The sequence below is a fragment of the Odocoileus virginianus genome, unplaced genomic scaffold (assembly GCF_023699985.2).
Source record: "Odocoileus virginianus isolate 20LAN1187 ecotype Illinois unplaced genomic scaffold, Ovbor_1.2 Unplaced_Scaffold_7, whole genome shotgun sequence".
Lineage (NCBI taxonomy): Eukaryota > Metazoa > Chordata > Mammalia > Artiodactyla > Cervidae > Odocoileus > Odocoileus virginianus.
Window position 1 is genome coordinate 427688 of NW_027224269.1, and position 1153433 is coordinate 1581120.

Sequence of the window (1153433 nt, forward strand, 5' to 3'; positions counted from 1 at the left end):
GCGAGGGCAGCCAGAGCCAGAAGGGGGCAATGGCGGCCCCAGAGAGGCATCCTCGATACCAAACTGCAAGCAGGCTTCGTTGCTAACCAAGACTTCTTGGGATTCTGGACGGTCGACATCCGCCAGGAGGGTCGCAGCCAGAGATCAGCTCCCCAGAAGAGACACACAGCACACCTGAGAAGGCGCGCCCGTTGTACACCCAGAAAACCGAGCGGCTGGGACGGGGGAGGGGATAAGCCGCAGCCTTCAACTGGGGGCGACTAGGCTCGCCAAGCACCTGGTCACCTGAGCTGCTCGGACCTGGGACAGGCGCAAAACGCAGGCCCAACCAAGTCTGCGCCTTTGTGGAGTACCCGAGAACCTGAACCTGAGCGGCTTAGACCTGGGGAGTGCATGCAAACCAGGGCATTAGACAGTTCCTGGCAGAGCAACCTAGAGTCTGAGCAGTGTTGACAGGGACAGTGTTGAGCGGGGGCAAACCCAGTGTGGCTGAATCACTGTGAGCACTCCCCACACACGCCAGTGATGTTTGTTTGCAGTGTTCCTCCCTCCCCACAGCACGACTGAACAAGTGAGCCTAAAAAAGTGACCACCACCACGCCCCTTGTGTGAGCAGAAATTAGACACTGAAGAGACCAGCAAAGAGAAGAAGCTAAAACAGAGGGAACCGCTTTGGATGTGATAGGTGCAATAGATTAAAACCCTGTAGTTAGCACCGACTACATAGGAAGGGGCTTATAGACCTTGAAGTACAAGCCGGACCAAGGAACTATCTGAAAATGAACTGACCACACACTGTCCGCAACAGCTCCAGAGAAAGTCTTAGATATATTTTTACTATTATCATTTTTTAAATTAAAAAAAATTATTTTATTTTATTTTTAATTTCTAAGTCCTCATTACTCCTTCAATTTCCCCTTTTTTCCTTTGTTTTATTTAAAAAAAACTCTTTAAATTTATTTATATTAGTTGGAGTCTAATTACTTTACAATATTGTAGTGGGTTTTGGCATACATTGATATGAATCAGCCATGGATTTACATGTGTTCCCCATCCTGAACCCCCCTCCCACCTCCCTGCCCCCATCCCTCTGGGTCATCCTAGTGCACCAGCCCTGAGCACTTGTCTCATGCATCAAACCTGGACTGGCGATCTGTTTCACAATTGATAATATACATGTTTCAATGGTATTCTCTCAGATCATCCCACCCTCACCTTCTCCCACAGAGTCCAAAAGTCTGTTCTATACATCTGTGACTCTTTTTCTGTCTTGCATATAGGGTTATTGTTACCATCTTTCTAAATTCCATATATATGCATTAGTATACTGTATTGGTGTTTTTCTTTCTGGCTTACTTCACTCTGTATAATGGGCTCCAGTTTTATCCACCTCATTAGAACTGATTCAAATGTATTCTTTTTCATGGCTGAGTAATATTCCATTGTGTGTATGTACCACAGCTTTCTTACCCATTCGTCTACTGATGGGCATCTAGGTTGCTTCCACGTCCTGGCTATTATAAACAGTGCTGCGATGAACATTGGGGTACACATGTCTCTTTCAGTTCTGGTTTCCTCGGTGTGTATGCCCAGGAGTGGGATTGCTGGGTCATATGGCAGTTCTGTTTCCAGTTTTTTAAGGAATCTCCCACACTGTTCTCCATAGTGGCTGTACTAGTTTGCATTCCCACCAACAGTGTAAGAGGGTTCCCTTTTCTCCACACTCTTTCCAGCATTTATTGCTTGTAGACTTTTGGATAGCAGCCATTCTGACTAGCGTGAAATGGTACCTCATTGTGGTTTTGATTTGCATTTCTCTGATAATGAGTGATGTTGAGCATCTTTTCATGTGTTTGTTAGCCATCTGTATGTCTTCCTTGGAGAAATGTCTGTTTAGTTCTTTGGCCCATTTTTTGATTGGGTCACTTATTTTTCTGGAATTGAGCTGCAGGAGTTGCTTGTATATTTTTGAGATTAATTCTTTGTCAGTTGCTTCATTTGCTATTATTTTCTCCCATTCTGAAGGCTGTCTTTTCACCTTGCTTATAGTTTCCTTTGTTGTGCAAAAACTTTTAAGTTAATTAGGTCCCATTTGTTTATTTTTGCTTTTATTCCCAATATTCTGGGAGGTGGGTCATAGAGGATCTTGCTGTGATTCATGTCAGAGAGTGTTTTGCCTATGTTCTCCTCTAGGAGTTTTATAGTTTCTGGTCTTACATTTAGATCTTTAATCCATTTTGAGTTTATTTTTGTGTATGGTGTTAGAAAGTGTCCTAGTTTCATTGTTTTACAAGTGGTTGACCAGTTTTCCCAGCACCACTTGTTAAAGAGGTTGTCTTTTCTCCATTGTATATTCTTGCCTCCTTTGTTGAAGATAAGGTGTCCATAGGTATGTGGATTAATCTCTGGGCTTTCTATTTTGTTCCATTGATCTATATTTCTGTCTTTGTGCCAGTACCATACTGTCTTGATGACTGTGGCTTTATAGTAGAGCCTGAAGTCAGGCAGGTTGATTCCTCCAGTTCCATTCTTCTTTCTCAAGATTGCTTTGGTTATTCGAGGTTTTTTGTATTGTCAACAGATGCCCCGGCCCCTGCCCAGAGCCTAGAGAAAGAATGAAGGCAAGCAGGAACTAATGGGACAGGTGCACTCCATGTCCTTGCCAGGGCCTGGGACAGTGCCACACTGGGATCACAGAATTCAAACCTCAAATAACCCGCTAGGTTACTGTCACCTTGTTCAATGGCTGAGGAGGCCCAAGGGATAAAGAGATAGCCCATGAATGCAGGGAATCTGACCACATGCACCTCCATCCTCACTTCTATCCCTGTACTTAGAAGGGGGTCACTGTTTACTGGATGGGAGGGCAGGGGAGGCAGAGGAGCAGAGCCATGGGTATGAACCTCAGCAGGGTTTCAGCACCTTGCAGAGAGCCTCCAATTCCATGTGGCTGCGAGGACAAGAAAAGGTCCCAGAGGCACCCAGGCCAGAGCCTCCCAGGCCTTCCCTTCCCTGAGCCCAGCAGAGCCACAGTTCTCACAGGCCCATGAGGCCCCATGTGATCTGGCTCCTGCCCTGGTGGCCTGCTCTCCTCACCCCTGGATTCACCCCTGGTAGCTATGAAGGCCATCCTTTCATCCTTAGAACACTTCCAGTGTGTTCCTACCTCAGAGCCTTTGTAAGGTGTGAGGAAAACATTGTGTCCCATCAGATTCAGGTGCTGGGATCTCAATCCCAAGTACCTCAGTGTGACCTTACAGACTGACAGAGGTCAAGTGATCTCATTAGGATGGACCCTCCTCTAACAGGATGGCTGTCCCCACACAAAGGACAGATTTAGAGACAGACAGGCACACAGGAGAACTCAGGTGAAGAGGAAGGCGGAGTTCTTCAAACCCAGACACACCCACCATGTCCAGCAATGCCCCCAGAAATGATGGGGGAGAGATGGGACAGACTCTCTCCACAGCCCTCACGAGAACCAATGTCAGTTGACACCTCGACCTCGGCTGCCAGCCTCCTGAACCAACATAGTTCATAGTTTGAGCCACTCGGCTGGATCCTAACACAACTGCCAGCAAATGAAGACAGAGGGTCAGCTCTGTACGGGCATCTCTCCTCAGGGGCAAGGCGGGGAGTGGGGTCATGACTTCTCCAATACCAGCACCTCAGGCACACTCCTCCACATCTGCACGTCTTCATGTCTCTGTTCTCACCATTACACGGTTCTGTTTACCCGTCCCAGTGATGGGGGTTCCACAAGTTACTGACTCTTCCCTCCTGATAGAAGGGAAGGGAAAACTCATTCTGCCAATACAGCCACTCGACATGACCACACACTCACTGACTTAAGAGCCATACAGGAGGAGGCCCGGGGCACAGGGCACACACCCAAGGTCCTGACACATGCAGCAAATGGCCTTCTGCAAAGGCGCCCCTGTGTCCACTCCCCCAACCACAGGAAAGGGTGCCATGTCCTCATGCACTGGCTGGCCCCAAACATCATCATTCAGCTGAACCTTTGCCTACCTGCTGGGTGACAAAGGGTCACTCTCTTCAGTGGGTCTGGGTTAATTAACATAGAGCCTGGTTGACCCCTGGGGCATGGCCATTGCTATGTCTTCTACTGGGGTATGTGACTGGATTACAGGCTTGCCCAGTTTCCACCATTCAGTGTCTCAACCAATCCAACCCCTTCCTCCTGGGTGCCTCCAAATCTCACCTGTGTGGGTGAAATCCCTGAGCAAGAAGGGGTTGCAAGAGCTCCTACCTTTCGAAGCAGAGGGTGCCTGCTTGGTGGCCAGAAAAGAAAACCCTCTTCCGCCTGCTTGTCTGGGCATCTTCACCTGCACAAGGACCAGAGGAACAGGGAGAAAATCACCTGTGACAAGACAACAGTGTTGGACACCAAGCCACCACGGTTTTCTCCTTGGCAGGGGCCTCAGACCATGGGGACCTAGGAGGGCCCAACCAATGAGAAACACATGTCCAGGTTCCCTCAGGGTGGGTTCTGCTCATCACAGCAGCTGGCCTATCCTCACATGGCTGGGACAGGGACCCCACAATGCCTCAGCCTGCAGCATAGAAACCCATCCCCCAGGAGTGATGGTGATTTACAGCCCAGGAAACTGCAAGGAACAAGAGAAAATGACTCCTCCCCTCACACTGCCACTCTGGAAGGATCCAGGGGCTGCCACAGTCAGTGGGCTTCCCTCCATGGACTCATGGTTGGGCCCTACCAGGAGGGGAACCGCGGACAAGGAGCTAATCCCTGCAGGGTCAGGGCCTGGTGGGGGCAGCTTGCAAGGGCAGGTGGGGCTCACATGAGGTCACAGCCAAGGGGCAGAACAATCTTGCCTCTGGACCACTGGCTCCTCTTTCCCTGACAACCTACTGTCCTCCTTCCAGGCACGACTGTAACATCCCTTTCTCCGTCCGCCCGAGTGTCAGGTGCCCTCATCTGGGAACTCTGGGGCGCCCTGCATCTTCCCGCTGCCTTCCTCTCCCCCTCTTCCACCCAGGCTGTGACTGCTGTGCACGAGTCTGGACCCCCGAGGGTCGTCAAGTATCAGGAAGGCAAGTTTGGTGTCTCACTGTTTCCCATTAGCTGGGTACCCACCCAAATGTTGCCGTGGGAATGTTGAGTCAGAGCAGTGCTTTCTTTTCCAGCGTGCAGCTGGCTCTCTCCTTGCAGAAGCCTCCCGGACACGAGTTGAGGGGAAGAGGCTGCCTTCTGGATTTGAGGCCTCAGCACTGCAGGGACCCAAGAGATCACCAGACCCAACTCCCTCATGCTGGTACCCCGCTCCTTGCCTGAAGAGTGGTTACTAGCTGCCTCCAAACATCCCAGAACCTCCTGGTATTGGTTTCAGATCATGAGGGAGGGTCCTGTGAATGGTGAGTGGGCTGCTGCTATTCCTCCTGAATCCTAGTTTTGAACAAGACCTTGCCCAGTAAACTGGACACCTATGACGTGTGGCTGCTGATGGGCACAGCTGTGAGGACCTGCTCCGTGGCATTTCTCTGCACCCATCCCTTACCTGCTGCTGGTCCCAGCTCTCCTCACGTGCCCACATCTGTGGACCGAGTCACTGGGAGTGCTACCTCACACCCCACCTGGGTCTCTGAGGCTTGATGAGGGTTCCACTATGCTCCTGCTGTGTGTTTGCAGGCAGCACTGACCTGGGGCAGGCTCGACCCAGATTCTCAGGTTCCCTCGTGTCCTCCTTGGCCGATGTGGTTTCCTCTCTGAAATGCGTGTTGCCCACCTCTCCACTGAGCTGTGTGTCTTTTCTGTGCCGAGTTGTGGGCACTTCTTTTGGGGTCTGGGCGCTCATCCTGTCCTGGTTGTTTGTGTTTCAGATTCGTCCTCTTCTGTTTGCAGGTTAGTGACGGACTCAGTTTTCACTTGGTCTCTTGGAGCCTTAAGTGTCCCAGAGGTCAGCACATGTCCCTCAGGCCCTCCCTCTGGGGGCTGCAGTCCACTCCCAGGCTTGGCACCTGGGGGGAGCAGTCCTCGAGGAGACACTGCCTTGACGTCCAGCACTCTGCCCACGAGAGAGGGCTCTTTCACGTCCATGTCAGTCCCTCAGTCCCTGCCTAGCTTTAGTTCTGGGTCTTGGACTCCTGCATGCAGGACAAGCCCAGGGGCAGCTGTGTAGCTCTGGGAGGTCAGCCAGACCTACTTCCCCTCTGTCCCCAGGGCAGCTCCCGTTGACCACACCCCTCTCCATATGGCCCAGATGGAGGGGCCAGCCTGAGAACTGGATGCATTTCTGATTTCATCTCAGTTCCGCTGCAGTTCATTGAGAGGATGCGGCACACATGGGACCTGCGGACACGGGTGGCCACTTGCTGCTGCTGCTCGGGTGCTGCCTGCCCAGGGGATGGGGTCCCACCCAGAGGGACCTTGGGAGCTTCTGTGAGCCTCTGGTGCTGCCCCACTCACATTCATATCACAGGCCTTTATATCGCATCTGACCCGGGAGTGGGGGATGCTGGTTTGCACATCTCCATCACTCCTGAGCTCTGGAGTCTATGTGGTCTTCATTGTCTTCCATCTGTGCAGGTTGGCCACGACCCAGGCACCAGGCACCCCAGCACTGGAGGGGGCTTCCAGACACCAGGCTGCAGCCCACTGAACGGGTCCAGCTGTTTAATTTTCGAGATTGAGGAGCAGGGAGGGTGGCCTGGAGTGTGCATAGCCATTCCATACCCATGGTGAGAGGACTTCAGTGAGTGGACTCTCATGCTCTGGGCGGGAGCCCTGTCCGGCTCCCCTGTGAGAACTCGCGTGCCCACCGTGGTGACTTAGCCGAGCACAGAGAGGGTGTGAGGAGTCAGGAGCAGAGGCCGCCCATGAGGTGCCATCAGAGGTGGGAAGGTTCTCCAGTTCATGATGGGGCGAGTATCCCCCCGTCTTTTTCTATGCATTTCTCTTTTACTCACTGGAGTTCACACAGGGTTTCCATTTGGCCTTACCATCTTTCCCTCACATCACATGTTCCCCCAGGTTCTGAAGGAGTTCTGACAGGTTCTGACAGACGTCTCACTAAGCCCTGTACCTGGCTCTGGAGGATACTGCATTCCAGGCTCTCCCAGCTCAAGAATGACTGACAAATCCTCAGGACTTGCCCTGTGTCCCTTGCCCCTTGATCCCTTCTGGTCAGAAACCCCAGTCCAGGGGGTCCTCCTGAAGTGGCTACAGAATCAGATTTAACTGGGTCTCTCACATCAGTGTCAAGTTGACCCTGTGTCTGGCAACCTCCACCCCTCTGGAGGTCCCACCTCCCCATGTGGGGTCACCAACACAGAGTCCGAGGTCCCTTTGGGAGGGACTGGAGTTGTTCCTGTGTCTGTCTGCTGTGGTGTGGCAGTGTCCTTCCCCCAGGGATCCAGCCCACTCCTGTTCCTCAGTTCCAGGTCTGAGAACTGGCTTGGGGGCTGAACCTGGGTGAGGGACCTTGACCCGTTTACTGGGGTGGCTGCCCTTGACCTCATTGTCATTTTGGACTGTACCTTAGTTGCCCATCCATCAAGCCCCCAGGAGGCCATGTTGTACTGACCACCTGCCCCATTCTGTGGGTTTGGCCTCCTGGGCGGTGGCAGCACTCGTCATGGCCCCTGGCTCCTGGCCACTCAGTGCAACCCTGTGACCTCTGCTGCAGTCCCTGGGCAGTGGGGATGAGGGGTGGGATGTTTTCCATCTCCTCTATCACCAGGCATGGTGAGCCTGACCTGTGTTGTGAGGTGACTTTGCTCTGCTTGGTGGCTGGGCAGTAGGTGACCAGCTCTCCCCATGGTTCCTGGGCTCTCCTGATGGTAGTGCTGTGCGTTCCTGCAGCAGATCAGGGGTGGCCAGCTCCCCTGCTTCTTGGGATGGAGGGCACCTGTGATGAAGGAATCCAGTCCCATTTGCTCCCTTGGGGGTGGGGGACACCAGCTCTTTATGGGGTGGGTGGTTGGGCTGCTGCCACAGGTTTAGAAGTTCAGAGACGTCTGGGGAGTCCCAGTATTCAGGAGCCTGCCTCCTGGTCTCTCTGGCCCTCGTGTCAGGGATGCAAATTTTCCCAAGAGGACCTCTGATGCTAGCGGGTCAGGCCTGCCTTGGCGGAACGTTCAGTGTCTTTGAGGTTCAGCCACTCCTGTCGAATCCTGGGCTAATGTTTGTCCATTGCCTGAGGTTTTGTCAGCTACCAGGGAGACCCTGGGCGCCCCCTTGGTTCTCACTGTTCTTCACCCTGAGCTGCTCATGCCCCTGCAGACAGCAAAGCAAAGAAGTCACTTCCCTCTATTCCTCCCACGATCCACACACCTGGATCTTCTCACCTGCCAGGGAATTCCTCTCCCCCTGCCAGCCCAGCAAAAGTTCTAGCAGCTGGGCTGTGGCCTTGAGCCCAGGGCTGAGTGCATAGGATGGGTCCTCATAATCAGGGAGTCAGGGGATGTCAACTCCGTACCAAGGCCCCATCTCACCACCTCTCTTCAGACCACTCCAAGGCCAGCCTTCTCAGGATGGGTCCTTCGTGAGGCTGTTCCCATGAAGCAGGGGATGGGGGGGGGGAGTTGGTGCCAGAGGCTGGCTGGGGACTCACCACCAAGGGGACAGGGAGCAGGCAGGAGTAGGCAGGGCATCCCTTCACCTGTGATGTTGATCTGACAGTTCCTGCCAGCCTGTTGGGGAGTACAGAGCACACACAGGCATTGGAGGTATCCACAGTGGGCCCCGGTGATTGGGCCCTCACAGTGCCTAAGGCCTCATGATAGCTATTGACCAAGTGGGGGAACTGACACCAGGAATTGGTGCCTGAGCGGTGGCTGTGTGTACACACAGGATGCCAAGTGCCTTTGCCTGGGTGGCACCATGCTCTGCCCTGCACTGCAGCCTGGTGGGAGGGGCTCTTGGTGTCTTTTGCATCAGACAACTGCTGGGTTGGGCAGGAGAACTACATCCAGTGCTCTGGTCACCTGGCCATTTGCTAGCCCTGGTATAAGCACAGCCTGATGGGAGAGGGCCAGTCTGGGTGCCAGACCTCACAGGCAAAGCACACTCAAGTCCAAGGACACCCAACCTACAAGAGGTTCCTCCACCATGCAGGACATCAGGTGTCCACTCACCCCTGCATCACTTAGGGCTGGGGGGTGGGGAGGCTGGACCGCATCTTCCAGGCAGACCTGTGAAGGGCAGAGCCTGAAACGAGGCAGAGGTTAGGGAGCATGAAGAGTGGGGAACCAACCACTGACTCACATCAAAGGACCACGGAGGGCTTTTTAGACCGGAGGGCCATCTGGGCTGGGTCTTGTAATGAAGAGGGTCTCCTAGGCTGTGAAACAGGGAAAGGGCCCCCAGAAGGGTCAGACATATCGAGGGAACTGAGCCCAGGTGTGTAGCTGGAGCAGCCGAGTTTGTGGAGGGCCCCCAGCCCGACACCATCAGTTCAGGTCCCCAGAGGGAGCTTTGGCAAAGGATTTCTGGAGACTTTGATGTACTGTGAAGTTTCATCCATTGCCTGCAGAGGCAAGTCTGCATGCAGGTATGTGCAACGCTACCCAGGTAGGCTGGGCAGCCTCTGGTCCTCCACAGAGGCAGTGGAGGAGGAAGCAGACACTCTGCTTTGCCATCTCAAACCTGGATCGGTCCCCAGTACCACCACTGCTGGAGTGTGAGTCTCAGCAAATCACTCCCTCTCTGAGTCTCCATTTCTTTATCTGAAGGATGAGCACAGTGTGAAATTTCCCCATTAGGAGTAATCCTATTTGTCAGTGTATCTGATGGGAATGAGGAGGTCATGGGATGATTCACACGAAAGTAATCTGTAAACCAGAAAGCACCTACTACGAATAGTGGTTGAAAAGGCATCTCTTTTCCCAAGAGAGCTTTCCCCAGAATGAGTGGGAATGCAGGCTTGTACCTTGAAGCCTGCAGCTGGGAGACAGGGAGACAGTGAAGAGCCTCCAATTAGGAAAGGAGGAGAACATGGACACCATTGGCCCCCAGTCTCAAAGGTCCTATAGGATGTGGCCTGGGTTGGGACTTGAGGGCCATTGGTGGATTTTGAGCAAAGATGTATATAGTGACACCTGGGGACAGAAGGCAGTGTGACCTGAGTCAAACTGACTTTGTGAACTAGGGGCTGTAGGAGGACCAGGAATCCATAAAGCTGGGAGCCTCTTCCCTGAACTGTGCAGGAGTCAACACCTGCCTGCTGCCTCAGGTCCATGGTCTGCTGCCCACCATTCCATCACTTAGAACACTTCAGCAGCCAAGTGTTTTCACCAGATTGACCTAAACCCATTTTGTAGTAAAACCAAAGAAGGATGATACCAAGAAGCTATTTATAGTATCCTGAATTTTCTCTACGTATCCCACTTGGTAAGAACAGTCACATGGTTCACTGCAGCCATGTCAGTGTGTTTGCTAGCCCCTGCCTGGGTGTTGACGATCTCTGTGTCCCCATTAATGATTTCTAAATCCATAAACCCTGTGGCCCCCAGGGCTTTTGGACAAAGCATTAGGCACAAGTGATCCTTGCCGCAATAGAGCCAACACTTTCAGAGGACTGACAGAGGCCCAGGGGTACTGGATGTGTTACCTTCTCCAAGCTTTTGGCCTGCAGGGATGCCCTTCCTGGGACAGGCAGGAATGAGGGCCAGCCCCAGGTCAACCTGGGTGACTACACACCCCACCATCTGCCAAATTGCATCAGGATGTGAAATCTTTTGGTGCCAACTCTGGCCTTCTGTGGTAAAAATGGGAGGAACCTAGAGCTAAAAGATGAAGGACCCTTGGCAAGCACATGTATTCACTAATTTGCAATTCTGGAACCTGTCCACTGTCTTGTTTCAGGACATCTGGAGCCCTGTGCAGTCTCCCACTACAGCCCCACAAAACCTGGGTTCACCCGCACAATTCTGGGGTGTTAACATGATTCAGGAGTCTCTGGTTTTGAGATACAGGCCATGAAACCGGAAGCTCATCAGCATTAGGCTCAGCTGGTTGACTTGCTTTCATAACACACTTCTCAAGCACCGATAGGAAATGCAGGTAGAGGAGATGGCGGAAAGGGCATTGTGCTGCTGCTGGTGCTGCTTGCCCTGCTGGGCGGCCCCCTCTGTCTCAGAGAAGCCTGTGTGTTAACTTTGGACAGGATGGAAAGCTACCTTCAGGGAGTGGCACCCGGGTCTCACTTGCAACATGCTTGGTAGCTAATCATGTTCTTAGGATTAACCTGGACGCTAAATTGCAAAGTCCATGTTTTCCCTGAGCAAAATTGTGGTTTTCTGTCAGTGCATGATCTGGAAGCTGTCTCTTGCTTTCCCACACCAGCTTCTGTGCCCCGGTGACCCTCCAGGTACCCCGGTTACCCATGAGGGTGTATGGCCATCAGCCTCACAGAGCAGGGCTGAGCAGCCCAGATCAGTGTCCTTGCCTGGGTTTGTCCTTGGCATTGTGGCGTCGTGGCTCAGAGCCTGGGGTTTAAGATCTTGTGCCAGTGATGACCCTTTTCCAGCCTCAGTTTTCACATCTGTATGCTGGGTGCAGTAATAGTACACAGTTGCTAGGACAGCAGGAAGGGTTCTATGAGTTGAAAGGCTGGGATAAATTTGGTGCACAAAGATATTATGGGGAAGAGAAACAGAAAAAATATGCTAGGGTCTTTCATCTGCTTTTGGGACCTACTACTGACTGACAAGGGCAGAAAAAAGTGTTCCATGCCACCTTGCCTCCAGCCTGCTATATTGTCCCTCTGGAGTTCTGGGGACTGTTTTTAAACAGCTTGCTGTTTACATAGCAACATTGCCAGGAGAAATATCAATAACCTCAGATATGCAGATGACACCATCCTTATGGCAGAAAGTGAAGAGAAACTGGAGCTTCTTGATGAAAGTGAAAGAAAAGAGTGAAAAAGCTGGCTTAAAACTCAACATTCAGAAAACTAAGATCATGGCATCTGGTCCCATCATTTCATGGCAAATAGATGGGGAAACAATGGAAACAGTGACAGATTTTATTTTGGGGGGCTCCAAAATCACTGCAGATGGTGACTGCAGCCATGAAATTAAGACACTTGCTCCTTGGAAGAAAAGCTATGACCAATCTAGACAGCATATTAAAAAGCAGAGACATTATTTTGCCAACAAAGGTCCGTCTAGTCAAAGCTATGGTTTTTCCAGTCATCATGTATGGATTGAGAGTCAGACCATAAAGAAAGCTGAGCACCAAAGAATTGATGCTTTCGAACTGTGGTGTTGGAGAAGATTCTTGAGAGTCCCTTGGACTGCAAGGAGATCAAACCAGTCAATCCTGAAGGAAATCAGTCCTGAATATTCACTGGAAGGACTGATGCTGAAGTTGAAACTCCAATACTTTGGCCACCTGATGCAAAGAACTGACTCATTGGAAAAGATCCTGATGCTGGGAAAGATTGAAGGCAAGAGGAGAAGGGGGTGACAGAGGATGAGATGGTTGGATGGCATCACTGACTCGATGGACATGAGTTTGAGCAAGCTCCAGGAGTTGGTGATGGACAGGGAAGCCTGGTGTGCTGCAGTCCATGGGGTCACAAAGAGTCAGACACAGCTGAGCAACTGAACTGACTGACTCTTGGCATAGAAGACAAGTGAGACTGGAAATGGGAATCCAGAGATCCTCTGCTCATAGTTAGAAGCACCCCATGCTACAGGCTGTGGCTTCAGAACCAGAAACATTTCACTGGCCCAGCTGGCACCATCGCTGCATCTGTGCCCCGGGGAGGCTGGAGTTCGCGGGTAGGCCAGGGTCTGGAACTCCACTGGCTGGAGCAGAGCCTGCTTCCCACAGTCCTTGCTTATTGAGTACCTGCTGGATGCTGGGAGCAGACCCTTAAGTCATCTATTTGTAGGAATTCACATTTCCTGATGAGGTGAGGGAAGTTTAGCAGTGGGTCAGGACCACCTGGGGAGCTAAGATTTGAAATTACATCTGTTTGAAGGCAGAGCCCCCATCAGAGCCCACCCCATGTGCCATCACTCAGAGAGGTGGGGTACAGGCGGCCAGCTGGAAGCAAACAGGCAATCAGGGACAGTCACATTTGGCAGTGGGTGGTTTCTGCCCAGGGTACACAGTTAAGGCTAGGACTGGGAGTTTCAACTTTTTGCTCCTGTCTGGGGTTCAAAGGCAACACTTGGCCTCCAAAATTCAACAGAGAGAAATGCCAGCTTTGAGAACTTTTGCAAGCTGCATTTTGCCTGTGAACACACATGCTCTTTAGTGAGAATCCTCTCTGGTATGCATTCCACCCAAGTGCCTTTTTGTGTCTTTGTTTTTTGGTCCCTTAGAGATTCTTAGAGAAGTTTCCAATATTGATAGACTTTTAAATGATGTTGCAGAAATGTCATATTGCACCACTTGCACAACGGATAATGTCGGCTGCTTCCCCAGTGCCCCATTTCTTCAAGTAAAATGCAGATAACAGCATGCAGTGTATAAGGAAATCATGTCCTGATGAAGACAATTTAAATTCTTGATATTTTTAGTATTCTTACTGCCATAGAAAATGAAGGCATTCTTTTTCTCACCAAGCCAGTTGTTCCCCTTGCTACCTTTCTGGCATAAACTACTAACTACAGGAGGACACCTGGCTGACGAGGCATGTGGTAATTTGCTGTATGGCTGAAGAGTTCTTGCACACTTCAGTTTTTCCCCTGAAAAGTGCCCCATTTCAAGCTGTCTTTAGCTGTTCCTTCTGTGGATGGACCCATTTGCACCTGAAGTGTGATGCATGGCACACCTATGAGAGGGGCCGCATAGGAATGTCAACCCAGGCCTCACGCTGCTTCCCAGTTCCACTTTTCTTGGAGAAGTGCAGAGGGAGCAGGGGTTGCTCTGGCCATCCATCTGTGGGCTCCCCTTTGCAAGAAACACCCAGTTGTCAGCGGCTGAGAGTGCAGGTATGCAATGCCCCTAGACTGTCCTGGGGCTGCCCTGCAACCCTTCCCTTCACGCAGGAAGCCCCCAACTGTGAGAATCCTCCCTCCTTGAGGGCTCCTTATTTCCCTTCCCTGAGGCTCTTTGTAAAGCTCAATCTGAGGGAATAAGTAGAAATCCTCCCTAAATGGAAGTGGAACGAGGAAAACCAGGAGGAAGGGGGTGACCAAATAGAACCTCCTCGTTCCCATGCATGCAGGGCAAATGGGGGGAAAAGCAGTCATACCTCACTCGTGCAATATGTGATTAAGCTTTTCTGTTTGTCTGAAGTGTGTGCCTTCGTCTATAATCAGCAGTCCAGAAATGTTTTGGCACCAGGGGCCGGTTTTGTTGGAGACAATTTTTCCATCGATGGTGGGGGGTGGAGTGGAAGGTGGGGGGAGTGATGATTTCAGGATGATTCAAGGGTTACATTTACTGTGCACTTTATTTCTATTATTATTATTACATCAGCTTCACCTCAGATCATCAGGTATTAGATCCCAAGGTTGGGGACCCCTGGTCTTTATGTTGTTGTAAGGAAGTGAATCACCAATGAAGCCAGTGCTTGGGCGGCCCCTGATGGAGGCTTTTAGAAATTCTCCACTTCCTGACACAGTTACTAGTGTTGCATGATCCAAGCCTGTCTGTGCATCCAGAACTGAGCTGGCCAAATCAATGAATGGCAGGATTAAAAGGTCTGGGCTTGAGCAGAAAGGAAGGAAGAAGAAAGGAGAGGAAGGGGAGAGAACGGAAAGGAAGGGAAAATTCATTCAGGATGCTGCAAGGTGTCCAGAGACTGGGACTGGGACCAACCTGTTCTGTGATGACCCGATCATTTCCCCTTATACAGGCCTTGGTGAAGCATGTGACTTAGGACAGTAAGTTGCTCAGCCATGTCCAACTCTTTGCGACCCCATGAACTATACAGTATACAGTCCATGGAATTTTCCAGGCCAGAATATTGGAGTGGGTAGCCATTCCCTTCTCCAGGGGATCTTCCCAATCCAGGGATCGAACCCATATCTCCCTCATTGCAGGCAGATTCTTTACCGACTGAGTCACCAGGGATATTTTGGCTTATTCTGCCTTTGGCTGTTGGATGTGCTGCATGAACATGTGTGTGTTAAGTTGCTTCAGTCGTGTCTGATTCTTTGTGACCCCATGGACTGTAGCCTGCCAGGCTCCTCTGTCCGTGGGGTTTCTCCAGGCAAGGATATTGGAGTGGGTTACCATGCTTCCCTCCAGGGGATCTTCCCAACCCAGGGATGGAACCCACATCTCCTGCATCTCCATTAAAGGTGGATTCTTTACCCACTGAGCCACCTGGGAAGCCCAAACCCAACCCATAAAAGACAATGCATGTGTCTGGTTAGTTAATTTGAGCTTGAAATTTAGTTAATTTAATTTGGTAGTGTACCAATAATTCTTTCTTTTTTTAAATTATTTCTTTAATATTCCAGAAATGTATTTAAGATGTGCTTGTATAAACTATTTTAGATAGAAAGATTTGGGGCTGTGTGCTTTGGATGCCCTTATGAAATCTCATGAGTTACAAAGTAGTGCCAATCTTGAGACAGCCAAGCTCTAATTTTATGTTTCCACCTAAATATTTTAGTTTATAGTGAAACTAAGTTCAGTTCAGTTGCTCAGTCGTGTCCAACTCTTTGTGAAACTAAGTCACTCCCTTAAAAACTGCTCAATGAATTGGAGCTACTGTATGACTGCAGCTGATATGGAGGAGGGCATTTCACATTTTGGTCTGTTGGGGTGTTTAAGTACTTAAAAAATTAGTTTTGAAATTTAAGTCATGAGAATTATTAAAATCTAGGGTGTCTACAGCAATGAAGGCTGCTTTGTGTTCCTGAAATAGGATTATGTGTTTAACAGTGTCGGTCTTCAGCATTTGCTTTCACTTCTCCTCCACTATCATCTCCCTTTACTTCTGCATTTCATTTTTCAAAGCTCTTCCACATCTGCTTGAGTTTTGTTAGGGTCTCCCTCGGAAGGAATCTGACCTTGCAGTCAAAGGCCTATTCATTACATAAATGAATAATGTTGTATTCATCTTGTATTGTTTCACAAGTTACCACAAATTTAGTGACTTAAAACGACACACATTGACTTCCCTGGCAGGTCAGGAGACATCGGTTTGATCCTAGATCTGGGAGGATCCCACATGTTGCAGAGCAACTAAGGTCATACACCACAACTACTGAACCTGTGCTTCAGAGCCTTGGAGCCACACTACTGAGCCCATACATCCTAGAGCCTGTGCTCCACAACAAGAGAAGCCAAGACAATGGGAAACCCACATACCACAACTAGAAAGTAGCCCCCAATTTCTACAACTAGGAAAAGCCCACGCAGCAACAAAGACCCAGCAGAGCCATACATAAAATTTAAAATAAACAAATAAATTTTAAAAATTTAAAAACACCCCACATTTATTAGTTCACAGTTTCTATGGATCTGGAGTCCAGGCACAGCTTAGCTGGATCCTCTGCTCAGGGTCTCACAAGGCTACATTCCCTTGTGGAGTGCAGAGCCCTCTGTCAGGCTCACGTGGTTGTTGGCCAAATCTATTTCCCTGTGATCCTATGACTGAGTTCTTTTGACTTCTTAATGAATGTTGCCTGGAAGCAGCCCTCAGGTGGCAATTTTCTAAATAGATACTGGGGTCCTCTGGTTGGCTCAGAGCTTCCTGAAACATTAGGGGCCAGACTTTGGGGAGGGAAAAGGCAGCCACCAATGCAAGGGCTACAAGGAGATCAAACCAGTCAATCCCAAAGGAAATCAGTCCTGAATATTCATTGGAAGGACTGATGCTGAAGCTGAAACTCCAATACTTTGACCACCTGATGTGAAGAACTGACTCATTGGAAAAGACCCTGATGCTGGGAAAGATTGAAGGCAGGAGGAGAAGGGGACAACAGAGGATGAGATGGTTGGATGGCATCACCAACTCTATGGACATGAGTTTGAGTAAGCTCCGGGAGTTGGTGATGGACAGAGAGGCCTGGCATGCTGCAGTCCATGGGGTTGCGAAGAGTTGGACACAACTGAGCAACTGAACTGAATGCAAGTGTAATCTCAGCATGTGGAGGGACAGCTGAGACACCACCTCAAGCCTGGCAGCTTCAGCACTTGGCTGAGCTGGCCCATCCCAAAGGATTCAGCATGGTCTGGTGTGGTGAGTGCAGGTGGAAGCTGGCCCTTCCTGGGCAGGGCAGGCAGGGAATGCCAGCCAGGCTGCAGTGTGAACAGCCACCCTGCGGGGACCTGAAGAAACAGCAAAGCAGGTGCTGCGGCAATGGTAGCAGGTCTCCTGCGATGACTGCACTGTGGCTACCAACAGATTAGGTTCCTTATCATGGAAGTTCACCCTGCGCCTCCACTTTCTGGCTGTGTGATAGCGTGAGTGATTTAGCCCCTCTGAATTGCAATTTCTGGATCTGTGAAATGGGAATGATAGTAGCATCTAGCTCACAGTGTTCATGTGAAGAGAAAATTAGCACATGGTCTAGGTATATGAAACCCTCAATAACAATACTAACATGTATGGATTATTGTGTGCAAGAAAAGATCTCCAATCTGCCTGGCATTCTGCTAGGTTCTTATACTAGGAGAGGTGAGTCAGAGACAGAGAGGATTGTGATATCCTTCTCAACCCTAAGCCCCAGGCAGACACTGAATGATTTTTGCCATCAAAGAGTTGTGACAGTCACTTCTCCCACCTCCTACCTGGTCCCCATCTCCTGTTTCCCCTCCGGCCACACCAACCACCAACCACTGTGCCATTGGCTCACACTGTCAGCATGCTCTCCACAGTGAATGGTCCCTCACTTCCTTCAAGTTTTTGTTCAAATGAGACTTTACTATTGAGGCTTTGCCTGGTCACCCCATAGAAAATAACGTGAAACTCCCCATGCCCCACCCCCCATATTATTTGGTCATTTATTGTCCACAAGGTCCACCAGGGTAGGGACTTAGAACTCACAAGCCGCCAGCAGTGCTCGGGATACATATCTGGTGTACTTAATAAGTGTTGAGCAAATGCATAGGATAGGAATCCTTTTAGATGGAGCAAGGTGGGCTCTTAAAGGACACCATGGAAGGAGAATGGCATTCGGGCTGATCTGCAAGGAAAAGTATGACTTTATAGACAGAAGAAGGAAGGGAAGGACTTCTAGGTGAAAAGCATTGCACGAGCAAAGGCAAAGAGGCGGGAAACTGCTGGTTGAGGACAGTGGTTGCAACGGAAATCTTTGAGGACACCTGGAAAGACTCCTTGTGCTCCTGTCCTAAAGGGGCAGTGGGCGAGACTCTCGGCCAGGTGGGCGGGGCCACCGCTCCCCGCGAGGAGGTCGGCCATGTGGGCGGGGCCGCGGGGCGGGGCGGGCGCTTCGCTAGAGTCAGGGCCCCGCCCACTGTGGCCCGGATCTCGCGCAGGCGTACTCGCGCTCGGCCCGGGCTCGGCTTGTGCGGCGGCTTATAGCCATTTCTCGCCGCTTTCCCGAGTTTCCGATGAGGGACAGGAGGCGGGAGCGGCCCGGCCCTGCCGAAACCTGTAGCCGTCGCCCTGGAGCGGCTGCTCTGGGGCAGAAATGCCACCACCCAGCCGTTCCCTGCTATGGCTTGGCCTGGTGCTGGGTGCTGTCTGTGCCTCCCGCGAACCCCCGGCGCCAGGCAACGCCACAGGTGCGTCCTTCGTCCCTATTGCGGGGCTCCGTCTCTCGTTCCCTGGCTAGGTCCCTCGTTAACTCCCTCGCTCCTTCTCTCCTACCATTCCGTCCATCCTTCCTCCCCTCCCTCCTACCCACCATCGCTTCTCCCATCCTTCGTGCCCTCCCTCCCTGTTCTTACTCTCCTTCCTTCCCTCCCTCCCTCATCCAGGCTTGAGGCCATGGCCAGAGCCTAACCTTGCTTGCCACCCAGGACTGGGGCTTCCTCTGTGCGCCCGCTTCCACTCTCCCTGGCTTGGCTGGCTGGGCTGTCAAGGCTCCTGTGCCAGCCTTAGGCCTCTTGGTACCCTAGCATCTGCTACTGGTGGGGGTTAGGTGTCAGTCCAGGTGATCTCACTGCAGCCCTTCCCCTGTGCAGATCCTCTGAATGTCCTTCTCATCATCGTGGATGACCTACGCCCCTCCCTGGGCTGTTATGGGAACAAGCTCATAAGGTCCCCAAACATCGACCAACTGGCCTCCCGCAGCCTTCTCTTCCAGAATGCCTTTGCCCAGGTATGTCTGGGCACCTCTGGGCGTGCCCCCCTCCCACTGTGCACTGAGGGTTGTGGGATGGCGTCTCTTTATTAAAAGGGAAATGGTGGTTGAGAAAACCTGGTTGTCCACTGGCAAGACAGCTGGTTGCCTTCAAAGGGTACTTCTCCTGGGGTGGAGGGTGTGCCCTGGTCCTATCGTGCTCAGCTTTCTTCCCCACAATGGGGATGGCCTGGTGCTGAGAAAGAAGGGGTACTGCCATGGTAGTCCTACCCCATGTGCTCCCCAAGACCCTGCCCGCTCTGGGGCCCCGAGAGACGCCATTAGGCAGAAGGACACAGTCATCTGCTGGATGGAGGGGCTGAGGCCTTCCGCTCCTCTCGGGAAAGACTTCTTTCTGGCAGGAGGCCCAAATCCAGCTAGTTGGCTTTGAGATCTGCATGACTCAGCCGCCAAGCTGTTAGCTGAGGACCCGGGAGGTTGCCTGGTTACCTTTTAGCTGCCAGACGTTGTTTTCCTCTGAGGACGTGTCCTTTTGCTTCTGCTCCCTACCAGCAAGCCGTGTGCGCCCCGAGCCGCGTGTCCTTCCTCACTGGGAGGAGACCAGACACTACCCGCCTGTATGACTTCAACTCCTACTGGAGGGTGCACGCTGGAAACTTCTCCACCATCCCCCAGTACTTCAAGGAGAACGGCTACGTGACCATGTCGGTTGGAAAAGTCTTTCACCCTGGTACTGCTTGCCCTGCAGAGTCTGGGTTCTCTCTTTTTTCGTGCTTGGGGACTGGAGACCCCTCCTGGGGTTGGAGCTCTCTCTGCAGAGGCCTTTTTGGGCTCGGTGGACACCTTGTCAGTCACTGATGTCTTTGTCCAAAGTAGCACTTCTCACCTTGACTTTGTGTTCTCACCCAAAGTGAGAAATGGTAGAAGAGCTTTTTCTTTCTTTCGGATACTGGTGATGGGAATGAAGGGGGGCCAGCATTGCCTGTGAGTCCAGCTCTGCACCTGACCCCCTGTACCCTTGGCTCCCTGGCAGTAAAGTAAGATCAGGGCAGCTCTGTTGACTTGCCCAGTGAAGAGGCTGCAATTTTGTGGGGGTTGTCTGCCCACTGTCTGTGAGTTAGGTCAGAAAGAGGGGAGTGAGCTGGTACCAGGGTCTCTGACCTTCAACACTTCCTGGTGAACTGGCTCTCTTTAATGCCAAAATGAGAAGGCTGAAGCACATACTTATTTTTTTTTTTTTTACCTTGAAGTAATTCATGGTTATTTTGCAAAAAGTTGGGTGGAAAAGAAGGAAAGTATAAACTAAAGAATATAAATTACTTGTACTTGTGGCACATGGAGAAGAGTTGTATTTTGATGAGTGCATTATTTTTCTGATTTGAGCTTTTCCTGTATATACAGTTATATGCTGTGAGTGTTTTAAGCACATTTTCCCATGTAGTGACTATTCACACCATCATTTTTAATGGCAGCATGGTGGTCTAACAGAGACATGTATAGTAGTTTAGTCCCCCTTGTTTTCAGGTTCCCTCACGTCCATTGGATGAGCATCTCTGGAGGCAGAGTGAACTGCTGATGGACAGTAGCACTGGGGTGCGGGCCGCTGGCTTCTAGTCCCAGCTCTGCCACTGCTTTGTTGTTGTTCCCTCAGCTAGTCGTGTCCATCTTTGCAACCCCATGGACTGCAGCACACAAGGCTTCCCTGTCCATCACCAACTCCTGGAGCTTGCTCAAGCTCATGTCCATTGAATCGGTGATGCCATCCAACCATCTCATCTTCTGTTGTCCCCTTCTCCTCCTGCCTTCAATCCTGCCATTGCTTAGCTGTGCAGTTGACCTCGGGCAAATCATTCATCATCTTTGATTCTCCCATTACTCCTCTGGGAAGCTGGAGTGGCAGCAACCTTGATTCCCTTCCCAGGGGAGCGTGGGGGTGCATTGTGAGCTCAAGCTCTGTCCCATGTAGCACTTATCAGGAGGGGCTGCAAAGTTGGGCCCAGTTTTGAAGGTGAATCTGCCAGGAATCATGTTGCGTGGCCGAAAGGCTGGCAGCACTAGAACTTTCTGCTCCCATCTTGACACCCTCGCCTGAGCACCACTGGAGGGAGAGCCCAAGAAAGGAGACACAGTGGAGGGGAGATGGTGCTTCAGGAAGGAGGCCTCCTTCCTCCCAAGAATGAGCTCATGGGATTGTCTTAGTGGGGATGAATGTAGCACTGCAGCCCTCATGAAGACACATTTTTCAAGAGAGTCTTTGTTCTCAAGAACCGGTTCTGTCAGGGAGGGGCCTGCTCGAGGCTGACTTGGCCTCCTTGACTGAGTGCCTGGCCACCGCCCTGATCCTCTGGCAGGCTGGGGGTAGGGTTTTCTCATGGGTCTCACTTCCCCAGGGAGGAAACTGAGGCTGGGGAGGTCAGGTCACTCGCCCGAGGTTGCACGGGCACGGAGGGCAGTGCTGGGGTTTGGAGCAGGTCTGTGAGCCACATCTTGGTGCCTGTGCTGTTGAGAAGCCCTCTGCCTGCCACGCCTTTGCCTCAGGCCCGCCTTGCCCAGCTCGTCACGGCAGTCCCCTTGTGTGCCCGTGCTGCCCTTGCTCCTCCCCACTGAGCCGATACAGGCTCTCCCTCCCTCCGTCCAGGGCCCTCACTGCCCCCCCTGCCCGGACCCATGTCCCCTCTGTGCCCAGGGCTCCCCGCTTCCACAGTGCTTCTCCTCCCCAGACAGCTGCCGTCCTTCCTGGGTGTTGCACATTGTTATGTTGTTTTCCCAAATAGACTGTGGACTACTGAGCTTGGGTGGGTTTCTGCCTCATGAACGAGCACTGGCCCTGACGTCCTGAGGCAGGGGTTCAAGTCCCATTCCCCTTGCTTCCTGTCTGGTTGGCATCCAACAAGACGCCCCCTTTGTGGAGCCTTCCCTGGCCTAGCCATCCCTGGTTGTGCCCGTGCCTCTGCTGCCTTCCTCGTTGGGTGGGGAGAGGTGCCAGCGAGGGCTCTTTGGGGCCAGGTCCAATGCTCAGGGCTCAGGAAGAAGCCCAGAGGGACAGCTCCTGTGGGGACTTCTTGTCATCTGGCCTAGCTCCTGGTCTCATAGATGAGGCGACTGAGGCCAGAAGAGGGGGTTGGCCCTTCCCCAGTTGTATGCAAAGTGTACATTTTGAGTGGGGAGGGCATTGAGGGACCCGCCATGCTGTATTTAATGACTTTTCCTTTTCCTCCCAAGGGATATCTTCCAATCATAGTGATGATTCTCCATACAGCTGGTCTGTTCCACCTTATCATCCCTCCTCTGAAAAGTATGAAAACACCAAGGTGAGGCTCTGAAAGGGGTACTGTTCTGAAGAGGAACCTCTTATTCTCTGTCTACCAGATTAAAGTTAACTATTGCATGTATTCTATGTTCTTTCTAGCTGGTTCTATGGTGAGCTTTGTGGCTTTGGTTTGTGATCATGACTTGACAGAGACAAGTGTTAGGATCTTTAGCATTAAGTCCAGTGGAGAGGTGGCTGAGGTTTTAGAAGCTGGCTGGGATGTGTCACTCTAGAAACTTCTGCTCTAATGTGTAAGACTTATTTAATGGCTCCTTTGTGCTCCCTCTGGGGAAAGCTCTGTGCAGAGGGTTAGAGGAGATGGTGAGACATGGAAGGGAGAAGACAGACCTGTGCTCTGAGCGCCTCAGCCCAGATGGGGAGAAAGGCTTTCCAACTGTCTGTCTCTCTGTCTTGGGCCTAATGGATGTGTTCTGGTGCTGAGACCTTTGATAGGGGCTTTAAAATTTTAGAGCATTATGAAAAAAAGGAGTCTATAAGGAAACTTAATGATGGTTCAGAGAATTCACCATCCCCCCAATGTATAAATGCAACTAAAACTCACATTTAAGAAATTCAGAACACCAGCTAGAGCACTGAGAAATGACATGTTTCTCAGAGGTTTTTAGAGCCATCATGTGGGAGAAGGGTGTGGACTGGGGGAGATTGGTGGGGTGCAGAAGAATTTTCTAAACTCACGAAAACTTTCATTTCAGAATACAGTGAAAGTCAGGGGGCTCTGACCTTTGGCCAGTGGCTTGAGTGTTAACAGAATAAGGTTGGAAGACTGCATCTCAAGCCTTCTGTTCCCTGAGATCATCTCCCTACTTTTAGTGGCCTCACAAATGCCAGGTCCATGAACCCATCCCTCATATCATTCTCAAAAGTGATGGGTCTGACTGCACCACATTCCCAGGGGTGTTGCAGACCATGTGAACATGGCAGCTGAGTGGGTACTAAGAGGCAGGTGGTGGCTGTCCTGGCCAGGGCGGCATGGACAAGGCAGGCCTGTGAAAGGATGCTCCTCAGTGAGATGTAGCAGCAGCTGCCACTGCCTCTGGGTGTTTGTGAGGTAGAAACCATGGTCCAAACTGAAATTGGCCTTGTGGCCAACGTGTCTGCTTTAGGAAATGAAGAAGTAGGTTCAGTTCCATCCTGTGCATGATGTACATGAGGACCTCAAAATTCTACCAACTATCACTTTATCCAGTTAACTGCAGCCCTGTCACTTAGAAGCTTTAGTCTGTCTTTGAAATTGAAAACATTTTTTTTTTCATTTCCTTAATGACGTTAAGTATCTCTACATGTAATTATTGGCCATCTGTCTATCTTCTTTGGGGAAATATGTATTCAAGTCCTTTGTCTATGTTTTTTATTGTTGAGTTGGAGACAGCTATTTTTTTTATCATTAGTTTACTTGGGTTTCCTTTAATTAATTATGATGTAGAAACAGAAGATACACCACAGGAAGCTAAGTGCTGGTGGACTTCTGGCCTCTGCCTGGAAAATAAGAAGCACTTCTGTGTTTCGGTACTGCTTCCTGTGTGCCTGTCTAGTCTAATACTTAATGTTCTAGAGGTAAAAAAAGCTGAATTGGTTGTGTGAAACTCTCATGGCTTCTGTTTCTTGCATTTAAAAAGCTGATTTTATATGTTTTGTTTTGAAAGACCTGTAGGGGACCAGATGGAGAACTCCATGCCAACCTGCTGTGCCCCGTGGATGTGGTGGATGTGCCTGAGGGCACCCTGCCTGATATGCAGAGCACTGAGCAAGCTATACAGTTGTTGGGAAAGATGAAAACATCGGCCAGTCCTTTCTTCCTGGCTGTGGGGTACCATAAGCCACACATCCCCTTCAGATACCCCAAGGTGAAGAGCTGGCTGAGGACTGATCCAGCACAGCTGTGATAGCTGGGTCATTGTAAAGGTGGCCACATCTGGCCATCCCCAGTCACCAGGGCTGCCTGATGGCACTGGTGTACTCAGTGGTGGGATGCTGGGTTTCAGAGGTTAAGGCTAAGAAGGAGACTTAGGATAGTAATCTAGTTGGAAACGCTGGGTTTTCTCCTTCCTCCACTGGAGGGTTTTTTCCTTGGATACAGTGAGTCATGTAGGGGTGGATGGTGAAATCATCATGGAGAAGGGTGGCAGAGCCGGCCACCCTAGCCCACAGTAAGGGATGGTCCCTGGGACACCCCTCCAGGGGCTGTGCAACCCTAGTCAACTTAACTGCCTTTCCCCTGAGCTTTGAAACACAGGGCCCTGTGTGACTTGTTCGAGCCTCAAATCCTGTGCTTACATGCATATTATTTAGAGTATGTAGTCACTTCTTTTGCAGAATATTTTTCAGTTTTCCCTATCGTGTTTTCCCTGGGCCTAAGCAGCCCATCCTTTTGGTTTCACAAAGCAGGCCCGTCGTTTGCGATGGGAGTGGAGACCAGAGGCTGCTCTCTGATGCTGTGTTTGTCTGCCTTTGACTGGCCTAGGGCATCGGGCCTTCCTTGCAGGACCTGTCAGCCCCCTTGCCAGAGGGGGACTCACTTCTTTGTCCCATGCAGAAGGAGTTAGCCTACCTCTGGGCCTGCTCATGAGGTTTGACCTTGACCCAGCTTTGGGGAACCTGGCTCCTGGGAGTGAGTGTTCTCCCCTCTCCCAAAACTGCTGAGTGACTGTCTAGGCCCGGACTGTCCACAGAAACCCCTGCTTTCCTGCCTCAAGTCTGGGATTTTGATCTGTGCAGGCAGAGGGTACCTGGGTGACCAGCCTCGTCAAAGCCCTGGGCGGTGAGGCTTTCATGAGCCTCTGCTTCCCGGCTGGCAGTGTGGCATAAATGTCAAACAACTCATTGCTGGGGGAATGACTCACATCCTGTGTGACTGCACTGGGGCTGTTCCTGGTGTCCCCCAGAGTATCCCCTTTGCTGTGTCTCATATGCTTTCACTGTTATAATCGTAGCCTGTGAGCTCTCCCAGTGACTGTGAACATGAGAGTGGTTCGGGGAGCTGGCAACAACTCTCCACATGTTTTCTAGTTGGAGGGGAGGTGGTAACAGAAATAGGAGGGCACCGGTCCCTATGAAGGAAGAGAGCTGTCACTGATTGGTTTGCAGGAAACCAGTCGAATGATTTCATTAGCACTGGTGTCTCGTGACAGTGACTTTCAGGCAGGGAGACACCTGTGTCAGTGCATCACAGGTGGAGAGAAGAGGCCCAGCCTGTGCCTTTGCCAGAAGAGTGACATCCTGGTGGCTTTGTGTGCTTTTCCCCCAAGGAATTTCAGAAGCTATATCCCTTGGAGAACGTCAGCCTGGCTCCTGACCCCCAGGTCCCCGCTGGTCTTCCTCTGGTGGCTTACAACCCCTGGATGGACCTCAGGCAGCGGGAGGACGTCCAAGCCTTAAATCTCAGTGTGCCCTATGGCCCTATTCCTGCTGATTTTCAGGTACCAAGTTTCTATGTGTGAAGCATCCTGTGGAGCGCAGGGGTCAGGGGTGGATGTGCTGGGTAGATTGACAAATCTCCCCTTCAGCATCCCCATTCCAAAGAAGGGGGTTGTCAGGAGACTTGGGAACTCACTGGCTGGGGCCCCAGGATGGAGATGAGGCCTGGGTAACCCTCACTAATGGGAAATGCTGTTGAATCCAGGTGACAAGTCTGTCAGGTGGAGGGTGGTTGGTGACTCCTGTGCTAGCTGAAACTCTAGGTTTGCTGGTCCTGGTGAGTCTCCTCTGTGGGAAAGCTGATACGTGCACCCATTGGTATCAGGAGGTGGCTTAGTGATGGGGCCTTGGTGCAGAGGGAGCGGGGCACACACATGGCCAGCGCTGTCCAGCTGCTGTGTCTGGGGTCCATTTGTCATGATGTGGGGATAGAGCAATTCTGGAGTTGGAATCCTTGTGCTGACTTGCCAGCCCCCCTTCCCTGAAGTGCAAAGTGGATGTTGAGGATACACTTTCTGGAATATTCCATATGTGGCCCTGCCCTTCTGTTACCACATGAACATTCCAACGGGCCCTCTATATGGGAAGGCAGACAACAGTGTTTTCACACTGTCTTCCCATTGGAATCGCCAGGTGTGCTTTGTGGGAAATGCAGGTTCTCGGACTCCACTCCCAGCTTCCAGCTCTGAGTCAAAGTGGGGCCAGGACACCGTGCAGCCCACAAATCTTCATGGGGATTCTGATGTAGGTGGCCCAGGAAGACACTGAAAACATGATCTTCTTCCTTCCCATGAAAAAGGCAGGGGCAGAGTCAGGCCAGCAGACACCTTCTGCTCCAGGAGCCACTTGGGCCGAGAGTCTGAGGAGGGTGCGCGGTAGGCAGCTTGTTGGAGAGAACATGGCTATGATCTTCTGCCAGGTGACAAATGACCCAGAGGAGAGGCCTGCTCATGGCCACCCTTAGGGTTGAGTTGTGTGCCTCAGCAAGATCTGTGACAGTCCTGACCCCCAGGGCTTCAGAACGTGACCTTGTTTGGAAGATGTGACATGGGTGAGCTCATGCTGTCATAGACCGGGGCCACATCCGCAGTGACTGGGGTTCTCATAAGAAGAGGAGAGAGACAGCAGAAGGACTCCACGGGTGGTTGGGGCAGAGGCTGGAGCCCCAGAGATTGCAGCCACCACCCTAAGCTAGAACATTCTTCTCCTGGAGCCTTCAGAGAGAGCCCGGCCCTGCCTACACGTTGAGTTCAGACTTCTGGCCTCCACAACTGGGAGACAATCCGTTTCTGTTGTTTTAAGCCACCAAGTATGTCATACTTTGTTAGAGCCCAGGATATGAGTACAGCTTTATGGCATCTTTGGCGTGACTCTCAGAGTTTGGGACGGTAAGCATCTGCCTACAATGTGGGAGACCTGGGTTCGATCCCTGGGTCGGGAAGATCCTCTGGAGAAGAAAATGGTAACCCACTCCAGTATTCATGCCTGGAAAATCCCATGGACAGAGGAGCCTGGTGGGCTACAGTTCGTGGGGTTGCAAAGAGTCAGACACGACTGAGCAACCTCACTTCACTTCACTTCAGAGTTTGGGAGGTTGAGGCATCAGTTTCTGTGTACATGGTCATTTCCTGGGACTCATAAGGATATGTGAAGGAGACAGAAGTGAATAGTAAGAGGCATATCTATCCACTGTGATCTGTGTCCAAAAGTGAAAACTGATTTGCTGACTTGCCCCCAAAAGTGGGAATTTGGCTGTGGCTGTGGAAGGCACTAGTGGTAAAGAACCTGCCTGCCAATACAGGAGACATAAGAGATGCAGGTTCAATCCCTGCGTCAGGAAGATCCCCTGGAGAAGGGAAATGGCAACCCACTCCAGTATTCTTGCCTGGAGAATCCATGGACAGAGGAGCCTGGAGGGTTATAGTCCATAGGGTCACAAAGAGTCAGACACGACTGAGCAACTTAGCACACACACACGCTGAGGCCAGGGTATGGGGAGGGAATGAGTGTTCTATTCTTGTTGAAAAATGTCACCAAGGGCACCAAAGGGCTGGGGCTCAGGAGGGGCGTTCAAACAAGCACTGTATCTGGGTATGCCATACACATTAAATCGTAGTCACTTGCATTACTATTTTTTATCTGCAGCGGAAAATCCGCCAGAGCTACTTTGCCTGTGTATCCTATTTGGATACACAGGTCGGCCACCTCTTGAGTGCTCTGGATGACCTTCAGCTGGCCAGCAGCACGATCGTGGCACTTACCTCCGATCATGGTAAGTGTTTTGAATGGCCCTGGCGAGTCACTCAAAGCATCTGAACTTGTCTGTGAAAACTTCCCTAGCTTGCGTGAAATAGGTGTGTATTCTCTTCCGTGAATCAGGAGTGCCCTGAGTCTGCAGTCTTGGGTGCTTTTGTATTCACCTTGTTAGACCCAGGACTTCTCTCCATGGAGGCCAGGCCTCTCTTGAGTCAAAGAAGTATCTTAGCTGGTGGAAGTGGGTAGGTGGGATGGACCTCATACTAATCTTTCTTTCTTGGTGAACTCAGCAGGAGCCCCCATTTCTCACCGAGAGGGTTGGAGGACTCTTAGTTTGTCTGAGGAGGGTGCAGAACAATGCTGGCAGAGCCCAACATGGCCTTCAGGCCTGATCCCCGCTGTCCTGTCTGCTGGGATCCTGGGGCTCACTACTTTGGGTCTCTAAGGCAGTTTCCCACTTGTTCCAATAATAAAAATATCTTTTTAAAAGGATTCTTTTCTGAGGTGTGTTTGGGGCCAGTGAGCCCCTTTCCCCATGTTCCTATGCCTCAGTTATCCACTCACAGCAGTCTTGTTGGTCTCATCCTCACCCACACCCCCATCCCCAAATTGTTTTGAAGCCAGGCTCAGGTAGTTCAGTTTTCTAAACAGTATCTCTAATAAATTTGGCTCTTTTGAAGTTTGACTATACTACCACTGTCCTACTTAGAAACAGGAAAATAATTCTCTAACATTGTCATATATGAAGTGGGACTGTTTTAGATCATAGCATGTGTTCATTGTGATGAGAACGAAGCACACAGAGCACACTGCCCTTTATCCCACTTGCCCAGAGCTAACTGGTGTTGACAGATAGGCATCCATCCTTCGTCATGCATATACATGGGACTCTATGTCATGAGTGTGTATGTGCATAATGTATAGCTGTAAAATATGGCAAGATCGATTGTGCTTATGTCCTGTTTTGTTCCCTGGTTTGTTTTTTCCACTTAATGTCATAGACAATTCTCCGTGTCATTTCTCACAAGCCTACCTTACACCTTATAAAGACTCGTAAGTTAAGTATGGAGGTGTCATAAGTTTTCACTGTTTCCCTAATGATCTGCCATCACCTTTGGAACCCCCTTCTCAGTGCCCAGTTTCCTCCTCCAGTGCCACCATGGCCCCTGAAGCCCTGTGAAGGCCAGGCCAGCTGGAAACTAGCTTCTGCTCTGAGGCAGTTGCACTTGATGACAAATGGCCCTTCCCAAAGGGCCCTCCTGGGACTGCCTACATCCGAACTACAGAAGCCTTCTTGAACCTGTACATGGCAGCTTGACATTATTTTGTTTATTTTTTAATATGAAATACTTTCTCTCTGTTTTATATTTTTTGTATCAAAAAGGGCACTCAAAGTGATTGGAAATTGCCAGCTAGGGGTATTCAAGCTGTCTTTTGCAAGAAGTATTTTAAAGGAGGCTTCGGAGTTGTTTTTAAATCAAGGTTAAGCATGTGGAACCGGAAGTTATTTTCTTTGGTCTGTGGTGTTTCGTAAAAATTGAAAAAGATACACATGTCTTTTTAAAATGTGGGAAACTGTGCCTCAGTCTCAGAGATCTTGTTTTTGTGGTACACACCCACAAGTGCAAACCTGAGCTTGTGTGATTTGAGTCACAATGACTCCACCTCTTATCTTTCTGTGTGGTAATTCTAGCGGAATTTCTTCTAGATGCTGAGTTTTTGCTTCCTCTGGCTTTTACAACAGGGAATGAAGTGGTGTCTAACTGAAGTGAGCAAGCTGTGAGGTGCTGATTCATATTCTGTCATGCTCTGATTTTTATGAACCAGGATGGGCTCTCGGTGAACATGGAGAATGGGCGAAATACAGTAATTTTGACGTCACTACACGAGTGCCTCTGATGTTCTATGTCCCCGGAAGGACAGCCCCACTTCCGGTGGAAGGCGAGAAGTTTTTCCCTTACCTCGACCCTTTTGATTCCGTCTCAGAAGCGCCAGAGCCAGGTATGGAAATGCAGAAGTGATGCTGCTTGACAGCAGGGGTGCCTTTAGTTGGTACAGAAACCCCCTCACCACCCAGCTCAGGTTTTTCTGCCTAGGGCAGGGGAGCGGTAGAGCCAGAGTTGGTGAGGGTGGCCCCTGTCCATGGGGGGCTCGAAAGGGGGAGGGGCAGAGTAGGGGCCACCCCAAGATGGGGAGAGCCGTCATGGAGGTGACAGCAGTGTGCTCTGGGCTCAGGGCAGGGGGCAGGGGCTTCCCCCTTACAGGTGAGCAGAAGTTCATTACCTGCGCCCTTCTAGCTGGAACTCAGCCCTCTGCAAGGGGACATTAGCTACCTCAGCTCCTCCATCTGGTGTGGCGCCAGGTCTGTCCCATCAATGGCTCTTGTTTAAATTTTTCTTGGTTCTAGCCCATCGTTCTGGCCTTTCTGGATCTTTCCAAGTTTGCTCTCTACTGCCCAGTTTTTTCCTGAACCTTTGATTTCTGTGTGCTGCATGCACTGTCTTCTTTCATGTCATTGATAAAAATGTTAAAACAGTTTGAAGACATGACCATAGCCCTTTATTTGCTGGGATAAATCTTCTGACAGGTTGAGAATCCTTTTTGAAACTTCAGAGGGGAGGTGTTGAGCAGTTTATAAATTGATGTTGCTGCACTGTCATCCCATTTCTTTCCAAATTTTCTCTCAAGCTTGTATGTCTTCTTTGATCATTGGACTTGGATTTCCAACAGCCAGTCTAACGTGCCCAAAGCTGAATATTTGACCTTTGACTTTAAGCCTTTGATACTCTTCCCCTTCTCAGGAAATGGCAGTGGTTACCCAGGCCAGAAAACCATGCTGATAGCAGCCCATCTTTTCTCTTATGGTCTGCACTCAATGAGCAGTCTTTCAGCACTCCTGCCACTCTTCATTCAGAATCTGTCTACACCATTTCTCCCACTTACCGCCACCACCATGCACCACACTGCCACCTTCTCTTGCTAAAACCTCCTGGCTTGTGCCCTTGATTCCTAGAGTTTTTCCTCAGTGAGCCTGATGTTAACAGCTTCAATGAGCCTGTTAAATCCCAAGCAGGTGGTTTCAGAACCCTACTCTGGGGCCTCTTACACTCCTGTCTCAACTCTGAGTGAAAAGTTATTACAATGGCTGGCTGTCACCTGGGCCCCCCGTATCTCCCTGAACTCATGTTTTTCAAACATCCAGGGCAGCTATCTTGTACAATGTTCCACAGTCTGGGTTTGTCTGGCTGCTTCCTGAGAACTAGATTCAGGGTAAACCCTTTGGACACATGCTGCACACTGTGAGGTTGTGGGCTCCACCTGTATCCCACTGGGGACACTTCATGGTGGCCTGTGCCATTATTAGTGATGTCAAGCTGGACTATCTGGTTAAGGTGGTTGTGTTAGACCGACCTTGCCGTTGTAAAGGTATCTTTTAAAAAATAGTCTTTACCTTTATTTTTATTTTACTTACAAACCAAATGTGTTGGAAATAAAATTGAGCCATATAAAGAAAACTCTTAAAGATCCAGAAAGGCTAGAGTTATGGCCCAGAGTCACAGTAAATTTTAACAGGAGTCCCAATAAAGTGGAGGATTTAGCCTTTAAAGATAAATCAGCAACAATGAGATATCATTTCATACCTGTTTGAATGGCTGTTATCAAAGCAGAAAATGGCAGCCAAGGGTGTGGAGAAATAGGAGTTCTTAGACCTTGCCAGTGGCAATGTGAAATGGTCCAGTCCCTGTGGAAAAGAGTTTGGTGGGTCCTCTAAAAGTTAAACATAGAACGATCATGTGACTTGGCAGTTCCACTCTTAGGTATATATCCCACAGAACTGAAACCAGGTACTCCAAGAAAACTATGTAGAAGAGTGTTCATGGCATTATTAGTAGCCCAAAGGTGGGAGCAACCCAAGTGTCCATTGACAGATGAATGGATAAGCAAAATATGGCACATACATACAGTGGGCTATCGTCCAGTCTTAAAAGGGAAGGAAACTGACACATGCTATGACCTGGGTAGACTCTGAAGACGTGATGCTGAGTGAAAGAAGCCAGGCACAAAAGGACAAACACGATGTGATTCCATGTCTGTGAGGGGCCTAGAGCAGTGGACACACAGAGACGAATAGTAGAAGGGCAGTGCCTGGAGCTGGAGGAGTCATTTCACAGGGACGGTTTCAGCTGTGCAAGGTGAAGATAGTTCTGTGCTGGGTGGTGGGCATGGCCGTACAACAGTGGGAATGTCCTGAGTGCCCCCAGCCTGGGCACTAAAAGCTGGTCACAGTGGCAAATTTCATGTTATTTGTATTTTACAACAATAAGAGGGAAATGGATGAGATGCAATTACCCAGAAAGGAGGGATCAGCCAGGCAATGCTGTGAGACTGTCCTCAACAGACTTTCCCCAGCAGTCTGGGCCTTGCCTGAGTCACCCACACACTGGTGGGTCCTACATTTAAATCGTTTCTAAAAGTGCCAGCAAGCTGAGGGCACCTTTATTCTCCCCTGCTGTTGGGTGAGGACCTGAATTGGCTTTGTTCCTAAAGCTCTTGGGCTAAAATAAATGCTGTAAAAGAACACAGGTCAGTGTGTGGGGCTGTAACCTGCTCCACGGGGTGGCTTCCTCTTTCAGGCCAGCAAACTGAGGACCTGGTGGAGCTGCTTTCTCTCTTCCCCACACTCACTGGACTTGCGGGGCTCCGTGTTCCTCCACGCTGCCCCATCCCCTCGTTTCACATGGAGCTGTGCCGAGAAGGCCGGAACCTCCTGAAGCTCTTTGAGGGCCGTGGTGAGGAAGAGGAGCCCCATGTCCGCGGTAATCCCCGGGAGTTGGTTGCCTATAGCCAGTACCCTCGGCCCGCTGACTCTCCTCAGTGGAATTCTGACAAGCCGAGCTTAGAAGATATAAAGGTCATGGGCTATTCCATACGCACGGTAGACTACAGGTATACTGTGTGGGTGGGCTTCAATCCCCAGGAGTTTCTGGCTAATTTTTCAGACATCCATGCAGGGGAACTGTATTTTGTAGCTTCTGATCCTTTGCAGGATCACAATGTGTATAATGATTCTCTGGGTGGAACCCTTCCCCAGTCATTCATGCCTTGAGTTCGCCAACCAGAGAGATCATATATAATGCCAGTGAGAGAAGGGATTAGAGCTGGTTATTTCATGATTACCCATACTATTGGAATCAACCCCAGGGGCAGGGAGTCAAAACCTGCATCAGTAATTTGGCCTAAGAATATGTAACAGCTGCAACTTGATTTTGTCATTGTAATTGGGCTGAACCTTTTCTTTCTTTTTTATTTTTTTTGTAACAGTCATAGCTTATTTATTGAATGAATAAGCACAGAGTGAGCAAGTTGAAATTGTCATAGCTTCAGCTATCAAGAGCATAGTAACTTAACATAGCACTGTACTCAAGAAATATAATACTTCAATTATTTGTGAAATGTAGTACGTTTCAAAATGTAACCACATGTCAAACTAGGATTGATACTATAAATTCCTGGTTCTTTTGTTTATAATTTAATAATATATCTAATTTAGCCTGATACACTCAAAATATTATATCAACATGTACCCTAGGTTTTTTTTTAATGTAAACTTAATAATGTTAGATGCCAATACCTGAAAGTCTAGCTCTAACTTTTCCAAGATTGCAAATCTTCAAATCCAAAAACAAAATATGCATGAGGTGATTACTGTGGAATTTCTATATCAAATAATAAATAATGCTAAGTAAACTAGAGGCATGACATGTATGAGAAATTTAGTTAAAATTTTTCAGAGACTTTCTGGCACAGACAATAATTTGTTAGCAAGTAATATGACCCTTGAACACCAAGGCCATCTTTAAAAGTCATCTTTATTCACAGTGGAAAATAGTTGAAGGCGTAACACTGTATCCCTGAATTGAGACATTTAAAACCATTAGCATTCTTCTTCTCTGGAGATTCTTGGTTGCAAACATGTATTTATCCAGGAGGCAGAAAGGAAATAGTCTACTGTTAGTTGCTATTACGAATAACATTAATTTTAGTAAATTCTAAATTCTTTTGAGGACTGTGAAAGCAATTCATTAATATCATATTAGGTGATTTCTAATTCCCCAGATGGTGGTTCTGTATTCACTAAATAAAGTTACCAGGAAAGGCAGGTAGTAGTAATAAGCTTAGCCTATGTCATCTTAAAAATAATGGGATATTCACAGGTCATGTTCACTACATGTTGATCAGTCATCAGTAGTCATCAGAAGAGTGAAGCACTCTGTTAATAAACAGAGTAGTAGTCCTGTATCAAAGTAACTTTTTGTAATTCTTTACATGTGCTGCTTTGGTGTGTAAAAGGTAAATGTTTGTGAACCAAAATACAGCAAATTAATTTATTGCACTGCATTACATTGTAACCAAAAAGGCAAGATATTATAAGATTACTTCAAATCAGTAAAATTTCAAATACGGATTTTTGTTTTTACTAAGCCTACAGTGGAGGCGTATATGGTGACATAACAGTCTTCTAATTGATTCAGTGACTTCATGTTCTGCCAATAGTTTGTACTTGAGAAGTGAAGGGCCCTGTTCCTCTCTGCTGATCCCATCTCTTTTCTGGAAGCCTCCACTTTTGTGGATGGTGTCCCTCAGCCTTTTCTTTTTCCTTCTCCATCCTCTCTATTGCTCACATCACTTCAATGCAGAATTTTACAATCCAGTCCAGTTTCTCGTGATGTCTTTTCAGGGTGTTTACCTTTATCTCTTACTTTACAGTTATAAAGTTTTTATTTTGAAGCTTTTATTTCGAATTCCTGGTTGACTATCATCTGTACACCTTATTGTTTTTTCTCTGTATTTCTTGAAGCACATTCTAGTATCAGAAAATCTCCAAATTGTCCTCTTGCTGAAGTTGTAAGCTGAACTGTGCTGAAAAGAGCAGAGTGACTCGCATTTTGGCTGTCTCTCACCTGTGTGACCAAAGCCACTGCTGGGTCTGCTCGGGGGCGTTTTGCATGTTGATCTGACTCTGCAGGAAGAACTTCTGTCTTCTCTTTTCTCAGTGAGGGCACAGACTCAGAATGCTTCTTCTCTCCTTAGGTCTTAGCTTTCCTTGGCCTCCCTTTACAAATGTCTCCTTTTAGAAACTCGGCTGCATTTCACATGCAGGGGCATGCTCTTCTAAATCAGCTCACAGGTGATGGTTGCTTTTTGTGTTTTTGACACTGATGCCAGGGTGGAGCCACTTGTGCACGTCTCCAGCATTCATCCAGACGAGCAGCTGCTCTCTGGTTTTCACATATCAAAGCTGACCACATTCCTTATCTTGACCTGGCTTAGGGAAACCACATCTTCGTTGCATCACATAGCTTTTCTCCAATCCTGCTGAACTGGACACATTTTATGAATGGTTCTCTAGTCATTCTTTGTAGAAATCCCTATTTCACTTGAGCCAGGGGGTCTTTCATGCAGTTTACTTGAAACCCAGACCAGTGATCTCAGAAATCTTGAGTGGCCCTAATTCAGAGGCTCAGATACACGAGGGGGCAGCTTCTGCTTCAGGGTGTCTGGGCGGGGGTCTGAGAGCCTGCACTTCTGACCCTGTTTCTCCAAAGAGTGCCCTTTGAGAACTGTTGCCACGTATGTGCTGACCAGTAGCCACTAGGCCCCAGTGACTTTAAATTTTCATGAATGAAATTACAACCAACATTTCAAAAGCAGAATCTCTGTTTCACTTGCCCTATTTCAAGTGCTCAAGAGCCAGTGTGGGTAGGGCACTGGGGCACCGTATGAGACAGATCTACAGCCTTTCTGTGTGGCAGAAAGTGGATTGAACAGAGCTGCCCTAGGTTAGCTCTAAACTGGTTGACCTGATCCACCTGGCTGTTGACAGGTTCCTCCCATGGGCTGATTCTCTCCTGTTTGCCTGCAAAGGCTTGTCCGGCAAGGAGCCACATGTGTTTGGTGTAAGTGCAGGGCAGGGAGTTCCCTCTGCCAACTGACCTCTTCCTCTTCCACCACCATTGCTATCACCCCAGCCCTTCCCACCTCCTTCCCAAGTAGTTTACCTCCCCCCCTCTTTCCTCCCCTGCTCCCCTCAAAATCCATGTGTCTTCCTGAAATCCCTCTTTGATCCTGCCCTTTGAGAACACCGTTAGTGCCTACTTCTGGGTCTACACAGACCTCCGCTGAGCAGTCAGAGTCTTCCCTGACTCCACAAAGCCCCTTTCCTTGGCTGGCCAGTCTGTGAGCTGGTGCCTATCTCTCCTTTGCCAATCCCACCCTCCCGGCCCACCCCTAGGTTGTTCCCTCCCCACTTCACCATCCATCCATACATAATCATCTGCCTCAGCCCGCTTCTATGCCTCTACTTCCAAGAGGATGAGAGCTCTGAACTCTCTCGACTGCATTCTTGGATGAGATGAACGTCACTGAAGAATCTTGTGGGCACCTTACTTTAATAAAAGGGTTTATTTTTCTGATTGTAAAATTAATGTGTTAATTTTAGAAAAAAATGGAGAACAGAAATGTAATAAAAGGTAAGAAAACACATCAGTATTTTACACCAAGATAGTCACTAAATATCTTGCCTTTTGGGGGTATAAATTTTTTACATTGTAATCATACCACGTACTTTATCATGCAGTTTTATATTCCTATTTTCCTATGTGGTTATTACAGATACTTTATATTGGTGGTAGTATATTGTGTAGTTTTATCATAATTTCCTAAACTTTCTTTCAGTTATTGGCAATTTAGTCAATTTCCAGATTTTCAGTATTGTAAATAATGTTGTGATAAGCAACTTTGTGAATAAAATGTTTTTGTGTGTTTCACATTAATCCCTTAGGATGGGCACTTAGTGCCAAGTTGCTGAAAGCATCTCCATTTTAGTCCTCTCCTGCTCCCTTAGGATAGTAAAACTGAAAATAAAGCAAATAAGCATACAGATATTACAGACCATAAAAACAAACAAAAACCCCCACCCTCCCAATAATAGCTGAAAGTAGAATCCTATTTGAGCTTTGAATTCTTTGCTTATTAATGGCCTTGATCATTGTTCTCTGTGTACATTTGTTGGGCATTTGTATCTCTCATGTGAGTTTGCCTTTAAATTTCGGGTTTTGCTTTCTTAAGTAATCAAACAAATTGCTCTTTTCCTATGTGATTTTCCCCCTGTCTTTTCCTATTAAACATGAAACCCATCCCAATCTAGAGATTTAATAAATATTCATATTCCTCTCCTTTTCTTGTGGTTGGTTTTTATACTTAATTTACCCTGTCTCTCTACCCCATGATCAGAAGAGTATATATGCTCCTTTTGTAAAATTGAGAATACATGGGAAATGGTGAAGATGACCAGTAGCCACCTCCAGACACCTGGACACCTACCACATTAAATCCTGTGCTCAGGTGTTTTGGTCTAAGGTAATGTTAGCCTGCTTTTTCACATTGCCGGCAGTTCTTGGTTAACAGTTGTCATGACTGCACCACCCTTCCTACATTATTTTTTTTTTTACAAATATTCCCAACTTCTGTATGCTTTAAAAAACTAGTAAAATGCATATAATGTCCAATTTACCATCTCACACATTGTTAAGTGCACGCACCGTGGATTAAGGACAGTCAGTGTTATGCCACTGTCACCAGCATCCATCCTCAGAACTCTTCCTCTTGCATAAGTGAAACTGTCCCCATTCAACAGTTACTGCCCATTCTTTCCCTCCCACAGCCCCTGGTAGCCACCATTCTACTTTTTGTCTCTGAATTTGATTACTTTGTAAACCTCATATCAGTGAGATCATGCATTTAGTAGCATTTTGTGCCTGGCTTCTTTCGCTTAGAATAATATCTTTAAGGTTCACCCACGTCGTAGCAGGTACCTTAATGTCCTTCCTTTTTAAGGCTGAATACTGTTCCATGGCATGGATAGACTGCATTATGTTTATCCATTCATCCCTGAGGGCACTTGGGGTGTTTTCTGCCTTTTGGCTGCTGCAAATAATACTGCTGTGAATGTGTGTATACAAATACCCAGCCCGTGCTCACCTCTAAGCAGTAAAAATGGTGGGGTGTGCTGAGAGATAAGACTCAGCTGGCTACAGAAGGCAGGATTTCTCCAGACCCTAGCAAGGAGATGGCCCTCCTCCTTCAGGCCAACTTCAGCGATGCCTGCCAGGTGTCCAAGCTATCCCACCTCACTGTGTGAGAACAAGGGGGTACACATTCCCAAATGAGACTCAGCTTCTTCTCCAGTGCCCAAGTCCAACCGGCTATAGCTCCTCCTCTGAGTCTCAGATTCTGGCCTGGGCTCACATTGAGCTGGAAGCCAGCTGCCAATGTTGGCCTCTGCCCATCGTCTCTTTGGGCCTTAGGTACAGCCCCTTGTGGTTGAACCTGCTGTCAACCTCACCCCTCCCACCCTGGGCAGTCTCTCTTCTGTGAATGAGACCTTGAAGCTGAGAGGGCTGTCACTGACAGGGGTGCTCTGGTCACCATATTGTTGTGATGCTCAGAGCCCTCACTTCTGTTGGGGACTTGCCCTCCACATGCTACCAAAGCTCCTTGGGTGTCTCTTCCATGGACTTACTTGCTGGGGCAGAGGCTGCCTCCCTGTCGAGTCTCTGATGTGCTCAAGAGCCCACCCTCAAGGGCTTTTCTTTGAAACAGAGTTTCCTGTCCAAGATGGCTGGGAGCCAATGGCCCTAGTCACCAGACAATGGCCATACTTGGCTCTGAATTCGGGGCTGTGATTCTGGGCCTCTGATGGAGACAAGTCCAAGCTGGAGAAGACAGTTGTGGTTTGGCTTGGCTCTGGATGAGGTACCCACACAGGATCACATGGCACAGGCCGGGCAGGAGGAGCAGAGCCCTGGGAAACAAAGAAGAGGCCTAGTGTACTTGGCACTGGCCAGAGAGCAAGAGTTAGGATGCGAACAAAGGCCAAGGGTTAATAAGGGCTTTTGCTTTTTCCTGCCTGCAATAGGCACTGGAATTTATGCAGGGGAGAGGGTTTGCAGCAGGACCGAGGCTGACATTTACCAAACCCTTGTCCTAATTTATCGTTGTTTCGAGTGTTTTGGACAGAACCTTTTGCGAGTGATTTATATTCAAAACTCATTATTTACTTAACAGGTTTTATCAATTAATCTCTTCCACACTATTGAAAATGTGGCCTTGTATGTGTGTTAAGTGCACCATGAGTTATTGTATGAATAAATCACATAAATTTGCCATTACCAGTGTGTGCAATTCTTATTGCTGCTTCAAGATGGCTTGCTGCTGCCCTTAAATGAATGAGGCCTTCAGCAACTCTCAGTGCCAGAGTCCAGGTGTGCCGTGGGGTGGCTGCAGGAGCTAGGGTCATGGTGAGAGGGGTGAGTTGCACCAGAGTGTTCTAGAAGCACCTTTCTGGGTGGTGATACTTCTGCCAGCTTGCCCTGCAGTTAGAGACTCCCCAGAAAGAAGGAGGAAGCAAGCGAGGTGGCCAGTCAGTGGGTCTCTGTTTAGGGAAACCAGATATGCAATAGTAATGACTTAGAGGAGGGCCAACTTGTTTTCTTGAAGGAAATGGGTGGAATCCTGGGGTCCCAGCTGGAAAAGTCACCACTCAGTACCTTGATTTAAAAGTGCCTTGGTGAGCCTAGCCTTGTCTCTTTCCATCTGGCCTCGTGGATGACTTTAAGTGAAGAATTGGAAGGTCTTTGAGGATGAAAGTGAGGACTCTGGAAGATCCATCATCCCTTTCCAAATGGGTCAGACAGATTGGAAGGACTGGGTGACCCTAAGCAGGTGAAGTATGTCCCATGGATCTATTTGCTGGCTTGTTTACGGTGACCAGGGAATACATGCATGCAGCAAAAAGCTTAAAAAGCACAGATGTGTATGCAGTCTTCATTGTGTGCAATTCATTTTCTCTTCCATCCTGTCCCTAGCCACCCTGCTGTCTCCTGAGACAAGCGTGGTTACAGACTTCCTGTGAAGTGAAATTTGAGAAGGATAAACGTAGTCATAATGAGGCAGGGGAAGGGTGTGGGTGTGAAGAGTGACCTGAGAGAACGGTGTCACACAAAGCTTCAGTGTTTTGGCCAGCAGCTCAGAAGGCTGTCCTGGTGTGACATAGCTGCAGACTACATGAACGAGCATCCAAGAGGAGGGAGGTGATCAGTCCACAGCCAGCCAGCACCTGAAGCATCATATGTAACTGAGGACCTGGAGCAGTCATGAACCCACAGAATACCCAGTGTGTCCTGTTAGGCACAGCTGAAGGAGGAATGCTCAATTTGGGAGAGAAAAGATTTGGCAGCAGGTGGAGGGGGGCAATGGGGAGCAGAACAGGGCACTATGTTAATCTCTGCAGAAGCATCACAGGAAAGGGGATTGGACACGGTTGCTACTGGCCCCAAGGAAAGAAGCCGGAGGGATACAGATGGTTGCTCAGTGAAATGCTGAACTCTCCAACAGCAACCCCGGGTTGGAAAAGCTTGCTTATAGGTGTGGTGAGGTCTCTGTCACCTGAGGTATGTAAGCAACACTTAAGCCAGTGGTTCTCAATGTGGGTTATTCTTCCCTTGGGGACATTTGGCAATGTCTGGGGTCACTTTTTGTTGTCACAAGTTGGGGGAGGGATGCTAACATTGAGTGGTGAGAGGCCAGGGAGGATAGGAAGCATGCACAGGACAAAAGTCAGCTGGCCCATGTGGCAGGAGTGCCAAGATCCAGAGACCCTGGCAGGTTATCATTTGCTGGAGCACAGCTGACTGAAACACTCCTTCTGTCTCTGGAACTTTTATGATTTGGGGAAGACACATTCAATTATTAAAATAGTGTGCTGGCTATATAAGGGGAGTGGCCCTTTGCATATAGCTTTGAAAAAAATCTTTCAAGAGGGCAAGGAGTTTTCAAATACAGATGAACATTTTCAAACAACAACAAAAGGCTTCTATGGTAGTAATTAATTGGATTACTCCTTTCTTCCTGTCCAGAGATTTTCCCATCTCAGCTTCCTCTCTGATAACAAGAGTTATATATATATATACTAGATAATTTATTTTAAAAAATAAGATTGAATTCCTCCCTTATTGCAAAAGTATTTACATACTTATCACAGAAAATATACAAAGCAAAGATAATCTAACACCACAGTGAACTCGACGTAGCCCTTCCTGTGCACAATATATGCAATGATTGGACCTTGTTCTGCATCCTGTTTTTCTCCATATTTTACAACCTGCTTTTCACATTGTATGATCTCTAAGGGCTTCCCCAACCCCAACTTTCTGACATGCAATTCTGACGCATTTCCATGTGAGCACGTGATGCTGTTTCCTGGAGGACAAAGCCTGAAAACTTGGTGTGTCCTTTCTCTCATGACTGCTAATCCATGAGGCTATTTCTACAAAGGTTAACACCAAAACTGCTGCTCTGCCCAGCACTGACCTTCATATTGTCTGTGCTGCCATCTCCAATTATTTGGATGCATAACCACTTCCTTGGGTTTCCTGCTCCTTCTGCACCCCAGTCCAGTTCACACAGTTCTGATCTTTGCAAAATGCAAATCTGATCGTGTCACCATTTGTACATCCCTCACAGGCTTTCCTGGTGGCTCAGTTGGTAAAGAATCCACCTACAGTTCAGGAGACCTGGGTTCGATCCCTGGGTTGGGAGATCCCCTGGAGAAGGGTATGGAAACTCACCCCACTATTCTTGCCTGGGGAATCCCATGTACAGAGGAGCCTGGCAGGGTACAGTCCCTAGGGTTGCAAAGAGTCAGACATGGCTTAGTGACTAAACCACCACCACCACCTCCAAATGTGTCAATGGCTTCCCAGTGAAATGAGGGCAAACAGAAATGATTTAACCTGGCCTTTCTGTAGGCACTTCATGGTTTTGTCCCTACAGACAGGCCTCCAGGTCCTGATGCCTCCTCCTCTGTCTTCAGGGCCAGCTGGACCCTCGCCTCCCAAGAGCCTTCTTCCCTGCTGCTTCTGACCGGGCCAGGTGGCATATCATGCCCACCCAACTCCTTCATAGCCCTCAGCTCACTTGTACTTTCACACTTGCTTTGGGACTGATTTCATTTATATCTGTTTCCCCAGGAAGCTCCATGGGGGCACAGAGTGTCCATTTTTGCACTCTGATCTCCCAGTGCCTAGTACATGGTAATATATACAACAAATATTTGTGGGATAAATGAGTACCTGTGAAGTATTAATGTAATTCTAAATGATTAAAATGTAGAAATGGAATTTCCAGGTCAACGTGTGTGTGGAGGACATTTGTCATGATTTTGGCCACCAGCATCACCATCTTTGGGGCTCTACTTTTGGGTGGAAGGCATAGCCCACTTGCCGTTGCAGAGGCACAAAATGTTGGGTGCCCACCTTCCCTGTGACTCCCTTGTGTCTAGAGAGCAGGTGTGTGACGTCCACCCAGTTAGGCAGACACCCACCCCCCATTTGGCCATGGGAGGTGATGGTGGTGCAGCACACAGGCTCTGCACCCACAGCAGGCAAGTGGTGGCCACCAGTGCCTGACTATTTCATGGTGTGATTTCGGCTCTGGTCATGGCAGCTGCCTGCTCACCTATGTCCCTACCTGAGCCTGAGACTGCAGCCTCCCCTGGGACCCTGTGAGTTACTCCATAGCCTTAAGAAAAAGAAAGCCAACATCTCTTCTGCTTCCAAGCAACCAGGACTCCTCACTCATATAAGGTATGCATGTGACAATCTAGAAGCTGATGCCAAACTGGCCTCCAAAGGAAGGCCCAAATTTGCACTCCCACCAGCAGGGCAGTGCACCAGGCTAATCCCTCTCCTCAGGTACACTTTCTGTCATTTTGCAATGACCTTGTTCTCAGGAAAGGGACATTCCCTATTCATTTCCCTATGCTAAGCCTCTAACCCAGTGCCTAGCACATTTTAGGCACACTCATGTTTGTGAATTCCCATCTCTCAGAATTTTCCACAGTTTATTGTGATCCACACAGTCAAAGGCTTTGGCATAGTCAATAAAGCAGAACTCTCTTGCTTTTTCGATGATCCAACGGATGTTGGCAATTTGATCTTTGGTTCCTCTGCCTTTTCTAAAACCAGCTTGAACATCTGGAAGTTCATGGTTCATGTATTGCTGAAGCCTGGCTTGGAGAATTTTGAGCATTACTTTACTAGTGTGTGAGATGAGTGCAATTGTGTGGTAGTAGTTTGAGCATTCTTTGGCATTGCCTTTCTTTGGGATTGGAATGAAATTAAAAGACACTTACTTCTTGGAAGGAAAGTTATAACCAACCTAGACAGCATATTAAAAAGCAGAGACATTACTTTGCCAACAAAGGTCCGTCTAGTCAAGGCTATGGTTTTTCCAGTGGTCATGTATGGATGTGAGAGTTGGACTATAAAGAAAGCTGAGTGCCGAAGAACAGATGCTTTTGAACTGTGGTGTTGGAGAAGACTCTTGAGAGTCCCTTGGACTGCAAGGAGATCCAACCAGTCCATCCTAAAGATCAGTCCTGGGTGTTCATTGGAAGGACTGATGTTGAAGCTGAAACTCCAATACTTTGGCCACTGATGCGAGGAGCTGACTCATTTGAAAAGACCCTGATGCTGGGAAAGATTGAGGGCAGGAGGAGAAGGGGACAACAGAGGATGAGATGGTTGGATGGCATCACCAACTCAATGGACATGGGTTTGGGTGGACTCTGGGAGTTGGTGATGGACAGGGAGGCCTGGTGTGCTGCAGTTCATGGGTCACAGAGTCGGACACGACTGAGGGACTGAACTGAACTGAACTGATGTTTGTGAAATGAATGAACAAAAGGAATTTTTTAAAAAGACAATTTGAAGAAGACTAAAGGCATCTTGGGGCTCCTCAGGTGGTGCTAGGGGTAAAGGATCCTCTTGCAGTGTGGGAGACGCAGGAGACGCGGGATCAGTCCCTGGGTAGGAAAGGTCCCCCGGGGCAGGAAATAGCAACCCAGTCCAGTATTCTTGCCGGGATAACCTTATGGACAGAGGAGCCCAAAGAGTCCGATAAGACTGAGCAACTGAGCAGGCAGCCACGCACAAAGGCTCCAGTGCATTCAGAGACTAGACTAGGGAGGACGCCCAGGCAGCTCGTTATTCCACGAGGGGGCGCTGAAGCGCAGCCTCTGGGCCAAGGACTAGCAGGTGCCCCAGGGGGCAGGCCTCAGACCCAGGTCCACACACTTCTCCCACCACCTGTAACCCGGTTCTCCGTGGCCCCCCTGCAGGGGCTGCTGCAAGGGCGTCAGCTCCTCTCCTTGGGTCTCCCCACCCAAGAGGTAGATTTCAGCTGAAATGATGTGCAAACAGGCCAGCTCAAAGCTGTGGCACTGCCAGAATATCACACTGTGAAAGGGGAAAGGCTGGTGACCACCCGCTCGGAAAAGTGCCTTTGTATGTACCTGGAAGATTAACGTGTATGTGTGCGTGTGTGTGTTTAAGGATCAAGAGCCGGCCCCTCTATGGCCATATTTTTCATTTCCCTTTATTCTTTGTATTGCTTTCAAATCAAAGGGAAGCTGCGGCAGAGAACCTTTTGCCCCGAGCTGCATATATGAAAATGAACAAGGTTCTGGGAGTCGTGTGTTTCCAATAATGGATCGGCGGTGCAGCCCTTGCTCGGAAATGAAGCGAGACTGTTGCTAGGTTGGAGGTAAGAGGCAAGGGGTGGGGTGGGAGTCCTCATTCCAGTGGTTTTACCTTGCCCACATCCTCCAGCTAGCCCTTTAAGTATCACCAGCTGGTATAATAAGAATCAATTCCGAGGCCAGTCTTCTCTCTATTTAAATGATTTTTTTTTGATGTTTCCATCATCAGGGCTTGATAGTTTAAGAAGATTCACAAAGCCGAGTCCATTTGGAAGAGAACGACTGTAAAACTGGGTCACCAGACGCGTTCCACGTTGGCACGCAAGATGAAATATAACCCTGGTCTGGTCGGAGCTTCACAGCCACAGGCAAGAGCTTTGTTTCCACGTGGCGCACTTGGATTTGTGCCTTTCGGCTGCGATCCTCCCACGCAGCCCGGCCTCGGAGGTGTCTCGCCTACAGCAGTTGCGGAGCCTGCCTCGCGCTCTGGCAGGCGGCGGAGACCGACTGCGGTTCCTCGATCGACCACTGGAGGCCACTGTGGCACCAAGAACGCGCGGAGGGCGCCCAGTTGGCGGAGCGAGAGTCCCTTAGGACGACTGGCACACTCACGCACCGACAGTTCTTGAATTCTAGTTCAGGATATAAAGGATGGTGTTATGAATTAACGAGAAGAAAAGACTCGGCAGATGAAGCGCGGGTCTCGGCTTCCCTGGGGTTGTTTTCTAGCTACTTTCTAACTCATTTTCCCCTCTGGGACTGGGTCTCATCTGTATCCCACGAGATGCAGGCTTTCTGTCTGGTGAAAACGCCCTCCAGAAATGACACAAGGGGAAGAAAAACCGCGGCTGCAGCCTGTAGTATTTTATCCCCCAGTACTTTTGCAAAGCAGGATATTTTACTGTTTCTCCAGTTTTGGCGGCAGGTGCCATCCACCAAGAGGGCTGCAGGAGTAGCGCTGCCTGATAAAATCCAAGATAACTCGCTTAAATATGAATTTCAGATGAACAATGAATACTTGGCTTACTATCAGTACGTCCCACATGTCACATGGGTCATGCTTAACTAAACAATGATTTGTTGTTTATCAGAAATTCCAATTTAACTGGGCATCTGGGATTATGATTTGCCCATTCTGCCCACCCTCCGCTGGCAGGATGACTCAGGTGGGGTAGCAGTGAGCTGCCCTGAGGGGACTTAGAGCGCGGAGTAGTTGGGGCTGAAACCAGGCACTGAGAGTTCTAGTCCAAGCTGGGCAGTGATAAGCACCACGTGTTCATTCAGAGAACATATAGGTCCTTAGACCCACCTAGCAGATGGGAGTCTCAATCAGCAGAAACAACTGGAGGTAGTGTTCGACTTTTCTCTTTTTGTTTACTGCCCTCGATTTAACACCTACACAGAGACACCAGCTTCAGGGGACTTTATTCCGAGCTCAACTGAGCTCAACCATTGATCACCCGGTTATGGCTCTGGGAGGGCCTGTGCACACAGGATGCACTGCTACAGGCCCTGCCCCTGGCATGGGCAACCCACAGTGGAAGAACCAGCACTGATTTAAACCTGGGTGGCCTGAGAAGGAGGTGAAGCCTATCAAGGGGCATTTGCCTGGGATTACAGGAGGCAACAGCAGGCATTTTGAATGTGGGGCTCCTAAGATCACTGGGGTCCCAACATACTCCTGCTCACATCTCCAGACTCTTCACAAGGCTCTCCCATCTGACTGGAGGGGTTCAGGACTCAGTGGGGATGTGCCACCACAGAATTTTTGTCTTCTGGTTTTGGCAAGTAAATCAGATTCCCAAGGAGCACCCTGTCTCTGGTCCCCTCTTTTGGTCAGCTTGAGCCTTTAGATGTCTAACAGAAACCCTGGGAAGGTCCAGAAGAGCCCACACAGATCAGGGTTGATCCCATTCTGCCACATGGAGGCTGAATGACCTTGTGCAAGCTATGCCCCCTCCAACGTGTCACACCCCTCTCCCCATCGCCCAACTCCTGGCAATGTCTGGCCTCTTTTTCCAAGCTCCATGAGATCAGGGACCCTCTTGAAAGTGAGGAATCTGCACACTCCAAGCTGCGACTGCTGGCATAGGAATAGTAAGAGGGAAGGTGGTCTCTGGTCAGAGGATGCTTCTACAAAAAAATAGCTAGGCAATAAAGTTACTCTAAGTATTAAGGTCTATGGCAGTTATTTGAAACATTCCTTCATTGTTTGCCTGGAGGTTAGGGATTGTGTTTCCATCTCTACTTTCCCAGTACTGACACTGAAACCCTGACCCTGACCCTGCCCATGACCCACGGGGTGACCTGGGACAGATCTCCTTCCTGGGCCTGGGTCACCCCATCTGGGGCTGATCCTGGCCAGCTGTCACCCTCAAGAGTCCTGTGAAAAGCCAGCTCTTCTCCCAATAAGAGCTGTGTTTACTATGAGCAGCAACATGATCTCTGGGGTTTATTTTCCTTCTTTCTTTATAAACTAGGCTTGGATGAGTTTAGCCTCAAACCAAACTCACACACACACACACACGTGCACACACACACACACACACACACACACGTTTCCTGACTTCTGGGGCCAGCAGGGTCCAGCGCTGGCCTGACACCAGGTCAGCCTGCAGCTTGAGGGCCACTTCCAGGATGAGCTCCCAGGCCTGGGAGAGGCTTTCTGGCAGAAGAGGTGGGGTCACGGGGTTACCCTGCGAGTCCTCACCTCCAAAGGCCAGCCCCTGATCTGGACAGCCCAATTTCCCACTTTCCTGCCTACCCAGTCTTCAGACATGCTGCTACAGTTTTCTCTCTTCTTACTTGGCTTTGCTATTTTTGAACTTGTTTTGTTCTCATGAATGGATCATTGTACATTTCCCTCACTGGAATATCAGATCCAGAAAACAGAGACCTTGTGGTATCTCCTTTACCATGCCTTCTCACAGTCAGCACTCAAATCAGGGCCCTGAGGGTGCTTGCGGAGTATTGGGTTGGCCAAGAAGTTTGTTTGGGTTTTTCCATAAGATGTAACAGAAAAACCTGAAAAAACTTTCTGGGTATTTGTTGTATCATTGTTTGTTCACTGTCTGAAAGCTTATAAGACAAACCATGGCAGGTGAGAACAGACCTGATTTGAGAGTGAATTCTGACACCCTTACCCCCAACTAGCTGTGTGGCCTTAGGTAAATGCATTAACCTCTCTGAGCCTTAGTCACCTCATGTGTAAAATGGGATGATACATCTGCCTGTCTTACTGGGTTGGTTCCAGGATTTGCTCAGACCACTGACCTGTACAGACTGTCCAAACCCAAAGCCTTAGAGAGGTTCTGCTACTGCAACATCACCCGGCATGTGGACAGTCCTTGACACTGGTTGTGTCAGCTTGGGGGTCGGTGGCCATGCTGACACTTGGACCCTGGTCTCCTAATCTTTGACCCAGGTGGCTTTTGGTTCACTGCTCGTGGTCTCATCAACATGACCTTGACAAACTATGTATATGTATCCACATAGGAGAACAGCCAAATGGTTTTCCCACTGGGAATGGGGAGCCTCAACTGGTGCTGATCAAAGCAGGTCAGACAGGGGGCAGTAAGGGTCCAGAGGCCTAGCCTTGTTTGCTTAGGTATTTCCTCTCATGGAAGGTTCCTGCTGTCCTCATCATCATGTCCCCCTCGACCTGCCACTAGAGCCCTTTCATTTTCTTCATTTTCTCTTGATGTGCTGCAGCTGTGTGTGCTGCGCACCTGCAGCCTGGATGGGGGAGGGGCCAGCTGTTTCCACACCTACCTGCATCTTCCAGGAGTGGCCCAGACCACGTGGGCAGCCTTGTCTCTGGGGGCAGTCAGAAGATTCTTGGCTGGGCCAGGGGTCCCTACACCAGCCCCCTTTCTTTTGCTGCTCTTAACTCCCTAGGGTTTGCCATCTCTGCTGAGTTTATCTTGTGAATCCACTTGCCCAAATCTGTGGCCTTAGAGTCCATAATAAGAAAGAGAAGTTGCAGCATCTGTAAGCACTTGGGCAAATATTTGAACAAGCTCTAGGCTCATGAGTGAGGACTTGAGAAGAACAGGATCAGCTCTGTGACACTAGTTTGTTCTTTTCTTAGCTCTCCTAAAGACCATAGGAGGGAGAACCTTGGAAATAACTCCCTGTGTTTGCTCCTTCCTGAGTTGCTTTTCTCAGCCCATCAGTGTAGAGTACCACATCTTCCTGCCAGGTCTACACTAGAACCCCGCTCTGGATGGGCTGTCAGATCTGGGCTCTGGGTGTGCTAAGTTGCTTAGTTGTGTCAGACTCTCTGTGACCCCCAAGGACTGTAGCCTGCCAGGCTCCTCTGTCCATGGGAGATTCTCCAGGCAAGAATACTGGAGTGGGTTGCCATGCCCTCCTCCAGGGAATCTTCAATCCAGGGGTTGAACCTGCGTCTCTTGCATCTCGTGCATTGGCAGACAGGTTCTTTACCATGAGTGCCATCTGGGCTCTGGGAATGTCACTTCATCACAGTTCAGTGTCCTGGGCATGGGTTATTCAGGGGGAATGCCAGGAAATGGAGTAGGCTTGAATGGGCATGTAAGTGTGTGGTGGGGGTAGGCAGGGTAGGGTGGGGCTGGAAGTCACCATTGATTCCAGTTTCAAGTTGCCAATGAGGCATCAGAGGTGGGGAGAACTAGTCAGACTCTGCCAGCTGCTGCCAAAGTCAGAAAGCATGGCCACGTGTTTCAGAGAGGTTCTGAATGCTGTCTGAAGGGGGATGGTGAACAGTCTCTTCTTGTACACCAGGAGCCTACCGACTGCAAAAGGCTGTCCAGAGTGAAGCTTGAGAAAGTTTCTGAAGATGCGACTGGGCCCAGAGGAAAAGATCAACTCACAGAGTCTACATGGACACAGGAAGAGGTGGGCAAAGTAAACATTTGCCAAATCTTTGTAAGTTGAAACAATGCCATTGAGGAGATGGGGTTGCTCATCTGAGCTCTACATCAAAAAATTTTGTGGATTCACTAAGTCACTTAGCTCTATTTATCTACCCAAATATATATATATATACACACACACACATGTATACATATAATGCATATATGTATATACATATTTGTTTATGTATACATTTTTGTATGTATATTTGCATGTATATAATTGCATAGATATAGCTACAGATTTATGATGTATTTTAAGGATTCGGGGGCTATCAAGTCTGAAATCTGCACGACAGGCCAGCAGGCCAGAAATGCAGGGAAGAATTAATGTTGGAACTCAAGTCTGAAGGCCATCCAGAGCAGAGTTCCTTACTCCTTAGGGGAACTTCAATCTTTTATTCTTAACACCTTCAACTGATTGAATAAGGCCCACCAACATGGGGGGAGGATCTGCTTTATTCAAGGCCTACTGAATTAAATGTTAGTTGCATCTAAATAATACCTTCATAGAAAATGTAAAGTGGTGTTTGACCAAACAACTGGGCATCATAGCCTAGCCAAGTTGACATATAAAATCAATCATTAGAGACGTGATCTGAGAAAACATCTACAGAGGAATAAAGAGAGGATACAGGGAAGGAAAGCAGCCATCAAAGGGTGTGTTATGAAGTCAGTCATCACTGTGAACAATGGGAGCTTAATCCTTCTGGAGTTCTCTAGGTTCTAGAGTAGAACACCTATCTTCAAGTGGTACAGCCCAAGAGGTGGAGGACTAGGTCATTCATATACAGACTCCCACGATTTATGGGTTCAGAGTTGCTTCCAGCCTAGAGTGAATTCATCATCCTTCAGGTCTGCCCCATGGGCAGGTGGAGCAGATGCTAGTGGTCAGAGACAGTGCCAAGGCAAAGTAACTGGCAGCTGGAAGCAGGGCCAGTGTGCATGAGGGCTGAGGAACAAAGAATAGAACCCTGAAAATGTCTGCAACCAGAGAAAATAATAGTCCTAGTCTCAATCACCTTCAGTGAGAGTTTATAACAGTAAGATGAGAAAATAGAAATGAAAGTACTGGAATTTTAGTCTTTATGAATGAGGTACCAATATAATTAATTATTTAATTTAAAATCTAGAAGTTTCAATTTACCTAAATCCATTATTCCTTGAATATTCCATTTAGCCAAGATTTTACTGACAGATGCCATGTCAGGCTAATTCCTATTTATTTTTCTGATCTCAGAGAGAATGTCTTATTTTCTCTGTCCCTTCTGGGTAGGTCAGGTCCCATGTTATACACTCTCAAACCACCCTGTTCTTTTCCTTCAGAGCACTTCCCAGCCTGGAAGAAGGAACCATATCTTTCTCTCTCTCTCTCTCTTTTTTTTTATACTACTGATACCCCCATCACCTAAGAGAGTACCTGAAGCATAGTATGTACTCAATAAATATTTGATAAAAAAAAATGAAAAGGATATAGCAGAAAACTTTTCTTGAAATCCATTATGGATCAGCGATTGTTGTAAAATAAATTCATACAATGACTCAGACCAGGATCAGAAGTTGTCTTCGAAAACTCGCTTTAATGAAGAGACACTAGGACTTCTTATCAACGTGGCAATTGTTGATTAGTAAATGGGTAGTCTTAAAGTTCTCGAGTGAAGTCCAAAGCTTAGAATTCTTAACTCCAAAGAAATTAAAGCCCACAATTTCTTCTGTCTAATTTCTGAGTCTTCTTGGTCTCAGCCACAGGCTTTCTTCAGCAGCTGCTGCCTAGCTGCCTTCCCCTGGAGTGGATATTTTTCCTCGGAAATTGAATTAGCCTCTAGTGTGCTCTGCTTTTAAGAGTGCCACGACTGTGGCCATGCTGGTCTTCTCAGCATACACTGAGTTGGCCACACCATAGTAAAGAATTGGTCTTTGTTCCAAGTGCAGTTCATCCTTTGAAATGTTTTAAGAAGGAGGTCGACACGGTGATTGATATGGATTTTACACAGATCCTTTAGACTACAGAGTGGAGTGTAATTGGAAGGGGAGTTGAGACAGATGGAAGGAAGACCGGTCATCAGACTTGAAGAGGTGAGGCTGGAGTGGATGAGAAGATGGTGGCAGTGGAGATAGAGGAAGTAGAGGAATGGGTTTAAAGATGTTAGGGAGTAAAATCAGCAGTATTGATTTGATGTACAGTATGAAAGAAAGTTATTTTTTTCATGCAATGACTATGCAGTGCTTTTTCTTCCTTCCTTCCCTTCTTTCTTCCTTCTTCCCTCTCTCCCTTTCTTTCTTTCTTTCTTCCTTCCTTTCCTTCCATGCTTTCATTTATTCTTTCATTGAAAAACATTTACTGAATGCTGCCTACATTGACTCTATTCTTCCACAACTGTGCCCTGTACAGCAGGGAGATAGAAAGAAGTATCTGCTCTCAGGAAGCTCTGTCCAGTTGAAGAAGCTTGGGACAGTTTCAAACAACTATGTGGTCATAATAATGTCTACCATGTGCTGATTCCTCTGTACTATGCCAGGCACTTGACATATTCAGTAGGACTTTGGCATTTAGGGGTATATATATTTTATGTGGTTTCAATGATTGTTCCAGAATATGTTGGCATTTGGAACTCTGATGGAGGCACTGGGAGTTTGGTATATGGAAAGGAGGCTAGCCAGGACCCAGCATCTGCAGGTTCACATGGTTTTGCCCTTCTCTACCCATCCCTGCCCACAGAAAAGCTCTAATTAAGGATTCAAAAATGCCCATGAAATTTCCCAGTGATACCTCTTTTTTCTGGGGACTCCATGACTCTATGTTACAGTCATCTTTGAACCCTGATTCTGTGATGGCAAGTCTTCTGGGAGCCATAAGTATTAATCATCACCTCTGACTTTCTACTTGTCCCCAGTGAGAGACCAGGATTGTGAAAACACTCTTGTGTAGGGGGTGACTGTGATTCACTGGGCAGGAGGAGAGGACAGGATCCCCTCCTTTATCCTAAGCACACCCTGCAGATATTTCACTACTGGAAAAAAGAATGAGGAGCTTTCATTCCCACAGGCTCCACATGGACTTGAGACCATTGTTCTGGCCCCCTAACAATAATGGACTCCTTCTTTGAAGTCTGGACCCCAACTGGCCCAGCTGCTGAGACTTCTGGTGCCCTCATCTTTCCCTTAGCCTCCTCTCAGCCCCCCTTTCTCCCTTCCCATCTTAATGCACTGAAACCTTGATATTTAGAAATTGTCTGAGTAATGAACTTTGGTAACAACCAGCCTCGGGTGGAATCAACCCAGTGACCTCAAGGGGAAAGAATTTTTTTAAGTGACTTTTTTCTTTTATGTTTTCAAAGGAACAAGTACTGGACTTTTCATTTCACACATCACAAATTTACATCTTCAAAAGCAGGGAAACGTCAACACCTCGGTAAAATAGAGTGGAAAATCTGTGGACATCTGCTCGCGTGGAGTGGCAGTGATCACAGAACTGTGATCTTCTGGACCAGGGCATGACTAGGCTTCAGGGCCCATGACCTAACTTAGGGCCATCTTCAACCTTCTTAGCTTCGTATAACACACAAGGCCAGGCATCACATTCCCTGAATTAGGCTGCTCGTGAAACCAGAACCTTGTTTCTATAGAAAGTCAACAATGAAGCTGTTGTGTTTGACTGGAGTTAGACAGGCTCGGAGGAGCTCCACTTCCCACGGTGGGGTAACACGTTCAATGGGGCCTTCGTCTCCAATGCAGCCCACGGAGATGGGAGTCAGAGTTCTCAGGTATTTCCTGAGGGCCCCTGTCACAGTTCCCTCTCAACGTGTGCATTCATGGCCAGGTCATTTATCCTGCCTGCCACCTTGGGCTGATGAAAATGTTACTTTGACTTATGGCTTGAGCACTTCCTCAGAAAGTTGTGGACCCCGAGTGAGTTCCACTCTGGACTTTCTTCATGGAAAGGTTTTCATTGTTTATAGTCTGTGAATTTTGGCTGGCGGCCAAGGCCCAAGCCAAGAGGAAGGCATTCTCTGTGGGATTTTGCCTGCGTCCACCACTGTGATAAATACGTTATGTTATTATCAGTATATTTGACTTTCTATAAATGCTTTCTTTGTCTGAGAGGAAATGTGTGTGGTTTGCAAGTTCATACATTGTTCTCTGCTGTTGATTGGTCATCGTAGATTCATTTAATTGTTAGGAGATTACTGCAAAAAAAAAGATTACTGCAAAAAGATTACCTCTTTTTGAGCTCAGATACATCACATGGTGAAGAACACCCAGACCTTTTTGGATTAAGAAAAGCTACTCTTCCAGTAGACCTCTGTTATAATTCCTGGAAGATGAGTCCATTGTGCTAAGACCCAGAAATATAGAAAAGACAAACTTTCTGTGGGGTGAGGCTTGGTAGCAAATAATAGAATTATTATTCACTTTGAGGACAATTGTCTTTTTGGATTGTAACTGAGAGAAGTGGTAGAATCTTTTCTGACAGGCTTTAGGACTAAAAGACATGGTCCTGCCTGGTATGGTTTAGGCATTGTATTGTTGCAGTTGGGGGGGGGGGGTAGACAGTGATGCTGTCTGGGGAAGATCCCTTGAAGGAGGAAATGGCAACCCACTCCAGTCCTCTTGCCTCGAGAATCTCATGGACAGAGGAGTCTGGCAGGCTACAGTCCATAGGATCGCAGAGAGTCGGACATGACTGAAGCAACTTGGCATGCACTGATTCTGTCTAGATACCTACATGCCATCTAGGGGGATGGCTAGTGGTGGCGGGGTTCCTCAAAAGCAGCTTCTTGCTTGGGTCACCCCATTCTAGAGAAGTGATTTTTTGAAAGCTTACTATTACTGGATTCTTATAAAGGGCCCAACTCAGAAATAGCCAAATGAAAGAGATGCATAGAGTAAGGTAATATGGGTGTAGGGTGTGGCATGGACCTTCCATATGCTCTCTGGGCATGTGATCTTCCCAGAACCTACATGTGTTCATCAACTGGGAAGCTACAGATGTGTTTTTTAAATCAGTTTTTTTTTGCATTCTTTTTTTTTTTTTAATACTTTTTGACTGCACTGTGTGCCATGTAGGATGTTAGTTCCCTGACCAGGGATTGAATCCATGCCCCTGCAGTGGAAGCACAGATTCATAGCCACTGAACCCCTAGGGAAGTCTCAAGAAGTGGTTTTTAACCCTTTTTAAGTCATGGACCACTTTGGGAATCTGAAAGACTTTTTTTTTTTTTTACTTTATATCACTACATGCTCATATGCACCTGTGCACACATTTATACATGTAACTTTATGGAATTCCTTGAACTCCTAGAGACCTCTCCTAAAAGGACATGAACCCTAGATGTAGCCTCCAGTTTCTGCAGTCTAGTTCTCAGTCTGAAGCTGTGTCACATCAGGGCACCAGAAGTGAGGACAGACTCATGCAAACTGAAATATCAGCAAGAAGTCAAAGAATCTATAATGGTATTTCCCTCTTTATAATAATCAGTGTTTTTGTGTCTCCTTCTTGGTATCCAGAGACTTTAGAAGCAGAATCATTATTCCAGCACTGAGGGACCTTGCTGCTCTGTTCCTGTCCTGAGCAAAGACCATCTCCTTACCAAGCCCAGATCCAGGAGCTCTGTCTTTCAAATGGTGCTGGATATACATGACAATCTGCACTTCTTTGAACTTGATTTTCCAGGCTTATCAATCCCCTCGATGGACTCATTCTTTCTTTAGAAATTTCCTGTTCCCTGGAACCCTGGAGCCATGTGTGTCCTCCAACTAAAGGATGCCCACAGTCTTAGCTTCAAGATCATAGGTATGGAAGGTTCATGAGAGCTAAGGATGGAGCCCATCCCTTGTGTTCATTGCCTCTAGCTGTCCTAGGTGCTTACAAGAAAACTGGAAGGAGCTCCTGACAATTTGAAGTGGTTTGTGGCCTTCATGTTTCCTTTATGTCTACCTCAGCCCTGAAGTAGAGTTGCACTTGGGACAGGAGAGGACAGCAGCCTGTGTGGTCAGGGAGGCGGTGATCTACCATTTTCCCCAGATGACTGATTCAGAGCATATATATGCCTATTTTAATGTGGTGTGTTTTTACTGCAGACCACATTTCCAGCAACTTTGCCAAAAATCCACCTGCACAGTGTGCCCCACTGGCTTCCATATTTGAAGATCCAAGGGGCCTGCAAAATGAAATAGTTGAGTGCCAACTTTGGGGGTTGCATAGCCTCCTGAAACACTGATATTTGGGTATTCTTTGATATCCAAAAAATATTCATTGACTCTTGTAACCTAAGATGGTATAAGGATGCCTTTCTAAGCCCACACGAAGACTCCCTTGGCCTTTTCTGAACCCTAAAGTGGCAAGGTTATTTTGGCATACAAGGGCACCTGGGAGAATTGGTCTAGTAGCAATGCCTGAGAAGGGAACCACCAGCCCAAGCTTTTATTCATCAGTAGGTGAGCTGGCCATCTGGAAAGATGATGAGTATCTTAGAACAGTTATTACCTCCCTGTCAAAGGCTTGACATTTGAGCTGAGGCCTAATATTTCTAACAATAAGATCAAAATGTTGCAGACTAATGACTGGTCCTGGAGAAGGAGTGTCGCAGCACAGAGCACTTGTCCCTGAGGCACTGCCTTGTATTTTCATTCTGTAGACTAGCCTTACACCTCATAAATCTGTCAGTCTTTTCAAATAAACTTTCTGTTTGTGTTGGGCAAACCATTTCCAGCATTTTATCAGAATGACCTGGCAAACTGGTGAGTCAAGGAAGGTTGTATTCCATGCTGAAATGAGGAGAGAAAATGAGTTTTTATCTTAACTGATCATTTCTTTGCTACCTCTAATGCTTCATACCTATTAAAAAGCTAGTGTCACATTTCCTTCAGATTGGAGAATTTAAGTTGAATCTTCTCATTTGGGTTGCCATCTGGTGTGCTACTAACAGTCTCAGGGAGTAAGAGGCCATCTGTTAATACTTTTTCCAGGAAGCTTTTTATAGAGCAGTGACGTGGCAACTCTTAAAAACACATTGTAATGACTTATAAGATCTTGGCTATCTGTACAAGTTTAGGCTGATATTTTGTTTCTACCAATAGTATTTTTCTTCCATGGAAGAGAGACAGAGGAATCAGTAAATATAGTACATTTTCATGCAAAAAAAAAAATGTTTATCCCTGATATGTGGAGAGCCATAAGGCTACCAAGTTATCAGTCTTATGGTATTTCAAAAGGAGGATTGTAAATATATACACAGAAGTAATAATAATGATGATGATGATACTGATAGTCATTGAACATTCACCATATTCCACCCACTGTGCCAAGTGCTTTATATCCATTGTCTTCTTTTCTCCTTACGAGAACCCTGAGAGGGGGAAGGTCGAAGATGGCAGAGGAATAGGATGGGGAGACTACTTTCTCTCCTACAAATTCATTGAAAGATTATCTGAATGGTGAACAAATACCACAAAACAACTTCTGAATGCTGGTGGAGGACATCAGGCACCCAGCCATTGTCTTCAAAAGGAGGTAAGATAAAATATAAAAGACAAAAAGAGAGACAAAAGAGTTAGGGATGGAGACCCATCCTGGGAAGGGAGTCGTAAAAAGAGAAGTTTCCAAACACCAGGAAACCCTCTCACCAGCAGGTCTGTGGGGAGTTTTGGAATCTCAGAGGGCAACATAACTGGGAGGAAAAAATAAATAAATAAAACCCACAGATTACGTGCCTAACTGCAACTCCCAGCAGAGAAGTAGCCCAGATGCTTGCATCTGCCACCAGCAAGCGGGGGCTGAACAGGGAGGCATGGGCTGCATTGCTTAGGGTAAGGACCAGGCCTGAATGTCCTGAGGACAATCTGAGGGAGCTAATGTGATATAGCAACCCAAACTGTGGGGTAGCCAGAGAGAGAGAGAGAAAAGAGGAAAAAGAGAGAACTTTCCCGTGAAAAGCTCTAACCTAAGGCACTGCCAGCCCGCTCACAGAACAAAGGACTGAGCGAATACCAGAGGAGAGCTAGCTGGCAGCAGACCGGCCCATCCCCCACCTGCCAGAGGCAGGCGGGTGACAGCCAGAGCTGGAAGGCAAGGGGCAAACTCAGCCCCAGAGATGGCATCCTCTACCAAACTGCGAGCAGGCTCCCAGTTGCTAACCAAGTCTTCCTAGGTTCCTGGACAGTCGACACCTGCCAGGAGGGTCACAGTCAGAGATGAGCTCCCCAGAGGTGACACATGGCACACCTGAGACAGCGCTCCCGCTGCGCACCCAGGAAACTGAGTAGCCAGGACAGGGGAGGTGATAAGACACACCGCCCACCTGGGGAGAGTGCGCTCGCCAAGCACCTGGTCACCTGAGCTGCTCGGACCTGGGAAGGGCACAAAACGCAGGCCCAACCGAGTCTGTGCCTTTGTGGAGTACCCGAGAACCTGAACCTGAGCAGCTTAGACCTGGGAAGTGCACGCAACCCAGGGCCCGCCTTAGACAGTTCCCCTGCAGAGCAACCTGGAGCCTGAGCAGTGTAGACTGGGAAAGCACATGCCGTGAACAGGGGCAAACCCAGTGTGGCCCATACACTGCGAGCACTCCCCACACATGCCAGTGATATTTATTTGCAGTGTTCCTCCCTCCCCGCAGCACAACTGAACAAGTGAGCCTAAATAAATGACCACCTTCACCCCCTTGTGTCAGGGCGGAAGTTAGATACTGAAGAGACTTGCAAACAGAGGAAGCCAAAATAAACAAAGAAGAGGGAACCACTTTGGAAGTGACAGGTGCAACAGATTAAAACCCTGTAGTTAGCACTGACTACATTGGAAGGGGCCTATAGACCTTGAGAAGAAGTATAAGCTGGAACAAGGAACTATCTGAAACTGAACTGACCCCACACTGCCCTCAACAGCTCCAGAGAAATTCCTAGATATATTTTACTATTATCATTTTTAAATTTTTTTTTTTTAATTTTTAAGTTCTTTATTACTCCTTTAATTTTCATTTTTAAAACCTACTATTACCTTGCAAAAAAAGACCTATTTTTAAAGCAAATTTCATTTTTTATATAACTTTTCCAATTTTGTTTTGTTTTTTTTTTAATATTGTATTTTTGAAAGTCTAACCTCTACTCTAGATTTTTAATCTTTGCTTTTTGGTATTTGTTATCAATTCTGTACCTTTAAGAATCCAATCTTCAGTACCCATTTTTACTTAGGAGTGTGATTACTGGCTTGATTGCTCTCTCCCCTTTTGACTCTCCTTTTTCTCCCCCAGGTCACCTCTATCTCCTCCCTCCCCCTTCTCTTCTCTACTTAACTCTGTGAATCTCTTTGGGTGTTCCAGGCTGTGGAGAACACTTAGGAACTGATCACAGGCTAGATTGGTCTCTCTCCTTTTGACTCCCCCTCCTCTCCTCCTGGTCACCTCTATCTCCTTCCTCCCTCTTCTCTTCTCTATGGAACTCCGTGAACCTCTCTGAGTGTTCCAGACTGTGGAGAGCAAATAGGGAATTGATTACTGGCTAGATTGCTCTCTCCCCTTTTGATTCCCCCTCTTCTCCTCCTGGTCACCTCTATCTCCCTCCTCCCTCTTCTCTTCTCCATGTAACTCTGTGAACCTCTCCTGGTGACCCCACTGTGGAGAATCTTTTCACCATTAACATTTTATCATCAGTGCTGTATGAATGGAGAAGTCTTTAGGCTACTGTAGGAATAATACTGAAAGCCAGAGGCAGGAGGCTTAAATCCAAAACTTGAGAACACCAGAAAACTCCTGACTCCAGGGAACATTAATTGACAAGAGCTCATCCAAAAGCCTCCATACCTACACTGAAACCAAGCTCCACCCAAGAGCCAACAAGTTTCAGAGCAAGACATACCAAGCTAATTCTCCAACAAAGCAGGAACATAACCCTGAGCACAAAAATACAGGCAGCCAAAAGTCACACCAAACCCATAGACACCTCAAAACTCACTACTGGACACTTCATTGCACTCCAGAGAGAAGAGATCCAGCTCCACCCACCAGAACACTGACACAAGCTTCCCTAACCAGGAAACCTTGACAAGCCACTTGTCCAACCCCACCCACAGGGAGGAACCTCCACAATAAAGAGGAACCACAAACTTCCAGCATACAGAAAAGCCACCCCAAACACAGCAACCTAAACAAGATGAAAAGGCAGAGAAATATTCAGCAGGTAAAGGAACCGATAAAAGCCCAACAAACCAAAGAGGAGGAGATAGGGAGTCTAACTGAAAAACAATTCAGAATAATGATAGTAAAAATGATCCAGTCTTGAAAAAAAAATTGAGTTACAGATAAATAGTCTGGAGACAAGGATTGAGAAGATGGAAGAAAAGTTTAACAAGGACATAGAAGAAATAAAAAGAGTCAATCAACAATGAATAATGTAATAACTGAAATAAAAAGCACTCTGGAGGGAACCAACAGTAGAATAACTGAGGCAGAAGATAGGATAAGTGAGGTGGAAGATAGAATGGTGGAAATAAATGAAGCAGAGAGGCAAAAAAAGAATTAAAAGAAATGAGGACAACCTCAGAGACCTCTGGGACAATGTTAAATGCCCCAACATTCGAATCATAGGAGTCCCAGAAGAAGAAGACAAAAAGAAAGGCCATGAGAAAATACTTGAGGAGATAATAGTTGAAAACTTCCCTAAAATGGGGAAGGGAATAGCCATCCAAATCCAAGAAACCCAGAGAGTTCCAAACAGGATAAACCCAGGGTGAAACACCCCAAGACATATATTTATCAAATTAACAAAGATCAGACACAAACAACAAATATTAAAAGAAGCAAGGGAAAAACAACAAATAACTCACAAGAGGATCCCCATAAGGCTAACAGCAGACCTTTCAATAGAAACTCTTTAAGTCAGAAGGGAATCCAGGACATACTTAAAGTGATAAAAGAGAAAAACCTACAACCCAGATTACTGTATCCAGCAAGGATCTCATTCAAATATGAAGGAGAAATCAAAAGCTTTACAGACAAGCAAAAGCTGAGAGAATTCAGCACCACCAAACCAGCTCTTCAACAAATGCTAAAGGATCTTCTCTAGACAGGAAACACAGAAAAGGTTTATAAACTCGAACCCAAAACAACAAAGTAAATGGCAATGGGATCATACTTATCAATAATTACCTTAAATATAAATGGGTTGAATGCCCCAACCAAAAGACAAAGACTGGCTGAATGGATACAAAAACAAGACCCCTGTATATGTTGTATACCAGAGACCCACCTCAAAACAAGGGACACCTACAGACTGAAAGTGAAGGGCTGGAAAAAGATATTCCATGCAAATAGAGACCAAAAGAAAGCAGAAGTAGCAATACTCATATCAGATAAAATAGACTTTGAAATAATGGCCGTGAAAAGATACAAAGAAGGACACTACATAATGATTGAAGGATCAATCCAAGAAGAAGATATAACAATTATAAATATATATGCACCCAACATAGGAGCACCACAATATGTAAGGCAAATGCTAACAAGTATGCAAAAGGGGAAATTAACAGTAACACAATAATAGTGGGAGACTTTAATACCCCACTCACACCTATGGATAGATCAACTAAACAGAAAATTAGCAAGGAAACACAAACTTTAAATGATACAATGGACCAGTTAGACCTAATTGATATCTATAGGACATTTCACCCCAAAACAATGAATTTCACCTTTTCTCAAGTGCACACGGAACCTTCTCCAGGATAGATCACATCCTGGGCCATAAATCTAGCCTTGGTAAATTCAAAAAAAATTGAAATCATTTCAAGCATCTTTTCTGATCACAATGTGGTAAGATTAGATGTCAACTACAGGAAAAAAAAACTATTAAAAATACAAACATATGGAGGCTAAACAACACACTTCTGAATAACCAACAAATCACAGAAGAAATAAAAAAAAAATCAAAATATGCATAGAAACAAATGAAAATGAAAACACAACAACCCAAAACCTATGGGATTCAGTAAAAGCAGTGCTAAGGGGAAGGTTCATAGCAATACAAGCCTACCTCAAGAAACAGGAGAGAAATCAAATAAATAACCTAACTCTACACCTAAAGCAACTAGAAAAAGAAGAAATGAAGCACCCAGGGTTAGTAGAAGGAAAGAAATCATAAAAATTAGGGCAGAAATAAATGAAAAAGAAACAAAGTCGACCATAGCAAAAATCAACAAAGCTAAAAGCTGGTTCTTTGAGAAGATAAATAAAAGACAAACCCTTAGCCAGACTCATCAAGAAACAGATGGAGAAGAATCAAACCAAAAAAATTAGAAAGGAAAATGGAGAAATCACAACAGACAACACAGAAATACAAAGGATCATAAGAGACTACTATCAGCAACTATATGCCAATAAAATGAACAACTTGGAAGAAATGGACAAATTCTTAGAAAAGTATAACTTTCCAAAACTGAACCAGGAAGAAATAGAAAATCTTAACAGACCCATCACAAGCACAGAAATTGAAACTGTAATCAGAAATCTTCCAACAAACAAAAGCCCAGGACCAGATGGCTTCACAGCTGAATTCTACCAAAAATTTAGAGAAGAACTAACACCTATCCTACTCAAACTCTTCCAGAAAATTGCAGAGGAAAGTAAACTTCCAAACTCATTTTATGAGGCTACCATTACCTGATACCAAAATCAGACAAAGATGCCACAAAAAAGAAAACTACAGGCCAATAACACTGATGAAAATAGATGCAAAAATCCTTAACAAAATGTTAGCAAACAGAATCCAACAACATATTAAAAAGATCATACATCATGACCAAGTGGGCTTTATCCCAGGGATGCAAGGATTCTTCAATATTGCAAATCAATCAATGTGATACACCACATTAACAAATTGAAAGATAAAAACCATATGATTATCTCAGTAGATGCAGAGAAAGCCTTTGACAAAATTCAACATCCATTTATGATAAAATCCCTCCAGAAAGCAGGCATAGAAGGAACATACCTCAACACAATAAAAGCCATATATGATAAACCCACAGCAAACATTATCCTCAATGGTGAAAAATTGAAAGCATTTCCCCTAAAGTCAGGAACAAGACACGGATGCCCTATTCAATACAGTTTTTGAAGTTTTAGCCACAGAAGTCAGAGAAGAAAAAGAAATAAAAGGAATCCAGATTGGAAAAGAAGAAGTAAACTTTCACTGTTTGCAGATGACATGATCGTCTACATAGAAAATCCTAAAGACTCTATCAGAAAATTACTAGAGCTAATCAATGAATACAGTAAAGTTGCAGGATATAAAATTAACACAAAAAAATCCCTTGCATTCCTATATACTAACAATGAGAAAACAGAGAAATTAAGGAAACAATTCCATTCACCATTGCAACGAAAAGAATAAAATATTAGGAATAAACCTACCTACAGAAACAAAAACCTATATATAGAAAACTATAAAACATTGATGAAAGAAATCAAAGAGGACACAAATAGATGGAGAAATTTACCATGTTCGTGGATTGGAAGAATCAACATTATGAAAGTGAGTATACTACCCAAAACAATCTATAGATTCAATGCAATCCTTATAAAGCTACCAACAGTATTTTTCACAGAACTAGAACAAATAATTTCACAATTAGTATGGAAATAGAAAAAAAAACTCGAATAGCCAAAGTAATCTTGAGAAAGAAGAATGGACCTGGAGGAATCATCCTGCCTGACTTCAGGCTATACTACAAAGCTACAGTCATCAAGACAGTATGGTACTGGCACAAAGACAGAAATATAGATCAATGGAAAAATATAGAAAGCCCAGAGATAAATCCACGCACCTATGGACACCTTATCATTGACAAAGAAGGCAAGAATATACAATGGAGAAAAGACAATCTCTTTAACAAGTGGTGTTGGGAAAACTGGTCAGCCACTTGTAAAAGAATGAAACTAAAACACTTTCTAACACCATACACAAAAATAAACTCAAAATGGATTAAAGATCTAAATGTAAGACCAGAAATAATAAAACTCCTAGAGGAAAACATAGGCAAAACACTCTCTGACATAAATCATAGCAGGATCCTCTATGACCCACCTCCCAGAGTAATGGAAATAAAAGCAAAAATAAACAAATGGGACCTAATTAAACTTAAAAGCTTTTGCACAGTGAAGGAAACTATAAGCAAGGTGAAAAGACAGCCTTCAGAATAGGAGAAAATAATAGCAAATGAAGCAACTGACAAAGAATTAATCTCAAAAATATACAAGCCACTCATGCAGCTCAATTCCAGAAAAGTAAGAAACTCAATCAAAAAATGGGCCAAAGGACTAAACAGACATTGCTCCAAAGAAGACATACAGATGGCTAACAAACACATGAAAAGATGCTCAATATCACTCATTATCAGAGAAATGCAAATCAAAACCACAATGAGGTACCATCTCACACTGGTCAGAATGGCTGTTATCAAAAAGTCTACAAACAATAAATGCTGGAGAGGGTGCAGAGAAAAAGGAACCCTCTTACATGTTGGTGGGAATGCAAACTAGTACAGCCACTATGGAGAACAGTGTGGAGATTCCTTAAAAAACTGGAAATAGAACTGTCATATGACCCAGCAATGCCACTGCTGGGCATACACACTGAGGAAACCAATTTGAAAGAGACACGTGTACCCCAGTGTTCATCGCAGTACTGTTTGCAATAGCCAGGACATGGAAGCAACCTAGATGTCCATCATCAGACGAATGGATAAGAAAGCCATGATACGTTTACACAATGGAATATTACTCAGCTATTAAAAAGAATACATTTTAATCAGTTCTAATGCGGAGAATGAAATTGGAGCCTATCATACAGATTGAAGTAAGTCAGAAAGAAAAACACCAATACAGCATGTTAACACATATATATGGAACTTAGAAAGATGGTAAAGATGACCCTATATGCGAGACAGCAAAAGAGACACAAATGTAAAGAACAGACTTTTGGACTCCATGGGAGACGGCAAGCATGGGATGATTTGAGAGAAACATGTATATTATCATATGTGAAATAGATCGCCAGTCCAGGTTTGATGCATGAGACAGGGTGCTCAGAGCTGGTGCACTGGGATGATCCTGAGGGGTTGGATGGGGAGGACGATGGGAGGGAGGGTCAGGATGGGAACACATGTACACCCATGGCTGATTCATGCGAATGTATGGCAAAAACCCCCACAATATTGTAAAGTAATTAGCCTCCAATTAAAATAAATAAAAAAGAAAAAAATACAAGAAAAGATAAAAAAATAAAGAGAAAGGAAAAACACACACACATACACACAAAAGAACCCTGAGAAATAGTTGTTATTACTCTGCAATTTACGAGATGAAAAAGAATTGGTGCTCGGAGACAGTAATGACTGGCCCATGGCACAGAATAACTAGAAATAGCCAGGACTTGAATACGGTTTTCTTATTTTTTCAGGCTCCAAAGTCTGTGCTATTAATTACTAGCTCTTCTTTCTCATTCTCCTGAGACAGTTAGACCAATGTCATTTTTGTAACTGGCTAGATACCAGCAACTCAGCTTTCTATTACAAGAAATAAAGGTTTAGATAAATTTGGTCCAAGACATCTGATGGTTTGGATTAATAACTGTATGGGTCAGCATGGGTTAGGTTTTGATGTAGTTACATATAAGCCTCAAACCTCAGGGGTTTAGCAGAAAAACAGATTTGTTGCCCATGTGCCTTGCTTGATAGCTCACAGGAACTCGGCTCCATCCCTGTACAGGCATCTGTGATCACAGTGGCACTAGTATCTTCTTACTTCCTTGCACATTTCATTGGCCAAATCAAGGACTTTGTCAACCCCAGTGGGAAGTTCAGTTCAGTTCAGTCGCTCAGTCGTGTCTGACTCTTTGCTACCCCATGGACTGCAGCACGCCAGCCTTCCCTGTCCATCACCAACTCACAGAGCTTCCAATGGGAAGATACAACTTAAATTATCCAAAGGTGTTGAGTAACTTCAGTCCTACTACATATGTGACCAGAAGCTTGATTTCTGGCCCTTTGTTCACTGAGTATTTCTCAATTTGAGACTCCAGTAAATAGAACCCGCCTGCCAATGCAGGAGATGCAAGAGACTCGGGTTTGATCCCTGGGTTGGGAAGATCCCCTGGAGGAGGAAATGGCAACCCACTCCAGTATTCTTGCCTGGAGAATCCCATAGACAGAGGAGTCTGGCAGGCTATAGTCCATGGGGTCACAAAGAGTCAGGCATGACTGAGTGACTGAGCACATACAAGGATACATTTGTATTGGTTGGACAACAGTATATTTCCTTTTTCTACCTAATGTCATTAATTGTTCCTTATGGATCACACTTTGTCTGAACCAGCCTCCTTTCTCTTTTGAATCTACATCCTATAAATGTCAGAGGATATCTAAATACACAAAAAGATACCCCAGTATCTTTTTCATCCAGTTGGAGTTTACTTCAAAGGTGGCTTCAAATCATATGATTTAATTTTTTGTTATTAATAATATCACAGTATTTAAATTTCAACTATGTTTAAAATTGTTTGCTCTAGATTCCCAGTATATTCAGAAGAGACTTTCTTTTTGCATTTGAGATAAGCCAGTGGTGGAGATATCAATGTCATGACTAAGTTTATTTATTTATTTTTTATGACTAAGTTTAAAAGACAACTTGAGAGGCAGTTGGGACAAGGCTCAGGTGTCCCTTTGTGTTCATCAGGCCACAGTGTGGGGATGTACACAGGGACACATTTTAGGTAAGTCAGCTTGTCCTTGTTAGACAGTATGACTTCTGGAGGATTGGAACAGTAAGCAGTAATATTTAAAATATCTGGGTTTTTTTTGGCAATGCCACAGGGCATGCATGATCTTATTTCTCTCACCAGGGATCAAGCATGGAGTCTTAACCACTGGACTACCAGGGAAGTCCCTAAAAAATCTGTTTTATATTTTTTTTAATTTTCTTTCACATCTACTGTTTATGTCTTAAATCCTTCAGTGGGGCATTAAAAGCTGTATATATCAATATTTAATATTTATTGATATATATCAATATATATCAATATTTAATATTTAATATAAATAACTTGATGAGTTTGGAGACAAGTATACACCCATGAAACCATTACCACAATCTATATCATAAACATATCTGTTACCTCCAAAAGTTTTCTACCGCCATCTTTATTTATTATTTTTTTATGATAAGAACACTTAACAAAAGATCTATCTTCTTAGCAGATTTTAAGTATATAATATAATACAGTTAGCCTCTGGAACTGTGAGGAATAAATGTTTGTTGTTTAAGACATCCAGTTTATGGTGCTTTGTTATAGCATCCTGAACTAAGACAATCATGTTTTCTTTATCCATTCATCCTAATGGGTGTGAGGTGACACCTCTCTGTGGTATGGATCTACTTTTCCCTGATGATAAGTGATGTTGAACATCTTTTCATGTGCCTCTTGGCCATCTGTATGTCTTCTTTGGAGAAACATCTATGTAAGTTCTTTGCCCAGTTTTTAATTGGATTATTTGTGGGTTTTTTTTTTTTTTTTTTTTGCTCCTGAGTTTTGAGTTTCTTCTATATTTTGGATATTAACCCTTTATCAGATACATGGTTTGCAAATATTTTCTCCCATTCTGTAGGTTGTCTTTTCACTTTATTGTTTCCTTTGCTGTGCAAAGCTTTTTAGTTTGATGTAATCCTACTTGTTTATTTTGCTTTAGTTGCATGGGCTTTTGATGTCTTAGCCAAGAAAATCAGTGCTGAGACCAATGCAAAGAATCTCTTTCCCTGGGTTTTCTTGTAGGAGTTTTACAGTTTCAGGTCTCGTTATTCAGTTGCCAAGTTGTGTCCGACTCTTTGAGACTCCATGGGCTGCAGCATATCAGGCTTCCTTGTCACTTACCATTTCCCAAAGTTTGCCCGAGTTCATGTCCATTGGATTGGTGATGCCATCCAACCATCTCATCCTCTGTTCCGGTCTTACATTTAAGTCTTTAATCCACTTTGACTTTACTTTGGTGTATGGTCCGATAGAAGGGTCTAATTTCATTCTTTTGCATGTAGATATCCATTTTCCCAAGCATCATTTATTAAAGATATTATCCTTTCTCCATGTGTATTCTTAGCACCCTCTGGAAGATCAGTTGACTATGTACTTGTGGATTTATTTCTTGCTTCCTTATTCTGTTTCATTGGTTTATATATCTGTTTTTATGGCCGTGTGACATTGTTTTGATTACTGTAGCTTGTAATATATTATGAAATCAGGAGGTGTGTTGCATCCAGCTTTGTTCCTCTTGCTCATAATTTTTTGGGCTATGTGTAATCTTTGGTGGTTCCATATGAATTTTAGGATTGTTTTTTCTATCTCTATAAAAATTGCTATTAGGATTTTGATAGTGATTGCACTGAATCTGTATATGGCTTTGGGTTATATGGACATTTTAGTCCATGAACATGAGATATTGTCCCATTTATTTGTATCTCCTCTAATTTGTGTCATCAGTATTTTACAGTTTTCAGTGTATAAGCCATTTGCCTCCTTGGATAAGTGTACTCCTAAGTATTATATTCTTTTTTGATTACCAAAGTAGTACAGGTTCATTGCTGAACTTTAGGGAAATATAGCAAAAAAAAAGTTGTAAAAAGGAAAAATCACTAATGATTACTAGTGAGATTCCATTAAAATAATAATCACTTTCAATGTTTGGAAAGAAACATAGTTCTTTTATGTGCTCTTCTAACCACCCCCACCCTCCTAACAAAGCAGTCCCCCTTTTTGTTCGAGAGTGCTGTGCTGTGCTGTGTTTAGTCTCTCAATCGTGTCCAACTCTTTGTGACCCCATGGACTATAGCCAGCCAGGTTCCTCTGTCCATGGGATTCTCCATGCAAGAATACTGGAGTGGGTTGTCATGCCCTCCTTCAGGGGATATTCCCAACCCAGGGATTGAACCCAGGTCTCCTGCATTGCAGGCAGATTCTTTACCAAGTTGAGCTACCAGGGAAGCCCATGTGCTAGAGTACTAACCTGTAATGTTTCTTAAAGATACTTACTGAAATCTGTAGTTGTATATCTATTTGTGTATTTGTATGTTGAATACATCTGCTGCAGCAGTGTCAATCACACAGATCAAGTTTATGGCTGAGTAGTATTCCATTGTACATATATACCATATCTTCTTTATCCATTCATCTGTGATGGACACTTAGGTTGCTTCCATGTCTTGGCTATTGTAAGTAGTGCTGCTGTGAACATTGGGGTGCATATATCTTTTCAAATTAGAGCTTTTGTCTTTTCCAGATATATGCCCAGGAATGGGATTGCTGGATTGTATGACAACTTTAGTTTTTCAAGGAAACCTCCATACTGTTCTCCACAGTGGGGGCACGAATTTACATTCCCAGTAACAGTGTAGGAGGGTTCCTTTTCCTCCACACACGATGCAGCATTTATTATTTGCAAACTTTTTGATGGTGCTTCCCAAGTGGCTCAGTGGTAAAGAATCCGCCTGCCAAGCAGGAGATGCAGGTTTGATCCCTGGGCCAGGAAGACCCCCTGGTAAAGGAAATGGCAACCCACTCCAGTATTCTTGCCTGGGAAATCCCATGGACAGAGGAACCTTGTGGGCTACAGTCCATGGGGTCTCAAAGAGTTGGACATGACTTAGTGACTAAACAACAACAATAGCAACAAACTTTTAGATAATGGCCATTCTGAACAGCATGAGGTGGTGTCTCATTCTGAATTTGACTTGCATTTTTTCTAATAATTAGCAATGTTGGGCATCTTTTCATGTGCCTGTTGGCCATCTGTATGTTTTCTTTGGAGAAATGCTCTGGCAGTGTGGGTTCTTTTGTAGGTCAATATAAATTTTAGGATTATTTGTTCTAGTTCTGTAAAAAAATATCATGGGTATTTTGATAGAGATTGCATCAAATCTGTGGATTTCTTTGTGTAGTATGGACAAACTAAGAATATTGAGTCTTCCAATCCAAAGACATGAGATATCTTTCCATTCCTTTGAATTACCTTCAATTTCCCTCATCAATGTTTTCAGTCCTTCACCTCCTTGGTTAAGTTTATTCCTAGGTATTTTACTGATATTTTATTTTTTGATGCTTTTTTTTTTTTTTCAAAGTAACCATCTTCTTGAGGCAATTGTAAATGGAATTTTTTTTTTTTTGGTTTCTCTGTCTGCTATTTCACTATTAGTGAATAGAAATGCAACAGAGGGCCTTCCCTGGCAGTCCAGTGGTTTAGACCTTGCACTTCCAATGCAGGGGACACAGGTTTGACCGTTGTTAGGGAACTAAGATCTCACATAGTGCTGGGCATGGCAAAAAAAAATGTATCAGATTTCTGAATATTACTCTTGTATCTTGCACTCTTTGCTGAATTTATTAGTTCTAATAGTTTTTGGGTGGAAACTTTAGGATTCTCTCTTTATTCTGTCTGAGTCTTATTTCCTGCTTATTTGTAAGCACTCTTTACATATTTAGGTTATTGATCCTTGTCTTTCACATATGTTACAGTTTTTCACTGAATTTGTTACTTTTCTTATTCTCATTTATGGTCTTGTTGAGGTAAATAAATTTAAAACTTCAGTGTAGTCAAAACTAGCACTCTTTTCCTTTATAGCCTCTACCAAATTATGCTTTAAGAATTATTCCTTCCCCTGGGATTAAATAGTCACCTTAATGCTGTGTAGCTTATTTCCCCCTAACAGTTAACTAGTTCACATTTAACTATTTATTTCATAGGATATTTATAATGGTGTAGAGGCGGAACAATAATTTTCCCTCTACCCTTCTAGATACTTGGCCAAGACTCTTCTGCAATAAAAAAATGGATTAAAAGAAGAAAAACAAGCGATTTTAATTATGTATGCACATGTTTACATACAGGAGTCCTAGAAAGATATGAGTCTCAGAAAGGCAGCCAGGCACTTCAGGCTTATGTACCATCCTGGGCTAAGGAAAGGAACACAGCTCTGGGACTTCAAAGGGGAAGAAGGCCACTCACAGGAAGGTGGGAAGAGGAAATCTATAGTGAATAGAAATTTCCCTGCCATGTAGGAAAGTGTCTCAGATGAAAATAATGATCTCTAGTAATAGCTCTCTTCCTGGCTCAGACTCCTTTCTAATGTAAATGTCTCTTACAAAAGGGTAGCTGCTACTCTGTTTTCAGAACTTTTCATATGTCTGCAGTTTCTGAAATAATCAGCTCAAAATAATCCTCAACAAAGAGTCACATTTTGGGGTGGAATATTCTTCTGCTCTTCAATGGCTTATAGTACAGGATATTGATTCACTTTCTTTTTCCCCATTTTTAACCAATTCTTCCAACCCCGTCCAAACTCCTTACTAGTTTAGATTTCAAATCCCTCTTGCTAAAATCTTAATTTATTCCTAATATTCGAAAAGTTTTACTGTGAATTGCGGGTTTCTTGTAAAATTGTATTTTCCAACTTGCAATTGCAGACATATGGGATATTCTAAATCCTATACATTTGTTTTGTAACCACCTCATTGAATTCTCTTGAGTTCTTATAGTTGATTCTCCTGAATTTCTAAGTAGAGTATGATAACATCTGCAAATATGACCATTTTGTCTCCTTCTTCCCAGTATTACCTTCATTTTTCTTGCTTTGCTATTTGTATATCTGTGAATAATTATACAGAATTGGGATTATACACACACAAACTTTACATACATGGCATATCTTCATTTAATATAGTGTGAACATTTCCTCATTGGTACCTTATTACTTTAAGAAAACCCTGAGTTTAATACTTGCATAAAATTTCTATTGTATGATATACAATATAATTTTAAAACTTTGAGAGGGCTTTTATCAATTTATTTAACTTTTGACTTTGAAATAATTTCATATTTACAAAAATTTGCAAAACAGTACAAAGGATTCTCATATTCCCTCCATCCAGTTTCCTCAAATGTTAGCATCTTACATAATCATAGTAAGAGTATCAAAACCATAAAATTAGCATTGATACAAAAGCAATCTACAGATCTTATACAGATGCTAACAATTGTTACACTAATATTTTCCTTTTTTGGTGTGAACAAATGAACGTGTGTGCATGCTCAGTCATGTCCTTCTCTTTGCAACCCTATGAACTGTAGCCCACCAGGCTCCTCTATCCATGGGATTCTCCAGCAAGAATACTGGAATGAGTTGCTATGCCCTCCTCCAGGGGATCTTCCCGATTCAAGAATCGAACCCCCCCTCTCCTGCATTGCAGAAGATTATTTATCACTGGACCATTGGGGTCACATATCACATGAAGTTTTCATGTCTCCCTCGTCTTCTATAATCTGGAGTGGTCCTTTAATCTTTATTTTCACTGTTTCTGAAACTTTGAAGAGAACTATCCACTTCTTTTGTAGAATGTTGTTGAATTTGGGTTTGTCTGAGGTTTCCTTTATTAAACTCGTATTTTGCATTTGGGGCAAGAATATGCAGAAGTGATATTGTGCCTTTTTAGGGCATCATATCAGGAGGTGGGTGATGGTGATATGTCCCATGCTGATCATGTTAACTTTGATCATTGTTTGCTAGCTTTTTCACTGTAAAGTTACTTCTTTTCCCTTAGTAATTATAAGTATCTTGTGGTAAAATATTTTGAGACTATGTAAATATTCTGTTGCTCATCATACTTTCATGTACTAATTTTAGCATCTTCTTGAAAACTGTGGTGTTTGCCAAATGTTGATTTTCTATTTTCATTATTCTGCCTTTATTTATAAGTTGAAAGAGCTTTTCTTTCTACCTCATTTATTCATTCAATCAAGTATTAATTATTTTATACTTTGGGTTGTACTCCAATACTATTTTATTTTGTTGCTCAGATTGTTCCAATTTTAACCATTGACTCCTGTTTCAGGTTGGCTCTTAAATTCCTTTGGCATGTCTTCATTCTTTTATTCCTTGAACAGTTGCTACTTTCTCATATATAAGATGCTTCAGGCACATCTTGTACATTTACTGCCCCAGTCCATTTCTCCAAGAAGAATGATATTCAGAAATCAAGATCTGGGTACTAGGTGTGGTCATTGCTGTTGGGGTCATTGCATCTAGGTCCTCTCAGTAGACAGAACTAGAAAGTTCACATGTTATACACAGACACACATATATACACATTCAGATGTATATTGTATGTCCTGCTAAGGATATATCTTTATAATCATACTTTATTAAGAATGATTATTAAGAACTCATGTGGATTTTAACATACCCTCTTAACATCTATCAGAATGGTCATATGGTTTAGATTCTGATGTGATGAATATTAATCACAGAATTTTTTAATAAACATCTAAAATAAAACCTACCTGGTCCTAGTAAACTAGTCTTAAAAAATTATTATTTTTCAAGAATTGCTTTGCTGATATTTCTTTTAGAATTTATCCTTTTATGTTCACAAATTAGATTTTTAGTTCTCATTTTTGGTGGTTTGTTAGGTTTGGATATAAAAGTTAAGGTGGTTATATTCGTTTCCAATGGTTGATGTAACAGGTTATCACAAACTGGGTGGCTTGAAACAACAGAAATTTATTGTCCCACAGTTCAGAAGGCCGGAAATCTGAAATGAAGGTGTAGATATGGTTGGTTCCTTCTAGAGGCTCTATGGCGGAATTGGTCCCATGCCTCTTTCTGTTAGCTTCTGGGGGTTGTCAGCGATTCTTGGCATTTCTTGACCTGCAGATGCATTGCTCCACTCTCTGCCTTCATCTCCAGGTGGCTTTCCCCGTGTGCCTCTCTGTGTTCTCTTGTCTTCTCATTTAGGACTCACCCTAAATCCAGAATGGTTTCATCTTGAGATCCTTAACTTATTATAACAGCAAAAACTCTATTTCCAGATAAAATAGTCTGAGGTTCCAAGTGAACATGAATTGGGGTTGGTGTGGGGTGGGTATAGCACTATTCAACCCGCTACAGTGGCCCAGGAAAATTAAGTGGATAAAAACCTTTATTTTATTTTTTTGCAACTTGGAACCAGAGTTTTCTCGTAGCCTAAAAGCTAGGTGTGAGGTTCTTACACACAACATTTCTCACTTTAAATCACTGATGCTTACATTTACTGTAGTCTAATCTTTGGTATTCTTTTGCTGTCTAGACTATTTAGTGCCTCAACCATCTTCATAGCTTTTCCCTTGGTTAATTGTGTTTTATCATTTATAAATCTATAAACCACATGTAATCATATCATTCAAAAGCATTTCTGTTAATCAATGCAGCAGGTTATGTGCATGATATAGAGAGATAAGGTTATAAATATTGGCATCTGGCAATAAGCTGACATCTGGTGTGAAGTACCACCAGATACTTCTTATTAATTGATTTATCTTCATAATTGGTTTATGCATACTACATAAATACCACTTTTATTTTTATTAAAAAATTAACCATACATTTATGATGGCTTTAATATGGATTAAACTCTAATCAGCTCACATCATATTAAAGAGCTGCCATTCTCACCATATGCCATAGAAAGGCAGCCTCAACTGTTAGTCTTGCTAGTGTCCCCAGAGGGGCCATTCAAGCTTGCAAGATGAGTTGAATTTCAATGGGCATATAAAGTCTTCTGCCAGACCTAGGGAATAACCGAAGATGCCAAGAAGATCAAAGAGTGGGGGTCTGGCAGGATCTGCAAGGAGCCTGTGTGACAGATGGGGAGGTAGGAAGGAGAGTCAGTGGGCCAAGGTCATTCTGTGCAGGAGGGGAGTGCAAGCCCCACCTTCTCTTGTTAAGACCACTTGAATGGCCCGAATCTTTTCTGCCCTCAGTTTGGTTTCTATCCAGCCTCGTCTGCAACACCAGTGAGACCTCCTTTACACCCCAACTCCCCCCCAGCGCATCAGGTCGCAGTTTGTAGCCTTAGCTCTGAAGTAGGAAATACAGAAGAGAAAAACCTATGACATTTAGAGGCTCATCTGGTCAGTAGGGGTATTTAATCCAACCTCACCCAAGCCTTTCCAAACACAAGAGAACCAGTCAAGATTGAGAAACTGAGTCATGTGCTTTCTCTGGACACCCACCTCTCCACTTTTTAAATAAATACATGGTAGGTGTTCAATTCATGCTCGGTGAGATTTGCTTTATAGTTCTTGGCACAAAGCTGAGCATGCAGGAATAACTGGCCACCATTTTCTCGAACACCCTACTACCTACCGGTCACCTACCTGAGTTATCTCTCTTAATCCTCACAAGGAAATCAGATGACACCAACCTCTGAAGTTGCTGTGAGCATTACAAGATAGAATCCATGTAAATCACTTACCATAGTGAGTAGCTATTAATAGACTAACTTTATAGATGAGGAAATGGAAGACCAGAAAGGTTAACAACTTGTCCAAAGTCACACAGTTAGGAAATCATAGAATTCGAATGGTAGCATGACTTTATCAGGCTCAAAGCCCAGGCCCACACTGTCTTATGCTAGAGGGAGTTAAGTTAACTGCTTTGAAATAAAGAGCCTCTTTAAAGGCTGTGCATCCAGGAGCACACTGAACTGGTTATTTGGCTGCACAATTTTGCTAGTGGATTTAGTACTTACTTAAAACCACTACAAATTATTATGGTAAAGTTTCACAGTTTCTGGAGAAAAGGCGATTTCATTTTGGCAGAGAGGGAGAAGTAGGGGAGAGGCAAAGAGATGGAGGAGAAGAGAAGCAGAACCTTGCATTGGCTTGCCACATGCCTGTTTTTCAAATTAGATGTTCTTCCATCAGAGTAGTTTGGTGAGTCCATCTAGGCAGATTTCCATTGCTTGGAAAAGACACAAAAGCTTTTGTTCATCATGAAAAAATTTTCTCCTTCCTACCTACAGTAATTGCCAAGAATGAGCTCTGTTACTGTCATTGTAAAGAAGAATGATGGCCTGTCCCTGCCTAATGCCACGTCTTAGAATCAGGACCAGCTTGAGACACTGCAAAAGCAGCAGTCTCCTGTGTGGGTCAGCGGTGCTGTGGTTTGAGTTGCCTTTTAGATCACTTCTCTCCCAGGAAGGTTCAGGATACTTCAGCCACTATAAAGAATTGTGTGCTTTTAATAAGAGCCACACACTCCCTTATTTTTTGGATGCAAAATCTGAACCCTAGAGAGAAGGGAGGATTTGGTTCATGTTATGCAGTAAGGATAGCAGAAACCAGGGCTTCAACCCAGATCTTCTCACTTCGGTGGGGAAATTGAATTTAATCCAGCCTTACTGAGGAATGCTGAAGGAGGCAACTAGTCATATGGGCTAGATTAAGTGTCAGGGGAAACTGGTAAAGAACTGTGAAGAACAAATGTCAAAGGTAGCCTGATAATTATGAAAAAATATATCAGAGTAACTACTGTCGAGGTAACTACTGAGGTAAATTGAGTATGTGTTGCTTACTAAAAGTAGGGTGGTGAATAGTGACTATAGCTTTACTTCCATGTCAACAAATCTGAACATCCACTGTAAGTTGGAGCTGCTTGCTAGCTCCCTGCATGTGTTCAAGGTTTTTGCTCTGCTCAACCATTATGATCAGCTCAGTGTACACTGAGGAACTGGTGTCTTTGCATTTTGACTTTTTTCTCTTCTTTTCCTCCAACACTTCCAGGCCAGCAAACCGCACTGCAGAGGGCCTTTTCACTTCCTGCCTGTTGGCTATTAATGACCCAAGAGTTTTTTTTGTAGGTAGTGAGGGAGTAGTCCTATTGGCAGAAATAAACACAAACTCATCTCCCCCCATTTCCCCGAGCTCTACTGTTCTCTCTGTCCAGTTGTCTGTGAATTGGGAAACAGTATAGCTGTTTGATCAAGGTGCCTGCCATCCCTGGCTGGGTTACTGGACAACCTTCCCCCACAGAAGGATTTTTAGAGGTCGGAACAAGGATATATGGGCACCAATGTATGCGTGGTAGGCTGAAAAATGGCTCCTTGAGACATCAGGCCCTAACTGCAGGGACCTGGAAATGTTACCTTATTTGAAGACAGGGTCTGTGCAGATGTGATGGAGTTATGGATCTTGAGATGAAGACATTATCCTGGATTACCTGAATGGCTCTAAACGTAGTACCATGTATCCTTATCAGAGGCTTGAACAACCTAAAGGAAAGTATTGTGAACCAATCAGGTAGGGAAGACTGGCCAGAGGACCAGTATTTGCAGGGGAAGATCATGGCTTCAGCTTAGGAGAGGACTGATGGAGCTTGAGATGCTTATTAGAGGTCCGGGTAGAGGTGGTGGGTAGGGAACTGAATCTTGGGCAGAGGTCCATCTGTGTGCCATTGAAAAGGTTAGGCACTGATGAAATCACCCGGGGGAGGAAGCGTAGACTGAGGAAAGAGAGCTCAGAAGCAGCCCCTGGAGTACTCTAATAGTGGCTTAGGAAAGCAAAAAAAAAGTGCTTTTAAAAATGCTAAAAATAATCGCATTTAATCTTTATTAAGGACTTCTCTGATGGCTCAGATGGTAAAGAATTTGCTTGCAATGCAGGAGACCTGGGTTCGATCCCTAGGCTAAGAAGATCCCCTGCAGAAGGGAAAGGCTACCCACTCCAGTATTCTGGCCTGGAGAATTCCATGGACAGAGGAGCCTAGCAGGCTATTAGAAATTAATTTGTATAGAGCCCTGTTGTAAAGGTTTTACTTGGTTTTTGTTTAATTAATTTATTTGTTTCTTTTGTTCTTAGTTGAGGCATGTGGCATTCTTTTACTTGCAGCATGTGAACTCTTGGTTGCAGCATGTGGGATCTAGTTCCCCAACCAGGGATGGAACCCAGGCCTCCTGCATTGGGAGTGCGGAGTCTTAGCCTCTGGATCAACAGGGAAGTCCCATGGTTTTTGACTGCTGAAAGCTTTCAAGCCTCACTCATCTTTCTTTCCCTTTGGCCTGGTATCTGAGCAAGTCTGGTGCTCTGTCCTGGTGTGCATGTGTGTTAAGTTGCTTCAGTCATGTCCAACTCTTTGCAACTCCATGGACTGTAGCCCACCAGGCTCCTCTGTCCATGAGATTCTCCAGGCAAGAATACTGGAGTGGGTTGCCATGCCCTTCTCCAGGACTGTCCTGGCACCACTGGGAATTTCAAACCATGAAAGGCCCAGCCGCCCCCTGCCCTGACAAATACCCACTGCAGCTCCACCTCCTCACCACAATAAATACCTGAAGCCATCTACCACCACCTCACTGCTATTTTGCCCTAAACTGAACCTCAACTCTTCACCTTGGGGAATCCAGTAAGGAAATTGTGGTGCCATTACTGAAAGATGGAGGGATGGATGCTTAATCTTCTCCTGTAAATGATAATCTGGCTTGCAATAGAACCTTAACATATTGCCATTGACCTAGATGACCCATATCCACCCTGCTTATCCAGTGCTGTCTCTGACCCCTCTTCCTTTCCTCCTCCTTGTTCTTGCTGCTCCTTAGACAACCTAAGCTCATTTCTGCCTTGCCATTTTTATCATCTGTTCCCTCTGCCTGAAATGCTTCTCCCTCTGGCTCTGTCTTTGTGTGGCTTCCTTCTTCTCTTCATTCATCTCTCAGCTCAAAGGTTATCTGTTGACAGATGCTTTCTCTGGCCACCCTAACTCCAGTGCTATTTTGTCTTTATAGTCACTTTGTTACTCTGTCTTCCAAGTCATTTTCATTATTTGATGATATTCCTATTATGCCTATGTGCTTATTTCTGAGTATCCTTCTTCCTTGATTGAATGTAAGTCCCCTGGATTTTGGACATGTACACACTGCTATATTTAAAATGGAAAACCACAATCACAGAAAACTAACCAAACTGATCACATGGATCACAGCCTTGTCTAACTCAATGAAACTATGAGCCATGCCATGTAGGGCCACCCAAGACAGACAGGTCATGGTGGAGAGTTCTGACAAAACATGGTCCACTGGAGAAGGGAATGGCAAACCACTTCAGTATTCTTGCCTTGAGAACCCCATGAACAGTATGAAAAGGCAAAAAGATATGACACTGAATAACAACAACAATCCATTCTCATCCAAACTCCTCTCCCATCCAAGCTGCCACATAACATTGAGCAGAGTTCCCTGTGCTATACAGTAGGTCCACATTCAGTTCAGTCACTCAGTTGTGTCCAACTCTTTGTGACCCCATGGACTGCAGCATGCCAGGCTTCCCTGTCCTTCACCATCTCCTGGAGCTTGCTCAAGCTCATGTCCATTGAGTCAGTGATACCATCCAACCATCTCATCCTCTGTCGTCCTTCTCTTCCATCTTGTCCATTGTCCATCTCATCCTTCTTCTCCTGCCTTCAATCTTTCCCAGCATCAGCATCTTTTCCAGTGAGTCAGCTCTTCGCATCAGGTGGCCAAAGTATCAGAGCTTCAGCTTCAGCAACAGTCCTTCCAATGAATATTCAGGGTTGATTTCCTTTAGGGTTGACTGGTTTGATCAGTCCCTTTGCTGTGCACCTGAAACTATCACAACATTGTTTTTTTTTTTTTTCCATTTATTTTTATTAGTTGGAGGCTAATTACTTTACATCATTGCAGTAGTTTTTGTCATACATTGAAATGAATTAGCCATGGATTTACATGTATTCCCCATCCCGGTCCCCCCTCCCACCTCCCTCTCCACCCGATCCCTCTGGGTCTTCCCAGTGCACCAGGCCCGAGCACTTGTCTCATGCACCCAACCTGGGCTGGTGATCTGTTTCACCCTAGATAATACACATGTTTCGATGCTGTTCTCTTGAAACATCCCACCCTCACCTTCTCCCAGAGTCCACAAGTCTGTTCTATACATCTGAGTCTCTTTTTCTGTTTTGCATATAGGGTTATCGTTACCATCTTTCTAAATTCCATATATATGTGTTAGTATACTGTAATGGTCTTTATCTTTCTGGCTTACTTTGCTCTGTATAATGGGCTCCAGTTTCATCCATCTCATTAGAACTGATTCAAATGAATTCTTTTTAATGGCTGAGTAATATTCCATGGTGTATATGTACCACAGCTTCCTCATCCATTCGTCTGCTGATGGGCATCTAGGTTGCTTCCATGTCCTGGCTATTATAAACAGTGCTGCGATGAACATTGGGGTGCACGTGTCTCTTTCAGATCTGGTTTCCTTGGTGTGTATGCCCAGAAGTGGGATTGCTGGGTCATATGGCAGTTCTATTTCCAGCTTTTTAAGAAATCTCCACACTGTTTTCCATAGTGGCTGTACTAATTTGCATTCCCACCAACAGTGTAAGAGGGTTCCCTTTTCTCCACACCCTCTCCAGCATTTATTGCTTGTAGACTTTTGGATAGCAGCCATCCTGACTGGCGTATAATGGTACCTCATTGTGGTTTTGGCTATACTACCCATAGCAATCTATAGATTCAATGCAATCCCTATCAAACTACCAACGGTATTTTTCACAGAACTAGAATAAATAATTTCACAACTTGTATGGAAATACAAAAAACCTCGAATAGCCAAAGTAATCCTGAGAAAGAAGAATGGAACTGGAGGAATCAATCTGCCTGACTTCAGACTATACTACAAAGCCACAGTCATCAAGACAGTATGGTACTGGCACAAAGACAGAAATATAGATCAATGGAACAGAATAGAAAGCCCAGAGATAAATCCACGAACCTATGGTCACCTTATCTTTGACAAAGGAGGCAAGGATATACAATGGAAAAAAGACAACCTCTTTAACAAGTGGTGCTGGGAAAACTGGTCAACCACCTGTAAAAGAATGAAACTAGAACACTTTCTAACACCATACACAAAAATAAACTCAAAATGGATTAAAGATCTAAATGTAAGACCAGAAACTATCAAACTCCTAGAGGAGAACATAGGCAAAACACTCTCCGACATAAATCACAGCAGGATCCTCTATGACCCACATCCCAGAATTTTAGAAATAAAAGCAAAAATAAACAAATGGGACCTAATGAAACTTAAAAGCTTTTGCACAACAAAGGAAACTATAAGCAAGGTGAAAAGACAGCCCTCAGATTGGGAGAAAATAATAGCAAACGAAGCAACAGACAAAGGATTAATCTCAAAAATATACAAGCAACTCCTCCAGCTCAACTCCAGAAAAATAAATGACCCAATCAAAAAATGGGCCAAAGAACTAAACAGACATTTCTCCAAGGAAGACATACAGATGGCTAACAAACACATGAAAAGATGCTCAACATCACTCATTACCAGAGAAATGCAAATCAAAACCACAACATTGTTAATTGGCTATACCCCAATACAAAATAAAAAGTTTTTAAAAAAGTAAATCCCACCGGATCAGGGACCATGTTTGTTTCATTCATCATAATAGTCCCAACATCCAACATAGGACTTTGCACACAGTAGAACCTTAAGAAGTATTTCTTAAATTAATAAGGAATTATAAAACTGCAGATTTACTGAAATGAATTTTCTGTATCATATGACATCACATTTTTGGACACAGAGCAATGGAAGGGAAGATGAGTGGTGAACAGAACCCTAAAGAGAGAAAAATAGTAGGAAGTTGGGTGCTTGATGATAATCATTCTGTGAAGTAACAGTATTAGAATGTCCAGGAATCCGTGAAGAACAGAAATCAGTGCTGTAAATGGGACCTAAGGCAGCCATTCTCTGATGTGCTGTGGTCCAACACATTCTGTCTGTCATCATTTTCATACACTCATGTTCAGTCCTATCTCCATCTCTCTCTCCGTCATATTGCTGCATCTAACAGGGAGCTAACTGAGGCCCTGGCAGCTATATATTTATTTGTTCCTGAAAGCACCTGCGTTACTGTGCATGGTATTATTCCAATTCCTCTGCGTCTTCAAAATCTCTCCAGTTTGTGCCAGTCTATCCCTGGGTCGGAAAAATCCCCTGGAGAGGGAAATGGCAACCCACTCCAGTATTCTTGCCTGGAAAATCCCATGGACTGAGGATCCTGATAGGCTACAGTCCATGGGGTCGCAGAGAGTCGGACACAACTGAGCGACTTCACTTTCACTATACTGTGCTGCTGGGTGTCAGCATGCCCAGAAATCTTGGTCACCATCCCTCTCTTGGAGGCATCTGTCTTCTGGAAGCTTCTACCACAACAGAATTCTAGTGTCTATGACAATCTCTGAAATGGTTACCAGGGCATGGCTCAGAGGCTCCAGCCAAGCTGAGAAAGGCAACCCAAAAAGGTGAGTGACAGATGACAGATTGCTGCTGCTGAGTTGGTCCTGAGATCTGGGCCAGCCCCTCGTACTGAGTGAATGAGTATCAGGTGTCCCATCTGCACCAAAGGAATGGTGACACATACGCACACTCATCCATGGGATGTCCAGAGCTGAATGTCTGCCTGCATCAGGCTACCTTCCCATCAACTGCTTGCTCAGGCATGAATAAACAGAGTGGCTGGCCCTGCTCAAAGCAGACAGTTCACGGTGAAGGTGGGAGAGTGCTGGGCTCCCTGTACTGAAATGGACTTCAGGCTACCTACAGAACAGCTACCACACAGTGTCTTGGTGTTCACCATCCATTTAAAGGGACATTTATTTTTTCATTCAGTGTTTATTACATTCACAACTTTTAATCACACATTATTTTATTACCTATTGTGTCCTTGTTATGAGTACATATTTTTATTCTTTTTTATATTGCTGCATAGGCACTTTTTATTACACATAATTTGTAAGCCTATCATTGTGAAGACTGTGCGATATTCTATCTATTCATAGAATTATGGTTTCAACAAAGGACAATATTGTCCCCTAGGGGATATCTGGCACTATCTGGAGATATTATTTTAATTGAAGCATAATTGACACTTAACATTATATTAGTTTTGGTGTATAATATAATGATTCAATATTTGTATACACTGCAAAGTGATCGCCACAATTAGTATAATTACCAGTCATCACCACACAAAGTTATGGCTTTTTTTTCTTTTCTTTTTCTTTGTGAGGAGGACTTTTAAGATTTAATATCTTAGCAACTTTCAAACATGTCAGACAGCATTATTAACTATAGCCACTATGCTGTACATGACATCTCCATGACATCTAATTTATAACAAAGTTTGTACTTAAAAAATCATTTATTTATTTTGAAAATTTGATGTATTTAAAATATTTAAAAAAAACTTTTTTCTGGTTGCACTGCAAGGCATGTGAGATCTTAGTTCCCAGATCAGAGATTGAACCTGTGCCTCTTGTAGTGAAAGCATGGACCACCTGGGAAGTCCTTTAAGTTAGTATCTTTTGAAAAGGGTGAAGGGGGTCAGTTATAAAATAAAATGGCATCACTTTTGGATGAAAACAGTGAGGAGAACCTGGGGCCAGGAAACCCTTACTCCAGAATAGCTTTCCCACTGTCCTAGTGAGAGGGTCTGGGAACCCCTTGGACAGCCCTGTTAAACCACAGGTCTATGGATGAGGTTGTTGGGAGGCAGATTGAAATCTGATAGGGGAAGAGAAGGCAGGGAAGTGGAGGTGTATAGTACCCATTGTTGCTAGGGCCCAGGCTGAATCATTCCCTTTGAGGTTGCTGTCCCCCTTTGCCTTGATGGAAATGAATTGTTATGTTCATCCTATTGGCACAAGCTGCACATTTCCATTTTCAGGGTTGAATAGTAGCACCTTGATGGTGTGATCACTCACCTAGAGCCAGACATCTTGGAGTGTGAAGTCAAGTGGGCCTTAGGAAGCATCGCTATGAACAAAGCTAGTGGAGGTGATGGAATTCCAGCTGAACTATTTCAAATCCTAAAAAAACGATGCTGTGAAAGTGTTGCATTCAATATGCCAGCAAATTTGGAAAACTCAGCAGTGGCCACAGGACTGGAAAGGGTCAGTTTTCATTCCAATCCCAAAGAAAGGCAATGCCAAAACATGTTCAGACTGGAAAGGGTCAGTTTTCATTCCAATCCCAAAGAAAGGCAATGCCAAAACATGTTCAGACTGGAAAGGGTCAGTTTTCATTCCAATCCCAAAGAAAGGCAATGCCAAAACATGTTCCAAACTACCATATAAGGGCACTCATCTCACACGCTAGCAAAGTAATGCTCAAAATTCTCCAAGCCAGGCTTCAACAGTACGTGAACCGTGAACTTCCAGATGTTCAAGCTGGTTTTAGAAAAGGCAGAGGAACCAGAGATCAAATTGCCAACATCTGTTGGATCATCGAAAAAGCAAGAGAGTTCCAGAAAAAACATCTACTTCTGCTTTATTGACTATGCCAAAGCCTTTGACTGTGTGGATCACCACAAATTGTGGAAAATTCTTAAAGAGATGGGAATACCAGACCACCTACCTCCTGAGAAATCTGTACGCAGGTCAAGAAGCAACCATTAGAACTGGACATGGAACAACAGACTGGTTCCAAATCAGGAAAGGAGTAAGTCAAGGCTGAATATTGTCACCCTGCTTATTTAACATGATGCAGAGTACATCATGCTAAATGCTGGGCTGGATGAAACACAAGCTGAAATCAAGATTGCCGGGAGAAATATCAATAATGCCTCAGATATGCAGATGATACCACCCTTATGGCAGAAAGCAAAGAACTAAAGAGCCTCTTGATGAAAGTGAAAGAGGAGAGTGGAAAAGTTGGCTTAAAACTCAACATTCAGAAAACTAAGATCATGGCATCTGGCCCCATCACTTCATGGCAAATAGGTGGGGAAACAATGGAAACAGTGAGAGACTTTATTTCCTTGGGCTCCAAAATCACTGCAGATGGTGACTGCAGCCATGAAATTAAAAGATGCTTGCTCCTTGGAAGAAAAGCTATGACAAACCTAGACAGCATATTAAAAAACAGAGACATTGCCAACAAAGGTCTGTCTAGTCAAAGCTATGGTTTTTCCAGTGGTCATGTATGGATGTGAGAGTTGGACTATAAAGAAAGCTGAGCACTGAAGAATTGATGCTTTTGAACTGTGGTGTTAGAGAAGACCCTTGAGAGCCCTTTGGACTGCAAGCAGATCCAACCAGTCTATTCTAAAGGAAATCAGTCTTGAATGTTCATTGGAAGGACTGATACTGAAGCTGAAACTCCAATACTTTGGCCATCTGATGCAAACAACTGTTTGGAAAAAACCTGATGCTCAGAAAGATTGAAGGCAGGAGGAGAAGAGGACGCCAGAGGATGAGATGGTTGGATGGCATCACTGATGCAATGGACATGAATTTGAGTAGGTTCCAGGAATTGGTGATGGACAGGAAGCCTGGTGTGCTGCAGTCCATGGGGTCGCCAAGAGTCAGACATGACTGAGTGACTGAACTGAACTGAGCTGAACTGAATGCTCTGGTCACAAAGCTGACCAAGTAAAGCAGGCTTTCTGGGGAGTTGAATCAGGCATCAGGTTTTTACTTATTTATTTACGTCTACCCTAGGTCTTTGTTGCTGCATGTGGGCTTTCTCTAGTTACAGTGAATGGGGGCTACTCTCTTGTTGCAATGTTCAGGCTTCTTATTGCTGTGGACTCTCTTGTTGTAGAGCATGGGCTCTAGGGTGTGCAGGCTCAGTAGTAGTGACGTTTATCCTTTATCATATTTTGATTATCAGTACCATTAGGTTTAAATCTATCATTTTCTATTTGTTTTCTATTTGTCCTATTGGTTCTTTGTTTCTCTTTTTCTGCCTTCTTTTTGGATGAACAGAATGTTTTCATATTTCCATTTTATCTCCTTGGCTGGCTTAAAAGCTCTAACTCTTAGTTTTATTATTCAGTGTTTCTTGTAAAGTTTATGATATATATTTTGTGTTTATCACAATATGTTTTCAAGTGATATTATACAGTTTCAAATAAATATGAGGATCATACAGAAGTATCCTTCAATTTCTCCCCTCCTGACCTTAGTGCTATAATTGTCATACATTATAGTTCTACATATATTATAAATCCCCCAGTACAATATTGTTGTTTTTCCTCTTTAAAACAGTCCATTATCTTTTCAACATCTTTGCTTAAATGTATTCATATACCATATAATTTACCTATGCTTGCTTTATCTATATCACTCATTTGGAAAGAACTCACAGTTTCCTGAATACTATCTCATGTACCTAGCTGCTGTCTGTCTTTAGGGTGATCACACACTTAATAAGGGTCGTCATTGACTTGTCTTGAAAGCAGAGATCCGTGACTTGAATCTTGAATTTTGGATATGTATTAGACCAAAAAGTTTAACATTGGAAGACCTCAACGCGAATCTGTTTGTCTAGCGTATCCGCTGAAGCTTTGTCAAGTCCATTCTCTAAGTCAATTTTGTGATACAGCATCAATAATATGAAAAATGCTTAGAACAGTTACCAAATTCCCAGACCTTCTCCGTAGCTGCTTCACACGTTTCTCAGGACCCTGTTTCTGAAGGAGTCATGAAGTGCTTCATTCTCAGATTAATATTAAGTTTAATAATCATGACCTATTTAGTTTCTGTGCTTTCTTAAATAGCTCTAAGGGGCCAAGTCAAGGCACCTCATTTTATTGAGCTTTGCTTTATTGAGCTTCATGGATACTGCGTTTTTTGTTTTTACAAATTGAAGGTTTGTGGCAACTGTGCACTGAGCAAGTCTATCAGCACCATTTTTCCAGCTCTATTTGCTCACTTCTCGTCTCTGTGTCACATTTTGATAATTCTTGCAATATTTCAAATCCTCCGCCAGCAAGAAGATCAGTACATGCTGAAGTCTCAGATGATGGTTAGCATTTTTTAGCAATAAACTATTTTTTAATTAAGGTATTTGCATTATTTTTTTAGACATGATGCTATTCCACACTTAATAGGCTACAGTATAGTGTAAATGTAACTTTTATATGCACTGGGAAACCAAAATATTTGTGTGACTCACTTTATTGTGATATTTGTTTTATTGCAGTGGTTGGGACCAGACCCACAATACCTCTGAGGTCTGCCTGTACAGGCTTGAAGATAATTTGTAGCTAAGTGAGCAGGCTGCTTCATCAAAGCCTCCTTAGTGGGAAAGTGGCTGCTAAAAATCTACCAAAAAAAAATGAATTCTTTCTTTCCATCTGGGAAATACATATACCCCAGTGGGTCTATAAATTCCTTGTCATTATTATTCAGCTTTATCTGAAGCCACTCACTAGCTCCCCTCCCTTCGGATTTTTGCCATCTGGGCTGTCAGCATTTCCTCCAAAAGATTAGCAATCCATTAGTGTTCAGAAAGAATTTATAAATACGTGAGAACTGTGTTTCCCTGGGTTAAATGGGTGACCGTATGTTCCTGTACCTCATCCTTTGGTGCTTCCAGAAGCACCATAATTTCCTGAAATACAACAAGCACATGCAAGCTCAATGAGCAAATAAAATCTTTCTTTGGTGGTTTTCTAGGACTGGTGTAGGAGGAAAAGCCAAATTCGCTGGTAGATGAGTTTGTGAGAGATGCTTTTGTAATGCCCTGAATAGAAGGCTTGAGGCCAAGTGCGTAATTGAGCAAAGCTCACTCCAACACTACTGTGTTAGTAAGAGCACATGATCCCTTCTGAGTGAGTTTACAACTGCAGAGCCATTAGGTGGCCATAGTTCCTCTAAGTGCTAATGGTAATGGAACGTGCCAGCCCACATCTTAGCCACAATGGGGACAGTTGTGTCAGGAACACTGCTCGCTACTCAACATCATATGGACTATCTTTCTGGACAGTGCTGCTCAAGTTAGCAAACAGTCAGCTTGGAAGTTGTTCTTCTGAGACTTGTTAGCTGCTAGTCTTCCAGCCAAATCGCTTTGTCATGTGTGCACAGAGCACTTTAAAAGGGGAAGAGCGCAAGGCACTTGGGAGATTCAACCTGATTATCTTGCTGCCAGTCGTTACAAACCCAAACATTAGTTTGTGCCATATCCAGCTCAAGGTGGCTTATTCTCTTTTTAGCAGAACACAGAGGATGTTCCATGTCACATGTTCGGGGGCAGCCATGACAATCTGCAGGGCCTGGGAGTAGGACACACCCAGACTGTGTCACAGGCCCGTAATTTTCCCAGACACTTCTCCTCCACCCAGAAACCCTGATTTTCCCAAGCTTGCCATCTAGAGTGGAGATCTTTGCAAAAAGCAAGGTGATGGCCCTGTACCCTCTCGGCTTCATGGGATGGAGAAGCATTGCAGGAGCCCAGATGAGACTTGGGTTGGTTCTCAGCAAAGGGCTAAGTAGAAGACTTGGTTTCCAGGTCTCAACCACGGTCACACTTTCTCTTCTTTCTTCCCTTCCTACAGTCCACACTCCTGGTCTGCTGTCTCACTCAGCAAGGAAAGCCTCCATCATGAGTCTAAATCAGTGATGTGAAAGGAGTGAAGAAACCTGCCCTGTGAAGATCTCAGGCAATTTGGAGTCAAGTTTCTTGTTGTGATAAATGACAGAAACATTCCTTCCTAGTAGAAGCATACAAGAGAATTTATTGTAAGGATACTGAGGGAGCTCCCAGAATCAGTACAAGAGCTGCAGGAATCAAGGCAAATCAGGAAACTTCAGGGATTGAAACTAGAGACTTGATAGCCTTGTGTGCTTATATGCTCCTGTAGTCTCTCTCTCTCTCTCTCTCTCTCTCTCTCTCTCTCTCTCTCTCTCTCCCACACACACACACACACACACACACACACATCTCTGCTTATTTCTTCCCAGCTCCAAACTTTGCTGTTGCAGACAAGCTTTCTTGATCTGGCAGAGAACATGGCTTCTGGCATCCCTGGATTTACAAAATCCCAGCTTGGAGACCCTGGAGGAAAGAGAAAACATCTTTGTTCTCTTGTCAGTGTTTAAAAATCCCTAAGGAAGGATTCTGACTTTGAACATAATCCAAGGATTTTAGTTGGCCACAACTTGGCATAACGTGACATGCAGCCAATGAAAATGTGACCATGATCAGAGCTGCAATAGTATAAGCAGATTGTCTAAATCAAAACACGTGATGGATTCAAAATCTTCTCTAGTTTTATTTTTAAGAGAATGGGAATTGAGTTTATGAGCCCTCTGAAGAGCTGGAAACCATGAATTATGAGGTCATTTTGAAGAAGATGCGGATGATTCATGCAGAGGAGAGAAGGCTCTGGTAGGGTTAAGGTAGTGAGGGATATGAAAACTGTGTCTGTGTGATGGAGAGGAATGAGATTTACTGGATGCTATGGAAAGTGGAATTACAGTCAGTCCCTCACACAGGAATGAATTCCATTCTGAGAGCATGTAAGTCCAATTTGTTCCTAGGTCCAACAAAGTCCAACTAGCACAATCCACTATATAGTACTGTACTGTAATAGGTTTATAACACTGTTCACACGAATAATACATAAACAAACTAAAAAAATAGAGTAAACCTGCTAACTCCTCCAGCTCAACTCCAGAAAAATAAATGACCCAATCAAAAAATGGGCCAAAGAACTAAACAGACATTTCTCCAAGGAAGACATACAGATGGCTAACAAACACATGAAAAGATGCTCAACATCACTCATTATCAGAGAAATGCAAATCAAAACCACAATGAGGTACCATTATACGCCAGTCAGGATGGCTGCTATCCAAAAGTCTACAAGCAATAAATGCTGGAGAGGGTGTGGAGAAAAGGGATCCCTCTTACACTGTTGGTGGGAATGCAAATTAGTACAGCCACTATGGAAAACAGTGTGGAGATTTCTTAAAAAGCTGGAAATAGAACTGCCATATGACCCAGCAATCCCACTTCTGGGCATACACACCAAGGAAACCAGATCTGAAAGAGACATGTGCACCCCAATGTTCATCGCAGCACTGTTTATCATAGCCAGGACATGGAAGCAACCTAGATGCCCATCAGCAGACGAATGGATGAGGAAGCTGTGGTACATATACACCATGGAATATTACTCAGCCATTGAAAAGAATTCATTTGAATCAGTTCTAATGAGATGGATGAAACTGGAGCCCATTATACAGAGCAAAGTAAGCCAGAAAGATAAAGACCATTACAGTATACTAACACATATATATGGAATTTAGAAAGATGGTAACGATAACCCTATATGCAAAACAGAAAAAGAGACTCAGATGTATAGAACAGACTTGTGGACTCTGGGAGAAGGCGAGGGTGGGATGTTTCAAGAGAACAGCATCGAAACATGTATATTATCTAGGGTGAAACAGATCACCAGCCCAGGTTGGGTGCATGAGACTTGCTCGGGCCTGGTGCACTGGGAAGACCCAGAGGGATCGGGTGGAGAGGGAGGTGGGAGGGGGGACCGGGATGGGGAATACATGTAAATCCATGGCTAATTCATTTCAATGTATGACAAAAACCACTGCAATGATGTAAATTAATTAGCCTCCAACTAATAAAAATAAATGGAAAAAAAATAAAAATAAAAATAAAAAAATAGAGTAAACCTGCTAAATCTTACAGTATAGTATCTTGAAAAGTACAGTAGTATAATTACACATCAGGCATCAAGTGAACAGGCAAGAAGAGCTACTGACTGGAGGAGGAAGAGGAGGTGGGAGATGGTGGTGCTGGAGGATCACCAGCAATAGGAGATGGAGGGCAAGCTGCAATTTCATTCACACCTGATGTTGATGGCACAGGTTCTGGTTCCTTGCTGGATTCAATTCTATCTACCCTCTTGAAAAAATGATCCAGTGTTTTCTGAGGAGTAGCTCTTTTATCATCATAAATGACGTGGTAGCACTGGATTGCATTCTGATCAGCTGCTGCAAACTTTGTGTACTGTTCTACATTCAGGTGCTTTGCCTCAAAAACTACTAGAGTGGGTTGCCGTGCCTTCTTAGAGCAGTCAACATATGGAGCTGGCAACCTTAGCCTGTAGAGGAAGTTTCAGATCTATTGGCAGGATGATGAGGCCTAGATTCTGAATTTTCACTTCTTTTAAGTAATATCTCTTCTTGAAAGGGTCAGAGTGTGCCTCGCAGGTAATCTCTCCTAGTGGCATCAGCCCCTTCACACTTGGCTGGTTTTGCCCAGAGAGTGGAAGCACTGCACTAATCAGATGTTCTCTATTTTGCCACAGTAGGGAGTAACATAAACACTCTTCAGATTTTCACTGGTGAGAGTATTTTTGTTGTTGTTGTTGTTTTGGTCTTCTCTTTGGAAAATCTCCATGGCTGCACCATTTGGCTATTTGAGGCTTTCACATGCATTGCAAACACCATCTGTTATAACTCAGGATACACACACTTTGTGGAATTAGGAATAGAAGCCTGGGTTACAGCTGGATGTGATTTCCTCTGTAGGACTGACATGGTGAATGGGGCATTTGTGGTTCATCTGAGCTTTTGTGCTCATCAATTCAAGATCTCTTTTGCCTGCTGTGAAGATACTGCCTATTTGATTATAAAACTTGCCTTGGAGAAAACAAGTAGCTGTTTGTTAGTGTATGAGGAAGTCCAACCTGAGAGCTATTTCAAGAGGCCTAAGGAGAGTTCCTTAGTCGAGAAGTCTAGCTCTAGGTGCAGGAGGTGTGGTGCTCTCTGTCTCCTCCATCAATATTCTTCAGAGGGGCCTTGTGGGGCCACCAAGCTGACAGACTCCCCATCTCCCCAGCTGGCCATGATAAGCTCTTGGCCTCTCTATCGCAATCTCACCTCACATGCACATGATCATTGCAGCATTTCGAGCAGGGAAGACTCTACAGGGCAAAGGATTGAGGGCTCCTTTGTTCCTGTACCCCAGGGCCCAGTCATCAAGGTGGCCAAGAGGGTCCTGAGCACCAAGCAGGCAATGTGGGCCAGGAGTGCCTATTTTCTACCAGGCCCTTTGCTACCTGGGGACTAAGGATATGATGAAGCAACACTGAGACACAATCCCACCCCTCCTGAAGTGGACAGACTAGCTGGGGAGATGCACTGTACATAATGCACAAACTGAGACATGCTCGCAAGTTGTGATATGTTCTTGGAATATAATTAATTTGCATGACTGTAGAGAATTGTGGGTGGGATGGGGTACCTACTCAAAACAGATTGCTGTCGCCTGTTAGAAGAGATGATATACAAGCTGAGACCTAAAGGATATGAAGGACATAGCCAGTCAAAACTTGGAAAAAGTACTTCAGACAAGCACCACCCACCCATGCTGGTCCCCCACTGTTATGCCCAGAAATCTTCCTACTAGAGAGAGATGTACCAAGAGGCTGTGAAGATATGCCCTTGACTTTCAGGGAGAGGCTACGGCCCGCGGTGCAGGTGTTTGCATGCTAAGTTGCTTCAGTTGTGTCCAACTCTTTGCAGCCCTGTGGACTGTAGCCTACCAGGCTCCTCTGTCCATAGGATTCTCCAGGCAAGAACACTGGAGTGGGTTGCAGTGCCCTCTTCTAGGGGATCTTCCCAACCCAGGGATGGAACCCGCATCTCTTATGTCTCCTGCATTGGCAGGCAGGTTCTTCACCACTAGCGCCACCTGGAAGCCCCCAAAGTACAGGATTTCAGTTCAAATGCTTAGTAGCCTGTGGGTGGAGATGATGAGGGTTTACAGCTGTGCCTTGCTCTGTGCTGCTTCACAGGCATATTGTCCTGTGGTCTATGAGGTCTCAGCTCAAATGAGGCCAAAGACATTGATATGGGCAGGTGTCTCCCATTAGTTATGTAAACAGGATTGCACTTGGTGCCCCTCAAGGGCTTGATAGCTCTAAGACCTTTAAGGAGTTCAAGGGTCCCTCAGTTTTGCTCTTGATGGTACCTCCACACTGATTATTGGTACAGCAAAATTCATCTGGCCAACAAATTTGGCAATATACCAACATTCACAGGAATGTCACATTGGGGAAATATAAGGAAAAGATTCTATTTATGTGCACCTTGCAGAGTGGTCCAAATAGGAAATTTGGAAGCTATCCAATGGCTAACAAAAAGTATTGGATTAATTTAAAATGGTAGTAATAATAATATTGATACTGACCAGGGTTCTTGGCCTTCTCCAACTAATAGAAATTGACTAGAAGCCAGGCAAGAAATTCAGGCAAGGCTTTATTGGGACTCCTGCTGTAGCAGGGGGAGCCAAAAACAAGTAACAGGTTCCCTTGCTTGCTTCCTGAAGCAGAGTGAGTTGGTTCCTTATATGGGGTGAGGGTAGGGATGTGTCCAGGGGTCAGGCTGGAGGGGTGGCTTAGGGTTTGCCCAACCCTTTGGTGGTGCTGAGTGCAGGGGACATGCACAGTACCCTGCTTTTGCTCCCAATTCTTCAGAAGTGGCAGTTGGGTTGTTTGATCTCTTTGTATCTTATGGTCCATAATTTGCTCCAACTGTGCATGCATGCGTGTGCTAAGTTGCTTCAGCCGTGTCTGACTCTTTGTGGCCCCACAGATTGTAGCATGCCAGGCTCCTCTGTCCACGGAATTCTCCAGGCAAGAATACTTGCCATTTCCTCCTCCAGGGGATCTTCCCGACCTAGAGATTGAACCCATGCCTCTTATGTCTCCTGCATTGGCAGGCAGGTTCTGTACCACTCGTGCCACATGGGCAGCCCCTGCTCACGCTGTACCTGCCTGCAGGTTTTATTTCTTTATAGTTTCTTTGTGTTTTGTTGCTCAAGGAGTTATTTGTCCAGGTTCAAGCACAGAAGTAAAGTGTCTCAATATCAACTAACACGTACTGTGGCGTTACTACCAGCACAGTCTGAAGTGCTTTATGGTGTTAGCTCATTAGGCCTCTAAGCAGCCATGGTGATGGGTACTATGCTATTGTCATCCCTGGTATATAGAGAAGAAGACTAAAGTTCAGAGTGAATCACTTGTGCAAGACCACAGGCCAGGAAGTAACAGAGGTATAATTTCACCCCAGCTCCATCTGACCCCAAAGTCAGTGCTCTTAACTACTTGCAGTGTACCTTTTGTCTCCATCACATCTACGTCACAGACTATTATGTGGTTCTCAAAATGATGTTTGCAACATGTAGAGATGCTTATAACTGCATGTGAAAGAAGCAAGATACGAAATTGTAGATATGACCGATTATAACCATGCCAAGCAAGTAGCACTTATTTATAACCAAAAAGGCAGAAAGGATTATACCAAAGTTAACACTGGTCACTCAGGGATGGAAACATTCAATTTTCCTTTTACCTTCCTCTGTATTTTCCACATTTTCTGTAATGAGAATTTATGGGTTGTGACATAAATGAATGTGTCTGCTATTGAGCTTGTCATTGAACAGGGGAGCAGCAAAGGAAACCCCCTTCCTCTTTTCCCACTGAATTTGTCTCCATTCCATTTGCCTTTGGCCCACAGGGTATAAACCTTGTTTGTTTATAGTAAGCATAGACAAGGAAGAGAAGTGAAGGAGCTGCTTCAAATGTTTGACTTTAACTCCTCACAGGAGGAAGTGATAACTTCTTCCTTGAGTCTTGGAAGAAAAGAGTTTGGTGACAAAAGAATCCTATGGTTTTATAAAGTCAGATGGGAAAAAATAATGCTGTTGCCTTTGCTTGCTCTCCACCTCTTTTCTCCAATGAGAATCTGAAGAGTTGAGAGCTTAAATTGAGATGTACCACCATTTAGATTTGGCGGATGAAATCACATGACTCTAGACTTTCCTGGAAAAGAAAGTTTCCTTTGATTAAAGTCAGAAAGCCCTCAGTCCTTCATCTGTGCAGTGATTTACAGAATGAAAATGAAAGTCAGGTGGGCAATTTTTTTTGGTTCTTTGATGGTTCTTGTTTAAGCACCTAATACCCATTTCAGAACTTTTAACACTCACTTTGTAGGTTGAAATGGCCTCTCGTCTGCTGTGAATCCTAAATTAGCAGGCATGCGGCTAACCAAGATTTGAGTGGGCATGATTACTTTGAGTAAATGTTCTGCCTTCATATTTGATTTCTTATTAAACGGTGTTTCAGAAGCTCTTGCTATACAATGTCCCTATTTATAAGTGTTGTAATTTATTTTTTAAAATTTCAATGTTGCAATGTATGTCTCTGTGCGCATGTGTCTCTGTGTGCACGTGTGTGTGTGCGTGTGTATTAGTTAAGAGGACTCTTTATGTCTAGGAAGTAACATCTTTCTACCATCTCAGTTAAGAATTTTTTCCCCTTGCCAAATGTTATTTTCAGACAGATTGACAAGAGTTACTTTAAAGGTATGAATAATCCTGGCCCTGAAATAAGCAGGGCAATTTCTTGTCTAGAGCAAAAGAGAGGCAAGTTGAAGGATATTGAGTCACCTAAGACCAGGCTGTCAAGATGTGACTAGCTCGAGTGCCTGGATTTTGGTATCTGAAATCTTTTTGTTTGAAATACCGATTCACCATGCAGAAGCTGTCTTTGTGAAATGGATCTCCTGAATGATGGCAGGAACAGCTTTTTCCTAATTATGAGATGCAGCTAGGCTGTCCATGGGATGACAGAGCAGACCTTCATCAGCCAGGACATGTGTGAGGAGAGCAGGGGGTGTCTTTGGGTCACTTGGATAATGAGCACTTTGCTCTGGGCTAATGGAGTGACCCTAAGGCCAGGGCAGGATTTAGATACTTCCGGTCAGGCCCACTGCCATTTGCAGGGCCACTGTGTTGCATCCTTGCTGGGCCCTGTGCTTGGAGCTCACACCCCCAATTTCACCTGGCTCAGGCAAGGGTGGGGCTTTTCTTGTGCTTCCATGGATCCGTCTGGGAAGATCCCTATGAGACCACCTTCTGTGCCCCACAAGATAGAAACGGGCTGGATTTGCCTGAAAAAGGACATGCTGGGTCCATGGCAGAGTGGAGACTGAGCCTCCCTGTCTTGTATCTGTTCTCTGAGTCAAGTGTGAGTGTGCATTTAAGGGCTAGGCAGGCAGCTCCTAGGGCCTTGGCCATGCCAGTGATGGTGGTCAATATCAAATTTCCTGCAGGGACTGACTTTCCACATTCTGATCAGTTAGAGTGAATGTCTGGGCTTCCAGGGCACGTTCCTTTCTCTCCCAGCCTTTTGTCCCAGTGGGAGGGGGCTTTGGCAGCCTTGTGAAGTGCAAAGAACTTTCTCCCCTTCCTGCTTTCCCCCACCCACCCCACCACTGCCAGGATCCTAACGGGCCTCCTGCCATTCTACCTCACTGAGCATCCTCAAGAGTTTCCCATCCGCTCTCAGCATGACAAGTAAGGCTTCCATGTGAGTGCCATGCTTCTCTCTGTTGCCACTTGATTCCAACCTCCTTTTATATTTTTGAGAACAGAGGTGGAAGAGACATCAAGAATTGCTTTAATCTCATGAACACTACCCACCCACCCAGGGCCCTCCTCTCTCAGCAGCAAAATTTCCCCTAGTTCTTCTTTTTACATTTTTACTGTTTCTAGCAAATCCAGAATTCTCTGGTATCAGGGAAAGGTAATTGTAGTAATCACACATTTAATCTGTAATTTAAATTTCTCCTTTGGGGCTTTGCCTTTCTTCTCTGTGAGGTTTTTGTTGTTGTTGTTTGGTGGTTCACTCAAGTCTGATCAGAGAAGGAAATGGCAACCCAGTCCAGTATCCTTTCCTGGGAAATCCCATGGACAGAGGAGCTTGGTGGGCTACAGTCCGTGGGGTTGCAGAGAGCTGGACATGACTGAGTGACTAAAGACCACACGCACCCAAGCTCAATCTTCTTAGCACTGGTTTTGGTCAGGCGATATTTTGGCTATGAAGGATTTCAAGTGGTTGTGTGGTTGAGAAGCGAACATGCAAAGCAATCGGTGATGCTGCCTGAGTCATGATTGACATATTTTTCCCTTTCCTAATTTTAAACCCACAGTTTCAGATTGACAGTGTTAATATTCGTCTGTCTGCTGCCTCCTGGCCTTGTATGAATTGGCTGTGAGGCTGTGTGATGTGGTGTCTGGGCTGCAGATTAGAGGGCCCAGGTTTTCATCTCTAATGCTTTCCTTATGTTTACAGACCTCAACAGTATCTGTGTACAGAGGCACGTACACGGGTGCAGGGAACTTCTGTCTCCCGGGTGACTGGAGGAGGCAGCTGTGAACCACAGAATGATTTCCAAAGTAACAGAGAGACTCAAATGGATGTCACCTGAGTTTTAAAAACTCTCCCATACAAGTGAAGTTTCCATCATTAGATGGCCTAGCTGGGAAGGCAGATGCACAGTTCCAAGGGAAAAGATCCCATAGAGCTCTGGAATGTTAGTGATGGAAGGAGCCATAGCAGAATGTTGAGGCAGCAAACTCTTCAAGACATCACATAGGTGGCCAGTTACAGTTGGGCGGGGCGCTGCTGGGGATACAGTGAGGTGCAGACATCCTCCAGTCCAACCCCCCTCTCTTAGTGAATAGGCCCCTCAGTTCCCCAGAGGATGGCACTTGCTTGAAGTCACACAGCAAGTGTGCAGTAGGGCCAGGCTAGAACACAGCGCCCCTGGTGCTTAGGCCTTTTATGTCTTAACTCTGCTGCTGCTCCTGGCTGTGCTATGGCCATGGTTAAAGTCCCCCAAGTGATCTGAGCATATGCTCCCCATCTCCCCTTCTCTCATCCAAAGAACTCCAGCTTCCTTGCCAGACAGATAGATGGCTCTGGGTACCAGTCACCTGAGGGCGTGCCATAGGTCTGCCCCTTTGTGTGTGTATCTAAGTCCATAGATCTTCAAAAGAAGTGTGTAAAGTCTTCAAAGGAGAGACCAGGAAAGGACCCTGACAGGGCTCACTCAGGACTTCCCTGGTGGCTCAGATGGTAAAGAATTTGCCTGCAATGCAGGAGACCTGGGTTCGATCCCTGGGTTGGGAAGATCCCCTGGAGGAGGGCATGGCAACCCACTCCAGTGTTCTTGCCTGGAGAGTCCCATGGACAGAGGAGCCTGGCTGGCTACAGTCCATGGGGTCACAAAGAGTCGGACATGACTGAGCAACTAAACACAGCACAGGGCTCACTCAAGGACAGTCAGCAAGACTCTTTTCCTATGCTCCCATTGGCCACAGCCCAGCTTAGTGGCCAAGAGGCCACTTTGAGGCACCTGGCCTATTAATGTTAAGTCTTCAGGGTCATACACATGGAAAACACTCTGTAAGTTTGGGCAGAATTGAGCTTATAGGTAAGAGGAGAACTTCAGAGGAAGACAGTACAATTGCTGAATGAAAGGGGCTGGTTACTGCTGAGCTTCTGGACCATGAACTTGTGCCCATGGGCAGGTGGCTTCAGTAACCTGGTTCCAGAAAGCTGGTGCTCCCTACCCTCCCTTTGCCGAGTTGTCTTGAGCATGGATGTGCCCTGTCACATCAGACACTGAGCTGAAGGCTGTGGGGATTAGCAAGCTGCCACGTTAGCACATCTTTCTCTTTTCAGAGCAGAGTGTGCCAGTCATTGTGATGGGCAGCAAGACAGTGTTCATTGTTAATTAATTATTAGTTGTCAATTCTGAGACTTTGTGGAACTAAGAAGATGCAGACTGGTTGTAGAATTCTTGCTTGAAAGATACCACAACAACATTATTTAGAGCAAATGAAACACACTCCATTATCAGAGTTTGCAGAGAGCCTTTCACACTTTGCCTCTGCTGAGAATTCACATCGTCATGCCCTTACCTTAGGGTTGGCTCCTTGCATAATAGAAGGCCAAGAAATGGGATACTTTCATTGTCCATATGTCTCTGAAATGTCTGAAAGATTATTATGTTTTCTAAAGAGAGAAGACCCACAAAAGGATGACTTGGGCCTACTGTCCACTTCTAGTTTGGAAGGGTGACCTTGAGAGGTTCAGGACAAGCTTTTTCAAGAAGGATTTTGTCCTCATCTATACATACACTGGCTAAGCGAACTTTGAAGCTTATGGTGAACTGTCTTGTGAAACGGAACTCTCATCTGACCTGCTGCTGCCATCAAAACACCTGTTTTGTTGATTTGATTTTTCCTATGTTCCCATTTAAGGGAGGTACATTTATAGCAAGTGAAGTGACTTTGTCACTTGGATAAATGGGCTTTGGTGACAAGAGATGGAGTGTCTTAGTGGAATTTAGTCTTGGGCAAAGGTCTTTACGATACAGAGCCCCAGAATTCCTATGGTCTCTTGTCTGGGGCCATTTTAGCAGCTTGTGGGTGACATCTGTAGAATTTCCAGATGCTTGCTTTGCAGTTCAAAGAGGAGATTACTTGGGACTTAAACTCTTAGGCCTGGTTTGACATATAACAAAGTAAGAGATTTACTAGAGCGTTGTGGGAGGAAACATTGAATGGCCATATGTGTGGGGATTTAGAGGTGATTCCTTTCCTTTTAGCTTGCTTTCTTTCTCTGTTATTTCCTGGAAGGTTTGAGAATAAAGCCCATTTCTTGGCCATCACGGCTTTTGACGAGTGATCTCCCTGGCTGGTGGACCAGGGGTCTACATGCTAGAAGTTTTCATGCCTCCAGGGTTGAAAGCCACACTTATAGGCTCTTTCCTCAGCGAAATAGAAAACCCTTGAGACTTGCCACTCAAGTGTGGTCTGGGGATCATGGAATCAGAATCCTCTGGGAGTTTGTCTGAAATGCAGGTTCTTAAGCCCCATCCCAGGGGCACTGAATCAGAATCTGCCTTTGAACAAGATACTGTAGACTCATCCTGTTCTTGAGAAGCCTGGATTTAGTGATTAAGAGTTTGGGACTTTGGTCTTGGACAGGCTTGGGTTCAAATTTTGGATCTGCTACTTATTTAATGAGGTGTTCTTGAGTATATTAATTGCCTGCTATGAGTCTCACCTGTGAAATTGAAACAGGGGTAATAAGAGTACTTGTCCCCTGAGGCATAGGTGATGTCTGCATGATTAATTCCATGTAAAGCACTGAGCATGGGGCCTGGTACAGTGCAAGCCCCCAAACAGGGTGGGGGGGCATGGAACTGTGGTTGAAGAAGAATTGACTGGTCCTTTCTCAGGGGATGTTTGATTTCTAGGAATGAACTCTGCCCTAAGGAGCCTCTGGTCCTTCCAGTTCAGGAGGAGGTAGTGGAACTTCTCTTTCAACCAAGGGCAGAGGAAGGAAGTTTCAAGGCACCAAGCAGAGTGATGAAGGAAAACACCTTGTGATTCCTCCACTGACCAGGCACGGGCCAAGGAGAGACAGAAGTACCGGCAGGCCATAGGCTGCAGGACAAGGGGACTGAGCCTTCACCTCAGCACTGGGGGAAGGGAAGCTCTGCAAAGAGCAGATGACAGCCTGGATTGTTTTCCTAAGACTGGACCCAGTGAGACTCCGAGCTCCCAGTCAAGCTAGAAGATGGGGTCCTGGCTTCAGATATGGTTGATTGAAAATCATTGCTGATCTTGGAGGAACAAGATACCACCCTGAGTCTTGCCCTCTGATGGGAAGGGCCATGTCCGATTGTGTGTTTTGGGGTCACTGTGAGCTTTATACAACTTAGGCAGCCTGTCTGCTGATAGGTGGGGTTGTGCTCCTATCTTGTTCTAGAAAAATGGTATAGATGAACTTATTTGCAAAGCAGAAATAGAGACACAGATGTAGAGAACAAATGTATGGACACCAAGGGGGGAAGTAGAAGGTGGGATAAAATAGGAGATAGGGATCCACACAGTGGTAAAGAACCCGCCTGCTAATGCAGGAGATGCAGGAGACCTGGGTTTGATCCCCTGGGTCAGGAAGATCCCCTGGAGAAAGAAATGGCAACCCACTCCAGTATTCTTGCCTGGAGAATCTCATGGACAGAGGAGCCTGGCAGGCTACAGTCCATGGGGTCACAAAGAGTCAGACACGACTTAGCGACTAAGTAGCAACAACATGGGTGAGTTAGCTGATGACATTTGAATCCCTACTTCCTGTTGTTTCTGAGGATTCACGTCCTTTCCAGGCCTTAGATTTTTTATCTAAAACATAGTTTTTTGAGGGAGGCTTAGGCTATATTGATATTGATTTCTGTCAGTTGCATCCAAAAGATTCCTGAGCAATGGAGGTGGCCATAGATCTATTCTATGACTTCTGGAAAATACTTAAAGAATGAAGCATGTAACTGAATAGCTGAATCTCCAAGGATACCTATGAAGAATAGTGACTGCCTCAGAGTACAGGGGACCCAGGCAAGCATCTTCTTGATCATTAAGTGAAGGTGTTAGATAAACAGGCAACTTAGGCATCCTGCAAATCAAAAGGATAAGCTGTATTTCCTATAGTCTCCTCCGAAAGAATGGAGGGGTCATTATGTTTGAACTCAGCTCTGCCACTTCCTGGTCATGTGGCCCTCAGTAAGCCACTTCCTCTCTGAACCTTGGTTTCCTCATCTGTTAAGTGAATGGTGATAGTACTTCTTTTACAGGAGCTTTCTGCAGTTAAAGGAGGCAGGACACAGGAAAGCATCTAGCATTGTGCCCTCAGCTCTGTAGAAACTCAATGAATATTGATTTTCTTCCATCCATTATTTCCCTGATTGAATGCCATCAAGGAGGCTGTCCTGCCTCTTCTTAAAGAGTGTGTGATGGGGCTATTTATCTGTAGAGGCAAACTTCCAAATTTAATCGACAAGCAGCCATCTTCTTTCAGCTGTCATGTTTGTAATCATTTCCTCTTTTCCTGGTATTTTCCCTGCCCCTCATCACAGAGAATTTCTCATCATGTCTGGATTCCTTTTAAACTTGGAAAAAAGCCTGACGTGGGAATTATTTTTTATGTTGAAGTCTTGCCTCTCCTGGCCAGAGTGATCTTAGAAAGACGACCTTGGTAATGAAGATGTTGTGGATTAAAATCTGCTCTCAAGGTGGGGCTCTCTTGTTCAAGTGTCTGCATGGTGTTTCTCCTTCGCGGAGATGAAGGATAAAAGAAAAATAAAATCACCAGGCATTTTTGTTTAACTATGCTATTGTAGTTTTATAGTAGTTTTATTACCTGAATGTATTTAGATATGAGGATTCTGAGAAGGCTGTGAAATATATTCTTAAGCTTTGGGGGCAGGAGCGTGCTCTGAGCTGGTTACTTGGTGTGTGTCTCAGGAGAATTATCTGCCAGGCTGCAGATTCTGACAGAAGGCGCTCTGCCTTTTATAGTCCTGCTCTCTGAAGGGAGAGGTGGAGGAGGAGAAGATTCTAGAAAGTCTCTTGCAGAAGCCCAGTAGAGCTCTGTGTTGCTTTCAAAAGATGTTTCCAACTCCTTTTTTGCTATTAAAACTACCTGTAAGCCAAGCATACTGCATAAAATGAGGGAAAAGGAAATGAAGTCCGTTAATCTTGCAAGACAGATATTTATTATCTGAAAGCCAAGTGACACCTTCAAATTGTGGCCTCACATTCTGAAGAGCGAAAGGCTGATGCCTGGGGGAGCTTCTCTCTGATAGGGGGCTGCACCTGCCTCCTGAAAGAGGACTTGCCTTAGCCAAATGTCATCTCCACAAATACTGGCCCAAAGTTGCATTTGCTGAAGTTGCTGTTGATTAAAGAGCCATGATAAATGTCACAGCTCTAAGATCAGAGCCCTGAATCTCAGAAGCCAGTCTCTTGTGGGATGTCACAGGAGTGTCACCCACTCCCTTGGAATACTGATCTCTGGTCTGAGCAAGGCAGTGAGTACACAGGGTTTGCAGGAGGTGGTGCCAAGTAGGGGAGGGAGCATTGGAGATGGAGTCTGGCTACTAGCAATCTGTAAATCACAGAGAGTGCACACAGCCTCTGTTTCTCAGCACAGAATCGTGCATTCTGGACTTAAATGAGCTGAATTCAAATCCCAGCTCCACTGCTCATCAACCTTGTGATCTTGTGAAATTTACTCAACCTCTCTGTGCCTTAGTTTCCTCTTCTGTAACAAGAGAATAACAATAGTGTCTACCTCAAAGGATTGTAATACAGAGTCAATGAGTTCATACTTGATTTGGGGCAGTGTCTGGTACAATGTGAGCATCTTATTCACTGTCAAATAAATGTCTTCCTTGTTCTCTAGCTTTTTTCATACCAAGTCTGTTCTCAGCATGTTGCAGATAGAGACACTGAGGTTCAGAGAGATGAAAGGATTGGTCCAAGGTCATCCACCTCATCAAGGCTAGCTCGAGCTCTGAAATACAGGCCTCTGATCCTGTCCTGTGCCCTCCCAGCCCACAGCTGCCACTCTGCAGTCCTCAGTGCGAGGCTGGGCGAGGTAAGCCTGCAGGAAAGGGTCTTGTAAGCGAAGTCACTGTGTTCAACGTTAGGAAATATTAGAACTCTGTGCTTATCACATGCGGCTGTTTGATGAGATTTGGGCCATTGGATAGCAAGACTATTCAGGTACGAACATCTCACAACATATTCCATTTTCTTGAAAGCAGCAGCAGAGTCTACGGAAGTTCTAAGAATGACTTCAGCACTGAGGACTGTTTGTTATGTTTCTGTTACTACACCGAGGATGGGGATGCCTAGGAGGAAAAACTGGGGACAGAAGCAGAGACTCTTGAATGGAGCCTAGCTGCAAAGCCTTGGCTGCTGTGTGGTGGTGGCTGCACTGGGGGAAGGTCCAAGTTCAGAGGGAGAGGGCTCTCTTGGGATGTGGGTTGCAAATCTGAGAAGGACTTATGGTTAGTCTGCATTTGAAGGGCTGAATGGGACATCCAAGACTGCTTGGTTCAATTTCCCCCTACCCCCAGGGAGGCATCCAGCCCCTGAGAGATGGAGCATGGTCTGAGGACCCTTGGCAGTACCTCCATGTTCCTCAAGCAACTCTCACGATGAGTTGGTTCCCCGGGACCCATGGATGAGAGGGTCTAGGCTCCTTGGTAGTTTTAGTTCTTATTGTCATCCGGTCAAGAGTCTTTTAATGTCCTTCCCTAGAACCTTCACAGTTTTGTGAAGAACCTTCACTCCCACAGCCAATCAACCCAGAGATCATGATGCATTAGCATAGAAGCTTAGTGGTGTGGACCAGGCCCCATGTATTCACCCAAGTGCCAGCTTGTTTGGTCTTTGGTTAGCTGGCAGGCCAATCCCAATGATACTCTTTGTGTTCCTTTGAGCCACACATTTTCTTTTCAAAACATCACCACACTGTTTGAGAACAGGCAATAACTCTAAGAGTGGTGAACTCTAACAATGGTTCTGTATGTTTTTGGAAAGTTCTATCTCCTCCCTGGTCTGGGCAGAGAGCAACTAGAAGGACCTGTCATCTCAAAGTTGGCTAACGACTGGGAAAGGCAGCCTGGAAGTTGCTAGAAGGCAGTCTGTGGTGGCGGTTGGGCTGCCCCTCTCTCTGGCCTGTGGCGTGGTGCCAATGCTTCCCAGGGCATGGGACTGGTCCTTGCAAACAGCCAGCAATAGGGCAAAAAGGAGACTCAAGAAGCCTGAAGTGTTGCATCACAAAGGCTGCATCAGCCTGCTTGTCCACTGTTCCCTAGAACTAACTCACCCCTCCTCCACAGGACTCAAGGATGTTTCTGGAAGACAAAGCACATCAAAAGCAGTCCGGAACCCATCCTGTCTTAAGGTAGAAGGGCCCACAGAGACTGGCTTGCTCCAACTTGCAGGCAGAACAGGGGCTGCCTATTGCAGTTTTGCAGGTGGTACTCCTTATCCAAAAAGTTGCCTTCCTTTGGGTTACATGCCTTTTAACTTGGCCTCTCAACCACTTATCCCCCCTCCCTGAGATGTGCACCTTCTCTCAAGATAGGGTCTCTGACAGAACAGACAAGAACAAAATCCAATCCACTCAGGCTTTGAGAAGTCCCAGGGATGCTGGGGAGAGTTGGGACCTCCTTTTAGGTCACTTTTCCAAGAATCAGTTCTCTTTGGCCAAACCCTGGTCCTGCAGGCCTGTGTGCCTGGGTGCAAGGGCCTGGAAGGAGCTTTGCTGAGGGGAGGTCTAGAGGAGGTCACAGGGTGGCAGCTCAGTGAGGGGCCCCTGGGGTGAGAAATAGACCAGCAGCCTCTCTAGGTTTGGTGGCCAGCAGATTCAGAAACAGCACATGGCAGGGACATGCTCCCAAGACAAGAAAGAGGGCTCAGATGGGAATGAGGACAGAAAGTGTTCAGTAGGGAAATACTGTGCTCTTTCTTAACTGGTCAGAGGTCACTTGGTGGATTGAAACCAAATCTGGGCTTTGTACTCAGAGGCCCGAATAACAGTGTATTTATTCTATGGGCTTACATCTTCCATCTGCTACTTACTGTTTGATCTTGGAGAAATTACTTAACCTCTCTGTGCCTCTGTTGCTTCCTTTGTAGAATGGGGTCATCGTGAACACTAAGTGAAGTAATCCATGGAGTGTTCCTAGCGCAGAGTGGGCGCAGAGTCTGAGTTCAATACAACTTAGCTGCTGCTCCTGTCTTTTGTTACTCCCATTAAGCTTCTGTCACTAGTATCAATGTCTGCCATTCAACAACAATCTTGCCTTTGGCCTCTCTGAGTCTTCTCTCGGTTCTGCATCCTTGTTTCCTTCATTCTTCATCTGACATGATTTCCAGCTCATTCCTCATCCAAATAATGCTCTCCTCCCTCCCTCCCTTCTTTTCTTGTCTGTGCCTGCCCATGAGACTAGGTGCTGGACCCAGGGCAGTGAAACCGGCAAACTTGACCGCTGGTGGTGAGGTAACAGGGCAGGGCTCTGGGAATCTTAGGCTCAGACTGAAGCTGTAGTCCTCTTTCTGGGTGGGGGTCTTAGTTCCTGCAGACGAACTCAAAGGTACTGTTACATACATATCCCTCGAGGAGGAGCCAACTCTTGCTTTAATTGCTGTACTATTATTTTTTGATTGCTCCCCCCTCGTTTCTGCTTCCCATCCCTTCCATGGTTAGCAGCTATTTGAATTGGCTGGAGGCTGAGGCCTTTTTCCTACAAGCCAGAAAATGGGGACACAGAAAGGCTTTGGGACCCAGGAGGACCACACAGGGTCCCACTGGATTTCAAAGCCTTCAAATCACCAGAGGAATCATCTAAGAGAGAGTTAACATTTCTTTGTTATCAAAAAAAGCAGGGAAGATCTAGAGGGCATGGAGGGGACCAGTGATTGAAAGCAATGAATAACTTAACTGAGAGGTCCAAAGAGCCAACAACCTTCTTTAGGGAGAAGTGAGTTTCTTAAATCGGAAGAATTCAAGCAGGGCCTGGACTAGCCCCTCACCTCTTTAATATTTATTTATTTGGCTGCACTGGGTCTTAGTTGTGGCATGTGAACTCTTAGTTGTAGCATGTGGGATCTAGTTCCCTGACCAGGGATGGAACCCTGGCCCCTGCATTGGGAGCTCAGAGTCTTAGCCACTGGACTCCCAGGGAAGTCCCTGGACTAGCCCTTGACAATGATGTTGCAGAGGGAATTCAAACATCAGAGGACACAGCACTGGCTGATCTGAAAAGCCCACCTACCTCACCCCTTTCTCCAGACTTCTTGCTGCTCATTGAATAGCTGGTGTTCTTGTGAGTGCAAATGATGTGTGAAGTTAACTTCTGATCTTTTCTGGCACAGTGCAAAGTTGTGCAAGGCTTAAGGAAATACTTAGCTCCACCTAGCAAGCCTTTCCCAAGTCAGTATTGGGGGAAAAAATAACTCCATTAGAAGTGCTAAATGAGGACCATAATGAGATATCCAGAGTCTTGCCAAGTGAATTTAATCGCTTTCTGATCCCAACAGCCACACAATTCAACTCTTTCTTAGCATAATTAAGCAAGTGACAATGAGGATACTATTCTAAGACACGGTAATGAGATGCCGAGGGGCCTGAATTCAGCTGGAGGGGAATTCCTATTAAATATTTATTAGATATGCAAGTTCTTTAATAGCTAGAAAAAATAGAAAAGGAAATTTAGTTAAGTGAGGTCCATTTCCTTTGAAATTAAACTGTTAAAAACAGAAGCTGCCAGGTCACTTGCAGGCATCTTCATCTTTCCGGCCTGAGGGCTTGGTTCTAGTCTGGTCATAAAACTCCTTAGGTGAGAGGGAGCCACAGAAAAGGTGACTAAATTAGGAAATGATGGAGATTGTTGGCTGTGGAGTAAAGGAGGAAGAAGTAATGAGGTAGTGGAGTGGGGTAGGAGTGTGGTGTCCAGACTTGTATTTGAATTTGAGCTTGGAAATCACTAAGGATGTGTGTATACATGTGGGCGTGCATCCGTGTGTGTGTGTGTGAGAGAGAGAAAGAGAGAGGGAGAGAGAGAGAGACAGACAGAGATTGGGAGAGAGAAAGTGCAAGGTCAGATGGAGTGCTTTACGGTTAAGGTTTGATCCCTGGGTTGGGATGATCCCCTGGAGAAGGAAATGGCAACCAGCTCCAGTATTTTTGCCTGGAGAATCACATGGACAGAGGAGCCTGGCAGGCTACAGTCCATAAGGTCGCACAGAGTCAGACACGACTGAAGTGACTTAGCACCGACAGTTAAGTGCAGTTTCCTGCTCTGTAAAATGGGTTTGTTCATATCTACCTCACAAGGTTATTCAGAGGACTAAGAGTGATACTGATTGTGAAAGTGCCTTAGACCTTAGAATCTGGAAAGCTCTGGAAAACATCTGGGTCATTGACTCTGAATCTCTGCAAGAGAATTTCCTGGGGTGCTAGTAAGCTCCTAGCAAGTTCAAGCCCCTTCTCTTGTTGTAGCTCCCAGGAGAAAGATCAAATTGGCTGGAAGACTGGCTGTATGTTGAATTTTTTTTCTACCAAGCAAGAGTTACCCTCGCACACCTGCAAGGATCAAAAATCCCATATTTCTCCTGGGAATGTGACTCAGTGTGCAAATAACATGCGGGCTCCAGGCCCCACCAGGAAGGGGACTGCAATTACCTGCCTCACCTGTATGAGAGGTGGACTAGGGCGGGGCTTTACTCAGGTCAGCCCTTAGGAGGCCTGTGTGAGCATGCGCAGACATGTGTTTCAGATTAGCCTTCGTCTTCGAAACAGATAAGCTCTTTTAGAAAAGTTTATCTTCCTTGTTTTAGGAATAAAGGCTTCTGCTGAGAAGCTTTAGGTCTCTGGAGACGGGAGTCAGAGTGGTGGAAGGACACTGAAGGTCTAGCCAGGTGAGTGTCACATGCCTCTCAGCACCAGAGAGCAGGAGGTCCCAGGAAGCAGATTTTTCTAAATGATGGCAGCTCCCTTGCTTACAGGAGGATCCAGTCCTGACAGGACCCCCGCTGTCTCTCCTCTCTCTACCACTAAACTTCTTGATCTTTAAAACATGGAAAATTAAAAATATACAAAGTAGAATAGTTTGATAAATCACCATACACCCATTATCCAACTTTGACAATTATCAACTCAAAGCCAGTCTTATTACATCTCTGGCCCCATCTATTTCCTCCTTCCTGTATTATTTTAAAGCAAATGTTGGGGTCCTTTAATGGACCGGAACCTGGTGGTACGGAGTCGACGATAAGAAAGTGAAAGAGAGAAAGAGGCTGATATCCCTTGGTTTACACAGAGGACCAATATTGTCCTTGACACAGGGCTTGCATCACTCACCAAGGTACCAGGCACCCTCTCGAGGGGGTCTTAGAAGCCCGGGCAGAAAAGTGAGCACGACGGGTCTCCACGCTCCAGAAAGTCAGCCAGAAAAAAGAGAGAGAGAGAGAGAGAGAGAGAGAGACAAAAAAAGACCCGGGGACCTAAGCTCTAATGGAACAAAGGTGCTTTAATGATTTTCTATGAGTATATATAGGCTGTGGTACAAGAAACTTCTTTCGGGAATGATAGAGATCAGAAAACCAAATGTACAGCAACCGTTACCAAGGGAACAAGGGGTAATGTTAGTCACAAGGTCAGGACACAATCCATATCTCAAGAAAGGGGAACGAGACTAAGCAGTTTTGTCCTAAAGAGAATGTTTACTAAAGGAGACCCAAGCCTGCCTCACACAATGACCTCAGTCCCTGGGAGCAGCGTGCTGTTCCGCTTGAAGAGGGACAAAGGACTCATGAGAGACAGCACGTAGGAATCCTCCCGTCAAACATTCCCCGACAGCAAATCCCAGACTTCATGAATCAAGTAGTCCATAAATACTTCAGTATGTATCTCTAAAAGATATGAAATACTTTTATAACAACCAAAATACCATTATCAAATGTAAATAGTGCAGTAATCTCTTAATATGATCGAGTAGCTCTTCACTGTTCAAATTTCCAGTTATACACACATGTGTGTACATGTATGCATGCATGCACACACACACTACAGTTTGAATCAGGATCCAAATGAACTCTAAATTATCACAATCAGTTAAGGTTAACATGTCTTTTAGAACTTTTTAAAAGTGTGGGAACCCTCTTCTTTTATCCCCCCCTCATAATTTATTTGCTAAAGAAACCAAGATTTTTTTTGTAGAGAGTTTCACAATCTGGACTTAGCTGATTGACTCTCCTCTGCCCTTAGTGTTTCTTATGAATTGGTAGTTGTATTTCCAGACTTGATCTGATGCAAATTTAATTTGGGAGCAGCAAGAATGATGTCATAGATGATGTTGGTCACCCCACACCCTCTCCAGGTACCTCCTTATTTCTTGGTGATGCTAGCAGTTATAATTATTCAATACCTATATCCATTGCTTCATTACCGATTGTGCAGTGGTATTATTCTAATTCTAATGACATCGTTTATTGATTACAATACTTGTTTTTTTTTAAAAATTTTATTGGAATATAGTTGATTTATAATGTTGTGTTAATTTCAGGTGTACAGCAAAGTGATTCAGTTATACATATATTCATTCTTTTTCAGATTCTTTTCTCATATAGGTTATCACAGAATATTGAGTAGAGTTCCCTGTGCTATACAGTAGGTCTTCGTTGGTTATCTATCTTACGTATAGCTACAATATTTCTATAAAGAGAAATTTCCCTCATCTACTATTTGGTTGCCCAGTGGTTTAGTCCATAGAGAAATGTGGAATTAATACCCAATTCTTTCTCTAATTATCAATTTCCAAAAGAATAAATTGACTCCCTTTCACGGCACTAAAGTGACTAAGTAGATTTTTTTTTAAAATAATGAAATTGTGAGTTTAAATATATTTTAAGTCCATTGCAGTCATTATTATTATTTAAAAAATTTTTAATTTTTATCAGAGTACAGTTGATTTACAATGTTGTGTTAGTTTCTTTAAGGGCTTCCCTGATAGCTCAGTTGGTAAAGAATCTGCCTGCAATGCAGGAGACCCCAGTTTGATTCCTGGGTTGGGAAGATCCACTGGAGAAGGGATAGGCTACTACCCACTCCAGTATTCTTGGGCTTCCCTTGTGGCTCAGCTGGTAAAGAATCCTCCTGCAATGTGGGAGACCTGGGTTCGATTTTCCCATATAGGTTATTATAGAATATAATTTCTCTCTGCCACCAACTACATACACAATTACAGTTCCCTGTGCTACATATTAGGTCCTTGTTGTTTATCTATTTTATGTATAGTAGTGTGTATCTGTTAATCCCAAATGCTTACTCCTCCCACCACCTTTCCCCCCTGGTAATCATAAGTTTGCCAATCCATGAAAGTCATTATTTTTTGATATTCAAAGTAGCCCATCTTTGGCCAGTAGAAGCCTCTTTAAGTTGGTTTCCTCGGTCCTTTGGCCCTGATCCCTGTAGCTTTTGATCGTTTCCTTGTTCTCAAATAGGACAATATTCTCCAGATTCATCTTGCACATCTTCTGACCCAGATCTAAAACCAGCCATTTGTCCAGGAAGCCCTTGTTCCTTTTAGTGATAAATGATATTTCAAGACTACAATCTGCATTTTAAGGATGCCCCATTGCTATTGGGTTTGTCATTCTTTCTAGAGCTTTTCAGTAGAAGAGCTAGGAAGTGTATTATTATTATTTTTAATTAATAAAATATTAATTAATAATAATTTAATTAAATAAAAAATAATTTAATTATTTAATTAATTGCTGCATACAGTCTTTCTCTAGTTGCTGTAAGTGGGATCTTCTCTCTAGTTGCTCTGTGAAGACTTCACATTGCTGTGGCTTCTCTGGTTGCAGAGCGCAGGCTCTGGGGCAAGGGCTCAGTGGTTGCAGTGCACTGGCTTAGTTGCCCTGTGGCATGTGGAATCTTCCTGGACCAGGGATTGAACCTGTGTCCCCTGCACTGGCAGGCAGATTCTTAACCACTGGACCACCAGGGAAGTCCAAAAGTGTATCATTTAAAGTAAAATATATCATGAGCTCATAACGATACTTCCAATTCAAATTCAGAACTATAGGGCATTTATGTAACATCTTCTATTAATATCTTACATCCACATCTCCTTTTTTCTATACTAAGAATCCCAGTTTTCAAGGCCACTGGGGATAATACAATTAAAATATAACACAATTACTTTTTCAGTTTATCTCATCATATAAACAAAACTGTCTCAGAATAACAATATTAATGCTACCACCGCAATATGATCTCTATAAATAATTTACACATTTTTCTAATTCTTGTACTTACAGCAAATCTCACTAGGGATCTGCTATCAAATGACTGTGTTTAAAAGTCATTGGAAATAATTTCTCTCTGCCACCAACTACACACACACAATTAGTTTCATCTATTTCATTTTGCTTTCAGTTTGGGAATTTCTATTTTGTGGAGTTGTTAACATTATTTTATGATTATGTGATATGGTTACACGATTCCAAAGTCAAATCTGTAAGCCAACATATATTCAAGTAAATCTAGCTTCTATCCTTGCCCCTTTCATCCTGTTTCCTCTTCACCTTAGAGGCAACCATTTAAAAAAAAATCTTAGGGTTCATCCTTCCATTTTTTAATGTTTTAACCTGAGAATATTCATCTGGATGAGCTTCCCAGGTGGCGCTAGTGATAAAGAATCTGCCTGCCAGTGTAGGAGACGTAAGAGATGCAGGTTCAATCCCTGCATTGGAGAAGATCCTCTGGAGGAGGAAATGGCAACCCACTCCAGTATTCTTGCCTAGAAAACCCCATGGACAGAAGAGCTTGGCCATGGGGTTGCAAAGAGTCAGACACGACTGAGTACACACATGCACACATTCATACACATATATATATATATTTTGGTTACACTGGGCAGCCTGTGGGATCTTAGTTCCCCAACCCCGAATCAACCCAGAACCTTGGCAGTGAGTGTCGAGTCCTGACCACTGGATGGCCAGGGTATTCCCCATATATATGCATCTTTACATCCCTCCTTTCTTGCAAAAAAGATGTGATATGAGCATTTTCTACACCTTGCTTTTTTTCCACTTAAAAATAGATCCTGGAAATCACTTTATAGTATCTTCTCATTTGTTTAACAGCTGTTTGACTCCTTTGTGTGGATGCACCATTGTTTGTTCAACCAATCCTCTATCGAGGAACATTTGGGCTGTTGCCAATCTTTGGTTTTACAAGTTGTTTTGCATCAAATAGCTCTGTGTATATGCATTTTCATATTTTTGCCAGTGTATCTATGGGTTAGATTCTTAGGTTTGGTATTGTCAGGTCAAAAGGTAAACACACACATATTTTTGTTAAATATTGCCACATTTCTTTCCATAGACGGGGTATAATTTTACATCCCTGCCAGCAAGGTCAATAGCATGTACATTCTGTTTAATGGCTGTAATTTATCCTTGCCTGCTTTTTCTGTTGTTGAAAAACCAGTCGCAAGTGTTGATAGTGAAAGACAGGAGAGAAGGAGTGATTCGGCATACAGACTCTGGAGTTGAACCACCTGCATTCCAAATCTTGGCTCTGCTACTTAGTAGCTGTGTGTTCTTGAGCAAATTACTTAACCTCTCTGTGCCTGAATTTTCTTATCTGTGAAATGGGAATGTGAGGAAAACTTCTTGAAAGGGTTGTTCTGGTTGATCGCATTAATGCTTTAAGCAAACAAGTGAAACCCTTTGTGTTCTGTCTGGCCAAATAGATGTTAGTTACAGCTAATATTAGTTTAATACTCCTTGTAAGAACTCTCTGAGGTGGGTATCATCGACTCCCGTGTAGAGCTGAGAAGTCAAGCACAGAAATGAAATCATTTACCCTGGGTCACACAGCTAGAAGGGGGGAACTGAGGCTCAGGCCTGTCTGCCCCCACAATCCATGCTATTGGGCGATGTCACACTGCTGGCTTCCTGTAAAGGGCTGGTCTGGGAGGAGCTGGGGTACAGGGAGCCGGGGATAGTCCAGGCTCCAGCCCGCTTCCAGTGACTGTCTTGGGTACCACCACACCAATCTTCCAGGCCTGCCATGCTCCCTGCCCCTCACTTGGGGGCTCAGTTGGCCACATTTCCGCCATCCCTTGCAGATCCAGGGGGCTGTTGTGAGCAGGCACCCAATGAAGAATGATGACTGAGCTTGGTTTTCCTGGCCCCCACTCCCCTCTGTCTCCTAGCAAGAAGCCATTTTAACCCTTAGTGAGGGGAGAACTTCCTCCCCTTAGGCCTTTGCCCACTTGATTTTCCAAAAGTTAGCCAAACTCTCTAGATTTCAGGCTCCCCTGGTGGCTCAGATGGTAAAGCGTCTGCCTGCAATGCGGGAGACCTGGGTTTGATCCCTGGGTGAGAAAGATCCCCTGGAGAAGGAAATGGCAACCCACTCCAGTACTCTTGCCTGGAAAATTCCATGGACAGAGGAGCCTGGTAGGCTACAGTTCATGGGGTCGCAGAGAGTCAGACACGACTGACTGACTTCACTTTCACTTGTCTTTTCTCTAGATTTCATCTCTCCTCTCGGGTACTCCTACCACACAGCTACCCCATCTCTCCTGACTCTCTTGCCTGGCTTGATCTCAAGGTGACCTGGAGTCTTGCATTCTCAGTAAATACTTTGGCTTTGAGTCCACATGCAAGAGGAAGTGTAGGGGGTGGTGAAATTTTTTCTGTGTGTAATTGACAAACAATGCTCTGGGTGATAGGCAAGTTGTGGCTCCCCACAGGGGTGACGATCTGCTCCTTGCTGCATGGTTTTCAGGCCAGGCAGCCCAACTCTGCTTCGTGGGTGCACCAAGCAAGCCTTTCCCCAGGTATGGGTAACTGAGACAAGACAGGAATTTAATGCATAACTCACTATTTATTATTAAAAATGTTTTGTGGAGGACTTACACAAATCATGAATATACCCACAAATCTCTGTGATCTTTCATCTCCTACCAGAAGCAGGTCCAGATTTGGAAGGCCTGAAGCTTACCAAATTTGTGTGACTCTCTTTAAGAAAAGCAACCTAAATCACAAATTCAAAATTTGGTACAAAAGTCAATGTTTATTTAGAAAGGGAAAATAAATCACATAAATCACAAATTTGGAAAGCTTACAAATACCACAGACATCATAAAATCCAGAAAAGTAACACATTATTTTTTTAAGCAACTGTCTGACATATTCTTTAATCACTTGTGCATATGACAATTTTATAGTATTCTCTGTGGAGAGACTTGGAAGATCATTTTTCTTTCCTCTATCATTATTGGTTGGAATTTGTTTCATATCATTGTTAGTTTAAAAAAACCTTTTTTTCCCCCCTCCCAGCTTCACAACTCTTTGTTGGTAGTTCATCTAATTACAAATTGTTTCTATTGTCAAATTTAGGAAAATCTCTCTTGCTCTCTTTAAATCTATATGTAAGATTTGATTAAAAGTCTGATGCTCTACCGACTGAGCTATCTGGGCTCTCTATATGTAAGATTTGAAAGAATTTTCCAAAGACTAAGCTTCTGACTCGGTGCACTATAGCCCTGATTGTTTTCCACTACTGCCCACTTTTGGTACCAGCTGCTATAGGATGTGTACCCAGACACCATGACTTCCGTACCATTATGTCTTGGCTCCAGGTGAGTCAGCCTAGTGGATGGTACAAACGTTCCACAAGTCATTCCTACAGTGAGATGCTTAGGGATAATGTAACTAGTCATGGAAGTAACTGCAAACCCCATAAATATGTCTTACTAAACTCAAAATTGATCTATCCTAAGTCAACTTCCTCTAGCTCACTCCCCAAAATGTGTGAGGCCATTCCGATGCCACCTGCCACAAGGGGAAATGGAGGTGACATGAAAGTCAGAGGAGAGAAGAGCAGTAGGCTTAACCAGCTGTCATGAAAAATCTTTTGCAAATTTTACAAAACATATGGCCTTGTGAACGCATTGTAATGACCCTGTGCACACCCACTCCTTCCCCATCCTGTCAGTCTCTGGGTCCCTGGAACCTCATACAAGCATGTCAAATTGTTTTTGTTGTTGTTGTTTTAATTTTTTGGCTGCGCCACATGATATGTGGGACCTTAGTTACCTGACCAGGGATTGAACCGATGCATTCTGCAATGGGCGTGTAACCTCTTAAACAGCGGACCTCCAGGGAAATCTTTTTGAATGAATGCTTTCAACTTCTGACCTAAGATGTTTAATGAACCAAGATTTAAAGAAATTAAAAGCTTTCTTCTATCAATGATTTTCTATTAATATCTTGAAGACCTTGGACATTTTATTAGGGATAAATGTTAGCCTCATGCTTCAGGGTGGAGACTAGGGTTCAGTAATTGAGCACACAGGGTGTACAATTCAAAGAGGCACTAGATGCCTCACTCTCATCCTACTAGTCCCAGTCTGGTCACAGGCCTCACCTCTTCTAGAAGGCTCCGTGGGGTAGTGAAAATATTTAGTTAATATTGAAATAGAGTGTGAGTCCTTACCAAGTAGCCAAATGGCAACCTTTTTGCTGAGAGAATCTATAGGAACATAGTGTTCTTTGTATGTAAGGGGCAACATTCTGGATATGAGCACTGGAAATGTATATAGCACACAGAGGACTAACACCATCCATGGCTAAGACTCCAGGCCCAGGCACTAGCCCAATGACAGAATGAAGAGTGCATTTAATCCTCTTACCACAAAGGCGTGAATGAGCTTCTCAGCCTCTGAGTTCAGAGCTCTCCTAGATGGACGGGGAAAAGGCTGTATCCTCCTCTCCAACATGGTGGAAAAGGCGTGAGAGTGCAGAAGGGAGAAGTGAGAAGAAGGTAAGAAGGTTGCTATGTGACAGGGTAGTATTGGGATGGCCTCTGCATTTTACATTCCTGGCTGCAAAGAAGTTGCGATCACCAAGGAGTCAATGCCAAGGTTCCCTCCATAACCTCTGATGATCATGTCACTAGAGGAGGGAAACTTTATGTATGGATTCTCATCTTTTCTGGGTTCCTGTAATTTCTCTTAAATTTTCAAATATGCTAGAACCAACCCAAAGTGCATTTAACTTTTCTTTCCTTGTTAAACAATACAGGGAATTCCCTGGCAGTCTAGTGGTTAGGACTTGGCACTTTCACTGCCATGACCCTGGGTTCAATTCCTGGCTGGGGAACTAAGATCCCACAAGCCTCCTGACATGACAAAATGAAAAATTAATTAAAAAAATACACATTCATTGGATAAAATGTGTTAATAAAGTGTGAAGAAGGAAGAAAAACTACTCATGATTTTATCATGCAGACATAACCATAGGTATTATTATGGTGCATTTTATTTCAGAGTGTTTTGGACACATAGCCACCTGCACACATATGCATGGGATCCAATTGATTTGTATACCACTTGTTTGATTAACTATATTTTGACCATCTCCACATATCATGAGATTAAATGTGATTTTTAGCAGCAATGTACTATTCTTATGTATGGAGGTACCACAATCTAATCTCCTGTTGTTGAAAGTATAGGCTCTTTTCACATTTTAATTTGTTTTTCTAGTAGGTTCCTTAGACTAGATTCCTAGAAGTCGCCATTGATTGTGTCAAAGGTCATGAGCATTTTTAGGGCTCATGAATAAGTAGGTACTCTTATCATTCCCATTATATGGATGAGGAAAATAGAAACAGAGACATTTAACAACTTGCCCCAGGTCACACAGCAAGTAAAAGGCAGAGCCAGGATTCAAATTGAAGTAGTTCGACACCAAAGCAACCACCACATTGTGGAAAGGTATCAACTCTGTATTATAGTGGCTACGGGTATTTTTACCCTCTGTTATTTGTGTCTTAAATTTGGCTGGTGATATTTTTATGTGGAGATTTTAAATACATATCTGTAGGCAAATTTATTAATGTTTTTGCTTTATGCTTCATGTTTATAAAATCTATAATGTCTCCATCCTATGAGCTGGTAAATATTTACCCATTTCTATGGATTGTTTGATAGCTTTCTTTTAAAACTTGACTCTTTAATTGATTAGAATGTTCTTGAATGGAAGAGGTGAGGCAAAAAGTTTTCATTTGTTAGTAGTTATTTGACATTCTGCCACCATTATCAAGTCCTGAGTGTAGAATAGATATGGTAATGATTTCTACTCCATAGGATGATTGTTAGATAAAGTGAAAAAAATTTAAACACACACACACATAAAGTTAAAAAATTAAACACCCAATAGGAATTAATTCTCTTTCTCCAAATTAGTCTGCCCTACTCTGAAAAGTTTTCTATGGCAATCATATATTTACACGCCTCTCTTCTGTACTTCTGTACTTGCTTCCTTGTCTAGAGAAAAGAAGGGTCCTTATCTAGTTTTGCAGTCTTGAGAATTTTATGATTTCTCCTTGAAAAATTTTATGAACAGTTTGAAACAATTTGAATAAAGTTGACTTCTTTGAAAGAGTTATGTGCTTCATAAAGAGTAGGTACTTTTGCTACTTTGTCTGGGGGATGATATTTAAAACATTTATTCATTCATGATGATGGATTCACCTACTGAATTAAGGAAATCAGTGTGTTCCAATTTGTTACCCTAATTATTTTGATGGGAAAAAGATTGACTTTGTATTTATCTGTTTCTTTTTTTTTTTTTTTTGCACTTTTTTTTTTTTAATTTTTATTAGTTGGAGGCTAATTACTTTACATCATTACAGTAGTTTTTGTTATACATTGATATGAATTATCTGTTTCTTCCATTTTGTGAGTATTATACTATGGAGTGAGCACAATTCCAATGGGTATGTCACTTGAATAATCACAAACATGATGGTCTAAATAATGGTGGCATCCTCAATACTTCCCTCTCCTTCAACGCATCACTAAGTTCTGTTGGTTCCACCTCCATAGTATAACCTCTATCCACCTATTTCTCTCCCAACTCACTGTTCCTACCCTGGTCAAGTCACTATCATTGCTTTTGGACCACAGCCCCTGCTGGCCCCCTAGCACTAGTCTTACATGTCACTGTTTAATCTTAAGAGTGTGGTCCTTGGACTACATGCAGAAGAATCACTTGACATATATATATTTTTAATATGAATATCTGGGCCTTGCCCAAGACTTACTAACTGAATCTCTGTGGGTGGAGCCCGGGGGATCGTATTTTAAATAAGCATCCTGAGTTAGTCAATTCCCAAAGAGATCCAAGTCCTTGCCAAGAACCCCTAGATGCCAGTCACCTTGACTTTTCCCTGTAATCTCCCTGCTGGATCTAAGAAAGGGTCTGGCACAGAAGAGATGCTTAGGCTCTCTGGGTGGAATGCCAGACTGGAGGGTACAGATGTGTGCATATTTGAACTAAAGCTTGAGGCAGGGTTCAAGACAGGGATGTTTGATTTGCTTTAATATTTGAGATCTTTCCAACTCTGCCTTTCCTTCTACCTACCATTACTCCTGCCACCCCTTCCTTGCTCCCACACGGCTCTAGATCTGCCTGGCCTGACTGATTCCGGAATCCTTGATTCCCATGTCTTATGTATGGGTTTTTCATTACTGTATAACATACGACCACAAACTGAACAGCTTAAACTGACACATGTTAATTATCTCCTGGTTTCTGTGGATCAGGAGTCTAGGCATAGCTTAGTTGGAGCCTCTGATCAGAGTCTCACAGGCTGAAATCAAGGTCAAGGCTGAGAACTCTTTTAGTGGCTTGACTGGGAAAGAATCAGCTCCCAAGCATCAGGACGTGGGCAGAATTAATTTCCTCATGGCTGTTGAGCTGAGAGCCTGAGCTTTTTGCTGACCATAAGCCAGAGGCCACCTGAAGTTCTTGCTATGTGGTTTCTTCAACATGACTGCTTCCTTTATCAGGGCTTCCCTAGTGGCTAAGATGGTGAAGAATCAGCCTGAAGTACAGGAGACCCAGGTTTGATCCCTGGGTTGGGAAAATCCCCTGGAGAAAGAAATGGCAACCCATTCCAATATTCTTGCCTGGAGAATCCCATGGACAGAGGAGCCTGGTGGGTTATAGTCTATGGGGTCGCAGAGTCAGACACAGCTGAGTGACTAAGACTTTCACTTTCTTTTATCAAGGAGAATCCTCCTTCCAGTCTGGTGAATTGGAGTCTTACATAACAAGATAACTGTGGGAGTGACATCTGATTACCTTTGCCATATTCTGTAGGTTGGAAGCAAGTCATACATACTACCCATGCTCAGAGTGAGCAGAGTAGGCAAAGACATGGACACCAGGAATTGGAAGAAGCATTGGAGGTTACCTTAGAGTTTGTCTGCCACACCCTTGTCATTGCATTGCCATTGGCCCAGGGACTCCTTCAGAGAAGGCTGTCTCTTCTGGCCCCACATCAGCATCAGTGAGATCTTCAGCCATCCTTTGCTGAGCCATTGCCTCTTCACATCCTAAGACTTCTCCTGGGATGTGCAGTCATGGTGGGTCCAGTACCTTAGGCCCGTCTAGGTCTAGCTCCTCTGGGTTGGTGACTGTGTTGTGCTACCAGCTTTGCTTCCTTGAGGCACATTAACCTGGGTGATGTCAGTAGCCTCCCACACAAGGTGATTGGGAAGTGTATGTGGGGAGCCCAGGTTCACGTATATGCATATGTATATCTGTGCCTGCTACTAGTTAAAGCAGTCCTGGGCTCAGGGGCTACTGAGATCTTGTACTTGGGTGTGGTCCAACTGGAAGAGTTCTAAGAAGCTGAGGATTGAGGGGAAGCCTTGATTTCAACTCATGGAGGAACATGGAGCTAATAAAAAGCCAGAGAAGGTAGTCTAGAAGGCTGCCAAACTGGGGCCCCAAGGCCAGCAGAGATGGGGTGCAGAGCCTGATGTGGAGTACTGAGTGGAAAGTGATGGGTGATGTCATAATACACAAAGGACCTGCAGGATGATGGCCCTGTTGCTCAGATATGATGAGTGAATCTTTTAAACATTTAATCTTGCATTTTCACATCAAGTATCTTGACTAAATGAATCGCCTTTAGACACATAGTGTATGTAGGAATCTGATGTTCTGTACAATCTAAGCTTGGGTTCAGGTCGATAGAACTGCCATATGACCCAGAAATCCCACTTCTGGGCATACACACCAAGGAAACCAGATCTGAAAGAGACACGTGCACCCCAATGTTCATCGCAGCACTGTTTATAATAGCCAGGACATGGAAGCAACCTAGATGCCCATCAGCAGACGAATGGATGAGGAAGCTGTGGTACATATACACCATGGAATATTACTCAGCCATTAAAAAGAATTCATTTGAATCAGTTCTAATGAGATGGATGAAACTGGATCCCATTATACAGAGCAAAGTAAGCCAGAAAGATAAAGACCATTACAGTATACTAACACATATATATGGAATTTAGAAAGATGGTAATGATATCCCTATATGCGAAACAGAAAAAGAGACTCAGATGTATAGAACAGACTTGTGGACTCTGGGAGAAGGCGAGGGTGGGATGTTTCAAGAGAACAGCATCGAAACATGTATATTATCTAGGGTGAAACAGATCACCAGCCCAGGTTGGGTGCATGAGACAAGTGCTCGGGCCTGGTGCACTGGAAAGACCCAGAGGGATCGGGTGGAGAGGGAGGTGGGAGGGGGGACTGGGATGGGGAATACATGTAAATCCATGGCTAATTCATTTCAATGTATGACAAAAACTACTGTAATGATGTAAAGTAATTAGCCTCCAACTAATAAAAATAAATGGAAACAAAAAGAAAAAAAAAATGTGGAGTAAAATAGCACTAAAAGCAAATGATCTTGTTTTCTGGAACAAGTGCCTCTTTGAAGGGCCATCCAGCTATCATTCTGTTCAGGCAAAGATTGTTCAACTTGTTCTCTCTTGATAGATCATCTTGCAGAGTCACTGGGTTAAACATTGAGCTTTGCACAGTCTGGATTTTGAAACCTCTTCTACTTTCTCCTTAGTGGGCCTCCAGATAGGCTGGCAGTTGGCCAGATCAGCTACAGAGGGCAGATAGTCTAAAATGCCTGTATGCACTTGAATGTTTCAAAGGTCTTTAAAAGAATCAGTTAACAGTGTGTTAAGCAAAAACAAGCACTTGGGCGCGTCACCAGTGTCTTGTTCTGCAAGCTCTATTAACTGAACTGTGCAGGCCCAGGCTGGGAAACCTGGTTGTGAAACCATGAAGATGCCAAAGAGGTTTTGGCTGCTTATTGGCAGTGATGGGGAGGCTTCCACAACACAATTAGCATCATTTTTAAAGAATAGCCCCTTGGTCTGCAACCTTGAAGGCCCCTGGTCTTCTCATGTGATGCTGTTTGAGCTTCCACTGACCAGTTCAGATGCCTTCCTGAGTGAGAATGACATTTCACCTCAAAAAGTGCTTCCAATCACCAGGCCAGGGAGGGAGTATTCTCCATGTTTGAGTGGAAAGGGATTTCCTGCTGGAATAGAGAAGAAATAGATGCCAGGCAGGCAGAGGGTCCTCCTCCCTCTCCCAAGCCCTATCTCAGTGGAGAGTGGTCTTCTGCATTCAGGTCCTCAACTCAGAATCTGAGAGTCATCCTCGACACTTGCATCTCCCTAGTTTCCTGCGGTCAATCTACCACTCAGCTCTGGAGAGTCTGTCCTCTAAAAAACTTTCCCCTCGTCCACCCTCCTTCCTCCTCTCTGCCCAGCCATCATTGTCTCCTCTCTTCAGGACAAGAGTCCTGGTTTCCCAGTTGGCTCCATTAATCACTTTTAATCTGTTCTCCATTTAGTGGCTCCAGGGACCTCTTAATGCAGATCTGATTGGTCTCTTTTTCTTTGCTTAAAACCTTGCAGTGTCTTTCTATGATCCTTGGGCTACATCTTCAAATCCTCAACACCACAGCCATGGTCCCTTTTGCCTCTGACAACCTCACAGTGGGCCATCTCCCCCTTTACTGTCTGCTGTCCAGTCCCACAGGCTGCCCTGGGATTCGTCATAAGATGTGTCTTCTTTACTGCTTCTGGGCCTGCCTTCTCACGTGACCCTTTTGCCTGAATACCCCTTCTGCTCTTTTTTTATCTAGTTATGGCTCATTGAGCCTTAGAAGTGTTACTCAAGTGTCACTTTGTCCAGGAAGCCTGTGTGATTCTCCTCCGAGATGAGGTTAGTCTTGGCTGCTGTTGGGTCTCCTGGCAGTGAGTGCTGCTGCTTCATAGCACTGATCACCAGGGTAGCTATGTCATTAATTGGACTATTAATTGTGTAATGACAGTGTCTCTCTATAGAGTGTTGGCTGGGAAGACAGAGGACACATTGTCTTGCTTGCTTGATCAGCCTGGCACCAAGAAGAGGACCAGTCACTGGCTGTGTGCTCTTAGGCAAATTACTTAACCTTTCTGAGGTTCTTCACTTGCAAAATCGACTGTTCTCAGGATTCAGTGAAAACATAGTTCACATAATTAGCCCATGATGGACATTCAACAAATATCAGTTTTTTCACTGAACAGAGTCAGAATCCTGGGAATTGGTCACTGGAAATTCTATCAACCTGGTCAAACATTTCAAAATTCATCCTGCTAACAAAATGCAGTGTTCTTTGGACGGGCCAGTGTCACTTGGAGTGCCAGATTAAGAATGTCTCCATCTAGCCTGCCACCCCCCAGAGCACAACTGAGCCATGCATGCATGCATCCATCCATTTCCTGAACAAATATTTGTGGAGTGTCTCCTATGAGCGAGGTATTGGTACTATTAGAGCAACCAATATTGTCTGTGACTTCTTACAGCTTATAGTTAGCTCCCCTCAATGATTTTGATTTCTTTTTCTACTTTGTAAGAAGTTGGCTGTGATGCCTTTTATTTTTGTGTCTTGGGGTTTTTTTGGCCACACCATGCAGCATGCAGGATCTTAGTTCCTTGATCAAGGATCAAACCCGTGTCCCCTGCATTAGAAGCACAGAGTCTTAACCACTGGACCAGTAACAGAGTCTTAACTGTTGGATATTCTTTTCATGTCACCAAATAAATGGCTTGACTCTGGATCTGTCCTGAGACAGCCCTAGCTATGGCTTCTGACATGGTGTGGGGGACACTTTAGCTCTCCTGTTTCAGTCAAAGCCATTTTCTTCCCCAGATAAACTTGCACTGGGATTTTAAAACTCTATCCACAATTCTTCTTCTTTATTTCCTATCTTCATCTTGTGCCCCGTACCCTGGTCCTCTTCTGCAGCACACCCAAGATTGCCTTCTTTCTTATGATGTGTTGGCAGATAGGATGCATGTCTTCATCCTTAGAACAGCAGCTATTTGTGGAATGTTAGGAAGATAAAAGAAAAGATGGGAAATGCAAAGGAGAAAAGGAAAGATATACTGATTTGAATGCAGAGTTCCAAAGAATAGCAAGGAGAGATAAGAAAGACTTCCTCAGTGATCAATGCAAAGAAATAGAGGAAAACAATAGAATGGGAAAGACCAGAGATCTCTTCAAGAAAATTGGAGATACCAAGGGAACATTTCATGCAAAGATGGGCACAATAAAGGACAGAAATGGTATGGACCTAACAGAAGCAGAAGATACTAAGAAGAGGTGGCAAGAATACACAGAAGAACTATACAAAAAAGATCTTCATGACCCAGATAATCACGATGGTGTGATCACTCACCTAGAGCCAGACATCCTGGAATGCAAAGTCAAGTGGGCCTTAGGAAGCATCACTATGAAAAAAGCTAGTGGAGGTGATGGAATTCCAGTTGAGCTATTTCAAATCCTAAAAAATGATGCTATGAAAGTGCTGCACTCAATATGCCAGCAAATTTGGAAAACTCAGCAGTGGCCACAGGACTGGAAAAGGTCAGTTTTCATTCCAATCCCAAAGAAAGGCAATGCCAAAGAATGCTCAAACTACCGCACAATTGCACTCATCTCACACTCTAGCAAAGTAATGCTCAAAATTCTCCAAGCCAGGCTTCAACAGTACATGAACCATGAACTTCCAGATGTTCAAGTTGGATTTAGAAAAGGCAGAGAAACCAGAGATCAAATTGCCAACATCTGTTGGATCATCAAAAAAGCAAGAGAGTTCCAGAAAAATATCTACTTCTGCTTTATTGACTATGCCAAAACCTTTGACTGTGTGGATCACAACAAACTGTGGAAAATTCTTAAAGAGATGGGAATACCAGACCACCTGACCTACCTCCTGGGAAATCTGTATGCAGGTCGAGAAGCAACAGTTAGAACTGGACATGAAACAACAGACTGGTTCCAAATTGGGAAAGGAGTATGTCAAGGCTATATATTGTCACCCTACTTATTTAACTTATATGCAGAGTACATCATGAGAAATGCTGGGCTGGAGGAAGCACAAGCTGGAATCAAGATTGCCAGGAGAAATATCAATAACTTCAGATATGCAGATGACACCACCCTTATGGCAGAAAGCAAAGAAGAACTAAAGAGCCTCTTGATGAAAGTGAAAGAAGAGAATGAAAAAGTTGGCTTAAAATTCAACATTCAGAAAACTAAGATCATGGCATCTGGCCCCATCACTTCATGGCAGGTAGGTGGGGAAACAATGGAAGCAGTGAGAGACTTTATTTCTTTGGGCTCCAAAATCAGTGCAGATGGTGACTGCAGCCATGAAATTAAAAGACGCTTACTTCTTGGAAGAAAAATTATGATCAACCTAGACAACATATTAAAAAGCAAAGACATTACTTTGCCAACAAGTTCCATCTAGTCCAGGTTGTGGTTTTTCCAGTAGTCATGTATGGATCTGAGAGTTGGACCATAAAGAAAGCAGAGTGCCAAAGAACTGATGCTTTTGAACCGTGGTGTTGGAGAAGACTCTTGAGAATCCCTTGGATTGCAAGGAGATCCAACCAGTCCATCCTAAAGGAAATCAGTCCTGAATATTCATTGGAAAGACTGATGCTAAAGCTGAAACTCCAATACTTTGGCCACCTGATGTGAAGAACTGACTCATTTGAAAAGACCCTGATGCTGGGAAAGATTGAAGGTGGGAGGAGAAGGGGACAACAGAGGATGAGATGGTTGGATGGCATCACCGACTCAATGGACATGAATTTGAGTAAGCTCTGGGAGTTGGTGATGGACAGGGAAGCCTGACGTGGCTGCAGTCCATGGGGTCGCAAAGAGTCGGACATGACTGAGTGACTGAACTGAACTGAGGAAGAAAAGGCATCTGATGGGTGGGACATGTCCTCTAGGGTATTGAAAGCTGCTCAGTTTGCTTTCATTCCCTACTTTGTGTCCAAGTGGGCAGCATGGTTTTGTTTCTGAAGTCAGTTGGCATTTCATGGTGATTTGAGTTCCTGACTCTTTGCAACCCCATGGACTATACAGTCCATGGAATTCTCCAGGCCAGAATACTGGAGTGGGTAACCATTCCCTTCTCCAGGGGATCTTCCCAACCCAGGGATCAAACCCAGGTCTCCCACATTGCAGGTGGTATTCTTTACCAGCTGAGCCACAAGGGAAGCCCATTAAAGACACAGAGCTATTGAAATACGAGAGAAGCTGGCAACTCAAGGGAACCCAAGTTCTCTCCCTCGGTAATTTTCAAGAATGCAGATTTACGACATTTTTGGGTGGATATGGATCCCTTGACTATGAAACACACATACAGAAAACTGCTTCACACAACACCTCACACCATCATGTAGATCCAGGCTTGTGTGAGTCACCTTGGGTCCACGTCAGCTGGATGGAACCCCCCTCACCCTGAGTGCCCTGAAATTGTGGACCAGGTGGGTTTGCAAAATCTGTCAGCCATTAGTCCCTTGCAGAATCATCTGACTGTTAGGAAAGGAAGAAACTTGTCAGTACCCCATTTAGTTATTTTGGAAGGAGGTAACAGAGCACCCATGTGTGTGTCTGGGTTGGAGTTCATTGGTTTTGAGGGGGAAACCTTTCCTGTAGGGGAAGAGCCCCATTCCTCCTCTTTTCAGAAATGTGGGGGCCTCTCCTGTGACAGAGTCAGTTTCCCAGCTTCGCCTTTAATGGAGTGAGCAGATTGCAGGAAGAATGCGATGCTGCTCAGTAAATTTAATGACTTTATGAAGATAAATGTTTTCCTTCCGAGGCTCCTTCTTGTCAGAATACATTTAATACCACCATTCCTTTGAGAACTAAATTCCTGTAGCACTTTGCAGCATATTAACATGTTTTTCTCACCACATGAAATTGCACTTCAAGCAAGAAATAATAATGTTTCTGCCTCCCCTTGTACATTTTTATTACTGCCAATGAATAGGAGTAAATTAACTATTATGGCTAACATTATTCACGGGGACAAATTCCTAACTCATTTTACAGAGAATAATAAATAACAGAATGAATAAGATGCCTTTAATTTCACATGTGAATTATCAAAGATTCCTCAGACTAGTGGAAGAGAGGCAGTCTTGTTTATATACAAAATATCAGTACCCAGTCAGTGCTGAGCATCACGATGTGTTTCACCTAAGAGTCACCTGCTTGTGGCTACACACATAACCAGGCTGCCCCAGGTTCCTGAGCTGGGGAAGCCAAATTCCCATCCATCGCTCATCCTCAGCTACCTAACGCACACTCTAATTGTACATTCAAACAACTATATTTAGCTTTTATAAAATCGAGTTCCCATGTCTATCCAGGCATTTATCACTTCATTCCATAGGCAATATCAAGACCGGGAAGATCTGGTTTCCGTTAAGGACATTTCAAGGCAAATTCCACTCAAATGGAAACTGCTGAAGTCCTGACCAGTGGCTCTTTCATTCTGAACTGCCTTCCACAGCCCGAATTCCAGTATGGTGACACAACTTGAACACCTCCTATAGCCTGTTCTAATGGAATTTTTGCTGTACCATAAATTGTCAAGAACCTGAGAGGTACAAGCAAGCAGGATAATAGGGGACAGAACAGCACACACACCCTTCTGGAATATCATTCCACTTAATGGCCTTCCCAGCTCTCTGTGGCTGCACTGCTACATCTGTGCTCTCTTGGCCAGACCACTATTGAGCAGGGACCATATTGGGGTGCAGAATACCAATGTGAGGGATTGCCAATATCTTGGAGAGAATGCATGCTGCCTGGTATCCTGGTTATTGGCCTAAAGGGGCCACAGGCTGAATGTCTACAGGGGTGAGGTGGGCCTGCAGGAAAAGAGGGCAGGCCTGATGGAGAGGAGGGCAGGGTGCAGAGTTCCACCAGCCAGGCAAATGCCAGAAGTAGATGTAGGGAGATGGGAAAAGGCAGGAACACTTGTGTGGGGAGTGTGGACTCGTCCCTTCCATTTGGCCTATGTCATCTTCATGCATACCATGAATTCAGATTTTCCCCTAAAAACATGGACTTTCTGGACCTAAGTGCAGAACTTTGCACTAACTTGATTAAGCTTCTTCTTCAGAGTTTCAGTTTAGCAATTCTTCCTTTCAAATGAGCATGTGTCCTTATACTTTTCAATACATGGGGTTGACCAAAAATTTCGTTCCAGTTTTTCCTTAACTAACATGGTAGAATTCATTACAATTGTGGGTGCATAGGTTATAATTCATTATAATTGTGAATGCACAGTACACTCAACAGCACTGTGATGTATAGAATTGGCCACCTATTCTTTTTGGAAAATTGGAAGCAAATTTTTCCTTTTCTATTCTTTTGGTGTCATTTGTAGTCTTTTGGGAGAAGTACCTGAAGGATTGACAGACTACAACTGTTTCCTCTCTATCTTGGCCAGTTGCCAGGTCAGGAGATAGGAACTTATTTAGAATAACTTGAAGTAAAATGCACATATTTCTGATTATAAAGTCACTGAATAAAATTTGGGAAACACAATAAAATAAGGAAAACGTTAAATCACCAGTGACCCTAAATCCCTGAGGTCCGTTTGTTACCATATTTGTCTGTGTTCTTTCAGTATTGTTCTGTGCACATACAGATGTATACATGCTTGTATAAATGGGTACATTTTTCTAGTTATTCCCATAGGATTCATCTTAGAAATAAGTAGAAATACTGACTCAAACAGTAGAGTTTTTAAGACTTTTTACATCACTTGTCAAATTGCCATTCAGAGAAGTCTTACTGGTTAGTACTTTGACATAATCATCACAATACATTTATCCTTGCCCCCTGTCAATTGTGTGTATTTTCATGCTTAAAATATTTGCCAATGTGATAAACAAAAAAGAAAAAATTGGTGTCTCATTTTCATTTTGCATTTCTCTGATTGCAAGTCTTATTGGGCATTTTAATGTTTACTGTATTATGTATGTGTTGTCATTGTCTATTTGTGTCATGTGTCTCTTTTGTGATTTTTTTCTTATTGATTTATGAGAGCTTTTTGTATATTAAGGATATACAGTCTTGTGTTATTTGTTGGAATATTTAGTTTCTCATTTGCTTCAGATTCTTCTGTAAAATAGGGATGGTTCTATGTATTTTGCAAGGCTGATTTGATGGCTGGCCATCATGAGTAATGTCCCTCACACAATGTCTGGGATGGTGGATGCTCAGCATGGGCTAGCTATTACTGTTGTTGCCATGGATTAAATTTGTAATCCACACTGTATGGGTATGGATATTTGGGCATTTTCCCCACAGCTCAAATCTCTGTGCAGGAAGCTGTGACACTAAAACTGCCAGCAGACAAGCAAAGAGCCCCATCACCTTCTTCCTACAGGGCTCTTCATCAAGGAGGCTGACTTTAAGGGATGACTTCAGCTGGAGGACACAGATCCTGGTGCCAGTATGAGGGTCTGCAGAAGTGGCACAGCATGCCTTCAGAGTAGATGTTGTCACCACTCCTTCTTGACTACTGAGGAAACTCAAGCACAGGGAACTCAGGCACCTCCTCAAAATCACATAGTAGCTGAGGCCAAGTGTATGACATCTCAGAAACCAGTTACGGGAAGTTGCTCTCTGTGCTGAGGATTTCTCAGCCATAAAATGAAGAGGCTTTTGTAGGCAATCTCTGAGACCCTTGGAACTCCAGCAGTCCTTATTTCTGAAGAGAATCCGTGGGTATAGCCTTGATTCATTAGCCATAAAATTCATTGTATTGATTCACAGTTGCCCAAGGGCATTTTGTGTCCTTTGCAACTCTTGGTTCTGTTACTTATGTTGCCAGGGGGTTGGGAGACACAGGAACAAACTTCCTTATTTTTGGGTTTGATTCCTAATAAAAATCCATTCTATAATACAAAGTGCAGATACTACCTCATAGGCTCCTCTAACTCAACACGTCCCAACTGAACTCAGCTTATCTTCTGGCCCCAGAGCTATTCCTTCTGGAAGAGCATTTTGGCTTCCCCTCTCAGCATTTCTCATAGTTTGTAATTATGCCCATCTTGGTGGTGTTATATGCTTGATATCTGTCTTTTCTGGGATTTCTGCCCATCAGAAGGTGAAAAGTGGTCCCTCAGTGTAACTGCATTTTGACCCTGCCTTTATACAGAATGCTCCATGCCATGTTGTACTTGTTGATTTAGTTCTCTGTCTCTGGCCAAAGACTGTGAACTCCTTGAGGACAGGGCATGTTATGGACTGAATGTGTCCCCCCTCACCTCAATTCATATGCTGAAGCCCTAACCCCTAATGTGATAGTATTTGGAGAGATTGCACAGAGGAGGTAATTAGGTTTAGATGAGGTCCTGGGGTGGGGCCCTCATGATGGGGTTAGTGCCCTTATAAGGAGAGACACCAGAGAACTTGCTCTCTCTTTCCAAATGTACACACTGAGGACAGGTAATATGAGCACCCTGTGAGATGGCACTTGTCTATAAGCCAGGAAGAGGACGCTTATCAGAACTGGACTGTGCTAGCCCCCTGATCTTGGAATTCCAGCTTCTAGAACTGTGAGAAAATGGTTTATAGTATTTTGTTGTGACAGCCTGAGCTGGCTGAGACAGGGCACCTTTTCCTTGTCTTTGGCCTCCAGTTCCCAGTACAAAATAGCTGCTCAGTATTTTTTTTAACTGACATCAAAGAGATGCTCAGTAAAAAGTAGGTGCTGAAGGAAGGATTGGCTAGCTGAGAATCCTAGCCATACTTCAGGTAAGAGATGACATCCCTATCCCCCTCAATACCAACAGAGCAGCCATGGTCCCCTCCTCTCAGCATACCTGTCATACACAATGCTGAGAAAGCTTGACTCTGGACTTATTTACCTTCTCCAGGCCCCCACTGTGTAAAAGTGTGAGAACCACTTTCCAATGAGAAAGTGGCCAGGAGCCAAAATTGATAACAAAACATCAGACTATGTCAGACCTCTCACCAGCTTGTTATAGACCACCCTTTCCTACTGTAAGAGCAATCTGAGTCTCCCAGAAAGAAGCCAAGGGTTCTAGAAAGAGACACTCTTGTCAAAGACAGGGTCACCAAAGATCCTCAAAGATCCACTAAAGAGCCTCTTGATGAAAGTGAAAGAGGAGAGTAAAAAAGTTGGCTTAAAGCTCAACATTCAGAAAACTAAGATCATGGCATCCGGTCCCATCACTTCACAGCAAATAGATGGGGAAACAGTGGAAACAGTGTCAGACTTTATTTTTTTGGGGGCTCCAAAATCACTGCAGATGGTGACTGCAGCCATGAAATTAAAAGAGGCTTACTCCTTGGAAGGAAAGTTATGACCAACTTAGCATATTAAAAAGCAGAGACATTATTTTGCCAACAAAGGTCTGTCTAGTCCAGGCTATGGTTTTTCCAGTAGTCATGTATGGATGTGAGAGTTGGACTATGAAGAAAGCTGAGCGCCAAAGAATTGATGCTTTTGAACTGTGGTGTTGGAGAAGACTCTTGAGAGTCCCTTGGACTGCAAGGAGATCCAATCAGTCCATCCTAAAGGAGATCAGTCCTGGGTGTTCATTGGAAGGACTGATGTTGAAGCTGAAACTCCAATACTTTGGCCACCTGATGAGAAGAGCTAACTCATTGGAAAAGACCCTGATGCTGGGAAAGATTGAGGGCAGGAGGAGAAGGGGATGACAAAGGATGAGATGGTTGGATGGTATCATCGACTCAATGGACATGGGTTTGGGTGGACTCCAGGGGTTGATGATGGACAGGGAGGCCTGGCGTGCTGTGATTCATGAGGTTGCAAAGAGACATGATTGAGCGACTGAACTGATCTGAATTGCTTTACACTGTTGTGTTGGTTTCTGTCATATGTCAACATGAATCAATCATAGGTATACATATGTCCCTCCTTCCTGAACCTCCCTCTCACCCCATCCCACCCCTTTAGGTTGTCACAGAGCAGTGGGTTTGAGCTCCCTGTGTCATACAGCAAATACTCACCAACTGTCTATTTTACATATGGTAATATATTTCTTCCCTGGTGGCTCAGAGGTTAAAGCATCTGCCTGCAATGCAGGAGATCCGGGTTTGATCCCTGAGTCAGGAAGATCCCCTGGAGAAGGAAATGGCAACCCATTCCAGTATTCTTGTCTGGAGAATCCCATGGATGGAGGAGCCTGGTGGGCTATAGTCCACGGGGTTGCAGAGTCGGACACGACTGAGCGACTTCACTATCACTATATGTTTCAATGCTAATCTGTATTTGTCCCACCCTCTCCTTCCCCTGGGTGGGGGTTCTTCTTACTCCTGGGTGAGGATGGAAGTTCATGCTCTCCACTTGGTCTTCACTAATTCGCCTCTGGTTGGGTGGGGAAGAAAGGTGCTATTACCACTTGGCACCTGTCATAGGGGGTGGGACTGATTCCTATTCCTATCCAGAGGATGTGAGAATCCTGGCAGGGAGTTGGAGGAGTCCCTCTTTACTGCAGGGTAGGGTTGGAATTCTGGTCACACCTCCCCCAGTGTTCCTACTCCCACCATGTGGGGGTAGCCTTGTGTATTAATCAGGGTTCTCCAGAGGAAAAGCACCAATTGCATGTGTGTGTATCTATATGAGAAGGTTTATTATAAGGAATTGGTTCATATGACTATGGAGGCCAACAAGTCTGCTTTGGGAAAGCCTACTCTTCTTCACCCCTTTTCTCCACAGCTCCTGGGAGCAGCGAGCCAAGCCAGTTTCTTGCACACCGAGGCTGCTGCCAAGGGAGGTCACAGGGCAAGCCTTTGTCCTTTATCCTGTCAGGCAAGAGTAGGAAAATTAAAAGCGAGAAGCTCGTGACATTGAGGGTCAGGCTTGTCTGTGGTTGAGATGAATTACAGTGGTGTGTCCCTGTTGTGTCAGGGCAGTCTCACATGAAATACTCTTTTAGGCTTTGTGAAGAAGGCAGATTGAAAAAAAAAATTAATTTAATATCACTCATCACATCTAAAGGTTTGAATGGAAAATACTTGAGGCCGAAATGCCTATTAAGACTTTAAATATCACTTGGGGCCTGGCAGACATGGCCTTTACCACCAAAAACCCCACAAAGGTTCTTCAGTGTCTCCAGCCTGACTTGGCCACCCTTGGCCTTGATCTTGGCTCAAGGGAGTTGAGTCATTTTCTTAGAAGTTCCCAAGTGAGAAGAGATACTTATAGGATCAACTCTAACCTCTTTAACATGGTGCAAATGGGCCTTGAATGGTCCAACCTTGGCCTCTCTCACTCAATACTCTAGCTAGCAGAACACACTCCTAGTTCAAGAGATTGCCAGTTCTGAGCCTTTCCTCCCATGACCGCTTCTGCCTGGAGCTACCCTCCTTCCTCTGGTGGTTGTCCACCTGCTCAATGGCCGCTCCACCTAGGAATGGTCCATCTTCAGTAGAACTGACTCCCTTGGAGCCCCACACAGAGTTTTCTCCCAGTGTTTCCTCTGCTTTTGTTCCCTCAGGTCCCAAGGGAATGTTCCTTGAGGGTGGGGATTTTCACTGCTTTATCCTTAGAGTTCTAGTGACTGGCATGAGGTGGGGTCATGTGGATGAGGACAGGAGTCTTAGCCTTGGAGATCTGGGAAGGAAAACAAAAGGAATCACAGGTATAGCACCACCATTGTGTCAGTAGTTTTTGCCAGTGCAATTTTCTTTTGCTAAGTGTGATTTCAGACTCTAAAATGTCAACAGCTAAACGTCACTCGAATCAGTGGGATTGACCCACCATGAACAAGACTGGTTGGTTTCCCTCTTTTTCAGAGAAATCTTCCTGGGGAGAGCTGCTTGGGGGACTTAAGTCATTTCCTCGAAGGATCAATAGCTCGCCAATTTTATTCTGTAGAGCAGTGTCAAGCACTTTTAAACTGCTTCCACTAGTGTTATTAGATCTTTCTGAGTCAAATATTTTTTGTAGTACTGCAGTACTGTAGTATGTCCTCTTAATGCAGCCAGACCTTTTCTTTTCCCCTTGAATTTTTTTCTTTGACTCCTGGATTAGTATCAAAAATGCTCTTCCTTTGGCCTGTACTCATCCATACACTTCCTGTTACCAGGGTCCTTTTCATCCTGTAACATCCTGTAACATCTGGACCAGATAGGTCTCTTTCCAGTTGATCTAGTTCAGACTTTTCCCAGCTTTATTGAGATATAGTTGGCATATATTGGGTGAATTTGAAATATACAATTTGATATACTTAGATATTTTATACTTCTGGTAACTCAGTGACATCACATCCCATCATTACCATTCTTTTTGCTATGAGAACATTGAATATCTTCTCATTTAGCAACTTTCAAATATATGAGACAGTACTAGCTACTGTCTTGACCACAGAGCTTCCTCTGTCTGAGAGCTCCTACTTCTCCCCATCCACATGGCAAAATCCTTAGCCAACTTTTTCATCATGCTTCTTAAAGCATCTCTCATCTCCTCATTCTTGCTTCAGCGTTCTTTGTTTGTGGTCCCATATGCCATTCTTTTCCAGTACTGAGCTATTGCTGTCTTTTGAACTGATGCTGAAGCTGAAGTTCCAATACTTTGGCCACCTGATACGAAGAGCTGACTCATTGGAAAAGACCCTGATGCTGGGAAAGATTGAAGATAGGAGAAGAAGGGGGCAGCAGAGGATAAGATGTTTGGATGGCATCCCCAACTAAACGGACATGAGTTTGCGCAAACCCCAGGAGATAGTGAAGGATAGGGAAGCCTGGCATGCTGCAGTTCATGGGTTGCAAAGAGTCAGACAAGACTGAGTGAATGAACAAAAAAGAACCTTTAACATGAGATTTACCCTCCTAACAAAATTCTCAGTGCACAATACAGTATTGTTACCTATAAGCACAATATTGTACAGCAGAGCCCCAGAACGTATTCATCTAGCATCACTGAAAGTTGATACACATTGGATAGATCTGCCATCTTGAAAACTGCTAGTTGATTTGCCTGTCTCATCTTGAATACATCTTGAGTTTCTTGGGGACAAGGGCTATGTTTTATTCACAGCTGTACCCTCAATGCTGGGCAGAATTCGGTACTGGGTAGCTGCTATCATCAGGATTCAACTGGAGAAGCAGAAGCCAATGTGTGTGTGTGTGTGTGTGTGTGTGTGTATCTCAGAACTATACTATATGTTATTATGTTATATACAGTAGTATACAGGGAATTTACTTATGTGGTTGTCCAGGCTGGTTAAGCATGTCTGTAGGGCAGGCAGTCAGGAAGGGGAAATCACAAGCCAGCCGGGGCAGCACAGGCCCTGGCTGAAGCTTGTCATCCTCAGGCTGCAGTCAAGGGGGACAATCCTGGGCAGGTTGAAGCCCTGTGAATAGGAGCTGTTTGAAGTCTCTGCCTCAGGGAAGGCGTAAAGCTTCCTTTAAGAGCTTCCTGGATTAGGCCAGGCCCACCTAGCATAATCTCCCTTGGGTTAATTTACATCTACTCATTATGGAATTTAATCACATCTGAAAATCCCCTTCATGGTTGCACCTATATTAGTGTTTGCTTGACTAACTGGAAACTACACTTGAGCCTAACTAAACTGATGTGCCAAAATGCTGTTAGAGTGTTCAATAGATGATTCTGGAAGTAAAGGAAGACTGGCTGATGTCAGTACAGGGAAACAGAAAGGCTTTGAAGTCATTGCAGCCAGCTAAGAAAATCAGAGTCCATGGAGTCATTGCTGACAGTGCATGGCTGTCTACAGCTCTGTGCTGAGGACCAACTGAAGGCCAGGTTCCTAGTCTCATCTTCGTGGCTTCCAGGGCCAGGCCACATCTAATCAACTTCTCTGCATGCTGTGTGTGCCGCAGGCAGGCCAGACTCAGGCCTGCATCTCCCTATTTCTGCTGCTTTGCTTTTAGTCTGCTGTTTCTCTGTTTGCCTCCTGTCTCTGCCAACCCACACACTCCCTTTGGGTCCTTCAAGGTCTTTGTTTAGAACTGTCTTGACTTCTTCCCAATTAGAGAAGACTGCAGTCCTCAAGGGAGCCCTGGCCTAGGGCTTCAGGCCTCCAGCAGTGCCAGCCCCCAAGCTCTGTCTCGTGTTTCTACGTGGCCTCGCTTTCTCATCCATGTTGAACTGAAGGCTCCACAGATCCTGGCAGCTTTGAATTAACAAAGAGTTTCAAATAAAGCATCCTTATTTCTTAAGCTACTGGATTCTGTAGCCCATGAATCAGAGGAAAGACAATTTTTCTTCTAAATAGGCTTTAATGAATTGGACTTGACCTTTGAGCTCTGTTTTCAACCTTGAGCAGGCAATGAATGTGTAAATTCCAAGGCTTGATTTAATAATAAAAATCACTTCTGTTTGTCTCACATTTTTACAGCTTTCAAAGTATAGCACCTTCTCCTCTCTCACTTGAGCTAGGAGGTGGGGGGGGTGGACTCCCCCATCTTACAGATGAAGAAACAGAATTGGAGTGGTCCAGGCCTCTGTTCAGGATCACTCAGCTTGTTGGAGGAAATCAGGGACTCCAGGCAGGATCTCCTGGCTCCTGGTCCAGTTTTCCTGGAGAGGCATGGGGAGCATGCCAGTGGGGAGACAGCACTGAGCACTGGCTGGTGAATGTAGCTGGGGTTTGAGTTACAGGGCTTTCTGTCGCCCCTGCTCTGTGTCCTCACGTCCCACACCAACCTTCCTGGCAGCAGGGTGTTTTCCCAGTATTAACTGGGACATGGTGACATATCTCCCAATATTTGCCCAAACCAATCTGCCTGTGTTTTGTCACAGCAGTGGCTTGAATGTGCCTGTGGCAACTTTCTTTTCTGTTCTTGGCTCTTGTCATAAATTATTTGACATGTTTTCTTACAAAATAGTTAGACTGGTCTGTAGAAGTTGGATCAGTAAAAGATAAAAATGATGGCTTTGGTCACCAGACTGCTGACGTCACTTCAGGATCGAGGAGCCCTTTTCCACTCTTCATTTTCTTTCCAGTGCTGGGTGTCTGATGATCTGCTTTTGAGTCTGCAGTGATACTTGGGACAAATAATGGGGAAAGGACTGTGGTTCTCTCGGCTGTAGAGTCAGCCCCTGCTGGGTGGCTCATCCTAGGACAGGTTTGTCTCTGTGGCTGTCATTGAGCTTTTCAACCCATGGACGCTCCTTTATTTTCCTTCTGACCTTGCAGAATCCTTGCCAACCTTTCAGCCATGTGTCACCTTCTCTGAGGAACCTGCTCAGATTGCTCAGTCCTTGCTGAGTCACCAGGGGCACCACCTGCCTGCATGGACAATGGATGGAGCCCTTTACTCTCCCTGGGTCTGTTCATGTTCCCACGAGGGAGGCAGGGCTGTCAGCTTCTTGCCCATTGTACAGTCAAGGGGCCTGGGGCCCAGGGAGGTGACATCTTTTCTTTCAAGGTCACAAAGGTGGTGTAAGTGGTAGGATGTGAATGATTTCTGTTCTGCATAGCCCCTTCCCTGCCCTTATCATAGCTGTGTCAGGCCAATCACAAGAGGGCTTGTGGGCATTGATTGCTGTGCTTCTCGTGTCTACCTTGGGTGCTGTGCCCAACACTAGGGTGCCTGCTGGTGAAGTATTTGCTCACAGGCTGAGTGTTTATGGATTTCTTTCCATGAGCTCTTCCCATGTCACTCTCTCATCACCATTAGATGGTTCACTAAGAGCATTTCACACATGGGTGGACTCAGGGCTGCCATTTCCTTCAGAGCTTGAGGGCAACCCCTTCATGTCCTTGGAAGAACATAGACACAGAGTGGGAGGATGAATTTCCAAGGATTACTCAGTCAGGCTGGGATGTGAACCCAGATTCGGGCACTTTCCTCAACACCACCTGCCCTCATAATTAGAGACAATCTCCTCTCCTTTTAATTGCTGTTCGTGTGTGAGTGAGGTCAAAGGGACTAGACTGTATGCTTTGTATTTACTTATTTATTTTTAGTCAATTGCTGATTTATCTATGTAACTTTTTATTTTGTATTGGGGTATAGCCGATTAACAATGCTGTGATAGTTTTAGGTGAACAGCGAAGGGACTCAGCCATGCATATACATGTATCCCTTCTCCCCCAAACTCTCCTCCCCTCCAGCCTGCCACATAACGAACAGCTAAACTGGTAGGCTTTTAAAAAAAGATGGGATCCAGATCACAATTTTCAACCTGGAAATTAGTTATCCAGTGCTGAGTCACTAAGTTCCCCACAACTTAGTGGCTTCACATGACTATGGTGTATTATTTCTCACAGCTCTGCAAGTTGACTGTGTGATTTTTTTGCAGATCTTCCTTGGGCTCCCTCTTGGGGTTGGATTTAACTGGTAGATGGGCCGGGGGCTGGCCACAATGCTGAGGTGAATGATTGTGACTGGTCCCTGGGCCACTTCACGTGTTCTGTTGCTCCTCAGTCATTTATATCAAGTGTCCTAACATGGTGCTGAGCATGTTCTGTGAATGAAAACTTCTGGGCCTAAGCTCAGAAGTCAGTGCCACTTTTACTACATTCTACTGGGCAAAAGAAAGTCACAGGGCTATACCAGGCACAAGGAATGGAGCAAATCAACTTGACTTGTTGATGGGAGGAGGGGCATGTGTTTACAGGAATGAGAGAAATGATTTGTAACCACTTTTTTCCAGAAAATCTACCACAGAGTGTATTCAATGACTGTCAGTGAACCCCTTGGTTAGGGATGTGGGTGGGGGTCAGCAGAGAAAGAGAATTAGTGAAGTGATTGATGAATGAACCAGACAGTGATATGACTAGGCATATGGGAGAAGACAAGAGTTGAGTTGTGACAGATTGGTTGGACCAGATCAGGTGGGCCTAGTGGGCCCCGTGGAAGACCTTAGGCTTTCTTTTGAAGACTGTAGAGTTGAAGGAAGACTTCAAGCAGTTCAGTTCAGTTGCTCAGTCATGTCTGACTCTTTGTGACCCCATGGACTGCAGCATGCCAAGCTTCCCTGTCCATCACCATCTCCTGGAGCTTACTCAAACTCATGTCCATCGAGTCAGTGATGCCATCCAACCATCTCATCCTCTGTCGTCCCTTTCTCCTCCTGCCTTCAATCTTTCCCAGCATCAGGGTCTTTTCTAATGAGTCAGTTCTTTGCATCAAGTGGCCAAAGTATTGGAATTTCAGCTTCAGCATCAGTCCTTCCAATGAATATTCAGGACTGATTTCCTTTTGGATTGACTGGTTTGATCTCCTTGCAGTTCAAGGGACTCTCAAGAGTCTTCTCCAACACCACAGTTCAAAAGTATCAATTCTTCAGTGCTCAGTTTTCTTTATAGTCCAGCTCTCACATCCATACATGACTACTGGAAAACCATAGCTTTGACTAGACGGAACCTTTGTCAGCAAAGTAATGTCTCTGCTTTTTAATATGCTGTCTAGGTTGTTCATAGCTTTTCTTCCAAGGAGCAAGCATCTTTTAATTTCATGACTGCACTCACCATCTGCAGTGATTTTGGAGCCCAAGAAAATAGTGTCTCACTATTTTCATTGTTTCCCCATCTATTTGCCATGAAGTGATGGGACTGGATGCCATGATCTTCACTTTTTGAATGTTGAGTTTTAAGCCAGCTTTTTCACTCTCCTCTTCACTTTCATCAAGAGGCTCTTCAGTTCTTCTTCACTTTCTGCCATAAGGGTGGTATCATCTGCATATCTGAGGTTATTGATATTTCTCCTGGCAATCTTGATTTCAGCTTGTGCTTCATCCACCCAGCATTTCGCATGATGTACTCTGCATATAAGCAGGGTGACAATATACAGCCTTGATGTACTCCTTTCCCAATTTGGAATCAGTCTGTTGTTCCATGTCCAGTTATAACTGTTGCTTCTTGATCTGCATACAGATTTCTCAGAGGCAGATAAAGTGGTCTGGTATTCCCATCTCTAAAAATTTCTCCACAGTTTCTTGTGATCCACACTGTCAAAGGCTTTAGGGCAGTCAGTAAAGCATCAGTTGATATTTTCCTGGAACTCTCTTGATTTTTTGATGATCCAGTGGTTGTTGGCAATTTGATCTCTGGTTCCTCTGCCTTTTCTAAATCCAACTTGAATATCTGGAAGTTCTTGGTTCACATACTGTTGAAACCTCGCTTAGAGAATTTTGACCATTACTTTCTGATCCTGAGTTGTCTTAGCTTCTTCAAGCAGGACATGGACATAATAAGGTCTACATTTTATTTTTGATACATTTGTATTTTATCCAGATGTTCCTGGTAATAGAGTAGGAAGAAGAGTGACAGAGCATAGGGAGCTCAGCTAGGAGGTTGGTATGGTGACCAATAGAGAGGTGGTAAATGTTTGATTTATGGCAGTAGCAGAGGAAAGGGAGAGATGGCTAACTTAGATGATATTAGAGAAGTAGTTCTACTTTGAAAATATTTTGTAAACTTGCACTTGCCCCCAAATCAGACTGGATAATTCATGAGGGATGGTTGACTGGGAGGCAGGAAGTCTGGTCTCTTCACTTGACTCCTCTTCCATACTATTACTGTGAGAGCCTTCTGTCACACCTTTCACTCAGTTATTTCAAAACTCATTCAAGAGGAAGGCATGGTGCAGCCACTTCATACCTTGCCTGCATCTCAGGGTATTCTCTGCACTAATGTTCAGAGAGCGAAAGCCCAGGCCCTGGGTCTGTACAATGTTTTACTCTGTGTTTAATATATGTCTTCATTGATTCCTTTTAGAGAAGAAAAGTGAATTTTACAAGAATAGTGGCTAAAAGTGACTCCATGTTTGTCCTTTCCTGAGGCTTCTGAGGACAATTTATCACAGTCCTGCCAGCCAGACTTGTATCCATGCTGGTGACACAGGAAGGGTGATTGAAAGCCATCTAGTCCAATCCATTTTCTTTTTAAAATTTTGCTTTTTAATTGAAGTATAGTTGATTTACAAGTTGTGTTAGTTTCATGTGTACAGCAAAGTGATTCAGTTATATATATATATATATATATATATATATATATATATATATACATACACATGCATATATATATGTGTGTGTGTGTGTGTGTGTGTGTGTGTATCTATTCTTTTTCAGATTCTTTTCCATTATGGGTTATTACAAGATATTGAATATAGTTCTCTGTGCTATACAGTAGGTCCTTGTTATCTATTTTACATATAATAGTGTGTATCTGCTAATCCCAAACTCCTAATTTATCCCTCTTCCCTCTTCCCCTTCAGTAACCATAAGTTTGTTTTCTATGTCTGTGAGTCTATTTCTGTTTTGTAAATAAGTTCATTTGTATCAAAAATAGATTCCACATATAAGTGATATCATATGATATTTATCTTTCTCTGTCTGACTTACTTCACTTAGTATGATAATCTCTAGGTCCATCCATGTTGCTACAAATGGCATTATTTCATTCTTTTTTATGGTTGAGTAATATTCCATCGTGTGTGTGTGTGTGTGTGTGTGTGTGTGTGTGTGTGTGTGTATACACACCATGTCTTTTTTATCCATTCATCTGTCAATGGACATTTAGGTTGCTTCCATGTCTTGGCTATTGTAAATAGTGCTGCTATGAACACTGGGGTGCATGTATCTTTTCAAATTAGAGTTTTCATCTTTTCCAGATATATGCCCAGGAGTGGGATTGCTGGGTCATATGGTAGTTCTATTTTTATTTTTTTAAGGAACCTCCATACTGTTCTTCATAATGGCTGCACCAATTTACATTCCCATCAACAGTGGAGGAGGGTAGTCCAACCCATTTATTTTTGAGGTTGGGTATACTGGAGAGGAGATTGGACAGTAAACTGGAGGAAGAATGTTGTGTGGGCAGTTCACAGAGGCCCCAGAGCCACACTCTGGGAGGCAAAGCAATGACTCCATGTCTTCCTAAGCAATGAAAAGTTGTCCTCTTCCCTCTGTGCTGCTCCATGCCTAGCACCAGGTCAGAGAATTCAGACATTTATTAAACTGCAGAATGAGCAAAGTCTTCTGGGAGAAAAACCCCCTGTCCAGATGAATGGACTCTAGGTGACCTGGCCTTGAGATGACTCTCACTCTTGAGAATGCCACCTTTGCAGATTTCTGTGAAACAAGCGTTGATGATGGGTGGAAGGAAAGCGGGAAAGTAGGCAAGAAAAATATTTGCATCTGCTACATTTGTCACACAAATCATGAGGCCTTTATATCTAAAGGGAGATCAGAATCCTGTTTACAGAACAACTGTCAAGGAGTGGAATGATTTAAGCACGGAGGCATCTGGTTTATTTTATGTTTGGTGTTTTCCTGTAAGATTTGTAGTCATTGGGAATGATGGGTGCACCAAAGCCTGGGAAAAGAAGAGAAAGCCCCCAGATCTCCAGAGACTACTGAAAGGATGATGGAAAGGCAACAGCGAGGTGCGGTGCTGGCTCTATCTGGATGATGCTGATCATCACTGACATTATGAGCAACTACGGTGCACTGGCCTTTGAGCTCAGCTCTTGATGTGGATGATCTCATTTGGTTTTCTCTACAGCTTGGTTAAGTAGTCCTGTTAGCTTCCCCTTACAGATAAGTAAACTGAGATAGAGAGTGGTGAAATAATTACCCCCAGGACACATCAGTGGAAAGACACAGAACTGGGATTCAGAATTCTGAAGTGAAAGGGATTGTATGCCTCTGTATTCCTAGACAACGCTTCACTAACCCGACCCCTTGGCAGTGTTCAGTAGCAGGGATCTGAGACCTGTTTCTACTACAGAGAAGCTGTGTGATTGAGGGAAGGTAGCTTAACCTCTTTGAGTCTCAGGTACCTCACCACTAAATTGGAGTTAAAAATTCCTGCCCTCCCCCTTTGCAGGATGAGCATAAGACTACAATTAAGCCAATTAAAGGCATTTGGGATTGGCCAAGTACCATATGTGTGGCAACTAGGAGAGCTGATTATTGGCTTAGGACCCTGTGAAATCCTCAAGAGGAGGGGCCAGGCAGGAGCCCAGGAGCTTACAACCCCTACTGGGCACAGCTGGTGTAGAGCAGGGAGCTGCCAGATGCCGGGAGGTCCTTGGAGTCCATGTGGTCTCAGCCCTCATTGTACAGGTGAGACCAACAGAGCCCAAAGAGAGGAGGGACTTTGCTTAAGGTCACATGGCAGATGCTTTTCATTTACCTTTCTCCAATATGTACTATTTCATTTCAGCTTGGCATCGCACAGTTCCTGTCTCACTGAACTCCTTCTTTGCATGATAATCAGTTCCGAAAATTATTACAGTGCAAACTGAAAGATAAATGGTCGTGGCATTTGTTAATACTGTAAACACCATTTGTTGGCAAACGATAAGCTTTATTGATACCCCTAATGTATGTATTAGCAAGAACAATGCACCACAAAATGTTAACATCTGCCAACGCAGTGCAAACAATTACAAGTAACTTTCATTTAATGCAGAAATTATGCAATCACAAAAGGTATGCCTGCAAATTAATGTGACATGGAGCCAGGTTTATGCATTGAGAGGCATAAACAATGATTTTATACAGCAAGCCAGGAAAAGTTCTTTTAAGCATCTTTGTCAAAAATGACTCCCTGACACCATATACAGGGGAAAGTCTGGGAATTGAGATGGTTATTAAATCTGACCTTGATAAGATTTTTATTATGTCAGAAAAAAAAATGGTTCTTAAGAGAGAGAGTTGTCATGGGATTAGAGTCCATCTACAGCAAGACGTTTCCATGGCAACAAATCAAACACCATTTCCTCTGACTCCAGTCTCCTGCTTCAGAAGTATGAACTTAGCATTGAATAATTAGAGTGAGACACAGCAATGTTGTGTAAAGACAAAAAACAGAAGAATCAATCTGGAGGCAGTGAATTATTTTAAAATGGCAATTAACCCCATCACAGTGACTATCTGCAGCTCACGCTGGCCATGACAGGTCCCACGTAGATATTTGGTTTTACAAATTGAAAGCATAATTTTTTTGTCACACACAACCTTTAAAAAAACCAAAGCCAAACCATAATTCTACCCAAATTAATGAAGTCTGAAAGTTATGGTGAAGGCCATAATAGAAATTCAGAGCTGCCTCCAAGTCTGCAGTCGGTGGTAGCATGTGGTACCTTACCTGAATTCTCCCCATGTTGGAGGGATCTGAAAACATACTTGATACTGGTGCGTGGTTAGTGTCCCACAACCAATGAGCTATCTAAATTCATAAGCTCCGATGTCACACTCCTAAAATCTTAGTGGAAAGTTAACCTGATGCACACAAAGCCACTTAGAACTTAGGGAGATACCTATGCCTTTTAGCTTCTTGGTTGGCTTGCTGTATCTTGAACTAATTGCATTAAGGGCATATTGTTCTTCCAAAGAAAATGTATCTCAGGAGCCAATCTGGTAGATGGCATCTGAGGTTCACTGCCAGGCTGCGTTTTTTCCCAGATGTTTTCCATTTCTTCCGGAAATGTTTCCTACCCACAGGGAGAGACGAGAATCTGAGATCTGCATCCAAGTCAGGATGCAAGTTGTAATGAGTGAATTCATCAAAGCAGCACATCCATTCCAACCCCGTCTGTTTCTATAATGGGTCTCGGGGCTGGGAGCTCTAGCTGCTCCTTCAACACCTAAAACTTTCTTATGCTCATTTATAGGTCATACCCAAGTCCTTGCTCTCAGGGACCAACCTCCCTCCAGGCTCCCACCCTGCAGCACCCACCTGCCTCCATCATCTTAGCTGTGTGCAGGCAAGGGGAGTTTTCCTGTAGATTATTTCTACATCCAGAGGAAAGGTTTTGTGTACTCACACATCTAGAAAACCACCAACTCTGATAGGACCAGAAAGGGCCTTGATGAGAAACTTGTGGTCTTGATTCAAAGGCAAAACTCAGCCTGTCTTAAGGCAGTTCTTTACATTTTCCTTGTTTTTCTCTATTTCCAGGATGCTGTGTACTTAGCTCTTTATTGTGCAAACTTGGGCTGGCTGCTCTAGGCTGTGAAGCATGCAAGAGCCCTGGAAACTTACTTCCAAGGATAGGAAGACGGGGTGGGAGGGGTGGAGTGGGGAATCCAGGAGCAGGCCCATTCATTCATTTTTTTCATTCCCAGTTATCATTTTTCTTTCCCAGTTATTCATTCATTGGATAAACACATATTATGCACTCTCAGATAGGTAGTGCCCCAAGGTGTTAATCCAGAGAAGAGGATGAATCATGGAGCCAGGATGCCCAAGCATGGCTTGTTAGCAGCCCCCCATCCCCTGGCTCCATTTGGAGGGTGATGCAGATTCATCCTCATGAAGGAACATTTCCTCCCTCCATGTCTCCTCAGGTGGAAGTGCTGGGCTGGCTTGTCAATGAGGTTACATGTGAGATGAAACAGGAGAGGCATTTCCCAGTTTACATGACTATGAAGACTAGTCCCTCATCCTCCAAAGGGGAAAGGAGCCCTGGCCAAGTAGTTCCTCAGGGTGGTCTATACGGAGCCAGATGGCTACTATTAGTCAATTATTGGACAAATAGAAGCCCCAAAGAGCACAGACATCAGTTTAAATCCTGGTGCTCTCTCTTGCTGGCTGTATGACCCAGGAAGAGTTACTTGCTTCTCTGAGTCTCAGTTGCTACAGTTGTAAAATGGTGTTAATATCTGCCTCACTGGATTGTTGCCAAGAGCATAGGAGATAATATATTAAGGTATTCAGTGTGGGACCATACAGCTCAATACATGTCAATAGAATGCCAGTCAATGAATTGGTTGTCAACTGCATTTTCTGGTTAGACCTTAAAATAAGGATGACTGTGAGTAATTTCTGATGATGAATCTAGCAGAGGCATTATTTCAAAGGCAATGTAAATGGGTAGCTTATAAAAATGCATTGTGCTAGCATGACATCTCAGTCCTTTAAAACATTTTGTGGCTGAAAAAGTTAAGATAAACATTATTCTCATGTTCCCTTTTCAATTCCCTTTATAGCATGAAATCTCTTACATGCAAATTGTAGATACTTTCAAAAATGGGACAGTGACTCACTTAGGTGCTTGACCTCACGCATTTGAAGGACCTTCCAATTTCTTTTATTCCAGAACAACTTAAAAGCCATCTCTGTTAATGCTGCAATAGTTACTCTAGGTCTATTCTAATGCCTTTAATAACAGTTGGCAGTTAGAGAGGTGAAAAATGCAAGTGTCCCCAGACAAATTGTGTGTCGTGGGTCTTGCTGAGGGAACATTTACAAAGGTTGCTTTTTCGTCAAATGGCTCACTGACAAGCATCCTGGCACAGGGTCGATGACTCCCTTGGGGAAGAGGGCACACCTCTGTAGAACACGCTGTTCCCTTGGGGCTACTGTGAGCACTAGGCATCTGAGGGCCCCTTCTTCTGGGTGACAAGCAGCCCTGGTCCTCTGCTGTATGCCAACTCTCAGCACCTAAAGGGCTGGGACATTGGCCTCCATGGACCCTTCCTCACTCACCTTTTAGGGTTCCAAATTCAGCTATGCTGTTACCTGTGCAGTAGCCAATCAAGAAGGAGAAAATGGAAAATTCCTCACACCCCATCCCCATACCTGTCCCGCCCTTGAACCCCAATAACTGCAGTGGTTCCAGCCAAGTTCATGCTCTGCTGGACATGACCACATTCAGAAGTCCCTTTTATGGCCTCCATGTCATAGTCTGGACTTGAAGTCTGTTGTCCGGTCCACCTCCCAGCCAAGCAGAAACAGGAGTGAGCTGTGAGGTGACAGGTTTCCAAGGGCAGGCTGCCAAAAAGTAGGAAGTGACACCTGACAGAACAGGTGGTGACTCAGTAATTGCACAAAGCTTGTTCTTCAATACAACACTGGAAATGCCACCCCTACCACCAAGAGCCTCTTGTTTGGAGTAAAGTGGGCTTCTAGGAAGCCCCTGCAGACAGCACCCAGTGCCCAGCTGGTGAGGGGATAAAGGTTACCAACTTCCTGGCAAGATCAGCAAGCTGACATGCTGGATGGAAGGGAATTGGTAGAAAGAACACTGGGCTTGGCCATTGGCATGAGCACGGAGTTCTTATAAAATGCTGGAAACTGGGGAGCGAGTTCTAGGTCTGTCTCTAATGCACTATGTGACTGTGGATAAGTCCCTTCTCTTTGGGCTGCCAGTTCTCCTTTAGAAAGCCTTTGGGGTTCATACAACTTCACTGCTCATTGCTGACCTCTGACCTCTGGCTATACTTGCTCCTAGGGTTTGCATTGTGTCCTCTATCAATTCATATTTTGAAGTCCTAGCCCCCAATATCTCAGAATGTGACCTTATTTGGAATTAAAATCCTTGTAGTTGTGATCAAGTTCAGATGAAAGGCATCAGGGTGGTCTCTAAGCTAGTATGACCCGTGTCCTAACAAGAAAGCGAATTTGAACATGGAGATAGGCTTGCAATTAGGAAGATGGAATGTGAAGATGAAGGCATGGACCACGATGATCCTCGCTGACACCTTGATCTTAGACATCTGGCATCCAGAACTGAGACATTTCCATGGTTTCAACTACTGAATTTGTGACACTTTGTTAGGACAGTCCAAGACACGAACTCTCCACAGCCTACGATACAGCCTGGATGATCTCCAATGGTCCTGCCGTTCCTGAAGCTCGGAGTCCCCTTTGAGGGTATGTGCTGCTCCTGTCTCCTGAGGGCCCCACACAGGGCTGTGTTTCTTGGTCTAGTATTTGAATTTAGTGTCATTCCAGTCCTGCCCAAGGGTTTCCAGGTGTGTGGCAATTGATGCAATCACTTTACTGTATAGCAGAAATTAACACAACATTGTAAATCAACTATATGTTAATTAAAAAGAAAGCATGTCCAAGAGCGGGCCCGCTGAAGTGCCCTAACATGTTAGCTCTTCCCTAAAGGAGGGGTGTGTGCATGTGTGTATGGTCATGTACAAGTGCACAGTGGGTTGTGAAGGAGAGTGGTTACAGTGCCTGACACACAGTGGGTGTTTAGTTTCTGATGCTGTTAGCAATCCCTCCCCTTGCCCTTCCATAGGTCTTGAAAGCTTCATCTCTCCAGAGAGGGCATATTCATACAGGGTTCAGATGCTGCCTCAGAGTCCTTCTTAACACAGCACTGTCAGCAGATACCCCAATCATTCAGAACCAGGGTAAGGTGAATCCCTTCAACTGTTCCTGATGTAGGCGGATCACTAGGTTGCTCACTAGCCTAAACAATCAGGACTCCTGCTTGGGGACAGTCCAGGGTATCAGGCCTGGACAAACCTCTGGTTTTGCTCAGTCATTGGAGGCCTCTGTGAACCCTTCCCCAACCTGCAGGGAGTGGTTTGTGGGGCATGGGGCTGAAAAACAGGCCCAGGGAACTGTGTGATGAGGCAGGCTGCTCCCCACTGCCCACCCCTCCTACCAGAAGAGCCACCCAGAAAGATGATCTCATCAAATAAAAGAGAAAATAACCCCTCCATTCCTCTTAAATGAGTGTTTATATGATTTGGGGTAACGAGAACAATAATGATTATATTGCTCCAATAATAAAAATTGAGGAGCCTCGTGCATCTGAGCTGACCATATGGGAAGCATCAGGCCTGGCAGCAGGGGCACCAACTAAAGAGCTGCCACGTGGTGAGCACAGTCAGGATGGAGGAGTCCCCCCGCCCATGCCTTCTGGGGACCACCCTGGCTCTGGCCTGTTCTCAGGAGACCTCATGATTTCACTAAGATTTTCTTCAAGCCAACAAAACCAGATAGAGGCTCTTGACCACATCCCCATGCACACCCGTCTTGGCGCAACCCTGGGATGGCCTTTAGAGTCTGGGATGACCTGGGGATGCAGGAAGCCATGGTCAGCAGCTGGCCTCTGCCTCCAACAGGACCAGGCCTGATCTGTTCCTTTCCCAGCAACTGAGGACTCTCACCTGCCTCAGAGCCTGTGCAGGCTGGGGGTGGAGCTTCCTGACAGGACCGCCCCCATGCCCTTCTCACTACTTTCCATCAGAATCTCACTTGTCTACAAGGTCGCAGGTGACATTTCCTCAGGCTACCTATCCTGGCACCATCTCTCACCACCTCCCTATCCCATGTAAACTAAGTTCGCCCTGTGCTTTTTGGAACTCTCTTGAAGAACTCAGCAAGGCCTTTTGGACATTCAGAATTGCTGGGGGCCCAACTCTTCTAGACTGTGAGCAGCTTGGGGACAAACATCCTGCCTCCTGTCTCCAAAGTTCTCCAGGGGCTGAGTTTTCATTTTTGAGCTTGGCTGTTTCAACCCTGGCTCAACGAGGTGGGCTAAAGTGGGGTCCTTGCTGGCCTTGCACTTCCCATCCTGCTGCCTGGTGTGAAGACACCTAGGAAGGAGAGGCCCCAGGGCTTTCTTAGGCCTGGTAATCTCAGCGAGGTCCAAGATGCTATCTGATCTAATAAATAACAGAACTCTAGTTTTAGAAGGGTCTCAGAAAGCAAGGGCTTCCCTGGTGGTTCAGATGGTAAAGAATCTGCCTGCAATTCAGGAGACCTGGGTTCAATCCCTGGGTTGGGAAGATCCCCTGGAGGAGAGCATGGCAACCCACTCCAGTATTCTTGCCTGGAGAATCCCCATGGATAGAGGAGCCTGGTGGGCTACAGTCCATGGGGTCGCAAAGAGTTGGACACAACTGAGCGACTAAGCACAGCAGAAAGCAACCATGTTACTGCTTATGTTTGAAGTAAGGGAACAGAGAGGGGGCTGTGACTTGCCCAGGGTCATAGAGCAAAGCCATGGTAGGAACAGGAAGAAAAGCAGGTCCCCTGATGCTGTGTGCACTATGTGGTGCGTTCTGCCAGATCTCTTAGCCAGCACCCGTGGCCTGGAGGCCTGTACTGGGATATGGGTGTGCCTGGGAAAAAGGGCTTGGCGATTTCTGCATTCTGCGTGTACAGTTTTTAGAAAGCCATTTATTATGATTCGTAATTGATTAATGTAGAATGCCCTTTCAGTATGTGGAGTGAAATTGCTATAAATAATTCACTAGATTCTCCATTTGACTGAGTATGTAAATTGTTAAAGGCGAGATTCGCGAGCAGAATGGCGAAATCCTCCTGGTGGAAATTCTCTGAATGATGGTTGTCTGTGTTGATGAGAGTGTGGTCAAAATGGTCCAGGGATTGTGCAAATGGGAAAAATGCCCTGGGGGTTGCTTTGCCTGTCATTTGCTGACTGACAGGCTCACTCCTCCCTTTCTTCATTCATTTTTTCATCCACGATGCATGTGCTGAGTCTAGGCCAGGACTCCCTGTCCTTTGAAATCCTGCTTCCCCTCTGCCGGGCTATGGAATGGGATTTGTTCCCTCATTTGTTCCCTCAATCACCGCAGTTCCCTCAGAATCATCCCTGTGAAAGGCAAAGTTTTGTCCTCAGAAGTGGCCACAGCAGCGTCATTTGTAAAAATGGTGTATGGCAGTTAACGGCATAGGGCTGTCAAATCACTCAGGGCTCATCACTGATGCAGCAATTTAAACAGCTGACTGTGAAAACAATTAAGAAGCATGTAAAATGCTTATGATCAGTGGGAGAATGCCTTCTACAAAGCAGGGTTGTCTAGACAGCATTCTACCCATGTAAAACTGAGTACCTGTGAACAGAGGCTGGACAGAGGTTACTCAAAATGGAAGTGATGATTTTGTTGTGGGAGGAGTGGTCCTGAATTCTTCTGTGTTCCTAACTCCATGAGATGTCACTTGATTGGCTTTATTTATTCACTTAAAGGGAAACAAAGCCCGCTGTCTGCAGTCAAGGCGCTGTGCTGCAGCTCTGATCTGCTGCCAGCAGATGGAGATGGCCTACTTTCTGTTTTCTGGCAGTCAGGCTATCAGCAGAAAAGGCTTGGTTTCAGCCTGAAGTTCCTGCAGATTCTCTGCATTTTTATTCAAATATCTAACCATGACTGCTCCATCACCCGGGGAGCCCTGGAAGTTATTTCTGATCCTGTTATTTGCCTTCCAGGGAGCAGATCCAGGTTTTATAAGGCCAGAAGCTTATAGAATTTGGGGGACCTCTTTGAGAAAAATAATTCAAAATCCTTAATACAAAATCAAGTGGAAGGTCTTGGAAGGGGGTCCCTGCAAATAAGGACTGTTTTTCTGAATCTTCAGTAGCTTTTCAATCAATCCACCGAAGATCACTGCTTTCCCCCAGTCCATTTGGCCTGGGGAGTAAGCGCACTGCCTGAGGGGACACCACGAGTTTCTTGGGGGGGGGGTGGTCATGTCTTCATTCCCATCATTGTATTTCTTCTTATTAGTACAGCACACAGTGTCTGGTAGATCCTCAGTGATGGGAGGTTTTAGGAAAAGAAGCAGAAACACCATCTAGGAGGAAGTCTGGAGCTCATACCCACTTTGGGGGAAGGGAAAGCTTGAAAATGATGCTTTTCTATTCTTCTGAGGACATGTGCTGGACATGGGTGGCAATGGTCAGAAGGGCTGCTCTCTGTGGGTTGGAATTTTTCCTTCCTACCCATCAACTACCTGGTCCAACTCATGGCTGGGTCCCAGGAGGTCTGGATTATGTACTCTTGTTTATGTACAGTTTAACCCCTGGAAGACCCCTTCAGTGTGAAATAAAGGAAGCATTTCCTTTCAGTTCTCCTATAGGCAGTTATACCCGTGATTCACCTCGATTGCCCTGTCTCATTTCCTTCCTGTATTTTATATACAAGTAAGTCCCAGTCTTCCATAAGACAAGGATTCCAGTGGGCGGCTACTTTGTTCTTACTGTTCTCATCATAGCAATAGGCAGTCCCTTGTTATAGCCATGGCACCTCTTTCTGGCATCATATCACTGCTTATTCTGGCCTATGGTGAGTCAACCAGCATTGGTCTCTGATCCCAATAATTTTTATAAGTTGTCCCTAGGGATAACTATACACTGAATAGGCTTCCCCATTGTCTTGCCTTCCTCACTATATTATTTTGGTTAGCCTAGGCTTCAGTAGTAAATAAACCCACACATCTAATGGCTGGCCACATGAAAGTTTATTTCTTGCTCATGTAACAATCCAGGATGGTCCCAGATTGGCAGGGAGCTCTGTTTCATCTTGCCACTCAGAGGCCCAGGCTGAAGGAGGCTCTGCCTTCTCTATTATGTGATTTTTAGTCTTTGCAAGGTTATCTCCAACTTAATCAGACAGAAGGAAGAAGGCATAGAAGAGTGCAGGTTGGGGGGTTTTAATAGGCAAAGCCTACAATTGGCATACTTTGCTTCTACTTAAATTCCATTGGCTAAATCTCAATCACATGGTCACATATAATTGCAAGAGATGTTGGGAAATGTAGTCTTCTTGTGTATTTGAGAAGAAGAAATAGATTCTGGTGAACAGTCTCTGCCACACCACGTACAGCACAGCAGGTATAAGTTGAACAGTCTAGATTCCTTCCAGACATTAATTTAAAGATATTGGAGTAAAAAGGTCTTTGTTTCTCTCTGAAGCCAAATTAGGGGGAAAAAGAATAAGAAACAAAAATGAAAACTCTGTTTATGCTGAATTGGAAACACCTATAATCCTGGACCACAAAAATAAGACAGTATGTCACATGCAGTGAACATTGGCTTGAAGTAATGGGGACACCAATAGAGGATACATGCCTTTCCAGATCCTGCGGAGAGCTGGCAGAGCACAGAGCTCTCCAAAGTAGACAGTCTACTCTGTGGGCAAATCCAACAGCTCTTTACTTGGAACAATAAGATTGGGGTGCATATTTGGCTACAGGAGCCTCCTGAGCCCTCTTGGATACTTAAAAATGGCAGAGACATTAGTAGAAATGAGTGAGAAAACTCACAGATGTCCCATCTTTGTAGATGTACAGTGTGTGGAGGAAAACTTGGTGGGTATTAAGTAACTCAATGGCAGCCATCTTTTTTTGGTGTGTGTGTGAGCTAAAAACAAAGAAGAGTTAAATCACCTCTTGGTCATTCACTCTCTATCACACACAACACACATCTACATACCACTCCCCCCATCTTCTCCCACAAGACCATAAATTGTAAAGGACTTTACTGGGAATCAGGGGATTTTCTGCTAACCCAGAACATTGTCCTGGCTCCTCCCACACACAATTCCTTTCAAATATCTGCTCTAGGGAGATTTCTGCTCACTTGAGCAGAATTCTGCTCATTTGACCAATAACCAAAAAGGAACCAAGAGATCCATACAAAGTATTACAAAATGGTGGAAAATAAAATAGGACAAAAAGCAAACTAAGCCTACATAGTATGAGCATTTTGATATGGAGCTGATGAAAATTATGAATAAATATTTGTCTAAGAATTCAAATAACGTAACAAAAAGTCCTATGTGAAATAAAACCTCAATGCAGAGGTGTAAGGAATCAGGAAAGGCAGCAACAGGAGATTAAAATTGAGCTGACTGTGTTTAAAGCACAAAGTGGAAAAGAAAACTAAAATCAGAAATTATAGCTGCCTTGCAAATAGACAAAAGGATATGGATGGCAGCCTCAAGACAACTGAGCAAAATGAAGTGGAAAATTTTAAAAGTGATTAGAGAAAAATTGTAGATATGGAAGACAGGCAAAGAGAAACAACATAAGCACAAATGTTTTCTTGAAGAGAAAACCTAGAAAAAATGAGAAAATTTTCAAAGATGTAATTTTTAACTCTTTCTTGATATTAAAGAAGATTTGCGTCTAAAGAGTGACAGGACACAGGGAACCTTAAGGAAAAAAAATTAGCATAGAACCATAGTCTGATAAAATTTCTTGAATTGAAAGATAAAGGGAAAAAAATCCTATGGACACCCAGGTAAAAATGATCAAATTACTTATAACAATAAAATAAAATGCACAAGTTGGCTTTAGACTTATTGAACATTAGATGACAGTGAAGGAATGCATACAGAGTCTTCAGGAGAAGACAATAATACCCAATAATATTTACCAGCTAAATTGCCTTTCAGTTATATTGGCAAAAGGCAAATATTTCCAAATATGCAAGAACCCAGGTGTATAGTTCTCATGAACACTTCTTTGAAGAAACTAGTAAAAGATGAAATTAAACAAACAAACAAACAAAAAAATTAAGGGTAAAAGCTGTGGCAAAAACGCAAGTAAAACTGTGGCTAAAGATTATAACAATAAGGGAATTACCATTAAAGACAAAATGTAAGTGCAGCCAAACATCATAATGGAGAAATACTAAAATAACCAACAAAAGTTAGGAGGTATAAGGAAAGGGAAAGTGATTTTGTACATATAACTTGGCTTTCTTATTTTTCATAATAGAGGCCAAAACTATTTTTAAGAGTGACAATTAAAATTTTAAAAAATATAAGTATATTTAAATAGATAAAGCTAACTACTAAAAGAACTAGAAGAAGTACTAAGATAAATAGCATACACCACAAAATTGAGATGGAGGGGAGGGGAATTTAGAAATAGAGGTATATTCATTTAGTTTATTACTGTTATTGAAGAGTAAATAGATACTAGCTAAATAAATTGAGGGTTACATATATAAAATTATTCTTACAGACTTTCACTAGAATTAGAAAGAGACTATACACCTTTGAAAATAACAGAAGGAAAAAAAAAGAAAAAGAAAATAACAGAAGGAAACACCATACCAAACAAAGCAGAAATTCAGTTTTAAAAGTTGTAACACTTATAGCAAACATATCGACTATGTTATTACACAGAAAAAGTGATTCTCATATTGCATTGACAAAGCAAGGCCCAATTAAGTACTGACTATAGGATACTTACCTAAATGGAATGACTCCGAAAATAGTAGGCAAAGACACATAAGACAAATGAAAGTTAAAGGAGAGCAAGACATCTGAAAATTACTATTATACAAGTATTAGACAAGGTTGAATTCAAGGAAAAACGAGATAAAGAAGGGCAGAATACAATACATAATGAAAGTCTAAAAACAATGAATATCTATGCATTAAGTAATGTCATCAAAAGTTATAAAACAAAATGTAGAGGAATACAAAGAGAATTAGAAACACTTACAGAGTAGGAGTTTTAACTTTAGCTTCATTATTCCATGACAAATAGTCAAAAAATAAGTAATTGGAGAGGACTTCACCAAATTTATAAGGTGTATTATTAAACTCAAGTTTTAAACCTACCTGATTAATGGCTAATCAATAAGGTAGATTGATTCTATATTCTGAAATTAGAGAATATATCTTCTTTTCAAGGGCCCTTGGAATAATCACAAAAACTGATTGTATATTTATAGTTCAGAGGAAGCAGTGATACCAAAAAAGATGCTAGATTGTCTGTTGCTCATTTGGCATCACCCTCAGCCCTTGGATGCAAAAGGACTACATTTCTCAGAATCACCTGCCCTGCAACTATTCCAGGGTAGAGTTGGCCAAATGAGAGACACTCTCCTGAGATTTAGGAGACCAAAGGGAAGCAGAGATCAATTGTCTCTGGAAATAGTCCAATCAGACATAGGGACAAACGAGAGATTCATGGTGGCTGCTTATTGATAGTTTGAGAACTACCACTTCTTTTGCTGCAGGGGAGGAGTTTTTTCAGAGATTCTTGAGAATTTCAGCAGCTTCCAAGTAGGAATTTGAGCAAGGAAAGGCAACCCACTCCAGTATTCTGGCCTGGAGAATTCCAAGGACTGTATAGTCCATGGGGTTGCAAAGAGTCAAACACGACTGAGTGACTTTCACTCACTCACTTCAATGCTTAAGACTTGGATTTCCAGTGTCTGCTTCCTGGAACTTCCAACCGCAGATTTTACTGCTGACCTGCACTACAACTTCCCCCAAATTTAAATAAGCCCAGATTCCTACATTAATTCAAATAATTTAAACTAATCTTTAGTCAAATTTATCAATCTTTTGCATAATGAATCGTTGTTGGCTACCCAGAATTAATTTTTGTTTCATTCAGTAATAGGCCCTGATTTTCATTTGGAATCCACCCCTACCCCTTGTAGTAGTATTGCAATAATAACTCATAAAATCCAAATAATTCCAAATTAAAACAAACTCAGATTTCTAAAGTAACTCTCCTGGGATGTTTCGGTGGCTCTGTTTTTTTATGAGTGAACCCAGATTCATAAACACAAAAGAAAATTAAAATCAGTATGTCATGTGAATATAGATATAAAAATTCTAAGTAAAATACTAGCAAATAGAATTAATATTTGCAGATGTTGTACCTGGAAAACCTGAGAAAAACACTGCAAAGCTATTAAAAAGTAAAAACACTTAGTAAGATGTTTTTGTTCTTTTTTTTTTGCTAAATTGTGTCCAACTCTTTGCGACCCCATGGACCATAGACCACCAGGCTCCTCTGTCCCTGGGATTCTCCAGGCAAGAATACTGGAGTGGGTTGTCATTCCCTTCTCCAAAAAATCTTCATGATGTAGGGCTTGAACTTGGATCTCCTGCATTGCAGGCAGATTCTTTACCACTGAGCCACCAGGGAAGCCTATAAAATTAATGTACAAATATTAATAGCTTTCCTTTACTCAAACAACAGCCAGATTAAAAATATAGAGCAGAAGTTAGCAAACTTTCTTCTGTAAACGGTCAAATAGTAAATATTTTTGACTTTGTGGGTCATATGGCCTCTGTTATGACTACTCAATTCTGCCACTGTAAAGCAAATGCAGCCGTAGACAACATGCAAGTGAATGGGTATGGCTATTTAAACATTATTGTAAGACTTTATTTGCAAAAACAGCAAGTGGGTTGGATTTAGCCTGCAGGCCATAGTTTGGCTATCTCTGATGCATCAAAAGAACAAGGAGAGAAAAGATTACACTAGAAATCATCCAAAAAAGGATATTAAAAAAAAAAGCAAGAATAAACTTAACAAGAAATATGCAATATTTATATGAGAAAAAAATGAGGGACATAGCAGAAGATGGGAATATATGGAAAGACATATCCTGGCATTGTATAGAATGACTCAATAATACAAAGATGTCAAATCGCCCTATGTTAATATATAGATTCAATGCAACTTTTGAGGCATAAAATCATTTTAAATAAACAATATCTTCAATATTTAATAGTGTTTTAGAAAAACCTAGACATGGCAGAAAGTAATAAGAAAAAGCAGGTCTCTGCCAAAAGCAAAACCAAAAGTAAAAAGACATTGGAGGAAAGAATTGGGTGGGCTGAAAGCCAAGTGACAGCAGCAGGATAGAAAGGCAACATCTAGCTTCTCATAGGTCCATAGAAATGGAATGCACTTTCACACACCTGGAGGAAAACAGTTCTGTTAGGCTTATCGCTGAAGAAACACTGCTCAGGTGCTTAAAAGTTCACCTAAGACGCTATATCACTCCCCAAGTTAAAAAGATGTAATGGCAACCAGAAACATCAACCTAAGCTGGTCTTGGAAGAGGAGACACTGTAAGTTCATCCTAGGGAAATAATAATAATAATAGATCCACAGCACTTTAAAAAATAATATATTTATCTATAATTTGGTCTTAGTTGCAACACACAGGATCTTTGTTGTGCTGTGTGGGCTTAGTTGCCTCACAGCATGTGGGATCTTAGTTCCTTGACCAGGGATCAACCTGTGTCCCCTGCATTACAAGGCAGATTCTTAACCATTGGACCACCAGGGAAGTCCCTCAAAAGCACGTTTAAAACATTTTTTTGCAGGCACTTAGTGGTTTAGATACATCAACACACTTAATACCTCATAATAACTCTATGAAATAGCCATTATTATACATCGGGTAGGAAAATGGTGATAGTGAATAAAAGAGTTAAAGGAAAGGTATATAAAGTTTGCGGAGAAGGCAATGGCACCCCACTCCAGTACTCTTGCCTGGAAAATCCCATGGACGGAGGAGCCTGGTAGGCTGCAGTCCATGGGGTCGCGAAGAGTCGGACACGACTGAGTGACTTCACTTTCACTTTTCACTTTCATTATTGGGTGTTAGTTCTAAAAGGTCTTGTAGGTCTTCATAGAACTGTTCAACTTCAGCTTCTTCAGTGTTACTGGTTGGGGCATAGGCTTGGATTACCGTGATATTGAATGGTTTGCCTTGGAAACAAACAGAGATCATTCTGTCATTTTTGAGATTGCATCCAAGTACTGCATTTTGGACTGTTCTATGAAGACCTACAAGACCTTTTAGAACTAACACCCAAAAAGGATGTCCTTTTCATTATAGGGGACTGGAATGCAAAAGTAGGAAGTCAAGAAACACCTGGAGTAACAGGCAAATTTGGCCTTGAAGTACAGAATGAAGCAGGGAAAAGGCTAATAGAGTTTTGCCAAGAGAATGCACTGGTCATAGCAAACACCATCTTCCAACAACACAAGAGAAGACTCTTCTCATGGACATCACCAGCGAAATCAGATTGATTATATTCTTTGCAGCCAAAGAAGGAGAAGCTCTATACAGTCAGCAAAAACAAGACTGGGAGCTGACTGTGGCTCAGATCATGAACTCCTTATTGCCAAATTCAGACTTAAACTGAAGAAAGTAGGGAAAACCACTAGACCATTCAGGTATGACCTAAATCAAATCCCTTATGACTATACAGTAGAAGTGAGAAATAGATTTAAGGGACTAGATCTGATAGACAGAGTGCCTGATGAACTATGGATGGAGGTTTGTGACATTGTACAGGAGACAGGGATCAAGACCATCCCATGGAAAAGAAGTGAAAAAAGGCAAAATGGTTGTCTAAGGAAGCCTTACAAATAGCTGTGAAAAGAAGAGAAGTGAAAAGCAAAGGAGAAAAGGAAAGATATTCCCATTTGAATGCAGAGTTCCAAAGAATAGCAAGGAGAGATAAGAAAGCCTTCCTCAGTGATCAATGCAAAGAAATAGAGGAAAACAACAGAATGGGAAAGACTAGAGATCTCTTCAAGAAAATTAGAGACACCAAGGGAACATTTCATGCAAAGATGGGTTCGATAAAGGACAGAAATGGTATGGACCTAACAGAAGCGGAAGATATTAAGAAGAGGTGGCAAGAATACACAGAAGAACTGTACAAAAAAGATCTTCATGACCCAGATAATCACAATGGTGTGATCACTCACCTAGAGCCAGACATCCTGGAATGTGAAGTTAAGTGGGCCTTAGAAAGCATCACTACAAACAAAGCTAGTGGAGGTGATGGAATTCCAGTTGAGCTATTTCAAATCCTGAAAGACGATGTTGTGAAAGTGCTGCACTCAATATGCCAGCAAATTTGGAAAACTGTGCAATGGCCACAGGACTGGAAAAGGTTAGTTTTCATTCCAATCCCTAATAAAGGCAATCCCAAAGAATGCTCAAACTACTGCACAATTGCACTCATCTCACATGCTAGTAAAGTAATGCTCAAAATTCTCCAAGCCAGGCTTCAGCAATACGTGAGCTGTGAACTTCCAGATGTTCAAGCTGGTTTTAGAAAAGGCAGAGGAACCAGAGATCAAGTTGCCAACATCTGCTGGATCATCGAAAAAACAAGAGAGTTCCAGAAAAACACCTATTTCTCCTTTATTGACTATGCCAAATACTTTGACTGTGTAGATCACAGTAAACTGTGGAAAATTCTGAAAGAGAAGGGCATACCAGACCACCTGACCTGCCTCTTGAAAAACTTATATGCAGGTCAGGAAGCAATAGTTAGAACTGGACATGGAACAACAGACTGGTTCCAAATAGGAAAAGGAGTACGTCAAGGCTGTATATTGTCACCTTGCTTATTTAACTTATATGCAGAGTACATCATGAGAAATGCTGGGCTGGAAGAAGCACAAGCTGGAATCAAGATTGCCTGGAGAAATATCAATAACCTCAGATACGCAGATGACACCACCCTTATGGCAGAAAGTGAAGAGGAACTAAAAAGCCTCTTGATGAAAGTGAAAGAGGAGAGTGAAAAAGTTGGCTTAAAACTCAACATTCAGAAAACGAAGATCATGGCATCCAGTCCCATCACTTCATGGCAAATAGATGGGGAAACAGTGGAAACAGTGTCAGACTTTATTTTTTTGGGCTCCAAAATCACTGCAGATGGTGATTGCAGCCATGAAATTAAAAGATGCTTACTCCTTGGAAGGAAAGTTATGACCAACCTAGATCACATATTAAAAAGCAGAGACATTACTTTGCCAACAAAGGTCCATCTAGTCAAGGCTATAGTTTCTCCAGTAGTCATGTATGGATGTGAGAGTGGGACTGTGAAGAAAGCTGAGCACCAAAAAATTGATGCTTTCGAACTGTGGTGTTGGAGAAGACTCTTGAGAGTCCCTTGGACTGCAAGGAGATCCAACCAGTCCATCCTAAAGGAGATCAGTCCTGGGTGTTCATTGGAAGGACTGATGCTGAAGCTGAAACTCCAATACTTTGGCTACCTGATGCAAAGAGCTGACTCATTTGAAAAGACCCTGATGCTAGGAGGGATTGGGGGCAGGAGGAGAAGGGGACGACAGGATGAGATGGCTGGATGGCATCACCGACTTGATGGACATGAGTTTGAGTAAACTCTGGGAGTTGGTGATGAACAGGGAGGTCTGGCATGCTGCAATTCATGGGGTTGCAAAGAGTCAGACACGACTGAGCGACTGAACTGAACTGAACTGTAGATATTGGGCTTTCCAGGTGGTTCTAGTGGTAAAGAACCTGCTTGCCAATGCAGGAGACATAAGAGACACAGGTTCAATCTCTGGGTTGAACAACCCTCCTCCCTAGAGGAGGGCATGACAACCCACTCCAGTATTCTTGCCTGGAGTGGGAATACCTTGCCTGGGTATTGCCACTCCCAAGGCAACTCCCTTGCCTGGGAGTGAGAATCCCTTCAACAGAGGAGTCTGGTGGGCTATAGTCCATAGGGTTGCCAAGAGTCCGACATGACTGAAGCGGCTTAGCACTCATGCATGCAATGTAGATATCTGATCATGAAGTTGCTTATCTATATTGTTTATATATGAAGGAGGTATGGAGTATGCAAAAGTAGAATCTCAGTCCCGTAGGCCCCCCTGCAAGCAGCTGGGCCCAGGAAAATTTAGGTAGCTTGCTGTAAAGTTGAATCTCCTGTTCAGAGAAGGACATGCAACTGGAAGGCAGCAGCTGAACCCTGGCAGCCCCTGAGGATTCATGCTTGTCTCAAACCAGTCCCTGTTGTGGGGAAAGCAGATGCTAGGGAATACCATGATTGACATGGCCAAGGCTGATTATATCCAGCAGGCTTTAGGCTTCTAAGCCATGCATACTGCAAGAGTAGAGAGGGGTGGATCCCAAATGAAAATTGTGGCCTATTACTGGTTGAAGCAAAAATTAATTCTGGATGGGCCAACAAAAGCTATCTGTTATGCAAAAGACTGACAAATGTGCCTAAGTAAATATTAATCTCTACAAGGAGATCAAACCAGTCAATCTTAAAGGAAATCAGTCCTGAATATTCATTGGAAGGACTGATGCTAAAGCTGAAGCTCCAATACTTTGGCCACCTGATGTGAAGAACTGACTCATTGGAAAAGACCCTGATGCTGGGAAAGATTGAAGGTGGGAGGAGAAGGGGATGACAGAGGATGAGATGGTTGGATGGCATCACCGATGCGATGGACATGAGTTTGAGCAAGCTCTGGGAGTTGGTGATGGACAGGGAGGCCTGGTTTATGGCAGTCCATGGAGTCATGACTAAGCGACTGAACTTAACTAAAATATTAATGAGTTTTACATAGAAAAATATAAGCAAAGTTCATGTATGGATGTGAGAGTATGGACTATAAAGAAAGCTGAGCACTGAAGAATTGATGCTTTTGAACTGTGGTGTTGGAGAAGACTCTTGAGAGTCTCTTGGACTGCAAGGAGATCCAACCAGTCCATCCTAAAGGAAATCAGTCCTGAATACTCATTGGAAGGACTGATGCTGAAGCTGAAGCTCCAATACTTTGGCCACCTGATGCAAAGAGCCAACTCATTGGAAAAGACCCTGATGCTGGGAAAGATTGAAGGCAGGAGGAGAAGGGGACAACAGAGGATGAGATGGTTGGATGGCATCACCGACTCAATGGATGTGAGTTTGAGCAAGCTCTGGGAGTTGGTGATGGACAGGGAAGCCTGGCATGCTGCAGTCCATGGGGTCGCAAAGAGTCAGACACGACTGAGTGACTGAACTGAACTGAACTGATGGTTCTTATCATCATCAGACTGTTGCTAACGCTTTGTTATCTGCTTCCTACCACTAGATGTCACCGCTGTGTCCTCAGTGCCTAGAACAGTGTTTGGCACACAATCTCAATGAATATTTCTTAAATGAAAGGATGTGAACTGACAGTTCATAGAAATGGAAAGCAGATGAATTTTACTTTTAAGTGTGTATATAGAGCTGTTGCATTGTTTCTAATAGTGCTGTGGATTTCCACGGGATAGATGTACTTGAGTTTATTTAACTGGTCCCCTACTGAGGAACATTTATGTTGCTTCCCATAGTGTGCGATTACAGATACTGCTGCATTGTAGGAAGATGGTAATCGTATCAGCAAATATTGTTGGAACAAGTGGATATTCAAATGCAAAAAATCTGAACCTTCACCACTACCTCACCATCATCAGAAACTGACTTGAAATGAATTACAGACTTAAATATCAAACCTAAAACTGAAAAACTTCTCGAAGAAAATGAAGGAGAAAATATTTGTGACTGTGGCTTAGGCAAAAACAATTTTAGGTATGGCATCCAAAGCACAAGCCATAGAAAAACCAAATAATGTGGACTTTGTCAAAATTAAATATTTCAGCTCTTTGGAAGGCACTGTTAATGAATGAAAAGACAAGGCACAGAAAATATTTGCAGAGCACATATCTGACAGAGGCCTTCTATCCAGAATACATAGAGAACTCTCAAAAGTGTATAGTAGGAAGATGAAAGCCCTCTCCTGGTAGCTTGGCATGTTCAGGACTGAAGCTTGTGTTCTAGAGATCTACTGCAAACAGTTACTTCATTCATTCATGCAGCAAACATTTGCTGAGTGTCTACTCTGGGCCAGACTTTATTTAAGCACAGGGGACACAGCAGTACACAAAATGATCATAGAGCACTCATTCTTGTGGGAAGAGGTGGGCAAAAACAAAGGAACAGGTTGGAGCAGTATAGCTGTAATCTAGTTAGACTTAAGTCATCCAGATAATTACATCTTCAGTTAACATTTCCCACTGCCACTGACAAGACAAGAGCCTCAAGTAACATGAGGTTTCCTTTCAGATTGTGGGCATCCCTAGGCATCTGAAGTCAGTCTTTCCTCTGTCCTCATGTATTAGAGGGATTTGATAGTATACACCCCTTGAGTCTAGTCCTCAGAACCACTGTCTGCCAAGCCAAGCAAAATTCAAGCACCTTGAATTTAGGGTACAACATGTGAATCTACTTTAGTGTGGTTAAAAATATTTAAGTGTAACACAGCTCACACACATTCATATTTTGCCAGATTTCTTCCACACTCTACAATCAAGGATGAACATCAGGTCATGGGATTTGGAGCTTGAATCCTTCATTGGAAATTCTTTAATACAGCCTTGCCTGTTCTTGACGTCAGACAGTGCCATTTTAGATTGCTCTCCTAAAGATCAAGGTCCCTTTGGTTTGAGCCTCTTTTACTCATCTTGAGTGTCATTTCTGGAAGTTGAAACATCTCATTATTTGTCTTAGTACTCATCAGGAGCCAGAAGATCCCCAAGGGAAATATGCTACCCTAGGGGAAAATAGATGGTAACGGCCTCTGGTTTTCTATAGGTATTGGCACATGGTACTTGTGTGGTTAAAGTCTGTAGTTCAAACAGCCTTCAGCTACCACTTTAGAAAATTTAGATTTATTCCAATTATTACTAATTACTACATGCACGCCTCCTGAGTCTGGGTATCCAAGAACGGAGAAATCATCCTTCCTGTTGACTTCCACTGCACCCTCAGGAGAATTCAGTCTGATGGACACACAGCAAATACATGTGAAGGCTCCACACTTCAATTAAGCCACTGGTCCAACCCATCTAATCCTTGCAATGGGCAAAGTTTTGACATCCCAGAGGAGACTGGGAGTGGTGATGCAAAAAGAAGCTTTTAAAGATCTCCAGTACCCAGTGAACGCCTACCCTCTCATGGAGCCAGGGTAGCTGTATGCCGTATAGGCTGTTTCACTGGACTTGTGCATCTGTCGGCCTAGGGAACCCACATGCTGTGCTTGTACATCACTGTGATGCAGAGGAACTACCTGATGCTAAAATGACATCTGCTCTCATCACTTCTGGCCCGTTATCATCCCTTCTACTTCTTTATAGGATGTCTTATTGCCTTCCATATTGTTTGATTTTGATAGTTAATTTATTTATAAATTCACTCAGAGCTCACTTCCTTAGTAGTAGGGACTTTTTTCTGCTCACTGATGTCTTTCCACTCTTTAGCATAGTGACTGGCCCATAGTAAATGCTCAGTAAATGTTCTTGAAGGAAGAAAGAATGGAAGGAAGGGAGTGAGCGAGAGAGAAGGAGGGAGGGATGGAGAGAAGGAGGAAGGCAGGGATCTTTTTCATTGTGAGGGTGCTCAATCTCTTCACTTTTGAAGGAGCTGGTTTCACGGACCAAAGGCCAGAATTTGACCCATAGAGTCGCCAAATACCTGCTTGAGCCCCTTGCCTTAGAATTTCTCAGAATCTTCTTCCCTTTGGAGCCAGGCAGTGGCAAGGGATTGCTGCTCCATTGTGCAGATGAGCAAAAACATGTCATATGGTAAAAGAGGACCTCACTCCTTGAGCTTTCTGCAGATGACTCCTCAGTGGCTATGAAGGTGAGAATGTCTATCATTCTAGAAAACTCTCTCTTTCCCATGCTGCATTTCTTCCCTTATTAATTCTCCAATGCTTTGAGTTGGGTCTGCCCCCACTGTGAGCTCTCAGAAGATGTTGACTGACTAGCTAAATTATGCTATTGATGTGGCTTAATTAATACTAATGACTTATCATGAGAATTACAGATATGTACCCGTGTCTAGGAAGTGTCAGTGACAAGAGAATTAAGGTGTCAGTTCTCATAAAACATGAGCAAAAAACTCTTCAGGGTAATTGGAGACAGTTACCTTCTCTCCCAGCAAAAATGCCCTTGAATTGTATTGGCACATCCTTGCAAATCTTGACTCTAATCTTCTTAGGTTTGGAATGAGCATGGTAATATTGAAACTCCACATTCCACACTACCACACAGTTCTCTGTGAAAGGATAACAAGAAGGATATGGATCCAGGTGGCAACAGGACTTGTGTTCATGAGTGTGTTGAGCAGCGCTGTGGAATGGTGAGCAGCACTGTGGAATGGTTAGCAGTGCAACTGAGCAGCCATGGGTAATATATATCCAGACAGAGGAATGTATAGATTAGCATCCTGGGGTTAATTTCACTCTGCAGATAATTAACATGTCCTTATTTTGGAAATAAATGCTTCTGCAGTTAAAAATAAATGTATTTAATTAGTAAAGGCATTTAGTTCTGAAGTGGGAAGTGAATGTACTAATGGAATAAATGGTTGTATAAACACTTTATATTCCTAACCCAAGTTAAATGCATCTCCTTCAAGCTATATATGTGGGAGGCGGATCTTAAGTTGTGAGAACTCATTGCCATCAAGCTTCATGGCATGTGCCTCATGCCAAGTTAAAGGTCAGGATTGCCCAATTTGTCTGAGTCTTTGTTCCAAGTCAGTGACATCGTTCTGGCCTGGTTAAAGGTTGAGTCATCTCATGTGGTCAAGGTCATGTTGCTCTCTCCAGAGATGACCTCCCTCCCCAACTGCCTATTGGGCATGTGCACCCAGCTGACTGCTGAGACTTCCAGTACAAACTGGTCAGGTCAAGTCTCTGCACCCCTGTTGCACCCAAGTCCCTCCAACCACACAACCCCCCACTCCACAGGGCTCTTCCTCCATTCATCATTTCCGGTCCTGGTTCTTTGTAAAGCTTGAGTCACGTCTGACTGGACTTTTGCCTCCCACAGTCAAATCAAGCCCATCTTCCACAGTTCACCATCATCTCCTTGACATCCGGACCTGCTCTCTACCCTGTCACTACTGCTGCAGCTCTGCTAAGTCCATCTCCTAAATGTCTCTTCAGTCATCATCTGTCCACTTTCCCCCTTGTCTTTAGAAATTTTTTTTAAATTTATTTAGGACTGCACGGGGTCTTCATGATTGCATGGGCTTTTCTCAAGTTGCAGTGAGCAGTGGCACTCTCCAGTTACAGTGTGTGGACTTCTCATTGCAGTGGCTTCTCTTATGGAGCACAAGCTCTAGAGCTCAGGCTTACTTGCCCTGAGGCATGTGGGATCTTCCCATTCCAGGGAGGGAACCCGTGTCCCCTGCATTGGCAGGTGGACTCTTAACCACCAGACCAGAAGGAAAGTTCCTCCCCCTGTCCTTAACTACCGTGGTCTCCTCTTTGTCCCTCTGTGCCTAAATCTTGCCTTCTGGTCTGCTCTCCACATGGCTACCAGACCCAGAGCTGATCGTGCCACACCCCTGCCTAAATTCTTTTATAGACTACTCTCCCCCTCCCATCAGGATGAAGCCTCCACCTTATGGTTGAGCCCAATGTCTGACACCTTTCCTGCATGTATCTCCAGACAAACAGCTCCCCACTGTAGCCTGCAGAAATTTCCATGCTCTTCACCATCAGTGCCTTTGCTCAGACCATTGCTTTGTCCTAGGATGATGAGTTCCTTGGGCCTCTAGCCTTGATTCATGGGAGGGACTGTGGGCAAGTGTGGCCATGGATCCCAAAAGAAATTGCTCTTCCCTACCCTATTCCTTCCCCTACAAGAGCAGTGTTTAGCCTCTGGGGACCCCTCCTGTGGATGAGTCTATGAATATGTGGAGGGGGTGCTCTTCTCTTCCTGAAGCCCTCCTTGAACTTGGATTATAAACTGGCCTTTTCTTTTATACTTGCTCCCAGACCCCAGAGTTCCTAAGGGCGGCCCAGGGTGATTATCCTGCAGTGAGGTCTACTTCCTGAGTTGGCTTTGGGCTAAAGGTTTTCCTTCGTACCTCAGATTCTGTCCTGGTGGTGACAGGAGAATGAGGCAGCTCTGCCTGTCTTCACCCCACAGCACAGGAACATTGGATAAGAGAAGCCCTGAGCTCTGCCTCCTCTTTTTCTGTGTGATGGAAATATCCTGAGCCTCCCTGCTGGGAATCCCACGTCATATGCACACAAGCCATTTGCACACACACAGCAGCACACCTTCACAAGGCTGCATGCACACGCAGTCACCCCTCTGCCCTGGACCTGGGCTGGAGACAGCTGCACCCATTGAGGTACAGACCACAGGAAGGTTCCGAAGAACAGTTATCATGCACCTTGCAATCAGAGCTCAGGTGGGCAAGTAAGAGCAGAAGTCTTTGAGATCCAGCAGAATCAGACACTTGCACTACTGGATATTGCCTGCCTCTGGATCAAGGACAAGGCCCAGCCAGGATCCCTGGATCCAGTAGAGTTCATTTATTTTGTAAATATTTATGGAGCACCATGGAGAAGGAAATGACAACCCACTCCAGTATTCTTGCCTAGAGAATTCTGTGGACAGAGGAGCCTGGTGGGCTGCTGTCCATGGGGTCGCACAGAGTCGGACACAACTGAAGTGACTTAGCAGCAGCAGCATGGAGCACAAACTACATACTAGATACTCTTCAATCTAGGCAATAAGGGCAAAACTATGAAAATGACAGGTGTGATCTTCCATGTCACTTATATTCTTGTGGAAATAAGAAACACGAGTCAATTGCCATGTCCTGTCAGTCTGCCTCATAATAGCTCTGAAGTCTACCCATACCACTCCCTTCTGCTGCTGGTCCTTTGGCTCATGGTCTCATCATCCTTATTCATTCAACAAATATTTATTTGGGACCTCAGAGAGCCAGCAGTGTGCAAAACAGATAAATCATGTTTCCTAGACTTAGAGTCTAGTTGAGGGAGACAGACATCAGCAGGTGACTTCACAGGGTAGATCTCAGATAACAGTCTGTCCAGGGAAACTTGAAGACCAGAAGGAGAAGGAGAGCAAGGTCAGTTCTTCAGTGTCAGTTGATGACCAGGAGAGGCTTGCCATGAGCTGAGTCTTGACAGATGAAGGGATGTCCTCTAGGTGAACAGAAAAGTGGGCCCTTTAGGTTCAGGGAGCAGGAGGGGCAAACACACAGGGACAGGGCCCAGTCTGGGGTATTCAGGGGACTGCCAGTACTTCGGTGCAGCTGAAAGATCAAGGTGGCTGATGGGTATGACCACAGCCATGAAAAAGACTGAGCCAGAACTTGGCTGGTTGCCCTGGAGGGATTTACAGGAGGGATTGCTGAATGAGGCCAGCAAGGTGAAGAAAAGTATGCACAGTATGGTCTCAGTTTTGTAAAACAATGACTAACTGACCCAAATGTATTTGAGTCTGCATTTGTGTGTGTGCACATTTATCCAAAATGATTATGTGAGCATGCAGAAACATATGGAAAGATATGGTCCAGCTTGACAGGTGTTACAGAGGATGAGGCAGAAGTGAGTGTGTGACAGCAGAGGGAGAGGAGTAATGCAAAAAGGGAAAGAGATATTAAATAAGTGAATAATGCCATGCATTTACTTATGATAAGTGAATGAGTGGATCATAGACTGTAATGGCAGGAGAGATATGAGTCTGGCTTCCTGAGTTGGGCTGGTACCAATGGTCTAGCCATGAACATGAAGGTCTTTGCCGAGGTCCAGGGACCTAACATTTTGGATAAGTCCAGGCTTCTTCCAGAAGCTGGGAGAAAGCTAAGGCTCACAAACACCTATTGGTAGCCAACAGGAGTCAGTGTTGTGTGACAGCTGACACGTGTTTGCATTGGGGTCATTTTGGATGGGAGTCCTTGCTTTGCCTCTTATGAGCTGAGTGACATTGAGTCAGGAACTCAGCCCCTCAGTGCCCTCCTCCATTGCTTCAGTTATAGATTAGAGATCAAATTATCACCTCCCTTGTGGGTTGTTGTGATGATTCAATGAATAAATGTATGTACATCGTTTCGGATGGTGCCCGGCATATAGTAATCACTCCATAAATGTTACCTGATAACTATGGCAGCAATAATAACTTCAGAGTTGAGAGTGCCTACTCTGAAGAATACTGGAACTTTACATTGCAATTAGACTCAAAAGAAGGGGAAGGAAAATAGTACTGTATGCCAGGTAGTAATACTTCTCCTCATAGAATTTTCAGGACAGTTCTCTTGGGATTATGTCCACTACACAGGTGTGGGCACTGAGGCTCAGTGAGGGGAAGTAACTGGGCTGAAATTACACAGCCAGCAAGTGGAAGTGCTGCCACTGAATCTCAGTTTATCAGATTCTGGGGTCCTCCCTTTATTGACTTCATCCTTATATAAATGGTATCCAAACTCACCAGTTCAGCTCTAAGTCAGGATAGACCTTGACAGTGATGAGGACACTTGAGCTGGAGAATGATTGGCCAATGGGGACTGGGTGCCTTCCTGAGGCATTGGCTATCTCCTCTACTACCCACTTTGGGGACTTGGACTCAAAGCTAGAGCTTCTTTCTCAAAAAAAAAAAAAAAAATCCACTCCAACAGAAGAACATAGCAGTGTGTGGACTGCTTCAGGGATTTGTAACACTCTTGAAGCCTGTCCCTGGACTCAGTTAAGAAATTATTGCTGGGTGGGGAAAGAACCTTGTGGCTTTAGAGGCCTCCCAACCCTTCCCCTTGAGGCTTTCTTCTTTCTAGTCACCTGCCATCAACCAAGTATTTTCAAAGAGGGAGACTTCAGAAGTGATCCAGCCTCCTTTAGTTTATGGGTGTAGAAACTGAGTCCTGTCACATGAGAGGAGTGATGCACACCAGCCTGCATGGACCATTACTGGCATTTTGCAAATGCTGTGCCTGCACAGACTCACTTGATCCTTTTTATGTATTTTTTAAAGGAGTGAACTTTATTTATTTATTTATTTTGACCTCACCACGAGGTATGTGTGATCTCCATTCCTGGACAAGGGATCAAACCATGTCCCCTTCATTGGAAGGTAGATTCTTAACCACTGGATTGACAGGGAAGTCCTTTGCTTAATTGTCCTTAGACTCTGGGTTCCCATCTGGCTCTGCCAATTTACTACCTGTGTGGATAAATGATGAAATCTTCCCAAGCCTTGGTTTTATTCAACTGTAATCTGAGGCTAATTCCCAGGGCCATTGTGAGGATTGAGATACTATGCCTGTCTCTGGGCAGGTGACAGCCTTAAGGTGCTACATCCTGCTCTGTCCCCTGATGACTGGTCCCCTCTCTTGGGATGGGATGTTGCCCACAACAGAGTGAACACATCCAGGCCCACGGTGGAGGGGCCTTTGAGCATCTGATTTGGGAGCAGCACCAGGGATACTCACATTTCTAGATACCCACAGTTCGTGGGACCTTTGGCAAGGTGCATACAGGACGAAAAGGCCCTGTCTTCCAGAGCTTTATCCTGATAGTGGAGCAGGTAGAGGTAGTCATGTAGGGAGCACAGAGGGCAGGGACTGTAGAAAGATTCAGGGAAAGAGCTATGAGACCCCAAAAGGTGGGGCTGGGCAGTGAAGGCCAGAGAGCTTCAGAAATCAGTTGTCAGCCAATCCCCGTATTAAGCAGAATGTATGATGGGAAAATCCCAGTAGAATCAACAGTTCTGTGCTCTAGCCAGTAAAGCTGATGGCAACCCTGATTGTCTTTGAGATGCTGTCCTTCCACAGGCCCAGCCTTCTCTGAGCCACACAGGTGACTTCCAGTGCCCCACCCACTTTGCACTCCCGAGTTGCCTAATGGCTGATTACCCTCTGCCTCGTGGCACAGTCAGGGAAAAGGGCAAGCAGAGCATGGGATTGCAGCCTAGCTGGGCTCTTTGTTGGCAATTTGTGGCTCCTGCTTTGTCACTAGAGGCCCCTGTGTGTCTAGTGGTGTCATGAGGATGGCACTGGTGGAGTAGGGGGGAAAGGCAGCTCCACCTTTCCCACAGCTAGGCTGCTGTGGAGGTGAGAACATTAAGAGCTAAGGAGTTGTGCTCACAATGCGGGCAGAGTCTTCCCCAGCCAGCAGTCCTGATGCTGGGGCCTCCCACGCAGGCCTCGGCGGGGCTCGCCGTGTGACCTCAGCAGGGCTGCCAGATCAGCTCACCCCCCGCCACCCCCTGGTCCTCCCCTCTTGCATCCTGTGCTGAAGTGAAGGCTCTCTGGGAAGCCAAGCTCCCAGCTAGCAGAGGTCATTTTAAAATAACCTGCAGAAGTCCTTTGAAGACATTGCTGTCGTGGCAGATAAAGGAAACTCAGGGGCTACAGCGTGCCTGGATTTTTAAAAAGCATCTGACAGTGTTGGGCTTGGAGATGAATGGGCGACATGGGTAATGGGGAAGGCCGGTAGGTGGTGTGAGGGCTGAATTAAAAATAGCACCTGGCCCTTTTGTAAGTGTGTCTTTGAAGGGTCTCTCCTACGAAATGCCAATGGCTACACTCAGTTTCTCTCAAGCCAGACTCGTCCATGAGCCCATTTATTTCTTGCCAACAGAACTTCAGCCTCTTCAACCAGCTGCAGGGCTGGCTCCATAACTCTGACCTTAGAAAGGGAACCCCGGGCACAGCATTTTGGACTCCCAGCTAAGACTCCCCCTACACAGGGCTCCTGCTTCTGTGTTGCCCTTTGCCTTAACTATTGAATACAGTAGCGCAATAGGGATGCAATATGATGTCAAGCCTACATATAACCATGACCTCCCAAGATCTAATTAACACCTGCCAACTGATGCTCACTGTAGCAGCAAGTCTCAAGGGCCACATGGATTGGGGGCACTGGAAAGACCCCCTCCACGTGATTGCACTTGGTCCTCCAGTATCTCCTGTTTGAGAAGCATGGCTGTCACTGATGGAGTGCTGAACTGGTGGTGGGAGAGCAGGGTTTGGGTTGTGTCCCATCATTTGTTAGGGGTGTGGCCTTGAACATATCACCTCCCTTCTCTCCACCTGGTTTCCTGATCTGTGGGGTGATGACTTCTGTGGTTCCTCTCACTCCGAATCTCTGTGATTCCATCCTGACATTTCTTTCTGGACCTACCTGCATAAGAATCACCTGTGGGTAGAAACAGGCAGATCCCTGGGTCCCTGACCAGGCTCCTGACTCAGCATCTGAGGGCAGAGCTGGGGGACCTACACACCTAACAAATTGCCCAAGGATTCGCGAGCTCTGCAGAATCTGAGAACCACTCTGCCCTTGCAGCAATGCAGTGCTTTGTAACCTTTTGGACAAGGAAATCTTTGTAATGTGTTGTGAAGACCTCCCGGGGTGCTGCACGGCACCTCCTTGTGTAATGTAGAAGTGTATTCACAGGTAGATTGCTAGCTACAGTGGGTTCTGTTGCTTTATTGCCTGTGAAACTGGGGCTTGGCCTCCCTGGCTGGGTGTTGTGGATTAATAGAGTGCCTATCCACTGGGCCATGTCTTCCCTTCTTGCTTCCATCTTTTTCTTCAATTGAAGCATAGTTGATTTACAGTGTTGTGTTAATTACTGCTGTACAACAAAGTGACTCAGTTACACACACACGCACGCACACACACATATACATTCTTTTTCATATTCTTTTCTATATGGCTTATCCCAGGATATTGATTATCGTTCCCTGTGTGATAGAGTAGGACCTTGTTGTCATGCTTCCATCTTTACAGGCCAGCTGTGACCTTTGGTTTCCATGTAGATGTCTACTCATTGTGCACAGAGAAGGGATTTGGGGAAAGGCCTGGGCTGGTAGTGATGTTCTTAGAAAGCCATGGAGAAGGGAGCAAGCTGGAGAATCACCAATGAAAGCTGAGGGTTCCTGGAAGGGGAGCCTCTTCTGATTTACTTCTTTTCTTTGCTTCCTTGCAAGGTACTTGGTGCAAGGTGGGTGCTCACAGTGTGTCTGTTGAATGAGTGACCATATACACCATCATCACCCATACACTCACGCACATACACACTTTTTCATACATTCGAGTTCTTGCTGCATGTCAGATGTTTCCAGGCCCTTTAAGAGCCACCCATGTCCTCCTTGGTGTTTGTGGGTCTCAAGTGAAGTGCCCTCCTTCCCTTCTTCTCCCAGGAAACCCGTGATGCCTTTTCTGGGCATCCCAGGTTGGGGGGTGGGGGGATGAGGGGCTACAGCCATGGGAGCCCACCCTCTTCTCTCACCATCCTCTCACATTCTCTCAACTCAGGGGTGGCAGATGACCCCAAGTTTCCCCTTCCATGCCTCGAGATGCCAGGAGAGAGCAAGTGACTTTTGCTGTTCTTCTATTTCTATTTTTAATTACAAGTAACTGGGGACAGAGTGAAACATTTTAGCAATTTAATCTTAGTGTAAAATCATGTATTTTCACTTCATTAACTAAAAGAGAAATCAAATGGCTTATCAAAGGTTGAGCTTCCATTTGCATACGAGTGAGTCTGAGATTCCTGAAGCAGGATTTGTAACAGCTATAAAAGGCCCTCGGCTGTCTCTGGGGACCACCAGCTTTATCATGCTGACTGCAGCATCATCCAATGACATTTGGACGTGGAGTCGGGCGGGTGCACTGGCGGCAGTCAGCCCTGCCTGCTGGCTGGGCTCCTGAAGCTGGTGGCATCAAATCTCTTTTGAGTCACAGAGAAGCAGGCAGAGGCTCCAGCTGTGTATTAAGTATCTACAGAGACAGAACAAAATCACCCCACAACCTAGTGGCTTCACACCATGAACAATTGTTATCTCACGATTTGTTTGGGTTAGGAATCAGGGTAAAACTTAGCTGGGAGCCACTAACTTGAGGCCTGTCAATGTATGGCAAAAACCACTACAATATTGTAAAGTAATTAGCCTCCAACTAATAAAAATAAATGGGAAAAAATAAGAAAAAAAAAGTTGCCATCATGATTGCTACAGTCACCTCCAGCTTTGACTAAGGGGGCCAGTGATCCTCTTCTCCGCTCACTCACATGGACCTCTCTGAATGGCTGTATCCTGGCAGGGCAGCTGCCTTCCCCAGGAGGAGTGACCCAAGAGAGAGTGAGAGAGTATGAGAACTTAAAGAAAAGAAAACTACTATGGAAACTAGACTGTCAATGATCTAATCTCAGAAGTCACATGCCATCACTTCTGCCACATTCTGCTCTGTTAGAAGTGAGCTGTTGGGTCCAGTCCAAATCTAGGATGAAGGTATTATCCAAGGGGCATGAATACGAGGAGGGACCACTGGACGATATCTAAGAGGCCACCTTCCATGCCACTTACTGCCATTTGCAAGGGGACCTGGGAAAAGAAGTTATCATCAAAGATGGAAGAGTACTTGACACCCTCTTCAGACCTTCCTTACAACAGTCCCCTTCTTTTCTTCTTTTTAGGACTTCTCTTCACCTCCAAAACATCCTCACAGGGTGCCCCATCAATTTATGGTGGGAACAAATAAATCACCTTAAAACTTTTGACCTCATGAGAAACTCAGTTGTGCAGGTAGTGTCTGGTGATGGAAACTGACAGAGGTCTCAGTGTCTCAATATGACAAAGTGTGCAGTAGTCCTTAAAAAGCATAGTCCCTAGAGAAGGGAGGATAGAGGATGGGAGCACCATCAAGGCTGACCAAGAGCCACTATTGGAGTTTTGTGAGAAAGAGGAGAGAAACGGGGTGAGTAGTGACCACAAAGAGCAAGTTTCAGATGGAAAGGTGGAATGATGACTTGGGGTATTTTGTTGCATATGCTATACTATGAATTTTCCTCCTTATCCCCTCTACCCTCTCCAGCCTTCTCCAGGGTGCCTTAGGAAAGTTCTGTCTTACTCCTCAAAGCATTCTGGAGTTGGGTATGTGATTCCTCCACCGAAACACAGGGCTGAGCTTAGCCTCAGAGTAAGTCAGTTTCCTTCCAGTTACAGATTTCTCTGCTTTCAGGATATGTCTTGAGGAGCGAATCTTAGTCACCACTCCACCGCCATGATTTGGCCCAGTCTTGGCAAACCTAGACTAGGTATCATAGACTGGGGAATGTTTGTGGGGTCAGACCATACACTCATATCCACATCTTTCTATGGAACATCTAGCAGGTACCAGAAACAGTGCAAGGCTAGAGGGGAAGCAAACCATAAAAAACAGCTCTTTTCCCCTAGGGGTGGGAGACAGTGGACAGAGGAGCTGAGACACGATGACATAACAAGAGCATGACATAATATAGCAAGTACAGGAAGGGTTAGGAGATGGTGTGAGGGTTGAGCCAGGGGTAGCATGACTTGTGGCTGTGGGTGGGGAGAGTGTGAGATTTCCTGAAGGCTGGACTTGAAGATGTCAAGGGAGCAGGATTCAAACTCAGTGTAGAGACAGATACAAGCATATTATTGTGGGAAGCTGGGATCCTCCATGTGGCTCAGGCTTGGGGTCCACACTTAACTGTGGTGGGGGGCAGAGTAGTGGTGGCAGCATTAGTTGGAACTTCTATCCAGAAAGCTTTGAAAGCCACACAAGGGAACTTCACGAGTCTTCAGAGGGATTCAATAGGTCCATTGTGCTTTGCTCCGGTATATGTCTGGCAGCTGTCTGTTGAGTGGGGTGGCTAGAGGTTTGGTCATGATCGGGGTTAGTGGGACTAGACTCCTGGATCAGGAGATTGGTCAGGGGTATGGACAGGAAGGAGTGGATGTGAGAAGCAAATCAACTACTGACTCCCTGGGGCTTGGTAACAGGTGAGACAGGTGAATTCAGGAGGAAGAAGGAGGCCTAACTGGCAGGATTGAAGCCAAGATTGCTGGGAAAAGGTGACTGCAGATAAACACAGGGAGCGCTAATCAAAAGGCCTGGGGGCTGGCCAGCTTTGTGAGGATCGTGCTGAGGATGCTGTTGGCTGATCTAGCAAATGCAAAACCAGCGATCCAGTTAAATTTGCTTTTCAGATAAACATTAAATAAGCTTTTGGTATGTAGAAGTATAAGCCATACAGTATTTGAGATAAGCATAACTGTCATATATGTATACTCAAAATTTATTCTTCATTTGTCTAAAATTCAGATTCAGCCTCCTGCCTTTTGTCTGCAGCTCTAGCTGAGCAGCCCTGTGACCTGGGGGTCAGGCTTGGCTTCCTGCCATGCCTCTTTCTGGGGAGGAGGTCGAGCAGCAGTGGTTAACTGTGGGCCCTGGAGTTAGAGCAGCTGAGTTTGAATCCGCTATCTGCTGCTTATTATTTGTGTGACCTCAGGAAGTGACTCAACCTCCCTGAAAGCTCATGCAGGAAGTGGGGAGAATGAGTCCTGTCTTGACCACCTACCAGGGCAATTGTGGGGGCCAAATGAGGCAACAGCATGTGGTAGCGCTTTGAAAACCATGTGGCATCTCGAGGCAGTGTGATGGTCCCCGTGTGGGTTGGCTATGGATTGGAGAAGTAGGCTGAAGAAGATGAATACTTTGGCCTCATTAAGAAACCTGCTGGCTGGTGTGGGATTTGGGGCTCTAATTAATTCTAAATATCAAATACTGAGTGGCAGCTTTTTCTTTCTTCTTTCTGGAAGCTGGGGGAGGGGAGGAGAGGGGAGCAGACTGGCACTGTCCACGCACTCCCACCTCTGGGACTTCATCATGTCCGAGGGAGAAATATTCTCCAAATAGCTTGCGCTTCATTTCCCTGAAGCTGTCATGCAGCTGAGACCAGAGCTCCAGGTCCTCCCAGGTACCTGTGTCATTGTCACACTGCCATTCCCCAAATCCATTTCTGCTCCTCAGCTGCCTAACTCTGGCAGGGGGAGGGGCCAGGAGCCTGAATTCAGAGTGCATCTCTCCAAAGGGGTGGGGCCTTGGAGGCAGGCAGGGCTGTCAGAACACAGGGATGAGACAGGCACTCAAATCCATCACAGCCTGGCACTTGAGTAGAATTCCAGGGAAAGGGCATATTTATCAGAAAACAAATAGAGGGGTGGCAGGTATCAGCACAGAAAGTGTGTGTGTAATTGTGATTTTCCTCCAAAGCTTGACAACCAAGTCAGGGTAATGTGAAAGACAGAGCCAGGGCAAATGATGGCAATTCTCATCCCTTTTATTGCTTGAGCTGTGCAGTGGTCATGGCAAAACCAACCACAAAACAAAGCCACAAAACACAGAACTCCACAGCCTGTTGGCAGATGCAAAGATTCCCTGAGTCAAAATCCTAGGACCCTAAACGTGCCCAGACGTGGTCGGATCGCTGTGTGTGTGGAGGGAGGGACCATTTGTTTCTTGCAATAAATTCAGGAATTTTCCCTCTTTTGGCAGTACAATGCTGTCCCTGCTCTTTAGATTAACCTTGAAGTCTGGTACGGGCAGAATTATGATTCCCCACCCCCCAATCTTATGTTGCAGTCCTAATCCCCAGGAGCTCAGATAGTGACTGTATTTGGAAATAGGGCCTCTGAAGCAATGATTAAGATAAAGTGAGGTCAAGGAGAGAGGACTCAAAAGAAACCAAAATTGCCACCACCCTGATCCTGGACATGGATGGATCAAGTCTCCAGAACTGTGAGAAGATAAATGTCTCTAGTTTAAGCCCCCCAGTCTGTGGGCCTTTGCTCTGGCAGCCCAATCGAACTAGTACAGGACTGTCCCTGACGGGCTCTTCCTAGTACGGTCGTTCCCCATTCAGTTATTCAGGGCTTACAGGGATGTACTGGTCAGAACTTTGCAGTGTCTCAAACCACTGGATAAAGCCTGGGCATCTTCTTGGCGCCATAATTCTATTTAAAAATTTCAAGGGAAATGGTTTAGATTTAACCCCCCTATGAGCATATATTATAGCAGAATGTCAAAATTTCACATGAATATTTAAGACATGGTGAATTACCATGAGTTTGATGGCATCACTGACTCAATGGACATGAGTTTGAGCAAGCTCGGGGAGTTGATGATGGACAGGGAAGCCTGGCATGCTGCAGTCCATGGGGTTGCAGAGTCAGACACGACTGAGTGACTGAACTGAACTGAATTACCCTAAACAAACTTGCTGCTTGCTTATGGAAAAGTATTAAGATTTAAATCATGAAAAAGCTTGTAAACCGGTGTTAAATGTTGTTGTTCAGTGGCTCAGTCATATCTGACTCTTCGCAACCCCATTCTGTAGCAAGCCAGGCTTCCCTGTCCTTCACTATCTCCCAGAGTTTGCTCAAACTCATGTCCATTGAGTCAGTGATGTCATCCAATCATCTCATCCTCTGTTGCCCCCTTCTCCTCCTTGCCCTCAATCTTTCCCAGCATCAGGGTATTTTCTAATGAGTCAGCTCTTTGCATCAGGTGACCAAAGTATTGGAGTTTCAGCATCAGTCCTTCCAATGAATATTCAGGGCTGATTTCCTTTAGGATTGACTGGTTTGATTTTGCTGTCCAAGAGTCTTCTCCAACACCACAATTCAAAGCATCAGTTTTTCTTGCCCAGGCTTCTTTATGGTCCTACACTCACATCTTTGGATGACTACTGGAAAAACCATAGCTTTGACTAGTTGGATCTTTGTTGGCAAAGTGATGCCTCTGCTTTTTAATACACTATCTAGGTTTATCATAGCTTTCCTTCCAATGAGCAAACGTCTTTTAATTTCATGGCTACAGTCACCATTCACAGTGATTTTAGAGCCCAAGGGGGGAAAAAAAAACCTGTCACTGCTTCTACTTTTTCCCCTTACATTTGCCATGAAATGATGGGTTTCGATGCCATATTAGTTTTTTGAATGTTGAGTTTTAAGCCAGCTTTTTCACTTTCCTCTTTCACCTCATCAAGAGGCTCTTAGTTCCTTTTCACTTTCTGCCATTAGAGTGGTATCATCTGCGTGGCATGGCTCATAGCTTCATTGAGCTACACAAGCCCCTCCTCGATGACAAGACTGATCCTGAAGGGACAGCGTTAGGTGACTAGGTGATGAGGATCTAATGAAAGGTTTTGATCAGGGAATCTGACCTGGATTGATTCTGTTCTGCAATATTCTAGGTGTGTGCTTGCTTCTTAGACAACATTTAATCAAGACACCAGTAATTTAAAACCCACAACTCCTTTTTTTTTTTTCATATAGCTGTCCAGTTTTCCCAATGCCATTTATTTATTTTTTCATTTATTTTTATTATTTGGAGGCTAATTACTTCACAAAAACCCCACAACTCCTATCTGAGATCAGGAATGGCTAAGGAAGGGTATGAGGGTGGGAGAGGGATTAGGCAGAATGTTTAGCTGTTTATTTGTTTATTGGATTCCTTGTGGGTACCCGTGATGGTTCATTTTATATGTCAACTTGACTGGGCTAAGGGATTTTCAGTTAGCTAGTGAAACATGATTTCTGAGTGTATCCACAAAGGTGTCTCTCTTGGAAGACTAGTATTTGAAGCAGTGGACTTGAGAAAAGACAATCACCCTCAACAATGCATGAGGACATCATCCAATCATTTGAAGGCCTGACTAGAACAAAAACTTGGAGGAAGAATGAATTCAGTCTCTATGCTTGAGCATAGATACATTGAGGAAACATTGAAACATTGAGGAAATGTAGAAATGTTGAGGAAACATGCATCGTTTCCTGTCATTGGAGGTACCTGCTTCCAGTTCTCAGGCTTTTGGACTCAGACCACAACTTCATTGGCTTTTTTTTTTAATGTCAAGATTTTCAATCAGAAATAATCCACTTTACAAATGGATTGTCTTTACTTTTTTCTTTTTTAAAATTAATTTAATTTAATTTTAAAAATAAATTTTAAATATAATTTAAAATTTTTAAAAATAAAAAATAATTAATTTAAAATTAATTAATTTATTTTTTAATTGAAGGATAATTGCTTTACAGAATTTTGCTGTTTTCTGTCAAACCTCAACATGAATCAGCCATAGGTATACATATATCCCCTCCCTTTTGAACCTCCCTCCCATCTCCCTCCCCATCCCACCCCTCTAGGTTGATACAGAGCCCCTGTTTGAGTTTCCTGAGCCACACAGCAAATTCCCATTGGCTATCTATTTTACATATGGTGATGTAAGTTTCCATGTTATGCAAGAGTAACGTCAGCTTCTTGATTCTCAGGCTCTTTGCACTCAGAGTAGATGATACCACCAGGTTTCCTGGATCTTCAGCTTGCAGACAGCAGATCATGGGACTTCTTGGCCTCCTGTAACAGTGTGATACAGCTCTTACTTCATTTATTGATTCTGTTTCTCCAGAGAACTCTAATACAGTGCCCATGGTTGCAGAAGATGGTAAGTTATAGCAGAGTATGGCAAAGACAGATTGGATACTCACCAATTCTGCTTTCTCTCCCTAGACACAGAGGAAGAGTACATTTCTCAGGCACCTTTGTGGTTACCTTGGGGCATATGATCAGGTTCTGGCCAACAGTATGTGGGCAGAAGTGACAGTGTGGCATTTCTAAGCCTGGCCATAAAGTTTCCTGTATGACTGTCCATGTTCTCCTCGCCCCTTGTTTAGAGACTGTGGAAGCTCTCTGTTGAAGACTGCAGCATCACTAGATGGAATTAACCTTGATCTCTGGATCACGATGTGGAAAAGCACCACCAATGAAAACTGCCCAGTCCACATTTGATCTTGATGTCAATGAGGGATTCATCTTTATTGTGTTAAACACCTGAGATTCGGGGGTTGTATGTCACAGCAGCTAGTTCTACCTGTCCTGAGCAATACAGGAACAGAGAGCTTTGATGATTCATCAAATAATTATTGAATGTCCATTATATTCCACCTTCCATGTTAAGTGCTACTGCTGCTGCTCAGTTGTTTCAGTTGTGCCCGACTCTTTGTGACCCTATGGACTGTAGCCCGCCAGGCTCCTCTGTCCATGGGATCCTCTAGGCAAGAATACTGGAGTGGGTTGCCATGCCCTCCTCCAGGGGATCTTTCCAACCAGGGATCAAACCCGTGTCTCTTAAGTCTCCTGCATTGGCAGGCAGGTTCTTTACCACTAGCTCCACCTGGGAAGCCCATGCTAAGTGCTAGGAATGAGCCAATCAGACATGATCCCTGCACTCTGAACGTCCAGTTCCACAACTGCACAGATATAAATAAAATTACAACTGTGGTAAATGATAAAACAGAAAGGTACATGGCTTGGTGAGAATGTATAATAAGGGGGTTTGACCTGTTCTGTGGGGGAGGGGACTAAGGATGACAATGACAGCTGACGTTTCTGAAGGATGTGTAGATTACCGAGGAAAGGAAGAGGGAAGTGCTTTCCAGGCAGAAGGAGCAAATAGCTTGTGTGTCAAACTAAAAGGAGGCCAGAGGGGTTGATTCTTTGGTAATTTTTAGCTAGAGTAACCTGCTCATTAGTCGAAAACTTGCTCATTTGGTTCTTTTAATAGCATCCCTTCCTCATCATTAGGGCTAAGCTGCAGGAATGCCTTCATCCACATTTCTTATTTACCAGAGATTCTAAGACAGAGAGAAACAAATGTGGTGAGAGTGAACTTTCTGAATGGATCCCTTGGCATAATCAGGGTTCCATTTTAATGATAAACAGGAGCTTCTCATTTGAAGTTATTGTAGTTTATCACATCAGAGCCAAGGATTATTGACACTAAAACCTCAACAAGGTGTCACAGTCTGCTTGGGGACCCCTTAATCCATGGGATATTGATACCACTGACCATAACAGCTTCTTCGGAGGGGAAATAAAATAACTGCATGATATTGCTGTGGCACAATAAAAATGGAAGTTGTAAATTTAACAATGTGAAATAGTTTATTTTCTTTTTTATAGAACAGATGTTGTTTGACCTACAAGAAGGAATAATATTATAGGAATTGTGATCAGTCTGAAGGAAAAAAGGGGATGTCTAAAAATAAAATACAAATAGCAGCTGCTTGAATTGTCTTCCTAATATAACAAAGTTGACAGCTCTTATTTTTTCATTTGAGTTGGGATTTGCAAGGGGGCGTTTGGTTGGGAAGACTGTTTCAGGAGGGCATCCACCATGTGTGGCGCATGGCCCCTTCTGGCACGAAGAGGCCTCATAGTCGCAGGATATCTCTGAAGGTCTGGCATTAAACCCTGGAACCAAAAACAATCTCAGATCTGTGAATCAGAGACTCTCAAGAGCCCACATCTTTTGCCATGGTATGCCCTGGCTTTCTTTCTCTTTCTCTTCCCTCCTGACCACTGATTTTGATGACATACTGGCATGTACATTTCCATGTTTGCACATGGCCCCTGTTCTCTACCACCGTCTTATTTATTCTTCAGTAGAGGATCTCAGGGAAGACTGTAAAGAGGAAGAAAATGTAATTATGAAACCACTATAGTTTGAGAACCATGGAGAAACCTTTCAATTTATGGTTTTGTTCCATTGAAACTTGCCTTTTTGTTACAGACAAATAACAGCTATTGGTTTACTCACAAGATGATGCAATCTTGTCTTGTTTTTGTCTCCTCCAGCTGATTCTACTTTAGGAACATCACTTTCGGGCTCTGGCTTGCTCTTGTTCCTGGGATTATCTTGATTGGAACTATCAACATGGAACCACATGGTGAGATTCTGGGTCCTGTCCCTCAGCCCACAGGAACTAGCTATTCCTTGAGGACACAATTCATGACACCCTCAAGCTCCTGTCAGCTAGGTCTTCCTTCACAATGGTTACCCAGACCACGGCTTCCCTGGCTCCCGTAATGATCTGTTCCCTTGAGTCCTGCTACTGGCCTTGGCTTCCTTGGACCTCTTGGTAGCAGCAGTCTCTTGATCCATATCTGAACTTGCTTTTCCTCCTAAACCCTTCCCCCAGCTTCTCACTTCAGCCCTGTGGCATAGAAACACTCAGCCCTGTTTCTTTCCCTTCATCCAACATGTCTTGCTGAATACAGCTCCTAAAATCCCTCTCACATCTGTCTACTTTCCCTCCATTCCCCGCTATCTCTTCCTCAGTTCAGGCCCCCATTGTCTTTTGATGTTGTTCAGTCGCTAAGTCATGTCCAACTCTTTGCGACCCCATGGGCTGCAGCACGCCAGGCTTCTCTGTCCTTCACTATCTCTCAGAGTTTGCTCAAACTCATGTCCATTTAGTTGGCGATGTTATCTAACCTTCTTGTCTCTTACTTGGACTATTTCAACAATCTTCCCATGTCTGGAGAGTATTTCCTCCTTTAATCCATCCTCTGCTCTTTCTGGAAGCCGGAGGGGTTTTTCTAGTATGAAAATCTAACCAGCTACTTCCTTGATTGAAACCTTTCTAGAGCTGTCCATTACTGCAATGATAATTCAAACTTTTAAATGGGGTTTCTTGATCAGGCCTGTTTCTCCAGCATCGTTTCTTGTTTCTTCCTCCTCAGTCAGACTAAACTTGGCTCTCAAAGCAGACTAAACTTCATCAGGTCCCCATAATATGCCTTGTTCTTATTTATCTCAAGGCCTTTGACCATGTGCTTACCTTTGCCTGCAATCTCTATTCCCCTTCATTTGACACCGTGTTGTTCTTTTCTCTGATCTCATCCTAGATGCCACTTCCCCCATCTTAAGTGCTGGCTTAGCACCTTGCCTATCTTAATTAGCATGTTGATCATGATGAATTTTGGGCTTTCCTAGTGGCTCAGATGGTAAAGAATCTGCCTGCAGTGTGAGAGACCTGAGTTCAATCCCTGGGTTGGGAAGATCCTTTGGAGAAGGGAAATGGGTACCCACTCCAGTATTCTTGCCTGGAGAATTCCTTGGACAGAGGAGGCTGGTGGGCTACAGTCCATGGGGCTGCAGAGTCAGACACAACTGAGCAACTTTCACAGTGAATTTTAATTGGGCTATATGTATCTCTTCCTGTTACTTTGTGATCTCTTTGAAGTCCAAGATCACATCTTCTTCCATGCTATATTCATGGTCCCTTACATGATCTCTGCCCACAAGGAGATCACAGAGTTACCTGCTACTTTGGGTACAGCAAATGTTTGTAACATAAATGGAGAAATGACAAATGAGGAGCAACTCCCAGGCATGACAATTGGATGCCCCTGTCCAGTGCCCTGGTGCTTCTTTTTCCTTCCTGTAGTTGATAACATGGGTCCACAGGCAAGCTCTGCGTTACAGAAATTGGGAGGTCTGGTTGCCTTGCTGTTGGCAAAAGGCGTGGGGATCCTTTTGGAAGTTCATATATTTCCACTAGGAAGTCTTGACAAACAGCCTGTGCTCTGCTCTAGTTGACACTAGAGAAGCCCAGCAAGCCATTTTTTAGAAGCCAGAGCAGCTGAAATTCAGATCGCGGTAGAACAGATACCATCCATTTTTATTTTTATACAAATGTGCTGAATTCCATCCCTTTCTCTGGGCTGCCCTGTCACAGGGGAATTCATGATGTTCACTGGCCATTTATTTGTCTCTGGCCTTGCTGTTCCCAGAGGGAGGCACGTCCTTTGGATTGATGGCACAATTGCTGCAAAGGGTACTATTTTAAAGTAATATCAGGAGGCTTCTGTATTCTGTGGCTCAGTTAAACCAGGGAGATGTAACTTTGGTTACAGAGGGGAGGAAGCTTTGATGATTGCCAAGCAAACCCCAAGTAATCCTACAGCCTCCTGCTAGGGTGGAGGGTTGGGACTGGAACAGAGACAGAGGGCGACTCTATTTGTTAGGTCCTGACCATCTTGATGCCACAGGTATTTCCTGAATATCTGTTATGTGTCATTATGTCCTATTCTCAGGAAGCCCCTTAGTCTTTACAATATGCATTTTCAACCCATCTCTCCCTCCCCAAAAGGACAGTTTATTTTCTCTTCCTTCTTCCAGCAGAGTTGGCAACCAAAAGACCCTTCTGAGCACTCTACAATTTGGGACAATCACAATAGGCCCCTAGGGTAGCTGGAACCCAGTAAAGTTGATGGGAAAGTGGCACGGCCAGCTCCCTGGGAATCTGTGAAGGGAATAGCAACATACTGACCCTTTCCACAGCTGCTGGAGATCACATGCTCTCTCTCTGCACCCATGGCCAGGTTCATGGCTCCAGGTGGGATTTCCCTGAGGACTCTGCATGGGCTGCTAAGTAGAAGCTTCCACAGACTGTTGCCCACTTAAAAGTGCTTGCTGACTTGTGCCTGTGTCTGTGAGCAAGAGGGAATCCTAGTAATTCTGAATTCAGACAAATTCAGGTTAAACAGGTTCCTTTCAAATTGTATATGGTTTATGCCAAACAAAACTTGGATTCATTCCTGGAAGAATGATGACTGTTCTCTTCTGTGTCCACTTGTACTATATTTCACCTGATTTATTCTTACCAATGCTCTCTAGCTTTAACCTTTTAGCCTCTTTAGTGGAGTTACAAGACTAGCCTGTATCAAAAAAGGAAGCTGAGTTTCCTGTTTGTTCATGTCTGCACTCATTCATTCACAAATGTTTGTTGAACCCCTTTTATGTGTCAGGCACAGACAGAGAGGTGAAAAGAGTCAAGGTCCCTATCCTCAAAGATCTTGCATTTTTGTGGGGGAAATAGATAATCAATAGTCATAGTAATAAATGTAAAATTGCAGTGATGACAAGTTCTGGTCCAAGGATCAGGAAGGGCTCTCAGAGGAAGTAACCTCATGATCAAATATCTTAGATTCTCCAGGATCTTCCTCTAGGTAGCCAGAGATGCTAGGCCTGGCCTCAAGGACAATTGAATAGAGACAGAGTTCAGTTTTACAGACAACATCACTGCTCTTGGCAAGCAAGGGGAATGGCCATGTGGCGAGTTTGTGAAGTAGCTTATAGCAGGTGTCAGCTTCATTTTAAGTAAACATTCCCCATTTGACTTTCCATCTGATAACAACTTGAGCCAAACTTTTGGGAGTATTTATTCCCTGTGAGAAAGTGAGTATCTATGGTGCTCACTTCTACCCTCAACTGGCAACAACATTCCTAAATGTCCTGGCTTCTAATTTAGCAGGCTTTCAACTTGGCCTCTCCATGGAGGCCATAGGACATAGTGGAAAGAAAAAAAATTTTTAATTAGACAGGTCTAGATTCACATTTTGGTTCTGCAACTTGCAAGTGTGATCTCGGGCAAATTTCTTAACTTCTCTGAGTTTCAGTTTCCTCATATGTTTTTTAAGTGTACAGTTCAATGATTTTTATTGAGTTTACTATGTTGCACCACCATCACTATAACTCAGTTTTAGAACATTATCATCACATTTTCCTCATCTATTAAAGGATATGAATAATACTATTAATATTAATAGGTTTTTATAAGGATTAAATGAGATCTTTATAAAAATAGATACTTCTGTGTCTATAACATAGAAAATGTTTTAAAAGAATGGTATAGAAACATGTATATTATCTAGGGTGAAACAGATCACCAGCCCAGGTTGGATGCATGAGACAAGTGCTCGGACCTGGTGCACTGGGAAGACCCAGAGAGATCGGGTGGAGAGGGAGGTGGGAGGGGGGATCGGGATAGGGAATACATGTATATCCATGGCTGATTCATGTCAATGTATGACAAAAACCACTACAATATTGTGAAGTAATTAGCCTCCAACTAATAAAAATTAAAAAATAAAAATAAAAAAATAAATAAATAAAAGAAAATAAAAAGCAGAGACATTACTTTGCCAACAACAACAACAAAAAAAGAATGGTATAGGTGACTTCAGCAAAATACCAGAATAAGAAAATCTAAAACTCTGCCCCTTCAGAAAAAGAATGAAAAAGTGGCAGTACTATGAGAATCAACTTTGGAAATATGCAAGTTAAATGTTTTCATCAACCCAGGGGAACACTTATTTTTAGAAGTACACAACTGAATCTCAGTAATAGCAGCAAGCTTTATGGTGTTTTCATTGACCCTAGTCCAATCCACAACCACCCACTGCAGAGATAGTCTTGAAATTAACAGCCCATATTCCTGATTCTGGAGGGAGCAGAACAGATTTCAAGGAAAGAATTGTCATTATCTCATCTGTCTGGTGGTTCCTCGGAAGATCTACTCAAAAGCTTTCTGTTCATTTTACCTAACTCAGAAGTCACCCAGTGCTAAAGTTGCTACCCTGGAACATATATCAAAAACACTTACAGGCAAATATTTTTGTCTCTGCTGCTTGAGGCAATTGGTAACAACTGGGACAAACACTAGACTAACCAAAAATGTTTGAGGGAAAGGCTGGGGGTTGAGATGTCTCTAAGTGTTGTATAAAGCTCCAAAAATTGAGATCATTCAGTTTTAGCAAAAGGAAGAAAATTGAACAGAGCCTCAGAGACCTGTGGGCCACCATCAAGTCGACCAACATTTGCATAACAGGAGTCCCAGAAGAAGAGGGGAGAGACAAAGGAGCAAAAAGAACATCTAAGGAAATAATGACTGAAAAAATGCCCAGTTTTTGGAAAAACATTCACCTGTACATCCAAAAAGCTCAACAAATTCTAAGTAGAATAAACTTAAATAAACTGGATGCATTATAATCAAATTGTTGAAAGACAAAGATAAAATCTTGAAAGTGGCAAGAGAGAAGTGACTACTCACATACAAGGGAGCCTCAATAAAATTAATAGTTGATTTCTCACTAGAAACTATGTGGGGTCAGAAGACAGTGGGATGAAATAGTGAAGATGCAAAAAGAAAAGAAGTCTTTCAACCAAGGATTCTATATCCAGGAAAACATTGTTGAAAGAAATTTAATAAGACCTAAATAAATGGAAAAACAGTCATGCTGATGGATTCAGTTCAGTTCAGTTCAGTTCAGTCACTCAGTCATGTCTGACTCTTTGCAACCCCATGAATCGCAGCATGCCAGGCCTCCCTGTCCATCACCAACTCCTGGAGTTTACCCAAACTCATGTCCATTGAGTCGGTGATGCCATCCAGCCATCTCATCCTCTGTCGTCCCCTTCTCCTGCCCCCAATCCCTCCCAGCATCAGGGTCTTTTCCAATGAGTCAACTCTTTGCATGATGGATTAGAAGACATAATAATATGGTTAAAATGGCAATACTCCCCATATTGATATAAAGATTCAATGCAATCTCTACTAAACTTGCATCTATCACAGAAATTGACAAGCTGATCCTAGAATTCATATGGAAACATAAGTGAACATCAATAGCCAAAGCAATATTGTAAGAGAAGAACAAAGTTGGAGAACTCACATTTCCTGATTTCAAAACTTACTACAATGTGTCAGTAATCAAGACAGTGTAGTAGTAAGCATAGAGACAGACATAAAGATCAATGGAAGAGAATCAGGAGTCCAAAAATAAACCCTTACAGTTATGGTCAATTGATATTTGACAAGGATGGCAAGAAAATTCAATGGTGAAAAATAGTCTTTTAAACAAACAGGACAGCTGGATATCCAGTTGGGAAAAGAATAAATGTATCTGTACTTCACACCATATACAAATATTTACTCAAAATCTATCAAAAACCTAAACATAAAAACTAAGCACACTATGAAGAAAGTGAAAAAGTAATCCACATAATGGAAGAAAATATTTGCCAACCATATGCTTATAAGGGATTTGTATCCAGAACAGAATTTGGTAATAAAAAGACAAATAGGCAAACTAGCAAATAGACATATTAATCTTAGTAGACATTTCTTCAAAGGAGATATGAAAATGACCAAGAAATACATGAAAAGATGCTCACATCATTAGGGAAATACAAATCAAAACTACAATGAGATACCACTTAACACTAGGAAGGCTATAATTTTTTTTAAAAAAGGATAGTGCAAGCATTGGCAAGGATGTGGAGAAACTGGAATCCTCATACACTGCTATGGGAGTGTAAAATGATGCAGCCTGTGGAACTCAGTTTGGCAGTTCCTCAAAAAGTTAAACATAAAGTTACCATGCGACTCAGCAATTCAACTCCTAGGTATACATCCAAGAGAAATGAAAACATATGCCTACACAAAACTTGTATGCAAATATTCAGATTACTATTATTCATAATAGTCCAGCTACTCAAATGTTCATACAATGGAATATTATTCAGCCATGAAGGTACTAAGTACTGACACAACTACAACATGGATGAACCCTGAAAGCATTACGCTGAGTGAAAGGAGCCAAACACAAAATCCACATATTGTATGATTCCCATTTACATTAAATATCCACAATAAGTGAATCCATAGAGACAGAAGGTAGATTAGTGCTTGCCAGGGCATGAAAGTATAGGGAGGGGAGTAGGAAGTGATCGCTAGCAGGTGAGGGTTTTTTTGAGGTGGAGTAATGGAAATGTTCTGGAATTGGATTGTGATAATGGCTTACAACATTGTGAACATACGAAAAACCCCACATTGAACTGTGCATTTTAAATGGTGAATGTTATGTTATATGAATTTTATAGACTTTATTTTTAATTTAAATTTTATATTCATGAAAAAACTGAGCAAAGGTACAGAGATTTCCCATATACTCCCTGTCCCCCACCTCCCAAAACATACAACCTCCTCCAATATCAGCATCCTGTACCAGAGATGTATATTTGTTACAATTGATGAACCTACATTGACACATCATAATCACTCAGTCTCAGAGTCTATAGTCTATAGTGGAACCCATATCTCCTATAGTTTATAGTAGGGTTCACTCCAGGTGTACATTCTATGGGTTCCAACAAGTGTTAATGACATGTGCCCATCATTAACAGAGCATAGAGAATGGTTTTACCATGCTACAAATCTGTGCTCTGCTGATTTGTCCCTCCCTATCCTCTAATCCCTGACAATAGCTGTTTTACTATCTACATAGTTTTGTCTTTTCTAGAATGTTATACAGTTGAAACCATAGTATGTCGTCTTTTCAGATAGGCTTCTTTCACTTAGTAAGTCATGTGAATTTTTTCTCAATAAGAAGTTGCCCAGAAAAAGGGGTGGGACAAGTTATAGTAATGCCATGGTGTTGGTGGTACTTATTATTACAAAACTCCTTGAGGAAAAGAAACTAGAAATAATTTTTCACTTAATTGTTGACTTACTACAATATGCATGGAATAATGTATTCAAATATAAATAAGGCAAGATGGCTCAAGGCACTTAGAGTTTAATAGGGGAGAGAGACGCATAAACAGAAAATTAAATTATTAGTTAGTCATTCAGCAAATATTTCTTGGATGCCTCCTGAATGCCATGCCACGTATAGTGTGGCAAGTGTGGTCATGGGATGTCCATCGGGGCATGTGAGCCCAGTGTGGGGGGAGAAGACAGCACTCTGGTCAAATTCACCCAGTGGTGGGGTCAGTGTAAACATGTCACTCTGGGAGGGTTAAGGACATACTGGATGGAGCATGTCTGAAACAGTGGGTCAGGATGGAGAGGGTACATGAGGATACTTAACCCAGAAAAGAGAAGGCTCAGTGAGAACTAATTGCTTTTCACTAAGTATCTGATCCTCAGTAAGCAAGGAGCAGTCTGAAGGGGTCAGGCTCATGGGGCCAAGGTGAGGCACTGGGAATGGGCGTGATGTGTTGTCCTGGTGGACGGGCAAGGATCTGAGGGGCTGTATTATAAGGAAAGGACCAAGGTCAAAGCAGAAAACAAGTCTAAAACAGGGCAACAGCTTCAGGGCCAAGACAGGAAGAGAAGTTGAAATACAAAACCAAACAAGGGTCAAACCCAGCATGGGTGAGGAGAAGGATTTGTGACTAGGGGGAGCAAAGTGACTCCATGATCTGGAGACAAATTACCTTCATTTGAGTTTCATAGCAAGTTCGGCCACTTGCTAGCTTAATGACCTTGAGCAATTCACTTCACTCCTCTGTACCTCAGTTTCTCCAACTGGAGATAGCAATGAAAGAAAGTGAAAGTGTTAGTCCCTCAGTTGTGTCTGACTCTTTGCGACCCCATGTACTGTAGCTTGCCAGGCTCCTCTGTCCATGGAGTTCTCCAGGTAAGAATACTGGAGATAGCTGCCATTCCCTTTTCCAGGGACTGACTCAAGGATTGAACCCACATCTCCTGCATTGCAGGCAGACTGTGCCTGACAGGAAGACACGGCTTGGAGAATGGACCTCAAGGAGAGCCCAGGGGTTGCCATTTAACCATAAATTTCTCTCCTCCTCTCCTAACAGTTCTACCAATAGAACTTTGGAAGTCCAAGCCCCTCTCAGAATATAAATCCATTTCACCAAGTCCTTCTAGAATCTGAAGATTACCGATGAAATTGGAGTTGCAACAGGGGCCACAGGACTGAGTAGGAGGGTCTGTAACTCTGGTGGATTCAGAGGAATGCTTCCCAACCAAGGCTACACAATGGAAACACCTGGAGCTTTTGTACTATATGAATGCCTGGGTCTCACCTCCATAGATTCAGAATTAACCGTTGGTGTGGATTCTGGCCATAGGCCTGTTTTAAAAAACTCCCCAGGTGATTCTATTGTGTAGCCGGGGTTGAGGACCACTCAGCTAAAGACAATGGCAAAGCAAGAGCAAGTGGTCTAGACCAAGTATTCAACCTGGGAAACTTCAGTGGTCTCCATTTCTTTCAATTCCACTTTTAACATATGATATGCATAACACTATCCAGAGCAGTGACCCAACCAGCCTGGATGCATGGGCAGGCAAGCACCACCAAGCTTCAGACACACATGAGCCTCTGACTGTGGATTTATGGGCTTTCCCTGGGCAATGTCTGCTGCAGAGACCCAGGAGCCTTGCTGGGTACTTCCATGCAGATAGTGGTTTACAGGATTAGCTCTTTAAGTGAGTAAATAATGAATTTGTAATGTTAATTTGGAAAAGGATTTGTTTTTCCGAATTCATTTATTTTGGGTTATTTGCCTTTAGAATGTTGGAATGTGTTTACAACAAAGAAGACTAGATCTTAACCCCCTTTTAATTTATTAGGCATATAATTGTTTTGGGTGGTCAAACAAAGCTTGATTATCTGATATGGTATAATGTGGCCATAATCTGATTGCCACAATCTCCACAAATAGTGATGTGATATATGTGTGCAACCATCAGCTACCAATCTTATAAACATGAGCAAATGGACAACAGCAGGATTTTGGCCTCCGATCTACAAAAGCATAAAGCATACCAACTTTCTAAGCCAAGGAAAAAGCAACACATGACTTGCCAAGATTCGCAAAATTGACACTCTGTGCTGTCTATAAAATTATGCTAAGATTAGCCTGCAGTCATCAAAATCTGAGATGATAACCCATCTGAAAATTGCCACTGGTGGCTTTTGGGAAAAAAAAAAATGTTTGCCATATGGCTGAGGGTGCCTTGCCAATTTACTACAAATTTCCCAGTCAAGGATGCAGATGAACCACTGAAGTCTCCTCAACCATCTCAGTAAGAGCTCAGCTTGTCAAGATATGGAATTGCTTAGGACCAGACTACTTCTGTGATGGAATTATCCTTAAGAAGTGTGGCTGTCGTGCACAGCAATTATAATGTGGGGAGCTGAGAGAGCACTTAATCTTAGAGAAGATGTACAGTGTGGGTATGTAGGGTCATGACCTGGCTCCTATTTCTGGATCTGCCCACCTGTGTCTCCATATGTGAATTTGGAACTCCCCTTTCTTCCATCCAGCAACTGTTACAAAGTGCCCACTAAATACAAGGTATTGAAGGTTCAAAGATGAGTGTAATATGGTCATTGTGTTTGAGGAACTCATAGTGCAGCAGTAAGTGTAGGCATATAGATCAATGTAACAGAATAGAGTCTAGAACTTGACACCCTCATATACTGCTCTCCACCACTAATGTTTTACCTTGTGGAGAATGTCACATAAGTGGATATACCTTTAAGATTCATCCACAATGCTTTTCAGATTCATTCAAATTGGCACTTATATCAGTGATTGATTCCTTTCTGTTCCACTGTATGGATGTCTTGCAATTTGTTTAGCTTTTCACTTGCTGAGGGACATTTGTATTGTTTTCACTTTATGACTATTATAAATAAAGCTGCTTTAAGCATCAACACACATGCTTTCGTATGGACTTAAATTCTAATTTTTCTGGGAAAAAATGTCCAAGAGTGCTATAGGTGGGTCATATGGTTCGTACATAATTTGACTTTATTTTAAAAAGCTGCAAAACTGTGTTCCAGAGTAGCCATATCATTTTTGAATTCCTTCCAATAATGTGGAAGAGTTCCAGTTGCTCAGCATGTTCTCTGTCAGTATTTTTTGTTTGAGACATCCTGATAGATATGTAGTGATAACTCATGGCTTTAATTTGCACTTCCCTGATGGCTAGTGATGCTGAACATCTTTCCATGTGCACACTTATCATCCACATATCCTCTTTGGTCAAGTGCTTGTTCAGATCTTTTACCCATTTTCTAATTGAATTGCTTGTTTTCATGTTGTTGAGTTTCTTCCTATGTTCTCAGTGTAAGTCCTTTATCAGGTATGTGATTTGAAAAATACTTCTCCCAGTCTTTAGATTCTTTTCATTTTCCTGCAGGGTCTTTTGCATAGCAAAAGCTTGCATTTTTGATGAAATCCAATTTATCAATTCATCCTTTATCGTGTCATGCCCAAGAACCTATTTCCTAATTTTAGGTTACAGAATTTTTTCCTGTGTTTTCTTCTAAACATATTATAGTATTAAGTTTTACATTTAGATTGATGTTTCATTTAATTTTTTTTTATAAAATGTGGTTTAGGGAGATTGAGATATTTAGATTTTGTGGGAAGCGGGATAGGGTTGTTCATTTTGTTTTGTTTGCCTCTACATGACCAAAGTTTCCAATAACATTTGTTGAAAAGATAACCTTTCCTCTGTCAAAAATCAGTTGAACACATTTGTGACGATCATTTTCTGGACTTTTTTCAGGTCCATTGACCTATGTTTCTATCCCTTTGCCAATATCACAGTCTTGATTGCTGTATTATAGCTATAGAGTTAAGTATATATATATAGTAAGTATATAGATACAGTTCTGACTATTTTAGTTCCTCTTCCTTTTTCATATAAATTCTATAATCAGCTTGCCTATCTCTACAAAAAGTCTTTCTGAGATATTTATTGGAATTGCATTAAATCTGTAAAATAATTTTGGGAGAACACACATTTTTAATATGTAGAGTCTTCCAATCCATGAACATAGTTTGTCTCTCCATCTATTTAGGTTGTCTTATGTTTTTCTATCAGTGTTTATAATTTTCAACATACTATCCTGTACATGTTTTGTCAAATTTATACCTATGTACTTCATTTTTAAGCTGTTATAAATGATATAATTTTAAAATTTGAGCTCCTAAATGTTCATTGCTAGTATGTAGAAATATGTCAGAGTTTTGTGTGTTGACCTTGTATCTTGTGCCTTTGATTAATTTGCCTACTAGTTCTAGGAGGGTTTTTGGGTAGATTCCTTGGAATTTTCTATGTAAGCAATCACATCATCTGCAAATAGGGTCAATTTTAATCCTTCTTTTCAGTCCGCATGCCCTTTAGTTCTTTTTCTTTCTTTATTGCACTAAATCTTTCAGTATGATGTTGGATAGGAGTAGTAGAAGCAGACATTCTTGCCTTATTCCCAACCTTAAGGGGAAATCATTCTGTCTTCCTGGAGAAGGAAATGGTAACCCACTGCAGTATTCTAGCCTGGAGAATTCCATGGACAGAGGAGCCTGGCAGGCTGCAGTCCATGGGGTCGAAGAGTCGAACACAATTGAGTGACTTTCACTTTCATTTCACTTATTACATCTTCTACTGCTGTGCTCTTAACCATAAGTATCTTTATGGTTGCCCTTTGTCAGTTCAGGAAGTTTCTATCACAAATGTATGCTGGAGCTTGTCAAGTGATTCCCTTGCACCTATTGAAAGAATCGTGTCGTTTTTTTCTTTAAGGTGTTAATATTGTGGATTTTATCCAGAGATTATTGAATATTGAACCAACTTTTCGATTTCAGGATAAATCCCACTTGCTTGCAACATTATTACTTTTACATATTGCTGAGTTTGATTTGCTAATATTTTGTTGAGAAACTGCATTCATGAAGAATATTAGGCTGTGCATTTCTCATAATTACTTTCAGCCTCACAAAATGAATTGGAAAGTATTTCCTTCTCTTCTAATTTTGGGAAGAGATTATATAAAATGGGCTTTATATCTTCTATAAGTATTTGGTAGAACTCATCAATGAATCCACCAAGGACTACTGATTTCTTTGGGGGAAGTTTTTAAAATGCAGGTTCAATTTCTTTCATAGATATAGTGCTATTTTAATTATATATTTCATATTTGATGAGTTTTGGTAGACTGTTATTTTCAAGGATTGATTCATTTCATCTAAGTGTTTATGGGGTTCTCAAGTCAAGAATGTTGAAGTGGTTTCCCATTCCTTTCTCCAGTGGACCACATTTTGGAATGTTCAAACTACCACACAATTGACTCATGATATATGCTAGCAAAGTAGTACTCAAAATTCTCCAAGCTAGGCTTCAACAGTACGTGAACCAAGAACTTCCAGATGTTCAAGCTAGATTTAGAAAAGGCAGAGGAACCAGAGATCAAATTGCCAACATCCACTGGATTGTAGAAAAAGCAAGGGAATTCCAGAAAAACATCTACTTCTGCTTCATTGACTACATGAAAGCCTTTGTGTGGATCACAACAAACTGTGGAAAATTCTTAAAGACATACCAGATAGCAAACCACCTCACCTGCCTCCTGCAAAACTTGTATGCGGGTCAAGAAGCAACAGTTAGAATTGGACATGGAACAACAGACTGGTTCCAAATTGGGAAAGGAGTATGTCAAGGCTGTATATTGTCACCCTGCTTATTTAACTTCTATGCAGAGTACATCATGTGAAATGCTGGGCTGGATGACTCACAAGCTGGAATCAAGATTGCCAGGAGAAATATCAATAACCTCAGATACACAGATGACACCACCCTTATGGCAGAAAGCAAAGAGGAACTAAAGAGCCTCTTGATGAAGGTGAAAGAGGAGAGTGAAAAAGCTGGCTTAAAACTCAACATTCAAAAAACTAAGATCATGGCATCCAGTCCCATCACTTCATGGCAAATAGATGGGAAACAGTGGAAACAGTGACAGACTTTGTTTTCTTGGGCTCCAAAATCACTGCAGACAGTGACTGCAGCCATGAAATTAAAAGATGCTTGCTCCTTGGAAGAAAAGTTATGACCAACCTAGACAGCATATTAAAAAGCAGAGATATTACTTTGCCAACAAAGGTCCATCTAGTCAAAGCTGTGGTTTTTCCAGTAGTCATGTATGGATGTGAGAATTGGACTATAAAGAAAGCTGAGCACTGAATAATTGATGCTTTTGAACTGTGGTGTTGGAGAAGACTCTTGAGAGTCCCTTGAACTGCAAGGAGATCCAACCAGTCCATCCTAAAGGAAATCAGTCCTGAATATTCACTGGAAGGACTGATGCTAAAGCTGAAACTCCAATACTTTGGCCACCTGATGCAAAGAACTGATTCATTTGAAAAGACCCTGATGCTGGGAAAGATTGAAGGCGGGAGGAGAAGGGGACAACAGAGGATGAGATGGTTGGATGGCATCACTGACTCAATGGACATGAGTTTGAGTAAACTCCAGGAGTTGGTGATGGACAGGGAAGCCTGGCGTGCTGCAGTCCATGGGATCGCAAAGAGTCGGACACGACTGAGTGACTGAACTGAAATGAACTGAACTGAGGCTCAGTCAGGCCTTCCATGCTCTGGTGTCTTGCTGTCTTTCTGACTTCATTGGCCACCACTCTCTTCCTCACTGCCTCCATTGCAACCGTGCTTGCCTCTGCTGTTCCTCAAATAAGCTGATCCTCCCCTTGCCTCAGGGCCTTAGCAAGTGCTTTTTCCTTTGCATAGAATCCTCTTTCTTCTGGTTTTTCTTCCCCTCCTCCATGAAAGTGAAAGTCGCTCAGTCGTTTCTGACTCTTTGCGACCCCATGGATTATACAGTTCATGGAATTCTCCAGGCCAGAATACTGGAGTGGGTAGCCTTTCTCTTCTCCAAGGGATCTTCCCAACCCAGGGATCAAACCCAGGTCTCCCACACTGCAGGCAAATTCTTTACCATCTGAGCCACAAGGGAAGCCCACCTTCATGGTTTTCCTCAAATGTTACCCTCTTAAGGAGGACTTGCCTGCCCATTGTGTTTAAATTTATAATCCTTCCCTCTCCCAAACCTTTATTTACCTTCTCTGTATTATTCTTTCTAATCGAAGTTTTCACCAACTAACATAGAATGTAATGACTTGTTTACTACATTTAATTGTCTGCCCATACCCCCATTGGAATGTAAACTCTCGAGCAGGCAAGCATCTTCATTTTGATCATCAGTGTATTTCAAGCACAAAAATGCCTGATGCTGAAATGATGCTTGAAATATATTTGTTGAATAATGAATGGGTGAATGAATTCTTTTTACTACTCTTTGATGCCTCAGCAAAAATAAAATTTGTCACTAATAAAAGCTACTATTTATTGAGGGTCTTCCACTCAGATGCTGTGTGTGTTTCATCTTATTTAACTATCCAAATATACCTGAAAGATAGGCTGTATTATCTATATTTTACAGAGGAAGAAGACTGCTACTAGAGAGAATACAAAAGGAGAGAGAGGTTAATAGCAGCAACCGTTTTTTGAACATGTGCTACTAAGTATCAGTTATTATCCCCATAGCTTACCATGCTCTATCTCATTTAATCCTCCTAAAACTCTAGGTGTCATTATTTTTCTCATTTTGCCAATAAGAAAACTGAACCATAGTGATTTTAAATGACATGCCTAGGGTTACACCACTGCTTCAAAGTGACCTTGGGGTTTGAACACCGCCAATAGACTTCAGGGCCTAGGCTCTTCTCTTGTATGCCCTAGTGTAATCTCAATAAATGAGAATCAAAGATAATGATGCTTAGGTTTCTGGCTGGAGCAGTTGGGGAGATGTTGATGTTATTTACAGAGGTGGACGTGGCTTTGAGAGGAATCCATTTGGAGAAAGAAAAAAATCAAGTGTAGTTTGGCCCATTTAAAGATGTTTATGAGATGTTCATGCTGATGTTCATGAGACCTCCCAGGGGAGATGTAAAGACAGCAGTAGACTGGAGACATCAATTTGGAAACCATATGTATAGATCTGGTATTTAAAGCCATAGGGATGGATGTAATCATGGTCCCTTGTGTGTCTGTGGTATGCACACATGTGTTGTAGCTAAAGGCTGCCTGGGAAAGAGAGAATCCATCCCAAATGTATGAATGAAGCTGCCCTTGGAGATGAGTCCAAGCCCAGCTTGCATGGGATCCCTTAGCTACCACGATGCTGAGCTGGAGATGGATTGTCTTTCTGTCAGCATTGAAAAGCACCTCCCCTTCTTTCCAGCCATCTCTCAGAACCTCTAGTTTCAATTATCTGCATTACAGTTCCTGTCAAAACCCAGAGGAAGCCATTGATATTCAAGAGTGCCAGTTTTAGGGAATTCCTCCAATGTTTCAAAGCTGTATCTTTATATCATTCCAGAACTCCAGGAAGCTACAGACCTGGTCTCTATCACTTTGTCCCCCTGTGGAATTGCCTTCACAGAACTATAGCTTAACATTATACATTTGAATTTTCCTGAGGGTCCACATAATAGATAGCATATGTGGACTATTGGTACATTTCTTGGGTAAAAAGTTCTGTTAAATATACCATCCATTATGTGACTCGAGTTCCCTTAAGCAAAGACCTAGGCAACAAATTTTTCTGAAAGTTCTAAAATGAGAAACAGATTGTCTACTAGTTTTTGTGAGCTGCTTGAGGTCCTCTAGGCCATCACCTGTTCACCTTATCTCTCAGGAACCTCAGAGTCTAATTGGTGCTCATTTTAAACAGTTTCTCTTCATCTAAGTCAGGAGTCACAAACTGGGACCCAAATATTGCATATAGATGATTAACATTCAGCTAGCTTTGCATTTAAAAACAATCATATGGCTTTTGGGATGAATATATCTACATGTAGAATATATATACATTTAAGATATCTCTCAATTGTCTTAAACGTATCTTGATTTGCACATCTCTGCGGCCTGCCTGGTGCCTATAGAGTTTGCAACCTCTGACCCAGATCTTTCCATGGCATCATTTTTCCTCCCCTCAATTCCTTATTAATACCTGGCCCTTCTATTTTATAGCTCTTGTTTAAACAATTTTCATTTCATTGTATTGCCACTCAAATATTGTGTTTAGGTTGCCTAAAACCCTTCTGGAGAAGTAGATTGCAAAGGAGAAAGCAAGGGAAGAATAAACTGGGAGTTTGGTATTAACATATATACACTACTATATGTTGTTGTTGTTCAGTCGCTAAGTCATGTCTGACTGTTTGTGACCCCATGGACTGCAGCACTCCAGGCTTCCATGACCTTTACTATATCCCAGAGTTTGCTCAAAATCATGTCCATTTAGTCGATGATGCCATCCAACCATATCATCTTCTATTGCCCCCTTCTCCTCCTGCCCTGTCTTTCCCAGCATCAGGGTCTTTTCCCATGAGTTGGCATATTGAATTGAGTGGCCAAACTATTGGAGCTTCAGCATCAGTCCTTCCAATTACTAATCAGGCTTGTGTTCCTTTAGGATTGACTGGTTTGATCTCCTTGCATTCAAGGGATTCTCAAGAGTCTTCTACTGTGTGTAAAATAGATAATCAACAAAGACCTACTGTATAGCACAGGGAACTCTACTCAGTACTCTAATGACCTATATGAGAAAAGAATCTGAAAAAGAATTGATATATGTATATGTATAACTGAATCACTTTGCTGTACACCTAAAACTAACACAATTTTATAAACCAGCTATGCATGTGCTGTGTGCTTAGTCACTCAGTTGTGCCTGACTCTTTGCAACCTCATGGACTGTAGCCCTCCAGGCTCCTCTGTCCATGGGGATTCTCCAGGCAAGAATACTGGAGTAGGTTGCCATGCCCTCCTCCAGGGATCTTCCCAACCCAGGGATCGAACCCAGGTCTCCCACATTGCAGGTGGATTCTTTACCATCTGAGCTACCAGGGAAGCCCAAGAATACTGGAGTGGGTAGCCTATCCCTTCTCCAGGGGATCTTCCTGACCCAGGAATCAAACTGGGGTCTCCTGCATTGCAGGCGGATTCTTTACCAGGGAAGCCCTAAATCAGCTATACTCCAATATAAAATAAAAATTTAGAAAACTCATACTTTGTGTACATTTCCACATGCATTTGTATTTCCAAGGCTAATTATTTGAGGGGTTGCTTCCATCTCATCACCACATGAAACTGTGTTGGAATTCACATGAAGGCTCAGCCAACAAGCAGTTTCAGAGCTCACAGTGTTCAGGGTTGCCAAAGAACCGAATGAAATGTGGGGGCCCCATTCCTTGGGAGGATGACAGGGATGTGAAAGGGCATTTGTAGTTTAGTATGTGTAGTTTAGTTGAAAGGGCATTTCTCTTAAGGGTCCTATTATGAAACTGGAAGGTAAAGATTAAGATTTATTAGTTAGACTAAGACCCTGTGCCTTCTGAAAGATGGTCAGCTGGTGACAATAGTGGTAGGTCCTGTGTCAAGGTGGGCCATCTCACTTTTGTCCCCTGGACTTTTTTGCAACTGTGTTCAGTGCTAAGCTGGGTATCCAGGTTGGACTGTCTGCTCCTCTTTTCCTCTATGAACATTTTTCTACCTTGTCTTAAAGGGCAAGAACATGGAAGGCTGCCATCAAATTAGTGAACTTTCTGAAGTGGGTAGTAAATAGCCTGTGGATTAGGAGGCTCAAAGAAGGATTTACAATGATTTGTGAGTCATTGATCTCACCTCTTTTCAGTTAACAAGGATCAATCAGGGATTTCTTTACAACATGTGTCCCACCCACTTTACACATGCTTTCGAGGTGGCCAGGTCTGAACCGCTCAGTGGCGGCAGGGATGTTGGGGGCTATGGAGACTAACTTGCACCTAGTGTCTGAATACCTGGCTATTATCATCTCGCTTCTGTTGGAATGCCTCAAATGATAGAGAATTCACTACCTCATGAAGTGCGGATTCCAGGGTTGCACTTCTTTAAATGTTGAGTGTCTCTTCTGTCAAATTAAGATCTAAGTGGTATATTGGAAAGAGCACTGGCCAGCATAGAAGACTGAACTGAAGTCAAGATTCAGTCTCCCCTTGCTTGACTCTTGGAAAATCCCATTGTCTCTCCAAGGCCCAGTTTTACCAGTTTTAGAGAAGAATGATTGTACTTCTTCATGGGATGGGCCTGAGTATTCAAGGAGACCATATAAGTGTATGTCCATTGTTTGGCACGGTAAAGGAGTTCAAAAATAGCTGGTTTCGACTCTGCATTTCCTAATCAGAGGGTGCAGTTTCAATCCTTGGTCAGAGAACTAAGAACCACATGCCACATGGCACAGCCAATAAATAAATAAAACATAAAATCTTTACATGTTGTTTGAGCTTTTCCTCTGGGACTCTGGTGACTACATACAATCCCTTCTCCTTGTGATGTCCCCACTAATAAAACTAAATACACTGACAGAGCACCCACCTGGAACCATCGCCCCACTAGCTGAAACCCTGGTCATCCTGAAAGGCTTTCCTGTGCTGTGAGTTCAGACCCTTCCTTTCTCTGATTGACCTTCTCTGGACTTGATCTACTTTGGCACAGCAACCCGAAAAGCGTGGGGCCCAGCCAGGGTCCCCATATGTCATGCAGAAAATCCTAACCATAGCCAGAGTTTGTCAGGTCCAGCCCCAGGTCTAGCTAGCTTAGGAGCCCATGCTTCCACAGAGCCCCTTTCTCCTTGTTGAAAAGCTCTTCAGTCATATTACAGCCTGATGGCAAAGATGGCCTGCAGCCTCCAGGGAGAGACCACTTGCCAGCCTATCTTTAATTTTAATACTTCAATTATCCTCTAGTGCCTCTTTATGGCTGCCATCACTTTCTGCTAATTTCTTGATTATTCTGCCCAGGCAGTAGTAGAGCCAATCTTCTTCCGAGTTCCCAATTTTCATATCCTTTAACTGTAATTAGCCTTTATCAGACTCTAGATACTTCTCATCAGAATCTAGTCTTTAAATTGCAGACCTATTGGGGAATGAGGGGCTCGGGTTCTAAGCAGCCCTGATATGGAGGCCCTGTGGAAACCTGGCTGATTCTGTGCCAGTCACTCCTTACAAAGGGGGTGAGGTTGGTGGAAATATCTGAGACTAGGGGCCAGGCCACTTTCCTCTGACCTTGGCTGGTTGGGTAGCCTTAGGTCAAAAAATATCTCTCTCTGTGCAACCTTCCTTACCTGTTCTAAGATTTTCTATGAAGACAAAAGTGAATTCACTGATGGAGAAATGCTTTGAAAAGCACAAGTTCTGAATTTATGCCAGGCTTGTATCACCATTAATGATCACCAGGCTTGTATTACCATTAATGATCACCAGCAAGCATCTGATGGGCTGGCTGTGAGTGTGGCTAGGATGTTTGTTCATAGATGGGCCACTAGGCATGAGGCTGGGGCCTCAGGTGGTCTGGATCTACTAATGCTGCTGTGTCTAGGGTTCCAGGCATAGCTTTTTTGGTGAGGGCTTACCCATTCAGCCTTTACAGTATCAAGCCTACCTCGCCAGTATGTTTGAGATCTAATCTTTCCCATCTACACTGTTGTTAACCTGCCCTTGGCTTTACCCAGAGCACAACCACTTCTACTCTATCCAGAACCTGAACTCCAGGGCTTCCCCTCCCATTGTTGGGACCCCATTTCTCTGACTGCTTCATCAGCAGTCAGCACCTTCTCTCTGATTTCCTCATGTCCTGACCCATCCTGTGGCTAACATACATCTCAAAGTTCATGACATATCAAGACACATCCAGAAATGCTGTGTAAGCAAATATTTGGGGCTTCCCTGGCCCAGTCCAGTTGACACTTTAAATTAGCCATCACAAGTCCACCCCTTGTCAACTTGGCACCTATACACATCTTTGTAAGCCATACTTAATCTTCAAATGAAGAAAATATCAAGGTTGTCGTTCTGTCTTCCATGATACAACTATCCTGCACACAAGTGAACACGTGTCAAGTCCTTTCCCAGAAGAGGAGGTAAAGTCCTTGAGTGATGTTTACTGTCCTTCACACACTGTCACTGAAATACTATGATGGAAAATTACAACAGTGGTAACCTGTGCAAGCCAAAGCTTTCATGTGACATCTATGTATTTTGCAGTGCTTTATGCTCTCCCAAAGGTTTTCGCTCACATGTGAAACATCTAGGTCGCTTCAGAATGAGCTAGAATGCCAGCTTCTAGAGAAGGTGTTTAGTGATGTGAATGCCAAATTTTCCTTGCCTTTTGGTAAGCTGGATAAGATCCTATTAGAAAGTTCCTGTAGGAACCAACAGAGGCTGTGCTGAAGATTTTGCAAAGCAGAAGCACAATGCTCCCTGGGGATGGGCTACACTCACCTCAAATCAGACCAATAACAAATGAAATTTATTTCAGTGACCAAACTCAGGGTCTCTGGGTCTCAGGAGGGCTGGTGGGAGATGGGTATACAAACAAATGGACTACAACGTGTAGGTCTGTGTACCCTTTAATTTTCTAACTCTCTGTTTCAATATTATCTTATCAAAGCCGATCCCTTTGTGACTGGCCTTGCTGTTGTCATGTTTTATGTTGTCTTAAACCTAGCTATTATAAAATTCTCAGAGATCAAAAAAGTGGCAGATCCTAATACTGTAGGGAAAAAACGAGCCCCTGGCTCAGATGGTGCATTTGAAAGGGTGTTCTAGGGCCTTAGCTCTTGGAGTTGCACAACTGGGCCTCTAACCCAGCTTTTATGTTAGTGGGGGCCTCGGAGAAGGCAATGGCACCCCACTCCAGTACTTTTGCCTGGGAAATCCCATGGACGGAGGAGCCTGGTAGGCTGCAGTCCATGGGGTCGTGAAGAGTCGGACACGACTGAGAGACTTCACTTTCACTTTTCACTTTCATGCATTGGAGAAGGAAATGGCAGCCCACTCCAGTGTTCTTGCCTGGAGAATCCCAGGGATGGCGGAGCCTGGTGGGCTGCCGTCTATGGGGTCGCACAGAGTCAGACACGACTGAAGCGACTTAGCAGCAGCAGTAGCAGCATCTACCTAGGTTCCTACTAGAAATGTGGCCGGTTTCCCTGTCCAGAGTCTGGTTTGGAGCAGATTATGTGTCTGGGATGTCCATGCCTCAGTTGGCAAGATTAAGGCTAGTGTCAAGTTGCCACAGCAGATCCCTCAGTTTGCAGAGCTGGTAGTCTGCAGTGGTGATCCCTTTGCCTTCGACCCAGAGATTCAGAAGCTCCAGTGGTGTTTTCAGATCTCCAGGTAATTCTGAGCATTCTTGGATCCTGAAAAATGATGCATGTTCCATATTCTTCCCCAGAATCCTTTATTATGCCAAGTGCAACTCTTGGTGCAGCAAAGGGAACATTATCATACAATTATATTTTTCTACGCTCCTTTTGTCATTGGTAACATATACAATTTCTCCTTTAGCCCAGATTTAAACTCTACCTTAATTTACACATTATTGAAAACATTACAAAGCATAAATCAGCTCAATTTTGAAAGTTCCTCTATGATATTTTGAGAGCAACCAAATTCCCCTGCTTGTCTGGACTCTTTCCCACCACCTGCCCCAGCTCATGGCAGGCTAAATAACTGTGGAGAAAAAGCAGATTTTCAGCTGCGGCTCAGATTACTCTGTCACCCTTCCTGCGTGGCAGACAGATCCCTGCTGACATGGAGAATGAAGACAAGAAAATTACTTCATTATAGTGTGTCCTGATCAATTACAAACATCTAGGAGTTGGGTCTGTCCATCTGCTGCTCTGATCTGGCCCTGGACGTAGTTCTGGGTTATGAAAACAAGGGTTGTGTTGCCTTAGCCCCCAGGAATGAGCAACTGAGAGGTTTTCATATTCCCAACTGGGGTTGCTATGCTGTGGCATGTTCCTATTGGAGTCAATGTGTTCAAGCTGGACAGCTTTTAGAAATTGAATTTACCCATTTCTTTCCAAAGATCCAGAGGAGGGAGGGCAAATGGCATGCTCAAGGTCACAACATAAAATGGTGTTGGAGTTAAGTCTATATCACAAAGAATGCATCAGGTCTCAAATATTATACCCTCAAGAGATGGTAGTTGATGTTTAGTTTTACCAGTAAACACTTCCTTTTTCTCCCTTCCAGAGTCCAGGGTCCCCAGGGTCCAGAGTCCAGGGTCCCCAGTAGCACTCACCTCCTTCATAATGTCTGAGAACTCTAAGGATGTAGGAGCCTGGCTTCCTGGTTTATGCCAATTGTCCCCAGGTCATTCTTCATACTGTCAAGCACCTTCTAGCCCTGGATGTATGTTTGTTCACTTAATTTTCACAGCAACCCAGTTATCTTCACGAGAGCTTAGAGAGGTGACATAACTTACCCTAAATCACACAGATATTAGATTATGATATAACTTGGATTAGAAACAGGCAGTCTGTCTTCAGAACCCACCTTTTGAACCACTATGCTACACATGTTCACAATCCCTTACCTAGGAGCCAGGTGTGGTTCAGAGTGTCACATTTCAAATGTTAGAAAGATAATATATTGCACTATTTCATTTATTACCTAATACTAGGGCAGCACCCCATCATCAAACAAGTGATGCTTCTGCAGTAAAATGTGTGAATATTCACAGTATGTGGGATAGATGAAGATTATGAATCTCCCTGGCCTCTAGTTCAAGTTGGGTTTTGCCTTAGCTATGGAGAAACATGCCATGCTTGGATCTACTAAAAACTGGATGATGCAGACAGGCAGCTGAGGACTGGGGTTGCTGTTCTCAGCATAGCTCTCACAGTTTCCTCTCCCATCTGCGCCTACAGCTAGCTGTTTGAGTCAGGGCCACCATCACTTCTCACCTGAGTGTTGCAATATCTTGTCCTCGGACCACAAACCTGACAGTGAGGAGACTTCTAGAAGGTAGGAGACTCACTGGTATCACAAGGGCCTTTCTGGTCTTTGAGCATGTTGAGTCAGTCCCTCATATCCAGGTTTTCCCAAGCTCTATGCTCTTCCCTTAGAGAATCATTCTTCCTATATCCCAGGATGTCAGTTGCCAAGCATGTGTTTCATCACTGGACAAAAAGAGGCCATCAACTTAGCCACTGTCTGATTCAGTTTGCTCTTAGGTCATTGAATTGCATTCACCGGCTTCAAGTGAGATGGGTCTGTACCACAAACAGCTATAGGGTGAAGGGGGCTGGGTCATAGTCGTGTGGCTTGGTGAGTCATGAAACACATCAAAAGGCCCTGGCTGTGTGCAAGAGAAACCTTCACAGAACTCAGTACCTGTGATCTGAGACAGGTGTCCACCACTCTGAATTTAACAACATGGTGGTGTCTTCCTGGATGCTGCCATCTTTGGCCTTCTGAAGTTGAAAGTGTGATTCCTCTTGCTGACAGTATGAGTGGCTTAGGTAAAAATGATTCTTCACATGGGGAGAGCACTGTCCAGAGCACAAAGTGTCTCTTCGTAGCTGCATGTGATTCTCACACCAGCCCTGAGATGGACATAGGCTTTGGCAACCTCCCTGCAGACAGCTCTGGGGTACACTCAGAAATACTGCATTATCCATAGAGCAAAAACATTAAACTGCCACACATGCTAAGTCACTTCAGTCATGTCTTGCTCTTTGTGTCCCTATGGACTATAGGCTCCTCTGTCCATGAGATTCTCCAGGCAAGGATACTGGAGCTGATTGCCATTTCCTCCTCCAGGGGATCATCCTGATCCAGGGATCGAACTTGGGTCTCCTGCATTTCAGGCAGATTCTTTACCACTGAGCCACTGGGGAATCCCTAAACTGCCATACCTAAATTCTTCTATTCTTCAGTTAGTACACTAGTAGTTTAGTACTTAAATTATTTCCTGAAGAAGACCTACTAAATTGGGAAAATTCAAAGTATGGTTGTACAGTGGTTATGTTTTGATGGTAGATGAAATGACGTGTATAGTAAAAGATTATAAATAGATAACAATTATTATTATAGAGATGACAAAAAATAAACATCTAAACTGATAAAGTGAAGTTGTGTGCAAAAATACTCTTATTTCATTTACTTATTTGGTCATATGGTATGGCTTGTGGGATCTTAGTTCCCTGACCAGGGATTGAATCTGGCCCTTGGCAGTGGAAGTGTGGAGTCCTAACCACTGGACCACCAAGGAAGTCCCCCAAAATGCTTCTATTCTATACGGAGTGAAACTAATGAAAACCTAAATACAAAGTCAACAGCCACAAAGAACAAAGTCTTCCTGAGCAGGCTACACAGGAAGAAATAGAAATCTATGGTGAGGAATGTATGTAGAAAGTTGACTTAACATGTGAAGCAGATATAATATAAAAGTATTGCAACATTTAAAGCATTTTATATGTTCAAAAATAAGAGTATAGTTTAAATAAATGCAATTTATTATATCTCAATTATACCACAATTACAAGACATGAAAAGGAAATGATAGCAATGGTCAATAATCCATAGAAGCTCTCTGGGGACACTTCAGTAGGAGCGGACCATTCTAGTAGGAGCAATTAACACATGACACTCCAGCCTTCAAGGCAGCCCAAGGGATGCTTGGACATGAGCCACCCGCCACTTATAAATGACATCCTCTTCAACCCATGGCATTTGAGCTCTCCAGAAATTTTTTCTGAGGACATAGTGAAGTGAAGTGAAGTCACTCAGTCGTGTCCGATTCTGTGACCCCCATGGACTATAGCCCACCAGGCTCCTCCATCCATGGAATTTTCTAGGCAAGAGTACTGGAGTGGGTTGCCATAGTAGTTCATCTAAAGTCTTTGCACTCAACTGTATTGCATTTTTAAAAATTAATTACTTTTTATTTATTTAATTTGGCTGCACTGGGTCTTTATTGCAGTGTTCAGGCTCCCCTAGGTGTGGAGCATGGGCTCTGGAGTATACAGGCTTAGTAGTTGTAGTGTGGGCTTCTCTAGTTGCATATGCGATCTTAGTTCCCCAACTAGGAACTGAACCCGTGTCTCATGCATTGAAAGCCAGATTTTTTATCACTGGACCATCAGGGAAGTCCCACCTATATTGCTTTGATTTGTGGTTTAAGACGTGTGTCAGGGCAGGACTATGACACTGTGTTAGGGCATAAGCTTGTCACAATGTCTTCCTTGCATACTGTAAGTACTCAATCACCATTTTTTTTCTTTTTCTTTTTGCTTGGGAGGAGAGTTGAAATGTTTCAATGTTTGCTCATTTAAAGCCATTCATCTTTTACTTCATAAAATAACAAACTAACCTACCAAGGTTATATCATTTTTAGGGTTAATCAATGTCACTGGAACAGTTTTTAAAATATTCTTCCCCCTGATCACAGGAACATCAACCCTTCCAAATGTTTTCAGTGTTTCCTCAGGCTGATGCCTCAAAATTTACAGTTTATACTATCCTGTCATTTGCTTTTGATGAAATGAATGCAAAAAAATATAATAAAATAAAAAGGATTGCCATATTGTTTTTTTTTTTACTGAAACCAAAGAAATGGACGCCTTTGGCAAGCAGAAATCTATTACTGATGCATTCATTCATTTTGTACTTCTCTTCCCGAGGAGAGTAACTGGGGACCCTGGATTCTGTTCAGACTTCCCCTACCTGTTAATGACTTGTTCCAGAAGTTTGAGCAGCTGAACCATAACAGAAAATACCACAATCCAACCAGGGAGAGGAGTAGCTATTTCCTGTTCTCGTGGAAATCTATTGCTATGGCTTGTTCTCCCGTCACTTTCTCTCTGAGCCTCAGTGTGAAAAGGGGTAAGGAGCCGACTTCAGTGTAAAACTGATTTGGGTTCCAATACCTGCTCCTCCACTTGCTCATTATGTGATTTGAACTGAGTTCTGAATGTCTTGATGTGTCAGTTTCCACCCAAGTACAACGGGGTTCATATTGATAAAGACTCTGTGGGCTTACATGAAATAAATTTGTGTGGAGAACTTGGCCGTGTGCCTGGTGCTAATGTTGGGTGCTCTTGTTGGCAGGACAAAGAAGGTCATGTTGAATTTGTCTAGTCAGGCTTTTTGGCCAATGGATAGGGCTGGACTGTGTAAGCATCTGTGTGGGCAAGTAAGTTTCCAGTAGTGTGAAATTGCTGGGCCAGAGGGTATGTGTTTTAAATTGCTATAGATAAGTGCCACACTGATCCCTAGAAAGATGCCATCTCTTTACCCTTTCACTAACTCTGTATGAGAGGCCTGCTTCCACCTGGCTGCACCAGCCTGGAGTATAACAGAGTCTTGGGTTTTGCTGATCCAGTAAGCAGAAAATGATATTGCATGGCTTTGAGGTACATTTATGTGTTTGTTTGGGAAACTGAGTGTATTTTCTTGGTCCCACATTAAGAGAACCATTCATTCAAGTACTCTGATTGTATTCAGATGCCACTCTACTGGGTTAAGCGTGGGGGATACTAGACCAAGGTTGTCTTTGGAGCAGGGTAGCTGTGTGTTCTTGGGGACCTCAAAGACCTAACAGAACTATTTCCCACCTAGTCAGTCTGAGTGTGTCACAGCCTGCGCCAGCTCTCCTGTCTCTGGTCCTGGGGGAAAGGTGGGCAAGTAAGGGAGAATTTGAAATTACTCAGCTGAGAAGTCTCAGAAATGGACTGAATTCTCATCTCTGCCATTTACTTGACATGGGATTGTGGGCAAACCACCCATGCTTTCTTAACGAAGCCATGAGGGCAGAAAGAGGCTAGGGCATCTCCTTTTGGTGGTCCTCTCTACCTAGGGCTGTAAGATAAAATATATGATGTCTACTTAAATTTGGATTTCAAATAAAGAATGAATAATTTTTTAGTGTAAGTTTGTCCCATATAATATGTTTTATTTCCTTCTTTCTTCCTTTTTTTTTTTTTTTTTGTTAAGTTTGGAAACCCAAGCTATAGCGCCATTTCTATGCATACTTTTTGTATCCTCATTTCAGTCTCTCTAAGCCTCAGTCTTCTCCTCTGGAAAATGGGACTAATGACATGAACTCTGAAGCCCTCACAGGAATCTTGTAAGGGTCAGATGTGTTGATGCACATGACAGTGGCAAATTATAAATGTCAGATGGCCTTACCAGGATTTATATATGGCGTAGTATATACTATAGTATCCAGCAGAGCTGGCATTAGAGAGGGGCTCCTGCAGTGAGAACACCCCTTGCTCCCTTTGTCCTCACCAAACAATATATAGGAAGTGTTTGGGAAAAGTATGGATTATATCTCATGGACTATGGTATGTATCTCCAATACAAACACAATAGAGTTTCATATTTTGCACTAAATAAGCACTTGGGCTTAAATATAACTCTTTCTGTTAAATCGATATTTTTAAAAAATGTCGGCATGGGATAATTATTTTCCCTAAAGAGCACCAGGAATCCATTGCAGCCTCCTTCCTGCTGAACAGTGTAGAGTAATAAAAGGTCTATCACCCTCAGAATGCTTATTACGGTGACAAATCACTAGGAAAAGGGGAAAATGATTTAGTACCTGCTCAACTCCGTTTATTCAGATCCTGCACATTCCAAATCTGAGGCACGCAGTCCTGGTTGGAGGGCAAGTGGGAAGCAATGGTTTTGGTGGAAAGGTACTGGGTCAGTTTTCCACCTGGATATCGTTTTCAAATTGTAGCCGAGCAATTAAATTTTTTATTACCAAAGTTCGATCGCCTCCCTCCTGCCACCTAACTCTCCCCAAATAGCAATTCTCTTGTCTTTTCATCGAAGTGAGCTGTGCTATAACTTTAAGAGCATGAAAGCGAACGTGGGGAGGAGGTCAGTGTGCAGGGCACCCAGCAGGTTTGATGTGTCAGTGGATAAATGATGGGACCACATCTGGAACAGTTTGGTGAATAAATAAAATGTGAAACCTCATATATCACTACCCACCTTCCAATCTGTAAGGGAAAGAGCAAATACATTCTCTAATGACCTTGTAAAGCACATAAAAAGTATTGAATAAACTCTAGAAATTTTGTGGCTCAAAGTGTCCATATTATATAATGAATTGAAGAGTGGGAAAATCCTTGAAATATCAGATGAGCTTTCCTCATAAAGCGCTGCTTTAGTTTATGTGTTATTTACTAGTCCACACTTGCAGAGCGTTGAATAATGTAATTTAGATTTTAACTTGGTGCCATAGAAATATTCTTCCTGCAGAGATGTTCCCAGAGGAGTTTTTATATCTGTACCTAGGGAAGATTCTTCTAGATTTTTATGGCTTTGCCTGCTACGAGATTCTGTCATCTACAGTCCTCATTAATTGGTGCGTATTTCCAGTGCCTTTAGCCTTAGGGAATATTTGGGACAACACAGGTAGAGGAAATTCCATCTGACAAATATTCATCAGAACTGAGGTGCTCCTCAGGACAGGTTTGAAAGGGGGATGAGGCTGGAGGTGACATGTCTTGACTCTGTCAAGGATCCATCACACATACCTGCCTAATACTAGACAGCAACCGGTAAGCACATGGCGTCCTGACCCCTGCCCCAGGAGACCTAGATTCTAGTCTTGATCTTGCCTCTAACTTTCTGCATAACCTCAGACAAGCCTCTTCTCTCCCCACCACTACTTTTTCATCTGTAAAATAAATGAGGGTGGCCCTAGTGCTCGCCAAGGGCCCTCCCAGCTCTGACATTTCTTGACTCTCTGATTTGTCAGGTGGGACAGGCAGCAGCTGTCTGACCAACAGGTAAGTGTGATCATGGTACTGAGAGACATACGGGCAGGTGAAGCCCTTCTGCGATTCTTTCAGTGACCATAAAAGAAAAGACCATCTGAGCCAAATCTTGGGCATCTCTGTCATTTTTAAGTATCATATGCTCCCAGGCAGTCCTGTGGGTAGATCTAGCAATTCAGAGCCACGGTCATCTTTCAGTTAATATTGTTAATGAATGTAGAGTTGCTCTGGAGGATCTGACTGAACTTCACATGTGTTGACCCAGTGCTATTGTCTCACGCCTGGTCTGAGGACGTGGGAGATCAGTTGCCCCTCCTTCTCCTTCCCCAGACCAGGACTTTGGGTCACTTCTCTTGCAGAAAGTGTGCCTGGTTGTGGCTGACCCCTCCAGAAGCCTGGCTCAGGCCCTTGAAGGAGAACCTGTCTTGCTCTCTTTTTCTCTCTCATTCTCTGTCCCACTCCCATTCTTCTCTCTGTCCCATTAGGATGGCTGATCTGGGGGGAAGCTTCTGACTTGCAGGTCTCTTCTGGGCTGTTTAAGAAGGATTTGCTAATGTGATAAGGAAGCCCTTGGTCATGACTCCAAGTGGCTTTCTCTTTTGCACATATTGAACACATCTGCAAATAATCAGTTAAGGATGCAATTAGACAGTTGTTTCTCCAAATGACAGATGGTCCACTCACTCCCATAATTGTAGCAGCAGTTGAGTATTTACAGGTGTATTCTGGACATTTCCCATCAGACTGCTGTAGGAACCACAGATATATCCAGAGAGAAAGTTTGGTGGAAACCTTTAAATGGCCCATCCCTTAATTCCTCTGTTGCTCATATTCTGTGCTTCCAATTGGGAAATTCCTTCCCGAATTGCCCTAAGACTCTGGGCATGTCTCTAGACAGACATCTTAGGATTTGAAAGAGAACCCCATCTACTGGTGAGACAGGACTAATGTGGCTGTCTTCTCACCCAGCACCATCTTAAAAGTGCAATAACCTGTAGCTGTTGAGCCACGTGGAGACTCTTGGTGAGACAGCCAAGTCCAAGTGCTAGCTCTGCTTCTGGCTGTCCATGTGAACTTGGGCAAGGCAAGTGACTTTATCTCCTTGTCTATCTAAAGTGGAGACAGAGTCAGGCAGATTAATTAGGGTGCTGTTTGTAACATGTTGTCTAAAGTGTGAAATTCTCTTCTAGTACTTGACATATGGCCACTCCTTTATAGAAACTGTTACTACATCCTAACTTAATCTGTGGGAATTTCTCTCGTATGAAAATTAGAGTGTTTTCTGTCCAGATGAGGAAATAATGTGTATAAAAGCAGATCTTGCTATAATAGGAATCCACGTGTTGGTTGAATGCATGAACAAAACATTATTTCTTGGATTAAAAATAAATATTGGAAAATGAGGGAAGATGAGAGAGAATGCACATTTTTCACAGTTTTACCTTCCCCCCAAAGGAATGCACCCCATTATCTCCCAGTATGACCAATTGCAGTGTGCACAAACTCAGTGAAAGGGAAGGGAGGGAGCAGTAAGGGGCAGGGTGATGGTGCCAGTGAGAAACATTCTTCAAGTACCAGAGTTAGGTGCATTCTCCCCACTCACTCTCAATGTCCAATCTTGGTGAGCAGGTTTTACAGGGCATAGACTGAAATGTATTTGATGTTACTATTTTTTAAATTTTATTTTATTATAGTTAATTTATAATGTGTTAATTTCTGCTATACGACAAACTTACTCAGATATATGGAATTATATACTAGAGTGGCACAAATACTAGAGTGGATGGTCTTTCCCTTATCCAGGGGATCTTCTTGATGCAGGGTTCAAACTCAGGTCTCCTGAGTAGCAGGCAGAGTCTTTTTTTTTAAGTACCAGCATTATTAAAAAAATTTTTTTCCATTTATTTTTATTAGTTGGAGGCTAATTACTTTACAATATGGTAGTGGTTTTTGTCATACATTGACATGAATCAGCCATGGATTTACATGTATTCCCCATCCCGATCCCCCCTCCCACCTCCCTCTCCACCTGATTCCTCTGGGTCTTCCCAGTGCACCAGGCCAGAGCACTTGTCTCATGCATCCTTACCATCTGAGCCATCAGGATGCCCATAAGATACATTATTTTACATATCCTTTCTCATTACAGCTTCAGTTCAGTTCAGTCACTCAGTTGTGTCCGATTCTTTGTGACCCCATGGACTGCAACACGCCAGGCTTCCCTGTCCATCAGCAACTCCTGGAGCTTGTTCAAACTCATGTCCATCGAATCAGTGATGCCATCCAATCATCTCATTCTCTGTCATCCCCTTCTTCTCCTGCCTTCAATCTTTATTATGGCTTACCACAGGATATTGAATGTAGTTCTCTGTGCTATACAGTAGGCCCTTGTTGTTTATCTATTTTATATACAGTAGTGTGTATCTGTTAATCCCAAACTCCTAATTTATCCCTCCCCCCTTTCCTCTTTGGTAACCATAAGTTTGTTTTCTATGTCTGTGATCTATTTCTGTTTTGTATATAAGTTCATTTGTGTCATATTTTAGATTTCACATAGAAGTGATATCATATGATAATCTCTAGGTCCATCCATGGTGTTAACTGCAAATGGCATTATTTCACTCTTTAAGACTGAGTAGTATTCCATTTTATATATGTACCACATCTTCTTGATCCATTCATCTGTTGATGGACATTTAGTTTGTTTCTATTGATCCGTTGTTTTGAAATCATGCTCTTTGCACAAGTCCAGGGACAATCATTTCTTGCTAGAATGAAGAATCATGTTTGCCTTTTTCTGGCCCACTGAGGGGCAGAACTCAGTCTACACAGGCTAATGACACTGCAGCCCAGGAGATCATGTAGCAAACTTCCTGTGGGGTTACTAAGAAGGGACTGGACTTGTGGCTATGGCTTGGTGTTGATGGATGGCATGATTTTAGCTCCTCCTGCATGAATGCTGCTCCTTCCTTGAGTCAAGTCTGTGAGCGGCATGCTATTACAGAACAGCTCTGAGTTGCGCTGCTCTGGTGATGAGTTTGTGTTAAACTGTTCACCCTTGGCAGTTGGCCTTTCTGGGACCACGAGTGCCATTTATTGTGAGTTAGAAGGTCTTAGTGTCTCCCAGGTGGCACTAGTGGTAAAGAACCTGCCTGCTAATGTAGGAAACACAGGAGGTGCATGTTCGATTCCTGGGTCAGGAATATCCTGTGGAGAAGGAATGGCAATCCACTCTAGTATTCTTGCCTGGAGAATCCCATGAACAGAGGAGCCTGGTGGGCTATGTCCATAGGGTCACAAAGAGTCAGACACAGCTGAAGTGACTTAGCCTGCAGGAGATCTTAACCTGGTTGTGCCCTGGCCCCTCAGTGGCCTGCTAAAGCCTACAGTTTCAGAAAGGTCTTTAAATGTATAAAATACATGAGATTAGAAAAGGAAGCAATAATGCTTAAACACATTTATAAAACGTTTCAAGTGTGTGATACAGTAGCATATGTACTTCTTTATCAAGGATTTTTGAGCAATGACTGTAATTTTAGAGGGGAAATAGCTATCAAATTACATGAGTGATGATTTGATTTGTGGAATTTTTTTGAAGGCATAGCAAAAGATTTAGTGACTTGTTTTTAGATATTCAGAAGAATGCCCTGTAAGATCATAAAGGCTAATGAGCTGCCTCATTCCCAAATCCTGGCAACAGGGATTCTCATTTGTTACACACACACACACACACACACACACACACACACACACACACAAAATACAAGAAAATATAAATATCTAATAAGGAAATTCCAATTCAGTTATTGCAATGCCGACCTAAGAAGAGGGACCAAGGTAAGCCAAGGACCTTTTGCTTTCACGTCCTCTTGGCTTTCAAAATCCTTAGGATATACCAGTGATTTGCAGTGCTCCCTTCCACTGTAGAGCAGTTACCAGAGATCATGAACTCAATTCAGGAGTCCCAGACAGATTGCACATTGCCTATATTTCCAGATGGTTTTCTAAGGCTTACAGTTTATAGGTTCCCCCCCCCAACTCCCTCAGCCCAGAAGAAAGACACCTTTAATCTTAGCACAGCCATTCCTACCACCATCACCATGCGCACCTCCATCACCATGCCTACCACAGTCACCATCCTCATCTCCATCATCATTCCCACCACCATGACCATCCCCACCTCCATCATCATCCCCACCACCAACGCTATCACTGAATCATCTCTGGAATATAAACTGCTGTTATGTTCATCCTCAGGGCCAGACCGTGCTAAGTCTTTCTCCTAGCAGCTTCTAGGTTTACTATTTGGCAGAAAAAAATAGCATCTTCTGGGGCTCCTGGGTTGTCAACACAAGAGGAGAGTACTTTGTGCCCACTCACATTTCTCACTGCAGCCAGGGAATGGACTGAAATATGAACATTCAAATCAAGTCTCTTTTGCTCTCTTCAAAAGTGTGGCTGGGGAAGGAGAAGGATTATGCTCCTGAGAATCATCCATTTTAGGCTCTATTACAGTAGAAACATTGTCCTGGTCAGGGGCCTGTTTCTAAAATATTCCCAGGACTTTAAATTTTGAAACCCAAAAATGTGAAAGAAAGTTTCCTGTTATAGTTGGCCAAGGCAAACACATGGCCAGGCAACCAGAAACTAGAAATCACACGATCACACAGACGGACTCAAGGGGATCATCACAGGCCCTAAATGGAAAATGCTTGCTCATGCAGAATGTGAGAATATTGAAAGCAAATGTGGTACCTTCCCCCAACACCTCCTGACCTCCCTGATTGGGAAGATTTATTAAAGCATCAGGCAGGGAAGAACAAAATTGCCTTTAGGGACCAGCTAATTTCATGTTTTTGTTGCTGGTGAATAAGTCCATCCTAGATATATGTACCCATTGTGTGCTATGGAAGTTTCATTGGTAGAGGAAGAAACACCAGTTCTTTAAAATGTTTAGGAGACTTCTGTGTTAAGTCCACTTTTTTTTGACTCATATTTTATTTTATTTTTTATTATTATTTTTTTCATTTATTTTTAAAGATGGTAACGATAACCCTATATGCAGAACAGAAAAAGAGACGCAGATGTATAGAACAGACTTGTGGACTCTGTGGGAGAAGGCGAGGGTGGGATGATCTGAGAGAATAGCATGGAAATATGTATATTATCAAGTGTGAAACAGATCGCCAGCCCAGGTTGGATGCATGAGACAAGTGCTCAGGGCTGGTGCACCGGCAAGTCCACTTTTTCTCGCTGTGTCTTGGCATCTGAGGTGTCTGAGGAGGTCTCCAGAGTCTAGGGCCTGTTTGAAATGTCCTTGAGAAAGTCTTGCCTGAGAGGACCTGGTCAAGTATTTGTTGTCATCCAGAAAGAGGCCAGTGACAGAGAGGTAATCGTTTCCTATCATGTCAGCAATCAGGCCATTCAAGGAATGACATTCCTCCCTCCCCAAGCCCGACCCCATATCAAACTGTTGCCGCTGGCTGGGTCATTTTGGAGAGCTTTGCTTGACCCACAAAGAAGAGATGTCTATGGGACTGCCACCATCACTCTGTTGGTGAGATTTCTTCTGGTTCTTGCTTATGACAGACTCTCCTATTCTACTTTGCTCAGTTCAAAAGTAAAATTCTTCCTTATTGGTCCTGGACCAGTAAGATATGCCTCACTGGGCCAGACTGTTGGCCTTCCCAGCCCCTGATTTCTTTTGTTTAAAAAAAATAGCCAAATTATTTTTAACTGAAGTATAGTTGATTTACAATGGTGTGTTAGTTTCAGATATACAGAAAAGTGATTCAGTTATTTATATGTGTGTGTATTATTTTTCAGACTCTTTTCCCTTATAGGTTCTTACAGAGTATTGCTTAGAGTTCCCTCTGTTATACAATAGATCCTTGTTGATTATCTATTTTAAATATAATAGTGTGTTATTAGTTAATAGTTAATTATTAGTTATAGTTATTATTAGTTATAGTTAATCCAAAACTCCTAATTTATCCCTTCCCCATGTTCCACTTTGGTACCATAAATTTTTTTTCTATCTGTGGGCCTATTCCTATTTTGTATTAAAGTTCATTTGCATTTTTTTAGATTCTATATACAAGAAATATCATATGGTATTTGTCTTTCTCTGACTTACTTCATTTAGCCTGGTAATTCCTAAATACATCCATGTTGCTGCAAATGGCATTATTTCATTCTTTTCTTGGCTGAGTAGTATTCCATTGTATATATGTACCACTTCTTTATCCATTCATCTGTTGATGGACATTTAGGTTGTTTCCATGTCTTGGCTATTGTAAATAGTGCTGCAGTGAACATTGGGGTGCATGTATCTTTTCAAATTATGATTTTTCTCTGGATATATGCCCAGGAATGGGATTGCAGGATCATATGGTACTTCTGTTTTTAGTTTTTTAAGGACTTTCTATACTATTTTCCATAACCAGCCCCTAATTTCTGACATGAGTACCATGTGGGTCCAGGGTTGCTGAAAATTTATGTAGGTTTTATAATACACCATCCTAGTGGATGCTCTTCCTTTAGTAGATAGCAAAGATTATATATTTCTTAGGATAATTTTCTAACTTAAGTAAGTAAAATGCCTAGTGAAAAGAGTGCCTTTTTTCATATTTACATAAAGGCTAGCAACAGCCTTGGGGTGAATCATCCCCCATAAAGCAACTGTGTATCCATCAAACCATATGACACTAGAATGAAAAGGACTTATGTGCAGGGAAATCGGAGGCCTAGCCGGGAGAAGAGAGGTGCCCAAATTTGCACAGCAGAGCTGGAGTTGGCACCCTAACCTGTCTCCCTGTCCTCTACCCTTTCCACTGTACCCATTCAGTACCTCTCACCGGTGCCTGTACTCTAGCCCTTCACTGTGGTGGATCTGTACCAGGGAAATGTGGATCATAGACTTGACCCCAAACCAGACCTTTTCACGATTTATTTTAAGATTCTGAGCCAGTGCGCTGGTGGAGGGAAGACAGGAGGCTGGCACAGGGTGGAGTCAGACCATATCCTAAGAGCAAAGGGGATGCTTTGAAGAGTTTTATGCACAGGGATGACACTGTCTGGTTGGCCTGTGATTGCTTCTGCTCCTGTTACCTCTTCCATGTGTCACAGTGGAGGAAGCCAGGCTGAGCGTGGACCTGTCCTGAGCTTATTCGATTGTTGGCACCTTCGTCCTCTGAGCCCACTTCCATATGTTGTAACCAACAAATTCCTGACCCACCTGCCATCTGACTTTTTTCCCGTTCCCAGGAGAGGCCACTTGCCTCCACTCCCCCTACTCTGCCCTAATGAGGCAGCTTATAAAAGGCCTCTTTCCCTGTGAATGGATTGTGATTCCTCTTGCACCGCCTCTTCTCCCTGAGCCTTTTCTGCCCTGAATGGAGCTTGATTCTGGCCTCCTTTTCTTCCAACGGCTCCTCTGACTCTGGCCTGTCTCAGACCTGCCTCCAGGTGAAGCCTCTTACAGCACTGATCCCATCTTTATATGCCTTGTGACTTGTCAGCCTGGGCCATTTTGCTCATTGTTCCCACCCCCGAGTAGATTGTTTCAAATTGTAACCTCTGCAGATCAAGACTTTGGCTTTCGGTCCTTGAAAGCTGTGTTTACATCTATTCCCATCTCTAAATGAGTGCTCCCAGGCACAGGCACAGCAGTTCCCAGACTTACATTGACAAATCGCTGCCCAGGCCCCTCTCTGTGTTTCTCTCCTGACTTTGCAGGGGCGCAAAGCACCCTTGATGGGTCCTGAGGCTCTGGCTTGTGAAAGCCTCACTGGCAGCAAGGCTGACTTTGGCCACTTATGTTCTCAGAAGAACGATTTTTAGCCCTTGCTGCTGCTGCTGCTAAGTCGCTTCAGTCGTGTCCGACTCTGTGCAACCCCACAGATGGCAGCCCACCAGGCTCCCCCGTCCCTGGGATTCTCCAGGCAAGAACACTGGAGTGGGTTGCCATTTCCTTCTCCAATGCATGAAAGTGAAAAGTTTAGCCCTTAAAGACCTCTAAATTAGAGTTTAACATTTCCCGTTAATGTACAAAGAATACAAACCATTAAAAGATGCTCATTGTTATCTATTTATATGGTGAAACTTCAGGAATAGATACACCACCCAAGAGGGGAGAAATGGCTTGATGCGTTATGGCACATCCACTTAAGAGAGCACGCTACCTTCAAAATGATGATAGTGATGATGTAGAAAGAGGCAAGCAAGTCCACAGTAAGTGCAAGTGGCAAGCAATGAACTTCTGTGTATGACTATCAGAGCTGGGAAAGGTTGTATGCCTGTGGGCAAGATTTGGAAGATAATATAAAAGGAAAAAATAATTATAACTAAAGTACCCAGTAACCTACAGTTATGAGGTACTTTTATGCACATTATTTTATTGAATGCTCACAACAACACTGGGAGGTCAAGTCCTTTTCTGATTATTCTGCAGCTGCACAGTGCATTTCTAGGAAGTGGCAGGTTCAGGACTCAAAATCTGATTGTCTTCTGGCTATAGAATTCTCTTTTATTCCTTTTGCTGGTGGAATCCCAGGAGAATTATTTTGCTTTTGATTTCTGTAATGTTATTGGCACAACAATAGTCATAATAAGTTTAAACAAATACCTGGAGAAAAAGGAGATCAGGAACATCCTTCATCAAAGAATTCAGTGAGTGTAACCCAGCAACCATGATTAGGAGGACATTTTGTGAACTTTGTTTTTTTGCCCCAAGTTGCATATTTCTTATCCACTCCCTCTCCCCCAATCTATTTATTATAGTGATGAGCAGGGAATCCCTTACTTAAGAGAGAAAGGAAGGAAGGAAAGGAGAAAGGAAAGAAGGAAGAAATGCCAGAGGGAAGGGAAAAAAAGAAGAAAAAAATGTAAGAACTTGTAGCTTACAGGTTTATAACCAGGCTCACTTCCTAGCCATGTGACTTGCTGTAGGTTATATGGGGAGCTGACAATGGAGCTAGGATAGAAAGCACCTATAAAATAAGTGATCTGAAGAAAACCCTAAAGACTATCCTTTTTCAAACTTTAGAAAATAATATTTTATAGAGAAAACATATCAGTGTAAACCACTCAGAAGCCATCTCTATCATGGGGGTATAATGTACAGCACAGTGACTATAGTTAATAATACCATGTTATATTTTAAAGCAGACAGCTCAAAATTCTCCAAGCCAGGCTTCAACATTATGTGATCTGTGAACTTCCAGATGTTCAAGCTGGATTTAGAAAAGGCAGAAGAACCAGAGATAAAATTGCCAACATCCGTTGGATCATTGAAAAAGCAAGAGAGTTCCAGAAAAATATCTACTTCTGCTTTATTGACTATGCCAAAGCCTTTGGCTGTGTGGACCACAACAAACTCTGGAAAATTCTGAAAGAGATGGGAATACCAGACCATCTGACCTGCCTCTTGAGAAATCTGTATGCAGGTCAGGAAGCAACAGTTAGAACTGGACATGGAACAACAGACTGGTTCCAAATTGGGAAAGGAATACATCAAGGCTGTATATTGTCACCCTGCTTATTTAACTTACATGCAGAGTACATCATGAGAAACACAGACTGGATGAATCACAAGCTGGAATCAAGATTGCCAGGAGGAATATCAATAACCTCAGATATGCAGATGACACCACCCTTACGGCAGAAAGTGAAGAAGAACTAAAGAGCCTCTTGATGAAAGTGAAAGAGGAGAGTGAAAAAGTTGGCTTAAAGCTCAACATTCAGAAAACTAAGATCATGGCATCTGGTCCCATCACTTCATGGCAAATAGATGGGGAAACAGTGGAAACAGTGACAGACTTTATTTTGGGGGGCTCCAAAATCACTGCAGATAGTGACTGCAGCCATGAAATTAAGAGAGGCTAGCCTCCAACTAATAAAAATAAATGAAAAAAAAAAAAGAAATTAAAAGACGCTTACTCCTTGGAAGGAAAGTTATGACCAAACCGAACAGCATATTAAAAAGCAGAGACATTACTTTGCCAACAAAGGTCCATCTAGTCAAAGCTATATTTTTTCCAGTAGTCATGTATGGATGTGAGAGTTGGACTATAAAGAAAGCTGGAGCACCAAAAAATTGATGCTTTTGAACTGTGGTATTGGAGAAGACTCTTGAGAGTCCCTTGGACAGCAAGGAGATCCAACCAGTCCATCCTAAAGGAAATCAGTCCTGAATATTCATTGGAAGGACTGATGCTGAAGCTAAAACTCCAATACTTTGGCTCCCTGATGTGAAGAACTGACTCATTTGAAATGACCCTGATGCTGGGAAAGATTGAAGGCGGGAGGAGAAGGGGACAACAGAGGATAAGATGGTTAGATGGTATTACCGACTCAATGGACATGAGTTTGAGTAAACTCCGGGAGTTGGCAATGGACAGAGAGGCCTGGTGTGCTGCAGTCCCTGGGGTCACAAAGAGTCAGACATGACTGAGTGACTGAACTGAACTGAAGACAGTAAATCTTCAAAGTTATCACAAGAAAAAACTATAAATCTGCATGGAGATGGATGCTAACATGTTAGTCATTTTGCAACATATACAAATATTGACTCATTGTGTTTTATGCCTGAAACTAATATAAATATTATATTAATTATACTTCAATAAAAATAAGTTCATGAGTCAAAAATTTATAAATCCTCTCAGCAGCCTGATCAGCTTCCCTGAGAGCTCAGTTGGTAAAGAATCCACCTGCAATGCAGGAGACCCCAGTTCGATTCCTGGGTTGGAAAGATCTGCTGGAGAAGGGATAGGCTACCCACTCCAGTATTCTTGGGCTTCCTTTGTGGCTCAGCTGGTAAAGAATCTGCCTGCAATGCGGGAGACCTGGGTTCGATCCCTGGGTTGGGAAGATCCCCTGGAGAAGGGAAAGGCTACCCACTCCAGTATTCTGGCCTGGACAAATTCCATGGACTGTATAGTCCACGGGATCACAAAAGTCGGACACGACTGAGCGACTTTCACTTTCAGTAGCCTGATACCTAATAACATGTAATAAAATTGAATCCACTTTATTAAAAAGAAGACTGTCTAGATTCGCAATTGGAGACCTCTTTAATTTCATTTAAAAAACCTATTAATTTGCCTAAGTAAACAAAATGCCCAGTAGAAAAGGAGACCTTTTCTTATTTGACTCAGGATCATAGCCCTTTTTGCCCCTGCATAGAATGGCCTCAGATTGCACGATTCTCCGTTTCCTCAACTGCCAGCTGCATAATAGGGTGCAGATGCCAAGCACACAAACTGGTGCTCAGATTATTCCTCTTTCAGAATCCAGTTCTGAAAATTTCTCACTGTGCATTTTTGGGGAATTCATCTTATCTCTCTAAGTCTCAAGTTCATTGTCCCTTAAAAGGTATGGTGATAGAAGAAGATGATGGAATAAAAAGCCTCAGACCTTGTTCCCATACAGAGATGCCAACCTTACAACAATATCTGATCCAAAAAGCCTTTATGAGAATTCCAGAAATCAGTTAAGAAATTGCAGTACCCTCAGGCAAACACGAATACAAGAACAGTCACATTAAAATCGGTGAGAAAATCCACTACATTTTATCAGAGAAAATACCTAACTCATAGCTTCTCCCTTGAAAGGGAAAGAGAAAAGTGCTTCTGATGTTCCAGCTTTTGGGAGAGCTGCCTGAGGGACTGGTTTCTGATTTGTCTGACTCAGAGCAACGATGGAGAACTGGCATGCTTTGGATGTCTGAGAGCTTCTAAGAACAGAGGGCTCAGTGGCTTGTTGCCCCAACATAGAACCTGCAGTACTGCACACAAACGCTAGAGGCAGCAAGGGATTATGAGCTTCTAGAAAGGAAACATGCTAACCTCTCTAACGGGGAAATTTCATACACATGTCCAGATAAGATGCATCCCCAGAAAAGGCTTGAGAGACATATGGAATCTCTCCAGGCTGATGGCTGAAATTCTTCCCGTGTGAAGCCAGTCCGTAAAGACCTGGAGAGGTGGCTGTTTTTTCAAAATGCACAAATCCCAGCAAAAGAAAAAAAAAAAATGAGGCATATAAAGAGACGGGGAAACATAGCCTCATCAAAGAAACACAATAAATCCCCAGAAAATGACCCTAAAGAAAGAGATCTATGAATAACCTAACAAAGGGGTAAAAATAATCATCTTAAGGAAACAATGAACTATAAGAGGACATAGATAGACAATTGAATGAAATCAAGAAAATGATGCATGAACAAAATGAAAAAATCAGCAAAGAGATAGAAATTATCAAAAAAAAAGTAATAAATAGAAATTCTTGAGCCGAAGAATACAATAATTGAACTGAAATTTCACTAGAGGGATTTAATAAAACTTGATCAATCACAAGAAAGAACCAGCAAGCTCAAAGACAAGTCATTTGAAGTTATCAAGTCAGAAGAACAGAATGAAACAGGGATGAAGTGGGAAAAGCCCAAGGAACTTATGTAACACTATCAAATTGGTTAATACATACATTACGGCAGTTCAGGAAGAAGAGAGAAAGAGAAAGGAACAGAAAGCTTATTTGAAATAATGGCTGAATATTTCCCCAAATTTAAAAACAAAATTATTGCAGGAGAATTGCTTTACAATATTGTGCACATTTTTCAAATTTGAAAATGGAAATGCACATCTAAATTCAAAAAGTCAAAGGACTGCAAAGTAGGATGGACACAAAGAGGCCTACACCGAGACACATTATAACCAAACTGTCAAAGTCACAAAGGGATAATCTTGAAAGCAGCAAGACAAAAGCAGCTCATCACGTACGAGGAAGCTCCCATAAGATTGTTAGGGAATTTCTTGACAGAAATATTACAGGCCAGAAGGTAGTGAAGAGGCATTTCAAAATGCTGAAAGGAAAAAAAACGATGCTAGCCATGAATATCATATCCATCAACAGTGCCCCTCAGAAATGAAGGAGAAATAAAGGTATCCATTCTTCCCAGATAAAAGCTGAGAGTCTATTGTACCTAGGACTGCCTTACAAGAAATGCTAAATGAAGTCTTCCAAGTTGAAACAAAAGGATGCAAGCTAGAGAGCAAAAAGCATAGAGAAATATAAAACTCTCTGGTAAAAGTAAATACATTTGTATTTACCTATGTATTTGTATAGGCAAATACATAATCCTGTAATCATATAGTAATGGTGCCTAAACTACCTTTTAATCCTTGTGTAGAATTTAAATTATAAAAGCATAAAATAGCTATAGTAATAAATACATGCTAATGGTGTTGAACAGAAGCAATTTCATAGAGCGTCAACATCATACAATACATTCTGTGACTCTGGTGGATCAGGACAAGATCAAAACTACTTGTAATCAAATCTGAGCACAGGCAGAAGCAAGAGCATTGTCCAAACCACTAAATGGACTGAACATCTCACTATCCTGGGGGACATGAATAACTGCTGCTTAAAAAAAATTTTACAGCCTTAGCCTCATTCTGTTTTTCCCACCTTCTAGATAAATATTATTCTCAGTCATAAAAGTATCCCAGTTTACTGACAGCATCTAATTCACAGCAGAGTCCACTTCTTTGAACCCTTCCCCAAATTACCTAATGAAATCAGAAATGTTATAATGACTGCTATCTGCCTATTTTGTTACACAACACAGATCCCTATGGTATGTGATCACCTCATTGCAAAGAGTCAATAACTCTGATTTCTTTAACTGTGGATGTACTCCTGATCGTCTCTATTAGAGGAAATCAACAGAACTGACCCTGCCAGGGGCAGCAGTCCAGAGGTGTCTCTAATGACAGTGTATTTCATTGAAACCTACCTCTTCCTCAAAGTCTTTCTGGATTTACCCAGTTGGAAAAAAACTCTCCCTGCCCGCCCCCCATCCCACAGCATTGTCGTACGGTACTCCATTGTCACTCTGGTCTCATTCTCCCTGGAATATATTCTGGAAAACATCAGAGCCTTATGGGTGTTAGAATCCCAGGATTTTTGGGTTCAAATTCTAGAACTTGCCTGCACGAGCTGTGACCATGGGCAAGGTACTACATCTGTTAAACCTCACTTGCTATTAAGTGAAGAAAATGATCATGCCTAACTTGTTTGTGTTGTGAGGATTAATGAGATAATGTGCACAAAACATTTCAGCTAGTGCCTGCACATAGTTAATATTAAATGAATTGAAGCTGCTATTATTATGTTTATTTACACAGAATTCTTCATTCCTGAACATTTTTAGACTTCATGGGGGAAAAAACGGGTTAAGGGGACTGAGATCAGGAATCATGCTCAGGGCCTCCTCAGGTTGATCTAAGGCTGTAGAGACTCCCACCAATGGGTTCCTCTCCTCATTAGACAACTTCCATTTGCCCTAATCTCCACAATGGTAGAGGTATTGCCCATGCCTCTGTAATATAGAGCCTTAACTGGCCTTGGCTCTGTGTGGGGTAATTGCAAGGCCAAATGTACTGATCTTGACCTTGCTTAACCCTTCCTTAGCTTCTTTCCTTTCTCCCAGTCTTCCTTACCAGACTCTCAATTCTTTTGTCTCTCTTTATCTCCCCTTTCTTTTCCCTTCTGCTGGTTTCCTCTTTTCTGTTCTCTCTCTTTCATATTATTGTCAGTAGGAATGACCCCTGATTCAGATGCACTGGAACTAAAACTAACACTGATGCTAAAAAGGCATAATGAACTTGCATTACCTAAAATGGTATATGAAGTGTTAGATTTGGGAGAGATAGCTGTGTACAAAGCTGGGGGAAATAAGTCCTCAAAAGTGGTTTAAGCATAATGCCATGGGAGCTCAAAGGAAGGGATGTGAGGTGCAGTTCATGGTCGCTACGTAGAGAAGGCAGTCACTGGACAAGCTGGTAGATGAACAGAAGAGCCCAGAAAGAAGTCTTTGGAAGGCTTTTGCAAGAGTCAAATCAAGAAGTGTTGAAAGACTTAGGGAAGGGAGTGCAGGTAGGAATGGAAAGGAGAAGATAGATAAGAGAGGCTTGAGGTATAGAATCCACAGAACATAGTGAGTATTACTCATGCTGGATGGGCTCGAGCCTAGAAGTGAGCTCTGAGATCAAATGCTATGAGGTCTATACCTTTCATAAGTTGGGTGCCCTTGGGCATGTTACTTCCCCTCTGGTGCCTCAGTTTTCTTATCTGCAAAATGGGGACAATAAGTATCTACTTCGTAAGACTGCTATGAAAACTAGATTTGATGAAACATTCTGCTTTCTTGTCTTTCAATGTGATAATTCTGTCAAAAGTATATTGATATTGTTACCAGGACAACAAAGTTAGTGGCAGTGATTGCAGCAATTGGAAGTCTCAGGCTTCTTGAAACACAGGATCAGTCTGGAAAGTTACTCAATGGAGGTATTCCTTCCTTGCAGGAGACCTTCCTGGAGCATCTTCACCCCAGGGCTGTGGAGGATGTTAAAAATCTTGGAACAGGATTCCAGCAACTGGCCGTACCCAGACTGAGGCCCAAGGAAGGCTTCAGCCTGCAAACAGTTCTGTCTGTGGAAATGAGGGGAGGGTTCATTTCTGCAGCAGCATCTTATGAGAGAGCTCCCTAATCAACCCACCTCCTCAAATTCTCTAACTCTGAGAGGGAAACATTCACACTTAACACTTAAAAAAAAATACCTTTTGAACTATTAAGTGGCAACAGGGCATGTGCCTTCCTTATTCTGAGTTCCTTTTCCTGCATGACTAATTGGGACTTGAGAGAAGCATCAGGCAGCACACCTGTTTCATCTGCTGTGGTGATCTCTGCTCCCCAGAGCATGTGTTCACTGTGCATGAAGAGGAGAAATATGGAAATTGGCATAAGCTTATCATTCCTTTCCCCAAATCAGGTCTAGCCCCAACCTAGGAAAGGATATGCTGAAATTCATTAGTGTTGGTTTATAAGAGGGAGTAGCAAATAGGTTGTTTTAACTTGTTATGGCCTGGGGCTTCCAATGCCTTCCAAATATTGCGAAATATGCACACAAAATAATAATAATTGATAACTAGAACCCACCACCTACATTATGCCATGGAACATTGCCTGTAACTTAGAGGCCCCTATGTTCCCTGACCCTCCACCTCCACCCCAGGAGTAACCTTTCTCCTAAATTGTCTGTCATTCCTTTGCTCTTTTTTATTTTTGTGCTTGTACATACATCTCTAACCAGTGTATTTTTTAACTTTTAGATTTATTTTTTATTAAGGTAACATTCGTTTATAACTATAACAGGCTTCCCAGGTGGCACAGTGGTAAAGAATCTGCCTGCCAATGCAGGAGATGCAAGAGACTCAGGTTCAATCCCTGGGTCAGGAAGATTCCCTGGAGTAGGAAATGGCAATCCACTCCAGTATTCTTGCCTGGAAAATTCCTTGGCTGGCTACAGTTCATGGGGAGGAGGAGCAAATGTGCAAAGGATCTATTGAGGGAATGCCTAGGAAGGGAAAAGGGGAAAGAGTAGAGAGGTGTAAGCAGAGAGAGCCTTCAGACCTCAATGTTGCTCTGAACTCTGTGAAAGGAGAGAAAGGAAGAGAACTGAGTAGGAGGAGTCTCAGACTGGTGAGGTGTTCCTGTACCAACTCCACAGTTAGAGATGTCCTGCCTCTAAACAGGGATGGTCCACCGCTAGTACCCCTGTAATGCTCAGCCATCAGCCATGCTGTCTGCAGCAGGCTATCCTGAAGGGAGGTTGAATGGCACACTTCTATGGTTGCCACAGTCATTGGCTGCACCAATTTATGCTCCCACCAGAGGATGAGAATTCCTATTTCTCTACATTCTTGTTGACAGTGTTGTCAGACTTTCTAATATTTGTCAATGGTTTGTGTGTGAGATGATATGTCCTTGTGCTCTCAATTTGCATTTCTCTGATTATTAATGAGAATAAGCATCTCTACATATGTGAGAGAGATGCTTATGGGTCATTTATATTTAATCTTCTGAAAACTAGCTATTCAGTTCTGTTCCCCTTTTTTAACCTATTGGGTTGTGTGTATTTTTTATGATTGATTTGTAACAGTCTTTTGATATGAAGTACTTGTATGTAATAGCAGTTATAAATATCTATAGATAGATATCGTTAGGTAGATGTTTTTCTACTTTATTTACTGAACCAAATATCTTAATTTTTACGTATTTATTAGTTGATTTCTTTATAATTTGTGCCTTTTGTAACTTGTTTGAAAATTTCCCTATTCTGAGGTTGTAAAGATATCTACCAATATTGTTTTCAAAAGTTTACATTGCTTTACAGTTTGCAAAAACTAAGATCATGGCATCTGGTCCCATTACTTCATGGCAAATAGATGGGGAAAAAAATGACATACTTTATCTTCTTAGTCTTCAAAAATCACTGCAGGTGGTGACTGCAGCCATGAAATTAAAAGATGCTTGCTCCTTGGAAGAAAAGCTATGACAAACCTAGACAGCGTATTAAAAAGCAGAGACATTACTTTGCCAACAAAGGTCCATCTAGTCAAAGCTATGGTTTTTCCAGTAGTCATGTATGGATGTGAGAGTTGGACCATAAAGAAGGCTGAGTGCCAAAGAACTGATGCTTTTGAACTGTGGTGTTGGAGAAGACTCTTGAGAGTCTCCTTGGACTGCAAAGAGATCAAACCAGTCAATCCTAAAGGAAATCAATCCTGAATATTCATTGGAAGGACTGATGCTGAAGCTGAAACTCCAATACTTTGGCCACCTGATACAAAGAGCCAACTCATTAGAAAAGACCCTGATGCTGGGAAAGATTGAAGGCAGGAGGAGAAAAGGATACAGAGGACGAGATGGTTGGATGGTATCACTGACTCAATGGACATGAGTTTGAGCAAGCTCCGGGAGTTGGTGATGGACAAGGAGGCCTGGTGGGTTGCAGTCCATGGGGTCACAAAGAGTTGGACGACTGAGTGACTGAACAACAATGGTTTACAAGCAAGTCTTTATTACTCCACTTGGACTTGATGTTTTAGTATGCTGAGATAAAGATCTAATTTTACATTTTTATATATTTGAATAGCTAATTTATCAGTACTAGTTGTTTAATATTTCTCCCAATGGTCTGCAATGAAAATTCAGTCATATATCATTTTAACCTATGTGTGAGTTGGTTCATGGAATAGCCACTGTGTTCCACTAGTATATTTGCTTATCTTATCACTTCTTGGCCTTTTGGTTAAGATCAGGTGTAGTATATTTCCTTATCCTGGGGCCAATCCTAAACTTATCTTTTATAGTGTAGATTAAAATTTGATCTTGATATCAGGTAAGTCTCCCTACCTTGTTCTTCTTTAGGAGTGCATTGACTATTTTAAGATATTTGCTCTTTTCATATAAAATTTAGAATCAATTTAACTTCTCCTGGGAAAAAAATCGGAAATTTTATTGAAATCACCTTGAATCCATACACATTTGGTCAAAACTGCATTAAATTCTTTGCAAATCTCTTTAATGTCTGGTTTAATAACAGATAGTTAGTTTGTCATAACTGCTTTTGTATTCAGTCTGTTGCATTATATTGTTTTGGCTGAAGTATATATAAAAGAAATCTGACCTCACACAGATACATAGTTGGAAAACTGATGTATATTCTAATAGACTTTTTATGTAAATGTGGATATTCTTTTATATTTCACCAAACTCAAGTTGTAGTTTCTAAAAATTTAAAATGTGTATTCTGAAACCATATTAATGAATCTTTCATATTCAATTATATCCATTGATCTCGCCAACAGTGCACAAGGTTTTCCTTTTCTCCACTGCCTCACTTACACTTGTTACATGTTGTCTTTTTGATGATAACTGTTTGACAGGTGTGAAGTGATATCTCATTGTGGTTTTGATTTGCATTTCCCTGATGATTAGTGATGTTGAACATCTTTTCATGTGCCTGTTGGCCATCTGTATGTCTTCTTTGAAAAAATGTCTATTCAGGTCCTCTGCCCATTTTTTATCAGATTGTTTGTTTTGTTGACATTGATTTGTATGTGTTCTTTATATATTTTGACAATTAACAACTTATCAGACACATCAGTTGCAAATATCTTCTCCCATTCAGTAGGCTACTTTTTGTCTTGTTAAAATCTCAATTAATAAAGGTGGAAGATTACAATACCTAGAGGTGTATATGAATAACATGTTTCATATGTTTCTTTTTCTAATTTTCACACTTTCTTTGCTGGAGTTTTACTAGATACAGTTTAAGATTGTGGCTCTGTAATATCTTCAGTATTCTGTTTAGTTGATTAAGGTAAGAATGATATAATTTAGCTTATAGGCAAGTAGGTAATGTTATTAAAGCTAATTTTACAGACCAGTATTTTTACCCAGATAAAAGTTCACCTTTTAGGGTAAGGGAGAGATAAATTAGGAGGTTGGGATTAACAGATACAAACTGCTCAATACAAAGTAGATAGCAATGACCTACTGTATGGCACAGGGAACTATAATTAATATCCTATAATAAACCATAATGGCTAAGAACATGAAAAAAAAATATATATATATGACTGATTCACTGTGTTGTACACCAGAAACTAAGACAACATTGTAAATCAACTGTACTTCAATAATAATAAAAAGTTCTCATTTTAGACAGAATTTTGCTCACAATGCTGCTCATGCTATGGGATAAGTACTATAACTGCCTCCATTTTATAGATTAGAAGATTAAGGCACAGATATCTTAAATAACTTACTTAAGGTAACATAACTAGTAAGTAGCAGAGCCAAAAGTTGAAGTCAGACAGTCTTGGCTTTGGCATCCACGATTTAACCAGGATGCCTTCTTCACAGCGGGCTTCCCAGGTAGAGCTAGTGGTAAAGAACCTGCCTGCAATGCAGGAGACATGGCTAATTCATTTCAATGTATGACAAAAACCACTGCAATGTTGTAAAGTAATTAGCCTCCAACTAATAAAAATAAATGGAAAAAAAAAAAAGAAACATGGGTTCAGTCCCTGGGTCTGGAAGATCCCCTGGAGGAGGGCATGGCAATCCACTCCAGTATTCTTGCCTGGAGAACCCCATGGACAGAGGAGCCTGGTGGGTTACAGTCCATGGGGTCACAAAGAGTTGGACACAAGTAAAGCAACTGAACATGTTCTTCACAGCTACTTCATCTAGTTCCACAACCTAAGCTGCAGCAAAAATTATATTGGCCTAGAGGAGTTTCAAAGTGCCATTTGCCATACAAAACACTCATTCGTGTTCTTTGAATAAGTTCTGAGGATCTAATATGCAGCATGGTGACTATAGTTCACAATACTGTATTGTGTACATGAGAGTAGCTCCTACCCACTCTCACCAAAAACAAAATTAAAACCCATCACTAAGTACACGAGGTGATGGAGGTGTTAACTAACCGTACTGTGGTATCATTTTGCAATATTCACATGTATCAGATCATCACGTTGTACATCTTACACTTTCACATTATATGCCAATGGTATTTCAATAAAGCTGGGAAGAAAGTAGGATGGAGTAACTTATGGAGAGTAATGATTCGAATTTGAGTTGTTTTCTCAAAGTTCCTCAGAGCTGTGGCAAAATGTTAATAGAGAAATGGCATAAGGAGAGCTGGCCTTCTATTCCTGGGGCTGACAGTATTTACATGCAAGGCTTTTTGGAGATTTCCCAGGTCCACTTGGTTTTCCAACTAGTTGTTTTCATCGCTGATGATTCCATGCAGGCTCTGCAAGAACCAGGACTGTGCCCATTTCCTGGCTGCAGCCCCTTCAACCTGCCACCCACATCCAGGGCCTAACCCCATGGGACTACCTGTAGGTGTTTACTGCCTGGAATGAGGAGTGACTTTTCCTGTGATAGTTCTCTGGTGCTTCTGGCATAGGACAACACCTTTACATAGACCCATAAATTCAGGAAGAAGGCAGCGTCTTAGAGTTCTGAGTTACTTCCTAACTAGGGAAACTGAAGGAAGGATCACAAAATTGCCTACAAAGCAGAGCCTCATGAGTTGCAATTATAATAAAGAGCAATGACTCAGCAGACCACAACCCACACACACAGGCGTAGAGGCCCCTGGCAGGGCTCCTCAGAGGGCGGGCCTGGCTCTGGGACCCACAGGGAAGATCCAAATTGGCCTTAGGATATTTTCTGGTAGATTTTGGCTTGAACCTACTCCATGTGACACCTTTGTTCTGTTTTATATGCAACATAAGGTATAGAAGATGAAGCAGACAAGCCCTAATCTTTCAAGTGTGCCTGTTTCCATATGCCATGACAACCAGCCCAGGAAAACATTTACCCTTTTTCACCCTGTTTCCCAAAGTGTGTGGGTGATTTACCTCTGACAACATTCCTATTGGAGCTTATCCTTTTTCTGGCCAACATGTTTGAAAGCTGCACTGAGTCACTGCCCTGGATCTGGTCCCCTGCAAACACTCTCTGAGATGAATCAAATATCGGTGGACTCTAAGCCATGGATTTTTGCTCCACTGTGCCAGCGTGGTACTTCGGTACTTCACAGATAATAAGGTCAAATCCATTTATCAGCTGATTCTAATGATTTTGGTAGATGCTCATCCTACTAAGCATGAGAAAACTATGTGAGCTATTGTACTCAGGGGAGAAACTAGTGTTCCAAAGAAGTGAGCTTCATACTTCTGGAAACTAGAGATTTTCAGACAAATTTTGCTCCTTTGGGGTTTGCTATTGGAGATGTATTGACAAGAATTGTTTCAATTACACGATACAGGCACTGCACCATGAGACCTGCTTTGTGATAAGTTTTCAAGAATCAGAGGGCTAAGGTTGTAATATGGTGGTAGCTTACTCTCGTTGCCAGAATATTCTTCTGGCAGGGGATTCAGAGCCTCCCTGGGAGTAGATTGGGAATTGGGCTTCAGTGTCAGTGGTTTTCATTTGTGGGAGGGGTTCAAAAGGAAGAAGCTACCAGTTACTGAGCTCCTAGTACATGCCAGGCGCGATGCTAGGCCCCTTATGTGTATAATATTATTCAATTTAGACCTTACATTGACACCGCAAGGTAGATATTGTTTTCCTTATTTAATTACTGCTTTTAAAACAAATGATAATCCATCACAACAGGCTAAATTTATTCTATATATAAATATAGATATAAATAAATATAAAATTATTCTATATTTTTGCTTCCAGTTAATTTTTAAAATATTTATGTATTTATCTGGCTGTGCCAGGTCTTAGTTGTGGCACACAGCATCTTCGATCTTCATTTGGGCAAGCAGGACTTTTACTCACAGCATGTGGGATCTAGTTCCCTGGCCAGGGATCAAACCTGGGCCCCCTGCTTTGGGAGTGCAGAGTCTTAGCCGCTGGACCACTAGGTAAGTCCCTAGTTGATTTTTAAATTGAAGTTTAGTTGATTTACAGTGTTGGGCTAGTTTCTCGTGTACAGCTGATTCAGTTTTACAATATGTGTGTGTGTGTGTGTGTGTGTGTATTTATATCTCTTTTCATATTCTTTTACATTATGGTTTATGATAAGATATTGAATATGCTGTCTCCGTGCTATACAGTAGGATTTGTTGTTTATCTATTTTATATATAGTAGTTTGTATCTGCTAATCCCAAACTCCTAATTTATCCCTCCCTACCCTCTTTCCTGGAGTAATGGACAAATTTGACCTTGGAGTACAGAATGAAGCAGGGCAAAGGCTAAAAGAGTTTTGCTAAGAGAACGCACTGGTCATAGCAAACACCCTTTTCAACAACACAAGAGAAGACTCCACACACGGACATCACCAGATGGTCAATACCAAAATCAGACTGATTATATTCTTTGCAGCTAAAGATGGAGAAGCTCTGTACAGTCAGCAAAAACAAGACTGGAAGCTGACTGTGGCTCAGATCATGAACTCCTTATTGCCAAATTCAGACTTAAATTGAAGAAAGTGGGGGAAACCACTAGACCATTCAGGTACGACCTAAATCAAATCTCCTTATGACTATACAGTGGAAGTGAGAAATAGATTCAAGGGATTAGATCTGATAGACAGAGTGCCTGAAGAACTATGGATGGAGGTTTGTGACATTGTACAGGAGGCAGTGATCAAGACCATCCCCAAGAAAAAGAAATGCAAAAAGGCAAAATGGTTGTCTGAGGAGGCCTTACAAATAGCTATGAAAAGAAGAGAAGTGAAAGGCAAAGGAGAAAAGGAAAGATATACCCATTTGAATGCAGAGTTCCAAAGAATAGCAAGGAGAGATAAGATCAATGTATGGCAAAAACCACTACAATATTGTAAAGTAATTAGCCTCCAACTAATATAAATAAATGAAAAAAAAAAGAAAAAAAAAAGAAAGCCTTCCTCAGTGCAAAGAAATAGAGGAAAACAATAGAATGGGAAAGACTAGAGATCTCTTCAAGAAAATTAGAGATACCAAGGGAATATTTCATGCAAAGATGGGCACAATAAAGGACAGAAATGGTATGGACCTAACAGAAGCAGAAGATATTAAGAAGAGGTGGCAAGAATACACAGAAGAACTATACAAAAAAGATCTTCATGACCCAGATAATCATGATGGTGTGATCACTCACCTAGAGCCAGACATCCTGGAATGTGAAGTCAAGTGGGCTTTAGGAAGCATCACGTTATGAACAAAGCTAGTAGAGGTGATGGAATTCCAGTTAAGCTATTTCAAATCATAGAAGACAATGCTGTGAAAGTGCTGCACTCAATATGCTGGCAAATTTGAAAACTCAGCAGTGGCCACAGGACTGGAAAAGGTCAGTTTTCATTTCAATACCAAAGAAAGGCAGTGCCAAGGAATGCTCAAACTACTGCACAACTGCACTCATCTCACATGCTAGTAAAGCAATGCTCAAAATTCTTCAAGCCAGACTTCAACAGTATGTGAACCGTGAACTTCCAGATGTTCAAGCTGGATTTAGAAAAGGCAGAAGAACCAGAGATCAAATTGCCAACATCTGTTGGATCATCGAAAAAGCAAGAGAGTTCCAGAAAAATATCTACTTCTGCTTTATTGACTATGCCAAAGCCTTTGACTGTGTGGATCACAACAAACTGGAAAATTCTTCAAGAGATGGGAATACCAGACCACCTGACCTGCCTCCTGAGAAATCTGTATGCAGAGTCAAGAAGCAACAGTTAGAACTGGACATGGAACAACAGACTGGTTCCAAATTGGGAAAGGAGTATATCAAGGCTGTATATTGTCACCCTGCTTATTTAACTTATATGCAGAGTACATCATGAGAAATGCCAGGCTGGATGAAACACAAGCTGGAATCAAGATTGCCAGGAGAAATGTCAATAACCTCAGATATGCAGATGACACCACCCTTATGGCAGAAAGTGAAGAACTAAAGAGCCTCTTGATGAAAGTGAAAGAGGAGAGTGAAAAAGTTGGCTTAAAGCTCAACATTCAGAAAACTAAGATCATGGCATCTGGTCCCATCACCTCATGGGAAATAGATAGGGAGACAGTGGAAACAGTGTCAGATTTTATTTTGGGGGGCTCCAAAATCACTGCAGATGGTGACTGCAGCCATGAAATTAAAAGATGCTTACTCCTTGGAAGGAAAGTTATGACCAACCTAGACAGCTTATTAAAAAGCAGAGACATTACTTTGCCAGCAAAGGTCTGTCTAGTCAAAACTGTGGTTTTTCCAGTAGTCATGTATGGATGTGAGAATTGGACTATAAAGAAAGCTGAGCACCGAAGAATTGATGCTTTTGAACTGTGGTGTTGGAGAAGACTCATGAGAGTCCCTTGGACTGCAAGAAGATCCAACCAGTCCATCCTAAAGGAAATCAGTCCTGCATATTCATTGGAAGGACTGATGTTGAAGTTGAAACTCCAATACTTGGCCACCTGATGTGAAGAACTGACTCATTTGAAAAGACCCTGATGCTGGGAAAGGTTGAAGGTGGGAGGAGAAGGGGACAAAAGAGGATGAGATGGTTGGATGGCATCACCGACTCAATGGACATGAGTTTGAGTAAGCTCCAGGAGTTGGTGATGGACAGGGAAGCCTGGCGTGCTGCAGTCCATGGGGTTGCAAAGAGTCGGACATAACTGAGCGACTGAACTGAACTGAACCGAACTGAACCCTCTTTCCCCTTTGATTACCTTAAGTTTGTTATCTATGTCTGTGAACTTATTTTTGTTTTGTAAATAAGTTAATTTGTATCATATTTTGCATCCCATATGCAAATAATATAAGATATTTGTCTTTCTCTTCCTGGGTATACACCTATTAGAATGGCCAAAATGTAAAACATTGATAACACCAAATGCTAGTGAGGATGTGGAGCAATAGGAACTCTCATTCATTGCTGGTGGGAATGCAAAATGCAACTTTGGACGACAATTTGGTACTTTCCTACAAAACTAAATATAATCTTATTTAGCAACCCAGCAGTTTGCTTCTTGGATATTTGGAAGCTTCTGTTCACATGAAAACCTGCACAGGTATGTTTATAACAGCTTTATTCATAATTGCTAAAACTTGGAAGCAACCAGATGTCCTTCAGGAAGTGGATGGATAAACTGGTCCATCCAGGTGATGCAATGTTATTTAGTGCTAAAAAGGAATGAGCTATCAGGACATGAAAAGGCATGGATGAAAACTAAGTGATACAAGATAATTTGAAGAGGCTATATACTGTGTTATTTCGACTATATGACATTATGGAAAAGACAAAACTATGGAGACATTATAAGATCAGTGGTGTCAAGAGTTAGGAGGGAGGGATGAGTAGGAAGATCACAGAAGATTTGCAGCGTAGTGAAACTCTTCTGTATGATACCTATGATAGTGGATATGTGTCATTTTACATTTGTCAAAATACATAGAATATACACCACCAAGAGTGAACCCTAATGCAAACTATGGACTTTGAGTGATAGTGATGTGTCCGCATATGTTCACTGATTGTGGTTTGGGAGTTTAATAGTGTAGGAAGTTGGGAGTGTATGGAGGCAGGGAGTATATAAGAACTCTATGCTTTCTACTTGATTTTGCTCTGACCTGTAAACTGTTCTAAAGTATAAAATGAATTCAAAAAAAGATTACAGTGAAACAATAAATGAGACAGGAGGGCAGGAAATTTAAGAAATCTCCCCATGTTTACACAGTAAGTATTGTTTAGAAGTCAATCTACTGGTAAAGATCATGAAATGGTCTTAATTCATGTAAGGTCTGAGCCTGATGACCTGCGTTCTGGCTTCAACATGGGGAGAAGGGTCTGTGAACTAATCAAGGTTGTTCAAAAAGTTGTGTAAAGATATATGTTCATTGTTCTGGAGAGAATCCACCTAGCTTTCATAAAAATTCCCCAAAAGATAAGAATCACATTGAACTCATGATTTTGGGAATAACTCCATGGATAAAGGCAGGAAGCCAACTTTGGAAACTATTTAGTATAATCAGTTTGAGAGTAATGGTTACAACATGTTCCAACCTGTCTAGGTTAGGAATGCTTAGAAAAGTAGAAGTGTATTATTTCTGTTTGTAGCTGGGGTAGCACACTATAACATGAGAATTTCCTAAGGTTGATATTTTCAGGGCAAATTATATTCTCTGAATATACAACAGCTTCTTATGTGGTCAATGGAGACATTACTTTGAGAAATTCAAGTTAGATTTGTTAGAGAAGAAAAGGATGTTAAAATTCCACATTTCTTAGTGTACACAGGAGACAGTGATTCTGAGAGATGAAGAAGAGCTTGCCCATCAAGCAAGTTAGTAGCTGAGTCAGAAATGAACCAAGGTCTCTCACCTCCCAGGCTAATATTCTTTTCAGAGAGGTAACTTCTCTCACCCATCATATATTATTTCTCTGACCAATTATATCCAAATGCTTATTGGAGATTTCTACTCAGGTACTCCTCTCAGGCAGTTCACACACAGAACACCTAAAATAAAACTCATCATTACCCTTCTGCACCTCTCAACACATCCTCTGTTAACTTCCATCTCCATTCTCCCTTGTCCCCACAATCCCTCAAGCTGCTGTCAAATTTCTCTGCTATCCTTATGTTCCAGTTATTTATTGATGCATAACAAATATCTCAAGATAGTGGCTTAACATAACAACATTTATTTTGCTCATGAGTATGTAGTTTGAGTAGGGTTCTGCTCTACTCGGCCTCAGCCAAATGCCTCAAAACCTAGAGGCTGAAATCATCGGAGGGCCTATTCACTTATTCACAGTATCTTGCAGTTGCCCACAAGTAGCCTTTCCATGTGACCACATGGCTTCCTCACATCATGCTGGCTGAGTTCCAAGAGCAAGCATCCCAAGAAAGGGATGGAATGGGCAGGTGGAAGTCATACTCCCTTTTAGGACCTGGTCTACATTGTGAAGGCAGGAACAAAAGCCTGACAGGTTCAGAAAGAGGAGAAATACACTCCACCTTTCAGTAGGAGAGCAGCAGTGTCCTGCAGGAGCATGTAGTCCAAAAATATTGGTAAATTATCTTGAGATCATTCTTCAAGGCACTAGTCTCTGAGAACTACTTCCTATATTGGGATTTGGAGACTACTTGTTTAGTTTTCCAGAGTTCAAAAACAAAAGTGTGCGGTGTTAGTATTACAGAATGGCAGTGCTAATCTGATTTCCTCATTTTTCTCCATAAGATCTAATGATAAACCCACTAGAACGTCAAAAAATCCCTCATACACTGTAACATCTAAGTTACATAGTACCAGTACCATATAATCATACCAGTATCACACCATATGTTACCAGTACCATATTATAATCACTTCTACCAGGTGGAGTAGAGTAGAAGAAAAGTTTGATTATACATACATCTAAAGTCTCTTATAGCCCTGAGATTCTCGAATTTGTGAAGTGAGAAAATGGCTTTTGGTCCATCAATTTTCACAATTTTAGTTCAATCAGAAAAACACTCTATTGAATCCAGTGTGTTAAAGTAGGTATCAATCTCACTCTAGGTGCTCAGAGTCTTTCAGATTTCTTTCAGATTGGAAAATAACTATCTATACTGCTGCTGCTCTAGATCAACTTAATCATCTCCAAAAGTTTGGTGAAGGCTTCCCAAAGCACTGGAGCTATGATTCAGTGAAGGTCAAGAGAAGGAAACTGAGCAAAGTGACCCAGTTGGCTTTCCAGGTTCCAGAGGGAAGCCATTCACTAGCCATGCATTCCTCAACTTTAATACATGCCAGGGAGATGGTCTTTAGCAGATTATATTCCACTTGGGCAAATTCCCCACACTATGAAGTCCACAAGGGAAGACTGGTAGGACAACAGTTATTTTGATCTCTATTTTTCGTAAGGACTTTACTCTTGGAATGTCAGTCTATTAGTACTGCTGCTAGAGATTTAAACAGCTCAAGGATCATTGAAATTTAGATTGCATATTTATCTAAAGCATCTCTCCAAAACTTTGTAAAAATGTAAAAGAGCAACAAATGGGTAGCAAAGGTGAATTTGTAAAGCACTATACCATTGACTGGTTCAAGCTAGTTTTCAGAGCTATTAAAATCTCTGTTAATGGGGTTTTTATTTAAATAGAAGTTAAATATTATGGATTGTCTCCCTCCCTTGCTCCTAATCTCCCACCACACCCCCACCTCCATCCCAAACAGAGACATACACCCTCCTGCCTCACAAAGACTGAAATAGATTAGTTGAGCCCTGCAAATAAATACATTAACCACATTAGGGCCAACTTAAGGAAACAGTGTTTCTCAAAGTGCAGGCCTCAGACCATTAATGGGTCCCTGATGGTCTCCCTCAAGCGGTTCTGAGGGTATCATAGTTTTATGGAAAAGACAATGAAATTAATTCATTCACATATACTCCCAAGATTAAAAATATAAGATAAATTATAATGGTCACAGAAATTCCTTAATGTTCCTAAAGATCATTGCAGTCTTAAGGGACAGAATTATCAGATTGGGCTTGTCTTGCCTAATCATTCAGTTACAAGATGGCTGTTTGCTTTTGTATGTTATTTTGTGGATGTTATATTTTTTGTTGTTCCTGTTGTTTATTGTGCTCATATATTCTCAATTCAAAAAACTGAATCAATGACTCTAAATGGTCCAATGATGTATAAAAGAACTCAAGAAAATGGTAACATAAATATAACTAAAAATAGTATAAACTTAGTGAGCAAGACTCAATTACAAATATAGACTGTGTATCTGTGTGTTCTGTAACAAGTGAATGTGTGATTTTGATTTTCACATAAGCAGCCAAAAAAAAAGAGAAAAGTGTGACTAGGAAATATGCTGATGACTAAATTTAAAAATAAAACTTTGCATGAAGGTTTGCATAAAGGTATCACAGCTTTTGCGTCCTTTTTTAAACAAATCACATAATATTGAATATTTCCAATGCAGGTATATTGTAATGCTTTTTTAGTAACAAATTAATATTTTTTCACTAAAGCAAAGAACATGCCAAACTAAAGGTGCATTATCCAAGGATTTCCACCTTATAGCAGAATCAGGATGTGACAGAGGCTCCTAGAGGTCATTCAGATCCATGTTCCCCTTTCATTTGCAGGAAGATAAATTGATGTGTTAGTTGGGTAGATGGACAATCACAATAAATACACAAGTGCTCAGTTTCTTTGAAGCCATGTATCATGTGACTGAATTTTAGCCAATGGGGTTTGAGGGAAAGTGATGCGTGCAACTTTTAGGGTGTGTTTTTAAATGGACACCCTTCATCTCCTGCCTGAGATGCAGATGTGGTGGTGAGCCATATTGGACCATCTAGGTGAGGCCAACACTTAAGAGGAGCCAGGATAATAGGCTAGGAGGAGCCTTGATCTCTGGATAACTCGCTAAAAAAGAGCCTCCAGGGCAATCTTGAACCTTCTAAAAGTCCAGACTATTATATGAGATAGAAATCAACTTCTCTGTTGAAGACTCTGTTAATTTTAGTTTTTATTTCATGGAGTTAAGCACATACTCAGACTTAATACCGAGGTATAGGCTATTTGATTGCCCAGAAGATTGCACTAGCAGCTGCAAATTTAATGACAAATATTCTGTTTAGAGAGAAAGAAAAAAAAGGTGTTGAACAACATTGTTGGATGTTACAAAACATCAGTTGCAAACAAAAGGAAGAGCAATTACTATCCGTGTACCTGAAAGCAGGCATACCACACTATAGTTAAATGAAACCACTGATCTAGAGCATAAATCAACTCTTGGCACATGTGTGGGGCATATATGATTGTTGCATTCAATGACTTTTATTATTGTTCTGTTCATCACTGACAACCCAGAGTACAGAAGGAGGGTGGTTTTTCTTCATTTAGTTAGTGATTCTTTTGTGAGTGATGATTTTAACTGGGGAAAACAGTGCATCTGGGTGAGTCTTGATAGAGAATCTGTGATGTGTACAGCAAGGAAAGGTGTTGGAAAACAAAGAAATTAGAGGTTGTGCCTGAACACCCGAGCAGATTTGTTCATGGAAAACAACTGATGGTTAACAACCTGTTTCCTGATTGTGTCTCAGTTTTTAAAGGAAGTGTGACAATCAGAAATATGATCAAAACATGGCCTTGGATTTCACTTCCTTCTTGGCTACTGTGAGAAGAATTAAGCAGTGAATTCAAGACACTGCTTTTCTAAGTTGAACTATGATGGCTATCAAGGGTCAAGATGCTTGCATGTGTTAAAGAATGTATATATATGTATAACTGAGTCACTTTGCTGTACAGTAGAAATTAACACAACACTGTAAATCAACTATACTTCAATTTAAAAATAAAGGTGCTACATGTGTTTTTGCAACAAAGGATGGGCTCTCTTTAAGATGGAAAAATAATGCCAGTGAAGACCATTCTGACTTTGAGAGACCTGCTTAAATGGGGCATTTTAGTGATTGGTTCTTTAACTAGAAGAGTCTGAATTGACCCCCTTCAAGGTGAAGTTGGCATGATGTTTTGTGTGAAGATTAACATCCAGAGATTCCTTAAAGCAACTGTACAGCACAGGGAACTCAGCTCAGTGCTCTGTGATGACCTAGATGGGTGGGAGGGAGACTCAAGAGGGAGGGGATATATGTATATGTATAGCTGATTCACATTGTTGTACAGCAGAAACCAACACAACACTGTAAAGCAATTATATTCCAATAAACTTTTAAAAAATCTTATCAGAATTTTAAAAAATTATTTTTTTATTTTTTTATTGGAGGATAATTACTGTACAATATCATGTTGGCCTCTGCCATACATCAACATGAATCTGCCAAGGTATACACATGTCCCCTCCCTCCTGAACCCTCCTCCCATCTCCCAACCCATCCCATTAGGATTTTGATGAGAACTGAACAAAATATGTAGGTTAATTTCAGGAAAATTCACACCTTTATAATGTTCACTTTTTCTTTCCAGGAACATGGTACATATTTCTTTCCATCATGTCTTATTTGTACTTTATTTTTGCATACTTTTCTACATATAAGTAGAAACTTATACAACTAACTGTGGTGTTGGAGAAGACTCTTGAGAGTCCCTTGGACTGCAAGGAGACCAAATCAGTCAATCCTAAAGGAAATCAGTCCTGAATATTCATTGGAAGGACTGATGGTGAAGCTGAAGCTCCAATACTTTGGCCACCTAATGCGAAGAGACTGACTCATTGGAAAAGACCCTGATGCTGGGAAAGATTGAAGACAGGAGGAGAAGGGGACAACAGAGGATGAGATGGTTGGATGGCATCACTGACTCAATGGACATGAGTTTGAGTAAGCTCCAGGAGTTGATGATGGACAGGGAAGCCTGGGAAGCCTGGCGTGCTATAGTCCATTGGGTCACAAAGAGTTGGACATGACTGAGTGACTGAACTGACTTGATGGACTATAATCTCTGTGCTATATTACTTATTTTGCTGAACTACAGCATCAAGAATTTCAAAAGTGACTGTGGATTGACATCTTTCTGAGTCCAAGCATGCCTGAAAATTATTTTACCTTTCTGCATCAAAGCTTATTTGGCTAGGGATAAGATTCAAACTCATTTTCATTTTCATTATCTCATTATCCTCTAACTTCCAACATCATTGATGAGAAGTCTGATGTGAATCTGATTCTTGTTCTTTTGTGTATACTCTCTGACAGCTTTAGGGTTTTTCATTTATTCTTGGGATTCTGAAATTTCACCAGGACACATCTAAGTGAGTGGTTTTTTTTCATTTGTTTTCTCTGATACTTGGTAGTCCTTTGTATCACTAAAATGTCATGTCTGTCTCTAGCTCTGTGAAAATTTCTTCCATTGTTTCTTTATTCTTTTCCCTCTGTCATCTCTTTTTCTAGAATTCTTATTGGAAAGAGTTGCCCAATTAATTACCCCAAGAGTTATCCTGGAGCCCCTCCAGCCACTTCTGTCTATTGTCTGTGAGCTTGGAATGATCTCATGTGCATATATTGGCTTTAGTTTCAGTCCAATCTGCTTTCTATCTTCCAGAGATTCCTGAACATTTCTGGTCTCCTGATGGCAATCTCTCTTGTTTATCAGCACTGCTTTACATTGATTGCCTTCATATAAAACATATTCTTCTGTATTTTCTAATGAAGTTAGGCAGAAAGGGTTGAAGAAGTATGTTCTTAATCTGCTAACTTGAGCCAAGCCTCCACTTTATTTTTGTCTTATTGTAGAGGATATGATTTATATTGGCTCACGACCTTTGGAAAACTAGGCAGCTTTAAAATAACAAATACATAAACATGAGTAAACAGCATAGAAATTATCAAGATATTGCCTGTTCATTTTCCACTAACCCCTGAAAGTTTGAAAGCAGCTGGTTCTGTGTTATATTGTGAATGGTCTGGGGTCTTGTGTCCCAAACCACAGGGGCTCTAGAGGAGGGATATGGTGATCTCTGTGTGGCAGAAGATATTCCAGATTCCTCAGGCCCACAAGTGGGAGGAAGAAGTAGATTATAAGACTCACCCATCAAGGGATGACATCTATTTGTTTCATTGGTCTATTACTTGTCCCAGAGCCATATCCATTGCTCAAAAACTGATTGGAAGAAAGCACTTGTTGCCCACCAAAAAGGTACAAGTTACGCCTTCATGCTTCTCTTTTCCTGCTCCCCCCTTTTTTTTTAAATGTGGTCAATTGGTTTCTTTTTTTGTTTTATTGAAGTATAGTTGATTTGCGTCCTTTCTTGCTCTAATATTGATGCCAGAAGGAGACTTTGACCAGTAAGGCCCTGTGGATGGGTTTCCCGGGTGGTGCTAGTGGTAAGGAACCCACCTGCCAATGCAGGAGACATAAGAGATGCAGTTTGAACCCTGGGTCAGGAAGAGCTCCTGGAGTATACGTGGCAACCCACTCCAGTATTCTTGCCTGGAGAATCCCCATGGACAGAGGAGCCTGGTGGGCTACAGTCCATAGGGTAGCAAAGAGTCAGACATGACTGAAGCGACTTAGTATGCACACACCCTGTGGATACAATCTCAGAGGCAGCCATGTGTGAATTCCTCTTCCAGCAGTGGTCAAGTTACTTCCCCTATCCATTGGCAAAAAACAAGAGCTAAACATTCACTTAGTGCTTACTCTGTGTCACCTTGTGAGTGCTTTATATGTGTAACCTCATTTCATGTTTCCAACAATCCTCTCGGGCAGGTGTTGTGATGCTCTTCAGTTTACAGATGAGAAAACTGGAGGTTGGGAGCATTAATTGTCCATGTTCATGTGGCAGGAGAGCCTAGATTCAAACCTAGACAGTTGGGTTCTGAGGTCCATATGTGGAACCAGTATGCCACCCTGCCTCTATGTCAGATCATTTTAGTACCCTTTCTCCACCTGATCTTTTAAAATGTCTTGAAGTCTATCTGTGGAGCACTGATCTTGATTCCAGAGTCTCTTGGGGCATGACTTGGAGGTGCTCACCCTGGTCTTATATTAGCCAATTCCAAGAAGTCAAGACACGGAGTCATATCTGAGTCAATGCACTGTGGCCCAATGCAGTGTTCCCTCCAACGAAGTTGTCTTGCATGAAATATTATGGAGATCTGGTTGTAAATTCTCCTCATAAAAATCTGCAATGAATGGAAATAATTTCTGAAGTTATTATTAGTAAGGAAAAGTCATTGAATCTGTGTTGCACTATCCTTTTGAAATGATATGATACCTCTGTTTATTGATTTATGGGCCACACATTTGTGCATAAATGATTTTTTAACTCTGTCACACACCTCATAAAATGAGCAGGACCAATTTACAAATGATGTAACAGTCTCTCTTCTCCCAGAGGAGCTTTCTCCTTCCTGCCTGACAGACTCAGTGCCTTAAACCCAGCAGCCCATCTCTTAAGCATTCATTGTTGGCTGTGGTTATTTTTTCAGGATTGTGCTCATCACTTTTAACCATATTTATAAGGAGTGAGATATTATATTAAACCAGTGGATTGATGCAGTATTTAGATTAAAAACATTCCATTTTTGGCTCCATTTTGCCATGTTTCAGCCAAGTATACATATATCTATGGAATGCAATTTAGATTCTCGTTCACTTCTTGCTGGTTTTCTGCTAATTCATTTTCCCTTTGCTTTGTGGAAGATTCCCTTCTGTCTGGACATTTTTAACTCTTGAGAATTCCAGTAATATATGCTCTAAGAGAGGCAAATAATCCCACAGACAAGTCAGGTGGTCACATTCAAGGACAACAATCTGTTAGAAGTTAGCACAGTGTGTGTTGTGAGGACGCCATCTTGGTCAACGTATGATAAAGGAAGAGCTAACTTCATGCTTTAATGATCTGAAAGGGCCGTTCCTGCGCACAGCCCTGTTCCTTAGATTTACAGATTGGAAACTAGGGAGGGAAATGTGTCTTGCCTGGAAAAGGTTAAAATAGATTTGTAACCAAAGAGATATGTCTAAGGGAGATTTTTTTTTTCCCTTTGAGACTTAAATAAGCTAAAAAAACCCCTGCCCTTCACTTAGATGGATTGAGTCCAGGTTTTCCCTTTTTAAAAAATAATTGAAACTGGAGACCCCCACCTCTAAGAGCAAAGGTCTGCTCTGAGGAGCCCTGTGTATGTGAGATCAGGTTTCCCTTACAAACAGGATTGGATTGAAAACCAGCCTGAACCGACCTCCCATCCCCACCTCACCCTGCCCCCAACCTGGAAATGAACCCAGGGAATCACTTCAAAGTCTCAAATCCTCAGTGTAACTAAAGTACAATAGCCCTCCCCCCACCAAAATAGTGGGCTATCTCTAACACTCTTAGAAACTGAGTTAGCTCCAGCTGGCTGGGAGCTACATTTGTTAGGACTAAATATATGGAGAATAATATCAGTTACAACTCAAAGGAAAGTTTTACACATGGGCTTCTTGAGTGTATAGCTTTCGTCTATATTGATCTGACTAACGACTATCCACTTTGCAAAAGAAATAGCAGATTTTACTCAGCAGGGTGGGGGAAGGGCAGACCTACTCTAAATGTAACCTACAGATCCTTTGTGTGCGTCTGTGTGTGCGTGTGTGTGTTGGGGTGGGTGATGTGTGTGAAGGGTGGGCAGGATGGGGATAGTGCAATTTGAGTTAAATCTCTTGCAATCATTTTCAACTTGACAACAAGATAACCTATCACTGAAGAGCCTTGAATTTCAGCAGAAGCTAATTATACAGTGGATGGGCTGGGACCACTCTGTCTTATCATCTTCTCTCTGCAAACTCTGCATTTTAAAAGTCTTCCATCCCACATAAAGACTACCTCACTGCTACTCAAAAGCCCCTCCAGTGATGAGTTTCCTGAGGGACACCTTCTGCTACCTCCTGTCCCCCCATCCCCCACCGCCACCACACACAACAGGCTTCATGATTACTCATGTTTTCAACATCTGGAAGGCATGTGAACATCTTCCAAGATGAAACAGGTCTTGGGGTTTCGGTTCCATCAGTGAATTGGTAAGTGACTTTGTCTTTTCGATCCACATGACTAAGATGTAGATGCAATAAAGACATTTGTCTGCCAAGTCAGACTCCAGTTTCTCATACCCACTGCTCCCAGGGACTTCAGGGTAGCTATGTGTGTTCTTGAGAACAGAAATCTTTTCTTGTTCCTAATTTTTTATTAATCTGCTTTCAAAAGCTTGAATTTTGATTCAGGGCCTAGAAGTCTTAACAAGAAAAGTACAAATGGCAGTGGAAATAGGAATCCATGTTTCTACCGCACAGAACAAAAAGATTCAGGTTGAAACTGACTCAAAATGGAATCCCACTTGAAAGTAGAATTTGCAGTAGGTACCAATGACCTTTGAGTATCTGTGGGGAATTAATCTTTTTCCAAGTTACAAATAAGGGGTTCTTTGGATAAACAAAGATTTGAGGGAAAACAAACTGAAACTGCTATAAATCCGAGACAAAAATATTCAGAGTGGTAATGAGAGACATTTGGAAGAAATAGCATTGCAGATCTGAGTGCTTGATTTTAAGGAAGCAATCTATTTTTTTTTTTTCTCAAAGAAAACCTTTTGAACTTTCAGAACTCCATTCATTTGTGTTGGTCCAATTTTTCAAGGCTAAAAAGGCCATCTGGGTGAAATTGACACTCGTTTCTGGGCATACATTACATGTCAGAACCAGATTACTGTTTTCCTGAACCCTCTCCACTGTTTCTTCCTCACTGATGAGTCATTACATTGGGAGTTGCCACCTCAGGTCACCCGAGAAAGTCTCCATACATCATTGTGGCTGGAGTCTGTCACTTTTGACTGGCCCTTGTTTTGAAGTTTGCGATCTGGTGTTAGGGATGTCGGCGCCTGTTGATCTTTCTGCTCGAAGTCCTGGCATGGACTACTTGTTTAGCTTTTAGAGCCTTTTGGTTGATTAGACAGAGTGATTAAATCTCCCGGATATGTTCACTTACATTTAATGTTCTCGGACATTAATTTTAATGTGCTCTAAATGACTTGGCTTGATAAGGTGTTAAGTGACCTAAATGGATAGAAAACAGCTCAGGAACCTCAAACAGGCTTTCCCCTCGACTTGGTGGGGGAGTTTCTGAACCAGAAACTTCTTGTGGGGAGAAGTCGTCAGTATATTTTCCATCTCTTCTTACTGGCAGGAGGCTACTGGTTACTTGGTTTATGGGAAGGTTGTGAGTGAGCATGGCGTGATGTGAAAGGGCAAACTGATTGCCAAAGGGGCAAGCTTCAATTGCAGTGCATCCCTCAGACGTTATTCAGAGAAACACTTCATTTCTGAAGATAAATCTGGTTTAACTACTAAAAAACAAAGCAATTTCCCCAAGGAGAAGTCATTCTGTACGTGGCTATTTCTTTTCTCTGCTGACTCCAAAGAAGGCAACAACTTTTAATCTCCCAAAATGGCACAGTTTCTGTGACTTGCCTTTCAGAATCAAGTATTTCATATTCAGCTCGCATCTCTGGGCCAGTTGTACCTGAAAATCACATCTGAAGAGGAAAATGTCAATTGACCCTTAATAATTGGCATTAGCAAAAAAATGATTTCTAATCTATGGTGACTCTACTGCCTAGAGTCCTCATTAGGGCACCATCAATACGTATTAAAATGCATGTTAAAATCAAGATCATCCAAAAAATATTTTAATTCTTATTTAATGACATTTGAATCATCGTCACATATGATAAAGGAATGAGGGTTGTGTGATTCAGCTAATGACATCTCTACTAATTTGAAAAAATCTTACAAAAGAATTCCCAGCTAATGATGATGGACTTGCTTTGTCTTGATAAGTAAAACCGTTGTCAGAAAAAGTTAATAGAGAAATCCTGTTTCAAAGTTACACTCTGTTGATTTTATATAAGCAAGTCTTAAGTTTTCTAAAATCTATGTTACATAAAATAACATTTGGAAGACAAATTATTGGTCTTTTGGTTTAAGAAGCATTCACTGGGTTGCCACTCAGAATGGTTACTAGAGATGCTGATGTGGAGAGGACAGAATTATGGAGACTAGTACAGCCAGCAGGCAGGCACATGAATAGCAATGTTTTAATACACAAAAGATACATGCAATAGGGGGAGTGTATACAGAAGTATTGAAACTCCAATACTTTGGCCACCTCATGCAAAGAGTTGACTCATTGGAAAAGACCCTGATGCTTGGAGGGATTGGGGGCAGGAGGAGAAGGGGATGGCAGAGGATGAGATGGCTGGATGGCATCACCGACTCAATGGGCATGAGTTTGAGTAAACTCCGGGAGTTTGTGATGGACAGGGAGGCCTGGCATGCTGTGATCCATGGGGTCGCAGAGAGTCAGACATGACTGAGTGACAGAACTGAACTGAACTGAACTGAACTGATACAAAGTGTTAGGGACACATAGAGAAGGAGAAGGTTCATTCTATGGTGGAGATAACATTAGAGGTTGGTATGAACCGGAATAAGATGGCAGGGAGCCCAAAGGACAAGGGAGGAAGTTACAGGAGTGACCAGTTTGAATAAAAGTATGAAGACATGAAAATTGATGATCTATGTTATAAAAGAAGGTACTGTGATACGAAGCTGGATAAGTAGCTTGAGGGTCAATTGTAGGACAATGCTGGATGTTGGCTGACATGAGAGTGCCAGCCCTGCAGGCACTCAGTCAAATAGTTAAAGTCAAGGAATGTGATGGATCTATAAGACTAGGTCCAACATGGTCAGTTGGGGGAGCTGGAAGGGAAGAGGGAAGTGAGGCTGGGAGAGAAGGGAGGCTGGTGGGATCAGGGGTGGTAGGGATTACTGGAAATGTAACTTGGTTTTGTTTTTTTTCTTTGTTTATTGAAGTATAGGTGATTTACAAAGTTGCATTATTTTCAGGTGTACCACAAAGTGATTCATACATATATAAACAATCTTTTTCAGATTCTTTTCCCTTACAGGTTATTACAAAATATTGAGTAGAGTTCCCTATGCTATACAGCAGGTCCTTGTTGTTTATCTATTTTATATATAGTAGTGTGTATATCTTTATCTATTTTATGTGTGCATATGTTAATCCCAAACTCCTAATTTATCTCCCCCCCTTTCCCCTTTGGTAACCATAAGTTTGTTTTCTATGTCTGTGAGTCTGTTTCCATTTTGTATGTACAATTCATTTGTATCATATTTTTTAGATTCCACATATAAATAATGGAAATAATTGTCTTTATCTGTCTGACTTACTTCACTTAGGATGATAATCTCTAGGCCCATCCATGTTGCTACAAATGGCATTATTTCATTCTTTTTAATGGCTAAGTAATATTCCACTGTATATATGTACCACTTCTTTATCCATTCCTCTGTCAGTGGACATTTAGGTTCTTTCCATGTCTTGGCTATTGTAAACAGTGCTGCTATGAACATTGGGAAGCATGAATCCTTTCAAATTATGATTTTCTCTAGATACAAACCCAGGAGGGAAAAATTTAGACAAAAGGAGCAGATGCCTGACATTTTTTACGGTGAATGATCAGCACAGATACTCATCCATCCATCAACCTAGGTGATGGCCGTATGCCTTGTATGTGCCATGCTCTGGACTCAAAGCTGCAGAAGTAGAGGAGAGTAATAAAACAGTGCCCCTAGCCCTCAGGGGCTCACAGAGTGTGGGACCAAGACATGAACAATCCATTCCCATGCAAAGGGGTCAGTGCTGGGCTCTGGGGCCTATAAAGGTGGCAGCAAGGAGGGCAAGGGTTGAGTTTTCTCATGTAGGCTCAGGAAAGCTTCTCAAAGGGGCAGAAACATGAGCTGGATCTTATCTCTGTGAAAAGCAAAGGTTTGCCAAGGATCCCAGTGTTTACAAAGAGGAGCCTCCAAACCACCCTAAGTGAAAATCACAGCATATCTGGCCCTGCAGAGTCGGGACTGTAGATAGTAAGGTGAGGAGAGGGACTTGGAGGAACTTCAGGTAGGATGGGCCCAAAGATGAGATGGAACTGGATGGGGAGGAGAGGCTGGGCATTGTAACAAGGAAGCCAGAAAGCAGAGAACATATCTTTCCCTTCTTCTCAGGGCAAGAAGCATCTGACCGGATATTACCAATATCTATTTTGAAGGCTTGGTGTGAAGGATAATGGAATCCATAGTTATTAAAAAAATTTTTTTTCATTGTGATAAAATATACATAACATAAAACTTGTCATCTTATTTTAAGTGTACAGTTGAGAAATATTAAATTCATTCACATTGTTATGCAACTATTACCACCATCCACCCTGTAACTCTTTTCATCTTGTAAAATTGAAACTCTAAACCCATTAAACAATAATTCCCACTTCTCCATTACCCCAAGCCCCTGGCAATCGCCATTCTACTTTCTGTCCTTATGACTTTGACTACTCTTAAGTAGCTCATTCAAGTGGAATCACACAATATTTATATTTTGTGACTGACTTATTTCACCTAGTATGATGTCCTCAGAGTTCATCCATCTTGTACCATGTGTCAAAATTTCCTTCCTTTTTAAGGCCGAATAATATTCCATTGTGTGGATAGACCACATCTTGTTTATCCATTCATTGATCAATAGATACACATTACTTCTGCATTTTAACTATTGTGAATAATGCTGCTATGAACCTGGTCATACAAACACTTTTTCAAGACAGTTGTCCATTCTTTTTGGTATATACCACAAAGCAGAATTGCTAGATCATATGGTAATTCTATTTTCAATATTTTGAGGAACCACTATACTGCATTACATAGCAACTGTACTATTGTCACCAATAGTACACAGGAGTTCTAATTTCTCCAAATCCTCATCAACACATTGTTTTATGATATTTTGATAGTAGCGTCCTTAGGGTGTAAGATGGTATCTCACTGTGGTTTTGATTTGCATTTTCCTGATGATTAGTGATGTTGAGCAGTTTTTCATGTTATTGGCTATTTGGATATCCTTGGGAAAATGTTTATTCCAGTCCTTTGCCCATTTTTGAACCAGGTTGTTTGGAATTTTGTGGTTGAGTTTTAGGGTTTATCTACATGGTCCAGATACTAGTCTCTTATAATATATATAATTTGCAGATATTTTCTCATATTCTGTGGGTGACCTTTTTGTTTTGTGGACAGTTGTTGATGCATGTGCATGCATGCTAAGTTGCTCAGTTGTGTTTGATTCTTTGCGACCCCGTGGACTGTAGCCCACCAGGCTCCTCTGTCTATGGGATTCTCCAGGCAAGAATACTGGAATGGGTTGCCATGCCCTCCTCCAGGGGATCTTCCCAACCCAGATCTCTTATGTCTCCTGCACTGGCAGGTGGGTTCTTTACCACTAGTGCCACCTGGGAAGCCCTTTTGATGCACAAAACTATAATTCTCATGAAGTCCAATTTGTCTATGTTTGTCGATGTCATTGTTACCTGTGCTTTTGGTATCATATCCAAGAAATCACTGCCAAATCCAATGTTGTGAAGTTTTGCTCTGTTTGAGGTCTGACATTTAGGTCCTTGATCCATTTTGAGTTCATTTTTGTATCTGTTTTAGGTAAGAATCCAATTTCGTTCTTCTGAAAGTGGATTGTCAGCTTTCCCAGCACCATTTGTTGAAAAAGGAGGCCATGACTAGTGTCATTAATTGTTAAAATGGATTTGAACCAGTCATGACCCCCACCTGCTTCTGTGTACTTTGGAAGAACAAAAGAGGGAGCCCATTTCTCAACCCATCCCAATCTATGTGACTAAAAAGAAATGGCCTGGACAAGATTTGAAAAACTCACAAAGATGGTTTGAGGAAGACATCCTGAACACGACACCCTGCTTTTTTCAGGTTACCCATCACAGCCCTTGGACCCTCTGTGTTCTCTGCTTTCCCCAGCACTCCTGCAGAGCTCCTGTAGCCCTCCCCATGGGGAATTGCTGTCTGTCTCTGCTCAATGTTTGCCTGCAGTCCTAACTAATTGCTAGTGGCAGAGCTGAGATTGGGCCTTGATTGCCTAGAAACGTGTCGGGTATTTGATGAAGCAGGAGGAATTAACTCTTGGGCATCTGTAGCCTGGCCATCAGGAATGTGTGTAGGAACCAGCCTCATATCTGTTGGCGAGCGCAGCCACAAGACTTCACCTCTTGCAGCCCCTACCATAGACATAGATTAAAGCTGGGGTGTCAATTAAAGCTCTAGTGAAGGGAACTATCAGGGGTTGAGGCTAAGGCCCGTTGAAATAAAGGGAGGTAATCTCCAAGATGTCAAACAAGCCCAAGTGTATAGAAGGGTCACTGCTGTTTTTTACTGGTGTCACCGCAAAGACACGGTCCTCAAATAACAATGTTTGTGAAATGGAATGAAAACTTTTTTCTTGACAATTAATAAGGATGATTGCTTGCTAAATAAAATACACAAGCTAGTTGTTAGACTGCAGCATCAACTTCCAAATTGTACTCAGCACTCTCCACTCAAGACATTTGGTAGAGTTTAAATAAACAGTAAAGAAATAGGGTGCTCAAATAACATGCTTTTTGTAGTGGATGAAGGTAACCATAGGCTGTCCTTCCAGCAGCACACAAGTCTTGGGTTTGGCATCCTGCTGCATCATGTAACTCAGCAATAAAATAATGGCAAATCAACAGCTCCTATTCATTGAGCACCTACTAAGCTTATACAGTAAAATAGAAATGCATGATTTTACTTAATTGTTTCAGCAGCTTTCAAGGTAGACATTCTTCTTTTTCCTTTTTACAATGGGGGGAAATGAGAAGAGAGAAGTAACTTGTCTGCATTCACACTGCCAGCACATCCAGGTCTCAATGCACTATCCTAGGCTGTTATTGAACTATGTAACTAAGCCTGACAGTTAAGAACCATATGCTCATGGCCTACTCATTGCTCTGTGTCTCACCTTCTATACTGATGGCCTTTCAGATGTTTCACTCCTTCCTGATCTGGCTTTTTGCAAAATTAATCCTCCCTAGAGTAGAGAGTTGGAGAAGGAAATGGCAACCCACTCCAGTGTTCTTGCCTGGAGAATCCCAGGGATGGGGGAACCTGGTGGGCTGCCATCTATGGGGTCGCACAGAGTCGGACACAACTGAAGCAACTTAGCAGCAGCAACAGAGTAGAGAGTCGGGTTAGAAGGGTACATAGGAAGACCTTGGGGATCCAGGTAGTGTTCTATTTCTTGACTTGGATGGAGTTCGCTTTGAAAATTCATCAGTTCTTATAATTTTGTATGTATGTCATTTTTGTTTAGTTACTCAGTTTGTCTGACTCTTTGCAACCACATGGACTGTAGCCCACCAGGCTCCTCTGTTCGTGGGATTTCCCAGGCAAGAATACTGGAGTGTGTTGCCATTTCCTTCTCCAGGGGATCTTCCTGACCCAGGGATCGAACCTGTGTCTCCTGCATTGGCAGGTGAGTTCTTTACCACTGAGCCACCAGGGAAACCCCTTTGTTTGTATACTGTACTTTTAAAAAATCCTACCCTATTTTCCTCTTATCTCTATCTCTTTTATTCCCACTTTGAATCAATCGTTCAGTTTCCTGCTAACTGGCCAGGAGAATGGTTCTATGACAAAGTAGCAGGAAAAAAAAAACAACAAAGTAGCAGGAGACTGGATGGGAGACTGGATGCTACGTGGCCAAGTGGTCCACACATAGATCAATCTGGAACTTCTGTTGAGTACTGTGTGCTTTAAGCTACTGAAATAAATTAAGCTGTCCCTACAATGTGGCCCTATCACAAACTGTTCTTTTGCATCAAATCCAGATGATTGACTCCCAGCCCTGGATGTGCTCTGGTCAGACCTATGAGCAAAGCCTTATCATTTGTATGAAGTGGCTTCTAAAAAAGAAAATTGGCTCTTTGGGATACTTCATAGCACATCTCACTTAGAAAAGGTCAGAAAACAACTTACTGCATTGATTTACCCCGGGTCAAATTCAGATAAAAGTTTGTGTAAGGGTAAGAGTATTTCTCTCCTCACTCCTCATTTCCCAAAGGGTATGAAGCAGTGCAATGAATTCCTCTGGCCTCACGGAACTCCCAGGGCACATAAGCAAAAGAGTGGCGGTAACTGATTCTCTGATGTTTGTTGAATATCACATATGTGCTTGGGCTTCCCAGGTGGCTCACTGGTAAAGAATCTGCCTGTAATGCAGGAGACCTGGGTTCGATCCCTGGGTTGGGAAGATCCCCTGGAGAAGGAAATAGCAACCCACTCCAGTATTCTTGCCTGGAAAATTCCATGAACAGAGGAGCCTGGTGGGCTATAGTCCACAGGGTTGCAACAAGGCAGACTTGACTAAGCAATTGAGTGCACACACACAGTGTGTGTCATATCATGTCATGTCTGACTCTTTACGACCCCATGGACTGTAGCCCACCAGTCTCCTCAGTCCATGCAGTTCTCTAGGCAAGAATACTGGAGTGGGTTGCCATTCCCTTCTCCAGGGGGTCTTCCTGACTCAGGGATTGAACCCAGATCTCCTGTATTGCAGGCAGATTCTTTACCATCTGAGCCACAATATTTGCTTAGCAAATATATTCTCCTCTTGGTCCTGGCTAAGTAAGCACATTTATGTCCATTTCATAGATCATGAAAATGAAAACCAGTGCAAGAAAGTAGTTCACCAAGAACATGTAAGTTGAAGGTGGCAGAACATAGTTTAAAACTTAGCCTATCGTATTATATACCCAAATCACTTAGAGGGAGCATATAGGTAGATGAATTGAGCCAAATAACTAATTATCATTCAAATTAAAATTTGTGTCTCTTAATGCAAATTAAAAACTACAATGAGGTACCACCTCACACCAGTCAGAATTGTCATCCTTAAAAAGTCTAAAAATAACATGCTGAAGAGCATGTGGAGAAAAGGAAACCCTCCTACATGGCTTGTGGGAATGTAAGTTCGTATAACCACTATGGAGAACAGTATGGAGGTTACTCAAAAAACTAAAAATAGAGTTGCCCTATGATCCAGCAATCCACTCCTGGGCATATATCCTATGTTCACAGCAGCATTATTGACAGTTGCCAAGACATGAAGACAATCTAAATGTCCATCAAAAGGTGAATGGATATAGAAGATGGTATATATATACATGCATATATACATGGACTTTCTGGGTGGCTCAGCAGTAAAGAATCTGCCTGCAATGTAGGAGATAAAGGAGATGTCGGTTTCATATCTGGATCGAGATACCCTGGAGGAGGGCATGGCAACCCATTCCAGTATTCTTGCCTGGAGAATCCCATGGACAGAGGAGCCTGGCAGGCTATAGTCCATAGGGTCGCAAAGAGTCAGACATGACTGAAGTGACTTAGCATGCATGTACGCACACACACACACACACACACACACACACACACACATATATACAATGGAATATTACTCAGCCATAAAAAAGAATGAAATAATGCCATTTGCAACAACATGGATGGACCTAGAGATTATTATACTAAGTGAAGTAAGTCAGAAAGACAAATACCATGTGATATCACTTATATGTGGAATCTAAAATATGACACAAATGAACCTATCTACAAAACAGAAACAGACTCACAGACATAGAGAACCAAACTTGTGGTTGCCAAGGGGGAGGGGATGGGAGAGGGATGGTTTGGGAGTTTGGGGTTAACAGATGCAAACTAGTATATACAGAATGGGTAAACAACAGGTCCTATTGTATAACACAGGGAATTGTATTTAATATCCTGTGATAAACCATCATGGAAAAGAATATGAAAAAGAATGTATATATATATATGTATATACTATACATATAGTATATATATAGTATACATATAGCTAATGTATAACTCTCGGCTGCGGCCCCTGACCTTGGGTGTGGGGTAGCTCCTCTCGGGCGGGGCCCCTGACCTCCGGGGTGGGGTAGTTCCTCTCGGTCGCCGCCCCTGACCTCAGGCTTGTGGCAGCTCTTCTCGGCCGCCACCCCTGACCAGTTGAGCTATTTCAAATCCTGAAAGATGATGCGGTGAAAATGCGGCACTCAATATGCCAGCAAGTTTGGAAAACTCAGCAGTGGCCACAGGACTGGAAAAGGTCCGTTTTCATTCCAATCCCTAAGAAAGGCAATGCCAAAGAATGCTCAAACTACCGCACCATTGCACTCATCTCACATGCTAGTAAAGTAATGTTCAAACTTCTCCAAGGCAGACTTCAGCAATACATGAACTGAGAACTTCCAGATATTCAAGCTGGTTTTAGAAAAGGCAGAGGAACCAGAGATCAAATTGCCAATATCCACTGGATCATTGAAAAAGCAAGAGAGTTCCAGAAAAACATCTATTTCTGCTTTATTGACTACGCCAAAGCCTTCGACTGTGTGGATCACAATAAACTGTGGAAAATTCTGAAAGAGATGGGAATACCAGACCACCTGACCTGCCTCTTGAAAAACCTGTATGCAGGTCAGGAAGCAACAGCTAAAACTGGACATGGAACAACAGACTGGTTCCAAATAGGAAAAGGAGTACGTCAAGGCTGTATATTGTCACCCTGCTTATTTAACTTATATGCAGAGTACATCATGAGAAATGCTGGGCTGGAAGAAGCACAAGCTGGAATCAAGATTCCTGGGAGAAATATCAATAACCTCAGATATGCAGATGACACCACCCTTTTGGCAAAAAGTGAAGAACTAAAGAGCCTCTTGATGAAAGTGAAAGAGGAGAGTGAAAAAGTTGGCTTAAAGCTCAACATTCAGAAAACTAAGATCATGGCATCTGGTCCCATCACCTCATGGGAAATAGATGGGGAGACAGTGGAAACAGTGTCAGATTTTATTTTTGGGGGCTCCAAAATCACTGCAGATGGTGACTGTAGCCATGAAATTAAAAGATGCTTACTCCTTGGAAGGAAAGTTATGACCAACCTAGATAGCATATTAAAAAGCAGAAACATTACTTTGCCAACAAAGGTCCGTCTGGTCAAGGCTATGGTTTTTCCAGTGGTCATGTATGGATGTGAGAGTTGGACTGTGAAGAAAGCTGAGTGCCAAAAAATTGATGCTTTTGAACTATGGTGTTGGAGAAGACTCTTGAGAGTCCCTTGGACTGCAAGGAGATCCAACCAGTCCATCCTAAAGGAGATCAGTCCTGAGTGTTCTTTGGAAGGACTGATGCTGAAGCTGAAACTCCAATACTTTGGCCACCTCATGCGAAGAACTGACTCACTGGAAAAGACCCTGATGCTGGGAGGGATGTGGGGGCAGGAGGAGAAGGGGATGACAGAGGATGAGATGGCTGGATGGCATCACCAACTCGATGGACATGAGTTTGAGTAAACTCCGGGAGTTTGTGATGGACAGGGAGGCCTGGCATGCTGCGATTCATGGGGTCACAAAGAGTCAGACAAGACTGAGCAACTGAACTGAACTTAATATATAACTAAACCACTTTATTGTGTGGTAGAAATTAACACAACATTGTAAATCAACTATTGTTACTGTTCAGTTGATCAGTCGTGTCCAACTCTTTGTGACCCCATGGATTGTGGCATGTCAGACTTCCCTGTCCTTCATTGTCTCCCGGAACTTGCTCAAACTCATGTTCATTGATTTGGTGAAGCTATCTAACTATATACTTCAACTGAAAAAAAAAATGAAGAGGAAAAGAAAAGAATCTGTCTCTCTTGTCAAAAAGAAACTTTGACCACATTTGTTTTACATATTGACAAGCAGGTATTATAAAGACTTGGAATTGGAGGGTTTAGCTCCTGACTCTGCCACACACTGTGGAACCTTGGATAAGTCCTTTTATCATTTTTGAGCCTCAATTTCTTTATCTGTAAAATAGGGATAGCAAAACCTACCTATCCCACAGGGTTGTTAAGAAGATCATATGATATATAACAATTTTTTAAATAAAATAATGTTGTTGTATCTGAAAGAGGAATTATATGAATACAAGCTAAACAGTGACAGCACACAACAGGGGCAAAGAGCAAGTAATCCGGGGGGAGGGTCAGAAGAGGGAGCAGCCACCTCTGGCTGTGGAATACAGAAGACTTCCTGGGGGAACGAACCTTTGAATGGAATCTTGAAGGATGGAAGAGATGTGAATATGCAGCAGTGGGTTGGGGATGGATGTGAAAGAGGGAAGGATGAGCTTAAGCAGCAAATTAAGGCTTGGAAATCCTGTGATGTGTATGGGGAACAGCAAGTAGCTTAGTTTGGATGGAAGAGATACTACATGAAGGGTGAGATGGTAACAGCAAAATACTGATACAGAAAGGTGACGCTTTTGAGCTGTCTGGACTCCCATGGAGGATGATTTTGAATGCCAGGACAAGACAGTAAGGCTTTTTTTTTTCAATTGCAAACTAATTGAAACCTTTGAAGGTTTTGCCATGGAAGTGGTGAGTAAAGAGGCCTGGGCGTAGGGCTGTATTTCAGGAGAGCCCCTCAGCCATTGTGTGGTGGGTGGCAGCACAGACTCAACCATTGGGTAGAATGGCAGGGGTGCAGGACACTCAGGGAGATCACTACAGTTTCCCACCAGGGGGTGATGCTGAATGCAACAGCCACAGAAGATGGAGCAGCCAGTAGCATCAGTACAGCTTAGAAACAAGAGGCCATAGCCATGATGAGACACAGAGAACAAAGAATAGGAAGGAGCCAAAGATGGCTCAATGTCCGGGGCCAGAGGAACAGGCAGGGTGATGATGCAATGGTCTTTAGTACACAAGAGACCTTAGACCCACTGCTAGTGTCTGGAGAACTGAGCCTCCCAGTCTGGGCATGTGGGTGAAACTGCTTTCACTACTACATAGGGACAAAGACATAAATGATCACTTAAGCTTGGGTTGAATAAAACCTCTGTAAGCAGAGCTTATCCATTTTATGGTTGTTAATAACATAGTCCCAACTCCATCTATTGAAATAGCTCCCAATAATATATTTGTGTGTTAGTCACTCAGTCGTGTCCAACTCTTTGCGATCCCATGGACTGTAGCCTGCCAGACTCCTCTGTCCATGGGATTTTCCAGGCAAGAATACTGAGTGGGTTGCCATTTCCTTCTCTAATCTGCAAATCGCAAGTTCCAGCATGAGTGATACTGTAGCTTGCTGCGACATAGCCCACTGCTCTCTGGGGGTTAATAAGCTGTGAAGACACTTCTGCATCTTTAGACGAATGTAACACATTTCCTCAGACCTCTGGCCTTGTCTCGGTCCCACTGTTAATATGATAGACTCAGCCAAATGCTATCAGAGAAGTATGATTTATACATGAAAGATATTGTCAGAAATGGTTGGGAAAAAATGCATGAGAGAAAGGAGCATTTCATTTGTCTTCATGTAGCTGTTTAAAACCAGCGAGAGTAGCAAGATGACTGGATTCTTCAATAAACCTTTGAGAAAGCATTAGGAAACTGACATGACATCTCTTGATGGACCATTACTACTTGCTTCAGATGCCAAGTACTTTCATCCACTCCAGAGGTATATTAGATTAACGAGGCAGGAAAGGTGGACCTGGGAAATAAAAGCAGCATCTAAGCATGGCTTTTATTCTTTGTTAATCACCCCCTCTTCTTTTTTCTCCTTTCCATTTCAAAAGTTGGTCTGGGCAGAGTGAAGCCTGCTGGAGTTTCAGGAATAAGAAACCCATGCTATTGGCTCCCCCTGGGTCTCCCTGATTTTCTTTCCCTCCCAGGCAGAGTGATGACAGTTTGAAGTTTGCTGTTGGGTGGCTTCTCCCAGGTGCTTTCCTCCTTCCAACATCCCCTTTTTGCTGAGCTTCAAATGGGTAAATGAGGAGTCAGTGGGCATGTGGTGTTGTTGTAATAGAAACAATGGCTTTTCAAAGGCATGCCACCGAGGTTTGGAAGGTGGCTGAGGGGCATTTCTGGGACCAAGGATATTCCAGCAGTGTGTGGCGAGGGGCTCTGTTCAACAGACCTTGGGCAACATTCAGGAGACTTTCAACTCCAAACTTTGGCATTTATTTCATGTTAAAGCGGGCAAGAAAAGAAATCGGGAGCATTCTTCAGACACAAGTCACCAGGAACCCTGCCTGTCTTCTGCACGGAAGCCTGTGTTAATCCGTAAAAAAATGATTTATGTCACTGTCGGTGATGTGCTCATGTGGAGACCAGAGAGAACCCCATCGAGATGAAGGGCTGCTCTTCATGCTGCATTTGGATGAAGAACTTCACACCAGAATTGCCCTGCTCTTCTCCCCCGCTCCTTTCTTCTGGGAAAGACACATTTCTGGTGTGTTACAGAATAGTGTTTGCTTAATGATGCCCTTAATGAAGATCCTTGATCAATGATCATTTGTGGGCTTCTCATAGAGGAAGCTTGAAAAGCATAATCATTTAGCTAGTAACTATTTTCTCAGGCAAAAGGGGGGAAAATCGATGCTTCAGGTCTGGTGAATATGACAGAAAGCTATGGATGGATGAATGCTAGCTAGACAAAAGCTACTCATGAGGATGGGAGAGGGGGTGTAAACCAAAGTGATCATTGGTCAAGCAGAGATGAAAAATAGTAAAAGTGAGTGCCAGTGTAAACAGATGGGTGAAATGCAATGAGAGAGGAAATAAAGAGTAGATTGGGCGGCAAGGGCATACGCACTGAAGTCAACAAGTTGGGAGCCCAAACAGGAAAAAGCACAATATGGAGATCAAAACCAAAATTAAATTGTCTATAAAGGAAGACAGCAAAACAAGGTAAATGGTCATTAAGTCATCAGACACTTGGCAGCCAGCAGGCAGGAATTCAATCAGGAATTCGGTGGGGAGGGAATGCTGTGGCAGGGGGAGGGTTGCAGGAGAAATCCCTCCTCTAACCCCCACGTGACAGGCAGGGACCTCAAGGAAGGAGGAGGGAGTCATCTCCAGCACACAGTCCACCAGAGGCTCCGAGGGGTGAAGGAATGGCCAAGAGGTCTGCAGCCAAGCATACCATCCTCCACTTTTTATGAATAAAATCCAAGACCCTTTAGGTCAACACAGTCTGCTGGTCCTCCTACCCCTACCTTACCTCTAAAATTGTGTATATGTTCTCATGAGTCCAGAAGGCTCCAGTAACTTTGCATTCTGTAGTTTGCAATAGAAAGCCCATAGGTTCCCCACCCCCGACCTTTTAAATGTTCACTTATAATATTTAGAGTTGTTGTTGTGTTCAACTGCTCAGTCATGTCTGACTCTTTGTGACCCCGTGGACTGCAGCACGCCAGGCTTCCCTGTCCTTCACTGTCTCCAGGAGTTTGCTCAAACTTGTGTCCATTGAGTCAATGATGCCATTGATGATGCCATAATATTTAGAGTGTATTTTCAAATTCCACAACTCCAGAATCTGGCATGCCCCTGCCTTGGGGGAATGTAACCCCCAGTCCTCACTGAGAGTCAACGACCCAGTGTATCTTTGAATAGATCTTAAGAGCCAATTAACATGAATCTTTAAAGACAGATTCTTAGAGTTATCAATATCCTTAGTATAACATTTCCCTTTAAAAATGAAGAAACTGAGGCCAATGGTGATGTCTAGGTTCAGACTTGCAGTTAAAGGCTGAATCCTGAGCCCCAATTGGTTATTCCTGCCTCTTTTCATTAACTTCCAATTCACCCTGGGCTGGGTTGAAATATAACTGGGATTGATCTGGAAATAACAAGTCAGTTAAGCCAAAAAAATCTTGTTGCCTAAATTATAGGGGAAGAGATGGCATCTGTCTGCTTCAGGAGTCTTTGTGCAACACAGGAGCTGGGTCTCTCACCTGGCGCAGAAACTAACACATTCTAAAAGTGCAGAAGATATCTAGGGAATAAATTATGGATAAATTCAGAAATGATCATGAGCAAGCTGCCTGGTTTAGCGCATGGCTCATGGCACCCTCTTTCTTGGGTGAGCCTCAGTTTTCTAGTTGGTTCAGAAATAGCAATGGTGTTCCATCTCAAACAGTCCTTGTGAGGATCAAATGCATGTGGAAGTGATTTGTAAACAGGGGAATGAGAATATTACACAGAAGAGCCCTGTGAATTTGCTTGATAAGAAGCCCAGAAAACAGAAATAAAGTCCCCTCCTCCTCCCCCACCAAATGGAATTATACAAATCCTCTTCCCACTGTGAGTTCCCTTCAAGCAAAATTGTACTGTACCTAGCTTTATCTCTGTATACTTACCCATAAATCTGTGTGAGTAGATGTGAGTCATTCCCTATAGAGGTGGGGAACATGGGGGACTGGAGCCTTTGGGGTAGGGAATGAAACGGGAGTGTTTGAACTATGGAAAACAGCTCTAAAATGTGAAGCAAAAATTTAAAGGCAAAGATATCAAAATGAACCACAGTCCCTCACATCTTGATAACACCATTCCTAACATGATATTTACATGATAATTTTCTGAAGTGTTAGTCCTCCTAAAAACAAAAAGCAAAAAGGGGAGAAATGAACCTTTGAAGAATTAGGCAAAATAAGAATAGACAAGCACAGTTACCTGTAAATAAACTGGAGTGAGGTTTGAATGAGCTATTCTTCTTCCTTTAGCCTAGACATAATTATTTAATTACACACATGCCTATATTAAAATACTAGTGTGTGGAATTTGCAAGGCAAGCATATAATAATTATGGCTTGGTTTGCAATAAAGTACTGGTTTGATGATGAAGGGATCAGAAGTTAACATGTGCTTTGAGGTGGGTGTTGGGAGCTTGGGCAAGACCCAAGATGTGGAAGTAAACCACATGGCTTTAAGAAGTGAAAGTTCTTGAATGGAGAACCAGACATAAAAATACAATTACCTCCTCCATATCATGTATACAAAGCAGCACAAATGCAGAAACCTCTCATTGGCAATGCTGGGAGACTGAGATCCATGGAATTTCCAGTTAGTAAAGATTGGTGTATGTAAATGAATTGGCCAGTCTCATGTCTCTCATTTGTGATGTATAAACTCCTGTTGAGATCTTTATTTAGTGGTCTGTCTTAACTGCTTTATTTTTGTGAAAGCAGAAAGTAATGGTAAGAGTCTTTCATTGCTACTTTGGTTCCTTGAGACTGTTTTAGGGTAGCGTCTGTCAGTCAGTAACCTCAAAAAAAATAACCCACCACCATAATACTCTGCTGATCAAGCAAAGTCTGATTTAAGGTAGGTTATGCAGTGCGGAGGCATGATTAAGATTGGACATAGTTTGTGATATATTCATAGTTTGGAACTGATGGACACAGTGAGGTGAGAGTTTTGAAGCAAGTCTTGAAGAATAACAATCATATAAGTCTATTGAAAGGCCTATGTTTTTGAGAAGGGAAATATTACTCCAGTGAGAATTACTTGAGTATTCTTTTGTTCAAATAAATTAATTTTCAACCCTTGAAACATTCAAAAAGCAATGTTTAATTTCATCTTCCTGGATAAGAATTTCAGGGAAAGTAAGTCATGTTCTTCACCCAGTTAAACTGTATGCCTGTAGGTAGTTTCAGTTCTCCAGTGGCTGAATTGAGGCTGAGAGTCTTGGTTTCAGGTAAGATGAAGTCACCACACTCCACCCTGTCTCTGCTACTGACTGTAGCTATAAAATTTAGACATAATACATGGAGCAGCTATTTTAGGGTTTTGTAAAGTAAATAGTCTGTCATTCCATGGAGCAGTGACCCAGGGCACTACTCGGTTTCAGCAAGGAGAACATATCTCCTGACAGGCCCCTTTTTATAAAGTAGACATGAAGGAGTAGTCTTGTCCATGGGGGGGAGTGCTACACAAGACATTGAGCAACAGTCAAACTGGAGTTGGGGCGCCAATGGTTTACAAGAGTTTTCTGGGACTGCTAGCTGCCTAAGGAATGTTACAATCTCGACTGCGGGAGTAAAGAAGATACCAGTCTCATGGAAACCTACTTTGGGTACAGTCCCTTCCCTTCCAGGAGAAGAGGGAGCCCTCATCCCCAGGTAGTTCATTCTTTGGGCAACCGAGGATGAACTGTTAAGGTCATAGTCTGACAGTTCTGCTCCTTGCACTGCAGGGGGACAGCAGTGTCCTAGACCAGGGATTGTCCAACTTTTTCATAAACGGCCAAACGGAAAAGAGTTTTGGCTTTGTAAGCCATATGGACTCTGTCACAACTGTGTAATTCTGCTCTTGTAGCATGAGAGCAGTCTTCAGCAATATCTAAACAATTCGTAAACAAATGACTATCTGTGTAGGTATTCCAATAAAACTGTAGATACAGAAATAGATGGTGGGTCAAATTTGGTCCATGGCCATAGTTTGCTGATCTTTGGTCTAGGCAAGAGATTATGTTGCCCATTTACTTTTGACAACAGTGCAAAAACAATTAAGTGGAGGAAGAATAGCCTTCTCAACAAATGGTGCTGGAGCAATTGGACATACATAGGCAAAACAATAAACTGTGATCTAATTTTTCTATTTTATATAAAAATTAACTGGAATGTATCATAAATATAAATGTAAAACCTAAAACGGCAAAAACTTTGAAAAAAAGAAAAATTGGACTGAATTTAGGCAAAAAATTCTTCAACACAACACCAAAAACACAATCCAAAAAAGAAAAAAATGATAAATCAGACTTCATCAAAATTAAACATTGTTGCTTTGCCAAAGCCCCTGTCAAGATAATAAAAAGGCAATCACAGACTGGGAGAAAATATTTTTAAAACATATATCTGACTAAGGATTTGTATGCAGAATACATATTGAATTATCAAAACTCAACATTAAGGAAACAACCTAATTGGGGGAAAAATGGGCAAAATACTTCAACAGAAACAACACTAGTGAAGATATATAGATAGAAAATAAGAACATGAAGAGATCATCAACATCATTAGAAAGTGAAAAAAAGTGAAGTCACTCAGTCGTGTCCAACTCTGCGACCCTATGGACTGTAGCCTGCCAGGCTTCTCCATCCATGGGATTTTCCAGGCAAGGGTACTAGAGTGGGTTGCCAAACATCATTAGACATATGTAAAATATAAACAATAATGAAATTCCTTTACAAACCTATTAAACAACTAAAATAAAAAATTTTAACAATATGAAGTACTGTCAAGAATGCAGAAACACTGGAACTCTTATGTATTGCTGATAGAAATGGAAAATTGTAGAGTCAACACTGAAAAACAGGCAATTTCTATATAGTTAAACATATACTTTCCATATGATTCAGCAATCACCTTTCCCTAGAGAAGGGAAAAGTTATGTTTACATAGTACCTCACACCAGTCAGAATGGCTATCACCAAAAAATTCTACAAATAAATGCTGGATAGGGTGTAGAGAAAAGAGAACCCTCTTACACTGTTGGTGGGAATGTAAACTGATAGATTTAATAGTTACTATGGAAGGCAGTATGGAGATCACTTTAAAAACTAGGAATAAAACTACCATATGATCCAACAATCCCACTACTGGGCATATACCCTGAGGAAACCATAATTGAAAAAGACACATGTACCCCAATGTTCATTGCAGCACTATTTACAATAGCTAGGACATGGAAGCAACCTAAATGTCCATCAACAGATGAATGGATAAAGAAGCTGTGGTACATATATGCAATGGAATATTACTCAGCCATAAAAAGAACACATTTGAGTCAGTTCTAATGAGGTGGATGAACCTAGAGCCTATTATACAGAGTGAAGTAAGTCAGAAAGAGAAAAACAAATATCATATATTAACACATATGTATGGAATCTAGAAAGATGGTACTGATGAACCTATTTGCAGGGCAGCAATGGAGATGCAGACATAGAGAACAGACTTGTGGACACAGGGGGAAGGAGAGGGTGGGATGAATGGAGAGAGTAGCATGGAAACATATATACTACCATATGTAAAATAGATAGCCAGTGGGAATTTGCTGTATGATTCAGGGAACTCAAACCAGGGCTCTGTGACAACCTAGAGGGGTGGGAGGTGGGAGGGAGGTTCAAGAAGGAGAGGACATATGTATACCTATGGCGGATTCATGTTGATGTATGGCAGAAACAAATGCAATATTGTAAAGCACTTATTCTTCAATTAAAAATAAATAAATTTTAAAAACCCAACCAAACAAAAAAACCCAGAAAACTTCTGTTCACACATCACACATGACCTGCACATGAATGTTTGAATCCATTCATAATCAATTGGGTAGTCAACTGGAAATAAACTAGCCCTTCAGTGGGTAATTGAAAGAAATTGTAGTATACATACACAATGGAATATCACAAAGCCATAAAAAGGGAAGATCCATTGATACACATAACTTGGATGAATGGCAAAGTCACGCCAAGTGAGAGAAGCCAATCTCAAAAAGGTTGTATGTTGTGTGATTCCATTTATATGACAGTCTTGAAAAGATAAAACTGTAGTAGTAGAGAACAGATCAGTGGTTGCCAGGGACTAGTGTCAGGGGAGTATCATTATAAAGGGATAGCAGGAGTGAGAGGAGCTTTATGAAGTGATCTAATTGCTCTGTGTCCTGATTGTGGTGGTAGTTACATGAATTCATATGTGTGTTAAGGTCTTCCCTGGTGGCTCAGTCGGTAGAGTCTGCCTGCAATGAGGGAGACCCAGGTTCAATCCCTGGGTTGGGAAGGTCCCCTGGAGAAGGAAATGGCAACCCACTCCAGTATTCTTGCCTGGAGAATTCCATGGACAGAAGAGCCTGGTGGGCTACAGTCCATGGGGTCGCACAGAGTCAGACACGACTGACTGACTAACACTAACTTTCATATGTGTGTTAAGATTCACATAACTCAGTTCAGTTGCTCAGTTGTGTCCCACTCTTTGTGACCCCATGGACTGTAGCATGCCAGGCTTCCCTGTCTGTCACCAACTCCCAGAGCTTGCTCAAACTCATGTCGATTTTACATAACTATACACTCCCAGAGTCAATTTGACTTTAACTTAAAATAAGCATCAAGTTTGCAACTCAACCTTTAAAGCATGTTAATGCTTATATGATGATTTTTCAAATAAATAAATGTATTTATTTATTTTTGGCTTCCCTGGGTCTTTGTTGCTGCAAGGGCTTTTCTCCAGTTTCAGAGAACAGGAGCTACTCTCTAGTTGTTCATGGGCTTGTCATTATGGTGGCTTCTCTTGTTGCGTGAGCATGAGCTCTAGAGCCAGTGGGCTTCATTAGTTGCATCCCCTGGGCTCTAGAGCACAGGTTCAGTAGTCAGGCTCAGTAGTCATGACCCACAGGCCTAGTTGCCCTGTGGCATGTGGGATCTTCCTGGACCAGGGATCGAACCCTTGTCCCCTGCATTGGCAGGCCAATTCTTCATCACTGAGCAACCAGAGAATTCCCTGTATGATCATTATTGCTATAATATATCTTAATTGCTTTTATTTGTTAGCAAGCAGTTTCCAAGTTCATAACTTTTAAAATAACAATAGCCAAGACCTTTGGGATGTTTCCAATAAAATTTGGAGGAGAAAAAGGTGAAAGTGAAAGTCACTCAGTCGTGTCCAACTCTTTGTGACCCCATGGACTATATAGTCCATGGAATTCTCCAGGCCAGAATGCTGGAGTGGGTAGCTGTTCCCTTCTCCAAGGGATCTTCCCTTCTCCAAGGGAAGGTTCCCTTCTCCAAAGTATAGAACCCAGGCCTCATGCATTGCAGGCAGATTCTTTACCAGCTGAGCCACAAGGGAAACCAAAGAATTACTGGAGTGGGTAGCCTATCCTTTATCCAGTGGATCTTTCCGATCTAGGAATTGAACCAGGGTCTCCTGCATTGCAGGCAGGTGCTCTACCAGCTGAGCAACCAGGGAAGCCCTGTAAAAATTTGGAGAGATTCTAAAAAAAAGAAAAATCAAAGTAATTGAGTCTGAAGGAGGTTGAGTAACTTACCCAGCTCCCACTGCCTTCCCAGGCATTTTGTTGCTATCACTGAAACTGAGCAGGACCCTGTGGGGCTCCTGAACACAAAGACCTCTTTGTGTCCCCCTTTTCTTGTTTGTAGGGAAATAGCCTTCAGCCTCCATGAGCATCCCTGAGTTCCAAAGGGCAGATCTGAACTGTTCCTAATCAGGGAAGGGAGGGGATGCAGAGACAAGGGAGGAGCAGTCAAGAAACAATAGTGCAGCCTTGGGCAGGGTCCTGGTTCCACTTCAAGGGAAACACCTAAAAGTATCTTTTGTGCTCTTTATAGAACTAAAAACCCCCGATAAATGAAAGATGTCAGCATTCTATTCCAGAAAACCTTGATAAGCTCATCAGGAGACTAACTGAGGCCAGATATGCAGGCTCTGATCCTTATCAGCAACCCCACCCTTGAAAATTTCAATAAAACTCCTCATCATGTTCCCACCAGGTTGGGACACACAGTTTTGAGGGGCACTGTGTCCCTCTTTGCCTGGCAAACAATAAAGCTATTCTTTTCTACTTCACCCAAAACTGTCTCTGAGATTCAATTTGGCACCTGGGCACAGTGGCTGTGTTTTCGGCATCATGAGGCACAATGTCTCCCCAGCAACCATAAGGGTCAGGTAACACACCAGTTAGTTACCTGGGCAGAAACTCGGCCAATTTGTTGCAAGGGTCAAGCTTTCCTGCAGTGTGCTAGGTCACCCCTCCACCCCTGAGAAACTCAGTACCTTCCTTTCTCCTGCTGACAGCCCTGACTGAATATACCTCTCTGAATCACCCAGTAAACACACTTTTATGGCAGATTGCTTGCTACTCCAAGGAGAAAAAGGAATCTCTTAGAGCTCATTTTAGAGCAAATTAATAATATCAACAATAATAATTACTAATAGGTATTGCTATTCTTTTAAGTCAAATTATATTTTGCTATAAACCAGACCTGAAATATGACTTTCTCTTCTAGTGAAAGTCTTAATTAAAATGATGCATTTTAATATACTTTGCTATGTGATATAAATTATGTCTCCTCCATTCTTGGATTCTTCCCTTTAACGATCTTTGCCGTGCAGCGTTAAGGAAGAAGAAAACTGGTGATTAATAAAGGTGTGAACAGGTGGCCACACTACTTCTAAAAGATCAGTAGTGTCATAATTTCTTAATTATTATTATACTCTGTAAAGGGTTTTAAATACGTGATGATGTATTTCTGTCTTCTACTTCTGGCACCCTCTGCTCCTGGCATTCCATTTCATTTGGAATAATAATTAATGAGAAAGGAGGTGGCGTCGTACATTTTATTCCTCTGGTTTGCCTCTCTGAAGTAACCTTCCTGTCACATTTGCTATGCAAATACACCACAGCTGCCTGTATTTTCAGCAATATGGGAGGCTGCCTCTCCGAATGACTTGAAGTACTTTTTTTGGAATTAACATTTTATTCCTGAAAGCAGAATTTTCCATATGTCTTTCAAAGAAGCAGATGAAAGCTGCATAATTGCTCTGTTTTCATGAAGGTGAATGAACCAGTGAAACATTGAAAGTCTCAGACAATGGAGGGAAAAAAAAATCAACTTGTCTTTCCTCTGGAGCTGGTGTCTGTGAAAGGGTACTCCACATACGATTAGCTACAGAGTACCTGCTATCTCCTTAATAACCACCCACTTAGTTGGATAAGTGTCCTGCCTGTCCAGATAAGGCCTGCACTTGATTAAGGAAAAAATCATTCCTTGTAAATACTGGCCTGTGCAGCCAGTCAAATGTGGAGTCAGACTGTCTATTATAGATCTGTCAATCTTGTCTGTTGGCTTATTAAAGTTTCTTTGGCAAACCCAGTGGGCTGTCTTTGGTATGCTAAGTAGTCCTAAAGGATGCTTACATCTTGGAGTGAAGTTACAGGCCTTTGAATGACTCTAGGAGAGTGGATGGTCTTCCCCAGTTTACCATTTTGTTCCAAAAGTTTGTTTGTAAGTCAGTTGTTTGGAACCTGAGAAGCATTTTTCCCATGGAAACAATGTTACAAATGATGAGAAGGTTCACAGGCCAGTCCTAAAAGCCTATTTAACCCAGAATATGGCTGGACTACAGGGCCCATAGCACTAGGGAGCCAGGTGCAATTAAAATAATTGTTTTCATGGGAAAATGTGTTCCCCAAGCTATTTGTGGATGCTGGGAGTAACTCCTCAGCCCTTTCTAGACTCTGGTAGCTGGAGCCTAAACTCCCCAGTCCCTCTTTCTTTCAGCTGGAAGGTGGGAAGTCCTGGAGGGAATCAAAGAGAAGGGGCGTGGGAGGTTCAGGGGCTTCTACAGGAAAGTTCTATGATAGACTGGGTGGCCAGGTGAGCAAATAAAGATTTGGAGTGTCTAATTAAAGTCTACTTTCAGATAAACAATGTGTCCTGTGCAAGATTTGGGACATTGTTACACTTAAAAAAGCATCTGTTAATCATCTGAAATGACAATTTATCCTGAGTTCTATATTTTATCTCACAACCCTAGGTAAGGATCACAAGCTTGGTGTGTTGCCATGGCTGCAAGGATGCTGGAACAGAAAGGCAGGGATTTAAGAAGGAAGAAGGGAATCTTCAGAATTCAAGGAATGCCTCTTCAGAAGCAGCAGAATGCTGCTGTTCCATGGAAGGGAACATTTCAGATAACTCAAGTTTATAGGCTTCAGCTCAAGAATGATTTTTATTTGAGCTCTTTCTGTTGGAAATGTTTCTAAAGCATAGTACATGCTTCCTTGCCTTCTTAAAAGGATGAATATAAATTCATCTTGATGATTTCAGAGTGATATTATGACCTTGGGAAAATTATTTAACCCTTCTGTTCCTCAATTTCCTCATCTGTAAATGAGGATATTAATATTACCTTCCTCATTGTTTTGTTATATAGACTAAATCTCTTAATCTATGTAAAGGGTTCACAATGGTGTTTTGTGGGTATTGTTTATTATTATTTTATTGTCTTCTATTTTACCTACAACCAGCAATGCACTCAGTGGAATTTCTTGCCTGAGCAGTACATAGCCCCAGATAACTTTTTCCTTCTTTCTCTGTCTCACTGTCTCTCCAGTGCCATGGATAGACCTAGACACTGTCTTACAGAGTGAAGCAAGTCAGAAAGACACATATCACTTCCTTTAATTTACATATTAGCTGTTGCTTTTCTCTTTGTGTACAGGCCTCAATGCTGCTAAGTTGGTGCCTTACTTTGTATAACTGATCACATGAAAGCCTGAAGTTTGCTATGGCTTCCCACAGAGTATAGAACAAGTAGAGAGATGTATAATAATTTCCCCCAACCATTTCATAATGTAAATGCTCCTCAGATTTTATATTTTTTTATATTTTATAATGTAAATGTTTACTTTATAGCAGACCCCCTATAGCAGGTAGCCTTCCAAGATAACCCCACTCCAGTGATCCCCACATTCTGGTTTTGAGGACTTTGTATAGTCATTCCCCTTAATTTGAGGGTGGGCTGGACCTGATCACTCACTTATAATTTGTAGAATAGAGTTGAAGTGATTAGATATCATTCCCAAGATTAGATCGCAGAAGACCATGACTTCTGTCTCGCTAGCATTCTCTCTTGCTCAGTCACTGCATCACCCTGAGGAAAGCCAGGCGCCTTGTTGTGAGCCACCCTAGGAAGGAGCCCATGTGACAAAGAACCAAGGGAAGCCTTTGGCCATTAGTCTGCGAGGAATTGAATCCCATCAGTAACCTCTTGAATAAACTTGGTCCACCCTCAGTCAAGCTTTAAAATGCCTGCAGTACCGACTTGGTGACAGACTCTGTGCCGGAAGACCCCAGCTAAGCCATGCCCTTATTCCTGGCTCACAGAAACTTGGAAATAATGTGTGCTATTTTAAGACACTAACTTTTAGAGTTATTTGTTTACACAGCGATAGATATAATGTACTCCCATGTATCTATATTCTACAATTAATCTTTTACTATACTTAATCACTATACTTGCTATATCCATACATCTATCTATCCTTCTATTCATCCATCCTTCTACTCATCCATCAATTCATCTTATATGGTTTGTTGTTGTTGTTGATGACTGTATACATAGCTATTTTCACTTCTAGATTTATGGCTGTGTTCCAGATGCCTGAGGATATCAGAACACTGACCTTTGGATAATTAAAATAATAGAGTGTTTGATTCTTCCTAAACTCTGGGTCAAGGACTTCAAGGTGGCTCAGTGGTAAAGAATCCACCTGCCAATGCAGGAGATGCAGGAGATGTGGGTTTGATTCCTGGGTCAAGAAGATCCCCTGGAGGAAGGCATGGCAACCCACTCCAGTATTCTTGCCTAGAGAATCCCATGGACAGAGTAGCCTGGTGGGCTACAGTCTATGGGGTCACAAGAGTTGGACATGACTAAAGTGACTGAGCACACACATGTACAAACTATGGGTCAAATACTAATAGTCTCACAACCCAGGGACATTATCCAATAACTTGACCTTGAAAATGAGGCTTTTGCTGCCAAGCCATTTTTCCCACTCTGCCTTGCGAAACTTTATATAATCTATTCATTTATTTATCCATCTTTCAACATTCCACATTAAGATGTGGCCACCTTTCAGTGCTTCAGCCAAAGTATTCGTTCTCTCATTCTTTTCCAATTACTACTGCTGCATAGTAAACTACCCTAACCAGCCTATGAAACAACCACTATTCATTATTTATGTTCATGGAATCTGTGGGTCAAAGACTTGGAAGGTACACAGTGGGGATTGTTCCACATTTTCTAGGGCCTTAGCTAGGAAGACTCATATGACCAGGGAGACTTGAATAGCTGATGACGAACTGGAATTACCTGGAAGGTTCTTCACTCACACATCTAATACCTGGGCTATGATGTCTTCAAGGGTAGATGCAGCTGAGACAGGTGACCAGAGCACCTACATGTGAACTGCAACTCATCATAGGACAGCTGTTTTCTGAGAAGGAGCATCCAGGATGGAGCTTTCAAAGAAAGCAACTATTTCAAAAGAGGGAAGATCCCCTGGAGAAGGAATGGCAACCCATTCCATTATTCTTGTCTGGAGAATTCTGTGGAGAGAGGCTACAATAGTCCATGGGGTTGTAAAGAGTCCGACATGACTGAGTGACTAATGCTTTCACTTTCAAACAGAATCTACATGGCCTTTTATGAACTGGTTTTAGAGCACAGTGTCACTTCTTCTTTACTCTCTAGTTGTCAAAGAAGTCACAGGCCCACCCACACTTAAAGGGGGCATGGACTCCATATCTCAATGGGAAGAGCATCAAAAAATTCACAGCCATATTTTACCACCATTGTCTTAATTTCTCTTGACAGTTTTTTTTTTTTTTGCCCACTAGTAAGATATCTTGGAAGACTGTCTGCCAAAATGGTTCACACACACCACTTTTAGACAATCACAGGAAACAACAGTTGACTCAGTAAACAATGTAATTTCCAAACTGCAGCTGTTACACGATACTTGAGAAAAATCGACAGAAGTAACTGATGACTCATTTGCAAATTTAGGGAAATAAAAACTTGTTGACATTACAGAACATGTTGCCATCTCTATCTTGACTGCAAAGAAAGCCACAGCTGAAACACAGAAAACTGTTCTTCTGAATCTTATTTCTATGGGACCTTAAAGTGTATATGTACATAAGAGTCCCACATGGCCTCAGGCTTCTCTTTTCTATCCTAAATCTGCTCATTCAATGGCTTGACCCACATCCACTTATTCAAGTAGTTCCTTCAAAAACATTTGTTGTAGAGAACAGAATTGTGGTTGCCAAGGTGGAGAGGAGTGGGGGAGGGATGGAGTAGGAGTTTGGGGGTTAGCAGATACAAACTATTATATAGAGAATGGAATAAACAACAGTGTCCTACTGTATAGCACAGGGAACTATATTCAATATCCTGTAATAAACCATAATGGAAAAGAATATGAAAAAGAATGCATACACACATGTATATATATGTATACATATATATATGTGTGTATATATATGTGTGTGTATATATATATATATATATATATATGAATTATTTTGGTGTATGTATGCAGAAATTAACATTGTAAATACACTGTGAAAGTGAAAGTCACTCAGTCATGTCTGACTCTTTGTGACCCCATGGAATATACAGCCCATGGAATTCTCCAGGCAGAATACTGGAGTGGGTAGCCATTCCATTCTCCAGGGGATCTTCCCAACACAGGGATCGAACCCAGGTCTCCCGCATTGCAGGCATATTCTTTACCAGCTGAGCCACCAGGGAAGCCCACTATACTTTATAAGTCCAATACAAACAGAAAGGCAGTAGACAAGTAAAATATCTGATATATACAATGAAAATATATACTAAGTATGAAGGAAAAGGCCAGGACATTCTAAGAGATAATGGGGAGACTTCCTTAAATAAGATGGTCAAAGAAGTCTTTTCTGGGGTGGAGACATTGAAGGTGAGCTCTGAAGGATTAGAGTGAAAGGGTCAAGTGAAAAATGGAAGAGAGACAGAGTAAACAAATTCTCATAGGTCCTTTATAATGGACAAAAGATAATGGTACTGAATGAATTATAAGCTAGGGTAAGAAGTTTGCAAGATTTTAAGTGAGAAACAGAATATTTCTTTCCTTATCAGTAAACAAGGATGTCAGTCATGAAGGATTATAGCTCTCCAAAGTGAGCCAGTGAGCCCTAAGAAAGCTCAAGAAAGAATAGAATATCTGTCATCTAGCAGCCATCAGACTGCAGCCACTCCCTATGGTGAGCCCTGAGGAAACTCAGGATGTGAAAACACAGGATACTGGCCCCAGATAGCTGAGGTGCATATCAAAGGAATGATTTCAGTGAGCCCAGACTCTTACACAATTTTTCTTTAATTAATAATAATCTTTTGACATTCAGACTGCCTGCCCTTTGTTGCAAAAGTCCTATATATCCTAGCTCTCCCCTTGCCTTCTCAGAGCAGTTTCTCAGAGAACTGAAACACTGTCTCCTAAGGTGCAGTCCTCATTTTGCCCCAAATAAAACTTAACTTGCAGCTCTCACATTGTGCATTTTTTTTTCAACATAAGCAAGGGAGTGATATAATCTGATTTCTATTTTTCAATGACCACTGTCTGCAATATGCATAATAGAGTAGAAGCAGTAAGGGTGAACACATTGCTTGCCTCTTCACTTTTAATGAGGTCTTTTCATATGGCTCAGACAGTAAAGAATCTGCCGGCAATGCAGGAGACCCAGGTTCAATCCCTGGGTCAGGAAGATCCCCTGGAGAGGGAATGGCTACCCACTCCAGTATTCTTGCCTGTAGAATTCTGTGGACAGAGGATCTTGGTGGGCTACACACTATGGGGTCTCAAAGAGTCAGACGCGACTGAGTGACTTACACTTTCACTTCACTTTTCATAAAAATCAGGTGTTTGCTGTGTTCCAGCTTATCTTTCCTTGATTGTTTAGAGCTTTTTGTATCCCATTTTTAATTATTTTGAATTCTCAGTCTATGAAGATGCACTCCAATATTAATTTCTAAAAGCTTTATTATTTGCCTTCAAATTTAACTCTATGACACAATAATAATTGACTTCCATGCATAAATGAGGGACAGGCCCAACTTCATTTTTCTTTTCAAATGTTTATCATGTTGATCCAACACCATTTATTGGAAAAGCTGTCCTTTCTCCAGTGCTTTATAGAGCCACTTTTTACAGGAAACAACTGTCCAAATATAGGTGTGTCTATTTCTAGGCTTTCTATTCTGATCACTTCATTTCTGTATGTGTTCATGCAACACTGTCTTAACAACTGTAGTTTTACAATAAGTATTGATATATACTATGTAAAATCCTCCCATGTTGTTCTTTTCAATTCATATTCTTGGCCCTATGCATTTTCATATACATTTAGAATCACCATGTCAGGTTCTACACCTCCTGCCCACACACAACCCTTTGTTGAATAGAATTGACACTGAATCTACAGATTAGTTGGGAGAATTAATTAATACATTTGTAATGTAGAATCTTTCATTCCATGAACATGGAGTATCTCCCCATCTGTTTCCATGTTCTTCAATTTATCTCAATATTATTTTACAATTATCTGCACAGATGACTTGTACTTTTTTGTCAGATAAGTGCTAAATTTTGTATAACTTTAATGCTTTTTTGGAAAGTTATGTTTTATTTGGTGGGAAATTTTTAGGACTTCAAGCCTGGGAGGCAGCATCTCAAGTAACCCTGAGAGAACTGCTCTGAGGAGGTGAGGGGAGAATCAGGATATATAGAAGTTTGCAACAAAGGGCAAGTAGTCTGAACATCAAAAGATTATTGTTAATTAAAGGAAATCAGATATCCCAAGTTAAGGAATTTAGTGCTTTTCTATGTATGGGAAGATGCAAGAGTCTGGGCTCACTGAAATCATTCCTTTGATATGCACCTCAGCTATCTGGGGCCAGTATCCTGTGTTTTCCCTGGTGAAGGGGGCCTCAGCTACCTTTGGGGACTAAAAATTTAGCCTCATGTTGGGATCACCTGAGGATTGTTTTAAAAAAAAAATTTTATGCCTGGCACTGACTTCTGGCTTTCTGATTGAATTAGTTTGGAGAGGGTATGCTCTCACTATTCCTGATCACTAACTCATTCATACCTCAAAGTCTTTGCACTTGCTCGATCATTTAACTGTAATACTTTCCCCAGATCTTCACAGGGCTGGCTCCATTGCCAAATTCTCTGTTCTGTTCAAAAGCCACATCTTTATAGACACTTTCCTTGACCACTCTCTCCAAAAATGGCGCCTCTACCACCAGCCTCACTTACTGTGTCACTCACTGACCCCTCACCCTGATTCATTTTGTTTCACGGTGCTTATCACCCTAAGATATTATATAGTTGTGGTTTTTTACCTGTCTCCTGACTAAACTGCAGGCTCCTTGAGGGCAGGATCTTTGCCCAGTTTGTAACCCCTGTACCAGGTTGGGTAACTAGCTTCTAGAAAGCTAATAACACATGTCACCCTGATGCCTGCTTCGGTGGGGATTTATCATCATTACTGCCATGTTATTTATGCATACCCTTGAATGTCATGCAAACTATGGGATGAGATTATAAAAGAGTGCTCTGTGCCTGGGGTCAATGGATGTTCCCAGTCTCCCTCCATCATTCCTCCTATCCTTCATCCCAGGACTCAGAGTCTCACTCTTCCTCCCTTTGGCCTTCAGGCCCTACATTTCTCTAAAGGATATTGATGTAGATCAGAGTTCCTTTAGGAGTCATGAAAGTGAAAGTCACTCAGTCATGTCTGACTGTTTGTGACCCCATGAACTATACAGTCCATGGAATTCTCCAGGCCAGAATACTGGAACGGGTAGCCTTCTCCAGGGGATCTTCACAACCCAGGGATTGAAACCAGGTCTCCTGCATTGCAGGCAGATTCTTTACCAGTTGAGCCACCAGGGAAAGCCATAGGAGTCATATCCATAACTAAATGTTGACACGCAAGCTGATTAAAGTCTAAGTAACTGAGCAATTCCAGTCTAGGATCTCTTCTTCCAGTGCCGGCATGCTAGATTTTTTTCCTACAAAAGACAGCAGCAGCCCTTGGCTAAGATCTGCTTAGTGGAATCTAATTTTTATTGCATCCCCAGCCCCTGTTTGAGGAAGGCAGGATACATGTCAGTTCTCCTAACTACCATGACACCATACATGATTTCTCATGTTTAGGAGATGAGGCAAGTTATATAGCTTTTTTTCAATTGTCATGTCAGGAACTGGAAGAAAACAGACATTTATTGAGTATCTTGTCTGTGCCAGGCATTGTGCCAGATGATTTTACACATGTTATTCATCTACTTTTCAAAACCAACTGGAAGTTAGAAGTTCATTTCACAGGTGAAATAATTTGTTGCAAGTTTCCCAGCTAAGAAGTAGTTTCTCAGTTTGGGTCTAGTATAATTAGGTTCTAATGAATGTTTTTGAATGATTGACAGGGGAGTGGAGGTGGGATGAGAGCCTGGGCCCAACCAGCCCCTAACCTCAGACTCTGTTCAGCTAGAGAAATGGCTGGATAAACCCCAGGGTCATAGGGGCAATGACATGAAAGAGGCCTGTGATCATTTATGTTGTCCATCTAAAGAAATCATGAGGCCCTAACTTGGCAGTAATTATACATTTTTGGCAAAAGTTGATTGAGAAAATATAGAATGACAATAAACTACTTCAGACTCAGTTCTATTTTGAAACAAATGTATGTTTTATTTATTATAATAGTGCTATAGACAGTTGAAACTGTGTGATATGCATGTAGTAGTGATCAAATTATTAATAGGCTTCACGTATGCTGACTCTTGGGTACATACGATTCTTTATCTCTATTACATGGATGAGGAAACTGACATGGCAAAGTGAGGAACCTGCTAAAATATCAGAACTGAGATTGAACTCAGGGTCCAGTTTCAAGGCCATGCTCTTGACCACCTGGTATAGTAACTTTATGAAGCACATGTGTGATGTATTCAGTCCAGGATTGATGCCCACTTTTCATGCTGAACCCTCTGCATTAACACCAAAGATCCACAGTTTTGCAGGTTGGGAAACAGTGGTCTTGAGTCGAGGCCAATGAATTTACTTCTCTCGTGCATCTCCAGTCACCGCCCGCTGCCACTTCCTCTGGGCCCAGCACAGTGCCAGGCACACACACAGTATGTGCAAATGTGTGAGGGATGACAGTGTCATGAATGACAGACATGAGCTCAGTCAAGTAATCCTTTCTGGCTTGGAAATGTGGAACCATCCTCAGCAAACCCTAGCCATCCCAGCTAGAAGCTGCCTAGAGATCAGCCAGCTGCAGTCTCAGCAGAGCTTGGAGATCCACGGGTTAAGTCCAAGGTCTGGGCTCTGCACTTTGTCCCCAATCTTCTCTCACACCAGCGCCTCCCCTTGGAGCCTGCCAGGATCCATGTTGCACTTGAGTTGTGTTTGAAAGCATAGGTGATTCAAGCAGCCTTTCTCCATGCTTCTTTACTTCTAATCTGCCTCATTTACAGTGAAGAATGATGTCTCCTAATCAATCATGAAAAGTAGGGGAAGATGGCAGGGCAGTGGGATCCATGCCCCTGACTCTTCTTGTTTGGGAAATATCATCTGCTATAACATGAAATTTATCCTCTTAAAAGGCTCATTGCACACTACATTATTGTCTTCTGTGGCATGATGGTGGACAGCTGATCCAGAGTTTTGTTATGTTGCATGACTGAAACTCTTGTCTGATGCACAACAACCCATTTCCCATCTCCCAAGCTCTACTCCCCCAAGTGGAATGGCACCCACCATTCTACTTTCTACTTCTGTGAGTTTGACTACTTTACGTCCCTCATGGAAGTAGAATCATGCAGTATTTGTCCTTCTTTGACTGAATTACTTCACTCAACATGCTGTGTACTGTGCTAAGTCACTTCAGTCATGTCTGACTCTTTTGCAACCCCATGGACTCTAGCCCACCAGGCTCCTCTGTCTACAGGATTTCCCAGGAAAGAATACTGGAGTAGGGTGCCATTTCCTCCTCCAGGGGATCTTCCCCACCCAGGAGTCAAACACACATCTCTTGCATCTCCTGCATTGGCAGGCGGGTTCTTTATCACTAGTGCTACCTGGGAAGCCCCATTTCACTCAGAATAACGGCCTTCAATTTCATCCATGTTGTCACATAGGACAGGCTTTTCTTTTTCTTTTTTCTGGCTTTTCTTTTTTTAAGGCTGAACAACATTCCATTTTATGTATAGACGATTTAAAAAAAAATCCATTCATCAATTGATAGATATTACATTGTTTTCACTCCTTGGCTATTGTGAATAATGCTGAAGTGAACATGGGGTCATAAATATCTCTTTGAGACCCTGTGTTCAATTCTTTCGGCTATATACCCAGTAGTGGCATTTCTGGCTCCCACGATAGTTTATTTCTCATTATGAAGGGAGTCTCCATACTGTTTTCTATAATGGCTGTACAAATTTACATCCTTAGCAACCATGTATAAAGTTTCCAATTTTCCACATCCTTGCAAACTCTTGTTATTTTCTGGGTTTTTGAGGTTTTTTGTTGATTTTTAAAATAATGACCCTTGTGCTAGTGGTAAAGAATGTGCCTGCCAATGCAGAGACATAAGAGATGTGGGTTTGATCCTTGGGTTGGGAAGATCCCTGGAGAAGGGCATGACAACCACTCCAGTATTCTCACCTGGAAAAATTTCACGGACAGAGGAGCCTAGTGGGCAACAGTTGACCGACCATACTTGGAAGTGTGCTTCAGTCTTATTATTTTTTTGCCTACTGCATTTTTGCATATTGCAGGAGTGGGGCAAGATCCTTAGAGGCAAGAGGGACAAAGTACCAGTGGGGACACCACATGATTTCGTGGCTTTCTCATCTTTGGAAGGGATTTGTGTTCACTTTTCTGCCTTCCCAGTGTGGAGCATATTTATTTGTACTGTGACCTTATTCCTGATAAGGAGTATAAAAAGAATCAATTGCCCTCTGGAGATTCATGCACTTATGGGAACTGGTCTCTTTGATGAGAGAAAGTTGTGCTGAGGGCTTGGAAAAAACTGGCCCAACCTGCCTCAGAGATTGCTCTCTGATGACTGATATTGGACTGTCTTTTCAGTTAGATGGGCCTTCTCCTGTTGGTGAGAAATGGTGACAATAGTGGTTCACAAACCAGGTTCAAGGGTCCAACACCTGAAAATGGGCTCTTTCCTTTTCTTTCACATGAAAAGACAACCACTCCTGTGAATGTGCCTCTCTGACTATAAGCCATAAATGAAGGAGCAGAAAGACTGATTCATCCAGCACTCCCAGGAGCACTGTCACTGGTCAGAATTAAAATGCCTGCCAGAGACAATACTACCCATGGTCACCACTGCCAAGCCCACTGTCACGGGGCTTCAGCTCTAGACACGGGGGAAGGGGGGGAGGGACAAAAAAATCCATTCTCTTCCAAATTTCAGATGTTCCTGCTCAACTCATTAAGAGAGATGCCTAAATAGAAGCAGACATGGAAATTCTAGTATGAGCTAGTGCTTTTGTTCCAGGAGCCACATAAGAAGCAGGACCCTCAAGCTCCTCCTTCACTTTGGAAGAGGCTTAGTGGAGGACACAATGCAGAGGGAGCTGCTCCAGGGGAAGTGTCCGGCAGGTGCAAACTGTGCAGTATTGTAATTTGGTCACTTTCGACTTACAACAGGGAATAGAGAACATGGGCTTCTGTTCTGCATGGCAGGTGAGAGCTCCTATCTGTTAGAAAATGAAAAGTGTGAAAGGAGTAGCTATGGGTGCCCTGAACATCATCCTCAAGAGCACGTGGTCATTAGAGTCTGAAATCTGCTTTCTCCTATCCCAAAGGCTGTTAGGATGGTTGGTGAGAAATGGGCTTTCCAAAAAGGGCAAAGCACTTCCATGTGGCTTGATGTGCACATGGGTGAGTCCAGGGCAGTTTCATCTGGTGTCCCCACAGCCTTGATGCTTTTGGAGTCTGACTTGCTTATTTTGCTTATTCCCTTTCCTCATGTTAAAATGTGTGAGTATTGAGGTGAAATTTCATCCAGATGCAGCTGAATTATTTAGCCATGATAAAAAGGTCTAAAGGCCTTTTGATGACGTGATAATTGATGAAACTTTCACTAGCCTCTTTTTTCTGACTCAGAAGCAGAGCCACCACTGCTTCAGCTTCATTTCTGAAGTTTGAAGTCCAGCGTCTTCAAGGCACACAACTCTGGCAGGAAGTTCATATTGCCCCCTTGCAGGGCTGCCCTGGGTTTCAAGATATGGGTTCAATCAGTGATGGAAGAAACAAGTTCCAGATACATCAGGAGGCCCCAACAGCTGGCATCCTGGTTTTGCATGCCTGCCAGATTGGGGAGAGCAATAGAATGGGAAAGACTTGAGATCTCTTTAAGAAAATTGGAGATACCAAGGGAATATTTCATGCAAAGATAGGCACAATAAAGGACAAAAACAGCAAGGACCTAACAGAAGCAGAAGAGATTAAGAAGAGGTGGCAAGAATACACAGAAGAACTGTACAAAAAGCTCTTAATGACCCAGATAACCACAATTGTGTGGTCAGTAACCTAGAGCCGACATCCTGCAATGTGAAGTCAAGTGGGCCTTAGGAAGCTTTACTGCAAACAAAACTAGTAGAGATGACGGAATTCCAACTGAGCTATTTAAAATCCTAAAAGATGATGCTGTTAAAGTGCTGCACTCAATATGCCAGGAAATTTGGAAAACTCAGCAGTGGCCACAGGACTGGAAAAGGTCAGTTTTCATTCCAATCCCAAAGAAAGGCAATGCCAAAGAATGTTTCAAATTACTGCACAATTGCACTGATTTCACATACTAGCAAAGTAAAGGTCAAGTCTTTCAAGCTAGGCTTCAGCAATGTGTAAAACGAGAACTTCCAGATATACAACCTGGATTTAGTAAAAGTCTGAGGAACCAGACATCAAACTGCCAACATCCATTGGATCATAGAAAAAGCAAGGGAATTCCAGAAAAACATCTACTTCTACTTTATTGATTACACTAAAGCCTTTGACTGTGTGGATCACAACAAACTGTGGAAAATTCTTAAAGAGATGGGAATACCAGACCACCTTACCTGCCTCCTGAGAAACCTGTATGCAGGTCAAGAAGCAACAGTTAGAACTGGACATGGAACAATGGACTGGTTCCAAATTGGGAAAGGAGTATGTCAAGGCTGTATATTGTCACCCTGCTTATTTAATTTATATGCAGAGTACATCATATGAAATGCTGGGCTGGATGACTCACAAGCTGGAATCAAGATTGCCAGGAGAAATATCAACAACCTCAGATATGCAGATGATACCACTTTAATGGCAGAAAGTAAAGAGGAACTAAAGAGCTTCTTGATGAGGTGAAAGAGGAGAGTGAAAAAGCTGGCCTAAAACTCAACATTCAAAAAACTAAGATCATGGGGTCCAGTCCCATCACTTATGGCAAATAAAAAGGGAAAAAGTGGAAACAGTGACCGATTTTATTTTCTTGGGCTCCAAAATCACTGCAGATGGTGATTGCAGCCATAATATTAAAAGACATTTCCTCCTTGGAAAGAAAGCTATGACAAACCTAGACATTGTGTTAAAAAGTGGAGACATCACTTTGCTGACAAAGGTTCATCTAGTCAAAGCTATGATTTTTCCAGTAGTCATATATGGATATGAGAGTTGGACCATAAAGAAGACTGAGCCCTGAAGAATTGATGCTTTGAATTGTGGTTCTGGAGAAGACTCTTGAGAGTCCCTTAGACAGCAAGGAGATCAAACCAGTCAATATTAAAGGAAATCAACCCTGAATATTTATTGGAAGGACTGATGCTGAGGCTGAACCTCCAATAATTTAGCAACCTGTCATGAAGAGCTGACTCACTGGAAAAGACGCTGATGCTGGGAATGATTGAGGGTAGGAGGAAAAGATGGTGATGGAGTATGAGATGGTTGGATAGCATCACCCACTCAATGGACATGAGTTCAAGCAAACTCCAGGAAATAGTGAGGGAAATGACATGCTGCAGTCAATGGTGTCACAAAGAATCAGATACAACTTACTGACTGAACAACAAGAGCAACAACCACAGGCATAACAGAAGGAAAGGTTTGTGTACTTGAAGACATAGCAGTAGGAGCCATCTAGAATGAAACACTGAGTCTCCATCAATGTTTACAAAGGATAATACACCAAGATCAAGTAGAGTTTGTACCAGGAATGCAAGGTTGGTTACACATTTGAAAATCAAGGTAACTCATGTCATTAACAAGCTATAAATTAAATGAGTATGATCATATTAATAGATGCAGAAAGAGTATTTGACAATATACAATGCACGTTCCTTGGGTGTCCCTGGTGGCTCAGTGGTAGCGAATCTGCCTGCCAATGCAGGAGAGGCAGGTTTGATCCTTAGGTCAGGATGATCCCTTGGAGGAGGAAGTAGCAATCCACTCCAGTATTCTTGCCTGGTAAATCCCATGGACTGAGGAGCCTGGTGGTCTGCAACCAGGGGGTCAAAAAAGAATCAATCATGACTAAGCAAACATTCCTCACAGAAACTCTAAAGAAACCAGAAATACATGAGAAAGTTATCAGCCTAAACAAAGCAAAGACACTAGAAAAAAAGTCTAGACACTAGAGCTGAATTATAAAGGTTTTAGGCAATAAAATCTCTCCCAACAGTAAACAGTGTATTCCACATAAGAGAAAGGAGTAGGTGGTGTAAACGTGAACCCCAAACAACAAAATAAATGGCAACGGGACCATACCTATCAATAATTACCTTAAATGTAAATGGGTTGAATGCCCCAACCAAAAGACAAAGGCTGGCTGAATGGATACAAAAGCAAGACCCCTATATATGCTGTCTACAAGAGACCCACCTCAAAGCAAGGGACACATACAGATTAAAAGTAAAGGGCTGGAAAAAAATATTCCACGCAAACGGAGACCAAAAGAAAGCAGGAGTCGCAATACTCGTACCAGATAAAATAGACTTTCAAATTAAGTCTGTGAAAAGAGACAAAGATGGACACTACATAATGATCAAAGGATCAATCCAAGAAGAAGATATAACAATTATAAATATATATGCACCCAACATAGGAGCACCGCAATATGTAAGGCAAACACTAACGAGTATGAAAGAGGAAATTAATAGTAACACATTAATAGTAGGAGACTTTAATACCCCACTCACAACTATGGATAGATCAACTAAACAGAAAATAAACAAGGAAACACAAACTTTAAAGGACACAATGGACCAGCTAGACCTTATTGACATCTATAGGACGTTTCACCCCAAAACAATCAACTTCACCTTTTTTCTCAAGTGCACACGGAACCTTCTCCAGAATAGATCACATCATAGGCCATAAATCTAGTCTTGGTAAATTCAAAAAAATTGAAATCATTCCAGTCATCTTTTCTGACCACAGTGCAGTAAGACTGGATCTCAATTACAGGAAAAAAATTATTAAAAATTCAAACATATGGAGGCTAAACAACACGCTTCTGAATAACCAACAAATCATAGAAGAAATCAAAAAAGAAATCAAAACATGCATAGAAATGAATGAAAATGAAAACACAACAACCCAAAACCTATGGGACACTGTAAAAGCAGTGCTAAGGGGAAGATTCATAGCATTACAGGCCTACCTCAAGAAACAAGCAAAAAGTCAAATAAATAACCTAACTCTACACCTAAAGCAACTAGAGAAGGAAGAAATGAAGAACCCCAGGGTAAGTAGAAGGAAAGAAATCTTAAAAATTAGGGCAGAAATAAATGCAAAAGAAACTAAAGAGACCATAGCAAAAATCAACAAAGCTAAAAGCTGGTTTTTTGAAAAAATAAACAAAATTGACAAACCATTAGCAAGACTCATTAAGAAACAAAGGGAGAAGAACCAAATTAACAAAATTAGAAACGAAAATGGAGAGATCACAACAGACAACACTGAAATACAAAGGATCATAAGAGACTACTACCAGCAGCTCTATGCCAATAAAATGGACAACTTGGAAGAAATGGACAAGTTCTTAGAGAAGTATAACTTTCCAAAACTGAACCAGGAAGAAATAGAAGATCTTAACAAACCCATCACAAGCAAGGAAATCGAAACTGTAATCAGAAATCTTCCAGCAAACAAAAGCCCAGGACCAGATGGCTTCACAGCTGAATTCTACCAAAAATTTAGGGAAGAGCTAACACCTATCTTACTCAAACTCTTCCAGAAAATTGCAGAAGAAGGTAAACTTCCAAACTCATTCTATGAGGCCACCATCACCCTAATTCCAAAACCAGACAAAGATGCCACAAGAAAAAGAGAGAACTACAGGCCAATATCACTGATGAACATAGACGCAAAAATCCTTAACAAAATTCTAGCAAACAGAATCCAACAACATATTAAAAAAATCATACACCATGACCAAGTGGGCTTTATCCCAGGAATGCAAGGATTCTTTAATATCCGCAAATCAATCAATGTAATACACCACATTAACAAATTGAAAGATAAAAACCATATGATTATCTCAATAGATGCAGAAAAAGCCTTTGACAAAATTCAACATCCATTTATGATTAAAACTCTCCAGAAAGCAGGAATAGAAGGAACATACCTCAACATAATAAAAGCTATATATGACAAACCCACAGCAAGCATCACCCTCAATGGTGAAAAATTGAAAGCATTTCCCCTGAAATCAGGAACAAGACAAGGGTGCCCACTCTCACCACTACTATTCAACATAGTTTTGGAAGTGTTGGCCACAGCAATCAGGGCAGAAAAAGAAGTAAAAGGAATCCAGATAGGAAAATGAAGAAGTGAAACTCTCTCTGTTTGCAGATGACATGATCCTCTACGTAGAAAACCCTAAAGACTCTACCAGAAAATTACTAGAGCTAATCAATGAATACAGTAAAGTTGCAGGATATAAAATTAACACACAGAAATCTCTTGCATTCCTATACACTAACAATGAGAAAACAGAAAGAGAAATTAAGGAAACGATACCATTCACCATTGCAACAAAAAGAATAAAATACTTAGGAGTATATCTACCTAAAGAAACAAAAGACCTATACATAGAAAACTATAAAACACTGATGAAAGAAATCAAAGAGGACACAAACAGATGGAGAAATATACCGTGTTCATGGATTGGAAGAATCAATATTGTCAAAATGGCTATACTACCCAAAGCAATCTATAGATTCAATGCAATCCCTATCAAGCTACCAACGGTATTTTTCACAGAACTAGAACAAATAATCTCACAATTTGTATGGAAATACAAGAAACCTCGAATAGCCAAAGTAACCTTGAGAAAGAAGAATGGAACTGGAGGAATCAATCTGCCTGACTTCAGACTATACTACAAAGCCACAGTCATCAAGACAGTATGGTACTGGCACAAAGACAGAAGTATAGATCAATGGAACAGAATAGAAAGCCCAGAGATAAATCCACGAACCTATGGTCACCTTATCTTCGACAAAGGAGGCAAGGATATACAATGGAATAAAGACAACCTCTTTAACAAGTGGTGCTGGGAAAACTGGTCAACCACCTGTAAAAGAATGAAACTAGAACACTTTCTAACACCATACACAAAAATAAACTCAAAATGGATTAAAGATCTAAATGTAAGACCAGAAACTATCAAACTCCTAGAGGAGAACATAGGCAAAACACTCTCCGACATAAATCACAGCAGGATCCTCTATGACCCACATCCCAGAATTTTAGAAACAAAAGCAAAAATAAACAAATGGGACCTAATGAAACTTAAAAGCTTTTGTACAACAAAGGAAACTATAAGCAAGGTGAAAAGACAGCCCTCAGATTGGGAGAAGATAATAGCAAATGAAGCAACAGACAAAGGATTAATTTCAAAAATATACAAGCAACTCCTCCAGCTCAACTCCAGAAAAATAAATGACCCAATCAAAAAATGGGCCAAAGAACTAAACAGACATTTCTCCAAGGAAGACATACGGATGGCTAAAAAACACATGAAAAGATGCTCAACATCACTCATTATCAGAGAAATGCAAATCAAAACCACAATGAGGTACCATTATACGCCAGTCAGGATGGCTGCTATCCAAAAGTCTACAAGCAATAAATGCTGGAGAGGGTGTGGAGAAAAGGGAACCCTCTTACACTGTTGGTGGGAATGCAAACTAGTACAGCCGCTATGGAAAACAGTGTGGAGATTTCTTAAAAAACTGGAAATAGAACTTCCATATGACCCAGCAATACCACTTCTAGGCATATACACCAAGGAAACCAGATCTGAAAGAGACACGTGCACCCCAATGTTCATCGCAGCACTGTTTAGAATTGCCAGGACATGGAAGCAACCTAGATGCCCATCAGCAGATGAATGGATGAGGAAGCTGTGGTACATATACACCATGGAATATTACTCAGCCGTTAAAAAGAATTCATTTGAATCAGTTCTAATGAGATGGGTGAAACTGGAGCCCATTATACAGAGAGAAGTAAGCCAGAAAGATAAAGACCATTACAGTATACTAACACATATATATGGAATTTAGAAAGATGGTAACGATAACCCTAGATGCAAAAAAAGAAAAAGAGACTCAGATGTATAGAACAGACTTGTGGACTCTATGGGAGAACCCGGGGGTGGGATGTTTCAAGAGAACAGCATCGAAACATGTATATCTATGGTGAAACAGATCACCAGCCCAGGTTGGATGCATGAGACAAGTGCTCAGGCCTGGTGCACTGGGAGGACCCAGAGGGATGGGGTGGAGAGGGAGGTGGGAGGGGGGACCGGGATGGGGAATTACATGTAAATCCATGGCTAATTCAGTGTATGACAAAAACCACTGCAATGCTGTAAAGTAATTAGCCTCCAACTAATAAAAATAAATGGAAAAAAAAAAGAGAAAGGAGTAATTTTTAATACCCATTCAATAGAACAAATTTCTAGTTATAATTCACAAAATAAAGAAAATAATAATGTCAAGAAAATAAACATAGTAGAAAATCTATTGATCTTTTTTTTCTAATTATGATCTGTAAAAGTGTAAGGGAATTTTTAAGAAAAAATTATCTGTAAAAGATATAGTTTAAGCAGCCCCAATTAACGTAATTTTATTTTCTTTGTTCCACAGTCTCAAAATAACTGACAATTAATGAATTTCACTATAAACCATATTTTTCAAAATCAGCAAGATATTTACTTTCAAATATAAGAAGATGTTGTACTCTTCAAGCTAAAAAAGTTTGTACCTTGCAGCGAATACTTAGTTTCACTGATTTAGACATAAATAAAAGCACATTGCATGTGTCTTTACCTTGACAATCTTTATGGTATTACTGTGTATTTAAAATCAACTGTTTGAACATGGGGTGTGTCTTAGTACCTTCCTTCAGGGACTGCAGGCTGTGCAGGAAGTGGTCTCAAGGCCTTCCAAACCATTAAGGATGCTCTGTGGAATGGAGCAGTGGTAACCATGGTGGCCTGTGTTGGCGGCAACTGTCTAACAGGGTCTTCTCTTAATTAACTCCTTCATAGAAGAAAATGAATTTTTAAAGATAACTAGTAAAACTGTGGTTATATGAAATTATCTATCTATCTATCTATCTATCTATATATGTATACACATATATACACAAATGTGTGTGTGCGTATGTATATATATATATATACTAAAATTTTGTACCTTGTGAATAATATATAAAATATTAAAACTTGACATAAATGACAAAAACTTTAAAACTTAAATCAACAAAATTTGGTTTTGCAGAGGAAAAGTATTTAATTACTGACATTATTTTAGAATACTGGAGTATGGAGATGTTAATACAAACAGAAACAGGTTTTACTTGGTTTTATTCTTGTAATAAAACTCTTTTATTACAATGAACCCTGGTATTGCCTGCACTGGATGTGGACCACTCCCTCTGCCCCACCTGTGGGAGTCCACTGCTTCATTCTAAATTCCTCAGTTAAAAAGGGCCTAAACAATGTTGGCTTTGTGATCTCCAAAACGCCATTATGTTTCTTCCTTTCTTCTCTCCTTCCTCCCCGTCTTTGTTTCTTTTTCTTTCTTATTTACAATTGTTAATGTCTACCTTCCACTTATAGTTATTACAAAATACTGGCTCTATTCCCCATGTTGCAGAATACATCCTTGAGTTCATCTTACACCTAACATTTTGTGCCTCCCACTTCCCTACCTCTATATTGTCCCTCCCCCTCCCCCTCCCCTTCCCCTCTGGTAACCAATAGATTGTTATCTTTATCTCTGAGCCTCCATTTTTGTTATATTTTCTACTTTGTTGTATTTTTAGGTTCTATGAGAGATATCATAGAGTATTTGCCTTTCTCTAAGTTACTCTACTTAGTATTATACCCTCCATGTTGTTGCAAATGGCACTATTTCATTATTTTTATGGCTGAGTAGTATTCCATAGGTCTTCCTTGGTGGCTCAGTGGCAAAGAATCTGCCTGCCAAGCAGAAGATGTGGGTTCAATCCCTGGGTAAGGAAGATCCCTTGGAGAATGAAATGGCAACCCACAGGAGTATTCTTGCCTGGAAAATTCCATGGACAGAGAATCCTGGATGGGGTCACAAAGAGTGGGACATAACTTAGTGACTGAACAACAATGAGTGTCCCATAGTACATATATACCACATCTTTATCCATTCATCTGTCTGATGATGGACATTTAGGTTGCTTCCATGTCTTGGTGAATGTTGTGCTTCAAGGAACATTGGGGTACATGTGTCTTTTGAATTAATGTTGTGGGTTTTTTAAAAAATATATAACCAAAATGAAATTGCTAGGTCATGTGCTGTTCTATTTTTAGAGTTTTGAGAAATCTCCGTACTTAAAATCGCCATTATTTTACTCCTAAGTACTATCTTTTAGTAAGCAAGATTGAGTTTTTGAGGCTGTTAGTTGCCGACATCATATCTTGAGGTGTAAGAAGCACTACTATGAGGTAGGTGCCCTAGGGGCAACTACTTTGTATGCCTTTTTAGGAGATGGCACTGCCACCCCACACATGACATGGCTCCCCAGCTAAGTTCCCACCTCTGCACACTCACACAGAAACACCAAGTCCTCCTCTTCTCCCATGGGAAGTATATTTTGGGGGCTCAGTCTGGACCCAGTTTTTCCCCCCTAATTTCTGGCTAACTGGACATTCTGGTCCCATCTCCAACTCCACAGGACCCATCTCCCTCCCTCTTCACACACATGCCTTCCCTGCCCTCTCTGTGCCCCACTATCTATCAGAGAGCTCAGAGACATACATAATTTAACAGCAAGTTGATTTTATTTACTTTTCATTATTAATGCATGCTGTTGGTATAAGTTTCAATGTCTGTACTGTTGGTCATTTCTTAACGGTGAGACCCCTGAAGATTTCTGAGGTCTCTAGCCATGCTCTGAGGTCTCTGGCTGCCCACTGGTCCAGTTGGATCTGCAGGGGTCTCCATGATCTCTGGGGCCACTTCTAGTTGGTTCTGATTCAGCTCTTCATTCACCTTGGAACACTGGCTACAGAGATTTGAACCTCTGGTTTTCTTCAGTTTCTTAGAGGTGGGAGATTTCTGAGAAGCTTTCTTGGCCACCTTTTCTTGAATGTGCTTATTCACCCTCATGGTTACCCTGGCTACCTGAAGAAAACAAGAAAGGGAGTACAGAATGGCATTGGTTTGGGGAAGAGGGTGAAGATAGATGGGAACAATGGCTTCAGGAGAAGGGGTGTGGGCAGAGAAGAGATATGGGCCAGGCAAGGACAAGGAAGGGGATCTTATGGGGCGGTTTCAATGGACAAGAGGAGCTTGCGTGGCTTCAGCTCACCTTAACACTTCTTTTGGACCTCAGTTGACAGGAGGTCTACATCTTTTCTTCCTGGGTTACTGGAGTCTGCTGTTCCATAACTTCTCTAGAGCTTTGTGGCTTCTACGTCACCCTATTCATTTTGAAGACTCCCAGTTGTCTGCTCCAGAGCCCCTGAGCAGCCCTATGTATACCCCTCCCCAGGGGGCCACAGCCTTATGCTTTATGAGGTCCGTAAGTCACTCTCCAGCTAATAGTGGCCCTGGGTGGGCCTTGACATCACAAAGCCCAATCCTGTCACCTCTAGGGGAGGATTGGGAGCAACTCAGATGATTTGGTGAGAAAAATGAAGCATTTTAATGGCCCTTAAGAGCCCTCCAAACTCACCTGCCATCCACATCTCTCTAAGTCTACATGAAGGGCCACATGGCAGGGAGACTGTGTCTCCTCCAAACCTTGCCCCACAGCCACAGTATTCAGGCTTTCATTCTGTTCTCTCTCACATTTCACCATTATCTAGTTTTTAATATCTTGCCTAAAATCCCTCCATGATAATTAGGTTCTATTGAAGTGTCTGTGGAAATGAGAATCATTTCACCTTCCTCCTATAAGGTAGTCTTAAAGCACCTTGAAGACCATTTAATTCTGGGCCACCTACCAGAAACCTTTTCCATCCCAGTTCCTTTTCTCAGTGTTCAGGTAGCTCTCCTCATTTTTCTAGTTTCCAGTCTGAAACCGCTGTCTTCAGGCTGTGAGAATGCACTGAATACACTTGCTCTTGGTCCACATGGAGCTGTCTTGTTTCAAGTCTAGACTCATGCTCACCTCACTAGGTGTACTACCCAATCTTGGGTTTATACAGGGTGATGGGGATGAGGCAGATAAATGCATGCTTCAGGTTGTGCTGGATGATTCCAAGAAGGAAATGACCACCTGTGACTGATTAGTATTCCCAGGAAGGGGTGGCGCTTGCCCAGAAATGTGTGAGCCTGGTGTGCAAAGGTCTTCTCAACATGTGCCCTCACAAATCTCTTTTCTCATCTTGTTTTCCTGTTGGCACCTCCATTGGAGCTTACCTCACAGTTGAGACCATGGTGGAATTCATTTCCATGAAGAGCTACCACAAGCTTCCAGCTTCCTGGAGGAAACACTGAGTAATCATGTCTCCCCATCTAGTTCCCAAGGTCTGTCGTTGAGGTTGTTGGCTCTGGAGGAAAGGGGAATGAGTTGTGTGCTTCACCTCAGTCCTTGTGTTCCTAATTGACTAGCAGGGTCAGCCAGCCTGAGATGTGCCCCTGGGGACAGATTTTTGGCTTAGTGGGACTTCCTGGGTTTCTTGTGAATTGCTCACTTCCCAGTACCCACTGATTCTTATTCATGCAGGATGCATCACAGTGTTTAAAATTTAAGTGGTAGAACAAAGCACCAAAGCAAGCCCAAAAGATGACTTTAAAATTTTTAGAACAAAGAACCTAAAAAATGATAGAAAAATGTGAAAAAGACACAAGCCATCAGTTTCTAAGAAAGATGTAGTACTGGCCATTCACTTTGTTAAGAGATGTTTAAAAGACATGAGCAGCCATTTGACCAGAAAGATATGGGACTAGACCCTAACCACATTAAAAAGATATTTAATCTCACTAAGGTAAGAAAAATCATATTAAAATACCCTTGAGAAATCAAACTGACCCATAAGTGGCCTATATTTTAGAATTTTCAGACACAGATATTAAAATACTTGGAATAATTTTGTTTTGCATGTTCTAAAGTTAAATAGAGACCTGGAAATCATAAAATAAAATTGATCTTATAGATATGAAACCTGTCATGTCAGATGACAAAAACAGTGGATAGAATAGATGACAGATTAAACAGGGAAGCTGGTGAAAACTGTGCACTTGAAGAGGTAACAATAGAACATCTCTAAAATGAAGCACCGAGTCCATCAATATATACCAAGTATGACACACCATAATCTCTTGAGTTTTGTCTCCCCACTCCCAAGAATGCAGGACTGGTTAAACATTTAAAAATCATTCTGTATAGTTCATCTTACTAAAGAACTAAACTGATATTGGAGCTGAGCTCCAATATTTTGACCAACTGATGTGAAGAAGTGACTCATTGGAAAATACCTTGATCCTGGGAAAGACTGAAGGCAGGAGGAGAAGGGGGTGACAAACGCTGAGATGGCTGGATGGCATCAACCATGAACATGCATTTGAGCAAGATCTGGGAGTTGGTGATGTATTGGGAAGCCTGGCATGCTACAGTCCCTGGGATCATAAAGAATTGGACATGACTGAGAGACTGAGCAGAAACGAACAAAAGAACTAAAAATGAAAAGCTATAGTGTCATCTCAATAAATGCAGAAAAATAATTTGATAAAGTCTAACATCTTCCTCGGTTGGGAAGATCTGCTGGAGAAGGGACAGGCTACTCTCTCCAGTATTCTTGGGCTTCTCTGATGGCTCATATGGTAAATAATCTGCCTGCCATGCGGGAGACCTGGGTTCAGTCCCTGGGTTGGGAAGATCCCCTGGAGGAGGCATGGCAACCCACTCCAGTATTCTTGCCTGGAGAATCCCCATGGACAGAGGAGCCTGGTGGGCTGCAGTCCATGGGGTTGCAAAGAGTTGGACATGACTAAGTGACTAAGCACATTCTGTATAAAAACTCTCAGTAAACTAGAAACAGAAAACCTCCTCAAACTGATGAAGATAATAAACAGTATAACTAACATCACACTTTGTGGTAGTGATGGCTTACAGTGAATGATGTCGGATTTGTGATCTCCGAAGAAGATTTAGCTTTGGGACCAGGGACCAGGCTTGATTACTCAAGAGCTTTTGTGTAGCAGAGTTTTTTTTTTTTTTTTTTTTTTTTTTTAATTTTTATTAGTTGGAGGCTAATTACTTTACATCATTACAGTAGTTTTTGTTATACATTGATATGAATTAGCCATGGATTTACATGTATTCCCCATCCCAGTCCCCCCTCCCACCTCCCTCTCCATTAAAGTGAAAGAGGAAAAAAAATAAAGTGAAAGAGGACAGAGAAATCTTCTGACACAGACATCAGAAGGGGGACAAAGAGTGCCCCACTGCTACTCTTAGAGAAGGGAGTTATATAATTTTTCAATTGGTTATTACAATAAATCAAAAGAATGTCTCAAGGTTGTAAAGATCTTACTAGACCCACTCCCACAATTTACATTTTAAGATGACAGGATTAGAACTAACAATAGAAAGATCTTACCAGACCCACTCCCATAATATACATTTTAAGATAACAAGATTAGTCAGAAGGTTCTTGTTAAGGAGAAACATATCCTTGAGCAAGATACAAAGCAATGTGGAAAAAAAAATGTTTGCCCTTTTCTCCTCCTTGACAGCTTCAGACTCCTTTCTACTTCTCGAGGGCCCTGGGCCCCTTTCTCCTCTTTGGGGACCCTGGACTTCTTATCAACCTTCCAAGGCATTAACTCTCTCATTCCCCCATTTTCTTTTAGGAGACTTATTTTACCAAGGGAAAGGGGCATTGTTTTTGTTCCATAAATACTTCCCGCTGTTGAGGGGCATTGTCCCTAAATTGTTGAAGCAACATATTCTCCTAACCCTCATATTGAGGATCTCTGATCCAGGGGTCCCAAATAATAGTTGGAGGAGGCTGTGGCACTCGTAGGAGCTTGGACAACCATTTGTAACTTAAAAGCTTTCAGACGGTTAGAAACAAACCCTGTTATACAGTTACAGATGTAAGGCAAAATAGTCATTAAACCAAGTTAAAACATAATCAAAATTAAAAGTTACATTATGTCCATAGTTACATCAGTCCATTTTAGGATTGTTAGATGTCATCAGATCAAGAAGAGGTGTCACATATGATTGTTGTTGGTGAAGGTATTTGCAGAGTTGAAGAAAGTCCTTTCCTTGAAGCAGAGAAACCCACCATGTGAAGCCTTCAGTTGATGAGGAGGGGAGCTCTCTGCAGACCCAGCAATTAGACCAATTACGGAATGCAGCGTAAGAATGAGCCTAGGACAGGAAGGCATTGTCTTGAATGTCAAATGGCAGACTCAGGAATTTTAGACTCAGCAGATGCAGGCCCACATAGATCATCAGGTCTATTTGAAAAGTAAAAGGTGAAAGCATAGAGGATGAAGACATAAAATGACATTGTTTTAGTTTTGGTCAGGATGCCACTTTTTAACTCAAGTGTGGTGCACCCACGAATCAATTCCTGGCACCTTGACAGCTGTGGGAGAAGAAAGAATAACCTGGTAAGGGCCTTCCCAGAGGGGCTCGAGAGATTGACCTCCAGATCCCAATGTCTTTATCAGGACCTCAGTTCCTGGCTCAAACAGCAGCTTGTTTGACTCAAAGGCTGGGTCAGGAGTTAACCTCCTGGTAATGTCTGTTGAAAAGCTAAAAGCTGAGTCACATAGTTAATTTTAAGGCTTCAGGATCTATGAAGGATCTATGATATCTATGACAATATCTGCACAAAATGGTCTACCATAGAGACAGTCCCTTCTTAGGAACAGTTCAAGCCCTCATTAAAGCTATGGGTAAAACTTTAAACCAACTGTCTTGTGTTTCCTGAGTTAGCTTACACAGATGCCTCTTAATAATGTCATTAGCCTTTTCAACTTTTTCTGAAGATTGGGGTCTCCAGGAACAGTGTAAGTGATATTCTATTCCTAGAGCTTTTGATACCCCTTGAGTTACAGTAGCTTTAAAAACAGAGCATTATTGCTCTGAACTTTAGAGTTTAAGATCCCATTCATAAGAAGTCAATACAGTAAGATTTTACCCATTAGTAAACATATGAGCTTTCAGTTCAGTTCAGTCGCTCAGTCATGTCTGACCCTTTGTGACCCCATGAATCGCAGCACACCAGGCCTCCCTGTCCATCACCAACTCCCGGAGTTTACTCAGACTCATGCCCATCAAGTCGGTGATGCCATCCAGCCATCTCATCCTCTGTCGTCCCCTTCTCCTCCTGCCCCCAATCCCTCCCAGCATCAGGGTCTTTTCCAGTGAGTCAACTCTTCGCATGAGGTGGCCAAAGTATTGGAGTTTCAGCTTCAGCATCAGTCCTTCCAGTGAACACCCAGGATTGACCTCCTTTAGAATGGACTGGTTGGATCTCCTTGCAGTCCAAGGGACTCTCAAGAGTCTTCTCCAATACCACAGTTCAAAAGCATCAATTTTTTGGCACTCAGCTTTCCTCACAGTCCAACTCTCACATCCATACATGACCACTGGAAAAACCATAGCCTTGACCAGATGGACCTTTGTTGGCAAAGTAATGTCTCTGCTTTTAATATGCTATCTAGGTTGGTCATAACTTTCCTTCCAAGGAGTAAGCATCTTTTAATTTCATGGCTGCAGTCACCATCTGCAGTGATTTTGGAGCCCCCAAAATAAAGTCTGACACTGTTTCCACTGTCTCCCCATCTATTTTCCATGAAGTGATGGGACCAGATGCCATGATCTTAGTTTTCTGAATGTTGAGCTTTAAGCCAACTTTTTCACTCTCCTCTTTCACCTTCATCAAGAGACTTTTTAGTTCCTCTTCACTTTCTGCCCTAAGGGTGGTGTCATCTGCATATCTGAGGTTATTGATATTTCTCCAGGCAATCTTGATTCCAGCTTGGGCTTCTTCCAGCCCAGCGTTTCTCATGATGTACTCTGCATATAAGTTAAATAAGCAGGGTGACAATATACAGCCTTGACGTACTCCTTTTCCTATTTGGAACCAGTCTGTTGTTCCATGTCCAGTTCTAACTGGTGCTTCCTGACCTGCATACAGGTTTCTCAAGAGGCAGGTCAGGTGGTCTGGTATTCCCATCTCTTGAAGAATTTTCCACAGTTTATTGTGATCCACACAGTCAAAGGCTTTGACATAGTCAATAAAGCAGAAGTAGACATTTTTCCAGAACTCTCTTGCTTTCTCGATGATCCAGCAGATGTTGGCAATGTGATCTCTGGTTCCTCTGCATTTTCTAAATCCAGCTTGAACATCTGGAAGTTCATGGTTCACGTATTGCTGAAGCCTGGCTTGGAGAATTTTGAGCATTACTTTACTAGTGTGTGAGATGAGTACAATTGTGTGGTAGTTTGAGCATTCTTTGGGATTGCCTTTCTTTGGGATTGGGATGAAAACTGACCTTTCCCAGTCCTGTGACCACTGCTGAGTTTTCCAAATTTGCTGGCATATTGAGTGCAGCACTTTCACAGCATCATCTTTTAGAATTTGAAATAGCTCAACTGGAATTCCATCACCTCCACTAGCTTTGCTCATAGTGATGCTTCCTAAGGCCCACCTGACTTCACATTCCAGGATGTCTGGCTTTAGGTGAGTGATCACACCATTGTGATTATCTGGGTCATGAAGATCTTTTTTATACAGTTCTTCTGTGTATTCTTGCCACCTCTTCTTAATATCTTCTGCTTCTGTTAGGTCCATACCATTTCTGTCCTTTATCAAATCCATCTTTGTGTGAAATGTTCCCTTGGTATCTCTAATTTTCTTGAAGAGATCTCTAGTCTTTCCCATTCTATTGTTTTCCTCTATTTCTTCACATTGATCGCTGAAGAAGGCTTTCTTATCTCTCCTGGCTATTCTTTGGAACTCTGCATTCAAATGGGAATATCTTTCCTTTTCTCCTTTGCTTTTCACGTCTCTTCTTTTCACAGCTATTTGTAAGGCCTTCTCAGACAACCATTTTGCCTTTTTGCATTTCTTTTCCATGGGGATGTTCTTGATCCCTGTCTCCTGCACAATGTCACAAACCTCTGTCCATAGTTCATCAGGCTCTCTGTCTATCAGATCTAGTCCCTTAAATCTATTTCTCACTTCCACTGTATAGTCATAAGGGATTTGATTTAGGTCATACCTGAATGGTCTAGTAGTTTTCCCTACTTTCTTCAGTTTAAGTCTGAATTTGGCAATAAGGAGTTCATGATCTGAGCCACAGTCAGCTCCTGATCTTGTTTTTGCTGACTGTATAGAGCTTCTCCATCTTTGGCTGCAAAGAATATAATCAATCTGATTTCACTGGTGATGTCCATGAGAAGAGTCTTCTCTTGTGTTGTTGGAAGATGGTGTTTGCTATGACCAGTGTGTTCTCTTGGCAAAACTCTATTAGCCTTTGCCCTGCTTCATTCCGTACTCCAAGGCCAAATTTGCCTGTTACTCCAGGTGTTTCTTGACTTCCTACTTTTGCATTCCAGTCCCCTATAATGAAAAGGACATCTTTTTGGGGTGTTAGTTCTAAAAGGTCTTGTAGGTCTTCATAGAGCCATTCAACTTCAGCTTCTTCAGCATTACTGGTTGGGGCATAGACTTGGATTATTGTGATGTTGAATGGTTTGCCTTGGAAATGAACAGAGATCATTCTGTCGTTTTTGAGATTGCATCCAAGTACTGCATTTCAGACTCTTTTGTTGACCACGATGGCTACTCCATTTCTTCTAATGGGATTCCTGCCCACAGTAGTAGATATAATGGTCATCTGAGTTAAATTCACCCATTCCAGTCCATTTTAGTTCACTGATTCCTAGAATGTCGACATTCACTCTTGTCATCTCCTGTTTGACCACTTCCAATTTACCTTGATTCATGGACCTAACATTTCAGGTTCCTATGCAATATTGCTCTTTACAGCATCGAACCTTGCTTCTATCACCAGTCCCATCCACAGCTGGGTGTTGTTTTTGCTTTGGCTCCATCCCTTCATTCTTTCTGGAGTTATTTCTGGAGTTATGAGCTTTAGGCATTAGCAAAACAATAGTAGCAATTACCCTTAAGCAATGTGGCCATAGCCTTTTTTCAGTAACAAACTAAACTCTGATCCTGTGGGCAAGCTCAAAGTTGGAGCCTGCAAGAGAGCAGTTTGAAGAGTCTTAAAAGCCTTTTGAGTCTCTGGGGACCAAACCAGCTTGTTGGTTTGGGCCTGCTGAGTCTCAGTTATAAGTTTATATAAAGGCTGGGCAAGTTCCCCATAATCCAGAATCCAAATGCAGCAATAGCCTGTAATCCCCCAAAATCCTCTCAATTGTCTTAAAGTCATATTTGGCTTGTTTAGGAATTTCAGACAATAAAGTATAAGGATTAGGCACTATTATTTGTATATCTTGAACAAGTCTCCATTTATCATTTGACTTTTTCACACCCAAAATTGGAGTTTTCCTTTAAATTCTCAATGATGGGTTTTAACCCCCTTAACCTCAGGCTTTAGTGGATACTGCTTTTGATGTGAAAATAGGTGAGGGTCATTGAGCTTGATAATGACAGAACAGCATTTTGTGCTCAACCCCAGTTTTTCCATCAGTCCACACTCTAGGATTTACATTTTGTTCAATTTGGAGAGAAAGAGCAGGCTCCATATTCATGAAAACAGAGGCCTGGACCTTGCTCAGTATATCCCTCCCCAGAAGGGGTGAGGGAGACTCTGGCACAATTAGAAACTTGAGAAAATAGCACAGAGTCCTAGTTGCAGCTTAAAGGACAACTGAAATAATAACATTTGAATCATCCAGACAGTCCCATTATGGTAGTGTCTTGGGAAGAAAGCAGACCAGGTGCTTCAGTGAGTACAGAGAGAGTTGCCCCAGTGTCCAAAAGAAATTGACTGATTGCCCCCCCCCACAGTAATTAATACCTGAGGTTCTTCGTGTGTAATTAGGATGGGAGGTTGTGTGGGGACCCTGGGGCATCTGCAGTCCCAATTGTCTTGAAAGTCCAACCCCTGGGGGCTACACCTTGGTGGGCAGTCTCTTCTGCAGTATGGTCCTTTGTGGACCAGACAACGAGCTGGGGCAGCTTAGATACCTGAAGGCAATCCTACTTGAGATGCCCATCCTTTCCATAGTAATAACCAGTCCATCCCTTTTCACCTGGCTTCCTCTGGGCATTTTTCCAAAGGCTGTTTCAGAGCAGATCTAACAGCCATTGTTGGGGCTTCAGTCTTTTGCCTGGTTCTTTTTTGCCTCTTATTTTCCTCCTCATATTCTCTACCATAATATACTGTCTGAGCCAGCTGCAACAGTTTTTCTAAAGACTGATTTGGTCCAAATGCCTGTTTTGTAACTTACAGCAGATATCTGGAGCTGACTGAGTGAGAAATCTATCTTTTAAGATTATTTCTCCCTCTAACTTTCAGAATCAATGTCAGTAAACTTGCAGAGAGCCTCCCATAGTCTATCTAGGAATTTACCAGGAGTTTCCTTCTCTCCCTGTTCTATGTCAGCCAACTTAGCATAGTTTAAAGTCTTAGCATGTGCTTGCTTAAGTCCTTCAAGAATACATCCAGCAAAGTGGCTCTGTTATTGGAACTGCTTGGCTCCCAGTAGGAAGGAGGGCTATTTCATGTTCCCTCTTTTCCCTTGTCTCACGTTCAAGCCATTCATCTCCAAAAGCAGTTCAGTTCAGTTCAGTCACTCAGTCACGTCTGACTCTTTGCGACCCCATGGATTGCTAAGCACACCAGGCTTCCCTGTCCATCACCAACACCAAAAGGAGTAGCTTCCCCTAAAACTTGAGTTTTCAAGTTAGGAGTCAGCATCGGCCCCAAGGCATATATTACATTTCTCCAAGAAAGGTCATAAAGTAAAATTAGTTCCATAAAGGTTTCTGTGAACTTTTCTGGATCCTCTAAATAGTCTTGACCACAATTGGTACTGTTTGAATTTCTACCAAGACTGAGACAACCCCTCCTGGAAGGGTGCCCTGATTCTCAGCCTGTTCAGTTGGGAGCCCCAGATACAGGGGCAAAGTAAGAGAACAGGAGGGAGCTGAAGGTTTCACACCCAAATCTGTACCCTTAGGACATAAGTCTGGCATGTCTCACAGAGAGATAAAGAGCAACACATATGGCACTTCTACCCATTTCTCTTGTTTTCTACAGAACTGGTCTAATTGTAAAACAGTATTATAATTAAGAGACCCTTCAACTGGCCAGTGTTCCCCATCTTCCAAAGGATACTGTAGCCATTCAGTATTACAGAATCTCAGGCATGTCTTTTTAAATTCTGGGGATCAAACTTGTCCCAGTTTTTTAAAAAATACATTTTAAAGGAGTGGTTCTGGAACTGCTAGCTCCCATCTGTAAGAGAGAAAAAAGTGGCATCCACAGCCATGGCTTCTTTCCACCGGAGGTGTCCCTCCCTTCTTTAGATGGGGTGTAGATAGACTTTCCAGCAAAGCTTTCCTTTCCTGGCCAGACTTAGTCTGCCCCTTACCAACGCAGGTAACTTACTCATCCTTCCTGGTTCTACCACTGAGGTAGGGTGGAGATGCATCAAGGGTAGACCTGATGGCATCCCAGATTGATTTTCAGATCCTTACCACCACGACCTCTGTTTAATTTGCCCTCTTCTTCTGATGACACCCAGGTTGGAGCAGAATAGCTTTCCAGAATGTTTCCCAAGCTAAGACTACTAGGGGAAGCATCCATCTTACATGTGCCCATGCACATCTCCTGAGTACATCCTGACCACAGTAGAAGTGGTGAGTCATAAAGGGATGAACAACAACCAAGATGTCCCTTCTGAGTGTCACCACACCAGTACATATGAGGTCAGCCAGTGAGGAAAAAGTGATTTTTGTCCTCAAGCTACTAGGGCCAATCCTTCCAGTTCATTTCCACAGATTTCACAAAAGAAATATCTAGGAGTTGAGACAGAAGCCATTCAAGAGCTTTCTCTGGTCTGCTAAGAGCTAGCACTACCAAAGGAAGAAGCCCACTGCACTTCCAATCTGACCAGATCCTGCAATTCCCGATCTGTGTCCTCAAAAACCTCATGGTCACCAGCAATGCTTCTATCCACACAGATCAGAGGCACAGCCATGACAAAGACTCACTTTTAGGTTGCTGGCCCCTGAGGCAGGCAGCCAAGAGAGTGACCTCTAGCCTGAGAGATGTTCCTGGAGCTAGAGCTCCGCCTCACTCCCAAACGTGCTCTTGTAACTTTTGGCTCCTAGCAAGGCTAGGCACTTCTGTACAAGGGGTCTAAGTAAAAGTATACAGTAGCTGCATGGATCACAAGTCCCTTGGAAGTCTATGATCTGACAGATTAGGTTAGTAGTTCTAATTCCCCATGCAATTATGAAATGGTCAAAGAGACCAGGAAAAGGTGACCAAGAAAGTGAAGTTTGGAGCACACACTTCGCCCATTTCTGGCCACTCCCTTCACAAGGACCTTGGATGTCTCTTGGCATTGGCAGGTCCATATAAACTCCCAACAAGGCTCCCCTTTTGGGGCTGCCTTCAGTCATTAGGAAGGCACCTCAAAACTGCAGAGCAGGGCTCATCACTTGCTTCACGCAGGGCATGTCATTCATTCACACAAGCACACCGTAGAGTTAGTAAAGTAAAGCAGAAAACGTGTATACTGAGAAAGCAGAGAGGCTAGAGCTCTGAATGTTCTTACCTTGTCCTGAAGATCCTGGACGAGCCCCCAAGATGATAGCTTACAGTGAATGATGTCGGATTCGTGATCTCTGAAGAAGATTTAGCTTCAGGACCAGGGACCAGGCTTGATCACTCAAGAGCTTTTGTGTAGCAGAGTTTTATTAAAGTGAAAAAGGACAGAGAAAGCTTCTGACATAGACATCAGAAGGGGGACAGAGAGTGCCCCCCTCACTAGTCTTAGAAAAGGGAGTTATATACTTTTTCAATTGGTTATTACAGTAAATCAAAAGAATGTCTCAAGGTTGTAAAGATCTTACTAGACCCACTCCCACAATTTACATTTTAAGATAACAGGATTAGAACTAACAATAGAAAGATCTTACCAGACCCACTCCCACAGTATACAAGTTTTAAGATAACAAGATTAGTCAGAAGGTTCTTGTTAAGGAGAAACATGTCCTTGAGCAAGATACATTGTTATATTGACTAAGACAAAGCAATGTAGAAAAAAAAAGTTTGTCCTTTTCTCTTCCTTGAGAGTCTGGACCCTTTTCTCCTCCTTGGGGACCCTGAACTTCTTATCAACCTTCCTATGGAATTGACTCTTTCAGTAGAAGACTGAGTGCTTTACTTCTAAGATCAAAATAACAAAAAGGTGTCCACTCTCATTGTACTGAATATTTGTCCCTGAAATCATATTAGAAAATGTGTGAGAAGTTATCCAGTTTGGAAAAGAAGAATTAAACTGTTTTTATTTGCAGGCGACATCAGTATAGAATATCCAATGAAATCTACAACAGCAATAAATAACTAAAACTAAGAAGTAATTTAAGCAATGTTGCAAGATATACAGCTGATATATGAAATCCACTGAATTGTTTTCTATGTAGTAGGATAGACAATTGAAAATTAAAATAAAAATAGTAACATTAACAATAACATTTAAGTATGAAAAACTTAAGAATCTGGCAAAATATATGAAAGGCAACAATGCAAAAAATGGACAAAAGATTTGGACAGGAAATTCACTAAATGAAGATATACAGATGATAACTAAGCACTGCACACCAAGATGATAGCTCTAGTGAGAGAACAGACAAGAACAAGTGTGATGAGGATGTGAAAAAAATTGAACTTTCATACACCATTTATGGGAATACAAAATAGTATAGCCCTGGTGGAAAACATTATGGAAGTTGCTTAAAAAGTTAAACATTGTGTTACCATACGACACAGCAATCCCACTCCTAGGTATACACCACAAAGGATGAAAAAAAATGTTTACCCAAGGACTTAAACATGAGTGTTTATAGCAGTCCTATAGTCAAAAAGTTGAAGCAACTCAAATGTCCACCAACTGGTGATCAAATAAATAAAATGTGCAATGTAATATTATTTGGCCGTAAAATGAATGGAGCTCTGATACATGCTATAACATGCTATACCTCTGAAATGATTATGTTAATTAAAAGAAGCCAGGCACAAAAGGCTGCATATTGCATTATTCTGTTCATGTGAATGAATATGTCCCAGATTAGGTAATTCTCTAAAGACAGAAAATAGAGGAGTGGATGCCAGGGGACAGATGAAGGTAGAAATGAAAAATGTCTGCCAACTGGACAGCATTTCCCATTGGAGTGATGAAAATATTCTAGAATATGGTAGTGGTTATGGTTATGTAACCTATGAATAAATTACAAATCAATGAATTGTACATTTAACTGGTAAATTCATGATACATGGACAACATGTCAATAAATAAAAAGCTAAAAAAAATCACTAAACTTAACTTCTAGGTCCAGGAAATTTATCCTTCAAAAATGAAGGAGAAATAGATATTCTCATATGAACAAAAAATAAGACAATTGATTCTCAGCAGTTATCTTGTCTGTAAGAAATGTTAAAAGAAGTTATTTCCACAGGATATGATATTAAACAGAAACTATGAGTTAAGAAAGAAAAAGTGCCATAAAATAAATAAATAAATGAAGGTAAAATAAAAGGAAGCATTTTTCTTATTATTAATTGGTAAAAGATAAATGCTTGTTTGGGCTTCTCCATCTTTACTTTTCACTGATTATGAATCTTCATAATTAAAGTGGGTTTCATGTACACAACATATATTTTGGCTCAGCAGTAAATAATCCACTTGCAATGTAGGAGCTGTAGCATACTCGAGTTCTATCTCTGTGTCAGGAAGATCCCTTGGAGGAAAGCATGGCAACCCACTCCAGTATTCTTGCCTGGAGAGTCCCATGGACAGGGGAGCCTGGAGGACTATAGTCCATAGGGTTGCAAAGAGTTGGATATGACTGAAGTGACTTAATGTGCATGCACAAATGTCTGTTTAAAGCAATAACAGCAAAAATGTATTGAGTGTTTATAACAAACAAATAAGTATATGGTTGCAATATCACAAGACAAAGAATGAAGGAACTGAGAATACTCCACTAATTATATGAGAATTGATATAATGTTATTTGAGGGTTCAGTTCAGTTCAGTTCAGCTGCTCAGTCATGTCCAACTCTTTGTGACCCCATGGACTGCAGCATGCCAGGCCTCCGCTGTCCATCACCAACTCCCGGAGTTTACTCAAACTCATGTCCATTGAGTCGGTGATGCCATCCAACCATCTCATCCTCTGTGGTCCCCTTCTCCTCCTGCCTTCAATCTTTCCCAGCATCAAGGTCTTTTCAAATGAGTCAGTTCTTCGCATCAGGTGGCCAAAGTATTGGAGTTTCAGCTTCAGCATCAGTCCTTCCAATGAATATTCAGGACTGATTTCCTTTAGGATGGACTGGTTGGATCTCCTTGCAGCCCAAGGGACTCTTGAGACTCTTCTTCAGCATCATAGTTCAAAACATCAGTTCTTCGGCACTCAGCTTTCTTTATAGTCCAATTCTCACATCCATACATGACTACTGGTAAAACCATAGCTTTGACTAGACAGACCTTTGTTGGCAAAGTAATGTCTCTGCTTTTTAATATGCTGTTTAGGTTGGTCATAACTTTCCTTTCAAGGAGTAAGTGTCTTTGGCTGCAATCAGCATCTACAGTGATTTTGAAGGCCGCAAATATAAAGTTTGCCACTGTTTCCACTGTTTCCCATCTATTTGCCATGAAGTAATAGGACCAGATGCCATGATCTTAGTTTTCTGAATATTGAGTTTAAGCCAACTTTTTCACTCTCCTCTTTCACTTTCATCAAGAGGCTCTTTAGTTCTTCTTCACTTTCTGCCGTAAGGGTGGTGTCATCTGCATATCTGAGGTTATTGATACTTCTCCCAGCAATCTTGGTTCCAGCTTGTGTTTCATGCAGCCCAGCTGATGTACTCTACACATATGTAGAGTACATATAAGTACAGTACATATATGTAGAGTACATCTACATATATGATGTACTGTAGATGTACTCTACATATAAGTTAAATAAGCAGGGCGACAATATACTGCATTGACATACTTTTCTTATTTGGAACCAATCTGTTGTTCCATGTCCAGTCTATTGTTCCAATTGAGGGTGGACGTATATTATTTTAAAATGTATATTGTAAGGCATATTTCAACACTAAAATGTTTTATCAGAAAAGGGTCTAAACTGTAATCATAAAAAAATATTCAATTAAAATAGGAGAAGGCAGAAAGAGACAGAGAGAATCAAAGAAAAAATTGAAAGTAATGAATAGAAAGCAGTCACAAAGATGCTAGATCATTAATTACTCTAAATGTGAATTCTCTACCTATACCAGTCCAAGGCAGAGGTTGTCAGAATGGATAAACCACAACAATAGCGACAACGAAACACAAAACCAAAGTACATGCTGTGTACAAGAAACCCACTTTAATTATGAAGATTCATACTTAGTGAAAAGTAAAGATGGAGAAAACATCATTGCCAACACTAATCTAAACCATTACAGTATACTAACACATATATATGGAATTTAGAAAGATGGTAACGATAACCCTATATGCAAAACAGAAAAAGAGACACAGATGTACAGAACAGACTTTTAGACTCTGTGGGAGAAGGCGAGGGTGGGATGTTTCAAGAGAACAGCATCGAAACATGTATATTATCTAGGGTGAAATAGATCACCAGCCCAGGTTGGATGCATGAGACAAGTGCTCAGACCTGGTGCACTGGGAAGACCCAGAGGGATCGGGTGGAGGGAGGTGGGAGGGGGGATCGGGATGGGGAATACATGTAAATCCATGGCTAATTCATGTCAATATATGACAAAAACCACTACAATATTGTAAAGTAATTAGCCTCCAACTAGTAAAAATAAATGAAAAAAAATTTAGACAAAGCATACTTTCAAATAAAAAAGATTAACAGGGGATAAGGAGGGACATTAGATAATGGTAAACAAGTTACTTTTACAAAGACACATAGCAATCCTTACCATTTATGTACCTAACAACAGAGCATCAAAATACATGAAGCAAAATAATAGAACTTGAAGGAGAAACAGTCCACCATTACAGTTGGAGACATCAACCCTTGTGTCATTAATTGATAGATCCAGCAAGCAGAAAATCAATAAAGATATGGATGACCTGAAGGGTACTATCAATCAACTTGATCTAAGTGACATTTATAGCATAATCCATCCAACAACAGAATAGACATTCTTCGAAGGTTCACATGAAACATTCACCAAGGCAGACTACATTCTAGGTCATAAAACATACCTTAAGAAATCTAAAAAAATAGAAATCATATAAAGTATATTCTCTGACAAAACTGTAATTAAACTATAAATCAATAATAGAAAGAGGGCTGGAAAATCCCCATGTTTGGAAATTCAACTACATACTTCTAAATAAACCATGGGTCAAAGAACAAGTCTCAACATATTGAACTAAATGAGAATGAAAATACAACCTATCAAACTTTGTGATAGAGTTAAAACAATGTTTAGAGGGACATTTATAGAATTACATTCAAATATTAGAAAAGAAGAATGATCTGAAATTAATAACCCATTTCTATTTTAGGAAATAAAGAAAGAGGCTCTTAGGGACTGCAGTCTGTGCATCGCTGGAGGCCTGGCCCACCTTGCAGATTGCTATGGAGAATGGCTTTGGGGTTGTGCACAGCTGGGAGAAGGCTGTATGGCTGGGGGATGCAGTGGAGGAGTACTTCTGCAATGCTGGCTTGGAGCTAGATGAGGTGAAGGACTTCCTCCGGGAGCTAATGGTGAACGAGTTTAATATGGTTGTGGGGGGTGGTAGTCTGCCCCAGGTGAGTCAGCAGCTACAGACCACGTTCCACCACTTCCAGAGGAGTGACAGGGCTGCTCTGAAGGCGATGGTCTCTCTCATCACCAAAAGAAAGTATAAGGTCAGAGCCAATGGACTGACTACAGCCAGAGAGACTGATAAGGATGATGGTACAAATAGCATGGAGGAGGTGGAGATTGCAGCTATGAAAGATGGGGCAGCTACAGATGGGATGTGCCCACAGTCTGACCACTTTGGTCCAGACTCCCAGACTATTAAGGAAGAGGATATAGTGGAGGATGGCCAGACTAGAGAAAGAAATGAGTGGGGCTGGAAACGGTCTGGGTCCTTGTTTGCTTGGGACTTGTTTGTAGGGTTTTTGTTGGAGGGTTGCAGACCTCTGGACTGGTTATCTCATCTCCATGCTCACCCCAGTCCCTTATCCAGATTCTTCCAGGGGGCAGAAGAACCCAAGGGTCCTTGGTCTTGGGGTGAACTGAGTGATAAGGTCTGGTTTCCTAGCAAAGTGTCTCCTGGGTGCAATTAGTGTGAAGAAGGAGGGATGAGTGGTATGGGAGTGACTGGGGGAGAAGCTATCACTGGTAGACAGGGGAATAGTAGGCAAGGGAATGTGTGAAAGGAGAGGACCAGAAGGAGAACCAGTGTTCCTGCTGGGTAAGGCATGGTGAGATGAGCTTGCAAATGGAAGCAAGATTAGTTGAAGATGAGAACCAAAGTAGCTGTGGCACCTCTCCCTCTCCCCTTCTCCTAATCCCCCACCCTCACACAGAGCGAATCTATGCTCCTGCCCAGATATTGGAACCTCCTAGGAAAGTTCGCTTCCTGCAGCCCAGTATCCAGCATGTCTAAGTCCTTGCCTAGGCAGTGGGCTAAAGGTGCCTCGATTTTGTTTTCTGTCTCCTCCAACCTCTTTCCAAATGCCTCATCCCATTAAAGTCCAGGGATGAGGCTTAAGACCTCAATAAATAATGCCTTATTGTATTAAAAAAAGAAATGGGGAAAGAACAACAAATTAAACTAAAGTAAGTGGTGCTGCGATGAACATTGGGGTACACGTATACTATCAAGAGTGAAACAGATCACCAGCCCAGGTTGTATGCATGAGACAAGTGCTCAGGGCTGGTGCACTGGGAAGACCCAGAGGGATGGGATGGAGAGGGAGGCGGGAGGGGGGATCGGGATGGGGAATACATGTAAATTCATGGCTGATTCATGTCAATGTATGGCAAAAACCACTACAATATTGTAAAGTAATTAGCCTCCAACTAATAAAAATAAGTGGAAAAATTAAAAAAAATAAACTAAAGTAAGCAGAAGAAAGGGAATAATAAAAAAATAAGTCAGAAATCAGTGAAATTGAAAACAGAAAAATATTAGGGAAAATCAAGAATGCTAAAAGGTGCTTTTTTGAAAAGGTCAATAAAATTGATAATTTTCTAGCCAGTCTAATGAATACAAGAGAGACCCAAATTACCAATATCAGGAATTTTAAAAAGGTTCATCAATACTGATCCCATGGATATTAAAAAGATAGTACAGGAAAGCTGTGAATAACTGTACGACCACACAAAGTTAATAACTTAGATAAAATGAACCAATTTTTTGGAAGGCACAGATTATGAGTATTAACTCAATGAGAAACAGATAACCTGAAAGTATTATATTCATCAAAGTAAATTGAATTAGCACTTGAAAACCTTCCAAAAATAAAGAACACCTGGTCCAGATGATTATCCTTGTGTATTCTGTCAAAAACTTAAGGAAGACTTAATACCAATTTGACAATATCTCTTCCAGAAAATAAAAGAGGGAACACTTCACAATGCATCTTATGAGGTAAGCATTAAATAAAAGAGGGAACACTTCACAATGCATCTTATGAGGTAAGCATTGCCCTAATATCAAAATAAGAAGACTTTTCAAGAAAAGAAAACCATATACTACCATTTCTCATGAACATAGATGTAAAAATTCTCAATAAAATACTAGCAAATTGAATCCAACAATACATAAAGGGATTGTAATGGATTATAACTAAGTGGCATTCATTCCTGGAATGTACAGATGTTTTAACATTAATAAATCAATCAGTGCAAGTCAGCATAATAACAGGTTGAATAAGAAAGGCAATGTGATTATTAATATATGAAGACAATGCATATGAGAAAGTTCTACACACTTCATGATAAAAACTCTCAAAAATCTAGAACTAGAAGGGAATTTTATTATCATCAGTTCAGTTCAGTTGCTCAGTCATGTCCGACACTTTGTGACCCCATGAACCGCAGCACGCCAGGCCTCCCTGTCCATCACCAACTCCAGAGTTCACCCAAACCCACGTCCATCAAGTCGATGATGCCATCCAACCATCTCATCCTCTGTCGTCCCCTTCTCCTCCTGCCCTCAATCTTTCCCAGCATCAGGGTCTTTTCAAATGAGTCAACTCTTCGCATCAGGTGGCCAAAGTATTGGAGTTTCAGCTTCAACATCAGTCCTTCCAATGAATACCCAGGACTGATCTCCTTTAGGATGGACTGGTTGGATCTCCTTGCAGTCCTAGGGACTCTCAAGAGTCTTCTCCAACACCACAGTTCAAAAGCATCAATTCTTTGGTGCTCAGCTTTCTTTATAGTCCAACTCTCACATCCATACATGACCACTGGAAAAACCATAGCCTTGACTAGACGGACCTTTGTTGGCAAAGTAATGTCTCTGCTTTTTAATATGCTGTCTAGGTTGATCATAACTTTCCTTCCAAGGAGTAAGCATCTTTTAATTTCATGGCTGCAATCACCATCTGCAGTGATTTTGGAGCCCAAAAAAATAAAGTCAGCCACTATTCTACCATTTCACCATCTATCTGCCATGAAGTGATGGAAAAGGATGCCATGATCTTAGTTTTCTGAATGTTGAGCTTTAAGCCAACTTTTTCACTCTCCTCTTTCACTTTCATCAAGAGGCTCTTTAGTTCTTCTTCACTTTCTGCCATAAGGGTGGTGTCATCTGCATATCTGAGGTTCTTGATATTTCTCTGGGCAATCTTGATTCCAGCTTGTGCTTTATCCAGCCTGGCATTTCTCATGATGTACTCTGCATATAAGTTAAATAAGCAGGGTGACAATATACAGCCTTGACGTACTCCTTTTCCTATTTGGAACCAGTCTATTGTTCCATGTCCAGTTCTAACTGTTGCTTCCTGACCTGCATACAGGTTTCTCAAGAGGCAGGTCAGGTGGTCTGGTATGCCCATCTCTTTCAGAACTTTCCACAGTTTATTGTGATCCACACAGTCAAAGGCTTTGGCATAGTCAACTAAAGCAGAAATAGATGCTTTATTTATTATCATAGTAAAGTATATATATGAAAAACCTATAGCTAAATGATACTGAATGGAGTATCCTTTCTCCCTAAGATAGGCAATAAGCAAGGATGTCCTCTCTCACCACTCCTATTCAACATTGTACTGGAAATTCTAACTAGGGCAATAAAATGAGACCAAGGAATAAAATGTGTAGAGATTGGAAGGGAATAATTTCTTCATTCAAAGATATATGGTTGTCTACAGGAAACCGCAAATACTTCACAAAATACCCCTGAAACTAATGAGTGAATGTATGAAGATGGCAGGGTACAACTCAATATACAGAAGTCAAATGCTTTCCTATATGCCAGCAATGAAAAATTCAAATTAGATTTTTTAGGAATACAGTATTTATAACAGCAACCCAAAATGACATACTAAGGTATTATTAGTTTAATAAAATATGTGTGGGATCTGTGCACAGAAACAATAAAATACTGATAAAAGAAATCAAAGTAGATCTAAAGAAATTGAGAGATAGTCCATGTTAAAGGATTATAGGACAATATTGTAATGAGACCAGTTCATTTCAATTTGATCTGTAGATTCAGCATAATCCAAATTAAATACCTAGCAATGCAGGGAAGGTTTTAGACATTTTCAAGGTAATTCTAAAACTTACACAGCAAGCAAAAGACCTGTAGTAGCCAACACAATCCTGAAAAAGAAGAACATGATCCATGAAATGAAACGTGAATAACTTGGAATTTTTTACTGACATTAAGGTATTTTGCTCTGTAAAATACACTCTTAGGAAAATCCAAAGTTATAACTTGTATCCAAAATACACAAAAAACTATTAAAGATCCGACCCCATACCTCACCAAAGAAGACATATAGATAGCAAATAAGTATGTGAAAAGAGACCCAATATCATCGGTCATTATGGAGTTGTAAATCAAAACAACGAGATACCACTAAAACATTTCAGCATGGCTGAAATCCAAAAAACTAACAATTCCAATTGCCAGTGAGGATGCGGAACAATAGAAACTCTCATTCATTGCTGCAGGGAATGGAAAGTGGGACAGCTACTTTGGTAGATAGTTTGGCAGTCCTTTGGAAAGCTGGACTTCCCTGGTGGCTCAGAGAGTAAAGCATCTGCCTACAATGTGGGAGACCCAGGTTCAGTCCTTGGGTCAGGAAGATCTCCTGCAGAAGGAAATGGCAACCCACTCCAGTATTCTTGCCTGGAAAATCCCATGGATGGAGGAGCCTAGTAGGCTACAGTCCATGGGGTCACAAAGAGTCGGACACGACTGAATGACTTCACTCACTCACTTGGAAAGCTGAATATACTTTTACCATACAATCCACCAGTGGTGCTCCTAGATATTTACCCAACTGATTTGAAAAGTTATTTTACACAAAAACCTGTACACAAATGTTTATTCATAATCAGTCAAATACAGTTTATTTATGGAATGTATGAATATTTATTCATAATCATATGAATAAAGCAGCTTTATTCATAATCCCCCCAAATTGGAAACAACCTAGATGTTATCTGGGAGGCAAATGGATCAACAAACTGTGGTACAGCCAGCAATAAAATGCAATTCAATAATAAAAAGGAATGTGCTATGAAGGAAACCAGTCTGCAAAGGATACACACTGTATGGTTCCAGTTCCATGACATTCTGGAAAAGACAAGAGATACACAATAGCTGAGTAGTTGTCAGAAGTTTGGGGAGGAGGTAACATTGGATAGGTGAAGTACAAGGGATGTCTTAGGCTGATGTAAGTATTCTATGGTACAGTAGTGGTGAATACATAGCAATGTGCATTTGTCAAAATTCACAGAACCAGACAGCACAAAGTATGAATCTTTTTTTAAATTGATTGTAGATCACAATTGTAGTTCACAAACTCCAATTGGCAGACTGTGACAAAACAACAGTATAACAAATGTACAAAATACCTGCACTGAAGTGAGTAGGGGACAAGGGTGCTGACCTAAGTAACTTTGGAAATGAGTGGAAGCGTTAAGTCTAAAGACAAAAAGAACTGTACATAGCACTATGTTCTAGTTGAAGTCGTTTCCCGTTGTGTGAGTTAACAATTCTCAAATCACCATTTAATTAATGTGTTTGAAAAAATAATAAATGAGCGGCGTTTGGTATGAGTCATATTTCTCACTGTTTGAGTGAGAGGATACAGACAAGCAAGGAAGGAAGGCTGGAATGAACCCCCTTGGCCCTGGAATAGAGTCAGAGACAATAGTGCAAACTCATGTTTAGCTTGATATAGATATGGGTGGAGATACACACACATATTGACAGAGAAATAACTACAGATATATTAATATGTATATACACAGGTTCATATGTATAGATATACTATGTGCCTCTCTCCACTAGAGAGACAGACTAGAGGCAATGACACCTTCATAGCAATAAGCAAATCTAGCATCTAGAATGTAGTGTCTATTTCCATTGTCCAAAGAAAGAAACCAGGGTTCCTTTGAGAAATGGTGGATTCCAGGGCAAGGGAAGGAAATAGGTAAGATCAGCCTGGAGCATCTTGTAGGGCTATAAAGTAAGGGCATGCTCAAAAATACAAAAGGATCAGGACATGTCAAAGCGACGTAGGAGCCAACCTGAAAAAGCTCCCAATGGCCAAAACTGGAACAAACTAAACAATGCAATAAGTAAGGGAATATTAGATTATAACTCAAAACATTAAATAATCATTCAAGAGTCTATACTGACATAAATAAATGATTGAATCACAAATTAAATGAAAGAGAACAAATCTCCCTTACAGAAGAAGTCCAAATATTTTATATAGTTACGACCCTCACAGGGAAGTAGAACATCACTCCCCACCCTTTAACTGTGTATGGTGACTTCCTTCCAATGAGGACAACATGAAGAGGAGGAAAGCAGTGGAGAAACTTGATGAACACTACCTTGGCCAGGTGATTGGGGTCAAAGTCAACAGTGAAAAGTCATGTTGATAACATGTTCTGTTGGTATGCTGAAATGAAAAATCATACTTTGCCTCTTTGATCTTCCTCCCCAAAACACATAACCCCTGTCTAATCTTCTGAAAAATATCAGATAAATCCCAGCTGAGTGTCTTTTGACAAAATACCTGATCATCTCTCTATAAAACTGTCAATGTCATCAAAACAAGGAAAGCCTGCAGAACTATCACAGTCAAGAGACACCTAAGGAGTCAGGACAACTCCATCTAATCCTATAGGGCTTCTGGGTCAGAAAAAGGACATTGGGTAAAAACTTAGGAAAATCTGATTAAAATATGGGCCGCAGTGATAATGCATCAATAATGGTCCATGAGTTGTGATAAATATGCTAATGTAAGACATTAACAATCAGAGAAAACTGATGTGGAATACAAAAAAACTGTTTGTACTATCTTCATAATTTTTCTGTAAATCTATAACTATTCTAAAGTTTAAATTTAATTTAAAACAAAAAATAAGGTATAATTTTGTTCCATTTGTTCCAAGTAGCTCCTGTGTGCTGTGCTCAGTTGCTCAGTGTGTCTGAGGCTTTGTGACCCCATGGACTGTAGCCTGCTTGGCTCCTCTGTCCATGGGATTATCCCAGGCAAGAATACTGCAGTGGGTTCCCATTTCCTCCTCCAGGGGATCTTCCCAACCCAATGATCAAACCAGTGTCTCTTATGTCACCTGCATTGGGTTTACTATTGAGACACCTGGGAAGCCCAGAACACCTATAATCTCACCCATTTTAAAGGTGAGACTACCAAGGCTTCTCGAGGTAAACTGAGTAGCCCAATATCATAGAGATTTGCACATGAGAAACTAAACCTTCAAAGCACACCCCAGATTCCATAGCGCATGGTGTTCCTATCTCTACCTGAATTACAGAAACCAGGTCATAGAGAAATGCTATGATTTTGTAACTCCTGTTTGGTTTGCATATTTGGATTATGAAGTTGATGGTTCTGCTTTTGGTTGATTATATTTTTCTTTCTGGGTTTCATAATATGGAGGTTTTTTGACAGATAAAACTTGAAGAGACGACAATAAAGTAAAGATCATTGTTTTGCACAAGATGAAATCTGTATCCTTCTTCTGGGGGGAGAGAACAGAATGGTGACATGATCGCTTCCAGGCTGGCTCAGGACCAAGAAGCAGGATGCAGAGGCTACTCTCTTGGACCAGCCTGGGCCACTCTCCAGCCAGAAGGTGCATCCAGCTCCAAAATTCTCTTCTTCCCACACCTTCCCATTCAATATAGTCTTTTCCAAAGGAAAGGGAGTTCATGGCCCCAAAGATTCTCTGAACTCCATGTTTCAACTATTTCCACTTCTCTCCCCTCTGGGAGTGAGTTGAGATGGGATGCAGGGTGGAGAGGTGGAGAAAGGGGCAAGTGTCTCTTTTCTCCTTCCCTCAGGAGACAGCAGAGTCAGCATGACCACAACACCCTTGTCCTCCTCGTTCACATTTGCTATGGCACTAAATGTAAATGCACCTTCAAATTGCCCCTATTTACTGATGAACAAACTGAGGCTCGATGGTGTGAAATGACTAGTCCAAGGTCACACAACTAATAAGAGGGACAGAATTAAGGATGGACCTAGAGAATATACTAGCAGATGGGCAGAGGGAAGTTGAAGTAAAAATACATGCTTTTTCTCTTGATTTCCTCAATAAAGTAGGAACACAAGAGGAAATAAGTGTCATCATGAGGTTTGGGTCAATGAGGCAACCAGCAGGTGTGAAATGCCAGACACCCGAGAGTGTCCTTGTCAGGTGTGTATGCAAGTGACGTACAGTGCAGGTGCCAAAGCAGACACTTCAGGGCAATAGACCTTCTGTCCCTAGTTTGAAAAAGACAGGCAGAAGGAAATCATCTAGACCAGTTGTGTGACAAAGCCACCTGTTGATTGTCTGATATTTTTCACTTTTCCAGTGATTCTCTTGGCACTGGTGTAGACAGTCTGAGGTCAGGCCCCCAGCTCTGTAATTACACAGGCCACAAAGTCAGCGCTTTCCTTAATTACACAGGAAATGAAGGATAGGGGGATTATTTTTCAACCTGAATTATACAGTGTGAACTGCCCAAATTTGCAAGACAACGCCAGTGCTCTGGACTTGGCAGCCTGGATTTCTGTGTGTGAATTGCATAGCCTTGATCAACTCCCACACTGAGCCTACCTGGGAATTACTGGCTCCCCTTCCCCTGCTAGCCAGTTTGTACTGTGAAATATTTTATTACTTAAGCGCTTTTTGAGGGCAAACACATTACTTCCCTGTGTTGAAAATGCAATTGATCTCCTGTTCAACATCAGCCATAACATTTAACTGCCCTGGAATCCTGATTCAATGAAAGCCTAGTAATTTGACTAAAAGGTGATTATGGCATCTCAACTGAGTTTTGCATCCTCTTCCCTCTATACAAATTACATTGCCATTGAGTAGGCATTTAAAGGGAAGTTGAAAATGTCCATCCATGCAGAAACGATTTCTCATCTCAGAAAAGAAGAGCGATTAGGTAGCCAGGTTGTCTCATGGGCCCCAAACACTGAAGGGCCTAAGTGTGACAGCCCATCAGAGTCAACTAGATGAGCTTCTCACCTTGCTGCTGGGCCTTGGCCAATGAGGATCTTAATGACCACCATGGTGATCAAAAGAGTAGAAGTCCTTCCTATGTTCACTGAATTGAGTAAGCCATGGTGTTCTTTTCAGATCCGTTGGTAGTGAGGTGGATCTCCTAAGAAAATCAACACCAACAAAAATGATGGAGCTCTGTGAAAGGCAGAATAATGGCCCCCAAAGTTATCGATGTCCTAAATCCAAGACCTGTGAATATGTTACCTTACATGGCTGAAGGGAATTTGCAAATATGAGTAAGGTTAAAGACCTTGAGATGGGGAGATGATCCTGGACCTTCTTGACTCCAATCACGAGTCCTTAAAAGCAGAGAATCTTTCCTGACTGTAGTCAGCAAGAGATATCACAATGGAAGAAGGATCAGAGAGAGGCAACGTTGTTGACTTTGAAGTCTGAGGAAGGGGCCATAAGCCAAGGAGTGCAGACAGTCTCTAGTAGCTCCAAAGCCTCTGGAGAGGAGCACAGCCCTGCTAATACCTTGATCTTAGCCCAGTGAGACTCACGTGAGACTTCTGGCCTCCACAACTGAAGGATAAATTTCTGTTGGTTTAAGCCACTAAGCTTCTGCTAATTTGTTCCAGCAGTCATACAAACCAGTACAAGCTCAGATATTGATCAACAAAGACTTGGTCAGGAAACTTATTGTCCCTGCTAGAAGACAACAATGACGCATCAAGGGATATAGTCTGTGCCTTTCTAACCAGTAGAAATGAATTCTAGAATGAGTAAAGTGGAGTTCAAGCCAACCATCAGGATTTTGTGAAACAGACACACATCCAGTCAGTTGTTTGGACATTGGACCATCTGAGCCCGCACAACTTTCCAAGGTTCACTGGTCCCTTGCCCAGGCAGTTTCTAAGGCAGATATACCTCCAATAACAGGAAAGGAAAACTAATAGCAGGAGAGGGAGAGGAGGCAAAAGAAAGAGGTGCTGCCAAATGTTTTTGGCTCAATTCAGTCTATTTGAGCTTGAAATCCCCTTTAAATATACATTTTGAGTTTTAATGGCTTAATCTAAAAGTATAGTCTCATAATATGCATCATTTATTCTCCCTGAGCATATTATCTAATACCTGCATTTCAAACTGCCCTAAGTGGCTGACATGCATACACATGCACACACGCACACACAATCACACACACACACTCACACATATAATAACTCACATATGCTGATGTGCCAAACTTGGTAAAAGCAGTCTCAAGCTTCATTCTGTGAAGAACAGAACATGAATGTAAGCAGTCACCCAGAGCATGGGTTTAACGGACACTGTCATTTTCTCCAATTTTGCCCAAATGAGGTTTTCTTTTTTACAAAAATATCACATTAGGAGCTCTTCCTTAAGATGTTTGTATGCGCGGTTGGATTATTCATTCTCTATTCACAGAGCCATCCTAATCTAATGAGTAACAAGAGTCTAAAAGCTAATCAATAATGGAACACAGCTCTGCCTATGGAAGAACCCGTGGCTCCTCCGAGAGGAAGCTACACCAGAGAGTCAGCCTCCGAGGGCAGTTCCAACTTTATGTTTATTTTATGATGACTCAACTCCATGTGTAATTCTTTGTATTGTCACTTCCAATTATTTTTGGAACAAAAACACCAGGGAAATGAGTTACTCATTTCAAAAAGTGCGTTCATATTTGATAAATAGCTTACAGATTAGAGAGAAGATGTTTACTGAAACCAGGATTCAAAGCGCTTTTCCTGGGGATCAGGCAGACTCGCTAGATGAAGGATGACAAAGCTCCATCACCCAGATCGTCTGAAGCTATTATCTCAAGACTGTGATGACTTGCTCATGAAGGCAGTTCCCTGGGAAATAGAATTATGACAATAAGACTTTCAGGGGAGTTCTGGCCAGAGACAAGACCCTGGGAGGCCTGCAGCCATCCTCCAACTTCCTGTTCAGTCTCTCTGGTGATAGAGGCGTCAGGGCCTCTTCTGGTTTGAGGGATGAGAGCCAACTTCCACCTTTATTGTCTCATCCTGCAGTGCCTGGCTGCCCCAAGCTTCGAGCACCTCTGTTCCCAAGTCCTCAGTTCCTCTTCCATTTCAAGCCACAGCAGAGATTTGGGAGCCAAGACGTTATTTCTCTGTGCCCTATAAAGGTAGAAACGAAAAGTCTCTTCTTACTTACACGCTTCTATTGGTATATTTAGCTATTGGATTGTCTCATCCTGTTCAGGCTGCTATAACCAAATACCACAGATTGGGTGCTTTATGAACAGCAGAATGTTATTTCTCAAGGTTCTGGAGACTGGAAGTCCAAGGTCAGTGTGCAACATGATCGTGTTCTGGTGAGAGCCTTCTTCTGAGTTACAGACATTGGACCTGCTTTTCCTCATGTGAAGGAAGGGACAAGGGATCTCTGCTCAGCTTGTTTTATAAGGGCACTGATCTTATTAAAGGGCTCCACCCTCATCACCTTATCTCTTCCCAAGGGTCCTACCTCTTAATACCATTACCTTGGGGGTTAGGATTTCAACATATGAACTTGGGGAGGACACAAGCATTTGGACCATACTGTGAATTATTTACTGTAAAACTTTGCTGAAAAAATAGCATGCTTCATTCATTCATTCACTTGTTCACCTGGCCTACATATACTTTCTCAATTGTGTATTCTATTCTGGAATATACACCAGGTGCTGGGGCTCCACCTCATTTACATAACTCATTTCCCCCAAAATAATGCTTCTCCTTTTTTTTTTTTTTCGTTTTTTTTTTTTACCTTAATCTCTGCTGACCTCAGTTCACAAGCAGAGGGCAGTTTGTCTCAACTGGGAAGATGACTTAGCAGCATCTCCTACATCAGGGTTATTTTGCTGATAGAGAAACTGGGCAGCTACAGGAACCTCATTCCAGCTGCGGTCTAGAGAAGGATTGCTGGAAGACTTGACCTCTTTGAGCATCTACTTCATAGGGTTGTTTGTGAGCGTTAAGTGAGTAAATACACATTAAGTGCTTAGAATTATGCCTGACTTGGGACAAATGTTTTGGGAATGAAAGATACTATTTAAAATTTTGAAAACTTGGTACTTCTGGTAGTCTAATGGTTAAGACTCCATGCTTCCACTATAGGGACCCTGGGTTCGATCTCTGGTCAGGGAAATTAAGATCCCACATGCTGAAAGAAATAATTAAGACCTGGTATATTCCAAGTGCAGCCTGGAGCCAAACAGCTGCCCAACTGGTCTGAGGAAACCCTAGTAATTCTTTGAGGAGTGACTAAGCTCTAGCAGGCGAGGAAGGCCTTCTGTCTATGGTGGTCTGGACATTCAAGGCTGATCTAGAAACACTTGCATTGGCTCTACGATGGAGACCTTGGCTATTAAGGCTTTCTATTGCTGACACCAAGCCCTGCAGCTTAGCAAATGCTGTGGCAATGTTGAGGAGTAATGTTGATTGACTCAGCTCAGTTCAGTCGCTCATTTGTGTCCAACTCTTTGCAACCCCATGGACTACAGCACGTCAGGCTTCCCTGTCCATCACCAACTCCCTGGAGCTTGCTCAGACTCATGTCCATCGAGTTGGTGATGCCATCCAACCATCTCATCCTCTGTCATCCCCTTCTCCTCCTGCCTTCAATCTTTCCCAGCATCAGGGTCTTTTCTAATGAGTCAGCTCTTCACATCAGGTGACCAAAGTATTGGAGCTTCAGCTTCAGCATCAGTCCTTCCAATGAATATTCAGGACTGGTTTCCTTTAGGATGGACTGTTTGGATCTCCTTGCAGTCCAAGGGACAGAGGAACCTGGAGGCCTACAGTCTATGTAATTGCAAAAGAGTTGCAGATAACTGAGCAATTTGAGCACACGCACACACACAAAATATATGAAGGATATAATGGTACTATGCTAAGTGCTTCACATATATAATCCATCAATCTTCACAAAAACTTTGTGAACCTGGTCCTCTTATTCATATTTTACTGATAAGGAAACTGAAACTCAGAGGAAAATTATTTTTCTAATAACACACTACTATTAGGTGGAAAGGGTTGAAATTTGAATCTGGAGTTTTTGGACTCCAGAAGCCATCCACTGTCTTTCCCAATGAGACTACATCCTTACTGAGAGCAGGAGCTCAATCAGAGATTTTCCCAAGACCCCCGCTCCACTCAAGTGAGTCTGAGGTGACCAACAGCCTGGTCTGCCAGAAACCTTCCAACACTCCGTTCACCCCCAAGACTTCTTGACTGGACGCTGGTAGGGATCAAGCTGGAGTCAAGTGCTGGGAGATCCCAGTCTTCACTCCATGGGGCGGTTTTTTGCCTTTTTAAGGGCTTTGATTGTCTAACATGAAGCACAGAATGTAGATGTCTATTTCCAATTTAAATGGGAAGGTGATTGGTTCCATGTTTGAGGCCTGTTACAAGACTGGTGATCTTTATCTCATCCAGAATAAATACCATTATGGTTATTGAACCCATCTATCATTAAGGTGTAGCTGAGTCTTCTTGACTGAACAGGTGGCATGTTATGTTGCTAATATCTTGTTAATATGAGGGAAAAAAACCTTTTAGCTACAAAAGAAAGGCAAAGTGGGAGTCACTTGTGGATTCCAGGTGCATTTGGCTGCCATTTCATGGTGGGCTTAGAAATCAAGTTAGCATCAGTGTGAACACAGGTTCCTTAGCAATCAGCAATACAGTAGACATCACTTCAAAATGGTTTTGTATTCGATCAGAATTGCAGCACGGTTGCCATGGTTTATAGTGTACTTTTAAAAAATTGTGGTAAGAAACACATTAACATAAAATTTACCATCTTAACCATGTGAAAGTAGGCAGTTCAGTAGTGTTACGTATATTCACATTATCTAAAGCAATCTCCAGAACTTTTGCATCTTGCAAAGCTGAAACTCTATTCCAATCCTTTAGCCACTCCACATTCCCCCCACCCCCAGCCATTGGCAACCACCATGCTTCTGCCTCCATGAATTTGACTACTCCAACTACTTCAAATTAGCAGAATCATACAGTCTTTGTCTGTGACTGCCTTATTTCACTGAGCATAGTGTCCTCAAGTTTCATCCTTGTACCATGTGACAGAATTTTCTTCTTTTTTGAGGCTGAATCAGTGTAATGTGCACATACACTGCATTTTGTGTGTCTGTTGGTCCTCTGATAAACGTGTCACTTCCACCTCTTGTATATTGTAAATAATTCTCCTATGAACACAGATGTGCAATTATCTCTTTAAGATATTGCTTTCAATTCTTTTGGATATATACCCAGAGGTGGACTTGCTGGATGTAGGGGAATTCTCTGGTTAATTTTTTGAGGAACTGCTGTCGCATTTTCCATAGCATTGACACTATTTTATATTCTCCCCCTTAGGGGTTACATTTTCTCCATATCCTCACTAACACATGTTATTTCCTTTTTTTTCATAGTAGCTCTCCTAATGGGTATGAGGATATTTATGCATTTGAAATTTCTGTCTTTGCTCTGCAATAATTTCTTAACATGTGAAATGTGGCCTACTTTACAGAATTCCATCAAAATATTGAGGGACAATATACTCTGTGTGTGTGTGTCAGCAGTGGCTCTGGGAGACTTGGTCTGCTTACTCTGGAGGAAAGCCCCAGTAGTTGTTGTTTTAAGCTTTATATATAATGCAAAATTCTCTTCTTCTTTAAAAAAAATTATTTATTTATTGGAGTATAGTTGATTTCAATTTCATGTGTACAGCAAAGTGATTCATTATATATATATATGTACATATATATATATATATATATATATATGTAACATTATGGCTTATCACAGGATATTGAGTATACTTCCCTTTGCTGTAAAGTAGGATGTTATTGTTTATGCACTTTGTATCTAACAGTTTATATCTTTTAATCCAAAACTCTTAATTTATCCTTTCCCTGTTTCTCCTTTGGTAACCATAAATTTGTTTTCTAAGTCTGTGAATCTGTTTCTGTTTTGTAAATAAGTTCATTTGTGTCATTTTTTAGATTCCACATATAAGTGATATATATGATATTTGTCTTTGACTTACTTCACTTAGTATAATAATCTCTAGGTCCATCCATGTTGCTGCAGGTGGCATTATTTCTTTTTTTCTTTTTTTTGTGGCTGAGGAATATTCCATTGTATATATAGACTACATCTTTATCCATTCTTCAGTCTACGAGCATAGAAGTCTCTTCTTCTTTGATGCTCTCTGTAAACACTGCAAGGGGAGCAGTAACTGGCCCCTGGACTATGTGGCATTATATTGCTGTTAGTTGTCCACATGTCTGTCTCTCTTCTCTAGCTTCTGAGCAGTGTGAGGTAAGATGACTATTTTTCTAACAGCTACTAGATCTGAGCCCATTGCTCTAATTCACCTCAGGGCCTGCTTAGCTCTGTGCTGTTTCTGGGTGTGTGTCCACATAGTGTAGCAGTTATACATGTGGGCTCTGGAGCCAGACTGCCTGGGCTTGAATCCCAGCTCTATTATGATTTGCTTTGTGACCTTGGACAAGCTACTACCACTCTCTGGGCCTCAACTTTCTCATATGTTAAATGAGGATAATAGTATCAATCCCATAGCCTTGTTATGAGAAGTACATTAGCTGCCATATATAATATGCTTAGAACAATGTCAGGACATCACAGACACTCACATTTGTTAGCTCTTATTGTAGCTGTAAGGAGCCATCACTATGATCCATTCCAATCCAGTAGTCTGAGTCCTGGTGGCTGTGTTCTGCCCTGATTCCCTGGGTCTATCTTTAGAAAAGGTGGATTCTTAGATGATAAGTAGATAGTGGCCTTGTGGAGGGCAGCAAAGGGTAAGGGGATGTGAGTTCTCTTTAAATTGGCATTTTTGAGTCTGCTGGTTAGAGTTGTCTCTCTGAGCTACTACTCCTGGGTGCTTGCCGAGATTGATTTTATGGAGATTGTAGGTGGGCTGGGAACTAAAATGGAACAGGGCCAAGATACTCTCCAGAGAATAAAACAAAAGTTGCAAGATAAATGTCTAGATTCCTAGCCTAGTTTTGATAATTTCCCCATTGCTATTCTCGAGTCCTTAATGAAGTCCTAAAAAGTTATGTAAATGCACCAGCCATGTCTCTGTTGTGGGCAAAGTCCCATATCCACACTCGAGCCAGAATGATGGATAACAGGACAGGTCCACTGCCATCACCGTGCCCACTCTCAACCTCCAACAAGGCCAATGTATGAGCCACATCAGGAATCAGTGAGAAGGTCAGATGATGAATGGGGCTTTTGGGTTTCAGTTCAAGGTAAGTTATAGCTTGGAGAGTCAATGTTCTCACTTGAAGGGTCTCCCTCTGGTGTGAGGCTTGTCTTAGTCTCCTCAAGCTGCTCTGAGAAAAATATCATATAATGGGTGGGCTTAAACAACCCAATTATATTTTTCATAGTTCTGGAAGCTGGAAATCCAAGATCAGGGTGCCATGATGGTTGCTTCTGGTGCGAGCCCTCTTCTTGTTTATAGATGGCTATCTTCTTATTATATCTTCACAAGGAAAAGACAGGGACTGGTTGTCTCCTCAGTGTCTCTCCTTGTAAAAGCTCTAATCCCATTCTTGAGGGCTCCACCCTCATGACCTAATTGACTCCCAGAGGCACCACCTCCAATACCATTATGTTGGGGAATATAGCTTCAGCATATGAATTTGGGAGGGATACAGTCAGCTCATAACAGGGATTGCCAACCTGGAAGGGTGTAAATTTTATATTGTTAAAGAAAGTAGCAATCTCCTTAAAGTAGTCAGAGCCATCAGTACAAGTTTATGGATACAATTTCATCTAGAACTATTCAATCTTATGGTGGCAAGACTGATTTTTAAGACTGGCTGGTCTTCCCCTCATTTTCTAGTCGGAGAAATGAAGGCTCAAAGAACAGAAGCCTTACTCTGAGGCCCAAAGCTAGAGACAGTAGAGCTGGGAGGAGAACCCAGGCTGTTACGCACTTTCTACTCTACCTAGATCTGTCCCAGGCTCCCCAAAGAAGCCACAGCAGGAAAGTCAATTGACATCATCTTGGTCAGGTATTCCTAGCTGGGGACACATGCAGTTCAGGGGCTGTGGCTCCCAGAATTTTTGTGAAGACACTATTCCTTCTCACGGACATTTATCTTTGAGTGTAGAGTAAATAATAAAGACATTTAAGATGTTTAAAAATCTTGTTTTTAAATTAAAGTACCCTTGTTTTTTTTGCTGATTCTGTTGCTCCGCAGGCATCCTATTTCCCCACATCCAGATTCACTAATTTGAGCAGTGATTTTGGCATTAGGGGAAGAGGCAGAGACAGTCTACATCTGCATGAAACACATCGCATTATACCTGGAACAGCATACTAATAACAGGGAACATTTCTTGAGGCCTTCTGATGTGGCAGGCACATGGGATTTTACCCAGATGAACTCATTTAATTCTCATGACAACTCTCTATGTGGGAGGTGAGTCAGGCTTCCGCCTTTTTGCAGATGAGGAAACTGAGACACAGAGAACGTAAGTAACTTGCCCTAAATTCACACAAGTGCTGACAGTGCATATCAGAAATCCTTAATAACATGCAGTATTCTTATATGATTATTATGATTATGACTTGTTGAAAGTTTTGAAGTAAGATGTTGAATCTGAAGGATTGTTTAGACACTGCATCCAGGCCCTCACATTCCTGATGAAGAAACAGACCCAGGAATGGGAATGGGGTGAGGGCATGGAAGTGGGGCTCATGACTCTAAGATGGCACCATGAGCTTTCCCACCCATGACTGCCTCAGGTAGAAGGACACAATTCAACATGCGGCATTTCAAAGTCACTTTACCTACCTCCTCTCTTGCTCATCAAGGGCAGCGTCTGATGACTGAGGCTGGGTGAAAATGTGCTTTTCAAAACTACTCCATAAGACTGCTGGAATGACTGTGTCAGGAAACTCTTGGAAATGAGAGTGGAAAAGACATTTTTGTTCACTCTTCCATGAGTAAGAGAAACAGTGACCATAACTCAGATCATACCAGGAAGATTTAATATCACATTCTTTTTTTCCAGAGGCCTTTCATTTTTAAAATCTCTTTAATTTCAGGACTTCTCCCCCACTGGCCCCTGCCCATCGGCTCTGTGATTTGAATGGAGTCCACTCTGAGGCCTGGCACCCTCAGGGAAGAGTAGCTCCTCTTTGCAAATGTGGATCATCGCACAGAATACAAAGCAGTTGAAGATTAAGAAAATTTAGTGGGAGTCTTGGGAGCTTTCTGAACTTTTGAGGATTTATCCAACATGAACTTTTACTCTTTTTTCCAGTTCATCCTCAGCTAATAAAAAGAAACCAGTGAGTGAAAGTCTCTCAGTCATGTCTGACTCTTATGCGACCCCATGGACTATACAATCCATGGAATTCTCCAGGCCAGAATACTGGAGTGGGTAGCCTTTCCCTTCTCCAGGGGATCTTCCCAACCCAGGAATCAAACCCAGGTCTCCCGCATTGCAGGTGGATTCTTTACCAGCTGAGCCACAAGGGAAGCCCATATTCTCTGTAGACAATACCTTTCTGGCAAGCTGACCTCCCTCCCTCAATGCATGCAAACACACTGCATTTTCAGGTTGCAGAAAGTGCTGTCATTTTAGAGATAAGGACAAAGCAATGTGTCTTGAGGGACAGCATGAAGGTTGGATTCTAAACTCTGGGTCAGCCTCAGACACAGGATATACCTCACCTTGGGACACACTTCCCTAGGCCAAGGTCACACCAGGATGGGAAGAGACCTGTGCTTTCTCCAAACAGCCCACAGGAACAAGGTGATGCTGCCCAAGTATGAAGGCCTGGGTTCCCATCTTAGATCCATCACTTTCTAGTTGAGTCACTTAACTTCTAGGAGTCCCTGTTTTGTATAAAACAATTTTTACACTACTAATAAGATGACCACTAATAACAAAAGCCCAGTAGTGAATATTAGTTGAGTGCTTATTCTGAGTTGAGGATTTTTATTTTTCTCAAAACTTTTCCTGGACTGTATCATGTAATCTTCCCTGCAATTCAGTGAGCAAGGTAATGTTAAGTTGAATCATACAAAATTACCATTATTTGACCATTTCTGACCTACAAAATGGCAATTTCATAGAGTTAATCTAATACAGCCCATTTTACAGATGAAAAAACTGAGGCATATAAAAGCTAAGTAACTTGGACCCCAAACTCAAGAGTTATAGAGGTAGTAAGAAGTGATATCTACCTCTCAAGCTTGTCTGAAGCATTAGGTGAGATGATGCATGTAAATCACCTAGCACAATGCCTAACCAAGGTAATTGTTCAATAAATAATAGCTACTACTATTGATCAATCTCTGCTGAGGCCAGGGCCAGCTACCTAACTTGCAATACCCAGAGCAATTTAAAACTTGAGGCCCCTTGTTCAAAAGTCAGGTTAAGGTGCCATTAAAGTAACAAACATATAAAACTTATTTCCTTTCTCCCACCGTCTCTCTGGATCTATACTGGTGATCTTTATTTATTCTTTAATGTTACATTCAGTTGATACTTGTGAGGCAAGTATAGACCCTTGAAGGTGCCATGAGGGCACACAATGCCCAGCTGACAGATTCCTTCTCCCATCCAGCTGGCAGATGTCCACACAGGGCCCTGGCTGGAGGTTTGAGGGCAGGAAGTCAAGCTGGGCATTTTTCTTTGCCACCCAATCACCACCCCACCCCCCTGGCATACAGGAGACTTCCACTCCAGGACAGACTCAATCCCTGGCTCAAGGCAGATACAGGCTCATTTCTGCCCACTTCCTGAATATATGGTGATGCTGCCAGCCTGGAGCGGGGACTGTAGCTGCCACATCCCACCCTGACACTACATAGCACATGCATGCCTAGTTCAGCCCTTCCCCATGCCTACCTCCAGCCCCAACTGGGGATAAAATGCAGGAGTGATTTCTGGGGGGGATGTGGAGGGAGAGGCCAGGTGGTGCCCAGGAGGACCAGGGCCCCGGAAGCAGGGAGGTGAGTGAAGGATGGGAAGTGAGGTGAGTTTCCCGGGTTTATTAGCCCACCAGACTTCACTTAGGAAATGTAAAGTCAGAGATGAACTGATTTAGAATTTCAAGACAGTAGCCAGAGAACATTAAGCCAAGCCCAGAGCCCTTCTCAACTCAGAGGCGTGGGCAGCTACCCAGGCTGCATGCCCACGAAGCTGACTCCTAATCAGACCCAGGCTGTGAACCAGCTGCTGGAAAGACTACAGCAGAATCCAAGCCCACCCAGAGCAGAGGAGGCACCGTTGGGCAGTGAGGAGCACTGTGTGGGCCTCTGGTGGGAAGGGACCCACTGCAGAAGGGGTGCAGAGAGGTGTACCTGTCAGAGGGAGAGTGGGCATTGGGCATTGGTCCCCCTCCCTGGCCGAGTCCCAGGCCATGGGTCTGGATTCCAGGCCAAACTCCCTCCCCCATCACCTCCACCTGGCTACTCCAGGCTTCTAACATCTCCTCAAGCATAGACCAAAATGATGCTGTGAATTCTGGTGAGATGTAAACTCTTCTTTCTTCCGTCATTCCTGTGACAAATAGTAAAACCCTCTACTTTGCATTTCCAAACCATAAGAAAGAGTGTCACTCCTCTCTCTGGGAATGGCTCCCGGGCCCTTCAGCAGGCCTCATTCTAGCTCACTGTTGGAAAGATGGGCAATGCAGAGGCTCACAGAAGAGGCACTGTGGAGTTTCGCTAGTTAAAATAGTTGAAGCACTTTGAAGATCTAATGTGCTACATTAATTCTACATTCTATTATTACTAATAAATGCTCAACCTTCGCACATCGGAATATCTGGGAAGGGACATTTGATTCATGATGAGTCAAGAGTGATTTAAAATGTTGACCCTAGCTCTAAGCATAGCCAGAGTTTTATGTGCATCATATAATGCAATAATTGCTATGGTAACTGCTCATTTATATTAATTAGAGGAGTAAATAGAGTTCCGTAATATATATTCCAGACTAATGCCGAGAGCATAAGTAAGATCTCCCCATTGAAAGATTTAATTGATGCACTTGCCTTGTAGGAAAATTTGCCTTTTTTTCCCTTCATAGGTATATTTAGCCCATTTAAAGCAATTTTCTTTTATTCTCCATCTCCCTTCTGCCTTGCACTGCCTCTGGGATTCCAAGGCAATTAGCCATTTGTGTGGAGAAAAAGAAGGCTTAATGTGCAGCAATCCTGAGATTTTTTTGCTCTGTGAGCACTGGAGACATTTCATGAGTAAATAACAGGAACCGATCCTTCTGAAGCCTTGGCCATTGGAGCAAATCTTCTAAGCATGAAGGGCTTAAAAATTTACACTTAAGTCATCAGGTGATCTTAAGCCTGAAATTTGAAAGACAATAGGTGAGGCCTATTCTCTGCTCCACTTCATTTGATTCTCAAATTTATCAGGAGGAAAATGAGAAACATGAGCTACAATAGGACATCACCTGCATGCATTTCTCAAGAGGATCTCTGTATGGCTGTGATGAGCAGAGCTCCCCAGTCTGAGCAGTGCAATATAACACAGGTCTGGGTTTTGCTCCTACTGTGTGTTCACCAGGGGTCAGCAGAGTTCCTATACTGGTTACAGCCTTTCTGAGACTCAGGACAATGGAGGTCTCACCTCAGCGTGAGATCTCATCATAACCTCAGTAAGAGGAAGGCAATTCAGCAAATTTCACCCAGAAGTGGCAAGTTAACTGGCACTCATAGCTCATGGGCTAATAAAGTCACATAACCAAACCTAGCTTCAAAGGAGGGCTTCCCTGGCAAAGAATCTGCTGCAATGTGGGAGACATGAGTTCGATCCCTGGGCTGGGAAGATCCCCTGGAGAAGGGAAAGGCTACCCCTCAGTATTCTGGCCTGGAGAATTCCATGGACTGTATGGTCCATGGGGTCACAAAGAGTCAGATATGACTGAGCTTCAAAAGAGGATAGGGAAGTTTTGGGGGAGGATAAAAAAAAAGTTCATACCGTATTCAACAACTCTATCCCTCAGGATTCTAGAAAGATAAAGGTAGTTTTTAAATTCTGCTTTTCTTTCATTTTTGAAGAAATATCTTTATTATTATTATTAAAAAGCATGTCATAATGCTCAAACTTTATGATAACACATAAAAAGAAAGAAAACAAAAACCACCAGTAATCACATGGTAAGCACTTGTAGGCATTTGAAAATCTCTCTTCACCCTCTTTGTCTTGTTTTGTTTTGCTCTGTTTCTTTTTTTTTTCCTGAGTCTAAAACAACATGAACTTCACTGAGTATTCTCATGTCTCTACTTTTTGGTCTTAGTTTTGTTTCTCCTCTGGCCTCTCCACAGGCCTCTCTCACTCAGATCATGTTGATTTCTTACTGTTTTCCTCTTGATTGACCTGGAGGGAAAGGCCTCAGTGAAATATCTATAAATAAGCAAAACTTTAGCTGATATTTACCAATATTTATGGAATAATTCTCTGAGATTTTACATCAAAGGCCTCCCACACTTTCTTACAACTTCCCAAAGCCCCTTCCAGGAAGGAAGTATGGGAGGGAGAAGCTCTGCCATGAGTGTTGGTGGAAACCTCTCTTGTTTCTTGTATGAAAAAAAGCATGCTTTATCTTACCTTTAGACTTGAATGCTATACCAGTTTATTTTGATATAAACTCTTGATATAGTGAATGATTTTGCTTACTCCCAGGATATACACTTTTAAAACATAGTAACTTCTCATTGACTTTTTAAAAATTAATTTTATTGGAGTATAGTTACTTTACAATGTTGTATAAATTTCTGCTGTACAGTAAGATCAATCAGCCTTCCATAGACATGTATCCCCTCCTTTTGGAACATTCTTCCCATTCAGGTCACCACAGAGCACTGAGTAGAGTTCCCTGTGTATACAGTAGGTTCTTATTAATTGTCTATTTTATACATAGTAGTGTATTTATGTAAATTCCAGTCTCCCAGTTCCTCCCACCCCCTTTCCCCCTTTATATCCACACATTTGTTCTCTATGTCTGTGTCTCTATTTTCTGCTTTGCAAATAAGATCATCTATATTTTTTTCTAGATTCCATATATATGTGTTAATATACAATATTTGTTTTTCTCTTTCTGACTTACTCCACTCTGTATGATACTCCATAGCCCACCAGGCTCCTCTGTCCATGGGATTCTCCAGGCACGAATACTGGAGTGGGTTGCCATTTCCTACTCCAAAGTATCCTCCTGATCCAGGGATCAAACCCACTTCTGCAGCTCCTGCATTGGCAGGTGGATTCTTTTCCACTAGCATCACCTACACTTGGTTTATTAAAATGAGAATCCAAATGCATTATAAATTTATACTAATATTTGCAATTCAAAATCAAGATTGTAGGTTTTATACTTTTTAAGAAATTATGTTTCTGTTACTGCTGTCTTGTACAGAAAATCCCAATTGCTAATGACATTGACATAAGTCCTTACTTGCTTTATGACCTATTGATAGATAAATGTATAATAGATTCAGAAGAATAATACCAATTTAAAAAAAAATATTCATTTATTTTTGGCGCCATTGTGTCTTAGTTGCACGTGTGGGCTTCTCTCTAGTTGTGATATGCAACATTTAAGTTCTTACTTCCCTAACCAGGGATTGAATCCATGTTCCCTGCATTTAAGGCAGATTTTTAACTACTAGACCACCAAGGAAATCTTCAATGAAACCAATTTGTCAATTACCAATATGATAACTGAAGACAGTACAAGAGGTTTTTTGTTTGTTTGCTTGTTTTGCTGTTCTGGGGGTTTGGGGTTTGGTTGTGTGTTTTTTTGTTGTTCTTGTTCGGTTAGTTTTTTTGGGGTTTTTTTGGTCCTAGAGTATATCCCACTAGGGATGAACAGTGAAATTACTACCACTTGGAACAATTCCATTCTGTGTGTTTCTGCCACCAACTCAATAACACAGTTCATTTGTTCAAGTTCATTTTCAGTTTGTAGGAATGGCTTTTGTTTTCAGTTTCATTTAATTTTGCATTATAATTAAATTTAAATTATAAATTTTCAAAAAATTTATATTATTCCAAAGTTCCATATGCAATCTGAATATATAACCCCAAGAGGTATGACTTTTATCTCTTTACTCTCATCTTGTGTCCCCTCTTTCCCTATAAGTGGCCATTTGAAAAGCGTATGGTTATTTTTTGTGAGGTATAGTTGATGTACAATGTTATATAAATTACAGGTATACAATATAGTGATTCACAATTTTTGAAAGTTATACATCATTTATAGTTATACTATAACTGGCTGTGCTGTGCAAATACATACTTGTAGCATATGTATTTTATACATTTGCTGCTGTTGTTCAGTCGCTCAGTCATGTCTGACTTTTTGCGACCCCATGGACTGCAGCACACCAGGCTTCCCTGTCCTTCACTATCTCCTGGAATTTGCTCAAATTCATGTCCATTGAGTCAGTGATGCCATCCAACTATCTTATCCTCTGTCACCCCCTTCTCCTCCTGCCTTCAATCTTTCCCAGCATCAGAGTCTTTTCCAATGAATCAACTCTTCACATCAGGTGGCCAAAGTATTGGAGCTTCAGCTTCAGCATCAGTCCTTCCAATGAATATTCAGGGTTGATTTTCTTTAGGATTGACTGGTTTGATCTCCTTTGCTGTCCAAGGGACTCTCAAGAGTCTTCTCCAGCACCACAGTTCAAAAACATCAATTCTTCAGCACTCAGCCTTCTTTATGGTCCAGTTCTCACATCTGTATATGACTACTGGAAAAACCATAGCTTTGACTATATGGACCTTTGTTGGCAAAGTAATGTCTCTGCTTTTTAATATGCTGTCTAGGTTTGTCATAGCTTTTCTTTCAAGGAGCAAGCATCTTTTAATTTCATGGCTGCAGTCACCATTTGCAGTGATTTTGGAGCCCAAGAAAATAAAGTCTGTCACTGTTTCCATTTTTTTCCCATCTATTTGCCATGAAGGGGCCAGATGCCATGATCTTAGTACAATTTTATACACAATACATTGTATCGCTTAACCCCTTACCCCCATATTTCCCCTACCTACTTCCCTCTCCTTACTGGTAAACACTAGTGCTCTCTATATTCATGAGTCTGTTTCTTTCTGTTGTATTCACTAATTTGTTTTATTATCTAGATTCTACATATAAGTATCATACAATATTTGTCTTTCTCTGCCTCACTTATTTCACTTAGCATAATGCCCTCCAATTCCATCCATGTTGCTGCAAATGACAAATTTTCATTTTTAAAAAAATCTCTGTTTCTCTCTGTTGACTTTTAGATGGGTTCTTCAGTGTTATCCTCCAGTTTACTAATTTGCTGTTTGAGTCATCTCTTTCCCAGCTATTGTTGTTGTTGTTGTTAAGTCACTAAGTCATGTCCAACTCTTTGCGACCCCATGGACTATAGCCCACCAGGCTCCTCTGTCCTTGGGATTTCCCAGGCCAGAATACTGGAGTGGGTTGCCATTCCTTCCTCCAGGGGATCTTCCTGACCCAGGGATTGAACCACTGTCTCTTGCATTGCAGGCAGATTCTTTACCACTGACCACCAGGGAAGCCCAACACCTGCTGGATCATCGAGAAAGCAAGAGAGTTCCAGAAAAACATCTATTTCTGCTTTATTGACTATGCCAAAGTCTTTGACTGGGTGGATCACAATGCACTGTGGAAAATTCTGAAAGAGATGGGAATACCAGACCACCTGACCGGCCTCTTGAAAAACCTGCTTCTCTGCCTGGAGGTTTGGTGCAGCTTTATATAAGTGGTAGCTGCAGGTACAGTGAATCATTGGTTTCAACCTCTTTTCCCAAGCAGAAAGCCTTGCTCCTTTTTCTATATTGTGTGCTGTATTCCTGTACTCATGACCCATCAGGTAGTAAACTCCTAGACACTTCTGGTTGCCTTCAAAACCAGTGCATTGTGGACCCTTCTGGATACTTCATCCCTGCTCACTACTTTCTTTATACCATTTTAAGCCCAAAGATGTTATTTTGTTTTGGAGTGTGGCTATATTTTCTTTTGCATTTTCTCTGTATGTATGATTTCACATTGGTGCGTGTGGAGAATGGGACAAGAAAGGATGATGTGGCCAGACAAAGCTCAAAGTATGAACTTACAATGGCATCTTGAGTAGAAGTCTCCAAATTTTTCTTGGCCAAAATACTCTCTCATTATTTTTTGGTGTAATAGTGAATCAGTGCTTTCTATCTTTTTTTTTAATAATCTGCTATATATTGAACATTTCCATGTGCCATTAAATATTCTACAACAGCACACTTCTATTCATGCTACTCAAACTGGACTGTCCTTATCTGCATATATGTCCCCTGCTAGACTATGATACCTGAGGCTTGGATGAGGCTTTGTTCATCTCTTTCTGTATCCCCAGGGCCTATCACAGAGCAGGCCTCAAGGAATAGGTATTGAATGAATGCACAAGTCGATGAATGTGAACTTTACCTCCTTTAACTCAATGTGTGCACCTCAAGTTAGACTTATTGTGTAATTTCTTACAGGGTTCAAGCATGGATAGCTGAGACTATTCCAGGCCCAGGGGACTAGTGATATATTTAGAAGATGAAAACTCAGAGATGAAGATGTTGCTTTTCACGCTGTCTCTCTTTGTCTTGCTCATATAACTCCATCATTTAGCTCTGTAGTGTTTCTTGGACTCTGATAGCTGTTGTTGTTGTTTGGTTGCTGTTCTGTCACTAAGTCATGTCTGACTCTTTGGGACCCCATGGACTGGAGCACGCCAGGCTTCCCTGTCCTTCACTATCACCTAGAGTTTGCTCAAACTCATGTCCACTGAGTCAGTGATGCCATCCAACCATCTTATCCTTTGTTGCCTCCTTCTCCTCCTCCTTCAATCTTCCAGCATCATGGTAATGCTTCCTAATGCCCACTTGAATTCACACTCTAAGATGTCTGGCTCTTGGTAAATGACCACACCATCATGGTTATCTGGGTCATTAAGACCTTTTTGTATAGTTATTCTGTGTATTCTTGCCACCTCTTCTTAATCTCTTCTGTTTCTGTTAGGTCCTTGCCATTTCTGTCCTTTATTGTGCCCATCTTTGCATGAAATGTTCCCTTGGTATCTCCAATTTTCTTGAAGAGCTCTCTAGTCTTTTCCATTCTATTGTTTTCCTCTATTCTTTGCATTGTTCATTTAAGAAGACCTTATCTTTCCTTGCTATTCTCTGGAACTCTACATTCAGTTGGGTATATCTTTTCCTTTCTCCTTTGCTTTTTGCTTCTCTTCTTTTCTCAGCTATTTGTAAGGCCTCCTCAGACAACCACTTTGCCTTCTTGCATTTCTTTTTCTTTGGGATGATTTGGTCACCACCTCTTGTGTTCACAGTTCTTCAGACACCCTGTATACCAGATCTAATCCCTTGAATCTATTTGTCACATCCACTGTATAATCATAAAGGATTTGATTTAGGTCATATCGATTGGCATACTAGTGGTGTACTACTGGTTTTCCCTACTTTCTTCTATTTAAGCCTGAATTTTGCAATAAGGAGCTGATGATCTGAGCCACAGGTAGCTCTCTGTTTTGCTTTTGCTGACTGTATAGAGTTCATCTCCATACAGAGTCCAAGGTCTCCATCTGGCTACAAAGAATATAATCAATATGATTTTGGTATTGACCATCTGGTGATGTCCATGTGTAGAGTTGTCTCTTGTGTTGTTGGAAAAGGTGTTTGCTATGACCAGTGTGTTCTCTTAACAAAACTCTGTTAGCCTTTGCCCTGCTTCATTTTGTACTTCAAGGCCAAACTTACCTGTTACTCCAGGTATCTCTTGACTTCCTACTTTTGCATTCCAGTCTCCTGTGATGAAAATGATATATTTTTTAGTGTTAGCTCTAGAAAGTATTGCAGGTCTTCATAGAATCAGTCAACTTCAGCTTCTTCAGCATCAGTGGGTGGAGCATAGACTTGATACTTGGAATGGTTTACTTTGGCAAAGAACTGAGATCATTCTATTGTTTTTGAGATTGCACCCAAGTACTGCGTTTTGGACTCTTTTGTTGACTATGAAGGCTATGCCATTTCTTCTAAGGGATTCTTGCCCATCAGTCCATTCAGTCGCTCAGTCATGTCTGACTTTTTGTGACCCCATGACTGCAGCACGCCAGGCTTCCCTGTCCATCACCAACTCCCAGAGCTTACTCAAACTCATGTCCACTGAGTCAGTGATGCCATCCAACCATCTCATCCTCTGTCGTCCCCTTCTCCTCCCACCTTCAATCTTTCCCAGCATCAGGGTCTTTTCCAGTTGGTTCTTCCAGTTGGTTCCAGTTGGTTGTTCACATCAGGTGGCCAAAGTATTGGAGTTTCAGCTTCAACATCACTCCTTCTAATGAATATTCAGGACTGATTTCCTTTAGGATAGACTGGTTGGATCTCCTTGCAGTCCAAGGTATTCCCGAAAGATAAAGACCATTACAGTATACTAACACATATATATGGAATTTAGAAAGATGGTAACAATAACCCTATATGCAAAACAGAAAAAGAGACTCAGATGTATAGAACAGACTTGTGGACTCTGTGGGAGAAGACGAGGGTGGGATGTTTCAAGAGAACAGCATCGAAACATGTATATTATCTAGGGTGAAACAGATCACCAGCCCATGTTGGATGCATGAGACAAGTGCTCGGGCCTGGTGCACTGGGAAGACCCAGAGGGATCGGGTGGAGAGGGAGGTGGGAGGGGGGACCGGGATGGGGAATACATGTAAATCCATGGCTAATTCATTTCAATGTATGACAAAAACTACTGTAATGATGTAAAGTAATTAGCCTCCAACTAATAAAAATAAATGGAAAAAAAAAAAAGAGTCTTCTCCAGCACCACAGTTCAAAAGCATCAATTCTTCAGCACTCAGCTTTCTTTATAGTCCAACTTTCACATCCATACATGACTACTGTAAAAAACCTTAGCTTTGACTAGACGGAACTTTGTTGGCAAAGCAATGCCTTTGTTTTTTAATATGTTGTCTAGGTTGATCATAACTTTCCTTCCAAGGAGCAAGCATCTTTTAATTTCATGGCTGCAGTCACCATCTGCAGTGATTTTGGAGCCCCCCAAAATAAAGTCTCTCACTGTTTCCATTGTTTCCCTATCTATTTGCCATGAAGTGATGGGACCGAATGCCATGATCTTAGTTTTCTGAATGTTGAGTTTTAAGCCAACTTTTTCACTCTCCTCTTTCACTTTCGTTTTTTTTTTTTTTCCCTCTTTCACTTTCATCAAGAGGCTCTTTAGTTCTTCTTCACTTTCTTCCATAAGGGTGGTGTCATCTGCATATCTGAGGTTATTGACATTTTTCCCAGCATCTTGATTCCAGCTTGTGCTTCATCCAGCCTGGCATTTTGCATGATGTACTCTGCATATAAGTTAAATAAGCAGGGTGACAATATGCAGCCTTGACATACTCCTTTCCCAATTTGGAACCAGTCTGTTGTTCCATGTCCAGTTCTAACTGTTGCTTCTTGACCTGCATACAGATTTCTCAGGAGGCAGGTCAGGTGGTCTGGTATTCCCATCTCTTTCAGAATTTTCTCAACTTAATTTCAGATTTTTAATGATATTCATGGTTGTTTTCCACATTACAAGCGTGTATCCCTGTAAATCTGGATGCTGCTCAGCATGGATGCTGTCAACCACTAAAAATGTCAATATGTTTCAAATAAGTACTGTAGCATCTCTTAAAAGTCTGTTCTTTGTGAAAATCCCCCATTAAATCAATATCATCCATTATTAGAGTCTATCTGCTGTATTTCACAGACAAATGGTGACTATGAAGGGCCAGAAAACAATGTAGTCAATCAAAGCTTTGCCTACGAAAATCAGGGAATGCAAATCAACTTCGGTACCTCTCTCCATCTGTTTCTTTGGCCTCAGAGTTAACCCTTATTGTTCTAGATCCTCTGTTTCTGAAATGGTTCCTGAACTTTGAGAGAATTTCATGGAGAACTGAGACTCTGCTGTCGGAACGTAGAAGAGCAAAGTCAGTTTCGCACTGTACAGCTAGAGGTGCAAACAAGCTAAAAGACAGACCTACCACTCCTGCTAATCCTTCTTTCCTAAGCTGTGACATCCAGGGATTTGGTATCTTCACCTACCTCAGTCCTGTTGCATCTCAAGCTGCAGCAGCCTTAATGAGGTTGCTAGTTGTCGCCATGCTAGAAAACACATTTGGAAAACTTTAACACTGTATCATGCCCATTGTAAAGATAAGTTCATGTAAACTTGGGGTGTACATTTTGGATAACACTTGGTTCTCTAACAAACAAACCTCCCCAATGTCAACAGTTTAACACAATGTTTCTCATTCCAGTAACAGTGTACCATGCACATTGCTGACTGGCAGCCTTTCCTCCACTTGTGCTCAGTCGCTCCCAACTCTTTGCAACCCTGTGGACTGTAGCCCCACCAGGCTCCTCTGTCCATGGAATTTCCCAGGGAAGAATACTGGAGTGGTTGCCATGCCCTCCTCCAGGGATCTTCCTGACCCAGGGATCGAACCTGCATCTCTTATGTCTCCTACATTGGCAGGTGGGTTCTTTACAACTAGCGCCACCTGGGAACCCAGAACCTTTCTATCTTGTGGCTATGCTACAGCTAAGACTCTCCTTCCAGCTGACAGAAGTGGAAATAAAAGCTTCACAAGTCATACCTACTCTTTACCTAGCTTGGTCTGGAAACAGCTAACTCTCATTCCATTCATTCCAATGATGGGAACTGGTCTTCTAACCCCACCTAGATGTAAGGAGAGCTTTAAATCCAGTCTTGTGTTGTAATCCCTTCTTCAGACATGAATGAGCATGTCATCTGCGCCAGTTCCCATCCCTCAGGAGATCATCTAACTAGGAGCACTTTCTGACATTTTCTAAGATCCCCTTCCTGTGCCCGGGACTAGCCAGGGCCAGCAGTGCCCCCTAAGCACGATATCCCAGGTCTGGGATAGGTCCTTGGTGGTTCTGACCACTACAAATGCCTTCCTTGAAATGTCTTAGTCCCCTTCCAGGGACCAGTCAAATGGGCAGTGCCATCTGAAGAGGGCACCGTGATTCTGGATGAAGACCCAGGTCAGCCCCAGTCCTCATTTCTTATTTCTGTGCACCCTTCAACGATTTCACTATCATACTCTCGCTCTGTATTGTTGGGGCAACCAGATGCCCCAAGAAGCTCCGGGACTCATATCTATGGGTCGTGTTATGTGGCATTTCTTTCACAGCATTGTGCAAGATTGGGTTGTGATAATTGTGTGACATGCTGGCTTGATGTGACTCTCATTTTGACTGACACAAGATGAGTCCAGGGCTCTGGGCTCATGTCCATCCACCACCAACCATTGGGCTTGAGTTGAATGTGTGAGTCTGTTTATGGGCCCTTGGTCATCTCCAGTCTACAGCAGCTGGGAGGGAGGTAGTGGCAGGAGTGCTGATGTGTCCTCCTGTCACCAGGATATCATCCCTTCTGTGAGTCTGTGACATTTGTGAAGAACTTATATGGAGGTGATGGTTGCTTCATTTCTCCATGGGCCCTTCTGATAAATGTCCTCTTTCACTTTCAATCATGTGATGATGTCATGTTCATTCCTTACATAAATGGGACCACTCTTCTTGCTCTAAAGATGGCATCCTCAGCTGTCCTCTCTACTGGTGGTAGTATGTGGAATGCAGGGTGTAGTCAACATGGAGAAAGTTCCCATCCTAGGAATGCAGTGATTACATTCTGGGGAGCTCAAGAGAGGACATAGTTGGAAGATGTGCTGTTTTTCATTTACACTACAAAATTCAAAGAACAAATTGACCAGAAAATGACGTATCGTTCACACTTTCCTGCATAGTCTGGGGAAGGCTTGTGTTTGTGGTCATCATCCACGAACCATAGCCACCATGTCTGAGAGTCAGTTCAGAGATGGTGTCCACAGGTGGCCCGATGGATCACGGCAGCATCACCATGAATGGTGTAGCCAGCATTGAGCTGATGACATCAGGGACCTGCAGAGCCATGGCATGTGAGTAACAACAGCAATAGTTCCTTTTCTTCTCAGTGGGAGATGTTGAACCATCCATGCACCATGCCCTGGGCAATAAGGAACATGAAGAGGTGGTTCCTGAATGTGAACAGGAAGACATGAAGCCTGAACCCTACACGGGACCCCACATGTACTGACAGGACAACAAACACACAGGGAACTCCCTCCTATCTCCCCATTGTCCTAAATCTTAAGCACCAATTCGCTATACTTTGAACAGTGATTCAAAGGGCCATGAAGTTTGTTGTACATGTTTTTCATCAAACTGTTTGTGTAGAGAGGAGTCCAGCATTGGCCAGTCTGGGGAGAAGTTCTCCCACATCAGATGTGATCCCCTATTCCCCAACACTCACGTTGGCTGTGCCAGCTTACATGAAGCTCAGAACAGGGGGAAACCGCCTAGCAGGTTGCCATGTCTCCTGCCCATGGCTCCTGCTTCTTGTGCAACCTCTGTGATCTCCCTTTCAGACATGGAATTTGTTCTCATGGTGGCTCTCCTGTCTGAGGCTCTCTGGAGAGAAGCTCCTTCTGGATCCTTTCAACCCACCCTTCAAGCGCAGCCATCTCTGCCCGAGGGGCCTCCCTTGCCTTCTCCTCTATCACTCAGACCTCAGTAGGCCAGCATTGTCAGTAAGTGCACATGAAAGAAATGACCTTGGCAAGAAAAAGAGTGGAGTTTTCATTTTCCCAACCATGTTCCCATTTAGTGAGCATGTTTAGGACCACTGCTAGCCCTTGAGCGTGAATCAAGCCAGTGGCCTTAAAATGTACTAGGAGTGTTTATATTCTTCACTGTGCACTTGCAGTTAGTGGGGGGAAAAAAAGCAGTTTCACTTAAGAATGCCTTGATAAAGTAGAAAAACAATTACTAATCTTATGTAAGCTCAAATCTTGAGTCTGTGTCTGGCAGGAACTCTGTGTAAAGCCATCATTATGTGGTGTGGTACCATTGTTGACTCAAAGTAAAGTACTTGTGCCATTGAGTTGTGAGCTAAACAGGCTGGCTTTCATTTTTTCATAGAACTCTATTTTTTTTTCTTGACAGAATGAGGGACAGACCATGGTTATATAGAGTTGGGCATTTAGTAGATATCTTCCTGGAAATGAACAAAGCAAGCCTGTCACTTTAAGGAAAACAACTGTGCTCACCTTTTTCCAATGATAATATCTGAGATTTCCAGAAAAAATCAGAAGTTTGGAAAACTTGGATTCACCACTGTGAGCTTGATGGTTTCCCAAGACTTAGACTTTCCCCATCAGATTGGTAGTGCTACTAATAAAAGTGACGTAGGTATCACGTGGCGGAAGGGGTCACCATTTGGAAGGTGGGCATAAGTCGGGGCACCAGTGTTTTCCAAGTGCCCTGTGCACAACAGTACAACATCATGATGGATCAAAAGACACTTTCAAAGCGAAAGAGAGACCAGCAGATTTTAACATGCCAGAGTGCAATTTTTTTTTATCACTGTGGTTTCAGATCTTTATTGCTACTAACTTTTCCAAAACTCTTCCTGTTGTTGACATTTTCATGTTGTAGCAGAGAAGAATATCCACGATTATCTGAAAGTCTATTTAAATATCTCTTACTTTTTCAAATGCATATCCGTGTTTATTTGCCTCTTAGACTTCAACTAAAACAACATATTGTAACAGATTCAGTGCAAAAGGAACATATTAAAAGTTTGTAAGACTGTAAAATAATATAACTCTTCTTTTGTCTCCAAGTTGTTTTTATTTTGGAAAATAGATATTCTTCTTAAAAAAAGATGTTATTTATGTTACCAGGTACAGGTTTTCTTTTATTTTAAAATGAATTAACACATTAATATTTTTTATTCTCAGTTTTAATAGTTCTAATATGATAGATGATGCTGGACATAACACACATAATGCACATAAAAAATACAAACTCTTTGGGGGTCCTCAATAATTTTGAAGAATATGAAAAGGTCCCATGACAGGAAAAAGCTTGAGATCTACTGTTGGAGAGGAAGGAGTGAGCCGTTAAAACCCGCAGATCGCTTAGCACAGGTGGTGTGGGAAACTCTTGTCTGCCTCTGCTTGAGGAGGGCAGCCTGTTGCATTCATTTCTGTATCCTCCACATCTGGCATGGCGCCTGGCACATAGAGAGCATCCTGTGAGTGTTGAGGTCATGGAGAAATAAGTGGAGAAACATCAGAGAAGATGGGGGCTGAGAAGTCAGGCAGATCATGAAGTCAGGCCTGAATGGGACTCACCAGTGAGCATGTACCTGAAGTCCCAGTCCAGCTCCTTGACACATGTTGCTTGTGCCCTTGGCTTCTCTCAGGCTGATCCCACTGGCCAGGTTGAGTCATAGATACCCTGGGAAGGACTGTTACAGGACGATGAAACCTCATCTGATGTGCTTTGCTTGGCTCTGTAGCAATGACACAATTCAAAGGGAAATGGGCATCATCCGGCTGCTGCCACCACACTAACCAGGTTCACGCAGGATCTGCGTGGACACACGCCTCTGAGTGGAACCCACTTGACAACAGACAGGGCTTGACATTGTGCCAGGGTGACTTATTTAATTGCTTCTGGCCTAAATTTACCTGCATCACGCATGCTCTGTAATGACCACTGTCATGTGCAACAGGCCAAATACATTAATCAAGTTGCCACATAGACAAGCTAAGGACCCCAACCATTCCTGCCACATAGGTGTAGAAAGGCCGCCACCCTGAAAAGGTCTTTCATGGTTTGGCTGGGCCAGAGCCTAGCATCCCAGACGATAGAAATTTTCTAATTAGAAACAAATGTCTCAATATATTTTAAAATATTAATGTAGAGCCATAAAAACTTTGGTGCATTTGGAATTCAGACAGTTGTTTGATGGAGCAGCAGCTGAAGTCTGCCCAACGCCCATAGGAACTGGATCATTGAGAAATATGCCCCTAGCTTTCTAGGACAGAGAGCGGCTGCCAGGTCTGTCCTGTTCCTGCACATTCTTCCAGCTGACTGCTTCCAAATTAGCCTAAGTGTGTGCTTTTTAATGTCTTCCCCACCATGAACTTCCTGCCTTATAATCTTAACATCTTCCCTATGAGGGAGACCTTCAATTTTTCCACCCCTCACCTTGGACTCACTGGGTACTAATAAGCGCCCAGAAGTTCTCATGGGGATTGGTTTTCTGCCTGGCCCCTCTGTGGTCCCCAAACCCCTCTCTTGGCATGAGCTGGTCCTTTATTGGCCATTGTCTTATTTGTTTGTGGAAGGACCTTGATGGCTTTTGCATGTGCCTCTGGAGAAGGAAATGACACCCCACTCCAGTATTCTTGCCTGGAGAATCCCATGGACGGAGGAGCCTGGTAGGCTACAGTCCATGGGGTTGCAGAGAGTCGGACACGACTGAGCGACTTCACTTCACTTCACTTCACTTCTGTAGTAAACCTGGAGAAGGCAATGGCAACCCACTCCAGCGTTCTTGCCTGGAGAATCCCAGGGATGGGGGAGCCTGATGGGCTGCTGTCTCTGAGGTCACACAGAGTAGGACATGACTGAAGCGACTTAGCAGCAGCAGCAGCTGTAGTAAACCCGGCCAGGGTGGAAAGGACCAGAGACTTGGGTGTGCTGGTTTTGGCTCTAGGGACTTGTTGGGGAGGGATAGAGCAACCCTGAGCTTCCCACACCTCATATAGAACTTCCTCTCAGGGAGATTTGGGGCCCTGCAAGGCCAGTGGCTTATGATATCATTTGATATTTAACTGGGATGTGATAGCCTGTTTGTGGGTGGTCTTTTTGGGAAGCTTAGCTTTCTCTTTCAAAAAATAGGGTAAGTAGTGTGGCTCTGAGAAAGGAAGTATTAACTAGACAGAGGAAACAGTAGGAGATTTTCAGGTAAGAGTCTCTTTCAGCACATCAACTCTGGGCAAGGCCTTGTGCTAACTGCCAGGAAGAAGGAGATGGGGGACATAAAAGTGCTGCATTTGCCAGGCAGAGATAGAGGGCTGGGCATTTCGGGTCAGGAGAATAGTGTGGTCAAAGAAGGTATTTTCTTTGGAAAGTGGGAAGTGGAAAGTGGTTGGGTATGGGTGGAGTGGAGTGCATGTCTGAGGGGCAGCTGGGGGAGGTGGGTGATGAGAGCTGAGATCAATGGAGGACTCAGCTCGAATATTTTGTTCTAAGCTGTGTGGACCCACATGCACTGCCTTCCCTTTTGGTACCATGGCTAGACCATTGGCACTCCCTCCCAGGACACAGCCCTCACTTTTCCAGTCTATCCCCTCTTCTACCATCCTCAATGCCTACTTTAGCAACACTGACAACAGCATTAGAGAAGCCAGCTGAGATTGTCCTCTGCCTGTCTTTGTCACCTGAACAGAATCTCCATGACCTTCACTTTTTCATTTTGTTTTGGTTGTTTAACAATGTTGTGTTAGTTTCAGGTATACAGCAAAGTGATTCAGTTATACATATACATGTATCTATTCTTTTTCAAATTATTTTCCCATTTAGGTTATTACAGAATATTGAGCAGCATTCCTGTGCTATATTAGGACCTTGTTGGTTATCTAAATATAGCAGTATGTATATGTCAATTGCAAACTCCCAATTTATCCCTGCCCCCACTTATCCTCTGGTAGCCATGTTAGTTTTCTACATCCATGACTCTACTTTTGTTTTATATATAAGTTCATTTGTACCCTTTTAAAAAAATTCTACATATAAACAATATAATAGAATATTTGTCTTTCAGTGTCTGATTTACTTCACTCAGTATGATCATCCCTAGGTCTATCCATGTTGCTGCAAATGGCATTATTTATTTTTTTTTATGACTGAGTAGTATTCCATTGTATATATGTACCACATCTTCTTTATCCATTCATCTGTCAATGGACATTTAGGTTGTTTCCATGTCTTGGCTATTGTGAATAGTGCTGCTATGAACATTGGGATGCATGTGTCTTTTTGGATTAGAGTTTTGTCTAGATATATGCCCAAGAGTGGGATTGTTGGGTCATATGGTAGTTCTATTTTTAGTTTTTTAAGGAACATTCACTCTGTTCTCCACAGTCACCATTCATTTTGTCTTTTTGTTTGCAGTGATCTATTCTCAACACCTAGGTAACTCAAAGTGCTAAGAAAGCACTCAACCAATGATTTCTGAATGAAGTTAATAACTGTTCAACAAAAGCCATTGTCAAACACTTTTGAGAATTTGAGGGTTAACCATAAATCATCCCTTTCCTCTGGTAGCTCAGCTGGTAAAGAATCCACCTGCAATGCAGGAGACCCTGGTTTGATTCCTGGGTTGGGAAAATCCCCTGGAGAAAGGATAGGCTACCCACTCCAGTATTTTGGGGCTTCCCTGGTGACTCAGATAGTAAAGAATTCACCTGCAATGTGGGAGACCTGGGTTTAGTCCCTGAGTTGGGAAGATCTCCTGGAGAAGGGCATGGCAACCCACTCCAGTATTCTTGCCTGGAGAATCCCATGGACAGAGAAGCCTGGTGGGCTATAGTCCATAGGGTCACAAAGAGTTGGACATGACTGAACGACTAAGCACTTCCCTTTTCCAGGGAGTTTGAAGAGCCTTTAATATGCTAACATGCAAGTGAGATATGATGGTGGCTTGAACCAGAGCGGAGACAGTGGAGGTGGAGACAGGAAGTGGTATTGGAGGTAGAGTTCATAGGACTTACTGATGAATTAGACATCAGCGTTTATGGAAAGGGGAAAATGCAAGATAACGTGTGTGTGCATGTGTGCACATGTGTGTGTCTGTGCATCTGTGAGTTCCTGAGTTGATTGCTGGTCTATTCACTGAAGCTCTAAAGGAGCTGTTAATTGGTTGGACAAAATTGGGGGAGAACAGCTGGATAACAAGGCAAGGGCCAGGTTCTCCAGGCTTTGTCAAGTCATGCTGAGGCTTCTGGACTTTATCTTGGACTGATGGGGAGTCTGTGAAGGATTTGAAGTGGGGAATGGTATAATCAGATTTGAATGTTAGAAAGATGCTTCTGTTGTAGTTCTGCAAATCACAGCCTCTGCATTGTGCCACGACCACTCTATTGGGAGAGAAAATGTAACTGTGATACAGTGCTGGTGTGAGCCTGGACCATTGGGGAGTTTGGATATTGAACTCATGAGGGGTCCAATCATTCAGGGGGACTGGGGTTCAGTTGTAATAGTGGCTGGGTGGAGGGTTGAGGCTGGCAAGATGTGCACACATCTTCCAGCTGCAGACGTCAGAGCTGGGTGAGCACTTGAGATGCATCCGTTCCAACCCCTTTCATCTGTCGACAGGAAAACTGAAGTTCAGAAACCATGCATAGTTGGGCCGTATGACTGCACAAGGGGAAGAGGGCAACCCGGTAAGGAGGAAGATGGGAAGGTCACCCAGAGTGTCCAGAGATTTGCTTTAGACCTCTTGCTGCTCTGAACTCCCTGGGCCTCAGTTTCCCTATCTGAGCAATGAGAGGCTTGGGCTGGGATTCAAATGCAGCATGTTGTCCTTGGCTCCTCATCTAGGTTCACCTTCCCCAGTCCCCACTTGTCACCCTGTCCATGATGATGGGCAAGGGTGAGGTTTCCGGGACAACAGGTTCAGACTGTCTCCTTCAGGATCCCATGGACCACCAGGAGCATCCAAGGAAAGCGGCCAGATCCAAGCCCTGGGAATGCAATGAGGTGGAAAAAATAAGTCCTACCTGCTCCAAAATTTACACCTGAGCAAAAAGAAAATTTTATCCAAACAGCAAAGCTGCTAGGCTGCAAGTTTAATAAGCTATTAAACAGCACCATCTGAAACCTGCAATCAAAGCAAAAATACTGTAAAATAAATCAAGAGAGATAAGAAAAGATTTCACATTGTTAAAAGTTTATGCTATTTCTGACTTCCTGAAATGTTACCATTAACCTGGGAGTTAATCAGAGTTTTTCATTTACCCATTGTTCAGAGCCATAATGATCACTTTAACAGGGTAAATAAAAAGATCTAAAGAAGCAATAAACGTGAGTGTCACAAGTGGCAATCATCTACCTTGCCACGCTTCTGCAGTACAAAGCGTTGCACAGCTGGAAACAAATGATTCCTCGGAACACTGTAAATAACCTCCAAGCCCACTCCTAATTAAAGTGAAGCCCCACTTTCTCATGGGCATTGAATCTATGAACCAATTAAGGAAATATCATTTCTTTCCTGAAAGGGCTGTTTCCCTCCTTCCCTTCCTCCCTCCCTCTCTCTTTCTGCAACCCCCCTCCTCTCTCACTTGCTCTCTCCCTCTCTAAAGACTTTCCACCAAAGAGCTGGCCCCCTGATGTTCCCATACTGCAGTAATGAGACATCCCTGCTTTAAGCAAATTTTGCACCTGTAACCTGCAGAAATATAGCCGTAGCATTTGAAAAATTACCTCCATGCTGCACAGTGCCATGAAAATTTATCTTTGAGATGATTTTATTGCATGGTTACCCTAGGCAATTAAATCAATAAATCTTAACTGTCAGGAAGGTTGGCCCCATGCCAGAAATAAATGAAATGCGCGAAATCAGTAAATAAAAGGTTCCTGACAACTCATTCCAGAAATTATTTAGCAGTTGGGGTGGTGGTGGGGGTGGTGGCTTCTGTCTCACTCCCCAGCCTTTATTGACATGCTTTCTGAGAAATGATTATGCTAACAAACAACAATGGCTCCACTACAAAGAAGTCAGAGTTTGCCAGGCCATATATTATAGGCCCTGAAAGGTAGGAAGGAAATACAGCCACATGGGCGGAGGTGGTGGGCCAGGCCCCGGGTAGGTTGGGGACAGGTCCAGGGAGCAGCTGCTTCCTGGTGCCCTAGGGAGGCCCTAGCCCTGTCTCTCCACCTCAGCTGCTATATAGCCTCATCCCACTGGCCTTTGCCCTGATGGAGATGCCCTCTCTGCAGGGGCTCAACTTGCTTGGCCTGACTTGTCACCCTGTACTACCTGTGGTCTGCTAGCAATCTGTCAATCTAAGCAGGTTTACCCTTGTGGGTAAGGTTTGTCTGCTGGTCCCAGAACCAATCCCAAACCCAAGCCCACATGTGAGTGTAGTGGTGGTGTGGGGGGTAGGATGTCTCTGTTAATGATCATATACGTAGAAGTGATTTCTCCTGTGCTATGCCCTTTAAATGGGTTCAGCACTGGGAGACATCTTATTGACCACCCTACCCCCTTTTTCCAGATGAGAAAACTGAGACTTGGAAAGGTTAAGTGATGTGTTCAAGATGACTTGGCAAGCAGCAGAGGGGTGATTCAGACCCATGTCAATCTCATGACTCTGAATCATGACACCTCTGCTGTGCATAAGAGCAGGTCTCATGGACCTAAGTTGCTGAGAATGGAAGCCAGTATCTGGACACTCCCATTCTTGCCTCAGCTTCCAGGCTTTTTTCTCATCTCAATTTCCCTCCCCTGGTGATAGACGCACTCAATGAGAGGTCCTTCGGGGGTGCCCTCACAGAGGAGATAAGTGCTAAATGGCACTGTTGTGTGGGCTGTGAAGCTGATGGGCATGTTTGGGGGCATCTAAGAGCCTGAGCAGAGCCCGTGGCAAGTCCTACAATAGTCCTACCCAGTCCTCTGCCTCACAGTTGACCACTAGTTTCCACAGTGGGCTAGGGAGGCAGAAGCTGGGCCTTGGGGAGCATTCTTGAGGAAGAGAATGGACTCAGGAGGATTGCATCGAGCTGGGAATGAGGTGGGTGCTTCCCCAAGGGATGAGGGCTAAGCCCGTGCAACAGAAAGCCCACAGGACCCACACAGGACCCACACAGGAGACAGCGTTGCAAGGACACAGCTCCAGAGGGGATGCAGAGCCCAAGGGAAAGGACAGAAGTGTGCAGGAACTTGAGACAGACTTGGAGGAATAGGGCCTGGCCCCTTGGTGAGTCTATCTGGGGAGCACAGCTCAGCTCTTCTGGGAGGGCCTGGGAAGCAGGGGCCAGGAAAGCAAGTTGCCCCTGATGAGTTCCCAGGCCAAGAAACCTCCAATTATCCTAGGGCAGCTGCAGCTGTAGTCAAAAGGAAAGACCGCTTGGGCTGTATGCCTCCCACGGAGACCCTGAGGCCCCTCTGGGAGTTGCAAGGTGCTAAAAGCCAGTCTACCACATTGTCATTATGCAGACCCTGGAAGAGAAGGTGGCATCTGATGTGGATTTTTTTCCTCTGCTTTCAGGCTGGTTCTCCTCTTTGAGCTTCAGCTAATGTGAATCTCTTTTTATAATTCTTGATGGCAAGTTCCCAGGGCAGATCATTCCCCATCAGCACATCATGAGAACCAAGGTGGTTATTTTCAAATTAATGGTTTGAAGCAAAACAGGAACATTGTTTTTGAACTGGGGGCTGAGAGATGGCAAAGGTACAGTGTCTAATAACTAAGTGCAAACTCTGCAATGACAGCCACAGGATTTCAAAATAATAATAATTTGCATTTGATAGCACTTTTCTTCCAACTAATGAGCTTAACACAATTAATCCATTAATTTGTTATGCTCCTCTAAGTAGCACAGAAGTAAGGCTTGCTTGAATAGTTTTCTGCTTGGAGAAACTAAGGCAGAGAGAAAAGGCCTACATGGATGGCAGGGTCCGAATTCCAGAAGCTCCAGGTCCACTGCTCCAGAGGTCGTGGGGAGGGCGAAGAGTTCACTGAGCAGGAGGTGGTCTTCTGGGGCTGAAGAGACTCATGGTGGGTGGGAGGCTAAGACGGCTCCCCCAGACCCCCCCCCCTGCAGTGTACAGGCCCTGTGTAAGCTCCCTTGAGTGCTCAAGTGAGTGCTAAGTCATTTCAGTCATGTGATCCCATGGACTGTAGGCCACCAGGCTCCTCTCCCCATGGGATTCTCCAGGCAAGAATGACTGAACCCACGTCTCTTATGTCTCCTGCATTGGCAGGTGGTTTTTTACCACTAGAACCACCCTTGAGGGTGGGCCCAAATCAAAAACCTCTGGGGCTGGAACCCAGAAATTGGTAAGCCATCCAGCCCAGTCAAGGCTGAGGTACCTCTGCTCAGAGGGCTGGAGATGAGCTGGGCCCTAAGTCCAGAGCCTGCGCAGAGGCCCAGTACCCCACAGGCTGGAGGGTGGTGGCTGGGGAGGCAGCCAGTAGGATGGGAGCTGGGCCTGAGTGATCAGGGGCGCCAGGGTTGTCTGGGCCACTCCTGAGGGGAGCTGGCTTTTTCTCAGTGAGAGCTCTGCTTCAGGATGTGTTTGGTGGCTGGCACAGGACTTGGTTCAGTGAGTTGAGGCCAAGACTGAGCCAGTTTAGGGGGTGTCTGGGGTGCTTAGAGGCTGTCAGGAGGGGGCCCCACGTGGAGTCTACCACCACTCCCTGTCACTTGATCCTTTAGGACTCTTTCTGCCACCTGGACTTAGTGAGTTCAAGGGATTGGCAGGGGTGCAGGTGGGGATGAGGGCTTGGGGGGTGGGGGGCTGTGAGTGAGGAAAAAGACATGGCCTCAAGGTAGCAGTAGCTCACAGCAGGCTTCATCTTGGGGACCCTCTGGCACGTTTTCATGTGGGGGTGAGATGTCCCTCACAGGATGAGACCTTCCAGAGGCTTCCAGCTTCCACTCAGGAGTGGAGGAAAACAACGGAGTTCCCAGGAGGCGGTCAGAGTGTGGGTGGAAGCATCTCGGTGATGTGCTCAGTGTCTTGGGGTCTTTACAGCCCTGGGGTTTTCCGTATCTAGGACAATCAGATGTTGGCCAGTTTCTGGGTTCTGTAAAGCATGCTCTCCAAGGGGAAAAATGTGCTTCTCTGGGCTCTATCTGAAACGAATGGATGTGTAAAATGTTTGAGCTTTTCATCAGCGGGTTTTTGAGCTAACCAGTTTCAGCCAACAGAACCTCAATGAGGGATGCTCCACTCCTGCTCCCTGGATTACGCTGTGTCCTCAAAGTCAGGAATTCTGAGAGAATCTCAGCTCACCACCCATCAGCCTCTGCCCAGGTCCAGCCCTGCCCAGGAAAATGTTTCCAGAGAGGTGCAGCTGCCCCTTCTTGGGGCTAACCTCATATCTCTGGGCTGCTGCAGGGTCTGTCTTATTTGGGAAATGAGAATATATTCAAGTGAACTGTGGTCAGAACTACCTGGGCAATTCCTGGAGAGTTACAAAAGCAGGAGACATACTCCCTTCCCTGGAGAAGAGGAATCTGAGCTTGGGTTCCTACCGGATGTTTTCTCTAGGGCACTACAAGCACCATCACCTCTTATTTCCTCTTAACTCTCAAAATCTTCTCCCCCCACCCCAAGGAAGTGGGTAGAATGAAGGGTGGAGAGTCACCACTAGAAAGATATGACTTGAAGGATTTTCCTGCCTTCCACTTGCCTCCTGGTCCTATGAGTCTCAGTCCCAGTAGACCCCAAGTTCACAAGCCACACAGAATCCATCCCAGGTACCAAGGGCCTGGATAATGCATGTCACTTTCCAAGGTCCATACCTGAAACTTATGGGCAAACCCCCCCTTAAGAAATTACCTAGATCCTACTTGTACCACAGCTAAAAATTTTAGATTTTAGTTTCTTTACTAAAAAAAGGGGGACAGGGGATAAAATTGCCCACTAAGCCTGAAAGGTGTTTCCTGGAGAAACTCACAAATCTCAACATATTCTTGGACCAAAGCAAGAGTCTCAGTGCTTCCCACCTCCTCCCACTCTGCCTGTGTGGAACATTCTGCCACATCTACCCAGTTGTGGAAGAGCCCCTGCCAGCAAGGCAACCAGGTGGTTGCCCCATTAACACCCTCAGGGGTGAAGTTTTCTGACCTTGATAATGGCAGCATGCTGGGGGAGATTCTTTGGGGCAACACAGTCCTCAGAGTTCCCAGGAGGGGATGTAGGATGAGAAACACCTACATTGATGACAGCTTGCTCATCTCTGGAAAGTGGGGAGAAGACTTATATTATCAACTCTGTTTTGTAGAGGAAGGAAGTGGGGCATAGACAGGTTAAGAGTTTCCTTTGTCAGGCAGCAAGAGCCTGACCTAAAATCCTCTATCAAAGTCCAGGACACTTGCTCCCCAGGGATGTTCTGCCTCTCTTCTGTGCATACAGGTCATAGGAGTTAAGCCACACCAGGTCTGCCTTCCAAGAGGACTGATTTAAACCTCAGACAGCCAAAGACCTAATCATGACCCCAACCAGAGCATCCAGGTAGCTGACAAGATGGTGCTCTCTTCTATTTGCTACTTCCAAGCATAAGGAGTCCCATCTCACCACATCTCTCCTGAGTTGCTGTCTTCAGCCAGGTCCTGATCTCAGTCTTCATGAAAGAAGGCATTTCTGGAAGACTGGCCCAAGTCCTTTCCTTTAGAGTCCTCTGAAGGACAGTGAGAAGCAGTAGATGGTAATGGTTAAGATCAAGGGCTTTGGAGCCACACTGTCCAAATTCTGACTGTGTGACGTTATGCAAGCTGCTTAATCTTGTGCCTCTGTCTATGGAACAGGAATATTATAGTATTGATACTTATCTCATAGGGTCATTAGAGGATTACATAAGTTAATATAAGAAAGTGCTAGAACAGGGCCACCACATAAACTGATCAGTTAGCATAATCCCAGTATTCCAGTTTTGAAAAATGTCCCTCTGCCTTTTTTCTTCTTGGGTCTTCTCTGCACGCAGGCTCACAGTTACCTAGGCATGATTATAATTTATGACATCTGTTTTTTCGAATGAAGGCAAAAACAACTTGGTTGCTCAAGAACAAATTTATACTCTGTTTAGCTCTATTTACTCAGATTAAATACTTCTTCATTATCTCCTAAGAAAAATGCTCATATTTACCGACATGTGGGCTTCAAATTATGGAAAGGATTCGGAATTCTTGGTGATAGTGTTACAAGCTTCAGTTTCAGCCACAGTTAGCTACAGCAGTGTTCTTACCTGGATTATTTCAGCAGGGTCAGAATATCCGGCCACGCCAAGTGCATTTCACTGGCTTACAGGAAGCTCAACTCAGCTGATTGTTAATTTCATGTTCCCATATGTGCTTTGTGCCATGTAGTGTCTTAGCATTGCACTTGCTCATTTTGCATGCCCAGGGAAGAGATTCTTTATAAATGAAAATTCTAGGTAACTGAAACCTCCTTGGCACTGCCTGGAAAATGTTAAACATTTTGAAGGTAATAGTTCTAAATATTTGGCTCTCCTGCCTTAGTAAAAAGGATATACTTAAAATAATTGAACCTTTTCCTGATGACTCGACATCATTATTGTCACCTGAAATGATTGCTTATGCTGCCCTCCCAGGCCAGTGACTGCACGCCTCCACTGGAAATGGCTGTAGTCATTGGCTGTGCTTTTAAGTTTTTAGTCTAGCTTTATAATTTAAAAACCATTGCAATTATGACTTTATATTTTGCAAGGCTTTTTTGTGCTGTGTACTAGGAACTCAGATAACTAAACATTTGATCATGTTCTCTTCAGTGGGCTTTGAATGCTAGACCAAGGGTCTCTCATCAAATGAACTGGCTTTGTGAGAGTTATTCTCTTTCTGGCTCTGTTTTAAAGCTGTTGAGGTAATTGGGTGGGGGGTTGACTATGCCTTAGAACACAAAAGGAGTGGTAATTTGGTACTTATGGCTAGAAAATCTGCAAGCAGAATCATCTACATGTCTGACATGAGATTTTCATAAAAATTTTATTTTGCATTTTTCAATAATTCAATGCATTGGCAGTATAGTTAATGCCTCTATGAGAGAAACCAACGCGCCAGCTTAACCAATATAAATTTTACAGAGACATCGTGTTGGAAAACAACAAAACTACATGAAAACGTTTGTACACAGAGTTACTGTACTGAGAACAAAGCACCAACAAAATGCTTGTGCGCCACACATTTGAAATGCAAAGCAACACAGGCAGATACAGTTTCCTTCACGTAAAGCACATGAAACCAGTTTTGAGGAACCAGGTACCATTTCATTCATTGCTTGATGTTTGAACAGTTACCTTAGTCGATACAGAACATTGGAACTGACTGAAATTCTGATGAGATGAGCATGCTTGTTAAGAACAGTGACAGTCGGTGAATCTGCAATGAGTATGAATATTAGAAATTTGCACCCAAGAAAAAGTGGTTCAAAAGCTGAATTGGATTTTGGTAAAACAAAGGAGGTGCTTTGTAAATGGTCATCAAATTTCCATGGCCACTTGGGGTGCCCCCAGTGTGAAAAGGGTCTTCCACTAGGGGCAGGACCTCTCAAGAACCAGGCCAGGCTATTTATGATGGTTTTGTCCATCTACTGACACAGAGGGAGCCCAGGCCAGGACACTAGCCTCAGGGACTTGAGCTGCAGCTCAAGGGAAAGTTCATGCCAACCTTAAGGGCTCAACTCAGCTCAAATGCAGCAGCCTCCATCGTTCTGCCTCCCTGTGTATCTCGGCCTATAGTTTTCTCTTGGAAACTTGGCTGGATTTGAACAGAGCCTCTTGAGCTTCCCTAGTGGTTTGGATGGTAATGCATGAGATGGGGGAGATGTGGGTTCGATCCCTGGGTTGGGAAGATCCCCTGGAGAAGGAAATGGCAACCCACTCCAGCATTCTTGCCTGGGAAATCCCATGGACAGAGGAGCCTGGCAGGCTACAGGTCCATGGGGTCTCAAAGAGTCAGACAGGACTGAATGACTTTCACTTTCACTTTTTTCCCTCACAAAGGCCAATGGAATCCATGCAGTTGAGCCATAATACCATGATAATAGTTTCCAAGGGGAGAAGAGTTTATATTTCAAATAGTCTTCACACAGCAATGGAGCCATGGCCTTCCTGGAACTGTACAACAATGTTTTTCAAGAAGGAAAAGCTAAAATCCCATGAAGAACAGCAAGCCAGACATGTTGTACGTGTGTGCGTACACACACACACACACACACACACACAGACACAGATGACATGTTCTACGTGGGCAACTCTGGCTAGCCACAATTGTCCAGTGACACAGTGCTGGCGAGCCGCCCCCCCACCCCGCCACCACACACACAAAGCATATGATGACAATTAAATTCCCTTTTGTATCCTGGTTACTCAATAAATATTTCCATGACACTTAAATATACAAACTTTCTGTTTAAAATATGCATGAAAATGTCTTTTTATTTTCAAGAAGGAGAGAAAGTTCTATAGAGTCACATCTTCATTTACAACATGTGAGGGGATTATCTCTCTGATTCTTATATACAGACTAATATGAATGTGAGGAGATACTTCAAATGAGCACACAAGACAGGAATATGCCTCTAAGATACAAAGCAAACACACACGCTGTAGACCAGGCAGAAGACACCCCTGGTAAGTCTTGGGGGTATTTTTCAAGTCTCAGTCAAATGACTACTGGAAAAACACATGGAGTCATTTGTTAAACTGCATTAGGTCTCAAACGATGTTAGGAAAGCGCCCTTCGGTTCTTCAGTGTGGAGCATGGAAGGGCCACAGGGATAGGGAACATTTCTCTTTGAAAACCCATCAATGTCTGCTTAGACTCAGACTTCATTCCTGGCCTGATCTAATGCAGATTTGCAAAAGACTCCAGATTTAAATATTTTAACAAGGGGAGAGGGGAGAGAGAAAGAGAGGGAAAAACAGGAGAAATACACATTACAGTCAAAATATTTCTTCAGTCAATAACAACAAACCCCTTCAAAAAAAAATAAGGAAAAAGAGAACGAAAAAAAAGAAAAAGATGAACCTAAAATAAAACCACTTTGACTGAAGAGTTCTGGGAAATTTCTGGAACAGAAATTTGTGCTTCACATTTATCATGGTTACAGCAACATCTGAAAATGTTTGCCATCGCCAGGCCTCCAGCTAAAGTTCATTGAAAAATCCTGATGTAAAGTGTCTCATCTGCCTGCAGCCACTGCACTTGCTCCAAAATGACATCGTCAAGGTCAAAACACTGCTCCACAAAGTTCTACAACCGGACAAATGAATTCAACAGACGAGTATTTATACTGCCATATGATAATGCAGTTGTTATAATATCATGGTTTCAGAATACAGCATGCCTCTCCAGGTGGCATGTTTGAAATCAGAACACACCTATTTTTATTAATCTGTTATGTCTTAAAAGAAAGAACAAGTTACAGTTCAGAAGTTCACATTGAATTCAACTATTCGTTTGTTTAGAGACAGAAAGAGCCCAAGCAGGAAAGTGAAAGCCAGAGCCAGATAAGCAAGACAGAAAGAGACAAGCAACAGCCACAGCCACCACGATCACCAGCACAGAACAGAACAGAAACCAGTCTCTTCTTGGAGGAGCCTATGGATATGGCAGTCAGACCATCAAGTGTGCTTAGGGGAAGAATCTGAGGGATCTTCTGATCCCCAGGGGCATTCTGAGCACGGTAGCTCGACCAGGCTCACTTTTAAAGGGTTTATTTTATCCAAAGATAACACTACATCAAACCATCTTCAGAAGCATTATTTATTCTGAGGAAAATAGGAATAAAAACAGCCATTTGTGGAATTGAACAAATGTGGGGGATTTCATCTCAGATGTTTCCCTTTCTAAAATACCCAGAGAGTAGAGTCATTCAGGAAGAAAACTATTTGACAAATTATCTTGAGGCAGAATCAATCTCATTTGTAATATTTGTGGGTGATATGATTGATTCATGAGGATGGTTTTAAAATAGAAAATCACCGGATGATGATGAAGACATTTCTAGCTCTCTGTCTCCATGCAAACTGGTCCATGGCCTTGGGGGACGCCAAGTTCCCGTGTGAGTGTGATAGCAATTAACCAGACCCAGATGGGACCATACCCAGTCAGGACAAATGTTGCAGGAATACTATGCGGGGCTTGAAGAACCCCCTGCTCAACTATGTTATCATGCTGGTCACAGAAAGAACTGCAGAGGCAAAGGAGATAGAGAGGGGCCAGAAAGAATGCATAAAATATACGGATATCCTTCAGGGCTAACACTTGACTGTGGACACAGGCCCAGACAGAACATGGAAATGTTTAAAGAAAAATAGGATTTTACAGCAAGTTCTTCAACCTTTCCAGATACAAACCTCTTATTAACTGTAGAAGATTCATGGGACCAGGAGAACATGTCCTTTGAGACTTTTTGTTCTACTCTCAGTTGATTTATGATGAGGTGTAATTTGAAAAAAAAGATTTTGTGTGTGTTTTTAACAAAAACCTCGTTGTCTTACAAAAATACACTGCACTTTATGTCTTCTTAATGACACTGCTTTCTTTATATTGGGTAGAAAAGGGAATTGTTTTGCTTTGGATGGTAATTTCTAAATATTAATCATGGAACTGATCCAGGAGACATTTTAGTTTGATTTCAGAGCAAGGATAGTAAATAGGTACTTTAAAATTAAAACATATGCTAAATAACTTCAATTACTAATAGCAAAAGCAAAAACCTTCTGAACAACAACAGGGAGATGGGAGAATTACTGAGTTGCCATATAGTAAGAAAACAACACAGTGCATTTTGAATTGTGCTATTCTCCACAGAAGGCCTAATGTTGATGAAGACTGTCATTAATAGGAGCAATAGTAAATCATTTATCCAAGTGACATTTACAAGTTTGAAGTACTACTTGGGCATTTTAATAATAATAAAATGATAATAATGAAATAATAATAATACTCACCTATCCTTATTTTTAACCAACCATGAGAGTTTTCTAAGCACTTATTTCACTTCCATTTTACCTTGCAGATGTGGAGATGACCCACATACTCTGGCCAACGCATCTGTGCTTTGGGCTCAAGAAGGCTTCATTCCTTCCAGCTTAAAACCCACACCTCCAGGGTCTCATCATAGACTATCTACATTTCCTAGAAGACTGACCCATATTTGAAAATGATGTAATAGTTTGTCATTAAAGTGTGTGTGTGCGCGCACAGAACATAAGTGTGAACTCTGAGCCCCTTTGACTGGCTGCAATCAGTCCTGTGTCGGAGCTTGTTTGCCTGGTCTCCCAACTTTGCGTCTATCTCTTTCCAACTCTGTGTTCAGTGATGTGGCTGGAAATAGGCTATGGTGGGAGCAGTTACACCACGGTGATTAGCAAATACTACAAATCAACTGCTTTCTGTTCTCAGAGAGCTTGCTAAACGTTTAAGCAATGGATCACTGGTAGCATGTTGAGCAAACCAAAGGAGAAGCTAACTCTGGATCTGGGCAACCTGTTACCAATTCAGCCTCTTTGGGGGTTTCCCCAAGGCTGCTTCCTGCCTAAGGGCTCCTCTCCCACTGATGTCACAAGTACTGCAGAACCACAGAAGGGCACTGGCATCTGGGGGGCATTTGGCTGGCCTTGTGCACCCTGCTGGGCTCTAGGCTCTGAGATGTTTCCCCTATTCAGAGATACAGGGGTGATGCAGGCCAGAACTGAATAGGTTGCAGTTCTGATTAAGCACCTGATCCGGCAGCTGGCTTCACATTGCAGAGGCTGGAGAATAATGATACCCTCAGTAGGAGCATGCTAGCCCCAGCTACAAGCATCCACAGGGACGTTCTTTCTTCATGAGGGTTGCCAGTTGGTCTACATGTGGCTCCTGACCAGCAAGTGCTGGTGGGCCCTGGGGGGTGCTCCCCGCAGCATTGAGCCAGGGTCCTGGCAGCAGGCTTCCTGTGTTCCCCCTTCCCTCCTCAAATTCTGGTACAAATTGAAGAGCCAACAAAATTGAGGTCACTGGCAAAAGAGTTTGAAAGTTTGAATGATTTTTATTAAACACCATTAGTCTACACTGCACAGTTAATGAAACAGCAAAGCTCCAATCTCTTAGAAGAACGATGATTGATCATGGATCGGAACAGCAGTTCTGTGTCCCCTAAGCACATGGTGAGCCTGATGGAGTCATTACCATCTCAGGTCAGAAGCAGAAAGGGGCAAGAACTGCAGCCTGGCCTGGAAGGGCTTCCCTACCCTCTAATCCCCACCTCACCCCTGCAGCCCTCCCCACAATGCAATTTGCTTTGAGTTGATGGATTACAGAGGGAAACATGATGCTCTTGGGAAAGTGGGCTTCTAGGCTTGTGAGGAGGAGAACAGAAAGGGAATTCATACTTTTTCTTTCCCTGAAAATATTCAGATGGTAGGATTGATGTCTGAGACCAGCCTGTCTGATTAGCCTCCTGCCAGGGTCATTGCTGATTATCAATACACAGATGCCAGTTCTGTTGTTGGAGTTTGCGAACACCAAAGAGCAAATGAATCAGAGTTTCATTATGAGAATAAGGCTGTGCGAGTGGAAATGAGAACGACAGCAACAACAACAACAACGACAACGATAACGACAACGAAGAAGAATTTAGTCCGCCAGTCGCACAATAGAGCAAGCGACAACGGGCTCCATATTTTTTCCCCACAGAACTGCATCTGGGGACATGGAATTGACCCATCCATTCAATGTTGTGTAGCACTAGTGTCTCGCCACACATTTTCTCAATGGGGAGGGTGATGCTTCTCTAAGCAAGCAGTTCATTGCCTTACTGAGTAGTCCTACCCAGTGATCCAGTTTGGTGTCTCCCACCTGCCAGCTCATGCAGGTGAATTTTATCATGTCTATTGTGAAATATGTAAGGGCTCTACCCCCACATCTACATCGATTCTGCCTTCAGAAATGCTTTCCAACTTCATTTTCCAACTTCAACCTCTGGGATGCAAATTTCAATAAAACACAATCCAAATTAGATAACTTTGAGAAGGATATTGAGAGGACAAGTATCTTCCCAATGAAGACCCAGTCCAATGCACCTAGTAAGGTGTTGTCCAAAGGAAAATTCATCCATTTGGAAACTCAACAAAAGGCATTTCAGCCAATGGTTTCAAATTGAGCAACTTGGTTATTGACCAGAGATTTGAATCATTTAATGTCATTACATGGAAAAAAGGCATCCCAACCTCAAGTCTTTGAAAAGTTAGCAGCAGCTAATCTGCTTTTCCAATTCTGTCATCCAAATAGAAAACTACTAGTATTTTCCCAATGAGATTATTAAGTAATTAACAGTCTACAGGCTGGCTAACAACATGCTCACGGCTAAATTCTACCCCGAGGACCACACTAGTATACTCTTTTCAAATTAATCCTACCTACTGAACTCAGACAGTAATATGACAAAACCACTAAAAAATCCAAGGTTAATTAAAATACAAAGCCAAGCCAATATCATAACACAAACTTGTCAAACTCTCTGTGGTTGGAGCTTGGGTGACAAGTGAAGGCATAGTGGTGGCCCTATGTGGGTCCTGTTTGCAGGGCTGAGATCCTTTTGTGAACTTGCTCACTCGGTGGAGCTGCCCATTTCTTTGCCCATGACCCTAACTCCATGTGTTTACTGTGAGATGTGTCTCATCAAGCCTCCATCACAGTCTGAGGCAGGATCTCTCACCACCATCCACATGTCTCATATCCCTCCCACAAACTGGTACACTGAAGAGATTTACTTGACAAAATATTATTTCAGTCCCTCAAAATGCGGCACACCTATGACACACATCACCATTTACAACGTGATGAATAGAGTGCCTAGAAAACAGCAACAATCCTTAGTCAGGAAACTGAAAGATGTCTCATCTCCTGGGAGAGGAAGGCAATTCATCCTCCATGTTTAATTGGTTTCTAAGCTGCTTTACAAATGGATCTGCTAAATAACCAGGTGGTGATCCCAAGCTCGCCTGTCAGATTTGATCATCGTGCTGCTGATCTGGACACACTTCACACTCAGCCACCAGAGGTGACACATCAGGTAGCAAGCAGGCTGCTCGGCTGTCTCCCTGTTGTGTGTCAGGTAGATAGAACGACTCACTGAAACTAGAGATTCGAGTCTTTCATTCATGAGGCAATATACTTGTGTCCCCAGGAAACTGTCCCTCCATTTTAATGTCTAGTTCCTGGAGGTTGGATTTCAAGAAGAATCTACTCATAAATCCATGATGGTCTAGGATCGTGGTCTAGGTTGAACATGCAAGTCAGACCAGTGGGCTTCATTATATAGTCACAGTCAGGCACTCCACCTGGTAAGCCGTGGGAAACAAACAGAGACCTTGAGTCACTGCAGAGCCATCAGCTTCATCTGTGTAAGTGACACCCACTTTGGGTATTTGGAGTCGTTCATAGCATCATGTTCCTCACTTAAGAGGTTCAGAAAAGATTTCTCTTGGGTTGCATTAGTCAGTGTGTGTCTGTGTGTGTTAGGGTTGATGCTGAAATTGCCAACGTCCAGCTCAACCACACTGGGGGCGTGAAAAGTGCTGGGTCAGCTGCTTGGATGCTCCCAGCTGTCATCTTCACAACGTGGCCTCAGCCACTAGAGAACAACGTCCACAGCCTTTATGATACCACAAAGGGCCTTCAGCTCAAAAATGACCAGAGTGGAGCTCAAGTCTGGCTCTTTTGCAACTGGGGATAATAGCTAACCTTGACAGTGAGAGTGTAGAGGGGATCCTTTGTCGTTCCTATCACTTGCATGACTTGCTTTCAAAAATCATACAAGATTGCATCTTTTATGGGCATGTATCTATTATTTATCTGGTCATAACTCAGTGAAAAGAATCCAATAACTCAGCTGATGAAAGGCTACATGGAATTAGATACCGGCAGGTAATTACAAGGAACTAACTAATGTATGGATAGTTTTTACCACGTGTGTGGGATTCTTCTAGTGGGTTGGAACGCCAAAGATGATATTTACATTGTGATTTTTAGGGACACAAAATGAATGCAGAGGATCAAAAGGGGTGGGGATAGTTTCAAATGACTCTGAAATATCTCCAAATCAACGGAACTGTTCCCCATCTTCAGAGTTCTTTTAAAACCACCCTAGGGTGAAGCACTACCCCAACTCATTTTTTGTTAAAAAACTAGCTACAACTTAGAGAGTTTGGAGTTTTCATTGGGATTTTCATGGAAATGATTCAAGATAATATAGACTTGAATAAAATCAGTGATTGTATTTCAATCAAAAGCTAATGAGCCAAAATCAAAAGAAACAAAAGAAAAAGGAAGAGAAAGGTAGAAGAAAACAGAAAGAAGTCAAAAAGAAATTCTGTAAAATAGCAAATGTGATAATAATTGGGGAAGTCCATATTTTAAAGCCATTAGGAAGCAAACTGTATATGACTACTTCTAGTAGTGAGAACTTAACTTTGGTTTCCAGAGATTCAAGCAAAACACACTTAAAAAAAAAAGTCCTGCCAGTTATGGACCCACCAATCAACTGCAAAAGAGGCAGAGGTGTGCATTCCCTGGACAGTTGCCAGAGTCCTCTCATCTCTCATCTCTAAACTGGGTTGTAGCATCTAGGCTACTAGGGCATGCGCCACTGAACTGCCCTTCAAAGGAGAGCTTTACACAAAGAGAATCACGGGTGAGGATTTACGCTTCAAATCATGGAGTTCAAAACGACTTATGCCAGCTGATGCCTTAAAGCTGTTGATATAAATGTTGCCACTCCTTCTCATCCTTGACATTTTTCAAATAGGGATTCAGGAAAGGGATACTAACTAAAAAGTCCTCTGGCTGCATGCCAGAGTACTGTTCCAGAGTGGCATCGCTGTGCTCATGAATTTTCTTAACACGCTTAACTTTCCAATGTTGCTAAAACATTTAACCAGTGGATTTCAACAATGAAAATTCTCATCTGAAAACTGAGTCTGTGGGAATCACAAAAGTTTAACAAAGGATTCTGAAATACGTTCTTATCTGGACATTTGGGGAATGCTGAAAATTTGAATCTTTGCAGGTCCTCTGTGTCTGCGTTCATACATAGACATATACATGACATATGACATATATATATATATATATACACACACACATACACACACACGCGCGCGCGCACACACACACACACACACATATATATATATATGACATTTTGTTTCACTTCTCAGGAACCTGTTCTCACAATTGCTTTCCATTCTTTCTTTTGGGTAGTGTGGGCCTAAAAAAATACTGTAGGAACTGTCATTCCATCAAGCACAAAAGGATGGTGGGATCTGTGAAATGCGTAGAAAATACAGAAAAATGACTAAGTGATAAAAGATACACTGCTCTCAAGGTGTAGTGTCCACTTACAATGACGTCTGTGTTTCACAGATATCAAAAGAAGCATCAAAACAAACATAATCAAAGAGAACTTTCCCAAATGAGTGGAGTTCCACCAGTGCCCATCGGCGCTCTGGTAGAGGTAGCGTGGTGGGTGGCAAGGCTGGAGATGGGGGCGCAGCCACTACAACAAGTGGGCATCGATGCGCAGCCAGCACAGTCCCTGGCGAACGTAGCGGACGAGATTGGTCATGCTGCTGTGCTGCGTCAGGGGCCCCATCAATGTGTCCAGATCGCCAAAGAATTCTGAAAATCAGAGCAGACCTTAGTCAGGCCTTTAAATGACAGTAGGGCCATAAGCAGCACCCCAAGCACGCGGGCATTGGATGAGTTATTCTTGGTTCATTCATTCATTTATTAGACATCAATTTCCAGAGTACCTACAAGGTGATCCAAACTTCATATGGATATTAAGCACTATGGCTTTAATCTTTTATTAGCTCCCCAAACTCCATAGCATAAATTATGTCTGTATTACTGTGATTAAGAAAACACAAATTCACTCAAATCTGTTAATTCATAGTAAGTTTTTTTCTAATTACTATACATTTTCTTAGACTGTGACCTCTAAAAGTACATTACAATCCTGTGGAGGTTTATGAGATACACACACACATATATCACAATATGCATATATTACACATAAAATATATTTGTCTATATATTTACATATATGTTTATAGAAACATATATAAGATTTATAAATTGAAAATTTACACATAAAGTTGTGTATCAAATATATTTTATAAAATATTAAATTTATATTTTTATATATTATAAATTTATAGTTAGAAAGGAGTCTTTATACACAAAATGGTATATGATATCAAGCTGTTTCTCATTCTGTGTGTTGTGCAATTGAAAATACTCTCTTTTCTTTTTGTCTAAATGAAATGACTTCACTGATGTTTCTTGGCTTGATGTAGATATAACCAGTGAGCCTGGACTGCCGTTAGCACCATTGGTATCTAAGGCCAAGTCACTGTCTAGGAGGCATCTGACTTGGTTCGTCTTATTCCTTTAGGGAAGGAAAATAACCTGTAAGGATCTGTCACACAGCACATCTGCCGGCCCCCTGGGACATGGATGGTAAGAGTGCCTTGCTGATTCCCCGCCAGCTGACTCAGGCAAGGAACAACACTGAGACCCCCGCCCCCTCCCCACTAAGCAGTGGGACCAGAGTCTCAGACTGTCTGTTTTGGGATAGGGTGGGGGGAGTATATCAGAAAAATTCTTTGATGTTCAGAAACCAGCTAGGCTTCCCCTTTGTATGTCTGAATTGATTGGACTGGCACTGTATCGATCTCCATGAGAAGCAGGCTCTTGTCCATGACAAAATGGCTCCTCTGCTGGCTGAGGGTGAGGTATCTTTGCGGAGGGAGAGGGAGGAGGTGTTGGAGACTACCCTCAAGTGGTTGGGATGCTCTCCTGCCTTCTTGTAAAGCAGTTTCCATGCATGGGTTATGTGTGCTTGATTGCTCAGCAGATGGTGTTTCACTAAACAATGCATTGATTTTTCATGTTATATATAACATATGGGCTCCTTCTCCATGTATCAGGTTCATTTGATTATGTGATACTGTTTAACCTGTACTATGCAATAAAAGTAATTTCTGCTGATAAAGGAGTGAATTATTTTGGGCATTGAAAATACTTTCTTCTGTAATACAATATTAAGGGAAATGTTAAAGGGCCCAGTTGCTGTCGAATGAATGTTAATGAGATGTCCCTTGGGTATTCTGCACACAGCCCGCGGTGGCATTCTTAACTAGGTACCCAGGTCACCATTTTAATAAGTGCTTCAAGTCAGCATCTGGGAAGATAGAGAACTGGACTTCTAGAACAAAGGACAGAGGGCAGAATCAGCCCTATTGGCCCATCTTCTGCAATGAGCCATCTGCAGCTATACAGGCAGGCAGACAGGGGGCAGGGGTGGAGACCTTCCACTGGAATAGCCAACCTCAGCCATTTCCATTGCATGACTGGGTGGGGAAAAGTGCGCATACATGGTGGTCTCTGGAGGGAGGGAGAGTTTCACTCAAAAGGGAAGCGCCTCAGTTTCCCCATATCTATGGGGACAAGACAGATATGGGAAGAGTCCCTCACTCTGAGCAGCTCAGAAATGACAAAGTGTGTGAAACTCAAGGCTGCAAACAGAAGATTCCAAACTAGGTCCTCTGTCCGGCTCCCTGAACAGCCTCTGGACCACACCGGTGGGGTGCAGTGCATTTCTGCTGGTGGAGTGATAGAGTCATGTTGATTCAGTAGTAGGCAGGGACTTGAACAACTCCCTGACACAGGTGCTGAGAACAAGATGAGTACCATCTCACTCAAACATCAGCCCAGCCACTACAGTGCTCCTGGAAAGTTCTGCAGTAAAGTTAGAAGGAGTTACTTTACCAGATTTGAAAATGTATGCAATTATGAAGGAAATCCATAAATACTGAACTGCCCTCCAGTTACCAATACAACATAAGACAGAGAAGAGTGGAGGCAGATAAGCTAGGTAAGACTTGAGATGCTTATGCCTTCATGATTAATTCTAGAACTCATGGATTGGCTTGCTTGTCTGGGCCAGTTGTCTTTGATTTCCAGAAGCTGAGGGAAAGTGGACAAGTTAAGAACTGTTTCTTACTCAGATAACTGAGAATTCATTGAAGGTTTCTGAGGATGCATTATTAATTCTGCCCTCTAGATGGGCAGTGCACCCTGTAGGTTAACAGTTCAGACTCTGAAATCTGACAGTTCTCCATTCAATTTATGCTTTCAATATGATGAGCTGTGATATCATGGGTGAATTTCTGAACCTCACTGAGCCTCAATTTCTACATCTAGGAAATGGGGATAAATGAGATGACAAATGATAAAACAAAGAGTACAGTGCCTGACATATAAAAATTGCTGCACGAACACATAGAACCAACACATGCAAATAACCCCAGGAGTCAGTGTTAATAGCTGAGTCGAGGGTTGAAGTCCTAAATTATGGAATATGCTTTGATAGCCACAGAATCTGAATTATATGTCATCATATGGAATAAGGAAAGAGAAATAAATATTTGTAGGATTTCTACCTTGCACCTGATATTTTATGGTAGGTGATTGACACATTTTGTTTTATTCCATCCATCTCTTATCACCCTTGTGGGTAGTTTCACTGTCATCCTATCTTCATTAAATCCATTATAGAAATGGAAGCTAGGGAGTAGCTCACAGATTTCAGTAACTGTTTTAGGTCACCCAGCCAGTAACTGACATGATTCAAGCTTAAATGATTAGGCTTCAAAATCTGCACCCTTTCTAGTTCCATGGGACTGTTTCCCTGCCTGTTGAGTGATCCTGCAGTAGAGATGCAGCCAGAAGGAGGGGCCAGTAACTCATAGGAACTTCACTCTGCATCTCAGTGGCATGCAGCCCCAGCCTGATTCCATGAAATCCCTGTTACTTCCCGGGACCCAAGCTCCCTCCATGCAGCTTGTACCATGTCATGTCCTGGCAGGAGCCACCAGTGCATGTGGGCCATGAACTTCTGCCTGTATCTGGCCAGATGTTTCTGCTGCTCTAAAGCTCAGGTCACCTCTTTGCAATCTGATCTGAAAGACCCACATCTGTCCCCACTTTAACTACAGTGGGTCTTTCGCTAACTGCTGCTCCAGAATCATCAAAGTCCACTGAATGGCTAGGGCCAAAGTATGGTTTCTTTGAACTTCCTATCTTCATTAGGACAGTGAGACTTCACGGTGAACCTGGATGGCAGCTAGGGTCACAGATGCAGCATGAGTGGTGGAGGACCACTGACTCACCCTCTTGTGAAGCAGGGTCCCCCCTGCATTTGTTTTGTAGCAAACCTCGTGTTGTCATGAATGGGGCCCTGATCCTTCGTCCCAAGTGTCAGTGAGTGAAAAACACTAGCTGAGCCTTGATTCTGGTTTCTGAATGCAAACCACATTATCAAGTGCCCTGGAACTGATGATTATTATCTTCAATAATTTTTTAAAAATACATTTTGGCTGCACCATGCAGCATGTGGGATCTAGTTCCCTGACCAGGGATTGAACCTGGGCCCCCTGCATTGGAAGCTCAGAGTCTTAACCACTGGACCACCAGGGAAGTCCCTGGAGCTGATGAATATAATGAAGGTAGAAGGCCATGGTGCAACCTCACTTCTCTTAAAAAAAAAAGTCAATAGTGTCTTGATCCCAATCAATTTGCAAATCATTCTTTTTTGCTTTGCTCTGTTTCTCTCTGTTGATCCTTATCATTGAGTGAAAATCTGAAAAAGACATTTGACAATCCATCATAATTCATGTTACTTTAAGTTTTAAAGGAGAACTCGATTCTAGATATTTTCACTCTCTTCACAAAAACTGGTCACTGAATCGACCCTGGTCTCACCCCCTCTTCCCTCATCTAGCCTTAGAAATTAGGCCAACAGAAAGAGAAGGTCATCATGAGAAACTCAAGCCCTTCAAAGCAGGTTGAATCCACCATGGCCCGTGAGCAGCCAGTTGAACAGACCAGCATACCTTTGTTCTCTCTTGTCAGTTTGTCAGCCATGTCCCAGTGTTCGTAGCCCCGTAACACGTTGCTCGTGATGTTGACGTGGCTGGCTGCCATGTGGTGAATGCGCTGTGGGATGGTAACTGGGCCGTTGTTACAGTTCCCCATTGCGTTGATGGGAGAGACGTTGTTGAGAGACACTGGGGATGGAGTATTCCTGGGGGATGGGAAGAGACAGGCCTTGTTAGGCTGCTAGGGGAGAGTGACAACAGCATTTTAGCCCTCCCTCATCATACTTGGACCTTTTGAGGATGTGATTTGCCACAGTGAGGTTTGGCATGGTGAACATTTATGAAGCTTGCTCTCGCATCCCACCGACTCTTCTCAGAGGACATCCTACAGCTTTCACCCACACAGTAGTTTTCTCCAGAGGTCTCAGTATATAAAGAGCTTATTATCACCCCCTCCCCACTGTTCCTGCCTCATCAAACCAACCCACCCAGGGCTACAGTGCCAGGCTGTAGAAAGAGCCATCCTTCTTTTCTAACTTTAAACACAGAAGCCTGACTGACTTTGGCAACCACTGATGACTCCATGCATGTTGCTACTTTGTTTTAAAATACCAGAGAGAGAGCTGGGTGAATCCTTCTCTGGCATTAATTCTACCCACAAATGTAGCTCTTACTTTGAATACATATAACAAGTCTTCTGATGTTCCAAAGAAAGAATCAGCTCAGAGTTACGATGCTTTCTCTACCTGCTGCCAGAATGGATACTGGCACTTAGAAAAATTTGATGTGCTATATTGGTCTCTTATCAAAATGTTTTGTGGAAACCACAGTGACAGTTGGCTCCAAATACAGTCACCACAATAAGCAAAGTATGATCCTTAAAAGGCCCCCAAGGAGCAGTAGTAGGGAAGTTGGAAATAAGTAAGATTCTAAATATCACTTCAGGATTCTTTAAGACCTGCTACAGGATGGCTGTTAATTGCTGACAGTTCACCTGCAGACTGGGTTATAAAGAAATGTCTTGGGAATACCTACTTTGGGCAGTATCAATGTTTGGAGGTAGATTTTTGTTTAATTCTCTAATATCAGTAACAAGAAGTCACCTGCTGGCTGCACTTTGCATGGAGGGTGAGAACTTAGGTCATGGACAGTCCCAAAGGCTGGGTTGCTGCCTGTGCCTACGAGCCAGGTCAATACACATCTCTGCTCTCTCCATCTTCCTTCAAAGCCAGGATTGAATGCCCAGTAAAATGCACACTTTATTATGATTGAACATTTGGGGGAATAACAGAAATGGGGGAAAGCTGTTTCTGGGTCTCTTTCTTCCTCCCAACACACTCCTCCCATCATCAGGAACCTTCTCTCACTCTTCCTCCCCTTTACCAGCCACTTGTTGCCAACTACATTCCAGTGTGGCTGTATTCCTCAGAGCCAACCCCTGCTCCTAGGACACAAGTGCGCCCTGACAGGCACCCATAGAGGATTTGGGGGAACAGCTATCCCCATGTACCAAAATGATGAAGTGGGGATGACTCAATCTGGGAGCAATTGAACTGATACGGTCACCTGAGATTCACATAGGCTGTGCCTCATGAGAGCTTTGGTTCACTTCTACAAACAGAGTATATCTTCTGGTATGTTCTAGTACGAAGGGTAAAGTGAATCCCCACAATTTCTCTGCACTTGTGTGATGTAAGAGGGTGTGAAGGTTTGCCTGCTCTGTTTATAACTTCTGAGATATGTGATACTTCTTGATGTAAAGATTTATTTTCCAGGTAGGGTGTGGTCAGAGGCATCATTAAACTCAGGGACCTGGGCAGAGAAGGTTAACATAAAAGCAGTGAATGCTGGATTTTTTTTTTCATGGCAGGTTAGAAATGCTATTATCTAGTCTCTCCTGTGTCCCTACCCTAGTGGTGGTCATTAATCCTTAAATGTCAATTTACAGCAAGAAAGGAAAACGTCCTCATTTGTAATCTCTAGAGAAGATTATAAAGGTGTCAGTGTCGCAAACGTTGAAACGGGGACCATGTGGTGCTTGAAAAGTTCTGGAATCCCAGGCACTGAGACTCCAGCCTGGGGCTCCTGCGCCCCTCCCCTTGCTGGAGCCTTCATGGACTGCAAGAAAAGGCTGGGTTCAGTGATTTTCAATCATGCCCAGAAATCCCAAGGGGAAACACATCACCTCTGTTTACCTCATATTTCCTGAAAAGGCCTTTTCAGTTTACAACATTGAGGAGCTATTGAGGGGCTTTCATTCCTTTCCACTTGGTGCTTTATTTTAAATAATCAGTGGTGGAGGCAAGGAGAATGAGGGCATGGTTTGCCTTTGGTCATGACTGACCTGACATGAGGCTCCGTGAGCTGATCTGGCGGAGCATGCCTAAACTCCCAGAACACCATATCATACACGTGAAATCCACCAGTCAAAGCCTGCCTAAGACAGTGCTCCTCTGGCTGTTGCAGTACTTCTCTTAGTGTGCCATCTTGGCTCTCCCCACAGCTGGGGTTTCATTCTTGAGTTCGCGCTCTGGGGATCTGCTTCAGATATTATGCTTTTCTTCATGTCTACGGCACATGGTCATAAGTGTGCACACACCTGCACAGGCTTCCACCACCCACAGCACGAGTACTCTAAATCCCCACTATCCTCTCTTGCCCCCCAGCCACACTAGCCCCCTGCAGCCTCTGGTAGTCACTAGCCACGCCCCTATCTAAGAAGGTGGTGGTGTCTGGCTACTTGGAATGCACTTCCCCCAGGGATCTGCATAGCTCATTCTCTCATCATCCTTCCCTAGTGTCCCTATTGAAGATCCTCCTCCCCCAAGCCAAGCAGCCCTTTCTATCCCCCTTCCTTGTTTTAATTTCCTCTACGGCATTTATCATTTAGCATATGCATTATTTTTCTACTGTCTTTCTCTTCCAAAAGAATGTGAAATAGACAGGGATCCCTGTCTATTTCATCCAGTGCCATTCCCAGCATGTAGAACAGTGCCTGGTATACATAACATGTACTTAATACCAGTTAGATAAGTGGATAGATTGCCTTCCAGTGATCCCTCTGTTATTATATGGTATCCACTACATATGAGGTGCTCTGCAGAGGGAAGAAAAATAATGTAGAGCAGCATACAGATAGGGGATAAATACTTTGGTAAAGTGCCTGGCAGAGTGTCTCATATACAGTAGGCAGGCAATAAATCTTTGATGAATAAAAGAATGAGCAATTCCTTATTGAAAAGAGCAAACAGTCTAAAGGGGAGAAGAATCCATTAATTTCTGGCAAACTAGGATAAGTACAAAAGCGATGTGTAGACCAAGAGCTGTGGGAGTTCTAGGGGAAGATCACTTATGTTTTCCAACTTAAAAAGGTAATAATGATAACAAAACATGGCAGTGGCAGCAACCGCTATTTGTTAAAGTTGCTGTGCACCAAGCATGGTGCTCTGGGCTTCACTGATTATTATCTCTAAGCCTCATGTCAACTCTGTGGGTGAGTTTCTGCTGCCACTGTTTCACAGATGACAAGAGGGCTCAGAAAAGATCAGTTCCTTTTTTGAGAGCCACACAGCAGATGGTCAAAGAGCTGGGATTTGAAAGGTCTGTTTTCCTGCAAAGTCCATTTTCCTTCCATTCCACCAACTTACCTCCATGTCCTACCTTCCCTCTACTAAGTTTCCCTTGATGTGGGTGTCCACCTCGAGCCTCACCCTTGAGTCCACGTTGCGTGTTCCTACCACTCTCCCTGGGCTCTTCCCATGTTTGCACAGGCACAGCCCTCCCTAAGTTTGGGGAGAAGTTTTACTTGATAGAAATATTCCCTCCAGTGACAACCAAACTCTTTGCAGTCCTTTCATTGGCCAATGTCCCCAACAAGGGGAGATATCTCTTCTCTTCCAACCCTTTCTATGTAGCACCCAAGGCCCCCAGTATACTGAAACAGCTCTTCTAAAGGCCTCAAATGGCCTTGTTCTTTCCTCCTTCCATAGCCTTCTTTTTTATTCTCTCTGAGTGACATCTGTGACTGCTGCCCCTCCCTTTTTTAGCAGCTCCAAGATGTGATTACCATGACTCTCTATTGGGACTGAAAGCTCTGGTGCACCCCCTATTTCTGCATGGCCTGTGAGCTACAAATGTTTTGAAAAGATGAACATGTGCGATCAATTTGATGAATGAGAACACTACATTCGAACCCCAAGAGCACAAAATTCTATTTTTGCAAAACTCCTTTCTTCTCCTTAACAGACTTGTATTCTAAAACTGCTATTATATTCCGAATTTCATCAGTAAGATTTTTGTGGAAACTTGTTTTCTCTCATATTCTTTTTACATAACAACCTCAGTTTTTGTCTGGACTGGCAAAGCCCCAAATGTGTATTATCTGGCCCTCTGCAGCAAAGATTTGCTGACCCCTGCTCTATCTCGAGTAGGTTTTTCTTCTCCTTCCAACTTATTCTTTGCACTGTCTTCACAGTCAGGGTCAGGGGAGGCTTCTTCTGGAAGGATCGTGAGAGGTCTGGTGTGGGGCCAACCATCCTCATTCACTGGGGGATGGAGGCTATAGTGTTGCTAGCAGGCAAAGAAGCCCTCCCTGGCCACCCAGAGAGGCCCAAGTTCTCTTTTTCTTGGGTGCCCACAGAACTTTGCTCAGATCTGTGCCCTCCTGCCACTGGACCACGTGCTTCTGGAGTACAGGGCGCCTATGGCATTCAGTGCATCCCCAGCCTCTCATAGGGAAATGCACCCAAAGTATGTGCTGAATGAATGGGCTGTAACCCCTGGGCCGCCGTTTTGAGTTGCCTCATTCAAAAGCTCTCTGACCTACCAAAGGGAGTGTGCTTTCTTCAGACAGAAGCTGCTTTAAAAAATCATTTCAGGAGACTTTTAATGTGACTTCACAAGCTTAGAATGTGTTTGAGTTTTTTCGTTGGAGAATTAAAAAACTTTTTCCCAGTGATTCTTGAATGGGTGCTTACCTGAATTTGCCCTTGCTTTACTCCGTGTTCAGAGAAAACAGCTTTCTCTGGGCCTGTGGTCTCGCTTTTGTCCATCAATATAAGAGAGAGACCTAATTCAACAATTTAAACGGTACTTCCTTTCAATACAGTAATTGAGTTGGCGCATAGTTTTTAATGGATCTGTCTCCGCATTCTGAATGTTTTTTAAGATCTTAGAGCTCACAGTCTCACTCCTTTGGGAGTGTGCTTTGTAGGTATTTATAAAGCGGCAAAGGGGACTATTTCACTGTTCAAGAAAGTGTTTTGATCAGAGACATAAGAATGTTGAAGTGGTGAAAAGCGGGGGGGGGGGGGGGGGGGGAAGCAGCTCTTTTCAAAAGAATACATCTACTGGTGGGAAGTGGGCTTGCAGTGGTCAGAGAGGTATTGGACTGAGAGGAGAAACGAATGCTCAGGCAGGTAAGTGTGGGCACAAAGCTAGCTCAGGGCTGAGACAGAACTAGGATTCTGAATTGCCCTCTGAAAAGGAACCTCTCTTCAGAGGAGGCTCCAATGTCATTGGGTCTGGCCTTTCATTGCAGAGAGAAGGGGCTCTCTTAGTTTCATCCTGGGAATTGAGGGCAGCCTTGGGCCTGGGTCAACTGGTTTACCAGCTCCCAACCTACTGCTGGAGGACTGAGCTGCTCCAAGCAAATATGGCTCTAAGGACAGCTGTGGAGTGGGTGAGTTCATTGAGCCTCAGGCCAGCAGTATAGTAGATGCTTTTATATTTTAGGGCAGGGTATTATAGTATTAATATAAAAATCATCATGAAGGCTCAGATAATTGGCTGATGAAGTGCCTTCACATTTTCAGCACTATTATGCCTTTGGTTTTATTAAAGCACTTACCATATATCAATGAATATTTCATTGGTCTTTCATTACTGAGTGAATCATTGAAAAATCACTGCAGTGGAGGTAACTCTACCCTGCCTCCCTGAAATGGCATGGTGCTTGCCATCTCATTAACTGATATTTTTATGGCCGTCATTTGGCTTAAAGATCAAATAGTGAAAGAAATTTGGGACCACATCTTGTTAAACTTTTCTGCCCTGCCATTAGCGGAAACCAGACTAGAATTCTGTGTGCACCCAAATTACTGTAATCTCAGAATTAACCTTTGTGTCCGGCTTATCAATACCAAATATTTGGGGTCTATTCAATCACTAATTTTCGTGAAAAAGCAATTTTCAGAAGATACTTACTTTCCATTGCCTACCCATGGAGATGGTATCTGAGCGACTTTTGAAGCATTTTGCTAAAAGAGAGAAACAGAGAGGGAAATGAGGACATCTATTTTGTGTTTTATTAATTCAGAAACAGATGGAAGTGTGATTTAGAGTACATTAATATTGATTGCAGCATTTTGGGATGCCTCCTGTTTCGTTAGCAGAGCTGGGATGTATGTGCACGTCAGCACACCACGACGCACACTCGATGAAAATAGCTGGTTAGGATAATTAGTGGGCTCCAATCAGGACCATGAAAGTCACTTGATGAAAGATCTTATATACTAAAAGGCCCAGTGAAATCAGACTCAGTTCTCCAAGAAGTGGTTTAATTATCCTCATCTGAAATTTATTCTGCAAAACAAGCTCTTCAGAGTATAGACAAGCTTTTCACCTTTAGCTCCAGTTGCAAACTTTTTCCCTGGGATGCACATTGGCTTGTCATTTCTAAAATCCCAGGAACTGGCCAGAACCAAGAAGCCTTTGTGTGTGTGTCTGCATATCACCTGGATTTGCTATCATCACATGCATATCCTCATGACTGATGGTTTTCCCTGTTGAGCAGTGTAATCGGCCCAGCACTGCCCTGCCGTGGAATGCTAAACATTCTTTTCCCTCTGATGGGCCGGTTTAAAGAATGGGCCTCCTTGAAAAGGAAACCCTCCTACACCACTGGTGGAAATGTAAATTGGTGAAGCCACTATGGAGAACAGTATGGAGGTACCTCAAAAAAACTAAGAATAGAATGGCCATGTGATCCAGAAATCCCATTTTGGGGCATATATCAGAAAAAACATCTAATTTGAAAAGATACATGCATCCCTATATTCACAGCAGCACTATTTGCAGTAGTGAAGACATGGAAGCACACCTAAATGTTCATTGACAGAGGAATGAATAAAGAAGATGTGGTACATATATACAATAAATATTACTCAGCCATTGGCAGCAACATGGATGGACCTAGGGATCAACATCATACTAAGTCAGTCAGAAAGAGAAAAACAAACACCATATCACATCTCTTATATGTGGAATGTAAAATGACACAAATGAACATATCTAAGGACTAGAAATAGACTCACAGACATAGAGAATAGATTTGTGGTTGCCAAGGGGGAGGGAGTTGGGGAAGAGAAGGAATAAGAGTTTGGAATTAGCAGAGGTAAACTATTTATATAGGATGGATAAACAACAAGGTCCTATTGTTTAGCACAGGAAACTATATTCAATATCCTGTGATAAACCATAATGGAAAAGAATATGAAAAAAGAATGTATATATGTGTATAACTGAATCACTTTGCTGTGCAGTAGAAATTAACACAACACTGTATATCAACTACACTTCAACACAATCCATTTTAAGAAAAGAATGGGCCTCCTCTGTTTTCATGGCTGTACACTTGTGGAGCATGGGAAATCCCGATGCTCAGCACCACCACACTAGAACAACAATCAGCTGGTTATAATGACCTCAGCAGGTGGGAGCTTCCCATTTTGAACCTCAAAGAAGCTCAATGCTCTGCCAGAGGAGTGAGTTACTTAACATCTGTTTGGTATTTTGCAGTGCACTGAAAACTGCAGGACAGGCCGCAGAGAATGGAGGCTAGGGCTGTGGCTCAGAGTGCCCCACAGGACCAGCATCATTATCGCCCAGGGACTTGTTCAAAATGCCCATTCTTAGGACCTGTACCAGACCACCAGCATCAAGACACCTTGCAGAGCCCAGGTGGAGACTTGTAGACACATGGCCATGGGCAGCTGCTGCATTTGACTGCATTCACAAGCACTAGCATTATCATGGCCACACCACATGAGAGCTGCCCTTTTCCCAACTGAATGGGCATTCTCACATAATCGTGCACCCCTACCCACTGGCTTTGAATGTCTGAGGTAAGGTCAGGATTTGATTCATTTCAAACAACTGCTTTGATGCAACTGAGCCATGTCAGCTGACGCACTTGGCAAAGCATAATATGACTAAATAAATAAAATTATCCTTTTCTTTCAAGACCTCCCCAACAGCAACCTTGAGCCCTCAACTCTAACACATGATCAGCATTGATGGGTGGAAGAGAGCAGCGAAGGTCCATGGAGCCTCAGCCAATGACACCCGGCACGGTTGCCAGGCCCAGTTCCAGGCTTGCCGTTTTTATCTGGGCTCATTCCCACATCTTGGCTTTGCATCTTGTGGTTCAAATATTTCATTTTTCTTGCAAATCAAAAATACCAGCTCCCTAGAGGATGAGTTTGTTTATTTATTGTTGGTTTATTTTGACAGCCAACGTTATCAGTTGTCTTCAACTGCAACCACTATCTTCAACACTCACCATGGCCAAAGGGCCCCTGGGGGTGTGGCTGTGCCCTCAGAGCCCAGGGTGGCTGTGGTGACTTCTCTCACTGCTGAGAAATTTCTAGGCTGGCATCTCATGTAACATGAGCCATGTTCTGCAGGCAGTCCACAGTGCAGGCAGAAGGGATCACCATCCTGACTGGACCCAGGAAGGTGCCCAGGGTCACTTGTTCACTCCAGAGCATCATCAGGGGATTGAACTATGGTACCTTCTCTCCGTGGAACTGGATCAAACCCAAGCTCTCTGCTGAGCTCCAAAGGAGAGGTGAGATGGCCATGGCCAGCCATGATGCAGAAAGTTCAGCTTTCGGTAGTGACAACCGTGACATTTCATAACATGCCTGCCATGTCTCATTAGTGATTTAATCACCCAGGACCTATAAATTACAAAAAATAAGGATTACCTTAAAATATTCCATCAGTGATCTGGAGTACTTCATGGCGTGGTCCTTCTTCAGTTTGAACATCCTCAGGTAGAGAAGTGAAAGGCATCGGTAGCTGTGATGATGAGGAAAGAAGCACATTAATGCCAACACTTCTTCAGACCTATTCATTAAAATACAACTCCCATCTACAGCTCCTCTCCTATGGTTACTGAGGAACATAAGTGAAAAAAAGAAAAATTTTTAAAAACAAGGAATAAGCATAGTACAGGGAACTATATTCAACATCGTGTGATAAACCATAAGCCATAATGGAAAAGAATATGAAAGAGAATATATATGTATAACTGAGTCACACAAGCTGGAATCAAGATTGCAGGAGAAATATCAATAACCTCAGATACACAGATGACACCACCCTTAGGGCAGAAAGTGAAGAGGAACTAAAGAGCCTCTTGATGAAAGTGAAAGAGGAGAGTGAAAAAGTTGGCTTAAAGCTCAACATTCAGAAAACTAAGATCATGGCACCTGGTCCCATCACTTCATGGCAAATAGATGGGGAAACAATGAAAACAGTGAGAGACTTTATTTCTTGGGCTCCAAAATCACTGCAGATGGTGACTGCAGTCATGAAATTAAAGACACTTGCTCCTTGGAAGAAAAGCTAAGACAAACCTAGACAGCATATTAAAAAGCAGAGACATTACTTTGTTGACAAAGGTCCATTTAGTCAAACTATGGTTTTTCCAGTAGCTATATATTGATGTAAGAGTTAGACCATAAAGAAAGTTGAGTGCTGGAGAATTGATGCTTTTGAACTGTGGTGTTGGAGAAGACTCTTGAGAGTCCCTTAGACTGCAAGGACTCAAACCCGTCAATCCTAAAGGAAATCAGTCCGGAATATTCATTGGAAGGACTGATGCTGAAGTTGAAACTCCAAAACTTTGGCCACCTGATCCGAAGAACTGACTGCGAAAGAAAGACCCTGATGCTAGGAAAGATTGAAGGCAGGAGGAGAAGGGGATGACAGAGGATGAGATGGTTGGATGGCATCACTGACTCGATGGACATGAGTTTGAACAAGCTCTGGGAGTTGGTGATGGACAAGGAAGCCTGGCATGCTGCAGTCCATGGGGTCACAAAGAGTCAGACACAACTGAGCTATGAACTGAACTGAACTGTCACTTTCCTGTACACTAAAAATTAACACACCAGTGTACATCAATTATATTTCAGTAACATTTGAAAAAAAAGAAAAAGAGAGTTCACAAAAGATGGAAAAAGGAGGCAGAAGGTCAAAGTCAGGGAGATATGTTAAGATACATTGCTGACTTCTTGATGGAGGAAGAGGCCCTAAGCCCAGGAATGCAGACCTCCTCTAGAAGCTGGAAAAGGCAGAAGTGGATTCTCCCTAGAGCCTCTGGGAGGAAAGCAGCCATGTTGATGCCATGATTTTAGCCTAGTGAAACACACTTCAGACTTCTGACCTTCAGAACTGCAAGAAAATAAATATATGTGGCTTTATTTTTTTAAAAAGAAAGGATAAGCATTAAAATTCCATCTTGATAAGAGTATAAATGTGCAGAGTAGATGTTTAGTCAGCAACTGAAGAAATCCATTACTTAATTTTTTAGAGTTTAGTGGAAAACAAGAATAATGACTTAAGCAGCTTAAGTTGAGTTTTAAAATCTTTTTGTGACATTTCAGCTATTTCCTGGTCACCTCCATGAGACTTACCATAGTACGGCCAGCTTTTTGTCCCCATCTGAAGCCAGGGGGCTTGCAAAATTCTTCAGCCTCATGGCATACCTTTGAAGAGAAAGGACAAGCTCAAATGGAATCTGTCTGACCCTTCAGAAAGCCCCAACACCATTGGCGTTGTCATTACTCAAATGAGCTAGGGCCACATTGACTCTGGCAGGAGGACTGAGAAGGCCATGTGGGCAAAAGTGTGCTTTCCTGAAAACATGCACAAAATGTCACAATAGCACTGGTGTGATCAATGGAAGCTTGCTCCGGAGAAGCCAGTTATATTTAGAGCCCATGTTCTAGAACAGTGCTGTGGAATTACTGTGGGTTTCACCTGTGTATAAATGCTGGAAAAATACTGTTTCTAAGAATACTCCAGCTAAACAACATTATTGGCTTTCCATGAGAGGTGGACACAAATGTCAGTCTCAGTTGAGTTTTTGACACCTGAGGTAAACAATCACACAATGATGTCTGACATGAGCATGGAGAGGCCTCCAACACGGTTATAAAGGGCTTTTCTAATGGCTCAGGTGTGGAATATATTCCTGTAGGAAGTTTTTTTTTTTTTTTTTTTTTTTTTTTTTTAAGGGCGGTCAATTTCACAGCAGGTGAAGGTCTGAGCACCCCTAATTTATGGTGCTTGCATATTTTGTCTTTCCATTCTCTTTAATAGTTACCGTTCCACACCAGGGCAACCAAAGGTTGAGTAGTTCCCATTTTCATTCTTTGAGCTGAGCACATTCCATTCTGGGCATTTAGACTCTTGAAAATCAATTCATTGCATAAAATCATTGTCTGAGCTTTAATGCAATTTCACAGGAACTCGTGGTGGAATAAGTAGCAGAGTTCACTGTTGCAGAAGGAAGCTGAAGATGTTCAGGCAGCCTGGACTAGCTCTCCATCATGACAAGGCATTGGTGAGCCCACATTTTCAGCAGCCTCCCCGGAACACCATGCCCCCTATTGCCCTGCTCTCCCTATTACTGCCCCAGTTCTGTCCAATGAACATTTTCTGACAAAAGGACTCAGGCACTTGCTGTGGGCCCCTCCTGTTGTTGCCATATTAAGCAAAAAAGGTTTTTATGATGTCATAAATCTGTGTTTGACAGCTGGATCACTTCAGTCATTGTGATACCCCACTTGTTTTCACAAGTATATTTCTACTGAAGATTCCCAAGGCTCGGAGCAACCAAAATCACTTCACTGAAAAACATAGGGTGCTCTACCATTAAGGAGAGTATAATAAAAATCTCTTCAACATAAAACGTGCTACTAAAAACTATGTTCTTATTACAGTCACCCTCTAATTGCAGCCACTGTTGAAATGCCTTGACAGTGGAGTTCCAATTGCTTACATGGGCAAGAAGACTTAGTTGCCTTAGTTCATTTTATTCCCAACTGAAATTTCTCTCCAAATAAAACACATACACTAGGCAGAAACAAATACATACACATACACTAGGCAGAAAATATATAATTCTATATATAGAAGGGGTACATAAAGGATTGCACACAGAGCTGGTGAAATTTGGGGAAAAAAGGCCTGATGACATCTGAGCAAGGTGGATGGACTGTACCAATGTCTGTGTCCTCCGTGATCTTGGACTAGAGCTATGCTAGATAGTACCATGGGAGGAGATGGGGGGAGAGGGACATGTGAACTTTCTCTATCATTTCTTACAACTGCATGTGAATCTACAATGATCTGAAAAGATAGTTTCAAAAGACTGACTTTAAAGTGAATATCTCTAAACTATCCATCAAGTTTTACCAGGTTCCACTGAAAATATACCCTATGGGGGGAGTAAACTATCATATCATGGGAAAAAAACTACTTAGAGAAAAAGAAAAGAATTTGTAAATAATAAAGGGCAAAGAAGTGTTTTCTAAAGGAAATAAATATTACTCAGTGATTCACATTGTATTTTTACCAAAAATGAAATGTGAGGTTTTGCTTTTCTATTCTGAGTGCATGTGTAAGAAAAATATGTGTAAGAAGAATATGTGTGACTGTGTGTATATATATATGTGTGTGTGTGTGTGTGTGTGTATACACCACCCATAACTTCACCCTCAATTTCAGTTATGATCTTTTTTCCCTTCCAAGTTGATCCACATGCAGAAACATGCTTTTTGTGGTCAGAAATGTATTGAGTCTATAATTCATATTATAAACATTTTCGTGCAGTTACATGGTCTCCATCACTGTTGCATTTCAATGGCTGCAAATTATTCTGTTGAGAGTACTGTGATGTAGTTAATTACCCTTCTGTTATTGATGATTTGCTTTGCTTCAAATTGGGTGCTATAACATAGGCCAAACTGAACACTCTATGTATAACTCATTCTCCTCTTACAATTCTTTTCTTCAGTACATGAAGTTCAGATTTCTAGAATTAGTGGCTTCAAGATATGAATGCTCACTTGTATAGGTTTTCCTACATGATGCCAAATTGCCCTCAATTTACAAGGATCAATTTCCATTCTCCCCATCAGCATGGAAGAGGTCCAGTTCACCATAATTTTGTGTGTGTGCTAACACTGTGGCTTAGTGGTTAAGTCGTGCCCAACTCTTGTGACCCCATGGACTGTAGCCCACCGGGCTCCTCTGTCCCTGGGATTCTCCAGGCAAGAATACTGGAGTGGGTTGCCATGCCCTTCTCCAGGGGATCTTCCCAACCCAGGAATCGAACCCAGGTCTCCCACATTGCAGGCAGATTCTTTTACCAACTGAGCTACAAGGGAAGCCTGTGCCAACATTTTTACATTTCCTTGTCAATTTAAAAGTGCCTTAAATTGCATTTGGGGATGAATAGAAGGTGAAGCTTTCCTCCTTGTTTATTCATTAAAGTTTCCCCTCCATTTTGATTCCTCATTTTTTGCCAGGATTTTTATCTTGTACATCTTTGAAAATTGCAGGCATCCTTGGATAGACACTGAGAAATCAATTTCCCCTTAAAAGCTACAAATGGCAGTGGCAGCTTTCACATAAAGTAAGTCTGAGAGATACTTTATATGCTTGTCAGAGCAGTGAAAACCAAAGATGGCTGTCTGGCCTGGCAGAGCAAGGCTGGAACTTTCCTCATCCTTTCCCTACTTCAGTGACTTTAGCTAAATCTTATGAGTCTATGTAATCATAGTTTTTTTTTTCTTCATCTTCTTTATAATGGTTCTCATTCTTTTGATCTTTTCAAGTGCTTTCCTCAGAAAATATGCATGCTTCAGTCTGATGCCTGTCTGAAGGTTTAGGTACAAGTGTCTTCAGATTTGTAACGGTTTATTGCAGATGCAAGAACACAATAAAAAGCAGGCCTGGCATTATCAGTTAATCGAGCCAGAGGTGCCTGGGATATAAGGGCCTATCAGATGAAGAACTGCTCGCTCAGTCAAAAACCATGATGTCATCCATCCAGCAAATGAGGGTGAGTGCTTATCCACTATTCAGAGGTGGATGAAATTCTTTTCACAAATACCTGCAGATTACAGGAAGGCACTCAAATACAAATCATTTCTTCTCCTTTCCCTTCTTACAGGAATTTTTTGATTACCCACAAACTCCACTGCACCAAGACCAAAAGTCCAGAAAATTTCATTCAAAATGCAAATGAAACCAATAATCTGTGCTGTTAATACACCCTTCCCCAGTGTCAGCCTCTTCTAGGGTCCCCTGCTACCTACCACCTTGACTATCCCTCAAATTCTAGATGCGTGGAAAGTCTACTCCACCCTAATGTTGGAACAGTGCCCCTCTCTTTTTAATAACAGAGGCAGAAATTCTTAGAAAACATGATTTATAACAGAAATCCCAATAGGACTGCTTTCTGTGAATTATGAAACTGTGCTTTGAAAAGACAAGGAAGGGCCCGCTCGACACCATGAAATGATGATCCTTTATTTCCACCCACTACCTTTCCATTTTATGAATATCGCAAATTATAGCATTCACATTAGAACCTCTGAAGGGGATAACTGATAAAAAGCAGTGTCCATCAGTTATAAGTTTTCCATGACATGAATCAAATGGCAAGAACTAATTATGATGACTTCTGAGAAGAAGGTGCCTTGGATGAATCATCACTAGGTGGAAAAGATATTTTTCAAAAACATGGTAGCTTCTAATTATGAGTGGAGAGAGAGCTTAGGAAGAAGGCAGCAGAAAAGTATGAACCTGAGGAGTTCCACAGTCTCGGAGTACATGGTGTATGGAGACTTGGCTTCCAGAGGGTCTCTCTCCATCGCGTTGCCACATTCAGTGAAGGACAGGGCTGCATCCGCGTAATTCACGGCTTTGCCAAATTTCTCAAACTGGAACAGGAAGAAGACTCATCAACATGACAGTTCCTCCTCTCTTCATCGAAAGCAGCGGTGCTCAACCCAGGGCAACTTCACACCCCTCCCCCAGGGAACATTTGGCAATGTCTGGAAACCTCTTTGGTTGTCCCCACTAGTGATGGGGGAGGGCATCTAGTGGACAGAGGCTGGAGATGCTGCTAAACATCTGCAATGCCCAGGACAGCTCCCACTATGGAGAAGTGCCTGGCCCAATAGTGCCAAGGTTGAGATATGGTGGGGGCAATTAGGAATTTGCCTTGACAAAGATGTAACTTATTTCAGGTTCTATTGTCACGGCACGGAGGCTGGGTAAGATGAGAAAACTGTAGCCAAGGTATCATCTTTGTGGTATTCCTATTTTTGTTATATTTTTGGTGGAGCAGAATTCAAATCACTGCCTCGACTAGTTTCTATTGACCACAGTTACTAGACTGGTCATCGTAATGTCCTTAGAACAGGGGATCCCCAACCTCCAGGATCTAATGCCTGATGATCTGAGGTGGAGCTGATGTAACAATAATAGAAATAAAGTGCACAATAAATGTAATGTGCTTGAATCATCCTGAAACCATCACCCCTATTCCAGTCCATGCAAAAATTGTCTTCCATGAAACTGGTCCCTGGTGCCAAAAAGGTTGTGGATCGCTGGTCTAGACAGAGTTTGCAGTGAAACTCCACTTTTTACAAGCTTCCTGGACAATTAACGCATCTAGTCTTCGCTTGGAACTCTAGCATAGCATGTCAACCCCACCCCCAGGAGAAGAGTAACAAATGGATGCTATTGTCATGAAAAATGGGAAGCTGCAGCGTGACTGGTGACAATAACCACATCACTTTCATTGTAAATGATGGTCTGAAATAGTGTGTCAAAAAGCTCCCAAATATAGCACTACTAAATATTTTAGTTTAGTAAAATTTTATTGTAAAAGGTTTTAGCCCTGATAATGGTCACAATTAAACTGACTTAGACATACTGATTTCTTTTTTATGTGTAATGAATATTATATATGACATTTTTATAGTGAGTATTTTATAACAGTATTTAACATTTTCAATTTTTGGTAGCTGGATGGAAGAATTTCACTAATATGGAATTTTATGTGAAAGAACCAATAGAATGCAGGTTGAGCTATTTTAATTTTCTTATATACCTTTTATCAAAATATTTTCTATGCAACTGTGAAGGTTTCAATTCTCAAAACAGCAGAGTAGCTGTCTCTAGCAAAGGATTAAGTACAACTATAAAATGATGAGTTACAAGTCTTGCAGAATCTCTTGCTGTAAATGACTCTCTTTACAATAAATGTTCTTCCCCTTTTATGTACTGCAGGAATTTGGTGCTTTCCTTTCTGTAAGCTGTTGTGGAAAAACATCAGTTTCAGCCCAATTCAAACTGATTTTATGAAAACCTTTGTGTATATATGCAAATTATCTCCTTCTTCTCTTGCCTTACAAGATAACTTCCTTGGGTCATCCAACTCTGATTGGCTCTCCCCTGAGGAAATTAAGGAAATCTACAGGAAATCTGGAAATCAGGAAATGTACATTCTGATTTTTAAAACTGACTTTTCATTCACAAACCCATAGCTAGAAGGATCCTTAAAAACCACCTGGTCTAAATCTCTCTTTTTCCAAAAGGAAAAACTGAAGTCCAGAGAGAGGACTACATGGGCCATAGTGCCAATGAGTGGCTGAGTCATACCCTCTTCTGGGCCTCAGTTTCCTTATTTATAACTGAGGGGCTTGAACTCCGAAGAAGTGTCTAACTCTGGTATAGACGTTAGCCTGGCAAAGACATCTTCCTCTAAATGAGTATTTCTCAATCTCCCCCCATTATCATTCCCTCCTCCCTCCCCTCCCACTCAGTGAGTTTTTTTAGGCTTTTTTTTCACACATCCCATTGAAATTTTAATACTAAAGATATACCAACTATCTCCTTATATACTGTGGCCCTTGAGAGGGCAGTGGATGGTGGCCACTCACAAGTGATGGTGCAGAGACCATTGCGGTCCTTCATTATAGCCCTCCCAGAGGCAAGCAGCATGGGGCAGCTAAGTCTTGGCTGGACACAATGCAATGATGGAGGATATGATTTTTTTTAACCCAGTGGAGTTGAACTGACACCTCAAATTATGCAGGGCTTTAGTCAAAGGTGGGGATTCTGAATTCAGGGTCTTCTCTAGGGCAGTGGTTCTCAACGTTGGCTGCATTTGGGAATCACCTGGGAGTTTTGACACCCACATCGGTCCCAGTCTCAGAAATTCTGATTCCATTTCTCTGGGGTGTAGCCTGAGCATGAGGGCTATTTTAAAGCTCCCCAAGTGACTGTAACACACACGATTGAGACCCTCTGTTAGGTAGCTTAGTCAATCAAATAGCTCTCTGTGCCAGGTCTCTCCTGGTCTAGGTACCCACCACCGTTGGAGGCAGCTGGGCCAAGTGTCCTGGGATATCCAGAACATACTTTCTCTGTGCAGGGCCCTAGGTTATCTAACGCAGCAAGCAGTCAAGTTTTTTCTACAGACATGAGTTTCCCAAAGCCAATGTTTGAGGCACTTAACCAGCTCTCAGCAACTCTCTCCCTGCCTACACCAGTTTGGAGTTCATCAGAAACCATGGGAGCACCCACCTTCTCCAGGGCAGTTTCAAAAGTCATTTCAAATTCAATTGAAAGGTAGCATAAGCCTCAGCACCTCTGAAGTTGGAACAAGGGGAAGAAGAGTGGAAAAAGCAAGAATGGCAGGGCAATGTGGCACCAAGGACTTGGGGACTTGCGGTGCTAAGGAATTAACCAGCTCCAAACTCCCTATGTCGGAGCAGCAATAAGGAAACCTACCAGTGCATCAGCTTTGTGCTTCAGCTTCTTAGCCTCTTGCATGTAATAATCAGCATTGTGAACCCTAAACAAATGAAATGAGCTCATTCAGAAAGCAATGTTTCATCTTTTCATTAAAAGACTGAGTGGTCATACTTTGGGGGGCTATAAATCCATTCCTATACAATGCCTTGAACAGGGCTGATGGATGCTTGTCATGCATATAATAACCAAGCTTGAAATAATCCAGTGAATGAGATTGGTTCCTAATGGCCCATTAGGATAAATATTCACATCCTCCAACCCCAACCACTCAAGTTGCCCAAACAGATCCAACAGAATCTAGCTGTAATTCTCTTTGTTGGCACACAGTTCTACCTGAGGACATGGGTAAGCAAGGAGGACCAAGCAACCTAGGATTCAGCACCTGCCTTTGGAAACAGTAACAGAGCTCCATGTTTAAAATCAGCCAATGACATTTCTAGGTGGGGATAAAGATGTATGTGAGAAGGAGGAATATACTTTTAAGGCTATAGGAGCTGCATAGCTGCGGCTAAGGTCTTATTTCAGGTGACATATGCATGGTGCTCGAAAAGCCATACTGCCCCCACCCCCATTCGCAGCTCCCCAACTGGGTCCAAAGAATCTGGGGACAACATACGAGTCATCAAAAGTGAGCTTGGGTCTCCGGACATTGGTGGTGCTGGTGGACAGAAGGGGCAGGGCTGCCCACGATGTCATCTCCAGGTGACTGCTATCCATGAGGCCAGTAGTGATGGCGGAGGTGATGGTGGAAATGGTAGTGGTAGTGGTTGTGGTAGTGGCCGTGGCAGTGGCTGTGACAATGGCAGTAGCAGTGGCAGAGGCGATAGCAGTGTTGGTGACTGTGGCAGGGGCTGCCTTTTTTGGAGTGTCTCCCTCCTGGGAAAAAGGAGGACAAAGAGTTTCCATTAGGTTCAGATTTTTAGAGCATCTTTTCATAAATGCTTTGCATGTAAAACACCCTAGGAAACAAGGCGAGAGAAAAGAAAACAATGCACATGGCTTGAGGATACACAGGTGATCCTGGTATATGTCATGAACTCTGGCAGTCACCAGCTTTTGTTCTATGATGACACCAAACACTAAGCCAGTCACATGCTGTGACCATATAGCTCCATCATCCCAGTAAGAAAGCCATTAGCAAACGTCTAGATCCAGCAGGGGATATGTGGGGGGGGGGGGGGGGGGGTGGGTGGCGAATAGGAAAGGGAGGGAAGGATAGAGAGAGGGAGAAGGGGAGAGAAAGATAATCCGTCTGATGTGCATATTTTTGATAAGAAAGCCAGCCCAGAAACTTCCTCTTGTTACTCTGCAAAATGCCAGATAGTACAGCAAACCAGTCATCCCTGGGCCATGAACAAATAAACCAGGGTTCTTCCCACCATGCCTTCCATCTGAGCTGCTCTGCTTTAATCATATTTAGATATTGAAGTTCTATAAATTAATTCAAAACATGATCATGCTCCTGAAACTCTTTTTGAAAACCACTGCTCGATTTCATCTCATATTTCTCCCTCTCCATTACCCTCACCCAATCCATTACAAAGTCCTATTCACTCCCTCTCTCCAGTGACTCTTATATCTGTCCCTTCCTCCTCTGACACCTCAAAGGGTAGGCTCTCTTGGCTTCAGACCTGGCTTCACCCTTCCCAGTTCCCTTTCACGAACCTGTCACCACACTGAACTCATCGTGATTTCTCCACTATCCTGCTTTGGTTCCTTTGAAGCCTTAGGGTTGAAAAAGCCTCCTCCTCATTACTTTCTTTCACCTTGCTATAATGTATTGTATTTTTCATTTTTAAAAGAGAGGTAAAATACACATAATATCCAATCTACCATCTCAACCATTTTAAAATATCCAGTTCAGTGGCGTTAAGCACATTTACATTGTCCTCCAACCAATCTCCAGGACTCTGAAGTTGCAAAGCTGTAACTTTGTGCCCATTAGACCATAACTCTCCATCCCCATCTCCCCAGCCCCTGGCAATCACCCTTATAATTTCTGTCTTTGAAAATCTGACTCCTTGAGTTACCACGTACAAATGGAATCATACATTCTTTGTCTGTGACTGGCTGATTTCATCTAGCATGACATCCTCAAAGTTCAAGGTTGTAGCACATGGCAGAATTTCCTTCCTTTTCAGACTGGATAAGATTCCACTGTGAATTTAGACCACACTCTGTTTAACCACTTCCCTTCATTTCTAAACCCTCCTTATCTCTCTTAATACTCTCAGCTCAACCCAGATCAACAAATGCCTTCTCAGGAAAACTGCCTATGTCTATGGCTGGAAGTGCTTTAAACCTTTCTTGTCCCTTTAAAGATGGGTCCTTCTGAAGAAGGAAATATCAACCCACTTCAGTATTCTTGCCTGGGAAATCCCATGGACACAGGCTCCTGGTGGGCTACAGTCCCTGAGGTCATAAAGAGTCGGACACCACAGTACATACATGGAGATGGGAGAGGTGTGTCTCAAGCCTCCCCTGAGACACCAATCAGCAGCTATTTTGTATCCAAGTTTATCGAGCATGTCTCATTGTTCACCTTATGGTGAGAGCCCTTCCAGCACTGGAGCCAGCTCTGATTTGTAACACCCCCCACCCTGTCCCATCACCCCACCGCCCAGTGTGCTCAATGATTTGCTGACTGCAGGCCTGCCTGCCTTAATCACAAGTGTCACTTTTCAGCTAAAAGTCAAATGTGAACATTTCTTATATCCATGAAAGTCTCATCTTTTCCACTTCATCCCAAATCTCCAAATTATCAAAAATTCCCACCATGATGGGCTCATTATGATAACTGTGCTGAAAGACTGCACATTTAAAAGTGGTTATGATGGATATGGAGAAAATTGTTTCACGTCCATCACAGATTTTATTCAACCCAAACACACAAAAACTCAGAGCTTTCTGAACTCCTAAGCCAGCTTTACACTTCTATTGCCAATACCCGATGGCCAAGATGAAACAGCAGGCCAGCCCCAAAGAGACAGCCACGTGTTTCTATGACCAAGACAGGTGACAAGAACCTTGAAACACCACGTATACCACACATATAGCACTGATGTCAGTCCTGGCATGTGTGACTGGAAATGACTGCGTTCAGCCACAATCATCTAAGTCATATATACATCCTCTGTTGACCCTCACCCATCCACTGAGTCAATAAACAGGACTTCATGGTTACATGGAACAGAGAAGACTCTAAGAGTGCAAAATGGAACACACTTTTGGAACTGGAAGAAGCTGTATAGATCACCTAGTCAAATCTACTCATTTCATGGACTCAGAGAGGTGTCATAATTTGCTCAAGGTCAAAGAACAGATTTGTTGCAGTGTTAGCACTATGTTTCAAGCAAGTCTCTTAATTTCTACAGTCTCTCAGATTGCAGGCCATGGCCAAAGAGGAGGTAAGGAGTACTCAGTCGTATCATGGGAAATTCTAGTGATTTTCTTAAGAAAATGATCCATTTCTAGGTTTTCTAGGTGCAAATGTAATCATATTTATCAGATTTTCCCAGTAGTTTTGAGAGCTCTCAGAAATGCCTTTGCAGATCCTCTTATTACCATTGTCATAAGAACATCCATATTAAGCACCTGATTATTTGTGACCATGTACTAGGCGCTATGTGAAGAGAACTGCCTAGATAGGTAGGGTATGTGTCCTCCAAAATGTTGCAGTATAAAAAACCTCAGTTGAAGTTTATCACATTAATTATATTCAGTATGAAAAATAGGACTGATTTTGTAATTATCGCTTAGAATACATGGCTTCATTCCTAACACTCTAACTTAGCATCTTTAAATGTGAATGAAAATATAATCTGGGCACACACGCATACAAATTTCATTTGGAAAATGACAACTTTATGATAGAGCCATTTCTTTATATCACCATTATTATTTACCTAGGTATGTATGTTACCTAGTTATCTCAGATGATGGAGGACCATAAATTGTGGTCCTTAAAGTTCAGAGGCCTCATGGCTTTCCATGAAGTGTTAAATGGGTGCTTTTGGTTCAGGGGCTACTGGATTGGTTGTAGACATTTGAAAACTCATTGATTTTCACTCGTTTGCTTTTTACATTACATTTAAAGGATCTTGAACTGCAAGGAGATCCAACAAATCCATCCTAAAGGAAATCAGTCCTGAATGTTCATTGGAAGGACTGATGCTGAAGCTGAAACTCCAATACTCTGGCCACCTGATGCAAAGAGCTGACTCACTGGAAAAGACCCTGATGCTGGGAAAGATTGAAGGCAAGAGGAGAAGGGGAAGACAGAGGATGAGATGATTGGATGGTATCATCGACTCAATGGACGTGAGTTTGAGTAAACTCCGGGAGTTGGTGATGGACAGGGAGACCTGGTGTGCTGCAGTCCATGGGGTCTCAAAGAGTCAGACATGACTGAGCAACTGAACTGAACTAAAGGATCAAGTGCATATATATTTGCATATACATGCATCTACACGAAAAGGCAGAAAGATTTGCCATTAATATTCACTAGTGACACTATCACTCACAGTTTCCATGGTTCATGTACATATACCTGGGGCAGATAAAAAGACATTGTGTATGGATATGAAAAGTGATACAAATTCTCAATCATTTATGCTATCAGGCAGCAGTGCAGAAAATCCAAAGGACAGGATAATCCTTTAGTCGGGCTTAGAGAACCACAATTGTGTGATTTTAGCCACAGATTCAGCTTTTAAACTCCATTCTTCTGAGTCACTATTTTAAAACACAACTCATATCAGCCAAAGTGGGTGTGGAAAGACGTTAACTTGGAGTTCCAGCACCAGTTCCCTCACCTTGAGCAATTCCATCCATTTGGTCTTTCACTTTCACTAAAGAGTCTGTGCTTCCCACGTACTGTGGTCAGTATTGTAGAAGTGTCTCCCACCCCCAAGATCTGAAGGGATTGCAACAAAAGATAGGTCTGAAGCCCTGAACCTCTGAATAACCATTTCTTTGGAGAAGTAAGACTGGAATGAAAAATTCATTTGAAGTTAACAGAATCAAGATTGGAAATAACACAGAGTTTGTGTATTTGTGTACACACACACTTATATTAATATTTTCTCTCTGCCTCTTCCTCCCACCCCCCTGCAACATCTCCATGAGGTCAAGTTGACTTAGATAAACTGGGTCAACTTGTTTCTAGCTGACAGTGAGAAGATTCTTTCTATGATGCTTACGTTTACAGATATCCCTTTGAAAGTAGCACAGAATTTGCCTTCATTCCTCTTAGGTTTGGTTGAGGTGATCTGTCCTATCATAGGGATGGTTTTGTCTCGACTGAAGGGACCATTATTGCCGCTTATGTTCCTGCGACGTGGAGGGTCCTCTGGCAGTGGGGAAAGTGGAGGAGGAAACAGCTTTTCTTCTTTTCTTCTATTTGCTCTCCTGGATGAATTATTTCTGTGTAAACAAAAGTACAGGGTGTCAGAAAACTCTGTCTCTCTTTATTCTGATCTTTTGCATGATGCTGCTACGTTTAGCTAAAGTAATATGTTGGTTAATATGTTGGGGTGAAGAGTATATAGAAAATGCGTAGACACATAGATATCTATAGAGAGGTGGCCCTCCCTAGAGATTGAGCCATAGATACATGCAAAAATCTAAGAATAAGCACGGGTCTTTGAAACAGAACTCCATGATAAATGGAAATGTCTAATGGAGTGTTGCCCCAGTGTGATATTTGCAACCTTTCAAGATTACTGTTAATTAGATTTTTATGGAAAATCCAATGCAGACTTTAATCCCATCATTTTTTAGGATGGTTCCTACTTATTCTGCCCTAGGACTTAACTGCACAGTCACACAATAAATGGTACAATAAACAATTAGTGGAAGGATATTTTCTTAAGAAATATAGTACTTAGACATTACCCAGAAATAAATAATGCACTAAATACTTCCGGGACACACTGGAAATTGTATATTCCAACTGCTCTACTGGAGGCATAATGAGCCCCTGACCTTAACTTATTATACTGAAGTACTGATGTACTCTGCTTTACAAAACTCCATTTGAAAAATATTTTGTCATTTTGCCACAAAACATATGTGGTCCTAGAAGTGCTCCCATGCTTTCAAACTGATTTATCTGCCCATTAAATGGGCATCATCAAATAAACTGAGACTTCAAATAAAACAGAACAACTAAAACCTTATGCTAGCTGCTTAACATGGTAATTGGGCCATGGATTTTTATTTTAGTTACTATCTTCAACTAATCAATGAAGATTACTTGAATTTTAATCTTTTCTTAGACAACTAATATTGCACTGTGCAGCCATTTACTTTTCATGATTATTGACTACAATTTCAATAGCAAATTAAGTCAACAAGAATTTATGTTTTCCTCTTGGCCAATTTCAGTGTCTAGAAATATAGATTTACAATATCTCAAAGCAACAAATCAAAGATGAACAAGCACTCAAGTGTTTTGATTTCCTGAAATGGTAGACACCAATGCAATCCCCTCATTCCACTTCTGCTGTGTTGCCAAAATTTGCCAGTTGTAATAATATTTGCCATCTTCTCTGTCTTCTGTTTCATAAACACAGTCCTATGTCAATTTCTGTCAGGCAGCCAAATTTTTAGAAAATTCGCTGTTTCTGTCATTACTTTAATGGATTAAAATTAATTACAAAGTATTTGTCAGTGGATTTTTAAAATTGCTTTGACATGGAGAACCATTTTAACATAATAGCGAAGCCTGATGAAAACAATGGTGAAAATACAGGTTAGGATGCTTGTCCACGAAGATGCTCCGGCAACATCAGACCACACTGTATAATCATTACAGAGGAATTGCACTTTGGAGAATTTACATGGAAAGGAGTCAAGTATTGCTGTGGCACCTATAGGAGTGACTGGTTCCTTACCTATGACCACTTGACCACTCCTGGCCTACCTGAGTTGCTGGAGAAGGGGATGGAGGCTGCAAGGGGAAGAGCTGTTCCCTAGAGGCAGTCAACCTGCCACTGGCCACAGCCATTGGGCTAGGCCTTCCCATCTGCCATTGTACACAGTACATCATACACAGTACAGGACATTTGGTGCAGTGGCCCCTGTCATCTGGCCCCTTTTCCTTCTGTATGATAGCGACCTGTAACCATGGGGCCTTTAATGACTTCCTGGGTGAAAGATACCCAGAGGGTATTTTCTAGGGACTATTCTGTCCATTATGACTTCTTACTATAAGGGCATCTTTTGTATAGGCCAGAAGAGGACAGAAGGAAAAAAAGAGTCTCCCCTTTCATGCCTCAGAGGCCCTTATGATGGTTCAAACTTTAAAGAAGGGAAAAGGAACACATAAGGGCCCTTCTAGTGGATGATGGGAAACTCCAGTTGTCAGGCTGATGTGGTATCCTTCAGTAGGTTTAAAACGCTCATTGAGAAAAGTGAATGTTGTGTCATGGAAATTTCCAAGGATTTAATCTGAAGGATCAACAAAGCACCAAGGAGCACACAAAACTCGAAGACAGGGCTCCAAGGAGAAGAACTCCAAGAGGCCCATCCTGGTCTCCTTCTCCCTCAATTCTCAAAATGTTCCCAAATAAGAACCCAATTCAGGTCCTTCCTGAATGGTAAAGGATACTAGGTATACATTGATCCCCTAACTACTACAAAGGCAGAAAGATCATAAGGACCATAAGGTGAAATACCATTTTATGAGAACAAATTTGAATTATTAGACATTTGCCTAATACTCGATCATCTCTTTTCTATGAGATGGGGAACGTGAGGGATTACTGGGTCATTGAAGCAGGCTTGCAATGGGGACTGATGGTGTGGCAATATCCCACAGCCCTCTAGCTCTTCCTTGTGGCTTTTGGTGGCCTGGCCCAAAGAGATGAGAGCCCGGGAACTGAGGAGGTACCACCATGTCTGTCCTGTGCTGTGCTTAGTCGCTCAGTCCTGTCCAACTCTTGGCCACCCCATGGGCTATAGCCTGCCCGGCTCCTCCATCCATGGGGATTCTCCAGGCAAGAGCCCTGGAATGGGTTGCCATTTCCTTCTCCAATGCATGAAAGTGAAACGTGAAAGTAAAGTTGCTCAGTCGTGTCCAACCCTTAGCGACCCCATGGACTGCAGCCTCCCAGGCTCCTCTGTCCATGGGATATTCCAGGCAAGAATGCTGGAGTGGGGTGCCATTGCCTTCTCCATGCCTAGAAGCAGGGAAATAGGCTTCTTTCCCAATGGTTAAACATCATCCTTCCAGGGCCCTCCTACTTTCCAAGGAGGAACTTAAAATGGCATCCTTGTAGTGGTGGTACCTCCTCAAGAAGAGGCATGGCTTGCTCTACTAGAAGAGTGTCTAGTTCTGATAACTCCAAGTATCTGAAGGGATATTTCATATAAAATTATACCAGGGTTTACAAATGCATGTCACAAAGAGCTATGGGTCCTCAGGGAGACAGCATCCTGGGACCAAATCTGGGCTGGCAGGTCCTGGCAGCCCATGACCAAATCTCCTTAGTTTATCAAGCAGATCTAGTGGTCATTGATCTTTTCTTACCTTTCATCTCTAAACAACAAGGATCCAAACAAATGTAAACTGATAACTTATTTCTGACATCTTATCTGTGGCAGACTGATGCCCTGTCACTGATGTTAAACAGTAATCTGTGAAATCCATTGTTAGCAGCAGTTAGCCAGATTGCCTCTCCACTCTGGGCTGCTAATAGGTTTCAAAACTGGTCGTTGATGGAAGTTACCTCTAATGCTGAATGAATTTATGGCAATAATTATCCAAATAGAATAGTTCCAGGAGCTGACATGTTTGTTAGGGAGGGCTTCCCTGGTGGTTCAGACAATAAAGAATCTGCCTGCAATGCAGAGACCTGGGTTTGATCCCTGGGTTGGGAAGATCCCCTGGAGAAGGGAATAGCTACCCACTAGATTGCTAGCGAAGTGATATGTGAAAGACAGAAGAACTCTGTCACCATGCTTGGTAGGGAAGGCTGGGGTCCTATAAGTGAGCAGGGGACAAGGAGGCCTCCTGCCTGACTCTGGCACCTTCTGCAAAGAGATAGACAGGAGAAGAGCTGCCAGTTGATCAGCATTAATTTGTCCACCCCGAGCTGGCTTTTCTCAGCACAGAACTGCCTGGGGGTGGGGGGCACTCCTAGACAGCTCATGTCCCTGGCCTCCCCAAACATGTCATCCCCTTGGCCCCTGTGGAGTTCATGATGAAGTTTCTGGTCCTAAAGCTTCATATCAGCATTATGATTTGATAGCAAAGAGGAAGCCTCTGCTGTGTCATTCTACTGAGGCCAAGGGAGATGGTTTCATCCCTATCAGAACTGGAAGTTGCCCAGAGGGAGGTGATTTGACTCAAGGGGAAGGTGTTCTTTAAATTGGTTTTCTTCCTTTTACCCTTCACTCAGTGTTAAAAGTCCACTTTGGCCGATTTTGGCCATCTATCTGAGCTGGAGTAAAGAAATGTTGCTAAAAAGCTCAAGTGGTCACCAAACCTGGCAGCCTGAAGGCCACCCTTTATCCCACCTGTGTTAGGCTGGTGGCCAAAGACAGCTGTCAGGACACAACTGAATGACTCCTGTTTCTTACCTAACATTCTTTTGGGATAGGACTCCCTACCCTCAAGGGTTCATTTGAGATTTCTTAGGAGTCCAAACCAGCAAAGTATCACAGAATCAGGGCAAACTCACTCTTTAGTGCTGGGAGGCTTCTGGGGGGGAGCTGGCGAGATGCAAGGTGGCAGCAGGCAGATGGTAGCTGCCTCCTCCAGGCGCTGCTTCTTCTCAGGGATTTTCTCTGCAACTTCTGTTGGCTTTAACAGGAAAAAAAAAAAGAATACACAGAGTTTGAAATCCATGGCACAGGCAGACATTTAAAAACAATGAGCAAGGGAGACAATGCACTTCTATTTTAAGTCCTAGATTAGGTAGGGACCTTAAAAGTACACCTTTGATCAGACAGAAAATTTATCCGTCTTGCCTCGCCTACTCCAACCTAGAAGCTGGCATCAGAGAGGGTGAAGCTGTGATGTCAGCCTCTGATTGGGTGGCACAGAGATCTCATACCAGAAGTAAAGAGAATCTGTCATTTTCAGACACTTCTCCCAGCAACAATGCCCCCACAAATGAGTAGTTTAGAAACTAACACTGCAATTCTAACATGGCATAAATCCTGTCCAAGCAACATGGGGGTTGGGGGTAACACACAAAGGTCACTTGTACAACCAACAGTATGCAAGGAAATTAACCATGTGTAAGGCACACCTTTGGACCTTCCTGTATTGGTTCTGAAGGTACACTTTTACTCCTAGTTGCACTGCTGTCCTAACAACAGGGAAACAGTGATAGGGCAAGGGCCCCAGACTTTGTTCCCTATTTTGGAATACTCTTGTTAGTTAAGGTGGCACCACAGCTCAGAGATAAAACCACCTGTGAATCTTTAAAGCTGAACGATGACTTAAATCATCGTTGCAGGAGTCCCCAAGGCAGCTATTCAAACTAATATTACTCAAGAATCACCATGAGATGATGTTATGCTAAAAATCTACTGTGACACCCAGAGATGTGTGCAATGAACCTACTGGACACAAACTCAGTTCCCCAGATAGATGTGCAATGGAAAAGGCCATTCTGGGTTTCACCTTCTGATTACATTTGTAGCCTGGGAATCCAACCTGAATGTCCTGAAGGAGAGATTTTCACGAGTCAAGCCAACCACACAGGTCAGGGGGCCAAGCAGGCTGGACAGAGCATGTGTCTAGTAGGAGCCAGGGTAATCAAAATGGAACTGGGTGGCAAGGATACTGATGTTTGTATGTAGAAATTAACAAAGCCTAGAGGATGCATTTTGACCTTATGAGTCCTGGGTGCCCTGCTGCTGCCGGGGCAGGAGACTGTAGAATAGTGATCCATGAATCCAGGAAGCAGGAGCAGCTTAAGTAGCCGACCTGACAGACTGGCTGCCTGGGGAAGGAGACTTCATATTCTTTGTTGCTACACATCATAATTCCTCACATGCCATACTGGATATTCTTGACATTGGTTATAAAACCATAATTATCCCTAACACTTCCTCCCTGGTCATGTCAAATACCACATTCCCCAGGGAAAGTATTAATATCCGTTGCTTTCACCAAAGACTGCAATCCACTGACACTAGCCTTCTGGAAAAGGAGACTCAATATCAAAGTAGCCCAGACAGCCACTGCTCCCGATCATGTGGCTGGCCGGAGTCGACGGACGGCTTACCTTGTGCTTACGCTTGCCCTTGGGGGCAGCTTTCTCTGCAGGCGCCACAGCTGTCTGCCGCTTGGGCTTTGAGGCCGTCTCCTTGTGGTCTAGCTTGGCTGGCGCCGCCTGGAGTGAGTTCTGGCCAGGCACTCGAGACAGTAGGTCAAGGTCAATCTTCACCCAGAGATTTTTCAGATTCTCCTGATCTCGGACAGGAGACAGAACCTCGGCTTGTGTGACAGGGACCGGTGACAGAGTAGGCTCCTCACTCGGGACTGGTGGGTTGTTGCCATTGCCACTGCTGAGAAAGCTGCTGAGGGTCAGGCTGGCCCCTCCGGCTTCCTTGGATTTGGTCGCGTTGCCCCCCGGAGCAGTGCATGGAGGCAGGACTTTGATCTGCAGGGGCTCTTCCTGATCCGTGTTGGAATCAGACGTAGACGAATCGGTCTCAATGAATTCCCGGGACTTTGGAACCATCTTGCCAGGCCCTCGGTACTTCTTCTTCTCGGGAGCCAAGGGGATGCTGGCCCTCGGTTCTTTCCTGGGAACCGGCTTGTGGGCAGCGGCTTTGCTGCGGCCTCTCGGGGGGTCAGGAAGCTCCCCGCTTTCCTTTTCTTTGGGAGTGCTGCTGGTGATATTTGGTTTGGGCCAGGTAAACTCCTCAATGCTGGTGTTCTTCTCGACCCTTTTGGGCTGCTTTTTCCCAATTGTCCTTTGAGACGCTGTCTCAAGAGCTGTGGACAACTTATGCTTCAGAGCCTTTGTTTCTGGAGTTTTTGGGGTGGGTCGTGGACGGGCTTTCTCCCTGATGAGACCAAGGAGAGGCCTCTCTTTGGGTTCAGGCAGGACCTGGCTGGGGTTTGCCTTCACCTTGACCTGGACTTCCATTGGCTGAATGACTGGAGGAGGCACAGAGATCGTCTCCATGGGTGTTTCATTTTGGCCACAAATAAAAGATTTGTTTTGAGATGTCACTTTGTTAAGCCATTTGTCCAACTGCCACTTGTTGGTGGAGGGCGGCTCAGGCTGTGGAGTGAGAAACGGTGGCAAGAATGAATGTCACCTTTGGGAAGAAGTCAGGAGGACCCTCAGTGTACTGACTGTTGACTGGTAAAAGCTTTGGCTGTCAAGTGACCATTCACACATTCAGAAACATACATGAAATTCACATCTATCACATTCCCTAGACAGCCAAATACTTCACAAAGTGGCTCCACTATACTAAATCCTACTTTTTCTTTTTTTTTTTTCTCCATTTATTTTTATTAGTTGGAGGCTAATTACTTTACATCATTACAGTAGTTTTTGTCATACATTGAAATGAATTAGCCATGGATTTACATGTATTCCCCATCCCAGTCCCCCCATCCCACCTCCCTCTCCACCCGATCCCTCTGGGTCTTCCCAGTGCACCAGGCCCGAGCACTTGTCTCATGCACCCAACCTGGGCTGGTGATCTGTTTCACCCTAGATAATATACATTTTTCAATGCTGTTCTCTTTAAACATCCCACCCTCACCTTCTCCCAGAGTCCACAAGTCTGTTCTATACATCTGAGTCTGTTTTTCTGTTTTGCATACAGGGTTCTCGTTACCATCTTTCTAAAGTCCATATATATGTGTTAGTATACTGTAATGGTCTTTATCTTTCTGGCTTACTTCGCTCTGTATAATGGGCTCCAGTTTCATCCATCTCATTAGAACTCATTCAAATGAATTCCTTTTAATGGCTGAGTAATATTCCATGGTGTATATATACCACAGCTTCTGAAACTATCCCCTACTTTGGCCAGCAAGGAAAGAATTCTGCAGAGAGTTTTTCCAGACAGTGGGTAGAGAGCTGGAGAGGGAAACCGGTTCCCAAAATCCTTTGGTGGGACTCATTACTCAACCTCTCACCAGGAGGCTGAGAGAATGATCTCTGGTCCTGAAAAGAAATGTGAGTGTGCCTCAAGTGTAATTCAAAAGGAAAGTCTCTGCCAAAGTGTCAGGATCTCCTATACAATGTTGTAATTTGCTGCAAAAAGAAGAGGCTTTTTGTATTTTTACTGAAGGATGAAAAGATTTGACTTCCAAAAAAACTACTGCACTTTCCTTGGTGTATGGGCAATAATCAGTTTATGTGGACATGCTTGCAGACATTAGCATCTGCTGCTAAGCCATGGAAATGATGTGTACAATTTAGTGCTTGATTCCCAAGTCTGAATTCTGCCTGTTGAACTAAAAGAGCCATCATTTTTTATTAGAACTGCTCTTTTTTTTTTTTTGCAAGCCATCAACTGAGGCTTATGGCACCACTCAATAGAGGCTGACACAATTCAAAACGTTTTGAGTAGCCATGATTCCAACTGGCATAGAGCAGTGGCAGGTAAGGGTCGAGGCCATTGGAGCAGCTGCTACTGTTGGCAGCTGAGCTCGAGGTTAGGGGCCCCAGCTCTCGTAGCACACACCCTGGTTTCAGCCCTTCCCTTCCCGTGAGATCTTGGGAAAGTTCTTTCTTACCTTCTCAGAACCTTATTCTTTTGTCTATAAAATGGAATAATGATAGCCAGGACCCTAAAGGGTTGTCATGAGCATGAAATGAGAAAATACAAGTCACGAGCTTCTCATGGAGCCTGGCACATTGATCCACATTCACAAAGTGTGGGCTCTTATGGACAGCGGTAATGTCATGGTGGCATCTTCTTCTGTTATTCTTTTCTGACTATTGATAAACAATGTGTCCAAAGTCATTGAGGGATCAGCTTGCTGTTACGAGGTGCCAACTCAGGAGAACTGGGAGGCTGGTAGTCAAAGATGGAGGGGAAAGACATGGCTTTGATCTCAAAATTATAATTTTGCTATTTCGTGGGGCTATGTTAAATGTTTTCATGAATTACCATTGAGCACATTTGAAAAATATTCTTTGAAATTAAAAAAAAAAAAAAAAAACCCTGTGACCTTTCGGCCATCACACTTCTTGGATCTTACTTGCCCAGTGACAATTCATCACTTCAAGCTAGAGGAAGGGGTGGTGTCCCCAGACCTAGAAGTGGGCCTTGACTTGCTTCATTGGTTCTCCTGAAAGGGAAGTTTTGAGCTCAGTGATTACTATTCCAGTATAATAGTAATGGGGAAGCTCAAAGTTCAGAGTAGCTGAGTGAGTCACATGGAACATCAGTCACATGGCAAGAAATGTCCGTTAGAAACTATAAATACATGTGTTAGAAGAAAAAAGTGCTATCAAATACCTGAGTGCTTTTCTGAAGTATTTACTGTGCTGAGGTCACGACTGTGCTGGAATATTATCATTATCGCATTATTGTGTGTGTGCATGTCGGGGGTGTTGTGTCGGGGCCCTGGCTCCTCACCCACCTCTGGAGTGGTCACTCGTGGCGCCTCATTGGCTTCGCTGTCAGTGGTGCTGCTTTCAGTGTCTGAGTCAGACTCTGAGCTGCTCTCCGAGTCACTGGAGCTGCCGGATCCCCCACTGGTGGGCGCTGCAGGTGGGGGCTGGGGCGTGGCCAAGAGTGGGCTGAAAGGAAAATGACACCATTCATTGCCTCTTTTACTCCCAAACTGGCTGGAAGAGTCCAGGTGGGCATGAAGACTGATCATCTGTGAGGGCCAGGCTGAGTGGAGTGTGCCGTTCCATTTCACAGATGGGAACTATGAGGCTCAGGAGGGAGTGACCCACAGTCCCAGGTTGTTTTTCTTTTTTCTTTTTTTTTTTCTGTTAAGATACATTTTCAGTTGCTATCCTATTCCGAAATCTCCAGGTTTGTAAAGGGGCTCTGATCTTAGTTATACGTGCAGTACAGTCCTCTCAGCAAGAAGGGGTGAGTTGAATTCTCACTTTCGTCACAGAAAACTGAGGTTCAGAGGAGGGGGGTTCTTGCTGCAGCCTCACAGCTATATAGAGGCATGAAACTGGGACCAAAGCCTCCCAGCTCCCTCAAAGGGCAGGGTTGTGTAAAGACACTGGCAGCCAGGTGCCCAGTGCCCAGTGCCCAGGGCCAAGGTGAGCAGGGCTGACTGTGTTACCATGGAGATGAGAGGGTGCACTGCACAGCCTCTTCTACCAGAATTTCTGTAACCTCTTCAGATAACTCCAACCAGGAAGTATGATCATACAGAACTAACCATCTCTAATGGTTGATTTTAAATCTGTAAAGCTGACCAAGCAAAGCACAAGGAAATTGACACAATTTGCCACTCTGTCTTTATTGATAATCCATACTCTTCCTTACTAATCATTTGCCCTCTGTGCCCCATAACAAATCAACCTCAGCTGACTCTTGGCACTTTGGGATACGTCACTGCCTTTCTGTCATTTTGCTCATCATCTTCGGGGGCTAGTTTTCCTGTTTTTGCCCTGACATGGGGCTCTAAAGTCGAGGGAGGGTTCTAATCTGTCTCTGTCTCATCAGCTCATGCTCCTCTTTGGAGAGAAGTTTAAATCACAGAGAGGGGTGGCCTGGGGGCCAGAGCATCTTTGCTGCAGTGCTGGACTGGTCCTCCTACCTGTCTGGCTGACTGTCCGAACCTCGCTGCCTCTCAGACTCCCAGCTCCTTACCTGGTTTTCCCCAGAAAACCCAGTCCTGGCCCTGGAGGACACCTGGTCTTGTGGCTCCACCTGCAAGTTTTGGCAGAGAGGGCCTCCAAGAGCCCTCCTGTGTCCAGGACTCTGGAATCACAGACCATTATTCCTCACCTGCCCCCACTTCATCCTCTCACCAAAGCCTCATTTTCAACATAATAGCTCTCGCCTGGGAAGGCAGAGGATCCCTTTCAAACCAGCATGGGTGCCTCGTCCAACTCAGAGAGACTTTTCATTACATGTGCCTCATGCCCCTGAAGACAGCCCCTTTCATCTCCCAGGTAGCTATTCTCTTTCATATAGCCAAAGCTCCTTTTAAAATGCTATCTGCTAAGTAAATGCTATCTGCAAGTACATTTGTCTGCCAAATACACCAAGCGATTAGGGGAAGCAGAAGAAACAGGGGCCTACACCCCCTGGGAAAGTGTGTGTGTCTGTGTGTGTGAGAAAGAGAGACAGTGGGGCCAGGGATCTATATATTCAACTCAGTGCGCCTCTTTCCCTGTATTCCTTTGCAGTATAATGACTCCATATTTAAGCAAAGTACCCTCTAAATCTAATCAATTGTTTTTGTCTTTGGTTACTAACTAAAGACTGAGGCAACAGATTTAAGTCAGACTAATCCAGAGGCTTGCTAACTTGGCCTCAATTCCCCCCAAGTAAAGTTTCAGATACAGCATAGAGCATCGGCAACACTGAGACTCCTGGCTGGTGGATTGACAGTTAAGATCTAACATGTACTCCCACATTTATGATTTTCAAATGAAAAGGTTGTTTCCTACTTTTGTTTCCTATCTATGCATTAAATTCTGGTTTGTGTGTGTGTGTTTGTATATAAGTATTCCTTATCCAAAGACTTTTGGAAGTGAGATGAATTTTGATATTTAAATTTTTAATTAAACAATTCCTCTTGTTTAATTAAAAGTATAGATATAGATAGCTAGATAGATAGATAGCTATACCATATCTATAATACCCCCCAGTGGATTCAGGGTAGCACCCTTTAATAAAACTCATTAATACTGCTGCAGTTAACAGTCACAGTCATAAAGACTTGAAATTAATAGCTGCACCTCAGTTTAGGTCAGGTTTTGACGTCAAATGAATTTGGCTCAAAGTCACTGAAAACAACAGTTCTCTAAACTTTCTGAATTTCAGAATGAGATTGTAGACATGGACAGAAATCACATATGAAAAAAATTGACTAACTATTTGTATGAGTAAATATAGATATACAGACACAGATACAAAATAAAGATGATTTGAAACCTAAGCGTAACCTTGACTGAGAAGCAGTGAAATGAGGCCTGAAATTATTTTCCCTAAGTCTTCTTACAGGTAAATGTATTGCCATGTTCTCAGGAAGGAGCCTACGGCCAGTCAACGTTGACAATGACCACTCAGGGGAAACAGGTATAGAAAGAACAGAGAGAGGTACGCGAGTTTTTCATACCCACACTGATGGACATAAATACTTGGGGATGAGAGGGACGGTGGACTTGAATTCAGAGAGGACACCATGAGAACCCAAGCTGGGGGTGAAGGACTTCAGCATCTTAATGAGAAAGAATTGCTTCCTCCGGGCAGTTGCACAGTTGGAAACAAGGAAGAGCCAGCATTGGTGGGAGAGAATGGCATTGCTTAAAATGAGTAAAACTGCCCTCCGCAGTACCTTCCTCTGCCTCCACTATCCATCTGCTCTTCCTGTGGTTGGTGGGCAATCTGACTGCACCCAGCTTGTTAAGGGACGTAGGGCACACCTCTGAGTCTGACCCTCACTTCCTGTGGGCCCACCTTGCACCCAGCTGGGGCCCCTCCGAGAGCCAAAAAGTGAGTACAAGACCAAAACATTGTCTTCACAAGCAGGACAAACGTCAATATCAGGATTGACCAAGGGCCACATTCTTGTCTAGAATCCACCGTGGAGCTTTCCAGTTAGCAAATCATCACCATATTTCACTTTCAGTTCTTCCCTGAAGCCCGTTAGCTGTTCAGTTAGTTAAATTCCCACTTTTGCTACATTTACTTTCATGTATCACTAATTTATTTTTCAAATGTATATTAAACTGGCTATGAGCGACACTAGGAAACACAACTCTTGATTCCGCTGAGAAGATGAAGGACGAATGTGCAATTTCCATATTCTTCATTTATCAAACTGCAGTAGAATTATTTCCCACACACCATTTACTCTTGTATTTTAATAAACTGCTTTTAAAAAGAATGCTAGTGGTTACAACAAAGATAATAGATGATATAAAAAATCATTAACATTTAATATATTAAACTATCTATAGTCTGTAAATATTAAAAGTGTACTCTGTGACTTCACCCTGAATGTAATAAAACTGCTCAAAGGACACACGTTTGTGGACAACTTCAAAGTGAACTGTTCAACCTTTTCAAAGATCAGATTTTGCTATTGTGTTCATTGGGGTGAGCAGTTTGTACCAAGTGTAGTGTAGCCTCATTTTAATCCTAACCCCATTCAGTAGGTCTTCATGGTCATGGGCCAGACTAAGGGCAAAGAAGTTGGCTTAGCAAGTCAATGATCCTAGAAGGGAAATCCAGGGTGAGGGAAGGGGATCAAAGAGCAGGCCAGTGGTGGAGAAGTTTGGGAGGCCTTTAAGATGCCTCCTCCAGACAGCATTGACCCTGGTGTGGAAGGCTTGAGAGCACCAGGGGAACAGATGTCAGTCTCTCTAAGCTTATACTGACCAAGCCTCTTCTGCAATAAAAGGCTCAATATGTGATACCATAAGATAGTCCAGAAGCCATATGAAGGAACAGGGACTTTTTTGCCTGGAGAAGATTCTGGGGCAGGGAGGAGGGTGGTTCATGTGACAACAGTCTTTAAAAACCAGAAGGTCTGTCTGGTAAGGGAGCGGGCTAGCTCTGAAGGTTTTACCTTCCAAGGTAAAACTAGGATCAATGAGTTCGAGATCTCTCCAGGAATGATCTCACCTCAACATCAGAAAAGGCTTAAAAAATCTACAGTTGGCCACAGGAAGAAGCCATTGCTTTGTAGGCCTGTGAGCTTGATACATTTTGGTGAACAGATAGCTGGCAATTAAGATTCCTATTACTGATCTACAATGGAGTTTAGTGATCTTTAAGTGTCTTCCAACTTAAAGATTATGATCCTCATGAAACAAAACTGTGTAGGGAATTTTAGGGGAGACTGTTTGGACTTTAGAGAAAATTGTGAGGAGACCTTTGCCCAGTCCGCTCATTAAGGCAGGTCTGAAATGACCTACTCTTGGCAACACGGCTCTTATATGAACCACAGAAGATTAAAGCTGCCTTTCTGTAGGGCTATTTCATAAATCAGACTTTCCACTAATTCAGATTAACAGCCTACAGAAAACCAAACATCTGCATCAGTGCTATCTGACTCGATTCTTAATTTAACTGTAAATTCCTCTCTCAGGAGATAAACAGGGATGATGAATTGGCCATTCTGCTCAATCAAGCTGTGTGGGCATCAGAAAGGAAAGGTCCCAGAAGGGGTAATGACTTTCTAAGAGGAAACATATATGGGAAGGATTCGACAAGCAAGGCCACAGGGTACAGATCTTGGCAGCATATTTTACAAGACCCCGAAATTGCCAAAGAGACATAGCATGAGATGCTTGATGGGGGACTCTTTTATTAAACCCTTGTCTTTAGTTGAGACTTGTAAAAATTTAATCAATGTGACCCTTTTCCGGTTTTATGGAGATCAAATGTCTGCCTACAAGATAATTTGTAATGCTTCTTTACTTGATTCCATCATTAAGTTGTAAAGGTTTGGCCCTGGTACAAAGGAATCAACATTTATACCTGATCTTTTCTCTCTTTCTCCTTTTCCTCTTTGAACTCTGGGTCCAAAAACTGAAACAATGACTTTACCACAGTAGGCCACTAGGGGTAGACACTCTGAGCCCTGAGCCTCTTCCAGTCAGAGGATGGGAGGAATCTATTTTGGTCTGAGTCAGCAGCTTTGAAATCCCCCCCACCCACTCCAGAAAATCCATTTAGCCCAGTTGTCCAATAGAAATTTGAAGTGAAGTGAAGTGAAAGTTTCTCAGTCATGTCCAACTCTTTGCAACCCCATGGACTATACAGTCCATGGAATTCTCCAGGCCAGAATACTGGAGTGGGTAGCCTTTCCCTTCTCCAGGGGATCTTCCCAACCCAGGGATTGAACCTGGGTCTCCTGCATTGCAGGTGGATTCTTTACCAGCTGAGCCATCAGGCGGGGAGCTAGGCAGAAGCATAATACATATGACAGACAAAATCAGGTTTGCTCTATTTCTCCCAGCATCTTTTCCTCCTCCCTGGATGGCCCCTGAGAACACTTTGAAAATAAAACACTGATTATCCCAATATTCTCACAAACAACTCAGAATCAAGTATGTTCTGTGTTAATGCAATGATGCTACTGATGAGCAGATTGCCATCCACTTGTAACTGAAGCTACACCCTGGCATGGCTCTGAGGAGATAATCTTTGTCCAGTGAGTGTGTACACTGGGAATTTGTCCTTTTGTCTGATTCTGGTGTTTGAAATGGAGTCTGCTCAATTTACTTACAAAACATAAGGTGATGTACACCTATCCACTCACATTTATTTTCATGGGCAAGTTACCATACGTGATATAGATTAAAGCCCTGACTGACTGAAGAGGGCTGTGGTTGGTGAAAATGATGATCAAAGATGTCCACACTCCAATCTCAAACCTGTGAATATGATACCTCATGTGGAAAAAGAGGTTTTGCAGATATGAATACATTCAGGATCTTGAGATGGGGATATGGTCCTGGATCATCTAGATGACCCTAGTGTCATCCCAGGGTCTCTGGGAACCAGACCTTGGTGTAAGGAAGACTCTAGTAGATTACTGCCACAGCAATAGGCAACCAAAGTGGTTATAGCTTCCCAGAAAACTGCAAGCTGACCATTTGAAACTTCCATGATAACTAGAAATGAGTAGCTCCTCACATTTTTCAATCACCAGCAGTAAGGTATTTCTCCTAACAAACCTGGCATCTTACTTCCTTTCAGAGACCATAATGCTGAGTGATTTTGTCAATGGCTTTTCAGAGTTACATTTGACTCACAGTCTATCATGGCTTTCTTACCCTTTTGATGGACTGACTAGACTCAGGCTCTTGTCTTCTTTTCCTGCCTGTGCCCTTCCTCCCATCTTCAGTCACATATGTAAATAGCTACATTTCCTCTACTGGTTTTAAAGAGGAAGCTTTAGTTCAGTTAGAGGAGCATGGGATTGGGAGTCAGATGATCTTTTTTGAATGTCACTTTGGATACTTCATTTTTGTGTGACTTTAGACTAAGCACTCAACACAAGCATCTCAGTTTCTTCATCTGTAAAATGGGGTAATATATCACATAGGCTTATAAGAGGACCAAGCTAGGAAATTTAGGTGACAGAACTCTATTACCAAGTACTTCTCAAACTTTAACATACATTAGAATCACCTGGAGATCTCCTGCACATGCAGATTTTAGTTACAGAGGCCTGGAATGGGTCCTGAGGTCTGCATTTCTAACTAATTCCCAGGTGCTACAGATGGTCCTGGTCAGTGAACCACACTGAGAGGACCAAGGGTACAGAGGCTACTCAGATATAAACTGCTGGCAAAAAATAAGTTGGTGCTCTGGACTGGAAACTAATGGCTAAAACACAGTTTTGAGATCAACTGTGGATTTTCCCCCCATAATTATTCTGTCCTTCTTTAGCAACGAAGAAAGTTGACTGCCTTTTATCATTTTGAATCTAACCTGATCAACTTGAAGCTCTCTTTGGGCAATTATTCCTGAACAGGTTTTATCAGATTCCTTCTGATAAGCACTGACTTCAGCTTATAATTTTCCTGAGACTCCCTGCCTACACTTGTACTTGACCAAGTGCATAATTCTTTCCTCCAAATGTGTCCCAAGGATCACCATGGCTTGCCACTGTCCCTGCCAAGTGTCGAGGTGGTATTAGAGTACATCCACACATCCACGATCATGGCTGGGGACCTGAGCATGATTCATAATGGCTAATAGAGAGGGAGGTGGTGGAATTCCAGCTGAGCTATTAAAAATCCTGAAAGATGATGCTGTGAAAGTGCTGCACTCAATATGCCAGCAAACTTGGAAAACTCAGATGTGGCCACAGGACTGGAAAAGGTCACTTTTCATTCCAATCCCAAAGAAAGGCAATGCCAAAAAATGTTCAATTGCACTCATCTTACATGCTAGCAAAGTAATGCTCAAAATTCTCCAAGCCAAGGCTTCAACAGTACATGAACCAAGAACTTCCAGATGTTCAAGCTGGATTTAGAAAAGGTAGAGGAACCAGAGATTAAATTGCCAACATCTGTTGGATCATAGAAAAGGCAAGAGAGTTCCAGAAAAAAAATCTATTTCTGCTTTATTGACTACACCAAAGCCTTTGACTGTGTGATCACAACAAACTGTGGAAAATTCTTCAAGAGATGGGAATACCAGACCACCTTACCTGCCTCCTGAGAAATTTGTATGCAGGTCAAGAAGCAACAATTAGAACTGGACATGGAACAACAGACTGGTTCCAAATTGGGAAAGGAGTACATCAAGGCTGTATACTGTCACCCTGCTTATTTAACTTATATGCAGAGTACATCATGCAAAATATTGGGCTGGATGAAGCACAAGCCAGAATCAAGATTGCTGGGAGAAATATCAATAACCTCAGATATGCAGATGACACCACCCTTATGGAAGAAAGCAAAGAGGAACTAAAGAGCCTCTTGATGAAAGTGAAAGAGGAGAGTGAAAAAGTTGGCTTAAAACTCAACATTCAAAAAACGAAGATCATGGCATCTGATTCCATCACTTCATGGCAAATAGATGGGAAACAATGGAAACAGTGACAGACTTTATTTTCTTGGGCTCCAAAATCACTGCAGATGGTGACTGCAGCTGTGAAATTAAAAGACACTTGCTCCTTGGAAGGAAAGTTATGACAAACCTAGACAGCATGTTAAAAAGAGACATTAATTTGCCAACAAAGGTCCGTCTAGTCAAAGCTATGGTTTTTCCAGTAGTCATGTATGAATGTGAGAGTTGGACCATAAAGAAAGCTGAGCGCTGAAGAATTGATGCTTTTGAATTGTGGTGTTGGAGAAGACTCTTGAGAGTGCCTTGGACTGCAAGGAGATCAAACCAGTCAATCCTAAAGGAAATCAGTCCTGAATGTTCATTGGAAGGACTGATGCTGAAGCTGAGGCTCCAATACTTTGGCCACCTGATGCGAACAGCTGACTCATCTGGAAAAGATCCTGATGCTGGGAAAGACTGAAGGCAGGAGGAGAAGGGGACAACAGAGGATGAGATGGTTAGATGGCATCACTGATTCAATGGACATGAGTTTGAGCAAGCTCCAGGAGCTGGTGATGGACAGAGAAGCCTGGTGTGCTGCAGTCCATGGGGTTGCAAAGAGTCACACATGACTGAGTGACTGAACTGAACTGAACCGAATAGAGATGGAGCATACATGATGCAAAAGGAAGCAGGTTCAGCACCTTTCCTGCATCTTTTCTTTCAATCCTCACAACAGTCCCCTAAGTCCAATGCTCTTACTACTCCATCTTAGAGCTGAAAATACTGAGACTTAGCACCAACAATATCAAGTTCAAAAATAGTTTTAAGGATACTTTCAAAGGAATGGAAAAAGCCAAGGTGTCTGTATCCCACCTCACTGCAGTATGAAATGAGATGGCACTGTGGAGGGGGCCAATGTGTTCCCAGCAAAGCTGGCCAGTGCTGGCTAATAAGCCATTTATGTCTTATTTTTTTGTCTATTCAGTTGCTAAGCCATGTCCAACTCTTCACGACCCCATGGACTGCAGCACACCAGGCTCCTCTGTCCTTCACTATCTCCCAGAGTTTGCTCAAACTCGTGTCCACTGAGTCAGTGATGCCATCCAACCACCTCATCTTCTGTCACCCCCTTCTCCTCTTGCCCTCAGTCTTTCTCGGCATCAGGATCTTTTCCAATGTCTTGAGATCATCACAGCTTGCATTAGGGAAAATAAACCAGTATTCAAATTTTTCTAGAAATAATTAAAAGTCTTCCTGACTGCTATTGATCAGAGCTGTTTCAACAAACAGCAAGCAGATGGGGGAAAAATCAATACAGACAAGTATTTTTTGCCTTTAAAGTCTATTTTTTTTAAATGGGGGCAAGAGAGAGAATGAAGGTAAGCAAGTGGATGGAACCTGGGCTCACACGACCCTGGTTCCAGCAAAGCAGAGAATGAAAGGTTGGCAGCTCACCTTCATAAGAAGCCCAGGGACGGTCAGAAGTCAGGAATCCATAACAAAGTCAAAGCCTCCCCATTAAAACTCCCTCAGTCACAAATCCTAGGTGGAGCAGGGAAGTAGTTTGACTGGGTGACTTAAACCCAGAAGCTGCTTCTCTGTAGGAATCTCCCCACTGTGTCTATAGGAGTGGTCTGGAGATGGAGCCCGACTCCCATCAGAGCCCCAGCCACGGGCAGTCTGAGTCCCTAGAGGAGTACAAAGCAGGCTGCTGAGAGGCTCAGAGCTGCCTTTTCCTTGCTTGAGTTTTTTTTTTCTTTTCTGTTGCCCATAATACTCAGAGCTGCCTCACAACTGGGAAAGCAGGGATCCCTCTTCCAATACCCCTAGACTACATTTCTTCTTTGATGTCTCTCAACGCCAGTCACCTTATCAGTATTGTCTGCTCCCCTTCACATCTGATTTGTTACCTGATGTATCAGAGACACTTGATTTGGAGGGTAAGCTTTTAAGGCCAGAGGCTTCATCAACCACCCACAAACTCTGTACGATGTTTGGTATGCTTAAGACCACCTAGAATATAGCCATAAAGAGGTCTTCTCTGGACACCTGTGGGAGAACTGTCCCTGGGTGCACCCACTGCCTATGGTTCCAATAAGCAATTGTCATCACTGGATCAACCAGACCAAATACTTCTCAATCGCAGAACACTTGATAATATTCCAGTATTTTCACTCCTATGACCTAATTTGATTGCTACAAGAACATTGGACAGGAACAGGGGGAGAGATGAAATAGGTATCCTCCTACTTTACCCATAATACTCCAGGACCTTTTAGCCAATGTCACGCAGCTGGGCTCTGAGTGGGGGAGGGTGGTGATTTCCTCAAGCTACTGGGACTCTTTCTTAAACTGCAAGCCTAGCTTGAGGAATGGAAAAGAATACAGGAACCACAAAATCTACCCTGTAATCATACCAAAAGGCAACCAGAATGCAGAATTATCCCAAATGCTTTAAGTGACCTAATGAGATGCATTGCAAGAATTCAGTGTTCAAAACACTGAAGGCCATCCACCCTGTAGGCTAAGAAAACCTTGTTGCATTTGACTCCTTCAAATGACAAAACTCACTGAGGCTAGAGGAAAATGTTTCCAGTTTACAGATGATAACTATTTCCACACAGAGTAGTAGCTTGTAAAGATTAAATAGGGGAAATGGAAATGTCTTTTATGCTTCACATCCTTGTATTTATTCAAAACTTGTATTTGTCTTTAAATAGGTAATAAACATGGTACTGAATTCAAAAGCTAGAGTGAGGGATACAATGGAAAGTCCACCTTCTGCCCCTCTACTGTCCTGTTACACAATTTCCCAATGTTATCCACTATTATCAGTTTCTTGTGTTTCTTACAATAATGAAGTGAAGTGAAGTGTTAGTCGCTCAGTCATATCCAACTCTTTGCAACCCCATGGATTGTAACCTGCCAGGCCCCTCTGTCCATGGAATTCTCCAGGCAAGAATACTGGAGTGGGTTGCCATTTTCTCCTCCAGGGGCTCTTCCCAACCCAGGGGTTGAACCCAGGTCTCCTGCATTGCAGGCAGATTCTTTAACCTGCATCTCCTACATTGCAGGCAGATTCATAATATTCTATGAATATTTCTAGGTATGCTTTTCAATGAAAGTATTTTCAATTATAAAAGTAGAGCTTTCCTCATGGTCCAGTGGTTAAGAATCCACCTGCCAATGCAGGGGACACAGGTTTGATCCCTGGTCCAGGAAGATCCCACATGCTGTGGGGCAACTAAGCCCATGTGCCACAACTACTGAGCCTATGCTCTAGAACCCGGGAGCCACACTAATGAGCCCACATGCCATAACTACTGAAGCCCGAACTCTGCACCAAGAGAAGCCACCACAATCAGAAGCCTGCACCCTGCAACTAGAAAGTAGCCCCAACTCAACGAAACTAGAAAATGCTCACACAGCAACAAAGACCCAGCACAGCCAAAATAAATAAATCGATAATAAAAGTTATTCCTAAAAAAATAAAATTCCTGTATATGGGATGATAGGGCATTCGATGAATGGCATTCCAAGTCATATATACAATTTCTAAAATAAAACTTCTACAGTTTTGTTATTGAATGTGCCTTCATTCTTAAGTCTGAAATATACACATGAGCACTGCAATATCGAAGTGAAAGGCAAAAATTGCAGCTTGGAAAAGTGCGGTGTTAAACCCCAGTGTCAAGAAGAGGCAGGAACGTAGCCCAGAGCTGGGAGGGGCAGAAGCTGCTCTGGGTGAGACCAGGCTGCAGGTTCCACATCGGGAAACAGTTTGCCGACTATTTTCCATCAGGACACTTCTTCAAACTGTGGTCAACAAGCGATGAAGCCACTTCCTCACACCTAGAAACTTCCATAGGCCCAGCAATCAGGCTTCGTAACTCTTTGTCCCAATTGCCACCAACAACCCTTGTCCTGCCTGCTCCCTGTTCCAAATCAGGTGTTCTTGCCATACTTTTTGCTCCATGTTAGACTAAAAGCTTTGATTTGTTTTGTACTTGGGCCCAGTGATAATATACAGCCTGAGATCTCTTGGTTTCAGAATTCGCCATGACCTCCTGGTGAGGAGATGCAGTTTTTTTTCCTACAGGATTTTCAGAGCTCTTTTTCCATTACCCCTCTACTTTAGGGCAAGTCTTTATTTTTCTCTCTTTATTTCCCATGCCTTTGTTTACCCTGTCTATTCCATCTAGAATGACACTTTTTCTATCTCTTTTGTTTCCTTAAATCATCTTTTAAAGTCATATTCAAATACCATGGATCTTCTCTATGACTTTAATTCTCCCAGATACTTCCCTGTTCTGATTTCTTTTCACTTACTTCATCACAGTTTGTCACTTAATTATTCTCGAATTATGACACTGTGCTAACATTTTGCCTGCTAACCTAAAATTGTACACGCCTTGATGGCCGGGGCAACACTGTACAATCACCCTATGTATCCCTAGACTGACTGGCATGGTAACTCGTATATACTCTTCTTGTTATGAAAAAACACTCCGAATGATCACAATGAACAGAAAATCAGCACAAACAAGGTCACCTGGTAACGAACAATGCTTAATTATTAAAAGTCTATGGACGGCTGACTCTCAACAGAAGTCATACTTGGGACAGCCCACCCAACACCAAAACATCCTGAGTCAGAATTAATTTGATGAACATAAGGAAACAGGTTGCGCAATGATTTGTAACCTTTTAATTGGTTGGATGGCTGTTGGCCAACCCTTCCTTCAGCTTCAGTTCCACTGATAAAATATAACATATTTGGATGGACATGTGTGCGTGCTCGGTCACTCAGTCGTGTCTGACTCTTTGTGATCCCATGGACTGTAGCCTCCAGGCTCCTCTGTCCATGGGATTCTCCAGGCAAGAATACTGGAGTGGGGTGTCATGCCCTTCTCCAGGGGCTCTTCCCAACCCAGGGATTGAACCCTCATTTCCGGCTTGGCAAGTGGATTGTTTACCACTGTGCCATTTGTATAGACAATTTCAATGTAATTGGTATCTTTGAGCAACAGCTGTCGATGGGGTGCAGAGTGCAATGTACATGCATGAACATAAGAAATAAATGATGTGGCTCTTACTGAAAATGAGTGCTATCTATAAACAGACTTTCCCACTTTTAATTAAAATGATGATTCCGTTATTCTGATTTGTCTGAAACGTGAGCTACTCTCATCATATCATTTTGATACATTAACCAGCCTGGTCTACACTGTGCGTGATATTAACTCCCTTTCTAGTTGATGGTTTTTCTAGTGGCATAATTAATTTCCTCATGGAAGAAAAAGTATTCAATCAATTTGGGATTAAATTTGAGGTTGAAGGACTTTCACAAAAGACAGAACTAAATCTCCTAGCCCACATGCATTGCTAATTATGACATACTCACATTAAGAACAAGAAGGTGTTCACTTCCCATGATAAATGGGCCTGAAAATCATCCCCAGCATTTACAATAAATCACAAAGATCATTAATAAACAGGCAGTGGGAAAAAAAGACAGTTTCTACAAGAATTCACTCCCATTCTTTGCCTAAGACTATCAATGTCATGTTTAAAGCTGACATCTTAAATCTTCTCTACAGAAGCCCTCTAAGTCAAAAAGCCCAGCTATTTTAAACAGAATTTCCTATGCCTGTTATTTTGAATGACAGCAAAGGAAATACTGGATCTTTAATCCTGTAATGCTATCTGCCTGAAAATCTTGCCTTCCAGCTAACAGTCTCCCTTCTCATCAAGGCTAAATTAAAGGAGGTCAAGTGTAAATGAGAGAAGAAGAGGGGACCACACTTTCTTCATACTCTGGGAGCTCCTTTGATCTTAAGCCTAACATGCTTTTGACGTCAAGAGGAAAAGTCTGATCATGGCCACCAGAAATAAAATAGCTAAGTACAGGCAGCCTTATTCAACATAGATTCCTGTATGTGGAATGGCAGGGTTTACACTTGAATCTAGATCAATAGCAGTAAGAACAGCAATCCTGTATGACAAACGAACCCAGAGCCACTTAAAAGCTGACCTAGAAAGAAATGGAAACAAACATAGGCATTTCTCCAAGAACTTGCAGGATCTGTACTAATGACAGGCTAGTAATAACAAGGTCAGGGTGTTTGGTTTTGTCATTAAGAGGAATTTGTTATGTGGAGGAACTTGTCATGCAGAGGAATTTGGGAAATTTAGCCATTCTGAAGAAGGCAGAATTTAGAATAAAAAGGATTAAACAGACAATTAAAAATACATTCAGAAATTAAGCAAATTATATTTGTGGTCACGTGAAAACCCGGGAATCTGCCTATTTTGAGAGTATGTCAGTAGCAAGTCAGAATTATACAGGGTCCTTACCAGCTAAGCCCAAACAAGTGTACATCTTAGGAATTATAGTGAAGAAAGGCATTCACAAGGTGGGGTGGGGGGCCAGGGTTTTAAATGTCCAAAGCAAGAAAAATATGCTCACTTACAAACCACATGAGATATGTACTTTTAGTGAGATATGTTCTCTAGCCTGATGTCAAATTCCCGTGCAGTTTCCACCAGCCTGCACTACTTGAGCTTTATAATGACAAGACCTAGATACACTACTCTGCTGGTTGGAAACTTGGGAAAAAAATTGGTGGGGTAGTATATGCTAAAAATGTTCCCTTTGACTACAATTATATCTCACTATGTATTTCAGACAACTATGCCTAAATTCAAGGTATGTGAATGATAGAGAATGTGTGTACCCAGGTGTGAGTGTGTGTACATGCCTGTGACTGCGTGGATGCATTTATTGGCTAAAATCCAAGATGGCTAATACCAAGACAAGTGAAATAATTTCAGCATGAATTAAAATAGTTGCCTAAGGGCTCCTCAGATGGCACTAGTGGTAAAGAACCTGCCTACCAATGCAGGAGATGTGGGTTCCCTGGGTCAGGAAGATCCCCTGGAGAAGGAAACGGCAACCCACTCCAGTATTCTTGCCTGGGAAATCCCATGGACAGAGAAGCCTGGTGAGTTATAGTCCATAGGGTTGCAAAGAGTCAGGCATGACTGAAATGACTTTGCATGCACACCTAAAAAGTAAAACAATATTGAGAGAAATACCATTCTTCAAATGAGGTGCACAATGTTGACTGTGCTGCTATTAATTGGCTAAGAACAGAAATGTTGACTTCTGTAGCACACACTGGGCATTAAGTCATCGAAGAAAGAAGATATTGTTGTTGTTCATTGTTTACATTAATATTCATGTGGGTTCTAGCAATGTTTTGATAGCACACACAAATGTACATTCACATGTATGAAAGTCAAATACTATTCAGGTTCTCATCATATATGCAAAAATTAGTTGTAGAAATAAGAATGTATAAAAGCAAGAAGTCTAAAAGAACAGAAATGGTGGTTATTTTTCTGTTGAATGACTCGTTAAATATTCAAGGTAAATATCAACTCTCTTTCAGTTAGCCATGAAACTCATGAAAAGCGGTATGCTTCCTATGGAGACTTCCCAGGTGGCTCAGACGGTAAAGCGTCTGTCTACAATGTGGGAGACCTGGGTTCGATCCCTGGGTCGGGAAGATCCCCTGGAGAAGGAAATGGCAACCCACTCCAGTACTCTTGCCTGGAAAATCCCATGGACAGAGGAGCCTGATGGGCTACAGTCCATGGGGTCGCAAAGAGTCGGACACGACTGAGCAACTCCACTTTCCACTTTCCAATATATGGAAACAACTAAAGTGTTAATTGACAAATGAATGTTTAAAGAAAATGTGTTATCTATTTTGTTGTTGTTCAGTCGTTGTGTCTGACTCTTTGCAATCCCATGGACTGTAGCACACCAGGCTCCCTTGTATCTATCAAGCAACCTATCTAACAGATAGGAATATTATTCAGCCTTAAAAAAGTAGGAAATTCTGCCATTTGCAACAGCATGAATAAACCTGAAGGATATTATGCCAAGTGAATAAACCAGACACAAACAAAACTACTACATATTCTCACTTACATATGGAATCTAAAGAAAAAATCCAATTCATAGTAATGGAGCATAGAATGGTAGTTTCCAGGAACTGGAAGGTAGGTGGAAATGGTATAAACCTTCAGTTACATGATGAATATGTTCTGGAGACCTAATGTGCAACATGGTGGCTCTAGTTAACAATACTGCATTGCATACTTGCAACTTGCCAAGAGAGTAGATCTCAAGCGTTTTCACCACAAGAAAAGGTTATCAGATGAGGTCACGGATGTGTTTGTTAGCTTGATTGTGCTGATCATTTCACAATGTATGTGCATATGAAAACATCACAGTGTGTACCTTAAATATATACAATTTTTATTTGTCCATCATAGCTCAGTAAAGCTGGGGGAAAAACTGATAGCCTTCTGATTGGTCATAAGACAATGATAAATTCCTGATGCTGGAGCTATGGTTTCTGTAGAAGCAACCTACTCTTCCAGGAGTATAAATGATCCAGTACAGATCTAGGATTTGATGACATCTTTGATATTTTCAGTAATTAAACAAATCATGTCAAGAAAAAATACCAAAGGCTGCATTACTTTTTCCCCTCTTTCTTCTTTCCCCTCCTCCTCCTCCTCCTCTCTTTCTGGCATCTTACTTGTAAGAGTCTCAATATTCATAATACTGTCCATTTTTTTTCATTTATTTTTATTAGTTGGAGGCTAATTACTTTACAATATTGTAGTGGTTTTTGCCATACATTGACATGAATCAGCCATGGATTTACATGTATTCCCCATCCTGATCCCCCCTCCCACCTCCCTCTCCACCCAATCCCTCTGGGTCTTCCCAGTGCACCAGGCCCGAGCACTTGTCTCATGCATCCAGCCTGGGCTGGTGATCTGTTTCACCCTAGATAATATACATGTTTTGATGCTGTTCTCTCAAAACATCCCACCCTCGCCTTCTCCCATCAGAGTCCAAAAGTCTGTTCTGTACATCTGTGTCTCTTTTTCTGTTTTGCATATAGGGTTATCATTACCATCTTTCTAAATTCCATATATATGCGTTAGTATACTGTATTGGTCTTTATCTTTCTGGCTTACTTCACTCTGTATAATGGGCTCCAGTTTCATCCATCTCATTAGAACTGATTCAAATGAATTCTTTTTAATGGCTGAGTAATATTCCATGGTGTATATGTACCATAGCTTCCTTATCCATTCGTCTGCTGTTGGGCATCTAGGTTGCTTCCATGTCCTGGCTATTATAAATATCCAAAAGTCTACAAGCAATAAATGCTGGAGAGGGTGTGGAGAAAAGGGAACCCTCTTACACTGTTGGTGGGAATGCAAACTAGTACAGCTGCTATGGAGAACAGTGTGGAGATTCCTTAAAAAACTGGAAATAGAACTGCCATATGACCCAGCAATCCCACTTCTGGGCATACACACTGAGGAAACCAGATCTGAAAGAGATACGTACTGTCCATTTTTAATAGTCCTTCATTTCTGAATTGTATTACAAAAGGACCTGACAAAGTTCACTTATAGAAATGTTTCTAGGATATTTTTTTTAAATTATTTGAGTCATAATGGGAGAATTTTTTCCCCAATTCCTTCTAAATATCTTGTTTGCCTATAGCAGGAGGTGTACTAAGTCACTTCAATCATATCTGACTCTTTGCGACCCCATGGACTATAACCTGCCAGGCTCCTCTGTCCATGGGATTCTCCAGGCAAGAATACTGGAGTGGGTTGCCATTTCCTTCTCCAGGGAATCTTCCCAACCCAGGGATCGAACCTGCATCTCTTAAGTCTCCTGCATTGGCAGGCGGGTTCTTTACCACTAGCGCCACCAGGGAAGCCCTATAACAGGAGAATGCTATGCAAAAGAACAACTCAAATATTTCAAAGTTTTTTAACATTTCTATTTCAAATAGTTCTTAGTTGACTCCAACCTAGAATGAGCAGGGAGAAAGAACCCAACCTCCTATAATTTGCATATTATGAATGTCATTTGAGAAGGGCAAGAAAGGGCATGCCATCAACTGCAACATGAAGAGATGTTAATCACTGCTTCTCTTGCTGTGCTTTTGTTTTAGAGGTTACATCTTTGGAAACCCAGCCTGTGTTAATTGTGTTTCCAAATTGTACACGGATCTGCAAGAGGAGGCCAAAGCCACTTTTGCTCCATGATTTTACTTTCCTTTAATATGATGGTTTATACACTGTGGTTTATTCATTTATTGGTCTGATGGTTTTTATGAGTTGTGATTCAACATAGGTTCCTTTCGAGTATGGTGTTTTATAAAGATATGGAGAATATAATATAAGTCTGATACAATTATGGTTATGTGCCACACAAGACAATACTGTAAATATGAGGAGAGTCTGAAAAGCTGCTTAGCAAAATGATCTTAATATACAAGGCAGTGTGAAAATGTAAGAGGAATCTATAATGACAATGAAGATTAGCCATTTGCTCTCTAACCTTATTTACAGAAGCAATCAGAGGTATTCAGGTCGAGTTAATGACCCTGTCTCCAATTAATTCAATTGTCTACAAACAACACTGGTGCAGTGGCTCTCTTCAAGTCTGCCACACAGTCTCAGAGGGAATACATAAGACTCCATTAAAAGTGACAATAATAATGCATTTATTACTGAAACGCTATTGTATTATAAATAAATTCCTCATGTTAAATTATGCTCCATGCTTTAACAGAAATTCAATTACTGAAATAATAAAAAGATGGTGTATTTGCCAAGTGCTTGGACTATAATCTGGCTGCTTTAGTTACCAGCGGTTGGCTGTTTTGCAATTTTTCCTTCATAGACTATTTCTTTTGAATAAATGCCAGACTTTTTCATACACATTTTATGAACAAGTTGCAAAATGAAATTTTGAGCTTTTGAATCCAATTATGAAAGACATAACTAAATCTATTATTGAAAAAAAAAATCTAGTAAGCCCTTTCTGCCGTTGTTCAGAACTGTCTGGTAATTGAGGTAAGCACAGGTGCTGCTCATTATGGACCATTGTGCACCATCTGAATTCTGGGAACTGTAGAATTCAGATGGTTTCAACTCTGTTTGTGTGAATAACAAACAGGCCTGATTCTGCACTTGTTTGTACAAGCTTGTACACAGCTCATTTGGGACTTCGAAGACACCTGCTTACCCTTTTGAAGCCAAAACAGTATCATTTATGTTCTGGCTATCCTTTCCATGACAATTTTGCAAAAGCAACAGATTTTGCCTGCTCCCTTCCCTCCCACCATCCCCTCCACCATGCAGTAACTTCAACACACCCTTGTCTTCAGTGATAGAAAAATGAGTTGAGTTAAGCTATGGCAATTATCCAATAACAAGAGAAGACACAGAGCTGTATGACATGGCAGAGGGAAACAAAGACGCAGCTTTTCTCATGAAAGAGCTTTGACAAACCAACTGTCTCAGGTGCATGGGGGATACGGTTTATTTATGTTTAGGACAGGAGATTTTTTTCCCCTTTCTTTTGCCCTTCCTCTGGGTTCTCACATGTCTTGTCTCTTTGTGATTTTTTTTTCAGCTTTATTGAGATATAAGTGACATAACATCGTGGAAGTTTGAGGTGTATAACATGGTGAGATGGATATAACAGAGGTGTGTAACAGAGGATGAGATGGTTGGATGGCCTCACTGACTCAATGGACATGAGTTTGAGCAAACTCTGGGAGATGGTAAAGGACAGGGAATCCTGGTGTGCTGCAGTCATGGTTATTTGGTATATGCATATATTGTGAAACGATGACCACACTAGGATTAGTTAACACCACCATCACTCCATCAGTTCACAGAATTACAATGTGTGTGTGTGTGTGTGTGTGTGTGTGTGTGTGTGTGTGTGTGTGTTGAGAACATTTAAGATCTGCACTATGTCTCATCTTCAGATGGGTCATCTGAAAGCAGAGAACCTTATAACACAGAGACTTGTTTCCTGCTCTCAGAATGCAAAGGGAAAATGACTTTTACCTATGTTCTCTTCTCCCGTACCCCAGGGACAAGGCCAGCAGCCATCAGTTAAGTTGGCTCCCTTGAGAACAATGGAGCCTGCACTGCAATCCTGAGCTTCTGAGTGACACCACATGCCCACCTGAATATTCCAGCCTTGCAGGAACTTCTCGGTGCTATAACTAATTTTAATTATCCAATGACTTGGCATTGTCTCATTTCACTGAGGTCTTACCTGCTGTAAAGATAACATCCAGAAAATAATGTAGTAACAAAGCAGTAGTTCTGCTGTACATTATCCTTCTCTCCACCTCGCACTCCACCCAAAGTGACTATTCATAAAAGGTGACATTCTAAAATCCCATGGCTGAATGTCACAAATGGGGTGAAAGACATAAACTTAAAGATCTCAGTTCAGTTCAGTCACTCAGTCATGTCTGACTCTTTGTGACCCCATGAATCGCAGCACACCAGGCCTCCCTGTCCATCACCAACTCCCGGAGTTTACCCAAACTCATGTCCATTGAGTCAGTGATGCCATTCAGCCATCTCATCCTCTGTCATCCCCTTCTCCTCCTGCCCCCAATCCCTCCCAGCATCAGGGTCTTTTCCAATGAGTCAACTCTTCGCATCAGGTGGCCAAAGTATTGGAGTTTCAGCTTCAACATCAGTCCTTCCAGTGAACACCCAGGACTGATCTCCTTTAGGATGGACTGGTTGGATCTCCTTGCAGTCCAAGGGACTCTCAAGAGTCTTCTCCAATACCGCAGTTCAAAAGCATAAATTCTTCAGCATTCAGCTTTCTTCACAGTCCAACTCTCACATTGATACATGACTACTGGAAAAACCATAGCCTTGACTAGATGGACCTTTGTTGGCAAAGTAATGTCTCTGCTTTTTAGTATGCTATCTAGGTTTGTCATAACTTTCCTTCCAAGGAGTAAGCGTCTTTTAATTTCATGGCTGCAGTCACCATCTGACATTGATTTTGGAGCCCCCAAAAATAAAGTCAGTCACTGTTTCCACTGTTTCCCCATCTATTTGCCATGAAGTGATGGGACCAGATGCATGATCTTAGTTTTCTGAATGTTGAGTTTTAAGCCAACTTTTTCACTCTCCTCTTTCACTTTCATCAAGAGGCTCTTTAGTTCCTCTTCACTTTCTGCCATAAGGGTGGTGTCATCTGCATATCTGAGGTTATTGATATTTCTCCTAGCAATCTTGATTCCAGCTTGTGCTTCTTCCAGCCCAGCGTTTCTCATGATGTACTCTGCATAGAAGTTAAATAAGCAGGGTGACAATATACAGCCTTGACGTACTCCTTTTCCTATTTGGAACCAGTCTGTTGTTCCATGTTCAGTTCTAACTGTTGCTTCCTGACCTGCATACAGGTTTCTCAGGAGGCAGGTCAGGTGGTCTGGTATTCCCATCTCTTGAAGAATTTTCCACAGTTTATTGTGATCTACACAGTCAAAGGCTTCTGGCATAGTCAATAAAGCAGAAATAGATGTTTTTCTGGAACTCTCTTGCTTTTTCAATGATCCAGTGGATGTTGGCAATTTGATCTCTGGTTCCTTTGCCTTTTCTAAAACCAGCTTGAACATCTGGAAGTTCACAGTTCACATATTGTTGAAGCCTGGCTTGGAGAATTTTGAGCATTACTTTACTAGCGTATGAGATGAGTGCAATTGTGTGGTAGTTTGAGCATTCTTTGGCATTGCCTTTCTTTGGGATTGGAATGAAAAATGACCTTTTATAGTCCTGTGGCCACTGCTGAGTTTTCCAAATTTGCTGGCATATTGAGTGCAGCACTTTCACAGCATCATCTTTCAGGATTTGAAACAGCTCAACTGAAATTCCATCACCTCCACTAGCTTTGTTCATAGTGATGCTTTCTAAGGTCCACTTGACTTCACATTCCAGGATATCTGGCTCTAGGTGAGTGATCACACCATCGTGATTATCTGGGTCATGAAGAATCTTTTTTGTACAGTTCTTCTGTGTATTTTTGCCACCTCTTCTTAATATCTTCTGCTTCTGTTAAGTCCATACCATTTCTGTCCTTTATTGAGCCCATCTTTGCATGAAGTGTTCCCTTGGTATCTCTAATTTTCTTGAAGAGATCTCTAGTCTTTCCCATTCTATTGTTTTCCTCTATTTCTTTGCATTGATCGCTGAGGAAGACTTTCTTATCTCTCCTTGTAATTCTTTGTAACTCTACATTCAAATGGGGATATCTTTCCTTTTCTCCTTTTCACTTCTCTTCTTTTCACAGCTATTTGTAAGGCCTCCTCAGACAGCCATTTTGCTTTTTTGCATTAAAAAGCAAAAAGATGTCATGAAACCCCAAATGGGGCTTGCTCATCCAGACTGCTGCAGGCCTGAAAGTTGAATGAACAGCAAATTCCAGAATGGTTTCTGTTCCCCCCGGGTTGATCAACAGTATCCTGTACATGGTTCCTTTTCCATGGCTGCCTTAGAAAGGGGAGGGGGTGGGTATCATCACAGTAGAAGAACAAATTCAACAATCTTAATTCCTTGTAGAGTTTCTCATTTATGTTGTAATTCCAGTTTGCTGAACAGTAATAAATACACAACTGTTAAAAAAAATCCCATGTTTGTCAATTCTTATGGTAGGAGTTTGATTTCATATAAGCATAGGAAATAATTGAAGATGGAGGGAATGAAAAATAAAATCAAGAGAAGAAATTATGGATGCAAGTTTTTAGGCTCAAAAGGTCTACTAGAAGACATACCAATTTACTCACAGTGTTTACAGAATCTGGAAGGTAATTTTTCCACTTTAGCAAACACTCACACTCCAAGGTCCAAGAGAAGTCCAGTGGTAAAGCAGAGTAGGCAGCCCATGTCCATTGGCAAAAGCATAATGGCATATTATTCAATGTATGGCTATCTTGACTCTTTGTTACATGCTTATTTAGCTTGTCTATCGGGCAATGTTTCATTTATGACCATGCTTAATAAAGCCAATCAAAGAAGTGATCAGCTAAAGTAAGTTCCCGCATGTCAGATATGAAATATGCCTAATGTAGTTTGACAGTGTTCCACAGAAGGTGCCTTGGAACCTTACCTGTTCCCTTATCATTATCACAGAAAGTGCAAGAGAAAGCTCTGCAGGAATATCAATAATTTGGAAACCCTCACAGACAATATTCCACTGTGTGTTTCATTTGCACTTTAAAAAAAGCTGCCCTCCAGACCTTATGTACTTTTAAGATTTATCTGAAAGATACATGAAGAAGACTTCCAGCCAAAAAAAAAATGTACATGTTTAATGGAATTAGATCTCTAGGCAAGAAAATGTCAAAAGAAAAGGCGAAATATTAAAGCAAATGCGAGGTGCTCCTTTCCACAGCTTTCCTGCTTTGATAAATATCTTCTGGGATGTCATTTACTAGAAAGTCATGATTTTACAAAACAGGGGGAAAAAAAAAGCTAGAGTATAAAATATACTCTCTTTACTGCTGAAGTAAGTTGCTATATTCACATTTCTCTCTGAAATCTGCTTTTGTCAGCCAGAGGCCTTGATATTTGCCTTTATATCTGCCTTTTTATCATTCATATTGAAAACATGGCAATTATGGTGAAATACTTAAATTGCAGGCAAGCTTCTGATTACATGGCAGGGACATGGATACTGAGCTTACTCCTTTCCTTTCCTTACGCCTTCCTCTAGGGGGAGTTGAATTCACCTGCAACTGAAGATCAGAGTTGGGGGTGGGGCCCTGCTGAGAGGGCTGCGGGAAAGTCCGGGAGACTTGTTCTGGAGAACAGAGATCACCATAAGCATCACTCCTGAAAATGAGCTACTGAAATAGAGAAGAATGGCGGGAATGTGAAATCTGGGCTAAGAACTGTCTAAAAACGCATGGATTCTTAATACACATATAATTTCAAATGAGAAAAAAAAAGATGAAGTGCATTGTTAATGTATTAATAACCCATAGCTTACAAATAGAAAGTCTCAAATATAACTTCAGAATAGGGGAAATTTCTCTCTCTTCTGAGTTTGGTGCCTGAGTGCAGAGCTACACACATTGTTAGGGTCTGATGCATATACATCTTTTGTCTAACATGCTCTTACTACCAAAATCTTGTATCACTCTTACCACCCAGATTTTATGTCATAATAATACTCCTAGTATTTCATTTTATCCAGTTCTTAATATGTACCATGACTTGTTCAGGATCTCACAGCCAGTAAGAGGCTAGGAGGAAACAATCCCACTTTTTGGTTGTTTTTCTGTTTGTTCGACCAGAACATAGTGTGAAAAGTTTTGCTCTATTTTAGCCAATCTCCTATCCATATGTGTACTTTCAGACAGATCTATTGGAGAACAAGTACTAAATTCTTCAAATGCATGCTTTCACAAACTTATTTGCAGCCTTCTCTAATGACAACTGAAAAGGCATAATGTTTAGGAATGGCAATGATGAAGATGATGATGGTGGTGGTGACGGTAGTGGTGATGGTGGTGGTGACGATAGTGATGATGGTGATGGGTGATGATGATGGTGGTGGTGATGGTGATGATGACCATTTATTACACTCATATTCTGTTCTAGGCCTCATGCCAAGCACTCTTCATGAAATCTCAATCCTCACAACAGCTTTATGGTATGTATACTGTTATCTTCATCTTACAGGTGAGAAAACTAAGGCTTAGAGAGGTGATATTGTGTTTTTATCACGATATCAAATCACCCAGATTTGAATGAGGGTCTTTCTGATTCCAAAGGCTGTGATCTTTTGCTACTACACTATATTGAATTGACTTGGGGTTAATTTAAAAATGTAATTTAAGTAAAATAACTATCACCATCATTTAGATTTCTGGTTTTGTAAATGCTCAGTTTGAAGAGGCAAATGACCTTCTAATAAAATTTCATAATAACAGCAGAATCATAGTATCATAGAATCATACTGCTGTAAAGGATCCTGGGAATTCGTAATTCATCTCTCTCTGAATTCTCAGAAGAGAAACCGAGGCCAATTAGCAATATGTTAAGTGAACTGAAGGTCATAGGGGTGAGTCAATGAACATCCCAAATCCCCATCTTGAAAAGATCAGCTGGGGCCATTCTGTTTTGATGGTAGGCAGGAGCTGAGGACTACAGACAATCCAGAGAGAAAAAAATACTTTATTTAAAACAAGCAGCTATTTTATTTTGAAAGCTGGTCAGTGATCAGTCACAAACCAGGCACTTGACTGACTCAATCATATAAAAACATAACAATGACAACATGATGTGTGTAGCTGTATGTGTGGGTATGTGCTTAAAGCAGAGTCTGATTCCACAGGTTTGGGGGTGACCTCATATCTAGATTTCTTAACAAGCTTCATAGGTAATTCTGATGTATGTCTAAATTGAAGAGCGACTGGCTTTAGAGAAATGTCCTTATTTCTTTGGGGGCATTTCCCCTTCAGTATCAGTATCAGAAAGATAATAAGCCATTTCCCCTTCAGTATCAGTATCAGAAAGATAATAAGCAACTAACATTCTTCCAGTCCATGTATTATAAAAATTATTCACATATTTCTATCTGGTTTATGATGTTGTTAAACATGATTACAATGATTTATAAATAGCAATAGCATTTTTTGCAACTGCTCAGACTAAAAATATTGGAATCACAGGCTAAAAATTGTGGATTCATTCTTGACTTGTGTATTTTTTTCATATCTCCATTCAATCAACCTATCGACGAATCTGATGTGTTGTTTCAAAATATATCTCTAAATTCACCCACTCTTTATGGCCCTCACTACCATTACCCTGTTCCAAGCCACCACTATTCTTACATAGATTATGACAATAGTCTCCTTACAGAATGTTCCCTTTCTTTCCACCCCTGACTCCCATAGTCACTCCTCAGTAGCCACAGTGTGATCCTGTTATGACATAAATCAGATCACTCCTAGACTGAAAATTCTCCAGTGCCTCCCAACTCAGAGTCAAAGCCAAAGTCTTTCTAATAGCTACCTGCTTTTGTAAAATGGCTCCCAGTGAACACTTCAACCTCATTCTCACTCTGCTTCAACGGAATTATCTTCTTTACTGTTTTGAGGCACCCCAGATACCCTCCTGTCTCAGGGCCTTTGCATGTGCTATTGCTCTTTTCCCCAAATCTCTGTGGGCTCACTGTCTTGTTTCCTTTAGATCTTTGTTCAGACGCCAGCTCTCTGTGGGGCCGTCCCTGACCACCCAATTTAAACCTGCAACGGGACTCCATCCCTCTCGAGAAAAGCACTCTCCCCTGACTTCTCTCAGTAGCACTTATCACCTTCCAACATGTTTTTATCACGATATATTGATGTCATATCTTGTCTGTTTATACCCAATAGAATGTCAACTTGACAAGGATAGAGCTTTGGATTGTTTTTGTTCCCTGCTATACCTCCAGCTCTTACAACACTGTCTGGCATCTAGGAGGTATTCCATAAATATTTGATGCATGAATTCATGTGAATCAACATGTGTGTGTGTGCGTATGTGCATGTGTGTGTGTGCATGTTAAGTCACTTCAGTCCTGTCCGACTCTTTTGTGACCCCATGGACTATAGCCTGCCAGGCTCCTCTGTCCATGGGATTCTCCAGGCAAGAATGCTGGAGTGGGTTGTCATGCCCTCCTCCAGGGGATCTTCTCAACCCAGGGATTGAACTGTGTCTCTTATGTCTCCTGCATTGGCAGGCAAATTCTTTACCACTAGCACCACCTGTGAATCAACGCAAGTGTGTGTTTTGTGAATTAGGTAAGGTTGGTGGATTCAATGATTGACACAGGAATGACTGCCTGCTTAGTGAGCAACTATGCTATGCTAGGGGCTGAGTACCTGACACAGTAACTGTAACCCTCACAGCAATTCTCTGAAGAGATGGGACACAGTTGAACCCAACTGGAGGGAGAGGATGTATGAGTTTGATGTTGCAGGGCAGGCAAGGAAGGTTCATCAGAGTGTATGCAGATGGATCCAGCTTCCAAGACACCTAGGCTCAGGTAGCTTGAGTAACCTTGCCTGAGATCACATGGTTAATCATGGGAAGAGCTAGTGTTCAACTCCAGGTTGGCCTGACTCCAGAGCTCTGACTAATATGCAGAAAGGAGCAATAAGCAGAGTGAAAGGTGCCCACATGGCTCATTATTTCCACACCTAAAAAAGAGTGAGCTGCCCCAAGAAACCAAGAGTACCATGCTAAGTCACTTCAGTCGTGTCCAACTCTTTGTGACCCCATGGACTGTAGCCCATCAGGTTCCTCTGTCCATGGGATTCTCCAGGCAAGAATACTGGAGTGGGTTGCCATGCCCTTCTCCAGGGGATCTTCCCGACCCAGGGATCGAACTGGCATCTCTTATGTCTCCTGCATTGGCAGGCAGATCTTTACCACTAGTGCCATCTGGGAAGTCCAAGAAATCAAGAATAGTCCTCATTTGTTTCTAATCTGGAAAATTCCCAGGAGTTGAAGTGGCCTCCAACCATACCCAATCTGGAACTATGCTACCTTCCATCTCATGGGATTCATCCTCAAAAGTAAACCTAAAATAATAGCATGCACATGGAAGTTTAGAGAACTGCACTTGGAGAATGTCTCATCTGTTCCTCTGGCTTTACAGCAGAATAAACTGGGGCCCAAAGAAGGGAGGCAAGGGGGAAGATTTGGTGGGAGACGGCTGGTCTCTTGGCTTCCAGTGGTGTCTACTATATATTTGCCCTACTGAGGCTGACCATGGTCCGAGTCATGTTTCTTGACCTCAGCCATAGCAGCAGCAGCAGCAGCAAAGAAGACAGAAATAAAGCCTCACTTACACATAAATAGCAAACAAATGACACAAATGATTGGGTTTAAGGATAAACACACTGTGATACGCCTCCTTTCCTTTTGAAGTGGATCTTGCCCATAACAGTGTTTGAGCTAGTCCTCTGGTGCTTAGCCAATCCAAAGACTCTACTCTCTCTTTGAGAAAGAGAACCCCACCCCCACTCCAAGTATGATACAGTACTTGGAGCAGGATAAAACCATAAATTTCACTCTTCTTTTTCTTAATGATCCCAAAGGAAAATACGATAATTCGTCTTCGTCTTTCTGAGTCATGTTAATAAATTTATTTCAACAAAATTAGTCATTATAGATGATAAAAGTGGTGCGAGATGTGCAAATTAGAAGATGCTAGTGTGGTGTGATTTGTTTTTCTAATGACTAAGGCCACCAATTAATTGGAGAAGTACTATTTATAACTGTACCACTCTGATAAATGGATTATAGTGACTATTAAAATTTTCACATTTTCCCCCCTTTTACTCTAAGAAGCAGAGCTATTGTTTAAAATATCAATGCACTGCTGTAGGCATCGACTGTGAAATAATTTGGTATTGACAATGCAAGTCACAACCATGGCTTGTATATGAATTTACAAATTCTCCTATTAGCACAACCACTTGGAAAATGCACATAGTCTTCAAGGAAATGAATGAAACCCATTACTCAGAGGCATTTGCAGTTTGCAAAAATTTCACTCATCCTAAGAGTCCCCATTTGAAGTCAGCCAGCCACAGCTGCTGAAATAGCACTGCCTCAGTGGCCAGGGGACAGGAAGTGCTGGGTTATTTAAACCCTCACCATCCACAGGTAAGTGACTCACGAAAACTGGCATTTTTCCAGTTCCACTAGCCAGGGGCCTCAAAGAGTCTTTGCTTTATTTGTGACATATGTATATGGGTTGGGACCAATGCAATTGAAATCCGCAGGTTATAACACCAGGGGTGAATGGGATGGAGGACAGAGAGGGTGACTTGGAGGTGTGGCACTGATTGGCCTTGGCTACTTGAGGATTGATGCTTTTGAACCGTGGTGTTGGAGAAGACTCTTGACAGTCCCTTGGACTGCAAGGAGATCCAACCTGTCCATCCTAAAGGATATCAGTTCTGAGTGTTCATTGGAAGGACTGATGTTGAAGCTGAAACTCCAACACTTTGGCCACCTGATGCTGGGACAGATTGAGAGCAGGAGGAGAAGGGGATGACTGAGGATGAGATGGTTGGATGGCATCACCGACTCAGTGGGCAGGAGTTTCGGTAAACTCCGGGAGTTGATGATGGACAGGGAGGCCTGGCATGCTATAGTCCATGGAGTCACAAAGAGTTGGACATGACTGAGTGACTGAACAGAACTGAACTGAACTTGAGGAAAACTGGTTTCCATGCTGGGGAAGGAATGCCAGGACATCCGACTCCACACAGGTCACAACAGACCCTCTCTGCTAGCCCCTGAGTACTTCCTTTCCAGCATAGACATGGCAAGGGCCATGCATGACTCCCATCTCCATCCTTGCTGAGAGTTGCTGGTTGTGGTTAAAGGTGAGAAGTTCCCAGATGGTCAAGGGACTCTCCCTAATGTCTCTTGGAGGCAGGGACATGTTGTTGAGGCCCAGTGTGTTATCCATCCCTCCAGTCAACATGAGATGAGAATGAGAATAATCTCATGTTATTTTATAGCTTCGTAGAGTTTACACATCATTTGGACAAAGAACATTCTTTCTTGTTCCTTGAAGTATCCTTGTGAAGAAGTCAGTGCAGAGATGACTACCCCCATTGACCAATGAACAAAGTGATGGTCCTGAATGAAACTAGACTAGTTCAAGACCACAGAGCTAGTACAAAGCAGTGTGAGGATGGCCTGGGTCTGTCAGACGCTTGGCTTCTTGTGGCAGAGCTCTGATGGAGGTGGTGATGCTGTGTGGCACACCCAGGCAAGGTGTGCTGGCTTCATGCCTTTAAGTGGTCCAGGTAGTGGGTGCCCACCCACTTTGTGCACTTGGGCTTGACTCATTGGGTAGGGCCTGTCAGATGCTGGCTATGAGCTCTGGCTGGAAACTTCCAGAAGGCTTCTGGATTACCTATGAATCTGGGTCTTTTTCTGTCTTTGGTTTTGCAGGCAAGGAAAGGGGATAACACCCACTGGATCCCAGATTCTGGACTGGTCCAGTGCAGATGAGAAAGCAATCTGCAGAGAGCACCCTTTAGTCAAAGGATCAGGCTGACCAGACATCAGTCAGATGAAAATAAAGACCTGCATAGACTGGCAAAGCATTAGCTTATAATCCACAGTGAATCATAAAGATTCATGCTGAATGACTTGCAAATGTAATCTAATTAGTTTTCTTTACTGTTTGGAGAGATTAATTTAGAGCCAACACAAGAAATGCAGAATACTACATAACCAGGAGATCTTTTGGCTTCTGTCTCCAGTCTGGGAGAACTTGAAGATTAAATCTCAGTATGGCAATATCAAGAGTGACCCAAATAGCAAGATGTGTAAGGTATGTGGCTCTGGCCATCAAGTGGAGGAAAAGCCTAGCATCCTGGTAAGACCCCAAGTGGGTAACCCAGGCAAATTTGGGTTGGATTCTCAATTACTATGAATTAACCATCTAAACCTCAGTTTTCTCCTATGAAGGAAGAGGACAAAATCTTGCAGAGTTGGTAAGCTAATGAGAGATGATGCATATACATGTGTCATGCCCAGCAGGTGCTCAGTATAGACAGCAGTTTGCTTGCGATGTGGGAGGCCCGGGTTTGATCCCTGGGTCAGGAAGACCCCCTGGAGGAGGGGATGGGGACCCACTCCAGTATTCTTGCCTGGAGAATCCCATGGACAGAGGAGCATGGCAGGTTACAGTCACAAAGAGTTAGACATGACCAACTGACTACACTTTCACTTTCACAGCTGGGATTACTTTCTGAAAGCGAGCTGTGTCTGCAGAGTCTGACACAACGGACAAGGCCAGCTGTCTGACAGTAGGAAATACCCAGGACGGCCTGCCTCTGCACGCCATCTTACAATCTTGGAGTCTCTACTGGCTCCTGAAAGCAGGTCCACACTTCTATATACTCATTACACAACTACTCATCCATCATTTGTAAAACTGTTTTTGAAAGATGTAAATGAAACATCCTGAGATGATGCCCAAATTTGTTCCCAACAAATGTTCTAGCATGGCAACTTCCCATTCTGTGGCTAAATGAACCCAAGAAGCACTAATTGCTTTGAAGTTAATAAAGACTTTATTGGCTTCAAATAATTGGTGTTTGTTTGGCTGCTATGATTATTGCTACACACTCTCTCCATAATGTAAGCTGGCAGAAGTTTCTACCTTTTACAAGTTTTAAATCCCAATACAATTGACAGAAAAGGCTATAACCACAAATTGGTTTGCAATTTTCCTCTTTCTTCCCAGCAAGTCCTGTATGGTTATATTATGAACCTTGCTTCACACAAACTGCTTGTGACTTTTATGGCCCTTTTGTGATCTAAATGGCTATCTCATAAGATATTCCATTGCCGCTTCTTTTTCAATTGCTTTTACTGTGAAATGCCCTTGTGGAGAGTTCCGGGGACCATTTCACACTCTTATGGTATTGATTTGCTAAATCTGATGATAGGTTTATATTTAAGATACAGTATTGTATATGAACAGAGTGGGAAGCTTATGAAAAACAGAGCCAAAGATTCCATGGAGGAGATGTTGGATACCATTTCTATGTTCTAGGATACAAGGAAAATCTCTAATCATCTTGGCATTCATCTCATAAACTCAGCACATGGAAATACTGCCTGAAAAATGACAATTTGGTCTACTTAGTCATTCTTTCTCTAATACTGTTACATTCAAATGAGGTGCAATTTAACTGGGAAGACATAAAAACATTATAACATCATTTGTTCAGTCTACTAAAGTAGGAAGCTTGGCAGGGCTTTTGTTATAAACATTTCTCATGACCCTCCACGAAAGAAGCCAACATCTGGCTGGGATGTGGAACACAAGGTTGACTGAATGGCTGTCTGGTGCTCAAAATAATAACCAAATTCAAGAGACTAGTTGGCAGCCTCTCACCTCTAGTCCAGCCTTCAGTTATTTCTGCCTTTGTTCTATAGACAGTGTGATGAGAGCAAGGCTGAGTTTCAGTCCTGGAGGAAGAGGAAAGGAAAGACTCTGAGGAAATATGTAAGAGTGGGAAGGCAGGCAGAGAGGAAAAAGAAAGAGAAAACAAAATACAAGAGAGAAAGGGGAGAGAATAAAGTAGAGAGGGAAGGAAGATTTGTGGTAATAGAGTCCTTTATTTAAATAGGAAAATTATGAAGCTTATTGGCCTGGTTGCTCTAAGGTCTCTGCCAAGACATATTTCCTATCTTGAACCCTGCCTCAGCTACACTCTCTCTCTCTAAAGAATTCTCCAGGCATTGCATTAGTAGTTATTAATAAATGTCTATGTTCAAGGTCCCAATTTCTCTTCCTTCTAGAATCTATTAGCTCTCTGAATAAATTGAAAAGTGTAAGTCTCAAACCTACCATAAAAAAAAAAAAAAAACACTCAGCATTACTCAAAGTGGCACCAAAAGGTAAACCGATGACTAGAATTCATTAAAAAAAAAAAACAACTCAAACACATCACTAGAGAAAATGAGACCTTAGGGCTCAGGGTTGGAAAATATTAAATTATCAGGGAAGAAACAGAACTGTGAGGACGGTACCAACTGATTGCTTTGTACAATTTTCAATCAGAGCATCAGGGGAGAACACTTCACTTTACATGTGACATTAAGGCTTTTATTCTAAGAGGTCACCCCAATAGATCCACCAATAAGGTTCCATTTGAGCAACAAAAATCAATGAATATGGATTGAAGTGGTATGCAAGATTCAATCGCTGGGAAAATGGTGAGGAGGAGGTAATTGCAATTGCACAAGGCTTTGATGTGGGAACGAGTGGATTGTAGCAAACACCAGCAAGATGGACTCTACCCCATCTCCTCTATAATTATGAGCTATAAATTCCACTCTGTGTTCTCCATATGCTACATCTTCATTTAGAAACCACAGCCACTTCCATCTCAGCTCTTCAATGAAACTGATTTCCCCATAGATCCTCAACAAGAATGACGCATGAACTTGAGCGGCTTCCCTTTCTGTTTTACATAGGAAAGGTGATGTGACTTGAGGGGTTGTCTACCTCCTGAATTACACCATCAGTCAGCTGGTGTCCATAGTGGGGAATTCATGCAACCACTGTGAAGCAGAGTGGGAGAATTTCGACTCACTGTTTTCATCTCAGAAGAGACCAAATAAATAGACTTGTCAGGCTTTGATGTGGTGAGGCTGCTTTTGGCAAAGGACACCAACACATACTTTGTTATTTTCTTTTATGCCATAGCAAGTTTAGAACAAAAATGGAACTTTCAGTCCAGCCTTGATGCTTCCCCAGCCCTGATTTTACTTTTTACCTAAAGGCACAGTTCATGGGAAGCAGGAGAGTTGCAGGACAAGGCAAGGAAAATACTAGAAACATCTAACCCACTGAATTGTAGCATCTTTTGTAGCAAGTGCACTAAGAAACCACATCCAGCAGCTTCAGCAGATGTTTAGCCAGCACTTACCATATGTCAGGGAATTTTATCCACATGATAAGGGGCATTATCTTATTTTAGACATAGGGAGACAAAGCCTGAGAAAAGTTAAGAAAATCACTCAAGGTCAAGTCCAGAGCTCTTGCCACTGAACCTGAACCCAGCTGGTAGGCTTTCCAATAGAGGGATGAACATCACAGCAGACACTTGCATAGCTAACTATTCCGAGTATGCATATCGACTCACTTAATCTCCATCACAGCCTATGAAGCAGGTCCTACCATTATCCCCATTTTATAGATGAGCAAAGGGAGGCAAAGAGAGGTGCAGCCATTTGCCTAAAGCTACCCAGTGGGGAGGGCTTCCCCAGGGCTCAGTGGTAAAGAACTCACCTGTAATGCAGGAGACCTGTTTGATCCCTGGGTCAGCAAGATGCCCTGGAGGAGGGTACGGCAATACACTCCAGTATCTTTGCCTGAAGAATCCCATGGACAGAGGCAGGCTGTCCATCCCAGACAGAAGGCTACAGTCCATTGGGCCACAAAGAGTCAGACATGACTAAAGAGAGTGAGCATGCATGCATACACCCAGTGGGGAAGGAACAGAATTAATATTTGAACCCAGACTCCACACTTCTCTAGAGTATGCCTTGGGATCTTTGAAAAGCCTTGCAGAGGGTCTGCACTTCTGAGGCTAGGGCCTGTAGCCAGTATTTTGCTGTGAAGGTGACCTATTAGCATCCCTTAGGACAAGTGTGTATGTGTGTGTGTCCTAAAGGCTGAAATTAACTTCACTATTTATTTTATCCATTCATCCAAACAAATATTAAATGCCTACCTTGTGCTAGGCATTTACTCTTCAAAAATTGGTTAAAAAAAAGGTAAAACTATTTTTCCAATTTTTCTAATTTTCTCTAAAATTTAGAGATGATAACACTGTGTCCTTAGGATGGTATCTTTAAAATTTGGGATGAAACAACTAAATATCCTCAAATTTATCCCTATGGCTGTCCACTGACAGGAAAGTACACATCAGCAGAAAGGATCCACAGATTAGACAGGATGAGAGCTGCCTGGAGCCTTACAGCCCAGCAGGTGCTTCTCCCATTGGAGTCAAGAGAAAATGGAGGCTAACCAGACAGCGACTCTTAAAAGCTAATTGCTAAAATAATTCCATCTAATGGTATGCAGATTCCATGTGGACCTACTTTTTTATCACTGTCTGTGGAAGGGTTAGGTCTGGATGTGTGTGCAAGTGTCTTGTTATATGCATTTACTTATTGAATAAATCTTACTGGGCTCTCTATTGATATTCACCCTATGAAGAACCTTCTGGTAAAATCTGAGAGGAGTGAAGAGCACAGAAATTAGAACTCAACAGAAGCAATCTAACTCCACGTTACCCAAGGGTTGCTGGAACTGGCAGGATTTGTGGGGGAGATTTGGTTTCATCCTAACATTAAAAAATTATTCTCTATCACACTTGGGTTGACATCTATCCAGAACTGGAAGCTTCTGTGTATCTGAGCTCCCCTCCTCCACCCCACAACACAACTCCACCGGCCCTGTGAGCAGGGATTGGTGTCCTCACTTTAGCCTCTGCTTCAGAGTTGAGCAGAGTAGAAACTCAACACATTTCAATTCCAGTCCAAGAATCATGCAGAATGCTTTCCTGGGAGAGGTTCTAATTGTCCAAGTTATCTTCATTTGCAGAATTCCATAAAAATCTAGCATTGCTAATCTAGATATAAAGCATGAGATGCAGGTAAGAATCTGAAGCTAAACAGCTTTGCTTCCGTGATGGAAAATTGATGTTTGCTGAAAGTACACACACACACATACACAAACATACACACAATGGATTTTTCTGTAGGTCACACTGTAGTCTCTTTTCATTAGCTGGAAGGTTTAATCACTATCTTTGGTCATGAATTACATCCCTGAAACATATCAGAGTGCAGACAGTAAAAGGGTTTCACATTTTGAGTTCCCATAGTCACCACTCCACTAAGAGGATTTGAGACTCATCCATCTCTATAAAGGTGAGATTCAATTCACTTTTTATAGAAAAATCTAAAATTTGGTGGTCGTTTCTAATGTTATTATCTCTGTCAATAGAACTGAAGTCTTCAACATAACTAGGCCCCATGTATCTGCTGACAACTGCCAAAGTCTCAGCTGCGGCTCCATTTTGACATATTCTACCTTTTCACAAAAGAAAAACAGCCCCAGAGAATCACCCTTCACTTTCTTTTCTGTAAGAACTACTACACATGAACAGTTGTCTTCCTTCTAAGGTCGAGACATTCACCAGCCTGATAAACACATGCAATCAGATAAGCTTTTGGTTGGATTTAAAATGCAATTTGGGTACACTGTGGATTTCCTGGCAGAAAAAAAACCCTTCTAGGCAAAGGGTATATATGTCCTACAAAGCAAACAATCCTACGTTTTCTTAGGAATTAAAGGCTTTTTTGAGTCCCTAGGGTCTCTCTGTGGGACCCTATTCAACTCTGCTAATGCATGCTGCAATTTTTAACATGCCTATATTTTAACTATCATGCATGCTTTGTTTTTACTTACTTGTGATTTAGATATGGTTTGCTGTGTTTCTGTTCCCAAATTTCAGCATGCAGTAGTACAGTTTACTATTCCTGCACTTACATCTCATATCCTAAAGCTGACCCTAGAGGTAATATTGAAGAATGGCATCTTTAGTGAAACCACCTTGTAACAAGACACTTTTAGTAGCTCAGGGACAAAATTTGTCATGCCAAGCATATGATGTACAAAAGTAAATGACTTTAATCCCCAAATCAACAAAGTCTGATAAAAGCAATCTCTAATTGCATTAAACTATAATTTAGTCTATTACATGTAGACCATCACGGTATAGCTTTTGTTTTGAGGCATCGATTCCCTATAGTTGCTGATATGTGAATGGTATTACTTGTTTGGTTATCTGAAAAATGTCTCTGTACTTTATAAGGGGCACCCGTGTAACAATGAGCACAGTGAAGGCCAAAGGACATTCATACATGGAGAGTGCCAGCCGATTAATTGCTCTGGCTTCAAAATCTGCCAGTGAAATCTGGCAGAGCCATGTGCTTCCCATAATAAACTTGCTCTACCACCCGTGGCTATCGGATTCCCCACAAGCCAATGAGCTCTTTTGAGTCTGAAGCAAGAGAATATATCTTGGCAGAGAGGAAGCATCACAATAAATAATGAATGAACTCTCCCCATTGCTGGTGAGGAGGGAGGGAGTATGGGAGGGGTTCCTCACTTTGAGGGACAGGCAGAAAATTGGAGAACAGAGACGGTAAGTGGGAAATGACTGAGACTCCAGTTCTGATGTTTTGCTGAGAACATCCTAATCACCAAGGATGGAGCAGGGCTGTCTGAGTGCTCATTAATAAACAGCAGCGAGGTATCTAAACCCCCTAGGCAAAGTCATTCTTGTATCTGAAAAGACAAAGGGATGGAAAAGAGGGTCCTTAGATATGAACTACAGCTTCCCCCATGGCTCAGTGGTGAAGAATCCGCCTGCCAATGCAGGAGATGCAGATTCAATCCCTGGGTCAGGAAGATCCCCTGGAGAAGGAAATGGCAACCCACTCCAGTATTCTTGCCTGGAGAATCCCAAGGACAGAGGAGCCTGGCGAGCTACAGTCCATGAGGTTGCCAAGAGTCAGATACAACTGAGCACACATGCATGCACAGTAAAGAAGTAAAAAACTTCTTTTTACTTTTTCTTGTTTTTCCATAAAATATAAGAGAGTAAGATGAAACAGATTCATTGAATTCCCCCAAACTGAAACGGTACTCCAAGAGGACCAAATGGTGTGGCATTTGAATTAGTCTTTAGCCACAAATTAGCGCCTCTTAAGAGCTTCATGCTTTTGAGCCATTGATTTTTGATGAATCCTGATTAGCAAATGTGAGAACAGACGTAGGTGTGCCAGATGGTTTCCCCAGATTCACTCAGGTCTAACGCTAGACTTTGGGCCAGCCAAAGCTGAGAAAGTTAAAGAAATAATTTATTCTCTTTTTCCTGACTCTAGAGATGGTTCTCGTTGTGCCCACTAGTTCAGGCACTGTGTGCAATGCCATCCATTTGGAAGAGAAACACTTATGCAACTTCCAGGCCAAAAGAAATATACCAAGGGAGGGAAAACAGAAAATAGTTTCAAAAAATTAAAATATGCTGGAAAACAGGGAAAATACCAATTATCAGCTCTCCAAGATTTTATGAGAAAACGTTTGATTCCTTTGAGCCAAACAGTGTTTACAGTTGCAGCAATGAAAATTCTAATTTTGTGCTCTAATGAACACAAAATGATCCACACTCAACCTTGGCAAAACTTATAATGACTGTGTAATTGAAGTTACTTTGTCATATTAAAATATTTCATAAAATTATAGAAAAATGCCAAGAAGTAAGAACATGGATGGGGAAGCCTTGGATATGTGATACAATAGCAATATCCACCCCATCCCCATTTTATAAGTAGAATGAACTTTTTACAGAATTGAAGAATGCATTTCATAGTTCACATGAGTTTATCAACCCATAAAATGTTAGATGCTTCTGAGAAAGATCCACATAATTTTATTATATTTTTAAACATATCAAGTAATAATTTCTTTTGTTGAAAAGTCTCTCAATATACTATAAATGCTATTAATTCCTCCTTGCTATACATTTGGAATGTAGGAAAGGGAAGATTTTTTTTTCTCATGGTATTCCCTAGTTAGAGTCAGCTAGTGGTTCTCATCCACAATGGAGGTTGTGGGGACTTGCAGTTTCCAGCATAGTTGGAAGAGAAATCCAAATCACAGTGATTCATGAGTGTAAACACACAGGCTTGGAGAGGTCCTTGATTACTCCCTAGCTCACAGACAACTGAATAGGTCTGAGATCTGATTCCCAATCCCCTTCTCTTAGGGCTCTTGGATTCAGAATTGGACATAACCACTTCTGCACTGCTAAGGCTTCTGTCTTTGTGTCACATATGCAAAGTCTAAATACCTACTCTTTGGTTTAGCTTTCAAACCTGAAACAGTGTTTATACAAGTAAAACGAGTTTAAACAATGTGTAATTGGGATCCACAACAGCAAAAAACAAACAAAAAAAAACTCCAAAACCTTGAAAAAGAACAAATTGGAAGGAATCACACTTTTCAATTTCAAAACCTACTATAAAGCTATAGTAATCAAGATAGTGTGGTACTGGGATAAGGATAGCTATATAGATCAATGGACCAGAAATAAGAGTCCAGAAATAAACTCTCATATTTATGTGTTTTCAACAAATATGGCTGAGACAATTGGGTTTCTCCATGCAAATAATGAATTTGGACCTCTACCTCACATCATATATAAAAATCAAATCAAAATGGATTAAAGACATAAAAATAAGACCAAAGACTTAAAACTCTTAGGAAAAAATCAGAGGTGCAAACCTTCACCATCTTGGGTTAGACAATGGGTTCTCAGATATGAGACCAAAAGCACAGGCAACAAAAGAGAAAAAATAGATAAGTCAGATTTCAACAAAATTAGAAACTTTTGTGCTTCAAAAGACATCATTAAAAAGTTAAAGGACAACACACAGAATAGAAGGAAAGTGTTGCAAGTCATATATGATAAGGGACTTGTATTGAAAGTATGTTTAAAAAAAAAGAAAACATAGAAAGAATTATCACAGTTTGTTAACAAAAAGACAGGATCTGAATAGGTATCTCTACACAGAAAATACAGAATTGGCCAATAGACACATGAAAAAATGCTTAACATTATTAGCCATCAGGAAAATGCAAATCAAAACCACAGAGAGATTTCACTTCACACCCACTCAGATGACAATAAACAAAAGGCAGATAACAAATGTTGGTGATGATGTCAAGAAATTACAAGCCTCATACACCGCTAGTAAGAATGTAAATGATGCAGCCACTGTAGAAAACAGTCTAGCAGGTTCTCAAAAGGATAATCATAGAATTATCATATGATTCAACATTTCCACTCCTAGGAATATACCTAAAAGAATGACTACACAAAAACCTGAGCATCAATGTTCATAGCAGCACTATTCACAACAGCCATGAAGGTAACAGCAGCCCAAATGTCCCTAAACAGGATAAACATCATGTGGTCTATCATCTATTAATAAAATGGAATATTATATGGCCATAAGCAAGGTCCAATACTGTAAAGAGCAACACTGCATAGGAACCTGAAATGTTAGGTCCATGAATTAAGCAAATTGGAACTGGTCAAACAGGAGATGGCAAGAATGAACATCGACATTCTAGGAATCAGCAAACTAAGATGGACCGGAATGTGTGAATTTAACTTAGATGACCATTATATCTACTACTGTGGGCAGAATTCCTTAGAAGAAATGGAGCAGCCATCATAGTCAACAAAAGAGTCCAAAAAGCAGTACTTGGATGCAATCTCAAAAATGACAGAATGATCTCTGTTCGTTTCCAAGGCAAACCATTCAATATCACAGTAACCCAAGTCTATGCCCCGACCAGTAATGCTGAAGAAGCTGAAGTTGAACGGTTCTATGAAGACCTACAAGACCTAGAACTAACACCCAAAAAGATGTCCTTTTCATTATAGGGGGTTGGAATGCAAAAGTAAGAAGTCAAGAAACACCTGGAGTAACAGGCAAATTTGGCCTTGGAGTACGGAATGAAGCAGGGCAAAGGCTAATAGAGTTTTGCCAAGAGAATGCACTGGTCATAGCAAACACCCTCTTCAAACAACACAAGAGAAGACTCTACATGTGGACATCACCAGATGGTCAACACCAAAATCAGACTGATTATATTCTTTGCAGCCAAAGATGGAAAAGCTCTATACAATCAGCAAAAACAAGACTGGGGGCTGACTGTGGCTCAGATCATGAACTCCTTATTGCCAAATTCAGACTTAAATTGAAGAAAGTGGGGAAAACCACTAGACCATTCAGGTATGACCTAAATCAAATCCCTTATGACTATACAGTGGAAGTGAGAAATATATTTAAGGGACTAGATCTGATAGACAGAGTGCCTGATGAACTATGGACGGAGGTTCGTGACATTGTACAGGAGATAGGGATCAAGACCATACCCAAGAAAAAGAAATGCAAAAAGGCAAAATGGCTGTCTGAGGAGGCCTTACAAATAGCTGTGAAAAGAAGAGAAGTGAAAAGCAAAGGAGAAAAGGAAAGATATACCCATTTGAATGCAGAGTTCCAAAGAATAGCAAGGAGAGATAAGAAAGCCTTCCTCAGCAATCAATGCAAAGAAATAGAGGAAAACAATAGAATAGGAAAGACTAGAGATCTCTTCAAGAAAATTAGAGATACCAAGGGAACATTTCATGCAAAGACAGGCTTGATAAAGGATAGAAATGGTATGGACCTAACAGAAGCAGACGATATTAAGAAGGGGGCAAGAATATACAGAACTGTACAAAAAAGATCTTCACGACCCAGATAATCATGATGGTGTGATCACTCACCTAGAGCCAGACATCCTGGAATGTGAAGTCAAGTGGGCTTTAGGAAGCATCACTATGAACAAAGCTAGTGGAGGTGATGGAATTTCAGTTGAGCTGTTTCAAATCCTAAAAGATGATGCTGTGAAAGTGCTGCACTCAATATGTCAGCAAATTTGGAAAACTCAGCAGTGGCCACAGGACTGTAAAAGGTCAGCTTTCATTCCAATCCCAAAGAAAGGCAATGCCAAAGAATGCTCAAACTACTGCACAATTGCACTCATCTCACATGCTAGTAAAGTAATGCTCAAAATTCTCCAAGCCAGGCTTCAGCAATATGTGAACTGTGAACTTCCAGATATTCAAGTTGGTTTCAAGAAAGGCAAAGGAACCAGAAATCAAATTGCCAACATCTGCTGACTCACTAAAAAAGCAAGAGAGTTCCAGAAAAACATCTACTTCTGCTTTATTGACTATACCAAAGTCTTTGACTGTGTGGATCACAATAAACTGTGGAAAATTCTGAAAGAGATCAGAATACCAGACCACCTGACCTGCCTCTTGAGAAACCTGTATGCAGATCAGGAAGCAACAGTTAGAACTGGACATGGAACAACAGACTGGTTCCAAATCAGGGAAGGAGTACATCCAGGCTGTATATTGTCACCCTGCTTATTTAACTGATGTGCAGAGTACATCATGAGAAATGCCTGGGCTGGATGAAGCACAAGCTGGAATCAAGATTGCCAGGAGAAATATCAATAACCTCAGATATGCAGATGATACCACACTTATGGCAGAAAGTGAAGAAGAACTAAAGAGCCTCTTGATGAAAGTGAAAGAGGAGAGTGAAAAAGTTGGCTTAAAGCTCAACATTCAGAAAACTAAAATCATGGCATCTGGTCCCATCACTTCATGGCAAATAGATGGGGAAACAGTGGAAACAGTGGCTGACTTTATTTTTTGGGGTTCCAAAATCACTGCAGATGGTGACTGCAGCCATGAAATTAAAAGACGCTTACTCCTTGGAAGGAAAGTTATGACCAACCTAGAGAACATATTAAAAAGCAGAGACATAACCCTATATGCAAAACAGAAAAAGAGACACAGATGTATAGAACAGACTTTTGGACTCTGTGGGAGAAGGCGAGGGTGGGATGTTTCAAGAGAACAGCATTGAAACATGTATATTATCTAGGGTGAAACAGATCACCAGCCCAGGTTGGATGCATGAGACAAGTGCTCGGACCTGGTGCACTGGGAAGACCCAGAGGGATCGGGCAGAGAGGGAGGTGGGAGGGGGGATCGGGATGGGGAACACATGTAAATCCATGGCTGATTCATGTCAATGTATGACAAAACCCACTACAATATTGTAAAGTAATTAGCCTCCAACTAATAAAAAAAGATAACTTAAAAAAAATAAAAATAAAAAGCAGAGACATTACTTTGCCAACAAAGGTCCATCTAGTCAAGGCTATGGTTTTTCCAGTGGTCATGTATGGATGTGAGAGTTGGACTATAAAGAAAGCTGAGTGCTGAAGAATTGATGCTTTTGAAACTGTGGTGTTGGAGAAGACTCTTGAGAGTCCCTTGGACTGCAAGGAGATCCAACCAGTCCATCCTAAAGGAGATCAGCCCTGAGTGTTCATTGGAAGGACTGATGTTGAAGCTGAAACTCCAATACTTTGGCCACCTGATGCAAAGAGCTGACTCATTTGAAAAGACCCTGATGCTGGGAAAGACTGAGGGCAGGAGGAGAAGGGGACAACAGAGGATGAGATGGTTGGATGACATCACCGACTCAATGGACAAGAGATTGGGTAAACTCCGGGAATTGGTGATGGTCAGGGAGGCCTGGGGTCACAAAGAGTCGGATAGGACTGAGTGACTGAACTGAAACAGCCATAAAACGGAATGAAGTACTGATTTATGCTACAGCATGAATGAACCTTGGAAACATGATGTTAAGTAAAGGAGGCCAAACACAAAAAGTCGCACATTATATGATTTCATTCAAATGAAAAAGGGAAACCCATAGAGACAAAAAGTAGGTTAGTGGTAAGGTCTGAGTGGAGAGGTAAATGGAAAGTTACTGCTGAATGGACATAGCATTTCCTTTTAGGATGATGCAGATATTCTACAATTGATTGTAGTGACTGTTGTACAAATCTGTGAATATATTATGTGAATTACATCTCCAATAGCTCTTTTTAAAAAGTTTGTCATCATCTAAATAACACCACTTTCTATGTTTAAAATAGAGAAAAAATTTTAAGAGAGCAATAGACATTACAGGAGATGCTGATCTACACAAAATGGGTATTCATATTGATGTAATTCATTAGGCCATAACTCCAATTTTCCAATCACTTTACCTGCTTAAAATGGGCTGTGGCTTGAGGACTCTGCTTAGGATTGCTGTCCAGTTGATTCAGACTAGTGGCCCCTTTAGTGACCCCCTTGGTAAGCTAATGAACCTTCCAGGTTGTGCCTCCAGTCACTCCATATATCAACAGCAGTTGGGCCAAAGAAACTTGTTTCTGGCTCAGTAAGATATTGTCAAATGAGAATGAATTTGCTTTTCTTATTAATAAGTTGGCATCACTAATGCAACCTAAGTTTACTGATGCCAGCATGTCTCTAAGTAGATTTTGATGTTCCTTAGACAGAAGGCTTCCAGGTCAAATATGCTTGGGACACACTACAATAACTTATATTCCTCTTCTGAGATATGCACAATGCCCATTAGAATATTAAGGGTTGGGACTTCTTTCGTGGTCCAGAGGTTAAGGCTGAGCACTTCCACTGCAGGGAGCACGGGTTGCATTTCTGGTTGGGGAACTAAGACCCCATATTCTGTGCAGCCCAGTTAAAAAAAACTGAAAATTCAACTTAGAAGAAAACTTTCAAACCCAGCATGCCCATATTTATTTGGTCACTCTGCACCAAACACACATGCACCCACACATGCACCTGTTTCTTTTGTTTCCTGCATAACAGCTGTTATCCTTCAAAACAGAATCCATGGACCACTCTTTGGGAAACACTAACTTAGCCCATCAACAACTGATGAAAGGAAGATAAAACTATGACCTTGAAGCTTTTGGCATCTAAGTACATTATTTTCTTTTAAAGCATCACATTGTTGCATCGCAAAAGCCAACACAGTATTGTAAAGCAATTATCCTCTAATTAAAAATAACTAAAAAGTCAAAGTCAAAAGGGCATCTCTTTAATAAATCTGTCACTGCAGTTTTGTTATCCAAGAAAAAAAAATGAACATGGTTGCATAATGCTAAAATACAAACAACAGTGTTTTCTAACACTTCCACACCTTGGTCCACACAGAAAAGGACTGAAATAGAATGATTTGTAGTCAAGAAACCCCAGGTCTCCTGTGTCCTGCCACCTAAAGTGTTACAAGGATCAGTAGACCTGAATTTCTGCAATCTATGCCACTAACAAAATGTGGGGAAGTTGTGTTTTCAAAAATCCATTGCAAAACCACCCTAATCTGGAGATTGGAGAATCTGTGCAGAAACTGGCACAATGGTTTTCATGTCACTGTGAGATTGACTACAGTTTCACCGAAGTGGTAGGAAGCAGGTAAAGCATCAGTTCAGTTCAGTTCAGTCACTCAGTCATGCCCGACTCTTCGTGACCCCATGACCACAGCACACCAAGCCTCCTTGTCCATCACCAACTCCTGGAGTTTACTCAAACTCATGTCCATTGAGTCGGTGATGCCATCCAACCATCTCATCCTCTGTCATCCCCTTCTCCTCCTGCCCTCAATCTTTCCCAGCATCAGGGTCTTTTCAAATGAGTCAGCTCTTTGCATCAGGTGGCCAAAGTATTGGAGTTTCAGCTTCAACATCAGTCCTTCCAATGAATACCCAGGACTGATCTCCTTTAGGATGGACTGGTTGGATCTCCTTGCAGTCCAAGGGACTCTCAAGAGTCTTCTCCAACACCACAGTTCAAAAGCATCAATTCTTCAGCACTCAGCTTTCTTTATAGTCCAACTCTCACATCCATACATGACCACTGGAAAAACCACATAGCCTTGATGAGATGGACCTTTGTTGGCAAAGTAATGTCTCTGCTTTTTAATATGTTGTCTAGATTGGTCATAACTTTCCTTCCAAGGAGTAAGCGTCTTTTAATTTCATGGCTGCAGTCACCATCTGCAGTGATTTTGGAGCCCCCAAAAATAAAGTCAGCCACTGTTTCCACTGTTTCCCCATCTATTTGCCATGAAGTGATGGGACAGATGCCATGATTTTAGTTTTCTGAATGTTGAGCGTTAAGCCAACTTTTTCACTCTCCTTTTCACTTTTCACTTTTAAAGAGGCTCTTTAGTTCTTCACTTTCTGCCACAAGGGTGGTATCATCTGTATATCTGAGGTTATTGATATTTCTCCTGGCAATCTTGATTCCAGCTTGTGCTTTATCCAGTCCAGCATAGGGGTGACTAAATACCAAATTGTCAAATCCAGGAACACAACTAGGTTTTATGAGATGTGAGATTCAGCATGGTTGCACCTACATAGCTAGCTGTTTTTCCCATCTTTAGTGAGATATAGTTAACATATATCATTGTGAAAGTTTAAGGTGTATAAAGGGCTTCTTTGGTAGCTCAGTCGGTAAAGAATCTGCCTGTAATGCAGGAGACCAGGGTTTGATCCCTGGGTTGGGAAGATCCTCTGGAGAAGGAAATGGCAACCCACTCCAATATTCTGCCTGGAAAATCCCATGGACAGAGGAGCCTGGTGGGCTACAGTCCATGGGGTCTCAAGAGTCAGACATGGCTTAGGGACTAAGCCACCACTACCCAGGTGTATTACATGATGATCTGACATATTATATTGCAAAATACCATATTATATTCCAAAATAGGTTTAGTTAACATATCCATCACCTCAAATAATGATCTTTTCTCTCTTTTTTTGGCCTGTGTGGTGATTACTTTTAAGATCTACTAGGTTGGAGGCATGAGACAAGTGCTCGGGGCTGGTGCACTGAGATGACCCAGAGGGATGGGTTGGGGAGGAAGGTGGGAGCGGGGTTCAGGATGGGGAACACATGTAAACCCATGGGTGATTCATGTCAATGTATGGCAAAAACCACTACAATATTGTAAAGTAATTAGCCTCCAACTAATAAAAATAATTGGGGGAAAAAAAAAGATCTACTCTCTTAGCAACTTTCAAGTATCCAGATAGCATTGTTAACTATAGTCACCATGCTGTATATTACATCACCAGAACTCATTTAACTTAAAACTGGAAGTCTGTACTCTTTGATCACCTTCACCCATTTCTCCTGCACCTGCCTCCTCTGACAGCTGCTTATCTACTCTCTGTTTCTATGAGTTTTTTTTTTTTTTTAGATTCCACATGTAAGTGAGATCAAACAGTATTTGACTTTTTCTGTCTTATTTCATTAGCATAATGACCTCAAGGTTCACCCATATTGTCACAAGTGACAGGATTTTTTTCTTTTTTCTGTGGCTGAATAAGATTCCATGGGATATACAGTTGACCCTTGAACAACATGGGTTTGAACTGCATGGGTCCACTTATATGTGGATTTTCCCCCACTAAACATGTACTACATGATGAACAGTTGGTTGAATTTGACTGTATTTATACCTGGATTATGACTGCATGGAAGGGTGATAGGAACCCCAAACCCTCTGATGTTCAGAGTCAATTGTACATACACCACATCTTCTTTATCCATTCATCTGTTGATGGACATTTAGGTTGCTTCCATGTCTTGGCTATTGTGAATAGTGCTGCAATGAACATTGGGGTGCATGTATCTTTTTGAATTACAGTTTTCTCTGGATATATGCCCAAGAGTGGGATTGCAGGATCTAAAAGGTAGTTAAATTTTTCGTTTTTATAAAGGCAATGTTTTATTTATTTACTTATTTTTATTTCTGTCTGTGCTGGGTCTTTTTTGCTGCGCACAGGCCTTCTCTAGTTGCAATGCTCGGGCTTCTAACCATGGTGGCTTCTGTTGTTTTCGAGCCCAGGGTCTAGGGTGTAAGGGCTTCAGTAGTTGCAGCATGTGGGCTCAGTAGCAGGGGCTTAGTTGCTCCGAGGCATGTGGGATCTTCCTGGATCAGGAATTGAACCAGTGTCCCCTGCACTGCAAGGCAGATTCTTAACCACTGGACCACCAGGAAGCCCTTTATTTTTTTTTTTCTTTTTAAGGAAACTTCATGCTGTTCTCGATCGTTGGCTGCACTTCCTAGGTGGTCCAGTGGTAGAGAATCCGCCAATGCAGGAGATGTAGGAGACACAGTTTGATCCCTGGGTTGGGAAGATCCCCTGGAGTAGGCATGGCAACCCACTCCAGTACTCTTGCCTGGAAAGTTCCATGAACAGAGGAGCCTGGTGGGCCACAGTCAGTGGGATTGCAAAGAGTGGGACACGACTGAGTGACTGAGCACGAGCACACACACACACACACAAGTAAGCAAGCATCTAGAAATCTGAGCAAGCAGGATTCCCATGCAAATGGCACAATGAGAACTGTTCATTGTGATAATCTTGCATGGGCTTCCTAAATCATGGAAGAAGGATTAGATTATGTGTGGCATTGTTTCTGGATCAGGGTATTGACACTCTTCTAACTCTTTGAAAGGCATTCTCTCTACACGTGGTAGTTTCATTAACCAATTTATTTTGATTAACCAGAGCACTTCAGACACAGAAGTTTTTTTTTTCCAAACACAGAAATTTTGTTTTTATTATTTATTTGCTGCTTTTATTCTTGTTTTGGGGAACTTGAGGTATATTGAAGATTTTTGTAGCAGTAAAAATTCTTTCAAGGATCAGATTTCAGAAGCCTTCAAAAATGTGCTTTCATTTGAAAGACAAATCCAATTCGACATGAAGTTTCATTATGAAGAAACTGTTACATGTGATGACACTGGTTATTGAAAATTGAAATGAAGTGAGAGGAAGCTAACACCGACGTGTATGAGATTCTGCTTTCTTTGAATGACACAAAGAACTCAATATATCTAATCATCTCCGTTATGCCCACTGGGGACTGTGCTCTGGAGATATTGCACAGGGCTGCTTCTTGATTGCTGAAAACCCAAGTATTAAGCCATATGTCACCTACGTCAGTAGTTAAAAGAGCTTTCTGTGACTGCTGGATCCTGGGAATTGTTTTACTTTCCCTCTCTTGGTTAAAGTAAATCTTAGTAATAATCTGGGTACAAAATTCATAAAAGAACGGTCCCAACCAGTCAGCACAGACTGACATCTTGACTTTTATGCTTAATGTCTGAATTATTTTAAACCGAGTATTGGGCACTGGGCCCATCATCTCTGATCAAGTTTTCTTGTACTCTGATCAGTGGCCCTAAGCAGAGAGACTTTGAACAGCTACACAAGTTGCTGTTGTCTTCTTCCTAGTATAGATTTTGCCTAAGAAGTTCAAGCGTTAAGATGCAGTATATACTTTGAGCATCTACTCTGTTCTCTCTCCTGCTCTTGTTCATATAACTATCCTTTCCATCTCCCCACCCCCCCAAATCACCAATATTCATGAATCAAATAAGCTTCTGAGTACCTTTTCTTCAGTCTGAAGAAGCAATGTCACCCCAAGGTTACCAGAGCCTTCTGATGTGTGGCTTCTCCATCAGTTTCCCCCTTCCTCTCCTCCACCCTGGAGGTTCAATGTATCCTGTCTATACTGTTTTGAGTTTGCCCTACCTGGAGTTTGGGAGCTGAGCTACATTTCTGAATTGAGGTCTCCTGTTCAGTTGGGCTGCACTGTGCTGTCAAGATAACTCTGGATTCTCTTTATAATTAAAAATGTCAACAAGCAGGAAATGATTGAATGGATGAGTCATGCCTACTAAGGTAGTGTGAGAACTTCACTGCTAGTGTCACCATCTCCCTTCCATAATTCTGCCCTGTCCTCCATCCTAGATCTGCAACGAGTCCTAGATCTCTGTGCCAAATTGCTTTTACGATCAGCAGATGAAGTAGAAACTACAGGGAGTCCTGCCACAACGAGTCAAATACTTAATGTATATGTTAAAAGCTAGAATTTGATTACTGACCTGTTAGTCAATAAGTTCCCCAAACAATTCAAAGTAAATTTCCTTAATCTGTCTGGTCCTTTCACCCTGCTTGAAGGATTGCTAATGAATGTGCTGCCTGAATGAACAGAAAGATGAAAGATTGGAAACTCACACAGCAGCGGCCTGGATGACATGCCACAGACACCAGAAACCAGTTTGTCCCATGCAAAGTTTCCTCTGGAGTACATTCCTCATCCAGCGATGATTTTCCAATAAAATCAGCCTCAATTTTTGCAAGCATAAGAGCAATCCTCGAGGGAGGAGATCGGGCAATTCAATCCTAGGAAATGCTATATGAGGCAAAATGAACCTTGAAGCAGTGTTATTTCCTGAAAACAAGGTCTTGTTTTTTAGTTTCTTTCAGACACATCGATATCCAGTGAGGAATTTGTTTTTTAAACTCCATCCACTGAGATGTGACCAAATAATTTAATTACTTCCATATTCATGAAAATAATATGAGATGAAAGTAGGCTTGTTTTGTTTCGCTGCTCCACAGAGTTATTGTCTAAACCCTTCTGACTTAAAGCCCAGCTCCCTTAGAGATGCTCACTTTGGAACTATCAGCCAATGGGAACAGTGACCAAAGGCTTCTTCATGCGGTGATGGTGAAGCGTGTCAGGGAGGAGGAATGGAGATCAGAAGTTTCTCAGATTTCCCACCACTAAGGACAAGGACAAGCATGTGGGTGTCCCATCCTGCTAGTTTCTGAGCATCAAGATGGCCTTTCAAAAAATCAGAACTATCACGTGTTGTCACGTGTTAACTGAATGACCTCTCTGTTTTCACTCAGTCACGTCTGACTCTTTGCAGCCCCATGAACTGTAGCCCGCCAGGCTCCTCTGCCCATGGAATTCTCCAGGCAAGAATACTGGAGTGGGTTGCCATTCCCTTCTCCAGGGGATCTTCCTGACCCAGGGATCAAACCAGGTCTCTTGTATTGCAGGCAGATTCTTTACCATCTGAGCCACCACATAAGCTCCTTCATTTCCCCCACCACGGCTTCCCTTCAAAATCCAAAGCAGGACTATATCCTGAGTAGGAAGGTGGATAGAGACCAGAAACTTCACCTGAGATGGAAAATTCTAGCTCTGTAAACACAGGACAAGTAACGTTAAAATGCCTCAGAGTTAAGCATATATGGAATATTGATGCTTTTTTAAAAAAGCTGGTTTCCTTTCTAGGAAAAGTTAGTAACTCGCATGAAGACTAACAAGGATTCAGTGATTGTCCAAATGGCAGTATAAAACCAGGCTTCCTATAAGACTAATCTCATACTCATGAACCACGAGAGTAAAAGTTCAAAGTCATATCCTTAGACACCTGCACTCATTGATTCAACAAATACTGAGCTCCTACTGTATGCCAGCTCCCAAAGAGTTGGACATGACTGAGCGAGTAACACTTTCACTGGATGCAGGGACTGCTGAGGTACTAAGTTTCTTTTGTTTAGTCGCTCAGTCCTGCTTGACTCTTTGTGATCCCACAGACTCTAGCCTGTCAGGCTCCTCTACTAGAGTGGGTTGCCATTTCCTGCTTCAGGGGATCTTCCTGACCCAGGGATTGAACCTGAATCTCCTGCATTGCAGGTTGATTCTTTACCACTGAGCCACCTGGGAAGCCCTCATTGTCTTGATTAACCACTTTTTCAGCACCCATGACTCTAAATCACTGTCCTGGATTAGTTTTCAAAACTTCAACCCCAATTCAAAGGTCTACCACCCATCACTAAGGACCAGCAGAAGAGCCCCATGTTCGTGGTGGAACTCCCCAAGAGGATCTTTCCGCTGTCTCTGTGCCACCATGATGTCACCGCAGATGGGCCCAGCAGTGCTCAGCTCTGTGATTGCAGGACAGCCCTCATTTGGGTGGATTTAAAAACATGTATCATTTTCTAGTTGCATCACATATGAACACAGATGTTTTTGTACTAGGAAATAGTATATTCTTCCTGTATCTTTTAAATGTCCTCCTCTACAATCTTGTTTCAATCACATCAAAATCATCTTCAGAAGTAGGTGGGGCTTAAATTATATATGAATTCATGTATGTGTTTAGAGAGAGTATATACAAATCTACAGAGATCTTCAAAGCAAGTACCAGCTTGTTTAATTTGCTTCATAAACCCACACATCTTGTTTTGAGGGCAGTTTACCTTTCACTTAGCCAATGTGGGTAGTAATACACACCTCCAGCTGGTGGCAGAGAGATGAATAGGGTGTGCTTCTCCAGGGAGATGCTGTTATTAGCAGATTCCTGGCCATTCCCATTGTAGGATTTGATAACGCAGAGACCAATGGGTGTGGAGGAGGTCCAATTGATTGCCCAGGGCTTCCCTGTCAGTAACTCACAGGACTGCCATGGAGGTAGACAGCCATTCACTCCCTGAAGCTGCTAACAAAATAAGCAAAATGCCATGAGTTTTCTGAAATAATTTCCCTGACTACTTGAACCCTACATGTGGGAATGTGGGACTAAGAGAAGGAGGAAAGCAGTCAAAATATTAGGGGGTGGTGAGGACAGAGGAATGGGCACTGAAAAAAAGATCTGCAGCACCACCAGCAATGATTCTGTCTTGGAATTATTTACCATGGAGCGTGAGGGCAGATGGATGTACAGGGTATATAAATGTATGTGCATGTAAAAACTGGATTATAATGACACACAATCTACTGCCATGCTTGTAAATTCTACAAATGGAAACATTTTCCTGTGGAAGAGTGATTTACCTTTTTTTTTTTTTTTAAATGTTGACTCTCTATATAACTGCTGTTGGTTTAGGCAAAAGCTTTAATAAAGTAGAAACTATGTGTTTCTTATTTCATTCCATGGGTAAAGTAAGTCATTCCTCTGTTCTCAGTCTCCCCAATCTGGTAGTCAACTAAATAACTTATGACCCCTGGCTCCTGACTTTGAATGTGTGCTGCGGTAGATGGAAGATAGATTTAGTGTCCGGAGCCCTGTGCATGTTACCAAGGGGGCATGCGTCATTTCTCTAGAAACAAAAATAGCCCTACTGTGCAGTCAGACACGACTGAGTGACTTTCACTTCACCACTTCACCACTGTGCTTATACTTGTAGATTGATAAAAATACATTCAGAAAGAATTTTTATATTTGTAGAACAAATTCAGAAAATGAAGTTAGAATAATAGGGTTATGTGTCATGCCTACCAAAAACACTACATTTCATTGTAGTCTACATGTTTGAATAACGTGAAAGGCACTATATGAAAATTTTTTTCAAATGTAAAAATCAATCCAGGGTCGGTAAAGACACAAGGGAACAGCTGGAGGCTCAGAGATGCCCTGCAGGAGCTCAGATTTACATAGAAGGATTAGCCTGATGTAATCAGAAAGATTTGATGTCTATTTCTCTGCAAACATTTTTAAAAGAGTGCCTTATAGTCCATTCCTAACTAATTCGCACCTTTAACTTTCTAGAACAAAAGAATCCTTTTAGTATTTTCTTAATTGTGTCTACTGTGCTACTCTCCTCTTCATGCCCAAAGTGGGGCTCCAGTCTTTGGCAGTGTGATACTTCTGGTAAACTTGGTGTTTCCTGCTCCTGTGATATACACCTCCTCTCCTTAGTTGCCTTGACCTCCCAGATGCTGCTAAAAACACGCATGTGCTTTCCTGTGGTCGTGCGTTTTGCAAATGTTGTTCTCTTCTGAACGGTTTCACCCCCACTGTTCACTGGGACTCCTGCATCCCAATCTCTGAGAATGCTGCATGCGCTTCAGTTGCAGAGCCTGTGTATTCTATAGGGTGATGATTGTCCATTTCCTCCCAGAGTGCGCCAACTTTCCTGGCAGAAACTTTCCTTAACTCCTTTCCCTATCAACGGAGCCTGGCACAGAGTAGGTGCACAATTCATGTTTGTAAAAGAACACATGGCATGATTTGTTGGAATCTTGAGCAGACCAGCCATGAGCTTCTGAGTTTTCAACAGTTTTCTGAAAGATCGCTGAATGGTAATGTTAAAATTCTAGGTGCAACTCTTACATCTCAAAAACTGAGTTGGGGCTTCCCTTCTGGCTCAGTGGTAAAGAATCTGCCTGCCAATGCAGGAAACATGGGTTTGATCCCTGATCCAGGAAGATCACACATGCTGCAGAGCAACTAAGCCCATGCAGCACAACTATTGATCCTCTAGAGCTCGTGCTCCGAAACACAAGAAGCCACCACAATGAGTAGCCCCTGCTTACCGCAACTAGAGAAAAGCCCAAGCAGCAATGAAGACCCAGCACAGTCAAAATAAATTAAAAACAAAGACTGAGTTGACTTCTGTGCATAAATTAAACAAACTCATCCATTCTTGTCTAAGCAGCAAATGTTAATAAGCTCAGAGTTAGAAAATAACATGCTACTTTATGAATTACTGTATGATGATGTGTTTTGGGAATGTTGTCCCTTAAAATGTGGCTGAATTTCCTTTAAAAATGGTTTGATTGCACCTTGGCTGGCTAGCTTGAGGCCACTGTGCTGCACCAATAAATGCGTGCTTTTATTTCTATGCTTTATATTTCTGTGTTATTGTCATGGTTCTTAGTATCAATTCACCACTTAAAGAAAGAAAGGTTCTCACCAAACTCTTAGAAAGATGAGTGCTGATAATAAGACAAAGCAGCAAGCCTGAAGTTTTGCAGAAAGTCTTTCTTATGAAGGTTAAAGTGCCTGCAACTGTGCTGAGTCATTAATTTTTGAATCATTTCTTGCCATATTCTCAGAAACCAAACTGTTACCAAAGTTAGATAGTAAGACTTTCAAAGTCAGCAACAGATTTATAGGCATTGAAAGTGACCATGTGGGTGCCAGCAGGTGATGAGAACAAGGTGGTGGGTTCACTGTGGAGGGAGCTGCTGAAATGTCAGGGTTCTGGGCATTCAGCTCTCTGGGTCTCAGCTGTCTCCTCTGAGATGGCCTAGGTGATACGATTCCGACCACCAAGGAAAAGGTGGGTGTCCAGAAATCTGCTCAAGTTTCATTAGCTGTCAAGATGACTGCTAGAACCTTCTGTCTCCAATTATAGCTATCTGGACGACATAGAAAACACCATTTATTTTACAGAGCTGTTTAGAAAAAGGTTTTATTGTTATCTTTCCTTGATAGCTCAGTTGGTAAAGAATTCGCCTGCAATGCAGGAGACCCCGGTTTGATTCCTGGGTCAGGAAGATCTGCTGGAGAAGGGATAGGCTACCCACTCCAGTATTCTTGGGCTTCCTTTGTGGCTCAGCTGGTAAAGAATCCGCCAATGTGGGAGACTTGGGTTTGATCCCTGGGTTGGGAAGATCCCCTGGAGAAGGGAAAAGCTACCTACGCCAGTATTCTAGCCTGAAGAATTCCATGGACTACAGTTCATGAGGTCGCAAAGAGTCAGACACAACTGATCAGCTTTCACTTCCACTTCCATTTAACTACCCTTAAAATGGCCAGAGCTGATTGGAGGCTGACTATACTTTCGTTGACGTCATAGAGAGCACACTGATGGCTGCTGGCTTCAGGGATTTCATTCAGAGGGACCCAACCTTCAGTGTCCCTGACCATCATTGAGAACTGCTGCTCAGGACACCTACAAGTGATAACAATCATCGAGAGTATGACACTTGTAAAAGACACAGGAGGTAGTCTATCATTTCAGACCTGGGGCATTTCTTTCTCTCCTGTGGTTGACTTTTTCAATAATCTGCTCATTTTGGATACTCCTGTTAGAGACTGGATGCCAATTTTTAGGTCCTAGGTTTCTCAAACTACTTACAGAGGCCAGGCCTCCATGTGGTCCTTTTATTTCACATGGACCAGAGCATCTGATTCTGTGTCCCATGAAACACGGTGCTGGATAGAGGCGCCCTCTGCTCCAACACATTTGGGAAAACTTGGGTAAGGCAAATATAAGTTGGCCAACTCAGGACCTCTCTGAGCCTGCAGTATTATTCACAAGGCACTTCAGGAAGGGGATGGTGCAATGTCTGCCACGCTCCATGGTGCTGGAGCTTTTTGTTCCTAAGGAAAACAATCCCACCTGACTCAGCAGAACACAGTACAGAATCCAAGGCCTTACCATCCAGAGAGGGGGATGTGCATGTCTGCATGTCTGTGATGTGTGTGTGTCCAAGACGACCAAAGAGATACGGACTCCAATCACAAAATCACCTTTGTTCATAGGGCTCATCTAGAGGCTCAACCCAACATCCTTGAAGCTATATTAATCTAACATATTCCTTTAAAACTTAAACAATGTGGTTTGTCCCTCATTTCATGAATGCATAAGGCAGAAATTAACAGAAAAAGTATTATGTGTGTCTGTGCATGTGTGTGTATAAACACATGTATTGTATGTGTAATGTTTATAACGCATGTGCTTGTATGCATCTCCATGAAACTAACATCAAGTATTTCCTCAAATAAACATCACTGTAAAACACAATTCCAAGCTTTAGCTAATGTTAAAGAGGTGGAGAACCATATAAATAATGTTGCTGAGGTCTGTAGGAAGGAAGGGACACATCCGATTTCATACTACGAGCTAGTGTCAGGTTCAGAACTAGACCCCAGGTCCAAGGGTGGTTCGTTTATGCTTAGTAACTAACTAGTGGGCTAATGATGAGTCGCAGTAAAAAGGTAGAGGTCTTCAATGCTATCCAACTTTATCAAGCTCATTCTTTTATCTGGATAAGCTCTGAGGGCCCTAAGTCATCATTTCTTTGGAGCTTCAGTTCCCAGCCGGTCCCTTTACTGTCTGCCACCTCAGCACCAGTTTCTCAAGCCAGCACTCTCTGAAGTCCTGGTGCCAATGTCTCTTCCTCTGCTCCCCTCCCCCAGCTTCTCCAATAGTGATAACTAGAAGCATTTCTGTCCTGAGAGCTTCCCATGTACTTTATCTGTCCCTCACTTAGCAAACCTCTCTCTATCTTGTATTTAGTTCTTTACAAACCGATTTTATCTTTCCTCCTGGACTCTAAACTCCTCGAGGGTAAGACCTGTGTCAGATTTATTTTTAATTCCCTCAGCATCTATCACAGTTCCCGAAATGCTGGAGATCTTCAATAAATATTCATTGGATGAATAAATGAATAATGTACAAACATCACGGTCAGGAAAATCTTCGTGGCCATTTGTCATTTTCAATAATGAAACCACCATATCTGTAAGATGGATTGGTTCCTAAATAAAGCTGCAATTTCCTAAGCAGAGTGGATTCAGATCCTGATTTGTGAAAGACAACCATCACGTTGTTTAACTTTGTTAACGTGTAAATGCAAGGAAGAATTTTATGCTTGATAACTGCTTCTCCTTCCACCCCCTTCTCTCTCTCTTTTGGTAACAGATGTCAACCTCGGTTAGATTCAACTCAACTTATTAGTGCATGGCATTTAGCCAAAAGCAATTCACATTTGCAGAAGTGTACTATCACATATGTCTTAATAACAGAAATGTGTGTTTTTTTAAAAATGTATGTGATAAGTCACATATGGTAAAAGAAATCTGTACATCTCTCAGGCCTTATTTTCACAATGAAGCTTGAAGATAATTGCTGCAGAATGTTCACATACAAGTGAAAGTCTCTCTAACACATTAAAGAGGCACAGTTTGAACATACTAATCAAGCTTTGATACCGGCATGGTTCCAATTGACTGATAAGTACAATAGTATTTCTTGTCCTGATCACTGATCTTAAGAATACACAATTTTGATTCTTATCCTCAGAGGTAATACTGAATGTTTCAAGGTAAAGTCATTAGTGTATCCAGGTACATTATGTGCTTATATTCACTAAGCATATATTTAATTTCTCCTTTGTATGGAGTGTAATTAACATGTACCACCCTCTCCCTATAGTGATGAAAGAAGCTTACAACCATGAAGTTATTAAAAAGAAATTAAACAAGTGGTTGAGAAATAGGGAGGGAGGAGACGAACCTTTACCGAAGAAAATATGCAAACTAAATAATATTGTGAATCATTTACCCTCACTTGAACTGAAAGCTTACTCAGCCTTAGTTAAATCTTGGGAAGTAATAGAATTATAGAAAATGCCTTTTGCAAGATATCCATCTACACACAACTTGGAAGATTATCAATACACTGTAGCTATGTATTTGCTAGTTTCTGAGGCATCACTGTCCCATGAATGGATCTCATATCCATGATGATCTTCAAAGATCTTGAATTTGGAGTGGTTTCTGTACTCTGAATGAGGGTTAGGTGATATATCGGCCACAGAAAGTCCCGAACACAAGATGAGAGTTCAGTAAATATAGTGCCTACTCAATGTTTTTGGAGAAGGAAATAGCAACCCACTCCAGTATTCCTGCCTGGGAAATCCCATGGACAGAGGAACCTGGTAGGCTACAGTTCATGGGGTCACAAAGAGTCGGACATGACTGAGCCATTGAGCACTCAGTGTTTTAGAAGGCAAAAAGAGAAAGGTTCATGGTTTAACATTCACCGTCATAGAAAAGCTTACATGTGCACTTTTGCCTACCTGACTAACCAGAGCAGGGGTCAGCAAACTGTAAAGAGCCAGATAAGAAATATTTTTGATTTGTTGGTTTGCACAGTCTCAATTCTGCCACTGTAACACAAATGGAGCTACAGACAATTTGGGAAGACATGAGTGTAGCTGTGTGCCATAAAACTTCTTTTATGGACACTGAAATTTGAATTTAATATAATTTTTACATGTCATGAAATAGTATTCTTTTGAATTTTTTCCCCACCACTTGCCAAACTCTGCACCAATCACACATAATGATCATCTGTACCTATCTGTGTTTATCCTTAGTTGTAAATGATGCCTCTAGACCTCCACTTTTCCAACAAGGCTGAACATTCTTTTCAATGTATGGCCCCACAAATGATTATGTGTTAATTCTCATATACAAGATCAAGCTAATGAGTGGTCAAAGTCAATGCAGTTAGTATAAACCAGAGCAATGTGGTAATATTTTACATGTGGCATGAGTCAGAAGACTCTTGAGAGTCCCTTGGACAGCAAAGAAATCAAACCAGTCAATCCTAAAGAAAATCAACCCTGAATATTCATTGGAAGGACTGATGCTGAAGCTGAAGCTCCAATACTTTGGCCACTTGATGTGAAGAGCCGACTCACTGGAAAAGACCCTGATGCTGGGAAAGATTGAGGGCAGGAGGAGAAGGGGATGATGGAGGATGAGATGGTTGGATGGCATCATCGACTCAATGGACATGAGTTTGAGCAAACTCAGGGAGATGGTGAAGGACAGGGAAGTCTGGCATTCTGCAGTCCATGGGGGTCACAGAATCAGACACGATTTAGCAACTGAACAACATGAGTCAGAACAGACGGACACCTTGCTCAGTTACAACACAAGCGTCCTTCAGTCCTGATGCTCCACTAGGGTCTTATTAAGCATCCAGGCTGGGTTCCTGAAAGTACTGCTTTCTGGGACGCACCCAATTTGTTTACTTGTCTATTAATTCAAAAAACGCATATCAAACCCTAACCCTACTTAGGGTCGCAGTGCATTATGTCTGACAGAGACATATTGGAAATGGAAAGATGACCGCCATACACAAAACTTTTTAAAGCCTTGTTTCTGCTCTGCCATCAGGCAGTGTAATTGAACCATTCTCTGAGCTGAGATTCTTGCCCCTGAGCTGAGGTCTTGAAGAAGCCTCTCTTTTTGGAGTCCTCAGATGGTTGTGGCTAGGCAACTGAGTTAGGTAGCAGGTATTACGTACCAAACACAACAAGACACTCAAACTCACATTGAGATTGGTTTCTTACTTAATTAGGAGACAATTCTAAACACCTACCAGTTGGTTGTGATTTAGGCTTATTACTAGACAGATTTTCAAATATATTTAAAAATAAAATATTGTTTCATGTTCTATTAGTAATCCTTTGGCTCTTCTACTTTTCCTGTTTTCTCTTTACAACATTCCTTAAAGTGTTAGACATTAGATAGAGTCTGTACTGTGAGTTAACCAAAACTCATAAAAAATGTAATTATCTGTAGGGTAGAATTCTCACAAGGAGCAGACAGAAAACTGGTCCTACTTCCAGGCCATTAGAGTGTAATTAAATGCAGCCCTGTATGCTGCCAGTGGGCTGTCTTGTGCATGCAAAGATGGAGCTTGGGATTTACTTCCTATTGGGCAGGCTTGAACTTGGAGATGTTTGTCCCATTGAGGGCCAGATTTACACTCCTCCAGACCCTGCCCCATCCCTTGTGACTTAGGGCATACATCTGCCTGTGGGTGGACTGGAGGAAGGGGTGCAGTTGGACTTCTGAAAGAAGATCACTAATGGCTCACTGAGGGACTCCAGTCCTGGCCTTGGCCTCATTAGCACCATCCTCTAATCCACGGAGCTTGCCTGCCACAGGCTCGCAGTAGAGAAGCCTTCCAGGCATAGACAGAAAAGAAATCAGGCTGCAGAGACGATTGCACCCCCTACCAAACAACCAGACAACAATTCAGCTACTAAAAATGCTCCCATAGACAACTACAGCAAAATACATCTCCAGACCACAGATAGCCCTCCAGAGGCTACAAAAAGCTGATAAGGAATATTCTGAGGCCTCAGGAAACAAAATTTAAATACAAAGTACAAAAGAAAACCTTTTGGAAAAATGAATCGGAACTTGCATTTAATGGTGTGCTAAACACTACCCTGGTGACTTGGAAAAGTTAATTATTTTTACAAAACACAAGCAGCCCTCTTGTCATTGGCATTAGCTGATCCATTCTCCCAGAAACTATTAAAAATCCAATGCACTCCCAACTATATAACTATATATATCCAACCCCATCAATAGTAACATTAAATGTGAATGGATTTAACAATCTAGCCAAAAGGCAGAGACTGCCAGACTGGGGGAAAAGACAAGATTTAACTATATGCCATCCACAGGAGACACACTTTATATTAAAAGCTACAAATTAAAAAAATAAATCAATGTGCTTCTATTCCTGCATTTGGTATCTACTATAGTGGAAGTTGCCTGACATAAATTAACACGTTGTAGTTCCTAGAGATGTGATGTCACTCGACCTGTAGTAACCCAGCAAATAGAGCAGGTCTTCCCTAGCCCACATGCTGGTGGAACTGGTATGCATCATAACATGGTAATCAGATGTCATGAAGCCAAATGACAAGACAGACATCTTTAATTTGAAAGTCTCCCTTCTGGAGGAGACAGGATGTACTATATTTAAAAGACTGCTGTGCAGCTTGTTTATAATTTAAGAGTGTCTCATAAAATGCCTTGGAAATAGCTCTCTGTTAGCTAGAAAAGCCTTCGGTTAAATATATTTTTATGAGCTTTTCATTAACAGAGTGCCGAGGCCTTGATGCCGAGGTGCCAAAGCTCCCCACGTGGCTGGAAATCACTTGGCACATTTTCAGTCACTTACGTCTCTGTCATAGGTCCAAGGTTTGCAATTAAAAATGTAATCTTTTTAGCATGTGCAAAACCCAAAGGCTTGAAGTACTATGCATTGAATATGATTATAATAGTATTTGGCAGCTATTCATGGATGGCACATATTAATTTATGTAAACCAGGCATAACTTGGAGCACTTCCTCATCAGGACCACAGGAAAAATTGAAAAGCTGGTCCCTGCTCATTGAAGGTTTTTTTTTCTCCCTGCTTGTTTTGGTTTTTGTTTTTAAATTGTCACGAATAGAGATGAACTCAAAATCAAGGTCTCTTTTATGACCTTTTTTCACATTCTTGGAGTCCATTCAAATTAACATTTCCAACTAATAAAAAAAAATAACTTACTTCACAGGATTATTCTTAGCTTTTGCCTTTTCAACAGCCTGCGAACAGAAGAAAAAAATGCAATTAGACAACATTAGCAGGCATAATCTTTGCAACTAGTTACCAAAACAATAAGCAATATAAGATGCTCTTCAGAAACGTGAGGAGTTAACCAAGGCAGGCTGCTGGAGATAAGCAGACCGGAGGCATAGAAAGCAATTGCCCTCTCCTGGGGAGCATGGTTACCGGTCCAAGTACAGCTTTCAGACACAGGCGAGCACGGCCACAGTTGCCTGGGAAGTTCAGCAGTACCCATGCGAGTGGGCCCTTAGGCTTAGGCTCATGACTCCATCCTCCTCTTCTCATCTTTCCCTTCCATTTTTTTTTAAACCTGAGCCCTGTGCTTCTGGAAAACAGAGATCATGAAGAACTCCCCCACTCTAGTCCATCCTTTCATGTTCTGGAAAACAGCTAATTTCAAAGGACCACACTGCTGTCCACATGCTGAGGCTCAGTTCCATCCTTCCTCCTGACTCCCCTAAATTTCCTGGATGGTTTGCCTTTCTATTTGGTCTGACCATCTGTTGATCACTGTAACGGGACTGATGACTTACAGAGATCTTGTCTCTTGGGTAAAATAGAACAGAGACTCTGGTTTATTGTTTCTTTTTTTTCTGTTTGTGTGTTTTCAGCTCAAATAAATTGAGATATATACTCACTAAGGAGAGCAGGTCTTTGAAATGGACCTGTGAACTTTGTTTATGCTTGACTTATGACTGAAATTGTAGAATGAAAACTATAAGCTCTCTGTGTCTGTCTGTTTATATGTCTGTAATTCAGAAAAGTCTTTCCCTCTAATTATGTGAGTATGTAATACTTTCCTACCTCTGGATAATACTAACCAATTAGGTTTTAAATCCCTTACACTAAAGGAGCTCTATTGTGATTGACTTAGAGATAAGTATTCATATAATTGGCCATTCCCAATACTTCAGAGGGGCTTCCCTGGTGACTCAGTTGGTAAAGAATCTGCCTGCAATGAAGGAGACGAGATGCCAGTTTGATCCCTGGGTCGGGAAGATCCCCTGAAGGAGAAAATGGCAACCCACTCCAGTATTCTTGCCTGGAAAATCCCATGGACAGAGGAGTCTGGCAGGCCACAGTCCATGGAGTCACAAATAGTCAGATATGACTGAGTGACCCAGCATGCAGGCACACACACCATATTTTAGATATATCCTCCTCCTCCACATGCACCTGCTTGGCTTATGACAGGATGGTGAGGGAAGCACAGAGGGAATGGTCATGGGGACATCTGGGGATTTTTAGATCTGGGACGGGAAACTCTAAACCCTGCATTGCTCCAGCCACCTGTTGCACCTGCCTGGTGATAGCAAGGCCAAAGTACCCATTTCTAAAATCATTTTTATTAGCAGATACCACAAAAAGGCAAGAGCTGACAGACAGCTCGGATCAATTTCCTTCCATGGAACCTTTAAGAAAACACACACCAAATCATCGAAATGAGGAAATCTCTGGGCCTCTCAGCCTGCGTCCCTTAGACGTGGAGCCTGGTCCCACTTTATTGCTGAACCCATTGATCTGTGTACAGTCCATTTATCATTCATGAAAAGAGCTAGTGATCTTCACAGTATATTAGAAGAAACAACTCAGATCATCTGTCAACAGCCCTCTTATTTCTGTTTCCCTCTCCACAGGGATTGCATCTCCTTCGATTCTTCTAGAATTAAAATGTTGCTAAGCAACACAGCTGGGGGCGCTGATGGCAGAATGGCTACAGTCTATCAAACTGTTTAAGCACCTGGAGGGTTTTAGTGATGATTTTTTTCATACTTCTGTAGCATAATTATGTAATCAGAACCAAACTAGTACTCCCCCAGATTCTTTTAGACTGTAGAAATAACATTCAGAATGGTGAGCGTTGAAGCAGTGGTTCACCAACCTCAGAGCTCTTTGGACCCTTTTAAAAGGTATACACTTGGAGACCTTTATATTTGTGAACCCTGGAGGTGAGTGATGGCTAAGAGATGAAAAGAATACTGTTACAAATTAGAAGGCAGAAGCAACCATGTGTAACAGAGACGATTTATAATCTAACATTGGATTGACATTCTGAGTGACCAGTGCATAAGCATATCGAACCTTTCAATCCATAACAACAACCCAATGCACTTGGAAGCAATTTGTTTGAAATCGATGAAATATTTCCTCAGTTTAGACATTACTATTGGAAATCCAAGTCCTTTTCTTCTATTAAGTCTCAGATTCTATTGCTAGATCAGATCAGTTCAATCACTCAGTCGTGTCTGACTTTTTGTGACCCCATGGACTGTAGCCTACCAGGCTCCTCCATCCATGGGATTTTCCAGGCAATAGTACTGGAATGGGTTGCCATTTCCTTTTCCAGGGGATCTTCCCGACCCAGGGATTGAACCCAAGTCTCCCACATTGTAGACAGACGCTTTACCATCTGAGCCATGAGGGAAGTCCATTGCAAATACCCATTAATATTTGGGTACTTTTTTCCCCTGGTGGCTCAGATGGTAAAGAATCTGCCTGCAATGCAGGAGACCCAGGTTCAATCCCTGGGTCAGGAAGATCCTTGGAGAAGGAAATGACAACCCACTCCAGTATTCTTGCTTGGAGAATTCCATGGACAGAGGAGTCTGGTGGGGGCTACAGTCCATGGGGTTGCAAAGAGTCAGACATGACTGAGCGACTAACACTTTCACTTTTCACTTTGGCTTGATAGGCAAAAGTTATTTTCTCACCATCAGTGCCTAAGGTTGAATTTTCACAAATGGTGGAATCATAACAAAGTGAGGGAATGAGGTAATAGGTGAAAATGAGGAAACAAGAACAGTGTCTGTCTGGCCCGTCATCTCTCACAGGTGTTTAGGATATGAATGCCTATCTCTGAGCAATCCCTTAAAGGGTGCTAAAAGGAAGAGCCAGTTTCTGACAAGGAGTCCGGGCAAGACCTTGACCATCACTACAGAATGTAGCCAGGCTGCATACCCACGTCTGCCTTTTCTACCACCTTTTCTCCCCCAGTCCCAGCTGGTGGAATAAGACAGGGCAGTAGGCTGAAGACAAGCCATTGTGGGAATCGCATGAATCTACTTTTCTGAATCCCTTAAAATCCAAACTAATCTGTTCCTGAAGAAGAAAGGTTACCATGAAATAATGGGCATGGGGTTCCAGTGGTTTTCCTTTTTTATTACTATCATTTTGGCCGTGCCACGGGGCATTCAGGATCTTAGTTCCCTGACCTGGGATGGAACCTGTGCCCCCTGCAGTGGACTGTCAGGGAAGTCCCTGTGGTTTCATTTTAAAGCAAGCTGGATGTGATGGGCTGAGCATGCCACTGGCAGGAGATGGGAAGGAGAGAAATCAAAGTGACATTGCTTAACCTAGCTTTGATTCAGTGACACGCTTTTGAAAATGTCCTCTCTTCTTTGTGCGTCAGGACTTTCAATTAGACCCAGTTATTTCCCTCTGATCAGGAGGTACATAATCATGTTCAAGGCCAGTCTCTTTGAAACATATGTCTTTTTATACAGCCATTATAGGAAAATAACTTCATTCAAATTAATTTTTTCTGGGTTGCTTGGCTATTGATGGAAAATATCTATGCTCAGAGGTTCCCCCCCCCCTTTGGAATTTAACCCAGGATCATTTCAGAGTCCCCACAGCTCTAGTCAGATGTTCTCCTGTCATCTTCCCATGTGCTCATATCCAAACGATATGGTTGCAGGGAATGTCTGCCAGGCACGAGAAACAGCTCACCATTTGTGTTCTCCACTTTCACTGTATTTTGACTTTGTTTTATATATGATATAAGGAATTCTTAAGAGACTACAAAGAAAAATTAAGTGAATTATTTGCATGCAAAATAAACATGAATACTTTAAGGCAAATAAAAATACTTTAAGGGAAAGTAATTAAGTCTAAAAAATATACAAGGAGAAAATTCCTCTTTTGAAATCTTGGGACAGGAAAAGACAATCCCAAGTTCCAGACACATGTTTGGGAATATGAGACGCTGCAAAAGGAGGGAAGTCAAAGTGAAATGATACAGTGTTAAGTCACTGAGCATTAAGAGGGTTACATATTGGGATTACAGCTAATTTTGAGTTTAAAAACATACATTAAAGTAATTTAAACTGATTGGAAAATGGAGGTTAGATAGTTAACACGCTGCTTTAATTTGTAATGTCTATATGCTTTTTAAAGTCTATATTCTACTTATTCGGTGTCATGTTTCCCCAACATGATACTTATCTTTCCATCAAGGAAGTTCTAGCCTAAGATAGGATGATAGATTAATATGTTAAAAACCATAGTCCAATATGGTGCAATGAGAGGCAATGAGCTATATGTGGAAAGAATGCTGTGCTAGAAATCCACAAACCTGGGTTCTATTACCAGGTTCCCCATTTCCTAATCATGACATTTCCATCATCATGACATTAGTGATGCAGCTAACACCAGTGAACCTCAGTTTCCTCATCTTAAAAATGAAGACCATCATTCCCGCCCTGTCTACACCAAGAGTGGTTGTTAGAAGCCAACATCAATGGCAGTATTCTAGAAAGCACAGCATATTAAGCAAAAAGGTGCATCTTGATTGTGACTGCATTCCACACAGGTATCGGTGCATATATTTTTATTTTAACTGAACTATAGTTGATTTACAATGTTGTCTTAGTTTCAGGTGGACAGTAAAGTGGTTTGGATACATATTATTTTCACATTCTTTTTCATTATAGTTTATCACAGGATATTGAATAGACTTCCCTGTGCTACACAGCAGGGCCTTGTTGTTTACCTATTTTATACCCAGCAGTGTGTATTTGTTCATCTCGAACTCCTTATTTATCCCTCCCATGGATTCATATCTTTTTTACAGCCAGAGAGTTGATGGGCTTTCTGACCACTGACCAGGTTGCAGTATCAAATCTATGCAGTTAATCCAACTAGGATTATAGAAACCATTCTGCTCCTCTCTCCATATCAGGAGTAGTTCTGGGGTGAACAGAATGCTTCTGTCTGCAAAGTCCTGAGAAAGACTTTGATGTGTTTAGATCCTGCCAGACCTAGTCCAGCAGGAGAGAGGGCCCCCTACTTTCATACAGGCCTCTGAACCTTGCTGGGGTTCATGTTGGTGGAAGAGAGGTCAAGACACCTGAGATGCTGTGGGGGCACAAGTGCATGCCAAGTCCCCTCACTCTCTCTTCCCTACAAGGGAGCCTAGGAAGCATCATTCTTTTCCGGATGACCTTTCGTTTAGCTGTCCCTCCTCTCATGGGCTTCCCTGATAGCTCAGTTGGTAAAGAATCCTCCTGCAATGCAGGAGACCCCGGTTCAATTCCTGGGTCGGGAAGATCCACTGGAGAAGGGATAGGCTACCCACTCCAGTATTCTTGGGCTTCCTTGGTGGCTCAGCTGGTAAAGAATCCGCCTGCAATGCAGGAGACCTGAGTTTGATCCCTGGGTTGGGAAGATCCCCTGGAGGAGGGAAAGGCTACCCACTCCAGGATTCTGGCCTGGAGGTTTACATGGACTGTATAGTCCATGGGGTCACAAACAGTCAGATACGACTGAGCAATGTTCACTTTCACTTTCCTTTCATACCTTACTCCGTCAGGACAGCTCTTTGCTTTTGCACTATTTGACACTGAGGTTGGGAAGCTCCAGAGATGAACTTCCTCCATGATATAGGAGCTCAAGAAATTATATTCCCAGGGAGAAGAACTTGTCTCCTTCCAAGGAGTGCTCATGAGCTAATTCTTCCATCATTACCAGTGTTGTACTCTTGGTGGTATCCTGCCAAGCAGCAAATTTATTTCCTCAGGAGGGATGATGTGGCTAAGGACATGTTTAAGTTGCTCCCTCATTAAATCTAACTTGCTAAAAAGAATGGCCTTGTCTCTCTGTGAGGTAGAGAATCCTTTTGCTGCACCAAACCTGAAGTGACTCAAGGACCACACTGAATTATGTGAACCATCAAATGTTCTCATGAAAAAATAGAGAAAAGGAAAGAAAAAGGAAGGAAGAAAGGTGGCTCTCTATTTAGTCCTATCCTCCTGTGTAGACAGAACATCATATTTCTTTAGGGAGACAAATCTACCTAGAAAGCACTTAGGAAACTTGCTAGTCATCTTCTATATACTGATTGAACTTTGTCAAAATTCTTTGGTAAGGTAATTCTGCCCTGCTTATTATATATAATGATGTGTTATTCTAGTTCAATAGACATGTATATTATATTCACAAAAATATTTAGATAATCTTTTGGGGCTTTTAAGAAGCATGACCTGAACATTTATATCCAGACTTATGCCATTATACCCCCTGAGACTGACAGAAAATGAACTTAGTGCAGTATGTTTCCTGTTCGTTGAGACTGTCAAAGTGAGCACACAGAAGGCCTAGAGAGATTGAAGCCATGGATTCATTTTGCAAGGCTACAGGGTTGTGGACTGCTTATATTCTTAATCAATAACCGTACTGTCAGTCAAGCATAAAATGTGATTCTATTACTATTGTTCTACATGCCTTTTACATTCCCTGTTTATATATATATATATATATTTTTTTTTTTTTTACTAGCAGATACACCCAAGTTGAGTCTATGTAATACACTTCTTGATAAAAAAATGAAAAGTCAACCATTCAGATAATTTCAAGTAACTGGATATTAGACTTCATGGAAAAAAAAAGAGATGAGCAGTTAACTGCATTGGCTTTCTGTTTCTATGTTTTATCTTTAACTTTTCATGGGGCTGCTCTGCGAGACCTAGCCATACTTTCATCTAATGGCATGTATTGGTAAATTGAATTGATTGCCTAAGTTCAGAAGAGAAACTCCTCTATGAACAAATGAACTCACCATTAGGGTATTCAGATGGTCAAAAATCAATACCTACAGAATTGGTTAAATCAATTAAAGAGACATATCCTGAGAGCACTTGCCCAAATATAAAAATGATTTGCTTAATTACAGCATTTAAATAGAGTTCACTGGAATGAGTGAAACAGCAAGAGGCTTATATCATATCCTATAGGCTGAGGTATCAGCTGGCAGCATGCACACACAGCCAGGATTGCAGCTGAAGAGGAGAAAATGGCACTCAGCATTTCACAACACCTGGATGCCTGCCTGAATTTCTGACACTACACCCAGGTACGGCAACACATCTTCCTTAGCTTTGCAGTATCAGGCTTCTCCCATTTTAATTTAATCCATTAAAAAATTTAATTATTTGTTTACTTTGGCTTGCTGGGTCTTCATTGCTTTGCGGGCTTTCTCTAGTTGCAGCGAGTGGGGGCTACTCTCTAGTTGTGGTGCTCAGGCTTCTCACTGCAGTGGCTTCTCTTGTTGTGGATCACACACCCTAGGCACTCAGGCTTCAAAAGCTGCAGTTCCCAGGGTCTAGAACCCAGGCTCAGTAGTTGCAGCTCATGGGCTTAGTTGCTCCGCAGCATGTGCAATCCTCCTGGACCAGGGATTGAACCTGTGTCTCTCCTGCATTGGCAGGTGGATTCACTACCACTGAGCCATCAGGGAAGCCCTAATTCATTGTTTTTGATGCATATAAAAGGCAGGCCTGTGCTGGACATGATGGGTGCAGAATTAGAATTTTGACAGGCAGATACTGGAAGAAATTTGTTTCAGGTGTCTGGCACCTAATAGCCACTCAATAAACACAGACTGGGTAAAAGATCTGGGTCTGATTGTGGAGTCTGAGAGCCTGACTGCTCTGGGTATGAGAGAGTGCCGGTAGGTACCCAACTCTGTGCAGAGGAGAAAAGAACAAAAGCTGGGCTCCAGGATCACATGTATCTGGATCCATCCTGCCACTGCCCACGAGGCTCGACTTCACACCCTAGTGAAGAGGGAGTGCAGAGCAGACTGGACAGGGTACATGTCCATTCCTTCTTCACTCTTCTTACAGCTATGGCCTCACTGGAGACCTCTTATTTCTCATCAGGACAATAGCTCTGGCCTCTTCTTTGGGCCACTGGTCTCCTTATTTTTATCCCATTGTATGTTCCCCTTTGATCATGAATCCTTCATGGCTTCCCAAGTCTCAATGAATTCTTGACCATCTTCACCCTCTCATGACCCTGCCAACACCAGTTGAATAGAGGCCTCATAGCGGGTCCTACCTATCCTTACATGTGTATTTCACCAACAGGGCAACCTGCTCAGGCAACAGGGCAGAAGGTTTTTTTTGAGTGTCTTGTCCAGAGATGATGTGATAACAGAATTAGAAAATGCCAGCATTCCATGAAACCTTGCTCCCTCCAGGCTGGCTCTTTTGCTGGATATAAAACCCTTCAGTAAGATTCACTTGTCAACCGGAAATTTTGTTTATAACTCAAGTTTTGGTATATTGTAACTTCATTAAAAATGCACTGTCTTTGGTGAAGAAGCACATTTCACTCCTGAGTCATCTATTGACACTAATCATTCTCTAAGTGGAGTAAATATGGAGACATGAGGCAGAGCATCTCAGTGTTGGCTTCTTTATTCTCCATATTAGAAGGGCCAAGGTAAGTGGCATTTGTTTACTCTGTTCTCCTGAGGTTTGTGGATGTGAAAATTCAATTTTCTTTCCTCTAGCCAATCGAAGCCCTCTTGCCCTGATACTAAGAAGGCCCCCCTCACAAAATGACCTGTGTCCTTTGCTGGGAGACAATCAAGACCTAATAGAGGCTCTTTCCTTACTCTGTGTGACCAGGGAAATGGGAAGCATATTTTTAGTGCATAGAAGTACTCAATAATATGTTTTCCAGAACCTACATGGGAGTGAGTACTGATGATGCGTTTTCAGTACTAGCATACTAGCCTGTTCAGGCTTTCTGTCCCTTTAGAGCGTATTCTACTCTGGGCAAGATGCTACAGCCATTTTTATTATCAATCTGTGTTACAAAACCCAGTAATGTTTCCACTTGAGTTTCTCCTTTTTTCTCATACTACAACCACACTCACAATGTTCTGACACCAGATATGTGTGGGCTCATCCCATACCAAGTACGTTTCTGCAACACCAGCTGGGTATTCTACCATGTAACTCAGTTCTGACACTGTCTCTACCTGGAGAGATAATCACATACAACCAGTGAAGGGCTCAGTCTCATGAGACTGTCTCCCCCAACCTCAGGTACCAGTTGCCAGCCCAAGTTGTCACCTGTGTTTCTGATCAATCGGCTCAGACACCAGAGTTTCCAATGGCCCCCTCCTTGGGTTTGATTAATTTGCTAGAGTGGCTCAGAGAATAGGGAAACAGTGACTTATGTTTACCAGTTCATTAAAGGATATGACAAAGGATACAGATGAACAGAGAGATGAAGAGGGTGAAGTCTAGGAGGATCCCACAGGTAGGAGCTTCTATACCTCTGGCATTGGGGCATGTCACACTTCATGTACATGGATGTGTTCATCCCCCTGGAAAGTCTCTGAATCCCACTGTTGTTGTTTAGTTGCTCAGTTGTGTTCAAACTCTTTGTGACCCCATGGATTGTAACCCACCAGGTTCCTCTGTCCATGGGATTACCTCAGCAAGAATACTGGAATGGGTTGCCATTTCCTCCACCAGAGGATCTTCCCAATACAGGGATTGAACCTGCCCATCTCCTGCACTGCAGGTGGATTCTTTACCGCTGAGCCACAGGGGAAGCCCTCTGAATCCCACACTACTGGGATATTTTGGAGGCTCCCTCACATAGACATGAGTGACTACTGACTTTGTTTCTAGCCCCTCTCCCCTCTGTAGAGAATGCAAGGGTAGGGCTGGAAATTCCAAGCTTCCAATCATGGCTTGGCTTCTCTGGTGACCAGTCCAGGAGCCCACACAGAGTCATCTCATTAGAATAAAAGATGTCCCTATCACCCAGAGAGCAAATATTAGAACAAAAGATGCTTCTGTTGGTCTTATTACTTAAGAAATTACAAGGAATTCAGGAGCTCTGTACCGGGAACCTGGGGCGGAGACCACTGCGTATTAATATATTTTCTATTACCTCACAGTACAACTGACTTCTCCATGCCTCAGTGTCCTTGTTGGCTGGAGTAAGGACTCTCCATGACCATTTTAAGGTCTGGTATTCTATATTTTAATATACAAAACTATTCTATTCCAATATATATATATACACAGACATATACATACATGTATGATTCAGGAATAAATATGGAATCTCCATTATGGAGTTCACCTCCATTAGCAAGAAATAAGAACTATTAGCAAGTTTATAAATGTTTATATCTAATGTTTCAGAGATTCCTGGGAACTCCATAGTTCCTAGGCTATGACGCATAGGCTACACCATGCCATACATTTTGGAAAGGTCTGCTGTCCTTACCTGCCCATCCCCTTGAAGTTTGAATCCTTAACCTGGGACTGATAGCTAATCTCAAATTTGGATACATGTTCTGTGTGTTTACAGTGCTTATGCTCTTTGCTCTTGCTAAAGAAATAGAAAAAAATAAATACACCTGCTTAAGAAGAAGACAGATTCTGCTTTCCATTCACGACAAGGTCCTTGGGTATTTGCAGCCTGCCTGGTAGATTTTCCAGCAGATGGCATATATTTGGTGGGACAGAATAAAGCATTCCTAGGCCCTAAACCAAAGCCCCAGTACACTTTTCCAAGCCAGCAGCTAAATTTGAAAATCTTACATTGTCAGTGTGGCCAAAAGTTTTATTACTGGAGGCATTCATATCACTCCAATAGATGCTAGAATTACCAAAACTTAGGAGCACATGGTACACTGCCTGGGGGCTGTTAGTTGATGACTAAGACCGAACATTCAGCCATGGATTTGGGACTCAACTGGGGCAATGAAGGGGCCTAAGGAAAAGACCAAGCTTGGACCAAACAGAGTGAAGGTGAGAGTAGTGAGAGGACCAATGCGACCCAGCCACTTCCTTCAGCCCAGCCCAGTCCAGCCACTTCCTTCCCAGCCCAGCCTAGGCAGTGACAAGAGTAGCATGGTGCTGTTCCTTCCAGCACTTTGATTCACACAGACTTCATGATCCTCAGCTTTCTGTAGGTGGCTGTTATTCCTCTGCCGTCCTCTCTACAGAGGCAGATAGGTGTCAAGTGTTCTTTGTGGACAAAAGACTGTGGTCATTCATGTCCTACAGGAGAATTATTGTTTCTGAAACAACAGACGGTACCCATTTTTGTTTCCACTTGGACCTTGGGGGAACCAGTACATCCTTACCAATGTCTGATGTACAGTCACGGTGAGAAAATGTTGAGCTAAGCAAAACAGCCATTGGGTTTGCCATGGAAATGTGCATAGATGGACAATTCATATGTGGTCATGGACATTAGTCAGGATTGGGTCATCACTGGTGATGGACATTTAACACGTGTGAAAACGTTGTGCTCCTTTGCATCTCTGAGTGCTCAAAGCATTGTATGGCGATTACAATAAAAAGACAATCTATGGAGATTACAAGTCAAAATATTTCGTACTAAATGTAGAAGACCTAATTACAATGAAAAAATTCAGCAGGTTTCTAAACAGTCAGACTTGCCTGCAGCATATTAAAAATCACATCATACAAGCCCTAAGCAGTTTCTTATTAATCTAGTCTCTATGCTAATACAGCCAAATGGGAAACACAATCTTGGGAATATGAAGGCCAATGTTATTCTATTAACCTTATATGTTATCCTATTTACTTTCCTGTCTTTAATGAATAAATTAAAATATCTTCTCATTTTCTAATTGCTGGAGAGTTAGAGTATGACAACGTATGGATTTTATTCTGCTACCTTCTGCAGCCTGAACAGCCTGAATGCCCTCATTTTGCGTGGGATTTAAATGAAAGGCAATGACAGATAAACTGTTTACATTAAAAGACTCTATCAAAGTTATTTTGCACCTGGTTTCCTCCTAATCCATCTGCTGTTTCTATGGCTTTGACAGGCTGATCTTTCTTGCTGTGGGTGCCACATTGATGTCATTATGGAAAAGGCCTTCCCCAGCCTTTCTGCGTATAACAAAGTAAATGGAAATGCAGAGAAATCTTGGGGAGGTAACAACTTGTTCAGCATGATAAGGGAAGAACTGTGGCTAAAAAATCGGAACCATTAGAGCAGGGTAGAGTATCTGTTGTCACGACGAATGAATTCACTATAGCACATCAGGGGCCAGCTGAGAGCGCCAGTAAAATGTATGCCCCCCACCCTTTCCATTAGCAAACTTTACTCAGAAAAGCAGGCTTGGATTTAACTTGGTCGCTAGGTTTGGAAAGTTCAATATACATCACAGGTGTAAGGAACACATCTCAAATCTCCCAGAATGTTCAGGTTTTCTGCTCCCATGTAAATCATTTCATGTGCAATTACCAAATAACAGTGGGCTTCACAGGTGGCTGACTCCCTGGTGGCTCGGATGGTAAAGAGTCTGCCTGCAATTCAGGAGACCTGGGTTCGACTCCTGGGACAGGAAGATCTCCTGGAGAAGGAAATGGCAACCGGCTCCAGTAATCTTGCCTGGAAAATCCCATGGATGGAGGAGTCTGGCAGGCTATGGTCCATGAGGTCACAAAATGTCGGACACAACTGAGTGACTTCACTTTCACTTCCCAGGTGGCACTAGTGGTAAAGAATTCGCCCACCAATGCAGGAGACCTAAGAGAAATGGGTTCGATCTCTGGGTCGGGAGGATCACCTGGCTATCCACTCCAGTATTCTTGCCTGGGAAATCCCAAGGACAGAGTCCACGGGGCCGCAAAGAGTCGGACGCAACTGACACAACACGCATGCATCAAATAACAAACTACTCAGTGAACTGGCCCCACCATTAGAACAGAAACAGACAAAAACAAATCCAGTATAACACCCAAACTGGTGTCAAGAAACTGGATTAAAAACAAGTTGTTTTGTGTCTGTGAGGTAATTAGTGATCTTCAGATGAAAAGTAAAATTATGAAATGGAGGAGAAGAGCTTCAGGACAATATTTTTCTGTAAATGTTAACACGCTTGAGGTGCAGCTCTGTTATTAGCATCTGTTGAAAAGTCCACACATCCCCAGTTACATGCTTTGAATTGAGTACCACATTTCTAAGGGCAATCCCTAGGCAGAAAAAGAAAGAAGAGTGGTTTAAATAAAATTGGGTACATCGGAGCTACTTACAATAATGTGTCCAGACACAACTCATTAGAATGTCTTTGTGCTCAGAGCAAATTGAAATTGTTCAGCTCTGTTTTTAAAGCACCAACACACCACTCCAAGCTTTATCTAGAGTTCTTTAGCTGAGCCTGCCACTAATTGAACATTCCAGCCATAGTACCCATTTTCTGAATTTCTAACTGGGTTAAATGAACTCACCTAATGTTTCAGTCTCATTCACATTAATCATTAAGATGGTATTAATATTAAAATTCTCTAAAGGTTGTTTCTAACAATACCTATTTCTTTTATGGCCTTTATAATGCTAAACTCTGATGCTGCTAATGTCAATCGGAGATGATTAGGTCACATGACAACCATGCCCGGATCTAACCTGGCATCAAAACCCAAGTATCACAGACCATCCTACTGCCAGAGTTTAACAGACATTACATGCTTCGAGCTTCATAAATCAAGCATCAGGATAACATTCAAGGAAACATCAAGAAGGTATTTACCCAATTCTATGAATATATACCAGAGGGGGCTCTGGAGTCTGGACACTACAGACTAGAAGCCTTTGGAATTGGTCAAATTGTGGACAGTTTAAAACTTTAAAAACAGCAATTTTAATAAAACTGTCAATACAATTTATTTGTTAAGAAAACATTTGTGACTGATTAGGTGGCTTATATTGAAAGAGAAGCACTGGGTCTATACCTTTAGATCTTTTATTGAACTGCAAACACAGCATCAATAACTGCTTCTCAGCTGTAAATGAAAATTGATTCAAGGTTTAACCCCTCATTTTCAGGAGTTCTTTTAATCCCAAGAAATAGAATAAGAAAAATGGACCAAAAGGAAAACTGCAGGTTCAGTGGTATGAGGGGTGAGGATGTGCAGAAAACCCCACACCTACACTTGCAGGAAGTCCATGCTACTGGGCTGTGCTGCTCTCAAGCCAAACCCCAGGGGACTCATCACAGTGTCACTGCCTACTCTTCAAGACTGGCTGGAAAATGGCAATTCAATAAGTGTTGGATGGGGAAGGCCAGTGCTGGGTTTTATATTTATGATGTCAAGAGTGGCAGTTGAGAAGGAAAAATGAAGTCAGCTAGGTAATGGACATCATGGAGCCCTCCCATGCCAACCATGTTACTTTTTAAAAATTTTATTGAAGTATCATTGATTTACAAAAAAGAATTTATATATAACTGAATAACTCTGCTATACATCCAACTATATTATTGATAGCTGACAAGTGCCCGGGCCTGGTGCACTGGGAAGACCCAGAGGGATCGGGTGGAGAGGGAGGTGGGAGGGGGGACCGGGATGGGGAATACATGTAAATCCATGGCTAATTCATTTCAATGTATGACAAAAACTACTCTAATGATGTAAAGTAATTAGCCTCCAACTAATAAAAATAAATGAAAAAAACAAAACAAAACAGAACACATTGCAACATGCATGTTCATGCAGACTAAATTCAAAACACTGCATCCAGTTCAAGCATTGTTCTTAAATATTCCAATGTCTGATGCCAACTTGAAGTCATTATTTATTTCCCATTCATGGGAAGCCCCTGAGAGAAAACCAAGATGACTAGAGCTTCATAGTAAACCCTACAGTCTTTCTCTAGGGCACAGCGAGAACTCAGAAAGAGAAATAAGAACTGGTATGACACAACTCTGCACCCATGTTAGTCCTTTGAAGTAAAGCTCCATTTTAGACACATAATTTTCCTGGAGGACTTTGGGCAGTGTCATTGGCAACCTGGCCTTTCTTCCTGGGATGTCTGGGTTAAAACTCGTCGGGGCTCAGAGGGGAGGAAGAGTCATCCATACCCCATAGATGTCTTTGGGTACAATTAGGACATTCAACCCAGTTCCTAATAGATCCCACTGAATGCTAAGGCCAAAATGAAGGGCAAGATCTACTTACCAATGGACCCCTAAGAAGGGGCTTCCAACTCATGTTTAAAAGGACAACCACCAATTTGTGAAGCGATTGTGTTTTTCAAAGCATTTTCTTATACACAATCTTCATCTTGTCCTCAGAGTTAGACAAGACTGGTTATTCCAGTTTATTAGTGAGATTGAAGCCCAGGCTGCTCTAGTCCAAAAATCATGCTCTTTTAAAACTATTTTTTTTTTTTACATTTTGTGTTAATTACAGCAAAGTGATTTGGTTACATATATATATATATTCTTTTTCAGATTCTTTTCCATTATAGGTTATTACAAGATACTGAATAGAGTTTCCTGTGCTATACAGTAGGTCCTTGCTATTTATCTATTTTATATATAGTAGTGTGTATCTGCTAATCCCAAGCTCCTAATTTATCCCTCCCCAATCCCATTCCCTTTAGTAACTATAAGTTTTCAAAAGCTATGCTCCCAATGACTACATTTACAATTCTTCATGGCAAGGTGCACACAGCTAATACGTGTTAGGAAAAGATCTTTTCATTCAAGTTTGCCACAAACTGATTCTTTTCCAGATAGTTAAATTCAGCAACCCTCTTTCACCTCCCATTCCTCACAAGATAAGAGAAAGTAATATAACTATTCTCTCAAATATGAGACACTTTAGATCATTAGTAGTAGTAGTAACAGATGATGATGATGATGTAAAGAGGTGAGTACTAAGTGCTAACCATAATTTCACATGATTTGGCCTGTATTAATTCATTTACTCATTGAATCTTCACTATGATCCAATGAAAACAATGGCTATTGTTACCTCGATTACCTCCATTTTAATAGATACTTAGGTCTTTATCCCAAGATCACCAGACAAGTGACAGAGCTAGGATTCAAACCTGTCAGACTACACACCTATGCTCTCGCTCACTCTCCTTCACGAGGCCACCTACGTTCACCTATGAACTCAGCTGCCTCCCAAACTGTCCCAACCAAGACAGTGAAATGCAGTGGGGAATGTGGAGAGAGTATGCAAACTTTTAACAAATATTTTCAGGGTACAATCATCAGGGCTTTTTCACTGAAACCATGTGCTTATATGATCATGCATCTCTGACTTTAAAGAGTCACCAGAAGGTAAAATATCATCTTAAAAATATACTTATATTCCTGGGTCTCCATAGCTGAGCATTTGGCGTTTATAATTTGTATGTTATGCTCTTCCCCTTCAGGCTTCCTGCTGTATTTCCCTGTTTGCAGGAGTAATACTTAGCATTTAAACACACCCTAATGGTTCTATTGGTGTCTGTGCACAGGACCCACTCAGCACAGTCAATACTACCATGGAGGGTGCCGGTAAAAGGGCAGGGAGAGGGGATAGTGTTCTGATTAGGAGAGACTTGGACTGAAAGGTCAAATTAGAAGCTGACACATCTTGAGCCCATGCTTCCTTTTCATACAAGCATTTACAATGCATTCTCTTGGGATTCTTTATATCACAAACCATTGCAGACGGTCTTAGGAGCTTTGGGGAAAAGAGTCATGTATACTCACCAAATCTGGGCAATTTGGGTTTCCTTAGGTGAGTCCAGGTGCAATGATTATGAATGAGATGATCTGAGGAAGTCTCCAGAAAGCTAAAGGCTTTTTTAAATTGAACTATGTGTGTCTGAATGTAGTTACTGGGTTCTGAGAAAGTTTCTATGCATAATGCCGGCTCAAACCCATGGAGTGGTCTGATCCCTCAGACACATCATTTATCGCACCTGTGCATTTGTTTGGATGCTTTCCCTCCAACCATCCTGCCAAAAATAGAATGATTCTGCAATTCTGCAGCTTGGACTGGAGGCCCAAATCTACCACTAACATTTGCCATGAGGCTTGACTAAGACCAAGCACTTAACTTCATGTTTGGCATAGATCAGTGGGAGTGCTCAGAAGTTCTAATGTGGCTGGAAATGTGATGGGCTCAACTAAAAGATGAGGGAATAGTACCATATGACCTATGTGGTGCCATGTTATCTCATTGGAAAAGAAAATGATTTTGGTTGTTCCTCAGTAAGTTAAACATAAATTACCATATGATTCAACAATTCCACTTCTAGGGGGGAAAGACTGAAAGAATTGAGAGATTCAATTCAAAAGAACTGAAAACAGGTGTTCAACAAGAATGTATACACCAAGGCTCACGACACCTCTATTTCTGATAGCCAAAAGGGGGATCCCAGTGTTCATCACTTGAGGAATGGATGAACAAAAGGCAGCAGAATAGTATTTAGCCATAAAAAATGAAAGTATTGATCCAGGCCACAACATGGATGCACCTAAAACCACAATGCTGAGTGAAAGAAGCCAGACACAAAACGTAATGTATTATGTGATTTCATTCAAATGAAAAAGGCAAATCCAGAGACAGAAAGTAGACTAGTGGTTGTCAAGGGCTGGGAGGTAGGGGAGCTGGGGAGTAGCAGCTCAATGTATGATTTCCTTGTGGGGTGATAAAACTATTTTAGAACTGGTGTTGGATCCACAAGCTTGTGAATGGAGTCAGTGTCACTGAATTTTAGACTTTAAATTAGGGGATTTTATGTTATTTAGGTTTTACCACAATGACAAAAAAAAGGAAAATGATGTCAATCCATGCATTTTTGAAAAAGAATATTGCATTCCAGAAAGCCAGAACTCACCAAAACTTGGTGTCACAGTGCCCGCCTTCTACCGCGGGACAATTGTCTCCTGACCTTGAGCCTTCGGGCTTTGTAACTAGTCCTCAGACTCTATAAGAAGGGTTCATTTGCAAATGTTTATAACTTTATGCCCACTTTTGTTTCCTAGACCCAGTCAGAGGGAATAAGTTGTCATTTTGCCTTACTTTAGATATCCCAGGTCAACTCCCCCTTCAAATGAGAACCTCTGTTGGGAAAGGCATGACCAGGCTAAGGGCAGTGTGCCATGGAGCACCGCCAACTCACCAGCAGGGATTACCTGAGGGTCACGGCATTGACACAGTCACCTGAAAGATCGTAAACCCCTAAAGGATTCAGGCCAACTGACCTAATGCCACTTCTTCAGATAAATACAGAAAATAACAACTCGAGAAGCCAAAAGAGCAGACTGCACTTGTATAATCACATGAAGAAGTTAACCTCCAAACTCTACTTTCACTGTTGATGACTTGCTGCAAGTGTTCATTAAAAAGTCATGTTGCATCTGTCAAAATCAATGACCTAGGATTTTTTTTTGGAGGGGTTATTGGCCATTATAATGTTCTGGTCACTGGTACATTAAATGCTGAAAGCAGGAGTGGCACACACGGGAATGTAAGTGCACATTGTCCATTTGCTCTGGAGCCCAAGTAGGAAAAGGACTGCCTGCATTCAGGAAACGTTCCACAAGTTCCTGGGAGACAAAGGTGCTTGGTCTTTATAAAGCACCGAAGTTACAAAGATGCAATTCTTACATATTATCCAAAATACAAGCCGAATAAAGTGGAGAAATAAGGGAGAGGGGAATTTTGGCCACCTGACATTGAAGATGTATGTACTCAATTTTAAAATTATACTAAATGGTAAGCATTCTCGTGGGGTCAACAATTATAGATGAGAAAGGAGTGGGTGAGGCTTGGAGTTTTTCCTAAGGTTTTCTTTTATTTTTTAATTAATCTGTTTACTTTACTTTACAACATTGTATTGGTTTTGGAAGTTTTGGCCACAGCAATCAGAGCAGAAAAAGAAATAAAAGGAATCCAGATTGGAAAAAAGAAGTAAAACTCTCACTGTTTGCAGATGACATGATCCTCTACATAGAAAACCCTAAAGACTCCACCAGAAAATTACTAGAGCTAATCAATGAATATAGTAAAGTTGCAGGATACAAAATTAACACACAGAAATCCCCTGTATACCTATACACTAACAATGAGAAAACAGAAAGAGAAATTAAGGAAACAATTCCTAAGGTTTTCTTTGCAAGCTCCTCGCAAAATATTTAATGAATGTGGAATTCTGTACTTGTTAACTACCTTGAAATACTAGTGCTTGAGCATGCCTTGAAACATCCCAGTTTCAGTTTTATAACTCAGCAGACTTCACTATAGAAAGAACATGATTAGGTTTTAGCTTTTTTTTTTAAGGTGATCTTTCTGTGTTTATTTGATATTCTTGGGACATCCAGGAGGATCCCACAGGCAAGACAGTTTTCTGTCCTAAAGGACATACATGAGCATCACTGATACTACACACTCCACTGCCATTCTCATGATTCATACATGACACCCGACCTTTTTAAATCAACAGGTCTGGGCTCATTGGAAATGCTGCAAACACACATTCTGGCCATCTAATTTGGTGTTAAGTCCTGTAAATATTAATGATGCAAAATGGAAGAAATCAGGGCAGCAACAACTTTTTGCCAAATGTCTTTTGCCTAAAGGCTCATGTGGGTAGTCACATTTATACCCTAAGGAATGGATGAGTCTGGGTGCTAAGTCTTGGCTGGAGTCACTGTAGGAAAGTTACACTGCACTCAAGGCCATAGTTAGTCCACGATAGGGAAGGACAATCTATACTGCTTTTGACGACCAGTAGGTATATATGGTGAGGAGGGAGCAAAAGGCAGGGGTGAAAGCAGTGAATTTTAAGACCTCAGCATCTCCTCACTGAAAGTGTGAGCTGAGTTGACCTGGTCCAGAACACTCTGCCTGCCCTTGCTTGTTTCCCTTGCTCCAAAGCCCAGCGATGAAGCAGCAGGTAGGCTTGTGGATGGCAAAACCATTCCAGTTCCTTCAGCTCCCTCCCTACAGGTCCAGAATGAGCCCTATGCTGTTCCTACCTGGTAGAGCTCAGTGGCAGTGCACTGAGTGGTCAGGGTCTTCATGGGCTCAAGGTCATCTTCATCACTGCTCAGCTTCAAGTCGTCTTCAAGCATCCTACAAAGAAAAAAAGAAAAAAAAAAAAACAGTGGCACTGACGTTAGAAAGTGTCTTTTCTAAATCATCCTCAGATACATCTTGCGACGAGGATAAAATATTGATGCTCCAATCTGACAGCTGCAATTCTGTCAAAGGTGCAGAGGGAACCAAGATTCTTTCAGCTAATTAGATATTTGAGCTCTTATATTTATGTCTGACTCTGCACACATCCTCCCTCTCTACCTTCCCCTAAATCAAGGGAAAAAAAGGACTATTTCAGCATCTCCAGAGATGACTGGAGTCTATATATTTTTACTACTGAAAGTGTAATAAATGTACTGATCAATCATTGTGGAGGCAGAATGTGGCGGTGGATCTCTACAAGAAAAGATGATTCAAGTCTCCCATGAAAGAACAGGGGCATGAGAGCAGCCCCTGGCTGGAGAGGCTGTTGTCGGAGCCTGCTGGGGCTCTATGGATGACAGAGGCAAAAGGCCCAGAGAACTTCCATTGCCTTCCAGTGCCCTCTGCACTGTGGCAGCTTGGTGGCCACAAAATAGCTGGGTGAGAAATGGTTTGTCATTAACCTTTTGATATATGACCGATCTCTTCCCGTAAAATTTGATCCCAAAGATGTAAGCCCACTATATGTATAAGAAATCTTTCTCTCCTAAGGCAAGGTACCTGAAAAATATGAGTGGTCGGAATTTGGGTGATGAACTAGCACTTTCAAAATTGTTTATCGAGCAGACAGAGCCTTCTGTTTCTATAGGGATATTCATTCCAGTGCCACCCTCTTTCTAACTCCAAACTTGAGCTACAGCATGAAGAGTGACTTACTGTCTTAGAATTCCAGTTACACTCTTTTCAAAGACCAATTGGCGTTACTATTTTTATTTTTTAAACACAAGTTTCAAACTCATCCCCAGGCTTCAAGTGGGGCCAGCCCCAGCTTCACTGGACTGATTACTAGTTTCTGAGCATACTTGGCTCTTTCCTGCTTTCAGACTCAGCATCAGGCTCCACTGCCTGGCTAGAAGTCCTTTCTTCAACTCTGAAAGTTCTATTTTTCCCTCCACAGCTCAGTCAGATCCCACCTCCTTCACAAAAACTTCCAAGAAAGAATCTCCCTCTCAGAAAGAATCCTCTTTCCCTCTCCCCACTCCCAGCTCTGGCTGATCTCAGCACTGGCTGTCCACTGAGCACCCCCCAGCCCCCAGTTCCCATGCAAACAGGTGCAGCAACTTATCCACCTCGGCCTTCCACACAGTGTCTTCCCAGAAATGATATAGCCCACCAGCCTCATTTTGCAGACAAGCAAAGAAAAGTTCAGGGAAGCCAAGTGTTTTGTTCAAGGTCACACAGCTAATTAGTGCTACAGTCCATCCTAAAACTCCCATCTCCTGATTCCCACTTGTGTGCTTTTTCTAGAAGGGAAGCTGGAAGGCAAAAAGCAACTTCTAATTTGATAACTAGGAGAGCACATTATTTCGGAGGTTATGTCCAAATGTTAGAAAGGGATTCAGGTCACAGGGGGTTTCAGAAAATCTCCAACGAAAAGTCCACTTCCTCCAGTTTTGTGCTCAGTCACCTAAGACCAGGATGTGCTCACTGAAACTGGAAGATGGATATAAAGGATGATTCGTGGGAAAGATAGTTGTTAGAATTGGTTTCAGATGAGTGAAATTTGCAGGATTTATGACTGTCCTTCAAGAGACTAGTGGATGTTTGGAAGATTTTAGAGAAGTAGACAAAATGCATGTTAGCATTTCTTTCGCAGTTGCAGGCTTATGACTGAACAAATAATTCTTTACAACCCCTTGTGGAAATGAAGACTGTATCATTCTCATAAGGAATAGAATTCAAACATTTAAAAATGACATGTGATGGGCTTCATTTTCTGTGTGTATGTGTGTTCCGGTAGGCAATGTCTATGTGTTAGTTTACATGTAAGTGTTCAGCAAAATAAATGATAAATGTTTAAATGATTCTAACCCTTTAGAGAATCTATTTCTGTGTCAGGGAAGGTGCCAAGTATTTTATTGTTGTTGTTCTTTAGTCGCTCAGTTGTGTCTGACTCTTTGCAACCCCATGGACTGTAGTCCACCAGACTCCTCTGTCCATGGGATTCTCCAGGCAAGAATACTGAGTGGGTTGCCATTTCCTTCTCCAGGGATCTTCCTGACTCAGGGATCGAACCCATGTCTTCTGCATTGGTAGGCAAATTCTTTACCACTGAGCCACCAGGGAAGCCCTAGCTACTTGACTAGCAGTATGCAATTTGGATCTTATGAAGGAAGTTCTCAAAATAATAATTAGCCCCATGTTTGGGTGGAAATTATTAGCCCCTTCTGGAAAATGGGGCTACAGTGAGACCTAGAGAGTTTAGGGAACCTGTTCATGATCACACAGCTCATAAATCATGGCAGCAAACATAGAACCCAGACCATCTCCAGCCAGAACATCTCCAGCCAGAGTATGTAATGTTTTCTTAGAGGATGTACCTTAAAAAGGGAAGAATAAGAAAGAAAATCAACAGCAACAACAACAACCCCACAAAACAAAACTAACGTGGAATCAAAATGTTGGATTCAACTGCAGGTTAGTCATAAACTCTGATATATAGGTAAGTCATTCACTGTCTCTGCACCTCATCTATGTCCCTCATCAGTTAAATGGGATAATATTAATAATTAAACTCCTTGCAGGGTGGTGGCAGTGAGCATAACATGAAGCAATGTATGAGGAATGAAAATACAAAACAATGCAGGGTATTATCTGTTAGTTTGGAAATAAATTGCCACAGTTAGAAATAACTGTTAGCAAGTCATCACAAGCAAAGTCTTAGTGAGACTTTGTTTCTCTCATCTAATTTTGCCAACCAACCCAAAGTTTGCTGTGGTGACTCACGAAATGTCTCAGGGGTCTCTAAGATCCAGAAATGGGCTCATGATCTTCAGGTTACTCTCCTTCAGGTAGAACCACAGCATGGAGAGCAGAACTCAGCACTGATTCGACTCTCCAATCAACTTGATAAGATCTTAACACGGAAATGAAAGGCCCTCCAGTGAACAGTTCTAGAAATAGCCAGCCAATCTGTATACTGATTGACATTAAACACTGTCCGTGCAACAAGCTTGGTGTGGAGCTGGCTATTAATAAAATAAAGGACAGTCTGATGCACAGATTCAAGTCCTGGCAAACACAAGTCAAGGAAATCACTAGAAAGGCAAATGATCATGAGTTATCTCTGGAGGTGTTAAGCATTCATTTCATCCCACTCCTTCCCTGATCTATTAAGCTTTATTATTGAATCTACATGTACTTGTTTGCATTTCCATCTAGAGCTAATGCTGAACATTACTCTAGGGAAAGTGGAGGATTATGAAAGATTTGGCATTTAATTATTATAGCAGCACCATTCATGCCCATTGCAGTTCAGGTGGTCTCGGCAGAAAAATGGTAATCTCTTTTCATGAGGTTATAGTTCCAGAGACAGATTCAGCACACATTGGAGAGCCCCAAATGTGAACAGACCACACTGAGGTGAATGTCTGCCCACGTGTGTGGTCGTCAACAATGACAACAACAATTGTTCTCCCACTTCTCAATTACAATAAATCCCTACATACGAACCTTCAAGTTGTGAACTTTCAAAGATGTGAACTTGCCCTTATGTGCCAGTTGTTTCACTGTACTATTGTACTTTTCCAGGTACTATTCTGTAAGATTAAAAATGTTTTCTTTATTTTTTGTGTGTGTTTGGGTTTTTAAGTATTATTTGTGTGAAAAGTGAAAGTGAAAGTTGCTCAGTTATGTCTGACTCTGTGACCCCATGGACTGTAGTCCATGGAATTCTCCAGGCCAGAATACTGGAGTGAGTAGCCTTTCCCTTCTCCAGGGGATCTTCCCAACCCAGGGATCGAACCCAGGTCTCCCTCATTGCAGGTGGATTCTTTACCAGCTGAGCCACATGGGACAGTTTTATAAACCTACTACAGTATAGTACTGTACAGTTGATTATTTCAGTTGGTTACCTAGGCTAACTTTGTCAGACTTACAAACGAATTGGACTTATGAACACATGCTCAGAACAGGGGGACTTACTGTAGATGAAAACAGAACAAAGCAGTGATCCTTTGTGACTCCAGATGTTTTTTCAGGATCTAGTGCTTCAAGGGGTCTGCCTTTGTGTGAAAATTCTGTTTTCATTTTATCTATGACATCATTTCTTGAGTATTAAGAAATAAAATAATTCATTAGATTGTGTCAGCAAAAACAAGTCCTGGTCTAGAAAAGCTTAGATACTGAAAGTTGGGGCAGATGAGATGGGATGAACAAAAAGACTTGGGAGGCCTTGGAGGAGGAAGGAAGAGCCATGTTCAGGGTCTTCTCTGTTCCTAATTCTCTGGGCATTGAGCAGATCCTGGTGGCCTCAGAGGGCTCTTGGCACCAGGAAACCCTAGGACACTATGGTGTGACAGGCCCCATATTACTTGCAACTGTAACATCTGTTGTCCAGAAACCTTGCCACTTCACAGAATGGAATGCTCAGGTGATTTTGAAGTGGAAAAAACAGACAGTTTGAAATATTATTCCAGAAGGCTCCATGAAAATGAAGCCTTTAGTTGTGGCAGCATGAGCCTCAGAGCAAGGGCTTAAGAGCCAGACACATCTGAGTTCAAATACTGGATTTTCTAATGGGCTTGCAGTCTTGAACTAATTAATTAAACTCTTGGAATCTAAATTTTCTCACATGTTAAAATGAGCAATAATAATATCTACTTTGGAAAATTTTTGGAAGGATTTGAAAAATAAAGCTTGTACAAACTGCCTCAGAGTCAATACAGGTGGCTTTTGCTTTCATCTTGGTTATTATTACTATTGTTGCTATTAGTACCTGAGCAATGGTGCTGTAAACATTTGAATAATACCAAAAAAAGGTCTGATGGTAACCCAAAGACTGGCAAAGGCATCAGCTAGCAGGCATCATTGGAAGCTCTTGACCAGGTGAGGAGAGGTTCAAAGATCCTTAAGGAGTTTGGAAAGTTTCAGGGTTTGGATTTATTCTTCTAGAATGTTCTAAACACATCATGGCTGTTTTGGGTTTCCTGAAATCCTCCAGAGTGCCTAAGATTCCCTGTAGAATTTGAAGGCCAGTTGCAAGTGGAAATACCTAGGTAGTTCCAAGTGAGAGTTAAAAAAAAAAAAAGCCTGTCTTTGATGTCCTGCTCCTATATCTGCAGAGTGACCTGTGGACCCAGAGAAAGAGGTCAAAGATGGCCCCCACTGGACACTGTGCTCACCTTGGGTTGTCTTTGGGCCTATCACTCTCAGGAGGTGGTTCCAAGACATGCCTGACTGTAACCTTCACATGTAAGACTGGGCTTCATGAGCTGTTACTTGACCCAGAATCCTTGCTCAGAAGCAACCTTCTGAACCCCGAGTGGTTCAGAAGCCTGCACAGTGCCTTTTTGTGAATTACAAAATGGGGCCCCTCTGTGCAGACAGCCCATCAGGTGCACTACTTGATATGGGCTGTATTCTGGCTTCCAGGTGTTGATGGAAACAGCTGCCATATTGGTGGATGATGCACAGATGGACCATGGCTCTTCCAGCTGAAAGTGCCTAAAGTGTTACCTCTGTCACCTGTCACCCAGAGGAGGTACCTACAACATCGCCCATGTACGGCTACAGCCTTTGTCTGATGCTGTCAGACGTTTGTTTCTACTATAGCTTTAACTATTTTCAGTTCTACCAGTTAGGAGTTGCCTTATGCTATCTCATAGCTTCCATCTGGTAGCCTGAGTGCTGTTCTCTGTAGCCCACACCGGGCCACTGGACGTGCAATGAGCTTGGGAGGTAGGACCAGTGCTTCTAGTTCCATTGTGTAGGGGAGGAGAGGAGGCTGTTTCAGTCAGGTTTTAGGCACTCAAAAACTGAGAACCATAGCTTCTCTCTCAATTATTTTGGGGTTTTCAGGGGACTAGCTTAAATTACCATTGTCCTCATAAATATTCAGAGCTGATAGCAATTAGAGTAAGTGTTTTCATTTTTTTCTCCAAATGAGTAACACAGCAGAGCCCGGCTAGGCATCCCAGAGAGTTCAGGGGTGCCTGAGCCTTCTTGTCAGGCAGCCTCTTACTGTGGACCCTTTTCTAGAATAGTATCTTAGTCCTACTGACTCCTTAAAGGACACTTCCTCTTAATGAAGTAGGTTGGAGGAATGAAATATGACTGGACTAGAATTACTCAGGGAATTGTCTATTTCCCTACCTAGTGCTTTGTAGTCTTGGCAGCACTGAAGCATTTGTGGATAGTGAGGCAGGCGATGAGGAAGAGGCTGTGATATTTTTCAAAGCATTCATTCTGTTTCCCCAAGGTAAAGGCTCTTTTCTCTGGAGAAGCTGCATTTAATTTTCTCAAGGTTTTAACTTAAAAGTCAGATTTCATGACCACCCCACTGGGAATCCTGGAAATTCCGAGTCTGAAGGCTGGGGCAGTGACAAATAGTTTGAAGATCCAGACTGTATTCTATGGGGATAAATCTCCAAGATGTATTAGGTGGAACCTCTAGGCCAGTGTCACCCAGTGGGTCCACAGCCTGGGTCCCAACTAGATCATGCGCCCTTCCATGGGCATACAGACCAGAGAAGGAGTATCTTTTACAGCTGATGGTCTTCTTAGGGTTTCCGAAAATGGGGCATCTCATAAGGTTATTCTGGTTCCTTAGTGAGAGAATTGAAAGGTCCCTTAGGGACCATCTATCTAGTCCAGGGGTTGTCACACTGAGGCCTTCAGTCCAAACTAGCCTTCCTTCTGCTCTTATACTGCCTGTGAGTTAAAACTGGTTTTATATTTTTAAATGGTTGAGAAAGAAAAATCCAGAGAAGGATAATATTTCATGGCATATGAAAATTATATGGCATTCAAATTCAAAGTCATATTGGAACATAGCCACACCCATTCATGTATATACTAACTGAGCTTTTATGCCACAATGGCCAGGTTCAGTAGCTATAATGGAGAAGATAGGGCCCAAAAAGCCTGAAATATTTACTATCTGAGCATAATAAAGTTTGCTGACTTGTGCTGTAAACCAATGGTTTTAAAACTTTCCCACAACCGAGATTCCTCCCTTGCCAGGTGAAATCTTATTAGGAACCCCAAATAAAAGAGTCATGCTGCTTGGCTCACAGCCAGGTTTGGGAACCTCTGGGGTACCCCAGGGATGATGAACATATTGTGAAAACAACTCATCTGGTCAAGTCATATGTTGGGGGTAATTATGGCTCCATGGATATTATACAGGATTTTGTTAGAGAACATGAGTTAAGCTACTTAACTTTTCTGAACCTCAGTTTACTTCTCTATGTAATAGGCATAAAAATAATATCTATCTCAGAGATTCAAGGGATCCAGACTAGTCTGTTTGGTTTGAGTCCTGAGTACATACATACAAGGCAACAGCAGGAAACAAAAGAGTAAGTATCTGATTTCTAGCCACACGCATGGCATGTATGGATTTATATCTATATTGCATGCATTAGCCCAAGCTCATAGAATGAACCTTGATGTATATGATTATTGACTTGTATCAAACTGCCACCTCTTCAACCTTGGACTTCTGTTGAATTGATCACATAAATTCAGCACAATACCAATTTTCTCCTCCATGGGATTTATTTTGAATTTGATTTTCATTTTCTTGGAATATTTCTCTGGGTTATGACATTTTTTCCAAATGTGGGAACTCAAGTTATCATGCAAAAGACAAACTGCCTAATAGAATTCAGATGGCTTTCAAGAATGTTACACACACCCAAACATAATTGTATCATTTTTCAGGGTGTGTGTGAAAACATCTGAGAGTCGATTTCCCTGGAGAAGATCATAACCCACTGGGCCAACCTGGACCCGACAACAGCTGCTGGGATCATTCCAAAGGGGAAAAGAGAATCTTTTGTTTTAAAAAATATCCCAAGCATGCATTTTAATAGTAGATGGTGCCAACTCTTCAGTAGGACTGTCCGAGTCATCTTGAATGAATCGTGGAGAGTCATCCACATGGAGTAATAGGGATTCATTCAGGACCATTTACTGGGCTTGGTATTTGTGGGTGAGACAATGTTGGAGCACACAAGAGCACACATTTTAGAGTTGGGCTGTGCTGAATTTGAACCCTAGTGCTAAAACAGGCTTCTCTGGTGGTTCATTCAGTAAAGAACCCGTCTGCAATGCAGGAGACCTGGGTTTGGTCCCTGGGTCGGGGAGATCCCTGGAGAAGGGCATAGCAACCCACTCTAGTATTCTTGCCTGGGAAATCCTATGGTGAAAGGAACCTGGCAGACTACAGTTCATAGGGTCTCAAAGAGTTGGACACAATTGAGCGACTAACACTTGCACTTTCTAAAGCATACTGAGTGTGGACTAGGGCAAGTTATTTATCATAGCTTCAGTTTCCTAATCTGTACAATTCAAGCAATAATAGTACCTATTTCAGAAGGCTGGTATGAGGATTAGATGAGATTATGTATGTGAGATGGTTGGTAGACACTCTATGATTACTGTTACTATCATTACTACTTGTCATGACTGTGCTTGGCCCTTGGGAGGCAACAGTGAGATGACATGGCCCCTTCCCCTAAAAAAACTCACACCTTAAGAAGCATAAGACTTGATAAACAAACAATAACAACGTAATGTTGTAAGTTCAATGTTAGAAGCATGTAAGAAGGGACTCAAAAGAAGGAATGTTGATGTCTACTCAGAGAGTCTAGTGAAGGCTACCCAGAAGCAGTAGTCTTTGAGCAATGCCTCTGAAGCAGAATGAACTGCCAGGGGAGGAAGAAGGAAAGAGAAGCCTAAGGAGAACAAGCAGAAGTAGCACGAGACTTGAGGTTTGGGGAAAAGTGGGGCACTTGGTCTGGTCGGAATATACTATGTGTCGGCACCAGTGAAAAGGGCTGAGTCTAAGGAGGTAGGTTGGGGTGAGACCAAACCTTACCTCATTCTGAAGAACAACAGAGAGGGGAAAGAACCAGTTTTTCAGTAGGGGAGGGACATGGGGAGCCAGATGTAGAGATCTCTGAGAGCAAAGGACCCGTAGGTGGACTGGGAGATAGACATCTGTGAGACCACCATTGTCATAGTCCAGGGAACCAGGACACTGACAGTCAGCTTGGGGGAGAGAAGGGACCAGATTCTATAGACATGTTGGAGTTAGAATCAGCTGTGTTGGGACACTGACGATCTTGATGCCCAATGTCTTCCCAGCCACTCTGAGGGCACTGAACTCTGCCCATCTCCAAAACACGCACACACCCCTCACACTAGGCTGTCCTTCTCTGTTCACGAGTGTCTCCTGCTGCTCCCATGGCTGCATACCTGCCCTAGGACCAGGGGAGGGGACGGTCTCTCATACTCAACCTTCCTCTCTCTGAAGACACATCCCATAAGTTCCATTCCACACTGATAAGGTAAGGCAGATGTCGTTCCATGAAGGCTCCTTAGAGCAACCGTGGCTGAAACAGCAGAAACCCCTGCGGTTCCTGCCAAGGATGTCCCAATCACACAGGCACTTCATTACTTCTCTCTTCCCATCAGCTCCTAATTGCTAAAGGATTAAGTAAAGAACTCCTTTATCGAGATGGTCCATTAATCCCCATCTAAGGAAACTCTTCAAAACTGAAATATTAAGGTGCTACTAAGCACCCTACAACTGGTGCCTGTTGACAGTCCCTGTGCTTTCCATGAAACTTGATGGGAGCTGGAGGCAGTTCCTAGTGAGATCTATGGCACTGCCAAGCCTTAGCTGATAACACAGCACTGTAGCTTGGAGTGCTTTAAACTGTTTCTCAAACCCCTTTCTAGAGAAAGGTTGTCAAAAAGGGCTGTTTACTTGAACTGACACAGCAGATAGGATTTCCTGGAGACCGAAGCATAAAGAGTCCACACTGTCTTTCAGATTGTTGAAGCACAACAGTCAAACCTAACCACTGAGGCCTACATAAGACCTTGACAGCAATGTTGCCCAGTTGCTTATGAAAAGCTCAGCTGATTGATATGTTCAGCTCTTTCTCTTGCATCAAAAGAACACCCCCTCCAACAAACACACATACCCACAGTTTGTTTAGGGTAAAGGAGGCAGATTGTCTTCTAACCCATACTGACAGTGTTTCAACCCTATAAAATCCTACAGCTGGACTTTCTTTGGGCACACAGAGCCCAGGGCCCCTGTGAGTGTCCCGTCAGGTGAGCACGGGTGAGCACCTGTCATGCAACACATGTAAGACAGGGCGAAGGCCGGGTGATGGGACTGCTAAAGATCCAGTCAGCTACTTTTAGTCAGGCAGTTACATATTTACATAATGAAAGCAAGGAAGATCTGTGAGCTGCCCCTGGATCTTTGACCCTCATGCCAAAAAGGACACCATCAAGACCACTGGAACCGGATGTTGGCAGAGTAAGCAGTCTGTGGTGGAGAAGCCCATTCTAGACTTCAGTTAAGGGGTTTTATGGGCTGCAGTTCTCCTCCTTGGGGTGTGTGTGTGGGGGGGTGGTGGCACAGAATGTTCCATATCTCCCCAGTCCCTGGGAAGGCATGGGAAATTGTGTCATGACAGGCTCCCAGAGGAGACGGGAGGGGAGGCAAGTGGGAAATAGCCTTGAAGTATATCTCAAGATCGTCTTGTGCTCTCCTGTCCATGGAGGATCACTAGGTGTTCTGCCAAGACGCAGATTATCTGTGGCTCAAGCCTCGGCCTACAAGGCCTATTTGAATACCTGTGGGGTGTTCATAGCACCTTGGCAGAGCTCTTCCCCTACACTACTGGAAATCCTAGTCAGTGGCTCCCTGTTCCCTATGGGACCAGGTATACAGACTTGGGGGCCATGCTGGACACACTCATTTATGAAGCTTTCCCGTCAAATGTGATGCCCATATTGCACTTCATTACTATAAGTGGAACAACAGCTAACGGACTTGTCTCTGCTAGGAGTGATGAATGTGGACTAAGCCAGCCACAGCTCAAGTGCAAGGACACACATTTGCAAGAACTAGCTTGTGTTCAGAGTCCTCGGAGACCAGTGGCTTGCCTCTCTGCAGAGCCAGCTGAGTTGTATGTGGTCTCTGAGCACAGAGAGGGGCTGAGTGTAAGGCCAGAGCCTGCTCTGCACTCAGGCCCAAGCTCAAACCCTCACTGGCTGCGTCACCTTAGATAAAATCCCCTGAACTTCCGAGTGAGTCCTTGGTGAGACAGGAATCCTAACACTAACACCTTATAGGATTGCTGCAATTATTAAATGAGACAATGCTAGCACGTGGGAATCACCCCAACTTTATCATCTATTGTGATTATTGGCTCAAGATAACTCAGCCTGGACTATCCTGAATATGTTAGATGTCATTTTTACTGGGAACCAAGTAAAACTAGAAAAGTGTGTTTTCACGTTAATGTGAAAGTTGCAGAAAGGAAAAGAACTGTACCTCAGCCTCAAATAGTTTTCCCACATCAGAGGTAGAAGTAGACCAATTTTTTTGAGTACAAAGTCTATTAATATTATATCAACTTTATCAAATCGGTAAAATTCAAATCTACATAAAATAAAACTGAACTGCATATCATAAAATATTAATCTACCAGATTCCAGGAGTGCATAAAATGTTTGATATTGAGAAGTCTATTCGCATAAACTACATCATGTCATCAACAAATAAAATGATAAAAAACATATGATCATCTCAACAGATGCCAAACACACACCAGATATAATTTCATGCCTATTCCTGATTCAGAGCTTTAAAAACTGGGTAGAAAAGGATACATCTTTTCTGGATAAGGACTATGTAATGGAAACTGTCAATCTAAAGGTATGTTTTAGTAGGTAAAAAGGTTAAATCAATTTTTAAACATGTATTTTAAAATAAAAATGGAATCACAGATGACTGTTTCAAGTGTTTCTAAAAATCTGTATTAATGTTGATTCATTGAGTAGGCAGAAGGAACACAAACAGACTAATATCATCCAATGACACCATTTGTTCTGATAATTACTCCAATTTAAACAGTTTTGAGGCATCACATATGGCTTCCATGAGGAATTCTTCCCATGTAGGTAACGACAAAATTAGAAAGTCACAGGAAAACCCTCAGTTTCCACTTCCACATTTCATAAAGTATTAATCCTTTAAAAACACATCACCATTGTATTGACATTTGTGTCTGCCTACAAGTTTTATAAATGCAGAGATGCTGGGTAACTTGATAGAAAATTTGATCCTATTGTTTTAACAAAATGAGAATTGTTTTAGAAGGGGCTCCACAGTGTCTGGGCATATATTTCCCCTAAGTAACAGTATGAGGCAAGCATTTTCTCCAGGGAATTCAACATTTATGTTGATGTACTTGGCTGCAGAGCCAATCCTGCACTGGCTCTAATACAGAGGAATTTTCTGAACATTTTGAGTAATGGGACTGAAATAATTTAACAGCTCCTTCTGTGCATGTTAAATTAGTTGCATGATAAATTTAGCTTCTGCAGAAAACTTGTTTACACTATAAATTACAGCACATGGCACAATCACATTGATGTGGAAAGCCAGCCATGTTGAATCATTTTGGCCATCTCTCTCCAAACTTCAGCATGGTGCAAATGAATTATCTGTGGCTCACCAACACAGTGTGGGTGTTTCTTAACCCTGGGATCCTACTGAAGCCATGTAAAGCCAATATCTTAGAACTGCTATTGACTCCAAAAGAAGAGCTGAAGTTCTGAGATGAGAAGATTCTCAAGATAAGTGAGTGACACACAGATCTAAATTGTTCTGTGTTGTTGTTCAGTCGCTATGCCGTGTCCAACTCTTTACAACCCCATGGACTGCAGCACACCAGGTTTTATGTACTATCATTTTATCAGTGGATCAGGAGGGATTGACTTTATCATTCTGAAACACAGAAATAACCCAGGTGATTAATGAATAAGAACTCTGGTAAATATAAGCTCCTAAGAGGTGTAAGGCCATATAAAGGAGAGAACAAAGATTTGGAAATTGCATGGACTAGGGGTCTAGTCTGGGCTCTTGCATTTACTAGCAGTGCAAATGTAGGCAAACTGATTGACCTCTCTGAGCCTCCATTTTTGGGTCTCTAAAACAAGGTCACTGATATCTATTTTGCATGGATTTTGTGAAGAGTAATGTGAAAAGAGTATGATGGTGAGTGCTTAATAAATGCTACCACTTCTATTATTATGGTATTAGGACAAATTGGATCCTGGTTCTTATACCAGTGCATTCAGAAGAAGCATTAAAAGAATCCCTGCAGATGAAATTACCAGATCTCTGGTTGAAGAAAGCAGTTTCAGCCACAACAGAGTCATAAGTGAGTTTTACATACTGTCAGCAAACATATTAAGAAATTGGAGGTCTATCCTTTCATGATTTGCCTTAAGTAAGAAAGTGCCGATTCTAAATATTTGTCCCAACACTAGGCTATTTCTATCCTATTGTTCATAGACACATTTGTGATATATGGGCAGCTAGCTGTCTAGATAAAAACAGAGAGAGCTCTAAATATAGACATGGAAAGTGACAGATCCCAATATTGGCCAGGAATTATCAGTTAATTTCTAAAGCTATAAAATATACTTATAATAAAAGTATAATCATATGAAATAAAACAGCTCCAGTCATTCTAGGAATAACACGTTAGTCAATTCAAAGGTCTTTGAACATCACACTCATTAGATGTAAACTGATGGCTCCAGGGCCCCCACCTTGCCTCTGTCTCACCATGAATCTAAGTTGGCTGATCCTAGTGAATGATCACAAAACTTATTCAAGTAAGTTTACTGTGTGCCAGACACTCACTCTGCCACGTGTGCCAATGGATCACTTCACTGACTCGTCTCAAAAAATCTGGGAGGCTGCACTTGTACTTGCTGTTTTTAGTTAAGGAAACTCAGAAAACTCAAGAAATGTCTCCACAGAATGGGAGAAAAATAGTTGTGGGTCATATATCTGATAACAGTCCAGTATCAAAAATACATAAAGAAACCTGGAACTGAAACCATAAAAATGCAGCCATGAAATTAAAAGACACTTGCTCCTTGGAAGAAAAGCTATGACCAAACTAGACAGCATATTAAAAAGCAGAGACATTACTTTGTCAACAAAGGTCCATCTAGTCAAAGCTATGGCTTTTTTCCAGTAGTCATGTATGGATGTGAGTTGGACCATAAAGAAAGCTGAGCACCGAAGAATTGATGCTTTTGAACTGTGGTGTTGGAGAAGACTCTTAAGAGTCCCTTGACTGCAAGGAGATCCAACCAGTCAATCCTAAAGGAAATCATTCCTGAACATTCATTGGAAAGACTGGGGCTGAAGCTGAAGCTCCAACACTTTGGCCACCGGATGCAAAGAGCTTCATTGGAAAAGACCTGATGCTGGGAAAGATTGAAGGCAGGAGGAGAAGGGGATGACAGAGGATGAGATAGTTGGATGGCATCACCGACTCAATGGACATGAGTTTGAGCAAGCTCCAGGAGTTGGTGATGGACAGGGAAGCCTGTGTGCTGCAGTCCATGGGGTGCAAAGAGTTGGACATGACTGAGTGACTGAACTGAACTGAACACAATTAAAGAATGGGCAAGGGATCTGAATGGATGTTTCTCCAAGGAGGATATACGAATTACAACAAGCAGATGAAAAGATGCACAACATCATTAGCCATGAGGAAACAGACATGAAGTGAAAATAACTGAAATATCCATGAAATGATGAGTGGACAAACAGCATGTGGTATAGCCAGAGCATAGAATACTATTCAGCCATAACAAGGAACACAATATTGGTACATGCTACAACATAGAGGCATCTTGGAAACACTATGCTGAGTGAAAGAAGCCAGACACAAAAGACCACATGTTGAATGATTCCATGTACATTAAATGTACATAATAGGCATAGCTATAGAGATAGAAAGTAGATTACTGGTTGCCAGGGGCTGGGGGTTTGGGGAGTGAGGAATGAGTGCTCATGGCACAAGAATTCTCTTTGGGGTGATGAACATATTATGGAATTAGACAGTGGTGATAATGGCATAAGTCTGTGACTACCACAAATCACTAAATTGTATACTTTAAAAGGTTATTTTATGGTACCTGAATCTCAATAAAGCTGTTATTTTTTAAAAGTCACACAACTGGGTGAGTGGGAGGAGGGGGAGGTGAGATGATGGCCCGTACCTGCCTGATGCCAAAGCCCATGTCCCTAACCACTCCACTCACTTCCCTGCTTGATGGAGATTGACAGGAGCTCTCATATACTTTGCTACTCATATCCATGGAGAAAACTGCCTTGAGAAAAAGAGCTATTTTTCCCCACACACAACCCGTTTCTCCTTCCATTTTTTCTATGTTAAAACTGCAGTTGATAACAGCCAGCAGAAGCTTCACCAGGGGAAAAGGGCTTTGTCTTTTACAGGAGAGACAAAGCATTATATTAAAGAGAGAACTCTCTGGATGTTGCGGGGACCAAGCCCAGAACCCTTTAGCAAAGATGCTCTATCCCTCTCTGACTTTAGAATTTCCAAACCGGAGGGTAGTAAAGATAGGAATCCATCCACACGGAGATCTCCTCTCACAGGAAAAATCTCCTGTCCTCTCGCAATGAACCCACAGGCAGGCACATGTGTCATGTGGCCTGAAGGTGCAGATGAGGTGATTTAAGTGGACAATTAGGACCTGTGGCAGGAGGCTCACATTTTAGTGGTTAAAGGAGAAGCCAGGGTGAGAATATAGACTTAGTGCTCACTGATCGTTATATATAGAGGCCCATTAAGCACAGGGAAACTGGGACTCTAAAACTCCTTTTCCATATTTTGAGATGGGGAGAAGGTGTTAGTTCTTGCTGGCCTGATGTGTAGTCTGCCCAGGACTGTGGCAATTTCTTCTCTGTTGAGGCCTCTCCATGCCCGGTGCTCTGCTACCTAATCGATTTTCCAGATTCTGACACATGGGATTAGGTAGGTGGGCTCCTATCAGGGCCCTGCACTGGTGATGTGGTTCCTACACTCATGCAAATGTTCGATCACAAATCCAATTTAAACCAGGGTTCCCTTGAGCTGAGAGATAATTTGCCTTTAATCCTCTTCCGGTTGGTTATCATCTAAGCTTCCCCATCTGAGACATGACACTGTGAGAAATGTCCACAAGTCTTGAGCACACTCAGAAGGAGTCCCCAGCACACACACACTCCGCCAGGAACACTGTTTCTAACCATAGGCTTTCAGGTCTTGACCCAGAACTTGAACCCAACCCAGATCTTGCTGCTATCTCCCTCACCACCCACCTTGCACTCCCAGACGTGGTCAAGGAAACCATCCATGGCTGGTTCAGGGACGACGCCCTGCCCTGGGGTCTGCCCCTCTGACTGGGGGTTCTGTTCACATGGGGAGTATTTGGCCGCCCCGTCGGTTTGGAGACTACAAGGTAATAGGAGCTTTCCCCTCTCATTCTTCATGCCTTTTGTTATTTTTAATCACCCACCTATCAGGGCCAAATTGCCTTGTCACTGCCTCAGAGCTTGCATGTGACAGAGGGAGCTGCTATTGCTAATGGGTGCCGTCACTCAGGCACGTTTCACTTGCCTCAGTTTGACAGCCACACAATAGCCACCTTCCTGCGAAAGAAAACTGTGATTTAGCGGGGAGAGAATGTGGGGCAACAGCCGGATTTGTCTCTGGGTCTCCAGCGGGCTCTCTTGGCACAGCCTCCTGCTGCAAAGCCCAAGAACGATTGGCCCCCAGGAAGCAGGCCGGGCGGTCTGAAGCCGGGATTGCTTCAGAGCTGCAGGCAGAGAAGGTGGGGGCTGCTTCTTCTGAATGGGCCGTCTCCACAGGAAAAAAGCAAATCTGTTTGTTTTTTTCATTACTTTCTCCATTGCCCAAGTAGCGGCTGAGCAGCCTTTTCTTAACTTGGTAATTGCAGTAACAATGTTATCTGGAAATTACTGTTTGCAGATGCGGCCTGAGTCAGCTCCCTACACGGGAGTCATTCGGAGAGGGCAGAGGAGAAGGGAGCTCAGCGTGGCTTTCCTGGGGTGGGCGGGTGTGTGTTGGGGCTGGGGCACAGATTTCATGCTCGTGAGGCTTACCCCTGGTGGGGATGGGACAGAATCCAGCAGCTCATCACCATGTCCTGCCATCTGAAGGAGCCCATCTAACAAAGGTCGTGAGACCTGTGCCATGCAGGAAAGGCAAATTCAGGCAACAGGCTGATTATAGGTACCTCTGCATGTGACCATATTTGGAGACAGGGTGATCAAATGAAAATGAGATCATGAAGGTGGGCCCCCATTCGACACAACTGGTGTCCTGACAAGAAGAGGAAATTGGGATGCAGAGATACCTGTATATGGATGGAGATATGAAGAGATAGAAGGATGAGATGTTCATCTACATAAGCCCAGGAGAGAGGCCTGGAACAGATCCTGCCTTTATAGCTCTCAGAAGGGACCAACACTACTCACACCTTGATCTCGAGCTTCTGGTCTCCAGAACTGGGGGGCAATGCATTTCTGGTGTTTCAGTCCCCAGCATATGGGGGAATACAGGATTATATCCAGGGCCTCCAAATATGTGGATTGGAGGGGAATGGGTATCTTTTCACTCTTTTCACATACTTGCCTTACCACCTAATGACCTGGGGAAAGAAGCAGTTGTTGGGAGGTGACACAAACAGGCTTGCTCAAAGAAAAGAGCAACCAAGGTGATGGGAGAGGGGAATCCCAGGGACCAGTTTTCTAAAGTGGAAAATAAGTAAAACTTGGGTCATCTGAGTCTCTTGATTGCCACAGCATCTCCAAAACTAAAATGTAAGCAAACTCCAGGTCACACCTCACCCTGTTTAGGAGGGTCTTCTAGTGAAGTGAGAGTATTGTTCTTTCGCTTGGTAATCCTCATTGATTTTACCTCTATTCTTGCCAGTGGTAAAGCTGAGTGTGGCTTCCAGTGACTTCTGATAATGCCATCTGAGGGCAGATTCTAACTCTTTAAATGAGTAGTATTTATTTTAGAACTGAAAGCATTCTTATAGCATGGATTTGTCCCCTGGAGAGCTTACCATGTCACCCTTTTGGCACACACTCGGCAGACCTCAGACTAAGAGCTGAGTCACACAGCAGGAGAGGTCAAATGCCAGAGACTATGATGTCAGTGAAAAGCCCAGTACAGAATGCAAGATCATCACTGATGCCCAAGGCATGGCCAGCAATGGGGCTTACCATTTTCCCTCCAGGAGTGATTGAGCCCGCTGCTGTAGACATGGTTCTGAGCTGTCCTGCTTGGGCTGCTCCATGCAGGCCATCCCGTCTGCCTTCTCCTCCTCTGCCTGCCCATCTGCAATGACACTCTTCCCCCTGAGCTGCTTGCTTTTCCACTCTTCTTGGGAGACATCACCCACTGCTCTGCCCCCACATCTCCATCTTCAGCCCAGACATTTCCCTGAGCTCTGGACTCACAAATCCAGCTCTCTGCTAGACAGTTCCACAATCATCTTTAGCCTCCTCCTCCTCCTGGTTTGTTTCATTTAAGCATTCATTTTGTTTTATCTGGGCTTCCCTGGTGGCTCAGAGGTTATATCTATCTATCTGCCCATCCACTGTTGTGGTTAAATACACATAACAAAAAGTTCACCCTTTTAAAACGAACTATTGAGTGCTTTTTAGTGCATTCACAGTGTTGTGCAGCCACCACCATTATCTTGTTGCAGGATATTTTGAGCACTCCAAAAGGAAATCCCATACCCTTTTCCTATCACCGACCCCCCACCCTTCCTTCCCTCCATCCCTAGGCAACCTCTAACCTGCAGCCTAACCTCCAGCCTCTCTTGATTTGTCTAGTCATGATCATACAATAGATGGACTTTTGTGTCTGGTCTCTTTCACTTAGCACAAAGTTTCTGAGGTTCGCCTATGTTGTTGCATGGATTAACACTTCAGCCCCAAGTTTCACACTCTGCCTGTCTCCATAGCGTCACCATCCACCCATGTTTTAAAGTCAGAAAACTGGCAGTTATTTCAAAATTTCTACTCTAGCCCTCAGATCATATATCTTGTCAGTCGCTTACTCCTCATGATGGGACCACAGACCATCCTTTCTCTCTGTATCCCCTCTTCTTGACTGACACCTTATTGAAAGCCTTCAGTATCTCTCTCCTGGGCCACAGCAATCTTTCTACAGCATGACTCTGGTCATGTGACTCTACTTTGAAAGTAGCAGTCCTGGGAGGTCTAGAATCTGTAAGGGGGTGTGGCCTTGAGGGAACTGGGGCCTGGGGCCTATGGAGGAGGTTCTTTCACAGGTCTGGAAATGGGCTGGTGGGAGGGAGTGACTGGCACCAGAACGTATTGGGACTTGTGTAGGACCTGAATGGGCTCTAGGGTCAGCATCACAGCATGCTCCCAGGGTTCCTGGAGAGGAACATCCCTTTGCCTTGGGAATAAGAGGTGTTTATGCAGCATCCAGAGAGCCTTCTGGCTGGGATGGTCAGGTGTTGGTGTGCCACCCTGAGAGATGACTACAAAAGAAGGACTCGAAAGATGAGGCATTCCACATGAGGCGCAGGCAGGGAGAAAAGAGCAGAGCTCCTCGGCAGCACTGCCAACTCCTCTGTCTCTATAACATATGAGCACATCAGAACCCCGCGTAATCTCCAGGTTGCCCTCTTGTACTTAAAACAGGACTGATCATGTGAAAGAAAAGACTGTTGGGCTCATCTATGTGCAGAGTATGCTGGTCATGAAAGGCTATTTTAATTGTGTTAGTTGGGATGGACTTCGTTCTGCTGAATACATTCCAGCTCTTCTGAAAGTCACTCACTCACCAAAAGGCCCCACTTAGGGAGAGGGCTGCCTGACTTTACCAGCCTGCAGCCCTGGAGCCCTCCCACATCCCTGTCACCAGCTGCTCCCTGCCACTAGCCACTGTGGGTCCTCCCCAGATGAGCTCTTCCCGGGAGAATTGCCCTTAGCAGACAGAGCCACCTGGCTCTTGGCTAGGAAGCCCCCATCCAATGACTGAGGGACAAAGGTCTTCCATGGGATCAGGCTACAGCCAGGCTCTTTGCTTGGCTGTCTTCTATCCATCTTCTATTTCTTAAAGGTTTTTCCTTAAACACACATTCTTAGGAAAGGCCAGCTTCTAGGTATCCTGACATCAAACCACCCCAACTTCATATATGGTGTCTCACACCCATGGGTCTTGTTGATGGGAATTCTTTGGGTCTATTTCATTTTCAAGATCTAATCCCTCAGTCTTTTTAGGAGAAAGTAAGGGCTTAATCCATATTTAATATCCTCTCCAGCTCTTCAGAAATGTACACCATCATGCTACAATATCAGAAAAATCTGTTACGTTACTCACAATGGTTTTAATTAATTTTTTGAGTTCTTTATTAGCACTAAATTGAATAAATGCAAAAACAACAACTTTTGTATATTTCCCAAGTATGCAATTATATAGCAAGAAGCCTTTGCTGAAATGTAAAGCATCTTTCCACAGAGTTTAGCTTAATATTTATTAAAACATGGCCACAGACTCCTTTATCACATGCTGACTCTCCACCATCACTTGTTCTCGCGATATTTCAGCCCTCTTCCAAGGCTGACGGTACTTCCCATTTTACAGATGCAAGTGATTAGAAACAGAACATTGAAAAGATGTATCACACAGCATGTTGCAGAGGTCTGCGCCAGTACAAAGCATCTTCTATGTTCTATACTAGTGTGAACATCTAGAATGTGCTGAGATTGTTTTTCTCATCCTTAATGCAGCTTCTTTTTTTTTCCTTTTTGCTTCTGCTTCTTTAAGTAGAGACAAACAGACCCACAAAAAAGTGCCTGTCACTCTGATGCACTGTTTTTCCACTAATTATGCTTTATTTAATTAAAAATAAAAGCCAATGTATATCCTAGGCAAAGAATCTTACTAAGTTGACAGCTGAGAAATGTGAAGCCTCTCTTTGTTTAGGGACACAAATAATCCTTGAAGACTAACAGCATAAGTTTACCTACATTGCCCTCCCCTTGTCCTGTAAAGAACAGCTCTGGGAGTCAGGGGTGGGGGGTGTCATAGAAATAACCTTGTCAATCCTTTCTGCCAACAAGGGTGCTAATTAGAGCCAATTAAGAGCCTGGTTTTTTGTCTGTGGAACATCTGTCCATAGGCATTGAACTCTAACACCCCGACTCGTTTTATCAAGCCCCAAAATATCAGAAAGCATTTCATGTTGGTCCCTGCTAATACAGCTTGATTTTCAACTCATAAGAAGTTCTGAATCCTGTTCTTAGTCAGGATCGGCTACTATATTCCTGTACACTCTCACCGTCATTCATACTTACCCTATTTAGAAAGAAAAATCTTCGTGAGGTGTTAAGATGCCCTGGTCAAGAAGAGAAGTGGCAAAGATAAAACCATGGGAGACCCACGCTTCTTGCTTACCCTATATTCTGCTTCATTTTTTGAAAAAGTAATGTATTGTTACCTAGATAAATGGTCTTTGTTTTGTCTCTCTCTTTTTAATCCTGGTGAGGTAAAGGCCAGTGTAAAATAGCTTCTTTTTAATTGAACCTATTCTGTGTATACAGTGGGTCCATAAAAGCGCCTCCATCATTAGCGTTTGGTCATGCAAATGAAGGTGCCCCGCTGTTTCTTTCTCTCTTTATAAAGTGCCCTTTCAATCAATGTTTGGGACAGGACAGGACCCTTGTGACTTGCAGCTTGTTTTATTCTGTGTGGCCAGGAGAGAACTTTCATTCATTCCAGGGTAGCTTTATAACGACACATTATCACAGACGGTGCCTACGCTATTTCTTCCTACTGCCAAGTACGTGGTATATTTTCTGAATTCACTGCAGACTAGGAAATCTGTTCATTTCGTCTGGCAAAGATTCCTTTAATTCGGCTGTTTTTTTAGATTCCATTATGAAGCCTTTTGTCCTTTCACTTCAAAGTAAACAAACACACTCATTGATCTTTAGAGGACTATCAAATTTTACTGTAAAACGCATTATTGCCATATCATTTTCTTCAGTTCTCTAATAATGTTATTTCACATTATTCAATTTGTGACCCGTCTCGTGCAGTGAAATGTCATGAGTCTTCTCAGAGTGAGTTAGAGTCTCACAAGAAGTAGAAAAATAAATTTATTTAAAACAAGATGAAGTTCTGACTGCTAACACATTATAAATTGCTCTATTTTAAATGTCTGAACTTGGCACACTTAAAATACAAGGGCATATTTCATTAACGTTTATGCAATTTTTCAGGAGACTTTTCCCAATGTTACCACTCATCATCAGATGAGAGAGCTTGTCAAGAAAAATTACAGTTAATAGTAGTTAATGGTGGTGAAATTCAATGGACTTGTTTCTATTTTGTTTTACTTTTGCTGGAAATAATGAAAGTATTACATGCACAACCCCTATGTTGCTTGCAAAAATGCATCCAGTTCCAATGGTAGGTAATAGAAAGCTTTATCTGATTTATAAAACAATCTATGTAAACCTATTTTTATGTCTTATTTGATTCTCACCATTAGCCTGAGCTAGGAAGTAATTCTAAAATGTATCTCACAGCAGCAATTGGATGCACTATGACAAATTAATCTGCATAAATCTATACCTGTGTATAGGACAGTGGAATGCATGTTTGTGAAAAAGCAATACATTCAGACTGTTGTGTAGGTGGAATCTGGGGAAAAGTCAAACCACCAGGCTTCACCTCAAATAGCAAAGTTCACTTCCCCAGAGGCAATGCACATTGTCTATACTAACCACACCATTGAGTCTCCTAGTTCTCCATTGCAGGGAGGCCTTTCCACCCTTTTTGGCCAATCTCAAGTCACTGAGTTTCATCCCCAACCAGTTGGAGTTGGATATCCCTTTAAAAAACCACATTGGTTACCCATCTGAAGCCAATCCAGTCTGGTACTTCAAGGTAGGCCAACGGCAGTATGACATTCGATCAGCATGCTGCCTGCTTCTCTTTGAGTTAAATATCCCTCATTGCCATGTACCAAATGATGAAGATGTGCTCAGAGGGCACTGGACCTTAATAAATGACAGAGAGCAGCAGCAGTGAAGCCCTGAGCCCTGGTGTGATACTTTTCCATTTATTTCTTCCTTGGCTTTCATCAGAACTCAGTCTCAGAGAAAGAAAAGCAAAATAAGGAATTTATACTCCAAGGCCAGATCTACCCTCGAATGGATTTGCTGGCATAATTTTATCTAATGGCAAACCTAAAAATCTCCCAACTTCTACAAATTGAATTTCTCCTTGTAAATGAAAATGTGTGTGTGATGTTGCTTCCATCATGTCTGACTCTTTGCGATCCTATGGACCATAGCCCGCCAGGCTCCTCTGTTCATGGGATTCTCCAGACAAGAATACTGGAGTGGGTAGCCATTCCCTTCTCCAGGGTTATCTTCCTGACCTGGAGATCAAATCCACGTCTCTTATGTCACCTGCATTGGCAGGCAGGTTCTTTACCACTAGCGCTACCTGGGAAACCCTGCATTCCTTTTCACATGGCCCCTGGATTTCCGGCCTCATTTCCACCCTATCCTCTTCTCCCTGTGGACAAAGCAAAGTATTGGGTTCGCCAGAAAGTTCATTTGGGTTTTTCTGTACCATTCTCACAGAAAAACCCAAACGTACTTTTTGGCAAACTCAACATAAGGACAGCATGAGAAGGCTCAGCTGGCAGTTAGAAGCATCCCTACAAAACTTCACAACTTGACAAGGCAAGCTGGGCCTATGGATCTATGCTCGGTAAATCCTCAAAGAATAACCATGAATCTACATCGGAAGTTTACTGGTGCGCCTTTAATGCCCTTGAAAAAGTAACTTGCTACTCAGATGATGGTTCAATCTGAGATACCAGACTTCAGTGAATAAGCAATCAGTGCACAGATTTTGAAAACACTAAAGGTGACTAGATGGCCACTTCCTAGTCCAGTTACCAAGATAATGTAAAGAAGAGCTATGATGTCTGGACAGTGAGTTTAGCGAGATCACATGTGTGATGGTCACTATCTTGCCTTGCCCACTTCCAACCTGGAAGAGGGCACAGTCTTACAAACAGGAGTATTGTACCACCCTCTCAGAGCACTTTTTATTTTCATCTTTGCTATTTTGGGTGTGTACCTCACCCTTCTATTGCTGGATTTCTTATTTTAACCCTACTAGTATGCTGAGAAACATGGTATTTACAAAAATGTATCTGTGACACACGTGCATAAAATCAGTAATGATAATGATGCTTGAGAAAATCTAAAGACAGAGAGTTAATTTCTGAAATAATATTTGAATTTCTCCATATTACAAGGTAGGTGTTATAATATCTTCCAAATACAATCACTGTGCCATCTCTCTACAAATTTTGCAAGCTGCATGTTACTCAGTATCCATCAGGAATAAATACAAGAACAATATATAATTGATGATGGCAGAAAGAACCAACTAATCAGAACTCATCTCTGCTACCCATCAGTATTTTGGGTGCTTTCATATTCAATCAACTAATTATCTACCATCAAGCCTCACACAATGTGCATGAGATAAGACATAATGAAAATTATAAATTGCTTGTATGTTATAGTCATTATTGTAAAATGTGTTCCAAACTAATGTTTATGTCAATAAAGTAATTAAAATGATAATTAAATGGAGTACTGTGTACACAGAAACATCTTGTTTTAAGTGTATAGCTCAGAAGACTAGAAATACCAATGTAGGGGTTATAACCCCAGTTTAACTACATCGTAAATATTCCCCATAATAGGAGATCTGTTATCAAGAAAGTACTTAAAGTTAAGGACACATTCTTGGCCTCGTTGAAAATATGATTTGGCTGTATGGAAGGAAATACATCAGCTCTGGAGGACTGGTGCTTTTAGAGACAAGCAGAACACAGAAAATAAGGGCAACGTGGGAAATGCTTTCCTTTAGGCTCTGGATTGGTGTGATCCAACCTCCCTCCCTACACTGAAAAATAAATTCTCTTTTAATTGTGTTTTTTCTCAATCTAAGGTTATGCAAGTTTGCATTCCCAAAACGCATTCCCACAGAGGGAGGAGGGAAGCCAGCCAGCTGGGGCAGTCACAGTTTGAAGTGGACAATCCACCCGCTTAGATTTGAGAGGTGACTTCATTACTGCATTTTCAATAATAGCAGCATTCAGAATGGTCTCAAAAGTCACCAGGATAATAGGACTATTATCTCTCTCGGCAATATCTAATAAAAAGCTCTTAAGCACATCCAGTCCCTGGTTTTATAAAACATGCAGTAAATGATCTCCCAAGAATGTTCGGTGAGTCGGCAGCATTTCTTTCTCTATTCAGCCAGCTTTTCTCCCCATAGTGGGGGAATAGATGATGGGCAGTGTTGGAGTCAGCCACCCCTGAGACAGCTTCTAGCTGCAGGTGGTCTGCAGGGGGAAGGAAAGGCTCCCATCAAAGAAATCTTTAGGAAGAAAGTTGGTGAGCTTTCAGAATGCTCTCCATACTGTGAATTCAAAAATAAGGCCTCCATGATTTTTTCATACAAATTGTCATTTCACTAAACTGCCTAAGAGGGCCATTTGATTTTAAACGTCCTCTCTGATCTGGTGGGGCAACTGGAGAAGTGGAGTGAGGGTGGAAAGATAAAAAAGGAGTATTATCACTCAAGGTACATGTCAAAGCTGTATCTAGATATATGATATATGTACAGAGAACTCCAGGATGATGTTGTTATCTGGATGGGCACAGCCCTAGTTATGCTGGGCAAAAAAATTCTATGGCCAAGTCATAGAAACCCTTCCCATTCTACACCCCTATCGTAGAAACACAGCGAACATTAGCATATTAAAGGCTCAAAGAATTCCTACAATGAAAAGACTCATTAGGTTTTTTTAACCCGCTGTTTGCCAAATATATTGGATCATAAAACTCCTTTTTTTTCTGAATAACAACTAATATTCTATGGTAATCCTTTTATACTAATATTTTATGCTAAAGCACTTAGGAGAGATGAAATCTAGAAATTTCACATCTAAAAGAATTTTACCTTACATATCTGCACAATTGACAGAAAAGTGAGGTTATTTTCTTTCCCTCTGAATTGATTTGTCTCAAATATTCACAACATTTGCATGGCATAAATAAGACTATACAGCCAAAGTTTCCAAGTGAAGTTATTTGACACTAATAAGATTTTTTTAAAGTCACAGTAAAAAGAAAAAAAAAAACCTCTGATTTTCAATTAGGCAATGAGAATCAACGTGCTGAAATTCTCAAAATAATCACCCAGAGCTACATTTATAACCCTCTCACCAGACCTGCCTAGTGGTCACAACTGAACTCAGAAATAGACCTTTTAAGTGGAGAAAGTCACTGTGTTCCTGGAAATTATCTGCGAATCAGTCTGAAATTAGTGCTCTACAAATCAAAGACCCAAAATTGATCCTGTATGATCAGCTCAGAAAAACCTTTGATAAAGCTGTTCAAGCTGAATTCCATAGGGAAGTTCAGAACTGTGTTTGGCCAAGTGATCCGGTGATGGTTTTCCTTTGTTTCGGAGGTTGCTTAGTTTCATGCAGAGGAAGACAAGTTTCCCAGAGAAATCATCTTAGAAGACAAGCAAATCCACAGAACGTCAATCTCTGTGTTGCTGTCAGTTTTCCTGCGTGGTCTGACCCTTTCTCTAAGGAGACTAAACACCTCTGTTGTTAAAAAGCCAAGCCATCAGCACCTGAATGAAAGCATCACAATGAATGCAGGGAGCTCAGCCCTGGCTGCCTTTTCAATGGCATTTTGCTCTATTCTAAATGACGATTCCAGGTAACCTTTCCACATTGTCTGCCAGGATTCTTTAGAGAATTCTTGATCTGAGCAATGTTACACCACGGCTCTAGTTACTGATCAGTCCATTTCACATTGGCTGTGAATACTCTGCACTCCAAGGATTACATTCCATTCCAAATGTTAGTCATAATAAAAATGGCTCTAATTTTGTCCCTAATTTATTGTTAGATTTTCAGCTCATGGGATGTCCGTGAACCAGGCAAACTGAAGGGGGAAGAAGGGACTGAAGGATTAGGTTCCCATGAGAATAGGAACAAGGTTGTGTTTGATTGACTGCTGTCAAAATAACAGCATTTCTCTAATTATGAATGAGCATTATGGAACCACCTCTGAGGCAGCCTATGGCATCTCCATCTCTACTTGTGTTAGTGAAAGCTGCTGGACTATATATAATTAATATTAATGATGAGTACACTCTATAAACTATGGACCTCTTTTTTTTAAACATATTTTTACCTTTTTATGCTATACAAGTGAGCATCACTTTGCACAATAGGTTTGTTTCTGGGAAGTGCATGTAAATTGATGTTTTGAAAATCAAACCATATTGTGAATGCATGAGATGAACTTACTATTTAGAGGAAACCTGCGGTGAATCATTTTCAAAGTGAAGGATTCTTTTTAAGGGTGAAAAATTACCTTTTTATCTGTTTGGAAATATATGCGAGAATTTTGTGACGGGGTTGCTTCAAGTGGGAAAACATCTTTCTATATGTCCTTTCTTCTCTCCCACGTAAATTTGTGAGCCACAGTCATTCAGTGATAACCATCACTCAGCCAGACTACACTAGGATGGAGTGGGCACGTGGATGTGCATATTCTCAGGTTTTCATTATGAGAGACTGTCATGATTTGTCAACTTCGTCCCTTGCCTTCTTTTGCAGAGGAGTAGCTATTGAAATGCTATTTCTTAGAAACACTGCTTTGAAACCTTTGTATATATGTACCATTCACGTTATGGAATTAAACTAAGAAAATAATTTTATACCACAGGTTCAAATGGGGGAAATTATCTTATGGCTTTAAACTGGACCTGGTTTGACATGCTCTGAGGTGCATAATGAACTGTTTCATTATGTCTCATCACACTTTTGTTTACACGGAATTAAAAGACAACAAATCTGAACTGAACCATGATTTTCATTTTAAGAGTCAAGTTACTTTAGTTTAGATCTAAAAGTTTTAGCAAGAGTAATAGAAGAATGTTCTAGAAAAATACTTCCTATTAGTCTATAATTTTGGAACAGGACTTCTAGGAGTTTAATATAAAACTCTATGCAAAAGAATGGTCTTCAGGAACCCTGCTCTTCCACAGAGGTGGTCTCTCAACCAGGATAATTCAGGCTGTCCAGAGGAAAAAAAAATCACTCTCCAGAACACGGAAATTCATTTACTTGTACTGATACATTTATTTTACCTACAGATGCAGGTTCTTATAATAATAGAGGTGCCAGTAGACAATACAAGTGATGCTGGATTCTAAATTAGGTTACAGATTGGAAAGATTTCATTGAACCTTCTTTGATTGTGTTTTATACTTAATTTGTCACATTCACAATCAAATTGTTGAAGACAATTCTTTGCTCAGAATTGTTATCTTCTAAAACTCTTTTAGATCTTCGCTTATTATGCCACTTAACTAAATTCCTTATAGTATACTTTTCCTAGCAAGGGAGGAAAAACAATTAGTCTGTTGGGCCTGGAAGAGATGTTCTAAAAAGACACATAAACAAATATTTTTCAACACTGCCTATCTACTTTATGGTGATATACTCTTAACTCAGTGCTTAGGACTGAGCAAAATAGCACCTCAGTGGATTATTTATCATAGTTCACTCAGTAACGTGTTTACTAAACTACTGTTACAACTATGTGCTGATGTATTTTGATATACAGTATGTCCTATAATAGTGTGTCTTCTGAAATTTCATTCTTATTTTTAAAACCTATTTAAATGTTACCTTCCCTCTCAGCAAAAACAAGCTTATTTCTCAAGGGATTCAGAGTCAAGTCTGATCATAATTAAAGGCAGAGTCTGAAATGTCTTTTAAGACCAAGGAAACAGATATGCAGCATCAGGAATGATTCGACCAGGCAAGGGGTTAGAGTGCTTATTTCACAGAATGGTGGGGGCTTGTTCATGAAATTTTATTCATTTTTTTTCTCGTTGTTGTTATTCAGATGAATCCTTTATGCATGCCAGAAAAAGAGGGAAATCAGAAAAGGATTCTGTGCTACTTGATTAGAACACTGCCAACGTGTTGCTCTAATGTTTTAGAAATAGTCATTCACAGAGATGTCAACCAAGCAATCCACAATTATGAAATTACCCCAGTGGTGATTTTACCAAAGGTGAGAAGCTATCCTGGGAATCAGAGACAGAAAACGTCTTGGGTCAAGTTCTGGTCCTCTGTTATCTCTGAGAAGGTGTTGCATTTACCCAGACAATGGAGTCTGGTAGATTCCAGGATTGGCAGCAAGGTGGCATTTCAGGATTCTCTTAACTGGAGTCAGCCTGACATAGGCTCAAGACATGAAGCCACCATTATTGGCTGGAAGAACTTAGTTTCCATTCATGAGCCTTAGTTTCTTCTGGGTAAAATGTGGGTAAGATTGGTGCCAACATCTCACTGGATTGTGAATATCAATTAGCTAGTAGACATAAAACACTCAGTAGAGTACCTAGACATCGTTAAGTCCTAGCTTTTTTGTTGTTGTTTTTAAATCACAGAATTAAAAGCACAAGCATGGCTGTGATAAGATGCTGTGGTGAGCTCCCAAGAAGAAGAAAGTGCTTAGTTCCCAAAGTGGATGAATTTGACACATTTCCACCATTCTTCATTTTTACCGTTGGGCCTCAGGGACAAGTGAGGGAAATGGAAGGAAGGGCTCCCCAAGTGACTGAAGAGTGGAATGCAGCACAAAGGGCTCTGCCTCAGAGCACACAGTAATAATGATAGTATTAACTTTAAGCATAATGAATAAAACAGTTAATGTCTAATGAGAATTATGTACCAAGAACTATAACAAGCAGTTCAATCATTTAGTGCTATCATGCAGGTGCTATTATCATCCCCATTTTACAGATGAATAAACTGAGTGACAGAAAGGTTAAGTAACTTGGCCAAAGTGAAGTGAAAGTTGTTCAGTCATGTCTGACTCTTTGTGATCCCATGGACTATACAGTCCATGGAATCCTCCAGGCCAGAATACTGGAGTGGGTAGCTGTTGCCTTCTCCAGGGGATCTTCCCGACTCAAGGATTGAACCCAGGTCTCCCATATTGCAGGTGGATTCTTTACCAATTGAGCTATCAGTGAAATTGGGACTTGAACCCAGGCTCTGGAGCTTGTCCACTTCAATCTCTACATTACATAGATTTCCACGACTAAACTACTTAGACACGTACATGTGCACACACTCACACATTTTTATTTCTTCTTATGATGCTATCTTTTCAATATGGATTGAGGAATCTAAAAATAAAAGATCTCAAAAAATATTATTTTTTATTCAGAATAGCTGACACCTTCTGGATCCTTATTTGACTATGTACTATTCACTTGAGAACAATTTCTGGTTATCTACTATGCAGCAGGTTGTGTACTAGTTGCTAAGAAAGCACAGGTGAATCCATACCACCCTTGTCCCTAAGGAGCTCAGAGACTTGTGAACCTATTATGTCAGTAGAGCCCAAGGTGCTTTCTGAGGTTCTAGAACCCTCTCAAGGGAATACTGGTAGTGTTTGCTGGGCTTTCCTAGGCATTTCTTGGGTTGTACGAATATCACAATTCCGTCATCATCCTCTCAGTCTTCGTGGCACACAGACTGACCAAACCAGGCTGAAGAGACACTCAAGGGATGTGAGAGGTTATCTCCCCTCAGGTCCTCAGCCAGAGCCGCCCCTCTGTGGAAGGCGAGAGTTCCTGTTGCTTCACATCCCTCCCCCAACTACCTGATATCGTCCTGTTGCCTCCCATCCTTTCCTCAGCTACCTGATATCGTCCAACAGGTTGAATATTTGCTCTCTGTTGTGTGGGAAAGAGTCTGCCAACTTTCCAGAGTGAGATCACCACTTCTGGTGGGAAACTGCTCCCTTCAGAGCATTAAAGAGGTATTTTTTAATGTGTTGCCTAAGAAACACATTCCAATCCTGTTGTAGCGTGTCAAAAAAAGCCCAATCAAATATTTTAAAAGCCTGTTATGGAGCCACAGACAGAGCCCACAATTAATTATAAAGCCAGAGTCACCATGAACTGCTTGTCTTGAGAGAAATACAAAAGGAAGGATGGAGAATTTCTGGAATTTCAAATTCCTCAATCCTTCATCTGCTTCAGAGGTGAGATGCCCCATATTGCTTGGTTCCTACTACCCTCAATTTGGGAGCAGCTCTTTACGCCACTGGGCAAATCAGCACCTGCCCGCTGTCTTGATCTGCAAGCCTTTCATGTGCCTGCTCTGTTATTTCCCTCCTCTGCAGAATCCTGGGCCCAGTAGCCTGTGATTTGACAGTGGCTGCCATTTGGACCACGGGCCACTGAGGTTTGTCTGCGAAGGACCCCCCAGGAGTATCTTTTCTCAGTGTCTTTACATCTTTTCTGTGTCTCTTGGCTTCCTGCCACCCTGAATATCACAACTCTCTATGAATACTATAAATTGAACTGACGTTGATTTAAATTTCATGCAGAAAACTGCTCTGCTTCAAACCACAACCATGTTTTATATTTAAAAGATTCATCAAGATATAACCTCTTTGTGCCACCCCCCCAAACACACAAACACACACACACACACACACACACACACACCAGACATAAAGGCAGATTATTTAAATCAAGAAGCTGTCTCTAACAATCTTAAGTGACCTTTCTTCAAAGTTCATGGCAGCAGTGAACTTTTAAATTTCTTGTGACTGTCAGGATCTAATTTTCAAGGTATGGTTACCACAGTAGCAACCTGGAATTTTAATCCAGTTGTAAAGGTCAAGACAGGTCACTGGCTTCAGGTCCTCTTCAAGCTCAGAATAAAACAGCCCCCCTCCTCAAAAGCATGAAGACAGGGTAAATCTAACTCCCAAATTCCATTCTCTAAGACAGTGAGATTGAAAAATGTATGTGACTAAAAACAACAACAACAACTATTCAGATACTTTTTCAAATGCTCAAACTGTCAATGAATGAAATAATGAATGATCCCTTGTGGGTGGAGCATCCAGAAGTGTGCTGGGGACATCTAAGCTAAGTAGAAGAGTAGTCCACATACAACTGGTTTTCAGTCCAGCATCACTCTCTTGTCTGCATTGGGAATTGATCCTTTGATCCAACCCACATCAACAAAACATTTGTGAGAAGTAATGGCAGATACTAGCAAAAAGAGAATTCAATTAGGGCCCAAGAAGTGGGACTGAGCCTTGCAACAGTGAGTTGTGTGAGTTTAGGGCCCATGCTTATGCCATCTGAGCATGACTTTCCTCAGTGATAATGTGAGGCGAGAACTAATGCCGAATGATGGTTAGCAAAGCCCATTCAGGAGCCCCCAATGGTGGTGCATTTCATGATGGAGTCTGAGCAATAGTGCATCTCTGTGTTACATCTGTTGAAACAAAGGCTCAGAAAAATGCCAGGTGACTTTATCAAGTCACATGGCAGGAAGAGCAAGAGCTGCAATTTGAGCCACCCGGAAGTGTAGGCCCAGCAGCTGAGGCCCCTCCTCTGACTTCTGGCTCCCAGAATTGAGTCAAGCCCAAATGTAAAAAAAGATAATGCCCTATGTGGAAACAGAAAATGTCATAGACCCAGAAGAGTATTGTCTGTCTCTGTACTTAATTCATAATTGTTCAATTGAAACCTTATACAAGTGTGGCAGACAGGGCCTCAGAAAGAAAAGTTCGAGTTTTATACTCCAAGAACCCTAGAGTGAGACTCTATCTCCAATCATACCTGGCTTTGTCATCTTGAAACAGTCATTGAAAGACTCTGAGATGCAATTTCCTTCTCCATAAAATCAGTTTCCTCTTACAAAGAGGGTGGTGAAGACAGCAGGGGAAGAAACAAGTGAAGTAGAGCAGTGGCACAGCCCAGAGGACTTCAGGCAGGCCTGGTTCCAGCATTATCACCGGCATTGGCTGTCTGTCTGTAGGTGTCTGGGGTGTTTGCTAGATTCCTTCTTTGAGCCTTTGAGAAAGCAATCCTGGGAGTGGAGATGATGACATCCCACCTCAGAGATGCTGTGAGGATGACACAGCTAATGCATGGGAAATGTTGGTCCCAGCGCCTGGCCCACAGATGGTGCCTGCAAACGATGACTCTAAGGACTTCCCTGGTGGTCCAGTGGTTAAGAATCTGCCTTCTAATGCAGGGGATGCAGGTTCAATCCCTGGTCCAGGAACTAAGATCCCACATATGGCGGGTCAACGAAGCCTAGGCACCAAAACTACAGAACTCTGTGCACTGCAATTATAGAGCCCCTGTACTGCAATAAGAAAAGCCCTCATGCTGCCACTACAGAAGTCCCTGCACACCACAACTAGAGAGAGAACGGACCTGCAGCTGCAACAAAGACCCACCACAGCCACAATCAAAGGTGACTCTTCATGACACAGGCACACAGCTCACATGCAGTTAGTTTGCTTCCCTTCAGTCCATGTCACATGATATATGAGAATGATTTTGGAGAAATATAGAATGACCCTTGCAATTTCTAGATACTATAGATAACTTCTAGAAATTACAAGCACTACATCCTTTTCTGGATTTTTCTCTTGAAAATATAGAAATATCCCACACAGTTATGATATTGAGTTATCTAATAGGGATTTTTAAAAAGTGGGCAACTGTTGCAAAAATGAGGTAACTCCTGAACTGAGGCAGTGGTGGTGACAGGACTGTTGGTTGCTCTGTAAATCATGACTTCCAATGACCTTTGCTCCGTCATCATTCTCTCAGGCATCCTAGAACTTCACTGAGGACCGAGTGGTGGATTAGGGGTTGTACTTGGGTGCCAAGATCTCACAGGGCAGCAAAGAAAAACAACTGTGTCTCACTGGGTTTCACAAAGCATATTCCAACCCTGCTGTTCTCTGTCCCAACATTGGCAGCATATTTGCAGATGTCAATCAAATAGTTTTGAGACCTTTTCCTTTTCTGGTCCTCATAATGCAGTGGAATCATGAACCACAGAAAAAGGCATCTGTCTGATTTTTCTACTAATTTTGTGGCTGTGATCATGCAAGCACCTGCCATGTTCTACCGACATTGCTACCCACTCGTTAGTAAAGTGGAAGGGCTTTTCAACAGCTCTGAGAAGATGTCAAGAGCAGACCACTTAAACAGAATGTTCCTGATACTGTAATTGGGGCAAAGTATGGGGCTGACTGTGAAATGTTTGATAGGATGGAAAAGCAGAATGAATAGCTCAGAAGCAGAGTGGATATCCCTTCTCATCTACTCCAGGTTCAGTTGGGTGGGTTTTTTTTTTTTTCAGGAGGGGTTGTTTGTTTCTTTTTAATTTCTAGGAATGATCCATGGGGCTTTTTGCACTGTGGCTATATTTTCTTCACCTGGTCCTGGAAGACTTATCTATGCTCTGACTGATGAGTTCTGGCCCCACAGCATCTGGAGAACATGGGGACAAGGCAGCACACTCTGATGAAAGGCAGAATCCATGCTTCCAGGCCCAGCTCTGCCACTCTGTAGCTGGGGGACTCTGGCGAATATCTTTGACTCCCTGAGCCTGGTTTCTTCGCACCTGGCTATCTAATAGGATTGCTGTAACACTCACATGATGTTAATGTATTGTGTGAAAGTGCTATCAAATTCTCAATCACTGGGCATGTGAAAAGTAGGCATGGTCATGGTATTTTACAATCCAGTAATTGAAAAAAGAATGTGCACATCTGTGCAAGCATCTCATTAGAACAGATGCATTAGAGGGGCTTGATACTCTGGGAGACAGGATGTGCGTGTGTGTGTGTGTGTGTGTGTATGTGTGTAAGAGAGAGATCAAAACATCACATTCAATGATTGTTCCTGCTCAGTTGCTCAGTTGTGTCTGACTCTTTGTGACCCCATGGACTGCAGCACACCAGGCTTTCCTGTCCTTCACTATCTCTGGAGTTTGCTCAAACTCATGTCCACTGAGTTGGTGATGCCATCCAACCATCTCATCCTCTGTCATCCCCTTCTCCTCCTGCCTTCAATCCTTCCCAGCATCAGGGTCTTTTCCAATGAGTCGGCTCTTCATATCAGGTGGCCAAAGTATTGGAGCTTCAGCTTCAGCATCAGTCCTTCAATGCAATATTCAGGACTGATTTCCTTTAGGATTGACTGGCTTGATCTCCTTGCAGTCCAAGGGACTCTCAAGAGTCTTCTCTAGCACCACAGTTTGAAAGCATCAGTTCTTCAGTGCTCAGCCTTCTTTATGGTCCAACTCTCACATCTGTACATGACTACTGGAAAAACCATAGCTTTGACTAGATGGACCTTTGTTGGCAAAGTGATGTCTCTGCTTCTTAATACACTGTCTAGGTTTGTCATAGCTTTTCTTCCAAGGAGCAAGTGTCTTTTAATTTCATGGCTATAGTCACCATCTGCAGTGATTTTGGAGCCCAAGAAAATAAAGTCTGTCATTGTATCCATTCTTTCCCCATCTATTTTCCATGAAGTGATGGAACTGAATGCCATGATCTTAGTTTTTTGAATGTTGAATTTTAAGCCAGCTTTTTCACTCTCTTCTTTCACCTTCAAGAGGCTCTTTAGTTCCTCTTCACTTTCTGCCATTAAGTTGGTGTCATCTGCATATCTGAGGTTATTGATATTTCTCCCAGCAAACATGATTCCAGCTTGTGCTTCCTCCAGCACAGTACTTTGCATGATGTATTCTCCATATAAGTTAAATAAGCAAGGTGACCATATACAGCCTTGACGACTCCTTTCCCAATTTTGAACCAGTTCATTGTTCCATGTCTAGTTCTGTTGCTTCTTGATCTGCATACAGGTTTCTCAGGAGGCAGGTAAGGTGGTCTGGTATTCCCATCTCTTTAAGAATTTTCCACAGTTTGTTGTGATCCACACAGTCAAAGGCTTTAGTGTAGTCAATGAAGCAGAAGTAGATGTTTTTTCTGGAATTCCCTTGCTTTTTCTATGATCCAACAGATGTTGGCAATTTGATCTCTGGTTCCTCTGCCTTTTCTAAATTCAGCTTGTACATCTGGAAGTTCTCAGTTCATGTACTGTTGAAGCCTAGCTTGAAGGATTTTGAGCATTACCTTGCTAGCATGTGAAATGAGTGCAATTGGTACAGTAGTTTGAACATTCTTTGGCATTGCCCTTCTTTGGGATTGGAATGAAAACTGACCTTTTCCAGTCCTGTGGCCACTGCTGAGTTTTCCAAATTTGCTGGCATACTGAGTGCAGCACTTTAACAGCATCATCATTTGGGATTTGAAATAGCTCAGCTGGAATTCCATTACTTCCACTAGTTTTGTTCGCAGTAATACTTCATAAGGCCCACTTTGACTTCACATTCCAGAATGTCTGGATCTAGGTGAGTGATCACACTATCGTGGATATCTGGGTCATTAAGATCTTTTTTTATAGTTCCTCTGTGTATTCTTGCTACCCCTTCTTAACCTCTTCTGTTTCTCTTAGATAGGTCCATACCATTTTTGTCCTTTATTGTGCCCAATGTTATTTTTATTTTGGTCTCTTGCTTATTCACTTCAAGCAACTCTCACCAACCTTATTTGTTTCACTACCATTTACTGTTGAAAATCTCTAGGAAAACTTAGAAATAGGGTCATCAACTGATAACACCGGGAATAATTTTTAAATTTTTTAAAATAAGTTTGTAAAATAAAGCAACTTTTCAATGAAATAAAGCAATTTCCACACTGGTAAGCATGAAAGGTGATGGATAAAACTGCCATAAAAACCAACCCAAGTATTAGTTCTGTTCTTTTTACTTTCATATACAAAAATAGATATCTGGAGAGAAATGTTGTTGCCATCACAGGCCACCGAAATCACCCTTGTGGGAATTGCTGGGAGTGGTGAAGTCCCTTACAGGTTTGGATCACTCCACCTCACCAAAGGAAGCATCTTCCAGGCATGTGACAACATCTGGCTGCTGGCCCTGAGCTGAGGCTGAGGTATCTACAGAGTGTCCCCATCAGCACCCATGAGCGTGCTCTGTGTCAGAGAGCCTGACTCAGTGACAATGTTCTGATCTAATCATATCCCTGATAGAAAGCAAATGACAGGGTCCATTTTAGTCCACACTGTGCTTGGGCTTCCCTGGTGGCTCAGTGGTAAAGAATCCCCCTGCCAATGCAGGAGACACATGGTTTGATTCCTGGGTCAGGAAGATCTCCTGGAGGAGGAAATGGCAACCCACTCCAGTATTCTTGCCTGGGAAATCCCATGGACAGAGGAGCCTGGTGAGCTACAGTCCATGGGGTCACGAAGACAAATGACTGAGCATGCATCCAAGTGTTCAGTCTACTTTGGTCTGACACCAGGGCAAGATCATAGGTGGATTCCAAGCGGATGGCTTAAGTGCATGTCAAGAGTATGTGCTCTGGAGTCTGTCTGGTTGTGGTTCTGTTATTGTGGCCCCCCCGAGTTTTGGTTTCTGCTGCTGTAGGATATAAGGTGCTGACTCCCATGGGTCTGTAAAGAGAGAAAGTTCCTGACCTGTTTGCTGCAGGTGCTCAAGTGGGTAGGAGCTGGTTGAGATACTGGTGTTATCCATGGACGTTTTCACTAACTTGTGAGCTCATTGGTGGGGAGTGTGAACAGTTTCACTCGAGTTACCACCCTGCATTGCCCAGAGCCTTACATATAATAGAGGCTCAAAGCATTTTTGTTGTCAGGAATGAAATAGTGAATGAATGAATATAAATATGGATACAAATCAGGTAGAAAAGACGACATACTTGACTTTTTCCTGAGAGAAAGTAGAGATGTTTGTTTCTAATTAAAGACATGTTTCAAAATCCACCTGAAACATACAAATCTTGGGCACCTGAACAAAGACACAAAAGCAAATCTGATCTTTCAAGATTTATGCTCCCTGAGCACAAACATCTATGTTTGCAGCTTTTGTAATGAAAGCAGAAATCCACAGCTCCTGTCAAAGGTGCCCCAGTTTTCAGTCTTGGCGCCCGTCAAGCACCAGCAGCTTCAATACTTCTTGACGTGCACATTGCAAATGCCAATATTGCTTGTTGTCACATTAGCCAATATACAGTCCTCAAAATAAAATCCTCTTGATGTCTGATTACTCTTCTTAAGGACCTCATGCTGATTCATTTCAAACTGTGAATTACCTTTAATTCACAGCTTGAACAGGCTGCCAAATTTTGTTTTCTCTGCTCCCAGGTGGCTGTCCCTGATGTAGTGGAGAACTTCCAAAAATATATTAAGTCCTTAGGAAAAGTTGGCATACTCTAAGATGCAGGGCATACAAGATGGGTTAAATGCAAGAGCTGGCATATGTCTCAGTCTGAAAGTTGGAATGTCTACGACCAGTGACAGTCACCAAGATTACCAGTTTATTGGGAGAGTTTAGTTTGGCCTTTGTAAGCCTTAAACTGATTAGTAGTATTTCTAAATTCCAAGTACCAAATCACCTATTCTAATTAAGAATTAACCTGATTATGAAAATAACAGGAATTTTTCCCCTGCCTCCTTACACATTTACTTTGCTCCAGAAATTGTATCCAAGTAGAAGACCAAATTAACTATTTAGGAAAGAACATATGAAATTGCTCAAATCTCAAATCAGACTCTCAAAGGAAACATTTTCCATGATGAAAGTTTTTGTAGAAAGATGGTCAAAATTTTCATGCATGTTTTTTGTGTTTTGGAGTTCTATTGATAAAAAAAATTAAAAATTCATCTAAGAAATTATGTAGCACTTGCTACTGGTCATAGCAAACTAGAAAACATTCTTATAATCTTTCTACTCCCTGTGATAATGAAAGTCTTCATACCATATAGAGAAAAGATGAGAAATAATGTTCTTTCAGTTAAATCAAGCAACTTTAACCAGGTTTGGAATCAACTTCAGCCCTTCAAGTCTATTTGAAAGTTTTTGCCCAGGTACAAAATGCCAAATTTGGTGACCAAATCCCTGACTGCATTAGATTCCACGAGGAGGGACAACTCAGTGGGAAAAGACAAGGCTTTGAGCATGCAAGAGCCTCTTGATGAAAGTGAAAGAGGAGAGTGAAAAAGTTGGCTTAAAGCTCAACATTCAGAAAACTAAGATCATGGCATCCAGTCCCATCACTTCATGGCAAATAGATGGGGAAACAGGGGAAACAGTGGCTGACTTTATTTTTTGGGGCTCCAAAAATCATTGCAGATGGTGATTGCAGCCATGAAATTGAAAGACGCTTACTCCTTGGAAGGAAAGTTATGACCAACCTAGATAGCATATTAAAAAGCAGAGACATTACTTTGCCAACAAAGGTCCGTCTAGTCAAGGCTATGGTTTTTCCAGTGGTCATGTATGGATGTGAGAGTTGGACTGTGAAGAAAGCTGAACACTGAAGAATTGATGATTTTCAACTATGGTGTTGGAGAAGACTGTTGAGAGTCCCTTGGACTGCAAGGAGATCCAACCAGTCCATCCTAAAGGAGATCAGTCCTGGGTGTTCACTGGAAGGACTGATGTTGAAGCTGAAACTCCAATACTTTGGCCACCTGATTCGAAGAGCTGACTCATTGGAAAAGACCCTGATGCTGGGAAAGATTGAGGGCAGGAGGAGAAGGGGACGACAGAGGATGAGATGGTTGGATGGTATCATCGACTCGATGGACATAGGTTTGGGTGGACTCCAGGAGTTGGTGATGGACAGGGAGGCCTGGCGTGCTGTGATTCATGGGGTCGCAGAGAGTCGAACATGACTGAGCAACTGAATTGAACTGAGCATGCAAGCTTTCCCATGAAGAGCAATGTAACTTATTTGGCCCTCCTGTGTACTCACAGCTAACATGTCTGTTCAAGATAAACAGTCAGTTTGTCCTCCCACTGAACTGTGTATACTTCATAAGGAGGGATGATATTCTAGTGTAATTTTTCTCATCTGTAAAATGGGAATTATTGGGAGCCCCTCCAGGTTGGCATGGACTGTAGCCCACCAGGCTCCTCTGTCCACGGGATTCTCCAGGCAAGAATACTGGAATGGGTAGCCATTTCCTCCTCCAGGGGATCTTCCTGACCCAAGGATCAAACCTGGGTCTCCTGCATTGCAGGCAGATTCTTTACCATCTAAGCCACCAGGAAAGCCCTACTAAATATAATAGGGTGGTGTATATAAAAGCACCTGGCATGAGACCTGGCATCTTGCCTCACCCATGATCCAGTGATTACTGTCACAGATGTCTACCATTCCTGTGAGAGTGTAACTTCTTTTCCTCCTATCTGGTGTTACATTCAAGAATTTGTCCATGTGGTATGCATAGCTGTCACCCACAGGTAAACTGGCCACAACTAGACTCTCTCTGTCAGGCCTTTCATCAACTGTCTGGGTCCATGGCTGGGAAGCTTTCAGACTTGTAGCTAGTGCCATAAATGAAGAAACTGGTTTCATGGCAAGGAAAGAGCAGACTTATGGTTATAACTACCTTTATGTTGGGCTTTTATGGAAACTATCCAGGAATTCTCAACAGCACGACCTAAAACACAGGAGATACCTCATTAAAAGGGGGTCTGCATGATTTCCAACTGGACAGAATCCAAATGCAAACAACCAAGGATGACAAAGGAAATATCCAAACATCCATATAGGGAGCTGCCATCTTCTCACCAGTCCTCACGAAATGAGCTAAAGTCAAGTAAAGACTAGAGGGATACTCTTGAGTTCATGGTTGCTGTCTGAAAATGATTTACAGGAAGAACTTGATCTGTCCCTATTCAGAATGGCTCATAAAAGACCAACAAAGTCATGTATTTTGGTGAAGTTACTGCCCTGACAAATAATTGATAAGCTGATAGAGTCAATTAGATGAAGACATCGAACTCAATGAAGAAAATTCAAGTTTTTTGGATTTGATTTCCATTGTCTCCTCCATTGTTCTTTAATGGCATCATAAAGAAACTAGAAGGTAACCTATTATCTGGGGTGTCCCTTCAATCTTTGAATCTTTTCCCGGAAATAAATGGGTGCTTTAGAAGCAGGACGGGCAGGGTATCACTATAGAACTACACAACTCTACAGCCTGAGAAATACAACTTGACCTTCAATAGCCCATGTTCCACTCTTTTGGGGAAAAGAGACCTTTTTTGAAGGAGGCTAGAAACTCCACTGGATTTAGAAGAACTGGGTGAGGCCTGTTTCAAGACTATAATACAACTCTGACTTATACAGGCTGAGGGAAACAAAACATCCTGGGTCTTCTTTCCTCCAGAAATTATTAAGGGTTTACATTCAATGCACTTTGAGATTGAGTTGAATTACTAGAGAGTATAACTGTTTACATTTGAATTGTGACAAGTGTTTTCATGTATACCAGTATGCATATATACACGTTTGTTATTTTGCCTCATGTCCCTCAAGGGGCTCTATCTCTATACTCTGAAATAAATTCCTCCTTGATTTAAACTCGAATCCTCTGAATCTGAGGTCATTGCTTTCCCCCAATGCCATCAGTGTCATGGAAAAAAGACTCAAGCTTGGATCTTGAAACTCTCTCCCAGTTGCATGCTCTGGCCTGCTGGGAAGTCAGGGTTCCAGATGGAACAGGTAGGATGTCACCACTTAGATGCACACCCTATAGAAAGCACTGTGTGTCAATGGGTCATGCTGGGGTGAGAAGAGCTTCCATTCTCCCAAGGCCAGTGATCCTGCTGCATCACAGAGCCTGGTTAGTTCCGAGCTTGCACTCGGGAAACCCTGTGCTGGTGTTTTCAGTCCTGGTGCTGATCCGTGCAGTCCTTATAAACAACCCAGGCCCAAATGGAAGATCTGCATTTCGTCATTTGGGGAAATGAGGCCAAGATGAGGAAAATAATCAAGTAGCCCAGTAGCAAAGGGACTTTGATTTACAGGGCTCCCATGTCTTCCTACTGCAGTGAGGGCTAGGGGCTTGCCCAGGACATTCGTAAGCCTTAGGAGGGTTTCTCTCCTGCAGAAGGGCTATCTTGGGGCTGCTTCCCACCAACCTCCAGCCACTAACAGTCTCTCTACATGCAGGATGTTCTCAGATGCCTGGAGGATGATCTTGCCAGATGAAAAAGCCTAGAAACTGACTTCAGAAGCACAGTGTAGTAAAATAAGGGAGAATGACCATAATGGCTAAGTTGATAATAATTTGGAAGCTAAAAGTGAAAATACTTATTATAGCTCTGACCTGTCCTGTGTTAAATCTATACCCTACGACAAGAAGGTCATTTATTCCAGCTGGAGTCTGACAAACAATGCTTTGACTTTAGATCAAGCAACTAAAAGAAGGGCAGTTCACCCATTAAACAGACTCAGTGTCTTCCAGCTTTATTGACAATGCCTATAGAGCACATTAGCCCTACTAAATGCACTGTATACCCAGTGCTATTGTCTGGAGATGCAGCCTCTAGCTATAAACCACAATTGACAAGTTTATTTCTGTTAGTTACAAACTACTGAAATACTGCATTTTATGGTCTATATGGAAATCAGCCTATTTCACAGCAGGAGCCTAAAACTCTTGCTTTAGGAGTAGAATCATTTTACAATGGAAAAAATATTCTTACATGTTTTCATGTTTGGAAGCCTGCATTGATTTCCTGAATGCTTGACTGTGTGTTTTTTGTGAGTGTGTGTGTGTGTGTGAATTATACTGACTTTGGAATAAGAGTGGAGCAAGTTAGGAGTAGAGGTAAGGAGAATAAGGTTTATTGTCTACTAGGATAATAAGGGGAAAGTCAATGCAAAATGATGACTGGAAAAGCTGGAATGAACAATATCAAAGATGATTTTGGGGCTTCCCCGGTTAAGAATCCACCTTCCAATGCAGGGGACCTAGGTTTGACCCTTAGTTGGGGAACTAAGATCCCACCTGCCATGGGGCAACTAAGCTTCTGTACCACAACTACTGAGTCCATGTGATTTGGAGCCTGTAAGCCACAACTTGAGAGAAATCCAAGCACCACAAGGACCCAACACAGCCAAAAAAAAAAAAAAAAAAGATTTCAATTACCACATTTTCATTTAATTTGGCCCTTAAATCAAGGTTATAGTTTTATTTTACCCTTCTCTCTTTCTTTTTCCCTGGATTCTTTAAATGTAGAATTCTTGGGTATTGAAATGGAACCTTGACTTATAAGGCACAGATCAGGCCAGGAAACCAAATAAGAGGACTGATAATGAGGTCAGCGTTTTGAGGAATTTAGTACTAAACAGAACCAAGACTATGGAAATGCCACTGACTTTCTCAGAGCCTTGGTCTATTTGGGAGTCATTCCCAGTTGTTTTATGCAATTATTCGTGATCTTCCAAAAGGTGAGCAATTCACTTCAACTGTGCCATTAGGCCACTCAAATGACATATATTATTTCATTTTGAAAATTTTCAAGTATGTGACTATTACTAACACAGAAAAGTTGGCTTCCATTTTCTATTATTAGGAGTGAAAGAAGTTGTGAGAGAACTACTCCCTTGATACACTCTTGGACAAATGGATATTACAAAATCTACAATAGTTAATCTGAGGAAATTGGTTTCTCCAGGCCCCTCCTTCAGTGAACATTAATAAAAAATGAAGACAGTGTGGAGTGAATTGCAGGGCCCTGGCTTCTGAACTTCAACCTAGTATCATGCAATCTCTTATTCCATCTCTTGCTGGCTGCCCTTGTTTATCTTTAATATACAGTCACCAGATGACCTGTGAACAGCGAGGTCCCAGGCTGACTGGCCAGAACAATGCACTCAAGCCCTCATGTTCAATCACAGCTACTTAGGCGGCTTCTTTCTCTATACTAGTCAGTGGTGGCCAAATGTTACATATAAAGATGTCTGTGGCTGGAGTGACACAATGCTCAAACAACTAGACAACTGAAGAATCATAGTTCAAACAACTCAAATAGCTCAAACAACTCAAGAATCACAGTTATTTTTGACCCAGCTTGTATCTACAATGCTAGAGAGCCTAATGGTGATTTCATTCATTTTGGCTGTTATTGGCTTATTGTGGGAAGTCTCATTCTCCCCTCTAATCACACTCCACATTGTTAAGAGACAAGTTTCCTGTTTTCAAGGAGCAGCAGAGAGAACAAGATTTGCTCAGCACCAAAGCACATTTTCCTTGCCAAATGCCCCTGAAGAAGCCTGTTTCAGAAACCTGAATACTTGGGACTTGAACAGTACTCACTTTGTAGACGCTCTGCTGGTTGGGTCACTCCACTCTGAAAAGAAAGTTCACAGACATTTACCATCCATGTTTTCTACTGTCAAATAATTCTGAACAACATTGGTCTTGAACATGCAGCCCTTCCAGTTATACTTTTCACAGAATCCTGCCATATATAACAGACGAATTAAAAAGGAAACCAATTGGATATATCACAATGTGACTTTTTCTTGTTGTTATTTCATATTTTCATGATATTAGGTAGGAAAGAGAAGAAAGTGAGGGAGGAGAGGAGATAATGGTTTTGGCCAAGGAAGATTTTTCTTCAAAACACTTACTTTGTAAGGCAAATCCTGGAGTCAGATGTTGGGACTCCTATAAGGAAGAACACAGACAATACAAACATTAGTTAAATAATACATAAGAAACCAAAGGTCTATTTGTTATTGCTGAAGATATAACTTGACTAATGTTGGCAAATAGGAAACCACTGTTAAGGAGTCCATTAATTAGGCTACTGTCTGAAGCTCTACTTAAAGGATAGACATTTGCCAGCTAAACCTGCTACAACTTGACCATAAGTGCCATTTTATCAGAATTACACATAAGACTGGTATCTGTTTGGAAATGTGTGCAATGTGGGAACAAATGACCCAGGTGTGTGAGATTCAAATGTATAATTTCTCACTTAGCTAGGCAACGATGCCTCTCTGGAAGTAAAGGGGACTCAAACAAAGGATCATGACTTTGGTAGAGGTATAAATAACACTGTAATTAACAGACTGGCTCAATTGTTCCATTTTATTGAAACAACTCCAATTTTCTACCTTGACGGTGACACATATGCAATAGATGTCTCCTATTTTTACAAGAAGAGTGTTCTTAAAACTTCATTGCAAAGTCACAGATGTATAGGAAGCAATTCCAACTACGCAAGTGGAGCGTGTGATCTAAAGAGATTTCTATTTTACTTGAAAGTCACCCTCAATGTGACTCATAAGTGTGTTAAGAAATCCGGATTTGCACACATCAGGCCTTCTGGGAGCATGGACACATGTGTAGAGGAAGGAGGGAATTTCAAAGGCAAAGCAAATGTTTCCAACCAGAGACCATGAATTCAAATAAATACAAGAAGTAGTTATATCAAGAACATACACACACGCACACATAGACACACAAATATGTCTACATAACTGACTCACTTTGCTGTTCATGTAAAACTAACACAACATTGTAAATCAATTATAGTTCAAATAAAAAAATTATTTAAAAGAATTATATCAATCTTCTGCAAGTAATCTATTCTTTAAGCTTAATCTTACCACCCTATAGAGTAAAAATAAGATCACAGCATACTGTTATGTAAGAGAAGTGAGCTAGAATGATGATGATGCTGTGTTTAAATTGAAAGTGAGTTTTCCAATCTATGTAATATGATTCTGTTACCCAAGACACTTATCTTCTGGCATGATCACCACACCAAAAGATGAGCAGAAACTCCACAAGACATGGGAAAGGCCTCTCAAGCAAAGGGCTGACACTAAGTCAACGTGGTTTGCTGTTCAAAGGCTTCTCCACCCCACACTGCCATCCTTTCCCCAGTCTGCTAGACAACTGACTTTTGACTAAAGACCCTAACAGGCTTCACCATTTGATTCCCACCCCTTAGCAAATTATACATGGTGAGGAAGGGGAAACACTTCTAAAAACACAGCCACTAGAAACATTGAGATGTGAAACCTGACAGCACAGGGGGCCAAAGCAAATGACACAGCACAGTCAGAACTGAAAATACACCAGTCTATGGCCATTTAATACACAGGCAAGCATTCCTAGCCACGCCAATAGCTCCTGAGGACACAATTACAGCATAGTATAATATTACTTGGACTTCCCTGGTGGCTCAGATGGTAAAGAATCTGCCTGCAATGCGGGAGACCTGGGTTCGATCCCTGGGCTGGAGAAGATCCCCTGGAGGAGGGCATGGCAACCCGCTCCAGTATTCTTGCCTGGAGAATCCCATGGACAGAGGGGTTTGGTGGGCTACAGTCCATGGGGTCGCAAAGAGTCAGACACAACTGAATGACAAAGCACATAATATTACAGCATGCTACAATTACTAAGGGCTTCCCTTGTGGCTCAGCTGGTAAAGAATCCACCTGCAATGCGGAAGACCTGAGTTCAATCCCTGGGTTGGGAAGATCCCCTGGAGAAGGGAAAGGCTACCCACTCCAGTATTCTGGCCTGGAGAATTCCATGGACTGTATAGTCCATGGGGTTGCAAAGAGTTGGACATGACTCAGCAACTGAACTGAACTGACAGATGGAAGGATAGCCTTTTGTTATCCAAGAATTTCAGTTATCCAGAGCATCACATTTCCCAGAGTGCCAAACAAATGAGGAGTTAACCATTTGTCCATAACTATATACTCATTATTTTTAAAAAAGATTTCATTACAATTGTATAGGACAAGTTTGGTCTTGCATAGCTTCAGGAATCAAACAACAACATTCAGAGTCAAATAAATGATATCTCTGATTATGGCCAGCCTTTGTACTGCTCCCAGAAACCTGGACTGAGTTTTTACCCTTCATCCATGTATCATGGACATCAGACCCAAACAGTCAGTTGTTCGAGGCTTCAGAGCAGTGATGCATGAAACAAATTGGAGGGTTATATTTTTGCGTGAATTTGAGTCAACTGTGTTATGTATTCTTGAAACAGTTTTTAATGTTTAGCTGGGTAAGACTGTTTCAAACCAGAATTCCAAACCAATGAAACATCTTTAGATATTACCCAAGTTCCTTTGCATACATACCCAATTCTGACTGAAAAATAGCTTGGTCGTAGGGAGAATTTGCATTGTTCATACAGCAATTGTTGGTGCACATCATACAATTTTTTTTAAATGTCTGACTTTGATCTGTGCATTTCTTGCATGGACATGTCACACAGATAATTTTAGGAGTAGACTATAACAATGCCAAAATGTTTTCACAAACTTATGTCAGGCTATTTTAAATAATAGCCTTAATCATAAAATCAGAGGTTCCTGTAGGATTTAGATTCTAGAGCAGGGGTTGGCAAACCTCTCCTATAAAGGACCAGTTAGTAAATATTTTAGGCTTTGAGGGGCCTATATTCTCTGTCATAACTATCTAACCCTGCCATTGTAGTGTGATAGCAGTCATAGATAAGACATACTTGAATTGGTGTGGTTAGATTCCATGAAAGCTTGATTTATAGACACTGAAATTTGAGTTCCATATCACTCGTAGCATCTCATAGCATTCATATTACTAGTAATTTTCATATTCTTTTTCTTTGGAAAATCTTAACCATTTAAAAATCTAAAAAGCCATGGGCTGTCATTTGCCAACTTCTGTCTAAAGGGACTTTCCCCAGGGGACATTACTAGCTCCCTCAATGTGGCATAGAGTTTTTCCATTTTCCATCTGAAAACGTGGCATTTCAATTTGAGATGGATAAGTAAATTTCACTAAGTTGAGGATTTTCAAGCGTATTGGTTTTTGTAAGTTTATAGAATCATAGATTATTTGGCCTGAAAAACCCACTGGGATTACACACAGCAAACATGTTCATGCATGTACACACACACAGTACAAATGAGGAAACTGATGCTGAGAAGAACTTGGACAGAACCACACAGCCAGCAAATGGCAGAGCCAGGATTAAGAACAGTTCCTAAGACCCTTTCCTCCAAGAAAGCTCTGTAGTGAAAGGAAGAAATGGATGCTTTCTGAGAGGGTGGTGTCACCTAGGCCTGGTGCAAGCACAAGGAAAGGACCAGCACCCCAGGCACATGTATTTGCTGGAGTGTTTTGGAAGATGGGATCTGAACCAGTGCGTCTATAAACTGGTATGATAAACATATCACCAAGACACCCAGAACTAAAGACAGGCCCACTCATTTATTAGCTGAGTGATGCTGAGCACATCACCTGACTGTGTGCCTCAGCTTTCTCCTCTGTAAACTAGGGATAGTCAATTCAATATAGTGCATGTGTACATGCTAAATCACTTCGGCAGTGTTTGACTCTTTTGCAAACCCATGGCCTGTAGCCCACAAGGCTCCTCTGTCCATGGAATTTCCCAGGCAAGAATATTGGAGTGGATAGCCATTCCCTTCTCCAGGGGATCTTCCTGACCCAGGGATCGAACCTGGTCTCCTGCACTGCAGGTGGATTCTTTACCATTGAGCCACCAGGAAGTCCATCAGTATAGTGAGGATTGAATTATTTACTATGTAGTCAGTGCTCAGAATCAAGCGAGGCACACAACAGCATTATATGCTCTGTTCATGTTGTTATTATTATTTAAAATGTACTTTTCTTTCAAATCAACGTTTTGGCAGGAATCAAGGGAAACAAAAGAGTGGGTGGGTAGCCATACTGGTTTCACCATTTTATCCCACTTGCATCTACCTTTATCATGGGGTTGATGGTAGCACAGATAATTGACAGAAAATGCAGATCAGGCCTGATTCCAAATTTTGCACTTACTATAAAAGCCCATTTCAACAACGAGTTCTGTTGTAAACACTTGCAAATGTCAAAATTGCGACTTGCACGAATTATCTGCAACATTGGAAAATTACAGCTGAAAACACTGCAATCACTGTACAAGCGTTGGATTCAACACCTGAATTGATCGCTTGGCTGTGATGCCAGGGAGGAGGATATCAAACCCAGGGCAGCCTGACCATGGAGAGTTGGACTTCAGGAAGGAATGATACACCCCAGACCCTGCTCACTTAGTTCTGATTCCTTTCAAAGGTGGAAGGGGATGGTTAAATGCAGTTTAGGCCAATGTTGCTCTCAAAACAGTGACTCTAAAATTAAAGGATGTGATTGGGTTTCTCTTACAAATAAAGTCCAATATCCTTGGTTGGCATTCAAGGCCTTTCCCAGAGATGCACTTATGTGCCTGGGGTTCACTTGAAACCATAATAGCCTACATCCCACCGTGATCTCTCTAGGTGCCCTGCTCTTCTGTTCTGCACGGAGTGTCCTTCTCTTGGGCCCTTCTCCACCTGTCAAAGTTGTAAGCAGCTTCCAGGTGATGTCACCTCTAAGCACTTGGTCACCGCCCCAGGGAGTATGAGATCCTTCTCAGGGCCTTTATTCTCTATGAAGGCACATGCTACATTGCTTTGTCATTTCTTGTTTTTCTTCATCCCTATGTCCTCGGTAAGTGGTTTCTGAATAAATGGATGGATGGGTGGATGGACAGATGGGTGGATGGATGGGTGGTAGACGGGTGGATGGATGGATGGATGGGTGGATGGGTGGGTAGATGAATAGGTGGATGGATGGATGGGTGGGTGGATGGAAGGGTGGGTGGATGGATGGATGGATGGATGGGTAAATAGATAGATGGATGCATGCATGGATGGGTGGGTAGGTGGATGGGTAAATGGATGGATGGCTGGATGGGTGGGTAGATGGATAGATGAGTGGATGGATGGCTGGATGGCTAATTGGATGGGAGAAAGGAAGATGTTATTTTTTCTTTTAAAATGTGTTATTGGGATATCCACATCTACTCAGGCATTTTAAAAAATAATGGTGAGAAAAAATTCTTACTGAGAGCAAGTGAGGAAGAAATTTATATGAAACATTTGACATATATGTTTCATATATTTCATTTATATGAAACACTTGACAGTTCTACACCAGAACTGTAGGAGAAAAGTTTCTGTCAATACAAGTTGTTGGTATGTAAAAATTTGTCTGCTGTGGGCAAGGACTAGAATTGATACATGAAAGTGAAAACTGATCCATTAGGCTGATGAGTACTGGGATTTTTAATTAAAACAGTCTGGGATGTTGTTCCATCATCTATTGGGTCTTTCTTAAGGGGTGAGTTCACTCCTCTCTCTGGTCCATCAGCTCTGGGGACAGTAGCTCGGCCAGTGGTGGTGCTCTAGGAATAATGACCTACAGGCCTGCATCTGGTGGACATTCTCTTAAAGATGCTCTTTCAATAAATATGCTATTTGTATTAACATCCTGAGGGACACGAAAGAATCTAGATTTTATGGTGGTAGAACACCAAGGCCATTTCTGTTTTTAAGATTCCAATGGGAAGATTGGTATAATTGACATCATAGAAAGGGAAATGGAGCAAGAAGATCACTGACCTGTCCTGGGATGGAAAGTGTGCTCTGCTCAGAATTTCCGGGAGTATGCATGGCAGTGAGAGGAGTAGGCCAGGGATGGGTCATCTCCTGATGAGGAAAAACAAAGCAACTTTATTCGCAGGAACTTCAAGAAATGAAACACTTTCTTGGCACTAAACATGGTAGGCCCTTTCTATATACTTACTGACTTAATTGGCTTAAGTTTATTCGGGGGAACTTAAAGTCATTTGGTCCATTCCCCTGCTCCACACTGCTGCTTAAAGCCTATCTTTCAGATAAAGGGCCATTCCACATCCACTTGTACATTGCCAGTGATGGGGAGCTCACTACTGTTCAAAGCAGCCAGTCTCATGTTCAGACAGCCTGATCACACTATTCTTTCCAGCCGGGAACTAAAAATCTGTCTCCTGAGAGGTTCTACCTCAGGATTGCCCTTTGGAGCCACAGGGAACACATCATTTCTTCTTTCTCCTGACAAGCTGTTGGAAGCCAACAGCCTGATCCCCTGGTGCCATCTTTTCTCCAGTTGGAGACATTGGAAACTTGTTCATTCATTGATAGGGAACCTTCAGCTTCTCTTCTAATGCCTGAATTCTGCATTCTGTCAACTATCTCAGGTGCTCCCAGGAGGGACTCAGGACTGCCTGGGGCTCTTCTGATTCGTGGTCTCCTGTTTCAGATGTGATCTGCCAGCTCAGAGAAGGGCAGCACGATCACCACCCTCATTCTGGATGCTCTGATACTCATTTCTCTTGATGTAGCCTGTTAGTGACAAGTTTAGGACCATGCTATTGACACTGTGTTTGTGAGCTGAAGTCTTAATGTTGGCACAGCCCCTGCTAACACTCTCCACTAGCAGAGAGGGTGCCTCCTCAGTTCTTTTAAACACTCGCTTTGAAAAGAGGTGCTGTTCAAATCTTGCTGGAGTCTTAGGACTCATGGTACTTTCCCCGAATAGTGAGGATAATTAAATCACATGCTCGATATCCCAGGAGAGATGACAAAGTTTGTGAAGCTGGACGGTGCCGGCCTATGCTGGATTCATCAAACATTTTGGTATATGGACACTAAATCTAAAAATCAATGTAACGATGAAAATAAAGGCAAACTTGGGAGGAGGGGATCAAAGTTTATGAAAGGCCTTTTTAATGAGTCAGTTACATAATACTTTTCCCCAATCTTTATGGGTAACATAATTAGTCATTTCAAAGGTAATATTAATAAGAACTCTCAGGTAGCACTAAACCATGCTTTTTTCCCCCCTTCTATAATTATCCAGTTCAAAAAGAGTCTTTGATGTCTGAAGAGCTGTAATGCAAGGAGATACTTCACAGATTCATTCACAGTGGAACCGCTGAAGCAGAATCTGTAAGTATGATTCAGAGAAGCCCTGACACAGATTGGATTCTACCTGGCACTATTTAAAAGGAGGCGGTAAGTACATTAAAAATGCATACCAGATTTAGAGGGGATGCTTAACCTACTTAAAAGATAGACTATTTCCAAGTGTTTTCGAGTTGTGCATTTGTATGCAGTTGATAACATTCATGACAAATGCTACTTACGTATTCATCAAAACTGGTCCAAAGTAACTATACATGACAACAGCTTCAAGCTGAATTCTAGTTACTCTGTGTCTTTAAAATACACAATGATTTCTTGAAAATTTAGACAGTGTTTCCTGAGTAAGACTGGTCTTCTCCAATATTAGTCTCAAAATTTAAAAGACACAGGTCCTATTGAGACAGTAAGCCCCAGCTTGAGATAGTATTGTTTCTTCAGCAACCGGGGAGAAAGCTTTGATCAATGAGAAACTTAGTTATCCATCCCTTTCCACCACTGGCTTTAGAGGGTTTATTCAAAGGTATTTCAGACACCTAGATGGATGACTCACTTCTTGAGGGTGTACCTTCTCCCTCAGGTCTGCTATATTTACTTAGTGGCAGAATTTGATCCTGAATTACTGTTGGAGTGTATTTCTCTGCTGGCCAATCCACATGAAGCTACATATACTTGGACATTTTCAATGATGACTGAGTCACTGAAATCATGAGTTTTCATGAAACAGCAAGCTGGCTCCATGGTACCATCGATGCATTTGATTACCACAGGGAGGAGGCAGCTGAAAGGAATATAATTTCCTGAAAGACTATCTTCAGCAAGGAACCTTGGCACAAGCTCTTCTGCTTCTCAAAATGAGTTAGACCTAGAACGTGTGCGAAGCTCACAGCAGATTTTTCATTGTTATTCTTTTCATTCACACTTGAAGGATATTAATCTATTTTTATGGTCTTGTTATTCCCAAGATAAGAACATACACACCGCCTTATCCAACTGTAGTAATCTGCCTGTTCTTCACGTGGGAATGAGCACCTGCTCCAAAGTGTTGCCAAAGCTTTGACAACATGCTCCAGGGCTGAGCACCTGTACTCAATACCAAGCATCACTGCTCCGTTAAACACAAAAATTACACACACACACACACACACACACACACACGTGAGATTGGTCTGAAACTCCATCTCTGGGCTCCTTTGATCCTCCCTGAGAAAGATAAATCAGGGATTCATCCCTGCACTAGGCCATCAATGTAGTGGAGGTTCTGAGAGGTGGGGCCTCACACTGGCCAGAAGTGATTGCTGGGGACCAGGTCCATGGCACACACTCTTTCCAAGACACTAGATGCATCTTCCCTTTGTGAGGTCAACTTTGGTTTATGGAGAAAGGACTAAGCAAGCAATGCTGTTTTATTTTTTAGTACTTCACAAGCAATAGGGAGTTCTATGCAATTTCTAAAAATAAGGCAGATGCTTACCCTCCTGTGATCTGAAGACTCCCTAACCATACCCAGAAGAAATCAGAAAAGGCCCATTTTCCACTAGTAATTATTTTCCAACCAGATCCTCCAGCACTAGGACTTGAGCAAATCCAAAACAGCTTGTGGAGAGCCTTGCTTTGCCGGACTTAGGAACAGAAGCTGGGTGCCCCACTCTCTGAGGGGCAGAAATAGTCAGAATTCCAGACGCTGCTGGTCTCAGTTATGTCCCAGATTCATCCAACACACAGCTGGCTGTTTTTTCAATTGTCTACTATGTTGGCCAAGCCTTATCTCATTCACCTTTCTATCTCTAGTGCCTAGTACATAGTAACTGGCTATCGTGAGATATTATTATTAGTCTCTGAAGTTTCTATGTGTGAATTATCATTATTATTAACAATAACAAAAATATCAAGATTGACCTAGTCATTACAGTGTGGCAAAGCTCCTTTCTGCTGGGTCTTGGTGTGTACAAGGTTTTGTTGTGCCCTTCATGGCAAATAGATGGGGAAACAATGGAAACAGTGACAGACTTTATTTTTTCTTGGGCTCCAAAATCACTGCAGATGGTGACTGTAGCAATGAAATGAAAAGATGCTTGCTCTTTGGAAGAAAAGCTATGACAAACCTAGACAGCATATTAAAAAGCAGAGACATTACTTTGCTGACAAAGGTTCTGTCTAGTCAAAACTATGGTTTTTCCAATAGTCATGTATGGATGTGAGAGTTGGACCATAAAGAAAGCTGAGTGCCGAAGAATTGATGCTTTTGAACTGTGGTGTTGGAGAAGACTCTTGAGAGTCCCTTGGACTGCAAGGAGATCAAACCAGTCAATCCTAAAGGAAATCAGTCCTGAATATTCATTGGAAGGACTGATACTGAAGCTCCAATACTTTGGCCACCTGATGTGAAGAGCTGACTCATTAGAAAAGACCCTGATGCTGGGAAAGATTGAAGGCAGGAGGAGAAGGGGATGACAGAGGACGAGATGGTTGGATGGCATCACTGACTCAATGACATAAGTTTGAGCAAGCTCCAGGAGATGGTGAAGGACAGGGAAGCCTGGCATGCTGCAGTCCATGGGGTGGCAAAGAGTTGGACAGGACTGAGCAACTGAATAACCACAATAAGTATGTCAGGCACTTAGTTCCCACACTTGGCCTCTCTGTACCATAAACTATAGAGGCAGGGATTGGCATCACATTCATTGGGCAGATGAGGAAACAGACGCAAATAATTCCCTTTGATGGATTCCCTGCCTTTTGTTCTACTAACTTACACTCTTATGTAGCAGTCAACAGTATCCAGAAAGCATTAAAAGTCAAAGTTCTTCCACAAAGAGGTCACTCTGCTTGACACCCTAAGCTATCAGGGAAGAATTTGCTGTGCAAGTTCCTGGGAAAGGCTTCGGGACGTGCAAGTGAAGGCAAGGGGAGCAGTGTGTGTGCACATACATGTGTGTCTCAGTTCAGTTCAGTCTCTCAGTCGTGTCCGACTCTTTGTGTCTCATGTGTGTCTATGTGCGTGTAAATAATGATAATAATAATGATGACTTACGTTGGGGCTTTGGTTGAAATGAATGCTTTCAGAAAAATTATCTCATTCAATCAATAACTTAAACATATAGAATGTCTGCTTATCAAAATTGCAAGTGACAGTAAACTGTAAGCATTCAAAATTCAGAAAGATCCTGCAAAACAGGCCTGAAGCCGATGAGATGAATTTTAACAGAGGTAGATGAAAACTGCAATTATATTCCACAAACCAAGTATAAAAACTGTAAAATAGGAAAGACTTGGCTGTAATTCATGGGCTAAAACCCCAAAGATTTTAGTCTACCCTTAAGTCAATTTGAGGGATTTGGCAGTCAAAAGAACCAATACCAGCTCAGGTGATATGTAGGTTAGCATGATGCCCATAATGTGGAAGGTAACTGTTGGCTATACCATAACAGTACATTGTACAAGACAGAGTTTACCATCCTAGATGCCCCATAACAGCAGGGGCACTGGAATACTGCAAGCTCTTAAAAGGGATGGTTACCAGAACCATCAGAGCTTTGAAAGCTCATCACATTTATGAATGTCCTTCAAGAGAATGAGGAAAGTTTAGTCTACAGGAAAGGGAAGTTGAGAGAAGGTCTGAGTGGTGCATTCAGATACCTGAAGGGTGGTCACACAGAAGAGATCTGGAACCCACTCTGTGGACCAAGAGGTTAGGACCAGCCCTATGGATCGAAGTTACCAGGGAAATAATTTTAGCTGTAACTAAGGAAGAATTTCCTATCAGGTGAGCTTTCCAACCATAGAACCTATTGCTTCAGAAGGTAATGAGTGACTCATCTCTAAAGGCAAGACAGTCCCTGCCTAGGGTACCAGAAAAGGGATTCCTAGAAAGTTGCGGGGCTGGGCGGGGTTCATGGACTAACTGCATTGCTTTATATAATTGTGGGATTCTATTCTTTCTCTCTGTAAAAGCAATGATATTGATGAGATGATACAAAACTGAATCTGGAGCAGTAGGATCTTTTACATGACATGTGAACATGACTGACCAAACTGGCTAAGGAAATTAATCACGGTCTTGGGGGCAGTGGGTAATTGCTGTGGGAGCCTACTATCTCACAGTGAGACAGTGAACAACCCAATTCATCTGATTATTTGCTCATCTCTAGGGAAGTCTGGAGAAGGCAATGGCACCCCACTCCGGTACTCTTGCCTGGAAAATCCCATGGATGGAGGAGCCTGGTAGGCTGCAGTCCATGGGGTCGCTAAGAGTCAGACATGACTGAGCGACTTCACTTTCATTTTTCACTTTCATGCACTGGAGAAGGAAATGGCAACCCATTCCAGTATTCTTGCCTGGAGAATCCCAGGGACAGGGGAGCCTGGTGGGCTGCCCTCTATGGGGTCGCAAAGAGTCGGACACGACTGAAGTGACTTAGAAGTAGCAGTAGCAGGGAAGTCCACCACCCTTATGACAGAAAGTGAAGATGAGCTAAAAAGCCTCTTGATGAAAGTGAAAGAGGAGAGTGAAAAAGTTGGCTTAAAGCTCAACATTAAGAAAACTAAGATCATGGCATCTGATCTCATCACTTCATGGGAAGTAGATGGGGAGACAGTGGAAACAGTGTCAGACTTTATTTTTGGGGGCTCCAAAATCACTGCAGATGGTGACTGAAGCCATGAAATGAAAAGATGCTTACTCCTTGGAAGGAAAGTTATGACCAACCTAGATAGCATATTAAAAAGCAGAGACATTACTTTGCCAACAAAGGTCCATCTAGTCAAGGCTATGGTTTTTCCAGTGGTCATGTATGGATGTGAAAGTTGGACTATAAAGAAAACTGAGCACCGAAGAATTGATGCTTTTGAACTGTGGTGTTGGAGAAGACTCTTGAGAGTCCCTTGGACTGCAAGGAGATCCAACCAGTCCATCCTAAAGGAGATCAGTCCTGGGTGTTCATTGGAAGGACTAGATGTTGAAGCTGAAACTCCAATGCTTTGGCCACCTGATGTGAAGAGCTGACTCATTTGAAAAGACCCTGATGCTGGGAGGGATTGGGGACAGGAGGAGAAGGGGACGACAGAGGATGAGATGGCTGGATGGCATCACCGACTCGATGGGCATGAGTTTGAGTAAACTCCGGGAGTTGGTGATGGACAGGGAGGCCTGGCGTGCTGTGATTCATGGAGTCACAAAGAGTTGGACATGACTGAGCGACTGAACTGAACTGAACTAAACTGAGGGAAGTCCAACAATGGTGGAACCATAGACTTTCCTGGGCTTCATAACTAACACTCCTACCAAACCTCTCCTGTAGTCTCAAAACCCTGTTCCACTTAATTTAATGAATATTCTTCTGTTTGGAATGCTCTTAAGACAGCCTCCTGCACTTTTATCTCTGATGTCTATGCAAGTTATGGTCAGGAAGAAGTAGAAAATCAACTGTTACATTAAACAACTTCCCAACCATGAGCCAATACACAAAATGCAATCCACTAGGAAAACAAACAAAAAAAGGCTAATTCTTTTTAAAGTTTCTAACAGTGAGATATGATTTCAATGACATGGTATAAAAACTCTGACAATATTCCTTCAAATAAATAATTGACTGTTTTATTCAAAACTCTTTAGTACTGGCAGTTGTCTCAGGGAATCTGGAAATCTTTTTCATTGGCCCTAGGAGTTTACATGCAAAACATCTAGCTCACACAGGCTGCCTTTGTCCTGGCAGCCCCCAAACCAGGGTTCCACTAAAAAAGAGCCTGATTCTAATTTACAATTGGGGAGCAGTCATCAGTGACCCCACAGCTTCACCATGTGCTCATTCAATCAATCAATTCATCTTCTTGCCATTGCCAGATGCAATCAATTCCATTCCATCTGCTGAATATAATAGGGATGTGGATGGCCATAGGCAAGGCCTATACATACAAATTCTTTTGGACCAGTTACTCCTCAGGCACTCCACATTTAAATGCTACAAAGAAACACCACCAAAGGCAGCAAAAGGGGGCAAGACCACCATAGTGACATACTGGGCAGAGTTCAACCAGATCCATCAAATTCTGCATATTTTAGCAAGAGCAACCTGAGGCCACAGCCCATGCAACTAATTGGATGAGTCCCCAACAGATGATTGCTTTGAAAATATTAATCCTTATCAGGACATTTGTCTCAGTCAGTTGAACCCATCAGAACAGAAAATGGGCCAATCCACTAGGAAATGTGGTTAGATCAAAATTGCCTTCTTTGGTAAAGTCAGTATTAGCACTAATTCAAGAGTAAGAAATGTAAGAACTGGCCATCGAGAAATGTTTTGGGAAGATCAGAAGAAGGAAACCCTGGTGGAGAGCTTTTGCTCAAGAATCCAGTGCAGGCATTAGAGGAATCTATATTACCCAAAGGCCATTTCTTAGCTTTTTTTTCACCCGTGAACCTGTTTTTCTCATTTGTAAGCTAACTTGGAAATTTGTAAGCTACTCTTTTCAAAACTATTTTTTAACCTCATTGTCAAATGTTTAGCTCTTCTTTTTCAAATTATTTTACCATTAAGTACATCCAAGTGACCATCATTTAAAATATACTGGTTTGATTGTGTCTATATATATCCATCTTGCTGCAGATGACATTTCATTCTTCTTTTATGATTGAGTAGTATTCCATTATGCATGTATGTGTGTGTATACATATATCTATATCTATATCTATATATATATATATATGCAAATTTTCTTTATCCATGCCTCCAACCCTGGACATTTAAGTTGCTTCCATCTCCTGCCTATCTTAATAGTGCTGCAATGAATATTGGGGTCTATGTATCTTTTCAAATTATGGTTTTGTCCAGATATATGCCTAGGAGTGGGATTGCTGGATCATATGGTAACTCTATTACCTTTTTAAGGAATTTTCATACTGTTCCCCATAATGGCTGCACCTAATTACATTCCCTTTACTCCTACATTCTCTCCAGCATTTATTATTTGTAGACTTTTTGATGATGGCCATTCTGACCAGTATGAGGTGATATTCATTGTAGTTTTGATTTGCATTTCTCTAATAATTAGCAATGTTGAGCATCTTTTCATGTGCCTATTGGCCATCTGCATGTCTTCTTTGAAGAAATGTCTATTTAGATCTTCTGTCCATTTTTGATTGGGTTATTTTTTAATTGAGCTGTATAAGCTGTTTGGAGACTAATCCATAGTTGATTGCATCATTCACAAATATTTTCTCCCATTCTGTATGTTGTCTTTTTGTTTTGTTTATGGAATACTACTCATCCATAAAAAGAATGAAATAATGCCATTTGCAGCAACATGGATAGACCTAGAAATTATCATACTAAGTGAAGTAAGTCAGACAGAGAAAGACAAATATCATATGACATCACTTATATGTGGAATCTTAAAAAATGATACAAATAAACTTATCTACAAAATGGAAACAGACTCTCAGACATAGAAAACAAACTTACGGTTACCAAAGGGGAAATGTTGGGCAGGGGATAAATTAGGTATTTGGGAGTAACATATACACAACAACAAACTGTGGAAAATTCTGAAAGAGATGGGAATACCAGACCACCTGACCTGCCTCCTGAGAAATCTGTATGCAGGTCAAGAAGCAACATTAGAACTGGACATGGAACAATGGACTGGTTCCAAATTGGGAAAGGAGTACGTCAAGGCTGTATATTGTCACCCTGCTTATTTAACTTATATGCAGAATACATCATGTGAAATGCCAGGCTGGATGAAGCACAAGATGGAATCAAGATTTCTGGGAGAAATATCAATAACCTCAGATACACAGATGACACCACCCTTATGGCAGAAAGTGAAGAGGAACTAAAGAGCCTCTTGATGAAAGTGAAAGAGGAGAGTGAAAAAGCTGGCTTAAAACTCAACATTCAGAAAACTAAGATCATGGCATCCAGTCCCATCACTTCATGGCAAATAGATGGGAAACAACAACAATGGAAACAGTGACAGACTTTATTTTCTTGGGCTCCAAAATCACTGCAGATGGTGACTGTAGCCATGAAATTAAAAGACACTTGCTCCTTGGAAGAAAAGCTATGACAAACCTAGACAGTGTATTAAAAAGCAGAGACATTACTTTGCCAACAAAGGTCCGTCTAGTCAAAGCTGTGATTTTTCCAGTAGTCATGTATGGATGTGAGAGTTTGACCATAAAGAAGGCTGAGCGCTGAAGAATTGATGCTTTCAAACTGTGGTGTTGGAGAAGACTCTTGAGAGTCTCTTGGACTGCAAGGAGATCAAACCAGTCAATCCTAAAGGAAATCAGTCCTGAATATTCATTGGAAGGACTGATGCTGAAGCTGAAGCTGAAGCTCCAATACTTTGGCCACCTGATACGAAGACCTGACTCATCAGAAAAGACCCTGATGCTAGGAAAGACTGAAGGCAGGAGGAGAAGGGGATGACAGAGGACGAGATGGTTGGATAGCATCACCAACTCAATGGACGTAAGTTTTAGCAAATTCCAGGAGATGGTGAAAGACAGAAGCCTGGTGTGCTGCAAAGCTTGGTGTGCTCTTTAGATAAACAACAGGGATCTACTGAATAGCATAGGGAATTATATTCAGTATTAATTGTAATAACCAGTAATGGAAAGAATCTGAAAAAAGAATATATATATATGCATATATACATGTATATATATATATGTATTTTTATATATAAATATATATAACTGAATCACTTTGCTGTATACATGAAACTAATACAACATTGTAAATAAATTATGCTTCAATAAAAAAATAAATTTAAATATACTGGCTTGAAACAATTTCCCAGGCTTTCCTAATGTTACAAACTTTTATTTTTGTCTTTTTTTTCAGAGCCACTTTACTGGGTGGAATGACATACTATATCTTCATAGCATGAGATATTTCTTTATGGTTAACCTCCAATTTGCACCTTCCCTCACTTTTCCCCTAGCACCATCCTGAATGATCCACATTTTATTTCATTCATTCTAAAAAAATCTAGCAGAGTGTCTACTCTCTAGGCTTCTCTGATGGCTGGGCAGCTAGAGCTAGACAAGGTCCAGGCTCAGGGTGTGCATGGACTCTTGATAGTTAGAATCTTTATAATCAGAATCAGTGTAAGATAATGACAATTATTAGTTATCATTCAAAGTGAAAGTGTGTTAGCTGCTCAGTTGTGTCTGACCCTTTGCGACCCCATGCCCACCAAGCTCCTCTGTCTGTGGATCTCCAAGCAAGAATACTGGAGTGGAGAATTCCCTTCTCCATTCCTTTCTCCACATTCCCTTCTTTCCATTCCCTCTCCACACTTCCTTCTCCACGCCATCTTCCCAACCCAGGGATTGAACTCCAGTCTCCTGCATTGCAGACAGATTCAAAAGTAGAACTAAAATAAACTTGTCAGAGTTTTTCTTTCTTTTTTTTTTAAGAGTAACATGCAATATGTTACCATCTTCCAAAAATTACCAAAGTGATTTGCTGATCTCTCACTGCTGGACAAATACACAATGTACATGCAGCAACAGAGCAGTCATTTAGAATGCCAGCTTATGCTATAAGTGAAAGGCACTGGAGAATGACAATTCCAGGCAAATGGAGACAGAAGGATACATTTCTCTCAATCAAAGACTTACACAAGGCATTAGTATTCCATTTCTGAAGGCTGCTGCAGCTTTTCAAACATTATAGCTTTCTTTAGTTTACACTTATCATATTAAGAAAAATGATAATGAGGAGTTCATGACAACTGCTTTGAAAACGAACAAAGCTTCAGTTGCTGAGGAAAAAAGAAGTAATATCTATTTTCATGGAAAGAGGCCTCCAGTGAATGACTTGGCTGTAGCTTTGCTCTCTCATTATTTCTGAGCTCAGTAAAAATAAAGCAGCAGACCACTAACACAGCTGAAACTTCAGCCAATATGATTTGCATGAAATTGTCTATTTCAGTCTGAGAACTATAGAATCGCAGTGCCAGGGGGCCGAAAGAGAACCGGTTTGTCCCATTCACGTGACATTAACTCACAAATTGATCACAAGGTGTCAGTCTAACTGAACACCACCAGGCCCAACTTCCCGCCACATACACTCCCGCAATAAACAGAAAAATAAACCAACAGAGGCTTCAAACTCTTTGCAACAGCCTGAATTTAACATCAAAACCACAACTAAGCCCCAGTGAAACTGATTGAGAGAGCCCCCTTGGAATAGTCCAGGCTCGAGAGGCTGAGTATTCCTGAATGCCTGGACAGCCTCTCCTCTCTCCAGATTAATTTTTTTCTGCAATTACTTCAAATAATGGGAAATAAATAGTTTCTTTATTCCACATAGAAGTGCCACAAGTGAGAGTCCTATCTTTTTCTAAAGGCATGTCTGACTAATGGAGGAAGAGAACATTTTCACCTCAGTATAAAATGCACCAGGAGCAGGTGGTATGGGAGGAAAACCCTGCCCCATAGGCTTGCTATAAAGCTTAAGTCCTGTGTTCAAATCAGCCAGGAAGGTTTCTCTCTGCCTCAGGAGAAACAGCCACTTGCCAAACTGCATAAGCAAGGAAAAGCTACTGACACGACACGTCTTTGGAAATCATATCACGTAGCAAAGAGATAATTCACACCAAGCATTTGCTAAGCAGAAATCCAATCCAATACTTGCATTTCACGCCCTAGTCATTTTTTTAAATAAAAAATTAACAATTGCACTTGGAGTCTATCATCAAAGTGTCTTTTATTAAGTGTTTCCCATTGAACTCTGTGAGGTGTCCACATCTGTACTCTCATTTGTTCACCACGAGGAGGGGATGCCTAATGACACCGTGGGAATCCATTGCCCATGGATATCTCTAAATCCTCTTTAAACCTGTATGTGTTTTCCACCTAGACCATCTCTTGGGGTCATCAGGTCGACACTTAATTCCCTGTTATAAATTTAGTAAAGCATCACAGAGAAGGTTGGAAGCTGGGAATGCCAAGCCCTTTCCCAGAGAGGGTACAGCGAGGGAAAGTCATATTGGGCTCAAGGTAAATAAATAGCAGGTGGAGGACTCTCCCCCATCAATTGTCTCTCTTAGGCCTTGGCTTCAGACAGTGGTGTGTAATCAATTTGTATCTCTTGTCCAAAGCCAATGGTCAATGGTTTTATAGCAGGCTCTAGTTACATCTTTCTTCACCATGCTAAGGTAGCTTGCCCCGCTCTTCCGCTTACTCCTGCTCCCCTCTCCTCTCCTTCATTTGCTTTGAGAAAGGAAAGAAATGTGTGAAATCATTTTTCAAAAGTCCTGGTCAGGAGTCTGCAAGCTACCCACAGAGACTGTTGTATGGCTGACAGAAATGAACATGGCAGGGTCTCTGGGCTAATTGAACAAATGTGACAATTTGAAAAAGCTGTGAAGTGCCTTGTGAAAAACAGAATGGTCAAAAATGAAAAAGAAAAGAGAAACTCTGCACTGTATTGATGACATGAAAGGGGCCTACATATTTAATAACTAAGAAAACCATCACAGGGGCAATTTAAACTCCTCAGCAAAACCAGACCGGGAGTCCGTGAAGGCTTGAAGCATGGAATTCATCATCACACTTGGAAAATATTTGAACTTGCTGAACAACAATAGGAAGAACGACAGTAAAATCCACTAGACTCTTCCGTGTATCTAGGGGATAGAATGAACCAAATTTCATTTACGTTATGATAGTTAATCCACTCAAGAATCTGAGAAGACATTTTTCTTGTTCTCACTTAACAGATCCAACTCCTGAGTCTCAGAGAAGAGGATTTGCTGGCATAAAGTCACATGACCAGCATGTGCCATGTGAAGGATCAGCATCCAGGGGTCTGGCTTTGCACACTGAACTTTTTTCACCACCATCCTGCTCCATAAGGATGGGCCCTCTAAAAGGGAATGTTGTAGAATGTGTGGTAGGAACCAGGCTTTCTTAGCTTCTTGTATGCCAAGGACACCTGGGTGGTTTGAGGAGGTATCTTATACTTTTTTGGAAAGAACTGCACTTACTCATGCCACTTTCTCAAGTCCTTGTCATATGTGAGGGCTGTACAACCTGGATGGCAAGTCAAAGAAAACAAGTTCATCTCTAAGGAACCTGGATTTATTAAATGTGCCTTGTCACCAGAATACAGTGCCATGAATGGCTGTTCACAGGACTTAGACAATATCAAGATTAACAATCCAGTTCTAGGGCATTTGCATTTCATGGGCACAATAAAGGACAGAAACAGTGTGGACCTAACAGAAGCAGAAAATATTAAGAAGAGGTGGCAAGAATACACAGAAGAACTATACAAAAAAGATCTTAATGACCCAGATAACCACAATGGTGTGATCACTCACCTAGAGTCAGACATCCTGGAATGCAAAGTCAAGTGGGCCTTAGGAAGCATCACTACAAACAAAGCTAGTGGAAGTGATGGAATTCTAGCTGAGCTATTTCAAACCCTAAAAGATGATGCTGTTAAAGTGCTGCACTCAATATGCCAGCAAATTTGGAAAGCAGCAGTGTCCAAACAGGACTGGAAAAGGTCAGTTTTCATTCCAATCCCAAAGAAAGGCAATGCTAAAAAATGTTCAAACTACTGCACAATGGTACTCATCTCACATGCTAGCAAAGTAATGCTCAAAATTCTCCCAGGCTTCAATAGTATGTGAACTGAGAACTTGCAGATGTTCAAGCTGGATTTGGAAAAGGCAGAGGAACCAGAGATCAAATTGCCAACATCCGCTGGATCATAGAAAAGCAAGAGAATTCCAGAAAAAAAAAATAAAACATCTATTTCTGCTTCATTGACTATGCTAAAGCCTTTGACTGTGTGGATCACAACAAACTGTGGAAAATTCTTAAAAAGATGGGAATACCAGACCACCTTACCTGCCTCCTGAGAAATCTGTATGCAGGTCAAGAAGCAACAGTTAGAACTGGACATGGAACAATGGACTGGTTCCAAATTGGGAAAGGGAGTACGTCAAGGCTGTATATTGTCACCCTGTTTATTTAACTTATGCAGAGTACATCATGCGAAATGCCAGGCTGGATGAAGCACAAGCTGGAATCAAGACTGCTGGGAGAAATATCAATAACCTCAGATATGCAGATGACGCCACCCCTATGCCAGAAAGTGAAGAGAAACTAAAGAGCTTCTTGATGAAGGTGAAAGAGGAGAGTGAAAAAGCTAGCTTAAAACTCAACATTCAGAAAACAAAGATCATGGCATCCGGTCCCATCACTTCATGGCAAATAGACAGGGAAACAATGGAAACAGTGACAGACTTTATTTTCTTGGGCTCCAAAATCACTGCAGATGGTGACTGCAGCCATGAAATTAAAAGACACTTGCTCCTTGGAAGAAAAGCTATGACAAACTTAAACAGCATATTAAAAAGCAGAGACATTACTTTACCAACAAAGGTCCATATAGTCAAAGATATGGTTTTTCCAGTAGTTATGTATGGATGTGAGAGTTGACCATAAAGAAAGCTGAGCACTGAAGAATTGATGCTTTTGAACTGTGGTGTTGGAGAAGACTCTTGAGAGTCCCTTGGACTGCAAGGAGATCAAACCAGTCCATCCTAAAGGAAATCAGTCCTGAATATTCACTGGAAGGACTGATGCTGAAGCTGAAGCTTCAATACTTTGGCCACCTGATGTGAAGAACTGACTCATTGGAAAAGACCCTGATGCTGGGAAAGATTGAGGGCAGGAGGAGAAGGGGATGACAGAGGATGAGATGGTTGGACAGCATCACCGACTCAATGGACATGAGTTTGAGCAAGCTCTGGGAGTTGGTGATGGACAGGGAAGCCTGGCGTGCTGCAGCCCATGGGGTTGCAAAGAGTTGGACATGACTCAGCGACTGAATTAAGGGTCTCTGATAGGATTCCATCAAGTCATGGGTCATCTATAGTCTCTGGAGCTGTCCAAGTGCTGATGTGGTCCTTTCATTAAGCATGTACCTTAGATGAGTATCTCAAGAGATGGACAAGCTGGAGAGGTTAGGAAAGGGAGCATAAAAGAGAGGGAGGGAAAGGAGCGAGCGAATATGAAACAAGTTCTGGATTTTGATAGTAGTGCTTTGGGGGGGAGGGCCCTTCCAAAGGCTCCTGTGCTCTTTCCTTCCCAGAGCCTTGGGATGAAGGCAGCATCATTCCCATTGAAGTTGCTTGAGGACTGCACTGGGGCTGGGCACTTCCTTGCACTGCCCACAAAGCCAAGCATACATGCCTGAAATGTCCCTTGTCTCTCTTTGGCAAGAAACTTTGCCTTATCTCTTTCTACCCACTTAGCCTGATTTTTGGTTCTTTTTTATGTAGTAGGGGCACTGCTCAGAACTAGAGTAACATTTGACCAATATACTCTACAGAAGTCTCAGGTAGAAATAAATTATTCAGGTATACTCTAAACATGGCAAAAGGTACATAGTTAAAAAGGTAAAAGTGGACTTTGTTTTATTTAACAGTAAGACTCAGAATGAAGACCTAAAGCAGATCTTAAGAGATAATCTAGGGACAGTTTTGTTCACCAGAACTTTCTGCAATGATGCAAACACTGTATTTTGTACTCTCCAGTGACAACTACTGGCCACATGTGGCTTCTGAGCATGTGCAGTGTGCCTAATGGACTGAGAAACTATACTTTTATTAAAATGTAGCTAAATTTAAATAACCAACCACATGTGGCTATTAGTATATTGAACAACTCAAAACAGTCAACACTTCAATTTTACAGCTGGAAATTGTGAAGCATTTAATGGTTAAGAGACTTGCCAAGCATCATAAAATAAGACAGTGGAAGAAGGGTCAGGAGAGCTTTGAGGTCCCTTGATGCCCAGTCCAGCGTCATTGCCACCTAGCTTTCTTCTCAATCCCAGTTCTCCCAAAGACAGGCGCTATGCAGTCTTTTACTCTGTAACACAGACCAGACTCTGACAATATAAGAGTGGAGCCTCCGTATCAGACCATTATTCACTTTTGGATAGTAAGTACTGGAGATGTGAGGCTGTGATGGGTGCCCTGCATTAAAGAGCAGGAAAGAAGCTACAGAGTTTGCAGGTAGACAAGCTTTTCCGGTTTCCTCCAGTCCCAACAGGTCCTGAGAAGTGGAGAGCAAATTGAATAAAAAAGCAATGGCGGTCTGAGACCCAGACAGCCATGCTGCTTTTGTCTGCCCTCATTGTAGATCGGCCTCCATTCTTTATTTTGTGATTCAGCCACTTCTAATTAACCTAGTACCAGGAGAGAGCTGGGTGAGTCTGTTGGTGTTAGCATATTCATCCCCGGGATGGAAGACTTTGGGGCTCTGCTGTGTTTGACACCATTTTGGCTGTGAGGCTGAGAGTGTTTAATGGAAGTGACACAAAGGCTTCCAGCAACAACATGGTCAGGGAAACTCACTCTGGAAGAAAGAGTACATCTCATGGAAGCTTGTTTCTTGTGAGCACAATAATAATAAACACAGTGAATGGTACCATGTCTCTTCTCTCTGGGTATAGGAGCATGTGGGGCCCCACCCTGGCCTTTCATCAATGCTTTGTTTAAAGTGATAATGCCAACATTATTGAACTTTGAAGAGCAATAGTAAAAATAGTCTCGAGCAATGGGCAGTATTAAACAATAACTGGAAATAGAAAAACTTAGCACAAAAAGGGGGGCTAAATATATTATTTGGATAAATAAGAAATGGGGTCATTATAATGCCTAATATTTGTATAAATATTCTACTCACTAAACACTATTATCTGCTTATTAACATAAAATATCTTCCTAGAAAATCAAATAACTATTTTATCATCTGTGGGTGGAAATAACACTATGAAGTGATTTTCTCTAACCATTAATCTACAAATTTAAGTCATTTAACAAACACAGAGCACCTGTTCTATGTACTTTTTACACACCTACACTTATTACCTTTGTGTGCATATGTCTATGTGTGTGTGGGGGAGGGGATACTGGGCTAGGACAAAGGGACAGAGAGATGAATTTGACACTGACTTTACTCTAAAGGACTTCACATTATACCATGAGAGGCAGCTCCTCCAACACACAAAGGTGACAGATGTAGATGCAGAAAAAGTGCTGAGGGGACCCAGGAGATGAAGAGAGAGATTCCTTTCATTCAGACAGTGTTAAAGCTTCAGAGAAGAAGTGACCTGTGTGTTGGGTCTTACGTGGTGTGAGCAGTAGTTTGTCAGGCAGACGAAAGTGGATGGGGTTCCAGGCAGAGGGAGGGGCCAACACAGAGGCCCATGGAACAGGGGGATGGCATATCTGATGAAAGGAAACAAGTCTGTGGAGGATGGAGAAAAGGGAACATTACTGGGAAAAGTGACAAGAGATGAGGTAGGTCTGAATGATGCCATAAAGGATGGGCCTGGACTGCCGAGATCAGGATTTGGGAGTTTATCCTCTAGGCACTAGGGAAGCACAATATTTCTGCTTAAATACATTTGGTGACAGAGACCTCACCTCCCTTCAACCCTTAGATCCACCAGTTAGAGCAGAGAGAGGGGGAGGAGCTAACATTAACTGAGCTTCACATATATCACCTCATTCAACCCTCTCACTAATCCTGAAAATTAGGCAGTAGTATCCCAATTTTGTTAATTATATTCAAGAATGCTTAAGTTACCCAAGAATGTTCAGCTGGGGAGAAGAGCCAAGCTCCACTTTTTTAACCATGATGTCTCTCTAGAACATTCTTCCTTGTATTGCTCAACTACTTATGCCCGTGTACCTGCCCCTCAGGGGTTCCATCATTTGATGTTTCCCAGTCTAAATCCAGCCTCTGAGTCTCACTTCCACATGGTAAGTCCCTTAGGCAGCTACAGTCTTCTCCCTCTTCTAGTTCAATTTCCTTGTGGCTAGCTTATCTTGTCAGTGATTCTGATTGTGAATCCACTCACTATTCTGCTTAGCCTTCGCTAAATGTATTTTAGTTCAGCAGCATCCCTCTGAAAAACTTTTTAATGAAAGTAATGTAAATTATACAAGTTGAGAAAATTTAGAAAAGAAAAAACTCACCCAAAATCCAATCATTCTAACACAATAAGAGCTATTATGTCAGTTTTTTTCTTTAGTTTCTTTTATTCATAGTTTTATATATCTATAAAATTTAAGCACACAAAATGATATATTATGGTTATTTAACATTTAACATTATAGCATAAGGTTTTTCCCATGTTGTTATATCATCCTCAAAGCAATCTTTTTAATGGTTAATTCTTTTTCAGAGTTTATAACTCAGAATTTGCCTAACTATTCCCCTATTGTTGGATATATGGGCTTTCCTGGTGGCTCAGTGTAAAGAATCTGCCTGTCAATGCAGGAGATGTGGGTTTTGATCCCTGGTTGGGAAGATCCCCTGGAGAAGGAAATGGCAATCCACTCCAGTATTCTTGCCTGGGACAAAATGAGGACAGAGGCCTGGCAGGCTACAGCCCTTGGGGTCGAAAAAAGAGTTGGATGCAACTCAGCAACTAAACAACAACACATCGGATATATGGTTGGTTTGGTTTAGTCACTAAGTCATGTTTGACTTTTGCAAACCCATGGAATGTAGCCCACCAGGCTCCTCTGTCCATAGAATTTCCAAGGCAAGAATACTGGAGTGGGTTACCATTTCCTTATTCACATTGGATATATAGTAGCATTTTTTACTATTACAAATAATACTGTAATAATCACATAGTTGTTTAGGGATTTGAATTTTCCCCATGGCATACATTCCCCAAAATGGGATGATAAGTTATTAATGTCCCTCTAAAAACAAGGAGGCCAACCTAAATAAATGGGGAAGAATACCGTATTCATGAATCAAAAGGTACAAGGTAAAGATGTCAGTTCTTCCCAAATTGACCTACAGATTCTTTGTAAATGTAGACAACATGTTTATAAATTCATATGGAAAGGAAAGGGAACTATAACAGCCAAACCATTTTAGAAAAAGAACAAAATTGGAGGATTCACATTACCCTATTTTTTTTTCCCATTTATTTTTATTAGTTGGAGGCTAATTACTTTACATCATTACAGTAGTTTTTGTCATACATTGAAATGAATTAGCCATGGATTTACATGTATTCCCCATCCCGGTCCCCCCTCCCACCTCCCTCTCCACCCGATCCCTCTGGGTCTTCCCAGTGCACCAGGCCCGAGCACTTGTCTCATGCACCCAACCTGGGCTGGTGATCTGTTTCACCCTAGATAATATACATGTTTCAATGCTGTTCTCTTGAAACATCCCACCCTCAGTTCATCATGAGAAATGCTGGGCTGGAGGAAGCACAAGCTGGAATCAAGATTGCTGGGAGAAATATCAATAACCTCAGATATGCAGATGCCACCACCCCTCTGGCAGAAAGTGAAGAATTAAAGAGCCTCTTGATGAAAGTGAAAGAGGAGAGTGAAAAGGTTGGCTTAAAGCTCAACATTCAGAAAACTAAGATCATGGCATCCGGTCCCATCACTTCATGGCAAATAGATGGGGAAACAGTGGAAATAGTGGCTGACTTTATTTTTCTGGGCTCCAAAATCACTGCAGATGGTGATTGCAGCCATGAAATTAAAAGACGCTTACTCCTTGGAAGGAAAGTTATGACCAACCTAGACAGCATATTAAAAAGCAGAGACATTACTTTGTCAACAAAGGTCCGTCTAGTCAAGGCTATGGTTTTTCCAGTGGTCATGTATGGATGTGAGAGTTGGACTGTGAAGAAAGCTGAGCACCGAAAAATTGATGCTTTTGAACTGTGGTGTTGGAGAAGACTCTTGAGAGTCCCTTGAACTGCAAGGAGATCCAACCAGTCCATCCTAAAGGAGATCAGTCCTGGGTGTTCATTGGAAAGACTGATGTTGAAGCTGAAACTCCAATACTTTGGCCACCTGATGTGAAGAGCTGACTCATTTGAAAAGACCCTAATGTTGGGAAAGATTGAAGGCAGGAGGAGAATGGGACCGACAGAGAATGAGATGGCTGGATGGCATCACTGACTTGATGAACATGGGTTTGAGTAGGCTTCGGGAGTTAGTGTTGGACACGGAGGCCTGGCGTGCTGCGGTTCATGGGGTCACAAAGAGTCAGACACGACTGGGCGACTGAACTGAACTGAAATGAAGACTAACTATAAAGCTGCAATATTCAAGACATTACGGTATTGGTGAAAGGCCAGGGGCATAGGCCAATAGAAGAGACCACAGAGCCTAGAAATAGATCCATATAAATAAGGTCAATCTACCTCTGACAAAAAATCAAAATCAACTCAAGAGTGAAAGATAGTCTTTTCAAGAAATGGTGCTATAACACAATGAACAAAATAAGATTCAACCTACACCTCACACCACATACCAACATTAATTCAAAACAGATGAAAGACATAAATGTAAAAAATAACACTCTAAAACTCTTAGAATAAAACATGGAAGAAAATTTTTATTACCTTGGGTTAAACAACAAGTTTATAGTCTTGACACCAAAAATAACAATCCATTAAAGAAAAACATCATAAATTTGGCATCATCAAATTAAGAACTTTTGCTCTTATTTTAAAGGCCCCATCAAGGGAATGAAAAGACAAGCCACAAACTGGGGGAAATATTTGCAAATAACATATCTGACCAAATATTTACATCCAGAATATATAAAGAACTTCAAAATTCAGCAGAAAGATTAAAAAAAAAATCTGATTTTTAAAATGAGCAAAAGACGGAGAAGGAGATGGCAACCCACTCCAGTGTTCTTGCCTGGGAAATCCCATAGACAAAGGAGCCTGATGGGCTACAATCCATGGGGTCACAAAGAGTTGACACAGGTTAGCAACTAAACAACAGCAACATAATAATAAATAATAAAAAGTAAAATAAGGAAAAAAGAAAAGGATGGAACCTGTATAGGCAAATGAAGATAAAAGGCTATCAGCAGAAAAAGGGTTATGAGATGTTTTATACAAACTTCATAGTAACCACAAAACATAAATATAGAGCAGAGACATGAAGCATAAAAAAAGAGGAAACTGAAAAAAAAAATTTTGTAGAAAACCACCAAACCAAAATGGCAGATAGAAACATACGGAAAAGGAAAAAATGGATATTTAGAACCAGAAAACAAAAGATAAAATGGCAATACCAAGTCCTTATCTATTATTCATCATTCTAAATGAAAATGAATTGAATCAAAAGATTCAGGGTGGCTGAATGGATTAAAATACAAGATCCATATGTTGTATGTTGCTTCCAGGAAACTCACTTCAGTTGTATAGCCTGTGAAGGGATGGATGATGATACTCCAACCAAATTTCAGTCAAAAGAAAGTGGGTATAGCCATACTTATACCAGGCAAAACAGACTTGGAGCCAAAAAAAGAAACAAGAGACAAAGATAGATGGTACATAATGATAAAGTGGATAATTCATCAAGAATACATAAGTTATTAATATATATGCACATAACATAGGTGTACCAAAATACATAAAGCAATTATTAACAGTCTTGAAGGGAGATATTGACAACAACACAATAATAGTAGGGAATGTTAACATTCCACCGACATACATCAATGTATAAATCACCCAGATAGAAAGTCAACAAAGAAAATAGAGGCCATAAATGAAACATTAGACCAGATGGATTTGAAAGGTTTCTACAGAATATTCCATCCAAATGTAGCAGAATATGCATTCTGCTCAAGTTCACATGGATCTTTCTCAAGGGGAGGCCATATGTTGGGACACAAAACACATCTCAATATATTTAAGAAGTCTGAAATGATATCAAGCATCTCTTCTGATCACAGTGGTATGATACTAGAGATCAACTACAAGAAGAAAGATGGAAAAATCACAAATATGTTGACACTGAAAACTCTCTACTGAACAACTACTGAGTCAATGAAGAAATCAAAGGAGAAATCAAAAAGTACCTGAAGATAAATGAAGCTGAAAATATGACATACCACAATGTATAGAATGCAGCAAAAGCAGTAATAAGAGGGAAGTTTATAGCAATACAGGTCTACCTCAACAAACAAGGAAAATATCAAATAAACAATCTAAACCAACCCCTAGAGGAATTAAACAATAACAAATGAGCCCACTGTCAGTAGGAAGGAATCAGTAAAGATTAGAGTGGAGATGCATGAAATAAAGACTGAAAAGACAAAAGATCAATGAAACTAACAGCTGGTTCTTCTAAAAAGATAAACTAAATTGACAAACCTTTAGCCAGACTCACTAAGAACAAAATAAAGAATGTTATGATAAATAAAATCAGAAATGAAAGAGGAGACATTACAACTGATACCATAGAAATACAAAGAATTTAAGAGAATATTATGAACAGCCATATACCAGCAAATTGGACAACCTAGAAGTGATGGCTTTTCTGGTAGCTCAGCTGGTAAAGAATCCACCTGCAATGCAGGAGACCCTGGTTCAATTCCTGGGTCAGGAAGATCCCCTGGAGAAGGGATAGGCTACCCACTCCAGTATTCTTGGGCTTCCCTGGTGGCTCAGATGGTAAAGAATCTGCCTGCAATGCAGGAGACCTGGGTTCAATCCCTGGGTTGGGAAGATCCCCTGGAGGAGGGCATGGCAACCCACTCCAGTATTCTTCCCTGGAGAATCCCCATGGACAGAGGAGACAGGTGGGCTACAGTCCATAGTGTCGCAGAGAGCAGGACATGACTGAGTGACTAAGTACAGCACAGAAGAGATGGATGAGTTCTTAGAATTAGACAACCTTAGAATTTGGCCAATTCTACCAAATATTCAAAAAAATTTAATACCTATCTTTCACAAACTCTTACAAAAAACTGAAGAGAAGGGAATGCTTCCTAACTCATTTTGTGAGGCCAACATTACCCTGACACCAAAACCAGACCAAGTCACCACAAAAAAGAAAATTACAGGCCAGTATCTCTCATGAACATAGATGCAAAAATCCTCAACAAAATATTAACAAACCAGAATCCAACAATGCATTAAAAGGATTGTACACTATGATCAAGTGTTATTTATTCCAGGGGTGCAAGGATGTTTCAAAATCCATAAATCAATCCATGTGATACCCAAATTTAGTAGTGAGCATGCTGCCACGTATAAAGGAATAAAAATAATATTATATAGCACTATAAGCCAATGTTACCATAATAAAAATTAATTTTAAAAGTGGGAAAAAGGTTTGAATGAAAGATATACAAAAATAAAAATAAGCACATGAAAGGATGCTCAACATCATTTGTCATTTGTGAAATGCAATGTAAAACCACAATGATCTGCCACTATATACCTATTTGTAAGGCTTACATTAAAAAAAAATGACAAGAAGATCAAGCAATGGTTAACAAGGATGTGAACAACTGTGTCTCATATAAACAGCCACTTTGGAAATGGTACAACCATTCTGGTAAACAATTCAGCACTTTTTATAAGGTTAAACATGCACTTGACCCAGCAGTCCCATTCTTAGGTATATAACAAGATAAGTGAAAACATACGTTCACACAAAAATCTGGACATGATTATTGATAGCAACGTTACTAATAATCACAAAAAACTAGAAACAACCCAAAGATTCTCCAATGTATGAAAGGATAAACCATGGTACATCCATGTAATGGATTCTCACTCACAAAGTAATAAACAATTGCTACGTGCAACAACCTGAGTGAATTTCAAAGTTATATGCTGACTGAAAGACTCACTATGGAAAGATTACATACTGCATGATTCTGTTTATATGACACTCTGGCAAAGACAACACTGTAGGGACAGAGAACAATAGTAGATCAAAGGTTGCTAAAGGAGGAGACTCTGATTGCACAAGGGTAATGTGAAGGAATTCTCTGGGATATCAGAATTGTTTGTATTAATATTCTGGTAAAGGTGGTGATTACAGGAATCTGTGCAAAAGTTTAAACTCAAAGAAGGGTCACTAAAAAATAAAAGGTAAATTTTACTGAATTTAATATTTTTTTAACATGCTGGCCAGAAATCAATACCACATGCCAAATGTGGTCTATGTAGAACAGAGCCAAGGGGTCCTGTCTCCTTCATATTTCCAGGTGTTCTAGATGAGAGGCCAGCCAGCTTCCCTTCATAGGCCAAATCTGGCCCCCTACCTGTTTTTGTTGATAAAGTTTTATTGCCACACCATCACAAGCATTACTGTCTATGGATGTTTTCATGCCAAAATAGAATTGAGCAGTCTAGACTGAGAGCATATGACCTACAAAGCCAAATATATTTATAATCTGGCCCTTTACAGGAAAACTCCCCTTTACAGGAAAAGCCCTGGTCTAGATATCTGTCTTCCATTAATACATTTTTAAAAGTTAAAGTGAAGTCACTCAGTCGTGTCTGACTCTCTGCGACCCCATGGACTGTAGCCTACCAGGCTCCTCTGTCCATGGGATTTTCCAGGCAATAGTACTGGAGTGGATTGCCATTTCCTTCTCCAGGGGATCTTCCCGACCCAGGGATCGAACCCAGGTCTCCCACATTGTGGACAGATGCTTTACCATCTGAGCCACCAGGGAAGTCTATACATTTTTAGATAGCAATGTATGTTACTGCTAAACTTTTTCTGGTCTAAGGACATTGGTGGACTCAAGCAAATTACTATATAGTTATACTCTATGAAATTTCATTCTATTAGAATTAGTCCATCTAGTAAGCTGTTCTCCTGAATTTGACCCGTAGCATTATCAGCAATCTCACCTAGCTTCATTGCTATCCACTGGGTCAGGGTCTGAGCCCTGTAATAACCACTTAAAATCTACTCTTTCAGCCCTCTATCCTCACGGTGAAAGGCAGACTACAAAACAGTTAACAACATGGATTCTGAAGCCAGAATGCTTGGGTTGAGTTAGCTGTTGAAAAGTCATTTAAGCCCAAACTACTTCCATTTCATTACCTGTATGAGGGGGTGATAACAGTATTTGTTCATTGGTATGATTTTTATATGAGTTACAAATCCTTAGAACAGTGCCAAGTACCAAAAAACCTGTTATTTAACTGCTTGATATTATTACTAGTGTGCATATTCCATTCAGACCAACCTGAGTTCCAATCCTGGTTCATCTGCTTAGTAGCTATATGATTATGTGATCTGGAGCAATTTATTCAACTTCTTTGAGGCCTCGAGGCTGCCCATTAATCAGTGGTCTCTGAGTAATGAGCTAAACCCTGCTGGAGAAAAATCACACAATCTACAAATTGGAACCTGTACAAATCTTGTCTTCAGGATCACCTGAATCCTTGAGGTTGCCTCATAATGTATCATTTAGCTAGCTCCCACTCTCCCTTTCAATGACTATTTCAAACCTCCAATCTCCTCAAACTTCTGAACTTTCCCCTGACTGCCTCCTACCCCTGCCAGCTTATCAGGAGACAGGCTGGAAATGGAAAATGTAAAAATTCCCCCACAGTTACTTCTAATATTGATATTTTATGTGTTTTTAATCTTTCTGCATTTGGAAATAATATTGCTGTATGGTGTGAGGAAAGGATTCAAGATTAAGGTAGAATAAAGATATTTAGAATATCATTTTCCAATCTCAGAATGGTATGACTTTCCATTCATTTAATTATTCTTTGGTATCTCTCCTAGTACTAAATGTGTTCCTATAACTCTGGCACATTTCTTGTAAATGAACACATAAGATATAAATGAAGTATTTTTGCCCATTATTTCTTAGAGTTAGTTGTGTGCTAAGTCACTTCAGTCATGTCTGACTCTTTGCAGCCCCATGGACTGTAGCCCGCCAGGCTCCTCTGTCCATGGGATTCTCCAGGTAAGAATACTGGAGTGGGTTGCCATGCCCTTCTCCAGGGGATCTTCCTGACCCAGGGATCAAACTCACGTTTCCTAAGTCTCCTACATTGGCAGGCAAGTTCTTTACCAACGGCGCCACTTGGTTGCTTTACATATAAAGGTGATTTCTATTTATTTATTTTGCATACTGAAACTGTGCAAAATTGTATTGTTCATAACAATAGTTTTGGTTAATTCTCTTGGGGTTTTCAGGAAAATAATATATATAATCTACAAATAATCATTTTACACATTCTCTCCTATTTTAATACCTCTTATTTCTTTAGTTTGTTTAATCACCTTGGCTAACCTCCAGAACAATATTAAATAATAAGGATGACAAAGAATATCTAGTCTTTTTCTTAACTATAATGGGTATGTCTCCAGACTTTCTCTGTGAAATGTGACACTAGGTTTTGAGTTTAGTTGGATATATTTTATCATATTAATGATGTTTCCATCTATTTCTATCTATCATGTGTAAGTGTTGAGTTTTGTCAAGTATCTTTTAGCATTTACAAAGATGATCATGTATTTTTTTCTTTCTTATTCTACTCATAAGAGACATTATACTAATGGATTTCTTAATACTGAACCAGCTTTATATTCCTGGAGTAAAATCCACTAGTTCATGGTACATATCCTTTAAAACACTATCTGATTCTCTTTGTTAATATTTCATTAAAGAAATTTGCATCACGTTTCACAAGTGATATCATTCCGTAATTTTCTTTTTTATATGCTGTTTTTGTCAGATTTTGGTATCAATATTATGTATTAGTTTAGCTTTTCTAAGAAAAATACTTTGCAAATGTTTCTTATTCTATGTTCTGGAACATCTGAGCCACATGACGCCTTAATGGTTTGGTTGAATTTCCCTATGAAACCTGGGAGTGACGATTTGATTTCAGTAATGGGCAGGACTAGTCTTCACTTCATTGATACTGATAACTCTATTTAGATTTTCTCTCTTTTAAAGTCAATTTCAGTCGATTATGATTATATTTCACTAGAAAAATCATCCATCTCATCTATCTCACCTAGATGCTTACATTTATTTGTACATAGGTGAGTAAATTGTTATTCATGATTATTTAATTTTCTCTGTATCTGGGAGGTTATTTTTCTTTATCTTTTCTTGTTTCATGTTTTGTGCTTTTGATATTTTTTTTCTTGATAAGGATACCAAATTATTTATTGCTGTTACTCTTTTTTTAGGGAAAAATACAAATCTTAAGTGTACTAATTCTAATGATTTTCTGTTTGTAATCCATTACTTTGCAGTTCTTTATTTATGCACTTTTTAAATGGCATCTTTAAGCTCTTGTATCACTGCTGTGGCTCTTGTCTTTTAGATAAAACTGCTTCATTTTCAAACAGTTCATGCTACTTTATTGGTCACAGCTTCAATTTGTCCTGTAGCAACATTTTTTCTGCTACATAGTTTTGCATAGCTCTTGTAGTGATTCTTTTTTGATTATTAGTAATTTTTTTAGGGACAGGCATTCTTCCTGGATCAGTTATTTGCAGGATGTGTTTGTGGCAGTGGGGGGCATAGTTTAATACCAGACTAGCAGATATTCACTTCTGAATTCCAGGGTGTGTGACCAAGTGCTTGGGCCTTTACTTCTGCCTTATCATGAGACATCAGCTCTGCAGGCTGCTTTCCAGCAGCATCTGGCTCTTCCACCTTATCTCAGCAATAAAGTGTTTTCCACAAATGTGGATTATTTGTGTAACTTCTCATTCAATTTTGCCTTTCCTACTTCTAAAATCTGCATGTCTCAGAGTTGGTCCACAGAACTTCCCATCACAAACCTTTAAGCCCACTCCCATTATTGCAATATCATTTTTGTCTTCTGTGGTGTGCCACTGAAAATCAGTGCCTCATCACCTGTGTCCCAGATCTATGACCATGGAATCATCTCTTGGATTCTTCCCTGTTTGATCTTTACAAAATTGTGACTTTGGCTTATGGATGTCTTCTAGTTAGAGCAATTATGGAATTTCCATTTCTTTTTCTCATTCTCCATAATACTTTTTGGTGATCAAAAAGACAGTGGGGCAAGTCATGCTTGATGCTTTCAGTACAACTCTAAGATGCCTATCAAACTGATTTTGGGAGGCTACTTTCTCCATGCATTTTTCAGAGACACTGGTTTTACCTTTACACAGATGCAAACAGTGTGGTTAACCTCCTTGCATTACAATAGTTTTCCCAACCCAATCCCACTAACACAGCTAGGACAAAAAGACTGATTCTTAAACAACAGTTGGAAGCTATTACTTCTTTCAGATAAGCCTAGACTGCTTTTTGGCAAACTAATACATCATTTCATTACCATCCCAGTACATCCCAGATAGAGAAAGCAGGTGTAAATTCTACATGTGGCTTAAATTCTCACCTGCTTTCATTCAATTCAATAGAAAATAATAAATCACCATATTCAGAAAAAGAAACAGGTTGACAGAAAACAGGCTTATTTTTATAGCATACCAAAAATATATACAAACTCATATATTTACTCAGCTATTTTAAAGGGCCTACTCTTGCTCACTCCCTGGACAGCTAAATGCTGAGTTGCTAAGTTACTGGTATTTGACATCATCTCTTCCCTGACATGTCCCGGGTTTGACAGGTTCCCATGATTCACTGGGCCAGTCACCTCGTTACTCATGTTACTCATTTACCCAACAACGTCTGGATAATCATTTAAAATTCACATCATACACTAGCTGCAAACCCTCAGATTCCACATGAAAATATTTTTTCTGCTTGATAGGCTCTAAGAGCATTTGGAAGCCCACTGGATGGCTTACCTATATTGTTCACATAATAGTTGTTATAATTAAATTTATCATCTTTCTTCTGGGTTGGTTTGTATATAAGAAAAGAAGAAATGATTACTGGGAGGCAAATAATGGGTAATATCTCTTATGGGCCAATTTGGTTCCATGAACAGCTCACCTCACACATGCATAGTATGTATTAAGTCCATTAGTGCTTTGAATTAGCTTCAGAAAAGGTAATACTCCACATAATTTACCCAGTCAAGGGCATTTTCACCTGCTGACAAATTTACATATTTCCCAGTATCATTAGGTAAGAGCTAGTCATCAGAATAGCAGAGGTGCAATCAGTAGTTAGTTCATTTATTTGACTTCATCAATGTTGGCATTAATTATAGTCTAAATTATATTTAGCAATTGTTGTCTTTCTTAGAAAACTATATTACTATTTCAAGAAACTATAATTTTGAAAGTCCACAGCAGAATAGGATAGATGCTTTTTGAATCATCCTGGAAGGATTAGTATTTAAGATGGCTATATAGAAAATCATTTGCATGATTCCAATTTGAATATTATTTATACATTAATTTGACAGGATATAAAATCAATTGCCTAATTATTGGTTAAATTTATCAAAGAAATTCTACTGAAATGTGCTTGATTATGCTGCATAGTTATGATAATATAATCAAATTTCCTTTCAGACATAATTGTCTGACCAATTTTGCTTCCAGATCCAATTTTCCCCCTCACTCTTGAGATAGGCTTTCTCACTGTTTCCCCTTTAAAAGTAAAAAAATAGCAAGGACTGTACATGGTCATCCTGTAATTATTTGGTAAGTCCTTTCCACACTAAAACTCTGTACTTAAACACAGACCTAATAAGCAGAACTGTGATAACTTAGAATGCTGTAAACACAGATCATGCTGCAATCAAAAAGAGGTGCCCATGTCGGTGTTTACAAACCTGATCCATATGGCAGGGAGAGATCTGTAAGATGCTACAGTTTATCAAATCAAGCTCCCTAAATCCTAGCTAGCAAATTCAGCATCCCTCATAAACAGTGAATTACCCATACAGATGTTTGCTTATGAAATTATCAACTATGGAAGGTACTCTGCTAGGAAACACAATCTGTTCAGCGTCAAATCAAAGAGAAGCGCTGTATCTGCATTTTTTACTCTGGAAAGGATTTAATTGATAGTCTGTTGATATTTTTAAGTAAATTCTTGCTAAGAACAAATAAATCATACCACTGCAGAACAAATAATCATTGAGCATGCATCTCAGCTAGTAGCATTTAGTGCATACTGCTCTCCTTGGCTTAACTCTGCCAGAAATGATTACTCCAGGACCCATAAAACCCTGCAGAGCTAGAAAAGAAGCTGCTGCCACCACCCAGATTATTATATACGAGCAGCTTAGAAATCCCTCATATGATAAATGAATTGTAACTGCAAAACGCCATCACTAGGGCCAGAGTTGTTATTATTTTTCATTTCTGTTTGTACTCGAGGGTAGCTTGACTCTAAAGATAAAATGGCATGCTGATGGAAACAGGTATGCAGGCTTGACTGCGCTGCGCAGACTGCTGCCTTTAAGTTTCTGATCTGTAAAATTTATAATAAGCAATAATACACTTGACAAGGAGCAAAGCCATCTGAATTTCCACAGCTTGTCTATGGGAGAAGGGCAGGTGGCAGGAAAGGGCAGGTGGTGGGAAAGGTGTTGTGGGCTGGTATATTCTGGTTTGTTGGAGAAACTATGTGGAATTATTTTGGCATAATTGAATGTATACGAATTAAGGAAACAACAGAAGCTGAAATGAACTGGTGGTTGATGGCATTTTAATATCAATCATAAAATAGACTGGCGCTTATGAAATAAGGATGGGTTCAGGTAAGCCAACAGGAACAGAAAGCAGAAAGAATGGACAGCATGAGGGTCACTGAAGCCAGTTGTTTGCCCTGGGAACAAATTACTCAACTTCTCTGGGTATCTATAAGTAACTAATAACACAATCTTTCAGCTTTGTTGTGAAAAGTAAATGACATGATGTACTTAAGAACTCTAAATGCATAAAGTGGCACAGTACTATTAATATTTTTAATTAGTAGCAGTAATTTGTTATTGCTATGATTGTATTATCTGAAATGAGATTTGAAAATATTCAGGATGGTGGGAAGAAAGAACTCATTTCTAAGACTGGCTTGAATTATGTTAGTTTGCTGAGATCCCCAGTTAGAGTTGCTGGAAGTAAGTCTGCCAAGCGACCCAGGCCATTTGTTTTGAATCCAGAGTTTCTCATTGTTGGTTTGTGACAGGGCAGTGGACAGTTAAGTGCAAAGTGAAGATCACATTCTCCTTCTGCTTCTGCCATATTCTAGCCTTACCCACAGAGGCAGGTCATGTATAACCTCTCTCTGTCCCCAATTTACTGAAATAATTAGGGACTACCGTGTTTCCTGTGATCAAAACCTTCCCTGGTGGCTCAGACGGTAAAGTGTCTGCCTACAATGCAGGAGACCCGGGTTCGATCCCTGGTTGGGAAGATCCTCTGGAGAAGGAAATGGCAACCCACTCCAGTACCCTTGCCTGGAAAATCCCATGGGAGGAGCCTGGTAGGCTACAGTCCATGGAGTCTCAAAGAGTCAGACACGACTGAGCGACTTGACTTTACTTCACTGTGTTTCCTGTGATCAAAAGAAGAAAATGAGGTTCAAGTACTCTGAAAGGCAGTCACGTGCTAGGACACAAGGTCACCATATCAGGGCGAGTGGGCCCTGGAAGACCACACAACGTGGGCTCTGGGGTAGAATGAGAAGCAGCAGCAGTGTGGGAAGAGAAGGAGGAAAGTGAGTCTGAAGGGGAGAAATGGTGAGAGGAACTTTCAAAGGAAGCCCACTAGTTTGAATTTGAACAAGAGTTTTGAAAAGGGAGGTGGGCGCCAAAATCCAGTACATTAGGCCAAAGTATTTCCATTGCCTGAGTACTGAGGGGTGAGAGCAGGGAGACGCCAGTTGTGTCACACTTGGTTAGTAAAAGTCTGACCCAGTGTGAGATGAAGTGGCTTGGCCTGACGGGCTGTAGAAGGTAAAAAGGGGGACTCAAGGAGGTGGGGAAATTAGGGGAGTGGACGGACGCGCTCTCTCCACATCACACACACCGATAGTGTGCACACTTTACAGACACTTTCACAGTGCGGGGAGGGCAGTGGGGAGGATGCAGAATGATGCCCTGTTTCCCAAACGAGGAAAGTGAAAAGCCCTACAGTTAGGGAGTGATATCGTGTCAGGAGCAAGTGGAGGCAAGGTCTTATCTGGTGCTAGAGTGCCTTCCTCCACAGAGCCCCCTTCACTGAGAGAGAGAGAGAGAGAGAGAGAGAGAGAGCGTGACCTCGCTCTGGACTCTGCTTAGGTAGAAAAGTGCTGAGGGGGTCAGAGAGAAGAGGAGAGATAGAGAAAAGTTATCTCCCCACCCTCGCTAGAAGGAGGCAGACTGGGAGCAAGGTGACCACCAGACTTACTGTGGAATTGTCCACAGGGCTCCAAGGCCTGCAAACAGGCACGTGAACTTGCCAGAACAAAAAACGCTCAGTAAGCACTCTGTTGTGCCAAGTAATGTGGTTTATAAAAATTTAAGAATAAGCCATAAAATCTGAGACATAAACTTCAGAAAGCTGATTTTCATTCCAAGCATGAGGATTGAAACGTGTCATTCTTCAATAAAGGAAAGCCTACTCATTAATGGTATTGTCAATAAAACAAAACAAAACAAAAAAACCCAGAATTCTACACAATCTATAGCCCTTCAAAAAAATAAAAAAGCCATTCCTCTAGATTCTCTTTCAAGAACAACAGAAAGTCTTTTGTTACTTTCTCAAAGCGTGCTATCTTTTATGAGCTTATTAAGGCAACTACTTCTTTTCTTCCCGTGTTTAAATGACATTCTGTTGTTTCTCTAAGTGGCTCTTCCAGCAGACTGGAGTTGCCAGGCTCTGCCAGGTGTCCAGCTGTCTTCCCTAGCTGGGTCACTGTATGGGCCACCTAGGCACCAGGGCTGGGCTACTCTGAAGTGGAGAATCTCAACTGTCACAAATGACGTGGTGATTGTGAAATGGGTCTGACATTCTTTGGGGAGTTCAGAAAAGACCATGACCTTAATTTGGAAAAGCAAGACTCCTGTAGGGACTAGAGGGAGAGCTTTATTTCAGCATCACCTTTTTTTAAAAAGCCAGGTGGCCAGGACCCTCACAGTCTGGTGTATTGGGTACATCAGAGCCATCTACACCTGAGGCAGGGAGCAAGTGGCTGGGTTCCCAGGGTGCATCACACTGTGGATTTCACAGCAGCTGCCCACGTTCCCTGCCCCCCGACCCGGATCCTAGGAACAAATGCCATCAGACTCCTCTTTAACAGTCAACAACAACGATCGATCTTGGGCTGAAAAAAGGCACACGAATATTCACAGTAGGGGAAATCAGATGGCCAGTCAGCTAGATGACAAACAGGTTTCTGCTCTTTTTATTCCTTTGGGTGTATTTCCACAGGGTTTGCTTCCAGCACTAAGGCACTTAGCAGGGGGTGTGTCAGGGGAGCAGAGGGGACTTGGGTAAGTGACTAAAGGGGATGCAGAATTTTCACTGGCACAGAGGTTGTTTTTATTTTTCCCGTAGTAGAAAGCCGGCACAGTTTTTTCTGGGCCACACTGACCATTTCTCATAATAAGGAGCATTTATATACAGCTAGACAGCTTATAGGGGAATTAGGACAGGTATTATTGTCTTCTTTTACAGACAAGGAAGGGAGATTCAAAAAGATGAAGTTATCTGTTCAAATCACAGAAGGGACAACTGCTGGAGACAGAACTCACTCCACAACTCTGATTCTTCGTCACCTTAGAATGTCAGCAGCCAGAGATGGAGGAAGATACATGCTTCTGCCTTGGCTTTGGTCTTTCCTCTTGGTTTAATCACGTATTTTGGGAGAGGTCATTGTCACCTTTTGCAGCTCTGTGCTGCCTCCATGCCATTCTTATGAACCAAGTCACCCCCATGAGGAACATTTCCTACAACTTGCCATCATTCTCAACTCTCTCCTCATCTCCTCCCCTCCACCCTGCCAAATCTCATCCACTCATTACAGGCCACGATCTCCAGGACCCAGTCCCATCAATGATGTAACATGGGGCAGCAATGAGGCTGACCTGAGATCCCAGAGAACAGAAAGGCAAAGGTTGCAGGTAGGATGCTTGAATAAGGAACACTTCCCAAAGGATGTGGGAAGTCTCTGTTCAAGACCTCAAAAGAAAGAGCCAGAATGATGCGAGAAGGGGGCAGATCAGGAGACTAGCTTGACCAGAGAGGGAGAAGAGGTGAGAAATGAGACAGGAGGTATAAACAGAAGAGTCTTGAAGTGGAATGCAAGGATTTCCCCATCATGACACTCCTGGAAACAGAAGAGGAATTACTTTGAGCAGCTTAAGCAGATACATTACTTCATTATTCAAAGGCAGAGAAATAGAGGTTTAAACTCACCCGCAAGATTTCTTCAACACAGCTTGGGTCACTGGGAAGGCTTACCTAAAACAAAATAAACAAACAAATAAAAAAAAGAAAATGAAATATAATCTAGTTACTCTCAGCAAAGCAGACAGTATAATATTTTACCCTGTGGGAAAAATTGTAAAGAAAGTAAATAAAGCAGTAGATGTGGATTTTCCTCCCTATTAAATACAATGCAGTAAATATCAGCAAATGGCCAATTTTGTTTTCCTTTAATGAAGCAGTAAGACCACAGTATAAGATGCAGAGACAGTCTTGTTCTGTCACCAAGTTGTTCTGAGATGTGGAGCCATCCTCCCCCATCACCTGGGCTTCTTTTTGTTCATCTTTCCAAAGAAAGAGCTCACTTTTCTGGTTTTTGAGGCCTCTTCCACTCTCTGACATAGTAGTTCACCATGTTATTCATAACCACAGATTTGTAAAAGAGGGCACCTATATGAAATAGTTTTGTGACTAAATTAAGTCCCCTTTTTACTCAGGAGTTCAATCAGATGCCTACAATTCTTGTCTAAAACACTAAGGCCAAAACTCTTGTGTAAATTGCATGCTTGCCCTGGCACTCAGAATCTCACAAATATCCACACTGAATGCCATGGGTTTTTTTTTCTCTGTGTGACTCACACCTTCCTAATCAATCAAAATTCAAGCAACTAGCAGAACTGTACTGAGGACTTACTCTGCATCTGGCACAAGCATTTTCCTCCAGGAGCTCCATAGTCAGTGAAAGGAAGAAGCCAAATGCCAAAGAGTGACATCAAATCAATAGCTGGGCGTGATGAGGGACCTGAGAGTGGGACCACTACCTGGAGGAAAGCCTACGGGGCATGCTGTCACCTGTGCAGGTATGGGCATTCCCCCAAACCTTCCAAACTCTCTTCTTCACACCTTTTACCCACTCCAGGTTTTGATCACCTTCCCTCCAGTTCCAGTAGAGAGAACATTTGGTCTCTTTCATTCACTGCCTTGGAAAGTGAAAGACCAGTCCTGTAAAGCGAGCACTGCCACAGGGGCTATAGGTTCCAGGTCTCTCACAAGGGCAATTAAGTCCCAATTCCCTAGTTACTCTGATAGATTCAAGTCTAAATACAACTATATTTGGGGAAATGGGGGAGAGAATATGGCATCAGTCGCCCTCAATCTTAAAAAAATACAATCATCAGTAAATATTAAATAAGCATAACAGTCACTTCTGTACATACTGATACATTAATTTCAACCAGTGTGTATTCTTATTCTTCTTTTTTTCTTCTTCTCCATATAAAAGTTGCTGCTCCAAGCACCAAAAAATCCCTAGTGAGGATTAGAGAGTCACCAGCAATGAGGGGGCCATCCAGCCTGGGTCAACTGGTATGGTTCCAGTGTACATGTGTTATTCTGGTGTCCCCTTTCATCCTCAAAAATGTCCCTATTTGGATGATAAATTATATAGTCATCCTTCCAAGAACACAAATACTTGAGCACTGAGTAGAAAGAATAGTAGAAGGAAAGGCTGACAAACTGGCTGGGCAGACACTGTAAAGAACTTTAAATACAGGTTTTTGATAAGCAATCACAGGTGGTTTGTTCTAGCAGAGTTGATTCATTCATTCATTCAACAAATATTTTTTTAAGGGCCAGGGACTGTGCCACCAGGCTCGTGTTCAACAAAGATACAATGGGAAAAAGCAAAAGGAGACACAGTTTCTCCCCTCGTGGAGTTTGCAGACTCAGGAGGAAGAGAGGTGTGAAGAATCACAGTTAACAGACCATTATAACCAGTCCTGCAAAATGAAACATTCTGTGTCCAAATAACTGTAGACCAACTTCCCTCTTGGCAATCCATGATGCAGATTAAAGGCTCTGAGACATCTATCAAATCAGTTGAAAGCAGCATATTCCCAACTTTCTTGACATTGAATTGTTGGGGTTTTAGTTCTCATTTTTTTTTCAATTAATAATGATCACCATTCCATAGAATGGGTGTTTGCAGAATATATGCTAGAAGAGACTGGTCTAACATATTACAGGATTATAGAACTCAACTGATGATTCATAACAGCAAATAAACTCTCATTTCATCGTTCAAGGCTCCAGCAACTGTATTTTCTAAGACAGTTGTTGAACTAACATATATCTTCCTGAAACACAATGGTCAAAATGATTATAGCCAAGACTTAAATTTTCAGTATAGTTGTTGTACTGAATCAGCTGGGCTGCCCAGGCTAAACATATATGGCTCAGTCTCACAAAAAAAAGTCTTAGTCTTTTCTTTTTCCATGCTAACACACAAATGCTAACTTTGGAATAAAAATGGGAAAAAAATATCAGGAACATGCAGACACAGCAAGAACATTTGCCTAGGTGTCTAAAGAGTCGGGTGGGAGGCCTGGCCCTATCCCTCAGGAACAGGACTTTATCACCTACCCCTCTGAGTTCCAGTTTGCCCAACTATAAAAATAAAATTGAGTAAAATAAAAGAATGATAATAATCATACCAGCTGTTTTCAAATCTCACAGGGTTTCTGTGAGCAGCAAATGAAATATAAGGTATGCGAACCTGCTTTGTAACCGGAAAAGACCCATGTAGTGTGCTGGGTTATGAGCCCCTGCCCTGCTGGTCTCCTAACTGCGTCTTCCGAAGTCCAGTCTTCTTGTCTGCTCAAGGTAAGATCTGACTCACTCTTGCCAACTGCAAATATCATCTCTACACCTGGTATTATAAATATCAATTTCCTTAAGGGGAAATGCTGTCAAAATACAAAGAGTTGTGGACTCTGGGGAAGAACTCTGCAGACACAGGCAGGCAAAGAAATATGCATCCATACCGAGTGTTTTTTTTTTTTTCTTTTTTAGAAAATACTGGAATCCAGCATTGACACGGAGTCACCAGTCCCACAAATTCATCTAGCCCTGCCCTGCGGATCTTTTCACCGCCAAGACCACTCATTTGAGCTGTAAGTGTTTCCCTACCCCCGCCCCCGCAAATGCTTTTGAATTAACCAGCGAGCATTTCCTCTGTGCCTAGAAGAGTGCTGGGCGAGGGGGGTCAGCGACACAAAGAACTATCAGACTTGGCCACTTTCTCTCAGAGGTAAATGTCTAGATGGGACAGGAAAACAAACAATTAGAGACCCACTGGGATGTACATTGTAAGGTGGTGGTGACAAGGGTAATAGGATCACATTCATTCACCCGTCCGCCTATTCATCAGTTCTCCCATTTATTTCTTTAGACAACAAATCCTGATTGAGCTCACACTGTGCTCAGGATGGTTCCAGGGGAGGATTTAAAGACACCAAAGGCAACATAATTTCTTCCTTTGCTGCTCCACATAACTTGGGGGAGACAAACAGTTAGGGGGAAACAGACAATACAGAACAGGAGGTGTGACTTGGGTGTCGGGAAGAGTACCTACCGGGTTCACGGACAGAGCCACGTCCGACAGGAGCTCCCAGCCGCCGAGGTCCCCGCTGCAGTCCTCGCCCCACAAGGGGGTGAGAGGCCAAGGATCAGACATGGCCGAGCAATGCCGGGCCACTCTGCGCTCTGGACGGAAGCTGGGCTCAGGCTGAGGGCTCGGCCCCTGCTGCCCGTTGCTCTCTCTGTCTGTCTGTCTGTCTCTCACACCCCTCCTCCTCTCGCAGGAACTGTGGAGGAGTCACTCGGACAGGTGTGACAGGAGACAGGAGGAGAACTAGTGGGGACACTGGGATTAGAACTGCTGCCCGATGAGTTGCCAAGCAGCCGCTTAATTCCAGAGCCACCTTCCCTCCCTTTCAATGCACTCTTGAGTATTCAGATAGTCCACAAAGCGCAAGTTAGCCACTCAGAGCCTGCGTCCCTGTGCATCCCCCTCTCCGCCCCCTCCTCCAGGAGCAGAAAGCAAGCGGCATGCCGCCCGGGAGGCTGTGCTCTCACTCCTGGCCCCAGACGACCCTCTCTCTCAGGCTGGGCACGGATGTGGTCCTCTGAGGGCCAGGAGGGGCGGGCGTCCGCGTCGGGCAGGTGTGACTTGACCGAGAGCCCTCCCAAGTGCCTACCCTCTTGGCGTGTGACAGTGCAGGCGGCCACCGCATGTAGCCACAGGCAGACCACGCGCAGATCATCTGCCTGGTGATCAAGACATATCCTAGGAAATAATCAAGGTACCTTTAAATCATCAAATATTCAATTAACTGAAGCAACAATAAATGAATTGCATAGGATATTTTAATCATTCTGGAATTAATCAGTTTGGAGCATACTTCTTGGCGATTAGGGTAATACAAGATATCAAAAATACCCTGATTGTGGCATTGAGAGACACTAATAGAAAACATGAAGATTCATGTGAAACATTAAAAGAGTCATGATCATCACATAGTTAACCGGGGGGGAGTGTGATTCGTGTCTCTGAGCACATTATTATTAAGGGATTGCGAGGGAAGAGAGGTCAGTTTTTCTAAAATCATCCTTTTGCCATCAAAATGCCCTATTCTACCCACATTTCACCTTGACAAAGACTTCGCCCAGTGAAAGTCACAAATCTCACGTTTAATTGCCAGTGAATGCCTGGATTCTCCCAACAAGTGCAAGTGACACTGAGTGACACATCAGTAACACCAAAATCCATGCTACTGGCTCAGTTAAACAATATTCACGACTGACACTGCTGGCAGCTTCCAAACTAATTCCATTTGTATTTTCAATAACAAATTGGCACATTCATCCCCGTGATTGACAGACGTCCCCTGACAGGGTATTACTAACAAAATGCAAACAGGTTATGATATTCTACTAGGAAATGAGTTTCCCATCTTTTTAAAATGTTTAACCCTCATGATCGGTCATTTGTGCAAACAAGGAGCAGCAGCCTCTGAAGTTCCTATTTGCACATGATTTGAAATTTCCTTATCTCTCTTCCCCATCCAGGGAGTCCCTGATAAGTTCAGGTTAAGACCTTTCTGTCCCTGGTTTCCTGTCGCATCTTAACCTGGCGCTGTTCTAGTTTGTATGCATGAGTCTCTGGTTAAATGGGAACAGTTCATATTACATAAACTGCAGACAGAAATCCTCAAGTGATAGAACTTTAATCAAAACAAAAAAGATTTCACAACAGTGACTTGGTCCAGCCAACCAGCTCATCTTCCCATTTCATTTTAATATAGCAAAAGTCCTGGGTGTCCAAGGAGTTGGTGTTTAAAATACTGCTTCTAGCTAATTTTAAAGGGCATCCCATGGTCAAAATACCCCATGTAAAGCAAGCTAATATTCACTATTTCCTCTAAGAAGAGAAGCAAGAAAAAGTAGAGCATGAAGATTAAAGGAATTTACGACTTAAGATTTTAAGCCAAGTCCAGAAAGTGACCCTGTGTCTAGAACCTTACATGGAACTAAAACTGAAAAGGAGGACTCAGCGATCACATTTTATTTATTTGAGCAAATCAATAGGATCATTTACCATATTTTCTGGGGGTGTAAAGAGCATGGGCTTTGAAGTTGGACAGACTTGAATTTTAATCCCAGCTCTGATACTTGCTCTGTGAACTTGGGCAAGACACTTGAACTTCTTTGAGCCTCTGTTTCTCTGTCTATATAAGGGGAATAAAATTCCACTTCAAGGACTGTCATGAGGTTGAGATGAAGTGAGGCATGTAAAAGTACCTTAGCCTGGCAGTAGGTGCATCTGAAGCTCCATCAGCACCTTTTATTCTAAGTTCCCTCTAAGGCTCTTGGAAAGTCAGCACCCTGAGTCTTGGGACCACCGAGCACCTAGTTTAGTCCTCTTGGAAACTGGCCCTCATGACATCTTATGAATGCCACTAATTGTGAAATCCTACTTGGGGGGTCCAGTGTATAACGAGCCTCAGGCTGCTGCTCCATCTGGTGGCTCTTACTGAAGGTGACAAAGGAGGCTGGAGATGGGCCTTGAGGGGGTAAGACAACAGAAAGCTAAGGGGGAGCAGGGGCGGGGTGGGGAAGGGGAAGGGTGGGCTTCATTAGCTATGGGGAACAGCAGAATGCATATGCAGAAAGGCCCATCATCAGCCCGGCGACCTAACGGCAGATGGAATTTAAAGTGAAGAGTGCTTAATTCAGTGGGCTCTGAATAGCCATTAGCTCACTGTTCATTTATTTGGTCTAATAACTAGTTTCTATAGAAGAGTGAGGTAGAAACGGGGAGGGGAGTGACAGTCTTAAAGAAAAATATGGTACACATCTAGAAAGATTACACTAGGAAACCAAGAGCCCGTCTGGAAGATGCTGGCTGCCTGAGCCCCAGTTCCCCCAGGATGCCCTGCCTCTAGTCACCTGAGCTGGGCAGGGAGGTCGCTCTGTTGGCTGTCGCTGCTCCTAGACACATGCCTGGGCTGTGCTGGGTGGGCTCCCCAGGGACAGAGCCCCTCCTCCCCCATTCTCCAGGCCTCCTCCAGATGCCTTAATCTCGCTGCTTTCACTCAAGCTGCATGCTCCTCCTCCTCTCATTGCTGGCTTCCCACATTCTGATCCCATTTGCCTGCCCCTCTTGCCTGTGCTCTTCTCAGCCTTCTGTTTGCTCTCCGTGTCTGCCCTACAACCCAGAGACCTTCCAGCACGGTCCCTGCCTTCTGAAATTCCTAGGCATGCCCAGGACTCCTCAGGGCTCGCAAGATGCCCACTTCTGGCCAGTCCAGGTCCTAGCGCTGAAACCAAGGACCGTTTAAGGTTAAAGTCTTGAAATCCCTACTTAGGGCACTCCTATGAACATTACTGGCTATCTTGTGTGCAGGTCCATGATCTCTTCTAGTAAAAAGTAAAAAATACAGATGTGCAGAGTGGAGTCATGTAAGGCAATTTCTGAACCCCTATCCTTGGCCATTGTAAACAAAGCTAACAACACATGATCTAAATATATCAAAAAGACGCATCAGGAAGCAAATTCACTTTTGAATTTTGTCGACTAAAGAGTGAATGTTGGGGTTTTCAGAGTTTTCTTATGCTCCTGACAGCTCCAGGAACAGAGTAAGCTCTCATACTTCAGGACAATTGCTAATAACTATGATCTTAAAAAGTCATGACAAGGAAAACATCCTGATGGTCAGGAAATACTTCCCTGTCCAAGTTCTACAACTAATTTGATGTTTGATTTGGGACAGTTCATTTCCTCACTCTCCAGGTGACACAAACATGGCATGGGATCTGTTACAAGATTCATTGCCTTGTACTTCACAAAACTAATAGGAGGTCTACATATGATTACCCCTTCTTGTTCTGAAAGGACATTACAGAAGCAACAGCCAAAAGGTAGGAAGGACATAAGTTCCAAAAGTTACATATCTGTCATACACGATATGACAACAAACTTGTGCCACCGTCAAACAAACTCACACATACCATTGGTCTTACATTTCCAATTTTGCCACAGAATAACAACACCTTCACCTTGGACCAGTTGCCAAGCAAGATGATCCTCTCAGGTACATTTTGGGTTCTATGATTTTATTCACCTTCTATTTTGTCCTGTTCTATTACATGTATTTTACTCTATGTAGTATCCACTTCCCAATTCCAGTGATTTTCTCACTGAAGCTAATTGTCAAAACCTGGGTGCATTTCCTCTTCTCTTGCTGAAAGTTTTCAAATTCGTGGAGGATGCAAACTAATTTTTGTACTAATACAAACATGAGAGAGCGGGCAAGTCTTATGTAACACTACAGGCAGCATACCTGTACCATAGGCCTCATCTGTGAAACTCGTTTCACACCTCAGTCATCCTAAGATGAAACTGAACCAGAAGACCATTTATTGTCCCTTGTGTGAGGAGTCCACATTCCATATGGCACAACATCTGATCCATCTTGCATGATGCATTTCAAAGCCACCCATGAATTCTTAGGAGCAGCCAGGGAGGAAGCAAGCCAAGCAGGCAAGCGTGGTGTCCCAGGAACCTGGAGAAGAAAGTGCTTCAAAGGAAAAGAAGCCATGCAACGAGATAAGGATGCAGAATGGACTGTTGGGTTTAGTATGATCTAGACCATTGGCCACACTGGGCAGAGCTGTTTCAGTCGCATGCTGCAGACGTGAAGCTGACTGGAGCATGCTGAGAAGGGAGTGGGAGGGGTGGATGCAGAGAGGGGAGAAACAATTCCTGCTGTGACAGGGAGCAGAGAGATGGGGTGATAGGATGTGGTGATGCAGTGTTAAGGTTCTTCTTTGTTTTGTAAGAGGGATGATATTAAGGCCTATTTATATACCAATGGGTGTAACTCAGTGGAGAGGCAAAAAGTATCGCAAAAGAAAAAAAAAATGCATGATTGTCAAAGCAAGTCCTTGAGCAGGAGCCAGCAGACTAGGACACAACTGGAGAGGCTGGCCTGAAAGAAGAGCGTGGACACTTCTTCCATTGTAACAGGAGGGAAGGCAGAAAGCCTTAGGTACAGAAGCAGTTGGCTTGGAGAAATTAAAGCTGAGAAGATGAGGGGGTACTTGTCTGATTGTATCTATTTTGCTCCATGAAGTATGTGGCAAGGTCATCAGTGGAGAATGGGGTGGTTATTGGAAACATGAGGAGAAAGGTAAGGTGGAAAATGGTTCTGTTGGAAAATAGGAACAGGGTATGCTGAGAAAGTATAATAGAACTCTCTGGCAATGTTTAGGGCAAGAAAGAGCAAGCTATCAGTGAAACACTGAAGAAGATGCTGTATGCCCTCAGTTTGGTGATAAAGGAAGTAGGAAGTGGGGGAAAGGAGAGAATTGGAGGCCAAGTAGCCCCTGGAGATTTAGAAGGAGGTGACACTCTGCTCCCCACTATTAGCCACTGCACTTTGCAACACTGATTAGCTAATTAACCACAGTTCACAGTCCTCCAACTGCTCTCATCTATAAGGGCTTCATTCTGAATGGAACAAGCAGAGCACCCAGGAACAAGAGAAATGATTTTCTGGGATCCCACAGTGTTGAATCTCCTTACATTACCCAGAAGCCTGGATGAAGGGAAGCCCTGGGCCAAAGATGACCCCAGGCCTGCGGAACACCTCTCTAGGGATTAGATGAATTCAACTCTGTCTCCAAGGAAGTAGAGAATTTGATTAAACTGTATCCTCCTGACAGAGATCATTCTCAGATAACATAGGAAGGAGTTTCCAAATTGTTAAAAGAGCTGTTTTTAAGTACTCACATATTTTGTCTTTAAGCAAACGTTTTACCCATTTACTATGTTAGCATGAAACATTTTAAAATATGATTATCTTCTCTAATACATCTTGGATTGACAAGTTCTTCTAAGGATTTATGGTTTCTAACAAATACAAGACTTCCTCACCAGCGGGGTGGGGGATGGGGGGCAGAGGGGGTCAACGAAGTAGAAGCTCAGGTTTTTCTGGTAGCTTCTGAAGACATTGCCGCAGGAATATGATGGGGTTTTAAATTACGTGCTATAACTCCATTTAGAAAAGAACCTTTTAAATATGTATCCTTGGCTCTTATTTTCTGAGAATCTTTCAGAAATGAAAGGTCTTCCCTTGACATTCACAATCCCTCACCTTAAAGAAACGCCTCTGTCTTCTAAATACACGGCTAATGACTTAAATGTCCCCTTTAAAACAAGAAATCCAGATTTCAGTTTGATTTTGCTCTAGCTACATTTTCCTTAAAGCAACATCAGTGGAATAGACTTTATAAATTGTACCAATACATGTCCTCAATAAAAAGGTGACAACAGAATACACTTGATAGAAAGTGGCTCCACTTTCAGACTAACCTCTAAGGAACTTGGCGCCTTCTTGACTCTCTAAATCTTGCACTTAGGATTGTCTTAATTGCCAGTGGATGACACCGTGATGCCACAGAAACAGACCTACAATTGCTCTTCTCTGACAGTGATGATCTGAGAGAACAAGCCCTGTGCACACGAAGTGAATCCTCGCCAGCTCCCCTATTATTTATAACTCTAATTAAAACACTTTTATCTATTAATGCCAAGTGACACTACTAAATATATTCAGGGAAGTTCACATTTTTTCTAGACTTCTGAAATCTCTCAGATCTGTGGTTTAACTGCTCACTAAAATGAAACGATAGCTAAGAATAACTCCCTTCCATTAGATTTATAAATCTCATTAATTAATTCTACATCTCCAATGGTGTAGAGACCAAACTCAACTGCAAGATCTAATTAAAGAGAAGTAAAAAAAAAAATGTTAAGAAACAACACTGAGATTGAAACACAGAAGTAACTGTTTAGCCTCAAATTAATGAGGCGCTATGCTAAGCAAGCATGTCCATTAATCCCTAATGAGGATTTTAAACACATTAAAACTTCCTAATACAAAATGTTTGCCTTCCTTTTATCCAATAACAAATAAGCCAATAATTTTCTGGCTCTAAATGACACTATTAACTGTCACGGCATGTTTTATTTGACAAACCCTCCATTCAAATACTGTAAAACCAATTAATTTGCCTGCTGTGAAATGTGTTTCTTGATAGCTTTTATGTGATTTTTTTCTTCTCAAAGAAATGTAAATAGGAGGTCAATGTAGGTGCCTGGTTTTGCTTTAAAAAAATATGCCACCATAGCTATAGGTTGTCTCACCAGTTTGCAATTCAAATGAGTTAAAAGACAACCTCCATTTTCAGGTCACAATCCCAGATTGGTCTCCTGATAAGGAAACCTTGTCAGAGTAATCTGATTACCAGGAGGGTGTCATATTTGAGAATGGACAGTTGGCAAAATCACTACTTTGTTCAATAATAAATAATGATTCATGACCCTGGCCCTTACCAACCTGGCATGGTTACCTGTCTCCAGCTTTACCCAGCCTTCCCTCAAATACACCTGCATGTGTGTCCAGGAAATAGCTCTCTAAAACTGGAGTTTATTCCTGATGCTTTTAATTGAAAACACATGATTTGTTACACTTCTTTGCTGACAGAAAAAAATCAATAGAGCAAATACAAGAAGTTCCCATTTCTTAAACTTCCCCTGGGCCTTAGTTAGTATCTCCAGTTAGCTTGAGAGATGACCTCAGGGTCCCTTCTGCCCAACATTTATGGGACACTCTGAAACTCTTGGCTCATGGAAGGGCATGGCAGTTTTCCAGAAGATCACTCTACACAGACCCTTGATATCATGTCACTGTCCACTGAAGATCAGAGACGGAATGATACATGGTGTCCCAAGTTTTATGAAGCCGAACAGTTTACACCAATTAATATGAGAAGCATATGCAGGGCCCCCATGATCCTAGCTGGTCTCGCTTCCACATGAAAATCAGGGACTGATGATTTCTTAGCTGTGAAAGTAGGCAGGATAAACAGACATCTGGCAGGTGTCTATGATTCCAGGTACAATGAAAACACTTTACTGATACAAATAAAATACATCCAGTGAAATAACCACACTTAGTCCTGACCAGGATCAATGTGTTGCAGTATGTCCAAACGCGGTGCTTGGAAAATCTGTTCACATTAAGAAAATTGTCCTAAATGAAAACTATACATCGCATCTACACTATGCACAGTACAATGCACTAAGTGTTATGGGAAATTTGGTAGATAATAAAGAATAAATGTCCCAAAGGGAACATCTACTCAAAAGTAGACAGGACATACATACCAAAAGTGAGTCATGATAGTATAAGTTAGCACATATTTTCTGATCCCTAAATCAGGCACATGCACAGAAGGGGAATTTTAATTTGGGGATGACATGACTTAGATGGCCAAATATGGGAAAGTCCAGACTATCTAATAAGAGGAGGATGAAAATGATTATATCAAATCAGGACTCTCCTAGAAATCCCAGACCAAGCAGTGATACTACTTTTAAAAGACAGATGAATGGTTTTGACAATAACTGTAACAGGAAGTTGCAGGAGAAGAAACTTCCCATGGCTCTGGGGTAGTCAGGCAAGGAAGTGGGACCTGACCTTAACTTTGAATAAGAGAAGAGATGTATATAGTGACTATGGCACTGTATAACTTTGGGCTAGCCACAGCTTCTTAGCTATAAAATCAAGGGGTTGGCCTAGAACCTAGGCTCTAAAGCAACTCCAATCTGTTAAAATGAGTTTCAATCTGTGGTCCAAAGCAAATTAATTTCAAAACTTCTACTTATGTTCACCAGTTGATCTCTAGTTAAAAGAAGTCTCCAATCAAAAGCTATAATTTTTAAAGGTACAGAGCCTGTGTCATGATCTACAGAAGTACAAACGTCAAGTTCATTCTGGCAAATATTTTCAACATGGAAGCAGATAACACACTTTAGAACTTCAGTGGAAACATTGAAATGTGGAAAGTACCATATTTCATATCAGGGAGACTGCAATGACAATTAGATGTCATTTTCAAAAATAACACGTTGGCCCCAAAGACAGAGTGCCTCAATTATATGAGGGCTTCTTGTTGAGTTAGAAGTTCTTGCTGAATGGTAGTGAAAAGATAATCTATACTTGGCTAAGTTCATATACTTGAAGCCAAAGCATGTAGTAATGGCTCTGGTTGAAAAGCTTTTGAAAAGTCCCATAATAGTTCCTACATCTTCCATTTTTAATCAAGATTTGGGAATGTGCTGGGACCACCAGACATCAAGTGTGCTTGCAACCTTTTCAACTGTCAGACCAGACAGATTTTTATCTTCTGCGAATCAACCCAAAGCCTCAAAGGGGCAGTGCCAGAGTATGAATCCATTTCACTAGACAGTCATTGAAATTATAATTCAAAGTTCAACTTACTTTCGCATTTTCTACCGCAATACTTTTGGCAGCCCAGGGCAGAAAGTCGAAACCTGGTTTCCAATGGAGACCACTTCCAGTGGTTTCTAAATGTTGGCAGCAAGAATTCCTTCTTGTCAAATAGATCAGCAGTCACTGGCTTTCATTAATTTACTTTCAATGACTGCAGCTCACTCTCAGGAAGCCTTTCTTTACCTAAGGATGTTGACCTGCTGTTGGACCCCATCAGAAACAGACACGAAGAGACACTGATATATTAGGAGGTTGAGAAATTCCCTCCAGTGGCCTTTGTGGACTCCTCAGCTTCCATTTATTCTCACGGAGGCTATGAGCACAAAAAACAAGATTTGTGGTGAAGACGTATAGCTGGAATCTATAAAAGCTCCCAACACAAGATAAATAAATCCACTGATATATGTTACACCATAAAGTGTTATTTGAAGATCTTTAGAATCACTTTGAAGGTCTTTCTTCATTCAAATGAATTATCATAAAGAAGAGGGACTTTTTAAATTTAAAATGATATGCCAATTTAAATGATACAATTGTGAATACTTCATGTGTATTTAGTTGGGTACCTGAAGGGCTCTGGGCTGAGGGCTGGCTGTAAATAAAAATGGATTATGATCATGCTAATCTTGAAATTATCTAGCTGAGCACTTAGGTATACTTCTAAAACACATTTCATTAATTTCTAAATGTTTTGTCTTTGTTTTACAATCTGTGCTCAAAAGGAAAGCATGACACCTTATCAGGGTGCTACAAGGCTTTTAGGCAGCATCTAACATCTATTTTGTCAAGATAAGCTTCACAATTAGCATTTGCAACATTCTCAGTTTCTCTTCTCTCTAAATGATAATCTAACCCCAAGTGAGATCTTCTAAATCCTTAATGTGAGTATATTAACCCCTTAATTCAAAACTCTAAGAACAGCACCCTTGTGGCATATGAAAACAAAAGGGATGAGGCCATTTATGTGAGGGTGATATTAAGAATATGTTTTACCATTATTGCTACTAAGACCAAGGCTCATACACATAAAAATTTCTCGGAAATTTGATCCTTGCTGGATTACAAAGTCCTTTCACATCATCTCTGCTGCCCATCTCCACCCTGTATCATTTGTTCCTCATGACAATCCTATGAAAGTAGGCAAAGACGATACAATGAGGGGGCCTTCCTTGGTGGTCCATTGGCTAAGACTCTGAGTTCCCAATGCAGGAGGTCTGGGTTCCATCCTTTGGTCAGGGAACTATATCCCACATGGAGCAACCAAAGATCCTATATGCCAGAAGTAAAGATCCCATGTGCCACAACTGAGACTGGTGCAGCCAAACAAACAAATAAGCAGGTAATTAAAAAAAAAAAAAAGATACAACGAGCTTCATTTCAAAGATGAAAAAACATCCCATGACTTCAAAAGATTACATGACTTGTCTGAGGTTTTATGACCACTTAGCAGTGAAGGCTAGCCCCTGGATTTTCAGCTTCCCAGTCCAGTGTGTCTTTCACTATTTCATGTTCCTAGTCTGTAAACACAGACTTATTCACAGAGTACCCACTAGAGCCTGAGGAATTCAGAAGCCAAGTACATGAACCACAGTGAAGGTTCTCTTCTAAGATGAGATGATACTCATCTCTGTTACAGGGCAAATAATGTCATCACCAATTCCAAACTGACTACCAACCTACAAGGCAAAAAACCCCTAGGGGTCTAAAATGAGATGTCCAAAATGGTACATTGAAAAGTTAAGGGCAGACAAAGAACACCACCTGTTCCATCATGACTCAGAGTCTGGGTTTTGAAGAGCACCTGCTACAACAGAGGATGAGATGGTTGGATGGTATCACCGACTCAATGGACATGAGTTTGAGCAAGCTCCAGGAGATGGTGAAGGACAGGGAAGCCTGGTGTGCTGCAGTCCATGGGGTTGCAGAGTCAGACACGGCTTGGACACCGAACAACAACAACATCACTAGTAGGCCAGCTCCTTCCTCTAGCCAGGCCTCCACCCTCACTAAGCACTCAGGACTCAGGTTCAAGAGTGAGTCAACACCTCACTCCTCTGGTAATTGTTTCCTCCTTTTGCTTCTTGGCCATTTTACATCCAACTGAAGGAAGTTCCTACAGGTTCCTACTGGCTGTCCAGATATGCCATGAAAACTGGCTTCCCACACACACCTGAATCAGTGTTGATTTGAGGAGTCATGGATCGGTGGGAAAATGAGCTTATTGCCTCCAAGTCAAGGCTGGAATGAAGAAAGACACTTGCTCATTCAACACAACATACCCTTCCCCTTTTATTGTTCTACTCAAGGAATGGAGAGATAGCCAAATAGAGCTGGCAAGGGCAACCTTTCCATCTTGAGAAATTTGGTTACTTAGAGTAAGATGGACACGCTGAAAAAAGCCTGCTCCTGATAGCCATTACAGGTAGACAGAGGTCTTTGGTCCAAAGCATTAAAGCTCTGACCATGATCTATTAAATTTGCTGGAGGGCAGAGGGGAGCGGGACCAGGTAAGAAATTAAATAACTATGATAAATGTGCCATCCATCCCATGCAAAGCTAATGCTACTGGTTCCTTTTCAATGGAACACTTTCCAGTTGCTTGTCCAATAATGGATACATTCATCTTCCAATAGGCTCTTGACAGAGAAAGGGCCCTGGAGGTTATACACTCCAAGCTCTAATGTGCAGCCCATTTAAAAGGATGGGGACAAATGAAGTACAGAGAGGTGAAAGGACATGCCCAAGCTCACACAGCCATGCAAATGGAAGGCTTGAGACTGACTCTGGTCTATTGGGCTGAAAAGGTCAAGGTTTTGTTGTCATATTATACAACCACTGCTGACATACTTCCCAAGACAGGGGACTCATTTCATGATTCTATTTGACTTAAATCAATTTATTTCAATTCAATGAAGTGACTCAAGAAGCTCTGAGGTTCTTCTACTGAAAGATCTATCCACACTGTCCCCTCTGTATTCTGTTGGGCAGTGAGAGGAGGGGGGTTGTGCCTTATCTCTGAAAATGGTGTCTAAATGGGGCAGCTCTTCAAAAAGTTTAAATAGGGTGATGACATGATGATTATTAAGACTGTGATGAAAAGGTGTCTGAGAAAGCAGTGGACAAGCAAGAACAGAAGAGGGAGGAAAAGTCTGACACCTTTTTGATAGGCTTGCTCTCCAGGCATCCAGCGGTGCAGAATCCCCTCCCCACCCCCTACCACCTGCCATCACCACCAACAGGTTCATCATCAGGAAGTCAGAATCCAGCTTTGCCTTGAGCCAGGTATGTTAAAACATACAATAGGCTGGATGGAGCTCCTAATTAGATTCTTTGGCTCTAGAGCACAGTGAGGTTCACTGGGACATATGGGTCATGGTCATTGCCTTGGCATCGATAGCACCATGTTCAGTCTAAACAACTGAGCCAATCCAAGCAAGGAGATGAGGAAATACAAAGCAAGCAAATTGGAAATATTGAGAAGAGAAGGCTAGATGAATAAATCTGTTTTGTAAATTATGACTTAAATGCAGAGAATAACAGTAACTGTTCATTTCTAGAGAACATGCATTGGAGCAAATGCCCCCACTTCTGTAAATGATCCATCCTGACTCCTTTCTAGTGGCATTTATTTCAAAAGTGAAATTGGGCACATTAAGTGGTATTTCCGAAAGATTAGGGAACTTTTAAAATCTCCTTCCTTTCTTTTCCTTGTCTACCAAATTTCACTAATGCAGTCTTAACACCCAGCCCTTAAATGGAAGAGCCACATCAATGGGGAAATGATCAGTTTCAATGGGGCTCCCTAGTTACACATTGGGTATATGCCATCATCCAAACCCTGGCCTAATAGCAACCTCCAAGCTTAGTCCATTCAGACTCTAGAATGAACACTTGGTGGCAGCTGCCCCCAAGGCATACTGAATACTACCTGCAGATCATCTGAGCTTTGACATTTTACATCATTATTTTCACAATGCTTACTATACTTAGTTTGAGGTAAGGTGCAAAAATGCAAATTATGTGTCAACAAAACCTTTGGTTGTTATAGTCTTACTGTTAAAATGATCATATAAATGGCTATTGTTGAGTGCTTAACAATGGGTCAGACCTGTCTGGTCTACTTAATCTCCATGACAATACTATGATGTAGGAATCATTATCCCTATTTTATAAATGATGAAAGTGAGGTTCAGAGAGGATAATTTGCCAAGGGTCGCACAGTTCAGATGTGATAAAGTCAAGTTAGAAAACTGTGTCTCTATGACTTCAAACCTGTGTTCTTAACCATTGTATAAGAAGATTGATTCCCAATTGTATTAGCAAAAAGGAGGGGATATAGTGCCCCCTATTAAAAAATATGAGTTCTTCTATTTTCACTCTGCAAAATTCTTTTGTTGTGCCAATATAACATAATGTAGTGAACATGAAATATAAGTTGGAGTTCAATGAGCCCAATTTTTCCATTGTTCTGATGAGCCTAAGGTTATATATACATGGCTCTGTAGGATAAACAAGATACTATGGTTATTTCTTTGCTTTCACAACTACTATGGCCAATACAAACACCTCAATTTAATCTATATAAAGTACAATGTGTAGCTCCATGAGCTATTTCATAAGACCTCAAAGAGAAACTGATTAAAATGGCCAGGAGAGAATTTGGTTCATTTTCTTTCTATATAACAAATTAAGTCAAACCAGAAGGTAAGATTATGTAGAGACTGCTGAATAAGGACAAGCAATTCAGGCGTGAGAGTTTAAAAAAGATTTAATTGACCTGCTGTGGCTTTCTGTATTTGAAACTTTGGTGCTTTCTCGGCAAATGTGAAACATGTATGTGATAATGTATTATCAAGAATAAATATGCATCAGTCCACAATTGACCCACTCTAGTGTTCTTGTCTGGAGAATCCCAGGGATGGGGGAGCCTGGTGGGCTGCCGTCTATGGGGTCACACAGAGTCAGACATGACTGAAGTGACTTAGCAGCAGCAGCAGCAGCAGCAGCAGCAGCAGTCCACAATTGATCATTTAAATGGATCCTCAAGAGAATTTCAAAGCCTAATTTTTCAAAGGCTGCCTTTCTCACATGTTCCCTCTAATGGGTTCACTACTAATTGTTTAATCCATTTGACTCTAACCAGAGAAAATATACTCTTTCCAGTATTATCACCCAAAACTTTCAAAGTGAAGAGACCTTGTAGTCCAATCATGTTTGAAATGCTTCTTTGACCTTGACCATGGCCAGCTTGACCTTGACCATGACCTCGGCCAACCAGTTTCACTCTTTGGTCAATTCAAAATACCTATAGACTTATATTTCCATCTCTGTTTCTGGAGTTCTAGGTTGGACAACAAGTATATCTCATAATGGTCCTGCCTAATTCCACCCATAAGTGGAAACTTTTTAATTGTATGGGTTAGTATGGGAGGAGAGGGGTAGCCAAGAGAACCCTGCAGGTGAGGTCAGAGGGCCTGGTCCTAGTCTTCTCTCTAGATCTCTCTCAACTTTTTCACCTATGAAATGAACAGACTGGAAGAGCAAGCATCTCCAAATTTTCAGAGCCTCCCAAACTAACATTGTGATTGGTGATCAAATAAATTAATGATACCGATAATCAGTAAGGCTGTGAGTAAGTAATTTTATAATAATCTACAAGAAATGATATCTTTTAGGAGGGCATGTTATGCTTTCATCCAGAACACTCCATAAAGGCTAGGCTATTAAACTTTTATTTTGTTAAGGCAACTTTTCAGAGCCTCAAAATATGCCATTTGAACCATCCCTCACTATTTATTCAGGTAGTTGGGAGCCATTTTTCATCAAGTGTCATTTATCTGGCTGTGTGTCTTGTGTGAATCACCTCTGTTCTCTGGGCCAATGTCTCCTCACTACAAAATGAAAGGGTCTGATTCACTCTGCAGTCTATTCTGGCTTTTATATTACATAGGGGCCTATATAATTATGATTCTTAAAGCCTCATGAAGTTTTATGGTGAAATCATCACCTTTGGCAATAACCAGTATGACTGTCCTAATTCAGGAGACACAGACCCTCTTAGAACAGTGGTACGATCAGCCAGTGGGGAAAAAAATGGGACCATAGAAAATTCAAACCCACCATCCTTTTCCTGCATTGAGTTCCCACTCATTTTCTGGGGTCTAGATAAGGGTTGTGAGAGTAGATTTGGAATTTCTAAGATAAGGCACATGTACATAGTTTATGAAATTGACAGACTGCATGTCTGTAGAGGAACATGTTTTTAGGATACATTTCAAAGCAGTTTAAAACCAAATAACAATCATTTCAAGAAAAGACAGAAGATCATATTCTTCAGCAATTCTGGTGGGAAATATACCATCCCAGCTCCTAAATTCATCAAGAAATTAATGCCTTCCACGAGTGTCATTTCCCTCCCTAGTACAGATTCAAGTGGGTGTCACTGGATTCAGCCTCTTTTGTAAATATTCAGGAAATTGTATACATGGGCATAATAATCTGGGCAAACACACACAGGCCACACAGGCAAGGCTCGAGAACGATGCTCAGAAATTGTTTTAGTATGTTGGAAAAAAAAAAAAACAACAACAGAGTAAACAAAGCAGCTTAAAACCTGAAACAGATGTAAATCAGTTTTTAAAAACCCAAGCGAGTAATAGGTGAGTTGTTTACTCTGAGAGGCCCTCCAGGGCTGGGCCACCACAATCCTGGCCCCAGACTGCAGGAGCTGATGGGACACACCCAGAGCAGAGCAGCCGCTGAAACAAAGAGGGCCTCATTGCCATGCCAAGCACAACACCCTTCAGATGTGATGAGAAACGTGACTGAATGACAAACGGGGCCTGGGGAAATTTCAAAATATGACCACCCAAGCATACAGAAGAGGGGGGCGAGGACAGGGGCAGGACGGTGGCAAGGTGGGCTGATTTGGCACAGAGAAAGCCGGTTTAGGCCCTAAACAGAAATAGCGATGGCCCCTGGGACCTGAATCACACAGATTTCATATGAATAGGGATCTACATAGACACAGTTCTTGAGACATGGCTTTGTGGAACTCCTGAAAACAGAAAATCTAATAGAATGATGGCTCTCATGCTTCATTTTTCTTGCATTAGGCCATTTAGTATGCATTTTTACACATTGTTCTATACGGCTTTCAAGTGAGAATGAAAGCCATCACTGCCTGTGGATAATGCTGACAAAAGATAAACAACCGCTGAAGTCTCCCCCAACTCCGCCTCACCCAAAATGAGTTTTCTGTGAGGTCTAAGCCAATTAGAATGTGCAGCCAGATATACCAGAGCTGGGCTTAGTAGGCAGAGATAGATCCACTTTTAGATAACACCGATGATAATCTAGCCATCCAATAAGAGGGCTCACATTAGGACCGGGAAGCTGAAAATGAATCAAGTACCCTTAACTAACATAAGGACTTTCTTCTTCCACCAAATGTGCTCCTGTATTTTTAAAAGTGTCTGGTTCAGTTGTGAAAGGACAAGATATTAATAACTGAGAAAGAGACTTTGCAAATTCCTCTCTCAGATCAATACGACTCCCCAGCTCTGGAGTCTCCTTATTGATGACAACCTTTTTCATTGTAGTGATTAGAGATTCAGCAGCTTTAATCACCTTCAACATGACAACTACACGCAGCTATATCTGTGTGATTTACAGCAATTGACACCATGTTCAAAATCAGTGATGATGAGGTTGGTTTTTTGGTGTTAGTGATTTTCTGATCTATTTCAACCAAATAGCAAATGATGCACATTAAGCCACTGTTGCAATGTTGAGACAAGGGGGCGAAAGGAAATCTGGATTGGATTTTTGACACTCCTGTGCTAATGAATTGAGACTAGAATGAAGAACAAGGTCAATGTGAACTTTCAATTTTCCTAGTCTCACAAGTGCCTATGTCCTGCTTCTGAACTATTGGCTGTTGTGGCCAATGTATGATACATTATTGTTACAGGAAGTTTTTTTTTGTTCCATAATAACACATATTTATGAAATTTAGGAGACATGTTTCAGTTTGGAGTCATGATAAAACTGGCGTTGCCTGTCCAAAAATTAAATATCACATCTCAAGGAGGCAACTTAGATTGCTCAAACACACACACACACACACACACACACACACACACACACACAGCGTCATAGTATTGATGTTCAAAAAATCAGTTTAGAAAGCTGACTAACTTTTGACACCATTCCAAACCACTGCCCAAAATCCTTCCCATCATACAAGTACTGGGCATAAAACTAAGAAATGCGATGACAAAGAGACCACCTTAACAAAGAAGTTAAAAATCTAATTCTATCCAACTGTTGTGACTAGACACTCAGGTTTTGGTCATCCATACATTCTTTTCACTCATTTATTCAGCAAACATTTGTGAGTAATAACTACCCTGTAGTAAGCATCTATTATGTGGAGGTACTTGATATATACATATGTGCTCGTGTAGGTGTGCTATAATGTTCATAATACCCATGATACAGGAATTTAAAGAGGGGATTAGACTTAGACCAGGTAACTGGCCCATGAGTAGAAAGACATGAGATTAGAACCCAGTCTGTTGGTCTCCACCACTTCAGGCCCACTGTTTCTCTAATTGCAGTCCAGGTATGGCACTAGACAATGTTATGACTTTCAAAGATATATAAAACACAGATCATATCATTTATGGTCATTGTTATAGGTTGAATTGTGTCCCTTCCCCAGTTCATGTTGGAGTTTTAATTTCCAGGACCTCAGAATGTGACTTTATTTGGAGATAGGGTCTTTTCGGATATAATCAAGCTAAAACCAGGTCAATTACTGAGGGCCCTGATCCAATATGACTAATGTCCTTATAAGAGGAAAATTTGGACAAAGACATGCATACAGGGAAGACTATGAAGACACAGGGAGAAGACAGTCAATCACAAGCCCAGAAGAGAGGTCTGGAACAGACCATGCCCTCATGGCCCCCAGACAGAGGACCCACACCTTGCTCTTGGACTTACAGCCTCCAGAACTAGGGGACAAAACATTTCTGCTGTTTCAGTCATTGGTCTGTGGGATTTCCTTACAATTGCCTGAGCAAATTAATTCAGTCATATAGCCTAGGTGGTGGGATAAGATGCCTAGGCGAAGGCCTGCACTACAAGGCAGTCTATGGAACATGACCAAAGAGAGGCATGAACAATATTTTAATGGCAGGAGGGATAGAGTTAATGGCTGGGGAAGGCGGGAGGGAACAACAGCACTGCAGGGTTAATTTCCCATATTTACAGATTAAAATGACAACAATAGAAATAATAACAGCAATAACCATAATGATAATAATGATAACAAATCACAGCCACATTTACGAAATATTTAATATGTGCTCAGCACTGTGCTAAATGCTGCACAAGGACTATCTCATTTAACCCTCACAGCAACCTTGTGATGTGAGTTCTAGCATTATCCCTATGTGCCACTGGGCATCTGTGGGGCTGCAGAACTGGGAAGCGGGGGGACAATTCTGTTTCCCATACAGCAGCGATACAGAGAGCATCTCTACTTCTAGATCAAGCCCACACTTAGGGCCTCCCCCTGTCCTTAACCTCAGTGCTCCCTAAAAAGGTTCTACTATATTGGTCACAGACTTATGTCTCTTATGTGTGGTCCATGTTCGTTTTGACATTGGGCTCACAAACCAGTACTAATTTTTTTTTTTTTTTTTTACAGCTGACCTGCCTTCCTTATAGCAGGGAGGGTATGTAGAGATTCTCCTAAGAGAGCCAGTGCCTTAGAGCGAGGCATGCAGACCACAAAGTCAAAATAATAAATAGATGTTGATTGCTAGAAGGGCCTGAGGTACAGCATGCATGTGGCACATGAAGCCTGGGAGTCCCACATTGTGTACAAGTGGGTCTCTGGCTACACAAGTTCATAAACATCTCCCCTGCAGCCCACTCCTCACCCCCCTCCACCAACTCATCTTCTCTTCCCTCCCTCGCAAGCACACAAGCTCCAGATCATCAAATGTGTACTTGGCTGTGAATACTCATTTTTAAATTTACCAACTGTGTTATGAAACTAACAGATGGTCGTGACAATAACAGAAACCTATAGCTATGCTGACCATATCTTTCCAAACAAAAACGTAGAAATTATCATCTGAAAGTTCTTTGTTGTGTGTGTCTGTGAGGGAGTGAGAGAGAGAGGAGAGAAATAGAGGTAAGGGGGTAGGGAGGGAGTTGAGTATATTTGCCTTGTAATTCTTACAAACTTCATTCAGTTATCGTATAATGTAAAATTCATATAAAATATATTTCATTCAATCAAACCTCTTCTACAAACTGGGCACTTTGCTAGGTACCAAGACTTTGAGAGTTTGTGGAATGGCTTCATAACCTGGGATCCATGAATGGGCTTAAGGGGGTCTGAAATCTCATGCTAAATTGTGTGTGTGTGCATGCGCGCACACCTATTTTCTGGCCAGAGACTCTGTCATTTCGATCAGACTTTCAAAATAGATTGCAATTCATCAAAAGTTAAAAACTTCTGGTTTGTGGGACTACTGGGCAGAATATCTGAAATTAGGTCAGTCTTGACAAATTGAGGGCATATCTACTGTATATCATTCACAGCACGAGACACACACTGGGCTCCTGACCCACAGACACAGAAAACTCCAGCATTTATCAGACTTGTCTTGTGACTGGGAAGGCTCTTACCAGTGCCTTGCACCCAGCACACAAGTGAAACGATGCTGAACCAGGTGAGGACAGGAACCAAAAGGTGGAGCGTGGGTGTGGCAGAGTCCCTATTTCAGTGTTACTGACATAAACCATCAAAATGTCCCAGAAATCACCTAAATTTCACTCCCAGGATGCATCTTACCCTAGAAGTGCAATAAATATTTGGATATTGGATTCAGATAAATAAAGATTCCTAAAACTGTATGGGTAACTGGGAAAGACAGTAATAAAACCCCTGCCTAAAAGCTAATCTCACCAGGCAGAGGAACCATCAGTGAAAAGACAAGTAGGGCCAGCTTCACAAATGAGTGTGTGTGTGTGTGTGTGTGTGTGTGTGTTCGCCCTATCTCTGTCTGCTGTGGGGCCAGGTCCAAGAGAAGCCAAAGCATAAGCAGCTGAATTCAGTTAAAGATCTGATTGTTTCTTAAATGTATATGTTGAGCTCCAAGCGAAAGCCGCACCAGATCGAGCCCTGCTGATGGCCCGTGGCTTTGTGTGTGTCCCCCACTTATGTCTCTCAGAGAGGGATGGCCCAGGCCTGGAGACAGTGGGCTGCTGGGGAGTGGCTTCTGCATGTGTAATTAGTCACGGTGCACCTGTACTTAACTGCATTAACAATGAACACAATTACACACACAATTGTGGAATTGCCCCCACTATTTGAATAATTAGTAAGCTAACAACATGATTTGCAGGTGCAATTGAGCAATTATGTATGGTTCCAAAGTGGAATATGCATATTTAGAGGCTTGGATGAGGCCCATTACTAAATCTTGTTCCAAATGGTCAAATTAATTTTATTATTAGAATGAATAGCACTCGGCGAAAGGTATCTAATCCTTAAGCACTCCAGCACTAGGTGCTTGGAAAGGGTGCATCTTCTCAAGGGATTCAGCTGCAGGGTTCAGCAAACACAGCTGGCCCTGCAGGAATACTGCCAGCCTGCACCCTCTCCCCCAGCCCTGCCTGCCCCAGCCGGGAGTGCCCTTCCCAACAGTTTTTGCCTCTCCTTTAAAACGCTGCTACTAATTCACTTACTCCCTGTGGCTTTCCCTAACAGAGTCCTCTCTCTCTCGAGTCTTGGGTTGAGTGACCCAGCCCAGAACTAGAAGCTGAACAAAGACATCACTTCACCTGCCTCCTGCAAGGAAAAGGCCAGAAAATGCCATGGCAGTGCTGATACCCACAGCCAGGCCCCAGTGAGCAGGGCAAAGCCAGGAGTGACAACACTGTCAGATGCTGGCAGTCATGGCTGGCACCTTCCTAGTTCTCTGACATGAGGCACAGTGTCCTCCATCTATCCTGCTCTCTTGTCACCCTCAGTCTAAGTGAGTGACTCGCTGGCCACTGAAAAGGACATTCACTAAAGGTGTGGGTTTCAGACATGCACCATGGCAAAACCAATTGGGCCCATTACTGTGGACTGCTCAGGAAGAGAGTGTAGAAGCTAGAGTGTGCTGGACACCCATGGAGAGACCAGGGCAGCTACTGCTGCTGCAACCACTTCATGGAGCCCACTCTGTTCTCAAGTGGCCCAGTGCTTAACTCTCCTGTTACCTCACAGATACCTTCAGGAGAAGCTACAAATCCTGGTCAAATCTGTACATAGTTCATCAATACAGCCCAGTGTGATGGCATCTAAAAAGAAACAGAAGAAAAACCCACCTATGTTCTAATTTGAATGTTTGGAGATCCTCTGCAAATGAAGGCAGCTCTTCCTTCTAGAGACAGGTTAAAAAGTCACATCTGTTAAATGTCTATCAACAGAGGAATGGATAAAGAAGATGTGGTCCATATACATCATGGAATATTACTCAACCATAAAAAATGAACAAAGTAGTGCCATTTTGCAGAGATATGGATGGACTTAGAGACGGTCATACAGAGTGAAGTAAGTCAGAAAGAGGAAAAAATACCATATATTAATGCATATATATGCTATCTAGAAAAAATGGTACAGATGAACCTATTTGCAGAGCAGAAATAGAGACACAGATATAGAGAACAAACATATGGATACCAAGGGAGAAGAGGGGATGGAATGGATTGGGAGATTGGGACTGACATATATACACTACTATGTATAAATAGATAACTAATGAGAACCTACTGTATAGCACAGGGAACTCTACTCAATGCTCTATGGTGACCTAAATGGGAAGGAAATCCAAAAAAAGAGCAGATAAATGCATATATATTGCTTATTTGCTTTGCTGTGTGGCAGAAACTAATACAATACTGTAAAGCAACTATACTCCAATAAGAACACCAACATGTCACATCTGGAGATGGTTATTACCTTCTAGAATGAGCATCAGTCATCTGCAGGAGATGTGTGCTTAGCGCTATACATAGCAGAGGTCAGAAGAAAGAGGAGGCATGGACCTGCTCTTTGTCCTTTGTTTAACTACCAAGAGGATTTGGGTTACGTTTTGTGTTTGTGTTTGTTTTCTGAATGCCAATTTTTCTTTCTCAAGCACTGAGGGGAAAATGTCAATAGCTTCATACTTCTGTCATCTAGCCAATAAGATTCAAATAGAAAGACATTCAGATCAAAGATGGGAAGAACCTTTTTTTTTCTTTTTCTCCCCACAGTGTTCTCTCCTCCATAGCATGGCAAATCAGAAATTAAGGCTGGAACAAGGATCATTTCTAAAGATTTTGGTATGCTAAAAAGTGTCAATCCACTATTCCTCATTTGCACTTTGGCTAATTTTTACAGACTGGGGAAGTGGAGACAGAAGATAAGCTCTAAGTCTAAAGATTTTGGTATGCTAAAAAGTGTCAATCCACTTTTTCTCGTTTGTACTTTGGCTAATTTTTACAGACTGGGGAAGTGGAGACAGAAGATAAGCTCTGTGTGCTAAGCTCTTTCCATCAAGACTCCAGGAAAATTATTATTTTGGGATACTGGCATTTTTCAGCCACCTCAATGCCATTTTTTTTTACTGTTCAGCTGCATGAAAAATTACCTAACTGGTTGGAATAGATTTCTTGACCCACGTATAGCTACATTAAATGGTGTAATTTAATGCAATCTAACTAAATTAGCACCAATTAGACAGGCTAAATTAAAGGGCATGTCACTAATAAATTTTATGCTAAACATATTACTGATGATAAGCTCACTAAAATGCATAATGAAATAAAATATTTTTTAGCTTAGTTCAGTCCCAATCATATCTGAAAGTCTTTAGTATGAAATATATCAAGCAAAACCCTTAACATCCTTAAAGAGAAGTGGAAAAATAATGCTCTGCTCTATTAACTGAGACTCCAATTTGTTTTTATGTTTGTTATTATGATTTGAAAATATTATTTCCAAAACATTTCTCCTCAAGTGGAGTCAGTGTCCTAACTTCTAAAAGGTGGTAACATTGATTGCTCTCCGAACTTATTCTAGGGTAGAGATAAGGTATAGTTTCAGACAGTATTAGAAAAAAACACAGGCTTTTTAAAAATACTAGTTCTAGTTGGTCTCAATTCTGCCAACTGGTTGGATCTGCTTTGTGGCAGAACCCAAAATGGTCTCTGAAAGGTCTATCCCTCTCCAATTCTCAGAACATTAATTTCTATGGCAAAAGATGTGATTAGGTCTCTCAAGAATCTTGAGAGAAGGAGCTTAACCTGGATTATCTGGGTGGGCCCTAAATATCAATACAATCACAGGTAACCTTACAAGAGAGAGGCAGGAGGAGTTTGGGGACAGACACAGACAGAAGAGTAGAAGACATACAAATACAGAAGAGAAGTTGCTAATGGAGATGGAGGCAGAGATTGTAGTGATGGGGCCATAAGCCAAAGACTGTCAGCAGCCAGCTGGAAAGACAAGGAATGATTCTCCCCTGGAGCCCCCAGAGAGCCCTGCAGATACCTTCAGATTTTACTCCTAATCTCTAGAACTCTTAGAGAATAAATTTCTGTTTTAAGCTACTCAGTTTGGGGTAACTTGTTACAGTAGCCATCAGAAACTAATACAACATTGGACCTCCCTTTGCTCAGCTAGAAAATGGGGTTAGCTAACCTCACAGATTCAATGTGATAAGCTTCCAAATGAGTAAGACTATAAAAGGCTTACATACATATAAAAGGCTTACATAGCACTTAGCATGTGCTACTGAGGACAGCAATAGACACATTAGCACAGGGGTCATAACTATTCCAGCCTGTCAGTTTCAGTAGTTCTAATTTTATAAGCTATTTTCAGAAAATGCAAAAGAAATGCACCTCATGTAGAATTGATTGGCATAACTTGAAGGAATTTGTGAACTGAAAGAAGTGAACAACTCTTTCCTGGCCAAGTTAATCAACTTTTAAAACAAATGCCTTCCTTGGTATCAACCATATCTAAAAGAACAAAGAAGGTTCCACTACACAATAGAACTTTTTACTGAAGGTGGATCTATTTGCATGAATAATCACTCAAAATAAGGATGTGCTGATTGTTCATAATTACAATGAATCAAGCCAAAAAGCTGAACCAACCAATCGATAAAAAATACTCTACAGGTTCCAGTCCAATAAAATCCAACTCACTCTTTCCAATAGCTCGAAAGGCCCCCAAAGTTCATTACATGATGAAACAGTTACTGATTTTTTTTTTCCTGCCATTTGGCTTAAGAACAAGAAATAGCACTGGGTAATTGCTCTGCGGAGAGCAGTCTGACCAGTTAGTAATCGACTGCACTTCCAACCTACTGGTCTGAGGCCAAAGAAATGAAATTTCCCCCCAGGCAAAATGACTATGTTCCCCTAAACATAACAGAGAAGGAAAGAGGAATTCCAGGATTGTACAGGTTGCTCTTTGACTATCTGGTTGTTCTTTTTAAAACAATAGCTATCAGTATTCCAATAGCAGTTGCTAACTATATAGTCTACCTGTATTTGTACAGATTTAAATCTGATGGGAAAGACAAGAAAGGTTAATGAATAAGGGAGGATAAGAAGTCAGCAAAGTGGGAAGGAAGAGGGAGAAGTAGACGAAGGGAGAAGACCATTAAAGTGTTTGTCACTATGTACAGGAAAACTGTATGGGTCAACAGCGCATTAGACACAAATCTCTCCAGACTCTTATTTTCTTCCATGTCAGTCTGTCCTCGTACAAGGAGAAAATACTATCTATCTCATGCTAAAAGACAACCATCAGAGCTCAAGTAAGTGCTCAATTGTGGCTGGTGATTGTATATGAGGTTCTTGACATGTCTCTTCCTCCTAAATAATTTTTATAACTTTTAAATCATTATGTCAATTGTCTTTGATAATATTCCTCTTAAGTTTTTTGGCTGCATTAATTCATTTTTGGAGAAAGCTGGGACATATATCACTAATAGTAAGTGAGTTAAAAAATGAGAGGATATAGGCAGTAATCCTGACTCACCATTTCTGACCAGTATGTGCTGCTGGTTGTGTCTGCAATAACTCAAGATGTGTCCAGCATCTTCATTTGAAGAGAAAACTCTGAAATAGAGGTTTTCTCCCCAAAGCTCAAAACCATCTATGTGAAATAACTTATTGAAAGTTATTTCCTTCAATATTTCCTTCATAGAGGTCACTCATCTCCCACACTTTAACCTTTCCCAAGATGAACGACTTCTAACTGATTTCCAGAGAGAAACCTAGTTTCCTGTGAATTCGGGGGCCTCCTTATCCCAGCTTTCTATATATTTTTAGTAAGGAGGAATATTGGAAAGCTAACATCCTTTCCTAGGTGGTTTCCACCCTGCACAAAGAGAAAAAAACTACCTTCTGACTTATTTTCCACCAGAAAATCTCCCTGCACCTGAAATGTGAGCTAATTTCACCAACCCTTTGACAACAGATTTTTTTTTAACAGCAGCTTTACATCTCTATAGCATACTCATCATTTGCATTTGTCATTCTGATTAATTCTCTTCCGAATTTTGCATATTTCAGGAATGAATCTCATTTACTACTCAGGAGGCTATCCTCTTCATAAGTGCTTGTGAAATTGCCCTGGCCCTCAATTTGGTTTTAAGAGGCTAGTTAATAAGAGCTGGAAATGGCCTTCATTGGAGGGTCACTTTCTCCTCAGAAAGATTTGAGAAAAAAATGTAACCACAATTAAATGTATAGTTACTGTTACTTTCATAGTTTACCACATGAATTACTTCTTTTTAAAAACAAGATATATAATCTTATTTTATCTTATGACAAAAAGGGCATGGTATTTATATAAAATTTAGGAAATACAGGTAATGAAAAAGAAGACTTTATAGACCTCCATCTAGAAATTACTAGAATTAACATCTTGGCATATGGTCTTCTAGTGTTTTTTTTTAACATACATATTTTTAAAACATAAAATGATTATACTATACATAACAATTGCTCCTTAATCAATGGATGGATGATTAGATACTATATTTTGTCTTATGTTGGTTTGGAATCCACAGTACAAACAAATGTAAGCTAAAATGTATAAGGCATCTTTTTTCTCAGTCACAATTTTAAGCCTAGATATCTCTTATTTCTTCATTGCCTTCAACTATTTGGAAATTCGTGATAAAGAAATCATCACATAGCTTTCATTAGAGGATAAAAGGATTATATCCCAAACAGACTTTTAGAAAGGTTTTTTGATGTAAATTTTAAAGTAACCAAATGTTATACCTGAAATTCATAGGGTGCTCAGGTGAAAAGAAAAACCTTGAAAATGAAAACCACTCTTCTATAATAATCACATGGTATTTTCAACAGCCAATGTTAAACTCATCAAAAACAGCATTTTGCCATTCTTTCCTCTTGGATTCTACATTTCAAACATCCAAGCTGCTTTCAGATGCCTCTATAATCCTTTCTTCATGGCTACACACTGTGATGCATAAAGGATGAGAAATCAAAGTTGTCAGCCATCTGAGAATTTTTAATGTATCAAGCATTGCCTTCTAAATACATTTCTATTTCATTTCAAAAACAAAACATGAGTGATTTAGTCTAAAAAAGTCAGTCTGGTTCATTAACCTATAACTGTACCAAAGCAAGAGTCAATTACATTGCCACATCAGATGTGTGTTGAGATAATTACCCTGAAAAGAAGATGTAAGGATGCCCATAAAAGCAGTGAAATGTGACCTATTAAATCAAGCTGTAACCTATTATGGGTCAAAAAACACATTTGCAGGGCCAGCAGTCCCCTGCCTACATCCAGTCTTGCATGAATTCTGCAGGTGTCTTTTGCAAGTAAACTTTCAATCTTTCTTTTATCAAATTGGGGTCGTCTTCCTATCTTCACAACTCCCAGATATCCAGGACACATGTATGGGCTTCAGAGAACTAACTGCCTACTTAAAATTACCTCCCTTGAAATTTATTAGAAAAACCCAAGATAACAAGAGGCCAAGATCCTGCTGTATTAAATAAGAAGGAAGTCATTTGGGTTCACTTTCCTGTAAGTTCTCCTCTTGTAATATTTTGTAACATTGATTTCCATCTCCAAATGCAACATCTGTTACAGCTAGAGAGCAAATGAGTCAGCAACCAGATTGACTGTAGATCACCTGGTGTGAAAGGAGGAAAAAATATTTACTACTGTTCTTTACTTGGATTACTGCCAGTCACAACACAGACAAAATGGTGAAGCGGCTCAAAGGTGGCTTCTATTCCGGAAATTCAATGGGTTGGTGGAATGTTCATTACCACAGTACAATATGGAAATGAGGAGTCATCTTCTTGGAACTACAGATGGAAAAGAGGAGAAAGTAGTGACAAGGGGAGATGCAAGTCTTGGTCCTGTTTGTGGCAAATCATTAGGTCATTCTATTACTTTGTATTTGAAAACTGATATTTCCTTCTCTTAAATGACAGAAACAAGCCATTTAGTCCCATGCACATTGTGCTCCTGTTCTGCCATGTCCATAAAATCACCCACACTGGCGGAGAACTCAACATAGAGTTGTACTCATGGCTAAGGTTACTGATGGTATAATAAGGGGAAAGACACAAGTGGCTTATGGAGAAATCCATGTGCAGGCTTCTTTATGTTCTTTCCTTTCCACAAAGGGCCACATAGAGTAAATTCTGTCCGAACAGTGAAAATGTGGTCACAGGCCCGTGATGCATCTGCTGAGGGCAGCCCATTGGAGACTTGGCACTCTGCCTAACCTGTACCTAAATTCCAGACTCCCAGAAAGAAAGTAGGTATTCAACATAAATCACATTGTTTGCAGGAACAGTCTAGGCCCAATGAGCCAACTTTTTCAGTTAGGGAATGTCTTCAAAGCCAAGTTCCCAGGGGCCAGCCAAGAGCCGACCTAGCAGGCAGGCTCTTCTAAAGATTCTGGTTTCAATACTGCAATGTTCAGTAGTTTTTGCATGAATACACTTGCAATGAAATGCATTTATACTGTATGAGCTGCAAATAATCGCAGTGTGCAAACCAGAACGCATCCCAAGCAGGCTAAGGGAGTCTCTGTGTTAAAATATGTTTTAAAATCGATCCTCATGAGTGGCTCACCCCATTCAGCCCCCTCAAATGTTCCATTAAAGACTTCTTTGAGGCCTTTCCAGACTTTAGGAGCCTTGGTCATCCCTTCCACTTCTCACTGGATCACAGATGACCTTAGTAATATCACTTATGATACAACAGAAATTTGCATGGGATTCCACCATTCATGGGCTTCCCAGGTGGCTCAGTGGTAAAGAATCTGCCTGCGATGCAGGAGACACAAGAGATGTGGGTTCAGTCTACCCACTTGAGTATTCTTGCCTGGAGAATTCCATGGACAGAGGTGCCTGGCAGGCTATAGTCCATGGGGCCACAAAGAGTTGGACACAACTGAGCACACACACACACACCACCATTCATCCTTCTCTTCATTATATTTTCTCCACTTGGGGTGCCTTTTGCCCTTGAAACCACATACTTCCCTCCAACTCCACAATTAGAAATGTCACAGATATTTCAAAGTTCAGATCATATCATTTTCCACTTCTGAGGTCTCCCCCAATAACCCTGGATGGAGTTCATCTGTACATCTCATAGCAGTTTCTAGCTTGACTTATAGTGGTTTGTGCACATATCTTGCCACACAAATGATTTCCCCTTCTAATCCGCAAGCTGGATGAAGGCAGGGTCCAGTCCAATCAGGATAAGTTTCTGTTCTCTCAGGTCTCCCCCCACCATACATTACTGACATCTAATCCAGTACTCGCACATAGTAGGCACTGCCCAAGTGTATGCTGGATGGATGGATGAGCAAATAACTTGGAAAGGCTTTGAACTGGCCTGGATGAATTTTGTTTTGATAACTGGACTCATAAAGAAGGGACACATTCACAGGGAAAGCACTGCCTACAGCAGCAGAGATGACAGTGTTCTAAAAATATTTTTACTTGAATGTAAAATAGACTTCTTTGGAATGAACTTCCCATTTGGACAGCTAAAAATCTCGAGATCTTTCCTGGAAGTCAGCCCCAAATTTCATATCAGAGTAATGAGAAGGGGCCTAGGTTTGGAAGCTGTTAAATCAGTTTCAAGACCAGAGTCAGAGGAACATGGTTTTCCAAGTGACTCCAACATGCAGCATGCCTGGTGTGCTCCCCAAATGTTCAGAGCATCTGTTCTGGATTCCTACTGAACCGACAGTCTCAGAGGGGAATGGGAGCCACATCCAGGGTGGAAGGGCAGCCCCCTGTGTACTAAGAAATGGCTCTACATCTCTGACCAAATCACCCAGGGACACATTTGGACATAAAGCAGCAGGCATTAAAAAACTGTTTAAAGTTTATCCATAGGGAACAAGAATACATCACTGTCAGCACTGCCTGACACCCTGTCACCTTAGTCTCTTCTGTTACAGACTTGTGTTCTGGCCATTCATGAAAACCAGTCACCATCGCTGCCTTTTCTCCCCAGGTATTCAGAAGAGCCCCTGCACATGGAAGGTGCATCTTACTTTCCACAAAGCAAGTCCACATCGTCAAGGTTTTATGGCACACCTCTGTATGATTAAAAAGAAGCCTAATTAATGTTTTGTAGTATGAGTTTTCACCAATCAAGTTTCCCTCCAGCAGGGTGCCTGCTCCACTTTGTTGAGAGAGATGAGAAGAAACAGAGTCTCCACGCACAGGCTGCCCACATGCCAGGTCCACTTGATATGCACTCCAGCTGCACCCACACCAAGTTCCTTGGCTTCTTGGGAGCTCAACTTTCTCATGTGTAAGTGGAGGAGGAAATGACAACCCACTCCAGTATTGTTGCCTGGAGAATTCTATCGACAGGGGAGCCTGGTGGGCTACGGTCCATAGGGTCCCAAAGAGTTAGACACCCCTGATCATGGAAGCAGGTGGGAGGGCACACCACCTCTTTCAAAGGGCTATAGAGAAGAATTCAAGAAGAAAGTCTGGGATAAAAAAGAAGTGAGCTGCAAGCAAGATCTGATTCCCAAGTCTGTGTTGTCTGGGAGGAATCACATGCCACTGAATAAAAATAAACAAAATGGGACTTTCCTAGAGGTCCAGTGGTTAAGAAACCACCTTCCAATGCAGGGTACTCGTGTTCAATCCCTGTTTGGGGAACTAAGATGCCACATGCTATGGAGCCAGTAAGCCTGTAGAGAAGCCTGAGCACTACAACGGAGACACAGTGCAGTCAGAAAAATAATAATCTGAGAGAACAGCATCGAAACATGTATATTATCAAGTGTGAAACAGATCGCCAGTCCAGGTTGGATGCATGAGACAAGTGCTCGGGGCTGGTGCACTGGGAAGACCCAGAGGGATGGGATGGGGAGGGAGGTGGGAGGGGGGATCAGGATGGGGAACACATGTAAACCCATGGCTGATTCATGTCAATGTATGGCAGAAACCACTACAATATTGTAAAGTAATTAGCCTCCAACTAATAAAAGTAAATGAAAAAAAAGAAAAAATTAATAAATATAAATAAAATAGGGAGAATAATGACTACCACATGGGGTATTAAAATAATAAAAGTAAACAAAAACATATCCCTGTAACTTTTCACCAAAGCAAGCACATCTTGGTCAGTGTACCCAAAATGCTGCACTTTTGTCTTCTCCCAGTCTCTACATGAGACAACAACTTTTCTTTGGAATTTATTCTTCCTGCCATATCTATGGAAAGGCCTTATCTGTAGCCTAAGCCATTAGTCCTCTCAAACTGTAAGGCTCTACAGACCACAGTGACTTAGAAATGTGTGTGTGTGTGTGTGTGTGTGTGTGTGTGTGTGTGTGTGTGCGTGTGCACACATGCAAGCACGCACACAATTTTGTTCCACTTGGAAAGAGAACTCACCCACCAACAAGATACTCTATGAAATTCTCAGTAATGGCAGCAGTTGGGACAGCAGCCTTGCACCTCTGAGGACCTGGGAGTATGGTTCTGGAGGGTGAATTAATGAAGACTTTAATCTCAGCTCCTAGTTTGAGGAGGAGGGCCAGCTGCATATACATAGGCCACAAGTCCCAGATGCAGGGGCCACAAGGCTTTACTGGTTTAGTCTGGGCAGTCCAGGTGAGGAGATAGCTGTAGTCTGTATGATGGATGCACTAACAGCCATAGGAACAGAGGGAGGCGGAGCCAGGGAAGACAGGAAGGAATAGCTGGGGTGGCGCTGGGAAGGGAACAGAGAAAACTTCAGGAAGGAGACCAGGAGATGGCTTTTGTGCAGTGAGTAAGAGTTCACCAAGCAGGAGAGTAGGGCTTCCCTGATAGCTCAGTTGGTAAAGAATCCGCCTGCAATGCAGGAGACTCCAGTTCAATTCCTGGGTCGGGAAGATCCCTGGAGAAGGGATAGGCTACCCACTCCAGTATTCTTGGGCTTCCCTTGTGGCTCAGCTGGTAAAGAATCTGCCTGCCATGCAGGAGACCTGGGTTCAATCCCTGGGTTGGGAAGAATCCCCTGGAGAAGGGAAAGGCTACCCACTCCAGTATTCCAGCCTGGAGAATTCCATGGACTGTATAGTCCATGGGGTCACAAAGAGTTGGACATGACTGAGCGACTTTCACTCACTCACTCAAGCAGGAGAGTGGGGAGAGCCCAAGTGCAATGTTCCAAGCAGAAGGAACAACCCAAAGAGGCGTGTGGCCTGAGAGAGGCACCAGTCAGTGTGTTAATAGCTGGCCTCCTAAGGACCCTGGCTATTAGCAGATAAGCATTCCGATTATGTTATCTAATCTCATTATATTGGAGCCACACTTTACAATCGTTCTTTCTATACAATGGGCATGGTTATCATGACTCACTTCACAGAAGCCCTCGAAAGAAAATGAAATACAGTTGCCTTGAATGATATCTGCAAATGTAAAAGACTATATAGCTGTGTAGTATCACTCATTAAAAAGGCATTCAATATCCTTCACCTACATTACAAGTCAAGTTGTGAAAATCAAGCTGTCTTATTTCATTAAGAATAAGCAACTTAGCTGGTAATGCCAATAATCACCTTCTATCAAGATGGCTGTGATTTGTCTGTCAGCCTTTTTTAAGTTCTCAGCAAATTCATTTGTTCAGCATGTGGTTGCAAGGATATAGGGAATCACAGGCTTTGGAATGCCTCTCTCCATTAAGACAGGGCTTTAGGATGCTAGAGGCCTTTGTTGGTGAGCTTCTACATCTAAATCTCTCAACTGAAAACTCTCTTCTGAGTCCAGCATTGGAGGTGTTTTGTTTGCTTCCTCACAGTAGAAATCTTCCCGGGATGGTCACATTGATGCCATTCGTTACGTCACAGTCATGCTTTCTTCCATGATGTAGTTTTCTCAAAGTCCTTTTACTTGAGAACTTATAAATGCTTAGCTTTTATAACTACCTCTTAATTGACTACAATCATTGAATCTACATCATCTGTGTTAATACAAATTGGACCTTATGATAAATCATCATTTTTCATTTTGGCCTTGAAAATCCTCTTTCCTTTCTGAATGCTTTTTTTAAAACACAAAGTATAATAAAGGAATCATTTCTATAATTAATGTTGGCAATAATTTTATCACCTACATAATAATCATCTGAGAAGTTATATTCAGATGGCATTTGGGATATCTATGGCTGTGGTCCTTAAAATCAGATACTAGTTAACTTTCTCTTCTGCTTTTTGCCCTTTGGCCAAAACTAACGAAATAAACAAAAACAGAACCCAAACAAAAATGTGATGACCAAGGAAAGATAATGCTACTCATAATCAAGGGGGAATCGGCACGTCAGTACTTCTGGCATTTCTGAGCACTGGAAAATTCTGAGAGAACACTAAGCAAAGAAGAAAGCTGACAATGATCAGGATCACAGAATTAGAGAAACCTTGGGCAGAATCACCCTAAATAAATAACCCTTGACAGATCAGAACCCTCCCAGCTTCTGAGGAAGGAAATCTACAACCTCACATAGCAATCCTTGGCAATGTTATAAAGGGCCCTAGATGGTAAGGCATTCAATGTTACTCTAGACAGAACTCTAATATGCTATGCCAAAAGGTGTTCTATAAACCCCAATCCATCTACTTTTGGAAAGCAACTAAAGTATATTTTGTTTATGCAGAGATAAAACTCTTTACCCACAATAAGGAAGTAAGGGACTTTGGAAAAATTTTCCTCTGGTATGTCTGGGTTCACCTCTCTTGCCAACAAAAATGTCATCAGGCATTTCACAATCCACAGTAACATGCACCACAATACAATAGAGTGAATCTAATGGAAAAGAATGATATTACCCCTAAGGAGTCTTGGAGATCTAGGTAGGCAGTTAAGCCTACCGCCACTACTGAGGAGACTGGAAGCTTCATCTTGGAAGAAGGAAAAGGTGAGAAGAAAAAAGAAAGTAAGAGGAGAGAAACGGGACAAGAGATTGAGAAAAGCAAAGAATCCAGAGTAGTAAAGCAATACTATAGAGCAATAACTCAGAAGCCCTAGAACTTGGGTCAGCACCTCACCCTGCTTCTCTCAACTGCCAGGATCACTGGAAATGTCACTCAGTCAAAGAGACTGATTCCAGTGAGGAATTCAGAAACAACTGTTTCAAAAGGCTTTGTCAATGGGAAGCAAAATTTCCCTTTGAGTATAGTCATTAAGAAATAGCAAATATGAACTCCAAGATGAAATAGCAGGACTGTATCACAAGGTCTTCTGACATCTGCATTTCGGAAACTGTCACAAACACTTTTTTTGTACATGACAAGTGGACCCTTAGTTTTTATAATGCATGTGTGTATGTAGGTACACATACAAAAAGGGACTTTGCAAAAGGAGATGAAAGGCAGATTTTAAAAATAAAAGCAGATTCTCACAAAAAGAAAAAAAACCAAGTCAGCAAAATTATACTATGCCATCGACAGAAAAAAATGAACATAATTCTTATCACTGCTACTATTAAGGCTGTATTCTTGAACTCACTCCCTGTTCTGATCTTGAACAAACAGGCAAATAAATCCGCATGTCCAGAGTTCAATTATTTAGACAACTTATTTTATGGCAAAACCCAGAATTCATCAAAACTGGCATCTTTTAATGCTAATTCTAATTAGAACAAGCATTGCATTTTGTATGCTTTCCAATTATGCATGAGAAAAGTCAGCATAAGTGTCGTCTCTTATCATAATTATCTGTTTCTAATTTCAATTTTGGCTATGACTTTGCACTCAGTGATGTAAATGTAACTGTTCCTGTCAGATGAAGATTAATTTGATTTAAGCCCTCTTTGTTCTAATTATATATTCTATTTCTGCTCACTATGCAACTTTCTAAGCCACATCTGTATTTTATCACAACAATGGGGAATTCCTTTAGTATTTAAAAGGCAACCATAAGACTTCTTTTTGGCATCGTTATGACAATTTTCATTAAGCCTTTGCCAAAGGATTTAATATTTCAGCTGACTAATCTACAGACTAATGTAATTATTATTTGAATATTAAAGCATGAACTTTTCTGAAATGAAGTCTTTTAAAAGTTATTGCTCTAATTACTCCCTCCACTCCAAGGAAAACCTTCTGGCTGTTAATTTATTCCCTGAGCAAATTCCTTTATTGGGTGATACCTTGCATGCCATGCTTCTAACTGGCATCACTATAGACAGGGTGGTAAAAATTAAAATTAATCACTTGGGTATCAAAGCTATGTATCTGGAGATCCGGAACCTGAGCATCACTGCATTCATCCTCAATTTCTGTTACTAATTTCCTGCTTTGCTCTTTCATAAGCATAATCAGGTGGAAAGAAATGGAAGACAGCAAATTAGACCTGTCATAAGGTCTTCTCATTCATTCAAATTAGAAACCATTTGGGGTGTGGCATCATAAAAGAAGGACTTCCCTCGTGGATCAGTGGTAAAGAATCTGCCTGGCAATGTAGGAGACACAGGAGACTCAGGTTCGAACCCTGGGTCAAGAAGATCCCCTGGAGAAGTGAAATGGCAACCCACTCCAGCATTCTTGCCTGGGAACCCCATGGACAGAGGAGCCTGGCAGGCTACGGTCCATGGGGTCACAAAGAGTCAGACATGACTGAGCGACTAAACAGCAACAATCATAAAAGAAACACCAGTTCTTGGATTCAGTGACAGGCTTGAATTTTAACCCTCCATGAACATGTTCTACACTTATCTCAGGGACCAGGGTTTGGGGTTTGGGGTTTTACTGCCCGAGAAAATCCCAGGAGGTAAAACATGCAGTTTTAGTAAGCCTCTTAACCTTCTTCATCAGAGGGCAGACTGAAAACCACAATCACAGAAAACTAATCAATCTAATCACATGGACCACAGCCTTGTCTAACTCAATGAAACTATGAGCCATGCCATGTAGGGCCACCCAAGACAAACGGGTCATGGTGGAGAGTTCTGACAAAATGTGGTCCACTGGAGAAGGGACTGGCAAACCTGCTTCAGTATTCTTGCCTTGAGAATCCCATGAACAGTATGAAAAGGCAAAAAGATAGGACACTGAAAGATGAACTCCCCAGGTCGGTAGGTGCCCAATATGCTACTGGAGATCAGTGGAGAAATAACTCCAGAAAGAATGAAGAGACAGAGTCAAAGCAAAAACAACACCCAGTTGTGGATGTGACTGGTGATGGAAGCAAGGTCCAATGCTGTAAAGAGCAATATTGCATAGGAACCTGGAATGTTAGGTCCATGAATCAAGGCAAATTGGAAGTGGTCAAATAGGAGATGGCAAGAGTGAACGTCGACATTTTAGGAATCAGCAAACTAAAATGGACTGGAATGGGTGAATTTAATTCAGATGACCATTATATCTACTACTGTGGGCAAGAATTCCTTAGAAGAAATGGAGTAGCCATCATAGTCAACAAAAGAGTCCAAAATGCAGTACTTGGATGCAATCTCAAAAATGACAGAATGATCTCTATTCGTTTCCAAGGCAAACCATTCAATATCACAGTAATCCAAGGCTATGCCCCGACCAGTAATGCTGAAGAAGCTGAAGTTGAATGGTTCTAGGAAGACCTACAGGACCTTCTAGAACTAACACCCAAAAAAGATGTCCTTTTCATTATAGGAGACTGGAATGCAAAAGTAAGAAGTCAAGAAGCATCTGAAATAACAGGCAAATTTGGCCTTGGAGTACAGAATGAAGCAGGACAAAGGCTAATAGAGTTCTGCCAAGAGAACGCACTGGTCACAGCAAACACCTTCTTCCAACAACAAAGAGAAGACTCTACACATGGACATCACCAGATGGTCAATACCAAAATCAGACTGATTATGTTCTTTGCAGCCAAAGATGGAGAAGTTCTATACAGTCAGCAAAAACAAGACAGGAGCTGACTGTGGCTCAGACCATGAGCTCCTTATTGCCAAATTCAGACTTAAATTGAAGAAAGTAGGGAAAATCACTAGACCATTCAGTTATGACCTAAATCAAATCTCTTATGGTTATACGGTGGAAGTGAGAAATAGATTTAAGGGACTAGATCTGATAGAAAGAGTGTCTGAAGCTCTATGGATAGAGGTTTGTGACATTGAACAGGAGGAAGGGATTAAGACCATCCCCAAGAAAAAGAAATGCAAAAAGGCAAAATGGCTGTCTGAGGAGGCCTTACAAATAGCTGTGAAAAGAAGAGAAGCTAAAGACAAAGGAGAAAAGGAAAGATATACCCATTTGAATGCAGAGTTCCAAAGAATAGCAAGGAGAGATAAGAAAGCCTTCCTCAGTGATCAGTGCAAAGAAATAGAGGAAAACAATAAAATGGGAAAGACTAGAGATTTCTTCAAGAAAATTAGAGATGCCAAGGGAATATTTCATGCAAAGATGGGCACAATAAAGGACAGAAATGGTATGGACCTAACAGAAGCAGAAGATATTAAGAAGAGGTGGCAAAAATACACAGAAGAACTGTACAAAAAAGATCTTCACGACCCAGATAATCATGATGGTGTGATCACTCATGTAGACCCAAACATCCTGGAGTGTGAAGTCTAGTGGGCCTTAGAAGCATTACTATGAACAAAGCTAGTGGAGGTGATGGAATTCCAGTTGAGCTATTTCAAATCCTAAAAGATGATGCTGTGGCAGTGCTGAACCCAATATGCCAGCAAATTTGAAAAACCCAGCAGTGGCCACAGGACTGGAAAAGGTCAGTTTTCATGCCAATCCCAAAGAAAGGTAATGCCAAAGAATGCTCACACTATCACACAATTGTACTCATCTCACACACTAGCAAAGTAATGCTTAAAATTCTCCAAGCCAGGCTTCAACAATATGTGAACCATGAACTTCCAGATGTTCAAGCTGGTTTTAGAAAAGGCAGAGGATCCAGAGATCAAATTGCCAACATCCAATGGATCATCGAAAAAGCAAGAGAGTTCCAGAAAAATATCTATTTCTGCTTTATTGACTATGATGCCAAAACCTTTGACTGTGTGGATTACAACAAACTTTGGCAAATTCGGAAAGAGATGGGAATACCAGACCATCTGACCTGCCTCTTGAGAAACCTATATGCAGGTGAGGAAGCAACAGTTAGAACTGGACATGGAAAAACAGACTGGTTCAAAATTGGGAAAGGAGTATGTCAAGGCTGTATATTGTCATCCTGCTTATTTAACTTCTATGCAGAGTACATCATGAGAAACGCTGGGCTGGAGGAAGCACAAGCTGGAATCAAGATTTCCGGGAGAAATATCAATAACCTCAGATATGCAGATGACACCATCCTTATGGCAGAAAGTGAAGAACTAAACAGCCTCTTGATGAAAGTGAAAGAGGAGAGTGAAAAAGTTGGCTTAAAGCTCAACATTCAGAAAACTGAGATCATGGCATCAGGTCAAATCACTTCACTGCAAATAACTGGGGAAACAGTGGAAACAGTGGTAGACATTATTTTGCAGGGCTCCAAAATCACTGCAGATGGTGACTGAAGCCATGAAATAAAAAGACACTTACTCCTTAGAAGAAAAGTTATGACCAACCTAGAGAGCATATTAAAAAGCAGAGACATCACTTTGCTAACAAAGGTCCATCTAGTCAAAGCTATGGTTTTTCCAGTAGTCATGTATGGATGTGAGAGCTGGACTCTAAAGAAAGCTGAGCACCAAAGAATTGATACTTTTGAACTGTGGTGTTGGAGAAGACTCTTAAGAGTCCCTTAGACTGAAAGGAGATCCAACCATCCATCCTAAAGGAACTCAGGCCTGAATTGTCATTGGAAGGACTGATGCTGAAGCTGAAACTCCAGTACTTTGGCCACCTGATGCAAAGAACTGACTCATTGGAAAAGACCCTGATGCTGGGAAAGACTGAAGGCAGGAGGAGAAGGGGACGACAGAGGATGAGATGGTTGGATGGCATCACCGATTCAATGGACATGAGTTTGAGTAAACTCCGGGAGTTGGTGATGGACAGGGAGGCCTGGCGTGCTGCAGTCCATGAGGCTGCAAAGAGTCAGACACGACTGAGCGACTGAACCGAACTGAACGGAAAACATGCAGTATAATTTAATTCAGCAAACATTTTTTGATTGCTCAATACACTACCAAGTACTAGAAAAATCTTTACCAGGAAAATACAGGCAAATCTACGTGCCTTGAGCCTGTAAAATGCTTTGAGATTCTCAATACCCCAGAAGATTTTTTAAAATTAATATCTGTTGTTTTGATTATATAAAATATAAAGTAATTCAGCAAAGCACGTTCAGATTTCAAGAAGTAAGCTATCCAGAAAAGCTTCATCAGCCTGGGGTGTGAAGGTCAATGACTTCATGTCACATGCATTTCTATGTGATATTTTACAAGTTCAGTCTTGTTCTGTCACAAAATGTAAGGCTGCTTGAGAAGATAAACAGAATGACATCAAAAAACAGAAGAAATATAGACAGTGGGATTAGATCAAGATTAAGTAACCTACATGCTTTCTACAAAAGTCCGGATACTCACTCCAGGGGCTCAAAGAGGAGGAGCTATTTCCTGGCAGCCAGAATAAAGAGGGCTCCCAAGAGGCTTGGAGATGCAGAAGATGCTGACATGAGAACCAGCCAATTAGATACTCAAGATGAACCTTTTCTTTACACAGAGAAACTTTCTTTCCTGACTGTTCAACAGCTCATGCCTAAGTGGCACCATGATATGCTAAACTGTACCATGAGGTTCTTAATTGGCAGACAAAGGTGTCAGGAGCTAATGAAGTCTAAACTTGCATAGAACCATATCACTCACTTTCTCAGTCATATACTAATACATTCAATGGTTTGTCATCTATTCATCAAACATGGCTGAGTTCTCCTGTGCAGCAGACACTACGCTGAGCACTGGGGTAAACACAGTGGAAGATCCAGGTTTTGTTCCCACTCCATGAAGACAGTGATAGTATCTGCTGCGTTCACTGTGATGTTCCCAACACACAGCACAGAGCCTGGCATAGAATTAGGGCTCCATAAACACGTGTGGAAGAAATCAATGAATGAGTTTAGAGAGTCAGTGAATCACAGGAAGCTGAACTAACATCAGGGCTTGAACAGAACTGGAAATAGCAAGAGTGAGTTCTTTCACTTGAGGAAATAATGGAAGAGGCATTGGGACTTTATTTTGACAGACAGTTGAAGGGTGTACAGTCACAATCATTCAGTTTATTTATAACTCTGTGTCCCCATCTCCACCTATTATAGATACAGAGGAGTAAGCTATGAGTATGATGACTTTTTCTCCAAACAGCAAAATACCAAAAAATATTGATAGTTTAAAAATATTTTAAAAAATAATACAGAGAAGGAGAAATATTATATGGCATCCCTTATATGTGGACTCTAGAAAGAAATGGTACAAATGAATTTACTTACAAAACAGAAAAAGACTTACAGGCTTAGAGAACAAACTTACAGTTGCTGAGGGGAAGGGATAGTTAGGGAGTTTGGGATGGACATGTACACACTGCTCTATTTAAAATGGATAACCAACAAGGACCTACTGTATAGCACAGGGAACTCTGCTCAATGTTATGTGGCAACCTGGATGGAGGGGAGTTTGGGGGAGAATGGATACATGCATATGTATGGCTGAGTCCCTTTGTTGTTCACCTGAAGCTATTACAACATTGTTAACTGGCTGTACCTCAATACAAAATAAAAAGTTAAAAAAATACTGCAATCCCTAATGTTTCCAAATAGCTAAATATTTCAAATGTAGTTGAAGCTATAACCACCCACACTTTTTTTCCTTGGGAAATATTTATTTCTGTGATTTTAGAAAAACAATCAAAGCCAATTTATTTGAAAGTACAAGAGCAATAAAACATTTTTTAAAAAATTTTCTTATGGGCACCTGTTGTGGGCTTGACCCTGAGGATACAAGAGGGAACACAACAAGTACCACCCACACTTTTGTCCTAACATTGCTCTTGATTATCATCACAAATCCAGGAAGGGGCAGGGAGATATAAAGCTGTTTTCAGATCAAGTAACTGAGGCCAGAACACACAGTGTTATTCCCATGTAAGACTATGCTTTACATTTTTCTTCTAAGGCTGCATGGATGGAGGAAGAAACATGGAAACATCCAGAAGCAGAAGAGTTACACCAAAATCTTCTCTTGGCAAATAGAGGATCTTAGGTTCTATAACTGTAGGCTTGGCACTGCGTGTCAGCTTAATATAGGCATATCGAAAAAGCCTGAATATTTATATTTGGAAGACATGATTTCAAGCTTTAATAAGAGCTGCATATGCTATTTACTATATTGACAAACTCGCCAATGGTGCATTGCTTAAGGCACTTTGAAAATGCTCTAAGCGTTCATTCAAGTTGGTGAAGGGTATAAACTCAGGGTGCACTCTACACATCAGAGTATTTTACTCTTTTGACATACAGAAAATTTCCAATTTATTTTCAGGGATTTTGCTTCTTCTCAACAATACTAACAGCCGGCCCTGTCATTGTGTGGTAATTAAAAGAGTCCGTCCAGCTGTGAGTATGCAGTTGGCACTTAAAGCCTCTCTCCCTGTTGATAGGTGACAATGACTGAAGGCCATCTTTCTCCCTGAGGACATACTGAGAGACTCTGTTGAAAGCCAGAGGAAATGTTTGTGAATTCTGTCAGAAAAGAAGGAAGAAAGGCGACATCTCTGATTCACTCTTTATGCTGCTTTCTGTAATTAGGCAATAGTGGTGGGAATTAGAATTCTTTCAGAGAAGGCCCATCAGAACTCCACTTTGGCTTCTGAAACAGTTCCATTCAAGGCTGCCTCCCAGTCTTCAAGAGGTGTGTCACTGTTTTCATTCTAAACCCTGGCTTGGGGAGGGCCTAGTTTGGTTATTAAACCTGGTATACATGTAAATCCATGGCTGATTCATGTCAATGTATGACCAAAACCACTACAATATTGTAAACTAATTAGCCTCCAACTAATAAAAATAAATAAAAAAATAAAAATAAATAAACCTGGTATATTAGGTAGGTCTCAGCTTGGGAGTGAGTGACTTTTCCAATCAGCTGAAAATTCCAACTATTGTGTATTGGAATGAAGAAAATCACAGATGGCCTAGTTTCCATGTTTTGTTTTTTAACTTTAATACGCTATTTATTATTATGGAAAGGGTAAAATTGGCTGTGGGGCATATTGTTTGGTTAGAAAAATGAATAAGCTCTTTCAGGTGAATTTTCCACCCTCTCTGCTCTCTACCTGTGGCTCAAAGCACTGACGTCAAGAAATCCTCTTTCAGAAACAAGGGGGAGCTCTGCAGCTTGCGTTAGTCAGCTGCTTCACGGGTTCTTTCACGAGGCACCTGAGAATCGATGAAATTGCTGGATTCACTTGGTGGGACAATGATTTCTCATCCAAGACAGAGCATGGCTTGGGTTTCTCATAATCACAGGACGTAGGGGAAGTGAAGTGAGACCCAGAATCAATGTCCCTGAAGCGACTGGAATCCATTTATGATGGATATAGGGAGGATCAGGGGCGTTTCCTTGAACAAAACTATCTGTAGGATAATGTAATGATCCTTCCATCCTCAAACCATAATGAAAAATGTCTCCACCGTCGAGCTCCCCTTCTGTGATTTGGAATCAACACTGTGCACACTGCATTCTGTTATTACAATAATGTCAGCTAAGAACGATGGCAGAAAATATTACTTTCAGAACCACATTGCTTTTCCAAACACATTGCGCCCTCATTGTCACACTGTGTTCATTCCTTCTTATCTCAGTAACAATCCTTGAACTCTGTTCACAATATTTCTTGAGGAGCCAAAATCCTTCATTCTTTCTGGTTTGGGTTTCAATGTGGCCTTTGGTCATAGTTCAAAAGAGATAAAATAGGCCCCAGAACCCATAAAGTCATGCAAATAATTAAGTCCAGCATAAAAACTTTTGAAAGTTCCTGAAGGAGAATGGGTTATAATTTTGTAAATATCTTCAAGGATCATGTGAGCCAAGACAAAGACTCTTCAACAGAAATGTACCTTTCTGGAAGGGCTCTCTTCACATGACAAACCAGCTGTCTGACATTTCCAGGATCCACGTCCAGTGACCCAGTGACACCAAGGGAAACAAGGCAAACAACTAGTCTGCTTTCTCTGGGACTATCTAGACTAGCATTGAAAATGCAGAACATACCTAGGACATACCCTTCTGCCCAGACATACCCTCCTTCCCTGGCAGCAGGGGCTGAATCACTGCCTGGGCCTAGGCTCAAGTGGCAAAAATAAAAAAGTATAGGATGTTCCTATTTTTGAGAGACACCCTATCCACAAAGCTTTCTGAATGGCAAAGATTCAGCCTTATACGCTGGAACAGCTCCAAATGCATCAGTTAATAGCTAACAGAGAATTAAGGGAAAATATTTTGGAATAAACATTTAGAAACTCCTGATAATCTTTAAATTGCCAAAAGAGCAAAACTTTCCAGGTGATGCTAAAAGTCTGCAAATAACAAATGCTGGAGCAGGGTGTGGAGAAAAGGGAACCTTCCTATACTGTTGGTGGGAATGTAAATTGGTGCAGCCACTATGTATGTGTGCCTATGTGCTAAGTTGCTTCAGTCGTGTCTATTTATAACACTAAGGACTATAGTCTAGTCTATAGGCTCCTCTGTTCATGGGGATACTCCAGGCAAGAATACTGGAGTGGGTTGTCATTTCCTTCTCTAGGGGATCTTCCTGACCCAGGGATTGAACCCACATCTCCTGCAGCTCCTGCATTGCAGGCAGATTCTTTACTGCTGAGCCGCCCTGGGAGCTGGGAAAACAGTATGAAGGTGCCTTAAAAACCTAGAAATACAGCTACCATATGACCCAGCAATACCACTCCTGAGCATGTACACTGAGAAAATTCTAATTCAAAAAGATACATGTATCCCAATGTTCACAGCAGCACTATTTACAAGAGCTAAGGCATAGAAGCAAACCTAAATTCCCATTGACAGATGAATGGATAAAAAAGATGTGGTGTCTATATGTACAATGGAATATTCAGTCAGTTCAGTTCAGTTCAGTCGCTCAGTTGTGTCTGACTCTTTGCGACCCCATGCACTGCAGTACACCAGGCCTCCCTGTTCATCACCAACTCCCGGAGTTACTTAAACTCATGTCCATTGAGTCAGTGATGCCATCCAACCATCTCATCCTCTGTTGTCCCCTTCTCCTCCTGCCTTCAGTCTTTCCCAGCATCAGGGTCTTTTCCAATGAGTCAGTTCTTTGCATCAGGTGGCCAAAGTATTGGAGTTTCAGCTTCAGCATCAGTCCTTCCAATGAATATCCAGGACTGATTTCCTTTAGGATGGACTGGCTGGATCTCTTGCAGTCCACTCAGCAATAAAAATGTTCATAACCCCTGATCCAATAATTCCACTTCTAGAATTTTATCCTCTAGGAAAAAAAGCCAGACCTGCATAATACTGCTTACTGAAGTTCTATTTACAATGCTGAATAACGGAAACCTGAAGCAGGAGACCTGGGTTCAATCCCTGGGTCTGGAAGATCCCCTTAAGAATGGAATAGCTAGCCATTCCAGTATTCTTGCCTGGAGGACCCCATGGACAGAAGAGCCTGGCAGGCTATATATAGTCCATGGGGTAGAAAAGTGTTGGACATGACTGAGTGATGAGTCATCACAGTCAGACTGACTGACTGAGTGACTAAACAACAACCATGTTAGGAGCATGACATAGTAATCTATATATGTGCTTAGCCATGTCCAACTCTTTGTGGCCTCATGGAATGTAGCCTGCCAGGCTCCTCTGCCCATGGAATTCTTCAGACAAGAATACTGGAGTATTGGAATAATAATAACTACTATTATTATTCCAACAATAATGGAATACTGGATTGCCATTCCCTTCTCCAGGGCATCTTCCCATCCCAGGTATCAAACCTGCATCTCTTGTGTCTCCTGCATTAGCAGGTGGATTCCTTGCCACTGGCACCACCTGGGAAGCCTGAATCTATATATTAACATATTGTTTTCTACTTAATATTGCATGTATGCTGTTCTAAAATTTAAATATCTGTGTGTGTGTGCTTAGTCGCTCAGTCATTTCCAACTCTTTGTGACCCTATGGACTATAGCCTGCCAGTGTCCTCTGTCCATGACATTCTCCAGGCAAGGATATTGCAGTGAGTTGCCATTTCTTCTTCTAGGAGATCTTTCCTACCCAGGGATCAAACCTGAGTCTCCTGTGTCTCCTTGTATTGGCAGACTGATTCTTTACCATTGAGCCATTTGGGAAACCCCAATATGTATATATTACATGTGTATTATATATACATGCATATGTATGCATGCATATGAAAAAGAGAAAGTGTTCGCTCAGTCATGTCCAATTCTTTGTGACCCCATGGACTGTAGCCCACTAGGCTCCTCTGTCCATGGGATTCTCCAGGCAAGAATACTAGAGTGGATTGCCATTCCCTTCTCCAGGGGATCTTCCTGACTCAGAGATCTACCAGGGAAGCCAATGAATGCATATGCTGGCACATATATGTATGTATATATGTGTGTGTATTACATGCATATTATATATACATGGGACTTCCCTGGTAGCTCAGACAGTAAAGAATCCACCTGCAATGCAGGAGATCTGGGTTCAATCCCTGGGTTGGGAAGATCCCCTGGAGGAAGGCATGGCAATCCACTCCAGTATTCTTGCCTGGAAAATCCCCATGGACAGAGGAGCCTGGAGGGCTACAGTCCATAGGGTCGCAAAGAGTTGGACATGACTGAAGTGACTTAGCATGCATGCATATCTATATCTATATTTATATCTATATCTATAATGGAATACTATTCAGTCATGAGAAAGAAAGAAATCCTGCCATTTGTGACAACATTGATGGACTTTGACAGCATGATGCTAAGTGAAATAAGACAGAGAAAGACAAATAGCACACGGTATTGCTTATATGTGCAATCTGAACGATAAAAAGTCAAACTCATAAAAAACAGAGTAGAAGAGTGGTTGTCAGGAGCTGGGGCTGGGGAAATAGAGGGAGTCAAAAGGGGACAAACTTTCAGCTATTAAGATGAATAAGGTGTGAGGATCTAATGTAAAACATGGTGATTATAGTTGATAACACTACTGTATCACTGAAATTTACTAAGAGAATAGAACTTTCTCATCAAAAAATAGAAAACTACAGAGATAAATATTTGAGGTATGGATGTGTTAATTGACTTGACGGGGGGAGTCCTTTCAAAATAAATATGTATATCAAATGATTGTGATGAATATACACCTTAAATTTCTCATAATTTTATATGTCATACCTCACTAAAGGTGAAATAAAATTAAATTTGAAAGGAAAAAACAGAATGTGTAAATTGTTTTTAGAGGAACAGGACAGGAAGAAACTGAGAAATGATGGAAATGTTTATGGCATAGACTGCTGTGATGGTTCCATGGTTTATACTAAACCCTAAACTCATCAAGTTGCATACATTAAATATGGACTGCTTTCAATGTGTCAATAAAATGGTTGAAAAATTTTTGTTTAAATAATTGAATATAGTACTGGCCACGCCAAAAAGTTATATCCTGAGGCAATATTGTCATAGAATAAAATTCCCTAAGTACGCAGAATGGAATTGGAGGGGACAGACTTCTACAGTTCGATTTCTTCCTATTATTCTTCCCTTTTGGAGGACAAGAACTCAAGTATTCAGACCCTTTCATTGAATACTATGTACTTATGCAATGACTCCCTGACATTTCTGAACATTCACTGTGACCAGGGTCAGTGGGTCAAATGGAATGATGAGAAGTCGAGTTCATTCCTTGTATTTAGTATCTCAGTTTCACATGAGGGGCGCCCCAAGTGGCTCAGTGGTAAAGAATCTGCCTGCCAGTGCAGGAGACACAGGAGATGTGAGTTCAATCCCTGGGTCAGGAAGATCCCCTGGAGAAGGGAATGGCAACCTACTCCAATATTCTTGCCTGGAAAATCCCATGGACTGGTGGGCTACCGTCCATGGTGTCACAAGATGTTAGACATGACTGAGTGACTAAGCACCTAGCACCAGTTTCATATATGCTACTTGCTTTCCAAAACTGTAACTTCCAAGAACAGACATCGTGCACAGCTGTCACATGAGCCTCAAAATATTCATTCTCAGCCATCTAGATCTGATCAGCCAGAAAGCGAGGAAGCTTTCACCGCAAAACATTTGTTTCACTGATTTTATGTTTAAAATTCAAAATTATACTTTTGGTCACTATCCCCAGGCAGGTTTCAATACTATTCAGACATGGTGAGTAAGTACTCAGATTCACTAATATCAAGATAACATAGGGAAATAAGTTAACTTTTTAATTGTCTTCTTTTTTATTTCCAACAGTTCTTTATTAATTATAAAGGACACAAATAACCACTATCACATGAAATGTGAACATCCCAGAGGCATCAAAGTCCGAAGACTCATACTTCACCAGCTAAGAGGCAAGCATAAGTAACTCTTGCACACATGATCCCAGTTCAAGGTACATGGCACAACGAGGAGACGTATTTACTGTACTCATCTAACTGTTCTTGCTGTCTGCCAGCTTCAGCCAGCTCTGTTCTTTGGCCGAGGAAGCTCTATTTAAATGGTATATAAAACCATACAAACCATATGGTATGGTATATAAACCATATAAAACACAGGTAACCTTTTGTGCTAAGTACTTCACAAGGTTTATTCTGTGTAATCCTTACTGATCCTCTAAGGTAGGTGCTATTATTATTCCCATTTTACAGATAATAAAATGAGACTCAGGGTAATTAAATATCTTGCCCACAGGAGTATGAGGCAGCCCCTGGATATAAATTCAGGTTGTTATACTCCAAAGCCCAGTATATTCTAATCCTCTTACACTGCTCCTCACTGATACAGGCCCGCTCTTTCAATATTTTGTCAAGCCCAGTACCTCAAACTTGTAAATAATCACTAATCATAAACCTTATACCTAGTCGATATTCCAACTTCAGCTGTTTTGCTTTACTAATTTTGCTTGAAGGAGCAAAGGGCTCAGATGACCAATGGCATGTTTGTTTCAGGGAAAGTATTTGGGAATTCCAAGCAAAATTTAAGAAATGTCCCATAAGATGGCTTGGTAGACACAAGCGGACAGAGAGATGGAAATATACATATATGTGTGTGTGTATACGTGAGCTTCCCTTGTGGCTCAGATGGTAGAGAACTTGCCTACAATGAAGGAGACCCAGGTTTGACCCCCGGGTCAGGAAAAGAGGATCTTGGAGAAGGAAATGGCAATCCACTCCAGTACTCTTGCCTGGAGAATTCCATGGACAGACGAGCCTGGCAGGCTATAGTACATGGGGTCACAAGAGTATGATATTATATATTATTTATAAAATATAAATTAATAATATATAATATTTTATATAAAACCACCAATATAATAATTAATATTTATATACTTAATAATACATTATATATAAGTATTATTTTACATAAACATATACCCATGATTACAAACAAATACATAGATATTTCACTATATGATATTTTTAACAATGCTTACATATTTTGGATACTGTTGTTAGAAAATTCTAAATACTTCCTTTGCTTAAAGAATAAGATGCTGTCACTGTGGTACTGTGATCTTACTTCAGACTATCTGCAGATGTGCAATGACTTCCTCTGTCTTTTATGTTTTCTGTCGAGAAATGTGGCCCATAGAGTCAAAAATCAAACAACATACAATCCCAGCTCACTGTAGAAGCCGTCAACCCCATTAGTTTGTGATTTAGTGTAACTTGAACAGGAACCTCTCAGCTATTTTGTTAAGGAACAAATACCCTGGGATCCACAGCTAGGAGGTCAGACCCAAGGCTCTGATTAAGATAGATTGGGAAAAACAGAAATGTTTTTCTGTAACTAAATATCATAATTAATCACAGACAAAGCCTTGAACTGCCTCAGCATCACAATGATTTCCAAACAGAACTGGAAAAAGTAGTTTCAGTCATGATCAAGACAGGAGTAAATATATAACATGGAAAGAAGTGATTGAAAATGAGAGTTTCTGGTGTGAGTGCAGGTAAAACAAGAACCTGATGCCAAGATGGAAAGCGATCAGGAAGTTTCAAATATTAATCTATCCCCTTAACTTGCTCTGACAACTGCAAAAATGTAATCACCACTACAATCAACATGAAAAACCCCATCTCCAAGCTTGAACCCAATCAGCATGTCCATGTCTTCATCAGATTTAGCCACAGCCCATAAAGATGCTATGGGGACAGCCCTGTTATTTCATCATAATTCTTTGTATATTTCTCTTAGCCCTCCAAATAGATTATGATTTCTGGGATGAGGGGGACAGGGGTTAACATATTATTCCTCCTGTATTCCTTAATGGTTCATTTAAATTGAATAGTTTCTCAATAGGAAAGAAAAGGGCCTCTACTCATGAGAAGTTACCACTTTTCAGCCCTTTTACACAACCACTTCAATGAAGGCTAATGGTTCCCTCAACAATGTATAACCAATACACTAAGGCTGAATAGATTTTCTAACAGGACTCCATCCTACTGGTTCTGGGAAAGGAAATGGGGGAGGGACAGAGCAGAAAGAAGGGTCAAAGCTGACTCATTCCATTAGCTGGAATCAAGAAATGTCAGATGTTTGGATCCATACAAGGAGCCCATAAACAGCCCTTGGATCCTCAAGGCAAACAAAACTTCTTCCCATCCCCCGCCCTTTTTTCCCTCCTTTTTCCACCACCACAAGAACTGATATTTTGTGATTTCCAGTCGCTTCAGAGATAAACCTCAATTTTTAGGGCGTTATCTTGAGGGGTAGGAGAGGTTTAAAATCCAGAAGATAAGATCAAGAGTATTCTGGTCCCCAGACTGTTACCATGAAACTCCTTCTGAGATCTCCAGGGGTTTTGATTTTACAATGGCTATTTCTAAATAACGGGTATACATATGAGGGCAATTCTCAGGCCAAGGGCATGACCCTGATGGTCTTTGCTACAGGGAAATTTATAAAGAAGAAAAAAAACAGATACCAGCTCACATTTCCCAGAAAAAAAAAAAAAACTTTTTAGAGATCTGTAAAACTAAATCAATTCCCCAAAGTTCCTTAGGACTCTAAGAAGCCAAACACAATTATTGGTAATTAAATGTTGAATTAATGCTTATTAAAGTTAGCTTATTAGATTAATAGAGACAAAAAAAGCCTTAATGGTATGGCTGCTAGTGTGTATTGCATATTATATGTAGGATAACGAGGGCTCGTATAATCAATGTGTATTGTACATTAGTGCTCTTTTATAGGATTTGGAAGATCATTTGACTAGGTCCAGTGATTTTGGAAGCTTACAGCTGTGCTTTCTGCTTTCCTGGTCTACTCTTGATCACAGCCCTGATTGACTGAAAGGGAAGATCTTGACCAGAAACAGAAGGCCCATATCGCAATATTCCTTCAGGTGTGGGGGGGAAAAAAAAAGGAAAAAAAATTGGTAAAATATAGGGCCATTTTGGAGTTTACACTATGTACATTTTAGCTAGAAACATTTAGGAAGATTGGAAGATGATGACTTTTCCAGAAAGAGTGGGAAAGATGTTCGAAAGTCTTAAGTGGCAGACCAGGTAGGAACGGCTTCCATGGAATTTAGAGCAAACTGTCAACATGGTGTCAGTGATCTAGGAAAAAAATTTTCAGTTCAGGGCATTGTATAGACCCTCAGAGTCCACTAGCTATCCCAGTCATAATCAACAATGACAAGGGGCCCTCTGCCACCTGGTAAAATGCAGGATACACATTGGCATTCCAGGAGACCAAAACGGACACAGCACTGTCTTCCCTCAAAAGACCAATGTTGATGCTTTGCCAACCAAAGAAATCAGAAAAGCTATCACAGGAAAAAAAAATGTCAGATTAATGAGATAAATAAAGATGTGCCACAGCATATAACACCGGACACATATGTGACAAAATCAGCTGGGCCCTGTGACTGGGAGGTGGCTTCCTAAGTCCATTTAGGTTATTGACTCAAAAGTTTCCTCCAGAAATATATAATTGTGCATACAATTTACTCCACAGTGTATAATTTTCTGAGTCAAAACACAAACTTAAAAATAGCCACAGAACTATCAGAGCAGTTACAATTCTCGGATCCTTTTGAAGAATTTAAACTAGCATTATCAACACTCAGAGGCAGTTATTTTTGTAAAACAAGAAATAAAGGACATGTTTCATGATTTCCAGACAAGGAAAAAAAGATTATGCATACTATAAAACTGTGGACTTGAGTGATTCTGGTAGAGTTTAATTTTATCCTATTTCCTCCCCCACAGACCAACAGCTATGGCGCCACATCACCCCCCAGGTCTTAGCGCTGAAAAAGGAGAAGTGAGCCTTACTAATGGCTGCTCAAGCGCTCCCGACTCTGGCCTTTGCGTCTGGGCACAGGGGGCGAGGTGTCCTGGGAAAGGAGAAGCATCGGCTGCGACGGGACTCTGGGAGGAGAGAGGGGATTTGAATGTTGTTAAAAGGTACAGTTTTTAAGAAATGGAGTCGATGTCTACAAATCCTCTTCTTAATGAAGAAATCATTGAGAAGTTCTTGGCAGAATGTCAAATCCTGCATTTAAGAAGACAATTAAAACAGTATAATGCAAAAACTATAATTAGAAACATATCTGTGCAAGTAACACACTACTTTTCTTCTCTGCCATTAAAAGAAAAACGGGAATTTTTGCCAATGGTCATTAGGGTCTTCACCAGATAATGTTGCCTTACTGAGGAGATGGTTTTAGCTGCCACAAAGGTTAAATTAAAAAACAGCAAATGCCCCAAAAGGGCTATGTCCTTACATCACTGTTTAAATTTTCACATAACATAATTAAATCAGGGGCGTGTTGTGGCTCGTTCAATACTAATGTGACCATGACATTCTCTCACTTGAAATACAGGGTTTTTTTAAATTGGGATGCTATTCAGGAATAAAACTAGATGTGCAAACTCCATAGTTGTTAAACGAGTTGTTTGATCCCCCAGTGGTTTGACTAAATTGCCCCCTTCAACCTGCCTTCCTCACTCTACCCCCTTCCCCTACTCTCTTTCTTCTACCTATAAACACTGAGAAAGCTCATCCTTGGTTCAAGGAACTGTGCTGAGTACTGGACATATGGAGATCGGTGCACAGTCTAGCAGTGGATAAAGGCTAGAACTCACAAAGTCCATATAATGACTCGTTGGCTCTGTTGTATTTGGAAGGCGGCTATGAATTAGTGGAGAAGAAGGAGTGAGAAAAGTACACGCAAGGGCCTGGACAGTGAACAAACAGATCATGGCAGAATCCAAGAGGGCTCGTTAAGAAGGTGAGGGCTGTCTGTATCACAATTATTTAGACATGTGGCCACCCAAAACGAGATGGTGGCTTCTGTATTTAGAAGCTTCTGCGTCCACTGGTACCCACATAAACAGTGATGCTCAAGTCACATGCGCTGTCTCCCAGAGCCGGCTCAGTACCTTCTCATGCTCTAATGTGCCTTCTCCTAGAGGAAAGCTGACCACACACTGTCTGCCACGGTCAGTAGGGCATCTTAGAGCTGTGCAGAAATGCACCACGAGTCTAGGAATCCCAGTACCACACTCTCACATTCCTGGGGCAATTTTATTTGACAAATACCATGAGAGCATAGAGGGAAAGATCTTACTCTCATATATATCATAATGCAGCTAATGAATTAGCTGTTCGGAAGAGTTGCACATGACTGGGTGACTGAACAACAAAAACAAGGTGGGGGAAAGGACCCAAATGGCTATCCAGCTAATTTATTAGCTGCACAGCACTTCAAATCCAGCATTGTGAACTGGCCACATGTGACCAAAGCAAGTTGGCAACTGCATCAAAAATGTCAGTGAGACTAGCAGTTCTGTACAGAAACTGGCTCTTTCCTTGAAATATTAGGCAACAGTGCTAGTGCAGAATTTTAAACATGTCTGTGCTGTAAACATGATATCTTTATGTACTTTCAATTATGATCTGTAAACACTCGAGAATTGGGAAATATGCATAAATTGTTATACTCGGTTCAAAGAATGAAAATGAATCCTGTAAATGCTTGCCACCAAAAGAGGAGTCAAGGGTATGCTGCTTTATGGAGGCAGATTGATATACAGATATCTCCAGTTCAAGTTGCTCAAGGTCTCTCAGGGAGATGAGACATAGACATTAAGAATCTGAAAAAAATATATATGTATGTGAATGTGTCTATCTATATATATGTATATATAGTGTCTCTCTCTCTATATATATATACACACACACACACATATAGTATAACTGAATCACTTTGCTGTACATTTGAAACCAACACAATATTATAAATCAACTATATTTCAATTAAATAAATAAACAAAAGAATAACAAAGCAGGTTGTGACATGTGGCCTAATAGTGAGTGCTAATAACAGAAACAGAAACAACAGCTACCATTTGCTAAGTGCTTATTGTGTGCCAAGTACTGGGTTCAGTCCTCTACCTCCATTATCTCATTTTTAATTGTTGCAAAACCTCTATGAAGCACTCATTATTTCTAGTTTGCAGCTGGGCAAAGTATGACTTAGATATGTCCATTGCCTTTCCCAATGTGATACAGTAAGTACTTTGTACAACCCAGATTTAAATCCTAATCTGGGGCAAGCAGAAGACAACTGGAAGTGCAAGAAGAGAGTCTTGGAGAGATGGCACAGATCAACCACCTGGTTAAGAGAATTGACACACGGAGAATGAATAAATCTGATGGCTGAGTTTGCTCATGGTCAAAACACTGAACTGATCCACCAGGCTGGGGCAGGGAAAGACACTGGATGACAGATGGGAAGGGGAGATGAGAACAAGCAACATACAGTGTCAAGGAAAGAGTTCTCGAAAGAAGGGTGGGAAATGTTCTCCCCTCAAAAAAGAAAATCAAGAAAGATGAGATAACATAAGGGGTCACTCTGAATGAATATTAGAGGTGTGAGATCCAGCACTTTTGTGAAGAAAGTGCCCACAATGTAAGGAGGGGAGGTGACAGGAGTGAAGGGAGGAAACAGAAAGATTTTGGCTCAGATTCTGTATCAGTATCTTAATTGCTACACTCTTAATCACTTAACCTTCTCAAGCATCAGTTTTCTCATCTGTAAAAGAGGCTTCAATGCCAGCTACCTTGTAGACGCTGTGAGAAAATGAGGAAGGAAAGTGTGCTGCATGAGGTTGTAGAGCATTGAGTCTGGGTTCAGGGCAAGTGGGGTCGCAGCGCCAGCTTGGTCACTCCCACCCATGTGGCCTCGGGCCACTCCTCAGACGCTTCAGGTTTTATAAAGTAACTAGCCTGCCCAAAGTAGGTGCTCAAGAATTGTGGAACAGATGTCAGTATAATTATTAATGAAATTAAAATCTGCAATTAAAGTTAAGTCTACTCTCAAAAAAGGTCAACAAAATATGCAATAAAAACAGACTTGTCAAGCAACATAAATTTCACTACCTTGAACAATTCTCAAGCAGCAGAATGATTACTTTGTGCATAATCTCAAACATGAAAGGCCAATACACATGCAATTCTATTTAGGAGAACAGGAAAATGAAGATGTATTTGTGGCTGAACTTTGGGCTGGGGTTTCCCCTTTTAAAATTCTATGAAGCACAGCTTTTACAGTTCCTCAGAAAATTAGAACAAAAATGGGAGAAACTTTTCCCAAGCCTAAAGGATATTATTCTTGGCAATAAAGAACCATGAAATTAATGAGCTGTCTACTAAAGATCTACCATTAAAAATGTATATGAGAAAACCGGTCTATGCAAACTCCATTCCCTCCACTTGTAAACGCTATCCTGGGAGTTAAACTCAGCACTTAGAAAAGTTCCATTAACTGTTGCAAACTGCCCAGATCTCAGTCAACTGTGAAAGAGGCATTTGTTCTCCCCTCCCCCACCACCAGCCTCCAATGGGAAATGCGCTTTTCCAGAAACGTCCACCGCTGTCTCCAAACAGGGTCCCATGTGCTCCCATCTGCTGACTGGGATGCTCCCTGACCCAACCACCCCAACCCCCTCCCTCTCCAAGGCACAGCACCCATCCTCTGCATAGGATGGATGGGGGCCCATACTATTAGGCCCCACTCACTGCTTACACTGGAAAATGAGGAAATGCTAATGAAATTGCTTTTATGGGCTGACATTCAGGGATGGCAGAAAAGGACGTTCTGGAATGAGTCCAGGATTTGCTCTTCGGGAGAATTTCAGCTCCCGGCCAAAGCTCGGTGGCCCAGTGCACACGTGGGCACACCCATACCTGCACGCACAGTCCATAAAGGTCACCAAGCACTTGTTAACCTTGATGGGAAAAGAGAAACCTCAGGATTTCCTCCCAACAACACTCCGAGCCTCTTGTAAATCATATTCATATTCATATACTTAAGCATTAATTTACATACTTAATTCCTGACAGGCTGACAACCGCAGCCCTTCTCCCCCTCAGTGTAAAGTGAGAAGTAAATTGTTATTCAGTGTATCCGTTACAGTGGTAGTGGCACTAACTGTATTTTATATAATGTGCTATCTGCACAAAGGCAGATAAGAATTTGATTTAACATCCAATTAAAAGCCGTCATTGAAAAATTACTTCAAATAAGCCTTTTATTTTCTTTAATCAGTCTTCAATTCAAGCCTTCCTTGGACCTACTGAACCAAGCATCAGGACTCATGAATTTTGATTAAAAAATTTGAGCCCATTTCTAACTTAAGCAGATTTTTTTTGTTGCACTGTTTGATAGAAATTTAATAAATCTATGAATCCTAGCCAGCATCATTTATCATCTTTTTTTCCGCAAGACTGGCCTATTATACCTAGGCAGTAAATTATGAGGGAACCAGCAAACCAAAACTTTTCAGCCCGTTACTGAAGAAGAGATATAATCACTTGCATTGAACCATATAATTATAGTAGAATATGAAGCTCTGAAACATTAGGTCCTGTTTTGAATATGTAATGTCCATGATTTGAAAGCCTAAAAGATTTCTAGCTGATCTAATATAACTCAGTTTAGCATCATATTAAAGTATTGGTTGTTGATCAAAATAACAGCAAGAAAACAACAACAACAACAACAAAAAACCCCGCAAAAAACAAACTATTCCCAGGCAGAAATATTTGGGATGTGACCCTGGGCTGTGAAAGGCAAATGGAAAACCAAAACCCTTCAACTTCATGCTTTATAGTTCGTGTCTTATATATAAAGGTTCAAACTGTGTCCCTTTCCCTGGCTCTCTGAGCTAACAGATTGGTTTTTGGCATATATGGTCAAGGTTGTACTTGCATCCTTCATACAGTTTTAGTGGACTTAATGTATATTCAAAAATTACTGAAAATTTATATATATATATATATATATATATATATATATATATATAAACCTTCTTCTGGGAGTCAGGAACCACACTGGGCTTTGAGATACAGCAATAAGCAAGACAGGCAATTAAAAAAAGTGACACCTGGGACTTCTGTGGTGGTTCAGTGGTTAAGACTCTGTATTTCCAATGCAGTGGGCACCAGTTTGATCCCTATTGAGAAACTAAGGTTCCACATACTGTGTGGTGTGGCAAAAAAAAAAAAAAAAAAAACACACACACACAAGTGACACCTATAATGTGTGGTAAGTGCTTTATGAGGATACCAGTAAGTCAAGGATCAAGGGAAACTTCTTTGCAAGTGTCATTTCAGCTAGGTCTTGAAGGGTGAGCAGGAGTTCATGAGGAATAGCCTACTTTCCTGCCAACATAAGTTTTCTCAATGCCTTTGTCTCTGCATGTGAATCAGGAAGGCTTCATGGAGAACCATAGGATCACATTCAAATACGTACTTGAATGAGCTTTGTATTTTTCTAAGTGAAAGTTGCTCAGTCATGTCCCACTCTTTGTGACCCCATGGACTGTAGCTCATAGAATTCTCCAGGCCAGAATACTGGAGTGGGTAGCCTTTCCCTTCTTCAGGGAATCTTCCCAACCCAGGGATCAAACCCAGGTCTCCTGCATTGCAGGCAGATTCTTTACCAACTGAGCTATCAGGGAAGCATTCTCTAACAGAAATAATAAAATGTCTAAAGCTTCTCTTGCTTCCAGGAACCCCACTCCTGCCTCTGTCTGCCTCTCTGCCAGCATACCAATGACTACACAGGCTGAATTTCCTTCTTTCCAAACTCAGCCAATCCTTTCACATTTCTGTGCTTTGGTACAATTTATTTCTACCCACTAGGACATCATTCCCCACCAATTTCTACCAGTGAGTTGGCCCTCAGACTTCAAGAAGCAAATCCAGTCTGAGAAACCATCCCTGATGGCAGAGTCCCTCATTGCTTGAGTTCCCACAGCATCCTAGCCATTTCTCTGTTAGAGGGCATGGTATTGTCATGACTCATTTACTTGTCTGTCTTCTACATGAGACAGAAGATATCAGGAATGCAGAATGAATGAATGAATGAAGTAAATCGATAAAATGCCTTAAACCTCTTACTATGCTGTTTGTATGTCAGTGGTAATTTCTTTGTAGAAGGGAAAACACTAGCCTAAATCCTTTAGGCAGGGGTTTAATGTGCTCCAACAGATAAACAGCATTGATCCTTTTAGCAAAACCAACACTCAGATTGATACAATGAAAGTAAGAGAAGGGATTCTGTCTGGCTTTGCAACCTGTGTTCTCTTATTCATCTTCCAAAACACTCTGAGTATAAAGGAAGGCGAATGATGCTATGAAATATTCATTTTTTAAAGGCTTGAGAGAGAAAAGGTTAGTCTATAGCTGAGTGAAAACTAAGTGCCATCTTATAAACACGAGCAGGTATCCAAAGGAGAAAAAGAATTTTCAATGAAAAACCTATCTGGTATTCAAGATTAATGAAGAATATACACAGAAAGAAGACTATGTTCCTCGTCTGCCTATAGCACCATCACACGCTACTAACAAAGAAGCCATTTCTACTGATATTTCTTCACTTTAAGCTTTGGCTACTATTATTTTACATTGACAAGCAATACAGTGCATGCTTTTTTCCCTGCCAATAAAACAGCTTGACTGTCAGCTTATATCTACTGGTTCTTAGTGCATATATAGGCGGGCTACAGTCCATGGGGTCGTGAAGAGTCAGACAAAACTTAGCAACTGAGCAACAACAATTGTTATAGACACTGCAGGCCTCAGGATTTAAAGAGATGAGAACAGTAAACATAAGAGTCATATAAAGGCACTGGTGCAGGAAGTCTGGGTTAAGTTTCAAAATACTTTTAAAAACATTTGCCAAAGTCTTTGTTTCATTTTTAACCAATGGACATTTCAAGTAAAATAAAGTCGATATGTTGCTGATCCATTTTAAATTAACTCATCAAAATGTTTTACAAGAAGCCAAGAAGCACTTGACTTCTAAAAGAAATCCAGGGCAGGGGAGGGAGGACGGTCCATGGAGCAAGTGGTGAGTGGAAATTAGAAAACGTCTTCCACTTCCCCATATATACCTATGGAACATCAGATGCTCACATGTAGTCAGCCATTCATTGTCTGGAATACGATAAATGGATAACAATTTTAGAACTTGTAAGTCTGGGGAGATCAGTTAGTCCAAATCTTTAGACAGTCCAACATTTTATTTATTTGTTTGTTTATTTTTTGGCAGTGCCATGTGGCATATGGGATCTTAGTTACCTGATCAAGGACTGAACCTGTGCCTCTGGTGTTGGAAGCATGGAAACTTAACCACTGGACCATCAGGGAAATCCCAAGACACTCCAATGTTTTAGAAAGGAAGGCACAGACAGGAAATGACTGGTTCAAGGTCACGGAGTGATGAGAAACATGCCAACATGGAAACCTAGGAGTGCTGATCATTAGTTGATCTATAATACAAAAGGACATTGATAAAGGAATATTTACCAGAGCAATAATCTGCCAAGAGTCCATCTAAGTAAGGCAGGGAGCTGGGCACAAAGACCACCCCTTGCCATGCCATATAGAGACAGCTTGGGAAATCCTAGCTTGTCTTTTATTTACTTAGCCGAAGTCCTCCATGTTAAAGGATCCAGAATCTTCATTGAATCCTCCCTTCACCAGTGAGGGGCACTCCTACTTTACAGATAAGAAACCAGAAGGTGATCATGACAATCTGGGGGTAAAAAGAGAAGCCGAGCCAGCTTAAAGTCAAACAGCTATAGAGACTCCCCTTCCATATCTTTCTACTTTGGACCTGATGCAAAAACAAAACAGAAACAAAAAGGAAACACTAAGGTGACTCTTCCATACAACAATACCTTTTTTTGTAAATATTCAAAAGTGCTTAGAATATTAGCAAATGACACGTTTCCACTGGGGCACTGTTACCTTGCAAAGGGGTGGTGCATACTAGGAGAAAAGCACTGAGAGCTTCAAGTGATAATTCTGATGCAATCGGATGACATGGGATAATGTTCACGATACTACTTTAAGAGGAGCTAAACAAGGTGCAAAGCTGATTGCAATGAAAATCCCAATTCTTGTCTCCTAGATGCACATACATGTACAAATAAGCCACCAGGTCAATATTTCCGGGTGGCGATATTATGCCTTAACTTTGTTTTCTTCTATATACCTTATATACATGCAGAGTACTTAACATTATATAATAATAAAGTTTTATCAGGAAAAACAGGTAAGACACTTGGTTACAAGCCAAGTTCTGGCCCTAACCCCACCTCTTACTGGATTTCTTAGGCTGTTTCTATATAGAAATCCCAGTAAAATGAAAAGAATGTAATAAAATCACACATTTACAGATTCCTTTCTATACATTTCTTATGAACACCTTTGTTTATGCTTCTACACCCTCTTTTAAAAGTCTTTCAAACTAATCCATTCTCTGTTTACAGGCTCAGGTGGCTCAGCTGTTAAAGAATCTGCCTGCAATGTGGAAGACCTGGGTTCAATCCCTGGGTTGGGAAGATCCCTCTGGAGAAGGGAAAGGCTATCCACTCCAGTATTCTGGCCTGGAGAATTCCATGGACTGTGTAGTCCATGGGGTCACAAAGAGTCAGACACAACTGAGCGACTTTCACTTCAACTCTTTTAAAAGTCTTTCAGGGTAATCCATTCTATATTTAGTGGGGTTTTTTTCCATTCTTTGCCAGGATACCACACCCCTAATCACTTAGGAATCTATTTGTGATAGAAACCATTTAAGGACTCCATTTTCAATCATATAATTAATATGCCCTCCTGTCCCCAAACGAAGTCCTTTTTATAGATCACATTAGAGCTTCTGCCTTTTCTACATGGGTATATCCTCAGTGTTCTTTGTTATTGGGTGAGTAGATCTGTTTAGGAGAAGAACGAACTCAGGGACCTCCAGTAAAATGCAGAGAGCAGAAAGAGGAAGAAAAGAGGAAATTCATCATGTGCACCCCCCTGACACATTCATAAAAACACCCACCCCTCACCCACAGTTCACAGGGTCATTACTAAATGTAAGTTTTTATTGTTTAACAAGACATGGAGAGTGAAACATCCACATGCAGGAAAAACACTGCCAGATATTCATATGCATTTTATCACAGAAGTCTTGAAGTTAATACATTGGAACATATGGAGCTACAGTCTTGATTGTAACTCATGTGCACAAAGAGAAATGCATCATCTCTGATGGATTGCATTCATTTCTTTAAATAAGCAGGAAAAAGGTGGAGATACTGGGAAAACAAATTTTAATATTCTAATATGTACCAACCCTTTGACCTCTTTAAAAAATGATAAACTATAACCACTATATGATTTAGCCATGTTCCACTCCAAGTGCAGTGTTACTGTGTTTTAACAAAATGCAAGACAGAATGAAATAAAAAACACAGACTGTGTTAAAATTCCAAAGAGCTAAATGCAGGATTGAAAGGCAGAATAACTAAAGAAAGGATAGTTATATACAAAAATAGCCAAAGAGCCTCAAATAGAATGGGGTATCAGACAATCTTAGATAATATTTTTGTCCTCATTCTTGCAGGAATAATTATTTTACCAGCTCTTTGGTTTTTCTTACCATCAAAGATAACACACCGTAATGCTTGCTTTAATGCCTAAGATGTATGTGGTTCGCACACAAGCCACTTGCTCCGATCTGTCAAGCCACTGCAGAATTCAACAGTTTATTCTTATCTGAACCTCCCCCTAAAGAGTTTGGGTCATCTAACTTATAGCTGTAGGCACACACTGAGATTTTCTTCAGAGTCAGGTTCTAGTGCTCCCACTTGCTTGCTGTGTGACTTTGGATCCAGGTTGACTCACCCACCAGACACAGTAGGTGTTCTCAGAGGGTTTTTCCCATTGTCATACCTGTTTCTCTGTATATATTCAAAAGATCTGAAGTCACACAAAAATATAAAGGCAAATAACTTATAGAAAATCAGGTTCACAAGAGACTGGGTAGACGGGGCCTCCCTGGTGGCTCAGCTGTAGAGAATCCACCTGCCAATGCAGGAGATGTGGGTTCGATCCCTGGGTCAGGAAGATCCCCTGAAGGAGGAAATGGCAACCCTCTCCAGTATTCTTGCCTGGGAAATCCCATGGACAGAGGAGCCTGGTGGGCTGCAGTCCATGGGGTCACAAAAGAGTCAGACATGACTTAGCTACTAAACAACAACAACATTTTGGTAGACAGTTTTCATTACCTTCATTATTTGGTGGAAGTCGCAGGGAAAAGAGCGTCTTTTTATTGGTAAACACTGAGCTGAACTTTTAAAATCTTCTTAATTTCTGAAATGATTTTGGTGAACATGTTCAACATCAAGACACTGGGCAACCAAGAGAAGGGCCTGTCCTCAGTAGCTATCATCTGTGTCATTTTGGGATTCAACAGGGAAAGATGGAGTGGGAGTTTCCTTGATGTAGTGAAGAGATCACAAGGTGGGAAGTTGACATGGACTTGGGCTTGAATACTGGTTCCATGCTTACTTCATGGCTTTGGGAATACTGGCTGATCACTCAGTGGAAATCTAATACTCAGTCCTACTTCCTAGGGTGTTGGGAGGTTCTAATGAGATGGCAGGCATGCAGGCCTAGCAGAGTGCCAAGCATGTAGTCGATACTCAGTAACTTTATTCCTACCCTCTTCCATTTTCAGTGGCTCATCTCAAAGTTCCACAATCTCTATCACCCCTCCTCCAAACGTGGGCCAATCTCCTGAGCTGAGATCAGATAAGATGTCAAGGTCAAGAGCCAAAGAAGGGCCTATTACAGAAAATGACTCCACAGACAACCTCTGGGAGCAGAGTGGTCACAGAGCACCCTTCCCATGAGAGTCTCGTGTGGCCTAGGATGTCCCCATGAGGTGAACAGAGGCTTCTAGTCCCACCCTGTTTTATTTCTATAAGATGATGCCATGCAAGGATATTTACTAGTCTTACTGAGAACAGCCCTGTTGTTAGAACTGAGGCCACGCATGATAATAGCTGGGTAGGTGTTGGTCTCCTTCCCTTTAGATTATAGACAATACACCACACAGCTACATAACTGGCTACTTTTATTTCCCTGAACAAATTAGCATTTGGTCAGGCCCACTGTCAAATTAAGACATTTCCCTGTGCTTGGTGAGACTGAAAGCCACAATTTCCAAGCATTAATTATATCTGCTGGTGGGTGGTGCCTCTACTGGTTAACACCATGGCAACACTCCAAAGGGGAAAGAAAACAACCTACAGGCAGAAATACACAAGTCTTGTCATCTCTGGAAGTGTGACTTTTGCTTTCATCAAATTGGATTTTTGCTTATCGGTAGTGTTCTGTTTCATTTTCAGAAAAATCCCTGTATGCACCCCTCCATGTCAGGCATCATAGATAAGCCTACTGAACCCCTCCCCCACCTGCAGAGTACCAGCTCAGTTCCTTAGATGAAATAACCATTCATTTGAATATTTACAAAAAAAGAAAGAAAAGTATATTAGGCTTCAGAAACATAGTATTTTATGGCAGAAAGATCCTACAGTATTTAGTACCTAAGGTGACAGTGCTAGGGACTTGAGAGTTGTGTCACAAATATTTTGTTGACTAAGTTCATGACAGTTTCACCTGTCCATAATCAAACGTCCTAAGTGGATAATGTAAAGCACGTGGGCAATATGTGGCACGAGTGGTGAAAATAAGCTAACATTTGACTATTTTATTCTCGCCAGTTCATTGATGGGAAGAAATAGTGAGCCCACCTCCAGATGAAACCTTGTAGGGAAAAGAATAATTATTATAATTGTTTGAGGTCGACCACTGTCATTGATGGAAAGTTAACTGCATGTCTAAACCAGGGTCAGTAATAACCTCTTGACCAAAGATCAGATCACGCTTCCTCAGTTTAAATCACATCTTTTACCACTGTAATTTTAGTCCTGTAATTCTTGATAAATTATCTAAATCATCTATACTTAAGTTTCCTCATTTTACTGTGTCATAATTGTGTATTAATTTAATTGATGTAAGGATTAAATGAGATAATAAATGTAAAGTGCTTAAAATGGAAAAAAAACCAAATCATTTCTAATCTGGTGCTATCTAGACAGAAGGAGAAAGGAAGCCACAAACATGTGATTCAGTATTGCTTGAATACAAGAGTGGTCTGCTTATTGGCTTCTTCCTGCCTTTAGTGACAGGTAATTAACCTGGATAAGCATGCACCCTTTGCTCTAAACACATTCTTCATCTCAAACAGAAACTTCCAAATAAATAATCCTTGAGAGTTTTTAAAAAAATAGTATGGGGGGTCATCTTCTTCAGTCCTCCAACTAATGCTAAGAGGCTGGTGGGGCAGATATCAGACTGTCCATTTTATATGAGACAGAAGATCAAAATGCTGAAATGATTGACTCCAAATCACAGTAATAAAAAAAATGAGCACCTGGGGCTCATTGCACCCTGGGGCTTTTGAATCTGTATTCAAACTGCCTTCTAAACCCTTCCTTTCTAAAGAGAAACAGGGCTTTCTGTTCAGAAGTAAGTGCTATGTCCCAAATGCTTCCTTTCTTCTGTTACTTCAAAGAAAAGGTGGAGGTTATGCTCTGAAGAAAAATTCTACTTCTTAGCTGCTTGGGGGTGTGGAATAAACAGTGAACCAGTGGTCTGATTTCAAGTCAAGGCCAGTCCCACACTCTCAGAGACTAAATCTTCCCAATCCTATTAAAGCAACCCATTTGGATGGATTCAAATGTCAGCCATCTTGGTTTAGGTCCTTTGGGACTGCTCCTTCACCAGAAACCAGCTGGGAAGGTGTATAGGCAACTTGGCTCAGCACGGCCAAATCCTGATGTGTACACACGTGCAGAGAAATGCTGCTCTGGAAGGCACCTGGAGAAGCTCAGGGACAGATCCTTTGGAGTCTTTGGGGGGTAGAAAAGCATCAGGGAAATTCAGGCCACAGGAGGAACCTGGATGCCATACCTGGAGGTGACTGTTTCACTGAAATGACTTGTTGGAAAGAGCTGATTTCTAGCACAGTGGCCTCTGGGGTCCCACCCATATGTGGGCAGACAATCCTCTTGGCTGCTGAACTCATCTTGGAGTCAGGTGCTTCAGCATTATCTGGGGTGCCTGTGGCACAAATGGAGTTTTTTCCATAGCCTCCCTTCCTGAGGGCACACCACCATCAGAAAGTCACAATTTTTCGCAGTGGGGGGCTCAGTTCTCACTTAACTGAATTTCCTATTTCATCTAGTTTTTGGTGAAGGACCAGTCCAAAAGGACCTAAACCAAGGTAGCAACATTTTTGTTTTGTTTTCTATATTTTTTAATTGAAGTATAATTTATTTACAATGTTGTGTTAGCTTCAGATATACAGCAAAGAGATTCAGTTGTGTCACACACACACACCCCCTTTTATAGATTCTTTTCCTTTATAGGTTATTACAAGATATTGAGTATAGTTCCCTGTGCTATATAGTAGGTCCTTGTTGGTTATCTGTTTTATATATAGTAGTGTGTATCTGTTAATCTCAAGCTCCTAAAACCTGAACTGGTGTTAAGTCTCAAGAATAGTTTGACTTGTTTGTTTGCTGGTGGCAAAGCTAACATACACCATTGGCTTTAGATGTTTTTTCTTTCAGCTTAGCTAATACTGGCCGGCCAACTCCAGATGTTTTGAAAAACGCAATTCTGACATCAACATATCACAACACAGTGCGTCTTGTGAATGTGTACTTTTGCCTTTTGGGGAGAGGGCACAGGGGAGTAGGCTGGTTTCCTGAAATAAAACATAATCTAAATCTTCCCTGAATTTAGCTTATTTATTTCCTTAACCCACTATAATAGCCTGAGGTCAGTTAACAAAGGCATTTTGTCCTCAAAGTTGCCATAACCATCTTGAAAAATAACAAAGCAAAAACCCCCCCAAAAAACAAAAAACAAAGCACCTTTCAGTCACTGGGCCCTTGGGCCACAGGCAAAGGGGTCTGCCATGCTCTGAGATACTCCTGAACTTCATCTGAGACCCACAGACAGACAGGGAAACTCACCACCTAGGAGTCTAAGGATCTTCGAACACCCTTTGAGCTGGTAACAGGAATTCTCAAGGCAACTTTGGAGGTTGCATTTGTCTTATGAAATGAAGTTCTGTGAATTCAATGAAAATGAATCACAGAGGATTTGCAAATGAGAGGGAAGCCATCAGGGATTATTGCTTAACAAAATAAGGTCACCCTTTTATTACTTCTGAATGTTTCCTCATACTTAAAATATTCAGTACTGGGGGGTGTTGACTTTTCTGAAGATCTTGAAGTATGTTAGCAGACGTATTAGCAATGTTATTAACGATAATTTCATGCCAAGAATATGCTAGCACTCACACAAATGCGTGGAGCATTCTTACAAGGCAATTACCATTGATAGCAAGAATTATTATCCCTGTTTTACAGCTGGTGAAAAGGAAACCTAGAGATACCAAGTAATTTGTCCACGTGTACACTGGCTGTGACATAGGCAGAGCAAAGTGGAGAGCTGAGATGATATGTCCCCAAGTCAAGCCAATAAAAACCAGTGATTGAAAACTGCCTCCATCCCTGCCATCACCCGGAATCAGCCAGGATCAGTCTCTGTGTGGATTAAATGTACTGGATAATTGTTCTCATTCCCCCTTCAAGCCCTCATCACTTCTCCCTAGAACCAGTGCAATAGCTTACTGTTTTCCCATGTTCAGGCCCCTCTAGTCCCAGCCCCACCTGCCACCAAAATTCAAACAAGGCCTGAGCACGCTGGTCTCCTCACAAACCTCTACAGAAAAGACTATAAGCTCTGGAAGGGACATTGAGACCTCCGCCATCCGCTCCACACTGCCTCATCTCCTTTCACATGCTCCTCTGGACACCATGCCTGTCCACCTCGTCATGCTCTGTCATTGTTCCTCCAATGAGAAATGGCCTTGCTCCATATTCTACCCATCAATAGGAATCACACCCTTCAAGGCCTCGCCCCAATCATGCTCTTCCTCAGTCCCTCAGTCAGAAGTCTCTGCTTCCCCAAGCTCTGCAAGCCCAAGATATCCCTTCAACCTTTATTTTATACACACATCCTATTGGCTTGCTTACATTTCTGTTCTCACCCCTTTTTTGATCCACCCATGAAACTGTAAATTCCTGGCGAGCAAAAACAATGTCTAATTCATTTCCATATTTCAGTGGGGTTAGCACAGAGCCTAGAACACAGGAAACACACCATAACCCTGTGTTTGTGCACACAGCCAAAGATACAAAGGTGCTCTCAGTCATAAGACACAAAACCGAGAATAACCAAAATAACACAAACCTTCTTAAATCATGAAATCCTGATTCCTTCTAAAAGCTTAAAACTGCTCAATGAATGAAATCTGTATGTATTTTGTCTGTCTTAGCTCCTAAGGAAAAAACATTGTTAAGTTCTGTATTGAATTTTACAATCTTTGCCCATTCCCCAAATCATTGATTTACTCAACGACTGGATATTTTTTCCATTTATCAGATTTCTTGAGCTGCATGGAACTAGGCTTAGAGGCACTTTGGAATAAAGTGCTTATAAGTTACTGTCAAAAAGGATTTCACAATTGGATCTGCATTTGTAAGCACACCATTAAAATATGCTTTAACATGACCAGAACATTTTCAAACAGCTGGCATATTCATCTAAAAACATAATTAGTTTTCAATAAAAGTTGCTTTTTATTACTCAGGAAAAGTTCTCCGGTGACTTTTAAGGATCTGCCAAGTGAAATTTCAAAATGAAAATAGATTATCCCTCCTGGCCAGGGGCCAAGTGGAATGAAACGCAAACACACGAATTTGTGCCAAGTCCTAGACGCGCTGGACCAAAGCTAAGTGGGGAAGTGCCCGCCTGGGTGTAGTGTTACAGAAACCCGCCCATTGTCCTTCCCAGCTCCCCAGAAAAGTGTCCACTTGGGGCCTCTGGCCTGTGGACTGCACCAGTTTTATACCCTCTCTTCTTGCTGGCAGGAAATGAAAATGGGTTCAGGAGACGGCAGAGATGCCATTAAGAAGCCAGGTCTGGGGAAGGCTACAGTCTGGAGATTTGTTGTTAAATAGCCTAAAACAAAGGAAAATGTCCAGTCAACCTGGCGATGTGATGAGAGCAACTCTGTTTGGAACGAGACTCGCATGCAGCTTCCATCCTTAGCTAGCTGTGCATCATCAAACAATTAAGAGAAGGCATTTGGTGATTTTGCTGTATCCATGTTTCCAACCTGCAGTACCTTAGAGCAGCGTTTTGGTTTTGTTTTTTACTAGTGAGGCAAACAGACCCAAGAACCTTGTAGGTGACCATCTCTGTGGGCAGAAGTGTTGCCCAGCCCCAAGCTTCTCCAGTCCCTCTGACATCCAGAGGTTCTGTCTTCAAGCCTAACTAGCTCTGCCCTCTGGATAGTATTTAGTAAGTCTTTCTAGGTCTGTGTCTTGCAACTTCTTCCCTGTTCCAACAGCTCTTCTATAGCACTCTACCAGAAACACGGACACCGTCAACTACCAAAAAACCTACAGAATATTACCTCTTCCTATAGGAATTCTGCTGATCCTTGAATTGAAAAGGTGAGAAATATCTGCAACAGAAATTTCAGCCCTGGGACACTTGGAGGCTGTAAACACAGCTACTAAAGAACCACCTAGGCTTTCTATGTTGGAAACTGTTTCCACGCTGAAGCAAAATGAGGGGCTGAGAGTTCAAAAGCGAGCCCTGAGGTTGCAGTGAAAAGCATGCAGAGTTGGAAATCAAAGTATCTGTATTTGAATCTGAACTTTGTTGTTTCTTGGGAGTGATTTTCAGTATTTTCCAAGCTCCATTTTTTTTTTTTTGACCTATAAAGTGGGAATGAAAATGCCAACCTCGGGGGACAGTGGTGGAATCCAAGGGATGATGCTTCGTAAACTATAAAGTGCTATGTCATTATGGACCCATTTTCCCCTTTGTCCATTCATCTTAATTTCCAAATGTTCTAATGTCAAAGCCAATTTCTCATTTAAGGGACTGCAATTTAGCATTCATAGTCATTTGGAGCAGAAACTACCAATTCTTCAAAGTGTTATGGTCTCAAATGTAATGTGCGCAACTGGCAAACAAGGTCTTATCTGGAACCACTGACCTGACTCTCAGATGCTTAGGTGGTCATTTTTATAGGACCATTTGTATAGTAGACCATTTTATATCATTTGTCTACTGATATATTTCTATTGTTAAATGGATCTTAAAATTTATTAACTATGTATGTTTGAAGTGTTGGGCAAAAGAGCTCAATTCCTACCACTCAGATATCAAACTGTGAACAAAAATGCCTCTTTCTCTATCTCAGTTTACAAACTCTTAGCAGTTAGTTAGGTATTTCCATACAGATGATTTAAAGGAAAAAGGTGCAGATCTCCAACCTTCATCTTATTATGCCTTAGTAGGGTTAATGACCTACTGGTCATTATTAATTTTAAATGAATACTAGACAAACATCTTAATCTGACTATAAAGCCTTCCTCCTACCTTTGAGGCCACACTGGGAACTCTGCTAACCTGTCCTACATGGGGACCATGTGTACCCTCAGGAATTGTACTTCCTTGTGTCTCCTCTCATGACACCATCTCAGTCACGGCAGGTGCTCAGGTCCACTCAGACTTCTGGCCAGAGTTATGCTATATCTGAACTGGTGCCCCAGGCCAGGCTGCAAAGTCTCCTAGGGGAAACTGAAGAAGAAAGCCAGTCAGCTTTGTAAGGTAAGTTGCTAGGACTCCCTACACTGATAGGAAACTTTCCCTCAGTGGTGAGGCTGTTTTGCCTGCTTGGGACACTGAATACCCTCAGATTCTGGGAATCTGAAATTTTGAAAGTCACTAAGTAGAGTGGGCCTGTGAGACCAGAACCCAGTAAAAGCCTTGGGCATTAGGTCTCAGAATGGCTGTCCTGGGCCCGTCTCACATGTGTTGTTGCATTTTTGCTGCTAGGGACAGAGCATTTGTGTGGCCCCTCATGGGAGAAAAACAGCATAGGAAGCCTGAATATGGATTTCTCCAGTGTCTTACTGATGTGTCTTTTCCCTACAGACCTGGCCTTGATGTGCTTTGAGAATAAATATGAGCCATGAATATGACTATATGCTAAGTCCTAAGAGCCCTTCTAGCAAGCCAGTGACCCCTGGCTGATCTCAAAAACCCCTGAAACCATCCCCATGTGGCCATTACTGAGGACAACTGGCCTGTTGCCCTTCAGACACTGGATTATTTTTACATAAAATTCTTCAAAAATACATTTGCTGCTAGTTGTGCATCATAGTCTAGACAGCATACCCTTAGCTATCTTGAAAAGCCAGGAAAGCAAATTAAAGTGACTCAGATACTCTGTTTACAAAGGTTTCAATATGACAAATAAAACAATTCTGAGTTGCTCAAGTTCTTCTAACTAATTACCTTTTGGGGCAAAAAGCTATTAGAAATTACAGATGTCTAGACTAATTCCATTGATTATTACAAAGGGAAAGAACATTCAGTAAGTGATCATTTGTACTGAATAAGAAAAAAAATAGGAAAACGAAGGAAAAGGGAGAACTGTACTGAAAGTTTATCAGTGTTGCACATCATGTCACAAAAATGAAAATGTCCTGAAGAGACCAGCCATTGCCATTTCTTAGTGAGCCAAGTTTTCTTAGGATGCAGGTTCCATCTCTGCTTGTCTGAGGAGGGGACAGAACACCCTTTAAAAGACTGTGCTAAGTTTCTGAGACTTTCCCAGAGATCTCTGGAGCCTGATTCTGCTTTTTTTTTATTGAAAGGGAAATCATTTGCTAAAGGAATATCCAATCTTCCAGACCCAGGATCTGTACCCATAAATCCTCAGGAAAGGACCCCAGCAGACACTCACAGCCAACTCCATCTCCAGGGAGAGGGCAACATCTGGGTGGGCAGAGCTGAGAAGGCCAGGCCACGTGGGGGTGACACTGGTCCCAGGCTCCCTGGGGTAGAGCTTTGGGACTGGCATCTGTGCTCCTCACTGCACATCTAAGGGTCTCTCCTGGGACTAATGGAGCTATTGGTGAGTATGGCTAGAGCAGCTGCCTTCAGGTGTTGTGGAAGGGTCCAATGCCACCCATGGCTCAGCAAGTCCAGTAGGCTGTTGACTCAAGCTATTGGGTGCTGGCTGTGCCTATCTCCTCACTTGATTCATGAAAAACTCTCTCAGGGCCCAGCCATTGTCTAGGGCCAGGATCATAATAACATTTAGTGGTGGCCTATTAACAACTAAACACACACACACACACACACACACACACACACATTAAAAATAAAATGTGGCTCCCAATAATAACAGTGCAAATTCAAATACTGTATTAACTCCTGCCACTTCTGTTGCCTCATTGCCTCCCATGACTACTCTACTCTTATGAACCAGTTCAGCATTAATACCTTTAGTGTTCCTCCCAATATTTATTGAGCATGCTACTCTTGAAATCTGTGACAGTGAAACTAGTTGTCTTCTGTTCTTGACCACATTCATTCTTAAGGTTTGGAAAACTGTACTCAAATGTAGGTGGCATCACTCACTAATTTTGTGGCCTTGAGCAAGCCATTTAACCACTCTGTTACTCAGTGTCTGCATTTTAAAATGGGGTCACAAGACCTCTCAGGCAATGTCACTGGAAAGATGAAGGATAATGTAGGTAGAGCCCATCAAAATCTCTCAGTCAATGAGAGTGGCTACAGATGTTGTTGATAGTATTATTTTTGACATTATTTTAACATTCCTCCTACAGCGATGATGCAATTTATGCCAAGATATCAACCTTTGTCACAGCCTCCAGAGTATGAATGCAAAGTACTCTCTCTGAGGAGGAGCAAACTAGTGGGCCTTTGGGTACCAGACCCTAAATCTACATTTTTTTGGCATATGGCTTGTGGGGTCTCAGTTGCCTGACCAGGGATTGAACGTGGGCCATGGCAGTGAAAGCCTGGAATCCTAACCACTAGGCCATCCAGGGAACTAGACCCCAGACCTGTACCGTGGGCTCATTTGTTACCAGGATCTAAACATGAGAAGAGCCTAGATCCAAAGTCTGTCCCAGCAAAGAATCACAGCAATCCTTCTAGCAAGGCCGTCCTTTTAAACAATGCAGCCAACGATGCTGGTGTGTATAAAGGCCCATGGAAATCATGAGGATGTGGGATGCTTTCATTTGCCTTTGTCCATATTCCAGGATGATTTACAATTAGTCTTTTATTTCCTGGGAATGGGGTAGAAAGAAGAGGCTGACCTTGAGCTTGGTACTTGGTCAGACTTACCCCACCCTTCTCAGCTGTTTGGTAATTAACATGGCTGTGTAATTAACATGCGGCAATGGGCCCCTTTCCTCCTACCCTGCCTTCACCAAAGAAAAAAAAAAAAAAAAGGTGTTCACACCTGAATACAATTTTGGTTACAGAACAATAAAGGACAGGTGACAGGCCCAGCTGGAAGGCCTCTTTTTCATTTTCCTGTGGCCACAAATCAGACATCTCGGGCTCACAGCAGGACAGGCTCCACTGGCAGTAATTGGCACCATCTGTAGCTGTCAGAGCACTGGCTGGCATTCCAGCATTCCATCTTTCCAGTCAAGGCATTCATCACTCGTCCAAAACTCAGCCAGCTGACACTGAAAGATTAACTTGCATTGATTTGCTTGGCTAAACTCGCCTGAGCTTCAGTTGGTACTGAGCGTTCCTGTTTAATCGCCAGCCCCATCACAAGATGTTTACAAGGTGATTGTCTACGGAAGGTTTGTTTGTTTGTTTGTTTCCATTCCCCATCTTCTGCCTAATGTGTTCTCAATAATTAGACTTTGGGAAATGGTGAATTAAAACAGAGACACGTGAGCATGGCATACAATTCCTGCCAAATGCCAGGGCCCGTGGGCTGTATAATTAGAAAGATTCTCTCCTTATCTCTCAGTTGCATTAAATTCCTCCTTCATCCCAGTGTTTGTAGGTGGCATAGAAGATGTTTCTACCTGAAGTTCTGCCAGAGGAGATGAAGGGGTCAATCCTCTCAGGGGTAACTCGCAGACCATGAGGTTGGCCCACCTCTGCCTCTCTACTCCCCAGCCCCCAAACACTTGCTGGCCACCTTCCCTGGGCTGGGCCCAGCACTAGACCTGGGGGCCACAGACAGGCATGAACCACAGGCCCTTCTCAAGCCCTCACCGTGTGATGGAGTGGAATTCGAGTTAACCAGGGCTGTGCACACTGGGCTGTATGAAATGGCGGGGAGGTGATGAGAGCTCTCTAGTCCTGAAGCTTGAGAAGAAGCAGCACCTATCACAGAGCAGGCTGTTTCCTGGATGGGACAGCTGAGTGATGAACATTGAAAAGGAATTAACAAGACCATGAAACTCAAGAAAGGAAGGAGTTCCTCAGAGCAACACAGTGGAGGAAAGCATTGAACATTACACAGAACGGTGTCTTTGAGGCTCTAGAGGACATAGTTTAGCATGACGGGAATGAAGGGTGCTTATGGGGAAATGGCGCCCGGTGGGTAGAATGGTGGGGTTGTGTGGCATTTGTGCTAAACCAAGGAGTCTGAAGGCCAAAGAATTGATTCTTTTGAACATAAAGAAGGCTGGACACCAAAGAATTGATGCTTTTGAACTGTGGTGTTGGAGAAGACTCTTGAGAGTCCCTTGGATGGCAAAGAGATCAAACCAGTCAATCCTAAGGGAAATCAGTCCTGAATATTCATTGGAAGGACTGATGCTGAAGCTGAAGCTCCAATACTTTGGTCACTTAATGTGAAGAACTGACTCATTAGAAAAGACTCTGATGCTGGGAAAGACTGAAGGCAGGAGGAGAAGGGGACGACAGAGGATGAGATGGTTGGATAGCATCACTGACTTGATGGACATGAGTTTGAGTAAGCTCTGGGAGTTGGTGATAGACAGGGAAGCCTGGTGTGCTGCAGTCCACGGGGTCACAAAGACTGAGCAACTGACATGATGCAAAGACACAACTGAGCAACTGAAATGACTTAAAGAGTCAGAATTGCATCATATCCAGTGTTGGAGAATCTCTGAAGGGGTTTTCAACAGGCGGTCAATGTGCTCAGCTCTGCAGTAGTATGGAAGGTCAACGAGGGAGAAGAGGCTGGAGGCAGAGAACCATGTGACAAAGAAGTGGCCGTGTTCCCAGCAGGAAGGGCACAGGGAGATGACGATCAGCTCGATCACCTGTAATGATGGACCTTTAAAGAAGAGCTCATGGAGGTGGGAAGAGGTAGGAGGTCTAGAAGCTGTTGCAGCTTTCGTTCACACAAGCCTGCATGAAGGCAAGGCCAGTTCTCAACTTGAAGAATAAGGCACAAGGAGTCAGCCATTGGGAGTCCCAATGTCACATGGCTTGGGCACATGTCACAGAGCCCACCTTACTGGCAACACCTCCCACCATGCTCAAGAACAAAACTTCTACTCTTCTAAGCACGTTGGGGAAGACTCTTTAGAGTCCCTTGGGACTGCAAGGAGATCAAACCAGTCAATCCTAAAGGAAATCAACCCTGAATATTCATTGGAAGTATTGATGCTAAAACTGAAACTTCAATAGTTTGGCCACCTGATGTGAAAGTGTGAAAGTGAAAGTCGCTCAGTCGTGTCCAACTCTTTGCAACCCCACAGACTATACAGTCCATGGAATTCTCTAGGCCAGAATACTGGAGTGGGTAGCCTTTCCCTTCTCCAGGGGATCTTCCCAACCCAGGGATTGAACCCAGGTCTCCCGCATTGCAGGCGGATTCTTTACCAGCTGAGCCACAAGGGAAGCCCAAGAATACTGGAGTGGGTAGCCTATCCCTTCTCCAGGGGATCTTCCTGACCCAGGAATCGAACTGGGGTCTCCTGCATTGCAGGCGGATTCTTTACCAACTGAGCTATCAGGGAAGCCAAATATACCAAGATTGAGAGATGGAATTCTCCAGGCCAGAATACTGGAGTGGGTAGCCTTTCCCTTCTCCAGGGATCAAACCCAGGTCTCCCGCATTGCAGGCAGATTCTTTACCAGCTGAGCCATAAGATGTGAAGAGCCGACTCATTGGAAAAGACCCTGATGCTGGGAAAGATTGAAGGCAGGAGGAGAAGGGGATGACAGAGGATGAGATGGTTGGGTGGTATCACTGACTCGATGGACAAGAGTTTGAGCAAGCTCTGGGAGATGGTGAAGGACAGTGAAGCCTGGCGTGCTGCAGTCCATGTGGTTGCAAAGAGTCAGACATGACTGAGCAACTGAAGAACAACAAAGCATATCAGTGTGCTACTTCCTAAACGAAACCTTTCTTTTCTGTTCCTTCAGCTCACATAATGTCCATCACGTACAAGCCCTCCTTCCTCAGTGCTGCCTACCAGTCATTCAGGATTCAGAGTGGCACTCAACACAGAGTAGGACCTTCCTAGCTACTTGCTGCTCCGGGTGAACTGTATCCTCCACAAGATACATTAAAGTCCTCACCCCGAGTTCCCCTGAATATGACCAATCCAATATGGAAACAGGGCCATTGAAGATACACTTAATGAGGTTTAGATGAAGTCATAGTGGAACAAGGTGGGCCCTAAATTCGATACGATGGAGAATTTTACAAGAAGAGAAATACAGACACAGACACGCAGAGAGAGACAGACCACCACATGGCAATGGAGGCTGAGATTGGATGGAGGTCAAGCTGGAAGTGCCAACAGTTAGTAGTCAAGGAACACGTGGAAGCAACAGAAGCTGGAAGAGGCAAGGAAGGACCCTTTCCCAGAGTCCTCGGTGTGAGTGTTTCTGCCATCACCTTGACTTTGGACAGCCAGCCTCCAGTACTGTGAGGTGATACATTTTTGTTTTTGATATCACTTGGCTTGTGGTTCATTTTTACAGTAGCCCTAGCAAACGAATAAACTTGTGAAGTGAAACAATCAAATAAAATAATGCCTGCTCCATGAACTTAACTTTTCTCTTCAAGCCTGAAATGATCCATTCTTAAAACCCCCAAATGATTCATCAGCTCACAGTCTTTCCTTGCTCTCCATTGCTGGTCTTAGGTGAATGGTACTCTCCTCATAGGGGGCTGACATAGACAACCTATCTCCTGGGACCATAATAATAATGGCTCTCAGTTATTAGCAGATTCCATGGGACAACAGTTGGATGAAAAATCTCTCGTATGATCCTTACATGTGACTTTAAATGCATTCATCTCATTTGCACTTAATGATGACACCATGAGGCAACATCCAATATGTCCACTTTACATGTGAGCAAACAGTGGCCCAGAGAAGGGCTTTTTCCAATGCCATGTAGCAAATAAGTGGTAAAGTCAGTTAGGTCCCACTTCACAGCCTGTGCTCTTCACTGCCATGTTCAAGTTGCCATTTGTCTATACAGAATTATTTTTCACTTTGCCCAATTTTATTTGGTTTTATGCTATATCCTGTGTGAAGGATTCCTTTATATTATGAAACATATTTGCTTTGATCATAAAATATACTCTCAAAGTCACCCTCTACCAAATGAGATGAAATCTTTTGACATTATAGGTTTTAAGCCTGTAATGTCAAGAGGAAATTCAACGTGTTGTTACCCTGGTAGATTGGAACCAACTCAGCTTCCTGAGGCATGGGAAGTATCCCAGGGTCCTGAGAGAGGCTATATACATATGGATATAGATATAAATATATAAATATAGATTTTTCCCCATCTGAGCATCCCAGAAAATGCACATTTCAAGAGAATAATCCTAGATCCATTTCAGAAAAAAAAACAAAACACCCCACAATTCCCAAGACCTCCCTTGGAAAGCAAAGCAAGTGATAAATTGCAAGTCTCACTTAAATTGCCACCCTCTTACTTGACAATGTAAATAAAATGTTCTTCTGTGAATGAAGATGTAGGAGTCAGAATAGCATGACAAATATCTGTTTATATAGTTATTATCAAAATATTACTAACAAATATGCTTCCATCATCTTTTGGGGAGTAATTGATGGCAACATGAATGTTTAATTTGATACATCAGATAAAAAGCAATGAGGAATAGCACATATGTTGCTCTTCCTGCCACTATTATCACTGTTACTTGTAAGAAACATTTACAGAGCATTGACCATAGACACTTATTAAGCTCAAAGGGGAAAAAACAAAGAACCGACAAGAGTTGCAAATAAAAGATTAAATAGATGTGTATATAGGAATACGGATAGATGACTGATAAAAAGAAAGGAAGAAGGGAGCAAGGAGGTGGTGCCCATGGGTATGGATTTGTGGCTTCCAAAAATTCCCAGAAATGAGAGCTCCTTTTCCGTGAGTTGCCCAGCAACAACTTCTCCCCATCAAAAAGAAATAAACACTCTTCCTTTGAAATAGAACTCAGCAGCCATTTCAGGCAGGAGGATTATTGTGGATGGGATGTATGCTGTCTATCACTCTCATTGGCGAACCAAGCCAAAGATGGCAATGGGAGAGAAAGCGGAGTTGAAGGGAAGAGTTAGATAAAAAGACTACAGAGAAGAGGGAAAGTGCAGGAGGGGAAGAGGATGAGGTGAAGAAAAGAGGCAGGGAGAGAACATAGAGGCAATGGTCTAAGCCATCTAACTGGGCACAATGAGTGTTCTGTAGCATTCCATATGCTCACTGCCAAGCATTGCTCCTTGCAGCTCATCTGTATTTCTTACCAATGAGCATCTATTATGCACCAGGTGCTCAGCTAGGTGCTCACATATGTTGTTTCATAGCTATTATCATTGTTGGTATTGAGAAAATAACAAATCTAGGTGATAATGAAGACACTAATGATGACCTCAACCCTGTGATGTAGGCACATTCCATCATTCTCAGATGCATAGGTACTTAAAGAGCAAATAAATGGCTTGTTTTGGTTTTGTGTCCCCACAACCACTTGGTAGGGCAAGGGTTACTGTCGCTATTTGAAAGAGGAGTAAACAGAAATGATCCTTCAATGAAGTCTCAAAATGATATACACTTTGTTTCTGTCCACTGTTTTGAGGGTCTCAGAGGCAGTCCACTAAGCCCTGGTGTTCTTTAGTTCTATAAGGGACAGCCAGGCAGTTCTCACCATACCCACTCCTTTAACTAGTGCTTATCTGAGCTTCCTTGCTTAGTGAGCTGAGGAGCCACAAAATTTAACCTACAAGGAAATGAATTTAAGCCCGTGTTTTGGATACTGTTAAGCCAAAGGAATCATCTCACTGTGATGAACGACTCATGGTTTTAAGCGTAAAGAGGGAAGAAAGCTCCTCAAAGCATTGGCTGATGGCAGATCTTCTATTGCCTACTCATAGTTCCCATCTTCCTCTTGAAGGTCAGGAACATGAGCCACCTTTAGAACTTTGCAGACCAACAGAAAGAGATGAAGCCACTCTTCTAATGGGACACACAAATGTGACACTGTGATTTTCCCCTGGGTCCCCACCACCAAAACTCATATATACTGATCCAAGCAGCCTAGGTCTACTGGCTCCCAAAACTACTGTGGACTCACCATGTTCGTCATTTTAGGTGACAGCAAAGAAGCCAATCATGACATCACTTCAACTTCAACCCTGGGTTGTCAACTTGCCCTGTCCATTCTTGGACACATGAGTGTTCAATTTCCCAATCAGACAGGGTGCCTAGTCAATCCTAGGACCCTGTATGCAATTACTTGATATGTGTAACTAAAAACTCAGTTGGTTTCTTTATCCATTTACTCAGTGGAACCTAACTGAACTCCTACTGTGCTCATTCTCTCTGCTGGTTGCCTGGGCACAGAGACGACCAAAACATGTAAGAGGTCAGAGTCTCTACATGTGTGCTGTTGTAAAATAAAACAATCCTTATCAACATATAAATAACAACAGATGCTCTAGAGAGGAAGGATATAAGATTTTAAGTTTTCTGAATTACAGCTTTTATATTTGATGACTAATAACAATGCCTGGGCATGCTGCAGTTCATGGGGTCATAGAGTCGGACACAACTGAGTGACTGAACAACAACAATAATGTTTATTTATGTAAACAAACAACACTTCTCAATGAATTTTCACATCTTTGATTCATATGATCCCTAACATTACCCCATGAGATAGGGAGTTATAGTATCTTCACCTCTAGATGAAGACGTTCCTTCAGCCTTGAGGTTAAGTGTCTTGTCCAAGGCTGTCCAGCTGACAGACCCAAGGATTGGGCCTCAAACCCACACTTTTCTTCATCAATCTCCTGCTCTTCTCAGGTCACCTGATTGCCTCCATTTTAATCACCCTAAAAAGAAACCCTGTAGTTTTTAAGCAATCACTCCTCATTTTCCCTACTCCCAGCCCCTGGCAACCTCTAATCTGTTTTCTGTCTCCATGGATCTGTCTATTCTGGGCAATTCATATAAATGATATAATACAATACATGACCTTTTATGTCTGGCTCCTTTCACTTAGCATAATGTTATAAAAGTTCATCCACAATATAGGAAGAATCAGAACTTTGTTACTTTTCATGGCTAAATAATATCCCATTGTATGGACAAAGCACATTTGTTTATCCATTAATTCATTGATAGACATCTGGGGTGCTTTCAGTGTTTGGCTATTTGAAGATTTGTGTACAAGTTTTTGTGTGGATGTGTTTTCAGTTCTCTTGGATACATACCTAGGAGTGGAATTTCTAGGTCAAATGGTAAGTTGATATTTAACTTTTTGCAGAACTGCCAAACGGTTTCTCTGTTTTTGCCTAGTGCTTAATACTTTTCTTATTAATTCTATGGTAGCAAAGTGTTTCACTGTGTAATCAAAGAATGCATGCTGTAAGACCTTCACAATGCAGACAACATCTAAAATCAAATAGACTGTCTAAAATGAAAGTCTTCCACAGACAACTTCAGTGGTGAGACTTGGACAATAAAGATGATCTGTCCAGAAGATGAGCTCTTGGAGGGGTGATGTGGCCAGATTTTGAATCCTGGTTCATAGGAAATGGATTGAACAATTTCATGCCTAGGCTATCAAACAGTGAATGCATCCATCTAGATTCCAGAGTCTATACAAGGACAGATACTGACTGCAACCAAAATATCACAGATTCTCTTTGAACATAAGTGTTTGCATGATCCTTGGCCTCTTTAAACACATAGATATAGACTGTGTTGGGACATGTGCAAGAGCCTTCTCTGTGGTCTGCTGTCTATCATCAGAAGATGGGGCCTAGTCTGGCAGCATCAGGGAAAAGCTGTACTTAAAAGCAGCCTGTGTATGCATGTGTGTGTGTGCACACGCATGCATGCGCATGTACTCATACACATGCATAAGCTTGGAGGGACTGGGGAGATACATATACATACTGAGCTTTAGGCTTTCTTGGTGGAATACCTACTGAACTTGTTCTCCAGAAACTGAATTCAGTAATAGAAAAGGTACTAGAAGAACATGGTTATTGAAATCCATTTTCACACATCTGGGTAATTATCCCAGATCCCTTACTGTTCAACAAACATAACATATCCTTTGCCATCTCAGCACTTCTATCAGTGCCACTCTGCTAGCATAGACTGGTTTTCTCCACCCTCTACTGCTCAAGGTCACTGAGAAGCCTCTGAAGGTCACCACCATGGTGAAGGCATCTCAGGTTTCTGCTGTTTTCTGTCTTCACTCTTTACCCTGCATGCTCATGCTACTCTCCCCTGATCTTTCTCTGATACCTGTCTTCATCTTCAGTCTCCCTCACTCCACCCAGACTCTGAACTAATTTGAGGGAAGGAACTTCGACTTACTCACCTCTCATCCCAGCTTACAGCCATTCAGTAATATTCACTCTTACATTTATTCACTTTTTTAAAGCACTATGTGTCAAGCACTGGGATGGTTAATTTTATGTGTCAGCTTGGCTGGGAACATAGTAGTGAACAAGACACATGAAGCTCCTGACCATAAATAACTGAAGAAGATCTATGAGGTTCCAATTGTGATCAATGGCTGTCCACATACAGACTTTGGATATAGAAGGTGATATTCTGAGGGAAGGAGACCGTAAACAGATCACTGACATAAAATTTTGGTTCTTAGTAACCTTCTTATATTAGGGCCATGATACATAGTGTTTCATTTCGAAGAGTCTGCATGAAGATGCTTCATGCTCCAAGTTGCAAACAGTAGGCAAATCACAGTCCCTGGAGCCATCTGACAAAACCCAACTGAACTAGAATTATTTTAAAATCAAACCCAACTACGTCAAATCAATAAAAATAAACTTTAGTTCAAACTTGAGTTGCAAAGTTTTTTATCTTAAAGAATATGCATCACAACTAAAGCCACAAAGTAGAGATGCAAATATTAGTCTAAGGAGGAAGACATAGTCTAAGGGAGCATGTTTAAATAATTAGGGAGCAATTATACATAAAGACACAGACCCTGAATCTTCCTTTAAAAATTGGTGTTCTGGATATTTTATCTTCCTAGTACCATAGCAATTACTCAAAAGTTTACATATTTCTTCAATCCAGATACAACATGTCAACAACTGCCGTTAAATGCATCATAGAAATGGAATGTTCCTGCAGAAGGTTTCATTAAGTCTAACATGATTTACAGGACTTAAGACACATTGTGGGGAGATTCTCTATCATAGCCGCAGGTACTCCTGGGATAGCCTGACCCACTTGAAATTGTCTTAGCTCCACTATTACCTGGGTCACAACTGATAGCAGCATATATCAATTACACTGTAGTCATTTAAAACATGCTTCTGTGCATCCAGTCACCCAAAGAGTCACCTCTTTGCATTTTCATACCCTGGAAGCACCACTGTAACAGAGCTCCTTGAACAGGCTAAGATGAACTCATTTACCTAAATAAGGCCCTTCAAAGACAGGCTACTAGGAAATATGCCCCCCTGAAGACTGCAAATGCTCTCTTCCTGCCATTTCTGAAGAGGGAGATTTTTCAATCTTTTTCCTGCTTTCTTCTCAGCCCCTTCTATTTGAGAACTGACTACCTCACATTGATTCCTGGACTAGCGTCAATAACTAGGCAGCCTTTTCAAGTTTATTTATGCTGATGGATAGAAGGGATCATTTAGATGTCTATAATTAATTAGGCTGACTTTAGTGGTTTCTGGAATGTAATTTACTGTTAGAAATTTTGCGTATCTAGTGCAATAGGAAGCACTGGAAATTCTATACTAGAGGCAATTCCTATGAAATCTACTGCTAATTATTTAAGATCAGGGCAAACTGTGCATCCTTCGCTGCAAGGCTGATCTACGCCATCACTGACAGTGCTGGTTCCAGGACACAGGGGGTTTAGGAAATTCTCTTACCAAGGTTTACATGATCCTATCAAGGGAAAGAACTAAACTTGATGCAATTTTTTATTCACCAAAATGCCACATCTAGCTCACTCAAAACTCAAAACTCTCCATGTTACTTATAGTCAAATCCAGGGTGCTTACAGATGGCCTGCTAGATGCTTCACGACCTGCTGTCGAACCAGCCTCCGCCTTCCTGTTGCCCCCTCGAGTGCCTGCTCCACCCTCAGTGGCTTGCTTCTATTTCTTGCACATATAGCCTTGCATGTGCCGTACCCCTTGTCTGGTAGGCTCTTCCCACGCAGAGTCCCATGTGCTCAAGGCTCATCTTTCAGGGCCTCTACTTTTTGTTGTTGTTTAGTTGCTAAGTCGTGGACAACTATTTATGACCCCATGGACTGTAGTCGCCAGGCTCCTCTGTCCATGGGATTTCCCAGGCAAGAATACTGGAGTGGGTTGCCACTTCCTCCTCCAGGGGATCTTCCCACCCAGGGATTGAGCCTGCATCTCCTGCATTGGCAGGTGGGTTCTTTACTGCTGCTGCTTAGTCGCTTCAGTCATGTCCAACTCTGTGAGACCCTATGGACTGTAGCCTGCCAGACTCCTCTGTCCATGGGATTCTCCAGGCAAGAATACTGGAGTGGGTTGCCATGTCCTCCTCCAGGGGATCTTCCTGATCCAGGGATCGAACCCTGATCTCCTGCATTGCAGGCAGATTTTTTACTGCTGAGCCACCAGGGAAGCCCCCACTAGACGGGGAAGTGGTGGGAACAGTGGCTGACTTTATTTTTTGGGCTCCAAAATCACTGCAGATGGTGATTGCAGCCATGAAATTAAAAGATGCTTACTCCTTGGAAGGAAAGTTATGACCAACCTAGACAGCATATTAAAAAGCAGAGACATTACTTTGTCAACAAAGGTCCATCTAGTCAAGGCTATGGTTTTTCCAGTGGTCATGTATGGATGTGAGAGTTGGACTATAAAGAAAGCTGAACACCAAAGAATTGATGCTTTTGAACTGTGGTGTTGGAGAAGACTCTTGAGAGTCCCTTGGACTGCAAGGAGATCCAACCAGTCCATCCTAAAAGAGATCAGTCCTGGGTGTTCATTGGAAGGACTAATGTTGAAGCTGAAACTCCAATACTTTGGCCACCTCATGCGAAGAGCTGACTCATTTGAAAAGACCCTGATGCTGGGAAAGATTGAGGACAGGAGGAGAAGGGGACGACAGAGGATGAGACGGTTGGATGGCATCACCGACTCAATGGACATGGGTTTGGGTAAACTCTGGGAGTTGGTGATGGACAGGGAGGCCTGGCATGCTGCGGTTCATGGGGTCGCAAAGAGTTGGACACAACTGAGCAACTGAACTGGAACTGGAACTGGGTCCACTCCCCAACATCCTCACTCCTTTCCTGTTTTCCATTGCACTTATCATCATCCTGAATACTCTATAGTTTGCATAAGTATTTTATTTTCTTCTCCCATCCACACACCTCCGTGGAATGTAAGGTGGATGAGGGCAGGGATTCGGCTTGTTTTATTCACCATTTTATCTCCAGTGCCTAGAAAAGTGACAGGCACACAGCAGGTCCACAATAAAGACTGCTGACTTAATGAATGGATGAAAATGAACATGTAACAGTTCCTCTCTTCAAATGATACCAATCTGTTAAAATGTTAAATTCATGAAAAAAACTATGTGTTATAGCTAATTTTATTTTTTTTAATTGAGGAAGGGGTTTTCCATTTCATTCTGACCATTGTTCATCTTACAGGGCAGGATTCCAAACTGAAGAGGCTGTCTAGGTAGAGAAGCTTTTGATCTTTCAAGTTTTGCATTAATGATAAACACAGACCCTATTCTTCCAAATCCTATGATTACTTCTTACATCTGTGAGTTGAAAAAGACTAGAATAAAATCTCTGGTGAAGTCATATGAACCCATTCTTTAGGTGAGGATGAGGCAGGTATAATCAAGTGCTTGAAACCATTACTCATCTTCATGTCTATGGTAGGTGGGTCATGGTGGGGAGATGCTTCTTAGCAATGACCATGGACTCTAGTTCAGTGGACAGCTGACTGACCACCGCCACCTCCACAAAACTCCAGAAGTGGAGATGGGGTGGGGAGGGAAGAAGGGTGGGTAAAGACCAAATGGCAGAATGCTCTTGAACTTGTCCCACGCAAGACATTCAGAAGACAACATAGAGAGCATTTCTCTAGCAAGAGGCCTGTGTTAAATGACACAAAATGGGCCTAGCACTTACCACTCCTTAAGCAGCAGCAGTGGCTCAATCCAATTGATGAAGTGCTTCCATTTAAAGTTATTAATTGCGATAATGGCTTGAACTCAATAAAAGGGATATATTGGATAAAAAGGAAAGCTGAACAATATTGTCTTCATTAGCATAAAATCTTCCAGGTTCCCCACTGCACTTTCCAAGGGGAATGGAGAGACGCCTCAATTTTAACCAAATTTTTATGGTTTTACAGCAGCCGTGGTTATGCATGAATTTCAGAATACATTTGCTTGAAAATTCATTATATGAAACATTTATCCCATGAATAAATTAGAGACTCTGAAATACAGTGCAATAAAACTTTTGCTGCTAGAAGAATTTTTATGGGTGAAATAATGTGAAAATTAGTAACATCAAATATGATTCCCCTTAACCTAGACTAGTCCCACACACAATTATTTTGACATGGTCTGTCATACATAATAATGTAGATTTTCAAATAATGCCATAGAAAAGACTTGTAACAATTCTTAACAGAATTTAGAAATACATGATGAATCACTAGGTAAGGAAAATGGCAGTTTACCCATTTGACAGAATGAGTTTTTTTTCCCTAAAGCCAAATAGAAGATTTGTTGTTCTCTCTTAGAGATTTTGTTAACTATGACACATGCAAGCAAGGGTAAAACTATTCTATATGGAATCAACGTCTTCACTCCTTGTCTACTCAGTCACTCTTGGCTTTGCTGGCTAAACTTGGCATGTTAAGCATTTTAACGATTATATTTGACTATACTTGGCACAATTAAACAAACATTAATGCTTGTAACTTCATCAGGTGTAATTTGTTACTGAAAAAGGAGGTTTCTAAATAATTAAACAAGATATAAAAACAGCAATCAGTATGAAGAATACTAAAATGAGCCCTGTCATTATTTTCAAGATAGATAATAATTATAGGTCAGCAAGCCAACTGACCTAAAACCTCCATCCTGTCATTCCTATGGAACTGTGAAGATCTGACAGATGTAAAAACACAAAAACTCCCTCTGGTGAATATGGCATATGCCTAGAAGATAAAACTGATTATTTAAATAGAATTTAGCAGGGGAAAAGACACATAAAATAAACCCACTGTGCAAATGATCAATGTGGAAATAATGCACACTCTCAAAACAATTTTCCAAAATTCAAGATGTATTTTATTTCCCCAAATACTCTATTGCAGCACTTCTGCTGGATAATGAAAGTTTTGGAAATGATAGCGGTGCTGGTTACACAACAGTGCAAATGTAATTAATGCCATGGAATTGTACATCAAAAAAGGATTAAAATGGTCAACTTGATGCTTTTATAAAGGACAGAAATGGTAGAGACCTAAAAGAAGCAGAAGATATTAAGAAGAGGTGGCAAGAATACACAGAAGAATGTACCAAAAAGATCTTCATGACCCAGATAATCACAATGGTGTGATCACTCACCTAGAGCCAGACATCCTGGAATGTGAAGTCAAGTAGGCCTTAGGAAGCATCACTGTGAACAAAGCTAGTGGAGGTAATGGAATTCCAGTTGAGCTATTTCAAATCCTGAAAGATGATGGTATGAAAGTGCTGCACTCAATATGCCAGCAAATTTGGAACACTCTGCAGTGGCCACAGGACTGGAAAAGGTCAGTTTTCATTCCAATCCCAAAGAAAGGCAATGCCAAAGAATGCTCAAACTACCGCACAATTGCACTCATCTCACATGCTAGTAAAGTAATGCTCAAAATTCTCCAAGCCAGGCTTCAGCAATATGTGAACTGTGAACTTCCAGATGTTCAAGCTGGTTTTAGAAAAGGCAGAGGAACCAGAGATCAAATTGCCAACATCCGCTGGATCATCGAAAAAGCAAGAGACTTCCAGAAAAACATCTCTTTCTGCCTCATTGACTATGCCAAAGCCTTTGACTGTGTGGATCACAAGAAACTGTGGAAAATTCTTCAAGAGATGGGAATACCAGACCACCTGACCTGCCTCTTGAGAAACCTGTATGCAGGTCAGGAAGCAACAGTTAGAACTGGACATGGAACAACAGACTGGTTCCAAATAGGAAAAGGAGTATGTCAAGGCTGTATATTGTCACCCTGCTTATTTAACTTATATGCAGAGTACATCATGAGAAATGCTGGGCTGGAAGAAGCACAAGCTGGAATCAAGATTGCCAGGAGAAATATCAATAACCTCAGATATGCAGATGACACCACCCTAATGGCAGAAAGTGAAGAACTAAAGAGCCTATCGATGAAGTGAAAGAGGAGAGTGAAAAAGTTGACTTAAAGCTCAACATTCAGAAAACTAAGATCATGGCATCCAGTCCCATCATTTCATGGCAAATAGATGGGAAACAGTGGAAACATGACAGACTTTATTTTTCTGGGCTCCAAAATCACTGCAGATGGTGACCACAGCCATGAAATTAAAAGATGCTTACTCCTTGGAAGGAAAGTTATGACCAACCTAGATAGCATATTGAAAAGCAGAGACATTACTTTGTCAACAAAGGTCTATCTAGTCAAGGCTATGGTTTTTCCAGTGGTCATGTATGGATGTGAGAGTTGGACTATAAAGAAAGCTGAGCACCGAAGAATTGATGCTTTTGAACTGTGGTGTTGGAGAAGACTCTTGAGAGTCTCTTGGACTGCAAGGAGATCCAACCAGTCCATCCTAAAGGAGATCAGTCCTGGGTGTTCATTGGAAGGACTGATGTTGAAGCTGAAACTCCAATACTTTGGCCATCTGATGCGAAGAACTGACTCATTTGAAAAGACCCTGATGCTGGGAAAGATTGAGGACAGGAGGAGAAGGGGACGACAGAGGATGAGATGATTGGATGGCATCACCGACTCAGTGGACATGGGTTTGGGTGGACTCTGGGAGTTGGTGATGGACAGGGAGGCCTGGCGTGCTGTGGTTCATGGGGTCGCAAAGAGTTGGACATGGCTGAGTGACTGAACTGAACTGATATAATTACCACAATGAAAAAGTTTTAAATGCTATGCTATTTATAAAGCCATAAGAATTTAAATGTTTCCATTCATCTAAGCAGGAAGATAGAAAGAACCCTGGGAAAATTATAAATGTTGCTCTCAGATCTATATTGCCTGTATGATGGATGGAAACTGCTATCGAGGGAGGCAGAGAGGAAGGGTAGTGGGAATCATCCATTTTCCAAGAGATCCACTTTATCACTGCATATGTTTTAAGAGCCTTATTTGTCTTCAGTTCTGTGGTGCCATTTTTCTCATCCAAGTCACTGATGCAATGCGAATAACTTGATCAAGCTCATCATAGGTTAAATGCCAATTTCGAATCTAGAATCTTCCCTTTAAATCGTGACCAGCCTTGGAAAATTTATTTAATTGGGTCTCCATTTCCAAATCTATTGTCTAAGGAATCCTTTCAGTTCAAATAATATACGACTGTTGTAGAGTCTCTAATCATCATGACAATGACATATTTGAGATTGAGTATTTATAGATAATCAATCCAGTCTCCTATCAGGCTTTGACAATTTATATTAAGCTTATCATTGACTCATGGCCATTAAGTATCTTAGGAAAGTCCTCTAGAGAGGGGCTGTCTTAAAAGCTTTCCTTCAAGCAATTCAAGTATTCTAATTCCTACTTTACAGGAGAGGCAATTGAAGCAAGATAGGTAATGATGCCTTCTGAGGTCAGGGAACATGCAGACTGTGGAATTGGTATTAGAATGCAGTTCTCCAGGCGACTAGTATGTTACCATTTCTGGTATGCCACTCTGCATAGCTATGTGTGCATGTGCAAGCACGTGTGTGTGTGTGTGTGTGTGTGTGTGCATGTGCCTGTGTCTGATAGTTTCAACAGCAAAATCATTACAAGAAGCCATTACTCTATTGTATACCTTATACACCAATATTTACTGAGTGATTACAGCATGCCAAATACTATCCATGTGACTCTATATGATTATATAATTTTAGCCTTACACCAACTCTACGAGATAGCTACAGTATAGTTTTGCAGAGGTGGTACATAATAGATTGTGTTTTTCTCCGGGAGGTGCTCACATTAAAAACACCAATTCACGCAGTCAGGAAATAGACATTTATTGAGTGTCAGCCACTGTGCTAGATTCCAAGGATATATGAAGGCATGTTTGAAAATAGTCACTGTACTCATTCTAACCCTATCTTTTCACATTCAAGTTAAGAGCTGTCAGTTAAGTGACTCTAGCACATTTGGCTAAGGATCCACTTAACCCAAAATTGGATTAACCATAAAAGCTGACTCGTAAAATCTTGGTCTGAAGTGGTCTGGTTTGCATCATACTTCTAGACTTCTCTTTCAAACTGAAGTAGCTGCGATATATTCATTTAGATTAGAAGAAAGGCAAAGAGTTAACCTGCAAGAGATCTGCTTATTGCTTGTGCATTTCCAACTGAGTTTACTTGATCAAAGTATATAAGAAAGTGATTACTTGTAAAACTCACTCTTCACTTGGACTACAATGGTGTATATGAGTAGTTGTCTCTAATGGAGTGACATGAGGCAATGTAAGTCTTCATTTTCATTTATTTTTATTCCATGGCATAGCTTTATAGGATGCTGTAAATATCTCTATGTTAAAATATACAGTTCAGGCTCTAATCCATGTAAATTTACAGACAAGCTCATCTATAATACAGGAGTCACCTCCTTATCCATGATTTTGCTTTCTGGGGTTTCAGTTACCCTCAGTCAACCACAGACCCATAATATTAAACAGAAAATTCCAGAAATAAACAATTCACTAGTTTTGAATTGCATGCCATTCTGAGGAGCATGATGAAGTCTCATGCCATGCTGCTCCAAACCCATCCAGGATGGGAAGCACCCTTCTGGCCAGTGTGTGCCTGCCATTAGTCCCTTAGTAGTCAGCTCAGGTATCAGAATGATTGTCAAGGCATCACAGTGCTTGTGTTCAAGTCACCCTTATTTTACTTAATATGGCCTCAAACTGCAAGAGGAGTGATGCTGGCAATTTGGATATTTTCTTATTGTGCCTAATCCATAAACTACATGTTGCCATAGGTATGTATGTAGAGGAACAAGTATAGTGTATATAGGTTTCAGTACTATGTGAGTTCTCAGGCATCCACTGGGGGTCTTGGATTGTACCTTCCTGCAGATAAGGTGGAAACACTGTATTTTGAGGATTTTTTAAGGAGATAATTGCCAGAATATTTTGCAATGACCAGGCATGCATGAAAAATAAAAAATAAAATATCGGAGTACCAACAATTCAGTTCAGTTCAGTTGCTCAGTCATGTCCAACTCTTTGCGACCCCATGAACCACAGCACGCCAGGCCTCCCTGTCCATCACCAACTCCCAGAGTCCACCCAAACCCATGTCCATTGAGTCGGTGATGCCATCCAACCATCTCATCCTCTGTCGTCCCCTTCTCCTCCTGTCCTCAAACTTTCCCTGCATCAGGGTCTTTTCAAATGAGTTAGCCCTTCGCATGAGGTAGCCAAAGTACTGGAGTTTCAGCTTCAGCATCAGTCCTTCCAATGAACACCCAGGACTGATCTCCTTTAGGATGGACTGGTTGGATCTCCTTGCAGTCCAAGGGACTCTCAAGAGTCTTCTCCAACACCACAGTTCAAAAGCATCAATTCTTCGGTGCTCAGTTTTCTTTATAGTCCAACTCTCACATCCATACATGACCACTGGAAAAACCATAGCCTTGACTAGATGGATCTTTGTTGGCAAAGTAATGTCTCTGCTTTTCAATATGCTATCTAGGTTGGTCATAACTTTCCTTCCAAGGAGTAAGCATCTTTTAATTTCATGGCTGCTGTCACCATCTGCAGTGATTTTGGAGCCCAGAAAAATAAAGTCTGACACTGTTTCCACTGTTTCCCATCTATTTGCCATGAAATGATGGGACTGGATGCCATGATCTTAGTTTTCTGAATGTTGAGCTTTAAGTCAACTTTTTCACTCTCCTCTTTCACTTCATCGATAGGCTCTTTAGTTCTTCACTTTCTGCCATTAGGGTGGTGTCATCTACATATCTGAGGTTATTGATATTTCTCCTGGCAATCTTGATTCCAGCTTGTGCTTCTTCCAGCCCAGCATTTCTCATGATGTACTCTGCATATAAGTCAAATAAGCAGGGTGACAATATACAGCCTTGACATACTCCTTTTCCTATTTGGAACCAGTCTGTTGTTCCATGTCCAGTTCTAACTGTTGCTTCCTGAGCTGCATACAGGTTTCTCAAGAGGCAGGTCAGGTGGTCTGGTATTCCCATCTCTTGAAGAATTTTCCACAGTTTCTTGTGATCCACACAGTCAAAGGCTTTGGCATAGTCAATGAGGCAGAAAGAGATGTTTTTCTGGAAGTCTCTTGATTTTTCGAAGATCCAGCGGATGTTGGCAATTTGACCTCTGGTTCCTCTCCATTTTCTATATCCAGCTTGAACATCTGGGATTTCATGGTTCATGTGTTGCTGAAGCCTGGCTTGGAGAATTTTGAGTATTACTTTACTAGCATGTGAAATGAGTGCAACTGTGCAGTAGTTTGAGCATTCTTTGGCATTGCCTTTCTTTGGGATTGGAATGAAAACTGACCTTTTCCAGTCCTGTGGCCACTGCTGAGTTTTCCAAAGCTGCTGGCATATTAAGTGCAGTACTTACACAGCATCATCTTTCAGGATTTGAAATAGCTCAACTGGAATTTCATCACCTCCACTAGCTTTGTTCATAGTGACGCTTCCTAATGCCCACTTGACTTCACATTCCGGGATGTCTGTGTCTAGGTGAGTGATCACACCATCGTGATTATCTGGGTCATGAAGATCTTTTTTGCACAGTTCTTCTGTGTATTCTTACCACCTCTTCTTAATATCTTCTGCTTCTGTTAGGTCCCTACCATTTCTGTCCTTTTATTGAGCCCATCTTTGCATGAAATGTTTCCTTGGTATCTCTAATTTTCTTGAAGAGATCCCTAGTCTTTCCCATTCTGTTGTTTTCCTCTATTTCTTTGCATTGATCACTGAGGAAGGCTTTCTTATCTCTCCTTGCTATTCTTTGGAACTCTGCATTCAAATGGGTATATCTTTCTTTTCTCCTTTGCTTTTTGCTTCTCTTCTTTTCACAGCTATTTGTAAGGCCTCCTCAGACAGCCATTTTGCTTTTTTGCATTTCTTTTTCTTAGGGATGGTCTTGATCCCTGTCTCCTGTACAATGTCATGAACCTCTGTCCATAGTTCATCAGGCACAGTGCCAACAATTATAGCCAACAAATGCAGCTATAAATTAATACCCCTTAAAAGATTTGGGGTCCTGCACAGTAATTCTGAAAATATGGTTTATTCTTGTTATTTTTTAAGTTTACTTTATGTTTTTAATCTTTTGAAATCCCAGCCCCTGACACCATCATCATTAAACTTTGAGAGACAATCCTTTAGGCATCTCTTTTTATGTTAGGTCTTCTTGGAAGAAATGACTGTCATTGCAAAATCCTAATGGTGACATTGTATCCAGACTGTAACACAATGAAAACACCATGCCATTGCCTGGGAGTTGAGTTGAATGGGTATGGTGCAGTGTAAAGAAACACTGGTATTGAAACTGGGTTTCAATGGGTTCAAATCCATTATTCTGTGACCTCATGCCAAATAATTTCATACCTGCAGCCTTGGATTTGACATTAATAAAATTAAGATACTGATTTCTTTTTTACTGTACTTGCTTCAAAGAATCACAAAAATTAAATGACATGAAGCATACAAAAACCTGCCACACCTTGAGGCACATACGACATACTCAATAAATGTAATTTACCTTCCTTTCCCCGATGACCAAAAAGAAAAAAATAGTCTGTTATTTCAGATTCTGTAATGGTATACTCTTTGTAAGGCAATAAATATGCCAAATTATGTGATAGAATTTTCAAACACAAAAGTGCCAAAGAGATTCCATTTTGGAGAACTAAAGCAGATTAATATGTTAATGATTATTAATACATGAATTCTAGTCTCTAGAAAAGATAAAACTTTATTAAAAGATATCTTTGTACAAATATGGAAAGCACAGCCATTTTAATTCCTAAAAGAAATGTATTGAGAGTAATGTCTGATGTCACCTTATTATTATTCCTAGAAATAAGAATTGGATTGTCTCTCTGTAGTTTTTTTAATGCATTCTGAGATTCTTCTAGGCTCTTCCAGTTTGCAAATTGGACCTATTGGTATGAAATCTAAAACCAAACTTAAAGCTAGAACACTACAATATTGAAAGTAATTAGCCTCCAACTAATAAAAATAATTGGAAAAAATAAAATAAAATAATAATAGTAAAAAAATATTCTTCTCTTTAAAAAAAATAAAGCTAGAACAGATCAAAACTTTCTAAATTCAATGAAAACAAATCACTCCAGCTAACATCCCCAAAGCCCTTACTAAGGATGCAAGTGACTCTCGTAGGCTCTGTAGACACAAGCAAAGACAAGACATAATCTCTGCCCTCAAGGAGGTGACAGACTACTGAGAGAGGCAGCTTGGCTCTAAAACTAGACAGACGAAAGAATGTTATCTATCCTAAAATAAGAATCTTCTGTCTATGTGTAAATCAGACATCCACATTTGTAGACAGTTACTGTTTAAACTGGCTGATGAATTTTCCCCACTACACTTAAGAGTGAGTTTCATTCATGCACTGTGGAAGAGCCTTGCAAACGGGCAGTGAAGCAGAAACAGAAATACAGAGAGCCATATTCTTTTCAAATGAGTTCTCCCATTTTATTCTTTCTACGCTAAAAGCTATTCATAGGTTACAAGCTAGATCTGACATCAATACACCCCATGGCCCTAACCTGAAGATCTTCAGTCTGGAAAATGAAACGCACAGCTATTTAAACGTATCTGGGTCAACTCAGTTAAAGTGCAGGCATTACAGTCATGGGAGTTCTGCTTATGTTGTGTGTGACATTAACAAGTGACAACGTGTGGGTTTCTCAAAGTAAGCTGATCTTATTGTGATATGGACCTTCTATGCTAAGAGGAATGCTGATGGACATGACAGTGGGCGATCGTTCACAGAAACCATGAACATCTCCTTCTCACCTATGCTTCTACTGCTCCATATGCCAAGGTTAAGCACTTGTTTCCTTGTTGGATGGACAGGGTCCAAGGAAGAGATAAAGCCAAAATCGCCTCAGGGAGCACTCACCTCTGAAGTTGCGACGGTGGGGCAGGGCTCTGAAAAACAAAGTTTCCTGAGTTCATTGGAGGATGTGGGTGCTTCTGATGTTGACATTAAGAGTGTGACATCAGAAGCCAGATACTTTATAAACCCAATGAACGAATGAAGGGGGTGGAGAAAGCCAGTTGTTGGCTGGAGGATTAAAATGTCCATCGACAGCTTGAGTCCATAAATACTGTATGAGCTGATACACAGTGCCCCTCCCAGACACAGAGAACCATGTGATTGCAGGGCTGACACTGTGGTCACCTCACTGAAATCCTCTGGACTCTCTTGAGCAGCATCTCTTATCAAAGAGCTCTCGAGTTCATGTCCTTTCCGCGATAAGGAACTCAGGCATCCCACGCCTCAAGCTGAGGCTTCCATTTCCGGACACTCAGACAAAATCGGCCTCCCTGGAGCTTTCCACAGATGATTGGGATTCCATCCCTCAGAACCGCCCAAAACAAGCTTACTTCCTCCTTCCTTCCATTCGACACTTTCAGCTGTAGGCTGAAAGCTCTTCTGTTGCCCTGAGTCCTCTGATTCTGCTTCATGTGATAAAACTTGGAGCCCTCCCCTTCCTCCTAACTCATTCCAGTTTGTGGTCCCATTAACTGTGGGGCACCCAGACGTCAGTGAAGCTCTCACATCACAGTTTTAAAAGTACAGTGCCAAATGCAGTGATCACTGTCCTTCTGCAAGATTCTTTCTACTCACCAATTATGAGGCTGCTGTTTTGATCACAATAAAGCACAATATCCCATAAAAACCATGAAGCTGACTGCCTTTACCACGAAGTCATGCCTGTTACACCTTGACCTTCTGCTACTTATTTGGATCCCATTTAATTTTAGTGGATTTAATGTACAAATATTTACGAAATACCTACATTGCAAAGGAAGGATACTGTTAGGGATCTGGAATACCTTGATGAATACGAAAAAGGACCTACTCAGAGAACACAAACTCTAGAAGGAAAGACAGAGGTGCTACCATAAAAAATTAAGGTGTTATATATGTTATGACTAAAATATTTAAGAAGGTCTAAAGAAGAAAGCATCATCAGCTCTGCTTAGGAGCTGTGGGGACACTAAAAATGACCCAGAAGAAGGAGGAACTATTGTCAAGGACTTTAAAAGGTTAATAGAATTTTCCTGTTGATGTTTAACAGAAAACCACAAAATTCTGTAAAGCAATTATCCTTCAATTAAAAAAAATAAATAAAGTGGCAAAAAATGGTTAAGAGAATTTTGATAGAAAGTTATTCCAATGAAAGTAAATTTGTGCCAAAGCACAGAGGTGTGAAAGCATTTAGTGAGCCCAAGGACACTGCAGGTGGGAGCAAAGGCTCGTGGGTGGATGGAACTAAAGCTGGTGGCTGAGGGTCTGGATGACTTTGGACTTCATTCTGCAGGAAACACCATTCCATCCAGGTTTTTGAGCAGAGACCTAAACTATGAGACATGTTTTTGAAAAAAATCATCAATTAAAGAATATGAAAAATGACTTAGATGGAAGACAAATTAGAAAACTGCTAGCAGGGCCACTGGTCAGATAGGCTGTTGAAGTCATTCAGACAAGAGGGGAGGAGGCCTGGGCTGAAGAACTAATGGAGGCGTGGGTGGCTGGGGGCGGGCCCATGGGGGTAAATTGATGGATGTGAAATGATCGGGTGTTGAGGGGAGGGTTTAGAGCCTGGAGGCCTGTGGAGATGGTGGTCCTCCAGGACACAGAAATGGGGAAAATGTCATTATAAGAGAAAATGGAGCTATATTTTTTCCAACTTATATAAGCTTCCATTAATAATTATAGCTCATTCTCTAATTGTAACTGTTAAGAATAAAATAGTTGGTTTTTTTTAACCATGTGTGAAGCATCCAGGTGAAAATACAACATGTAGTTGGAAATTTGAGTGTGGACAGGTGATCTGAGTACGGTATCATCAACCTGGGTGACAGGGAGAGGACCATATAGTTCACCCTGGTGAATTCTATCACATTAGACTCACCATGGACATCCCACCTGTCCAGTGGATCAGTCATTACAAAGCAAGAGATTCACCCACAAACAGCTATGAAGCCAAAACTAAATGTCAAAATCCATGACTCACCTAGGATAAACCTAGGAAACCTAGTAAAACTAGGAAAGTTCTACTTTCCAGGGTGAATGTACCTCAAAGGCTGCACACAAGTCATGAGGGTCATTTTCCCTGGGACCTGAATCCAGCCATAATATGGGAAACAGGTTTCATTTTAAAGGAACCATTTGGCATGGCACATATTCTCTGTTTATGGATGGGAGGAGCAGTTCCTGTTTAGTGATGAATACAGGACAAAAAAGTACACCATTCCCTAAACTATTCTGGTCGAAACTTGGCATTACTTTGTTTTCACGGCCCTGTGATATGAAAAGAACTTTGGTATATAATTTGCTCCTGAACTAAGAGATTATAGTAGATATTAGAGTAGAAAAATAGCATATTGTTAAAGGCAACAAGAAATGCTGACAAGACAGAGAGGTCTAAACACCTTGACACCATATGTTGATTAAATACTTTTATACATACTTTTGTTTGTTCTGGTCCTCTTAGTCTCTGTCTCCCCCTGACTGGTTTTATCATAAGATAAAACAACCAAATCAAATACAATATATAAATACTGGCAGCTTTCAAGCTCACTTTTTATCCTGAGCCTAAAAGGCAGAGAACTTCAGTGAGTTTCCTGGCTGTTCCCAGTTGAGTCTGGAGCGGTTTGTTTACCTAAGATGGAATCTTGGGGAAACACTTCACTACAGCTCTACAAACAAGCTAAAATTATGACCTGATGCCATTGTTTCTCACAATCCGAAGCTTTGATGCAGGTTGTTTGCCCTTGCCAGTGTAATCGGATATGAAGTCACTCTTGTTTAAGATGAGTTAGGAAGATTTGTCATTCATTGGGTGGGTTTGGGTAATTCTGCTGTTTAGGTTTCACTGTGTACAAGTGATTCAGAAGAATCCTTGGCAAGGGAATGACAAATGAGCCTGGTCTTGAGATACCAGCAAGGGCTTTCATGGGAGACCCCTAACAATGTTAAATATTCCTTCACCAGGTGAAATGAACCACCTGTGCCCTTACTGAAACACTGAAGGGAAAGAGCATTAAGACTGGAAAAAAAAAAAAAAACAAAACAGGACTTCCCTGAAAGTCCAGTGGTTAAGACTCCACGCTTCCACTGCAGGGGCACAGGTTGCATCCCTGGTTGGGGAACTAAGATTCCATGCGTCGAATAGCATGGTCTCCCTCCAAAAGGAGATAGGAAAAGCAAGAACAAAGGAGGGATTGGTTTGGCAGCATTTAAAAGAAAAAATATCACTTACAGAAAAATGTGCCTGGAAATGGTGCTTCTTTCTTCTGTTCCCCCACCAATGTTTCTTTAATACCACTTCTACATTTATGTCACATTGTGCCCAGTTTTCAACATGCACATCATTCTAATGGAGCTGCTGTGACTCAATATTTCTGACAAGGATCAAATAAAATTTCCTATTCTGAGCAATACAGTCCAATAGCTTTAAGTATGAGAAAATTTAGTTAGGAGGTTTGGCTTTTTAAAAATGAACTATAGTTATGATAGAGTCCATTAACCAATTCTAAATTAAAGTAGAATTGAAATAAAATTATAGAACATGTATAAAAGAACATGTGACATCCACATGGATACCAAATGAATCCATTATACTAAGTACTTTTCCAGTAATAGCAAATGAATTCATAATGATGGCACACTTAAGATCAAATGAAACCTAAAAATATAAATGTCAAAATATCTATACATGGTTTCTTCTCATAATTTACCTTTTCATTGCACAACAAATACAAAGTCAAAATGCTTCCATGTTGAGGAGTTTAGTCTAACACTTCTCACTTGTGAATTGGGGTTTGAAGATTGTAAATGGAGTTTTATGTAAATCAGAAAGACAGATGATAAATTTCATGGGTTTGTCATGGCAAAGATGGCAAATTTCACAGTAAGTCACAAACTAACTTACAGAAACACAACCACAAATAAAATCAGTTTAACTGCTAAGTAAATTACTCTTTGGGGTTATAAATGAGTGCATGAGTGTGTCACAAGGTAATTCCATATGATGCACTGAAACTATATTCTAAAGCAACAAGTCTAGAAAAAAAAAATCATCTTCAGGAAAATAGTGATCTCCTCTGGGTAAGCATGCTGATCATTTCAAAATATTGTTGCTATAAAAAAAAAGAAAATCTCAAATCATGGATAATCATTGCAGATAATCAATGTGTTCTATTTTCAATGCTGAGTCCCTTTGGATTAACTTTTTCATTCAGGTTTTATATGGATTCTCTGAAAGTTCTGTCATTTATCATGGCAATAACTAATAGAGCAATGAACACATTTTTCTTTTCCTTGAAGGAGTGGATGTCAGACAGATGGAGGGACCTACACAGATTTTAAAGTCTCATGAAAAAAAGAGCATGTGAAATGCTAAAGCTGGCCAGTGTTCACCCAGGCATTGAGAGACAGGTCAAATATTTTCCACATGTAAGCTCAGGCTCATCAAAATGCTTACTAGCCCATCACTGAAAACACAATTTTGTCTGCCCATCCAAACATCATTTTTTTCTAAATCTAGGAGGTCCACTTTAATATTATGAATATGATATAATTGTTCCTGCCAGCATTACAGATTTTCATACAGCTGAGTGGAATTCACTGAGGCAATTTACCATAATGGTGTAGGCACATGGGCACAACACACACACACACACACATACCCTATCATGATATCTACAAAAGAATGGCTTTCACAGAATTCAAAGGACAAAGGTCCTACATGACTAACTGAAATTTTATTAGGGGAATTCTAGTTAATCTGGAGCTTTCTAATCTCTAAGAGCTAGAAAACTTTCCAGCCACAGAAAAAACATTTTTGACAGGACATTTGCTTGCCAATTAAATCCTTAGGACTACAGCAACAGAGTAGGGCTAAATACAGATAATATAATTTGGCCTGTTGTTTGCACAGCAGTAAATTAGAATCTTGAAAAATAATTGAGTCCACAGATGTTCTTTCTAAACAACAACAGAACAATTTTTCAATGCTCTTCTGCACTTATATTCCAAAACACCCCTTGTGAGCTTCTTCCTGGAAGCCTCGGCAAAAGGCCAAGGTCAGAATATGGGGAAGAAGGGAGCAGGGAAGGGGAGTCTGCAGAGGCAGAGGGGCTTCAGAGGCAAGACAGGAGTGGGGGCTGGGTGAGGAATATGGTGGTCCCTAAGAATGGCATCTCTCCACTTCCACAGCACACCCCTCTTTGGATCAATAGGGGCTCAAAGACTCTCTTGGGGAACTCCATCACTTCAGGCGCCTGGTACATTTAATTAAGCTAAGTAGAACGAGCACCTACCCTGGGTGACAGCCTGCCTGCCTGGCCCTGTTGCAGAGAAGGCTAGTTTGAACAGAGCATCAGGAAGTAGAGATTTGGCAATTTTGCAGTTCATCTGTTCAATCAAAGTGGCCAAGGTAGATTATTTTTTGTCTGAATTATCAAGTTTGGCTGTCTCTGTTGATGAAATGACCCAGAATTATGCCAAATCTCCATTTCACCAGTCTCCATGACCCAAATATGTCACCAATCTTTTGAGGATCGTATCTCTTACCCTGACACTTTCCCCATTTGTTAAATAAGATGAACAGCACCTGACATCACATCTCATTTAGAAAGCAATATGTAACCTTCAGGTGAAATGCATAAATTACTGTGTGTTTAAGCTTTAACAGAAAATACAATGACAAAGACCAATACAAACAAAATTTGATATTAAAACCTTGAGATGTTATTGGCTATATTTAGTCTTTATTTTGCCCTTCCTTAGAAATACTGTCTGATTTTGCAATGCTCTTGGTGAGTAAGCTGCTTTCCAAAGGAAACATATGGCAAGTGAAAATGCAAAGGCAGAGACCCACCAGTTTCCTAGCAGTAGTGTCTACTCTGGCAGCTTGTCTAAGGACAAATTGTGGCTTTCACTGTGTTAAATTTCTAAAACTGATTTTTCCCCCTGAAAGACCCAAACACAGACCCAGTGTGAAAGATCATCATGATCTACCAAGAGTCGTGACTTTCCCTATCACTTGGACTTTATTCTGACTTTGTTACGATAGCACTTGGCCTCCAGATACAGCCTTCCCAGCTCTTCCAAATATCAATGCCACCCAGATAGCATTACAGATGCCTTTTTCAAATCCCGCTCCTACATTTTCCTTGACTGCTCTACACACGATTAGTCATTATTGTAGCAGCTTACTCTAAGCCAAAGATATAAATATGTCGGGAATCTGACTGGCAGGGGTGTCATAAAACAGTGCAAACTGAGTGTGTGTGTGTGTGTGTGTGTGCACACGCACATGCACTCACACATATGCGTGTGTGCACACACACAAATGCATGAGCTTGCTTTCTACCTCTCCCCAGGGAGAAGCAGAAATATATTTTTCTCCTGATAAAAAGCTAGAATTGATTCCCATCAATCAATCAAGCCCTGTCTTCCCCTATCCATCTCTTCCCACGGCACCAGTCAGCAAACTCCTGAAATGTTTACTCGAATTATGGCCTAGCTACTCCATCAGAAACAGTAGCATTATATTGACTTGATATGTGGCATATCAAAAGCTGAGGCCTATATAATATTACACGCTCCAAAACCCCCTGGGAAAAAGATTTTCTCACTGTCATCAATTGCTGTCAATTGATCTCTCTTATTGCAAAATAAACTGTAAGACTCCATAAAAACACATATCTGCTTTCCTTGGTTTTAAAGAAATTCAGTCCTATATCAAGTATACAATCTAGGTTAACATACTAGGCAGAAGAAATACTGGAATTCAAAGGACATTCACTGTTTCAGCTGCACATTTCATTTTATTTATATCCTAAGAGGGAGGTGCACATCTGTAAACATTTTCAAAGTTTCAAGCACAATGCAGAGAGACTGCCTACATTATCATCTATGCAGGGCACGCAGTCTAACATTTGTTTATGCAAACCATATAATTGGAAACTCTGTCCATTTTCTGCTTGTGCTAAGTATTCTGTGTATAAATACTTTTTCATAGTAGCTAAATAGGGTTTTTATTTAGGTCTTATCACCTTCATATTACATATTCATTGATTTCTAAACTGCCTTAAACACTTCTGTAGCTGGGAAACATTATGAATTCAGCTTTGGCACCTTGGTATTAAATTTGCATAGCAGGTCACGCGTCGCTTGACATACATGCAAAATTGCACTGCGGCTATTTTATTACAAGCCACAAAAGATATTCAGAAACTGCATATAGCATCAAAAATAAATTAAAATGGATCAAAGACCCAATAGGAAGCCCAATTTTTTATTGTTTTGTGATGTCTAAAGCCATTTAGATGTTCTAGTCAATAAACAAAAGTTAGACTAACAATTTTTAGTCCTCCTGGTTTTATATTCTAATTACCAAAGGTTAACACATATTTTTTTTTATCACATCAGAACCAACTTTAGTTGTAGTTAAGAGTTAAATATTAAATCCCCTGTACTGTGATGCCTACAATTACATGTCTACTCTAGATACACACATGTGTGTTTGTTACTATAATAAAATTATGATTCATCACAACACACTCAGCATTTGTACTTCTGAGGGGATTTGGCATTTATTAAAAGTGTATCAACATCCCTTTAAAAATTACCTGTCCTGGTATTTTATGTTCAAATATATTAGCAAAACATTTTTCTAGGCTAAAACTATGACGCATATTACAAAACAGCTGTAGTTGTATCATTTCTAGATGTTCTGAAATCACACTCAGTAGACAAAAAACAAGATCTGGGTTGGTCTCTGGTCTATCAGAGACACAACACCCTCACCAGGTCCTTGTGAACCCAAGGACTTCAACTACTCAGGTATGAAGACTACTCATCATATTGACAAACTTTGTAATTGTAAATATACTTAAACTGACTCATTTTAAAAAGGAACTATAGATAAGATAAATGTCTCCTGTTGGAGAGGAGGAGAGAGACTGAAAAATGGGAGGAGAAGAAGGCTTTGCAAGCAAGAGAAAGTGGTATGAACAATGGTAGAGAGAAAAAAATGTGCCAGAGGAGTTTGGGGGTTGGTGGATCTGGCAGCTGTAGAAAATGTAGTGGCAAGACATAAACACAAGAGCTATAATTCCCAACTTTATTCATTCATCTGGGACAGTAGCTCTCAGTCTAGAATGATGACCCTCTATAGTTAGAGAATCTCTTTCAACTGAACTTGATTACAACCCTGAGTTGGCCATTGAATCAAAAGATATTATTTAAATGGGGTATCACAAATTTTGGTACATCAAAATCTATGGCATAATTTCGCCCATAAAATTGTTCATTCATTCACAAATCTTTTAATCCAAGGCCAAGGCTTTTGAGCACAGATCACAGGCTGGGCTTCCACCACATACTTCTCACATAAACAAAATCTACAATGCATCCTCAATAATTTCTCCTGTGAGATTCTTTAAAAATGAACTAAGAACTTAAAGACACATAAAAGGCAATCTGAGTGCAAAATCTTTTACATTGTTATAATTTTTCCTCAATCTTTAGTGACTGTCTCCTCAATGCCTATTTTGATTGCAGTTTTTTAATCAATTGAACTTGACTAATGTGACAGGTTGAAACTTGTGGGAATGTTGGGATGGAAGGGGTATGTTTTGCATGTGGGATGGACATGAATCTTTGGGGGCCAGAGACTGGACTGTGGTAGATGCCCCAAAAGATGTCCCTCTCAATCCCCAGAACCTTTGAATATGTGACCTTCTGTTGCAAAAGGGACTTTGCAGATGTGGTTAAGGATCTGGAGACGAGGAGACTGTTCTGGACTATCCCACGCCAATAAAATCACTAGTCCTCTAAGGCGGAAGAGGGAGGCAGAAGAGTCGCTGTAAGAGAAGGCCACGTGACACCACGAGCAGAGACAGAACGGGGCATGTGAGGATGGGAGCGGAGGTCAGAGAGAGAAAGGTTTGAAGTTAGTGCACTGCTGGCCTGGAAGATAGAGGAAGGGGTTATAAGCCAGCAAATACAAGTAGCCTCTAGAAGCTAAAAAAGGCAAGAACCAAAATTTCCCCTAAAGCCTCCAGCAGGAACAGAGCCCTGTTGGCATGTTTATTTTAGCCTGACAATTCCCATCTCAGATTTCTGATCCCCAGAATTCTAAGAGAATAAATGAGTTGTTCTAGGGCACTAACTTTGTGGTCATTTGTGACAGCAGCAATAAGAAACTAATAAAACTGAGTTTTTCCAGAATATTCAACTTCATTTCACACTCATTTTCCCTTGGTTTGTGCAGTACTGAATTAAATGACAGAATTACAATACTAGGTACAGCTGGCATTAACAAGACTGGGAACAACAAAGACAATGAACTCCCGTTTGCCAGACAATTCAACTGGCAGAAGCAGAAGCAGCAGGTGTACCTCAAGTTGCCTCGAGCCATTAGTGCAGACGGCAGGGTAGGAGATTCCCCACAGGGCATAGCATACTGGCTAATCTTGCAAGTTCTCAACTGGGTGAGGGCAAGTGAAGATAGCTGCTTCCCTGGTATTTAGTATTGGAACAAAGGTTCTTCCCATTCCTACTCCTTCCCTGCTCTTAAAAGCACAACATTGCCATATCTTTGAGTAGCAAAGCAAATATGTAAAAATATTCTTAAACTTTGAATTTGGAATGAGGAATTTTGATGGATTCCTTAGCATGGCTGTAGATCACTGCTAGAATGGTGTACCTTTAGGAGTTAACTGGAGCTGTGCCTATAAAGATATACAGTTGTTGTTCAGTCACCAAGTCATGTCTGATTCTTTGCTACCCCATGGTCTGTAGCTTGCCAGGCTCCTCTGTCCATGGGATTTCCCAGGCAAGAATACTGGAGGGCATTGCCATTTCCTTCCCCAGAGGGATCTTTCCAACTCTGGAATGGAATCTGTGTCTCCTGCATTGGCAGGAAGATTCTTTACCTCTGGTTCACTGGGGAAACCCATGATGATATACAAAGAGACACATTAAAAACTCTTGAAAATCTTCATAAGCTCTAGTCCCTGGCCCTTGGACAGAAACAGGTCAGCATCATTCCAAAATGATGTAATGTTTTCCTGGAGTTTGTTCTAATGAGATGTGGTGGAAAATTTGGCATTGTAAGACAGCTAAGCCACAATAGCTGTGAAAAGAAGGGAAGAGAAAAGCAAAGGAGAAAAGGAAAGATATACCCATTTGAATGCAGAGTTCCAAAGAACAGCAAGGAGAGATAAGAAAGACTTCCTCAGTGATCAATGCAAAGAAATAGAGGAAAACAATAGAATGGGAAAGACTAGAGATCTCTTCAAGAAAATTAGAGATACCAAGGGAACATTTCATGCAAAGATGGGCTCAATAAAGGACGGAAATGGTAGGGACCTAACAGAAGCAGAAGATATTAAGAAGAGGTGGCAAGAATACACAGAAGAACGTACAAAAAATATCTTCACAACCCAGATAATTACAATGGTGTGATCACTCCACCTAGACCCAGACATCCTGGAATATGAAGTCAAGTGGGCCTCAGGAAGCACCACTACGAACAAGGCTAGTGGAGGTGATAGAATTCCAGTTGAGCTATTTCAAATCCTAACAAGATGATGCTGTGAAAGTGCTGCACTCAATATGCCAGCAAATTTGGAAAACTCAGCAGTGGCCACAGGACTGGAAAAGGTCAGTTTTCATTCCAATCCCAAAGAAAGGCAATGCCAAAGAATGCTCAAACTACTGCACAATTGCACTCATCTCACATGCTAGTAAAGTAATGCTCAAAATTCTCCAAGCCAGGCTTCAGCAATATGTGAACTGTGAAATTCCAGATGTTCAAGCTGGATATAGAAAATGCAGAGGAACCAGAGATCAAATTGCCAACATCCGCTGGATCTTCGAAAAAAGAAGAGAGTTCCAGAAAAACATCTGTTTCTGCTTTATTGACTATGCCAAAGCCTTTGACTGTGTGGATCACAAGAAACTGTGGAAAATTCTGAAAGAGATGGGAATACCAGACCACCTGACCTGCCTCTTGAGAAACCTGTATGCAGGTCAGGAAGCAGACTGTTCCAAATAGGAAAAGGAGTATGTCAAGGCTATATATTTGTCACCCTGCTTATTTAACTTATATGCAGAGTACATCATGAGAAATGCTGGGCTGGATGAAGCACAAGCTGGAATCAAGATTGCTGGGAGAAATATCAATAACCTCAGATATGCTGATGACACCACTCTTATGGCAGAAAGTGAAGAAGAACTAAAGAGCCTCTTGATGAAGTGAAAGAGGAGAGTGAAAAAGTTGACTTAAAGCTCAACATTCAGAAAACTAAAATCATGGCATCCGGTCCCATCATTTCATGGCAAATAGATGGGAAACAGTGGAAACAGTGTCAGACTTTATTTTTCTGGGCTCCAAAATCACTGCAGATGGTGACTGCAGCCATGAAATTAAAAGACACTTACTCCTTGGAAGGAAAGTTATGACCAACCTAGGCAGCATATTAAAAAGCAGAGACATTACTTTGTCAGCAAAGGTCCATCTAGTCAAGGCTATGGTTTTTCCAGTGGTCATGTATGGATGTGAGAGTGGACTATAAAGAAGGCTGAACGCTGAAGAATTGATGCTTTTGAACTGTCATGTTGCAGAAGACTCTTGAGAGTCCCTTGGACTGCAAGGCGATTCAACTAGTCCATCCTAAAGGATAGCAGTCCTGGCTGTTCATTGGTAGGACTGATTTTTTAAGCTGAAACTCCAGTACTTTGGCCACCTGATGCAAAGAGCTGACTCATTTGAAAAGACCCTGATGCTGGGAGGGATTGAGGGCAGGAGGAGAAGGGGACGACAGAGGATGAGATGGTTGGATGGCATCACCGACTCAATGGACATGGGTTTGGGTAAACTCCGGGAGTTGGTGATGGACAGGGAGGCCTGGCATGCTGTGGTTCATGGGGTTGCAAAGAGTTGGACACGACTAAGTGACTGAACTAACTGAGTGACCGACTGAAGCCACATTGGAGATGTTTGGTTAAGAAAGCATCTCTTCTTCTAAATGTACAAACATCCATCAACAGACAAATGGATAAAGAAGATATGGTACATATATACAATGGAATACTACTCAGTCATTAAAAGGAATGAAATAATGTCTTTTGCATTAGCATGGATGGACGTGGAGATTGTCATAATAAGTGAAGTCAGTTAGACAGAGAAAGACAAATATTAATATGATATCACTTATATGTGGAATCTAAAAAATAATACAAATGAACTTATTTACAAAACAGAAACAGACTCACAGACTTAGAGAATGAACTTATGGTTACCAAGGGATGGAGGGAGGGTGTGTGGAAGGGATAGTTACAGAGTTTGTGATAGACATGTACACATGGGTATATTTAAAATAGATAACAGCAAATATCTACTGTACAGCACAGGGAACTCTGCTCAATATTCTGTAATAACCTAAATGGGAAAAGAATTTGAAAAAGAATAGATACATATATATGTATAACTGAACTACTATGAGGTACACCTGAAACTAATACAACATTGTTAATCAACTATGGTGGTGGTGGATTTAGTCACTAAGTCATGTCCAACTCTTGTGACCCCATGGACTATAGCCTGCCAGGCTCCTCTCTGTCCATAGATTTTCCAGGCAAGAATACTGGAGTGGATTGCCATTTCCTTCTCCAGGGGATCTTCCCAACCCAGGAATCAAACCCAGGTCTCCTGCATTGCAGGCAGATTTTTTACCAACTGAGCTATGAGGGAAGCCAGGGAAACCCATGACAATATACAGAGATCAACTATACTCCAATATAAAATAACTTTAAAAAAAGAGAAGTGAGATCAAAAAGAGAGAGAGATTTGCTTGTGTCTTGTAAAATGAGTCTTTTTCTACATCTCATTAAAGTACTTACATTAGGAACCTACTCTATGGTCAAATAATGCCATGATATTAGAGTCAGCTTTTGTCTTACTTATATCAAAAAGCTCTACTTTTAGATAAATTCTACTGGCTCATGGATGGCTTACCTCCAGTCTTGTCCTGGCTTTCTGAGAGATTGCTCACCATGATGAAACCTAACCAGAACCACTTTCTCTGGAGTACACCTTTTTAAAAGGAACAAATTCGTTCAAAGCATTATTACAGACCACCATGTGAAATTCCCACATTCTTAGCAGTTTGAGAAATGTTTAATTTATGTTTATGTATTCTTACTCAAAATGTTAGTTAACAGCCTGTAGGGACCCAGTAATAGGACCTTTTTTTCTTTTTTATGTTTATTAGCTACATTAATGACTGTTTCTGCAATTCTACTGCAAAGACTTTTGTTAATGAATGCCAATTAATTCTGAAATGATTTTAAACAAAGGGTGATGAGAATAACCAATCAACCATGACAGTTTAGAGAGCAAGGAGGCTGCTGTGGCCTAAATTTCCTATGTTGATTATTTGCTGTCAGATGGTACTGTTGTTCATCGGGCCTGTCTTCAGACTCTATATACACACATTAGATGAGAGGATCATGATCTCAGACAGAGTTGGGGCCCTATCTCCAATGGTACAGATTCTATCATGACCAGGTATCTGTACCATCCAAATGGCCAGCTTCACTACCTGCCACTAAATGGGGTATGATAGTTGAAATACTGCTTTCAACTTAGGATGCACTTGAGAGATATCTGTAAAGTGGAAATGAGGCTAGAAGTAAAACCTAGTCGACATAAACGGTGACTGAGTAGACAGGTTGCATGGTTGTTAAGAACGTGCTTATAATGCACCATTCATAGTTCAAAACAGACATTCTATTTTCCACTGTAATAATTAAACAGGAATTCTCAAAATCCTTCCTAGAAATGTTTAAGCAAGTAATTTTCCTAAACCCATTCATTATAATTACATGACAATTGCAGTATAAATGCAAAATGCTTACGTGTATGTATCTCTTCAATGTTAGAACATGAAAACATTCAAATAAATCACAGGTGATCTGAGCCCAACAAAGCCAATTTTATTTTCTTACTAATAAGATTGAAAATACTAAAACATTTTGCTCAAGTGTAGCTTTGGAACTTTAAGAAATTCACTCCCATCCCTGCCCACCCCTCCCTCCCTCACCTGGCAAGGTCAATGGACATTAGACTGTATGCAACAATCCCTTCAAGTTCAAAGAGAATAGGGCCCTAGAGTTATGACTTTGAGTTAAGGGTCTCCTCCAGCTAACAGAGACTTCTTCATAAGGCATCATCAATAGGCTGGTCTTGGCCAACTGCACAGCTTTCTGTCCTTGGGTATTTCATTTTTAAATAGGACTCCGATTTGACTTGCATTTTGAAGGGGTAGCAGGAGGAGAGGGACTTGAATTCAATGTCAGCTGTCACCAAATGACAACTTATTGCCAGAGGAGACCAGTTGAAAGAACAGATTTTTTTTCCCGGGAAATTCAACAGTTTCATCTCCATTGAAAGGTACAACCAATGAACTTCGGTTCTCATGAGAATACAAAAGAAAGAACTATGTCCATATATAGAAAATGATGGCCCATCCTCAAGTGGCTTCGTCCAGAAGGCCAGAAACAAGTATCAGTTTGGGTCAATCGAAGAAGTTAAAAGGAAATGACACACACGTCAGGCTACTCCAGAAACAAATGGTGGAAGAACTAAAAATAGGCATGAAAAGTCATAAGTGAAACATCTGTTAAATGTACCACCATCAATGTAAAGAACACTCTCCATCACATGCAAGGGATATGCATATTTGTGTAGAAACATGTGTCCATGTCATTTCCCCAGTGTCCCAGATCCCTGCCTCCATTCCAGACAAAAGGACACACTCCTCCAACAGCTGGCAGAGTTGGCTGCTGGTTGGTCTCAATTGAGTCACCTTTCCTGGAATGGCCCTTGCCCTAAGAAAGCCCCTCATCCAAAGACACACCCACTCTTTGGGGACAGCCAACATCCAGTAACTGGTTGATGCAAGGGTTTAAAGGCCTGGCACGTGACCTTCATTTAGGACAACTCTGAAGGGCTGTTTCACTTTCTTTACTCTTTCGTAAGTTTTGATTCTAAAAACACTCCTCAAAAAACTTCCCATATACAAATCTCCATCTCAGAGTTGACTTCCTGGGAAAATTGATCTTTCTAGTCAAAGCTATGGTTTTTCCAGTAGTCATGTATGGATGTGAGAGTTGGCCTATAAAGAAAGCTGAGCACCGAAGAATTGATGCTTTTGAACTGTGGTGTTGGAGAAGACTCTTGAGAGTCCCTTGGACTGCAAGGAGATCCAACCAGTCCATCCTAAAGGAAATCAGTACTGAATATTCATTGGAAGGACTGATGCTGAAGCTGAAACTACAATCCTTTGGCTACCTGATGCAAAGAACTGGCTCATTGGAAAAGACCCTGATGCTGGGAAAGATTGAAGGTGGGAAGAGAAGGGGAAGACAGAGGATGAGATGGTTGGATGGCATCACAGATGCAATGGACATGACTTTGAGTAGGCTCCAGGGGTTGGTGATGGACAGGGAAGCCTAGTGTGCTGCAGTCCATGGGGTCGCAAAGAGTCGGAAACGACTGAGGACTGAGCCACTGAACTGAACTAAGCATCACTGTAGGTTAATAGTATCCTTTTGTCTCTGCCTACTTATGTGGTACAACATAGAATGTGAATAGAATATGCAACTATATTTAAGGTTTTATATGGTTATATATAATATATGCATAGCACTAAAATAAATGTGATTCTATATTGCTAGAAATGAATAGTACATGATTTTAAAAATTTACAGCACAACTCTGCAAAACCAAAAGTGGATATTTAAGTTTAATTTACCTTAATAAAAACATCTTTTCTGAACAAAAACATGGGTATGGAAAAAGCACATAGAAAGACAGGGCAAATTTTCCAGAATATCATGTACAGCCCAGGGGCCTCAATAAAAAAATTGGTAATGCTGATCAACCTACTGTGTTCTACATGTTTACCTTATTACAATAGAGAGTAATCCCAGAGATTTTGTTTTATTTGAATTCGTGAGGAAAATCACTTATCCCTTAGAGTAAAAGCAAAAATACTATGATGAATCATTCTTTGAAACCTTCCACTGCTGAGTTTTAGGCCAAGATTCCCATGCCCATGAGATGGTGATGTTATCTGAACATTTCATTGACCTTTAAGAACCTTATAAATTCAGACGAACAAGGGGGGACAGTTTTACCTTTACTTTTTTTTTTTTCAGGAAACCCTTGTAAACCCAAATTGCTATATGTGATCTAACTCCAGTTATTTCTGAGGAATGCTTGTGTCACATCTACAAATCACACAAGGAAGAAAATTTTGGAAAATAAAAAATGATATAATTTTAGACTCTGATTCCCAAGACTAATTGTTTTTAAGTAAAGAAGGCGAGGGTGGGATGTTTCAAGAGAACAGCATCGAAACATGTATATTATCTAGGTTGAAACAGATCACCAGCCCAGGTTGGGTGCATGAGACAAGTGCTCGGGCCTGGTGCACTGGGAAGACCCAGAGGGATCGGGTGGAGAGGGAGGTGGGAGGGGGGACTGGGATGGGGAACACATGTAAATCCATGGCTAATTCATTTCAATGTATGACAAAAACCACTGCAATGTTGTAAAGTAATTAGCCTCCAACTAATAAAAATAAATGGAAAAAAAATAAAAAAATAAAAAAAAATAATCATTGCAAAAAAAAAAAAAAAACCAAATGTTTCTGGCTTAATTTTGCTCATTAATAATTGCCATTGCCTCCAGCTGGGATAGAGGCCACCTCCAGTCAATTAGCAATGGTTGTGTTGCCATGGGCTCTAAGGCTTTACTAAGGCACCCAGGGAATGAGGGCTGCTATCCATTAGTCATGTTGGTCATCACTGACAGCCAACTCCGACATACAGGATATAAGTCTAACTACCTGAGACAACACAAAATTCTCTCTCACTGCCTACCATTTTGCCCAGCACAACCGATAATCCAGCCATAGAAAACTACACTGGCTCCATGCACCACCATGCTTTTTCCAACTCCCTAGCCTTTGTGCATGGGCTTCCCTGGAGGCTCAGATAGTAAAGAATCCATCTGCAATGCAGGAGATCTGGGTTCAATCCTTGGGTCAGGAAGATCCCCTGGAGAAGGTAATGGCTACCCACTCCAGTATTCTTGCCTGGAGAATCCCATGGACCAAGCAGCCTGGTGGGCTACAGTCCATGGGGCCACAAAGAGTCAGATACGACTGAGCGACTAAGCACACAAGCACAAGCCTTTGTACATACTGTGCCCCTCACTTATACTCCGCTATGCTTGTTGAATAAATGAATTAAAGTAGGACATATATTTACATTTTAAGTCCACATTTCTTAGGGGTCCTAGGCCCAAAACATATTTCCAGTACTAGTCAACTAATCAAGAAGGAAGGCTTTATTAAACAACAGCCCATGGGACTAGAAGCACAAACATAGTGATTATTCCATCCTCTGTTAATTATTTTTACCTTTCAGGGACACTATCTAGGACTGTGTCTTTAAACATACATACTATGCTTCCAGCTCTCATAACCCTCTGTATGAAAATTCCAATTATACTGACCCATTTGGAACAATATGGTTTAACAAAGAGCTTTAGATCCTGTTTTTGTCAGTTTATGAATTAAAGATCCATTGGAAATGAGGAGAAAAACTACTGCTGTATCTGTAGAGTCAACAACAAAACAGTTTCAAAACTATTATGAACCTAGCTTTCCAGAATATTATTTATGATCCATGAGGGCTTACCACACACTAGGTGCTACTCTAAACATGCTACATTTCTAAGCACATTAAACCAACTCAATCTCCACACTCTTTGGAGGTAGGATCTGATATCATTCTAGTTTTCTGGATAAGATAACCAAGGCCTAGAGTCATGGTTTTGGAGCTGAATTGAATCCTCCAAAATTCATATGTTGTATCCTAACCTCCAGCATCTCAAAATGTGATTATATTTGCAAACAAGGTCTTTAAAGAAGTAATTAAGGTTAAGTAGGACTGGTATCTTTATAAGAAGAGATCAGGACACAGACACACAGAGGAGAACCACATGAAAACCTGAGACTGCCATCTACAAGTCAAGGGGCCTTCAGAAGAAACCAAGTCTGCCAACACTTTGATCTTGGACTTCTAGCCTCTAGAACCATAAGGAAATAAATTACTGCTGGTTAAGTCACCCAGTCTGCATCCTAGCAAACTAATACAGACATGAAGTACATTGTTGAAGGTCATAGAGCTAATATGGGATTCAAACTCAGGCACTTTGGTTCTTGAGTGAATGCTCTTATCTACCACGCTCTACTGCCTCTCAGCTGAGATGCTCAGTCACCCTCCCTCAAGTGAGGGGGCTGGCAGAGGTAAAAACACTCTGACATGATGAAGAAGGATAGCTGAACTGAGGGTCATGATGCCTAAATCCTGGTCCCTGACGTATTTACTGGAGCAACACATTGCCACAAGGAATTCCCTGATGCTCTTTGGGCCTCATTTTACTCAAATGCCTAAGTGAGAGGTTTGGACTAGCTGGCTTTCCTGTGGACCCTTCCTTTATTCTATGTGGTTCAAGGAGTCTACAGTCCAATTGGCCAGAGAGCTGATTATAAAGATAGGTCCAGTGAGAAATCAAAAGTTTTTACCCAGGGTACTGAATAAAAACTTATCTGAACCATCCTCTTTCCCAATTATTTGATGACTACAGCTGCATTTACCAGACTCCCCCTTGCTGACAATCCTTCTCTGCAAACGGCAGTCAGTGCAGGCAACCGTTTCCTTTCCTCTGGAAGAGCTATGATTCTCGGCAGTTTGTCTTCTGCAATCTGGGTCACATGACATTAGGGGCCCATTGATTCAAACAGCCCTCCCATTGGATTAGCTGCCAGGCCTGGCTGAGAAAGGGTGAGTCTTCCAGTAACATTTTAATTTCATATCTCATCTGCACATGTGTCTGGAATTTTATGCACACCAAGAATCCTTTAGAGACTGCACACAACGCCATTCAAACAAACCAGAGAGACAATGGGTTATTGATAATGTTTCCCAATGAAGAAGTAACCAATAGATCCCATGCATCTATAAGATGACAGATGTTCCAAGGTCAGCCAACTCTTTTCTGAGTATCCAAGTGTGCTGTACAGCAGCAAGCCAACTCAGAGGATTTAAGGATAAAGTTTTCCAAATATGCTTGCAAAGAGTAAATGATAAGATTTGATCATGTAAAGATGGCATTCTGCTAATAGGCACATATGAAACAAGTAAAATAGTTTTGAGTACTGAGGGTAAGGGCACAGCCCTCCACAACTGGCAGTATCACTGACATCACCAAGGGACAGCCGTGGTCCACCTCTGGTCTCCACAACAACCTAGCAGCATCGCTTCTCGAGCCAACTCGGCCGAACTAGAAAAAGGGAGATCTGCTGCCCGGCAGTGGTCTTGCAGATCACACATGCACTTAAAACCTGGGACCTGCCCAACACCACAGAAGCCCACTGTGAGAATCTCACTCCCATACATACATACGAAAACAGGCCTTAGGCAGGGCAACTGTCTGCCAGACTGCCTGTATCAGAAAGGCAAGTTCGAATTGAACTGTGCCTGCTCAAAATTATATGCGGAAGCCCTAATCTCGAGGACCACAGAATGTGACTGTGTTTGGAGACAGGGTCTTTAAAGACATGATTAAGTTAAAATGAGGTCAATGGCAAGGCTTCATCCAATATAAGTAGTGTCCTTATAAGAGGATGTGAGGAAACAAAGACACACGATGGGAGACCATGTGAAGACACAGGGAGAAGGTCCAGAAAAAACCAACCCTGCTGACCCCTTGATCTTGGATTTCTAGCCTTGAGAATTGGGAGAAAATAGATGTCTGTGTTTTAAGCCCCCTGGTCTGTGGTACTTCGTCCTGACAGCCCAAGTAGACTAATACAGCAAAAACACAGGGGCCAGCATTGACTGGGTCCCACCGAAGTGCTAGGCGCTGTGCAAGGTGCTGGGTATACAGTGATCAGCCACCTGATCTACGCTCTCTGCTCTCAAGGAGTTTCCAGGCTATTGGGAAAGAAACATATATAAAGAGGCAATCAAAATAGAATGTGATGGTGAAGAGGACTGTCTGACTCGGGAAGTCTTCCGAGAGAGTGTGAAGTGTGGAGTGAGAGCAGAAGGCAGTGGATGAGGAAGTGCTGAGAGAAGAAGCCAGTCATTGCAGGTCAGGTCAAGGCATTTCCAGACATTTATCTATGTCCTTAGGCACTGGAAGGCACTAAAAGCTCAGCCTGGCTGCCAGGTGGAGAAGGCACGTTGGGGATGGGCAGGACCAGAGGCCAGAAAACCAGGCGCAGAAACCAGGTGAGACAGGATGCTCAGCTGGTGTAAGGTGAAGGTCAAAGCATTGGAGCTGCAGTTTCAAAGTGAACGGGGGAGGGAGGACTTGATGGTAGGTGAGAGAGCAGGAGGGAGCTGGAAGGATGTTGCCAGTTTCTGAAATTGATAGTAGTGCCATCAACTGTTCAGTGCTGGCTGTGTTGTGTTGGGGGTGGCTGTGAGAACATCTGAGTTCAGATGCTTCCACGGCAGCTGCATATGCATATCTGATGTCTAGCGTGTAGCAGGTATTCCACAGAGGACAGGGAGGCAGGTGGCGGGGAGGAAGAGAAAGGCAGAAGGTCACGAGATTTACCCTACATAAAGTCTGAATCCATCACCCTGCTGGTTTTCTTTAAAACTTTCAGTGTTTCAACATCAATGTCTACGAAACCCGTTGGCACACCTCCCTACATCCTGAATTGTGTCACAAAGGGAAAACCCTGTATAGAAAGAGACCGGGAAGTTAGAGACACAAGCCTCTGGTTTCACAGCAGGAACAAGTAGAAGGGAAATCAAAGACTCTAGATAATGAGCTCTTACCTAAGTACCAATATCATCTTAAGGAGCAAACTAAATATGTAGAAAACTCTAAATCTCATCAACTAAATGACATTTGAAGATACACTTTTCAACATTATTTTTGCTACTATGAAAGGCACTACTAAATTTTCTGCTGCTCCCAAATCAACACGTTGATGTGCATCTAATTTGACTTTAATTAAAAATAAAGAAACAAGACCACCACTGTGAGAAAACTTTCAATTTCTGTCATCTCTGTTATTTTTAAATGTCTAAAAAGTTCAAACCCATCCCAAAATGGACAAAATTACAGGTTTTAAAACAAGCTCTTGGCAAGATATTTTTTAAAGAGTTGAAACTGAAACCTGATATTTTTTTTTTAAGAAATGACAACCCTGTGATATAGAGGTGGTTAGTTATTTACTCTCTCCTTTTTCCAATGAAAATGCCAATGCATGTTTTATGAAAACAAAACTGATGATTCCTAAGTCTGAATGAAGTCAGGAAAATTGCCCTCATCATAAGTGACTGCTTGAGCATTAGACTAAAGTGTCTTGAGAGACCACATCAACATTTTAAGCCCCCAGGTCTTTGTGTATTCCTTCGAGGCAGGCATACATAAAACTAAAGATTTTACCCGCCTATGTATCTATACCTATCTTGTTTCTAAACCATTTTTGCTCATTAAAGGAAGGTGTTCAATCTGTAGCTAACTAAAAAATTAATTAACCAATGGTTTGATAGTAAATGCAAAGATAAATAAGGCACAGACCCAGCTCTCCCATGAATTATGATCCCTACAGCCTTAGAAGAAAACACAAAGAAACCCAAAGTATCCCAACAGAAGGAGCATTCACTAAGTGTCATCAAGCATGGGACAAAACTGTACAGGATTCCAGGCATGGGAATTCTTCCAGGGAAGAGAATGAAATGAACTCTTTTTGGAGGCGATACACTGCACCGGGCATGGTTGGGCATGGTCCACATACCAGATGTTATTCTCATCCACAGCTGGAGAAAGTGAGGTTCAGAGATGCTAAATCACTTGTCTGAATGTCCTTCAGCTGAGGTCAAGTGCCTGTTGGACTGGTTCACGTCCCCTTTTGCTTTGAAAAGTGTCCCACTGAGAACAAGAACTCATATGGTCCTATGCACTCAATATTTAGCACAGAATGGGGTGCTCAGTCCCTGCATGTGGCAGGATTCCCTGATTCCAGGTGGACAGCAAAGAGAAGGGCCCACCGCTGCTGTAAACTGTGCAGCATTTCTCTGTCCAGGTCTATTATCCATCACCTGGAAAATGAGATCAGTGACTTCACCTCATTCCATAATTTCGGCTTCAGATATATATGAAATCATCAGGTGTTGGTTAGGATGGAAACCATCACAGAAACCTACGATTTCATTATCATTTTCATTAGTTATCACAGAATCATTTCAATTTTTGCTAAAAATCACAGATTTGAACATTTCTGCCACCTGTATTCTACTGAATTCTTGGTCAGCAGTTTCTGAAATTAAAAAAAAAAAGAAAAAAGCATAGGCCTTTGGGCTTCAAAGAAACAAATGGAAGTACATACCTATGTGTGAGTATAGGGGAGGGTGGGAAAAAGAGAGGATTGGAGGGTAAGATGATAGATTTTCTTACCGGGACACATTCTATATTAAAGTTCCAAAAGTTTACAAAATAGTTAAATAGAACTGCAATTTAAAAATGAAAGATAGTCATATTTTGGTAGGAATCTAGGAGGGAGCTACGAACTATATGGAAGATATTTTGCAGTCTCGAGCATTAAATTCCAAAATCCTTACACACACGTGAACATGAATTCGGAAATGGCTCACAGTTACATTGGCAGTTCACCAGAATTGTTGTTATTCATTATAAAAAAGAACAGCTATGTGTTCAATGGTATTTTATCCGTCAATTCTAGAGTTTGGGGCTTTCATTTAGGTATTTATCATTGTGAATACCTTATCCAATGTTTAAAAAATCAAACTCATAGGAAAATTAAGTCACCACCTGAAGTAATTTGTGCTAATCAGGAATGAAACCTTAACATTGCTATCAAATAGTCTACATGACCCTTTGGCATCCTCCACTGGGTCCTGCCATGAAATAGGCATAACTCACTAGGTTTGAGAACATTCCTAGTTTTGTTTAAATAATGCAGGAAGTAACTAGTGCACGAAGGTAATTATTAAACCCCTTTTAGCCACTGTTCACAACCCTTTCACCTCCCTTCACCCACTCTCTTGGCTGGAGTCAGCACCAGGATCTGAGCTCACTGTGACCTAACAGTGAACTCCACACTGCTCAGGATTGTGGTTCAGAGTCAATTGGCTTGCATTGGTTTGGACTTTAATTTGGGTTTTAACACATTTCATTTGAACTTAAGCACCTCCAGAAGTGCCTTTAGACAGAAATGTCTAACCTGGAATCCTCTTCTAATTTACGCTACTTGAATCGGAAAAGCTTATTTTTTTTTTTTTCCAAGTACACATTTACTTCCACTTAGCCGCTGGAGCTAAGAACTGCTTTGGTTTCTAAACATGTATAATATAGATAATGCCTATGGAAAAACAGGTTCTAACAAACTCAAGGTTAAAAGAGGGCAAGGTTAGTCAAAATGAAGACATTTCCCTTTTGAGTGTATTGTACAACGAAGTGTAGCTGCAATGACCTGATTTCTACTTTACCAAATAATTACAATTGCATTTCTCAATTTAGCTACTGGGGTGCTCACTCTGGAAATTGGTACTTGCTGACTGAGGGACACTTTCAAACTTAGGAGCACCACTCTGACATTTTGAAAATCAAATAGGTGTGTAGGTGGCCAGGCATAGATTTGTTCTAAGTGCCTCGCTGCTGTTTTGAGTGGTTACAGGAATTCGTGCTCTGAATAGAGGGCCCAGGTTAGGAAATTGGGACTCTGGCTCAGTGTGCTTACAGGTGATCCCTTTAATCAGTCAGACTTGCTATCTCACCTTCTAAAACTGTTTTGCAGAAATGTATTCCATTTCTCACAAATGCAGTCAGGGCTCCCATGTAATGTTGCAGAAACATTCTGTATTTGAAACCACACGTACAAATTTAAAGGTCAACCAAAAGCTTCCTTCAAAATCAAAACTATTAGACATGGCTAAATTCAAAGAAGCTGTAATTCTAAGGGCTGCCTCTAACCAATTAGAAAGCCTTCTGATTAGTAAGGGGTAATTCTATTCATTCATTATTTTATAACAATAATGATTCTACTTTTTAAAGATAGCCTCCATTATGTCCTCTCAATGATGATGCTTTTACATTTTTAAATGCTTTTCAGATCTAGCTTGTACATCAGCCTATCTTCATTTAAAATTTTTGCACAGGCTTACACACAGGGTAACTTCTGGGCAACTAGGTATGGGTGGAAGTAATGTATGTCAGGCACAAATTCATTTTAATGATGAAAAGTCAACAGAAAGCAAGGTTCTCTTGGACAAGTTGCCTCATAAGGCGAAATGCTTTAATAGATCCCCAAATCTCAACAGCCAGCACAAGTCAGTGATGTCAGGAAAGTGGTCTTCTGAGAGGCAACAAGCCAAGTGAAAGTCTCTCACCCTTGGAAGGGTCAAGGCTAAACATTGACGAGGGATAGGCAAAGCATTTGGGGCCGTTGTTTGCTCAAGATGAAGGCTGAGTGGAATGAAGGTCAGCCAGGTTTGGAAACTTTCCAGACAAGAACTGCAGTTTCAACTTAACAATGCAGACAGGAGAAACAGGCCCTGGATACAAACTCTACGCTTAAAAGACATCTCTCCTACCTGACACTGGCATGAGCGAAATTAACATAGCAGTCATCCAGTGCCACTCCAGACCCTGCCCCCATCCACAAGAAAAAGTAAAATGGAAAAAAAGTAGTTCCACATGGGCAACTTGAAGTTCATAAACACCCAAAGTTAGAACTCAATACAAGGCATTTTAACCTCAAATGTCAATCCATTCCGTTAGACTGATACGGTCCTGCTAATAACACCACAGTGATTAAGAACACACATGCCACTCCGATTGGACACATAAAAGGGTCTGGGAAGCTCTCACATTGCATACACAATTCACTTTACAGTTGAAATAGAGCTTGAACATCCATGACCTCAGTATATTTTCATATAGCCTTTTAAGAAAATTACAGCTGGGATTCCTTCTCCCTCTGATAGAGGGGAGAAATATTCAGCTCAGAGGAGGGATTTGGTATGTATGACCAATATCAGAAGACCCCAAACCTCAACTTAGATCAGCTGGATGATGGATGGTCAAGTTCTCTTCTGATTGCTCTACTCAGTTCGCCTCCAGCAAGGGTTTGGTGTGGCAAGATGCATATCCACTGTCACTCCCGTCCCTCCAGAACTACTGTCCTAATAATAATAACAAAAATGGAAATAATAACATCTGCTACTACCTGAGCAGATATTCTTCAAGATAGTTTACCAAAGACCTGAGGTTTAGGAATTATGGCCTATCCAAATCACCAGCCAAAAAACTCTCTGAAATAATAGAGGTAAGGATCATTTAATATAAATTTTTGATTCAAAAGTACAGAGTTAACTATTGTAAACCAAATCACAAGACTTTTGTTTTGAAAAAGCATTTCCTTTTTCATGGAAGTGAATAAGCATGTCTTGATCTATAATGAAGATTTCAATCTTGCTATATCAGTATCCTTGCTTGAAATGCGTACCATCCTCCATCCATACATCCATCTATCCATCCACCCATCTGTTCACCCATGCACCCAGTCACCTGTACCATAACGTACAGGTATGAAATACCTACTTGGTGTCTAGTCTCGGACAAGACCTCATTGCTCTTCTCTAAGTGCCTGCATTTTGCATCTTTCTCAGGAGCCGACTGGTCCAGCAGCCCTTTCTTGTTCAGGTAATCTGAGAAACTCATTCACATGACTCTTGGCTGTGGCCCATGGTGGCAGGGGGCCGTTGCCACTTCCATTCAAAGGATTGTAGATGTCAGGAACAAGCTTAGCCCACATGGTGTGTGTGCTAAAAGTCCTTTCGAATAATTACTCATTTTATTTTGGACAAAATAAGTGCAAAGCAATGAAAAGCTGAATGGAAGGGCTTTTGTTTGTGTAATGAGTATTTATTCCACTAGTTTTCTTAAAATTAGGATTACATATGTTTAAGCCCTGCAATCAAAACGTTCACCATACACAAAGCCAACCTGAGTCACCTGTATGATGACCAGCTGAGTAACTTTTGATTTTAAACCCAACCACCCATTGCCACCCTCCTTTTATTCCTTCACTAAATATCATGTTTGTAAAGCTACAGAATAAGTTTGTACAACAACTACAGTATGTATTTGTCACCTGCTGCTTCTGTTCTGTTGTTACACAGGCTTTTGTGTGTATATGTGTATACACTTGGGTTTGTGTGTGTGAGTATGGGTGCTCCTACCTAAATCTTGAGGTATCCATCAGTACATCAAAACAAAAACATGCCAAACACAGATGATGGTCATGGGTATCTGTGAGAGGTATGAAAGCACAAAGCCCTCAGTAGAGGGGGAGACAAAGAGACCCCAAAACCCGATGGAACACATGACAATCAACATCCAAATAGAAGGCTCATTTTAGAATTTGCTTATGTTAGGAATTCATTGTGGGATTATATTTCTGTTAATTTTGTCTCATATACTCATTCTCTTTTACGTATTGGGGATTCTTTTGAAGCACCAGTAGTTTGTTGACTGGTGGGACTAGAAAGAGGAGAGACAGCTCTCAATAAAATACCCTAAGTAAGCCCCAAGCCCCTGCTCTCAGCATGTGAGAAGCTGTATGTGCCTGGCACTTAGCCATGGACTTATGTGACTTCGATGATCTCATGTGATGCCTCAATTCTATGAGGTAGGGGTCACTGTCCTTGCTTTATAGATGAGGAAACTGACATTCTGAGAGCTTGAGAAACCTGCCCCAATCACAGAACTAGAGGCGATGGAGCTGCTGTGCAAATATGGCTCTACCCTCCACCATTTTCCTCCATTATACCAAAGGTCTTCATTTTGTGCCCATGGATTCCTCGAAGGGTCCACAGATTGTTTTCAGGAAGTCTAACCAATGGTATGCAAAACTGGGTATATGCTTTTGCCCCTTTTGCTGGATGGGGTAGCTAGATATTTCATCAGCTTCTCAAAAAGGTCTTGCTGTTGTTGTTTAGTCGCTCTGTCAGACCCGACTCTTTGCAACCTCATGCCTAAGACCACACAAAACAGTGAGCTACCGCGACTTCACCCTAATGCTCCATAGGACCTGGTGCGCATGGCAGTGCTTCTCTAGACCAGCCTGCACCCCTACTTCCTCTGGCCTCCCATAGAACGCTGCATGTTCCCTGACATTTTACCTTGCTTTGTCACTTGAATACGAATCTCAGTTGCCTTGCTAGAAGTAAATTTCTGGAATGTAGGGCACAATCTTGTTTAACTTCGTCTCCCTGGAAGCCCCAGAACAGTCCTCTATACATAAGTGTTCCTTGACAAAGGTCAAATGAGGCTGATTTTCTGACTGGTTTGTTATCAAAACTGTTCTTACTTCTCTTCTTGCTCAATTCCCCTCACCCAGAAACCTCACCTCTTCAAATCCCAGCCTGCGTTGTTGGCCAGTCTCAGGGCCTTCATCTTCAAGAAAGGCCTGCACATAAAACGCCCTGATATCTGTACCTTGTTATCACACAACTGAATATACATGTTCTTCTGACTACTGTCTAATTGCCTCAAATATACTATGGACTCATCCATTCTTCAGACGCCTCATTAACTTATTCAGCAGATGTTTAATGAGCACCTACTCTTTGCCAAGAACTCTGACTGGAATTGGCAAAAATCCAGTCATCTCTTCTTCTAACATCTTCAGATACCTGATAAAGACTGAAATTTCATTATGCATGTAGATGTGCCTGATACATAATAAATGAATGAATAACTATCCATCTTACCTTGAGATTGCTTTTGTTCTTCCTAATAATTCAGAACAGGCTCATTTTATTCCTTATATCTTTAGAAATATTGATTTGCTCTGAAACTAGTGTGCTTGTTCAGGATTATGGGATTTATTAAACTTAAAAACCACTTTCTAATTAATTTATAGAGTTAATAAAGTAATCACCTTCATATTTATATTTGAAATCCAGAGTCACATAAATGGCACTGAGAATCTTCAAATAAGCTGAAGTTACTGCCTCCTTGCCTTGGGGATGGAGGTGTCAAAACTCATAATTCTGTGACCTACAACCTTGGGATTTTACATACCTAGGAAGGGAGGAGAGCAGGGGTGATGGAAACTTATTTTAAGAAGAATCAGAATAAGAAAAAGCAGTGTGGACTGTTCTAATGGAAATGTGTTTAGTTTGGCAAGGTGAGCGGGTAGTGGAGCTTCCACTCGGCATCACTAACACCTTAGCTGTCCAGGATGTTACCCAACCAACAGAAAAGCTGAGGCCATTCATCTGGGACGTTATTCTGTCAGGGCCCTTCCATTTGTCAAGATTCTTATTTTTCAAATACTACACAAATGAATAATTAAAGAGGAGACTGAAAATACATATTAAGAGTTTTCTTAAACCATGTTCTCAAGGCTTTTTTATCCCATTTAAATTTTAAAGGTAATTATATTGCCAAGAAAGTTAACACTAATTATTGCAATAAATAATGCTGTACAGGTTAAATAGAAAGTGCAAAGACAAAAATGCCTAATGGCTTATTCAAAACAGGAAGCACAACATTGTTATTTTGAACTTGAAGTGCTATCTCCTCTTGATTTATGAAGATGCAATTTTTTAAAAAATTCTCTTGGTGAAGCTTCTTTTTCCCTATACCATTTGACTTTACTACAAGATTACCATTAAAAAATTAACAGTCATCTTTGCTAAGCAGTGATTAAGTGTAATTTTGGCTGGTTTTATTATACGACTTTTATGTGTATATTGTTATATGGTTTGGAGAGAAATATATTTATGTCTACCTATGTAAATCACATAAGGAATGATGTTGCAATTAAAATCCACAAGCTAAATCTATTATTATGTTTGTTCATAATTTATCTCCAACTCAATATGTATTTTAACATGATAAAGCATTGCTATATAACACATGGTGATTTTTAACAGCAATTTGCATTAATTCTACTTAAGAGTTGAAACAGTAATAAGAAAATGTAGGAAATGCCTTTTTTGTGGTTTTGCCTGTGTAGAAAGCATTGGCATTCAATCTTTCAATCTTCCCAAACTCTAAAGGCTAATTTCAGGAAGATTCAATAACACACTGCAGCTGCAATTTCATTTCTTTTCTTCCCAGAAGGTGAAATGAACATATTTATGTGGTAGGGATGCTGCTTCTTTCATAAGTCAAAATACAGAAGAAGCAAGATGTTGTTTTTTTTTTTTCCGGCTAATATATTTGCTGGAGTGTCCCAACTAAGGACTTTTATCCATAACTTTGAATTGTGGAAAGTGGCCAAGTGCCACTTTGCCCTTGATTATTTTTGATGCATATGCTCTCATGTGAAGGTATCACCTGTGGCTTTTAAGGACTTTCCTATCCAGGGTGAGAAATATGCAGCCTAAGAGCTGACTCATTTGAAAAGATCCTGATTCTGGGAAAGATTGAAGACAGGAGGAATGAACATATTTATGTGGATTAAAGGCAGGAGCAGAAGGGGACGACAGAGGATGAGATGGTTGGATGGCATCACCGACTCAATGGACACGAGTTTGAGTAAATTCCAGGAGTTGGTGATGGACAAGGAGGCCTGGCATGCTGCAGTTCATGGGGTCACAAAGAGTCAGACACGACTGAGCGACTGAACTGAACTGAACTGAAGAGCCGACTAATGCAATTCTATTAAGCCAGTTGTCATTGTTGGCTTTGCAGACTCCTTCCAGCATCAAGAGTCTGTAATTCTATAAACTGTACCATTGTTCTTTAAGATGCTGATGGCTTTGTTCTTTGAACTTAATGTACTGAGTTACAAGTCTGGAGTTCAAGGCTCAGCTCTGTAAGCAGTCATGGTGTGGTCTTTGCTGAGACCTCTCACACCTGCTTTCCATGTTCTTCACTGCAAAATGTGAGGCTCTCAGCTCCCAACCTCTCCATGTTTAGAATAATTTCTGAACAGGGAAATATCAAGAAGCTACAGAGAGAATTTCAAACAGTTGAGAAAAGGAGTGGATAAGCAAAATAAGGTAAATATATTATGAGTAATTCTCCAATAATTGAAAAACAAATTTTAATCCCAGTAACTATGAACTGCAAAAATGTTGTAAACTCAATTCTATTCCTTTCTTCTGCCTTCACCCCAGAAATTCATGATCTTAACTGAATGGCAATCTACCTGTACACCAAATAAAAGCAAGGAAGTGGAGCTGAAAAATTTTCTAGGTAACAATTTATACAAATGGTCAGTTGTAATAATCCTACACCAAGTCTACCAGAGCTTCCCTGGTGCCTCAGATGGTAATGAATCTGCCTGCAATGCAGGAGACCCAGGTTTGATCCCTGGGTTGGGAAGATCCTCTGGAGAAGGGAATGGCTACCCACTCCAGTATTCTTGCCTGGAGAATTCCATGGACAGAGGAGCCTGGTGGGCTACAGTCCATGGGGTCACAAAGAGCTGGACACAACTGAGTGACTAACACTTTCACTTTCAAGTCTGCCAAAAACAAAAGATGTGCTTTATTACTAAAGATTATATCTTAGAGTAGGGGGCGGGGAGGATGGTGTAGAGTTGGAAGTTAACCCCAACTCTCTATTTGAAGCAGATGCCCTGTGTAGACAGTCTGAGTCTAAAAAAAAAAAAAAAACTCAGGGAAGATCATAGCAAAGACCACAGCTATTACCACAAGAGAAATGCAACTGGTAACGTGCTCATTTGACTTCCCAAAATTACAAAATACAAAACATAATTTAATATTTAATATACTCCATAACTTAGAGGAAAATTCACTTCTTTTCTGTGATTTCTAAGAAAGTACTCAGCGTATTTTCCTATGCTCCCTAAAGGACTAATAAAATCTTTCTGAGTTATTAATTTTAAGTGGTGAATCAAAAAAGGCCACTTATAAGAAATAAATCCTTCACTGGAGCATAAGAAAATAATCATGATTTTTCATACAAAGCTTTGAAAAAGCAGCACTGTGCAAACATTAATCAAATATCATGACATTCAAAGTCTATAATATCATGACAGCATGATGATAAAAGAGAGAAAAGAAGAAGCTTTTCTGCTTTGTGAAGATTTGGGTGTCAAAGAAAAGGATCTTAGATAATGGTGTTTACCAGCCATTGGTTGTCCTAGCTAGAAATCCAAGTCATTTTAGATCCTCTCAGTGGGCTTCCTCTCAATGGCCCATCTAATTAGTCACCAAATCTCATCAAATCAACTCTCATCTCATCAAATCTGCTTCACTGACCATGCTAAAGCCTTTGACTGTGTGGATCACAACAAACTGTGGAAAATTCTTCAAGAGATGGGAATACTGGACCACCTTACCTGCCTCCTGAGAAACCTGTATGCAGGTCAAGAAGCAACAGTTAGAACTGGACATGGAACAACAGACTGGTTCCAAATAGGAAAAGGAGTACATCAAGGCTGTATATTGTCACCCTGCTTATTTAACTTATATGCAGAGTACATCATGCAAAATGCTGGGCTGGATGAAGCACAAGCTGGAATCAAGATTGCCAGAGAAATATCAATAACCTCAGATATACAGATGACACCATCTTTATGGCAGAAAGTGAAGAGGAACTAAAGAGCCTCTTGATGAAAGTGAAAGAGGAGAGTGAAAAAGTTGGCTTAAAGCTCAACATTCAGAAAACTAAGATCATGGCATCCGGTCCCATCACTTCATGGCAAATAGATGGGGAAACAATGGAAATAGTGAGAGACTTTATTTTCTTGGGCTCCAAAATCACTGCAGATGGTGACTGCAACCATGAAATTAAAAGATGCTTGCTCCTTGGAAGAAAAGCTATAAGCAACCTAGACAGCATATTAAAAAGCAGAGAATACTTTTCCAACAAAGGTCCATCTAGTCAAAGCTATGGCTTTTCCAGTAGCCATGTATGGATGTGAGAGTTGGACCAAAGAGAAGGCTGAGCACCGAAGAATTGATGCCTTTGAACTGTGGTGTTGGAGAAGACGCTTGAGAGTCCCTTGGACTGCAAGGAGATCCAACCAGTCAATCCTAAAGAAAATCAGTCCTGAATATTCATTGGAAGGACTGATGCTGAAGCTGAAACTCCAATCCTTTGGCCACCTGATGCGAAGAACTGACTCATTGGAAAAGACCTTGATGCTGGGAAAGATTGAAGGCAGGAGGAGAAGGGGATGACAGAGGATGAGATGGTTGGATAGCATCACTGATTTGATGGACATGAGTTTGAGCAAGCTCTGGGAGTTGGTGATGGACAGGGAAGCCTGGTGTGCTGCATTCCATGGGGTCGCAAAGAGTCAGACATGACTGAGCAACTGAACTAAAACTGAATTAGTCACCAAATCTCATCAAATTAACCTTTAAAATCTGTCTCAGGGCTTCCCCAGTGGTCCAGTGGTTAAGAATCCACCTCCCAGTATGAGTTTGATCCCTGGCTGGGGAGCTAAGATCCCACGTGCCTTGCCCACATGCCTCACGGTCAAAAAAACAAAACATAAAACAGAAACAATATTGTAACAAATTCAATAAAGACTTTAAAAATGGTTCACATAAAAAAAAAATCTGTCTCAAAATTGGCTCTAATTCAAACTGCTAGAATTTCTGGCCTGGAATATTTCAACAGCCTGCTCAGTGTCTTTCTGCCTCAAACCTTACAAGCCCTATCACACTGACCACCCCTTTCCCCCATTCCCCAGCTAATTCCCCCACCAGCGTGACTCTTCTAGAACATTATCTGCTGTACTTGTAGCATTCAAACTCTTCTCCTCACGTAGAGCTGACATCAAGATCCTGATCTTCCCAAGCAATATCCCCTCCTAATTCCCCAAACACAGCTTACTGTTTTGTGTTTCATGAATCCCAGGAGTCAATGGGCCCACTTATAACTTGATGTGGGCTTACATGGTAGGAAATGCCCGTACAGCCACTTCTTCACCAAGAGAACTTCTAATTACACTGCAAGTTACTTCCTCCTTTAAGAAGCTTTCCTAAACATTTCAGACACCCTTAGTCGCTCTCTCCACTCCCACAGAATACTGAACAACCATCTATTAATATTATATTTCACTGTGATTTTTCTGCTTTTGTGTTCATATTCTCTGACTTAAGCTACTTAAGATCAAGCAACATGTCTTCAGCATTTCAGTCTTCTAGCTCTTAGCACAGTGGGAGGAACACAATGAATAAATCAAATCAATCAAGAAGATGTGAGGTCTTACAGGCATTCTCTTCTAATGTGTCTTTCCAACAATAGATATAATAATATTTTCAGGTTTAAATCATCCCAATTCATAACATCAGGCTGAATGTGAACAACTTGAAATATTACACTGTTGTTTATATGTTTGTCTTCGGGCCAGGTTTTGGACTTGTATATCCAACAAAACTATTTTCTTTGAGACTTATTTCAGGTGGATTGTGGATTGTGGATTCAGACTTAGCTTTCTCATATGGGTCCCTTTTACCCATCAATCTTTCCTGGGAAGGGATATTACATCTTCCCATTTTCCCAAGGATCCTGAGACCTCATTTGCTCAAATACATATCACAGAGCCGCAGAGAGATCATTTAGGTGTCTCAACACAAAGGCAGACCATGTGACAAGACTCCACTCAGAGGAGCAACTTGGTCTTCATTTCCAGCAGGTGTCTAGGAGGGCATATCTGTATGTCCCTTGGGAACCTGGCTTCCCCAGTAAGTTTGCATCAAGACCTGAATGAACAGGAGATGCTGACAAGCAGAGGAATGTCTGCCATAAAGCCAGGGTCATCTCCTTAACCAGTTTCAGAAGTCATCAGTCCCATTGTAGCCTATGTGAATGATGATGCCTAAAACTGCAAGATGGCAGCTACTTCTCCCATTGCCAATCTAGTTAATGAAATTGCAAAACAGTTGTAACATTCTTCAATGATACAGTCTTTAAGCAGTGGGCTATCATGATTCATTTTACTTGGCTAAGATCTTTTATCTTTTTTCCTCATGCATCTTAGCTTGAAGCTTTAGCTCAACCTCATTTCACCTCTGAAACCTCAACAGAATAGATCCTTTCTCCTATTATTTCTTCATTCCAAGTCACCTCAAAACTTAGATACTGTACTGCCTTGGGGGATGGGCAAGAACTTCATGAAGTACCAAGAAAATCATCATTCTCTAGCCTTCTCCTCCCAGAATTCCACTGGCTTTCTGTGGTTCCCCTAGAGAAACACACAGACGATGGCACATGTATGTGTACACATGCATACACAATACCCCCATATGCCAGTTACAAAGAGTCTAAGAGGCTTCCACCAGCCTTTTCACTCCATTTAACCCAAATTCTCAGGCTGTGCCAGAGGACTTGCTATTCCTAGAAACTTGGAAATCCCTCCCATCCCACATCCAAGTCAAATACACTCTTTAATCCTCCCAATCCATAAGGGATTCCAGAATCCTAATTGTGTTTACACTAGGTTCTTCTCCGTAGACAAAATGATAGGATCAGCTTCCTTTTAGTGGTTATCTCTAAGATCATCTCTGCTTCCTGTGATTCTGAGCCCAGACTGGGCACACAAATGGTCCCCTGCCCTAGGAGTTGAGCCATTCCAATTCTAAGAAAGTAAAAGATCAAAAGCCCTTCATCCCATGAGTCAATAAGTAAAGAGAATCCCGTTGAACAGAGATGTGATTTGTGGTGTGAAGACTATTTATAATCCTGGGTATCAAGCCTTCTTCTCCATCTGCTTATAAGCCTGAGGGAGCCTCTCTTCCACTGGCAGGTCCTACCTCCACTATCAACACACCTCTCTTGACTCTAGGATTCTGCAAGTTGCACAACTGACCTTCCTCTCCTCTCTTCTCAAAGCCATCTTCCTATTGATGACAAGTAGAGCAAGCCAATGTTTTTTTTTATTTGTTTGTTTGTTTATGGTTTTAATAATCAAACTGTCTTATACATCTTAATGCCAGGTCAGCCACCTCTGACAAATCATGAACTAAATCCCAGTGAAGTCTGCGCCTGGTTTTCTCCAGGGGACAACACATTCCAATCAAACATGTACACTGAGTAGAGCAAGCCAATGTTTTTTGTCTGAAGCTTTGTCTTGATCTAGGCCAGAAGTCAGCACACTGCATTGCAAGTCAAATGCAGCCAACCACCTGTGTTTTTTTGTATGGCTCACAGGCTAAGAATGGTTTCTACACTGCAAGATGGTTGAAAGAAATCAAAAAGATATTTTGTGACACATGAAAATAGAAGATATTTGAGTTTTGGTATTCACATATAAAATTTTATTGGCATATAGCCTTGCCCTTTCACTGACATATTGTCTATGGCTGTTCTCATGCCACAGTGACACAGTTGAGGATCTGCCTCAGACTGTATGGCCTACATGACTGAAGATATTTACTTCATGGAAAAAAACTGCCCACCTAAGCTCAATTCATAATCAAGGCAACTGCATTGATAATTTTTTTTTCTCTCTCTATTACTTAATTAGAAAGAAACATTATAGCTACTATTCTAAAGGATTTTTAAAAGTCACTTCTCCACAATTGGATTTAACAGTTTATCCACAGTCAAATTTAAGAGCTTAAAGAGAATCTGGCTCAGAACCTTTGAGGACTAAACCTGATTTTAGTTGTGAGGTGTGGAAGCCCACCTCCTTCTTATGGACCAACTAAGGTTTTTCATAGTGAACTCTGCTGGCCCCCCTCCATCTTCAGTCTGGGAAATGTGAAGGATTACAGTTCTCATAGTGGGTTGACTGAAGGCCCCCTACAACTCATGTCTACCTAGAACTTCAGACTGTAACACTATTTGGAAATATGGGCTTTGCAGATGTAATTAGTTAAGGATCTAGACATGAAGTCATCTTGGATACAGAGTGGGCCCTACAGCCAATTACTGCTGCCCTTATAAGAAAAGGAGAGGGCACAGAGAGACATACAGAGAAGAAGGCCATGTGGAGACAAAGGCGGAGAGTGGAATGATGCAGCTACAAGCCAAGGAATGCCTGGGGCCACCAGAAACTGGAAGAGGCTAGGAAGGATCCTGTCCTAGAACCTTTGGAGAGTGTTCAACCCTGCCAATGTCTTTTTGGATTTCTAGCCTCCATAACTGTGAAAGGATAACTTCTGGTGTTTTAATCTGCCCAATTTATGATACTTTTGTTACACCACATATGGAAAACTAATATTGTGTTGGCCAAAAAGTTCATTTGCATTTTTCTAACATCCTCTGGAAAATCCTGAATAAACTTTTTGGCCAGCCCAATATATCTCCCATTTCCAGAATATGGTAAAAATTTCAAAGACCTTCCACAACTATTTAGTTCATGGATTATCAGTGATTTTCTAAGTAGGCAGTCTATGGATTCCCTGTCCTCTTTTGCTAAGGTACAGGGAGACTTACCCATTCAACATGTTCCTTGCTGACTACTCTTGGAATTCAATGATCTGTAAGTTTTTCCCATTACTGTACTCAGGGTGGGGCTCAAACACTTGAGATACATTTGTTCCTTCTATAACAATTATTTACATGCCCACTTTTATTGACCCCTCATTCACATCTAAGGTTTATCTAGAATATAGTTGTTTCAGCTGCAGAAATCCAGATTTTAGCTCTGTTGTCTGAGCATTCTGCTAAAATCATCCTACCAAATAGACAAAAACCAAAACTTTATGAACCAAGAAAAGGTCCTCTAACAAGTTGTGTCATATGTTACTCATTGAGGAATATTGCAAAAACACTACTTCTCGCCATATTTGTAAATCAAAAACACATGAGTGTAACCTGTACTGCCATAGGGAAAATTGCTCTGTTGGAAGGTTTGGCCCCTGACTTTTGAAATATGAACCCATCAGGGGAATTTCAACCTAAGCTGGATTCAGCTCATTATTCTCTTGCCCCTCATGTGCTATTAGAGAAGCTAATTTTAGAAAATTAATCCATACATATAAAGTAGCACACTGGACACCAAATAGCAACATGGAGATGGCACTAGTGACCTGGGTTCTTGTCCCAGCATAGCCATTTGCTGACTGAGTGATTTTAGGTCAGTAATCCTTAGTCTCTCTGAGTCTACATGTCTGCCCTTGTGAAAACAGAATGATGATAATCCCAGGCTCTGTGAGAATCCAGTCAAAGTAGGATGGCTGGGGTTTGGGAAAATGGTGAGATATTGGTAAAGGGGTACAAAGTTTCAGTGATGCTGGATGAATAAATTCTAGACAAAATATACAGCATGGTGGCTCTAGTTAATAATACTGTATTGTACACTTGAAATTTGCTAAGAGGGTAGATCTTAAGTATTCCCACCACACGCACACAAACACAAAATGGTAGCTGTGTGAGGTGATGGATATGTTCATTAGCATTATTGTAGAGGTTATTTCACAGTGTTTATGTATATCAAAACATCAAGCTGTACACCATAAACATGTACAATTGTTAGTTGTCAACTATACCTCAATAAAGCTAGAAAAAATTATATGAAAACAACTGCAAACTCTAAGTATAAAAGGCAATAGATTTTTGTTATTGTCACCTATATTATAAACTCTATTCAGTAACCAAAGCATAGCACTTTTTTAAAAGATAGTTAATTAAAGATCATTTGCTTTCATGTCAATTAAAAAATGCTTAAGAGACTTACAATAGCCATAAAGACTTTTATAACTCCTCTCTAAAACCCTTCACATTCACTATTTGGCATGAATCAATATAGTTATCTACCTGTCAATTTTTCTTATTCTTGAACACAGAATGTGAGCAGTCTGTTTTTTATGACTGACTCAGAATGTACTAAGCTAATCGATATATCCAGTGATAACAGGGTGATTTGGAACACACGGAACAAAAGCTTATCACTTTACTGCATACTGAATCTGTCAAAATATTTTCCTAGAAGTAATGTGAAAATAGAAGTTCTCCATCTTTCATTATGTTAGTGGGTGGTGACAAAAGGATTAGGAGGCTATTTCCTGAGTTCACAGCTTGGTGTTTTCCAGTGAAATGCAGCCTATAGTTGTTTTGTTTTGTTTTTTTTTTTTCTTAAAAAAAAATAAGTTGAAATATACTAATAATCCAGGAGGAATTGGCATCCAACTGCAAAAGAAGATCCAATTCTTGTTTGCCTGTATTGGCATAGTCTTCAAAATCTCCCAAGTGTTCTGAAGGGTGGTAGTGAGTGGCAGGCAGGCAGGCCTCACACCCTCCACGTCATTCTGAGGCACATGCTCCTAGAGGGTAGGCGGGAGGGAGGCAATGGCTGAAGGAATTTACAAACAAGGTGGCCTTCGCCTTAACCACAAAGGGGAAGCATATACTAATAGATGTACAGCTAGAAGAAACTTCACAGATGAGCTAATCTAAACACCCCCAATAATAAGAGGCCTACACTGGTCAAACCACTCAAGTTCACCAAGCAAGTCCAGACTAGAAGTGGAACCACAACTCAGCAGACTTCATTCAAACTATACTTCGTAATACACCACACATTCACCCACATAAGACTTACTTCCAGTTAGCTCACAAAGAATTAATAAAATTACTAATAAATCGTGATGTTTTAACAATGTATCATTATTAGTGATAATTTAAATTGGCATAGTATAAAAATTAAAGGTTTTTTTTTCAGAATAAGAATAAATCAATCTTTCCAACTGAAAAAAAATGTTCAGAGTGATAAGGAATTTACAAGCACAGAACTCCAAGATATTGCATTGAACCAAATCATTGAAATTAATTTAAAAAAATTGGCATGTTGAAATAGCTGACTTGGTTCTGGGATGCTGATGGTGGAGTCACTTACATACAGCTTCAGAAAAGAAATACATATATATATTTTTATATGTTATATTATATATATTTTTATATGTTATATTATATATATATAAAGAACAGGACATATATATTTATATATATTTAGATTATATATATATATTTAGATTAGCTTTATATATATTTATATTAGCTCATCTGTGAGGTTTCTTTATATATATATATATATAAAGAAGAGGACTTGAGGAAATGAGAAGGAAAGAAAGAGTCAGGTATTTACATAATCTATAGGAAGCCAAAGTTGAGCTCTCTTCCGGAGTTTGGCTAGAGAGAATGAAGGGAGAGGGGCTAACAGAGGACAAGGAAGAAGAGTGGTTTAAACCAACATTTCAGCATGACTTTAGAGACTCCAGAAAGTACGTGAGGAAACTGATGCCAACAGAGCAAGAAATGTGATGTGCTTTCGGGTAATGGAATGGAGAACACAGTAGCTCAGAAATTACCACTCGAGTCGGTGACAGTGACTGGCCTGAGAGCTCCTAGGTTAGCCCCCATGAAGCCACTGGGATAATGGAGCTTCAAGTCCAGAATCATAGTCTGGATGCCACATCACCCAGGCATTCAAGACACTACCAGCTCTGGCTTTTTGAGCTCTGTCTTACTCTGGTCCCAACCCGCAGTTGCAGACACAGCAGTCTATCATGAGAATATACCTGCTGCTGCTGCTGCTAAGTCGCTTCAGTCGTGTCTGACTCTGTGCGACCCCATAGACGGCAGCCTACCAGGCTCCTCCGTCCCTGGGATTCTCCAGGCAAGAATACTGGAGTGGGTTGCCATTTCCTTTTCCAATGCATGAAAGTGAAAAGTGAAAGTGAAGTCGCTCAGTCATGTCCAACTCTTCGAGACCCCATGGACTGCAGCCTACTAGGCTCCTCCGTCCATGGGATTTTCCAGGCAAGAGTACTGGAGTGGGTTGCCATTGCCTTCTCCACATATACACACTACTATATATAAAAAAAAGATAATTAACAAGGACTTACTGTATAGCAAGCTTTATTCAATATTCTGTAATAGGAATATAAGGGAAAAGAATCTGAAAAAGAATAGATGTATGTATATGTATAACTGAATCACTTTCAGGCTGTACACCTGAAACTAACACATTATAAATCAACTATACTCCAATATAAAATAAAAAAATAAATTAAAACCTCTATCTTGCATTCCAGTGCACCAGCCCTGAGCACTTGTCTCGTGCATCCAACCTGGGCTGGTGATCTGCTTCACCCTTGATAGTATACTTGTTTCAATGCTGTTCTCTCAGAACATCCCACTCTCACCTTCTCCCACAGAGTCTAAAAGTCTGTTCTGTACATCTGCGTCTCTTTTTCTGTTTTGCATATAGGGTTATTGTTACCATCTTTTTAAATTCCAACCTTCCAGGGTTACTTCTATGCATCACTTTCTGGTGAGACAGCTTTACGATTGTGAGGAGGGTCTCAGCCACCCCTCCCCAAAACACCTTTTTGAATCACTGATATATGACAATCTTAATTAAATCCTCTCCTAGCAGCTCTAACCTCTTCATCACAAAGAATGTGAGGCTCCAAGTCCTACTTCCATTATTGACTATTCTTTTCAGATGCTCAGTGAAGGCCACTTCATTCAGCTTAGGGGGACACTAAAGTTGAGGGGGGCGGCAGATAAAGAGGTGTGGTAAGGAAAAGGAATTTTAATCCCAATGAGATCAAGCAATTGGAAGAGTTAGTCCAAAGCATAAAGAAAAAGCAACGGCTAGATAATAGACTGGCAGAGAATATACAAAGCTTCCTGGTTCCTATACTTCAATGGAATAAATCTGAAGGTCAAGGTCTCTGCTGGCACCCTTGAAATGTGAGGCCTTTCCAAGGTGTCTCCATTTATTACCAATGAGGTGGGAATTACAGCAGTTACAGTCTTAGACTGAATACTATCTTATTTCCATAAGAACGGACAAAGAAATAAATTCGCAATGTATATCAAGTAAAGAAATGCTTAGCATGGCTTGCACACAGCAGCTGAATGGCCTTCCATTTTTTGAAGGATCTGCCTCAATGGTTTCTGAGTAGCTGCTCGGATGTACCCAGTACACGAATGGTAAGTTCCCAGCATTCTCTACAGTTCTCATGCAAGGGACCTGAGCTTCCTATTCACTTATAAGAAATAAAGCTAATTACACCCCAGTGTTCACTGCATCTGATATAAAACAAGGCAAGCACAGTCACAACTGTGAGCAATAACTTTTCAGCTGGTTGACAAAGCTAGCCACTATAATAAGCTAAAGCCAAATCCTATTATTCATATCAGTTTCATTGAACTTTTCTAAAGGCTCCTAATTTGGAGGCAATTGGAGCCTCAGATAGTTTTAGGTCACAGCCAAGAGTACCTTGTAGGGCAAATGATCCTTTATGGTGATGACACTCTACACATTCTTACTGTACTTCTGAAAGCCTATTGAGCTAGGATGAAAATGCTTAATATGTCATTGATCCTTCCATTTGCATGGAATTATTTACTTCCCAAAAGACACTAATAACACATTGTACCAAAACACAAAACTATCTACACCAGAAAAAATGTTTTAATCCTAATGAAAAAATAAGCAAAACATCTGTAATGAAACCAGGTATAACATTGCATTTATTAGCAAATTCATTTCCTAATAAAACACCACCTGCAAGCAACCCTCAGTTTCCACTTGATATAAATAGGTCTTTTACTATTTTCAGATGCAGTTCCCCAAAAATTCTTCTAAGTGCAACTGCAGAACAGTTATTTTATTTTTCTTTTGGTTGCCTGGAATGATAATAGATTGTTTTTAAATATGTCATTTCTTTAAAAAGCATGATTCAATTGAAATGCTGACCTTTGGCAATAAAATTGTTTGGATTTTATTAGTATTTATTAATATCCTTATTATCAATACAGAAATTATAAGAAGGAAGGAAACTTTCAAGGATGGGAACTAAAATGTCCCCATTATGTACATAAGCATAGACACAGCAACAAATATGAGCACACAAGCATGTACATTTAATTCCAATAATTGTTTCTGGTCTCTCAACACACTAATATCACCATATCTGCTTATTTGTGTATCTTAGAATGTCTCTTTTTCCTGATGATTCAACCCTTTACTCCACCCAAATGCACTTCACAAACATCAGCCTCCTATGTCTTGAGCCAGGGAAAGAGCTTGGAAAACTCAAAGAAATCTCATGACCTCTCTATGGACAAGCTTTTTCAGTAATAACTCAAAATAATGCTACAAGTCATTGAAGATGGCTACTTTGACTAGAGACTCAGAACCTCATGCTTAGATCTCTTGGCGCCAGGGACTGGGGCTGAATTCTAATGCTAAGTGCTTTTGAAAAGTGCATCAAGATTTAATAGGATGAATTTCCAGACTTGGTCAGAGTTTTAGCCACATCAATTCCATTAGGTTCAAAGCTCCATAAGGCCCCACCCTGTCTATATTGCTGCCCATGTTTTAATCTACACTCTTCTAAATTGTCTCTTAGGCTAGCTAACTTCTCATTCTCTTTCTGCCTATTTTTGGTTTCCATGTTGCCCTTAAGGCCTGTATATTCTCCTAAACTTAGGGGCCCAAGCTTTTATCCAGTCCTTCCTCAAGTCCTTCCTTGAGACCCATATTTTATAAGTACTTTCTTCACTGATCTCTTATCATGACTTCATTGCATCTGACGCATTTTTCAGGCAAGTCTCTACCATAGTCTGTTTGTACCATCACCAAATGCCGTATGCACACAGGCTGTTCCTGGGTCATCATCTCTAGAGCTGATAACAGCTCAGACTCTCTTTGGAAAGGTATATCTAGTTGGTGTACCTGAGCACTGAGCGAAAGCACCGAGTTTCTTCCATGTCTGGGATAACTGTGTTGTGAATATGTAAGAGAGAAGATTACACTGGAGTGGATCTCATTGGTTCTGTGACCTCTCGTTCTGTCAACCAGGTGTTGATACATGCTGCCAGATCTCTTGCTGGGCCAGTGCTATTATTTCCAAACTAGTCCTTAGTCATGGAATTGTCATGTAAAGAGGGAACAGCAGCAGATGCCAGGACAAGAGAAGGGGCAAGAATGATGGCCCAGCCTCACATTAGATGCCCCTTCTTTCAAAGTAGGTTGCTTTCTGCCTTTTAAGTATCACATTCCTGTATTAAGTCATCCAGGGAAAATGAGGATTAGGATTTCCAAATGACCGTGCAGGACAAGAGCAAAGTAAGGCACAGGTAGACTGGGTGAAACTAAGGAAATATATCTGAGGATGAATTTTCTAGTGATAGTTTACCTTTGTTTGCATTATTTGATTAATATTGTGGTTTAGAAAATGTAATCAAGTAACAATTTTTGAAGTTCATTCATTCAACAAACATTTACTGAGTATGTACTATGTGCCAGGCGTTTGCTAGGCACTTGGGATACAGAAAAGAAATGAAACATTCCTTGTCCTCAGGGAGCCCACAGTCTAATAGAAGAGACAGACACATAAATGAATAACTACAATACAATGAGAGAAGGGCCAAAGTATATAGAAGTTGCTTGGGTGAGCAAAGAGAAAGGAGCTTGTCCTTAAGCCTGGTGGCATCAGTGAAGCGTTTATGGAGAGAGTGATGACCGAGTACACTTGAAGGAGAAACAGGACTTCACCAGGAAGATTGAGGATCAGAGGGAGAGACAATCTAATTTGAGAAGAAAGCAGGCACAAAAGCAAAGAAGTGTGACAAAGCATGACATGATGGGGAGCCACAGGTCACTCTGCATGGCTGAGATCTCATCTTCATACGACGAATTGGTGAGATATGAGGTCAGGTACGGAGTATGAAATCACAGAGTCAAGAGCACTGAATGTGGGACTAAGAAATTGGACTTTTTCCTGGAAACCATGAGAAGGCATTAAAGACTCCAAGGGAGGGAGTAACATGGTCAGATCTGCCCATCAGATAAGCCTGAATGGAGGATGGTTTGAAAGAGAGGTGGGACTAGAGGGAGGGGCACCAGACAGGAGGTGGCCTAGGCCAGAGATGCTCATGGGAGCTTGGAAGGCGGTGAGGGTGAAGAGGTGACAGACTGGAGAGATACTTGACAAGATGTGATGAGGGATGAGAAAGCCTTCCTCAGTGATCAGTGCAAAGAAATAAAGGAAAACAATAGAATGGCTAAGACTAGAGATCTCTTCAAGAAAATTAGATACCAAGGGAACATTTCATGCAAAGATGGGCTCAAAAAAGGATAGAAATGGTATGGACCTAACAAAAGCAGAGGATATTAAGAAGAGGTGGCAAGAATACACAGAAGAACTGAACAAAAAAGATCTTCACGACCCAGATAATCAAAATGGTGTGATCACTCACCTAGAGCCAGACATTCTGGAATGTGAACTCAAGTGGGCCTTAGAAAGCATCACTACGAACCAAGCTGGTGGAGGTGATGGAATTTCAGTTGAGCTATTTCAAATCCTAAAAGATGATGCTGTGAAACTGCTGTACTTAATGTGCCAGCAAATTTGGAAAACTTAGCAGTGGCCACAGGACTGGGAAAGGTCAGTTTTCATTCCAATCCCTAAGAAAGGCAATGCCAAAAAAATCTTCAAACTACCGCACAATTGCACTCATCTCACATTCTAGTAAAGTAATGCTCAAAACTCTCCAAGCCAGGCTTCAGCAATATGTGAACCATGAACTTCCACATGTTCAAGCTGGTTTTAGAAAAGGCAGAGGAACCAGAGATCAAATTGCTCGGAAAAGCAAGAGAGTTCCAGAAAAACATCTACTTCTGCTTTATTGACTATGCCAAAGCCTTTGACTGTGTGGATCACAAATAAACTGTGGAAAATTCTTAAAAAGATGGGAATACCAGACCACCTGACCTGCCTCTTGAGAAATCTGTATGCAGGTCAGGAAGCAACAGTTAGAACTGGACATGGAACAACAGACTGGTTCCAAACAGGAAAAGGAGTATGTCAAGGCTGTATATTGTCACCCTGCTTATTTAACTTATATGCAGAGTACATCATGAGAAATGCTGGGCTGGATGAAGCACAAGCTAGAATCAAGATTGCCGGAAGAAATATCAATAACCTCAGATATGCAGATGACACCACCCTTATGGCAGAAAGTGAAGAAGAACTAAAGAGCCTCTTGATGAAAGTGAAAGAGGAGAGTGAAAAAGTTGACTTAAAGCTCAACATTCAGAAATCTAAGATCATGGCATCTGGTCCCATCACTTCATGGCAAATAGATGGGGAAACAGTGGCAGACTTTATTTTTTGGGGCTCTAAAATCACTGCAGATGGTGATTGAAGCCATGAAATTAAAAGATGCTTACTCCCTTGGAAGGAAAGTTATGACCAACCTAGACAGCATATTAAAAAGCAGAGATATTACTTTGCCAACAAAGGTCCATCTAGTCAAGGCTATGGTTTTTCCAGTAGCCATGTATGGATGTGAGAGTTGGACCATAAAGAAGCTGAGTGCTGAAGAATTGATGCTTTTGAACTGTGGTGTTGGAGAAGACTCTTGAGAGTCCCTTGGACTACAAGGAGATCCAACCAGTCCATCCTAAAGGAAATCAGTCCTGAATGTTCATTGGAGAGACTGATGCTGAAGCTGAAACTCCAATACTTTGGCCACCTGATGCGAAAGAGCTGACTCATTGAAAAGACCCTGATGCTGGGAAAGATTGAAGGTGGGAGGAGAAGGGGACAACAGAGGATGAGATGGTTGGATGGTATCACCAACTCAATGGACATGAGTTTGGGTAAACTCTGGGAGTTGGTGATGGACAGGGAGGCCTGGCATACTGCAGTCCATGGGGTTGCAAAGAGTCAGGACACGACTGAGTGACTGAACTGAACTAACTGAACTGATGAGGGATGATGATACAAACAGCAGAACTGTCTGAGAAATGAAACAATACTCTAAACATTCATCCAGAAAATACAGCCAACAGCCCCAGTCCTCCCTCCCCTTGGGTTCCCATCATCCCACGCAATCAGAGCATCTGCTGAGCATGAATAAAGGAAGAAGAGCTGGAGGGCACATAGGGTCAGACTTCTCTAATTCAGACACCACCAACTTGGACTCTGCAACAAATCAGACAGACTGTGACTCCTAGCGAATGAGAATTTCAACCTACTTTCTTCCTCTGTGTCTTTTCAAGCCTTTCGTCACTAGTAAAAGCAGAGGTTTCTTTCAGTCAAGTGCTTGAGGTGTAGTAGATAGCTGCTTACATGGTGGCCTCTGAGGGGCACCCAATCTCTGCCCCCCACCCAGGGGCCATAAGGCCTGGGATCCAATCACTAGCGATTCATTCCACTGGGAAAGGTTTTGGTCCCGCTGGACTTCTCTTTTATAAGGTAATGCTTCCTGAGATAGGTAAAATGGTGAGTCATTCTAAACCCAGTGGGACTTTGGCTGAGAATTATGCTTTTGGCTTTGACAGAAGGGATCAAGGTAATACAAGAGGGTTAGGTAGGCACCTGGAGAAGGTGATGCAGAAGGTAAGACTGAGGGATATGGAAGTTAATATTAAGGTCTTGCCCAGGGAACAGCCCTGCAAGTGCCCAAGAAACTACAGTTCTTAAAGAATGTCTTCCACTTCTGGTTCCAGCAAATCACACTTGTACAACCTTGTACCTTAAGGAATTTCTGCATTTTATGTTTCTGATATGCTATCTGTTAGTGAAGGCCTAGGGTGACCCACTATCTTTTCATGAATCTCATCCTGCTTAAGACCAATGAAAATCTCCAATGTGATTCATTTATACGTAATATTACTACAAATACTGTCTCTGAAACTATTTTATAACTCCAACTTTTCATTCACTCTGACAGACCTTGTCTTTTATCATTCCAAATTATGGCGATTTAGTTGTATTTGCAGAGTGTAAATCAGTCAAGTCACAAGCAACAGAAGATCAAGACTCTGACCTTGAAGAGTCTCATCTACAGCTCTATAATGGTAAATAAGAGCTGCTTGGGAAGCCTTGATTATAGACATTAGAGCAATGAACTAAAAATAAATAAATAAATAAGAAGAAATGAAACGAAACAAAACTTTAAAAATTACTTACTTCACTTGTTTGAAGAATCGTGAACTTTGGCTGTTTAGTCTTTGAACTGGGTGCACTGGGCTTGCCATCCAAGAGTGATCCAAATGACAGATTCCCAAAGCTGTTGTCAAATTCAATCGAAGGTTTCAGTGTGGGAGAGATGTCCGGGGCCTGGTCCTGACCATCCATGGGTCGGACATAGGCGGTTGGTTTTTGCTGGCCCATGCTTGTTTTGCAGTAAAGCCCTGGTGGGAAGTTTTGAACCGAAAGGCCACTGCTGGGAGCTAATAGAGATGAGGCAACTAGGGGAGATCCAGGCGCTTGCACTGTAAATTCCGGTGCTTCTGGTGAGTTGGACTGATAGATTTCTTTGAAAGTATCCCCTCCACTGGACTTGAGAGTATTGTCTTCCTTTGCCAGTGGGTTTGATTCTTCAACTGCTCCAACTTGAGGCTGTTCAGCTGGGTAGACAAAGAAGTCTTCCAGTCTGGCTGGGGGCTGGTCTGGGGTCGGCGGCTGCATCTTGTTGGGCTGACTAGTGACTTGGCTGGCAGCTACAATGCTAGTGTTCTGACTATCTCGTGACCAGTCAGGTTTTGACTTTCGGTTGCTGTGTATTAGAGTTGAATTCAGTATCACGACAGAAGGTGGAGGCACTGGCGCTGAGGAGTGAGTGTTATCCTGCTGGTGCACTGGGACCATCCGATGCTTTTGTTCTGGAAAAAAGCTGGGTTCATTTTTGTTGGTGGGAGTCTGGGGCATGGAATTCTTTGGGATTCCCACTAGATGATTCTGATTAGAATGGTTAGTTAGCAAATCCTTCATTTCATCATAGTTTCCCAGCGTGTTCTGGACTCGGTTCGCAAGTGCATCACCTTTGTTTGTCTAAAATAACAAAAAGATGGGGGTGGGAGGAGAGAGAATGAATAGGTTTGTGTTTCCTACTATTAATGTTTCAAAAAGATGTCCTAAGTAGACTAGCATATAGGGTTCTTTAAAATTATCATGCTGCCATATAATTTCATACTTTTCACGTGCTATGTAAGAAAAAAAAATCAATAGCACTATTGAAAGAGCCTCTTGGAATGAACTGTGCAATGAATGTCTATATACTCCCTGGCCTGTTCTTAAATATGCTCATGGGGTGGGGGAGAGTTTTAAATTACGTTGCTTATGAATTTTATTAGCAAAATAACTTATTTTAGGTTCAATGAGTTGAACTGCTACATGCTACACTTTAACAACTTCCACTTACTGATCATTGGAATTATAATAGAATGTTCAATTTTTATTTGTTCTTGACATATAACGTAGCCCTCTGTGCTACATTATACCATGAAAAACTCTTAGCCCGTTGGATAAGGAAGTCAATTAAACTGTGCTATCATGACTATGTTCAGTTTAGAAAAGACATGGGCTTAAACAATAACAAATTGAGCTAACTTATGACTAAAGCGAATCCAATTCCTTTTAATCAAAGAGTGTGTAAATTACTGGTGTCTGCCTACATATTCTGGGGACAACTATGTTTACATATTGGTGATTCATACTCATTTACTTTGAAATGGTGCAATTGTTCATCAACAGTGACTCAAGCTCGCCTGTGTTTCTTCAAAGGTTTAGAAAAATTTATTTAAGATTTTAAGCTGTTGTTTAAATTAAAACAAAGTTAAATTTTAAAGTGAGGCTGGCAACTACATCATTCTATGGACACCACCACCTATCAGAATGGTTGTGATTGTTTTTTTTTTTAATAATTAAGATTTCCATGAGCTTTTGTAACAGAAAAGAATAGCTTTCATAGCTAAAAAGTGGTGGAAAGCCACATACTTGGAAATGACTGTCAAAAGTTTGGCTCTTCATCTTTGAACATGACTTTCTAATATTCTCTTTGCCTGCCAAAGGTGTTATCAAAACCAGCTGCTGAAGTCAGAAAGGCAAAGGGCTTCTTTGTGCTTAGGCTGCACTACCATTGCGATGAAGGAAAGCTACTTACATCCGTGGAGCCATCTGGCAGCAGGGCCAGTGCATGGGGAAGACGCCCACCCTGGTAGCTTCCTTGTCCCAAGGGTCAGATGCATGTTCTCCATGCACAGAAGGGGGTGACCACCTTCCCATTAGTACAACCACCACTGGAGATTGATGTTTAACATATAAAGTTGCTTAAACGCCCTTAACAGCTGGTGTGGAGCCCAGGTGTGTGCCTATTCACACCTGACATCTCAGGCTAAACCTCAGACGTAAGGCTGAGTGCTATTATCTGTAAGTGAAGATGGGAGAGTGTGTGAATAAATAAAGGGTGAAGAGTTGGAAATGAATGAAATCACCCAGGGAAAGGAAATGAGGAACGAGAAGATCAGGCTCAGGAGCGAGCCTGTGGAACATCAACCTTTAAGAGACTAGGAGAAGACCATTCCCTTCTCCAGGGAATCTTCCCGACCCAGAGATTGAACCTGGGTCTCCTGCATTGCAGGCAGATTTCTTTACTATCTGAGCCACCATCACCAGGCTTAGGAGAAGAGGAGGAGCCAGCAAAGGATAATAAGAAAGAGAAACCAGAGAGGGAATCAAGCTGAGAACCTTGGCCTAACATTGTTAGCATAATCGCCACAGATTGTATATAGTATTCAACACAGATCACGTGGTAAATCATATAGGACACTTTCAAAGAAATGAGGGCATGTAAAGAAATATGATTTCAAAGACTAAGGAAAAGTATGCAAAATGTATACTGAGGGCTCTGATGGGAAATTTTAGAAATCAAATAAATACATGTCAGTTTCAGTTTTCTTATCCTCAAGAACATCTTATATTGCATCACATGCAACCTTGGTGCTGAAGAAGTGATTAAACAATTACAGTTCCAAATAATCTTTACCTGAATAATTGCTCAATTTTCAGAAGTGCATTTGAAAGGCATAATTTAATAAAGGGATAAATCACTTTTATTCCCTGAAAGTCCCTAAGTTTGTCAATTTTAAAGGCAGAAATTATTTTGCAGCTTAGGCAGGAATAAACACATTGTATACAGTGTTCTCCTTCAATGGAGTTGCATAACGAACCAGCTACGCAGGAGCCAAATCCAGACTCTCTACTCAATCCCTAAATTCAGAACAAAGAGATTTCATCATTGTGAAGGCCCAGTAGAGTTTGATGCAAGTTTTTAAACTTGCAGGGTTGTTCTGGTCCCTGAAACCTCTTATATCAGATGACTGCCTAAAAAATATTAATACCTGCTATCTTCAAAGATCTGACCCAACAAGGGGAAACAATACCATTTTATTCCTCATTTTAAATGCTTCCATTTTTACTGTTTCCTTTAATGAATTAAGATAAGCTTCCTACATTAGGCAAAGAGAATTCTGTAATCTTTACCTTTTCGTCTTAGCTACCAGGAAGTTCAGTTATTGACCTCTCATTGAAAGTTCATTGAACTTTCCTTGAAAGACAGTTGTACTGGAATAAAAACTGCCCGCTGATGTCACAGAGAATGCCAAAGTTCTAAGAATACATTAATTCTCTCTAGGCCAACATCATCAGGATTCAAGAATCTCAAGGCCCACTGGTTTGCCAGTAAGCTAGTCACATCCCTGTTCCTATTTTAGCAGTAAATAAAAGGGACATGTTCATTTTATCTTCAGTGGAGAGATCCTGATTAGGTTTTAACATCTCTTCAGTTTATTGTTATACTGACCTGGGTTTCTGACGCACGCTTAGAACTTTTTTTTCCATCTCCAGGTTTTAAAATATGATTGAAATTAGGAGAATTTCTCAGTTGGCCAATGTCTAAAACTGTTGTGTACATGACTAAAATTAGAAGAAAACTGAAAGTTCTCTGAATAAAATAGAAAATCCACCTCCTACTGTTCCAGGTCTACTATAGTTGTGATTTCTCTTCCAGCACAAAACTATGAGCTTTTCATCAAGACTAGAGACCACCTTTTATTCCTCATACCCTCAACACTTAGCACCATGTCTGGTGCATATGAGGTCCTCAGCAAAATGCTGCTAAATTGAACAGAATCAAATAATAATTCATACCCTGTCTATATCAAAATAAAGGATTTGCAATGGCTTGGAGTCAAAGGTACATAAGTAGAAAAGCAAAAGTTAAGCTAATTTGTTTACTGTGATTGAATATCAGATTGAACTGCTTGGTAGCTAAAGGCCAACAGGAAATTCTCAGAGCATATAGAATTCTCTTTGTCTGATGGCAGGAAGCACATCCTAATTCATTAAATGAGACCCATGTTTGCTGGATACCAACAAGTGAAAAGGGATTCCTCTCACTGGTTTGGTTTGGTTTGGTTACAAGAACCTTTGAAAAATAAAATAGGTCTCTTTTTCAGTACCAGTTTTACAAGAGATACAAAGATGTTTCTCATGTTTTCTTATGATAGCTAAAAAGCAAGAGCACTGCACTGCTGAAGTCTAACTCAGTGCCTGTCTGCACATGGAGTTAGAGGTCAGGGTCACAGCTCCAAGTGTGGGGCTTTCCTCTGTGCTAATGGCATAAGGGATGAAGCTAGGATAACCTGGGGGAGTGGAAGGAGGTCAACTCCCTTCAACTAGCTTCCCCACACAGCAATTTCAGAGGGACTTGTGACTGGAACTGCATAGCAGATAGTTCAAGGTTGAGTTCACTGGCAACAGTTTTGAGTTGCTGATTGACGGAAGATCCGTAACAGACGTGCTGTGGCTACAAGTAGCAATTACCAGGGTCATTCTTCAGACACACACTGGTAAATTTCAAACACTCAAGAGCCAGGGTTAGGCATCAAGGACACATAGACACACAGCCTCAAGAAGTTCACCATTCAACAACCTCAAAATAATTAACAGTATAGACCAGGTGGTTACCACTGGAGGTGGGTAACTGTCAACCAGTTTTTATATTTCTCAAGATGTCAAGATGAGAACCACTGGATAGAAAATCCATTTATTTATACTTGCATGATGGATGCTCATTATACACCATAGCAACTTCTGGCTCACACTAAATCTTCTTCACTGTCCAGAGTCTTAGCAATCCTTTTAAGGAGCAAGGGATTCTTAGCAGTCCTGATTGCACATTATAAACATGGCAAAAATGGAAATTTAGCCATTTCAATCAATTATAGACTTCTTTCAATTTGGCCAATTCTTTACTTCCCGTTCTAGATAATTGACTGATACCTTAAAGGTAACCTCTGCAGCCATTATTTTCTAAGTAATCACAATTTCTCAATCATCAAGGAAATGCATTTCCAAGTATTTTCAGGCATAAGTTACATGTCTGGTTTGTGGCTCATGACTAACAGCACTCCTTCATTTAAGCTTTTTGCCTCTCATTACTTTGAGAAATGCAGTTGCCTCAGTTTGCTTCTAACGTTATCTACGAATCAGTAGTATAATTTCATTGCAAGACTAATGTGTTAGGAGCTTATGGTACCAGGGTATTTCTTTTTAATAAAAGTAGCAAAATAATTTAAGTTTTGGGGTTTATTTTTTTCTTTTATTTCATTATGGCTAATGTATGTGATTTAGTAATTCCTCTTTTTTCGAGCTCTAATATTTTTACAATTAATCTCTCTAAGCTGTGAGTTGCTATTTCTTTCTCTAATTATAATAACCATGATACTTTGAATTTGTACAGCACATTACATATCTCAAAGCAAGGCTTCCCCTGGCTGTTTGGCTTGATTCTCACAACCACCATGTGAGTCGGCAGAGCCATTCTGGTCTAATCTACCTTCTACATGCCCTGACCCAAATGACCATGGATAAGCAACTTAACGTCTCTGCATCTCACTTTCTGCATTCTTGTTGATCTGTGAAGAGCTGTAAAATGTCAGTTGCTGTTGCTATTAACAGGTATCATTTTTTCTATCAGGTATTATTATTCACTTCAGAGACAAGGAAACTTTAGGTCAGAGAAATAAAGTTTCTTCCCCAAAGTCACACAAGGTAAGCTTATCGGGTCTTCTGACTTCCTGTCAGAGGGTAAACAGCTTCCTGTTACAGATAAAGAAGCACACTTATGGGGATATGAAGCTGCAGAGAAGCCACCTCACTTCCTGAGCTTTGAATTCCTCATGGGAAATATGAGGAAAATGTGTAGCCAATTGCTGCAGGGACTAAAGAAGCATCTGTAGAAAGTTCTAGCACAGAGGAGGTACCTGGTACATGCCAGTTCCTCATCCTTCCTCATCTTTCCACACTAATCTACACATGTCAAATGGCTTCATATTTCTCAAGCACTTTTGACCACATCCTTTTCTGCAGCACAGTACAAACTCAGACTTGAAAGTTACTAATATAAATGACAAAAGCAGCCACAAAGGGATGTTACCCACCATCAGCCCAATTGAGGGGTGGTAAGCATTCTTTCCACTCTGGGAGTAATAGAAGTGAAGCCAAGCAAGGACAGCAGTCCTAGGGACAGGTGCTCATTGGATAGTTTATGAACTACCAATGCCATCAGATAAGCAATCAGGTCATGCTTAAGATTTAGAGTAGCAAGAAGTTTCCTGAAATTCCTGATGAACCACCAGGAATTTTGATTTTTAATTTTGTAAACATTCCTGCCACAACCCTCAGCAAGAGTTGTGTAGGAGAAAGTCCTCATTTTTACAGTGGATGTGGGCCAGCTCTAGAACTCCCACTGCCATCAGCATGTCCAGATACTTAAGGGTGTTCACACCAGTTGGGTCTAGGGAGCTCTTGGAGGTGTACCTCACTTCTAGTATCATGATATGGGGGAAAGGAGAAGCATACTGCCCAGTGATCTCCCAGGGAACCCTGACCATGTACACAGCATAAGAGGGCAGTCAGTCATCAAAGCAACAGTAAAAGAAAGAGAATGACTAGGTCATCAACTGTCAGCATTATTCCTTTCCTTCATAGTCTCGACTTCAAAGCAAAGGCTCTTCCCCATCAAGAAGCCTAAAAGCACCAGGATACTAATCACAGAGCAGGCCTGGCCCGGCCCTAGACTAATGCTCCCATCTGTGTCTCTACCTGACAGACCTTTGTTGTATCAAGACAGATGGCTTTTGGAAACTTCTGACAATGTTGATATCAGGTTCTTTAACTGCCTACTCAAAATTACACTATTTGCATCTAAAAATAAGTATGCATCTACATTACAGGCTTATTAACAAGAGATGGTGTTTCCCTTAAAGGTACAAGGACATTAAGTCAACAAGACTTTAAATTATAAAGGGGGAAATAATTCAACTGCTCTACACCTCATAATAGTGTCAAGTATGGAGTAGATACTGAATTTGAAGAATGAGCCCTTGACTAAAGCCCATTTTTCTAACCCATCCAAAGATAAGAGGTGAAACTCAGCTGGCCATTCCTCTTTCTCAAGGACGGATGAGGTTGGGAATTCCCTGGTGTCCAGTGGTTAAGACTCTGAACTTCCACTGCAGGGGCATGAGTTTGATCCCTGGTCACGGAATCCCTGGTCAAGTTCTTGCATGCCGCATGGTGTGGCAAAAACAAACAACAACAACAACAAAACACTAAAGAAGGGAGGAGGGATCTGTCATCCTTTGACCTCACTTCCATTGTCTGAGAAAAAAGGAGGCCACAACTTCTTGTCTTCCATACTCCTTCTTTATTCTCATCTTAATATTCTGTTCCCACTTTCCTACCCAAGGCTCATGACTCAACACATGTTCTCAATTTTGTATTTACTCATCTGCCCTGGGACCTTGCTCTGCTCATCAGTACCTCTCCCTCCTGTGTCTTCACCCTTTAGTTTCCCTTCCCTCCAATCCACCACTCCCCACACTTCCAACATCATCTTTACAAGTCTTCATCTGTCTTGGCCATTTCCTGACTTTGAAATTGGCAATGACTTCTCTTCGTGTACAGACTCATGTCCAGACACCTAGGTATTCAAAGTCTTCAGGCATCTATTCCCCTGCCTATCTCATCAGCAGTTACCATGCAGTCATGCCCTCACTCATTCGTGATGATCTCTGCACTGGACAAGGAATTCCTTGAATGCAGGAACTAGATCTTATTTCCCTTTGGACACTAGCCTAAGACATAGCTGACACTCAATGGGCCTTCAATAAATGCTTGTCAAACTAACCGTATCTCACCATGCACACATTCAACAGCAGTACAGAAATTAAACCAATTGAAATAGGAAAAATGGATTATTAAAGATTACACTACTATTGACAAATTGAAAACTACTAGTCTCTTTGTCAGACTTACCAAATTTGGAAAGCACCTGAGTGTCTCAATCAAGAGCTTCTTGCTTAGTCTGAACAAGGCAGCAAAGACTCTGTCTCACTAGGCACCGATCCAGACAGCTCACTGTCTACATCAGTCAGTATCCCCTAAATGGTGCTCTTCTAATATTACAACTCTTGATCATTTTCTCTATGGTTGTTTTACCTCTTACACCATTTTTGTTTCACTGAAGAAAATTACACTGCTACTAAATTTCAATAAAAACCAATCAGCTACCAGCAACTCAACAGGATTCTTCTCCCAATCTCCACTCCAAATAGAAAGTTCAGAGGCAGTCATTGTGAAATCAACACTTGAAGATGTAGAAGTATGATCTTTATTGGAGCTACACACTAGCCAGAAGTCCACTAGAAAATCAACCAAGCTACACTACCCCCTGTGGTTGAGGCAATCACCTAACCCATGATTATTAATCACCAGCAAAAAATGACTGGCTTTTTCCCTTTGTCCTAGAACAGTGATTTTCAAAGAGCTCTCAAACCACTGAACAGCTGCTAACAACCTGAAATGGAAACAATAAGCAGTGGTTTTGCGATGGATGGCACCAATCGGGAGGAGACACAACCATCTCCACTGACTTTCTGATGAAGTCTTCAGGGGCTGCCTCGCTGATGATAATCAAAGTGAGATCAAGCATCAGGGGGCATTCCTTGCTAGAGGTAGTGCTGGGCAGGAAAGAATTCCTTGGAGACAGGCAGTCTCATAAGTCCCTTTAAAATCTTACTATGTTCCCCCAAGAAGATGGGATTTGTCTCTGAAGACTTCCTCAGAAACTTGTCATGGCCCCAAATACAGCACAGGTATATATTTCATTTGTAAAATAGATTCTCTTGGAAATGATTTGGGTGTTTTAAAAATAGGTTAAGTGTTGATTAGTGCATTCAAAAATATAACAAGTGACCATTTTGCAGAAAGATACATTACATACATATTCAGCTACCTTGTATGGCTCCCCAAAAAGATCAAAGCCTGAAGAAAAGAGATCATCTTCTTGCTGGACTTCTTGATTCCTCCGCTCCCATTCCCTTTTCTTAAGTGCACTACGGTCTTGTTCATAGTGACTGATGTGCAAAGAAAAAGACAAAAGGAGAGAAAGATGAATTAGTCATGGAAGCCATGTTATCAATAAGAAGAAAAAAACCAAGTTGAGGCTACCCAAACTGATACTGAATAGAGAGCCGACCTCCTTTTCTTTATTCCCAATAGGTTAAAGATCCTGACCAGTTCTTCAGAATCCAAAAGGAAACAGAAATTGGCTTATGAGACATTGTAGTCACGACCATTTAAGTACGGCATAATCCTCTTCCCTTGTCCTGGCTTAACTACTACAGGCAATTACTACAGCCTACCTCAAAGTCAGTCCACCGTGCAAAAGAGTACTGAATTCAGGTTTCACTGTGTTGCCAACTATCTAGGGCTCAGAATTCACAGATGTCACTAAGTCCAAAGGGAAAGGAATTACCAAATATATTATTGCAGGTAAATGGGAATTCTGTCCTGAGCCCACAGCCAGTATTAGTCTGTTGTAATGAAGTCAAAAGAGAAGGACTTCCCTGACAGTCCAGTGGTTAGGACTCCCAGCTTCCATCACAGAGGGCACAGGTTCCAGACCTGGTCAGAGAATTAAGAATGCCACATGCCATGTGGCATGGTCAAAAGAAAAAATCAAAGGAGAGTTTAAGAACATCTTTGAAAGTCCACAAAAAAACAAATCACCCAGTCAATCACACTCTTTTTTGTGTTGTTGTTGTTCTTCCCACAGTTTGCATCATAGGTGACTAGAAGTCTTTTAGGGGGTCTGGGTTGATCAACAAACTCCCATTAATGAAAAGAGGTGCCAAAAGATTTAAATGACCTTAAGGCACAAATGTTTTATGAACACCATGTTACTCTGACTCTCATCACATTTCAGGCTTTCCCTTTGGAGGATCAGTACTCTATCAAAGATACATTCTGGGTCCTTCGATTTTATAGAATGGAATACTTCCTCAATAAAAACACAATTATTTTTTCCATCATACAAGACTATGTGTATTAAACTAAAATCTGTAAGTCTCCCACTAGTGGGCTTTATTTTGTTCATTGGGTTTTTCTTCCTGCTTTTGATTATAATCCTACTCAAAGTGAGCACACATACGCTGGGAAAATTTTAATTATATACATGTACATAAAGTGCCTAGCAGGTACTGAATAAATGTTGCTTTCCTCGCTCATGTTAATACAGGTACCCCCTGCTTTCCAAACGTTTGCCTTAAGCCACTTTTACGAGAGACCTATGTTAGTATCTATTTGCACTAACCAAAAGCAATCCAAAGGGAATTTTTGCTTTTACGAAAAACATCATTCCCTTACTAATGTAGGTCTTTCATAAAAGCAAAGTGGCATAATGAGAACTTTCAGAAAGTGGGGGATACTCTTCACTTTTACACCATTTTGCTTATTGAAGTTTTTATAGTAACACTCTACTTTCAGCTACCAGATGAAGCCTGTAATGTCATGTGAAGACTTAATTAGGTAATTAGCATGCAAGAGAATATAGTAGCTAAAGGAACTACAAGAGATATACTGATATAATATATAAGTACAGTCAACAGGTTTTGAATACATTTCAAACTTAATACCTATCACTGGTAGCCTACTTTGCCCATGCTGCTGCTGCTGCTGCTGCTAAGTCTCTTCAGTCGTGTCCAACTCTGTGCGACCCCATAGACAGCAGCCCACCAGGCTCCGCCGTCCCTGGGATTCTCCAGGCAAGAACACTGGAGTGGGTTGCCATCTCCTTCTCCAATGCATGAAAGTGAAAAGTGAAAGTGAAGTCACTCAGTCGTGTCCAACTCTTCACGACCCCATGGACTGCAGCCTACCAGGCTCCTCCGTCCATGGGATTTTCCAGGCAAGAGTACTGGAGTGGGTTGCCATTGCCTTCTCCACTTTTCCCATGAGTATCACATAATGCTAACTTATAAAATAAGAACCCAGAGTATGTGATAGCCATGGAAGCTTAACTAGATATTGATATAGATGGAGTGGAAGCGGCCAATACACTTAACCATCCACCTTTCTCCACAGGAATACTTGAACTGACAAACTCTAAGTGATTTTGACAGCTTTATCTCCTGGATAAACAACACTTCATTTCCCCATTTTAAAATCATGGCAATATTTATAGGATGTTTGGGCTCAGTGATAAAGAATCTGCCTGCCAATACAGGAGATGCAGGTTCAATCCCTGGGTCAGGAAGATCCCCCCTGGAGAAGGAAATGGCAACCCACTCTAGTATTCTTGCCTGGGAAATCCTATGGACAGAGGAGCCTGGTGGGCTATAGTCCATGGAGTCGCAAAAGAGTCAGACATGGTTGAACAACAACATCAGCTATCCTTTCATAATGCAAAAATGCCAGGTACAGAAGAGCTCCCTGGATCCCTCATGAGTATGCCCAACAAATGTTATCACTGCCTCAGAAAATCAAAGATCATCCAGAGGTCCACCCAAAGCCTAGGCCCCACATCTGAGCCCTGCCTGCTCAAGAAAGACACTGAGTCCAGGTACTGGAAGCCAGCCCATCCTTCACAGTCCTAGATGCCATCCACAGATACTACGTTTGTTGGTGTCACCTGACGTTTCTATTCACCAGTTGAGATCAGAACCCCAAACCTCTGCCATGTGACACAGTGTCTTCGTATTGGATGCTGATGTGTGGACAACAGTAACATTTTGGGTGCATGAAGGGTGGAGCACAAGACTCAGCATCACATACTGGCCACGTGAAATTTGCCCAAACCAAACAATGATGGGGTGCCCAGGGTGGGATGGGACACAAATTAAAGCAATATTTAGTGGGAGTGGGAGGTTGGGAGGAAGGTTTGCTGCAGAGAAGAAAGACACTTCATTTCTTTGCCCTCAGCAGCCATGACCCTTCACACAAACACGAGCACCAAAGCATCATGCTTCCAAGGAACATGAGCAAGATGTCGGTTTTCCAGCTCTCTGTTCATTCTCTGCACCTGACAGCCCAGAATGACAGGCCCGGGGATCGCCTTTCATTCTCCCACAAGGAGCACGGAAGGACTTCGGTCTCTTGGCTTTGCAAACTATCTCTCTCCGGCTCTGAGGACCAAGATAATTAAAATCCCGAAGGAAAGGACAAGAAGAAAGGACATGTGCTTCAACATGCATGACAACCCTTTCAGCGGCCGGCACTCGGGGCACTTGGTACTTTCAACCCAGGCTGGATGCGTTAGGAGGCTCTCGGCTGCATTTTGCATCAGTTCATTAAGCTACCAGATTCCAGACGAGAAATCTGAATAGCAGATTGAGCGTGCACATGGGTGTTATCTGTGGCGAGCAAACTGCCTGCTGCATTTTTTAACACATACAACAAAGAACAGTTAATTCTCATATCTCTGGCAAGAGTGAATTTCATCTCCATAGAGTTCCACTGCTCCTGGAAGGCAACCAACTCTCTCCAATTTTTTCCTTTCTCACTCAGCACGGCATTGTACTAAAAGCTTCACCCGGCGAGGTATAATGAGGAATGAACTATATGGTGATGAGGCTTTCACAGTGCAGAACGTCACTGATTTCTGACTGAAACCAAAATGACTAATTTGAAGCACCAGCTAATTAAAACCCCAGCTATGTATTTAGCCTCTTGTTGCACCTACTGCAGTTTATAATCACGAGGACCTCTTTATCTACTCAATTAAAGTTCTTCGGATTCTGGGAAGTTGTGTTTGAACCTGTGAGCCCCACAGAGACCACAGGAAAGCTGATGTCTGTCCCTTGAGGATCTGATGCTCTGTTACACACCTAGGCTTATCTTCCCATGAAAAAAAAGGGAGGGGGGCATTGCTCCATGGCCCACGAAGACATGCTCAAGCCAGAAATCAGAATTCATCCCCATGTTACTGGTGTGAACAATTCAACTTTCCTCACACTGATGAAGACAGAGCAAACGAGTCCTCTCAGTGTGAAAACTCACTTTCACATTAGGGAGTTGGGCCCCAAAACACAACCTGAGGCCTCTACACTCTTAGCAAGGAGGAATGTTCTTCCAACTGTTTCCTACAGGATAGAAGGGAATTTGGCACATTATGGTGACACTGAACACTCAAAATCCAGGGGAAGGGCCAAATCAGGGAATGGGACCAAGAGATACAAACTACTATATGTAAAATAGACAAGCTAAAAGGATCTTTTATAGAGCACAGAGACTATAGCCAATATTTGATAATAACTCTAAATGGAGTATAATCTATAAAATGTTGAGCCTGTCATGTTTGACACCTGAAACAAATATAGTACTGTAAATCAACTATATCTCAATTTAAACATGCATTAAAAAAAGCCACCTCAATTTACTCTTCATTGGCCAAAGGCCTTGGTTTTCTCCCTGTATAGCCTATCTTTTTGGAGTCCCTGCTTTACTGACATCTCTACTAGCTGACAGAGAAAGGACAGAAAAAAGAACAAGCTCCATTCAACTAAATACATTTAAGTCACCAAGACCTTGAACTACACCATTTGGAGCTGCATGGGTCCAGTTACATGCAGATTTTTTCAATAGTAAATAGTAAGGTACCACACAACCCACAGGTGGTTGAACCCAAGTTTGGCTGAATCCACCAATGCAGAATCACAAACACAAAGGGACTGCAGATACAAAGGGTTGGTGCCCCTTAGCCCGCCTTGTTCAAAGGCCAACTGCACTCTGTTACTCTTTCCAATACAGGGCAGTGATGAGAAGTTACTCTCTAGAATGGATCTTTTATATTAGCTCCGGTTTCACCCACCCATTGGTCTCCCTGGCCTCCAATTACAGAGAACCTGCCCTCCTAACACAAGAGGGATATGTGACCCTCTGGAGAGGAATAGAGCAGCCCAAGGCCTCATCAGGGGAGTGGCAAAGGAAGATGCCAATCTGTGTCTCTTCCATCTTTAAGTTCAAGTGATTTCTTCTCCTTCTCTCAGATATTCTCCTATCCTCATCCTTAAACCAGATCTTGGACTCAGGCAATTCCTACTTTCATCATTAGAAGCCATGGGCGCATTTGTGGGGAGATAAGACCTAGGACATATGTAAATAGCTTCACTGAGATGGAGGAAGTTCAATTCTACTGTCTTCATTAGCTCATAGTGGTAGGACACCTGGGCTGACAATGCAGACTCGGCTGTCACCATCATCTTGTTCTTGTCCCTTCATTTTCCAGATGAGGAAATTGTGCTCAGAAAGGCAATGGGCCTCACAGGATGTCTGTAGCAGAACTGGGAGGTAGAACTCAGGTTTTCTGATTCCCAAACTAGCCCTCTTCCTAATACCCCAAGGTTTGTCCCTTCTGACTCCATGTTTGCATCACCCTCAAGAATAAATACTAGTCCCATTTGCACTCTGTTGGTCAACTTTCCTTAGGATGGTATTTTATTGGAAATTGCCAGTAGGAAAAACTTTAGGAGTTTAATTTGGATGTGAGTGAGTATAGAAAAACCATTAGTTTCCTTATACCAAAATGTACAGAGCATAAAGGGATTGTAAAAATTAACTACAACTGTGGGAAGAAGCTGAGCAAGTGAGAGTAAAAACCAGTTTAAGTCCATTTGGTTTGTATATTTCATGAAGTTTAATCATCATTGCTTACCTAATTTGGTTATTTTACAATGCTAGTTGGGAAAGCATTAAAAAAACTGGTATTTTAAAACAAGTTTGTTCATACTGCTAATATAGGATTTACAGTAGTAACAATGTACATGGAGGTAAATAACTCAGTCTCATTTGTTTTCTAATCCAGCTGGCACTAAAACACCTTTATTTTGGCTAATGTCTTTGTAAAAGCATAAAAATACATATTTAATTCACCCGAGGGAAAAACATAAGCTATAACTCACTCTTTGTGGTTCTCCTGAATGAATTTCTGCCTTCTATAAAATGTGTAGATATTTATGTTTACTGCGTGTTCCAGAATTCCAAGTGGTACTTTTTTTTTCAATCCATTTCCAAGTTCAGTCACTCAGTCGTGTCCAACTCTTTGCGACCCTATGGACTGCAGCACGCCAGGCTTCCCTGTCCATCACCAACTCCCGGAGCTTGCTCAAACTCATGTCCATCAAGTCAGTGATGCCATCCAACCACCTCATATTTTTTTCAATATCTAGCCCTATTTTGAATTTAACACGAATCTAATGTCTATACAGCTTCTCTCAGTTTTAAAAAATCACTCATTATTAGAGAAATGCAATTAGAGAAATGCAAATCAAAATCACAATGAGGTGTCATCTTGCGCCAGTCATTTTGCGCTGCCATAAAAAAGTTTACAGACAGTAAATGCTGGAGAGGGTGTGAAGAAAAGGGAAAAGGGAACACTCTTACACTGTTGGTGGGAACACAAACTAGTACAGCCACTATGGAGAACAGTGTGGAGATTCCTTAAAAAACTGGGAAGAGAACTGCCATACAACCCAGCAATCCCACTGCTGGGCATACACCCCGAGGAAACCAGAATTGAAAGAGACACATGTACCCCAAGTGTTCATTGTAGCACTGTTTACAATAGCTAGGACATGGAAGCAACCTAGATGTCCATCGGCAGATGAATGGATAAGGAAGTTGTGGTACATATACACAATGGACTATTACTCAGCCATAAAAAAGAACACATTTGAGTCAGTTTGAATGAGGTGGATGAAATTGGAGCCTATTATACAGAGTGAATTAAGTCAGAAAGAAAAAAACCAATATAGTATATTAACACATACATATGGAATTTAGAAAGATGGTAATGATGATCCTATACACAAGGCAGCAAAAGAGACACAGATGTAAAGAACAGACTTTTGGACTCTGTGGGAGAAGGCAAGGGTGGAATGATTTGAGAGAATAGCACTGAAACATATATATTACCATATGTAAAATAGATGACCAGTGCAAGTTCGATGCATGAAGCAGGGCAACCAAAGCCAGTGCCTCTGGGACAACCCAGAGGGAAAGGGTAGAGACGGGAGTGTGAGGGGAGTTCAAGATAGGGGGACACACATATCCCTGTGGCTGATTCATGTTGATGTATGGCAAAAGCCACCACAATATTGTAAAGCAATTAACCTCCAATTAAAATAAATTAATTAATTAAAAAGAAAACCTCTGCCATTTAATACATTCAAAATCAACTTCAAGTTAAATTCTCATTGTATCTGCTAATATCCATGAGCATTTCAATGTGAAGTGCTATCTCCAAACTAGTCTAAAAAGCTAAAAACAGGCTATCACTATTTTGCACATATAAGGAAAAACACAAGAGAACCTTGGATCTGGAGATATGAACATGACCTTGAAAAGGGTTTCTAATATTGGTAGAACCTCTAATGTTACATACATACAACCATACATCCAACCACTCTCTTCAGCAAATGGACCCTCTTCCTCACAGACATTGGCTCTCATTAAAAAGGAAAAAAAAATAGGAATGAAAGGACAGAAAACACACGAGACATTTACTCTCCACATCTGTCAGCTGCCCACCCAGTCATGCCAATTTCTTTAGGTCTTAGAGAAATGGGCCAGTGCTCATTCTGAGAGTTCCCTTAAATTCATGCTTCCAGAAGTCCTGCATGGAAACAGGTTTAATATTCCCCTTGAGGAGACCCCAGTTCCTCTACTTCTGAAAGACGAAGTGGATTCAGTTCACCCTGGAGGTTTGTCAAATCATCCTCCAATGGGGTCAGGCAGATAATTCAAGAACCACTCCTCATGTTTTATTTTTGTCTCAGCTGCTCTCCTTCTCTTCTACTCCCCGTTTGCAGATGACATGATCCTCTACATAGAAAACCCTAAAGACTCTACCAGAAAATTACTAGAGCTAATCAATGAATACAGTCAAGTTGCAGGATATAAAATTAACACACAGAAATCTCTTGCATTCCTATACACTAACAATGAGAAAACAGAAAGAGAAATTAAGGAAACAATACCATTCACCATTGCAACAAAAAGAATAAAATACTTAGGAGTATATCTACCTAAAGAAACAATAAGACCTATACATAGAAAACTATAAAACACTGATGAAAGAAATCAAAGAGGACACAAATAGATGGAGAAATATACCATGTTCATGGATTGGAAGAATCAATATTGTCAAAATGGCTATACTACCCAAAGTAATCTATAGATTCAATGCAATCCCTATCAAACTACCAACAGTATTTTTCACAGAACTAGAACAAATAATTTCACAATTTGTATGGAAATACAAAAAACCTCGAATAGCCAAAGTAATCCTGAGAAAGAAGAATGGAACTGGAGGAATCAATCTGCCTGACTTCAGACTCTACTACAAAGCCACAGTCATCAAGACAGTATGGTACTGGCACAAAGACAGAAATATAGATCAATGGAACAGAATAGAAAGCCCAGAGATAAGTCCACGAACCTATGGTCACCTTATCTTCGACAAAGGAGGCAAGGATATACAATGGAAAAAAGATAACCTCTTTAACAAGTGGTGCTGGGAAAACTGGTCAACCACCTGTAAAAGAATGAAACTAGAACACTTTCTAACACCATACACAAAAATAAACTCAAAATGGATTAAAGATCTAAATGTAAGACCAGAAACTATCAAACTCCTAGAGGAGAACATAGGCAAAACACTCTCCGACATAAATCACAGCAGGATCCTCTACGACCCACATCCCAGAATTTCAGAAATAAAAGCAAAAATAAACAAATGGGACCTAATGAAACTTAAAAGCTTTTGCACAACAAAGGAAACTATAAGCAAGGTGAAAAGACAGCCCTCAGATTGGGAGAAAATAATAGCAAATGAAGCAACAGACAAAGGATTAATCTCAAAAATATACAAGCAACTCCTCCAGCTCAACTCCAGAAAAATAAATGACCCAATCAAAAAATGGGCCAAAGAACTCAACAGACATTTCTCCAAGGAAGACATACAGATGGCTAACAAACACATGAAAAGATGCTCAACATCACTCATTATCAGAGAAATGCAAATCAAAACCACAATGAGGTACCATTATACGCCAGTCAGGATGGCTGCTATCCAAAAGTCTACAAGCAATAAATGCTGGAGAGGGTGTGGAGAAAAGGGAACCCTCTTACACTGTTGGTGGGAATGCAAATTAGTACAGCCACTATGGAAAACAGTGTGGAGATTTCTTAAAAAGCTGGAAATAGAACTGCCATATGACCCAGCAATCCCACTTCTGGGCATACACACCAAGGAAACCAGATCTGAAAGAGCCACATGCACCCCAATGTTCATCGCAGCACTGTTTATAATAGCCAGGACATGGAAGCAACCCAGATGCCCATCAGCAGACGAATGGATGAGGAAGCTGTGGTACATATACACCATGGAATATTACTCAGCCATTAAAAAGAATTCATTTGAATCACTTCTAATGAGATGGATGAAACTGGAGCCCATTATACAGAGCGAAGTAAGCCAGAAAGATAAAGACCATTACAGTATACTAACACATATATATGGACTTTAGAAAGATGGTAAACGATAACCCTATATGCAAAACAGAAAAAGAGACTCAGATGTATGGAACAGACTTGTGGACTCTGGGAGAAGGCAAGGGTGGGACGTTTCAGGAGAACAGCATTGAAACATGTGTATTATCTAGGGTGAAACGGATAACCAGCTCAGGTTGGGTACATGAGACAAGTGCTCGGGCCTGGTGCACTGGGAAGACCCAGAGGGATCGGGTGGAGAGGGAGGTGGGAGGGGGGACTGGGATGGGGAATACATGTAAATCCATGGCTAATTCATATCAATGTATAACAAAAACTACTGTAATGATGTAAAGTAATTAGCCTCCAACTAATAAAAATTTAAAAAAAAAAAAAAAAAAAAAAAAAAAATTATTATAACAACTCTATTGAGATATAATTCACAAGCCATTCAATTCACCCATTTCAAGTATACAACCAGTGGTTTTCCATATATTCATAGCATTTCACAACTATCGCTATGATATAATTTTAGAATATTTGTCTGATGCCCAAAAGCAGCCATGTACCTTTTAGGCATTACTCCCCACCCTGCATCCTCCCTTCCAAGCCAGCCCAAAGCAATCACTAATTTCCTTTCTTTCTGAGTGAATTTGCTTTTCCTGGCTATTTCATTCACATGATGTAGGCTTTTGTGCCTGACTTCTTTCACTTATCAAAATGTTTTCAAGGTTCATCCACATTGTAGCATGGATCATTGCTTCATTCCTTTTTTTTTTAATATCTGAATAATATTCTACTGTTGGATATTCCTGGTCCTAAGTTACACCATGCTCATTCAGGAGGTTCCATCTTCTGCATTCATAATGATTTAACTGGGGTTCTCTATGTGTCCCATTAGACATTCTACTCCTTAAGGAAAAGGTCCACGACTTCCAAGTCACTGACAGCATGCTACAGGTGAGTACAGCAAATCTTCTTATATATAAATAAGCAATGCTAAATACAGATAGTGTGAGGAAGACACTTTTAAAAAGTATTTAACTTTAAGCTTAGGGCAAAATAATTTTGACTAGCCTACCAAACTCCCCAAATAATGCAATACCTCTAACATATACCAACTCAAGGTGTGAAGATAATTTAATATATTTAGGAATGGTAAAAAGGCTTCCCAGGTGGCGCAGTGGAAAAGAATCTGCCTGCCAGTGCAAAAGACACAGGTTCGATCAGGCACAGGTCAGGAAGATCCCCTGGGGAAGGAAATGGCAACCCACTCCAGTATTCTTGCCTGGGAAATTCCATGAACAGAGAAGCCTGGTGGGCTATAGTCCATGGTGTTGCAAAGAGCTGGATATGACTGAAGCGACTAACACACACACACAGGACAGCACAGAACAGTTGATCAAGGTAGGTCATCAAAAATCTCAACTCCCTGCTTCAGATGATCTGAACAGAAAATCTCAGCTTGGAGGGGGCTCTTGGAGCCTGGTAGATACTCAGAAGGGTAATGATTGGCAACAATATTGCAAGAGTGAACAAAAATTTCATTTTTGAGTGGATTCCATTTTAATGGAAATGCCACTTTTTTTTTTATAGAATGACCATGACTCTGGCAACCCAAAGGTCTGCCTGCAGTTGTACTCAACATATCAATAACTTTCTAGAAGTCTGTTAAAATGCACTTTAAAAGCAATCTTTCCAGTGAAATTAAATTCTTTTGTCCTTGGACAATATCCCTGTCTGCTGGAGAGAGATATCTGTCTCCCTAACAAGTGTTCTTTCCCTCCTCCACCAGCAGCCCAGGTTGTGCCTTATCTCCTTTGAATCTTCCTTCAAGCATCCTCCTCCTCTGCACTCAGGGACCACGCTACAAGAGGACGCCATTGCACCACAGATATCTACGCAGCCGGAATTCCTTTTCTGCTTTTGTGATATTTTCTTAGCCTAGGTGTCTGATTTCCATTTTCATAGAAAATCGTTTAAAAAGAACTCTAGTTCTGACCCATCCATTAAAAACGAGACTTCACCATCACTCCTTCTGGCTCACTGACCCATTGGTAACACAAACCAATGTCTTACAAGCATCTTACATTCTCTGTGGCCACGCCAAGAGAGCTGCATAATTGCATGACTCAAAAGCTTTCAAAGACATTTCTTGAAGACAAGTAGGGGCCCAGAATGGATAATACAAGCCAAGGAATATACACTCTGAGAGTGAACACAGTAAGTGTATTTATTTATATGTTTCTCTTTGAATTGCTTCAAAAATTAAAACTAGAGAAAAATCAAAATGATACAATATTCTCACTGCCCCTCTTGTCAGCATCTACCCTGTTTCCCAATGACAATCAGAAGTAAGAATTTTCATTATCCTCTTTTTATACATCCAGTGCTTCTTCCTGTGCTTCTTAGTGTCAACTTGAAATTATCTCATTTCTAATTCTCTCTTTGAATGAATCAGAGTCGTTGCTAATGCTGAGCTTTAAAGAGCTGCAAGATCTAAATCTTGATCCTTCGTTTTTCCTAATCAGAAACGGTTCCATGGATACATGCAAGAGGAGGCGGTGTCCTGCTTTGATTATTCTTGGTGGTTTCAATTCTGCCTCGTGGCAGGCAGGGTGCCTGGCCTGGCCCTCTGCCCCTGATCATCCCTGGTCCAGCCTCCGAGGATCCTGGCACCATCCCACGGGCCACGTCCCCTGCTCAGTACCTGTTGCTTCTGCTGCCAACCTACACAGAACAACTCTGTCTTTCAAATTAGGGAAAAGCTGCCTGAAGTCTTTCCTCTCCATCCCCATTAAATATCAGGAATTCTTTTCCAAGTCAAAGTCTTAATATAACCTGACTTCTCATAAATGACACTTTTAAAAGGTGTTTAATTTTCAGTTAGCTATGAGCAAGACGAGTTCAATAACTACTTAATTTAAAGCAATATTTTCTCAGAAACTGCATTCTTAATTACTTTTAAACTAAGGAAATTAATGCCCTTAACAAGCAGTTTACAATTGACAGTCGTAAGCGGACTCCATTTTCATGTCTCACCAAACCCTTTGATCCATGTGTACTCACTAAACTCGGCCCAGGCAAATTCCACCCCCTAAAGGCTTCCTCTTTGGGCCCCTGCCCCTCCCTGGCACATCCACCCCATCGAGTAGCCTGAGCACACAGCCAGGGCATGAGATGGGGACCATGGCAAAGAGACACCAGGCACTGTTTGCTTCTCCTGCCTTCTGCACCTTCATGACTCCAGGTTCCTTCCCCACTTGGTCCCATGGACCAAACTGGGACTTGCTCCTGGGTCACACTTCTCTCTCTTATCTCGATGAGGTGCCAGACAAGGTGCTACCGCCTCTCCCCCTATTTTGGGTTGAAGTGTGTTCCCTCAAAGCTCGTATAGTGGAGTCCCAACCCCCAGAACCTCCGAATGGGACCTTCTTTGGAAATAGGATCACGCAGATGTAACGAGTAATCATGAGATGTCATACTGGAGCAGAGTGGTCCCTCATTCACCATGACTGGTGTCCTTATACAAAGAAGAAATGTGAACACACACAGAGAGAGAGAGAACCACATGGGAAGATGAAGACAGATGGGATGATGCTTCTACAAGCCAAGGAACATGCCAGGTGGCCAGTAAACCACCGGAAGCTGGGAGAGAGGCCTGGGACACGTTTTCCCTCTCAGCCCTTGGAGGGAACCAACCCTGCCCAAGTCTTGAATTCAGACTCTGAGCTTCCAGAACCAGGAGAGAAAAATCTCTGTGGTTTAAGCCTCCCAGTTAATGGGACTCAGTTATGGAGGTGCTGGCAGACCCCTGCACCCCTGGATGGCATTACTGAGTCAATTCACAGCCCTCACCACAGTAAATATGAATAATCAAGACCTTAGAAATGATCTGTTTTACTCCATGGACATGACACCCACCCCTCTCGCTTCGATCCCAGCACAACTCTCCTTAGACTTTCCTTCTTTTCCCTTTTCCTGCTCTAAGAGAACCATGGGTGCTAAATGAAACTGTCGCTGGAGAGGAATCACGCATTTCTGCTTCCCATTTATTTGGAAACGTGCCATGCTCAGTGTTCAGCTCTCAATAAATATTATTTGACTGAATGAATGAACAAATGACAGATAAACATTTTTTTCTGCCCAAGTTCGGTGACAAATGTTGACAAAGCTATTAATTAATTTGTCTATTTAATCAACAAACATTTATTGGGTGCCTACATCACACCACAGACCATGTTTGGTGCTCAGAAAAAAAATAAGAAATAGTAGGAGTCTTCAGGAAATTCACAGGCCAGGAGGGAAGGCAAGTCCATTCTAAAATCATCACCATGTAGGGTAACACACATTGGAGCCATAGGAACGAAGTGCCCTGGGCTCACTCTCAGGTTGGCCTGGGGCGGAGAGGCAAAACCAGGCTGCTGTGGTCCAGGCCTTGAGCAGCAGAAGAGTCCCCAGTCTACACATCAGCTTGTTCAAGTACACAATAACCAAGTGACACTAAAGAAGGTCCCATGGGACAAACACGGGTGAGTAAACAAGAGATGAAAGACGCGACCAAGTTCAGTCCCTCTGACTGGCCGTGTTTGGCTAAACTGGCCTACAACAGAGGTGGGAAGACAGCAAGATTTTCTGCTGTTTGAGGAATCTGGAAAAGGAGTTTGGTCTTTGCAAATGCTTGGATTCAAGGGTCAAGCCCAAATTGCACTTGTGATACCCAGTGAGAGGAAGAGCCGCACAGAGAGAAATGGATGAGTGAGATAAGCATGTGAATGGTGAGCTCATAAAGAATAGATGAGATTTCCAAGGGAAGCGTTTATTGTTTCCTGTATTCAAGCACATTGTCTCTCAATATGATTAGTTATCAGTCTCAGTTATCCAAAACTGGTATGAAATAAAGCGTTTACGCAGTTATGCTTCATTGATGTCAGCTCGGGGAGCATGAAAATCTCCATGAAGGTGGGTAATTGATGTGTAAATCAGAGCTCAATCACTCGGTAATAGAAATGGTCCCACTGAAAATATGCTTGTTGAACACAATTGCTGAGAAGCCAGAGGGAGGGAGAGAAGGAGGGCAGGAGGAGATAGAAGGCTTATTTATTAAAAATGATAATAACTGGCAATTTGGGCAATTTCCCCTTCAACAGAGGGCTGCTGTCAGAAATGCTTGCAAGCAAGTTGTGACCAATGCATCCGGATAGTTTCCTTCTGTTCTAATGAACTGTTTCTGTTTTATTTAACTGCTTGGAGACCCTGTTGTGGATATTTCAAAAGCGAATTAAAACAACACGTTCATCTTTTCAAACACGACACATGTTAATGACATCTGTGATAATAATTTGGTTAACGATGCTCATTCTAGGTATGCTTGCTATTGTTATTAAAATCCTTCTGTCGCTTTGCATTGGCTCTCTGAGGAGCAGTGAATGAAAACGGACAATACCTTGAAATTTAAGATTTTAGTATCTCACATTGAAACCAAAAGGACTTCTTTTTTTTTCCATTTATTTTTATTAGTTGGAGGCTAATTACTTTACAATATTGTAGTGGTTTTTGCCATATATTGACATGAATCAGCCATGGATTTACATGTGTTCCCCATCCTGAACCCCCGTCCCACCTCCCTCCCAAAAGGACTTATTGTTGATCAAATAACAGCTCCTATTTCTATCATTCTGATCATCATTATCTTTATTATTACTTAAGGTGCCATGATAGTGGTGAGTGGCAGATTTTTCTTCCCCTCTGCTGTCCTCATGGAATAAAGAGAAAATTCTCTACAGCAAATACTGCCACTGTAGGTTTAATAGCCAACATGGCTGCCAATTAATATAAGAAAGAAAGCTTTGGTTTCTCGTTTTTCTACCAGATCTTGTGACAAATGCTTGAGTCAATACGAGAGGCAGGCCTCAGCATCTAATCCAGGGGATTCACCCATCAGTATATAATCCGTGCTTGAGTCTCAGCACAGTGCACGTGCACATCCCCATCTGTACACAGTAAGCAGGTTCCACGTGGCATCAGTATAGACGTGCCCGGCTGTGGAGGTGAGGGCCCTCTGCTCACCTGAGGTTACCAGCTCAACCCCATTTAAAAGCATGTGTGTGCTGATGGCTTGTTTCATATCTAGAGCTGGGCCTTCACCCAAGTGTCCACACCTTGACAAAATGCCTGCATAGGACAGACCGGCACTGGGTGCTAAGGTGGAGGAGGAGAAAGTGGGGGCTGGTTGAGCAAGGCTTAATCTTCTCAGTAGTGGTATAAATTTTTTGTAGGTGAGTGGATTCATATATCATTGATTTCCCTACAAAAAACTAAATGCATGCATCTGGTGTATACCAGGATTTAAAAATTTGGCTTCTCTCTTGAAAAGCAAGAGACCTTCACATTTGCATGGTACTTGTCCCTTCACAAAGCACTGCCACAAGTCTGATCTGATATGAGACTTACAGCAAACTTGGCAAATAGGCCAGCTGGGCACTCTGACCTCCCATTTCACAGATGAAGACACTGTCGCTCAGCTAGTGAAGGGCAGGAACAGAAAGGAAGACAGGCTGTCTGTATTCAGGAGCAGTTTATTTTTTTCCTACTATAAGACTTTGTGCTCTAACTGTAAAATGCTTGCTAACTCTATTCATCTGGAACATGAGAAAAGTTGCTAAGTGTTAGAGCAAAGGGTCATTATTTTAAGGGTTTTAGAAAATAGCTTTTGATGGATCATCATTATTAATGCACTAATAATCCATAAATGTGCCTTTGTAGAAAAACAATGAAATGGAGAGAAAAACAATGAAATGGAGAGAAAAACAATGAAATGGAGAGACGCATACCAGATGGACGCAAGGAGGAGAGCCTCTAGTGGAAAGACCTCAGAGAGTGATTCTGCCACTTAAAGTTTGAATGACCTTGAGCAAGTCACTGGGCTGCTCACAGCCCTCCAAGAGCCACTGATCCAGAAGAACACACAGTATGGGAGGAGGAGATGAACTATAACGGCAAATCGAAAACTGCATGAACCCAGTAGTCCATAGCCAAGCTGAGCATGGGCAACATGCCTAGACTGAACTGAGATGTGCTATAAGTATAAAATACACACCGAATTTCAGGCTTGGTATGAAAATAGTATTAAGTTTAGAATTAATAATTTTAAACAGATTCCATGTTGAAATGATATCTGGCATACACTGAGTTCAATCAAGTGTTATGAAAAGCAATTTCACCTGTTTCTTCTCAAGTTTTAAAAATGTGGCTACTAGAAAATTGAAACTAAACGAATGTGAATTATGTTTGTGGCTCCCATCATATTTCTGCTGGGCAGTACTGGCCTAAAAAGAGAGATTTTCTAGGTCTACTGAATAACCCACTCCACATAAACCACATTGGTTTCAGTGCTCTGTCTCCAGACAACAGAAGACCCTGTGCCTTTGGGTTCATTGCAACAATCTAACCTATGTGATCCTGTTCTGTTATCCCCCTTCTCTATTTTCATTTGTTCCCTCCATCTGATTTTCATTTAGACCTTGGGCACATATGCCAGTGTTTATTTTCATGACTGCTGTATTGTCTAATTGGTGCATTGTTGATCAATAATATGTGAGGTGTTGAGCTCTGTTTGTGTAATATGTTTAATATGCTTCTACCCAATGTGCCATATGGAGGCACTGCACTGTATATTATGAGTGTATTAATGCTAAGACTCAATTGAGTATCACTGGTGCATAGTAAACGAGTGAAACAAAATTATGCTAAGTAGTTACTGAACATCGTGGTCCCTAATATTTGTAATGAGCATTGCAAACACTGTGCTAGCAAGTGGGTCTCAGCACCCACCCTTTTCTGAAACTTAGTGAGCCTAAGCACTATTTCAGGTTTAATGTAAATGTCATTTTACAAGATGAAGGTATTTTTCGGGTAGAGAAACTAGAGAGAATAAATAATAGAGTGGAACTTAATCTACCAATAAGTGTGTCTTTAAGACGAAACTTGGTGCGATTGTAAAGCCTTTTATGCTTCTTTTCTTCCCCAGGTGCTTGGAGGAGCAGGGAAGAATTTTGATTAGCAGAAGCCACCAGCAGTTTCTTTCTACCTGTTTCACATATATTTCACACATTACTTTCAAGACTCCTCAGTTTACTGATATTTTCTTGGGAAACTGCCAACCAATCTGTAGCAAAATTAAACTGTGCCTTTTAATATAAAACAATCATTGATTAGCACATACTGTTTAAGCCAGATGAATCAGCAGCCTGCAAGGATGAAGCGTTTTATCACAGTAACACACCATTCGAACGCACTGAGAGATGCATTCATTTGCTGCTGGGCACCGTGACAGGGAATAGTGCAGGCCCACACTCAGTGGCACTTCACACCACTGTTCCCCAGCACACAGCGTGCTCAAAAACAAGAATGTCGTCAGATGAACAATCTACGATGATTAGTTGAGTTTCATTTGTTAATTACAGATTCAACAAGAACTGAATGGTGAAGCTTTTCCAGTATCAGCTACCCATTGATCCATAGCCCCTTACATGTTCAAGTAGCACTGGAAATCTAATATAATTTATTGTTACTTAGAGCACTGATTGGCTAGAGGAATTATACTGCAATAAATGATGGCGCTGCCATTGAATCCGCCTATAATTGCTTCCATTCATCGTAATGCAAGGAGATGATCAACTTCAAGCTTCAGCTGTTTCAAGTTCCACAATGTGTCCGTAAGCTAATGGATGTTGAATATGATGCTGATCTATATTCTGTGTTGCTCTAGATGGACCTTTAGAGAGTTATGTATATGCCACTCGTATATATTGCACATCTGTAGACTTCACACAGGTCTATAATTGATGACCACCTGGTGCACTTGCCTCCAAGGAAACAGGTGGGAATACTTTGCCAAGATGGGGCCAGGGTACAGATTTCTCAGGTACATTTGGTCCTTTACTGCCCTGTCCCCCATCCAGCGGACAAATGGAATCCTCAGGCTATTCATTTCCTTCTAGAGTGGCTCTACCTGGGGCACAGTGACACAGAAAAATTGTGCCCAGATGTTTGTGACTCATCTTCCATGTTGTCTCCTTAAGCAACCCGCACCTAACACTGTACCTTCCATCCAGGCTGGGTATGGAGTCACTCGTCTCAACTCCTAGCACTCTGAAGCTCCTCTCCCACCTCAGGAAACTGTCCACTGCCAAACAGAAGGTGAGTTCCTTGAGACAGGCACTGTGTCCATTTCCTATGGGAGCAGTAACAATTCAACACAAACATGATGGCTTCTAACAATACAAATGTATCCTCTTATAGTTCTGCAGGTCTGGTGTCTGAAATGGATCTCCCTAAGCCAAAAGTTGGAGAAGGAAATGGCAACCCACTCCAGTACTCTTGCCTGGAAAATTCCATGGACTGAGGAGCCTGGTAGGCTACAGTCCATGGGGTTGCAAAGAGTAGGACACGACTGAGAGACTTTACTAACTAACTTCACTAAGCTAAAAATAAAGGTATCAGCAGGGCTTGTTCCTTCTAAAGGTCCTGAGGGCAAGTCTGTTTTCTTGTCTTTTATAGCTTCTAAGGGTTGCCTTCAATCCTTGGCTCATGGCCCCTTCTGGCATCTTCAAGAGCAGTAGCAAAGCATCTTCAAATCTCTCTCTCACCTCTGCTTCCAGCATCACATCTCTTCTGACTCTGACCCTCCCTCCTGTCCCCCTCTTATGCAGACTTTTGTGATTATAAGAACATCCAGGAACATCTCCCCAGCTCAAGACCCTTTACTTAATCACACCTGCAAAGTCCCTCTTTTAAGTAACATATTCCCAGGTTTGGGGGCTTTGGGGCTTCAGTGCTTTCCTGGTGGCGCAGACAGTAAAGAATCTGCCTGTAAAGCAGGAGATCTAGGTTCAGTCCCTAGGTCGGGAAGATCCCTTGGAGGAGGAAATGGCAACCCATTCCAGTATCCTTGCCTGGGAAATTCTATGGACAGAGGGGCCTGGTGGGCTACAGTCCATGGGGTTGTGTAGTCAGACACCACTGAGTGATTAACACTTTCACAGTTTTGGGGGTTTAGGACATGGACCTTTGAAGGGGGATATTCTTCTGCCTACCACAGGTACAACACTTGAATCACTCTTATCCTCCTGTTGCATAAGACTATTACATGACAAATAGTAGGGCTGAGATATTCTTAGCAGATTGAATGAACGCATAAGAATGATTCATTAAAGCTTTCAAATGTCTCTTCTGAAAAGTATCTCACATGTGAAGAGCACCCAGTGGGTGAGGCCCCTGTTCATCCACAGCTGCTACTTCAGCTCTCCAAGGTGCAACTTTGCTCACCAGTAAGTGTCTCTGGGAACTGCTGTGACCCTTGAATAAGAGAACATATGTGACTATGCCTGTGAAGGTAAATGGCTTTCTCCATGGTATTCAGCATCATCCTTGCATCACTAAAAGAAGAGACACTAGATCTTGGAGAGAGGTACATAAGAGGGAAAGGTCCCGCTTGTATAGAGATGTAAGGTGTTATTACTCAGTAAAACTAAATAGAAATAACCATCTGAAAGTGACCTGAAACTATGTTTCCTATTCATATGCAAGCAGCTTAAAAGACTGACACAAGACATTGAAATTACTTCAAATAACTAGATGCTCAATTGCTCAAGATAAGTGGGGCCACACTTGCCCTCTTACGTGGTAGCTGAGTACAACAATCCAAGATGGGTTCGTCATGTTTACATATTCCAGCAGGATGAAATCTGTGGTTACGCATTTATAAAACCCGACACATTAACCCATCAATTTTATTGATTAATAAGAGGGTTCTGTGACATTACAACAACAGACATGACAATACATCTTCCCACAGGAGCGAAATTATCCTGAAAGGCACCACACACCTGCAAAACACTTTACTGTGGTTCAACCAGGAACGTGAAAACAGGAGAAAATTGAGCATGAAAACAATCTTCAATCAAAGGGTCTTTAGAGGGGATGGAGATCAAAGCCGTCATTTTCTATTACAGGGAAAATCAAGTACAAAGAGGGCAAGCGGGTTGCCCAATGTCATCCACCTGGTCAGAGCCTGGACTTGGACGGGAGCCCTGGCCTCCTGACTCTTCACTGAGATCTCTCCTCACTCTACCACGCTTTGGGCTTCCTGACCCTTATCCTGTGCTCTCAGCTCACTGCTTTGGCAGAGAAACGGGAGGTGGAAGAGGAAGTGAAAGGAGCATGCCCTTTCTCCTGTGGTTTCTAAAGAGGAGGCCAGCCATATCAAATGGGTTTGGGAAGTTTCCTGTAAAATGTTCATGAATCACTAAACAGGACTCGGTGTCTGCAAGCAACCCACTGCATGTGAAAAGGCTGACATATTCCAGACTGTGTGGGATTCCTTCTGGAGAGGAGGAACTTGGAAGCTGCCCAGGAAAGCCCATGGTTTGGCACAAGGCAGAGAGAGTTAGTAAATAAGAGAGGTGTGGACTCTCTAGCCAAGCAGGGCCCTGAATGTCACCTTGGTGACTGGTGTCTTCATGCCATATAGTATGCATAGCCTGAGCCCATTGACCTGGCTCAATGTCAGGATTGGTACACTCCAGTAAAGAATCTGCCTTCAATGCAGGGAACCCAGGTTCGATCCCTGGGTTGGGAAGATTCCCTGGAGAATGGCACCCCACTCCAGTATTCTTGCCTGGGAAATCCCATGGACAGAGGAGCCTGGAGAACTACAGTCCACGGGGTCACAAAGAGTCAGACACGACTGAGCGACTAACACACTAACATGATGGAAGGTCAGCTGCATCACTCTGATATCCAGCCTGAGTGTGTGTGTGCATACACGCCCACATCTCAGGGACAAGGCCGATTTATAGGAGAGCCTCTCTGAAGGGACAAGTCCACAGAAGTCAGTTCCCCAAATCCTCTTCTAACAATGGCAAATTCATCCTCAGGGTGCTCATGACATCATAGGTTGGCCAGAGATCCATGTGCACATGCCTGTGGCTGGGTGAGAACCCTGCCCCTCCTGGCCTTGCACCCAAAGGTTGGAGACCACACCCACTAGCACTTGCAGGGACTTTTTACAGCACCCCTGAAAGTGAAAGTGAAAGTTGCTCAGTCATGCCCAACTCTTTGCAACCCCATGGACTATACAGTCCATGGATTTCTCCAGGCCAGAATACTGGAATGGGTAGCCTATCCCTTCTCCAGGGGATCTTCCCAACCCAGGAATCAAATCCAGGTCTCCCGCATTGCAGGCAGATTCTTAACCAACTGAGCTATCAGGGAAACCCATGGCACCCCTGGAACCCCGATTTTGAGGGTTTTGAGAGGAATAGATATATCATCCACTTGCACTACACCCTCCAACTGACTCTGAAAATGCCCTTTACAACATCCTTTCTAAGGAATCTAGGAGTGTTTGACCCTGCCATTTATTTTTACATTTGCAAACTGATAAACCTCAGGAAAGTGCACATGGGCTTCTACCTTGATTGAAGTCTGGAGACCTGGGTTCTCATCTCAGATATATCACTCACTAGCTTGGTGACCTCAATCTAATTATTTAGTCCCTTTGGACCTCAGTGTCCTCACACGGAAAACATAGCATTTGTACTGGATAATTTCCAGGGCCCTTCTCTAATTGCACTCACCTTCTGGTAACTTCCCCTACCTCCTCTGATTGTAAGCTCATCTCTTTTGCACCAGCCCTGAGCCAGCCTAGCTCCTGGCATGCTCACCAAAGGCCTTATAGACTCCACTACCACCCAAACTAGTGGATGGTGTTGTGTATGCACCTAAGTATCTCAATGAGACTGAAACCAAACATACAGATGACCAACAGGGACACGAAAAGTTGCTCAACACTGCTAATTACTAGAGAAAATGGAAATCAAAACTATGAGGTACCACCTCACACAGGTGAGAATGGCCAGCATCAAAAAGTCTACAAATAAATGTCAGAGAAGATGTGCAGAAAAAGAAGCCCTCCTACACTATTGGTGGGAATGTAAATTGTCACAGCTCTATGGAAAACAGTATGGAGGCTCCTAAAGAAACAAACTAGAGCTGAAAGGTTGTTGCTGAACCATGAAAGATACCAGGATTCTTGGCCTCCAGAGGAGAAGAATTCAATCCAGGGCCAGAGACGAGGCTTGATCGCTTGGAGCTTTTGTGTAATAAAGTTTTATTAAAGTAAAAAAGAGATAGAGAAAGCTTCTGACTTAGACATCAGAAGGGGGCAGAAAGAGTACTCCCCTGCTAGTCTTTAGCTGGATGTTATATAGCTACTAGCAGTCTGCTAATTAAAGAAAGGAAATGTCTCAAAACTCAGAGAATGGCACCAGGCTCCTCACCCACAAGATGCATTTTGAGATAATCTTGGCACCAGGTGAGTCATCCCAGGCCATAAAACGATTGACATGAATCTTGAAGAAAGGCAGATTCCCATACAAATATATAGTTTCATTAACATAGATTAGGAGAACAATGTATGAGTATAACATACTGGTTTGTCAAGTCAGTTCTGAGCCTTTAGGCAGAACCTACTTGAAGATAGAGTCTAGGGTAAATACATAGTACATTAACATAGCTTAAGACAAACATTTCCATAAGAAAAATGCATTGGTTAGCTCAAGGTTTGAGAAAAGTTAAGTTCAGGTGGAACCAGGTGTCATTATGGCAACACAGAATTTTAAGAGAAACCTCTTTTTAAATTTGTATAGAGAAGGGGAAAAAATATAACACTAGTTTGTTTCCTCCTGCCACTTAAGAGAGAGGTAAAAAATGCGCTAACCGATTGCCCCACTGGAACCCCCCCCCAAAAAAAATGTCTGACAGTTGGAGCCTATTTCCTCCATTTGGAGACCCCTGGCCTTCCTGCCTGTTACCCTCTCAGAGCTACCATATGATCCCACAATCCCCACTCCTGGGCATGTATCTGGAGAAAACCATGGTTCAAAAGGATATATGCATCCCTGTGTCCATCACAGTACTGTTTACAATAGCCAAGACATGGAAGCAACCTAAATGTCCATCGACAGATGAATGGATAAAGAAGATGTGGTACATATATACAATGGAATACTACTCAGCCATAAAAAAATGAAATAATGCCATTTGCAGCAACATGGATGGACCTAGAGATTATCATACTAAGTGAAGTAAGTCAGGCAGAGAAAGACAAATATCATATGATATCACTTATATGTGGAATCTAAAAAAATCATACAAATGAACTTATTTACAAAACAGAAACAGACCCACAGACAAAGAAAACAAACTTATGATTACCAATGGGGAAAAGGGTAGGGGAAGGGATAAATTAGGAGTTGGGATTAAAAGATATATACTACTATATATAAAACAATAACCAACAAGGACCTACTGTATAGCACAGGGAACTATACTCAATATCTTATAATAACTTATAAGGGGGAAGTATCTGAATAAGAATACATATATATGTGTGTATATATATACATACATGTGTATATATACATATGTATATATACACATATAGGTATATATATATGTAAGTGTGTATATATGTATGTGTGTGTGTGTATTTGCAGGCAGGTAAAGAATACACCTGCAATGCAGGAGGGTCAGGACATGCAGGATTGATCCCAGAGTCTAGAGGACCCCTTGGAAGAGGGCATGGCAACCCACTCCAGTATTCTTGCTTGGAGAATCCCATGGACAGAGGAGCCTGATGGGCTACAGTCCATGGGGTTGCAAAGAATCAGACATGACTGAAGTGACTGAGCACAAACACATGCTTTACGTATACATGACCACTTTGTTGTATACCTGAAAGTAACACAATATTGTAAATCAACTATACCCCAACTTAAAAAAAAAGGAAAAAAATAGAGAGAAATCAACCAGAATACAAAGCACACATGACCACAAAACCCAGCACACAAGTATGAGCTAGAACTGTGTGCTTAGCAGTGTTTATTTTCTATATCACAGTCCATTGCTCAAGCTGCCCCAGTCTCAGTATTAGATAACCCCCCATCCTCTGGGTGCAATGACTACCATACTGTAATTCCAAGTCAAAGTGTATCCTATTTTGAATTCTACACTCCCAATCTGTTTCCTAGTATAAATATTATACTATGTAATGTGTAAATATTAAAATTTAACTTTAACAAGTTGAGTCACAGTCACTGGAATTCGGCCAAGACTCTAACACTTTTTCATTATTTCCAAAGAAAGACCAATTTAAGAAATGCAAGCCAGTTCCAATTCACTTCAAAATTTGGCTTAACGTCAAAGACATTTTAATGATATTCTGCTTAAGCATTAAACATGAAGGTATTTATATGATTATTAAGTTAGCATTTAAGTTAGATAGAAATTAGTTTGGGGTCTGTCACTACTGGGCTCCTAGTGCACGGAAACCCAAAATGATAGCCTCGTTTCAACACAATCAACGGCTCACAGAGGCAGGCTTTTAAACAGACATTAAAGACACAACATTGTTATCTATCTATGCCTTATCTGTTCCTTTCCTGTTGTAGGGATATGGCGCTGCCACGGCGAGCTGGTGACCTTGCACGTAAGCAACACCGTGACCCACAGCTGATGTGACTGTTAGCAGAAGCCTTGGGATCCTCTGAAAATATGAGAGGGCTTGAGGCCTGTGAGGAGCTGCCCTGATGCCTGTCCCACTCACCTCCTGTCTCCTCCAGAAGACTGTCAGGAGGCAGTTTTTCATCAGTTCTTGGGTTCTGGCCAATCCACTCCCCAGCCCATTTTGAATGGCTCTCTGGAGTGAAAAATCCCCTAGCTGCATCTAGAAGGAACTCTTCAGCCAAGGGGTATCCCATGGCTCGCTCTGTTCCCCTTTAAGTGTGTGGGGTACAGAGGTCGAGTTCTGGCCTCTTTGGCTCATCCTTCATCCCACTGTCTATGGAAGGACAGAAGCAGCTCAATCTGAAGGGGTCTTGCTGTACTTTTTTTCAACCAGGTCAATCAGCCTTTGTCTTGTCATGTGTGTGTGTGTGTGCGCATGTGCGCACTTGACAATCACATGTTTTATTCCTCTATGAAAACTCCCTTACAGCAACCTTATGCAAAAGTAGGAATCTGTTTTCTCCTTTCTTCATGGGTAAAAACAGAAACAGTTTATTGATACAATCTCACTACACATTCTTAGCCTGAGAAGGGTTTCTTCATTCAGCATTGAGCTTCTAGGGTGGTCACTCTTCAAGCAAGTCAAATTCTCTAGAAGCCTGAACCCTAATAAAAGGGGAAACCCAAACCCAGCATTGTGAGACAGAGGGGTCAGTTGGTAAAGGTGGCAGGATCCTTGTCCTGAGGTGGAAAGTGAGAAGGAAGCCAGAGAGCCACAGCTACTTGGCAGCAGTGCAAGGTACTGTGTCTGGTAGAGAGGAAGAAAGATTAAGAAACTCATGCTCGATGACCAAACAGCTCTGATCTCCTGAGAGCAAGAGAAGATGAGTTCATCTGCTCAGAGCTGCAGGAAGAGAGGGGGACCTCAGTTCATGGGGAGAGGGGAGCTCTGGAAGGACAGCTATGAAGACAACCTCAGGCTGAACCAGAGACTTGCTCAGTAGCAGGGAGGAAGGGCCCAGGAATGTTAGTGAGGATGAATCTATCCAGACTTTGCCAGAAGGTTTTCGTTTCTTTGTGCCCAGAAACTTGAGTGAAAAGAAACAAGGGGGCAGTCTGGCTAGGGACAGGAAGGTTCCAGAAGGGGCAGGAGAGGTCACTGTCTGCAAGGATCTTCAGGAATGGGGTCCCGCAAGCAAAGGGAGGTGCCCAGGGAAACTTTGTAACCTTGACCTAGAGCAGATTGGGGAGGGGGATGGAGTCCCCATCTTGGCAACATCCATCATTAGAGCCAGCACCCAGGTGGCCTCCAGTGTTTCCACCTGCAAGAATGAGGGAGGGCCATCTCTGAGGACAACAAAGAGAAATATTTCTCCAAAGGCCCTCTAATTACACAGGAAGCACAAATGCTGTTTATGTCCCCAGCCACTGGTCCCCACGCTTATCCTGAAAATAAAAACCAAAGCGAGCCCTCCACTCCCCAGTGCATTTAGAAGCCCAGTAAGGAACAAAAACCCTCACTGCAGGTGTTTTGTAGGCAATCTGCCCCCTCATCAGAAAGCTGTCCAGGCTCACATGAAGGCCCCTCAAGAAGTCAGTCAAATCTGTTGCCCTGACTCCCCACAGGGAGCACATTCTCAGAGTGTGCTCAGCTCCAAAGATGCAGATGTGGCTCACAACACTGGCCTGTAGACGCTGGTTGAAATAGCTGGAGATGCTTTGCCTTAAAAAAGACAAGACGTGTGGGGCTCTGCATTTCCATCTATGAAGGGCAGAGGAGAGGGGACAGAGGTGACACTGGAGTTCCAGCACAGGTGGCAGGACTGCTAGGTTGGGAGGGTCTGAATCCAATAAGAAGGCAAAAACCTAGGAGTCTTGGGAAGGCTCCTGGCTTCTGCAATTCTCATTTTCAGATTCTCTGAGGACAGTGTGAGCCATACTCCCTGGTCAGTGTGAGATGGAACCCAGATTCATTAAAAAGCTACTTTCTCACAATTCTTGGAGGTGCCTGGCCCAGCTCTGCTCTGCAGAGAAATTGGTAAGGGACCACCATTCTGGAAACTGAGCTGAAGCCTCAGCATTAGCTACGCTTCACTCAGTGAACTATGTATCAGTATGCCTCTGCTCTTAAGAAAATACATAATGGGATTTTAATTAAATTACACATTTACGTATTACCAGCTGGAAATTAACTTAATAAACAATTTACTTCAATTGACTTATAGGAACAGATTAATGGTGCAATTCATCAAATATTTGACTTTTTAAAGTTTTGATTCATTAAAATAACAATTTGCCACTTGAAAGCCTATAAAGCTTTATCTCAAACTCTGAGGCATATCTGTGACTGCCTCTATTCACAATATAAGGAGCACATAGTATTTACAGTTGAAAGTACTCTCAGAGGTCAACTGGTCCTATCCCCTCATTTACAGATAAGAATAAACTGAGACCCAAAAAGGTCATCACCTCTTAACCCTGTAATTCCCCTCCCCCACCACACACAAACTTTCACCATGCTCTTGTAAATCACATGAGGACAATTGATATTTTTATGAGGTTTCTATAGATCTTGGAAAATGTTTTAAAACAGGATATATTTTGTGAAATGCATATTTTATTTCAATATGTCTAATAGAATTAGCAAAGCTAGTGGAGGTGATGGAATTCCAGTTGAGTTATTTCAAATCCTAAAAGATGATGCTGTGAAAGTGCTGCACTCAATATGCCAGCAAATTTGGAAAACTCAGCAGTGGCCACAGGACTGGAAAAGGTCAGTTTTCATCCCAATCCCAAAGAAAGGCAATGCCAAAGAATGCTCAAACTACCGCACAATTGTACTCATCTCACATGCTAGTAAAGTAATACTCAAAATTCTTCAAGCCAGGCTTCAGCAATACATGAGATATGAACTTCCAGATGTTCAAGCTGATTTTAGAAAAGGCAGAGGAACCAGAGATCAAATTGCCAACATCTGCTGGATCATCAGGAAAAAGCAAGAGAGTTCCAGAAAAACATCTATTTCTGCTTTATTGACTATGCCAAAGCCTTTGACTGTGTGGATCACAAGAAACTGTGGAAAATTCTGAAAGAGATAGGAATACCAAACCACCTGACCTGCCTCTTGAGAAACCTGTGTGCAGGTCAGGAAGCAACAGTTAGAACTGGACATGGAACAACAGACTGGTTCCAAATAGGAAAAGGAGTATGTCAAGGCTGTATATTGTCACCCTGCTTATTTAACTTACATGCAGAGTACATCATGAGAAACACTGGGCTGGATGAAGCACAAGCTGGAATCAAGATTGCCGGGTAAAATATCAATAACCTCAGATATGCAGATGACACCACCCTTTTGGCAGAAAGTGAAGAAGAACTAAAAAGCCTCTTGATGAAAGTGAAAGAGGAGAGTGAAAAAGTTGGCTTAAAGCTCAACATTCAGAAAACTAAGATCATGGCATCCGGTCCCATCACTTCATGGCAAATAGAGTGGGGAAACAGTGGAAACAGTGGCTGACTTTTATTTTTCTGGGCTCCAAAATCATTGCAGATGGTGACTGCAGCCATGAAATTAAAAGACGCTTATTCCTTGGAAGGAAATTTATGACCAAACTAGGCAGCAAGTTAAAAAGCAGAGACATTACTTTGTCAACAAAGGTCCATCTAGTCAAGGCTACGGTTTTTCCAGTGGTCATGTATGATGTGAGAGTTGGACTATAAAGAAAACTGAGCACCGAAGAATTGATGCTTTTGAACTGTGGTGTTGGAGAAGACTCTTGAGAGTCCCCTGGACTGCAAGGAGATCCAACCAGTCCATCCTAAAGGAGATCAGTCCTGGGTGTTCATTGGAAGGGCTGATGTTGAAGCTGAATCTCCAATACTTTGGCCACCTGATGCGAAGAGCTGACTCATTGGAAAAGACCCTGATGCTGGGAAAGATTGAGGGCAGGAGGAGAAGTGGACAACAGAGGATGAGATGGTTGGATGGCATCACCGACTCAATGGACATTGGTTTGGGTGGACTCCGGGAGTTGGTGATGCACAGGGAGGCCTGGCGTTCTGCGGTTCATGGGGTTGCAAAGAGTCAGACACGACTGAGCGACTTAACCGAACTGAACTGAATAGAAATATGATAGTAATTTTTAAAAGTACATTTATATATGTTGTAAATGCTTGTTCCTATGGGTGATGCCAACTAACACATCAAAAAGAAGTTCAAGTACAACTGGCATCTTAGCATACCAAGAAGTGCCTGCTGGAGACCACCACAGTTCATCTGCCAAGGCAGAATTGAGTTTTCCACTACAGTGCAGCTGTTACATCAATCCAGAGAAGGTGGCAAAGTCTTGAAGAAACTGCTGCTCTATCTTTATGGCAATTAGCATCTCATTATCTAGCAGCCTTTGGATGCTGGTCTAAAGTCCTGTCTCCCAGCTACCTTCTCTTGCTCTGCACTTTAAACATGAACATTACCCCTCTGGCTCTAAAGAGGCCATGAATCCACAGCCCTAGGGACTTCTGTACTCTGTGCCAAGGCAAGCAATGCAACAGAGGAGGCAACCCATTATGCAAGTATGTTTCCCAAATGACCAAAAAAGTAGGACAACTGGGGGCAACTAAATGACCTTTCTAATTCTGGTTCTCAGGCCTGGCAAATATCCTGGCAAATATTGTCAAAGTAGTTTGCTTACTCTTCTTCTTCTTCCCAATTCTCATTCCCTCAGGCTAATCCACAGTATGTGACACTCTTGAGCAGTTCCACTTTGGAGGGGGAGTATATTACATGATTAAATTTTTCAAATTGTAGAGATATATATAAAAACTATAACTTATGTGGAAAATTTACCATTTTACCCATTTTCAAGCATACAATTCACTGTCCTCGAATATACTCACAAGGTCAGGCAGTCATCACCACTGTCTATTTCCAAACCTCTGCCCTCCCCCACTTTCCTGGCACCCTCATGCCTGGCTTCTGGAAAGTGGAGACCAGCGGCTCTGCATCCTGACAGCGCCTGCTCCTCCCATCCCATAAGTGACAAAGTCCTCAAGCCTATCTCTGTACCTGCTCTCTCTCTCCAGTCCCACACTTTCCCACCTCGGCCAGTCTCAAGGCTCGGAGAAGGAGTCCACATAAAAGATTCCTGCCCTCCTGAACTCAAGCCCCCACATCTCATGTGGCTCAGAGTCCTCTCTGCCTGACCTTCCAATGACTCCATGTTCCTATTGTCCACCTTTCTGCCCCTGCTTGGTCCTCTTCCTGTGCTGCTCATTCCTTTCATCGATTTCACAGTCACCCAGGCCTTATCTCTGCCTCTCTCCCCGCCTTTGCTCTTTCCCAGGCCACCCCCTCCTCCCTCTAGGACATGTACATGTTTCCAGGCCATTTCACCCTCAGAAGCCAAACCTCCCCATTAGTCCTAGGGCTACTGTTCTCATTCAAGTTTTTGTTACCTTTCTCTTCCAAGCACTGGCACACTCTCCTGCCTGATTTGACAGCATTCAGTCTTTTCCAGGCCAGTGGTTATGACACGGACCCAGTCTGTCTTCCTCCAGTCTCTCTATCCTGGGCCCAGGAAACTTGATCTTCATCCAGTCCTCCTCCATCCAACCCTGCCCCAGTCCTTCCACTGTCCTGTCTCTGTATTCATGAACTCCCACTGGAAAGACCATTATTCTATATGCCTAAACAAGGACACCTCTTCCATTCAGTCTTCTCTGATGTCCATGCCTAGTGTTTGCTCCTTGGAGTGTGTTGAATGGAGACCTCTGAAAGATCTGGCCCCTCAGAACCTGTGAACAGGAACTTATTTGGAAATAAGGTCATTTCAGTATAGATGGCATCAGTTAAGGCTGTCAGCAAAAACCTCCTGGAATTCCTGGGCCCTGTGTCCAAATACATGTGAAGACACTTAATGCCAGCAAACTGTATACTTCAATACTATTTAAATGGTGTTCTAATCAGAGGGAGATTGGAGTCACTGAGAAGAGGGCCATGTGAAGACAGAGGGAGAGATCAGACTGATGTGGATGCAGGTCAAGGAACACCTGGGGCCACCAGAAGCAGGAAGAAATAGGCAATGATTCTGTCCTAGAGTCTTCACCAGATGCGGGCCCTACCAACACCTTTATGTTGGACTTCTGGCTTCCACAACTGTGAAAGAGACACAGATCTCTTATTTAAGACACCAAGTCTGTGGCAACTTGTTATAGCCATCCTACGAAATGAATAAACCCTTCCTTCTCAGAAATCCTAGCACTTAACTTCCTTTTCCTTTATAATGTGTTTTTATCATCAGCCCCACCCCACAGACCACAGCACCTTCAGTGAGTGTGGATGCTCACTTAATATCATTGAGCAAAAGAGAGAAAGCAGGATGGAGTGAAGAAGAGGCCTCAATCCACTCCAGTAGGGGGAAGAGACTTGCGAGTAAGCTGGAAAGCAGAAGGCGTGTCTGAATTGATACTCCTCAGCCCTATGCTGAACCCAAACATCCCATCCAAAGTAAAAAGTACAGAGATGACATTTGAAAACAACACAACCTGGAGTCAATGTCTCTGTGGTCCATGATGTCTGGGATTAGGAACTGAACCGAGAAGAGGCAAGGGAGTGGCCAAACTTTGAGGCTTATCTTGGGACAACCAAATTTCCTGGAAGAGTATTTCCTTCCAAATTAAAGAGGGAAACTCTCATTTAAAAAATCTGTTTACTTTTGTCTTGGGCTAACAATATAAAAGAAAATGATCAGGGCTTATTCACATAACCCATGCACCTCTGATTTGGTGGGGGGGGGGGGTGGTTATAACAGCAATAATTACCTCTGAATGAGTTTTCCCCAGGAATTAAATGACTGATGGGGGTTAATGGCCCTTTGGTTTTACTGTGGGTCATTGGCTCCCCTGAGTCTGTCATTAATCCCTACTATCTGCCCTACTGAAACAGGTCATCACTGATAACTAGCTTTTGTGCTTAAATTGAACTAATGCATTTTACCTTCTCCTTCGAAGTCAGAATGGCTGAAGGATCCTCTATCTTTAGGAACAAAGGTATTTTTCCAACAGTGGAAAGAAAGCATGATTTTTTTTGCAGCATATTAATAAGACTAGAGAAATGAAAGAATCTGAATACTTTGATGTCCAGTCCAGAGGCGTAAAGGACATGCAGTACTTGATCACTAAATAAAGTGTCTTCCGATTAGCACGAGGCAAGATGTGACTGATAATGAAGCTGATGATGGGACATGCTCTTTCTGCCTGCAAAGGCTGACCATACTCCTCTGCTTTGAAGTTTCCTTTTGCTCCTTTGACCTTTTACAGGGGAGGAGCGGGTCAAAAGTCACTAGCACTAAGTGTATCTATCACTGACAAAATAACAATTCCACAAGTCACATTGGTTTCAGAAATGTCCAGCACGTTCAACTGATGACAGACACATCAATCTTGCCACTCAATGCCCAGAGGTCCGAATTCACAGCTAAAGACCGGACCAGGCTGCTGGGCTGAGAGATCCAAGTTAGCCTTCCCTTCTTTGGAGTAGCTCATCCCTGTGGATAAGCAAAGCCTGCACAGGGAGCGAATTACTAGAACAAATTCAGTGAAGAGTGGTAGGTCCCTCCTGTGCCTGCATGGTCAGTTACTCAGTTATGTCCGACTCTTGTGACCCCGTGGACTACAGCCCACCAGGCTCCTCTGTCTATGGCATTTCCCAGGCAAGAATACTGGAGTGGGTTGCCATTTCCTTCTCCAGGGGATCTTCTTGACCCAGGGATGGAACCCGTGTCTCCTACATTGGCAGGCAGATTCTTTACTGCTGAGCCACTTGGGAAGCCCTAGGTCCCTCCCAGTTGCAAGGAGGTTGCTCCAAAGCCTTGTACCCTACAAGGGGCAGGTCATCTGAATAACATGGGAAGGGCTAGAACAGTGGAGCAAATGGAGTTCCTAACCAGAGAGTCAGCATTTTGCAAGTGATTAGTGGTTTCCTTTGTTCACTTGTATTTTGTTCTCAGCTTACTACAAACAAAATTGAAGACATCCTGGGCAGGTTTTGTAACTCTGTTCTGAGGTGCCTCTATTTTTCTGAATATGATTTTAAGATGCTGATAATCTCCAAATATAAAGAGGATTGTCATCATATAGAGGAAATTAGACACATGACAGAAATTTTAGTTCCCATCTGGATGTTGGGTGCCCTGCAGTCTGCTTTCAGCAGCAGTCATTTTTCTTATATTGAAAGCGACTGTGAATATTATTTTGGCATTATAAATCCTATTGACGTGTAAGCAAAATGCAGTGTAAAGAAAAATGGAGATTGAGTGCATTGATTTTGAACAATCCAGTCTTATTTCCTTCTGATCATTACTGTCCTATAAAAAGTAGACCTATACCTAAAGGGAAAAATGTAAAAATCAGTTAAAATTCAACCTTTTATGGTCAGAAAATGAAATTTGATCTTCACAGGCAATATAAGAGGTATATCGATGCAGGTTTAAAAAGTAAAATAATGCTGGCAAATATGGCTACATTGCCTTTAAAAGGTGGAAGCAACTTTACTGATATTATATTCAAAGAAAGTCTTAAAAAAAAAACAAACTCGTGTTGGAACCAAAAACATTTAGAGCTAGATCATTACAGTTTTGTGTCTATAATATTTTGGCGGAAAAGTACCATCCAAGCCACCAGGGAAGCCCCAAAGGAGAGCAATCCAAATGAAAGAGTGGCTGGTGACAAGTTTAGAGGTGCTGATGGGGAGGGGCTGCTGACTGCAAAACCTCCGCTGATTCAAAAGAGCTTAACTTTGAGAAGACTCATCACTCAACACTTCAAAATTGCCCAATAAAACACAAATTTTAAAGACTTGGCCCTTTAAAAAATAAAGCCTATCCTATGATATTGATCATTAGCTTGCTACATCTAGAGCTACTGGTTTAGAAACAATTTAAGAATTAAATTAAATGTGTGGCATTTGTCAAATTGCACTTACAGAATCACGATCTGAATATAAAACTGTCAGCTTATGGCAGACCTTCCACCAACCCTGGAGGCTGTAAAGGGCACACGTGTTGGCCAAATAATGAAACTTCATGTTAAAAGAGGCCGGGTTTCCACAGGAGCTGTGCTTACTCCACAGACTATGAAAAGCTACAGCTTCTTTTATGCTCATGACTAATCCCTATGTAGGTCTTCCTACCTATGGTTATCTGTTTTTCTTTATTATTTTACTTACCTTTATTGTTATAGCTTCCCCTGTTCCTCAATTACTTGAGATGGTATAAACATGTGATCTTTCATCTTAGACCAAGTGGAAAAGGAACATACCTTTATTCAAATACTGGAGTGGGAGATATATACACACTAAATAATGGACATAATAATACATCCACATAAAACATTAGAAATAAAAGAAACAATCCAATTCCTAGGTTCCTCCTTCAGTAGGTTTCTGCTAATAGTAACATGCATCTTCCCCACGCCAGGTGCTAAGGTCAGCACAATGGGACAAGGGGAAGTATGCTTCATTTCACCTTTTCGAGGAACATGGGATTGCAAAGAGTCAAACAGGACTGAGCGACTATGCACACCTTCCTACATATCTTAGGTATAACGATGTCTTTCAAGCTCTAAGCTTCTCAAATGTTTCGAAAACCAAGTCTTTGTGAGTCTTTTAATATTGGCTTGGCCAAAAATTTCATTCAGGTTTTCCCTAACATCTTATGGAAAAATACGAACCAATCTTTTGGTCAACCCAGTATTAGTGACCATTCACGGTCTTCAGCACAGAAGTCAACTCAAATCACTAGCTAAGGGAACACTTCATCTGGACTTTTCATTTTACTTGCGAGAAGACTAAGGGCCAGAGAGGGGGCACTGATTTGACCAGAAAGACAGTTCAGATCTCCTGAGTCCTACTGTTATGTTATATGAGTCTATCATAAGCCTTTAAGGCTAACTTGAAAGCTTTTTATTGTTTTTAATTTTGGGCAACTCCTCCTAGAACCAGAAACTATACAATGCATCCCAATTATGCCACCAACCCCGACTTCATCCATCCCCTTACCTAGATGCCAACTCACAATGTCTTTGAGGTGCCTACAGTATAGTTGGAAGGAAAGGTTAGTGACGATTGAGCTAGTACACTGTACTGAGCTTGGCTGGCCAATAGTGTGCTGAGTGCAAGGAGCAAGAGAATGAAGCTGAGACATGGAGAAGAGGAGGAAGACAGAAGCAGGAAAACACAGCCTAGGTCACAATTCTAACAGCTGTGCAGGCACTGCATCAGCACAGGTTATCAGTAATGGACTTCTTCTACGCTGAAGGGTTCTGGGACTCATGACAGAGAATCCAGACTTAGAAGACCCCAACCCTTGAGGACAGAGACTGAGCCTGGTTTCTCTGCTCCTAGCACTGAGCACTGCACCTTCAGAGAGAAGGTGTACATTCTGTGTGTCAATCTGGCTAGACTATGAGACCCAGTGGTTTGGTCAAACACTAGTCTAAATGATGCCATGAAGGTATTTTGTAGCTGTGATTAATGTTTACAATCAGCGGACTTTGAGTACAGATCAACTTCCATAATGTGGGTGAGCCTCAGCCAATCTGTCGGTGCCCTGAAGAGCGAAGACTGAGGTCTCCAAGAGTAGAAGGAATTCTGTCTCAAGACTGCAACAGAGGAATTCTAAGTTTCCAACCTTTGGACCCAGGACTGTAACATCAAGTCTCATCCAAATTTCCAAGATGCTGGCCTGCCATACAAATTTCAGATTTAGCAGCCCCCACAACTGCATGGGCCAATTTCTTCAATCTCTCTCTCTCCTTGTCTGTAAACTTTTTACATACATATATATAATATCTCCTGTTGTTTGTTTCCCTGGAGAACCCTAACTAATACACTGCTCAACCTGTGTGCACTGAATAAACAGAAACCACTGACAAGAGCTCTCAGAAGGGCCCACCTCAACTGTGCCTACACTTCCTCCTTCAGAATCATGGTATAGATACATAAGTAACACATCACATCTCACCTTGACTTTTTCAGGTTTAAGAATACATAACTTTTTAGTCACTCAGAAGCTATATTTTAAGTAAATAATTGACAATGTTAAAGTAACTAAGGGGAAATTAGTGGTCCAAACTTATTGCGCTCAAAGTTTTGACATCATAAAACAGTAATTGTAAGTCATACAACATGGACCCAAGTAAATCAGATAAACTTCTACATCTATATTGAGTTGTTTATTTTCTGTCTGTCCCACAAGAACGTAACCTCCTGGCAGATAGTTCTTCGTTTCATTCACAAATATGTTCCCAGCACCTACCAGAGTACCTGCTACAGAGTAGGTGCTCAATAAATAGGATGAATACACCAACAGATTACCTTAACTCATTTGATTAAAAAAAAAAAAAAACGCCCAACAACCATAGCTATGGGGCACCTCCACAGAGTACTTGGGCACATCTGTTCCCAGTAGTTGAATTGAATGCTTATCACAAGGATTTTCTGTTTGTTCTCCAACTTGTTTATGCCAGTTGTAGTTGCCTGCATGATTACCTAACCAAACAAATACTAGGTAAATACTGATTTAAAAAGAGTGGAAAAACAGACTTACTGTTAAAAACTGAGCTTAATGATTTGAGAAACTTGATTAAAATAATCACTAACTGCTGTCAAATTGGTTGTGGATTAGACAACTGTCAAGGATTGCTTTAAAAAAACAGTAAAAAATTCAGAAGACTTCAGGGATGAGGTGGCTTGTTAAGGGTCTTTAAGCATTTGTTGCCCTTCAAAGAAATAAACTGGAAATGGATTATGACTGTGGTTCATACATGAGTCAACATGGAACACTAATCAGACATCAATACTTCAAAAAATAGCAAATAAAGACATATGCTACACATGTTAAGTTAAAGTAAAATATTTTATATGTTACTATCATTCAATAATTCCCTTCTCTGACTTTTTGATTAGTCAACCAACTACTGGTCCTGATCTCATCCAATAGGAGGGCATCTGCTCTAATACAGGGATCATAGTTCAGAAACAGGATGTCCTTACCTCCTGCATGACCAGGCCAGCTTCTGAGACTGCCTTTTCTGACCCCAGAAATCTGTTTGGTTCATAAATGTTAACTGCCTTGGACAGCTCTCCTGTGAGTGCTTTCTATCATTAGAACACTCATTGATAGCACCAACAGAGGGCAGATCAGGAAAGAGAAGAATTGACAAGGCCCATCCATCCTTTCTGGTATGAGTCGGCAGCTATGATAAAGGCTTTCATGAAACATGTGGTTACCACAGTTGGGGCTAAAATTTGGACAATAAATAGGCATTGCTTTTACATTAGGGACAAGAGGGTGCTGAAATCTACAGACAAAAAAAAATAAAGAGCCCCTGCAGAGGCATAGGAGCTAAGTCCCAGTAGAGATGTAAACTAACTTGCTCAAAATCACAAAGCATGATCAGAATCTTAGCAGAATCCAGCTCTTCCAATCTGGACATCTTTTGCAGAGTAAGGCCATTCTAAGTCACAACCCAAAATCACCATAAAAAGAGGATCTGGCCATATTCTATATTGAGCCCATAACCATGGTAAGTGATTCAGAAATTAATCAGGCGAGAAAAAATGCAGCAATGTATAATTTCAGTGTCTCCTAAATGAATGGATTAACACAGATTTTTTTTTCTAGGATCCTAACCTCATACTTGGAGGAGAGTTTCAAGGTAAAGCTATGAAGAAGAATGCAATGAGAGAGAAGAATTCTTGGGAAAATGAAAACAATGTTTATCACAAACCCAAGTCTCCTGCCATCTTGCTCAGTCCCTTCACATTTGCCAGCCACAAACCACCAAGTATGGATTTCCTAAGAAAATCACTTACTAGACCACAAGTAGGAATGAGAGATGAGCCTTATTTTAGACAACCAGTGGCTCGAGGCACAATTCCCCAAGAAAAACGAATGCCTTTGGCTCCTGTCCTGGTGATGGTTCTGCCCAGACCGAATACCAGAGTTTGACAAAACTGACTATATCTGCACACTCATGTTAGTGATGGGCTGAGGACTCAGTCCACCCAAGCTAAGCACTAAAGGGCCTGCGTTGAGGTGGTAATTACTGTCATTCTCCTAAATGATGAACTTGTAATCACATTAAGAAAAATGCTTTGTCAGGACAATAATCCCAATTAAGAATTTCTTGACAAGATTGCTAGAACAAACAAAAATGTGCTGGTAGATCACACAGAACTCAGAAAATCCCATAGCCGAGTGTGAAACATCAGTCACAATTGGGTAAGTCACCCAGAGAGGCAAGATGGAAAAAACAGATGCTATGTATTTTGCTACGTATCTTCTCCTTGGTTTCTCTATGGAGCCGGTGTAGCTGGGAGCTCAGATACACAGACAATGCATCTTTCCCACGTGGTTGTTTACAGAATGTACATGTGGGATATGCTGGTACAGTAAGCCCCCTGCCTTGTTGTTGATGTTGTTTAGTTCTCTCAGTAGCGTCCATCTCTTTTTCAACCCCAAGGACTGCGGCCACCAGGCTCCTTTGTCCATGGGATTTCCCAGACAAGAATATTGGAGTGGATTGCCATTTGCTTCTCCAACTCAGGAATCAAACCTGAGTCCTCCTGCATTGCAGGTGGATTCTTTAATGCTGAGTCACAAGCGAAGCCCAAGTCCCTGACACATGAACCCTCAAGTTGCAAACATTCAAAGACGCAAACGTGTGTTCATGTGTCCAGTCAAGTTAAGTTAGTTCACAGGTCTGATGTACATTGTCACATATGTGCATCCTGTACAAGTGAGCTTTTGTGTACTTTACTGTACAGTATTGTATAGAGAACACTAGTATGGTATCTTCATTTTAAGCCCAGGATGTCTGGAAGAAAACATAAAAGCAGTGGTGATGTGGCTGGTACTGCTAAGAAGTGCCAGCTCTTGTACTGTACTAGTATACCTTTCAAGGTACTATAGTGTAAGATTAAAAATGTTTTCTTTATCTTTTGTGTTTGGTTTTTATGTATTATTTGTGTGAAAGGTATTACAAACCTATTACATACTATACTATACTGTACTATATAGCTGACTATGTTAGTTGGGTGCCTAGGCTAACTTTGTTGGACTTATGAACAAATTAGGCTTAATGAACGCACTCTCGAAACAAACCTCATTCATATGTAGGGGATCAACATAGAGAAATCTTCGATTAACACTGCATTTCCTCTTTCACCTATCTCTCATCTTCTGGCCATCCTACCACCTTTTAGAAGACTAGGAGCAGGAATGAAAGTTGGAACTCATTTTTCTCTCCACTTATTTGTCAATAGCTCTTCTATACAGATTGTACAGCAAATGCATTGGAGCTTTCTGGAAAAATCAGTTTAAGAGGGACAGTTGGGGATTTCATTTGCATCGTGCAACCTCAGGGCTCAGCCATGCATTTGGTTAAAAGTCCCTACTCCAGTTCAGCATCCACAGCCATGGCCAGCTCTGCCTTGCTGATGTTGGCACTTGAGTCATTTGCAGGAAAGTCTGCAGTCCTAGGATAAGAGAGGTCAGAATAAACTCCTGCAGGACAAATTATCAGATCTTTCTGAAAGCCAGAAGGGACTGTATGCAGGGCTATTTGTGGAATCCTCCAGAACTCCTAGCTTGAGGGATTTCAAAGAGGAATAACCCGCCTTGGTGAAGGAAAACAGAATATAAGACACTGAGGAAGAAACAGAAAACACTCATCATCTCAATGCCTCCAGAATCCTTGGGTATTGGATTCACATTGAACAGGTTTTGGCCTCTGAACAGTTGGGCCCTAACCCCCCTCAGTAGCATGGGTAATCCTCTTATCCTGATGGCAGTGAGTGGGTCTATGATCAGAACACAAGGGGCTACAAACTGTTAAATTCCCAAAGTCTTGGTCAGTAGGCATCCACTTGGGGTAGAAATCACTTCCTGTGTACGACCTGCCCAAGTCTTCCAATGGCAGAATCCACTTGTTTGGTCCAATTGTTTTTTTCATTAAAACATTACAACCAAGCCTAAATAAACCCTCCCAGGTAAAATGAAGCCGCCTTGTAAAATCTACCAGGTACCAATTTCTGCTGATTTCATCAGACAGGAAAAGATCCACAAAGGAATGAAAAGGTACATTTTAAAAAAATTAGATTCATCAGTCTCAAGTCTTACAAGCTTCAATTGTCCCCTAATAAGAAAATGAGTTATGTTTAATGGCTCAAATGGATATTTAGAATTTTGTAAGAGTTAGTTACAGGAGAAATAGAATAAATACAAATTATATGTGTGTGTGTACACACACACACAGACACACACACATATACACACACAAACACACACACATATATAGGGAGAGGGAGAGAGAGAGATGTGTGTTTATTGCACATACTCAACACACTCTCACTGAATGTCACGTCTCTTTAAAGGTTTATTGCTTTCTCCCTGTAAGATACTTTTCAATGGAAAGCAACATTTTGAAATTCAAAGCTTTATATCTTAATTCAGAAGAACTATGTTGGATCTCTTCTGGCAGCTGATCTTTCTAGTAACAAAATATTAGGGCATCCTGGGGATAGATATTTTCTATGCGGTTCTTATATGTGGAGTTCATCAAAAAGTATACAGGAGAAAGATTTTACAAGTAGTAGTGTAAGGCAACTGTGGATCACATCAACATTAAAAAATGCAAGTATCTTTAAAAATGCTGCCCTTTCATTTTAAAATTTTGAAACCCATGTTCTCAGTTATTGTATCCTCCAGCAACTTACCCACAAAATGCCAAAACAACAGCAAAGTAGGATAAGGGATCCCAGAAAGAACACTTGCACGGTGATTTTCATTAAGAATTAATTTTCATATGCAGGGTAGAGCAAAGCAGATTCACATAATTTTGGGTAGAAATGGGGTCTCAGCGGTTATAGGGTCCCAAATCTTCCATGGGCCCCCACACCTTCCAAAATTGAAGAAGCCAGATCTCTAGAGAAGTTAAATGAGTTTCCAAAGATGACACAGCTAGTAAGTGGTGGGAGGAGGATTAGAGCTCAGGCTTCCAGACTTGCCCAATATGGTTTGTCTAATGAATTAGCATAACCAGTGGGAGACCCCAAATGGCATTTCAGTTGGACACCTCTGAAAGTGATGAACCTTCCCTCTCATCAGTGGGGAAGGGAGGGGGGCAGAGACAGATGAGGGAAGGAAGGACAAGGCAGGCCTGTCACTTTCTGTTTGTGCACTTGGGTAACCATGAATGAGTTAACGTATGCAGAGAGTAGAATCTTAGTCTGGGTCTCTACAATGCCAGACATCTGGATGAAAACTGAAATTTTTCGTCGAAACCCCAGATAGTTACAAATACATGTTTTCATCTAAATATTGGATTGTGCATAGACAAAGCTTAATGTAGGTAAGTGGAAAAGAGAAAAATCATAAATCTCCATGACTGAGTGAATTATTGCCTTTGGTTGGGGAGGGGAGCCAGGGTGGTATGTTCTGTATGCATGAAGCATTTTGAGATGTTTGCTGTGATGGATATTTTTAAACTCTTTCTAGCTATACATAGAATGCAGAAATTAACACAAGAATGTCTTAATTGGGCCTATTTTATATACAAAAGAATAATGGGCTAAATGGGTTGGAATGAATGCCATATTTATCCTTCAAGGGAGGAAAGACATGATGATTCACAGGCTGCGAAGCCAAGAGCATCCAGCCTTCTCATGAGTAGAATAAATATATCTCCTTTCATAATATTCTGCCTTCTAGTCCTTAAAGGCCCCCTAAAGGCACAAATAGAAAAGAGATGGGAAAATCGGAAACGATTCATTTTAATTTCACATACCGTAATTCTCTTTCAGGGATTATGATGCAGAGCCATGATAATGGGTTGACAACTCTGTCTAAACTGGAAAATGCCCAGAACGACACTGCCAGTGTAAAGTTCCACTGCAACTCTTTCCAGCCTCTTACATGCAAGTCAGTCAGTGACAAAGAGGCTCAACAATGGTGCCTGAGCTCAGCAGAGTTTGTCCTTGGCTCCTGAGAGCATTCTTGGGGTTTATGATTCTGTTTACTGTGTATTTACTCTCTTAACCAAAAATGGGCTTGAATTCCCTCAGCAGGGAAATGATAGGAGGAAGAGGCAGGCACAGATTGTACCAGGTGGCAAAGGCCATATAAACTTGCTGCAGACACTCTAGAACTGATGACAACATTTTTCGAGCTGAGCAAAAAATAATTCTAGTTAACAGAAATGAACTTTCATTGGGAGAATATAAAAAGAAAGCGAGTATGGGGAAGTGGCATATAAGATCTCTTGCACAGAATCATTCATTCAAGAAAATGGATTAGTTCTTTATCTTTGCCTGGAAAGAAAGGTAAGAGGGAATTTTAGTAAGTGTTCACCCTACAGATAGGGGACCATTCCTCGGAGGGGATGCAAACTGGACTCCTGTATCTCATTTGTTGAATCTGGCCCCCAGCATCAGATCCACACACAAAATTAACAGACACTATTGTTCATCAAAAGGACAAGTCAGTTTTCCATCTAACTCTACAATGCCTGTGATTTCAGAAAGGCATAGCTGGCTAAAAACAAACAAAATATAGCTCGTCAGTGTCACAGGTCCATGTGACACTGTGTTCTTGCAAAGTTGCATGTAATTTACACTATCATCAATTTCCACTTTCTCATTGACCATCATTTTAAAAATGGTTGGTCTTTATTTCCAACTGATCACCAATTGATAGTTTATCCTGCCAATTCAGCTCTGTGTCTCAGTTGCGCCCCCTCACCCCCAGCCTTTCCATTATCCTTAATGAGCTGCTAACTCTTTATATATTTTATTTAAAGAAATGTGCTTAGACTTGCTTATGCCAATTTTTTCCTAAGCTGGATATATGGTTGTTGTTATTAATGTAATGAACTGGTGCCAAAACACCAGGCTAGGATTTACAGGACCATACACATGAATGAGACATAAATCGCTCTAATTCAGGCTAAGAACAAGAATTTTTAAAAAGGTGCCAAGTGCTGCAGGAACATGGCAGATTTTCCCTTTGGCAAGAAGGACCTAGAAAACTTTTTCAAAAGAGATGGGGATTTGAGGTGGATCCTGACAGGTTAGTTAAGGCATATAATGCAGGGAAAAGCATTTCCAAGCAGGGAACAGCTGAAGGAAAAATGGAAGACTAGAGCACAGGTTTCCCGAGAAAGTGTGATGGGAGACAAAGCTATGCTGGGGTTCAAATTCCAAGCCCAAACATCTGGTCTTGATTTTGAATGAGAGGGAGGAGGGTGGAAGGCTGCACCCTTACTGAGCTCTTATAGACAGATGGCAGAGCCAGAGTACACCTCTAAACGTCTCCATTGTAAAGGACTGAGGGTGAATGGTCTCTTTGGTTTCGTCAAATAAGGTCAACCCTCAGACAAGGCATTTCATGTTCATTTTCACTCGCTTCAGCAATTCTTTCCTAGGACGGCATCTTAATCCATTTCTTCAGACGATTCCCACCACGACCTCCCGACAGATGCCTTCAAGATTCTGCACCTGCAATTGGCTAATTGCCAGCACAATAGGCCACTTGAGCCTTCAAAATTAAGGATTTAACGATAAGTGGGGAACTGCAATGATAAATGAAAAGCTGTATTCACACTTCTGATTTCTATGGCCTCGTATATTTGAGAGTGTAAAATGGAGGCAGGCCATAATGAAGTCTAAAAACGATCCTTATGGTCACCATTGAGTGTCCCAGAAAGAGCCTCTCCAATTTACAAACGGGAATGAAAGACCATCTTAAAATCGGTGATGTGATCATTATTAGAGCCTCAAAAGGCAGCTTGGACACAAATACAGCAATTATTCTGTAACTTCAGTGGAGGACCACCACCTCCCCTTTCCCCCTTCTCCTTTTCAAGGGCCACATTTTTAAAAAGCGCCTATCACGAAGGCTGCATTTTCCAGGGCCTCAAATGAGTTGGGGATTTTCACCCACAGGCTCATAAATATGTGCACATTACCTATGTCTTTTACTGAACAGAAAATTGCCTTGTACCAAACTTTCAGTCCTGTCTTCTTGTGTAAGTGGGCTGCCACCAGAGAAGAAGCAAGTCACACACCCAACTCTTAAAGAGGCCACAGACCTAGGGCAGAACCTCCAGAGAGGTTTTTTCCTCCACATTCAGTGTCTGTCTTTAAAGTTTCCCTGATGGCTACTATGGCTGTATAGACTTCTCAGTTTGGCAACAGTAGCAGCGGCAGCAGGGCTCTGGAGACAATGGTGCATCTTCCATAACTTTGTTAGACTAGAGAGTTGATGTCCTTATATGGGAAGCATCCTTGGAGGGAATGACAAGACTCCCCTTACAGAAATGGTGCTCAAGAAGAGAGGGCTTTGGGAATTCCCTGGCAGTCCAGTGGTTAAGACTCTGCACTTCCAATACAGGGTGGGAGGGTTAGGTTCAATCCCTGGTTGGGAAATTAGATACCACATGCCTCACAGCCAAAATACCAAAACAAAACAGAAGTGACATTGTAACAAATTCAATACAGAGTTTAAAAATTTTGTTGTTGTTGTTCAGTCACTCAGTCCTGTCTGATTCTTTGCAACAGTTTAAAAATGGTCCACATCAAAATAACGTACATATTAAAAAGAAGAAGAAGAAGAGGGGACTTTGTTAATAGGGGATTCAGACATATTCAGCAGGGGAAACAAATTTCCATTGATTCAAAATCTCCTTAGATGGGTCTTGTCTGTCCATATAGACTGAAGCTTAGGCAAGGTCTCTATTGTCAGAACTCTTAAGAGGTGTCTGTCTAGCTTAGCATAGAACTTACATGAACTTCTGTATAGTTGTGCAGTTCTAAAAATGAGCCAGGACATCATTTTCTATAGGAGACAGAGGGGGGCCTCCATGTGCAAGCTAAGAAATTAAATGTCAATATATTTAAATGGCATAAAGTGCCTGATTAAAAGCACAAGAAAATAAATCCCAGAACAAAAGGCCTGCAATGCTAATCCCTATTCACACAGACTGCTATCCAGAAATATGTATTTAAGGCTTACTGGGTGCTAAATGCTGAGTGGAGAGTTTGCCAATGTGGAAGGTCTGGCCCTTGATCTCAAGATTATAATTATTTGGAGAAATAAGACCTACGGACACATAAAGATGATTAACCAAATTAGACACCTCCTCACAACTGCCAAATGAGGGCTATTGATCACTACCGGAGGTCTCAGAGAAGGGAAAATCCTTGAAGGCTGGAGTGGGCTTCGTGGAGGAGTAGGAACTGGAGCCGTGTGAAATGGGCAGGATGCTGGAGGCGGCCTGGGGACAGAGATGCCACAAGACCCCAGGCTAGGACAGCACCCATCCCACTCAGGGGACGCTGAGTGCCCGAACCTGTCTGAAGAAAGAGCCAATTTAGGGCAGCAGAGGAAGACAAGTTGGGCAAAGTCTGGGTTTTTTCTGGGGGGCGGTGCATCTTGTTTCACCTTGTTTTATTACCTGACCTTTCATTTGTTATTTGATATCTCCCACCGACCATGTCACACTACAGCTTTTTCCTATTTGGAAAGAGACAACAGGAAGAGGAAGAAACAACAAATAGAAAAAAGCTGCAGCACCACACGGTCAGTGGGAGAGATCAAGAAACATCTGGATTGACGAATTTTCAGATTTCATTTGGTGTATCATTGTTAACCACTTTTTATTCACATAGAAATCATCCTCCAAGGTGCTTATGGCATTTCAAGAAAGGAATTTCACTAAATTAAGGAAACAGAAAGATGAATGGGTGTTTGAGCCAGTCCTTTACAAATGAAGAAAATGGGGCCACAAGAAGGTCAGTCGTATGTGTGGCAGGCTGGATCAGTTCAGTTCAGTCGCTCAGTCGTGTCCAACTCTTTACAACCCCATGGACTGCAGCATGCCAGGCCTCCCTGTCCATTGCCAACTCCCGGAGTTTACTCAAACTCATGTCCATTGAGTTGGTGATGCCATCCGGCCATCTCATCCTCTGTCGTCGCCTCCTCTTCCTTCAATCTTTCCCAGATCAGGATCTTTTCAAATGAGTCAGTTCTTCACATCAGGTGGCTGAAGTATTGGAGTTTCAGCTTCAGCATCAGTCCTTCCAATGAATATTCAGGACTGATTTCCTTTAGGATTGACTGGTTTGATTTCCTTGCAGTCCAAGGGACTCTCAAGAGTCTTCTCCAACACCACAGTTCAAAAGCATCAATTCTTCGGCGCTCAGCTTTCTTTATAGTCCAACTCTCACATCCATACATGACTACTGGAAAAACCATAGCCTTAACTAGATGGACCTTTGCCAGCAGGCTGGATCATGTCCCCACAAAAGATGAAAAGTGAAAGTCGCTCAGTCGTGTCCGACTCTTTGCAACCTCATGGACTATACAGTCCATGCAATTCTCCAGGCCAGATTACTGAGCCTTTCCCTTCTCCAGGAGATCTTCCCAACCCAGGAATTGAGCCCAGGTTTCCCACACTGCAGGTAGATTCTTTACCAACTGAGCCACCAAGAAAGCCCCCAAAGAGGTCGACATCCTAATCCCTAGACACTGTCATCCTGTTACCTTACCTGGCCAAACAGACTTTGCAGAGGTGATTAAGTTATGAATCTCGATGTTGTGAAATGATCCTGGCTTACCTGGGCAGCCCAATGTTATCACATGGGCGGTCTAAGAGTGAGCCAGAGTCCTGAAGGAAAAAAAGTGAGGAGGTTGGAAGCAGGGTCAACAGCCAGGAAACACAGGCAGCCTCTAGGAACTGGGGGAAAAGGCAAGAAAAGGGATTCTCCCCTAGCATCTCAGAAGAAACACAGCCGTGCAGAACCATTTTAGATTTCTGCCCGTCAGAACCATAAGATAATATCTGTGTGTTGTTTGAAGCCACTAACCATGTGGTGATATTACAGCAACCATTGAAAACGAATACTGCCTACATGTATACACACATATTCCTCATTTTCACAGATTTATGATGCTAGTTATTAGAACACAGTACCTGATTAAAAAAAAATGTGACTAACTGTAGACAAGACAACACGTTATTGAGAGCCATCGAGAAAGAAGAGGTGACAAGTCAGCTTCTCTCAAGAGAACACCTTCCAAAATGCAACCACCTTCCTGGCAGTGTCACCTTCCAAGGAATAACATCCTCAGGGTCATGCCACTCTCAGAGCATCAGCTGTTGTCAATTCGCATGAATTAGAAAGCTGTATCTCAAGAATGCAGCCTGGAGACTTCTCCACTGCCTGGAGTAACAGGTACCCAGCCAAGGGCTTCCCGGCCTGCTGGCACACTAGACCTGAATGTCCAAGCTTCAGCTGTCTGTCTAATCAAAGTCACGTTATGTGATTCCTAAATGGGCGTGTTTCCTATTTACCACTGGAAACACTAGGAAGACAGAGTAACATTTGAAAAACGCTGTGCTGAGTAATAAGAATTTTAATAAGATACTGCTTTCAGGGCTCACTCATACTGTTTCTTCAAAGGTTTTTTTCTTCCTTAGCTTTATTTCCTATTTAACAAGCTCCCAGAATTACCTTTTAAGGGGAAGGTATTGTTTATGTGGAGACTAAAATATATGAAAAATAGATTCTATTCTAACTCTTGACATGGAAGACATCGCAAAGGCTGATGTGACTAGTGATAACCTGATGCCATTTTTCAAATGCCAGGTGGTAGCAGCACCTGGCATATTGGCTACATCAATTCCCAAGCTTCTCAGGCACGTTACCCACTAGACATGCAGTTGGAAAGGCAGAAATTCACTTGAAGGAATCAGCCCCCAGCTGATTCCATAAATCACTCATCTTGCAGACTACAAAAGAAGTAATGCCATATCTTTTATGCTCCTTCAAAATAAAAGGGAAAAAGCAGAAAACAGAAGTACAACTCTCCAGACCCTCACTAAATTTTAATTATTGGCAAGGACCATTGTTTTCTGTTTTTCTGTTTGTTTGCTTGGAGAAGAAATACATAAAACGCCATCATCTGCCACTGAATACTAAGAGGGCAGAGAGCAACATGATTAAGTAGAACAAACCCTGAATCAGGACTCAGGCATCCTAGATTCTCTTACTGGATTGGCTGTTACTACAAGTTGCGAAGTCATAATACAAAGACCATTTGCACCACCTGAGACTCAGTACCAAGTCATGTCTAATCAGAAAATGAACATCAGTGATGATAATAATGCACCCATACTATGGATTAGGCTCTCACTCTCTCTTTGTGTGCAGTCCCTAGTTCTTAGAACAATCCAGCTGAGTTTACAAGGTAAGGGATGCGAGGTTCTGTGAGGTTCATATTACTCAGTGGCAGGGCCAGGAAAGCGCTGAGGAAACAGCCAAAAGCTCTCACGTGTCCTGCTTTGCACTCACTCCATGTCTTCCTAAGGACACGCTGGATGTGGGAGGGGCAGGCCACTGATCTCAGAGAGAAGTCTCATCTCCTTGGCTGGAGGCTGCCTTTCCAGTGAGGGAGGGGAGGATCAGAAGGGGTGATGGTCCTCATCCTTGTTCCCAGGGTGGGTCACCCAGCTGTCTGTGTCTCGGGGTACAGGCTCAGCCATTTCCTCTGTCCTGGTTCCGATGTGCAGGCTGAGTTGGGAGCATGTGGGAAGTAGGGAAAAGTCTGCAAGGGAAGACCTCTGGCAGCTCTGCTTTGACAAGAATTAAGATGTGCAGAAAAGAAGGAATGCTGCCATAAAGTTCCCCAAATTTAGTCTTGGTTTTGAATGAAAAGCTAAGAAAAGAGTGAGAACCCCTTATAATCCAGCCAATCATTACACACACAGGTTCAGATGGGGAACAGAACAAAGAGCATCCCAGAAACAAACCCATGAACACTGAGAGCAACAGAACCCAACGAGCATATAAGGCAGGTGTTAATACTATTCCCCAAACCACATTTCCATGGTATTTCAAATATTTATAGGTTGTTATAAATTACAGCAAGGTCACATATCAAAGAATGAAAATCACTCATATTAAATTAATCAGAGATTTTAGAAAATTATACATTGCACATGGCTGAGTATAATCCATTTACTGTTTCAATGTCATGGAACATTTGCTTTATAAATAAAATATGAAAGTGATTAAGATCCTACAGACCCTCAGGAATATTACAAATCTACATGAGACCCCCCTAAGCTCTGGATTTGTATCTCTGGATTTGGGTTAGTGGGGGAAAACATAAAAAATCATGCAACTGAATTAGATCTCACTAGTTGGTGATGCTCCAGAGGAAAGTCAATGTCAGCATGGGAAAAAGTGAAATTCAATATCCCAGGTCCTAATACTCTGATTTCCTACAACAGAATTCAAATTTTACCCGCAGCTCTGTAAGCTCAGTTGCTGCTCTCCTTTAATGGAAACTTAAGAGCACATTGAAGGCAGGATTTGACCCAAAGACTTTCTACACTGCACTAAACATTCCTGTTGTTAAAAGCACCTTTACTGTATGTGCCATTACAAACTAAGATCGAATTTCAGAACACGATGTAAAATACAGGCATCGGGGTAACTGCAGAAGAGTTTAAAGTATTTCACCAACTCCTACCAAAAATAAACAAACAAAACCCTTGCCTCCTCCAGAGTCAGGCAACTTCCCTAAAGTCACTGGACAGCTGGAATTTCCCAGTGATTCTGCGGACAGTATTCCCTGTTTCTCAGATTTCAAATTCCCTGTTTCTCAGACTTCATGACACTCTCCCCATTCCTTTAGAGAGATACTTCATGGTTTTATATATCTTTTTTTAAAAAAAACTAATTAAAAGTAATTTTGCTTTGAGAATCTTTGGATAACTTTATTACACCATGTGGGCAAACTCACTGATGCACTGGGGCATGTTCAAACTAGGGCTGAGAATTCCAGAGTAAGCCTTGCCAGACTGCATAATCCAATAACCAATCATGGCTCTGCTGTTAACCTTCCTAATCAAATACCAGATAGAGAGAGAGGTCAGTGATGATGAGGACCCAAGCCTCATGGGTCTATTTCCCCCTGGGTCTCCATAAAGGTAACAAGAGTAGATTACAGCTGTATGTTGACTCCTAGCACACATAATACAATTTCCTCTTTACAGGATATGTTAAATATTCCCTTTCAGCTGAAGTTCTAAAGACAGCAAGGGATCATCAACTTCTTACAAGATCTCATCCTATTCTTCCTATTAGAAAAACTGCACATGGCAGATAAAAGACATTTTCAGTCCAAACCCTCTTCTAGGTATGATCAGACAGCAAAGGCCTACAGGCACACTACCAGTATAGAACTTCTGGAAGAGAAAAGAAACCACACAGAGTTTTAGAACCGTGTCAAAGAGACTTGTTCCCCTACAATGAAATACAAAATAAACTCATTGATATGAATTTTCAGATGATGAAAGAAACAGCTGGTAGTACATCATGTATCTGTGACCTATAGGACATTCTTCAGGCATTTAGAGAGAGTGGTGGGTGCGCTACTTTGATGTTGCCCTCTAGTCTGGATGAGCCAAGTCGTCAAAAGATTTTGTATCCCATTCTAGAGACAACCTGGGATAATGCAAAGAACCTGGGTTTGGGGATCTGGAAGATTTGGGTGAAAGGTTCATATACTAGCTGAGTGAGCATGGCAGTCAGTTACTCCACCTTTCTGAGATTTTGCTTCCTCCTCTTGGAATACTCAGCTCATAGTAAGACCTCAACGATCTTCTTTCCATCTTAATGCATGTAACCCTAAAAAGGTGCTTGACACATGAAGCCAAATTTTTATCATGGCCTTAGAGCAATAGAGGCGTCGAAGGCCCAGAAATGAGGTCAAGTGCCCTCAGAATGAATGCCTTTTTTTAAATAAAGAGAGCAAGTTATTTATTTCACTCTCATTAACTCGAGCCTAAATAAGGAAAAATCTCATTTATGTGGCATTGTGTCAACCAGAAATCTCTGTTAATTGGCACTGCTGTGTGTATCTCTTCTGCAGTACAATGCTAATTGAAGGCTCATAATCATGACCTGGAGATACTGCAAAATCTGGAAGTGTCACCCAAATCGGCAAAAGACTCAATTATATCCAACCAAGTTTTGGCATTAAGTGGCTGAAAATGGGGAAACTTTGTATGGTACAGAAATTGAAAAAAATCTGCTTCAGACCCTTGGTATGTGTCTTAGCTTGGGCTGCTATGCCAAAAATACCATAGACCAGGTGGCTTAAACAACAGACATTTATTTCCCATAGTTCTGAATGCTGGAAGTCCAATATCAGGGTGCCAGCATGGTCAGGTTCTGGTGAGGACCCTCTTCAGGGCTGCAGACAGCCACCATCTTGTGTCCTCACAGAAGGAGAGCAGAGAGGAGGCAAGTTTTTTAAGGGTGCTAATCGCATTCATGAGGCTCCACCCTCATGACGTCATCATGACTTCCCAAAGGCTTCACCTCCAAATTCTATCACATTGGAGGGAAGGGCTTCAACATATAAATTGTCAGAAGGTATGAACATTCTGTTCATAACAACACACTATGGCTTGAGAACATAATGTAAAATATGAAGGCTGGTAGAAAGTGAGCTGGCTTTAAAAAGTGTAATAAATCTATCTGTAAAGCTGACAGTTTCTTTTACTATTTTGAAAGAACATTAGACCTTATAGAAAAGTTGCAAGCATAGTACAGAGAATTCACGTACATCCTCTGCCCATAATGTTAACATACCTAACTGCAATACAATTATCAAAAGAACAGGGAGTCAAAATTATTAAAACACCATTACATTTCACCAGGTCTCCCCCGAATGTCTGTTTTTCCATTACAGGATCCCATTCAGGATTCTGAATTTTATTTAGTTGTGTCTCCTTGGTCTCCTCCAATCTGTGACAATTCTACATCTTTCCTTGTCTTTCATGACCTTGACTATTTTGATGAATACCGGTCAATTATTTTGCAAAAAGCCTCTCAATTTTGGTTTATCAGGTATTTTATCATGATCATATGGAGGTTATGAATTTCAGCAAGAATACCACCGCAGTGACATTGAAGTTATCTTACCTTTTCTCAGTACATCACCACAGGGAGTTGTGATGTCAATATACCTTATTACTGGTGATGTGAACCTTCATCATTTTGTTAAGGAGATGTCTGCTAGTTTGCTAAAATTACTATTCATTTCCTTTGCTACTGATCAAAATTTGGAGATACTTTGAGATTACACTAACATCTTGCTTCTTCTCAAACATCCATTCAAAGATTTTAGTATCTGTTGGTTGATAATGCCTACCACAATTATACCATGGTTCTTCTCAAATGATGACTTTGTGTTTCATTCATCATTCATTCACTCAATTCACAGCACTATGGACTCATAGATACTTATTTTGTTCTTTGAGTTATACCCCATTACTATCATTATTTATTTTATTGCTTAAATTGTCCAGGATTTGACCATTTTGCGCTTTTACACGTTGGCTCCTGTGACCTTTTGCCATGCCTTGATCATTTTTTAGACTCCCATACCTCTAGCACCACAAGATCATCCAGATTTACTTTATACTTTTCTTGTCCCAGCTGAAATCAATCACTTTACAAAGTATTCTTGGTTCAACTTATTAAATATAGCATTTTGAAACTAAGACCTGAGTGCTAGGTATGCTCACTGCTATGAGCATGTTATTTACTTTTAGGCTCTCACAGCAGATCAAGCTAGAAAATATAATATGTATGCACACTATCTATCAGCTATTCATCTATCTTCTATTTATCTATCTAAAATACATGAGTTCATATTGATACTTCCAATTTCAAGCTTCTTTCTAGCTTTTTCTCTTTGCTTGTTTGTAACTCCCTTTTCCAACAGTGAGAAAACTATACTCGTTATCTACAATATACTCACATGTTGATCAACCCTGATATACATATAGTTTCAGAACTATGAAAATATCTGGGCCTGGTGCTCTTTTGTGAGGTAATTCATTAATAATGTTCTCTATTCCTATTATAGATATTGATCTGTTTAAACTTTCTAAATGATCTTACTTTTGGCAATCCATATTTGTCTAGGAAATTATCAATTTTATCTAAGTTTAAGTTTGCACAGACATCAGAATAGTCTCTTGTGATTTGTTAAATTATTTTTTCAAGTGGATATTTTTTCCTTCTCATATTTCATTTCATAGTTTTGCTTCTCCTTTGATAAGTTCGCTAGTGGTTTCTCTATTTGCATAATTTTTTAAAGATATGGATTTTGATTTATGGATTAGATCTTTTTTTTCTGTCTCTATCTCATTATGTTCCATTTTAATTTTTGTTACTTCCTTCTTTGTGCTTTCTTTTGATGTACTTTGTTGTTCTTTCCCTAGTTTTTGATCTGGGTGTTTTCCCATTTATTTCCAGTCTTTCATTTTATTAGTAAAAGTGTTCACTGCAATTAATTTTCTTCTGATCATTGTTTCAAATGCATCCCATAGATTTTCATGTGTAGTTTTTTGGCTTCCATTTTTTTCAATCTATAATCTTTGTATTTCCTCTTCCATGCAGGAGCTGTTTAACTGGAACTTTTAAAATTTCTGGATAAAAGTGGAATTCTAGTTTTTATTAGTGATCTCTAGCTTTATTACACTGTGGTTGGAGAGTGCTATGTCTACCATTTCTACTTTATGAAAATGATGGGTGTTTGCTTTGTGACATAATACATAATACATTTTTTTGTGAATGCATCATTACATGAAAGAGAAATTTTATACTTATCAATTGAGGAAATTTCCCTTCCAAGAAATAATCACGAAGCACAAAAAAACTGTAAGCCAACACTGAAAAAGAATGCTATGTACTCAAAAATTATTATAAAAAAGTCACCTGAAGATATGAAAAACCACCATGAATCAGAAATTCAGAAATTAAACCTCTAAATGCACAAGAAAAACAGAAAGGAATGAAAAGTGAGTTGATGAAATACAGGAAAGATATGGAAAAAATCAAAGTATCAAATAAAGATGCAGAGGGGAGAATATATTCAAATAACAATTTAACAAGAGATACTGAAGAAAGGTAGGAAACAACCAAGAGAGTTAAAATGACACAGGGGGAAGGAAAAGTAAAAGTGTTAAAGAGAAAGTAGTGGAAATGGAAAGAAGGCAAAGAAAAAATAATATTCATGTGACTGGAGTCCCTGGAAAAGAAAAACAAAATGCTGGAACAAATAACATTTAAAATTATAATGCAAGAAAATGTTCCTAACATAGATAAAGACCTAAATCTATTTCACTGAATGAGCTCACGACATACTTGGGAAAATTACCCAGAATGATCAGCGTAAAGATATATGGTAGTAAAGTTACTAGATTTGAAAAATAAAGACAAAGTTTCAAGGCCTCTAGACAAAAACCATCAAATAACTTACAAAAGCAAGAGAATGAGACTGGTGTCAGAGTTTACAAAACCAAGGGAACAGTGGAGCAGCATTTAAAAAAAATTCAATGAAATAAAGTCGCTAGATTTTGTATCTAGCCAGCATGCAATCCAAGTCTGTTATATCAAGGCTAGAGACAGAAAAATATCTCATCATACATGAAGTTAGGGAATTCTGTGGTCGTCAGCTCTTTTTGAACTTTTTCCTGTTGATCAATGCAAAGCCTTGTATTAGAGCAGGGGTGGGGCAGAAGCCTGAGATCACATGCTGTGATTTGGCAATTTTTACCTTTTTACTTAACAGCCTTTTCACATTTTTGGCAATACCTTTCTCTCAGTGATGCTGAGTGTCTGGTTTAGTGTAGAACTTACTTTTCTTCTGTTTTGATTTCTCATGGTTTGTGGGAAAATATTCCAAGATAGCCAGCTATGCTGCTGACATTTGCCCTCGGATCAGTGCAATTTCTGACTTGACTTTTAAACATGTCACACGAAAAATTTTACATTGATGGGGGTCCTCATCAGTTATTTAATAAAATTCACACAAAGTTTCAAAGCTGTCTGTCTCCTTATACTTGGTTGTTAAATATCTTCTGAGTGTTTATTAATGATAAACTGTGCTCATTTTATTGGCATTAGTTCCTACAGATTACATTTAAAAAATCTATGGAATAGCTGCTATTATTCACCTTTTACAGATGAGGAAAGTGAGGCACAGAGAAGCCAATTAATTTGCCCAAGGATCCAAAATAAGACCATGCCATTTCAAAGTTGGAGCTCCTAACTGTGACTCAACACTCCCCACTCTTTTCATCCTCAGCTTACTAGATGGCCTCAACAGCCACACACAAGTCACCCTTAATTCCTCATGTTCCCTCAACCCCCTGAGCATGTTTCATATTTCTCTCCCAAATGGATTCCTTTTTCCTCCATCTGTAATTCCATGACTGGTCCAAGCCAGAATCAACTCTCATCTGAACAACTGCCTGCTTCCACCATCACCCCCTTCAATTCATTCTCCACACCGAAGCCGGAGCAAATTTTTATTAATAAAACAGAAATCAAATCTTGTCACTGCCCGACTTAAATTCTCCAATGGTTTCCCATGGTGCTCAGAATGAAATCTATCTGTCCCTGCCTACTTCCCTCCTCACTGCATCTCATACCACACTCCAACTCCAACTCAACTCTCTTCCTGTCAATACTGGCCTCCTTTCCCTCTGTCAACAATGTTAAGCTCACTCACACTTCAGAACCTTTGTCTTTGCTGTACAATTGGTGCCATACTCTTCTCCTGGCTCTTCCTTCAGATTTCTGCTCAAACATCCCCTCCTTGGAAAGGCCATTCCTGAGCACTCTATTGAAGGTAGTGCTTCCACTCCTCCATCTCACCCAATCCCTCCCTAGCACATTAGCCAATGCTTCTTCATCCATGTCAGTTATCACCTTTTGCTGTATCTTGCCACTTACTGTGTCCTCAAGAGAAAAGAAAGCCTTTTTAAATGAACAATGCAAAGAAATAGAGGAAAATAACAGAATGGCTAAGACTAGCGATCTCTTCAAGAAAATTAGAGATACCAAGGAAATATTTTATGCAAAGATGGGCACAATAAAGGACAGACATGGTAATGGACGTAAAAGAAGCAGAAGATATTAAGAAGAGGTGGCAAGAATACACAGAAGAACTATACAAAAAAGATCTTCATGACCCAGATAACCACGATGGTGTGATCACTCACCTAGAGCCAGACATCCTGGAGTGTGAAGTCAAGCAGGCCTTAGAAGCATCACTACAAACAAAGCTAGTGGAGATGATGGAATTCCAGTTGAGCTATTTCAAATCCTAAAAGATGATGCTATTAAAGTGTTGCACTCAATATGCCAGCAAGTTTGAAAAACTCAGCAGTGGCCACAGGACTGGAAAAGGTCAGTTTTCATTCCAGTCCCAAAGAAAGGCAATGCCAAAGAACATTCAAACTACCACACAATTGCATGCATTTCACATGCTAGCAAAGTTATGCTCAAAATCCTTCAAGCAAGGCTTCAACAGTATGTGAACCAAGAACTTCCAGATGTTCAAGCTGGATTTAGAAAAGGCAGAGGAACCAGAGATCAAATTGCCAACATCTGTTGGATCACAGAAAAAGCAAGAGAATTACAGAAAAACATCTACTTCTGCTTCATTGACTAAGCTAAAGCCTTTGACTGTGTGGATCACAACAAACTGTGGAAAATTCTTAAAGAGATGGGACTATCAGACCACCTTACCTGCCTCCTATGAATCCTGTGTGCAGCTCAAGAAGCAACAGTTAGAACTGGACATGAAACAGCAGACTGGTTCCAAATTGGGAAAGGAGTACATGAAGGCTGTATATTGTCACCCTGCTTATTTAACTTACATGCAGAGTGCTGTGCTTTGCTGCTCAGTCGTGTCTGACTCTTTGGCACCCCATGGACTGTAGCCTGCCAGACTCTTCTGTCCGTGGGGATTCTCCAGGCAAGAATACTGGAGTGGGTTGCCCTTTCCTTCTCCAGGGGATCTTCCCAACCCAGGGATCAAACCTAGGTCTCTCACATTGCAGACAGATTTGTTACCATTTGAGCCACCACAGAAGCCATCATATGAAATGCCAGGCTGGATGAAGCACAAGCTGGAATCAAGATTGCAGGGAGAAATATCAACAACCTCAAATATTGCAGATGACACCACTCTTATAGCAGAAAGTGAAGAAGAACTAAAGAGCCTCTTGTTGAAGGTAAAGAGAAGAGTAAAAAAGCTGCCTTAAAACTCAACATTCAAAAAATGAAGATCATGACATCCAATCCCATCACTTCATGGCAAATAGATGGAGAAACAATGGAAACAGTGACAGACTTTATTTTCTTGGGCTCCAAAATCACTGTGGATAGTGACTGCAGCCATGAAATTAGAAGATGGTGATGGTGAAGGACAAGGGAAGTCTGGGGTGCTGCAGTCCATGGTGTCGCAAAGAGCTGGACACGACTGAGTGACTGAAGAACAAGTACCAGGACATGGAGCAGACAGTAGCCACTCAATATAAGTTTATTGAATGAGGAATGAATAATCACTATATTGGCCATATTTTGTATATCAATAATGGAGAAATCAGTTCAGTTCAGTCGCTCAGTCATGTCTGACTCTTTGCAACTCCATGGACTGAAGCACGCCAGGCCTCCCTGTCCATCACCAACTCCCAGAGTTTACTCAAACTCATGTCCATTGAGTCAGTGATGCCATCCAACCATCTCATCCTCTGTCATCCCCTTCACCTCCCGCCTTCAATCTTTCCCAGCATCAGGGTCTTTTCAATGGAGAAATAGGACCTAACAAAATATCTTAGTGCTGCTTGCTGAAAGAAGCATCTAGAATTCGTTGTTAGCATACTGAGACATGTAAATTTCTGAGTCATTTGGATGGTTTATGGAACTTTGCTAAAATCTTCTAAAATAAACTATACTTGGAAATTCATAATGTATGGATTTCAAGTGTCAAAGCCATTGCTTGAAGAAGTTCTGACACTCTAGTTGGAAGAGGGGGAAAGATTCATATAATACATGCACATGTCATTTACACTGAGTGCCAAGTTAGGGCCACAGAAGTTAAATGCCAAAGGAATTTAAAGGAGCTGGGCAATCCTAAAGCCAGACAAATGGAAAACTGATGGGATGGGAAAGGGTTAGAAAGTTTTTGTATTGTGCTTCTTAAATGTGCATTTGGGGTAAACCCATTGAAGAGTTACATATATGCCAGATTCTTTTAAAGTGTGAAAACTCTCCTCTGACTGTGTTAGGAAAGTTCAGAAAGGCTTTGCCCTTCCTGGGGTACAATTTAAAAACATGAAGCAGATAGCTTGCTAAATAGTACCCCTAGTGGTTTCAAAGAGTTCCTTCAGCTTCTTTAGGATGCTTCATTCCGCAAGCCAGGAGTAGCATCACAATTCTGAGAACATGATTCCTCACCAATAAATGTGCTCTATCTGTAATTATAATTAGTACTTAAGTAGCAAGATCTTCCCACAGAGCAAAACAATGACCAAAAAAGAAATTGGATATTTTTTAATATCCAAAGATTTGAATTCAAATATTGAATATTTCAAAAGATTTTTTTTTTAATTGTGTAGTCACAAGCTGTTTAGGGGAGGTTCACCCTAGTAACTAACTCCCGGAGGTCAGCTGGGAGTTTGGGGGTGGTGGACATGTGGAGAGGGAAGGAGGTGAATTCCCAAGAATGATCATTGAGGAACATGTAGAAGTCTGTTCCCCAACATCAGGAGAAAAGGTGAATTGTCAGCAAACATTTCCTATACCTGATATCTTTTGTATGGCGAGCTACACATTTAATAAAGAAGCAGCTGCCACTACTGAACGATTAATCAATACTAGTAAGCTGACATCCTAAGAACTGCTGAACTGAAGCTTTTCTTTCCCTCCCACATTTACAAATAAAGTGCTCACTATTTGACTAAAGCCTGTCGACTTGACTGGAAAATATCAGAGTCCTATTTAAATGACATTTGCAGAGAATGAGATTTTCTTCTGGCCACTGCTCCTTATCGCTAATAATAACATCAGATTAGTGGATTTAGGCCAGCAGAAGAGCAGTGCCTTTTCTGATCCCTTCTTAAAGCAGCCCTTTCCATCTGTCTCATCAGGCCATCCTCCCCTATTCATTTGGGCCAATGAGAAATTGCTAAATGGTACTTCACTGACACCAGGCAGGCTATCTACCTAAAGACCTATTGTGTTGCTAGATTCTGCACAAGACTTTCTCAGCTCTGCTTAGTTAGCCTAGAAAGATCAAAACCCTTGCAATGATTACAGGTGCAAATATTCCTCTAGGCCATTGGCCCCTAAGCTTTTTGGCACCAGGGTTTCATGGAAGACAATTTTTCCACAGACAGGTGGGGATGGTTTGGGGATGATTCAAGCACATTACATTTATTGTGCACTTTATTTCTATTATTATTACATCAGCTCCACCTCAGATCATCAGGCATTAGATCCCAGAGGTTGGGGACCCCTGCTCTAGACAATCTCCACCAAAAGTTGATGAGTAGCAGGACTTAAAGCCAAAAACTTTACTTTCAACTGACAAAGCTTTGCAGATGACCTTCATTTGTCTAACTTTTACCTGGCCGCATTTCAACTCATCAGATACAATGATGTTTTTTTACATTTTAGAGAAGGCTAAAGTTGTGATGGTTGATTGCTTCGGGGAAGAAAAATCCTTGACCAAATGCACACTTGCAAACTTAGATGATTATAGGGAAAACTGCCTTTATTATTATTTTTACATGAATTGTGCCACTTTGAAGACCACACACAATTTACAATAGAAAATGCTAGGTCTACCAAGAACAAATCAAAGTATTTTTAAAACTCTATCATAAATAACTATATTTAATTTCCTTTTTCAGCATTTGGCACTTTAAAAGCCCTTTAACAATTTGCACCTATGCTACTTAAGTTAATGACTGGCATTTCCTTTTTGTAATGCATATGTAAGTCTGAGGACCTCTGTGAGCCTGAGATAAGCCTGGAGACCAAGAGACCAGGAGACTCAGTATGAAGCCAATGTTTCAAGATCATACTATTCACCCATCTTCTTCTTGTGCCTATTTTGTTTTTTAATAACATTTAGTTCATTCTTTACCCTGACCAAAGAGTATTTCTGTGTGGTACAGAACCCCATGCCAAGCAGAGCCACATAGAGCCAAATGCTTTGACTTCATCAGGCCATTCGGCCTGAAATGAATGTTTAGCGAGGTTAAAGGAGACTGCTTTTCAAAAACAGCACTAACCGACACTTAAAAGGAAAACTCTGGGTCTGATGTCCACCTGCTTTACCCACATATTTTTCAATGCATTACACTGTTAACAAAGTTACATTAAAAGTACAACATAAGCAATCAAAGGGTACTTTTATGGGAGGCATGCACTCAACTGTCAAATATCTGCACATCTCATGTCATAAAATCAGTAATGCATCCTGCATGTGACAATGTATCTTCATTTCACAGGGTCACAATAAGTACATGGCCAAATTTTACTCAGGATGTCCACAGACACTGAACCACACAGCATCTGCATTAGTAAACAAGCCTGGGCCAATTTGGAAGAACATCTTCGAGAAACAAGGACTTCCCAGGTGGCTCAGGGGTAAAGAATCCGACTGCCAATGCAGGAGACACAGGAAACTTGGGTTTGATCCCTGAGGGTGAGATTCCCTGGAGGAGGAAATGGCAACCCATTCCGGTACTCTTGCCTGGGAAATCCCTTGGACAGAGAAGCCTGGCGGGCTACGGTCCATGAGGTCACAAAGAGCCACACACGACTGAGCACAACAACAAAATGAAAACACACACACTTCTGAGAAAGCCCTAATGATTTTGGGAGGATGGATGTGAAATGAAATAAATCTGATTATTTTAGGTACAATTCAGATAAATGCAGTGATTTTTAATAATACAAAGGGAAGTGTAGTTGGTCAAAATAAAGTTTACAAGGTTTATAAAAAGTTTACGAGGTTTCTATCTTTATAGTCAATAAGAATGAAATTCTCCTGGACAGTAAATGTGAACATTGCACTGCCAGGTACCCTGTTAGGTGTTAGTCTCTCGTTTTTGCTATTTATAAGCCACTGATGAGAGCAGTGGGAGGTTTGTTTATTTTGCTTTTCTTTTGTGTGACCCCTGCTCTAAGCCTATGATGGTCCCTAAAGGAAGAAATAATTAGGCCTGGTTGTTGGGATGAACTCAGGCCAGGACAGAGAAACTCATGCATAAACAGTGCCTACCAGTTGGCACTGACACAGGAAGGATATTGGTCATTTTACTGTGTTCTGGTTTGTGTGGGTTTGATTTTTTTTTTTCATTCCTTTTTCCTTTGGAAGAAAGGGAGAGGAACTATGTCCTAGAAAGTGCCAGAATCTTCTTTCCTGCTTAAAGGGCCATGCTTTCCTGATGTCACATCCAGAGCTGGCTAGATTGCAGCAAAAGTCTCAGAGTTGGAAGCAACCCAAAAGATCATGGCTGAAACCGAGCAGATGGATTTTTTTCTTTCTTTGACTTTATAAGTTACCATCCTATTCTTCTATGATTTCATTCCAAAAAAGGTTGAGGACCTTCAATGCAAGAACCTTCCCATTGGATAAAACATGATTAGATGTCTGAATATCTGAAGATGACATCTCACACACCCAAACCACCAAATGCAGACATTCCCCAAAGTGGAAATGATAAATTGAAAGTTGCCCTGAACCCTCACAGGTGGTGTGAGAACAGCACGATGGACCGTTTCAACCTTCTGAATCATGCCTGGGCGTTGTCCCTATTAATAGATGAAACCCCTATACAGTGGACTTCCCTGTGGCTCATCTGGTAAAGAATCTGCCTGCAGTGCAGGAGACCTTGGTTTGATCCCTGGTTGGGAAGATCACCTGGAGAAGGGAAAGGCTACCCACTCCAGTATTCTGGCCTGGAGAATTCCATGGACTGTACAGTCCTGTGGGGTCACAAAGAGTCGGACAGGACTGAGCGACTTTCACTTTCACTATACAGTAGTGAACCATTTCCGATGATCAAAGTCATTTTCCCTCAATTTATTTCTACATAAAACAGAAAGAGTTTCCGATTAGCAGGGTGTGAGGTGATCCAGAGTAATCAGAGGCCCGTGGCAGCAGAGGTATTCAACCGCACCTTTCGTTTTGTGACTCCTCAGGGGGGTGATTATCTCCTGATAATCATACACCCCCCCCATTGTGCCTTATTGCTTAATTAGCCACTGCCTGAAATGCAGTTCTGTTTGCATCAACTTTATGTCTGCTGTAATTGCCCTGAGTTGCAGTTCCAAGATGAAAAAAGTGGCTCAAATAACTACATATATTTCGTTTGATTAATCATGAAAAAAATCATTCAGGGATTAAAGTGAAACCATTTTACTCCTGCTGATCATGTTCAGCAATTTGAAATTATTTTATGATCCCGATCAATGTAATTAATGAGAATAGCTGTTAATTAGTTACACTAGCAGGTGGGCCATGAAAAATGTATCCGCTTAATAACACCATAGAACAACACGTGATTAAGGGTTCCTGGGTGGATTTTACCTGGTGCACAGGCAGAAAGCCACTGGCCAGCTCCTTGGCACTGTCTTCTTCGCTCACCTCTGCTTCCCCACCCGCTTCTAGCGCCGTTCTTTGGCGACACACCAAAACAGCAGGGCTGGAGATTTTTCAATGCTATTAAGCAGTTTTCAGCTTAAAAGTTTCTTCTCTATATGGCAAGGCTCTGGAGCGGAGGTTCCTGGTAAACTCCACCAAACCGACTGGAGTTTCAGTCTAGGAAATATGGCAGCTCTTTCATCCTTAGCAGCCTTATGCCATGTTGCTAACACTTTCTCTAGAGGCCAGCTGTAGTAACCCCTTGGTTGCTGCCTGGGGACAGGCAGGAAAGGAAGTGTTGACATTGCATTGTCACTGAGTCCTTCATTACTGACCCTGAGTGTATTGGGAAGTGTTCACTATCACAAGATATATCGCGATCCCCAAGGAGCTAGACAATAGACATAGTCATCACCATCACCATGTCAGGTTTTACTGTGCAGAAATACATAAGGAAGTGAAAACAGGAACAAATATTTCAATATGCTCCCAGTTAAAGTTACTGAGTTGCACCAATGATGTGAAAGTCTACAAATATCTGTCAATATGATTTGCCTGTACACTGAGTTCTTCAGTTCAGTTCAGTTCGGTCGCTCAGTTGTGTCCGACTCTTGGCAACCCCATGGACTGCAGCACGCTAGGCTTCCCTGTCCATACCAGCTCCCGGAGTTTACTCAAATTCATGTCCACTGAGCCATCCAACCATCTCATCCTCTGTCGTCCCCTTCTCCTCCCGCCTTCAATCTTTCCCAGCATCAGGGTCTTTTCAAATGAGTCAGTTCTTCGCATCAGGTGGCCAAAATATTGGAATTTCAGCTTCAGCATCAGTCCTTCCAATGAATATTCAGGACTGATTTCCTTTAGGATGGACTGGTTGGATCTCCTTGCAGTCCAAGGGAGCTCTCTCAAGAGTCTTCTACAACACCACAGTTCAAAAGCATCAATTCTTCAGTGCTCAGCTTTCTTTATAGTCCAACTCTCACATCCATACATGGCTACTGGAAAAACCATAGCTTTGACTAGATGGACCTTTGCTGGCAAAGTAATGTCTCTGTTTTTTAATATGCTGTCTAGATTTGTCATAACTTTTCTTCCAAGGAGTAAGCATCTTTTAATTTCATGGCTGCAATCACCATCTGCAGTGATTTTGGAGCCCCAAAATATAAAGTCAGCCACTGTTTCCCCATCTATTTGCCATGAAGTGATGGAACCAGATGCCATGATCTTAGTTTTCTGAATGTTATGTTTTAGGCCAGCTTTTCCACTCTCCTCTTTCTCTTTCATCAAGAGGCTCTTTAGTTTTTCTTCACTTTCTGCCATAAGCATGGTGTCATCTGCATATCTGAGGTTATTGATATTTCTCCTGGCAATCTTGATTCCAGATTGTGCTTCATCCAGCCCAGCATTTCTCACTAAGAACACTGAGTTCTTAGATTTCATTAAACCCTGCTAACTGGCAGTTAGGGTGTGCCCCACTGTTCAAGGTATCACTATTTGGGCTAACTGAGAGAGCTGAAATGCCCGGAATCCTGGACAGAGAAGGTGGAGACATCGCAGATCCACTCCATGCTCTTTTCAGAGGCAACCTCTCAAGTGCCCACTGTATTCGGGTTGCTTCCATTGGATTAGCGAACAATTAAAGGAGAGACCTGGTCAGAAGAAGGGCCCTTTGTGCAGTTTTCCTGATCCCTGGGCTACACAGTCAAACCTAGTGGCCCTAAAGTGGTGGGGTGGGCTCCCTTCAGTGCACTGGCAACTGTTTCCTTGGTTTCTCCTTCAGAATTAACATTTAAGGAAGACTTTGCTTCTCTGATGGTGGACTTTTCATCTTTCTTTCACTCTCTGCTTCTTTTTCCTTCCTCTCTTCTTTCTTTCTTACTGGTCAACACCTGCTTAGTAGAAGTTTCTGTTGTTACTTGGTTCATTTTCTATCTTAGGGTATTTTCTATTTTTGTATTTTCCAAAGGAAGCAGCAGATGCTTGGGATTTTATCCAATGTCTGTACGCACATGGAGATAAAGCATCAAGTCCTCCCAAAAAGATTTGTGAAGATTAACTGCTGTCTCCCGCTCTGCACATCACCCCGGTCTTCCTTCCCCTTCTCAAGAGGCAACTAGTGCAACTTTTCATCAGGTCATTTTCGGAGCACTTGCCCCCCTTTTTCTGAATAACACAACTCTATTGTTATTTTCTCGATTTTTCAGTTTCAGGTATTTTCTACTGACTTCCCTGTGCAGAAGATGAGCACTTAGCCTTCTTCCTTTCCCCTTCCCCCATTGCACAGTGAAGTCCTTTCCATCCCTCTATCTTTCCAACATATTTCTATTTTCAGTTACCTGAACATTTATTTTTACATTCTTAATATGCTATTTTCCACTAAACCATATACCATGCCATGATTTTCCTTTCCTTCACAACTCTCTGGAGTTGATCATCTTTGGCTTGTTTTGGTGTTTGGCTTACTTTTCTGTGCACTTATCAATGATGAAACCCCCAACTCTTAACCAATTTCATCTTCTTGATAAATTTCATCCACAGCTTTCAGACCTTCTCCAACCTAGTCTGGTCCCCTCCACATCTGGGCTTCTCTCTGCCATCATGGAGCAGCAAATCTTGCCTGTGTTGGCACTCCTGTTCCCTGTACACAAGTCATCCTGTTCCTTAATTTATTCCTTCATTTTTGCTGAACAATCTTTCCAGGTGGCTCTAGTGGTAAAGTATCTGCCTGCTAGTGCAGGAGACATAAGAGACTAGGGTTCAATCCCTGGGTCGGGGAGATCCCCTGGAGGAGGAAATGGCAACCCACTCTAGTATTCTTGCCTGGAGAATCCCATGGACAGAAGAGCCTGGTGGGCTACAGTCCATGGGGTCACAGAGAGTCAGACACAACTGAGCTTTCACTGTCACTCTGCTGAACAAAGACATCTTCTGATAGCTCACTGACTGGCTGGCAGTAAATTTTGTTTTGTGATCCCAAGTGTCTGAAAATGTCTTCCTACCACCCTCCCACTTGACTGAGAATTTGGCTAGGTAGGATTCTTAGGGTGGAAGGGATTTTCCTTGAGAAGTGTCTTCTAGCTTCCAGTCTTGCTATATAGTCAAACCCATTCTGATTTCCACCCCTTTGTATGATACATGCTTGCTCTCCTGCGCTCTCTCTCTCTCCTCCCTCTTTCCTTCCATTCCTTCCTCCCTCTCCATGTCTCTCCCTCCTTCCCACTGGAAGCTTCTGGAAATTTCTCTTTATCTCTTTTTGTCTGGAATGTGACAATGAGGCCTGGGGGAAACCAGACTGGAAGTCTCTGAATGTAGTGGTGCTAGAGGCATGTGATCAGTCATGTTCCTGTTAGGAGGGAAGAACCCCAGGACAACCATCTTCTGCCTTACCCTCTCCCCTACCTCAAGAATATACCTCCCATTTTCTGCCAGGGGGGCGAGATGGAAGGGTCCCAGAGTGAGGGCGGGGAATTAGGGATCTAAGGTCTTACACAGCTTTTAACCAGTCCTCTATATTTTAGACCTTATTCACTCCCACTTGGAGGGAAATCTGGTACCACCAACCACTGGGCTTTTTAACAGCTGTGTGATGTGGATCAATTATCAGCATTTACCCTCTGCCAACTTAGGACTATGATTCCTAGATCTGCTCAGTAACTATTTGTCCAAGGTTTTCAAACTTCCCCAATTTTGTTATTTCCTCTCCCATCTTCCCAGTCCTTTGGGATTTATTCCCTTCAAACATCCCTTCATAGTAGTTTTAGTGTAGTTTTCAGAGGGAATGAAATTAGATGCATGTGATCAATCCACCACTGAAAAAATTCAAAGCAGCTAATTCACATATGACAATCACAAGCCTCTCTCTCTCTCAAACATTAATTATGTGCTTGATATTACACAGTTAGCTCTGTAAACTGAGCAAGAACCTGAAATTGAGCAGACATAAACATAAATATAAAGGAGGTCTTGAAGCGAGTGTCCCAGATGCATTTCTGAATTGATTCCAGACCTTATTGAAGCCTGCCTGGCCCAGGCGGAGTGGCTCCAAAGGGCTGTCCTCTAATTCGAAGTGAGGCAGAGTCCGTGGATGTTGAGGGCATCCTTCTCACAGTTGTGCACACGTGTCTTCAGCTCTTCAGCTGAGGCTGACGTCTCATCAGCTGAAATCCCCAGACTGGTCTTTTTCCTACTATGATCACTGCTAATAAACCACTTCACATACACATTCATGTACAGTTTACAGAGTACTAAAATACATATTGACTCATAGAAACCATCATGATGGTGGTCATCCTTACTTTCCACAATGATGGTTAAGAGCTTCAGCTCTGGACTCAGCATCACCTGGGTTAGAGTCTGGCTTTCACATTCATTATTTGTATGACCCTGACCCTGGACAAATTAGCCACTGTCTCCGAGCTTCCTATATAATGGAGATCACTATCATACTCAAACGTCCTGAGGGTTTGAGGAAGACTGAAGACAATCACACCAGCAAAGCAGTCAGCATGTGGCTGGTACATGGGGAGCCCTGGAAACATATTAGCTATTACCCTGATTCCCATTCAACAAATGAAAATCCTGAGATTCACAATGGGATATTACTCAGCCACTAAGACGATTGAAATAGGGTCATCATATATTAACACATATATGTGGAATCTAGTAAAATGTATACAAGAACCTTGTTGCAGGGCAGGAATAGAGATGCAGACTTAGCAAACAGACACATGGACAAGGGAGGAAGGTGGGACAAACTGGGAGACTGGGATTGACATATATACACTACCATGTGTAAAATAGACAGCTGCTGGGAAGCTGCTATATAGCACAGGGATCTCAGCTCGGTGCTCTGTGATGACCTGGGTAAGGGGGTCTACAGGGTGGGATGGGAGGGAGGCTCAAGAGGAAGCAGATATATGTATACATATCACTGATTTACTTCATTGTGTAGCAGAAAATAACACAACATTGTAAAGCAATTATATCTCAATATTTTTTTAATTAAAAAAAAACTTTTTAAAAAGAGAGCCGAAACAATTTATCAAAGTTCACAATGCCAACAAGGGACAGAGATCAGGCTAAGAACTCTCGTCTTTGACTCAGAACCTCAGGCTACCACACACATGATTCTCACAGCTGGATGCACAATCAAATCTCCAAGGGAGCTGGGAGAACACCTCCACGGCAAGGCATTCTCCAGAGATTTGGACTTAACTGCTCCAGATGGATTCTGGACACGGGTATATTTCACAGGCTCCCTAGGTGAGCTGATGCTAAGTCCACGTTGCAAAGCTATGCTCTTTACCAAACCCCCTCTTTAGTTCGCAGGTGGCCTTGAACTGAGTATTTCATCTACCACCAGGTCCTTATTCACACCTGTGTTCTAGACTCCTGGTCAGTACAGAGAAATGTGATCCTGATATACTATTTAGAAAAGGTGTTAACAAACATAAAAAGCACTGCCCCTGCCCACTATTTGACCACTGCAGGAACTTGCTGGTCTCAACAATTCCTAGCTGGTCAGAAATGACTAGAAATGAGCATGTCAAGCTCCAGCTACAGCCTTGCCAAATTTTCCTGAACACACGGGGAGGTCATTCCGTGTGGTGAGCCTGGGCCCCCTACAGGGTCTGCAGAATGATCTATTGCAAACACTGTTAGGGCAGGCTGAGGGGTTGAACTAAATTATCTCAGACAGGCTTCTGGTCTTGCAAGCCAGAAGGATACAAAGGGAGGCTGGAAAAGTGGGCAAGGGGGAAAATGCCTCATGGCCACTTTGGGGGGAAAAGAAGACAGAAGAGGAAAAGCAATGGGCAGCCCAATATCACCGATGTCAGGGCCTGAGCACAGCTGAGAGCACATGCAGTTGAGGAGGTCAAGGTCACAGAACTGACTCCCCGGGAGGCACATGGCTGTGGGGGTGGGGAAGGGTAAGCTGGGGGTCCAAAGAAAACTCAGGCCCCATCGCATATGGTCAGGCCAGTCTGGAGCAGGCCCAGAATCCCAGAACCTCACACATCATTCTTATCTTTAGCAACAAACAAAAGCTATCGCCATACATCCAGGAAAACTTCATGAAGGTCCAGTTGGAATTTGACATGTACCATTAGCAAATGTTTCCCTTCATTTTTGAAAAGTACCCTTGGAAAAAAAGTAGATTTCTTATTAATGGGCCATGGGCTTAACAAGCTTTCCTCCCATGATCCTCAGCATAATGACCTTGTCCACACATGAAAACAAAATAAAAGGACCAAAGTATCTTCTGTGGGGTGAAGAGAAAAATGGCTAAAAGGAACAAGATCATCCTTCAAGGAGCTTCTCCCATACTAAACCAAAATGAAGCTGCAGGGCCCTCACCTAGTTCCTCCAGCCCCAGGTGATTCTCACCTGCCCATCTTAGAACAAAATCTGCTGTTCACAGAACTGCAAGCCCTAGGCAGCATCTACTGGCCTCTTAGGATAAAAGACAATTGGCAGCGTCAGGCTCCTGAGCACATTTTCATAATCAGCCTGATCATGGGTGCACGGCAGCTGCTCGATTGATGGTGTTAGACAGGGAATAAAGAGAGATGCCAGGAGTAACCTCAGATCTGACATAACGAGGCAAACATCAGTCATTTGGCTAAAAGGCTCATAAAGGCTCCATCAGCTGTGACACCGGCGTCTGTCTTAGGCAAAGCTAACAAGAAAATGTGGCGGTAAGCGTCTTCCTTAGACAGGAACAAGTTGTGAGTGAGCTGCATTATTAACGGGGGGAAAAAAAGAAGTCCTGTTGAAAATGGTGTGTTGTCTTGCTCTGATCAGAAATGATAGGTCCGTGTTTTGAAACAATTGTCTGAATGGAAAGATGTTTGTTTGAAAAGGTTCCACTTCATTGGCCAAATGCTCAAGAGCACATAAAATTAGTACTTCAAAGGGGGCACTTCTAGGGAAGGCCACGTGACACAGAACATCATCTTGGCCCTCTCAGAAAAGAAAACTTCTTTATTAATGATGCAATAAATCCAGTCCATGCCTCGAAGGAGTTGATCATGGTTGGAAGCCATTACATAAGGGATTTAGATAATAATATACAAGCCACAAGAATCACCAGCATATGCCTGACACTTTTTGCTATTTAAAGCACTTGGAACTGTATTTGGTCTCAAGCTTAGTGAGAAAAGCAGGGTAGAAATGACTATCAGCTTGATTCCAGACAGAGAGCAACTAAGGCTCTTGTAAGTGAATTAACTTAGCTGGAGACCCAGAGCTGTGAGGACTGGGACTGGGTCTGGAACCCAGGACTCCAGCCTCCAGAGCTCTGGAACTCTTTGCCCTACAGTTAGGCCAGGGGGACAGACTTGTGGACAAGCTTCCAGACACAGTTAAGTGTTCTCTCACTTCAAGCACTGCCTACAAAACTTGACATCAGCTAACTATGATAACCTATGTTCCCCCTGGGCTTCCCTGGTGGCTTGGCAGTAAAGAATCCACCTGCCAATGCAGGAGACATGGGTTCGATCCCTGGGTTGGGAAGATCCCTTGGAGAAGGAAATGGCAACCCACTCCAGTATTCTTGCCTGGGAAATCCCATGGAAAGGGGAGCCTGGTGGGCTATAGTCCATGGGGGTCACAAAGAGTTGGACAAGACTTAGCAACTTGACAACAACAATTTTCCCCTACTCCTGGTGGCTCATGTGTGTGGATGGACCGTCGATTAAATATTATCTTTTGATAGCACCACCAGTGACAGCTGCACAGCCAAGAACAGGAAGCTCAGGGGAAGGAAAATTAGACTGAAAGGTTTTAGATGAGGATTGTTAATGTTTCGATGAACGTACAAGTTCATTAATATGGATATCTCTGTAACACCCAGTTGGCAGCAAGAGTAATTAAAAGAGAAAGAACCATCTCCTGCATTGAAGGCAATCGGAAACAGGGGTTCTAGAATATAAAGTGCACCCCCTCGCTGACCGGCATGCACAAATACTCTTTGAACGTAACATCTGTGTGGCTTCCAGATGATGATCCAGTCATTCTGCACATGTGACCCTCCCCCAGCCTATGTTTACCCTACTATCAAATCAATGAAAAGTATCCATTTTCCTGGGTCTTGCCAGTAGGAAGCATTCCTTAAAGAAAAGAACAAAATAAATGTGAAAATTCCTTACTTTGGTTATTGGTTCCCCTTGGGCTCTCTTCTTCTGCCTCAGCCTCATGATTCTCTGGGGCTTCTAAAGAGAGCAACCCCACACCCTGTGCCAGTGTGGGGCCCTGAGTGAGGCAATGTCAGGGTTCACCCCCAGTTCTTAGCAGAGTATGGGGGTAAGAGAGGATGCTTTCATGGAGAATCACCAACATTCCCAGGGCTCCAGAGATGAAAGGCAGAAAGAAAAAAGAGGGGGAGAGAGAAGGAAGGAAGGAGGAAAAGAAACACCTCAAAGTGAGCAGAGAGCATGGCACTCACAGTACATGGTGCAGTGCCAGAAGCCAAGCCTGGGCAGATGCCCACTCATCAGGACAGGAGAGGCTTAAAGAGACTCAGAGAAAGAAAAGCAGCGGTGTCTTGTCTAGGCCCCCTGAGCAAGCTAATCTTTAGACAAAAGGGAAGGGCTAATTACATATTGATGGATTTGCTTCTTTCCTTTTTTCCAAATAGCCAATGGCTGTCTCGTCTTCTCAGACAGCCAGCAAATCCAAGAATAGCTCTGTTCACATTGCCAACTCAGCTCTCGGTGGAAGGTAGTATATTTTAATGTCTATCCAACTGCATGTTTTGTGGTAATGATTAGCAGATGTCTTTGCTAAGGGAGAACTACACTCATGTTCTGGAACCTTCTTGATGTGGAGAGCAGCTCTGTGACCAGACTTGGTGACGAATCCACTGGTTTTGCTGAAAGGTAAATGCTGCAGCATTTGACTGGTTTACCTCCCTGCATTGCTAGGTGGGTTCCCCCATAATGTGGCCTTTTGAGGTTACAATCCTATAAATTAAGCATCTGCCTTACAGCTACACTATTTATATTGCTATTTTTTCCACAGGTGACTTTCCACAACATATTTGGGGTAACAAGATTGTTCTTTAGTGTAATACATGAGGCTGGTGGAAGAGAGCCTAGTTTGTCAGGAGCTGGTGAGATTTTCCTAGCAAGAAATGTGTACTCTAGAGTCCCAGGTGATAGACTAAGTGGCAGACAATCCCAGGGCTTCCGCAAACCTACCTGTGAGTGGGTGCGTGGATTACACAGCCACCTTGAGAACCCGGATGCAGTGGCATCTACACGAAACACAGTACAAACCATATTTCAAATCTCATAACATGCCAACATGCAAATAAATAAATTCTCCTTTCCAAATGTCACCAGCTGGGTGATTCCCACGCAGGCGCGGCCATATTTTCCTGAAAGGGTAGAGTGACAGTCACCCTCCTCTAAGTCTGAGCTCCCTGGCTTCCTGCATTCATATTTGGAACCTGCATGGAGTAGCCCTTAGGGGATAGGTATTAATGAAGAAACGAGCTCATGCCAGAGCCTACTCTTTATCTGAGAGCGAAGGGTACAGTCTGTTCAGAGTGGCTTTTTAATTTCTCACAATTAACCCTGCCAGAATTAACATCCATGGCATCAGTGACAGCAAATTGAAAAAGTCACATCAGCACAGAGCAAGGCCCCTCACTGCCTCCGTGTTTCCCCCTTCTGTTGAAAGAGGAAAGTTCTCGAAGCCTGCCAAGCTGATTGTCTTGTCACTGCACTGAGACCTGCTGGGCTAGGTAGGAACAGGGCACTTTTCCAACTCTCCTGCTGTGAATTCCAACCTGGTTCAGCTCTTCACTGGCCACGTGCCACAAACATCCATGGATGGCCTCGACTCTGTCTCTTTTAGTAAATGACATACAGAGGCCCATCTGATCTGCACGGTGAGCATGGAGGGCCGAACTCTGAGTGCCTCATTGCATTCCTACAAGCCTGACTGGTGACTCTCCATTGAAAGGCAGACCAGGGGTCCTAATACACACTTCAATCTAGCCTCACATCAGTTCTCTCAAACATTCCAGGGCAGATGATTAGAAAAAGGAAGACAGGGGCCCGCAGGTGACCAAAGAAACATGACTTTGCGCTGGTAAGTTAGTGTCAAGTGTCTCATGCTTTGATATTTCTGCCTTCACTTATAGCACAACTTTTCACAGTGAAAGGAAAGCCTACTCATCCATTTACACTCAAGTTGTGATTTTTTTTCATGTGGACAGGAAATGATTGGTCTGGGGGAAAAAAGTTCACGTGACCATTTATCTTGAATCACTGAACAACTGCACGGCCTCACAGTGTTCTTTAATGGAATCCAGAAGTCATAGGTCAGTCTGTTCTCTTGCTTACAGAATGTTCCTTCTGGTTTGATCTCTTGGTGCAAAGTGGCAAATTCAAAAGTCAGAAGGGCTAACAAAGGGCCTGATGAAGTGACAGCTGTGGGACTCTCACTGCCTGCTGCACAACCAGGTCTCTGTCAGGTTCCTAAAATGAAACTCTTAAAGCAACAGCACTACTGAGACTCCATTGTTTCAAATAGTGACCATGGCTGCCTCCCATAACTGCATTAGAGATGTCTACATTTGACACACATGAACAAATATTGCTGCTTCCATATTAACATTGACATTTTATGAACTTGGAAAGCTACACTATGTATATGTCCACACAAATACGTGTACTACCCAAGAGCTGATGCTGGAGACAGCAAAAGAGTATGTTATTTTCCTGCTGTTAAAAGTTCATTGTAGCACCATTTACAACAGCCAGGACATGGAAGCAACCTAGATGTCCATCGACAGATGAATGGATAAAGAAGCTGTGGTACATATATATACAGTGGAATATTACTCAGCCATAAAAAGGAATGAATTTGAGTCAGTTCTAATGAGGTGGATGAACCTAGAGCCTGTTATACAGAGCAAAGTAAGTCAGAAAGAGAAAAACAAATATCGTATATTAATGCATATATATGGAATCTGAAAGATGGTACTAATGAACCTGGTTGCAGGGCAGCAATGCAGATGCAGACATAGAGAACGGACTTGTGGATACGAGGGTAGGGGGAAAGGAGAGGGTGGGACAGAACTGAGAGAGTAGCACTGACATATATACACTACCATGTGTGAAACAGATAGCTAGTGGGAAGCTGCTGTCTAGCACAGGGAGCCCAGCTCAGGGCTCTGTGATAACTTAGAGCAATGCGGGGGTGGGAGGGAGATTCAAGAGGAAGGGGATATATGTATACATATAGCTGATTCACTTTGTTGTAGAGCAGAAACTAACACAACATTGTAAAGCAATTACACTCCAATTAAAAAAGAAATTTAAAAAAGCCACTAACGACATCCAAAAAACCAGTGTCAGGACTTGTGAAGACACCAGAGCTAATATTTACTGCTGCTCCCTGAAGACGACCTTGCAGACTGCCTTTGAGGAGAAGCAGAAATCCATGAAAAACAGACATAATCAACAAGCCTGCCTGGGAAGCCTCCTACTGCCAAGTGCATGCAGGCTAACCAGGAGGGTGTGGGATGTGAGCACACAGACTTGGACTAACACCTAAGAAAACACTGAGTGGATCTCTAAGCATGCATGAGAAACAAAGAAATCTTTAAACCAATACATCTGCTTTTTTCAACAGGATGGCCCAGAACTCTGAATTCTATCTGTTCCTTCTCAAGGGTGTTTTGGGTGAGCCAGGCTGTGCAGTTGAGTTCAGCCACTTTCCACCCTAGAGCTTCTTACCCTTGGCAAAGACCTGAATGTAAATTCAGAGTGATGTTTCCTTTTAAGGACTCAAACTTTCAGGACAGGTCCCTTTTTTGTGATCTAGTGCTGTAATGTTCCACAGTTATGAGCTGCTGTGTGCTTTTTAGAGGTTATTAGCCCCTGTAAAGCCATACTTTTGTAATCACCTTTCTTTTTTCTTTTTTTTTCCATTTATTTTTATTAGTTAGAGGCTAATTACTTTACAATATTGTAGTGGTTTTTGTCATACATTGAAATGAATTAGCCATGGATTTACATGTATTCCCCATCCCGGTCCCCCCTCTCACCTCCCTCTCCACCCGATCCCTCTGGGTCTTCCCAGTGCACCAGGCCCGAGCACTTGTCTCATGCACCCAACCTGGGCTGGTGATCTGTTTCACCCTAGATAATATACATGTTTCAATGCTGTTCTCTTGAAACATCCCACCCTCGCCTTCTCCCAGAGTCCACAAGTCTGTTCAATTATGAAATTTATTACATATTTCATGCTGCATATTACAAAAATTCAGAAGCTACTCACAGGCACTTTGCTCAATAAAATATTCATACAGTAAAATGCATGCTTTTTCATCATGAGTAATATGTTTAGAAGTAATTTTCCATTGGTCATCCACTTTTGGAGTGGTCAGCCTTTCTGGCTTTGAAAATACTGTCAGGATCAAGGTAAAACTGATAGCTCCTGCCTGTACCTACCAATCTCTTAAAATATGCAAAATGCTGGTCACATTATGTTACAAGTGTTTTCATTTAACACAAAAGCCATCTCCCCTTCTAGGTTGCCTTGGTCAGTGAATCCCTAGCAGAGGGAAAGACGAATGTGTGAGCTCCAGTGTAGAAGACAGGCAGTAAGAGTCTCCGGCTGGGGTTGTGAGAGTAGTGGGCATTGCCACCTCTTTCACTGCTGGATCCCCAGTACCCAGAATGGAGTATGCCTCCTAGAAGGTGCCTGGTTCACAAACATTTGTTGGAAGAAACACAGGAAGCAGGGAAACAACAGGGAGGGAGGAAGAAAGCGAGGGAGCAGAGAAAGAAAGGCAGGAAAGAAAAGGAAAGTAGAAAGGGAGGGAGAAAGGGAAGGAAGAAAGGCTGAAATTGATGTGTGACTTTGGGCAAGTCACTGATCATCTAAGCCTCACCCCTCATTGGGTCAAATGAGGAGGGTGGGCCAGATTATTTCTAATCCTGCCACCTCTAAAAGGTGGATTGCCTCTATGATTTACTGAATTACATCTATGATTCTGAGATGTACATTGTTCACTGATGTCAATGGAATACAGATAATAAAAAAAGTACTTTGCTCACCCATGAATATGTAAAAGTATTCAGAAAAGTGCCCCTTATTAGTCCAGTATCTGTCCCATTTTCCAAACACTAGAGAATTCTTCATTTCAAATATTTAAACTGCACTGGAAAGATGAACTGGGTATATATTTGCTTAATTTGTAGACTGACAGAGCTCAGATTCATAAGTGTTTCCACAGGTTTACTAAAACACTTATCACCACTCAAGTTCAACAATTTCAGTATCATCCTCTTGAAATAATGTATACTAATAAGAAGAAAGAAAGCTCATGTCTCCTGAAATGAACACATGTGGAATATTAATCTCCTGAAACTCTCAAAGCTTAAAAAGCATTTCCATCATGGTGTGACTGAGATTATCTTCTGCTATTTAAAGCACTGCTGCCACTAATTCCCCCACTTCCAAAATGGTCATCTCCCAGAAGTGAGGACATTTAAGTTTCTCCAAGTCTCCAAAACCCCTGGAAGTCAAGTCCAGTTGATACTGTGTGTTTGCAAACCTAGTACTTATATTGCAACATGAATATTTGCTCAAGTTTGAAAAATATTCTAAAATCATACACTTCATCTGAAGGTACATCTACCAAAACCAGGTTCCTGGTGTGCTCACAGTGGTAACCGTATCCCAATGAGATGCTTTCTCCATTACATCCCACTACAGAGGCTAAGGGGCTTCCCTGGTGGCTCAGCTGGTAAAGAATCTGCCTACAATGCGGGAGACCTGGGTTCGATCCCTGGGTTGGGAAGATCCCCTGGAGAAGGGAAAGGCTACCCACTCCAGTATTCTGGCCTGGAGAATTCCATGGACTGTATAGCCTATGGGGTTGCAAAGAGTCGGACACAACTGAGCGACTTTCACTTCACTTCATAGATGCTAAAAGAGTTGACCAGAAGTGGGGAACTATCATTATTCATTCATATGCTTTGTCCTAGAGCCATTGACCAACTGATATCTCTTTACCTCCCTCTCATTCTATGTCTCTGTCTCTCTTTCTCTCTTTTTTGGTCTCTCCTTCCCTTTCTCTATCCTTCTCTCTTTTTTCATGTAACAGCAGAAGCTGGTTAAGCAATGATTTAACTCAAGGGAGTTCATATAAATACCACCCCCCCACACACACCTATACATTAATTCGAAGTCACCAATAGCACTCCATTTCTGACCCACAGAATAAATTCAAACTCCTTGATCTAATACCTAGGATCCTCCACTTAGAAGTTGTGTGACCTTGTACAAATCATTTAACTTCCCTGTGACTCAATTTGCCCTCATTTGTCAAGTGGGGATACCAGTGATACTTATTTCACAGAGTTGGTGAGAGGAGTAAGTGAATAGATATATGAAACCACATAGAAGAGTGACCAGCACACAGGAAGCCCCATATAAATATTAGCTACTATGCTGCTCCTGTCACAGTGGAGAGTCAACATAATTTTGGGCTCTGTTTCTGACTGCTCCCGTCTTGAACATTCTGGCTTATTCACACTTCTTAAGGTATAGCTCCTGCTTTCCTACCTATGTGCTTTGTGCTATAAGTAGCAAATATTTATGGAGAGCATATTATGTGCCAAGCACTGTGCTAAATGTTGCATGGATTGCTTCATTTAAGCTTCACACAATCTCTGTGTGAAAGGCACCATTATCCTTCCATTTTACCGATAAAGGTAATTGACACATAGGAGGGTAACAGACTTGACCATGCATGCATGCATGCTAAATCACTTCAGTCCTGTCCAACTCTTTGTGACTCCATGGACTGTAGCCTGCTAGGCTCCTCTGTCCATGGGGATTCTCCAGGCAAGAATACTGGACTGGGTTGCCATGCCCTCCTCCTCCAGGGGATCTTCCCAACCCAAGGATTGAACTCATGTCTCCTGCATCTCCTGCATTGCAGGCGGGTTCTTTACCCACTGAGCCACCTCAGAAGCCCATGCCTAAGGTCTGAGGTGGAGTGTTAGTCACTCAATTGTGTCCAACTCTTTGTAACCCCAGGGACTGTAGCCTGCCAGGTTCCTCTGTCCATGGGATTCTCCAGGCAAGAATACTGGAGTGGATTGCCACGCCCTCCTCCAGGGGATCTTCCTGACTCAGGGATCAAACCTGTGTCTCTTATGTCTCCTGCCACTGGCAGGTGGGTTCTTTACCACTAGTACCACCTGGGACTTGACCATAACAACTGTGTTATAAGATGGCAAAGCCGATGGTGAAATCCAGGCAGACCAGCTCCTGTGCTCTCCTCAAAACTACTGGCCTCTGTTGGTACCCATCCTCTGTCCCACCTCCCTCCATGGCTTTCCTTACCCCTCACCTATCTGTGTGCTCTGCAAATCATCTCTAATCTCATCCTTTAGACATCTGCCTTCCAGGCCAGTCCTTGGAGCTCTTCAACTCACGACCTCCTTGGAAACTGGGACGCTCCATTTATCGTATAATTATCTAATATCCTGGAACAGAGCCTCTATTTTCTTGAATTCTGAAAGATCTGACTTTCTTTTTGTTCATGTTTGGCTTCTTTCTCCAATTAGATCTGATGCTCTTTAAGGTCAGGGCCTGCATCTCATGTTTCTTTTATGTCCTAAAGAGCACTTGGCACAAAGTAGAAACTCAGTAAAAAAGTGATGATTTGATTTAACCCCCGGGACACATAACTAGGTCAAGCTGACCTTGGCAACACACTTTTGCAGCTGTTAAGCAGACGTAATAAAATTCAGGTTTTCAATTCCTTCCTTGATTATTCAATCATTACATCAGCCATTTTCCTAGTTTTCTCTTTTGGATGATATTGTTTCCTCTGCATTATCTGCCATCAGTTTAAAATGTGTCCTGGATTCTGGAATTTGAAAATAAGTTTCAGAAGAAAAAATAAAAAGACCTTTTTAGGTAAAGAAGCAATAAATTATTTTAAATTCCTTTATTAGAGCTTTTTTTAATTAAAATAAGCTTTAAAATGAAGACAAGCTCTATGAACTGATTTGGAGTAAGGTCCAAGATTATATTTTCAAGTGAAAAAGTTCTAACACTTGGAACCATGTTAATGTTTCACAGTGATTTCAAAAGAAGAATAATAAATTCCAAGACTCCAAAAGAAACAAATGAACTGTATTTCAAATAAATAACATAACCACACTGTGCAAAGAGTTGGAGGGAGACAATTTTGACACTGTACTTTTAGGCTAAAGAAAAGAAATCTAAGCAAATGCTGTATTCTAGTCAGTAGGCTTCTTTTCATAGTGCCATGGGTTAGCAATTCTCGAACTTCTTTTGATGTATTCTAGAATTGAGCAAATAAGTTAATATATGGAAAGTAATGGGATCCAGGTTTTTTTACATCAGAAAATAAGATTATAAACATGGAAAAGGAAAAGGACAGAGTGAACTCTGTGGTGTCAGATGGGAATTAGAGGAATGAGTCCAAACTCATGGTTTTTAACGTGTGTGTGCCTATGTGTGTACAATATATACATATTGAAGTTTATATGAATATATACGAAGTCTACACGAAAGACAGATAAATATAGAAATGCATAATAGTTGTATGAATACATGTGTGCATGTACATATGTATATATCTGTATACATGGATGTTCTAGCTTTATCTGCTAAGAAGGCTTAGAACCAATTGTATCTCAGTAGCAATAAGCACACGGAGTGACCAGATCTTGGTTTTTAAATGTCATTTTCCACTGAAAGTCTTCTTTGGAAAACAGCTGATTTCAGGGCTGGAACAGAGAAAGTACAAAACGAACCAGGGTATTCTATGCATAAAGTAAAGAAAGACTAAAAGAATGATGGAGGTGTGTCAAAAGGACACGCAAACCACGTTATTTGGGCTCTCACTCAAACTGGGAAAAATTCGAGCATCGAAACACATAATAATACAGGATTACAACCCATTGAAAAATGTCAGAATCCACAGTGAAAGAAAGGGAAAAAAGGAAGGGAGGAGAGAGGGAGGGAGGGAGGGGAAAGGGAAGAGAAGAAAGTTTGTCTTCACTGTAGAGAGCCAACAAAAATATCAAAAGAACTATGAAATTTTAAAAATCACCATTTGGCATCCACCACAATAACTGATTCGATGGAATCATTAATGAATCATCAACAAATGTTAATTCAGTGGATTTTAATATATTCACAAGATTGTGCAGCCATCACCACTAACTGCAGCACATTTTTTATTACTCCAAGGAAAACCCTGTACCCATCAAGCAATTACTCCCCATTCCTCCTCCCTCAGCTCCTGACAACCACAAATGTACTTTCTGTCTCTATAGACTTATTTATTCTGGACATTTCACATAAATGGAATCACACAATATATGGCTGTTTATGACGGGCTCCTCTCACTTAGCATGATGTTTTCAAGGTTCATCCATGTTGTAGACATGTATTAGAATTCCATTTCTTTTTAAGGCAAATCATATTCCATTTTATATATACAGCACATTATTTTTTATCCATTCATGAACTGATGGGCATTTAGACTACTTCCACTTTGGGGCTATTATGAATAATGTTCATGTACCAGTGTCGGTGTGGATGTGTGTTTTCAATTCTCTTGGATATATTCCTAGGAGTATAATAATTTCTGGATCATATGGAAATTTTACGTTGAACTTTTTGATGAACCACCAAACATTTTTGCACAGCAGCTGTACCACTTTATATTCTCACAAGCAATTTATGAGGACTCCAATTTCTCCATTTCCTCAACACTTCTTATTGAATATCTTTTGGGTTCTAGTCATTCCAGTAGGTGTAAAGTGAGATATCATTGTGGTTTTGATTTGCATTTCCCTGATGACTCATGATGTTGAGTATCTTTTCATGTACTTATTGGCCATTTGTATATCTTCTTTGATGAAATGTCTATTCACATGCTTTACCCATGTTTTAATTGGGTAGTGGGTGAAGCTTTGAGGAGGAGCAAATAATTTACATAGTCTCAAAGTATCTCCCTACAAGATACTTATGAAGTACAAGAGAGAAAGTACTTACTTTACATGTAGGAAGCTATACAGGGGAGCACCTTAACGCGGTGCTCAAAGTTAATATTACCAGTATGGTACGAGCCAACAGTATGTGCCCCTTGACATGAGGCAGTGAGAAGAACAAAACCTCACTTCTGTGATATTACTGCCAATAGTACATAAGCTGAATCTAATAATAGGAAAACATCAGACAAACCCAACATGAAGGACACTCTGAAAAATAACCAGCCTGTAATCTTCAAAAATATGAAGGTCACAAAATAACAAAGAAAGACTAAAAAATGTTTCCAGATTAAAGGAGACTAAAGAGGACATAAAGATTGCATGTAACACATAATCCTCAAGTTTCTATTACTATAAAAGGGCAGTATTGGGAAAGTTTATAAAACCTGACTATCTCTAAATTAGAGAATATACTGTACCACTATTAACTTTGCTTATGTAAGAGAATGTTTTTCTTTTCAGGAAATACACAGTAACTATTTAGGGGTAAAGAGTACCATGTTTATAACTTATTCTCAATTCAGAAAAAAATTAGATAAACGACAGAGACAGAGAGAGAAGAAAGCAGATGTGGTAAAATGATAACACCAGGGGAAGCTGGGTGACAGGTATATGGGAATTCTTTGCACAATTCTTGCAATTTTTCTGTATGTCTAAAAACATAGAAAACAAGTTAAAAGAAAAAACATGAACTTTAATAATAGTGTATAGCTGAGCTTTCTTGTTATTTATATTAAGAGTTAAGTTGTTTAATTTTAACCCACTGATCTAAGTTCTTCTTTTTTAAATATAGCTGTTAGGAGCTTATTCCTTCAACAAAGTTGCTAACTTCAAGTAATTTCCTTAAAAAAAATTCTGGCCTTTCTACAACTCGATTAAACCATCATTTTAAAGAACAAGAAAATTATATTTTTCATTTGAACCATTTTTACCTTAAAAGAAACATCCAATGACCTGGATTTTGGGGGGAGGGGATTCTTTTACAAAAAGTGCATGTGCTTACTCTAAGGATAAGCCCCCTAGAAGCTGAGACTCTCACAAGCTGAGCTCAGTGTGATAAACACAGACCTCAGTGGCTTGTAACCAGTAGCAGCCATCTGGCAACTAGGAAGCATTGGGCACAAGGACACTGGGTATGAACAGGCAAGTTCACCCAGGCCAAGCTGGCCCTTCTTGGAGAAACAACTTAAGTGCTAGTTCCATAGCCGTACCTTAGTTTTAAGCAGCAGAGCATGTTTGGCTCAGATTGAAGTCTCTGACCAAATACCAACTTGGCAGGCGAGGAGATAGCTTAGCACTAAAAATTTTAAAGCCACATGTTATCCCTAAAATATATGCTAGAGATTCAGGGCCCAAAGGAAATTAGCTTAATGTAACTGCAAAAGAAATGCTTCCCATCTTCTCTGTGTCACCCCCAGCACAAGAAGAACCCCACACCAAATCCTGCCCGCTCTGCTTGTCATTCATAGCACCTCACAATACTGACGCTAAAGAAATATTCACATTTTATCATGGTTGTTCGACTACCCTGCAGACTGAATGCAATAAAGCCAAGGTAGTAGTTTCATGACAAGCTTTCTAGGCACAGTCACAAAACATAAAACTATCTTTAACCTGGTTTCCACATGCTGTGTGCCATGATCGCTCTTTAATTTTATTTAGTCCAGTTTTCATGTAGATCTGTGTGCATCAAAAGATTCTTACTATATTATTATGTTTAATAAAGCAAACATGAAACAGCATTTATGTTGGGGGCATAAATGACTAATAGCATCATTTAAATATATTACTACAGACAACTCTCTTTCTACGATGGCAAATGACAACAATCATTTTATTTTTCTGAACACGAGTGGCTGTGATATACATGTCGCTGATAAAAGCCTGTTATTCCCTGAACTAAATTGTGTTTGGCCTTGCACTGAACTCAGAGAAAATTGTGCACGTGCAGCTCAGGTAAAATTTAGCTCCACGGAGATGTGTGTACGACTCCAATGTTATTTACAGACAAAATATATTGGAGACAATCTGGTAACAAATACGGAGGCTATATTCAGCCATTTCAGTCATCAATTACAGACAAACTTGGATTTTCACTTCAACATATGGAGACTAACAGTGGTGCTTAACTGTCACAACAAAAACATTTTTATTTCTAATTACTCTTTGATTGTGTCTGTGACTGCATTTCTGATCAGAGACACATTTTCCATAAGTTTACAAGGGCCCTGGTGTCTGATCCTTCAAAACAGTTCAGCTATGGCTCTCGTGTGGCATGGATCCAAGGGAGCTGACCCCAGCCTAGAAACAAAGTCTGCAACTTAGGTAATACTCAAGCACAGCCTCTGGGAAAAGGTGTCATTTCCAGGGGAGCCCCTAGAGCAGGTCTTCAGGGGAGATCTTCTCATTTGTAATAAAGGGGAGAGGCATATCTTTCTAAAACACTTGCTTAAGAGTTCAGATTCTAGTAATATTTACATCACTGGACATTCTCTACCTTTTTTTTTTTTCAATGAAAATACTACAGTGAGAAATTTCAAAATAGCTCCATTTTTAAAATCAATATGTTTCACAGTCTGTATTCAAATATCTTTCTCTTGCAGAGTGCTACCTAGGTGACAAATGTGATGTCCCATGATGTGGTTTTCTTTTCCCCAAACAGACCACATCTAGAGGTCGCCCAAATCACCCAAGGTCACAAAACAAAACCAGTCTGACAAATCTTCACAGAGTTTGATATGGAACCAACAGTGCTAGGAGCGTTATGGGACATCTCCTCCATGCTAGACACTGTCCAAAGGGACAGGGATAGGAAAACAAAGAAGAAAGGCCCTTGTCCTTAAGAGCCTTGCAGTTTTCTGCTCAAGGGCATCTGGTTCTGTATGGGAGGGGTGGGTACCACGAAAAAGAAGAGATGATCCTCAAACACTACCTTCCCAGTCAGTAGGAAAAAGCTAGAAAAAGTGATGAGGGAGAGGGAAGGTGCTGGACAGCCATTGTCCTTCAGAACAATGAAGGAGAGGAAGGACGGGGGTGAGGGAGTGTAGAGAGATGGCCTTAGGGATACAGCAGAGGAACCTGGGACTAAGTCAACAAGCCCTTGCAAACAGGTAAACTGCATAAACACAGCTCACATTTCCAAAACCAAAAACCATGAGGAAAATGATACCAGAAAGGGCACTTGGAATTCGAGGTATTTGGAATTTTCTGACTGGATCAGTTCATATATATATATATTTTTTTTTTAAAAAAAGGCCAAAAAGCTACACTACGTGCAACACAAACGCATAACTAAATTGAAACAGTAAGATAATGTACCGACTGCAGGACCAGAGAAAGGACTGGGGGCTTCTGCTGCAGCCTCGGCACAGCATTTGTCTGGTGATTCCAAAAAGAATCGCAGAGGAGCTGCAACTTATCAACAGATGGATGGAAGCCGGGCCAGCAATGCAGTCAGAATCCTAATTAAAGCCCAGGCACAGCCTGAGAGGTGCAAAGGAGGTGGGGCCTCAAGCAAGTGAGACACTGTGGCATTGTTGTCAGGACATCTGGGGGAAAGACAATACGGCTGCACGGATTCACCCGAGAAAAAGGATCACCCGAAGACAAGAGGAGAATCAGGGGCTCCAAGGAGGACCCCACGGCTCAGGGGTACTTGGCAGGCGGAAGCACAGAACCAAATAGTCTACACATTTCTGTGAGAAAGTCCATTTTTAAAAAGCAAGCAGAAAACTCGAAGTAGCAACAAAAATAGGTCTTTGCTTTCCTTAATCCTTTTTAATCTTCTAGTCTTGGTTAATGGTCTTGCTAATCACTTCCTTTATCAGTCTAGGAAAGCAGAGGCTTGGGAGTCTTAGACACTGAAGCTGTTTGTGGAATAAACCTGAGCAAATAACAGTATAACATGGTTTATGAAACCAGAGGGTTTGTACTCTATAAATAACTTCCATTTATTCTTATTCTTTACACGTACACTACTACTGAAGACTGGATGATAGCTTTTTGCTCTTGCCTGGTTGACTTCTTACACACACACACACACACACACACACACACATACACACACCCAAGGTAATGATGATATTGATTCTGAAGAGACACTTTTTGAGACAAATAAAAGAACCATGCAACTGCTCTAACAGAACAGTTTATAAACTTCATGGGAAAACTGTAGCCTTTTTGGTGAATAGAAATTGTCTAATACTTGAAAATCCTGCATCCTAATATCACCAGAGGTTTGGGGCAGTGTTAGAAAGGATGTGACACCTTAGAGATACTCAACACAGTGAGTGGTCTATGCTATTTTCTCGTAAATTAAGTTCTACATTTTCTCTTTAATAAAAAAGTAACAACCTGTGATCATGAACAGCACTAGAGCAAGTATGAAAACAGAAGTTTGCGTGTGAAAACATCTCAATTAAACAGAGAGTCCAAATACACAGGGAAGGAAACCAATTAAGCAATTCAAACACAAAGATATAAAAATAATGTATGATGAAGCATGGATTAGTTTCATATGCTTCAAAACAAATATATAAATAGGCCCATATTCACTGCATTGAGCTTGGGGAATTGGGGAGAATGCTTTTGTCTTTGGGGGATAGCCACTTCTTTTGGTTAAATGTTATATTCAAAATGTGCCTAATTCTTATAATCCAAATATGTGGCACTGCTTGGGTTTCCATGACTACTGCTCTGAAAATCATATTAATTATTCAAGAGGTCCATGCCATTCTCCCTGCATGCCCTAAGGAATGCTGGGAACCACAACATGCCATTAGAAAGGGAATAGCTGTTAAACAGACTGCATGACCAAATCTAAATAGGAAAGTTATTCCCTTCAAGTCCTGACATCATCATGATAGCATTAAGCAGTATTATTTAAACTCCTTGCAACAAAATGCAATGAGCAAATGCAAGAGTTTTGCTTCACATTTAATATCTTCACAATCTTTCTAAGACCATAAAAGTGTAGCCTCTGCTCATTCCTCTGATAGGATCTTATTTTCAACCAAGTCGGTTTCCTTGCATAGGAGAGCGCTCATTTCTATGAAACTTTCCCCTCAAAGGCTGCCATTTCGACACTGCAGAACTTGGAGGAAATCAGATAATCAAGTTAATAAGACAAATTGTGACTAGGCAGCTGGGTGCCATACCCGCCGATGGCTGAATACCACAATAACCATAATTTGTGCAGCCTGTGATCTTGCCTTCATCATAAATAACATTATCAAAGCAGAGGCAGGGAGGTCTGAGCGTAGTCAAGCAACATGCACACTGCTACTGATTTCCTGTCAAAGCTAAACTCGCAGTGTCAAACCTGCAGCAGGGCAATGAGGGGTGTTATCAGCCCAATTACTCAAAGATGAGGAGGGGAGTGAGCAGCTATCACTACATGTTCTTGAGCTCCTTCGGGGTCACAGACGCTTAGACACAACATTTGCATTTATTTTCATTTGCATTTATTATAATATCATTGTATATTGCATTAGAGCACTGTGTAATGCTTATATGACATGTTATTATATATCATTTTAGATTACCAGATATTATATTATTCTTTGTCTTTATTAGCAAAAGAGACTGATTTTCAAAGAGATGACTATTGCAAAGAGACATGAGTCAAAGTTTCCAAGAAGTTCCAAGGTCTCTGATTTAGGACACTTACAGAGATTTACACACTTATTCAGCTTCATTAATATTGTGTTCTTATTTATCATGCACATATAGGGAGGAAAAAAGAAGTGCAAATTTCCCAGAAGCAAAGAATGTGAAAGAAATCAGGGTGATTTGAATACACTGAATTCTGTACTGCATAATCTTGCAATCAAATTTCAAAATAATGTGATAAAAAATTACACCCTGTGGAAATGTAATCACCTGCCACAAGTGATAAAGAAATAAAATCAAATGATATGTAACAATTATCTAAAACATAATGAACAGTCTATTTGCTAATTAAAGGGAAAACATATCGTGTATTGTAATTACTATTCAATATTTAGTAATATAATTTCTCTATAGTTAACTTATGAGCCTTTTCGTGAATTAAATACTGATGGAAAGGAGTGAAAAGTGTGATAAATGCTTACCCCACAAATAAACAGCCTTTATTATTAATTATTCTTCCCATCAACCAATTACCACTCAAATTGTCAGAAAGCTAATTACAGCAGGAAAGCCAACTTGCAAAATCTATTTAGTGAGATTTTAATTCAATTCAACTACTATCTATTGAACCTGTTAGGCAAAATACTCAGTGCTGTTCAAGACAAAAGAAGTATGGCTCTCATTTACTGAGGGGCTTCGTGTCCTTCTCGTGTCCCAGGCACGGTGCTCAGCTACGAGGCACACACACACACACCCCCAGTCCACCAGCACTATGCATGTATTCATTAATCTGCACAATATCCCAAAAGAGGCAGGTAATACTATCCATAAGGACTTCTGAGACCCTGTTTCATCATCTCTATGATGGAAATACTAATGTGTACTTCTTAGTTTTTCGCTGAGCCTTAAATAACAAGGTAAGTAAAAAGCATGGTCCAGTACCAGGAAATTGTAGTTATTATTAGATATTAACAGGTGAGTAAAGGCTAAGGTCAAAGCCACTTGGCACTGAATTGTTCAGTCATTTCACGAAGCACGCAGGCAGGGAACAGCACCACCGATTCAGTCCACCATCCCCTGCCTGAGAAGCAGCATACTCAGTCACATCCCATTCCATGAACAGTTTGACCTAAACAAGAATAAACAAGTTGCCAGGCTACAGAATGAATCCTTGCGTTCCTATTATAAAGAGCGATTTCCAGGTCACTGACGGGGATCAAAGCGACGAGACCAGGAGCTGTGGCCAGGGCTAAGTTTGTTGTGCTGCTGCCTACAAGAGGCCATGAATCATAATGAAGAAGCCACTAACTTTGGCTTTGTCAACACCAACACTTCTAGGGCTATTCAATCGGCTCCATTCACAAAGCCCCAGCACTCCCTTTTGTCACCAGGGTGGGAGAGCCAGAAGTAATCCACATATCAGACAATCTGGTTCATATATTGGTGAGAATTAAAGATATACTGTCGAGAATGAACAAGCTGTTGCAGATCACTGCATATTTTCATGAGCCATCAGGACACAACAGACAGGTTACCGATTTTTAGGATTCAATGATAAAATCTAGTTGTGGCTAAATCCTTACTGAACATTATTTATCCTTTCTTCGAATGATTCAGGTCATCATAAACCCGGACGCTGTTGTGGGAAATAGAGATTGAGCTAAATCTCCACTATCCTTCTGATATAGCCTCTCTATTTATTCTCTTAAAAGATTGTTGGCTTATTCTTTGTCTCTTCCTTATCAACGCAGAGTGCATGAGGCTAAGGGGGAAAAATACAGCCCTATGCTTTTCAGTTTGGATTCCATGAAATGAAAAGTTGCCAAATATTTTTAGTTTCAATTGTCAGATCAGAATGTGACGGTTAATGCTGATTTTCTTATTAAATTATGACTTATCTTTCTCCTCAAATTATACAAAATATTCCAACGTTTGGCATCTTTTAAGCTTCACTTTCTAAAGGATAAAGTTTAAAATCTCGACATTATTGAACCTGAACTTGTTTCCAGGATTGCAAAAAACACTAAAGTTCCCCATGTGTGGATATAAGAGAGATGGTAACCTTTCTCCCCACACGCTTTAAAAAAAAAAAAGTAACCCATAATAACCCTGATGTTTAATTCAAACAGATTCTAATTTCCAAGTCTTTTCTATGCTATTCTTGGGGACAAAAAATTTTATCACCATTTTAAAGAGCACAAGGTTGGTATCGACTTGCATTTCACAGACACACACATAAGAAGCTATACAGTAGCCTAGAATTCCAAGTTTCTCTCCATTCCACAATCTTTCCCCCAGGCTCTTAACTCACCACACTCATCTTAGGCATTCTTTATCTCGCTTGCTCCCCCTCTAGTGGAGGTGCTGGGCACCAGGGTCCCAGAGGCTTGAAGGAGGCTAAATGGCTGATCGTCCAACTGGAAAGACAGCAAACCACTGCGTGTTGACTGCCACTGCTCGCTGGCCCAACACTGAAACCTTTTTGTCTATCTTCTTCCTGACGACGGGTGACTCTTATCTAACTAAACTGCTTAATGTGTTCCAATGTGATTTCCCTAACAAATTTCTGTCTGCTATTTATTATCACTATGCAGTAGCAATTCTAAATGCCAGTGATAAAATACCCCTCCTTGGAAAAAATTGTGTTAGGCTAATTGTAAGCAAAGAATCTAGCTACTGTTTCAATGAATCATCAATGAACGGTAAAACTAGCAAGTGAAACTTTTTTTGGCAATGGAACTGTGTACAAGCCCCTGTGTCCTTGTCCTTTGAAGGAAAATGCTGACTCAAGAGGTAATGATTGGGAAATGTAAAGATGTAGAAACAAAGAACAGTGCTGTTGGGCTAGGGAACTGGTAACAATTTAGACTATAATTCTGCCACATAACAGAATCACCAAACTCCCAGTTCCCTGAAAGATACAGATAAAGGCCTGACACACATTCCTAAGTTGTTTTTACAGGAAGCAGAGCCCCCTCCAGATGAAAACTGCTGACCACAAGAACATAGACCCCAGACTGTTTGAAATCAGAAGGTTGATGATGCTTGAAACTTCACCTTGATGCTGACGGATTCAAGAACTATCCACAAGCTGATCATGCCCTGCTCCTTGAACACTATAAAACTCCTCACTACCCCCTCCAGGGTGGGTCACACAGTCTTCAGGGCATTAGCCCACTGTGGCCCCCTTTGCCTGGCAAAGCAATAAAAGCTACTCTTTTCTACTTCACCCAAAACTCTGTCTCCATGTTTCTATTCAGCACTGGTGAACAGAGGCTGAGTTTTGGCAACAGAAACAGTTTTACTGAGATATAATTCATAAAAATACAATTCACCATTTTAAAGTATAGACTTCAGTGGCTCTTGTACAGTCACAGAGATGTGCACTCAACACCACTATCTGTTCCAGAGCATTCTATCACCCCCTCCAAAAAAAATCCTGTACCTATTAGCAGTCACCCTCCATTTTGCCCCTTCCCCAACTCCTGGTAACTACTCTATGGATTTGTCTATTCCGGTTATTTTATAAAAATGAAATTGTACAATATATCACCATTTGGGTCTGCCTTCTTTCACTTAGCATAACATTTTCAAGGCTCATCCATGTTGTAGCATGTATCAATACTTTATTCACTTTTGTGGCTGGATAATATCCCATTGTATGGATAAAACATTATCTTGTATAACTTTTCATTAGGTGATGGACATTTGCATTGTTCCTAGATTTTGGCTATTGTGAATAATGCTGCTATGAACACTGGTGTACAAAGTTTTGCATGGACAAATGTTTTCAACTCTCTTGGGTATATACCTAGGAGTAGAATTGCTGGGTCATATGGTAATTCTAGTATTCTTGCCTGGAAAATTCCATGGACAGAGGAGCCTGGCAAGCTACAGTCTATGGGGTCACAAAGAGTCAGACATGACTGAATGACTGAGCACAGCACAGCACAGCAAGGTAACTCTATGTTTAACTTTTTGAGTAACTGCCCAACTTCCACAGTAGCTGCAGCACTTTACATTCCTATCAGCAATGTATAAGGATTCTAATATCTTTGCATCTTTACCAACACTTTTGAGTGTCTTATCTCTTAGAGCAGTGCCATCTTACAGTGTGTGAACTGGTAGCTCATTGTGGTTCTGATTTGCATTTCCCTGATAGCTAAGGATGTTGAACATCTTTTCATGTGTTTATTGGTCCTTTGCGTACTTTCTTTGGAAAAAAGTCTATTCAGAGGTTTTGCTCATTTTTGACTGGGTCATTTCTCTTTTGATTATTGAGTTGTATTTTTTCTTTATATACCAATACCTAATCAGATATGTGATTTGCAAATATTTTCTCGCATTCTGAAACATCTTTTTACTTTCCTGATGATGTTGTTTGAAGTTCCCTATCAATTTTTTGATAGGTGCTTTGGCACTTCCCAGATGGACCAATGGTAAAGAATCTACCTGCAATGCAGAAGACACAGGAGATGCACACACATAATTTTAATTAAAATAATTGTTAAAGCCTCAGGCTGAATAATATTTTTTCATAGTTTCTAAAAGTGCGTCCTGTATGTAGATGGACCTAGAGATACAGTTTTACTAACAATGACCCTCTGACCCCGTGCTAATCCTTAGTTAGTGCCTGCTCAGTCACTCAGTCATGTCTGACTCTTTGCAACCCCATGGACTGTAGTCCACCAGGCTCTTCTGTCCATGGGATTTTCCAGGCAAGAATACCTAGAGTGGGTTGCCATTTCCTTCTCCAGGGGATCTTCCCAACCCAGGGATCAAACCCATGCCTCCTGCATTGCAAGCAAGGATTCTTTACCCCTGCGACACCTGGCAAGTCCATCCTAGTTAGTTAGATTGGACCATAAATACTTTATGAGGTGTCCATCTGTCCTTAGGACAAAGAAATTCCTCAAACTTCTCAGAAAACTTTTTGTAGCTTTAAAATGATCATGCTGCATTGTGAATACCTGCTTTTGAGCAAGTAAACTCAGAGCTTTTTAAAAAAAATTGGTATTATTTGGCCAGGAGGATTTGGGTTATCAGCTTTTCCCATAGGAACACAGTCTAGCTGCAAGACTTTTAGAAATCCTCTCTTTAATCAATACTACCTTTTACTTTACACTCCAAGACAGCTTTACCATCTGGTTTCCCATTAAATTAAATTTGTCTAAAAGTTTAAATTTTCTTGCTATCATTTGGATCTAGTTAAGCTTACCAACTCAGACTAAGTACATTGGGGGGCAGGGTAGAGAGCAATCCAGGCTGAATTTGTGACCAAATTGACTTGCAGCATATATAGAAAGCAATACTGCAGTAGCTAATTAGGCATGGTCATCATGTCCCTCTTTAAGGACCCATAGAAACAAGGTCTCAGGTCAAGTGGCCGAACAGTAGGGCCTGGGAAACAATGAAGTAGCCCACAGGCTTGGAGTTGCTTTTCTCATCTATGGCTTCGTCTGGACCACAAGTATCAGAAGCATAGCTGCACATAAATTTCTGGGATGATAGATTATGAATTCAATTGTGTCTGTCTCTGAAAAGAAACACTATGTCGGACCCCTAACTCCCAAGACCTCAGAATCTGACTATTTGAAAGCAGGGTCTTTACAGAGATGATCAAGTTAAGATGAGGTCCTTAGGCTGGACCCTAATCCAAAATGGTGTCCTTTAAAAAAAAGGGGGGGATTGGGACACAGAGATGGGCATGCACAGGGGAAAATCCATGTGATGACACAGGAAGAAGGTGGTGATGTGAAAGACAATTGGCGTGGTGCATCTACAAGCCAATGAACAGCTGAGGCCCTTTCCCTAGAGCCGTTGGAGGGAGCATGGCCACACCAACACCTTGACTTCAAACTTCTAGCCTCCAAAATCAGGAGACAAAACAGTTCTGCTGTTCTAACCCACAAAGTCAGTTTATGGTGTTTTGTCACGGCAGCCTAAGAAAATGAATCCACAGCTCCACGCAGCATGCAAAGGAATGACTTTGGGTATCTCAGGTGGAAGGACTGTGGTCATTCTAGTGCTGCTGGCACGCCCAGACCATCAGCACAGTCAGTAGTTACATCTTGGAAAGGATGAAAAGGAACAATACATGGTATACACCCCACATTTCTTGTCTGAAGATGCACATTTTTACTTTACTAAATGTTCTGAGACTTTAAGTCTCATTCTGGCTGTGTGTCTGGTGTGTAATAAAGGAAGAGTAATGGTTGTCTGGGTCGAATTGATGAGGCTGTGAGCTAAATAAGTCAAGAAATCAGTGAAGAAATCATCACCGCCTTCTCGCCCCAACTCATTCTTTATAAATAATGAGGATGTCTTATTGGGTGATATGAAATTTCATCATAGGCATATTGAAGGGCTATAACCACGTAGGTATTGTGAGGCTGTTTAACTAGTGGGGATCAAAATAAAGCTAAATGACAGTGATAATGACTGTCTGTAGATTATAAATCACTGCAAATATATACTAGGCACTTTGGGTTGGTAGAAACTGTAAATAGTCTGCATCCTGATCCAGTCAAATTTAAGCCAAATACTGATACAATGAATCAAGTCGGTACTGCTATAAATTAATGAGGCCAGTTAAATAGAGGCAAGGAGTCTTTCCATTTTATCTACCATTATCCCTTTTTCATACATTGCCTGTGGGATGATATTACACACAATTGTGTGGGAGGAAAAAGATCACTGAAACAAATTTATCAAGACTTGTTTGGTAAGCATTACATTTTTAACTTTATTTCATAATATTGTCATTTATTCATTAGGTAGGTATTTATTGAGCCCTTATTACATGTACTAGGCAACCAAGGCTCACCCAATAAGAAGAGCTTCTAAATACTGATGTCAGATGAAGCTGATATGGTGACTTCAGCCTGAGAGGTCAAACACACACAGTTCTCCAAAAAAGCTTTGGGTCTGTCACAGCAAATCTACAGGTTTCTTTTCATCTTAAATATGTATAAGGACTTTAGAGATTTTCACCCAAACTTTACTCCCAGGGAAAAAGAAGCCAAAACAAAATGTGTCTAGAAAACACACGGTATTTCTCATTCCATGTATGTCTCCAATTTAAGAAAGTTTGTTTACTTTTCTGACAAAGTATATTTTAACAAAAATTTAGTTCTCATTGAACAGCAGAAAAATGATGACTGAAAGCTTGGTAAAAAAGAACTGCTCAATACTAATCTGTTTACTTTTGGGGAAGGGGGAAAGGAACATGGCATATATTATGTACTTCTTATGTGCAGAGTTTTCTAGAATTCTCTTAAATTTTATAGAACCCTAGGAGGGAAACACCTTTCTCCTCCATTTCCTCCTCCTCATCATCATCACCTTCACCATCATTTGTATTATTACCTTTTTGTAGATGAGGAGCCTGAAGTTCAGAGAGGGGAACTGACTTCCCTAAGGTCACACACCCAGCAAGAGGCCACTTCATATTCTTCCACACTGCAAAATGCTGCTTCCAACTTACAGCTTCAAGAAAGATATCCAGCTTTTAACACCTCCTCACTATGTGTAGTCTTGTACATTTGTCCCAGTATTTTATTGCTGTGCTTAGTCACTCAGTTATGTCCGACTCTTTGCAACCCATGGACTGTAGCCTGCCAGACACCTCTGTCCATGGGGATTCTCCAGGCAAGAATACTGGAATGGGTTGCCATGCCCTCCTCCAAGGGATCTTCCCAACCCAGGGACTGAACCTGGGTTTCCCACGTTGCAGGCAGATTCTTTACTGTCTGAGCCACCAGGGAAGTCCAGTATTTTATTAGTGAACGTGTATTATGTTTATGACTTATAGACTCCTAAATACCTTCCTTTTATTTCATAATCTTCTCCTCTTATGTCTTGTGTCTTCCAGTGATATATTTTAGATCTGAGAAAGTTTATATTTCAAAATGATTCATTTTGTTCTGCCAACTGCAAGGCAAGACTGCAATAAATGCATTCTTGTTGATCAAGAGTGTGTATTTGTGAGCAGAAAGAAATACTATCTGAATTTACATTGTGTTCTGGACCACCACCAACTAATACATTGACATGCCAATATACTGGATTGTTTACATACAAAGTAAATGTCAAACAAAGGGAAAACCCTTTTGTCAGTTACTAGATATTCCTCTTACCTTTTGGGACCTGTCAGATTGAAGCAAAACGTGCCTGCTTCATCCTGTCATTACGTTTGACCTAAACTTCATTTAAAAGACTGGAGAAATCATTTTAAAGCTGTAGTATTGATTAGGCTTTAGAAAAGTATTTGCCTTGGAATTTGATTTAAGTCTTGCTCAACATTCACTTGTCAGGAAGGTAACAGCTTTACAAATGAAACCAAAAAGGAGGCATTTCATTCTAATTTCATTTGGGAAAAAAAAAGATTTTATAGAAGGAGACAAATTGGAAGAGCAACAAATTATCCTACCATCTAGGGCTCAAATGCCTGCTTTGGCCAGTTTATCAGTTATCTGGGCAGGAGACGACCAGGACATTTACTGCTTGATGGTAAGGAGCACACTGAATGGCCTGTTGACAGCTGATATTAGAGCTTTCCTTATGTTTATCTCTTTCTTCTTCTTTCAACAAGAGATTCCTGTTAAGAGCCTTTCTGGCTTTATGATGCTGAGCGACTGTGGACCGCAGCCCTGCTCAGTCCATGGGGAAGCCGGGATTTCCAGCAAGATGTCCCCCACTGCCAGTGAGATCAAAGGGACACAGACAGAGGCTCCCCCCAACAGTGGGTCTTTAACCAGCCCTCCAGTGTGCTGGGGACTGCTGAGCTGGCCATACTACCATGTACACTTGAAAGAACACCTCGCTCCTCCTGATCGCTACTGGTTTCTATAGAAACAAGAAAGAATCTGTTCTTTTGCGAAAATTTTCCCCTAAAGCTTTTTCTAGCACTGTATAAAACATTTATTTTTTGCTATCACTGTCCTCCATTTATAGCATCATTTAACCGATCAAAGAACAATGGGCTGAGTAAAGATGAGCATGTCCTTCGTGTTCAGAAACCAAATCTTAACGTGCATTAAGCAGCCATGGTCAGTTTATCTCTCCTGGGTCACTTTAAGACTCAAGTATTTTAGAGTAAATACTTGAAACAATGGTGTATCGGAGAGGGAAAAAGGGTCAACAAGGTATTTACCCCAACACGGGCTGACTTTTCCACTTCAGAATACTTCAGCAGTTACAGTATTTCAATGAATTCTGTCTCATCAGCATCACCATAAATTATCCTTGAAAACTCTATGGCTCCTGACCACAGGAACGTGAGTCATGGCCTTGATGCCTGTGTGGCTTAGCTTTCAGATAACAACTGGGTTTCCCTGTATTATTATCACGTGCCCTTCTCCAGGGACCACATTTGCTCAAGAGTTGCTAAGGCTAGTAAATATTGTATCTGTCCTCTTGTAACTACCAAGCAAACAGACTTGTCCTCCATCACAGAAAACCCCCAGAGCTGTTAGGTCATGAAAGAGGTACTGAACTAGGGCCATACTTAAAAACTACAAATGGGAATCTCTGTGGCATAAATCAAGATTAAATCTGCTACCCAGTTGCATGTGTATACTCTTCTATCACATTCCATTCATTTATTCCTGCCTCAATAAAAATTGAGTGTCAACTACTTGCCACACATGGGGTTTCAAGCACTGTAGATAACATGTGGCATTGAGCAATACACACAGTCCCTGTCCACCCAGAGTTCATAGTCCAGCATGGGAGACAGGCATTAAATAAATACTCACACAATGAACTAAGAAACCTATGAAGCAAAAGGACTGACTGCCTAAGAGAGACTCTAATGTAGGGTCTAAGGGGTCACAGAGACACCTGGGTGTTTTTCTAGCACATTGTTTATAAAGAGATATAAAGTAGGGTTTTTACTTCAGATAAAATTAACTTGAAATTTGTGCATTGCAAAATTGTGAAACTGTCAGAGATCTTGAGAGGTGAATGACTTCAGATGAAATTATCTTGAAACCTGTACCTGTTTTGCAAAATCACGGGACTTCTCAGAAATCTTGAGAGGTGAATGACTCAGCTCTTCAGGATAATGGCTTTCTCAATCTGGAGATTCTTAAAAATGAAGGCTTTCAGCCTTCTTTGGTGGCTCATCTGGTGTTTGAACATATTATAACTCTGAGAATTCCATCTTAGCTACCAAGATATCAAAAGGACCACATCATAAAGTAACTCACCCATAAAGTGGTCTTAAACTGGGCGAGGAGGGGATGCAACTGCACTGAAATGCTGTATTTCATGCTCTGAAGCCAATACAGACTGAGCACCAGAGTCTGAGGACTAACTCTCTCCTCATAAAACACATAAACAATAAAATAAATCCTTGGTATTTATGGCGATCCGGTTTTGCTATTCACACAATCATTATCATCTTCATACTCTTCATTTTTTTTTCTTTTATTCTGAATCTGAACTTCGAGACAAAGTTTGTATCTGGTTAAAAAAAGAAACACTTAACAAATGCATATCGATAAAGGGCATGAACTTTAAAATCAGACACACTGAGTTTGAACCCTAACTGCACCACCTATTACTATATAAACTTGGGCAAATCATACAACATTTTCACTCTTGGTTTTCTACCTGTGAAATGGGGATAATAATAACTCATGAGGTTATTGCAAATGTTAAATGAGATAATACATGTCAACTATTTGGCACAGTGCTTGGTGCCGAGTAAACATTCAGAAAACAAAGCCTTAGGATATGCACACACCTGAAAATGCACTTTTAACTGACCTACATTTCTATACATATTTTATAAATATGTATGTGTGTATTTCTTCCTACCTTATTGCTATTGTGAAAATAAAGGAAACCTCATTTAAAATGGAGTCAGGAAGCCCTGAAAGGGGACTCTCTGCCACTGCATTACCACTCTCTGCCACTTGCAGACCTCAGCAGGAAGAAGTGTACCTTGTATTTCCAAACTGCAAGAAGTTTACACATTCTTGCAGGAGGAAGAGAGATTTTCTCTTGGCCTAGCAACAGTCCAGCCAATGAGAAAACACCATACTTAGCCAATGAGAAGCCACCACCACCATGAACTCATGATTTACTCCAATGAACTTTCATTTTAAACAACCCTTCCCCACCTCCTCCTTTCCTCTATAAAAGTATGCTCCTCTTCTTTGTTCTCCAGGCTTGCCTATGGCATGACATAGTTTGCTTATGCTGACTGCAATTCCTCTGCTATTCTCAAACTAATTTTGCTTTTAAAATAACTAGCTATTTTATTTTTACGGTTGGCATTTCATGGTGTCAGAAGTGGGATCCAAAGGTGACAATCCCCTGAGGAAATAATGACTCTAAGAACTGTCTGGAGTACCCACTGAGCAGCTTGTACTCTCTCCTGTGAGTTATCTTTTTCTATTAAATTGAGTAAGCCTTCTCCTGGATCTAAGCTCCCTTCCTTTGGTCAAGCTCTCTGACTTTATTTGGGACCTGTCTTTGTTTTCATGAAGGCACTTCCCTTTCTGGTGAGTATTCTTCTGTTTTTTAAACTTCAGAGTTTTGAGCAGTGGGATCAAACTCTCCTCAATTATCTCTAGAGTGTCCCCCTTCTGGGACCCCAGCCGGTTTTATGTTTAAAAGCTATCGTCCCTCCTTATGCACATTTTAACTAAATGGACCAATTTGACCAAAATAATTTAGAATTCCAATGGCCATTATGGGGAACTTTTGACCTCCCCAAATTTGTTTTTCTCAGAACTAAATTAGAAGACCACATCTCTCAAATTAAACAGACTGAATGAAATGCCGATTTTAATTGGCTCCTGGAGGCTTCCAAATGCATTCAAGACTCTAAAATCCCCTCTTTACAAAATACTATTTCTAAATTAATTGAGGAAAATAAATAATTGGAAAAAATAAAAAAGCTACTAAGGTCTCTTCTCCCCCTCCTCTACCATCTATGTCTCCAGGTGCAGCAGCCATCTTGTGCCAAGGTCTTGACCCTAGTGCCATTTTCCTTTTTTCCTCTGTGCTGTCTTATCTTCTCATTCTATTCCTTTCACTGGACTTCCTATTTTCTGTGAACTTCTCCCTACTTTCACTTCACCTGAACCTATTAAAATCTTCCTCTTTAAATCAGGCCCACTGAAGATTCAAATGATAAATCCCTAATTTCTTGTGTTCCTTGTACTAATGCTGAACTACAAGCTATAGTCAGATTTTCCCAAAGTAACTGAGGATCCCTACAAATTTACTGAGGAATTTAATATGGACATTCATACTTCTCAGCCTGGTTTCTCTGACTTATATCTGCTAGTTCATATGCCTGTCAGTGAAGATCAAGCTGAATACTGGATTTAAAACTGCTAGTTCGGTAAATCCAAAAGAGTTCCTAGGAGTACAACCCGGAGGCCAACTCTCTATTATATGATCAAACTCAGGGAATTGCCAAGTGACACCATTTGGCAACTTCCAGGCCTTTCCAAAAACCTATTAATTGAAATTAGATTCAGACTTGAACTCAGAAACCCAAATGAACCTCTGCACAACTATCACAGTCAATTCCACATTATTTTTAAGGACAATTCTGGTCTATGGATGTTGAATCCACTCAGGTAGGCTTTACCTCTATGTTAATTAAGGGCTGAACCAGGATCTTTCTCTTCCAGTTAAAACGACCAGGATGGAATGGGAAACTGCATCTATGCCAAATTTAATTAATTTAGCAAACAAGTTTGTCTAAACCCAGCATGATTCAACTAAAAGGAAGATCACTAAAATCTTCACTTTCTAACTCCAACTAATGGAGGTGCATAAACAAACAAAACAAACCTCCTGGTCTCTGCCATCACTGCCAAAAGCCAGGACGTTGGGGAAAAGACGGTTATAAGTTTAAGCACTCCAGGTACCTTCAGCCCTCCAACCAGCCTTTCCAATGCCCTCCTAACCCCCAGTGATGGGGCTCTGAGGAACTACAGCGTGAGTGCGTGCTAAGTCCCTTTAGTAGCATCTGACTCTTTGCAACCCCATGGACTGTAGCCCACCAGGCTCCTCTGTCAATGGGATTCTCCAGGCAAGAATACTGGAGTGGACTGCCTTACCCTCCTCCAGCAGATCTTCCCAACACAGAGATCAAACCCATGTCTCTTATGTCTCCTACACTGGCAGGCAGGTTTTTTACCAAGAGGACCACCTGGGAAGCCTAAGGAACTACAGGTGTGCTTCCAAATCCTCCCTCTTAATCAGCTTGAAGAAATCATTCTCCAGATTGGGAATGAATATTTCTATGACCTTACTGACACTAGAGTTACACCCTCAGTGCTTTCAGTTCAGTTCAGTTCAGTTCAGTCACTCAGTCATGTCCGACTCTTGTGACCCCATGAATTGCAGCATGCCAGGCCTCCCTGTCCATCACCAACTCCCAGAGTTTACTCAAACTCATGCCCATCGAGTCGGTGATGCCATCCAGCCATCTCATCCTCTGTCGTCCCCTTCTCCTTCTGCCCCCAATCCCTCCCAGCATCAGGGTCTTTTCCAATGAGTCAACTCTTCGCATGAGGTGGCCAGAGTATTGGAGTTTCAGCTTCAGCATCAGTCCTTTCAATGAACACCCAGGACTGATCTCCTTTAGGATGGACTGGTTGGATCTCCTTGCAGTCCAAGGGACTCTCAAGAGTCTTCTCCAACACCATAGTTCAAAAGCATCAATTTTTCGGTGCTCAGCTTTCTTCACAGTCCAACTCTCACATCCATACATGACCACTGGAAAAACCATAGCCTTGACTAGATGGACCTTTGTTGGCAAAGTAATGTCTCTGCTTTTTAATATGCCATCTAGGTTGGTCATAACTTTCCTTCCAAGGAGTAAGCGTCTTTTAATTTCATGGCTGCAATCACCATCTGCAGTGATTTTGGAACCCAAAAAAGTAGTCTGACACTGCTTCCCCACTGTTATTAAGCAGCCCCTGCCTCAGAGTATTAAAAGGGTCAAATAGTGGTGATCCCAAATAAACATCAACAGGTTCTTGTTTCTAAACCTATCTCTTTTGATTTAGGCCCTCTAAAAGATATCCAGCCTTTGCTCCTTAGTTCCTCCACTCTTATTCATTTACTGGGTTGAGATTTCCTAGAAAAATATCATTCTGGATGTTCTTTCTCCCGAAAAAATGGAGAATAATTCTAGAATTTAATAACAGCAACCAAAATAGCCACCTACTGAGTGAATCATATGACCCTTCAACATCTTTTATTTGCTCCATCTCTGATGACACTGAACCTAATTCTAAGGAAACTAATCATTTGTCCCTATAAGATCAGCTGCCACCTCCTTATGGGCAAAATCCTCAACTGATATTGGCAGAGTCCTCCTATTAAGATGCAAATAGATCCATCAAAGCCTCTCCCCAGAATTAACCAATACCCTATAAATAAAGAGGCCCTCCAGGGCATTAAGCCAATAATGGCTGATTATACGGCCCAGGGTCTCATTATCTGGTGCACTAGTCCTTGCAACAGGCTTCCCAGGTGGCTCAGTGGTTAAGAATCTGCCTGCCAATGCAGGAGATGTGGGTTTGATCCCTGGTTCAGGAAGATCCCCTGGAGAAGGAAATGGCAACCCACTCCAGTATTCTTGCCTGGAAAATCCCATAGAGAGAGGAGCCTGATAGGCTGCAGATCATGGGGTTGCAAAGAGTTGGACATGAAATTAGCAACTAAACAACAAAAACGGTCCCTGCAATATCCCTGTTTCACCTGAAGAGAAACCCAACGGCCAAGGATGGAGATTTGTCCAAGATCTCCAGACCATAAACTATACTGTCATCCCTTATCACTCTGTTGTTTCCAATTCCAATACTTTTGCAGCCTCATACCCATCAAAGGCAAATTTCTCCCTGTGAGTGATTTATTAATATATCAATATCTCTTTGCCTTTATTTGGGAAGGACAACAATATACCTGGACAGTAATGACCCAAGATTTTACCAAAAGTCCTTCTTACATCTCACAAATCCTGAAAGCTGATTGAGATGATATAAAATGTTCTGGAGGCTCTACTTTATTACAGTATGTAGATGACTTGCTTCTTTGCTCCCCTCCCCAGATCCTTTTTTTAGGAAGACAGCATCGCCTGTTGAAACTTTTGGTCTCAAAGGCACATAAAGTTTCTAAGGAGAAACTACAGTTTGTTCAAACTCAAGTTTGTTATTTGGGGCATCTGGTCATGGGAGAGCAGCTGGGCACCTAGACCCAGATAAGCTTCATGGCATCCTGAACTTCCCAAAGCCCAGTACCAAACTCAGTTTTGAGGTTTTCTTGGGTTGGTTATTTATGGTTAGGACTGGATTCTGAACTTCTCTTTCATGGCCCAGTCTTTATATGCCCCACTAAAGAACAGCAAACCTGACTCTTACTGCTTGGGAAGATCTACATGACCCAGCTTTTAACACCTTAAAGGAAAGCTTGATACATCTTCCTACCCATGGACATTCTAATTATCAACTTTATATTGGAGAAGGAGACAAGTACTCTAGGAGTAGTCACCCAAAAACATGGGGTTCACCACTGTCCCATAAGGTGCCACAGCCAGCAGACAGGCCCTATGGTATGAGGACACTCCTTACCTCAGAGCCATTTCTGCCACATTCCTTTTACTTACGGCCACCAAAGAGATAGTTATGGGATCCCTTGTAACCATCTTTGTACCCCATGCAGTAGAGCCCTCCTGAATTCTCATCACTCTCAACACCCTTCAGCCAGTCATCTTACTTTCTAGGAAATCCTCATAGTAATCACTCCTCATATAACTTTATCATTGTGATCACCTTAGTTCTGCCACTCCTCTTCCCTTCTCTAAGGACTACACTCCTCATGACTGACTCTGACAGATCACCTTTTGCCCCCTTGCCATGATACACAGGAAACTCCTCTAACCAATGCTGTTTTCATGGTTTATGAATGATTCTTAAAGAAGTAAAATGGTAAATATTGTGCTGGATATGTAGTTTCAACTCCTTTTAAAGTCATCAAGGTGGGACTTTTGCCTTTGGCTACCTCAGCCCAACCGGTTGAAATATATGATCCTTGGGCCGGAATTTCATCAAAGGGCAAAACAGCAGACAGTAGATATGCCTTTGGAGTAGCCCATGACTTCAAAGTGCTGTGGAAACAGCAAGTCCTCTTTACTTCTAGTGGGCATAAGATTTTCAATGGCTCTTACATCCAGGATGTGTTAGAGTCCATATTCTTGTCAGCCACATCAGCTATGATTAAAGTCCCTGGGTATTCCAAACCTGACTCCCTGTAAACTAAAGGAAACCACATTTCTGACATTTCCACCAAGAATGCCACCCTCAAAGGATTGAAATATCAAACCTCTGTCACATCCAAAGTGACAAATGATAACCTCGAGAAATTGGTTTGAGGAGCCCAAGAATTGGCTCCAGAAAAGGAAATACAAGATTGGAAATCTAGTAACTGCTGGCTCAATAAAAGGGAGAACTCTGATTTGGGCCAAATAACAATCCAGTCTAGCCAAGGACTCTAAAATTCTCAGTGCTGTATATGCATTAAACCATTGGTCCACAGATAAAATGATCAACACTAGTGGCAGATAACCACAAGGCCACAAAAAGTGCCTATTTTGCTTGCCCCACCTGCCCAAAACATATATGATTCAGGAAAACCTGTTGGCAGTGCTCCTGAACACTTTAAATTGCCCAATGGACACTAGAGGTTTGGGAAGTAGATTTACTCAATTTCCCCCATCTCATGGGTATAAATATGCTTCAGTCATGGTTTATATGTTTTCCTACTGGGTCTAAGACTTCCCATGTAGACAAACTACTGCCTCTTCTGTGCCTTAAATTCTTTTAGAAAAGATTATCCTTACCTGGGGAACTCCTCTTGAGCTCCATAGTGACCAGGGAACTCATTTTACTGGTCAAATATCACAACAAGTCTGTATTGTTTGGCCAGTCCTACCACATTTTCACCATACTTCCCACCCTCAATCCTCAGGGCTGGTCTGATGCACTAACAGCAACATTAAGACTCAATTCACAAAATTTGTAAAAAACCTTTCCATTTGCAGTACCCTGGCCAAAGGCGCTGAAATCAGTCCTTCTAAATCTCAGGTCCAAACCCTTTTGGAACCCATAAAATCTCACCTTTTGAGATAATCACAGGATGCCCAATGCACCTGGCTTCCGCTTCTTTTGATCCACAACTGATAAAAGGAGATCAGACTTCAATATTGTAAAGGCTTAATTGCTTGCTTCTGTTGAAAATTACCATGCATTAGAAGTACAGTCTTTTCACAGTGTCTCCCATCTTTCATATTCTCTGGAGACAAAGACCTTAAACATCACTCCTTACAACCTAGAGATTTCATCTATTGGACAATACACCTCCAGAAAGACTCCCTTCAGCCTCGTTGGGAAGGCCCCTATCAGGTACTACTAACCAATTGTGTTGCCAGACTCCAAGGAATAGACTCTTGGATTCACGTGTCACATCTAAAGAAAGTGTCAAGCCCTGGCTGGACCTGCACACAAACTGGTGACCTGAAAATACAGATTTTCAGAACTTGAGGTGAACAGCCACTGAAGGAGGCAGCTTTCTCAAGATAACCAGACTAGGCCTGTTTACCCATTTTTCACTGTTGCTCCTCACTTGATTTTCTCTTTCTCTTTATTGGAAAGACAATACTCTTACCTGCCTTTCCCAATCTCCTGAGAAAGGAGGAAACATTTCTGAGTGTTGGATCTGTCAGCAGAAACTCTTATCTGTTCACAATGTTGGTGATCCCTTGATTTTATCTGTAACCAATTTCTCTTTAGTCCCAAATGCCACTGTCAATTGTACTCACTAGCCTATGAGTGTTACCTATTTGGTTAGACTATTACAGCCAAGTGTTCCCATACCTTGTTTCAAACATTCTCCAACAATAACCATACTAGTGCATCAGGTGAACACCTCCAACTTTGCACTCTTTTTCTTATTTTTAAATACAACCCATTAACTTGGGACCCAATCCTTCTGTTGACTCTGAGCAACATCAATGAAATAGAAATCATTGTAATTGAATGCTCTCAAGGCCATAAACCTAGTTGCAAGCATATGGATCACTATATTGTATTTGCATCCTTAAAGTTTGGTAAACAGCTTAGAATGAAGAAAAGTTAACAAATATGACATTTTATCATTATTAAAATAAAATGGAGAAAGCTAAAGATAGCAAAGAACCTAAAAGCTAAAGCTAACATCTTCAAATGACTATGTATTTTAAATTATTATGGCTACCAGTCAATCCTAAAAGAAATCAACACTGAATATTCATTGGAAGGACTGATGCTGAAGCTGAAGCTCCAATACTTTGGCCACCCGATGTGAAGAGACAACTCAGACAATATCTTGATGCTGGGAAAGACAGAGCAAGAGGACAAGGGGGCAGCAGAGGATGAAATGGTTGGATGGCATCACTGACTCAATGGACATGAGTTTGAGCAAACTCCAAGAGATAGTGAAGGACAGGGAAGCCTGGTGTGCTGCAGTTCATGGGGTGCAGAGAGTCAGACATGACTTAGTGACTGAACAACAATAACAATGACCTTAAATTTTTTCTAACTGTTTCCTAGGAATAAAAACCAAATCATCTCGATAAAAAAAATATATTCACAAATTTTTGCTGCTGGTGCCTTTAGGGAACTACTGACTAAAGTGTTTGAAAGAATCAGTATCCTACAACCTAAGAAAATACAACACAAGGGAGATAGCATGAGTTTTTATCATATATATATATGTATATATAATATATGTTATATAATGCTCCTTCAAGCAGAGAAATGTTCAGCTATATACTATGGCAAAATCTTAGGCTGTAGTCACAAAGTCAAGCATTGACAGTTTCCTGGGTTGACAATAACTGGCCAGTCATTAGCATAATTCTCAACATAATATAAACCAGAGGAAACATGGAGGAAGGAAGGTATAAATTCAGATTGGAGAAATCCAGGAGGGCTGCACTTGGGTTGAACATTGAAGGATGATCAGGTTAGCAGTGATGCAGAAGGTGAGAGATCTCTTCCTGACCTTTGGAAGAGCACAGATGAGGAAGGAAAGAACAAAAAATAAGTAATTACAAGTATGAAATGGCAGAACAGAAGGTCTGGTGAGAAAGGGTAGATGAGGCCACATCAATGCCTCCAAAATAGTATGCTGAGTACTCTTAATGCTTCTTTCTCTAATCAAGAAAGAACTACCAAATGCTTTGTAGAAAAACACCTGTCTTCCAGACAGTTCATTGCCTCTCTTGCATCAAATGAATGAGGCAGCTCCTCGATAATTACACAGGCATTTTGGACTTCACTTTCTTACCAATTTCTTTATTAATTACTGAATATAGTCTAATGATGGAGAAGGAAATGGCAACCCACTCCAGTATTCTTGCCTGGAGAATCCCACGGACAGAGGAGCCTGGCAGGCTGCAGTCCATAAGGTCTCAAAGAGTCAGACACAACTGAGCGACTTCACTTACTTAACTTACTTATAGTCTAATGATAGTATATCTGTCATCCTAAGTGCCTTAGACATGACCAAAATAGATATTTAAAATATATCTGGGATTGAATTCAAATGATCAAATAGAGTTGCAGTTCAGTCCTAAAACACTGCTATTGCCAGACAGGTAACTGTCACGATGGATTTATTAAGTCTTTCCACAGTGAGAGAAACATCATTTACAGCATGTTTGTTGTTTTCTTCAATTGTAGCTTTCCTTTCTGGGTATATTGAGGTTTCTGTGTCAGTCTGCAGAATTTCCCTAACTTGATTAACTTTTTGGTATCCCCTTCATTTTTGTGTTAACCTCTGGAAAGAACAGGTAGACAAGTTCTAAAGAGGGTCTGTTGTCGTTCCTTCCCGCCTTTCACCAAGCATTTACCAAATGCCTGTCATATGCCAGACACCAACTTGGACATTCGATGCACCAGAAGGTATAAGAAAGTGTTCCCTGCTACCCTCAAGCAGTCTTGTTGGGGAGACAGCCCAGGCTGAAATTCAGTACAGAGATGTTTGCAGGCTTACAAATGAGTGCATGGAATGGAGGGGTAAAAGGTTCCCACTGGCTTGCTTACAAACAGTTTTATTTTGTTCTTGTCTCACCAAAGATAAAACTTCAGTCACTATTTCACAAAGGCTAGTCCTTTTTTATAGAAAAGAAAACATTTCAAGAGCCTGTAGTTATACAGACATAAGGCACCACGGTCCGCCTGGCCACTCAAGACAAAAATTGAGAGGACATGCTCAATTCCTCCCTTTCAGTCAACCTTCCCCTCCAGAGACACACATGGGATTCATCAGCAACTATTATTGACTCCACCTCTAACACATCTCCTGCATCCATGCACTTCTCTCCAACCGCGCACATCATCACTCGCCTGCTCCACTGCAACAGCCTCAAGATCTGGCCTCCCTCGCCTCCTTCTTCACCTCCCTCCAGTGTGTTCTCCAAAGGTGCCCTTATAATATGTGAATTGCATCATGATTTTCCCCCCTTCAACTCCTCCAATGTCTTCCCACTGCAGATGGAATAAAATTCAATTTGCTCATCTCAGCCTTTGAAGTACCCACCAATTTGGTCCTTGCGTACCTCCATGACCTCAGCCTCTGGAAGGTTATCCTCCTTAACAAGGTTCATTGTGTTCCTCGAAAAAGCCAAGCATACCCCTGCCTCAGGGCCTTTCGTGTTGTTCTGCCATCTCCTTGAAGAGCTGCCCCAAGATCCTTGCTTTGTTGGCTTCTTCTCATCATTCAGGTCCCACCAGGGTCTTCTCAGACCACCCGGCTGTAGTCAGCCTCCTCTACTTCCATAACTGCATCATACCATCCGATCTGACTATCTTCAAATCACGTACAGAAATCGAAAATGAGAGCACCTGTTGCTTTTTTCACACCTGCCCACTCGGACTAGAACATAAGCTCCATGAAAACAGGCACCAAGTTCCCTACTGGCCGCTCAGCACCTAGCAAGTGGGGAAGGAAGGGGAAGGAGAGAGGGAGGGACGGAGGAGGGAGAGGAAATGGAAGGGCGTTTCCTTCGACCTGAGTGCATTTGTTTTCAGGTTTGATTTTCTGGAATGGTTGAGTTGGCCTGTCTAACTTTGGTTGACATAGGGCTTGGAAGAGGGAAGGGAACATGGGAGACAAATTGTTTTTTTGACTCAAGCAAAGGGATAGGACTACAGCCCACTGGTGCATTGTCACCTGTAAGGATGAGTGATGTTGGGCTCTTTCTTAGAGTGGCTTGCAGGAGTCAGAGATATCTCCAAAGGGAGATACTGAAGATATTCCTTTCCTGATGGACTTGGCCAGACTCTATAGACAGCCAACTCTGTTGTGTCCATGGGTTTGTATTCTAGTGTTGTATGACTTTTACTCATCATTCAACTATGGCTTCTTAACCCTAAGCCAATACACAGCCCCCAGGACAGTACCCATTGTGTCTACTTGATGCCAAAGCAACCTACCAACTAAATAAATGTGGTTAAAAAAAAGAAAACAGTCAGGTAGACAGGTTCAGCATCAGGTAGACAGAGCCATGCTATCATGTGCTGGCATGCCTGTTTTGTCTTAAATTGCACCCAAAAAAAATTAACAATGCTCATCACTGTAATTAACATCTTCCCATAAGTAGGTTCAATAATTTCACAAGGTCTATAACTAGGATTAGAACTCATGGACCCTGAAATTTAATCACATGAGCTCCTCGTGCAAGTGGCCATTTCTATACTGACTTTCACTGTCTTTGATTTGAAGTGATCATGAATACTGTATAACTTGTCCTACTTTTTTTTTTTAAGTGGGTACCCTTGGGTGAACCAGTTCTGTTAAGAGCAGCTCACCATTGAGTCACTATCACAAAAATATGTCAAAGAATGTGGCTCTCTAACAAAGTCAAGCACCCCCTCAAACAGGTTGAGCACATGGAACCCTCAGGAAGATTCCTAATGTTCTGGGGTATCCATGGCCCTTCAGGATCAGGGCATCACCGCCCCAACCAGAGGGTCTGTTTCATCATTGTGAGCTGGGGCCTAGGGAAACGCCTGGCATGTTGGGGAAACCCCTACCCCATCTCTGAACTGTCCCCCCCAACCCGCCTTCCCCCTGAGCTGGGACTGAAGCCTTCTTAGGAAACAAGATGGGCACATAATCACCACTCCTTGAACCTGACTCCCTGTGCGCCCTCACAAAGGACAGTCTCTAGAAGTGGTTTCCTCCATGGGACTCGTGTTTCCCAAACAGTGTCCCCACCTGACCCAGGGCTGTAGATAGGATTCACCATGGAAAACAGATCAAGTTCTCAAAGATGCAAAGGCTGATTTCACTTATTCAGTGAACTCCTTCTTCACTCAGTTGTTGTTTTTAACAACCATGAAATATTTTTGAGTACCTACTGAATGTCAGGCTGGCACAGTGGATACAAAGAGCCTAAGACATGGCCTTGATCCTCAAGGTAGCCAGAGTCCTCTGAAAGAGGCCAATACTGCAAATAAATTATCACGCTGTTGGGAGAGCTGCAGAAAGTATTGGGGAAGCCCAGAGGTAAAATACACTGTGACCAAGAAGCCCATGGAGGGGGGAGAGAAAGAAATTAAGGAAAACTCGAGAGAGGGGCCATTAGAATTGGGCTTTCAGGGTTAGCAGGAGGTACCCAAAAACTCAAGTCATCAAGTACATTAGAATTTTAAGGCAAATTCTTAAAAATCAAAATTAATGCAATTATTTTTCCTTTTGCCTCAGGCTCCAATGTCCCTGAGAATATTCTGATTCTGTCATAACTTAAAAATTAGATCTTTTTTTTTTCATTGTGGATTTTTTTTTACTTTGATTTTTCACAAAGGCCCTATCAAAATATTACTGTCTCAATGACTGATGCTACCTGAAATGCTGGGTTGGGGTGATGGACCTGCCTCCTCCTAGTCACAGACCTTCCCTAAGCCAAGCAATGTGTGTGATGAGGGGTAGACAATCAGTCCATTTTTCTACCCAGAACTAGAACAGACTAACACGAACTACTAAACTCACTTCCCTGGCACTACTTGGCAGAGTCAAACCTGGCTTCTTGACATAGAAACCTCATTGATCACTCCTATGTGTATACTTAGTCGCTCAGTCATGTCCGACTCTTTGTGACCCCAAGGACTGTAGCCCACCAGACTCCTCTGTCCATGGGATTCTTCATGGCAAGAATACTGGAGTGGGTTGCCATGCCTTCCTCTAGAGGATCTTCCCAACCCTGGGTCTCTTATGTCTCCTGCATTGACAGGGGGGTTCTTTACCACTAGCGCCACCTGGGAAGCCCTATGTGCCCTCTATTATCTAACACACACAAGGTACGAAGAACGGAACACACAGCATTCCACAGCCAGCTGCCTGGATTTCTGGTGTCTGTTAATGGCTTTCCTCTAAGTGAAGTCAGTACTTCAGAAAAATGGTCATCCCCCCTCATCAGAAAGTTGAATGGCATCCATTACTATTTTCCTCCCTTTTACTAAATGAATGCATTTGGCACTGGTAAATAAGCTCCCTTTAGCTGAGTAAAGCTAAAGAGCTGGTGCCAGTTTCTTCGAGGGGGAGGGCGGATGGAGCCATTTCCAAGAATTCCAGGCTATAATTTTTACATTACAGTCTTATTACCAAGAGGTGGTTTTGTTTGGCACATCCTTTTCCGTTTCTTTTCTTATACATTTGGAGACAGACATGACAGCATATGTGCTCTCTATTATTTCTTCTAAATATTCCTCTTGTTTAAAAGGGGAAGGTGGGCCTTGGGAACCCAGCTTGATGACAGAGCCGTTATGGACAGGTCTGTAAATGAGCCTCTGGCTTCTGGCTTCAAAGATACAGCATGGTGAACAGGGAAAACACTTAGGCCCACAAAACTGCCTCTCACTCTTAGAGCTCATAACCTCATTGATTTCAGTCCGGATTTATGGCATCATTTGTTCCTGATAAGGACTACTCGCCTGCACAACTTTACCAGGAGAAGGTAAAATATAACCTAGCAGGGCAAACTAGAAAGGGAAAAGGAAAATAAAACCAAGTGAGGACCTGACAAATTCACTGCTCTTGCTCTGCTTTTGTTCATTTAATACAACTTGCTCTGTAAAACTGGCCTCAACAGTCCCAATTTTTGCCTTCATCCTCCAAGGGACCAGCTCAAATGCTGGGGACCAGTGAGCTGTGACCCTATCCAAGACCCACGTGTTTGTTAAAGGCAATTAAGCATCAGATGGGGTGAAAGCTTACATCAGCCTGAGTTCAAATCTCACCCTGGCCCTTTATGAGCTGTGTACCCTGGGCAAGTTACTTAATGTTGGCACCTTTGGAAAAGATGAGTGCCTAAGGTTCTCAAAAAGCCATGGGTTAATGAGTGAAAGCATAGCAAACACAATGCCTGACTTATGGTAAATATTCAACAAAATGCTACCACTATTAACAGACACTTTTGAGAATATTTACATTCATTTATATAAAGATATACTTTAGGAACTGTTCTTAACAGGTACAACAGGTCACGACAGTTTTTAGTGTCACTACAGTCTATCACTTAGAATTAAGAAACCTCCTTTTATTTAAATGGAGTAGAGTCATAAAATAATGAGGCTCTTCAGATAACAAACTAGCATACATTTGACATTCAAATGAATACCGGCACCTTCGAAGCAGCACCATGAGGAAACTGTACCCTATTTTCAAGGAGACAGACATTGCTCAACCGAGTTTGGAATTCCTCCGAGGGAATTACCTTCAAGAATAGTTATGAACCAGGCATGAAAATGAGGCTCATTATTTTCCAGCTCATTCATTCTACAGTAAAATGTGTATTCGACCTTATCAGCCTCCTTACTGGCCAAATCTGGCTCCAAATGACATTTGGTTGTTTCAGAAAAAATAAAAAAACAACACTGCTCTCAGGAGATTAAAATCTGAGGCCCAGAATGATATTCATAAAGAACAATGCACAGATTTCAAAAGCCACTCACAAAGAAAGATTGCCAACTCTTACCAATCTGGAGGATATCACTCTGGATAGAGCCAAACTCAGGTTGGACGGGTACCCTTGTTCTGGATGTGGCCGTTAAATATCAACCACTTTCCCATTAACATTAGGAGACCTACAGCCATTTATAGCAAGTCTATTTCCTAATTAAACATTGTGACCATTTCCACTTTTTGAAAATTATTCTCTGCCTATTTTGAGCGTCTACATAGAGACAGCAATTTCAGCAATAATAATCCCTCTGAAATCATCTCTTTTTAAAGTTACCCTAAAAGCAGAAAGGCCATTCCACTGAGATCTAGCCAGATGCATAGAACACAAATACTTTTTGAAGGAAACACTACACAGAAGGAGAGAACTTCTTCCATACAGGGTTAGTAACGAAAATGCTGATATGACCTTAAGGATGATGGCGCCCTAAACCAGCGCTATAATTAATCTAAATGTACTGTAATTACACTAAATGTTACTTCTGTAGAATAGTTCCAAATCATGTGGTTTTTTATGCTTAGATAACATGCAGTTTATTTCCAATCATGGATGTAGGCATGATTTGCTAAAGGAACATTAGGTCTGGAAGCAATATCTTAATCAAATCAGATTTTTTTTCTGTAAAACAAATCTTCGGCTTTTGAAGAATTAGCAGCATCTAATGCCTTAGGGTAGAATGTGAAACAGCTGAAATCCCCATCCCTGGATCTCTCCCTCTGCCCTCTGGCTTCCAGTCACTCATGAGTACATCCATGTAGCCTCCTACACTTTCTGTGCTCATAAACCACCACGGCTATGTCTAAATTACACCCTGAAAACTCCACGTAGAAAATCAGTTGTATGAAAGTTTACCTTGTGTGGTTTATTCATTTCTTCGGAACAGAAGCTGGTTCCTTTTGGAAAGAACTCGTTTAAACAAAACCTAATAGCAAGCATCAGTATATTAGAAGGTTATTTGTATGTGCATAATTTCATGCATAAAAACTGAATGAATATTCCAGGGCTGAAAATGCAGGCTCTTACACATGGAGAAATTTTTTTTTTGGTGATGCTAGTGTTTCATGGGAGGACTGACTGGGATGGGACACAAAGTCATTGGCTGCTGTCATCTTTCAGTTTTGTGGTTTTTCTCCATGCCCATCTCCCCAATGTTGAGAGCTTAAACAGTTTTGTCACTGTCCCCAAAAAGAAATGTCAGTCTTGGTTTAGAACATATCTTGATGAATCCAAGCCTGGTGCTCCAATCAGGAAGCAGAACTTGTTACATATGGAAAAGCTGGACGAAACCGCATTCTCAGGGCAGAACTTCCACTCACTCTAGGACAGTATGTACTTTCAAATACAGGTCAGATGAGGGTGCATTCTCCCTCTTCATGCTGCACATCAATGATCAGGTATTCAGTGGGTGAATGATGAGAAGAGAAAGAGCCAAACATAGGTTCTAAGAGAGCCTGGAATCCTCTTGCTGTCCTTTCACTAGCCTAGTGCAACAGTGGAATCAGCCATCTCCACCAAAATTCTCGTTAACATGCTCTGTTCTTAACTGGCAGGAGTTCAGTTCCCCAGACTAGAGCATTGTGAGCTCTCACACAATGTGTGGAAGCCAAAGGCTGGGACAGTGAAAGAAATGAATCCTGGGGTCCAGGTGATCATGGAACGTGACACATGATCCCAGAGGTCATGGAGTTGAACCCATTACTCTGCAGGTTGGGCAACAGGCACAGAATAGTTAAGTGACTTGCCCCAGATCACAAAGCCAGTGAATGGCAGAAAAAGGGCTAGAACCCAGACATCCCAACTTCCAGGCCAGGGATCCTTCTGTGGGGCAGCAAGAGGCCTCACCTCCGCAGGTGCTGAATCAGCAGAGCACCCTGGAAGTGCTTCACGGACTCTGCCGATGGTCATGGGCAGCAGTTCACCCACTGGCCCATGTAGCCGCCCAACACACACATCTAGAGCAAACATCGTGTGCCAGGCTTGGTGTCAGTGGTTACACTTCAGTGACATCAATCAAAACTGAAACCCAGGCAGCACTGTAGAAGGACTGAGTGAGGAATAGGGTGACAGACTGAGTACAGTGTGGTCCCTAACCTCAGAGAGCCTGAAATCTGAAAGGTAGAATGTGGCAAATGCGAATTCAACCCAAGTGTCTTCTCCGTTATCCCTACAAGTGAACAAGTTATTCTGGTTTGATTTAAATACTTGAATAATCCCAACTATTGGTAAATATTGAAGAAGATCTTCAAAATGTTTTCAGTAGGAGTGAGAGTGTGAGAGGGTCCCCATTCTACCTCTCCACTGCTACCTCCCTCCACTAATCCGCAACACCCCCCCACACACACCAGGCACATGTAAACCAACCTCCACCACACACATACACACACACACACACACACCCCAGGCACATGTAAACCTGACTGAAATCTCTCAAGTCTTCCCCAGTAGCCCATGGCCTTTCTCAGGTCTGCTTTTCCTCCTGAGAAAACAACTACTGTTCACTAACCCCTCCAATGGATATCAAGTTTTAGGAGGCTACAGACCATGCTGTGGTATCCCTAGCAACTAGCCCAACATCAGGCACAGGGTAGGCGTTTTCAAGTATCTGCTGAACAAATGAATGAATGAATGCAGGAGCCAATCATGGCAATAGATTTTTAACAATCTTGTTTGATTTCTTGTTTGACATCTCTGGTAGGTAAGTATCATTATCACTGTTTTGCAGATGATGGAAAAGAGGCCCAGAGGTGTGATCAATTGGCCCAAGGTGGGACACAGCCAGTAAATGGTAGAGCTGGCCAACAGTTTGACTGTCAACTCTTGTTCTATTCATTCTTAGTCCCTATTGTTTCTGCTGGTCCCTTTGCCTCATCAATTTCTGACCATGCTTTAAAGGTGTTCCAGAAGTTTCTTCTAGACCAAGGGCTATGTCATATTTCTCTGAAATGGTGCTTATAAGTATCCTCTTCCACTGGGTTGTGAGCCACTCTGGGGCCTGGACAAGGTGATTTTTTTTTCTATTGCAGTACTCCAAGGATGCCCTGTACTTAGGAAGCATTCAGGAATATTCATAGAAGGAAACTGAGGAGTGGGAATGGGGATGAAATGAACAGCTCAGGTAGTTTGGGTCTTCAGATCATGTCACATGTCTGCCTCTGTCCACAGGGACTTAAAATTCAGTGTCACTGGAAAATGGAAATCCAGGGAGAGCATTCTGTTTGAGCAAGGCCCTATTCATCCAGCTCCTGCACTTTATTATACCCCTTTCAGAGACAGTCATAGTAAACTTGATGTTCCATGTATTTAATAAATTTTTTTAAGTTAGCGTCCTAATTGAGATGTTATAAGTATAAACGATATATCAAGTTTCAAAGATATGTTACCCAAGAAGTATAAAAAGTCTTATTATAATTTCTACATTAATTTTCTGCTGAAATAATAACATTTTAAATACATTGAGTTAAAGACAGAGTATCTCAATTTCACCTGTTTCTTTTTTGACTTTTTCTAATGTGGCTACTAGAAAATTATAAATGACATATGTGGCTTGCATTGATTGCTGTTTGGTGTGATAGTCACCTGGGTGCATGCAATTTTCAAAAATCATACTGAAGACTTAAGATCTGTGCATTTTATTGTGTGTTAAAGTTCAGTTTAAAAAAATCACACACATACACACACGGCAGAGAGAGAAAGACAGCTACAGAAGAGTCTTAATCTTTTTTTCATCCTCAAAGATTATTCTGACATAAAGGGGAAAACCATCCTGTGCATTTTTTAAATCCTATTAGATGTCAGGTCTTTGGTGCAATTCCCTGCCTCACCACCAAGATCAAACTACTGAGGGAAAACTCTCTCATTTCCTATTGTTTTGTTTTACCTCCCACAAGGCAACAAATACTCAGAATGGAGCCGAGACCCTCATTGACTTTGCAGCCGTCCCCACAGAGGTCATGAGTAAGGGATGTACTGATTTCCACATCTAGAGGTAAACAGGCTTTGAACAAAACATATTTGAGATAACTAGAAAACCAGAAAGTCTTCCGTCCTCCTAGGTTTGATTTTTCTTTCATACAAAGGCATCTGCACTGTGAAGCCAGGACTAGGTCTGTCATATTAAATTCGGTCCCTCCACCTGAACACAAAGGAGCCAAGTGAGCAGCCCAGCAAGTGGGGTGGGCCATCAGGAACCCCGCTCAGAACATACTAGAACCAAAGACCCCACTTTCGCCCTGCTTGCCTGGCAAAGGCTATGTGGCCACTGCACCCTCATGACTGTGATTCCACGGGAAAGAAGGGGGCCTTGGCCAGAAGCCAGCTCCCGTCGGGGACTTCAGTCCACCGACCCTCTGGCACGGGAAGACTCTGACTCCAGAAGGGCCAAGTGACCAGCTCTGGCCAGCCAGCCAACTGGAGCTGGAACACATGGGCAAGGCCACAGGTGTGTGGTCTTCATACCACGATTCAACTGTAACCTTACCCCCAACTGTCTATGAGTTAGAGGGCATGTGGCTGAATCAGGGGTACCTGAGTCCAGCCTCAGGAACAAGGTCTCATTCACTAGAATTCACTCATTTATTATATCAGTATGTATACAAGTAACATACACTCATTGTCAAGCAACATCAGAAATTTCAAAGAAGTCCAAAGAAGAAAATCTAATGCCTAGTATATGGATGTGCCAAATTTGATGCATTTCTTCTCTGACTGCTTAAACTTTGGACTGTTTCCCACGTTAGGCCAGCTTTATGATTGAACTTGCTTAAACACAGGCATGGAAATCAATTCCCTACCTCTGCAAGGAGACTTGGGCATTTAAATAATTATCTTCTACAAATTTGTACAGTACAAAGGTCCTGATTCCTGAAATCACTTCTTTTCACAACATTCACACGGAATTTCTTGGTTAATATCCCATTTGTTCTCAATCTTTAACATTTTACTGACCCTGACATACTTCACTAGGCCAAATCTGAATTCTGTCAACTCTCATACTAACAAAAATCCAGTCTTGGAGATAAGAAACAATCCACTAGGGGCTAAACAATAGCAAATCAATATCTTCAAGTTAAAGGACCATTTTGGAGCCACAGAATTATATGGGAGAGGGAAAATCTTCCTCCAGTCCTTAGAGGAAGTTATTCGAAGATGCTTAATAAACGATTAAGCATATCGGTTTCAATAACAAAGAGAGAAAGGCAGTAGCCTCCTTTTCTGATGCTGTCTGATCACAATCATGAGTTCTAGAAATAGCAGCTAGGGAAAGGAAGAGCCAAGAATGGTCAAACCAGAGTTTGAAAAAACTCTTCACAAAACCTCCACTGTCTTATGATTATCTTCATGTAGTAATGAGGACTGATTGTCATCATCCAGGTTAAGATGCAAAATGCTGGCTAATCCTCTGTAAATCTTGCTTTGGCATAGCCAGGCCTGGAATCCACAACTGAGAGAGGATTACCATGCACCCAGGGATCAGAGAGCCCCAGAGACAGCTACAGGTCTGGAAAGATGAGCCTATGAGGAAAGGGAAACAAGGCTGTGATGATACAGCCAGAAGAAGAGTAGACCGAGGGAAGAATTCATAACTTCTTTCAAACACAGAGAGAGTGGTGAGCAGTGGTGGAGATTAACTTAAACACTCGGCAAACAGAATAAGAAGAAATTGATTTTATTGGTGACATAAGGAAATTGCCTTAGCTATAGTGGAAAATGTCCGAGTGGCTGTCCATCCTTTCTTTCATCTGGGCATTCATTCCACAAATATACTCTCAGAACTCACTTGCTAGACAATTCAATACGGTTCCAATAAAGGCTTGTTAACATATATAAGCCCCTGATATTTTCAGTTAAGGAAGGAAATACAGAAATAATTGCCACAGCTCCACCCTCAAGGTTGTGAAAACTTTCTCAGGACACCTTTGGAAGCAAAGGGCACCTCCATTTCGCTAGAATGCCTGCATGTGTGCTAAGTTGCTTCAGGTGTGTCTAACTCTTTGTGACCCTTTGGACTGTAGCCCACCAGGCTCCTCTGTCCATGGGAATCTCCAGGCAAGAATACCAGAGTGGGCTGCCATTTCCTCCTCCAGGGGATCTTCCTGACACAGGGATTGAACTCATGTCTCTTATGTCTTCTGCATTGGCAGGTGGTTTCTTTATCACTAGCATCACCTGAGAAGCCTTGCCTAGAATGGTTAACCCCTATATTGTGAGGACAAGTCAGATAATCTCTAAAAGTTCCTTTAAGTTGTATGGCCCTTAGTGTTTAATAAAGTAAAACAAAAATTATGAAAACCAAATATTTTATACCAATCAATTTTTTAATGAGAGATTATATTTGAAGTCTTTTAAAAATGGTAGAAGAGAGGAAATCAAAGGATCAAGGAACTAGAGCATTATGTGAATTCATCAGCGAGATGTACAAATCTCTTTTATCAACATTGTTTTTATGGAACTAGGGGAATAGAACTGATGATCTATTTTAGAAATGTAAGCCATTGTTCACCTCTAATTTTTTAATCTGACAAAATGAGCAACTTAAATTCATGAAACAAAGATCTTTGTAAATTTGGGGGTAAAAAGTAAAAGATCTATTTAGCCAGTGTACATGAAGGCACACACATGTAAAAAAGATGACATTTTGAGCATTCTCCTGAGTCTATGAGCTAACTGGTGAGAATCCATTCCATTAAAGATACACCTGTCTTATAGTGATGCTGACCAGAACACTAGACATGTTTCAAAGGAAATGAGAAATGGCTTCTTTATATGGCCTCATCCTTAGACATGGATGAACACTGCAGAAGCAGGCAGAGCCAAAATGCAAACCACGAGAACTCTGTATGTGGCCAATCACTGGAAAGGAGTGGCTGGAAATCAAGCATTTTCTCCAATCTCCCCACCACAGGATGTCTGCTGGTGAGACCCACTGGGCAGAGGGCACAGTTCGATGGCCGTGAGTGGTGGTGGGAACAGAAGGAGTTGATCTTGGCCCTCCAACCCAGGAGTGTCTCAAAGCATGACATGGAGTTAGCACAAAGCTTGCTGAGCTATTTTAGGCAACTGCAATAGACTTGCAATGGCAAGAGGACTGAGTCAAATGGGCCAAGTCTTGCTTAGCATGTGGCCTCTGGTCAAATCGAAAGCAGATGTTCAGTGACCAGAGGTCAGCAGTGAGAGCAGACGAGAGTGCCAGATGGAGGATGAAGAGGAGGTGGGGTTCTCTTCTTGGGACACTGCTAGCTGGGTGGGTAGCACAAAAGCGAAGGTGATGCCTCCAGCTAAAATCCTGTTTCCAAGGAAGGGCTTTTTTCCTTGTTTGAACTTGGTTAAACCTGGACACTTGGAAAGTCAACATTTCTTTCTTGACCACTTCCAGCTTCATAGAGGAGCCTGGGGACCAGACCCACATCATGGAAACTTCCTGGGTCACTGCTCAGTGACACCACATTCTTCTAGGAAGTACGTTGGGAGCTCTGCTCTTGAAAAGTATTCACAGGCCTTCCTGAAAGGTGAGAATAAAGAATTTCCTTCCTCAGAACCACTGTGGGAGTGAAACGAGAGAAGGTATAGAAGACGCCTAACACAGTCAGGGACCCATGGCAGGGGCACTGGTCCTCTCCACATGTCTAGGTCTCTCCGGCCTCTGTGGCAGGTGGATCACTGGTAGGTAGGGACACATGCCTTTTTACATGCACAGTGGCCAGGAACAATATTTCTCAAAGTGCCAAGGGCAGAGCCTCAGAACGACCCATGTGCAGAGGCCTGGGCCAACCCCCAGACCACAGAATCAAAAATTCTCCCAAGGGTTCCAGGCTCAATCCTTAGGCCCACTAGGGCTTGAGACCCATTCAATCAGGATGGATCCCAAGCATGCACACAGTTCCCTATTCCAGATCATTTATCTTACACTTTCAAGCAACTACATTCAGACAAAATCCTCCACTGAGGAGAAATGGCTCATTCCAAAACCACAGGGAGGTTCTGAATGCCTATACTTATAAATATATTGATTGCTAAAACCATCACCTTCCCTTCTCCAACTAGTTGCCAAACTGGACTTCCTGGTCCCATCCCTCTGACTCAGGACATAAATGAAATTTGCCCCAGACCACAGGTCTAATGCCCCTCCCTGCTCACTTGCAGCGGCTCTCAGGGTCCGTATTCTCTGCCTGAATAGCCAAGGTTGCCAACAGTGTGGCCACAATGTTGTGTGCTACCCTCACCTCCTGTCTGCCTGCAGCCAACAACCCCCCTACTCACATACACACTCATACACACACATACACATACACAGTGGACCCACGGTCTCCTGTCAAAGTCCCTGTCATGCAGCCAGCCAAATGAATATGCAACAGCTCCCTGGAGACGTATATATATTTTGCCTTTTGCCCCCTGTAGCTTCTACTTAAACTGTCCTTCCTTATCTCCTCATGGACAAAGTCAGTCTCAGGGCCACTCTCAGCATGGGAAGGGAGCAGCCCTTCCTTTGATTTCCCAGCAGGCTCTTTGAAGCTCCTGGTCACAGCTCTTAACTCTGTCTACTTTTATGTGATTGTGAGCTGTATCATCTCTCTGATCAGACTGTAAATTCCTTGAGGGCAAAATCAACGTCTTAGTCATGTGTTTATTTTTCACAGCCCCTTGCACTCACTAGCTGCTCAATAAATGCATATCTGGTAACACACAAACAATTGCGCTCACTTCCCATGCTAGTAAGGTTATGCTCAAAACCCTTCAAGCTAGGCTTCAGTAGTACTTGAATTGAGAACTTCCAGATGGATACAATAGACAGGAGGTCTTCAGAATTCTCTGACAGTCCAGTATGGGTTAGGACTCTGCACATCCACAGCTGTGGCCCAGGTTTGATCCCTGGTAAAGGAACTAAGATACCACATGCCATGTGGCATGGTCCAAGAGAGAAAACAACAAACTGTCTCAAATTCAGTTCTGGCATTAGTTTCTTCTCGTACATTCTTCTCCTACATGGGGAGCAATGCAGAACACATATGGCAGCCACTTAAAAGCTGGAGATGCCATTGTAGAACACTGGTTTCTATCAAGGAAAAGCAAAACGAAAGATTGCTAAGTGTGTGGTCATCATCAGAGTCAGTGATGTGTGTACACACACATCCATCTTGAGTGTCTCCTCCACATGAGGAACAGTGCACAATATTAGTTTATGTCTTTAGCCAACCAGATAGAACAGCCATTTACCCAGGCCATCTAGGGCAGGTACCAACTGTGTCCCCAAAGTCACAGATATGTTGGCTCTTCTAAGTGATTCTGTTTCCCTTTAAATAAAAATGAGAGCCAATGAAAAGTTGAAAATCTGTAGAGGAGAAAAAGGTTTGGCAAGGTTTACAAGCTACATTCAAATCAAAGGTGGCTGTATCTGACACCATTTATTAATGGCACTTGAAAATATTGATATCATTTTTGTGTACAATAATATAATTAGCAATGCTATTACTACTATCTTACCTGTGTCACTAACTACATCTCTATAAATATAATTTACTAGTTGGGAAAAGTGAAGAATATTTTAAAATAAATATATCCTATGGCATCATGCCAAGGTATAAAAGGTTACATTCTAGGAGCAAACATTAATAATACCTACAAGTGAAAAGTTTCATGATGCTAATCAACATATTCATCACACAGTATGTCTCTAGCTCTGGAGGTGATGAGGCCCACCATTTCTGTTTCCATGTTAGCTGTAAAAAACAGGCACAGTACAGAGTATCTGTTGTTAATTCTGGTTAATTGATAGGGAAGGAGCCCACGACAAATACTCAGCCCTGAAAAAGTATTCCTAACCCAAGCAAGATCCTAGACACCCAACAACCAAGATGTCAGCTTGAGGTCTTATCACTGTGTCCACAAACCAGGTGGTAGAAGGATAAATAATGTTCAAGGACAGATTCCAAAGCAAACGTAAATCCTGTTGGGAACAGAGCTTGAAGGTTAGATTTTTACTGCAAATACACATGGCTAGAGTAACTGATCTGTGAAGTACTCTTCCTGGTGGTATGATGAAAAACTAACACCCCCATCACTATATACAAGCTATGAAGCCCCAAGGAAAGCTAATTTTAATACAGTGTTTGAAAGATAGGTTGTCCTAATGCACTCTCTTGTTAAGTGAAAGACTTGTGGAAAATTTTTCATTCCATGCCTTATTGTTAAAATTCCTTTGAAAACGTGTCATTTCCCTTCTACTTTTCTGTGTTAATAAGAACAGTAATAAGGTATGTATCATTCTGTGCATGCAGAAGGGGAGCAGAACGGAATAAGTCTAGCCTTATTCCATGACATAACAGAGAAATAAAATCCAGTTCAACTTAGCAAGTATCTATGTATTTATTTATTGTGCTTAGGACTGAGATGAATACTGCCTGCCCATGCTGGGAGCCGCTGATAGCAATTGTTTCCTGATCTCCTGAATTTAAATAAAAGTCAAGAGTAGAAAAATGCCAATTTAGATTCTCGGTTGGCTGGTGTCCAATTAATTGAGTTGTCACCACACTTGTAGAATGGCATAGAATAAAAATTTCATAAGGTACCAGAACCTTAATATTGCCTTGTTCTCAGAGTTCAGGTGAGGGGATCCCAGATCTACTAATATGTCAGGTGCCTCTGGTGTCCACTGGCAGGGTACTTTGTGCTTGCCACTGTTCACTTGCCTCACTGACTATCTGCCCCTCACCAAGCAGGACAGTGCCTGCCACACAGCAGACAGCCTTCATCCATCCATTCATCCATTCCCCTGTGAATGGCTGTCCAAGGCTTAGCACAGCCATTCTCCAAGAGGGGTCCCCCAAAGGCAGCACTGGCATCACCTCAGAGCTTATTGTAAGCATTCATTCTAGGCCCCCACCCCAAACCTACTGAGAGAGTCTGCGGGGGTAGGGCACAGTGCTTGATTGTGCAGACTGCCCCATGGAGCCATTTGCTCTGCCAATAGCCATGCAAACTGAACTCAGCGGACTGACTCCCAGTCTCATGTCTTTCTCACTAAAAGCTTTGTGAGAAGATGACTTCTTAGATATTCCTGAGCCTGGTAGCATGGCAGCTGGCAAAGTCTCAAAATATGAAAAAAAAAAAGATGATTGTTCGTTCGCACAGAATTGTCCTATATCATGCAGAAGAAAATACTAAACTCGTGAGCAATGAACACGTAGGGGAACTTCACTGTCACAATCTGCTCTGCAGCAGCCCCAAAACCTTAAACAAAGACTGAGGTGCAGATGTGTACAGACAGGCACCCCCATAAACAGGTACCCATTCTTAGATTCTGACTCGGTCTCTGGCAGAAAGTGAAAGAAAGTGAAAGTTATTCAGTTGTGTCTGACTCTTTGTGACCTCATGGAATTCTCCAGGCCAAAATATGGCAGTGGGTAGCCATTCCCTTCTGTAGGGGATCTTCCAAACCCAGGGATCAAACCCAGGTCTCCTGTATTACAGGTAGATTCTTTACCAGGGAATCCCAGGGGACTTTGGTGGCAGAAATTCCCCACCCGAAAGAGAAAGAAACTCACCTGCTTGTCTTTTTTTAGGGCATCAAGTCATGTCCCACCTAGGACCCTAGAATGATTTTTTTTTTTTTTTTTGCCATGCCATGCGACATGCAGGATCTTAGTTCCCCAACTAGGGATGGAACCCATGCCACCTGCAGTGGAAGCCCAGAGTCCTAAGCACTGGACCACCAAGGAAGCCCCCCCTCCCAGGATGCCTTTAAGAAATAGTTAGAAGTAAAGAAAGAAATCATGTGGGTAATGCAAACACTGACCATTCACTTCAATTTCGAAAGCAACAACCTCACCTCAGGCAGTGGCAAATCCTCAGCTTAAACAGACTTGCCCTTTTCGATGCTTTTTGTCTTTCCAGCTTCCTCCCATGGGAGGTAATTAGATGCTGTGACTTAAAAGACTTCTGCCTTCATGAAACATGGAGGGACAAAAATAAACAAATGAAAGAGATGGTGGCAGCGAAGGGTTTGATCACCTACTTTAACCCTGTTCATAAAGAGTGGAAAGTAAGATGAGCAGATAATTGAGCACTCAACTGAAGCATCTATCCTCAAACACCTTTTGAGCCCAATGGGATTTTTCACAATACCACCAAATAACGATTCTTGCATGTTTATCAGCAGATGCTGAAAGCTGCTATAAAAAAATATCACCCTAATCATTGGGGCTAGTAAATAACAATAATGACATCATTCCTCCAGAGATATCCCCTGAAGAACTAGGTTATTCTGTCTCTTCCAAATGGTGTCTCTCTGCTTCCTCCTGCAGCATGCTATTCCATGAAGGCTTTAGAACTTTGTCTCACAAGTGGGTTCAACTCCCAGGTTTGCCAGATACCCTGGGACCTTGGGCATGCTGCTTTGTGCCCAAGATAGGCTCGGTTCCCTATCTATAAAATGAGAAAGCCAATGCTTATCACACAGGGTAGTTGGAAGGCTGACAAACACGTCTCTAATAAGCCAAGCACATTTTGGTACTGGGGCTCAGTCAAAACCAGCCCCTGTAAGCTAAATGCCCAATGACAGAGGAATGGATAAAGAAGATGTGGGGGGTGTGTGTGTATATACAATGGGATACTACTCACCCATAAAAGAATGAAATACTGCCATTTGCAGCAACATGTATGGACCCAGAGGTCATCATACTCAATGAAGTTAAGTCAGACAGAGAAAGACAAATATCACATAATAACACTTATATGTGGAATTGAAAAAAAAAATGATACAAATGAGCTTATTTTCAAAACAGAAATAACACAGACTCACAAAGAAAACAAACATGGTTACCAAAGGGGAAAAGGGGAGGAGAAGGGATAAATTAGGAGTTTGGGATTAACAGATACACACTATTATATATAAAATAGATAACCAACAAGGTCCTACTGTATAGCACAGGGAACTATATTCAATATTGGGTAATAACACATATGGGGAAAGAATGGATATGTGTAGATATATGTATATGTATAACTGAATCACTTTGTTGTACAATTGAAACTAACACAACATTGTTAATCAACTATGCTCCAATATAAAATAAACATTTTTAAATGGAAATATGCATATGTATAAAAGAATCACTTGGCTGTACACCTGAACTAACACAAAATTGTAAACCAACTATACTCTAATATAAAATATATGTTTTTTAAAGATCAGCTCCCTTTCCCTTCTTTTGCAAAAGTAAAGCAAAAGGACATGAGCTTTGCTCATTTGCTACAAGATTTAGGTTTCAATGGACGTCAAGCTTTATCATCAGTGTGCACTAAAGTGCCACATCTACATCACCTGCATCTCTTGTGACACTGCTGGCAGCTCAGGGGGTCGGGCTGGGCTGGCGCTGAGCATCTCTAACAAGCTACACCAAGCGAGGCTGGCACTGTTGATCTGTGAGTTGCTTTGAACAGCCAGGGTCTGGAATTCAGGAAGCACACACTCCAGCCATGGCTCTGCCATGCAGAGTATGAAAAGTTGTCGGGAAAGTGTCAGGAAAGCACTAACTCACACTATGATGCCAAGGCCAGGTGGCCAGATTCGGGCCTGAGGGGAATGCAGGATTTCATTGCAGCTCTACCCTAAGTGATTCACCAAGTGATGTGGGTGACCCAGCTCCATTTCCACACGTGGACTCTGGTGAAGAAGACGGGGATGGCCCCAAGAACACTGAGGGCTGGCTGAACTCTCACCAATGTCCTTGTCCTTCCATGCATTTCTGTAACAAATATGTACTGAATTGCTCTTTGGGGCTAGGCTCTCACCCCACCAAGGGAAACTCATAAAAATAAGACAAGAAATATTCTTAAGTTTCAGTTCCCATACCACTTCCTACTGTCCTCTGACTGCCCTTCAGCCCACCTGCACGTATGTGCACAGATGGATACCAACCAAAGGGGGGCGCTGTGGATCCACTACCTCCCTTTTGAAAGAACCACGCCCCAGTGTAGACAAGCTACCTTGAAGTGTGTAATCATTATGTGTGCAATGCACCTTCACTCATGGGTTTGAAAACTCCATCTGGGGGCATGCTAGGATAGTGAGCTGAGGCCTGGGTTCCTGGGGGCAAATTTCCTGAGTACCTCCATGACTCAGGAAGGGACCAACTGCACCTCCCTCTAAAGGAGAAAAAAGTGAAAGTGTTAGTCACTCAGTCATGTCTGACTCTTTGTGACCTTGTGGACTGTAGCCTGCCAGGCTCCTCCATCCAGGCAAGAATACTAGAGTGAGTTGCCATCCCCTCTCTAAGGGAGAAAGTATTCTAAATGCGGCTTGGGAAATGATGACTTCCTAAGGGCTTAGGACCCAGGTCTATGTCTTTAAGGACATTCTGCTTTGCCAAGAAGTAGACTCAGGACTTTCCAGGCGGCCCAGTGGTAAAGAATCCACCTGCCAAAGCAGGAGACACAGGTTCAAACCCTGGGTTGGGAAGATCCCCTGGAATGACAACCCACTCCAGTATACTTGCCTGGGAAATTCCATGGACAGAGGAACCTGGCTGACTACAGTCCATGGGGTGGCAAAGAGTCAGATACGACTTAGCAACTAAACAACAACAACAAGACCTCACTCAATTTGACTGTGAAAAAAAAAAAGAACTTTTTTGGAGGCAACTGAAACCACCCACAGGCCATGCTTCCTGGTGCTGCATATATGACTAGCATACCCAGCAATGCCTGTCCTCAAAATAAATGCAGAAGTAGCAGACTATGCTCCTAGGAGCCAAAACTAGCACGCAACCATTGTTGAACAAAACATGCCTAGCTCTGGTTAACTCTGACTAAAGAGAGATTTAAAGATGGGTGGCATACACTGAGCACAGAATACAACACAAGTCATTCATTTTCCAAAGAGCTGTGCTCACTAGAGGTTGGTTTCCTTTTCCGGTAAAGAATACACGTGGGGAAGGCACAGGTCATAAAGCAGAGGTTCCAGAAGGATGGAAGTGTGCAGCCCACTTCCACCCAGCTCACCGCCACTCCTCGGGCCCTTTAGGTTCATTGAGCACCAGCTCGCTCATCTGTAACAGGACCACAGAGCCTGCCCTGTGTACCTACTGAGCCTGAAAGAGCTCTATGAACTCTGAAATCCTCTACAAATGGAAGCTCTCTCTGTTACCCGTGGAACAGAACAACATCTGCTATAACGCTGTTTGTTTAAAATTAACCTGATGTGCCAGGCAATGAACGCAGACACCGGTAGAATGGTAATAATATGATATGCTGGACTGATTAAAATTTTAACTCTGCCATCCACCCCCATCTCCTTGGAAAGTTAATGAATTAATGAATCTTTAAAGGACAGTCAGGGAGGCCTTAAAAAGAAGAGGCCTTTCTGAGAAAGGAGAGAAAGTGGTGGATTACAACTTAATGGCTTCAGAATAATGGTAATTTCCCTATTTTCTTCACTTCCCTTAGCTCAGCTAATGGCTTCATTAATGGCCACGCTCCCCAGCGAATAATAGAGGCTCTTGTCACATCCATCATAGTCACGTCACAATAAAACCAGTTAAATACAGTCCAGCTCCCTGTCCCATGCCAGTCAACAGGAGGAATCAGAATTAGGAGAACCACCCATACGAAAGCTTGTAAGTTAAATTCCTTTTAACAATAAGCACGCAACAGGCTACTGGTAATGCATTGTTAAGTGTATTGTACATGCCATGTTGAAGAGATAGCTATGGCAACAATCAAAAAGCTGTGACGATGAGCTTCTCTTTATTACAAGTAGAACCACAATGTCTTTTTATTTCCTTCCTTCTAGTCTGATCAGAGTAGCATATTTTCTCACAATTAGCACAATCATGTCAAATCTGCAATGTCATATCATAATCTAAAATGTCACTTCATAAAATCAGGCTGTTTGAATGACTGAGTTCTTTCTTTTCAAAAGCATCTGGTGTAGCTGAAAGTCTTAAATCTGTAGACCTTTCCTTTCCCCTTTTTTCTCCATACATCTTGGCGACTTTCCTCAAGGATATCAGTGATTCTTATTAACCAAGGTACCCAGTATGGCTGCTTCACAGCTCTGCATTGGAAGTAGCAGGATTCTGGAAGCTTCTGGAGTATGTCTTGGTGTGTGTTTGGCGCACCTTAGGAGGAAACTGATTTTTCCAGTACTCAAGCTACTCCTGGTAGTTAGGACGTTTTAGAAGCTGCACTCATTCACTTTGGGCCACTAGGGCACCGTTAAGTGTCCTGAAGCAATAACTAACTGAATGGGACCCCGGTGACCTGAGGCCAACAGGGAAAGCAGCTACCAAAAATGCCTCATTTACTCCCAGGAAGTGGTGTCTGCTCCAGGGAGGGAGGGGCTGGGGTGATGTGAATTATACTCCAGGAAGATCTCTGCTGTGAGGAGTAGAAACCTGACATCTGTGACTGGAGTGGCTTTTCTTTGTTATATTTTGGTCCTATCTTATAATGCAATTTAATGGGATTCATTCTTTCAGAATCTGAGAAAATGAAAAAAACAAGTCAATCTTGAGCTGGTCAGTGATGGTCTTTGTTCCTGCTGATATCGTTAGCGTTTCCCCCTCTGGCACGCAGCTCACAGCAGATAACGATTTGTCCCTTTAATTTTAAGAATTCAGAAGGTGGTGTGCATTTGCAGTGCTTCCCTAATCCCTCCTTCTGGCAATGTAAATATGAACCAGCTGGACTTGGTAAGGTTTTAGGTATTTCATTTTCGTCCTCATCTTGAAATACTGTTTATATTTAACATTTCTCTTTATTAGCAAATGTAATATATAAACCCCTTTGCCATTCTCTTGAGTAGCCCCAGATTAACGAAAGTGCACATATTTTTGGCAGATGCCTTACAGTTATTTCTAATTGAAACAAGCTGGTGTGGCGGGCTATGGGAGAAGAAAACAAATGACGTCTCATATCTAGCGACTCAGAGCCTGTCCTTCGAGTACAAGCAGAATGTAACACTGAAACTTTCAAAGTGACATGTGGCATTTGCCCTTCATTAATGGGAAGCAAATGGTACTCTTTGAAGTTGTGAGGGCAAGAGTGAAAGCTACTAACCTGAAGACACATATGTCCAAACTGTAGGCTGTGTGAAAGTCACTCAGTCATGTCCGACTCTTTGTGACCCCATGGACCATACAGTCCATGGAATTCTCCAGGCCAGAATACTGGAGTGGGTAGCCTTTCCCTTCTCTAGGGGGATCTTCCCAACCCAGGGGTCGAACCCAGGTCTCCCACATTGCAGGCAGATTCTTTACCAGCTTAGCCACCAGGGAAGCCCAACTGTAGGCTAGGGAGGGTATATTTCAATCTTAGAGATTCTTGGGTGAGGGGAGGAGTGGGGACGCTGGTGGAGAATTTCAGTGGATCTATTCTGCTTCCAGTCCACATTGAGTCTCATCAAAATAATAAAAACAATACATAGCTACCAGTATTGACTGCCACATGAATGTCAGGTATTATGATTTGTGTGTAAAAGCTTTTATTGTGCCCACTTCACAGATGAGGAAACTGAGAGGCAGTACAGCACAGGGGAAAGAGCATGCCCTTGGAATCCCATGGAGCTGGCTTCCAATCACACCTCAGCCTCTCTATAGCTGTATGATACTGAATGGGTCAGTAATGTCTCTAGTTGTTATTGGTAAAATGGGGAAGATAATTCTTACCTTCAGGGTGGTAAGCAGAGCTAAAAAAGCAAACAGGTAAGCACAAGATATATAATAAGGCTTAATAAATAATACTGTTTTGCCTGCCCATAATTCTCCTAAGACAAACTAAATTTGAAGACTGCCTAGAGTTTAAGAAAAATGACAGTTCTATAATCCATCACATGTTTATTGGAGGATCAAAAAAAATTCTAGTTGGCAGAGGCTGTCTGTTTCTCTGTGTGGAGCCATAAAGATTCTGTTTAGCTGAGAACATGTCAAAGAGAGACCAGAAAGGGACATGACTGACAGAGGGCAGATAGTTTGAATATCAAATGAATGTCTTCAGAATGGATACTGCATAGCTATTAAAGGAAAGAGGATGGTAGTAAAGAGAAGTCACGGGACTTTAAGATCAGCCACACCTGCATTCAGACCTGGAGCCATTTCCTTAGCTATGCACCCTGAGTGGGGGCTTCCCACTCAGCAGTAATGTAGGAGATACAGGAGATGCAGGTTCGATCCCTGGGTCGGGAAGATTCCCTAGAGAAGGGAAATGGCAACCCACTCCAGTATTCTTGCTTGGGAAATCCCATGGACAGAGGAGCCTGGTGGGCTACAGTCCATGGGGTCACAAAAGAATCAGACATAACTGAGCAACTGAGCACACATGCACGTAGCCTGAGTGATCTCTTTTCTGAGGCTCAGTTGTTTCATCTGTAAAATGGAGGTTGTCTTCATTTAATAAGTTTTTGTCAGGACTAAATGGGATAAGGCACACAGGGCATCTAGCACTAGATTTTGTCCTTGTAAGGATTCATAATTAGGAACAATTTGGGGATTGAGGGTTGCTTTATCTCTTTTGTTGGCAGCACTGGGTCTTTATTGCAGTGCATGAGTTTCCCATGGAATGTGGGATCTTAGTTCCTGAACCAGGGATTGAACCCACATCCCCTGCATTGGTAGGCAGATTCTTAACCACTGGACCACCAGGGAAGCCCAGTCTTTTTCAAAGCCGGTCTTGACAGATCAGGATCCAATTGTTCTGCCAAGCACATCAATGGGCTTTGCATTTTTTTAAACCCCTGGACCATACTTGGAATAGCAAGACTTCAGGGCCCATTAGAAGCACCAATGTACTTCTCAAACTTTCAGTTCAGTTCAGTCACTCAGTCATGTCTGATTCTTTGCGACCCCATGGACTGCAGCATACCAGGCCTCCCTGTCCATCACCAACTCCCGGAGTTTACTCAAACTCATGTCCATTGAGTCGGTGATGCCATCCAGCCATCTCATCTTCTGTCGTCCCCTTCTCCTCCTGCCCTCAATCCCTCCCAGCATCAGGGTCTTTTCAAATGAGTCAACTCTTCACATCAGGTGGCCAAAATACTGGAGCTTCAGCTTCAACATCAGTCCTTCCAATGAACACTCAGGACTGATCTCCTTTAGGATGGACTGGTTGGATCTCCTTGCAATCCAAGGGACTCTCAAGAGTCTTCTCCAACACCACAGTTCAAAAGCATAAATTCTTTAGCACTCAGCTTTCTTTATAGTTCAACTCTCACATACATACATGACTACTGGAAAAACTTTGACTAGACGGACCTTTGTTGACAAAGTATTGTCTCTGCTTTTTAATATGTTGTCTAGGTTTGTCATAACTTTCTTTCCAAGAGCAAGTGTCTTTTAATTTCATGGCTGCAGTCACCATCTGCAGTGATTTTGGAGCCCCCCCCCCAAAAAAATAAAGTCTGACACTGCTTCCACTGTTTCCCCATCTATTTCCCATGAAGTGATGGGACCAGATGCCATAATCTTAGTTTTCTGAATGTTGAGCTTTAAGCCAACTTTTTCACTCTCCTCTTTCACTTTCATCAAGAGGCTTTTTAGTTCTTCTTCACTTTCTGCCATAAGGGTAGTATCATCTGCATATCTGAGGTTATTGATATTTCTCCTGGCAATCTTGATTCCAGCTTGTGCTTCTTCCAGTCCAGCGTTTCTCATGATGTACTCTGCATATAAGTTAAATAAGCAGGGTGACAATCAATATACAGCCTTGACATACTCCTTTTCCTATTTGGAACCAGTCTGTTGTTCCATGTCCAGTTCTAACTGTTGCTTCCTGACCTGCATACAGATTTCTCAAGAAGCAGGTCAGGTGGTCTGATATTCCCATCTCTTTCAGAATTTTCCACAGTTTATTGTGATCCACACAATCATAGGCTTTGGCATAGTCAATAAAGCAGAAATAGATGTTTTTCTGGAATTCTCGTGCTTTTTCAATGATCCAGCCGATCTTACGGGGTTAAAAAAAAAAGCAGATCATGACTCAGTAGATCCTGAGAACTGTGTAAGCAGCCTCTGGGGCTCTGACCCAGATCCAGTGAACCAAGAAAGTCTGGGGCTGGGCCAGCAATCTGTATGTTTCTAGCTGTCCGGGGTGGGAGGGGGTCGGAATTCTGTGAGGGCCAGCACCTTTCATATAGTAAACATTCAGTGTGTGTGTGCTTAATCGCTCAGTCGTGTCCAACTCTTTGCAACCCTGTGAACTGTAGCCTGCCAGGCTCCTCTGTCCATGGGATTCTCCAGCAAGAATACTAGAGTGGGTTGCCATGCTCTCCTCCAGGGGATCTTCCCAACCCAGGGATTGAACCCAGGTCTCCCACACTGCAGGTGATTCTTTACCGTCTGAGCTACCAGGGAAGCCCAAACATTCAACACATACCCCATAATATCTGTTTGATTTCAATTCTTGGTAAAGAGTTCCTATATCTGAAAGGGTAGATTTTCTTGGATTGAGTCAAACATCTGTCAGTGTCTCTAAGAGACTCTGATAGTAGGTGGGAGGCTGGTCTAATCACATCTCAATCCGCCTTTGGGGGAGGAGGAAGATGGCCCACGTCTGGGTCTATTTCTTACCTTACTTCATTACAAACCACCTACACCCCCTCACGTCCTGTGCGGGACCACAAGGACACAGCTATCAGAGCCTGCCTCACGGAAAATGCCTCATTTCCTATCATTATATGCGAGAATTGTTTAATCTTATACTACTGATGGGGCCATTTCTGCTTCTCACTAACCCACTGCCTTTTCCCCCTCTTCTCTCAGTGCTTCATTTCAGGAGGATGGGACAAAGGGGCCTCCCTCATTATTCCCACGTCCCCAACAGAGCTGAGCTCTCTCCACAGCTGGGAGCTAAGCAGCAGGGAGGAGACACAGAGCTGCCGCCAGGGGCTGGCCAGAATGAACCTCAGTCAAAGCTCCTGGAAATAAACAAGGACCTCCACTGCGTGTTATTTTCCTTGAAGTGCCACGGCAGGATCCAAGGGCTCCCAATTACATAAGCACTCTTGAGAAAGAACACACTGGACAAACCAAATTTAGGCATCTCTTCCTCCTCCTCTTCCTTCCAATCCCTCAGCTTCCATCACAGAGCAGGCTCTCAGTGGCTTGCACCTGAACCATGCAAACCATCTCAGAAAGCCTTATCTTTGATCTCTTATAACCAACAGCCTGGATGTTCGGAAAATATTTGTCCCTGTGTATATGGACCACTATCCCAAGCTCTGTCCATCCTTGAACTTCACTCCTGCTTCAGCAGGCCCTCTTTTTGATATCTGTTGCCATTTCTACTGAATTTGCCTGCAGGATATTAAGAAGGCTTTTCAGTCTCATGACTACATTTAGAAACAAAAGCAACTTCCCCCTAAAGGTTAAATAATTCTGTTTTTGTACTTTCTGTTAAATTTGCTCAGACATCTTACCAAAATATTTTTAAGTGGTATCTCACACATCCCAGGCATGTGTTTGCATGTGTCTCTAGATGCGTTATATCCTTTGAACATCACACAACCTCTGTGGAGTGGGCAGGGCAAAAGTTACCATTTGCATTTCACTGCTGGGGATACCAAAGTCCAGAGAGATGTGAGCTCTACAATCTTTATTCTATGGCCTGGCCAAGGTCACACAGCTTTTCAGGGGCAGAACTTTGGCCTGAATGTTGCCTCCTCCTCCCTTTTAGAGGTCCTGGGCCACTTCCACACCTCCAGGTCATGTTGAGCAATTGTTGAGGAGGCTATTTAGCAAAAATATTTAATTTCAGGACTATCAAATTTATTTTTCATGGTCAAGGTAGACATAAATATTTTCAATATCTAACTTAGCCACACAAAAGATATTTTGATTTGTCGTCTCCATGTCTGTCTGTCTAAAACATCTCAGTCCATAGTCAGTCTGCAGCCTTTCAGTCAGTCTCCCTCACCCGAGGGTCCGCAAAGGCTCCCGAGAGATATTGTCAGCTAAGTTAGCAAGACAGACTTATATGCCATTTGGGGGCTTTACAGGTGGCTCTAGTGGTAAAGAACCTGCCTGCCAATTCAGGGGACATAAGAGACAGGGTTTGATCCCTGGATTGGGAAGATCCCCTGGAGGAGGGCATGGCAAACCACTCCAGTATTCTTGCCTGGGAAATCCCATGAACAGAGGAGCCTGACAGGCTGCAGTCCATGGGTCACAAAGAATCAGACATGACTGAAGTGACTTAGCATGCACACATGCATGTAGTCTTACACAAGCGCAAAATTCCAGGAGTAGGTGGCATCTTTGAAGAAGTGCCTTAGCATGCAAGGGCGCTAGCTGCCCAAACTTGCCTTTTCTGAGTAAAATTTCCAGTTTAATTAAACTTTTCCTTAATTAAAATGCAAATATTCTAGGACTTTAACAATAAATTGTTTACACCAGACTGATTAACAGCCCTCAAAGGCTTTGGGAAAAATAGTTTCAATTGCAAGCTATAGATTCAGATTTCACTGCTCACTGAGATGGGTAAAGATCTTTTTTTTTTTTTTTTCTATTGGCTTAGACTGTTTTAAACAAAAGTGCAGATATCATACTGGGTATATACGAGTCACGTACAGAGACCAAAGTTCACGGTGGCAAGGTAAACAATTAGGCCGGGTCAATGTCTCCTCTTTTGGTTTTGAAATAACTTTTATGGGATCTGGGGTAACAAGGTAAAATGAAAAACCAAAGCTATATATAAGTTAATGCTATCTATGAAATGCCAGTCTCCAGAGTTCAGATGTACTGATAATTCTTAATCAAAATATTATCTTTAGAAGAATAACCACAGTGATAATGGGAGCAGCGATCATGATGAAGTATTATGGCAAGTCTCTGTGTCAATCACCTCACAGTCAAGAGTCCTATGTCTTGGGTACCATTAGGTATCTCCATTCTATTAATGAGGAAACTGAGGCATGAAGAATTGAAGAAACTTTTCCAAGGTCTCCTGGCCAGTAAGGGGAAGAGCAGGCATCTACATTCATATCTTTTGAATCACAGAGCCATGCTTTTTTATCATTTCTTTATACAACCTCTCAGGATGTCCCTTGTGGAGCCATCCTATTCCAGTGAGCAAGTAGGTCACGAGACTGGATCCCTGATTTAGAAACAAAACAGAACTATGCTGGCTAATCTAGGATAGCCTAGAGAATTTCATCAAGTTGTGAGGATCTAGACTCCTGGGAAGTAGACAATGAATACAAAAGAAATAGAACTTTATCAGACATCTTTCAGTACCTATCAAAGTAGAAGTAGTTTTATTCTGTCTTCATTAACACCGTGTTTCCCAGGCGTAGCAGCTAACCTCTATTAAGTGCCTTTTACGTGCCAGACAACAATTAGTTCGATACTTAAAACAATCTTAAAAGGTGGATACTGTTATTTCACAGATACAGAACCTGAGACCAAAAGACCTAAATGACACATCCATGACTGCACATCTCAATAGGGGGAGTGCTATCTGGTGCTAGAGTTTGCTCTTTAACCAACATGTGATGCCTGCTTTGCAAAACCTTGCTCTATTAGCTAAGTCATACGTCATTCATGCATTTAGACATCCTTCACAAGTTTCCAAAGAGCTTCACCATGGATGAGGATACATGGGCATAGAGAGTTTGAACAACCTGCATAAACCCAGGAAGCTGGTGCTAGACAGAGGTCTTTGGTCTCTTGGCTCAAGGCTGGCCCACCATAGCACCCAGTTATCCTATCTGAGGAAGGCAACAAAGCTCGGACCCATATCCCCATATATACCCCTTTCACCAAAGGCTAAATTCCTCTCAAATCCTTTGGCTCGACATGATCTAATGAGTTAGTGTGAATGAAATTTTCAAAGTCCAGACCATGTTCTCAAATCTCATTTTCCTCCAATGAATTTAGCTGGGGCAGAGGGAAATCTGGGCTTCTCTTGTGGCTCAGCTGGTAAAGAATCCGCCTGCAATGCAGGAGACCTGGGTTCGATCCCTGGGTTGGGAAGATCCCCTGGAGAAGGGAAAGGCTACCCACTCCAGTATTCTGACCTGGAGAATTCCATGGGCTGTATAGGCCATGGGGTCACAGAGAGTGGGGCATGACTAAGCAATTTTCACTTAGTTAAAAGTAACAGCAGAGATTACAATTTAAGTGTGGTTTGTAAAAGAAAACCAAAGGATTTACTGAGCTGTATGTCAAACCATAAAATTTAACTGAAAAAGTGCTTCAGGAGATTTATCATCCATTATTAAGATATTAAGTAACAAATATTGAATATAATGATTTACTCTTCACATTTTTCAGAATACTGATATATTTTAAGCCAAAGCAAATGAAAATCGGTTTGGAGATTATGGAAAATAAATTTATGAAGGCAGTAAAACTAATCAATTTGTAGATCTGTCTTGCTAAAGTTCTTATTAGAATAATGGCATAAATATGACCTTAGTGGAAAATCCATAACATATTCTCTTTATTTTGGTTAAACTCTCAGGAAGATCACTTGCTATGAATCTAGATTTCCCAAATTCATTGCCAATTAGAGAAGCTAAAATGAAATACATTACCAAAGACTGACATGATCTACTCAACACCACAATGCCACATTTCAACATTAAAGCCATTACCAACACTTGCAAATCATGATTCACACACTCCTTCACACGATAATTTTTGGCAAAAGGAAGGATTTATTGTCCTCTCATAATTATTGCATCAACGTGTTTAACCTTTGCATCTGAAAAACGCAATCTGAATTTCAGAGACAGAAAGATGGCCTTGAGTTCTGTACAGAGATAACGGAACAGGACCGCAGATTCCTATTTCCCAAACAAATGGGTTGAGATGATGTCTTCCAGAGTTAGTCCTCTGGGAACCACCACTGAAAACTGGCTAAGCTGCTCCCAAGACACCAACACTTAATTTAACTCACGTTTGATAGAGTATAATGATGGTGTGCTATTCACTGCTAAACACAAACACACACACAGGAGTGCATTCAAGCACGCTATATCTGCTTGAATATTCCTAAGTGATTTGGGAAAAACCTCTGTGTGCCCAAATAAAAACACACACAACTGGTTTTACCAAATTAGGGTTGCATTTCTCATCCACAAACCTAAGAAGCATCCAAAATTACAATTACTTCCTAATATTCTGCTCAAAAGACTGAATGAGATGCCTTGACCTCTTGCTACATTCTACTTTTTTCAAATATTATTAACTACATCTCTCAGGTACTCTCCGCTTACCTTTATTTGTTTCATCTTTCTAAAGTAACTTTCATAAAGAATGCCTCTGTTAATGGACAGAAGCTCTATTTTTTTTCTGAATGAACTGCCATAAATCCATGCCTTGACCATTCTTCCTGTGTGTGTTTTGGTTGTGGTGCATATGGTTAAATAAATCTTACTGAAATGCACAATAGTGTCATCTACAACCAATTACCATCAGCAATTGCTTTGTAAACACTCAACAATAAAACAATTTATTTTAGTGAACAGAGTCTATGTCAGTCCAACATTAAGTTAAAAAATAGCATGGAATCCACCTCAACCACAGTAGTGCTTAATTGCTACTCAATTTGCATAATTTATACAAATTAATGTAGACTCAATAATTAGCATTTTCATATGGTTTATTGGAATCTAAAAGGCATAACAGTATGGTCTGTTAGCAATCTGAACATGTTTAAACAATATGTTTTATGAGTCATTGGCATCTTAAGTTAGCTTTGCACAAAATGGGAATAAAAAAAATGTACAAATGTCAATTGGTATGTCCTGTCTTGCTTTGTTACTAAATCTAGATTTCAGTGATGTACTTTTTGGTGGTGATGATGAACTGATTAAAAACCACCATCAAAGAATGTTGACAACATTTGAACAAATAAGGCAGGCAGACGCTAGTCCAATATTTTATGTTTTTTAAAGGGCAAATCACAATCTCTTGTAAATACTTATTCTTCCCACATGCTTACACAAGCATTATAAAAAATAAATAAAAATAAAAGTTGAGGAAATCCAGCTGAATTCTGTAGATTTTAAAGCAATCAAATATCTGATCTCTGGTAATACTGATATTTCCAACTTATATAAATGGACAGATGCGGTATTGCATAGCATGGAGTGCATGCTCAGTCGTGTCCGACTCTTTGTGACCCCATGGACTGTGGCCTGCCAGGCTCCTCTGTCCATGGAATTTTCCAGGCAAGAATATTGGAGTGGGTTGCCATTTCCTTCTCCAGGGGATCTTTCCAACTCAGGGATTGAACCTGCATCTCTTGTGTCTCCTGCATTGGCAGGCAGATTCTTTACCCCTGCCCAACCTGGGAAGCCTTACATGCTGTATAATCAACCATAATATTTCCAAATATAAAATCAATACTTGGAAAAGCATTAACCCCTTAACCACCCCTCCATATTTGTATATTACTTAAGAGTCTACAAGTGCTTTTTCACCTACCCTGCCTCCTAGGACCTTCACAACAATCCCATCACACAGATGAAAAGATTCAGGCTCATAGAGGTCCCATGCTCCTCCCTCTACATCAGGCCTTCCCTATAGGAAGTGGTCATGCACAAATGAATGCATGTTTATTAATATATTCCTCTTGCCCCAGTGGAATTCATGGTAACATTCCTAGTGATGCTGAAGAATATTTAATCTTCTATATAAGATACAAAGGACAGGTTAGAAAACTGAGACATATATCATTGCCACATGAAAGCTACAGTAGGAAAATTTTCAGATCATTCATTTTACTTGGTCATTTTATTTCTGCCTTCTTTTGTGAAACTGAATATCCTCCTAGTAAATTCAGTGCTTTGTGAAGACTATTTCAGATGGGGGAGGGAGAGACGTTGCAGCACCTGGGTTCACCTTCACCTCACCATCCCAATGTCCATTTGAATGTTATATTCTGACTTGTACTGTATATCTTTGCTTTCATCTTGCTGATATGCTTTTAAAAAAGAAAGTCTGTTTTAATAAACAGAAGTTCTATTTTTCTGAATTAAATGCCATGAAAACCACTTTTCCTGTGTGTGTGCCTACAGAAAAAGAAAAACCCAGGGCAAGGTTAATAACTATTTTCTACTTTTCCTTATCATCCGTCCCCAGAGGACTTAGCTGAGCACCTTGCAGACAGTAGACTCTCAAACATCTGCTAAGTAAGTGATCCAACAAACAAAAACAAGAGATTTTCAGCTTTAAATTCTCTCACAAAAATAGTCAGGGCACCACACCTACAGCATTCCTTGCCGTGGGCCAATTCATTCTACACAAGTTCCATCATGGACCAAGTACGGCCGTTATTTGTTTCCCTGAATTCCAAGCTTCCTTCCAATCTTAAATGTTGAGGCTGAAATCCGAGGGGTAGTCGTCAGCCCCTGCTGGCGACGCAGGGAAATGCAGCTTCACTGTACTAGACATTGCAATCAGGCTGAAGGCAACCACATCAAGATTTCAACACAGATGGTTAATTCTCATGAAAAGAGGAAGACATTGCAGGGGAATAAATACAGTGGCGACACTTGCCGGGTCATCTACTTTGGAAAATGTTTTCAGCCCAATGAAACGGGATATTCTTGTACATTTTCTTAGTGCAGTAATAACTTTAATAGTAATGATGCTAATATGTATTGAGGAGTTATTACCTGTCAAGCATAAGATTATAGAATAATTATAGCTACCATTTATCGAGCACCCACTCTTATGTTGAAACCAGCAGCAAATCTGCGTGCAGATGACCTGAGAAGGATAATAATTATAACAGCTGCTAATATTTCTTGAGTGTTCAGTATGACCCAGGAACTGTTCTAGACACTTGACAGGTATGAACTCGGAATCTAACACTCGCGAAAGCCCTGTGAGGAAGGCCACCTGCCAGGCACGCTTCTCGGTATTTTTACATATTCAACAGCCACAAGCACCCCAGAGCCAGGCGCCAAAGTGACAAGGAAGCAAGGAGCTGTTCCCAGAGAACCACTTATGTCTCTTCATTTCCAGCAACAGAGGTTAAAAAAAAAGCGTTCCAATTTTGTTTTAATAATCTTTGAGACCACTTGGTAATGCTTAGGAAAGCCTGGATGGGTTTCCAAGATGCTTCCTTCTTCGGTTTGGAAACCTGGTCGGTGCTGAGGGTACCCGGAACTTCAAAGCACCTTGCCACGTGGTGGGACCCCGCCTACTTGTGGCATCATTCATTTCCCCCTCTTGCCCCACTGGAGGATCTGGGTACATCAAAAAGTGATTGTTCAAAACTCATTTCGCATCAGAGACAAGAGAATAAACACGCACCCGATTTATCACTTTCTCAAGCTCAGTTGTGATATGTTAACAACCATCAGTTAAACAAACAAATGATTAGGTTTGGAAACAGAAATGTCAACACAGTGACTGTCTACTCATTTCCTCCTCGGCCAGTCGCAGGGCTGTGTTTATCTGTACCTTGTGTTTGTGTAGAAAGGCCCCATTAAATAGAAACAGAAAAGGTGCCTGAGAAATTCTCTGACCCCCAACCAGAAGCTGAGGCCCAGGGCCAGCGGGTGGCAGCCTCTTGACGCCTAGTCGACACAGCCACGTGTCACCCGTGAAGGATGAGGAAGACTGAAGGAAAGCTTGGTCGAACTGGCACGAAGGTTGTGGGGCTGGCTACAGTCGTCACTCTCCTAGCTCCCGGCTGGCACAGATTTTCTGACACCCTTGGAGCAGGTCAACTTTTTTCAGCAGCTCATGTGAAAACCTTGATGTTGAGTGAGATTTCATTTGTGGAATCTCCAATATTTGTATCAATATAATTTTAAGTTCTGAGTTTCTACTTTATGAGCAGAGAAATAAAAGTGAAGAAACTACAGAAGGAAAGTCGCTAAAAGAATTTATCAGCATGTGGTATTTTCCAGTTCAGTCATTTGAATGGTGTCTGTATGGATGTGCATACAGGCTGGGTATCTCCCTTTTCTTTCCCAGCTCCACACACACACACACACACACACACACACAACAAAACACATTTAAAAAAAAATAGGGCCACTTGCATTCATGGCAAAGTTGAAGCAAATTTCCTAGCCAGCTGTGTAATCTTCTGAAAGAAAAATAGCACCTAGGTGGCTTTTGAAATACTGTGGACTAAGTGAGTTGAGAACCAATAGTTTCTTTTAGAAATATTCATTGTTTTAAACAATTATAACTACTAACGGAAAATAATAAACTGAAATTAATCCAAAATGTTACTGGGAAGGCTCTGTCCCCCCACCCCCCACCAGTTCTAGAAGGTTTTCTGGTCCAGATGATTCCTATAGCATCATGACCAATGCCAATATTCACTCTCTACCTTTCAAGGCCTTGTGAGCAGGAGTCTGTCTATGGTCTCAGGCTGGACACCGAGAACACCGTGAGGATTTCTGTTCTCAAACGTAGGACGGGGTGACTAGTTTTATCAAAGTGAAGAAGTGAAGTGAAGTGAAGTCACTCAGTCATGTCCGACTCTTTGCGACCCCATGGACTGTAGCCCACCAGGCTCCTCCATCCATGGAATTTTCCAGGCAAGAGTCCTGGAGTGGGTTGCCATTTCCTTCTCCAGAGGATCTTCCTGACCCAGGGATCAAACCTGGGTCTCCCACATTGCAGGCAGACGCTTTACCATCTGAGCCAGCAGGGAAGCCCTTTACAAAAGTATGTATCTCAATTCCACTTTAAATGGGAAGCCCACTACACTCAGTTAAAAGCAGTATATGATTTACTAATGTGCTGAAGATTTCCCAAAGCTGATAGAATACATAAAGTAAGGTATACCTGTGAGGGTAAATATCTAACAAACTAACAAGTCACTCCAGTTTTTATTTGCCCTCTTGTTTTTCCTTTACTAGAGGTGAACTTAAGAAGCAAAGTGAATTACCATGTTCTGTGCTGTCTGCCTGGCACAATGGTTACCTGCTCATGCTACTTTGGGTATGTCAAAGAAGCTAAAATCTGCAATTACAGGACTACTTACCTATGGCTTGAAGCATCATTACTTTCTTGGGCCACCCAGAGGCACATGGTCACTTTAGAGTTGGTAAAGAGAGGCAGTCGAAGGGGCAATGTGTATGTACATTGGCCCTCAATTGTTTTTCTGCAGTCCAGACAGGCATGAAGTCAACAGGAGAAATGCAATCTAGAGGTCGGCTCATCTGAGCCAACACTAGAGTTAAGACAAGCAGTCGAGATGGCCTTGTGCATCTGTGCTTAGTCAACATGGCCTTGTGCTCAGTCATATCCAACTCTTTGTGACCCCGTGGACTGTAGCCCGCCAGGCTCCTCTGTCCATGGAATTCTCCAGGCAAGAATACTGGAGTAGGTTGCCATGCCCTTCTCCAGGGGATCTTCCTGACCCAGGGATCGAACCCACATCTCCTGCATTGCAGGCAGATTCTTTACCCACTGAGCCACCTGGGAAGCCCCCATATAGGTTTATATCTTCCATTTAGTTGTCACATCTCTAGTTTCTTTCAGCCTGGACAAGTTCTTCTGTTCCTTTCTATTTTTCATGACCATGACATTTTTGAAGAATGTAGGTCACTTATTTTGTAGAATGCTCTTTAATTTGGGCTTGCTGTCTGAGGTTTCTTCAGGATTAGATTCAGGTTACACATGTTTCGCAGAAGGGATGTGTCCTTTTCAATACCTCACATCAGGAGGCATATGAAGTCAACTTGTCTTAATGGGTGGTACCTTTGATCACTTGAGGAAGGTAGTATCTCCCAGGATTCTTTACCCTCAGATTACTATTTCTTCCTCCTGACATTAATATATGTTTTATGGATAACTACTTTGAAATTATGTAAATATCTCATTACTCCTCAAACTTTCATCCACTGTCTTTAGATTCCATCAATGATTCTTGCCTGAATCAATTTCTCACAGTAGTCTGGGTTAGCACATGTGGACTGAGCACATAAATAAGTATACTGTGGATAATGAGAGCTGAGTTTCTCACTTTTATAGAAGGGAGTTACAAGTAAGAAAAGGGGGGGGATCGGGATGGGGAATACATGTAAAACCATGGCTGATTCTTGTCAATGTATGACAAAAACCACTACAATATTGTAAAGTAATTAGCCTCCAACTAATAAAAAAAAAAAAAGAAAAAGATGTTGGTGGGAATGCAAATTAGTACAGCCACTATGGAAAACAGTGTGGAGATTCCTTAAAAAGCTGGAAATAGATCTGCCACATGACCCAGCAATACCACTTCTAGGCATACACACTGAGGAAACCAGATCCGAAAGAGACACGTGCACCCCAATGTTCATCGCAGCACTGTTTATAATAGCCAGGACATGGAAGCAACCTAGATGCCCATCAGCAGACGAATGGATGAGGAAGCTGTGGTACATATACACCATGGAATATTACTCAGCCATTAAAAAAGAATTCATTTGAATCAGTTCTAATGATATGGATGAAACTGGAGCCCATTATACAGAGCGAAGTAAGCCAGAAAGATAAAGACCATTACAGTATACTAACACATATATATGGAATTTAGAAATATGGTAACGATAACCCTATATGCAAAAAAAGAAAAAGAGACTCAGATGTATAGAACAGACTTGTGGACTCTGTGGGAGAAGGCGAGGGTGGGATGTTTCGAGAGAACAGCATCGAAACATGTATATCTAGGGTGAAACAGATCACCAGCCCAGGTTGGATGCATGAGACAGGTGCTCGGACCTGGTGCACTGGGGAGACCCAGAGGGATGGGGTGGAGAGGGAGGTGGGAGAGGGGACCGGGATGGGGAATACATGTAAATCCATGGCTAATTCATTTCAATGTATGACAAAAGCCACTGCAATGTTGTAAAGTAATTAGCCTCCAACTAATAAAAATAAATGGAAAAAAAAAAGAAAAGGGGGAACATTGCAATGTAGTGGTATGTGTTTGAAATAGGCAGTATGCCTATGTTCTTATATACACACACACATACATATAGAAACATAGATGTGTGTATAAGTATGTGAATATGCATATGTAAATACCTCCTACCTGTGTCTGCAGAGTGGCTTAGAAATTATGACACTCTGGTAGTAAAATGCACACCTGGCCCCCACATTTTGTTCTCTAAAACCATTTTCCAATAAAAGGAATCAGGGGTCCTAAGAGAAATGGCTAATTTCAGAGCTGTAGCAGAGAAGCATATGATGAGCCTGGAGCTATTTTTTATGCCAGAAATTAAGTGTTCAAAGATCAAAAGGACACAGGAACCAACTTGAAGGCACTCCCATGGGTGAAGTCTGAGATAATTTACACATCAAACTAAAAAAAATGAGGTTGTGGCATTGTACTATAGTTTTGTAAGATATTATCATGTGGAAAACTGGATAAGGGTACACAGGATCTTTCTATATTATTTCTTGCAACTGCATATGAATCTACAATTATCTCAAATTTTAAAAACAAATAAATATAACTCATGATAGTACTAGATATTAACTGACTGAATAAAATAATAATCCACTGATTAAGTATAGAAACAAATCCAAGAGTAAGCTTAGAGTAGAAACCAAGCTTTTTGCCCATTTTTCCTCTTGTTTCTGCCAATATTTTCTTATGCACTGAAGATCATTTCATTGAATCAAAACAATTCCTGCTACTGCTCTCAGAAACATCTGCAGATGTCACCAGATCTAAGGGTTGGTCTCTCTAAGTTGTGACTGCTATGCCTTGGTGATTTCAGAGTCTTGGAAGTCCTGAACTTGGCAATGAAGATCTGGTACTCTGCAGAGGTTCTGAACATCACAGCACTTCCAGATCCTCATGTCATTTTAGCCTACTAACTCTGGGTCTTCACACACACATATGGAAATATAGTCCTATTGCTTCCTTAATTCATCTCCAAACTGAATAAATTATTCAGAATGTCCTTCCAGTCTTCGACTGTGGATTTTACAATTCGTTTGTTTTTCTAACATTTAAAATCTTAATAATTATGGCTCAGATGTGATCTCTTTCAATGATACTAAAAAACACATGAGTGTTAACTTGCTACCTCCATCTCTTTATAGTAGTCATATCTATACGTAAATAGTGTTGAAATCTATAGCCAAAGATCCAATATCTATTTATGAATTCTTCCATTCAGATTCTTTAAATATAAACTATTTCTATATAATACAGATAAGGAAAATGCTCCAATCTGACTAATGTCACTGTTCTCTCCGAAAGTCGGCTCATTCACTGGACTGAGATTATCAACACACACACACACACTCTCTCTCTCTCTCTCTCTCTCTCTCTCTCTCTCTCTCTCTCTCAGACACACACACACACACACACACACACACACACACACAGACAAATGCAATTTTTGTACTTACTTGCTTTTATACAGTTAGCATGGCCAATATAGCAGGAAAATATTACTCAAACTATTTCTTCCTAATAGAATTCTGACGTCTCTGTTTTTCACTTTTAACGAGCTACAATTACAACTTCAGTTGAATCTTTCTGTACGGGTAATTTGCATTCCAAAAATACTAGAAAATTCAACTGACCTAATTTCTCAAAACTCGTTACTTTAGAACAACACTTAAAAGGGAGAGGTGCCCACAACAGTTGTCGACAAGCTGACTGAGTACTTCATAAGTCGTGGCTCCAAATGGTGATGTGGCAGCCACAGCTCCGAGTCAAGAAGACAGGCATGCTGCCTGCTGCTTGCAGAAGCCTGGGTATAAAATGCCTCTTAGTTTCCATATGAAAACAGCCCTGAGAATGAGAAAGTGTTCTTTACACCTGGCTTCTTATGTAGTTTTAAGTTTGTCAGTTCAGATTTTGTCTCTACATTCCCTTTATGGCGGAAATATTCTGGAAAATTTGACACGATTAAATGTGCATGGAAATCAAGTATCCAGGGATCCTTTTTTCAGTCCCTCTGTATCTTTATTTATGAAAACGTTTTCAATTGAGGAGAGGGGTTGTGCTAGGAAAAGAACTCAATTCTACAGCCAAATTCATAAGTGAGACTGACACTTTAAAAATAATTTCCTTTGGGAATTCCATATGGTACATTTGGAAAGGCAAATTTTAATACTAAGTTCCTGGGGAAGTACTTATCTGAAAGGCAATGAAGAAATGAGAAGTAAACTAAACCATTAGCCTCCCAAAATAGACTATTTCTGGAAAGTATAAAGTCATACAAAGCCTTCTGGAACAATATTTATAAAATGGGCAAATTAAAAATGGAAAGGTAAAAATATATGACTCCTCCTCTCTCTGGGGGCATTTATGTACTTTTTAACCTCCCCTCTCCCAAATTGAAAGTCTAGGTTAAAGTCTGTAGGAGGGACACAGAAAATTCTCAAACCACCATGACCACCTCCCCACCTCCCCAACCACACACAGAGACTTTAAGCTATGTTGCTGATTAGTACTGAAATGCTAACAGTAAGTTTAAGTGGCAAGAAACAAGGCTCTTCTTCTGTGGTGTCCCATGCTTTGAATGCGAATCACATTGATAGCTAAGAGCCACTTTCAAAATCAAAGGGTCTGATACACAGAAGAGAATTCTCTCCCCTCTCCCACCCTCCTCCTCCCGGCCCAGATGATGACCCTCAGGAGTATGTCATTTCTTTCTCAATCTGGAGGAACTGGATCCAAAGATTTTCTGAAGCAGTGACAGGGCTGAAATCTCTGCTATGAACACGAAAGATAAGCAAAGCAGTTATAATTCACTTTTAAACTTGAAAAAGTTTAAAGCCACCAAGGAACAGAGATTAATATTGGGGGATTATTTTAGGAACAGGCATTCCCAAATTTTTTTTTTTTTTGCATGAAATCAAACCAAGCAGGCTTCGACTTTGATCCGAATTTCAGAACCCTTCTTATAAATGGCTGCTAACATCTCTATCTGTGTTGTAAGAAAGCTATTTTCGCTTAAGCTCCATGGTATATAATTGAAGTCAGAGTTGTAAATCACTGGGCCATCTGTCCTTAAGCTGTCACCAATCATACATGGAGGAGCATATGTATAATGAAAATAGACTGACAAACTTTTTGAGTTTACATGCTTCTGAGTTAATTAATCCTCTGTCCCACACGTTTAAGAGATTCTTCAACAGTATGTTTGATGAAACGATTTAATTACATGAATGGGGTATGTGTGTACGTGTATGTTTTACAATGTCGCTATCACAAATCCAAAGGAAACCACGCAGTTGACTTAACATTTTCACTGAAAATGAAAATAAATCATTTTAATCACATACAGAACCTAGATCTATTGGCCTCGTTTTGCTCATTTGGTTATTAATGTTGAAAATACATATTAACATTAACAGAATAATATCTCACTTTCATCTTAATGAAGATTTATATGCAGATACATCACCCTCGCATTCCACAAAGATGCTGTCTGGGAGCGAGTGTTTTAGCAACTGGAGTCAAATTCCAATTTCAGAGATGTTTTCTCCATGTTCTCATTGACACAAAATTTGGTCTCAGGAAAGTTCAATGATTTCTCTGTGCCTAAATTTCTCTTTTTTGCTTTTTTTTCAGTGTGTGTGTGTGTGTGTGTGTGTGTGTGTGTCTGTGATCATATAGCCCAGTTCTTTACACTAACGTATTGGAATGGTTCATAAATGAATATGTGTCAAAAGGCTTAAGTTGCAATAAATGAACATACAAACATGATCATATCAATAAGATAGGGATATCAATAAAATCGGGTTGCTGAGGTTTTTTGGCAAAAACTGGGACAAAGCTAGTGATGCCACTAGCCTGAATCACTGGAAATACATATGAATCATGAGAAACTGTGCCATTTTACAATGCAAAGGAACTGCACCAGCCACTGTACATTAAAAGTCTTTTGAAAGACCTGATGTGCATTTAAAATTGAACACCTACTAGCTGTAGCCCTAAAACAAATAGTAAAACAGTGAATACAAAACTGACAAAGTCCTCCAGCATGGTCCCCTAGCCGGAACGAACTGAAGTTTTCCCTCAAAGTCTTTTTTTTTCTGTCCTTTGTAGACATGAGGTGTGCCTGTTTCCATAAACAAGACAGCGCATGCCCACCGCTTCATACAAAATGCACGAGAAAACACAGAGAATGTGAAACTGTGCTTATCAGCAGATGGGTTGGAGACGACCTGGTCATCATGCCCCACACAATTGGGTGCACAGCCTTGTCAAGTGCTCCTGTGACAGCCACAGGGTTAAAGATAGTACGCTGCACACCTGCAACTTTTGGGGAAGAAGTGAAGACTTGAGGTCCAGCGGGGTAACCCAATTTCCTCTTGTCATCGGGACAGGTGGCCAGCAAACAGCAACCACAGTTTGACTCTTTTGCATGAGATTTTTTTTTTCAGGGTACACTTAGGAAAAGAACAGCGGGGGAGGCTAAGGGTGTCCAAAGGCATGCTCAAGCCCCTTGGGGCCCAGGGAAGCCAGCTGTGGGGTCTGGGCAGCCCTCAGCACCCCAGGCAAGGTGCCCTGGCAGAGATCACAAGGGAAACTCCCTGCCCCTGTTGACTGCCCTGGTCTGGCAAGGGCATGAACTCTGCAGAAAAAGGATGGAACAGAGGGGACTGCAGGGTGGTCGTTGGGGGAGCAAGGCCTGGTCCACAGACGCAGTACCTTCCCAACCTGTGTTCTCTCCCTCTTCCACACAGAATCTACACACTCAGAAGCAGAAAAATGAGAATTTACAATGAGGTTCAGTCTGATGTGAAATATTCACATGCAATTTCTCGTGGCCCCAACTGAGAACATCAGTGGTCAAGTCCCACCACTGGCTCTCACACCAGGACAAGTCCAAGGACTGGCATTAGCAGGGTTGGAAATCCCTGAAGATCTCTCTTTCCCTCTCTCTCTCTCTCACACACACACATGGATATATAACTTGGTTCTAGACCTTAATGTTTATGATCGAGAGTGACTATGTCTTGGTAACAAAAATGATCTCATATGAAATATGTTTAAGTGTTAATTCCTGAAAGCAGACATACTCTTTTTTTAAAATTTATTTATTTTAATTGGAGGCTAATTACTTTACAATACTGTGGTGGTTAAGCGAACTTTTTAGCAAGAGGAAGACAAAAGTGCCCCCCGCCACAGGCTGCAGAACTTGAGTTACACCTGAATGTACCTGAAGCTGGAGTGTTTGAGAGAGGCTGCGCTGGGTTTGCCGTTAGCCAGTCCTCTGTGTTGCAAGAGGGGGCAGGGAGGGTGACAGTAGCACTGTGCGAGGCTCCCTTGGGAGGGTACCCGCTCTAGTATTCTGCCTCTACCCTCCCTTGCCTCCACCCTGTAAGGCTGGCTTCTCTCAAACCACAACCCATGAGCAGGAAGCAGGTTTAGGGCCGCGTCTATTCAAAGTTCATTTCCAGTGCATAGTAGGCCACACACAGAAGACCGACTGCAGCGGCCTGAGCCATGGGTGTCGCCTTTATGCTCCACACAACTGTTTGACTTTCACACAAAGACTTCTTCTCAGGGGCGCTGTTTGGGTCATTACAGAATGGGCTTGTCAGAGGGCTTTGTAATTGTAACCATAAACAAATTACTTTAGGAAAAAGACCGGAGCCACCAGCAGCCATCAAAGAGATTTGTCAAGACTGTTTCTGATCATTTTATATCAGATTTCTTATTAAATGGAAAAAAAAGAGAAGTAGCTGCAGGTGAAGTGATAACCATTTTTGCAAAAGCTTTAATGTCTACAGTAAAAGACACACTATAATGAGGCATGGAAGTTATTTCCATTTTAAGACCTTTAATTTCAGATGGCGAACTAGGACAAATGCCTTCCCTCTGTGAAGAGCTGAATGAAAGTTCTGGTAAAGGGGAGTCAATTCCCTGTTCCATTTTAATTTATTTAGAAAGTCATTCTATTGCATTCAAAACAGAGGCAGCTGAGCCAGTGTTAATAAGAACCAAAAGAGGCCTGTGAGCTCTAAGTATGGTCAACCCAGCATAGAAACATGGCAGCCCAGTGCCTGCCACCTGAAGGCCCCTGACACACTAAGGAATTCAGAAGTGAACCTCTTCTATTCGGGCATTTATGCATCATATTTTATCCCCTGGCCAAATACACCTTTCTTGTGGGAAGTGGGAGGGAGGTTGGTGGGAGGAGTTCTAAAAAGCTTATTTTTTTTTTAAATGCACAGATGCTTCTAGAACATCAAATGGGTCTTACAAACAACATTTTGATGAGTTAAGTGTAAATGAATCAGAAACATATGGATTACATTTCCCTCCGAACACAGAGGGGTCTCAAAATTAAAGAGGGGGGAAAAGGGCTTGAGGCGACACGCATTTGGGTTTCCCTGAATGCAAAAGTGTTTGAAAATAGTTCTAGGCAGGCAGCAGGCCCAGAATGCATCCTGGACATTAATGGATTTTATAAATTTGAAAAATGTTGGATAGTTAAGTTTCCCTCTTTGAAGCATCTCAGATGTAAGTTTGTTTTATATGATTTTTCTCCTTTCAATGCACAAGTGTTCAGGGCATCTGGCATTGATTATGATTATTTTATTCTTAAAAAAAGCGTTTAAAATAAAATAATGGCATAATTTGTTTAGACAAAACAGCCCTCAACCAGACAAAGGCTAACAGAGTAAGAAAGGTTGTTTATATATACAGGGGAGAGTGGTGGGATAGGGTATCAGGGCCATATATCTTAAGAGTTCAAGTTTCACAAAAGCCTAGAATCCAAAGCTAGCTTATGGAGGCATGCACGTCTGTGTGTGTACAGATATGTGTATATACACACGTGAGTGTAAGTACATACACACACACACACACACACATACACAGACAGGTAAACATTAACTTATTTCCTTAGATAGGTCTTGAATGGCCCATCCTACTTCCATATGTGGAGTTTGTAGCCATGGACACAAGGAACAGTTCAAATTCCTCTTTGAATGTTTAAGTCACTACTAGCCAATCTGAACTGGAAATTGCTATCAGGGATTTCACCAAAAAATGTGTTTAAAGACTGTGATATTTATACCATGATGTGACAAACCAAGATGAAAAAGATGTGTAGGTTTTATTTCACAGACACACAGGAAGTAAGTGGAGAAGAGGGAGATAAATATCCATTCTCCTTTGCAGAGGATGTTGACGCATCACGCCTGACCAGAGAATGGTCAACACCTTCTGTAACAAGCCTGTCAATAGCCAAATGGAGTCAGGTTCCGGCACGAAGCCAGGAATGCAAGAGTGAGGAGTCTGGGCCGAGCAGCCACTAGCTTCTCTGCCTCTATTTATATAAGGTGCCGTTAAAATGCCAATAGGAGGCAATAGGAATTAATAGGCTCCATGTGTCGAACTTAAAAATGAGCCAAGAAAAATTTTAAAAGCCTATATATGTCAGTGATTCCCAATTCTTTTAATTAAAACTATTTTTTTTAATTTGGACTGCTGATGCTATTTTCATGGTTTGTTGTATTTTATGTGGCAGTAATCTTCATGTTTTCCTGCTCACACTTCCTCCCCCAAATCAGATCCTCCCCCAAATCAGGCAAAACACTGTGAGCTCTCTATTTTTGAAATTTAAAGTGAATTTAAGGTGATCTGATGTAAGCATTATTATCTGACAATTGCGAGCTTGAGATTCACAGCCAATGCCCTCTGTTGCAGCTTTTCTCCTGAGGAATTTGAAAGCATCATAAAAACTCAGCAGTTGAAACAACCTCAAAGGTCATCTAGTTCAGCCTTTATCTAATGCTGGAATCCCCCCTACAGCATTCCTGATGAGGGTCATCTAGTCTTAGCTTAAATACCAGACATGTATACTTCTTTACCTAAAACTCCACAAGGTAACATCCACTCAAGTGGAAAGTGACCTGACGCCACACGCCATCCCTTCCCCTCCCCATCAAAGTGCAGTCATCTGTGGGGTCATTGCTCTGGGCAGAGCAAAGAAGACTCTTATGCTCTTGCAATAAATGACCCATAGTCATTCTGTCTCTTGCGGGACGGACAGACCATGCCAAGCACTGCAAATACAACAGACCATGGCCCAATTACATACAATAAACTTCTTAATGCACAGGCTGTCATCTGTCATCCACACTGATACTCAAGGTGGGTCTCTGGAAGAACACAGCTGGCTCTGTTTGGTCTTATTAGCAAAATCCACACTCCAGTGCCAAGACTTGCCCAGAACAAAATGGAATCTAAAGTCTCTTTAAAAGAGTATTCGCCCAAGTCAAGACAAGTCTTGAGTCTGGATCTAAACTGAGTATTTCTAAAAGGCATTTGGTAGCAAAAAACCATTCATCTTAGGATGCCCCATGAAAAGCTGTGAAAAAGATGAGTGAAAAAAATTATTTTCCAATTTAGTGTCCCTTTAGCAAAAAGACTCAATACTGTACAGCTGAATTCAAAGGTTGACAATAACTCATCAATAGTGCAGTACAGGAAGTGGTTTGCTGAATACTGACAAAAAGGTTGCAGTAATCAACAATTCGGTGCAATATCATAGGGGCTAGATTTTGACTTAAGCTCCCTCTCATGCAGCAGGTGGAAATAATGAGTACTAGCCATTGAAGAAATTACTCAAGGCAGTGCTGGGTCAGCCTAGCTTCCTGGCAGTCAAAAAGAAAGCCAGATGCCCTGTGCCGTGCGTTCCACCATATGATTGATGACTCAAGCCCTTTCAGAACAGTGTCTTTGGAAATGGTTTGCTGTGGCTCCAGCCAATCCTCTTTGTCATGTAGCTCTCCTTCACATAAATCTCCTGCAGGAATCATCAACCAGGGCCCTGAAGGCTGGGCAAGGAGTATCTGTTTTTGTCATCTTAAAGAGGGCTGTAATCCCTGCAATTGGAAGGATCTTCAGATACGACTTTGGGTGCCTTAAAGAACCAACTCTCATCCTAGTTTAAGTATTTAATGATCTGGCTCCAGGAGCCATGTACGCAATGGCCACCATAAGATCTCCATGGTGGTGGTGGTGGTTTAGTCACTCAGTCATGTCTGACTCTTGCAACTCCATGGACTGTAGCCTGTCAGGCTCCTCTGTCCACTGGAATTCTCCAGGCAAGAATACTGAAGTGGGTTGCCATTTCCTTCTCCAGGGGATCTCCCTGACCCAGGGATCGAAACCAGATCCCCCCACATTGCAGGCATATTCTTTATCATCTGAGCCACCAGGGAAACCCTAAGATCCCCATAACCCATTGCAAAGGTTTGGCTGTGACACATATTGCAAGGAGAGTGGGACCACTCAAGAATGTAGGGTCAGAGTGGGATGCTATTCAGATCCAATCCCCATCTTGGAAGAAGATGCTTCAGCCTGCCAGGCCTGGCCACCTCTGCTCTGCATATCTATACAGGGACAACCATGAGTCCCTGCAGGCCGTTATCTGCGTACTGGAATGTTCTGCCCTGAGAAATGAGAACACAGTGAACACAGGAGGGCTGCCCTCAGACCCAGGAGGGCTGACGTGAGCCAAGGCAATGATACATCCTCTGTGTGGCCTTCAGGGAAGAACTAGAACCAAGGGCTGGAAGCTTAAGAGGCGTTTTCACACAGATGATGGAAGGTGTAGCTGAACTGCCCAGATAGGAAAGAACTGGCTGCCTTGAGAGGAGGTTTTATTCTCCTCCCATTTTCTGGTTTGCTTTTTGGGTTGACAGAAGCTGGGTGAGCACTGCTAGGGAGAGCAGGGGAAGGGCATGGCCAGGGAGCTGGCTGAGGCCCCCGACAAGGCCCCATTCCTCAGAAGGTCTGAAGCTCTAAGACAAGCGCGGGGACATGGACCTGGGAGCAAGTGTTCCAGAGAAGCAGACGCGCCTCTGCTCTCCCTCCACCATCACACAACTCTAAGGAGTTCACGTTGATTCATGAAAACTGATCCTATTTCTCTTTAGATTTTTATACCTCTGCCGATTTTTACAATTCAGGTTTTAAATGGGAGATTATTATTATGGAAAAAAAAAAAAAACTGAGGCACACAGAGAGCCTTCATTCTCTGCTTAATTGTCATGGAGGAAGGCTTCAACACCCATTGTCTATTTATGAAAATTCCACCTTATTATTAAACTCCAGCAACACCAACAAGTGTGGCTTAATTTGCCAAGGCAAAATGGCTAGAATTTCCAATGTCTTTCCATTTCGTTGAAAATGAAGGTCTAATAATTTGACAATTTAAATTCAAGATGCCTTCTTGGATTTTTAAAACTGATGGAGCATAAATCTCCATTAGCCACAAGAGTTTTGGACCTGAAACTTGGAATTCATTGAAACAGCTTGCAAGATATTAAAGGCTTCTGTCCCCAGAATATGTTATTTTTTCTTTTTTTTTCCCCCCAGTGAGGAAACAGAGCAATTTCTCTATTACCCTTTCAAAATAAGCTTACAAAATGTAAAAACTGCTTCTTTTTCCTCTGAAAAAAAAAAAAATGTTTCCTTTTGTCAAATCTTCTCATTCAGTGTCAGCTGCCTCATTCACGACAACCTTTTAAACATTTCCGTCATAAAATGCATAGATAGTCTTCAGGAGAAATTAGTTAAATGACTCCCAGAAAGCATTGTTGTTTTTCCCCTTTCGAAAAACTGCCGTAAGTATCCCAGCTCACTAATAAAGAGTAAACAAGTCTGAAAATGTATCGCATGTAACAGATATGATTAAAAGGAAGACAATGAGGAGGTCAGCGACATTCATGCGATGGGCAGTCCTGTTCTCAATGCATTAGACCTAACCAAGGAAGGGAATAAAACTGTAGCTACTAAGCCGTTCATAGGAATAAATGCCAGGAATCCAAAAGGCAGAGACGGAAGGGGAGGTAACAGAGCACTAAGGAGTCAAAACTAACATCGGGCTTCCCCAGGCCTATTGAGAGAGAAGCCCAAAGTCACAGCAGAGGCCGAGTGAGTTAAAGGATCGACAGTATACAGGCCCATTCAAGGTGGAACTTCCCCACCCCCAACCACACCACCAACATGGCTGGAACTCCTTTTGAGAAAAAAGTAACATCAGAACTGCATTCAGGAAATCCAGGTGCTGGAACGCATTTGAACAAACACGAATTCACAAATCTCCATTTCATGACCTACCAGCCATACCACCCCACACAGCCCACAAGGTGAGGCCCAAGTTCACAAGTGAGACTGGGACACATTTCAAGCTTTCATAGCATGTGGGGAATAAAAGGAAAGAAGAGACTGTGGAAAACTGGAAAAGTAGCCCTAACATTGGCATTGCCCCTTTTCTTCTGTTTTTGGCAACTTTTTGTTACCAGTATTTACACATTTGCGATTTTCTGGGTTTTTGTCATTGTTGTTGTTAAATGAATGTGTGTCCATGAAATAATAAAAGCCACAGGAACCCCCGATAACTTGGACCATATCTACGGAGTCATGTAGGCACATTCACTCAGTCACTCTTCCCCTTTCTAATTCCTAAGAACAATAGACGAAACAAAATTAACTAATTAAAGCTCAATGAAGATTTACGAGGAGACTTGTTTCCCACCTTCTGCCCCTGTAGCTGGGTGAGGCAGCTTAACTAAAACATCTCTGAGAAATGCCATGAGCCATCAAGTTTCTGACTCGCGTATCATTTATGATACCCCTGGGGAGCAGGCCTGCCTAAGAAAACCAAGGCCCGGCACCCCATAAGGTTCTCATTACAAATAGGAATGTGCCAGGCCAGATGCACTGGGGGTTGTCAAGCTTTGCAAACTCTCCCCACCAAAAAACTCATAAATTTTGCAGAATATATTGCTTTTCCTTGGATTTTTATGATTATGTTCAATTTCAGGAAACTAACCCCATACTTCATCATTTGCCTTCATTTTTTAAGAGTTATTTGACATCCACAAAGTTCTATGGGCTTCTTACTAATCGTGTTTTTTAAAACTTAAAAATATAAACCTACATATTTCCAGCCAGCCATGAATTTAAAACCTCCCCCGCCACCTTCCAATTTTGGTGTGCAATTGCAGGCTGAGCAGATTTCAAAGTTTTTCTATTGGACAAACTCACCTTTCCATCTTCCATGGACGTAATGAACCCAAAGAAAGATGACGATAACAGTGACCAGAGTGTACAAGACAGTCACATCTCGGGCACTAAAACTGGATGGTGAAGGTGACGCTGTGAGGCATTCATAGCCCAAGGAAGACTCCCCAGTTCCAGGATCAAGGATACAGATATAACTGGTGGGCTAGAGTTGGTCTGGGCACCTAGGCAAAGTTTGGTGTACTCTCACATTTTAACATGGTAAGGTGAATTTTAGGGATTTTAGTGCTATTTTACTAAGTTTACTTTTCATAATACATATTTCAGATTTGAATCCTTAACCAGTCTCAAATTGGTTACCAACTTAAAATGCAATCTTTCAGCTAATTGTGTATTAAGAGCAGCAATGTCTATAAACACTTGTGCATCTCACTGTAGCAAGGGCAGTTCTTAATGCTACACCCAAGCAGTAAGCCTTCTTTACACACCCAAGAAACCCAGGGTCAGGGCAAGGCCTACATGATCCAGTCTCCTCTGATGAGATATGCAAAGATCCCATTCTACTGCAAATGTTCAGGATAGGAAGACACTAGGGAGCCAGACGTGGTCCTGTGCTAAATCAGATTAGGAGAAGCAGACAAAATCACAACTTTATTCAATGTGTCATTTATCCCGGGTGACTAATGCATTATTTGTATGAAGTTAAAATTGAGCTTTGAGAAACTATGAAATAAATCAAATGCCCTACTTTATGTAATTTTAACAGACAGATCCCATTAGGATTCTACTATGCGTAGCTGTTGGTTAAAATCATTGACCAGTATCCCTATAAATTAATCAGCTGAGGTAATACTGGTGCTGCTGTCACCATTTGCTACTAATCTACAGTTAGAATTCACTTTAACTTTTCAAGCCTCTTGAGATAGGTTCATCACATTTCAATTTTTTGTTCAAAATATGTGAGTAACTGCAACTGTTTACAAAAGTCTGTATGGTATAAGTCTGCCACGGGTGTCATTTTTCAATGGCAGTAGAGTGTGCAATGGCATTTCATTGTAATTTCAGGGTAAAATGCTAATCAGAATCCAGCCATAACAGTCTTCATCATTCTTGATAGGAACTTTATCCCTCGCAGTCTGAATATACGTGCACCATTGAAGTTTAAACTGTTTTAGAATTGCAAAAAACTAATGGGCCAAAATGTCTAATTATACCAAAAGGGATATAGTTAATATTTAGCAGTTCACTTTTTTTTAAAGACTGTCATGGCTCTTGCATTCCTCCTGGACTGTTAATACTTGGATATGTTTCATTTCTGATATGAGACCTAATTTAGTACAAACTTGTAAGTACCTACAATTTCTCCTCAAAATATGTACCTTAATGTCGAGTTAATTTAACTATGTACTTTATCTCTACAAAAATGTCCTAGATTTCTTTAACGCCTTTTATCTTTCTTTCTTGACTTGAATCTCGTGACCTTTGAATGTATACTGTAAAAACAATAAACAATATTTAGAGGGTTTCCCCCCCAAGATTAATTTTAATTACACTTGAAGTTTGAAGTTACCCATGAACTCTGAGACAGCTGATGTCCAACTCTTTGAAGGCAGGGGAAGAAAACATCTATCTTCTGGGGGTGCTTGCTCAATAAGGTGATGTGTGTAAAACACGGAACACAGTCCTTGGCAAAATGCTACTTTTTTCTCTCATGCTGGCACTCAAACCATCTTACAGAGTGCTGCAAAATGAACACACAGGGAAATGTTCCTGCACATCCTGAAGATGAAATTGCAATCTGAATCCTTCAGAGGCATAAGTAGAAAATGTGTTTGGTCTAAAAATATGTTGCACGTTGCATGTGTGTTTAGTCACTCAGTCATATCCGACCCTTTGTGATCCCATGGACAGTAGCCCACCAGGCTCTTCTGACCATGGGATTCTCCAGGCAAGAATACTGGAGTGGACTGCCATTTCCTCCTCCAGGGGATCTTCCCAACCCAGGGATCAAACCCATGTCTCCTGCATCTCCTGCACTGGCAGGCAGATTCTTTACCACTGCACCACCTGGGAATCCCCAAATATATTAGGAAAATCCAAATCCCAGGTTAGCCTCCAAGGCGGGAGCTATTTTTAAAAGAAAGAAAGAAGGACAAAAAACAAACAATGCATCTGCCTCAGAGGAGACCATGGTATAAAAGTGGGGAGAAAAATATTGAGCAAATGTTGAAGGCATGTTCTTTCACCACCCACCCCCCACTTTGAACTAGAGGAAAGCCTCATTCTGGTGACAATAACAATTTAAGACATCTTTTTAAAAAAAAAAAGTTTGAAAAATTACCCTCATGGTATTGTCGCAGATACTAAATGTAGGTATACCTCTCAGAAAGAAAATGCTATGCGTAACCATCTAAAATCACAAAACTGGTAAGTTTAGGGTTGTTAGGAGCAATTACTCTCATCAACAAAGAATTCCCCGCAGGATTTCTGGCAAGCAAGATGCACATAGAGAGACTGACTTTATAAAACTTTAATAAGCATGCTGTTTTAGGAACATATCTACCTGTACTGGCCTGTCTGACCACCGTGATTTTAGCTCTTCTCTTAGACCTCAGTCTGCACCTCCCAGCTCTGCTCACAAAGCTGATCACACAAAGCATTAAGCAGGTTACTGTATATCAAACCATTCATTGATTTTGCAGAAAGTAACTGAGCACCTACTGTGTGCCACTGGTTCTAAGCAGTGAAGCTGCAGTAGTAAATCATACCACCCCCAAAAAGACTCCATCTTCATGGAGCCCATATTGAATGCATCTTCCTCCCAAGCACTGAATCTCATGCTTACACCAAAGAGGAGCAGAATCGAGTGGCTCTTGCTGGAGTAGATATCAGGCCAGTTAAACCTTGTATATGGTTATGGATGAAAACACGATGCTGGCTTGTAAATACTAAAGAAGAGTGACAAAGGCCTCGTTAGCCTCGTCCGCTGCCAAGCCCCACGGCACGCAGGGCTTGCCACTGCTTTAGCATCTCTGCCAGGGTATTATCATGGGCAAGCAGCACAGTGAAGGATTTACACAGCCTGTGTGTTCATTTCAGCTCTGTAACCTACTCTCAGTTGCTGAACCTCTCTGTCCCAGTTTCCCCGCCCTGCAAAATGGGGAACTCAGAGAACACAAATCAGAGCCTGTCACAGAAGAAATGTTAGCCCTGATTATTATTTTCACTCGCTATTATTGATATGGCTTATTATGATGGCTTCCCACCTAGACATAATATTTGGAAGACCTAGTGCAATGCCTGAATGACTCAGATAAGCGAACGATGGTGCACCCTGGATTGGCTTCATTAGGCTATTACTCTGGGCCAGACCCTAACTAGGATTACATCAATAAAAGACATATTCTCATCCCTCAAAACTCAGGTGCACTGGAACTCTGGTCAGGGCAGCATGGCAGCTCAGAGGAGGGGTGTCTAACCCAACGGGGCAAGAGTATGTGAGTTTAGAGGCAGAGAGGCAAGAGAATTATAGCCAGTGGCTTCTCCAAGACAGAGCTCAGATTCGAAGGAGGAGACAGCCAGACAACGAATTATTTTGTGGCCAAACAATTCATTATAAACATAGATATAAATGCCAATCAGATGGTACCAAGGCACCAACTTTAGGGGGAAAAAAAGGCAAAAGGAAAAGCATCAATACACACCTTTCAGAAAAACAAGCTAATAATTTTTTCAAAAGAAAAAGAACAAAAGAACAGATATATCTGAGTACATCTCAAGAGCCACAATATATGCATCTCTCAAAAATAGCTACTTTGCCAGAAATGCTGCCAAATGACAAACATTTGTTTCAACTGATTCGGGAAAACAAACTTTCATTTGGTATTTCTTTGAAGAATTCCTGCATCAATATTTACATAATATAGATAGATAAATGATTGTCCAGAATTTTGTAGTTATCTCACAGCCAATGGTGGTCAGTGGGTGATGACAATAACTCTGTTCACTTAGCAAAACATAACTTCAGCAGTAGTGAGCGACTATCCAACCAGATAACTGTGGGTCCAAAGACAACTGTTGAAGAGCAAGTGTTGCTGCTCCTGGTCTTCTAAATGGCCCACATTTCTGGTTCTCCATTTCACTCTTGGCCTTGAGGAAGACTGCTTCTCCTCCTCTAGCCCACAGTCTCTCTCTCTCCCTGAATTCCTACTTTACTTACATCCATGTCATACTATTTCCCCCAAACTAGTTCTACATTCCAACGTCAAGTCAGTGAGGCCAGAGGTCACCTTCTACATTCCTTTCCTCTCCTTCTAAGAGTGGCTGCCTAGCAAAGCGCTGGGCACAGAGCTGGTACACGAAGCAAACACCTCTGCCGTGCATGCTAAGTCGCTTCAGTCACATCCAACTCTTTGCAACCCTATGAACTGCAGCCCACCAGGCTCCTCTGTCCATGGGATTCTCTAGGCGTGAATATTGAAGTAAGTTGCCATTTCTTCCTCCAAGGGGTCTCCCCAACCCAGGGATTGAACCCAAGTCTCTTATGTCTCCTGCATTAGCAGGCAGGTTCTTTACCACTAGCACCACCTGGGAAACCCTGGACACCATTCTGGAGAGAGTGACAAATACTGAACCAGGCACAAGGGCTCCAGACCCTACCCAACAACGTCACGTGTGGACTATACATCCTTGGGCAAGTTATTTCCCCATCCTTGGCCTCAGTCTCCTCATCTGTACGATGAAGAGGCTGAACCAGATGATGGTGAAGCCCTCCAGTCTTCAAACATTAGGTTTGAGGCATTGATTAATATCTACACACCCAAGCCAAGACTTCTGCCAGCAAATAAGTAATGGCTAATTGATGAGACCTCTCCAGGACTCCATGGCACTTCATCAGAAACATCCATCAAGCTGGAATTTAATTTAGTTACCATGGCTGTGCCGACCTGGTGTGAAACCACCAGTCCCTTTGGAAAATTAATTTATTAAAAAAATTCATTGACTGACATCCTGGAGGGAGAAATAAAGCCTCTGCAATTGCATTTCTCATTGTTCAGCAGACAGTTAGGTCATCCTGTACATATTGCCACAGTCAGAAGGTTAAACTGTCCTCAAAACACACTCCTTCCAGTGGGGTGGTTTGATCAAATCATACTAGAGACCCAAAGACCAAGGAGGCGTCAGACTCCTAAGAAACTTCTCCTGGTGACTGTTAAAGCCCAGGCTGCAGCTGCAGCGCCACTACAAGATGAGCAGGATTTTATTTTTATTCATATAAAAAAGAGACCATTTCAGTGCTACTGACAGGAGATATGTGGCCTCCAAAACACAAAATCCGGATTCCAGAAATAGGGTTTCATCAATGCCACCATACATACCTGCTATTGAGATCTGGTTTTCACTGAAGCTGGTCGATGATACAGACAACTGTTATTTAGAAATCTAAGAAAACAAACCACTCTTTATGGGATGGAAGCGATGTGTTTCTTCTTTTCCTTTTCTCCAGTAAAATGAACATTGAAAAAATAAACAGATGAGCGATTTCAAGTTTCCTTAGCTATTTCCCAGTGTGTGGCCTTTACGCCTTCCAAGACCAGCACATGCCTATCAAACAACCACATCAAAGATAACTTTCAATCACTGGCTGATTTTCTTTTCCAAATGAAGCAAAATGCACAGGTATATGAAAAATAGCATTCCATAAACTAAGCAATCCATAATCAAAATCAGATTCTAGCTGGAGGGCTAGTGTCAGCTCTGCTTAAATCATGCCATTTTATTTAAGCACTCAGATAATTTTTCTCAGCTCAGTAAGTAGGTGGATGTTAGCAGCTAAGGTCATCGAAAAGATTTACCTTAAAATAAATTCAACAATTCAGAGCATCGCCCTCTCCATGGTATAAAGTGTGCCTCGCTTTGAACATGCATATAAAATTTCATTAAAGTGCAACATAAAAGTTTTACATTAGAGGAACCCAGTGCTGGACCTTTGTTTAACAGTCATGATAATTTATGGCGTGGATCTGCTACAGTTAAGTAGAGAAACAGCCTTCTCATGATGAAATACAAGTCATAAAGGCTGAAACTCAAGGAAAGCTAGAGGAATCCCAAGCCTCCAATCAGTCAATTCTTCTTCAGATTTTTATCACACATTCTTCTTTAACGTTCTCCACACAGATTGAGACACAATACAGTCCTGGACCCCTCAACCTTCAAAGCTGCAGTTTGTAGTTCTAAGCATATCTTAGAATTCATGGGAATCTGGTTTTCTCTTTTTAAGCACACGGGTAAGTAACAGGGGTTCTAATTTTGCCTTTTCCTATTAAGCATTTTTTGGGTTACCATCGTTCTTTCTCATTCCTTTCCTCAAGAGAGACCAGACTGGCTAAGAGACCGTCAAAAAATTACAAAACAATTAAAACACTATAAAACAGGTAGAGGGTGGTATTACCACCAAGATTTTTGCAACTATCTTTGAAAGACAGTAGTATTTGCATAGACCACTCTTGGAGCTCGTGGGGTTCTCGTGTTAACAGATGTTTCTTGAGCATCTGTAATGAAAAAGGCACTGTCCAAGATGATGTGAGAGGGTGTGTGAATATTTAAACACAAATGACTTAATGCAACAGTAGTGATACAGTGAAAAGAACAATAAACACAAATCCTAAGACCATCCACATACTGTGAAAACAGGCAAGTCAGTTAACCTCTCTGAGCTGCCATTTTTGCCATCTACAAAATGAAACCAGTAAGACCAGTCATGGCAAACCCACAAGGTTATTGTGAGGATCAAATCAAATGATAGATGTGGTAAGTTATAAAGCTTTGGAAAGAAATGCTATCTACCCCTTACACCCAGCTTTGAGGCTTCCAATTAACTAGACAGATATACTGTGGTCTTTTTTAAGTTCAAGTACTGAATCTTCAACATTAGGGTATTTGAATTTAAATAGACAGTTCTCAAGGATTTGAGTTTTGACATATATTTATGGAAAATTATATATATATGATATATACTATACATATATGAATGGAAAATTATAATATACATATATTATACTATTCATACCTTCTCATTAAAGAAGCATCCATAAACGAGTGCTAAGAGATTGTATCATTACACAAAATGTTCCTTATTTGATTAAAAGAAAAAAGCAGAGTTCCATGGCTAGTTGAATACATGGTCATTCCACAGAAAATTTTTTTTTTACACAAGCATAACATACACAATCCAATCCGTTTGTTTCAGTGACAGCCAAATGCTCCAGCTCACCCAGTAACAATAAATATTAGGCAATAATAATAATAAAAAAACAGGCAATGAAGGTGTGCAGGAAGGCAATTAAGCTGGAAAGTGGGAGATATGGATTTCTGATCCAGCCCTACCATTGATACAAATCAGGCTGTGTGAACTTAGGTGAGTCAATCAACCTATCTAGGTCTGTTTGTTCATCTGTAAAATAGGAATAACACCTGCGCATTCTGATGCACAATGATGGAAAGAGATGATGTACGAGGAAGGACGGCACCTGTTGGAAAGGCTCAGACAAGATGTCAGTTGCTGATGCAGACTCGGGGGTCAGCCCTATCTAGGCTGGAATCTGAACTGCATAACTGAGGAGCCAGTGCCTCCATTTCTTCATCTAAAAATGGAGGTCATATTAGGACCCATCTTATAAACTTGTCTAAAGGATTAAGTAAAATTGAGTATTTAAAGCACTAGCTACTCAGTCATATTGGGGCACTGAGTAGATACCCAAATAACAACAACAATGATGATGATGCAACTTATCACATACATGGGTGAAACACACACACACACACACACACACTCCTCAAAAAGGTTTCTCCAGATTGTGGTCCTGAGTTCTTATATCAGCAATAAACTTCTTTCCATTCTCAGTAAATAAGTTTTTAAATCTCTTTCTTTATCCCACAGGAATCAGAAAAAAACAAAATTAAGAGTGAAAAATATACTCACTGTACCCACTGTTTTGTCTATGTGACAAGCTCATCAAGTATATGGTGGTTTCCCTTCCTGAGGTACAACCTACAGCTATAAGCTCATGGGAGTACAGTTCCTAGTTTGTTCCAGAGATGGCCATTTTATTGGGCTTTTATGATTTTTTCAATTAAATATGTGTTAAATATGTGCAGATTCTGCATGCAAGCAATAGTCTTAGCTAAGAATAATGGGCATGAAATAAAGGTTCAGCACATTAAAACCATTTCTATTCAACAATAATTAGCATGTTTAAATACAATATAATTTTTATCCATCTACAACATGCTTAAATGTTTGGAATCTCGTTTATGTCTATAATGACAGATTCATATTTGAGGCAGTCATTTTCAATCTTGATTTGTATATTTTAGACTTGTTAAATGCTTGACTGAATCATTAGCAAAACAATTCATGTATCATTAAACTGATTTCTAACATGAGATAATTTTCTTCCTTGTCCAACAGACATGCCTTTTAAGATTTACAGAGATAGCATTTATTCTTTGGGGGCTTTCAGCCGGGTGTAGAGCAGACCTTATCAGTAGCTAATTTCACCACCTTGAGTCTTACTCCCCACCCACTCCACACACTCAAGCTCAAGCGGTTTTTTGAATGAAAGCTCGGACACACTGGAGAATGAATATTGTACCAGCAAGAAAAAAGAGACCACTGACTGTCTTCCTTTCAATGGAAAACAAATAGAGGGGAAGGGAGAAAGATAAATGGATGGAGGTAGAGAAAGAGAAACCCTGGCGACCTGTGGGCCTTGGTCAGAACAAGATCCAGGACCCCCTCGGCCCCCTCCATATTCCCGCCAATCCCAGGTAGAGGTGGGCTGCCTTCTCAGTCCCTCCCTGACATTCCCATGCACCAACAGGCCTCTGCCACTCTTCCAGAGGATCGAAGAGAGGGAGGCCTCCCAGATCTGTGCACACAGAACCGGCGGAGGCAGCCGGGCCGCCGCCTTGCATGGGCCATGCCCAACTGAAGCTGGAACAGTTCACTTTTGTCTGGAGAGCAGGGTCCCCGCCTCCCACAAGGCTGAGGGAACCTGAGCAAAGTGGGGGCCGCTGGGGCAGCGGATGAGGGGGAGGGGAGGAGAAGCCTGGCCCGCACATGGCCCCTTCCCAGCCTCAACAGCCCCACACAGACCTTTGAACTTTCTATTTATCTAACAGTTTAGTGAGTTTAACTCTCTTCCTGTATAACTGCCCATTTGCAAGCTTGCCTCTAATTAGGCTACTTGTGAGACATCACATAAAAACTACAAACCAAGGATGCTGGCCTCTGTCCTTCACAGGCAAAGTCGGCCACTGTCATCCTGGCTTAACTACAATTGTCATCAAGCTTTGCAACATGGTGATTTTGCTCTCACGGTGATTTGCTTTTCCATTTTTATTTTTTAGTGTGAGCCCCTTCCTGTATCTGTCTTCCCTTCCATCTTTCTTTTTCAATGATAAAATGATGATAAGCACCCCTGCAAAGAACCTCGGCCTGTCACAAAGCAACATCTCATCAATACGGGAGGGGTGCCTGCCGACAGAAAGGCTGGACACTTGGCAGGCCCTCAGATCCTGCTGGTAAAGGAGTCCAGATCTAGCCACGTGATCTCCAGACACCTCAAGAATTCATTGACTGGGTTAGCACAGGCAAGTGTACGCAGTGATTTAAACAATCAAATTTGATTATTTTTTCCCTTATCCTTTTTTCACTTTTTAAGAGCAAGTAGTATCTTTGGTGTACACAGCCATCTGCGCCTTCCTCTTTTTCACAGAATGGTTCATATTAAATTCAGACACAGGTGAACACTGCTCATTCACCCAGGAATCTTCAAGAATGAGAGCTTTGGCCCTTTAATCGAGTCAAGAGCATGACCCATTAAGAGATTCTTGCCTTGTGTGAAGTTCAGGGCTCTGTTCCGTTTAGCGCCAAGCACTCTTAACCGCCCAGGCTGGGAAGAGTCACCCATGCCTCATCCTGGCCATTTGCTTTCCTCCTGAGGAATGTGGATGTTTCTAAATGGGCACACGCTTTTTGTTTACTATAGTCTAGTGTCTGTAAGTGACACATATGCCTGTTTCTGTAAAGTCTTTCTCCATTAGGTCGTGGAAGATGAGTTTGTTTTTTAGCTGGCCTGATCCGGTTATTATGTCAGACATATAGGGTTGCGGTAGAGATGGCTCAGAGCTCTCTGTTCCACAAATGAATGCTGAGAAGAGGTCCAATGGAAATGAGATCCTTAACTTGGCTGGTACCTTTTTCTTCCTAGGGCATCCTTGGGAGGTTTGGGGTGGGGAGCAATGGATGCCATCCCTCTAAGCAACTACTTACTCCCCAGGAGGGGAAGTAAACATGTAATAAACATGCCATTGCCATGCTCTGGATGTGCAAGAGAGTTTGGAAAGGTACAGACTTTCATTCAAGGCAATAAGCAAGCTCTTTACTTCACCCACTATTCACATTTCTGTCCCTTTTCTCTGTGGGGGTGTACAACACACAGATGCACAACTGCAGTATTACAAATGTTTACAAACACAGATGTAGAAGGAAGCTTGCCCCTCACAATCGAAGGAGAAATTTTCCTGGAATGTGTGCACAGAGGGAAAAGGCTGGCTGATTTATGCAGACATGTTATACTAATTCATCAGTATTCACATAATATCCACAGAGTGTCTGAGTCCACATGTTTCTTAACTGATGTGGCAGTTAGGCATCTAGAGGAAATCGGGTTTTGCATTTTCCTTAATATAATAAAAGATAGAGTTTCCAAAAAAGGAGAGAGATGTAGTCTTCTGAAAAGACAAATCAAAAGAGTTCACCCCTTTAAATATGCAACTGCATGTGCCTAAAATTAAACTAAAACTAAAATAGTATAATAAACATGTTTTTAAAAACCTAATACATTGTATATATGTTTAACATTTGAACTACACCCACAAAATCAATTATAACAACGTCTGTTAAGTTAATAATGTTACCCACACTGTATATTAGGCAAACTGTATGCAAACAGTAATGTTGTGGTTATCAGGTGCCTGCAAAATAAATTAGTGAAACAAAGTAAAGGCTGTGTGCAGGAACGTAATATTTAATGGAGCAGTAATTTTATTGCGATCTTTACTTTTAAATAACAACAGCGTGGTTATTAAAAATTGCAACGTGTTCTTCTGCAGAGCTGATAAAACCCTGCATGGTATCAAAAATGCCTTATAGATTAATACTGATACAGCATAATTTGTGGCTTCAAGGATTTACCCGGAATTGCTGTAAAGTAAAATGTTTTTAAGTTCTGGTTATCTTGGATTTTCAACTAAAGGAGTCATGATTGGCATAATGAAGCTATTGGCTAAGAGTGTGACCCTTTTCTAAAGAAGGAAATTGCCTAAAATATCACATCAGCGAGGGAAATCCTTGTAAAAAAACACAGCATTCAGAGTCAACGGCTGCCAGGAGTTTAACGTTGCAAAAGATTTCGCACTGCCGGTCGGTACTATAGATTATTCCAACTCCATTTAAAAAGCCAATAGCGAAGCGTGCAATTCTAAGTCGCTACCGCCGTGCCTTCCCCTCGTCTAATTCCATAGGCTGTGGGGGCAAACTGATACGAGAAAATGTTATGACAAATGAACAGTGATAACGCTGGTGCAGGAGGTGAGGCTTTTGTAAAAGTTAATAGATATGTGCATCGCTATTGATGCACACGCGCGCTCACAGCACGCAGAGTAACAACTTTCCAGCTCTCAGTCACCTCTGCACCTTCTTTCACAGACAGCCCTCTCGGCGACAAGTTGATGGTATTTGGGGAAGAGCTGACTAAACCTTTGAATCCGAGCTGGGAGCCTATGACACAAACCGGTGGCTGCCTCCCAGTGGGAGGGGGGTGCAGACAGGACCCAGGGGCTAATTAAATGTGCGTTGACTTCGGAGCGGCCAACTTTAGGGGCCAACTTCAAAACCCCGCAGTACTGAAAGTCAATGCCGCAGTCGGCCCGGAACCCGGGGTCCCCCGCGCAGTGGTCCCCAAAGCCGCCGCCAGGCTCCGGATTGCGAGCGGGTGGAAGGGAAGGTGTGCGCGCCGCGCCGCGCGGGGACCGAGGTGGCGGCGGGGGCGGTGGCCGCTGGGGACGCGGAGGGCCGCCGGTGGCACCTGGCCGCTGCCTGTCCCCCCGCGACCCGCCGCTGGCGTCGAGCACCTGGGAAAGTTGGGGGCATTTCGAGCGGCAGCATCCGGTGCGCTGGGAGGCCGCCAGGCCAGCCGTTCGGGGAGAAAATCCCGGGCGGAGGTCGCGCGGCTCAAACCCCGGACAGCAGCGCATCCGATTTGGGCCAAACGCAACTCTTCGGACTTGGAGTGCAAAGCGACGCCTTCCGGACCCGCATTCCTCACTCATCCGCACCTACCCCCACCCGGGCACCAGATCGAGGAGTCGCAGCGGCCGGGGCCAGAGGTGGCCGAGAGCAAGTGGGAGGGCGTCCGGGGCGCCCCCACCAAGCCCCGGCTCCTCTTAACAAAGGCGGAAAGCCCAGCCCCAGCGCGGGGACCCGCGCAGCAAAGGAGAAGGCAAAAAGCAACACCTACCACTGCTGCTCCAGGTCCCAGTCCCTGAAAAAGTCGAATAGATCCATAGCGGCCGGGCGGCGGCGGCGGTGGTGGCGGCGGGCGGGCGTCCGTCCCTCCTCGCGGCGGGTCTGCGTGGCTCTCGGCGCGGCTCGTGCGCTGCTCTGGGCAGTCCCGCTCTCCGGCCCTCCTGCCCGGCTAAAAGTGCCCGGGCCGCATCGGCGGCGAGGGCGGGCGCCGGAGGTGCCGGGTCCTGAGCTTCGGGGCGGCGGCGGCGGCAGCGGGCGGGCAAGTGCCTGACCGCCCGCTCGGGTCTGCTCGGTCCGCGGCTGCCCGCGCGCCCAGCGCCCCGACGCTGCGGCGGCAGGCGCGGCGGGCTCGGGCCGGCGGGGCCGCCCGCCTGGCGGGCTGCGGGCTGGCGGCGGCGGTGGCGGCGGCAGGGGCGGCCGGGGCAGCGGCAGCGGCGCGGCGCGGCGCGGCAGCCGGGGCGGCAGCGTCGGCGGCTGCACAGGCGGCGGCGGCGGCGGCGGCGGCGGCCGCGGCAGCATCACACACTTACACACTCACAGGGGGCGGAGCCTGGACAGCCCAAAGCCGCGACATGGAGCCGGCACGTTATCATCCCCGGATCTGGCAGGGGCTCGCCCCGCCCGTCCGCGCCGACCGGGACCCCCCTCTGTCAAAATCAGCTGGTGGGAGCGGCCACAGACCTGGGGACTCGCGCCCCGGGGCCCGGGCTGGAGGGGCAGCTGCACCGAGGCGGGCGGGGGCCCGGCGGGGCCAGGAGGCCGGCTTCCGGAAGGAGACCCTCTCTCGGAACCCCCACCTACTCCCACCCCTGCGAGTTAAGGTTCGGGACCCAAAGAGAGTGCACAAAGTGACGCGGGGATGGGGGTCCAGCCCCCGCTGTGGCGCGCACAGTCCCTGCCCCCGGACGCTCCTTGGGGTCCCCGACCACTGGGAGCAAACTTTGGTGGGCCCGAGCATCCCTCGGCCCCGCAGCGCAGAGCCCTCGAGGCCAGGAAGAAGAAGGCGGTCACCTTCACCTTCCCTGGCGCCGCGTGTCTGCACCTAGGCCGGCCAGGCATGCCGCAGTGCCGCTGTGGCCGCACTGCAGGGCGCGGTGCGCACCTAGTAGGTCCGCAAGCTCTGGGTCCTGGATTCTGTAGGCTGCAAGGGTCGGCACGGATGACCACTCTGGGTGATCCTCAGGTTCGCCTTAGGACGCTGGAAACTGGGTGGCACTACCACCTTCTAGGCACAACCACCACGTGCCTTGGGCAGAAGGCATCAGCACTCCCTGCTCTGGGAGATGGGAAATTCCACAGAGTGTGCCCACTGTCCCACCCTCTGGCTGCCTGTCTCCCTCTGGCCGGAGAGTCTCTCTCCGCGTGCAGCCGCCTCCCTCCCTTCAGCCTCCACTGGTCCAGGACCGGTGGACCTCTTTAGCCAACACCCTTGGGGAAAGCTTTCCGGGCCTCCGATGCCCAAAGCAGCGTCAGAAGGGGCGGAGTCTGACACTTCGGGGAGCAGGAGCACTCGGAGTCCCAGACCTTCCCCACGTCCTTGCCCAGGCAAAATAGTATTGGCGCATCATTGAAATCCTAAGGTGAGGACCCTCTAGCAAAGCGGTAGCCTGAGCGCTGACAAGAGCTGGGTGCCAGTTCTGACTCTGATTCTGTCACTGGCTCTGCGTGTGACTCTAGCAAGTCTCTTCTCTGAGGCTCGTTTTGTAAAAGACAGAGACTTGACAGAGCCACCATCTGGCTCCTGCACCTCCAGCTTTCTCCTTTCTACTTGAATATGCTTCTCTAATATTATCTCATATTCTCAAAATCATCTTAATAATTTCTCTTTACTTTTTTTTTTTTTCTGGAAGAAACTGAGGCTCTGAGACTGGGTAATTTGCACAGGATCTGACATTTCTCCTGAAGGGGGAACCGAGATTAGAACGAAGAATCTGGAAAGCCCATTTAGGGAGGGCTGAACTCAGTGGAAGGTGCTACAGCTCCAAGAGGTGGAGGACTTGAGAATCTGAGGTTGAAGGGGCCCAGAGTTCGGTCTCTCTCATATTCTTCGTATGGGAAAAAGCACATCACCCACATACACGGACAAGACACTAAGATTCTGCAACTCTGGCATCCGATGATGCTTTGCTTTGTTTATTTATTTTCCATAGGGCCAAGTTCTTAACAAAACTAGTTAACTGACTGCAGATCAACCAATGGGCAGCCAAGGGAAGACTGCATTTCAGGTCGCCTTGTCAATTTGGCTACTTGTAAACTCCTCTAGTCAAAGACTCCAGGGCGAAAGAGCTATTGGTAAAAATGGTGCCAGAGATTTTCAGATTCTCCCTGTGCCTTCTTTACTTGTGGAGTTCCAGTCTTCAGCCTGAGACTGTGAACCCTTGAGGCAACAGAGGCTTCCTTGCTCAGATCCACAGCTCCCAACCTTAATTCCCTTAGTAAATGATCCTGGAATTGGATTTGATTGCTAATAATGATTGTCGCTTGGGCTAATGCTTGATCTGCTTGAAAATCTTTAGAGGAAAACCAGAACATCTACAATTAACATTTAAATGGTGATTATGGTCACTTTGTATCTGATTCACTTTTCTCGCCAGATTATATTGATTGGGGAAATACAGAAAAAAAATTATGTGCTAGGTAAATAAATTTTCAAGAGAACTAAAGCTGTTCCTTTAAGAGTTCCAGACCCCTGTCTCCCCACTGGTGCACTTTCTTCCCAATCAGCGGGAAGACCAAGCAGAAGCAGAAGGAACCAGCGAGAGGCAGCACTCTGAACAGAAGTGCCTGCGGGAAGGAGAGAAGAGACAAGTGGTGTCGGCTGCCATTTCAAAAAAGGGGCTGGGGCTTCTCCTTCCAGAGATCAAAACCAAGAGGGGAGGCTGTGCTGGATGGAAGGAGTTCCCACTACCAGCCACCCTCCTGGAACAGGGAGGAAGCTGGGAGAGGCAGCCCTGAAGGGACCAATCTATCCCTAAGGCCAGCCAGCCAGCCCAAGCCCAGCTCACTGTCTGAATATCTGCTCCTGGGCAGAGGACAAGCTTCACCTTCTCCCTCCTCCTCTTCTTGCTCATTCTCAACTCTGATGGAGCCAGGAGCCTTAGAACTGGGCTCTTCAGTGAACCTTCAGACAGCCATCCAAGCCCTGTATCCTCTAGCACACTGGCAGGAGGGAAGGGAAAGCAAGTTGCAGGGAGAGCAAAAGCAACAGGAAGTGAAAAGGGGATCTGGAATCAGAGCTCACTGCTGCTGTCACTCTGGCAGCTCTGCCATCTAGTTCCCACAGGTCAGGTTGCTGCCCTCTCATTCCACTCTCTGGGGCATCTGAGCAAAGGTGGTAGGTTCCTGTGGCTCAGGCTGCGGTCCTGGCTTTGCCTAGAAAAGCCCCTCTCTGATCTCACTACACAACTCTCAGCTCAACCCAATATTTCTGCAGTTGTAACCTCTCCCCTTTGACCCTGCTCTCTGTAGGCTTCTCCCATGCTCTCTGTTGGGGCCCCCTCCACACCTCACCCATCTCCTCCATTCAGAGACCTCCTGGAGGACCACTGGGCCAAGAGCAAGCCATCTTTTCAGAGAGGCCAGAATCAAAACTAAGACTCCATGGCCCAATCTCTTGAGATGTAAAACCAGAAATCATTCTAAGAGGCTTGATTGTATGCAAATGCTGATTCTCAGACTTCCTGAACTGGGATTTTGGACTTGAATTACTTCAAAGGAGTTTAATTTGGAGTCTCCGGGTACTGATGTTCATTTCAAAGAACCGGAACTCCTCCATTCTTATAGTGGGAATAAAGGCACTGTCATTCTAGATCTGGTAGATAGTGTCTACAAATTAAGATTAATTTAAGAAAATTTCACTGTGAATGTCAGCTCCACGAAATGAACAAACTGACAGCATATGATTCATGTGTCATCCTGTCATACCTCTGATTTCAACTTAAAATATTAAGTATTTGTTTCTGACCTGGTGTGCAGTCAGGCTGAGTTAATTTCTAGGAGAAAATTATGATCAAGGTTACAGCTCATCTGAGGAAGATTGAAAAATTCCATGGGCTCCCTTGGGAAGTATCAACTCCCATTACTGGGGATCTCCCTCTGGTAGTACACCATGGTACTGTTCTGAGTTGCAACGGACCAATTCAACTGTGAACGTGGGGCAGTTTCCACACATGATCCACAGTATCCAGAACAATCCTTTATGGAAGGAGCATCTTCTTTTCTAACTTCAGAGAATGTCTGTTCTTGTTTCATGTCAGTGCTTCCAGAACCTGTAAGTTTGATTAGGTCCCATTTGTTTATTTTTGCTTTTATTTCTATTGCCTTGGGAGACTGACCTAAGAAAACACTGGTATGATTTATGTCAGAGAATGTTTTGCTTATGTTCTCTTCTAGGAGTTTTATGGTGTCACATCTTATATTTAAGTCTTTAAGCCATTTGGAGTTTATTCTGTGTATGGCGTGAGGGAGAAAGACCATATAATTTTATGTCAGTCACTTCTTAACTAGGTTTACAGTACTTGAAGATGATGCTATTCAGATTTTATATGGTGTATTGCTATGATTCCTTGTACATATTGAGCATAACAATAAATAGAGATAACATGGATTGAGTCTTTTTGCATATCAGACAGAATGCTCAGCATTTTACAAACATTATCTCATTTATACCTCACCATAATTCTCTGAGGTAGTCACTAGTATCACACCTATTTTGCAACAGGAAACTGAGGCTCTAAGAGACTCGGCACTTGCCCAAAGTGACAGAGCTCACTAGTGCTGTAGCCGGGTGCTGGCCCCAAGTTTATTCCCTGCCTAAGTGCATGTACTTATCCAAGCTGCCTCCAGTGTCTCCATTCTGTCTGAATGAAGGGTTTCATATCACTATACCCCAGGGAAAGTAAGCAAGGAAGGAACCATTATCTCTATTTGACAGTTGAGGAAACAAGTGAAGTGACTTTGCCATGATCACAAGGTGGCAGAGCTGCTGAGGGGGGCAGCTGTCATTTAGGCACAAGTTCAGTGCTCATTCTGTGAACCACATTATTGTTTATGATCCCAAGGCCACTCTAGTGAACACTCTGGGAGTCTGGGACTGCAGTGGCATCAGTTTACTGTTGGATTAAAAAAAAACTATCGTGGTGCAATTTCCCTGATCTCAACTGTGGCTGAATTAGGGGAAGGCAGTTGGCTGACCCATGCCCTCATATTAAAGAAAGTCAGTCAGATAGGCAACAGGAAGCAAGAAGATGGTGGAGTAATTCTTGCTTCATCATTTAAGGAGACTCATATGGGCTTTTTTTCCTGGAGATTAGAAATCTAGAGCTAACATACCTCTTCTGTCTACTGTGTGGGAGTGCATGGTAGTGGGATGGTGGTAGTGATGGGGAATTCTCCTGCTCAAGACTGTGTAGTTGGGGAACTGCAAATCTATGGCTCTCTCCTAACTTCTCCAAGGTTCCACTCCCTTGTCTATAAATTCAGGGCTTTGGGAATGACTCCAGCTCTGACATTCTATGGCTCTTTGATTTGAAGTCCCTTTACTCAACCTTCTGTCCATGACCAAAGCAGACTGCTCATTTATAGTGACGAGGGAGGTAAAGTGAAGACTCAACTCCATTACCCAGATCCATCATCTCCATTCCTGATCCAGTGATTGAAACATCTGCTTCCTGCAGCTTGGAGTCCTGTCCCTGGGCTGCCCTTATAAACCCATTCTGCAGCATGGTTGCCAAGAGTCTCTTCCCAGAGCCCCCCCTGTGGGGTTGAAGGGCTGGATTCCAGAGGAAAGTCAAGCATTTTCCCAGCAGCCAGAGAGGGAACCTAATGTATACAAAAGTGCTTTGTAAACGGTAAAAAGCCCCATATAAGTGCACACTCTCACCATCTCTAGGGTTGCTATCTCAGAGCCTTCTCTATCAGCTGAGGTCAGCAGTGTTGAGTGTGCTGGCTGTACTTGTAGGGTTTTCCTTTCTTTTTAGCTTTTTATTTCTGCTTGTTTGTCTGGCAAATGGGGACACATGCCATGGGTCCCAGAACCTGGTTAATAAGTTGTAAGTTTTGATGCTGTCAAAATAGTATTAAGAATTTTAAGCTTCTTTTTATGCACTAATCATTTTTTGGAGGCAGTTCAGTCCACTGATTTTCACAGTGACACTTTTTAAAGTGATTTTGTTTAAGACTTCCCATATCTTAGTATCACGTGAACCTGGATTTTCTATTAAGTTGCTAACAACCAAATCATCACTAATGACATTAGAAGAAATGAAAAGATCACCTAAGGTAAACTTTTAGCTGCTTCTGTCTATTTTCATAAAGCAGAATGCACTGATAAGGCCCTCCAGCTTTGATTTATTCTTTTTTCAGCCTTAGTGAGGTATAGTTGACAAAATTTGTATATATTTAAGGTGTACAAGGGGCTTCACTGGTAACTCAGATGGTAAAGAATCTGTCTGCAATGCAGGAGACCCAGAGTTCAATCCCTGAGTCAGGAAGATCCCCTGGAGAAGGGAATGGCTACAGTATTCTTGCCTGGAGAATCCCATGGGCAGAGAAGCCTGGAGGGCTATAGTCTATGGGTTGCAAAGAATCTGACATGACTGAGCAACTAAGCATGCAAGGTGTACAAAGTGATGGTTTGATAGGCAAATATATCATGAAATGATAACCATAATCAAACTACTTAGCACAGCCATCACCTCCCATAGTTGCCATTGTGTGTGTGTGTGTGTGTGTGTGTGTGTGTGTGTGTGTGTATGGTAGGACCACTTAAGATCCACTTTCTTAGCAAATTTCAAGTATACAATACAACATTATTAACTATGAATACCATTAGATCTGTGTATTAGATCTCTGTACATTTCTTCTACATTAGGTCCCCAGAACATATTCATCTTATAACTGAAAGTTTCAGAAAGGGATCTATAGTACAGTTTGTACAGTTTTTCCCTGGAAGAAGGGAGAGCAGAGGCCTCAGCCTGGGGAACTCTTGCCTAATCACATGACCTCCTGAGAACTGCTGCTCCAAAGAGGTCGTGCTGATCCCACTCCTTGTCATACCCAGACAACACAATAATTCAAAAGGATACATGTACCCCAATATTCATAGCAACACTATTTACAATAGCCAGAACATGGAAGCAATCTAAATGTCCACTGATGGATGAATGGATAAAGAAGATGTGGTATATGTCTACATTGGGATATTACTCAGCCATAAAAAGAAAATAATTCCATTTGCAGCAATGTGGATGGACCTAGAGATTATTATACTAAGTAAGTCAGACAGAGAAAGACAAATATCATATAATATTGCTGATGTGTGGAATCTTTAAAAAAAGGTTACAAATAAACATATCCACAAAACAGAAATAGAGTTACAGACGTGGAAAGCAAACTTATGGTTACTGAGGGATAAGGTAGGTGGGGATGATAAATTAGGCAATTGGGATTGACATGTACACACTACTATATATATAAATAGATAACTAGTAAGGACCTACTGTACAGCACAGGGAACTGTACTCAATGTTCTGTAATGGCCTATATAGGAAAAGAGTCTCAAAAACTATATATAAAACAATATTGTAAATCAACTCTATTCCAATAAAATTTAAGAGAAAACAAATGAGAAAACACAAAGAGGCCATGGTGCCTTTCCACTCAGTGGTTTTTTCACAGCAGCTGAAGCAGATCATGGAGAAGAGACCCAGGTTGGCCTGGACCATTGCACATGCAAGGTCGAGAAGGCTTTCTACCACTCACCCAATGGCCCCACTTAGGCTCTTTTCCCCTTAACTTCCAACCGCTTCAATGAATCAGGTGCCTCTTGATCCATTGCCAATGACAACAGGATCTACTGTGAAGCCTCAAGTGCATCTACCTGGGGGTCCACTTTGCTTTGCTCTAAGGGATCTAGTTAAAGGATGTCTTCCAATCCACAGTATCTTCACAAACTTCTGAGACACTATAGCCAAAAGTGGGACCACATTCCTAATCAAGCTACACTTCAAGGTGTCCCACTTCAGCCTCAGTAGTATTTTCCTTATGTTAACTCTCCACACTTTGTGATTTATTAGATCATGACATTTTCAAAGTTAAATTTAAATTTATCAACAGGATGGTGCCCCCAACATCACCTTTTTCATTTCAGCCAGAGCTTAGTTTTATATACCATGGAATCATAGGCTTTCAGCATGACCAGGAAATTTATTGACTATCTCTAGACCAACAAAAGCCCAGATTGCTCACCAAGATCAGGTAGCTAATTACATCAGAGTCAGAAATATAACCAGATCTCCTAAGTCTCAGTTGAATATCTGTCATGCAATCCTGAAATTTTAAAACATTGCAACTGGCACTATTTTTAATTACATCATAAAATAATTGTTGTTTGACCTACTAATTAAGGAAAATCTTGACCTTTGGAAAATACTCAAATTTCTACCTAAGTGTCTGTAAGATAATTATTGATGTTTTGTTTTGGTTTGGGGTGGGTTTTTTTTTTTTTTTTTTTTTTTGAAGAACGATGCTCTCTCTAGTCAATAATCATCAAGTGTTCATTAAGCTCTGAAAGTTCCCAAGTTCCATAGACACTTTGCCCCATAGCACTGCCTGAAACAAGAAAATGGTAAGCACTACTTAGAAAAGACATTCAATTCCCCTTATTTAAAGCAGGTCTTCCTGAAATTAATTATACTGGCTCTATTGAGTGTAAGGTGCCAAAGTATCAATTGTTCTCAATTAAGAAGTAAACCAAAAGCAAAGCCACAGTCTCTGGAGAGGGAAATGTTCTGGCTAGACTTCCGTTTTCCATCAATCTCGTCAATAATGTGTTTTCTCCAACATGGTACCTTTTACACAGTATGTGTGGGTGATAAAAATCTTGCCAATGTAGGGCCCATACACAGTCTCCTTTATGTTTCCCTAAATCCATCCTTTCCTTTCTATCAGGATAGAATTTTTCCCTCTCCATTCTGCTTTACCTAATTATGTCTGGGCAAGTGTTTCACCAAGACCAACTGGCAGTAATATTCTGTCTCTGAGGCAGGCAAAACATTGCTTGCTTTTCTTCTCCACCTCAAGTGTATCAGAGACAAAGGTGATATGTGTGAAGAAAATATTTTCCTTTTTATTTTTACTTCTTTCATCTCATATTCAAGAGCTAGTGAAGCATGCACAAATACAGTTTGGCACAGAGTATCTGCCTCCAATCTAAAGCAATTATTAGCTTGTAGATTTTTTTTTTACAGATTTATCAACCTATATTAATAGGCTTCCAAGTAGCTGATTAGAATCTATGCATAGCACTAACAAAAATGTAATTTCTAGAAGTTTGCTGATAAGATGATGATAGAAACTTTCTCTAAGAATTGGGCTTATCATTAACATTTTTTAAGGTTAAAGAGGCATCAGGATGGTTTATAGTGACAAGAAGTTCCCAATCTCTAGGAAGCTTGAAGATAACCATAAAACAAGGAACAAACTTCTCATGGTGAGTCCATTAGTCAAAAGACCTGGTGGAATATACAACCTAGGACTTTCTATAAATTAGGAGATGATATATAAAACCTTTCAAAGTTTTTTGAGTTTTCAGGTGCTAAAGAGTGTGCCTCCTAGCAAAACAAAAACTACATAGGTAGAATTCCCTGGCATTTGGAACAATATAAATATGTCCTAAATAAACTTTGATGTATCACATATCAATATCAATATTAACATATGATATACACAATTTTAGAAATTGCTGACAACCTCACAGAAATGTTTAACTAAAAAATAACCTTATTATAGGACCTCTGTGTCTGCTTCAAATCCAGCGCTCATTCCTCTCCTTCACGTGCTTGTCCAGAAAACTCTCCTGTAATTGACATCCTCTGAAAGAGTGCTGAGTAACTCCTCCATGTGAGTCTACAGCCCCAAGAAGAAATATTAATACCATTCATTCATTATAGTCTGTTTACAAACTATTTGTAGTAATCCAAAAGAAAAGTTTTATTTTGTTTTACTGAAGGCAAAATATATGTTACACAAGTATATAAGCACTGTGTTTCTGAACTACACAAAAAACAGATACACAGATAGAAGACAAAAAGCAAATATACCAAAAAGCAAACAGTAGTCTCTGTGAGGAGGTGAAAGAGTGACATTTTGGTGATCTTTTTTTCCTCCACATTTCTGTGTTTTCCAAAGTTTTTATAATTCTCCTGTATTACCTTTTAAACTTAAAAAAAAAACTTACAATAAGCTTTAATATGAAAATTTTAATTATGCTCTAAAATTCAATTCAGTAGGGCCTCCTCAGAATCCTCCAGGGTCGATTTCTATTTTTTGGATATCAAGAATCTGCCTCCTTTTCTCTAAGAGATGGATATTAGGAGATTTCAGGAAGACTCCATCAAAGGAAGTTGAAAGAGGTGGGGGAAACCAGGAACAAAGTCTTCATTGCTCTTGATTCAAACTGTTTAGAGTTCCATATATTCATGTGCGTGCATGCTAAGTCACTTCAGTCGTGCCTCTTTGTGACCCTATGGATCTTAGCCCACCAGGCTCCTCTGTCCACGGGATTCCCCAGGACATACTGACATGGGTTGCCGTGCCTTCTTCCCAAAGAATCTTTCCAAGCCAGGAATCAAACCTACATCTCTTACCTCTACCTGCATTGGCAGGCGGGTTCTTTACTACTAGTGCCACCTGGAAAGCCCCCATATATTCATATTAACGTCAAAAACTCAGCAAAGATTCCTAAAAGAACCACAGAGCAACTCAAGTCTGCAAACAGAAACTATCAAAGTGCAGGAATTCCAGTCTGCCTATCACACCAAAGGCTTAAGACTGTCCATTACCCCAGGTTATCTCTGTATTTCCTGAGAGGGTAGGTTCAGTTTTCTTTTTAACTTAGTAGGTATTTTTTTTTCTGTTTTTCCCATCAGGATGATAGCTTCACAAGGGGAGTATTGTTGTCTCTCTTTTTTGTTTTTTTTACTTTTTATCTACAAATGACTTTAGACATACAAAACAATTGTAAAAACATTATGGAAAGCTGCTGTATACCCTTCATTCAACCAGCTTCCCATAATGTCAACATCTTATAAATGATCAAAAACAAGAAATCAAAATTGGTACAATGGTAGTAACTAAACTACAGAAATTACCCTGGTGTCACTACTTTTCTCTCAATGTCAAATTTTTTCTGTACAAAAATCCAATCTGAGATCCCACTTTGCATTTAGATATCCTGCAACCTTAATCTCCAATCTATGATGGTTCCTCACTCTTTCCTAGATTTTTGTGACCTTGGTAATCTTAAAGAGTACTGATGACTTATTTTGAGGATGTCCTTCAATTGGCTTCATATTATGTTTTCTCATGATTAGACTGAAGTTACGCATTGCTGCCAAGAATATTACACGAGTAATACTGTACCTTTCAAAGTTCATGATACTGACATATTATCACTATGATCACATATTTAAAATTTCTGCTGGGTTTCCCCCCAATGCTGAAGTAACGATTTTTCCCTCTATAATTAATAAATATCTGAAGGAAGACACTTTCAGACTATGGAAATCATCTGTTTTTCCTCAAATGTTTGCTCACTAATTTTAACACCTAGCAGTGGATTTTGCTGCAACACTTATCACTGTGATGTTATCATGGAGATTTTTATTTCCCTCTTTGCTTCTACACTTATTTTAAAATTGTTTTGCCACACCATGCAGCTTATAGGATCTTAGTTCCCCAACTAGGGATTTAATCTGGGGTCCTCAGCTATAAAAGCACTGAGTCTTAAACCCTGGACTGCCAGGGAATTCATGCTTCTACATTTATGATTTGGCATCATTCTCTAAGGAAGAACTGCTCCCCATATATGGAATTATTTAGACTCACAGACACATATTTTATGAATTATAATCTAACACTATCATAATTTCTTTGGTTTCTCACATTGTTTCACCTTTGGCCATGGAGAGCTCTTCCATTTTTGGAATCTATTTTCCTTCTTATATGCACCATTATTTTTCATTATCACAAGATGTTCCAGGCTTGTCTTGTATTTTCTTTGCTCCAGCTCCGGAGTAAAGCTCTGGAATCAACCATTTCTTTCAGGATCCCTGACTTCTTTTATGGGAGCAAGGTATTTAGAGATCAAGAGACCAGGGTACAGTATCTCTTTTATCACTACTGGGGTATCACTGCACCTTGATCTTCTCTGTAGACAGAGCTAGGAAGCGTGTGTGTGTGTGTGTGTGTGTGTGTGTGTGTGTGTGAATTTTCTCTTTTTGTCTTTTTTCCATTATTATATTGGGTTCTTGCATAGTTTGTTCCTCAATTTTTAAGAGTTCTTTATATAATGGCATAAGCCTTTTTGTCCATGGTATACATTGCAAATATTTTTCTCCAAGTTTATCATTTGTCTTTGATTTTGTTTATATTGTTCTTTGCCATGGATTTTTTATTGTATGTAGTCAAGCTAATTGATCTTTTATTTTATTAGTTCTGAATTTTGAGTCATATTTAGAAAGGCTTCCATATCCCAAGACTAAAGAGGTGTTCATCTAATATTTGTCCAGTACTCACATGGTTTCATTTTAATCCCTATCCATTTGGAGTCTGTTCACAATTTTTACATGAGATGAGTATATAATTCATCTTTTTTAAAATGACTTCCCAGTTTTCCCAGAAATACTTAGGAAAAGCTCCAATACTTTGCCACCTGATGTGAAGAGCCGACTCATTGGAAAAGACCCTGATGCTGGGAAAGATTGAAGGCAGAAGGAGAAGGGGGTGACAGAGGATGAGATGGTTGGATGGCATCACCAACTTGATGGACATGAGTTTGAGCAAGCTCCGGGAGTTGGTGATGGACAGGGAAGTCTGGCGTGCTGCAGTCCGTGAAGAGTCGGACATGACTAAGCGACTGAACTGAACTGAATCTGATTTAGGTATCTATGCTATACTCACTTCATAAAAGGAGTTACAAAGATTTTCTTCGTTTTCATCCTCAGGGATAATATACAGCTCATTGGAACAAAAAGGTATTTGAAGATTTGATAGAATTCCCCAGTAAAACCATCTGAGCCTGGTATTTGTTTTTTGGGGGGGTTGGGGGCAGGTGGTCATAAATCCTTAAAATTTCTCTCTTCCTTCTATTTAAAGACTTAAGCTTTTTAAATCCAAAACTTCACTTTCAGTAACCTGAATAAGAAATCATTCATTTTATTTAGTTTTTCAAATGTATTTACATAGGTCTGAAAAGTAATATTTCAGGCTATATTTAGATTTCTTCCATCTTGTCATTACTTGTTTTGTACAATTTTAATTTCTCCTTTTTTCCTATAGTTATTGACTTAATTTTGACATTTTTTTAAGGAAAAATCTTCAATGATTTTGATTTATTAATTCTACCCTTTTTCTGTTCTATGCCTCATAAATTTGTTTTTAACTATTATTTTCTTCCTTGTTTGTTCATTTTTTTGGTTTGCGTCTATTATTTTTCTACTTTTTTTAAGGCAAGCAATTTATTTTCTGTCTCATTTTTATTGATTAAAGTGTATAGTACAATGAATTATTCTCTGATCACTGTTTTGAATGCATTCTATATATTCTGACATGTAGCACATTAAATGTAGTTATTGTATTATTTTAACTATGTAATGTAAGCTTACCTTGTCTATTTCACTCAAGAGCTGGGATAGTTTTAATAGCTGTTCAATTTAAGGTTGAAAAGCATTTTCTATCTTTTGTGTGTTTTTTTTTTAACAGTGTCTACAGGACTTTCCTGGTGGTCCAGTGTTTAAGACTTTGTGCTTCTAATGCAGGGGGCATGAGTTCAAAACCTGGTTGGGGAACTAAGATCCCTCATATTGTGTGGTGTGGCCAAGAAAAAAATTCTACTTTAATTACACTGTGATTAGAGAGTGTTGCATGTAATATTTTTATTTTATAGAAGCTACTGATATTTTCTTTACTTTCCAGCATTGATCAATATAGTGCCTCTGCTATGGTTTATTGAGAGAATGTGTGTTTGCTGTTATAATGGAATTCACTATAAAATCCACCCACTTAATTATGTTATTTAGATCTTCTTTCTACCTACTTAATTTTGTTCCACTTCATCTTTTTTGTACTGGGAGGATTTATTCATCTCTCCATTATTAGTATCATCTCCTGTAGTTTTTGCTTCATGAAGGTGGTTGATGTCTTACTTTGTGCATAAATATTCATAACTGATATATCTATTGTGAATTATGACTTATTGCACTAACATGTATTCTTTTGCCTATAAGAAACCCACTTTAAATATAAGTAAATGAATAGACTAAAATTAAAATAAGGAGAAAGGTATAACATGAAACTACCAACTAAAAGGAAGCTATATTAACTTCAGAAAAAGCAGACCACAGAACATTATCAGGGATAAAAGGTGACATTATATAATGATAAAAACTCAACTCTTTAAGAAGACAAACAATCTTAAATGTTTATACACCTAAAATGGAACTTCAAAATATATGATGCAAACACACTGATCAATCTGAAAGGATAAGTAGACAAATCCATACTTAGAGTTGGAGACTTCAATATTCCTTTCTTAGTAATTTATAAAACAAGTAGGCAGACAATCAGAAAGCATCTAGCTAACCCAAACAACACTATCAACCAACTCTACCTAATTGATATTAATAGAATGCTCCACTCAGCAATGACACAATATACTTTCTTTCTAAGTGCACATGGACTATTCATGATGATGGACCATATTCTGAGCCAAAAGACAAAACTTAACACAGTCAAAAGAATAGAAATAATAAAATTATGTTCTTAGACTGAAACAGTTTTTATATAGAAGTCAAATAACATGTCAATGTATGACAAAACCCACTACAATATTGTAAAGTAATTAGCCTCCAACTAATAAAATAAATAAATAAATAAATAAATAAAAAGAAAGTAGAGAAAAAAACAAAAAAAATAAAAGCAAAAAAAAAAGAAGTCAAATAACAAAAAAATGCCTGGAAAATACACAATATTTGGAAATAAAACAATATACTTCTAAATATCCCACAGGTCAATGAGGTATTCTCAGAAGAAAATAAAAAGGTATTTGGAACTGAGTACAAATAAGAAGACAGCATATCAAAATCTGTGGGACACAGTTAATGCAGTGTCAGAGGAAAATTTATTGCAGTAAACATATAAACTGGAAAACAAGATCTAAAATTGGTAACCTGAAATTTCACCTTAAATAACTAGATGAAGAAGAGTAGATAAAACCCAAAGCAACAGAAGTAAATAATAAAGGTTAGAACAGAGATCAATTATATGAAAACAGAAACAGAATAAAGAAAAACCAATGAAACCAAAGGATGGTTCTTTGAAAAGAGTAATAAAATTGATAAAATTCTGGCCAAGAAAAAACTAACAAGAATAAAGTTTCCTACTACTTTACATTTAATACTTTGTGGTCTGAAATCATCTTTGTCTGGTATCAGTAGGACTATCTTTTTTTTAAATTTTGGGCCAAGCACCACAGCCTATGGGAACCTAATTCCCCAACTAGTGATAAAACTGGAGCCCCCGTCTTGGAGGGGCAAAGTCTTTAACCACTGGACCACTAGGGAAGTCTTAACTATCTTTTGATTGTCATTTGTCCACTATTCTTTTATCCATCTATTTATTTTTAGCCTTTCCTACTCAGATTGTTTAAGGTCCAGCTTTATATATGGCTTGTAGTAGGATCTTCTGTTGTGAGCCAATGAAAGTGAAATGAAAGTCGCTCAGTCATGTCCAACTCTCTGTGACCCCATGGACTATACAGTCCATGGAATTCTCTAGGCCAGAATACTGGAGTGGGTAGCTTTCCCTTCTCCAGGGGATCTTCCCAACCCAGAGATCAAACCCAGGTCTCCCACATTGCAGGCAGATTCTTTACCAACTGAGCTATCAGGGAAGCCCAGACAATTAAAGTGTTAATAAAAAATTAACTGGGGAATTCCCTGGTAATCCAATGGTTAGAACTCGGCACTTTCACTGCTGGGGCCCAGGTTCAATCAATCCCTGATGGGGAAGTAAGATTCCACATGACATGTGGCTGGGACAAAAAAAAAAAAAAAAAGAATTAATTGAGTTACTTGCTTGCATTTACTGATATTATTAATTTTTTTCTCAAATCTGCTCTGATATTGTATCATTATTAATTTTGCTATATTTTCTTTGTCTTTCTCTATAAGATATAAATTATTTTTAAATAATTTTCTTCTATTGCATACCAAAGTTTATACTTTTATTTTATATATACTATTGTTGTTATACTTCTTTGAAAAATGTACTTCCTGCCTGGATTTCTCATTTCACATTTTACTACTTGGTTTACCTGTTTGTTTTCCAATTCCTTTAAAACATACCTGTTGCCTAAACATGCATGCCTAAACGTGCATGCTAAGTCATTTCATTCATGTTTGACTCTTTGTGACCCTATGGACGATAGCCCACCAGGCTCCTCTGTCCATGGGATTCTCCAGGCAAGAATACTGGAGTGGGTTGCCATGCCCTCCTCCAAGGGATCTTCCCAACCCAGGGATCGAACCTGCATCTCTTATGTCTCCTGCATTGGCAGGTGGATTCTTCACCACTAGTGCCACCTAGGAAGCCATATTGCCTATTATAGCACAGAGCTTTTCCTCTTTTCTAGTATTATTTCTATTTTGTCACAATTCATAATTCTGTGCATTAATAGTCTGCCATTATTCTTACTTTTGGTCTTAGATATATTTTTATATGCTTACCATTATCCTTTTACAGAAGCTTCCCAATAGTAACATGATTGGATGAAGTTCATCCCCTAGTATATTCTCAAAGTAAGCTGATGACTTCTGAATTCCCTGAGTTCTTGTATGTTGAAAACTATTCTTCTACAGTCTTGAAACTCAAAGGACAGCCTGATTGGATATATACTTTCTTTCATTGTTTGTTTGTTTTTTTAATGTTGCTCCATTGTTGCCCTGCTTTGCATGTGGTTTTGATAAAAGGGAATGTCGGTCTAATTGCTTCATATGTTAATTGATATTTTTTTTTTGCCTGGAGCCCTTGAATATTTTATTTTTGTTTTTGAAATCTAATACTTTTATTGGATCATGTCATGGAGCTGATCATTATCTATTAATTTCTCTAGGTACCCATGGGTCAATTCAGGTCTTTTTCTATTTCTGGGAAGTTTTCTTGCTTTATCATTTTAAATCTTAGTTCTGCATCAGTTTTTCTGCTTTTTTTCCTCCATGAACTCCAATAACACAAATATTAATCTTTGCCTTTGTATCTCTTCCCTTCCCACTGTCTTCTCCCTGACCATTTTTACTTATTTCTTTGTGGCATTTTTATCTTCTTGGTTTTTTATCCCTTCCCTTTGAAAATTTTCATTTCAACCGATTCTCCATTCCTTGAGCCCGTTGTAATTTATTTTTACTTTATGAGATAATTTTGGTTTTTTTCTTTCATTATTTCTAAAGTCCATTCAAATCTCTTTATTTATCCTTATTTTCAATCCATTGCTTCTTTTAGTTTTTGAATTTGATTCAACATAGTTTTTTAAAACCTTATTAAGGTTTTGTTTGAGTATATTTTTGGATGTATGGTAGATGACATATAGGGTTTTTTTATGCTTCATGTTTTGTCTTGTTTTATTTGAAGGGTGATATTATCCTCAGTTCCTGTATATGATATTCTATTTCCTGATTTTCTGCCATAGCTTTCTTGTTCATTTTTATGGTATTAAGGCTTTTTACAAAACTTCTAATTTAATGGTGCCACTATGGACTGAATTGTGTCCCCTCAAAATTTATATGAAAGTGTTAATCATTCAGTCAAGTCCCACTATTTGCGACCCCATGGACTCTAGCCCACTAGGTTCCTCTGTCCGTGCAATTCTCCAGGCCAGAATATTGGAGTGGGTAGCCATTTCTTTCTCCAGGGGATCTTCCTGACCCAGGGATTGAACTCTGGTCTCCTACACTGCAGGCCGATTCTTTACCATCTGACCCACCAGGGGAAACCTTATATGTTGAAACTCTAACCCCCAATGTGACTGTATTTGGAGATGAGGTCTTTAAAGAGGTAATTAGGTCTTGTGTAGAGCCCTCATTCACACAGAAGATGGCCACGTGAGGATACAGTGAGAAGGCAACTGTCTGCAAGCCAGGAAGAGAGTTCTCAGTAAAAACTGAACCCTGCCAGACTTTGTTCTTAGACTTTCCAGGCTCCAGTATTATCAGAAAATGAATGTCTGTAGTTTAGAAGCCACTCAGCCTATGGCATTTCTTGTGATAGCCCAAGCTGCCTTAATACAGGCTTTGCTCTTCTTTTAGTAGAGCAAAGCCCATCAAATTCTGTAGCGGTGGTGGCTGTTGGAAGTTTTTAGGTCTTGTGGTTCTCTTTTTCTTGCAGGACCCTAAACTTCCCCATTTTCCTTTTCAGTCTTTTTGAATTCTCCCTTCCTTCTTGTGCTTTTTCTTCCCCCATCAAAGCTATGAATGTTGAAAACTGCTTATTCACATCATGCCTGTCCTTTTACATCATTCCTCCTTGCTTAGATAGGGCTTGAACACTTTAAACCACATGTACCCCCTCTAAATCATGTATAATTTGAAGTTCCTTCTTTGTAGTTCAAGCTCTGGTCTTCCCAGAAACTTTTACTTCTGGTATTTTCAGACTTAGTGTAGACTTAGACTTGCTGGAATTAGATTTACAATGAACTTAGGACCTTTTGCTAACTTCTCTGTTGGATTTTCCTTTAAGATTTTCTTGGTCTATCTTTGTTTGCCATAGAGCCTCACAGTAACCCAGGCAAGGGCTAGAACTATAACAGGTCACACATTGGGAACTGAATTTTCTCTTTCCACTTACAGTTGTGTTTTTTTGTTTTTTTGTTTTTGGGTTTTTTTTACAGTTGTTTTAAGTTTGGGCACATTCTTTGTCTTCAAGTTATGCTAAGAGCATGGTTTTCATGTTCTTGTTATTTCTCAGTCATCAGTTGGGTCCAACTCTTTGTGACCCCATGGACTGCAGCACACCAGGCTTCCCTGTCCTTCACCATCTCCTGGAGCTTGCTCAAACTCATGTCCACTGAGTCAATGATGCCATCCAACCATCTCATCCTCTGTCACCCCTTTCTCCTCCTGCCTTCAATCTTTCCCAGCATCAGGGTCTTTTCCAATGAGTTGGCTCTTTGCATCTGGTTGCCAAAGTATTGGCTTCAGCATCAGTCTGGTCTTCATGTAGATCCCCTTTCAAATATCTGTTTTTTTTTTTCTTTTAATCATTGTGGTAGCATGTATTAGGAAGCAAGTAGTTATGCTGTAATCATTGTCATCTACCTGATGTCTGTGTTTACTTACTAAAAAGCAATTTAAGGATGCTTTTTATTTCAACTTACAAAAAACTAACTTTGCTCCCTTTTGCGGATGAGAGTAATAAGAACAGCAATGTTCCTACAATTCAATAAAGAATAAAGTATAAGGATTTAAAATTGGGGTAGGAGGACTACCCACTGGCAAGAGACAATTTAAATTTTAGATATAAAAATTATATGTCTCATGAAAACATTCTACCATCAGACATATCCTTAAAGTATACTTTGTATAGCTTCTTTGGCAAACCAGGAGCTAGAAGTCATGGATATTTATATGAAAAAGTATCTTCACATTTCTGAAACTATCATTCAGTCTTGGGTTATATATTCATTGGAAATGTTTTTGGCTGAGAGTAACTAATACCTGATGAATATCAGTTGAAAGTACAAGGATATTTACCAACCATTTAAAAGCAGGTATGAAGTAAGGCAGCCTCATAGTTGGGCAGATAGCTCAACAATGTCCTCACAGACTCATGGATTTTGGCTCTTTTCATCTGTATGTTACACTCAAAATGTATGTATGTATAGGGGGTGATGAGATCTTATCAGATCATAGTTACAAGAAGGCTGCCATAGCTTCAGACATCTTGTCTGAATTTTATTAGAAAGAATGAAAAGGAGAAGTCATATGTGCCCTATTATCAGGATACAGCAAGCATTCCTCTAAGTCATATGACAGATTCCCTCTATGTCTCATTGTCAGAACTGAATCCTGTGGCTGAACCTCACTTTCCAGGATCTACAGGCAGCAGTGAAAAGGGAGTTGAAAATAGCTGTTGAATTTGCCAACCAGCAATGTCTGCTAATGATTCCAGAATAGTTGTCACTAGGAGTTCAAGAAAATACATCAAAGGATATTATCAGCTCAAGTGCTTCCAAAATAACAGCAATTGTCACTAATCCTTTAAGACTACCTACTATAACAAAGACATGGAGTTTCAAACGTTTTCTCATTCTGACCAGTCTGTTTCACTTAAGACTAAAGTGACTTGAGGAAGGGGTACCAAGACATACCTAGATGTGTGGGTGTTTGGAAAGGTGACATGGGGTGTTCAGTGGAAGTGTGGGGAGTTTGCATGTAAAGCACAGCATATAGAAACAGTGACACTGTCTGACCTGAGTGATTAAGAGGCTGAGAATGTCACAGTGACATTATGCCACTGGAAAAAAAAAAAGATGAGTACAAAAATGACGTGATTCCTTCTTGAATATCACCAATTGATAATACCTAGAAAACACTGCAAATTCTGGGAACTGAATTGCTAAGGCTATTAATGGTTTATAGGCTTTCAAAATGAGGGAACTTGGATTGGGGAACAACAGTGCATCTGAATAGAATTTAGAAGGTCAAAGAAACCAAACCACTTTTCATAAATTATTAACTAAACAATGGGACATGGAAACTGATTTAGGTATAACCATTAACATATAACACTTAAGAATCCTACTATTCTTCCTTTTAATATGATCCATTTCTTTATTTATCTGTTTTGACTTCAATGTAAACTCCGCCAGCTGGCATCATAGTGGAATATAAACATTCTATAGTTATTAAACAACAACATGTCATATATTACATTTGACATAAACAAACAGTTTCTTTATTCTCTTAGCAGAATAGCAATACCCTTTCTCAATAATAAGAATCCAGTACAACTCTCTGGTATTTTATGGTTTGCAAAACTCTTTCATTTTACTCTCACAAGAAAACAGGAGACATTTCGAGAAACTTGAACTCAGAGAGGGGAAGTGACTTGTCCAAAGTCCTCTGGCTTCTTAGTGAAAGCAACAGGGCTTGGCCTCAGGTTTCCTGGGTCCTCACCCACTGCTCTTTCCACCCCTTCAGGCTATTTCCTGGACCACTTCATGGGTCACTTTGAAATGATATGCTTCTGACCTGTTTACTTCCTCTCTTGTGCTGCAAAACTTCAAGTCTCAATCCTGTGGTCTGCTTGGAACCAATATTTCAAAGGAATTAATGCAACATCAAGTGTTTTGGCTCACTGTTCCTGTCAGTAAAGAAAATATCTTGTCATTGTTACGCTAGCTCTCATGCTTTTCCAGTTGGACATAAGCTAGACAGGTCCCAAAGGCAAGAGCTGATTGCCAACAGCACAATCATGATACTATTTACCTACAAAAGCAATGTCAACAGATAATACAAAAAAATGATGCCTCTGATATTTCTGTCATAGCCATGTAAAGTAAGATGAAACCAAGATAGATAGAAAAAACAAACCCCACTGTTAAAGACTTTCTTCTTCCTTCTCCTTGATAATAGGAAGGTGAAACCAAAAACATCCAGAAAACCTGTAAAATTAGTATTAGGCAATGATACCATTCAACTGAGATACTGCTTAAAGGTATTGACTAAATATGTTCTTAATGAACTTCTAAAAAAGACCCAGAGTAAAAAAGGGAGAATGAATTTAACCAAAGTTTACAACAAATACCAGTTTCCAAGTTTGTCTTGGATGAACATAAACTTATTTTAAATCTGTATAATTTTACCTAACATGATGACTAGTCTCCAAGAAAAATCTTATTAAAAGGCTTAACATGTTGCTTAGATAATACATAACATCTCCTTAAGCATTTTTCTCAAATACGCAGATTCACTTTTCCATATAAAATAGAGTTCAAGAAAAAGCCTTTGAACTTTTCACAGATACCTGAAGAATGGTTTGCTAAGTTAATCACTGTACAAACACAGTTTACTTAGTTCACTGTGCACAACTATTCAGAGAGATGCCAACATGTGCACACGTGCTGAAGTGCTCTCTTTTCTTTGCCCTCTAGCATGCAACTTTCTTTTCAAGTATAGTTGATTTACAATATTCTGTTAGTTTCAGGTGTATACATAGTGTTTGATTTTTTTTGCAGATTATATTCCATTATAGGTTATTACAAGATATTGGGTATAATTTCCTGGGCTATAAAGTAAATTCTTGTTGTGTATATATTTTATGCATAGTAGTCTGTATCTGTTAATCTCATACTCCTAATTTTTCCTTCCCGTACCTCCCTGTCCCCTTTGGTAACCACTACTTTGTGTTCTATGCCAGTGGGTCTGTTTCTGTTTTCTATATAAGCTCATCTGTATTATTTTTTAGACTAACATTTGGCGGCTCAGATGGTAAAGAATCTGCCTGCAGTGCAGGAGACCTGGGTTTGATCCCTGGGTCAGGAAGATCCCCTGGAGAAGGAAATGGCTACCTACTCCAGTATTCTTGCCTGGAGAATTCCATGGACAGAGGAGCCCGGTAGGCTACAATCCATAGGGTCACAAAGAGTAGGACACAATTGAGCTACTAACACTTTCGTCAGTGATATCATAGAGTATTTGTCTTTCTCTGTCTGACTTATTTCACTAAACATAAGATTTTGTAGGTCCATTCTATTGTAGAAAATGACAATATTTCATTTATTTTTGTGGCTGAAGAATTAGAATGCAGCTTTTAATGAATATCACCCAAATCTCTATATCCAACAGGTATTTTTATTTGAAAAGCAGAACAAAAATGAGTAACAGAGGAAAAAGAAGAAAATGGAGGTAAACTTTTCTATCCTCTGGTCTTTTAACTTTATTTCTACCATTCCAGCAAGATCGGCCTCTTATTTTCACTGTTTCAAAATCAGCTAGGTAATTTTTGTAACAGCTCCATATGGAAGATGTACATGCTTCCTGGCTTAAGTCTGCTCACATGTGCATGATTCGACACCAAATGGCAATTGCAGCCAATGCTCCATAACCCATAAAAGGGAAAGGAATTGTAGTACAGATAATTCAAGATGTCTGAAGCCCAAAGTCATTTATATTTGGCTTTGGAAGTGTACTATCTTAGGTTAGAACATTTTGTCTTTTAATTTATCCTACTTTCCTAATTCTGTCTCATGTTTTTAACTTTAGTCAGTATCCCCATTAAATGAGACTGTAAATAATTCCAGTTAACGGGAAGAGATGGTCTGGGAGAAAAGCGAATAGGGTTGTGAGAAGATGATACAGGGACTACAAAAATTAACTCAATTCACATAAGGGAGAAGATCCAGGCTAGGCAGGAGTTGACTCTATTATGCTATATGCAAAAGGTGAGAGTTATGTCTGTTCACTCTTGTTATGCCTTCATAACTGGGGGGAGCATCTTACCATCTACAGAAAGCACAAAGTATTTCTCTGTGTATCTAAATCCCTCGTTGCATTATTTTGCTTTTAATAATTTACACCTGTAAATGACATAGCCTATGATGAAGCAAAATAAAACCAAAAACATCTAGAAAAACTGTATTACTGGGGTAGATGCTGCTTTGGGAAGAGATCCTTGTGGTTCTCCTCACTTGCTATAAGTAATAAATCTTTTCTCCTCTTTCCCAGCCCCCCCCCCCAAAGTGTACTATTAGCATTAGGCAATGAAAGCATTCAGATGAGATTCTGCTTAAAGGTACATCAGGGAAGATTTAAATAAGCTCAGCCAGAATTCCAAAAACAGAAAGGAAATAAGATTCAGTATTCTGTGCATCACTGACTCAATGGACACGAGTTTGAGCAAGCTCTGGGAGTTGGTAACGGACAGGGAGGCCTGGTGTGCTGCAGTCCACGGGGTCGCAGAGAGTTGTACACGACAAAGCAACTGAACTCAACTGACTTGATTCTGTGCGTAAGTAAGGGAGATTTTTACAAATAAAAACACCTCATGTATTATGTGTGCTTCTACAATGTGTTTAAATTCTGTGGCTTAGATACTAATAGCTGTGTAAAGCTTGATGAAAATCACGTAAACTCAACTGAGGTAATGACTGTCTACCAGGGGCCTTTTCAAAGCCAGACATGTGGCCCATGCCTTCCAATGCTTGCCCTTCTCCTCTTGGGTTCACCCAATCTCTAATTATCAGGATGGATGCTGGAACTGGGGTTTCCTTTGTTACCAGATCATTGTGTTAGTATCAATTTTTTCCTGTCCAGTGTTCAATGTCTTTTAATCAAGTTTTTGAGCTATGATTCATATGTACATTAATATGTGAAATTATCGGAAGCTATATTCAAGAAGGCACAACATTAAAGGTAAGACAGAGGCCTGTAGAGATACAAATCAGTCAGAGAATCTGTCTGAATCAGAAGGCGGCACACAGCTTAGCTGCCAAAACAATTCCAGGCTTAAGGGTTTAAGGTATCTTTGTTCCAATGACACACCGATCTTTGGATTAAGTCTTTTATCAAAAACAGTATCCAAGATGTTCTTGGAGATTTCTTGTCACTGAGAGTCTGATGCCTGACATATTTATTTCATATAGTGAGAAATAGCACCATGTGAAAATAGCTCAAATGAGTGTTATCTAGCTCCTTTCTGGGCAATGAAATGACCCTGCCTTGTTTTGTTCTGGGAAACCTGCCAGGTGAGCTTTGAAAGGCGAGCGGAGCAGAGGTGACTCGCCTGGCTGGGCAGTTCATTCCGACACAAAACCAGCAGAAAGCACATTGTGTGCTTCCTGTCATTTGGTGGAGACCAACTTGGTCCTGTATTCTTGCCTGGAGAACTCTACGGACAGAGGATCCTGGCGTGCTACAGTCCATAGAGTTGCAAAAAGTTGGACAAAACTAAGTGACTGAGCACACACGCACACAACTTTGTCCGACTTTACTGAGATCTGGACCTGCACAGTCCCTCTAGGCCTTCAGGTGCTAAGACTTGGCCAGAGTCCTAGCTCTGTCACTTGCTGGCCTCATGAACTTGGGTAAGTTACTATACCTTCCTGGGTGGGCTTCACATCCTTCATCTGTGAAGTCAGGAGAGTAATAACCAATGCCTAGCATGGTTGTGTGGAGAAGGCAATGGCACCCCACTCCAGTACTCTTGCCTGGAAAATCCCATGGACAGAGGAGCCTGGTAGGCTGCAGTCCATGGGGTCGCTAGGAGTCAGACATGACTGAGCGACTTCACTTTCACTTTTCACTTTCATGCATTGGAGAAGGAAATGGCAACCCACTCCAGTGTTCTTGCCTGGAGAATCCCAGGGACGGGGGAGCCTGGTGGGCTGCCGTCTATGGGGTTGCACAGAGTTGGACACGACTGAAGCGACTTAGCAGCAGCAGCAACAGCATGGTTGTGACTATTAAAAGAACTAAATATGGATCTCAGGTATGAATCTCAGGCCTCAACACAGGTGTGCAGGATTTGTGATTTCTTTTTCTATAAATGAATTATTTTCTGATCCCTATTTTGCTCTGTGGCAGACACATTGTCTCAGTCAGTTCAGGGGTTCTCTCTCCTCACTTGGCACTGGGATGCCGGGATGAAGTGCATCCAGTCATGGGAGGGAAGTGTCCTCACTTGCGGGTGTCTGTACTCGGCTGCCACGGCTCTAGCCCTCACACCCCACTGTGGACCCTCTCCCCACCCTGGCTCTTTCTCAACTGTGAATTCTGCATCAAGTGGTTTTTCGGGCTGCTCTTTAGCTGACGGAGACTGTAAGTCTGCCCCTGTGTCTTCAGCCTAGGGACCTCCCCCCAAGAGTTTCTAAACTTTTTCTCCTGAGTCATGCTGGGCTAGGAGGAAAATCCTGGGGCTTGCTAACACCCAGAGCACCATCTACAAACTGCAGCATAAGTCATGTGTGTTCTTGAAATCCCAGAACTTTCCCTCAGTTCCCATAATCCTATCCTCCTCCACCCCCACCTCAAAGCTGGGGATCAGGGTCTACATCTCAGGGACAGACCCTCTTGCTTCCCCTCACTCCCTCTCCTTCCCCACCCCCACCGAAGAATGATCAGCACTGATAGAATGATAGCTATTATTATACACCACGTACTGTCTTGAATACAAACTGAGTCCTCAGACTAACCCACTGAGGTATATAGTACTGTTATCACCATATTGCTGACAGGGAAATTGAGGCACAGAGAGGTTAAGGGTCTTGCTAAGCTCATGAAGCTAGTAGGTTGTGGAGTAGGGATTTGAATTCATACAGCTTGTATCTTCCAGTCATGTTGCACCTCTCAGGGAATATGTATCCAGGGAGTGGGTAATGGGGAACTGATTCGGAAATTCTGAAGCTGAGAATTTGGATCTCATTTCCTCAGTAGCATCCTTTCACTATGGCCATGAAGAAAATGGAATATGGGTGTAGTATTTATATATAAATATATATAATATGTATATATGTATGTATGTATCAGTTCAGTTCAGTCACTAAGTCGAGTCCAACTCTTTGTGACCCCATGGACTGCAGCATGCCAGGCCCTCCGGTCCATCACAAACTCCCAGAGTCTACCCAAACTCATCTCCATTGTGTCAGTGATGCCATCCAACCATCTCATCCTCTGTCATCCCCTTCTCCTCCTGCCTTCAATCTTTCCCAGCATCAGGGTCTTTTCCAATGAGTCAGTTCTTCACATCAGGTGGCCAAAGTATTGGAGTTTCAGCTTCAGCATCAGTCTTTCCAATGAATATTCAGGACTGATTTCCTTTAGGATGGACTGGTTGGATCTCCTTGCAGTCCAAGGGACTCTTTTTTTTTCCATTTATTTTTATTAGTTGGAGGCTAATTACTTTACAACATTGCAGTGGTTTTTGTCATACATTGAAATGAATTAGCCATGGATTTACATGTATTCCCCATCCTGGTCCCCCCTCCCACTTCCCTCTCCACCCGATCCCTCTGGGTCTTCCAGTGCACCAGGCCCAAGCACTTGTCTCATGCATCCAACCTGGGCTGGTGATCTGTTTCGAAGAGTCTTCTCCAACACCATAGTTCAAAAGCATCAATTCTTTGGCACTCAGCTTTCTTTACAGTCCAACTCTCACATCCATACATGGCTACTGGAAAAACCATAGCCTTGACTAGATGGACCTTTGTTGACAAAGTAATGTCTCTGGTTTTTAATATGCTGTCTAGTTTAGTCATAACTTTCCTTCCAAGGAGTAAACGTCTTTTAATTTCATGGCTGCAATCACCATCTGCAGTGATTTTGGAGCCCAAAAAAATAAAGTCTGACACTGTTTCCACTGTTTCCCCATCTATTTGCCATGAAGTGATGGGACTGGATGCCATGATCTTAGTTTTCTGAATGTTCGAGCTTTAAGCCAACTTTTTCACTCTCCTCTTTCACTTTCATCAAGAGGCTCTTTAGTTCTTCTTTGCTTTCTGTCATAAGGGTGATGTCATCTGCATATCTGAAGTTATTGATATTTCTCCCGGCAATCTTGATTTCAGCTTGTGCTTCATCCAGTCCAGCGTTTCTCATGATGTACTCTGCATGTAAGTTAAATGAGCAGGGTGACAATATACAGCCTTGACATACTCCTTTTCCTATTTGGAACCAGTCTATTGTTCCATGTCCAGTTCTAACTGTTGCTTCCTGACCTGAATATATGTGTATATATATATATGTATGTGTATATATATATATATATATATGTATGTATGTATATATGTATATATATATGTATATGTATGTATGTGTATATATGTGTGTATATATATATATATATATATATATATATATATATATATATATATAAATGTTGCTGTTTAGTCACTCAGTCATGTCTGACTCTTTGTGACCCTATGGACTTGTAGCCCACCAGGCTCCTCTGTCCATGGGATTCTCCAGGCAAGAATACTAGAGTGGGTTGCCATGCCCTCCTCCAGGGGATCTTCCCAACCAGGGATCGAACTCGTGTCTCTTATGTCTCCTGACAGGTAGGTTCTTTACCACTAGCGCCACCTAGGAAGCCCATCTTAACATTAATATCCAATATTTTAATGACAAGATTCTGTTTGCCTTATATATTTCTTTCAATTAAGGAAAACATTGAGCTCATGTTTCCATCACTCCTCCTTATCCTTTTATCCAAAACTTAGAAAATTCCATAGAAAATAGTGTATGTTTTAACAAGGGCCACCGGGTTGTCTTTTCTGAGTCCAGTCAGTTGAGGAGATCGCCGCAGATACAAACCTGGGACCTGGCCCATAGCACGCTCTCAAAAATAATCTTTAACTGATTGTGAGACACCAAAAAGGAGAGAGGATGTCAAATGAGGAAGTTCTCCGTGACACATGCTTGACTAGACAGTCACACATGGCCAAGCACGTTTCCTGAGCCCACTGTCAGTGTGTTCCACTGACCCTGTGGGCATTTGTCATCTCCAAGGTCTCAGGGCCCATGTTCTCCTCTTGAAAGATTTTGGTTTTATGCCCTTGTCTTCCTAGAATCACCCCAAAATGGCAATTGGGTGTTTAGCAAATGTTTTTTGATGGAGGCAATGTTGTGCTGAGTGGTCAATAGGCTGCGACACCAAATTTTACAGCTCTCTGCTTTGGTTATTTTGTTAGAATGCCAGAGATGGCTGAGGAGCATGTTCTTGGGTCCTGGATGAATTGATGCTGCTAAAACATTGACACCTTGGAGAGTCCAGTCGTTGTCTCACAGCTTTGGAGAACTGATGAATTTTTAGAGCTTCAAAGAGGAACAGAATGCTACTACCAGCTCAAAATGCAGATACACACCTCTGCCAACTCCCCATTATAATTCTCTGTCTCTCAAATGGAGATGAAATGCAGTGCCAAGATGTGTCATCTGGCGTTGTGTTTTTGTAATGTGGACAAATGTCGACAAAATTTGTGTGGAGGCACAAAAAATCCAACTATTTATGAATTAAAATTAAATTTCAGTTTCACCAGGGGTAGAAATCTTAATTGCTGAAGCTGGATTCACTGTGCTGTTATCAAAACGGCAGCACTTCCTTCCTGCAATCAGCAATTAAAAGGGAGAATGAAGAAAGTGGCCTCCTTAAGAATCTGCAGTGCATACCAAGCCCAAGCCAGGTGCCTTCTGCACGCCCTCTTCGTGGGCACTGCACATCAGAGCTGATAACAGCCGAGTGGGATGATTTCAGACTGTCTACACTGGAGGCAATTGTTACATTTCAATCAATCTTACAAATCCATTCCCAATTGCGGAAGGCACAAACTGATATTCTGTCTGCAAAATGCGTGTGTGCCTCACCATGTTAGCCAGGATCAGTCCCTTATCCATTCTGATCCTCATAACATCCCCCTCAGGACCTTCAGACCCTTATCCAGGAAGCAGATGAAGCCAAAATCTGCCTATATTCAGTCCTCTCCAAATTGGACTGTTATCACTACACTGGGTAGTATGCCAATAACCATTATATATTCCAAATTCCTGCTGATGGGCTATCTGAGTCTCATGATTTACATTCACATTTTCATATCAAAGTGTACCCCATATGCATGCTTATAAAGTCATTCCAATTTAGTGAATTCAGTACAATAGGTGTGATATTTATTTCACTGACAATGGCCCCCTCTCCAGTGGGTCAGTTATACTGATAACACTGCCTCACCATGGGGAGAATTTGACTAGAAGGATGACATAACCACTCTTGGAAAGTTGTTTACAGAAAACAGGCTCACAGAAACATGAGATGAGTATATCTTGGAGCACGTATGCCCAGAATTTTGTCCCAAGAATTTAGCCCTGCATTTGGCCACATTACGTATATGTGGTTGATCCCTGGGAAGCACTTGGCACAGAAAAACATCACAAACTCAAATGCACCAGCCATTAATTCCTTAGTATTCTATCAAATATTGACAGCAAATCTTTGTTTCACCTCGGATGGACTCCCTAGGTTCATAATGGTCAGTTTCAACATTTTCTCAAGCTGCCAGTTCTATATACCATCCTCAGTTGACTTCTCCCTCTAAATGACCGAGATGAACTTTTTCTTTCTACAAAGAATTCCTCTCTGTCTTACTCATCTCTTCTAGGATCTCTCGCTGTTTTAAACCTTTCTCTCCAACTCTACTCCCTCCTTGCCTATTTACTCCTTAACTCTTAGTAGGGTTTTATGTTCTCAACATGTTATTGAAATTTCTTTTGCACATCAACTGTGACTTTGCCTGATGCAATGTGCTCTTCCTTACCGACCCGTGATAATACTGACATGCCCTGTTCCCTTTTAGAAACTCTTCTTTCCCCCTGGCTCTGGAAATCCTATACTGAAGTATTTATATTCTCTTCTTACTCTTCTTTGTTTGCTTTTATGGCTTCCTCTTCCAAGCCTTCATACTTCCACCTCTTTTCTATTCCTTTTCAGAAGCTAGAGTTTCTAAACTTAGAAATAAAGAGAGTAAACGAGCTTCAGAGAGTTTATTCTCTGAATAAACAAGCTTCAGAAAGTTTCAGGAAACCTGGGTGAATTTATGCCAGATTGTGTTTGCATGTGCACCTGTGCATTCACTGGGGCAAAAGGATTTCAGAAGGGTCCATGATCCTGCAGAATTTATTAACTCCTGTTCTTGACTTCCTCCTTGGGTAATTTCATCATCCTCCAAGGCTGAAATGATAGCCTTCTAAATCTTAATTTTCCCCCTGACCTTCTTCCTTATCTTTCGTCCTTTAAGTCTAGCTGACTCTTAATGTCACCTCTTAGTATGCAGTAGTATTAAGTATTAGCAAATATACTCAAACTAACCAGCCTCACTTAACTAATCTTCCTTACCATGTTCACATTGGCAGCTCTGTACAAAATTTAAAAAAAAAGTTCTCCTTTCTTGCAGGCACAGCACTTTGGGTACATGGCTTAATAATGTGATGGTAATTTTGTGCAGTTTCTGCTGACTTTTTGATGAGTACTCTCATCATGCAAAGCCTGTATGTAAGCTCATATCCAAGCATCTTAGTCTGACTATCAAGCCCATTCATGATCCAGACTAACCTTATGCTTTTAGCATTATAATCCACTAATCCCCTCCACTATGCCTTCTCTCCAGTCCAACTGGTTTGCTTATTGTTTCCTGGATACATCCTGTGCATCCTTCCCTCTGTATATTTGTCTATCATATTTTACCCACCTAGAACCTCTGCCTCCTCAAACATGTTTAACTGAGTCCTCTATTCTTTCACACTTTCATCCTAGCTCTACTTCCATGAAACATTCTCTAACCACTCCAGTTTTCATTAACTTCACCTTCATATACAATCTGATAGTCCCTACCATCTATCTCATACCACTGACCACTCACACACCTTGGTTTTTGATCCCTAATGCAGTACCATAGGACCTTGCTGGGCTTCCTTGGTGACTCAGATGGTAAAGAATCTGCCTGCAATGCAGAGACCTGGGTTTGATCCCTGGGTTGGGAAGATCCCCTGGAGAAAGAAATGGTAACCCACTCCAGTATTCTTGCCTAGAGAATTTCATGGATAGAGGAGCATGGTTCTCCTCTATAGCTAGGCTCTAGTTCATGGAGTTGCAAAGATTTGGACATTACTGAGAGGCTAACACTTCCACTTCTTCTCCAGGATCTTGTTACTCAAAATGTGGTCCATGGACTAAAAGCATGGATATCACTTGGGAGCTGGTTAGAAATACATACTTGTATATTCCACTCTGGATCTACCAAAAAAGAATCTGCTTAAAATGTTAAAACATAAAAAAATGAACTGCCATATGACCCAGCAATCCCACTTCTGGGCATACACACTGAGGAAACCAGATCTGAAAGAGACACGTGCATCCCAATGTTCATCGCAGCACTGTTTATAATAGCCAGGACATGGAAGCAACCTAGATGCCCATCAGCAGACAAATGGATAAGGAAGCTGTGGTACATATACACCATGGAATATTACTCAGACATTAAAAAGAATTCATTTGAATCAGTTCTAATGAGATGGATGAAACTGGAGCCCATTATACAGAGTGAAGTAAGCCAGAAAGATAAAGACCAATACAGTATACTAACGCATATATATGGAATTTAGAAAGATGGTAACGATAACCCTATATGCAAAACAGAAAAAGAGACACAGATGTACAGAACAGACTTTTGGACTCTGTGGGAGAAGGCAAGGGTGGGATGTTTAGAGAGAACAGCATCGAAACATGTATATTATCTAGGGTGAAACAGATCACCAGCCCAGGTTGGATGCATGAGACAAATGCTTGGGCCTGGTGCACTGGGAAGACCCAGAGGGATCGGGTGGAGAGGGAGGTGGGAGGGGGGATCGGGATGGGGAATACATGTAAATCCATAGCTGATTCATTTCAATGTATGACAAAAACCACTACAATATTGTAAAGTAATTAGCCTCCAACTAATAAAAATAAATGAAAAAGAATGAACAGCAAGATCTTTAGATGATTCTTACAAATGATAGAGTTTGGAAGGCACTGCCCTTCACTATGCATTTGTAGTTGTTAAAATATTATGGTTTTGGTTCCTGAATATTCCTTACCTTCCATGACTTTTTGATTTCTCTATTATTGCTTCTCAGAATAAAATATATACTATGAAGATTCTCCTATTTCTCCCTCTCCCCTCACAAGTACAATATCTGAACTACCTTGGTGTTTTACTGTTATTAATAATTTTCTACATATATCTTGTATTAAAGTGTGTTTTGTGGGAAGAGGTTTTAACTCTTCTGCTAGGTAAGCTCTTTGAGGACAAGAAAGGATTTTGTTTCTCTCTGTGTCCTTGAAACTTTTTGCCACAGTTCCTAACATCTAGTAATTAATAATAAATGCTTGTTGAGTGAATGATTTCATCATAAATCTATTTGAATTGTGGCTGTGTGTGAAAGTTACTCAGTCGTGTCCAATTCTTTGCAACCCTATGGAGCTGCCAGGCTCCTCTGTCCATGGGACTTCCCAGGCAAGAATACTGGAGTGGGTTGCCATTTCCTTCTCCAGGGGATCTTCCAGACCCAGGGATCAAACCCAGGTCTCCTGCAAAATAGTCTCTTGCAGGCAGACTCTTTACCAACTGAGTCATTAGGGAAGCCCCTTTCAATTGTGGAGTTCACTGCAAAAAAAAATGTGATAGATAATTGACCATGGGTCATGCTGTTCATAATTGCAATGTTTTTATTTTTCAAGCCAAATATTAATTATCTAAGCTAGTCATGCTGTTTCTTAATGACTTTTAAACCTGTACTGCCACAAATACAAGACTGCATGAATTTTTAACCATCTCCAAGTAGTTCGTAATTAAACACCAAGTGATTTAACTTACTGAGTCAATCAATCCCTTTGTTTGTAGCTTGATTTTCAGCACTGAAGAGTCAACCAAGAAATTTTTAAAAACCTTACCAAATCACAGCAAAAAAAGTCTGAGGATAAAGAAGTACAAAATAGTATCTCACCACAAATTCTGGGTCTGGATGACAAGTAATGAAAGGGAAAAGTCCAGTAGCCACTCAAGTTAATCAATACACTGACTCATCTACTCAACAAATTCTAGATGAATCAGAGACCTTTTAATTTCAAAGTTTATGACTCATGTCTCTTGACCTCTGTGAACCTAATCACAGAAACTAAATGTAGAGGGGGAAACTAAATGATCCAAATCCAGCCTTTTAGCAAAAAGAATAAAGAGTTTTTGAATTAGAAGAAATCATCTCTTTTAGAGGCCTAGCAATTTAAAACTTAGTTTTCCAATTACAAATGACCAAAACCACCTGCCCAAGAAAGATCGGTTTGTCACCAGTTTCCGCTTCTGTCATAAACCACACTAGAGTTTCTTTTCGACACCAAAATGAATTTGACTTAAATTAGAAAGTGATTCTATTCATAAAAGGTATTTTGAATGTATTTTGTTTACTGCCTACCACCATTTTGGAAGATTATTTATCTATGAGACTGACTTTTGAGAAGAAAACTAGCTACTGCTCTAGGTTCTCCATTGCTAATGCACACAGATTCCACTAATTCGGCTAGTAAGGAGAAAAGCCAAAGAAGCAGGAAATAGCTTTGGTAAGAACTGTATCTTATGAACTATGGGGGCAGGGGACAGTAGGGCATAGTGACTAAAAACCTGGTGTTGAAATTAGACTAATATGGATGCAAGTCACGATGCAGGTGATACTCGCTAAGCTCCTGGGCTGTAACATGGGGCTACTAATAGTGCCTTCAGGATTAAGTGATGAAATGTGTAAAGTGCTAATCAAAGTAGCTAGCACTGAGTGAGTTCTCCAAATGGGGACTCCCCTTATTGTTATAGTAGCTGTTTGTAAGGCTCCATCTCTGACCCTGCCTTTCCCATGCTCACTGACTGATGGGCGTACAGATTCTTCCATCAACAGAGTCTTTTGGAGGATCACTTGATGGGTCATCATCTGTGCTTTTCTCTAGGCCACTGTCCTCCTCCCCTCTTCATGTTCACCCTGTGCTTTAACTGACAGCTTGTCTTGGTCTTGCTTCTTTAGATCTTCCCCCTAGCCACTGCCCTACACAGCCTGAGCTGATCTTGCTGGTAAGCGATCTCACTCTAACCCTACTCTCCCTCTAGACCTAGACTTAACTTCCCTAACCAAAGCCCTTAACCATAGCAAGGTGAAGAGAGGTACATGAAGACTAACACAGGGCATCTAGTGCAACGTATCCCAAATTGTGCTCTTCAGAAGCTAATCCTGCAAGTTCTTATGCAAAAAAAGATAGGTTTTCTGCTTAAATAATTTTGGAAAGTTTTGTATGCTACTTATGTCTTAGACATCCACAGTGCATCTTTATATTTAGAGAACTGAACATTCAAAGTTAAACAGAACACTGTAACTCTGTCAACTAGAAGACATTTTTGTCTTCTGGAGACACTAGTGTAGAATGGGCAAGGAGACTTGCATTATGGTCCAGCTTACATTTATTACAAAGTAAAGCAATCAGAATGCTTACAATAATTTAGAACCCCCAAATCCCAATATTTCATGCGAGTATTAGGAGATGCTGGTGCCAACACTGCCAGTCTCTGTGGCAAAAGGAAAAGAGTTCTAGAGGGTATGACATTGGTAACTGAGTGCTCAGCCCAGAAGGGTGTGTCACTTCCACTATTGGGCTGGCCAATAAGTTTACATTTTTCCAGAAGATGTAATGGGAAATCCTGAACACACTTTTTTCAGTACTTATACTTATTGGTGAGTATCAGTCACACAACCATAAACAAGCTGAGAAATGCCATCCTAGCAGCTACATGTGAGGGGGAGAAGTAGAAACATTTGGTGAGTGTTATGAATGACTACCACATGGAATTTCAATGTTGACATCTGTAAAATGTGGAGGAGAAGAACTTGTGAAGATTAAATGAAATACAAATTTAAAGTCTTTGGAAAGTGGAAAGTACTCTATGTCTGAAGGATCACTATCAAGGTGGCTCATGGGGTCCTGGCTTTGATATCAAGATAAAAATGTGAGTCACAAATGCATCACATGGAAGGGTAGGCAGCTAGGATGCTAACAAAGAAAACAGGATTATCAAGAATGGGACCTTAATAAGATAAAGTTATGAATAATGACCAAAGAAATGGCAGTGATGAGAATTATCTAAAAATCATGATGAAGAAGTTTGCTAGACAAAAAGAAAAGCTTCAGTCCACTGTGTCCAAAAGACCACATTTTGAAAATGAGTATATGTGAATTAATAATGTTGTACCATAATTGCTCATTGAATTAAACCACAAAGGAAATCCTGTTTTTATTCAGAAATATAATCTTCATAGACAATTCTTCCTCAGGCAGACACTAGATGCTATTTTCGTTTACAAAAAGTATTAACTGTCATCTATCCTTTCTTCCCCCTCACAGAAATTATACAACTCAAGTCTTTCAAGATGGAATACATTTGTGACATCTATTGTTTTACACATTACAGCATATTTCAATAGTCTGATTCAGGAAATGCTATGGTTCCATTCCATTTGTCATCATTCATTCCTCCCTTAACAAACATGATGTGTATGTGCTTGAAAATGATAAATATTTAAAGTACAATCCTTACTAAAATACTGATTATGATAAATGCATCAGAAGCAGATAGAGTAGATATTTTCAAGAAATGTGGAAAATCCTGCTTATAATCACGTTCTTTGTATTAAGATATCCACATCTAGTCTTTTTGTTTTGTTTTGTTTTAATGATGCCTTAAATGTTGCAACTGAAAAGGACACTCCTGATGTTCTTGGGCCTTTCAGGGACTATCAAATACCTACATGTAGTATCACAGAGTTTGAATCTGGCCAGGCCTTTTAGCTCTGTTCATTAACACTCACAGGCCAGGACCACAAACAACTGCATGGACCATGAGGGGATAAATGCATAGGGAAGAGGCAAAGATGGAAAGGAGGTGAATAGAACAGTGCCAATGCCAGTATAAAACCCCCATAAGATGTGAGAAGTAATCAAGGAACATGAGATAGTTTGTAGACGGTTGTTTCTGCCAAAGCCCCAAACCCCACAGTAACATTAGGTATTTATTGCAAAAGTTTGCAGGTACTATGGAGATGCCTACAAATATAGCAACCCCATGCCCAACCAAAAGCTGAACTGTGGTCATTACAAAGCTCAAGAATATCTATAGGAAAACAAAAATACACAGCAGCTTACAAAGGAAAAACATTACAAAGTATGGCATCCTATTATAAATGATCAGACATGTAAAGAGGGAGAAAAATACTATAGAGAATAAGGAGGAAAATCAACCAACTGAAACTGACCCAGAATTAACACAGATGACAATATTAGTATTAGGTTGGCCGTAAGATGTTATGAAAAAACACGAACAAACTTTTTGGCCAACCCAATAGATCAAGACATTAAAACTGTACTCCATATGCTCAGTATTCTTGCCTGGAGAATCCCATGGACAGAGAAGCCTGGTAGGCTACAGTCCATGGGCTCACAAAGAGTCGGACACGACTGAGTGATTAACTTTCACTTTTTTTTCATATGCTCAAGAATCCAGAGGAAAGACTGAACATGTTAAATAAAGAAGTGGAGCATATAAAAAAGATACAAATTGAACTTCTAGAGATGAAAACAATGAAATATACCTTGGATTGGGATTAACAACAGATTAGACACTGAATGACAAAAGATTAACCAATTTGTTAGACAAGGAAATAAGAATCATCCAAAGTTAAACCTAGAAGTAAGCCACCCCCAAAGTAAGCAGAGCATAGATGAGCCATGAGACAACTTCCAGCTGCCTAGTATCTGTGTAATTGGAGTCCCCAAAGAGAACAGAGAGAGGGCAGGAAAATTTTGATGAGTTAATCATCAAAAAAAAATGTCCAATTCTGGTGTAAACTATAAACCCACATATCTAAGAAAGGGGCCACTGGGTAATCCAGGTGAGAGTCCATGGTAGTTTAGAGTAACGGCAGTACAGGTGGTTAGAATTGGTTAGGTTCTGGACATGTTTTGAGGGTAAACCCAACAGGATTCCTTGATATGTTGGATTTGGACTGTGTGAATAGATTCAAGGATCACTCCAAAATTTTTGATCAGAGGAACTGAAGAGCTGAAATAAAAGACCCAGTCAGACTAGGAACCATCAGCTCAGATGTGAGCCAACAATTTCTCAACTTTCTGATGTAGAGATCTATTTCTGTGTTAGTTTTCACTGCTAGCATTTGGTAACCAGAGCAACAATGAATAGGTAAGATGAAAATTACTCACAAGGTCTTTCCAGGCACATGCCAAATTCAAACTTCCAAAATGGTTTTGAATGGGAATCTCTAGAACCTTTTCATCTGACTTAGCTCTCAGCCCCCCTCACAGATAAAATGGATGCTCCTCAAAAATGCAGTTATCTAAGCATCCAAATATTATGGTTTGCCACTTCATAATCATTACATAATCATTAGAAACAGAGAGGACATGGAATGCTGTGTACATTTCAGCACCAGCAGCCTATCAGAATGCAGTGTCCAGGGCTTCTTTTGCTGTTACCTATTGGCTGTGGCAGAATGGTTTCCCCACATAATTTTCAACCCTAGAACATTCTATGCTTCCAGGTCTTGCCTGGATGTGTCCAGGAACTCATGTGTCACCTTCCAGACTAGCAGGAACAGAAGAATGGCAGGGACCATTTCTTTTGTTTAGGTGAAGTGACTTCATAAAGATAATTCAAATATGACAAAAGAATAGAAAAATTCAGCATCCTGATATTTCATTGTCAATATATTTATAAATGGATGATATGACAGTCATATCATTACATATCATTCTCATTATTACAAGAAAGTAAAAAAATAGTAACCAGATTTTTTTTTTGCTAATTGAATGAAAAGGAAATTTTGAGGGAAAGAGGTATATTTTTGCCATTTGGAAGCTTCCCTACTATGTTAGACTTCCCTACTATATTAGGGGCTGTGATTTGAAAAGTCTTTCTGGAGTTTCACTATTAACCCACTGAAATAATGAGGTCCCAGACAGCATTCTATTCTACAGCAAACGCAAGTGGATCTGTGGTAAGGGGTCAGCATATCAACATGAAGAGAAGCTATTTTGTTTTACGTTAATGTCTTTATTGAATTTGTTAAAATACTGCTTCTGCTTTATGTTTTGTTTTGTTGTTGTTGTTGTTTTGGTGGGGGTCACAAGATATATATATATATATATATATATATATATATATATATATATGTTAGCTTCCCAAACAGATATTGAACCTGCACTCCCTGAATTGGAAGGCAAAGTCTTAACCACTGGACTGCCAAGGAGGTCCAAAATAAAACCTATTTAAATTCAACAAATTCCATGAAGATCTATAAGGCACTGTGCAGAAGCGGAGAGTAGCAGGTGCAAGTGGAATGGCTGTGGTAAAGGTTGGAAAAGAAGAAACTCAAAGACTGATGAGAACCCTTGCCTTACAAAGTCTTACATGCTAGTGGAGAAACAGGCACACAGGCAACCGTATTGTGAGATAAAGATTGACTGGTGCCTGTGACTCCTTTCAGGATACCCTCCTGATGGAGATCAAACCAGTCAATCCTAAAGGAAATCAACTCTGAATATTCACTGGAAGGACTTATGCTGAAGCTGAAGCTCCAATACATTGGCCACCTGATGCAAAGAGCTGACTCATTGGAAAAGACCCTGATGCTGAGAAAGTTTGAAGGCCAGAGGAGAAGGGGGCAACAGAGGACGAGATGGTTGGATGGCATCACTGGACTCAGTGGACATGAATCTGAGCAAACACCAGAAAACAGTGAAGGACATGGAAGCCTGAAGTGCTGCAGTCCATGGTGTTGCAAAGAGTTGGACACAACTCAGCAACAGCAACCTGATCACTCAGGATTGGTTAAGGTCACAGACTACTTGCTCAGAAGTCTCTGAATCAATATTTACAGTCTGATATTTTAGGACAGGGATGGTGGACCACAGTGGCCTGTCTCTACATTGTTGGGCCCAAGTACCTCCCAGGAAGGTCAATAGGGCATCCTAGCCAAGAAGAGGTTAGTCAGAACATAGCCGAGGATCTGTGGGCTTAAGTGAAGGAAATTGTGCAGATTCCCACCCAAACCAAAATGCAGATTGAAGTGAAACTTTTCTTGGGTCTGAAAAAGTTTCATAACCTTCCTCAGGATGTATTTCATTTTCATGCCCTGTTTGCATGCTTCACAGCCTCCCAGTTCTACTAAAAGCAGAAGTGCCAAAATACTTTGATGCAGTTTCTTCTTGTGGCACTGAAAGCCAGGTGCTAACAGTCAACAACATGGCAGGAAGAGGGTAGAGACATTCCTAAGAGACTGGAACCTTCCCTCAAGGAGCAGCCACACGATCTGGCCATGACTTTCATGTTTGCCTTTTTCTATACTAGGCTTTGAATTTATGGAGGAGATCCCTTTGGGATCCTCAGACATTTTGTGGGTAAACAGACATCAATTTTCCATGTGTAAGTTGAGAAAATTGAAATGCAGAGATATTCTCTGCCCCTAGCAGAGCCCAGGGGACAAGGCTGTAGGTCCATTATTGATTCCACTTAGGGAAGCTTCTCTCTAAAGACTGGTCACTGTTACTTACCTCACTTCTGTGGACACTCTTGTGTCCACTCATCAAACTATTGCATATTCATCTGAAATGAATTTGAGAATAGGATTGTTAAATCAGGAGCTACAACTAACTGGCATCACCGACTCGATGGACATGAGTTTGAGCAAGCTCTGGGAGTTGGTGATAGACAGGGAAGCCCAGCGTGCTGCAGTCCATGGGGTCACAAAGAGTCGGACATGACTGAGCGACTGAACTGAACTCAACAACTGACTGGGGTTCTGTAAGATATTATAATTCTCTTTCCCTTGTTAGTGACATCATCATTAATCAACAGCTCCACTCTCCCATCCCCAAGATTGAAAGAGAGAATGTAGGAAAGGATAGGAGTAAGTCTTTGGCACGTTTATCCCAAAGTAGGGAAATTCAGCTTTTAGCTTGTATTCACCAGCAGTGGCCAATGGACATGGGAGTGAGGGATGGAGTTTCCAGAAGAGAAAGAGTCTGGCACATTCAAGGGAGCACGACTCTGACTGGAATACATGTGGAACACAGAGACCGAAGCTACATACCAGATCCAAACCACAAGGGTCTTAGAGCCCACCTGAGGAATCTAGAGAACCCTGAGAAGGCAACCGAAAGGTTCTAAATAGGGAGCGTTGCCTGGTTGTGTTTTGGTTTTGCTTTTTAACGAGGGATGGATTGAAGGCAGCACCTCCAGAGTCAGATATCCCTGGTTGCAAAGTCTCAGTGAACCGCGAAGAGCTAGGGCAGCAAGTGTGGGAGATCAGGATGGATCCATTCACCTCACAGAGGTGAGTGAGTGCTTGTCCACTGTCCATTAGGTACTGGTCTTGACCCCAAGTGGAAAACCGGCACTCTCTGCCTGGGGCTTGAACTGTGATGGGGGATGGAAGGAGGAGGTGCTTCCGCCTTTTGTCCTGTCACGCCTTGAGGCTGAGTTTCCTGTGCAGTACAGCCTCTCCCACTGGACTATGAGCAACTTGAAAGCAAGAGCAATGTCTCAGTTCTCTTGACACCTCTGACACTAGCAAGAATACCACTCTGGACATAGTATGTGTTAAGTGTTAGCCAGATATTGCTTATTGTGCTATTATGAGAATTAATGAAATAAACTTCATAATGGGCCAGAAAAAAATAAGTTCTTTGCATAAAAGGCATGTGTTGACCCTTTGTAACCCCACTGACTCTAGCCTGCTCCTCTGTCCATGGGATTCTCCAGGCAAGAATACCAGAGTGGGTAGCCATTCCCTTCTCCCAAGGGATCTTCTTGACCCAGGGATTGAACCCAGGTCTCCTGCATTGCAGGCAGATTCTTTACCACCTGGTGGCTACAAAAAGCACTAAGCCAGCCCAAACAATTTTGGATGGTTCTTCCATTCCAACCTTACAAAGTTCAACAATTTATATGTGGAAAGACCCATTTTAAATCTCTGTGACCCTTCCTCTAAGTGCTTCAAGCAGCATGCTCCCACTGATCCCTGTCAATTGTTTCTGACTACACTAATTTGAAAATCATTTGTGTTTATTTGAATAATATCCCTTTTCTCCTCTAAGGTTTTGAACTCCTTGAGAGCAGGAAAGATTTCATTTCTGCTCACCACTGCATCCCCAGCAGCTAGCATAGAGGCTGGCACAGAGTAGACAGTCACTAAATATTTACTAAATGCATGAATAAATGAACAGATGGATGAAAGACCAATTAATCCCAACTGGAGAAGCTTTGCAAAAACTTCCTGGGCATTTGAGCTGGGCCTTGAAGAGGAGGAGGTTCTTCCAAAGTGCATGGGAGAAAGGGCAGGGACTTTCTTGTCAGAAAGACCAGAATGGGCGAAGGCCCCCAAGGGTGAAAACTGTACAGAAGGTTCAGGGAAAAATGAGTGGTTGGCTGTGGTTGGCACACAGGATGTGTGCAGGCTGGTGGTGGGCAATGAAACTGGAGAAGTGGAGACCATGCAGTGGAGGGACATGAAAGCACCAAGAGCCACTTCCATTTACAGAGAGCAGAGCAGGGAGGCTCTTGACATGCATCATTTCTCCTACTCAAAATAACCTGGAACAGTGGTTCAGCAAGTACTATCCTGGGTCCAGGAGTGTCAGCAGCACCTGGGAACCTACAAGAAATGCAGCTTCTTAAGTTCATCCCCAACCTACAGAACCAGGAGCTCTGGTGGGTGGGGGTGGGGTGGTCCCAGTACTCTTTTAGCAAGCCATCCAGGGGCTTCTAAGGCAATGTGAGTAACACTGTCTTCTAAGTAGAAATTCCTATCTCATATTGTGCAGGTATAAAAACTAAATTCACAGAAGTGCAATAACTTACATATGGTCATACAGCCAATTAATGATGGAGTTGCCCTGTCTAACCCCCAAGCCCCTGGTCTTTTGATATCATGATGCCTTGCTCTAGGCAGGGGATATTTTTCCTGAAGACATTGGTGAGTCACACAAGTTTTATGGAGGGGAATGACTAGATCACATTTGTAATTTTAGAACTTTCATCCTCACAACATAGAGGGTGGATTGAAGGAGAGAACTCTCAAGCAAGAGAATCAATTCAGAGGCTGTTGGTATAGTCCAGGCAAGAGATTAGGAGGGTCAAGTGATTGCCATTTCATATCTGAAAGAACTGGGGCACAGACCTACTTTTGTAGCCCCATTTACTCTTAGGGCTTCCCAGGTGGTGCTAATGGTAAAGAACACACCTGCCAATGCAGGAGACATAAGAGATGCAGGTTCAGTCCCTGGGTTGGGAAGATCCCCTGGAGAGAAGGAAATGGCAACCCACTCCAGTGTTCTTTGCCTGGAGAATCCCATGGACAGAGGAGCCTGGCGGGCTATAATCCATAGGATCGCACAGAGTCAGTCACAACTGAGTGACTTAGCACATTACAGCATTTACTCTTACAATGCTGAAGGATAGTTTCTCTTGAGATAAATCAGAAACGGTTATCCTGACTTATGTGTCATTTATCTCCATAAATACCTTGGTGGGGTGGGAGTGGCTGGAGATCCAAAAAACAGGAAGGGAGAAACCACTGACCTCCCACAGGGAACCAACATGTAAATGCTTCACGCATGTGTTCTTAGGCCTAGTGGACGTGACACCTACCCGATGAACTCATGCATTCACCTCTTCTAGCTTCTAAATGCTGCTTCTCTTCACTCTGGAATTTACTTTTCTCATCTTTTCTCTCCTTTTTATTGGAAGCTGTGGAAAACTGGGCTTTATTAGTCCTCAGATCATGGCCCATTATCACTAGCCTGCACAAGGCCCTTCTCTTGCTTTATATATTTACTCCCTTTCAACACCATCTCCCAATATCATTTCCCTTTGGCCACGTGGATGACCATTCTTATGTACTCAATGTCTATCCTTTTATTTTCATGTGTTCTTATAAAATACAGAGAGTCATCTTGTATACCATAAACTTTCATTTATGTAAATGGTATTGCTTTATAGGTGACATATTGTTTTGTACTTTTTTTTACTCAATATGAATTAGATTCATATGGTCTCTCCCTTACTGTTGCATGGTATTTCATGGGGTGCTTACTCACACCACATCTTGCCTGTCCACTCCCCTAAAGGTAGGCACATGGATTATCACCAGCTCACCATCACCATTGTGATTGTCAGTACTTCTCTGAACATCCTTGCAAGTGTCTCCCATTGACCTTTTCAGCTGCATACCCAGGAACTGAATTGATAAGTCATGGAGTATGTGTTTAATTTCACCATGTATTACCAGACTGCCATCCCAAATGGCTGATCCAGTCTCCACTCCTGCCAATAGTACCTGAGGGCTACTTAATCTTACACCTTCATTGATATTTGGCATTTCCCACTTTTTAAAGTTTACATTTCCCATTGAGTGATCTCATTGTTATTGTTAGTGAGCTTGAGCATCTCTTCAAATGCTTTCTACATTCCTGGTTCCTCTCTATCTTCTGTCTCCACATTATCTACATAGAAAAATTAGTCTATCTCTGAGATGATGACTCCAAACTTTATATTTTCAGCTTTGGTCCTTTCTTTAGTTCCACAACCACATATCAAAATATAGTAAGTCCCCTACACAAAAATGAGTTAGGTTCTGAGGCTGCATTGGTAAGTTCAATCTGTTCATAAGTCCAACAAAGTTACCTTAGGTACCCAACTAACACAATTGGCTCTAAAGTGTTCTGTCCTCTATTGAGCCCATCTTTGCATGAAATGTTCCCTTGGTATTTCTAATTTTCTTGTGGAGATCTCTAGTCTTTCCCATTCTATTGTTGTCCTCTATTTCTTTGCAGTGATCACTAGGAAGTCTGTCTTATCTTTCCTTTCTATTCTTTGGAACTCTGCATTCAAATGGGTGTATCTTTCCTTTTCTCCTTTGCCTTTGCATCTTTTCTTTTCTCAGCTATTTGTAAGGCCTCCTCAGAAAACCATTTTGCCTTTTTGCATTTCTTTTTCTTGGGGATGGTCTTGATCCCTGCCTCCTGTACAATGTCATGAACCTCCATCCATAGTTCTTCAGGCACTCTGTCTATCAGATCTAACCCCTTGAATCTATTTCTCACTACCACTGTAAAATCGTAAGGGATTTGATGTAGGTCATCCCTGAATGGTCTAGTGGTTTTCCCTACTTTCTTCAATTTAAGCCTGAATTTGGCAGTAAGGAGTTCATGGTCTAAGCCATAGCTCCCAGTCTTGATTTTGCTGACTGTATAGAGCTTCTCCATCTTTGGCTGCAAAGAATATAATCAATCTGATTTCAGTATTGACCATTTGGTGATGTCCATGTGTAGAGTCATCTCTTGTGTTGTTGGAAAGAGTGTTTGCTATGACCAGTGCATTCCCTAGGGAAAGCTCTATTAGCTTTTGCCCTGCTTCATTCTGTACTCCAAGGCCAAATTTGCCTATTACTCCAGGTATTTCTTGACTTCCTACTTTTGCATTCCAGTCCCCTATAATGAAAAGGACATCTTTTTGGGGTGTTAGTTCTAGAAGGTCTTGTAGGTCTTCATAGAACCATTCAACTTCAGCTTCTTCAGCATTACTGGTCAGGGCATAGACTTGGATTACTGTGATATTGAATGGTTTGCCTTGGAAATGAACAGAGATCATTCTGTCATTTTTGAGATTGCATCCAAGTACTGCATTTTGGACTCTTTTGTTGACTATGATGGCTACTCCATTTCTTCTAAGGGATTCTTACCCACAGTAGTAGATAAAATGGTCATCTCAGTTAAATTCACCCATTCCAGTCCATTTTAGTTTGCTGATTCCTAAAATGTTGACATTCAACTCTTACCATCTCCTGTTTGACCACTTCCAATTTGCCTTGATTCATGGAACTAACATTCCAGGTTCCTATGCTGTATTGCTCTTACAGCATCGGACCTTGCTTCCATTGCCAGTCACATCCACAACTAGGTGTTGATTTTGCTTTGGCTCCATCTCTTCATTGTTTCTGGAGTTATTTTTCCACTGATCTCCAGTAGCACACTGGGCACCTACTGACCTGGGGAGTTCATTTTTCAGTGTCCTATCTTTTTGCCTTTTCATACTGTTCATGGGGTTCTCAAGGCAAGAATACTGAAGTGGTTTGCCATTCCCTTCTCCAGTGAACCACGTTTTGTCAGAACTCTCCACCATGACCCGTCCATCTTGGGTGGCCCTACATAGCATGGCTCATAGTTTCATTGAGTTAGACAAGGCTGTGGTCCATGTGATCAGTTTGGTTAGTTTTCTGTGACTGTGGTTTTCATTCTGTCTGCCCTCTGATGGAGAAGGATTAAGAGGCTTATGGAAGCTTCCTGATGGGAGAGACTGACTGAGGGGAAACTGAGTCTTGTTCTGATAGGCGGGGCCATTATCAATAAATTTTTAATACAATGTTCTCTTGATGGGAGGGGCTGTGTTCCCTCTCTGTTATTTGACCTGAGGCCAAACTATGGTGGAGGTAATGAAGATAATGGCAACCTCCTTCAAAAGGTCCCATGCACACGCACTGCTGCACTCAGTGCCCCTGACCCCACAGCAGGCCACTGCTGACCCACGCCTCCACCAGAGACTCCTGGACACTCACAGGCAAGTCTGGGTCAGTCTCTGCTCCTTTCTCCTGGGTCCTGGTGCACACAAGTTTCTGTTTGTGCCCTCCAAGAGTCTGTTCCCCCAGTCCTGTGTAAGTTCTGGTGGCTCTATGGTGGGGTTAATGGCGACCTCCTCCAAGAGGGCTTATGCCATACCCAGGTCTACTGCACCCAGAGCCCCTACCCCTGCAGCAGTTCACTGCTGACCTGTACCTCTGCAGGAGACACTCAAACACAGTCTTGTCTCAGTCTCTGTGGGGTCTCTGGGTCCTGGTGCACACAAGGTTTGTTTAAGCCCTCTGAGCGTCTCTGGCAGGTATGGGGTTTGATTCTAAATGTGATTTCCTCCCTCTCACCAACTTGCTTACTAACTGATTATATTTTTTGCAGCCAAAGATGGAGAAGCTCTACACAGTCAGCAAAAACAAGACTGGGAGCTGACTGTGGCTCAGATCATGAACTCCTTACTGCCAAATTCAGGCTTAAATTGAAGAAAGTAGGGAAAACCACTAGACCATTCAGGGATGACCTACATCAAATCCCTTATGATTTTACAGTGGTAGTGAGAAATAGATTCAAGGGGTTTGATCCGATAGACAGAGTGCCTGAAGAACTCTGGTGGAGGTTCATGACATTGTACAGGAGGCAGGGATCAAGACCATCCCCAAGAAAAAGAAATAGCAAAAAGGCAAAATGGTTTTCTGAGGAGGCCTTACAAATAGCTGAAAAAAGAAAAGATGCAAAAGGCAAAGGAGAAAAGGAAAGATATACCCATTTGAATGCAGAGTTCCAAAGAATAGAAAGGAGAGATAAGAAAGCCTTCCTCAGTGATCAATGCAAAGAAATGGAGGACAACAGTAGAATGGGAAAGACTAGAGATCTCCACAAGAAAATTAGAAATACCAAGGGAACATTTCATGCAAAGATGGGCTCAATAAAGGGCAGAAATTGTATGGACCTAACAGAAGCAGAACATATTAAGAGGTGGCAAGAATACACAGAAGAACTGTACAAAAAAGATCTTCATGACCCAGATAATCACGATGGTGTGATCACTCACCTAGAGGCAGACATCCTGGAATGTGATTTCAAGTGAGCCTTAGGAAGCATCACTATAAACAAAGCTAGTGGAGGTGATGGAATTCCAGTTGAGCTATTTCAAATCCTAAAAGATGATGCTGTTGGAAGTGCTGCACTCAATATGCCAGCAAATTTGGAAAACTCAGCAGTGGCCACAGGGCTGGAAAAGGTCAGTTTTCATTCTGATCCCAAAGAAAGGCAATGCCAAAGAATGCTCAAACTACTGCACAATTGCACTCATCTCACATGCTAGCAAAGTAATGCTCAAAATTCTCCAAGCCAGGCTTCAACAGTACGTGAACTGTGAACTTCTAGATGTTCAAGCTGGATTTAGAAAAGGCAGAGGAACCAGAGGTCAAATTGCCAAGATCCATCAGATCATTGAAAAGCAAGAGAGTTCCAGAAAAACATCTACTTCTGCTTTATTGATTATGCCAAAGCCTTTGACTGTGTGGATCACAACAAACTGTGGAAAATTCTGAAAGAGATGGGAATACCAGACCACCTGACCTGCCTCCTGAGAAATCTGTATGCAGGTCAAGAAGCAACAGTTAGAACTGGATGTGGAACAACAGACTGGTTCCAAATCTGGAACTCCCAGCAATCTTGATCCCAGCCTGTGCTTCTTCCAGCCCAGAGTTTCTCATGATGTACTCTGCATATAAGTTAAATAAATAGGGTGACAATACACAGCCTTGACTCACTCCTTTCCCTATTTGGAACCTGGACATGAGTTTGAGCAAGCTCCGGGAGTTGGTGATGGATAGGGAAGCCTGGCATACTGCAGTCCATTTGCTCATAAAGAATCAGACACGACTGAGCAACAGAACTGACTGACTGATTGACTGACTGTCTTGCTGGGGCTTATCCTTTGCCCTTGGACATGGGTTATCTTTCTAGTTGACACCATTTCCAAAATATACCTTGAATCCATCCACTTCTCTTCATCTCTGCTCTAGCCCCTAGAATATACCACGTAGTTGTTTGCAATGCGTATATGTATTTCACAATATGTAATCATTTCAGCTCATTTATCTATTTTTTCCTTATATACCATATTACAGGGTCATTTCCAAGAGGGCCACAACCATGTCTGTCTTTGTTACCACCGTGTCCCCAGAACCCAACACAGTGCCTGGTGTTTGTTAAATATTTGCTGAATAAAGGGTTGATTTCTTTGCTTTTGACTCAATTCCCTCAGAAGCTGAGCAGCCAAACAACAATCAGAATGTGAAGATACTGACCACATATAAGAATTGCTCCTTAATACTTTTTTAAAGCTCCATATTGCCTAGCATATTATCCAGCATATAAAGCACCTGAGATAAATAGTACTGAAATTAATGCACACATACAGTGCTTTGAATATGTTGGCAATGGTTTCTGTGTGAGTACATGGCTTTGAGCATCCATAGAAATTCCTCTTTCCTTGGGGAGATTGTTGCGTACATCATGACTAATGCTCGTTTAAAATATTAGAGTATAGGCCCAATAATGAAAGCCTCTGGAAAACCATCCCCCTGAAAAGAACTGGGTTATAAAATGAGTGAAAAATAGCCAGAGAGCAGTAGACATGGCTATATCAACCATGGGTTTGCTTGGCCACTGAGCACAGTCTTTGTTTGGCAGATCTGCTTTGCATCTAGACAAGAGCTAATTTCCTAGACTAGAGACAGCTATTCAGAAAGAGGAGGTCATATGTTCTCTGGGTGAAGGAAGAGGAGACAAAGCAGTGATAGTGAGAGTTGAGCAGAACTCAGCACAGTGGCTACAGAGCTACTAGAGAGGGAGCGCAAATACTGGTGTGCTTTAGAATCACTTGGGGTAAATATATGTGAAGATGCAGATCCTCTGGTCCCATCACAGGTATTATTTTGAAGGTCCAGGAGTGGGTTTAGGAATCTGCATTAGCATACTAAGGGATTGGACCACATTTCAAGAGAACTCATGCTAAAGAGAGTGATCCAAACCATAGTTTAGAACAAAGAGTAAAGATACATCTCGTAATGGCTTGGCTGGCTTTACCAATGAACAGAGACTCAGCTTCAGACAAATAGTAAAGGACAGAGAATGGTCCAGGGACAAGGATAGATTGCCTAAAGCTAAGAAATATAGAACCTTCTAGATCTAGGGGCAAAGGGAGTGACTACAAGGTCAGCAAAGGTCATGAAGCTTGGATACTTCGGTCTTTGAGGCTCTCTTCTTCCAAACCTGATCATAAGCTTCTCTTTCCATAAGCAATTATTCTGTTCATTAGTTTTAAAAAGACCTAATGCATTGTTTTGAACAAAACCAGCACTCCACAATGCTTTGAATTACTAAATTAAGCACAAGACTTTATTTACTAAATAAAAGGCTCTTATATAGCTCTTTGCTTGTGAAGATGGTAATCTGAGAGATAAAATGTGAGTGAAACTCCAAAATATTTTCAAAATGATAGATAATGAATCTTGATAATAGGGAATAAACTAATATCTAAAGTTCCAAAGAGCCAGACTTAAGACATGAGATAGGGATCAGGGTGGGCAAGATTTCTTAGAAAATATCAGTCTTGAGCTGGGTCTTGACAAAAGCAATGGTAAGTTCAGAATCTTATATAATATGAATGTAATATAAGAGATGTAATAGGACATAACTGGCAAAGAGAAGGAAGGAAAGAGAAGAATGAAAGCAAATCTAAGACCAAGGATGAGACCTTCACTCTCATTTATGTTCATAGATGGACACAGATATGGGTAGGAGGACATGAGAGATTTTTTGGAGTCATATCTTTTTAATATTCTCTTTAAGCCGCTTCTGAGACCACTTCCGAGACCCTATGCTCCTGGAATGGTAGGCTCTCCAAACTCAGTCATCCATGGGGAGTCTACCAACTGGGGTTAAACAAAAATCCAGGGAACTTAGGGTTTCCCATTTGGTGATGGTGATAAAGAACCCACCTGCTAATACAGGAAACCAAAAGAGATTCAGGTTCAATTCCTGGGCCAGGACAATCCCCTGGAGAAAGAAATGGCAACCCACTCCAGTATTCTTGTCTGCAAAATCCCAAGGACAGAGGAGCCTGGCAAGCTACAGTCCATGGGGTCACAAAGAGTCAGACATGACTGAAGCAACAGCACACACACACGCACCAAGGGACTTAACACCAAAGTTTTGAGTGGGATTCTAGATTATGTTGTTAGCATTTTCTGGGACAATAATTGTCCCAGTCCCCATGGGCTCTTCAGTGTGATGGCTGTTACTTGTGAACCCACTCTACAAGGTGGCCTCAAATTCAGTGCTTTCACATGACCCTGCAGATTTCCTTCTCTGAGATCTTCCCACATCCCAGCCCTGTCAGCAAGGTGGTCCAGGGTATACTTCTGACTTCCAAAGTAAGAATCCCTGAGTGAAGGAACAGCCAAGACAATCTACCTAAAATCCAGAAGGTAGTAGGAAATTTAGAGATGAGGGCAAAATGATGTGTATATCTATATCTTTATGCATACACAAATAAATATATATTCATACTCTTGCTTCTTTCATAATTACAGCAATGAAATTTCTGGTCATGGAATTTGGCTGAGCCCTCCAAATATTGGCCAAAAGCTCTCTAAAGGCTTCAGGAGGCAAATTGCATTTATAAAATAAAACATTGACCATATTCATTCACTCCTATTTTATATTTATATGGTGACTTTTGTACTAGATATTCAAATGTGCTTCATTATGCTTTATGACTGTAATTTGCATACTGAAATAATATTTGAACTGAGGCACTTGGGAGTGATTTATAATGTTTTCAACAGTTCCTGTGCTTTCAAATGAAGGCGATATGGAGCTATACAATCGGAGAACTCTAACTGAAGTGTTCTGTCTCACTCCAACCCAGCCTAAACCTTTCATTAAAAATGATGACTTGCTAATAATACAAAGGGCCCAGCAGCCTGGTCATTGTTCTGATTGGGTGAGGTCAAGCTTCTGAAGCTCTACCTGCTACAGTCACGATGGGTACCTTCCTGGCTCCCTTGGTTTAAAGGCCACCTATAATCCTGTGGCCAAGGTCTCCAAGGCTTCCAGCTGGAGCCTGTAGCTCCAGAATTGGGGATGAAGCCACCCTTTCTGAGCCGAAGTAAAGCCTGTTGTTAGACACAGGAAATGTGGAGTTCCTGAGTTGCTTTATAGATTCACACACCTTTTCTATTAACATGAAGTGCTAGGACTTGTCAGGGTACCTTCCAGTGACAGTGCTCACAGAGGTCCATGTGACCACCCACCTCAGCTCCTGGTACTGCAGCCACTGTTTGCATCTTTGCTATGAAAGTCTTCCATGGGGGGATTCTTCTGAGAACAGACCCAGTCTTTATAAAAGAAAAACTTGAAAACCAATGGACTACATAGTATAGGAATTTCTCTACATGTCCTGGCATGCCCTGTCCTTGGTAGCAATTCTGATCCAGGTATCCTAATTCTCCAGGAGTTGGGTTTCAGCCCTATTACAGAGTGAATTGTGTCTTTCCAGATTTCATATGTTGAAGCTCTAATCCCATTGTGACTGTATTTGGAATAAGGCCTTTAAAGAGGTAATTAATTAAAGTTCAATAAGGTCTTAAGGATGAGGCCTTAATCCAATAGGACAGATATCCTTACAAGAAGAGGAAGAGACACCAAGGGTCTATCACACACAGAAGAAAGACCAGGTGAAGACACAGTGAGAAGGTGGCCACCTGCAAGCCAAGGAGAGAGGCCTCAGGAGAAACCAAACCTCAGGACACCTTCTTGGATTTCCAGCATCCAGAACTGTGACAAAATAGCTTTCTTTTTTTAAAAACACTCATCTGTGGTATTTTGTTAAAACAGCCCTAACAAGTTAATAAAAGACACAGTGATTCAACATTTAACAATTATTTATTGAGCACCTCTTCTGTGGCCAGCCATGGAGCACATGGAGAGACAATGGTAAAGAAAATAGACACAGAGACTTCCCTGGTGGTCCAGTGGTGAAGACTCTGCACTTCCAGTGCAAGGGGCACAGGTTTCAATCCCTGGTAGGGGATCTAAGATGCCACATACAATGCAGCCAAAAATTTAAAAAAAAATTAAATAATTGCTGAATATTTAAAAGAAAAGAAAATAGACATAAATCTTGATTTTTAAGTCACCTAACAAGAGGCTGATTCAGGCACTAAATTGCCCAGGCTCTAATACTGACTCTGTGTGGCCTTGGGATAGCTACTTAACCACTCTGTGCTTAGATTCCAGCATCTACAAAGTGAGTATGGTGTCAGTAATAATTGATGTTGGAGTTGTTGTGAAGGAAAAAAAACTATTATATGCAAAGGAGTTTTAATAGTATCTGGACAGTAGCAACTGTTAGCTATTATTATTTTTACAATGTTATCTACAAGAGCAAAAAACCAAACATATTGCCTAATTCCAGGCAGTGATAAGTGCTAGGAAGAACAATAAAGCACAGAGGAGAGTGAGAATGATGCGGGCAGGAAAGACCCCCCTAGAGGGTCTTTTAAGCATAGTCCTGAATATTTCTTAGCTGTAAATAAACTGAATTCAAATGAATAAATGAAATATCATTCTGATTAACCTGAATGAGCAAGTAGTGTAAAGAACATTCCAAGCAGAGAGACTGTCAAGTACAAAGGCCCTGAGGTTAAGAAGATATTTGGAATGCTACAGAAAGCAGGAAAAGTTCAGGGCAGTAAAGCAATATGAGCAGTGGAGAGAAAGGATAAAATTAGGTCAGGGAGAATAGGAGAAGCTAGCTAATAGACGAGTTGATTAGGTCAGGATTCCCCCAACTTCTCTGATATGCATGGCAATTACCTTGAGCCCCTGTTAAATAAACTAATTACAAGGGCTTTTCCTCTAGAATTCAAATTCAATAGTCTCAACATATACTATATGGGAGGTGCCATGTGGCGCACTAAGGATATATCAAAAGAAAAAAAAAACACAGACCAAAATTTTCTGTCTCAATGAGGCATAGTCTAATAGGGAAGACAGAAAATAAGCATCCTTAAAATCATATTGTACATTAGATGTTGGTCCATGGGTTGTAACTGTGTACAGGATGATCAAGTCTGGGGTGGAGATAGACACTGAGGAGTTGTCGGCATGTAGGTGAGGATTGAAAGCTGTGAGACTGGCTGACATTACCAAGGGAATGAGCATAGATAGAGAAGAAGTCCAAGGACTGATTCTGGGCCACTACAGAGTTTAGAGATTGGGAAAGTGAGGTGGAGTCAGTAAAAGAGACTGAGGACAAGTAGCCAGCAAGTGAGTGAGGAGAAAAACCAAGAGTCTGGTGTCCTAACTGTTAAGTGAAAAAGGCATTTCCAGGAGAAGCAAATACTCAGCTGTGTCAACAAGTTGTTTCTGGGTCAGGTAAGATGAGAACTAAAACTTGTCCATGAGATTTAACACCAAGACCTTATCAGTTTAATAGGAAGGAAGACAGGCGGGTGGATGGGGTGGAGTCTACAGAAACAATTCTGACTGCTTCCATTTTCTCAAGGAAGAGGAAGCATGGTTATTAGGTGAAAGTTAAGATGAAGAAGAAGAGATAGAAACTTGGGGAGTGAGAAGAAGGTATGAAATGGTCATCTTGGAAAGTGGGAGAGTATAAGACCTAACAAATAGTGCACAATTGCTGAGCAATATTAAGGATCCACTTTAGGCACATGGCTGTGAAATTCAAGTAAGACCAGCCAGCATCTTGGTGAGGTTTTTCCTAGTCATTTACAGTTGCAAAGTAGGTTGTAGTCTTTCTAAGCAAAGTGATGGGGAACACAGTTATTGAGGATATATACACAAAGCAATTATAGTGCTCAACCATGGAATTCAGGAGGAGAGGATATGAGATGGGTAAGAGACAGTGAAAAGTTTTTAGAATCAATGGGTGATAGGGTCTGCTATGGTTGAAGAGATGGTTGGCGATCAGGCAATGGAGGGAATAAGCCTTGAAGATAGAAAGTTGTGGGAAGAGAATAGGATGCAAAAAAACTGCAGTTGTAAGAATTGCAGTTATTTGTTACAACATAAGGGTGTGGCCATGGATCTATGTCACCTGAGGACAGAAGAAGTCAAGGAACCGAGAGGCCAGAGTGTCAAAAGGATTAATTATGTCACTATTGAAATCACTAATAATACAAGAGTAATATTAGAGAGATTGACTAAAAAAAGAAACTAGGGTTAGTCGCACAAGGGCTGGGACAAGAAAACAACATTTTGGTACAGGGGAGATACTGTGCTTTGGAGTGAAATTAAATACTTTTAACAAAAACTCTGGATAGGTCTTACCTCCGGGATAGTTTCTGAAACACTGCCAAGGCCGCTTTAAGGACTTCAGATGTTATTCTGAGTGTGATGGGAAGACATTGGAGGAGTCTGAACATGGAAGGGACATAATGATGCTCATTATGATAAGTAACCCATTTGGACCATAAAGAAGGCTGAGCACCAAAGAATTGATGTTTTTGAATTGTGGTGCTGGAGAAGAGACTCTTCAAAACTCTTGAGAGTTTGGACTGCAAGGAGATCAAACCAGTCAATCCTAAAGGAAATCAACCCTGAATATTCACTGGAAGGACTGATGCTGAAGCTCCAATACTTTGGCCACCTGATGTGAAGAGCCGACTCATTGGAAAAGACCCTGATGCTGGGAAAGATTGAAGGCAGGAGGAGAAGGGGATGACAGAGGATGAGATGGTTGGATAGCATCACTGACTCAATGGACATGAGTTTGAGCAAGTTCCAGGAGACAGTGAAGGACAGGGAAGCCTGGCATGCTGCAGACCATGGGGTCACAAAGAGTCGGACGTGACTTAGTGACTGAGCAACAACAACAACCCAGTTCATCCCAGCAAGTGCATTTTTACCCCTATCCTTAGTTTTCTCACTAGACCTCTCCTCACCAATTGGTGGCCTGGTTCCTCCTTAATCAACTACACTTCCAAAATTTGGGCCACTGGACCAAACTCCCTATCCTCTGTTGCCATAAATTAATTTCCAGATCTTGCTTGTACTTTTGGACTCACATCCCAAAGTGACTGGGTCCCTAACATACCCCAATCTCCAATCATTTATCCATGCTCCCCTGCCAGATTCCCTGGACTCATGGCTCCAACCTTGGGGAGCCTTGCTGTAATTCAAATTTACATCTGTGCTGGGCTATGTATTATGTTGGGCTTCCCCAGTGGTTCAGCTGGTAAAGAATCCGCCTGTAACTTAGGAGACACAGGAGATATGTGTTTGATCCTGGGGTCGGGAAGATCCCCTGGAGGAGAAAATGGCAACCCACTCCAGTATTCTTGCCTGGGAAATTCCATGGACAGAGGAGCCTGGAGGGCTATAGTCCATAGGGTTGCAAAGAGTCAGGCTAGCTATGGTGGAGGAATGAAATGGAAATGTGGCAAATTTGTCATTTCCCTGACAGATAATTGTAGAAGTCATTAACATAGTCATGAATTCACTCATAAAATAATTAATAACTACCTTCTGTGTACAGCCACTCCTGTAGGCATTAGAGATATAACAGGGAAGAACCTAGACAGAGGCCCTGATCTAATGGGACTTCACAGTTAGTAATAGAGACCGAAAATAAACAAGTATATATATATATATATATATATATATACTTGTTTAGTTTATATATATTTATAAGGTAATTTCAGAAAGTGCCAAGTGTCTTAAAGTTAATAAAATAGAAATCTAGTGGACTTCTTCTATGCCAAGCATTGTTTTAAGTGGCTTAATCTATTTAGCCTACTTAATCCTCACAATCTCATAAATTTGGCACTTATCACACGTTATAGATGAAGAAACTGAGGCTCAGAAAGCTTAAGTAATTTACATACTGGGGAAAGTAACTTGATTGTGTATCTGTTTCTTCCCCTGTAAAATGAGAATAATAATAATAACTATAACTGCATCATAGAGTTGTTGCTCTGACGTAGGGACTTTATGTATATAAAGGAATCAGAACAATGCCCAGTACATACTGTGATAGCTACCATTCCATGTTACAGATGAAGAAACGAAGTTTCAGAAAGGTTAAGTATGTTACACATGAAGAAGTGAAAAATGGCAGCTGTTCAATGAATATTTGTTACCTAAAGGGCAGGACTGAGGTCCTTACAAAGCTTCTGCTCCCTCCCAAAGCCCATGTCCTTGGTAGCGCTGCATCTCTGTGCACAGTCAATCAGGAGTTAACTGTGGGCTAAAAATATATTTTATTTCAGCTCTATTCTCCACGCCTAGAGATACCCAGCAAACCGTACTGCAGAATTAGGACATGTGCGGTGTTAAACTGTGGCACAAAATCACAAGGAAACAACTAGAGGAGGGAAGGGCATTCAGTAACACGAGAAAAAAGTGAGAAATAAGCAATATGTCTCTGTTTTTCTCATCGGATTACTTGCAGTATCTCATGACTGTATTACCATTTCTTCAGATTTTATCTAAAGAGGAAAATAATAACGCATATGTAAGCAGGGCTTGATGAGCTTAAAGCAGACTGAAAGGACCTAATTAACAGTCTCAGTCCCAGGAAGATCTTGCAGGGTTTGTCCAGGTCTAAGTTTCCTAATTCTCTACAATCAAGGATTCCACTAGATAAAATCTGAACCAATATGAATTGACTTTAACTCGAAGTCACACTAGAGGTAAGCTCTCAGACAATTCGTACTAGCCTGCTCTGACTTCTCAGCACTAACTGGGGTGACACAATAGCCCTGTGTGAATCACCAAGCTCCCCAGCACTGTCAGATCTGTAGCACACGAGACAGAAGGCGAAATTCAGGGCCTTAATTCCAGCTTGTCACATCGAAGAGTCCACAGCCCAAGTATCTAGTAGTCAGAGAGATGCCTTGTTATTCTATGATTTTTGTGCTGTGCTGTGCTTAGTCACTCAGTCGTGTCTGACTCTTTGAGACCTCATGGACTGTAGCCCTCCAGGCTCCTCTGTCCATGGGATTCTCCAGGCAAGAATACTGGAGTGGGTTGCCATGCCCTCCTCCAGGGGACCTTCCCAACCCAGGGATCGAACCCAGGTCTCCTGCACTGCAGGCAGATTCTTTACCATCTGAGCCACCAGTGGAAGCCCAAGAATACTGGAGTGGATAGCCTATCCCTTCTCCAGGGAATCTTCCTGACCCAGGAATTGAACCCAGGTCTCCTGCATTGCAGGCAGATTTTTTACCAGCTGAGCTACCAGGGAAGCCCAGGCATATTCCTATCCTGAAAACATTCATTTCACAACTATCTAAGAACCAAGGAGCTCTCAGCAATTTGAAAGGTGTCTTGCTTTTGAAAAGCATTTCTTCCAAGAAAAGAAACAGGTGTCCTTACTTCATGGCATTCTGGGAATTAGGGCAGCCTTTTCCTTAAAAACAAAAGACTCCCCTGCTGCTCAAACAAAACAAACTTTCTATAACCCTCCACAGACAGTGGGATCCCCTGGTGGCTCAGACGGTAAAGCGTCTGCCCACAATGTGGGAGACCTGGGTTCGGTCCCTGGGTGGGGAAGATCCCTGGAGAAGGAAATGCAACCCACTCCAGTACTCTTGCCTAGAAAATTCCATGGATGGAGGAGCCTGGTGGGCTACAGTCTGTGGGGTCAAAAAGAGTTGGACAGGACTAAACGACTTCACTTTCTTTCCACCGACAGCATTTAATTTGAAATGTTTAATAAATCGCCCACAAACAATGCTTCCTAGGATGCTTGCAGCAATGAACTGGCAAAAGGACAGAGAAAGAAGCAAAGAAATTTGGACCACTAGTCTCCAGTGGAAGCCAGTAAGTCAGTTTCCTTTGCATCTTACATTCCTGGAAAGGCTCGCACAAATGCATAAAGGTCTAGGCTCCTATCCACAGGGCTGTTAGGCAGGGATCATTTTGCCTGTTACTCATTTGATTGCTGTGTCCCTCCATAAATGGCAGGTCTCTCTATGGGCAAGGACCAGGGTAACTCATCTCTGACTCCTTGCTCCCCAGATCACAGACCAAAAGAAAATGGAAGAAGGGAAGTGGAACAGAGGGAGAAAGGGCAGGGAGAGAAATAGGGGTGGGTCCCTGCACAGTGATACAAGTCCCTGGATGGGGTCTTCCTGCTGCAGTTTGCCCATCCTAGTTCTGTCAAGAGGCAGAGTGGATTGAACCAGAAGAGCTTCATGAGCCTCCCAGAATTATAGTTTTAAAAGAAGATGGTCTTCAATAGCTCTATCCAAAGCAGAACACTTTGCAGGAAAAGTGAATGCTTTGGTTACATCATTCTCTCCTTCTCCTGTAACCTTGCTCCTGTAGCCATGTAGAGCCCCTGTGAAGACCACACAGCTCACAAAATGCCCAGAAAATGGGCACCAGAATTAACCAGGAATTTGGAAACTCTGTTAACCCTTGGGGCAGCCCCCCTCCCTTATTTTAAGCCTTCTGTTGTCTGTTTCCTCAATTGTAAAAATTTACTGAGTGTGTACTCTTGATTGAGAATAGATGTTTTTCTATTGCATTTGAAACCATCAACATCATTGCAGGCAATGTGTCTCCAAACCTTAGGTATTAATAGCACAACACCCTTTCTCAAATTTCCATCTCACCATTGTGTAGCGGTTTCATATCTTTCTCAAGGCAACCTTAGAATTTTCCAGGCTTTGTGACAGCGACTGATACTGTGAGAAGCAGCTCCTTTTGAGAGCCAAGAGAGGCATCTGCTACGAGCCCCCTCCCGCTAGGGAGCTGGGGCGGCTTTCCCCCAAAGCTCCAATGTATTCAGCTTTCTGTGTTGCCAGCGACTAGAGCTGCCTCAGAAATGATGTCTCAGTGTGGAGTCGTCCATATTATTGTGATCCCCCAAAAGACCAGGCAGCCTCTCAGTAATTTAACCAAAGGGATTGTGAAAATCGGCCATGGACTCAGCGACACTAGACCAAAGGAGAGTAATTTGGTTGAAAGCCACATTGGATACCCTGAATCTTTTTTTTTTCCACCTAAAAAAGATTTTATTAGTAGATGTGCTGGACTCTGTCTTCCTAGCAGCTTGGTAGGGTGTTTGAAAGAAAGTGAATTAAAATATAAAGGGCATTTAGAAGCATCCCCGGTACTCAAAGAACTAAATGTAAGTTCCATGAGGAAAAACACTGTGGACACCATCCACCTCTACCTCTGGCAGGGGTGGGGCAAGGGCAGAGGAGGTGTCTGGTGTGCTGATTCAAGTGCACAGAGCATGCACATCATAACCAAATGAAGCATTCGATTAGCAAAGAAGTCAAATAGAGACATGGGGACTTTCCAGGTGGTCCAGTGGCTAAGACTCCGTGCTCTCAATGCAGGGGGCCTGGGGTTCAATCCCTGGTTGGGGAGCTGGACTCCACGTGCCACATCTAAGACCCAACACAACCAAATAAATATTTATTTTGTAAAAGTAGTAGAGACCTGGATGAACCCTCAGGAAAAAGTCATTACCACAGTGTCTTATAAACTTATCTGGCCACTTACCAGGCCACTTGTTAAAAATATAGTGTATCCAGCACCCACCCCCTTGTCTCCCTGGGCAGCAAGGAGATCAAACCAGTCAATCCTAAAGGAAATCAGTCCTGAATATTCATTGGAAAGACTGATGCTGAAGCTCCAATACTTTGACCACCTGATGTGAAGAACTGACTCCTTAGAAAAGACCCTGATGCTGGGAAAGATTGAAGGCAGGAGGAGAAGGGGACGACAGAGGATGAAATGGTTGGATGGCATCACCGACTCAATGGACGTGAGTTTGAGCAAGCTCCAGGAGTTGGTGATGGACAGGGAAGCTTGGCATGCTGCAGTCCATGAGGTCACAAAGAGTCAGACACTACTGAGCGACTGAACTGAACTGAGCACCCACCCTTGATTTTCTCCCCACCATATCTATAAAGGAGGGAACTGGAATCTCAGTTTTCAACAAGTTACTCTGGGGAGTCTTTTACTTGAAAGAGTACAGTTGAGTGGTTTTGAGTATAGTCACAAAGTGGTACAACCATCCCCAGCATCCAATTCCAGAACGTTTTCATCTTCCCCACAAGTAAACACCATAATCACTGGGCAGTTGCCCCTCATTCCCCCTCCTTCAGTTCTAGCAACCACTGATCTACTTTCTGTCTCTATGAATTGGCCTATTTTTCACATTTCATGTAAATGGAATCATGGGATGTGTGGTCACTTGTGTCTGGCTTCTTTCCATTTGCACAATGTCTTCAAACCTCACCCATGTTGCTACATGTACCAGAATTCCATTCCTCATTTTGGCTGAATAATATTCCCTTGTGTGGACATACTATGTTTTGTATATCCATTTGCCAGTTGATGGACATTTGGGTTGTTTCCATTTTTGGACTATTATGAACAATGCAGTTATGAACATTCATTGTGTGGACCTGTTTTAAATCCGCTCACAGTATGTAGTGATGGCTGGCAGAGATCAGTGTCCTGGAGTTGGGGAACAAGAGTCAGGATTTGGGTAAGGGCCAGACTCGAGTTCAAGCAAGGAGTCAGTGCAGGGATGTATCCAGAGCCCAGAGCTCTTGAGTTCCCAGCCAGGACTCAATCCCTGCCCCACAGTGGCCATCTCGGTCAGAGATCTGTGTGAATATTTCAAAAATATTTCTTCCCAGGAGTTTGAAGGAGTACAGAGGGTGAGCTGCCATATCTGAACACTCTATAATGGGTGAGGGCTTGTCAGCCACTGGCTTGAGTAACTGCTTCTACCAAACATTTGTAACCCATTGGAAAAAAATAGATAGTTTCTTGGGGACCTTCACTCATTTAGCATGGGTTGAAGAGTGAACATTATAACCATTGACTCATCTACCTGGAGGAAGTTAAAGTCACTTCCATTTCTCTGCCAGATACCCTAGAGTGGCATTGAGTGCTCTTTTTCTTGGAAACACTCTCCACCTGGCCTCCTGCTATCATTGCTGAACTTGAACATTTGAAGGAGAAACAGCCTGCATTCGGGCCCCAGTATTTTAGTGCAGCATGACTCGTAGGGGCAAATGTCCACTGGGGACTTATTTTCTAGGCACCAAATACTGATTGAAGGTGTAGTTAACTATGTATGAAATTTTAGCTTCCTCAATTAATCGGGGGCACTAAATTATGGCTGCTCCAAAAAGGAGAAAAGACTTTATGAAAATTGAACCTCTTAAAGGGAATTCTCCCAGGTTAGGAGCAATAAACTACAGCAGCCTGCAATAATGATGACCTTTAGCAAGAACAGCTAACTTTCCTGTTGGGGAACAGGTATCAAAGGGCTCGATTTGAAGTTGTGCAAAATGAGCTGGCAAAAGGCCAAACCGGTCAGGCTGGACCAACTATTACTCCTTAACGAAAATTGGACTCATCTTGATTGTTTAATCAGCATTCACAATATTAACTACAATCCTCTTTCATTTTTTTAAAAAGAGAGATCTGACAATAAATATATTTTCTGTGTTGGTCAGCAGCTATTCCTTCTGAAAACAATCTGAAGATTGAAGAACACCCAGTAGAGAATAGTCAACATATACTTTGAATGAATGAATTGATGATGGGGTTTACTCAGGAAATAAACTCTGTTCTTGAAAGCTCATGTTGACCATAAATGAAATTCTAGAGTTTCCAAAGTGACAATAATTGACATCATAGTAATGGGTTGTTGTTCAGTGGCTAAGTCATGTTTGACTCTTTGCAATCCCATGGACTTCAGCACTCCAGGCTTTCCTGTCCTTCAGTATCTCCTTCAGTATTCATGAGTTTGCTAAACTCACGTCTACTGAGTCAATGATGCTATCCAACCATCTCATCCTCTGTCATCCCCTTCTCCTCCTGCCTTCAATCTTTCCCAGCACCAGGGTCTTTTCCAATGAGTTGGCTCTTCACATCAGGTGGCCAAAATATTGGAGCTTTAGCATCAGTCCTTCCAATGAGTATTCAGAGTTGATTTCCTTTAGAATTGACTGGTTTGATCTCCTTGCTGTCCAAGGAATTCCAAGAGTCTTCTCCAGCACCGCAGTTCAAAAGCATCAATTCTTCAGTGCTCAGCCTTCTTTATGGTCCAACTCTCATATCTGTACATGACTATTGGAAAAACCATAGCTTTGACTAGGTGGACCTTTGTCAGCAAAGTAATGTCTCTGCTTTTTAATATGCTGTCTGAGTTTATCATAGCTTTCTTTCCAAGAAGCAAGCATCTTTCAGTTTCATGGCTGTAGTCACCATCCACAGTGATTTTGGAGCCCCCCCAAAAAAGTCTGTCACTGTTTCCACTGTTTCCCCTTCTATTTGCCTTGAAGTGATAGGACTGGATGCCATGATCTTGTTTTTTGAATGTTGAGTTTTATGCCAGCTTTTTCACTCTCCTCTTTCTTAGTAATGGGAACTCCCCAACAAAGAAGAGAATTATTCACAGAAGTTCCAAGGATACACATGAAAACATCAGAATGGGGTCAGGGTCAGAAAGGCTTCTGAGAACAGACTGATCTTGAGCTAGACTTCAGAGGAGGAACAGTAAGTCAGAGTCTTCTATAAATGAACATAAAAGGATATTCATAGATTACCCATTTAATAATAATAGAAGTAACAGAATGGGATTGATGTAAAGGTGGAAAGAGAAGAGCAAAAGCAAAAGAACATGAGTAGGAATAAAGAGACCATGCCCAGGGGTCAGAAAAATTCAGGTGATCTTTTTAATCCCATGATCCTCTGCTGGCTCCCTGCCCTCCATTGGTAAACTTACCCACAGCCAGTCCAGTTTCCACTTGGGGGCTCCATGCAGCCGACACTTGATGCCTAGTACTGGCCTCAGATCAGATACACAACCTCCATCTCACAACAATATTAAGTGTTGCTGCTTGCTCTAGGCCTGTTGCTCAGACACCATACTTCTATGCTTAGGATCCATATTCTGGACATATGAATTGGTGACTTCTGTCAATGAGTTCATCTGGGCCTACAGATCGCTTCCTGTTACCAGCTTCTCTGAGTGCCAGTATCCAGCTCTGCGTTTTCCAGGACTGTTTCTCCACCAGGTTGATTGCTCGGGCCTCTGAAACTCACCTGTTTCCTCCTGGCATTCATCTACTCCCTGGGAAAGTTGCCACTTCATGATGCTGAGTTTCTGTCCTCATTCCAGCCCTGAACCTCTAGACTTGACCTCCATACCTGGACTAATGATGACTGGCAGCACAAATCCTATACAAAATCACCTCCTAGCTAGAGTCCTTTACCACCTGGTCCTTAACACTTAGTGAACTCAGCTAGTCTCCTTTCTGCTCACTATGTAGCCTGTACCACCAGCCCTGCCTGAGACTTCAAGTCTCCCAATTCTTTCATCACTTACCTCTGAAAGTATAATCACCTACTCACACTTCTAGGTATTCATTCACTGATTAAATATTCTTTAAGCACTTACTATGTGCCAGGCACTAGGAAATGGGGACAAACATGAAGGATCCAGTCTGAGGCAAAGACAGATAATCATTTAAATCACTCTATAGATAGTCGCATCAGCATCTCCACCCCAGGCAGTTACTTAGGCAACACGAAACTGACCCCTCACTTTGGAGTCTCCTGGGCCCACTGAGATGACAGCTGAGCACCCTGCCCAGTAAAGGGACTACACTCAAAAACGCCAGACAAAGGAAATCCTTCTCATTTTAAGGTTTCCCAGGTGTTTGTGTAGCTAAGTGACAGCCATTATGAGGTAAACAGCCTGATAATGGCTTTCATTTTTTCATTTCTTCTGCGCCTAGAGGCCCCCCAGGCAAACTCTTGGAAGCACTAAAAAGGAACAAAGGGGACTGACCCAGCTCTGCATAAGAGAGTAAATGCTACCTCCACAGCAGTCCTGAGTCAGCTGGGCTGATCACTGCAGAATCAGGAAATGTGACTCTTCCTTAATAAGGATGTAGACAACCCTGTTCGGAGAAGCTGTATGGGTCCTTTGGGGATCTGCATAGGTCTGTAAACATGCTTGTGTCTCTTTCCAATAAGTACCCATCAGATCACCTGGAAGGCGAAGGCATGAAGTGAGCCTTCAGTCCAGGGGGAAACTGTCACAGGGCCTGACAGCAGAGAGCTGTCACCTGTCTGGGGGTCCTGAGGAAGCCCCCGACCTATGCCCCATGGTTTATTCTCAAACAAGAACTCAGTTTGTGATGCGAGCTGTGGGCAATCATTGTAGCCCAGTGGGGAAGGCATGGGTTCTACTGAGGGCCTGCCCAGTCCCTCTGGGTAGGGGTGACCATCTCTAAATCTGTGTGGGGGCCCACAGATACATCTGATTGTGGAGGTACTCTCTGGAGATGAGGGCTGTGCAGGGCTCCAGCCTAAGGACCATGAAACATTCTTAAGCACTGGAGTGAACTCACAAGTGGATGTCCTATGAAAGCTTCTGTAAGCTTTCCTATTGAAATAAAATTCATTTTTTTGGTGGCAAGCCAAGACAAATTTAAACACAAAAATTTTCTCTGCCCAGGTGGGCCTCCTCTCTCCCCTTCAGTGTGTGTTGTTCATCTGCATTCACCAGACTTCCTTAGTATACAACATGCCTTCTTAATCTTATAGAGTCACAGCGACCCATGACTCGACTCTGTAACTCCTTAGGAGTCTACTTTCTTCATTAATCTTCTAAGTGATCATGATAATACACTACTCACTTAGTACGTGTCGTTCTGAATTGTATAAACTATCAATAAGTCATTTGACACACAGCCCTTTGTCTCCAAAACTTAGATAACTGTGCTTTGATCTCTAACAGGAGGAACAGTCCTCAGAGCTTCCTGAAAGACTGTCTCCTGGGTTATAATCCTCAGGTTGGCTCAAATAAAATTTTCCATTTCTTTCTTACATAGAGTCTAGATTAATTTTTTTCATTGATAGTCACTTGGACTACAGAAACAGTCCTATGGGAACTGCAGCCAGTGGAAATGGGGGCAGCAAGAAGGTACAGGCAAGACAAAGCAGCAGCATCCTCAGGAATACACGATGACCCACTCCTTCCTTCCCTAATATTCTCACCAAAGATACTCTGTTCACGAGAACTATATGCATGTGTTACTCAACATAGTGTGATCTCTGTGAGATGCTGTGTTTTGCAATGTGTGGTACACACACTATTGTCTCTAATGGCATATACCAAAAGAGTGTTTAACACAGCCAGGTGCGTGAATGCCTCCTTACAGTGGTATCTGTGTGGAGCTGTTTAGAATCACCGCACTTCAGTAAGGGACACACAATGAAACCATTTCTCACAGAGGTGCATGCGTGCTCAGTTGTGTCTGACTCTTTGCAACCCATGGACTGTAGCCCTGCCAGGCTCCTGTGTCCATGGGATTCTCCAGGCAAGAATACTGGAGTGGGTTGCCATTTCCTCCTCCAGGGGATCTTCTGGACCCAGGGATTGAACCTGTGTCTCCTGTATCTCCTGCATTGGCAGGCATATTCTTTACCACTGAGCCACCTGGAAGCCTCTTTCACAGAGCTAGGCATGCAAATGATTCATTCTGGTAAAATCTCTGTGATACCCTGTGTTTCATAGGATATTACTTTTTTTCCATGCACTACCTTATTTGAGGATGAGTGTTGAAACTCTGTTACAGAGCTCAGGGTACATATTAGTGTGTATGATGATATGTCTGTGGAGTGAGTGGTGTGAGGTATGTGTATGACTTTGCTTCATGATTTGTGTTAAAATATTGTGTTTAACCACCAGAAGCAGATCACCTGTGAAGGGACGAACTCTCACTTCAGGGAGGTGAAGACACACAGAGAGGGACGTGGTCACATCTGCCATGGTCCTGGTATAAGTGTCATCCCTAAAGATTGGACACTGAAACTGGGCCAGAAGGAAGGAATAAGAAAAGAACCTGTTTATTGGGCACTTGCTATTTGCCAGGCTTTACATGATCAAACCCATTTAACCCGCAGAGAAGGCATATTGCACAAATGGAGAAACTGAGGCATAGAAAATGTAGGTAGTTCTCCCAGATTTTGAAGCTGAAGAACTTGCTCTTGCCACCAGGATGCTACACTGCCTATTGAAATTAAATTGCACAGAGGTGGAAAAGGAGTATTTGGGGAAGAACAAACAAGGTCCAAAGGAGAGAGACTGAGATGTGTTCAAGGAACTGAAGGGAGGTCGGCATCACTCAAAGCCGTGCAGGTCCTGGGAGAAGGTTTGGGTTTATCTTGGAGTAACGAGAAGTCCTTCAATAGTTCTGAGCGGGTGGGGGGGGGGTGTGTAGCATGACTATTTCCGTGAGGAGAGGTGGGATTCAAGAACTATTTTGGCTTTGAGATAAATAGAAACTTGGTGATTGACTGGATAGTCTCCTCCAGGAAGGAGATAGAGGCTGGTGGAGGAAGTGTGAAAAGCTTGTGAAAAATTGTGCTTCACAAGGTTGTGTGTTCAGTCCCTGCGATTTCAAGACTAATTTGTGGCCATAGCATAACACAGGCCATACTAATGCCGATGAGAATTAAAGTGACAGGAGAGTCTAGGACAGAGCTTTGAGAACCAGAGGAACACTGGGCAACAAAAATTGTGCAGTAGGACTTTCCTGGTGGTCCAGTGGTTAAAACTCCACCTTCCAAGGCAGGGAGTGCAGGTTCAATCCCTGGTCAGGGAGCTAAGGACCCACACGCCTCATGGTCAAAAAACCAGAACATAAAACAGAAGCAACACTGTAACAAATTCAATAAAGACTTTAAAAATGATTCACATCAAAGAAGTCTTTAAAAATAATAAAATTTAAGAGAAATTGTGCAGCACTTACCAAAATGGTAGAAGAAGAACTAAGATCATGGTAGACTCTGAAAGCAAAGTTATTGAGACAGTAAAGCATGAAGGCATGCTCAAAAGCCATGGAGTTCTGCTGAAAGGTAAAATCAGATGAGAGCAGAGGGGTGTCTGTTGGATCCCATGACATGCCAGCCCTTGGTGACCCTGAAAAAACTGGAAGGATTTAAAGAACGAATTGGAGGGAAGGTGTCAAGTATAATATGTACAACTTATTCATTCATTTGTTATATTACAACAAATAAATGAGGCAATAGTTGGAGGAGCATGTGGGGTCTACAAGGGCTTTTAGTTTTTGTTTTTAGATGGGAAACACTTGAGAATATTAAAATTCTGATAGACCCAAGCAGTAATGAATACTATGCATACAGGTCACTGGCTAAGCACTTTACATGGATGATCTCATCAAAGGCTCACAGCAACCCAATAAGGTGGTGCTTATTCAGAGTCGATAACTGTTGACAGTTTGAGGACATGGTGGCACTGATTAAGAGACTGGCCCAGGATCCCACAGTTAGTAAGTGACAGGGTCAGTGTGTGAACTCAGGTGGTGAGAGCCCTTGCATCTACTCCCTTTTCTCTAGAGACAAAGAGGTTAAAGATAAAGGTGATAGGTTGATCCAAGGCTTCCTAAAGATCCAGAGTAGGCAGGAAGTAGAGGTAACACACCTCTCTATGGAAACAGCAAGTGTTGGGGAGAGGGCGGGACAGATGCTGTCAAACATGTGAATGGGGTGGTGATCTGTTGATGGAGACCGTTTTCTGATGGTATCTATTTTGCCTGCAATGCAAGAGGCTAGGTCATATATCAAGAATGAAAGGGTTAAGTGGGGCAAGGCCCTTGAGGAAGGCAGAAAAGATCTGAAACAGTGGGTATAGCGAGTGAAGGAGTAAGCTGTGTTAAAGACCCACTTGAGGTTGGTCATGATGAATTTAAAGTGAAACCAACTTGCCTTGTTGCATGAATTCTTTCAGCAGTGAGCAGCTGTGGATAGAATAATAGCAGCTAACTTAATTGAATGCTTAGCATGTGTCAGGCATTGTGCTAACCACTTTACACATGTTACCTCATTAAATATGCTCAATAACTATGAAACAGTTTCAAGTGCTGGTTTGAAGAAGTCTGCTAGCTCATATTATTTCAGGTGCAGCTAGACTGTCTCTTTCTCTCACATCCCTACATCATCAGCCGTCAAGTGCTGTTGACTCTTCCTCACCATTTCTGGGTTTTGTGTCCTCTCCCCTTCATTACCAGCAGCACTCCTCCAGCCAGGCACTCTGACCTCAAGCCTGAATGACCACTGACCTCCTCATTAGCCTACTCCTTTCCAGTCTTGGCCTTCTCATGCACATCTTTCACATGGCTACAAGGATAATCTCTCTTAAGGAGAATTTTGATTAGGTTCCTCCATAGGCTCAAGAACCCATAATGGCTTCCCACAACATCTTGAATCAATTCTCAATTCCTCAGATTAAGATTTAAGACCCTTCATCAACTAGCCTCACTATTTTTCACCAGTGTTATTCATTATTCCATGCTATTTTCTGCATGAAGTTGTGTAAAAGCAGAGATCATTCAAGACTGTGGATCTCAGAGGCTCCGTGCTTTTATCAGGTTTTATGGCTGTGATACACATTTGTATGTGAAAATACTCACTAATTTGAGGAATTCTGCCTGGATCTTTCTCCTAAGTTTCAGCTTGATACATCTCAGGATGTTTAGGCATCTACAACTCAGTGTCCACATCTGACCTCCTCGCCCTGAAACCCCTCTGCTGGCCCCAGCCTAGTATGGTTATATTCCTCAAGTCAGCCAGTGGCACCGCCATCCACTCAGTTGCTCAAATTAGACATATGCAAATCATCTTTGAGTCCTATTTCATTATGTCTGAGGTATTATATACATACAGTAAAGTGAAAACAATTTATATATAAAACTCAATGAATATTTACATATATAAACACCTATGTAACCACTACCTGTATCAAGATATGGACTATTTGTAGTACCTAGAAGGCTCCCTAGTGCCCCTTCCCAACGTCCAAAGATAACCACTAGTCTGAATTCATCACATTTGATTCGTTTTCCCAGCTCACATGAGTGGGTTCACACTGTAGGTGCTCTTTTGTCTTTCACTAACATTCTATCCTTGAGAATCATCCATATTATTGCTTTTATCAATAGCTTGTTCTTTGTATTGCTCAGTAGTGTTCCATTGTATGTCTATTACCCAAATTTATTTATCCATTCCACTGATGATAGACATTTGGGTTGTTTGTGGACATTTGGCACTTTTGTGAATAACAATGATGTGAAAATTTTTTTACAAGTTTTTGGTAAGCACAGCCATTCATTTATCCCAGATAAATATCCACAATTGGAACCATTGAGTCTCAAAATAGATATGTTTACCTTTAGTAGATGCTGTCAAACAATTTTCCAAAGTGCTTGTACCAATTTACACTTCTACAGAAGTATATGAAAGGGGTAATTGTTTCACATTCTTACAAACATTTTGCTATTGTAGCCATTTTAGCCATTCTGGTGGGTGGGTAGTTGTATCTCATTGTGGTTTTAATGCATATTTGCCTAATGACTAATAAGGCTGAGCATCTTTTCATACTTTTATTGGCCATTTGAAAGGCTTCTTGTTAAGTGATTATTCAACTCTTTTACCCAAACCTTAAATTGGGTTGTCTTTTTTTCTTGATGTGTAGAATTTCTTTATATATTCAGACATGAATTATCCAGGAGACATATGTATGTGGGTGTCTTCTAGTCTTTTGCTCACCTTTTCACTCTCTGAATGGTATCTCTGGATGAATAAAAGTTCTTAACATTAATGAAGTCAATATATCAATCTTTCATCTTATAGCTTTTTAATGTATGTCCCGTTTAAGATATGCTTGCCTACCTGCATCCTCATTTTGACTTCTCCCTCTCTTTCAGCTCAACAACTAGTACCAATTCCTCCATAAACCATGCTTCCAAAATAAATTCCAATATGTTCAGTATTTTCTACATCTACTGCTATCATCCCAGGTCGAGCCACCATATCCCTCACCTAAGCTACTGCACCAACTTCCTAACTAGATTTCCTACTATGAGAATCCTTTCCAATCCATTCTCTAGACTAGCCATAATGACATTTCTGAAACACCACTCTGACCATGTCTCTTCCTTGCTAAAAACCCATGAATGCCTATCCATTTCTCCTGGAGTCTTCTAGGCTATGGTTTTTCATCCCTCTTTTGTTTCGTCTAATGCTACTCTACCAACCTTATTCTCCCAGCTCTTTAGCTTACTATGGTGATATAGTGATTTTGTTAATTCCTTGAATGTGCCATGTACTTTTTTGCTTTGAGACTTTTGTTCATGCTGCTTTGTCAATATCTTCCATCAATACTCTATGCTGTGTGTTTAGTCGCTTAGACTCTTTGTGACCCCATGGACTATAGCCCGCCAGACTCCTCTGTCCATGGGGATTCTCCAGGCAAGAATACTGGAGTGGGTTGCCATGCCCTCCTCCAGGGGATCTTCCCAACCCAGGGATCAAACCCAGGTCTTCCACATTGCAGGTGGATTCTTTACCATCTGAGCCACCAGGGAAGCCATCAATATTCTACCAAAACTGAACTAATCTACTCATCCTTGATAGATTACCATAGGATTCAACTTCTCTGAACACTCCTTGAGTCACCAGGAGTGGCCCTGATGCCCCTTCTAAAGGATCTCATAAAACTTACCCTCATCACACTGCATTGTAAACAACAGCTTATGTGTCTGTCTCCTTGACTAGACAGTGAGCACCTTGATGGCAAGGACTCTGTCATTCTCTTCTGTGTCCTCAGCTCTGACCACAGTGTCTGACACATCATAAATGAGAAAGGAAAGAAAGAGAAAGAAAGAGATGGGGAGGGTCATAAAGATTGAGGGAGGGAGGAAGGAAGAAAGACACAGATAGGTCCATACCTAAGTGGTATTCTCCAGTTTGCAGTATGGTCCTATGCCTTGCCAAGTTTCTAATAGGAATGGCCTGTCATCACTAGCACTAGTACTACAGACCTCAATCACTGTCTCTAGGGAATCCAACAACTTTTTCTTAAAGCTGAGAGAAAGCAAATGTGACCTTAACCCCCAAAACTCCAGGGAACTACCAAAGGTTCTTTTAGAAAGCACTTATTGATGTAGAAAATTAAGGGTGAAACTGGCTGAAGATGGAGAGTGAATTGCTGCAGAATATTTCTGAAAGTGCTAAGGATACTAGATAATTCCAGAAAGGAGCCAACTCAGGGAATAGAGAGAAGAGGGCAAACACAGATGATGTTCTGTTTGGAGAAATATCAGAACATGGTGGACAGATGGGATGTGAGGAACAAAGCATACTTAAGAGCCAAAAGTTACTCACCAAAGAAAATTTGCTTCTTTCCCCCACCAAGAAGTCTAGTTTCTTTAACTGTTAGCTAGCCCATAATTTAGTTCTCATAGGAGACAAAACAATGCAGCTCTGGGCCTTGTCGACAGGATGAAACCAATGAGTCACTGGCCTTGAGTGGAGCAATGTCTGCAATGACAGTGCCTCAGCATAGCAACCTCAGAACACCAGGGACATGGGCTCCTTTCTGTGAAGGTCCATAGCTGGTAGTGTAAAACATAATGAAAGTGAAAACTGATTGCCAGCCTCCCTCACTATTAATGGTGCACTCCATTCGTTCCTCCAATTACACAAATATTTACCCATCACTTACTATGAGCTGAGCACTGATTTAAGTTATATAGATACCACATCAAACACGACAAAGTCTTATGGAACTAACATTTAGGTATACCAAAATTAGCCCCCTAAAACACCAAGTAACCTCAAAATATGATTTTAAGGAATAATAAATACTTTGAGGAAAATAGTGAATCACGATGTTTTCAGATATATCTAGCAGAAACTAAAATGACTAAAATAGTAAAATCATGTATTATCTCATGTCACAGGAAATACAGAGCTAAGACAGGCTCCAAGGTTGTTTCATCGATGGCTCAACAATACCATCGAGGATCTGAGTATTCTCCATCTCTGCTCTATCTTTTTAAGACTGGCTTCATTCTCTGGCTTGGAAGCAAGATGCTGCTCCAGTTCTAAGCATCAACAAGAGATGGGACAATGTTCAGGAGAGTGAGATATCCCTCCGCTCGGCCTCTCATAACAGAGAAAGCTTTATTGTGCTGCTAATGAAGCTTGGTGAAGCTTTGGGTCCTTTATAGGCACCAACTCTTTCCAAAGCCCTGGGGAGGGCCTAGCAATGTGTTCACATGGTCATAGGTTTTTGTAAAATTTTAAAAGATAAGAGATTTTAACCACTTAGTTAAGTCCTCTGTCTCCTTCCAACTCACATCCCTTCTGTCCCACTTTCCTTTATGACAGGTGGCACTGGAACGGCCATGGGAATTTTGGGGATCCTGCTCAGGGAGAGCTGAGTTGTTGATACATTTAGTATGGATTAAGTAATACAGTTTTATGTTTTCTCAGTTACTTTTGCACATACTTAACTTATCCCACTGACCACTGCAGTGCCTTACATTGTATCATGAAATGAAGGTGCTGGACAAAAATCATATCATGGTATTTTAAGTCCTACCAAGCCCAGCCCCAGAAACACTTGGATTTTGAAGAAGAAACAAGCTACATTTAGAGCTAGAAGTTAGTCTGTGGAAAACTCTTCCAACCATCAAAAATGTAAAATTATAAGGGAAAACTTGGTTTTCATTTAAAACTAACAAAAAGGAAGTTCTCATTCATCAGCATGATCACTAATTATAAACATCCAATGAAAAACCTTGGATTTCTTGATATTCCACTTAATGAAGAGGAATAAAGCACACAGGCATATTGGAAAATATTTAAAGTAAAGTTTTTTTCTGACTTGCCATGAAATTAGGACATTGACAAAGAAAATATGAAACTTGATTTGCCACTACTAGGACATTCCACAAACAGGTGCATGAATGTGATCAATTCATAGTGACCTCTGCACAAGAAAACCTGGAAAGTCTTTCATCATATATGAAAGAAACTTGATAGAGGTTTTCTTCAAATATGACAATTCTAAAAATCTATTTGATGTTACTAACATCAAGCGGTGATGCTGAAAGCATTGTTTCTAAATTACCAATGATGAGAAATAAAATTTTAATCACATTAGAGAAAGGGACTAGTTCATCTTTGCAAAGAAAATATTATACAATCATTATCCTTAAAAGAGGTGATCAAAGAATATTCAGAAAAAGAAATAGAGTAGTCTGCTGGGTTCTTCTGCTAATCTTGTGAGGTCAGATTTCACAAAGTCCTTAACTTGTGATATATTGTCTCATCTAAATATCAAGTTTTATAAACAATTTTATATTTGCAATTTTGTATTGTTTTTCACAATGAGTACCCACCTCAGACTATGAAAGCTGCAATTCCCACACCACCTGGGTCTGCTACTCAAATGAGAGGATCATTTTCCCAGAGTCCTGTGGTAGGCTTGTCTGCATGTCTCATCTTATCCATCTTTTCTCATACTTACCCTCTACCGACTAGGTAGAATGTCCCAGGAGAAAACCTTACAACCATAGTGACTGGTCTCATTTGAAGCTAATGGTCCTTACCTTAGGTAAACTCTTAATGTTGCCTGGCAATCATATTTTCTTAGTCCAGTCTCTCTATCATTGTCCTGGAAAATTCTTTTATAGCTTCCTTTCTTTCCTCATACCTCCCACCCTTCTTCCCTGAGCCCCATCTTGGTTTGTGATATTACTTCCTATTTCAATGAGAAAACAGAAGAGGCTTTCCATAGGCTCCCACCTATTAATACTTGCAATTGCACCCAGATTCTCTGCTCAGATGCTATGAACGGAGTGTGCAGTAGACTTTGTCCCCTCTCACAGAACCAAAAACTTTTGTTCCCACAAATTTCCCCTCTCTCCTCCATCTCAAGTTCTCCTCTCTTGGATCATTCTTATTAGCATAAAAATATGTTGTTATTTCTCCCATCTGACAAAAATTTTAAAACCTAAACCTTCTTTTGACTCTAATTTCCCCTCTGTGCATGCATGCTCAGTCATGTCCAACTCTTTGAGACCCCCATGAACTGTAGCCTGCCAGGCTCCTCTGTCCATGGAATTTTCCAGGCAAGAATACTGGAGTGGGTTGCCATTTCCTACTCCAGGGGATCTTCCTGACCCAGGGATTGAACCTGCATCTCCTGCACTGGCAGATGGATTCTTTACCACTGCGCCGCCTGGGAAGCCGATTTCCCCTCCAGGTACTACCAAATTTCTCTCCTTCCTTTTTCACTGAAACGTCTGAAAGACTAGCCTATGCTCCCAGTCTTCAGTTTCTCTTCTATTACTTCTCTTTCCAATCCCTTCCAATCAAGCTCACCCTACCTGTAACCTGTAACCCCACGTGTAACCCAAATGCTCATCAAGCTCAACAGAGACTTCTATGTGAGTAAATCTGATGGTCATTTTGCCATTTACATTTGACTTGACCTTTTGGTAGCATTTGAAACAATTGATCACATTGTCCTCCTGTAAACACTCTCTTCACTCGACCTGCAGGAGCCCATGTTAGTTTTCTTTCTACCTTTCTGATCATCTTTCCTGTTGCCTTTGCTCATTCTCATTTCCTGCACATCTGAGCTTAAGGGTTCATTTTTTAGCCCTTTTCTCTTCTCCATCAAGTCAGTGTCATGGTCCTATCAGCTAGTCTCAAGTTTAAATCATCACCTAAATGCTAGTGGCTCTCAAATTTATGTCTCCAATCTGGATCCTTAGAATCTCTATAACCAATTGCTATTTGACATCTCCTCCTATATGTCTAAGAAGCATTTCAAACTTAAATGTCTGAAATGGAACTCCTGACCACCCCAGCCCACCCTCCCCCCAAACCCAGCTTATCGTGCCATAAGTCTGTTTGGACATATTTTTTGTTTGTGATACAAAAATGTATTAAACTAGATGGCTGACAAACAACAAACATTTACACCTCACAGTTCTGAAGACTGAGGAGTCCAAGATTATGATGCTGGCAGATTCTGTGTCTGCTGAGACCCACTTCCTCATATATGGCTGACTTTTCACTATAACCTCACATGGCTGAGTGGCAACAGATAGGACTCTGTGGCATCTTTTTTTAGGGCACTGATCCAAATCATGAGGACTGTGCCCTCATGACTTAATCATCTCCCAAAGGCCCCACTTCCTAATACCATCACCTGGGGCCCCACCTGGAATTTCAGCATTTACATTTTTGAGGGGGATACAAGCATTCAGACCATTGCAGCTTCCATCTGCCTCATCCAGTTACTGACAGCAAAATAATCTTGGCATAATCCTTGACTTCTCTCTTTTGTTTATTCCTCACATTCAATATATCAGGAAATTCTATCATCTATACCTTAAAATGAGGTTTCCCATGTAGCAGTAGTGGTAAAGAACCTGCCTGCCAATGCAGGAGATGTAAGAGACACTGGTTTGATCCCTGGTCAGGAAGATCCCCTGGAGGAGGGCATGGCAACCCACTCCAGTATTCTTGCCTGAAAAATTCCATGGACGACAGGGCCTGGTGGGCTACAGTCCATAGTATAGCAAAGAGATGGACATAACTGAAGTGACTTAGCATGCGCAGATGCACACCTTAAAAATATATCCAGAATCTACAACTTCTCACGATTTTACGGTCACCACAGTCATCATCTCTGACCTGGATTATTGCAATAAACTTCCAGTCACTCACCGTATTTTGGCCCTAGGTCCTTGCCTCTTCCCCCTACTAAAATGTAAGCTTCATGAGGGCAGATATTTTTATTTGTTTTGTTCATTGCAATATCCCATAGGACAGTGTGCATAAAATCCCTGTTGAGTGAAAAATGAGTTTTCCAGAGTTGGTTCACATGCCCATTCCTCAGTCAGTCACTGGCAAGTGAAAGGCAGTAAGCTGTAGAACAAGTATGCCAATCCCTGGACCTCTTCCCTTAAGACTCAGAGGGGTAAATACATGAACAAAATCAGTGTCCTCTTAAGAAGGAAGGGGGAGCTTCACACTGTGTAGGCAACTGGCAGTGGGTGAGGGCATAGGGTAATAGGGAGGGTGCTTTACATAAGGTAGAATGCTGGAGAGGGTGAAGAGAAAAGGGAGCCCTCCTGCACTGGTGGTGGGAGTGGTGCAACCATTATGGAGAAAGGTATGAGCTAGTGGCAGTTATCTCCACCCTCTACCTGTTACTGAGCAGAAACTCTCAGGTCACCAGTCATGTGATTGAAGTCCCTCAGAGTCATGCAATGTAGTGGCCTTGCCTGAGGTCCCAGCATCTCTTACGTGCACCTCTTCTGTCCTACCATAGCCTGGGCCTACTGTTCTAGGTAGGTCCAGAACATTCTACATGACTTATGATTTGCCTTCCCCCACCACTAGAAGTTGAGCACCTCCTGGGAAGTTTTCCTGCCTCTTTCTTCTCCTTCACATCACTGGTGCCTCTATAGTTTGTGACACACAGGAAGTTGCCAGTATTTTGTAAGCAAAAGACGGGTAGATTCCCTGGATGGTAAAGGCCAGGGTTGTCTCCTTTCAGTGGCCACAGAATAACTACTCAGTAAATGTTCATTACACTGAACCCCATTATTTATTTAGAGGCCTTCTGTAAGGCAAGAGGCCACTAATGTCATGGAGATTTGCACTACAAAACCCTGACCAGGGCCATCCCTCAAAGTTGAACTTTCCCTCCTGCTGCAACTGAAGGAGATACCTTCTGATGACTGCTCTCTAACTACAAAATCTGTCCAAGCACCCTCCAAAGGCAACGGCTCAGAGAATGATACTCAAGCAGAAATCATACACACACCAAATCATTTCCAGCTCCCATGATATCTAGATAAGCATTATGAAAGATGCAATAAATACCTAAAATTTTTCCAAAAAATATCCAAACTTAGTAACCTCCCTGTCCCTTGGGAACTAAAAAAGGTTTTGTACCCTTTAAAGAAGAGGGGACAAGTAATGAGAGAAAACATGCACCCACACAAGAGAATGACCAGAAAGTACCAATCCACTTGTCATTTTGGTATTGATTCCAATCACTAAACAACTTACCTCTGATTAAATTATTTCTGTGTGATTTGTCAGTATTTGTCCTCCCATTCTATCAGTCTCAACATATTATGGTCTTTAGTATAATTTATCAAATTATACTGCAGAAAAAGAAACCATGGTTCATTCCTGTTATGGGTTAAGTTGTGCATCCCCGTATGATTGAAGTGAAAGCCCTAACCCCTAGTACATCCGAATGTAATCCTATTTGGAAACAGCATTGGTGTAAATGTAATTAGTTAAGATGAGATCATACTGGATCAGGGTGGGCCCTTGTTCAATGTCATTAGTGACTTTAAAAAAGATCTTCATGACCCAGATGACCACATTGGTGTGATCACTCACCTAGAGCTAGACATCCTGGAATGCGAAGACAAGTGGGCCTTAAGAAGCATCACTACAAACAAAGCTAGTGAAGGTGACAGAATTCCAGTTGAGCTACTTCAAATCCTAAAAGATGATGCTGTTAAAGTGCTGTGTTCAATATGCCAACAAATCTGGAAAACTCAGCAGCGGCCACAGGACTATAAAACTTCATTTTTCATTCCAATCCCAAAGAAAGGCAATGCCAAAGAATGTTCAAACTACCACACAATTGCACTCATCTCACATGTTAGCAAAGTAATGCTCAAAATTCTCCAAGTCAGGCTTCAACAGTACATGAACCATGAAATTCCAGATGTTCAAGCTGGATTTAGAAAAGGCAGAGGAACCAGAGACCAAATTGCCAACATCCGTTGGATCATTGAAAAAGCAAGAGAGTTTCAGAAAAATATCTACTTTTGCTTTATTGACTACACCAAAGCCTTTGGCTGTGTGAATCACAGCAAACTGTAGAAAATTCTTCAAGAGACGGGAATACCAGACCTCCATTCCTGCCTCCTGAGAAATCTGTATGTAGGTCAAGAAGCAACAGTTAGAACTGGACATGGAACAACAGACTGGTTCCAAATCAGGAAAGGAGTACATCAAGGCTGTATATTGTCACCCTGCTTATTTAACTTATATGCAGAGTACATCATGAGAAATGCCAGGCTGGATGAAGCACAAGCTGAAATCAAGATTGCCGGGAGAAATATCAATAACCTCAGATACACAGATGACACCACCCTTATGGCAGAAAGTAAAGAGGAACTAAAGAGCCTCTTGATGAAAGTGAAAGAAGGAGAGTGAAAAAGTTGGCTTAAAACTCAACATTCAGAAAACTAAGATCATGGCATCTGGTCCCATCACTTCATGGCAAATAGATGGGGAAACAGTGGAAACAGTGAGAGACTTTATTTTCTTGGGTTCCAAAATCACTACAGATGGTGACTGCAGCCATGAAATTAAAAGACGCTTGCTTCTTGGAAGAAAAGCTATGACCAACTTAGACAGCATATTAAAAAGCAGAGACATTACTTTACCAACAAAGGTCTGTCTAGTCAAAGCAATGGTTTTTCCAGTAGTCATGTATGGATGTGAGAGTTGGACTATAAAGAAAGCTGAGTGCTGAAGAACTTATGCTTTTGAACTGTGGTGTTGGAGAAGACTCTTGAGAGTCTCTTGGACTGCAAAGAGATCCAACCAGTCCATCCTAAAGGAAATCAGTCCTGGGTGTTCATTGGAAGGACTGATGCTGAAGCTGAAACTCAATACTTTGGCCACCTGATGTGAAGAATTGACTCATTGGAAAAGATACTAATTCTGGGAAAGATTGAAGGCGGGAAGAGAAGGGGACAACAGAGGATGAGATGGTGGGATGGCATCACCGACTCAATGTACATGAGTTTGAGCAAGTCCAGGAGCTGGTGAAGGACAACGAAGCCTGGCGTGATGCAGTCCGTGGAGTCACAAAGAGTCGGACAGGACTGAGTGAATGAACTGACTGAATGATTTTAGGAAAAGAGAGAAAGTTGGACACAGACATAGAGACAAATGGGGAGAAGGTCATATGACAATGGAGGCAGGGAGGGGAATGATGCAGTTTTAAGCCAGGAAATGACAAGGATTGCCAGAACCACCATAAGCTAGGAAGAAGAGAAGAAATATTCACTCCTTGAGTGAAGGATTGTTGCTAAAGCTGAAGCTCTAATCCTTTGGCCACCTGATGCAAAGATCCGACTCCTTGGAAGACACCGATGCTGGGAAAGACTGAGGGCAGGAGGAGAAGGGGATGACAGAGGATGAGATGGTTGGATGGCATCATCAACTCAATAGACATGAATTTGAGCAAACTCTGGGAGACAGTGAAGGACAGGGAAGCCTGGTGTGTTGCAATGGGGTCTTGAAGACTCAAATACAATTGAGTGACTGAACAACAACAAATGTCTTCAGAGGAAGCTTAGCTCTACTATACCCTTGATTTTGGATTTCTGGCTTCCAGAACCATGAAAGAATACACTATTGTAAGCCGTCAAGTTTGTGACGCTTGGTTATAGACTCTACAGAAAACTAGTACAATTCCTTCTCAAGATTTTAAAGAAGTAGAAAGGAAACAAAGAATAACCAAGAAGTAGAGTGGGAGTGCATTTGGAAGAGCCCTGGGTTAGGCTCTCACATGACCCAGACTCGAATCTGACTCTGTAATGTGTGATCCTATACTGTGTAAAATTACTTCCTCACCTATAAAATGGGACAAAAAAACTGCCTGACCAGCTTACCTTACAAGAGTATTATTATTATTGTCTGTGATCTATTCTGAATATAAAATGAAATAACACATGGAAGTCATTTGAAATTTGTAAAATCAATCCAAATGTGAGGTGTTAGTCTTTGATTTAAATACATTTAAGTTAGATTTAAATAAATCCAGTAAATTTGGCTTGTTAAAAACAGCATTTTATGAAGACTAAAAATTGGAGAATGTGGGTCCACTATGAGAGACAGGAGCCCTGGTGTTCTGATTAAAAGGAAGGAAAAATTTTTAATTGGCCCCAGGTGGATTCGCATGTCTGCCTACTGAAATATTTCTTGTTATTGTTCTTTTGTTAACAATTCAGGATGTGCAAAATTAAGCCTATCCATTTTTTAAAATATCTGAAATAATTCTTTCACTCCCTTGGCATTATCAGAGGAGAGTGAATTACCATTACCTATAAAAGAGTTTCATTTTCTATAAAACATATCTTTTTCCAAATTTAAGTGACACCCTCACACAGGTCATTCATTTTTAGTGAGTTTTAGTCACCACCAACATTAAGAATACATATAGAAAAGATCCCATTAGTATAAATTTTCAAGTCTTAAAATATAACACAAAAACAGAAAATGACTCATAATTGGCTAAAGGTGACCCTTAAATATACCCCAAAATGGAAGGTTGAATCATTTTCCTAAATGAAAAAGAGGGAAGAGATCTAGCCCATTTCTATCCTCAAGCTCAGTTCCTTGAACAACCCCACTCATCACATATGCATACAAAAGAGCAGAGAAGAAAACCCTTTAATGTAGGGACTAAAAATAGATAGCAATTGCTTCAGGACCTGCTGACACTACCTGTTCCCTGTGATGCTGAAGGACTCATGTTTTTGAGGACAAAGACTTCTAGGTACTTTCTATATATAGTATGTCATCTTGGCAGGTGATGACAAGATATCACAAGCCAAACCACTGCAGAGCTTTTTTTCCCCATTATGCAAGACTATTCAACTGTTAATTAATAACTGGCATGACAGAAGATACGTGTTTGAATAGAATAAGCATCAAATAAATGTTTGTTGCTGTTATTGACACACCCAAACTGGCAATGCAAAGATGTTTAGTGTACATTCCAAAACTCATAATCTCCTTGCTTGGATCACCTTTCATAAACAATGATGATGGGGACTACAATGATGAGGATGAAGATGGTGATCAAAATAATAGCTAACAATTGCTGAGCTGACTCTTTGGTAAAGATCCTGATGCTGGGAAAGATTGAGGGCAGGAGAAGAAGGGGCCAATAGAGGATGAGATGGTTGGATGGCATCACCAACTTGATGGATATGAGTTTGAGCAAGCTCTGGGAGTTGGTGAAGGATAGCGAGGCCTGGCGTGCTGCAGTCTGTGGGGTCGCAAAGAGTTGGACATGACTGAGCGACTGAACAACAATTGCTGAGGGACTGTTATGTGTCAAAAGCTGCACTAGAGATTTCCTGTGTCCTTTATATTGACTTGAATTCAATGTCAGAAGATGAACACTCAGAATACCACTAGGGCTCTGAAATTCTATGTGACTGCCTCAGTGTCACATAACCCAGACAACAGCCCAGGTCTGCGTGTGTCCCAAATCCACAGTGCTTTCAACTAGACAACTTCTGTGACCATTTGTGCTTTTCAAAAAAATTTCTTTATAACAAGATGAAAAAAAAATTCACCATTTTTGGTAAGTTTGTTTGCTCATATCCATGATCATAAAAGGATGCCATTTTCATTCTAAAGATGAGGAAACTGAAGGTCACAAAAACTAAGTAACCAGACCCACACCACAGACCTAAAAAGTGGAAGAAGCTGGAGCTATATCTGTATCGCTCTCCAATGTCTATATTTTTAATGAATGATCTCTTTTAAAAAAGAAAAAACAGTGAACTGTTCATTCTCACCTCTCACTCCCTCCATCTTCGCATATCAGAACAGACATTTACGCTACCAAAACAAAAGGAAAACAGATAGCCAGGAAATGGTCAATATCCCAATCCAGGCCTGCCCTGATTCTAGACATCCCAGCATGAGGGTAAATATTCCAAGAGAATTATGATACTAGCCAAACCCTTAGAAAGAGCCATCCTGAGAAGATGCGTGGAGGTAAAGGGTGTATCAAGGAGAGCCAAAGACCATAAGAGAAGCTAGTGATGCTCTCTCCCTGCCCTCTGAGCATGTGCTCTCCTCTGCTGAGTTGTTCGGTCATGTCTGACTCTTTGCAACCCCATGGACTGTTGCCCACCAGGCTCCTCTGTCCATGGAATTCTCCAGGCAAAAATACTGGAGTAGGTTGCCATGCTCTTCTCTAGGAGATCTCCCCAACCCAGGGATCGAACCCAGGTCTCCCGCATTGCAGGAGGTTTCACAGCATAGTGGCGGCCAAATGAACAAAGCCAAACAGATTCTTCCAGAAGAAAGTGGCACAAAGTAACCAGAGAGGCTTAGTTCCTGGAGTTATGTGACAGCAACTTAGCATGCATGCACACAATGCATGTAAAGAAATCACAGTGCTTTGTACATAGTAAGTACTAAATAAATATCAGTTATTATGACTATGCCAAAGCCTTTGACTGTGTGGATCACAATAAACTGTGGAAAATTCTGAAAGAGATGTAAATACCAGACTACCTGACCTGCCTTTTGAGAAACCTATATGCAGGTAAGGAAGCAACAGTTAAAACTGGACATGGAACAAAAGACTGGTTCCAAACAGGAAAAGGAGTACGTCAAGGCTGTATATTGTCACCCTGCTTATTTAGCTTATATGCAGAGTACATCATGAGAAACGCTGGGCTGGAAGAAGCACAAGCTAGAATCAAGATTGCCAGGAGAAATATCAATAACCTCAGATATGCAGATGACACAACCCTTATGGCAGAAAGTGAAGAAGAACTAAAAAGCCTCTTGATGAAAGTGAAAGAGGAGAGTCAAAAAGTTGGCTTAAAGCTCAATATTCGGAAAACTAGGATCATGGCATCTGGTCCCATCACTTCATGGCAAGATAGATGGGGAAACAATGGAAACAGTGTCAGACTTTATTTTTGGGGGGCTCCAAAATCACTGCAGATGGTGATTGCAGTCATGAAATTAAAAGATGCTTACTCCTTGGAAGGAAAATTATGACCAACCTAGATAGCATATTAAAAAGCAGAGACATTACTTTGCCAACAAAGGTCCATCTGGTCAAGGCTATGGTTTTTCCAGTGGTCATGTATGGATGTGAGAGTTGGACTATGAAGAAAGCTGAGCACCGAAAAATTGATGCTTTTGAACTGTGGTATTGGAGAAGACTCTTGAGAGTCCCTTGGACTGCAAGGAGATCCAACCAGTCCATCCTAAAGGAGATCAGTCCTGGGTGTTCATTGGAAGGACTGATGCTGAAGCTGAAACTCCAGTACTTTGGCCACCTCATGTGAAGAGTTGACTCATTAGAAAAGACCCTGATGCTGGGAGGGATTGGGGGCGGGAGGAGAAGGGGACGACAGAGGATGAGATGGCTGGATGGCATCACTGAGTCGATGGACTTGACATTGAGTAAACTCTGGGAGTTGGTGATGGACAGGGAGGCCTGGCGTGCTGTGATTCATGGGGTCGCAGAGTCGGACATGACTGAGCGACTGAACTGAACTGAACTGAACTGATTATGACTAATTAAATGACTACATTAGGCTGGCCATATGAAATTAACATTTTTGTAGGTCAAACAGTCAAATATTGTCAATTCCATATCATTCAATCTAATATATATATATATATACATATATATATATATATAAAATGAAGACCTAATGTTCTTCATTTATAAAGAGTTCTACAATGTTGAAAAACAACGAAGTAAGGAACTGAGCAGAAAATACAACCAGGCAGTACACATTTTAAATGGCAAATAAATGTATGAAAGCTGTTGCATCTTACCAACAATAAAAATATTGGATTGGCAAAAATATTTTGTTTGCATTTTTCCATAGGATAGTATGGGAAACCTTAACAAACTTTTTGATCAAGCCAATATATAAATTCAAAGAACAATAGATATTTATACTTACATCAGTGTTCATTGTTGACATTATATGAAGTATATTCAAAGCTATAGGTTTATAGGCACTCTCACATACTATTGGCTCTTTGCTGTGCTTAGTCACTCAGATGTGTCCAACTCTTTGTGACCCCACGAACTGTAGCCCACCGGGCTCCTCTGTCCATGGGATTCTCCAGGCAAGAATACTGGAGTGTGTTGCCATTTCCTTCTCCAATTGGCTCCATAGTACAGTGGTTAAAAAAGCGTGGATTTCAAGAATCAACATGCCTGGATCCTAATCCCAGTTTTATCAGAAAGCTATCTGTGTGAATTGGGTCAGATAATCATATCTTTCTTCACCTCACTTTCTTCTTGTAATAAAGTGAGGATGATAACTGGCTCTATCTCATAGTATTCTGTGAAGATGAAATAAGTTCATTTACATAAAGCAGTTAGAATAGGATCTGGCTTAGAGTAAGTACTGTGTAGGGTTTTTTCTAAAATTGTCATTATTGTTATTGTTGGTGGAATTAAGTCACTGACCCAGTTCCCAAGGCCCCAAATCTGAAAGTCACCCTAGATAGCATCCATCTCCAAATGATTAAATTATCCCACTCAGTGTAAAACTACTGAAAAAATGCATTCATATCTATATTTCCATCATGACTGCCATTTAGGCTTTCAAAAAAAAAATCTCCTCATCATCCCATAATTTCTAATTACATTCAGTTTTTCCTGTATCTCCCCTGCCCACTAATTCTTTTTTCCATTCTCCTACCTAGGCTTTCTTTCTTAAACCCCACATGGACCACAGGCTTCCCTGGTGGCTCAGTGGTAAAGAATCTGCCTGCCAATGCAGGAGATGAGGGTTCAATCCCTGGGTCAGGAAGATCCCCTGAGAAGGAAATGGCAACCCACTCCAATATTCTTGCCTGGGAAATCCCATGGACAGAGGAGCCTGGGGGCTACAGTCCATGGGGTCTCAAGAAGAGTCAGACACGACTGAGCGACTGAACAATAACACAGAGCACATTCATCACTTGCTCAACACCTACAATGCCTCCCTCATGCCTACAGGATACAGCATGGAATTTCAGATAGTCTAGATCTCAATCTGCACTCCCTTGCCTCTTTCCACATTCAAGTGACTTTTCACATGGTGGGTTGTTTTTTGTTGTTGTTTTCATTTTTTTTTTTCATCCTAGGATGTTTCTTCCATTCTCCATCTCTTGCAATCATATCCTTCATTAAGTCACAATTCCAGAGCCACTTCTTTTACAAAGCTTTCTCTGATCCCTTAATCAATTCCAATCCTCACTCGTTGCCAAGTCAGATTTATTTTATTTTATACTCTAGGCTTCCATAACCCACTCACTGTTCTTATTTTCATGTATTACTTACTCCATTCTGTGTGAACTTGTAATTAAGATATGCTTGTCTTCTCCACTTGGATCCAAGCTCCTCATACATAGAAACCTCTCTTTATTCATCTTTCCCTTTTCCTACACTTAAGCACAAAGTTTGCCTTCTGTGAAACCAGTACACATTTTTGGAGTCAGACTTACCAAGACCATTTGAAAACATAGATCCTGCTAGCTCCCACCAAGTAATAAAAGGGAGTGACTTTTCTATTTCTGCTTTAGAGAAGATGGAATTCCCTTATAGAAACTCAGCCAAAATCCACCTAGCTATTTCTCTGGCTGTACCTGAATCCCCCAGGGCTCTGTCACAGATATGAATGATGTGCTATGCATCAACCAGAGTCTCTATCTCAGGCTTTTGTGTGGAAAGCAGAGGTTGCAATAAGTTGAGAAGCAGCTCTTGGTTGGCTTTGCAGGGGAGAAATTCTCTTCTGGATGCATTGCATTCTGAGTAAGCTGAAGCCCCAAATATAGGAAAATGTTTGTAAATATCAGCTTCTGGATTGACAAGTATACACTATTGTCCATAAAATAGATAGCTAGTGGGAAGCTGCTCTGTGGCACAGGGAGCTCAGTTCACTGCTCTGTGATGACCTAGAGGAATGGGAGGGAGTCCAAGAGGAAGAGGATATATGCATACTTGTCTCAGATGGTTAAGAATCTGCCCGCAATGTGGGAGACCTGGGTTTGATCCCTGGGTTGGAAAGGTCCCCTGGAGAAGGAAATGGCAACCCACTCCAGTATTCTTGCCTGGAGAATCCCACGGACAGAGGAGCCTGGTGGGCTGTAGTCCATGGGGTCACAAAGAGTCGAACACAACTGAGTGACTAACAAAAAGTAAAAAAAAATAATAGCTGATTCAAGCTGTAGTACAGCATACACTCACACAACATTGTAAAGCAATTATACTCCAATTTTAAAAATCAACTTTTTCCAGGAGATTATTTACTTTCTCTGTTGCCCCTACCTAGAAAGGTTATTCTCCCACAAAATTATAGCACATTCTGTACTACCTTGGAAGTCAACAAATTAAGGTAATGATTGTCCATTTAGAAAAAGAAAAATCTATACAAACAACTGAATCAACTTTTGGGACTGTCACATCAATCAGTAACATCTAGACAAATATTTAGCACAATTGTATGAAAATAGGGTAAGCAAATGTAGATGTGTGATAGTGAAAAGAAGATGGAGTTCAAGGTCAAAGAGAGATGAGTTTAATTCCTAACTCCACCACTTCTAACTCTGACCTTGGATCAGTTCCTTATGCTCTTGAGCCTTGGTCTTTTCCTCATCTGTAAAATGGAGAAAAACAAGTTTGTAATGATGAGCAAAGGAGATGAGGTCTATGTAAGTGGCTTACAAAATCTTCTACAAACCTTAGCTATCAGACTTCCCTGGTGGCTCAGTGGTAAAGAATCTGCCTGACAATGCAGGGGACACAGGTTCAATCCCTGATCCGGGAAGATCCCACATGCCGCAGGGCAACTAAGCCTGTGTGCCACAACTACTGAGCCTGTGCTCTGGAGCCCAGGAGCCACAACTACTGAAGCTTGACTGCTCTAGGGCCCTTGCTCACCACAACTAGAGAAGAGCCCCACGTGGCAAGGAAGACCCAGCACAGCAAAAAAATAAATAAAGAAATAACAGTAAAAAAGCTTTTGTAAAACACCTTAGCTATCGTTATGCTTGAAGCAGGAAGGCATTTAGGGCTGATTTAGTACATTTCTTCCTTTTACCAATGAAGAGACTTAGGCTTAAAGGAGAGCTCAAAGAGCTAGTATGTGGTACATCTGGGCCTAGAACCCATTTCTCTTGTCCCCTGCTCTCTTGCTTCCTCCTTGACAAGGGAAACAAAGTACTTCAGTGTCTCACGGAACCTTGGACTGAATGGATTATATGCTTTGGGGCAGTGAGTCAGCCACTCTTCCAGGGGAGAAAAACAGTTTTCTTAGTACATACTCTTCTTAAGGGCACTTCTCTAGACTTCCCAGAGAACACATTCAATCTACTGAGTCACCCTTGCCTCACAGCTCAGTGAGTCAGAATCATATCTATCCCCATCAGAAGTTCAATTTGTTGTCAGGAATAAGATGAAATGAAAAAGAGACACAGATGCACAGAGAGGACATCACTGGCTTATCCTTGGGGCAAAAGCAATTTGAATAGTCGAGCACAAAAAGGAACACAATCATTAATTTTTCCCTACTGTTGGTGCCTGCCGTAGCAATAAAATGGTAAAAACAAACAGAGAGAGTATCATCTGCAGTACCCAGGGGCCAAGCGCTGGCATCTGTGAGAGGTACACAGAAAGAAAGGGTAGCTGACAGGAAGATACACAGCCTAGATGCTCGTATGCATCCTACTAAAGACTATGACCTTAGACATGTCCTTTAACCTCAAGGAACCTCCGGTCTGTACAGTGAAGGATGATGCTAGCTCTGCCAGCCTTCTAGGACTGAGTAAGGTTCAAATGCAACACAGGGATGGTGTGAGGACTCAATAAGATAAGAAATCAAAAGCCCCCACTCAGTGCCAGATAGTCAGTTGCCCTCAATAAATATTAACTACTGTTATTACTGTTACAATTCAGTTTGCCATTGTGTAGCACTTTTCTTTTTCATAGGACTCCTTCTCCACAGTGACTAGCAATAAAGCTTTTATAGAAAAAAGGACCCCCAGTTGGCAAGAGGTGGGGATAAATCAGGCAGAAAAGAGAGGTCAAGGTTCAGAGGCCATAGAGCCTGGTGGTGAAGAGGATGGGCCATGGGTCATGTGGATCAATTAGTAAGGCAATGCCTCCTACCTGCATCAGCAGGCACAAGGCACTCAGCCAAGCCATGCTTCAGTCTGCCCATTCCTAAGCTAAGATCACAGGCTCTATTGCTTGGGGCTGTTGTGAGGGTTAAATGAGATAGAGGATTCAGTGCCTCAAATGCCTGGCAAAGAGAAATCATTGGATAACTTGTTAAAGTGAGATGACATACATCAAAGCACATCGTAAACTCTGAAGTAATATAAACATGTAAGAAATTATTATAACAAGAAAAAAATTCTATGTAAAACACCAATGCTTAGTTAATTGCTTAAGTGTTATGGGAAAATTCATTATCCTGTCCAAATGTAAAACAAGCTCATTTACAGCAGTTTCCCCTACAGCTGTGCCAGTGATGAGGTGGGGAATATTTCAAGGTTTCTTTTTCAACACAGCTGCTTTATGTATTATTCTCAATTTTCTCCATTCTTTTCAATTTGATCCTTTGGACTGCAGCTTTTATACTTCGAAAATGGCCAGACTAGCAGACACTTAGTGAAGGTAACTGGCAAATTCGGAAGTGAGCACTCTGAAGTGAGTTAGAATTCACGTGAGCTTCTTTATTCCAAAAGTTTGTCTCAGATAAATGTTTTGAAATCATTATCCTTCATATATGGAATATTCCAGAAAAGAAAGTTCATTTGCCTTCACAACTTATTTTAGGGATGTATTTTTATAAATAGCTATTGTTATTTTTTAAAAAAAAGAAAATAAATTCTATGGTTAAGTAATATTTTGGAAAAAATAAAAAGAGGGATCTAGATGACCAAGAATCTTAATAGTTGTAATATCATACTGCTGAGATCTTGGTGAAATACACACATACATACACACACATAACTAAATTTGAATGATTTCAAGACCTCTTTGCTTCAATTTTATTGTCAATCTTGGAAATAAAGAATTAAAAATGAAACACACCCAGAAGATCACATTAGTCTAGACTTCTATCCAAACTAGAAACTGCTTCTAGAGGCTCCCAAGCAGATGATGTGTCTTGCATACAGCACTTCCGATGACACAGCAGCCTGTTCCAGATCCATTGCTAGAAATGGGTGCCTTGCAGAGTAGCCAGAAATGATACCAGCATTTTTTCTAGAGCAGACTGGTTGGGAAGAGGAGACGTCTTGAAAACGCACTTGCCAAGCAAGCATGTTGTGCTTACCACGGAGTGTGTGTTTACTTGACGTGGCTGGGGAGTGGGGAAAAGCCATGAACCTTAAAGTTGACTAAAAGTCCTGATCCAACCACCCACTGATACCTCCACTGCTCCCAGAAATTCCCGTCTTCCCAGTTCTGCCCTGGGCAGAACATATGTGTGATATTGTTGGTTTACAGAGTCACAGTCAAAGGCCTAATGCCAGGGGTTTTGAATATGTTAAAACTAGCTTATACAAATAAAGCATTCACAAAATTGTCATGATTTCCACAGATTAGTTGTGTTGAGGAGATTCCAAAAGGGGGGACGGTGGATTCAAGCAGCAAGAGATATTGTCAATAAAAATTAATTAAGAAATTATATATCAATCAATAATCTTCTAAAGTCTTGTAATGACCTCTGCTACTCTATTTAAGCATAAATAAGATAATCAACCATGTTACCTATCTGGAGATTAGATCTTTTCCAATTAACTTGGCTTAATTAACTCTCTAAGGTACTGAACTTTAGATGTCTCAGATGCTGTACTTTAAGATTATTACAATTGGAGTACTCACAGAACTTACTGTTATTTTTATCACTACAATTATGTTTGTTCCTGAGACAAATGGAATTCACAATTTAAATTCATACGTGTGGTGGCCTAAGAAGTTATAAGATCAAAAAATATGAGCCCAATAAAGACAACTGAAATAAACCAAAATGAAAGACTCTGGAGACAAGTTTTTGTTCTCTCATTAAGGATTATAGGAAAGGAAGTCACTTCACTCGAGGGAACCATGTGAGGTATGTCAAGTGGCCAGCTGAAATCATTCACCTTCATATTCCCCTGGTTCCCTATCTCTTGGAGACAATGCCAGCAGATGGGAACATCCTCAACTTCCTTTCCACATCCCCATCTACCTTGGTACCCCTTCTTCCTGCCTCCCCTGTGAGGGAAGGCATAGTCCTGCCTTCCATTTAAGGCTCCTCCCTCCGTAGGGACCTTGCTTCATCACACAGCCAATGTCACTCTGTACCTTCAACCCCTCTCTCTCTACTGGCTCTTTCTCTTTGTTTAATACAAAGATTTGATGGTAAAGAATCTGCCTGCCAGTGCAGGAGACCTGGGTTCAATCCCTGGGTCAGGAAGATCCCCTGGAGAAGGAAATGGCAATCCACTCCAGTATTCTTGCCTGGAGAATTCCATAGACAGAGGAGCCTGGTGGGCTACAGTCCATGGGGTCACAAAGAGTCAGACACGACTAAGAGACTAACACACATTGAGCCAAGAAACAACACACTCCCTTAACCTCCTTCAACTCTAATGCTATCTTCTTGTTTCTTGAAAGATTTCTCTGTATTCCTTGTATCCCCATTCTCCACAACCTCAGCCATGCCTCAGCTGCCTGGAGTCTGACTTCTGCTCTCACCACATCACCGATGCTGCTCTCACAGAAGTCTTCACAACTTCTTAATCCAATGACCACATCTCAGTCCTCACCTGTTTTTTTATTGAGGTCAAATTCACATTTAGATAAAGTTAACCATTTCACAGGGTACAGTTCAGTGGCATTTAGTACATTCATTTTCTATCATACTGAAAAGAGGCTCTGCAACCATTAAGCAGTCTCTCCCCAGACCTCCCCACTTCCCCTCAGCTCCTGGCAACCAAGAATATGCTTTCTTGTCTGTATGGATTTACCTTTTCAAGAGATTACATATATGGGGCATCTCTAGTGGCTCAGCAGTAAAGAATCTGCAATGCAGGAGCCACAGGAGATCCAGGTTTGATTCCTGGGTCAGGAAGATCCCCTGGAGAAGAGCATGGCAACCCACTCCAGTATTCTTGCCTAGGAAATCCTATGGACAGAGGAGCCTGGTGGACTACAAAGAGTCAGACATGACTGAGAGACTAAACAATGACAAATTTATGTTGCTTCTTTTTTGGCTGGTCCTTGTCTTTTTTTGCCCTTTCAGAGGCATGTGACACTGCTCTGCTCCCTTATCAATCCTTTGTTCCCTTGCCTATTGAAATGGACCACTCCTCCACCTCCTGTGATTCTCTCCTCATACTCTCTCTCTCTCTGGGACCCTTCAACATCCATGTTCCCAAGAACCCGCCTCAGTCCTCTTATTTTTCCACTCTCTGCATCCCTATTCCACCACACCAACTACCAATGGCCTGGGTGACATCTTTGTCTGTTTCTAGTACAGATCAAGTTATACTATTTCCAGGCTGTAAAGAAAAGTGAAACAGGACTATCTGGGACCTCAATCTGCAAACTATGTTCAAGATAGCTGCAGAACACTTTGTGTTGATTCCCAATCTCCAATCACCCAGAAAAAGCCAGACAATGGGAGACAGAGAAGGATCTGGAACCAAATACCTCTCATAATACCCTCCTCTCCACCAGCACATTTTCTACCTTTCAAACCACATATACACAATATCAGTTCAGTGGAGAAAGAAGTCAGAGTATGTGTCATGTGGACAGAACAATTGGTTGACTCAATTTTTCATTTTTTAACCTATTGCTTTGTTGTCAGACACAGCTTCAGTGCAAAGTTTTAGCAGCACGGGGAAGGTTCCATTTCAGCAATTCAAGCTCTTATTTTCTTTTCCCCTCCTCAAACTGACTCACCTTTGGCTAAAAGAAATATACAATCAGCACATATTGACTCAAAGGACTATGCAATTTACATCTTAATGCGGAGTAATATGTCTCCTTGCAATTCTCTTGGGAACCACCTATTGTGGCACATTTTTGTCTTTTGCTTTTAGTTTCACTCTATTTTCCCTTTGTGATTTTAACAAGTAACAAAGATCAATGCTTTTGGTTTTGCAGGGAAGCTCTGGACAGGGTTATATCAATAGAGTTTCTTTTGCTTCTAGCCATTCCCCAGGGGCCAAAAACGACAGAAGTCATTAGTAGGGTGTTAGTGTTTCAAGAGAAGTATTTCTGTTGATATTAATAAAATTAACCAGAAATGATTCATTCAACATATAACAAGAATGTCTACCAGGTAGTCCCATAGCCCTCTTGACATGCATCCCTAGTATCGCAATTAACATACTGAGAAGAAATGCTGTTCAGTTTTTATATTTTTCCTCTTTAGACTGTGAGCTTCTTGGGGCAAGGACCATGTCTTGTCGATTACCGTATCTATTGTGCATAACTGCCCACTCATTCATACAGGTTATTGATAACTATTTACTGAGTGCCTACCAAGTGCCAGATGTTGTTCTATGCACAGGGTATTCAGCAATGAATAAAACAGATAAAGATCCCTAACACTTCTGGTGTTTACATTCTCAGTGTGTGTTTCGGTGGACAGAGTGGAAAATAAACAGGGAAATAAAATATGCAGTATGTTACATGACGGCAAGTGCTATGGATAAAAATGAAACACGGGAGGGGGTAGGCAGTGGGGTGGATATGAAGGTGGTAGTTTTCAATAGGATGGTCATGGGAAATCTTACTGAGAAGGCGACATTTGAATGAAGACCAGTAGGAGGGGCAGGAGCAAGCTTCCTATGTATCTGCAGGAAAAGTATTCGAGGCAGAAGGAACAACAAATGCAGGGGCTTTGGGGGGCAATTGTAGAAACTTGACTTTTACTGTAAATGAGATAGGAAGCCATGGGAAGGCTCTGAGGGGAATGAGAGGATCTGACTTATATTCTAACACATCCACTCTGGCTGCTTTGAACAGAATTAAGTGTAGAGGGCAAGAGTAAGGCATGTAGGTAATTTATGAGGCTATTGTATTAATAACAATTCAGGCAAGAGATGATGCTGGCTTGGACCAACATGGGAGAGGCAGAGGTCAGGAGAATGATCGAGTTCTAGATATATTTTTAACAGAACATTGAAAGGATTTGCCAGAGGATAGAACATGGGCAAGAGAGAGAGTGGATTGAGGCAGGACTTGAGGGTTTTTTGACTGGGAAAATGGTAGGCGAGAACTACCATTTATAGCAATGGAAAACACTCCAGAAGGAGCATATTTGGGGAGTGAAGGATCAGGAGGTCAGTAGGAGTTCTGTGAAGCTGACACCAAAGGAGGGATGGTAAGCAAACAGATGGAAGTCTGCACTGAGAGCTCGTAGGAGAGGTCTAGGGGAGAGAGAGATATGGGCACAAAGATGGTATTTAAAGCCATGAGCAGAAGGAGGGGAGGAGTGCAGATGGAGTAAAGATAAAAAATGGGGAGAAGAGGGTGGGCCAGCAAAAGAAACTAAGAGGAATGGCTAGTGAGGGAAGAGAAAGCTCAGGAGACTGTGGTGTTCTCAGTGAGTTTCAGAGAGAAGAAACTGATCAACTCAGTCAAATGCTTCTGGTGGGTCAGTCAAAATAAGAACTTGGAGTGGATCATTGGGTTTAACAGAGTAAAGGTCAGAGGGGACCATGAGGAAAGCCATTTGTATGGAGTGGAAAGGCTGAGACAACTGGATTCTAGGGAAGATGAGAGAAGAGCAGGTGACCATCCAGGAGGAGAGAAAATGGAGATGGGGAGCACAAGCAACTTCTTTTGGGAGTTTTTCCTGTTTTTACCCTGCTAAGAGGCAAAGAAAGAGTGGTAACCAGAGAGGAATGTGGCATCAAGAGTTCTTCCTTAATTGGGAAAAACTGTGATATGGGGATGTGGATGCAAATGATCTAGTAGTGAAAAGAAAATGGGTGATGCAGAAAGGAGAGAAAATGATGATGACAAGGTTCCTGACCAGCAGGTGAGAAGGGAGGAGTGTAGTGCAAGAATGACCAACTCAGACTTTCCTGGTGGTCCAGTGGTTAGGACTTGGCACTTTCACTACTGGGGCCTGGGTTTGATCACTAGTTGGGGAACTAAGATCCCTCAAGTCGAGCAGCATGACAAGAAAAAAAAAAAGAGAGAGAGAGAGATAATAAAAAAGAATGAACAACTCCAATGAGAACTTCCAATACCAGGTGTCAACTACAAATTGGTATTTGCCAAGGGCATATGCCGTATGCCTCTGAGGAGACTGATCCCTGTGCTGCTGCAGCTACTGACCTTCAACATGCCTTGAAGGCAGTTCAAGGTGGAGAGTGAGGCACTCTTTGCTCCAGGAAGGCAGGTGGAACAGGTCTTTAGATAGCTGGATATTTTCAGGAACTGATTTCATGATCCCAATCCTTGCATCTCCTTCATATCTAGAAAAGCACTAAATCCCTTCATGGTGACATCAGCTCCTTGTGACTAGCAGAAAAGTGAAAGTGAAAGTGAAGTCGTGTCCGACTCTTTGCGATCCCGTGGACTGTAGCCTACCAGGCTCCTCCGTCCATGGGATTCTCCAGGCAAGAATACTGGAATGGGTTGCCATTTCCTTCTCCAGGGGATCTTCCCGACCCAGGGATCGAACCCAGGTCTCCCGCATTGGAGGCAGATGCTTTAACCTCTGAGCCACCAGGGAAGCCCTAGCAGAAAACCTTTTGTAAATAAGTGCTTGATTGCATGAACTCCCCCTTCACCAAAATCACATATATTGACCTTCCCCCGATACCTCAGAGCTATCTGAGGTGCTGTCTCCTGGGCTGCAGTCCTCATTTTGCCCCAAATAAAGCTTAACTTTGCAACTCTTACGTTGTGCATCTTCTTTAGTCGACTGTGATATTTGCATCTCTAAAATGAGACTAGTGGAACTCTCCAAAATGTAAGCTCCATGAGGGCAGAGGCGTTTGTATGGTTGGTCCTCTACTATATTCCTGGTGCCTAGGATGGGGCCTGGCACACGAATTTAAAGACATCTGTTAAATGACTGACCGACTTGCCTTTAATTATGTGATAATGAAAGACCTCAGTGCTTCAAGATGGGCAAAACAGTGCTAGAGAGTTTTGACAACGAAATGGGATGGATCCTGACATCAGGGTTTGGATCTTCAGAAACACACTATGTATTATCAATATATGTTCTTGCTTTTATTTGTAATCTAAAAGTGTCAGGCAAGCAGATGTTTTGGAGACCTACAGGCAGCACTACCAACACTGTCATAAACATGCCTTAAATTTATATTCAAAACCTAGAAAATGATGGTTCCGGAAGCCATGGTCATTGCTGGGGAACTGTTAAGGAAGTGTTCTGAACACATCTGTTAAACCAAAGCTGCAGCTTAAAGCTGTTGGGAGAAGGTGGAAATTTCATTCTTTGAGGAAAGTGGAAAACTCAGTTCACAATGAGGAAGATTTCTTAAGCATGGTGGCACAAAAAGACATGCCTTGTGAACACAGAGGAGGGAGCCAGGAGAAAGCGACGGGCAGAGCAGTTTCCGTTTCTGGCTGAGTAGAAAGGGACTATAAGACCTTGAGAAGGACAAGAGAGAGCCTGGATTTTGTGGAAAACCACAAGTAGTTCAAAGATGGGAACACAGGGCCACTACTGTGCTCCTAGGGCTCTGTGCCAAAGCTTCATTCACCCTCTCTTGCTTATCTTCACAACTGTGGTACTACATGACGTACATATAATTACCCACAGACCAAGGGAGGAGGGACTTCCCAGGTGGCTCAGTGGGTAAAGAATCCACCTGCAATGCAAGAGACGCAGGTTCAATCCCTGGGTTGGGAAGATCCCCTGGAGGAGGGCATGGCAACCCACTCTAGTATTCTTGCCTGGAGAATCCCATGGACAGAGGAACCTGGCAGGCTGCAGTCCATAGACACAACTGAAGCAACTTAGCACACACACACACACACACACACACACACACACACACACAGGGGAGGAGGCTTCAAGATGTTACGGAGGTGGCCCACCTCTGGCCCTGCAGCTAAATAAGTGGAAGAATTCGATTGTGAAGCCAGATATTTTTATTTCCTGGCTGCATAGCCACAATGCCATTCCTCCTCTACAGGTCATTTTGTGTCAAATGTTTATCCTTTCAATCTTGTTCTACATGATTAGCCACTTTACCAGTTAATGGTCACTTAATTTGCTTCTTAAAGTTATGAATTTTAGGGGGTGGGCAAAGTTTGGTTGGGCTTCCCTAGCGGCTCAGATGGTAAAAAAAAAAAAAATCTGCCTGAAATGAAGGAGACCTGGGTCAGGAAGATCCCCTGGAGAAGGAAATGATAACCCATTCCAGTATTCTTGCCTGGGAAATCCCATGGAGAGAAGAGCCTGGCAGGCTACAGTCCATGGGGTCACAAAGAGTTAGACACGACTGAGAGACTAACCCACACACACACACACACACACACACACAAGTTGGTTGGATTTAAAGCAGTAGAAATTCTCAGCAAGACTCTTGCTTAAAATATACGAATCTTTTGTAGATCAAGCAAGATGAATTTAACTGAGTCATCGACTGTCGCCAGACAGTAGCATACCCTAATTGCAAAGAAAAGCATCTAAGGAAAAGTCAGTCTCCTGAGTACTGAACTTACAAAGCTACAGTGCCAAAGCCATGCTGAGCACTGCAGACCTAAGAACATCCTTATTTCCCTTTTTGAGAAATTCTTGTGTTTGCTGACACACATATACTAAGGTAAGAAAAGGCTAATTATTATGTTTTTATGAGAACTGAATTTTGCATTCAATTAACAGATTAAGTTATTCCCTGTTGCTAACAGTCTGTGTTCTCAATGAAACCAAATATTATGACAATTGTCAAGTTTATTTGATAGTTTATTGTATGAATGCTAAAAGTCTATTTTACTGAGTCTTTTTTTTACCCCAAATTAGTTTCTGACTCAAGCCCAGGTTTTAAGTATCATGATTTCCCTGCCATTTTTGGCAATTCTGGGATTCTCCTGGTATGCATTTAGTTTGGTTTCTCCTTTATAGAGGTATGCTCCAGAGCCTAGCAGGCTACAAGAGTTGGCTGACTTGGGGGAACCCCCTCCCCACACTTCAACCATAGCAATGGAACCATGAGAAAGATGGTAGAGCATGGGGAGGCTCTGAAGAAGCAGGGGACAGAGCCTGGCTCAGGGGTGGACCCCAAAATCCACACCAGGACACCAGGCGCGCCTCAGCTTGAGAGCTAGAAAGCTCCTTCTCTTTCATGTAGTCAAACCTGTTTATGTTGTATGTAGGGAAACTGACCACAGCCTGCACATGGTCACACAGGGCACCAATGAGAAAGCTGAATTGGGAAGCCTGGCCACCTGCCTCTCTACCTAAGTTTCTGGAAATTGCTGCCCCCCTCCAGGGGCAAGTTTTGTTAGGAAATGACAACTCTTTTCTTCTTACAACTTCTACATTGAACTGAGGGTGCATTCATGCCATTTCCTGCCCTGGAGGTCAAGCTTTCATTGCACTTTGTGCTTTAGAAGTAAAATAGGGTTCCCTGGGTAGAGGTGGGGTTCTTTGGGAGGCCAGGAGGCAGAGAATGTCTCCTGGAAATAATAGTCAAGGACCCCCAACTGACCTGAGAGAAGCAAAGAAAGCCCTGAATCTTCTGTGACTTTATCAGAACTCATTAAAAAAGAAGATTGTGATTCCTTCTGAGAAAATATTGGTGCTTTATTATTTGATTAAAGGGCGACTTCCTGTTTTCTGATACACACGCTCATGCCATGGAATGATGATCTATCCCATTAATCCTCAGTGACCTGGGAGAAGAACAAGATAAAGCTCCTTTCAAAGTGGCTTGGAAGCATTCCCATGAGATGCAGATGGAAGCCAGTGAATTTCAAAATTGTTCAGAATAATTTCACAATGTCGACAAAAACAAATATACTCTGATGCTGACTATAAATTCTCATCCATAAATACATTTTTCCAATGAATCTACTGACCACCCATCTCGTCTCTGAATTCCCATCATTCCCATGAATGAACAACCCAGACCCACACAGAACACCCCCTACATCTGGTCTGAACCTCTGTCTCTGCAGCTCTACTTGTCTTTATGAATTTAGTACGATCTTGCAGTAAAAACAAGATCACTATCAATTTGTCTGATGTCCCCTGCAAGCAGCTATAGGACATTATAAATTCTCTCTCAAGACCTTTCCCCTTTCACTCTAAGGGATATAAACAGAGTTATTCTAAACCATTTGCTATGTTTTGACATTCTTTTCAGAATAATTATCCTAACGCATCCACAAGAGCAAAGGAGGACATAAAAGATAAGACTGCCAGGGTTTAAGGCAAAGATCAGTTAGAATATCCAGCACTTGTCAAAAATAATATTTAGAAAAAAAGAACTCCCCCGAAAATATTTTTATGCTGATCTCCACAAGATTGCAAGGGTCAGTGGGCCAGAACACATGCTGAACAGTAGGTTTAGAACAGAGAGCTAGACATCCAGTCTTATGTGAATTAAAGAATGTACTGCATCAAGAACCATGTTTTTCTTTGATGAAAACATAAAAATAAAAAATAAAGCGTCCCAAAGATAACAAGGTTGTGGCAGTTAGTCTGATTCCAGATGATGGAATTCACTAAACAACTTCATTTATAAGAAATCCAACTTAAAAAAAAAAAAAGTGCCAGCCTGTCCAGTTTGCCTGGTACTTGGTACTGAGAGGCAGAATCAGTTAATAGGTTGAGGGGGAGCTGAAATTTGAAGCTAAATAATCAGACTCTATTGCCAGTGCTCTTAATCAAGAGTGTTGTGAGAAATGGGGATTAGATAAAGCTCAGAGATGGGATGTGTGGTCACTTCAAAGATATTTACCCACACTTTCTTCTATTTTTTGCCCTTTGTTAATTTCTCATTTAAGTTTCTCAAATCTGTCCTGCAGATACCCCATCCTTGAAGGGCAATTCTTTGGCATCTCTTTCATAAAGAGGTTTCCAAAAAGACAGTGCTTGTGTGTGTGTGTGTGTGTGTGTGTGTGTGTGTAAGAATATTGTTATTTGTACAGAAAGAACATTTACATATATTTTTAAATTTCTTCTCTTCTTACATTTTATTTATTTTTTAATTGGTAAACAATCACTTTACAATTTTGTGTTTGTTTCTGCTGTACAACAATACAAATCAGTCATAATTATATATTTTTATATCCCTTCCCACCTGAGCCTCCTTCTCCTGCCCCCATCCCACCCTCTAGCTTGTCACAGAGCGCCAGGCTGGGCTCCCTATAGTGGGCTCCCACTATTTTACACATGATAGTGTATATATGTCAATGCTACTTTCTCAATTCATCCCACCCTCACCTTCCCCTGCTGTGTCCACAAGTCCATTCTCTACTAGGTTCATCAGTACCATTTTTCTAGATTTCATATATATGTGTTAATATATGATACTTGTTTTTCTCTTTCTGACTTACTTCACTGTGTATAAGAGACTCTAGGTTCATCCACCTCCCTACAATACAACTGACTCAAGTTCATTCCTTTTTGTGGCTGAGTAATATTCCATTGTTTAAATGTATCACAACTTCACTATCCATTTATATGTTGACGGGCATCTAGGTTGCTTCCATGTCCTGGCTATTATAAATATTGATGCAATGAACGTTGGGGTACACATATCTTTTAGAATTGTAGTTCTGTCAGAGTATATGACCAGTAGTGGGATTGCTGGGTCATATGGTAGATTTATTCCTAGTTTTTTTTTTAAGGAATTTCCATGCCTAAGGATAAACCTACCTAAAGATACAAATGACTTCCATGCAAAAAACCATAAGACACTGATGGAAGAAATCAAAGATAACACAAACAGATGGAGAGATATACCATGTTCTTGGATTGGAAGAATCAGTATTGTCAAAATGACTATACTACCCAAAGCAATCTACAGATTCAATGCAATCCCTATCAAATTACCAATGGCATTTTTCACCAAATTGGAACAAGAAAATTTCACAGTCTCTATGGAAACAAACAAACAAACAAAAAACCTCATTAGCCACAGTGATCTTGAGAAAGAAAAATGGAGCTGGAGGAATCAACCTTCCTGACTTCAGATTATACTACAAAGCTACAGTCATCAAGACAGTATGGTACTGGCACAAAAACAGAAATATAGACCAATGGAACAAGATAGAAAGCCCAGAGATAAACCCATGCACCTATGGGCACCTTATCTTTGACAAAGGAGGCAAGAATATACAATGGAGAAAAGACAGCCTCTTCAATAAGTGGTGCTGGGAAAACTGGACAGCTACATGTAAAAGAATGAAATTAGAACACTCCCTAACACCATACACAAAAATAAACTCAAAATGGATTAAAGACTTAAATGTAAGGCCAGAAACTATAAAGCTCTTAGAGGAAAACATAGACAGTACACTTTGACATAAATTACAGCAAGATTCTCTCTGATCCACCTCCTAGATTAATGGAAATAAAAACAAAAATAAACAAATGAGACCTAATAAAACTTAAAAGCTTTTGCACAGCAAAGGAAACTATAAACAAGATATAGTTGTTTATATCTTGTTTATATCTATAGTTGTTTATAGTTTTCTTTAAACAAAAAAGACAACCCTCAGAATAGGAGAAAATAATTGCAAAGGAAGCAACTGACATAGGGTTAATCTCCAAACTATATATGCAGCTCATATAGCTCAGTATCAGAAAAACAAGCAGCCCAACCCCCTGCCCAAAATGGGCAGAAGACCTAAACAGACATTTATTCAAAAAAGACATACAGATGGCCAATAAACAAGAGAAAAAAATGCCAAAGTCACTCATTATTAGGAAAATGCAAATCAAAACCACAATGAGGTATCACCTCACATTGGTCAAAATAGCCATAATCGAGAAATCTACAAACAATAAATGTTGCAGAAGATGTAGAGAAAAGGGAACCCTCTTGCATCGTTTATAGGAATGTAAACTGATACAGCCATTAAGACAGTTCTTTTATAGGACACTTGTAAACTGAATTGTCTCCCACCAAAAGATATATTGGAGTCCTAATCCCCAGTACCTATGAATGTGATCTTTTTTGGAAACAAGTTGTTTGTAGATATCATCAAGTTACAGTGAGGTCATAATAGATTAGTGTGGGCCCTAAATCCACCAACTGGTGTCCTTATAAGAGGAGTAGGAATGTAGACACAGAAACACAGACACACAGAGGTAAAGGCCATGTGAGGACAGAGGCAGAGATTAGAGTGATGCATCTCCAAGCCAAGGAATAGCAAGGATTTCAGGCAATACCTAAACCTGGAAGAAGAAGGAAGGATCCTCCCTCTAAAGGCTTCAGAGCAGTATGGCCCTATTGACACCATCAGACTTCTAGCCTCTAGTACTGTGAGACCATAAATTTCTAATGCTATAATCCACCAAAGTTTGCAGCAATTTGTAATGGCAACCCTAGGAAATTAATAGACACTTGCTCTGGCTTGCATTATGGAACAAAGTTAGTGTCCCATTGAACAAAAATTACTTTGGCTCTTCTGTTTAAGAATGGAGTTGTAATACCAGGCCATTCTGGATGGATGCCCCAAATGGGTAATCACATCATTTTTTAAAACCTCTAGGTGAAGCTGTAATTATGTTACAGTGTTTATTCATAATAAACTATCTAGAGATATCCACTGTGCAGAATGGACCTTCAAGCTAAAGTATTTATTTGTTACATTAATTCCTCTTGCTCCTCTGGGTTTATAATTTTTACATTGTTCTGCTTCCTTAGAATCCTAGTTTCTACATATCCCCCTTTGCTCACTTTGGAACAACATGAGAACCATTCCTGGAAAACAGTTTTCCACATGGAGTCAATTGCAAAAATAAACTTCAACCTTCTAAAACAGACCTTTGGTAAGAAAGAATTCCCAACATCTATTATTTCCTTTAAAGGGGTCTCTTTTCATTAACACCAGTTATTTCTTATTGCTATTCCAATAGATTTGCATTTTGTAATGCTGTTGATAAAAGTATGTACTCTATCTATTTCATACCTTACAACTGAAAATTGTGAAGTAATATTTAGTATGTTACTTTACGGCCAATATACCCTGGACTTTTGTTATAATAATCTGGTTATCTTGTTATCCGAAATGTATTTAAACACACACACACACATAGCATCTTATCTTTTATACTATAAACAACCAGCTAGCATTATTATTCAGTATAATTTTTGTGATAGCAAACCAAAGAACCTGATCAACCTAGTTAAGTGGCTCGCTTGATCAGTGGTTTTATCACAGATGAAAATATTACCCAACCTCTGCATGTAAAAGGTATGTCCTTAGGCAAAATGGATATAATACATAAATTCTTAACTGATGACCTTCATTAGGCATCTGCAGAATTAGTTCTATGAAGAGATTCAATCAATGAAGGCTCCCAAAGGAATACTTGATCCAACATACCTCCTCCACCTACTAACTGGAGAATTTCCCTCATTGAAACTCCCACTATTTTAGTCATTGTTGAAGGTTACATATCTAACATGGAAGCATGAATCCAGAAGTCTCCCATTAAATATGAACATGTTACCAGAGAGGAGAAGGAAGAGTCTGATTTATATGTACTCTAGCCATCTCCTGTCCACATATCAGGATGAATTTGCTTATCCTATGATATATTTCACATGTTGGAATTCAGAGAGAACTTTTTGGTGAAGGATGATATCCAGTAATGAGGGGTGGGAGTGGAAATGATGCCCTAGCAGGTCCTGAATAATGATATTGAGGGTGAAAATAGAAAAATAGCTAATAATGAATTAGGAATTCCCTGGCAGTCCAGTGGTTAGGACTCTCTGTGCTTTCACTGCCAAGGGCCTGGGTTCAATCCCTGGTTGGGGAACTAAGATCCCACAAGCCCTGAGGTACAGCTAAAAAAAAAATGTTAATAATGAACTAACACAATCTCTGCTACTTATTCACTTATTCAGAGCTCTCTACATCTACCCTAGCCACAGACTTGCACAATGAGCTTTAAGCCTGACATTACAACTATAAAACTGTATTCCAGATGAGATCGGGCACGTTCAGGGTGGTATGGCCGTAGACTATCAGAGAAATGCAAATCAAAACCACAATGAGGTACCATTACACGCGAGTCAGGATGGCTGCTATCCAAAAATCTACAAGCAATAAATGCTGGAGAGGGTGTGGAGAAAAGGGAACCCTCTTACACTGTTGGTGGGAATGCAAACTAGTACAGCCGCTATGGAAAACAGTGTGATTTCTTAAAAAACTGGAAATAGAACTGCCATATGACCCAGCAATACCACTTCTGGGCATACACACCGAGGAAACCAGATCTGAAAGAGACACATGCACCCCAATGTTCATCGCAGCACTATTTATAATAGCCAGGACATGGAAGCAACCTAGATGCCCATCAGCAGATGAATGGATAAGGAAGCTGTGGTACATATACACCATGGAATATTACTCAGCCATTAAAAAGAATTCATTTGAATCAGTTCTAATAAGATGGATGAAACTGGAGCCCATTATACAGAGTGAAGTAAGCCAGAAAGATAAAGACCAATACAGTATACTAACACATATATATGGAATTTAGAAAGATGGTAATGATAACCCTATATGCAAAACAGAAAAAGAGACACAGATGTACAGAACAGACTTTTGGACTCTATGGGAGAAGGTGAGGGTGGGATGTTTCGAGAGAACAGCATCGAAACATGTATATTATCTAGGGTGAAACAGATCACCAGCCCAGGTTGGATGCATGAGACAAGTGCTCGAACCTGGTGCACTGGGAAGACCCAGAGGGATCGGGTGGAGAGGGAGGTGGGAGGGGGGATCGGGATGGGGAATACATGTAAATCCATGGCTGATTCATGTCAATGTATGACAAAACCACTACAATATTGTGAAGTAATTAGCCTCCAACTAATAAAAATAAATGGAAAAAAAAGAAAAAAAACTGTATTCCACATGGTATGACAAAATATATAAAGATCAAATGCTTGAGCTTCTGCTGTGAGACAGATTCAGATTTGAATCCTCTGTTTGCTATTTACTGACTATGTAATCCAGGGCAAGTCCCTTGACCTCTCTGAACATTCAGTTTTTCATCTGTAAAATGTGGATGATGAAACTTCCTTAGTAAAGTTGTTATGAGAATTGCATGACCTAATGCTTAACACATTACCTTGCATATAATAAACAATAAATAAATATTAAGGATTATTAATGAACCCAAACCACACTAATTAGCATTTGCTCCTGATGGTCAGTCACTGAAGAGCAGATCAAATGGCTGATTAATTGATTCAGTTCAGCCCTTGAGAAGCCTAAGGTAACGTTACCCTAACTATTTATGGGCCAGTTATATCACCTTAGTAATTAAATAGGACATTTACTTGTCTAATTCACTACCATCAAATAAAACAGCTAGCAATTAGCTACAGTACAGGAAGGTTTCAGAAGATTCAAGCAAATACATTCGGTTGATTAGACTTGGGGAGGGAGATGTGTAGGAGTGCTGCTGCTGCTAAGTCGCTTCAGTCGTGTCCGACTCTGTGCGACCCCATAGACAGCAGCCCACCAGCTCCTCCGTCCCTGGGATTCTCCAGGCAAGAACAATGGAGTGGGTTGCCATTTCCTTCTCCAATGTATGAAAGTAAAAATTGAAAGTGAAGTTGCTCAGTCGTGTCCGACTCTTCGCGACCCCATGGACTGCAGCCTACCAGGCTCCTCCGTCCATGGGATTTTCCAGGCAAGAGTACTGGAGTGGGTCGCCAGTGCCTTCTCTGGTGTAGGAGTACCCAAAAACTTTATTGTACTCTCATTTTTTGGCTTCTTGTGCACATTTGAAGACTATCTTGCATTATTCTGAGCTACGTTGGCTTTGAGATGGTTGGGTTCCCTCCCCTTTCAGAGCTGAAAACATTGCAGGATTTTTTTTTTTTTCTTATTAAGGTAAATGGACTTCTGATATAGAAAGCATAGGGAGCTCCAGGAAGGTCCATCTGAGATACCAAAGTGTTTGGTATTCTAAGTCAATGATATTGTGATGCGTGTAAGTCAAGTCATTATGCTGTACACCTTAAACCAAGTGCTGTATGTCAATTAACTCCCAACAAAAACCCAAACAAAGGATATCAATAGGGAGGGAGGAAGAAAATTTACCATTCACACCTCCAATAAAAGACAACCAGCTTGGGGAAAGTTCTGAAGGGCAATGACAGTGGACTTCAAGTATTTGAAGAGCTCTCCAGTAGAAGATGGTGTAGATCAGCTCTGATTTATTCCAGCAGGGCCAGTAAGTGGAAGGGCTGGTAAGACAGATTTGATAAGAGGGCTGGCAAGACAGGTTTGATAAGACTGGATTGTTCCAGTGGTGAACTCCCTATTGATGAAAATGTATGAACAGAGGCTTGATGACTAATTCTTAGGGAAACGGGGAAGAATTTGTTCCTTTGGAAAATATGGGTCTAGATAATAGTTAAGTGTCTTTCTAAGATGATATTACCCAATGAATCCATAATGAGCTAGAGAATCCATAGTTACTATTTCATTATTTCAGGGGTCTTCCATTAGGTTTTAAGTCACCTTATGGAAAATTCCATGCCAAAATGATGAACTAATCAAAGGAATAACTGCAACATATTTAAACCCATTAAGCACAGTTATTGATTCCAGTTTAAATTACTTTTTAAAAGAAGTAAATAGTCTATAACTAGTACTGGGATTATACAAAGAGTATAGGCTATTTGCAGATATGTGAAGAAGGAGGAAGAAAAATATGCCCTAATAAAATTACAGCTCGTAAGTTTCAACATTAAAAACCCTGATTTAATTTTATAATCCATCCTTATGAAGTCACTGAAGATTTGTAAGCTTTTGCCTAATGAGGATCTACGGTATAATGGTCATAGTACTCTGAGGATGGAGGGGCAATGTACCTCGAAAAACATTTGAAAATCCATTTAATTATATCAGGGCCCCTGATAAGCATTTATGAATGCACACACCAAAAACCAGAGGTGTGATTTGGGATCACAAATCATCAGCTGAGGATTAGAAACAAAGCTAAGTAAAATTCTGCTTCTCTCCTCAAATGAACAGGGCTGCCTCAGTTTAATTCAAATTTTGGTTTTCTTAAGGAATAACCCAATGGCATAGTGCTATTTTGAACAAATCAATTGCCTGATTTCTCCTGCTGAGTCCTTACCATTTTGCAAAGCTAGTAGACACACCACACATAGTTCTGCGGAGGCCCATTGCAGACAATAGAGACTCTGCTGTTAATCCAAGCGAAGAGGCTGGGTCCGACAGCATCCAAGGCTTCCCACATGCTGCTGTTTGCACCTTAGGTGTGATAAACTGAATACTAATTAGTTTTAGCACCTGTAATTAGATGGTTTATTCATGCTGTTGTATTTTTCCTTCCCTAATTTGGTTTCACAGTTGTCACTTACCAGATCATTGCCTGAGTTTTGGTGGCTATGTTGATAACTTCTTACAGCCTCCACCATTGGTCAATGCTTATTGGTTGAATGAGCTAACACTTCTGGCTTACTGCAATTGCCTCCTAAACTAGTGTTGCTTCTTCCATCCTTAATCACTTGCAGTCCATTCTCAACACGGCTGCCAGAGGGCTTCTCTTAAAAGCAAAGTCAGATCATGGCCATCCCCTGCACAGATTCCTCCAGGAATTCGCATTTCACCCAGGATAGGAATAAAAGCCAAAGTCTTACATGAGGCTTGAACTAGAAGGTCCCATAAAGCAGTAGTCCTCAACCTTTTTGGCACCAGGGGTCAGTTTCAAGAGAAAGACAAGTTTTCAATGGACTTGGGGAGTGGGGTGGTTTCGGGATGATGCTCATAAGTGTGCATTCTAGATCCCTCACATGCACAGTTCACAGTAGTGTTCGAGCTCCGATGAGAATCTAATGCCACCGCTGATTTGAGAGGAGGTAGAGCTCAGGTGTCAATGCAAGCAATAGGGAGGAACTCTAAATACAGATGAAGCTTTGCTTGCCCACCCACCCACCTGCCACTCACCTCCTACTATATGGCCTGGTTCCTAATAAGCCATGAATTGGTACAGTCCATGGCCCAGGGCTGGGGACCTTTGCTATACAGGCCTGCAGCTCCATTCTCTCTCTCAATGTCTCTCCTACTACTCTCTCTTTCATTCACCCTATCCTGCTCCCTTAGCTTTCTTGGTATCCCCATGGCTAGAATGCTCCTGCCTTGGAGATTTTGCACTGGCAAAGCTTTTGCACTACTGGAAAAGCTCTTCTCTCAGATATTGCCATGACTTTCTCATGTGTTTCAAATCTTTTTGCAAATATCACCTTGACTATCCTACCCGAAATTGGAACACCATTGCCCTGCTCTTTTCTATGTGTGTGTGTGCATGTGGGCTCAGTTGCTCAGTCTGGTCTGATTCTTTATGACCCCATGGACTGTAGTCCACCAGCATCCTGTGCCAATGGGATTTCCCAAGCAAGAATACTGGAGTGGGTTGCCATTTCCTCCTCCAGGAGATCTTCCCAATCCAGGGATCGAACCTGTGTCTCCTGCATTGGCAGGCGGATTCTTTACCACTGAGCCACCTGGGAAGCCCCCCTCTTTTCTCTACTTAGGTATAAATCCAATTTTTAAAAATGCACAAAATCTATATTCTGAAAACTAAACAATAATGATGAAAGAAAGAAAAAAAAAAAGCTAAGTAAGGGAGATACAGACTATGTTCATGAATTGGAAGACTCTTCCCAGATGGCGCTAGTGGTAAAGAACATGCCTGCCAATGCAGGAGACATAAGAGGATGAAAGTTCGATCCCTGGGTCTGGAAGATCCCTTGGAGGAGGGCATGGAAACCCACTCCAGTATTCTTGTCTGGAGAATCCCATGGACAGAAGAGCCTGGCAGGCTACAGTTCATGGGATTGCAAAGAATCACACACGACTGAAGCAACTGAGCATTCACGCACACACATAGTAAAGATGTCAATGCTCCCCAGATTCATACATAGGTTTAATACAATTCCTATCAAAATGCCAGAAGACTTATTTTGTAGATATAGAAAAGATGATTTGAAAATATATATGGAAAAGTAAAGGAACAAGGAAATCAACCCTAAATCTTCACTGGAAGGACTGATGCTGAAGCTGAAGCTCCAATATTTTGGCCAACTGATGAGAAGAGCCGACTCATTGGAAAAGACATTGATGCTGGGAAAGATTGAGGGCAGGAGGAGAAGGGGATGACAGAGGATGAGATGGTTAGATAGCATCGCCAAATCAATGGACATGAATTTCAGCAAGACTCTGGTAGATAGTTTAGAACAGAGGAGTTTGGCATGCTGCAGTCTATGGGATCGCAAAGAGTCAGACACAACTTAGCAACTGAACAACAAAAAAGGAACAAGAACAGCCAAAGCAATTTTGAAAAAGAAGAATGAAGTGGAGGAACCATTCTACCTGATTTTAAGACTTAGTGTATAGCACTCAAGAGAGCATGGTACTGGCAGAGGAATAAACACGTAGACCAGTGGAAGAGAATAGATAACCCAGAAATAGACCCTCACAAGTATGACCAACTGACTTTTAACAAGAGAACACGAGCATTTATTTATTTTTTTTCATTTATTTTTATTAGTTGGAGGCTAATTACTTTACAATATTGTAGTGGTTTTTGTCATACATTGACATGAATCAGCCATGGATTTACATGTATTCCCCATCCCAATCCCCCCTCCCACCTCCCTCTCTACCCGATCCCTCTGGGTCTTCCCAGTGCACCAGGCCCAAGCACTTGTCTCATGCATCCAACCTGGGCTGGTGATCTGTTTCAGAACATGAGCATTTAATGGAAGAAAGATAGTCTTTTCAAAAAATGATGCTAGAGAAATTGGATATCTACAGGCAAAACAAAACCCTTGTGGCTCAGATGGTAAAGAATCTGCCTGCAACACAGGAGACCCAGGTTTGATCCCTGGTTGGGAAGATCCCCTGGAGAAGGGAATGGCTACCCACTCCAGTATTCTTGCCTGGAGAATTCTATGGACAGAGGAGCCTGGCAGGCTACAGTCCACGGGATCGCAAAGAGTCGGACACAACTGAGCAACTAACAAACACACAGGCAAAACATAAACAAACCCACTATTCTGAATCTAGATCTCATTTTATATAAGGTTAGCTCAAAATGGACAATAAACTTAAATGCATAACCTAAGAAATAAACTTTTAATAGATAACTTAGAAGAAAGTCTTCATGACATAGAGTTAGGAGATGAGTTCTCAAACATGGCAAAAAATAAGTGGACTTTTGTAAAAATTAAAAACTTTTGTTCTGTCAAAAACACTGTCAGTAAAATAAAAAGACAAACCACAGATTGGGATAATATACCTGTAAACCACATATTCAACAAATTACTTGAATCCAGAATATGCCAAGAACTCTAAAAACTCTATAGTAAGAAAACAACTACCCAATCAGGAAATCGGAAATATGCTTGAACTGAAACTTCACTGAAGAGGATATAAGCAAATAAACACATGAAAAGATGTTCATCAGCCATTGTGGTGGTGGTTTAGTTGCTAAGTCATGTCCAACTCTTGCAACCCCATGGACTGTAGCCTGCCAGGCTCCTCTGTCCATGGGATTCTCCAGGCAAGAATACTTGAGTGGGTTGCTATTTCCTTCTCCAGGGATCTTCCCCATCCAGGGATCGAACCCTTGTCTCTTACATTTCCTGTATTGACAGGAGGATTCTTTACCACTGAGCCACCAGGGAAGCCCTCATTAGTCATTAGGCAGATACAAATTAAAACCTTGGTAAGAATCACTACATACCTATTTCAATGCCTAAAATTTTAAAAAAGACAATAATTGATGTGGAAAGGAGGTGGAGTAATAATTCTCATTCATTGCTGTTGGGAAAGCAAAATGTTTCAGTCACTCTGGTAGTTTCTTGTAAATTTAAAATTTCACTTGCCATACAACCAACAATGTCAATCTTACATATCCTCAGGGGTATTGAAAACCTACGTACACATCAAAACCTGTATGTGGATGTTTATACCAACTTTACTCATCATTGCCAAAAGCTAGAAGTAAAAATATAAAACAATATCACTCAATAGGTGAATATAGACAAACTGTGGCCTATCTACCCAATGCAATATTATTCAGTGATAAAAATGAATGAGCTATTAATCCACATAATCCATATTTATGAATGAATCATACATGTATATTGCAAAGTGAAAAAAAGTCAGATAGACTATATGTTTTCTATATAGTCTCTGATTCCAATTGCTAGAAATCAGTTTGATGGTTTCTCATGAAATTAAACATAGATAAGACATATAACCCAGTAATTAAACAACTCATTGAATTATTCATGGGCATTTAGCTTAGAGAAATGAAAATGTGTAACCAAATAAAAAATGTGCACACAAATGGTTATAGTCACTCTATTAATAACACCCCAAACTTGAAATAAAACCCATGTGTCTTTCAATGAGCAAATAACTTTTAAAAATTATACTATTAATATATCCATACCATAGAATACAACTCAGCAATGCAAAGGAAAGAACTATTGATATATGCAGCAATTTAGATGGACCTGGAGGGATTTACGCTGATTGAAAAAAGCCAGTCTTCAAAGATTATGTCATATATTTATTTCTGTGACATTTTAATGACATTCTTGAAAAGACAAAATTTAAACTAATAATGGGGAAGGGATCAGTGGCTGCCAAGGGTTAGAGGTAGCATGATAGAACAATTCTCTATTTTGATTGTGGTGGTAGTTAAATGAATTTATAAATGGTATAAAATTAATATAACTGTACACCAAAAGAATCCATTTTGCTATATGTTAATTCTAAAAATGAGCTTCCCTCATCATTCAATGGTAAAGGAAACTCCGTTGCCAATGGAGGAGACACAGTTTTCATCCCTGGATTGGGAAGATCCCCTGGAGAAGGAAATGGCTACCTGCTCCAGTATTCTTGCATGGGAAATCCCATGGACAGAGGCACCTGGCGGGTTATAGTCCATGGGGTCACAAAAAAGTCAGACATGACTGAGTGACCAACAACAATTCTAGAAATAAAAAATAAAGCCATACACCAAAGAGTATGGTACTTTGTATATGACTGTATGCATATTGTAGCTCAATGGAAAATGAAGAAATTTCAAAAGAATGTAAAAATTGTGTCATACTTTAATGTCTACATTTTAAATTAAAGTGATGAAAAAATATAAAGCCCTTACATATGGGGCTATGCTAGTTGTATTTTCCCTATTGATTTCTACTTATTGCCTTGAGTTGACGGCAGTACTTTGAAATGTGTTTAGATTTGCTTTTGGCCAAAGGTGTTGTCAAAGTGTTTAAATGTTCCATATGTGCATGAAAAGAATGTACATTCTAAAGCTGTGAATATTCATATTTTATATATAATCTATTAGGTCACATTTGGTTAATATGTTGCTTAAATATTTCTCTATTTTTCTTTAAACTAAAATAGGAGTAAATAGGAATATACAACTTGTTGTGATAAAAGAATCACTTATGGAAAACTTTTAGCCTGAAGATGAAGGTAGTTTCTTCCCAGTGGATTTGTACACACTTCTGCCATGTGCTTGGGAGCATTACTGGTCCAGTACTATCTTCAGTCAAGTTCACAGCGTGATATTTCTTAGACAACTCAGGCAATGCAAATCCAGGCTACAATTCAATGTGAGGACAGGACCATGGCCACAATTCTCAGTGACAAGTTTTTCTTCTTTTATTTCCACTGCTCTTGCTAATCCTGAAGAAGAGTGCCTTTGGTTTCTACCTTCCATCAGAGTATAATCCTTTGAGATTCACATTTACTATGCGGGAGAGTCTGTCACTAGTCTCCCCCCACCACCACCCTGGATCACAGCCCTTCTTTCTACCTTGACTCCTGACACTCCCTGTTGCTTTAGCCTGTGCCTTGCCCACTTCGATTTTTGACCTCCTGACCCTTCTCTGGTGTCCCACGCCTGACCTCTGTTTGAAAAACCCAGCTCTTCTGTTATCTGAGGGGCAGCCATTCAGCCAAGGTTGGATGGGTGTTGTGACAGCTTTCCTGCTCACTCGCTGAGTCACTGAGGTAGAGGATATGCAAACACAAAACCAACATGACTCTCTGCCTCAACTGAGGCGGTCCAGGCATCAGAGACTGGGCTTATGTGTTAGTTTCCTGGGGCCGCCATAACAAAGTACCAGAGCCTCGGTGGCTGAAACAATGGAAATTTATTATTTCCTCACAGTTCTGTAAGCTGGAAGTCCCAGATCAAAGTGTCAGATGTATTGATTTCTTCTGAGGCCTCTCGCCTTGCTTTGTAGACGGCTGTCTTGTCTCTGCATCTTCACATGCTCTTCCCTCTATTTGTGTCTGTGGTGACATCTCTTCTTTTAAGGACACCAGCCATATTGGATTAGGGCCTATCCTAATGACATCATTTTAACTCAATCACCTCCCAAAGACCTGTCTCCAAACACAGCTCTATTCCGAGGTACTGGGAATTAGGATTGCAACACATGAAGTTAAGGGGAAACTATTTCAGACATAACTACTTATATCAAAACCAAAGAATTCTGTGACCTGCCGATGTTACCACACCCATCTTACCAACATGAATAAGTTTGCTTCTGTACCACCCAGGTTTTGGCAATAAGCAGTTTTACCTTGCACAAGCATGATGTGCCATCTGTTTCTCAAGGCAAGTCTTGTCTGTTATGAGCAAATTGGCAAGCTTCAGTGTAAAAGTTTGAGTTCCAGATATTAAATATTTAAATATTAATTTGTTCTTTGAAATGCTTACCAAAGTTATCAGTATGTTCATTACAAGCCTCATAATTATATTTAATATTCATTAATGAAATCAAAGTCCAGGAGATTATGAGGGACAGGGAGGCCTGGCATGTTGCAGTCTATGGGGTTGCAAAAAGTCAGACACAACTTAGTGACTGACAATGAAATCAACAGGGTAGGATTCTATCCTCAGTTCTTTGGTGCTGAGAGTAGAATCTCTGGTTTTGTTTTCCTTGCCTTTTCCTCCAAGTAGCTCAGTGAACCATACAAGACTGTAAATATTAAATCCTGTGACATGCTTAATTGACAAACTATGGAAAAAATGTTTGCCAGTAGCTATAAATGACATCACATGCTCTGGAGGAACGATGTTTCAGTGGAAAATAATGTAGCAATAATAAAACACACGAGTTACATTGAAAACAGGAAGGCATTCGGCTAAGAGAGAAAAAAATTGTTTCACAGCATGGAATTCTGATGGAGAAATTGACTTTAAGTAGGCTTAACACAGAGGGTGTGTATGTCAGCACTAACAGTCGGCATTTCTGTATTTTCATCAAACATTATTCACGGCTTCAAAATAAATATTTTCTGTTTATTCCTGTATAATAGAAAATCAGTAGTTATAAACTCCCCAGGCTCCCCACGGAGAAAATGGCTACCACTATGGAGCACACCTCCACCAAGTCTTGCCTGCATCAGCTCATCTCACGTGCATCTCCATCCTAGGAGGCAGGTACAATCCTTCTCCTCAGTTCATCGCTGAGAAAACTGAGGATGCAGTTCGAATGATTCTCCCACAGTAACACAACTAGGAAAATAGAGGAACTGGGCTTGAACTCCACTCTGATTCTAAATCCCACGTGTCAATATTAACCACTGTATTTAACCTCTTCTTGATCCCACATTTCCTCAAGTATACAATGCATAAGATACAAATGAACACCTTGGCAATATTCAGAAAATATCATACCTGGATATATTAGAAAAAAATTAAGCTCTGTGCAAACAAGCACAGATGTCAAGAAGCTAATTATAAGTGAACTAATTATAAGTGAACTCTCACTGCTTGCCATGTCCAGGCACTGAGAGGTTTTGTTGTTTTTCTTCATAGATCATCAAAGCTGGGAGAAAACACTTTATTGTTTGGTAACTTCAATGGCCTGATAGACTATTAGTTGAAAGGTACTGCACAGTGGTTGGATCTACCAATTATTAGTTAAGGAAAGTTCTAGCAAAGTTATCTTACAGTCAATACTACTTGTTCTCTTAAAACATTGAAGAGCAGTGTCAACTATTTCAATGTCACCTTAAGTAATAACAACTGGAACAAAGAGAAAAGAACAAGATGCTGCTTACAACCCAATTGTTCAAACTACTTCATGGGAACACAGAGGCGTAGAAAACCTTTTACTGTATTACTTTTCAACAAAAGAGGTCCAATAATTGGCTGTGCATTGAAAATCTGCAGAAATAAATCACATGTAAGGAAATTCTTGCCTTGGGTTTGCTTGCCAATATCAACGAGTGTCAGTGAAAACAGCTGTAATGCATAGAAGTATATTGAAGCAGCTGTTTCAGATTCCAACTATGGGACAATTCACAGGGCGGAAGAGTCAGGAGACCTGGGTTCTATTGCAAGGGTTATTCACACCTGACGGACTTCAACCAATTATTTCTCAGGCCTCAGTTTCTCTACTGGAAACATGAAGCATTAGACAAAATCATCTCTCCAGGCCATTATAACTCAAGTGTGCTGGTCTTCTGAGACCCTCTCTGCAACCTTTTCCTAGGGGCTGAGCTATCTGGGACTAGTTGGGGAGCTTCGTCCCCATGCCCAGATGTGACAGAAATGCAAAAGGAAGTGCTTTCTCTTGGCGACTGGCTCTGAGGAGAGCTCCTCAGACAGGAAGGAGTATATTATTTGAGTGTTTAATGGTGTCACAAACACATGCTTTGACAAAGCAAGAGCTCTCTCTCACCCGATGAAAACAATTGTTATCGCTTAGTGAGATGGCACATTATCAGCATCAGCAGTTTACTCTGGTATCAGCACCAGCCACTCAAACTGGGCTCAACCGTCTCTCTGTGCAATTCCCTATCTTGTCTGATTTTCGCTTTTGGGTTTGCTATCCTCCCACTGTTCTTTGGCACAGCATGGGAGCAGCTTCTGATTCTGTTTGTTGCCATAGGAATAGACTTTCATACGGATACTCACCTGCTGCTCCTCCAAAGGCACCAGGCCTAGAATGTGACATCTGGGGAAATTGCGGCTTGGGGCTCCAGGCAGCTGGCCACTCCCCAGTTTAAGAAAAGTAAGCACCTAAGATTTGAAAGGTAATTCCATTTTCATCACCTAGGCCATCTGTGTTTTTCCCATCCTCCTGAAAACATATATTCCAGAGAGTGATTGTTTTAATTTGCAAATAGGGAAAATAAGGCACAAAGGCTTTACCTAACTTGACAAAATTCCCACAGAAAGTTAGTGGCACTATTGGAGCTTGAGCCCAAACTCTTCAGTTCAGTTTGCTTTCATTCCATTAGATCACTGTCTCTGATTTCAGAGTGTGTAATTCCAGGATCAGAATAACTTGTTGCTGTAGACAACTAGGGAAGTATTTTACCTAGTTCAGGGCTCGGCAAACTACTGTCAAAGCTGGCCCACTGCTGTCCTTTTAAATAACGTTTTATTGGAACACAGCCATGCCTATTTGTTTACACTGTCTCTGGCTGCTTTTGCACTGTGATAGCAGAGTTGAGTAGCTTTGACAGAGACCATGTGGTCTGTGAATCTGAGAATATTTACTACCTGGCCCTTTACAGAAAAGTTTGCTATCATCGGCCTAGTGGGTAAAAAGTTCTACCCAGAGTTCACACATACCAAGATTAGAAATCTCATCCTGCTACTGTGAAGTTGTGTCACATCAGAAGTTACTTGCCCTTCCTGAGCCTCAGTTTCCACATATGTAAAATGGGGTATAACACCTGTGTCTGACTCATAGGGTTGTTGTTTATCCCTTAGTAAAATTAAATGAGATAATGCATGCTCACAATAATATCTGGCATATGGTACATCATCTCTCAATGGCAATTATTGTTACTTCTGAGGATTATTAGACCCTTTCTGGTAGTGTTTTCTCTTGACTAGCTGAGGTGCATTCAACTGGCTGCCAAGAAGCCCAAAATTTTCCTAGATCCAGTGCAAAAATCTAAAAGCCAGGGCCTGCCTGCCCCTCCTTCACATTCCTCTCCCTCACGGCCCCTTGGCTCCCCAGTCATACCTGCTATAACTGAACTCACTTCTGATCCAGCTTCTGAGCTTAATTATCCTTACTCAGGCCTTCCCCCTGCTAGTTAAGGACATTTGACTGCTGCTTCTGCTTGGACACTGTTGCTATGCTTGGGATTTCCACCCCCAATGGTTCGGAGGTTTAGATCAAAGTGTAGCCTGTGACAGTAAGTAGAAGAGGGGGTGAGAGTGGTGAATTCTAGTGTAGAAATGAGGCCTGAGTCACAGATTTATTGTACATGTGGACCTTTCTGTTCATGTTCCTGGATCTTTGAGTTATCTTGGTGGTATAGGATGACTGAGCTCTTATATTCTGAGCTTTTACATCAGAAATAGGTCATTCCAATGTCTCAGCCAGCTTAGAGACTCCATGGGATGAGTTGTGAGTGAATGTGATTGCTGCTTTCCTAGAAGTGGCCCTTCAAAGCTGAGGTTTATTCTATACTTCCTGGACCTCTCTACCAGCCCAGGGTGAGGCTATCACTCATGACAAGATCTAAGCCAGCAAACAGCTCCATCTTTTCATCATCATCTTTTTTTAGGTCCCCCCCCTCAACATTGGGAGGCAGACATTTTAAAACAATTCACCGTATCAGCCTGCAATTAATTATTTGAATAACTTTCTTTACTAACTGTACTTCTGTAGTAATAATTAAATCTTCCCTTTTAAGAAAATGAATTCTAAAAGAATCAGGGAGCTGTCAATCAGTTTCTTGTCAGAGTGAGATGGTCTCAAGTTTCTCATTCTGTACATTGGAGGCGATGATAGTCAGGGTCTCAGGATTGCTGAGAAGATTCAATGAGGTTGAACAGAGACTGGCATGCAGGGAGAGCTCAAGACCAGTTAGCTATGACAGTTGCAAAGATGAGACTAAATTACCAGTCTAAAGCCTGAATTGATGGACTCAACAAAAACTTCACCCCAAGGTCAAAGCACTTGTGGCTTTGGCTGCCTGCACAGTCCTAGGGGGATTATATATAAATTCTCTGTCAGGTTTGGAGCACTTTTGTTTGTTTTGCTTTGAGACTTAGCCATTCCCCCATTTCTACCCTCTTGGTGTCCAGGGGCCTGATCTAGACCCTCTCAAGCCAATCTTTTGAGGCTTTACAACTTGAGGTTAAAAAAACAAGTAGTATTTTTGTTTCCCATGACACAAAAATGACCGACCACCTTTAATTTATCCTCAAGTATCTCCTTTCAGTTTCAGGATAGGTACAAGGAGTTTCCAGAAGGAAGCTGGTCTTTTGTTTCAGCATCCCAGGATTTAATGACTATGTCTAGGATGATCTATTTACATCCGTTAAGGGGGAAGGTGGCAAGCAGGGTAATGAGGGGCAGAAACTTTGATTCATATGGATCTGGCTTCTGCCCCTTGGTCCTTTCACTCACTGAGCCTCTGTTTTCTCACCTAAAAAATTTAGATTATGAGAGCCCCCACTTCGTACACTGGATGGGAGAAGGAAAGCAGACAGAGCATATCTAGAGCAGCCCTGAACAGGGGACACTCGGAGGAGGGAGAGAGGGGAGGTCAGGAGGCATCTCTCATTCCCTTCCTTCTTGTCTGCCTCCCTGCATCCTTTCCCCTCTCAGCCTTTGTCTTCTCAGGCTGACAAGCCCAGACTTCATGCCATGCCCAGTCAAGAGATGTCTTGGTTAACTTCAATCCCATGTCTTTAGGGAAAAAGCAGGTATCCTAGGAACTGACGAAAGTGAGCTAACTAAAACAAAATATTGTTTTGTGCGTGATCAAACACATGTAGTTCTTGGAGTGTCAGTTGAAGATGATGCCATTTCACAATCCTGTGGCCCTCTTTAAGGGTCCAAAGAGGAACATCTATCACCTCGATCACTGGGGATCCCACACAAGCTTCTCAGAGTCTTTGCAAGTTGGCTTCACGTACATTGTGTGTCGTGGTCCAGCTTCGTACGGGATGCACGTGATGCTCAAATCACTCTGGAGAAGCTGAAGCCAGGGGTAGAAAGCTCACAGGCTGTAAGGCCACGGGAAGTGTCCCATTTTCTAAGAAGTTTCTCCTGGAAGTTTGATGTAAGGAGCAGTTGAGGACAACATCAGAGCCAAGCCAGCCCGGACAGCCTAACCCCTCCCAGAGGCATGTGGCTCCCTTTCTGTTGGACTTCCTGCATCGCATCGATATTATGCCTGTGCAGTAGTCTGCTAGGGCTTCATAACCAAGTCCCACAGACTGGGGGGCTTAAAGAACAGAAATATATTGTCTCCCAGGTCAGGAGGCTGGAAGTCTGAGATCAAAGGTTTGACAGAGTCGGTTGCTTCTGAGGCCTCTCTCCTTGGTTTGTAGATGACCCTCTCTGCCCTGTTTCTTCACGTGCTCTTCCCTCTGTGTGTGTGTCCTAATCTCCTCGTCTTATAAAGACACCATTCAGATTAAATTAGGGCCCAGACTAATGATGTCATTTTAATGTAATTACTCTTTAAAGACCCTGCCTCCAGATACAGTCACATTCTGAGGTGTTGGCTATTAGGACTTCCACATAGAAATTTTGTGGGGTCTGGAGTCCAGGGGAGGGGGTGTGATTCTGCACATAACAGCTGGTGTGCCCACACAGAGTGAGCCCAGGGCCCCAGCCCCAGCCTCACTGAGGTTCTTCCCATGGCACTGCCTGCCCTTGGAAATACTAGTTGCTTTTTCCTCCTCTCCCTGTCTCCTCCCTTCCGAAAGGAGACCTTGTTCTCTGGTTCCTGAAACTTCCGTTATAGGACTCCCCCACTCTCCCCAGCTGCAAAGGATACACAACCAAATGGCTCTGGGGTCACTCAGTCATGACCTCCTTCTGACCTTTTCCTTGTGGAGAACAGGCCCTCTCCGCCTTGCTTTAGGGTCTTGAAGATTTGAGCGTAGCTTTAAGTCTCCTAGTACTTAGTTGAAAAAGTGCATGCACATGGGGCATAGCGACTGCCAAGGGATATTTGAGCTTTTCCAGGACAGCCCAGAGTTTTTTTAAAAATCCAATCTCTTTGTTAGACCACGTTTGCAATTACACTTCGCGGTTTGGGATTTGGGAAATGTGGTCACTTGTAGGTAGGAGCCTACCTCTTTAGAGGCATATGCATAATTATGTATGATAATGTACCTCCCAAAGACACATAATGAATGATAATTAAGATATTTACATTAGGCACACGTGCTTTCAGCTCCAGGACTTCAATTCAAAATGCCAATTGTCCCTCAACATAAAATGAGATTCATGACAAATCTTCCTAGAACTTCACTGCAAATGTTTTCTTTTATCCCTAGGAAGTCCAAAGAGACAGGCAGTAATCAGAGAGCTGGTATATCACCCATCTAGAATTTTCCAGGTAGTCCAACTTTCAAAGTATGTGTCCCAGTTTGGGGCTTGGAAAGTCTTCCTAATTTCAAAAATAATTCAACAATGAGATTCAGTTAACTGACTTTAAATAGTCAATCCACGTTTTTAAAGAACCCACCTGGTACAGGATACAATGACAACTACTGCTTTTTTCAATTTCCTGTCAAACTGTTTTCCCCCTTCCCCTTTCTCTTTCACCCACCTCCAAAAAGGAAAATCTCAGGTCACCTTTGGCTGCTCAGGTATTTAATAATGGGTATGTGAAGGTCTGTCATTATCTTTCCTATTTCCTGTATGATTAATATGTTTAAGGACATGTTACCATGCATGCCTCTAAAAACCTTACTGTTGTTTCTTTAAATGATGGGCTTTCCTCGTAGCTCAGTCAGTAAAGAATCTGCTTGCAATGCAGGAGACCCAGGTTCGATTCCTGGGTCAGGAAGATCCCTGGAGAAGGAAATGGCAACCCACTCCAGTATCCTTGCCTGGAGAATCCCATGAACAGAGGAGCCTGACAGGCTACAGTCCACAGGTCGCAAGAGTTGGACACAACTTAGTGACTAAACCACCACCACCATAGATGATGGAAGAGAAATGCCTAATCTTCACTTTAAAGAAGTGCAAAGAACATTCTAAAATATATAACTTACAATTCAGTTAAATAGATCTGTGTGTACATGGTCAGTCACTTCAGTTGTGTCTGACTCTGTGACCCCCATGGACTGTAGCCTGCCAGTTTCCTCTATCCATGGGATTCTCCAGGCAAGAATACTGGAGTGGGTTGCCATGCCCTTCTCCAGGGGATCTTCCAGACCCAGAGATCGAACCCATGTCTCCTGTGTCTCCTGCATTGCAGGCAGATTCTTTACCCACTGAGCCACTGGGGAGTTCCTATTCTGTGTATTTGATGAGGTCTCAGGCAGGGAGAGGTGGTCTCGGAATAGGAGTAATGAAGCATTTTTTTAAACTTTTTCCTCCAACATTTGAAAATCTTCAAGTCTATAGCCACCTTGAAAGACTTCTACAACAAACAGCATTCAAGTGTTTTGGAATGAGAAAAGCAGCGGTCTCTTTCTGGTGTTGCCCTAGTACACTCTGACCAGGCGAGCTTGCACAGAGGCATTCCATTCTCTGTCCTGAACAGTATGTACCTAGATTGGACAGCTGTTTGTAATCTGAACAAAATGTATCTACTTCCTCAGCAAATGACTGTAAATATTAGAGTGTTTTTCCTTAAAATTTCCAAAGGTCTTTGCTGATTAAAGACCACAGGTCACTCAGCCCCATGACTGCCCCCACTGTCTACTTCAATTCCAACCCGTCCACTCGTTTATCTGTCTTTTTCCAACTCCACGGCCAAGTGTTTGGGAATGTGAAAATGTAGACTCCAGGGAATATTTAGTTGTTACCTACTTAAGACAGTTTAATGAAGCTAGAGAAATATTTTTCAACATCAAGCAATCTGAGGTAAACTTGTTAGATGGAGAAATATCTGTCCTCCCTTTTATTTAGCTCTTGATTTCTGTCAAGTTTGAATAAATCATAACACAAGGTTATTTCAGTTCTTCCTGATGAAAATGCAAGGCAGATTACTAAAATTACAAAATACAGGTGGTAAATGTACTTGGGTGAGACCAGAATCCCTATCAATTGGTGCCCACCCAAATAAGTCAGAACTCTGGAGGGGTACAGAGGCTACTCCCCAAAATATTCATTTTAAATGGTTTGTTCATTATGAACAAATCCTAGCTCTGCATCTGAGGAAAATATGTGTGCATATTAATTATACCATTTATAATACAGAAAGTAATCATAGCTTGCAAATTCTAGACTCTTTAATTTAAAGACTTCAAGGAACTTTATAAGCATCAATTACTTCTTTCAACTCCCCTGTGAAACAGATACGTCCCCATATATCTATTTACATTTATTAGCAAGTACTTTACAAGCTCCTTTTTTAATTTTTGTTTTAAAATTTATCTTATATATAAACTAGTGTGCATATATAATAATACTTTGCATATAGATAAAACACTTTTTTTTCTAAGAGCTCAGAGAAGTTAAGAGTTATCTTCACAAAAGACTTTGAGGTCAACAGGAGGAAGCCCTATTGCTCTGGATTTCTAGATGGGAAAACAGAACTTAGAGAAAGACCAATCCTCTTCCTTATTCCAGAGAGGAGACTGGACAAAAACCAATTTCTTGCCAAGAACTCAGTTTAAGAACCACATTCTCTGTAAGCAAAACTCAGAACCTGAGGAATAGTCATTGCTTTTCTGATTGTAGCCAGACCTTAACTGGGAAAAATATAATTTTCTCATTCTAAAAAATAGTGCTTAAAAAGAAAAACATTCTTATTCAACTACTGTAGGAAATACCAAGATGAATTGTACATGGTCCCAGCTCTACAGAAGCTTCTCAAATATCCCCTGAAGGAAGGAAACCCTGTTTATGGGATATACTTTATGTCATTACGTGAAGGTGAAGGTGATGGGGCCCAGGTCCCCCATGGGCTTCCACAAGAGCCCTGTCATTTCAAGTAAAGAAAATCAGCCATGTTTATGACTCTTCTTCAGTCCCTACCTTTAATGAACAAGATTGCAAGATTCCCTCCAAAGCCCTAGACAAGTCACAATTTCCTTGTTTCAGTTACAGTCTTAAAAGGAAGCAACAATCTCCCAGGGCATTTCATGAAGACAGATTCACAATTACCAAACACTTTGAAGATTATAAGTGTTGTATAGTATCGTGTACCCTTAGACAGAAAATTCTGCAAGACTTAAATCCCTACATATTTCTTATCCTTTATAATGCATTGAATCCCTTTAGGGTGATTTGAAATGAAATGTTTATTTGACTGTCATCCAATTCTAAGTAGAGAAGGTATTCCTCATTAAGATCTAAGATAAAATGTAAATATTTCTATTGTTTCTTTATCTCTATGTTAATCTTAAAATCTTTTGTTGTATTGAGTCAGAACCATTAAATTGAATGACACTTTAGAGATCAATTTTTTTCTCCCATTTTACAAGTGAGGAAATTGAGGCCCAGAGAGAGAAGGGAAAGGATTTGCCAAGGGTCAAATAGGAGGACAATAGAAATTTTGCTGATTCTTTCTAAGTTCCATGGTTTTTCCAAAACACCACTTAACCAGGTTCTTTGAAGTATAATAAAATACATTTTTATAAGAAGATGAAAATTTCTGATATTTAGCACATATACTGACACACATACACATGCCATAAATTCATTCCTCCCCTTCTTCTTTTATCAACCCTTTCCCTTCATAGGCTTTGCTTCCTTTGTTACAAAATTAGAGGCTAGCAGTGAGAATATTCTCAAACTCCACCCAACACATTTGCATAAATACCTATTCATACCTGTCATACCCCACCCCTTTCTGCCCAAGGGTAGCAAACTCTCTGGATTCACCCCCATAACATCCTGACCCATCACTGATATGTTCCCCTAAGCCTATAAAAATATTCATGTCTCACTCATCTACTTTTGAAAAACCATTCCTTAATCCAACCTCCCTTTCCCACATTCTAGCTTCAATCCTGAATATTCAACTACCTACTCTTCTACATGTAAGTGTTTCACAGACATCACACATTCAACTCAAAGAGTTAATTCATCCTCTCCATATTGAAACTTCCTTGGTTCCTGGTCTGCCCTTCCCAGTAAGAGACACCAGAACGCTATTCAAGTTAGAAGCCCAGAATCCTCCTTGATTCCTTCCTTCCCTTGAAACTCCTCATCCAAACACTCAGCTCCAATGAAATCATGCCCTTCTACTTTCCAGGTGGCATGTGACACTTGCTACTTAGACATCATTCTGGAGTTTGTGTGAAATGCAAATCAAAAGTCCCATTCCAGATCTGTTGAACCATAACCTGCATTTTAACACGTGGCTCTTAGACACAAAGCTGTGGAAGTGTTGCCTTAGGTGTTGTTTGTGAAATACACAAGACACTTCATCTTTGACCAGTCTCATCTGGCATGCTCTCATGCTGCCCTGATTCTCCAGTCACAACAGCTTTCCAAGGTCCTCTGAGTCCCCATGCTCCCTTCCCTCTCAAAGCTCAAGATGCTTCTGAAACACCTTCTGGAAAAATTAGGACATTTTGGCCAAGGCAACATAATAAAATAAATATTTAAAATATATTTATATATAAATATGCATAATCATAGGCTTCCCCAATGGCTCAGCGAGTAAAGAATCTGCCTGCAATGCAGGAGACACTGGAGATTCAGGTTTGATTCCTGGGTTGGGAAGATCCCCTGGACAAGGGAATGGCAACCCACTCCAACATTCTTGCCTGGAGAATCCTATGGACAGAGGAGCCTGGCAGGCTATAGTCCATAGTGTTGCAAAGAGTCAGACACGACTGAGTGACTAAGCAGGCAAGTGGACATATATAATTATATACATCTCTCTCTCTCACACACATAAGTGCACAACCTATTGTTCTATTTCTCTGGAGAACCCTGACTAACCTATGCAGTGTAATGGGAGAAGGTGGGTACATGGTTCAAATGCAGGTAGTTGGGGAGAGATGATCATGGAAACTTGCAAAAGTTCTCTTTGTACTGTTTTCAGAGAAGTTAAGAAAAAGTAAAGTCACTGACTGAGAGGGAGGATGGGGCAAGAGGTGTTGAAGGATTCTGGATAAAGAATGTGTGAAACTCATCTGGGAAAGGGGAGGTAACAAGAGAGTGTCACTGGACCAGTTGAACCTCTTGTATCCAATTGGCACTGTCCACCTAGATCCCCACTGGTGTGTGCATCCCTCGACTGTAACCTTCTCTGCTGAAGCACTAGGTCTGCTGCATCTCCCATGCCTAGTTCTGTGCTTTCTCCTGGTAGGTGTTGAGTACTAAGTTTTGAAAAAATGAAGGAATCCATAAATAGATGTGAGATTCTGGGTAGAGTGGCAGTGAAGAGTGTTGCTGCTGTTGTTCAGTCTCTAAGTTGTGTTTGAACTCATTGTGACCCCATAGACCGCATGCCAGGCTTCCCTGTCTTTCACTATCTCCTGGAGTTTGCTCAAATTCATGTCCATTGAGTCAATGATGCTATCTAACCATCTCATCCTCTGTCACACCCTTCTCCTCCTGCCCTCAATCTTTCCTAGCATCAGGGTCTTTTCCAATGATTTGGCTCTTCCATCAAGTGGCCAAAGTATTGGAGCTTCAGCTTCAGCATCAGTCCTTCCAATGAATATTCAGGATTTATTTCCTTTAGGATTGACAGGTTTGATCTCCTGCTGTCCAAAGGGCTCTCAAGAGTCTTCTCCAGCACCACAGTTTGAAAGCATCAATTCTTTGGTGCTCAGCCTTCTTTATGGTCCAACTCTCACATCTGTATATGACTACTGGAAAAACATAGCTTTGACTATATGGACCTTTGTCAACAGTGATGGCTCTGCTTTTTAATATGCTGTCTAGGTTTGTCAGAAAATCAATACTGAATATTCATTGGAAGGACTGATGCTGATGCTGAAGCTCCAATACTTTGGCCACCTGATGCAAAAAAACCAACTCACTGAAAAAGATCCTGATCTTGGGAAAGATTGAAGGCAAGAGGAGAAGGGGATGACAGAGGATGAGATGGTTGAATGGCATCACTGACTCAATGGACATGAGTTTGAACAATCTTCAGAAGATGATGAAGGATAGGGAAACCCGGCATGCTGCAGTTCATGGGGTCATAAAGAGTTGGAAATGACTGAGCGACTGAACAACAACAATAACAACCAAGCTTGTCATAGCATTTCTTCCAAGGAGCAAGGGTATTTTAATTTCATGGCTGCACTCACTTTCCACAGTGATTTTGAGGCACAAAAAATAAAATCTGGCACTGTTTCCATTTTTCCCCCATCTAATTGCCATGAAGTGATGGGACTGGATGTCATGATCTCAGTTTTTTGAATGTTGAATTTTAAGCCATTTTTTCACTCTCCTCTTTTACCCTCATCAAGAGGCTCTTTAGTTCCTCTTGCTTTCTGCCATTAGAGTGGTATCATCTGCCTATCTGAGGTTGTTGATATTTCTCCCTGCAATCTTGATTCCAGCTTGTGATTCATCCAGCCTGGCATTTCACATGATGTACTCTGCATATAAGTTAAATAAGCAGGGTGAGCACATACAGCCTTGATGTAATCCTATTCCAATTTTTTACCAGTCCTTTGTTCCACGTCCAGTTCTAACTGTTGTTTCTTGCCAGGTATACAGGTTTCTCAGGAGACAGGTAAGGTGGTCTGGTATTCCCATCTCTTTAAGAATTTTCCACAGTTTGTTATGATCCACACAGAGTCAAAGGCTTTAGTGTAGTCAATGAAGCAGAAGTAGATGTTTTTCTGGAATTCCCTTGCTTTTTCTATGATCTAACAGATGTTGGCAATTTGATCTCTGGGTTCTTTGACTTTTCTAAGGCCAGTTTGAACATCTGGAAGTCCTCAGTTTATGTACTGTTGAAAAATAGCTTGAAGGATTTTGAGTATTACCTTGCTAGTATGTGAAATTAGTATGGTATGTTGAACATTCTCTGGCATTGCTTTTATTTGGGATTGGAATGAAAACTGACCTTTTCCAGTCCTATGGCCACTGCTGAGTTTTCCAAATTTGCTGACATATTGAATGCAGCACTTTAACAGCATCATCTTTTAGGATTTGAAATAGCTCAGCTGGAATTCCATCACCTCCACTAGCTTTGTTCATAGTGATGCTTCCTAAGGCCCACTTGACTTTGCACTCCAGGATGTCTGGCTTTAGGTGAGTGACCACACCATTGTGATTATCTGGGTCATTAAGATCTTTTTGTGTAGTTCTTCTGTGTATTCTTGCCACCTCTTCCTAATCTCTTCTGCTTCTGTTAGGTCCTTGCCATTTCTGCCCATCTTTACATGAAATTTTCCCCTTCTTATCTCCATTTTCTTGAAGAGATCTCTAGTCTTTCCCATTCTATTGTTTTCCTCTATTTCTTTGCATTGTTCACTTAAGAAGGCTTTCTTATCTCTCCTTGCTATTCTCTGGAACTCTGCATTCAGTTGGGTATATCTTTCCCTTTCTCCTTTGCAAGGAGAAAATAAATATTAATTTTTTCTTTTGTGCTCAATTTTCATCTTATTATTCATGTGACAGGACTATCTGCTCCCAATTTATACCAGTGAGAGAGTCTATGAAAATATTGGCCCAATCGGCTTGAACACATGAAGACAGCACATATAACTTGTTTTCTGTTTAAGCAAACTCCATATACAAAAACCCACGCTTATAAAATCAGTGGTGAGATTCACATTACAGAAAGCCAGTGCACTTTTCAAAACCTTGTCCTACAATAGTGACCATATTCTCTTAACTCAAAGCTTCATGATTTTTGTTTCTGTTTGTAATCTACTCTGTGCTTTTTGGAAGCACACCTATGACATAAATGAGAACGTTACCAGCAGCAGCCTCTGGCTCTTACTGGGAATGAATTGGGACTTTCGAGAGCACCACTTGGATTCCAGATTATTCTGAGGCAGGCCTGTCACAGAGCCAGTCTTTTCCTGGAGATCGCCCATGGATGCCAAAGACAACTTCTTTTATGAGAGCTAGAAACCCTGGCAAGGAGTGAATGATAGCACGGTAACTCATGCCTGGTAGCTGGTTCTTGAGAATGCTGGAGCCAAAGTTCCATCCCCACAACTAGGTGAGAATCAATTCAGAGCAGTTCAGTGAGGGAAGAAACATATTATGATTCTGTATTCAATTCCAAAATGTTACTTTAAAGAAATATTTATATCACTAATGAAGTCAGGGGCTGTATAAATCTTGTGTGCTGAATTATCATGTAATGAAGCCATTGCTCAGAATTCTGATTAACCCACCAGGTCAGTCAATTTCTCCTGCCTGCTTTATAGTGATAAATAGCCCATGAAGTGCTCTGTGTGGCAATGACCTTTCTCATTTCAAATGTCTTGCACAGTCAAAGGGGAAATCCCTTGTCTTGCATGTGAACTCAATACTCAACTCCATGGTCAGCTCCAGCCCACCCGTCCATGCCTTTCAGCCCACATGGCTTCTTCTGGTGTGCTAGTTCAGGACTCAGCTGAGTAGATCCATTAAACCTCACTTCAAAAAAGGCCTCTTCTAGGAAGTCTTGGATTAATCCCTTCAGAATCTCCCCTTGAGCTCTTCCTTCTCAGCTCTCATATATTGCAATTGGACTGAATTATTCCGCATTTAGCACACTGCTTTGGCAAGTGAAAGAGAGATGGAAAAGTGATTCTACCAAGGTGGGACTGGAACATAGAAAGGAGCCCGAATCACTGTCATTGCCAGAATCTCCAAGCTTCATGAACAGTTCTTCCATTTCAGTGGTTCTTAACCTTCAGGGACCAAGGAGCCTCTCTAAGCCTCTGATAAAAGCAGGAGCTCCTCTTAGAAATATTTTCACAAACAGACATGCAAAATGTCACCTCTGAGTTTCAGGGAGTTTATGAACTTCCCACGGATCATCCATAGGCCCCAGGTCAAGAGTCACCAATAATCACCCTTCATCATGAAATGATTTATGTGACACTGACTTGAGAATCATTCTATGAAAACATCTGGCATATCATTGGTTGATTTCCAAGGTTCTGCTTGGACCCTCTCCTGACCCCACTCCCTTCAGGTGGGCTCACTCATGCCCTAGGCTCCCACTGCTCTCTCTAGCCTCCTTGGTAGAACAGACAAGAGTTACAAAGGCTCTATGCAGAAACATACACTTAAGCCCACTCAGTGGGGCCCCTGATGGCCAGCGCTCTCACATGCCTCCTGAAGAGGAGGTCTCCATCCACAGACCAAGCATGCAGAATCTCTGATGTAGAGGGAACCACATCTTGTACCAAGTGGATTCAGGCATATGGTATTTTAACGTGGCGTATAACTCTATTCCAGTGATTCATAGAAACAAATATTAAGCTTTCAAATACCTATATAGTCCAGTTTCCAATCTTCATGGCTTCTTACTTCATTACAGAAATCCTGATCAAGCTTCCAGTGCCAAAAGTGCAGGTGACTCACATACAGCTCAGCAGAGCCCAGTCTGGTCCCCCAGGCTCTGCCACAGCCCTCTTGGGAACTATGAGTGAGCTTTCAGGCAGACATTAGCCCACCATGCCTAAATCACCTTGTTTCATTACCCTATTAAACACCAAATCTTTTATTTTGGTGCTATTTACAAGATAATAAGATCCAGCACAGCCTAGTCATGAAAAAGATCTATTGCCTCTAATGAATTCTAATTTTTCAAGCAGCTCCATCTTGTATCAATAGCTAAACATAATATTACTGGATTGCCTTTACCTTGTTTGTCTGTAAATTTGATGCATTTCTACTCTTAACAATAGATATTCATAATCTAAGCCAAATGGGTTTTACAAATACAGCCCCTTCATGTGTGAAGTAGAATGTTGAAATTGGAAGAATATGAACTTCAGAGTCAAGAGGAAAAGTGTTGAACTCACTGCACTGCCATATCCCAGCTGTGTCTTACATTAATCATTGAAGTTTTCTGAGCCTCAGTTTCATAATCTATACAATGGGTCTAATTAGGTCCTCTTTTAAGATTGTTTTGAGGATTCTAATGAAATGATGGCTTCTGAAAGGACTTTATTGATTTGAAGTGCTTTAAATTTATAATGACCATTTCCTGTTTACTACACAAATGATTTTTGAAAGAACAAATGACAAAGGTGGGTGGAAAGAATTAATGATCTTGAGCGCCACTCTATACAAGTATTAGAGAGAATTCACTCAGATTGTTTCATTATTATTGGTATTAACCTTTAAGAATAAAAACAGAGCATTTGGGGCACTTTCTTAGTAGTCCAGTGGTTAAGACCGTGTGCTTCCACTGCTAGGGGCACGAGTTTGATCCCTGGTTGGGGAACTAACATCCCACATACTGGGTGGTGGGTGGCCACAGAAAATAAATAAGTAAAACACAGCAATATAGGTGAGACAAAGTGAAACAGTCACAGGCTAAGCAGTGGGGCTTTCACTTGTAATCTCAGCTCTGGCAGTGATGTGCCAAGTCACTTAATTGCTTCTTGGTTCAGTTTCCTCATCTGCCAGTGGAGCTAATGCCAACTGCTTAATTTATCCAAGGGGATTAAGTTGACTTTAAAAATCAGAAGGGAAAGAAAAAAAGCTGGAGAATGGCAGCAGGGTGAGGAGGGGAGACAAAAGTAAAGAATGAGGAGCAAGAAGAAGGAAGAGGCAAGAAAGCAGGTAATGCTGCATCTGAGAGAGCTGCAGGCAGAGAGGAAGCCGAGAAGGAGAGAAGATCTGAAAGCCTTTGCACAGGGAGGAAAGTGGGGAGGTGGCGAGTGGGGACAGTCTTCAAAGGGAAGATTTGGTGTGCAGGTCTACTTCTAATGCTGCATGGAGGAGATCCTGTTCTGGGGACACAGATTACTAATCCAACTGACGGGAACCCTGGGGACACATTTGTCGTAATTAAATTCCCAGAAAGTAAAGGCATTTGATATAAGCTTCAGATCAGCACAAAAATTGATTTTGGAAAGTGCACTAGGAGAAAAGGCAGCAGGATGGATTAAGGAGGATTCTGTGTGGTAGGTTCAGGCAATGTCTTTGTTTTCTTGAGGAATCAAATCATAGATGCAGGAAAGATTCAACCTAAAAAAGAAGAGGCTGTGTGACATAGGAAGAGAGTAAGATTCGGATTTGAGGTCTGGACTGTCGAATCTAATGTGGGAGGGCGAGTGCTACCGAGTTCAATTCAAGGGCATTTTTGCCTTGAGCACTTCCTGTGCCCCAGGCCTTGGACGAGATACCAGTGATGAAACTTTTTCGACATCAAGTGTACAATCTCATTCCATATCCCTGGGTGACTGACACCAGTACTGTGCTCCTCCCAGCACCTGGCTGTCCATCTCTGGCTGCGGACACAGGGAGGGGCCACAGACATGTAGAACGAGTAGCAAAGAAGGAAGAAGCTGAATTTCAGCTTGCAGTGAAATAAAGAATAAAAATAGAGAAAGAAGCTAGGGAGAAAGAGGAGAGGTGGGGACAGGCAGGGCAGGCTCAGCCTTCCCTGAGAAGAGAAGGTTCATTCATAGAGGAGGCAGCAGGTGGAGGTGGGGCAGGTTGGGGCATCCAAGAAACCCATAGAGAAGAAGAGAATGGAGATGAGCCCATAGAGAAGGGCCCAGTTTGAGAAGGAAGAGGCAGAAGGGCAGAAGGAAGGGTAGCAGGTAAGTGGAGGCAAGGGGAGGAAAGAAATATGGGAGAGGTAAGAAGAAACCTGGAAGGGCTAATTAAAATAACACCATGGGGTGGGGCGGCAGGGGTGCATCTTAGAACAGGTAGTACAAATAATTGGAAGCTCAAGACAGAGCCTGTGGGGCTCTGAGAGCAAAGAAAAAGGATGTAATTTTAGTGTAAGAAACAAGACTGAATACAAAGAAGGACATGTATTATGCATGAAAGGACATGGCTTGCAGACTCTTTGCAGTGGTCAACCGGGGGAGGAAGTCAGACAGGAGAGGAAGTTTTCCTGGCTCACATCGTGCAGCATATCTGAGGCCGGAGCTGGACATGTCTATAGAGAGATATCTATGATGCATAACCTTCTTTATTGCGAGAATGGAGTGATTCTTGACTGGGAGCAGTTTTGTCCCACAGAGGTCAGATGGTCATGAATGGAGTAGGGTGGGTACTCCTGGCATCTACTGAGTAGAGGCCACAGATGCTGCTAAACTTGTTACAATGCCCAGGACCACCCACACACCAAAGGTTAATTGAACCAAAAGCATCAGTGGTGCCAAGGACAAGAAACCTTGGTAAGTATTCTCATCTCCATGTGGAATTGCTATTCCTATGGATGGTGGTGACAAGGGGTATCTTTCAACCTCCTAATGAATGTAAACTCAGTTCTCTGTCCGTCAGAGTCTCTTCTGGGTTAACTTAGTATCTTTGGGTAAATGCTCAGTGTTACAAGGTTTCCAAGCCTAACCCTGTATTTCAATCTCCCCAAGATGGTGACAGAGGTTGATATGGGGCTCCCTCTGTGGCTCCTCACTGGCCTCTACAGCAATGCCCCCTGATAGCCCCACTCCATCACTCAGCACCTTCCTGACATCCAGTGATGAGATTCAGGGCTTGCAAAATGTAGAGTCCATTCTCCTGGGCCAGTGCTGGCCCGATGTTGTGTTCCACATAGCTGACGTGGCCCTGCCTCAGCCTATGACTATCCTTCAGGTCCTCAGAGTCTCAGCACATCCTCCATTCAGCCCCTGGATTAATTTGTCCACCTGCAGCTTCTGCCCTGGGGCCACCTCTCCCCTTCCGACAGTGGCCCCATGGCAGGCCTGTTGGTTCTCAACATTCAGGGCCCTTCCAGGTCCTCCACTGGGAGCACATGGAAACATCTGGATCCCTCTGTGTCAGGCAGGAGCTGAGGGAGAAGTGGGTTTCTCCTGTATTATGATTGCTCCTTGTTGAGGAGGAGCTCTCTGAATGGTGGTCTCCCAGAGTCCTAGAGAGCAAAGATGTCCAGTCCAGTCTGTTTTCAATTCTTCCTTAAACTTTGTAGGCAACACTTTCATCAGACCTCCACCCCTCACCTTCCAGGTTGCACTCATCAATATGGAGTGGCTGGTGGAGGTGGCACACCACGGTCTGATTTCTTACTCATACTTCTCTCTTTCGTTTCTCTCTCTGGCACTTTTAAGTGTGCTCCACTTTTGTTTCTTTGCTTGCCTCATAGAGATACTCCGGGTTTCCTCAATTGATGCCTTAGAGTAAAGCTCTAGGGCCCCAGTTAAGCTATCTTGCCCCTTCCTTTGTTTCTTCTCTTTCCCCTCCTTCACTCTATCCCTCCCTTTCTCCCTTCTTTCTTTCCTTCCTTCACAGCCTTATTTAGATATAATTCACTTACTATATAAAAGCTACCCTTTTAAAATACACAATTCAGAGGTTTATAGTATATTCACAGTTACACAACCCTCACCACTATCTGATTTTAGAACAATTTCAAAAGCTCAAAAGAAACCACACATCCATTAGCAGTTCCCATTCCACTCCCTCTACAGTACCTGGCAACCATTATTCTACTTTTGGTCTCTACGGATTTTCCTAATCTGGACATTTCACATAAGTGGAATCACACAATACATGGCCTTTAGTGGCAGGCTTCTTTCACTTAGCACAATGCTTTCAAGGATCATCCCCGTTGCAGCCTGTACCAGAATCCATTCCTTTTTGTGGCTGAATAATATTCCACAGTGCTGACAGATCACACATTGCAATTTCAATCATCAGCTGATAGACAAGTGTACAGGATGGTATAAATAATGCTTCTATGAACATCCATATCTGGGCTTTTCTTTGAACATAGGTTTTCCTTTTTCTTGGGAATATATCAAGGACTTGAATTGCTGGGTCATAGACAACTCCATGTTTAATTTTTTAGGAACTGTGACACATTTTCAAAGTAGCTGCAATATTTTACGCTCCCACCAGCAATGCAGGTTTAGCCCTGTATCCACACCAGCACTTAGATGATCAGTCTTTTGCTATAGTTGTCCAAGTGAATATCAGTTTTTCCTTTTGACGTATAAAAGGATTTTTGGAAATTTAGAGATTCCTGACTCTAAAGGCCATTGTCTCCAAGAGGACTTAAACACACTTAACTTGATGATGGAAGCCTAGTAATGACTATTTTTAAAAAGTAGTGCTCCTTTTTGAAGCACTGAAATCCACTGATTTAATGGCAGAGGGTGATGGAGGATTTAACAGGGCATTATGATTTTAGAAGAAGGAAAGGTATATTGCTTGGATACTTGATACACATGCACACAGACATGAGAGTGGAAAAGATCAACATTGGGAATGGATATCATCCTATAACCCCTAAAATGTATGCTTGTTGTTGTTGTTCAGTCACTCAGTTGTGCCCGACTCTTTGTGTCTCTATGGACTGTGGCATGCCAGGTTTACCTGTCAGTCACCATCTCCTGGAGTTTGCTCAAACTCATATCCACTGAATCAGTGATGCCATCCAACTATCTCATCCTCTGTTGTCCCCTTCTTCTCCTGCCTTCAGTCTTTCCCAGCATCAGGGTCTTTTCCAATGAGTCGGCTCTTCACATCAGGTGGCCAAAGTATTGGAGGTGGCCAAAGTATTGGAGCTTCAGCTTCAGCATCAGTCCTTCCAATGAATATTCATGGTTGATTTCCTTTAGGATTGACTGGTTTGATTTCCTTGCAGTCCAAGGGACTCTCAGGAGTCTTCTCCAACACCACAGTTCAAAGGCATCAATTCTTCAGTGCTCAGTTTTCTTTAGGATCCAACTCTCACATCCATACATGACTACGGGAAAAACCATAGCTTTGACTATACAGATCTTTGTAGGCAAAATAGAGAAGGGAATGTGAAACCACTTCAGCATTCTTGCCTTGAGAACCCCATGAATAGTATGAAAAGGCAAAATGTATGGTAAAGAGGAGATATATCACAGGTTTCTTGATCGAGGGGTGACAGTGGGAGGCAATCATTAATTATATCAATGAAAAAAGGATGATAATGTTGAAAGCAGCAAAAGCATGCCAAATATTTAGAGTTGTCATAGATGAATCTGGAAATGAAGGCTACCTACCAATATCCTCTGTGGAAAAATTTACCAAAAAAAATAAGCAGGTTAGCAGAATCACTAGGAAATGAATACTAAAATAGGTAGTGTGTAATCAAAAGGGAAAGGGCCTGACTTTTCTGATTATAGTCTGGTAATAACTGAAATGAATTTCTCGAAAGACAGAACACTTGACATGGATATAGGGAACAGATGTACATTACTATTAGAACAGAGCAGAATTTAAATTATGGTGATAGAAAAGATCAAAGAACATGAAGCTTATGTGCTTTCTAAGATGTTAGGGAGTGGTAGGACCCACTCTGAGAAGACAAAGTTGTCAAGGTCTTAAGATATGCACCATCAAGAGCGAGTCTCCAGGATGAACTCTGTGAAACTCTAATATGGGGGGTCAACCTATCTCAGGAGAACGGAAACCTGGTGTGGTGAAAAGAGAAAAAGCTATTGATGTGGGTTTCTAGTCTGACTTTATAAATTGAGACAAGGAGTTAATTCTCCCAGAATGCTCATCTGTAAAGGGTTAATAACAATATCTATCTTAAATGTTAAATTGTTGGTTAACTGTTGGGCATACAGCACATGGTAGGCATTTGTTATATAATAGCTCTTGGTATTGCTATTGGGTTTGACAACTGTTTTTCATAGAGAGATGAGGGATGTGAAAAATTGGATACCACTGGCATTATTGAAAGCGAAGTACATTAAATTAGCAGCAAACCTAGACCCAAGATCAGGCAAGGCTATCAGTGGAACTTTATCCAGAGATAACTGGTAGGCTTGAACTTGAGACATGGCAGAAAATGTCCATAGAGGGAGGTTAGAAATGATACTGTGGGTAAATAAAGAAAAATTCATCTGATTCTCAACAAATGTTGACTTTCTCTTCCAGTTGTGGTGAAGTGACCACCCTGTTTAAAGTAACCCCCAGCACTCCTTACCCACTTGCATCCCACTTGCATTGTTTCCCCCACTGCACTCGGCACAATCCATCTAATGCATCCATCTATTCTATCTAATGCCAGTGTCACAAGGGAAGAGTTTTTACCTCTGTTGTTGACTGCTCTACACTCTGCCCAGAACCATACAAGACACATAGTGGACACTTAAAATATTTCAAGAAAGGCAAAATGACTTAGTCAATGAATAAATAAATGACTTAGTCAATGTCAATGCAATTACATGCCCAGGATCAACAGTCAGAAAAGTTAGAATGAAGTGGGTGGGAAGAGAAATAAATGGGAAGTGAAGAGTGAGGCAGAGCCTCACTATTGAAGCCTTAACCTCCAATGTGATGGTATTTAGAGATGGGGCCTTTGGGAGGTGATTAGGGTTAGGTGAGGTCATGAGGGTGGGGCCCTCATAATGGGATTAGTGCTAGACACCAGGGAGCTCACTCTCCCTCTCTCCGTGCACTCAGAGGAAATACCACGTGTGTTCACAACAGGAAGATGGTCACCTACAAGCTGAAAAGCAAGTCCTCACTAGTACCCAACTTTGCCAGCACCCTAATCTCAGACTTCTGACCTTAAGAACTGTGAGGAAATACTCTTCTGTTGTTTAAGCCATGCAGTCTGTGGTATTTTATCATGGCAGCCTGAGCTGACTAAGACATTTAGTATTCAGCACCCAGGGATAACTTACACTATACAGAGTGTCTATCTGGGCCCAATGTCAACTTTTTGAAAACTTGAAATTCTTACTTTGCTGAATCTCATGGGGTAATCTCCACTTCTCTACACTTGCACTAGGAGTTTTCCATTTTGGCCCAGGTCATCGCCTCCTTTGGCCAACCGCCCCAGTCACAGCTGACTGAGTTGATGTGTTACATCACTGTGGCAAGAGTAGCAGAAGAGAGGCAGCATGGATTCAAAACATATAGAGTAGGCTTACATTGCTGAAACAAAACACATATCTATAAACATGGGACACAAATGGAAAAGTGTCAGCAGAAGAGGCACACATGAAAGAAGGGTTCGTCAGAATCTTTCACAATTGTGTATAAGGGAATATTTTGCTGAAAGACATTGGTGCACAGGAATAAAAGCAGCAGAAAAGAAGTGAAAACTGGAGACTTTGGCAGTTTGTCATGAGGAAATTATAAGACTGGTAAGAAACATTCTGACACCAGTTCCTTGGTCACTGCATGGCTCCCTTCAAAATATGTAGGCTTGCCAGAGGGGACCCCTGGCATGGCAGTCTGGATTTATAGTTAGAAGGCAGCATGCCAACAGAGAAGTGAGGGCTGAACATTATCAATATGGAACTATTTGAGAGCTTCATATTTTAGTGCTTCAAGGTTATAAGAAGGCTGAAGAAGGACTCCCAGGATGGTCCAGTGTTTAAGACTCTGAGTTCCCAATGCAAGGGGCACAGATTTGATTCCTAGTCTGTGAACTAAGATCCTGCAGGTGGCACAGTGGTAACAAATCTGCGTGCAATGCAGGAGATGCAGGTTTGATACCTGGGTAAGGAATATCTGGTGGAGAAGGAAATGGCAACCCACTCCAGGATTCTTGCCTGGAAAATCTCATGGACAGAGGAACCTGGTGGGCTACAGTCCCTGGGGTCACAAAGAGTTGGACACAACTGAGCAACTGAACGTGTACTTTGTGTCTGGCTTCTTTGGGGCATCAGTATTTTAAGCCTCTCTGGATAGTTCTAATGAAGTCAAAGATGACTATAGGGACCTTGAAGATGGTACTTTTTATCACCTATTTCAATTTTTTATTATGTCTCTTTCCTTCCTAGTGCATGAGTTCCTTGAAGGTAGTGTGTGTATTAGTCACTCAGTCATGTCTGACTCTTTGAGACTCCATGGACTGTAGCCCACCAGGCTCCTCTGTCCATGGGATTCTCCAGGCAAGAATACTGGAGTGGGTTGCCATGCCCTCCTCTAGGGGATCTTCCCAATCCAGGGATCCAATTTGGGTCTCCTTCATTGCAGGCAGTTCCTTTACTGCCTGAGCCACCAGGGAAGCCTTCACTGAAGGCAGTCATATATGTCATATATTTGTTATACTCTAAACACCTGGCTCATTATATACCCCATACTGTTAATTCAATAATTTATTTAAAGGATGAATAAACACACATGACATGTTATAAAAATCACCTTTTATGGAGTTCTGTATTTATTACAAATTCTATTCCTTGGGAATGGACAAGTATCAAATTCTTACAGACTCCTGGTATGGCCTATCCAAGGCTTCCTGGGTGCCAAGCACTGCTCTAGGAATTTTAGATATAGTTGTAGGAACAGAACAGAGAAATTTCATACCTTCATGGGGCTCAAAGTCTGGTAGAGGAGTCAGATCATTAATAACTATAAAACTTAAGAAAATTTTAAGTGGTGATAAGTATTTTAAGACAGTAGACCTGAGTGATAAGAGGTGCATGGGGAGTGGAGAGGAAAAGGCAGACTGTTTCAGACATCTGGGCTGGGAGAAACCAGTCCCTCAGATTGATCTCATATGCAGAAGCCAGCTCCAAATGAAACTGCCAGACAGAATGTACAAAGTACAGAGAAAATTGTTAATCAGCAATTTAAAAATAATGATGTGTTTAGTCACTGAGTCGTGTCTGATTCTCTGCAGCCCTGCAGCCCTGCCCATGGAATTTTCCAGACAAGAATACTGGAGCAAGTTGCCATTTCCTCTTCCAGGGGTTACAAATAATGAAGGCAACTTTAAAAATAACACTGTATTCAACAGAAACAGCATAGTGTGGTAAAAGAACATGGTTCTAGGAATCCAAGCAAGTTCTGTTTGAAAGTGTGTCATAGCCATGGGCCGTAGAGAACCAACACATGATGCCCTCCTTGAGTCCAATGGACACAACAAGAGCAATACAAGGGAAAATCTGCATTCCCACAGAATCCAGAGGGAGGGAAGAGACCATCCAAGTGACAAAGACTTTTTGATTCCTGTACCAACATCCTAGAATCTTATTTCTTGCCTAGACAAATATGGATGAAATGTCCCTCTTCCCACTGATGTCATACAATATTTGTCTTAACATACTAATTTCTATGTTCATCCATGTTGCTGCAAATGGTAGAATTTCATTCTTTTTTTATGGCTGATTAATATTCCATTGTATATATACATACACACAAACATTTTCTCCATTCATCTGTTGCTGGGCACTTAGATTGCTTTCATATTGTGGCTATTGTAAATAGTGCTGCTATGAACATTGTGGTACATTTATCTTTAACAATGATGTTTCTGTTTCTTTCTGGATACATGCCCAGGAGTGGAATTGCTTGATCATATGGTAGTTCATGATATCAATTCTCATCAAACTGGGTATTGAAGGAATATATTTCAACATAATAAAGGCCATTGGTCATATAAAGGCTGAGGCATGCTGGATGCAGAGAAACTGAAGATGTAGTGAACCAAATTTTGGAAGTAACTACAACAGGAAGTCTAAAAAACAAAGAGGTCATTTTCATCTCATCAGTCCTAGATGAAGAGATCAAGCCCTGAGCCTTTGGAGTGGGAGCACTGACTCCAAGACCCTAGACTACCAGAGAACTAACCCTAGGGAGTATCAAATAGTGAGAACTCACACAAAGGAAACCACTTGAATACAAGACCCAACCACCAGTAGCACCCTGTGCAGGATGCCTCATCTAAACAACAAACAAAACAAAAATACAAACCCAAATCATCAGCAGACAGGATTACCACCTCACTCAGTCTTGCCCATCAGAGGGGAAAAAAGGAAAAAAAAAAAACTCAGCACAAATCTCACCTATACGAAGCTTACACAAACCACTGGACCAACCTTAGGAGGGCAGAAACAAAAGGAAGAAAGAATTCAACCTTGAAGCCTAGGAAAAGGAGACCTCAAACACAATAAGTTAAAAAAATAATGAAAAGGCAGAGAAATACTACACAAATGAAGGAACAAACTAGAAACACAGAAGTCCAAATAAATGAAGAGGAAATAGGCAAACTACCTGAAAAAGAATTCAGAATAATGATAGTAAAGATGATCAAAAACCTTGAAAACAAAATGGAGAAAATGCAAGAATCAATTAACAAAGATCTAGAAGAATTAAAGAATAAATATATAGAGACAAACAACAACACAATTACTGAAATTAAAAATACTCTAGAAGGAATCAATAGCAGAATATCTGAAACAGAAGAGCGGATCAGTGAGCTGGAAGATAAAATGGTGGAAATAACTTCTGAAGAGCAGAATAAAGGCCATTGATGACAAACCTACAACTAAAATCATGCTCAGTGGTAAAAAGCTGACGGTCTTTCTTCTAAACTCAAAAACAAGACAACAGTGTCCACTGTCATCACTGCTATTTAACATAATATTGGAAGTCCTATCCACAACAATCAGAAAATAAAAAGCAATAAAATGCATCTAAATTGGAAGGAAAGAAGTAAAACATTTTTCAGATGACAAGACACTTTATATAGAAAACCCTAAAGTCTCCACCTCAAAATTATTAGAACCAATAAATTAATTCATCAAAGTTTCAGGATGCAAGATTAACACACAGAAATCTGTCATATTTCTACACACTAATAACATAATATAAAAAACAGAAAGTTTTTTTAACCCCATTTAAAATCATGTCAAAAATAAAATGAAATACCTAGGGGTAAACTTAACCAAGGAAGTGAAACCTATACTCTGAAGACTATAAGACACTGATGAAGGAAATTTAACATGACACAAAGAAATGGAAAGATATTTTATGCTCTTGGATAAGAAGAATTAATATTGTTAAAATGGTCATACTACCCAAAGCAATCTACAGATTTAATGCAATCCTATCAAAATACCCATGATATTTTTCACAGAACTAGGACAAATAATCCTAAAATGTATATGGAACCACAAAGACCCTGAATAGCCAAAACAATCTTGAGAAAGAAGAACAAAGCTGGAGGATATCACACTACCTGTCTTCAGATTATACTACAAAGTTACAGTACTCAAAATGACATGCATGCATGTGTGTTCAGTTGCTTCAGTCGTGTCTGATTCTTTGTGACTCTATGGACTGTAGCCCACCAGTCTCCTCTGTCCATGGGATTCTCCAGGCAAGAATACTGGAGTGGTTGCCATTTCATTCTCCAAGGTATATTCCTGACCCAGGGATCAAACCTACATCTCTTATGACTTCTGCATTGGCAGGAGGGTACTTTACAACTAGCGCCACCTGGAAAACCCATAATGGACATACAACATTGTCATTTCACAATATTTATTTATATCAAATCATCATATTGTACACTTTAAACTTATAATGGACATATAACATTGTATATGTTTAAAGTATACACAGGGCTTCCCTGGTGGCTCAGAAGGTAAAGAATCCACCTGCAATGCAGGAGACTCAAGTTTTTTTTGTTTTTTTTTTTTCATTTATTTTTATTAGTTGGAGGCTAATTACTTTACAATATTGTAGTGGTTTTTGTCATGCATTGACATGAATCAGCCATGGATTTACATGTATTCCCCATCCCGATTCCCCCTCCCACCTCCCTCTCCACCCGATTCCTCTGGGTCTTCCCAGGAGACTCAAGTTTGATTCCTGGGTCATGAAGATCCCCTGGAGAAGGAAATGACTACCCACTCCAGTATTCTAGAGAAGCCTGCAGGCTTCAGTCCATGGGCTTGCAAAGAGTCGGACACGATTGAGCGACTAACACTAATGTGTACAATGTGATGATGTGATATACATATATATTGTGAAATGATTACCACAATGAAGTTGGTTAAGAAATCCATCATCTCATAGTTAACATTTTTTGGGGGGTGATAACTTTTAAGGTCTATTCTCTTAGCAACTTTCAAGTATCCAGTACAGCATTGTTAACTACAGTCACCATGCTGTACATCAAATCCCAAGAACTTACTCTTAACTAAAAGTTTGTACCCTTTGCCCATCTTCACCCATTTCCCCCACAGTCCATCCCAATCTACTCTCTGTTTCCACGAGTTTGTTTCTGTTTTGTTTTGTTGAATTTTTGGCCATACCACGAGGAAGGCGGGACCTTAGGTCCCTGACCAAAGATCAAATCTACATCCCAAGCATTGGAAGGCAAAGTCTTAACCACTGGACCACCAAGGAAGTCCCTAGTTTGGTGGTTTTCTTTTTAGATTTCACATATAAGTGGGATCATACAGTCTTTGTCTTTCTCTTATTTCACTAAGCATAATGGCCTCAAGGTCCATCCATGTTGTCACAAAGGGCTGGATTTCTTTCCTTCTTATGGATGAATAGCATTCCCTTGTGTTTATATACCACAGTCTCTTTTTTAACTTTATTGAGGTATAATTGGGAATAATTGACAAACATAATTGTATATATTTAAAGTCTAAAACATGATTTCATATACACATATATTGCAGAATGATTACTAAGGTCAAGATAATTAGCACAATCCAACAGCTCAAGCAGTGAACTTCTTTTGTGTGTATGTGACGAGAATGCTTCAGACTACTCAGCAACTTTCAAGTACACGATACCATATTATTAACTAGAGTCACCATGTTGTACCTTAGATTCTTAGAACTTATTCTTCTTATAACTGAAAATTTCTACCCTTTGACTGGTTGTTATTCAGTCACTCAGTCATGTCTGACTCTGTGACCCCATGGACTGCAGCATGCCAGGCTTCCTTGTCCTTCACTAATCTCCTGGAGTTTGCTCAAACTCATGTCCATTGAGTCGATGATGCCATCCAACCATCTCATCCTCTGTTGCCCCCTTCTCCTCCTTCCTTCAATCTTTCCCACAATCATGGTGTTTTCCAGTGAGTCAGCTCTTTGCATCAGGTGGCCAACATATTGGAGCTTCAGTTTCAGCCTCAGTCCTTCCAATGAATATTCAGGATTGATATCCTTTAGGATTGACTGGTTTGATCTCCTTGCAGTCCAAGGGACTTTCAAGAGTCTTCTCCAGCACCACAGTTTGAAAGCATCAATTCTTCAGCATTCAGTCTTCTTTATGGTCCAACTCTCACATCCATACATGACTACTGGAAAAAACATAGCTTTGACTCTACAGAACTTTGTCAGCAAAGTGATGTCTCTGGTTTTTAATATGCTGTCTAGATTTGTCATAGCTTTTCTTCCAAGGAGCAAGCATCTTTTAATTTCATGGCTGCAGTCTCCATCCACAGTAATTTTGGAGTCCAAGAAAATAAAATCTGCCACTGTTTCCATTGTTTCCCCATCTATTTGCCCTAGAGTGATGGCACCAGATGCTATGATCTTCCTTTTTTGAATGTTGAGCTTTAAACCAGATTTTTCACTCTCTTTTTTCAGCTTCATCAAAAGGTTCTTTAGTCCTTCTTTGCTTTCTGCCATAAGGGTGGTGTCATCTGCATATCTGAGGTTATTGCAATTTCTCCCCAAAATCTTGATTCCAGCTTGAGCTTCATCCATTGGTCTTTATGTCTGCTTTTGTTTCCCACAAAGTTCTTTGTGCCCAAAGTGTTGAAGAAAACAAAGTCTCATATAAATGTCAAATGATTTGGGGTATTGGGAAATATCCCATGTTGTTTTTTAAATGTTTTATTGGAGGATAATTGTTTTACAATATTGTGTTGGTTTCTGCCATACATCAACATGAATCAGCCACAGGTATACATATGTCCCCTCCCTCTTGAACCCCTCCCATCTCCCACAACCCATCCCACCCCTCTAGGTTGTCACACAGCACTGAACACCCCATGTTTTAAAGACTATATGTACCCCAATTAATTCATGCTTTCTATTACACTCAAGTCCAATCATTGACCTTCTATTCATTTATTCTTGGACTAATTTTTGAGATTTGTATCAATAGTTGCTTAATTGGCTCTGTCCAGAGGTTATTTTTCTACCTTGGGCACCAGCTGAGAAGGTGAAAGATATACTGAAATAAGAAGGGAACCAACTGAGAGAGAGAGAAAGAAAGAGATTGGTTGATTAGTGACCCATAGGACACAACAGACGGTGTTTAGGGGTAATAATTAGGATACTGGAGTTCACAGTTGGAGAATAGTGTGAAAAACCTGGAACTTTACTGTGTATTAGATAAAAGCAGGGATACTAAAGATGAAGAATCACCCCATATCCCAAGCAATCAATTGTTCTTTCATGTATTCAAGGATGTTTTGAAAAACTCCCAAGGTACATGGTATCCAAAAAGTAACCACAATACTAAAAGGAACAAAAATATTGTCACAAGATTAGGTAAAGTATTAAATTGTGTTCATTTTACTCAAATAAAAGGCCTATAAATAACTATAATTTGCTTGCTAGCCTTTATATTAAGCTTAACATCATCTCCTAAAATTTGAAGTCTCTTTTGTTTTTCTTCAAAGCAAATATTTCCTATATTGGCAGGAATATAATCTCCTGTAAGGAACATAATCTACTCTAATATGTGTATACATTTTCCCTCTGTGGGTCCCAAATCTTAATTTATTAATATATCAAGTCATTAAAAACATGACTGATTGACTTAAACAATTAAGAAAGCATGGGGGAAACAATTTTGCATTGATAGAGAATGAACAAAAAAATTCAGTGAGTCATTTCTATTTTCAAGTCAATAATATATTTACAAGTGACATTACTAACATTTGTAGTAGTACATAAACTATGACTAGATTAATTATGAATAGTTAAACCTTTATTTATAGCTGTTGTCAACTCCACATTTCTTGGGAAAATCCTTAATCACCCACATTACAAATTGCCAACTTGTCTCATTTCTGCACAGAAAGCCATTGTTCACTGGTGAAAATGTGAAAGAGAAAATGTCAGGCAATCAAATCAGAACATCCTGATAAGTCCTTCCTCCTCAAGGCAAACAAAACCTTTACTTTCCAGAGCAACAAATCAGCTTCTCACTGGACGCTAAAACTATTAGATACTCTTTCAAATCCCAGAGAAGTGCTGCAAATTGGACCAGGACTAAGCCTTTCCATCTCTGTGTCCCCAGAGCCCAGCACCAGGCCAGGCACAGAGCAGACACTATGTAATTGGCTGTTGAATGGGGATGAATGACGTCATTTGTATATGAGGTAGGAGGACAACCTCTACATCAGAAACTACACATAACAGAAATATATTCTGCCAAGTTAGTAAAACATTGTCCATAGGTCCAGTACCTTGGAATGCAAAACCAGAGCAAGTTGCAGGAACCACTACCCAAGGATATTGTTCAACTCTTTCATTGCTTTTGTCTCTCAACATAATGCATAGGACACCTCCTGTGTCCAAATCACCTGGTCCAGTCATTTATACTGAAACATGGATGGCCATAGAAACAGAGACTGTAGCACAAAGCTCAGGTTGTAATCTATTGGACCTATTGTTCACTATTGTCTATACATATTTAACAGAAAGTATTAACTTGTCTAAGAATATGTTTATTCAAGAGGACCACCCAGATAGAGTCACATAAAACCACAACACAGCCCTCTTCATTGTACTTTGGTCAATGAAGGTGTGCAACAGAGTATATATAATGTGATCTCATTGATTCAATTTTCACTGTACTTGTAACGTTTTTACTGACTGAAAGGAACACTATAATGGGAATCTAGCTTTAAAATCCCATACATTAAATCATGCAATCTAAAGATAACAACATTGAACATTTCTGAGTCCTTTCATCATTCCAGTAATAGTGACATGTTTTTAAAAGGCTTCAAAAGAATGCATATAAATTTTGCTAGCCTATCTCCCCAGGATGTTCAATGAACAACCACTAAAAGGAAAACACCAATAATTTCCACTTGCTTGGCATAAATATGTACTCATCTTGGTGGAGTTCTTTACTGCATGGCAATTCCATAGCATTTTAGTCTTTGGGTCTCAAAACAATTCCCAAGTTTACATACTTTATACTCATGTCCTTTGATAGGTGACACTCTAGCCTAGGTCAAAGGCAGCCCATTTCATGGTCCAGCAATGATATTTTCAGGAGGGCATATGAACAAAGCCATTTACTTTTATATCCTTCTTTTAACAATGGCTCCTCTGTGCTAGAAGCTAGAGTCTCAAAGATGAAGCAAATGAAGTTTCTGCTTTTGAGAGGCAACTCCTAACCCTAACTCCAAATATTATCCTAACCTTGACTCACAGAGGTATGCAAACCCATACATTTCAATGAGTTTAAAAAACAGCAAGTAAAATAGTACACTACACCACAGCTTGTCAAACATTAGTCAAGAAAAATACATTATACCCCAGCTTGTCAAACATTAGACAAGAAGGAAACCTAAAAGTTCAGTCTAATAAAGGTATCAAAAACAATGGAAAATACTGAAGCCTACTACTGTTACCACCTCTTTAGTCTTCTCTAGCATGTGAAAATAGTGTAAATACTTTATAATAATCTTATAAGAATCATTTTAATAATAAATAAAGTTCAAAAATATTAACACTATTTACTTCTAAATAGTATGAGAGTTCAGAATATTTATTCTGGATCAGACTGCCTAGGTTCAAATCCTACCTCTAAAGTTAACTAGACACACATGGTCATGGTCAAGTTTCTTGACTCTGAAATACTTGAGCTTCTTCACTGGGAAAATGAGGATAATAATACATATGTACCTCAGAAGGTTACCTTAGAATGAGATGAGTTAATATACATAAAGCAGTCTGATCCAGAATAAATGTCCTTAACCCTCATACTATTTAGAAGTAAATATTGCTGTTATTTTTAAATTTTATTTTTATTACAATGACTTATAAAGCAATTATCCTCCAATGTGTGTGTGTGTTAGTCTCTCAGTCGTGCCCAACTCTTTGTGACCCCACGGACTGTAGCCCACCAGGCTCCTCTGTCCATGAGATTTTCCAGGCAAGGATACTGGAGTGGGTTGCCATTTCCTTCTCCAGAGAATCTTCCCAACCCAGGAATCGAACCCGGGTCTCCTGCACTGCAAGCAGATTCTTTACCAACTGAGCTACAAGGGAAGCCAAATTATCCACCAATAAAAATAAATAAATACATTTGAAAAATACTTCCCTGGTAGCTCAGCTGGTAAAGAATCCGCCTGCAATGCAGGAGACCCTGGTTTGATTCCTGGGTCAGGAAGATCCACTGGAGAAGGGATAGGCTACCCACTCACTCCAGTATTCTTGGGCTTGCCTGGTGGCTCAGCTGGTAAAGAATCCACCTGCAGTGCAGGAGACTTGGGTTCAATCCCTGGGTTGGAAAGATCCCCTAGAGAAGGGAATGGCTACCCACTCCAGTATTCTGGCCTGGAGAATTCCATGGACTGTATAGTCCATGGGGTCCCAAAGAGTTGGACAAGACTGACTTTTACTTTTTCACTTTAAAAAAATACATTTCCTTCAGCACTCAGTGTACCCTAATAACTGTGCTAGAAGCCAGGATTTCAAAGATGAAGCCTAGAAGGTCCCTGTCTCTAATCATGATCCTAACCTTGACTCATTCACATATGCAAACCCATAACTTACAATGCAACAGGGCAAATGCTAAGATATCAGCATGAATAGCATGACATGGTGTCCTCCATTCTTCATCTATGACACTCACTAGCTTACTCTCTCTCTTTCTACCTTCAACAAATATTCAACAAAATGTCTCAAGTCACAATATTTTTGGGGCAGACATTGTTTTAAGCATTTGGGATTCATCAGTGTTCAAGATGAAAAAAATCCCTGTATGTGGATCTTATACTTTAATGGGAGGTGGAAGACAGACAATAAATACTCAAGCCAACTCTATATGTTAGAGAGTTATAAGGACTAAGAGAAAAATAGAGCACAGTAAGAGGCCTGATTGGATGTAGGTGACATTATAAGTAGGATAACTTGGGAGGTCTTGCTTAGTTAGTAAGACATGAGCAAACAGTTGAGAGCTGAGGAAGGTAGGTCTGAGGACACTGGGGTGAAGACAGTAAGTGGTCCTGACAAAGGGACCAGCTGAGTAAGGCAAAGGCCTTGGTGTAGCAGAATGCTTGGTGGGCTCGATGGGCAGAGCAGACTGAGTGGCAAGAGCAGTGAAGGAGGAATAATAGGGGAGAAGGTCTGAGAGGTAATAAGATGGCTGGGCCAAATTAGGCCTCAGCAGCCACCACCGGTGACTTGTACTCTGAGTGAGTTGGGAGACCATAAGATGATTTTGCGTAGAGGAGGGTCGTGCTCTGATTCACATTTTATCAAGAATTCTGGCTGCTCTGGGAGAAATCAGTGGAAAAGACCCTGATGCTGGCAAAGATGAAAGGCGGGAGGAGAAGGGGACAACAGAGGATGTGATGGTTGGATGGCATCACTGACTCAATGGACATGAGTTTGAGTAAACTCTGGGAATTGGTAATGGACAGGGAAGCCTGGCGTGCTGCAGTCTGTGGGGTCGCAGAGTCAGATATGACTGAGCGACTGAACTGACTGACTGGGAGGAATTAAGTGTTGAGGACCAGAGGGCAGAAGAGTAGGAGGTTACTATAGCAATGTATTGATAGGTGAGAGATGATGGTGGCTCAGACCAGACTGGCAGAAGTGGAGGGTGAAGAAATGCTTAGACTGGGGAATATGCTTTGAAGGTATAGCCAAACAAGACCTTCTGATAGCCTAGATGTGGGATGTGAGAGCTTGAGGTGACAAAAGGTGAGTCTTGGGATTTTGGCCTGAGAAACTGTAGGAATGGCCCATTGAGGGCACGGAGCTGGGGAAGATCGGGATTAGTTTGGAACCTGACAAATTTGCAATATCTCCTAGCAACCCCAGTGGAGATGCCCAGTGGGTAGGCAGTTTTGGATAGATTAATCAGGAGCTCTAGAAGAGTCCACACTGGAGAAGCCATCAGTATGTCAATAGCATTTCAAGCCATGAGATCATGAGTGACTAAATGTAGACAGAGAAGACTTTCAAGCTCCCATCATTTCTCCCACACAAATTATAGAGGGAAAGGAGCCACATTCCCATTTCAAATTTATGGACAGACATAGCTGTGAGGTAGGGATCCAATGAAAAGGCACTTCCTTCATGGTAAAGGAAGCTGGTCTCTAGGACTTGACTCTTGTGTCCAAGAGCAAATCCTTTAAATTTTCTGGGTATCGGGTTATTTATCTGTAAAAATGGGCATAGTGTCACCTGCCCTGCCTCTGTCATGCACTCTGGAAGGCTTAAATGAGATCAAGAATGGTAAAAGTTTTGGTAAAGTGAAAAGCTCTGCCCAGAAACCCAGAATACCCTTACCTTGGCCTGTGGGGCTCTGCCCTCGGCTCACTTGACACAGCACACCCTCCTCCACAGGCTGAGTTCTCAGTGTTTCTGCAAGGTCACAGGAGACCTGTGTTCTAACCAAGGGACATGAATGTGGGCCCGAGGATTCTTGTGGCATCAAGGAGCATATGGCCGACCAGGTCTTTGCTCTCGCCTGCCACTTCCTCCTTTCCTTTTATCTGTAGAATGCACTCAAGATAAGTCAAAGTGGGAAACTGACCACCAAACCAGAAGAACTTCCCTGGAGCAAGTGAGGGCCAGCAGGGTACAAATGAGCAGTGCACCATTTCCCTCGTTTACCAATGAGGTCACTGGCTCGGAGAGCTGAAGGGACATGCTTGTGGTCACAAGGCAGTTAAGTGACAAAGCCTTAAGGTTTGCTTGCCATCTTCCAGATAAAAGGTTTGCAGTTTTTGCCCAGAGGGAACACATTAGGCCCTGGAATTTAGGCAACAGCTGGGCACGAATGTCTGAACATTTGCCAGAAAAATACGCAAATCCACAGGATGCTGATTCACTGGCAAGAAATAGTAAGGATTTTCAGTCTTAGAAAAAAGTTAGGTGGACACCAGTTTCATTCTTCATTTCGGGTTCATGGGGTGGGGGTGAGGGGCAGCATGGCTATTCAACCCACAGAGTGAAGCTTCTGAGATGGGACGTTGCCTATCTCTCAACCAGAGACCAACAGAAATAACTGCCTTCACGGCTGAGATATCATACCGAGATTTCAGATGAAAGCACAGGCCAGGAAGTGGCTTCTGAAGCAATAGAAAGTCTATAAAGACAGCTTGCAGCTTTTCCTGTGTGTTTCTCTGTGCCTGTGTCTGTGTGTGTGCGCAAGTGTGCACACATGCTCCAGAGAGCAGGGAAGGATTGAATTAAGTGGATCTCTTAGTAGATTTATTCTACCTAGAAGCAAAATATCTTTTCCCTATTTAAGTTTCCAGTTTTTCCAATTGGATGTGACCTTAAAAATTATAGCAGTAACTTTCACTTCTGATAACTAATAAATTTCCAAGATGCAGTGGGTGCACTACAGAGTTCTTAAAAAGTTACAGCAAATTCTATGAGCATATGATCTATGAGCATATGATCCAACAGCAGGCTTCAAAAGCAATATGAACCTTGCTTTGCTTTTGCCTTCTTTAATGTAATTTCAGAAAGGTAAGACACTTACATAGCCAAGCTGATGAGATGGTCTCCAGCATACACTAACCAGTAGTGTCCAGAGGGGGAACTGGCCACTTACTTTTCATATAAGTAGCTGAGGAAACTACCTGAATTAAAGTCAAGGAAACACACAAATGTGCTTGTCCTGATGAAAGGCCTGGAAAAGCTCATCAGTCAGCTAAGAACAGACTCTTTTTCTCCTTTGCCAGGGGATGCGCCGGATGAAACTGGGCCCAATTTCCCAACCTAGGACCTTGCACTCATAATATTCTTTTACAGCACTCTAACTTAAAAGCTAGTCATAAAATCAGGGGAGTAGACAGACTTTTTTTTTTAAAGTATTAAAGATAGATAATAAAGATAAATAGCAGAGTAGAGAGTGGTTTCAATCTTTCTTCAACTGTGATCCTTAGGATGAGAGATGCAAGGGGAGCATTGTAGAACTAGAGACCAAAGCTTGACTCCTGATTCTACCCTTTCTTAGCTGCGTGACCTTGAGCAAATGGACTAACCTTTCTGAACTTTAGTTTACTTCTCTGAAAGGGGCAAGTGGCCTACTCGATAAAGTTGTGGTGAGGATTCCATGAAATCACAGCATGTGAAGCCATAATCCATGTGCTCAGAAGAAAGTAGGTCTGCAGTTAGTGCTAGCTGTTAATGTTCTTCCCACTCTGTCACTTTTTAAATGCTTATTTACATCAGGAAAGATTGTAAAGCAAATATTTCCAATCTCTTGCTGGTGTCTCTATTCCATTCCGAACCGACAAGACAAACTCTCCCCTCCCATTATTCTTCATACAGAAGCCACAGTAATCTTACAGAAATTTGCCTGTTCAAAATCTCATGATGGGGACTTCCCTGGGGGTCCAGTGGCTAAGACTTCTTGCTCTCAAGGCAGGTGGCCCAGGTTCGATCCCATGTCAGGGAACACATGAGGCAACTAAGCATTCACATGCTGTAACTGAAGGTCCCGGTGCAGCCTAATAAATAAATATACATTAAAAAAAGAAAAGATCCTGCCATGGTTCCCATAACAGGAAAAAAAATCCAGATCCTCACAAGGCTCTCTAAGGTTCTTCTCCAGCCTGACCCACCACCCAGGACTTCTGCAGACTTGCTTCTTACTCCTCTCCTCTCTCTCACCCCAACAATCTCTTCCAGGCTGTTCTCCAAACTGGCTAGCAGAATTCTGCCCTGGGGTCTTTGCATTTGCAGCTCCTCCTACCTGAAATACTCTTTTCCCAAATAGCCATTTGCTATGCTCTTTCCCCTGGAGAAGGAAATGGTAACCCACTCCAGTATTCTTGTCTGGGGAATCCCATGGACAGAGGAACCTGGCAGGCTACAGTCCAGGGGGGTCACAAAGAGTCAGGCACAGTAAGCGTGCATACTCCATGTTTTCTCAGCTCCCTGAAGGTCCCTATTAGCTGTGAGCCTTCCCTACCATCTACTGGTCTACAGGAAAGAGCACCTCCCAACCCAGCTTTCTCTCCCTACTCAGCCTGGATTAATTTATTTCCATTGGGACTTCTCATCTGACACACTATCCAGTATTTTTGATGATCTGTTTCATGCCTTCCCTGCTAGCAGAATGTAAGCTCCCTGAAGACAGGCATTTCTGTCTCTGTTTATTGGTCTATCCTGAGTGCCTAGAACAGTGCCTGGCCCACCATGGGGACATAATATAGATTTGTTAAATGAAGGATTAGGAAAAGAACCAAAGAAATTGCCTACTTTACTTTTCAGAAAAGTAAAATGGTATTAATTAACAGTGTGGAACTGTCATTGCTGAAATGAATCTGATAAGTACTAAAAGCAATTGACCTACAAAGCAGGGATAGCTCAGTGAGTGCTAATGTATTGCAGATTCAAAAGGCACATCTGAAAATGAAGGCGAGCTACAGGATAAGCTGAATTGAATCCTGTGAGACCCATATCTACATGCAGAAACCCTGACAGCCAATGTTCTAAACTCAATGAGGAGAGAGTTGGGAAATTCAGCTAGAGGTTCTTAAGAAGAATCTATTCAGTGTGAAGGTCTCAACAGAAAGGCAACAGAGCCCAGTCCCCCAAGACATGGCCTGAGGACCAGCAGCCTCAGCATCCCCTGGTAGACCCTCAGAAGTGCATACTCTCATGCCCCTCCCCAGGCCTGAAGACCCAAAAACCTACATTTAAACAGGCCACACGGGTGATATATCTATCTGCACACAGAAGGTGGAGAGGCCTGGAGTAGAAGGCAGTGTTTGAGCTCTCACTTGGGGTCAGAATCACCATTCTTCTAACATACTCGCCATAAAGCTCCAGACAAGTCATGCAAGTCCCCTGAACCTTAGTTTTATCATTTGTAAAGCAGGACTAATAAAAGCACCCCAAGTCCTAGGAAAACAACTATGATGATGATAGCAACAAAGATGACAATGGGTAACATGTAGTGGGAATGCGCCAGGCAATGTTCTCAGCACTCTTACAAGTAGTTTATTTATTTAACCCTCTCCATCCACCTGTGAGGGATTCACAAGTGGCACAAGTGGTAAAGAATCTGCCTGCCAATGCAGGAGATGCAAGAGATGCAGGTTCAATCCCTGGGTTGGGAAGATCACCTGGAGAAGGAAATGGCACCCACTCCAGTATTCCTGCCTGGGAAAGCCCATGGACGGGGGAGCCTGGAGGACATGGGGCCACAAAGAGCCAGAGACAACTGAGCACACGCTGAGCACATCCACCTGTGAGGCCTTTGACATTACTCCCATGAAGAAAGGGAGGCTCAGATAGGTTAAGGGACTGAGCTGAGGCCACTCTGCCATGAAAGCACAAGGCCAGGATTTGCTTCACTAAGGTAATTGCAGGCATGCACTTGACCCAGTGCCTGGCTTAAAGGAAGTGATCCCCACTTGTGCCTGCCATTAAGGTCTTTTTGCTGTCGTTCAGATCAACAACACAATCTCTTCCCTTTGCTTGTTCTTCCCTTCCCACCTCTTATGGGGATGGAAAGCCTTCTGAGATAAGTGAAAGAAAACAAGTGCAAAACTCCTCATATTGCTCCCCTTTTTGTAATATCAATAAACTATATCAGTTCAGTTCAGTCGCTCAGTTGTGTCCGACTCTTTGCGACCCCATGAATCACAGCACACCAGGCCTCCCTGTCCATCACAAACTCCCGGAGTTTACTCAAACTCATGTCCATCGAGTTGGTGATGCCATCCAGCCATCTCATCCTCTGTCGTCCCCTTCTCCTCCTGCCCCCAATCCCTCCCAGCATCAGGGTCTTTTCCAATGAGTCAACTCTTTGCATGAGGTGGCCAAAGTACTGGAGTTTCAGCTTCAGCATCAGTCCTTCCAATGAACACCCAGGACTGATCTCCTTTAGGATGGACTGGTTGGATCTCCTTGCAGTCCAAGGGACTCTCAAGAGTCTTCTCCAACACCACAGTTCAAAAGCATCAATTTTTCAGTGCTCAGCTTTCTTCACAGTCCAACTCTCACATCCATACATGACCACTGGAAAACCATAGCCTTGACTAGATGAACCTTTGTTGGCAAAGTAATGTCTCTGCTTTTTAATATGCTATCTAGGTTGGTCATAACTTCCCTTCCAAGGAGCAAGAGTCTTTTAATTTCATGGCTGCAATCACCATCTGCAGTGATTTTGGAGTCCAAAAAAATAAAGTCTGACACTGCTTCCACTGTTTCCCCATCTATCTCCCAAAGAAAGGAAATCCCAAAGAATGCTCAAACTACTGCACAATTGCACTCATCTCACATGATAGTAAAGTAATGCTCAAAATTCTCCAAGCCAGGCTTCAGCAATACGTGAACCGTGAACTTCCAGATGTTCAAGCTGGTTTTAGAAAAGACAGAGGAACCAGAGATCAAATTGCCAACATCCGCTGGATCACTGAAAAAGCAAGAGAGTTCCAGAAAAACATCTATTTCTGCTTTATTGACTATGCCAAAGCCTTTGACTGTGTGGATCACAATAAACTGTGGAAAATTCTGAAAGAGATGGGAATACCAGACCACCTGACCCACCTCTTGAGAAACCTATATGCAGGTCAGGAAGCAACAGTTAGAACTGGACATGGACCAACAGACTGGTTCCAAATAGGAAAAGGAGTACGTCAAGGCTGTATATTGTCACCCTGCTTGTTTAACTTATATGCAGAGTACATCATGAGAAACGCTGGGCTGGAAGAAGCACAAGCTGGAATCAAGATTGCCAGGAGAAATATCAATAACCTCAGATATGCAGATGACACCACCCTTATGGCAGAAAGTGAAGAGGAACTAAAAAGCCTCTTGATGAAAGTGAAAGAGAGTGAAAAAGTTGGCTTAAAGCTCAATATTTAGAAAATAAACTATATATATATATATATATATAGAGAGAGAGAGAGAGAGAGAGAGAGAGAACAAAGTCTACAGGTCTACAGGTTAACCTACATGGTTAACTGAGATGACTACCTCAAATGATGTGGGATTGTGGGATTATGGAGGACAGTCACTGTCTAATTTTTATGTTACTATAGTCCTCATGGCTTTTTTAAAGACCAAACACATCTGTAAACAGAAAATCAATACAATTATTTAGAATAGAATGTGTGTATTTTGAAACCTGTAAATCCTTCTGTGGGCACTATTATTATAATTCTTATTACAGACTTGGAAGAAAACTAGTGTTCTGTAGGTAAAAGCCATTTCACTCTCACTTGATGCTAAGCTTTGAGGGGACAGGAACTGTACATCACTTCGTTGTACCTCTGTATCCTCAGCATATCAAGACTTCAGATAGGTGTCCCAGAAATGGGCATACAGTGTGACTGTATGCCTTTGCAGTGTGTAAAGGGTCTTTAGATTGGCACCGAGCAGTGGGATTTATTTTCAGAAACAGAATGAAGGTCCTAGCTTCATACACAAAGGCCAGGTAATGAGCCCCACATTATTGGGTGTTTATTAGAAATGTCAAATTGTATTACAAAGGTGCTTGCTATTGGCCAAGTTATATTGGCGTCATATCTTATTTAAAAATAACCTTTCAGCAAGTTGACATGAAAAATATATATGTGTGTGTGTGTGTGTGTGTGTGTGTGTGTGTGTGTGTGTGTTCTAGACCTAGGTTGTTTTGGATAGAAATATAGATAAGAGAGAAATGTGTCATTTCTTTCTAGACCAACTGTGCTTATTCATTTTCACCAACCCACCTGGGATGACACACCCTCCCCCAGGCCCCCAGTGGCTCCTTTTGAAAACTAACTCATGATTTGAAGTCCTTCAATCCAGGGATAATGTATCATTTCCACTTGCTATATCTTTTCCTCAGGCAAGAGGACATATTCAGAGCAGAGGTGTACCTTACCCCAAGCATGCTTCTTTAGGAGATACCAGGTATGGTTTTCCTATCACATCAAGCATCAGGCTCAGTAGACAGAACACTGGACCAAGAGTCAAGAGACCTAGATTTAAATGCTGTCTCTGAAACTTGGCTGTGTCAGTCTGAGCAAGTTATAACCTCTCATTAGCTTATAATATCATAACCACTTACTAGCTCTGTGTCCTTTGGGATATAGGATCCTGTAAAAATTGTCTCGCTTCCCTATACCTCAGTTTTCCCATCTATAAAATGGAATAACAGTAGCCCTTTCCTCATAGGACTGTTGTGCTGGTTGAAGGTGCTTTCTGGCACTCAACAAGTGCTACTAGAATGTTAGCCACTACTGTCAAACACTATTTTTCTGTAGGTGGCCCTTTCAGTTCACAGAGAGCTTTGGTAACCACAGTCGCATTCATCCTCTTGGAGGATTCCTCTTGGAGGCAGTGGTGGTACTAGCATAAACATCTCTTTACATAAAGGAGAAGAGCATTTAAGTCTAGGTCTCTTGCCTGAGGAAAAGATATAGCAAGTAGAAATGAACAGGCCCAGTGCTGGTCCTGCAAGAGATCACAGCTAGGTCAAAGACTGAGAATGCTGTTGTGCTATGAACTCAACTTTTTACCACACAGTGTGACAGGTAACATCGGAACCAGTCTTTACGCTGTGAAATGAAAATGTTTATACAATTTGAAGTATCTCTTCAGAAATATCTCTAGAGGGGAAAAGAAGATAAAAAGATAATTCGGCTTCAGGAAAATATTCCTTCCTTTTCTATATGTGGGCCATATGATGCTCCCATGACCCTATTCCTCTGAAGAAAGAAAATCACATGGGTAGGTTTATAACACAGGTTCTAAATGCTCTAGAAGGTCACAGAGCAAAGGCTGAGAAAGTGCTAAGAGACAGGATGTCTTAGGAGCTTCCAAAAGTAGGCAAATTTGAGAAATATTGAATGACACCCCTTATATGTGGAGTCTAAAAGAAATGATACAGATGAACTTATTTACAAAACAGAAAGAGTGCACTGGGAAGACCCAGAGGGATTGGATGGGGAGGGAGGTGGGAGGGAGGATCGGGATGGGGAACACATGTAAATCTATGGCTGATTCATGTCAATGTATGGCAAAAACCACTACAATATTGTAAAGTAATTAGCCTCCAACTAATAAAAAAAAAGAATAAATTAAAAAAAAAAACAGAAAGAGGCTCAGACTTAGAGAACAAACTTATGGTTGCCTGGGGAGAAAGATTAGGGGAAGGGATACTTAGGGAGTTTGGCCTGGGCATGTACGTATTGTTATATTTTAAATGGATAACCAACAAGGACCTGCTGTATAGCACAGGGAACTCTGCTCAGTGTTATGTGGCAGCCTGGATGGGAGGGGAGTTTGGGGAGAATGGATACATGTATATGTACATATATATCCTGAGTCCCTTCACTCTTCACCTGAAACTGTCACAACATTGTTAATTGACTATACCCCAATACAAAATAAAAAGTCTTTTTTTTTTTTTTTTAAGTATGCAGACTCAATGTCCCAGAGGAAAGAAAGGGCCAGGAGTTTTGGTTGTGGCTCTGCCACCAGCTCATTATACACCCATACGTGAGTCATTTCTTTCTGCTGGGGCTCACTGGCTCCACTGGTTGGTCTCAAAGGGCATTTCCAGTGCTAATGATATAGGATATGACGATATCCAAGAATCTCTCTAATATCTGCTCTTTATTTTTTTTTTTCATTTACTTTTATTAGTTGGAGACTAATTACTTTACATATTGTAGTGGTTTTTGCCGTACACTGACATGAATTAGCCATGGATTTACATGTGTTCCTCATCATGATTCTCCCTCCCACCTCCCTCCCCATCCCATCCCTCTGGGTCATCCCAGTGTACTAGCCCTGAAAACTTGTCTCATGCACCCAACCTGGACTGGTGATCTGTTTCACCCTTGATAATATATATGTTTCAATGCTATTCTCTCAGCTCATCCCACCCTCGCCTTCTCCCAGAGTCCAAAAGTCTGTTCTATACATCTGTGTCTCTTTTTCTGTCTTGCATATGGGGTTATCATTACCATCTTTCTAAATTCCATATATATATGTGTTAGTGTACTATATTGGTGTTTATCTTTCTGGCTTACTTCACTCTGTATAATGGGCTCCATCCATCCATTAGAACTTCATCCATCTCATTAGAACTGATTCAAATGAATTCTTTTTAATGGCTGAGTAATATTCCATGGTGTAAGTACCACAGCTTTCTTATCCATTTGTCTGCTGATGGGCATCTAGGTTGCTTCCTTGTCCTGGCTATGATAAACAGTGCTGCAATGAACACTGGGGTACACGTGTCTCTTTCAGTTCTAGTTTCCTCAGTGTGTATGCCCAGGCGTGGGATTGTTGGGTCATATGGCAGTTCTGTTTCCAGTTTTTTAAGGAATCTCCACACTGTTCTCCATAGTGGCTGTACTAGTTTGCATTCTCACCAACAGTGTGAGAGAGTTCTTTTTTCTCTACACCCTCTCCAGCATTTATTGCTTGTAGACTTTTGGATAGCAGCCATTCTGACTGGCGTGTAATGATACCTCATTGTGGTTTTGATTTGCATTTCTCTAATAATGAGTGATGTTGAGCATCTTTTCATGTGTTTGTTAGCCATCTGTATGTCTTCTTTGGAGAAATATCTGTTTAGATGTTTGGCCTTGTCTGCTCTTTAATAATGGACCTTTTATCAGGAAAAATCATTGCTGACTTGCGTCTTGAGGATGTTCTTGGGAATATAACAGAATTAGAACAGGAATCATTAGGCAATAGGATGTTTCTCATATTCTCTTTACAGGGATCTTTGTCCTTCAGCTTCCCATTTGTACCTCCAATTAAATTAAGGATGTTAGTTCTATTTGTCCCAAAACAATGCCACACACAATAAATAAAACTTCCTGCTTGCAACTGACTGTGTAAAAACACCTACAGAGGAAAACTCATGCTGTGCTGTGCATACAACTAAATCGAATCTATAGTTGTATAAGCATTCCCATAGAGATAGCAACCTCTCTTTTTCTCTCTCCCCCCTCCCTTCCATCCTCCCCACTCCCTACTTCATGCCCATCACCATTTAAGAAGTGATTTGGCCTAGTTAAATAGCACCAACACTCTCAAGCAACATATGCTATGATTAATAAGATCATAATGAGCCAAATCCACGGCCTCCCAGCTTAAGGGGTTGGACTATGAGACACTTTTCCATCTCTTTCCAAGAGCCATGCTGGCCTCCCTTTGCGGCTGCTCTCAGAGAATCAGCCAGCTGCACTCTGACCTCCACAATCCCAAAGAAGCATCTCTTGCAAGTAGAAATCTGGCTCCACAGTTTCCCATGACTACCAGGACGCATCCCTCCACCAGCTCTCAGGTGAACTTCTCTCTCCATCCTGGGTGGAGGCCCAGCTGGGTGAGCAGGTGGGCAGCTGTGTGAATAACAACTCTCCAGGTGTTTTGTTTGCTTCCCTTTCCCTCTCCCCAGGCTCTGGGGGTTGCCCCAGAATGGTCCTCCTATGGGGTTCAACAATAACACGGTCTTTTCCCATACATGCTCTTCCCATGAGAAGAGGGGTCTTACAACTCCCGACCACAAGCAACTCCCTTTTCCCTCTTTCCTCTCTCTCCAACTTTCATTCTTTTTTAGGTCTTTCTTCTTTTTCACTTCTCTATGATTTTGACAATCTGAACTGCTCTAGACAGTCCTGTTTCCAGTTTTTCTCTGAATGCTCAATTCCTATCAATCACCATCATCAGCACCATAGTTCACATTTGATGAGCACTTATCATGTGCCAAGTGCCAGACTAAAGCTTCCCTTTCATTAACCTGCACACCCTAAGCTCCTGGCAGGGAGAGCCCATTCTACAGATGAATCTACTGAGATATAGTTTACAGAGAGTTTAGGTATTTTGCCCAAGGTTACATAGCTAATAAGTGACAGAACCAGGATTCAGAAATAGATCTGCCTAGACGCCACTACACTATATGGCCTCGATTACTGTCAGACCACCTGGCCTACAAAATATGCACCCCAGTACCCTGGATTAGATTTACCAATGGGCTGCATGGGCATTCTCAATCATACCAGAGAAGTTTGCTGAATGAAATCCAAAATGCCTAGGAGTAACTTTAATTAGAACCATGTGAGACCTACAAAAAGAGAGCTATAAAACTTTACTGAGAATATATTAAAAGAGACTTGAATAAGTAAGGAGACATACCATGTTCTGCAATTGGAAGGCTGAATGTGGTAAAGAGAAATCAATTTGTTCTTAAATTATTTATAATTTTAGTTGAATTCCAATCAAAACACTAACAGGATTTTTCGGGGGATTTAGCAAAATGATCCCAAGATTTAGTAGGAAAAGCAAATGGAAGAAAAGTACACAGAAAGCTTTTGAAAAAGAAAAGTAATGGAATGGAATTAGCCCTGTGCTTGTGCTCAGTCACTCAGTCATGTCTGGCTCTTTGCGACCCCATAGACTGTAGCCCGCCAGGCTCCTCTGTCCATGGGGATTCTCCAGGCAAGAATATTGGAGTGGGTTGCCATGCCCTCCTCCAGGGGATCTTCCCAACCCAGGGATCAAACCCAGATCTCCTGCACTGCAGGTGGATTCTTTACCATCTGAGCCAGGAAGCTCAAGAATACTGGAGTGAGTAGCCTATCCCTTCTCTGGGGGATCTTCCTGACCCAGGAATCAAACCAGGGTCTTCTGCATTGCAGGCGGATTCTTTACCAGCTGAGCTACCAGGGAAGCCCTGGAATTAGCCCTATCAGACATTAAATTTTTTATTTGTAGTCTACTGCATTCAAAATACATGCTATACATCTACAATTATTAAAAGACAGGTACTGAAACAAATTTAGACATACAAATCAGTGGAATCCTATATATCCCCAACGCTGATCCTACTACATATTTGAAACTAATACTGATGAAGAAAGCATCTCAAGAAAAGGGGGAAGAAAAAGGTTAGTAATAAATGATATTGGAAAATGTGGTTAAATATCTCAGGAAAAATAAATAAAATTATTAATAAACAGCATTAAGTAATTTTTAGATGAATTATTGAGTCAAATGTTCAAAAACTTCAAATGATAAAGCCATAATAAAACAGAAATAAGTATTTATCAAATAACTAATAGAAATAAAAATTTCTAAATTTAGAAATAATGGAAGAAATAACTTAAAAATTAATAACTTTGACTTTTTACATATTAAAAACTTCTCTTAAAACCAAACTATTCAATCATTTCATAATTAAACATAAAAGGCAATCTGAAAACTGATAAAAATATTCATAATAAATAAAGAAGTCTTATTTTAACAATTAAAATAATTCATACGAAATATATAAGAAAAGTACTAATACTCAAATAACTGGATACAAAACTGAAAAAATAGTCACTGGATACAGACTATATTTCAAGACATGTGCTAGACACTATGGAATATAAAGTTTATAAGAACTGATCTGTCTCTTGAAGTGCTTAAAATCTACAGAGAGATTAAACATTAAAAATTTTTTTTTAATTTTAAAAAGTGGCACAATCAAGCATCAGAGTTGTGATGATAGAAGCCTGAATGAGATAGAAGTGTAACAAAAGGAAGGTTTACCAAGTTTGGGGAGCTTAAGTTTCATGGAAGAAGTTTTGAAAGGTGAGTAGATGTTCCCTAGTTGTACAGCAGATGCTGTGTAAGGATATTTCAGAAAGAGAGAGCAACTTTAAGTAGATCAAGAGGCATGATGCATGAGGTTAGATGAAGGTGAGACTTTCAGCTGGAGCCCACTGAAGCTAAACTTATAGGCCAGAACATGGCAGACCTTACTTTTTATTTTCTAGGCAATGGAGATTCCAAGAGTTGTAAGTAGGCAAAACTGTAAACAAATATGCATTTTAGAAAAAACAATTCTGACTTCAGGAGAAAGGATACATTGGAGGGAGGCAAGACTGGAGGTCATGGGACCAATATGGAAGTTGTGAAAGCAACTCAGGTTATAAATGATAAGAACCTGGCTTAAGACATTAGCACTGGGGAAAAAGAAGGACATAATTCAAAAGGTGTTGTGGACAATCCATAAAAGAAATCTGAGCCGTTAATATGGAAAACAAGTAGAGCTATCAGTAGTCAATGAAATACAAATTAAAATTTTTTGAAGATATCACTTTTCAAGATATCACAGAAATCAAAATATTTTATTTTTAATTTTTATTTTTTTGGTGTGAATCAAAATATTTTAAATCTGATAATATGGTATACTAACAATTTTGAAGTTAAACCTACTTTTATATATTGTTTCAATAGCCACCTAATTGTCAACAAATATGAAAATGGTTGTTAACTGTGCTAAATCCACTAGATGGAATATTATGCAACTGTTACAGGAATACTTCTAAAAATTTGGTAATGACATGGGTAAATGTTCATGACGTGTGTGTGTGTGTGTGTGTGTGTGTGTGTGTGTGTGTTAGTTGCTCAGTCATGTCAGACTCTTTGCAACCCCATGGGACAGTTCACCAGGCTCCTCTGTCCATGGAATTCTTCAGGCAAGAATACTAGAGTGGGTTGCCATTCCCTTCTCCAGGGGATCTTCCAGACCCAGGGATCAAACCCGGGTCTCCCACGTTGCAGGCGGATTCTTTACCGACTGAGCCACCAGGGGAGATCATTGATGACATAGGCATCCACAATTACACATTAAGTCAACACTTGCTGATCACCTACTATGCACTAGGCACTGGACAGAGGATGGTTCTACAGCAGTGAAAATTATATAAATGGTTCCAACTCTCATGAAGCTTAGTCTCTGGTGGATGAACAACAAAATAAATAATTCACTTAAATCAACAATAAACAATGGTGTGGAGTGCTATAGAGAAAGAGACCATGGTGCTATGACTGAGAATAAAAGGTAGGATGGGGTGAATATACTGAGATGAAGCAGCCAGTGAAGACATCTCTTAGATGGCAGAGATTTACGGATGTAAAGATAATAGCCTTGTGAAGATGAGTTGAAATGGCAGTCAAGGCAAAGAGAAAAGACAGTGCAAAAGCACTGAGAAGAAAAACACAAAGGCCGAGTTTGATTAATTGAAAGAAGATCATTTGGGAGCAGTAAGAAAGTGACAGGGATGATAGAAGAGGAAAGTAGAGAGGTGAGTAGAGGCTTGACCAGGCAGGGTTTTGTAGGTCATGATACAGAGTATTAGTTGAATTCTAAGTGCAACGGGAGGATAATTCTATTTTTATTTTTTGAATAGGGAATATATCCACATGGTTCAAAAATCTAAGCAGTATAAAAAAGATTTACTTTTTTGATGAGTGACGAGTCTTGCTCTCTCTCAGCCCTTATGCCTATCCACTGGATATTTTTCCCTACTTATCCACAAGCTACCATTTTTTTTGCCACACCATGGCTTATGAGATCCTACTCCCCTGACCAAGGATTGAACCTGGGCCCTCTGCAGTGAAATCATAAGGTCTTAACCACTGGACCACCGTGGAATTCTTTCACAGGTAACCATTTTTATTAGTTTCTTATGAATCCTTTCAGAGTTTCAGTGCAGATACAAATACATACTGTTGATTTGTCTCTATGGCATATGTCAGAAGTGACATGCCATATACACTACTCTATACACTGATTTTTTTTCACTTGATAGTATATCCTAGAGCTCTTTCCATTTGTAGGACCACATATTTAACCAGTCAATGTTTAGCTATTGAAGGATTTTTATCACATAATGTGATTTGTCTTTTAGAAAGGTGATTATGAATGTGTAGGGAATGGGTTGGAGGGGGCAACAGTTAGGTAAAAAAGATATTTGTTAAGCCCAAGGGGTAGCAATGGAGTTCTAAAGGAGTGAGTCAGTTCAAGATATAATTTAGAGTAGAGAAGGCTGGAGTGGGTGATGGACTGGAAGTGAGACATAAAGGAAACAGAAACATGAAGGATGATTCCTTAGTTTTTGGATGGAGTCACTGGTGGAGAGTGGTACCATTTGCTGAGATGGGTAAGACTGAGGAGTAAGGAACAAGAAGAGGAAGTCAAGATCTCCCTGCAGACCTGCTGGGTTTGCGATGCCAGGGAAACATTCAGGTTGAGATGTCAAGTAGGCATCTGGATGTGTGAACATGGATCTTAAAGTCTATGCTAGAGATAGAAATGTGGAACATATCTGCTTGTCAATTATATCTAAAGTCATGGTGACGGGTAAAGTCACTGAAAACATGAATGCAAAGTAAAAAGAGAAGAAGGGGAACACCTTGGCTCTGCAGAATCCACCATTTGATGGTCAGACAAACGACGCTTAACAAGTTAGAAGTGAATCAGAGGAAATGTAGGAGAAGCCAAGGGAAGTGAGAGTTTCAAGAAGGAAGTGGTTGACTGTGTGGGCTGAGGAGAACAAAGAACAGTAAGTTAAAAAAAATAGAGCAAAAAATTGGAACCATCCTTAATTATACATATGTGTGTGTTTATAAACTATATGGACACACGCATATACATATATACACATATGCAAATCTATATCTACATATACACATATGCATATATTCTGATACATAAAAATAACTGAATAGAAATCTTCTAAAACATTATCAATGATCAACTTTCAAAGGCCAGGTTATATGATCTCTCCCTTTATCTCATTTTTTTTATGTTTGCCCAGTTTTCTATAATGAATATTTGTGACTTTTGTAATGGAAAACTGCATTAAAAAAATAAGAGGTTTCTTAGCTGATCTTGAGGTGGCCCTGACTTGGAGTAGATATGCAGTATGAATAAGGATCTTCTAGAAGCCTGTGAAAATCATTTCTATTTGGGAAATGAAACTCATACCTTCTGATAGGGTTCTACACCAGGTGGATGCCATGTGGATGGAGTGTGGGGGCAGGACAGGAGAGGAGAAATGTGAGTCAGGGAACTTGGCCATTTGCAAGATCTGCTTTAACTGGATCAGAATCACACTGCTATGGATCTTATGCTGAAAGTGAAGCAAACTAAGACCAATTCTTTTCAATGCAAGCAAGCTAACCTTATAGAACTCAATTCAAGCTGCTCCCTATTAGAAGCTGCCTCTAAAATTTGCACTAATTTGACTCTGAATTCACTCGAATCCCCTTGTCCACTATGGCCCTCAGTAACTTAGTGAAACACAGAGTCCGAAGGATGCCATTCTGAAGGTAACAGCTCTGATCTACTCACACATTTCAATCTTGCCCCTTTCAGACACCACGGCAGTTGCTGCCTTGACCAATCCAAAAAAATATTCCCCTGAACACATATGGAACCCCCATAGCTAGTCATCTCTCCAGATGGCTGTCATACTGCATTTAGCTAGCATCCTGTCAAGGTGGAGCATTTCTAAGCAAGCCCCTGCTTTTATTTCCCAGAGCAGTGATTGCCAAATCCAATCAGTGCCTAGTCTGTTTTGGCAAGACAAACAATCCTGCAGACCTCCACCCAAAGTTAAGTCGTTGCCAACACCCCTAACAGCTAGAAGACTCAATGGGAAGACAAGTGTTGCCTCTCACAGGCACTGTCCCACAAAGTGCCTCCCTCATTTCAGTATCTGTAGGAGGTTGAATACTAGCTCCTCTGCCAAGATGCCCCTGATCTAATCCCTGGAACCAGTGAATGCATTACCCTACAAGTCAAAAAAGGGCACTGTTGTTCATCATGGATTTTTTTGGCAGTCATTTTGATTTTTAAAAAAAATATTACATTAAAATGTTGTTAATCATCAAAGGAAATGACTCCATGATCAATAGTGAGTTTTGAAGCCTTCTTAAAATATGTGTCCTAAGCAAGCATCTCACATGCCTCAGCCTTGTCCCAACCTGGCAGAGACTAATAGAACTAATCACACTATTATTTAATTATCCATTTCTAAATCTGACTGCTCCCTAGATTGTGATCCCCTAAAAGTTCAGATCATAGCATATTCACCTCTGTATGCAAAGGGCACAGGATGGAGGAGGCACCCAGTAAATTTTACATGAATGCATGAGAACCAGTGAGAAGTATTATCTGAGTTTTCATCTACTCAGTATTCTGTAATACCTTATATGGGGAAAGAATCTTAAAAAGAATAAATATATGTATATGTATAACTGAATCACTTTGCTGTATACCTGAAACTAACAAAACATTGTAAATCAACTATACTCCAATTTAAAAATAAAAATGTATATAAATGAGGTATTTGTAACGCACAGTAAAACATAAGGTTGTTTAAATGGATATTTGTTTGGAATGTTCATTTCCAATGTGAACACTGGAACATAGAAATGAGCATCTTTAAGAACCGGCCTCCTTACAACTATAATTGATGTAAAGGAAAATGACTGACCTTCATTCTTCTGAGTGCGCCTAGGTGATGGATCACAAGAGGAACAACAGAGAATAATGCCATGCTTCTGCAGAGACAAACTTGAGCTATCTCAATTAGGGGTTCAGTTTTATTTTGTACTTTCAGGCTACATACAGTTCATTGAACACACTCCCCACTCTAATGCTGATTTTGACTTCCTTACATGAGCTTTATCTCTTTTCACTATTTTGTAATTATCTAGTCTGTAATTTTCTAGGCTTGTCTGAAATCCCTGCTATGGTATGTTCATTCACAGGAATCCAGTATCTCTAGGAGCCAGTAACACCTGTGGTATGCTGTATTTGTATAAACATAATTTCATTTCTCTCTTCTCTTCCTAGACTACCTGCAATGCACTCCAAGACATGAGACAGGTAGTTTGTTGAATTCACAAATACCCTTAATTAAATTAGAAGATAACTTCAAGGTAGTTCAAAGACTGGAGTTGAACACTAAGTCTTAAGTTGTCAATTCTAAATCTTTGCTGCTTTGACACCATTTTCTAATAACCACAGGACAGGCCAGAACTGAACAGCAGCTACAGTTGGTTTAATGAAGTTTAGGTAAATTGGCTCATTAATACAGCTTTGGAAGGAACTTCCATTTTCTACATCACAAGACATGATTCTTACCATCTTTCAGCAATAACATTAAAATCTTTTAGATTTCACCAAGATGCCAAGTCACAAAAGAGTTTGGAAAATCCAGAGGTTCTTCTAATTACTTATAAAATAAAATTGCCATCTTCTCTGTTCTCAGTGTGGGACTGCAAGTAGCATCTGCCTAACTGTGACTGGGAGCCGGCACCCGGTTGCCCTCTGTTTGGAGTTTTAAGTAAATGGTAATAAAGAAAAGAAAGAAGGGGTGGCAAGTTGAATTGAAGGCTCTGTAATAGATGGCATTCTTCCTGCTTAGAGTGACATTTACGGCATACATTTGCCACCTCATTGTTTTCTGTATGACTTAGAGGGAAAAAAAAAAGAGTCAAATTAGTGTAAATCTTTAGTGATACAAAGACTTGAACAGACTTGTTGAAATGTCAATCCAAGCAGGCAGTCATTATTGGTTACAATGATTATAGCGACACAGTCATATTTTACATTTCTATCACACTTAAGATCTTTTGAAAACACTTTGAGATTTCTTTCTCATTGAAAGTCCTAAAAGGACATTTCTTGCCCTTGTTTCAAATTTTAAGAAAGCATTTTGACAGGATCAGCGACTGAACTTGTGGGGCTCCTCTTGCTCACCTCTCCAACAACCCAGACCTGTCACATCCTGTCTTTATTTGACTTTGTAGGATTTTTGTTTATCGTGAAACTTTTTACATTCACTTGGATTTTTTTTAAATTTTACTGCATTTAGGTCGTATCATCTTGATGATTGAGTTGGCTTTTAATTTTTTGCACTCCTTCAATTTTGCGCCCAGGGTGGAGTGCATCACTCACCTCATCCTAGTCTCAGACTTGATGTCTGACAGGTAGCCTGCACTGAATAAGTATTTGTTGGGATGGCCAAAAGGTTCGTTCAGGTTTTTCCATACTATCTTTTGGGAAAACTCAAAACGAACTTTTTGGCCAACCCGATATAAGGTGATCCACCACCTACGTAAGGTCGTTGCACTTGAGCTCTATAGTCCCCAATAACATAGGCAAACTCACTGAAAGAGAGAGAAATGGGGGCATGAAAGGAAGTCACAGAGGACCAGAAGCAGCCTCACCAGCACCCAAATGTCACCGTTCCTGCAGCCACGAGTGGCTGCTGCGGTCACTGTACAGTGCACCCCCTAGGTTCTCCGGGTTGCTTGCACGTGGGACTGGGAGGGGTCCAGTAACAGTCAGTGGACAAGAGGCTGCAAAATGGAGAGGCGTGACTAGCTCCCCTCTGCGGCCCCAATATGGGGGTCGCTCCTGCTACAGCCGGCATTCTTTTCTGAGTCATACAACACACACTTCTCTTGATCTGTTTGGACCTTTGTTTTTCGGGTATGGCCAAAGCTCCACAATTGAGCACATGTCCAGAGAATCTGGCTGGTTATGGCTGGGCAGCAATGATGAACCTCTTTTAGGATAACCACTCTCCTAGTCAATAAAAACTGTCTATTTGGAAAAACTGAGCCACTGACTGAAATGCAAACTTGGACTATACATGACCAGAAGTATTAACACAGCCACCCCCTTCAATAGAATTTCATTGACTAATTAGTTCAACCTATGAAAGAAAGGAGCACAGATTATCAGCCACCACACAGAGAAAACATGAAATTTGAGAAACAATGTATTTGATAGTGGAGGACAGAGGATCCTGGTGGGCTACATACAGTCCATGGGGTTGCAAAGTGTTGGATACAACTTAGTGACTGAATCAACAACAAATGTTTCATAAATGAAGAATAAAGATGGTAAAATACTAAGAAACCTAAATAGTCACCAATTAAAGCTTATCAAAATGGCTTTCAGACAAACCAAGCTCACATTCTAATTTTTATTTTGAATGCTGACAAAGATAACAGTTAAGTTGACCAGAGTTGTATGCTATGGTGGAGGACAATGGCAAAGAGGCGGGGAAGGAGTAGGAGATAATGGGAAGCACATAGGAATGAAGTTGAATAGACTTGGATTCCAGGCCCGGTCAGCTACTGACGATAAATAAACTCTGTCCTGCAGGACGGAGAATTAAACACATGTGCTCAGACAGCCATGTGGAACCAAAAGTCCTGAGGCTGTGTTCCAATTTTAACTACAGTATTTTCTTGTCTTTCCAATTTGTTTAGTCATATGTTTACTGTATTAAACTCTCTTTAACATACTGTCCTTAACCTCCAGCTATAGATCCCACCACAGGCTCACCTTTGCTTTCTTTCTGATGAATGAAAATAGATGCTAGGGCTGGGGAGACAAGTATTGGTCTGTGCCCTCCATGGGTATTTCATTTAAGATCCTCAGCAGCTTTATGAAGTGAATAATATCCCCATTTTCCAGATGAGGAAGCAGAGGCTCAGAGAACCTAGGAACTAACCCAATGCCCTGTTGAGAAGCAGCATAGTGTATGGGTTGGGACTAAACTCCCTGGTGTCAGACAAATATATGTATATATATGGAAGAAGATTTAAGGGAGGTGGGAGATACATTTTTGGCAGAGTCCCTGAGAGGCTCCAAATTCAGAGTCAGAAGATAATAGGAGCAAAAGCTGGCTGTGGGGCAGCAATCAGGGTGGTCACCTTGGAGAACTGTAAATGGGTAACACAGCCAGTTGTTCTCTGCTTCCCTTCACGCATACTAAGTAGTTAACTGTAACACCTGCTCCAAGCTCACATCCCAAGAACAGCTTCCTCATCAGAGTAGAATATCTACCTGGAGAGGACCAACAGTATGGGTGTTACCATAAGTAAAGAGGCCGGGTACAGAGTAGGATACACTATACCTCATTTGGGGAAGAAAAAAGGAAAACAAGGAAAAGCAACCCCACCAAGAAATGAAATACATTAAAGTCTTCTAGAACAAAATCTGAAATACTCTGAAATACTTCCAAGCCCTCCCTAATCTATCACTTCTGTGGAGGACTCCTGAGTCAGCCTGCCTACTATCCACTAAGACACCATAAAGAGAAGCTGCAAATTGACCAGCCCAGCTCCCTTCCACAGCCTAAATTCAGTCCTCCCAGTCCAGAGAATAGCCTGTTGAAGACATGTATACACACTGCTATAAAAGAAACTCATGCCAGCTTCTGTTCTAACCAATGTAAAGGACCTTCCCTGGACCATGTCACTACACTTTGAAATATGAACTGCAGAGGGATTGTAGGGAAGGAACAAGGATAGAAACAGGGAGTTAGGTGACTATTGGAGTGTGCTATGAAAGATGACGGTCTGTCAAATGAGGGTGTTGTACTAGAAGGACTGAGAATTCACCAATTCAGGATATATTTTAAAGGAGGAGTCAATATGTTTATCTAAGGGCAGAGTAGGGTGCAAAAGGTAGCCATATGAGATGACTCTGATCTCAGAGTGTGGAGTTTGATGGGTGAAAGTGAAAGCTGTCCAGTCGTGTCTGACTCTTTGCAACCCCACGGACTATACAGTCCATGGAATTCTCCAGGCCAGAATACTGGAGTGGTAGCCTTTCCCTTCTCCAGGGGATCTTCCCAACCCAGGGACAGAACCCAGGTCTCCTGCATTGCAGGCGGATTCTTTACCAGCTGAGCCACCAGGGAAGCCCAAGAATACTGGAGTGGGTAGCCTATCCCTTCTCCAGTGGATCTTCCCAACCCAGGAATTGAACTGGGGTCTCCTGCATTGCAGGCAGATTCTTTACCAACTGAGCTATGGTAATGGTGCCATTTAATGGCAAAAAATGGAGAGATGGTTTTGCAGGCTAGACATGAAAAACTGTTTGACAGGTTTAAGATGGCAGGTAGACACACATGTATCAAGTGGGTAATGAGATGATGAGTCTGTACTTCACAATAGAGGTTGGGTATGAGGATCTATATTTAGGAGTCATTAAATAGCATTTAAAAACACGAGCCCAATGACACTACTTACATCCATGTATCCATTATTATGAATGCTTATTGGTTTTCAATGTTTAGAATTAAACTATTGAGAAGCACAGAAAATATATTAGATTGAACCATAGGAAATGGCTGGTGTTTGGCTATTTTGATATACAAAAATGATAATTTCACATGATTCAACTCAGTAGTTACAGAATAGATTGTAAATGTTATAAACCTTGACAACATAAAAGTAATGACATGGGAGACAACCATCAGGAGGCAGAGGGGGAGAAGGAGATGTGGTGATAAATGTGTACCTGCTAGCTTCCTTTGTTTACAAGGTATGGAGCAAATACATAGTGTCAACATTTGATGAAACAAAATATAGAACTAGATGTACCTTGTTCAAAGTTTGCACATGAAATCACTAAAGGGTGCACAGGTTCAATCCTTGCTTGGGAAACTAAGATCCTGCAAGCTGCACAGCGTGGCCAATTAGAAAAAAAACAGTTTGCAATATATTTGATAGAAAAATAAATATTTAAATAAAAGAAGTTGAAGGAAGGAGAGATGTGGAAAACAGTGTAATATGTGAAATTCCTCATTTTTCATACCAATAGAAAATATAGCTAATATGTAATATCAAAAATTGACAAATAAAAAAAAATTGACAAATCAAGAAAGAGTGTCATATTATTTATCTTTTGGTGATATCTTCCAGAATCTTTAAAACCATTAAGTAGCTTCTCTGGGAAATATACTGGAGGAGGTGAGAGTTGGGGAGACTTTACTTTTTATGTTTTAAGATTTATTAGAATTTTTTATATGTGCATTATATTATAACAATGATGATGATGATAAACATGACAATAACAGCTTCCACTGGTCATATTCATCTTCCTTTCACCCTTTTCAAAATCAAACGATGGGTCACAGCTATGGTCTCTCTGACTGACTGCACTAATAATCAACCAGTACCACATGGCAGGTTCTCATTTTGTCCATTCAGATGTAGAAAATCACTAAATGTGACTTCTAATATGGATGCTATTAGTTAAAGATCTGGATCCAAGACCAGGATGTCTCTTACACCAAAAAAAAAAAAAAAAGATAAAAATTTGAGGTTCCCTGTGGGACTTAATCAGTCCCACCTCAAAATAGATGACTGCAGTTTTGGAAGAGCTGTAGTAAAAGGTGAAATTGGTTAAAACCCAAAGGAAGTTTGTCCTCATGATTTCTAAACATACTTATTACAAATTTGAATGTCACCAACCCTTTAAACCAAATTTAACGGAACACATAGTTCAGTTTCCCAATATTGGTTTTGTGACACCTCAAAGTGCCTCTGATTATCTTAAAGAGAATTTTAAGATTCTATTTGTCCATCTAACAATAATGCATGTTCACTTTAATGAGAAATTTGACATATACATGTCCCTTACTACTCTGATTCAGAGTTAAGGGGCTGGCATGAAAGAGTACAGAACACAGCATCTCAACTACAGAAGAAATGGAATCCCTAGTTCACAATCTAGATTGGATTTATATGAACAAATAAGTTCCTGACCACCCAGGAAACTATTTATTTGTGCTACCAGTTCCTTACTACTATTAAAATTCGACTGTACTTTCCCTCATTTATTTTTTTCAGTAGCTAGTTTATTAAATTATGTAAGTTCCAAAATATATAGCTAGCTTTTCCTTCATACTGAACCTTACCCTTGGCTGTAAACTAAACAGAACCATCCAGAGGGTCTTTGAGAGGTGTTCAGTTTTTTATTTATTCCATCTCACAGAAGGAAATGAAAACTGGACTACCTCCTCTCTGGATAGTGAATGAGGATCACCCATCCCTCTTGACAACAATGGCATCTGCCTTGAGGCCTCCTGTCTATCTTTAAACAAAGAGAGAAAAATCCCATGGTAAAATGCAAAGTCTGGTTACCATCAGCATCTTACCCTGAGGGTAATATTTTCTGAGGAGAATCAGTCTCTGAAAGATAAAAGATAATTTATCAAATTTCTGCTCTCCCTTCTGGGTTTTCAGGACCAACGTGTAGGTAGTAATGCTAGCAGCTCACTTGTTGTCCAGATAAAACTATTTCTCTACTGCCCTAGTGCCTGGATGTCTTCAGGTGGAGCAAAGTCACAGTAAAAGAAGTAACAGTAAATTTGCCTGGTTCCATGAAGGTATCATTTTCCCCCTTAATTTCTTATTTTTTCAATCCTACAATATTCTGAAACCCATTGTAACAGATTTCCAAGGCTGTGAACTATAGCTCCCAAAAAGCTAGGAAAGATTGGTTAGAAACCCATTAGGTTTGGAACCAGATTTTCTCTTCCTGCCCTTTCTTCGTGTCATTTGAAGGTCTGGTTGGTACACAGTGCTTCCAATCTTATAAGGAGACATCTTGATAACTCATCTCTGTGGTTTTCAATAGCAAGCCTTCAATCTGCACACTGTGATAACCAAATCCACCCACAGCACCCGAGTCGGGGGTAATCCATGTGAAGTCTTAATCACTAAAATAAGGCTTGTCTGGGCCAGTTGGGTTTTAGCACCAACCAACCTGAGGTGGGAACAAGCTTTTAGCTGGTGCCTCCTGTAAGAAAGGGAGCTGGGTCAGAGCATTAGTGAGCCGTGAAGACTGGGTCCCTGGTGAGACTCCAAGCTCTGAAAACTCAGTGTCACTGTGTAAATGACTTTAAAAATACATGGTTGGAAAAGCACCAAAATGTTTTAGTCACTTGATTATGGTAAGACAAAGTCATTTTATAGCCTTCATACAGGAAAGAAACAGCAAGACACAAGGAAAAATCTACTCAGCACCTAGAAGCAAGCAGAAAGCAAACAGCGCTGTTAAGTGCTGGGAGTGGATTCACGTAACACCAACCATTAGACCCTAATCTTTCACAACCAAGAGCATTTCACCAGTGTTTAGAGCCCTGGACTATTTTCTCCAAGTCGATTCCCCCAGTTAAATGCTTCTGCCACTCTAGAGATGGCCAACCAACCCTCCAGAGTTTAGAGAGATGTGAAGATATAAAAATACACTTCACAAGGTACCCTCAGGGCTGAGAGCAAGAGGAGGGAGACAAGAGAATCCTGCAACTCTGATTTTGTTCCTTCCAAAGATAGAATTTTAGTACACTGTATGTTCTCTAACTACAACTTTCAACAAGGACAAACTATCTTTGGAATAAAATAACATTCTGGGTGTTTTGCTAGCCCAGGGTTTAGTAACATACAATTGCAACAGTCGATAGCAAGAAAAATCAATCTCCTGAAATTTGAAAACATAGACACACACACACACACACACACACACACACAGAGCCATAGAGCCCTCTCCATTATAGGAGCTCAAACATTTCAATCTAAATTAAATCCAATTAGAAGTAATCATAGTGGATCATATTAAACTAATTCTCGGACAGGAAAGATTAGAATTTTAAATGGCTCCATAAAGCACTAATGAAAAAAAATCATTTATTTCAATTAAGTAGGCCTATAACCAATACCTAAAGGTCAGTGGAAAACTGCCGGGGTGGCTATTCCTCTCCTCTGCCTGAACCCCAGTTGAGCCATAACAGCCTGGGGTTCTGAAGCAAGATCCACCTGTGATGAGACTGAGCTGGAAGCCGTCTGTCATGCCAGACTGAGCAATGGTAGAGCTTAGTAATGACAGGAGTGATTACCTCTCAGGATGGTTGTAACACTACATTTCAGGACTTAGGCACATAACTTCTATTATTACATCTCGCTTTTGTACTTGATGTATTCTAGTCAATGGTTCTGCAATTTCCCAAGCAACTTCAGCTTCTCTAAGAAGCCTTTCTAATGACTGTGCCTGACCTCTTCCTTTCCTCCATGGAATTGAGAACTACCACACACTACTCTAAAGCTGTTTTGCCTTTTACTCCTAAAGCATCTATTTAAGGAGACAGAAATTAACATGACTTTCTCCTTTGTGTTCATTATTTCTAAAAGTTGCCACAGACTGACAGCTTGAGAGGCCTGGAAAGATAAGCCACCTTTTCACTATTCAGCAAGTGGCTGTTAACATCTTCAAAGTGAAAGTGAAGTGAAAATGTTTATCGCTCGATTGTGTCTGACTCTTTGTGACCCCATGGACTATAGCCTGCCAGGCTCCTCTGTCTATGGGATTTTCCAGGCAAGAATACTGGAGTGGGTTGCCATTCCCTTCTCCAGGGAATCTTCCTGACCCAGGGATCGAACCTGGGTCTCCTGCATTGCAGGCAGATTCTTTACCATCTGAGCCACCAGGGAAGCCCGTTAACATCTTATCTCTATCCAAACTTAGAAGACCTGGAGTCTAGTGCTAACTGCTACCCCAACCTTGCTGTTTGTATGACCTTAGCCAAGTCATTTAACTACTCTGGGATTTAGTTTGATCATGTATGAAATTGATGTTTCCCACCCACATCTGCTAGTTTATGGCTCCTCTAAGAAGCTGCAGAACTGGAGGGACAGCTGTTGGATACAGAGCTCTCCCCCATTTTTCCCGAAGCAGCTGTCTTTTCATCCATACATATAATGAGTTTTCATGCAAGGTCTTGGTTTACAAAGGATTCTGCCGTGAAAAATTTTAAACCACCGGCCTTTAAGGTCCAACAATTCATGATTCAATGAATCTGTAATGTTGATTCCAATAAAATAATCAAACGATGAATCTTCCAAAGAAAATATCAACTTGCAAATTAGGATAGGTCTCCCATATTCTACAGGGGAACTGTAATATCTGGACAATGACAGTCTCTTTTTCCCTCCACATACTATGATGAAGTGACTTTTAATTGATTCAAGTACACAACAAGGATATTTTTCACTGAAGAAGCTGAAATCATTCTGTCTCATCAGCATCTTCAACCTTCCATCAATCAGTCTACTATTCTCATCTTTTGTTTGCACCCCCTTTTTCTGAAGAAGTCAGATGTGTACTCTATTTTATAATGGCCCAATCCATTTTTTTCTCTGTCTGGTTTACAAACCAGAAAAGGTAGATGCTTGAGGATAACAGAGCAATTGTCATCTGCTGAGAAAGGACTTGAAGGCAAAAGCCTTTATCTGACCAAGAGATTCCTGATGGGTCATTTAATTGCTTGGAGATCCCCCCATGAAATCTGAGAGAAAATGAAAGCAAGTTCACCTTTAAAAAATCTACTATGATAGTATCTTACCTTCTAAATGAAACAGGGATATTCACAAAGGCTCTGTTATTTTATTCATCTCTCTGAATTCACACACACATATTCAGAGATGTACCTGTGCTCGCTACTTCTGCATAGTATTCCTTTAAATCACCTAATACATAATAGTTCCAGTACCAAAAAAAATTGATTAAGGGGTTTCCTTTTCAGCATAACTGTTAAATCAGCAGCTCATCCAATGATCAGAGGCAAAATGTAACAAGTTCCTGATAGAATTGTGTTCCCTTTGAGAACAAGTGTTTTTTCATCACCCTCTTAGTCACCTAATTTGACTGAAATCTAAGATCTTAATGCATCAGTCTTGTTAATTCTCTTGCCAGTACGTAGGAAATTGAAGCAATAAACCACAACTTGTTTGTAGTGGTGTTAACATTATTAAGTACTCAGCTAGCTAACAAGAGCCCCGTTTTTCCATTAAACTTCAATAGCAGCTTCATGCATATTTAGCTCTTTGGCACTTTTCTTATTTTCCCCCTGATGACTTGTTTAAAAAGTTGACCTCAAATTCACTACACTCCACTTCACTGTTTATATAATCAAAGTTATGACATATTGCTTTAGCAAATAGCTGTTGTCTTTTTATTACTATTTTTAAACACTATTCAACTGCTAGTTCTCTATAAGGACATACATAGCATTTTTTCCTCATTATGCTAGTTAATGGAACTGGACCTTGAAATTACAGTACTGCATTTCAAAAGATAGTATTCCAATGGTTAGGCTTTTGAAATATAGTGGGTGATTTTTTATTATTGTTATTATTATTATCATCATTACTGAGTTGCTGTGGGAGTTGCTTCCACTTTCCCCTAATTGATTAGTTTGTTCCACATTGGGTTCTTTGGTAGCTCAGATGGTAAAGAATCTGCCTGCAATGCAGGAGACCCGGGTTCAGTCCCTGGGTCAGGAAGATCCCCTGGAGAGGGGAATGGCAACCCACTCCAGTATTGCCTGGAGAACTCCATGGACAGAGGAGCCTGGCGGGCTACAGTCCACAGGGTCTCAAAGAGTCGGACACGATTGAAAAACTTTCATTTCATTTTTCACATTTCAAAAGCTTCAGTCTTGGAAGGCACATTGGCCTTTCTGCCTACTGCCACATATGTGAAAAATACTATGGCCTTGGCATCAGGCCATACCTATAACTGATGGCTCAGATATAACCACTATGTCATATGAGAACAGGCAAGACAAGTAACTTGCCATCTCCATGACTAGTTTATTAGAGGTTAGTGGAAAACTTGTGGACTGGTATCCAACACTATGTCTTCACATTTTTAAACTCTATGCTCATAATCTTTCTCCCCAAATTAGCTTCCTCACTGGGCTCCCCATTTCTGCCAACACCTCATTTCTGCTACCCTCTCAAAACTTTGGGATAATCCTTGTTTCCTCCAGGTCCCTTGCCCACTACCTCTCCGGTTATAGAGTACTATCCATTTCCTCTTTGCAATCATTTCCTCATTCTATTTCTGATAATCCCACTGAGTCCAGGTCTTCATTACTTTGCTCAAAGGCACCCAGACTGGTTTTCCTGACTCTAGCCTGTCACTCAATACATGCTGTTAACAGTAGCAAGGCTTGTCTTCCTAAGACACACTTTTGTATACAGGTAATACAGTTGCTCAACAAATATTTATTGAGTACATAGTATGTGCTAAGTACTACAATGGGCTCTGGACTGACAGTGATAAGCAAGGCAGGCATGGCCTCTTGATTCTTCGAGCTGTATTATAGCAGAGAAACTAGACATTCATAATCATCCCCTCTCAAAAATCCTCCAACTGGCCCTCACTAGTGAGTACACTGAATACTGTTAAAACTCGTAGTGTAACATTCAGGGTTCTCACAGTGTGGCCTTAAAATACCTCCTCAACTTTATTTCCTACTATTCCCTTACAAGAGTCCTGTATACTACCTCTATTTATTAGTCCTTAAACATGAAAATCCTCCTTCTCACCAACTTGATCTTAAGCAAATTAAGGTCATATAGCTCTTGGATACTCAGAACTCCACATGGGATCCTTCTTATGATAGAAACTCAACCAATGGTTGTCATTGATAAGAAGACATTTTACATCTTAATCTCTCATTCTGAGATGTCCCTACTATGTGCTCCCTTGGCATCATGGAGCCATCTTTGTCCTTGAATTTAGCACACTGTGTTGTGATTATCCATAGGCTCCTTTAGAGTATTATTAGCTTATAGAAAACAAAATCCCTTCTCCTTTATGTCTGTTTACACAGAAGCTGCCATATTGTCTGGCACATAACAGGTTCTCATTAAATGGATAAGTAAAGGAATGAATGGGCAGAGAAACAATGTTCCCATGGCAAATTTCATGCTCTCTGGAAATGATGGATAATCAAATGGGTAGCAAAAGGTATACATTTACATTAAAAATGAAAATAAAATCAGAACGACTTCATCAGTCATTCAGTTGGTGCTAAGATATCATGCAACTGGTCAAAGGTAAGTTTTTGTTTTTCTTGAAGATGTACATTATCAATATATGTATTTATACTTACATTTATATCTGCATACATACACATTTATGTCTGAAAGGACTTATTAATTGCCCAACTAACTGCTGCCTCAAATAATACTCATTTGGAGAAGAACATGGAAGCTATAATTTTAAAATAAACGAATATGAACAAAACCCATAAGCTTCGCAAAGTCCCAAAGGGAGTTACAAGGTTAGAGCCGGATGCTATTACTAGCCACTATATATCATTCAAATACAGCTTTTAAGGAGGAAACCATAACCCATAGGGATCAAGTTGAGGAATTTGCAATTCATCATCTGTATTTTGGAGTCGAGAACTCCAGTCTGTCCAACCCCATTAAATGCTCACTCTCTCATAAACATGCAGGCAGCCCAGCTAGTTAGAAATATGCCCAGGATCACAGTTTAAAATGAATAGCTGAATTACATACTTCTTGAGCATTATATATTTGTGTTTTCTAAACATTTAGCAGTTTCTGAGAGTTTCCAAACAAAAGATTTTCCTGCTTACTCTCGAAGCCTAAACATTGTCTTAAGGCTTTCATACAATGAATAAAAACAGTACCTATCTAAATACTTCTTTCCTAGACATCATAATTTATTTCCATTAATACCCCCCAGAAGTAAAATTATCATCTATATCATTCATCCCTTCCATGAACTTTTTTAGAACAAGTAATCTGCTTCCATATTGTTTGTTTTTAAAGGATGTGTATGTATTACTTTTGTAATCAGAGAAACAATGAAGTCACTTTCAACTGGAAAAGGGCAAGTTAAATGATCAAAATTTCATGTAATATTTTAATAGAGCTATTAGCAGAATTACATATGGTGCTGAAATCATTAAGAAATAAGGAACAGACATGGAGAGGATAAAAAAATAGTACAAACAAGGAGAGGAAAAATGAGTTTGTGCCCAGGTATGATCTGTCCAAAGATAATAACCAGCATGAAGTACTATAACTGACAGTGAAGAACTAGCAATATAGTTACAGAAAATGGGGACCCTATCCAGGTGATGGCTAATGCAGCAAATGCATATCTGTGCTTTTAAAATATGGTAATAAAATTTCCAGAATTCAGTACTTGTATTGTGTTTAAATGTCTTCCAAGAAGACAGAGAGATGAGTGAGGTCACTTGAAAATCCCTCCCCCAAATCACCATTAATACTATGAGACGATCAGGCTGATGTGCTGCAGTCCATGGGGTTGCAAAGAGTCGGACAGGACTGAGTGACTGAACTGAACTAAACTGAACTGAGATAATCAGGGGGGAAAATGAGTCTTCTCTGCAACCAAAGTAAAAACAGGAAATATCATATTATATATTTATTTAGAAATTTATCCATCTTCCATACTTGTGATGCAACCAAACAAAAAAACTGCAATAATCAATATGAAAAAAAAATGAAGCAGAAGCACTGAATACACTAGACACCACAGAAATCTTTATTACTGAAGTAAACAAATAAATGCCAGACATATCGCTGAAGTGCTCTGTAGAGATAAGAGAAAAAATAGTCATTGTGGAAGGTAGGTCACACAACCTCCCTACAAGTACCAGGTGTCTCTGAGGTAGTAAATGGAGAAAATGAATTAGATATAATAATGAAGGTTATAATACAAGAAAGCTTTCTCATTTAGAAAAATTACTGAGATTGGATATTGGAGAACCTCACCATGTTCCATATTATAAACAAAATTATGAAACAGAGATCAGCATATATCCAGATATGTCCTGGGAAATTGTTGTTGGAAAGACTCCTGTTGGCATTCAAGTAATAAACAAACACTCAAATCAAAGTAGCCATGCTTTGCTCTTAATGAAAATTACCAAAAGACAAAGGAGCAATATCCACAGGGTTTTGAGAGAGTAGGTCATTCTGGTGATTTAAGAATTTAGACTCAGCAAAGCTTTCTTAAACATTGAAAGGTAACAGAAGGGTAGCCTGAGGTCTGCAAGGTCTTAGATAATGTACCAGACTCAATAAAGAGGTGGCCCAGATTACTGAGCATGAAAATAAGGAGATGAGGCAAGAGATGATACCAGAAAGGTAGTGCTTACTTTCTCTTTTGAGTAATAGGAAGCCTTTGAAGGTGCTTAAATGGTAGTGAGCAGGGAGATCAATCACATTAATCCAGAAGAGGCAGGGTACTAGAGAGAAACAAAGATACCAAAATGGTCATTTCTTTTTGTTTTGTTGTCTTATAAAAGTTGATTCAGACACATGTGTAATGAATCAGGTGGGGAATCATCTGATAGAAAGTATTTGGCAAGAAAAAGTATTAGATGAAGTAGTTTTCTTATGAGGACCACAGTGTCTGAGGGCATTACTATGAGGCTACACTGAAAAGTGAGAAGTCAGAGGCCAGGTCTTGTTCTCCATTCTGTCTTCAGGACCTATCAAAGTGCCTGACACAAAGTAGGCACTTAATAAATGCTTATGGGATAAACAGATGAAGAGAAGAGCTCCAAAGATGGTTTGCCCAATTGCGACATCATTGGAATGAGTGTGTTTTTATCAAGGAGACGAGTCTGAAGAACGATAGTCATTTAGAGTGAGAAAAATTCAGGTGCCTTTGTTTAAAAAAAGGAAAAGGACAAGAAAACAACCCTTTAATTTTGTAGTCAAAATTTGGAGTTGATAATTTTACAACTAATATACCAAATGTCAAATATTAGCCAAGTTGGAAAAAAAAAGATCAAATTAATTTGTTGCATTTAATTAACTCACAGGGTTTGAGAATAGATTCCTAGTCTAAAAGCTAACCATTGTTTAATTAGGTCCTCCTGCATTACCAAATGTCATAATCCAAAGAAAAATGGGATGAACCTGCCTATATTATAAATGCTTCACCTGTGATTATCAAACTTACCATGGAAATGAAGCAGCTTTCATTGACTAAGAGGCTGTCCTCAACACAGAGTCTCACTTGTACAGGAAGGAAATCTATTATGTTGCTACTTATTCTTCCTTTAATCTGTCTTTAGCCAGGATGCAAATTCTTCTAAAACGTCTCAAATGTGAATTTTCTATAGCATATATAACAAGCACCAAATTGCATTCTATAATAGTTCCATTTGCTCTACCAAGATTTATTGCATACTCCCATATATACCACCCCTGCTGAGGAACATACATGGTGGGCTATTTTGCAAATAAGAAGGCCCTACCAGGTCAGGCAAATCATCTATCCAATCTGGTATGTGGGGCTTCCCATAGTAATTTCTTAAAATAGATGATATTTCTTTGAAAATTTCTACTAAGTTCAGCCTTTGATTTCAGCTGTGGGATACATCAGAAAATGTTCTTTCAAAAAAAACTAGGCAGAACTGACAACGAATAATCAAGTCTAAATTATAAAAGCCCACCAAAGAAGGTCTTGGCTCAGTTCTTTGGCAAAGAAGAGCATTTGCTGTGAAGCAATGAGATAACAAGGGACTCCTTTTCTTCCTGAGCAACTTGAATCCCAAAAGAGTTCAGAAGACCAACACTTTTTCTATAGAGTGGATACTATCCCATGGGCTGAGTTCATGCAGGTATGCAGTGCTCGACTTATGCACCTGACTTCTCCCTGTTTCATATCTCTTTCTATCCACACCCAGTGAGACACATTGTATAAAAAGCACAGTCTGAACTGTCATCTTCAAGTGCAGACTCTGAGGTTTTCTGTAATTCCCTTCTACCATTGCAAATTAGGCTTGGATTTTATAAAGGGATTTCCCCCTGCTAGTATTTAGTGCCTGATGCATAGTATCTGGGGCTTCCCAGGTGGCGCAGTGGTCAAGAATCTGCCTGCCAATGCAGGAGACACAGGAGACATACCCTGGAGTAGAAAATGGCAACCCACTCCAGTATTCTTGCCTGGAAAGTTCCATGAACAGAGAAGTCTGGCGGGCTACAGTCCATGAGATCACAAAGCCCCGGACACAACTAAGATACTGATCATGGACACATAGTATCTGCGTAGGTCATTATTACATTATAGGCACAGCATGAATTCAAAAGAGCAAAATGACATTCTCCCTTTTTTAGAAGAGGTAAGAAACTAGATTCAAAGTCCCAGAAACATCTAATTCAGGGGCATTGACCTTGATGTTATAGCCAAAACATTTTAGGTCTTTTTTTAGGCTCTGCCCCTGCACATGAAAACTAAACACAGGGGGAAAAAAAAAACTATCCTGGGAACACTGAGAACAAACACTGGGATTAAATATTTCCCAGGGATAATTAGCAAGTTGCAAAATCAAGTATGGTATGCATAGGAGACTTCAGAAGAAAGAGAGCAAGGGGGGAAGGGTAATGCAAGCATGCATTTTCATTATGTAGATGTGGACAAGGAATTGCTGCTGGCATGGAAAAAGTTAAGGAGATTCTGGGTAAATTAATGAAGTGAAAACGAGATTAGTTAATGAAGTAAGCACCACAAAGTTAATGAAGCAAGGACTGGTAGAGCTCATTTTCAAAGAGTAACTCTGTACATGCAAATTTGGAGCCTGGCCTCTGTATATTTTGAGACCCTGGCTACTATTACCCAAGCCGGAACTGGATAATATATTGCCCATGACACTTCCTTTCAAATAATATAAATAAGCAACAGATCTTCAGATCTCTGAGCCATGGCTTTATTTTCATCCCACTGGAAAGACTGGCATCAGATCGAATGAGACCAAAAGATTAAAGAATAATAAAAGAGGGAGCAGATGAGAGAAATACTGATTGAGACAATGACAGTGCCGCTTTAAGGAGTTTGCTCACTGGCTCACCCACCAGGGAGTGTGTAAACACAGGTGGCTTTCCAGTAAGCAAGACTTTGGAGAGAAGCTAAACTGGGCTGGACTGCCTACACAGTCTCAGATTCTCAACTCCATCCCCATTTGCTGGCTCCATACTGTGCTTCAGGATGATGCTGCTGGCAGGCCCTTTTCCCAGCTTTGACTCCATTTTAGGGTGACCTTCAGGTACTCCAGGATCCCCTACCTCCCCACCGGGGAGCAGAAGCACCCATGACTTGAACCCATACCTGCCACTCATTGAGTGTTTTCTAACATGGCCATGTGGATTGCACACGCTGTCCCATTTGCCTCATGACATTTCTCACAACAGCTCTATCAGCTCAGATTTCTTCTACTTCTATTTTGTGAATAAAACAAAGGCCCAGTAAGATAGGATATCTTATCCATGGACACACACATATCTGTAAACAGCTCTGTGTGTAACCATCTTTATATATATATATATATATATATATATATATATATATATGTATATAAAGCTAGACATGAGCTCTTATTGATGTCTCCAACTTCAATTCATTATCCCATGGATCATTCTAGCTTCCTCCCTTTGATCATCTGAATTCCTCTCATTCCAACAGGGAGATCCTGGTGCCCATCGCCTGCCATCCATTTTCTTTGCAGGGCTATTCCAGGATATATGTTTAGTAGTATCAGAATTGTTAATCCATGAAAAAGTGGAAGCAGTGGCAGATTTTATTTTCTTGGGCTCCAAAATCACTGCAGACAGTGACTGCAGCCATGAAATTAAAAGATACTTGTTCCTTGGAAGGAAAGCTATGACAAATCTAGACAGCATATTAAAAAAGCAGAGACATCACTTTGCTGACAAAGGTCCATACAGTCAAAACTATGGTTTTTCCAGTAGTCATATATGATTGTGAGAGTTGGACCATAAAGAAGGCTGAGCACCGAAGAACTGATGCTTCTGAACTGTGGTGCTGGAGAAGATTCTTGAGAGTCCCTTGGACTGCAAGGAGATCAAACAAGTCAACCCTAAAGGAAATCAACCCTGAATATTCATTGGAAGAACTGATGCTGAAGCTCCAATATTTTGGCCACCTGATGCAAAGAGCCAACTCACTGGAAAAGATCCTGATGCTGGGAAAGACTGAAGGCAAAAGGAGAAGGGGGCAGCAGAGGATGAGATGGTTAGACAGCATCACCAACTCAATGGACATGAATTTGAGCAAACTCCAGGAGATAGTGAAGGACAGAGGAGCCTGGCATGCTGCAGTCCATGGAGTTGCAAAGAGTCAGACACGACTTAGCGACTAAACAACCACCATCTCTGTAGTAAACAACATCTTAGCTGAATTAAGTGCTTATGTCCATATTCTTAAAAACTCCACAAATTTCCAAAGTTACCCAGGTCAGTACCTTCCTCCCCATGCTCTTCAATGAAATGACTTCATATACTTACCAGCACAGTTAGAGTCTTCTATGATGGTCTGTGTTCTAGTCTGGGATTCTCCCACTTTCAAAATGACTTTTTAAAATTTGTGTACATTAAGGTTTATTGTTTGTGTTGTAAATTTCTGGGTTTTGATAAATGGGTAGTCAAATACACCAGTATAGTATTGCACAAAATAGTTCTACCATCTCAAGAATATTCTCTGCACTTCATCTATTAACACTCCTCTTTCCCCAAATCCCTGGAAACCCCTGATCTTTTTCCTGTTTCCATAGTTTTGCTTTTCCCAAAATATCACTTTTAAGCTGATTTCTTTCACTTAGCAATATTCACTTAAGATTCATTCAAGTTTTTGAGTTTATAAGAATCTTCCTTTAATTTTTAAAAATTTATTTATTTTATTTTTGGCTGTTCTGGGTCTTTGTTGCTGTGCATAGTCTTCTTTTTGATGTGGCTTCTCTTGTTGAGGAGCACAGGCTCTAGGGCACTCGGGCTCAGTAATTGTAGTGCACAGTCTTCGTTGCTCCATGGCATGTGGGATCTTCCTGGACCAGAGATAGAACCAGTGTCCCTTGCACTGCAAGGCAGATCCTTAACCACTGGACCACCAGGAAAGTCCTATAAGATTCTTATATATATTTTTTAATATGAGGGATATATGATAATATTTTATTTATTTTTTGCCTCATGGCATATAGGATCTTAGTTCCTTGACCAGGGATCAAACCTGCATCCCCTGCATTGGAAGCACAGGCGGTCTTAACCACTGGACTGCCAGGGAAGTCCAAACAGTTCATTTTTTTTTTTTTAATCACTGATTAGTATATCATTGTTTGGGTGTGCCACAATTTGTTTATCCATTCACCTACTGAAAAGAACATCTTAGTTGCTCCCATTTTTGGTGATTATGAATGAAACTACTATAAACATCCAAGAGCTGTGGACATAAGTTTTCAATTCACTTGAATAAATATCTAAGAGTGTGATTGCTAGGTCATATGTTCAACCTTATAATAGACCACCAAACTGTCTTCCAAAATGGCTGTACCAGTTTGCATCTCCACCAGCAATGTTCCTGTTCCTCTACATCCTCACAGCATTTGGTACTGTCAGTGTTTGGGATTTCAGCCACTCTAATAGGTGTGTACTAGTATCTCCTTGTGGTCTTAATTTGCATGTGCTTATTGGCCATCTGTGTATCTATTTTGCCCTTTTAAAAATTGCTTGGTTTCTTTTCTTGCTGTTGGGTTTCTTTATATGGTCTTGGCATGAGTCTTTTTTTCAGATGTGCAACTTGCAAATATTTTCTCTTAGTCTTGGCTTATCTTTTCATTCTCTTAAGTGTCTTTTACAGAGAAACTTGGAAAAAATTTTACAAAGCCTCTGCTTTTCACCAGTTTTCTGTGTCTCTTCATTTTAACTGTCTGTCACCAGTGAATTCCAGAATCCTCCATCTCTCACCCACTCAGGGCCTCAGATGGTGCCAATAACAAGAATGAAAAATGCTTTTGACCGAAGAAATTTCCCCACTTGGTAGCATCTTCCCATCTCCGTGAAGAGTGCCCAGGGACCACATCACATTGGCCTCCTTACTGTTCATCAAAGAGGCCAGGAAAGATTCTGTCTCAGGGCCTTTGCACTTACTATTCCCTCTGCCTGGGATATTCTTCCACAGATATCCTCTTGGGTCAAGTCCTCACTTTCTATAAATGTTCCTTGAATATTACCTTCTCACTGAGGTCTACTTTCCAGAACTCTGGAGACCATTATTGCCCTAGCAGCCAATCAGGAACCATTTCAGAGTAAATCCAGCACTCATTCTGGTGCAACCGAGAGTGATGAGCAACACAGGTGTGTGTGCTAAGTTGCTTCAGTCATGTCTGACTCTTTGTAACCCTGTGGACTGTAGCCTGCCAGGCTCCTCTGCCCATGGGATTTTGCAGGCAAGAATACTGGAATGGGTTGCCATTTCCTCCTCCAGGGGATCTTCCCAACCCAGGGATCGAACCTGCATCTCTTATGTCTTCTGCATTGGCAAGGCGGGTTCTTTACCACAAGCACCACCTGGGAAGCCCCAGGAGCAACTCAGGACCTGTAGGCAAATGGAGGGCCTGTGCTCCCATTTCAGGAGGAAATATTATAAAGCAGCCATTCAGTGAGCAATTTCTCAAATGTGTCCAGAAACTCACTTCAGTGACTAAAAAGCAGTGCTGATTTTCTCATACATGTTCTTCAATAAAGTTGGTAAGCTAAGTTTTAAAGAATCTGCCTGCAATGCAGGAGGTCCTGGTTCAATTCCTGGGTCAGGAAGATCCCCTGGATAAGGGATTACCCACTCCAGTACTCTTGGGCTTCCCTGGTAGCTCAACTGGTAAAGAATGTGCCTGTAGTATGGGAGACCTGGGTTTAATCCCTGGGTTGGGAAGATCCCCTGGAGAAGGGAATGGCTACCCACTTCAGTATTCTGGCCTGGAGAGTTCCATGGACTGTATAGTCCACAGGGTCACAAAGAGTTGGACACGGCTGAGCGACTTTCACTTCATTTCAAGCTAAGTTTTAAGCGTTTGCATTTTTTACCATGAACTCCATATAGCAATTTTCATTTTGAATGGGGAAACATGAGGTCAAGAGATAGTTTTATTTTCTAAAATGATTTTCCATGAACAAAGGTTTGCTTTCCCAAACAAAGGTTTGCTTGCCCCTGGAGTAAGGCATGTGATTGCCCTGTCCAGGACAGAGTTGATTGGGGTCAGTGACCACACTTGGAAATGTGATTGGCTCTCCCATGCACATGGCAAGGAAAGCAAATAAAAAGCCAGATGTATGTCACAACTCCCTGCACCTACCACATAAGAATTTTCCCAGGCTCACCCACTTGCTTACCTCTGAATCCATGACCTCTGACTGCGCCCTACCCCCCCACCCCCGCCACCACCAGCTCCCCTCTTCTCTGTTGCCACAGTAGCTTCTCAACCTTTCTCTTTTTCTAATGACCTGCTCTGGTGTCCTGACCTCAGCCATGCCCCTCTCCCTCAGGATGCACCCCTTGTTGATTTTCCTGGACCCAGATGTTCTGGGCAAGACATGCTTCCCCCACAAACTTCAGCCTTGAAGAATCCCCACAGCTGCAGTCAGGCCAGGCTCCCCCCTCCCTGCCAGGACACATGCACGTTCTAAAAGAGGATTTCTTATTCACAGCAATAAGGCATTTGGCTTTGGGATGTACAAGATCCGGGCTAAGAGGAAACAGGCGAGATTTTGCAGGAAGGATATCAGAACAGTTTGCTTTAGCAAGGATTTGGGCTTTTATTTCCCTGACCCTCCGAATCCTCGTAGCTATCCAGTACTTTCCAGTTTGGTGCACACTTTCTCGTTCATGAAGGACATTAATTTCTTGAGTGAAGAATGGCAGAATACTAACTATGGTAATCTCTAAAATTAATAGCCAGAAGTCCAAGGATGCTTGCAAATATGTTGACTAGGAAGCAAAAATTCAAACTGCTCTCACAATAAATGATGTCACTTATCAGTTTCCTCAGATCAAGAAAGAGATATTCAAATGGTTAAGCTCCTAGGAGTCTTAATTGCTTTGACAATGGCATCTGAAAGGTGATGAAACACAAAGAACATAAAGAATCATAATTAAGGTTATAAGAAATTTGCAGCTGTAAGCTCACATCATAGGCTGCCTGAGCTTGATATTGTTTTGTGCTTTCATTCCTTTGAAAATGAACACAGCCTTCCCATTGATACCCTGTCTTTCTGTAAGGTTCACCACAGTAACAATAACTGCCACTAAAGGAATAAGGAAACAGAAAATCATATTCTTGGGAGACACATTTATATTCCAACAAATAGTACAAATATATTTATAGAAACCTAAAAGGGAATTCAAGACCAATGAGAAGAATAATCTCGTTTGCCAGGCAGCAAACAGCTGAGCGCTAGAAATCAGGGTTCCTAAGTTCTCATAGTCAAGGTTTAGTAGCTTTAGGAGATACAAAATTAGTTTTCCTTACTGCAGTCAATAAGCAGCCTACATATCCCATTTGGGAGTCAGCTTCTTCAAACAGTCCTCGAGGAAATGCACAGTTTATGGGAAAGCCTTTAGGAAGTTCATGAGCCTTCAGCAACACAGCAGTGTTACTGTGGCCGCAACGGATGTATGTGGAGCCTGTCCTGGGAGGTGGCTAGCCTCCCTCAGCATCTCTCAGGACAGATGTGGCGCTCACCTCCACTGGAACTTCTATGTATGGGGTGAGAGATTGTTTTGGACAAAAAAGACAGCATAATTTACTATTGGAGCAGCCAATGGTACGTGACTCAGGCAATGAATGACAAGTGGCCAACTCAAAGGCAAACTCAGGAGGTATAAGGAATATTCTTGGGAGAAGGGGCCTAGGAATTGTAAGGTTTACTCGAAGATGAAAGCATTTTGTCTTTAAGTTCCTCTCTGGAAGTCACCCCAGACAGAAAGAATCAGCTGTTCCCTTTATCTCCCTTGGAAGAATAAAGAACTCGATTGGCACAGTTCACTTCAGTCCGACTGTTTGCGACCCCATGGACTGCAGAATGCCAGGCTTCCCTGTTCATCACCAACTCCCAGAGCCTACTCAAACTCATGTCCATCACATCAGTGATGCCATCCAACCATCTCATCCTCTGTCATCCCCTTCTCCTCCTGCCTTCAATCTTTTCCAGCATCAGGGTCTTTTCCAATGAGTTGGTTCTTCACATCAGGTGGCCAAAGTATTGGAGTTTCAGCTTCAGCATCAGTCCTTCCAATGAATATTCAGGACTGATTTCCTTTAGGATGGACTGGTTGGATCTCCTTGCACAGCTATTGGCACAGCTCATCTTAAAACCTGTAGTTTATGGGCCTGCATGTGTGTGTGCTCAGTTGCTAAGTTGTATCCACTTCTTTGTGACACTGTGGACTGGGGCCCATCAGGCTCTTCCATCCACGTGATTGCCTAGGCAAAAATATTGGAGTGGGTTTCCATGCCCTCCTCCAGGGGATCTTCCCGACCTAGGGATCAAACGTGCACCTCCTGCACCTTCTGCATTGGCAGGCAGATTCTTTTACCACTGAGCCACTAGGGAATGCCCAAGATACCAGAAAGTGATGGGGGCCCCTCAACCATTGTTGGTTTTGCAATCAGAAGACCAGCGGAACCCAAAGCCAAAAGTAGCTCTGCCTAGAGATATGTCTACATAATTAGTGTCCAGCTTTGGGTGATCATTGATGTGGCTGAGCACTTGGTAGAACTTCTTATAGACACTGGTCCAACCTTCTCAGTCTTAACCTAAAGGATTGGAAACCTTAAAAATCATAAGAATATGTAATGCAGTTGTCAGGGAAAAAAAAAACAGGGACAATTTTCTGGAGCCTGTTTTGTGCAATGCTAATTGTCAGTTGTTTTTACATTCATTTCTGTTTGTGCCTGATTGCCCCATCCCTTTAATGAGAAGAGATTTATTAATTAAGTTAGGGGCCACTCTGTTTCTGGAAGGGCAAAGGAACCACCCTCATCGTCAAATGATTTTAACAGAAAAAAGAAAGGACAGATTGAATCTGAAGTTGAGATAGAAGAGTTAATAAACCCTGGAATGTGGAATATCGAGGTTCCAGGTCTGGCCAAAAAGGTCCAGCCAGTGGTTACTACACAAGATCCTCAAAGAAATAGCTGTTGTTCACTGTAGGGGATATCAGTCTCAGATTCCCAGGTCTGAAATTGGAAAGGGAAATCACCAAGCTGACCAAGAAGCAAAGAAAGCAGTTTACATACAAACAGATAAAACATAGGCAGTTTTAAAAGTCCTAGGCTTGATAGAGTAAATGCCACAACCTTGCTATACCAAAGAAGAAAGCTGGGCTAAAAATAGGGGGTTAATAAGTCTAAGGGGATGGAATATGTTAGATGAAAAGATTATGATTGCACAAGCTCAGCTATGGAAAATAATCAAGGTTTATATGAAACTACCCACTATGGGCTATCTGGGCTTCCCTGATAGCCCAGTTGGTAAAGAATCTGCCTGCAATGCAGGAGACCCTGGTTCAATTCCTGGGTCAGGAAGATCTGCTGGAGAAGGGATAGGCTACCCACTCCAGTATTCTTGGGCTTCCCTGGTGGCTCAGCTGGTAAAGAATCCACCTGCAATGCGGGAGACCTGGGTTTGATCCCTGGGTTGGGAAGATCCCCTGGAGAAGGGAATGGCTACCCACTCCAGTATTCTGGCCTGGAGAGTCCATCCATGGGGTTGCAAAGAGTCGGACACGACTGAGCAACTTTCATTCCTTTATCAGGGAAACCCATTTATACTTCCCACAGTGGTAAGGAATCTGCCAGCCAAGCTGGAGACCTGAGTTCAATGCCTGGGTTGGGAAAATGCCCTGGAGTATGAAATGGCAACCTGCTCCAGAAATCTTGCCCAGAGAGTTCCAGGGACAGTGGAGCCTGGCGGGCTACAGTCCATGGTGGTAGCAAAAAGTCCAACAGGACTGAGTGACTAACACATTCACTTCTTTCACTTTTGTACCTAAACCAGCCCCTCCAACAAAGGGGTAGGAGATCAGTGTGAACGGAGAAACAAACTATTACCTAAAGGAAATTTGAGTTATTTCACCTAATAATTCAGGTTTTACTGTGTTAGGAAATATAAAATGGGGTGATGAGCCATTAAGCCAAAATAAATGCTGGTGAGCTGCAGCCATCAAGAAGCAAGCACTGAAAAGTCATCAAACAAATAAGCAGCACTCAGGTGGCCAAAGCATAAGGCAAAGAATAGTAGCAAAACACTCTCCACCTCCTGTGGATAGGAGAGGTTAAGAGTCCGCAATGCAAGGTTTATAATGAGAACAAAGGAAATTATTATAAAAGACATAGTTCACAAATGTTATCCCCCTCTGAAATCTCCAATAGTATCTCTCTCTCTCTCTCTCTTTTTGGCTGCACCCCATGGCCGGTGGCATCTTGTCTCCTAAACAGGAATCGAATTCCGGGCCCCCTGAAATGGAAGCGTGGAATCTTTTTTTTAAAATTTTTTTATTTTTTTTTTTATTAGTTGGAGGCTAATCACTTTACAATATTGTAGTGGGTTTTGTCATACATTGACATGAATCAGCCATGGATTTACATGTGTTCCCCATCCCGATCCCCCCTCCCACCTCCCTCTCTGCCCAATCCCTCTGGGTCTTCCCAGTGCACCAGGTCCGAGCACTTGTCTCATGCATCCAACCTGGGCTGGTGATCTGTTTCACCTTAGATAATATACATGTTTCGATGCTGTTCTCTTGAAACATCCCACCCTCGCCTTCTCCCACAGAGTCCAAAAGTCTGTTCTGTACATCTGTGTCTCTTTTTCTGTTTTGCATATAGGGTTATCGTTACCATTTTTCTAAATTCCATATATATATGTGTTAGTATACTGTAATGGTCTTTATCTTTCTGGCTTACTTCACTCTGTATAATGGGCTCCATCCATCCATTAGAACTTCATCCATCTCATTAGAACTGATTCAAATGAATTCTTTTTAATGGCTGAGTAATATTCCATGGTGTATATGTACCACAGCTTCCTCATCCATTCGTCTGCTGATGGGCATCTATGTTGCTTCCATGTCCTGGCTATGATAAACAGTGCTGCAATGAACATTGGGGTGCATGTGTCTCTTTCAGATCTGGTTTCCTCGGTGTGTATGCCCAGAAGTGGGATTGCTGGGTCATATGGCAGTTCTATTTCCAGCTTTTTAAGAAATCTCCACACTGTTTTCCATAGCGGCTGTACTAGTTTGCATTCCCACCAACAGTGTAAGAGGGTTCCCTTTTCTCCACACCCTCTCCAGCATTTATTGCTTGTAGACTTTTGGATAGCAGCCATCCTGACTGGCGTGTAATGGTACCTCATTGTGGTTTTGATTTGCATTTCTCTGATAATGAGTGATGTTGAGCATCTTTTCATGTGTTTTTTTTTTTTGCCATCTGTATGTCTTCTTTGGAGAAATGTTTGTTGAGTTCTTTGGCCCATTTCTTGATTGGGTCATTTATTTTTCTGGAGTTGAGCTGGAGGAGTTGCTTGTATATTTTTGAAATTAGTCCTTTGTCTGTTGCTTCATTTGCTATTACTTTCTCCCAATCTGAGGGCTGTCTTTTCACCTTGCTTATAGTTTCCTTTGTTGTGCAAAAGTTTTAAGTTTCATTAGGTCCCATTTGTTTATTTTTGCTTTTGTTTCTAATATTCTGGGATGTGGGTCATAGAGGATCCTGCTGTGATTTATGTTGGAGAGTGTTTTGCCTATGTTCTCCTCTAGGAGTTTTATAGTTTCTGGTCTTACATTTAGATCTTTAATCCATTTTGAGTTTATTTTTGTGTATGGTGTTAGAAAGTGTTCTAGTTTCATTCTTTTACAGGTGGTTGACCAGTTTTCCCAACACCACTTGTTGAAGAGGTTGTCTTTTTTCCATTGTATATCCTTGCCTCCTTTGTCGAAGATAAGGTGACCATAGGTTCGTGGATTTATCTCTGGGCTTTCTATTCTGTTCCATTGATCTATATTTCTGTCTTTGTGCTAGTACCATACTGTCTTGATGACTGTGGCTTTGTAGTATAGTCTGAAGTCAGGCAGGTTGATTCCTCCAGTTCCATTCTTCTTTCTTAAGATTACTTTGGCTATTCGAGGTTTTTTTGTGTTTCCATACAAATTGTGAAATTATTTGTTCTAGTTCTGTGAAAAATACCGTTGGTAGTTTGATAGGGATTGCATTGAATCTATAGATTGCTTTGGGTAGTATAGCCATTTTGACAATATTGATTCTTCCAATCCATGAACACGGTATATTTCTCCATCTGTTTGTGTCCTTTTTGATTTATTTCATCAGTGATGGAAGCGTGGAATCTTAACCACTGGACCACCAGGGAAGTTCTCCCCTCCACTAATATCTCTTGCTACCAAACTTTCCCTTCCCTCTTCTCACTGCTCCTCTGGTTATAGCTCTTGTATGTGCTATGTACTGCATGCTAAGTCACTTCAGTCATGTCCAACTCTTTGTGACTCCATGGGCTGTAGCTTGCCAGGCTCCTCTGTCCATGAGATTCTCCAGGCAAGAATACTGGAGTAGGTTGTCATGCCCTCCTCCATGGAATCTTCCCAACCCAGAGATCAAACTCCCATCTCATGTCTCCTACATTGGCAGGCAGGTTCTTTAACACTAGTGCCACCAGCTCTTGGAATAATAGAAGCCAAACCAAGGTCTGGCTTCAGGATGAAATAAAGGTTACCAGGTAACTATATCCACCGCCCAACACAATATTGGAAAAGGTGGACTTTTATACCACTGTCATCAATTCAGGGACAGGCAATGAGAAGCTTCCTCACCTCAGGTGAGAACCATGCTCCAATTCAGTGTAGGATCCAAGCTGGCTTAGCGGTGGTTGACTCTATAACTGAATTTGGTTATAACAAGTCCAAGACATGGTCCAGGCACTTCTATGGCCCTGGAATGTCATGATGGTGTCACACTGATGGCTACTTGGAATAAGTACACCACCAACTAGGCTTGGGGACTCTGTCACAGAGATTCCTGCTGGAATGGCAGTTTTATTCTGGGAATTGGAGTGTGAAACCTGCACCTTGAATTACATACAGACAGTGACAGCAGGCACAAATCTGGTTTTCAGGGGAAGAGAACTGGGTTACCTTGTCACTGTGTTACCTTTGCAAACCAAGGACAAAGGAGTTTTCTCAAATTGTTCTTGGAGGCTCTCAGATAGAGCCCAAAGTCAGCTTGACACATAAGGAAGAAGTGTTTTGTGCTGGGCTTTCCACTAATCCCACCCAACTCTCTGCCAAAGTTGAGGCTTTCAGGGCCTCTCCAGGGGCGGCCCCTAGGACGTCAGGCCAGGAATTTAGGAAACCATGTGGAGACAGAACCTGAGGTCGGCTTTGGAAAAAATGAAACACAAAGAGGAAAACGTTGGTACCCACTCCAGACGTAACTGCCATTTGGAAGCACATTTGGCCCAGGTGAGTTCAGGAAAACAGGGTTCAAAGATGGTGCATGGCCCATGAGCCACCAGTCACACAGACCATGACTGTCATTACCTGAAGTTACTGCACTCTGGCACTGAGGGTCCCAGGTTTGTATGTGCCGCTGACCCTTTCTGGCATCAAATAGATGTATCCGATGTCTAAAATTTCTAAAATTTCTTTCTTCAGCTTCCCTTCTTCTCACAGCCCTCAGAACCTGTTGTCACAATGATTACTGTTCAGCTTCAAGATGCTTCACTAGTCAGGCTCCCGGCCACTGTCAGCAGGCCTCTCTCCAGTAGTCACCTAACTGTTCCCCCTGTGCCCCCATCACCCTCTGTCTTAGCCCATTCAGGTGTGCTGTCACCACACCAACGGAGTGGCTTCTAAATAACAAATGTATTTCTCAGAGTTCAAGGTCAGGGTGCCAGCATGGCGGTGTTCTGGTCAGGACCTTCTTTGTGTTGCAGACTACCAGCTTTACAGTGCATCTTCACAAGGTGGAAAAATACAACAACCTCCTCTTCTAAGAGTCCTAATTCATGACAGCACCACCTCATGATTCTGTCATCTCCCAATGGCCCTCACCTCCAAATGCCATCCTCTTCAGGATTAGGATTTCAACATGTGAATTTGGGGTGGGGGACACAAACATTCAGTCTGTCACATCCCTCCTGCAGTCTACTTCCCAGAGCAACCTTCTGAAAACAACCTTACTTCCAAGGTGCCAGGTCCCAGGACTCAAATGTCAAACAGACCACCAGACCAGCAGGTCTCCCTCATATCCTTTCCCCAGAAGTCCCTTCAGTAAATGTAGGCACAATCATCCTTGGTGCCAGCAGCAGTCTTACCTCTGTTTTAAGATAGAGGAATATGGGGAGCTGCCTTTGCTAAGAAATCTCAGAAGTAAGGCATGAAGCTTAGTGTTCTTGAGGGACTGAATGTGCCAAATGCATGTCTGCTGATGTCTGAGATGAATTTGTCAAACCACCACCACATTTTAACACAAATGAGATTCCTGAGTTTTCAATAAAGGGCAAGAAAGGAGGGAAAAAAAGATAGATTGTACATACAATTCTTCTTGGAATGAAATTTTTGATACTTAATTTAATTTTTCCCCTCTTAGGGAGTGGTGAGGACACCCAAACACTTCTCCTGGAATTCAATGGCTCCACATGGATATTGCTAAAGAAAAAAGAACATGGATGTAATTTTCAGAGAAAAATAAAGGAGATGGGGAGAGGGGCAGGGAGGAAGAGGGGGAGAGAGAGAGGATTTTCCAGGCCACACATTAACATTTTACCATACTAATTTTCTAAAGGTCAAGCTGTGGAACCATGGCCATAGGAGCTGCCTAATACACTGACTCCTAGAATTAGTTTAGCCATACAAAAGATTTTAAATCTTGTTATTCATTCTCCTGAAAGCATCTTAAAGGTATCAGGCACATCTCCTTTTGGAAAGTTGAATCAAAAAGTGATGAGTGAAACACTTCTTGATAGCTCCCATTAAAAGCATGCATATTATCTGATGATATATATTTTTATCAAATGGCCAAGAGACCAGATAATAGTGCAAGCTTATACAAGGTAGATGATCACAAGCCAAGACTTGTGGAATCTACGTTGAAAATGTTTCTTAAATCTAGATCTCCTTTCTCCTTCTTGAACCAGTACCTCTAGTCATGTCCTTATTAACTGCACAGCACTGAAGCAATGATTTCCCAACTAGGCAAGGACCATGCACTTCTGGCCCCATTGATTATACCAGGCACAGTAATCTTCCAAAAACACAACTTTCAAGAGGCTAGGCTTCTGCTCAGAAATCTCCTATGATTCTCCATTTCCCACTGACTTTTGTACAAGTTCCTCACTGTGACTGTTAAGCCCTCCCCAATTAGGCTTCAACAGGCTTTCCCACCCTTATCTTTAACACCACCTTACACTAGCCTCATATGTCAGCCAGATATATTCCTAGCTCTTTTCCAAGTGTGCCCAGTGCTTTCTTACCTCCATTACCATATTCAGTATTCCCTCTGTCAAGAATACCAGACCTATCAATCTCTGCCTGCTAAAATCTGATCCATCCTTCAAGGTCTTTCTCAAATATCTTCACCTCCCTGAAGCATTTCCCCTAATTGTAACAGAAAAGTTGTTCTGAACTTCTATAATGGTACTTCTTACTGAGACATTTCTCTCACTCCTTCCCCACCCAACCCAGTGGTACACTTGTACATATTTAACACTAGACTCTGGGGGAAAAAAGCCCTTATTTACAGCATTTGCCAATTTCCATGATGCAAGTATTTCCACTGTGGTCAATCTCAAGTTATCAATCTGATGTCACTCACTGAACGCAGAGTTATAAAGAAAAAGATGTTTGGTAGTAAACAATTTTATAGTATTTCCACCATGCAGATACAATAGAGGTTAATAGTCTCAAGAGTACAGACAATAATAAAATAGAGAAAAACAATGAGAAATGAATGAATTACCTCTGTTTTCTGTAAAACATATTTATTATAGGCTTACATAATCTAAATTTCAAGAATGGATGTGTTTAACAACCTGTTCTCAAAATTCCTAAAAATTTAATGATGAGCTCTTTTGAGCTGACTCAAACTAGATCAAGCACTTCTCTGCTACTATCCCCCACGGAACTACACAGGCTCCTTGCAGGAAGATGCCATATCTTTAGTCATATCTGTGTACCCAGCTCAGTACCTTGGACAAGGCAGGTTCTGAAAAAAATGTTAGAATACTGAAAGCCATGTATATGGAATCTAGCCCCAGTATGGACAGCTGAATCCATATCCTTGAGGGAAGATCTAAAACGAGCTGTCCATAAAGACCAAGAATGGAGGGAAAGGCCTGCATTGCTGAGTAGAGGCTCACAGTAAATTGAGCACCAGAACAGAGTGCAATTTGGTCTTGGAGGTTTGGTTTTATCGCTGCAGGAATTCTTTGGGTTATTTTTATTTCATTTGTTAGAATGTCCCCAGGTCTAAATCAAGAACAGGGAATGCAATGGATGAGATAAAACTGTATAAGGAAACTTCCATGTGCTGCTTCAGGGGTACCATTTCCAGCAGTAGGGGTGGCTCAAAGGGACAGAGGATGGTGTTGTAGAGCATTGCTACAGAAACTGTTTTGGACTCCAACATTCCTACCTCTCCCTACATCACTAAAATGAGGCTGCAAAATAAAGAAACATTGCCTTTCTTTGTTTTGGCCGCACAGCATGCAGGATCTTAGTTCGCCCATTGTTAGAACTCATGCCCCCTGCAGTGGGATCAAGGAGTCTTAATCATTGGACAGACTGCCAGGGGAGTTCAAACATTACCTTTCTTTGGAAGACTTATACACAGAACGAAAAAGAACCAACTGATAAAGTTAAAGTTACGTTCATATAGAACAACCATTTCCTACTTATGTGTATTTTTCTCATTCTGTAGGAGGCCAGGCTAAACATATTGAGAGTCTAGGTATTTGCATTTTTACCCAAGTTGGGTTGGGATTCAAATAACACAGTTCAGCTTTATTGTTTTGTATTTTAACAGTGCTCAATTGCTACTTTCCCCTCTAGGATAGTAAGAGGATAACTAGCAAAATGTAAATTCATTGATGGGCTTCCCAGGCGGCTCAGTGGTAAAGAATCTGCCTGCCAATGCAGGAGATGGAGGAGATGTGGGTTCAATCCCTGGGCTGGGAAGATCCCCTGGAGAAGGAAATGGCAACCCATTCCAGCATTCTTGCCAGAGAATCCCATGGACAGAGGAGCCCAGTGGGCTACCGTCCATAGAGTTGCAAAGAGTCAGACACGACTGAATGGACTGAGCACACACATACACACACACAAATGCATTGACCTCCTTATATAAAACACATCAGGGATGATTCAAAGCCACTAGGAATGTCTAAGTCAAGAGAGTACAGGGTCTATTAGAGTTGGAGCTGAGAGTTTTGATTTATAAAACCTCTCCCAGATAATCCAGATGCCCAGTAAGGTCATCATAGCCCAAGGGCATATGGCTTTAGTAGGATACAGGTATCTGAACTCACTGCTCTGGGGCATGGACAAGGACACTCACTAGAAATCAGGGAAGGACTATCAGGCCCCAGGTGATGCTGGGGCCTCTGATGTCAGTATGGCCCCTTCTCCACAGGACTTTGCTTTTCCTCTGGCCATCCTCACTGGCCCAAGTGAGTATGGGAGCCAAGAGTTTGGATGATTGAGCTGCTCCTGAATTTTACAGGGTAGATGTCACAAAAAAAGAAGAGAGACATGTGCCAAAAGGCAAAAAGGATCATTGGAGAGCTGGACCATTCATGGCAGTGAAGCCAAGATGGGGGGTAACTGGACCAGAGGTCAAATAGTGATCAAACAAACAGCAAAAGGTTCACATATCTGAGTTGTCCCAAACAGAGAGCTACAAGTGTTCCAATAATGGAAAAAGTTATAATTTTTACAATTAAATCTAATTTTTAAATTAAATCTAATTTTTAAAATTAAAATTAAAAAATTAGTTCCTCAGGTGCATAGCCAGCCACATTGAAAATCAGATGAAGTTTTTCCAATGAAAACTTAGCATCAAATTAAGACATGCCATAAGTACAATATACACTCTGAATTTTGAGCAATTTGCATAAAGTAAAGAAAGTAAAATCTCTCATTAAATACTTTTGTAAATGGATTCCATGTGGAAATGATAATACTCTGGGTGTGTGTGTGTGCTTACTCACTAAGGTGTGTCCAACTCTTTGCAACCCCATGGACTATAGCCCACCAGGTTCCTCTGTCCATGGGATTCTCCAGGCAAGAATACTGGAGTGTGTTGCCATCTTCCTCCTCCCTAGGGGATCTTCCCAACCCAGGGATCAAATCTGTTTCTCCTGTGCCTCCTGCATTAGAGGCAGATTCTTCATCTGCTGAGCCATCGGGGCCTCATACTTGGTTAAATGTTATTAACATTTTATTTTTTAAAGCAGGAATAGAGAGGCAAGGGTGTGAGAAAGACAATAGATGAGTGGAGTGGCCAGAGAATGAAATGCTGCTGTTTCCATTTTCAAGGGGACATTGATGATGAATATGAGAAGCAACTAGAATATAGACACTCATAGGTGCCTCATTGGTAGAGTAGGTAGTGCATCAGTCTCATAGAGTATACATGCTCATGAGGATGTAAGGGGCCAGAGAGACAGGCCTGGTGGGTGGGCTATTGGCATGAAGACTGAAGCCACCCAGGACATGGTTGGCCTTAGAGTAGAGAACAAGCCCCCAATGAGGAACTGTGAGGGCAGGACCACAGCACCACAGGTGACTGCAGGGAGGTGGTTCAGCACCAGAGTGATGGTGTCTGCCACAAAGGAGGATCAGAAGTTGTGTGAGAGGCCTACAGTAGTTCCCAAACATCTATCTGCAGGATAATCCCTAGAATTTATGAGTACTGATTTATTGGTAAAAAGGAATCCTGCAGATATGATTAAATTATGGATTTTGAGATGAGATTATCCTGGAATATTTTAGGCAAGCCCTAAATGACATCACAAGAGTCCTGATAAGAGAGAGGCAGAGGGAGACAACCAGCAACACAGAAGAAGAGAAGCCAATGTGCTCACAGAGGTGGAGATTGGAGTGATTGGGCCATAAGCCAAGGACTGGTGGCAACCACCTGGAAGAGACAAGGAATGATTCTCCCCTAGAGCCTCCACAGGAAGTGCAGACCTGCCGACATCTTGATCTCAGCCCTGTGAAACTTCTTTAACACTTCTAGACTTCAAAACTTTGAGAAAATACATTTCTTTTGTTCTAAGTCCCAAAATTGATGGCACTTGGTTACAGCACCACAGGAAACATGTGTCAACGGGGAGCTGGGGAAAGGACTTCTAACCCCGTGAACAATGGGCAGCTCCCACTGGAGGCAGGTTTCAAGTGAGGAGACCATTCCATGAAGAGGTTGTTTCTGTAAGGAAAACAGCTAAGCCCAGGACAAAGCCTGCAATGGGCCCAGCGAAAATCACTGGCAGGAAGGTCAGGTTGCCGAGGGAGGAAAACTGAAGAGAAGGAAACACAGTGGGAATGTGGTGACAAGAAGGCAGAGAGGAGCGGGCTGGGGAGGCCTTGCAAGGTGGGCACTGGTGGAACTGGAAAGGCCACAGGGGTAACAGCTCACTGTAGATGATAATCTGCCACTCAGCTGCCCTTCCCTCTCACCAGTGAAGTCTGTCCCGGGCATCTCTCCCAGCTTCTGGTGCTTGCCAGCAATCTGTGACATTCCTTGGATTATAGATGTGCAACTCCAATCTCTGCTTCCATCTCCATGTGACTTCCTTTTCTGTGTCTCTGCATCATCTCCCTTCCTTATAAGAACATCAGTCCTTGGAGGCAAGGCCCACACAAAATCCAGGAGGATTTCATCTCAAGATCCTTAACTAAACACATTTGCCAAAACACCATTTCTAACTAAGGTTACATTCTGAGGTTCGGGCTGGACACAACTTTTTGAGGGACACTATTCAATGAACTACAAATACCACTTGTAAAGCACTTTATGCCAGGTATGTTTCTAAGTATTTTATTTGTATTAAATCACTTTGTCCTCACAACTTTCCAAGGAGGTAGATACTATTATGATTATCCCTGTTTTATAGATAAGGAAACTGAAGTACAGTGAGGCTAAGTAACTTGCCTGGGGTAACACACAGAGCAAATACTAGCACTGAATTCAAACCCAGTCTGGCTCCAAAGGCCATGTTCTAAACCACTGCAAGAATCTTCTCTATCAAAACTAACTTGGAATCTAAAAAATGACACAAATGAACTTATTTACAAAACAGACTCACAGACTTAGAAAACAAACTTATGGTTACTAAAGGGGAAAGGTTGGAGGTGGGGAATAAGGAGTTTGAGATTAGCATATACACACTGCTATGTATAAAATGGATAACCAACAAGGATCTATTATATAGCACAGGGAATTGTACTCAATATTCTGTAAGAACCCACACAGGAAAAAAATCTGAAAAATAATAGATACATATATATGTAAAACTAAGTCACTTTGTTGAACCCCTGAAACTAACACAACATTATAAATCAACTATAGTCCAATATAAAATAAAAGTTTAAAAAAAAAAGAAAACTTGATTTTCATGCCTCAACACTTCTTAGCTTGAAACCTGACTCAGCCACTGCAACTTACATTTGTGATCAAGCAGTATCTAATCCTTAAGCTATTAGTTTATTGCTGGAGTACAGAAATGAATCATGGAGTACAGAAACATGAATCATGAATTTGCTAATTGTTCTTCCTTGTTGCAGATGCCAACCATGTGGTCCTGGATAAGTCAATCATTCTCCATGGATCAGTCTGCCAATTCGTATCTATTAAGCACCTACTATGTGCCAGGGCTTCCCTGGAGGCTCAGATGATAAAGAATCTGCCTGCAGTGCAGGAGACCCTGGTTCAATCCCTGGGTCAGGAAGATCCCCTGGAGAAGGGAATGGCTATCCCACTCCACTATTCTTGCCTGGAGAATTCCATGGACAGAGGAGCCTGGCGAGCTACAGTCCATGGAGTCACAAAGAGTCAGACACGACTGAGTGACTAACACTTTCATGTGCTAGACAATAGGCTAGGTACTGAAGACTCAGTGAAGAACAAGGCAGGCAAAAGCCCCTGACATGCTAGACAATAAATACTAATGATAGAAACAAAGTAACCAAGGAATCACCCAGGTACTTTAATAATTATGCAAAGAACTGTGAATGAACATGCAGTATGGACTTTCTGGAAGCAAATGGCAGCAGGCCTAGCTCCATCTGAGGAGTTGGGGAAGAGGTCTTTGGAGAGGATCATTCAAACTGAGACTTGAAGGATCTCTGCAAGATGGGAAAAGCCTTTCAGGCAGAAGAAACCAAAGGACTGAAACTGAGAATTGAAAAAGAACAGAGTAGGTTCAGGAGTGGAGAATTGTGAAAAAGAGTGAATATATGTAGATGTATAACTTCCCTGATAGATCAGTTGGTAAAGAATCTGCCTGTAATGCAGGAGACCCTGGTTCAATTCCTAGGTTGGGAAGATCCTCTGGAGAAGGGATAGGCTACCCCACTCCAGTATTCTTAGGCTTCCCTGGTGGCTCAGCTGGTAAAGAATCTGCCTGCAGTGTGGGAGACCTGGGTTTGATCCCTGGATTGGGAAGATCTCCTGGAGAAGGGAGATCTCCAGACTTGAAAGATTTCTGCAAGTTGGGAAAAGTCTTCCAGGCAGAGGAAACCAAAGGTCTGAAACTGAGAATTGAAAAAGAACAGAATAGGTTCAAGAGGGGGGAATTCTGAAAAAGAGTGGATATATGTGTCAGTCAGTCAGTTCAGTCACTCAGTTGAGTCCAACTCTTTGCAGCCCCATGGACTGCAGCACGCCAGGCTTCCCTGTCTGTCACCAACTCCCAGAGCTTGCTCAAACTCATGTCCATCGAGTCGGTGATGCCATCCAACCATCTCATCCTCTATTGTCCCCTTCTCCTCCCGCCTTCAATCTTTCCCAGCATCAGAGTCTTTTCCAATGAGTCAGTTCTTCACATCAGGTGGCCAAAGTATTGGAGTTTCAGCTTCAGCATCAGTCCTTCCAATGAATATTCAGGACTGATTTCCTTTAGGATTGACTGGTTGGATCTCCTTGCAGTCCAAGGGACTCTCAAGAGTCTTCTCCAACACTACAGTTCAAAAGCATCAGTTCTTCGGTGCTCAGCTTTCTTTATAGTCCAACTCTCACATCCAAACATGACTACTGGAAAAACCATAGCTTTGACTAGATGGACCTTTGTTGGCAAAGTAATGTCTCTGCTTTTTAGTATGCTGTCTAGGTTGGTCATAGCTTTTCTTCCAAGGAAGCCCAGATATACGTATATGTATAACGGATTCACTTTGCTGTACAGCAAAAACTAACACAACGGTGTAAACAAACTATACTCTGATAAAAATTTAAAAAAACAGAGTGGAGAACTCTGGAGCAGCTGAAGAAGGAGCAGAGGTGAAACGAGACAGAACAATGAGGCTGTTCAGGATCATAAAGGTGGTACTCCCCACCAAAAGGGTCCTCTGAGTCTCAGTTGCCTCATCTACAAAACCAGAGCTGATCATGGTGATCACCAACAGTTGTGAGGAAGGGTCACTGAGCTAGCACAGGTGAAAATACCTAGCACAGTGCCAGGAACAGAGAAAGGACTCAAGAAATATTACCAGAATCTCAATCCACAGAGAATGTCTCTTGAACCATCAACCTAATAAAATCTGATAACCTTAAATCCTCAACCCTCTTCTTCTTGAGGGCTTGGTGAAGCTCACATTCAAGACCCTGTGTACTAAAATTGCCAAACAGTTGATATAAATTCCTTTTTCATGTTACCAGATGAAGTCATCTTAATGAAACAAAGAAACCTGAATGTAGTCACATTTCAACAGCACTTGGCCTTGTGTCATTCACAAGCACAATGTTTTCTAAAGACCTCAATGCACATGACATCAGTCATATTAAAAATAATTGATCCCTCTAAACAATGATTCTGTAATCATGATAATTATTGTATTAGGGGCAGACAATCTAAAGACAGACAATCTCAAGATAGAAAAAGCAAGCCTACTCCACAATACATTTTGGGGGGCGGGGAGGTAGCATACCAAATGTAAATTACACCATAGGCACTTTTTAGCATAACATGTACTGTATATTTTTGCATTTCAATAAATCCATTTTCCCCCTACACATAACACTTGGTAATTCAGAGAAATGTATCTTAGCGGCTCCCAACTGCTGCTTCCTCAAACTGGCTCACGGGTTTCTCTCTTTCTCTCTCTCTCTTTTTAGTTAAGTGAAAACTAAGAGCTCTCTGGGAGCAAGAATAAACCTGACTGTCTTTGAGAAAAAGGAATTCCTTTTGTTTCCTTCCCCCCTCTCAAAATCATATCACATGCAATGGAACTGTCAGCTGAATTTATCTGTAATAAAGTGACCATGGGAGGAAATCAAGAGAATAATTTCTAATTTCTGTGAAAACTTCCATGTGTGGTTGTCATTATACCATATCAATGAGAGATCTTTCTACACATCCTATTTTCTCCCTGGAGCAAGGAGAAAGGCTTATTACAAATACAACCTCTGCTGCCAAACAGATGTGTGTTCAAATCCTGGCTTTACAAGCTATAAGCTCCATGGCAAGATGACCGCTGTGTGACTGCCCAGGCTCAGTCACAAAGGTCATGCACCTTTTATCTGTGCAAGTGAGCATTTACGTACAGAGCTATGAGCTTCCCTGTAAGAGTCTGCTGCACTCTTACAGTATGGAAGCCCAGGCCACAAGGGAAGGCAAGGTGAAAGTGCTCTGCGGGTGGTTCTGATCTGAGCCATCCCCACCCAGCCACTGGAGATGGAAGCAATGGCATCAGAAGTACTCCAGACCAATCTATACACTAGCTGAATGCCACTGCAGAACATTAGTTGATGCCACGAGGAGGAAAAGAATCACCTTAATTCTTGGCCCACAGGATCTGTCAGCTTAATCAAATGGTTGTTAATTTTAAGCCACTGACTTTTGGGGTCATTTATTCTGCAGTAATAGTAACAGAGGCTACAGCTTCCCAGGTGGCACTAGTGGTAAAGAACCCACCTGCCAATGCAGAAGATGCAAGAGACACGGGTTTCCTGGGTTGGGAAGATCCCCTGAAGGAGGGCAGGGCAACCCACTCCAGTATTCTTGTTGGAAGAATTCCATGGAAAAGAGGAAACTGGCGGGCTACAGCCCATAGGGTCACACAGAATCATACACAATTGAGTGGTTTAGCATGCAGAACAGAAGTAACAGAAGAAGCAATCCACATAATCATCTCACAGGGCCTACAAGCTTTTAGAAAGACCCTCGGCTACAATTCAACAGGGTAGGGGTCTGGAACCATGGCAACAATGGGCCCATATATAGGACTTAACCTGTGCTGGGCAGTGTTCTTACTGATATCTATCTATGAATTCATTTAATCCACACAACAGGCCTGTGAATTAGGCAGTGTAATTATTCTCACTTCACCAGTGAGGGAACTGAGGCACAGAGAGGCTAAGTGACTCACCCAACTTCCCACAGCAAGTAAGTGATAAAGCAGCAATGAATACAGATGATGTGATGCCAGAGTCCCTGCCTTTATGCATCCCATCATACAATATCACTTGTGTCAACCATGTACATCAAGTTTGTACGAGAAACCTTACCGAGGTGCCTGGAGTTCCTGAAAACACTGATTGGCTGGAAGGAAAGCCTTTATGATGGCTACTGAACTGGCCTCCTGGTCTGCTCACCAAGTCCATCCAGAGTGGTGTTCCTGATGGCTCAGCTGTGGGCTCCTCTGCCTCTGGATCAGTCTTCAAGCTCAGAGGGTACTTACTGGAGTCCCTGCAATTCATAAAGACCATTTTCCTTTAGCGCACAGAGACCATTGCCACTCAGTGACAGCTCAACATTGATAATGTTACTTCCAACCAGGCTTTACTAGCACCATCTTAAGTGGTGTAGGAGAGGCAGACAATAATCATAGCTAACACCTACTGAGCACTGTGCACCAGGCAAGTCTTATGCTCAGCATTTCACATGTAATATCTCCTGTAATACTCACAAAAACCATGGTCTATGATGCAGCAATATGGTTTCCAGTGCAGTTCTATAGAACAGGCAACCAAGGCTCATGGAGATAAACTGACTTGTCCAACATCACTTGGTAATTAAGTGAGACAGTCAGCATTTAACTCACATCAATGTAACTCTAAAGCCAGTATGCTCAACTAGAGCCGTGAAACTCAGTGCACTGTCTTTCCAATGAAAAAGAGATTTGCAACCTAGTGGATTATAGCCAGTGTGAGTTTCTACACCACCCTTCCTGGGTTCCATGCCTTTTGCTTTCGACTATCCACTTCTCTCACCTGTAAAATAAGGATAATGAAAATATTCTCTTCCACTCCTCAGTCTATACCCAAGAGAAATAAAAACATTTTTTTACATAAAAACTTGGAGAAGGAAATGGCAACCCACTCTAGTATGCTTGCCTGGAAAATCCATGGATGGAGGAACTTGGCAGGCTACAGTCCATGGGGTTGCAAAGAGTTGGACATGACTGAACTACTTCACCGTCACACAAAAACTTGGATAGGAATGTGTATGGCAGCATTATTGACAATAGCCAAACACTGGAAACAACCCAAATGTGTTAGTGGAATATTATTCAGCCATACAAAGGAATGAAGTATGGTACATGCTATTACATGGATGAACGTCAAACACATTATCTTCCATGATAGAAGCCAGGCACAAATAGTCACATACTACATGACTCAAGTTATATGAATGTTCAAAGTAAGGAAATGTATGCAGAAAGAAAATAGACTCATGTTTTCTAGGGGTGAGGGGAGGGGTACTAAGGAGTGATTACTACTGAATATGGGGTTTCTTTGAGGGGTGATGAACAGTTCTCAAATTGCTTGCGTTGATTGTTGCACATATCTGTAAATACACTAAAAAACAGTGAATGATATACTTTAATGGATGAATTAGATTTTATGTGAATTATACCTCTATGAATCTGTGTAAAGAAAAAAAAAATACTGCCTCACGGCCTGAGATTGTTGTTTGGCATAAATGAAAGAAGTACCAAGAAGCATGCCTGGCACAAGATCAGCTCTGAACACACATTAGCTGTTTTTACACTTTAAAAGGTTAGAAAGAATGTACTAGAACAGGCTCGGGATATTGGTTCTTGTTTGGGCACCACAAGAAATCACATTCAATTTTCACTCCCGATTTTATTGTGTTTTCCTGAAAGTTGTTAAGTCCCCTTCATCCTGTCACCTGAAACACCCAGCTAGAAGTGCCAAGTTGCACAAGAGAAATGAGAGAAAAACAGAAGCAAAATAAAACCAATATTTTGGTGGGAAATACCAACTGTGGTGGGAAAAGACCTCATCCTGTTTGTGTTTAAGGAATTGATTAATCCTCAGGGAGACTGCCTATGTCTTGCCTGGGCGGCCCCTCCTCCACACCCTGCCCTCCCTCTCTCTCTCCTTCAAAACCTCAAGAGCTACTTCCTCAACCAAATAAATCCTGTTGAAATATGCAAAGTGTAAGTTCATATACAAGATAGGAGCAGACAGGTTGCAGCAACTTACGAGAGCTACTTTCCTAGTGCATGGTCCTAGTTAAATCCCAGAAGAATGCCCCCAAAGCAGGTGTTGATTGGCTGAGGGATAGCTGTAGCTGTGGGATAAAGAAGACCAGCTTTGGAATCTACACAAATGGCCCTGATGAACCTATTTGGAGGGCAGGAACAGAGATGCAGGCATAAAGAACAGACATGTGGACACAGCAGGGAAAAGAGAGGGTGGGACGAATTGACAGAATAGAATCGATGTATATGTACTCCCCTGTGTAAAATAAATAGCCTGTGGGAAGCTGCTGTATAGCACAGAAAGCCCTGTCTAGGGCTTGGTGACCATCTTGGGGAGTGGGATGGATGGCAGGGGAAGGGAGGCTCCAGAGGGAGAGGATGGGGCTTGCCTGGTGGCTCAGTTGTAACTAATCCTCCTGCCAATATAGGAGACACGGGTTGGATACCTGGTCCAGGAAGACCCACATGCTGTATGGCAACTAAGCCCATGTGCTGCAACTCCTGAACCTGTGCTGTAGAGGCTGGGAGATGCAACTGCTGAGCCCACACAACACAACAACTGAAGCCTGTGCCCTCTAGAACCTGTGCTCCACAAGAGAAGTCACTGCAATAAGAAGCCCACGCACTGCAACTAAGAGTAGCCCCAACTTGCCATAACTAGAGAGAAGTTTGCACAACAATGAAGACCTGGCACAGCCAAAAATAAATAAATAAATAAAAAATTTTTAAAAAGGGAGGGAATATAAGTATACATATAGCTGATTCACATTGCTGTACAGCAGAAACTAACACAACATTTTAAAGCAATTACACACACACACACACACACACATATATATATATGCATACACACACACACACACACACACACACACATATATATTAAGGCTTCCCTGATAGCTCAGTTGGTAAAGAGACCCTGGTTCGATGCCTAAGTCAGGAACATCCCCTGGAGAAGGGAAAAACTATCCACTCCAGTATTCTGGCCTGGAGAATTCCGTGGACTGTGTAGTCCATGGGGTCCCAAAGAGTCAGACATGACTGAGCAACTTTCAGTTTTATATATATATACATCTCCACTCTACCCAGTCTTTTTAAGATTCTTTTCCCACATAGGCCATGGTATAGAGTATTGAGTAGAGCTCCCTGTGCTATATGGGTAGGTCCTTATTAGTTATCTATTTTATACACAGTAGTGTGTATAGTGAAGTCGCTCAGTCATGTTTGACTCTCTGTGACCCCATGGACTGTAGCCTACCAGGCTCCTCCATCCATGGGATTTTCCAGGCAAGAATACTGGAGTGGGTTTCCATTTCCTTCTCCAGAGGATCTTCCTGACCCAGGGATCGAACCCGGGTCTCCCTCATTGTAGGCAGACACTTCACCATCTGAGCCACCAGGGAAGCCCATATATGAATCCTTATCTCCCAGGTTATCCCTCCCCACCCTTTTCCCCCTTGTAACCATAAGATTGTTTTCTATATCTGTAACTCTATTCTGTTTTGTACAATTCTTTTTAGATTCCACATATAAGCAATATCATAGGATATTTGTTCTCCAAGCCTCTCATTTAACTTTATGGAAATAAGACTGTGTTCCTTGAAGTTGTTTGCAAGTTAGGTTTCCTTTTCCTTGACCTTGTATCCTAGTAGAAGCTTTCTTCAATACCAGCACATTACAGAGGACAGGGCTCAGATAATCCCTTCTCCTTGGATTTTTTTAGGTAGAGAAGCTAATTTATAGAAGGATTCTGTCCCAAAATCCCACTGGTTAGTCAGTCCCTTACATGGTAAGCTCACCAGTCCAGCTCAAAAATGGTTAACTGACCCACAAGTAGCCTAAATAAGGATATTTCTAATAGCAGGGCCACAATTCCTCACCTGAAATGCTTTCTGTCTAATGTTTCAGAAATCAGAACTGTCTGGATTTTAGCAATGGAGCTCAATATATATATACTGTATATGATGTAATGCCCCGATTGGGATTGGGAGCAGCATCCAGTAATCAAGACAGTAAATAACCTTTCTGAGGTGAAGAAGGTGATTTCTCAGATGAAATAGGATAAACAGATTCTAAATAAACTTACAGTCAACTCAGGTCATCTTTTGCCATGAAACCAGTTTGCTGGAAACTTGCCAAAAGATCCAGTTTCCTATCCACATTGGATTTCAGAATTGTAGATGAGAGATTGTAATCCTATACCTTCATGTACACATTACCAATTGTTCATTCCTGGGCAATTTCCTCACCTGACTGAGCCTCATTTGCCTCATCTGTGAAATGCGATAATAAAGGAGCCAATGTACGGAAAGCTTTGACCAGTGCCTGATGTGATAAGAGCTCAAGAAACGTTATCTCACCTAATTATCAATTGACAATCATTTATCTAATGGTTACAGAAGCTGTGATATATACATACATTGTATACATATTGTGTATATATATATACACTTTATATATAAATATATATATACAATGGAATATTATTCAGTCACTAAAGATGGTATTTGCAATTCTGATCTTTGTTTTTTTAATTAATCTATTTATTTTAATTGGAGGCTAATTACTTTACAATACTGTAGTGTTTTTGCCCTATGTTGACATGAATCAGCCATGGGTGTACATGTGTTCCCCATCCTGAACCCCCCTCTCACCTCCCTCCCCACCCCATCTCACCCCATCCCAACACCACAGGGTCATCCCAGTGCACCAGCCCTGAGCACCCTGTCTCATGCATCGAATTGGAACTGGTGATCCATTTCACATATAATAATATACATGTTTCAATGTTATCCTCTCAAATTATCCCATTCTCGCCTTCAACCACAGAGTCCAAAAGACTGTTTTTTATACCTGTGTCTCTTTTGCTGTCTCACATATAGGGTCATCATTACCATCTTTCTAAATTCCATATGTATGTGTTAATATACTGTATTGGTGTTTTTCTTTCTGACTTACTTCACTCTGTATAATAGGCTCCAGTTTCATCCACCTTATTAGAACTGATTCAAATGCATTCTTTTTAATAGCTGAGTAATATTCCATTGTGTATATGTACCACAGCTTTCTTATCCATTTGTCTGCCAGTGGACATCTAGGTTGCTTCCATGTCCTAGCTATTGTAAACATACTGCAATGAACATTGGGGTACACGTGTCTCTTTCAATTCTGGTTTCCTCAGTGTGTATGCCCAGCAGTGGGATTGCTGGGTTGTATGGCAGTTCTATTTCCAGTTTTTTAAGGAATCTCCACACTGTTCTCCATAGTGGCTATACTAGTTTGCATTCCCACCAACAGTGTAAGAGGGTTCCCTTTTCTCCACACCCTCTCCAGCATTTATTGTTTGTAGACTTTTTGATAGCAGCCATTCTGACCAGCATGAGATGGTACCTCATTGTGGTTTTGATTTGCATTTCTCTGATAATGAGTGATGTTGAGCATCTTTTCATGTGTTTGTTAGCCACCTGTATGTCTTCTTTGGAGAAATTTAGTTCTTTAGAACATTTAGTTCTTTGGCGAATTTTTTGATTGGGTCGTTTATTTTTCTGGATTTGAGCTGCAGGAGTTACTTGTATATTTTTGAGATTAATTCTTTACCAGTTGCTTCATTTGCTATTATTTTCTCCAATTCTGAAGGCTGTCTTTTCATCTTGCTTATGGATTCCTTCGTTGTGCAAAAGTTTTTAAGTTTAAACTAGGCCCCATTCATTTATTTTTGCATTTATTTCCATTACTCTGGGAGGTGGGTCATAGAGGATCCTGCTGTGATTTATGTCAGAGTGTTTTGCCTATGTTTTCTTCTAGGAGTTTTATAGTTTCTGGTCTTACATTTAGATCTTTAATCCATTTTGAGTTTATTTTTGTGTATGGTATTAGAAAGTGTTCTAGTTTCATTCTTTTACAAGTGGTTGACCAGTTTCCCCAGCACCACTTGTTAAAGAGATTGTCTTTTCTCCATTGTATATTCTTGCCTCCTTTGTCAAAGATAAGGTGTCCATAGATGCATGGATTTATTTCTGGTCTTTCATTTTGTTCCATTGATCTATATTACTGTCTTTGTGCCAGTACCATACTGTCTTGATGACTGTAGCTTTGTAGCATAGTCTGAAGTCAGGAAGGTTGATTCCTCCAGTTCCATTCTTTTTTCTCAAGATTGCTTTGGCTATTCAAGGTTTTTTGTGTTTCCATACAAATTGTGAAATTATTTGTTCTAGTTCTCTGAAAAATACCATTGGTAGCTTGATAGGGATTGCATTGAATCTATAGATTGCTTTGGGTAGTATACTCATTTTCACTATATTGATTCTTCCAATCCATGAACATGGTATATTTCTCCATCTATTTGTGTCCTCTTTGATTTCTTTCATTAGTGTTTTATAGTTTTCTATATATAGGTCTTTTGTTTCTTTCAGTAGATTTATTCCTAAGTATTTTATTCTTTTTGTTGCAATGGTGAATGGAATTGTTTCCTTAATTTCTCTTTCTGTTTTCTCATTGTTAGTGTATAGGAATGCAAGGGGTTTCTGTGTGTTAATTTTATATCCTGCAGTTTTGCTGTATTCATTGATTAGCTCTAGTAGTTTTCTGGTGGCATCTTTAGGGTTTTCTATGTAGAGGATCATGTAATCTGCAAACAGTGAGAGTTTTACTTCTTCTTTTCCAATCTGGATTCCTTTTATATCTTTTTCTTCTCTGATTGCTGTAGCTAAAACTTCCAAATCTATGTTGAATAGTAGTGGTGAGAGTGGGCACCCTTGTCTCTGACTTTAGGAGAAATGTTTTCAATTTTTCACCATTGAGGATAATGTTTGCTGTGGGTTTACCATATATGGCTTTTATTATGTTGAGGTATGTTCCTTCTATGCCTGCTTTCTGGGTGTTTTTTTTTTTTTCATAATTGGTTATTGAATTTTGTCAAAGGCTTTCTCTGAATCTATTGAGATAATCATATGATTTTTATCTTTCAATTTGTTAATGTGGTGTATCACATTGATTGATTTGTGGATATTGAAAAATCCTTGCATCCTGGGATAAATCCCACTTGGTCATGGTGTATGATCTTTTTAATGTATTGTTGGATACTGTTTGCTAAAATTTTCTTAAGGATTTTTTCATCTATGTTCATCAGCGATATTGGCCTGTAGTTTTCTTTTTTTGTGGCATCTTTGTCTGGTTTTGGTATTAGGGTGATGGTGGCCTTATAGAATGAGTTTGGAAGTTTACCTTCCTCTGCAATTTTCTGGAAGAGTTTGAGTAGGATAGGTGTTAGCTCTTCTCTAAATTTTTGGTAGAATTCAGCTATGAAGCTGCCTGATCCTGGGCTTTTGTTTGCTGGAAGATTTCTGATTAGAGTTTCGATTTACATGCTTGTCATGGATCTGTTAAGATTTTCTATTTCTTCCTGGTTCAGCTTTGGAAAGATATACATTTCTAAGAATTTTTCCATTTCTTCCAAGTTGTCCATTTTATTGGCATATAGTTGCTGATAATAGTCTCTTATGATCCTTTGTATTTCTGTGTTGTCTGTTGTGATTTCTCCATTTTCATTTCTGATTTTGTTGATTTGATTCTTCTCCCTTTTTTTTCTTGATGAGTCTGGCTAATGGCTTCTCTATTTTTATAATTTATCTTCTCAAAGAGCCAGCTTTTAGCTGTGTTGAGTTTTGCTATGGTCTCCTATGTTTCTTTTTCATTTTTTCTTCTCTAATTTTTATTATTTCTTTCCTTCTACTAAACCTGGGGTTCTTCATTTCTTCTTTTTCTAGTTTATTTAGCTGTAAAGTTATGATATTTATTGATTTTTCTCTTGTTTCTTGAGGTATGCTTGTATTGCTATGAACTTTCCCCTTAGCACTGCTTTTACTGAATCCTATAGGTTTTGGGTTGTTGTATTTTCATTTTCATTTGTTTCTATGCATATTTAATTTCTTTTTTGATTTCTTCTGTGATTTGTTGGTTATTCAGAAGTGTGTTGTTTAGCCTCCATATGTTTGTATTATTTTAATAGTTTTTTTTCCTGTAGTTGACATCTAATCTTACTGCATTGTGATCAGAAAAGATGCTTGAGATGATTTCATTTTTTTTTTAATTTACCAAGCTAGATTTATGGCCCAGGATGTGATCTATCCTGGAGAAGTTTCCCTGTGCACTTGAGAAAAAGGTGAAATTCACTGTTTTGGGGTGAAATGTCCTATAGATATCAATTAGGTCTAACTGGTCCACTGTATCATTTAAAGCTTGTGTTTCCTTGTTAATTTTGTTTAGTTGATATATCCATAGGTGTGAGTGGGGTATTAAAGTCTCCCACTATTATTGTGTTATTGTTAATTTCCCCTTTCATACTTGTTAGCATTTGCCTTACATATTGTGGTGCTCCTATGTTGGGTGCATATATATTTATAATTGCTATATCTTCTTCTTGGATTGATCCTTTGATCATTATGTAGTGTCCTTCTTTGTCTCTTTTCACAGCCTTTATTTTAAAGTCTATTTTATCTGATATGAATATTGCTATTCCTGCTTTCTTTGGTCTCTATTTGCATAGAATATCTTTTTTCCAGCCCTTCACTTTCAGTCTGTATGTGTCCCTTGTTTTGAGGTGGGTCTCTTGTAGACAACATATATAGGGGCCTTGTTTTTGTATCCATTCAGCCAGTCTTTGTCTTTTGGTTGGGGCATTCAACCCATTTACATTTAAGGTAATTATTGATAAGTATGATCCCATTGCCATTTACTTTGTTGTTTTGGGTTCGAGTTTATACACCCTTTCTGTGTTTCCTGTCTAGAGAAGATCCTTTAGCATTTGTTGAAGAGCTGGTTTGGTGGTGCTGAATTCTCTCAGCTTTTGCTTGTCTGTAAAGCTTTTGATTTCTCCTTCATATTTGAATGAGATCCTTGCTGGGTACAGTAATCTGGGTTGTAGGCTTTTCTCTTTCATCACTTTAAGTATGTCTTGCCATTCCCTTCTCACCTTATATTGAAAGATCAGCTGTTATCCTTATGGGAATCCCCTTGTGTGTTGTTTGTTGTTTTTCCCTTGCTGCTTTTAATATTTATTCTTTGTGTTTGATATTTGTCAATTTGATTAACATGTGTTTCAGTGTGCTTTGCCTTGGGTTTATCCTGTTTGGGACTCTCTGGGTTTCTTGGACTTGGGTGACTATTTCCTTCCCCATTTTAAGGACATTTTCAACTATTAACTCCTCAGGTATTTTCTTATGGGCTTTTTGTCTTCTTCTTCTGGGACTCCTATGATGCAAATGTTGGGGCATTTCACATTGTCCCAGAGATCTCTGAGGTTGTTTTAATTTCTTTTAATTCTTTTTTTTTTCCCTCTCTGCTTCATTTATTTCCACCATTCTGTCTTCCACCTCACTTATCCTATCTTCTGCCTCAGTTATTCTACTGTTGGTTCCCTCCAGAGTGTTTTTGATCTCATTTATTGCATTATGATTGATTGACATTTTTATTTCTTCTAGGTCCTTGTTAAGCAATTCTTGAATCTTCTCAATACTTGTCTCCACCTATGTATCTGTAGCTCCATTTTGTTTTCAAGATTTTGGATCATTTTTACTATGATTATTCTGAATTTTTTTTTCAGGTAGCCTCCCTATCTCCTCCTCTTTTCTTTGGTTTGGTGGACTTTTATCATGTTCCTTTACCTGCTGAATATTTCTCTGCCTTTTCATCTTGTTTAGATTGCTGTGTTTGGGGTGGCCTTTCTGTATGCTGGAAGTTTGTGGTTCCTCTTTATTGTGGAGGTTCCTCCCTGTGGGTGGGGTTGGACGAGTGGCTTGTCAAGGTTTCCTGGTTAGGGAAGCTTGCATCAGTGTTCTGGTGGGTGGAGCTGGATCTCTTCTCTCTGGAGTGCAATGAAGTGTCCAGTAGTGAGTTTTGAGGTGTCTATGGGTTTGGTGTGACTTTTGGCTGCCTGTATTTTAATGCTCAGGGTTATGTTCCTGCGTTGTTGGAGAATTAGCTTGGTATGTCTTGCTCTGAAACTTGTTGGCTCTTGGATGGAGCATGGTTTCAGTGTAGGTATGGAGGCTTTTGGAGGAGCTTTTGTCGGTTAGTGTTCCCTGGAGTCAGGAATTTTCTGGTGTTCTCAAGTTTTGGATTTAAGCCTCCTGCCTCTGGCTTTCAGTCTTATTCTTACAGTAGTCTCAAGACTTCTCCATCCATACAGCACTGATGATAAAACATCTAGGTTAATGGTGAAAAGATTCTCCACAGTGAGGGACACCCAGAGAGGTTCACAGTTACATGGAGAAGAGAAGAGGGAGGAGGGAGATAGAGGTGACCAGGAAGAGAAGAGGGGGAATCAAAAGGGGAGAGAGAAATCTAGCCAGTAATCAATTCCCTATGTGCTCTCCACAGTGTGGAACACTCAGAGAGGTTCACCGAGTTACATAGAGAAGAGAAGGGGGAGGAAGGAGATAGAGGTAACCAGGAGAAGAGGCGGAGTCAAAAGGAGAGAGACAGATCTAGCCAGTAATCAATTCCCTATGTGTTCTCCACAGCCCAGAACACTCAAATAGATTCAGACAGTTGGGTAGAGAAGAGTAGGGGCAGGGAGGAGATAGAGGTGACCTTGTGGAGAAAAAGGAGAATCAAAAGGGGGAGAGAGAGTAATGAAATCAGTAATCACACTCCTAAGTAAACATACGTACTGAAGATTGGATTCTTAAAGGTACAAAATTGATAATAAATACCAAAAAGCAAAGATTAAAAATCTAGAGTAGAGGTTAGACTCTCAAAAATACAATATTAAAAAATCAAAACAAAATCACAAAAATTATTTTAAAAATTATTTTAAAATATATATAAATATGAAATCTGCTTTAAAGATAGGGTCTTTTTTTGTGAGGTAATAGGTTTGAATATGAAAATTAAAGGAGTAATAAAGAACTTAAAAATAAAAAAAAATTAGTTAATGATGATAATGGAATATATCTAGGAATTTCTCTGGAGCTGTTGAGGGCAGTGTGTCATCAGTTAAGTTTCAGATAGTTCCTTTTTCCAGCTTATACTTCTTCTCAAGGTCTATAGGCCCCTTCCAATGTAGCCGGTGCTAACTACAGGGTTTTAATCTGTTGCACCTGTCACTTCCAAAGCAATTCCCTCTTCTTTGTTTATTTTGGCTTCCTCTGTTTGCAAGTCTCTTCAGTGTCTAATTTCTGCCCTGACACAAGGGGGTGAAGGTGACCACTTATTTAGGCTCACTTGTTCAGTTGTGCTGTGGGGAGGGAGGAACACTGCAAACAAATATCACTGGCATGTGTGGGGAGTGCTCACAGTGTCTGGGCCACACTGGGTTTGCCCCTGCTCACGGCGTGTGTGCTTTCCCAGTCTACACTGCTCAGGCTCCAGGTTGCTCTGCAGGGGAACTGTCTAAAGCGGGCCCTGGGTTGCATGCACTTCCCAGGCCTAAGCCGCTCAGGTTCAGGTTCAGTTTCTTGGGTACTCCACAAAGGCACAGACATGGTTGGGCGTGCGTTTTGTGGCCTTCCCAGGTTTGAGCAGCTCAGGCAACCATGTGCTTGGTGATCACACGCTCCCCAGGTGGGAAGTGCATCTTATCATCACCCCAGTCCCAGCCTCTTGGTTTCATGGGTGTGCAACGGGAGTGCTGTCTCAGGTGTGCCGTGTGTCTCCTCTGGGGAGCTGATCTGACTCTATCCTGGCAGATGTCAACCATCCAGGATCCCAGGAAGACTTGGTTAGCAACTGGGAGCCTGCTCACAGTTTGGTGGAGGATGCCATCTCTGGGGCCAAGATTGCCCCTCGCCTTCCAGCTCTGGCTGTCGCCCGCCTGCCTCTCTGCCTCCGGCAGGGGCAGGGGCCAGTCTGCAGCCAGCTAGCTCTCCTTTGGAGTTCGCTCAATTCTTTGTTCTGTGAGTGGGCCAAGTTGTGCCTTATAGCTTTCCACGAGAAAGTTCTCTCTCTCTCTCTCTCTCTCTCTCTCTCTCTCTCTCATTTTCCTTTCTCTGGCTATCCCACAGTTTGGGTTGCCTGTCTCATGTTAGCTCCCTCAGATTGTCCTCAGGGCATTCAGGCCTGGTCCTTACCCTAAGCATGCAGCCTGCACCTCCCTGTTCAGCCCCTGCTCGCTGCTGGTGGACACAAGCATCTGGGCTACTTCTCTGCTGGGAGTTGCGGTTAGGTGCATAATCTGTGTGGTTTTTTTTTTCCTCCAGGTTATGTTACCCTCTGATATTCCAAAACTCCCCACAGACCCGCCAGTGAGAAGGTTTCCTGTGTTTGGAAACTTCTCCTCCTTCACAACTCCCTCCCCGGGATGAGTCTCCATCCGTAACTCTTTTGCCTCTCTTTTTATCTTTTATATTTTGTTCTACCTCCTTTTGAAGAGATTGGGCTGCCTTTCTGGGTGCCTGCTATCCTCTGCCAGCATTTGGAATTTGTTTTGTGGAATTTGCTCAGCGTTCAAATGATCTTTCGATGAATTTGTGGGGGAGAAAGTTGTCTCCCCATTCTATTCCTCCACCATCTTCCAATTCTGATATTTGCAACAACATGCAAGGAAACTTGAGGGCATTATGCTAAGCAAGATAAGCCAGATAGACAAAGACAGATGCTATATGCTCCATGTGTATGTGGGATCTTAAGAAAACAATACTCATATAAGAAGATCCCACTTGTGGTTCCCAGAGAAAGGAGGAGGGAAGTGGAGGAGCTGGAAGAAGGTGGTGAAAATGCACAAACTTCCAGTTAAAAGACAAAGAAATACTAAGGATGTAATGCATAACATGCTGATGACAGTTAACACTGCTGTATGCTTTACATGAAAGTTAACAGAGTAGATCCTAAGAGTTCTCTTACAAGGAGAAACAACAAAATTTCCACTATTTGTTATCCGATCTGTATGAGATGATGGATTCTAACTAAACTTTGGTCATCATTTCACAATGTAGGTAGTAAGTCAAATTTTATACTATATGCCTGAAACTCATACAGTGCTGTATGTCAGTTATATCTCAATAAAACTGAAAAAAAATAGAAAAGGAAAGAAAGAAATGTTAAGTTCATGGTTACTGCTGCTGCCTTCATCCTTAGCATCACTTCTGCCCTCCATGACAGTAGGAACTGGAAGAGACCTAGATAGGAGGATTTGTAAATTTTCCATATCTGCACAGTAAAGTCACATCTTTAGGTTCATCAGTTTTCAGGTGTTCTCAATCAGCAACAGAAGAGTGGCCACATTGAGGCAAGAGGGGCAGCCACAATTCAGTATTATGCAGCACTGATTTATATGTCTGAGGTGCCTGAGAGTCAGGGGTTTAAATACCAGTGTCAGTGTAGCACAAGCTGCCTTTAGTTGAGCCCCAAAACATGCCCAGCTCTGCACTAGATAATTACCAGGTGTTATGTCAGTGATCATGGCCACAGCCCTATAAAGGCAGTATTGCTGCCATGACTTAGAAGCATTAAGCAGTGCCCAAGACCATGGGGCAGCTAAGAGATGTCAGCCCCAGTGTTCACTCCAGTGTCCTCTGACCCCCAGCCCCAGTCTCTTTCCTCTGCACTACTTCTGTGGAGAGGGCTGAGATTGGCCCACTTGGTCAACACAAAATGAAGATGAATCTAACAGGGCTCAATTGAATCACCTATAGTGCTCAGAACACACGCCTCACAAGGAAGAACAAATTACCTACACCGATTCTCCTGGTTCTGAGAAATATTAAACATAGTGGGGTGTATGTGCATGTGTGTGTGGTCTTTAGGGTTGGGGGTAGGGAAGCTGATTATTCTTACAAAGTTTCATTATGGTTTAATTATTTTTTTCAAGAGATAAGCCCAGAAGGCCTTTGTTTCAAATATTATTTCTAATTATTCATGGCTTATGAATGCAATCACAAATAAGGGTGAGAAGGTAGGTTTATTATTTAATCAACTGCATAAAAATGATGTACCATTCAAATTTAAAAGAAAAGAAAGTCATCGTATAATTAAATCCCTAGTCAGATAGTGAGGTCTCTTTGGCTATATCTATATTCCAAGTCACTAAAACTTGTGAAGAATAAAATAAGTGCAAGAGTGAAAACCTGACATGCATGGTTAGGGCAGATGCTGGGGTCAACTCAGGGGTTTCCACAAGCCCCTTAGAGGTCACACAAGTCCAAATCCTTGTGCTCTGAAGCGAATCCTTCTGAAACCCAACTAGGGAACCACTTCGAGTGATAAGGAGCTTACCACCTTCTGGAATAGCTTGCTCCTCTGTGGGACAGCCCAAAGGGTCAGAAGCCATCAACTTGTGTGATGTATGTGGCATGATTTCTAGACCTTTGTCACCCCTCCGTCCACCCATTTTTGGAAGCTGTCTATAATGCGGTGTTTCTCATACTTGGCTGCATAATAAAAATCACTCAGAACTCTTTTACAAATCATGATGCCTGGGTCAAACTCCATACCATTTGGGTCAGAATCACTGGAGATGAACCTCAGGTGTCACCCCAGGGTATTTTGAATCTTTCTGGGTGATTGAAATGGGTAGTCAAATATGAGAACCAGAGCTCTAAACCATCGCTACTCAAGAATGTTCTACAGACTGGTAGCACCAACATGATCTGGGGACTCGGGAATGCAGGATCTCAGGCTCAGCTCCAGTTTTACAGAATAAGAATCTGCATCTGACAAGAGGCGCTGAGACTCCTGTGCACATTACAGTGAGAGAAGCCAAGCTATAAGGTATACTCTTTCTTGGTCTTGTTTAAATATATTGTTTTCTTAGATCTTAGACTTAATTATCCTCAAATAAGGCAAGGTACCTTTTGACTCAAGGTTTGCCACAAAATTTTAGGACTTCCCCTGGCCCACTCCTTATCCATTTCAGCATTGAGTAAATTCTCTTTTTGGCCCTAGAGCTGGACCCTGGTCACCCAACTCTTATGGGTCTAACAAGCCTTATCTAATGCACTGTTACCTGAAGTCCACTGTCATGTTCTTAGGGTTCTGTAATTCCATAAGAATGTCTTAAAGTGGGAGTTTTAATTTCAATCAAAATATTTAAACAATTATATCACCTATAAGCATTTTACCAACTATCTGATGACCACCTCTAGCTGGGCACTGCCTTCTAATTTCAGCTCCCATGTTGGCTTTTGTCTTTACAGTCACACTGGTGCCAGTTAGAAATATTTTAAGTGTCTCAGGCTAATGAGAAAATAACAGAGGCCAACCTAGAATATAGAGCCAGGATTTAAAACCCAGATCTGTGACTCTACAACCTATGGGGTTGTTGTGTGGTTTTTTTTTTGGGGGGGGGCAGTCTTTGCTCTCAAAGCACAGTGTCACCCTGACACCATGCTGAATGACCTACCAGACACCTTTCTTCCTTCTCCGTATTCTCCCCTGAGATCAAGCCCAGCCACCAGCATGGTGCCTGCTTCAACCACCTTTTTCAACCAACCAGCCTTTGCCCCATCAAAGTCACTTTCAATGAGCTCGTAATGTCATGAGAAAGAACTATATGACACTCAGCCTTGTTTTTGATGTACCAACCATGGAGAAACTTAAAATTCCTCACCATGAAATACTTTGTTTCCCTTGAAGAAACAGTAGTGCCTTTCATTAGAAACATGATTTGTGTAACTAGATGTATCTGAAACTGAGATCAGATGACAAAATCTCCAGGGTCCTGAAGCTTTATAAGAATTTTTAGTTGTGCATTTTCATTAGTTATTATAATCTAAAGGAATCACTTTCATCTGGTGGCCACTTCATAGCTTAGTACTAGAATAGACTCTCAGATCTCACTCTTGAGTTTTAATATAAAAGCTTTGGTACCAAGTGAAGGTCAAATGCTATGATGGAAGACCAAGAGAAAAGAGAGTAATACAAAGAGGACCAAGGGCAATGAGGATGGAGATGCCATGTAGCCTTGGTCCTATAGATGCAGCAAGTACCCACAAAGCTGCAGCAAAGCAGGCACTGCACACTCACACTGCAAAGAGATGTCCCTGCCAAGTTGTTAAGTTAATGGTATTTCTAAATATGTAAAGATGAAGTTCTCATTAAATGACATTTTTCTATATTAATATGTTGTATTTAGGGATATTAAATTTACTGTTTCTTCAAATGAATACCTGATTACCCAAAATCTGCTGCTGCTGCTGCTTAGTCGCTTCAGTCGTGTCCAACTCTTTGTGACCCTATGGACTGCAGCCCACCAGGCTCTTCTGTCCATGGGATTCTCCAGGCAAGAATACTGGAGTGGGTTGCCATGCCCTCCTCCAGGGGATCTTCCCAACCTAGGGATCGAACCTGGGTCTCCTGCATTGCAGGCAGATTCTTTACCTTCTGAGCCACAGTGAGACACTCCAAGTCTAGTTCCCTGTTATAAAGTAAAAATTAATGATTGGGACCCAGATGATGGTTTGCTATGCCACAAAGGAAGGGAGGGAGGGAGGGAAGGAACTGAGATCTAAAACAACCAAATTATACTACTACTGAATTCAATAATAAATATTGAACTTTAGCAAAAATCATCTACCACATCACAATAGAGATCATCAGCTCTTTCTCTCTTAAAAGTTCTATGAAGACACTCAAGAAAGGATGGAACACTAAGCTGTTGGCGGGTCTACTGACAAAATCCTGAGGTAATGTCTACCAACTGCCACTGCCAAGTCGTTGACACTGGATGGGACAATATAGTCCATGGTCCAGCCTGTGCTACACAAATAGATTCAGAAATGCCTTCCTGCTGTCCCCACTGGTTCAGCTATGCTAACAAGAAAACTGGTCATTAGCCCTCTACTCCATGGGGCAAATTTATATATAGCCAAAATTCTATTCTCCACTCAGCCCACTCATACAGCTCCTCTTTATTCAGTTAGTGAATGCAATTCCCCGAAAATACCTGGATAGGAAGTGTGTTGGTGGGTCAAGTGACAAATGCAAGGGTACGTTGCATCCTGGGAGGATTAGGCTCCATTAGTCCATTGCTCTAGGTCAGTGTTTTACAAATTGTTGGCTGAACCCGTTACTGAGATGTGAAATTCATTTGGCTGTCATGTCCTATTTAAACAAAACAAAATTAGAGAAGAATCAGAGTACATCTCACACAGTAAAAGTAAGTACTGTCATATAGAACTTGTGTTTTGGAGATTGTGTGTGTATGTGTTTGTGTTCTAGATGACACTGTAAAAGTGTCCTTCGTATGAGCCTTGCTTTTGTCAACTAATACATTAGCACTTAGTCTAGTGTTGTTTTATCTGAAAATTTGGTGACCATTTCTGTGTTGTATACTGAGAGTATGGTAGGATGATTACAAGGATGACATCTGGAGCCCAGCCACCATGTTGCTAGCCTTGTGACCTTGGGCTCTTTGTTTTGCCTTCCAGTACTTCTGTTGTCTCACTGGTGAAGGGATGGTAAAAATAGCGCTTACTCATACAGCTGCTTTAAGAATTTAATGCGTGGATACATGTAAAGCAATTGGAACTGCACTTGGTTTGCACTAGGTTCTATTTAAGTATCCGTATTATTAGTATAAGCACGATTGTTTAACCCAAGTCAAAGGACAGCCTCATGTATGATGGTGTAGTCAAGTGCAGAGCTTCAGGGAATGCCACTTAAAGATCTCCCTCTACTTTTATATTGTCCCAGTAATCAACATGGGATGTAGTGGCTCCACCAGCCAGAAACTCACTTTAATGTACTTCCAGCCAGTATTCATTTCTCTGTCTTCAAGATGCCATAATAGACCCCAGCATCCTGTTCTCTTCACAGTAAAGTCCAAGGCTTCCACTATGACTGAACAAACTGACGTGCCCCCTACTTCCCATCGCCTGCAATCCCCCTCCTCCTCTCCCTTCACTCTCCTCCTGGCTCAGTAAGCTCCAGGCATGCTGGCCTCCTTGCCAGTTCTGAAATGCCCACCTTTACAATTCAGGATCTTTGCACTTGCTTGTCCCTCTGGTCTGGATTCTCTACCCAGACACACACATGGCTTGCTCTCACCCTTCCTTCAGGTCTCTGCTCACAGTCACCTTAATAGAGGGGCCACCCCTGGTCACCCTATAATAAATAATATCCCTTGCTCCATCCCCAAGCTCCTATGGTCCCTCTAGCCCACAGCACTTAACATCAGCAGACATACAATTTGCTTGTTTAGTTTTCTCTCTTCCACTCTAGAATGTCAGCTCCAAGAAACACGGATTTTGGACTGTTTTGTCAACTGCTGTACAACGAGTACCTAGAAGAGTGTGTGGCACAGACCAGCAGATAGTAGTGATTTAATAAATATTTGCTGAAAGAATAAATATCAAACACTGTGCAGAAAACTTGATGTATTAAATATTACATCTATAGCATTCTGCTGACCTAAGGGTCCAGTAATAGCCGTGTAAACTCTTTTTAAAGGCATTAAGTTTAGTTTAGCATGACTTGCTCTCAGTGCCCATAGAATTTTATAGATAATAAAACAATTCTTTGCCTTTTTATGCAACAAAGTACACGAAGCCCTATTAAACACAACTCTGCTGCATTTGTAGATTTCACAGCAATCTTTGGCTTTGTCACCAGAAATCAGCTCCAGCCAGATGGCCTTGCCGCATCATTGATAGGCATCTCTTAGTTCTCCTTTAGCAGGTTCTTGCTGGCACCCCTGATAAAATAATGGCAGAAATTTCCAGTTCTTTGACCAAGGGTTGAAGCAAGGGTATATCATAATACAGCTTCTATTCAACCTTCACCTTAATGACATACTTAATCTTGAAATCAGATTGCAGGGTATTTCATTCAGTTCAGTTCAGTCACTCAGTCGTGTCCAACTCTTTGAAACCCCATGAATCGCAGCACGCCAGGCCTCCCTGTCCTTCACCAACTCCCGGAGTTTACTCAAACTCATGTCCATCAAGTTGGTGATGCCATCCAGCCATCTCATCCTCTGTTGTCCCCTTCTCCTCCTGCCCCCAATCCCTCCCAGCATCAAGGTCTTTTCCAATGAGTCAACTCTTCACATGAGGTGGCCAAAGTATTGGAGTTTCAGCTTCAGCATCAGTCCTTCCAATGAACACCCAGGACTGATCTCCTTTAGGATGAACTGGTTGGATCTCCTTGCAGTCCAAGGGACTCTCAAGAGTCTTCTCCAACACCACAGTTCAAAAGCATCAATTCTTCGGCACTCAGCTTTCTTTCCAGTCCAACTCACATCCGTACATGACCACTGGAAAAACCATAGCTTTAACTAGACGGACCTTTGTTGGCAAAGTAATGTCTCTGCTTTTTAATATGCTATCTAGGTTGGTCATAACTTTCCTTCCAAGGAGTAAGCGTCTTTTAATTTCATGGCTGCAGTCACCATCTGCAGTGATTTTGGAGCCCCCAAAAATAAAGTCTGACACTGTTTCCACTGTTTCCCCATCTATTTCCCATGAAGTGATGGAACCAGATGCCATGATCTTAGTTTTATGAATGTTGAGCTTTAGGCCAACTTTTTCACTCTCCTCTTTCACTTTCTTCAAGAGGTTTTTTAGTTCCTCTTCACTTTCTGCCATAAGGGTGGTGTCATCTGCATATCTGAGGTAATAACCTCAGATATTTCTCCCGGCAATCTTGATTCCAGCTTGTGCTTCTTTCAGCCCAGCATTTCTCATGATGTACTCTGCATATAAAAAGGGACACAGATGTACAGAACAGAATTTTGAACTTTGTGGGAGAAGGAGAGGGTGGGATGTTTTGAGAGAACAGCATTGAAACATGTATATTATCTAGGGTGAAACAGATCACCAGCCCAGGCTGGATGCATGAGACAAGTGCTCGGGCCTGGTGCACTGGGAAGACCCAGAGGAATCGGGTGGAGAGGGAGGTGGGAGGGGGGATCGGGATGGGAAATACATGTAAATCTATGGCTGATTCATGTCAATGTATGACAAAAACCACTACAATATTGTAAAGTAATTAGCCTCCAACTAATACAAATAAATGGGAAAAAAAAATAAGCAGGGTGACAACATACAGCCTTGACGTACTCCTTTTCCTATTTGGAACAAGTCTATTTTTCCATGCCCAGTTCTAACTGCTGCTTCCTGACCTGCATATAGGTTTCTCAAGAAGCAGGTCAGGTGGCCTGGTATTGCAATCTCTTTCAGAATTTTCCACAGTTTACTGTGATCCACACAGTCAAAGGCTTTGGCATAGTCAATGAAGCAGAACCTCCATACAATTTCTAAATTGCTATTGTGTGTAAGATATAAAGTTTAAGTTTTAGGTCTGCTTTTATTATTCAGTTTATTTACTGCAGTAGCTGTTCCTCATGACTTTTCTCTGCTATTTATATTTTCTGTCTCTTTAAAAAAGTGAGTATCCCCCAGTCCTTGGCTGGCCTGCCAAGGTAGCAGTGAAGAGCATTCCAACTTGTTGCTTGGACATGGAATCCTAAAAAAGCCCTGAATGGATACTGCTAATCATCCTTGTTTGCAACTTTAATGTGTAAATCAAAACAATACAGACTAAGCAGCTGTGAAACTTTTTCCACCTTAACAAATATTTTCTAAAACAGCCAGCATAATTTATTCTATAAGATCCAGGGTAATCATCTAATGAAAAATTGTCAAAGCTATAATATCTTGCTCAGTATTTTTCCTCCTCTATCTAGAATCTCTGCCCTCGTGTTTGCTAATATTTTATAACAGCTTATAGCCTTTACAATCCCCAATTTTCCCCTAATTTTTATGTAATTTTGTCCTGTGTAAAATGAGTAGTAGTGTAAATATATCTAAACATATTCACTTATACACACACACACACACACACACACACACACATATATATATATATATCCAGGTGGTATGATTTACTTAAAGAATCATCATTAAATATTAATTATCCAAAAAGAAAATTGATGATTGGGAGGGGGAAAACCGGCAATTTAATGGGCTCTATATTATCAGTCAATTGATTGGCACTGGGTATTTAAATAGTGGCTAGGTATTTATTTTAACTAAGCACTTTCTGGGAAATGACATACTAAGACATTAAAGGCCACAGTCACTAAAGCTGGAGGAGACGGACAGAAACTCTCTTGCATCAAAGGGGGGCCACTTAATCGATCTTTCTCTAAAACACTTCCATGGTAATATTTAGTGACCCAAATTCTATCTGAACAAAGGAATGGGACTGAGACAATCAACAGAGTGCAAACCTGGCAACATTATAAAATGGTTCCTAAAAACACATGTGTTTACCAACACCACCACCTCTCAGTACCTCAGAAGCACTAATTCAGTCTTTTTGGATTTATATCAGGCTCTGTATTCATGGGACCACAATAAAATCTAGCCATTTTCCCTTGAGAACTAAGTCTTAAATTTATGTTGGTTTCAGCTTCACAATAGGAAGAACAAATTTTATGAATAATTTGTGTGTTGTGTCAGTTCTATTCTCTTATCTTTGATTTACAGGGTCAGGGTAGGCACTAGCCTATTAGTTAAATCAATTTATTGAATCTCTACAATGCACAATGCCATGACCCAGGCAATGGGGATACCAAGTGAATACAACACAGTCCCCATCCTCAAAGAGATCACAATCAGTTGGAGTGGAGAGAGGTGTAGAAATAAACACATAAGCTATCTTAATTAGTCTTCAGTATAAACATTACTAAAAGAAAGGATGAGCAATGTGCTTTGGGGATCCCAATGAGGATCTTGACGAATTAATGCTGGGCAGAGAAGGATGAAAAGGCACTCAAGGGAGAGGAAGCAGTGGGAACAAACTGATAGGTATATGAGCCAATGGAGGAGAGTGCAAAAGGGAAATGGTAGGGGCAGGACAAAAAGTTGTCTGGATCCAGATCTCCAAGGATCATTAGTGCCATGCAAAGGAGTGGGGACTTCACCGTAGAGGTCAAGAGGAGACATTGAAGGACTTAAACGGGAATTGTCGAAGATCATGTCAGACGGTAACAAAATATACATGTTTGGGGGCAGGGAGGCTGTTAAAAGAAGTTTACAAGACCCTGGTCACATATTAGAAAGTAGGAAGATTTTTAAAACATGCCTATGTGCCAACCCATGTCAGAGCATTTGTAACTAGTATCTGGAGGTGCTTTCAGACAACAGGATGGTTTCAAAGTTCCCCCAGATGGTTCCAGTGAACAACCAGAAATGTGATCTCCAGGGACTCTACCAATCAATGAGGAGATGTGCCTGTATTAAAACAACGATAATGGAGATGAAGAAAAAAGGAAAGAGGAGACCAATGAAAGAGACATTGCTAATGTAGAATTGAAAAGGCTCTGGTTGAATGGATATGAGAGTTGAGAGAGATTCAAGAGAAGAGTCAGAAGATATTTGGGTGATGGTGTCTCTCATTGCCCATGAAGAGCCCCAAAAGAGGAAGAGGTTTTGAGAAGGATGATCATGAGCTGGGGCTCAAGCATACAGAATGTGAGGCCTTCAGAAGACATGGAAGAGGATGTCCATTGAAAAACTGCATGTAGAGCAATGGAGTTGAGGTAAGAAGTGGAAGCACGAAGAGATCTTTGATCATATGCCCCATTTGATGGACTTGCAGACAGAATACACACTGACTCAGTACTCCTTATGTGCCCAGAACTATTAGCATGCCACATATCATTTCCCAGGGCTTCCCTGATATCTCAGTTGGTAAAGAATCCACCTGCAATGCAGGAGACCCCAGTTCAATTCCTGGGTCAGGAAGATCTGCTGGAGAAGGGATAGGCTACCCACTCCAGTATTCTTGGGCTTCCCTGGTGGCTCAGCTGGTAAAGAATCTGCCTGCAATGAGGAAGACCTGGGTTTGATCCCTGGGTTGGGAAAATCCCCTGGAGAAGGGAAAGGCTATCCATTCCAGTATTCTGGCCTGGAGAATTTCATGGACTTTATAGCCCATGGGGTCACAAAGACTCAGACATGACTGAGCAACTTTCACTTATCATTTCCCAGGTAACTAATAAAAATAAATGGAAAAAAAAAGCTGTGGAATAATGAAAAGAAATTACTTAGGATAACTTACTTTTCAGAGACAAACCTTCATAAGCACAAATCTTTATGTTGGCTGTTCATTAAAGTCACTGGCAGGACTTTTTAAAACTTTGATGCCCAGACCACATGCCAGACCAGTTAAGTGGGAATCACAGGTAGTGGGACGCAGGCAACAGTAGTTTCTAAAACTCCCCTGGGGCTTCAGAAAAGTAGTCAAGGTGGAGGACCACTGTATTACAGAACTCTATTGCTAAAACACCCTAACTTTCATGATGGAAGGCAGTGCCAACAAGAATCCCTTAGCCTGGATAACCCACACACATGTGTGAAGCCCTGCTTGTACACAAAATGATCTGTTTCTGGAAATAATTGAAAAGTTTGGGGGCTAATTTTAACCACTCATTATATTTTGCAGGCATATATTTTAAGCATCTATGTGTATTGAATTCTTCAACTACGGAAGCCTGAGCTATTATAGACCCTATTTAAAACCTAGAGAGGATGATTCCTTTTCTGAAAATAATGCTAAAATGTTTCCAGCTCTTATACTCAGAGATTGACTGTAACTTAATTCTGCTTTGATCTAATTTATTTTTAAAAATCCTATCGTATGTACCCTTGACTCTATATGTCTTGCAAAGGCCTTTGGCCAAAAGCAATAAAATTCTGACCTGAAGATATATAATAAGAAGTGCTCTGTTGTTCTTTCCCTAGCACCCTAATAAAAACCACAGCTCTATGAGAAAAAGTCTTTACACTCTTTTTATGATGCCAAGTCAGTGGCATTTCCCCAGGTTGATGGCAAGAGTTTTGCAAACATAGAAAAAGCAAGCAGTGACACAGAATTCTCCTCTCCGTTCAGTTTTCCTAGAACTGGACTGTGCCTAGGTCCTGCTGAAGGGAGGGACATTTAACCACTCTTTAATAAGTCTTGGGACTTCCCTGGCAGTCCAGTGGTTAAGACTCCCCACTTCCAGTGCAGGGGACATGGGTTCAGTCCCTGGTCAGGGAACTAAGATCCCACATGAAGCGTGGCCAGAAAAAAAAGGTCTTCCCCAAGCTGCTCACCCAATCCATAGCTAGTAAGCCAGTAATGTGGGACCCCAGGGGCACCTAAGACATGAAGGATTAATACTGGCTAAGCTTTCTTGTAAGATGGATAGACCTGAAATGGCCTTTTGAGATCAATCTCACCCTATCCTTATACGCATGTCCAAGTGAGGTCCAGAGAGGGGCAAGGCCTTGTACAGAGTCCCACAGTATCAGAACCCAGTCCTCCTAAGGCTTCACCCCTCTTCTTTCTATTTGGATTGAAGTGGATTCCAGACATCCAGAAAGACAGCAGGACCTAGCTATAGAGAGGAATTCATCCCAGTCACGATGATCACAATGATGACGGCCACTGCTGAATCTGAAGCACACGATTCTGGGCAGGACCCCAAGCTTCTAGTTGTGATTCTAGGGCTCTCCCTTTAAAGCCAGAGTCACTTCACCTCCACTGGGCAGAAACTCAGGGCTCAGCATGTGAAGTGACCTGCTTTCCAGGTGGCCGAAACTCAGGCCCACTTTGCTGTCCTCATGATCTGATGGCCTGGAGACGCCAGCAGAGCAGAAGGAGCTAGGGATTCTGCCACACATGAGCTGTGTGACCTTGGTGAATCACCACCTGTTAGAGCTTCAGCTTCCCTATCCTGAAAATGGTGAGACTCATAGCACATGCTCCAAAAAGCTGGAGGATCACACCAGAACGGTGCTTCCCCACTGGGGGCACCTCGGCTCTCCCCACTAGAGGACAAAGTCTGGAGATGTTTTTGGTTGTCAGGACTGGGCAGGGACTGCTATGGGCGTCTAGTGGGTGCAGATCATTGATCCTCTCAATATTCTAAAAGGCACTTAACAGTTTCTCACAACAAAGTGTCATCTAGCCCCAGATGTCAATAGGGCAGAGCACAGCTACTGAACATGTCAGTGTTCAGTAAAGGACAGTCCCTTTCCCTTTCCCTTGGTGCCTACAGGCGAGCTCTTGGTGTCCAGAGGACTTGCTTACAGAAACCAAACTCCTGGCTTGGTCTGCAGAAATTTCTTTTCTCCACCTACAGAGGTGAATGTTCAACTGAGTTCCCCAAGAAAGGATTGTAAACTACACCAATCAAACATATGTCCTAAAAAACCATCTTGCCCCAAACAGAAACAAATTTCTACAGAAATAAACACCTCTACTAGTTTGCAGTTGGGCAGTTTCCCTGCTTTGTCACCCAATTCCTCTGTAAGACACATAGCCATGGCATTTACTCCAAAATTAGGCACCAGGCTCTGAAAACTTGACTCTGAAAGAAAACATGACCCAGAGACTAGTGGGAGATCAGCTGGGGAAATCCACCTTTTCCCCCAAATTTTATTTATTTATTTATGGCAGGTCACCTACTGTGGCTCAGACAGTAAAGAATCTGCCTGCAATGCAGGGGACCTGGGTTTGACCCCTGGGTTGGGAAGATCCCCTGGAAGAGGTAATGGCAACCCACTCCAGTATTCTTGTCTAAGAAATCCCATGGATAGAGGAGTCTGGTGGGCTACAGTACATGGGGTCGCAAAGAGTCAGACACAGCTTAGCAGCTAAACAACAACCTCAGAATAATCACTGCAATTTTAGACACTAGAACTTGTGTCAACTTGTCTTGAGCCACCAGTATCAATTTTTGTAGTCATGTCTTCAAAGTGTGTGTCTGTGTGCCTGTGTGTGTGTGTTTGCCAAAAGCAACAGGTCTTAACACATTTAGTATGAAGCCTATTGTTTAGAACTGGCTCGTCTTCACTTTCCACAACAGTAGGGAATTTTTCCAGGTATGTGGGAGGCAGGCTGCTTGGAGCCATTATAATGCTTATTCCCGGCATGATCTCCTTCATTAAATAATCTTTTAATGCAACATTAATAGTAATTACAAGATTATAGTTCAAAATATTTGATAACATCCCACTATGGAGCTGAAATGTTACTGTTCTTTTCTCTAAAGAAGTCAGTGGGAAGCGGGCCTCCTGCACAGCGCTGCCAATACAGTACCCAGATACTGAATGAGGTGAAGGCTTTGCTATTCCTCCTGAACAAACAGACTGCTTCAGCTCTTGAAAGGGTAAAATATGAATGGGGCAATACCCGAAGCAGTGTAGCTGTTTTTAGAAAACACACACACACACACACACACACACACACACACACGTGACACAGCCATGGACACAAACACATGGAGATAAGTAATCATTTCTCCTTTCCCTACCTTTATGCCCACCATCTCTAACTTAAACTTTTTCATGGAAAAGTAAATCAATCCATCGTACCTTTTAAAAATATACCTTTTAAAAATATTTTATTTATTTGGCTACACCATGCCGGGTCTTAGTTGTGACACACAGATCTTCCATCTTCCTTGCAATTTCTGGGACCTTTAGTTGTGCCATGCAGGAACTTAGTTGTGGTATATGGGATCTAGTTCCCTGGCCAGGGATCAACCCAGGCCTCCTGCATTGGGAACACAGAGTCTTAGCCACTGGACTACCAGGGAAGCCCCCATTGTACTTTCAAATATCTTAAAGCATCCTCTCTCTTACCATCACACTGTCTCAACAGGACCATTTTCTCATTCAAGATGCTATTTTTGAGGAAATGAAGAGAACTCAGGGTGCATCTATTGTGCAGCAGTACTTATTTCTTAGTGATGTGTATAAGTGTGAGAACAATCGAGTTTAACAGCTGCCTATTTAACTTTGTTGAACATGAACTGGAAGGTGGAAGAACCTCACAACAGAACCCTGTGCCTGATTTAGCCTCCCCTTGCTCTGCTACACTGAAGGCCCCGAGCTGCACCCATGGCTTGCCACCTGGTGGAGTTGCCAGCTGCTGGTGTGGCCACTGCCAGGTGCACCTTCCACCATGGAATCCTTCTACCTCATTTTCATGTCCATTTCTGGAAGGACTATGGTACACCCTCTTGTCTCCTTCCAGCCCATGCTTGCCCAGAGACATGTTCTTAGACCAGGTCTCCTGGGGATCCTGGATCATCACTGGAGGAGTCTGGAAATGAATCTTTCCCCACGTATTGGATGGATGGGGACACACTGATCTTGCCCACATGAAGTGAGGTGTCAGGGAAGCCCAGAAGCCAGCACTCAACAACAGTTCGACCCTCTGAAGCATGACAGAAACAATTGGCTCTGGCAGAGCTGGGTGGGAAAATCAATCACTGTGCCAACCTTCGTTTTACTGTTTCAATGGACATGAACTTGGGCAAACTCCAGGAGATGGTGAAGGACAGGGAAGCCTGGCGTGCTGCAGTCCATGGGGTTGCAAAGAATCAGACACGACTGAGCGACTGAACAACACTACCACTCCATCAGCTGCTATGTTTTTGGAGAGATCCACATCTACCAAGGGACGGCCAAGTGAACAATCTGAACTCTGCTTGTGATCTATCCTGGTGTCCCTGTAAGAGGGCAAAGCCTTCATTTCACCCTGTCAACACAAGCCACATGGCTGCTGAAGGATGCCTGAACTCTGTCACTGGGTCCTATTTCCCAGATGCACTGCCATGAACAAATCTGAACTCCATCCAAGTGTAAATTAATCAACTGCGCCAGCTTCATGCTCTCTCCATATCTTAAGATTTCTTACAAATGAAGATACAATTTCCCAGATGAGGGCTCATTATACTGAGGTGTCCAAATCTCACAAACAAAAGCCATCAATATTGGGCTTTATTCATTTTATTGAACTGTGTTCAAAGAAACAGGATATTTATGGGGCTCTTTAATCTATTTCATTCTCCTCTATGTTCACAGGTTGATCTCTATGTAATATCAGGTTGCAGTAAAGAGGTATCTTAGACATAACAATGGATCCAAGAAGGATGGCAGCCCCCTAAGTGACTCGAGACATAAATTCCAAGATAACAGTAATACTATGGCTGAAGTGTTTGTGTGTGTGTATCATTGACTCCCAGTAGACTCAGATGTACATAAGTTTCCATAATTCTCCATAGTTTATCAAAACTTTCCCATTATTCTAACCATCCCACATTCCTGGATATTCTAACAAATTTCTCTGCAGTTGCATAAACTCAGTCTGATCCAGTCTCTTCAGATGCTCTGTTTTGTTTTTCACCATGCCACACAGTACGTGGGATCTTAGTTCCCTAACCAAGGATCAAACTCTCAACCCCTGCATTGAAAGAATGGAATCTTAACCACTGGACTGCTGGGGAAGTCTGATGTTAATTGTCTCTTTTTAACTCAGTCTCTCTTAGATCTTCCAGATTCTCTCCTACTTGCCTTCTCTTAAAGATGGTGTGTAAGAGGGCTGAGAGTTATATGATACTATGCATATTTGTTTCCTATACCGTGTAACAAAATACCACAACCTCAGTGGCTTAAAATAACACACATTCATTATCTGACTGTCTCTGTGAGTTAGAGGCCTGGGTACTGCTTAACTAGGTCCTCTGCTCAGTATCTCACACGTCTACAATTAAGCTATTCCTTAAGCTGCAGCTGGGGTTTCTCATCTCTAGGCTCAACTGGGGAAGGATCAGCTTCCAAGATCACTTGGACTACCTCCAGAATTTATTTCTCTCTGGCAGGACAATTGATGACAGCTTGCTTCTTCAAAGTCAGCAACAGGGCTAAGAGACTAGAGACAGTTTGCAAGATGAAGTCTTACATAATGTAGCACTATCACAGCCATGACATCACTTCATTGTTGACATTGTGATGGGAGCGGCATCCCATCACCATTCTGTTGGTTAGAAGCAAATCACAAGCCCCCATCCCCACCACACTCAGGTGGAGAGTATTATAAAAGGTTGTGAATCTGCAGCTGGGACACAGGGGGACCATTTTAGAGCCTCTTTGCCATTTTCATGACAGCAGTAGCAAAGAAAGACTCTGGGGTCCATACAGTGTCCCCCAGATCCTAGAGAGTATCTCTAGCAGAGCACTGTGCTCTGCTCCTTGGCCTGATGACATCTGCTCAGGTAGAGTGAGCTCCATCTGGCATTTTGGGGCAACCAGCTCACATCTATAGTCATTTTCCTCCAAACTGGGTTCCTTATTCAGAGTCAGTTCTGTTCTAACTCCAGGCATCCTTGGCCCGACCTCACTCTCTAGCTCCGGTACAGCAATCTTCCAGCTTCTGCAGTCAGTCCGTGGGAATTCTGCTCTGACTGCCTTCCTCGGCTAGCGCTGCACTGTTCCTCCCACAGCATTGCTCCTCCTGCCGCGTGTTGGCTGTGGCCCTGGGTAGGCCTTTCACCAGACATCTGAGGCCTTCTGAAACTACGACAAGAATACCTTGACCCTCTACATCCTGAGGTTTCCAGACTCCTCCATACCAACTCGGAGACTTCTAGATACCCACCTTACACTAACCTGCATTCCCAGAGAGTGGGAAAACAAAGACCCCCACATCGGAACTGCTTCTTCCCTTCCCCTCTCCTTTCCCCACCAGCACCAGAAGGAAAAGGTTTTCTACTTCTTTTCTCGTATCCTGAGTTCTATTCTGAGAATATAGTAAACATCCATGATCCAGTCAGCTGTGACCAGTTTGTCATATGTTAAATGAGAGCTAAAGGGATTTAGGAAATCATTTTCTCTCTCAACAGAGCAGGGCTTTCAAAACAATGCTTTTTCTCTGGTTTTAAAATAGTCAATTTTGAGACTTAAAGCTGATCAACAACCTCTTTGCTTTGGGCAGGTTTGGCCCTCTCCTTCCTTGAGGCAATAAACCTCATGACTGACTCAGTCTTGGAAGTAGAAATTTGAAAGAGGAATGATTTAAGGGAAAAATAAAAATGTATTCACAGAAATACATATATATACACACACATACATGCATGCACACACAATCCAAAAGGTTAAATATTAATAGATAAATGTGGTTGGCAGAGTAATCCTTTCAAAATTGATTTCAAAATGAAGTGCTAGAACCCCATTGTGTTGAAATGCTCCAGAACAGAGCTCATCCAGTTAGTGGCTACACTGCCCCTATTTTGATCCCTCCAGTCTTCATGGTGCTGGGTTAAGACCTGAGCCAGTCGGACCCCTGAGCCTGTCTTTTCCAATCATGTGCAGCCTCTTCCGGTTACTCAAGAAGGCTGAAAAGATATTATTGCAGTCTAGTTGTTCCATGGCGTGAGAAAGTTGAAGAAGCACTGCTCTAGAATGCCATTGCTAGGACAGAACCCTAAAACAGCTGAATATCAAGCATGGTAATATCCATTTGTTCTTTTACAATTTTTTTTGTGAGAACAGGCTTTAATCATATATAACCTGCTTCTAGGTTTGATTTCCAGTTGTGAGTGGTAGGCCGCACTCCACCATTTGCATTTTCTCTCAGTTTTCTTAGTTGGTGATTAGTGGCAGTAACAGTGTGTGTAAATGATTTTTCCTTTATACAAAACTAAGTAGACCATATAATGACATCACCTGTGATTTTGGCCTCATCACCAGTGAAAGTGAAAATGTTAGTCGCTCAATCTTGTCCAACTCTTTGCAACCCTATAAACTATAACCCACCAGGCTCTTCTGTCCATGGGATTCTCCAGGCAAGAATACTGGAATGGGTAGCCATTCCCTTCTCCAGGAGATCTTCCCAACCCAGGGATTGAACCTGGGTCTCCCACATTGCAGGCAGATTCTTTACCATCTGAGCCACCAGGAAAGCCACCAGGGAAGCATCACTACTGGGCTCTTACCAAACACAGTAATGTGAGCTGAAGATCCAGGCTGTCTAGGATGGGCCGGGAGTGGTACCACTGGGGGTCATGGGAGGGCACTACTGGATCTTGTTGCCTGTCATAGGAACCTCTTCTCTTTGACCTCCACCTTCAATGCTTTCACTCTGTTTTCTGTCTCCCTGACTACTTCCAGCCTTACAGTGGCGCTACTGAGTCCCAGTCTAGCCAAGCAGGCCTATGGGGAAGTACCACCATTGTGTAAGCAGCTGGCATGAACAGGTCTGCAGAGCCAGGACAATGACTCTTGGTTGTGGTAATAGAACCTTATGAGTCTAGTCTTTGACAGGATGTGGTGTACTCTGCAAACACTCCCACGTGGGCCTTCTGAGTCTGGAGCCAGGATGTTTAGCAAAGGGTAGCATTTAAGGGGAAATCCATTTTTTGACTCTGTGTGTACAATAATGAATGAAAAAATACCTCCTCCCCTCAACATTCACATGTGCACGTGCACACACACACATGATAGGATTTGGGCTGAAACATGAAGCAGTTGTGCTCATTTTAAAGGAAATTTTACCTTCTCCCACAGAGTCCAAAAGGGTGGGATGTTTCAAGAGAACAGCATGGAAACATGCATAATATCAAGGGTGAAACAGATCACCAGCCCAGGTTGGATGCATGAGACAAGTGCTCGGACCTGGTGCACTGGAAAGACCCAGAGGGATCGGGAGGAGAGGGAGGTGGGAGGGGGGATTGGGATGGGGAATACATGTAACTCTATGGCTGATTCATGTCAATGTATGACAAAAACCACTACAATATTGTAAAGTAATTAGCCTCTAACAAATAAAAATAAATGAAAAAAAGAAAAAAAAATAAAGGAAATTTTACCAAAAAGAGTACAAACATCCTGGAGCATGGGGAGCCCCATAACTTGACTCATCTCTAATATACATAACCCGTTCCCCATGTTCACCATGACATGGAGCTTAATGCTGCCTAGAAATCACTTCAGAATCTCACACCCCCTAAATATAATGAAAAACAGGATAGGGTTTTCATGAAAGGAAAAAAAATCCAAATCAAAGCAATTCAGCTGCCCAGATCCCAGGGAGCTCATAATGATAGTCATTCCTACAGGAAGCAGTAGACGGAAATCTTTTTAAAATGATAATTTATTTGCTATATACATATCATTGAGGATGAGGAATTCTTTCTGCATGAAAACCCAGCAAGTGGCACCTCATTAAACAGGACCTAGACTTAATCTAACTTGGAACAGATAAAACAGAAAGGATTCATATGAAGCTCTCCAGCCTGGGGGCTTAATCTCAGAGCTTCAGAGTATAATGAATGAATTAAGTAGGGCAAGTGATTAACAACAAAGAAGTGATCATGTATTATTTTTTAAGCTGAAATATTATTGAATTTAGAGTAACATATTCATTGTTTACAGACATGGTCAGGCTGTGATTTTTCTGAGAGAGACAAAAGGAGAGAGAGAGGATCGTGGATGGAAGCTGACTCTAAAAAGATAACATGAGTAATTTCCAATCTTTTAGAGTACAGCTCCTTATCTTGTTGTTATTTTATTTGATGCCCCACTTATCTCCTCTCTCAAAAAATGCCGTGTGCTTATTTAAGCAGCACAGCCACTGAAAATTCATTCTGTAGCATGAAGAGGGTAAAAAAAGTCACTAGGTTCCACAAGTTAATTTGAGACAGTTGGGGATACCAGCCAATGAAAGATGGAAATATCTCTGCTAATATTGAGATACAACCATGACACTGAGAAAACAGTGAAGGGAGCCATCTTAAAAAGTAAAAAATAAAAACAGCAAACCAAATGAAAGTTATTTTGTGACTGTATGAGGCCGATCATCTCAATAGGGGAAAAAGAACAGTCAATTTGTACATCAAACTTTAGTTGTTTGCACATCAAAGAGCTAGTTCATTTATTTTTTCACCACTCTTGCTGGTCATATTTATAACAAAAAGCACATATCTGATCATCAAAACTTATTTCTTCTCATTTGGGGCCCCAGTAACTGGATACTTAATACATCTTTTTTTGACCTCATGGTTGGGTAGAAAAAGGAATAGGTAAATGAATGAAAGAACTATGCCTTCCACATGACTAGAAGTGGTTGCTCTGTTGAGTCGAGTCACAACTATTTCAGTATGTCTTAAATTTTCCCACTAAAGTGCCCTAGCTGCAGAAGGGTCTAACTGTATTTTCCTGTGATGACACCAGCAACAAGCATGAACTATTTTGAAGTATCCTATTTTGACCTAAGCTTCCATACAAATTTTGCTTTCACCTATTTAACAAATATTTATTGAAAGCTTCGTCTATGGATGGATTCAGAATATGTCTATGTCTGAGCATTATTCTTTCTACAGACTTCAGTTTTAAAATGTTTCATGTCTACTTTCCTCACACATGATTCACATAGATGGTAAAGTTGTAAACTGTCTCAAACCCTTTGCAGAAATGTTCATTGAAATGTTTTCAATGAAAGACTTTAAATAAATGTTTTAAAAGTAATTACTGGTTAAGTGAACATTTTATCTCTGTCCGTGAAAGCCAGCAATGGGTACTGTGTACACAGATTGTACCATCAAGTGTGGAATAAGAAAATGTTTGACAGATAATCCTATTCATTGAGTTGATATGTACAAATTCAGGGAAGTCCCTTACTCTGAGCGGACTAACTGGTACCAGGCAATACTCCTGCTGATCAATTTCTCTCTTCTAGGATTCTGAATAAAAAGTCAAAGAGTTCAAGAAGAGAGGTGCCCAGAACTCCAGAAGGAGAGAAACACTCCTCATTGTGCTTCATGCCCACAGGTGGTGGGGGCTTGGCATGTTTGGGCAGAAATGTTCTGTAACCAGGCTATGATCTGGTCACCCCAAAGTGACATGCTTCTTCCAGCGAACCTGCTGAGTTAGATTACGCATTCTTCCAGAGAAGTGTTCCTGCTTTCGGTTATGTCCCCAGTGCACCTAATCCTGGGTTCTGACACAGTTTTGACTCCATGAGTCCTATTGTTTATTGCCAAAAAGATGCAGGAAGCAGTTTGAAGAGCTGCATCCCTGAGGGAGGTGGAAAAAACACTGATTTATTCTGCTGTACTTTCTATTCTGGGTAATTCAAGTCAGCGAATGTTTACCACTGACTCAGTATGTGCCAAGCTGTTCTAGGCACTATAGCACCTCTTCTCAAGCTTTAATAAGATTCACCCAGAGATTCTCTAAAAGAAGATTCTGTTTCAGTACTTCTGGGGTGAGATCTGGGATTTCACATCCCTAGTGAGTATCCGGGAGAAAGCCAGTGCTCCTGGGCCTTGGACCACACTTTGAGTGAAAGTGAAAGTGTTAGTCGCTCAGATGTGTCTGACTCTTTGGACCCCATGGACTATAGCCCACCAGGCTCCTCTGTCCATGGGATTTCCCAGGCAAGAATACTAGAGTGGATTGCCATTTCCTTCTCCAGGGATCTTCCCAACCCAGAGATCAAACCTGGGTCTCCCACATTGTAGGCAGATTCTTTACCATCTGAGCCACCAGGGAAGCTCCAAATAAGAAGATATTGGGTTGGCCAAAAACTTTGTTTGGTGTTCTCCATAAGATCATATGGAAAAAAACCTGAGCAAACGTTTTGGCCAACCCAATAAATACAAAGCATTCCTTACCTTGGGCTTCCCTGGTGTCTCAGTGGTAAAGAGTCTGCCTGCCAATGTAGGAGACACATGTTTGATCCCTGGGTTGGGAAGATCCCCTGGAGAAGGAAATGGCAACCCACTCCAGTATTCTTGTCTGGGAAATCCCATGGACAGAGGAGCCTGGTAGACTACAGTCCATGGGGTCGCAAAGAGTTAGACACAACTGAGCAACTGAGCATGAACACTTTCCTTACCTTCAAGGCATGTATGTATAATTTAATTGGCTGGGATGGGAGAAGCTTAAGCATGAAGGCAAATAATATGAGGAAGATCATGTTGGGCAGCTCTCACACAAAGATTCTTGGAGATCCAGTTAAGGAATGGGAAAATTGTGATACTGAATGAGATGACTGAGTGACTGACTGAGAGAGGATGTGAATAGGTGTGTGTGTATTGGGAGTTGGGGAGTGAGGTAAGCAAGTATTATTGTGTGAGGTATACAACATAACCTTGAAGAATGGTTGGAATTCCAACAGGTGAACACATGGGAATAAGTATCAGCCAAGATCACAACATGGGCAGATACATGAATGCAAGACAGTGTCAGGTGTGTTTAAAGAAGGGCCGATATTCCTGTATGGTTGGTGCAGAGAAGTAACTGGAAATATAGCAGGACAGGAATCGAGGACCAGGTGGTAAAATGCATTGAAGACCATGATGAATGGTCTGTACTTTGGTAGCTCACAGGCAGCCCTTGAAGGTTTTATGACAGGAGAGTGATACTATGAGACCTCTTGTTTAGGAAAACTTGGCAATGGCTACAGAATTAGAGCTGTGGTCCCTGGCCCAGCCTCATCCTCCTCATTCTAGAGCTTGTGAGAACTGAAGGCCTGCTACAGGCCCACTGACTTAGAAAAGCTGAGGGTCGAGCCAGCCCTCTGTCTGAATAAGCCTTCCAGGGGATTCTGATGCACTTCAAAGTGTGAGAACCATGAGATTAGAGCAACAGATCACACTCAGAGCTGCATGCTAGAATCACAAACCGTAACAAAAAGTTAGTCCAAGGATGATAAGTTCCCTAACTAGAGCCGTTTTATGGGACAGAAAACATTGGCTAGGGTGACTTCCCTGGTGGTCCAGTGGTTAAGAATCTGCCTGCCAATGTAGGGGACACAGGTTTGATCCCTGGTCCTGGAAGATTCCACATGCCATGGGGCAACTAAGCCCATGCACCACAACTACTGAGCCTGTGCTCTAGAGCCCGTGCTCTGCAACAAGAGAAGCCACCACAGTGAGAAGCCTGAGCACCGCAACTAGAGAGTAGCCCCTGCTCACTCCAGCTGTTAGAAAAGCCCTGACAGCGATGAAGACCTGGTGCAGGCAAAAATAAATAAAATTTTTTTAAAAGAAAATAATAACTATGAAATACATTGCAGAGGAAGGCCTTTCATATAAGATTGGGAAACCTGCATATAAATAAGCGAGAAATTCAAAGGCTGACTTCAAGGATTCAAAGAAGAGAGAGCATGTGTACATGCTAAGTCACTTCAGTTGTGTCCAACTCTTTGTGGCCCCGTGGACTGTAGCCCACCAGGCTCCTCTGTCCATGGGATTCTCCAGGCAAGAATACTGGAATGGGTTGCCATTTCCTCCTCCAGAGGATCTTCCTGGAAATCAAACATTCATCTCCTTCTTTGGCAGGCAGGTTAGGGTTGGCACCAAATAACACTATCTGCCACAGAGACATTCAAAAATCAAAGTAGAAAAAAGTCATGAGAGTCAGACATTTGAGCTTCATTAATAATCCTCAAGACAGCATTTTAGAGACATGCTGAACCAGTGGTGAGAAAGTATAAGTAAAGAGGGTCAACCACTCTTGTTACTTCTTGGAGATGCCTTTTCTGACCCCAAGAACACCTCACATCACTCTATTACATCTTTTGCTGCCACCTTGTACATCTCTGTTTAATTGCTCACCACAAGGTCCATTAGAGTGAGGACCATGTTTCATCTTTTCTTACTGTTGTATTATAACCCCTAGATTATCTGATACACAGTAGGTATTCATTAAATATTTGCTTAAGTTAATATACATCTGAATATTCTTAAACTGTGAAGCAAGCTGCAGCAGAAAGATTCCAGACCTCAAAGTAAGAAAAACCTGAGTTCCACTTCTGGAAGGGACCTTAACTATCTTATCTGACAACATCTAAAACCCAGTGTAGTACCTAGTACATAACAAGTTTATAATAATAATATTGATTAATTAGTTAAACGAGAGATAACAGTAGTTTAATAGGTACCAGGGTTGTAGGAAACTTATCTTGGGAGGGAAGAGACACAAGTGTGTTTGAATAGAGAAGGGAAGAAAGGGTGAAAGTGAAAGAGACTTGTGAGAGGCGTAATAAAATGAGGTTCCAGAGGAGGTGGGAGAGACAAGATCAAGAACACAAAAAGAGGTTCTAACTTGCAAGAAAAAGGCACAATAATTTGAGAGTTGCAAATTAAGAGAGAGGTAGACTTCTGCTTTTGCAACACTGTGAATAAGATACTCTAAATAGCCCTCCTACTTCAAAACTCCTAAATGCTGGATGAATTATAACAATATATTTTTAAATGCATTGCTGAGCTCACAGGAAAATAAGGGAAACCCAAGCCAGTGGAGTAGGGGAAGGACAATGGGAAGGGGAAGAGGGGAGATAGGGGATGAAGAGAGGCAGGGGAGGGCAGGAGGAGTTGGAAATAGGAGGAGGAGCAATCTGAAACCAAAGAGTAGCAAGCAAATAGGGCTCAGTGTGACAAGAAACCAGCAACCTAGAATTTTAGGAGCTAGAAATGAGTTTAAATCCTTGGGCTTAGGCAAATGGAGAAACTGCACTGAGATCCTTACTTAAACCTGGCCCTCCTGTTGTTGGCTCACCCTCAACAGTGAAAGGCTGTCCAAAAACAAAACTTGGTAGCCTGCAGAGCAAGCCCACAAAGAAACCCTTCTTCACCGCAGTAACAGATGAACAGAAATCAATAATAGTAATAGCAGTAGGAGTGTCTACCACACCCCAAGAATTTGTTTCTAGAGATCTGCTTTAGAAGGAATTGAAATTTTAATTTATTCAACCACCATGATTGAGAAACACCAAGCCTAGAAGTTATTTCAGTATAGTAGCACCTTGGTTAACCAGCAAAAGCACATAAATCATCAATGATTGAAGCTTCCTCAACCCAGATCTACAGGAGTCTCACAGATGAATAAGTACAGCTAAATAGAAATACACGATGATAATCACCAACACACAAGGAACAAGTTGCAATGAATAAGACTCAGAAGAAACAAGAAAGAACAAAGTTAAACCTTTAAGGAGTATAAATATTACTGATAAGGAAAAATATACAATAATATGAATCTTCAAAAAACAACACAGAAGCAAAAAATGAGAGAAAATAAGACTATCAACAATGAACATGAAGATATGAGAATTAAAAACAGAACTAAAAATAAATACAACTATTCATATAAAGTCTTAATGGGTGGTTTAAGGAGCAGATTAAATATAGCTAAAGATAGAAATGATAAACTAAAACGATGATTGGAAAAATTATCTGTACTATAGCACAGAGAAAATATGAAAGACAAGATAAGAGTTCTGGAATACAGTATAAAAAGGTTTAGCCTAAGTCTACTCTGAGGGGAATACTAGAAAGAATGGAGGAGAGGCAATGTCTGAAAAATAATGGTTGAGAATTTTCTATAACTAGAAACTCTAATCCACAGATTCTAGAAGCACAACGACTCCTAAGTAGGAAAAAAAAGAGAGAGAGAGAGAGAGAAATCTATGCCCAAACACATCACAGGACAAAGAGAAATCCTTTAATGAAACCAGAGAAATACCAACAATGGAAGCCAAAGGAGAGAGTAATAAAAATTTCAACATGCTAAAAAGTGCCTTAACCAGAAAAATATTTTACAAGAATGAAGGGGAAATAAAGACATTTAAAAATAAACCAAAACTGAATTTACCACCAGCAGAGAGAGACTCACTAAAGGAAATTCTACAAAAACATATACTTTGAGCAGAAGGGTAGTGATCACAGATGGAAGGTCTGAGCTGCAAGAAGTATTAAAAAAAGAAATAGTAAATGTGTGGGCAAATGTAATGAGCACTGACTGTCACTAGTCATGACATTCAATGGGCTTAAAAACAAGACAGAAATAAAATATTTGATCATAATATAAGTTTGGAGGAGGATGAAAGGAGAAAAAATGTCTGAAGTTCTTTGCATTCCCCAGGGGAAAGGTAAAATTATTCATTGCCATTAGGCTTTATAAGTTTGATATGCTTATGATATCCTAAATTAATAGAAGTAAAATATACAATTAGCATAGTAAATATAGGGCATATAACTTCTCAACAAGTAGATGTGGGAGGACAGAATGAAAATACAAGCATGCACTCTGAAAGTAGCCATTAATGCAAGGAAAATTAAATAGAAAAGGCAAGACTAAAGTATTAAAACAATACGTTTTTTAAACTCAAATATGTCATTAATTACATTAAATATAAATGAACTAAATGCTTCAGTTAAAAGATAACAATTGTCTGAATTTTTTAAAAAAACTATTTGCTAGTTACAAGAGACATATCTAAAACATACAATAAGTGGACTTCTCTGGTGATCCAGTGGCTAAGATTTTATGCTCCTAATGCAGGGGGCCTGGATTCAATCCCTGGTTGGGGAACTGGCTCCTATATGCTGCAGTGAAGATCAAAGATCCTGTGTGCTATAACTAACACTGGGCACAAATAAATAAAAATAAACATTTTTATGTTTAAAATGACAGAGAGGGAAAAGCTGCACTGTGCTACTGCTACCTCAAAGAAAGCTGTAATCATTCATTAACATCAGATAGAATCATCTATTAGGCAAAAATATTACTAAAGAGAATCACTTCAAGCAAGCCAACAGAAAAGTGGGTAAAATAGATTAACAGGCATTTCAACAAATAATAAATACAAATGGCCAATAAATGTGGGAAAATCCCACCCTCTTTAGTAATAAGAGAAACACAAATTAGAACCACAATGAAGTATAATTTTACAACAGATTTGTAAAACTTTTAAAGTCCGACAAGACTGAGATCTGGTAAGGCTGTGGAACTGAGAGAAGTGGGTTCAATCCCTGGGTTGGGAAGATTCCCCTGGAGAAGGACATGGCAACCCACTCCAGTATTCTTGCCTGGAGAATCCCATGGACAGAGGAGCCTGGTGGGCTACAGTCCAGGGGTTTGCAAAGAGTCAGACACAACTGAAGTAACCAAACAACAAACAAACAATACTAATAACTGCCATTTGTTGAGTGCCAACTATGTGCCAGATACGTATATATATATATATATATATATATATATATATAATTATCTTTATTTTACAGATTAGATAACTGAGGACCAGAGAGTTTCAGTGGTTTCCCCAAGCTGGTAGTAGCCTTAATAGGAGCATTCATAATTAATAAAGTTGGGATTCAAACCCAGGTCTCTGCTACGCCAATGCCTGGTGTGCTTACCATTGTATCCTCCTTCTCTTCCATCCCACCATCCACATCCTTTAAGGCTGTTTCCATGCTAATTCTGATTTCTGCTTATGGTCATGATACTAGGGAAAACGGGAAGAGAAAAAAAAAAAACACAAAACTTGCCACAGCAAACTAGCAGCCACAAAGATCAGGAATAAATCCCCAAATCCTGTCGGGTCTTTTCCATGAAAGTTATGATATTATTGACTTTTCATGAATTTATCTGTAATCTGGGTGCACAAACAGTTGGAGGAGAGGAAAGTGGCTGACGTAACCTTTTAAATTTCACCCCATAATTAAAGGACGTGTTCTTACTACCACAGTAATAAGACCTCCTACCATTGCCCTGGCTGTACTAAATCTCCAAAATGTTTGTTTCAAGCTTTCTATCTTTCTCTATGGCACAGATAGCTGTATTTCCCTCATGCCTCATGTACCTAACCTGTAATGTCATTTGAAACACACAAAGGTGTAATAACACTCTTCTGGAGTCAAGCCATGCACTGCAGCCCAGACCTGAACAAGAACACTGGATAATGAATGACTCATTATGGTCTGTCTCATTCTTGGTTGAAAATAATCCTTCAATAACGAAATAACAGATTATACATAAGACACATGCTTAACTGGAATCACGGTCTCTAGTTCCAGCAGATAAATTCTGAAAATGTTGCTGATAATCTGAGATTGAGTTGGTTGGTTGATTCCTAAATGTTATTTTTAATAACAGAGAGCCTCGTAAACTAACGTCATCTGTATCCTAGTAGTCACATAATTCAGAATAAAGTTTGGGTTTGCAGAAGACAGACATCAGGGGAAGACATGGGAAATACTGATTGTTTTGCTGGCCAAGGATGAATTTTGCCCCTGATTTTCTGTATTCCCTGTCCAGAGTTGGAATGAATAAAGAAACAGAACAAGAAAGCCTTAATTGACAATATAATGCCCACAAGCATCAACAGATGTGCTCCATTGTAATGAAGCATGTGGGTCTAATTTGGCATCACTAACCACTTGGAGGATCTCCTTGCCGAGTTCTTGCAGGCTATCCTTCTAAACCTATGTTTGGCTGGCACCTGTGCCCTGTTGAAACTGGCATACCACTCTATGGGTGGGCACAGTGCCACCCTAACAGATGGCCATGAGAGTCATCATGCCAGAGAACTACTATTGTTTCTAGAAAGTTTAACTTAACAGCAATTGGAATCTCAGGGAAGAATGGCAAAATGGTGGTCTACCTTTCTGTGGAAGAGAAACCATGATGTGTCTCCAATTTGTATTTTGGAGTCATTTCTTATACTAAATGAAGACCGACAGGGGAAGAAGTGGCACTGAGACAACGGTGTACCTGTCCCAAGGTGCTAGCAAAAAGAACAGCAAGACATTTCAAAGTTCCACAATAAATTTAACACTCTAGTCTCCTACAGCCTATAAATAATTCAAATCCAATATCATTAAAAGTAATACTTTCAAACATTGTCACTAGAATTAACTTTCTGCTTGGTCACCTACCTCGTTCTGCTCCTATTGATAAAACACACTTGTTCTCTTAACAATGCATATGGGATTTGGGGAACATTTGGGTTTTTGAGCAAGAAGATTTAATTTTAAAACTCACGTATTTCTAAATGATGGTTGGAAAATGTTAGATGTGAAGCCCAATATGTGCTTGAATTTTGTCAAAAATTGTCAGGGTGGATAGCAGAAATCAACCTGAAAATATTATAAATGAATGCACCGAACTGGGGAAAGAAACCCCCAAAATAGGAGGGAGTGTGGGGACGTCAGTAGTAGCTTAAGGAAAAGGCTATATTTAGGGTGCAAAAATCATGCATAATATGGAAATAGAAACATATGGTGTAGGTCATATATTCACAGATTTCCTTCCAAACTTATCTCCTTTACTCAAATAATAACTAAATGACTAACCCCAATCAACACCAAAGTTCTGGGTAGGGCTATTTAGAGTCATCTGAAGGGAAAAGAAGAGAGAACTTATCTTTTATGAGCACCTCAATCCCTGGGTGGGGAAGATCCCCTGGAGAAGGGAATGGCAACCCACTCCAGCATTCTTGCCTGGAGAATCCCAAAAGGACAGAGGAGCCTGGTGGGCTACAGTCCCTGGGGTTGCAAAGAGTCGGACACGACTTAGTGAATATCACTGCATGTCAAGCATTGTGGTGTATATTTTGTCCTTATTTCACACAATTCTGATATGCACAAATTTCAGTCACCTCAGTTCAGTTAAGGGACAATTGTCCCCAACAACAGAGTTCAAATTTCAGTTATTACAGTTTATGAATTGTGAGTAATTACATGAAGTACAAACTTCACTGCTAGCTCTTCAGCCCATAAATCACCACAGAATTAACAGCTGTGCCTCATGACTAGTGATGAATTACGTCACTTCTTTCAAAGTCTGTGGTTGGTCACTGAGTGTGTTATTTAGTTCAAGGACATACAGCAAAGTGTGTCATTGTTGTGTTGCCTCTGTCTGGGCTATTGATAAACCATGAAAAATAGTTGTTCCGGAGCAAGTAACAGTGGCAAAATTTTCACATCAAAGAGACTCTTGGAGATAGTTCACCATACTGAAAGTACAAAGTTTAAAATACTGAAAACTGATCCAAACTTGAAAAAGAGTATAACAACTCATCAAGGCATAGAAAAGATGGTTTTTCCCTATTGTAAGTTACACAAGAAAAAGGCAAACACTGTTTAGACTACTCTCAATACTTTTTTAATAAAGAAAAAATTAATAAAGACTTTAACTTGCAACTTTTCTACTGTTTTAAATCATAGAATACTAAATACATATTCATTTACAGTTTTATTTTATTCCCCTATATATTTGTAACTGACAATAAAAGAGTCTGCAATGTTTTTACAAAATTTTTAAAGGTCATGGAACAGTCACAATTTTCCCATTAATCAGTGGGACCATGTGGCATGGTTTCACCTTACCACTTATCACTTGTATGGTTCTGCACTATTGTGCAAAGCAAGGACTGCCTTATATTATTTCATGTGAGACTCACAAAAAGCGTTGGGTGTAGGTATATGAGCCAAATGTCACAGATGAAGATCAGGGAACTTAAGTGCCTAGCTAAAGGTCAAACAGTTTAGAGATTATAGAACCATATATAAGGTAGGAGGCACTCAAAAAATGTTCTCTTCAAAATGATATAAACATACCTAATAAGACTGGCCTCAAACTAATGCTTTTTCTAATAGGTTATACAGTCTCCTAAAGTAAATACAAAAATTACATTAAGTACAGTCTTAGAAATAGAACATACCATATATGGTAATTTTATCATATGCACATATTCATTTAGGAAAAGAATTTTTATTTAATAAATAGTATTTGGTTAACTAGATAGCAAATGGGGAAAAGGTCAATATTTTAAAAAGTCAGCCCCAACTAAACTAGTCAATTTTGTGTATGAGATGAAATCAAAAGCTACATACTAGTTAAAACTCTCCCTGACTCTTCATATCAAATTCAATTCAGATGGATCTAAAATATAACAACAAAAAACAATATCAAGGTTATAAAAGATCATTTGGTTAAATTTTTCTCAAAAAAAAAAAAGCAAAAGCTTGAGGTGAGAAATGCCTAACATGTCACAAGAACCAGAAACCATAATTAAGGCACAGGGATTGTAAAGGAATGGTGACATGGACCAAGGCTGGCTGTGAGCTCTTCATTGTAAACAGTCCAGAATTGCCTCAGCAGATCCCCAGAAATGAGCTCACCAAACTTAATACAGTAGATAACTCTGGGATATGCTACCCAGTTTTTTGTTTTTGTTTTTATTTCAGCTTTGTTGGGGGTATAATTGGCAAAGCTGTAAGATATTTAAAGTGTGTGTAGTGATGATTTGACATACAGATATGTTGTGAAAAGACTCCACACTCTTAGCAAATTATACAATACAGTGTCACCAACTATAGTAACGTTTCACATTAGATGCTTAGACCTTATGCATAGTATAACTGAAAGTTTTGTACCCTTTTACCAAGTTATCCAAAATTCCCCCTGACAACCACTTTTCTACTGTGTGTTTCTATGATTTTGACCTTTTTTTTTTAACACTCCACATATAAATGATACCATAAAGTATTTGTCTTTGTATGACTTATTTCACGTAGCATAATGCCCCCCCAGGACCATCCATGTTATTGCAAATAGCAAGATTTCCTTCCTTCTCGTGTCTAAAAAACATTCCATTGTATACAGATACCATATTTTTTTATCCATTGGTGGACACTTAAGATGTTTCCATATCTTGACTATTGTCAATAATACTGCAATGAATGTTGGGGTACAGATATCTCTTTAATATCTCTGCCCATTTTTATGTGAAACTTCCCTCATAGCACTCCTAAGAGAATCTTACCCTCTCTAAAATTGTTACTTTGAGGAAAGAATAGATAGATTCTGCCAAGTCACTTATTTGTAAACTTTGTTAGTGTCACTGAATTTATTTTTGGGGTGTGAATATGCCTATTTTGACCCCAAAAAAGGTGAGATTCAAATAATTTCTTTCAATTCTGAATTTAATTTACTATTTCTTTGTTTTTCAAGCTAACCCTGGTCTTGCAAAAGCAATACGGCAGGGCCTGAGGTTAACATTATGCATAGGATTAAGTTATCAGAAGACAAAATGAGGTTGTTCCTATTTTCCTGGGTCATCTTTGTGCCTATGCCATTTATTTATCTAATAAGAAACCACACCTGAGGGCTGGCCTTGAGAGAGTACAATATGCCCTCTTCCTACCCTGCAGGCAGATCCTTTCACAAACCGTCTTTGATTTCTTATTTTTAATTAGCATGTTTTGCTTAATAAGTGGCCAAATGGCAAAAGTCATTCTAAAGGTAAGTTTTTGAGCATGGCAACTGTCCACACGGACACAGAATCATCAACCTGGTTCCTAGTTGCATACTCACATCTGGGCAGATACAGCAGAAAAACAATTTACTTCTATCTTGGGTTTAAATAATTAATTAGAGTAAAAGGAGGAAAAGGAAAAATGATGTCTATTTGATCATAACATGAAAAGTCATTTAGGAGAAAGTGGTCTTCCAGTTGTTTGTATCTTTTTTTTTTTTTAAATCAAAATGGGTCCAAACGTGGCCTAACTCTTCCCTCCCTGCCTCTGCTGTGAGCCCAGTGATCAGAGTCGGATCTTGAGGGGTCAGCCAGATGGAGTGCACCTCCCAGGCAGCTGAGAGCGAAGAGAGCACATAGTATGGGCCAAGAGGCCCACTGCCAAGAGGCAAGGGTGGAGTCAAGGACTGGAGGGCAAAAACAAAAAACAATCCAAAATGCGAAAGCAAGGACTCCCCTGGTGGCCCAGTGGCTGAGACTCTGCACTCTCAATGCAGGGGGCCCAGGTTCCAACCCTGGTCAGGGAACTAGATCCCACATGCCACAACTAAGACCTGGCACAGCCAAATAAATAAATATTTTTAAAATCCAAAAGCAGAAATCTAAAGGAGAGGCATAGTCAGAAACAGATTCTGTCCCCAAATACAGTATTTAGCTTACTTTTTAAACTTAAACATGCTACTTAACTTCCTTGAGCCCCAATTTTTTCATCTATGTGTGCATGCATGCTAAGTCACTTCAGTCATGTCTGACTCTTTGCAACCCTATGGACCATAGCCTGCCAGGCTTCCTCTGTCCATGGGATTCTCCAGGCAAGAATACTGGAGAGGGTTGCCATGCCCTCCTCCAGGGGATCTTCCCGACCCAGGGACTGAACCTGTGTCTCTTATGTCTCCTGCATTAGCAGGTAGATAGTTTACCTCTAGCACCCCCTGGGGAGCCCATCATGTCTCATGGGGCAATTAAAGGAGAGAACAGAAGGTAGGGAATAGAAACGGCAATTTACTCAGAGGCTATGGTATGTTCCTAGGTGGGAGGGTTGGAGCATGGGGAAGCCTTGGTGTGAATTGGGTTTTGAGGACCGGAGGGAAGGGTGTGACGTGTGGGAGATGGATAGGGGAGGGCAGTGAGAGTCAGGGCCAGTTAGGAAGGTAGGGGGCAGGTGTGAAAGATTTTGAATGCTGTACAAAGAAGCTTCTCCTCTAGGCTGGGTTTTTCCTCTGGCCTTTGAATTTTTATAAGCAAGTAAGTGATCTGATCAGATCCAAGGGGAGGAGAAGGAATTTCTCTATAGTATGACAGTTAAAACTACACCAAACTTCTCTGCAATTCAATGTAAACATTTTCAGAAAAACAAATTTAAATTATTTAAAAGCTGCAGAAGCCTCATGCCTTATATATGCCGTTCATAACATTAGATGTATTTGATAATTACTTACATTAGATTCATTGTCTAAAAAAGCACAAGATTCAATCCTTTTAAAAAAAAAAAAAACAAAAAATCATTTAATAAAAGAGCTTTGAGAAAGCAGGCAATGTAAGGACAACAGACAAGTGAGACACTGTCTTTAAGTAGATGAAAGTAAAATTGAATGGGTTGTGTTTTTTTTCTTTCGGCTTAGACATGTTTATTTAATTACACACATATCTATTTTAACACACTAGTGTGTTACCACATCATAACATTTCCAATTCAAACTGAGAATTGCTGGGAGTGTGGTTTAGCACTCCACAAAACAACTGCATATCAACCCATTCAGGCAAACCATGACCTATTGCTTTCACAGTAACCCAAAGACTCCACACCCCAAAATTCTAGGACATAGAATAATATAAGACCTCAAAGGGAAACAAAAAGAAGACTGCCAGAAATTAAAACGTGTTTCCCCAAAGCCATTGAGATGTACGAATACAGGAACACAAGTCTGTGAATACAGTTCACTTACAAGAGACGGCACAGGCATGGTCCTAATAGCCCTGGAATAGGAAACATTTCTCTATGGAACTGGACTATCTCCTTATCTGTAAACTCGATGCTGTAACGTTTTGACTACCATGTGTAACCTTTTATTAACATTCAACAACCTTTGAAAATAATTGCCTTCTCCCAATAAGGAATCTGTTAGAAAGCAGTCAGGTTATATAGTTATCTCCCATTCCACCACAACCCAGAATAAAGGCCCTTCCTATAATGCACACATTGGGGGAACTGGGCTCTGAGTAAGGGACTTTCCTACATGGTCCTATTAACACTGCCTTGTGTAGCACTCAGCCCCAAAAGGATGATGCACACTTACACACATTCTTCACCATATGCCAAGACCTTAAATCATCTGGATCAAAAACAACTGCTTTCCTGAGGCAATATCAACTATTAATCACACTATCGATGAAAGATAGTCAGTAAATCATATATCCCCACTTTCTCTTCTAATCAGGGAATCCTTTAAAAAGGCATTTAGAAAATTACAAAACACAAATATCTGAAAGGCTGAAAAGGAGGGTGCTGAAGAGGTTAAGGTACATCTTTCCAGGGTCCATACCAAAAACATAATATTAGATAATGAGCATTAATGTGGGTTTCTCATTCTCTATTTCAAATTAACATGATGTTCTTTCATTAGGCAAGGAAGTGCCAATGTAAATCAAACAAGAATAGACTCTTTCCCTAAATAATAAGTGAAGAAACATGACAGAGTAGGAAAGTACCAAATTAGCTCCAAATTTTCCATCTCATTGTTTTCTGTAAAATAAAATTTTATAACGAACACGCTCCATACAAGCTGTGCCGGTAGGTCTCGCTTCCAAAAACACTCACAGAGCAGTAATAAAAACCAAGCATGAACTCTAGGACATCTGCTATGGCATTGTTATCAAATGCAATCATTTTGGTCACAAATCTATACTCGCTTCAACTTTTTGTTGAAATATTAGTTTGTCTGCAGCATCTCCAATCTGGCACGCGAGGACTGACAGATGCTCTGCTTTCACCTCAGCTTCAACTTACACAGCTCCTCATTATACCAGCTATAGCTCGGCAAACTATTCCTCTGTTCTGGAAGGAGGACAAAATGCCATCTGTCTCTGCACGGTTATCCAAACGAATACTGCAGTGTGAAGAAACTAGGCTCCAAATGGAAGGATGAGGGCAAGTTGCGCCTTAGCCATATCCTATCACAAATTAGATGTGTATGTGTGTATGTAGAGAAGTATGTATATTTACATGTACACATTCTATATACATGTTTGTATTATACATATAGTAGCATGGGCTCACCACTCAAGTTTCCCAATTATCACATGATGTGAACATTTCCAAGCCAAAAGCATTTCTCACCTTTCCTAGCTGTATCCGTAACCTGTGCAGTTTACATCATGTGACAGTAATGACTAGCCACAAGGCAAAAGAGGTCCCCCAGAGAAAGATTTCAAGGTCATTCTGCAACTGAAAGCAGGTGGGGAAGCCTTACTATAAAAACTGGGCTAGATTTAGAGACACTGTAGAGAAGGAAAGGAGGAAATGTTTTTACGGACATGGAAGGACAAGTGAATTTCAATCCAGTCTGTACCCCTGCAAGTCGGGGCGAAGGGTGCAAGAGGAGGAAAGCAAAGAGCAGGAGGCCAGGGGTAAGGATGACACCACAGAGCCCCTGAAAATGCTGCTGCTGGCTTTGTGTTTTGTGAGCCCTGAGAGTAGGACTGGGGCTGGAAGACACCAGAGGTAACTGCCGAGCAGACTCCTTACCTGCCACAAAACGTGGAACTTGAACTTTCTGTGTGACTGCGTGTTTGGCTTTGCTTCCCATGCTTCTGCAGATGTGCAGCACAGAAGTGGAAAAGAACTTTCAACGTGGAGAGGAATTTCATACTTCAAGAAATTCAAGGAGCTCTTTAAAGCCAATGTTTTCTTCCGCAGAGGCGCCACAGATCAAGACCAATTGGGTTAAGAATCTTGAGATTAGAAGACTCTGACTTAGGGGATATTCAGCCCTTTACTCCTGAACCTCTTGACATTTAAAGTTGCCTGCTCAGGGCCAACAGTATTTTCTCACTAGCTAGCAATTGATAGGTACCTAAGGCCTCCTGGCGTCCATACGAGGGCCCAGTCATTTTCAAACTAAGTCTTTGTTTGGACCCCTAACCCCAGACATCTGTCTAAAAAATTGACAAGAATTAGAAGTCAAAATGAATGCTGTTGTGTTTTTTTTTTTTCACTCCGAAGTCAATTGGTTTGGATCTGTTTACATAACCTCTGGTTTAATTCTATAGTTTTTGTGAAATGAGATTCTGAAAGCCTTATATGAAAGCTATCAGTCCAGTTCCCATATGGGTCAGTGAACTTCACTCCATCACATGTCACAGCCGCATGCTGTCCCCTCACCCCACTGAACCATCTGGCAAATGGTGCTGTTGGTCACCACGGGAGCTAAGGGGAAAATGTGGCCAGATCCGTACAGCCCATCCTCGTGGCTGTAGGGACGATGGGAAATCAGGAGAGCCATCTCGAGACGTGCAGGACAGCTTATTTCATTTTGCTGGATTTTCCTCTCCCACGTTGAACTTCATTCACTGGCATCATGACTGCCAGAGTTGTCTGCGGTTCCTGGGTTCACCTGTAATTAACCTGTAATGATCAAACTCTGTGGATTTTTAATGATGCTAGTCTTTTTTATTGTAATCAAGACAATAGAAACCCCTTCAAGAGAAAAGTTTGCCTCAACATGGAGGCACATTTGAAGGAAAAGCAAGCGCCTGTGCAGGGCCAGAGTCCTGCTCTGCCTCAGGACAAAAGCTGCTGCTGAGACAGGAAGCCCACCCACGTCAGCCAGGCCATCAGTAAAAGTCCTTGGCTTCACCTTGCAACCATCACCTTATTGGGCTCCAGGCACCTGACTGCTCCCTGCTCCTCTGAACTCTACTCTCCTCCCGGACTTTACATTTCTGACATTTCTCTAGCTCTTTGTGACTCCTAGCCTTCTTTATTACCAGTCACCTTGGAGCATCCCTGATACTGACTTAGCTTGCCTCTGGAAAGACCCATTTGTGCTAGGCTCAAAAGCAGGATAAGGCTGGAAGGGCTTCGAATAGAAAGTCCAGAGATCTGAGCTCCAGCCCCAACTGGACCACTAAAAGCAGCATGACCTGAAGCAAATCCACTACTTTCTTGGTACACATGTTTCCTCCTTTTTCAGATGGAGATAATTACAATGATCCCATCTCTTTCCACAGGGATAAAACAGTGCCTGGCACAGAACAGGCACTCAATCCATATTTACTAACATGTGGAAAGATTAGAAAGTGAGTGTTGTCCAAGGCTAAGGTGATAAGAAAATACTATTACCATAGCAAAAGATTTTCAAAGTCTCATGCTTCTCAATTGTTGTTTAGTCACTAAGTTGCGTCTGACTCTGCAACCCCATGGACTGTAGACTGCCAGGCTCCTCTGCCCATGGGATTTCACAGGCAAGAATACTGAAGTGGGTTGCCATTTCCTTCTTCAGGGGATCTTCCTGATGCAAAGATCGAACTTGTGTTGCCTGCGTTTCCTACATTGCAGGTGGATTCTTTACCACTGAATCACCAGCAAAGCCCATGCTTCTCCATATAGCATCAAATCTAAAATGGTAGCAATTGGCAAGTGATAGTCTTGTACATAAATATGGGTACATTAACAATGGTGGTGGTGGTGGTTTAGTCACTAAGTCGTGTCTGACTCTTGCAACCCCATGGACTGTAGCCCTCCAGGCTCCTCTGTCCATGGGATTCTCCAGGCAAGAATACTGGAATGGGTTACCATTTCCTTCTCCAGGGGATCTTCCCGACCCAGGAATTGAACCCAGGTCTCCTGCATTGCAGGCATATTCTTTACCAACTGAGCTATGAGGAAATCCCAAAGTGAAAGTGAAAGTCACTCAGTCATGTCTGACTCTGTGACCCCATGGACAGGAAGCTCTTAATGGCTAATATTTATTAAGTGCATATTAGGTATCAGGTAATAGTCTGACTTCCCTGGTGGCTCAGATGGTAAAGTGTCTGCCTACAATGCGGGAGACCTGGGTTTGATCCCTGGGTGGGGAAGATCCTCTGGAGAAGGAAATGGCAACCCACTCCAGTACTCTTGCCTGGAAAATCCCATGGGAGGAGCCTGGTAGGCTACAGTCCATGGGGTCATAAAGAGTCAGACACAACTGAGAGACTTCACTTCCTCACTAGTCTAAGCACATTACATGGATTAATTCATCCATCCCTTACCACAACCGCACAATACTGTTACTTGGGTTTTACTTACGTGCAAACTGAGGCTCAGAGATGTTATGCAACATCCCTCAAGTCACCCACACAGGGGATAAATGAGAGCACAGGGATTTGAGTCCACACTGTCACTGGTTTCAGAATCTGTGTGTTTTCACAATGCCATTCTACAGCTGAAGGCGAAAGTAAAATAGGCAGCAGAAAATATATTGGGTTGGCCAAAAAGTTCATTTGGGTTTTTCTATAACACATGTTCCAGAAAAACCTGAATGAACTTTTTGGCCAACTCAATAATTTAGCTAATCACAAACCAGATTTATGTTGATGTCCTAGATCACCATAACTAAACAGAAAACAGAAACCAACTACAGTTGAGCCTCGCCAACACAAAAACTACAAAACTAAAGTCAGTATCAATAACCTTGATGGCAAACATCCCTTTATAAAGCAATCCCTCTTTTTTTCTATCAGTCTACATGCAGGCATATTAAGGCACCATTCACTTTGTGTCATATACTGTTTGCAGGACATCTGCTGCATTTTCCCTTCATTCTGTAAGGCAGCCGTGAGAAGGTAGAAGGATCAGTCAACTTGGAGTCAGAAGGGCAGGGTTATAGTCCTTGCTGGCATCAATCAACCTCTGTTTCTCATTGGTAAATTAAGGAGGTTGGAACAGATTTCATATTAATCTTCTGCAGGAGCTACAATTATATGGTCTTAGAATGTTGAAGTTAATATTATTCCTTGAGCTTAACTGGATTGAGGGCAGAGTAGAGGGGCACCTCAATGTTCTGAAACACCAGAGAAGGCACTGGAAAATCCAGAGAACCTCAATCCAGAATAGTCTGTAGTATCAGCCCCAAATAATTTAAATTTCTCATGGCAGTAATGGGATTTAACTTTTTATTTTGTATTGGGGTATGGCCAATTAACAATGTTGTGATAGTTTCAGATGAATAGTGAAGGTACTCAGCCATACATATACATGTGTCCATTCTCCCCCAAACCGCCGTCCCATCCACTGCCACATGACACTGAGCAGAGTTCCTGTGCTATATAGTAGGACCTTGTTGGTTATCCATTTTAAATACAGCAGTGTGTACACGTCCATCCCAAACTCCCTAACTATCCCTTCCCCCTACCCTTCCCCAGTAACCATATGTTCTTATGGTTTTTAGTGCTTAGTGAATAAAGAAATAATTCCAAATTGTGTGCTCTCATCGTTCTTGATGCTGTCACATAATTCATTTAGTGAAACTTCAAAACAAATATCATTCACATTTTACAATTGAGGAAGCGGGAATTTGCTGAAGGTGAGTGAGTGGCTTCCCCAAATTCACAAGAAAAAACATCTAGGAAGTGGGAGAATCTGGCACGTTCCCAATCCTGACCTTCTTACAAGTTTTCATGTTATCTGTCAATTATGAATTATTCTTTAAGAAAAAGAAAAAAGGAATCTTTGTGGAACATTACTTTAAGTGATAGAGCTATGTGTCTTGAGCTCATTTTCAACTTTGCTGCCATCCACTCACACCTCTGTAAATGCAGACACATATACCCAGGCTATTGGCCTCTTGGGTTTCAGGTTTAGAGTCATTTGAAACCCCTACCGCAAACACCCAGCCTGGCGTCACCCACTCAAAGCACTGCATGAGAATCACCCAGTGAGCATTAAGAGGCATACCACGGTCTTGCGTGCTGTTTCAGTTCCTTCCATCAATTTCATGTATTTCATATTAATATAAAAGCAGACACATTCATGCTGAAAGACATTTAATATTATAAATTCAAATGGATAACTTTTTTGGTCTTCATTGAGTAAGAAATGAATAGAAATAAAGTATATCTTTTATTTCCCATACACTCCAATTTTATAAAACTGTCAGTGTTGGTTATTTAGGATGGAGAGAATACATGATTTCAATTGAAATGGTACGAAAAGCAAAAGCAGCGTTAGGAGTTTCACAGGTTTTCACTGATTAGCTTTACAGAAGGAAGTTGCCGACATCACCACACCCTCCACAGGGGGTCCTTGGGCATTGCTGGCACCATGCTACTTACATTAGCAAATAATTCTTAGCAGGAGTACATAATGGCAGACCATGTCCCATCATCACTGAGTGTGATCGGGGAGCCTACTCCTGAATGAGGTCACTCATAGCACAATCCAGGGCCACTCCCATAGTGTCAAACCTCTTCTCACACACATCTTTATGCCACTCATCTGACAGATCTATTTCTCCCACTCAACAGAAAGCTCCTCAAGCAAGGCGCCCTCTTCTTACATTTCTGGGCCTCTGTGCCTAGGCTCTGTGGGTCTGGCGCCTGGTAGGTACCCTGCACAAGTTAACTGAATGAATCCAGGTGGACTCTCTAGACACAGTTCATCCCTTTTTTCTAGTCTTCAAAGCAGAAAATTCAAAAAGGCATTTCAAATGCCTGTCTTTACTGCAGCTGCCTGGTTAAATCTGCTCACTTCTCATAGAGGCCATCTTTTTGCTTCAGTAAGGCACACATCTGACAACACGAGTTTACCTCTAAAGTGGAGTGGCTCCATTTCGAATGACAAAATGAGATGGCCAGGAAGACTGGACTACTGCAAAGCAAACTGTGATCCAAACCGCGAAATGAGGGTCATTCTCCTAGACTGGATCTTCCACAACATTCCATCCAGTTCCTGTGATTTGCATTCTATGTTTAAGCACAACAGTTTGGGGAAGCTCTTTTCAAACCATTCACTCACTTGGGAGTTATTCCTTCTCATTTTTATTGATGCAATTATAATATCTTAAAATTCTAAAGGATCTTGATCCCAGTCTTTCACCCACCCAGATTACCACAGAATAGAAAGATCATGGTCTTTGGCACCACATGGTAGGCAAAATTTTAAGGTGACCCCCACTGATCCATATCCCTGCATAATCTCCTACTCTTGAGTATGGGCAGAACCTGTTACCTATTTCTAATCAATAGAATAAGGCAGAAGTGATAGAATTTTGCATATGTAACTAAGGCCCCTAATTAGTTGACTTTAGTTAGTTGGAAGGGAAATGATCCTAGGTGGACCTGACCTAGCCGGGTGAGCCATTTAAAGCAAGATCTCAACCCTCCTGGAAGTCAGAGACTTGAAGGACCAGAGACACTGTCTCTATTCATTGCTAGATTAGCAGAAGCAAGCCGGCATGTATTCTACAGACATAAGAAATCAATTCTGCCAACAATCAGAGCCTGAGAGTGGGTCCTTCCCTAAGTGAACTTCCAGATGAGAATGCAGCCCAGACAATAGTTTGATTATAGCCTTGTGAAACCTTGAGCGCAGAAATTGTGAGTTAATAAATGAGTGTCATGTCAAGTTGCTATGTTTGTGGAAAGTTGTAATGCAGCAACGGAAAACTATTATAGCATCATATACACCTGGAGTCCAACACTAGCACCACCTCCTCCTATGCATGTATATCACTTCACACTTTGGACCTTAGTTTCCTAATCTATGTAATGGAGATTATGTCATTTATCTTACAGGCTCATTGTGAGACGCAATTAATAAAAGGAATATTTGTTGAATCCCGCTCAACGCCAGGCATTGTTCTAGTTGCTGGGCTTTCATAAAGGAATAAGCCAGACAAGGTGCCTATTCTTATAGAATTCAAACATTAGTGACAGTAAACAGTTTAATATATGGATGAATAAGAATATATGAAATGAAAATAGGATGATATGGTAGACAGTGACTAGGAGACACACCAACTGAGTGGCTGAAAAACTCTCCAAAAAGGTGATATCTGACCTGGAATCTGAACAACAAGAAGGAATCCATTGTGTGAAGATCAGAGGGCAGGGTATTTCAGAAAGACTAAAGAGCAGATGCAAAGCTTTCAAGTAGGAAAGAGTTTGGTGTTTTTGTGGAAGAGCAAGAAGGCCATGGAGGCTGAAACAGAGTGAGCAAAGTGGAGAGAGGGCAGGGATGAGGTGGAGAGGTAGGCAGGGGCCACATCATATAGAGCTTCATAGGCCACAGTTAAGAAATTGCTCTTATCCCATTTTCCCGTGGAGGGTTTCAGCTCCAGTGAGTGGCAGTATCTGATTTCTGGCTTCTGTGGTTATAAAAGCACTCTACTGCTGTGTAGTACTTGGACTATAGGATTGAAGGAGGGAAGATAGAAGTATTGCAGATGGTTGTTCAGTTCAATAAACTATTTTATCAGTGATTAAATATAGATTGAGGCCCCACAAAAGTGAAATGCCATATTGTTTCCGTGTTTTCACCCCTACCCCTCTTATTTTCTTACACCAGTAATCCAGTGTATGTGTACGTCCAGCATCTGACTCAACCAGCAAGGTTAGAGCAGGAGGTTTCTTTTATAAGGTAACAAAAACACTATGGTTAAGTGAACTCACAAGAGCTAAAACATCATGTGAAAACCACAATATATTAGGGTGAGACGAGGATCCAGAAGGAAGGATGTCAAAGCCCAAAGTGACCAGAGAAAGGAAAGGAGGCAGGCTATAGAATGAAGGAGAAAAGAGTCAAGGTCAAAATCAAATGGGGAATGGGTAGGAGGACAGCCTAGGTCTGGGGTCCAAAACCCCCAAGCCACAGACCAGAACCAGTCCATGTCCAATTACAAATGGGACCTCATAGCAGGAGGTGAGCAGTCATTGAGTGATTGAAGCTTCCTCTTCAGAGTACATCATGAGAAACACTGGGCTGGATGAAGCACAAGCTGGAATCAAGATTGCTGGGAGAAATATTAATAACCTCAGATATGCAGATGACACCACCCTTATGGCAGAAAGTGAAGAACTAAAGAGCCTCTTGATGAAAGTGAAAGAGGAGAGTGAAAAAGTTGGCTTAAAACTCAACATTCAGAAAACTAAGATCATGGCACCTGGTCCCATCACTTCATGGCAAATAGATGGGGAAACAGAGGAAACAGTGACAGACTTTTTATTTTGGGGGGCTCCAAAATCACTGCAAATGGTGACTGCAGCTATGAAATTAAAAGACGCTTGCTCCTTGAAAGAAAAGTTATACCCAACCTAGACAGCATATTAAAAAGCAGATATAGTACTGTGCCAACAATGGTGCATCTAGTCAAAGCTGTGGTTTTTCCAGTAGTCATGTATGGATGTGAGAGTTGGACTATAAAGAAAGCTGAGCACCAAAGAAATGATACTTTTGAACTGTGGTGTTGGAGAAGACTCTTGAGAGTCCCTTGGACTGCAAGGAGATCCAACCAGTCCATCCTAAAGGAAATCAGTACTGAATATTTATTGAAAGGACTGATGCTGAAGCTGAAACTCCAATACTTTGGCCACCTGATGTGAAGAACTGACTTATTTGAAAAGACCCTGATGCCAGGAAAGATTGAAGGTGGGAGAAGAAGGGGAAGACAGAGGATGAGATGGTTGGATGGCATCACTGACTCAATGGACATGAGTTTGAGATATAAACTCCAGGAGCTGGTGATGGACAGGGAGGCCTGGTGTGCTGCAGTCCATGGGGTCACAAAGAGCCGGACACAACTGAGCAACTGAACTGAACTGAACTGTATTTACAACCGCTCCCCATCGCTCACATTACTGCCTGAGTTCTGCCTCCTATCAGATCAGTGGCAGCATTAGATTCTCATGGGAGCGCAAACCCTACTACACTTGAATCCTCCTGACACCATCCCCATCCCACCCTAGTCCATGGAAAAATTATCTTCCACAAAACCAGTCCCTGGTGCTAAAATGGTTTGGGACTGCCAGTCTAGGTGATCACTGAATATCTAGAATCTTCAAAGCTATTCCACAATTTCCAGATGGAGCATGCAAATGGGTTAGCTGAGTTTGAAGGGCCAGGCAAAACAGAAGAGAGGCATATGTGTGTGCACATATACATATATAAACACGTGTGTATATCCATCATTTACCTGGGACTTAAATGGATGAATATGAAGCCTAAAAATAGAATCAGTTCCTTGGGAAAATCTCTAAAAAGAGTTTTAGCAAGCTGAGGAGTATCATTAAATACATTTTCTTTGTGTCAGAAGTGTTTCTGTTTGCCAAGGCACTCCATTAATTAAAAAATATTATGTGATCTTAGACCCAGTCAGTAATTCCACCTTTAACATTCATCATGATCCAAAAATGGAAATAAACCAATGAATTGTGACTTAAAACATCTCACTAATACATCTGACATATCCAGCAGATGAACAAAGAAAGGGCTTTGACAGCATGAAGTGCTAAACAAATGCACAGTAATAGAGATAACCACCTCCCCCAGAGGGCTGGGGGCCCCAATGACAGCCTGGCTCTTTTTCGAGAAAGAGTAGGGCAATACCCAAGAACACTACCTATTGTCATTTCCAGTAACAAAAGCCTCCAAACACTCCATGCTTCTTGTTATTTTTAGTTTACAATCAACTTTCCATCACTTAGAATACAGATATTGCTAAACCAACAGATATATCTTAAGTGTATGGTCCATGGGGACAATTTTCTTAGGCTTAAGAAAGGTTTTGTTAAGCATCACTACAAATGCTAAAAAACAAACAAACAAACAACACATGAATATAGGAGGGATATCAATTTCACTCTAGGACTTTCTCAGCGTGTATTTATCTGCTTGTAATTCTTTCTCATGAAGTCATTGTATTCGGGTCTGATCTTTTCTTGTTTCCCCAATCCACCCTCCTCCCATCCAAAACCAGTCCAATACCATATTGATTTGTTTTTCATACCTACAGGTGAGCACAATCATAGGTTATAAAGAAAATCTGACTAAATAAGTCAATATCAGATCCACAGCCATCTATTGGTACATAAGAAATAGTCACTCTCCAATTCTTCAGTGCAAAAAGTTTATTCACTATTGAAGAGGGATTAGCAGGTCAAATTCAAGTTTAGAAATGTGAATTCAATTACCCGAGGCCACTTAAGTGAATTTCCACTTAAATTTGGTGCCAGCTCAGAAGTTCTAAGTCATTTCTGACTAGCAGTTTTTGATCTGATGGAAACATTTAATCAATTATCAAAGAAATTAAATTACTGACCACTCTATTAAAGTTTAAGGATATGTACAGAGTGGCATTTCTAAGGGTGAATCCAAGGGGGCACACTTATGTAAAATATACACTTTTTTTTACTTCTCTGCCTATTCTTTTAGGCTCTGAACCCAATGAAGGCAGAAACTGCCTTTCATCTCAGTGGCCCTCATGGCAGAGTGGGTGACACATGTTAGGTTCAAAAGTAATGCTGTTCAACTAAGGACTGTAAATTCAAGGTCTATGTCCTTAAGTTCTTATATTTGAATAGAGAAAATTGGGTACACATTCAAACTGCAATAATATGAGGCAGTTGATTAAAAGTATCTATGCCTAGAACACATTAAATGCACTAAAAATACATGAGATGAGGAATCACTTTAGGAGGGGGTAATATGCAAGGAAAGTCACAGAGAAGTAGAATTGGGCCAGATTTCTAAAGATGAGTGAATATGGTTATAAGAGATGAATATTCTAAATACTGGGGATTCTAGAAGCAAATGCAAGTAGGTAGGAAAATCCAGTGCATATTCATGAGATGAAAAATATTCCAGATGCAATTAGACATAATGTTGGGCACGTGGAAAAGAAAAAATCTACAGAAGTATCTGGAAGGCAGATTATAGAGGTCCCTCATATCAGGTTAGGAATTTGGACACTACTGTATTAAGTAGTCAATTTGATAAAATTTTACTCACTAAAGATTTGTGAGTAGAAGATTGACATAAATTAATTCAGTAACTACTTGTGAGAGATACCAACAGAGCTGAAAGTTATATCTAAAAGTTAGGGGGGAAAAATACAGGAAACCTCGGATGAATATACATAGGGAACCACATGAGTTATGTACACAGAGTGATTAAACATGGAGATCATCAATCCAAATAGAAGAAAAACTCAGGTAAAATCAAAAAACACCTGTGCATCAGAGCAAGTGACAGACAGTAATAAATAAGAATGAGCATCCTCTAAAAATGCTAATGTGAGTAACCACAAGAGATCAAAACAAAAACCACTATGAGATATTCGATATTTTGTCAGACACGTGAAGGCAATCAGATCAAGTCTAACTTTTATGTCCAAAATTAAACTTAGGCATGCAGGCATTGCAAGTTGAAATATACACGGAAGGAAGATGAGTGTGATGCCAGGTGAACCCCAGCTCCACCACTCGGGGACCTGGGCAACTCACTTAGCTTCTCTGACCTTCCATATTAGCAAAATAGTGATTACAATAACAGGCATCTACAGAGTTGGTGTATCAAATGAGAAAATGCAAGCGGAAAGAACCCTGTGAATTGGAAAGGCCAGGCTTAGTTGTTCTCAGAAGTTGGTGTGTCCCTGGAAATCACCAGTGAGCTTTTTTTTTTTTTTTAATCATTTGGCTGTGCAGCACAGCATGTCGGATCTTAGCACCCCAACCAGGGATCGAACCTGTGCTTGTTGGCAGTATGGAGTCTTAACCACTGGACCTGAGGGAAATCCCACCAGGGAGCTTGTTTAAATGTACATTCCCAGTGCCACTGCCCCAGAGACTTGGGTAAGCAGGATGGCAATAGGGTTCTGGGGTTTTCTTTTTTTCAAAAAAAAAATTGTGGTTTAAAAAACAACATAAAATTGACCATCTTCACTGATTTTTTAAGTGTACAGTTCAGTAGTGCTAAGTATATTCACTTTGTTGTGCAACAGATTTACAGAGCTCGATCCCCAGCTTTCTGCTTCCCTTCCCCCCAGCCCCTGACAAGCTCCTTTCTATTTTCTCTTTTTATGAATTTGACTTCTTTCCATACCTCATACAAGTGCAATCATACAACATTTCTCTTTTTGTGACTGGCTTATTTCATTTAGTATAACATCCTTAAGGTCCATCCAGGTTACAGGATGGATCAGAATTCCCTTCATTTCTTAAGGCTGAATAATATTCTATTGTATATATATCAAAATAACATTTTTATTTATCCATTCATTGGTTGATGGACACATGGATTGCTTCCACCTCTTGGATATTATGAATAATGTTTCCATGTACATAGGTCTATAATATTAATATTGCTTCATGATCTGTCCATTATTTTGAATATATACAAGTAGTATTTCCAGATTATGTATAACAGTTTTTTTTTTTTTTAGGAAACACAATACTAATTTTTACAGCAGCTGTACCATCTTACATTCCCACCAGCAGTGCACAAGCATTCCAATTTCTCCATATCCTTAATAAGACTTATTTTCTGACTTTTTTTAAATAGCATCCATCCTAATGGATGTGAGGTGGTATCTCTTTGTGGTTTTATTTGCATTTCTCTAATTCTCTCTCTAAAGGGATCTGCATTTTTAACATGTTTGCTAGTGGTTCCAATGGAGAATCACATTTTGAGAAAATCTGCTCTAGGTCAACAATGGTTGCTGTTTTTCAATGAGTATGAGGGGCATGAAGGTGGCCATTGCCTTTTCAGCACAGACACTACAAGAAAATCCAAGACTATCCTTCTAAACTACATTATAATTGCACTAAGAACTTATTTCCTAAATTCGTCTAACAATGGATGCTGACTTTTTGCAATTACTTTCTTGTTACAAGCCACTGGCATGATGCAAGTGCAAGTTCAAATCACCCATGACTGACATTCATCACTGCCCATTCACCTAACTGGTAAAGACAGGTATGTATATAAAGAGCATCTTGAAGGATATGATTTTTATTCATGAAATGTTATTTATACTACCCATATTTTCCAACAAAGATAATATTTCTCCACTCATCTCTTTTAGCCACAACTGCCGAAGAACTGATGCTTTTGAACTATGGTGTTGGAGAAGACTCTTGAGAGTCCCTTGGACTGCAAGGAGATCCAACCAGTCCATCCTAAAGGAGATCAGTCCTGGGTGTTCATTGGAAGGACAGATGCTGAAGCTGAAACTCCAGTACTTTGGCCACCTCATGCTAAGAGTTGACTCATTGGAAAAGACCCTGATGCTGGGAGGGTTTGGGGGCAGGAGGAGAAGGGGACGACAGAGGATGAGATAGCTGGATGGCATCACTGACTCGATGGGCATAAGTTTGAGTAAACTCTGGGAGTTGGTGATGGACAGGGAGGCCTGGTGTGCTGCGATTCATGGGGTCGCAAAGAGTCGGACACGACTGAGTGACTGAACTAACTAACTAACTAACTTTTTAACTCACCAGTATCCTGACCCACCCCCAATTTTAATTTTCTGCATAATTTGTATGTGCATTCATTTTATCATTGGAGTGGGAGTGCCAGTCGAATCCATGATATACTCTATACCACATACACAGAGAGATTTTTCTCCCTTTGGGTATAAAATAACTTGATCTTTGCACAAAGGTTCGTGGGAATAACCAAACAAA

At 41.9% G+C, this 1153433-nt stretch overlaps 2 protein-coding genes, 2 non-coding genes and 2 pseudogenes across 13 annotated transcripts; 4 read left to right on the plus strand and 2 right to left on the minus strand.

Annotated features, from left to right (window-relative positions):
* Positions 1-18387: 18387 nt before the first annotated feature.
* On the plus strand, positions 18388-46944 carry IDS (iduronate 2-sulfatase). Of its 3 annotated transcripts, XR_002313921.2 has the most exons (10): positions 18388-18646; positions 19049-19185; positions 19720-19897; positions 22390-22478; positions 24142-24342; positions 25744-25914; positions 28058-28184; positions 29996-30169; positions 44695-44833; positions 44998-46944. XR_002313921.2 is itself a non-coding variant. In XM_020893686.2 (9 exons), the coding sequence occupies exons 1-9, from the start codon at positions 18553-18555 to the stop codon at positions 33273-33275; spliced, it is 1644 nt and encodes a 547-aa protein (XP_020749345.1). In that variant the 5' UTR covers positions 18388-18552; the 3' UTR covers positions 33276-37404. The 3 variants fall into 3 exon arrangements, 2 of the variants coding, with proteins under 2 accessions (XP_020749345.1, XP_070318765.1); XM_020893686.2 differs by lacking the exons at positions 44695-44833; positions 44998-46944 and adding an exon at positions 32803-37404; XM_070462664.1 differs by lacking the exons at positions 44695-44833; positions 44998-46944 and having other exon boundaries at positions 29913-30049.
* A 68737-nt stretch (positions 46945-115681) lies between these two features.
* TRNAE-UUC (transfer RNA glutamic acid (anticodon UUC)) lies at positions 115682-115754 on the plus strand. Its single transcript has one exon. It is a non-coding gene; the product is annotated as a tRNA-Glu (tRNA).
* A 112778-nt stretch (positions 115755-228532) lies between these two features.
* Positions 228533-228688, plus strand: LOC139033462 (U2 spliceosomal RNA; annotated as a pseudogene).
* A 73347-nt stretch (positions 228689-302035) lies between these two features.
* Positions 302036-317361, plus strand: LOC110137394 (pre-rRNA-processing protein TSR2 homolog pseudogene; annotated as a pseudogene).
* A 37907-nt stretch (positions 317362-355268) lies between these two features.
* On the minus strand, positions 355269-887176 carry AFF2 (ALF transcription elongation factor 2). Of its 8 annotated transcripts, none has more exons than XM_070462655.1 (22): positions 886786-887176; positions 718882-719002; positions 709710-710573; positions 620696-620791; positions 565963-566007; positions 531487-531573; positions 525661-525697; positions 525344-525377; positions 481010-481106; positions 461113-461150; positions 400270-400429; positions 396935-397942; positions 395378-395499; positions 390893-391115; positions 386308-386567; positions 385668-385731; positions 382668-382804; positions 378485-378556; positions 376769-376862; positions 373986-374038; positions 367797-367987; positions 355269-363516 (listed from the first exon to the last, which is right to left on the minus strand). In XM_070462655.1, exons 1-22 carry the CDS (start codon positions 886830-886832, stop codon positions 363395-363397), a joined length of 3972 nt encoding a protein of 1323 aa, XP_070318756.1. In that variant the 5' UTR covers positions 886833-887176; the 3' UTR covers positions 355269-363394. The 8 variants fall into 8 exon arrangements, with proteins under 8 accessions (XP_070318756.1, XP_070318761.1, XP_070318759.1 ...); XM_070462660.1 differs by lacking the exon at positions 886786-887176 and adding an exon at positions 807563-807700; XM_070462656.1 differs by lacking the exon at positions 355269-363516 and adding an exon at positions 363675-367543.
* TRNAG-UCC (transfer RNA glycine (anticodon UCC)) lies at positions 367308-367380 on the minus strand. The gene has a single exon. It is a non-coding gene; the product is annotated as a tRNA-Gly (tRNA).
* Positions 887177-1153433: the final 266257 nt, after the last annotated feature.

Bases quoted from the DNA above. Each gene is read 5' to 3' on its own strand.
- AFF2 (XM_070462655.1), bottom strand. From the start codon at position 886,832: ATGGATCTATTCGACTTTTTCAGGGACTGGGACCTGGAGCAGCAGTG. The intron at 620,792-709,709 runs GTAAGTAATTTT...CTCTCCTCCCAG, and splicing joins CGATTCTTCAAACAAGTGAA to AGTCCCGTCGCAGCCGATGC. The intron at 395,500-396,934 runs GTAAGCCGTCCG...TTCCTGTTAAAG, and splicing joins AGGGCAAGCGTAAGCACAAG to CCAACAGAAGTTGCAGAGAA.
- IDS (XM_020893686.2), top strand. From the start codon at position 18,553: ATGCCACCACCCAGCCGTTCCCTGCTATGGCTTGGCCTGGTGCTGGGT. The intron at 19,898-22,389 runs GTACTGCTTGCC...TTTCCTCCCAAG, and splicing joins TGGAAAAGTCTTTCACCCTG to GGATATCTTCCAATCATAGT. The intron at 28,185-29,995 runs GTAAGTGTTTTG...TTTATGAACCAG, and splicing joins GGCACTTACCTCCGATCATG to GATGGGCTCTCGGTGAACAT.